This window comes from Rhinatrema bivittatum, chromosome 2, assembly GCF_901001135.1.
Source record: "Rhinatrema bivittatum chromosome 2, aRhiBiv1.1, whole genome shotgun sequence".
In the NCBI taxonomy this organism is placed as follows: domain Eukaryota; kingdom Metazoa; phylum Chordata; class Amphibia; order Gymnophiona; family Rhinatrematidae; genus Rhinatrema; species Rhinatrema bivittatum.
The window spans coordinates 239,688,939-240,842,371 of record NC_042616.1 but is presented as its reverse complement, the minus strand read 5'-3'; the positions used below and the strand labels follow the sequence as shown (position 1 = coordinate 240,842,371).

Genomic DNA, 1,153,433 nt, shown 5'->3' with positions numbered 1-1,153,433 from the left:
CCCAGGCTTAACTATCAGGGTCACGCCTGCCAAGTTGGCCTCCTTGGACAAGGAACACTGATCCTGTAGCGCATTGAACAGTTGCACTAGGGGTGGCACTAGAATGGCAGCAAATTTTTTATAAAAAACAGCATTAAACCCGTCCAAGCCAGGGGATTTGCCCACCTTTAGTGATTTAATCGCCCACATGACCTCCGCAGCAGTGATATCCCTAGTTAAAAATTTTTGGTCTGCCGTTGAGACCTGCGGAAGTGGAATGGGTTGTAAGTACTCATCTATCGCTTCTGGGCATATCTGAGAATTAGAGGCATATAGTTCAGAATAGAATCTCGTAAATCGTTGTCTTATGTCCGTATTGGAAGTAAGAATTTCCCCCTGTTCGTCTTTCACCTTGACTATATTAAGTTGGGCTTGCCTAGCCTTCAACTTTCGTGCCAAATTTCGCCCCGCCTTATTCCCACCTTCATAGAAAAGCTGTTTTACTCGTTCTAACTGAAATGCTACCTGCGCCGCCTCTATGTCCACCAAGTGCATACGTAATTGATCCATTTGCTTCAAAGTGCCAGGGTCTCCCGTTCTGGAGTGGATAAGCGCCAGCCTTTGTAATTGCTGGATGGTCTCCATTTTATCCCGCTGCTTTTGCTTTTTAATATGTGCCCCTTTAGCTATGAGTTTGCCCCTAATAACAGCCTTAAGGCAATCCCAAAGCGTAGTCGGGGAAACGTCTGGGGTGTCGTTAATTAGTAAATATTCCTGAATATCAGAATATAAAAGAGCACAGAAATCTTCATCCTCTAACAGGCTATCATTAATCTTCCAGTAACGGAGGCCTTTGTCATATGCCAAAACCGCCATCTGTAACGATACTGGGCCATGGTCCGACCATGTAATAGCCCCAATAACCGGTTGGGTAACCTGGTTTGCGCAGCCTTTATCAACTAGCAGATAATCAATTCTAGAATATGTCTTATGTGCTCTAGAATAAAAGGTATAAATTCTCTGTTTCGGGTGCCATACCCTCCATGTATCAATCAAGTTGTAACGTCTGAGGAAGCTATGAAAACTCAGGCGCACCCTCTTCTTGGTTTGGGTACTCCCATTAGAGTTATCCAACCGAGGGTTAGTAGTTAAATTGAAGTCCCCTCCTATTATGAGGTGACCCTCAGCACTTTGTTCAATAAACTGAGATAAGCGGTCCAGAAATATATCCTGGGCGGCGTTGGGAGCATAAACACTGAGTAAAGAATATTTTACCCCAGCAATGACCACGATCACCATAACATATCTACCCTCGGGGTCTGAGTAATCAGCTATATATTCATAGTGGAGGTCTTTGTGGATGAGAATACCCACCCCCAGGTATTTGTGCGCTAGCGGCCTTGCAGCCCAGTACTGCCCAGGGAAATTACTAGTTCGGAGCAAGCGCTCATATCGTTTTTTGAGATGCGTTTCCTGAAGCAGTGCAATCGTGATCTTGCGCTGGCCCAAATCTGAAAATAGGGACTGCCGCTTTAAAGGAGTGTTAAGCCCCTTAACATTAAGGGACTGGATAGTGATGGTCGTCATAGCGAGGCATTATTACACATAAATTGAGCTGACATGCAACATAGCAAGGATGTATATCGAGCCCGCCTTATAAAGAAATATCTCCCAGTTCCCCAGCTATAAAACCCTGGACATTGTGAGCCCACCTCCATATCCCCTCCCCGCTTTCCCACCCCCCTTACAGCATGTTCCTTTACCAAGGTCCATACCATATGTATGTGGGAGGACAAAATCATTCCAGCAGAAGTCTGCCCCCTCCGACAGGTAACAACCAGATTATATTGTTAAAGTAAGCATTCAAGCACTCTTAAATAGGATAAACCAACTAGCTCGAGCCTGACTCCCCCAAGGCAGCCCCACCATTTACTAAAGAACAAAAACACAGAATAGAACATGAGGAAAGCTGCCCCGTCGGAACCAGTATCATAAGCAGTAGAACTGTAACAACAGATGAGCCCAGCGCTAATCAATCACTGCACCGGGAACGACACTTTCTGCCCCTTTAGGGCTTAGAACTGTAGTGCAGCGTCCCGCTTGGGTATCCTCAGCCCTGCGGATCTTTGTCCGGGTTCCGCCGCAGCCTCTTGTCCCCGCGGTTCACCCTTTGCCATCTGGGGGGGTCATCCCGGTGCGCAGAAGGCTTGGGGGGTGCCTGGAGCCCCGCGATCACGCCATAGCCCGCCTCCTGTAAAACTTGAGAGGCCTCTGTGGGGGTTTTCACACGATGTGAGTCACCCTTTACTGAGAAAGATATCCCAAAGGGGAACAACCATCGATACCGGATATCTTCCCGCCGCAGAAGCTCTGTTACTGGCTTGAAGTCCCTCCGTTTTTTGATGGTCATCGGCGAGAGATCTATAAAGATCATTATCTCGTGCCCCTGCCATTGCCATTTATTTTGTTTTCGAGCAATACCAGCTAACTTATCTTTAAGAACAAAGTCCTGAAAGCAGGCAATGATGTCTCTGGGTAAATTGTTAACCTTCGGGCCCAGAGCACGGTGCGCCCGAACCAGCTTAACCTCATCCTCTCTCGCCTGCGTCTGGGCCATCTCCCCTGCGGTAAGCAGCATGGCGCTGATTTGAGCCACCACTGCTGTGCAGTCTAAGTATTCCGCTAGTTCCGGCACTCCACGAAACCGGAGGTTGTTTCGCCGTGACCTGTTTTCGAGGTCTTCGATCTTTTCTTGTAACTGGTCCACTTCAGAGCGCATTTGAGTTAGCGTGGCTCGATTAACTTTGACCGCCTCACTGTTGGCTTCCGCCCTGGTCTCTACTTCAAATAATCGCCGACCATTCTCGGCAATGTCCCCTTTAAGTTCCTCAATAGAGGAGCGGAGATCGGCAGTATTAGCGGCCAGGTCAAGTTTCAAGTCTTCAAACCATCGTTTCATATCCGCTTTGGTGGGTAACTCAGAATTGTCAAGCTGCTCGTCCGCCAGCTCCTCCATCGAATCTGCAGTTTCCTCTGTGCCGGCCGCCATGTTGTTTCCCAGCGAGTCGCCAGCCGCCGCGAGTTTATGATAAGAATATTTCTTAAAATCAAGCGGTTTTCGCCGACTCGACATCAGTGAGGTCTTATGGTGTTCCGTAGGCTGTTGGGCACCGATTAATGCCTGTTTGAGTGCTCGATGCAAATAGATGCTGTCTCGAGGTGGAGGAGACACAGTTCTAGGCTGCCATCTGCATGGATGACGTCACTTCCTCCCTCTCGTGAAGATTTAATGACCCTCAGAGTGAGGAAACTCACTCAAAGATGAGATTTGTGCAGTGTTCTCTCAACCTAGCTTGATGTTACCCAGGTAGAGAGTCCATCAAGCTAGGTTGAGAGAACATTGCACAAATGTCAAAGTGGTCGAGTCACTCCCCCCTACCTGTCTGCTTTTGCTCCGGGACGCTCTTTCCCCGGCAGTGCCTTCAGGGATTTGCCATTCCCCTATGTGAAGTTCAAAAAAAAAGAAAGTGTGTGTACTGGGCTTTTTCTCGCTTTTTGCCAGCAGCCGAGGTTTTTTTTTGCTGAGGAGCGAGCAGTGTTCGATCCTCCCGGAAGCACAGTCCAGCTGATTTCTTCCTGCTCGTGGCTTCTGCCCTCAGAGTATGCCGCGTTCGCACTGCTGCCTCGCGTGTGGAGAGCCCTCGTCGTGCCTCTGGCGCAAGGGACTTTGCTCTGGATATCTGCCGGGTGGGGAGGGCCCCTCCCCTGCAGCGACAAAAAATCAAACCCGTGGTCGATCCTCCCACCGCATGGCTAGGCAGTTCCCGGGTCGGCAAACCGTGGGATCGGCGGCCATCTTGGGAGTCTCGGCAGCCCCCGATTCGGGGCTGCAGGAGGGTGAGTACTCAATTTTGGCAGTCGTCCCCCCCCCCCCAATTTAAGCCCGTGCAGCCCCAGGATGTGGTCCCCGACCCCCCCCCCCCTTCCTTACTCCCCTCCCCTCCTGCAAGTCCAGGCCACGTTTTTCTTCTGAGTTTGTGCTTTTAATGCACAAATCTTACCTGGCCAGCTTGCAGGAGAAGGAGGACCCCTCCTCAGGTCCTCTTCCGGCCAAGATTCCGCGGATGCCCCCTTCCGCATGCCCCCGCGGCTCCGGATCCGCAGCGGCCTGTCAGGGTGCGAGTGGTGCCGGGGCCCCCCCCCCCCCCCCCCCCCCCCGACCCACTGGTTCCTCTGGTGGCTCCGGTCCAGGATGCGGATTTGGCGGAGGCGCCCCCCCCCCCCCCCCCCCGGAAGGGGATGACCCCTGGGTGATACTGTTATTTCAAAGGGAAGAACTGGAGCCCTTCATTCCCTTTGTTCTTCAGGAGTTAGGGATCGAGGGGTCCCTTGCGGATTCTCTTACGGCCACGCTACCTGCGCATATGGATCCGGTCCTGGTGGGACTTAGGGCTCCAGCCTGCACTTTTCCCTTCCATCCTATGCACAAGTTGCTTCTCCTCTGGGAATGGGAAGCTCCCGAAGTGGGGCTTCGCATAGGGAGAGCCATGGACAAGTTCTATCCTCTCCCTGAGGACTGCCTGGACATGCTGAAAATTCCCACAGTGGATTCTTCAGTCTCTGCTGTTACCAAGCATACCACCATTCCAGTGGTGGAAGCCATGGCCCTGAAGGATGTGCAGGATCGCAAGCTTGAATTCCATCTCAAACGTATCTTCAAAGTTCTGGCCCTGGGAGTTCGGGCGACAATCTGCAGCAGTCTCATGCAGTGGGCAAGACTTAGGTGGGTCCAACAATTACTCGGCACCCAGGACCTCCCGTCTGCAGAGGCGGAGCAGGCTGAACGTTTGGACGGTGCCAATGCGTATGGGGTGGATGCCCTGTACGATCTCCTCCGAGTCCAGGCAAAGGTGATGGCTAGACTCCTCCTCTGGTTATGTACTTGGTCGGTGGACCCATCGTTCAAGTCTCAGTTGGGCACTCTGCCTTTTAAGGGTAAGTTGCTCTTTGGCGAGGACCTTGAGCAGCTTATTAATTCCTTGGGTGAGAACAAGGTGCAACAGTCAAGAGCTTTTGTTCCCTCTCGTTCCTGCTTCAGGGGCCAGCGTAAATATAATGTGCGGGCGCGAGGTGCCTCTGCAAGAGGTTATCCCTCCAGATCTCAATCTTAGTCTCAGTACTTTCGAGGCCACCGGTCCTTCCAAGATGGTGCTCCTCAGCGCTCCACGCCCAAGCCAGTTTCCCAATGAGATTCGGCCAGCCCATTCCTCCGTTCCCAGCCTCGGTGGTCATCTCTCCCTGTTTTACGAGGAATGGGCCAAAATTACGTCAGTCCAGTGGGTCCTCGAGATTATAAGAAATGGTTACACTTTAGAGTTTGCTCGAGAACTGCCGGATCTGCACGTAGTCTCTCCTTCGGACCTCTGAAGCGGGCTGCCGTAGATCAAACTCTCACCAGGCTCCAGGGACTGGGGGCTATTGTCCCAGTCCCGACGGACGAACTTGGCGCCGGCCAGTATTCCATCTACTTCATAGTGCCAAAAAAGGACAGTTCCTTCCGTCCAATTTTGGACCTCAAGAGAGTCAACCAGGCCCTCAAGGTACCACATTTTCGGATGGAGACCCTGAGGGCGGTCATAGCGGCTGTTCACTCCGGCGAATATCTGGCCTCTCTCGACCTGAAGGAGGCTTACTTACACATCCCGATTCGTCACGAGCATCAGACGTATCTTCGCTTCCACATCCTGGACCAGCATTTTCAGTTCCGGGTGCTGCCATTCAGTCTAGCCACCGCGCCGCGCACTTTCACCAAAGTCATGGTGGTAGTGGTGGCCGCCCTCCGGTGAGGAGGAGTCCTGGTCCATCCTTACCTGGACGACTGGCTCGTGCAAGCCAAGTCAGAGATTCTCTATCGACAGGCAGTCGATAGAGAATCGTCCTAGGTGTTGGAATTTCTGGGGGCACGCTTCGATACCCAGGTCAGCAAGGTGTTCCTGCCACACACTCGGGCGTCCAAGCTTATGGATCAAGTGCGCAACCTGCTCTCACTCCCACTTCCTATGGCGTGGGACTACTTTCAGGTCCTGGGGACCATGGCTTCCACATCGACCTGGTTCCTTGGGCTTTTACGCATATGCGACCATTACAGAGAGCTTTGCTATCCCGTTGGCAGCCGGTGTTGGAACAGTTTCAGACGATTCTCCCACTTTCGGACTCTACTGTCGCCGACATACAGTGGTGGCTATCGCTTCCGCCCCTCCTGAGGGGGTTGCCCCTTCAGACTCCACAGTGGATTATAGTCACGACGGATGCCAATCTCTCCGGCTGGGGAGCGGTCTGCCAGACACAGACCACGCAGGGTTACTGGTCAGCAGGCCAGTCCCGCTGGCACATCAATCACCTGGAGGCCCGGGCGGTCCGTCTGGCTCTTCAGGTTTTTCTCCCTCTACTCCGCAGCAGGGCGGTAAGAATCCTTTTCGACAACTCCACTACGGTAGCCTATATCAATCAGCAAGGGGGCACCCGGAGTCGTCTGGTAGCCTTGGAAGCCAGCCGGCTCCTTGCCTGGGCGGAGCATCATCTGGTGTGTCTAGCAGCCTCCCACATAGCGGGAAAGGAGAATGTGCAAGCCGATTTCCTGAGCCGCCAGAGTCTCGATCCTGACGAGTGGGAGCTCTTGGACAGAGCGATGGATCTGATCATCAACAGGTGGGGTCCCCCTCACCTGGACCCCATGGCAACCTTGGGCAATGCCAAAGCCAACAGGTTCTTCTGCCGCTGGATGGAGCACTGTTCAGAGGGAGTGGATGCTCTGGATCTCCCCTGGCCCCACGACGTCGTCCTCTACGTGTTTCCTCCCTGGCCTCTCATGGGCAAAGTTCTCCAAAGAATAGAACTTCACAAAGGGCCGGTCTTCCTGGTGGCTCCCGAATGGCCCCACAGGCCGTGGTTCGTGGATCTGGTAAACCTGGCGACGGACGGGCCTCTTCGTCTCTGTCATTTCCCGCGCCTGCTACGGCAGGGTCCCGTATCTTTCGATCAGGCGGATTGCTTTTGTCTAGCAGCCTGGCTTTTGAACGGAGAAGACTGAGACAGGATATAAGGAGGAAGTTATCTCTACCCTCCTTCAGGCTCGTAAGCCATCTACTTCTTTGGCTTATGTACGCGTTTGGAAAGTCTTTGAGAATGTATGTGCTGAATCTGGTGTTTCGGCGCGTTTGGCCCCGGTCTCGGTGGTTCTTTCTTTCCTTCAGAAGAGTCTTTCCGAGGGGCTTTCCTTTAGCTCGTTGCGCGTCCAAGTGTCCGCTCTCGGCTCTCTCTTAGGTCAAGTGGAATGTCATGCTGTGGCATCTCACCCGGACGTTGTTCGGTTCCTGAGGGGTGCCAAGCATTTGAGGCCGCCTGTCTGGTCCACTTGTCCGTCCTAGAGTCTAAATTTGGTCCTTCAGGCTCTCTGTGTGGCTCCGTTTGAACCTCTCCGTCAGGCTACACTCAAGGATCTTACGTTTAAGACAGTCTTTCTGGTGTCTCTTTGTTCCGTTCGGGTATCGGAGATCCAAGCATTGTCCTGTTGGGAGCCCTTCGTGCGGTTTTCTGATTCAGGGGTTTCTCTCAAAACTGTTCCTTCCTTCTTGCCGAAGGTTGTTTCTTCTTTTTATGTCAACCAGTCGGTGGAGCTTCCCGCGTTCTCTCCAGAGGACATCGCGAGTCCAGTTGAGGGTGATCTTCGCTGGCTTGATGTGAAGGGAATGTTACTGCGCTACCTCCAGGTCACCAATGAGTTTCGGGCCTCTGATCATCTTTTTGTTCTCTGGAGTGGTCCAAATAGGGGCAAACAGGCTTCTAATTCTACTATTGCCCGGTGGTTGAAGGAGGCGATTTCGTCAGCCTATATCTGCCAAGGTCGGGCAATTCCGGAGGGCCTAAGAGCTCATTCTATGCATTCTCAGGCTACTTTGTGAGCGGAGAGTCAATCGATCTCTCCGCAGGAAATATGCAGGGCCGCTACATAGAAATCCCTGCATACTTTTGCTTTCCATTACCATCTTGATGTGCAAGCACCAGTTTTTGGTTCTTTTGGTCGGTAGGTGCTTCGAGTGGTATTGTCTCAGTCCCACCCGTTTTAGGGAAGCTTTGGTACATCCCACGGTCTGGACTGATCTGGGTACGTACAGGGAAAGGAAAATTAGTTCTTACCTGTTAATTCTCGTTCCTGTAGTACCATGGATCAGTCCAGACACCACCCTTCCCTGTTTTTTCTTTTTTCTGCCATCCACTCGAAGCTCTTTCTACAGGTCTCTGGAAGAAGGATACCTATCATTATCTTAAGGACACCGGAAGCATCTCTGTTTGATGATCAAGGATATGCAAGAGCATTCTCCTACTGAATTCATTCAATGTTCTAGTTAGTTGGTTACTCACTTGAGTTTTTTTGTTACTTGCTTGATCATCTTCTTGGTTATCTTTGTTCTTATCTGCTTTGACGATGGTTATACTGAAGGGCTGCAGGGTAGGCTCTGGCCTGCTATAGGATACCCTTTCAGTTTTGGTCTGTCTCCATCTGCTGGACAGGAAGCTCAACCCATGGTCTGGACTGATCCGTAGTACTACAGGAACGAAAATTAACAGGTAAGAACTAATTTTCCTATATTTTCCAAAAATCAAAAAAATAAGAAAGTAGTTGGTGCGGATATGGCCATTATGGTTATAAAGAGCCTGAGGCATATAAATTTTATATTAAGCATGGGCATTATGAATGGTCCCTTGCGTACTATTCCAGTTGCTGCTGTTCGGAATTCTCTTTTTTAGAGACCCATTTTGAATTAGTGTATGCTATAAACACACAAATTTCAATGGCCATTATTCAGAAAGCCATACAGTATTCCACAGGGTATATGAGTGTTTATCTTTACTTTGGGCAGAGAGCTTTTGGTAGAATCACTGGCACCAGTGCTATATTGGTCTTCAAATTCTGGCCTGGACATGCAAATATGGCATCTCAAATGATCAAGTAGCTAATTACAAAATAGCTGGTGTAGATGTTTATGATGTAGTGGCACCTTTTCAGCCAGGCATGTTGTTTGAATAGGGTAAGCCATTTATTTAATTTTTTTTTTTTTAGTGTTAATGCTGTTCTTGTCAGCATGCGTATTGCCCTTTAAAGTAAGAATCTGGGCACAGTCCAAAAGGTGACAGAATAAAAAGACATGGCTCAGCACACAAAGCACAAGCCCTGAACAAAGCAGAACCCAATTCAGAGCTAGCCAGAGCGCTCCTCCATAATATCTAAAGTCTTATTTGTTTCTGCTGTTTGATGTTGCCTCAAAGTAGTTCCCATCTGCAGCAGCTTTGAATGGTTCTGCAGCTCTACTCGTGTTGATGAGATGCTCACAAATCACTTATTGCAGTTAGCTATTCTCCAGGTAGCTGTTCTACCAGGCTTGCTTACAACAGGTGTGCTTGTTTCACTCACTTTGCAATAAGTTAGACATGTCAGCCCATAGTTCCTGAAACAGTATTCTGGATTTGTTGCCTCTGTTATTTCAGCTAATGACAGCCATTAGAAGCTCAATTTGGGGTTCCTACCATTGATACAAGGCTGAGATTTTATACAAATTTTTGAAGAATACTTTACTACACAACGCTGAGTTGACTAATTTTGTCAATAATTCATTTTTTGACTCTGAAAACCATCCTTTTGAATCCTCGATATATTTACAACTTTCCCCCTGAGGAAGCCATCGCAGGTGAAATAAAGGGTTTTTGTTGAGGAATGAGGAACCTTCATTGTGCTTTTTAGTACTCATTAAGACAACTGCTAATTTAACTCAGTTTTATGGACTAGTATATTCGGTGATTTGTGACATGTATCCTCACAAAGGACTTTCTCACAGGACAAGCAGAATAGTAGTCCTCACATATGGGTGACATCACAGGATGGAGCCCAATCACGGAACACTTTTGTCAAAGTTTCTAGAACTTTGACTGGCCCCTACTGGGCATGCCCAGCATGGCACTAACCGTGCAGCCAGCAGGGGTCCCTCTTCAGTCTTCTTTTTTCCGCGCAGCAGTTTCCACGCAGTTAAGGAGCTCTGCAAGTATTCCTGACAGGAATTTTCCTCACGGAATTATTTAAAGTTAAATTGCCCCACAGGGGTCGGTCCCTCCGTTAACCTTTTTCAGTCCACGGTACTCCGGTAAGTTTTTTGCCCATTTTCGGTTGATTCCCGTCAAGTTTGGCCCTTGCGGTCTACTGGCCATCAACCATACTGCGGCTCAAATATTTCAAGGCCATGGTGTCGAGGTTCCGTCGGTGCTCAGACTGTAACCACACCATGTCCATAACAGACCCTCATAAGGTCTGTGTAATGTGTCTTGGATGTGAGCACGATGTCCTGACCTGCACCAAATGTGCTCTAATGACACCAAAGGGTCGTAAGGCCAGAATGGAGAAGATGGAACTTCTCTTCCGTGCTCAAACCCCGATGCCATCGATTGCATCGATGTCGTCTGAACTGGCACCATCCACTTTGCGCCAGTATTGACCACCGGCCGGTGACCGTCCGGCGTAAACGACTTCTCGGCCTTCAACTACCTCTACTCCCCCTCAGGACCGAGGGGATCGTAGAGAGAAACATCGCCATTGGAAATCTCGGACCATCGAAGGAGCGAAAATATCAACTTCACCATCGTCCGAGCCACCGTTGAAAACCCCCTGTCCACATACGGCACCGACCTTTTCTGCCACTAGGTCACCAAGGCAACCCTCACCTGGACGGGTATCGGGAGCCGCGACTCTGCCTTTAACGGAGGTCCCTCCGGCTATGCCTCTGCCTCCTTCTCCCCTTCCGGAGCTGGGGCTGATTGCTCCAGGTCTCCGTGAAGAACTGGACCGGATGGTTCAGGAGGCCATCGACAAGGCGATGCATTGACTCCAAGTTCCTCCGACACTGGTGCCGATCGTGGAACAGACCACCGACCCGATTCCGGCAGCGTTGGCACCGCTGCTCTCGAAGATGGAAGCACTTATTGCCGCTTTTCCACAGATGGATCCCGGGTCACCGATGGCTCCAGTGCCCTCTCCTCTTACTTTGTCATCGGGAGGAGAAACACCGTTCCGCATCCCTCCATCGGGGGTCCTACCGATGCCTCAGCCATCGATGCCGATGCGTCCGATGGTGCCATCGATGCCTTCATCAGTGCCTCCAGTTCTTCCTTCGATTACTTCAGAGCCTAGACCTGGACCTTCAGGAATTCTACCGCCCCATTCCCCACTGGTTCCTAGAGGGGCAGGTACTGATCCCTATGATACCTGGACTGATGATTCTTCACCGGACACCGATGACTTGCTTTCACCACCTTCTCCTACTGAAAGCAGGAAGCGTTCTCCGGGAGGACCTTTCCTTCATAAATTTTGTGAAGGAGATGTCTGAATTGGTTCCCTTCCAATTACAGACTGAACAAGATGACAGGCATCAAATGATGGAGCTGTTGCAATTCCTGGATGCTCCCAAGGAAATAACCTCCATCCCTATTCACCAGGTTCTTCTGGATCTCCTCAAAAAGAGCTGGGAACACCCTGGCTCTGTTGCTCCAGTCAACAGGAAGGCTGACACAACTTATTTGGTACAGTCAGCCCCTGGTTTTCAAAAACCTCAGTTGGATCACCAATCTGTGGTTGTAGAATCAGCCCAAAAGAGGGCAAGGAGATCAAAACCCCACTCTTCCTTCCCCCTAGGCAAGGAGCAGAAATTTCTAGATGCCATTGGTTGCCGTGTCTTCGAAGGCTCAATGCTCATCTCCCGAATCACCTCATATCAGCTCTATATGACCCAATACAACAGGGTCTTATTTAAGCAGATACAAGAATTGACAGACTCCCTGCCTCAACAATTCCGTGAACAAGGGCTTTGAGGCAGGCAAGCATGAGATAAGATCATCTTACGATACCTTTGACACTGCTGCCAGAGTATCTGCAGCAGCTATTTCGGCAAGAAGATGGGCCTGGCTCAAGTCTTCGGACCTTCGCCCTGAAGTACAGGACAGAATGTTCGACCTGCCCTGTGTAGGAGACAATCTGTTTGGCGAGCAGATTCAACGGACGGTGGCGGAACTCAAGGACCATCATGAGACCCTGAGTCAGCTCTCTCTGATGCCTTCTCAGTATTCTTCAAAACAGCCTCTCCGAAAGGACACTAAGAAGTCATTCTTCCGTCCGAAGAAATCCTACCCGCCACCATCTAGATCTCGTTCTATGAGACCTTTCCAAAAAACCCTGTCTCGTCAACTACGAAAACAAAATCCTCAAGCAGCTCCTCAGCCAGGCCTTGCTTCCTGTTTTTGACTCATGCATAGCAAGCAGCAGCCAGCTTCCACTGCCTCACATACCAGTGGGAGGTCGATTGTGCCATTTCAACAACAGGTGGCACTCAATCACCTCAGACCAGTGGGTCCTGGCGATAATCGCTCAAGGTTATCATCTGAAATTTCTCTCCATCCCACCGGACTCCCCACCTCTACCAATGTGGAAAACATCCGACAACTCACTTCTCCTGGAACAGGAGGTCTCCCTCCTCCTCCTCCAGTCCAAAGCAATAGAACCAGTGCCCTACTCTTAGCCCGGCCTAGGGTTCTATTCCTGGTAAATTCTAATCCCCAAAAAATCGGGAGGCGTTCATCCAATTCTGGACCTCCATGCCCTCAACAAGTACCTCCATCAAGAAAAGTTCAAAATGGTAACCTTCGGTTCTCTTCTTCCTCTTTTGCAAAGAGGAGACTGGCTCTGCTCTCTAGACCTCCAGGACACATTCACACATATTGCGATAACTTCATCTCATCGCAGATTCCTGAGATTTCTGGTAGGCCCTAAGTTCTTCAGTACCGAGTGCTTCCAGTCGGCCGGGCATCTGCACCACGAGTCTTCACAAAATGCCTCGTAGTAGTTGCAGCCTTCCTCAGGACTCAAGATGTTCATGTCTACCCCTATCTAGACGATTGGTTGATCACGGCTTCCACTCAGCAAACTGCTCTGTCGTCCCTACATCTTACCTTACACACTCTGATTTCGCTAGGATTTCTCGTCAACTACAACAAATCCTTCTTAGTTCCATCTCAAACTTTATCATTCATAGGGGCAGACTTGGACACCTTGCAGGCAAAAGGTTTTCTGCCTCTTCAGCGAACTGTCTCTCTTGCACTTCAGCTGCAGTCTCAGCACCGCACGACTGCATGCCACTTCCTCATCCTGCTGGGACACATGGCGTCCTCGGTTTAGGTTACCCCAAGGGCCCGCTTGGCCATGAGTCATGCAGTTAGACTCTAAGGTCACAATGGATTCAATCCATTCAGCCCCTGTCGACTATTGTCTAAGTCACCGACTCACTCAGTCAGTCTCTAGCCTGGTGGAAAAATCAGATCAATCTCCTCCAAGGCTTGCCCTTCCAGGCTCCAGATCCTCAAATAATTCTCACCACTGATGCTTCCAACCTCAGCTGGGGAGCCCATGTGGCCGAATTGCAGACACAAGGATCTTGGTCTCCAGAGGAAGCCAAACACCAAATCAATTTCCTGGAGCTTCGAGCAATCAGATATGCTCTCAGGGTATTTCAGGATCGCCTATCCAATCAAGTCATCCTGATTCAGATGGACAACCAGGTGGCCATGTGGTACATGAACAAACAGGGAGGGATGGGCTCCTACCTTCTGTGTCAGGAAGCTGCGCAGATATGGGTGGAGGCCCTCTCCCACTCGATGTACCTCAGGGCCACCTACTTGATGGGAGTGGACAATGTGTTGGCAGACAAACTAAGTCGCAGCTTTCAGCCACACGAGTGGTCTCTCAACCCCTCAGTGGTGGACTCGATCTTCCAACAATGGGGTTACCCTCATATAGATCTCTTTGCGTCACTTCAAAACCACAAACTAGAGAACGTTTGCTCTCTCACTCACAGCCAATACTATCAGCCACGAGATGCGTTCTCCCTCTCATGGGCGACCGGTCTCTTATATGCATTCCTTCCACTTCCACTTCTCTCAAAGACTCTCGTGAAGTTATGTCAGGACAAGGGAACCATGATTCTGATAGCACCTCACTGGCCACGCCAAATGTGGTTTCCAATGCTTCAGGATATCTCCATTCGCAGGCACATTCCCTTCGGAAAGGACCCGCTTCGGATCACTCAAAACGGCGGGTACCTATGCCACCCCAATCTTCAAGCCTTGTCCCTGACAGCCTGGATGTTGAAAGGTTAATTCTTCAGCCACTTAACCTTTCAGAACCAGTTTCCCGTGTCCTGATTGCTTCATGGAAGCCTTCCATGAGAAAATCCTTCTTTACAAATGGAACAGGTTTAAGTCATGGTGCTCTTCTCAATCCCTTGACCCCTTTACCTGTCCTACCATGAGGTTTCTAGACTATCTCTGGCACTTGTCAGAATCTGGTCTAAAAATGTCCTCCATCAGAATGCATGTCAGTGCAGCAGCCGCCTTCCATAAAGGTATCGGGGACATTCCTATTTCAGTACAGCCCCTTGTGACACGTTTTCTGAAGGGCTTGCTTCACCTCAAGCCTCCGCTGTGTCCTCTGGCCCCTTCTTGGGACCTCAACCTGGTTTTGGGTCGGCTCATGAAGCCACCATTCGAGCCTCTCCAATCCTGTGATCTTCGCTATCTCACATGGAACGTGATTTTCCTTTTGGCAATCACTTCGGCTCGCAGAGTTAGTGAGATACAGGCTCTAGTTACCTATCCGCCTTACAATAAACTTCTGCAGGACCGGGCAGTATGCCACACTCACCCTAAGTTCTTGCCTAAGGTGGTATCGGAGTTTCATCTCAATCAATCCATTATACTATCTACCTTTTTTTCCCAGGTCCCATTCCAATCCAGGAGAACAGACTCTGCATACTCTTGACTCTAAAACGGGCTCTAGCGTTCTACCTAGACCGTACAGCTGCCCACAGGAAGAGCACTCAATTGTTTGTCTCTTTCCACTCCATCAAATTGGGGCAGCCTGTGGGTAAGCAGACTCTCTCCTCCTGGTGGGCATTCCACTTCAAGACCGGGTTAAAGCACGCTCTGTGAGGTACATGGCGACTTCAGTAGCACACCTACGCTCGGTGCCGCTTCCTGACATTTGCAGGGCTGCCACCTGGAGTTCTCTCCATACCTTTACAGCCCATTATTGCTTAGACAAATCCGGAAGACAAGATTCCATCTTCGGCCAGTCTGTCTTGCGCAACCTATTTACAACTTGACGTACCAACACCCTTCTGCCTGCCTATTAGGGTTCAGGATGCCCTCCGCCAAATTCCACCCCAGTCCTAGTGCCTTTGCACACCTGGATACATTTGGTGCATGTTCGGACATCCTCAGCTCGGTACTCACCCATATGTGAGGACTACCATCCTGCTTGTCCTGTGAGAAAGCAAATGTTGCTTACCTGTAACAGGTGTTCTCACAGGACAGCAGGATGTTAGTCCTCACGAAACCCGCCCGCCACCCCACGGTGTTGGGTTTGTTATGTTTATTTTATTTTTCGGCACTTCCTGTAGCTTTTAAACAAGACTGAAGGGGGACCCCTGCAGGCTGCAGGGTTAGTGCCATGCTGGGCATGCCCATTAGGTGCCAGTCAAAGTTCTAGAAACTTTGACAAAAGTGTTCCGTGATTGGGCTCCATTCTGTGATGTCACCCATATGTGAAGACTAACATCCTGCTGTCCTGTGAGAACACCTGTTACAGGTAAGCAACATTTGCTTTATAGTAGGAGAACCTGTGTATATTCAAGGATTAGTTTATCTGTAACAAGAAATTTGGTTCAGATGTGATTGAATAATTTTTTGTTAAAATTCTGTGTTTTCTACATTAAATTGTGGATGTATATTTGTTTCTTATTTAAATAAATATTTTATATTTATGTCTTTCTAAGACTGTTACATTAGTGTTCCAGCTTGTGGTTCTACTGTGTGTGTATTAAAATCATATTCTCTTATGGTAGGTAATTACAGTGTTCATTAACAGTAATTTTAAAAAAATTTGATAAGTAGATGTGAACAAACCAGTTATCTTTGTTCAAAGTTCATTTTCATTTTCTTCCCTCCAAAAAAAAGAAAAATTGTAATTGATGAAATCCATTTCCAGCTAAATAAGGTTTATTAATGTTATCACTGGTAGGAGCAATATCCACTATTTCGACATAAATTATATAGTGCTTTAATCTCCAGTGCTACTGTGTCATCTTAATACTGAGGGAATTGTAATATTTACAGAATGCATAAGGGCGAATTTTCAAAGGGCCGCACAAGTAAAAAATGGGACTTATGTGTGTGGCTGGGCCCTGCACGCACCGCGCGCATTTTCAAACGGCTTCAGCCACACAGTAAGTCCCGATACTCGCACTAGTGCCGGGCCTTGAAAAAGGGGTGGGGCAAGGCGGGATGGAGACTGGCCAGGAGGCCAGCTGCCGGCACGTGAAAACTACTTCTGCTCGGGTAGCTAGGTAGGGCTCAGGGGTCGAGGTGGAGAGGGGAAAGGGAAGGAAGGTTAGGCAGGGGAGTAGGGAACTGGGGGAGGCCCGATTGCGTAGACACACATAATTTACTAAAATTCACACACACACACACACACCCTCCCGTGCGCATGTGCACGCGGCCAACAGATTTTATAACATGGGTGCGCTGGCGGCGCATGTTATAAAATCGGTGTATCCATGTGCGTGTGCCGGGAATTGCACGCTCCTTATATAATCTAACCCATAGTGGTATAGTTGCTTTACTATGTTTACTCATCTTTTTCCTGATTTCTTACATTAAAGTCCATCATCAAATTTGCTTATATTCAGCATATTTTAATATTTAGACAAATATATATTTCATGTTATTTTTATTTTTAATCTGACAGGTAGTGAATATAGTAACCAGCAACCAGGAGTGTGTTATCAATATTGCAGAGTCTTTGGTTTTGCCTAACTTATTGGCCCTACTTCATTCACTGCCGACAAGTAAGTACTGAAGTGCTGATTCAATAAATATGCATTTCAGACCTATTGAAATATGAGTATTTTTACTATTTTAAAGAAAATAACATATTTCCAGAGAATGTTTATATCCTTTTTGTATACTTGAATCAAAATTTCAACTACTTAACCTTGTAAGCTGACACCAAACATCTAGGGCCCTTCATTCATGAACATTTTAAATGTAATGTTATATAATTTTTTAATATTTTGCGACTGGAATATACGAATTTTTTACTTGTGAGTACGTTTAACTTGTTACAGCTTATCAACACAAATTTGCAATTGAATATACATTCTAACTTTTTTAATAACAAAATGTTTTCCCATCACTTTCTGTAGGCCGTCAACTTGTTCTTGAAACACTTCATGCCTTGACTTCCAATACAAAAATCATTAAAGAAGCCATGGCAAGAGGTATTGGCAGTATATATTATTATATATGTCTTAATTCAATACACTGAAATCACCTTTTGATCTTTGTAAATTTCTTCCTTGTATTTGTATGTTGAACATGGTAAGTGTAACTGTAATGTAATACCTAAGGTATTAATACCAGTGATACTTTATTGATAGTATTTTACATCATAACAACTCTTTGGTTTATACTCACTTGAAAAAGTAGAATAAATCTACTTTGAAAATGTTTTTGCTCCTTCAATTCTTTCTGTAGGGACCATTTTTTCCAGTTCCGATGGATTAATCCCATTTCACCAGGAACAATAGTCAATAAAAGCACACACATTAGAAAAAAAACATTACAGTACAAAAGAATAATAAAAATCAATACATATCTAGCTAAAATTAATACTGAATAGGAAAATCCCAAATACAGCATCTTCACTTCCACAGGAGGCACTTCTTAATAGGAGTATGCCAGACTGTAAGCCAGTCTTAGTGTTGTGAAAGTATATGCATTACAATAGCTTTTTTTAAATGTAAAATGTAAAAAAAGCTATTCCATTTTGAGTCTTACAGAGTATGATGTGAAGGCAACAGCCAATGAAATGCTTTCATTGCGTAAACAAGGTTCCTTTGTGTATAAGGAAGATGCTTCAGTTTTTCGTTTTTCTGGAGTGCTCATCTTTGCTTTTTTTTTTTTTATTATTAAAATGGATGCTCAAAATTACACTTGTGAACATAGAATGATTTTGTCTAATGTTGCAAAATAAACTATCTTCCCATACCAAATGCACTAATTGTCATCTGCAGGTGCTTTAATCTACTTGCTAGATATGTTCTGCAACTCAACCCATCCACAGGTCCGATCCCAGACAGCAGAGCTTTTTGCCAAAATGACAGCAGATAAACTAGTAGGTCCAAAGGTAAGCAAGAGGAGAAAATATGACCAACAATGTGCAGTGCTAAAATGTAAGATCTCATTCAGATAGGTTAAATGAAATTAATAATTTCCAGAGAAGTAGCATTTTTAACAATGTTTGTCCTAAGCTGTGCTTGTGCATGGCCACACAGGGTTCCTCCAAAGGCTGAACATGCTACACCTTCAGTCAATCATAACATAAGAGATGTCATGCCTGGGTCAGTCCAAGATCCATCAAGCCCAGCATCCTGTCTCTGATAGTGACCAGTCCAGATTGCAAGTACCCAGAGATCTCATAAAGTAGATGTGTTTCTTGTTGCTCATTCTCAGGACAGCAATAGATTTCTTTAGACTAGCTTGGCTAATGCTTTATGGACACTTCCTGCTATAAATTGTTCAACCCTTTTTTAAACCCTGCTATGCTAGTGCCTTGACCACATCCTCTTGAAACAAATTCAGTAGCTTGATTATATGCTAAGTAAAAAAGTACTTTCTACATTTTTTTAAAATCTGCTGGTTGTTTCATGGAGTGTCCCATTGTTTCATTATTGTTTGAAAAGGTAAAGAACCATGCTCTGTTTGCCCATTTCACCCCACTCATGATTTTATAAACTTCTGTCATGTTTCTCCTCTCAGTAGTCTCTTTTCCAAGCTGAGGAGGCCTAACCTACATAACCTGTCGTCATAATTTAATTAAAATATTTATAACTCTCCTATCTAAATTCTAAACAAGTTACATTGAAACAATTATAAAAAAAATTCATAAGAACACGTAACTAGTTACAAAAAATATATAAAATATACAAACATTAAATTACACATCAGTAAAAACACAGCATCTGGAAACTTTCTGAGATGTTACTATTTATATAATCAAATCCTTATTCTATAACAATTGTGCTGATAAGACTAAGTATTACCCTCTGTATCAATCTGATATACTATTGGTGTTTTGTGCAGCCTTATCTCAAAAAAGATAAAGCAGAATTAGAAAAAGTAAAGTAAAGGTAAAAAATGAGTTGGAATGGCTTCATTATGAAGTACGATTAAACAGTTTGGTGAGGAGATGACTGAAAGGGGATATGATAGTTTTATAAAATCACAAGTGGGCTGAAATAGATAAATAGGAGATGGTTATTTGCCCTTTCAAATTGTATTAAGACTAGGGGACACTCCATGAAACTAATAGGTAGCAGATTTAAAACAAATCAGAGAAAATATTTGTTTTCACTCAATACACAAGCAAGCTCTAGAATTTGCTGCTGGAGGACATGGTCAAAGCATCTAGCATAGCTGGGTTTAAAAAGGGTTTGAACAAGTTCCTGGAGAAAAAGCTTATAAACTATTGTTAGCAAGGTAATTTTGGGAAACCATCACTTATTCCTGGCAGTGAACAGCAAGAAATAAATCTACTCTGTTTTTGGTATCTACTAAACTTGTGACCCATATTGGCAACTGTTGGAGAGAGGGTACTAGGCTCAATAAACCTTTGGTCTGAGTCAGCATAGTGTTGTATATGTTCTTATACATTTCTGGTGATGGTCTTGATCATCAGAGGAATTGCTTTGGTGAAATTGGAGAGAGATCAGGTTAAAAGCTTACTGGGATTCTCAGATAGCAGAGATGTAAACCATATTCTTAGTATTGCTGGACTAGAAAGACTTGGAAAGCAAGGTTGATGTTATAGTCCATTTAGGACTAACAATAATAACCTTTATGTACTATGGTAATAAATAATATGAAAAAATCCACATCCTATGGAGTCACAAAGCCTGATTATCTTAGCGAAACTATATATAATTAGATAGATATGAGACTTAACGGCGGATTTTAAGACGCACATGAATCCTGAGGGTTTAAGCACGCCGGGCCAATTTTCAAAGGGCCCCGCCATGCGTATAAACCCCTGGGACACGTGTAAGTCCCGGGTTAGTGAAAAGGGCGGGGCTAGAGGCGCCCGACACAGCAGCCATTTGCCGCTGTGCGGTGTGCGGAACTTGCTCCTGCTCAGAAGCAGGAGCAAAAGGTAGGACAAAACATTTGGGAGGATTTAGGATAGGGATAAGGGGAGGGCAGGATAGGGGGTTGGGAAGTTCCCTCCCAGTCCGCTCCTTAATTGGAGTGGACTGGGAGGGAACTTCCCAACCCCTTAATTGGAGTGGACTGGGAGAGAACTGGGGAAGGCCCCGATGCGTCACCGCATAAGTGCATTTGTTTTCTCCCCCTTGCGCATGCTGACCTGGCATTTTATAACATGCGAGCGCACCGGGTAGCGCATGCACATGGACACGTGCGTACAATGTTTTAATATCTGCCCCTTAGTGTATCACTTAATGGCAGTTAGTGGTACCAACACTTTGGACCAGCCAAGATTACATAAATGAGAATAGCCCAATCTTTTATAATCATTGGTCTCCTAAGCAATTTTTAGAAAATATTTTGTGTTGGATTTAAACTTTTTTTGAGAATATGAAATCCATTGACACTTATCTTTGAAATAAGGCCTTAAATGTACTTATTCCCCCAAGCCCAACACAGCTCATGTTTCAATATCCTCCTTTTTGCATATAGGGAAAAATAATACATATAGGGAATGTATAAAGGGAAAAATAACCCATGCTATAGTTACACAATGTTAGGTTCCATATTAGGTGCTACAACCCAAGAAAGAGATCTAGGCGTCATAGTGGCTAGCACATTGAAATCGTCGGTTCAGTGTGCTGCGGCAGTCAAAAAAGCAAACAATGTTGGGAATTATTAGAAAGGGAATGGTGAATAAAACGGAAAATGTCATACCTCTGTATCGCTCCATGGCGAGACCGCACCTTGAATACTGTGTACAATTCTGGTCGCCGCATCTCAAAAAAGATATAATTGCGATGGAGAAGGTACAGAGAGGCTACCAAAATGATAAGGGGAATGGAACAGCTCCCCTATGAGGAAAGACTAAAGAGGTTAGGACTTTTCAGCTTGGAGAAGAGACGGTTGAGGGGGGATATGATAGAGGTGTTTAAAATCATGAGAGTTCTAGAACAGGTAGATGTGAATCGATTATTTACTCTTTCGGATAGTAGAAAGACTAGGGGGCACTCCATGAAATTAGCATGTGGCACATTTACAACTAATCGGAGAAAGTTCTTTTTTACTCAATGCACAATTAAACTCTGGAATTTGTTGCCAGAGGATGTGGTTAGTACAGTTAGTATAGCTGTGTTTAAAAAAGGATTGGATAAGTTCTTGGAGGAGAAGGCCCTTACTTGCTATTAATTAAGTTGACTTAGAAAATAGCCACTGCTATTACTAGCAGCGGTAACATGAAATAGACTTAGTTTTTGGGTACTTGCCAGGTTCTTATGGCCTGGATTGGCCACTGTTGGAAACAGGATGCTGGGCTTGATGGACCCTTGGTCTGACCCAGTATGGCATGTTCTTATGTTCTTCTTATGTTTATCGGGGCAATTTTATTATGGCAAAGAATCAGAATAATTTAAACTAGAAAGATAGAAATTCAGAGGTAGATTTTAAGAGGAGCCGCACGTCCATGTGCACACAGTTCCTGGGCTGCGCATACATGGACGAACCAATTTTATATTATGTGCACTGCCCAGACCTGGCCCCTAGCCCACCCCTTTTCAAGGCCTGGCACTTGTGCATGTATTGGAACTTATGTCCATGGCTGCACCCTTTTGAAAATGCATGCGGCACACGGAGGGCACAGCCACGTGCATAAGTCTCCGATTTTTACGCACGCAGCCCTTTGAAAATTCGCTCATCAGTTTTAACTGCCAGATCTAAAAAAACTGAAAATATTTGAATTTGAATTCCAAAGATATGTGTCAAAGAATGTCCAATCTTTCTTCTAATAGAAAATTTTATAGTAATGAGCAGTTAATTACAGCGTCCATCTCTTGAATCTGCCATCTTTTTTGCTATGTATACTGAGCAGCTTCTTGCAAAACTACCAATTGCCTCACAGTACTCCTCATTGAGGATTAGTTAGAATACATAATGTTATAAATCACCAATACATCAATTTGACACGAGGGGTCTTAGATCTGTAGCCCCTCCTCCCCCCCCCCCCCCCCCCCCCCTTCCCCTCACCTGCAGCCTGCCAGCACAACATATTGCAGGGCTGGGTAAAGGACAGCTGCTTCTGCTAGAGGAAAATAGCACGTGGGGAGAGAATTTTTATTTCTACTTGGGATGGAGTGATTTCCTCCCTCACATGACTGGAGATCCCACTTCCTACCCCCAGCTCCTCAAACAAAGGCATTTACTTTTCCTAGCGTGTAGCAGATGGACTCAAAACAAATGGGTATTGTGTGATCGTGCTAGCAGTTGGAGACTGATCTGACGTCAGCACGGGTACATATACCCCCACTGGAAGTGTAGCTATTCAGTAATTTCCGTCTCCAAAGCAGTTTGAAGCTACCCCATGCTCGCTGAGCGTGTTTCCAAATTCTAACGACTAAATTCATAGAAGAAGCTACTGAAGACGAGCCCCGCACTCCTGTGGTGATACCAGGCGGTCACTCACCCAGTTGAGTTTCCCGAGCTGACTTCCGTGGTCCCTCGGAGGTAAGAGCCTCAGTCCGGTGGCCGGTTCGCGGCAGGGACCCAGCCCCCGAGTGAGAAGGGCTCGGGCGCGGCTTGGCCCCCGAGCGAGACGAGTTCGGGCGCGGCCTAGAGGCAGCCTCGGTCCCGGCGAGGACTTGGCCCCCGAGCAAGACGAGTTCGGGCGCAGCCTAGAGGCAGCGGGTGCACTTCCTTAAGTGCGGCGGTGAAGGTATTCCCCTCTCCCCCCGCAGCCGGAGACCGCCCGGGTCGCAGCCGGGAAGCGCCGAAGACAAGGTAAGGCGTACATCTTTACTTGGTCTCCGAGGAAGTGTGGACTAACTGGGCCTGCCTACGAGGCCGCCCGCCTGGGAGGTCGGCATTTTGCCTGCCTACTCATCTTTTCCAAATTAAGCACACCTTGCATGTTGTTAGCGCTCACGATAGGCGCACGTGGTTAGCACACGCGATAGGCGCACGTGGTTAGCGCACGCGATAGGCGCACGTGGTTAGCGCACGCGATAGGCGCACGTGGTTAGTTATTAGCACACGCTGCTCGGATACGCGCACTTTCTAAGACGCCCGTTTATAGACGCACATTAATAAGACATTTATAAGACGCCCGTGTATAGGCGCACATTTATAAGACGCCCGTTCTAGGCGCAGGCTGTTAAGCGCACGTATTAGGCGCACATCGTTGGGCGACGCCGCATTTCAGGCAAATGGAGCATAAGAACGCCCATGCGTCCGCAGAGCCGGCACCTCCAGAATCAGGTATGAACGCTCTAAACCTCTGCTCAGCATGCAACCTCAGAGCCACACAGAACGAGGAAGCAGACTCACTATATGCCCAATGTGAGGAAGCCATGGGAGCTCCAGGACAAGACCGGCCCCAGCCCAGAGGTTCCTCAGGGGCCACGCCGGACTTCGCAGGCCGCTGCGAGCAGCCAGGGAACCTGAGAGACCTGGTACCCCTGCGGCCAGATCCGGCTTCGCTTTCCTGGGTGGAATTATTTAAGGGGATTCACGCCTTTGTCCAGATGCAGTCTGCTCCTCGAATGGGTCCTCCCGTTCTGGCTGATCCGGTCCCTGGACCCTCGAGACCTAGGCGCAGCCACTCACCACCCGACAGCCCCGATTATGGGGATTCGGATTATTCCCAGGTAAGTGAGGAACCCCCCGAGGAGGGTGCACTTCCCTCGGCGATAGACCATATCAAACCATCAGACACTTCTTTCGGAAAGAAGATCTGCCAGGCCTGGTCTCACAATGCTTATCGGAGCTGGCCATTCCGGGCCAGGACCCCCCAGGGGGACCCTGTACAGAATCCCCTGCTAGAGGGCCTGCGCCAAACGGCTCACCATTTCCCCCTACTACTAGCAGCACAGCAGCTAATCGAGCTGGAATGGAAGGCACCGGAGGCCTCATTCAAAGGGGGTCGGGCATGTACCCTCTGGATCCGGCGTCCAAGGAGCTGCTGGCGTGCCCCAGGGTAGACGCCATAGTTAGCGCAATTGTGAAGCGCACCACCATTCCGGTGGAGGGGGGAGCGGCCCTCAAGGATACACATGACCGATGCATGGACACCATTCTGAAGCAAGCTTTTGAGGTAGCAGCCCTGTCCCTTCGAATCGCGACTTGCTGCACCGTGGAGACGCGCTCCTGTTTCACAGGCAAAAAACAACACCCCGGGAGAAGACATGGAATCAGCTCTCGCATTTCTCACTGACGCAGCCTCCGACCTCGTCCATACGGCAGCCAAGGGAGTGTCCTCCTCAGTGGCAGCCAGGAGACAGCTTTGGCTACGCAATTGGGCGGCCGACGCGTCCTCCAAGACACGACTCACAAGAATGCCCTTTAAGGGTTCCCTACTGTTCGGCAGCGACCTCGAGAACTGGGCTACTAAATGGGGTGCCTCTCCATTGCCCCGTCTACCAGAAGACAGGTCGAGGAGGAGCCAGCGTTCTGTTTCCAGACCAGCCAGAGGTAGAACCTCGCAGCGCTTCAACCCTTACAGGTCTCGCTATCAAGCACCTCGTTCTCAGGCCAGGAATCAGCCCTTTCGGGCTAAGCACACCAAGAAGAGAACGGGCCCAGGTTCTGGCCCCGGCCGTAACCCACAATGACAATCAACCGACCCATCCGAGGGTAGCAGCCATAGGGGGCAGGCTAACACTCTTCTACCACAGGTGGGTCGAGATCACTTCGGACCAGTGGGTCCTCGCCATCATCCGGGAAGGATATTACCTGGATTACTTTCGGCTTCCGCCGAACAAGTTTGTGGAATCTCCTTGTTCGCCACTCAAGACAGTGGCACTAGAAGTGGCCTTACAGAGGCTCCTGGCCCTAAAAGCCATAATCCCAGTACCTGCGGAAGAGGTAACTTCTGGGCATTATTCCATTTATTTCATAGTACCCAAGAAGGAGGGCACCTTCAGGCCCGTCCTGGACCTCAAGTCAGTCAATCGACACCTACGGGTCCCCAGCTTTCGCATGGAAACTCTACGGTCTGTCAAGAATTCAGTACAGCCAGGGGAGTTTCTTACCTCAATCAGTTTTCTTCATCCAACCCCCCCCCCCCCCCCCCCCCATCCACCATCTGAATACACCACCACGCCAACAGACCGCAAAATTAGACTACTTCGAAACCACCTCTTCTCTCGAAGTGGAAAATATCCTGAAAAAAATCAAACCCTCCTCTCATCCCCTAGACTCCATCCCTTCCAACCTCCTCATATCAATTCCAAATACTATTGCTAAGCCTATTGCAAAAATCATCAACTGTTCTTTAACACAAGGACTAGTGCCTGATTAACTAAAACAAGCTATCTTGAAACCTCTCCTAAAAAAACCCAACCTGTCAACTTCTGATCCAGCAAATTTCCGCCCCATTGCCCATCTTCCCTTCATCGCCAAGATTATGGAGAAAATAGTTAATAAACAACTCACTGAATTCCTGGAGGATAATAAGATCCTAGCACCTTCACAATATGGTTTTCGTAAATCTCTAAACACGGAATCACTTCTGATCTCACTTACCAATTCCATCATTGTAAACATGGACAAAAAACAAGCGCACCTACTGATTTTACTTGATCTTTCAGCTGCCTTTGATACAGTCAATCATTCAATTTTGCTAGACCGACTTGCAAATATTGGCATCTCTGGTTCTGCACTGGACTGGTTCCGTTCATTCCTTAGCAATAGATCATTCAAGGTTAAAATCAATAATAAACAATCACACCCAATTAGTTCCAACTTGGGTGTTCCACAGGGTTCGGCTCTTTCACCAACCCTCTTCAACATATACCTGCTTCCTCTCTGCCTCCTCCTCACCAATCTGAAAATCAAGCATTACATATACGCGGATGATATCCAAATTCTCATCCCTATCAAGGAATCGTTGCAAAAATCCCTTATTTTTTGGGACAGTTGTTTCCAGGAAATCAGCTCACTCCTCTTTAAGCTTAATCTAATCATCAACAAAGACAAGACCAAATTCCTTATCTCTCAAGATGAAAACTTCCTCACTAAGGAGACAGCTTATCACCCAGATGATCAGCATCAGGTCAATAACCATTCTCTACCTACCTTCCCTTCAACATTGCAAGATAACATCAAAAACACCTCTCACGTAAGAGATCTAGGCATCCTCTTGGACAACCAGCTGAACTTCAAAAAGTTTGTCAACAATACAACGAAAGAGTGCTTTTTCAAATTACAAGTCCTTAAAAGGCTTAAACCTCTCCTGCACTTCTATGACTTCCGCTTGGTTCTGCAATCAGTCATACTCACCAAAATTGATTACTGTAACTCCTTGTTGCAAGGGCTCCCGGCTGTCACCATTAAACCTCTACAGATGTTACAGAACTCGGCTGCCAGGATCTTAACAAACTCAAAAAAGAGGGATCATATCACACCCATCCTTTACAACCTTCATTGGCTCCCCATCAAACATAGAATCCTCTACAAAGTCCTGACCATCATGCACAAAACTCTACACAACCTTGCCCCACTCGATCTCTCCATCCAGGTTCGCCCTAATATCTCCACTAGACCTATGAGAAGAGCATACCAAGGCACCCTCTTCGTCCCTCATGCTAAAACATCTTTAAGGAACAGGGCCTTTTCTACCGCAGGTCCCAGTCAATGGAACACTCTCCCTCCAGACCTCCGACAGGACCCCTGCCCCATCTCCTTCAAGAAACAACTAAAAACATGGTTATTCAACCTCGCGTTTCCAGAACCTTCATTCTAACTAATCAAAGTCCCTCTATTTATTTTTTATCTCAACACCTCCATGCTCATTTCTCTCCACTAGTATGGTTTAGTTTGTTATTAATCCTCTCTCATTTTTCTCTCTTTTTCTCTAACTCTTGTTCCCTAGAAGAGACCCTCAGATACCCTTTTAATCTTACCTTGCTTATCTTTCCTCTATTCCTTATCCCCTTCTTAACTTCTTACTGCCCACTTCCTAATGGATCCTTTGCACAACTTATTGGATTGTTTCACGTATTGTGACCTTTATCAATATGTAATTTCTAATTGTTTTTAAACTGTTCAGTTAACTATCTGACTATGTTACCCTAAGTTTTTCGTTTTACATTCATGGTTCCTTGTATCGCCTTTTTGGCATGTTCTTTGTTCTTTGTAAACCGGTTTGATTTGTATCTAATGCAAGAAGATCGGTATATAAAAACTAAAAATAAATAAATAAATAAACCTCCCTAGATCTGTCGGAAGCCTACCTGCATATCCCAATCCATCGGGATCACCAGCGCTATTTACGCTTCAAAGTCCTGAATCAGCACTTCCAGTTCCGGGCTTTACCCTTCGGGTTGGCCACTGCACCGCGGATCTTTACCAAGGTAATAGTAGTAGTGGTGGCGGCACTCAGGAAGGAAGGAATCCTCATCCATCCCTACCTGGACGATTGGCTGATCAGGGCAAAGTCACCGGAGGAGAGTCACCGGGCAACCAACAGAGTTATAGCTCTTCTGGAAAGCCTAGGATGAGTAGTCAACATAAAGAAGAGTTCCCTACAGCCATCCCAGTTGCTGGAATACCTAGGGGTCCAATTCGACACCCAAGACAACAAGGTCAGTCTGACCTCCAAGAGACAGTCAAAACTCCGGAATCATCTGCAGGTCCTGCTGAGAGCCAGCCAGCCCACAGCTCGAGATTACCTACAAGTCCTCGGCCTCATGGCATCCACTCTGGAAGTGGTGCCTTGGGCGCGGGCTCATATGAGACCATTGCAACGCGCCCTTCTATCTCAATGGAGTCCACGATCGCGGAACTACGCCATACACCTACCTCTGCTGGCCAGAGTGCGGACTCAGCTACGGTGGTGGTTACAGCCCGGCCACATGAGCCGGGGGTCGAGAATGACCTCCCCAACCTGGATTCTGCTCACCACAGATGCCAGCCTGAACGGATGGGAGCACACTGCAAGGAACTCACCGCCCAAGGGCGGTGGACCAGAGAAGAGTCAAGGTGGAACATCAACCGACTAGAGGCACAGGCAGTCAGGCTTGCGTGCCTGCGATTTGCCCACAGACTTAGCGACAGAGCGGTCAGAGTGATGTCAGACAACGCCACCACAGTGGCATACATCAATCGACAGAGGGGAACCAGAAGCCAACAAGTGTCCCTAGAAATAACTCCCCTGATGATTTGGGCGGAAGCAAATCTCCAGGACATCTCCGCCGTCCACATTGCCGGGAAGGACAACACGACGGCAGACTTCTTCAGCAGAGAAAGCCTAAACCCGGGGGAGTGGCAACTGTCACCCACAGTTTTTCAGATAATTGTGAATCGATGGGGGACGCCAGCCATGGACCTACTAGCGGACAGGTCCAGCGCTCAAGTTCCCAGATATTTCAGCCGCAGGCGAGATCCTCGGGCTCAGGGGATCGATGCCCTGGTACAACCGTGACCTCAGGGGATCCTGCTGTACGCCTTTCCTCCATGGCCCCTGCTGGGCGCCATTGTTCACAGGATTCAGAAACACAGAGGCCTAGTTCTTCTAGTGGCCCCGGACTGGCCAAGAAGACCCTGGTACGCAGACATGAGAAGACTACTGGCAGGGAACCCTCTACCTCTGCCTCCTCACAGGGACCTGCTGCAGCAAGGTCCCATCCTCCACGAGGATCCGGCTCAATTCTCTCTTACGGTCTGGCCATTGAGAGGGCTCGACTGAAGAAACGGGGATACTCGGAGCTGGTTATAGATACGCTCCTTCGAGCACGCAAATTCTCCACCTCACTAACATATATCAGGATCTGGAGAGTTTTTGAAGCTTGGTGCGACTCTCACAGCACCAATTCACATACCGCTAAGATTCCTATCATTTTGGACTTCCTACAAGATGGGCTTCAGAAGGGTCTGTCCCTCAGCTCCATCAAGGTACAGGTAGCAGCGCTGTCTTGCTACGGTCCCAGACGTGACGGCAAATCCATTGCCAAGCACCCAGACGTTTCACGTTTCCTGAAAGGAGTTAAACACATTCGCCCGCCACTGAAGTGTGACCAGTGCCCTTGTGGAACCTCAACCCTAGTATTGGAATTTCTAGCGGGATCAGCCTTCAGGCCCCTTCGAGGCCTGTCTCTCCGTTTGTTAACCTTGAAGATGGTGTTCTTGCTGGCTGTGTGTTCAGCACGCCGCATCTCAGAGCTACAAGCACTATCCTGTCGTGATCATTTCTCAGAATCACTCCAGAGGCTATCCATTTTCGCACAGTTCCATCCTTTTTACCCAAGGTGGTTTCACAATTTCACCTCAACCAAACCATATCCTTGCCAACCACGGAAGGTTTGAAGAAATCGGAAGAAGGTCGAATGCTACGTCATCTCGACATCGGCAGACTGCTGTGCAGATACTTGGAAATGTCAGAAGCAGTACGAAAGACGGACCACCTGTTCGTCCTGCACAGCGGGAAGAAGCAAGGGGAAGTGGCCTCACGGCCGACCATCGCCCGCTGGATTAAAGAAGTTATCAAGGCAGCCTACGTAGAAGCAGGAAAACCACCACCTCTACAGGTCAAGGCTCATTCTACCAGAGCACAATCAGCCTCCTGTGCAGAAGCTAAGCTGCTGTCGCCTGCAGAGATATGCAAAGCGGCGACGTGGTCCTCCCTCCATACCTTCTCCAGGTTCTACCGTCTGGACGTCCAGGCCAGGGAGGACACAGCATTTGCGAGGGCGATCCTACACGGTCCTCGGGCAGCCTCCCGCCCAGTCCGGGAGTAGCTTTTGTACATCCCATTTGTTTTGAGTCCATCTGCTACACGCTAGGAAATGTTGAGATTACTTCCCTGATAATCTCCTTTTCCTTAGTGTATGCAGATGGACTCAGCATCCCGCCCAGCTGCCGGTATACATGGGGATTTGCTGACTCACGGTAAGCCATGTTTTGCTTATAATAGGGCTTCCACCCTGCCGGGTGTCAACACCTTCCGGTTGAGAACTCTGGCGGTCTCCAGCTACCATCAATTGGTATGGGTAATCCTGCTGATTAATCGATCGGTCAGTCACACATATATCCATAAAGCTTTTGCTAGGAAGATTACTGAATAGCTACACTTCCTGTGGGGGTATATGTACCCGTGCTGACGTCAGATCCGTCTCCAACTGCTAGCACGAGCACACAATACCCATTTGTTTTGAGTCCATCTGCATACACTAAGGAAAAGGAGATTATCAGGTAAGTAATCTCAACAATTTCCCTGTATGTACCAGGATCAGTCCAGACGGTGGGTTATGTCCCCCGTCCAGCAGATGGAGTCAGAACAAAAAGCTCGGGGGGAGGTCCTATATAACCTCACCTCCCTTAGCTCAATCTTCAGTATCTTCTGACTCCAGCAGATGTGAGCAGGGGACTGGTAGTCCCCAGCACAGGAGCTTAGGCTTCTAGATCTTGTTCTTACTGTGAGGGATCAAGTTAAAAAAAATAAAAAAAAGATATACGATAAAACAGGGCAGCTGAGTAAGCTGTTGCTGAGGGTGCAGGGGGAACTTGTGGGCAGGTCTGTTTCTTGTCTTTTCCCTCCTGTTTTCCCTTCCCTCTGTCCTTCTGGGCCGGTCAGGGTAAGTGTTGGCTTTTATTTTTGGTTGTTAAGGTTCCTTTCAGATACACTCGCCGGTCCTTTGGATTCGCGCCGGTTTGCGGGGGTGCATATCAGTGGTGCTGATCTTTCCCCCCCCCTCCCTCCCGCTGCTCGTCGCCAACCCGCGGCCTCGCGACGCACTATTCCCCGGGGCCGCTGGGAGGCCAGATTCCTCAGCGGCTCCTTCGGGTCATGGGAGGGGTTGGTCGCGCGCTCGGCCTGGCGGACACAGGGATTCCTGCTGTTGTTAGTTGCTCCTGCCTCTCCCCGGGCCTCGTGATGCCGCGTGCAGAGGCTTGTTCGGGCTGTGGCCGGCAAGAGAGCCAGCTGTCGCGCGAGGGACTTTGCGCGAGCTGTCTTCCCGCGGGGGAAGACAGCTCTAGTCCGTGAGATGGCACAGGAGCCCGCGGGGAGGACCGCGCGGCTCGCAAGCGGCAGGCCCCGTTCCCGCTGAGCGCGGGAACGGCGGCCATCTTGTTTTCGGATGACGATGCCAGCATGTCAGATCAGGAGACAGGGGGCCCGACCACAGCAGCGCCACCGGTTCTAGCGCCTTTTGGGGCACAGGAGTAGAGCCTTTCGGAGGGGGAGACCCCGGCTGGCCCTCCCCCGAGGGTGCCCACGTTTTCCCCGGAATTCGTGGTCCTCCTGCATAGGGCCTTTCTCCAGAGCAGCAGTCTGCCCCTGGATTTTCCCATGGGGCCTCCTCCCTCCAAATTGGTGCGCACGGTCTTCCCGCTGGGGGGCCCTCCCCACAGGACAGTGGTCAGCCAGCGGGCAAGCGGCCAGGTCCCTCTCGTGACCCGGCGGGGTCTACGCGGGGTTTACGCACTCCAGAGGAGGGACCTCTCTCGGATCCAGCCGGGGATGACCCCACCTTGGCGTCCCAGGTGGAGGGTGACGATCCGAGGGTGCTTCGTATTTTTCAGTCAGAAGAACTGGATGACCTGATTCCCCATATCCTGCAGGAGATGGACATCGATGCTCCTCCGGATCCGAACGCACCGGATCCCAAGGTCAGGAAAGGGGATCCGCTTCTTGCAGGCCTTCGGCCCATGTCTAAGGCCTTCCCTACGCATCCTACCTTCTTACAATTGATCTCTAGGGAGTGGGACACCCCAGAGGCTACGCTCAGGGTCAGTAGGGCGATGGAGAAGCTCTATCCCCTCCCGGTGGAGTTCCTGGAGCTGCTAAAGGTCCCGGCCGTGGATTCAGCAGTCTCAGCGGTCACAAAGCGTATGACCATTCCGGTGACGGGTGGCACGGCATTGAAGGACCTGCAGGACAGGAAGCTGGAGGTCTACCTTAAGAGGGTCTTCGAGGTCTCGGCGCTTGGGATGAGAGCAGCCATCTGTAGTTCCTTAGCACAGCGAGCAGGGCTGGTTGGGTGCAACAACTTCTCACTTCGCAGGACTTACCAGTGGCCGAGGCGCAGCAGGCGGACAGGTTGGAGGCCATGGTGGCGTATGGTGCAGATGCCCTGTATGACCTCCTCCGGGTCCTGGCTCGATAAATGGTGGGGGCGTTCTCGGCCCATCGCCTTCTGTGGCTCCGCAACTGGTCGGCAGATGCCTCGTCTAAGATCCGGCTAGGGTCGCTTCCATTTAAGGGCAAGTTCCTTTTCAGAGAAGATCTGGATCAAATCATCAAGTCCCTCAACGAGAATGCGGTGCACAAGCTCCCGGAGGATAGGCCCCGCTACGCAAGGTCGTTCAGTTTCTCCAGGAACCGGTCCCGGAACCAGCACCGGTCCCGATCTGCAAGACGACAGCAATCACCTCGGGCTCCTTCGTCTCGCTCTCATACCTGGAACCGGTCCTTTCGAGGGCGCAGGCCCGGTAAGGAGAGCCAAGGGTCGAGCACCGCTTCTAAATCAACACAATGATGCCAGGCCGACCCCCGAGCCGACTCCTAGGATAGGGGGCCGGCTTGCTCTCTTCTACGAAGAGTGGGTCCAGATTACGTCGGATCAATGGGTCCTGGATATCCTAAAACGCGTCTACATATTGGATTTTGCCCGCGCGCCCAGGGACAGGTTCCTCTTCTCCCCATGCGGGTCCCTCCTCAAGCGAAGGGCCGTGCAGCAGACCCTCGACCGCCTCCTCTCCCTGGGGGCGATAGTGCTGGTATCCGCCTCTGAACTGGGTCGGGGGCATTATTCCATCTATTTTGTGGTACCCAAGAAGGAAGGTACCTTCCGACCCATCCTGGATCTCAAGACCGTCAACCGGTCTCTCCGGGTTCCCCGCTTCCACATGGGAACTCTTCGCTCGGTATTGGCTGCGGTTCATCAAGGGGAGTTCCTCGCTTCCCAGGATCTCACGGAGGCCTACCTTCACATCCCGATCCACAGGGATTATCAACGTTTTCTGCGCTTCAAGGTTCTGGGTCAGCATTTTCAGTTTCGAGCTCTGCCCTTCGGGTTGGCGACGTCTCCGCGTGTTTTTATGAAGATAATGGTTGTAGTAGCCGCGGCGCTGCGTCGGGAAGGGATTCTGGTACATCCTTACCTGGACGATTGGCTCATTCACACAAAGTCGCGGACCCAGGCCTTACAAGCGGTGGATCGGGTGGTGCAACTGCTTCGTTCTTTGGGCTGGATCATCAACTACGGCAAGAGCAACCTGACTCCATCTCAGTTGTTGGATTTTCTGGGCGCGCGTTTCAACACGAAGGAGGGCAAGGTGTTCTTGCAGCAGGAGAGGGCGCAGATTCTTCACTTCGTGTTGCTCACGACTTCTACGGTGTGGGATTACCTACAGGTTCTGGGGACCATGGCTTCTACTATCGACCTGGTGCCGTGGGCCTTTGCGCACCTGCGTCCTCTCCAGAAGGCATTGCTGTCCCGGTGGAAGCCGGTGTCACAGGAATTCCAGTCGGTCCTTTCATTATCGACAGCCGCTCGTCTCAGTCTCCGCTGGTGGCTGGATCTTCAAAACTTGGCCAAGGGGGTGTACCTGGAGGTTCCGGACTGGGTGGTGGTAACCATGGATACCAGTCTCACCGGCTGGGGGAGCGGTCTGTCGGACGAGCTCCATCCAGGGCCTTTGGACGACGCAACAGGCACAGTGGCCCATCAACTGCTTGGAGACCAGAGCGGTCCGCCTGGCGTTGAGGGCCTTCCTACCGCTGGTTCGTCATTGGGCTGTTAGGATCCTCTCGGACAACGCGACCACGGTGGCCTACATCAATCGCCAGGGAGGCATGAGGAGTCAACAGGTCTCGTGGGAGGCGGACAGGTTGATGCAGTGGGCGGAACTTCATCTGACCCGCCTGGCGGCCTCCCACATTGCAGGCGTGGACAATGTACAGGTGGACTTCCTCAGCCGTCAGTGCTTAGACCCCAGGGAGTGGGAGCTCTCCGGGGAGGCCATGAGTTTGATCGTTCATCGATGGGGAATTCCTCACCTGGATCTCATGGCCACAGCAGGCAATGCAAAGGCTCCTCAATTCTTCAGTCGAACAAGAGAACATGGCGCAGAAGGGGTCGATGCCCTGGTTCTCCCGTGGCCCAAACAGATACTATTGTATCTTTTCCCTCTGTGGCCCCTGATGGGGAAAGTGATTTGGCGCATAGAGAACCATCAGGGGCCGGTAATCCTGGTAGCGCCGGAGTGGCCACGACGGCCGTGGTTCTCAGACCTCCTCAACCTGACAGAGGAGGACCCGGTACGTCTCGGTCACCTCCCGCGCCTTCTGCGGCAGGGTCCTATATTTTTCGAGGAGGCAGAACGCTTCTGTCTTGCGGCTTGGCTTTTGAGAGGCGTAAGTTGAGGTGCCGTGGCTATCCGGAGGTGGTGATTTCTACACTCTTATGGGCCCGTAAGACGTCCACTTCCGTTACGAATGTGCGGGTTTGGAAGGTTTTTGAGACTTGGTGCGCGTCACGTACCATTCCTCCGGCTCATGCCTCGGTACCTCAGATTCTTTCATTCCTACAGGACGGGCTGGACTTGGGACTCGCATATAACTCCATCAGGGTGCAGGTAGCGGCTTTAGGAGCTTTTCTTCATGACAGGCGTGATTCGTTACTCTCTTCCCACCCGGACATACTGTGTTTTCTCAGGCGGGTACAACATCTGAGGCCACCATCTAGGCCACCTTGTCCTTCTTGGAGTCTCAACTTGGTCCTCCGCGTCCTCAGTGGCTCACCTTTCGAGCCCCTTCAGGCGACCACCCTCAAGGATCTCACATTTAAGACCCTTTTTTCTCGTGGCGATCAGCTTGGCGCGTCGCATTTCCGAGCTACAAGCGTTGTCTTGTCAGGAGCCATACCTCCGTTTTACGGAGGAGGGGGTCTCCTTGTGCACGGTATCTTCGTTTCTCCCTAAGGTAGTTTCCGCTTTTCATCTCAATCAGTCGGTGGAATTGCCTTCCTTTTCCGCGGCGGAGTCCAGGGAGTTTCGTAGTCTGGATGTCAAGCGATGCTTGATGCGCTATTTGGAGTCCACCAATAAGTTCCGGCTTTTGGATCATCTGTTTGTTCTCTGGTCAGGACCTAAGAAGGGCCATATGGCGTCCAAGACCACTATCGCCAGATGGCTGAAGGGAGCGATTTCTTCCGCTTATCTCGCGGCTGGCCGGCCTCCACCGCTGGGGGTTAAAGCACACTCCCTTCGGTCCCAGGCCACGTCTTGGGCGGAGAGCACGTCTGTGTCCACGCAGGAGATCTGCAGAGCAGCCACTTGGAAGTCACGCCATACTTTTGCAAGGCACTATCGTTTGGACGTGCGTGCTCCAGTCTTTGGTTCCTTCGGTGATAGAGTCATTCGAGCAGGGCTGTTTTCGGCCCACCCGGAGTAGGGAAGCTTTGGTACATCCCACTGTCTGGACTGATCCTGGTACGTACAGGGAAAAGAAAATTATTCCTTACCTGCTAATTTTCGTTCCTGTAGTACCATGGATCAGTCCAGACACCTTCCCTGTTTGTCTGTTGGGGGTAGTTGGGGTTTTGCCCTGCTCGACTGTTCTTACGGTGCTACTTTGAGCTCCCTGGTGTTCCAGGAACTGTCACTTGTTTCATAGTTCTGTTTGTGCAAGTTCCCTCTGGGGTTAGTTGAGCTGCAGTTATGAATTTAGTTAAAAATTTGCCTAGAGGGCGTTCGTTTTACTTGATCCCTCCGTCTCTTTCTTCTTGGCTTTGTTAGTCTAGTTACTGAAGATTGAGCTAAGGGAGGTGAGGTTATATAGGACCTCCCCCCGAGCTTTTTGTTCTGACTCCATCTGCTGGACGGGGGACATAACCTACCATCTGGACTGATCCATGGTACTACAGAAACGAAAATTAGCAGGTAAGGAATAATTCTTATACTAGAGATATGCTTCGGGTTTTGCTATCGTGTCTGGCTTCGTTTCAGGGGGCCCCCCCTGCGGGAATTTCGTTTTTCCTGCGGTTCGGGGTTTTTTTTCCCGGGGGCCCCGATTTTCGGGTTAGTGCGCTAACCCGAAAAATGAATTTTTCAGAAAAAATTCATTTGTTTCTCAGTTTTCCTGAACCATACCGAATTAGGCAGTTTCGTTGAAATTACCTAAATCGGGAAAAACGAATGCACATCCCTACTGTATACCACCTAGTAAATGGTGATCTCGTCACAACACAATAGCGCAATGTTTCCCAACCTTTTCCTGGCAGCACAGCTAACCGGTCTGGTTGCTTGCACGTAGTGGTGGTGTACCACTTTTCTTCATATATTCCAGCTACTTCACATACATCCAATCCTCTTGAGAGAATGCAGTTCGTAGGAGCCTGAAAAAAAAGTGGGAAGCGCATTAGACAAGAGAAACAATAAATATGAGGAATGTATTTGAGTAGCCTTATGTATAACACTGTTTTCATCACTGTCATATACTGGTGAACTACAAACACTTTGAACGTGATAGTAACAGATTTATCATATGTGTACATTATGCATCTTTATATATGAATATATTTTTGGTTATATAGAAATATGTTTAGGAACAGTTAAAAATGACAGGTTATTATTTTGGCCTTTGTGTAGCATGACTTTGAGACTAGAACATTTATATGTGTTATGTACTACTAATTTATGTTTTATGGTGGTTTGATATGTGATAGTAAAAAGGTTTAAATTTCTTGTGCTCATTTCCTGATTGGGAATCCAAAGAGCAAAACCTAGAAGAAAACCTTGGTCTGTAAGCTGCAGTATTTCCCAAATAACTTTGTACTGAAGGGGTTAAAGGTTTCCCCCGTTTTGTGCCAGTAGGTAAAAACTTTCAGAAATTAGGCCCAGAATCTGATTTCATTAGCTATTTCATTTGGAAAAGCAGTGTGCAAAACTATTTCAAGGAACAGGCTCATCTTGTAAGAGCTCATATGAAGTAAATATATGAGGAAACTAAAACTTATGCTGCATGTTTTTCTGTCTTTATAGGTTAGGATTACACTGATGAAGTTTCTGCCTGGTGTCTTCATGGATGCCATGAGAGATAGTCCTGAAGCTGCTGTGCACATTTTTGAAGGGACACATGAAAATCCAGAGTTAATATGGAATGACAACTCCAGGGAGAAAGTCTCTACAACAGTTCGAGAAATGATGTTGGAGTAGGTAGAGAGATGTGTGCTTTTACTTTTCCCTTTATCAATGTTTACTATTTTAAGGAAAATCCATGCTTAATACAATTTAGTTATTTATGTAGTTTTCTATACCAGTATTCAAAATAACATCATATCGGTTTACAAAGAAAACAAATACAATAAAATCCATCAGTATAAAATAAAGCATGTACATCATACATAAAGATATATAAAACAATGTTCATAGAAAATTCAGTAAAATAAAATACAAATAAAAGGCTCAATAAAATACTAAAACAAAATACTAAAAGAAAGCAAAAGAGGAAAAATCAATCTGGGAAGGCTTGCTGAAATAGCCAGGTCTTTAGTTTCTTTTAAAATACCTGTGGGTTTACCTCTGCTCTCAAGTCTGTTAGTATGGACTTCTGTAATTTTGGCTCTGCCAAGGAAAGTGCCCGCTCTCTGACTGTATTTAGATGTGCCAGTTTGGGGGGAGGGTATTCATAGTAATCCTTTATTTGATGAACGCAGATTTTGTTGTGGAGCATGATTTATGTATTAGTGTTAAAAATTTTGAACTTTATTCGGGAAGGAATTGATAACCAGTGAAGTTCTTTCAAAATGGGGGTAATATGATTAAATTTTTTTGTGTTTATAAGAAATCTGGCAGCTGTATTTTGCAGGATCTGAAGAGGTCTAGTAGTGGATGCCGGGAGACCTAGAAATAATGCGTTACAGTAGTCTGATTTTGGGAAAAGCAGTGCTTGCAAAACTGTTCTAAAATTATGTAAAAGTGGTCTGAAGTTTTTAAGTACGTGCAGCTTAAAGAAACAATCTTTGGTTATAGAGGAAATACAATTTTTAAAATTGAGTTCTGAATCTAAAATTACTCCTAAGTTTTGAGCATGATATTCTATAGCTGGTTAAAAGGGGAGGTGAAAGAAGCTATTTTAACCAAAAGATCTTCGGATCCAACAGAAGAAAATAGGATAATGCATAAGCGTTGGCAAGTTAAATGTAAGTCATTGATAAGACAGGCTAAGAGAGAATTTGAAAAGAAGTTGGCCGTAGAGGCAAAAACTCACAGTAAAAACTTTTTTAAATATATCCAAAGCAGAAAGCCTGTGAGGGAGTCAGTTGGACCGTTAGATGATCAAGGGATTAAAGGGGCACTTAGAGAAGATAAGGCCATCACGGAAAGATTAAATGATTTATTTACTTCGGTGTTTACTAAAGAGTATGTTGGGGAGATACCCGTTCCGGAGAAGGTTTTCATGGGTAATGATTCAGATGGACTGAACCAAATCACAATGAACCTAGAAAATGTGGTAGGCTTGATTGATAAACTGAAAAGTAGTAAATCACCTGGACCGGATGGTATACACCCCAGGGTTCTGAAGGAACTCAAAAATGAAATTTGTAACCTATCATTATAATCATTCATTGTACCTGAAGACTGAAGGATAGCTACTGTAACCCCAATATTTAAAAAGGGCTCCAGGGGCGATCCGGGAAACTACAGATCGGTTAGCCTGACTTCAATGCCAGGAAAAATAGTGGAAAGTGTTCTAAGCATCAAAATCACAGAACTATAGAAAGAAATGGTTTAATGGAACAAAGTCAGCATGGCTTTACCCAAGGCAAGTCTTGCCTCACAAATCTGATTCACTTTTTTGAAGGAGTTAATAAACATGTGGATAAAGGTGAACCAGTAGATGTAGTGTACTTGGATTTTCAGAAGGCGTTTGATAAAGTTCCTCATAAGAGGCTTCTAGGAAAAGTAAAATGTCATGGTAAAGGTGGTGATGTCCTTTCGTGGATTACAAACTGGCTAAAAGACAGGAAACAGAGAGAGGATTAAATGGACAATTTTCTCAGTGGAAGGGAGTGGGCAGTGGAGTGCCTCAGGGATCTGTATTGGGATCATTACTTTTCAGTATATATTTATAAATGATCTGGAAAGAAATACGACGAGTGAGATAATCAAATTTGCAGATGATACAAAATTTTTCAGAGTAGTTAAATCACAAGCAGATTGTGATAAATTGCAGGAAGACCTTGTGAGACTGGAAAATTGGGCATCGAAATGGCAGATGAAATTTAATGTGGATAAGTGCAAGGTGATGCATATAGGGAAAAATAACCCATGCTATAGTTACACAATGTTAGGTTCCATATTAGGAACTACCACCCAAGAAAGAGATCTAGGCGTCATAGTGGATAACACATTGAAATCGTCAGTTCAGTGTGCTGCGGCAGTCAAAAAAGCAAACAATGTTGGGAATTATTAGAAAGGGAATGGTGAATAAAACGGAAAATGTCATAATGCCTCTGTATCGCTCCATGGTGAGACCCCACCTTGAATACTGTGTGCAATTCTAGACGCCACATCTCAAAAAAGATATAATTGCGATGGAGAAGGTACAGAGAAGGGCGACCAAAATGATAAGGGGAATGGAACAGCTCCCCTATGAGGAAAGACTAAAGAGGTTAGGACTTTTCAGCTTGAAGAAGAGACGGCTGAGGGGGGATATGATAGAGGTGTTTAAAATCATGAGAGGTCTAGAACGGGTAGATGTGAATCGGTTATTTAGTCTTTCAGATAATAGAAAGTTAGTATGTGGCACATTTAAAACTAATCGGTGAAAGTTCTTCTTCATTCAGCGCTCAATTAAACTCTGGAATTTGCTGCCAGAGGACATGGTTAGTTCAGTTAGTATAGCCGTGTTTAAAAAAGGATTGGATAAGTTCTTGGAGGAGAAGTCCATTACTTGCTATTAATTAAGTTGACTTAGGAAATAGCCACTGCTATTACTAGCAATGGTAGTACGGAATAGATTTAGTTCTTGGGTACTTGCCAGGTTCTTATGGCCTGGATTGGCCACTGTTGGAAACAGGATGCTGGGCTTGATGGACTCTTGGTCTGACCCAGTATGGCATGTTCTTATGTAAGCTTGATTACTTTTTAACTCATTAATTTCACCGATAAATTGTTCATTTAGTTTATTACATAATAATAAGATTTCTGTTTTGGCTTCATTTAAGCATAGGTTCATATGTGTTAAAACTTGTTGATGGCAGAGAGATAAACGTTCCATACTTTTATTGAAGTTTCAATAGAATCTTTAATTGGTACTACAATCTGCATGTCATCTACATAGATGTAGTAATTTAGTCCAAGACCAGCTAGTAATTTACATAGTGGTAACATATTTCTCACAGGACAAGCATGATGGTAGTCATCACATATGGGTGACATCATCAGGATGGAGCCCAATCACAGAACACTTTTGTCAAAGTTTCTAGAACTTTGACTGGCACCTACTGGGCATGCCCAGCATGGCACTAACCCTGCATCCAGCAGGGGCCCCCCTTCAGTCTCTTTTTTTCCACGCAGCAGTAGCCACGCGGGTTAAGGAGCTCTCTAGAGATTCCTAGTAATTTTCTTCACTGAAACTTAATTCCAAAATTTCAAAAAAATTCTACCCCATAGATTCCGTAGTCTGAGGTTGTAAGGTAAGGCTTTACCCTCATTTGCTGTCTATTCCCTTCGGGTTTTCCCTTTGGGGCCTACTGGCCATCGACCGCACCACGGCTAAATTTTTGTCGAAGTCATGGCATCCGGTTTTCATCGGTGCCCCGATTGTCCTCTGACAATGTCCATGCGGGTCTGTGTGTTGTGTTTGGGGTCGGACCACAACGTTTTAACTTGCACCAAATGTGCCCAAATGACACCGAAGGGCCGTAAGGCCCGCTCAGAGAAGATGGAGTGTCTTTTTCAGGGAAAGCCACAGACTCCATCGAGCACTTCGACATCGCCTGAGCCGGTGCCATTGACCTCTCGCCAGCAGCGGGACACCGGTGCTGTCTACCCGGCACCAATTTCTCCAAAGGCATCGACTTCTTCCTCTTCGGCTCCGGAGAAGGACAGAGGAGAACATCGTGAAAAGCGTCGACACTGTTATCTGAAGGCTCAGTCCACTGATCCAGGCAATCCCTCTGTGTCGACAGAGCCACCAACAAAGAAATCCCGTCCAGAGAAGGCCCATCCTCCTCTGCGACTGGATCACCAAGGCGTTCCCCACCTTCATTGGTGCCAGGAGCAGCGACTCCACTTTCACCGGTGGACCCTCCGGCTACACCAGTGCTGCCTCCTACTCCGGAGCTGGGGTTCCATGCCCCAAGCTTCCGTGAGGAATTGGATCAGATGATCCAAGAGGCCATCAGAAAGGCACTGCAGGGCTTCCAACCTCCATCGACGCCGGCACCGATGCCAGCCCCAGTCGCCGACCCGATTCCCACGGCGCTCGCACCACTACTCGGCAGGCTGGATGCGTTGATCGGTGCCCTTCCACCGGTGGAACAGAGGATACCGGCATGTCCAACGCCTTCCACCCCGATTCCTTTGTCATCGGACGATGAGGAGACACCGAGGCCGGAACCTATGCCCGGGCTGTCTGGAATCTTGCCACAGACTCGACCATCGATGTCACAGATACCATCGATACCGCATCATCCTCAATCGGTGCCTCCATCGATGCCGTCGGTTCCTAGGCCTGATCCTTCAGGAATAGCACCATGACTTCCCTCTGGAGATCCTATGGGAGCAGATGATCAGCCTTGGACCAATGATTCTTCCCAGGATTCTGAGCTACCTTCAGAGCCATCTCCCCCTGAGGAGAGAAGACGTTCTCCTCCAGAGGACCTGTCCTTTATTAATTTTATAAAAGAAATGTCTGAAGCTATACCATTTCAACTTCAGATGGAAAAGGACTCCAGACACAAGATGCTGGAAGTGCTCCAATTCGTAGATGCACCCAAGGAGATCATGTCCATACCTGTTCATGAAGTCCTCCTTGACTTGATGAAGAGGTATTGGGAGCATCCAGGCTCTGTACCACCGGTGAATCGAAAAACAGATGCCACCTACCTGGTACAGACAGCCCCTGGTTTCCGCATTCTGAGGTTGTAGAGTCAGCCCAGAAAAAGGCACGACGTTCTAAGCCTCATTCTTCCATACCTGCAGGGAAAGAACAGCGGTCCCTGGATGCATTTGGCCATCATGTTTTCCATGGCTCAATGCTTATTTCTCGCATTGCTTCCTACCAGTTATACATGACCCAGTATAACAGGGACCTATTTAAAAAGATCCAGGAATTTTCTGAATCTTTACCCGACCAGCTTCAGGATCAACTCAATACCCTGGCTCAGAAGGATCTAGATGCTGGCAAGCATGAGGACCACGCTGCCTAAGACACTTTTGACACTGCTTCTAGGGTGTCCACAGCGGGGATTAATACACGAAGATGGGCCTGGCTGAAGTCCTCTGACTTAAGACCAGAAGTACAGGACCAGTTAGCTGACCTGCCCTGCGCTGAAGATAATCTCTTCGGGGACCGTAGCACAGCTCAAAGACCACCACGAGACGCTACGCCAGCTTTCATTGGTGCCTTCTGATTTCCCGTCCACCTCTAAAAGGACATTCCGAAGAGACTCTAAGCAGCCATCCGTCAAGCCACGTAGATATTATCCTCCTGCCTACTCGAGGTCGCCCCTCCAGATCTTACCAGAAAGGTCTGGCCAGACAATCCAGGCCTCAGAAAACTGACAGCTCCTCCACAGGGCCAAGCTGCTGGATTTTGACTCCTCGCTGGAGAGCATAAGCCAACCTCCTGTACCGTCTGTACCCGTCAGCAGTCGGTTGTGCCACTTCACCAACATATATGGCACACGATCACTTCAGATCAGTGGGTACTCGCTGTACTGACTCAAGGTTACCACGTCAACTTCCTGTCTGTACCAGCAGACTCCCCACCTCGGCTGACATGGGGATCATCCGACCACTCCTCTCTTCTGAAGGAGGAGGTTTCAACCCTCCTGAGGTCCTGGGCGATAGAACTGGTGCCCCTCTCCCAGCAGGGGTAGAAGTTCTATTCCTGGTATTTCCTCATTCCAAAAATGTCAGGAGGCATTCGTCCAATCCTGGACCTGCGTGCCTTAAACAAGTATCTACAGAAGGAAAAGTTCAGGATGGTAACCTTGGGCTCTCTATTTCCTCTTCTGCAAAGAGGAGATTGGCTTTGCTCTCTGGATCTTCAGGACGCGTACACATACATCTCGATCACTCCGTCTCACTGCAAATTCCTTCGATTCCTAGTCGGCCCCCAGCACTTTCATTACCGGGTACTGCCCTTCAGCCTAGAATCCGCACTTCGAGTCTTTACCAAGTGCCTTGTAGTGGTCGCGGCCTACCTGAGGTGTCAAGGCGTCCATGTCTACCCTTATCTCGACGATTGGCTGATAAGGGCTCCAACTCAAAAGGACGCACTAGCCCCCTTACATCTAACTCTCCATACATTGCTGTCTCTTGGGTTTCTGATCAACTATCCCAAGTCCAGCCTAGTTCCATCTCAAGCCCTATCCTTCATAGGAGCCGACCTGGACACCATGCAGGCAAAAGCATTCCTCCCTCTGGATCGAGCTCGTACCCTCAAGTCCCTAGCGCAGTGCCTCCAGGATCGAGATTACACGACAGCTCGTCATTTCCTCATTTTTTCTGGGTCACATGGCATCCTCTGTATATGTCACTCCAATGGCACGCCTCACCATGAGAGTCATGCAATGGACTCTGAAGTCCCAGTGGGTTCAGGCTTATCATTCAAAGTCCTGCATTGTCCACGTTACCAAGCAGCTCCGCCTGTCGTTGGCCTGGTGGATGCGGCTCTCCAATCTTCTTCAAGGCCTTCCCTTTCAAATTCCAGAACCTAAAATTATTTTGACAACTGTCCCCTCCAACCTAGGTTGGGGTGCTCTTGTCGATGGCCTCCAGACTCAGGGAACCTGGTCTCCAGAGGAAGCCAAACATCAGATAAATTTCCTGGAGCTTTGTGCGATCAGATATGCCCTCAGAGTCTTTCAGAATTGCCTCTCAAACAAGGCCATCCTGATTCAGACAGACAACCAGGTGGCGATGTGGTACATCAACAAGCAAGGGGGAACGGGCTCCTACCTTCTGTGTCAGGAAGCTGCACAGATATGGGCGTGGTCTCTTTCCCACTTGATGTACCTCACAGCGACCTACTTGGCAGGCGTGGACAATATTCTAGCGGACAAGTTCAGTCGAACCTTCCAACCGCACGAATGGTCTCTCAACCCCGCGGTAGCGGACACAATCTTCCAATATTGGGGGTATCCACAAATAGACCTCTTTGCGTCCATCCACAACCGCAAAGTAGAGAACTTCTGCTCGCTCACTCACAGCCGAGGGACACTTTCGCCCTCTCATGGTCCAGCAGTCTCCTCTACGCGTACCCTCCACTTCCACTAATATCGAAGACTCTCGTGAAGTTACGAAGGGACAAGGGCTTAATGATTCTGATAGCCCCTCACTGGCCACGCCAAGTCTGGTTCCCAATCCTCTGGGACCTATCAGTTTGCCAGCACATCCCTCTAGGGGAGGATCCGCTTCTGATAACTCGGAACAACGGGTGCCAACGCCACCCCAACCTCCAGGCCCTATCCCTGACGGCCTGGATGTTGAAAGGTTAATACTCCAACCCCTTAACCTTTCGGAGTCGGTATCCCGAGTCCTGGTAGCTTCACGAAAGCCTTCCACAAGACGCTCTTATCGTTCTAAGTGGAAAAGGTTTACGGTCTGGTCCATGTCCATAGACCCCCTTCACTTGTTCCACTGCGAAGTTTCTGGACTATCTCTGGCATCTGTCAGAATCAGGCCTGAAAACTTCCTCTATAAGAGTGCATGTCAGTGCAGTAGCCACTTTCCACAACGGTGTGGGAGATGTCTCTATTTCGACACAGCCCTTAGTCACACGCTTCATAAGAGGTTTGCTCCACCTGAAACCTCCATTGCGCCCTCCGGCCCCCACTTGGGACCTTAACGTGGTCTTAGGGGGGCTCATGAAACCTCCATTTGAGCCTCTCCACTCCTGCAATCTTCGTTATCTCACCTGGAAAGTAGTTTTTCTTCTCGCTATAACATCCACTCGCAGAGTTAGTGAGTTACAGGCATTAGTCACCTACCCACCTTACACTAAAATTCTACATGACAGAATGGTCCTCCGTAAACGCCCTACGTTTTTACCAAAGGTAGTGTCAGAATTTAATCTTAATCAATCCATCATCTTACCTACTTTCTTTCCAAGGCCCCATTCAAACCCAGGAGAACAGGCTCTACATTCCCTGGACTGCAAACGTGCCCTAGCCTTTTATCTGGAGCGCATGTCAGCCCACAGGAAGTCCACTCAATTATTTGTTTCTTTCGATAACATCAAATTGGGAAATCCAGTGGGAAAACAGACCCTTTCTTCCTGGTTGGCGGACTGTATCTCCTTTTGCTACCAGCAAGCAGGCATTCTGCTACAAGACCATGTAAAAGCACACTCTATTAGGGCCATGGAAACCTCAGTGGCACACCTTCGTTCGGTGCCACTTATTGATATTTGTAAGACTGCGACCTGGAGCTCTCTCCATACCTTCGCAGCCCATTATTGCTTGGATAAGGCTGGCAGGCAAGATTCCATTTTTGGCCAGTCTATCTACGCAACTTATTCTCAACTTAACTACTCAACTTCCTACCAGCGACCCGTACAGGGTTTTCAGGATGCCCTCCTATCCAAATCCACCCCTGTTGTTGTGCCTGTTGCACATCTTTGGGTGCATTTGGTGCATTTCTCAGGCATCCTCAGCTCGCTACTCACCCATATGTGAGGACTACCATCCTGCTTGTCCTGTGAGAAAGCAGAGTGGCTTACCTGTAACAGGTGTTATCACAGGACAGCAGGATGTTAGTCCTCACGAAACCCGCCCGCCACCCCGCGGAGTTGGGTTCGCTTGCAATTTATTTTATTTTTCGCACGTACTTCTTGCTGTACACGAGACTAAAGAGGGACCCCTGCTGGATGCAGGGTTAGTACCATGCTGGGCATGCCCAGTAGGTGCCAGTCAAAGTTCTCGAAACTTTGACAAAAGTGTTCTGTGATTGGGCTCCATCCTGTGATGTCACCCATATGTGAGGACTAACATCCTGCTGTCCTGTGAGAACACCTGTTACAGGTAAGCAACTCTGCTATATTGAAAAGCATTGCAGAGAGGGAGAACCCTTGAGGAACACCATTCTCAAGGTCAATTTTTTTGTGATTCATAAATGCCTAATCTTACTTTATAGGATCTATTTTCTAGGTATGATTTAAACTAGAGAAATGTGTTATCCCTTAAGCCGATTTCAGCTAATCTATTAAGCAATATGTCATGGTTGTCTGTATCGAAAGCTGCTGACTAATGTTAGACATTATCAGGAGGTAGTTCTGACCACTGTCCAGTCCTCTGAGTATGGTGTCGACAAGAGAGACGAGTAGTGTCTCAGTATTGAAAAATTTGTGAAAACCAAATTGTGCTGGGTACAGAACATTGGTTTTTTCCAGATGTTCCGTGAATTGTTGATTCACTATTTTTTCTATGAGTTTTGCTACAAAAGGTAAATTGGAAATGAGTCTGTAATTAGCCAGGTTTGAAGTATCTGAGGTTTATCTAAAATGGGTTTGACTATGCAGCAAGTTGGAGGTTAAATACTTTGCAGAGCATTCAAAAGTTTATGCACACTTGCTTATTCAACAGATTACTGATTCTCTTTCCTTAAGATATTACAGTGTAGTAGTATAGAAGGACATAAAATGTAGATGTGAAAAAATAATTGCAGGCTAAAGGGAACATAGAAACCATTTGGGATGGATGGTTATTTTAATTTTGTTACTTTACATGCATCAGTTTTATGTACATACACAAATGTATACATATTTAAATTCAGCAAACAAAATTAAAAATGCAACAAAAAATCTCAAGGAAAAAATCACATTTTTTTCCTTTGCACACCCCCTAGAAATAATTGGCTTATGTTGAGCCAGATTGAAGGGTCTAGTAGTTTAAAAAAGAGAAAGGTGAAGAGAGATGCTAGTTTTCCTGCAACAGTTGAGCTTATGAGTCTTCAAAGTCAAGAGGTTTTTAATCAAGCTCCAAGTCTGTTGCCATTCTGTACCAACTGCTGCATAATTTGCCTCTTGCCATATTATTTGCCTGGGGAATCCTGAAAAATAGCCCCTGCTGCTGCACCTCTTCCTGTGTTGCTGCAGGCCATTCAGTCAGTATTCACTGGCCCTGCCCCCTCCATCCTACCCTTACAGTTGACAAACTGACAAGCTCTCTCCATGGACACCCTTCATTTTCCCACACCATACAATCACTGCTAATGGGCACTTGTTCCAGACACATTCTTTATAGCTGCCACTATTGAAAATCATATTATCTGTGCCCCATCTATTACTGTTATTGACAGACATGCTTCCTTGACCCTCCTGACAATAGCTGGTACTGTGCTTTCCCCAGATCCCTTTTCTTGCATTATAAAGAGCCATTTATTTGGCAGTTGCAGCAGTGCCAGCAGAAGGACTCGTGTCCCTCATGCCAGGCAGCCTTTAGGATAAGGGCCTTCTGGATATGCAAGCCTGTAAGGGGATCAGGTTCTTTGGAGGGGGGAGGAATTGGGATTGGTGGGGGGACCCTGCACTACCATTAGGAGATTGGCGTCTTGGGGGAGAAGGTCATGATGTTTGTGTGAGAGAGGGGTCTGTTGGTTTGATAGAGGAAGATGAAATCCCATGTGCTTAACTGGCCCTGTCACTTTGAAGTAGTGAATATGAAAGGTTTGATGAGCAACATTTGTACTAAACAGTTATTACTACTAACTACTGCTACTACTCTGTCGTCATCGTAGTCGTCTTCTTTGCCTTTAGTATATAGGCATCTAACTTTAGGGGTGAAGGGGAGGGAGAAAAAGAGGATATAGAAGGTTAGAAGATACAAGAGAAAGTATAGAGGGAGAGATCAAATATCAAGGGAAGACTGGGAGAGAAAAAAGGAAGGGACAGGGATGGAGTTGAGCAGAACAGAGAAAACAACAAAAGCCTCTTTACAGAGGTAGAGACGGACAGCAGATGGGCAATAGTAAGATGAATGGGTAAGAGAATGAGAAGAAAGAAATTAAAAATAAATGATCCAGATATATGCGCAAAAAATTTTGAAGACTTTGTATTATACGACAGTCATTAAAAATTGAAAGCCTTTTCCTAAGCAATTTTTTTATGCATATTAAGTAATAAAAAATATTCAGATGCACCACAGAACTGTTTCAGAATCTGCCAGAAGCTACTTCAGGAAACTAGAGGCTTTGATTATGATGTATGATACAAAAGCGGATGGAAAGATAAGAACATAAGAAAATGCCATACTGGGTCAGACCAAGGGTCCATCAAGCCCAGCATCCTGTTTCCAACAGTGGCCAATCCAGGCCACAAGAACCTGGCAAGTACCCAAAAACTAAGTCTATTCCATGTAACCATTGCTAATGGCAGTGGCTATTCTCTAAGTGAACTTAATAGCAGGTAATGGACTTCTCCTCCAAGAACTTATCCAATCCTTTTTTAAACACAGCTATACTAACTGCACGAACCACATTCTCTGGCAACAAATTCCAGAGTTTAATTGTGCGTTGAGTAAAAAAGAACTTTCTCTGATTAGTTTTAAATGTGCCCCATGCTAACTTCATGGAGTGCCCCCTAGTCTTTCTACTATCCGAAAGAGTAAATAACCGATTCACATCTACCCGTTCTAGACCTCTCATGATTTTAAACACCTCTATCATATCCCCCCTCAGTCGTCTCTTCTCCAAGCTGAAAAGTCCTAACCTCTTTAGTCTTTCCTCATAGGGGAGTTGTTCCATTCCCTTTATCATTTTGGTAGCCCTTCTCTTTACCTTCTCCATCGCAATTATATCTTTTTTGAGATGCGGCGACCAGAATTGTACACAGTATTCAAGGTACGGTCTCACCATGGAGTGATACAGAGGCATTATGACATTTTCTGTTTTATTCATCATTCCTTTTCTAATAATCCCCAACATTCTGTTTGCTTTTTTGACTGCCGCAGCACACTGCACCGACGATTTCAATGTGTTATCCACTATGACACCTAGATGGTTTACTGTTCTGTAGTCAGGAACAATCTTTGTGCCTTATATCTGAAGATGACAAAACTCAAATTAAATGTAACAGTTTTATTTTATTTTTCACAGGCACTTTAAACAGCAAGCAGACAACCCGGATGCAAATTGGAAGGTAACAAACAAAACATGGTCTGGGGTGGGAGAGACAAATTTGTCACCTTGTTTCTTATATAATTTTCTTTCTGGTGTCTTAAGTGCTCTGTGCAAGGTGTACAGCGTGCTCATTGCTGATAAAGTTTATTGCAGTACTATCTCATAAAGTATCTGATTGACTAAGGGTTTTTCCCATAGTCACAAAATGGGAGAAAAGCCTTAATGAATCTAGCCCAAAGCTTGACTGCTCAAAATATGTATTTCATCTTTAAATAACTAGAAAAAGACTGTAAATATTTTACAGGTCCCTAGACACAGGCAGAGCTCCGGAGTCTCAATGCATGAATGAGATGATGGTGCAAGGAAGAGAGATTCAATTTTGTAAGGAACTGGAGAACCTTTTGGGGAAGGAGGAGTCTTTTCCGAAGGGATGGGCTCCACTTTAACCAGGGTGGAATCAAGCTGCTTAGTTCTAACCTTTAAGAAAGATATAAAGCAGCTTTTAAACTAGAACAAAGGGGAAAGCCAACACTCGCTCAGCAGCACATGGTTCAGAGGGGGGAGGTGTCTTTGAAGGATACTAATGAAGTATTAGAGTTAGGACATCCCAACAGAGAGGTTCAAATAGAAGCAAAAGTAGTCCATGTGCCTATAAGTAAAGAATCGCCTGAGCTAAAAGATTCCAAATTATCCCTGACAACTGAAAAGCAGAATGATAATTCAAACAAAAAACACACTTTGAAATGTTTGTATGCTAATGTCAGAAGTCTAAGAAGTAAAATGGGAAAGTTAGTGTATAGTAGTGAATGATGACATAAACTTAATTGTCATCTCAGAGACATGGTGGAAGGAGGATAACCAATGGGATGGTGCTATATCAGAGTACAAATTATATCACAGTGATAGAGGAGCAACTTGGTGGCAGGGTGGTGCTTTATGTTCGGGATGGCATAGAGTCCAATAGGATAAAGATCCTGCAAAAGACTAATGGGCCAGTTTTAAAAAGACCACACGTGTAAATACCAGGATTTATATGTGTGGCCAAGCCTTGCTCTCACCGTGTGCATTTTAAAAAGGGCCCAGTTACACATGTAAAGCCCGGTATGCGCTCAAGTGCTGGGGCGGGGTCTGAGCAGGATGGAGGCCGGCCAGGACAGTGGCCATTAGCCACTGTCCCAACAAAGCACACTCCAGAGGAGAGCAGTAAGTAGTAAAATAAAAAAATTTCAGTTAGCTAGGTAGGTGTTAGGGGTCGGGGTGGAGAAGGGAAAGGGAAGGAAGGTTTGGCAGGGGGGTAGGGATGTTCCCTCCCGGTCTGCTCCTTAATTGGAGCGGACTGGAAGAGAATGGAGGAGGCCAGATTACATCGCTGCACGTACTACTTGAAAATTCGCCGCCCCCCCCCCTTAAATGCACCACCTGCACATGCATGCAGCAGTCTAATTTAATAACGTGCATGCCGGTGCATCTATGTGTGTGTGCTGCTTTGAAAATCGACCCCTAAAATGCACAATCGAATCTTTATGGATAGAAATCCCTTGTGTGTTTGGGAAGAGTAAAGCAATAGGAGTATAGTAACATCCACCTGGCCAAAATGATGAGACGGACAATGAAATGCTAAGGGAAAATTATGGAAGGTAATAAAATTGGTAGTGCAGCAATAATGGGAGATTTCAATTACCCCAATATTGACTGGGTAAATTAACATCAGGACATATTAGAGAGGTAAAGTTCCTGGATGAAATAAATGACAGTTTTATAGAGCAATTCAGGAATCGACGAGAGAGCGAGCAATTTTAGATCTAATTCTCAGTGAAGACCAGGATCTGGTGAGAGAGGTAACAGTGGTGGGGCAGCTTGGCAATAGTGATCATAACATAATCAAATTTAAATTAATGACAGGAACTAGGACAGTAAGTAAATCCATGGCTCTAGCACTAAACTTTCAAAAGGGAAACTTTGACAAAATGAGGAAAATAGTTAAAAACAAAAAAAAAACCCCAAAACCCCTAAAAAGGTGCAGCTACAAAAGTAAAGACTATGCAATAGATATAGACGTTGTTTAAAAATTCCATCTTAGAAGCATAGTCCAGATGTATTCCACGCATTAAGAAAGGTGGAAGGAAGGCCAAACGATTGCCAGCATGGTTAGAAAGTGAGGTAAAAGCTGTTTTAGCCAAAAGATCTTCATTCAAATATTGGAAGAAGAATCCATCATAGGATAAAGCATAAGCATGTTAAATGTAAGACATTGATAAGACAGGCAAGGAGAGAATTTGAAAAGAAGTTGGCCATAGAGGCAAAAACTCATAATAAAATCTTTTTAAAATATATCCAAAGCAGAAAGCCTATGAAGGAGTTGGTTGGACTGTTAAATGATGGAGTTGATATTCTTCTTATCCTGTTTGATCGAGCCGTTGGTTGGAAATTTGTTATTCTGCTATGGTATTGTTTATACTGAGGGATCACAGGTGGCACACCGTACTAAGAGGGGGTCTCCATCTGCTGGAAGGGAGGCATAACCCAGCAGTCTGGACCGATCTGTGGTACTACAGGAACGAAAATTATCAGGTAAGAACCAATTTTCCTTTCCCAATCATGCAGCTAAATGCATTGCTGTAATAGCCCAAAACATGCACAATGAATACATTTTGTAGATGGAAGCGGCTATTTCTTATGTGGTCACCAGTACCAACCACGGTTACGGTGCCATATTTATAATCATCAGTGCCACAACCTATCCTTATTTTTTTTATTTTGTATGTAAAAATTGCCAATAAACAACTTTAAATTGTTAATGCTTTTCTTGATTCTCTAATTCTGTTATTGTATTCCATAAGCTGTTGTTTATATTCCTGCATTACTACTTCTGTTTGTAGCTTACACCACTTCCTTTCCAATGTTTAGCTAATAGAATGAATAGGTTTGCATCAGCTAAAAGTCATACAGCTTTATCACAAAAGCAACCCAAGTCTTTTTCACACTCTGACTTTTATGACCAGAGTCATGCTTTAATGGTGGTTTTGTTGAACAGACGAGAGAGAGTTTGGTATATAGCATCTATAAATACCAGGATCCATATTCAAAGCATTTGTTCAACTGCATTCAGGACTTAGCCAAACAAATGGTGGGTTTTGAAAATCCCACCGGTTTTACTGTCCCTGACTTATCGTGCTAAACATTTAGCCAAATAGGTTTGGTGTGGGCTGGGGCATTCTGGGCAGAGCAATATTTCTGTCAGCAAGCAGGCATGAATAAGTGCCAGATTGGAAGTCCCTGCAGTACATTCACACTGGTATTGGTACTCAATGCTAATTTATTCTTGAATAAGGCAAGAACATAACATTTCTCAGCTTTCAGACAGGTTAATCCACGACCAGTGGGTTATGCACCTCTACCAGCAGATGGAGATGGGGCAAAGCTGATGTCATGATATATATATATACCCCTTCTCTGACATCAGCCCACCAGTATTCTCCGTCTCCAGCAGATGGTGGACATGCATCTCACTACTGGGAATAGCTTGTTTTTTAAAAGAAAGAAAGAAAAGGAGGAGGAGGATTAATCAAGCACTGCTTCTCCTGAGATGATACCTTGTGGTCCCTCCCTCAGTTGAGCTCTCCTGAGGTGATATATGGTGATCCCTCCCTCAGTTGAGTGCCTTGGTCCGGTAGCTGGTTTTAGTGAGGACTCAACTGCCAGGAGAGAATCGGCTGAGAGATTAGCAGGTACAGAAAGCTGTCTCTTCCCTCCCCCTGCTGCCGGAGACCAACTCTGTACTCAACTAGGACAGGCTAAGCTCAGGTAAAGAGTAAAAAAAAAAAAAGGACAAATTAGGGATTCCTCTCCCCTGTTCTGTTTTCTGGTCTCGGCATGCCAATCCTACATGCGTTCCCATCTCCATGGGGGACTTGGGGAGTCGCAGTTGTTTTGGCAGGTTGAGCGGCCCTTTGGGCTAGACCCCTCTCTCAGGCTTCACTGGGACACCGTGTGGTAAGCCATGATGGAATTTGCGTGCTTTCCTCTGCACAAGTCATCCGCGAAAACAGTGCCTGAAGTCTGTCTGCACCTGCCCATGCAGGCTGAGCGTCCGTCTGGACTGCGTGGTTGGACTTCCAAGTTTTGGGCATGTGTAGTACGAGCATTCAACTGAGTGTATGTGTGTGTGTGTGTATATATATATATACTCATCAACCTCCTGAGATAGAAGTACACAAGCGCGAGCCCTATACTTGGGCTTCCTGTCTTGGCTTTCCGGGTCAGGTGCACTATTGGACACTCAATTGTTCACCACTTGCTGTGGTTGTTATTGAACATGCTGCCTCTGGACATCCATTTTCATGGCACCAGTAGCAAAGAAACCTAAGCACCTTGTGATTTGCACTGCTTGCCATATTCGGGCATCACAGCTGGGGGTCCCTACTAATCTTTGTCAGCCCTACTTGGAGGCTCGGGGTGAGTTGTCTCCAACTGGTTTTCCTGAGCTCAGTCCTTCCCAGCAGGTTGCAGGAAGGGAACCGGAAGGGGACCTGTCAGAAGTTATTCCTGGTTTTGAGACTTCCCTAACTGGTTTGTTATCAAGGAGGGCAACTCAGTAGGTGCCAGACCGACGACCCATGGTTTTGGTATGGATCCTTGCACCTTCTCTTGGGTGGAATTCTTTCAAGGGCTGCAGTCCTGTCTACAGGCATGTTCGGCAGAGCTGGCCAAATCTGAAAGTTCAGGATCGCAGGCTGCGGAATCCCGCGAGGCTGGTGCCGTGGGTAAATATCAGAAGGCGTCTCAGGCTGTTGCAGGCCACACTGATGGGGACCCGGATGGCACAGATGAGGAAGGCGATCCTTACTCTCTAGAAGATAGGGAAATTCCTCTGGGTTGGAACCTTATAGAACAATGTTGCGCTTCTTTAATAGAGATGAGTTGCCGGTGCTAATCTCTCAGACACTGAAGATGCTGGGAGTACCATGTACTGATCCCATATCTGAGCTAATGAAGAGTCCAATTTTGGTTACTTTACATAAAGCATCATGTTTCTTCCCCGTTATAGATGTGATTCAAGAGTTGATTGATCTTGAATTGGGTGCTCCGGAAGCTAATTTTAAAGGGGAATGAGCCTTGGAAGGTCTGTACCCCCTGGATCCAGAGGGGAGAGAGCAGTTGTTTTTTTCAAAAGTCGATGCACCAGTATGTTCCATCACTAAGCAGATGACCATTCCGGTAGAAAGAGGTGCAGCATTGAAGGATGCTCAGGATAGGAAAACTGAGGGTATCCTTAAGCAGGCCTTTGAGGCAGTGGCAGTGAATTTGCAGATAGCCTCTTGCTGCTTCCTGGTGTCTTGTGCTTGTTTACTTCTATCTCAGGAGGTCGATGAGACTGGTTTGAATTTTAGGGCAGTGATGGAACCAGCAGTTGCCTTTTCGGCAGATGTGGGCTGCGACCTGGTCCGTACCTCTGCCAGAGGGGTAGCTTCAGTGATACCGGTCAGCTGTGGCTGTGAAATTGGTTGGGTGATGCAATTTCAACGTCTAATCTTACAAAACTGACTTTTAAAGGATCACTCTTATTTGGGAGCAAGTTGGAAAAAATGGCCAATAAGTGGGGTGAGTCCCAGGTTCCTCAGCTGCTAGAGAATAAGAAGCAGGCACTGTGCTCGTTTGGCTTGAGAGACATTACTAGGGGTTTCAGATGTTTTCGACGCTACAGAGGAGTGGCTTCTTAGAGGATTAGACTTTTGGATAGGTCTTAGTTCTTTCGTCCCAAGCAGCCCAGACGAGGCGCAGTTTCCTCCCAACTCCCTCAATGAAGTTGTCTGACCCACCTCCTGGAGGAGGAGATAGGGGGTCATCCATCTCTGTTTTATCAGAGGTGGGTCAGGATCACATCAGACCAGTGGATTCTGGAGGTGATATAGGACAGCTATGCTCTGGAATCTTTGTGTTCCTCGGGACATCTTCATGGAGTCTCCCTGCAGTTCCCCACAAAAGAGGGAGGCAGTGGAGACTATGCGGTCAAGGCTTCTGAGCTTGCAGGCCAAGATTCCAGTGCCCAAATCACAAGAAAATATGGGCTGTTATTCCATTTATTTTGTTGTGCCCAAGAAGGAAGGTTCTTTTTGGCCTATCCTGTACTTGAAGTGAATCAGTCATCATTTGCGAGTGACTCGTTTCCGCATGCAAACCGTACGCTCGGAGTTAATGGCAGTACAGTTGGAGGCGTTTTACGTCTCTGGACTTGTCAGAATCATATCTTCATATTCCCATTTGGAGCATCAACGGTTTCTGCGGTTCGTTGTTTTGGGGCAACATTATCAGTTTTGAGCACTCCCCTTCAGTTTGGCCACCACACCCAGAACCTTCTCCAAGTTCATGGTGGTGATAGCGGCAGCATTGAGAATGGATGGCATTCTGGTCCACCAATACCTAGACGATTGGCTAATTTGGGCCAAGAGCTGGGAAAAGAGATTTCAAGCCTTGTGCAAGGTGGTCTCCTTGCTGCAGGAACTAGGTTGGGTGGTGAACTTGGTTGAGCAATTTACAGTCATCCCAGACGCTGGAGTATCTCTGTATTTGTTTCAACATGAAGCAAGGCAGTCTGTTTCTGTTGGGGATCTGCATTCAGAAGCTGATGGCTCAGGTGTGACTTTTGATAGAGGCAGTTCGCCCAATGGTATGGTCTTACCTGCAGGTGATCAGTTTGATGGCAGCCACCCTAGAGTTGGTTCCGTGGGCAAGGGTGCATGTGTGTCTTCTTCGGCGCACACTACTTGCCCGGTGGAGTCCATAGTGTGGGGCTACTCGATACGGTTCAGTTACCGGTGGAGATCGGCATCCAACTGAAATGGTGGTTGCAGGTGGATCATCTAAGGAAGGGAGTTTCCTTGCAAGCTCGGGGACTGGCTGGAGCTCGTGATGGATGCAAGCCTCCAGGGTTGGGTGGCTCAGTGTCGGGAATTGATGGTGCAGGGGAGCTGGAGTGCAGAGGAGTTGCTCTGGAGCACCAATCGTTTGGAAGCGCATGCCATTCGGTTGACATGTTGTGGTTCAAGCAGTCCGAGTAATGTCAGACAATGTGATGACAGTGGCTTACATCAATCACAAGGAAGGCACCAAAAATCAACAAGTGTTGCAGGGAATAGGCCAGCTCATGGTTTGGACGTAGATGCATCTCCAGGAGATCTCTGCCTCCCACATTACAGGAAAAGTCAATGTGAGAGCAGATTTTCTCAGCAGACAGGGTCTGGATCCAGAAGAATTGGAGATGTTGGACAAAGCGTTCTACTGGAGCCTACCATATCTAGACTTGCTAGCGATGTCTCACATTGCGAAGGTTCCTCGTTTCTTCAGTCGCAGGCAAGATCCAAAGTCTCTGGGCATCAATGCTCTAGTGCTTGAGTGACCAAAGGCAAGCTTCTATATGCCTCCTCCCCCCCCCCCCCCCCCCAATGGCCCTTGTTGGGAAGGTTGGTTCAGAGGATTGAGAAACACACAGAGATGATGCTTCTGATGGCTCCAGACTGACCCAGAAAGCTATGGTATGCAGAGCTGCAGAGACTTGTCCGGCTCCCCCCTCTGGTTTCTACTCCAAAGAGATCTGTTGCAACAGGCCTATTCTTCACGAGGATCTGATTCAGTTTTGTCTTACGATATGACTCTTGAAAGGGCTTGTGTTGCTGAAGCATGGATATTCCGCTGCGATGATTTTCTACCTTGCTTTGAACTCGGAAGTTCTCAACCTCCTTAGCCTTGGGTTTGGCGAGTGTTTGAGGCTTGGTGTGAAGAACAAGGGGTTCATCCTTGTTTGGTTAAGATCCCACTCATTTTGGACTTCTTGCAGGGTGGATTGATTAAAGGATTAGGTCTTAATTCCTTGAAGGTACAGGTGGCAGCTATTAACTGTTTCCAGGGCCAGATGACCCTTGTTGGCCCATCTGGATGTAGCCCGGGTCTTGAAGGAAATGAGACCTCTTCATCCTCTCTTGGGGTTGCCGGTACCTTTGTGGATCCTTAATCTAGTTCTGGATTTTCGGCAGGTTCCACTTTTTTGACCACTGTGTAGTTTCTGCTTGAGGTTACTTATCTTTAAGACAGTTTTTCTTGTGGCAATTTGTTCTGCGTGTAGAGTTTCTGAATTGTAGGCTCTCTTGCCAGAAACGTTCCTCTGAGTGAGTCCAGGGGTGGTCCAGCTGCGAACTGTTCCATCCTTTTTGCCAAAAGTGGTTTCGGACCTTCATTTGAATGAATCACTTTCTCTGCCAATGCTGGACAGGAAAACATTTGGAAGAATATCTGTTACGGACCTTGGATATCAAGAAATTTGGAGGTGTATAATCCTTTTAGGAAGACTGACCTGCTGTTTATGCTCCACGGTGAGAGTAAATAGGATGAGTCAGCATCGCGGGCTACAATAGCCTGCTGGATTAAGGTTATCACAGCCACATATGTGGATGCTGAGCAGCTGATACCTAAACAGATTAGGGCTCATTCCACTAAGGCTCAGGCAGTGTCATGGGCAGAGCTTCATTTGTTGTCTCCTGTCGAAATTTGCCACGCAGTGACATAGTCCTCCTTACACACTTTTTCCAGGTATTACCATCTCGATTTGTAGGCCTGGGAGGATGCATTGTGGTGTTGGTAAGACTGCGGGCAGTTTCCCGCCCTTTTTGGGAGTAGCTTGGATACATCCTACTGGTTGTGGATTATTAACCTATCTGAATACTGAGAAATGAGAAATTAAGACTTACCTGATAATTTCCTTTTCTCTAGTGAAGACAGGTTAATGCACTTTCCCACCCTTGGCTGCCGGTTTGTTTTTCTGAGTGACTGCTTTTCGGGGATAACTGATAAGTGTTAGTTTCACTCCATAGATTAGTGATGTTACACTCTTTGGCTGAGCTCAGTGTTTTCTGTTGCTGAATGCTTGAGTGGTTGTCTGTTAATGATTTTAATCAAGTATTGCTAGTTTGTTCACAGTTGGCTTTTACAGAGAATACTGGCAGGCTGATGTCAGAGCAGGGGTATTTATTCCGTGATGTAGGTTTTGCTATGTCTCCATCTGCTGGTAGAGTTGCATAACCCACTGGTCGTGGATTTACCTGTCTTCACTAAAGAAAAGGAAATTATCAGATAAGTCATAATTTCTCATTTCCTGTCTTATGATGCACTGTAGGTAAAATAAAACAGGTAGCACTAACAGTTAGAGTAAAGCTTAAATTCAGCCCATATATCCCATCCACATTTGTTCACAGTAGTTCCTCTTCATAGACAAACAGACAGTGCTACTGACAGGCTTTGATACAGAGCTTCAAGACTTAATTTCACTATATATAACAACAGTGCACATAGGGAGAAAGACTCATGGATCTTCCTCCAAGATCCCAAACAGTACCTTGGCCTCCTAGCCATCTAAATGTATGGAATATCTTCCATGTGTTTGAGCATTACCTTTGAATCTCCTGAAGATCAAGCTGAATCCTTAGGGGTAGGGCCATACATCAGGATTTCTGAGCTGGAACCACATATGCAAGGCAGCTTCTTTTGTGGTTTATGGACAGAGTACATGCCCTCTAGCAGGACCACAATAGACATTTATGGTCTGAGGTACTGATATGCAGGCATAAAAGAAAAAGCACAGGATGACTTCTAAAGTCAATTCAAAAGCAAAGCTCGTCACGCAGCATTATCTGAATTTTCAAGAAGGCTCTTCACCAAGTAAAAATGTTGCTTTGTTAATATATAAGGCTTGGGGTAACCTCCACAGAGCAGCAGTTACTATCATTTAAAACTTGCTGGGCAGTCTGGATGGACCATTTGGTCTTTTTCTGCCATCAATACTATGTTACTATGTTATTTTTTACCCTAATCAGTCATAATGCGTGGATATCATCATCAGACGGTGCCAAAGCAGGCGCAGCTCTAAAAGCTCACTGCTGAGCATGCGCAGGAGTTCCTGTACACACGAGCCTGGCTCATAAGCCCCTCAATCTTTTCTCATTTGAGCTATCATATGGATGTGTTTCCAGTCATTCTTAACATCTGCTGGGCTGTTTCTTGGCCTGAATGTCTCATTGCATCATTTTTGTTTTTATTTATTTTATTTTATTTCACAGATTTATAGTTTGCAATTTGCAAAGCACCAATACAGATTACAACCAATTTGCATAAAAAACCCATACAATTCAAAATAAGCATATAACAAATATTAATTAAAAGTCTCTAAAAATAAATGGGTTTTCAGTTCCTTTTGAAATAACATATGATCAGTTATAGCATGAAACTCATTCAGTATAGTATTCCAAAGTTCTGAGCCTAAGACAGAAAAGACTTTAGATCGAGTTCCAGTTAGACTAACAGATGCAGTAGATGGAACTAATAATATATGCTGCGAAGCAGAACACAGTGGGTAATAAAGTACATAAGAAATTATTTTTTTCTTTACACAGAAAGAATCAGATAATAGAGACTTATATACCAAGGTCAATAACTTAAATTTCACCCTCTTTTATAGGAAGCCAGTGCAGTTTTACTAAATAGAGACGATATCACCATACTTTAAATCAAAAATGTCTGATAGCATTTTGAATTATCTGCAAATATATGCATAAGGAATTTTGTAATCCTTCATATAATGAATTACAAAAATCCAATTGCTACAACCTCGCAGCCTCTCAACAGAACTTTTCGTTTAAACCCCACCAAAAAAATAGAAGTTGAAAACCACAAGGCCAAGAAGACATTGTTCATTTTTAAGACCTGGGTGCTGGATGTCCGCTATTGATACCATGCTATTTGCTGTCACTGCCTGAGCCTGGATCACAATGCTTCCAACTACTACCATTGTGTTAGGATGTCCCTAAGGGCACAATAGTACTGTGCCTGGAAAATGGAGGCCCTGCAGAAGGTGTCATTGGGTAAGAACCCCAAACCATGGTGCGAGGTAGAGCAGCAGAGCTACTCCTCTTCTCAAAGTGAGGCATTGGTGGATTCGCAACACAAGAAATTGAGGTGGGATTCTTCACCCCCCTTCTTTCCTTCAGGCCTTGGAAGGCTCTCCCCCCACTTGGCACTGGTTTCCAAATTCATCACAGGTTAGAGGTTGAGCACAGAGAAGATTGAGGCATCAAGAATCCTCTCCAGGGCCATCTTCCTCGGGGCTGAAGAAGCCAGCGCATTGGTGCAGGGCTCCGTGGGATTAGAGCCATCCTCAACTCCAAGATAGTAGGTCACATCCTCGGTACAGGTGCTATCATTCATGGTGCGGAAGATCCCCATGGCACTGAAGCATCTATTCTATACAAATCCAATATGAGCCAGGGTGGTGATATTTATCTCATCAGCATGGAGCCATCGGTATGGCCTTCTAAAACTGCTTCCTTTTTGGGGCAGAGTACCCCATGCCTAAGCTCAAAGATCCCACTGTGGCACAGAATTCTGGTCAGATCTGGTACTTGCCAGTGAGAGATGTTGACACAACTGGCACAGATTACCTTAGAACCAGCTGCTTCTACCGCTGTTCCTGCGACCACCAGTATCTGGACCCCAGAGTGAGGATGAGCCAATCTGGCAGGCCGACGCAGAAAGGTGTATTCAGCCAAAAGCACAACTTAACTCTCATTCAAACACATTTTGTGAGTGTAAACCTTACTGCCAATGTGAGTATTGCTTATTGGCTTCACATGGAAATTCCATGCAAATGAGGGCATTAGATAATACTCCTTGACACAGAGGGGTGCGCTGGCCTATCCTAGATTTTCTTAGCACTGGAAACTTAACTCCTGGGTTAGAGATGGAGTTAAGTTTCCAACGCTGCTGCGCTGGCTCTAAAACCCTTAAAAACAAGTGAAAAATAACTGTCAAGATTTATCAGGCTAACCACCACTGCCACCATGGTTTCACTGCTGCCACCTAACTGGATAAGTCAGTACTTATCTGGCTAAGTGACTATGGCAAACCGCATCCAGATAGCTGAAAAAGTACTGACTTTTTCAGCAAAGTGGCAGCAGCTAACTGTGGCTAAATAGATGGATAAGCACTTCTCCTCCTGACTCCTTAGCAGCACTTTTCTTTGCGATAATGCACACACCCCCCCCCCCTTTCTGAGTTAAAATGTGTGTTTGATCTGTGCCAAATGCACATTTAACAGTTGAGACACTTTTTTAAAACTTCCAGTCCATTTACATAGCATTAGCTTACTGCATCGGGAGTTCAAAAAAATGTGTAATCTGTGCATTAAAACTGTGCACTGACAAGATACAGGAGACTGTGGCTCTGATTAAGGTGCATCAGTCTATCCTACAGTCGTCATCAGCGGCGACAGAAGAACAGCCAGCTTCTGCCCAGCACCATTAGTTTTCCTACAAATTTTTCTTCCAAGGGCATCCATTTTACTCTTTTCAATATCATCAGGTTCCTCCCACTCTTCAGCAGCAATTGTCTGCTAGAGGTCAGCACAGGCAAAGATGTCAGACAAAGGCCAAGCAGCAGACGCAGTTTAAGCTTGGACCAAGTGGGGGAAAGGGTCCAGTCCGTCCTTCTGGAATGGTTCCATGACACCTGAAGATTGTGGAGTGTTGTTACTGCTTACATTTATCTCACCATAGCAGATGGAAACAGAGAACATAACTTTCTCATAGGACAAGCAGGATGGTAGTCCTCACATATGTGTGACATTATCAGATGGAGCCAATCATGGAATACTTTTGTCAAAGTTTCTAGAACTTTGGCACCTACTGGGCTTGCCCAGCATGGCACTAACCCTGCATCCAGCAGGGGTCTCCCTTCAGTCTCTTTTTTTCCGCGCAGCTATAGCCATGCGGATTTTTGGAGCTCTTCAGAGTTCCTGACAGGAATTTTTCCTCAGGAAATTTCTTTTCAAAACTTGCAAAAGTTTATACCCCCTAGGAGTCTCCCTTCGCCGCCGTAGATTCCCATGTCAGTACGGTAAGTTTGCCCCGTTTTTCAGTCATTTCCCGGTGGGGACCTCTCGGGGCCTTGTCGGCACCGTCCACGACCGGCCTAAATTTTTCGATGGCGACGGGTTTTCTTCGGTGCCCTGACTGTCTGAGGACTATGTCAATCACGGAACCCCATTTGGTCTGTGTATTATGTCTCGGACAGTCGCACTATGTGGATACATGTACCAAATGTGCTCAAATGACCCCGAAAGGCTGTCAGGCACGTTTGGAGAAGATGGTGCTTTTATTTCAGCGTCCGTCTCCACAGACACCATCGACTCCGTCTCCGGCGAAGCATCATCCTCGTTCCGATGCCAGAGAAGCCCGATCGGTGTCTTGATCTTCGGTGTCCCTGTCATCGATGCTGGAGTCAGGGAAAGCTGACCACCGAGAGAAGCACAGGCACAAACATCGGACGCCGGTGCCTTCGTCTTCCGGAGCACCAGTGGCACCCTCATCGAGTCTCGAGCCACCGAAGAAGACCCGAGCTGAGGAGCATGCCTTCAGTAAGTTCAGTGGCATAAACTCCCAAGAGAGGTTTTGCCTTCATGCCCTGGGAGAGGAAAACAAACTTCATAGTACTAAAATTAAGGGGATCAGAGAGATAGATATGGTCTCTTGAACCAAATCTGATGAGGATACCCTGAGCCCAGGAATGTAGATAATCCTGATCTTTGAGAGCCTTCTGAGCAAGAAAGTTCTCTGACTTATTTGGAACCACTGTTTCCTGAGTCAGATAGGTTTGGCCTGCTTTGGCATCAGAGAGTTAGTTACCTGGTGTTCCAGAGACTAGAAAGAAACAGCTTGCTCTTGACAAAGTTACATAAAAACAGAAGATATGCCATACTGGGTCGGACCAAGGATCCATCAAACCTAGCATCCTGTTTCCAACAGTGGCCAATTCAAGTCACAAGTACCTGGCAAGTACCCAGACATTAAATAGATCTCAAGCTAACATTGCTACTATTGCTTATTAATTAATTATTTATTTTATTTATTTATGAACTTTTAATATACCGACATTCATAGGATACATCATACCGGTTTACAGTCAACTCCAGGAGAAAGGAAAAATTACAAAAAAAGGGGAAAGGGGAGCAGTCAAGAAAAAGGGAGAGAGGGGGGGCCTGGCGAAAACAAAAGCACAAGAGAGCGAGAAGGACAGAGGTGTGAGAGAGTGAGAGAAACATATGTAGGAACTGTAATAACAGTATTAACTTATTAATAACATTTCAATAAATTATATAATCAACATTTCCCTAAGGTACATAATCGGTGGTGGGGAGCAGAGCGTGACTGAAATTGGGAGGGAGCAGTGTATGAAAGGAAGGGTGCTGAAAGGATGCAAAGCGGTTTAGGTTTGATTTGCATCAGGGTAGGCCTGCAGGAAGAGCTATGTTTTGATGCCTTTTTTGAAGTTGAGTAATGAAGGTTCAAGGCGGAGAAAAGTGGGGAGTGAGTTCCATAGAGTGGGGCCAGCTATGGTAAATGCTCTTTCTCTGGTGAGGGAAAGATGTGCAGTTTTGAGGGGTGGGGTGTGGAGGGTGCCAGCGAGGGTGGCACCCTCCACACCCCATCCATGCATACATATTCCAGACATCTAAATAATAGCAGTTTATGGATTTTTCCGCTGTAAACTTTCCAAACCTTTTTTAAATCCAGTTATACTAACTGCCATATCTACATCCTCTGGTAATGAATTCTAGAGCTTAGCTATGTGCTGCGTGAGAATTTTCTTTGGTTGGTTTTAAAATAGCTATTTGCTAACTTCATGGAGTGCCCCCTGGTCCTTCTATTATCTGAGAGAGTAAATAACCGATTCCCATTAACCTGTTCAAGTCCTATCATGATTTTGTAGACCTCTATCATATCCCCCCTCAGTCGTCTCTTCTCCAAACTGAACAGCCCTAACTTCTTTAGCCTTTCCTCATAGGGCAGCCGTTCCATGCCACTTATCATTTTGGATGCCCTTCTCTGCAGTTTCTTCAGTGCAACTATATCTTTTTTGAGATCTGGCGACCAGATTTGCACACAGTATTCAAGGTGCAGTCTCACCAAGAAGTGATAGAGGCATTATGACACATACCTTTTTATTTGCATTCTCTTCTTTTTTTATTTTTTTTAAATTCTTTATTTTCAATTTTGAAATTATCCCAAGAAATAACTCTTGTACAGAAAATTCGGTCTTTTTAACAAAAGAAAAGAAAACATTAAGGCCTTTTACAAAATAAATAGAATACATACATATTTCATTTCATGTACATATTCTAGACATCTAAATGATAAGAAAACTGGGAGGTGGAAATAGAGCGAATAAAATTAGAAAACAGAAATAATAGATAAGAAAAATAGCCTTGCTGGGTAGTGCTGTAACCAATTCCTTTTTTAGGACTGACCTGTTGTGGTTACTTCAAGGGAGCGTTCAGCTAAGAATGCTCTTAATTGCTCAGGTTCCTGAAATATATAGTTAACATTCAAGTGCCTAATGCAAGCCTTACAGGGGCATTTTAATATAAATCTAGCTCCCAGCTTAATTACATCAGATCGCATCTGCAAAAATTCTTTTCAACGAATTTGCGTAGCTTTAATAACATCAGGAAAAGCCTGCATTCTCTTCTTAATTCCTAACATTCTATTTGCTATTTTGACTGCCACAGCACACTGAGCTGACAATTTGAATGTATAATCCACTATGACACCTAGATCTCTTTCCTGGGTGGTAACTCCTAAGATAGAACCTAACATTGTGTAACTACAGCAAGGGTTATTTTTCCTTATATGCATCACCTTGCACTTGTCCACTTTAAATTTCATCTGCCATTTGGAAACCCAATCTTCCAGTTTCACAAGGTCCTCCTGCAATTTATCACAGTCCGCTTGAGATTTAACTACTCTTCATAATTCTGTGTCATCCGCAAATTTGATCACCTCGCTCATCATACCTCTTTCCAGATCATTTATAAATATATTAAAAAGCACTAGCCCAAGTACAGATCCTTGAGGCACTCCACTGTTTACCTTTTTCCACTGTGAAAACAGACCATTTAATCCTACTGTTTCCTGTCTTTTAACCAGTTTGCAATCCACAAAAGGACATTGCCTCCTATCCCATGATTTTTTTAGTTTTCTTAGAAGCCTCTCATGTTGGACTTTGTCACACGCCTTCTGAAAATCCAAATACACCATATCTACCGGTTCACCTTTGTTCTTTGTTTATTCACCCCTTCAAAAAAAAGTAGGAAATTTGGGAGTCAAGACTTCCCTTGGGAAAATCCATGCTGGCTGTATCCCATTAAACCATGTCTATCTAAATGTTTTGTGATTTTATTCTTTATAACAGTTTCTATGATTTTTCCCAGCACTAAAGTCAGGCTCACTGGTCTGACTTCAGCTGATTACTCAGCTCCAGCCTTTTAAACTTGCACAATTCTGTTGAACATTGTAAAGGCCTTCTTAGTGGGACTTCAGTCCTGTTAAGCAATTACTGGGGTATGGACAAACCATAATCCATTCCTTCTATAAGAAAGCTGCCACCATTTCCTTTACCTGGCAAGGTTCTTGGAGCCATGGCAAGATCAAAATGGGAGTGCCCTAAACTAAAAGTGCTTTTTCAGAATTCAAAAAAGAAAAATGGAGGAACCTATGATGATCTTTCCAGATGGGAATTTGGAAGTAAGCCTCAAAGTTTCAGAGAAGAGAGAAATTTGCCCTGCCACACAGTCACTAATAGAGACAGGAAGAAAATACAAATGTGAAGACTGTTTACCCCTTTCAAATCAAGGATGGCTCTATAGGAACTCTAATTCTTTAGGACCATAAAATAAATGGAATACCAACCATGCCCCTGCGCTTCACATGAAACAGGAACCACTGCTTGCCATATAGGCATTGGAAACTTAACTGGAAAGAACTAGGGTGTAATCGTGAAGATATTTGAGAGCACTCCTGGTAAAATTGCTGAAAGTGAATGCCTACAAGCACCCCCAAAGAGTAGAACCACTGACCTTCTTTGGGTGGAACTGCTGGATACAGCAGAACCTGATGATTCACCTCTTGGCCTTATGGCCAATTGAAAAGTCAATTTCCTTTTCTAAAACTGAACAATTGTGAAGTTGACTACTTTCCTGAGGTTTTGCTTCCCTAGGTCCTTTACAAGTTGTATGAGTCCTCACCAAAGAAACAGTTTCCCATTTTAAAATTAGCTTGCTGGAGGAAACATCTGCCGCCCAGTGTCATAGCCATAATAGTCTTCACAATGCAATCAACAAGGCTACATAACTAGAAGAGATCCCAATAAGGTCATATAAGGCAACCTTGAGGTTAGTAGCCCCAGAGTCCATTCAGGGAGCTGCTGTATACAGTACAAGCACCCAAGCTATCTAGACACACAGATAATGATCTGCACTGGTAAAGAAATGGATGAAAAGGCAAGTTTCAATAGAACCTTAATCTCTCTTCCTGGTGATCATTGAAGGCTCTGTCCCCTATTACCAGAATAGTTGTTTTGCAAAAAACCAAGGCATCCACCCTCTCTCCCCCCCCACCCCCTTGCAGCATCTGAAAAAAGGCATTGTGTGGCATCTGGTGGCAAAAGAGTACAAATTTGACTCCTTTAATTTATTCTCAGGGATTTCCCATGCCATTTGGAGCATACTCTGTATGTCTGAATGAAGAAGAAAGGCTTTAGATGACATGGATTCCTTGCAGAATAGGGTCCCCTACTGGAACCTCTGCAACCTGAAGTACTGCTGTTCTAAGGGACATGACCAACTGAGATATAAGAAATTTTTTTTTGGGGGGGGGGGGGGGTTGTTTGTATTTTTTTGTTTTGTTTTGTTTTTTACAAATAGGCAGAAGACAATCATTCTCATCATTCTCATTTTGATGCCTTCTGTCCTTTAAGGACTGAATACATCCATGTTATCCTATCCTTCAGGACAGAAAGAAATGGGGGTATTCTCCCATAGAGTTCCCTGTTTCAAATACCATTGTGGATAATTACTCTTAATTGCCACCCTGCATCCAACACAACATATTTTTCTTCAGCTCCCAACACCTCTCAATCTGCCCAGTTGCAGTTAGAGGTAGTCAGTCCATCAACAGAAGGTGATAGAGCTTTGCAGGAGTATGGCCAAAGGTTTTATTTCCGGTATTTGCTATTCCCAAAAAAATCAGGGGAATTAACACCTGTCCTGGACTTCCAAAGGCTAAACAAATTGTTGGTTTGAGATAGGTTAAAGGGCTTGGATATGCATGCTGGATCTGAAAGACTCTTATGCACATATTCCCATTCACCCTGCCCATCATTAGTTTATCAGGTTGATGGTGAAAGATGTGCACTACCAGAACAACATGTTTCCTTTTGGTTTCTTGGTGGCTGCGAGAGTGTTCACACAGAGCCTTGCAGTAGTGGCTTCATAGCTTCATCAACTGAGACTCTGCATATTCCCATATCTGGACAATTGATTGGGGACAAGTCCATCTCTGATAATGTCTTGGAATCCCTCAAGACAATTTTATGACTTCTCCAGTCTCTGTTTCCTGGTCAACATCTCCAGGTTCAATTTGTTTCTGTCCCAAAGAATTCAGTTCATAGGAACCAAGGTGGACTTGCATCAGGAGATTTCCTTCCTTGAGAGACTCCTCATGAAATAAAAAGTGATGGTGAGACCACACCTTGAATACTGTGTGCAATTCTGGTCGCTGCATCTCAAGAAAGATATAGTAACAATGGAGAAGGTACAGAGAAAGGTGACCAAAATGACAAACGGGATGGAACTGCTTCCCTATGAGGAAAGACTAAAAAGGTTAGGGCTGTTCAGCTTGGAGGGGAGATATGATAGAGGTGTTTAAAATCATGAGAGGTCTAGAACATGTAAATGTGAATCGGTTATTTACTCTTTCGGTAATAGAAGGACTAGGGAGCATGCCATGAAGTTATCATCTAGTACATTTAAAACTAATTAGACAAAAATATTTTTCACTCAACGCACAATTAAACTCTGGAATTTGTTGCCAGGGGACGTGGTTAGTGCAGTTAGTGTAGCTGGGTTTAAAAAATTTGGATAAAGAAGTCCCTTACCTGTTATTAATCAAGTTGACTTAGAAAATGGCCACTGCTATTACTAACATCAGTAGCATGGGATATACTTAGTTTTTGGATACTTGCCAGGTACTTGTAGCCTGGATTGGCCACTGTTGGAAACAGGATGCTGGGCATGATGGACATTTGGTCTAACCCAGTATGACAATTTCTTTTGTTCTTATGGTATAGGAGGCATTGTCATTGTGGATTGATAACTGGTTAAAAGACCAGAAAGAGAGGGTGGGACTAAATGGTCAGTTTTCCAAATGGGCAAAGGTCATTAGTGGAATACCACAGAGATCAGTCCTGGGATCTGTGCTGTTTAAAATTTATAGATGATCTGGAAAAGGAAATGACAGAGGTGATGAGATTTGCAGATAATGATAAAAGTAGAAGATTGTGAGGTACAGCAGAGGGATCTTGTGAGATTAGAAGACTGAGCAACTGAATGGCAAATGAAATGTAAATGTGGCAATGTGATGCACATAGGGAAAAATAATCCCAACTAAAGATACACAGTACCGGGTTTTGTATTGAGTCAACAACCAGGAAAAGGACCTTGTTTGTTACAACAGGAGGAAGAGTCTAGGGCAAAGATGCTTGACATCCTCCAGTTTGTGGAACACCTAAAAGATATTGTGGCTGTTACCCATCCATAAGAAACTTTAGGCATCACAGATGAGATTGCTGGAGAGCCCCTTTTCAGTGGCTTCAATTAAAGGTAGGCATAAGTGCTATATATTTTATCCAGAAAACTCCAGGATTCAAGAAGCAGCAGTTGCCTTACCAATTAGTAGTGGTTGAATCCACTCTGAAGAAGGCCAAGAGGTCTAGAACCCATTCCTTGGTGCTCTTAGTGAGGGATTCTCATACCCTAGATTTGCTTCGGAGAGAGGTTTTTCAAAGGACTGTGCTCAGTACCTGAGCCTTGGCCTTCTCTCTGGAGTAAGCTGAAGCTCAAAGAAAATCCACACAGTATTAAGCCCCTTGCCTCTGAATCGAAGCGACTCCGTCAGAGCCTCCAGAAGCATGCTGTTCCAAGGACCTGGGATAGAACTTCCTCCAACTCTGGATTGCCTTTATAGATCCTTAGCTGGGACATCCTGTGGCGCTGGCTGATTATGTCACATCCTCCAGGAGTATATAACGAAGTCTCATGGAACCAGCCAGTGCCTCAGCAACAGGTTTTCTGCTGCTCTTGCATTCCAGTTATGTTGCTGTCCTTGTCTTGTTCTTGCCTTGTGCTTTGTTCTGTGTTCCTGCTTTGTTTCCTTCTGTTATCCTTCTTTCCTCATGTTGTGTTCCTTGTCTGGTTCCTTTCCTGTCTGCCCTTACTCCTGACCCCTCTTGTTTCCCTTCCTTGCTTGTCCTGTTGGCCTTCTCTGACTTATCTGTCCTGTTTGTCTTGGACTGACTACCTGGATCCTGACTCTGGCCTGGCCCCTGACCTTCCTCTGTCTGCTACCTACCCTGATCTCTGACCTGTTAACTGTCGTGCTGCCTGCCTCGACCTCTGGCCTGTTACCTATTCTGCTGCCTGCCAAGACCCTTGTTCAGATCAGACTCTTTCAGCTTAGTCCCAGGGACCCTCTAAGTCCTGCCAGCCGCCTGAACCCAAGGACTCAACCTTCTGGGCTGGTATAGGTGAAGCTCCAACTGGTCCAGTCTATGGGCTTCTCAGCCAGCTTCCAGTGTGGGCATAGTGAGTTCACTCACTAGGTGGCATCAACCACACTGGAGCCACAAGGGTCTACTTTCTTGACTATATCATAGGTTGCTGAGGCCATGGACCAAGCAATCCAGACCGCACTGTAGACCATCCTAACGTATACAGCAGCAGCAAAATGTCCTCGACCAGGTGACTGAGGTACTAGACTGCTTGGTGACCCGTCTTGATGCCTTGCTCCTCCCATAGCTGTCTCTACTTTGGTGCCTCCTGAACTGGAGTTACCACCTACACCCAGACCGGTACCACGGCTTCCTCCCCCACCTCGATTCAATGGAAAGTCTTCGGAGTACAGAGGATTCATCAATCAATGTTGGATACATTTCGACTTGCAGGCACTTCTCTTCCCATCTGACAGGACCAAGGTGACATACATCCTGTCCTTGTGGGAGAGGACCCCATTCTTGTCAACCTCAACTAGTTCCTTGTTGAGTTCTGCCTGATATTTGGCAAACCTGGACGCTCGTCTTTGGCTGCAGCAGACCACCTACTTTTCCATCAAGGCTTCTGTGGGGGAATACACTGTGCGCTGGTCTCTTGCTTTGGAGCTCCAATGGAGGAAAGAGTGTCTGACTGCAATATTCCAGCAAGGACTCTCTGAGGCTATCGAGGATAAACTTGCTAGGCGTGATCTCCTGGCAAACCTGGAGGGACTCATTAGCCTAATCTGCTTGGACTTGCATTTCAGGGAAAGAGCGAGAGAGAGGGGTTTGGTTCGCTGGACTATCCTGAGGATCTCCAACCTCTCTGCGCTGCCTAGTCACCCCCGAAACTGAGGAGCTACCACCACCACCGAAGAGCTTATGCAGGTTGAATGCTGTCTGCTCTTGCCAGAAGAGAAGCAGAAGAGATGCTGACTGAACCTCTACTTGTACTGTGGAACTCTGGGGCACTTCGCATCTCACTTCCTGGCAAAGTTTGGAAATGCCAGGACCTAGATCTGGTGGGGGAGGCCCCCTAGGTCATTAATTCCTCCCCACAGATGGTAATCCCCATCTTTCTCTCATGGAAGGGTGCCAGTATTCATAAGAACATAAGAAAATGCCATATTGGGTCAGACCAAGGGTCCATCAAGCCCAGCATCCTGTTTCCAACAGTGGCCAATCCAGGCCATAAGAACCTGGCAAGTACCCAAAAACTAAGTCTATTCCATGTTACCATTGCTAATGGCAGTGGCTATTCTCTAAGTGAACTTAATAGCAGGTAATGGACTTCTCCTCCAAGAACTTATCCAATCCTTTTTTAAATACAGCTATACTAACTGCACTAACCACATCCTCTGGCAACAAATTCCAGAGTTTGATTGTGCATTGAGTAAAAAAAGAACTTTCTCTGCTTAGTTTTAAATGTGCCCCATGCTAACTTCATGGAGTGCCCCCTAGTCTTTCTACTATCCGAAAGAGTAAATAACCGATTCACATCTACCCGTTCTAGACCTCTCATGATTTTAAACATCTCTATCATATCCCCCCTCAGCTGTCTCTTCTCCAAGCTGAAAAGTCCTAACCTCTTTAGTCTTTCCTCATAGGGGAGCTGTTCCATTCCCCTTATTTTGGTAGCCCTTCTCTGTACATTCGCCACAATCAGCTGCAAGCCTTTCTGGACTCTGGGGCCACTGGGAGCTTTATCGCCAAGGAATCTCGTGCGTCGGTACCACATCGTGCTCTCCATATCCACGGTCACTGGAGAGACTGCTCTACAGACCCCATCCTGATGCAAACCAGCCTGCTCCATCCACTTATATGTCCTTCCTAAAGCGATCAACCAAGTCATTCTGGGCCTTTCGTCGATGAAACAGCATCAGTCTACCATTGACTGGGGTACCCTAGAGATCTCTTGATGGGACTCTTCCTGCCAGATGAGCCGTCTCACATCTGTGCTGCCCAAGAGATAACTTGGCCAAGTGACAGCTGCCCCAATGCTCGGTCTGCCCGCCCAATAATCAGAATTTATTGACATCTTCAATAAGCAGCAGGCTGAGACCTTGCCTCCCTACAGAGTTTAGGACTGCCCTATTGACCTGCTTCCTGGCAAATTTCCACCCAGGGGTCGACACTACCCTCTGTCTGTCCCAGAGATAGAGGCCATGACCAAGTACGTAAACGAGAATCTTGACAGAGGGTTTATCCGCCGTTCTTCGTCGCCCACTGGGGCTGGATTCTTTTTTGTCAGCAAGAGAGACGTATCACTACACCTCTGCATAGATTACAGGGGCCTAAACACCATAGCAAAGAAGAACCATTGCCCACTTCCCCTGATTATCTGAACTTTTTGACCACCTGCTAGGTGCACAAGTCTTCACCAAACTGAACCTCCGAGTAGCCTACAACTTGATCAAGATCCAAGAGGGTGATGAATGGAAAACTGCCTTTAATACCTTTGATAGGCTCTATGAATACCTGGTAATGCCCTTTGGATTGTGTAATGCCCCTGAAGTATTCCAGTCGATGGTGAACTAAATCTTGAGACCTTCTCTACTGACGTAGTCGTATACTTGGACAACATCCTAGTGTTCTCTAAATCTCTCACCGAGTACTGAGACCATGTGAAACAGGTCCTGCAGAGGCTCCATGACCACCACCTCTAGCTAAGCTGGAAAAGTGTGACTTTGAGCAAGTAGAGCTCTCTTTTTAGTGTATATTATTTTGCACCAAGGCCTCAAGATGGATCCTGCTAAGACTACAACCATCGTGGAGTGGCCCTGACCCAATGGTCTCAAGGCATTGCAACGATATTTAGGATTCGCCAACTATTACAGACTGTTCATGCCCAATTATTCCTCATTGGCGCCCCCTCCCCCCAATAGCCCTAATCAGGAAACTGGCCAACACCAAGAATTGGCCAGCAGATGCCATTCGAGCCTTTGAACAAGTGAAGGAAGAATTCACTCGGGCTCCATGCCTTCATCACTCAGACCCAGGAAGACCATTCATTGCAGAGGTAGATGTGTCCACCCTGGGAGAGGGCGCTGTTCTCCTACAACACAGCCATAATGATACTCTGGCGACCTGCTCCTAATTATCTAGGAAATCATCCCTGGCTGAGAAAAACTACAGTATAGGAGACTACGAGCTGCTTGTAGTCAAGTTGGTGCTGGAGGAATGGTGGCACTTGCTGGAAGGAGCCAAGCATCCTGTAACCATTTATACGAACCATAAGAATCTTGAACACCTGGCATAAGCGCAAAGATTGAACCCCAGAGAAAATCATTGGTCCCTCTTTTTAACAGGTTCACCTTCAAGCTACGCTACCGCCTTGCTGACAAGAACAGTCAAGCTGATAAACTAGCCCACTCCTTTGATGCAGAAGGGGCACCAGAGCCGCTTTAACATATCCTCAACCCAGCCAAGATTATACTTGTGGCAGCCTTCATGGATCTTTCTGGTAAGACTGTGACTCCCCAGCGTTTATGGGAAAAAGTTCTAGAATGGTCCCATGATTCCCATCTCTCGGGGTATCCCGATGTCACCAACATCCTGGAATTCGTGCGTCATTACTGGTGGCCTCAAATGAGAAATGACATTCATTGTTACGTGGGCTCCTGCTCTACTTATGCCATGCAAAAGAGTGACCGAGCCCAACTGTAGGGGCTCTTACAGCTACTGCCAGCTCCCATGGAATCCTGAACCCATTTAGCCCCCAATTTTATCTGTGATCTACCTACACCACTATATGTGTAGTTGTAGATAGGTTTTCAAAGATGGCACATTTTGTTCCTCTCCCTGGACTCCCATCTGTGCCTGAACTTTCTCAACTCTTCACTCAACACATATTCAGAATCCATGGACGTCCTCTCCACATTCTTTCAGATGGGGGGGGGGAGTCCAATTTACTGCAAAGTACTGGAGAAGTCTATGCCAGAAATTCTGGATTGTCCTAGATTTCACCTCCACCTACCACCCACAGAGCAATGGCCAAACTGAGCAAGTCAACCAAAGCCTTAAAGCTTTTCTATGCTCATATGTAAATCAAAGACAACTGGGCCTCCTTGCTTCCATGAGCAGAATTTGCACATCATAACCATGTCAGCAGCTCCACTGGATCATCACCATTTTACATTGTCTTTGGACGCCACCCACGGATCCCGCGTCCTGTTCCTATGCTCAAGACCTGCCCAGCTGCTACCCTAGTAGGAGAAGAGCTCCAAGATCCATAGGGAAAAAGCTCACCAACTCGACCATGCTGCATGACATGCTAAAGCCCAAGCCAACAAGAAATGGCACCCTGCACCCACTCTCCAGCCTCGTACATTGGTATAACTCGGTACCAAGAATCTGAGGCTTAAAATGCCATCTGCAAAATTTGCACTCCTGATTCGTGGGACCTTTTCCCATTGAGCAGCAGCTAGACCCAGTCGCCTATAAACTTAAGCTTCCTGCATCTCTATGAATACATGACGTCTTTCATATCTCATTGTTAAAACCTGCCATCCTCTCCTGGCCAGGCAGAACTCCACCCCAAAAGCCTGAACTCACTCTGGAAGAGGACACCCAGTTCGAAATAGAAGAAATTCTTGATTCCTGTAGGGTCCGAAACAAGTTGCAGTATCTTATCGCCTGGAAGAACTATGGCCCTGAGGAGAGAGAACTCATGGAAACCTGCCACCAGTCTGCTGGTTCCCCAACTGGTGGCAGAATTCCACCACAGATTCTCTTGAAGCCCAGGCCCAGAAGTCTTTTTTTTGGGGGGGGGGGCTTTGTCGGAGAGATACTATTAAGCCCCTCACCTCTGATCTGAAGCGACTCCGACATAGCCTCTGGCACCATGCTGTTCCAAAGACTTGGGATAGAACTTTCTCCAACTCTGGACCGCCTTTAAAGGTCCCCTAGCTGGAACTTCCTGTAGCATTGGCTGATAATGTCACATCCTCCAGGAGTTTATAAGGAAGTCTCTTGCAACCAGCCAGCGCCTCAGCAACAGGTCTCCTGGTGCCCTTACATTCCAGGACATATTGCTATCCTTGTCTTGTTCTTGCCTTGCGCCTTGATCTGTGTTTCTGCGTTGTTTCCTTGTATTATCCTTCCTTCCTTCCTCGTACTCTGTTCCTTGTCTGGTCCCTAACCTATCTGCCCTTGCTCCTGGCCCTGCTTGTTACCCTTCCTTGCTTGTCCTATTAGCCTTCTCTGTCATGTCTGTCCTGTTTGCCTTGGATTGACTGTCCAGATCCTTACTCTGGCCTGGCCCCTGATCTTACTCTGTCTGCTGCCTGCCTCGACCTCTGGCCTGTTATCCATTCTGCTATCTGCTGCCTGTCTCAACCTCTGGTCTGTTAACTGTTCTTCTGTCTGCAGATCGGACTCTTTCAGCTTAGCCCCAGGGACCCACCTAAGTCCTGCCAGCCACCAGAACCCAAGGGCTCAACTTGCAGGGGAGGTGGCTGGTATAGGTGAAGTTCTATCCGGTCCTGCCTATGGGCTTCTCCGCCAGCTGCCAGTGTAGACCTAGTGAGTTCACTTACTGGGTGGCGCCAACCAGGCCACAGCCACTAGAGTCCACTTCTTTGATGGCGTGACACACAGCTTTTTATTTCATTTGATTCCAACTAACCTGGAATTACTTTTGCCAAATGTACTCTTTCTAATTGGCTAGCAGGTTGTATCTCCTTCTGTTATGCCCAGACAGGCCTGAATCTGGTGGGTCATATCAAGGCTTATGCTGTCAGTACCATGGCAGCATTGGTAGCCCAACTAAAATTAGCCACTATGGCGAGATATGCAAAGCTGCGACATGGAGTTCTCTACACACCTTCACATTGCACTATTGCTGGGTCAAGGACTCCTAGTGCAATTGTAGGTTTGTCCATTCTGTCCTGCGAATTCTCTTTGAGATGTAGAACACAACTCCACCCCCCTCCCCCAGGGCCCATTATTTTGGGTCTAGGCTGCTTTTATTTAAAAACAAAAAAAAACCCCTCAGGAAATACTAAAATGGCCTCTTGCCACCAAAAAGGTTTTGCCCTTTGCAGAATTTTAGGGTATTTCCTCTTTTTTTTTTGTTTAGAACAGTCTGTAGCAAGGAATTCCTCATGTGTGAGGGCTGCCATCCTGTTTTTCCTCAGGGAAAGCAAATTTTCTTACCTGTAACAAATGTTTTCTGAAGACAGCGGGATGTCCTTAAAAAAAATCCCTTTCTCCTTGTAGTTGGTGTCTTCAAAGGTCTTGTGGACACATGGAGAAATAGCATTCTGGACAAGTCCAGTAGGGCACATTCAAAGTTTCCAGAAGCTTTGAGCTAAAACTTCCATGCTGGGCTCCATCTGATGATGTCACCCACATGTGAGGATGGACATCCTGCTGTCCTCAGAACACCTTTTAGAGGTAATCAACTCTGCTTTACTTTAGAAAATGGCCCCCAAATTGTTTAACACTAGGATTATTATATCAAAGTGCTGGAAATCAAATGATAGCCCCCTGAAACTGATTAGCTGTGTAAAGTCTGGGACATTTATGGCTATGAAAGGCTAATGTCTTCTATGAGGGGTTGATTTGATTACTTTGAAATAATTTGAACACCTTTTCTAACAATGATATGATATGAGTTATTTGTGAATATTATGTAAATTTAGGGATGGGATGAATCCTTTATGGTTTGTTAAAGAAATTCTCTTCATCTTTTCTGTTTTCATCTTAACCTTTTTTTCTCTTTCCATATTTTTCTCACCATAACTCTCTTCATAAATTCTGTAGTGTTATATATTTGATATAAAATGTTCATTAAAAAAAAGACAGATTTATGACCCAACTGAATGTGTGTTCAGATCTTTTGACTGAGCCGTTGTGGAATGACAGTCTTCTCATTTTTTTTCTTTGTTTCCCAGTTGCCTGATGAGTTTACAGTGGTGTATAGTGAAGCACAAGGAGAACATTTTGTAGGTGGAGTCTTCTTGAGGATCTTTATTGCCCAACCAGCATGGGTCCTGCGTAAACCTAGAGAATTTCTTGTTGCACTTCTAGAAAAGTTCACTGAACTCCTGGAGAAGAATAACCCTCATGTAAGCTTACTTTCTTTTTAGATATTTTGTTCCCTCTTCGCTCTAACATATTATTAAGGCTAGGGATTTGTCTTTCATATTGTGCTTCTAAACAGTTGTAACGGTATTCTCTCTTGCAAAAAAATACTGTATCTCTGCTTTAATATATAAACAGTTGCGATCATAAGATTACATATCCCTGACAGAATTTCTAAGAGGTGTAGCATTTTAAGAAAACATGAGTGATCAGACAAAATGCCTCTGTTATTTTTAATATGTTTCTTATTAAGCTATTATGCATCACAGAATAGCACAATCATTAAACAAACCATAGCCATGAAGGAAATAATATAATGGTCCTGTTCAAAAGTTTGCATACCCTTGAATGTTTGAACTGATGATATACACTCAAATTGAATCACACAGGTTGAGATGGCAATGAAGGGTAGGTATCCACATCTATGCCTTCTTTGATTGTAATTAGTTTCTGTGTATAAAAGGAGTTTCTTAGCTCTTCAGAAACCCTTGTGCATTTCATCCAGGCCTGCACTGACTTTGATGGTGTTGAAGCATGGGGAAAGCAAAAGGAACCGTCAAAGGATCTGCTAGCAAAAGTAGCTCAACTTTATAAATCAGGAAAAGGATATAAAAAGATATCCAAATAATTAAAAATCCCAATCAGTACTGTTTAAAGTCTGATCAAGAAGTGGAAAATTATGGGCTCTGATAATACTAAACCACAGAAAGGTAGACCAAGAAAGATTTCATACACAACTGCCAGGAATATTTGTCGGGATGCAAAGAAAAACCCACAAGCAACTTCTACTAAAATATAGACTTCTATGAAACAAAGTGGTGTGGGTATTTCAGCATGCACAATAAGGAGATACTTGAACAAAAATGGGCTGAATGGTGAGTTGCCAGAAAAAAGTCATTACTGTACCAACGATACAAAACAGCCCACTTAGAATACTCCAGCCAGCAACTAGAGAAGCCTCAAAACTTCGGGAACAAAATTTGGAGTGATGAGGCCAAAATTGAACTTTATGGTCACAACCATAAGTGGTCTGTTTGGATAGACATTAACAAGGCCTATGAAGAGAAGCACACCATCCCTAGCATGAAGCATGGAGGTGAATCTCTGCTGTTGTTTGGTGGTGGGGGGGAGCTATATTGGCACAGGGGAGTTAATCAAAATTGATGGCAGAATGAGTGCAGCAACTTATCAGAAAATATTGGAGGAGAATTTGCATTCATCAGCCAGGAAGCTGCACATGGGGCACACTTGGAATTTCCAACATGAGAATGATCTGAAACATAAGACCAAGTCGACCCTTCAGTGGCTGTAGCAGAAAAAAGTGAAGATTCTGGCATGGCCATCACAGTCTCCTAACCTCAGCTTCATTGAGCCACTTTGGAGAGAACTCGAACATGCAGTTTATGCTAGACAACCAAAGAATTTTTAAGATCTCGATGCTTTTTGCCAAGAAGAATGGGCACCCCTAGCTCATCCTTTGATTTATAGACAGGTGATGCCTTCATGTTAAAAATCAGTCAGCCTTTTATCTAAAAATAGAGGATTGCCCCAGGCCTTATCAAGAGTTTAATTATCCCATTGCAGGTCACTACCAGATTATTAATGAATATACCAATAAATTTAAAGGACTCTTTTATTTACACATTTCTACTCTCTTAGCAACCTAAACTTAACTAAGACTGCAACAAAATAAAGATACAGGCAAAAATCCAGCAGCAAGAGGGGGCATTCCAGTCTTCTGCATTGAATGTTACATGTTTGATTTTTACCCGCTGCTGAGAGGTTGTGTATGTGTGCACCCAGTGCAAAGAACTGGCTCTCAGAGAACGAGTCCAATCTCTAGACATTAGAGTGGCAGACCTGGAGGAGCTGAGGCAGACAGAGAGGTTTATAGATGAAACCTTCTGTTATTAAAGCTCTGTTGTTAAAGCTGGGAATCAACAATCTGTTATTAGAGCTCTGTTGAAGCTGAGAGATAGCAATCTGTTATTATTTAGAATAGTTGTGAGTGGATCTTTGGACCAGTGGCAGGTGACCATGCCCTTGGGGGAGCTCCCGAGAGGGACCACTGGTCAGGCTTAGTGTAGGAGACAAACACACACTAGTTCTTTTATTAGACAATATATTAAACCACCAGAGGTGGCAGTAGTGAGCAAGAAGCGCCCAGCTGGGCTGTAGTCCCTCAGGTACTGGAACAGCGATCCCAAGGTGGCTGAGCAGTAGAGAAACTAAGAAAGTGAGTAGGCAAGACATGCAGAGTTCAGGAACACGTCCTTGATGGTAACACTCACACAATAGTCTTTTGAGGCAGCCCAGGAGTTGGTATGCATTAAGCCCTCGAGGAGCAAGTACCTGGTTCCAGGGAAAGCTCTGAAAGATAGATAGAAACTCACTGATGTTATAAGCAACAAAGACTTCTTAGTAATCAGTATAATAAACCACCAAAGGTGGCAGTAGTGAGATGGAAGCGCCCAGCTGGGCTGTAGTCCCTCAGGTATTGGAACAGGGATCCCAAGGTGGCTGAGCTGTAGAGAAACTAAGAAAGTGAGTAGATAGGATATGCAAAGTTCTGGAACAAGTCCTTGGTGATAACACTCACACCATAGTCTCTTAAGGCAGCCCAGGAGTTGGAATGCAGTAGGCCCTTGAGGAGTGAGTACCTGGTCCCAGGGAAGGCTCTGAGAGATAGATGGAAACTCACTAATGTTGTAAGCAGCGATGACTTCTTAGCAGAAGTGGAATTCAGGAGCTGGTCCAGGACATGGGCCCTCGACCGGTTCCGGACTGCGACCTGAAAAGAAAAAGAGAGAGTGAGGCCCCCGAGGAGTTGGGTACCTCTAGTGAAGTCCGAGGAGGCAAAGTAGCTAGGTTTGCAGAGAGCGAATCCCATTCGCAGCGACCTGGAGGAAGCGAACCCCTTGCTAACTCGATTTGTTAGCGAAAACTGAGACCTTAAATATCTGGAGCTGATGACGTCATCTCAGGGGGACACCCCTGAGGTTCGCGCCAACGCTGGTACATCAGTCGGGCCACGCGCGCGCCCTTAGGCATCTGGTCAACATGGCGGCTTGCAGCATCGAGCTGGTCCAGGAACACCGGAGGAGGATGTCCCGGAGATGCCGCAGCAGCCAGCCCTCCATCAACCCCGGAGGGAGTCACCAACGAGGTAAGGTGGGCGGAGCAGAGACGTCGGACAGCGACGGATACAACACCTTCAGGGACATAGTAGCCAAGTCCCAACTCCATTCTGGCAGCCCTGGTGCTGCCTTGGAGGAGGAAGGTCTCCTGGTCAGAAAGCATCAGCCTAGTGAAGCAGGAAGAGATCCTGTAGCAAGGACCTGCTCTCCAAATGATGCATTGTCCTCTTGCACCGAGGATATCTCTCCCAGGGCTATTGCCTAGGAGGGAAGGGTTAGGTTGGCCATCATAATTGGTGATTTGATTATTAGGAATGTAGAGAGCTGGGTGGATGTTGGGCGCAAGGATCGCCTGATAACATGCCTGCCTGATGCGAAGGTGGCGGACCTCATGCATCACCTAGATAGAATTTTAGACAGTGCTGGGAAGGAGCCGACTATTGTCCTACATGTGCGGACCAATGATATAGGAAAATGTGGGAGGGAAGTTCTAGAAGCCAAATTTATGCTCTTAGGTAGAAAGCTGAAATCCAGAATCTCCAGGGTAGCATTCTCCAAAATGCTCCCTGTTCCACGCACAGATCCCCAGAGGCAGGCAGAGCTCTGGATTATCAATGCATGGATGAGACAATCGTGCAAGGAAGGAGGGATTCAGTTTTGTGGGGAAGGGAGAGTCTTTTCCGAAGGGAAGGGCTCCACCTTAACCAAGGTGGAACCAGGCTACTGGTACTAACCTTTTAAAAAGGAGCTAGATCAGCTGTTAAACTAGAACAAAGGGGAAAGCTGACAGTCGCTTAGCAGTGCATGGTTCAGAGGGAAGTATTTTCAAAGGATACTAATGAAGCAGAAGAGTTAGGGCATCCCATCATCAAGGTTTCAATAAAAGCAAAAGTAATCCATGTGCCTATAAGTAAAGTATCACCTGCAACAAAAGATTCCAAATTATACCTGTCAACTGAAAAGCAGGCTGTTAATACAAACAAAAAGCACACTTTGAAATGTCTGAATGCCAATGCCAGAAGTCTAAGAAGTAAGATGGGAGGGTTAGAGTGTATAGCAGTAAATGAAGAGAGAGACTTAATTGGCATCTCAGAGACATGGTGGAAGTAGGATAACCAATGGGATAGTGTTATACCAGGGTACAAATTATATCGCAAAGATAGGGAGGAGCAACTTGGTGGGAAGGGGGTGACGCTTTATGTCTGGGATGGCATAGAGTTCAACAGGATAAGGATCCTGCAAGAGAATAAAAGTACAATAGAATCTTTATGGGTAGAAATCCCATGTGTGTTGGGGAAGAGTATATTGATAGGAGTGTCTACTGTTTACTGGTCAAAATGATGAGATGGACGATGAAATGTTAAGAGAAATTAGGGAAGCTAATCAAATTGGTAGTACAGTAATAATGGGAGATTTCAGTTACCCCAATATTGACTGAGTAAATGTAAAATCGGGACATGCTAAATAGATAGTTCCTGGATGAAATAAATGACAAATGTATGGAGCAATTGGTTCAGGAACTGATGAGAGAAGGAACTATTTTAGATCTCATTCTTAGTGGCACACAGGATTTGGTGAGAGAAATAATGGTGGCGGGGCTGCTTGGCAATAGTGATCATAACATGACCAAATTGGAATTGACTGGAAGGAGGACAATAAGTAAATCCACGGCTCTAGCACTAAGTTTTCAAAAGGGAAACTTTGATAAAATGAGAAAAATAGTTAGAAAAAAACTGAAAGATGCAGCTACAAATGTTAAGATTGTACAACAGGCATGGACATTGTTAAAAAATATCATCTTAGAAGTACAGCACAGATGTATTCCATGCATTAAGAAAGGTGCCAGTATGGTTAAAAGATGAGGTGAAAAATACTATTGTTGGGTTTGTGGCATATTGTGGACTCTTGGTCGAAGTGGAAATGAATCCTCCCGTAGGGAACCACAATGATTGGCTGGACTTTTAGTAAGCAGACACTGAGGAAATATTTTAAAAAGGCTCCAGGGGCGATCCGGGTAACTATAGACCAGTGAGCCTAACTTCAGTGCCGGGAAAAATAGTGGAAACTATTCTCAAGATCAAAATCATAGAGCATATAGAAAGACGCGGTTTAATGAAACACAGTGAACATGGATTTACCCAAGGGAAGTTTTGCCTAACAAATCTTCTTCATCTTTTTGAAGGGGTTAATAAACATGTGGATAAAGGTGAACCGGTAGATGTAGTGTATTTGGATTTTGAGAAGGCGTTTGACAAAGTCCCTCATGAGAGGCTTCTAAGAAAACTAAAACGTCATGTGATAGGTTGCGATGTTTTTTCGTGGATTACAAACTGGCTAAAAGACAGGAAACAGAGTAGGATTAAATGGACAATTTTTTCAGTGCAAGGGAGTGGGCAGTGGAGTGCCTCAGGGATCTGTATTGGGACCCGTACTTTTCAATATATTTATAAATTATCTGCAAAGAAATACGACAAGTGAGGTAATCAAAGTTGCAGATGATACAAGATTGTTCAGGGTAGTTAAATCACAAGCAGATTGTAATAAATTGCAGGAAGACCTTCTGAGACTGGAAAATTGGGCATCCAAATGGCAGATGAAATTTAATGTGGATAAGTGCAAGGTGATGCATATAGGGAAAAATAACCTATGCTATAGTTACACAATGTTAGGTTCCATATTAGGATCTACCACCCAAGAAAGAGATCTAGGCGTCGTAGTGGATAACACATTGAAATCATCAGTTCAGTGTGCTGCGGCAGTCAAAAAAGCAAACAGAATGTTAGGAATTATTAGAAAGGGAATGGTGAATAAAATGGAAAATTTCCTAATGCCTCTGTATCGCTCCATAGTGAGACTGCACCTTGAATACTGTGTACAATTCTGGTCGCCGCATCTCAAAAAAGATATAGTTGCGATGGAGAAGGTACAGAAAAGGGCGACCAAAATGATAAATGGAATGGAACAGCTCCCCTATGAGGAAAGACTAAATAGGTTAGACTTTTCAGCTTGGAGAAGAGACGGCTGAGGGGGGATATGATAGAGATGTTTAAAATCATGAGAGGTCTAGAACAGGTTAATGTGAATCAATTATTTACTCTTTTGGATAATAGACTAGGGAGCACTCCATGAAGTTAGTATGTGGCACATTTAAAATGAATCTGAGAAAGTTCTTTTTCACTCAATGCACAATTAAACTGTGGAACTTGTTGCCAGAGGATGTGGTTAGTGCAGTTAGTGTAGTTGTGTTTAAAAAAGGATTGGATAAGTTCTTGGAGAAGAAGTCCATTACCTGCTATTAATTAAGCAACAGTAGCATGGAATAGATTTAGTTTTTGGTACTTGCCAGGTTCTTATGGCCTGGATTGGCCACTGTTGGAAATAGGATGCTGGGCTTGATGGACCTTTGGTCTGACACAGCATGGCAATTTCTTAGTTCTTACTTTGTCTGAGATATACATATTCTCCTAGGACAAGCAGGATGGTAGTTCTCACATGTGGGTGACATCATCCGATGGAACCCAGCACGGAAACATTTGTCAAAGTTTCTCAAAGCTTTGATCAGCAGATTGAGCATTCCCAGCCTGCTAGTATCCACTCGAGGTCCTCCTTCAGTCTCTTCTTTTCCGCGGTGCAGTTGCCTACGTTCCATGGAGCTCTTCTTTTTCCACTTTTTTCCTCGATATTTGAGTATTTTTGCCATTTCCTCGTCTGGTCCCCTTCACGGTCAGTGCTGCCTTGGTACGGTAGGTCATATTCTGCCTCTTTTCCAACCTTGTAGTCGATTCCCGACTCCTCGCCTCATGGTGACTGTCTGTCATCGACTACATGCCGGGTGTTTTTATGGTGTCGACTGGTTTTCGTCGGTGCCCCCAGTGCCCGTGGACCATGTCCATCACGGATCTGCATGAGGTTTGTATTCTCTGCCTGGGGACCTCGCACAGTGTCCATGGGTGCCATCTGTGTGACCAGATGACACCCAAAGGGCATCAGGCGTTCCTCGATAACATGGAGAAACATTTCGGGGCCCCAAAGTCTACACCCTCTATGCCGAGAGATCGCTGAGAGCCGTCCGACCCGCTTCCCCTCGTGGTCCCTCTCGCCAGTACTTCCCAGGATCAGGGGATAGATCCTCGATGGTCTCACCGCTATCCAGGACATCAGGATCATCGGCTTCCTCGGCACCGGGGAAAGACCGGGCCGAACACCGGAAAAGATCCTGCAAGCATCGACACCGGTCACTCTCAACGCATGATTCTGGGGTGGCATTGGCAGCTGCCGAGCCACTACCGAAGGGGCGCCAGCCAACGGAGGCCCTACCCTCTGGTGCTCCCAGTAGCCCTAGGTGTTTCCCACCGACACCGGTGCAGGGCACCGTGCCACCTTGGAGACCCGAGAAAGATCCAGTGACGCCTCGTCCCCCTCCATCAGTCCTGGCCACTCTGTACTTTCAGGAGGAATTAGATCACAGGGTGCAGTCTGCAGTGCTCAATGCGCTTCAGAGCGTTGAGCTGCCGGTGCCACCGGCCACCATACCAGTGCCAAGCCTCCGCCATCAATGCTAGCACAACTGCTGGAGTGTCGGGACGTCCTTCTGGGTGCCGTACCGACGCAGCCGGTACCCAAGGGGCCTTCGATTCCCCATCAGCCACCGATGCCCTCCACCAGAGCAATCCTGATTCTCTGCTCCTCCGAGGAGGAAGATATGGCCGGTACTGTGTTCCCTCGCCCACAGTTCCCCAAGCCTTTGCCAGATCCCTCTGGCCTACCACAGCCTCTGGTCCCCTCCATGCCAGGGGATCCATCGATGCCGCCAGACCCCTCGAGGCATCCAAAGCTATCAGAACCCAGGGTCAATACCCCTCATGGACCTCGCCCACGGCATGCTGGTCCCAGTGAGGAGGAGGGGCCTTATGACCCCTGGGGTGACTACTCAGACTCGTCCTCGGAATATTCCGATGACCCCCTTTCGGAGCCCTTCCTTCCGGAGAAGCGATACCGATCGCCACCTAAGGACTTGCCTTTTGCGGGGTTTGTCAGGGCTATGGCCAAAGCTATTCCCTTTCAGCTGCTCACAGAGGAGGACATGCGACACAAAATGCTGGAAGTGCTCCAGTTCATCGACGCTCCCAAGTAAATCGTGGCAGCTCCAATCCACGATATCTTTAAGGAACTCCTGCTCCGTATACGGGAGTACCCCATTTCTGTGTCTCCTGTTAACAGGAAGGCCTATGCCACCTACTTGGTGCAACAGGCTGTGGGGTTTGACAGGAGGCAACTCCCCCACCAGTCGGTGGTCGTGGAGTCCACTTTAAAAAAAAAAAAAAAAAAGCTCGTCGCTCCCAAACCCATGGCTCCGCTCCTCTGGGACACGAGCACAGGTAGCTTGATTCTCTGGGATGGAAAATCTTCCAAGGCGCCATGCTGGTTGCCCGCATTACCGCCTACCAACTTTATATGACCCAGTACAACCACAATCTCTGGAAACAAATCCAGGATTTTGCAGAGGGCCTCCCCCAGCAACAGTAGGAAGCCCTTTCCGCCATTGCCTCTCCTGGGTCTGGAGGCGGGAAAACATGAGGTGCGTTCCACCTACGTTGTTTTTGAGATGGCAGCACAATTAGCCGCCGTGGGCATCTGTGCCAGATGGATGGCGTGGCTCCAGGCCTTTGATCTCCAGCCAGAAGTTCAGGACAGGCTAGCCGACCTCTCCTGCACAGGTGAAAAACCTTTCAGGGATAAGGTTCGGGATAAGGTGGCGCAATTGAAGGACCATCATGATACCCTTCAGCAGCTGTCTGCTAGTGCCTTGGAAGGTCTGTCCTCTGCCAGAAAATCCTCCAGGCAGTGTTCTCTGAAACCCTTCTATCGGCAGAGGAAATATTATCCTCAGGCCGCTTGGACTCGTCCACCTCGCACCGGTCCCAGGGGTCATCCTCGCCACCTAGACCCCAACTGGCCCCCAGCAGGCCCCGACCACGGGCTTTTGACTGGCAGCGAGGGAGTGTAAGTCAGCTGGCCATACCCCTGACATCAGATCCCCCAGTCAGCGGTGGACTCATGAGCTTCGCCTGTCACTGGGAAGAGAACATTGGACAGCTGGGTCCTCTCTATTGTTCGCCAGGGGTACTGTCTGCATTTCAGCTGGCTCCCAGAGATCTCTCCCCCATGTCCATCGTGGGGTTCATCCGTGTGTTTGGTCATCCTTCAAACAGAGCTTTCCGCCCTCCTTGCGGGCACAGTAAAACCAGTCCCTTGCCATCAGCAGGGCCAAGGATTCTATTCGAGGTATTTCCTCATTCCGAAGAGGAGTGGCAGCTTGCGCCCCATTCTCGACCTCAGGGCGTTGAACAAGTTTCAGGTAAGAGAAAAATTCAAGATGGTGTCTGTGGGCACGCTGATCCTGCTCCTTGGACGTCCCATGCTGTCTGGGACGTCCTCCGTGCCACTAGGTGGCAGAGCTCTCAAAGATCACTGAACTTTGTCAGTGAGGTGTTCCTGCTTGTATCTTCCCGCGTTTCCTTAAGTCCCTTCAGTCCATTTTTTTCTGTGCAACTGACTGCACGCGGAGCTCTTCTCTCTTAGAGAAAACGTTTCTCTGGAAAAAAAAAAAAAAAAAAAGCCCAAAACACCACAGAACTTAAGATGCCTTGACCACCAGGCTTCAAGTTCTGCGACTGTGGCAAGATCATGTCTGCCACTGATGGGCACAACCAATGTTATAGTTGTCTGGGTCCAGATCATGAACAGCCAAATTGTAGGGACTGCAGCCGCATGTCCCCTCGGGCCCGGCGACAGAGGGCTGCCTGCATCGCCCAACTCAGAGGAGCGGTGTCTAGTTCTTATGCCTCCTCGGAGGTGTCCACCAGATCCTCTCCGGGTCCACACCGAAAATCAAAAAGCGCCCTCTCATCGTAGGGCCAACTCCACGGACCCTCCTGGCCCTTCGGAACCAGCGCCGAAGCAAACCCCCATCTCACCGAAACACGGCGTGGGAGATGTGCCGTTGACGCACCAACAAGTCACAGGAGTACCAGCACACTGACACTTCAGAAGTGCATTGATGCGTCACAGGAGCATCAGCACACCAACGCACCTGCGACAAAGACAAGGCCCACCGACACACAGCCGACTCCAGCATGTCCCCCTGTGACTCATTACATCCCGGCAGCCTCAACATCGATGCAGCCGATGAAGACAGTTTCTAGGACACCGAAAAAGCACATCTCGGGGCACAAGTGACCCAGGGAGCCTTCACTGCTTCTAGTGGTCGATTCAGAAGGAGACCTCTCTTCTTCCCTCTTCTGACGTGTTCTCTGGCCTCTCTATGGCCTCATGCCACCGAAGTAGGTCAGGCTTGCAAGATCCAGTATTTGAGAAGGACAGGTGCCCCCCCCCCCCCCCCCCCGGTGGACTTCTCTGAAACCAGGGGCCCTGACAGCGACATCACCTTGATCCTTAATTTCTCACTTCAATTGAACACCAAGGTCAGCAGCCACCGGAGATGCCCGTTGAAACTCCACTTTCACCAAGGGGCAGCCCAGGCCAGGGAACTTCTGTCATCAAACCTCAGCAGCCATCTCTTCCTGCAGAGGGCTCCCCTCAGTCATTATTATTATTATTATTTAGGGTTTTTTATATACCGATTTTCTTGATACAGATCAAATCAACTCGGTTTACATAGAACGATAGTACATTAACAATAACTAGTCAAACCTCAAAAGAGGAGACAGATTGGGAGCAGAAGGTAAAAAGTTACATTATAACAAGGGAGAGTAACTTGGAATTGGAAATGAAGAGAAAGATAATCAAAGTAGAGAGATATAACAGTCATCCTCCTCTCCGGGCTCCTCCACTGGATACCCTTCAGATCCTGGGGAAATTCCACCTGAGCCCGTTTCTCCCCCGGAGGATTTCTCATTTTCGAAATTCTTGGAGAAAGTAGGCCAAAGTCTAAATATAGACACCAGGAAAGTACCGGACCCTAGGCAGGAGATGATGGGAATATTGAAGATCTTTGACACTCCTGCTGAACCTACAGCACTCAAAACAAAAGTCCAGTAAATGCTAAACACTTCAAATAACAATAATATACAATAAAGTTTAGCTCAAATTCAAAATGATTGTATATGGTCAAACTGGGGAAACCTCATATAGTGCCTCAATTAGGCTAGAGGTTGCTAAACTTTATTGTATATTATTGAACCTACAGCACTGCCATCCCACACGGTCTTAGATTCCATGATGACAAAAGCATGGGAATCCCCCTTCTCGGGGCAACCAACTTCCAGAAAAACAGATCTAAAATACTGCATACGGGAGTCACCTTTTTATTCCATGGTTCAGCTCCCTCATGTGTCCGTGCTCATGGAATTTGCAATGCAGCTGGCGAAAAAAATCTAGCCTGCATTCAAATACACCCCCCCCCCCCCCCCCCCCCCCGGGTAAGGACTGTAAATACTTAGATGACTTCAGCAAGAAAACATTTAAATCTGGAATGTTAAACACGAATGTTAAACGCGAAGATACAACATCTTATGTTCTTATCAGTTCTACGTGACGCAGTACCTGTATGAATGCCTCCAGTCCCTAAAGCCCCTGCTACAGGCCTCATCCTCGGTCGATCGACCACCACAGGAGTTCTATGACATGGAGGAGGGCCTGCGTCACCTACTTCGCTCCATATACGAGGGATTTGATAAGTCAGCGAAGTCTACCGCCAACGCCATAGCGGTGCACCGCCTAGCATGGCTATGGGCAAGTGCCATCAGAGATGATGTCCATAAAATGCTCGCGGATTTTCTGTGTTGTCCGGACAACCTTTTCGGGAACAAGCTGACTGAAACAGTGGCGAAACTGAAAGAGCAAAAGGTGGCTGTGCTGTACTTTAAAGCCCCTCAAGAAGGCTCATCATCCAGGTGCCCTTTCTCCTCATATAAAAAGTCATCCTACCCTCGTCGGGCATACAGACCATATCCTCCTTATCGGCCCTTCTCCTATCAACCAAGCCGACAACAGCCCTTCCAGCAGCAGGGCCCTCGCCAAAGCCCTCACCCACCTCTGCAACCTAGACAATCTTCGGACCCACATCCTCAAAACCTTTGCAAGGTTTTTAGGAGCTGCATCCCCACTGCTACCGCCACCTGTAGTAAGGGGCAGACTATCCCAGTTTCTGCCAGCCTGGGACAGCATCACATCCGACCACTGGGTCCTCAACATCATACGGAATGAATATTCCCTCAACTTCCTCTCTATCCCAACCCTACTACACCTGGTCTGCCAGAAACATCACTATATGTACTGCAGACCTCTACTCCAGGAGATAAACCACCTTCTCCAACAACAGTGCATTCGGGAGCTGCCCCCCATGCAGCTCCAGCAGGGTTTCTATTCTCAATACTTCCTCATTCCCAAGAAGTCCAGCAACCTCAGGCCCATTCTAGACCTCTGCTCTCTCGGCACCTACAGAGGGAAACATTCAAGATGACATCCCTCAAATCCATCCTTCCCTTCCTTCAACCCAGAGATTGGATGTGCTCACTGGATCTAAAGGATGCATATGCTCACATACCAATGCGCACCCTACATCCTGGCGGTTCCTCTGTTTCATCGCAGACTGCTGATACTTCCAATACAAGGTTCTCCCGTTCGACCTCTCCTCTGCCCACAGAGTATTCACAAAGTGCTTAGCAGTAGCGGTGGCACACCTCCGCCAACAGGGCATCCAGATATTTCCTTACCTAGATGACTGGCTGATTGTGGCCCCCAACCAGTCCACTCTCCGAGACAGCCTTATCCAAACAATCTAGGCCTCCTCGTAAACTACGAAAAATCAAGTCTGCAATCTACTCAAATCTTGCAGTTCATAGGGGCTCATATCGACACAATTCAAGTCAAAGCCTTCCTTCTGAAGCCCCGGGCGCTTGCTCTGACACTTGCTATTCGCCTCTACAAAAGCACAACTGCTCCAGCCCACCAAATCCTCACCATCCTAGGACATGGCAGCATCCATCTGTCATACCTCATACGCGACTCCATATGCGACAATTACAATGGGGCCTGAAAACCCAATGGAATCAATTCTTCAGCCCCTTCTCCACCCCGATCACATTGACGTCCAGCATGAAGAGAGACCTACAGTGATGGCTGACTCCATCAGCGCTAGAGACAGGATTGCCTCTTTGCCTCCTGCGTCATCATACGGTCCTCAGCACGGATGCTTCCACCACAGGTTGGGGAGCACACCTTCAGACCCAAGGACTGTGGTCCAAATGGGAACAATCACAATAAATAAATCTCCTGGAACTCCGAGCCATCCAAAATGCCCTCCGGGCTTTCAAATAGACCCTCCGCGGACAGACTGTTATGATCCACACAGACAACCAAGTTGCCATGTTTTACATAAACAAAGGAGAGTCAGCGACATGGAGCCTCTGCAGGGAAGCCGTACAAATACTGGAATGGGCGAACAGCAGAGCCATCGCCCTACAGGCCACCTAACTGTCTGGAATCCACAATTCCAAAGCAGACAAACTAAGCAGAATCTTTTGCCCCCATGAGTGGGAACTTCATCAGGATGTGGCCAATCAAATTTTCTCCACGTGAGGTCTTCCCCCAGTTCGAGCTCTTCGCAACGGAACTCAACAGGAAGTTAGACCTTTTTTGCTCGGTGTACCCCAGTGCACACCAACTAGCACAGGACGTTTTCCTCATAAGTTGGGCGAAGGGCTTGTTTTATGCTTCCCCCCTACCTCTCATCTCCCGCACAATCCAGAGGTGTATAGCAGACGACGTGGACTTGATACTAATCGCCCCAGAGTGGGCACGGCAGCTGTGGTACAGCTACCTAGTCCGACTGTCCATACACAAACAGATTCCCCTGGGCAACAGCCCACATCTGCTCACCCAAGGAGGGGGGATCTCTTCTCCACCTGCTTCATTCATCTGGCAGAACTGCATGGAGATTGAAAGGCTCATATTCCAGCACCTGAACATTTCTCCTCATCTTCAGGATATTCTGGTCTCCTCCAGAAAACCCTCGACTAGACTAAATTACCAGCGCAAATGGGTGTGTTACGCTTCCTGGTGCTCAACCAAAGGAGCAGATCTGCTCACCTTCCCACCAGAACATCTCCTGGATTATCACCATCCGCTTTACCAGGAAGGGCTCGCCACGGCCTCGTTTCGAGTGCACCTCAGTGCCATAGCGGCTTACCACACTCCTCTCAATGAGGAACTTATATCTTGTCACCCGCTCGTCTCCAGATTTATGAAAGGAGTCCTGTGTCTCCAGCCCCTGGTTCAGAAGCCTCCAGTACCGTGGGACATAACCATTGTTTTGGAACAATTCATGCTTCAGCCATTTGAACCATTGGACACTTGTCATCCCAGATTCCTCTCCTGGAAGGTGCTATTCTTGATTGCTCTCGTCTCCGCAAGGCGTATCAGCAAGCTACAGGTCTTGGTTCACTACCCGCCCTACCTAGTATTTTACCATGACAGTTACACTGCGAACGCATCCCAACTTCCTACCCAAAGGTGGTTTCTGCTTTTCACATAAACCAAACCATCTCTCTCCCAACCTTCTACCCAAACCTCATGCAAATGACGGTGAGCGAAGACTCCACACATTAGATTGCAAACGAGCGCTTGCTTATTATAAGCAGCGCACTAATGCTGAGCACAGAGCCTCTCAGCTCTTTATCGCCTTCAATCCGAATGCCCCAGGACTCCTTGTATCCAAGAGAACATTATTGTCCTGGATCTCCAACTGCATTCAATTTTGTTACCAAAAACGTTCAGAGACCTGTCTGCCACACCCAAGGCGCAACAGGCCCGTTCAATGGCTACTTCAATTGCCATGTCCAGAAGTACCTCTTCTGGACATTTGTAAGGCAGCCACTTGGTCCTCACTGCATACCTTCACGTTCCACTACTGCTTAGACAAACAAACTGCAGACGATGCACACATGGGGTGGACCATCCTCAAGTCAGGCACGTCTAGACCACGACAACAATAATTGATAAGAACTGTCCACCTCCTGTTTTACCATATTGAGCGCACTTCCTTATGTACCTCTTGGTCACATGATATCGAACGTTGCGCTCAATACTCAGCTGGGGACTCCCAGACAGCATGGCTAATTCATGCTGCTTATCTACAGGAAAAGAGCAAGTTTGCTTACCGTAAACGGTGTTTTCCATAGATAGCAGATGAATTAGCCATGCAGACCCACCCGCCTCCCCGGACCTTTCCAGCATTGCATCTCATCTTGCTTGGTTATGGACTGAGGAGACTTGGGGAAACGCAGGAAGATACAAGCAGGAATGCCTCACTGACAAAGTTCGGTGATCTTTGAGAGCTCCGCCACCTAGTAGCACGGAGGACGTCTCAGACAGCATGGCTAATTCATCTGCTATCTACGGAAAACACAGTTTACGGTAAGCAAACTTGCTCTTTTATGTTTTGTTGATGTGTTTTATTTCTGGATTCTAAACTACTTTGATTGGCATTGTTGCCAGAAAGCAGTCTAAAAGTGATTTTTAAATTACCCAAAAAAACTACAATTTGCTTCCTCTGCAGATGGTTACCCCAAATTAGGGGTTGCTCAGCAGTAACGCTAAAAATAAATAAATAAATCTAGACTTCTTTGCTCTTCTGCTTAAAGGTAAGGAGCAGGTCCACCTTACCAAGTGACAAAATGTAGAACAGGTTAGATGTAGGTTAAGGTTCAATGGAAAAATACTTCTTCCTTTTCGTTCTAGTACGATGGTGTTGCCTCCTTGTAAATCATCCCACTGGCAGCATTTAGTAAATAACAATGCACAGATGTAGAACTGAATTTTAAAAGTATACCCATCTGCTGAGATTGATGGATCAGCAGAATAGAAATTGTGGAAATAAATAAAATAAATGCCCCAGCAAAATCAGGAACCTAATTAAAGGAACAGAAAGGAATTTAGCATTATATAATGCATATGTGTGAATCTTGGGGTTATTTTTGATCCCAGATTATCTTTTAAGCTTCATATTATGAAAATAGTCCAGCAACTATTCTGGAAATTAAGAATTTTGCATAAGTTTGAGCCATAATTGGAATTTGATGACTTTAGAACAGTTTGCAGTGTTTTATAATATCAAAACTAGACTAGCAATTCATTTTATCTTGGGTCATCTCATTACGCAATAAAGACTTTGCAGGTTATCCAGAACTCAGCAGCCAAGATACTGTTTCTCCAAGATTTGATCATATCTCTCTAATTTTATCTCTTTGCCCTGGTTACCAGTAACATGGAAGATACACTTTGTGCCTTAACCAGCTACACCCTTAACCCCTTACAAGTTTCCTCCCCTTTACAAGCTTCCCAACCACTGTAAATAGTAGTTTATGTATTATATACTCCAAGTTTATGCCAATGTTTCTACCTTAGATTACAAAATTATATTTATTTGTTCTATTTTCTTCGTTCCTTGTAAAGGGCATGCCCACTATTGTAGCTTGCCTCAGATGTTTCATGTAAACCGGTACGATGTGCAAACGGCTATCGGTATATAAAAATGTTAAAATAAATAAATAAATAATAGTTCTCAAGATGGTTTTTAAAGCCATATGTTATGACATACCCACGAGCATCAGTGCTATGTTTTAAGTTCTATCATCCCTTCAAAGTCAGCTAGCCAGTGCCTTCTAGGTATTCCCAGTCATCACGTAATCAGACTCAATGAATCCAGAGAAAGGCTCTTGTATGTAATGGGTCCAACTTGGTGGAATCAACTGCCACTGGTTCTCTGTAAAGAAATCTGTTTTAAGGCTGTTAAGAAGGCCTTCAAACTCCCCTTCGGATAACTGCAATATTTAGCAGATTTTTGAATTTCATTGTTTATGATGAAGGCAGCACTACAGCTTACATTCCTCAGACTGTTGTCAGTTTTAAATTTGTTTTAGTGATTAAATATTTTAATTATGTTTTTATAAATGTTTAATTGTGAGCTGCTTAGGACTGTGAATAATGCAGCATACAAATGCAAAAATAAAATTTATAGACACACTCATTTATAATTTACTTAATACAGAAAAAAACAAAAAAATAATACACTTGCTTTTGTATGTGTGTATGTATTTGTTTTTGTTTCCTGCACTAAGTAAATCCTCCACAGAGCTGCTGAAAGATTTGTTTACAATTTGGTAGTAAGAAAAAAGTTATTCAATGTTATGGATAATTGTCTTTTGTACACCTTGCCAAAAATTATTCTATAATACTACATGATGACTCTGCCAAACACTTAAAGATTCTGCTAATAGATTCCAACAGGCCCATCTTAGAAAGGGAAATGTCTTAAACTGTTCCATTTGTCCCCATACAAAAAGTATAATAATTTAGTTCCCAGTAACTGCCTACAATATTTATTGCCTTGTTTTCCAAAGTTTCATGAAGTTCGAAATATAAATGTACTGAAAACTGTGATGAGAGTAAATACAGAATGTCTACTAGTATATGAAGATGTATAACATGTTGAAAAATTGTATGCATGTGAGATCTTGGAAAGCTATTGATTGTATGTAATAAAACAAAGTATTTTGTTTTCACAGGGTGAGACCCTAGAAACTGTAACAACAGCAATAGTATGTCTTTTGAGCGCTCAACCTCAACTAGCAGATCAAGTCCCACCATTGGGTCACCTTCCCAAAATTATTCAGGCCATGAACCACAAGAACAATGCCATTCCAAAATGTGCTATTCGTGCCATACACACATTGTCTGATAATGAGGTATTGTATTTTTCTGATATACAGACCACCCTTAGGGAGGAGCGGTTTTTGTTCTGCCATTGCAGTGCTTAGTAGACTAGGGGTTAACTCCTTTAATAAGTAGAAATTGGTTTTGATGTTACTGAAGAAATATCTTGATCAATTCAATGATAATCATCCAATACCATTTTTTCTTCCTATCAATATAGTGTTGGATTCAGTAAATTAAAAAAAAACAGTAATATAGTAAGGTTAATGGAAGGCTAATTGCACAGTGATATGTTTCATGCCTACATCCATGTATACTCGCTAAAGGCTACTTGTCCTTTGGGCTCTAAATTCAATTTGTTTCCCAACACTGATACAGTATAATAATATAATTTTTTTAAAACTAAAATGACTAATGGATTAAAATCAGAACTCCAGTTATAAATACAGGGCAGGGTTCTTTCTCCTGCACTTGTTAGATGATCAGTTTTATAATTAAAGGAATAATTATTTCCCTCACAATTTAAATACATTGCCCTTTTTTTCAGCATCATTAATCCTCGAAAGCCTCATTTATGAGTTTGTATCTTATGAAAAGGTGGGGTATAAATCATAGCTGTTAAATGTGGCAATATTAACTTAAATTCTGAATGCTAACATTTGATAGAAAATATACAAAGTTTATTGCAGAAAAGTTTCAGTTTTTAACTATGCTTTGTATTGCTTCAACTAAAATACTAGACTGTCTTATGGAACATTGATCCCTTAGGTTTGAATGTTTGTTTGTTTGTTTTTTGCTTTGCATTTAGTTCTGTGTCGAGCAATGGCATCCTTAGAGACTATTGGCCCCCTGATGATTGGCATGAAGAAACGATATGGACATGATTGGTTTAGCCTGTGAAGCACTTAATCGAATGTTTCAGAAGGAGCAAACAGAATTAGTTGCTCAAGTAAGTTGCCCAAGTGCTTGTATTCATATGTTCTTACAACAGCTTGATAAGTAGTAATAGCAACACAGATCATTCTCCTGCAGCAGCATTCAAAGTTGTTATATACTATTTATAAGCTAAATTTGCTCAGGGTATGGGTGACCCTACACAAATCTTGATATTTCTGTAAGTTGAGCTTGCTTCATTTTTATTAGTTTTTCCACTGTTAACAGTATTGGAGTATTTATAACTGCATGATTTCACTAAAGGATCTGCCTGGAATTTTCCTTTGGGGACCCCATTGCCTTACCTGTTTATACATTTCAGGGGTAATTTTCATAAGGATTTACATGTGTAAATGTAACTACTATTGTAGCTATTTTCAAAAGCCATTTTCCTGTGTAAAGTGCACTTGCTTGGGTAAATCCTATGGACAATTCAATGGTATATATTGTAGCAATTTTCAAAAGCCCACTTACTCAGGTAAAACCCATTTTTAAGCATGTAAATGCTTTTGAGCATCATGCCCTAAATGAATTAAAGTAACATGGGAATTTAATGTGCATCTAATTATTCTGACTACAGTGCATGGCTTATAATATACTAGTGAATAGGACTGCACTCCTGTTGGCACAGTTAACTTGGAATAAATTCTTACCATGCTACTCTACTTCTGGTAAGTGCATAGTCAATGCCTATATTTGTTTTTGCTTTGTATATTCATCATTTTCTTGACTGTAGTTTTTTTTTTGGGGGGGGGTTGTTGTTTGTAAAAAGGCTAAAGACATAAAGAGCTTTTCTTCTGCCAAAGCCAATTTTTGTATAATTTATCTGATGGCATTTTGTCATGTCCTGTCTGGTTTTTTTTTTATTGGCACATAGCCTTTACCTAGGCAGTGGCATCAGTGTGGAAGGTGGGAATGATCATGAGGAAGCTTTATTCTATCTTGGATGCAGCAGGGAAAGGTTGGCGGCCTCGCATGTGAACACCTTAGTATGTACTGTTACGCAGTAGACCTTGATACCAGTGGTGGAGGGCACGGCTCCCAAGGATGTCAAACACAGGAGAATTGAGGCTTTGCTGAAGCTTTGCAGGCACTAGTTTGCTGTAGTATTGTAGTTATAGCTGGATTGAGGCAGTCACAGTGCCTTCAGGAGACTTAATTCAATTTTCCTGAAGCAGAGCTGAGAAGAATGGTGCAGCTTGAACATGGAGTGGACTTTTCTAGATGATGCCTTTTATAATCTGTCCATTTTTATAGCACAGACCATGGCCATGGGTGGTGGCAGCCAGGCACCCGCTGTGGTTAATAAACTGAATGGCAGATTCTGCGTCTAAAGCAGGTGTGGCAAAGTTTACGTGTAAGGGAGGACTCCTATTTGGAGAAAAACTTGAGAAATTGGTTAAGGCATTGGGAGAATCTAAAGCCTCAAGAATAATCCAAAGAATACTCCTTGGGGAGTTTTGAGTTTCTAAACACTATAAAAAAAGGAAAGTTTGGGGCAGCCTTTTGGAAGATTTCCCAACCCATTGAAAGGCAGAAGAGGGGCAAAGAGGGAAATACCAGGGAGTATAGGTGATACACAGATTCCCAATGAAAGCATTGGGACCTGGGCTCATGTGTCTGTATTCTACTGGAGATGGGTCTGGATTACCACAGACCAATGGGTCTTGGAGGTGATAAGAGGAAGGATATGCACTGGAATTTTTCCCTTCCTATTTCATATGCTTTCATGGTCTCTACCTGTCTTTCTCTCCTAAGGAAAATGATGATACAGGTCGCTCTGGACCTTCTTAATTGCAGAAATATGGTGGTTCTAGTTCCATTGTATCCATGAAGACAAGGAAGGTAATCAGTTTACTTCATAAAAAGATACATTTCTGCCTATTCTGGACTTGAAGCAGATCAACAAGGCGTTGAAGGTTTCCCATTTCAAAATGGAGACTCTGAGATCAGCATGGCAAGGGGAGTTTTTGAAATCATTAGATCTAACAGAGTCCTGCCTCCATATACCTGTCATAGAAGAACACCAGCAATATCTGACGTTCCCACCTTGAGTGGTCATTTCCATTTTTGAGCTCTTCTGTTTGGCCTAGAGATGATGCCAAGAACCTTTTTCAAGGTAATGGTTATGGTAGCTGCTATGCTACATCAAGAAGGGATTTTCATTTATTTATTTATTAAAGGCTTTTATATACCGACTTTCTTGATACAAATCAAATCAACTCGGTAGTAACTAAGCAGTAACTATAACTAAGCAGTAACTAAGCAGTAACTATAACTAAGCAGTAACTATAACCAACCAATCAACAACAGATATATTAAGAGGAGCATAAAGTTACATTATAACAAGGAAGCCTTAACTGGGAGTGGGAAAAAAAGAGAGGGAGAACAAGATAAAGTACTATATACAAAGGATTATGGGAGGGAGGCAAGGAGCCGACCTCATGATGACTAGTGAACGTAATTAGTGTTTGTTTATTTACATAAGTGATGGAACAGTTCTAGGTCAGGCTGTTGAGCTAGAGGCGGGGAAGGCACGGCAGAACAGCCATGTCTTTAGTTTCTTTTTGAAAGTTAGAAGACAGGTTTCCTGCCTGAGGTCCGGAGGCATGGCGTTCCAGATGGAGGGACCTGTGATAGAGAATGCCCTGTCTCTGATATTTGAGTGTTGTACAATTTTGATTGGAGGAACATGTAAGGATCCCTTGTAGGCATCCCTTAAGGGTCTGGCCGTCGAGTGCAATTTGAGAGGGTGTAGAAGATCGAGTGGGGTCTGATGGTGAATATTTTTGTGGATAATTGTCAGTGATTTATGGAGAATTCTGAAGTTTACTGGGAGCCAGTGAAGATCTTTTAGAATGGGAGAGATATGCGCTCTCCGATTAGTATTCGTCAGAATTCTCGCCGCTGCATTTTGGAGCAGCTGGAGGGGTTTATAGTAGAAGCCGGGAGACCTTGCAAGATGGAATTGCAGTAGTCAATCTTGGAGAACAGAATGGCTTGGAGGACAGATCTGAAATCGTAATGGAAAAGGAGCGGTTTGAGTTTTTTAAGTACTTGTAGCTTGTAGAAGCACTCCTTTGTGGTGTGTTTTATAAATTGCTTTAGGTTCAAGTGAATATCAATTATCTCTAGCTTGGGATATTTGTATGTTAGATTGCAGTTGGTGATGGAAGGGACTGCCTTCTGGGGTAATTAGCAATAGTTCTGTCTTGGAAGTATTGAGCACCAGGTTGAGGCTTGAAAGGTGATGGTTGATTGTTTGCAGGTGAGAGTTCCATAATTTGAGTGTTCAGTCCAGAGACTTGGATATGGAGATTAAAATTTGAACATCGTCTACGTATATATAGAACTTAAGTTTTAGATTTGAGAGTACGTGGCAGAGAAGGGAGTATGTAGATGTTAAACAGGGTGGGCGATAAGGAGGAGCCCTGCGGGACTCCGAATGGGGCTTTAGTGTGAGAGGATTCCTTGTTATTGATTTTAACCTTATAGCCTCTATTGCTAAGGAAGGAGTCGAACCATCTAAGAGCTGATCCTGTAATTCCTATGTCTGATAGCCGGTTTAGAAGGGTATTATGATTTACAGTATCGAAAGCTGCAGAGATGTCAAGAAGGGCTAGGAGGAACGATTGTCCTTTATCAAAGCCAGTGTATATTTGATCAAGGAGTGAGATGAGGAGGGTTTCGGTATTGTGTTCTTTACGGAAACCGTATTGTGCCGGATGTAGAATGTTGTGGTCTTCTAGGTAATTTGAAAGTTGCTTATTTACGATTTTCTCCATGATCTTTGCTACAAATGACAGATTTGAGATGGGGCGGTAATTGTTGAGGTCGTTCGGGTCCAGGTTCGGTTTTTTGAGTATAGGTTTGAGGGTAGCCGATTTGAGAGCATCTGGGAATATTCCTTGTGAAAGGGAACAATTGATAATATCGGCTAGATATTTGGAGATGTATTCTGGTATGAGAATCAGAAATTTGGAGGGAATTTGGTCCAGAGGGTGGGTGGAAGGTTTCATTCTTTTTATCAGATTTTCCACCTCTATAGTGTGAGTAGGATCAAAGGATTCCAAGCTTATGTCTGTTTGGTAGGTGGAGGGTATCCAGAGACAGTGAGTTTGGGCTGGTAGGTAATCTAGCCAGGGTGTTTGAAATTTTGTTCTGAAAGAATAAGGCCAGATCTTTGGCTTTCGATTGGGCTGTATCGTCTGGGATAGTAGGGGGAGCAGTTTTGGTGAGCTCCGATACGTACGAGAACAGAGCCTTCGCGTCGAATATCATATCGTGGATACGGTGGGCATAGAAATCTCTTTTTGTTCGAAGCGTTGTCGTTCTGTAATGGTGTAGGGCAGCTTTGTATATGGTTAGAGAATGGGGATTGGGGTTCTTCCTCCATTCTTTTTCTTTCCGTCTTAGGATTTGCTTCAGGGTACGGAGCTCCTTGGAGAACCATGGCTGCTTATTTTTTCGAGAAGGATCTATGGTTTTCTTAGACAGTGGGCATAAGTTATTGGCTATCATTTCAGTAATACTTTGCCAGGAGGTAATAGCAGAATTGGAGTTAGATAGATCCAGATTAGGAAGTTCTTTGATTAGAGAATTGCCGAGGTCTTCTGAAGGACATGGTTTCCTGTAGTACAAAGTGGTCGCCTGAAGTGGAGCCGAAGATCCTGTCAATGACCTGATGGTGGAGGTGATCATGAAATGGTCTGACCATGGGACCGGGAGACATAGAGGGGGGGTGAAAGTGGAATGAGGTTGGAATTTGTGAAGATAAGGTCAAGGGTATGACCTGCTTTATGTGTGGGTTGGTTGATGTGTTGTTTGAAGCCCATGTCTGAAAGGGCTGATAGGAAGGCTTCACAGTTAGAAGATCGAGGATTGGCATCGATGTGAAGATTAAAATCTCCAAGGATTATGGCTGGAGAATCTAGTTTTACGTATTTGGCTATGATTTCTACCATAGGAGAGGCGTCTTGTTCTAAATGTCCAGGGGGAGCGTAGGTGAGGAGGATTTGGAGCGACTTAGATTTGAATAAGCCTATCTCCAGTTTGGGTATTATATTGATAGATTGAAGAGTGAGGTTAAGAGATTTTTTGGCAGCTATGAGGAGACCTCCCCCTTTCTTCTTTTTTCTGGGTAAAGAGAAGACATCATATATTTGTGTAGGAAGTTGATTTATTAAGACTGTGTCTGAGGGCTTCAGCCAGGTCTCCGTGATGGCACAGATGTCTGGCTTGGCATCATTCATCTATACCTGGATGATTGGCTGATTTGAGCAAAGTCAGCAGCAGAGAGCAAAGGGCAACAGCCAGGGTGGTTGGTTGTTGCAGGAACTGGGCTGGCTCATTATATTTTTCAAGGTCCCATCCCAATGTCTGGCATATCTGGGGGTTGCTTGTGATGCACAGGAGGGGTAACTCTGCATAACAGGAGAGAGTATTTTTAAACTTCAGGATTGAGTTCACGGTCTGTTGACTGCACAGAACTCCAAGGTGTGAGATTACCTGCAAGTGTTGGGCTCCATGGCAGCAGTGCTGGATTAGTACCATGGGCGAGAACTTGATATGAGATCTCTCCAGCAAGCCTTACTATCAGGGTGGTCCCTGCAGTCTTTGAAATATTTGTTGAGACTCTCACTTCCATTGAATGTCAGCAACAGTCTATTATGGTGGCTATGGGTGAAGAATTTGGTGGGGGGGGGGCATAGATCTCAAATCCCCAGTTGGTTGACCATAATGACCAATACCATTTTCTTTGGATGAGAGTGCACTATCAGGATCAGGTAGCTCAGGGGACCTGGTCTCTGAAATTTAGGTGTCTTGTCAACTGGTTGGAAACAGGGCAATAAGAAAGGCACTTCTGTGCATTGCTCTCTCCTTCGGGGACAAGCAGTCAGAGCTCTGCCTGGCAATGCCACAGTGGTGGCATGTATGAATCGGGGAGGAACCAGAAGTCCTCAAGTGGCAAAAGAGGGTGAACTTCTGATAAAGTGGGCAAAAAAGCACAAGGGTGCTCTCAGCTGCTCAGTAGCAGGAGTAGAAAACATGCAGGTGAATTCTTTTGAGCCAAAACATTTTGGATCCAGAGAATGGAAACTGTCCAAGGAGTTATTCTTCCAGTATGAGGACAAATGGAAGGGAGCTGGATATGGACTTGAATGCCACCAAAAGGGACTCCAAGATCAAAATCTTCTTCAGCCTCAGAAAAGAGAAGGGATCCGATACATGTTTTCTTTGAGGCCCTTGATAGGCAGAATCTTACAGAGGATAGACGTGCCTGTGTCTCATGATCCTTGTGGTTCTAGCTTGGCTGAGATCTCTATAGTATGCAGATCTGATAAGGCTGCTGAAGGGGGGGGGGGGGCTTGGTTTTTCATCAGTCCAAGGGTCTTTTGACCAGTGATTGAAGCCCTAGCTTGATTTTGTCTTATGGCATGGCCCTTGATATAGTGTATGTTCAAGTAAGAAGGGTTATTCGAATGAGGTAAATTTCTACTGACTTATGGGCCAGAGAGGTTTCTGTAACCCTGGTGTATGTCCGAGTATGGAGGATTTTGTAAGCATGATTTTCAGACGAGAGTCTGTTGACAAGTTTATCAATGGTAGGCATTTGGCCTTTTTACAAGAAAGTTTGGTGAAGGATTTAGCTCTGAATTCTCTGAAAGTTAAGAGAGTGGTGATAATGTGTTATAGTGGTCATCTTTTGGGCAGACCACTGGCTGCTCAGTTAGATGTCTCATTTCCTAAAGGGACTCTAGCATATTCGGCCACCCAAGAGGGGAGAATATTCTGTCTTGGTATTTGAATATGGTCTTACAATTCCTCTCTGGTACTCCCTCTGAGCTTATCAGGAAGGTTTTGCTTAAAGATCTTACTCTTAAGACAGTGTACCTGGTAGCCATCTGTACAGCCAGGGGGATTACAGAATTGCAAACCTTGCTGTATAGCAAACCTTTCATGATGTTCACAAAAGAGTCAGTGGCTATTCACACAATTCCTTCCTTCCCTAGGTGGTTTCACAATTCCATTTTAATCAAACAATTTTTCTTCCCACTTTCAAAATGGCTTCATTTCAGGAAGCATATAAGTATCATTGGCTAGACATATCGAGAATTATTCTTAATTCTCGATATGTCTAGCCAATGGAATTGTGAAACCACCTAGGGAAGGAAGGAATTGTGTGAATAGCCACTGACTCTTTTGTGAACATCATGAAAGGTTTGCTATACAACAAGGTTTGCAATTCTGTAATCCCCCTGGCTGTACAGATGGCTACCAGGTACACTGTCTTAAGAGTAAGATCTTTAAGCAAAACCTTCCTGATAAGCTCAGAGGGAGTACCAGAGAGGAATTGTAAGACCATATTCAAATACCAAGACAGAATATTCTCCCCTCTTGGGTGGCCGAATATGCTAGAGTCCCTTTAGGAAATGAGACATCTAACTGAGCAGCCAGTGGTCTGCCCAAAAGATGACCACTATAACACATTATCACCACTCCCTTAACTTTCAGAGAATTCAGAGCTAAATCCTTCTCCAAACTTTCTTGTAAAAAGGCCAAATGCCTACCATTGATAACTTGTCAAACAGACTCTCGTCTGAAAATCATGCTTACAAAATCCTCCATACTCGGACATACATCTTTTGCCACTGTGGCATTGGTTTCAGGAAGTCAGATCATCTCTTTGTACTTTATGGGGCTACCAGGAAAGGCTAAGTGGCATCGGAAAGATTCAATTGGGTTTGGAGACAATAAATACCACTCATTTATTGCGGGATATGAGAGCACAGGGGCAGCAGAACACTTTTTTGGTTGGGAGGGTCAATAAACCAACTTCCGCCCCCTGCCTCCTTCCCAAATGCCCTAGTTGCCTGCCACCTATGGATATTGTTTGATCCCAACAAAAACAGATATTGTTGGTTGGTAAACAGTCTGATCTTCATCTTAGGTAGATGTAATATTAGTTTGTGAAAATTTAGGAGTAATGTATAGAAACTTTCAATGATACCCTATGTTGCTAAAATTTGTCAGAGGATCTATTCATCAACTTTGTCTTTTTTTGACTAACTTGCCCTGGAATTTAGTGGTCAATGCTTTAGTAATATCATGGATTGATTACTATAACAGGGTTGCTTCTTGGCCTTCGTTTAAAGTTGATCCATAATTCCAATTGATTCAGAATACTACCGCACATCTAACTAAGGGAAACAGTAGTAGAGCCCATATTATGCCAATATTGAAGAAGTTCCTTAAGACCTGGCTTTTAAATCAAGCTTTTTAAAAGGAAGGCATTTTAAAATATTACTATTTTAGAGACTTTTACTTAATTTTTAATGCAGTTTCAAATTAACGAAGCATAACTAACTGTACAGAGACTAGGAAGATGAAAGAAACTCATTACAAACCATAAACTCATTCAGTCCATCCAAAATATACAACACCCTACATAAAAGAAACAATGAGGAGGAAAAGAGAGTTAAAGGAGATTTTAAAAAAAAACCCCTGAGAAATGAAATAACTGCATTAATAAAATGCAAAAATTACTGGATTTCTGCAGGAATCGGGGAAAATGTTAACATCCTTCTAGCCTCTGAAAAATATTTGTTGTTCAGGGAGGAAAAAAAAGGAAACTATCTGAATATTTAACAAAGCATTTACAAGAGTAGTGTAAATGGTGGCTGAAAGGAATCTGTAAGTTTTGCTTTGGAAATTTTTATTTTTTTAAGTATTGGGGCGAAGTTAACTATTGGGGAATATTATTTAGTGTGTTTGTGCTTTTAATAGTCAGTAAGGCGGCGAATAAGCAGAAGTTATAGTGTTTGTATATTTAAAAAAAAAAAAAAGATAGCCAGAATCTAGAAATAAGCTAGGAGCAGTGTGGTGTTGGTTTGATTAGATACCCACATTTGTTAATCAGAGCAGTGAGTCACTCTGGCTGACTAATTGATGTGTTATGGTTGTGTGATTTAATTAGGTACCAGTATTTGTTAATCGGAACAGCAGTGAGTCGGACTTCCGGGTATGACGTCACCGGGGACCACAGCCTGAATTGGGTAGCTCTGATCCCACCCACCCCCCCCCCCCTTACATCGGGCAGCATCCCCCGCCCGTTTGGCCCCCGGAGTCCTGAGCAGAGCCTAAGTGGACATACCAGCGAGGGCTAACAAATCCCCGTTTTTTCGAGGCGATTTGGCGGCAGGACAGAGCAATATGCGCCACAGAAACACTCGCCACCTTCCCGGGACCAGAAGCAGCATGGCCAAGATGGCGACCACGGCTGATTGCAACAAACAACTCACGGCGTTTTCAGAAGAGGCACTTCTTCAAATTTCAGCATGTGTCTCTGCTACACGTGACGAAAGATTGCTGAAAATTCAGGCATCTATGGAGGACATAACAGCGGTAGAAGGGCAAGCTCGTCATATTGATATGGCAGGGCAGCACATCTCAGACCAGGAGGACAGACTGGGCTCAGCGGAAAGGCAAGTTCAAACTTTTACTACGCAGCAGTCCACTCTCCTAGTGCGGCTGAAGGACCAGGAAAACAGAAATCGGAGGAATAATGTGAAAATTATAGGACTCCCTGAGTCCTTACCTGATCGGTACCTTTATACATTTGTGGAAACCTGGCTTCCTAACAAGCTGGACCTGGCGTTGGCCCCCGGACTGCTTACGCTGTGAACGTATTCACAGAGTAGGCCCGCCAAGAGAAGAGAATAGCAGGCCCAGACGAGTGATGGCTCTAATATTGAACTGGTCGCACAAAGTGCAACTATTAAAAGCCTATCAGCACCCTGGGGTTGAATACCAAGGACACCGAATCCTGCTGTTTAACGATTTCTCAGCCGCAGTTGCAGCGCAACAGAAAGCTATGACCCCTGCGTGCTCAGAATTACATAAAAGAGGGATTCCTTTTGCTTTGCTCTTTCCCGCGAAGCTGAGAGTGCAATATGATAATAAGGTCCTCTTTTTCAACAAGAGGGAGGAAGCGTCCTCTTTTCTGGCGTCAATGGGTCACGCAGAAGAGATCTAAGCCCTCTGTACCCTGGCATGGGACATGTCTGATCCTTTTTGTGGGCTGGGCAACTAGCTATGACTAATTTTTCAAATTTCTTAAATTACTGTGATACCCTACTAGTTTATTATGTGATTAACAATCTAGTATATACCCCTTTTGGTCAGCGGTATGACCTAACTCTTAATATGTTTACGGTTGTACTTCAGCTACTGGTTATACGTAGCCTAACATGTTCTAGCCGATGATGTGGTTCTGGTTCGGGGGCAGGAGGGACTAGAGGGAGGGTCTGCATGCCCAGTGTTAGCTAGTTGCCCACCCCACACAAAGGATCAGACATGTCCCATGCCAGGGTATATAGAGGGCAAGCGATTCCTCAATTGGTCTCCACTTATACCCCTCTGCCCCTGTCCCATGCCAGGGTATAGAGGGCTTAGGTCTCCTCTGCGTGACCCAGCGACTCGTATATAATCTACCTCCTGTTTGGTAGTAGCGGACATATCTGCATGGTCTTTGATAACAACAGATTGTTGGGTATTAAAGATCATACAACACGAGTACTATTTAAATTTCAAATCCCTTCCCACAAACATTCCTCCAAGGGGACACACTGTAGTGGCAGAATAAATTAAACTTTTGCAGCAAAAACAATGAACCCTACTCTTAGCCAGTGTAGTATATCTATTCCAGTACATAAAAGAACATAGGTTTCTACTCCCAAGTATTTTCTAATTCCAAAAAAGATAGGCAGGCTTTGCCTAAGAACATAAGAACATGCCATACTGGGTCAGACCAAGGGTCCATCAAGCCCAGCATCCTGTTTCCAACAGTGGCCAATCCAGGCCATAAGAACCTGGCAAGTACCCAAAAACTAAGTCTATTCCATGTTACTGTTGCTAGTAATAGCAGTGGCTATTTTCTAAGTCAACTTAATTAATAGCAGGTAATGGACTTCTCCTCCAAGAACGTATCCAATCCTTTTTTAAACACAGCTATACTAACTGCACTAACCACATGCTCTGGCAACAAATTCCAGAGTTTAATTGTGCGTTGAGTGAAAAAGAACTTTCTCCGATTAGTTTTAAATGTGCCACATGCTAACTTCATGGAGTGCCCCCTAGTCTTTCTATTATCTGAAAGAGTAAATAACCGATTCACATCTACCCGTTCTAGACCTCTCATGATTTTAAACACCTCTATCATATCCCCCCTCAGCCGTCTCTTCTCCAAGCTGAAAAGTCCTAACCTCTTTAGTCTTTCCTCATAGGGAATCAGAAGTACTTTCAGTGTTTATTTTATTCATGTCAGGGATTTATGTGTTTGTTATAACCAACAAAAACAGGAGAAAATAACTGAAAAAAAATCATTTTTTTTCCATTATCTTTCTCCAGTTTTTGTTCATTATTTTAAACACTGATAAATTCCTGGGAAAAATAAAAACTGAAAAAAAATGCCCCCATCTTTGTCCTATCCTGGATCTCAAAGAGAAAAGTTCAAGACGAACTCCTTAAGTATCATCGTCCCTCAGTTGGAAATCAGTGACTGGTTGTCTGCCCTGAATCTGAGACAACACGCACATTCCACTTCTCAGAAGTTAAAAGGAATTTCTCTGTTTTATCACACAGAACAATCGTTATCAATATTGAGTTCTCCTTTTTAGTTTTTCAGCTTCTGTAAGAGTCTTCATGAAATATCTTGCAGTAATCACTTATCTAAAGCTACAAAATGTATTTATTTTTCACTATCTTGATGACTGACTCATGTCAGGCAAAACTCTTCTACAAGCTTGTTTTTTCACTCTTCATACAATGAGAACCATTCAATACCTAGATTCATCATCAATTTGCCACTTTTTTCCTTCTTAAAGCAACAGTCTTAATGAGGAAAATCCTGTCACTTTCCTAAAAAAGAAGCATCATGGTCTCTCGTTTTACGTAGATAAGGCACATGGCAGCAACAGTCCATGTTATCACTTTTACACACCTTGCCTTGAGACCAGCTTAATGGCATCTAAAATTCCAGTTGAATCAGCATCTCCAACTGCTATCTTACAATGTGGAAATATTAGTGTGGGGTTGGCCCTTAGCTTCAGGGAGGGTGCAAGACAGAAGAACTGGTCAAGACTGACTTTTCTCACACACAAATATTTATTTTTTACAGGATGAAAGCATCAGAAGTACTTGTCAGAGCAGTCTCTGTCTCTGAAGCTAGCAATATCATTCAAACAAGGTTTTAGTACAGTATCTGGTGCTTCATCCTATCATTTTAGCGCTCCTATTCCTTCCTGGACTTGAGCTTTTATTCCCATCCCCAGAAAAATGCCTTGTCACCTGGATTCATACTCTGGGAGGGTTTTTTTGTTTTTTTTTAAAGTGGATCGGATTAGATGTTCTGGGGGTCTCTCCTATACAGGGCTGGTGCAAGGGGATTAGGCGCCCTAGGCACCTTCTGCCTTGTGCCACGCCCTCTCCCCGATCACACCGACACACCCTCCGCCCCGGTCATGCTGACCCGCACCCCCGGTCACTGCCCCAATTCCTTTCTCTCGGTTTTCGAACCTCCAATCCTCTTTGCCGCCGGTGCTCATGGACCCACATAGCTCGCACCCTCTAATTATCAGCGCCCTAGGCCCAGGCCTAACTTGCCTAGTGCTTCTGCTGGCCCTGCTCTCCTGTATACCTCTTCACATAACCTCCCCTCAGCTCAGCCTTATTAGAGTACCTGCCCATACGAGAGGGGTACCTTGCGGGAAAGGAACTTGGCATTGTTGTTCTCCTTTCCTGCCCTGTTTTGAACATGAGAGGGCTAAAAACCACCAAATCGTCCAAGCATTTGATTCCTTTTTCCTGGCAATCCATACCAGTAGTCACCATGGTGAACTTGAATCCCAAGATGAAGATGCAAATAAACATAGATAAAGGTAAGCCAGTTGATATAGTGTATTTGAATTTTCAAAGGCATCTGACAAAGTCCCCTATGAGAGACTCCTTAGGAAATTACAAAATCATGAGAAAGGAGGCAGGGTTCTATTGTAAATTGGTAACTGGTTAAGAGATTAGAAACAGAGGGCATGTCAGGCTCCCACCCTCCAGATACTCGCAGATATAGAACAGGGCTGAAAGATGCTCAGACTTGGCTTAGGACAGCCTGGAGACAGGAATCAGGTAGATTGTACACAGGAACAATATGGGCTTCAGTAACAAGATGCAGTGCTGGGCAAGAACTGGAATCAGGAATAGTTCACACAGAAGCAAGCTTAACTTGGAAGTTGACTTTGCGGAACAGAAGCTGGAGTCAGAAGCAGATTCATAATGAAGCAGGCTTGAACAAAAAGCTGGATTTGCAGACTGGAAACTGGAGTCAGTAGTAAATTCACAATGAGCAGGCTTGGAAAAGAAGCTTGATTTACAGGCCAAGAACTGGAATCAGAAGCACCTTCAGAAATTAGAAGGTTCAGTAGCAAGAGGCAGGTCAGCCTTCAGGTTGCTGCAAACCGCTTCCTGTTCCCCAGCAACCCCTTTTAGATGAGCCCCCGCCAAACCTGTATGGATGTGGCCTTCAGGGCTCTCTGAACCAGACTTCGCTCTGACAATTTCTGCTCGCTTCAGGTGCCCAACTGGTCTAAAGGCCAAGGCTCCAGTCCTGAACTTCGGAGCTGACAATTTCAAGCCCCCATTGGGATCTTGACCTAGCAGGATAGGAGTAAATGATCAGTTTTCCAAATGGAAAAAGATCTTTAGTGGAGTATCACAAAGATCAGTACAGGGACGTGTGCTGTTTAATATATTCATAAATGATCTGGAAAAGGGAACAAGTGAAGTAATCATATTTACAGCTGACACAAAAGTATTCAAAGTTGTTAAAACAGCAGCGGATGGTGAATAACTGCAGAAAGGTCTTTTGAGACTAGGAGACCTGGCAACTGAATGGCAGATTAAATTTAATGTGGAACAGTGCAAAGTTATGTGCATAGAGAAAAATAATCCCAACTGCAGATAACATAAGAAATTGTCATACTGGGTCAGACCAAGGGGCCACCAATGGCCAGTCTAAGCTACAAGTACCTGGCAAGTATTCAAACACTAAGTAGATCCAGTGCTACTGATGCCAGTAATAACAGTGGCTGTTCCCTAAGTCAATGGATGTCAGCCTATGAGGATGGGGAGCACACTGCCAGGAGCTAACCACCCAAGGGCAATGGAACAAAGAAGAGTCTGGATGGAACATCAGTCGCCTAGAAACCCGAGCAGTCAGACTAGCCTGCCTACGGTTCGGTCACAGACTCCGAGACAAAGCGGTCAGAGTAATGTCGGACAATGCCACAACAGTGGCCTACATCAACCGTCAGGGAGGAACCAGAAGCCAACAGGTGGCTCTGGAAATAGACCACCTAATGTCATGGGCGGAAGCAAATCTTCAAGAGATCTCAGCCGTCCACATCGCCGGGAAAGGCAACGTCGCTGCGGACTACCTCAGCAGAGAAAGTCTAGATCCAGGAGAATGGAGGCTGTCGACCACAGCATTCCAATTGATAGTAAACCGTTGGGGAACACCAACCATGGACCTCCTGGCAAACCGGTCCAACGCCCAAGTACCCAGTTTCTTCAGCCGCAGGCAGGAACACCAGTCCCAGGGAATCGATACCCTGGTACAGACCTGGCCACAGGAGACTCTGTTATACGCCTTTCCGCCGTGGCCCCTAATAGGCGTGATCATCCACAAAATAGAACACCACAGGGGACCAGTATTTCTAGTGGCCCCGGATTGGCCAAGAAGACCGTGGTACGCACACATGCAAAGACTGCTGACAGGGAGCCCCTTTCCGCTACCTCCACACAGAGACCTGCTCCAACAGGGACCGATCCTCCACGAGGATCCAGCTCGATTCTCTCTTACGGTCTGGCCATTGAGAGGACTCGCCTAAGGAAGAGCGGATACTCGGGGGCAGTAATTGACACCCTACTCCGAGCACACAAGTTCTCCACATCCCTAACATACATAAGGATTTGGAGAGTATTTGAAGCCTGGTGCGAGGACCGCAACATCATACCATGCTCAGTCAAAATTCCTACGATTTTGGAATTCCTGCAGAACGGCCTACAGAAGGGATTGTCTCTCAACTCCATCAAGGTACAGGTGGCCGCATTGTCATGCTACGGAACCAAGAGCAAGAGCGGCAGCATAGCCTCTCACCCGGATGTCTCCTGCTTCCTTAAAGGAGTCAAGCAGATCTGACCACTCCTAAAGTGGCCGGTGCCTCTTTGGAACCTCAACCTGGATTTCCTAGCAGGAACCTCCTTCAGACCTATCCGCGGCCTGTCTCTCCGACTATTAACATTGAAGACAGCCTTCCTGCTGGCAGTCTGTTCGGCCTGTCATATATCCGAGCTACAAGCACTGTCCTGCCGAGAGCCGTTCCTCAGACTCACCCCGGGAACCATCCAGTTACACACAGTTCCGTCGTTCCTCCCCAAAGTGGTGTCTCACTTCCATCTCAACCAAACCATCTCGCTACCATCGCCAGATGAGCATAAGAATTCGAAGAGGCTCTAAGTCTACGCCATCTCAACGTCGGCAGGCTCCTAGTCCGATACCTGGAAAGGTCGGAATCCGTACGAAAGACAGACCATCTATTCGTCCTTCACAGAGGGAAGAAGCAAGGAGAAGCAGCCTCGCAAGCAACCATAGCCCACTGGATCAAAGAAGTCATCAAGGCGGTCTACGTAGAAGCAGGCAAGCCACCGCCTTTACAAGTCAAGGCCCATTCTACTAGAGCCCAGGCAATGTTCTGGCCGGAAACCAAGATGCTGTCACCCACCGAGATCTGCAGGGCAGCGACATGGTCCTCCATCCACACCTTCTCCACGTTTTACCACCTGGATGTTCAGGCTCGGGAGGACACAGCATTTGCAAGGGCAGTACTAAGTGGGTCATGGGCAGCCTCCCACCCGGTTTGGGAGTAGCTTTTATACATCCCATTGGTCCTGAGTCCATTTGCTACACGCTAGAAAATGGAGAAATTACTTACCTGATAATTTTGTTTTCCTTAGTGTAGACAGATGGACTCAGCATCCCACTCATGGCTGCCGTTACTCATGGAATTCTCAGGGGACAACGCCAGGAGCGAGTGATTCACGGGTAAGCCATGCTTCCCTTCATCTAGGACACCCAACCTACCGGGTGTCAATGTTTCTTGGTTGAGGGCACTGGCGGTCTCCAGCTATAGCCAATTCAACCGGTTCAAATTAATTAAGTTAACCAAGTTATAAAGTTAATCAAATTATGCAGTCATGCATATATCCACAATGCTTTTCGAGGAGAATACTGAAGAGCTGCACTTCCTGCAGGGGTATATGTACTAGGGCTGACGTCAGATTGAAATCTGATCCGTCTCCAACTGCTATCAGGAGTACACTATACCCTAGAACTAGGGTAGAGCTAGAAAAGGTACAGAGGACAGTATCAAAAATGATAAATGGATGGCACAACTCTTACGATAAGAGGCTACTCAGGCTAGAGCTCTTCATTTTGGAAAAGAGACAGCTGAAAGGGACATGATAGAAGTTTATATACAATCATGAGTAGGGTGGAATGAATAAATAAAGGACGGTTATTTTCCCTTTCAAATAATACTAAAACAAGGGAATTCTCAATGAAACTAACAACCAGTAGATTCAAAACAAACTTGTAGAAAATACTTTTTCTCTCAATCCAGCATCAAGATGTGGAATCTGTTGCCAGAGGACATGCATGGCAGGGTTTAAAAGAGGTTTGGACAAGTTCCTGGAGGAAAGGTCTCTAACACATTGTTAGTCAGGTAGATTAAAGAAAAATATTGCTATTACTGGGAGTGAGTAAGAGTAATTAGATCTACTTTACGGGATCTGCCAGCTACTTGTGACCTAGATTGGCCACTGTCAGAGACAGGATGCTGGGCTCAATGGACCTTGGTTTGACCCAACATTGCAATTATGTTAATATCAGAATGCTGAATAGCAACTCTACCTAGGCAATAGCTTTCTACTGATGAAGGCCACTGGATGCTCTTGTCCTTTTTCTTGGGTCAAGACTGCTCCCAAGCCGACATCCGAGGCATCCTTCTTGTGCATTCATAATTTCAGGGCCAAAATCTTCTCCTTGAACAAGGCCTCAGATTGAAGCAATCCACTTCTTCAAAAGATTTATTTATTTATATTTTGCTTTTCTGCACTTCAAAGCAGATTTATATTCAGGCACCTAAGATATTTCCCTATCCCCAGAGGGGATGACTGTAGTAAAACCAAGGTGCTGTCTCCTGGCTAGAAAAGTCACTACTCTGTCATCCTATTCACATCCCTTTGGATATCGGGTTGCTTAGTCTAGATGACTATGATATATATTTCTTTCCAATGGAGAACTTCTCCAAAGGTCCCACTAGGTCCATTACAATCCTCCTTAAAGAGCTGTCTCTGAGATTGGCATTGGAACCAAGAGAGCAGCTTGAACCCCAACAGGTTTGGTTAACTGGCATGTAAGATAGAACTGGCAATAGTCTTAAACATGTCTGTACAAGCCAGGGTAATAGAACTGTGCCAGGAGTTTCTCCTGGATCTTCTCTTTCCCCTGAGCCGCCCCCTAGGAGAGGTGGCTGTGATCTCACTGAAGCACTTGTTGGTAATAGGGTTGGGGTACTAGAACGTATTCATAGATTTTCTCTTCAAGATTCTCCTTTGCCATACAATACACAAAGTCTGTCTGCATTATAAAGAAGAGTGGGGTCTGATTACAAGTCTCTAACCACGAACCTCTCATCTATCATCTGGACACAACCTTGGGCAAATTTAAGTGACTCATCTTCAATCTAAGAATGTCTAAAGTTACTAGGGTTATCCTCGTTCGATTCCGGGGGGGGGGGGTGACAACTAAGGGATCCTGGGGCATTCAGGACCCCCTCCTCTGTCTCGGGAAACCTATCTACTGCAGCCTCTAGGGGACTAAAATATGTAGCCTTAACCTAGTGGTGGTGGTGTTGGGACTTTGGTACCTTAATTTCCTCATGTATAAGTTGGGGTCCCTGAAGGGGAAGATTTTTGGGAATGTCTCCTCAGCATGTGCCAAGTCGGTCAGTCCAGTAATAAGCCAGACCTAGAGAGTCTGAGTCCCTATATTCGCATCCTATGCTGACAAGTTATCGGCGCCATGGATGTACTCCCATTTTTATGTTGGCTTGTCCAGCTGGGGTCTTCTGTGAGACCTGGCTGGTCAGATATTGCTGCAGATCTCCAAGAATACAGGCAAGAGTCATTATCCTCTCATAGTTAATCTGTATTCTTTTGATCAGTTCTCTTTGTATGAGTCCTTATGCTTCCTGAGTTTACTAGGCTTCACATAGGGGAGCCATCCAGCTCCACCAAAACTAAAAACGTGCACCCCCAGTATGGAGTGTCCACAAAGTTGCAAGAGTGTAGGTTCATCAGATTGATGTTCATCAGTTTGCCGTCTGTCTAGTGGGAGACATGGCCTCCCTCTCCACAGCTGAATCAGGGCAGTGAGCCTGGGCCCTGTGGCTGGTACAAGGAGCCTTCTCTGAGATCTGTGGTGGGGATCTTGCTTTCCAACTGTGGTGGTACCAATTTCTCTGAAAGCCTGATGTGCTATGGAATCGACTGGACTTGTGGAAGACTTCAGCCACTTCTAGGGCAATCTCCAGAGTGAGCTTCAGCTGTTGGCATATACCCAGTCTGGGTCCATGCCATCCAAAAACTGCTCCAGAAGGACCAGTTTGGTCACTTCAGTGCCAGCCTTCTCTTCAGGCTGAGGCCATTTCCTACCTATGTTTTTTAGCGGGTAGAAACAGTTCCGTGTACTTTGTCTTGGCTGAGGAATCCCCTGCCAGAACTTCTTCCAGTACACTTATTTTATTTATTTAGAAAACATTAACTATTCCAATGGTCATGGTGATTCACAGATAAGAGAAAAAAAAACCCAAATAAATATTGTGATACAGTAGTTAAAAACATCAACATAACACGATAAAAAATAAACAAAAACATATTGCAATAAAAATAGACTAGCATACAATATTAATCACTAATCTCATAAAATAATAAAACCTAATCAAATTAAATCATGTTCACCTAAAATAGTAAATTAATAAAACAACAAACTAACTGATTAGCGCAAACAAATGTTGGTTCTGCAGATGAGCTTTAGCTGCTAGTTTCTTCAAAAGCCAGTTGAAATAACCCAAGTTTTTGCATCTCGTTTAATAATGTTGCAAATAGGTTTATGATCAGAGTGCCCCATAGCTGGAACAGTTCTTGAACAGGCTGTGTTTCAAAAGTTAGCATATTTATACAGGTTTTAGCATAGTATCCTAGGGATTTCTGTGCCTCATCAGGCCTGAGCTTTTATTCCCTTCTCCAAGGGAAATGCCTTGTGACCTGGATTTCCACTGAGTGGTTTTTAAGGTGGATTGGGTTAGATGCCTTTAAGGTGTTCTGGTGGGTCTCTTATACAGCCCTTCATACTCACTGTTGTCCATTCTCTCAAAAGATGGTTACATGTATACAGCACTCTCAAAGATCAGTTCTTTCAACAACCTCAGTATCAGGAAATACCAGAGGCTTACAAATAAAGTTAGGGAACTTATTTCAAGTACTTGTTCTCTGAAGCAGCCTGGTTGTACAAGAAAAACTACTTCTCACAGGACAAGCAGGATGGTAGTCCTCACATATGGGTGACATCATCCGATGGAGCCAATCATGGAATACTTTTGTCAAAGTTTCTAGAACTTTGACTGGCACCTACTGGGCATGCCCAGCATAGCAACAACCCTGCATCCAGCAGGGGTCTCCCTTCAGTCTCTTTTTTTCCATGCAGCTATAGTCACGCGGATTTTTGGAGCTCTTCACAGTTCCTGACTGGAATATTTTCCTCAGGAAATTATCTTTAAAACTTGCAAATGTTTATACCCCCTAGGGGTCTCCCTTCGCCGTCGAAAACAGAGTCGTACAGTAAGTTTACCCCGTTTTTTGGTCAGTTCCCAGCGGGGACCTCTGTGGGCCTTGTCGGCACCGACCGCGACCGGCCTAAATTTTTTCGACGGCCACAATGGCAACGGGTTTTTGGCAATGCCCTGACTGACCGAGAACTATGTCGATCACGGACCCTCATCTGATCTGTGTCTTATATCTCGGACCGTCGCACGACGTGGAGACATGTACCGATTGTGCTCAAATGATCCCGAAGGGCCATAAGGCACGATTAGAAAAAATGGCACTGTTATTTCACCACCCGTCTCCACAGGCACCATAGACTCAATCCCCGGCGAAGCATAGACGTCGATCTGAGGCCGAAGATTCCCGATCGCTTTCTCAGTCCTCGGCGTCTACGTCATCAATGCCGGAGTCTGGAAAAGCGGAGCGCCGAGAGAAGCACCGACTAAGAAGACCTGGGCTGAGGAGCGTCCCGTGCCCTCGAAGCCGGATGCACCGAGGCGTCCCACGCCTTCAGTGGAAAGGGCTACCGAGACTCCACTAGGACCGGTGGACCCTCCAGTATTGCCCGTGATGCCTCCCACTCCAGACCTGGGGCTCACCACCCCAGCGCTCTGAGAGGAATTGCACCGGATGTTGCAAGAGGCTGTGGTCCAGGCAATCCAAGGCCTCCTGCAACCACCAGCGCCAGCACTGGTGCCTGTGCCGGAACCGGCACCGATGCCTCCGGTGCTGCTGCCTCTCCTGGACAAGCTGGATTTACTCATCTGTGCCCTGCCAGGGGCACCGCTGAAAATCAGTTACCCATGGTTCCTTCGATGCCCATCCCGCTTTCATCGGGAGAAGAGGATACATCGATGCCAGAGCCCGTCCCGGGGCCGTCGGTGAAGTCCCTGATGCCATCGGTGCCCTTGCGTCCGGTACCGATGCCGGATCTCGATGCCAAGACCAGGTCCATCGATGCCGGCACAGATACTTGTCAGACCTCTACCTCCTGCTTGAGAAGTGCCAAGTTTTCCACTTGGACCACCAAGGGATGCAGGAGCTCAACCTTATGATCCCTGGACGGATGATTCAACAGAATCCCAGGACTCAACAGAAGTTCCATCTGAGCCATCTCCTCCAGACAAAAGGCGCAAGTCTCCTTCGGAAGATCTCTCCTTTATCAATTTTATAAAGGAGATGGCAGAGACTATTCCGTTCCAGCTGCAGATGGAAGAGGATTCCAGGCATAAAATGCTGGAAGTGCTACAATTCCTGGATCCCCCAAAGGAAATCATGTCCGTCCCAGTTCATGAGGTGCTGCAGGATTTGATGCAGCGCAATTGGGAGCATCCTGGATTGGTTCCTCCAGTGAACCGGAAGACGGATGCTATTTACCTAGTCCAGCCTTCCCCGGGGTTCCAGAAGACGCAATTAGCTCATTAATCGGTGGTGGTGGAGTCCGCCCAAAAGAAGGCCAAGCGTCCAAAGCCCCATTCTTCAGCGCCACCTGGGAAGGAGCAGAAATTTCTCGACGCTTTAGGCCGCAGGGTGTTTCACTGGGCCATGCTTCTCACGTATTGCGTCATATCAGTTATTTATATTTATTTAACAGCTTTTTTTATACTGATATTCGTGGGTACATCATATCAGTTTACATATAACTGAAGGAAAAATACAAAAAACAGGGACAGGAGAATGGAGCAGGAGGAGAAAAACTACGAAGATCTACTATGAACCGGATAAAAGGCTGAAAAAGGACAGAAAATAAAAACTAATATAGGAACAGTACCTTGCAGTGTAACAACGTAAGAATGGTAAAGGGATTTGCAAGTAAGTACTATACAATCTTGCAAAATATACAATATATGCAATAAATACAGTATGACATGGTAAGGAGTCTTGAAGTACAAGGGAGCGATAGGAGAGGGAGGGCTAAAGTTACAGGGGAAAAACAGTGGTGATTAAAACAGGGGGAGAAAGATAACTGAAAGGAATACAAAAAAGGCAGGGATGGGGAAGGAGGAGCAGAAGGGGGAAGACAGCAAGGAAATACTTTGAAGCAGTGGGACGGGTTGGAGAAATGGCAGAAGAATAATTGAAGTAGGAGAAGTACCTTGCATATAACAATATGACATATAATATATGATGCAGTACAACCATAACCTGTTTAAACAGCTACAGGAGTTTGGAGAGTCCCTTCCAGAACAGCTTCAAGAGCAGCTGAATTCCATTATAAAGAAGGGATTTGACGCGGAAAACATGAGGTCTGATCTGCTTATGATGTCTTCGACACGGCATCCCGTTTATCTGCGGCTGGTATCTGCGCTCGCCGTTGGCCTTGGCTGAAGTCCTCCGATTTCCGTCCTGAAGTACAGGATCGTTTGGCTGACCTCCCATGCACAGGGGATAACCTGTTTGGAGATAAAATCCAAGAGATGGTGGCCCAGCTGAAGGACTATAGTGAAACACTTTGACAGCTCTCGGCGGCCCAGGCGGAGTTTTCAGCTCCCTCCAAGCGCCTGTTCCGATGTGAAGCTAAACGGACGGCTTACAGAACCCGAAAGTATTAGCCACCAGCGACTCGGGCTCGCCTGTCCTGGCCCTTCCAGAAATCTACGCCACGCCAGCCTCGGGCTCAGAAAACTCAAACTCCTGCCCAACCTGCTCCTGCAGCGGGATTTTGACTTCCACCTTCAGAGCGAAGACCATCCCCCATTACCCAATCTACCTGTGGGCGGCCGCCTATGCCACTTCTCCACTAAGTGACTGAACATCACCACCGACCGGTGGGTGCACTCTGTTGTCACTCAAGGCTACCATCTAAATTTCCTCTCCATCCTGTCGGACACTCCACCTCGGCCGGGGTGGCCCTCTTCCGACAACTGTCACCAACTGCAGCAGGAAGTACTGCAAGCCAATGCCATAGAACCGGTTCCTCTCCCCCAGAGGGGGCACAGATTCTACTGCCGATACTTTTAAATCCCAAAAAAGACTGGAGGAATTTGCCCGATATTAGACCTCTGGGCTTTAAACAAACATCTTCGGAAAGAGAAATTTCAGATGGTAACCTTGGGCTCTTTGCTTCCACTTCAACAAGGGGATTGGCTTTGCTCTCTCGACCTAAAAGACGCATACATGCACATCACAATTACCCCGTCTCACAGAAAATACCTCCGCTTCCTGGTCTGGAATCAACATTTCCAGTACAAGGTCCTTCCATTCGGCCTAGCATCAGCCCCTCGAGTTTTCACGAAGTTCCTGGCAGTAGTAGCTGCATACTTAAGACGACTGGGCATTCATGTCTGTCCTTACGTGGACGACTGGTTGCTAACAACTCAGTCATCCGAAGGAGTTCTTCACTCCCTCCACCATACAGTACGGCTACTACTACCATTGGGATTTCTAATCAATTATCAGAAATCCCATCTGCTCCTGAATCAGTTCCTCTCCTTTATCGGAGTGGATCTCGATGCAATCCAAGCAAGAGCTTTTCTTCCCAGGCTCACACACTGGCGTCGTTGGCGAGGGACATAAGGTCTCGTCAAACCACGTCAGCTCGTCGTCTACTAGTCTTGCTGGGGCATATGGCATCTTCGGTCCATGTTACCCCCATGGCTCGTTTAGCCATGCGAGTAATACAGTGGACATTAAAGTCCCAGTGGTCACAGGCACATCATCCAATGTCCAACCTTGTCCACATCACCAGGCGACTTTGTCTCTCGCTGGCATGGTGGATCTGGAAATCCCATCTCCTTCAAGGTCTACCCTTCCAAGCTCCAGAACCTCAAATAGTTTTGACAACCAATGCATCCACTTTGGGTTGGGGAGCACATGTCAGCAACCTGCAGACTCAGGGAACCTGGTCAGCGGAGGAGTCGCAACATCAAATAAACTTTCTGGAGCTCCAAGCAATCAGATATGCTCTTTCTGCGTTTCAGGACTGTTTGTCCAACAAAACAATCCTGATCCAAACGGACAACCAGGTAGCAATGTGGTACATCAACAAGCAAGGGGGAACCGGATCCTACCTCCTTTGTCAGGAGGTAGCACGGATTTGGGCTTTTGCTCTATCTCAAACCATGCTTCTCAGAGCAACCTACCCTGGCGGGTGTGGACAATGTTCTGGCAGACTCTCTAACAGGCCGATACAGTACAGTGCGCTCCAACGGAGCGCACTGTTAGCCTGCTCTTGGACGTGCGTTTTCCCTTACCCCTTATTCAGTAAGGGGAGGAAAACGCGCATCCAACCCCCGGCACCTAATAGGGCCCTGTTAGGTATGCGCGCGGGATACAGAAAGTAAAATGTGCAGCCAAGCCGCACATTTTACTTTCAGAAATTAGCGCCAACCCAAAGGTCGGCGCTAATTTCTTCCGGCACCGGGAAAATGCACAGAAAAGCAGTAAAAACTGCTTTTCTGTGCACCCTCCGACTTATTTATTTAGAATTTTTTGTATACCGACATTCTTGAAAGAAGATATCAAATCATATCGGAACCTCAGACTTAATATCATAGCGATATTAAGTCTGAGGTTCCGAAGAGTAAAAAAAAAAAATTTGAATTCGGCCCGCGGCTGTCGGGCTGAAAACCGGACACTCAATTTTGCCGGCATCCGGTTTCCGAACCCGTGGCTGTCAGCGGGCTCGAGAACCAACGCCGGCAAAATTGAGCGTCGGCTGTCAAACCCGCTGACAGCCGCCGCTCCTGTCAAAAAGGAGGCGCTAGGGACGCGCTAGTGTCCCTAGCGCCTCCTTTTACCTGGATCTACCGCCGGACCTAATTTAAATACTTATTCAGTATTTAAATTAGGTCCGGCGGTATTTATGGGCAGACTTTACTGTATCGGCCCGTAAGTCGGGAATTTCAGCCCCACAAATGGTCTCTCAACCCTGTAGTTGCAGACAGTCTATTCCGGAAGTGGGGGGCGCCCGACCATCAACCTCTTCGCGTCTCTGCAGAATTGCAAGGTGGACAACTTCTGCTCTCTACATCGCAGTCGCCAAGTTCCACCTCGGGACGCGTTCGCCCTGTCCTGGAAGGAAGGCCTCCTTTATGCCTACCCACCACTTCCTCTCATCAGCAAGACTCTCGGGAAGCTATGCACGGACAGGGGTCTAATGATTCTCATAGCCCCCTACTGGCCACGTCAGGCTTGGTTTCCAATCCTTCGGGATCTCTCACTGTGTCCACAGATTCCTCTAAGCTCGGACCCGTCCCTCTTATCTCAGAGGAACGGCCAATTACACCACCCCAACCTTCAGGTCTTGTCACTGATGACGTGGATGTTGAAAGGTTGATCCTACAGCCTCTCAATCTTTCGGAATCTATCTCAGATCCTGGTAGCTTCAGGAAAGCCTTCTACTAGAAGGTCTTATCATTCAAAATGGAAAAGATTTTCATTGTGGTGTACTTTAAAGGAGTTAGATCCTTTTACCTGCTCCACGAATCAGTTTTTAGACTACCTCTGGCATCTCTCGGAGTCGGGTTTACAAACCTCCTCCATCAGAGTGCATGTCAGTGCGGTGGCCACCTTCCATAGGGGGTACAGGGGATGTCTCTATCTCGACACAGCCCCTGGTGGTGCGCTTTATGAAGGGCTTGCTTCACCCGAAGCCTCCTCTCCATCCACCGGCCCCATCTTGGGACCTTAATGTGGTTTTAGCGCAGCTCATGAAACCTCCGTTTGAGCCTCTGCATTCCTGCGAGTTGCGGCATATCACTTGGAAGGTCCTTTTCCTTCTGGCGTTAACGTCTGCTCGCAGGATCAGTGAGCTGCAGGCGCTGGTTACATACCCTCCTTACACGAAATTTCTTCATGATCGGGTGGTCCTTCACACTCATCCTAAATTTCTACCTAAAGTGAAAGCTTAGTTTAATTTAAATCAATCCATAGTACTGCCTACTTTCTTTCCAAAGCCCCACTCACTTCCTGCTGAGCAGGCTCTGCATTCCTTGGACTGTAAATGTGCACTTGCCTTTTATTTGGAACGCACTGCAGACCATAGGAAGTCCACCCAGCTTTTTGTTTCCTTTGATAAGCTTAAGCTGGGAACCCCTGTTGGAAAGCAGACCCTGTCCTCCTGGTTGGCGGACTGCATTTCCTTCTGCTATCAGCAAGCAGGCCTTCCGCTTCAGGATCGAGTTAAAATCACTCCATTAGGGCTATGGCAACGTCGATTGCACACCTTCGTTCTGTACCTCTCATTGATATCTGCAAAGCTGCAACCTGGAGTTCTCTTCATACCTTTGCAGCACACTATTGCATAGACAAGGCTGGTACACAAGATTCTATCTTTGGACAGTCTGTTCTACGCAATCTATTCTCAGCGCAATATCCAACTTCCTTCTACACCCGCTGGGATATTCAGGCTGCCCGTATACCAAAGAATCACCCCTGTTGTTGTGCCTGTTGCACGTCTTTGGGTGTTTTCGGTACATACGCGGGCATCCTCATCTTGTTATTCACCCATATGTGAGGACTACCATCCTGCATGTCCTGTGAGAAAGCAGAGTTGCTTACCTGTAACAGGTGTTCTCACAGGACAGCAGGATGTTAGTCCTCACGAAACCCACCCACCACCCAGCGGAGTTGGGTACGCTTGCGATTTATTATGTTATTTTTCGCACGTTCTTTTTTGCTATACATAAGACTGAAGGGAGACCCCTGCTGGATGCAGGGTTGTTGCCATGCTGGGCATGCCCAGTAGGTGCTAGTCAAAGCTCTAGAAACTTTGACAAAAGTATTCCGTGATTGGCTCCATCAGATGATGTCACCCATATGTGAGGACCTACATCCTGCTGTCCTGTGAGAACATCTGTTACAGGTAAGCAACTCTGCTTTCATACCAACCAGCCATATTCAGTGCTCTGAGTATTCAGTTCCTGGCTAAAGAACCAAGGTAGTCTTAATCCGAACAGACCACCCCAAATAGTTATGTTCTATATATATCAACAAACAGGGAGGGGACAGGCTTTTTCAATCTTTCTGAAGAAGTCTGCAAGATGTGGAAATGGGCAATTTTCCAAATTATACTAATTCAAGCTGTCTATCTCCTGGGAAGAAAAAACTAGGTAAGACTGGCAGTTACAACCACAAGAATGGTCATTAGACAATTGAGTAATTCAAGAATTGTTCCAACTATAAGGCAATCAGATCATAAATATATTTGCAACATTATTAAACAAAGTTCTCATGTACTGCTTCAGGAGACCAGGGGAAACATATAGTGGTAGACACTTTCTCAATTCTGTGGAATTCAGGACTGCTGTATGTATATTTCCGCCACTTCCACTTATAAACAAGGTCACCTCCTACTCTACGACTGCAGAAAAAATGTCATTAGCCTGTCGTATAATTTACAACCTGCTGCACAATCATTCCTGAAGTTTTCCCATCTCTTAAATTCAGTCATTTGAAGAAAGCAACAGAGTACCTGCCTTCAGTCTTGGCTATCTTTTTGTTCCTGCTCCAGCTTCTCCCCTCCTAAACAGCCTGGGGATGGGGAGAATGGGTTAAGTCTAAGGCTGGAGTAGATGAAAGAGGAGACACTTTTGCTCCCTAATCTAGCCATTCTCCTGTTGTTTCCCTCCCCCCCCCCCCCCCCCAGGCCTTCCTCCTGTCCTGAACAGAGGGGAGGGATGAAGTTGAAGTGGACAGAGAAAGCAGTCAGAACATTTGATTTTTCAAAGATCTCTTAAATTAAACCAAAGGTGATTTTGTTAGAGTTCTTGGATGGCGTGATGTGCTTTTAGAAGGTTATCTTTATACAAACGTTTGTACACTTGCCTATATGCCAACAATACACTAGCTATAAAGACCTAGATGTATTTTGGAAATCTGCAACTGCTGGGATCCCACAGCTGGCAGAAAGAGCATTAACTTTAATTCATACAATCCTTGACTGGCACTACTGCTGATAAATTTCAAACATGTTAATTCAACCCTTTTTTGTCTGTTACCATGTGCCCATTATGTGTGCACATATTATTCTGTATAACTAACACCATGATAAATTGCTGATGCCAAGGGTATTTTTAGTATACATAATTTCATATATACAAGACAACAAAGACTTTGTCAAGAAAATATTAAAAAGATAGCTTCAATTCAAAACAAAAGTGACATTTCACAGTTAAAAATGTGTAACTCACATGTCTTAATAAATTTTATTTTCGTACTTGGTAAATTTTGTATTTGTATAGTTTAAATATTGTTAAAACAATGAGAGAGGTTTCAATAAAATTGTGACTTTTTTGCATAATGAGAAATGTGAATCTTTTACATAATTATCCAGATTTGCTACATAATTGCCACAGAATTTAGAGTTGGCCACATAGTTTGCTAACTCTTGGTACAGAATCTTGAAAAATTTGCTGCAGGAAACCAAGGGCTCCAACAAAAGTACTTCAAATGTCAATAAGAGACAGGAGTCAGATGATTTTTATAGCTTCCATTTGCCCTTGCCAAGTTTGGTTTTCTTGGCTACAATGCCTTGCTATTCAGCATGCAGTAAAATTCATATTCCCATTTCTGATCACAACAATTTGTTGTTTTCAACCCAATAAATCAGGGTTCTTCAGTTACAAAGAGGCCTCTTTAAACTAGGATATCTGATTGTATCTCCTACTGCTATAATCAGTCAGGAGCCCATAAAGTCAGGACTATAGCAACTTCCATATCACAACTTCGCTCTGCCTCCATAAAAGATACATGCAAGGCTGTTTCTTGGTCTTCTGTCTATACCTTTGTTGCTCATTACTGCCTAGAAAATGCATTAAGTAAAGACAGCAGTTTTGGGCAGGCAATTCTAAAGAACTTAATTGATCCCTTCAACATTCCTTCCAATCTCTGGAGGTATCTAAATTGCATGTTCTTCTATAAAGTTTAAGTATAATAATTTTCATGCAACTCTTATCTTGGGAGTTCCCCCACTAGTGTGGCTGATACTTGTCCTGCTAATCGACACAGAGAGAGCAAAATTGCTCACCTGTAATGTGTTCTCTGTAGACAACAGGCCAAATCAGCCACATAATCTTATACTCCTCTCCTTAAGAGTTTAAGATCAGCTTCCTACAGAGACTAAGGAAACTCACACAGCAGCACACACACAGGAACCCCAGTCTTTCTGAGCTATATATCTCAGTGCTGTCTGATGACACATCACCCACTTGTGTATCCGAGAGGTCCTGCTGTCTACATAGGGAGTCCACCTGTTACAGCCTAGCAACTTTGTTTTATCCTTTCAAATAGTATTAGGATTCTTCATGAAATTAACATAGCAAATTTATAACAATTTTAAGGAAATATTTGTAGTCAATGTATAATTTCACTATGCAGTTTGTTGCCAGAGGATATAGCCAAGGCCAGTAGCATAGGTAAGTTTAATAAATTTTGTGGAATGTCAGTTGTTACTACTGGAAGCTGGGAATATACCACAGGAAATTAATCTTCTCAATATCTTATTGGGTGTGTCTTCCAAGCCATCCACATTGACCTCTGTCACAGAATACTGGGTTCAATCTACCATTCATCTTATCCTGTATGGCATTTCTTATAGTTTTATAAATTGATGATTTCTGTTTTATGATATTGTACTGAATGATAGCTTCAGTACAAAAGTTATAGTGAAATATTCCTGAGATTTTCTGCTCTATCAGAAACAGCAATTTAAGGTAGAGATCCTGCTTTCTGTATTACTAAAGTTAAAAACAAAGTTTTATAAATGCAACTGTTGGTGCATCTGAAAAACAGAAAACAAATGTATTAAATTTTGCAATCATTTTAATCACATTAGTATAATGTTTTAAATTTTAATTTTTAGGCTTTGAAAGCAGATTTAGTTCCTTATTTATTGAAGTTACTAGAAGGTCATGGGCTTGAAAATCTGGAAAGTCCTGCAGCCACAAAGGCTCAAATTGTTAAAGCTCTTAAGTCTATGACTCGAAGCCTGCAATTTGGAGAACAGGTAAGCCCCTACTGTGACTGCCTTATAATGTAATCAGTTCGTTCCCAGTCAGGTCCCTTGACTAGCTTGACTAGCTTAACATTCTGCCATCTCTTGCAAATGAAAATAAAGACAAAAGATGCTGCTAATGCAGTACAGCATCAGAAGTTTTGATCCAGTTTCTCTGATAGATTTTTTTTTTTTGTTTATTTTTGGGATCAGGGAGCCTCCTCTTACGGTTCTGTCCATTAAAATTCTACTTTGATCCGACTCACTGCTATTACTGACAGGGTGGTTTGAATTCAGAAGCTGAAGTATTGCGAGCCTATGTTTGCAGCTAGCACGTGTGTTTTCCCATTTGTAATTCCTCCTCGTCCTAACAAGCTATTGCAGCAGAAATCCTTTGGTGAGACAAATGGACCTCAGTTCACTGCAGAAGCCACTGTAACGTAGTAAATGATGGCAAATAGGCTAGCAATTTGCTTATGGTAGTAATTGCCACTCCATGTAGATTACCCCCATGCAAAAATGTTACACCTAAAATTAACACAAATTATCCTATTTTTTCATTTCTATCCTGTAATCTCTAGGGATCTGCAATGTATATCCCATGCCCTTTTGAATTCCATTATCATTCTCATCTTCATCACCTCTTCCGAGAGGGCATTCCATGCATCCACCACCCTTTCTGTGAAGAAATGTTTCCTGATGTTTCTGAGTCGTCCCCCTTGGAGTTTCATTTCATGACCCCTAATTCTACAGTTTTCTTTCCAGCGGAAAAGGTTTGATGTTTGTGCATCAATATCTTTCAGGTATTTGAAAGTCTGCATTTCCTCTCCTACAGGGTACACATATTTAGATCATTCTGTTCTCATAGGTCTTCCAATACAGACCCCACACCATTTTGGTCACCTTTCTCTGAATTGATTTAATCCTGTCTCTTATCCTTTTTGAGATAATGATCTCCAGAACTGAAAACAGGCCTCACAAAAGACCTGGACAAGGGCATTATCACCTTTTACTTACTGGTTATGCCTCTCTCTGTATAGCCTAGCATCCCTCTGGCTTTAGCCACCACCTTGTCATATTGTTTCATTACCTTCAGGTTGCCAGTCACTAACACCCTAAGGCCAACTTCCTGGTTGGTACATAGTAGTCTTTCTCCCATCTCATAAAATTATTTTGGATTACTGCATCCTAAATATATGATTATGCACTTCTTGGTATGGAATTCAGCTGTCAAACTTACAGCAACTCTTTGAACTTTCTTAAATCGCTTTTCATTATCTTTACTGCAATGTTTCTCCTTTCTAGCTTTGAGTTTGATAATGGCACCTCTTTGGTTCTGATTCTTCTTGATATCTCTTCAGCATTCTCCAAGGACAAGCCAGGATGGTAAGTCCTCACACATGGGTGATATCATCAGATGGAATCCCGATGTGGAAAACTTATGTCAAAGTTTCTAGAACTTTGGCTAGGTACACTGAACATTCCAAACATGCCCTATATCATCTTTGCACACCATTGTCCCAGTATAACCTCGACCCAGTAGATTCTTTCCATTGTCCATCAAAGGTACCAATTGAATCTATTGGGTGTCCCACTAAATTGCTGTCCGTGCCCATTTTGGGAGCCGGTAGTGCATCAGGCAGTACTACTAGCAGAGTTCTCCTTAATGACCAGGGTGGTCGAAACCGTGCCAACAGGGCAAAGAGGGCAGGGATTCTACTCCAGATACTTCCTGAGTCCAAAGAGAACAGGAGAACTCCGTCCTATCCTAGACCAAAGGGCCTTGGCCAAGTTTCTAAAATAAGAAAAGTTCAAGATGGTTTCCCTGGGCACCTTGATCTCCCTTTTATAAAAAATATGGGACTGGCTATGGGCCTTTGATCTAAAGGACTCATACACTCATATTGAGATCTTCTCAGGATACAGGAAGTATCTCCCATTCATGGTGGGAAAACAATACTTCCAGTACCTGGGTATTGCCATTTGGGCTAACATCAGCCCCACGAGTCTTCACAAAGTACCTGGCTGTGGTGGTGGCGTACCTTTGCAGGCTGAGAATACATGTTTTCCCTTATCTGGATAATTGGCTAGTTAAGAGCACAGCTCAGGCAAGGGCCGCCAGGTCCTTGCGCTTGACCACCCAGGTGTTGGATTTACTAGGGTTCATTCTCAACTACCCAAAGTCCCATCTCAGCCCGTCATTTCAATTTGATTTCATAGGAGCCCTGCTAGACACGGTTCAGGCCAAGGCCTTCCTTCCTCGACAAAGGACTATCACGGCAGAGATTCAGCAGACTCAGCAGGTGTCAGCCTGGCACATGTTGAGGCTGTAGGATCATATGGCCACAATCGTCTGTCACTCCCTTGGCCCATCTGCACATGCACAGAGGCCAGTGGACCCTGAGGTCGCAGTGGCACCAAGCCACTCGGAGCCCCCAGGATTGCATCTGAGTCCCCCTGTTTCTCCAGTACTCATTGTCCTGGTTGCGAATAGTTTAAAATCTGGAATAGAGGATCTCATTTTGAAGTCCCCCTACCCAAATTGTCCTAACCACAGATACATCCACCCTGGGGTGGGGAGGTCGTGTAGATGGCTCAGCAACCAGGGTCTCTTGTCCACTCAGGAACATTCTCAAATCAACTTTGTGGAGCTTTCGGTTATCAGGTATGTGCTTTGGGTTTTCAGAGATTGGAGGTCCAACAAAGTTGTCCTGATCCAAACTAACAACCAGGTAGACGTGATATGTCAACAATCAGGGAGGCACAGAGTCATACCTCCTGTGTCAGGGAGTAGTCTAGAACTGGTCATGGGCCCTGTCCCACAGGATGGTGCTCAGGGCCATGTACCTTGCCAGGACAGAGAATGTGGTAGTGGACAGACTGAGTTGAGCCTTCAGACCCCAAGAGTGGTCCCTGGTCCAGGGAGTAGCGAATCTGATTTCTGCCTCTGGAGGAATTCAGACATAGATCTGTTTGCATCCCCCTGCAACAGGAAGGTGCCTCGGTTTTGATTCCTGTACAGGTCAAACAGCAAACTAGCCTCGGACATCCTTCCCAGTCACTGGGGCAGGGTCTTCTGTATGCATATCCTCCGATTCTCTTAGTGGCGAAGACTCTCTTGAAGCTTCGCGAGGACATGGGGGCTATGATTCTCCTAGCCCCTCATTGGCTGAGACAGGTCTGGTTTCCACTCCTATGGGAGTTGTCTATCCAGAAACCAATCAGTCTGGGGACTTCCCCAGATCTCATCACGCAAGATCAAGGCAGGCTGCGGCATCCCAACCTCCAGGCCCTGTCGTCCACAGCCTGGATTTTGAGAGGATAATCCTGCAGCCACTTGATCTTTCTGAGGATGTCTCTCAGGTCCTGGTGGCTTCCAGAAAGCCTTCCACTAAAAAGTCCTATGGATTGAATTGGAGGAGGTTTTCCGTGCGGTGTGAGCAGAAGGTTCTAAAGCCGTTCTCCTGCCCCACACAAAAATTAAATGATTACCTTCTACACCTATCGGAAGCTGGCTTAAAGACCAACTCCGTTAGCGTTCATCTCAGTGCAATTGGTTCATACTACCAAGGTGTAGATGGTACGCTCATCTCTGTACAGCCTGTAGTTGTATGTTTCATGTGGGGCTCCTTCAATTGAAGCCTCCCCAAGGCCTCTCACTGTGTCTTGGGACCTCAACATTGTGTTAGCTCAGCTGATGAAAGTTCTTTTTGAGCTGCTGCACTGCTGTGACCTGAAATAGTTGACCTGGAAGGTCATATTTTTTGTGGCGGTCATCTCAGCGTGCAGGGTCAGTGAACTCCACCTTACACTAAGTTTATCATAACAGGGTAGTGTTGCGCACACATCATAAGTTCTTTCCGAAGGGAGTGTCGGACTTCCAACTTAACCAGTTCATTTCCTGCCCACATTCTTTCCCAGGCCCCATTCACACCAAGGTGAACAAGCACTGCACAGTTTGAACTGCAAGCGAGCCTTAGCCGCCTATGTGGAGCGGATAGAAGCTCATAGATAGTCAACACAATTTTTTATTTCTTTTGATAAGAATAGATTGGGCATTGTCGTTGCCAAATGGACACTCTTCAGTTGACTAGCAGATTGCATCTCCTGTTAGGCACAGGCGGGACTGCATCTTGAGTGTCATGTCAAGGCTCATTCCGTCAGAGCCATGGCAGCGTTGGTAGCCCATGGAGGAGATCTGCAAGACTGCAATGTGGAGTTCTCTCCAGATATTCACATTTCTTTACCTTTCCATGAACAGGTAATGTTTCAGAAAAGGCAACAGTCTTTGCCATATGTCTAATCTTCCCTAGATTTTGGAAATCTATCTGTACTATTTGGATACTGTTCCTAGTAAGATCACGGGTCCCTAGATGGATGATAACATTGGTATTAGAGTCCCTATTTTCTTCTATAATTGAATGGACTATCTGGTTTGAATTTCTACCAGCTGAGGATCCTGGAAAGCATTTAACTATTGTGCCCCATTAAAATGAGTTCCCAAATTAGTTCCTCTGACTGAATCTCCTAGCAAAAGAAGCTTTCTTTAATGACATTTGATAATATTTAAGGGTTTCTTGTTGCATTTCGTGATTTCTTCCCTTTCAGATACCACTTTTTCTATTGCTGGAGTTTCATTTTCCATTGCAGAAAAGGCATTATGTAAGGGTATCATCAGGGAGCGTGGATTTCTCTTCATCTCTTTTCTACCAGAGCCCACCATAATCCATTTATTCTAGGACTTCTGACTCCTTTGTGGAAGTGGGGATGGATATCCTGGATGCTGTACAATTGGAGAAACTGAGTGTCTCTGGGTCACAGGTCTTGTTCTATAAGTGTGCCTTTAATCCAGCCAATAGGTATCATTGGGGGTTGGGGACTCTCCCAGTATGCCTATCCCCTGGAAAAATAAGATTATTTTATAAGAGTATTTTTACAGCTTATTGCTTTTTGTATAAAATGCTTTCCTTTACGCTTTGAGCAGGAGGCAGTGCCTGAAGCAGAGAGGAACAATAAATGTATAATACAAGAGGCTGTGCCCCTGCTCATCAACCCTACCAGCATACTCTCCCCTCTGTACTCTATTTTTCTGCCTGTGTATAGAATGCAAGGAATGGCTGAGTAGGGTGACTGATAACATAGTAACACGATGTTTGCTGTACTAATGAAAAGAAGGGTTGAAGAGAACACTAGAATTCCTAACCTCATCCCTCCATTTTTTGTTTTGGTTTTTTTTTTACTCCTCAGTGTGCCTGTATGTTAAGGGAAACCCCTCCCAAAAAAGAAGTTTAGAATTCCGTGCTGTTTTTAAAGAGTGTGTTTTATGACTCCATGTCCTCTTTATGTTTATAGAAACTGCATATGTGTGCAGGTCTTAAAGTTGCTCTCTGGGAGTGGAGGAATGGGGGTAGGTGTGAGTGGGTGTGTAGGGTTATGGTGGAGAAAGGTGCGGTAGGTGGTGAGTTGATAAACTTGTCAGGGAGAAGGAGTCACTCGTTCTCCCCTTGCATTCTTCATCATCACCTTAATCCTTGTTTATTTCGGCCATGCTTTTCCAGGAAAAAGAGTTCAAAGCATGTCTTCACTGTATTGCCCTCTCCCTCTCCTCCCCCCATCTGTGTGGGGGTATGCTTGTTTGGGTGGATGTCTTGAGAGTGGGGAGTGTGTGTCTGTGTTGGGGGTGGTGTAGAGATGATGTAGGTGAGGGAGCAGGAATGTGTCTAGTGGGATGGAGATATAGGAGCATGTGGAGTATGGTGAGGAAGGTATAATGTAGGAATTTTTGATGGGCATGAGTGGTGGTAGGCATGTATGTGTGTAGGGAAATAAGTGGGCAGAGAATGTGTGATGGAGCATGGTAGGGGAGGTGGTGGTATAGGCATATGTGTAGGGGTGAGGGTAATGAGGATGTCGAGGGGTGTGAGTGTACTGGTGGTGAGACTGGGGTGTTTGTGTGAGTGTGGTGTAGATGGGTTTGTGTGTGTATGGGAGGAGAGGAGAGGGGTGCAAGTGTTGGTGTTTTGGTGTGTGTTCACACTCTGTCCCCTTTGCGCACTCCTCTCTCCCACATTTCCCCTCTCCCTGCATCCTTTCTCTCCTGTTCTCCCCTTCCTTGCAATCTCTACTTTAACCCGTTCCCTTCCCTCACAATCTACCTCATCTCCCTCCCTTGCATTCTCCATTCCCCACCCTCTCCTTTCTTTGCATTCTCCACTACCTACCTGTCTCTCCCCCCCCCCCCCCTCCTTTTGTGTGTATGTTTTGGGGAGATGGAGGGGTAGTAATGGGTGTGCAGGTGGTTGGGGGGTTAGGGTATGTGCGCACATTCTTTTCCCACCTCACTTTCCACTTCCACCACCCCCCCCCCTCCCACCCTATCCACTGTGTGTGGGGGGTGATAGTAGTGTGGGGAGGGAGGATTGAAGTAGGGGGTATGGATACGGGTGAGGGCGGATGTGTGCACCCTTTCTCCTCATACTCTCCACTTTGTCCTCACCTCCACTTCCCCTTTCCACCTCATCTTCCTGCTGCTGGTAGGGCTTTAGAAACCCCACTAGCCTTCTTACATCTACTCACCTTAATTCTGTTTGGGTGATGGGACCTGGGAAACTCCACTAACATTTCTGATACTGACTTTGCCACAGTGCTAATCCCGACTACCATGGCCCCACACTGCTGCCACCACAATGCTGATCCCGCCAGCTCTGCACTGCTACAGCTTCATGCAGCCTTAGGTTTCCTGCTGCTTCAGTGATGTGCCACCCTTTCTCTAGGCTCCAGGAGTGTCACTGTCTGGACCTATGTAAACATGTGCCACAGTGCTCACCCAGAACCCAAGTAATTTTATAGAAAGAAATCTTGTAATAGCAAGACTCTTCATACATTTATTATCTTGTACTGTATGTTCTGTTTTCAAGGCAGTTTTTAAACTGAGGCCCTTTGTATTGTAAACTATATCAAAACTTTTCTGGTTATCCAGAAAAATGTGTTTCATACATATTTCTTTTTCTGGTTTTAGATAAATGAAATCCTCTCACGTTCTTCTGTCTGGAGTGCCTTTAAAGATCAGAAACATGATTTGTTCATTTCTGATTCTACAACAGCAGGATACCTCACTGGTGAGCAACTTCTTTATTTAAAAATTAATCCAAAACAATGACTATATTTCTCAGTTTTCAATCTTGCAAGGTAACATTTTGGATACTTAATGGTAATGTTCAAATAGTAACCATCCTTATCTATTATTTTATTTACAGTAAAAGCCACATTATCTGACACGCAATGACTGAAAAGCTCAACTGACTGGCATCTAGTAGCAGGCTTGCTTTTTTTCTTTTGCTTTATGCTCTGTCCACTCCTTGATCACCCTCTCCCCTCCTGTTCCCTGAAAGGGACAAGAAAGGAGGGGAGAGAAAATGAGAGGAGGAGGAGTGTATTAGGAAGCAGAGTAGCTTTGCTCTCCTTAGCTTTGTTCTTTGTCTACTACAACCTTACCTCCCTCCCCTCCTGTTCCCTACAGGTTGCTGCTTGGAGCAGGAAGCAGGGGGCTCTGGAATGGAACTGTCATATTAGATATTTATTTTAATTGGCATGAGCTCTTCCCCATACATGCTTGATAATAGGGCTTTCACTGTACTAATTAGAATATGCTTGCATATTTGAGATTCCAATCAACAAGGCTATACAATACTCTCCAAGTTCTTTACCAAGCCATTCGATCTTTGTTCCTCTAGTTTCATGTCACCAGCAACTTTCAATGCAATATATTAAATCCATGTGTCTTGTAGAATAGAATATATCAAATCTCATACAGTATATGTAGTTGGCAGTGTCATTTGTGCGACCAAGGATTGACATGAAAGCTTGCATAGGCTCTCACTATAATGGTGGTCTGTCCAGAGTCTGTCATTTATACTATTTTTACATATACCTGTAACCCAATGAGTGCTTATTTGCAGTAGACCCACTGCTGCTTGTATTCATGCTAAATTAGAGAACAAGTTACACATTTACCTTGGAATAATTAATCCTTCTATGGAACATCATTTCACCCTGGATTAGTTATTCCAAGAATGACTAATAGTAGATTAAATTACATGAATGGAGTTTTATAGTTAATTCTTGAGCTAAATTTGAACATAAATGGAAAGTTCCATAGTTTCACAGTCTGCAAAGAACAGGGAGTGAAGCCAAACTAATACAGAACTAAATACTATGTTAACTAATTCAAGAGTAGCAGGATCTGTATGTGAAAACAGAATTTGATAAGAAGTCACGCATCCTATGCTGTATAATTAAATGCAAAAATGTGAGTCCCAAGAATCGAATGCTGAGTATGGGACATTTCACAATTAGAATCGTAACATACAGAAGCAATATTAATTGCATTCTTCAAATATTAACTAGCTTGTTTTTCTGTGTCTGCTTCTCATTGTGTTGGCTTTATTGTGCTTTGACCAAATATGCTTTGACCAAACCTATTTTCATTTATATTTTTAAATTTTGGAATGGAGGATGAACAACTCTCATTGTTTGCACCACATTTTAATGACTACCTTGAGCCACATATCTGACAGAAAAAAAACCCATCCTAGCGGACAGACTCAATTGGATCTTAGACTCCCACAAATGGTTCCTGAACCAAGAACTATCAATCAGAATTTTTCTGAAGTTGAAAATGTCCAAAATAGGTCCCAGACATCATCTCCAGGAAGAGATAAAGAAGAGAATAGTGTCAGAGGCTTTTACTCTTCACTAGGGAACAGGTCTTCTGTTTGCAGATCCCTTAGTTGCAAAAACCTGATGAACCTCAGGAGAGACCAAGGGACTATGGGGTCAATTTTCTAAGGTATTAGGCTCCTAAAATTGGCACCTTTGAAATTTGTCTGGAGTTAAATCCCCAAATTTAGGCAGCTGTTTTCATTAGGTGTCTAAACATAGTGTTAGCTTTCTAACTTGGCCAGCCAAATCTAGGCACTGCTATAGCATGCCTAATCCTGGCATGATAGTCAAAGACTAGAGGGGAGGGAGTGATAGCGTACCACTCAGTATTAAAAGAGAAATGTGTGGTCCAACAGCCCACTGCGATCCCCCCACACAGTATTCAAAAGTTGATCTGAGGGATCAGAGTGCATTCTTTCCCCCTCCCCCACCCCTGCATTAAGTCTAGCAAGGGGGCAGGCAGCACCCTCCTTGTGATTTCTTCCCACCCTCCTGCTGTCTTAAATTACCTTATGAACGCTCCTCTAATTCCCCATCATAAAAAGCCCCCTAAAACTTTCCAAAGCAGAGCCAGGAGGAGGATAAAGCTTACCTCTTCCCAGCTTGGCATCTACCATTGTTCTGATGATGCATTTATGCAGTGCTTGCTTTACTTGAAACCTCCTAATAAGCTACCTTTTGTATCCTGGGACTTTAAAGTGGTTTTGACTCACTTTCAGGTCGATACTCTAAGGCCGCGGTAGAAAGAGTGCGGCAGTGCCTGGCGCACCCTCGTTCCCCGCACGCACAGTTCTCTTCACCTACCGCTCGATACTCTCTTCTAATTGCATGCAAATGCATGCCGCGTCTGCGAAGTGTTAGGGAAGCGTTAGGCCCGCGCAACCCATTTTACTGTATAGAGCGCCTATACAGTAACCTGGGTGCTCGGGCCTAACGCTTCACGGCCACGCTGGTATCTGTCATTTCAAATGTCATTTGAAATGACAGATACCAGGAAGTCGGGATTGCCGTCCCCTCTCCCCTCCTCCCGAAGCAAAAAAAAAGTGAAAAAAAAGTTGCGAGAGAGAGAGGGGAGAGGACGGCAATCCTACGCTCGGCGACTTACTTTTGCAGCCCCCCTCCGGACATCGTGGCTTCCCCGTGCCAGTTCCCCTTCCCCTCCTCCCGAAGCAGGGCGCGAAAAGCGCGAAGCGACTTACTTTTGCAGCCCCTTCCGGACATCGGACGACCTCTCCTGCCTCCAGCTGCTCGCGAAGATGGACGCCTGCACGGCCGCTGAAGACGTGACGTCACGACGTTTGGCGTCAGGCATGTGACGTCACGTCTTCAGCGGCCGTGCAGGCGTCCATCTTCGCGAGCAGCAGGAGAGGTCGTCCGATGTCCGGAGGGGGCTGCAAAAGTAAGGAAAGGAAAGAAAATGTAATAGCTAACATTTCAGTCCCACTAGACGATTTTTCTTGATCACTAGAATTGAAACATTGCCTATTATAGGCAAAGCCTTATTTTATTTTAAGTAATAATAGCTATTCAGGTACTACTTCTAGACACTGGCTCAGTTTTTGGCCTGTAAAGCTCAAGGATTATTTTGAGCTAGTCTATCTTTTGTGATATAAATTCTGAGCATCGCTTGCTGGTGCCCTTACACTACAAGCACCTCCTGTCTTTCTTTCATTACATTCTATCTACCTGCAAGATTGAGTGGGTTAAAAATCATTTAAATAAAGAAATAATAGAGTACAATGAAATCATGGAATCATTGCTACTGTTTTAATTCCTCTAAGATAGATTGCTGTTTGTGTAGAACACCACCACCCTAATATTTGTGGGGAATATAAAGATTGTAGGGTTTTTAAATTGTATTTTTTGCTCAGCAATTTTCTTCTGCTCTTTTGGGCTTCCATCTCATTCAGAACCAGCCTTTATTTGGCAATCCGTGAACCTTATTAATTTTGAAAATACCCAGTTATATTCCCAGCCCCCACCCCGGCGCTTTTTTTTTTTTTTAATAACTGTATCTAGCTCCAGCCATTGTAGTGATGGTCCTTGACCAGGAGCCACAGATTACAATGCCCTCTGGACCCCAATACATGTGCACGTTTATTTCAGGCAGTATGATTCACCAGTAAGTAGTGGCTGGGACTCCCTTCTACACTCCAAGGACTGTGAATGAAGCCTCAGATTCACTCTCAAGCCCTGGCCAGCTCAGAGAGCAAAACCCAGGTCTGGGGAGTGAACCTGGGACTTCCACATGGCAGCATTCAGTACTGCCACTGAACCACCAGGTCAGCTCCAAAGACTATAGTTTTTAAAGTTTTAAAAACAAAAATTGTAGAACAAAACATTTACTGAATCAAGCAAGGTGATGAAACAGTAAAATTGTAATATTTCTATTGGTGCTGTGTTCTAGGAAGAGCCATCAGTGAGTTTAGGGGAATTATTTTTACTATAAAGTAAGGACTGTCATGAAGCTATTTCTTTTCTTTTGGGGGGCAGAGGGGAGGTAGGAGGTGTATTCTGATTAATTTGACTTCTAGCTCAATGGAAACTGGGGCTGGGCTCTGGCACTGAGAGCCTTCATTTACAACTACCTGGGATTTTTCACCTATTTTATATCGCCCCCCCCCCAAATCACTTAGTCTAGTCATCGACCAAGGACTATACTCCAGGGCTCCTTCTGAAACTCTGCAGTCATGGGCCATAAATATGGAGAATTTCATTTTAAACTTATATACTGCCTTTTTCACCAGTAATGGAGACCCAAGGCCACTTACATTATAAAAATAATGTAATATAAAAGATACATCAAAACATAATAAACTTACAAAAATAAATTATGCCCCTAATACAGATGACTGAGATTCCTCTCCCCAGGGGCTGTGAATATTGCCTCTGCAGCATCTCAGCCCCAGCCAGCCTGGTGAGTAGAAGACCTGGCCCAAGAATCAAACCCAGATCATCCGCATGGCAGTGCATAACACAGAGTCAATGAACCTCCAGATAGCCCTAGAATTATTTTGTTTTACTGTTTTTGACCTTATTGTCATGAAGATATTTTATAGGAACTTGTCTTGCTGAAATTAGGACAAAATTTTAATTGCATACATAGTTTTATATTCAGTTTTTGATTAACTCTTGTGACACAGGCACCATGGTGGTATAACTTAGACACATGAAAACTGCACCATTTATTGTAATAAATCAACATAAATTCCTATAATTGATTCTATTGATTTTATTGGGTACTCCTTGGCTGCTTTTGCTTCAGGCAGAGCTTAGAGGGAGTTCAAATAATTTAATTGAAAAATGTGCCATATACCTTTCAATAATAAAAATAGCAGTTCCAGCAACAGAAATTGACTTCCTTCCCAAACAATCAAGTAAGCATTTAGTATATTCTGCATCATCTAATTTCCTATGAACCTGGATTTCAGATAGCAGCTGGCTATCTACAAAGAAATGTAGTCTTGACCCTGCAACATAGACTAGATGAGTTTGTAGGCAGCATTTCTTTCAAACCATCCCCAGGTTCAGGAACAGGAAAATAATCTCCTTCAAAGAAGAAATCACTCCCCTGTTTTTCTTGTTCACACAGAATACCACAGAGCCTATAAGGGATTAATGTTGTGTGTACTGGCCAGAACCTATAGTATGACTATGATATGTAGCACATCTACAGTCAAATCGCTCTTAATGTTTGGTTTCTTTCTGCTGGAATACTCAGTTATAAAATGTGGTTTATGGTGCATTTACTGGCTTTACAAATAAGTTATCAAGTCTCCTGTTCCTCCCCACTTAATTCTGTGTGAAGCCTCAAGAAACTGATTACCAAAAGCATCAGCTTTACTTTGACTAAGTTGAAGGGCGGAGGAGATGGTAGTGTCAGAATAATTGGCCTTTGATGTGTTTCTGGACCCAAGCAGCTGGTGTGTCTTAACATCTGCTATACAGAGTCCTCAAAATGGTTCTGATTATCTCACTTATTAATAGAAGTCATGTAAATACTGCTCATTTGTTGCATTGTAAATAAAAGTTCTTGTCCACTGCAAAATTTGGAGGAATTACTTTTTTCTCTTATATTAACACTGGCTCTTGCTTTACCCTTTCATCCAACTGCTTTGCTGTCTGCACTTGCCTTACAACTTCCCTTGCTTCTTATTTCTTTTTTTCCCCCTTCAGGTGTCTCTCCTTCCCTTCTAACTGGCAGCAGTCCCCTTCACCTCAGAAGTGGGCTTTAGATCTGCTCTGCCAGCAGCTTGTTAACTTACTTCTGTGTAGCTCTCTAAAGCAGGTATATATCATTTTGCTAAACTGCATGTTACATGTCCTGCATGTTTGTGCCTGGAGCTACAAATGTACACCCTACATGCATGCTTCATGATTTAAACTAAAAGGCCTACTTTCCTTGATATCAATTGTTCCTGTGGTACAACATAATTTTTTAAAAACTATGAAATGTAAAGCTGCCATGGAATTACTAGCAAGTTTCTGAACTAGAATGCAATGCAAAACAATGCAAAATCGAGTGATCATCCATGGCCTTTCAATGGAGAGTATTGAAATGCACATAGGGGTTCATTTAAAGATTTGCAGACCATAATTTTGCCACACATTATGTATTTCATATAATTTTGTCCTGTCAGTGTGATGAACAATTTATTAATGTAGCTCAAGATTGTGAAGCAGATGTCTCCACAGTAGCTGGCATTGTATTGGGACCAATTTGTACCAAGGGGAAGGGAAAGAATCATTTTACAGAAGCCTCTGGTTGTAAAGAAGCCTCCATGAAAGGATTTTGTAAAGCAGCATCACCAGAGGCAGAAGCCAAATACTGGCCATCAATTTAGTGGGGGGAAAAAAGGCATCCATGGTATTCTGCTTAGGTTATAATATTTGTAAAACACAAATTAACTTATGAATTCAGAAAAACTTAACCAAATATAAATATCTAATTCGTATAGTAAGGCAGTTATCCTAACATGCTGGCATAATGAATCAAATGCATTTATATTCCCATGATTGTTAACCCCAGAATTTGAACGTTTTTTAAATTAAAACTATTATTTACCTATAGATACTTGAAAAAGTTGGCATTAATACTGCTTATAGCAAGTAATTAAAACTTCTTTGCAAGAAATCTGCTTCATTTTTTTGAAGGGGTTAATAAACATGTGGGTAAAGGTGAACCGGTAGATGTAGTGAATTTGGATTTTCAGAAGGCATTTGACAAAGTCCCTCTTGAGAGGCTTCTAAGAAAACTAAAAATTCATGGGATAGGAGGCAATGTCCTTTCATGGATTCCAAACTGGTTAAAAGACAGGAAACAGAGTAGGATTAAATGGTCAATTTTCTCAGTGGAAAAGGGTAAACAGTGTAGTGCCTCAGGGATCTGTTCTTGGACCGGTGCTTTTCAATATATATATATATAAATGATCTGGAAAGGAATACGACAAGTGAAGTTATCAAATTTGTGGATGATACAAAATTATTCAGAGTAGTTAAATCACAAGCGGATTGTGGTAAATTACAGGAGAACCTTGGAAGATTGGGCATCCAAATGGCAGATGAAATTTAATGTGGACAAGTGCAAGGTGTTGCATATAGGGAAAAATAAACCTTGCTGTAGTTACACGGTTAGGTTCCATATTAGGAGCTACCACCCAGGAAAAAGATCTACATAGAAACATAGAAATGACGGCAGAAGAAGACCAAACGGCCCATCCAGTCTGCCCAGCAAGCCTCACACACTTTTTTCTCTCATACTTATCCGTCTCTCTTAGCTCTTGGTTCTATTTCCCTTCCACCCCCACCACTAATGCAGAAAGCAGTGATGGAGCTGCATCCAAGTGAAATATCCAGCTTGATAAGTTAGGGGTAGTAGGGGTAGTAACCGCCGCAATAAGCAAGCCACACCCATGCTTATTTGTTTTACTCAGACTATGTTATACAGCCCTTATTGGTTGTTTTTCTTCTCCCCTGCCGTTGAAGCAGGGAGCTATGCTGGATATGCTTGAAGTATCAGTTTATTCTTCTCCCATGCTGTTGAAGCAGAGAGCCATGCTGGATATGCATCGAAAATGAAGTATCAGGCACATTTGGTTTGGGGTAGTAACCGCCGTAACAAGCCAGCTACTCCCCGCTTTGTGAGTGCGACCCTTTTTTCTTCTCCCCTGCCGTTGAAGCAGAGAGCTCTGCTGGATGTGTGTAGTATCAGTATTTTTCTTCTCCCCTGCCGTTGAAGCAGAGAACTATGCTGTATATGCATAGAAATTGAAGTAACAGGCTTATTTGGTTTGGGGTAGTAACCGCCGTAACAAGCCAGCTACTGCCCCCTTTGTGAGTGCAGATCCTTTATTCCACATTTCCTCTTGCTGTTGAAGCTAGAACGATGTTGGAGTCACAGTAAGCATGTGTACGTTTATTGAATAAGGGTATTGTCTCCAGGCAGTAGCCTTCATTCTGGCGAGTCACCCACTCTTCATTGGCGGCCTCTTGACTTTATGGATCCACAGTGTTTATCCCACGCCCCTTTGAAGTCCTTCACAGATCTAGGCATCATAGTGGATAATACTTTAAAATCGTCGGCTCAGTGTACTGCAGCAGTCAAAAAAGCAAACAGAATGTTAGGAATTATTAGGAAGGGAATGGTTAATAAAACAGAAAATGTCATAATGCCTCTATATCGCTCCATGGTGAGACTGCACCTTGAATACGGTGTACAGTTCTGGTCGCCGCATCTCAAAAAAGATATAGTTGCAATGGAGAAGGTACAGAGAAGGGCAACCAAAATGATAAAGGGATGGAACAGCTCCCCTATGAGGAAAGACTAAAGAGGTTAGGACTTTTCAGCTTGGAGAAGAGACTGCTGAGGGGGGATATGATAGAGGTGTTTAAAATCATGAGAAGTCTAGAACGGGTTAATGTGAATCAGTTATTTACTCTTTCGGTTAATAGAAAGACTAGGGGGAACTCCATGAAGTTAGCATGTGGCACATTTAAAACTAATCGGAGAAAGTTCTTTTTCACTCAACGCACAATTAAACTCTGGAATTTGTTGCCAGAGGATGTGGTTAGTGCAGTTAGTGTAGCTGTGTTTAAAAAAGGATTGGATAAGTTCTTGGAAGAGAAGTCCATTAACTGCTATTAAGTTGACTTAGAAAATAGCCACTGTTATTACTGCAATAGTAGCATGAAATAGACTTAGTTTTTGGGTAATTGCCAGGTTCTTATGGCCTGGATTGGCCACTGTTGGAAACAGAATGCTGGGCTTGATGGACCCTTGGTCTGACCCAGTATGGCATGTTCTTATGTTCTTAAAAAAAGAAAACAAGATTAAGAGTTATTGATGAAGGAATACAGAATAAAACTTATATTTTTGTAAGACTGTGAACCCTTGGGCTGAGATGAGAGGTGTCTCTGCCCACAGGGAGGAGCCCTGTGAGCCTCACCGTCAGCAGGAGTAGCCTCAGTGGCGTGGGACACAGCTAGAAGTAGAGACTTTATTATGAAGGAAGGAAAAAGTAATGTCCACAGAATTGTAGAAGTAACAATACAGTCCTGAGCAATGGGGAATACCCAGAGTGAAAGCACAGATGAGAAGATCCGGTAGTGACCTGCGGAGCGGGGTATGCCGGGGTTCCCCTCTGAGTGTAGGCACCTCAGAAATACAGATCTGGTAGTGGCCCGCGGAGCGGGCTATGCCAAGGATGTTTGTACAGTGGATATTGAAGAACTGGTTGAGGTGCCGGAATCCGGAATTGGCTCCCATAGTTGGTGTGCGATACTCTGCGGCGCAGGAAAGCTGAATAGCTTCTAATGTAGGAAAGCGGTAGTGGCCTGAGGCTCGGGGTACACCGCGGGAATTCCTCAATACAGTTCGTATGGTAGAAGTTGGTAGAGGTACTCACAAGAGATGGTTCCAGGAGAGAGAGAGACCTGAGAAGCAGGTCTGGTAGCGGTCAGGCAGGTAGGCCCTCCGAAGAGTGGATAGCCAGGAACGCAGAGGAGCTCCTGAGGAGCAGGTACTCAGAACGTAAGATGCCAAGACCAAAGTCAGGAACAGGAAGTCCTTGAATGAGGTGGATTCAGCAAGACGGAACTCCTTGCTAACTTGAGGAAGGCAAGGGTCGGTCAGATACTATACACTAGCGGATTGAAGTCATCGGGAGAGGACGACCCCGAGGTTCCCGCCATGACGTGTTCAAAGGAGGCCCTTGCGCGCGCGCCTAAGTAATTCCGGGTCCAAGATGGCGGTCGGCAGCGCCCATGCTGTTCTGGGAACAACGGAGAGGTCAGTGGAGATTAGCAGAAACTGCCATTCTTCCCAGACTTGATGGTGCAGGGAAAAAAAGAGGTGAGCATGAGAGGTCACAGCCGTCTGCGACCTACAAGCGTAACAAAAACTAAGAATACTGAATTACCTCTGTATAAATCTTGGTGTGATCAATTCTTGAGTATTGTGTGCAGTTCTGATTGCCTCATCTCCAATAAAAGATAGTAGAACTAGTAAAAGTACAGAGAAGGGTAACAAAAATAAGGATGTAGAACAGCTCCCTTATGAAAAAAGGCTAAACAGGTTAAGGCTTCTTAACTATGATAATAGCCACAGAGGGGATATGATAGGTTTATAAAATTGTGTGGTATGGAACATGTAGATCCAATGGTTATTTATCAATTGATATACTACTAGGATTAGGGTATGTGCCATGAAATCTGACAGTAGATTTAAAATAAATTTAAAAAAGCATTTTTTAAGACGATGCACAATTAAGCTGTGAAATTTGTTGCCAGAGGATTTAGCTAAGCCTAGTAGTATGGCTGGGTTTAGAAAAGGTTTGCACAATTTTCTGGAGGACAGTCCATTAAAAGCCAGCCAGGGTAGAATTAGAGAATATCACTTCTTACTGGCAACTGGGAGTGAACCTCAGGAGATGGATCTCCATTAGCATCTGTTGGTTACTTTTTCCAATTGACCCAGATTGGCCACTGTTGGAGCTTGATGGACCATCATTCTGACCCAGTATGACATTTTTAATGATCTTATGATCCATTTGCATCATTAGGCTGCCATCATATGATGATCTGTTTACTATAAGGATTATATATTTTTATATTGTCTGTTTTAAGGTTTTTCTGAATTAATAGGTCTGTTTGATATAAAGTGAGCAGACTGGTGATTCTTTAATTGTGGAAGTTATAGGTAAAATATAGCTATGTAGTCAAATTGCCATTCCCTGTACGTACCCAGATCAGTCCAGACACCTGGGTTTTGCCTCCCCTCCAGCAGGTGGAGACAGAGAAGTTTTTTCAAAACAACCCTGCCATATATAGTGAGGTGCCACCCATGGTCCCTCAGTCTTACTCTGTCTCCAGCAGGTGGCGGAGGTGCAAAACCCATGGTCTCTGCTGATTACCTGATGACTATTAGTACTTAGGGTAGTGGAGTTGTCAGATTGAGAGTTGATACATTTCTAGGAGTCTGTGCCTTTAATTTAATTAAAAAAAAAAAAAAAGTGTGATTGCAAGCTGAGGAAGACAGTGGTGTTCTGTCAGTCTCCCAGGAGGTTGCTAGGTCCTGAGGGGACCATCCCTCCTGGTTGAGACTCCTGCTTGGGAGGGTCGAGGACTCTAACTTGGATGATCAGCAGCGTCTGGGTGATACCGGGAAGCCCAGCTCACTCACCTCTCTACAGGAGCAGGCCCTGTTACAGAACCTGAGACAGCGATCGGGCAAGTCTTACAAAAAAAAAAAAGTCTGTTTTACTTTTGCTGCACCTTCTCTCCATTATTTCTATAGCCTGCTCCCATGCTGCACCGTTTTGCTGCTGTTCCGGCACGTTTTTTATTCGGTTTTATTTCTTCTGTTGGATTTTATCTTTTTCCCGCGGCACAGATGCCTAGGGGTTCGGCTTGCCATGCCGGTGGCTCGGCGCACACGCGCCTTTCCAGGGACATCCTTTGTGTGGCGTGCTTGCCCAGAGGGGAAGGCCCCTCCGTTTTGCCCCGGGGAGATCACCAGAGGGTCCCGTGCTCCTCCACGAAGCCCCAGGCAGCTGGCCCACCTCCAGCTGATCCATTCCCGCTGAACGCGGGACAGAGGCCATTTTGAATTCCCTTCGGGCAGCCATGAGGGACGCGATGGGGGGGGGGGTTTTCACCACCCTCCTTATCTCTGAAGCGAATTCTCCCTCGAGGGGGAGGTACCTGTGGCCCCTATTCCATCGGCCATTGAGAGTACCCTCGAGGGGGCGGATTATACTTCTCCTGAGTCTGATTCCTCTTTCTCCTCTGAGTTTGTCCTGCTGATGCACAAGACCTTTAAGGAGAGGAAGGCTGGGAGGAATCGAGAAAAAACCTTCTCACAGGCTTCCCATAAGAAACAGCGGAAGCGTGCAGACTCTGGGGAGGGGGCGGACCGGCCTAAAAGCAAGCGGCCCTTACGGTCAGTGCCGCCGGGGATGGATTCGGACTCCACATCCCAGGATGAGCCAGATCCGCCACCCAAACCCCCGGGCTGGGGGGCGTTGATGAGGATACTAATCCACCACAGGAGGGGGGCCGAGGAGTTCCAGCTGTGGAAGGCAACGATCCAAAGGTTGTCCATCTTTTCAAATGAGATGAATTGAATCCGCTTATTCCGGCCATCCTCGGCGAGTTAGGCGTGGAGGCTCTGCTGGCGGAGTCCCGGCTGGGGGCTATGGATCCTGTATTGCTAGGGCTCAGGGGGCCGTCCGTGTCCTTTCCTTTCCACTTCTCAGCGATGGATCTCCTCTTTCGTGAATGAGATACCCCAGATCTGGAGTTGAAGGTCAGTAAAGCAATGGAAAAGCTATATCCTCTACCGGAGGACGCATTGGAGCTGCTGAGTCCCGAAGGTGGATGCAGCAGTGTCTGCAATAACTAAGAAGTCCACTATTCCAGTTACGGGAGCTACAGCTCTCAAGGACTTGCAGGACAGAAAGTTGGAGCTCCAGCTCAAGAAGGTGTTCGAGGTGTCTGCGCTGGGGGTCCGGGCTGCAATCTGCAGTAATTTTACGCTGCGTGAAGGCCTTCATTGGGCCCAGCAACTCCAAGCCAGCGCTGATCTCTCCGAGGGGGAGGCTCTTCAGGCGAACAGGCTGGAGGCGGTCATCACCTATAGCGCGGATGCTCTCTATGATTTGCTGCGCATGTCAGCAAGATCCATGGTGTCTGCTGTCTCCGCACGAAGACTCCTCTGGCTTCGAAATTGGGCGGCTGATGTCTCATCCAAGGCGCACCTTGGTTCCCTACCTTTCAAAGGAAAATTGTTGTTCGGCAAGGAGTTGGAAGACATCCAATCGCTGGGAGAGAGAGCAAGGTTCACAAGCTGCCGGAGGACAGACCAGGTCAAGGGGATCGTATACAGTGCGATCTCATTTTCGGGGTTCAAGGAGACCCCGTCCGGCGAGGTCATCCGGTTCCTCTTTTCACCCGGGCTCAAACAGGCAGCAATCATGGCCTCAGTCCTTTCGAGGCAGACGCTTCGGCAGACCGAGCAACCCGCAACCGGCAGCGGGGGCTAAGGCCTCGCAATGAGATCCTGCCGATCCATTCCTGTGATCCCTCCCGTACCAAACGTGGGGGCCAGGCTATTGCTCTTCTTCAAGGAATGGACCAAACTGACATCGGACCAGTGGGTCCTCACGGTGATAAGTCAAGGTTACACTTTAGATTTTGTACAGCGTCCTAGGGACAAATTCCTGGACTCTCCGTGCACGTACCGAGAAAAGCGGGAGGCGGTCCACGGCACACTCATGCGCCTCCTGGACTTGGGGGTGATAACACCGGTCCCACCCGCAGAGTGGTTCCAGGGTCGCTACTCCATTTACTTCATAGTTCCCAAAAAGGAAGGCACTTTCCGGCCAATCTTAGATCTGAAAAGCATCAACAGATTTCTTCGGGTACCTCGTTTCCGGATGGAGACCCTTCGGTCCGTCATCGCCTCTGTGCGGCAAGGAGAGTTCCTGGCTTCTCTGGATCTTACGGCAAAAGTTCCTCAGGTTCTGCATTCTGGGAAGTCATTACCAGTTCCGGCTCTGCCGTCCGGACTCGCCACCGCGCCCAGAACATTCACCAAGGTGTGATGGTGGTAGTGGCAGCGCAGCTCCGAAGGGAGGGCTTCTTAGTGCACCCCTACTTGGATGATTGGCTAATTCGGGCAAAGCCCTAGGCTCAGTGCCAGACGACAATCAGCTGGGTGCTGCAGCTCTTGAGTTCACTCGGGTGGTCAACCGTGCCAAGAGTCGTCTTGTTCACTCGCAGTCGCTGGAGTTCCTAGGAGCGCGGTTCAACACAGCACAGAGGAGAGTCTTCCTTACCATGGAGCGGATAGTCAAGCTTCAGGGACAGGTGACGAGCCTGTTGTCTATGCGGCTGCCCAGGGTGAAAGATTACTTGAGTCTTGGGATCCATGACGTCCACCCTGGAGTTAGTCCCCTGGACCTTCGCTCATATGCGTCCCTTACAATCAACATTGCTGTCCCGCTAGAATCCGGTATCGGAGCAGTTCCACCTGCCGCTTCCGCTTACGAGCTTCGTGAGAGCCAGCCTCGACTGGTGGTTTATATTGGAACATATGGAGCGTGGAGTTCCCCTGGTGATGCCCGACTGGATGGTCGCCACCACCGATACCAGTCTCTTCGGATGGGGAGCAGTTTGTCTGGGAAAGTCGGTGCAGGGACAGTGGTCAGAGATCAATCTCAGTGGTCAATCAACCGCTTGGAGACCAGGGCGGTGACTCTGGCATTGCAGGCTTTCCTCCCGCTCCTTCGCGGGAAGTCGGTCAGAGTCTTGTCAGACAACGCGACTACAGTGGCCTACATCAATCGCCAAGGAGGAACCAAGAATCGCCCGATGGCGACAGAAGCGCACTGGGCGGAGCAGCATCTCGTCAGCCTTGCAGCTTCTCACATCACAGGCGTGGACAACATACAGGCGGACTTCCTCAGTCGTCACCATCTCGATCCCGGAGAGTGGGAATTGGCCGATGGGGCCTTCCAACTCATCTGCGAGCGATGGGGCATGCCATGCATGGATCTCATGGCCACATTTCAGAATGCCAAGGCTCCACGGTTCTACAGTCAGCGCAGGGAGACAGGGGCCGAGGGGGTCGATGCCCTGATTCTTCCATGGCCGACAAACATCTTACTGTACGTGTTTCCTCCCTGGCCGCTGATCGGCAAAGTAATCAGGTGAATAGAGCTCCACCTGGCAGCAGTGATTGTGGTAGCCCCGGAATGGCCGCGGCGTCCTTGGTTTGCAGACCTGCTCAATCTCTCCACCGCAGCTCCCCTGCATTTTCGGGAGTCCATGGCTCTTCTTCATCAAGGCCCCGTCTGTTTGGAAGAGGCGGATCGCGTTTGTCTCGCGGCCTGGCTTTTGAGAGGCAATGGTTGAAAAATAAGGGTTATTCCGATGTGGTGGTGGCCACATTATTGCGGTCACGAAAACTGTCTACTTCTCTAGCTTATGTCAGGGTCTGGAAGGTCTTTGAGGATTGGTGTTCGGATAGAGCAGTAGATCCTACGTGGGCGTCGGTTTCCGACATTCTCTGTTTTCTGCAAGCGGGGCTGGCTAAGGGTCTCTCCTGTAGTTCTCTATGAGTACAGGTTGCGGCACTCAGTTGTCTCCGCGGTAAGGTCCAGGGGTTAGCGTTAGCGTAACACCCAGATGTGGCTCATTTTCTATGGGGGGGGGGGGAAGCACTTGTGCCTTCCTCTTCGCCATCCATGTCCTTCCTGGAGCCTCGATTTGGTGCCTTCCTCATTGTGTGCACCACCTTTTGAGCCTATAAAGTGGTCGACCTTAAAGGATCTCACGCTGAAAGTGGTGTTCTTGGTGGCGATTTCTTCGGCACGCTGGGTGTCCAAATTGCAGGCGTTATCATGCTGGGAACCTTTCTTACGGATTTCTGATTCAGGAGTCTCGTTGCGAACGGTCCCATCTTTTCTTCCAAAGGTAATATCTTCCTTTCACTTGAATCAGTCCATCGAACTTCCCTCATTCTCAGATGTGGATCGCTCAGATCTGGTGGCCAAGGACTTATGGAAACTGGATGTCCGCAGGGCTGTGCTGCGATATCTGGAAATCACGAATCCTTTCCAGGTCTCCAATCATCTTTGTCTTGTGGAATGGTCCACGAAAAGGGGGCATGGCCTCCAAGACTACAATAGCTCGTTGGCTGAAGGAAGCCATCAGTTCCGCGTATTTACTGCGTGGGAAGACTGTACCGGTGGGGCTTCGCGCTCATTCTACACTGTCACAGGCCACTTCTTGGGCGGAATGTCACCAAGTCTCGCCCCAGGAAATTTGCAGGGCGGCTACTTGGAAATCGTTGCACACTTTTGCACGACATTACAGATTAGATTTGCGGGCTTCGGATGCCTGGGGATTTGGAGAAGGGGTGCTCCGTGTGGGCCTCTCCAGCTCCCACCCTCAGTGAAGTTGGCTCTGGTACATCCCAGGTGTCTGGACTGATCCGGGTACGTACAGGGAAAGGAAAATGAGTTTCTTACCTGATAATTTTCGTTCCTGTAGTACCACGGATCAGTCCAGAGCCCCGCCCTTTCCGGTGTATATTGAAGTAACAGAGGTCCGCGCGGATCCTGTTGGTTTTTCTTTCTGACTGTTTCTACCACAGTATCGCTTGTCCTATTGGTTCTGCTAGTTCTGTTCCCGTTTGGGGTTTACTGAGCATTGTTATAGTTACGTATATGGGCTGGTTTTGTTCCATGCTGCTTTGACATTATGTAAGACTAAGGGACCATGGGTGGCACCTCACTACATATGGCAGGGTTGTTTTGAAAAAACTTCTCTGTCTCCACCTGCTGGAGGGGAGGCAAAACCCAGGTGTCTGGACTGATCCGTGGTACTACAGGAACAAAAATTTTCAGGTAAGAAACTAATTTTCCTTTATTCTTAATTCTCAGAATGCTATTTGTTACTACTTCTGACAATGGAAAAAGTAATTTTTCTTTTTTTTACTTTTTTTACTTTTGATATCATCAGTGATAGAAAGTGTCTCATGACCGGATAACCTTGTGGAAAGGAAAATGCTATTTGATTCCTGTGAACTTAAACTGTGTCACTGAAATGCAGTAGCCTTGGAGTAATAGACACTTCTGATTCAAAAGGTTTATGCTGATGTGATAAATAAGGCATGTCTTTAATAAAGAAACTGAATCCATATCAATTAGGTGATTACATCATCAATAACGAGTTTTGTAATTTAAAATCCTTGTGTATGACCTTATTAGCCTTTTTCATCAATAGTGGTCTTTCAAATTAGAAACTTCAGAGGAACAAGTTCCCCTAAAATCCTATTTCCCTTTCTTGGTATCATTAATAGCTAACCTTACTGGGGAGCTTCTCAGTGTCTCTATTTAAAATTAGAAAAAAATAATATTCAGCGTAGAATGTGGCTTCCTACCAGTTCTCTAACACAAAAATTGGTGTACTCAGGCTTGAGCTTGTTGATGCTGCCATTTGGTTCATGAAAGCCTTATGCACTCTGATAGCTTATATTGCCATGTTCATAGCATTCAAGAGCCGTGGTCAGTCTTCAGTGTAAGTTTGATTTCCTCAAATTAAAAAATATAAGGAAATCTAAAAATGAGGTTAGCCAACAGTGGAGGGTTAAAAAAAAATGTGGGTATGAAGATTTTTAGCTGTGTTGTGTTCCTTTAAACAGCATATCCTCCTCTCTGCGACCTTCCTTTTTATGCTACTAATAAATTGTTCCTTTCCTTCCACATTTTCCCCCCCCCCCAATAAAACCAATTTAAAGTTGACCCACAGTTTACATAAAAAATTACTTTATTTTTTCTGTGATGACTAATTGTAAAACAGGGAGTCATGCAAAATGTGTTGATCTGATACATGCTACATCAAACTGATCTAGTTTTGCCCAACTTCCCCCTTTTTCTATCCTCCTAGCAAATCTACCTTTATTCCCTCTTCCCAGTGGGTTCTAATATAACATAAACATCAACAAAAGAAACCATATTTATGATTTAAAGAGTGTGTTTACATTCAGGACAACTTTGTATCTTATATTATCCTAAATGATATTTTAAGTGCTGGAATGTCATATTCCTTATGATGTAAGAATGGAAAGTCCATAAATATTCCTTTCTAATGTGTTAAAAATATACAGTATGACTGTAGCCCTATTCTTAGATTATATTTTTTTAAACTAAAATATAATAGTGTATTTTTATTTTCTTGGTAACTAGGTCCTGGAGTTGCTGGCTACCTAACTGCAGGGACCACATCAACAGTAATGTCCAGTGTACCACCACCAGTCGACCATGAAGTTGGAGATCTTGGTTAGCAGATTTCGAGAATCCACCAGTGAAGTTTTTGAAAAGACAGAATGATTAAATATAGGAGGTAGAGCAGCATATTCCTCCTCCAGTGACTGAAATGGGACTTTTTCCTGCCGTTTCACGATAGTGTTATTCCTTTTGTATGAATATATTTTTATTTAGGAAAAGTGATTCTAATTGTTTCACAGTGTAACATAAAATGAAAGCACTCTGTGGATCAGCCTAAATATGTGCACAAGTATTTTTTTCTTGTTGTACATAAGCACATTTTGTTCCTTTTGTATTTGTTTACAGGACTGTGAATCGAAAAACAAAAATCCCACATTCTAATTTTTTTTTGTTTTGTTTTCTGAATTGGCACTGCTGTGGAGTTGGAAAGTAAATCCTTTTGACTAAATCACTCAATTTGCATTTGACGGGCATTTTTTCTTCCATGTCTGAAGTGGCTATCATCATTGAGCTTAACTTGGTTTGGCCCAGTTCCAGGTCTCTGCTCTCCTTTATTATTCATTAATATCATCTTTCTTGAGAGAAAACAGCAGTAGACATTCATATGTACAGTATAACTGGCTTTACCAAATAAAATGAAATGCTTCTGCAGAAGAAACCCAATGTCAACATGTTATGTAAGAACCTAGTGTAATTGTGAAATGTTCTATACTATCCAGTATATAAAACTTTCTATATTGAATGTACATTATAAAGATCATTCGTATGTGTACATAAAATTGAAAAAAATAATAAAGGGAGTTGACAGCCTTGTTAATGGGACAGAATTTAGATCTCTGCTTTGGTGGTGTTAAATCAAAGCTCAACTGAGAAAAAGGAAAGTAGTTTCCCTTGTTAACAGACATAGAAAAATCCTTTCCCTTGTTGAGGATGAAGCTTCTGTTTCAGCAGAAATATGGAAAAGGAAGTTCTCACAGGACAAGCAGGATGGTAGTCCTCACAAATGGGTGACATCGAGGATGGAGCCCACCACGGAAAACTTCTGTCAAAGTTTAACAGAACTTTGACTGGCCCCTACTGGGCATGCCCAGCAAGGCACTGACCCTGCAGCCAGCAGGGGTCTCCCTTCAGTCTTCTTTTTTCCGCGCAGCAGTTGCCACGCGGTGAAAGGAGCTCTCTAACCACGTTCCTGACAGGAATTTGGAAGTTAATTTCCGAAGAAAATTTGCCCCTCAGGGGTCTCCCTTCGACAAATTTTTTACTCATCTTACGGAACCCGGTAAGTTTTTTGCCTTTTCCATCGACTACCGTCGATTTTGGCCCTCGAGGCCCGTTGGCACTTACCGATCCCCAGCCTAAATTTTGGCTTCCAGCCATGGCAACGGGGTTCCGTCGTTGTCCGGATTGCACCCGGACTATGTCCATCACAGACCCCCACAGGGTTTGTGTAATGTGTTTGGGTAGTGAGCATGATGTCCTGACTTGCACCAAATGTGCCTTAATGACACCCAAGGGTCGCAAAGCCAGGATGGAGAAGATGGGGCTCCTCTTCCATGCACCCACCCCAACGCCATCGATAGCATCGACGTCATCGGAACCGGCACCGTCGAAGTTGTACCATCATCGTCAACCCTCCGGTGACCGTCCGCCATCGATCGCTTCTCGGCCGTCGACTCCCGTCCCTTCCCCGGATGGGCGAGGGGATCGGAAAGAAAAGCATCGCCATCGACGGCACAAGTCTCGGCCTGTCGAGGATCCACAGCCATCGACCTCCGCTCAAGCCGAGCCACCGACAAAGAAGCCGCGAACAGACCGGACACCCTCCACGTCTAGTTCGCCGGCATCGAGGAAACCCTCACCCTCTCGGGGTGTGGGGGCCGTGATCCCACCGGTTACGGTGGTCCCTCCGGCCCTGCCTCAGCCTCCCTCTCCCGTCGAGCCGGGTATGGTTACCCCTGGTCTCCGGGCAGAACTGGACCGGCTGGTCCAGGAGGCCATCGAGAAAGCGATGAAGAAATTACAACCTCTATCGGCACCGTCTCCGGCACCGGTTCCAGTGCTGCCCCCGACGCCGGCGCCGGCTTCGCCACCGAGGAGGGAACCGACCACCGAGCCGTTGGTGCAAGCTCTAGCACCACTACTACGCCGCATGGAGGCACTTATGACGGCCCTTCCATCGGTGATTCCAGTACCATCGACAACACCACAGTCTCCAACTGGTTTCTCATCGGCAGGAGAAACACCGTTTCGAATTCCCCCTTCCGGGGTAGTTCCATCGGTACCTTCTGGTATATCTCCACCGATTTATCCTTCGGCTCCATCGATTCCGTGCCAGGCACCGATTCCATCGGCAGCACCGAAGCCATCGATGCCATTTCTGGTTCCACCTACCGCACCGATTCCACCTAGGTTTCCATCGATGCCTTTAGAGCCTCAGCCAGGTCCATCAGGGCTACAAGCCCCACATGATCCCTACGATACCTGGGGTGATGATGATGATACATCTTCTGACACAGATTTGCCTTCGCCACCATCTCCTACAGAGAGTAGAAAAAGATCTCCTCCTGAGGATCTATCTTTCATTAACTTTGTGAAAGAGATGTCAGAAGTTGTACCGTTTCAGCTCCAATCTGAAGCCGATGACAGACACCAGATGATGGAATTACTTCAATTTCTGGATGCTCCAAAAATCATCGCTTCCATCCCTATACACCAGGTGTTTTTGGATCTGCTAAAGAAAAACTGGGAATCTCCTTCATCGGTGTCACCAGTTAACAAGAAAGCTAACTCCACATACCTCGTCCAGTCAGCACCAGGTTTCCAAAAACCTCAACTGGATCATCGCTCTGTTGTGGTTGAGTCCGCGCAGAAGAAGGCCAAGCATCTTAAGCCACACTCTTCTACCCCACCTACCAGGGACAACAAATTCCTAGATAGTGTGGGACGGAAAGTGTATCATGGAGCTATGTTGATTTCACGCATAGCTTCATATCAACTCTACATTACTCAATACAACAGAGCCATCCTTAAGCAGATGCAAGACTATGCTGACACGTTGCCGGACCAATACCAACCGCAGCTTCAAGCCCTTCTTCACAAGGGATTTGAGGCAGGGAAGCACGAGATTAGGACTGCCTACGACATATTCGATGCTTCCACGAAGGTTTCAGCCACAGCCATCTCAGCCAGACGTTGGGCTTGGTTAAAGTCATCCAACCTTCGCCCAGAGGTCCAAGATCGTCTTGCTGATTTACCCTGCTTAGGCGACAATTTGTTTGGAGAGCAAATTCAACAGATTGTGGCGGAGTTAAAAGACCACCATGAGACGTTGAAACAACTCTCATCTGTTCCACCTGAGGTGTCCTCCAAGCAACCGCAAAAGAAGGACTCTAAGAAGTCGTTCTTTCGACCGCGTCGCTACTACCCTCCGTCAACTAGGGCTCGTCCTGCACGGTCCTCTAACAGGCCTCAGCCTCGTCAGCCGAGAAAGCAAAGACCTACTGTAGCCCCACCTCCTGGTCCTGCGGCGGGCCTTTGACTTCCCTGTATTGAGCACATGCCAACTCCCTCTTCCACACATCCCTGTGGGAGGTCGGCTGTACCATTTCTTACATCGTTGGAAACAGATCACCTCAGATCAGTGGGTGCTAGCAATTATCGCACAGGGTTACCACCTCAACTTCATAACACTTCCGCCAGACTCCCCGCCCCTTCAGGCATGGAGTCTAACCAGGCATTTGACTCAATTACAACAAGAAGTATCCCTTCTACTACAATCAAATGCTATAGAACCCGTCCCTCCTTGTCAACAAGGGAAAGGATTCTATTCCAGATACTTCCTAATACCAAAGAAATCAGGGGGGCTACGTCCAATTCTGGACCTTCGGGCCCTCAACAAGTATCTGCAAAAAGAAAAGTTCAAGATGGTAACCCTGGGCACCTTGCTCCCTCTGTTGCAAAAGGGGGATTGGCTGTGCTCTCTCGACCTCAAGGACGCTTATACCCACATTGCGATAACACAATCTCATCGCAAGTATCTGCGTTTTCTGATAGGCCACGACCATTATCAATACCGGGTACTGCCTTTCGGGCTGGCGTCTGCTCCACGAGTATTTACCAAATGTCTCGTAGTGGCAGCAGCATTTCTCAGGAAGGAAGGTGTCCACGTCTACCCCTATCTGGACGATTGGCTAATCAGGGCCTCCACCCCTCAGATTGCTCAATCCTCCCTAAAGTTGACAATTCACACACTCCTCTCCTTAGGGTTTCTTGTCAATTACGAGAAATCTTGCTTGGTCCCATCTCAGACCTTATCCTTCATTGGAGCAGACTTGGACACCTTACAGGCAAAAGCCTACCTTCCACTTCAACGAGTCCAAACTCTCATGTCCCTAGCTCGCCAGCTCCAGTCTCAACACACTGCCACAGCTCGCCAATTCCTCATCCTCCTAGGACACATGGCATCCTCGGTTCAAGTCACTCCCTTGACCCGACTAGCCATGAGAGTAACACAATGGACTCTGCGACACCAATGGATTCAGGCTCTTCAGCCTCTGTCCTCCATCGTCACAGTTACACAAGCGCTACGCCTCTCTTTAACCTGGTGGACGACTCAAGTCAACCTCCTTCAGGGCTTACCTTTTCTCCTACCAGATCCACAGGTAATCCTCACCACCGATGCTTCCCACATCGGCTGGGGGGCCCATGTGGACGACTTACAAACCCAAGGGTTATGGTCACCAGAGGAAGCCGATCACCAGATAAATTTCTTGGAACTTCGAGCAATCCGCTACGCGCTCAGAACTTTCAAAGATCATCTATCGAGTCAGATTATCTTAATTCAGACAGACAACCAGGTGGCCATGTGGTACATAAACAAGCAGGGAGGCACAGGCTCCTTCCTTCTGTGTCAGGAAGCTGCGCAGATTTGGGCAGAAGCCCTCTCCCATTCCATGTACCTCAGGGCCACTTACTTGCCGGGAGTAGACAATGTATTGGCAGACCAGCTGAGCCGTGTCTTCAAACCACACAAGTGGTCACTCGATCCTCTAGTAGTGACCTCTCTGTTTCACAAGTGGGGTTTTCCCCGCATAGACCTCTTTGCGTCCCCTCAGAACCACAAAGTGGACGATTACTGTTCTCTCATTCGCAGCCAGCACTCTTGGCCCAGGGATGCCTTCTCCCTCAAGTGGACGACAGGTCTGCTTTATGCATTCCCTCCACTTCCTCTTCTGTCAAGGACTCTCGTGAAGCTTCGCCAGGACGGAGGAACCATGATCCTGATAGCACCCCACTGGCCACGCCAAGTGTGGTTTCCCATACTCCAGGATCTCTCCATCCGCAAGCACATCCCTCTGGGAACGGATCCGCATCTGCTCACTCAAAACGACGGATGCCTCCTCCATCCCAACCTCCAAGCCTTGTCCCTGACGGCATGGATGTTGAAAGGTTAGTCCTTCAGCCTTTCAACCTTTCAGATTTGGTTTCTCGTGTCCTGATAGCTTCACGAAAGCCCTCCACCAGAAGATCATATTCATATAAATGGAAAAGGTATACATCATGGTGCACTTCTCAGTCCCTTGATCCCCTTTCCTGTCCAATCTCTAAGTTCTTGGACTATTTATGGCACCTTTCAGAATCCGGTCTAAAGACCTCTTCCATTAGGATGCATGTCAGTGCGGTAGCCGCCTTCCATAAAGGTATAGAGGGTGTCCCTATTTCAGTACAACCCCTGGTGACACGCTTTCTTAAAGGCTTGCTCCATCTGAAGCCACCCTTACGTCCTCCGGCTCCATCTTGGGACCTTAATCTGGTTCTTGGTCGTCTAATGAAACCACCCTTCGAACCTCTGCACTCCTGTGAATTGAAGTATCTCACATGGAAAGTATTATTCCTGTTGGCCATTACTTCAGCTCGCAGGGTTAGTGAGTTACAGGCCTTAGTCACCTATCCGCCTTACACTAAACTCCTGCAAGACAGGGCGGTACTCCGCACTCACCCTAAATTTTTACCTAAGGTAGTTTCTGAGTTTCATATTAATCAATCCATCATACTACCTATCTTTTTTCCCAGGCCCCACTCCAACTCCGGGGAACAGACTCTGCATACCCTAGACTGCAAACGGGCTCTAGCTTTTTATCTAGACCGTACAGTTGCTCACAGGAAGGGCACTCAATTGTTTGTCTCCTTCCATCCTAACAAGTTAGGACAACCTGTGGGTAAGCAGGCTCTTTCCTCCTGGTTGGCGGACTGCATTTCTTTTTGCTATCAGCAAGCTGGCATTCCTTTTCAAGACCGTGTAAAAGCACACTCTGTGAGGGCCATGGCGACTTCAGTGGCACACCTTCGATCGGTGCCGCTTCCTGACATCTGTAAAGCTGCAACCTGGAGTTCTCTCCATACCTTTGCAGCCCACTATTGTTTGGACAAAGCTGGAAGACAGGACTCCATCTTCGGCCAATCTGTCTTGCGTAACCTTTTTCCAACTTGATGTACCAACACCCTTCCACCTTCCCGGTAGGGTGCGGATGCCCTTTACCAAATTCCACCCCAGTTGTTGTGCCTGTTGCACATCGTTGGGTACATTTGGTGCAGGTCAGGACATCCTCAGCTCGGTACTCACCCATTTGTGAGGACTACCATCCTGCTTGTCCTGTGAGAAAGCAAATGTTGCTTACCTGATGTAACAGGTGTTCTCACAGGACAGCAGGATGTTAGTCCTCACGAAACCCGCCCGCCACCCCGCGGTGTTGGGTTCGTTTTAGTTTTTACTTTTTTAGGCACTGCCTGTAGCTTTGAAAATCAGACTGAAGGGAGACCCCTGCTGGCTGCAGGGTCAGTGCCTTGCTGGGCATGCCCAGTAGGGGCCAGTCAAAGTTCTGTTAAACTTTGACAGAAGTTTTCCGTGGTGGGCTCCATCCTCGATGTCACCCATTTGTGAGGACTAACATCCTGCTGTCCTGTGAGAACACCTGTTACATCAGGTAAGCAACATTTGCTTAAAGTGTGAAGTGATTCAGTTCCACCAGTGTGTTTGAGCCTTAGAAGGAAATGCACTGAAGAGCCTTTTTATGTAGAGCTGGCCAAAAGAACTAGAGAGGAGAATCCACAGTCTACCACAGGTGTCGGCAACTCCAGTCTTTGAGTGCCACAAGCAGGTCTGCTTTTCATGACATCCACAATGAATATGAATAAGATATATTTGTAAATAATGGAAGCAGTGCATGCAAATATACATCATGCATATTCATTGTCAATAACCTGAAAAACAGACCTGTTTATATCTATATCTGATCTTACCTGCTAAGTCTCTTCTCAGCCCCTTCCCCAACATACCCTGTATTTCCAGAGCCAAAACTGCAGCCTGATTTGGTGCTTTTTAAAAATAAATAAATAACTGGCTGCAAAGCAGATTGTACCTGCATACAGTGCAGGAAAACATTTATTTATTTATTGAAAACGATTGCCCTCAACAAGAACCTGCATGGATCTGCAGTTCTTGTTGGAGTACAATATAGCATTCATAAAATCAAACGGACAACAAAAATCGATCATACAAAGTGTGACAGATGATAAACTAACCCTGACAGACTCAATGATATCAGTGAACCATTATACTGCTACTGTGAACTCTGATATGGCAATAATAAGCAGGGCAAAAACAATAGGATTGTACATAACACTTTGCTAGAATAAATCTCTAATTGCCGTGTTGACTGTTCAGGTTAAAAGCCTGCTCAAATAAAAATGTCTTAACATTTTTTTAAAGGATTGAGTACAGGATATGCAATTGCTCTGGTAATGAGTTAGAATAGTGGACCAGCAATAGAGAAAGCCCTGTCGTGTGTCTCTGTCCAACGAGCAAATCATGAAAGTGGTACCTCCCAACAGGCTGCATTGCTCAGATCTCTATGCACATGATGGTTTATAAATACACAGCATAGTACTGGCCCAGAGAGATGAACTGTGACTCAGATGCTGATGGACTAGTGTTGCCATTTTGTAGTGAGTCATCAATTGGATTGGCAGCCAGTGGAGGGAACAGAGTATAAGAGTGATGTGTTTTCTCATACTAGAGCCCGCCAAAACATATGCCGCTGAATTTTGTAAATTTGCAACACTCGGAGGACAGAGGATGGAAGACCAATGAAAAACAAATTACAATATAGACCTGTAAACATGAGAGCTTGAAGCACTGTGCAGAAACCACAGGGATTCAGCAAAGGTTTTAATCTGCGAAGCATCAGCAGTTTGTAGATGTCAATCTTAAATAAGGGAATGCACAGTTAAGTTAGAATCAGGAATGACACCCAGGTTTTGTACTTGCACAACAAAGGGGATAGAACAATCCTCAAAGGTAAAAATCAAAGGGGCATCCCAAACTGGGTAATGGCTCAGAATGATCAGCTTAATCTTACTAACGCTGAGTGTTTATTTACAAACATGTGCCTTGCTCTCTTTTTCCAAGAATAGTCTCAAAGTGGATTTCAGTCAAATTAGAGTAGACTAGCAGGTACATTAGCAATAACAGTCGTGTGCAATCATTGAATCAATGTCCAAACATAGTGCATGTTAATTTTTTTATTTTTTTTTTAACTGATGAACAGGTTGGGGGAAGGCCTGGTTGAACAACCTTGCCTTTGTTTTGTTGATTAAAATGCAACCAACAATTTACTGCTGATAAACAAATTAAGACAAAACTGAATGCAAGAAGCCTGAATGCAAGAAGTCAGAAAAGAGCAGAGAGACAAAAGGAAAGAGGGGTAGATAAATGAGCAAAAAGACAGCAGAGAGAGATGGAAGTTGGAAGGGGAGCACTGAAAGAGAGATGGGAGTTGGGGAAAAACTGAGAGGGGAAGTATCAGAAGCAGGAAGGTAGGTTTAGATATAGTTGAGAGCCAGAGAGGTGAAGAGATGGAAGATTTGAGAAGATCAGTAGGGGTCAGAAGTGGAAAAGAGAAGGGGATAGCCAAGGGAAGGATAGAGAGGTGAAGTTAGAGAATGAGATGGAAGGTTGGAAGGGTTTGAGATGATAAGATAGATATAATAAGAAAAAATCAAGCAGTGTAGATCTAGATAGAGAAGAGAAAGCAAATTTACTTACTGTAAATAGTGTTTTCTATAGATAGCAGGATGAATTGGCCATGATCTATGGATGATGTTATCTGGTGGCACAGAATGGACTAATTTCTCCAAGCTAGTAGAGCTTTTAAGCTTTACTGAGTATGTGCAGAATTTCCCGCTCGGGCATTGCCTCAGTGCTTCCTCAGTCTATATCAGAGCTAACAGACACATAGGGGTAGATTTTAAAAGGTGCGCGCGGGAGTAGATTTGTTCGCGCAACCCAACATGAACAAATCTACTCCCGATTTTATAACATGCGCACGCCGCCATCCTCAGTTCCCTCTGTGGCTGCTCTGAAATCGGAGCGGCCTCGGAGGGAACTTTCCTTCTGCCCCCCCCCCCCCCCATTCCCCTCCCATCCCCTATCTAACCCACTCCCCAGCCCTAACTATTTCCCCCCCTAACCTTTATTTTACAAGTTACGCCTGCCTGCGTGCCATGTTCTGATCCAGGGGCTGGTCCGGAGGCTGCAGCCACGCCCCCAGAACTCCCCTTAGCTGGAACCACGCCTGTGACCCCGCCCCCATGATGTGCTGGCCGCAACACACCCCCGACATGCCCCCCACAGGAAAGCCCCAGGACTTACGTGCGTCCCGGGGCTTGCGCGCGCCGCCGAGCCTATGCAAGCTAGACTCGGCGTGCACAGGGGGTGGAAGGGCAGCTTTTCTGGGGTTACGTGCAAATCCCTTTGAAAATCTGCCCCATAGTGTGCTCTTCAGGGAGGTGGGCAGATAGCTCTTGGCTAAGTCATCCTGCAGTCTATGGAAAACACTCTTTACGGTATGCAAACTTGTTTTTGTCATCAATAAGCAGGCTGAATTAGCCATGATCTGTGGGGAGTCCTAAGCTGAGAGTTGCAGCGGAGCAGTTATTTAGTAAGCAACCCCGGTGCCCTCATGGAGAGGAAACTATTGCAAGTATATGATTTAGTACTGCCTTTCCCACAGAACTGTCCAAAGCTGTTGTTTATTTATTTTAAAACTTTTATATACTGCTTAATCAATGTAGGTAGGCCAAAGTGATTTACACATCAAACATACATAATAAAAACATAGTGTAACATAAAATAACTATAAAATATATATAGTACATTAAAATAAAAAAATCTAAGAGAAAAGGAAGAAGGAAAGATTATTTATATGCAAGCATAAATAGGTGAGTTTTTAACTGTTTCTTAAATTTCTTAAAGTTGGATAATAGTCTGAGATTGTCCAGAAGGGAGTTAGACAAACTAGGCAGTAGTGAGAGGTAAATGTGTGCAGTGATGACCAAGTCGCAGCTTTGCCGATCTCCTCTAAAGGGCCATCTTGGAGGTGTGCGATGGAAGAGGCCATAGCATGCAATTGGTATGCTTTCACTGGATCTGTGAGGCTTAGTCCTGATGCCACATAACAATGTTGGATACAGTCCATCATCTAGTTTGACATTTATTTTTTGCTACCACAATACCCGGTCTATTGTGTTAGTGAGATATGAATAGTTGGGACATGTTGTTGCAGTTGCATTCTCTTTCTAATAAGCAAGCACTTGTTTATAATCCATGTGAAGAGACATCTCCCCTTCATGCGCATGAGGCCGGAGGAAAAGGTCAGGAGTACAGTAGATTGGTTTATGTGAAACACTGAGACAATCTTGGGCAGAAACTTAAGATGCATTCAAAGAACTACCTTATCATGGAATTAAAGATAAGGTAGATAGTGCACCAGAGCTTTGAAGCTCACTGATTCTGAGCATAGAAGTGATAGCAACCAAGAAAAGTACCTCCCAGGTCAGATATTTGATAGCAGCCGAATCAAGCGGTTCAAATGGAGCTTTCATCTACTGCTTTAAGACTACATTAAGGTCCCAGGGAACCAGTGGTTTATGGAGCGGCTGCTTGACTTTTAACATTCCTCTCATAAACTTTGAGATCAGTGGGTAGGTTGATACCAAAATGTCCACCGTATTGTGATATGCTGCTATCACGATTAGGTAAACTCTCATTGAAGACCATGGCTAAACCAGAAGCCAAGAGGTGATGAAGGTAAGATAAAAGTAGCCAAGGCGCACAGATTAAGGGGTCCAAGTCATTTTGGGAGCACCAGAGGGAGTGTCCCTGCCATTTAAAACCATACTTTCATATCTTAAAAGGCTTTCTCGCTGACAGGAGAATCTCTTCCACTTCTCTCGGGAGAAGACCAGCAATTACTTTGCACTCAACATCCATGCCGTCAGGTGCAGAGACAGAAGATTGGGGTGAAGGCAATTGACATCTTGTGTGAACAGAGAAGAGCTGGGCCCCAGAGAATTCAGAGGGTGCATACCAAATTTGTTTTGGCCATGCTGGAGTGATGAGATTTATCTGAGCTCAGTCACAAATGAGTTTCTGCACTATCCTGGCAATTAGTGTAATAGTGGAAAAGTGTACTCTAAGTCTGCTTCCCAATCAAACAGTCCTGAGTGACTCTTAATGGACTTGACAGAATGGAGTAGAATCGATCGAGTTTGCAATTACTTTCCAATGAAAGCCTGTTCACAGTGGACTGTCCAAGAGATTATAAAAAGCTATAAATAAATAAATAAAATAAATATTATGTAGGTGGAACACACTGCTGAGACAATCCACTAACATATGTTGGCCAGGTGGCTTGAAGAGTCACTTCATGATCACTCATTCATTGCCATAAGTGAAGTGTTTATTTATTTATTTAAAAATTTTTCTATACCGTCAAGTTAAATACCATCACAACGGTTTACAGAAGGGCACGATAAAGAGAAATATGGGTGGTATAGATTACAAATTACTCGTGTGCCATCATAGTACGGTAACAATGTAAAATAATAAACTAGGTGTGTAAATTAAACCTGATTGTTAGGAACAAATTAGGCAGTTTGATTTTAACATTAATATGCTTATGTAGGTTACTAAAAACTTCTAGCTTGGTGCATCCTTATCGCTAAACTATTTTTCTCCTTTTCTTTATCTTTATAAAATGCTTGTTTAAAAAGCCAGGTTTTCAGATTAGTTTTGAATAATTTCAGATTTGTCTGTAGTCTTATTTTGAGTGGCATGGTATTCCAGAGTACAGGACCAGCCAGTGACAGTGCTCTTTCCCTTACTTGCGTGAGATGTGCTGATTTGACAGAGGGGACAGTTAGTAGAGCTTTTCTTGCATAGTAGCCAAGAACCTGTGCCATCTTGCTTGTTCACATAAAACATGGCTACCTGGTTGTATGTATCAAAATGCTCTTGCCTTTGAGGGAGATGAGCGAATGCTGTGATAGTGTGCTTGATAACCCTGAGTTTGAGGAGATTGATTTGAAGCTGTTGTCCAGGGGAACCAGGTTCCTTGTGTCCACTGAGACTGTATGGATGCCCTATCCTTTTGTCAAGGTGTCAGTCACCAGGGTTACCTAGTATGGTTATGAATGGAGGGGGCTCCCTCAGTAAGTGCACAAGACTGTAACCACCAATCGAGTTCCTCTTTCATCTTTGGAGTTTCTGTGACTTTTGAGTGCAGTGGTTGAAGTAGCTGATCCCATTGGTTTCTGAGCTCCTGGAGGCAGAAGATGTATAATCGTGAGTTAAACCACACGGATAGTGACCACCAGCACTTGGCAGGCCATGGAGTAGTGTTTAGACTGCAAGCTCTGGGCACAGGATGAGTGCTCTGTCTTGGGAGGTGTTTATTAGTGCGCTAATAAATCAGAGTGCAGGTTGGGGTTAGGTGAGATTTCCTGAAGTTGATGAGAAATCCCAAGTTCTGGAGAAACCCATTTCCTGAAGGGGAATATAGAGCTCCTCATGGGAAGCTCCTGTTATCAACCAATTGAATAGATAATGCAAGACCTGGATTTCCTGTCATCTGAAGTGGGCTGCCACCACTGCAAGGCACTTAGGGAAAACCTGAGGGACCATAGAGAGTCAAACCCAGGAGTACCTTATACTGGTGTACTGAACACAGTCTGCCTGGAAATGAAGGTAGCACCAGCAGGAAGTATGAATGGGAATGTGATCATATGCATCTTGCAGGCCCAGAGAACCACATACATTACCCCTGTTGAATATATGGACCCAAGAAGCAAAGAGGTAGGCGATCTATTAAAGCCGTGAGGGAAATGTAAAAGACATCTGGCATCTATCCCTTTTTAAGTATTTATTGTGGTGGAAATGTGTTAAAAACTGCCCAACTCTGGCCGCGTTTTGCCACTCTTTCGGTGGCTGCCTCAGGGGCTATAATAAAATCACATAACATAGAACTTTAAACAATTCAATCAAGCATAAGTATACAGACAAGGATAAAAATTAAAATGGTGACATAAAACAGGAGTCATAAATGAGAAAACCCAAATATGAATAATTCTGCAACATCAATCTTTGTAGCAACTGTTGAAGTTTGTTGCATTTTTTAAAGTATATTAGTGGGTTTATATAGCTACATAATTTTTGTATAAAATATTATTTTCTCCTTAAACTGCACAGATGTAATCCCTTTCCTTTTATAAAAAAAATGCTCAATCCCTGAGATATGCCTTAGGCACGTCCCCATAATGATGGACAGATAACTTGGCACCAAATTTTCTCTTTAAATGTGATTCAAAAACAGTATGCATACATTTGCCTGAACGAGTGGAGACAACATCCGGTCACAGCGAGCACGGTAAATAAATACTGACTTGTTTTAATTTTGTCTCTTGCCATGCAGTACTTTGACTTTTAAATGCAATAACTAATATTAACTTGTTTGATACAGCACAAACACTTGTGTTCCCCTTTGAAAACAGTAACACACCACCAATTTGTTCTCAATATAACTGTCAATATGCTCCTTCCAAGATTTGAAGGTGCATTTTATCTGTTTCCTGATAAGCCCAAGCAGAATACAAATAATATAAAATAACTATGATAACCAAAGCACGCTCTATTTTTATGCATGGACGGGAGAAGCACTGCAGCATAAAATGCATTCACAGTTATAGGTGGTGGCATTTCATGTACTATATGAAGAACAGGCTAAGGCATGATTGTTTGTATGTAAGAAGTTCAGCCCATATTTCCTCTTCTAGTACATCACTATTTTTTACCAAATCGTACTTTCACAGACTTGCCTTCCATAGCGACTATAAGACTAGTTCACACAACACAGAACTGTAACAGATACAGAAGTAGATATTTATTCACCAGATATAATAGGAATTATATAGATGCAAGTATAGCACAATTCAAACATGCCTTAAATTTATATCACGTTTAAGAATGTTCTCAATATTAATTATTTTTTATTAATATTAGACGCAACCCATAAGAACTCTTACACTGAGATCTATATACTTGCATATCAAATAAACAAGATCATGCAACATACTATCCACAACTAAAGGTTGGTGCCTTCTTATATGTTTATCCACATTTTATGAAAGATAATACCAACGTTCACCTTGAAAGCAATAAATAAAAAAGCAAAAACGGAGTATCTGTAAAATAATCATACATTACAATTATTCAATATTTTCCTCTGTTTTATTCCTGTACTTCCACTGAGTAAGTTTTATTTTTCACTTATAACACCTCAATTTGATTTTGTGCAAGTTAGACAGCACCATGCCAACATTCTTCAGATCACTCTTGACTGCATGACAGTTATATGAAACCAATAACTATTATTTAATGCACTGTCATATTTTTGCAGTTATGCCCTCACTGCGGATGTTTCTTAAATGATATTGCACTACAAATTTGATCTATTTTGAATGGTGTTTGGTCAAAACTAGAGATTTGAGGTAACAATTATTGACATTCAAATACACATGGGGTATTTGTAATTGAAATTGATCAATTATAGCACTAACATAGTTTTGACACTAAGAACATCGAGCACCGGATCATAAACAATTTTTAAGTAGTCTATTTCATGATTCATTAAGCTACATCTTTTTATAGTTCTTACTTGTTCTTAATTTTTTTTTACTTTCAACATGGTCGGCACCTTGTGTAATTACGTATATAGGTATTTTTCAAACCTTAATTAGAGTAAATGAAGATTGATGTTGCAGAATTATTCATATTTGGGTTTTCTCATTTGACTCCTGTTTTATGTCACCATTTTAATTTTTATCCTTTTATATGTCGGTATACTTATGCTCGATTGAATTGTTTAAAGTTTTTTTATGATTTTAATTATGACTGTGTTTTATGTGTTTTATTATTTAAAAAGGGCTCCAGGGGCGATCCGGGAAACTACAGACCGGTTAGCCTGACTTCAGTGCCAGGAAAAATAGTGGAAAGTGTTCTAAACATCAAAATCACAGAACATATAGAAAGACACGGTTTAATGGAACAAAGTCAGCATGGCTTTACCCAGGGCAAGTCTTGCCTCACAAATCTGCTTCACTTTTTTGAAGGAGTTAATAAACATGTGGATAAAGGTGAACCAGTAGATATAGTATACTTGGATTTTCAGAAGGCGTTTGACAAAGTTCCTCATGAGAGGCTTCTAGGAAAAGTAAAAAGTCATGGGATAGGTGGCGATGTCCTTTCATGGATTGCAAACTGGCTAAAAGACAGGAAACAGAGAGTAGGATTAAATGGGCAATTTTCTCAGTGGAAGTGAGTGGACAGTGGAGTGCCTCAGGGATCTGTATTGGGACCCTTACTGTTCAATATATTTATAAATGATCTGGAAAGAAATACGACGAGTGAGATAATCAAATTTGCAGATGACACAAAATTGTTCAGAGTAGTTAAATCACAAGCAGATTGTGATAAATTGCAGGAAGACCTTGTGAGACTGGAAAATTGGGCATCCAAATGGCAGATGAAATTTAATGTGGATAAGTGCAAGGTGATGCATATAGGGAAAAATAACCCATGCTATAATTACACAATGTTGGGTTCCATATTAGGTGCTACAACCCAAGAAAGAGATCTAGGTGTCATAGTGGATAACACATTGAAATCGTCTGTGCAGTGTGCTGCAGCAGTCAAAAAAGCAAACAGAATGTTGGGAATTATTAGAAAAGGAATGGTGAATAAAACGGAAAATGTCATAATGCCTCTGTATCGCTCCATGGTGAAGACCGCACCTTGAATACTGTGTACAATTCTGGTCGCCGCATCTCAAAAAAGATATAATTGCGATGGAGAAGGTACAGAGAAGGGCTACCAAAATGATAAGGGGAATGGAACAACTCCCCTATGAGGAAAGACTAAAGAGGTTAGGACTTTTCAGATTGGAGAAGAGATGACTGAGGGGGGATATGATAGAGGTGTTTAAAATCATGAGAGGTCTAGAACGGGTAGATGTGAATCGGTTATTTACTCTTTCGGATAGTAGAAAGACTAGGGGGCACTCCATGAAGTTAGCATGGGGCACATTTAAAACTAATCGGAGAAAGTTCTTTTTTACTCAATGCACAATTAAACTCTGGAATTTGTTGCCAGAGAATGTGGTTAGTGCAGTTAGTATAGCTGTGTTTAAAAAAGGATTGGATAAGTTCTTGGAGGAGAAGTCCATTACCTGCTATTAAGTTCACTTAGAGAATAGCCACTGCCATTAGCAATGGTTACATGGAATAGACTTAGTTTTTGGGTACTTGCCAGGTTCTTATGGCCTGGATTGGCCACTGTTGGAAACAGGATGCTGGGCTTGATGGACCCTTGGTCTGACCCAGTATGGCATTTTCTTATGTTCTTATGTTCTATGTTATGTGATTTTATTATAGCCCCTGAGGCAGCCACTGAAAGAGTGGCGAAACTCAGCCAGAGTCGGACGGTTTTTAACACGTCTCCACCACAATAAATACTTGTAAAAGACATCTGGCATCTAGCCCTTTTCGTTTACCCTGTTGAATATAGGGCAGAATAGTGCTGAGGGAGTTCATCTTGAATGTCTCCTGATGTAAGCAGTCGCTTAGCAGCTTGAAGTCCAGAATTGGTCATTAGCCCCCCAACTTCTTTTGAATCAGAAAGTATCATGAGAAAAAGCCAGAGATCTGATTTGTGGGAGGAACTACCTCCATCGCCCTCTGACGGAGAACAACTTGCATCTCCTCTCGAAGATGGGCTAGTTGCAAGGGACTAGCAGCTGCAGAGGTGTGTAGTGAGATAGACTTGACATCTGGAAGAAATACAACTGGTAACCCTGCTGCATTATGGAGAGGACCCTACAGTCAGTCGTGATTTGCCACCAAGATCCAAGTATGATTGAATCCTGCCGCTCTCTGTGTTGAGATTCTCCAGAATCAGTATTACTAAAATTTCTGAGCAGGTTTGGTTTGACTCTGGTGAGGAGCTTTCACTTGGCGCCATTTCCTTTTGATGACCTTGAGTCGAGATCTGCTAAGTGGGTCTGAAACGGAGGCAGGTGATAGTGCTGCATTGGATGGTAAGATTGTTGGGGGAGTATGGTCTTTTGTATAAGTAATATGGTCGTCTGTAAGAGGGTGGATTATCCACTGTGATGGAAAGAGACTGAATCACTATATTTTGTTCCTTTATTTATTTATTTATTTAGCACTTTTATATACCGATATTCAAGTAACAAAGTTACCAATCATTTCGGTTTACATTCCAACAATAACCATGACATGGGAATGCCTTACATTGAACCAGGATAAACAAACTTGGGTACAAAGAACTGGGTTTAACATATTGTATATGAGGAAGAGACTTGATCGGTTAGCCTAATGCTAGCTGGGTGTATTGTAAGGAGATTAAGAATAGGGCACAGGGATATGGAGCTACAACGGCAGATTAGCTAGAACGTAGGTATAAATAACGGCATGGTGATTAGGTGGTAAGACGGATTTGTTAGAACAAAGGCATAAATAGCGATTTGCTAAGGGCGTAGTCTTTTAGTGGTAGATTTGATAAGAGAGCTGAGTTACGAAAAGGCTTGGTTGAACAACCAGGTCTTAAGTCTTTTTTTGAAGGTGCTCGGGCATTGTTCGAGCCTGAGGTCTGGAGGGAGCGAGTTCCATTGCTTTGGGCTTGCAGTGGAGAGAGCTCTTTTTCTTAATGAAGTATTGATAGGGGGGGCCTGTAGGGTGTCTCTGTATGCTATTCTCACCGGTCTGGAGGTGGAGCGAGGCTGAAATGGGATCATGAGAACCAATGGGGTGATGATGTGAATGGCTTTATGAATGATCGATAAGACTTTGTACAAGATTCTGAATTTGATTGGGAGCCAGTGCAGGTTCTGAAGGATGGGTGTTATATGGTCTCTTTTGTTGGTCTTGGTTAAAATCCTTGCTGCGGAGTTTTGTAACATCTGTAAAGTTTTGATAGTGTTAGCAGGGAGGCCGAGTAAAAGTGAGTTGCAATAATCAATTTTAGAGAAAATGATTGCTTGTAAAACTGTTAGGAAATCTTGGAAGTGGAGGAGAGGTCTCAACCGTTTTAAGACTTGGAGTTTAAAAAAGCAGTCCTTTACGGTGTTATTGATGAAACCTTTACAGTTCAGATGATTATCCATGATGGCTCCAAGGTTTCTGACTTGGGATAGAACTGGTTGAGAAGTGGGGAGTGTGTTGGATAGCGAGTAATTACCATCTTGGGTGATGAGGAGGAATTCTGTCTTGTTGGAATTCAGTATCAAGTTGAGGCTTGTTAGGAGGTTGTTTATGGATTGCAGGCAGGAATTCCAGATATCCATGGTTTTGTGAATTGACTCAGTAATCGGTATGAGAATTTGAACGTCGTCTGCATATAAATAATGAATAAGGTTTAGTTTGGTGAGGAACTGACAGAGGGAGTAAGTATATGTTGAATAAGGTTGGAGATGATGATGATCCTTGTGGGACTCCCAGAGTAGAGCAAATGGGGTGTGACTCTTTACTGTTGATTTTGACCTTGTAATACCTGTTGTGGAGGAAAGATTTGAACCAGCTGAGTGCGATGCCATTAATGCCAATATCAGCTAGTTGATCTATGAGAATAGCGTGATTCACCGTGTCAAATGCTGCTGTTAGGTCGAGGAGGATGAGCAGACAAGGTTGTTTTTTATCGAGGTTCAGGAGAATGGTGTCAGTTAAAGAGATTAAGAGGGATTCTGTGTTTCGGGCTTTGCGGAAGCCGAATTGAGACGAGGAGAGGATTTTGTTGTTGTCCAAGAATTCTGAAAGTTGGGACACTGTCTCATGCAAAGACACAGTCCAAAGAGACTGTCCCCCAAAAACATGGCAGATCAGCTAGTTTTTCATGCACATCCTTGCAAATGGAGCTCGCTTACAGCCATGCCAATTGCCTGGTCCCAGTAAAAGAAAGCTGATGTTCTGTCAAAGGTATCAAAGGATTTGTACACTGCTCTGAGGAGATGAACTGCCGCCTCCAAGTCCAACAGTGATTACAGTGAAACCACCTCCCCAGATTCAGATCAAATAAAGGGTTTCACATTCTAGATGCAATTATAGACATATTAGAGCATATTGAACTGATGGTGTGCAATGCATGATGCCAGCATGGTGCCCTGGAAGTCCTTATTACCCATGCTGTTCAAAAGAAGATGGTCCTTATCTGGAGGTGAGTTTGCATTTAGCCTTGTCTTTTTGGCTTTTTTCAACAACTCAATGATGACAAATTGATGAGGAAGTTGGATTATCCCATATCCCACAGACTTTTGCATGCAAAATTTCAGGTCTAGCTTACTTGTGGCCATAACGACCAACATAGGAGTCTCCTATATTCTCATCTGGAGAGTATCCAGGAGGGTACTGGTGGGGAAGGGCCACCAGTTTAGGAAGCATGTCTAATGTGCAAAGTATGCCCATGACCTCCGTGTGTGGATTTGGGTCTTTCCTAACATGCACATTAAGTGATTTTCCTATCTTTTCAACAATTTTTGAATAGGAAAGGTCTTCCAGTGGGGAAGTATGATCCAGTGGTAGAGGGGATGGGTCTGATGATATACCCATCAAACTATATGGGGACTCCCCAGGAGATTGGGAGACAAACTAAAATGGCAAAAGTGACCGTGATGATCAGGACGATGAGGGCAGATAGGTCAGGAGGAGCAGAGATATGGAGGCTTTTGCTTTGTAGTCTGGATCATACAAACACACTAAGAAAATGACACCTGACTATGGCTTATGTGAAAGTATGAAAAGCTATATTTTCTGTATAATAGATGCATAAAACAGACACTTATAAGAGCCTGTGACAATATAAACAAAAATGTGTGTATATTCGATATATATATATAATAAAATATCCTCCCCTGCAACTAAAGGAGATAATTATATATACAAACAGCTTAGCAATAAGCTGCCACTTTCCTGATAGGATGTCTCCTTGATTTTCCCCCCAACGGTAGCTCACTAAACAGGATCTCTTTTGAGGAGACCCTTTAGCTCAGGGGACCCTTTAGAGTTGCTAAGATTTGTCTTGCTAGTATGTTCAGACTCAGCTCCAGACAGGACTCCATTTGCCCTACTGTGTGTTGGGGTTTTTATGTTCTTTTGGACTGCACATGTGCAGAACAGTTTTCTTTGTGTTCTAACTCTCCTGAAATATTGCCAAGCTAACTGATAAGGAAAACGATTACATGTATCAAGACTATTCTGAAATGGCAGATGTCTTGTGGTTTATTCACTATCTCTAATCAACATTTTGTCTAAACCTCTCTCAAATGTATGTGACCACTAGCTTTGTATTTCTAAATAAAATACATTCTATTGGACACCCAGGATAATAACCAAAAATCATCAGAAGTGTTATCAGTGTAACAAGTAATCTAGAATGTAAAAACTAATAAGAATGTATATACCCCAAAAGCTAAAAGTGTACTTGTATTCATAAGGTCTATAAAACTTATGTCCAGCTTATACTATATCTTTAATCTATTACTTAATAAAGAAGTTTCACCATTAACTAATCTGGGCAGTTGCCAAATGTTTTCCAATGCTCAGCACAAGCTGGTGCTATGCTCTATTGGACACACAACTGCCAGCTTGCATTAAGAGGTATTATCTGACTAAGGTCTTGTCTCTATCTTGTACTCTGTGTGTGACCTTGAAGTATTCAGGCTACTAGACTAGGTGAAGGGGGCAAGCTGGAGATTGGGAAGGGGGCTGTGGGCAAAGCTGTGAAGGGAAGACTTTGAAGGAAAGGGGGCTACCTAGCAGCCCAGAATCCTGTCTTTATGCTTTAAGCAGTACTGTCTTCCTGTTTTTAGGTTTAGATTTTATTCATTTATGAATTGCCTAACACACACTGGACTAGGCAATGTACAATAGAAAACATACATAATATAAAACATTAAATAAATATTTAAAAATAAAAGATAAAACCAATTAAAACAGCAAATAAATCAAATACATACATACATAAAGCAGTAAAACCTAAAAATAAGCCAGACTAAACGATACATTTTAATTAACTTTCTGAAACTCTTGATGGAATCTGATTGCCTAATTTCAATAGCAAATGAGTTCCAGAGAGTAGTCCCTGCAACTGAAAAGGCAAACTCTCGAGTGACATGGAGTCTGGTGAGCCGTGGAGATGGTACGTCCAGCAATCCGCATTGGGAGGAACGCGAAGATCTTGTAGGCTGATAGAATCGGAGCATGCCATTAGCCCAGATACTGGATTCATCGTTTAGGAGTTTGAAAATGATCACTATTATCTTTTCTGGCAAAATATTCAGTACTTTCCAGCATGGTGCATCGGATTGCCTGCCACGCTCCAACCACCAATTGACACACCCTGATGCATTGAAGTATTGTACACCAGTGTTTTGCAGCATGTCCCCGACCTTGTCAATGCATGTGACTGGAAGGAAAGGTACCTTGCATCCATCATCGGCGTATTCACCTTCATCATCAGCAGGCAGTTCCAGGCACAACAGAAACTCTTCATGACCTATACCAACTCATGTTCCCCTTGGGTTGAGCCTTTGGATGCTAGGGATGGCAGGACTTAGGTGGGTTCTCTGCTGATGGCAGGGGCAGAGTCTGTGAAAAGCTGTGTCATAGGCAGCAGTCAGTCATGTCTGGGTTCAGAAAATGGTCAGAGGCAGGCAGTGGTCAGTCATATCCAAGGTCCAGGCAATGGTCAGAGGCAGGAAGTGGTCAGTTGTATCCGAGGTCCAAGTCAAAGCCAGGTGTTCATCCAAGGGAAGAGACAAGGGATAGATAGGGATAGTTAGGCAGGGCAAGAAGGCAAGGACAAGAACCAGGTGAGTCACGAGGCTGAAGACCAGCTGGAACAAGGCAAGAATGCTAGGAAGCAACATGCACTACAGACATTTACCTGGATATGTTGCTGAGGCATTGAGGGTTAGAGCCATTTATGGAGCTTGGTGTCTGATGTCAGAGCAGGCATCATGGAGGATTTCCCACTGCAAGCCCTTCAAAAGAAGTGAGGTCGGGCGTACATGTGCCTAAGGAGGGGCGTGGTTGGATGGGCCCAGTGGCATCTCACCACAATGGAGTGCAGTGTGTCACCACAGGAGCCACCAGCAGCATCTGGCCACAATGGAAGCCCGATAGGATGGAACAGCTGGAAAGGTGAGTGGCGGTTTGCAGGGATAGCCTATGAACTGACAAACATAACATTCTCCTTTTCCTTTCATTACTGGCAGCACTTGCTTTATAGAGGTGCTAGTCTACTACTGCAGGTTTGGGCAGCCACACCTGCCTACTCAAATGTCCTAGCAACTTATTTCCAAGACTTCTAGGATATGTAGTCCTTCCTGGCACCCTTCGTTTCTAATTCTCCCAAAAGCTCCTATTGGAGGAAATTGAGAGACTTTCCTATTTTTTGAAGTGCAGGGACTAAAGCAAAACATAGTCATCACAACAATATAAATCATAGCATTAATATGTCTCTTTCCAAAAGAGCTTGCAATCTAAATTTTAATACAAGGGGATTAAGAGGTCAATCTTCAAAGGTATTTGCAAGGGGTAATAGCAATTGGTCTGGCTGAAAATTGCACTCAAAGCAGTCAAAAAGTAGGCATGGGGTTAACAAAGCCTGTACTTTTAGCCACATTAAATAGTCATTCCTTGTGGCATGTTAAGATTGGAGAGGAAAATAGCACCAAGTACGTTGTGTATTATTTTTCCCCACTCAGTCTGCTGTGCAGAAGAGCAGGTGCAAGCTACACAAACGGTTTTAATGCATGTACAGTGCCTCGTGAAAGTCTTCACACCCTTGTGTATTTTTCACATTGTGCAGTCTAAAAAATATACAAGTCAAAATGCATTAAAGTAGAAGTTTGTTTGGTTGATCTACACAATCTACTTTACACTTTCATTATGAAAGATGAAATTTATTCTTATCTGAATTTTCTTTCCTTGAGTTCAATCAGACCAATCCAGTTGAATGGGTTATGCCCCTAAACAAGCAGTTGGAATAGATAACAGGTTCACTGACATCACCCCTTATAGGCATCTGTGCCAACCTCAGCTTGCTAGTATTTCCTGTAACAAACTACCAAAAAATGTTAAAACCACTTATGAGCAGAGGCAAAACAATAAGAAAAGAGGAAAGAAAATAAGCAAAGAACTATAAACACACACTGTTACTTATCACTGATTACCAGGAGAAAACAGACAACTTAGCCTTGTATATATCAGAGAGCTGCAAGGAACAACCACACATTTGGCAGAAGAATAGGGTGAGTTCCAAACTGGTCTGACTGGACTCAAGGAAAGGAAATTATCAAGTAACAAATTTTACCACCCTCATCATCCAGTCAGACCAGTCTAGACAGATGTGATGTACCAAAGCTGCTCCTGAACTGGGTGAGACATTGCCAACCCCGCCCTTAAGATTTCTGCATCAAAGGAGGAGTCTTCTCTTAGCGCTCATGTTTAAACAATAATACTTTGAAAAGGAATGTAAAGAAGATCAAGTCGTTGCTCTATATATGTCCTGCAGAGAAACCAGAGGCAACTCTGCCCTCAAAGCTGCTTGCACTCCAGAAGAAGGCACCTGGACATGTTTAGGTAAGGCTTGCCCTTATCCAAGGGAGTTGCCACAATGACCTTCTTAAGCCCCCAGGTATAATCTCATTAATTGTGTGTGTTTATATTGGGTAAGCACCCTGAGTACACACAGGCAATAAGCCCCTCAGGTAACCCCCCCCCCCCCCCATATAGACCTCAATGAGATTAGCATCCCAGTTCAGAGCCCCTGGGCAGAATGCCAGTGTGCATGGGCTGAACCCACTTTGGTAAGGGCATTTTCAAAACAAATTTAAGCACTGGAGTTTGTTTCGAAAATTGGTGTAAGCGATGTGTGTATCTGCCATCTCTTTTAGCTGGAATGTTACAAAATTATCCTTATAACAATTAACTAAAACTCTTAAAAATATTTAAAAGGAGAAATGACTACTTACCTGATAATTTACTTTTCTTTAAGGAGGATAGGTGAATCCATGACCAATGGGTTATGCACCTCTACTAGCAGATGGAGCAATGCTGACATCACGGTATATATATCCCTGCACTGACATCAGCCTGCCAGTATTCTCTGCAAAAGCCAACTGTGGACAAACTAACAAAAACTTGATTATTAACAGACAACCACTTGAGCACTCAGCTATCAGGAAAACACTGAGCTCAGACAATGAGTGTAATAATACTAGTCTAAGGACTGGATTGACACCAGTAATCCCTGGAACAGCAGCCATGCAGGATGATAGCACAAACATCAGGCAGCTGAGGTAAGTAGTAATTTCTCCTTTCTTAGCATTCAAATAGACGGATCTAAGACCAGTGGGATGTACCAAAGCTACTCCCGAACAAGGTGGGAGGCTGCCTGCAGTTTGATCAATACTGCGTCCTCCTGGGCCAGCACATCCAGGCGATAATGCCTGGAAAAAATATGTAAGGAGGGACCACATTGCAGCTCAGCAGATCTCGACAGGAGGCAGCAATTTAATCTCTTCCCATGTTGCTGCCTGTACCCTAATGGAATGAGCCCCAACCTGACTAGGCAACAGCTGCTCAGCTTCCAAATATGCGGCCGTGACTACCTCCTTAATCCAGTAGGCTATTGTAGCCCGCGATGCCAGCTCATCCTGTTTACTCCCAGAATGGAGTATAAGTAGCCGGTCCATCTTCCTGAGAAGTTCAGAAATCTCTAAATATCTCAAGATATGCCTTTTGACATCCAAGGACTGTAACAGGTAATATTCATCCACATCTCTCTCCCTATCCAGCATCAGCAGGGAAATTGATGGATTCAAATGAAAATCCAAGACCACCTTTGGCAAAAGGAACGGAACAGTACGCAACTGTAATGCCCTCAGAGTCACTTCCAGAAACTGTTCCCGGCAAGACAATGCCTGCAGTTCAGAGACTCTACGCACAGAACAAATTGCCACAAGAAATACCTTTTTCAACATAAGTAATGTCAAGGAAAAGCTGCGCAGCAGTAAAAAGGTGGGACCCACCAGGAAATCCAAAACCAGATTCAAACTCCACAAGCGTACGGTCAACCACAGGGTCAGGCAAAGATGCTTCACCCCTTTTAAGAAATAAGCCACATCTGGATGAGCCGACTAGGGTCCATCATTCACCTGAATTCGGAAATGGGCAAGAGCCACCATCTCTACCTTCAATGAATTAAAGGCCAACCCTTTTCTCAATCCATCCTGCAAAAATTCCAAAATGAGAGGGATCTTAATCGAGTGAAGGAGAACCCCCTCAATCCTCACACTAAGCCTCAAACACTCGCCAAACCCGCAAATATGCTAAGGAAGTGGAGAACTTTCTCACTCATAGAAAGGTGACAGTTACCACAGTGGAATATCCATGCTTCAGCATCCGAACCCTCTCAAAATTGAGTCAGATTGTCATGAAGAACAGGCCCCTGCCATAGCAGATCCCTGTGAACTGGTAATCAGTTAGGAAAGTCCACCAGGAGCCTTCACAAATCTGCATACCATGGCCTCCTGGGTCAATCTGGTGCCACCAGAAGCACCATACCCATGTGACTCTCAATCCTCCGAATCATTCTGTTCAACATGGGTCATGGGGGAAAGGCATATAGGAGCTTGCCCACTGGCCACTTCTGCACAAGGGCTTTGATACCCAAGGGATGAAGAAACAAGAACCTTCACATTGTGAGATGTCGCCAGTACATCTAGAAATGGGAGGCCCCAGCAGTCCGCTATGAGCTGGAATGCCTCGTTTGACAATTCCCATTCTCCTGGGTCCAGACTCTGTTTGCTGAGAAAGTAGGCTTTTACATTGTCTTTTCCTGCAATGTGAGAGGCTAAGATCTCCTGAAGATGCACTTCCGCCCATTCCATCAGTTGGGCTATTTCCTGTGACACTTTTGCTGGCTCTTGATTCCTCCCTGGTGATTGATGTAAGCCACTATTGTTGCATTGTCTGACATTATATGGATTGCTCTACCCTGCAATCGGTCAACAAATCATAAGCATGCTAACTGGACGGCCCAGGTTTCCAGCCGATTAATGCTTCAGATAGACTCTTCTGTACTCCAGTGCCCTTGCGCCGTCAACTCCTGATGGTGGGCCCTCCAACCCTGGAGGCTGGCATCCATCATGAGTACTAGCCAGTTCGGTGATTGTAAGGAAACCCCCTTCCTTAGATGGTCCACTTGCAACTACCATTGCAGCTGTATGCTGATCTCCACCGGCAGGTGAAGCCATATCGAATAGTCTTGAGACTGTGGACTCCAACAAGCCAGGAGAGTGTGCTGAAAAGGGCACATATGTGCCCTTGCCCTCGGAACCATCTCTAGGGTGGCTGCCATCAAACCGAGCACCTGTAGATAAGACCACACTGTCAGGTACATTGTTCTTGACAATAGTCGCACTTGTACCATCAGCTTCTGAATGGGACCCTCTGGCAGGAACACCATGTCTTGCTTCATGTCGAACCAAACACAGAGATACTGCAGTGTCTGGGACAGCTGTAGATTGCTCTTTGCCAAGTTCACCAACCAACCTAGTTCCCCTAGCAAGGAGATCACCTTGTGTGAGACCCGAAGGCTCTCTTCCAGACTCTTGGCCCAAATCAGCCAATCACTTAAGTATGGATGATCCAGAATGCCATCCTTTCTCAATACTGTCGCAGCTACCACCATAACTTTGGAAAAGGTTCTGGGCGCAGTGGCCAATCCAAAAGGCAACACTTGAAACTGATAATGTCACCCTAAAACAGTGAAACACAGAACTGTTGATTCTCCAGGTGGATGGGAATATGAAGGTATACATCTGACAAATCCAGGGATGTCAGAAACTCCCCCGATATACTGCCATAAGGTTTCCATGCAAAAATGAGTCACCCGCAAATGCCTGCTGATTCTCTTGAGATCTAGAATGGGGCGAAAGGAGCCCTCCTTCTTGGGCACAATGAAATAAATGGAATTTCGGCCCATATTTTCTTGAGACCTGGGCACTGGAACTGCAGGCTGAGGAGCCTTGACAACATACACTCCACTGCTTGTCTCTTCTGTGGAGAGTTGCAGGGAGACAACATGAAGACGTCCTGAGGAACTCCAGAGCATGACCTTCTCTTATCACCTTCAGAACCATTGATCTGACATGATCTTGACCCATATCCAATTTAAAAAAAAAAAAAGAGCGGTTACCTCCTATCTCATGTTCCAAAGGGTGGATAAGCACACCTTCATTGAGAGGCCCAGGGGGGCACCACTACCTGAGCTTGCACCCCTTCTGGGCTGCCTGGGACAAAAGGACTGAGACTTACCCAAAGGCTGAGTCCTCTGGGAAGCTGCTCCTCTGTAGGGCTGAAAGCATCTGAAACCCCTAGCATGACCTCTTGTGCCGAAGGAGCGTGGTGTCTGCTTCTTATCCTCTGGTAACCGAGGGCCTGAGCCTCACCCCACTTATTGACCATTTTTTCCAGCTCACTCCCAAATAAGAGTGATCTTTTAAAAGGTAATTTCATAAGATCAGCCTTTGAAATTATATTGGCCGATCAATTCTTGAGCCATAGCTGACACCTGCCTGCTATTAGTGAAGCCACCCCTCTGGCCGAAGTGCAGACCCGGTCGCACCCTGTATCTGCCAAGAAGCGGCTGCCAGTTCCATCACTGCCCTGGAATTCACACCAGATTCATCGACTTCCTGAGAGAGAAGTAAACAAGAGCAAGCCACCAGGGAGCAACAAGAAGCTATCTGCAAATTCATTGCCATCATTTCAAAGGCCTGCTTAAGGATGGCCTCAGTTCTTCTATCTTGTGCATCCTTCAATGCCACTCCCCCTTATACGGTGATAATCATCCGCTTGGGGATGGCACACACAAGCACATCCCTTTTGGAAAGCATAATTGCGCTCTTGCAGCCGGATCCAGGGGGTACAGACTTTCTAAGGTTCATCCCCCTTTAAAATTAGCTTCCGGGGTGCCCCATTAAAGATCAATCAATTCTTGAATGGCCTCCATAATAGAGAAGAAACATGAGGCTTTACGCAAAGAAATCAAAATAGGATCTTTCTTTTGCTCAAACATGGAATCTGCCCCAGTAACTTCCAGTATCTGCAATGTCTGGAAAATCAGAGCTGGTTACTCATCTCTATGAAAGAAATGCAACATACAGTTCCAGCCAGGGAGGAATTTCCCCATCCTCCAGGGAGTAAGGATTCGCTTCATCATCCGTGCCATCTGGGTCCCTATCGGCATGACCCGCAGCAGGTGTAGACGTGCTCTAATGCTTATCCGCAGCACCAAGTGTGTGGGAATCCACAGCCTGAGATCCTGAATTAAGATTGGCCTGGGCCAACGACTGTGCCTTAAGAAAGGACTGCAGCCCTTGAAAAAATTCCACCCAAGAAAAGGCAGAGGGGTCCATGCTAAAACCAGGGGGCATTGGTCCTGCGCCCACTGAACTACCTTCCCCCGCTGATGAACCAGTTAGGGAAGCCCCAATTCCAGGCAAAACCTCTGGCAACATTTTCCATTCCTGCATCATGCTGGGAAGGACTGGGCTTAGCATAATTAGATGGAGCCTCCAAACAGTGCTGACCCAAGTTAGAGGGAATGCCAAACTGAGATGCCTGAATATGGCAAGCAGCACAAAGGATAAAGCGCTTAGGCTTCTTTGCTATCAGCACCATAGTCATTGGACGGCACACTCTAAACAGATGTCTGAGAAGTGTGCGCCCAGCTGTGCTTGCAATAGGGGTTTGTAAAAAAAAAAAATAGGTGCCCAAAAATTAGGTGCCTAATGCACTATTCAGGGAGACGCTTAACTTAAGCGCCAGACTAGGCAGCCTGAAGCGCACCATTGTGCGTCCAACTAGGTGCCCCTACATGCACAACTGAGCACCCAGGTAGGCGCCTCTATGCACCCAACTGACGTCCAGTTAGGCGCACAACTAGACACACAGCTGAGCATGCAAGCGTGAACTGACGTACCTGAAGAGGGCAGCCTTATATGCAGAGAAAAAGCAGGCAAATGCCGCCATGGCCTATCACATGGCAAAAAATCTAAGATTGAAAGCGGGCCCAAGCCCAGATGGCTGCTCAGCCTGCCAAGCTGACAGAGTCCCCCAAGCACCCCCATAGGTGGGAACAGACGTTGGATCGATGAGCTGAGCATAGAGACCAGAGAGGAGAGGAAACCCTAAAATCAACTCCCCCTCTCTTTATTTTTATGTATGTATTTATTTATTTTTTTTAAATTCTCTTTACCTGAGCTCAGTCTGGTCTCTGACTGCAGGGGGAGAGAGCATATACCTTTAGTGCCATGCTCTGCTTCCTACACCCTCTTGCCTATCAGCTATTTGTTTGTTTTTTTTACAGTTATGTCCATGTTGGCAAAAACCAGCTACCAGACCAAGGCACTCATCTGAGAGAAGGAGCCAAAGAACTTACCTCAGGAAACTCACCTTATGGTCCCTCCCTCAGTTATCACCACAGGAGAGCAGGGCAATAAACTTCTTTCTTCTTTTCTCCTTCTATAAAAAACTTTTAATACAAACCCCGGTATGGAGATGCACTGGTGGGCTGATAGTGCAGGGGTATATATAAATATATTGTGATATCAGCTTTGCTCTGTCTACATCTGCTGGTAAATGTGCATAACTCACTGCTCGTGGATCCACCTATCTGAATGCTAAGAAATAATCCATGTAAAAATTTAGAACATGCAAAAAGGTACAAAATATAGAATAAATTAGATCAGATTTCGGCAATAATAACCCAGTCATTGCTGTTTGGTCTTTGGATGATGATAAGTCCTGTTCTATGATGCAATGTCTCTCCAGGTCTGTTTGATTCTTGAAGATAAAGGTTGCCCCTAACCAAACCAAAGCAAAATAAACCACATCATACCTACTGATATGCTCAAATGAGCAAACTTCTGAGTTTATGCTGTTTATTGGTCTCACTGGTTATGGATTCTGCCTTTCACTGTATGCTAGCTAGACATAAAAATAAATAGTTAATGTTAATTTCACCCTTGTTCGATATAAACCAATGTGATATGACTTGTGTCATGAATGTTGGTATAGAAAAGAATTAATTAAACAAACAAATAAATAAATAGATCTATAATATATTGGGCTTGGTAGTGTGCCATCAGTGCTCGAACATGTTCCCCAGCCCGCCGATAGATGGCGCTATAATGCTTGCTAATGTGTCCGTCAGTGCTCGCGAATAGTACAACGGCCATGTCACCAGCTACAAGAGGTACTGCACAAGATTTCCTCCCTCATCTCGCTGGTTTCCTCCCTCGCCGGAAGACTATTCAAAACCGCAAGGACAGCGGCCATCGTCGGACAGGCAGCAAATAGCAGAGGAGACCCTGGCATGTTGCGAACGGAGCTCGTCCCGCGGCATGTGCTCCGTTCACTCCAAGGATGAAGGCATGGCGCACCCTTCACAGCGAAAAGGGAAGGCCCCCGTGTGCTGCGATCAGCGCGCCCGGCCCTTCATCTTCGCCGTTAATAGAACCTATGCCACGGAATGCGCTCCGTTCACGGCATGCCGAGGTCTCCGCTGCTATTTTATGCTCAAGGTGAAAATGGAAGGGCCCCATGTGCCGCAAAGGGCGAGCCGGGACTTCATCTTCGCCGCAAATGGCGCACCGAGCCTTCATCTTCGCCGCCAACAGCGCAGCTCCTGCAGCATGCCGGTGACAATGTGTGTCGGGGAGGGGAGGGTGAGAGAGAACAGGAGGATGTGAGACAGAGCATGGGGGGGGGGGATGCCGGTGAGAGACAATGTGTGTGTGCGAGAGGTGGGTGACAGAGAGCATGGTTGGTAAGAGGGAGGTAGGGAGAGTGAGAGAGAGCATGGGAGGTAAGAGCGGGTGGGTGGGGGGAGGCTTGACTGTGGGTTTCAGAGAGAGGGAGCCTATATGAGGGGAGGGGGATGCCGGTGACAGAGAATGTGTGTGTGAGAGAGGAGAGGGGGTGTGGGGGAGTGCGAGAGACAGCTTGGTTGGTAAGAGGAGGAGAGCGGAAGATGCTTGAGTGTGGGTTTCAGAGAGGGAGCCTATATAAGGGGATGTGTGTGTATGCGAGACAGTGAGGGAGCCTGTATGAGAATGTGTATATGTCGGAGGGACACTCTTACAGTGAATTTCTAGGGAAATTCTGCTCAAACTATTTAAAATTGTGCAACTTTAAGTAATAATTTTTTCTTTAATAGGCTCGCTGCCTGGGTGTAAAACGGGTACAGTTGCTAGTACAACTATATTCTTCTATGCTTGTTACTTTCATGGTAACTGTAAAGGGTTTAACAGTACACCAGTGCAGTGTTTATCCAATTCTCAAATGACCTATATTATTTGCTGGGCTTCATTTTAATACTCACCACTCAGTACCTCAAGCCTAAACTTCAGAATTTTCTACATAACACAAACACTCTATTTACTCTTCATTATACTTCCAAAATTTCTACCCAGATCTCTAGAAGCTGGCACTTTTATATCCTGACAAACAATACTAGGACAGGTAATTGTCTCATTGAATTGCTCTATTTGTAAAAGAGAAATAGATTGACAGATGAGTGGGGACAACATTCAGAGGTTTTTTTCTACATAGTGACATAATTTATGTATTTATTGATTAAACTTATTTTTTTCTTTATCTAGATACTCAAAGTGAACTACATCAACATATAACAAAATATAAATGTAATATGCTAAAAACATAGGTCAACATAAAAAAATGCAATAATAAAATATTACTAAATAAATGTTACCAAGCATTGGATAATTAAAGTACAATGTAAAGCATATTACCACACCTAGAAATGCCTGTATCATCATAAATATCACAACAATAACAGATAAGCAAATCTCTCCTATATCTGATCCTTAAAATTCTTCTGTATAAAATCATGAGTGGGGTGGAACAGGTAACTCTGGAACAGTTGTTTACCCTTTCAAATAACACTATGATTAGGAGATATTCTAAGAAACTAGCAACCAGCAGATTCCAAACAAATCATAGAAGTAATTTTTTACTCAGTGCACAATCAAGCTATGGAAGCTTGATTGTGGATGTGGTAACTAACACAGTGGGGTTCAAAAAAGGGTTAGACAAGTTCAAGAAGGAAAAGTCCATAAATAGTTATTAGCCAGGTAGAGTTGGGAAAGCCAGCACTTATCCCTGGGACTGAGATACAATCAATAGATCAACTATTGGGGATTTGACAGGTACTTGTGATCCAGCCTGTCCATGGTCAGAGTCAGAATGCTGGGCTCAGTGGGCCCAGATCTGACCCAGCATGGTACTTATGATGGTGTGGGCGCATGCACAGAGAGCAGTGTTCACTTCTGGCAGTGGATAGGTAGGGGTGATGGGGGATGCAAGACATACTCAGAGGCCGATGCAATATCATGCATGAAAAAAATGGGCGTCCAAACTGGGCACCGGTTTTTTCAACATACGCACACCCACTTTTCCTGGGCACCTGATACAATACTCAAATAAGCTGCCACACTAAAAAGGATACACTAGGGATAAATTTTGCATCCCTAGCGCCTCCTTGGCATTGGGTGCCCAGAAGGCGTGTGCTGTGTGCCGTTTACGAAAATGGATGCTCCATATGGGCAGCTAATTTATAGGCTCAATGCACATGGCTTAGAGCGTCAAGCCTTTGGGCCAAATTTTAAAGCCTGGTGCACACAAATACTGGGAGCTATGCGTGTGGCCGGCCATGCACGCGTGCAGTGCATTTTAGAAACTGCCCAGCCGCACGTGTATCTCCTGATACGCACAAAAAGGCCGGGCTCAGTAAAAGGGGCGGGGGCTGGTTGGGACAGCGCCATTAGATGCTGTCCTGGGGAAGCAAAAAATCGCCATGCACCCCACTTGCACTTTTGAACACGGCCAGCTGCCGGCATGCGGAACTTACTTCTGCTCCAAAGGAGCAGTAAGTTATTTAACAAAAAAAATTAGGCTAGATAGGTAAGGATTAGGGGTCAAGGAGGAGAGAGAAAAATATAGTAAGGGACTGGGAGGGAACTGAGGAAGGCTCTATTGCATTGCTGCATATTTTAGAAAATCCCCCCCCCCCCCCCCAGCTGCATGTGCAAGTCTGAACCCGCCCACACACGCATGTGCCGATTATAAAATCGCACGCATGTTATAAAAGCGCATCCACGTGCGTGCGGGTTTTAATATTTACCTGTTTATTTTTTCATGATGCTCCTTTCTGTGGTTCCTCCTATTTAGTATTGTGATGTTAGGAGGAACCACAGATAAGCAGTATTTTGAGGTTTCTAGTTGAGCCCTTGATGCGCGGCAAGACTTAACGCCAGCTCTGGGGCTGGCATTAAATTTTCCATGTTAAAAAGTGCGCGTCGGGTGCATGGCGATTTTTTGCATCAGGAGTAATATGTGATGAGCGATAATAGCTACACACTTGTTTGGACTCGCAAATCCCTTTACGACATCGGGAGTTATTGTAGCATGTCCAGCTGTATGCTAGGCTGAGCACACTATATTGCATAAGTCCCTCAGGCTGCCAACTCAGGCCCGGAACAACCAGGTGTGCATGCCGTGCAGTTGCACAGGGCAGCGCACACCTAGGGAGGGGGGTTGACAGGACAGCTACAGCAAGAGAGGCCACGGGGCTGCTGTTGGAGCCTAACCCACCGGCAGCCGGAGAGGCTGCTAGCTGCCGGCGCTCAACCCGCTGGCAGCTGAAGAAAGAGAAATGCAGGCTGCCGGTGCTCAACCTGCTGGCAGCTGAAAGTGAGAGGCCTAGGTCTTCTGTTGTGCGCACGCCCATGTACAGCTTCAGCTCCCACCCCACCCCCCGAGAAGCAGGTCAGTAGGCCGTGGTGGAGCTCATTCCACCACCGTCCAAAGACAATAGAAGGGCCGTGGTGGAGTTCATCCTGCCACACTCGAAGACTACAAGAAGTCCGGAGGGCTATGGTGGAGCTCATCCTGCAACGGCCCAAAGACAAGAGAAGGCCGTGGTGGAGCTCATCCCACTATAGCCGGAAGACAAGAGGCCTGGGGGTGTGTGGTGGAGCTCATCCCACCATGGCCCGATGACAAACAGCAGGCCATGTGTGTATGTGTGTGAGCCAGTGTGTGTCTGAGAGCCTGTGCACGTGTGTGTGACTGTGAGGGCCTGTGTATCACATATAGGCTCACACACACAATTTATCTGTGAGGGAGAGGGACTGTGTAAGAAAATGAATGTGTTGTGTTAGGCATGTGTGTGAGAGAGAAGATAAAATTTGTACGGCCCTACCTCTCCCAATCCATGACAGTCTCAGGGTGCCTGGAAATCAGATCACAGGTAGGGACAGCAGAAGATTTTTTTTTATCCTTATTAGTTCTAATTATTGGGTAAAATTTGATGATTCTACTCTTTCGAAATATTTTTTTTTTTGGGGGGGGAGGAATAGAACATTTTTGAAATATTTTATTAGGGGCGGATTTTCAGAGCCCTGCTCGCGTAAATCCGCCCAAAACCGGGCGGATTTAGGCGAGCAGGGCCCTGCGCGCCGGGAAGCCTATTTTACATAGGCCTCCCGGCGCGCGCAGAGCCCCGGGACTCACGTAAGTCCCGGGGTTCTCCGAGGGGGGCGTGTCAGGGGGCGGGCCCGGTTGTCGTGGCGTTTTGGGGGCGGGTACGGGGGCGTGGCCGCGCCCTCCGTACCCGCCCCCAGGTCGCGGCCCGGCACGCAGGAGGCCCGCTGGCGCGCGGGGATTTAATCCCCCGACAAAGGTAAGGGGGGGGTTTAGACAGGGCCGGGCGGGTGGGTTAGGGAGGGGAAGGGAGGGGAAGGTGAGGGGAGGGCAAAGGAAAGTTCCCTCCGAGGCCGCTCCGATTTCGGAGCGGCCTTGGAGGGAACGGGGGTAGGCTGCGTGGCTCGGCGCGCGCCGGCTATACAAAATCCATAGCCTTGCGTGCGCCGATCCAGGTTTTTAGCAGATACGCACGGCTCCGCGCGTATCTACTAAAATCCAGCGTACTTTTGTTTGCGCCTGGAGCGCAAACAAAAGTAGGCTATTCGCGCGCCTTTTAAAATCCGCCCCCAAGTGTTTTGGAAATTTTGGATATTCTGTTCATTAACTAGTTTGAAATATTTATTCTTTTTATGACTAATTTTACTATTTATTGTTTTATATTTCTTAATTTTATTATTTAATGTTTTATGAAGAATGGTAATGTTTCTTTTTTTCCATTGTTCTGCATTTAGAGGTTGGCTTGTTTTAAGTTCCAGTTCAGTTCTTCTTAGGACGTTTCCGTTTCCATTTTCTGATCTCTTTATTCTGTATTTGGTGAGGGTCTGTCTGTTTTCTGCATTTGTGACCAAGATGAGGTATTTTGCTGGCATGTAATTTCTGTGTAGGGATCTATAGCATCCTGGTTTCCTAATAAGGGTTTTATTGTGTTCTAGGACCTGGTGTTATATGTATAGTGTTGCTTTTTCATATATAAGATTGTAACTTTTCTTTTTGTATGGCAGGTTTACTATATTTTAATGGTAATTGTTTACTTATGGTTTTCTGAAGGCCAAGCTCACACCCAATATGCATTACAAAAAGTCTAATTCCATAGGAGCTCCAAGTGTCTTTGCAGAGTTTTCTGGTTTGCACCACAGGAGTGCATGTAAATATATGCATGTTCTAAGTGGTGTTATTGCCTCAGAAGATTGTACTTTTGAATGTTCATGTAAAATTCATGTAAATTTTGCTATAAATGCATACTTTTATCTGTGTCTGTAAGGGGGGGTGGGGGGAGTGGCATGTATGCAAGGCTGTAAGCAGGGAGCTATGCTGGATATGCGTGAAGTATCAGTCTTCTCCCATGCTGTTGAAGCAGAGAGCCATGCTGGATATGCATCGAAAGTGAAGTATCAGGCACATTTGGTTTGGGGTAGTAACCGCCGTAACAAGCCAGCTACTCCCCGCTTTGTGAGTGCGAACCCTCTTTTCTTCTCCCCTGCCGTTGAAGCAGAGAACTATGCTGTATATGCATTGAAAGTGAAGTATCAGGCTTATTTGATTTGGGGTAGTAACCGCCGTAACAAGCCAGCTACTCCCCTCTTTGTGAGTGTGAATCCTTTTTTCCACATTTCCTCTTCCTGCTGAAGCTTAGAGCGATGTTGGAGTCACAGTAAGCATGTGTATGTTTATTTAATAAGGGTATTGTCTCCAGGCAGTAGCCATCATTCTGGCGAGTCACCCACTCTTCATTGGCGGCCTCTTGACTTTATGGATCCACAGTGTTTATCCCACGCCCCTTTGAAGTCCTTCACAGTTCTGGTCTTCACCACATCCTCCGGAAGGGCATTCCAGGCATCCACCACCCTCTCCGTGAAGAAATACTTCCTGACATTGGTTCTGAATCTTCCTCCCTGGAGCTCAAATCGTGACCCCTGGTTCTGCTGATTTTTTTCCTACGGAAAAGGTTTGTCGTTGTCTTTGGATCATTAACACCTTTCAAGTATCTGAAAGTCTGTATCATATCACCTCTGCTCCTCCTTTCCTCCAGGGTGTACATATTTAGATTCTTCAATCTCTCCTCGTACGTCATCCGATGAAGATCCTCCACCTTCCTGGTCGCCCTTCTCTGTACCGCCTCCATCTTGTCTTTGTCTTTTTGAAGATACGGTCTCCAGAACTGAACACAGTACTCCAGGTGAGGCCTCACCAAGGACCTGTACAAGGGAATAATCACTTCCCTTTTCTTACTCGATATTCCTCTCTCTATGCAGCCCAGCATTCTTCTGGCTTTAGCTATCGCCTTGTCACATTGTTTCGCCGACTTCAGATCATTAGACACTATCACCCCAAGGTCCCTCTCCTGCTCCGTGCACATCAGTCTTTCTCCCCCCATCGAATACAGTTCATTCGGATTTCCACTCCCCATATGCATGACTTTGCACTTCTTGGCATTGAATCTCAGCTGCCATATCTTCGACCACTCTTCCAGTTTCCTTAGATCTCGTCTCATTCTCTCCACTCCTTCCGGAGTGGAGAGAATGAGACGAGATCCTTCCGGAGTGGAGAGATCTTAGTGTCATCCGCAAAAAGACAAACCTTACCTTCTATCCCGTCCGCAATGTCGCTCACAAAGATATTGAACAGGACCAGTCCCAACACCGATCCTTGCGGTACACCACTTAAAACCGCTCTCTCTTCAGAGAAGGTTCCATTTACCATCACACATTGTCTTCTGTCCGTCAACCAATTTGCAATCCAGGTCACCACCTGGGATCCAGGACAGACACTGTGCCTACCCCATTCCATTCTGCCTATCACTGGAGCTACCCTACTAGTCCTATGGACTCTGCATAGAGGTGATGGATGCAGACAACTTGTTAAAAACAGGTGTGGACTTCTTGATTGGCATAGAGCAAAAGACTCCGCCCCCTGCACAATAAAATTTACTGTATTACTGTATTTACTGTAGTAAAATTATTTTTTAAAGGAGCTTCTCTGTTTGCCTATGGTGGATGAGGAAGAACTGCTGCCCTCCAAGCAGAGGTGAGGCCAAAGGGGATCCATAGGTACTCACCATTTTGCTAAGGAGAAACCTCACCATCCTCTACTGCCAGTCAGTCTTGAAGTAAGACTAAACAGAGCCAGGTAATGCTACCATCTTTTCCCCTCTGTTAACACTGCCTGGATGTGGCCTGCAGTGGGGCTATACAAGCCTCTGGGGCTCCACTGCTATTCACTTTTCCTGCCCCCACTGGGGTCAGTCATTCTTTGGAGGAGGGGACACTAGGGGATTGGACGTGTGCTACTGCGCTAGCCCTGCCCCCTCCTGAGGCATTTACTGCTGCTACCCCCTTCCCCTTTGAGCCAGTCTCGGTAGGGCAGAGCACCGCTGCTGCTGTTCCTTGCAGCCTCCTGGAGCCACTAAGGTGAAAGCCAGAATCAGAAGCGAATGGTGCCAGGAGTCAGGCCTCCTAACCTGCTCTTGCTGCCCTGTGTTCCCCTTCCTGCTGCATCTGCCCATGGGTATTGCCCTCCTGCTGACCGCTGAGGTCGATGGGGGTGGGGGAAAGCTGGAGTAGTAACCTTTAAGCTGGCGCCTCCAGCGTGGGGGAAGATTCAAAGATTGGGGAGGGGCGGAGGGGAGGGTCAGGACTGACAGATGAGCTTGGGAGACACCGCCACCAATTGTACTGCGTGGTGACAAAAACCTAAATTCTTAGTTAAAAAGGTTCAAGATTTTATCTTCAGAACTGTAAAAATGAGGCTCTCCCCGCCCCAGTCCATCCCATCTCATTTCAGCCTACATAGAAACTATCGCTATCATTTTCATCCCGTCCTCCATCCGCTGCGTAGCTCTACACAGCGCAGAGCCCCCGGCGCCGTCTCTTCAGTCTCGCCCCAGACCTGCTTCCCTTTACTCGCACGCCCGGCCTCCAACCCCCCCCCCCCCCCCCCCCCCCCCCGGACACTGAACAGCGGCGGTGATTACGTCAGAGCCAGACTCCGCCCCCTGCACAGGCGAGAGTCTCACACCCACGGCCCACGCGTTGGGATCTCTGGCCACGCCCCTACCGCGCCGGCGCCATCGTTTCCCCTTTCACTTCCGGGAGGGATTTCGCGCGGGAGACCTGAAGGATCTCCGACAGGGTAAGAAGCGAGCAGGGTTTCCTCACTGAATAGTGAGCTGATCTCTGGTATACCGCACTCTAAGGTACCCACGCAGGCTCCTGGCGTAATACTCCTACGTCCCGTGACGTTACCTCATCTTAAGCTCCCTCGCTCCCACCCTACATACATACACTGCTACCATCCCAACCACTCCTCCTTCACATTATGCTACATGTATAGAGACTGTGACACACTGACTCATATATATTTACACTGTGGTGTTATCTCGCTCCTCTCTTCTGTTAGTCCACGTATGCAAACCATGGTATGGTATTGTTCTGTTCTCCTGCACTATCTCGCATATTTATAGCCTGGCAGTAACCCATCCATTTCCAAAGTATTCTTTCCCTCGTACTGTCTCACACATCCCATCAGCCAGAGGAGCACTGCTGAGGAGACTTTAGCCAGCAATGGATCTTGAGTTCTCTTGACGTACCATCTGGGATCACGAGTTAAAAGTGAAGTAAAAATGTGGAATACAAAAACTGATGTTGACTGGCCTGATGGCTCAGTGGCGATATGGAAGGTCCACGATTCAATCACCAAATTGGGTCTTCCGCTGTTTATGTTGACTGGAGTTGGTGGTGCTATGAAGGCAGCGCTCACAGCTCCCTCCAGGGAGGGAAGGGGAAGGGGAGGGGAGTTCTCATTGTTCAAGGTGGTGCCTAGTGGCTGAATTCAGGGCCTGAGGTTGCAGGGTTCTGAAAAGAACCCTGGACCCATGGCTCCTTGCCAAAGACTGTCACCGCAATCACCAGACTAGGTATGTTGGGATTGTGGTGGTATAAAATAAGGGAAAAATAAGTAGGTAGTTGGGAATGAACTCTCATGGCACTGGATCCCAGCCCTGGTTTCAATTATGTTGAAGGCCCAAAGGAACAGGAGGACACTGCTGGGCCAAAATAAAAATATGTATATAGTGGATTTTCATGAAATTTCTACGCTATATCTTTCTACTTAAGAAGAAATAACCTTACGCAGTTTGAACAAGATATTTAGGATGTATTCTAGAAATGATGTAGGCTCTGTTGATTGTCTAGAACAGTGGGTCCCAACCCTGTCCTGGGGATCCCCCAGCCAGTTGGGTTTTCAGGGATATCCACAATGAACATGCAGGTGAGAAAATTTGCATGCACTGCGTCTCCCCAGGAAAGGATTGGGAACCACTGGTCTAGAACAAGGGTTCTCAACCCAGACCTTAGGACATACCTAGACAGTCTGGTTTTCAAGATATCCACAATGAATATGCAGGAGATAGATCTGCATGCATTACCTCCATTGCAGATCTATCTGCTGCATATTCATTATGCATATCCTGAAAACCAGATTGGCTGAGTGTGTCTGGAGCATTGGGTTGAGAATTCCTGGTATGGAACCTAATTGTTTACTGAATATAAAACATGCATAGTTTTTTGTTCATGAGTTTGTTGTATTTATTCTATTTGTTAAAGATGTCTACAAGTGCAGAGCCCTTTTATGTGAAGTTTGTGAAGTCTTCAGAAAATAAAGAATTCTTTTTTAAAGCACATGAGGTAAGAATGTGTGCTGTTGCCTGTGACTGTAGATACTCACTGATCTTTTATTTCTTTTTCACCAGTCTCATTATAAATAGCTTGATAAGATTTAGAGGGGGAGCATGTTCAGCTTGGAGAAGAGATGGTTGAGGGGGGATATGATAGAGGTCTTTAAGATCATGAGAGGTCTTGAACGAGTAGATGTGAATCTGTTATTTACACTTTCGAATAATAGAAGGACTAGGGGGCATTCCATGAAGTTAGCAAGTAGCACATTTAAGACTAATCGGAGAAAATTCTTTTTCACTCAATGCACAATAAAGCTCTGGAATTTGTTGCCAGAGGATGTGGTTAGTGCAGTTAGTGTAGCTGGGTTCAAAAAAGGTTTAAGTTCTTGGAGGAGAAGTCCATTAATGGCTATTAATCAATTTTACTTAGGGAATAGCCACTGCTATTAATTGCATCAGTAGCATGGGTTCTTCTTAGTGTTTGGGAAATTGCCAGCTTCTTGTGACCTGGTTTGGCCTCTGTTGGAAACAGGATGCTGGGCTTGATGGACCCTTGGTCTGACCCAGCATGGCAATTTCTTATGTTCTTATGTAGCATTTAACAACAGTAAAGTCAAATTATTGTTAGTTATGTAGTTGGTTAAGTTGGAAGAGGATCAGAAACTCTTCAAGTAAAGCCTCCTCCTGATGGCCCAATAGTTACTTCTTTCTACTTTGTTTTTTTCTGCTTCCCCTGGATTACATTCTGCATCTGTAGCCATTTCTATAACAGTAAAAAAAAAGAAAAAAAAAAGTTCTTTCCCCAAACTAAATAATGTGATCTGCTCAGAATTACTAAATTACCTTTTTTCCTAATATGTAACTGTATCATCATCAGCCTCACCATATGTTTTTCTTCTAAAATCTTGTCCAGTTTACTTTTGAATTAATGTGGTAGTGTTCAACCATAGCTACTTCGGCCAGAGAAATGTTCCATAGAGTAAAATAACCCCTACCTTAAAAGGCAGAGAAATGTATTACCCCATAGGCTGCCCTTTGCTCCTTGTGGCAGTTTTTATAAAATGATCATGGGGTAGTGTCTCCACATAAGTTATTCCTCTTCAGTCAGCCAGACCAGTCCAGGCAGTTTTTATTTTATTTTCCCTGGGAATTTATCAATATTTATTATAATTAACTAAACCTGCAGAAAATCATTTGAAAAAAAAAAAAGACTCCTTTTCCCTTCTATGATTTTCTCCTGTTTTTCTTGGATATAATAAACACTATAAATTATTGGGGAAAATAAAAACTGAAAGCAAAGGACACATGGATTCACTCAGATTCCCTTCCAGGAAAAGACTACAAACTTCTAGATAACTTTGGCAAGAAAATGTTTCAAAATGGAGTGCTGTCTGCTTGCACTATTGTCCTCCAATCAGGCCTGGATTTATGCATAGGCAACTGCCTAGAGCACCAAATTTTGAAGGTGCCAAACATTCAGGCTGAAAAGTAGGCTACTTCTACTTGCTTTAGGTACAGCTTTAAAAGATCACTGCCATGACACTCTGCCTGTGGGTGCCAAAATCATAAACCATCCCTGCCACAAATTCTATATAATGCATTTAAAAACTGAAGTCTTTGTTACCTGCCCCTGAATAAGGCAACTAATATCCACACCCACTCCTGGATGTGGAAGAGAGCATCCACCACCTCTTTCGATCAGTCTACGAATCTTTCAGTTCTGTTTTACGTGCCTCCTCAGCCTCCATTGGAGCTTGACGCGTGGTATGGCTTCGATCAAGCAGCATCTGCGTGAACATCCATGAAAAACTGGCCAGCAGACAGTACTGTTGAAAAGACCGGTCCCGCCTTCCTTGGAAATGTGGCTGTTTGTATTAGTAGATATGATGCCTCACTATGGAGGGCTATTCAGGAGCTGCTGAGAGCGAATGCACTGCCACATTTTGGTCCTTTGAGTGACCATCTTCCGGAGTTTCCCCAGCATTGCCTATGATTAGCTAATCGTCTCCTTTGCATGCCGTTAGCATGCATTCACGCAGGAAAACCCCCAAGTCTGCGAGCACGTTTGTACACGCTTTTTTCCCCATGCACAAAAGTCTTATTATTCCCTTGATGGGGTTTCCTTGCGGACAGTTCCCTCTTTTTGGTCTAAGGTGGTGTCCTTTCATGTCAATCGGTAAACCTTCCAGCTTTTCCGGAGTGGTCTAAGGGGCAGGGAGCTGCATCTTTTGGAGGTGAGGAGAACTCTGTTGTGTTAGCTGGAGCTGTACAAACCCGCAGCAGCTTCAACAAACTTTATTACATCAGGCCCATTGTAAGGAATACAAAACTGGTGTGATGTGATCGTGGGGTTTTGTATTTGTAAGTAATCGGGCTACAGAGTTTTGGATGAGCTGAAGGGGCTTGATTTATTTATTTATTTATTTATTTATTTATTTATTTGAAGCTTTTATATACCGAGGTTTAGCGCATGCCTTCACCCCGGTTTACATTGAAACGAAACAATGATACATAGAACAAGTAGTGAAACAAAAGTATATATAACAGGTCATGGAGCAGGTTGTAACAGGAAATAACTAAAATAGTTTAAGCCAAATAACGAAAATGAATATAGAAACGAAAAACGAGGAAGGTATATACAATAGAGGGGGAGGCAGTGGGAGGAGGAAGGGGTAAATATCTGCGGAAAAGAGAAGAGGGGAGAAGTAGGTGGAGGCTTAAGGCATCATAATTGTAATTTGCTTAAGTCATCATTGAAAGTCTGGCTGAAGATCCAGGTTTTCAGTTCTTTTTTGAATGCTTTATTATCGATGATATTGGTTAGGTAGTATGGTAGGGCATTCCAGAGTTTTGGCCCAGCTATGGAGAGAGCTCTATTTCTGGTGTTCGTAAGCTTTGCCATGGGATATGTGGGTATTTCGAGAAGTCGTTTGTCAGAAGTTCTGGTGTTCCGTTGAGGTTTGTGGGGGTGGAACATTTTACTGACTGCAGAGTTATCTGTATTGTGTACTGTGTTATGGATGATCGTCAGGGTTTTGTATTCTATTCTCTGAATGATTGTGGACTGAGGAAGGCAGACATGTAAAGAGTTACAGTAGTCAATCCCTGTGAGCACTAGCGACTGAAGGACAGTCCTATAGTTGTCAGGTTTAAGTAATGGTTTAATGTGTCTAAGAAGGTGGAGCTTGTAGTAGAATAATTGTAGAACTGATTTGATTTGTGATTTCATGTCAAGTTTAACGTCAGAGTCCAGCCAGACCAGTCCAGGACCCTTCCTATTCTGCCAAATATCTGCTATTGTATATTTCAGGAAGAAATAATTTAGTAGCTTTGACCTTGTTCATTGGTAAGTTTCAGATTTTCTCTGTTTCTTATGAATTATCTGTTCTGCAGTTCTTATTTCTATTTTCTGTGCTCTGCTGGAAGCCTCTGGTTGGGGTAAAGAAGAGTTTGTGAGGTTTTTTTTTAGCTCATTTAGGAATACTGGCAGGCTGAGGTCAGACTGACAGCCTACAAGGAGTGATATCAGAAAATCTGTTAATATCTGTCTTCATCTGGTCAGTGGGCATAACCCATGTATCTGGACTGGTCTGGTTGGACTCAAGGAAAGGAAATCATCAGGAAATATTACATTCTCTGTTTTGCCATACCATGACAGGAGTGAACTTCATTCTTAAGCCAATGAATGTTGGTATGATCTCAATTGTTATGATAACGTCTGTTTTGTAGATCCTTGGGTGCTGTGGAGATGATCACGCCCACGGGGAGGAGCCCCGTGAGGAGCCACAGCACTGGGCTTGACTCATACACACAAAACACAGGATAGTTCTTTATTAGACAGCTTGAAGATCTCCACCAGAGGTGGCAGTAGTGAGGCAGTCTCGTAGTTGCAGTCTCAGGGTCCTCGGCAGAGGGAGCCCTTCTCTCCTAGATGACGTCAGGAGGTTCTGCAGCAGGTCTTCCAGCGAGGAGATACTGTGGATGAGATAGACTGAGAGTTAGAGTTCTCACTAGATGTTTGCTGTAGATATGCGATTCCACCAGCTATGTTGTAGAAGGTACAGGCACTGAGGCAGGGAGAGCAGGCCCTCGAGGAACGAATACCTGTTACCTGTATGGCACCTGAAATAAAGCAGAGGGCCCTCGAGGAGCGGGTACCCAGGTTAGCAGTTACCCCGAAGGGCAGAGAGAGAGCTTCCTGCAGCAGCACGGAAGCGGCAGAGTAGCGTAGACAAGAATGGATTCGAGTCCTTGCTAACTCAACGAGCTAGCAAATTAGTGAAGGTAATATACCCGGATGGCGTGACGTCAGCATGAGGGAACGCCCTCGAGGTTCGCACCAAGGGTGGTACAAAAACGAGGGTTGTGTGCATGCGCGCACACCCTAGTATGTAGCTGGGAGGAGCAATGGCGGGAGGCTGTACCATAGCCGTTCCAGGGACGCCAGAGAGGTCGGCTTGTAGGCGCGGCGGTAGCCATCTTCCCCAGGAAAGTGGGAGGAGCCGTGAATAAGGTGAGGCAAACGGGGCGAAGCCATCGAGGACCGACAGACGCAATATCAATCTCTCAAATCTGTTGCTAATTCTCTTTGTAGTACTCGCATTGTGCCAAAGAGAACTTCCTTCTGGAGTTCATACGGTGTAATATGTACAGGCAGCATATCAAGGTGTGCTTGGAAGTTCTTTTTAATCAGGCTAGTAATGCCCAGAATGAAAGCAAATAATTATTGTAGTTGAGTTTTTGTTTCATTCTGCTGGATAGTTTTGTATTTTGAGATCTGGTATGTCATGGCTGATAAGTTGTAAATGTTGTCTGCTGAGGCTTGTAATTATACCAAGGCTACTTTCTCAGCAGGTTGGCACTTGTTCCTTAGGGGCTCCGTATTATATTGCTTTGTGTTAATGCAATTTTTAAATTTAAGGTTTAGATGGTCAAGCCTGAAATTGGGATTCAGCAAATTATTTTATTTAATACATTTTATTTACTGTTACATCATTATAGATGCCCTAAAACACAATTAAAATATAACAAGATCTACATGTCGACCACCCCACTCCCCATATACATAAAATCCCTATTCCCACTCCTCAACTTCTCCAAAAAATTCCACAAATTTCCAAACTTCAGATTCTAAAACAAAACACAAATGTAAACCCACCCCAGTCTCTTGACTCCATTAGGTCCTGTCCTAAAATGTTTCTCAGCTTTAAGCATACTCATCTGAAACTCATTTACCTTCCAGTGTCATGTTTTAGCTCGGTAGTGACCATGTAATCAATTTTTATTGGATGGAAGTGCTTTGCATCAACCACTTGTTTATCATTTTGTAATCTATATATGTGCTAACTTCCAGCAAGTAGTTCTTAAAGTTATAAAGGCATCTTTTCATAGAAAATTTTGATTATGCAAAATTGAAGTGATATCCTCCAAAGTAACTGGTAAAATTGTACCAATAAAAAAAATTGTTTGCGCTTATATTGGTTGGTACCAGACACACAAAGAGGTTGAATTAGCACGAGTTGACTTTGTGAGCAGTAGTGCCAGTCCTCAGGACTCAGTCTCTCTACTTTAGGATTGAGGCCTGGACCCATAGGTGTTACCGCTTACAAATTTCAAACTTGGGATAAATCAACCCCAAGTTCTGCTGTAAAGAAATATCTTTAATATGTTCACTGAATTTTAGCCTCTGCTTTATGGGACATACTTACTGTGACCAGCAGAACAATCACAGTTTTTTTAGCGGTTTATTCATCCTGACTGTAATCCACTCTGAAGTGCTGAAAAGCGGAATATAAATAATTAAAAAAATAAAATAAGAATTCTGCTTTGGCATTCGTCAAAACATAAAACAATAAAGAGCATTCCACCTCGTATACTATTCCAAAAACATACAGAAAAGGTGCTCCAAAATTTAGAGCACCTTTTTTGTATGTTTTTTGGAACGGTCATAACATAATCATGAGCCCAATTGGGCTGGTTGGTAGAGTATTTATTCTACACGTTCTCAGTCTTGGCCATGAAGAGACCTTCAGCTCATAGCTCAGACTCTGTACTTGCATCCCAGCCAAAAAGAGGCCAAGAGCAATCTAGCAGTGCCAAAATTATATTCAGACATAAACTCTACATGTAGGTTGAGCTTCTCTTCCTCCCCTATTCTAATGCATGGACTTGGCCAGATACTTCCTGCTCGGAGAGCAAGAGCTCATATTACTTACTCAGTTCACTGACTGGTCTGAAACTTGTAAATCAGCCTGCCAGTCTCTCAGATCTTCCTGGTCTTACATCTGGAGAACAGTGGATGCTTACTTCCAGGGAGTTGAGCCACAGAGGTCATGAGGCAACAGCTGTGTGCTAATTCCATTAAGCAGCTTTCCTAGTCAGCCACATGTGCAAACAGGCACTATTTTATAAACTACCTGTAAATCTTTTTTCCTTATACGCAGGTATATATACAGTTAAGAAGGGAATTAAATTGCTCTTATTTTCTCATTTCTTTAGGCAATCCAACAATTTCAGTCTGATGAATATCTTCAGACTATTGAAGAAGAAGCAGCACTCAAAATAAAAGAGAAAGACAAATCACTCTATATATGTGACCCTTTTAGTGGTAGTGCGTTCAATCATCTCAGAAAGGTGTGGTACCTATGAAACTGCCTTTTTTTTTGTCTTTTATCTTTGTGAGATCGCTCTCTTTATTCCATGCCCTTCAAAGATGCATCATATTTAGCCTCCAGCATGTTCCTTGTGTTGCTCGTGTCTTCTCTCACACACAGAGGCAATCAACTCTTAGAGTGGAGAAGGCAGCGTGAAGATCACTTGGGTGCTCCATCAGTATATTGCTTAGTTTACCATCTTTTCATACAAGCCCTTTTGAATGTAGAAGAGATGAGTGATATTAAACTTTAGGAAATTTTAGAAACATAGTAACATGATGGCAGAAAAAAAAAACGTATCCAGTCTTCCCATCCTAGGCAGACTGGATGAGCTATATGTTCTTTTTCTGCCCATATGGCCCATCCAGTTAGACCAACAAATTCCAGAAGTAACATCAGGTTACCTCTTTATAGACTGTACAGTGAAAACAAAATGATTACCGTTTACTGTAACTGTGAGATATAATGCAATACTATCAAAATTACAAATATCAAATCATTTTAATCTTCAGTCTAACTCCCATTGCTCGGCAGCCATTTACATTTCTAATTATATAGTTGGATAGTTAATGTGTTAGTCCACTTGAATGCACAGAAATAAAAGTCTAATGTAAAGCTATCTCTTTCTATATCTCTTAATTTTATGTTGTGATATCCTCGGTAGCTTGAATTATGTTAAACAAGATCTGAACACACACTCACAAAAGGTCAGGAAATAAATATTTAACGCCACTAATTTTGCTGTTCAAAAGATAAACTTTATATATAATTTCAAAGAACAATTGAAACATCCGGTAAATACAACTGTTTCAGAAACAGTCATTTTGTAGAATAAGCGGCATTCACTCCTAGCCTTTGAGGGCCAACAACAGGTATCATTTTCAGGATATCCCTAATGAATATGCATGAGATAGATTTGCATGCACAATGCCTCCATTGTATGCTAATCTATCTCATGTATATTCATTAGAGAGATCCTGAAAATCCAACCTGTTGGTGGCCTTCAAGGACTGGAAGTAAATACCACTGTTTTAGAGACTTGTTATAATTATTTTCCTGGCACAGTTTGGTTATTTTTTTTTCTGTTGTAGCTTGGTTGTAGAATCGTTGGCCCCCAGACTGTTATATTTTGTATGCAGCAGCAGCGATGCGTACCCAGGGCAGAGCATCCTGTCTACAACATGACCATGGCCGATATCACCATATCCTGTACCAGCCTGGAGAAGGAGACAAGGGTAATATACCGCATGGAGCATTAATGCAGCATAACTTTACACTCTCGGAAGGAAATTAGGGATATAATTTTCAGCAGCATAGTTTGTATGGTTTTGTTGAGTAATGTTCTGTAAATAAATGCAGCATTTCTATAAGATAGGAATTTGGAAGACAATTTATATTCCTGATCATCCACCAGATCAATCTTGACAGATGAATTTTTCTCTCCTACCAGCAGATGGCGACAGAGAACAAAAGCTTTTCTGTACATTCGGTACTTAAGTTACTGTGCTACCTGTAGTCTCTCAGTATTCTCTGTCTCCAGCAGGTGGTAGGGGTGTCTAACCTGTGGGTAGAGAAATTACTCCCAGGGTTGTTAGGATCTGTTTGTTTGGTTAAACAATGGTAGAGTAGAGCTGAGCAGTGGGTCAGTGGCTTATGTTTGACTTGGACCTTGGATGCAAGAAGGGCCTGATAACCAGTGGGGGCTGGCTTCCTCTTTCTCTAGCCCTTTCCTCCCCTCTGGGACAATTCTGAGCCTGCATGCGAAGTCGTCAACAGGAAAGTATTTGGTTTATTTGACACTATCTTAGTTTATTGGTGCAATTTCCGTTTAAGCAACTTTAGAAAAAAAAAAAAAAAGAAAACCAAAGTAGAGTGGTGAGCAGCTGGGATATGCTTAGTCCCAGGAAGGCAGGAGGATTGTGGCCTTTTCTCCTACGGTATGGGAGGGTTTTCAGAATGATTTTTTTCTGCTTAGACAGTGAGGGGAATCAAAGGTAGGTCAGGAGATTTTGCTTCCTGTGCTGTGCTTGCAGCATGACTGTTTCCGCGCAGCATTGGAGATCGCAGATCAGGGATTTTACTTTCCAGCCTGTGTGAAATGTGTGTGGGTGGCAGAGATGGCTCTTGGGAGAGATGTTGGCCACCATGGGAGTTGAATCGCAGCAAACAAAAGAAGCAGCAGTCCCGAGGCTCCATTTCAGGCTCTCAGGAAGAGTCAGGCAGATCGGGAGCAGCAGCCATTTTGACTGCTTCTCTTGCGGTACAGGGAAATCCTGGAGAGGATTCTGCAGAGCCTTCCTCTCTGTTGTGGGGGGCTGGAGGCTGCACAGATGAAGGCGGAGGGTACTTTGGGGAGGCACAATGTTGAAGTTGATCAGAAGGAATCTTTTCCCCCTTAGTTTGTACTTTTAATGCACAAGCATTCTTGACTAAAAAAAAAGGGCTACCATCAGTGGGTCTCTCCCAAAAGGGGCTTCCTCAGGGGGTCCTCTGGTTCTGTTGCGTCCCAAGAAGAAGAGGGGAGAACCTGATTCTGATTTAGAATTGGAGTCGGAGGGTGGGGAGGTGTTAAGAGGAGGAATTTTCTCCAGACCTTCCTGAAGATGTCCCAAGGAATGACGACACTGATGGGACTATTCTAGAGGATGGTGAGATAACAGTAGTGGAGGGAGATGATCTGAAGGTAGGCTAATCAAAAGGGAGGAATTGCCTGCCATAATTTCTCAGGTCTTAGCAGAGCTAGGGAGCAAGGTGGAGACATAGGAGGAGGAGGGGTAAGATCCCATTTGGAGGGGGTTTAGTGGTCCTAATAGGGCTTTCCCTTTTCATTGGAAGGTGAAGGCCTTGGAAGAATGGGATACTCCAGAGGCTGGCTTGGAAGTTTGTAGAGCCTTTGCCAAATTGAACCAGTTTCCTGAGGATGCCATAGGTATTGGAACTGCCCAGGGTGGATGCTCTAGTGTCATAGAAACATGACTGCAGAAAAAGACTGGATGGCCCATCCAGTCTGCCCATCCGTCCCATTAATATAGCATTATATTTCTCATCACTTCCTTAGACATCTCCTGTATTTATCCCATGCTTTCTTGAATTCAGATACTGTTTTTGTCTCCACCACTTCCACTCAGAGTCTGTTTCAGACATCCACCACCCTTTCTGTAAAGAAACATTTCCTAAGATTACACCTGAGTCTACTCTCTTTCAACCTTCTTTCATGACCTCTATCTAGAGTCTCCTTTCCATTTAAAAAGGCTCACCTCCTGTGCATGGAAATCTTTGAGATATTTGAATGTCTTTATCATATCTCCCCTATCTCGCTTTTCCTCTAGGGAATACATATTTAGATATTTAAGTCTATACCCAATATGCTTTAGAATGAAGACCACTGTTCATTTTAGTAGCCACCCTCTGTATCGACTCCACCCTGTTTATATCCTTTTCAAGATGCGGTCTCCAGAATTGTACACAGTATTTCCTGTCGATAGGCTGATTTAGCCATGCTGTATGGGAGTGCTTCGCGATCCTGGTAGGCAGAGCTTCCCTCAGTGAATCACAGAGTTTTTAACTCTGTGCAGCTGTGCAGTGTGTTCCCACGCAAATCAGCCATCTTCCCCTCAGTCTATTTTTTTCCGCAAGCCGAATGCACGCGGGCTTTCGTTCTCTCAGTGAAGAAAATATTTTCGGTGAAATTTTTTCAAAGTTTTTCGATTTTTCCCTGCATATTGGCACCCAAACCGTCTGGGTTTAAATATTGCCAATGCGGGAAGATTATCTCCCTCACGGACGGGCATAATTATTGTTACTTGTGCCTCGGGCCTGATCATGACCAGGGATCTTGTCGTGATTGTGGCAGAATGTCACCATGAGCGCGCCGTGGATTCGGGGGCATGCGGTTCGAGAATTCTTAGACAATGCGACAACGGTTGCGTACATCAATTGTCAGGGTGGTACAAAGAGTCGTCTAGAGGCTCAGGAGCTCTTTGTCTGGGCAGAGAAACATCTGGCAGTGAAAGCAGCTTCTCGTGTGGCCAGACTGGACAACGTGCAGGCAGACATCTCAGCAGACAGCAACTAGATCCTGGGGAATGGGAGTTATCGGCGGAGGCCTTTGCCCTCATTCGGAACAGGTGGGGCAAGCCCCAGTTCAATCTTATGGCACAAGCCCCAGTTCAATCTTATGGCAACTTGAGAAAATGCCAAGGTGGACAGGTTCTTCAGCCACAGGAGGAAGGTCAGTTTTGAAGGAATCAACGTTCTGGTACAGCCTTGGCTGACGAGGCTTCTACTATACGTATCTCCCCCTTGGCCTCCTGTGGGCTGAGTGCTACATCACATCGAGCAACATTATTGCGACCGTCACTGCCCGACGTCTCCACTCCGCCCACCTTACCAGATTGGCGACGCCCTCTGGGGTTGATGGAAGGCTGGCTGCCGCGGCATTCTTTGGCCATCCTCGTCCGGCGTCCCCGGATCGGCCCGACGCTGCAAACCGCCATGTTGACCTGATGCCTAGGGGTGCGGCGCGGCCCCACCTCAAGTACCAGAAGTGGCGCGAACCTCAGGGACGTCCCCCTGAGATGATGTCATCCACTTCAGATATTTAAAGGTCTCTGAATTGCTAACAAGGTGAGTTAGCAAGGATAAGGATAGGGATTCGTTCTATCTACGCTACTCTGCCTCCTCGGACTAACCAGGGGTACCCGCTCCTCGGGGGCCTCGTTCTCTCTTACTTTGTAGGTTGCAGTCTGGAACCGGTACTCGCTCCTCAAGGGCCCTCGTTCCCAGACTTCTTCGGAATTCACTTCTGCCTGGAAGTCATCGCTGCCTACTACATCTGTGAGTTACCATCGCACTCTCAGAGCTTTCCCTGGAACCAGGTACTCGCTCCTCGAGGGCCTTCTACATTCCAGCTCCTGGGCTTCTATGAGACATTGTGTGAGTGTTACCATCAGGTTCTGTCCAGGAACTCTGCATACCCTGCCTACTCACTATCGGGCCGATACAGTAAGGTGCGGTAGAAAGAGGTGCGTTAGTGCCCGGCGCACCCGCGCTTGCCGCACGCACAGTTCGGATCACCTACCGCTCGATACTGTATTTAAATGGCATGCAAATGCAAGCCGCGTCCAACTCGCGTCCATGAAGCGCAATCCATTTTACTGTATAGGCGCTATACAGCGCCTATACAGTATCCTGGGTGCGCTGATACCTGTCATTTCAAATGACGTTTGAAATGACAGGTACCAGGAATGGATGGTTCTCCTACAGACCCCGCTGCCTTGAGCGCTCGGCGCCAGCAAGCCCCAGCAGCCGGCGATCGGAGGCAGGGAGCGCAACAAAGCACCCTCCTTCGGATGGACAAAAGAGACGAAATTTCACAGTCCCAAACCAAACCAACCCAAGCCAAGCCCCAGCAGAGAGAGACGAAATTTCACAGTCCCAAACTTTCCCCCAGCCCCCGCTCACCTGCCCTGGCCGCGGCCACGCAAGCCCCCAGCAGCAGCAGTAGAAGGGCGGCGAGAGAGAGCGGCTTCAGCAGCCCCGCCGGCGAAGGATGAATACGTGCACGACTGTAGGTCCAATATGGGTGCTCAAGGCAGCGAAGGCGCATGCGCACACGCCGTGACCTCCGACGTCCAGCCGGTCACGGCGTGTGCGCATGCACCTTCGCTGCCTTGAGCGCCCATATTGGACCTACAGTCGTGCACGTATTCATCCTTCGCCGGCGGGGCTGCTGAAGCCGCTCTCTCTCGCCGCCCTTCTACTGCTGCTGCTGGGGGCTTGCGTGGCCGCGGCCAGGGCAGGTGAGCGGGGGCTGGGGGAAAGTTTGGGACTGTGAAATTTCGTCTCTCTGTTGGGGCTTGGATTGGGTTGGTTTGGTTTGGGACTGGGCGGCTAAGTGCGAGAAGCATTTTTTTTTTTGTGGATTGGGTTGATTTGGGACTGGGTGGCTAAGTTCACCACACTAACGCCAGTGTCAGGGAAGGCGGTAAATTAGTAGGTTAAAGACGCGGCAAGATAGGTTAAAAAGGCGATAGTCGGGACGCACTTTACTGAATGGGAGGGAATAGCTAATCGGATCGTTTACATACATATACATGCCGCGGGCGGAAAGGGAAACGCGTCGAGTTAAAGAAGCGGTAAGGATCGGTAAAAACAGAATCGCGGGTTAGACTTACGCGGCCAAATTGTGAGTACACAGCGGGTTAGAAACGGGGTAACTGCGGCCGCACTTTACTGTACCGGCCTGTATTATATTTCAGTTTCTCTACAGCTCAGCCTCCAGGGATCGCTGTTCCAGTATCTGAGGGACTACAGCCCAGCCGGGCATTCTAGCTCACTACTGCCACCTCTGGTGGTTCAGTATACTGTCTAATAAAAGAACTAGTGTGTGTCTGTCTCCTAACTCTGAGCCTGACCGGTGGTCCCTCTCGGGATCTTCCCCTGGGGGCATGGTCATCTGCCACCGGTCCAAGGATCCACCCACAACTCTCCTAAATAATAACAAACATCTAGGAAGGGCGATTCTAGTGGCTCCGAAGTGGCTGCATCATCTGTGGTTTGCGGATCTGGTGCGACGATCCATCTTTTCAGAACAGGGGGATCGCTTTGTCTAGCAGCCTGGCATTTGAGAGGCGATATTTTCGCTTGAAAGGGTATTCAGAGCCAGTGATTACTACGTTGCTGCAGGCTAGGAGACCTTCCACTTTGCTGGTGTATATCCGGGTGTGGAGAGTGTTTGAATCATGGTGTGAGAAACTTGGCCTGAATCCTTTGGAGGTCGATGTTTCCCAGGTGTTGGCGCTCTAGCAGGATGGCTTAGCAAAGGTGCTGGCCTATAATTTGCTCTGAGTTCAGGTGGCAGCCTTATGCTGTTTTTGAGGAAAGCTTCAGGGGATGCCATTGGCATCTCATCCAGACATCATATGTTTTCTTAAAGGGGCAAATATTTGTGTCCGTCCGTTCGTAGGTCCCTCGTGGGACCTTAATCTGGTTCTTTGAGTGCTTTGTGTTCCTTCTTTTGAACTGTTGAGAAGGGCGTCTTTGAAGAATCTCACCTTGAAGGCTGTTTTCTTGGTGGGAATTTGTTCGGCCAGGCAGATTTTGGAACTTCAAACTCTGTCATGCAGAGATCAGTTTCTTTGGATTTTGGGCGACGGGGTGACACTGAATACAGTTCCTTCCTTTTGTCCAAGGTCGGGTCCTCGTTTCATCTCAGCCAGATGGTGGAATTACCAGCCTTCCCTCATCTGACGGCAGATATGCCACATGCAAGGGAACTTTATTTGTTGGATGTCCATAGAACTCTGTTGTGATATCTTAAGGTCATTAATGAATTTTGGAAGTCTTATCATCTATTTGTTTTATTAGGTGGAGCAAAGAAAGGATGTAAGGCGGCTAAGAGTACGATTGTGTGATGGTTGAAGGAGGCGATTTTTTCAGCCTGTCCTAGGGAGCTGCGGCCACATTCTGCTAGGGCGCAAGTAGCTTCCTGGGTGAAGTGTCAGCTGGTATCTCCATAAGAGATTTGTCAGATGGCGATGTGGTTTACCCTGCACACTTGTTACCATCCGGATGTTCAGGCGTCAGAGGAAATTACGTTTGGGTAAAGTGTGTTACCCGTGGGTCTTTTGGGTTCCCGCCCAGAGTGAAGGGGGGTTGGGTACATCCCACTTGTCTGGGCTGATCTGGGATATGAATAGGAAAGGAAAACTGGTTCTTACATGCTAATTTTCATTCCTGGAGTACCACAGATCAGTCCAGAATCCCGTCCCCTTATTTTTGCAAAACACCTTTCCCGCTTCTGGATGTTATAAAATGAACATTTTTTGCAAATATTGTATATAAACTAAGCTGTTAGGGTTGAAAGTTTGTTCATTACCCTGGAGGTTGGGGGCCATATTTTATAGAGTGATCCAACTTTGAGTCTCTAATTGCCCCACATGGAAATCATTTGGGTTTTTTGGGGGTAGGCATCTTGGCTTAGGTACAGGTTGGTATTGAAGGACTGCAGGTGGCACTCTCAATTAAGTAGCAGTGCCTGAAAAGTTTTATTCTCTGCCTCCATCTATTGGTAGGGATGCAAAACCCACTTGTCTGGATTGATCTGTGGTATTCCAAGAACGAAAATTAGCAGGTAAGAATCAATTTTCCTATGTCAGTAAACCTGTTCTGTCTCCATCATAAACCCATCCATCTGGCTGGACTCTAGGAAAGGAAATTAGCAGGTAAGACTAAATTTCGCCGTTCTTTACGTAATGACCCAGCCACAAAAACATTGGATTTACAGGCTTTATTTTAAAGTAGTCATTCCTAAATTTATAATAAAGTGCAGTTCTAGTAGGCATTTTGATCCTGGAGAAAATTGAAGTTTTTGTAGGCTGTAAGCCTTCCTAAAGTACCAAAGGAATCTTTATCAGCCCCTGCTCTCAGTCCTGATGAGGTTCTCATTTAACAGCCTTTTCCCGATAATTTTAATGCCTCCACCAACAAAATTTCTAATTTATTGTTTCTAACTGATGGTAATCAAGTCTTCCTTTAGTACCCCTATTTTGGGACTTCTGATCTATAGCATTCTTTGGATTTATCAGCTTTCTTTTCACAGCCCTATAAGGCTCAAAAGCTCATTGGTCTTTTTAAAAGGCTCAAGCTTCAGGGATATGAAGACAGTCTGATCCCTCCTTAACTTTATATTCCTGTTGGTAGAATACACAGACATTTGACTTGCCTTTCCTTATTTTCCCCTTTTTGTCTCAAGGAAGAAGTTCATAAATATGTGCAGATGATGGGAGGTCGTGTGTACAGAGATCTCAATGTGTCAGTAACTCACCTCATAGCGGGAGAAGTTGGCAGCAAGAAATATTTAGTGGCTGCTAGTTTGAAAAAACCCGTCTTGCTTCCATCGTGGGTTAAAGCTCTGTGGGAAAAGTCACAGGAAAGGTAAAGAATTTTATGCAGTCATTGGAGAGTGTTTGTTTATATTTAATTTGTATTTTGTTGTAAATCACCCTGGACAGTTTTGAATGAAAGGAAATTTAATGACTAATCCTGAACCATATATGTTTTTAAGCATATGGCAAAATAGAGAATGTAAATTTTTAAGACCAAATGCAAAGTACACAAAGCCAGAATACATCTGGGTTTCATTCCTGCTCTTCAAACTTGGAATATGGCAAAATAGTGGTCACACTCAAATGTTACCCAGAATTTATTGTTCTAATAGTACCAGTGATCTAAGAAAAAGCCACATGGAAGTAACTTTAGGAAGACTTATCCGGCTAACTTCAAGAGATAAATATTCCTGAATAAACCACTCATTAGCCAGATAAATCTTATCCAGCTAAGTCAAACCTATCCAGTTAATTTAACCAGATAAGTCTGAATATCGCTTTCTAACTGACTAAGTTGGCCGGCTAAGTAGCTTCTCCCCGGAACACCCATATCCCACCACAACTTATCCGGCTAGCTACTTAGTACTTATCCAGCTAAGCATGGTGGTCACTGAGTGGGACCGGATATTTGGATAACTTCCTACTCATCATGCAGCACTGAATATCATGCTCTGTGTGGCAGTGTACATTCTTTCTCAGCCACAGGAGATTACTGCTGTCCTTATGGATATTGAAAAATATAAAAAAAGAAAACCAGGTGCCCAATCCATTATTTTTATTTTCTTTTAGATTACTAACTACACAAAATATCAGTGCTGCAGATTAAAACCTCAATAGTGAAAAATGCAAAATAAGGGGAAAATCTCAAGCAGCTAGTGCTGGAATAACAAAATTTACCATCACTCAACAAAAACTGCAAGTGCCATCATTGAAAAAAGCCCTTTCACAAAATGTGAATGGCCTTAACAGCTCCAGCACTACTAGAAACAAATCTACTTTTAAACTGGTTAAACAACTCAGTGAGTCTAGGTATATATTTTTTTTCATGATGCTAATTTGAATAAATGTATATGTAATATTTGTGCTGAAGGAAAAGGCTATGTGCAGAACCCTGTAGTACTTATGTTGAAGGAATGCAGTACTTATCTGAAGAAAATGCTGACGGGAGCCGCGTTTTGCTGAGACTGCTTCAGGGCAAACTATTTTTGTGCCGCATGGCTTCATATAAATTAGTTAATTAATCTTGATGGCCATATTTTTAAAGTTCCTACTTGTATTCTGGAACCAATTAGCAAATAGCTGTTCATGATGGTCCAATCAGGAAGCATTGTCACAATCAACTACTTTAAACAGCACATCATAAGATCTGACTCCATTCAGTAGCAATGTTAAATCCAAATGGAGATAATGTATTTAAATGGTAAATCCATTGTTGCTTGCAGCGAATCAAAAGGCAATCAGTCTCTATCTCAGAGACTTGAAGAGATCATGTCAGTGACTCAGCACTGCATATCTGTAAATAAATGATACTGTAAACAATGGTCAACCAAAGGCACATTAATACATTGCTAAGTCACTCTTATGTTCAGATAATCAAACTTTTAATTGCCAGGTAGTCTTCCCGACATAAATTGAGGTAAAAGATGAAAAAGCATTGTAGTATCATAGTCCTTTCAGTGAATGAAAATATTCACAGAAAGCGAATTGCAAGTGAAATTATTGTAGAAGGAAACCTACTGTCAGACTTAAGAACATAAGAAATTGCCATGCTGGGTCAGACCAAGGATCCATAAGCCCAGCATCCTGTGTCCAACAGAGGCCAAACCAGGCCACAAGAACCTGGCAAGTACCCAAACACTAAGAAGATCCCATGCTACTGATGCCAGTAATAGCAGAGGCCATTCCTTAAGTCAGGGCTTCCCAAACCTGTCCTTGGGATCCCACAGCCAATTGGGTTTTCAAGATACCTCCAATGAATATGCATGAGATACATTTGCATATCCATGGAGACTCAGAGTATGCAAATTTCTCATGCATTTTTATTGTGGGTATCCTGAAAACCCGACTGGTTATGGCATCCCCAGGACAGGTTTGGGAAGCCCTGCCCTAAGTCAATTTGATTAATAGCAGTTAATGGACTTCTCCAAGAACTTATCCAAACCTTTTTTAAACCCAGCTATACTAACTGCACTAACCACATCCTCTGGCAACAAATTCCAGAGTTTGTGTGTTGAGTGAAAAAGAATTTTCTCTGATTAGTTTTAAATGTGCTACTTGCTAACTTCATGGAGTGCCCCCTAGTCCTTCTATTATCCGAAAGTGTAAATAACCGATTTCACATGTACTCTTTCAAGACCGCTCATTATTTTAAAGACCACTATTATATCTCCCCTCAGCCTTCTCTTCTCCAAGCTGAACAGCCCTAACCTTTTCAGCCTTTCCTCATTGGGGAGCTGTTCCATCCCCTTTATTATTTTGGTCACCCTTCTCTGTACCTTCTCCATTGCAACTATATCTTTTTTTGAGATGTGGCAACCAGAATTGTCACAGTATTCAAAATGTGAATAGCCTTAACAGCTCCAGCTTCGCAGCTCTCCCTTTCGGGGCTGTGTAATAGGTGCCTCCCCGGGGGGGGTGGGGGGGGAACCTCGGATCGGGGACTGGGGTCTTTGGCTAAGAACCACGGTGCAGCAAAATGATCTGCCAGTCAGGAAGGCCATCTTGAATTCTTTTGCTGACACGCGGGCCAAGGCATCGGGTGGGGGGGGGGGGGGGGATCTCCTGCCCGATCTGTCTCCGGTTACCAGCAGTCCTGACGACCTTCAGGATCCTTCCCAGGACTTTTCTGATAGCGAGCCCCAATCCCCTGGTGGGGGAGGGGGTGGTCTTAATGCCTTCTCGTTGGATTTTGTGCTTTTAATGCACAAAGCCTTCATGGCTACTCAGGCTCAGCAGAGTGGGGCATCACAGCAGGGGCGACCTGAAGGGCCCCCCAAGAAGATTCCCAGATGCCTAGAGTCCCAGGAATCCCTTCGAGTCAAGAAGCTGCGGGGCTCCTCGCTTCCAGACAGGGCCCCCATCCCGGACGCTTCTGGTACTGGTGCTTCGGATGCTTTCTCAGTCCCTCCGCCCCTGACTGGGACAGATCCAGATGAAGACCTGGGGAAGGTGTCACCTCTGGAGGGTGATGACCCGAAGGTTGTTCGCCTGTTCCACAGGGAAGAATTAGACCCCCCTCATTCTGTGCATCTTGTCAGAGCTCGGAGTGGTGCTCCCCCAGGAAGTCTTGCCCCAGGTTTCAGTGGTTCCAGTCGTGGCGGGGTTACGGGGCCCAGTCAAGACTTTACGATTTCATCCCATGGTTCAACAGTTGATGATCTGGGAGTGGGATGTGCTGGAGGCAAGCCTGTGAGTGGGACGGGCTATGGATAGACTTTATCCTTTGCCCAAAGAGGCTTTGTAGCTTTTGAAGTTTCCCAAAGTAGACACCTCGGTGTCTGCAGTAATGAAGAGAGCCACGATCCCGGTAGCAGGAGCAGCGGCCCTCAAGGACTTCCAGGATAAGAAACTCGAAGATCTTTTGAAGCGGATGTTCAAAGTTTCGGCACTGGGTATCCGGGCGGCCGTTTGCAGTAGCTTCATGCTCCGGGCGAGCCTCCGCTGGGTACAACAGTTACTGACTTCCCGAGACCTTCTGCCTTAGGAATTGGCACAGGCGGAGCGCTTGGAGGCGGCGGTTGTATATGGGGCTGATGCCTTGTATGATTTTCTGCGTACTTCCTCCAGGACCCATGGTGTCAGCAGTTTCAGCCAGGAGGCTCCTGTGGCTACGCAACTGGTCGGCCAATGTCTCTTCCAAAGCCCAGTTGAGTGCTTTCCCTTTCAAGGGGAAGTTTCTCTTTGGCAAAGACTTGGAGCGCTGGCATGTCGCAAGACTGGTCTTATTCCTTTCGGGGCCGTAGACCCTCTCGCAACGGGGTCAGTTCTGCGTCGCTTGGAGCCAAGTCCACGCAATGAAATGCAGTCGGTTCATTCCTCAGTTCCTCTAGTAGAGGGACGACTGTCCGGTTTTTATGAGGAATGGGTCAAGATAACCTCCAATCAGTGGGTTCTAAACATCATAGAACACGGCTACACATTAGAAGTTGCTTGGCCTCTCCAAGACCTTTTTATAGTCTCCCCTTGCGGCTCTCACATGAAAGAACAGATTGTTCGACAAACCCTCGACCGACTGAACTGCCTGGGGTCCATAGTTCTCATCCCCCAGGTGGAGTGGATGATGGGACGCTACTACATCTATTTCGTGGTCCCGAAGAAGAAGGGGTCCTTCTGGCCGATCCTGGACCTGAAGAAGGTGAACAGGGCCTTCAGAGTTCCACATTTCCAGATGGAGACCCTGCACTTGGTCATTGCGGCGGTCCGCAGCGGCGAGTTCTTGGCTTCCCTGGATTTAACGGAAGTATATTTCCACATAGCCATCCACAGGGATCACCAGAAGTTTCTTCGGTTCATGATCCTCGGCATGCATTTCCAGTTTTGTGTCCTGCCATTCGGTCTGGCTACGGCGCCTCGCACGTTCACCGAGGTAATGGTAGTCATGATAGCAGCTCTCAGGAGGGAGGGGGTACTGATTCACCCATATTTGGATGACTAGCTCATCCGAGCGAAGTCGAGAGTCCTCTGCAAAACAGCGGTCACCAAAGTCGTGAGTCTTCTATAATCACTCAGATGGGTCATCAATCAGGCCAAGAGCAGCCTTCTCCTGTCTCAGGTGCTGGACTTCTTGGGAGCCAGGTTTGACACCTGTGTGGGGAAAGTGTTCTTCCAGTTGGACCGGATCAACAAATCGATGCAGGTGGTTCGTCGTCTCTTGTCGCTTCCTCTCTCCAAGGACTGGGACTATTTGCAGGTCCTCTGTTCCATGGCGTCCACCCTGCAGTTGGTCCCATGGGCATTTGCTCACATGAGATCGTTACAGAGAGTGTTACTCTCCCGTTGGGATCTGAAGTTGGAAGAGTTTCAGGTCCCCTTACCACTCACGGAGTCCGCCTGATCCAGTCTTGGCTGGTGGCTTGTTCTGGAAGACTTGAGTCGCAGAGTGGGCCTCGAAGTTCCTCAGTGGGTGATAGTAACCATGGATGCAGTCTCTCAGTCCCGATCAGTCCAGGGCGAGTGGTCGTCTGAGGAGGCGAGCTGGTCCCATCAATCGCCTGGAAACAACAGCAGTTCGTTTGGCGCTATGGCACTTTCTACCACTGGTACAGAACCGAGCTGTCAGAATCCTGTCCAAAAATGGAACGACAGTGGCCTACATCAACCGTCAAGGCAGCATCAAAAGTCGGCCAGTAGCCTCCGAAGCAGAGCAACTAATGGCCTGGGTGGAAGGGCATCTTGCCCTTCTGGCTGCGTCACACATTGCTGGAACCAACAATGTGCAAGCGGATTTCCTGAGTCGACAGAGGATCAGTCCCGGAGAGTGGGAACTTTCCGACAAAGAAATGGACCTCGTCTCTAAGAGATGGGCTGGACTTGATGGCAACTCAAAGAAATGCCAAAGCTCCTCACTTTTTCAGTCGCAGAAGGGAACACGGAGTGGAAGGGGTTGACGCACTGGTACTTCCGTGGGTGACCAAGGTACTTCTATATGTTTTCCCTCCATAGCCTTTGATCGACAAGATTATCCAATGGTTAGAGATCCACCCAGGGAAAATAATGCTGGTGGCCCTGGAGTGACCTCGACGACTGCGGTTCACAGACCTGGTCAATCTCATGGTGGACGGTCCCCTGAGACTCTGTCATCTTCCAAATCTGCTTCGTCAAGGCCCTAAATTTTTCGACCAAGCAGATTGCTTTTGTCTAGTGGCCTGACTTTTGAAAGGCGGCAATTGAGGAAAAAAGGTTATCCGTAGGATGCGATTACTACTACTCTGCATGCGCTAAAGACCTCTACCTCGTTGACTTGCATCAGGGTAAGAGGGTCTTCGAATTGTGGTGTCGCGAGCAGGGCGTTCTCCCCTGTCAGTCCTTTATGCCATGATACATAAAGACAATATTATATTCAACATTAACAGCTAGTTATTTGATAGTGTAAGTCAAAGAGTTGTCCTTAAATTCCCTTTAGGTCTAAGTTGCGGCTTTGGGGTGTCTCATAAGCAAGGTTCATGGTAGGGTTCTGACGTCGCATCTGGATGTGTTGCATTTTCTCTGGGGGGCGAAGCATTTGAATCCTCTGGTCCGAGCCGTTTGTCTGTCCTGGAGCCTTAATTTGGTGCTTAGGGTCTTGTGTGACGCCCCTTTTGAACCCCTTAAACAGGCCACTTTAAAGGACCTCACATTGAAGACAGTATTTTTGGTGGCAATCTGCTTGGCTCGGAGGATGTCTGAGATCCAAGCCCTTTCTTGTAGGAAGCCTTTTTTGGATTTCCGATTCATAGAAACATAGAAACATAGAAACATAGAAATGACGGCAGAAGAAGACCAAACGGCCCATCCAGTCTGCCCAGCAAGCTTCCCTCATTTCTTCTCCCATACTTATCTGCTTCTCTTAGCTCTTGGTTCTAATTCCCTTCCACCCCCGCCATTAATGTAGAGAGCGGTGGAGGAGCTGCATCCAAGTGAAATATCTAGCTTGATTAGTTAGAGGTAGTAGGAGTAGTAACCGCCGCAATAAGCAAGCTACACCCATGCTTATTTGTTTTTACCCAGATTATGTTATACAGCCCTTATTGGTTGTTTATCTTCTCCCCTGCTGTTGAAGCAGAGAGCTATGCTGGATATGCATCGAAAGTGAAGTATCAGGCACATTTGGTTTGGGGTAGTAACCGCCGTGACAAGCCAGCTACTCCCTGCTTTGTGAGTGTGAATCCTTTTTTCTTCTCCCCTGCCGTTGAAGTTATGCTGGATATGCGTGAAGTATCAGTTTTTCTTTTCCCCTGCCGTTGAAGCAGAGAGCTATGCTGGAAATTCGTGATGTATCAGTCTTTCTCCGATGCCGTTGAAGTAGAGAGCCATGCTGGATATGCGTCGAGAGTGAAGTATCAGGTACATTTGGTTTGGGGTAGTAACCGCCGTAACAAGCCAGCTACTCCCCGCTTTGTGAGTGCGAACCCTTTTTTCTTCTCCCCTGCCTTTTAAGCAGAGAGCTCTGCTGGATGTGTGAAGTAACAGTTTTTCTTTTCCCCTGCTGTTGAAGCAGAGAACTATGCTGGATATGCATTGAAAGTGAAGTATAAGAATGGAGTGATCAAGCTAGTTGAAAGGCATCAGGAATAGAGGAAGGTGGAGGTAGTAATCTGGATATTTGGTTTGGGGTAGTAACCGCCGTAACAAGCCAGCTACTCCCGTCATTGTGAGTGCAAATCCTTTTTTCCACATTTCCTCATGCTGTTGAATCTTAGAGTGATGTTGGAGTCACAGTAACCATGTGTATGTTTATTGACTAAGGGTATTGTCTCCAGGCAGTAGCCATCATTCTGGCGAGTCACCCACTCTTCATTGGCGGCCTCTTGACTTTATGGATCCACAGTGTTTATCCCACGCCCCTTTGAAGTCCTTCACAGTTCTGGTCTTCACCACTTCCTCCGGAAGGGCATTCCAGGCATCCACCACCCTCTCCGTGAAGAAATACTTCCTGACATTGGTTCTGAATCTTCCTCCCTGGAGCTTCAAATCGTGACCCCTGGTTCTGCTGATTTTTTTCTTATGGTAAAGGTTTGTCGTTGCCTTTGGATCATTAAAACCTTTCAAGTATCTGAAAGTCTGTATCATATCACCTCTGCTCCTCCTTTCCTCCAGGGTGTACATATTTAGATTCTTCAATCTCTCCTCGTACGTCATGCGATGAAGATCCTCCACCTTCCTGGTCGCCCTTCTCTGTACCGCTTCCATCTTGTCTTTGTCTTTTTGTAGATACGGTCTCCAGAACTGAACACAGTACTCCAGGTGAGGCCTCACCAAGGACCTGTACAAGGGAATAATCACTTCCCTTTTCTTACTCGATATTCCTCTCTCTATGCAGCCCAGCATTCTTCTGGCTTTTGCTATCGCCTTGTCGCATTGTTTCGCAGACTTCATATCATTAGACACTATCACCCCAAGGTCCCTCTCCTGCTCCGTGCACGTCAGCCTTTCCCCCCCCATCGAATACAGTTCATTCGGATTTCCGCTCCCCATATGCATGACTTTGCACTTCTTGGCATTGAATCTCAGCTGCCATATCTTCGACCACTCTTCCAGTTTCCTTAGATCCCGTCTCATTCTCTCCACTCCTTCCGGCGTGTCCACTCTGTTGCAGATCTTAGTGTCATCCGCAAAAAGACAAACCTTACCTTCTATCCCGTCCGCAATGTCGCTCACAAAGATATTGAACAGGACCGGTCCCAACACCGATCCTTGCGGTACACCGCTTAAAACCGCTCTCTCTTCAGAGAAGGTTCCGTTTACCATCACACATTGTCTTCTGTCCGTCAACCAATTTGCAATCCAGGTCACCACCTTGTCACTCACTCCCAAGCTTCTCGTTTTATTCACCAGTCTCCTGTGCGGAACCGTATCAAAAGCTTTGCTGAAATCCAAGTATATGACATCGAGCGCTCTTCCTTGGTCCAATTCCTTGGTTACCCAGTCAAAAAGTCAATCAGATTTGTCTGACAGGATCTTCCCCTGGTGAATCCATGTTGCCTCTGGTCCATCAATTCTCCGGACTGTAGATAGTTCACTATTCTCTCTTTCAGCAGAGACTCCATTACTTTTCCCACCACCGAAGTGAGGCTAACCGGCCTGTAGTTGCCAGCCTCCTCCCTGTTCCCACTCTTGTGAAGCGGGACCACCACCGCTCTTCTCCAGTCTCTCGGCACCACTCCCGTTTCTAGGGATCTATTGAACAGGTCACACAGCGGACCCGCCAGAACATCTCTGAGCTCCCTCAATATCCTTGGATGAATCCCATCAGGCCCCATGGCTTTGTCCACTTTCAGGTTCTTTAGCTCTTCCCACACATTTTCTACTGTAAAAGGATTTTCATCTATTCCACTTCCCTCCACGTTCTTGTTGTGTAGAGATGGTCCTTCTCCAGGGTCTTCTTTAGTGAACACAGAGCTGAAGTATTCGTTTAATATTTCTGCCATTTCTTCGTCTGTCTCCACACATTGATCATTACCACCTTTCAATTTCACTATACCACTTTGGACCTTTCTCTTTTCGCTGATGTATCTGAAAAATGTTTTGTCACCATTTTTTATCTCCTTGGCAATCCTCTCTTCTGCTTGATTTTTTGCCAACTTGATTGTTTTCTTCGTCTCCCTCAGTTGATACAAATATTCTTCTTTGTGCTCCTCCCTTTGGGATCCTTTATATTTCTTGAATGCTGTTCTTTTAGCTTTAATTTTGTCAGCCACCTCCTTTGAGAACCAGATAGGTTTCAATTTTCTTTTGCTTTTCTTTATGTTTTCTAACATATAGAGCAGTTGCCTTGGTGATTGCTCCTTTTAGATTGGTCCACTGCTGATCCACATCTCTCTCGTTCTCCCATCCTTTAAGTTCTTCCTCCAGGTACTTTCCCATTTCCTCAAAGTCTGTGTTTTTGAACTGTAAAACTCGGGTCTTTGTGGTTCTTTTCCCTATTCTATTAGTGATATTAAACCATACCGTTCGATGATCACTGCTGCTGAGGTGGGCGCCCACCTGGACATCTGAGACATTATCTGCATTATTGAGCAATAAGTCGAGTATAGCACCTTCTCTCGTGGGTTCCAACACCATTTGTTTGAACAAAGATACTTGCATGGCATCCATTATTGCTCTACTATTTTTAGTTTCTGCAGAGGGGATTTTCCAGTCTACATCTGGCATATTAAAGTCACCCACGATCACCACTTCTCCCTTCTTACCTATCTTATGGATGTCTTCAATCAGATCTCTGTCCAGCTCTTCCTTTTGGTTTGGAGGCCTGTAAACCACTCCAATATAAATGGACACTCCGTCATCTTTTTTTAGGTCGACCCATAGAGCTTCTTCTTTACCCCAACTTCCTTGTAGCTCAGATGCTTGGATGTTGTTTCTGACATAAAGAGCCACACCTCCCCCTTTTCTATCCTCTCTGTCCTTCCTTAACAAGTTATAGCCTGGTATTGTTGTATCCCATTCATGAGATTCTGTGAACCATGTTTCTGTGATAGCAACAATGTCCAATTCTGCCTCAGCCATTAGGGCCTGCAGATCTGGGATTTTATTTCCCAAACTATGAGCATTTGTGGTCATAGCCTTCCAGGTACTCTCTTTAAGGTTATTGCTTTTCCTGGACTCCTTATGAGATATTAGTTGAGATTTGTTATTCACTTTACTCTTTCTGTTTGTAGTTGTGCCACTGTTGACAGAGTTATCCATCTCAATTAGATTTTTCTTTTGGTTATGGATCTTGAAATACTGTATGCATTGTGTTTTTTCTCTCTTTTCTGGTAATACTGCAATGTTTTTTTCAAGAACTTCCTCAGTTTTTAATATAGAGAGGGCTTGTTCTTTTTGCATTTGGTACATTGTGTGTCTCCTTATCACAGGTCTAATTCTACCAGAGCCCACTGTAATCCTGGATTGTAAAGAATTTCTTAATGACCTGTTTGAGTGGGAGGGTGTACCTGTTGGCTGCTCATCTGTCAAGAATGGATGACTTTGGGTCCTACCTGAGCGTAATGGATCTCCTTTTCTTGACTCCTGGTTTTTCCGTGATATTGGGGAATTATTATCTGTGTAATGCAATGTGGGTGTAATACTTTTAATTGAAGCTAATTGAGCTTTTATCTCAGTCAGCTCCATTTTCAAGGAAGAGAGTTGTGCACAAATTGGGCAAGCTCTAAGTTTCCAGATGCTTTCCCTCAGAATAAAGGCTCTACAGCAGTTACATTGGATAGTCCTCATCTTGGTAGTTTGTGATTTGTATTTCCTTGACTGTTACCAATGTACTAATTTATCTCGCTGCCAATGGGAAGTTAGGCAGTCTTTATTAGAAAACAAGCCCCAGGGGTGGGTGGGTAGAGGGGTAGGGAGGGAGGGAGTCAAACAGTTTAGCCTGGGACAAGCTGGGTAAAGTAGGGCACTTCTGGACTGTTGCCTTTGCTTTTGGTCAATTGTTTTAAAAAACAGTCTTTATGCCCCAATTTATAGTTTGAACCGATTTTTTGTGCCAACTAACTCCAAGGGAGAGTTTAAAAGGTGTTTTAAAAGCTGGAGAGCTGTCTACTTGGAGGTTTCTTTTTTTGGTTTTTTTTTTTTTTCCTTCTAGCTTTATTCAAACAGCAAATCAACTTACTATAAAGAAATGAAACACAGACTATAAAGAAAATTAAAAACAGACAGGAATAATCACAGAACCTTTCTACAGTAATAGTAATTACTTTCTACAGTAATAGTAATAACTATAAAGAAATGAAACAGACTAAGAAAACTAAAACCCACAGGAATAATCACAGAACCTTGCAATAATCAAAAACCTTGCAATAATCAAAAATATACTTAGCCACAATGCAGAGTTCACAATGTAATATACACGTCCACCAGGAGAAAAACCCTCCAACTTGTGCTCAGGAACACAATGGCTCCCCTCCTCTACGAATACCTTGCTCAAGGTCTGGGACACACCCAATTCAGTTAGATTACGTCACTTCTGGACTGTTGCCTTTGCTTTTGGTCAATTGTTTTAAAAAACAGTCTTTATGCCCCAATTTATAGTTTGAACCGATTTTTTGTGCCAACTAACTCCAAGGGAGAGTTTAAAAGGTGTTTTAAAAGCTGGAGAGCTGTCTACTTGGAGGTTTCTTTTTTTGGTTTTTTTTTTTTTTTTTCCTTCTAGCTTTATTCAAACAGCAAATCAACTTACTATAAAGAAATGAAACACAGACTATAAAGAAAATTAAAAACAGACAGGAATAATCACAGAACCTTTCTACAGTAATAGTAATTACTTTCTACAGTAATAGTAATAACTATAAAGAAATGAAACAGACTAAGAAAACTAAAACCCACAGGAATAATCACAGAACCTTGCAATAATCAAAAACCTTGCAATAATCAAAAATATACTTAGCCACAATGCAGAGTTCACAATGTAATATACACGTCCACCAGGAGAAAAACCCTCCAACTTGTCTCTCTTAGGATGGTTCCATCCTTTTTACCAAAGGTGGTCTTGGCCTTCCACTTAAGCCAATCGGTGGATCTTCTGGCCTTTTCTCATATCACTTCAGAAGTACCTCATGTTAGGGAGTTGAAGCGCCTGGATGTCAGAAGGGTTTTGTTGCACTATCTGGAGGTCACAAATTCTTTCTGGGTTTCGGATCATCTGTTCATTTTGTGGAGCAGTGCTAAGAAGGGTCACAAAGTGTCCAAGGCAGCCATTGCCTGATGGTTGAAAGAGGCTATTTCTTCTGCTTACATTTGTCACAGCTGGCCTATTCATAATGAGTTGAAAGCACACTCGATACGATCTCAAGCTGCTTTGTGGGCCCAGTGCCAGTTGGTCTCCCCGCAAGAAATCTGCAGGGCGGCGACATGGAAGACTCTACACCCTTTTGCTCAACTTTACCATTTGGATGTTCAGGCTCCGGATGTCAGCAACTTTGGGAGCAGTGTCATTCGAGCGGGACTTTCAACGTCCCACCCTGTATAGGAAAGCTTTGGTACATCCCAGCAGTCTGGACTGATCTGGGTATGTACAGGGAAAGGAAAATTGGTTCTTAACTACTAATTTTCGTTCCTGTAGTACCACTGATCAGTCCAGACGCCCTCCCTTTAAGGGGGTTTTCACTCAATTTTTCTTGAGAGTCCACTCTGATAATCGTTTTTGCTGAAGAAGGCTACAGGTTTCTTCTTATTCTGGGTTTGGCATTTTTTTTGCCAGTTCTTGTTTATTTTGACAGTTCTCTGTTTTGTCCTTTGCTTGATCTGCTGTAATTCTCGTTTTCTGCTTTGGTAATGTTCATACTGAAGAGATGCAGGTGGCACACCAGGTTAAAAGGGGGTGCTCTTGAAGCTTTTCTCTGTCTCCATCTGCTGGAAGGGAGGCAAAACCCAGCAGTCTGGACTGATCCGTGTTACTACAGGAACGAAAATTAGCGGGTAAGAACCAATTTTCCTATTGCTTTCCGATCATTTATAAATATATTGAAAAGCACTGGTCCAAGTACAGATCCCTGAGGCACTCCACTGTTTACCCTTTTCCACTGAGAAAATTGACCATTTAATCTTGCTCTCTATTTTCTGTCTTTCAACCAGTTTGTAATCCACGAAAGGACATCTCCTCCTATCCCATGACTTTTTAGTTTTCTTAGAAGCCTCTCATGAGGGACTTTGTCAAATGCCTTCTGAAAATCCAAATACACTACATCTACCGGTTCACCTTTATCCACATGTTTATTAACCCCTTCAAAAAAAAAAAAAGAATCAGATTTGTGAGACAAGACTTCCCTTGGGTAAATCCATGTTGACTGTGTTCTATTAAACCATGTCTTTCTATATGCTCTGTGATTTTGATCTTTAGAATCGTTTCCACTATAGTTCCCGGCACTGAAGTCAGACTCACTGGTCTATAATTTCCTGGATTGCCCTTTTTAAATATTGGTGTTACATTGGCCACCCTCCAGTCTTCAGGTACAATGGATGATTTTAATGGTGCGTTACAAATTTTAACTAATAGATCTGAAATTTCATTTTTTAGTTCCTTCAGAACCCTAGGATGCATACCATCTGGTCCAGGTGATTTGCTATTCTTTAGTTTGTCAATCCGGCCTACTTCATCTTCCAGGTTCTTAGTGATTTGGTTCAGTTCATCTGACTCATCATCCTTGAAAACCATCTCTGGAACTGGTATCTGTCCAACATAGACTTCAGTAGTCTATGCGTCCCCCAACATGGTCCAGTGTTTCACCCGGAGGTTGTGTCAGAAGGGATGAAACAGGCAGCAACTCAAAAACATTAACACACTGGTAATGCAGTCAGAATTTCTGAGAATAAATATATTGCTTTGCATCAGCAAGATAACTATCCTCACTAATAAGGTTCCTCAGAGAAATAACTTAATAAAAACACGCTTGCATATTAGGCAGAAATTCCTAATGATAGCTTTGTAGTATATATGAGCCTGTGATGGAGCAGCCTTGACATATTTGATCTCCTTTTTCTTCTACAGTATCATTAGTAGCACAGACTTAAGCATGGAAGAATACCTCTGTCCTTTGTTTCGTGGTTGCACCATCTGTGTGACAGGTGTAAGCAGTCTGGCCAGGAAGGAAATTCAGCGCCTCACTTCAGAGAACGGAGGTCAATACACAGGGCAGCTCAAGATGAATGAATGCACTCACCTCATTGTTCAAGATCCAAAAGGTAAATGAGCATCTTATTAATGAAGCCAGGGCAATACTAACACAGCAACACAGCAATATTATATTCCTCTTTATTCAGTCAGAACAGCCTGGATGAATGGGTTATGCAAACCAACCAGCAGATGGAAATAGAGAACAGGCTCGCTGATGTCACGCCTTATATACCTCTGTGCTGACTCCAGCCTACCAGAATTTTCTGTCTCCAGCAGATGGTGGACGAGCTTCCTGGCTGGAAGCAAAGGCCTGGTTAGGCTGGGTGAACAGAAAAATTCTGGTGTGCAGCTCCTGAGGTAATAGATGAATTCTCCCTCTCTCAGTTGAGCATGACTCTAAACCAAAGAGGGTGTCTGTGTGGTTGGCAGCTCCTGAGGTGACTGCTTCAGGCTCTCTCTCCCTCAGTGGAGAGCACCACTGGAGACCAGAGGGCTACCGGTATGAGTGCTTACTTCCTTCTCTCTCCGCCCCGCCCCCCTTTCATTCTACTCTTTTTGTGTATTCAGAGCCAATTCAGGTCTAAAGCTTTGTGCTCCCTTCTCCAGTGGTGAACTCCAGGACCAAAGGGGTTCCAGCAGGACTGATAAAAAAGCTTTCCCACTCTCTTCCTGTGTTCCTTGTTCTCGGGATTTGGTTTTTGTTTCCCATTTAAAGTTTTAAACCTGTTTCTGGCTGCAGCAGTAAAGTCTAAAAAAAACCCAAAAAAAAACCCACAAAGGGGAATGCTGGCTAGTCAGTGGCCAGAGGTTCGTGGCAACCGTAGAACAGGACTGCCCTCTGTTTGGGCAGTAGTTGAAACCTGCATGTGTGCCTGATTTTGGGCATTTTGGTCTGCAGGCAGTGCTTGAAGGGAAGTGATGGCACGAGGGAATGCAAATCCCGTGCTGTGCGCAGCATGCGGCCTTAACGGGGACTGCCTTTGAAGATTGGCTCTGAATGCTGCCAGGGGATGGAGTGGGGTGGGTAAGACTTCCTAGCCTTTCAGCGAGGGTTCTGCCACCATCAATGCCCTGTTTGTGTTTTTCACCAGGCTTTGGATAATGATTCAGTGCACCAGTGACCATTTTGAAATCGTACGAAAACGGCAGGCGCTGGTCAGCGATTTAGTGCTGTCCAAGGTGCTCCTTTATAAATGTGTTGGGGGCATGTCATTCAGTGGCGAGCATGATGGTGGCACAAGCAGAATGTCGAACAGAGCCGTGCCCTGCTCAGCGTCTAGTCTGAGGAAAGTAGTAGATATTGCCAGGATTGCTGCGAGACATCTGCAGGGTGATCACTGACTGAGACCCCCCATGTATAGGTGACACTTTCCCACCAGATGCCAAGTTTCAGAGGGGATTCCGGTGTCCATTTTATTGCAGTGGAGCACTGATGGGAGGGGGGGGGGGGTATGGCTGCCCTGTCTTGAGCCGGAGAGGTGAATTTTCAGATTTCACAGTGGCTTCCACATCCACAGCAGCTGCTATAACAATAGGGCAGCCTCATTCCATACTGGATGCTTCTTCCTGGCACCGGGCAACAATTTTACAGAAAATTGCCAAAGTCTGCAAGCCTTTATAGGGGCAGGGTGCAGTGGCAGGACCTGCCTCTGATCCTTAATACCACTGGATTCGAATGCACTCAGGGTAAGATATGGGCCAGCATGGAGGAGGAAGAGTTTTCAGCTTCAGAGACTTTTTTTGGGGGGACGGACGGTCAGACAGACAAAAACAAAGCAGCTATCGAGGACTGTCAGCAAGTCTTTTCAGAGCAATGGAGCTGCTCCAGTTAAGCAATTTCAGCAGGGCAAGCCTCCAGGGAATGTTAGTATCGGGGAGCATTTTTGAGTTAGCCAGACTGCCTCTCTCTGCCGTGTGGTGCATTTAAGATGGTGCCTGCGGCTCATCGCAGGAGGAAAACGCTACTCTATTCTGCCTGCAGCCTTTGGTTAGTGCAGGCAAGACATGCTCAGCGACTGTGTTGGGAGTGACCCACAGCCTGGGGGGATGGAGTGCCAGTCAAATGAGTTTATGCAGCCCAGGGTCTCTGGGTAAGTGCCTTCTGCCTCCCCCCCCCCCCCCCCCCCCCCGCAGTGGAAGAAAATCCAGCAGCTATTTTAGAAAGCGGCTCTGGTCAGGAAGATGGATCTCCCCTTCTTTTGAACTTCGACAGGAGTCAGAGGGTGACTCTTCTCGCCCAGTCTTGTCTAGATTCTCAGTCCTAGGGGTGGCTATCACCTCCCTCTCCAGGGTAGTAGAATTTTTTAAGGGGTTACAGGCCTTTTGTAGAGCCAGGAGATTTCTGGGGTTAGGGAATCTCCCTCAACTTCAGGACCTTCCCAAGGGGTGAATCAGGCTCGTCGGGAGCTAGTTCTGGAGGAAAGGGGGGGAAGAGGATTTCCTAGATGATTTTAGTTCCTGTTCATTCCCCAGATCAATCCAGACTCCTGGGTTTTGCCTCTCTGCCAGCAGATTGGGACAGAGCAGAACAGCTTTACTGACACTGCTACTTAACCTAGTGTGCCACCTGCAGTCCATCAGTATTGCTCTGTCTCCAGCAGATGGCAAAGGTTTAAAAAAAAAAAAGATGAGGAAGATGGATTTCTTTCAGGAGCTTCTTCCTAGGGGTTTGTTAGGTCCCTGGGGGGGGGGGGCATCCTCCCTGGTTGAGGTGGATGAGCAGGGGGTTGGTGACCCTTGATGCTGGCTTGTCCCTGGACAATGAGGGACTTTCTATTAGCTAGTGGTCCAGTTCTCTTGGTCCCCCGGAGAGCCCTCTGAAACTAGCAGCTGCTCTCCAGCATTCAGGAAAGTATCTTTTGTTACAAAAACAAAGAAACAACCTGATTATTTTACACAGCAGCTTGGAGAGGCTTTCTCGACTTTGGCTGGCTCGATGTGTGATCGGTGATCACACCAGACACAGGTGAGAGCCAGAAGTAGCTGGGGGGTCCCGACGTTGACGAGACTGCTGCGGCGAGCAACTAGGAGGCAGCGCATGTGGGATGCTGGCCAAGGATCGAGGCAAGATTTTCTGCTCGAGCCAGGGATAGGTGTGCTCGTGTCATCCATGCAAATTTGTGCATATTGCGTCTCTGGGGGAGAAGGCAGCTATTCTGTTGCAGGCTCTGTTTTCAGCATTTAACAGTGCAGACTTCGTTTCAGTGCTTAAAAGGCCTTTGAGATCATCGGGAGCCACCACAGATCCTTTAACGTGAGAGCAGGAATGGCAGCACCGGTGGCTCCCTGGGAGGCAAGGGATTCCTCCACAGAGCCTATCTGGTTAGAAAAGGAGCAGGGAAGAAGCATCCTCGAGCCCAGGGTCAGCTGCAAGGTGACTCGAGTCCTGCAAGAAGACATTGCCCAACATCTAGAGGGTGATCGGTTTGGCTGGGCAGTGAGGGGGCCCCTGGAGGAGTCTGAGGACTCTGAAAGCAATGATGTTCCGCCAAATTGGTCTTCGGGGATGGAAGCCCCTTAGGTCTTTTTGAATCCGGATCTGGAGGAGGTGCTGGTGACCGAAGGGGACAACTCTAAGGTGGTCTGGTGGTTTCATAGGGAAGAGTTTTGGCTCTTGATTCCAGATGTGCTTAAACAGCTAGGCATCAAACTTCCCCAGGTGGAGTCAGACCAGGAAGGGTTGTACCCTGTCATGTTTGGCTTGAGAGGTTCAGCTAAGGCTTTTCCCTTCCACAAGTCAAAAAACAGCTGGTCATCAGCTCTGATACCGTGGTGAGGTTGTACCCTTTACCGGAGGAGACACTTGAGCTTTTGATGCTTCTGAAGGTAGATGTTTCGGTCTCGGTGGTGACCAAGAAAATCACCATTCCAGTGACAGGGTCCGCTGCGCTGAAAGATGTGCAGGATTGGAAGCTGGAAGTTTTTGAGGTTTCTGCTTTGGGTATCCGGGCTGCAGTTTGCAGCAGTTTTATGCAGAGAACTTATTTGTCATCCTCCTCCGCAAAGCAGGTGGAAAATAGGAGCTGTCAGGCGAAGCAATGTTTCTCGTTCGGACCAGTTGGGGAATGCTTTGCATGCATTTGATGGGGTCTGCCTTTTTGGCAGAGGCTAGGTATGATTTGGCCCATTCTGCTGCTAGAGGAGTAACCTCCATTATTGCTGCCCTGGTTGTGCCATTGGTCAGTAGATGATATTTCCAAGTCCAGTTTGACTAAGCTGCTGTTTAAGGGGCAGCTGTTGTTTGGAGAGGAGTTAGAAACAATGGCGATGGTTGGGAGGGGATTCAAAAGTCCCCAGGTTGCTGGAGGATAAGAGCAGATTTCTTTCCAGCCCTTTGCCTTCCAAGTTTTCTTTCCAGCCTTTGCAGTGCGTGAGACTCCTGGAGATTTTGGCAGGTCTAGGAGTTTTCGGGATGGAAGTCACATCCCTTTTCCCATTACCAGTCCTTTCATTCTAAGAAGAATAGCAAGGACTGTTCTATGGGATCTGGTGTTTCCAGGCCAACACAATGAGGACTTGTGGGCCTACCCTTGGGTGCCAGAGATAGGCAGAATTCTTACTCTGTTTTATCACAGGTGGGCCCAACTGACAACAGATCAGTGGGTCCTCGAGATTGTGCAGCATGGTTACGCCCTAGAGTTCAAGCATCCAGTTTCAGATACTTTTATGGTTCCTCCCTGTCGGTCTGGCGAGAATAAAGCCACAATGTTAACTATTTTCCAAAGGCTTATTGCATTAAAGGCAATGGTTCTGATGCCAGAAGGCTAGAAGGGGCTAGGATGCTACTCCATTTACTTTGTGGTTGCAAAAAAGGAAGGCTTCTTTCACCCTTTTCTGGATCTGAAGCAGGTAAACAATTTCTTAAAGATTACTCACTTCAGAATGGAAACCTTGCAAATTGTGATTATGGCAGTGCAGAAAGAGGAGTTCCTCACCTCTTTAGATTTGATGGAAGCATATGTACATATTCTAATCTGAAACGAACACAGACAGTATCTTTGCTTTGCAGGGTTGCATTGCCATTTTCAGTTTTAGGTGCTGCCTTTCGGGTTGGTAACAGCTGCACAGACATTCTTCAAGCTAATAGTAGTAGTAGTGGCAGTGGCCTTATGAAAAGAAAAAAAAAAAAGAAAAAGAATCCTGGTTCACCCACGCCTGGATGATTGGTTGATCTTTCAGCTGCAGTGATGAGTTTCTTGGGGTCATGGTTGTTTCAGCAGAATGCAGGAAAAGCGGCACGATAACAGTGACTGTGGAGTGCAGTGTCTTCAGGTCAGGGCCAGGGCCAGTATTCAATTTAATTTGTGATTCTCAAGAAAGAAAGGGATCTTTCATCCCATTCTGGATTTGAAACAGTCAACAAGTCTTTGAAGGTGTCACATTTCTGGATGGAAACCTTAAAGTTTGTAATGGTGGCAGTGAGACAATGGGAATTCCTGACCTCCTTAGAACTTATGGAGGCGTATCTGCACATTCCAATAAGGAAAAATGATCAGAAATTCCTTTGGTTCGTGGTGCTAGGAGGCCTTTTTTTTTTTTTACTTTCAAGCTTTGCCTTTTGCATTGGCCACGACCTGAGGGACATCTCCAGAGATAATGGTAGTAGTGGCAGCAGTGCTATCCAGAGAAGGAATTTTGATTCACCCATATCTCGGCAATTGATTGATTCAAGCAAAATCATATCGAGAGTATGTCAGCCATGAGGAGAGTGATCCACATGTTACAGGAATTGGAACGGGAGGTGAACTTCTGCAAGAACAATTTGATTCCCTTTCAGAGCCTGTAGTATCTGGGAGCTCTGTTCGACACAAAGTTGGGTCATGCCTGTTTGATGGGGCAGAGAATTATGAAACTCCAACAGCAGGTTCATTCTTTAATGATATTCAGGACTCCAAATAAATGGAGTTAACTTTGACTTTTAGGTTCCATGTCAGCAGCATTAGATCCGGTCCTATGGGCAAGAACACAGATGAGACCTCTTCAGAAAGTGGTGTTGACCATGTGGGATCCTCAATCGCAAAACTACTTGGTCAGACTCCCTGTACCAGACCAAATTAAGATAGGTTTGCAGTGGTGGCTGGCCTCATGAAATTAGACCTTGAAATACCATCCTGGGTGATGGTGACAACAGATGCTAGCCTGTTAGGATGGGGGACTATGGTCGGAGGAGGAAACCAAGGCAATATGGCTAACCCTCCTGCATTTTTCTTCTCTCCTCAAAGGTCAGGCAGTCAGGATCCTGTTGGACAATGCAATTGCAGTGGCATATGTAAACTGTTAGGAGGCACCAGGAGTCCTCAAGTGTCGGAGGGAATAGAGCTATTGATAAGGTGGGCAGAAGAGAATGTAAAGGTAATTTCAGCACTGCACATTGCCGGAGTAGAAAATGTTCAGGTGGATTTTCTCAGTCGAAATTACGTGGGCCCTGGGAATGGGCAATGTTCCAGGAAGAATTCAGAAAGACTATATGAAGATGGGGGGAACCCCTGATGGGTCTCATAGCGACCAGCAAGAATATACAAGTGAGCCAATTTTTCAGTCAGAAGAGAGAACAGAATTCATCAGGACTGGATGTGTGAATTCAGGAATGGCATTCAAAGATTATTCTGTTATGTATTTCCTCTGTGATTGCTGGTGGACAGAGTTTTATAAAGAATTTCAAGTCATTGGTAGCTTGTAATTCTGGTGGCTGCAAGTTGGCCGAGACACCCTTGGTATGGACATTTCATCAGGTTGTTGAGTGGGAATCTGTTGCAGTTGCCTCTACATAGGGATTTGTTGATCCATGGTCCATTTTTTTACAAAAATGTGGATTAATTTTGCCTTAAAGCCTGGCCCTTGAGAGAGCTTGTTTGACAAAAAAAGGGCTATTCCCAGCTATTCAGCACTGCTGACTATACCCAGACCTGCTAAATAGGGCTAACTTATTCAGCTAACTTAGCTGGATAGTTTGAATATCACCACTTATCCAACTAAATTAGCTGGATAAGTAGCTCCTGTCGATTGCGACCCCCATCCTGCCCACTGTTTAGTCTGATAAGTAGCCGGAATATAGCTAACTGGCAGCTGCTGAAAGCAGCTGGATATTCAAACACTGCCACTTAGCCGAATAAGTTGGAACTTACCTGGCTACGTGGCTCTGAATATCAGGCCTATAGTACACAGAGGCGCCTCAGTTCCCTGTGTTCTAGAGTTTTTGCAAGAAGGTTTGACTGAGAGGTTAGTTCTGAATTCTTTGAAAGTACAGATGACAGCTATCCGCTTGCTACAGGGGTTGAGTGGGGAAGTCTTTATCTTCTTATCTGGTCATGTCTCATTTCATCCCATTCCTTCTGAATCTAGTGTTGTCTTTCTTGGCAGGTTCTACTTTTCAGCCTGGTTTTACTTTTGAGCCTATCAGAAAGATTTCTCTGAAACTGCTAACTCTAAAGACAGTATTTGTGGTGGCTATTTGTTTGGCTAGGAGAATTTCAGAGTTGGAGGCCCTCTCTTGAAAGGAGCCACTTTTTATGTTTACGAAGGAGGTGGTTAAAATTCATACAGTGCCTTCCTTTCTTTCAAAGGTGATGATATCCTTTTATCTTAACCAAATAGGTATGTTTGCCTTCCTTTTAGTAAAGATGCCACTAAAGAGAGGAGCATTCTCAACTTCATTATTTGAATGTGAGAAGAATTCTGTTCCGGTATCTGAAAGACACGTCTTTAAGAAGTCAGATCTATTGTTTTTATTCATGGCTAAAAAAAGGGGAGCCTCATTAATCAAAGCTTCTTTGACACTTTGGATAAAAGAGGTAATTGCCACGGCCTACATTGATAGAGGTAAGATGTAACCTAGAAATGTCAGAATGCGTTCCACAAGAGCCCAGGTGGCAGCGTGGTAAGAGCTCAACTTAGTTTTTCCACAGAAAGTGTTTAAAGCAGCAGCAATAGTCCTCTTTACATTGTTTTTAGAATCATTGTCTGTTAGATTTGTTGGCCAGGAAAAAGACTGCTTTTGCCTCGGAAGTCTTAAGAGCGGGTTTGCAGTATCCTGTCTAAGTCAGTAGTAGTTTGGGTACATCCCATTCATATGGATTAGTCTGGTTGGATGAAGAGGAAGGAGAAATGTATTCTTACCTAATAATTTCCTTTCCTTGAGTCCGACCAGACCAGAACCTGCTCTGTTCTGCCAAACATTTCTGTTCAGTAATGGCTATATATGAGATGAGGTGTATGAAACCAGTAAGTAAAGAGGTAAGTGTTACTCTGAGATTGTAACTAATTTAATCTTTTCGGTTTGTTTCCTTGGAAGACTCCTGGTTTGGAGAGGGGATGGAGTTTTCATAATTTAGCTTGTTACATATAATTATTGGCAGGCTGAGGTCAGCACGCAAGCCTATAATGAGTGATGTTAGTGAATCTGTTGATCTCTGTCTCTGTCTGCTGTTTGGTTGACATAACCCATTCATCTAGACTGGTCTGGTGTTATATTAAGAAATAGTACAAAGCCCCCACACAGAGTCTAGAGATCAGAAACAACAAAAAGCATCCAGGATGCATTTTTCAGGTGACTTTTTAGCTTTTATTTTGAGGATGAATGCAATTTAAGAGGCTAGCACAAATCTGAGAATGTTTTTAGGAAAAATCAATTGAAACTTAAAAAAAATGATTTAAAGGTTTACTCATACAATATTTTTGAGAGTATAACTGGTGAGAGTGCTGCGTACTTGTTGATTGACTCTAGATTTTATATTTCAAATAGGCCAGAAATATGAGTGTGCCAAAAAATGGAACATACACTGTGTTTCCGTGCAGTGGTTTTTTGACAGCATTGAAAGAGGATTTTGCCAAGATGAACTGATGTATAAGCCAGAATCTTTGACAGAAACAAAGAGCATGCCAGGCACATCAACTCCTACACGTGGTGCCAGCAAACCAGACAGTAAGTATTGTATTGGACAGGTAACTGTTGATTTTTTTTATTTTTTTTAACTTTTATCTTCCACTTTGTCCTGCTGAACCAGTCCATGCAGTACATATGGGTTGTTTTCCCAATTAGCAAGATACAAAGATGATGCAGTTTTTCTGTGGAAGCAAGACATGTCACAGAGGGGATAGTTACATATTTGCAGACTTGGCCGAAGAAGAAAGTGTTTCCCTCCATAGCCCCTTTATGGGACTTATTTTAACATCATAAAATAATTAAAACTAAGGGGGGGGGGGGGCACAGTTTAGCTCAGGTGGTCTTATTATGCGCATGTAACAGAATTGAGATATGCTCTCTAAAATGTCTAGAAGCCAGAGATCTAAGAAGGCCATTATCATTGTATGATCAATTTCCAATTTTATCTTACAACATGACTTTAGAGAAGTTAAGTTTAGTTAATAAAGGCTTTTTATCCTTGCTATCATCCCTGTTATAAGTAAATATTAAAGTATAATAATAATAGATCTCTTCCTTAGTATATATTAATGTTTGGCATTCTTTTGAATCATTTTGCAAAGCTTCATCAAACTTTCCAAGCCATGCAGTTATTTCTACAATTTTAGCTTCTATACAAAAAGGGGCTAGTAAAAGATTTTAAGGGCACGATTAAATTTGAATGACGGTATCAGTAATAATATGTTACAAAAGCAAAATCAAGGGAAACTTTGTTACTTGATAGGCATTAGAACCTACGCTCATCCTGAAGAGCTGTTTTATCCACTGTGGGTGCTAAATTTGTTCACGAAGACTTCAGTAAAAGTGCCTTTTGATCCTATTAAAAGGACAGTGATTAAAATTCTTATCAAAAACTTTAGCAAGCTGTTTTTTAATTAATCTGGATTGGTGGATCAGCAGGCTATAAATTATTTAAATAAGCCCACCAGCAGAAGGAGGCAGAGAACACTTTTCCCATTGCCTCTACTTAAAGGGGGTGCAGTTGAGAAAAATTCTGTATTTTCTGCCTCCAGCAGATGGTAGGACCTGATGGTGCAGCAGCTCTGCGGTAGATTTTGGTTCCAATCAGACCTTGGGCCAGGCCACTGGCTCTGTCAGCGGTGCGAGCCCTCTTTATAGAGGGTACTAGGTGCAACTCATGGACCATAAATTTGAAGTTCCCTGTAAGTACTTGGATCAGTCCAGCTGGGTTTTGCCTCCCCTCCAGCAGATGGAGACAGAAAAAGACTTCACGGACTCTGTCCTATACCCCTGAGGTGCCACCTAGTGTCTGCCAGTATTTTTCTGTCCCCAGCAGATGGTGGAGGTGCAAAACCTAGTGTCTGGTAGCGGTGCTGAGTTTAGGGTTGGAATTTGTCTGACTTTTGGTTTACTTAGCGCTTGATTTTACAAGGGAAGTTTAGGTTAAGGGTCCTTTTAAATTTAAATTAAAAAAAAAAAAAAAAGTCTCCCAGGGGGTTGGCAGGTCCTGGTGGGACCATCCCCCTGGTACTCGAGGCTGGAGAGCAGAGAGTTGGGAACCCTGGAACTGCTGCAGCTGAGGGTGATACCGGGGGGTCACGGTATGCTCACCCTCAGCGAGACCGCCTACAGCCAGGTAAAAAAAAAAAATTAAGTTGTATTTAGTGTCTTGGGCTCTCCGTCTGAGTGACTGCTCTGTTTTCATTGCTTTCCCGGCCTGTTTTTTGACCGAGAAATCTGTGCAGTTGCCGCTCTTCTTTTTTCGGGTACCGATAAATCGAGGCCAGGGATATGCCTCGTGGTGCGGCCTGCTCTGCATGTGGTGGTGCGCGCGCAGCTTTCCCACACTGGGCTTTGCACAGCCTGTATGTCAGGCGGGGAAGGCCCATCTCAGAGTATTCAGCACAAGGCTGACAGGGACAGTGCCAGGCTGCGTCGGGAGCCTGAGAGGCCCGATCGGCGGCAGCAGGGCTCAGATCCTTCCTGCTTAGTGCAGGGTCGGAGGCTTTGTTACAAAACATTAGGGATTAGGAATGAGCGGCGCTGGGAGAGGGCCCCTCTCTACTACCGCTTTCCCCGAGGCCGGCTGCCCCTGGGGGGGGGTGGGGGGGTGCAGTTCCAGATGCACAGGATGATTTCTCGGAGGAGGAGCAGGACAAGGACTCTGACGAGTCTTCCTCCTCGTTCTCCTCCGAATTTGTCAGAATGCTGCAAATGTTTTTCAAGTTCCGCAAGGCAGCGAAGGAATCGCAAGCTAAATTGCCCCGGATACCCTCTGTGACTACGGGAGCGGGGAGAGGGTCCTCTTTGCGCAAACGCTCCAGGTCATCCGGTGGCAGCGATGATCCCAAGGCAAAGCGCCCTCTCCGGTCTCGGTCCCGTCCGGTGGAGACTTCCCAGACGGACATGTCAGATGAGGATCAGTCTCCTCCACCAGCTCCGGGAGAGGGACAGGATGCGGATCCGGATCTTCACCTTCTTCCGGCCAAACCGGATGGGGTTACGGTGGTGGAGGGCGATGATCCAAAGGTGGTGTGGCTTTTCTGGAGGGATGAACTGGGGCCGCTGATACCCGTCATTCTGGCGGAGCTCGGTATTGAAGTTCTGCCTGAGGATTCCAGGTTCGGAGCTATGGATCTGGTCATGGTGGTTCTCCAGGGTCCGGCTCGATCCTTTCCTTTTCATATGTCGGTCACGGATCTTTTGTTTAAGGAGTGGGACACTCCAGACCTTGGCTTGAAGGTGGGACTAGCTGTGGACAAATTGTACCTGCTTCCGGAGGAGGCTTTGGATCTACTCAAGATTCCCAAGGTGGATGCCGCAGTTTCAGCGGTCACAAAGAAGACCACCATTCCCGTCACAGGGGCCACTGCATTGAAAGACTTGCAGGACCGTAAGCTGGAGCTGCAGCTAAAGAAGGTTTTTGAGGTCTCAGCCTTTGGGGTCCGGGCGGCTATGTGCAACAGTTTTGCGCAGAGGGCTTGTCTCTGCTGGGTTCAGGATTGGCAGGAGGAGGCTTCCCTCTTGGACGCGGCAGCGCTACGTGCTAGCCGTCTGGAGGTGGTGGTGGCATATAGTGCGGATGCCCTGTATGATCCTCTGTGGACTTCGGGCAGGACAATGGTTGCAGTGGTTTCCTCCCGTAGGCTCCTCTGGCTCAGAAACTGGTCGGTTGATTTGTCCTCTAAAGCGCAGCTGAGTTCTTTACCATTCAAAAGGAAGCTCCTCTTTGGGCTACAGCTAGAGGGACATGATAAAGTCTCTGGGAGAGAATAAGGTCCACAGGTTGCCAGAGAATAGGCCTCGATCCAGAGGTTCCTTTCCTCAGCAGGCGAGGTTTCGGGGAAATAGTTGTTTCCGCTCCTCATGCTCCACCGGGTCGTCATTTCGCCAGGGCACCGGCCATCAGGCTTCTTGGAACCAGTCCTTTTGGGGCCACCGTCCTGCCAGAGATGGTGTTCCGCACTCCCATGGGGGCTAAAAGACCACACAATGAAGTGAGGCCGGTCCACCCTTCCGTTCCAAGGATCGGGGGAAGGTTATCCCTTTTCTGGGAGGCGTGGACCAAATTGACCTCCGACCAATGGGTCCTAAGCATTGTAGAACATGGCTACACCTTAGATTTTGCTCGGCCAATCAAGGAGCATTACATAGTGTCCCCTTGCGCGTACCACCTAAAGCGCAGGGTGGTGTGAGGCACTCTACAGCGCTTGCAAGATCTGGGTGCCATAGTTCCAGTGCCCAAAGGGCAGCTAAGGCGTGGGCGCTACTCCATCTACTCCGTGGTACCAAAGAAGGAGGGTACCTTCTGTCCCATCCTCGATTTGAAGCGGGTGAATCGCGCCCTGAAGGTACCCCGATTTTGGATGGAAACTCTTTGCTCCGTCATAGCGTCAGTACACAAGGGAGAGTTCTTGGTGTTGCTGGACCTGATGGAAGCGTACCTGCACATCCTGATACGCTCGGACCATCAGAAATATCTGCGGTTTGTGATCCTCGGGCGCCATTTTCAATTCTGCGCCCTCCCGTTCGGGCTCACAATGGCGCCCAGGATCTTCACCAAGGGTGATGGTGGTGGTCGCAGCCGCTTTGCGATGGAAGGGATACTGGTGCATCCCTATCTGGACGATTGGCTAATTCGAGCAAAGTCAGAAAGCCTATGCAGAGCCGTGGAGGTGCGGGTGCTCTGGATGTTGGACTCGTTGGGATGGGTGGTCAAGCCCGAGAAGAGTGATCTGATTCCCTCCCAGACTTCGGAGTTTCTGGGGGCTCGATTTGACACGGCCTTGGAAAAGGTTTTTCTGACAGAAGTGCGAATTTCCAAGCTCACATCACATCACAGGTGGAGTCCTTGCACTCTCTACCTTGACCCAGACTCTGGGATTACTTGCAGGTCCTGGACTCAATGGCTTCAACGATCGATCTGGTGCCATGGGCCTTTGCGCATATGCGTCCTCTTCAATCAGCCTTGCTCTCCCAATGGAATCCCCTCTCGCAGCTTTTCCATCTGGTCCTGCCCCTGACGGACATGGCGCGTTCCATAAGAACATAAGAAAATGCCATACTGGGTCAGACCAAGGGTCCATCAAGCCCAGCATCCTGCTTCCAACAGTGGCCAATCCAGGCCACAAGAACCTGGCAAATACCCAAAAACTAAGTCTATTCCATGTTACCATTGCTAATGGCAGTGGCTATTCTCTAGGTGAACTTAATAGCAGGTAATGGACTTCTCCTCCAAGAACTTATCCAATCCTTTTTTAAACACAGCTATACTAACTGCACTAACCACATCCTCTGGCAACAAATTCCAGAGTTTAATTGTGCGTTGAGTAAAAAAGAACTTTCTCCGATTAGTTTTAAATGTGCCACATGCTAACTTCATGGAGTGCCCCCTAGTCTTTCTATTATCTGAAAGAGTAAATAACCGATTCACATCTACCCGTTCTAGACCTCTCATGATTTTAAACACCTCTATCATATCCCCCCTCAGTCGTCTCTTCTCCAAGCTGAAAAGTCCTAACCTCTTTAGTCTTTCCTCATAGGGGAGTTGTTTCATTCCCCTTATCATTTTGGTAGCCCTTCTCCATCGCAATTATATCTTTTTTTAGATGCGGAGACCAGAATTGTACACAGTATTCAAGGTGCGGTCTCACCATGGAGCGATACAGAGGCATTATGACATTTTCCGTTTTATTCACCATTCCCTTTCTAATAATTCCCAACATTCTGTTTGCTTTTTTGACTGCCGCAGCACACTGAACTGACGATTTCAATGTGTTATCCACTATGACACCTAGATCTCTTTCTTTGGTTGTAGCACCTAATATGGAACCCAACATTGTGTAATTATAGCATGGGTTATTTTTCCCTATATGCATCACCTTGCACTTATCCACATTAAATTTCATCTGCCATTTGGATGCCCAATTTTCCAGTCTCACAAGGTCTTTCTGCAATTTATCAAAATCTGCTTGTGATTTAACTACTCTGAACAATTTTGTCATATCTGCAAATTTGATTATCTCACTCGTCGTATTTCTTTCCAGATCATTTATAAATATATTGAAAAGTACGGGTCCCAATACAGATCCCTGAGGCACTCCACTGTCCACTCCCTTCCACTGAGAAAATTGTCCATTTAATCCTACTCTCTGTTTCCTGTCTTTTAGCCAGTTTGCAATCCACGAAAGGACATTGCCACCTATCCCATGACTTTTTACTTTTCCTAGAAGCCTCTCATGAGGAACTTTGTCAAACGCCTTCTGAAAATCCAAGTATACTATATCTACCGGTTCACCTTTATCCACATGTTTATTAACTCCTTCAAAAAAGTGAAGCAGATTTGTGAGGCAAGACTTGCCCTGGGTAAAGCCATGCTGACTTTGTTCCATTAAACCATGTCTTTCTATATGTTCTGTGATTTTGATGTTTAGAACACTTTCCACTATTTTTCCTGGCACTGAAGTCAGGCTAACCGGTCTGTAGTTTCCCGGATCGCCCGTGGAGCCCTTTTAAATATTGGGGTTACATTTGCTATCCTCCAGTCTTAAGGTACAATGGATGATTTTAATGATAAGTTACAAATTATTACTAATTGGTCTGAAATTTCATTTTTTAGTTCCTTCAGAACTCTGGGGTGTATACCATCCGGTCCGGGTGATTTACTACTCTTCAGTTTGTCAATCAGGCCTACAACATCTTCTAGGTTCACCGTGATTTGATTCAGTCCATCTGAATCATTACCCATGAAAAACCTTCTCCATTACGGGTGCCTCCCCAACATCCTCTTCAGTAAACACCGAAGCAAAGAAATCATTTAATCTTTCCGCGATGGCCTTATCTTCTCTAAGTGCCCCTTTAACCCCTCGATCATCTAACGGTCCAACTGATTCCCTCACAGGCTTTCTGCTTCGGATATATTTTAAAAAGTTTTTACTGTGAGTTTTTGCCTCTACATCCAACTTCTTTTCATATTCTCTCTTAGCCTGTCTTATCAATGTCTTACATTTAACTTGCCAATGTTTCTGCTTTATCCTATTTTCTTCTGTTGGATCCTTCTTCCAATTTTTGAATGAAGATCTTTTGGCTAAAATAGCTTCTTTCACCTCCCCTTTTAACCATGCCGGTAATCGTTTTGCCTTCTTTCCACCTTTCTTAATGTGTGGAATACAGCTAGACTGTGCTTCTAGAATGGTATTTTTTAATAATGACCACGCCTCTTGGACATTTTTTACTTTTGTAGCTGCTCCTTTCAGTTTTTTTCTAGCAATTTTTCTCATTTTATCAAAGTTTCCCTTTTGAAAGTTTAGCACGAGAGCCTTGGATTTGCACACTGTTCCTCTTCCAGTCATTAAATCAAATTTGATCATATTATGATCACTATTGCCAAGCGGCCCCACCACCGTTACCTCTCTCACCAAGTCCTGTGCTCCACTGAGAATTAGATCTAAAATTGCTCCCTCTCTCATCGGTTCCTGAACCAGTTTTCTGTTGGGTCGTGGTGACCACAGATGCCAGTCTCTCTGGGTGGGGAACAGTGTGTCGAGATATGGTGGTCCAAGGCCAACGGAGGGCTCCTGGTCGATCAATCGCCTGGAAACCAAAACAGTTTGGTTAGCGCTCCAGGCGGATTTTCTCAGCCGTCACCAGTTGGATCCGGGGGAGTGGGAACTCTCCGCCTTTCATCTTCTGTGCGACCGGTGGTCCAGGCCAGCCATGGACCTGATGGCGATGTACGGCAATGCCAAGGCTCCCCGGTTTTTCAGCAGGCTGCAGGAACTGGGGGCAGAAGGAGTAGATGCGCTGGTCCTCCCCTGGCCAAAGGACATCCTGTTGTATGTGTTCCCACCGTGGCCGTTGGTTGGAAAGGTTCTTCGCCGCATCGAGGGGCACGCAGGCAGGGTGATTCTTGTGGCTCCGGAGTGGCCGAGGCGCCCGTGGTTCGCGGACCTCTTGAATCTGGCGGTAGACGGTCCACTGAGGTTTTGTCCGTCTCCAACTCTATTGCATCAGGGCCCCGTTTATTTCACAGAGGCAGATCACTTTAGCGGCATGGCTTAGGAAAGGCGTGGGTTGAGGAGTAAGGGTTACTCGAATACGGTGGTGACCACGCTCTTACGTTCCCGTAAAACCTCTACCTCTATGGCGTACGTTAGAGTTTGGGGAGTGTTTGAGTCCTGGTGCATAGACCTCCAAGTTCAGCCGTCCAGGGCGTCAATTCCGGAGGTCCTGGATTTTTTACAGGCAGGTTTAGCCAAGGGGTTGGCATTCAATTCCCTGTGGGTGCAGATGGCGGCCCTTGGCTGTTTTCGAGGAAAGGTGCAGGGGGTTGCAGTAGCCTCACATCCGGATGTCGCCCGTTTCTTAAGAGGAACTAAGCATTTATGTCCTCCGGTCCGGAGCCCTTGTTCCTCGTGGAAACTGAATTTGGTGCTGTGGGCAATTTGTAATGCCCCTTTTGAGCCATTGAAACGAGCGATCTTGAAAGATCTGACTTTGAAGGTTGTTTTTCTGGTGGCTATTTCTTACACAAGGCGGATGTCTGAGCTACAGGCCTTATCCTGCAGGGAACCTTTCTTGAGGATTTCTGAGGCAGGAGTGTCCTTGAGAACAGTTCCTTCCTTTCTCCCAAAGGTGGTATCCTCTTTTCATTTGACCCAATCCGTGGAACTTCATTCCTTCGCAGGTTTAGATTCTTCATCTCCAGAGTCTAAAGATTTGCGGAAGTTGGATGTGACGAGAGTGTTGTTGCGTTACTTGGAGGTGACGAACAGTTTCCGACTCTCGGACCATCTTTTCGTGCCGTGGGGTGGACCCAGAAAGGGGCAAAAGGCTTCCAGGGCCACAATTGCACGCTGGTTAAAGGAAGCAATAGTGTCTGCTTAACTGGTTCAGGGTCGCCCGATTCCGTCTGGTCTTAAGGCTCACTCTACTCGGTCACAGGCGACTTCTTGGGTTGAATCTCAGCAGGTGTCGCCACAGGAAATTTGTAGGGCGGCTAACTGGAAGGCGCCACATACTTTTGTCAGACATTATTGATTGGATGTCCAGGCTCCAGAGTCCGGTGCTTTTGGAGCCAGTGTACTCCGAGCGGGACTCTCTCAGTCCCACCCTGGTTAAGAAAGCTTTGGTTCATCCCAGCTGTCCTGGACTGATCCGGGTACATACAGGGAAAGGAAAATTGGTTCTTACCTGCTAATTTTCGTTCCTGTGGTACCACAGATCACTCCAGACGCCCGCCCGGGGGAAAAATGGAGAGTCCGCTCGGCCGGTAGTTGATCAATATTTCTGCATGTTTTTTTTACTGGCTGCCCCCCTTTTCAGGGAAATGTCTTGGACATGTTTTGTTCTCTTATTGAGTTTCTGGTTTTTCTTCTACTCTGCTCTTCGGGGGGAGGTTCTGGTTTATATAATTTCTGCTTGGGTACAGTGTAATACTGGCAGACACTAGGTGGCACGTCAGGAGTATAGGACAGAGTCTGCGAAGTCTTTTTCTGTCTCCATCTGCTGGAGGGAAGGCCATCTGCTGGACTGATCCGTAGTACTACAGGAACGAAAATTAGCAGGTAAGAACCAATTTTCCTATTGTGGTGGTGTTACGCAACCCAAAGGTGATTCTTGTGCCTCCTCTTGGATGCGCGTTTTCCCTTACCCCTTATTCAGTAAGGGGAGGAAAACGCGAGTCCAACCCGCGGCACCTAATAGTGCCCTCAACATACAAATGCATGTTAATGGCCCTATTAGGTACGCACGCGGGATACAGAAAGTAAAATGTGCAGCCAAGCCGCACATTTTACTTTCAGAAATTAGCGCCGACCAAGGGTCGGCGCTAATTTCTTCCAGCACCGGGAAAGTGCACAGAAAAGCAGTAAAAACTGCTTTTCTGTGCACCCTCCGACTTAATATCATGCCGATATTAAGTCTGAGGTCCCGAAGAGTAAAAAAAAGTTAAAAAAAATAAAAAAAATTTGAATTCGGCCCGCGGCTGTCAGGCCGAAAACCGGACGCTCAATTTTGCCAGCGTCTGGTTTCCGAGCCTGTATCTGTCAGCGGGCTCGAGAACCGACGCCGGCAAAATTGAGCGTCGGCTGTCAAACCTGCTGACAGCTGCCGCTCCTGTCAAAAAGGAGGCGCTAGGGACGCGCTAGTGTCCCTAGCGCCTCCTTTTGCCTGTTTTTACCGCTGGGCCTAATTTAAATACAGAATCGCACGCACTGGCGAGTGGGCGTTCGCCCGCTCTCCCGCGGACTTTACTGTATCGGCCTATAGGTAATCATAGTGTCCATCACAGGTGATGAAGGCGGTCTTCCATTCATTGCCTTCTCTGATCTTGATCAGGTTGTATTCCACCTGAAGGTCCAGCTTAGTAAATATCTGTGTGTCCCGAAGGCAATCAAAGAGCTCGGAAATCCAAGGGAAGAGGATAGAGGTTCATCTCAGTAATGGAGTTAAGTCCACGATAGTCAGTACAGGGACAAAATTGACCCATCCTTCCCTACAAAAAAGAATCCTGCCCTGTCAGGTGACGAGGAGAGGCAAATGAAGCATCTGTCCAAATTCTATTTAATATAGTTGCTCATAACTTCTGTTTCAGGGGCACAGTCATAAGAGCGATAGGGCAGCAGGACTTCCGCTTGTTGTTTGCTGAACACATCTGCAAACTCTGTGTAATGTTGCGGTAGATCCAAAAGCTCTGAACTAACTGTCCGAGCCAAGGGAATCACAGGTGAAACTTTGGTAAGGCATTGCTCATGACAGCTAGAGCTCCATTTGGTGATCTGTAACGTGGCCTTCTCGATGTGAGGCTGGTGTAGTATGAACCATGGTAGGCCCACGATGACTGAAATGACTACTTTAGGTAATATATAAAGACTGATTTGCTCACCATGCAGAATTCCTGCATGCATGGTGAGAGATACAGTGGCTCTCGTAACATGTCTAGGTAAAGGTTCTCAGTATACGGATGCGATTGAGAGCAGAGGATCCAAAGAGTCAATTAGTATCAGTAGTGATGGACCAAAGCCTCATGGATGAAGCTGCCACCAGTGCCGGTATCCAAGAAGACAAGAGCGTCCACTAGAATTTCCCCAAGAGAGAGTCGTGCTGGTATGAGGAGTTGTGGAGAAATGCAGGGATGACCTAGGGTGGCCTCTTCCACCAGGCCTATGTTCTTGAGTTTACCTGCTTATTCAGGCAGGGAAACTGCAAACTGGCCAGATGCGGCAGAATACAAGCTAAGGTTTAGATTGCGGCGCCTTTGCTTCTCCTCCATAGACGTTTAAAACGTTCAATGTGCATGGCCTCTACTGGTGCCAGTCCTGTCTCAGGAGTTGAATGGGAAGTCACTGGCCACTGGAAATTCAGGGCAAGACGGATGGGACAGCTGGTCGAGTCCCTTTCCAGGCTCGTTTTTGGAACCGTAGGTCTAGCCAAATGGCTAGACTGATTAGGCCCTCCAATGTTTCTGGAAGATCTCTGGCAGCCAGCTCATCCTTTATGCGCTCGGAGAGCCCTTGTCTGAAGATTGCAATCACTGTCACTGCCCCACTGAAGTTCAGAGGCTAGGGTGTGGAAATGCACTGCGTTCTCCACCACAAACAAGAATCTTGTTTGTTCTGCAGGAGTTTGGATGCCTTGGAAGCCATGCACCCAGGTTTGTCGAAGATCAGCTGGAATTCTTGCAAGAAGTGGTTCAAATCTCCCAGGAGTGGGTCATCTCTTTCCCAGAGAGGTGAGGCCCATGCCAAGGCAGAGACGCCTAGCAAGGATAGAATGTCTCCTTGACTCAAAACAGTGGGGAACAAAGGTGCCTGTAAATACAACTGTATTCGAAATTGATTTAGGAAACCTCTACATTTCACTGGATCTCCCTTGTACCTCAGTGGCGGAGGCGAGTGAAGAATGGAAGTAGTAGGCCATATCACAGGTGCTGGAGCACAAGTGGATCATTCTGGGTAGCCATTCCTTGGAGGTACCTGGCCATGATATGCAGATGATCCCCCCTGCTGTCGAACCTGATGTGCTATCCCAGCAATGGCAGAGGTCTGAGGCAAGTCTGCCAAGTTTATGACCTTAGCGGTCTGTGAAGGGTGTGAGCCCTTTGTGTTGCGACGTAGTTGACACAGCCTTGTAGGCAAACTTATGAGGCCTACTCCAGCAGCCAGCAAACCTAACCTGTAATGGGATAGATTGGAGCTTCATCTATACCAGCTGCTTCATCTGCATGTTGAGTCCTTGGGTTCTGGTGGCCGGCAGGTCTTAGGTGGGTCCCTAGGCAGTGGCTAGAGCAAGATATGGCACGCCCGGGTCAGGGTAGGTGGCAGATTAATAGAGTCAAAAACAGACCAGGGACAGAGTCAGGTGCAGGCAGCAGGCAGTCGTGGGCAGGTCCAGGCAGCAGGTAATCATGATCATGTCCAGGCAAGAGGTTAGATATGGAAGTCAGGCCAAGGGTGGTGATGACATACAGAAGACATTGGACGAGATGGGCAATACAAGGCAAAGTTGGAAGAGACAAGGCTGGACAAAGAATTAGGAACATAGTAGCAACAACTCAAAGGCAATGTGTACTGCTGAGGCAGGAGACCCGTTGCTGAGTTGCGGTAGTACCTTGAGGCCCTAGCTTAAGTAGACCCTTCAGCCTCACGTCATCAGAGGGCATTACTTAATGTTTCCTACCGTTGGGCCTATGTATTGTGTGCACATGCATATACACTGCCTAAGAGACAGCGTCAGGGCCCTCACTGGGCAGCATTCAGAGCAGAAGACTGTGTGCTGACTGCCACATTGGTCGTGAGTGAGGTGGTTCGTGGGGCCTTCCTGTTAGCCAGTAAATGTAACAACAATGGAAAATAATCTTCCATAGATCCTGCACCAAGAGTCCTCAGACCCCTGGAAGATGAAAGGGACTATTGATCTACTGTGTCATCCAGTCCTCTGCCAATCTAGTCCCATTAGGACCACATGACAGCTCTAACTGTATTCACCTTAGAAATTTTACTGTTAGCAGCCAGGAGGAAAATACATAACGCAACTTCCTTCTTGACCAAGGTTGAACTAGGGCATCTATCTCTATGGTTCCGCTCTCCCTGCTATGTATCATATTTGAGCAAATCACCACCTGTCTGTGACACATCTGTCAAAGCCAGGGAGCTGCTGACTTCCCCACTACGTTACTGGCACAGCTTACATAAGTAAAGCACAGAAGGACAAAAGGATGCTTTAGTAACTCACAAGGACAAGAGCGCACAAATATTTGCCCAAATCATTCCTAGAACCAGAGGCAAGTTGCTGCATGTGACTGTTGCCAGATGTCAAAAGATTGTGCAGGAGGAGAATGAAGATGGCATGTAGGAAAAGTGTGAATTCCTAGGTGCCATAGCATGACCTACTAAGAAAAGAGAAAGAATGACACAGAAAATGCTGTCATGCGAGTGCTGGCGGTGGGGCCCTTAGTACTACCCGACCCAGATGTCCGATAGTGATCTGTCATTAACTGGTCGAACCAAGACAACTAACAAATAATTGTTCTAGAAATTAAGTGTTCTAACATGAGACATTTTGTTGTCGATGAGTGGCAGATCTCAACTCTGCTGGCTGCCCTGTGAAATCAAGAAAATTATTTTCAGTGTCCTCTGCTGCCAGGAGGCATGCCCAAATGGTCTCAAATGCAAAAAGGGGGAATTCAGAATATTTAATTGCAGAGCCAGCAGATTGATTAACTCAAGGACCTAAATAAAAGATATGCAGACAGAATGGCTCCAAACTGCCGATATCATCTGATTATAAGCAGGCCATGGATGCAATATAAAATAGGAAGAGAAATAAATGAAATCTTAAAATTGCATGCATGCCGAAGCTAGAAGTCTGAAAATAAGACTGAAGAATCAGAATGTGTGGAACTGGATAGCCTGGGATCTTACTGGCTTATTTATTTTATTTATTTATTTATTTAACATTTTTATATACCGCAATTCATGTAGCAAAGTTACATATCATTTCGGTTTACATTAAAACAATAACAAGCATATAAGAATGCAATTACATTATAACTGGGGAATGAACTAGGATAAGAGGGAAAAAAGTCTGATGGATGTTAAAAGATGAGGAAAATGAGTAGATGTTTGGCTTTAATCGAATGCTTATGCTGACACTATGCTACTACCCTTAACAGAAGCTATGGGGGTAACATGCATGCAGCAGCAGTTACTGTCCTTAACAGAAGGTCTAGGATAATCAGCACAGAGCAACAGCTACTACTCTTAACAGGGGGGTAACCTGCAAAGAGCGGCAGTTACTACAGTGGGGCAATCTGCACGCAGCAGCAGTTACTATCCTTAATAGAAGCAATTGGAGCAACCTGCATGGAATGGCAGTTGCTACCCCCTCTAGAAGCAATGGGGATAACCTGCACAGAGCGGCAGTTACTACTCTTAGCAGAAGGCATGGGGTAACCCATATAGAGCAGCAACTTCTTCTATCCTTTACGGAAGGCATGGGGGTAACTTGCATGGAATAGCAGTTACTACCATTAACAGCAGGCATGAGGATAACCTGCAATAGCGGCATAATAGGAGGCATGGGTGTAACCTGCATGGAGCGGCTTAAGAGGAGGCATAGGGGTAACCTGCTTGGTGCAGCATCTACTACCCTTAACAGAAGACAATTCCAGTGATCTATATTTTTTTTTTTATAAATATAATGGCATCACACACCCCAGCTGGAAGGTCCCATAAAGCACCCCGCAGGCCTCTCGATATCTGAGTTTCCCCGCAGCCCAAAAGCAGTCACCGTGGCAGCCATCTGCTCTAATGATAGGGCCAAGCATGGATCTGTCCAGGGCACGCAGCCTTGTACCTCTGGGCCTTCCCGTTGCACACCATCGCAGGCCAAAAATGAGCCGCTCAAAGTCCTCCCAACTAATAGTTGAGTCCTTGCCCTTGTGTTCCTGGCAGCCCAAGCACCACAAAGGCACCCCCCCCCCCCCCCCGCTGCATGCTGCCTGATAGTCCAGAACCGCAGCTGCAGAAACTTGAGGCCCCTCTTAACACAAGGCCTGCCTCCCTGCTTCGACAGAACTTTGCACACTGAATCAGCACCTGCAGTCATGGAAAGAACCAGCCAGTAGGCTGTGTGTTTTGTTTTTATTTTTCTTTAAATAATCTTAAAGATCACGGCAGCGTGAGGGAAGTGGCACAGAGGCACCATGGAAAGGGACACAACCTGGAGACCATGCGACTGCGTCTACTGGGCTCCCTTTCTTCCTGTCTCATTTAGCCTGCACCAATCCCCCTTTCTGCAAATAACATAGCTCCATAACCCGGGGAATCCCAACACGACGCGCTTGAGTGAAAAAAGAGGTGCTGAAACCAGCGAGGGAAGGTGCGCCGCTTTCCGCATGCTGGCTGTATTGAGGCCCCTTCATGGCTGGAAAATTGGCGTTGCCCCTCATCGGGGTAGGAGGTCTCCATTCAAGTTGCGGGATCCCCAGGACATCCCACCCGAGCAACAAAAGGTTTCCACACAGCAGGAAGGCGGAATCTGGCCGCTCACTAGGCCTTCACTGCCCTAATGAAGCTGCACTTTAAATCAAGCTTGCGGTTTTTACAATTTAATTTCATTATTTTTTCTTTCCCCTTCAGTGCTACAAGCTGTGAGCTCACCTCCCATTCCCTGCAGCAGCTGCCCATAAAGCTCAGAGCCACCCCACTGCTGTCACCGATGGGGGGGGAGGGAGGCAGCGCAAGAGGCCCAACCTTGTAGGAGAACCACGGGAGCAAGGCTGCCCACACCATGGACCAGCCAGACCCTGTGTGCGCACTGCAAGGCGACAACTGTGGGTTGCCTCAGCAGGTCCGCTGGAATGGTCTCCCTCTCCCGCAGGGACCACATACCTCTGCATGAGCCCCTTGACATCCCCACACAACCAGGGATGATGGGAAGTCAGCAGGCATGGACCAGGGTAATCGCCGCGATCAGCAGAAGCACGTGTCCAAGGGGGGTGGGGGAGACAGTGACAACATGAAAAACCTGCAAACAGTCGCATTCACCCTGACCCCAGAACCAGAGGCCTGTTCCAGTGGATGGGCTGTCATGCATGAAGAAACCTTCGGCATCACAACGGCACCCACTGGATCACATGCAGTGAAGGCCCCAGCTCTCCTGCACGCCTGCCTCTCCCCCCAACCAGGAGCCAGCAACGCTCCCCCGACTGCCGGCCCACTCGTGTCTGTCAGCTGCAGACACAGAGGCCACAGGCCTCTGCCAAGAAGGCCAAAGGTAGGCCACGGGGTGTAAGGGCAGAAGACACAAGCCTTTACCTTGAAGAAACAACGAAAGAAGAGGCTGGTGACTGGGCCAACCCTTCTTTAAATCAAGCTTGTCAGCCCCACTCCACCCCCAGCCTCTGCCCTCTCCCTCCCTTGCTCCAGAGGTGGCGCACCTCGCCAGTTGTATCCTCCCCCTCTTAACTGAGGTGGGTTGGCTCCTTTTGTCTTGATTGAACTGGTGTGGCAGGATGAAACGAGACAGACCCTGAGCCTTGGCGTAGGCAATCCTTGTAGAGCATGCTGCTTCTGCTGTTCTTTGTCCAGTATTCTAATTTTCTGAGGGCAGTGGTTATAGTTCATCTCCAGGTGAGGTTTTGTACCTTCAGAAGACCTCCTAAAATAAGTAAATGAAAGCAAATGATGTCCAAGTGTTTATAGTTTTTTCTTTTGCAAATTGGAATATTACTGTTTTCCCTTTGCGAGACACAAGAATGCATCCAAATGTGTGTGCATAGTGATTTTGTTTTTTTTGACTTGCATAAATTGTAGTGTGATTGGACTCTTCTTTTCAGGTTTCTATTTCATTGCAAGCTACAGAAAGAAGTTTAAAAGCATCGGCAATACAGACTGCAAGTTTTATACCTTTCTAAATGCATCCAGGGCTTTTTATTTAAGTTTTACATTTGTAGGGAGTTGAGAAGCTCTTGATAATAGATATGGGCATTGATCACTCTCCTCACCACCACTACCATCTTCCTCCCCACTCGCAAAAAAAAAAAAAAAATAGAATAGTGGTTTAAAAAACAAACAAACAAACCAGAATGGGACCAAAGTAAATTGCCGGTTGAGCTAATGTAGCTGATGTGCCTCATTTTTGTATCTGAAGGTCACGCGTTATCAGATGTGAGTCACATATCCAACATTAGCACGAGCTGCATTAATGAATCTGCATTCACCTCTGTAATGAGCAGCAAGGTGGAGCCTGCCCTGGACAACCTAGAGATCCTGGATATAAGCGCTTTCCAAGCACCAGAGGATTTACTAGATGGCTGTCGTGTGAGTAGACCAGTTTTAGAGCTTATCTTTTGCCAGTCGGCATGTGCAGGATACCGACTTTTATTTGTAAAGCTAAGTGCATTCACTTGTGGCAAAATATTCACTTCTGGGAGTTAATGGACTGGGCTAATATGTTTTCTTTTTTCGTTTAGAAGTTTAAATAATGCAAAGCTCTGGGGAAAATCTTTGATGAGGTGTTTTGTTTGCTCCTGCTTTCTGTCAGAGCAACCATTTTTTGATATTTGGTTTAAAAAGTTCACTGTCCTTAGGACAAGTAAGCAAGCTGAGTGTCCAGAGCAGAGGAAAGAGAGTCTAGTTGCAAGAAGATCAGAGTGGCATAGAGCCGACTTTCTTTTGGGTGCTGAAAATGGGAATCTGACACAGGATGGAGGAAGTCCGGGCCAGCACAGCTGGAAGTGACAGCAGCCAGGCCCTGCAGGACTGCTTACCTGCCATGCACAAGCAATTTGCAACATATTCGAGGAGTGTCTTTCTGCACTTCCCCAAGTTCAATACTGTCAGCTTCTAGAAAAGCTGCCAACCTCTCATATTCAAGTGCCCCTTTTTATACAAAAAGTCCTCTTTTCTTAATTGTCTTTCTCTTCTTTGCAGATTTATCTGTGTGGGTTCAGTGGCAGGAAGCTGGATAAACTCAGGCGGCTTATTAACTGTGGAGGTGGCGTTCGTTTTAATCAGCTCAATGAGGATGTGACCCATGTCATTGTAGGAGAGTATGATGAAGACGTGAAGCAGTTTATGCACAGGACAGCACACAGGTTCTTGCATTCTTTTATAGTCTTTGCATCATGAGTATATCGCAATGGCTACAGATCTTTAGTTGCCAACATATCATTTATTTGCCTGTTCTGACAGTCACAGGCTGATTTGTGTTTTAGAGATGACTTTTATGCTTTGTTAAAAAGCATTGACATAAAATGGACAGATTAGATGTAGCAAAATTCCCATAATTTTTTAAATGAAGATGTAACTGTTGTCAATTAACAATGTGGAGACTTCAGATAATAAAGCATGATGTCCTGATAGCTTCTCTTGAAATTATATAAAAAAAAATAATTCAGGTAAACAAACAGTACAATAATAGTTTTGGCACCTCTTGTTTTACTGAGAAGGGTTTAGGTATTGTTGGAGCAGAGATCTCTGGGATGATTGTATGCTGTAATGCAGAATGTAAGAAGGGAATTTCAGAATTTGGATGGTGGGAAGGGGCTCCCAAGCTTTTTTCAACACTTGGGTTTTGCTGTGAGAGAACTGATTTTCAGCTTTGTCAGATTATTGTGGTGAGATCTGTTGAATATTCCTGACGTACAATAGGTTGGGTTTTCTTATAAATCCAGTTGAAGTATCTGCACCGTAAAAGTGGTTCCCTGTACGTACCAGGATCAGTCCAGACCATGGGCTGTTTCCCCCTTCCAGGAGATGGAGTCAGAGCAAAAGCCGAGAAGGCGGACCCTTATCAGTAAGAGCACCCTCTGTGTCCCCTCAGTATTCCTCTGACTCCAGCAGATGCGGGTCTCACCTACGGTTCCCCTCTCAGCTTAACAGGAATAGTTGTTTAGTTTCTAGTTCTATCTTCTATTTTGTTGGATGGATCTGGCTCTTTAAAAAAAAAAATAATAATAATAAAGTGAAGTTTAGGAGAGTTTACCTCTGGCACTTGGGTCTGAGCTTGCCAGGGTACATAAATCAGTGTAAATAATGAATCAAAATATTGAGGAAAGACTTGGGTAATTTATATAGGTGTCCTGTGGAACTGAAGAGAGAGGGACTTTTGGACTATCTAGTAGAAGTGTGTGTTCCCAATGAAAGGGGCTGAGAGAAATTGAATTATCATATTGCTCTTTATTTATCTATCTATTTATTTTTTTCTGACTTTTATATATCATATACTCAACAAAAGCTGGCCAGAAAGTGCCCAACACTATTTGAAAGTATATTTATACAGTTTATAAGGATCATGGGAGTTTGGGAGTTAACTGCATTATGTAACTAGAGGGGATAGGGACTTACTGTAATGGACACTGGGTAGGCTTGCACCTCTTGTCTGCCATCGTTCTGTTCTCAAGTTTGAAGAGTGTTCCATTTATTTATTTGTGTGGATTTATAAACTGCTTTTTCATTCTTAAGATCAAATTGGAGAACTATGATATAAAAACAAAACACAGTATGTTATAAAAATATGAGTACAACACAATCCAACAGGTGTGTTGCAAAATCAATTGCAAAGGTCCATGTAAAACAAACCAGAAAAAACAATTTAAACAGGGAAAGTTCAATAATTCAATAAGCCAAAAGTGAACATGAATACCTGTTTTAAAACCTTAAACATCAACACAGCTCTCTTGTTGTCCATTATGCCTTTTCCCTGGTAGGTAACATATTCTGGAAGTAAGGGGGTCAGTAACTTCTGTTGGAATTTTAAGAACCTTCAAAAAAATATTTCTTTAACAAATTGACAGCTGAGGGGTAATATAAGACCTTGGGACATTTTAAAACCTGAGGCTGAGTCATCTTGTCTGATTCTTAAGTTCCTCTAGTTTGCTGGGTGTGGTCAGATTGTCTCTCCCCGTAGCTACACTGCTGGCTTGAGAAGTGTCAGTCTTTTGATCTAATGGAGCAGTTTTCCTGGTATGTTCCTCGAGCCATCCCTTGGCTTTGGGTTTTGAGCTGTAATTTTGAACAGCACATTTCTTATTCTTCGTTACAATTAGTGACTCAGCTTTCAAGCAGGGTTGTGGCATGCCATGTAACCTCTGATCTCATTCAGTCTAATGAGCAGTTCCCCATTCACCTAAAACATGAGCCAGACTTTAGAAGTGCTTAAAATCACAGCGGACAGTCTGGCTCAGGTTAACAGACCTCACTCCAGCCAGTAGTGGCTCTGCTGCCTATCTGTCGTTCCATTAATTGTCTTACTGCTGCTTCCAGGGGAAGAGGCCTCCAAACTCACTCTATCAGCAGGGCACACTGCCCGATGCCATCTGTAGGCACACTGACTAGCTTGGCATTCTCAGGATTAAGAGTCACCTCAGGGTCTACCCAACTGTTCCAAGGTCTCTGGCAGCAGAGGCAACAAATCCTGGAGCCCAAACAACAAAAGTCATAGTAGAGCCCTGAAAGGGAGGTTGAAGGCTCTGTGGAGTAAACCTTTACCTTCCCCCTTCTTTTTCGCATTATTGAGGAAAGAGTTACAAAAATGATAGGAAAAAGATGAGGCTCAAATACCATTGGAGCTCATGGTGCAGGTAACTATGGGGGTCACTACCATTTCAGAAACGATCTTAGCAATAACAAACAAAAAATAATAGTTATAACATAAAAGTGCAATAACACTTATTGAGGGTAATTTTATAACTTCACATAGGGCTGAAGTCTGCATAAACCAGCATAACTTGGACTCCAGCTCTCATTTTCAAAGCGGACTTATGTGCATAAGTCCGCTTTGAAAAGTGGGAGCAAGTAGAAGCTTGCTCGGCATAAATGCACACATTTATGTCTGTTTGGGAGCAAGTGTAATGCGTACACATACTTTTGAAAAGCAAAAGTGTGTGCGTAAATGGCTTCCCTGCCCCTAGGAATGCCTCTTTCAGATACGCATACCACCCCCCCCCCCCCCATTAATTTTCAAATTGCCCATTTTCACATGTAAATGCTTTTGAAAGTTAAGTCCATTGTGAGGAAGCATAACTCAGCTTCCACCCCTAAAATGTGGAAAATACAAATATTTAGGCTTAAAAATAAATACAGAAAATTAGAATAGCATACCAAAAAAATTATAGAAAAGCATGAATCCCAATTGTAATGTTCTCATTTAGAATAAAAGGAATTTTAATATCTCATCTCTGCAATATTTTTTCTTTGGAGGCCTCATGTGGTATCGGCAAGATGGTTGTTGGAGTGCTTCTCCCAGGGCTGCCTGCTTCCCGAGGAGCAGTATTGCCATGCCAGCTACATGTCTGTGGAAGTGCCAGTGCCAGCCCTGCCTAACCCTGGCCTACAAAAAACCAACAGCAATCTGTCTGAGAGAGAAACTGCGAATCCTGCAAGACACCAGCTAGCAGATGAAGACCTTCTGTCACAGTATATGGAAAATGATACCACATTAAGTAAGAACAAATTCAGCTTTTAGGGGCTTACAGTCTGGATCTGTCAGTCGGATAATCGCCTAACCTCTGCAGTCTATGGGATAAGCACTTGCCTATTCAGTTTGTGCTTCCCTTATTTTAAACACGTGACATCAAGTGGTGACATAGATAAAAATAAAAGCAGGAATGCATGTCACGAGTGTATTGGGATAGGACATCAAAACTATTGCCTTTCCCATCAAAAGTCACACCAAGACAGTGTATAATGAAAAACACTTAACAATATGGTATAAATAGAAATTATCCCAGGACAAGCAGGATGCTAGTCCTCACATATGGGTGACGTCACTGACTGAGCCCTATCACGGAAAACTTTCTGTCAAAGTTTCTAGAAAATTTTGACTGGCACACTGAGCCCATTGAGCATGCCCAGCATGCCATGATCCTTCGAGCCACAGGGGTCTTCCTTCAGTCTTTGTTTTTCCGCGCTGCAGCTAGCATCGCGGACAAGGAGCCCTGTGTGAACCTCTTCACACAGTTTTGTGTAGAAAACAAATTAAAAATCCCTCACTTCTCATTTCCCACATCGGGGTCTCTCTTCGATCACCGGCCGGTGAGTTAAATTCTTTTTCCGACTCGATTTGAATTAAAACATTTTTTGGTCAGAAAGCCGTCGACGGCTGTCCTGGTTATTATGGCCACAGGATTTAAAAAATGCCCTAAATGTAATCGAACTATGTCGATTACTGATCCACACTTTGAGTGTGTCTTGTGTTTAGGGCAATCCCATGATGTTTCATCGTGTCCCAAATGCGCGGAAATGACTGCCAAAGGAAGAAAGGCATGTCAGGAAAAGACGGAACACCTTTTCCACATCCAACTAATACCTTCCACGTCGACGTCAACTCATTCGTCTCCGGCCGGAGCATCGAAACGCTTAGTTATCTGAAAACGTCGAGTAGAAGGCTCGGGAGACTGGTTATCACCGACCCTGTCTGAGGCATCGACAAAATCAACGTCCGGGCTTGAAAAAGCCACTGAACATCGTGTAAAGCATTGACATTCTTCAATTCCGGAGGCCCTGCTATCACAGGAACATCCAGTAGCCAAAAGACCTCTTCCACAGGAGTCACCGAGGCCTACTACCCCAAGGCGTTCCCCACCTCTAGAGGTGCCGGGCATCGAGCCACCACAGGGTCCTGTGGTAGAGCCGATGACGCCTTCACTGCTACCACCTATAGCTGATCTGACTACACCAGCTGTAGCGGAGGAACTGAGTGGATTCATCCACCAGGCAGTGCAAGAAGCGCTTCAGGACTCCCATCCATCGACACCGATGACTCCTCCGATGCCGGTGCCCTCACCCAAGCCAACATCATTGTCGATGCCGGTGCCCTCATCGCTGCCGGTGCCATTTCCGATACCGGGATCAGCACTGATGCCGATGCCATCACCAAGACCGTCGCCATTAACAATGCTGTCCCCGATGCCGGTACCTGTACCACTACCAGGGATTCCAATACAACCAGATGTATCGATATTTCAACCATTAATGGAAAAACTCGATGCCCTCATCGGTGCTATATTACTACAACCCGTCCCTGCTAAACCTGCAGGTATGGGAAATACTTCTGATACATCTCCACTATACGAACCTCAACCAGGACCTTCAGGACTTTCCAGACCAGTTATACCATCGATGCCACCAAGCCCTTCTCCTACTTCTCCTTCCAAGCATACACCATATGACTCATGGGAGGATAGAAACACTGATTCCTCCTCAGAAAGCTTTATGTCTGAACCATCTCCTCCTGAAGGAAGAAAGAAGTCACTTCCAGAGGACTTGTCCTTTACCACTTTCATAAAAGACATGGCAGACACTATTCCTTTTAAATTAGTGTCTGAAGAGGATACGAGACAGCAAACCTTAGAGGTTCTTCAATTTGTAGATCCCCCTAAGAAAGTCCTAGCCATCCCTGTTCATGAGGTCCTGGTGGAGTTACAACATAGATTGTGGGAACATCCATGTTCAGTTCCGTCAGTGAATAGAGGAATGGACACCATATATCTAGTACAGCACATCCTTGGTTATCAAAGAGCACAACTCCCACACCAATCAGTAGTGGTCGAGTCGGCTCAGAAAAAATCTAAAAGAGTACAACCTCATTCGTCTACCCCAGCAGGGAAAGAACACAGATTCTTGGACACTCTAGGAAGGAAAGTCTTCCAAGGAGCAAATCTTAATTCCAGGATAGCGTCTTACCAACTTTACATGACACAATACCAGAGAAATCTCTGGAAACAAATGCAACAGTTCATTGATTCCCTTCCTCAGCAGTATCAGGATGCAGCTAATGCAATTATCCATAAAGGATTAGAAGCAGGAAAATACAAGGTTCGTGCTGCATATGACAGTTTCGAAACTTCTTCAAGTGTGGCAGCTTCTGGGATCAGTGCATGCCGTTGGCCTGGCTTAAAGCTTCTGACCTTAGGCCTGAGGTCCAAGACAAATTGATACTTACCTTGTGTGGGCGACAACCTTTTTGGATCAAAGGTTCAGGACGCAGTAGCCCAACTTAAAGAACATACAGAAACACTGCGTCAATTATCTGCTATACCACAAGACTCTTCCACAGTGTCACGCCGTCAGCCACAAAAAGATACAAGGAAGCCATACCTCAGGCCAAGGAGGTACTATCCACCAACACCTCGGGGCAGATCTTTCCGACCAGAACAAAGATCTCAGCCCAGACAACCTAGAACTGCTAAGCCTCAACCGCCACTGCAAACAGGCCCAGCTGCAGGTTTTTGAGACAATGCCAGAGAACAGCAGCCAACTCAGCAACTTCAACCCAACCATACCAGTAGGAGGTCGACTCTCCTTCTATTACAACCATTGGTCAAGGATAACAACAGATCAATGGGTACTCTCCATTATATCACGAGGTTACCAACTCAGTTTCCTATCAATTCCAAAAGACTCTCCACCAAAGTCTCTTTGGATAAACACAGATCACATCACTCTCCTCCAAGCAGAATTATCCACCCTTCTGAGAGCCAGAGCTGTGGAACCGGTACCCCGGCCTCAGCAGGGCAGAGGATTCTACTCCCGTTATTTCCTCATTCCAAAGAAAACAGGAGGCCTACGTCCCATCTTAGACCTCCAAAATCTCAACAAATTTCTACAGAAAGAAAAATTCAGGATGGTCTCTTTAGGCACCATGCTTCCCCTTCTTCAAACAGGAGACTGGCTCTGTTCTCTGGATCTACAAGACGCTTATGCTCACATTCCAATATTCCCTCCTCATCGCAAGTTCTTGCATTTCCTAGTGGGTCATCAGCATTTCCAATACCGGGTTCTACCATTCGGACTTGCCTCAGCACCTAGAGTGTTCACAAAATGTCTAGCAGTAATAGCGGCACACTTACACAAGGAAAGTGTCCACATTTTTCCCTACCTGGACGACTGGCTCATCAGAAGTCAATCTCAACAAGGAGCTCTTGCTTCTCTCAGACTAACAATCAATCTGCTCCATTCAATGGGGTTTCTCATCAATTATCAAAAGTCCCACCTCATCCCGTCTCACCTACTGCAATTCATCGGAGCAGAATTGAACACATACTATCAAGAGCCTTCCTACCCGAGGATCGAGCGGAAACACTCTCCTCATTAGCAAACTCGCTACACATACAGAAACAGGTGACAGCTCATCAGTTTCTAATTCTGCTAGGCCCGTTCATGTCACTCCTATGACCGATTAGCCATGAGAATAACGCAATGGACATTGAGATCACAATGGATACAATCAATTCAACCACTGTCTCCAGTTCAAATAACCCACCAACTACTTTCATCTCTCCTATGGTGGGCAAACAAGGACAACTTGTGCAAGGGCCTACCCTTCCAATAACCAGTTCCACAGATAACTTTAACTACAGATGCATCCACCTTAGGTTGGGAAGCTCACATAGACAATCTCCAAACCCAAGGTACTTGGACTACACTCGAAGCGACATTTCAAATCAATTTCCTGGAACTGCGAGCTATACGTTATGCTCTACATGCATGCAAGGACTGCTTTTCACACAGAACTGTTCTGATACAAACAGGCAACACAGTTGCCATGTGGTACTTGAACAAACAGGGAGGTACTGGCTTGTATCTCCTTTGTCAAGAAGCCGCACAGATTTGGGACTGGGCCCTGACACACTCCATCTTTCTCCGGGCCACTTATCTGGCGGGCATTCACAACGTAGTTGCAGATCGCCTCAGTCATCAATTCCAATCTCACGAATGGTCTTTGGATCCATTGGTAGTGACCAAGATATTCCAACGTTGGGGTCAACCAACAATAGACCTATTTGCATCCGAGATGAATCACAAAGTAGACAGATTCTGCTCTCTGCATAAACAGAAATACCAGTCAGCCAAGGACGCCTTTGCTCGCCCTTGGAATTCAGGTCTTCTATATGCGTATCCCCCGATACCGCTAATAACCAAAACTCTAGTGAAGCTACAACAGGACAAGGGGTTAATGATACTCATAGCCCCATATTGGCCTCGGCAAATGTGGTTTCCCATACTTCTTGACCTCTCGATCACAGAGCCAATTCGCCTTGGTATGGCTTCCACTCTCATAACTCAGGATCAGGGCAGGTTGCATCATTCCAACCTTCAATCCCTATCTCTGACAGCCTGGATGTTGAAAGCTTGATCTTACAACCACTCAATCTTTCAACTAATGTCTCTCAAGTGCTTATAGCTTCACGTAAGCCTTCAACACGAAAAAACTATAGTTCAAAGTGGAAAAAATTCACCTTGTGGTGTACACAAAAAGGTATTGACCCTTTTTCCTGTCTCACATCGTCTTTACTGGACTATCTATGGCAACTTTCAGACTCTGGTCTCCAGACCTCGTCCGTAAGAGTACACTTAAGTGCAATCTCAGCTTACCATCATACAATAGGAGATGCCTCTTGACAATAGATTTATGAGAGGTTTAATTCATCTTAAATCACCAAAACGGCCACCAGTCACAGAATGGGACCTTAATTTAGTACTAACAAGACTCATGCGTTCTCCTTTTGAAACCATGAATTCCTGCGATGTTAAATTTCTCACATGGAAGACTATCTTCCTAATCGCCATTACATCTGCTAGAAGGGTTAGTGAGTTACAGGCACTTGTCACATACTCACCTTATACAAAATTCTTGCATGACCGGGCGGTTCTTCATACACATCCAAAATTCCTCCCCAAGTTAGTTACGGAATTTCATTTGAATCAGTCCATAGTTTTGCCCATCTTCTTCCCAAGACCTCATTCTCACCAAGGTGAGAGAGCTTTGCACACTTTGGACTGTAAATGTGCACTTGCATATTACCTAGACCGGACTGCAGTCCATAGGAAATCCACTCAACTCTTTGTTTCCTTTGATCCAAACAAACCAGGTAATGCAGTGGGAAAACAAACTCTCTCCAACTGGCTAGCAGATTGTATAGAGTTCTGCTATGAAAAAGCAGGCTTTCCTCTCCAAGGGCGAGTAAAGGCACACTCAGAGCAATGTTAACCTCAGTAGCACACAATCGTTCAGTGCCAGTTCTTGACATATGTAAAGCTGCAACATGGAGTTCGCTTCACACCTTTGCAGCTCATTACTATTTGGACAAAGAAGGAAGACAAGATTCAGCTTATGGACAATCTGTCTTAAAGAATTTGTTTCCAGTATAATCCCAACTCCTTCTACATCCAACCTACTGTGATTTTAGGCTGCCTCAATTTCTCCAACAATACTTCAGTGTTGGTTCTCTACAAAATGACTCAGCCTATAGCTTGCTAATCACCCATATGTGAGGACCAGCATCCTGCTTGTCCTGGGATAAAGCAAAATTGCTTACCTTGTAATAGGTGTTATCCCAGGACAGCAGGATGTAGTCCTCACGAAACCCACCCGCCACCCTGCGGAGTTGGATCCAGCACGTTTTATTATTTTATTTTTGCTAACGCTTATTGCTATACATAAGACTGAAGGGAGACCCCTGTGGCTCGAGGGATCATGGCATGCTGGGCATGCTCAATGGACTCAGTGTGCCAGTCAAAAGTTTCTAGAAACTTTGACAGAAAGTTTTCCGTGATAGGGCTCCGTCAGTGACGTCACCCATATGTGAGGACTACATCCTGCTGTCCTGGGATAACACCTATTACAAGGTAAGCAATTTTGCTTACATGCACAATCAGTAAGCAGGTGTTAACTTCTTAGGATGTATGCTAATCTCTTGATTCTGATTGGTCAAGTGCCTTTATTGGTTACCTGCTGCTCCTAGTACAGAAGTGATCCTGAGAAAGCTGTTGCAGCTGCTACACTTTACTGGATTTTCCAGAGTTGGGACTTGCAATGGTTTGGTTTGGATGACAGAGTTTAAACTTTTTCTTTTTCTTTTTAGCATTGGGATTATATTCTAGTAGAATTAAACTCTTGTGACTGTAGGACCCCTGCTCTTTGAGCACCTTGGTTTCACCATAGTTTTTGACTGCAGAAAGCATCCAGTCCTCTGGTATCATTAGGAGGTTCCCACTTCATTGTTGCAGTCCCAGGGTTTTAAACTGGTTACTGTTTGCTATAATAGTGACATCTCTTTAGTAACCTTGCTTGTTGTAAAGTGTTTCATTTGATTCCTGTCTGAGTTTTGTTTATAGCAAAGTACATTTTTCCCTCCTTTCAGTTGATGCTGGAAACCACAAAGTGGCGAACTCTGATGACACCACTCAAAGCAGTGCTCTTGTTGCACATCAGTCTTTTAACCATTCAAGCACTGTAATTGAAGGAGGTTTATTCAGTATGCGGAGTTTCCTGATTCTGGGCTTTGTTGAAGAAGACGAGTCCTGCATTGCAGATATCATAAAGAAAAATGCGGGGAAGATCTTGTCGCCTCGGATCCGGGCCATTGCAGACTATGCTGTGGTCCCTTTGCTGGGCTGTGATGTGGAATCAACTGTAGGAGAAGTTGTTACTAATACATGGCTGGTAAGGATGAAGAACAGGAGGAGCATAGCATATCTTTAAAATAAAAGAACAGAAATAAGGCATTAATAGTAACCATGATTTGTTCTTGATGTTTCTCCTTACAGCTAACCTGTTTAAAGTGTATACTGCCTATCACAATGTCTTCCTGTAGAGGTTTTGTGTCGCACTTTGTTTTTCTCAGTTTTATTTTTAGCATGTGTGTTTTAATTCTTATCGGTTAGGTCTAAGGTAATCTTCCTCTGCATTCAGGCAGACCAATCCCCACCAGTGGTTTATGCACCTCGCTAGCAGATGGAGACGGAGCAAAAGCTGATGTCATGGACATATATTCCCACTCCAACATCAGCCCACCAATATTCTTCATCTCCAGCAGGTGGTGGATATGATTTCCCTACTGGGAAATGCCTATAAAAAAACAAACAAACATCTAGAAGATGAGATGTTTATATTGCATTGCTTGCCTCCTGAGGTGATACCATTCGGTCTGTCCCTCAGTAGAGAGCCTTCAGTCCAGTAGCCTTGGGTGGCATGGACATAAAAAATTATTTGAGGTTGCAGGCTGAGAGAGGCTTGGCGACGAAGGCTTCGACTTCTCCTGATAGCCAGGACCCATTCCTGCTCTCAGCCAGAGAGGGCTGAGCTCAGATAAAAGGTTTTACTTATATTAAAAAAAAAAAAAAGAGACAGAAGAATAGGAACTTGTTCGGAGTTTTCCTAGCGGGTCTGTTTCCTTGGTATTCACCTTATTCCGCTTATGTCTCTGGGGAGATCTGTGAAGTGTGGAGGCAGTTCAGGTACGGTGGGTTGAGCAGCCTTTTGGCTAGGCCCTACTCTTAGGCTTCTCCTTTTTGGCGTGTGGTAGGCTGCAGCGGTTTGCACATTTTTCAGCGTGTGTCGGCGTGTGCCTGTGCGTCTTATTGTGCGTCTACCTCCGCGTCTCCTTTTGAGTGTGCATGTGTGTCTGAGCAGTTCTTTTGGACACACATTCTGTGTGTTCAAATTCGCTGTCCTTTCTGGACGCACATTTTGTGTGCATAGCTTGGGTGCTTTTTAAAGCGCGTGTATCTAGATGCATATTTTGTGAGTAGTTTGGGCGAGTGTATTAAGCGCATATATCTTGTTGCTTCCATCGGTCGCAGACGGCTGCGACTGCTCTGCCTTACCTCTTTTTCTCCCCTTGCCCTATCTTTGGGCAAGATGGCTGCCTCCGGTGCCGAGGGTCTTGGTGTTTCCAAACCAGCATAGGCGTCCCCATCCACCATGCTCACTCCTGTGGCCTCCTAGGGCGCGAGGGCGCCCATCTCCTATGCTCAAATACACGTCATGGCGGGAACCTCGGGGGCGGCCCCACCGCATGACGTCAGTACCTCCGGGTATATCTAGCCTCCGCTTTCACTACCACCTTGAGTTAGCAAGGACTTCGGTTTAAGCTACTCTGACCACTCTAAGCTGCACGCTTAGATGCTGCCTTTCTCCAAGGGCCTCGCTCCAGTAGAAGCTCAAGATACCCGCTCCTCGGGGGTCTCTTGCTTCCAACTAACCTTTGGGACCCTCTCTAACTAGACAACCGCTCCTCGGGGGTCTTTCTCTCTTTTCTACATTTCAGGATATCGGACCATCGGGTATTCGCTCCTCGAGGGCCTACCAGCCATTATATCCTGCACCACAGACCTTCGGTCCCAACTTTCCACCATCAGGAAGATGCCATCATTCCTGTGAGTACCTCAACGATCCAGTACTCCAGTTCTACCCACCAGCTGCGACGTTACCTGCACTGCGGGCTTCCGCCATCGTGAAACATCTGGGTGAGACTTCACATCTGAGCCTGTTGAACATACTGGCACTTCTGGGGTCAGTGCCTTACCTTCCTGCTTTACCATCTATCTACAAGCAGTACAATAAAGCCTCTATCCATACTGTGTCTGCTATCTGAGTTCAGCCTATCGCAGTGGTTCCCCACGGGGGGCCCCACCCCATGGGCGGAGTCATCTCCATTGCGACCAAGGCTCCACAGTGCCACAAACACAACACTTCTCAATGAAGATTTGTGTGCTTACCTGTTGGTGCAGGAGATAGGGGGGGTACATATCGCGTTTTTATCACATTTGGACCCAGATTACTTCGGATCTGTTATGCTCTCGGCTCCTGAGGAAGGAGGAGTTAGCAATCTATAGTAGATCTGATGCCGGATGGGCGGAGACATCAGATAGGAGTTTGCAATCTGTAAAGGATCTGCTAGGGAGTTAGCAATCTCTTATGCTTAGACTCCTAAGAGGGGAGGAGTTGGCATTCTTGTTATGTGCGAGCTCCTCTGGCGGGAGGAGCTAGCACTCTGTTATGGTTAAACTCCTATGAAGGGGAGGAGTTAGCAATCTTGTTAGGAAAGCTCTGTTACAGCTAGGAGTAGCAATCTGTTGTGTACTAGATCCAGAAGGAGGTGGAGTTAGCAAGCTGTTATGAATCTGTTGCTGAAGACCCCTGGTAGGAAAGGAGTAGCCATCTGTTACCAGCGGAGTGCTTGGAGAGGACACTCAGCTGTAGAGGAATGTAGATAGGTAAATCCTTGGGCCAGTGGCAGATGACTGCACCCCCAGGAGGATATCTTGAGAGGGACCACCGGTTAGGCTTGAGTATGGAGACAGACACAGAATTCTTTTATTAGACAGCTAGTAGAACCACCAGAGGTGGCAGTAGTGAGCTGCTACGCCCAGCAGGGCTGAAGTCCCTCAGGTACTGGAACCACAATCCCAGGGTAGCTGAGCTGTAGAGAAACTATAGGTAGTGAGTAGACAGGTATACTGTGTTCATAGCCAGAACTGGATGACATATCTCACATAAGGTCTTTAGAAGGCTCAGTAGCTGGAAAGGGTTAGGCCCTTGAGGAGCGAGTACCTGGTTCCAGGGAAAGCTCTGAGAGAGCGATGGTAACTCACAATTGTCTGTATCTGTGATAGCTTCCAGGCAGTAGAGAATCTTCAGAGTGTTCAGGAACATGGGCCCTCGAGGAGAGAGTACCGGTTCCTATCTGCAATCTGAAATAGAGAAAAGAGAGCGAGGCCCCCGAGGAGCGGATACCCCTGGTAAGTCCGAGGAGGCAGAGTAGCATAGGTAGCGAAACCCTTTGCTAACTCAATCCGTTAGCAATTTCTGAGACCTTTTATATTGGAAGCGGATGACGTCGGTTCAGGGGGACGCCCCCGAGGTTCGCACCCTTGCTGGTACATCATTTGGAGCATGCGCGCGCCCTACATTTTCAAGAACATGGTAGATTCACAGCGTCGTGCTGCTCCGGGGACGCCGGAGGAAGACGGCAAGAAGACACCGCGGCAGCAAACCGTCCATCAGGCCCAGAGGGAGTCGCCACAGTGGTAAGGAGGGCAGAGTGAGGGCGTCGAGCAGCGACGGACGCAACGGGATCAGTGGGTCCTCGAAGTGGTTCGGGATGGATATGCTTTAGAATTTATTCGCATTCCTATGGATGTCTTTATGATATCTCCATGCGACTCCCGTCAGAAGAGGGTAACAGTGGTATCTACATTGCAAATGCTGTTGGACCTGAAAGCCATGATTCCCGTTCTCAAATCACAGCAAACTATGGGCCATTATTCCATTTATTTTGTCATGCCTAGGAAGGAAGGGTCCTTTCAACCCATACTGGATTTCAAGGGTGTCAATCATCATTTGCGAGCCACTCATTTCAGGAAGGAAATGGTGCACTCTGTCATGATGTTATTACAAGTAGAGGAATACTTCACATCTCTGGATCTCATGGAGACATATCTGCATATTCCCATTTGCCAAGAATATTAACGGTTTGTATGATTTGCCATTCTGAATCGTTATTACCAGTTTCAGGCCTTGCCTTTTAGGCTGGTCATGGTGGTGATAGCAGCGGCCTTATGCAAGGATGGCATTCTGGTTCACCCCAATCAGGACAACTGGATGATTTGAGCCAAGAGCGTGGAAGAGAGTCTTTGGGCTTTTTGCAATGTAGCTTCATTACTAGAAGACCTAGACTGGGTGGTAAATCTGGCCAAGAGAAATTTGCAGCCAATAAAGACTCTGGAGTATCTCGAAGTTTGCTTCAGTACGAAGCAGGACAGTGTGTATTTCTGCCGGAGACTCAAATCCAAAGGTTGATGGCGCGAGTTTGAACCCTGACAAACACTATTCGCCCGACAGTGCGGTCTTATCTACAGGTCCTGCGGTTGATGGCTGCCGCATTGGAAGTAGTTCCCTGCGCAAGGGCACATTTGTGACCTCTTCAATGAACGTTGCTTTCCCGATGGAACCCACAGTCTCAGGACTATGCGGTGAGGCTGCTCTTACCATTGGAAGTGAAGTCTCAGTTGCACTGGTGGTTACAGGTGGATCATCTCAGGAAGGGAGTTTGCCTGGAGTCGTCATATTGGTTGGTGCTCACAATAGATTTTAGCCTTTTCGGTTGGGGCTCATTGTCAGGAGTTGATGGTGCAAGGTTGCTTGAATGCAGAGGAGTGGCCGTGGAGCATCAACCGATTGTCTTCCCATCCCAGTGTGTCTCGTTTCTTGAAGGGAGTTAAGCATATTTGCCCCCTTTGTGGTTTCAGGTGCCTCTGTGGGACCTTAATTTGGTCCTGGAATTCTTGGCAGGTCTGACCTTTCAGCTGCTGCATGCTCTTTCCTTACGACTGCTTACTTTGAAGATAGTTTTTTGTAAAGCAATCTGTTCAGTACGTCAGGTTTCCAAGGTGCAAGCTCTTTCTTGCTGTGAGCATTTCTACCTATGATTCTGGGAGCGGTACAGCTTCAGACTGTGCTCTCATTTTTGCCAAAAGTGGTTTCGGAGTTTTATTTGAATCAGTCCATTTCCCTGCCCACCTTGAATAGGGACAGAGATGAAAGAATCGTCTCTTGCATTCCTTGGACATCAAGCAACATTTGCTGCAGTACTTGGAGGTGACTAAATCTGTCTGGAAGTCGGATCGCCTGTTTGTGCTCCATGGTGGCAGTAAGCAGAGAGCACTGGTGATGTAGGTAGTGATAGCCCGTTGGGATAAAGAACTCATTATAACCACCTATGTGGCTGCTGAGATTGCTTTGCTGAAATAGATTAGACCACATTCCACAAGGGCTCAGGTGGTATTGTGGACAGAACCTCATTCGTTGTTGCCTGCCGAGATTTGTCGCGTGGTAACGTGGTCATCTTTGCACACCTTTTCCAAGAATGACTGCTTGGATGTTTGGGCTAGGGAGGACGTCGCATTCAAGTAGGCAGTATTAACTGGACCTCTGGCAGCTTCCTGCCCTCTTCAGGATTAGCTTTGGTACATCCTTCTGGTGGGGATTGGCCTGCCTGATTGCAAAAGGAGAAACGAATACTTACCTGATAATTTCCTTTCCTCTAATGAGGACAGGCCAATCCCCAACCCATCCTAGGCTGCCAAGCTTTTATGTTTTGGTTAGCCTATTTCGGGCAAACTTTGCAGAGTGCGATTCCTGCTCTTCATTGAAGACTGGTAAGCGGCTTATCTAGCCCCTTAGTTTAGTGAATATGTTACTTCTTTTGGCTGACTCATTATTCCTATTGGGTTGGAAGCTTGAGTGGGTGATTATTAATAATGATGATCAGGTATTAATTAGTTTGTCCACAGTTTGGCTTTTCCAGAGAATACTGGTAGACTGATGGGATGGGTACTATATATTTGTGACATCAGCTTTTCTTCCGTCTCCATCTGCTGGCAGAGGTGCATAACCCACTGGTGGAGATTGGCCTGCCCTCATTAGAGGAAAGGAAATTATCAGGAAGGTAGTAATTTCTCCTTGTGTGGTGTTCTTTGCCATTGGTGAAGTGGATTCTAAAGAAGTAAATATTAGAAATGTTGTGCTAGCTTCTCCCACCCTTTCCTGTAGTACATTGATTTCATTCTCATTTTTTTCCCACATGAATAGCTATACAAGACCAAGGCTTGAAAAACTCACTTGTTAATAATGAGTGAGTTTTCAGAGTTGACAGGAAGGTTACAAGTCTCTTCCTGTCCTTGAGCCATCTACTGAAAAGAAGCCCATGCTTTCTTCCTGCTAGTAGATGAGTGGGAGAGAGAGCTACACTTTCCCTAGCCCCTTGAAAAATTCCTTTTCCCCTCCCAGTGATTGATGAAGGTATACTGATGATGTTTACTATTGCATAAACTCACATAAAACGTATAGTTCTGTCTCTGCCTGCTGGCAGTAAAGCACAACCCACTTATCTAGACTGGTATGGCAGGATTCAAAGAAAGGAAATTATCAAGCAAGATACATTTCTCAACAATAGTGATCTATAAAATTTAAAGTTGTTTGTCAAAACATAGTAATTGAGATTCCTGAGCGTCCCCAGATCAGTCCAGACGCATGGGTTTTGCTTCCCTATCAGCAGATGGAGACAGAGAAAAGAAGCTTTACTGAGACTGTTACTTAAGTCAGTGTGCCACCTGCAGTCCCTCAGTATTTCTCTGTCTCTAGCAGATATTAGAGGTGCAAACCTGCATAGTTTTTAAAGTTGAATATGTGCTTCCAGGGGTGCTAAGACTGTGTAAGGGCCATCCCCCTGGTAGAGTAAGGGTGAGCAGGAGTTTGAATCGTTGCGTGGTTAAACAGCAGCTCTGCGTGTACTTTTCCCGTACAGCTCAAGGCATAACATGGTGGCATTGCATCAGTGCGGGACATGCTCTAGTGAAGAACCAGGCAGTTTGAAGCTACTGATTTGTTCCGTGATGCAAGACCTTTGAATCACTGTGCGGTTAAGCAGCAGCAGCCGCCTGTATGTTTGCTTGTGCAGCTCAGAGCTTAACATGGTAGTATCAGGTCAGCGCGGGAAGTGCTGTGGTGCATTTGTGATTGGTGATGTGTAACGGCGGCGGGGAGAACCCTTCAGGGAAGGGCAGACCGCTTGTACAGAAGAAAAGAAATAGGAAGCAGCTGTCCCACACGGTTGCTGGGGCTCTCTCTCTGACTGATATGGTGGGAAGTTCAGCTGCTCTCCTGTTCGATTCAGAGGAAAATGGGGAGCCCTTCTCAGCAGTTTTTGTGCTGCTGATATGCAAGGCCTCCTTGAAAGAAGAATGGGCATGCATTTGGTGGTTTGGGAAGACAGAGACCTTTCTTAAAGATGGTCTACCCACCATCCAGTCCCAAGTGCCTTATATTGGGATCTAGTTCCGCCAGAGGGCTCTGGAGAGGAGTTCCTGGCAGATATATCTTTGGACGGCCGGATCTGGCTAGGAATGCATAATTCCTGTGGCCAGGAGTGCTGACCCTGAAGGGAGGAGGGCTTTCAGGCCTGAAGAATAGCCAGTAATACATACACCGGTCCTGGCGAAGAAAGAAAAAAAAAAGAAAGCAATCTAAGGTTGAATTGGGACATGAGGATAAGAACCCCACTATATTAGAGGGGCTGATAGGCTCCACGAGGGCTTTTCTTTTCCATATATCAGTTATGACTTTGATGGTGATGGGGTGGAACACTCCAGACACAGGCCGGAAGGAAGGAAGGGCAGTGGCAGGGGCTATCCCTTGCCAGAAGGTCCTCTGGAGCTGTTCAGGCATGCTAAGGTGTGTGCCTTAGTGTCAGCAGTGCCAAAGACAAACGGTAACCCATTTGAATGAGATGGGGCATTGAAATATCCTCAGGATCATAAGCTGGGGCTCCGTCTTAGTTGATATTGAGGACTGCAATGCATAGCAGTTTCTCGGGTGGCCTTGCAGTGGGTTCCCCAATGTGGAATGGTATAGGATGTGGTGTTGGAAAAGGAGGTGGATCCTCTGGAGTCTGGCTTAGTATTGGGAAAGCACCATACGACTTGGTTTGTAGTTCCTTCAGATACAAGATGTCTGCAGTCTCAGCAAGATGCCCAGACTCAGAAAAAAACTTCTGTTTTGAGAGGGCCTGGAGCAGTTGATGAAACACTTTGGGCGAATCCAAGGGAGCATAACTTGCTTGAAGATAAGCCTAAGGAAAATAGGAAGAATTTCCCAGTAGGACAAAGATGCCGAGAGGCAAGATAGTACCGGCCAGGCATATGATTCTCTCTGCAGAAACAAGTGTCTGGCAAACTGCAGTCTTTTCAGGGAGCACACAAGTTCGCCTGTGAGAGCTCTGGTGCTAGGTGGACGGCTGCAACCCGATCCACAATAGAAAGGCTGCGAAGCTGGTTGCAATAGTTCCCATATCCAAGGGGAGTGGTGGCAAGGCAAGAATTCTATCTATATCATGCCATTCTGGACCTTCAGAAAGTGAATGCGGACCTATGGGTTCCTCGTTTCCAGATGGAAAATCCAGTGCTCTGTTACTGCGGCAGTCTGCAAGGAGGAATTCCTGCCATCTCTCGATATTACAGAGACTTATGTTTGTGGCACCTATGCCACACAAAGGGCATAGAGGTTAAAAGTGCTGTTAAAATGTAGGTTTCCTCTTTATGGGAGCCTTGAATGTTTGTAAACTGTGTCTCAAAATTGCAATTAATGGAACCAGGGAGATGCATTCCAAATATTTAGTATTCAGTGCCAAAGGAGATGCAAAGAAACTTAGTTAGTCCAACACTTTTTATAATTCCAAATAAAGACTCTTTTATTCTTTTGGAGGGAGGAATAGAATGTAGGGGTGGTTTTGGGTTTTGAGAGAAGGGATGGGAATTAAATGGACTAGGAAGAGAAAAATGAACATAAGAGTTTTACAAAAATATGCTGTATGTAATCAGATATATATATTGTAATGTTCATTATTGTATGTTTTTAAAAAAATAAAAACAGATTTATCATAAAGATTCTTTTATTTTTCAATGCGGCAACTCCATTGCTCAATGGTCAAACATGAAAAGTTCTCTTTAGGGTCTAAGCAGCCTTCGGGTGAAACACGGACCCGTGTTTCACCCGAAGGCTGTGTCGGGAGGGATGAAATGCACACTTTAAAGCTAAAATATAAACAATACATATATAAGGTTATTTACAAGGACCAACAACTAATGGTAAATAACTTTAAGGATTTTTGCCGATGAAACATACCTTCAATGCAGCATAACATTCATAGGGTTGACAAAGCAAGGAGCGCGAACAGTAAAGACAGGACCCGGCATTTAAAGGGAGAACGTTTTTTGGCGCGAAAAGGGGAGCCAATGGGAGGGAAGTATATTTGATTGAAGTAACCAATCAAGAAACAGAGTTACATGAAGGAAAGCACAGTGTTGTGAATATTAAATAAAATATTGCCATTCGATCTCGTTATTTAGCCCCTTTGGATGTAAACAATCAAGTTTAAAGATCCACTTCTGCTCTCTATGAATCAACATCTCTGAGAAATTGCCATCTCGAGATGTGGAAGCAACACATCAATGACAAAAAAATTTTAAATCACTTTCTGAATGTCCTAATGTAAGGCCAGTGGGTAACTAAAGGGGCTATCTCCCGTTTATTCTTGATATTTGAGTGGTGTTCCACGATTCTAATGCACAAAAATGTATGTAGGGAAGACTACTCACTAGATTCGCACTACAATCGTGGAACACTGCTGAAATATCAAGAATTTATTTAAAGAAAGCTTTAAGGAGAAGAGTAAGATTTCTGGAACTGTAATTCTGTTTGATTTCTGCATCTACCTGAACTATCACTGTAATTATGTTTGATCCTGAAGGTTCTGCAGTAAACTATCTATTACTGGAGCACAACTTGAGTCTGGAGAGTGGTTTATTTATGTGGCATGTTCTCAGCCTGGTACTGGCCCTGCAGGTTATCCTGCTCCCAGATCATGGCCCTGGAGATTTATTTCCCCACCTCGGGACAGTAACCACAATACTCTGAGGCTGGAAAGGTGACCCCCGGCGAAGGGAGTGGGGGGTTACATGTTCATAGTCCCATATGGGACAGGACATCAGCAGTTCCTGAGATCAAGGGTGTTGGGAGAAAATGTTCATTTCTGTGCACTACCATTTGGCCTAGTGGTAGCCCCTCGTACGTTCACCCTAGTGATGGTAGAGTTTGCCACCACTCTTCAGAAAGAGGGCACTCTGGTGCATCTGTATCTGGATGGCTGGCTCCTTCAAGCAAGGTTGAAAGAGCTTTATCAGCATTCAGTTTAACAGGTCATGCAGAGATTGCATTCTCTGGGCTGAGTAGTGAATCTGTCAAACATCAATTTTGTCCCCACCCTGTCACTGGAGTTCCTGGGAGCACATTTCAACATTAGTATAGGCAAGATGTTTCTCACAGAAGAGAGAATGTTAAAATTGCAAACACTAGTCGATAGGTTGTTACGGTTTCCCATACTCAAAGTCTGGGATTATTTGAAGGTCTTGGGTTCTATGGCGTCTACGCTAGATCTAGTTCCCAGGGTCTTCATACATATGCAACCTCTCCAGAAGGTACTGCTATCCTGCTGGAACCTGAATTGTAGGATTTTCAACTACAACCACCCCATGCAGGGGGAGGAATCCAGATCAGGTTTCTCCTGGTGGCTTTTTTGGGCCAATTTTGAGCTGGAATGGAGATAGAGATTCCGAATTGGGTGGTTGTGACCACCAATGCTAGCCTGACAAGATAGGGGTAGATAGCACAAGGATAGTGTTCAGTGGAGGAAGCTTCTTGGTCTATCATTTGGAGCCATGAGCTCAAGGCATTACTTTGGTTGCTTCCTCTATTGTGCGAGCCAGCAGTGAGAGTTTTAGCAGACAATGCGATGGCAGTAGCTTACATCAATTGCTAAGGCAGGATAAAGAGTCAGACAGTGTCCTGGGAGACTCAGGAATTTTTTCGCTGGGCAGAGTTGGCACCTAGTGGACTGGGTGCTGGAGTGGACAATGTGCAAGAGGATTTTCTCAGGCATGTAAAGGACCCAGAGAGTGGCAGCTAGCGGAAGTTGCAAAGGATCTCATATGCTCCAGGTGGGGCATTTCCCTGCTGGACGTGATGGCATCAAAGCAGAACACCAAAGCGTAATGCTTTTTCCATCACAGCGGGAGGTAGAGGCATAAGGCCTCAATGCTTTAGTCCTTCTGTGTCCACCTGAGCTCCACTTATACATGTTTCCTATATGATCTCTAACAGGAAGGATTCTACAACTGATCGAAGCTCATCCAGGAAAGGTGCTCCTAGTGGCTTCAGAATGGCTGGGATGACTGAGATTCACAGATTAAGTGAATCTGAGGGTGAATGGGCCTCTATGGCTTGGGCATCTGCCCAGACTTCTTCAAGGACTAATTTCTTGGCACAGGAGGCTTGGTTTTGGCTAGAGGCTTGGCTTTTGTGAGGAAGTACTTGTGGTTGAAAGGGTATTTGGAGGAAGTCATTACAACATTGCTACTGCCTAGGAGAGACTTTCCACTTCATTGGCATATGTCGGGGGTGTAAGGTTTTTGAAACGGGGTGCTTCAGGGAGGGGATTTCTCCTCTTTGAATATCAGTTTCTCAAGTTCTTGGCTTTTTGCAGGAAAGCCTGGTGAAAGAACTGGCATACAGTTCTCTCCAAGTACAGGTAGTTTGATTCTTTAGAAGAGTGAAATATCTGCGGCATCCAGTGAGGTGGGTGTTTACCTCGTGGAACCTGAATTTGGTTTTACGAACTCTCTGTGGTCCTCCCTTTGAGCCATTCAGGAAAGCATCATAAAAGGATCTTATGTGGAAGGTGGTCTTCTTGGTAGCAATATATTCAGCTAGGTGGATTTTGAACTTCAGGTGTTATCTAGTAGGGACTCCTGTCTTCAGATTTCAATTGATAGGGTATCCTTACATGAGGTGCATTCCTTTTTTGCCAAAGGTGGTTTCTTTGTTTCATCTAAGTCAGACATTAGAGCTTCCGAATTTTCTGGATTTGGATTCTTCGTCGCCGCATGCGAAGGAGCTTCAGTTTATTGGATGTGCTTTGTGTTCTGAGGAGCTCTCGGAAGGTCATCATCAGTTTTCAAAGAATAGATCACATCATTGTTCTGTTTGGTGGAGTGAGTAAAGGGATCAAGGCTTCAAAAGCATCCATTGCACATTGGCTAAAAGAGGCCTTTGGGTCCATTTACATACGTAAGGGATACGCAATTTCATTGGGTCCACGAGCCCACTCTCCTGGGGCACAAGCATCATCCAGGATGGAATGTCAGTCAATTTCTCCAGAGGACATCTGTTGGGTGACTTAATCTTCGCTTCACACTTTCTCATGGCATTGCCAGCTAGGTGTCCAGATGCTGAAAGCAAGTGTTAGAGAGTCTTGCTGGCGCGTGTCTTTCAGGTTCCCGCCCAGTTTAGGGGTCTAGACTGATCTGCAGGATGGTCAGGAAAGGAAAATTGGTTCTTACCTACTAATTTTTGTTCCTGTAGTCTCATAGATCAGTCCAGAGCTCCACCCTCTGTGGAAAGACCACTTTAATCTGGGTATATAGTAGGAAGTTGTTTGATGGATTAAGAGGTTTCAGTCTCAGGGTTCAGCTTTGGGGCCATGCCTTTCCCTGCTCGTTTGATAGTGGGGAAGTTGTTTGTGGTTCAGTTGTAGTTTGGCTTGGGTACAGTGAAATACTGAGGGGAAGTAGGTGGCACTGACTTATATAACACAGTTTCAGTAAAGTTTTCTTCTCTGTCTCCATCTGCTGGTAGGGGAGCAAAGCCCATGCGTCTGGACTGATCTGTGGGACTACAGGAACGAAAATTAGTAGATAAGAACCAATTTTCCTTTAGTGGTAATTAAGCCATGTCCTATAAAAAAATATACTGGTGGTCAGTATTTGATTTTTGACAGAGTATATCTGAAGTACGGATATTTTATGGTTATCTGATGAATTCTGGTGGTTTGATAATATTTTATAGCTACCAGTGATCACCTGACTACTACATTTCTCTCACACTGCTGATACATTTTACGATGATTGAGTGAAGCAGGACCATAACTAGGGATGGGTGAGAGGGACTGCTGCCCAGGGCATAGAGCCCTTTTGGAGGTAGGAAAAATGACTGAAATGCAGTGTGGGCTGCAATGCACAAACAGCCAAGAACAGTGCCAGAGTCATCCTCCCAACCAGCTTGGCAGGGAAGAGGGGAGAGAGTAAAAAAGGACCAAGGATCAAGAGTAGAGGGGAGAAAGAAGCACGGATCAAGGTAGCAGCAGGAGTGCAAATACATTTGCCTACCTTGGGAGCCAAAATACGACTCTGGAATGGAGTGATTGACAAAATAAGCAATTTATCTGATCCTTTTTCTTCAAACATCCTTGTTTCATCCCCATCCCACTAGTCTTCAAGCATTGCTGTGATGTGTGTTGCATTTTTGGTAGTGTCTTGTTCATTGTATCATCAAATTTTCTTTTTGTTTGTTTTAAGGGTATGTGTATAGAACTTGAGCAGATTTTAGACCCTCTGTCAAATCCTCTGTTCACACCCCTAACTGTGGTGGAAGGAAGAACTCCATTGGAAAATTGTGTGCTTTCTGTCAGTCAATTTGCTGGTGCAGAGAGAGATTCACTGGTATACTTAGCAAGCCTACTTGGAGCAAGGTATGTTAGATTTATCTGTTGGTTGATTTTATTCACAATTTCGTTTTTATTGAACGTTATGTTCTATCAATAACACAATAACCTATGCCAACAATTACACTTGTACTTTAATCACAGACTTCTGTTTTTACTATGACTAAACCAGTTTAATATTTCAAAAGATAGTCTTCAAGAAAGAGGAATATGAGCCACATGTGTGAGCAGGGCATTATTTTTCAGCATTTAAATGATTAGCGAAGTAGCAAACTTGTGGGAGTCAGTTTTTGAGAAGTGTACAGAAAACCTTTCATTTTTAACTCATATAAGTTTCCCAAATCTATCTAGGCTTACCCCCTAGCCAATCAGGCTTTCTAGATGTCCACACTGAAATTGCATGAGATACATTTGCATTCATTGGAGACTCCTGTTTATACAAATGTATCTCATCTTTGTTGTGTGCATTCTGAAAACCCAACTTGCTGTGGAGTCACCAGGACAGGTTTGGGAGGCCCTGGAGTAATATGTCATCCCTATTTGTGACTACAGAAGGGAATACATCCTAAGCTGCCATTCTCTGTTCTCTGTATATTTCATGAGTGTTTCTGTCATCAGTCTGGATCCTTGAATATTCTCTGTTTCACTGAAGGTAAAGACCAATGAAAACTCAAAGCTCATGTGATTTTAGCAGCAGCAGTATTCTGTGATCAGGCTTCCACTTCCCTATGCTTCCCTAATACTTCATTGGTTTCCAGAAGGTAGAGACCTGCGTACAGTGCTGTCTGCATTTTGAAACATGGAAACGAAAACACGAGAAAAGGAACAAAAAACAAAGTTAGTGCTGGCTCAATTAAGATAGGCACACAAGTATATAGGGAATCTATATGATAATTATGAATGCTTTAATATATATATTCATTCCAGCATAAACAGTATTTTCTTCAATGACAAACTTACATCATAAATAATCTATTGTTTTATTCACAAATACAGTATCACAAATACATATATTAGTCAATGATACAACATCAGTACAAACATGGGCAAAATAGCATAACCCAAGCAGACATATTTTATCATCAATGATACCCCAAAATAGCACCAACAAATTTTATCTATTCAGAATCAAAAGTACTAAAATATCCCTTCTACACACATATTCATTCATTCATCAAACACTCCCCAAGGAGGCTGATGTGAAACAAGGATCCTTGTTGGGGCGCAGTGGAGTGTTCCTGTGCAGATATATGAGAAGACTCTGTATGATAGAATATAGTGTGGGATTTGATAATAGGGTTGAGAGACCCTGGTGGATTTAGTGAGTAAATTTAGTGTTGGAATTATAATAGGACATTTGGATAAAGTTTTAAAGAAAAGGGGTGGTGGTATGTAATCAGTGTGGGATTAATTATGATCATGCTAAGATGAATTAATAAGATAGATATTTAATATTAATATGCTGTGGTATAGCCTTTAGATCTGTTCAGAAGGTGTTTGATGAATGAATGAGTATGTGTGTAGAAGGGATATTTTAGTACTTTTGATTCTGAATAGATAAAATTTGTTGGTGCTATTTTGGGGTATCCCTATATACTTGTGTGTCTGGTAAAGAATTAGGGGATCTGTGTCCTCTCTTTATGTTATTACCATATCAGTTGAGATAGGACCAACATGGGCAGCAATAGCAGGGAAGCCATCTTAGCCTTGTGCAAGACTGAAGGAGGCTACCAACTGTATATTGCTACTGGGATTTGCTGACTGTGCTGTGAGTTGGATATTCAGAAGGCATTTGACTAAGTCCCCCATGAGACTCCTTAGGAAATTAAAAAGTTATGGGATAGGAGTTCATGTCCTCTTGTGCATTAGTAACTGGTTAAAAGACAGGAAACAGAGGGTAAAAATGATCAGTTTTCCAAATGGAGAAAGGGCATTAGTGGAGTACCAGCGGGATTGGTTCTGGGACTTGTGCAATGTGATGCACATAGAGAAAAATCATCCCAACTACAGGTATACAATGCTGGGTTCTGTATTGGGAGAGACAAAAAATATGTTGAAATTCTCGACTCAGTATGCAGCGGTGGGTGGGTTTCTAGCAAATGGAATGTTAGGAATGATCCCAAAAGGAATGGAGAATAAAATGGAAAATATCATTTTGCTTCTGTATTGAGCCATGGTTCAATTACACCTTGAGTATTGTGTGCAGCTCTGGTTGCCCATCTCAAAAAGGACATAGCAGAATTAAAAAGTTGCAGAGGAGGACAACAGAAATAAGGGGACAAAATAGCTTTCCTGTGATAAGAGGCTATGCAGGCTAGGGCTCTTCAGCTTGGAAAAAAGATGGCTGAAAGGGGATATGCTAGAAGTTTATAAAATCATGAGTGGGACGAAACAGGTAAATAAAGGATGGTTATTTACCCTTTCAAATAACGCTAAAACAAGGGAATAATCCATGAAACTAACAACCAGCAGATTTAAAACAAATAGTAGAAAGTACCTTTTCATTCAGTACACAATCGAGTTGTGGAATCTGTTGCCAGAGGATATGGTCAAGGCAGTTAGCATAACAAGATTTAAGAGAGGTTTGGATAAATTCCATTATTAGCCAGGTAGACTAAGGAAAGTTATTGCTATCTCTGGGAGTGAGTAACAGGAAAGAAAACTATTTCTTGGGATCTACCAGATATTTGCAATCTAGATTGGCCACAATCCGAGAAAGGTTGCTGACCTTGATGGATCTTGGTTTGATCCAGCATGGCATTTCTTATGTTTTTTCCCCTATTTTTTATTTATGTAATTTTTATAACTTATATAAAGAGGAAAATCAGTTCCTCTAAAGAAAAGTCACTTTCCAAAATAGATACAAAATAATCAAAAGGAAATAATACATTGAAAAGACACATGTCGACTATATAAAAGGTGGGGAGGGAAAAACAAGGAAATAAAACAAAAAAATACCTAATTAATCAGAAATCAAATGGCCAAACATAATACATCTAAACACAGTCCTCCACCAGAACAGTTCCATTACCTGTAGCCACTCTATCTTCCACAAACTTCTGAAGTTGAGCAGGATCAGTAGCTCCATGATACTTTATCAAACATTTAGCAGGAAATTTCAAGAAGAAATCAGCTCTTATCCAGTAACAGATTGTTTAAACTCAAGAAAAGTTTTGCTCTTATCCTGCATTCGCCTACCAAGATCAGGAAAACCCCTAATCTTGCCATCATAAAACAATACCTATTACGAAAAAAAAAATTTCAAAGCCCAGACCTGGTTCTAAGACAAAAGATACCTTTAATGTTGCTCTTTTAATAGGAAGCTCTTGAGAAGTTTCCAAAAATGCAGTTAGCTCAAGATTATCTAAATTCAAGTTATTCCCAGAGAAATTCTTACTCCTCTGGTCTTCCTCTTCCACATAGGAAGATATTGGGGCCGATTTTTTTATGTTTAAGTATGTTTATTGAATTTGTAAATAACAAAGAAACAGTATCACACGTTACATCAGAACCAAACTGTACAATGAAATGAGAACATATTCCACTTGAAATACAATACGAGCAACAGTGCACAGTTATTATAGGGAATATACCTATAGCTTCGGAATGTACATATCAAAGGGAAAGGGGAGAGAAAAATAACAAGAAAAGAGGAAGAAGAAGGAAGAAAGAAGGAAGAGAAGGGAAAACAATAAGAAAAGGAGGAAGAAAGAAAAAGAAACAAGAAAAATGCAATAAAGATAGAAGGAAACAAGCAGCAACCATATAGAGAAATAACCATTAAAATACGGCAAGACTATTCCACATGAATTAATGGGTTATCAAGAGTTCTAAAGATTTCCACACTAGAGACCATTTTGTTAAGCGATTACATTTAATCGCCATAGCTCTTTCAAATTTATAATACATACAGACTGAATTCCACCACAAATGATGTAAAAGCATATCACTGCGCTTCCAGTTGGACATTATATTATGTAGGGCAACCAGGATTAAGAAGTCTAGTAACATCTTTAACGGGGGAGAAAGTGACAATGTGGGTTGAGCACCCCTGAAAATAATCAGGGAATATATTAAAGGTATAGGAGAGTGCAATATTGTAGTGATGTCAGGCTAGATTTATTGCCAGAATGAGTATACATAGAGGCAGGAAAAAAGCATATGATGCATATTGGCCTTTGGGGCATTACAGGACCAGCAAGAAGGTGCGGTAGCCAAACCTGCACGATGTAGTTTCCATGGGGTCCATATAGCCCTATGAAGGATAAAATAGGAAATCTGGGTAAGACTGGAAGGCAATGATATACGATTTGAAACGGACCACAGATGAGTCCACTTCTCTTTTGTAAGAGACTCACTCGTATCAGCTGCCCAGAGCAGATATAACTTCCTTTTGGAGGTAGGAATAGAAGCATTCTTAATCATTTTATATATTCTAGAAGCCATGCAACCCTTTAGAACCATAATCCAAATAAGTCTGATACAACGGCAGGAAATCTAATTTTAACTGAGCACATTTACCAGTGGTGAGAATACTACGTAAGCGTAACCAGGCATAAAACTGAGTAGGAGGCAGATCAAATTTTTGCTGGAGAAGAGTAAAAGACATGAGATTAGCATTTTCACAAACATCTTCAAGAGACCAAATACCGTGTTTCTGCCAAATAGGCCAATTAAGCTGGTGATTGCTGCTCTTAATGAGCGAGTTATGCCAGAGTGGAGCAAATTTAGAGTTGTGCCAAGTGGGCGAACCTAGAGCCAAAATCAGTGAAAGCCTTGTGCATCAAGCGAAGGATGGCATTCTCCAGATAACAGTGGGGTAGTACCATACCAGGAAGAAAATGAAGTGGGTAAGGATTGAAAAAATGTTTTTCGAAAAACATCCAGCATGGCAGGTCGCTGGCTCCGTTGGATGTCAAAAAGTCTAAGAAGTAGCCTTGTTGTAATAGAAAGGTCTGATGGTAAGCCAAAAAATCAGGGAAATTTACCCTACCATGTATCTTGTTAGCCTTTAATTTAGTGATAGAGATCCTTGGCGCCTTATTCCGCCAAAGAAATCTGGAAAGGAGCTTTTCCACAATAACATAAAAATCTTTGGAAAAAAAAAATGGGCACCATGGCAAGAATGTAAGTGATCTTTGGCACCAAAACCATCTTTATAGACTCCAGCCTGCCCCACCAAGTGAGATGCAATGGTGACCATTTAAGAATGATATCACGTAACAATTGTAGGATATGAGATTCACATTGAGCTATAGTGGCAAAGGGATCTGCAAAAAATTTTATCTCTAAATATTTCAGGCCTTGGGTAACTGTTTGAATAGGTAAATGTGCAAAGTCAACCATTTTTCCCAGATGATTTAAGGGAAGCAGTTCTGTTTTATGCCAATTGATTCGGTAACCCGAGATAGCAGAGTAATCAGAAATTAGTGTTAATAAATGAGGTAATGATTTATCTGGGTATAAGAGAAAAAGGAGAACATCATCAGCATACGCAGAGAGCTTAACAGTATCATTCGCAACTACAAAGCCTTCAATAAGCGGCTGTTGACGAATAGCTGTGAGCAGAGGTTCCAAAGCCAGGTAAGAGTAGGGATGAAAGAGGACATCCTTGTCGGGTACCTCGAAATAACTGAAAAACTGGTGAAGATCTATCATTAATGTATAAGTAGGAAGTGGGTGAACGGTAAAGAAAATGGGTCCAGGACACAAATTGAGGGCCGAGGCCATATTTTTGAAGGGTAGCAAAAAGGAAGGGCCATTCGACACGATCGAAGGCCTTTTCTGCATCTAATGAGATCGCAGCAGCTGGTTGCAAAATGGTTTGGGCCAAAAAAAAAGATGAGTATTATTGGAGATCAGGCGGTTTTTAATGAAACCAGATTGATCTGGATGGATAAGAATTGGGAGTACTTTAGATAATCTTGTGGCTAGTATTTTTGTGAAAATCTTATAATCAGTATTCAACAATGAGATCGGTTTGTAATTACCTATATGAGTATCATCGCGACCTGGCTTAGGAAGGACTACTACACAAGCCTCAGTAAATGCCGCAGAAGTATCAGGATGAGAAGAAAACATTGTAAAATAATCATGACGATGTGGTATAAGGTCCTTTGTAAAAGCTTGAAAAAAGTCAGTAATGAAGCCATCGGAGCCAGGTGCTTTGCCTTTAGGGACAGCAGATATGGCAGCTTCGATTTCCAGAGGTGTGATTGGATAGTCCAATTTTGCAGAGAGATCGGATGGTAAAATAGGATGAGACAACTGTGAGAGAAACCATTGTACATCAGAGGGAGTAGCTGACATCTCTGACTTGTATAGATCAGCATAAAAATCATGGAAAGCTTGTAAGATGTCTTCATCCTGGTGAGAATCTGGTTGGTGGCTGAGAGAATTTTGGCTATACGCTTTTTTTTAGCCCGTTTTTTAAGGTATGAAGCAAGGAGATGACCACATTTGTTGTTTTCTGCATAATAGTGTGCCTTTCATTGAAAAAGATGGAGTTTAATGCTAGCACTTAATTTTTGATTGTATTGAATCTTTGCTTTAACGAGCGCATTGAACGTCGATGAGGTGGAAGATTGAACGTGTGCCCATTCCATCTTTGTGACTGTAGATTGTAGATCAGCCAATTCCGCCTTTTGAAGCTTCTTCTGATAGATTGTATAGCTAATAATGTCTCCACGTATCATGGCTTTAAAGGCTGCCCACAGTGAAGCCTTGGATATTTCGGGTGAGCTGTTGAAATGAAAATAATCAGAAATTTTGGACTGTATCTTGGTAATGAATTTCGAGTCTGCTAATAGAGCAGGATTAAATTGCCACTGTCTATCCATAGTAATAGACGTTTGTAGATCACAGGTTACAAGAACGGCAGCATGATCAAAGACCAGGATTGGGCAGATAGAAGCGGTAGCAATTCTGGGGACCAGCTGCTTGGAGATCAAAACATAGTCAATTCTGGAATAAGACGAGTGGGGAAAGGAGAAGAAAGTGTAGTCTCTTTCCGTGGGGTTAAGCAATCTCCAGGGGTCCGATAAGCCAAATGTCTTCATAGTGTGATGAAGCAATTTACAAGATTTAGAGTATGAGGATCAAACTGTAGACTTCTTATCTAGATATGGATCTAGTGGTTGATTGAAATCTCCCCCAATAAAAGTAGGGGAAGAATTTATCATCAACATTTGTTGGAAAACAGTCTGAAAGAAGGAAGGATCATCTGTGGTGGGAGCATACAAATTGAGCATGGTGAAATCTTCTTGATGAATCGTAACCTGAATAAGGTTCCAACGGCCATCCGGATCAGCAGCTTGATGAGTGACCGTAGCTGTCAGACCTTTACGCAGTAGTATAGCTGTGTCCCTTTTTTTATGATACGCTGAACTAAAAAAAACTTGCCCAACCCATTGTTTCAATTTTAGTGATTCAGAAGTCGATAAATGAGTTTCTTGTAGCAAAGCAATATCTGCGTGTAGAGACTGCAGTTACGTGAGAATCTTCTTCCTTTTGATCTGATTAGTGAAACCATTGACATTCGGTGAAACAATATTAATTGATGATTTTTGCGATGCCATAGTAAAATCCAAACGAGTAGTAATGATCCCTTTTCTTAAAATTATGGGTATCCAGATATACGAGGAACTAGATCAGAGTAAAAAATAGCCAAGGTGCCTGCTTGTGAGACCGAAGTAAGAGAAGAGGTAGAGAAGTAGAAAGAGAATAAGCAAATACAGAAAGAGGCTAAGGAAACAGGAAATGTAGAGGAAAAAAGGAAAGTTAGTATGAGGAAGAAACAAAGAATATAGTATACAGATCACAGCAAGTGTGGTAAAATGTGCAAGTAAAGAGCCTCTAGGCGGATCATAGACAGCTCTAAGGTCGCTGCTCCACTCCACAGCGGTGTCCGTAGTAGTGGTGTTCGCGGGTAAGGTGACCAACTGTCCGACTATATTCAGTGGGAAAATAGAAAGGAAAATATGAAATCACATCAGTTGAAAAAGTTGCAGCAAAATCATGCTTATGTCAGCAAAGGGAAAAGTCATGAAGGCATCTCACAAGGTCTGGGCAAGACTAGATACATAACTGTAACTGACTTACTTGAAAAAACATAAGGAGAACCAGTGTCGGAGAAGCCAAATAGCAGCATCTACAGCTGGAGTAAAATATTTTTGAAAAACAAATACTGCTAATCAAGTTACCATATCTTGTTCATGTTCGCATGAGAGTATGAAGCCTTCTAGGTCTTTGGGGTCCAGAAAAACCTTGGTTTGATTGCGATAGGTGACCCGCATTTGCACGGGGTACAGTAGGCCGTATTTAGCTTCTAATTTTTGCAGCCGAGGGCGGAAGGCTAGAAATGATTTCCGCCGTTCCGCTGTGGTTTTTGCCAGGTCGGGCACAAATATGAGCGGGCGTCCCTGATACTGTGCCTTTGTCCTAGCGGCCAATAAGATCATTAAAACTTGAGGGTATCGCAGTACTTTTAATATTATCGGACGAGGATACTTGGAATTGCGCAATGGTCAAGAGGGGATCCTGTGAGCCCTTTCTAGTTCGAAAGATTGCTCGAATTCCATCTGCAAGCTAGCAGGGATCATTTGAAGTAAGAAAGAAATAATGTCCGTGCTTTCGGACCCCTCCGGGACTCCCAAGATTCTAATATTGTTTCTTCGATTTTGATTAGAAAGATCTTCAATGTCCCGGTGCAGCCCTTCTAGGTCTTTGGAAAAGTGCGCCACCGGTTCCATAGCGATGAGCAAAGAGGAGACCTGCGTTTCCACGTCATCGAGTCTAGTTTGAAAGGATTCCAGCTTTACCGACATAAGGCCTCATTTTCTAAAGTATCGCAGGCCTGCGATACTTTAGAAAATTGCGCTACTCTGGGGCGGAGGGGTCGGGCGGGGGGGGCGGTCCTGCGCTAGCCGGCTGCGATCGCACTGCCGTGGTGCGATCGCTGCCGGCATCGCGCCCAATAACTACACCATAGAACTCCTGGTTATTTCCCCTAGCGATAACAACCCCTTTGCCAACAATTCAATTACTCCACTAGCAAGCCAGGTTAGAGACCTTGGGGCCACCCTTGACTCTAGAATGAATTTCAAAAAGTTCATTAACGCTACAACTAAAGAATGTTTCTTTAAGCTTCAGGTCCTGAAGCAGCTAAGACCGGCTCTTACACTTCCAGGATTTCCATTCAGTGCTTCAAGCCATACTGTTTTCAAAGATCGACTATTGTAACGCTTTACTACTCGGTCTCCCCGCCTCTTCCTCTAAACCTCTACAGATGCTGCAAAACGCAGCGGCCAGGATCCTTACAAGGCGTAAGGATCACATCACACCAATCCTAAAAATCCTACACTGGCTACCAATCCAATACAGAATACTCTTCAAGGCTCTCACCATCATCCACAAATCCGTCTACCAACAATCCACACTACAACTCGCCATCCCTTTCGAACTACATACTTCCGCAAGGCCGACCAGAACCGCCTACAAAGGTTCGCTCAAGGCCCCCCCCACCCCCCAAAAAGATCCTCGGTCCACAACTCTATTCACAAGCGAGCACTTTCGACAGCAGGTCCGCTCCATTGGAATTCGCTTCCTCCAGATATACGCCTAGAACATTGCCATCTCTCCTTCAGAAAAAAACTGAAAACCTGGTTGTTCACCCAAGCATACCGTTGAAGGAACCTCTATTAAACAACATTGACTCTCCCCCCTCTACTTCTTCCCTAATCCCTCCCCCCTCCCTGTTTCCAGTCCCTGACATGACACCTCCCCCTCCCCTGCTCACCTCTCTGTGTCTCCTCTTCCCACCGGATATACTATGTTAATAATCGCCTAGGACAAATCTCTGATTAAGTCTCGCTACTCTATGGTTTTTAGTTGATTATTTTATCACTCTCCAGTTGTTATCGTTTTAAAAATCTCTCCTGTCTTCCATCGCCCATGTTTTTGCTCCCTGTTTAATGTAACTTTACCTTCTACTTAGTTGTTAATTGGTTTCCCCTGTTCTAATGTAAACCGGTACGATAAGACCTCGTCTTGAGTATCGGTATAGTAAAAGAATTTAAATAAATAAATAAATAGAAGGTGTAGTTATTGGGCGTGAAATAGCGAGCGAAAAGGGCCTTACCTTTCCGCTCTGCGCGCCGTCCTTGCTGAGTCCGCCCTGGTGACGCCCCCGACTCCTCCTCTTCCAGGGCCGACTCCGCCCCGATTTCAGTAGCGCAGGCCTGTGCTACTTTCGCTAGCTATTGCAGGCTTGCGCTTTGGAAAATGAGGCCCATAGTTTGTAAGACGGTGCGAATGGCGGCAGTGTTGTCTATATTGACTTGAACCGAGGTCCTTTAGTTGTTTAAGTTCCGTGAGGACCAAATCCGCCGAAGCCATTACTTTAGGCGGTGGGGCCTTGTCGGGCGAGGGAGGGTCCGGTTTGGTCTGCTTAGATCCGGCACTAGCAGCGAAGGCCGCCTCAATTTTCCCTGCTTTGTTGGTAGCCATAGTCTTACCGCATTCAAAAAAAGAAGTGAGACGAAGATTAGGCTCCCGTGGACACGGTTACCCAAGAAATAGGAGAGAAGTCAGGCGGAGCTGCTAGCTTAGGCGGCCATTTTGATAGCTGCTCGAGAGCGCCCCCTCAATGGGGCCACTTTTAAATTTTAAGCACGCGGGGTACATTTGTGTGCGCTACCTGGCGTGCACAAATGTGCACCCGATTTTATAATGTGCGCGCGCTGCCGCGCGCATGTTATAAAATCCAGGGTCAGCGCACACAAGGGGGTGCACACTTATGCACCTTGCGCGCACCAAGCCCAAGGGGAGCCCCGAGATCTTTCCCCGTCCCCTCCAAGGCCACTCCGGATCTTGGTTTGACCCAGCATGGCATTTCTTATGTTTTTTCGCCCATTTTTTATTTATGTAATTTTTATAACTTATATAAAGAGGAAAATCAGTTCCTCTAAAGAAATCGGAGTGGCCTTGGAGGGAACTTTTTTTTGCTCCCCCCCACCTTTCCCTCCCTTCCACTATCTAACCCACCTTTCAGCCCTACCTAAATCCCTCCCTACCTACCTTATCTCGCTGAGTTGCAGGCGTAACTTGCACGCACCAGCTCGCCATCCCCCAGTACAGGCTGCTGTGGCGGAGGATTCGGCCCCCGGACCGCCGACCCGCCCCCGGACCGCCCATTTTTGAAAGCCCCGGGACATACGCGCGTCCCGGGGCTTGCGCGTGCCACCGAGTCTATGCAACATAGGCTCAGCATGCGTAGGGGTAGGTTTTCGGGGGTTAAGCGCATATCCCTTTGAAAATCTATCCCATTATGTTTGAATAATTGGAGGGGGAAACATCTGAAGGATACTTCAACTTCCATTTATTTTATTTATTTAGAGATTTTTTATATACCGCGGCACGTTCAGAACATCACCTCGGTTTACAAGGAATCATAATGCAGCAACAAGCTTTACAATAATAGTGAACTAACATTGAATACATATGCAACAAGCTTTACAGTAGAAAAGAGAGTAGAACGATATTCAGAAATGTTATTATTACAATACATGTAACAAGCTTTACAGAACATATGAGAATGGAACCATATTTGAAATACAAGTAATAAATAAACAAAGGTGGAATTATTCTAGATGGAGAAGGGCTGGAGGGGAGAAAAGGTTTCTAAGGGGAGGTGGGGAAATGAATATCTAAGGGGATATCATCAGAGATGTTATCAGCAGATCAAGGGTGATGTCAGTCATGGGTAAAATAAAATACTCTCTCAACATTTCCACTGAAGAAACTGTAGAAAATCAAGGAAAATTAAGGAAGCACAAATTTTTGCTCCTAATTTTATTTTCCATAAATTCAGCCTCTTATGCAAAGTCTGATTATCTTGAATAAGAGTAGAATTAGAAGCTGTCAAATTGACTGTAACATTGCTGGTCACTGGGTCATCCTGTGACCAGCAACACTCATTTCCACGAAGACCCTGGCCTCCCGACGTGATATGAACACCACCATCAGACATTGCCGCGCTATGCCTAAGGTGCGCACGCTTGTACACCAGCCCCAGTCTTGTAGGTCCCATGGTAGGAATGCAGCCAGTGGCGCCTCTTGATGACGTCCGCGCCTCCCTCCATTTAAACCGAGCTCTCCTTTCAAACCTTGCCTCAGGAACAGGTCCTTCTGCATTAGAGTGTGTGTTGTTCTCCTGAAATGTTCCAGTCTTGCCGTGCCTCATCCATCCTGCCTTGCCTCGTCCAATTTGCCCTTCCTCGTCCAGTCTGCCCTGTCTCTTCCAGTCCACCTTGCCAAACTTCCAGCTTTGCCCCATCCCAATTCTTTGCTTGCCTGCCTGGTATTGACCTCTGCTACGGACCTGGACCTCGCTCTTGCCTGCCTCCTGACATAGTCCTCTGCCACGGACCTAGACTACACTTTGCTCGCTGCCTGCCCTGACCTTTGACCTAACCCTGGTAAATGTCTGATCACTGCCTGCCCTGACCTCAGTCTGGCCACGGATTCTCTCTTCCTGACTGCCCAGTGGGACTATCACCTAAGTCCTGCTGGCTCCTGGAACCCAAAGGCTCAACCTGCAGGGAATGAGGCTGGTATAGATGAAGCTCCAGCTCTGTCCCAGCCTAGGGTACATTTGCCACCTGTCAGCGTGGGCCTAGTAGGTTCGCCTACTAGGCTGCGACAACCACAGCGCAAGTGTCTACGATCATTATAATGACTTTTTTTCTTCATATTTTTTTTAAGACCTTCAGCTTTCTTGATCAAAATATTGGGGAGAGTGGAATACTGGAGACTGCAACACAAACCACAGCTTGGGAATCACCACAAGTGTGGTTAACTTTCCTACTTGTTTAAGTTGCTTATCTGTAGCTGTGTTCTCTGTGGACAGCAGGACAAGTCAATCACACATACCCTCCCACCTCTTAGAAGTATTATTTTGGTATGTTTCAAGGGTCATGCTAAAGAACGTGAATTTTGTCCAGTAGGATGTTTTAAATTGTCCTCTCTTCAGTTTGTGTGGTGTTATGGAAGTATCTTGAAAATGAAAACTTGGTCACAGAGTGCTGCTTCTGCTGCTGAATTCTTGTTACACTAGAGATTTCATCAGTCTTTATCTGCAGTGGAATGGAGAATCATCCAGAGTCCATACTGATGTGAAGAACCAACAAAATAGGAATTCACATAGGTAAGGCAACATTCCCAGTAAGATAGTAACTTTAACCAAGTGAGTATGAAGATAGTGAGGTGAAAGTTGCAGAGGAGCCACAACCTGACAGTCCCATTGCGCTGTGTCTTTTATTATGCCCTTCACTGTGTCATCTAATTAATCACCCACTGATTTCATTTCTGGGTTGTTATACTTTTAGACTGCCTTCCTTGAATATTTTAAGCACAAATGTAGGTGACTATGAATGGGGTAACAGCATGTAAGGAAAGAGTATGTACGAGGCATCACTTGGATGACAAAGACAAGTAAAAAGTGCTTGAGAAAAAATGAGCCATAAGAAGACGTAGCTGTGTTTTTCGGTAATCTGTTGTTCCTATCATCAATAGTAGTATTTGTAGCTAAACTATCAGGCTATAATACTTTTTAGTTGATTTGTGGCACTTTCTCAGATGCTTACTGGTAAAAATGAAATTACTGTTTTGGAACTTGTCTGAGAATGGCCTTGTGGCTAGATACAGGTTTTTTTGTTTTTTTTTAACAGAATGTTCTTACAGATAGGAAATATTTCCATGGGAAGATGCTCCAGCAGTTTTGAGAAAATGTTCATCTAACAAAAACTATTATTGGTGGAGTCTGCTATGCAAATACTGAAATTCTTTTGGCATGTGACTGCTGATTTATTGAAACATTCTCTCTGAATAAAATTGAAAAAAGTAGCATATCTTTTTTAAACAATGTTATTTATTTTCAGCTGTTGTCTGGTCCATTCCTGCTAAGTTTTAAACATTTTCACCAGATTACTGTAACAAACAGATAAAGAAATATATGTTGAGAAACAGTCTTCTTTTATATAAGCTGTAGTGTATTTTCTAAATTGCCTTGTCCCAGTTGAATAAATATACAAGTATGTTCCTGCCTATTAGCATTATTTATAGAATGTTATTTTCCTTTGCTTGATTTCAGAGTGCAAGAGTTTTTTGTGCGCAAAGCTAATACAAAGAAAGGCATGTTTGCCAGCACTCACCTAGTGCTGAAAGACCCAGAAGGCTCCAAATATGAAGCTGCCAAAAAGTGGAACTTGCCTGCAGTAACTATGGCTTGGCTCTTACAATGTGCTAGAACTGGGAATAAAGCAGATGAAAGCCACTTCCTTGTTGAAGATGCACCCACTGAAGGTATATTTTTTAGGATGCATTGTACTGTCATAAGAAATATTGTATATGGCAAATAAAGTTTAGGCATCTATTTTCAAGAGTAATTGGGATTGAACAGACAAGTAAACATAAGCCAATGTCATTTTTTTTTTTATATTTAAAACTTTTTTCAGTGAATGTATAACTTGTGAAAGAAGTTGCAATAACCGCACTAAAAACTGAAATACTTTATGTATCCATAGACTAGGTACTTGATGAGCCTTATCTTGCTTTCTTTTTATTAACTGAGTCCTTCCATGGCAGGAAACCACCTAGGGATGAGAGGGTAGTCTGCTCTATGGATTTTGAATGAGCTGAAGGGTGCCAGTTGGTGCTTGGTATAATGTTGATTTTTGTGATGTGGATACCTGTGTTCTTGTGGACCATCTGAGATAGACAATGCTTTTAAATAATAACCAAGGTCTTTTATTTCCTGTATAAGACAAAGCGTAGATTCTATCGCAAGATATGTGAAACTCTGTCACCAGAATTTTGAAATTTTCATACCAGGCATGCCACTTACATATTGCTGTTTTAAATTGTCAAAATTCATTGTACATATGAAGGAAAGGAAAAATTCTAATAGATATTGAAAACCATGCTACTGCACTTGTTATGGTAGAACTGATGAAAGTGGTCTTACTTACTAAATGCAGCTCTTCGGGAAGAGTATACTGTTCATTCTTATTTTGAATACACATTTTAACCAGTGCTTCATTTTAAGTCTTGGTTGCTCATCTACTTCCTTTTAGGTAGGTAAAAGTAATATATTTAGTCTGACTTTTTTGTAGAATACAGAAAGATTTTTGCACCTTGTTAAGATGACCTTGTTTAGTATGCCTGCTGAATGCATTTATATTTGTTAAATCAGCCTTACACAATCTCCAATGATGATTTTGTTTCTGCAAAATAAACCTTTTGAATCATTTTTATAATTTACTTTCTTTTCACCTTAATAGTTTTTAATAAGAATGTGTTAAAAGAGAGATTCTGTATCAAATTTTGTATCCTTAGAATCACAGAAAACTAGATAATATATTTTGGTAGTAACTTGAGTCTGCAGAACAATGCTGGGAGTCCTTCACATTTTTTTGGATTTTGTGTCAGTTTATTGCTTTGTCTCTGCTTTATATACACACACAATATAACCAGGCAGATGGTCAATTTTATGCTACCACTCCTAAATGCAAAATAGCCATAAACACAAGAGTTCAGCTTTTATTTGTCACTAGTGATCTGTGGTCATTCTTGACCAAAATACAAGTTGAACTCTGTGTTTATGGATATTGTATTTCATTATCTTCTGCTCCTGCTCCCAAGATGCCTTGTTCCATTCATATACATGATGATATGACTGAACTTTAAAGAACTTGTAAATTTAGAGAACTCAGAGACAAAGTGGTAAACTGATGCTGTCATATAACGCCTCCATATTACTCCTAACACCCACCAGGGGATCAACCTTGGCCAATTGAAGGACCCATGAAGCACTGCACAGGCTCATCTGTTCATGTACCCCTTTCCTGGGAATCTCCACCCACCAACAGGCATATGGACTATGTTTGCTTTTAATGTAACCTCTCTGGTGGGATGCCCTAACTCTCCTGTTTCATTAGTATCCTTCAAGGATACATTTCTCCGAACCATGCACTGCTGAGCGACTGTCTGCTTTCCCCCTTGTTCTAGTTTAAAAGCTGCTCTATCTCCCCCGTCCAATTTGGACGCTCAAGGCAGCGAAGGTGCATGAACGCACGCCGTGACCTGAGTGCCCGGCTGGACGTCTGAGGTCACGGCGTGCGTTCATGCACCTTTGCTACTTGAGCGCCCAAATTGGGCGGGGGAAAGTTTGCCCGTGAAATTTCGTCTCTCTCTTGCCCGTCCGAAGGAGGCGGAAAATCGGAGCTGCGCGCACAGGTGCTTTGTTGCGCTCCCTGCCGCCGATCGCCGGCTGCTGGGGCTTGCTGGCGCCGGGCGCTCAAGGCAGCGGGGTCTGTAGGAGAACCATCCACTTTCCTGGTAGAATGACATTTCAAATGACATTTGAAATGACAGGTACCAGCGCACCCAGGATACTGTATAGGCGCTGTATAGCACTCTATACAGTAAAATGGATTGCGCACGCCTACCGCTTCATGGACCTGCTTTGGACGCGGCTTGCATTTGCGTCTCATTTGAATACTGTATCGAGCGGTATGTGATCCAAACTGTGCATGCGGCAAATGCGGGTGCGCCCGGCACTGCCGCACTCTTTCTTACGCGTCCTTACTGTATCGGCCTGAGTATGTGGTCAGTTTGTTCTGCCTCAGGTACTAATCCTGTCAACTTCTGCTACCAGTGCTGTAGAATAATATACTTTTATGCTGTCTTCTGCTGTTTAACTTAAAATCAATAGAAAATAATGTTTTTAAAGGGAAAGATGTTTCACAGGATAGAAAAATGACATTAAAGCTGAAACTTCTGTTCCCTGTACGTACCCGAATCAGTCCAGACACCTGAGTTTATGCATCTCCACCAGCAGATGGAGATGGTGAAAGTTTCATTGACACTGCTTGATAAACCTTAGGTGCCACCTGCAGTTCCTCAGTATTTCTCTGTCTCTAGCAGATGGTAGATGGTGCTAAACCTGCAGTTTGTGATTTAGACAGTTTTTGTTTTTGAGCCTTCCTCCCAGGGGTCTTTTTTGCTTTTTGGAATCCTAAGGGGTTCTACCCTGACCGGTTGAGGCAGGCGAGCCGGGGTCTGGGACATCTTTGTGTGCTTGACCTGTAGAGTGTAAATCTGGTGGTCCAGATCCCTCCCCTTCACGAGGCTGCTCTGGCGGCTGCAGGCTCTGAAACCCCTTTTTTTTTCTTTAAAAGAGGCACTCTATTCTTTTATATTTCAGGTCTAGGCTGGTGTCTCCATAATAAAGTTTTTGTTTAAAAAAAAAAAAGCCAGAAGCAGAAGTTTTGAGCACAGGCAAGGCTTGCTGTGCGAGTGGCTTCCTCTTCCTTTCAGGATTCGATGTGTGTATGTGGGGGGGGGGTGTCTGATCTCGGAGCAAGGTAGTTTTATTTCTGGCACAGGCAGTCCCCCCTCTCCGGTGCGATGACCCTCGGGTCAGCATGCAGGGCCTCTGGCTCTGCTCGTGCGTGCCTAAGTTGGCAGGGCCTTTGTGCGGGGTGCTCCGGGGAGGTCTCATCGCAGCCATTTTGTTTTCTTTGGGGGTTCCCGCACTGCGGTGGGGGGAGGGGACGTTGGCCTGTTTCGACTCCAGCCTCGATCGGGGGGGTTAGGGAGGAGGAAGTAAGCCATAGGTTGCTGGTTCCCAGCCCCCCGGGGGGTGGGGGGGCAGACCTGCTGAGGCCTTTTTTTCTGGATTTTGTCCTGCTGCTGCATGATGCCTAGTTGGCAAGGCAGCAAGCAGAGTGCAGCGCTCAGTTTTCCAGGATCCTACCTGTCCACCAGGCTGAAAGCCCTTCAGGGGTCCCTAGGCAGCATGGCTTCTGGCTCAATCGAACCTCCCAGGTCCAGCGGCTGTTTATTCCTCCTCCTCCTTCGGGTACCAGGCAGGAGGAATAAGATATTACATTCGAGGTTCCTGGGGACCCCGGGGAGAACCCTGATCAGGATGTCCTGGTGGATCCGGGGACCGGAGGGCCAGACCCAGGGAACAGTTTGCTCAGCTCAGGCCCTAAGGGGGATGATCGAGGGTGGTTCGCCTTTTTCGGAAGGATGAACTTGAGGCTTTAAGCCTTAGGCCTAACATGTCCTTGGGGTTAAAATCCAATTTGGAGGGGGCTGATCCCGTTTTGGATGGTATGCTCAGCCCTCCCACAGCTTTTCCATATCACATATCTGTGAAGAAATTGTTGGAGGCGGGATGGTGTTTTCCTGATTTCGGTCTCAAGGTGGGGAAGGCTGTGTCAGTGATTTATCCGGTGCTGGAGCAGGCATTGGAACATTTTGCTCTCCCTAAGGTGGACGCTGCGGTTTCCATGGACACCAAGCGAACGACTATCCCGGTGATATGTTCCGTGGCTTTGAAAGACGTTCAGGATCCATCTCAAATGGATTTTTGAGGTCTTGGCCTTGGGCTTGAGAGCCACTATTTGTTCTAGTTTTATGCAGCTTGCGTGCCTCTGCTGGGTGCAGCAGTTGCAGGAGAGCCTGCCCAAGTTGGGGGAGGATGCAGACAAGGCTGAACGAATTGAGGCAGCCATGGCTTATGGGGCAGATACGCTTTATGATCTGCTGCGTACTTCCTCAAGGATAATGGCTTCACCTGTAACGGCCAGAAGATCACTTTGGTTACGTAACTGGGCCATGGATATCTCCTCCAAAGCGCAGTTAGGATCGTTTCCCTTCAAAAGTCTCCTCTTATTTCGGGAGGATCTTGAGCAGCTAATGCAGTCTGTTGGAATGAATAAGGCCCTCCGGTTACCTGAGGATAAGCCTAAGGCCAAAAGGTTTTTTCAGGTGCGGTCTCTGTTTTGCTCCGATAAGAGATCTAGACCCTCGAAGGCCATGCCCAGTTCTCACAGGCAGTTCTCTCCTCAGGGGCAGTCCTTTTGGGGTGCCCGGAGAGTGTTCCAAGGAAGCTGCCGGAGGGTTTATAGCCAGAGGTAAGTTCTTGCAATGAGGCGAGGTTGGTCCGCTCTGTCGTTCCTATTATAGGAGGTTGCGTGACACAGTTCTACGATGAGTGGACCAGAGTTACACATGACCAGTGGGTTCTCAGTGTAGTTAGAGATGGCTACGCTTTAGAATTTGCTTGGCCCATTCGCAAACTGTTTCTAATTTCCCCCTGCAGTCCTGTGAGCAAGCAATCAGCAGTACAGGAGACCTTAGATCTTCTTCAATGCCTGGGGGCGGTAATTCCAGTTCCCTCTGTGGACGTTCGCAAGGGAAGATATTCCGTCTATTTTGTGGTCTTGAGGAAGGAGGGCACGTTTCGTCCAATTCTCAGTTTGAAAAAGGTAAATGCAGCGTTCGAGGTGCCGATCTTCTGAATGGAGACCTTGCGATCAGTGATAGTGGCAGTTCGAAAGGGAGAGTTTTTGGCTTCGCTGATCTCACGAGGCCTATCTCCACATTCCCATCCATCTGGACTCGCAACATTTTCTCCGCTTCATGATTCTGGGATAGCTTTTTCAGTTTCAGACCCTTCCTTCCAGCCTAGCCACGGCCCTGTGCACTTTCACCAAGGTGATGGTGGGGGTAGCAGTGGTGCTGCGGCAGGAAGGTGTTTTGGTGCACCCATATCTGGACAACTGGTTAATCAGAGTGAGCTCGGAGGCCCTTTGTCGCCAATCGGTTCACAAGGTTCTCGATCTTCTCCAGTCCCTCGGTTTGGTAGTGAACATGGCTAAAAGTTGATCCAGGCACAATCTTTGGAGTATCTGGGTGCTCGGTTCGACACGGTCAGCAAAGTGTATCTTTCGGAGGAGAGAGTATTGAAATTTCAGAGTCAAGTTCACCGGTTGTTGCAGTTACATGTTCCCAAGGTCTGGGATTATTTGCAGGTCCTGGGCTCGACTTCCACCCTGGAGTTGGTGCCATGGGATTTTCCCATCTGATACCTTTGCAGAGGGCACTTTTGACTCATTGGCAGCCGATATCCGAGGAATTTCAAATACCATTGCCCTTCGAGGGCGAAGCGAGAGAGAGCCTTTTCCTGGTGGCTTCAGACTTCCAATCTCATTTGAGGGGTGGACCTCGAGGTTCCGGATTGGGTGATAGTTACTACTGATACCAATCTCTGTGGATGGGTAGCAGTTTGTCAGTGGCACTCGAGCCAGGATACTTGGCCTGTGAGAGAATCTGCTTGATCTATCAATCGTTAGAGACCAGGGTGGTCCATTTAGCCTTGTGGGAGTTTCTGCCATTAGTCCGAGGTCAGTCAGTAAGGATTCTTTCAGACAATGTGACCACAGTGGCTTATATCAATTGGCAGGGTGGAACCAAGAGCCGAGCAGTAGCTCGGGAGGCATAACAGTTGATTCTTTGGGCGGAAAGGCATCTGGAGTGCATAGCTGCATCCCACATAGCCGGGGTCGAAAATGTTCAGGTGGACTTCCTGAGTTGAACTCAGTTACACCCGGGCGCGTGGGAATTATCGGATTCCGTGATGCAACTCATTAGAGATCGCTGGGGGTTCTCATGTGGATCTCATGGCGACTCGTCAAAATGCCAAAGAGTTTTGTTTCTTTAGTTGGAGACATCAGCACGGGGCCGAAGGAATCAACACACTAGTTCTGCCTTGGCCGCAAGGGGTCCTTCTCTATGTTTTTCCCCCTGGCCGATAGTGGGCAAGATACAGTGTCGCATAGAAAAACATTGTGGAGAGGTGGTATTGGTTGCTCCGGAGTGGCTGCGGCATCCATGGTTCGTGGATTTGATCAACCTGGCAGTGGATGGACCGATTCACTTTGGGCATCTGGAGGGTCTCCTTCGTCAGGGCCCTATATTTTCCGACCAGGCTGCTCACGTTTGTCTAGCGGCATGGCTTTTGAGAGGCAAAGGTTAAGGAGTAGAGGTTATCCCGAAATTGTCATAACCACCTTATTGCAAGCCAGAAGAAAGTCCACAAATATTGCTTACGTTAGAATATGGAAGGTGGGTGATTCCTGGTGCGCTGCTCTTGGAGTACAACCTCTCAAGTTCTCCATCTCGGACATTTTATCATTTCTTCAAGACAGTTTCGCTAAAGGCTTGTCTCCTAGCTCTCTTAGAGTGCAGGTGACAGCCTTGGGCTGCCTTCGTGGTAAGAACGAGGGTTCCACTATTTCCACGCATCCAGATGTTGTTAGGTTCCTTAGAGGAGCAAAGAATTTGAGTCCTCCAGTTAGAAGTGTTTGTCCATCCTGGAACCTTAATCTGGTCCTACGAGGTTTGTGTGTGGTGCCTTTTGAGCCTCTGCGGAGAGCATCACTGAAGGACTTGACTTTCAAACTGGGGTTTCTCATCACTATAGCCTTGGCTAGATGAATTTCGAGTTCAGGGGTTTCATTGACGACAGTGCCTTCTTTTTTGCGCAAGTAGTTTCTGCATTTCATGTGAACCAGACAGTGGGGCTTCCAGCCTTTCCATCGGTAGATGCATCCACTCCACATGTGAAGGAGCTCAAGCGGTTAGATGTTCGGAGAGCTCTATTGCCCTCTCTCGAGGTGACAAATGATTTCAGGAGGTCTGAACACCTTTTTTGTTTTGTGGAGCGGCACGAAACGAGGTATCAAAGCTACTAAGGCTACTATTGTGCGTTGTTTGAAAGAGGTGATTGGGTCCACTTATATTACAGGAGGTCGTGAAATTCCGGAGGGCTTACAGGCTCATTCTACACATTCGCATGGGCGGAAGTGCAGCTGGTGTCTCCTCAGGAGATTTACAGGACAGTGACTTGGAAGTCGCTACATACCTTTGTGCGACACTATTGTTTGGATGTGGGAGACCCAGGTTCTCCTTTTGGCGAGATTGTTCTGAGAGCAGGACTCTCCAGGTCCCACCCTAAGAAGGGGGCTTTAGTACATCCCAGGAGTCTGGACTGATCCGGGTACGTACAGGGAAAGGAAAATTGGTTCTTAGCTGCTAATTTTTGTTCCTGTAGTACCACGGATCAGTCCAGAACCCGCCCAGTTTAAGGAGGTGGAGAGTCACCTGCTCAGTTGTTCTTTTTATTGTGGAAGGCCATATTATTGGTAAAGTTTAAGAAGGTTTTCATTAGTTTGGTTTTTGCAACTGTTTTTTATTGCTTGGGTACAGATCAATACTGAGGAACTGCAGGTGGCACTAGGGTTTATCAGGCAGTGTCAGTGAAACTTTCTGTGTCTCAATCTGCTGGCAGGGATGCATAAACCCAGGAGTCTGGACTGATCCATGGTACTACAGGAACGAAAATTAGCAGGTAAGAACCAATTTTCCTTTTCACTGCAGATGGCAATTATGATATACTATACACTTGTAGAAAATATAAAATGAGCTTTTCTTCAGAGTCCAAAAATAAGGCAATTATGTGCATTGTTTTTTTCAAGCCGAGGAAGAAAGTTTCATAAAACAGAACTGCAAGGCAGATGCAGTTGCAGCTGGAGCACCTTCAGACACATCAGATCATTGTGACACTCCTACTGAAGTCCCGAGAAAAACAGCTGTAACTCCTTTGGATATGAACCGGTTTCAGAGTAAAGCTTTCCAGTCTGTTATCTCTCAACATAATAAAAATCCAGCACCAGGGGCAGAAGAGAGGCCACTTCGGAAAGAACCTTCTCTGCACCTTGATACGCCATCAAAATTCCTCGCAAAAGATAAACTCTTCAAGCCTTCTTTTGATGTGAAGGTAAATTGCTCAAGGTTTTTTTGCCTTTTAGTAAATGATCATCAACTACTAACCATCAAGGGAACACCCTGATGTGTGGTTATGTGCAGTAGCTATATCCGAGATGACCACTCTGTTTAAATCATCTCTTTCTATAGCCACCGTCTTTATTCTCAAAATATTTTTTGAAGTTTTTTGTATTTTTATCAATTATTCCATATCTAGTTCTTGATTTAGACTCTAAATTTAGAGGACAAAGAGATGATTACAGTGGTCATCTCGGATATAGTTACCGCAGATAACCACATATCAGGGTGTTCCCTTGATGATTAGTAGCTGATGATCCTTTAAAAAAAAGGGGGAACAGAGGTTTGGTTGTTTTTAGTAAATAAAGGCAGCACAGTGTGTTAAAACTATAAACTAAAATAATATTTTTATTTAGAAAGTTCAATCTGATTGGTTGACTGTAGGGAATTAATTCCCTACGTGCCTTCTTTCATGACTGTAACTGTTTGGAATATTCATGACAACTGCTTCTTTTTGAAAAATAAATAAAATCAATTTCTAACCCTCATTAAACCAGTTTTTCGCTTAAAGTAGCAATAATTCCCTCTGGAATGTGATTTTTCTGAATATTAGTGGCCTCTCTGGATTAAAGCCCTTCAGATAACACATAACTTGCTGGTATATACACTATCTCTTGCAGATAATATAGCATAAGTTTTGCCATACTGCGTCAGACCAAAGGGCCATCAAGCCCAGTATTCTGTTTCCAGCAGTGGCCAATTCAAGTCACAAGTACCTGGCAGGGTCCTAAAAGACTGATAGATTCCATGCTGCTTTTATCCTAGGGATAAGCAGTGGATTTCCCCAAGTCCACCTTAATAATGGTTTATGGACTTTTCTTCCAGCAACTTGTCCAAACCTTTTTTAAACATAGCTATGCTTACAAATTTTATCGCATCCTCCAGCATTGAATTCCAGAGTTTAATTATACATTGAGTAAAAACATATTTTCTTCTATTTGTCTTAAAAGTATTACTAGTAACTTCTTTGCGTGTTTCCTTGTACTTTTTGAAATTACACAGATTTGTGTAATATGGTTACTCTGGGCTACAAGCTATTCCAGAAGGATAGGGTGGAAAGAACTGCAGAGCTTAGGTAAGGAGAAGCATTGTGGGAAAGAAGAACTAGAACACCCATTTATTTTGGTGTAATATATATAGAACTCTGCATTATTTGTTCTAGACCTCTATCATATCTCCCTTCAGCCATCTCTTCTCCAAGTTGAAGAACCCCAGCCTCTTTAGCCTTTCTTTATAGAGGAAATGTTCCATCCCCTTTATCATTTTGAGCACTTTAATATAAAAAAAATATATGTGGAAGGAGAATGGCGGTTAATGATTACATACAATGCATAAACATTACTGTGGGGTAATGTAATCATATGAAACCAACGCTCCTTTCCTAAACATTTATGCATAGTGAATTGCTCTAACATTTAAGTTTGAAGGGAGAGCGATGTGACGCCTTTTTAGTAATTATGAAGATTTAAATGTTTTGTTCAGGGAGGTGGTTATATATTCTTGTGGATTTGTATTATTGGCAATCACTGAGTTGTGGTTTATTACTTTGGTATCCAAAATGATATAGACAGCATAGAGATAGGCCAGAGAAGGGCTATCAAAGTTTTGCATAAACCTGCTCCAAAAGCCCATGGAATGAGACTTTAGAGCCTAAATATGTATAATGTAAACTGGAGGAGAGGGGAGAATGCCTTAAGAGTATAAATAATATGCAAGTAGTTTGCAGTGGAAAGGAAATTCTAATATAAGAGGTCAGCATGTGAGACTCCAAGGGGGTAGACCCAGAAGTAAAATCAGGAAATATTTCTTCATAAACGAAAAGTGGAGGTAAAAACAGTAAAGGAATTCAAGAAAGCATGGAATAAGCACACACAGTCCATAGTTAGAAGAAACTGAGAGGAAAGCCAAAAACCAACTAGGGTCTATAAGGTTTAACAGGAGCTGTCTGTTACCTGGTCTGTACAACGCTGTGTTCATCTAGCAGTGCTCTAGAAATAAATAGTACTAATAGTGGCCTTACAGTCCTTTTCTCACAGGACAAGCAGGATGGTAGTCCTCACATGTGGGTGACATCATCAGGATGGAGCCCAATCACGGAACACTTTTGTCAAAGTTTCTAGAACTTTGACTGGCACCACTGAGCATGCCCAGCATGATACCAGCCCTGAATCCAGCAGGGGTCCCCCTTCAGTCTCTTTTTTTCCATGCAGCAGAAGCCTTGCGGATTCTGGAGCTCTGTGAGTTTCTCACAAATTTTCTCACGGAATTCAAACTTAAATTTAGACTATTTTTTCCCTATCCCGGGGTCTCCCATCGACTTTTGTCGACGCCGGTAAGTTTATCCCCGTCGTTTTCTGGTCGGTTCCCGGCATTTTTTCCTGAACGGTATCCGGTCACCGACCTAACGCCTGTTTTCTTTTTCTAACATCATGGCTACTGGGTTCCGCAAGTGCCCAAAAACCATGTCCATCTCAGACCCACACGACGTGTGCGTTCTGTGTCTTGGTCCTGTTCATGACGTGCAACAGTGTACCAGCTGTTCACAAATGACTCCAAAATGCTGCAGGGCCTGCTTGGAGAAGATGGAACTCCTTTTTAAGGTATCTCCATCGACTTCAACAAAACAGACATCAAGTCAAAAATCTCTGTCTTCAAAACCTCCGTCGCAACCGAAGCCTAAACAGCAAAAATCTACCGGTGATGTCATTTCATCTTCCTTTTCCCGGTCAAAAGCATAGACATCTTCTTCCTCGATGTCAGAAAAAGAGCGGACCGATCATCGAGAGAAGCATCGCCATCGACAAAGTGTCTCCTCCGATGTCTGAACCGGAAGGCCATAGACATTGACGGAGCCACCGACCAAGAAGTCCTGAGAAGACGTCCCATCCCCATTTGGACTTGGGACACCGAGGCGTTCCACACCGGTAACAGTGCCGGGATCCGGAACTCCACCGCCACAGGTGGAACCTTCGACTACGCCTTCCGAGCCTCCACCCCCAATTGCTGTGCCTCCCATGCCAGCTTTTCGGGCGGAATTGGACAGGATTGTCTAAGAGGCGGTGCTTCATGCTTTATAAGGATTCCAGTCTCCACCGGCACCAGCCCCCATACTGATGCCCGATCCGATGCCTACAGTGCTGGTTCCACTTCTGGATCGACTGGACTCATTAATTGGTGCCCTTCCTTTGACACCGCTTCCAGCCGAGCTACCGGCTCCTGCAAAGCCACCGATGCCGATTCCGTTGTCCTCGGATGAGGAACCGAATCGGCCAATGCCTGAACCAACGCCGGGACCATCGGGACCACCGTCCTTCGAAAACACCGATGCCATCAATGCCTTCACCATCCTCAGTGCCTCCATCAATGCCACCTCGATTTCCAGATCTGGCTGGATTTGCACCTATTCATCAACCTGAAGGTCCTAGAGGTGTTGGTGACCAACCTTATAATCCCTGGGGAGATGATTCTACAGACTCTTATTCAGAAGAACTTCCCTCAGAGCCTTCACCCCCAGATGAATGTCCAAGCTCCCCACCTGAGGACTTGACATTTACAAACTTTATAAAGGAATTGTCTGAGACAATTCCTTTTAATTTGCAAACAGAAGAGGATGCCAGGCATAAAATGCTTGAAGTGCTGCAATTTGTAGATGCACCTAAGGAGATCATGGCAATTCCAGTTCATGAAGTACTGCTGGATTTAGTACAACGTAACTGGGAACATCCTGGCTCAGTTCCTCCGGTAAATAGGAAAGCTGATGCCATATATCTTGAACAATCAGCTCTCGGGTTCCAAAAAGCACAACTGCCCCACCAGTCTGTAGTTGTGGAGTCGGCCCAAAAGAAATCTAAAAAATCCAGGCCTCATTTCTCAGCTCATCCAGGTAAAGAGCAGAAATCATTATTTATTTTATTTTATTTATTTAAAGCTTTTCTATACCGGCATTCATGATACAATCATATCATGCCAGTTTACAAATAACAGGGGGGTGCAATAACTTTGTTCTTTTTAACCAGTGCAGAGGAAGCAAAAAGTTACAATATAACAAGGTTGTTGAAACTGGGGGAGGAAAAAGACAAGAATAGACAAGAATAAATATAAATCTTTATAGAGGCAGATTATTTACATTGTGCAGTAATGTCTCTTTATGGATATTATTTACATTGTGCAGTAAGGTCTCTCAATGGATAATAGACTCTGGAGTGCTTGATTGCTGTAGGATCTCTCCTTGGATATTAGTTTCGGGAAAGGCTTGTTTAAATAGCCAAGTCTTAAGCCTTTTTCTGAATGTTAATAGGCAAGGTTCAAGTCTGAGATCAGGTGGTAAGGTATTCCAAAGAGCGGGGCCCGCTGTAGAGAAGGCCCGGTCTCTGAGTGTAATATGGTGAGTAGATTTAATTGGGGGAACAGTCAGTGATCCTTTGTAGGCTTCTCTGATGGGGCTGGATGATGTGTGTAGTCTGAGGGGGATTTGGAGGTTGAGAGGGGCTAGGGAGTAGATGGATTTATGGATGATGGTGAAGGACTTGTGTAGGATTCTGTAGTGTATTGGCAGCCAGTGTAGATTTATTAGAATGGGAGAGATGTGGTCTCTTCTTTTGGAATTTGTCAGGATTCTGGCTGCCGCATTCTGGAGCATCTGAAGTGGTTTAATGGAAGAGGATGGGAGGCCTAGTAAGATAGAGTTGCAATAATCTATCTTGGAGAATATTACGGATTGTAGGACTGATCTGAAGTCCTGAAAGTGTAGGAGTGGTTTCATTCTTTTGATTACCTGCAGCTTGTAGAAGCAGTTCTTGGTTGTATTGTTGATAAATGTTTTTAGATTCAAGTGTTTGTCCATTACTACCCCTAGGTTTCTTGCTTGTGTAACAATGGTGTTCATTGGAGCAGTTTGTGGGGAGTTGCTGTTTTCGGGTGTGATGAGGAGGAGTTCCGTTTTGGCCGAGTTTAGAATCAGATTTAGGTTTGCGAGGAGTCTGTTGATCTCTTGGAGGCAGTATTCCCAGTGTTTAAGAGTTTTTGTGATAGATTCTTTGATGGGTATCAGAATTTGAACGTCGTCAGCGTATAAGAAATGTTTTAGTTGTAGGTTAGTTAACAGTTGGCATAGGGGAAGAAGGTATATGTTGAATAGCATTGGGGATAGTGAGGAGCCTTGAGGGACTCCTTGTGAGGAATTGTAGCGGGGGGATTCATTATTATTGATTTTAACTTTGTAACCTCTGTTACTAAGGAATGTTTTGAACCATGTGTGAGCCGAGCCTGTTATTCCGATGTCCGAGAGATGGTTGAGGAGGGTGGCATGGTTGACAGTATCGAAAGCTGCCGACAGGTCCAGTAGAATTAGTAGGAAAGATTGTCCTTTGTCCAAGCCCATGATGAGGTGGTCTGTTAGCGATAGGAGTAGGGTTTCAGTGCTTAAAGCCTTGCGAAACCCGTATTGTGTGGGGTGAAATATTTCGTGATCTTCGAGGTAGTTAGAGAGTTGTGAATTGACCAGTTTTTCCAAAATCTTTGCTACAAAAGGCAGGTTGGAGATTGGGCGGAAGTTGTTTGGATTCTTGGGATCCAAGTCTGGCTTCTTTAGTAGTGGTTTCAGAGAGGCAGTTTTTAGGGCGTCAGGGAAGATTCCCTGTGTTAAGGAACAATTTACAATGTCCGCTAGTGGTTTGGAGCCTGGTGGTTTGGAGCTAGTGGTTTCCATTAGACGCCTTCGGACGAAGGGTCTTTCGTGGATCAATGCGTGTAGCACGCATTGCAGCATATCAGTTATATTATGACTCAATACTCCAGAAACCTCTGGAAGAGGGTACAGGAGTATTCCGAATCTCTACCTGACGAATACTAGGAAGGACTCAACAACATCCTTCTCATGGGTCTAGATGCTGGCAAGTATGAAATAAGAGCGGTGTATGATATCTTTGATACCGCCTCCAGGGTTTCCGCAGCAGGTATAAGTGCACGATGTTGGGCATGGCTTAAGTCTTCTGACTTATGACAAGAGGTCCAAGATTGACTAGCAGACCTTCCATGTGCTGGTGACAACTTATTTGGCACTAAAGTCCAAGAAACTGTTGCACAATTAAAAGACCACCATGACACCCTATGTCAGCTGTCTGCCCTTCCTGCGGATTATCCATCCACCACAAAAGATCTTTCAGACAAGATCCTAGACGGTTCACATATAAACCAAGAAGGTATTATCCACCTCAATCTCATCCTCGCCAATCTAAACATCCACAAAGAGGTCAGACTCGTCAGACTAGAACCCCAAAAACCCAACCAGCCCCACAGACAGGTCCAGCTTCGGGTTTTGACTCTCTCCTAGAGAGCAGCAGCCAATCTCTTCCTTCCCATGTCACTCCAGTAGGAGGCCGCTTGTGCCTCTTTTCCAATCTATGGCACATCATCACGACGGATCAGTGAGTACTAACTGTTGTAACCCAAGGATACCATCTCAACTTTGTCACTATACCACCTAACGGGTTGTCCCATCCACTCGCAAATCCAAACATTCACTCCCCGCTCCTCAAAGCAGAGCTCTTGACCCTTCTACACTCAAATTCTGTAGAACCAGTACCTCAGCAGCATTGGGGTCAAGGGTTCTACTCTCGTTACTTCCTGATTCCAAAAAAATCAGTAGGCATTCGTCCAATTTTGGACTTACGTGCCCTAAACAAATATCTCAAAAAAGAAAAGTTCCGAATGGTAACCTTGGGTACCCTGCTTCCGTTAATTCAAAAGAAAGATTGGCTCTGCTTTCTAGATCTGCAGGAGGCTTACGCACACATTGCGATATACCCTCCTCATCGCAAATACCTCAGATTCACAGTAGGTCAACACCACTTTCAGTACCTTGTACTACCATTTGGGCTCGCATCAGCTCCATGAGTATTCACAAAATGCCTCGCAGTGGTAGCAGCCCATTTAAGGAAGAACAATGTTCACGTCTATCCGTACCTTGACGATTGGCTTATCAGGGCTCAGACACAGAAGGGAGCATTTCAGTCATTCCGTTACTCAATCAATCTACTCCAGTCACTGGGGTTTCTTATCAACTACCCCAAGTCAAATCTGACTCCATCTCACACAATATCATTCATAGGAGCAGATCTCGACACGATCCAAACAAAAATGTTTCTTCCACAGAGCAGGGCACAATCATTATCCATGATAGCAAAATCAGTACAATCTCGCCGAACCATTACGGCTCGTCATCTCTTGACCTTACTGAGTCACATGGCATCCACAGTTCATGTAACTCCCATGGCTTGCCTGGCCATGAGAGTGTCACAATGGACTTTAAAATCCTAGTGGTCCCAGTCAAGTCAAAAGATGTCTCACATTGTCCACGTCACCAACCATCTTCGTCTCTTCCTGGTTTGGTGGATTCAGGAGTCCAATCTCCTATTAGGACTACCTTTTCAACCTCCAAAATCTCAAATCATTTTAACCACCTGCTACAGGTAATCCACCCTGGCTTTGGGAGCCCATGTCAACAACCTCCAAACCCAGAGAATTTGGACCAAGGCGGAGTCAAAGCATCAGATAAACTTTCTGGCACTCCAGGCAATTCGATATGCCCTCTTCGCCTTTCAAGATTGTCTCTTAAACAAAGTAATCCTGATCCAAACAGACAATCAGGTAGCAATGTGGTATCTGAACAAGCAAGGAGGCACAGGCTCTTATCTGCCATGCCAAGAGACAGCGCAGATATGGGCCTGGGCTCTCTCCCATGCCATGCTACCGAGAGTGACCTACCTGGCAGGTGTGGACAATATACTAGCGGACAACCTCAGTTGGGCCTTTCATCCCCACGAATGGTCCCTAAACCCCGCTGTAACAAACCACATATTTCTCCTGAGGGGTCATCCCCAAATAGACCTCTTTGCGTCACCACACAACCACAAAGTGCCCAATTTCTACTCTCTACACCGCAGTCACAAGACATCTCCACGAGATGCTTTCACCCACACGTGGTCAAAGGGTCTCCTCTATTCTTACCCTCCACTTCCACTCATCAGCAAGATTCTCGTGAAGTTACAGCAGGACAGGGGAACAATGATGCTCTTAGCCCCTTACTGGCTGAATCAGGTCTGGTTTCCCATCCTTCGAGACCTATCAGTCCAACAACCCAACAACATTGGGCACGAACCCAATGCTAATAACGCAGAACAACGGTCTATTACGTCATCCCAACCTCCATTTACTGTCCCTGACAGCTTGGATATTGAAAGGTTGATTCTGCAATCTTTAAATCTTTCAGATAGTGTATCCCAAGTCCTCATAGCTTCACGAAAGCCTTCTACCAGAAGATCGTATTGTGCAAAATGGAAAAGATTTTCATCGTGGTGCGCAACAAAGGAAATAGACCCTTTTTCCTGTTCCATAGTAAAATTCCTAGACTACCTCTGGCATCTTTTGGAATCTGGGTTACAGACTTCCTCTATTCGAGTGCACATTAGTGCTTTTGCTGCTTATCACAAAGGTATTGAAAATACTACGATATCAGCACAACCACTCATGGCTTGCTTCATGAGAGGTTTACTGCAACTTAAACCTCCACTACGCCCTCCAGTTCCTACATGGGACCTTAATGTTGTTCTAGCACGACTTATGAAACCTCCTTTTGAGCCCTTACACTCCTGTGAGCTTTGCCATCTCACTTGGAAAGTGATCTTTCTAGTAGCCATAACGTTCGCTAGCAGAATCAGTGAGTTACATGCACTAGTAACATATCCATCTTATACTAGGTTCCTTCACGACCACGTGGTACTCCGTACTCACCCTAAATTCCTGCCAAAAGTAGTCTGAGTTTCATTTAAATCAATCTATAACTCTTCCTACCTTTTTTCCAAGACCTCACTCACAACCAGGTGAGCGAGCTCTCCATTCCTTGGACTGTAAACGTGCTCTTGCCTTTTATTTAGATCATACTGCGGCCCACAGGAAGCCCACCCAACTATTTGTCTCTTTCGATAAAACCAAATTGGGATCTCCGGTAGGCAAACAGACCATATCTACCTGGCTAGCAGATTGCATTTCTTTTTGCTATCATCAAGCAGGACTTCCTCTGCAGGAACGTGTTAAAGCACACTCCGTAAGAGCAATGGCAACGTCAGTGGCACATTTCCGTTCCGTACCTCTTGCGGACATCTGTAGAGCTGCCACATGGAGCTCCCTCCATACATTTGCAGCTCATTATTGTCTTGACAAAGCTGGCAGACAGGATTCCATCTTTGGCCAATCGGTTCTATGTAACCTGTTTCCCATATAATAACTCAACTTCCTTCCTGCGACCTAGGGAGATGATCAGGATGCCCAGCTAACCAAAACTACCACAGTTGTTGTGCCTGTTGCACGTCGTTAAGTATTTTGGCTATTTGACATTCGGGCACCCTGTAGCTTGCTAATCACACACATGTGAGGACTACCATCCTGCTTGTCCTGTGAGAAAGCAAATGTTGCTTACCTGTAACAGGTGTTCTCACAGGACAGCAGGATGTTAGTCCTCACGGAACCTGCCCGCCACCCCCTGGAGTTGGGTCAGTTTACATTTTCTTATTTTATTTTTCATTCACACTTTACTACAAACGAGAGTGAAGGGGGACCCCTGCTGGATGCAGGGTTGGTATCATGCTGGGCATGCTCAGTGGTGCCAGTCAAAGTTCTAGAAACTTTGACAAAAGTGTTCTGTGATTGGACTCCATCCTGATGATGTCACCCACATATGAGGACTAACATCCTGCTGTCCTGTGAGAACACTTGTTACAGGGAAGCAACTCTGCTATCTGCTGTTATATGCTGTGTTTTAATAGTCCTGAAAGCTTGTATGTTAATATATTCATAACCCTTATCTAAGGAGATCCTTTCTATTTAACTTCCGCTGGTTTTAGTTTAACCAGGTATCTTTCTATACTTTCCATAATTACAAATGGTTACAAAGAAGATGAATTTAAATTAATGCATGTATGCCCATTTTTTTTAAAATTCCAAAATAATTTGTCTATTTTAGCACATGGAGCGCACTTTGATAAGGCAGACACAACCTTTGATGCCTGAGAATAAGGTGAAGCCTATAGATGTGGTTAGTGCAATTAGTGTAGCTGGGTTCAAAAAAGGTTTGGATGAGTTCTTGGAGGAGAAGTCCATTAACTGCTATTAATCAAGTTTACTTAGGGAATAGCCACTGCTGTTAATTGCATCAGTAGCATGGGATCTTTTTGGTGTTTGGGTAATTGCCAGGTTCTTGTGGCCTGGTTTTGGCCTCTGTTGGAAACAGGATTCTGGACTTGATGGACCCTTGGTCTGACCCAGCATGGCAATTTCTTATGTTCTTATGTTCACATGCCAAGTATCTATCTCCTTGTTTTTTTAGGATGCTCTTGCAGCTTTGGAAACCCCCGGAGGTCCAAGTCAGCGCATGAGGAAACTGAGTACTCCTTTGTCAGAAGTCATAGGCAGGAACCTGAAACTGGCTCTGGCAAGCAGCACTCGTCAAACAGCTGCTCTTACTGCTAGCCCTCAGCTGAAAGCGCCTCAACAGGAAGTGGTATGTGGGGCCATTTTTAAACTAAATTGGAAGAGGAAAGGTGGAATCAATCTTTTTCAGTTGTGCTGCTGTATAATGTGAACAATAAGATTATCTATCCTGATGAATTTGTTAATGGGCTGTAATTTTTGTGTTTGCATTTTACTCACTGGCACTATAACTTCTTGGCACATTACCAGTTTTGAAGTAGCAGTCAATCTGTGATTTATGGCTGCTCTCAACTAGCTGAAAAAAACTCACTAGATCTGTGTATTCATATGTAACATTCACCATTGTATTTGAAAATCATCCTACCATTTTAAAAAGCTAGTTGTGTGTGTGCTTGGGCTTTGTTGGCTTTGTGCATACCACAGTTCCCAAGATATTGCAGCAGGAGGAGCAGTGAATGGTATAGCTAGCAAGGAGCGTAGGCCCAGTATGCCAAAAAGGAGGCTACACCCACCGAACATGTGTAGTGCCAAGGACCAGCAGTACCACAGCTACCATGGAGCAGAGGCAATAATGGGACCAGTACAGCTCGTGGAGAAGCCAAGCCCTGCCAACCAGGGCAGAGCAGAAACTATCACAGGACTAGGTGGGGAAGTGCAGCAGAAAGGCAGGTATGGGAGAGAAGATGGGGAGCAATTTGTACTGCATTCACCCCATCATTTTTGATGGCCTCTTTGACTAGTAAAAGAAAAAAAATACAAGGGGAAATGATTGCAAAATAAGTGTTTTTGTATTTTCTCCAATAGAAGTGTATAGTGCAACTTATCAGTACTATATCCCTCATGGCATAATTTCTGAAAACTTTAAAAAAAAAGGTCACAAACCAACAGTTACAAAAAATTTACAATCTATAAATAAACTTTGTTGGAGAAATGTCTACCTAAAACAAACATCTCCAACAGCGAGGCATTTCATACTTACATAGCCTATGAAGCTGGTACTTTTGATGAAACTAAAGAGGTTTACTATCAGCAAGATAATCACATAAAAAAACATTTGTTTGCTTGTTTTTTTTTAAGGAAAACAATTTTTGATGCAAAAAGACATTTAAAGCAACCCTGATGCAGGTACATTGCAACATAAAACATGTCTTTCTCATGGAGAATTCCAGTCATATTTCAATATACATTTTTGAAGGGCTAGCCTGATAGCTTACTGGTATCGTGCAGCTATCCTATGTGTTGTCCTGGGGCCAGTTCCCAGACCTGACTCATGCTTCTTGGGTTGGCTGGTATTGGAGATGTAGTGGAGGCAGCATTTATGGGCCAAGAAAGGGAGTCCCAGTCATTACACAACAGTGACACACTAATGGCTGGCTAAAAGCACACTTTTTCTGGATTCCAGTTAAATAGTGTATGCTAGTAGAGGTTATGGCATTGAATTTAGACCTCCTAATGGCCAATCAAAACAAAACAGTCACAAAGCAGAAAAGGTTTGTACAAAGGTTCATAAACTAAATCACCCAGCACAGGCACTCTGCAATCCTCACAAAATTCAAATATTTATTTTATATATATTTTTTTTTTTATTCCTTGTTAACCATATTGCCGATTCTGAAGAATTGCCCAAAGTGGTATATAAAAACATGCATAATGTACATTAAACAAACTAAAATGAACAAACATTGTAGATGCTATTACATTTCATGAACTCAGTACATATCACCCAGCTTTTGTACACGCCAACCTTAAGGTTCTTTTGTCTTACCCACCAATCACATAGATGTATTTATAACAAACACTGCAAGCCCACATTGAAACAAAAACCATCTGGGATTATGGAAAAGCCAAGTCTTAATCTTATGGTGAAAGGTTACACAATCTCATTCCAATCTGATATCTATTGGTAAGGAATTCCATAATATGAGGGCTGCTGGTAAGAATGTCCTGGATCATAATCACACATATCGTATCTCCCTAAAAATAGGTACAACTATGCTTGCTGATTAGATCTTAACTGCCAGTTTGATGTATATATTTCAGTCTGCTGCTCAAATATTTTGGATCCTACTCCAAAGAGCACAGGTTAATACTAGTAACTTAAGCTGGATATGTCCTTTAATTGGTAGCCAATGGAGTATATGTAACACCAGAGCCATAGATGCCCTTTGAGAACTCTGAGACACAATCCAAACAGCTGTATTTCAAACTACTTCTTGCCTGTGCATGAGTCTTTCACGCATAGACCATTACAATTTCTAGCTGAGAAGTAACTAAAGCTTGCATCATGGTTTTAAAACATCAAGCGTCTAAAAAGGGACAAAGTCTCTTAATTATTTTGAGTTTCTTAGAAACTGATTGAGTTGTCTGAGAAATATGTTGCTCTAATGAAAAGTCAGATTCCCTGTACGTACCCGGATCAGTCCAGACAGTGGGTTATGTCCCCCTTCCAGCAGATGGAGTCAGAGAAAAACTCGAAGTGCACCCTCATATAAGCAGGTGCACCCTCTGCGCCCTCTTCAGTATTAAGTATTCTTCTGACTCCAGCAGATGCGAGTGTTAGAACCTGCGGTTCTCCCTCTTTACTTGTATAGATAGAACATTAGCTTTTTTTTCCTCTCTTTTGCTCTTGTTCTTTCTGAGGATGAATCAAGTTTAATACAAAAAAAAAAAGAGAAAGCAGCAGTTGGAGCCTCAGTGCTTAGGCACTAAAGAACTTGCAGGCAGAACTGTCTCCATTTCTATCTTGTATTGGTCTTGTGGGTAAGTTCTTTCTCATTTTCCCCACAGATTTTAAATATTTCTGATTCCTTTTGGGGTGAAAGTTGGTGGTCCAACCTCTCCCCCTTTACCAATGCTTAACTGCCCTGAGAAGCCGTGTTCCTCGGGGCAGTTTCAGCAGAGACGCGTCATTCCTCTGCTCTAAAGAAATCAATCAATATTCAATATACCACAGCATTGGTTTTTCTCTGAGCGGATGTTTTGCTTACCCGCTCTCTCTCTGGGGGTGCTTTTTCAGCAGCTCTCTGCTCCTCTCCCTCCTCCCATGCTGCGATTTTCACAATGTGGTGCCTGTGGAGAGCCCGGGTCCCGGCTCTCCAGAGAAGGCATATGCTCAAGGTGCCTCCCCCGCGGGAAGGGTCCCTCGACACTGGCTCCTCACGCGGCAGCCCGTTCTCAATCGCACCGGACTCAGGGGGTGTCAGCTCCGTTCCCATCTGATGCGGGAACAGCGGTCATTTTGAATTCTGTGCCGGCTGCTCCTGAGCAGCCTCTGAGGATTTAGACGCCGGATTTTCGCCGTCACTGCCGATCCTGACCCCTGTGAACCCTCCGGACCTGGCTGCAACTTTGGGAGCAATTTTGGGGGGCCCCCCCCTAATATATCTTCCTTGGCCCCCCCCCAGGCTTTTTTCAATGGATTTTGTCCTCCTTTTGCACAATTCGTATCTAGCCAAATTGCAGCAACAACAAGATCCACTTCCAGGCTCCCCCCCCGCCAAAGTAAGCAGGCTGGCTGATCCCCAGGATGTCGCGGGGTCAGGGGCTATTCCGGGGTCCTCCAGGGTCTGGCTGGTCTCCCATCCGGTTTTGTTTTGTTTTTTAATTTTATTAACAATTTTTATTGCTTTCAACACAATTTTAGCCACGAAACATCATGGCTAGCAATACAATATACAATATAACAATACAGCAATACATTTTTACATCATCAATGCATCCCTTCCCTCCATCCCACCCAGTATGCTTCATATGTACAGTTCCTTTGAAGAGGTGTAAGCATGATTAGTGGTGATGATCATCATCTGTTGATAAAGAGAGAAACTAGACAAAGGTAAGACAAAGATATAATATGTCAACTGAAATTGTAGAAGGTGAGTTGGCGCCAGGATAGGGAAGATTCTCAGATGAGTTGGAATTGGTTGAGTTTGACGTTTAACTACTGTAAGTCTACATAACGTGCACATTTTATCCAGACGGGACAATATCTCAGGTCTGGTAGGGGCCCACGCCCGTTTCCATGCAGTTGCAATTTCCATTTTCGTGGCAGTGCTGAACTGGTAGATGAGAGATTGTTCCTCGGGAGAGAAGGAATCCACAGGTTTATTAAGGAGGGCTGTGGCCGGTGTAAACTGGAAATGTGACTTGAGCAGGTCTGTAAGAATCTTAGACATATCCTGCCAGACTGGTTGAATATATGGGCATGTCCACCATATGTGGAGGTAAGATCCCTGTTGTAAACATTGGTGCCAACACTGGGTTAAAAGTGACGCGCAAATTGTGTAGCCGAAGAGGAGTATAGTGAAAACAGTAAAGTACTTTATAGTTGGCCTCCATGATCCAAGTAGAGTTGGAGCCCGTAGCAGTGCGCATTATGATGGACGCCCATTCCGCTTCAGTAAAGCTGCAGTCTAAGTCTTTTTCCCAGACGCTAACATGTCGAGGCTTGAAAGGTAGTTTAGTGTTTAGTAATTTGTAAGTCTTTGATAGTAGATCCGGGGTGTTCTGAGGGCAGAACTATAACCTTCAAAGAGAGATTGTGCCGAGGCTATGGAGTTGTTCTTAGTATTATGAGAGAGAAAGTGTTTAATTTGCAAAAAGGATAAATATTCAGAAGAGGGTAAATTATACATTGATTGTAACTCATCAAACGTAATAAATTTCCCCTGTTTATAGAGATGAGAAAATTGGGTAATCCCCTGTTCTTTCCATAGTCTAAAAGCTTGTATAGGGTATACCTGGTGTAAATAGCATATTATGAAATAATGATGTTTGTAGGAAATAAGAGGTTGTACCCACCAACCTATGTTTCCAGGCATGCCCAGGTATTCATGGTGAGTCTAGTAGTTGGTGCTATATTAGAACATGGTCTCCACGTGTTATGTGGTTGCCAGGGCAAGGCCTGTATTGGCATATCAGAGAGCCAGGCTTGTTCCATTTGGGCCCATTGTTTAGGGTCTCGGAGACAGTGCCAATCTATGATGGGGCGTATCTGAGCAGACACATAATACCACATTAAGTTTGGGAAGTTCAAACCTCCATGCTCTTTAGTTTGATATAGCGCCGCTCTTGCTACCCTAGGTGGTCTGTGTCTCCACAGAAAGCGGAGTAATTTTCGTTGCCAATTATTTATTGTAGGACGTGAGATTGCTATCAGTAGAGTCTGAAATAAATAAAGAAATCTAGGCAGGATATTCATTTTGAGTGTGGCAAGTCGGCCAAGCCATGACAACTGTAGACATTCCCAATTGCTTAAATCTTGGTCTATTTTCATTTTCATTTGTACAAGTCAGATATTTTTTTACCAATGTAAATTCCCAAATATTTAATTTTGGTGGGTGCCCATTTAAAGGGATGACGTGCTTTTAGGAGGGATTCTTGCTGTGTAGAGCAAGATATGTTCAAGATTTCAAACTTATCCCAGTTTATTTTAAAACCAGAGACCTTGTTGAATTGGGCTAGTTCAGATTCGATTTCTGGTAGTGAAGAGTCATGATGACTGACAGTAAAATATCGTCGGCAAATAATGACATTTTGTAGGTTTGGGGTCCCAGTGTGAATCCCTGGATCAGAGAATTATTCCGTATGTGGATAGCGAGAGCTTCCAAAAAGATAGCAAATAGGAGAGGGGACAAAGGACACCCCTGTCGAGTGCCTCTTTGCACTGTGAAGGGATTGGAATATCCGCCATTAATTTTTAGACAGATGGTGGGGAGGTTGTAAACTAGCTTGTATTCAATTTAAGAAAAAGTTAACGCAGTTCATTTCTGTCAGCGTGCGAAGCAGAAAAGGCCAGTGGACCATGTCAAAGGCCTTCTCTGCATCAATGGCCAATAATAGGGTGGATAATGATTGTTTAGAGATTCCCCATAGTATGTTTATGATTTTTCTCAAGTTATCACTTGCCATACGACCGGGGATGAACCCTGCTTGATCTGGGTGAATTATTTGCGCTATAAAGCTGTTCATCCTATCTGCTAAAATCTTGGCTAATAATTTTAAATCAAGATTTATCAAAGAGATGGGCCTGTAAGATGCACATAATGCAGGGTCGCGGCCTGGTTTAGCTATTATGGTAATACTAGCTAGATTAGAATTTGGGAGAAGCGAACCTCCTGTACGAATAAAATTATAATGCTTCTGGAGATGGTAGACAAGTTGTGGTCCAAATGTTTTGTAGAATTTGGCTGTTAGGCCATCAGGACCGGGTGCCTTGCCCACTTTCAAATTTTTTATGGTGGTTAGAATCTCACCAGTAGAGATTTCAGCATTAAGAAGTTCATTTGTGTCTGGAGGTAGACGAGGTATGGGCACTGATTGTAAATATTGAGCTATGTCTGTCTCAGAGATGTGAGTTTCAGCAGAGTACAGAGTCTGATAGAATTTAAGGAATTGCTGCGTAATGGCCGAGTTAGATGATTCAGTTTGTCCCGCATCGTTCTTAATTTTGAGAATGTGATTCTGGTACGTAATTTTTTTCAATTTATGGGCAAGAAGTTTACCTGCTCTGTTACCTCCTTCAAAATGTTCCTGACGTGTGAGTAATAGTTGGTGAGCTATATTGTCTAGCCCTAGCCTATGGAGGTCCTCCCTGGCTTTAGTGAGGTCCGCTAATAATTTAGGGGTCTGTTTTTGCATGTGCTGATGTGATAATGTAGTGATGGTGTCTCTAAGGCGAGATTTGGCAGCCTCTTTCTCCTTTTTCAAGTAGGATGTTCTAGAGATGAAATATCCACGAATATATGATTTGAAACAATCCCATACTACCAGAGGAGATTGTACAGACTCTGCATTGATTTGTAAAAAATCTAAAATGACTTGAGCCATGTCTTTGGTATGAGATATATCATGTAGGAGGGAGTCATTTAATCGCCAGAAGCGTCGACCTTGAGATGTATAGGAACTATGTAAATCTATGGAAATAGGAGCATGATCAGACCAGGTGATAATACCCAGCTCCGCTTTCTGAATCAAATGGTATAAAGATTTATCAACCATTAGGTAATCTATTCTAGAGTAGGAATCATGTACTTTTGAATAAAAGGAATAGGAACGTGAGTGGGGGTATTTAGCTCTCCAAGCATCTACCAGACAAAAATCATTCATTAACTCCTTAAGGGCGCATGAGTGAGTGGAAGCAATAGAGTATGTCCTTTAGAGGTGTCTAAGGATGGTGAGAGCGCTACATTAAAATCAACTCCCAGTATGATGGTGCTATTTTGGTACTGTAGTAATAGCTGGTGTAATTCCTTAAAGAAACGAACTTGGTCAGAATTGGGGGCATAGACATTAAGCAGAGTGTATACCCTCTCATCAATCTTAACATGGAGAAGTAAATAACGACCATTAGGGTCAGACTTACAAAAAAAATACAGTCAACGATTAGGTTAGAGGCGAACAGTATTCCCACACCAGTATATTTGGCAGATTTATTATTGGCTGAATAATATTGAAGATGAAATTTAGCAGATTTCATGAAGGACTCATATCTCTGGGAGAGATGTGTTTCCTGTAGAAAAACTATCGTAGGGGACAACATATTAAGCTCCTGAAATAGAAGAGTTCTTTTTTGAGGTGAATTTAATCCCTTATTATTTAGGGATAGCAATCTGATTGGTATCATATTACTAAATCATCAATAGGATATGCTGGGAATACAGTCCATCAGGTATTTCACATATAAGTGAACATAACTTGTAAGGTCTTTACATAATGAGGCGCAATCTAAGTTATTAAAGTAGGAGGCAATTTCTTGCATCAAAGAATTATTCCTTCCATGAGGGGGAGGTGATTTCAACAGTGACACATAGCCAACTAAAGTTACCGTGCATACAGAAAAGAAAAAGATGTCTAAAGAAGCATACAACCCCTGAGGACTACAAAGGTCCTCGTAAACTTCATAGAAGCCTGCCAATCCCTCCTGGCAGGTAAAGTCCATCTCTATACCAGGGGGGTACACGACTACAACGAGAAGAGAGAGCAGCCCCCAACCCCTGCCTCTGCCTGTACTTAAACAGAAGTTGCCTAGAAAGGCGTCTAAATGCATACCATATCCTGATAAAACATTAAAAGGAGAACAAAGATATTATAGTGTAAAGCCTAACATGAATATAATGCAAAATACAGCTGTGTTTCACCCTGTAGCCTTATTGAGGAGAAAAGAACAGCTCAGGTGGAGCTCTGGCTGTGCCGTGAACCGCCAGACTGTCTGCACAACCTGCTGTTCCGTTTACCCGCTCTCTGCCAGGCTGGATAGGGTGTATGGCTTGATGGTATTATGGCTTCTTTAGCCTTGGGATGAGTGCTGGCGTACCCACGTGAGACTAGAAGGGGTTGCGCATCTTCAGGAGTCATGATGGCGTGTGTGATGCCATCCAAGGTGACAGCCCAAATGGGTGCAACCAGTGGTATTTAAGATTGCAACTGCGGAGAAATACTGTGACTTCACGGAGCGAGGATTTATTTTGCAGGGTAGCAGCTGAAAGATCTGGGAAAACAGAGATATTATTGCCATCCCATTTCCATGTAGTTTGAGATCTAGCTGCTTGCGCTACTTTCTCTTTAATAGAATAGTCAGCAAAGCAAACAATGATATCCCTGTCACGAATGGCAGGTGATCTTAAAGCCCGGTGTGCTCTAACAAACTTTATTTCAGGAGCGGTGAAGTCGGGCATGGTATTTGCCTCCATTAACAAATGGAGACAAAAGGCTTCCCGGAGTCCAGGAAGCCCCGAAATCTTAAATTACCCCGATGGGCTCTGTTTTCAAGATCCGCAATTTTTATCTTAAGCTGCTGAGTCTCAGTCTGCAGATTGTGGCATGCTGTGGTATTAGTTTTGCTAATTTCAGTTTGGCAGTCCACACGGGTATCGAGTTCATCAACTCGGTGCCCCACTGCGGAAATCTCCTCCCTCAGTTCTTCCACGTGTGCCATGAGTTCAGAGCAGTAAGCTTTAAGGTCTACTCTAATATTAGCAAACCATTTGCGAAACTCATCGCGACTAGGGTGGTTGGGGCTATTAAGCGCTGCATTATCAGTGCTTGCATTATTTTTTTGCAGGACTCAGAGATCACGCACTGTCGCCATCTTCAATATCAGACGCGGCTTCCTCAGGGCCCTCAGCAGCATGTCTACCATCTTTACTAAAAGAAAAACGTTGAAAGTTGGTGTTTTTTTTCTTTGTGGTCATTGTGGTACTCACAGCAGTATATGTTGACAATTTGGAGTCGATTGGGTGATAAATTAGGCTCGGATGCGTAGCGATAATGAAGGCTTTGGCAGGAACACACTATTTAGGCTGCCATCTCTTGTCGTGACGTCACTGCCCCCTCCTCCCATCTGGTTTTGCCTGCTCCTGCGCCTCAGGATCCCATAGATCCTGATCTGGATGATCCGACATCTCGCATGCTGGTTGAAGGGGATGACCCTAGGGTCTTGCACCTTTTCCAACAGGATGAACTGGACCCTTTAATCCCTCATGTCCTCAAAGAATTGGATATTAAGGCTCCTGAGGCCACCCCTGGCACCAGTGCTGCTGCTAAGAAAGGGGGGAGCCTGTCTTGGCAGGACTACGCCCGCCAGCAAAAACATTTCCTTTCCACGAGATGCTTCTCCAATTATTGTCGAGAGAGTGGGATACTCCTGATGCCACTCTACGAGTGGCCAGAGCTATGGACAAACTCTATCCACTTCCAGAAGAGTATCTGGATCTTCTCACGGTTCCCAAAGTGGATGCTTCGGTCTCGGCTGTCACTAAACGAACGACCATTCCGGTCACAGGAGGAGCTGCTCTCTGGGATCTTCAAGACCGCAAGCTGGAGGTGTACCCCAAAAGGATTTTCGAGGTTTCTGCCCTGGGAGTCAGGGCCGCTGTTTGTAGTTCACTTACGCAGCGTGCAGGACTCAGATGGTTTCAACAACTGTTTAGTGCACAGCAGCTACCTCTGGAGGAAGCGCAACAGGCAGAACATCTGGAATCTGTCATAGCTTATGGGAGCGGATGCTCTATACGACCTCCGGGTGCTGGCCAGGTCAATGGTTTCAGCAGTCTCTGCTAGACATCTCCTCTGGCTACGGAATTGGTCAGCGGATTCCTCCTCCAAGACTCAGTTGGGATCATTGCCCTTCAAGGGGAAGTTGCTTTTTGGAGAAGATCTGGACCAGATCATTAAATCTCTTGGAGAGAACAAGGTGCGTAAGTTGCCTGAAGATTGTCCTCGGAACCCCAGGTCGTTCAGCTCCACTAGAAGCCGTTTCAGAGGACAGCGGCGCTTTCGTCAGTCCAGACCGGTCTCCCAGAAACCGCCCTTGTCTCGCTCTCAATCCTGGTCTCATTCCTTTCGGGGTCGGAGGCCAGCCCGGGATAGTCTCTCCAAGACGTCCCCTTCCAAATCTTCCCAATGAAGGTGTGCCGGCCCACTCTTCGAACCCCAGGATAGGGGGGCGAGACTCCCTCTTCTACGAGGAGTGGGTCAAGGTTACCTCTGATTTCTGGGTCCTGGATATTATAAAGCATGGCTACGCTTTAGAATTTTCTCGCCCCCTAAGGGACAGGTTCCTCTTCTTTCCAAGCGGACCAGTGAAGAAGCAGCTCACAGTGCGTCAGATGCTCGACTGTCTCCTAGCCCTGGGAGCCATCCTTCCAGTGCCTCTGGCGGAACATGGGTCAGGCCATTATTCCATTTACTTCGTAGTTCCCAAGAAAGAAGAAGGCTCCTTCCGTCCAATTCTCGATCTCAAGACGGTCAACAGAGCCCTCAAGATCCCTCACTTCCGGATGGAAATGTTGCATTCCGTCATTGCGGCGGTTCACCGAGGAGAGTTTCTAGCATCCTTGGACCTGACGGAGGCTTATCTGCACATCCCTATCTTCAAGGAACACCAGCGTTTTTTGCGCTTCAAGATTCTCGGTCAACATTTTCAGTTTCAGGTCTACCTTTCAGCCTAGTGTCTGCTCCTCGCACTTTCACCAAAGTAATGGTGGTGGTGGTGGCGGCAGCCCTGCGAAGAGAGGGAATTCTAGTTCATCCCTATCTGGACGACTGGCTCATCCCAGCGAAATACAGGAACCTGTGTCAGCAGAGCCCTATGTCTCCTCCGCTCTCTAGGTTGGATCATCAACTTCGCCAAGAGCAGTCTCAGTCACTGGATTTCTTGGGAGCATGCTTCGATTCCAGTGTGGGTAAGGTCTTTCTTCGCCCGGACCTGGCCTGGTCCCTAATCTCACAGATACAGTGCTTCAGTTGCCTCCCGCTCCCCACAGCATGGGATTATCTGCAGGTGCTGGGCTCTATGGCCTCAACTATCGACTTGGTTCCTTGGGCCTTTGCGCATATGCGACCATTGCAGAGAGCCTTACTCTCCCTCTGGAAACCAGTATCCCAGGAGTTTCAAACCCTCCTGCTGCTGTCAGACTTGACCAAGGACAGCCTGAGCTGGTGGCTCAGTCTGGAACATTTATTGCAAGGAGTGAACTTGGAGGTCCCTCAGTGGGTGATCATCACCGCAGACGCCAGCCTCTCCGGCTGGGGGGCTGTATGTCAAGCGCAATCGGCTCAGGGCCAGTAGACGTCGCTTCAGGCGACATGGCTGATAAATTGACTGGAAACCAGTGCAGTTCGTCTAGTGTTGAAGCGCTTTCTTCTCCTAGTTCATCATGAGGCCGTACGGATACTCTCCAACAACGCGACAACAGTGGCATACATCAATCATCAAGGAGGTACAAGGAGCCATCATGTGTCTCGGGAAGTGGACAAGTTGATGGCTTGGGCGGAGCTTCACCTCCCTCACCTGGCGGCGTTCCACATAGCAGGAGTGGACAATGTCCAAGCGGATTTCTTAAGCCGTCAACACTTAGATCCCGGAGAGTGGGAACTCTCCGAGGACACGGTAACACTTCTCTCTCACCGGTGGGGGACCCCGCACATGGACCTGATGGCCACTCAAAGGAATGTGAAGGCCCCACGCTTCTTCAGTCGCAGAAGGGAGCACGGCGTGGAAGGAGTAGATGCGCTGGTCCTCCCATGGCCGCGACACCTTCTGCTATACATGTTCCCCCCCTGGCCCCTGGTCGGAAAAGTAATTTGGAGAATAGAGAGCCACCAAGGACCGGTGATCCTAGTGGCCCCCGAATGGCCATGCAGACCGTGGTTTGCAGACTTGATAAACCTCAAAGTGGACGGCCTGCTCCATCTGGGACATCTGCCCAACCTTCTGCGTCAGGGTCCTGTATTTTCGACAGGGCAGATCGCTTCTGTCTTGCGGCTTGGCTTTTGAGAGGCGCAGGTTGAGAAGATGAGGTTACCAGGAGGATGTTATTTCGACTCTCCTCAAAGCCAGGAAAATTTCCACTTCTCTCTCCTATGTCCGGGTCTGGAAGGTTTTCAAGGCCTGGTGTATGTCCATACACGTATCTCCACCTTTGCCTCAGCAGCACAAATCCTATCCTTCCTTCAGCGAGGCCTGGAGAAGGGATTGGCCTCCAACTCCCTGCGGGTTCAGGTGGCAGCCCTTGGATCCCTCATCCGGCATCTGGACGGGGCTCCTCTTTCTTCACATCCTGATATAGTGAGATTTTTGAAAGTTGTTAAGCATGTGAAGCCTCTGGTACATGCCCTATACCCCTCTTGGAGCCTAAATTTGGTACTTCGGATACTCGGCGGTCCTCCATTCGAGCCGCTAAAGCATACCACTCTGAAGGATCTTATGCTCAAGACAGTCTTTCTAGTGTCCATTTCCTCGGCCCGCCAGATTTCGGAACTCCAGGCTCTCTCATGCAGGGAGCCCTACCTATGTTTCACGGATTCGGGAGTATCCTTGTCTACAGTTCCATCTTTTCTGCCAAAGGTAGTATCATCTTTGCATGTGAATCAATCAGTGGAACTCCCATCCTTCTAGAATGAGGCATCCAGAGAACTCCGCCGCCTTGATGTCAAGCGCGTTCTTATTCTCTATCTGGAGGTCACTAATGACTTCCGATTGTCCGACCATCTCTTTGTCCTCTGGAGTGGCCTCAAGAAGGGCAACAAGGCTTCCAAAACAAACATTGCGCACTGGTTGAAGGAAGCAATCGCCTCAGCGTACGTAGGAGCAGGACGACAACCGCCAGCGGGAATTATGGCTCACTCGCTCCGCGCCCCAGCCACGTCCTGGGCCGAGAGCCAGGCTGTCTCTCCTCAGGAGATCTGCCGTGTGGCTACCTGGAAATTGCTGCACACCTTTGCACGGCATTATTGTTTAAATATTCAGTCACCGGATTTTGGCTCCTTTGGCACTCACGTCGTCCGAGCAGGGCTATCCAGGGCCCACCCTACGTAGGGAAGCTTTGGTACATCCCACTGTCTAGACTGATCTGGGTACATACAGGGAAAAGAAAATTATTTCTTACCTGCTAATTTTCGTTCCTGTAGTACCACGGATTAGTCCAGATGCCCTCCCTAAGGATTTTATGGGATTGGGATTGTTCTTCCAGCTGACTGTTCCTGGTCACATATGTGGCTGTTTTTTCAAGAGTTCTCGTTGCAAGTTTATGGTTCTCAAAGTTTATACTTGTTCACTATTAATCTTTACTTGGTTTCTGAGTTTGCTTGAGCCATCCAGTACTCTTATTTATGCTTTGATATTCTTAATACTGAAGAGGGCGCAGAGGGTGCACCTGCTTATATGAGGGCGCTCTTTGCGTTTTTCTCTGACTCCATCTGCTGGAAGGGGGACATTACCCACTGTCTGGACTGATCCGTGGTAATACAGGAATGAAAATTAGCAGGTAAGGAACAATTTTCTTATCCAATGGAACCCCCAGATCCTTCACCACAAGTGTATAATTCACAGATTCAGATTTCACATAACTACTGGTAAATAATCATCTTCTGATCTCCATGCTTTCAAAACTTGTATTCTTTTCTTCACAAATCAGTTAGAAAACTTCTGCCAGTCTTTGATCTAATTCCTGCTAGGTCTATACCTAGGGTGACCAACTGCCCAGTTTTAGACTGGACAGCCCGGTTTTGCAGGTAATTCTACAGTGTCCGCTTACAAGGGTAACTGAACACTTTAAAACCCGGTCAGTAAGGCCTAGGGCCAATCAGCAGAGGGGGGTGTATCTGAAGACAAAGAGAAAGAGAGGCCTGCTCTCTTCCAACAGAACCCAGCCTGATGCAGAGAGACTGAAATGTAAGAGAGCAAGGTAGAAAGAGTAATAGGCTCCAGTGCCAAAGAGCAGACCCAGCAAATAGCACAAAACAAGCCTGGGCTTAGAGTCTCCATCCCACTCCCCAAGTACGGGTCGCTACAAACTCTGTGAGGTTGGCTGATGGAAAATAAGCCTTGTTCCCCCCCTTCCCCCCGGGCTGGCCGGCTCCTCTCCCTAGAGACACCATTTGAAGTTTAAAAAAAAAAAAATGTCAGCATATGGACCCACCTCCTTCCTGTGACCCTATAGCTTTTGGGTATGCCGATAATCAGCCCCAGGTCTCTGTTCACTGCAGAGATAACTTAGAGTGTATAATCTGCTGCTGCAGGCAGGGACCCCAGGGAGCACGAGTGAATAACACAAGTTCCCTCTTCCCACCCTACTAAATAATTCTCCTTTGTTGATTTGCCTCACACTATGGCCTGTCTGCGCAACACGGACACACTACTGAGATACTTTTTCAAGGAGCTGTGAGGTAAAAGGGAGTCACCAGCACAAGCATTTGTGTATCAGTGAAGGCAAATGTGAACGTGTGAGAGCATGTGTGTGTGCAAAGAATATGAGCGTTAGTGTGTATCAAATGCAAATGTGAGCGTGTGTGTGCCAGTTAAAGCATATGTGAGAGAGCATATGTGTCAGTGACAGCATGTGTGTGTATGTCACTGAATATATATGTGAGAGATAGCATGTGTGTGCCTGTATCAGTGAGAATGTATGTGAGAGGGAGTGTGTGTGTGTGAGAATGGTTGGTGCAGTTGGTGTGGCTGGGTTTGGATGGATTCTTGGGGGAGAGGTCCATTAACTGCTATTAATCAAGTTGACTTAGGGAATAGCCACTGCGATTACTGGCATCAGTAGTATGGGATGATCTTAGTGTTTGAGTACTTGCCAGTTTTTGTAGCCTGGTTTGGCCTCTGTTGGAAATAGGATGCTGGGCTTGATGGACCCTTGATCTGACCCAGTATGGCAATTTCTTAAAGAGCATGTGAACAGCATTTGTGAGAGAGGGAGAATGTGAAAGTGCGTGTCCATTAGTGTGAGAGAGAATGAACCTGTGGGTATAACAGAAGAAAGTTTGTGGCTCCCTCGCCTTCCCTCTCATCTGTCTCAAAATAATCCACAACAGTTGCAGGGTGACTGGAAATTAAAAATTCTCAGGTATGGAAAAAGGAAATTTTGTAATCCTTAATTCAAATTATTGGCTATTATTTGATGACTCTGCTGTTCTGAAATATTTTATTGGTGTTTGTGAAATTTATAAACAAATTTTATATTAATTTTTAATGTTCTATTCATCAGCAGTTTTGAAATATGTATTCTTTTTACTATTATGATAGATGTTTATATATTTTATTTTTTGTTTGTTTGATGTTTTATGAGACATGGTGATGTTTTGTTTTTCCATTGTTACACTGCATACAGAGTGAGGCTTGTTGCATTTTCCAGTTGAATTGTTGTCTGCATGTTTCTGATTATACTTCATGATTTCTTTATTCTGTGTTTGGTGAGGGTCTGCATTCTGCTTATGTGGCCGAAGTGAGATATTCTGCCAGAGTGTAATTTGAGTAGGGTTCAACAGCAGCCTGGCTTGTTCTGTTTTCCTAATAGGAGGTGTGTTTGTGTTTTAGGGCCTGGTGTAATATTTGTAGTGTTGCCTTTTTTCATAGGTAGGGTTGTTATTGTTTGAGTGCTAGCTTTTAGTGCTGTTTTGATATGAGAGGTTTACTATACTGTAATTGTAATTCAGTAAACTCATTGCTTTCTGAGGTCCAAGTCCATACCCAACATGCGTTACAGCGTAGGCCAAATGGGTTCCAAGTGGCAGAATCTGAAATATATGCAAATTTATGTAAAGAAGGAGGTGGGAACACCCCACCCTGCCCCTGGTCCTCGTGTCCAGTCCTGGTCTTTGGAAAAATTGGCAACCCGCTCTGTACCCTATCTTTATCAACAGGAACAACAATTTGTATCTCATTAGCATACAAATAAACCTAAAGAACAAAACAATTTTCCCAACTTCTGTAAAAAGAAAATGATTGAATAATAATGGGGACAAGAGGGTTGTGAGGGATTCTGGAATATAAATCAGTAGAAGATGAAAGATTCCCTTTCACACAAAGGTGCACATTCCTTCTTGAAAAGAAAGCAGCAATCCATTGTAAAAAAAAAAAAAAAAAAAAGTTTCAGATAACACTAAGTTCTTAAATCTGCCTAACAAAATGTGGATACAGTTGTTCCATTGCCTAGACAGGTCAGGGCGCATTCCATTAGAGCTCAGGCAGTCTCATCGGCAGAGATTCAGTTATCTCCTGTCAAGATTTGCCGGGCAGCAACATGGTCCTCCTTACGTAATTTCTCCAAGCATTACCACTTGGATATTAAGGCTGAAGAGGATGCGGCCTTAACAAGCACAGTGTTGACAGGAGCGTAGGCAGCCTCCCACCTGTTTCAGGAAAAGCTTTGGTACATCTCACCTGTGTGGACTGGCCTGCTTGAATGCAGAGGAAAGTTGAAATTAGTTCTTTCTTGATAATTTCCTTTCGTCTAAGGAAGGCAGGCAAATCCACAACCTGCCCTGGGCTGCCTATTTGGTATTGTTTTCAGTTCGTCCTTTATTCGGGGATGATGCAGAGTGTTTGAGTGATTTGAAGGCCGGTAAGTGAAAAACCAGCCCCTAAGGTCAGTTGATGATACATTTTTACTGAGCTCAGTGCTTTCCATATGGCTGGAAGTAATAAATCATTGACTATTAATAGTCATATTTCAAATATAATTTATTCACACTTTGGCTTTTCTAGAGATACTGGCAGGCGGATGGGCAGTGCTACATGTCAGTGATGTCAGCAAGTCAATTTTTTCCATTTCCATCTGCTGGTGGGAGTGCATACCCCACCAGTGTGGATTAGCCTGCCCTCCTTAGAGGAAAGGAAATTAATCAGATACGTTATTTCACCTTAATGCATAATTAAACTCTGGAATTTATCAGAGGATGTGGTAAAAGCTATTAGTGTAGCTGGGTTTAAAAAAGGTTTGGACAAGTTCCTGGAAGAATCATCCATAAAACATTATCAAGATAGACTTGGGGAAATCCGCTGCATGTCCCTGGCATAAGCAACATTGAGTCTTTTGGGTGACCTGGATTGGCCAGTGTTGGAAACAGAATACTGGGTTTAATGGACCTTTGGTCTGACTCATTACGGCAAATCTTATGTTCTAGGATTCACCAGTTATTGGTTCTAAACAGTTAGCTAATCTATTTTTAAAAGGTCATCTAATTTCCCCCATTCAGTAATTTAAAATATAGCCTTACATTTTGTTAAAAATTCAACATTACAACCAAACTCAAAAGAAGAAGATAAAATTAGATGCTCAGACCAAGGGAATAGTCTAGAGCCCACGAAATGCATATTGTATTTCTTCTTCATCAACCCTGAAGCAAAAAATGAGGTCTAGGATATGCTTTTCCTTGTATGTCAGAAAATATAGTAACAGTTCCATGCCAGTATCTCTTAAAGAAAGAAAGCCCTAAGCTAATAAGTTTGGTCATCACAATGCAAGTTAAAATCAGAAAATATGAATATCTAATAATTATATGGGACACATAATCTATTCATGTATACAGCATTCTCTGAAGGAAAAGTAGAACGATCGATCACATAAGTGGGTCATGTCATCCACAGGTGCCATTGGATGAAGTCAGCCCTTATGTGGCTGATTGTCCTGCTGTCTGCAAGGAACACCCCTTATAGATATGCAACTTGGTATTTATCTCAATTATCGACAAGTATGTGTATATGTCCACTGTAGTCATTCATAAGCATTTTATCACATCCCTTGTTTCTATTAAAAAATAAATTCCCTGGGTCCACTATTCAATTATTTGTGCTGCTGTTATGTGTTTTGTTTTGTCTTCATGGGATTCTAAGTAACAGCACAGTAGTATCCTGATTTACTTAACATTCAACATGTTACATAGGGAACAATTTACTCTCTATATATCACATTTTAAAAGAAAATCTTAAATAATTTTTGTATGCTATATTCTGTACTGGCATTGTATCCTTTGTGATGTAGCATTCTCCCTGCTGCAGTCGTCTGTTATGCACAAGAGAGTACTGCATTGATTATAGCACATTTCAGTGTTGTGCAGACTTTCTGGCAGGAAAGAAGATGCAGCTGCAAAGGTGAAGGGAATCCTTTCCTCCTCATCCAGCCAGACCAGTCCAGGCACATAGGTTATGCTCTCCAGCCAGCAGATGGAGATAGAGAACAACAGATTTGCTGATGTCACCCCTTATAAGGTCCCATGCTGACCTCCGCTTGCCTGTATTCTCTGTTTTCAGCAGATGTTAGGCAAGCATCCCATGTTATAACTGAGTCCTGGTTTATGCCAGGTGAAGAGAAAGCTGGTGGATTTGGCTGCTCATGGAATAATAGACCTTGGATTTTCTCCCCGAGTTGAGCATAGCCTTTTGACCAGGGGAGCTTCCAATGATTGGAGCAAGATCTTCCAGTTTATTCTATGAAAATCCTTCCCTCTTCCCCTCCTTCCTATTTTTTCTCTGTTCTTTCTTTCTTTCTTTCTTTCACCTTGAAGATTCAACAAAAAAATAAGAAGTGAATTAGAATTGCCCTCCAGTACCCAGGCTCAAGTAGATAAGTGAAAGATGCTAAAACTCTTCTAATTATTGTGCTGTCCATCAAGGATTACTGCTTAGTTCTTCAATTTTAATTTTGAAGTAAGGAGGCTGTAGTGCAACTGATATTTGTTATCTTTTCTTCATGCTGCCAAATTATTACTACTTTCTTCTTAAAGCAGGAAGAAGAAATCAAACCTCTAACTGACATCGTGGTCTGCGTCAGTAAGAAACTCAGTAAGAAGCAGGGAGACTTGAATGGTATTGCAGCTTCTCTTGGAGCAGATTATAGGTATTACACTGAATGCTGCGGAGTGCTTGGTTAGACAGGATTGTTATGCATGCAACTTGTTCATGAACTGTTCTATCTGTCGGCTTTATGATATATTTCCTGTAAATGAGAGAGCAAACATTCTAGATAATAGACATAATTATGTATGTATGCATATCTCTGTTCTTGTAGGTGGTGCTTTGATGAAACGGTGACTCACTTCATTTACCAGGGAAGGCAGAATGACAATAACAGAGAATACAAATCTGTTAAAGAGCGGGGAGTACACATCGTTTCTGAGCACTGGCTTTTGGCGGTATGTATCCTGGAGATGCTGAGGCCTCCTGATCCCAGCTGGGCTCACATTCCTATCCTGCCCCAGCAGGGTCCCACCCACAGGGCTCTCTCTCCTTATAGGATTTAAGGTGGACTAGACTAGATGTCTGGTCCAGCCCATATTAAGGAGGGGGGAAGTAGGGCCACTTCTTCACAGTAGACTTTAAATGCTAAAAATCTAAGCATGTTGTTGGAGTAAACAAGGGAAATCAATACATGATCTTAGGGTATGTTACATGAGGATGATAGCCAAAGCTAATTATCTGCTTGGTTGGCAATTGGGGCAAGTCTGGAAGATCTGTGGCTTTGCTGGTTTAAGAACCATGTTTTCATTTGGCAATGAAATGCTATGTGGTTATTATTGGCCTGCAAGATGGGGACTAGAGAGTTCCAAGACAGGTGCCGCTCCACTGAAGGTTCTGGATCTTTTTTTTTTTTTTTCTTCAATCTGAAAAGATTGAGAGAATCAACTGTGTAGCTAAGTGTATACAGCCACAGTTTATGTTTTGATAATTAATTTTAAACTTACCTCTCCATGTTCCAGTGTGCAGAAGAAATGAAGCGACTTCCTGAATCTCTCTATCCTCCCACTTACAATCCCAAGATGAGCTTGGATATCAGTGCAGTGCAAGATGCCAGATCCATCACTCAGCTTACATCAACTGCCAAGACAGTGAAGCATGGAAAGGTATAACAAGATTTATAGTCAATAGCAATATCAGTGGCAGCAATTTTGTACCCAAGAAAATAAATGTATAGAGTATTAACCTTTTATTTATTGTGCTCAGCTGTAAAATGTTTACTGTCTGGAGATCACATGATCTGAGCCAAGCAGGGTGGTCTCGCTGGAGCTCTGGATACCTTCTCCACATTTTTACAGTATTAGCTGTTATCGTTATTAGATGGAATTGCAAGGTTGATAATCCGAATGCTTTAACAGCTTATAGACAGATTTGTATTAAAGGGTGAGCAAGTCATGACTACAGAGAAAGGAATGGGGAAAAAAGCAAGCCAACAGAAAGTAAAATGGCTAAAAGGCAGGAATCGTCAGGTCTGCACAATATGGATGACAGTGATTGGAACTCTTACTAAGGCAGTGGTGGAAGCATTAAAAGGCAAGTTTGAAACTATTAATACTAATCTGAGTTACCGTAATTAAAAGAGACTATCTCAGATATAGGGAGACGTTTGGACATGGCCAAGGGTCGAATTTCTGTATTAGAAGATGATACTAACTCCCTAGTGATGCTGGAAAAAACACTACAGAGTACAACAGCAAAAATAGATGACTTAGAAAATATAACCTGGAGAAACAATTTAAGATTTGTGAGACTTCCTGATTCAGTCCCAGAGGAGGACTTGATCATTGTGTTGGAATCTTGGCTTTTGCAGGCCCTACAAATTCCTGAGTCAGAGGATAAAAATAGTAATAGAGAGGGTGCATCAGGTGAGCCCAAAAACCAAGACGGGAACAAGACCCTGAGTAGTCCTGGCAAAGTTTCTAAACTTTGCACAGAAGTCAGAATTATTTCTGAAGTCAAGGAAAGTAAGAGATCTGCAATATAAAAACAGCAGTGTACTGATTTTCCAGGATGTCTCGAATCAAATATCGTTGAAATGCTGAGTGTTCACTCAAGTGAGTTATGAATTGATAAAGAAAAATTAAGATTCACAATGCAATATCCCACCAAGCTCAAAGTTTGGCATGGAGGGAAAATACACTTTTTTGAGACACAAGAAACAGTAGATGCTTTTGTGAAACAAGTGATCGAACAAGAAAGAAAGAAAAGTAGATAATACATTTGCATTAAGGAAGCACCATCGGGAATTAAAAGTTGAAGGTGTCAGTTTGCTTTTCCTGTGGATAAAGTTTTAAAAGCAAGTTCCAATGTCTAAAATTCAAAACATCTGTTTGGTTACGACATGTTGAGAAGAGGAAGCTTCTTTATTTAAATATTCAAGGTTAAGCTTCACATTATTATTTGTGAAGTTAGCTCTATGGCATTGAGGAGATTAAAGGATTATAAGAGGAGAGAATGAAGCTCCATAGAAGTGGAAAAAAACTGAGTTTTCCTCAATTCACAAGATACAGAAAAACCTGCAGATTCGCTTTTGAATATAGTCTAGCTTTTCCATGTTTCCAGAAATGGCTAATAGGCCTATAACAATGGGTGTTTCTACTATATTCAAAAGCAAATCTGCAGGGTTTTTCTGTATCTTGTGAATTGAGGAGAAATGAAAATTGGTTCTTACCTGCTATTTTTCGTTCCTGTAGTACCACGGATCAGTCCAGATTCCTGGGTTTTGTCTCCCCAGCAGATGGAGACAGAGACGTTTTGACTGACTCTGCCCTATACCCTGAGGTGCCACCTACAGTCCATCAGTATTACATGGTATCAAAGCAGAACATCTTAAAACTAATTAACCGGAACATTGTGAACTTCATGCTGGCTATGACCGGTGACAAAAACCAGATCACTAACCCCAAGTAGGAGCAGAACCCATGAATTCTTCAAAAAAAACTTTGCAAAACTATTCTGCAGAGAGTATTTAAAAAGTATTGAATGAGTGGCCACTCCGTTATTTCCACGCTGAAGAAGGGTGGGACTCTGGACTGATCCGTGATATTACAGGAACGAAAATTAGCAGGTAAGAACCAATTTTCCTTTCCCTGTATGTACCCAGATCAGTCCAGACTCCTGGGATGTATCAGAGTTCCACTGCCCAGGGTAGGATCCTGAGAGGCCTGCTCGGATCACTCCTTCACCAAAACCCCCAGAACCTGGGGCCTGAACATACAATTGGTAATGCCTAGCAAAGGTATGCAAGGACTTCCAAGTAGCCGCTCTACAAATCTCCTGCGGAGAAATTTGCTGACACTCTGCCCACGAGGTCGCCTGTAGAATATGCTTTAAGACCGACCGGAAGCGGCTGACCATGAAGCAAGTAGGCTGAATTAAGTCTCTTTTACCCAGCGGGCGATCATAGCCCTAGACGCCTTATATCCTCTTTTGGGATCGCTGCAGAGCACAAAAAGATGATCCGACATACGGAAACCATTGGTAACCTCCAAAATTCATAGTAGAACATGACATATGTCTAGTTTCCTCAGATTCCTAGCTTGGGGATCAGAGCAGTCCAAGTCCGGAAAAGACGGGAGTTCTATCAACTGATTCAAGTGAAAGGATGATACCTTTGGAAGAAAGGAAGGAACAGTCCGCAATGAGACCCCCGTATCCGTAATTCTGAGAGAGGGCTCCCTGCAGGACAAAGTCTGTAGCTTAGACACCCGGTGAGCTGAGGTAATAGCCACAAGAAAAATCACCTTTAAGGTAAGATCCTTTACTGTTGCCCGTTTTAAAGGTTCAAAAGGTGCCGCACATAGAACTCAAAATACCAAATTTAAACTCCACGAAAGACAAGGATTCCGGACCGGAGGACACAGGTATTTAGTCCCCCTGAGAAACCGTGCCACATCCGGATTTGCAGCAAAGGTCACACCTCAAATTTTACCACAGAAACAACAGAGGGCCGCTACCTGAACCCACAAACAACTACACGAGAGGCCTTTAACCAAGCCAGCCTGTAGGAAAGATAATATATCGTACACCAGAGCCCGAGTAGGATCCACCTTGTGGTCTACACACCAAGACTCAAAGACCCGCCGCACTCTGACATAAGCCAAAGAAGTGAAGATCTTCCTGGAACGCAAAAGGGTAGTGACAACCGTGTCCGAATAGCCCTTTCTCTTTAGTCTTTTCCTCTCAAAAGCCATGCCGCGAGACAAAAGCGATCCACCTCTTCCAAACAAATGGGACCCTGATGCAGAAGATTTGGAAGATCTCGAGACCTCAGGGGCCCTTACACTGACAGGTTTATGAGATCCGCAAGCCATGGATGCCTCGGCCACTCCAGAGCTATCAGGATCACTTCGGAAGAGTGAGCTTCGATGTGTCTCGGCACTCTGCCGATGAGAGGCCATGGTGGGAACACATAGAGAAGGACGTGCCTTGGCCAAGCGCGAACCAACGCATCAATCCCTTCCGCCATTGGCTCCTGGCGCCGACTGAAGAAACGAGGGGCCTTGGCATTCCGTAAGGTCGCTATCAAATTGACACTCGGTCTGGACCACTTGCTGCAAATGAGATGGAATGCTTCTTCAGAGAGTTCCCACTCCCCGGGATCGAGATGGTGCCGACTGAGAAAATCTGCTTGGACATTGTCCACTCCTGCGATGTGAGAGGTGGCAATGCTGGCTAGGTACTGCTCCACCCAGCTTATCAACTGTTGGGCCTCGACTGCTACCGGCTGACTCTTGGTTCCCCCTTGGCGATTGATATAGGCCATGGCTGTCGCATTGTCCAATAGAACCCTGACGGACTTGCCCTGCAGAAGCGGGAGAAAGGCTTGTAGTGCGAACCGCACTGCCCTGGTCTCCAGGCAATTGATCGACCATTGGGATTCCTCCACAGACCATTGGCCCTGCACCAATTTCCCCTGGCACACCACTCCCCAGCTGGAGAGACTGGTGTCTGTGGTGACCACCGTCCAAGCGGGAACCTCCAAGCTGACATTCCGGCGTAAATTGTCCGAGAAGAGCCAACAATCGCGACTGGAACGTGCAGAGTCTCTAAGAGGTAGGGGAAGATGAAATTGCTTGGACACTGGGCTCCAACGGGAAAGCAATGCTGACTGAAGAGGTCTCATATGAGCAAAGGCCCAGGGAACCAGCTCCAAGGTAGATGCCATTGAGCCAAGGACCTGCAAGTAGTGGAAAACTCTGGAAAGAGTCTGAGCTAGCAAGTCCCGAACCTGTCCTTGCAGCTTGACAATGTGCTCCTCGGTGAGAAAAACCCTGCCGAGACGTGTGTCGAACAGGGATCCTAGGAACTTCAAGGACTGGGAGGGAATCAATTGGCTCTTGGCCAAATTGACCACCCAGTCCAGCGACTTCAGCAGCTGAAGAACCCAGTCCACTGCTGAGCGACAAAGAGACTCCAACTTTGCCCGAATAAGCCAATTGTCCAGATAGGAATGGACCAACAAGCCTTCCCTCCGAAGCTCCGCTGCCACCACCACCATGACCTTGCTAAAGGTCCTTGGCATCATGGCTAGCCCGAAAGGAAGAGCATGGAACTGAAAGTGGTGACCCAGTATGGAAAACCTGAGGAATTTCTGGTGAGTGGTCCGGATTCCAATATGCAAATACGCTTCTGTGAGATCCAGCGACGCTAGATAATCCCCCTTGCATACTGACGCAATGATGGGACTGCAGAGTCTCCATGCGAAAGCAGGGCACTTGAAGACATCTGTTGACCTTCTTCAAATCTAGAATGGACCAGAACATGCCTTCCTTCTTGGGCACCACGAAGTAGATGGAATAGCGGCCCCTTCACCAGCGGAACCAGAACAATGGCCCCGAGATCTAGTAGAAGGCACAAAATGTCCCCTACCGCTTTACGTTTCTCCTTGTACAAACACAGGGAAACGAGAAAGCGGTCTCGAGGGCACCGAGCAAAATCTAAAGCGGACCGGGAGGACCGAAATCTCTGATTTCCCCGGAAACAAGACTGAGATGAAGAAAATATTCTCGGCTTAGGCTTATCCTTCAGAAGATGATGCACCTTGTTCTCTCCCAAGGATTGAATCATATCTCCAAATCTTTACTGAAAAGCAGCTTGCCCGTAAAAGGCAGGGAACCTAACTGGGCCTTGGAGGAGAAATCAGTAAACCAGTTCCGCAACTAAAGTAGCCGACGGGCAGACATAGCTGAGACCATAGAGCGGGCAGAGGTCTGTAGCAGATCATAAAGGGCGTCCGCACTGTAGGCGACCGCAGCTTCTAGGTGCCCCGCTTGAACAACCTCCTCCTCCAATAACAAGGTGTTACTCTGCAATTGCTGTACCCAGCGGAGACCTGCCCTCAAGGAGAAACTGCTGCACATGGCAGCCCGCACTCCGAGGGCGGATACCTCAAAAATCTTCTTGAGCTGGACTTCCAGCTTATGATCCTGGAGATCCTTGAGGGCCATAGTCCCTGTCACCGGGATGGTGGTCTTAGTAACAGCAGACACCGCCGCATCCACCTTAGGGACTCGGAGGCGGTCCAGGGCATCTTCTGGCAGGAGGTAAAGCTTATCCATTGCTTTGCTGACTTTCAAACCCAAATCCGGAGTGTCCCACTCCCGATAAACAGCAAGCCCATGACTGAAAGATGAAAGGGAAAGGATTTGGTCAAACCCCGAAGACCAACTATGACCGGGTCCATGGACCCCCATCCTAGAATCCTCTGGAGGACTTTCAATGCCCAATTCCTCCAGGATCGTGGGAATAAGAGGACCTAACTCGTCCCTGTGGAAGAGACAGACCACCTTCGGGTCATCTCTGTCCACCCTGCAGGAGCCCTGGCCTGAAAAAGGATCTTGGTCAGTGTCAGGATCCACCCCCAAAGAGGGCTTAAGAACATGCCATAATGGGTCAGACCAAGCCCAGCATCATGTTTCCAACAGTGGCCAATCCAGGCCATAAGAACCTGGCAAGTACCCAAAAACTAAGTGTATTCCACGCTACTGTTGCTAGTAATAGCAGTGGCTATTTTCTAAGTCAACTTAATTAATAGCAGGTAATGGACTTCTCCTCCAAGAGCTTATCCAATCCTTTTTTAAACACAGGTACACTAACTTCACTAACCACATCCTCTGGCAACAAATTCCAGAGTTTAATTGTGCGTTGAGTGAAAAAGAACTTTCTCCGATTAGTTTTAAATGTGCCACATGCTAACTTCATGGAGTGCCCCCTAATCTTTCTATTATCCGAAAGAGTAAATAACTGATTCACATTAACCTATTCTAGACCTCTCATGATTTTAAACATCTCTATCAAAAGATGTCACTAACCCGATGGGTCATGTGCTACGGCAGCCACAGGGTGCCACCAAGGCCAGGCCTGCCGCTGCTATAAACTGTACGACAGGACACCTGAGCTCCATTACTCCTAACAGCATCCCATCGGCTATTTTGTGGATGTAGGATCGTATTCTGTGAGGACTCTCTCCCGTTTATATGGAAAGCACAAAACAGCAGGATCAGAGGTCAATTTAAAGAGAGAAACAGGCTGCAAAAGGATTTTGACCCTGATAGCCTACTTCTCTGGCTCCGAAACATCAGAGGAGGAGTTCGCCCCCGGGTGAGACGAGGCAGTCTGAAGAGGGCGCTTAGCTTTCTGGCCTCTGGCCCCTTCAAAATGTTTTACCCTCTTAGGGTCCTTTCCACCCTTTTTGGCCACCTGCGTAGCTGCATCACACTCCGACTGCCTCTTTGCGGACCTCCTGGCTTTAAAAGCCTTGTGCAGCAATAAAATGAAATCTGAGGAGGAGGAGTCTGAAGCCCCCTCGGGGCCATCCTCTGCCAGCAGAATTGGTGCTTCCCTCGGCATGCCCCCCCCCCCCCCCGGCCCGGGGACCGACCGTTACGTGGATAAAGGAGGGGGAGAATTTCCTTCCTCCTCTGCAGCTCGTGCTGCCACGCGAAAAGTGGACAAAATGGCATCCGTTCCCACGCTTAGCGGGAACAGATCCAGCTGATCAAGCCGCGATTGCCCGGGTCCTGCAGGCCCTTGGCGCAGCCGTAAAACGCCGTCCCTGGCACCTCCAAGCATCCCTCCCCCCCGGGGAGGCAGGCAGAGCAGAGCCCATCTCTAGAGACGTGCACGCGGCAGGCCGCACCACGCGACATTAAGAAAAAACCTCTGGGAACTGGTAAGGGACAGCGGCAGTGAAAGCAAGGCAGCAACAATTGAAAAAAAAAACAAACGCCAGCAACGCCGGAAGGCTCTGCTTTTTTTTTTTTCAAACCTAACAGCAGAAAGGCTCGGGTCCTGTCCTCTGGGGGTGAGTTAGCTGGGCTCCCCGGTATCACCCCCAACTGCAGTCGATAGGATAGGGTAACAGGGTCCTCAACCCCTAGTACCCACTGCCTCAAATACCAGAGGGGATGGCCCCCGCGGGACCTGCCAACCCCCTAGGATGCTCTAGGAAGGTTGCTTCACTCTTCAAAATTTTTTTTTTGTTTTGTTTTGGAACTAAGCCAATATAAAGAAAAAACCCTAACTATCTAGCAATCACTCTTTTTTTTTTTTTTTTTAAACTACCTACAGACTGTAGGGAATGCACCTCCACCATCTGCTGGAGACAAAGAAATACTGACGGACTGTAGGTGGCACCTCAAGGTATAGGGCAGAGTCCGTCAAAACTTCTCTGTCTCCATCTGCTGGAGGGGAGGCAAAACCCAGGAGTCTGGACTGATCCATGGCAATACAGGAACGAAAATTAGCAGGTATGAACCAACTTTCCTTTCTCCTCAATTCACAACATACAGAAAAACCCTGCAGATTCGCTTTTGAATATAGTACAAACACCCATTGTTATAGGCCTATTAGACATTTCTGGAAACATGGAAAAGATAGACATAGATGCATAACATGATTAAAGATACAATTCCCCTCTGCTGAAAAAATACAAAACAACAGGAAATAACTTTGTTTCATACACTTACAGAAGTTAAAAGTTTAAGAACATCATCAGTTGTGATTGGGCGTTTTTCAATCCGGAAAAGCTGGAATAGTTATAAACTATACTATAAATAGTTTGTGTCAGGGGCTGGGCAGCCCTCTGTTGGCTCCTGGGGGTAGTCCTCCAGCCCCTCCGAAACCCTTTCAGACTGAAGAACTGGAACAGCGAATGCTTCTGCCCCGATGCCGTGGCGAAACCTCCTGACACAGATCAGACAGTCCACGAGTCTGTACGAAGTCAGGATACATAGCTGAAGGCTTGACAAAGACAAGCTGAAGCAGAGAACTAGCAAGGGCGAGGCTGATGGCTTGAAACAAGATTGATGACTTGTAACCAGGCTGATGGCTTGCAAAATGTACAGCTGAGCTAGAGTAGAACTGAAGACAGGAACCAAGCCGAACTGAAGAACACAGTAGCAGAGTGTGGAAGACAGAAGGCAAGCAAGATCCAACATAAGTTCCCCTTACTCCTTATCATGTATTCCATGTTTGATTCTCATGTTTACCTTTTCGCTATTCCCCTTAATCCCCTCTTGTAATCCATGTTCAATTCTATTCTTGTTCAATTCTTGTTCAGTTTTGTTCATATTGTTTGCTGTAATTTCCAACTGTTGGTTCTCTGTAAACCGAAGCGATATGTACTTGTACATGATCTTCGGTATAAAAAAGTCTTTAAATAAAAATAAATAAATAATCCAGGGCTGAGGCAGGCAGTGAGCGAGGAGAATCCAGTAACTGGTCTGTGGTCAAGGCAGGCAGAATCCAGAACAGTCCGAGGTCGAGGCAGGTAGTGAGCAGGCAGAATCCAAAACCAGGCACACAGTGAGCAAGACAAGGACCAGGAACTGGCTAAAGAACCTGTTGCTCAAGCAAAGAGTCCAGGTTCAGGCAGGCTAAGTAGTCTAGCTCGTGTATTACATTATCATCAGGGCGAATGCCCAGCTCTCTCCCTCCAGTGTCCGCAGAATCATGCGTGCGATGCGCATGTACACCTGTGCATTCCTTTGTAGGGACTTAGTTGCAAAAGTGTTAGGGTGCCCACTGGCCATGCCCTGTCACACAGTGAGCATCTGAAGCCAGGATTCTGGGAAGGCAGCTGGATTCCAATTGTTTGATTATTACCTTGGAGTGCAAAATGTTTCCCAACATATTTTTTAAACTGAGGCAGTGGGACTAACTGGGAACTATGCCATGGATCCCAGAAAAATTTTGTGAATTGGCATGCTCTGACAAAGGGAAATTTACAGAGTTGGAATTGGAAACTCCGAGAATTGAAATTAACCAAGTTCATCTATATAATTAATCTCTCTTCCACATAAGCAATTTGATGCATCAACTGAAATTAAGAGATTTCCATCAGTAAAAGAATGTAATCATAGAGATCTCTTGCAATTCTCGCAAATACTGGGGAATGTAAAATTGAAATAATTGAAAAGCTTCCTCGCAATAATCTCAATCATAAGAAAATGCCATTCTGGGTCAAACCAAGGGTCCATCAAGCCCAGCATCCTGTTTCCAACAGTGGCCAATACAGGCCACAAGAAACCTAGCAAGTACCCAAAAACTACCGTATTTTTCGTTCCATAAGACGCACCTGACCATAAGACGCACCTAGGATTCAGAGGGGGAAAAAGTCTATTTCATGTTACCGTTGCTAGTAATAGCAGTGGCTATTTTCTAAGTCAACTTAATTAATAGCAGATAATGGACTTCTCCTCCAAGAACTTATCCAATCCTTTTTTAAACACAGCTATACTAACTGAACTAACCACGTCCTCTGGCAACAAATTCCAGAGTTTAATTGTGCATTGAGTGAAGAAGAACTTTCTCCGATTAGTTTTAAATGTGCCACATGCTAACTTCATGAAGTGCACCCTAGTCTTTCTATTATCTGAAAGACTAAATAACCGATTCACATCTACCCGTTCTAGACCTCTCATGATTTTAAACACCTCTATCATATCCCCCCTCAGCCGCCTCTTCTCCAAGCTGAAAAGTCCTAACCTCTTTAGTCTTTCCTCATAGGGGAGCTGTTCCATTCCCCTTATCATTTTGGTCGCCCTTCTCTGTACCTTCTCCATCGCAATTATATCTTTTTTGAGATGCGGCGACCAGAATTGTACACAGTATTCAAGGTGCGGTTTCACCATGGAACGATACAGAGGCATTATGACATTTTCCGTTTTATTCACCATTCCCTTCCTAATAACTCCCAACATTCTGTTTGCTTTTTTGACTGCCGCAGCACACTGAACCGACAATTTCAATGTGTTATCCACTATGACACCTAGATCTCTTTCTTGGGTGGTAGCACCTAATATGGAACCTAACATTGTGTAACTATAGCATAGGTTATTTTTCCCTATATGCATCACCTTGCACTTATCCACATTAAATTTCGTCTGCCATTTCGATGCCCAATTTTCCAGTCTCACAAGGTCTTCCTGCAATTTATCACAATCTGCTTGTGATTTAACTACTCTGAACAATTTTGTATCATCTGCAAATTTGATTACCTCATTCGTATTTCTTTCTAGATCATTTATAAATATATTGAAAAGTAAGGGTCCCAATACAGATCCCTGAGGCACTCCACTGCCTACTCCCTTCCACTGAGAAAATTGTCCATTTAATCCAATCTGTTTCCCGTCTTTTAGCCAGTTTGTAATCCACGAAAGGAGATCGCCACCTATACCATGACTTTTTACTTTTCCTAGAAGCCTCTCATGAGGAACTTTACCAAACGCCTTCTGAAAATCCAAGTACACTACATCTACCGGTTCACCTTTATCCACATGTTTATTAACTCCTTTAAAAACGTGAAGCAAATTTGTGAGGCAAGACTTGCCTTGGGTAAAGCCATGCTGACTTTGTTCCATTAAACCATATCTTTCTATATGTTCTGTGATTTTTATGCTTAGAACACTTTCCATTATTTTTACTGGCACCAAAGTCAGGCTAACCAGTCTGTAGTTTCCCGGATCACCCCTGGAGCTCTTTTTAAATATTGGGGTTACATTAGCTGTCCTCCAGTCTTCAGGTACAATGGATGATTTTAATGATAGGTTACATATTTTTACTAATAGGTCTGAAATTTCATTTTTGAGTTCCTTCAGAACCCTGGGGTGTATACCATCCGGTCCAGGTGATTTACTACTCTTCAGTTTATCAATCAGGCCTACCACATCTTCTAAGTTCACCGTGATTTGGTTCAGTCCATCTGAATCATTACCCATGAAAACCTTCTCCGGAACGGGTATCTCCCCAACATACTCTTTAGTAAACACTGAAGCAAAGAAATCATTTAATCTTTCCGCGATGGCCTTATCTTCTCTAAGTGCCCCTTTAACCCCTCGATCATCTAACAGTCCAACTGTCTCTCTCACAGGCTTTCTGCTTCTGATATATTTTAAAAAGTTTTTACTGTGAGTTTTTGCCTCTTCGGCCAACTTCTTTTCAAATTCTCTCTTAGCCTGTCTTATCAATGTCTTACATTTAACTTGCCAACGCTTATGCATTATCCTATTTTCTTCTGTTGGATCCTTCTTCCAATTTTTGAATGAAGATCTTTTGGCTAAAATAGCTTCTTTCACCTCCCCTTTTAACCATGCCGGTAATCGTTTTGCCTTCTTTCCACCTTTTTTAATGTGTGGAATACATCTGGACTGTGCTTCTAGGATGGTATTTTTTTAACAATGACCACACCTCTTGACCACGCCTCTTGCACACTTTTTACCTTTGTAGCTGCTCCTTTCAGTTTTTTTCTTACAATTTTTCTCATTTTATCAGTTTCCCTTTTGAAAGTTTAGCACGAGAGCCATGGATTTGCTTACTGTCCCCTTTCCAGTCATTAATTCAGATTTGATCATATTATGATCACTATTGCCAGTGATGGCGAATTTGCATTAAGGAACCAAATTTGCTACAGGAACCATGAAGGTCTTGTAAAACAAGAACGGAGATGAAAATAAAAAGAACTGTGGTTTGCTTTTTCATGTTTGCATTTGTTTCTTTTTCTTTTGATAAATTTATGATGAATGCTGGGGGATGTGGGGAGGGCACTCAAGAGCACCGAGTCTGTGATTTCAGCTCTATAATGAGCTATTGGAGGCAAAGATACTGGAAAGGAAAAATACTAGGGGGTGGGGGGTAAAAGGAGATAGGGAAAAGGGGGAAATTATTCTCATAATTATCAGAATTTCTGATGTGTGGCTAACTTTAAACAAAAGAAACTGTATAATGGTGTAAGGAAGTATATAAGTGGTAGGAGTTATGCTGGAGCTCCACATTTTGCTACATGGGTTCTTTATAAGTGAAGAGTTAATAGGCAAAACTGTGTGTTAAAACTAGATTTATTTCCTGGAATGTTGATGGGTTAGGCAACCCCTATCAAGAGGAGAAAAGTTTTACAAGCCTTGAGCAGGCACAAAGTGCCAGTGGCTTGCATTCAAGAAACTCATCTTTTGGATGTAGAAAGTAGAAAATTGAGGCGAGAATGGGTAAGTTCATATCATAACTCACCAACTAAAGGGAAAAAGGCAGGTGTAGTTATAAACAAATGTGTACATTTTCAAAAATAAGTGAAATTTGTGACCCTGAAGGTAGATTTATAATTTTAATTGGGAAAATTAATGGTAAAGAAATGACTATCTGCAATCTCTATGCTCCAAATGAATATAATCACACTTTCTTCCAACGCATAGTGGCTATCTTACTGACAAATCTAAAAGGAGCTTTACTAATGGCGGGTGATTTCAATTGTGTTCATGACTCTGCACTAGACAAATCTGTTAGTAATGAAAGGAAAGGTAAAGGCAAAGCATACCTGTGTAAAATGTTATTACTGGATGTGTGGCACATCCTAAATTCAGACGCAAAGGATTACACACGTGTCAAAGGTACAAAAATCCTGTCCAGGATAGATTACATTTTGGCATCTCAGTCTCTCTTTCACCAAAAATTATTACAACAGAAATAGGTCCATCTGTAATATCAGATCATTCTATAATTTGGTTAGACATTTATTTGTCAGAAGAAGAGAAGGGAAGGAAACTTTGGAGGTTCCCAGGCCAATTAATTGGAGATATAGAATTTCAAGCTTACCAACAAAGGAAGTGGATGGAGTTTGAAATTAACAAAAATCAACATAAGGATTCCTCTACATTGTTTTGGGAAACCAGAAAGGTTGTCATGAGGGGAGAAATCATCTCTTTATTTATTTATTTAAAACTTCTTATATATCATCATAGCAAATGGAATTTGATCAAAACGGTTTACAAATAATTCTAACTTAACAAATCAAGAATAAAATAAAAATAAATTTGTTTTTAAGATTGAGGAAATAAAATACAGTTAGAGCAAAAATAAAATCGATAACATATCAATATAAATAAAATGTTATATCTATAGAATTTAATAAATCTATTTTAATAAAACGGAAAGATAGAAATAAAATAATTATATCAACTGAGAAGGAGAAAGAAAAATACCTTGCTTCTTATTCTTTGTTTTTAAACGCTTCTTTAAAAAGATATGTTTTTAACGACTTTTTGAAATCCTTACTATTGGAAATTTGGCATAGTGAGTTTGGTAGGGCATTCCAGTGTATAGGTCCTGCGACCGAAAAAGCTCTCTGTCTGGTAACATTTAGTCTAGCTAGTCTTACAGATGGTATATCTAAAAGATTCTTAAAGTAGTGCCTAATAGGAAAAAATAAAAGGTTAAATAAAATCATACTACATTTGGAAGAGAAATTAAAAGTAATAAAAAAGAAAACTTGGTACAGGTGAATAGAGAAATAAAGACAAATACAAAGTAATATCGGACAGCCTTAGCTTTTTGCTTCAGTAACAAAGTGGGGAAACGTTTGGCTAATGCAATTAAAGTATGGAAAGGAAAACTTTCATTGAGAAATTGAAGAACAAAGCAGGCAAAACGGTTGTAAAAAGTGAGAAAATATGCGAAGTTATGAGAGACTTTTATGCGACCATCTACACTGATGACAGAAAAGGGGGAGAGGCAGAGGAAAATTCCTTTAAGGATCTACAGCTATCCCAAGTGTCTAAGGAAAAGTTAAGATATCTCAACAAACCAATTCAGATACACGAGATACTTAATGTAATTAAATCAGGCAAATCTCATAAAAGCTTCAAGCTCCGATGGTTTTAATATTAACTTTTATAAGACCCTAAGCCATCAAATTACTGGCCCGATGGGTACATTTTTTTGTGGGTGCCCTCCAAAAAGGATCATTTCCTCCAGAGTGTAACAGGGCTTACATCACGGTTTTGGCCAAACCTGGGAAAGACCCGATAGTACCTTCTTCTTATCATCCTGTGTCAGTGCTAAATTGTGACCTAAACATTTTTGCTAAAATTATAGCAGATAGAATGAGTATAATAATGCAATCTATAATCATGGATAATCAAGTAGGCTTTATGAAGGGAGGAGCTGCAGGAGCTCACGTAATAAAGCTGATCATGGCAATGACATTATGTAAAGAAAATAATATCCCCCGCCTTAGCAATAGGCTTCAACTCAGAAAAGGCCTTTGACTGAGTATCCTGGCCATATATGTTTTCAGTGATGCAGAGATTTGGATTCAAAGGCAAAATTCTAGACTTTATTTCTGTCCTTTACAAAACACCACTGTAGATTCTTGTTCATACCCAGGATCAGTCCAGACAAGTGGGTTTTGCATCTCTACCAGCAGATGGAGGCAGAGGATAAAAACTTTTCAGGCACTGCTACATAACAGAGAGTGCCACCTTCAGTCCCTCAGTATTTCTCTGTCTCCAGCAGTAGTAGAGGTGCAAACCTGCAGTCTGAGAGACATTTAAAAAAAAATGAAATAAATGAATAGAAAAAAGGCAAAATTCAGTAGAAGAGGTACTTTCTGAGGTGTACGGTACTTTCGTGAGCCATCCCTCAGGTAGAGACGGGCGAGCAGGGGGTTGGCGATCCTTAGCCTGTCTCAGCCCGCAGCATCTAGAGGGACTTGAAAGCTGGGGGTCCTGGTTCCCTCTCTCCTTTCACAGTCTTCTCCTCCTCACTGCCGGCCAGGAACAGGAAAGAATATCTTTTATCAGGGTCTGTTTTTTCAGAGGTGCTTTTCCTTTAAATTTAAACTTTAAAAAAATAAAATATACTTTAGGAGCAAGTCGGAAGGACCGGACAGATGGTGCTTTCACCAGGGGCCCAGAGCAGTTTGGGGAGAGTGATTCGTGCCGCTGGCAGGCCACCTTTAATTATGCTGCACTGTGACCGTGCCACATTGCGCGTCGGTAATGGCGCCAAACTCAGAGCAGTTTATGGAATAGCCATCGCAGTCTCCTGACCGGAACATCATTCAGCCACTTTGGGGAGAACTCAAACATGCAGTTCATACTAGAAGAAAAAAGAATTTACAGGATCTGGAAACTTTTTGCCAAGAGGAATGAGCAGCTTTACCACATGAGAAAATAAAGGTCTTCATAGACAACTATCACAAAAGACTGCAAGCTGTCATTGATGCACTAGGGGGCAATACCCGATATTAAGAATTAAGGGTAAGCAAACTTTTGAACAGGACCATTTTATTATTTCCTTTCTTGCTATGGTTTGTTGAATGATTGTGCTATTCTGTGATGCATAAAGATAGTTTAATTTGAAACACATTAAAAATAACAGACATGTGTTTACTGATTACTCGTTTTCTTAAAATGCTACACATCTCACAGATTCTGCCAGCAGTCTGTAAACTTGTGGTATGTTATTATCACCACAAGTTAGAAGTATTGTGTATAATTTGTAAATTTCAAAAGCTATACTACAATACGAGATATTCTGATGGTAGTGGACTAGCTTGAGTCTTATTTGAATTGTATTTAACCAAAGAATAATATCTTTGTACCTTACCGCTGATGGTAATATGGAGACGGGGAAGTAAAAAAGGAGCTCAGTTTTGATATTACCAATCTTATAAGCCCAAAGATGGTATGAGACAACTTCTTAGACCAGTATAACTTATATTACACATGAAAACGGCATAAGATATTACTGCTGTTTATTTGGATGTACTACTATTATTATTATTAGTTAATAAGTCTGCTTCTTCATACTACAGCAGTTTCCTGTGTCTTAGAGGAGGTTATCGAAAAAGGTAGCTGAGTTACAACTACAAATACATTGTTAAACAATGTGAAGAATTGCAAAGAAAAGTAAAGTAATGAAGATCACAAAGGGATTTAGTGGACTGGAGGGGTGGGGGAGAAAAAAAAAGGAACAGTAGGAAGATTGTTGAAGCTGTCATTTTAAATGTTCTATTGTGGTTATACTCCACTATTTCTCAAAATGTTTTGAAAAAAAAGTTGTGTCTGTTTCGTCTGAGATGCCACCAGGTTTATATATTTCAAACAGCTTCATGAAGTTTCACTGGAAGCAAATACAGAGTCAAGTGATGTGGCCACAGCCCAGTTACAGGAGCCAGCCAGAAATGGAGAAGAACAAAATGCAGTGAATGATATCAAAGGAGGTAAATCAAGTGGTTACATGTATGCTTATATAGTATTGTCTGAAAAGAATTGGAAAGTCTTTTGTTTTTACTTCTAATAGTTTGCAGATAGAAATGAAAAAATTTAAAATTTTCTCTTTGCTGTTTCCTTCTTTTTTGCTAATATTGAGGCATGAAAGCATCTCAGCTTCCTCACCAACTTCAGTTAATTTCCTCAAAAGAGTACCTCATTCACTGGAAGTTGACTTAATGCAAGATGTATTAAATAGTTCTTTGTCTACTTTGCTTGTGTCACGCAGAAAGGAGTTGAGGCAGTTGTGTACTTTCATGCCAAGCGGTTGTATTTCTTCATAGGCTCTTGCTTCCTAACTTGTTTCAGGCTGACAGTACAGCAGAGGCAAAGCCATGTGTTGCAGACAACGACCGTGAGCCCCTCTTGCTGCAGGGCAGTTGGGGTAACCTCGAGGGCTGGGCCCTAAGGTTTGTGCTGATGGCGGGTGAGCAAGTCTTGGCATGGGCCAGGCTATGACAGACTCCACAAGGCTATAGTGAATGCTGAGGGCTTGATGGGAGCAAGGCAGAGACTGGAGTGGAGCAAGGCTGAAGCACTGGAACAAAGCTGAAGACCTGGAACAAGGTGATCTTTTTGCAGAGGCAAGACGGGAGTGTCTTGAAGAGCCCTTTTATAGGGCAGGTGACAGTGACATCATCAAAGGGCGCCGTGGGCCCTTTAAAGGAGACTGTGTTTGGGTGTATGTGCGCCTAGGAACCAGCGGCGGTATTCAGCGTGAGTGCAGCCATGAGTGGGGGACCGTCCATGAGCGTCAAAACATAACACCATGTGTCACTAAATGGACCAGAGCTAAAAGTATGGCTTTGCAGTGCCTAGTGCTGCTGATTTCCAGGAGGGGATGGGATATTTGGCAGGACTCAGAGCCCAATACCACCAAGTGGCTGCAGCTAATGGCAGCTGAAGATAATAGAAGAAATGCATGCTGGTTCAGACCAAGGTCCATCGAGCCCAGCATCCGGTCTGACAGTGGCCAGTCCAGATCCCAGTAGATTTATATCTTGTTAATTACTCCCAGAGAATAGCAATAACTATCATGGAATGTTCTGCTGTGCTAATTGCCTTGAACACATCTTCTGGCAACAGGTTCTACAGCTTGATTGTGCACTGAATGAAAAAGTACTTTTTCTGATTTGTTTTAAATATGCTAGTTGATAGTTTCATGGAGTGTCCTCCTTGTTTTAATATATTTGAAAGGGCATATAGCCGTCCTTTATTTGCCCGTTCCACCCTAATCATGATTTTATAAACTTCTATCATGTACCCTCTCAGCTGCCTCTTTTCCAGACTGAAGAGACCTAACCTGTGTAGGCTCTCATACAGGAGCCATTCTATCCCTTTTATCATTTTTGACACTCTCCTCTGCACCTTTTCTAGTTCTGCTATGTCTTTTTAAAGATGGGATAACCAAATCTATACCCATTATTCAATGTGAAGTCGAACCATGACTCGATACAGAGGCAATATGATACTTTCCATTTTATTGTCCACTCTGTTTTGGATCATTCCTAACATTATATTCCTCTTCATTTAGCCAGACCAGTCCAGACAAGTGGGTTTACGCTCCACTACTAGCACATGGAGGCAAAGAACAACAGGCTTGTGACCTTAGCCTTCATAAGGCCCTGTGCTGCTCCAGCCTGCCAGTATTCTCTTTCCATTAGATGGTAGATCAAGTGTCCCATGCTGGAAGCTGCTGCTGGTCTAGACCAGGTGAAAAGAAATCCAAATTTTGGGGCTGCTTCTGAGGTGACTGCCCTTTGAGGGCTGTTCCTCCTGCAGTAGACCACAGCTGGAAACTAGGGGGTTTCCTTTGAAGATTTGATCTGTGCTTGAGCCAATTGTTGGCTCCTATCTCCTCTCCTATCTCCTCTCCCTTTTGCTCTCTCTTCTCCCTCCACTTCTTTCTCTTTTCTCCTCTGGTGGCCTTCCTCCATTCCTCCTTTTGGGGTGAGGCTTGGTTGAGGCGAGAAAGCTTCTTTAATTAAAAAAAAAAAAAAAAGGAAGAAGAATCTGGGCCTAGCAAGACTGCATTCTCAGCCCGTGTTGAGGAGAGTCACACTTGTGTCAGTGCGGAACTGGGTAGCAGTGACATTTTGTGTGTGGAGTGAGCACTGCTTAAATGGGAGAACAGAAGCACAGCAGCCATTGTTTGGCTTGCCTGAGTTATTGAGCGATATCGGAGGGGGAAGCTTTTCTGCCTGTCATGCTGGTTGCTGTCCGAATTCAATTCTCCTTTTCCCCCTGCTGTTGAAGAAGAGAGCAATGGTGGAGTTGCATCAATATTATCAAAGCTTATTGATTAAGGGTAGTAACTGCCGTACCAGCAAGTTACCCCCATAAACTGTTCTCTTAATTTCTATCCTTTAGCCTTTAGGGATCCACAATATTCACTCCCAATACTATATCTCTTCCATGGGGTGGTGTAGTTCCTGGAATCAGGTTTATGGCACAATCAAAGGGGCGGTGCTCTGGTAGAATGTCGGCCACCTGTTTGGAGAACCCTTCCGCGTAATCGGCATACTGAGGAGGTATTCCCAGGGAGGTTGTGGCTATTGGAAGTGGTAGTAGAGGTCTTACCGGGAGCATACAGGAAGACAGACAACGATGGTTCCATCGGGACAGCTGACGGGACCTCCAGTCAAAACTAGGAGAACTGCCTTCTCCAGGACATGGAAGGCTATCTTTTCTTGATGGAGAAGGCCAGTCTGGAGAGTCACGGGTTCAGTTGTGGTGGTGATTTCCCCAGGTAAGGGTTCGCTGTTGATGGACGAGATGTAGAGTGGAGTCTCTCTACGGATGGTGAGAAGTTTGAGGTGTTCCGCCAGGGCCTTCATGATAAAGTTTCCCCCGGCTCCAGAGTTCACTAAGGTGAGGGTGGAAAACTAGCTGGCATCAGTCGTGAGGGTAATGGGTAGGGGTAAGCTGGGGAGAAGGAAGAGCACAGCCCAGGGTCAACTCCCCACTGACTCCTAGGCTCTGGAGTTTCCCGGCCTCAGTGGGCGTTGAGCTCGTAGATGCCCCTGTCTGGCACAGTAGAAACATAGGCCCAGAGAGCGTCGCTGAAAACTCTCCTCCGATGAAAGATGGCTCTGTCCAAGCTGCATCGGCTCTTCCTGGCTTGTCAATCCGGACGAGGCGACAGGTGACGGAGTGAGAAGACGTGAGAAAGAGGGGGCCAGCAATATTGACCTTCATGGGACCCGTAACTCTCGGGTTCTCTGCTGGAGTCGACTATCAATTCTCCTGGCCAGATCAATGAGAGCGTCGAGGGATTCGGGGAGTTCTCGGGCAGTCAGCTCGCCCTTTATTCGATAGGATAGTCCTTCTAAGAAAATATTTCAGAGACTATCCTCCCTCCAGTTCAACTCTGAAGCCATTGTTCGGAACTTGATAGCATATTCTGCCACGGTTTTTGAACCCTGGCGTAAGTGCAATAGGTCTGACCCCACTGTATCGCGTCAGCCAGGTTCGTCGAAGACTAACTTGAAGGCCTTTACGAATTGTTGCAGATCCTGGAGCAAGACGTCACCTCGCTCCCAAAGCGGTGATGGCTAAGGTGAAGGTCGTTTTAATGGAATCGCTAGAAAACTGCAAGGGCTGCAAGGAAAAGTGCATAAAGCACTGATTCAAAAATCCTCTGCACAACTTAGGATCTCCTGCATATCTGGGAGGTGGATGGTGGCTGCTGCCAGGGAGGCCAAAAGAGAAACAGTAGCTGCATTGCTGGTCGGGGCAGTAGAGGCGTCCAGGCGGGCATTGATCCTTTCCACCGAGCCAGCAAGGGCCTCCAAGAATTGCTGCTGCTGTTGGATTTTTTGTGCGAGTCTCGGAAATGGCCTGGAGGCCGTAGAGATCTTCCAGGTCCATGGCCTCTGCAAGCTTTTGCGACAGTGGACCCCTGAGCCGAGACAAGTATATTCTTATCTGAGAGAGGACTTCCCAGGCTCTGGTCATTGGGAGGCAGATCTCAGTACCAGTCCAGTGTCGAGGCCAGCAGCAGACAGCAAGATCCAGCTATCAGTCCAAAGTCGAGGCAGGTGTCTAGCAGCAGAATCCAGCAAACAGTCCAAGGGTCGAGGCGGGCAGCAGATGGGAGAATCCAGATACTGGTCCAAGGTCGAGGCAGGCGACTAGCAGCAGAGTCCAGTAAACAGTCCAAGGGTCAAGACGGGCAGCAGACAGGAGAATCCAGATACTGGTCCAAGGTCAAGGCAGGAGGCTAACAGCGGAATCCAGCAAGCAGTCCAGGGGTCGAGGCCAAGAGTCAGTCCAGAGGGCGAGGAGAGGATGGGTACGGAGAGGGACAGGAACCAGGATAGAGGAGCAGAACCAACGCAGCCAGCAGCTTCAGGAGACCTATTGCAGAGGCAAGGCTGAAGAGCAGAGACCAGACCCAAATAGTTCCTGCTCAATTATGTCAGCTGGGAACCGCGGGAACTTTCCCTGCCGCGGTCCCTTTAAGGCCTGACGTGAGGCGCGTGCGTTCACCTATACTGCAGTCGGGTTCGGGGGACTAGCAATGTTCCCAGCGGCCGCGAGGGATCGTGGCTGCAGCTTCTTGCCGCCACAAGAGAGGACAGCTTAGCACCAGGACCCCAGCGGGTGACGGACACCGGCTGCGCACTCCCATGGCCAGTGAGCATAACATGTATTTTGATTTTCAGAAGGCATTTGTCAAAGTCCTTCATGAGAGACTCTTTAGGAAATTGTAAGGTCATAGGATTGGAGGAGGTATCTTATGGATTGGTAACTGGATAAAAGACAGGAAACGAGGGTAGGACTAAATGGTCAGTTTTCTGAATGGAGAATGGTCTTTAGTTGGAGTGCCCCATGAGTCTGTATTTGGGACCTGTGCTATTTACCATATTTATAAATGTTCTGGAGAAAGGAAGGAGTGAGGTGGCCAAATTTGCAGATGACACAAAATTGCTTGAGTCATTAAAATGGCAGAAGATTATGAAGAAGTGCAGAAAGACTTAGTAAGAATAGGAGACTGGGCTTCTAAATGGCAGATACAATTTAATATAGACACATGCAAAGTAATGCACATAGGGAAAAATAATCCCAGTTACAAGCACCTGATGGGTTCCGCGTTGTCAGCACCCAGGAAAAGAACCTCTGACTTCTTCTGGATAATACTTTGAAATCTTTGGCTTAGTGTGCAGCAGTGATCAAAAAGGCAAATAGAATGTTAGAAATTATTTTGAAAGGAATAAAGAACAAAACTGAGAATATCATAATGCACATGGTATAGATCCATGGTGCAATTGCACCTTGAGAATAATCTGCAGTTCTGGTTGCCCTATCTCAAAAAAAGCATAGCGAAAATGGAAAGGTACAGAGAAGGGCGACAAAAATGATAAAGGGGATGGAAAAGCTCCCTTATGGAGAAATGCTAAACAGATTTAAGGCTCTTTAGCTTAGAAAAGAGATTACTAAGAGGGGATATGATTAAAATTTATAAAATCATGAGTGAGGTGGAACTGGAAAATAGGGAACGGTTATTTGCCCTTTCAAACAACACTAGGACTAGGGGATATTCCATGAAACTACCAACTGGAAAATTTAAAACAAATTGTAGGAAGTATTGTTTTACTCATTGCGCAATCAAGCTATATAATCTGTTGCCAGAGGATATGGTTAAAGCAACTAATATAGTGGGGTTCCAAAGAGAATTTAGACCTGGGGAATTCTGCGCTACTGCGGAGCACAGAATCCCCTCCCCCCCCCCCCATGCAGAATTGCTAATTTCTGCGCAGAAAATGGCAGAGGAGTCCCGGCATGCCACAATTAGAGTGCGTGAAGGCCTCGGTGCACTGTTCGCAGCAAAGATGAAGGCCCCGGCGTGCCGTTCGCCACGAAGATGAAGACCCCAGTGAGAGTGAATGTGTGTGTGTGAGAGGAGAGGGAGAGGAGGGTGTGAGGGAGGGGAGGGTGAGAAGAGAGAGCATGGGAGGTGAGAGAGCAGGGGGGAGGATGCTTGAGTGTGGATGCCAGAGAGCGGGAGCCTATATGAGGAGATTGTGAAGGAGTGTGTGTGTGTGTGAGAGATTGGGAGCTCATGTGTATGAAAAAGGGATCATGTGTATGTAAGGGTGCTAGCCTGTGTGAAGGGATTGTGTGTGTGTGAGTCAGAGCCTGTGTGAAGGGGTGCATAAAAGAGAGACATAGGCAGCCTGTGTGAGGATGTTTGTGTGAGAGAGAAAGGGAGCTTGTGTGGGTATGCATGCAAGAGAGAGGGACCCTGATTGAGGGTTTGTGTATGTGTACTAGAGAGAGGGAGCATGTGTGTGAGAGAGGGAGGGACAGTGGTGGGCAATACTGAGAATGGGGTCAAACTCTGGGACTGACGATAGTGGAAGGGGTTGAGCCTAAAGGTGGAGGGGAGAGATACTGGCAGGTGGAGGAGTTGGGACCTGAGAGGGCAAAGTGGCCAGGGAAGTAGGGAGAGCGAGTGGAAGGGACACTTACAGTGAATTTCTAGGGAAATTCTACTCAAAATATTTAAAATTCTGCATCTCTTAAGTAATAACTTTCTTCTGTATTAATTTAAAATGTAATTGCTTAAAGACTGTCATGTAAATTGTGTTATTTTGACCAATATAAAGTTTGCAGAATTTTGTTTTTGTGTGCAGAATTTTAATTTTTTTTTGCACAGAATTTCCTCAGGAGTAAGAATTGGACAAGTTCCTGAAGGAAAAGTCTATAATCAGTTATTAGACAGGTAGACTTGGGGAAAGCCATTGCTTATCCCTGGGAGTGAAATATAAGAAATAGATCAACTATTGGGGGTCTGATAGGTACTTGTGATCCAAACAAGTCACTGTCAGAGATAAAGTGCTGGGTGGAAAGGACCTTGGTCTGACCCAGTTTGGGCATATCTTATGTTCTCCCAATGAAGGACCCAGTTTCTGGAGTTTTGGATAGGCAGTCTCATCTCCACCTTTTACTGGAGTTGGGTCCTTATAACCTCAGACCAATAGGTTCTGGAAATTATAAAAAAGGGCTATACCCTGGAGTTTGCCTGCCCTATTTCAGACACTTTTATGGTTTTTCCCTGCTCCTTTGCAAAAAGAACAGTGGTTTGAAGTTCGTTGGAACGGATGTACCATATAGGGGTGGTGGTTCTGGTCCCCCTCTCACAAAGCATCAAGAAAGATATTACATTTATTTCATGATTCCTAAAATAGAAGATACATTTCACTCCAGTCTGAACTTAAAGCAGGACAACAAGGCACAGAGGGTTTCTCTGTTCAGGCTGGAGACACTATGGAAGCTCCCGGTTGCAGTAAGGCAGGGGGAATATTTGACTTCCTTGGATTTTATGTTTATTTTCATATTCCCATGCAAGAGAGTATGAGCATTATCTACGGTTTGCTATCCTGGGAGGTCATTTCCAGTTTCAAGCTCCTCCATTTGCTCTAGAAGTGGCTCTGAGGACCTTTTTCAAGATGGTGAAGGTAATGGTGATGGTTCTTTGAAGAGAAGGAATTTTGCTCCACCCATAATAGGATACTTGGTTAATCTGAGCCAAATCATAGTTGGAGAGCAAAGAAGTTACTACCAGAGTGGTATGTTTATTGCAGTAACTGGGCTGGGTGGTCAACCTGACCAAGAACAAGTTGTTCCCCTCCCAGCTTTTGGAGTACCTGGGAGCTCACTTCATTATTATGAAGGGCCATATTTACATGACGGAAGAAAGGTTTGTCAAACTTCATGCTCAAGTGAAAGGCTTGTTAGCAATGCAGGGGCCAAGGATCTGGGGTTATCTACAGGTTCTGAGGTCCATGGCATCAGTGTTGGATCTTATTCTGTGGGCAAGAGCTCATATGTGACCTTTTCAGAAGGCTCAGCTTTCCAGATAGTTGCATCAGTCCCAGATCTTCTCCATTTGGCTCCCCTGCAGGAAGAGATGAGGTCCAATCTGGCTTGATGGCTGAGTTCCAAGAATCTGGAAATAGAAGTGGATTTTGAGCCCCCTTCATGTGTGATAGTAACCACCAATGTCAGTCTCTTTGTCCAGGGAGCACATTGTAAGGGTGAGGTGGCTCAGGGGATGTGATCTCCCCTGGAGTCCAAGTGGTCCATCAATCCATCTGTGAATGAGGGCGATAAGCTCTGTTGAGCTATGTTTTTCTTCTTCAAGGTTAGACTGTTCATGCTCTCTTGGACAACACTATTACAGTGGCATATGTGAATCATCAGGAAGGAACCAGGACTCTTCGGGTATCAGTGGATCAGCTAATAAGGTTGGCAGAGAGGCATTTAAGGGTGTTCTCAGCATTTAAAAACATAAGTTGCCTTACTAGGTCAGACCTAGAGTCCATCAAACCCAGCATCCTGTTTCCAACAGTGGCTAATCCAGGTTACAAGTACATGGCAAGTACCCAAACATTAATTAGATCCCATGCTACTGATGCAGATAATAAGCAGTGGCTGTTCCCTAACTCAACGTGATTAATAGCAATTCATTGATTTCTCCTCCAGGAATTTATTCAAACCCCTTTTAAACCTAGCTACACTAACTGCCGTAACCACATCTTCTGGCAATGAATTCCAGAGTTTAATTGTGCGTTGAATGAAAAAGAATTTTCTCTAATTTAAATCTACTACTTGCTAACTTCATGCAGTGTCCCCTTGTCCTTTTATTGTCTGAAACAGTAAATAACCAATTCACATTTACCTGTTCTAGTGCTCTCATGATTTTATAGACCTCTGTCATATCCCCCCTCAGCCGTCTCTTCTCCAAGCTGAATAGCCCTAACCTCTTTAGCCTTTCTTCATAGGGGAGCCATTCCATCCCCTTTATCATTTTGGTTGCCCTTCTCCAGTCCAACTATATCTTTTTTGAGATGCTGCATCCAGAATTGCACACAGTATTCAAGGTACGATCTCACCATGGAGCAATTCAGAAGCATGCATGCATGGATGCATTAGCAACAATGGGTCTAGAACAAATCGTCGAGGGACCAACTCACAAAGCAGGACACACCCTTGATCTAATTTTTATCAACACGAACACCTAGGATACACACCAAACTAAAATAACTGAAATACCCTGGTCGGACCACTCCCTCATCAAACCTCCCTTACTTACAACAAAAAACCCACCAAAAACGAAAACAAAAACTTGGGAACTTTCACATACCGCCCCCCATTTGACATTGAAACACTCCAACAAAATCTACAAGATGAACTCAAGAACATTGATTTTACAAATGCAGAAACAGCCACAAACTCATGGATCAACATCACCAAAGACAGAGCAGACAGACTAAACCCTAATGTTGTAAAGTCAATAAAAAACCCAAAACACCAAAATCGATGGTACAACGATAGCATAAGAGCAGCCAAACAGGAACTCAGGAAGAAAGAGAGATCCTGGCGCAAGAGCAAAACAAACACTCTACTCAATGCCTACCGAACACACCTAGCAAACTATAAAAAACTGATACATAATGCAAAAAAAGACTTCTATTCAAATAAAATAAACAAATACCACCATAACCCAAGAATGCTGTTCAACATCGTACATGCACTCACCAAACCTCCAAATGAACTAAGAACAAATCTCCAGTGCTATCAACAGCAATGACTTTGTGGAACACTTCACCGATAAAATCAAAAATCTAATAAACAAATCATTTACCAACAACAACACACCCACCCAAACCCCAAAATTGCATCAGAAAACTACATCAACATGGACCAGCTTCGACTCTGCATCCTCTCTGGAAATCCAAAATATAATAAAAAAAAATGAATCCAGCAAATCATCCTATAGACAGTATCCCCACTCAAACAATTAAACTGATTGTTAACTCAATAAACAAAACAATAACAGACATTGTAAACCTTTCCCTTACCGAAGGGAAATACCCAGATTGCCTGAAATCAGCAATCATTAAACCATTAATAAAAAAGAATAACCTAGATCCAGAAAACATTCAAAACTACCGACCAATATCAAACTTACCATTCATTGCAAAAATCTTAGAAAAAAATTGTCCAATCACAACTCTCAGATTACCTTGACACAAACAACATTCTTCATCCTTCACAATTCGGGTTCAGAAAAAAGTTAAGCACGGAATCTGTCCTGCTCTCACTAAATGACACAGTGCTCAGAGGATTTGACAAAGGACAAAATTACCTATTAATCCTCCTGGATTTATCTGCTGCTTTTGACACAGTCAGCCATTACATCCTAATCGACAGATTATCTGAAATAGGAATCATGGATAACCCATTAAAATGGTTCTTTTCCTACCTATCACACAGAAGCTTCAAAGTAATGAACAACAACAATCTTTCGAATAAAGTAAACCTCAACACAGGAGTTCCACAAGGATCCGCCCTATCAGCTACACTATTCAACATATACCTTCTACCAATCTGCCATAACAAGAATGCCTTGGACTGACCCATTACCTATACGCTGAGCTATACAAATACTGGTCCCTATACAGAAGATTCTTGAAGATACATACGACAGAACTGCTATCTACCTCACGGAAATAAAAAAGCAATTAAGCGACTTGAAACTAATTATAAACATTGATAAAACTGAAGTAATTATTCTAGACAAAAAGAACAACACCACCATCATGAAGCCTTTCATAACAGAGAACCCAAAAATGGTAATTTCACCTGTTTCCCATACACGAAACCTAGGAATCACCATTGACAAGGAACTTTCATTCAAAACACACATAACCAACAAGATCAAAGAAGGATACCACAAATTACTGACACTCAGACGGCTTAAACCATTCCTCACACAAAATGATTTCAGAACAGTTCTGCAACTACTCCTCTTCTCTAACCTAGACTACTGCAACGCCCTACTCCTTGGACTACCTCTCACCAGTTTACGGCCTCTTCAAATCCTACAGAACACAGCAGCCAGAATCTTAACTGGATCTAAAAAACATGAAAATATCACTCCAATACTAATCTCCTTACACTGGCTCCCAATAAAATACAGAATAGAATACAAAGTACTGACAACCCTACATAAAATAATCATTGGACAACAAAGTAACTGGCTAAGCAAATACATCGTAACACACAATCCAAAACAGAACTTGTGATCTAGAAATAAAGGCCTCCTCAAACTCTCTCACACAAGAATCACTCGACTAAATACAACACATGAGAGAGCCATATCAATTGCCAGTCCTAAACTATGGAACTCTATACCAAGTGAAATAAGAACTCAATCAATCATGAAAATGTTTAAAAAAGACTTAAAAACCTGGCTTTTCATGAAAGCCTACTCTAACTCACGAAATCAACCAGCATATAAAGCAAACACGCAACACAACAACAGAAAAAGGATAAACCCCCAGCGAAGTAACAACAGTATGTAGAAAATATCTGTAGAACGAAAGTACTAGAAATATGTAACACGGTGCAGTATGTAAGAACTTTGTAAGTAACACCTTGCAGTAGGTTAAACATGCAGATGTAATAACTTTGTATTTAAAACACTTTGCAGTATAATGCATAAGTGTTAACTTATAGATGAAACTAACCTTCACTACATGATAAGATTGTGATGACGATGTTACAATCTATTGCATGTTTATGTAAACCGTTCTGATGGCGAAACCGAATGACGGTATACAAAACACATTAAATAAATTATGATATTTTCCATTTTATTCACCATTCTCTTCCTAATAATCCCTAGCATTGTTTGCTTTTCTGACTGCCGCAGCACACTGAGCCGATGATTTCTACGTATTATCCACTATGATGCCTAGATCTTTTTACTGGGTGGTAACTCCTAACATGAACCATAACATCGTGTAACTACAGCATAGGTTATTTTTCCCTATGCTATGTGCATCACCTTGCACTTGTCCACAAAAAATTCATATCAGTTGGACGCCCAATCTTCCAGTCTCAAAAGGTGCTTCTGCAATTTATCACAATCCATTTGTAATTTTCTGAATAATTTTGTGTCGTCTGCAAATTTGATCATGTCACTCGTGATACCTCTTTCCGGATTATTTATAAATATAGTAAAAAGCACTGGTCAAAGTTCAGATCCCTCTACTGTTTACCTTTTTCCACTGAGAAAACTGGCTATTTAATCCTACTGTTTGTTTCCTGTTTTTTAACCATTTTACAATCCACAAAAGGACATCACCTCCTCTCCCATGACTTTTTAGTTTTCATAGAAGTCTCTTATGAGGTACTTTGTCAAATGCCATCCCAAAACCCAAATACTCTACATCTACTGGTTCTCCTTTATCCATGTGTTTATTAACCCTTTCAAACAAAAAGGTAGATTTGTGAGGCAAGACTTCCCCTGGGTAAATCCACCCTGGCTGTGTCCCATTAAACCATGTCTATCACATGTCCCATTAAACCATGTGATTTTTCTTTAGAAAACTTTCCATGATTTTTTTCTGAAACTGAAGTCAGGCTCTCACTGGTCTATAGATTCCTGGATCACCCCTGGAGACCTTTTTAAATTTCGGGATTATATTGGCCACCCTCCAATCTTCAGGTACAATGGATGATTTTAGTGATAGGTTATAAATTTCTAGTAATAGGTCTGAAATTTCATTTTTTAGTTCTTTCAGAACTTTGGGGAGTATACTATTTGGTCCAGGTGATTTTCTACTCTTCAGTTTGTCAATCTGGCTTTCCACATCTTCCAGGTTCACCTTGATTAGGTTCACTTCATCCGAATCATCACCCTTAAACACTCTCCGTAACGGGTATCTAAACATCCTCATTAGTAAACACTGAAACAAAGAATTCATTTAAGCTGTACGGGATTACCTTATCTTCCCTAAATGCCCCTTTAAACCCTCGATCATTTGACAGTCCAGCTGATTCCCTCGCAGGCTTCTGGCTTCGGATATGTATTTTAAAGTTTTTATTATGAGATTTTGCCTCTACAGCCAACTTCTTTTCAAATTCTCTTAGCCTGTCTTATCAATGTTTTACATTTAATTTGCCAGTGCATATGCTTTTACCTATTTTCTTCAGATGGATCCTTCTTCCAATTTTTAAAGGAAGCTTTTTTGGCTAAAATAGTCTCATTCACCTCAATTTTTAACTATTCTGGCAATTGTTTGGCTTTCCTTCCATCTTTCTTAATGCATAGAGTATATCTGGTCTGCGCTTCTAAGATGAAATTTTTGTACAATGTCCACGCTACACCTTTCAGTTCTTTTCTATTTTCCTCACTTTATCAAAGTTTCTTTTTTGAAACTTTAGTGCTAGAGTTGTAGCTACTTACTTGTCCCCCTTACAGTCATTAATACAAATTCGATCATGTTATGATCCCTATTGTCAAGTGTCCCCATCTCACCAAATCCTGTGCTCCACTAAGAATTAGATCTAAAATAGCTCCCTCTCTCGTCCGCTTCTGAACCGATTGCCCCATGAAGCAGTCATTTATTTCATCCAGGAACTTTATCTCTCTAGTATGTCCTGATGTTACATTTACCCAGTGAATATTGGGGTAACTGAAATTTCCCATTATTACTGCACTGCCAAATTGGTTAGCTACCCTAATTTCTCTTAGCATTTCATCATTCGTGTTATCATTTTAGCCAGTTGTTATCATTTTAGTATATTGCTATCACTATACTCTTCCCCAACACACATGGGATTTCTACATGGGATTTTCAGGCAGACTTCCTAAGTCACAGCACTCTGGATCCAAGTGAATAGTCCTATCAGAGGAAGCTTTCTCTCAGATTGTGGAGAAATGGGAAAGATCAGTGATGGATTTGATGGTTACTGACAAGAATTCCAAGGCAGCAACGTTTTTCAGCTGCAAGAAAGCGTTGGGGTCAGCTAGTCTGGATGCTCTCATTCAGGAATAGCCGACTCAGGCTCTTCTGTTTGTTTTTCCTCCTTGGCCCTTGGTGGGCAGAGTTCTGCAGAGAGTGGAAAGATATTGAAGTCCTGTGATTCTGGTAGCACCCAAATGGCCCAGATGCCTTGGTATATGGATATAAAGAGACAACTGATTAGGGAGCCCTGTTAATGTCTCATTCCAAGGGAATACTGGTTCAGAGGCTGCTTCTTCATGAAGGTCCAGATCAGTTTTGTCTTACGGCATGGCCCTTGAGAGGGCTACTCTGATTAAGAAAGGTTTCTCTGAGAATGATGTGTTTACTGTTTTAAGAGCAAGAAAGGTTTCTGCATTCCTTGCATACATGGGGGTCTGGAGAGTTAAGCATGGTGTGAAATGCAGAGGATATTAACGAGGAAGGATTCCTTAGTGGATAGCTTGTCCTTTTTGCAGCAAGGCTTGGTGAAAGGTTTGTCATTGAATTTTGTTGAAAGTCTGAGTGACAGCCATTGCTTGTTATAGCAGTTGTCTGGTTGGCCATTGGCTTCTCATCGAGGTATTTCAAGAGTCTTGAAGGGAGCCAGATATATACATCTTCCTAAAAGAGATCATCTTCCTTCTTGGGATCTTAATTTAGTACTTAAGTATTTTTAGGTATTGCCTTTTGAGTTTTTAAAGGAGGCTTCAGTAAATGATCTTACTCTGAAAACAGTTTTGTTCTGGTGGCCTCTGGTTGCAGGCTTTGCTTGTAGGGAAAACTTTTTAAGGTTTTTAGAGGAGGCGGAGTCTATTTTCATGGTTCCTTCCTTCTGCCCTAAGGTGGTTTCTTAGTTTCTCCTGGATCAGCCGGTGGTTCTTCTTCCTTTAGGAGAGAGATTATCCATGAGCCTAAACCCAGCTTCATTTTTTTGGATGTGCAATGAGTTTTGCCTAGGTATCTGAGGGTGACCAGTGCATTTTGGAAGTCAGTCCATGTCTTTGTACTGTTTGACGGTCTTAGGAAGTGAGAACTGGCTTCCTAGGCTTCAGTTGTGAGAGAGATTATGGAGACGATAGTATCAGCATTTATAGCAGAGGGTTTTCTGTTACCTAAGGGACTGCAGACTCATTCTACCTCAGCCCAAGCGACTTCCTGAGCCAAGCTTCATTTGGTCTCTCCAGTAAGGATTTGCAAAGCAGCTACGTAGACTTACTTACACTCCTGTACAAAGCATTACTGCCTTGATGTCTGAGCCTTTGGCTCAAGTGTACTGATGGCAGGCCGGCAGTTTCCCATCCTTCTGAGGGATAGCTTGGATATATGTTAAATGTATTTATTATGTTATTTAAAATGTTATTTGTTATAATGTAAGCCGCCCACGTGGCGACAGTTTTTATTTCACTGTACACCGGTGTGATATGTATTTTATACAGGAACGTCGGTTTATAAAAACTAAAAATAAATAAATAAATAATATATCCCACTTGTTTTGACTGGTTTGACTGGATGAAGATAAAGGTGAAATTTTATCTTACCTGATAACTTGCTTTGCTAGAATCCAGCCAGATCAGTCCAGGTATCTCCCTTACTGCCAGAATGTTTGTTTTTCCAGTTTCATTGCCTTCTTAGGGTATGGGCACCCCTAATCTAGATTCTGTATAGATTTTATGGATCACTGTTGGTCCAGTTTCTTGATTCTTTCTTATTCTGTGTTTTCTTGTTCAGTTTAGCAGCTTTGAATTTTTCTCGTAAGCCTGCTGGTTGGTTGTGGTGAGAGATTTTTATCTTAGCTTGTTACAGTGAATATTGGCAGGCATAAGCAGCATGGGACCTTATAAGAGCTGACATCACAAGCCACCTGTTCTCTGCCTCCATTTGCTGGTAGGGGAGCGTAAACCCACTTGTCTGGATTGGTCTGACTGAATTCCAAGAATGGAAATTATCAGATAAGATAAAATTTCACCTTTCCTTTTTTGACTGCCACCACACACTGAGCTGAGGATTTCAATGTACTTGTCCACGAGGATTCAAACATTCATTTTCCTGGGTAATAACTCCCAATATGGAACTCAGCATTGTGTACCTTTCCTTATGTGCATCACTTTGCACTTTTCAACATTAAATTTCATCTGCCAGATATCCAGTCTCCTAGTCTTGCAAGGTCCTTCTGCAGTTCTTCCAATCCTCTGCTGTTTTAACTACTGAATAATTTTGTGTCATTGCAAATTTGATCACCTCATTCATTGTTCATTTTTCTGGTTGGCGCTGCCATTAGCTTGGGGCCCCCATCATGTTCCAGTCCTTACTAAATAACCCCCCCCAAATATTATGAACTGCCTTGGACTAGAAGTTATTCTTGGCCTCCCTGCAGAACACATACTGATAAGAGGGTATATAGTTTCTTATGAAGCAGGAATTGATCCTTCAGGGGCAAAGAGAGAGGCTGGGGAAAGTGTGTTTGTCAGGTTTCGCAACACAGGCTATAGTTTTTGTATGAATGAGAGAATTTTATGATTTAATAAAAATGTCTGCTGTGTTTGTCAAAAACTGAAACATAACTATAGAAATATAATGTAGCATTGGTTTAAAAAAAAGATTTGTGTTTCAAACTTTACAAATGTTTCACATTTATCTCTTTCCCTTTCTCCAAGCATTGACACAAACTCTGGAAATGAGAGAGAATTTCCAGCGGCAATTGCAGGAGCTCATGTCTGCCACCTCAAGAGTAAACCCACAAGGTCAAAGGGGATCTCTGTCAAGGACTGGTTTTGAAAATTCGCCTTCAACGCCTGACAGCACACGTTCTACTCGTAGCGGCCGCAGTAGAGTCTTGGAAGCTCTCAGGTATGAGATGCTTAGAAGAGTGATTTAAAAAATGGCCTTAAAAGCTGACCTGAGCATATCAGGGTTTTAATTTGTATCCTGTTTATATGTGGAAGCAGTAATATCATTAATAGTAGATCTCAGTGGCAGTGGAATAAGATAAACACAAAGGTGGGTATTCGTACAATAAGAATGTTTTATATAATACATATTTGTAACAAGCTTATAAATATCGGAGAATTGTGCAGCTGTGAGAAAGAGGTGTGTGTGTGTGTAGATGTCTGAGTCTCTCTGTCCAAGTTCTTGATGGTTCATTGTTCAGCTTTATTGCTATTCATTTGCATTTGCCTCCAAGTGCATACATTTTGGTTCTCACATGCAAATGAGACTCCCAGGATGGATGGCGATAACTCCTCTCTTTGAAATAAAAAGAAATATTTGGAGCCACTGAATACAGTATTCAGAAAATCATTGGGCTTATTTATGCAAAGTACAAGCCGTTAAGCCCGTTAAAACGGGCTACATCCCTCTGTCTCTCACCTCCCCCTCTTTCTCTCTCCCCTCACTCTTCACCACCCCCTCCCTCACCCACTCCTCCCCACCCTCCCTCTCCTATCACTCAGTCCCTCCCTCCCACTCAGTCTCACTCACTCCCTCCCCCTCTCTCCCTCCCTCTCACTCACTCAGTCCCACTCACTCCCACTCACTCTCACTCAGTCCCCACGCCCTCCGTCCTCTCCCTCAGTCCCACTCCCTCCCTCCCTCTCTCTCCCTCAGTCCCACTCCCTCCCTCCCACTCAGTCACTCCCTCCCCCCTCCCTCTCACTCACTCAGTCCCACTCACTCTCCCTCAGTCCCACTCCCTCCCTCTCTCTCCCAGTCCCACTCCCTCCCTCAGTCCCCCCTCTCCCTCTCACTCAGTCCCACTCCCTCCCTCTCACTCAATCCCTCCCCCTCACTCAGTCCCTCCCTCCCACTCTCTCTCTCCGTCCCTCCCTCCCACTCAGTCCGTCCCTCCCTCTCTTCTCCCTCCCTCGCTACCGCCCGCTACCGCCGTCGCCGCTACCGCCGTCGCTACCGCCGTCGCCGCCCGCTGCCCGGTACCGCCGCCGCTCGCTACCGCCGTCGCCGCCCGCTGCCGGTACCGCCGCCGCCGCCCGCTGCTGCCACTGGACGCCGCCATTTTTTTTTCTTTCTGAAGCTGCCTCAGAGCGACGTGCTCGCCCGCACATGCGCGGTAGAGCTGGTCTCTACTGCGCATTTGCGGGCCGTCGGTCACAGGCCATTTATAAGGTAGATAGGCAGCTGAATTATTTTGTGGGTACTGACAGAAGCCAGCAAGCATATTGGGGATGGGGGTATGTAAGGAGGGAAGAGCAGCTCTGGAAGTTATCCTGCCTCATCAGACTCACATTTTGATGGCTAGACCCTTAAAAATGATCAAAATCTGTGATTAAGAGAATTAAGAAAACTTTAATAAAAATGCATTTTGCAAGAAGAATTTTATTTTACATGGCCTGAATTTTAAGAGTAAACCTACCAGACCACCTCAACCAGCAAATGGACCTGACAAAATATCCAACTGCTCTGAGCAGTTTCTGTGAAAAAGGCAATGTTTGTATGGTTTAAATCACAGCTTATCACCCTGCTACCAGATGCATGGGTTTATTCCCCTTACCTACCGATGCAGACAGAGGATACAACTTCTTCCTGTGATATCACTGATTCTTATGGTGATGCAGCACAGGTAAAAGCCAGTACTCTGTGTGTCTAGCAGATGGAAGGGTGTATTTTGTGGTACAGAGGGATTTCTGGCTCCCAGGTTTTTGGCCTTTGCCTGTTCCAGTAGAGCTTTTTGAGGCAGTCCTATACCTTAGCAACTTTGCTGTTTCTAAGGTGAACTGCAAGCCAGGCTTCTGGTTCACCAATTAAGTGAGCCCAGGAAGGAAGCTCCCAGCTCCTGTGGGAGTTTGGTAGAACTAAAAGGGTGGGAGTGTAATTTGGCTCTGCAGTATCCTCTTAGTAAGTATTTCCTTCCTGCCCTCTCCCCTTCTCTGTTTGTAATCTGGCTGATTATAATTTAAAAAAAAAGAGAGCAAGACTCCAGAGTCGGGTAAGACTGTGTCTGTTGGGAGAAGGGGTACTTCAGGCCATTGTTAAGGCTGGGGCTTGCCAAGGTTGGAGCTTCTCAGTCACCTTGGGCCCTTTGGTTCTTCCCGCACTGCGTTGGCTCTGTCAGAGTATTGCTGGTGTTGTGGGATCTGTGGGACTCTACGTAGCCAGCTCATATTATCCTGTTTGTGATGGGATCAGCAGCAATTCCATTTTGGAATCTCCTAAGGCCCACAAGTTCTGCATCTCCATTCTGTCTGATATTTCAGTCAGGTCCTCGGCTTCAAGCCCAGGGCCGATGGTTGAGGACCATGCTGAGGCCCGTGCTTCCACTTCCCTGAGGCTTATTTTCGGTGGGAGATGCCACCATTTTAAAATTGTCTCACAGTGCTTGCCCCCCTGCCTACCTTTTGAACTTCCTATTTGTGGCCTGGGGGGACACTAGCAATATCGCGTGGGATTTCTCCCCAAAATATTTCTAATTTTTTTACACCAGAGTGCAATACAGAGGCCAGGTTGGAGGGCACTCGGGCACCTTGGGTAAAGCTCCTGGCACAGATGTTTCTTAGGAAAAATGGACAATGATATCTAATGAAATGGTTTGCACAGAGGAGGCTTCTGTGAGAGTGCCTTGCTTTCTGATCTGAAAGAAAAGGATGTATTGCAGATCATTGGAAAAAGGAGAGCTGTCATCTGAGTGCAAAGATAATTCTGTCATTCACCTATTCCACAGAAATGAAATTGCTTCCCTTATGTCTCAGATGCTCCCAGTATGGGATCCTATTCAGGGAATCTGCTAATTTTTAAAGGCTTTTCCTCTTCATTCTGAAGTAGGTTTGCTTCTAACGGAGTGTGAGTCCCCTGAAAGCGGCCTTATTTAATGTATTTATTTAAAATGTCTTATTAATCACCTCCATGGTTCCAAAGAATTTCCCAAGGTGATGTACAATAAACAGGCATAATAAACATTAAAACAAACTAAAAAAAACCCAAACATATCTGCCATTAACATTTCACAAATACTATTCAAAGTATCCAACCTACTTGCACCTCAAACTTAGAAATCTCTTATTCCACCCGCCAATCACATATATATATATAAAAATCTATATATTTCTTTATACAAAACTGCCAATCCATATTAAAACATAAGACTTCTGTCATATGAATTAGGAAACTGCCAAGTCTTAATTTTTCAATGGAAGTTTGCATAGTCTTGTTCCAATCTAATGTCTTTTGGCACAGAATTCCATAATATGGGGGCTGCACCTGAAAATGCTGTAGATCGTAATCATACATTTTTATTGTCCCTAAAAATAAGTATTTCTTAACATCCAGTCAGATGAATCCAGAACAAGTGGGTTATCTCTACCAGCAGATTGAGACGGAGCATACTGACATTGGTCTGCCAGTATTCTCCATCATCCAGCAGATGGTGGACGTGCATCTCCCTGCTGGAGATTGCTTCATTTTGTAAAAGGAGAATTAAGGATATTATGTTTTCCTGCTCTCCTGCAGTGATACCAAAAGGTCCCTCCCCCAGTTGAGAATTCCTGAGGTGATTTCCGTGGTCCCTTAGATGAGTGCCTTGGTCTGGTAGCTGGTTTTTCAGTTGGCGTGGACTTAGCTACTTAAGCGGCTGAAAGGCAGCGGGTGCAGGAAGCCGAACGTGGCAGTGACAGCATATGCCCTCTCCTCCCGCAACTGGAAACAGTCTCTGTGCTCAGCCAGGTAAGGTTGAGCTAAGGTAAGTTTAAACATAAATAAATAAATTTTCAGAGACTTAAAAGGAGGCTTTGTACATAGAGCTTCCTCCTTTTTCCCGGTCTCCGTGGTCGGCGTGCCGTTTTGACGTTTGTCCCACTCCATGAGAGGATGAGGGATGTGGGCAGCCTGGTGGGTTAAGCAGCCTCTGTAGGCTAGGCCACACTCTGAGGCTTTTTCGCTGTGCCATGTGGTAGGCTGCAACGGCGTTTTGCACGCTTATCTTAGGCTGCCCTCTACAGCAGTGGTTCTCAACCTTTTTTCTATTGGGACACACCAGGCGCATTGTAAAATACAGAACCTGAAAAAAAAAACCAGCACGTGTGTAGCATACTTGCCATACCATAGCAATACTAACTCCATGAACTCAGACAGCAATATCCCTAACTATGAAAAGGCAGCAGTGTACCACCAGTTCATGTCCTATTGAGAATCAGAAAACACAACAAATAAGACTGATACAAACCCTACATACTAGTAAAATACCTCATCTCACTCACACATACAGTTCCATCCTTCGCCAAATACAGAATAAAAGCCACAAATTACAAATGGGGAGACAAAAACTGGAATAGAAACCTCAAAAAACCTTTCTGAATACCACTTACAACCCTTAAATAATTATTTGTACAAACATGTGTTTATCTAAACTTTAATGACTTCTTAATGTCAACAAACTGTATTTAAATGTTATACTTTTCTCTTCATTCAGTAACCACTATTTATGTGTGTTGTTTTCATCGCGCCCACACGGGATCTTTAGATATATATGTGACATTATGTTATAGGATGTTACCCGTGCTGCACACATGTTTTTAATGAGTGAATGCATATGAATGTTGTGTTTTGTGACACATGACACGTTTTATGTGATTGTGATATAAAATTAATAATAAAGTTTTATTACCTCTCTTATGTATATGTGAGATTATAGTACTATTAAGAGATAGGTAAACGTCACCCAGCGTGTATGCCTCCTTAATCTACTCCAGCCTCAATCTCACCCTCTCTCCTGTTGCTCAATGCTTGCAGCCTGTTAGTGAGGGAGGAGCTAGAGCCCTGAGCAGAGAGATAGCAAGACTAACAGTAGGTACCTATAGCTTTCTTCAGATTAAATTTAGGGGTGATAAAGCTTCAGGAATCTTGATTTTGTGACAGGTTATCAATTATGTGTCAAAAAGCTAATTGCATGGTTTCTCCTGCAACTGTACAATCATAAAAAAAAACCTAGGGGTTACTGAATATGATTTACTCTTTAGGGTTGTTTGAGTAACAGGTGAATGACTTTCCTCAGGCAGGCCCAGCATCCTGTGCAGGACATGAATACAGAGCCATCGCAGAACGAGCAAATAATATGGGATGATCCCACTGCAAGAGAAGAGAGAGCCCGGATCGCCAGCAACTTACAGTGGCCAAACAGTCCTTCTCAGTATTCTGAACCATTACACAGCAGCGTGAAGAACATAAGCAAGGAAAGCTCCCAGCAAAAGGAATCCCTGACTGATTCTGAAATAGCTGATCTGGGTAAATAATGCAACAGACAAGTCGACCTCTAATATTTTTCTTACTAATGTTATAATGCCAAGGGTTTTTTGTTTTTTTTTATGTTGAGTTACTGAGAACTCAGATGAGTGGAACAGAAAGGAACTCTAACTTAACCATGTTCAGAGATCTATGACAGACTAAATGTGAGGAAGAAAGGCAGTTACTACTGAAAAGGAATGCACGGAGATAGTGAATTTTGCATAAGAAACCACCACAAAGCATGAGAGAAGTCCTGATAACTCAGAAAATCTAACAGAAACGCATTCAAAGTAAAGCTGTTTTCCCTTGTCATCTTTTAAAGTGGAAATCCAGAGAATATTTTAAGACTACCATTGCAAAACAGATTGAAGCACTCTGGCTTTTACTGTGAATTTAATTAGGCACACTTTTATTTTAAAATATCAACTCTAAGGGTATCTTACTTGTGCAGATATGTGTAACTAAACTCACAGGAAAAGCTGGAATGGCTTAAACTGCTGCACAGTGGGAATCTTGTTCCTTGTAACATACTCTAGATTTTTGTTAAATTAACCGTTTGAGCTGATTCTTTAATGTTTCCTTGAATATAATTGTTGCAAATGATTTATACTCCACAGCCATCTGTGATGCAGAGAGTACACTTATAACTAAGTGTCCAGAGTTCCCAAGTAATAGAGATCCAGAAACCCCAGTGAAAGATGAGCAGCTGATCCCTACTCCACAAGCTCCAAGCATTGCCTTTCCTCTGGCCAACCCTCCTGTGGCTCCTCCACCCAAAGAAAAGGTTTGCTAAACTCTGTCCTCTAATATAATAGTCTGTGATTAATAACAATTTTCAAAGCTTTTCCTGAGTAAACAGGTAAAAGCCTTTTGTGGGTAAAAATACCCTGCACCGGTCACAACGCAGGTACTTTTGCCCGCATTGGGAAAGGGGCAGAATTAGGTTAGGGGAGGGAAGAAAGCCCTGAGTGGATCTTCTGCAGGTGCATTTGCACCTAATTCAAAGCTGGTGCAATTGTGCATACTCACATTGCAGCCCTGTTCCTGCCGCCAGCCTGCATTTTCAGGTTTCCTTTTAAAAATGTGCTTGCAGTTCTGTGAAAATGTGAAATATTGTCTCCTTAATGTTTTATAGTACTTGTTTGGCAATGTCCTCGTCTTATTCTATGCCTATGACTCATCAGTATGAATAAATATAGGTTCTGTTTCAAATTGGCAATGGGAAAGGAAGGTAGGGGAAGTTGAATAACTTTTTATAAAGCAAGGTACTTGATGATTAGAAATATATGCATTGGTATTGTCAGAGTTTTCATATGCTCTGCTTCACTTGTGCTGAAGGAGAAGTTGTTTTACCTCATAATTTTCTTTCCTTGAATGCTGCTACACTGGTTCTGATGCTTGAATTTATTCCCTTTACCAGTAGATAGAAGCAGAGAACACAACTTTTCTGTGACATCATGACTGATACGTTTAGCTGTACAGCCCAGGCAAAAATCATTATTCTCATAACAAAAGAAGTAACAAAAATAATTGTTCGCAAACTTTATATGAACTCTATATAAACACCTAATGAAAGATCCTCCAAAAAAAAATACCTCTTCCAACCTCCCCAGGTTAGAGAGAATGAAAGAACACCACAAAGGAGAAGATTCAAAGAAGTGATAGGTAAGTTTTAGGCTCTCACCATGAGGAGAACAAATTATATCTGCAAACATCAAGGAGCACCTTTCAAACATAGGAGGAGCCCAAACTCTCTGGGAGGCTCCTGGACTGGTGTAGCAGGATTCAAGCAAAGAAATTACCAAGTAAGATTAAAAATCTCCTTCCTTATCATCCTGCAACTCCAAGGGGCAGATTTTAAAAGCCCTACACGTGCCGGGCCTATTTTCAAAAGGCCTGGTGGTGCGGGTAAAGCCCCGGGACAAGTGTAAGTCCCGGGGCTTGAAAAAATGGGCGGGGGCGTGGCCAGAGTCCTCCGTACAGCTGCTAGGTTGGGGGATCACGCGCCAGCACTCGGCAGGTGCATGCAAGTTATGCCTGCCTCTGGCAGGTGTAACTTCCACAACAAAGGTAAGGGTTTTTGGGTTTTTTTCGGGCTGGAGGGCAGGACAAGATAGGGGAAGGGAGGGGAAGGTTGGGGGGGGGGAAGCCTCAGAGGGAACGGGCAAAGCCAGCTGGTCTCCCCGAGGGCTCGGCGCGCCCAAGTTGCATTAGTGTGCACCCCTTTGCACACGCCGAACCCTGATTTTATAACATGCGCGCGGCTGCGCACGCATGTTATAAAATCGGGCGTACATTTGTGCGTTCCGGGTAGCGCAGCTTTTAAAGTTTGCCCCCAAATGCACAGGAAGTATCCAAGCCCCATTAGACTGGGAGGGACAAAATTAGGGCTGCATGCTATGTTTGAACATCCAGTCTGTAATGCTTCGTAAAAGAATGCAAGAAAGACCAAGCAGCCACCTACAAATGCAGCATCTTCCAGAGCAAAAGCTGAAAATTCTTCCCAAGAAGAAGCTTGAACTCTCACTGAATGAACCAAAGGCCTTCTGGCGCCTTTCAAAAAGTAAGCTGGCACAATTGTTTCTCTAATCCACCTAGCCAGAAATGCTTTGGAGGATGCCTTGCCCTTTATGTGGCCCTCAAAACAAAGCAAACAACCTAACCAGAGTGAATCCAATTTAAAAATGTATATCCCATGCAATCCAATAACACTCAAACACTGGAAGAGAAACTGACTGATTTAAATGAATTGGAGAAACCACCTTAGGTAAAAAAAAAGAAAAAAAAAGAGGAAACTGCTCTAAAAGAAACTGAGTCCAAGATAAAATTCTGAAAAAGATGCGTGCAAGATAAGGCTTCCAATTCAGACATAATTCAGACAATTCAGACATAATTTACAGTAATGGATCCTTCAGAGAGGAATCCTTAAGGCAGGGCTTCCCAAACTGTGGGTTGAGACCCCAAATGGGGTTACCAAACCTTCACTTGGGGTCACAAGTGTTTCATATGTGAGCACTATTTAGGTGCCAGTAGCATTAGTAGTGGAAGTCAGCATGAGGCCTATGATCGAGCCTGTGCTCATAGGTCCTGCAGTGGCACTGGCTTTGCATGAGTGTCTAGGGTAACAGAAAGCCCTGCCTGAAGAAGGATCAGGGCTGCTGCAGGCCCTGTGAGCTTGCAGTAGCATTCAGGCCCCATGCTGACTTTCATTAGTAAAGCTGCTGCCACTTGCAGATCAGTCAGTTTGGGACTAGCCATGAAGGGGATAGGAGGAGATTGCCACTGTTCCTTTCTCCTCAGCCCTCACTGAATCCACCCAAGTAAAATGCTGCTTGCCTTCTATTCCCACCAGTTGTCATTTACCTGTGGCCCAGGACCAAATGAAAATGTTGCCACTGACCCTGGCCCAGGGGGATGTTTGGTGAAAGGACTGTTTGAAGAGATGGATGAAAAGCAGGATAGGTTTGAGGGTTGGATAAAGTGAAGAGGGATTGGCTGTGGAGGGTGAGGGAGGGAGGGAATGACAAAAAGGGAATATGCTGCATGGAATGTGAGAGAAAGATCAGAGGGGGGAAGAGGCACTCTTGGATGATGTCAGCAGCCCAGTCTTATATATAAATTCTCTTTGGACCTACCTGCTTTGCCTCAGCAAAATGTCTCCTGCTTTTGCAGTGTGTGTTGCCTTAAATTCCCAGTTCCTGTCTCCTATGTTCCTGATTCTTTATCCTGCCTTGCCTCACCTTGTCTTCCTTGTTCAGCCTGCCTTGCCCTTCTGTATCATCCAGTGTCTTCAGTGTGTATTTGTCTACCCCTGGCCTGCCCCTCTAAATCTTGACCTGTTGCCTGGACCCGACCATCCTTGTTAGCTGCCAGCCCCGATCTTGGCCGTCTCCAACTCCATTAGTCTGCTGCATACCCTGACTCCAGCAAGCCATTAGGCTCATTTGTTCTTTTCACTGCCCTAGGGACCCACCTAAGTCCTGCTGGCTGCCAGAATTCAAGGGCTCAACTTGCAGGAAAGGCGGCTAGCATAGGTGAAGCTCCAGACTGTCCCACTACAGGGCTCATTTGCCAGCTGCTGGCGTAGGCCAAGTAGGTTCACCTGTGAGGCTGTGTCAACTACACTGCAGCACAAAGGACTCACACCTACACTACCCTTCACAGAGAGAGAGGGTTTCCCTGGGGAGAGGAAGTCCTCTGGAAGGGATGGAAGTCGAGAGAGGGAATTAGCTGGAGTGAGGGAGGGTAAGAAGGGAGGGATTGATGGAGGGGTCTGCACTCCTGATAATTTGTTTTGGTAATCATCTAGGGTCATGCAAATTTTCAGGTGCTAAAATGGGGTCACATCGACTAAAGGTTTGGGCAGCCCTGCCTTAAGGAGTTCAAAAAGTGAACTTATTAAAGCTTTGAAGATTAAGATCCCACTTAGGGGAATCCAAGGCCTAAAAGGAGATTGAACATGTTTCACTGCTCAGAGAAAACAATAAACATTGAGATGGCAGGCAACTGATATCCCCTGGACACTACCTCTATAATAGGAGATTGCTGCTACTTGAACCCTCAGAGAATTCAAGGCTAAACTTTTATCAAACCCTCTCTGAAGAAAAGTCAAGATGCTAGCAATATCCAAACACCACAGTGATAAAGGACATTCCTCACAGCTTGCTTCAAATAGATGCCAGACATAAACATAACCCAGCGAAGTGGAATTAATTTGGGATTTCAATAGAGTTGAAATTAATGAAAAGAAATATCCCTTCTTGCATAACTGCAACCTCTGAAGAGCCGGGCCAGGCCATAAGATAAAATGAAACTGGCTCCTCCATGAAAATCTGACCCTGATTTTAAAGACGCCAACCTCCTAGGAAATAGATTGTGGAATCAATTTGTAACCTTACAAGATTTGCATACCAAAATAATCTTGCCTACTTTGGAGCCACTAGAATTACCAGTGAGGAGTGCCTTTCTATCCTCCTCAGGATCTTCCCTATCCGAGGCCAGGGAAGATGCACATATAATAGCGCTCTCTCTGGCCATGGCTGGACTAGAGTATCTATTCCTTTGGAGCCATACTCCCTACATCGGTTGAAGACACTTGACATTTGTTCAAGTCACCATGATATCCATGTGACGGAGATTCAACTGATCCACTTTCTTCTGGAATCCATCATGTTTCTATGAGAAAATCAGCCTGGACGTTCTCCAGTCCTGCCATGGGAGACTCAGAAATTTGTAGGAGATTCTGCTTCACCCACTGAAACAGAAGACTCATCTTTTTGGACAGCCCTTGACTTCAGGTGCCTCCCTGTCTGTTCACATAAGTCAATGCCATGGCATTGTCATAAAGAATTGACTGCCATTCCCTGCACTGCAGGCAAGAAGTGAAGCAAAACTAACCTGATGGCTAAGGTTTCTAGTCTGTTGATGAATCACGAAGCCTCCTTTTGTGACCAGAGTCCCCAAGCAACCTAATTCTGAAAGTGGGCTTCCCACGCCATCAAGCATTTGTTGTGAGGAGTTCCTATGGAGGAGGTTCCAGACACATTCCCTTCAGCAAATTCAGCAGTGACAACCACCACAAGAGATTCCACCTCAGTGACTTTGGGTGGGGAAGGTGAATATCTTAGTCCTGAGTTTGAGGGGATTATTGAGAGAGAAGAGAAAACTACAGATGACGAATGTGAGCCCTGACCCACGGAACCATAAACCAAGGAGGCTGCCAAGGACTCTTGAAGCTATAGATAATCCCAAGCACTGGAAGCAAGGGAAGTTAGTTTGCTTACCATAAATGGGGTTCTCTGTAGATAGTAGGATGAATTAGCCATGACATGTGGGTGACATCGTCTGACAGCACCAAACGGCCCCTTGTCTCTAGCTCAGTAAAGCTTTTTACTACTGAGCATGCCTGGGAGTTCCTGTTTGCACGCTGCCTCGTGAGCCCCTCAGTCAATTTGTAGTGCTAAGCTTTATCTAAGTAGTCGACTCTCCAGGGAGGCAGGTGAGTATTAGGCATATATTTTCAACCCTGACCAGGGGTTTTTTGCTCTCCTTATTTTCTATTCATGAGACAAATGCTTGGACATGTGCTCCTTTATTTTTAAGTGTAGAATCCGGAATCCAGTGCAGAAAACGTGATTGCCAAATTTGATCCATTTAAATAATAGCTGCCACTAATAAATAATTTTTTTCTTCAAGTTCCATAAAACAAGAGATTGCACTGCCTGCAGATACACATATAGGGGTAGATTTTCAAAATGTTACGCGCGTAACCCCCGAAAACCTACCCCTGCGCGTGCCAAGCCTATTTTGCATAGGCTCAGCGGCGCGCGCAAGCCCCGGGGCTTTCCAAAATGGGCGGTCGGGGGTGTGGCTGTGGGGTGGGGCAGGGGCGTGGTGGTGGTCCAGGATGGGGCTGGGGGCGTCCTGAGTCCTCTGGCACGGCACTGTGCGGGAGGTTCGCGCACCGGCAGCCGGCTGGCAGGTGTAACTCAGCAAAATAAGGTAGGGGGGGATTCAGGTAGGGCTGGGGGGTGGGTTAGATAGAGGAAGGGAGGGAAAGGTGGGGGGGAGCTAAAAAAAAAGTTCCCTCCAAGGCCGCTCTGATTTCGGAGCGGCCTTGGAGGGAACGGGGAAAGCCATCGGGGCTCCCCTTGGGCTCGGCGCACGCAAGGTGCACAAATGTGCACCCCCTTTGCGCGCGCCGACCCTGGATTTTATAACATACGCGCGACAGCACGCGCATGTTATAAAATCGGGTGTACATTTGTGCGCGCTGGGTAGCACGCACAAATGAATCCCACGCGCGTAATATTAAAAATCTGCCCCATAGTATAGGAGGATGGACATAACCTCCAGCAGGGTCAAATATATAAAAGAGCAACAGACACCTCAGCCAATTAAACAGAATTTTTCATTTCCATTCCAAATAAAAGGTTAACATCTCAGTCTTGGCAAGAATGACACTGCAGTTTTTCTGTTGGCTTGCTTGCTCACGTTTTGACATCTTAGCTTGCCCATCCCAAGATGGAATTGTAAACCGCCTAGATCAATTATTCAATTGTATAAGCGGTATATAAGAACTGTTAAATAAATGCCTGGTTGATTAATGAATCTTTACCAGCCTGAGGCACCAGCTCAGCACCGCTTGTTTGCCCTCAGGGGTCACCACAGTAGCAGCAGCCATATTCCTTCTCCAACCATGGCATCAATGACCAAAATGTTGGTTTTAATTTGGAAATGTAAACAAATCTACTTTTCAGTCTGCTGAGATACCAGCTGCTGCTTTTGGATGCTTCACATTTATCCATCTTTGACCTTCGGTATCAGAAAGCTTCTATATGATGTAGTATATTAAATTCAAAACAGTTAAGCAGGTGAAACCAAAGGAGTGCTTAAAAAATTATTTTAATTTTAGGTGGTTGAAGCAGATGAAGAGACAGAACCAGAAAAACAGTACAGGTTCCAGCTGTCTTCTCTCAACCCGCAGGAAAGAATCGACTACTGCCATCTGATTGAAGAGCTAGGTAACCAGACTGACAAAATATTGATATTTTTTTACATTTTGGAAGGAAGGGTAGGATTGCCTGCTCTTGATGATCATATGAATAAGTTTCGTGTACATTTATTATTTTCCCATTACTCATGTTTGTTAATCTGTCTCATTGTCAGAGCTGAACACAATAGTGGAAAATAAAAACACATCAAAATTCATAAGAAATAATCTGTGAGAAAATGGATTATAATCATCAGCTCAAGACCATTTTGGGCCTTTGGTTCTCTTTTTTTTTTTTTTTCAACTGGGATAATGATTATAATATAGGCATTTATTTGTCCTGATTTATATGACAGTGCCTTCTTTCACAGACTCTTCCTTCCAAGTTTTGCTTTCTTTGCTTTCCACTTCTCTGTTGATTTCATCCTTGGTGTGGCAGTCCAAGTCTCTTGTCACCTTTCCCATTGCCAGAGTTGCCAGCCTGCCTCCATGTCATCATATTACTCCAGTCCTTACTTTATAACTCCCATTCGCAATGCATCCTGCGGGAAATTAAGGGCTGGACTGCATTAACTGCACTAGGATGTCAAATGGAAAACCAGGATGTTGGGTTAAGCAACAAGCAGAATGCATTAGGATGGGAATTATAAAGTAAGGACTGATAGCATGGAGGCAAGTTGGCAATTCAGTATTGTATTTGCAATAGAATATTAATATTAAATGTATTTTTGTTTTATACTTAACACCAAATGGCTTTTCAAGTGTTACAACCAATAAAATGAAAATAATAATCACAATTTAAACTACAATATAACAATGTTCAAAAACATAATGCTGTAAACAAAACACACAATAACCTCATCCAAAACCTCTCCTCAAACCTGCCACTTTGCCTAAAACCAGAAAACCCAAACCTAGAAGTTTATGATTCTCTTGCATTCAGTGCTATTTACTAATCCTGATAGCCTCTGCATATCAAGTTTCGTTTTCTGTAAATATTGGTCCATAGGGGCCAGCCTAGAGGCTGTGCACTGCCATGCAGAAGGCCTGGGTTCACTTCTCAGGCCCTGGGGGGAGGAAGTCTGTCATTCCACAACATTAGTACCTAGTCGGCAGAATTGAATGCACAGATGGTGATTTCCAGAAGGAGCCACACAGAGGGGGATTCGTCTGCTTCAGAAGACGTCCTGGAAGATTTTAAGAGATACCCTTAGGAAGATTGTGAGAGAAATGGAGGAAGGAGTGTGAGGTGCATCCTGAAGCGTGTCTTTCATAGAGATGAATTGGTGTCCCTGGTTTCTCATATCCTGAACATGTTACAAATTCCGGATGACAGAAAAGAGCAGGCTTCAGCTCCCGAAGAGGACCCTATGGTCCGTTTAAAGAAGTCTTGGCGGTTCTTTCCACTTCACTAAGCAAGATATAATTGATTTTGAAATGGGAGGCTTCAGAGGCTAATTTTAAACTGGGCCTTTTCCTCCCCAAGCTGTATCTGCTGGACCCATAGGTGAAGGAGAAATTTCATTTTCCCAGGGTAGACCCCACTGGTATGTTAGGTGACTAAATGCACCACCGTCCCAATGGAAGATGGGGTGGCTCTTAAGAGTGCTCAGGACAGAAAAATAGAGTCCCTGCTTAAGCAGGCCTTTAAGTTTGTAAGCATGGCTCTGCAAATCTCTGCATGTTGTTGCATTATGGTAAGATCTGGGCTGCATCTAGCACAAGATGCCCAGGAGGTGTTAGGGAAGGATTTCCCGCCTTTGGAGCCAGGAGATGCTTACTTAGCAGATGTTAGATACAATGTGTTATGTTCCTCGGCCAGGGGGTTAGCATCCATAATAGCAGCTCAGAGATTCCTCTGGATGCACAATTGCTTGGTGGATTCTTTCTCTAAGACTAATTTACCTAAGTGGCCATGTAAGGGTCGGCTCTTGTTTGGAGAAAAGATGGCAAAGGCATGAGGTGACTCGAAGGTACTGAGGCTCCTGGAAGATAGAACAAGAGTGCCATTTCAGAGTTACTCATCTTTCAGTAGGTTTTGTGACTCCAGGAAATTTAGGCAAGGTCGGAGCTCTTCAGGTCAAGATCTTCTTCCAGGTTCCAGTCCTTTTGTTCAAAGAAGGGAAGTAAACACAGAGCTGTGGGGGCCAGCTCCCCTAGAGCAACATAATGAGTGTTTGGGAACCCTATCTCTGGTGCCAGAGTGAGGTAGTCACCAGTCTCTTTTTTTTTTTTTTTTTTTACCAAACGTGGGCCCAGATCATGATAGAGCTGTGGGTGCTAGATATTGTAATAAAAAAAATTAAAAAAAAGATACACTCTGGAATTTGCTTGCCCACTTTGTGACACTTTTATAGTTTCCACTTGTCATTAGGTAGAGAAAAGAGAGACTGTGAAGTCTACTCTAAAGAGATTTCTTGATCCACAAGCGGTTATTTCAGTGCCAAAAGAACAGGAAGGTTTAGGTTGCTACTCCATTTATTTCGTGATTCCGAAAGGAGGGGTCCGTTCATCCCATTTTGGACCTGAAGTGAGTCAGCAATGTTTTGAAGGTGACTTACTTCAAGATGGAAACCTTATGATTGATGATTATGGTGGTAGAGAAAGGATAGTTTCTGTCATCTCTGAACTTGATGGAGGCTTAACTTCGCATTCTAATTTGGAAGGATCATCATTTTAAAGTGCTGCCGTTTGGGTTTGTAGCTGCCCCAAGAATCTTTTCGAAGGTTATGGTGGCTATGGTTGTCATGTTGTGCAAGGAAGGTATTTTGGTTATCCCTTATCTGGATGATAGGTTAATAAGAGCAAAGTGGTTTCAAGAAAGTGTATTAGCCACACAGCGGATGATACAATTGTTATAGGAGTTGGGGTGGATTTTCAATTTCCCCAAGAGTTATCTGCAGGCATTTCAGACACCGGATTATTTGGGAGCTCAGTTTGATACGAAGACAGGACGTGTTCATCTTACAGATTAAAGAATTCAGAAATTGTATGGTCAGATCCAGACATTCAGTTCAGTCAGGAATCCGACAGTGTGGCACTACCTGCAGACTCTTAGATCAATGGCAGTAGTATTGGATCTAGTGCTATGCATCCTTTTCAAAGGGCCCTGCTGTTCAGATGGAATCTCCCCATTCTCAAGACTACTCCAAATGTCTGATGCTGCTGGAGTCTACAAGACTAACCTTGCAGTGGTGGATAGACTGTATTGGAGAATGATGACCCCAGTCTGAATCACGATAACATTGGATGCCAGTCTGTTGCACTGTTAGAAGCTGTTTGTTCAGGGACAGTGGACCACAGAGAAAGCAAGCTGGTCCATTAACTAGTAAAGGCCAGGGTGATTGGCCAAATTGACTGTTGATTTCGGACCTCAAGCATCTGCTTTGCGGCAATCCTCTAAGGCAGTGGTTCTCAACCCTGTCCTGGGGACTCCCCCAGCCAGTCGGGTTTTCAGGATATCCACAATGAATATGCATGAGAGAACATTTGCATGCACTGCCTCCATAACATGCAAATGTTCTCTCATGCATATTCATTGTGGATATCCTGAAAACCCAACTGGCTGGGGGGGTCCCCAGGACAGGGTTGAGAACCACTGCTCTAAGGCTTCTGTCCCACAAGGAATTGCTGTCCCAGAGTCCTGTGTTTCACGAGGATCCAGATCAATTTTGTGTTACAGTTTGGCACTTGAGAGGGCACGTTTAGTGAAGAAGGTTTATTCTTAGGCTGTGGTGGCCATTTCCTTGAAAGCTAGGAAATGTTCCACTTCCTTGGATTGTATCTGCATATAGAGAATGTTTGAGAGTTGTTTCACTGGCTGTCAGTGTATGCCTGGAGCAGTGTCAGTTCTTTTGATTTTGGATTTCTTGCAGGAAGGCCTTTCTAAGGGCTTGGCTCTTTAACACTTTGAAGGTGCAGATGGCTGCTCTCTCTTGCTATGGGAGCATATTCAAGGTAGACCATTGTGTCTTCCCATGCAGATGTGTCTTATTTCTTGAGGGGGTGAAACATATCAGGCCTTCATTACAAATTCTGATCCTGCTCTGGGATCTGAATTTGGTTTTGTCCTTTCTGGCAAGATTTCAATTCACTCCTCTTAAATCTATTTCTCTGCATCTGCTGACCTTGAAGACAGTCTTCCTGATTGCGAATTGTTCAACCTGCAGGATATCAGTGTTACAAAGCTCTTTCTTGTAGGGAACCTTTTCTCACTATTACGAGAGAGAGGGTCCAATTTCATCAGTTCCCTCCTTTCTTCCGAAGGTTGTCTCAGATAGGAAGGAAGGGAGGAGGTATGTTGTCATATATAAAAAGTAATAGTAAAGCAACAGAATTGCAGGGCTATTTTTTTTTTTATTTAATTTATTATTTTTATATACCGACATTCGATCTGAGATATCACTTCGGTTACATTCAGGTACTGTAGGTATTTCCCTATCCCCAGAGGGCTTACAATCTAAGTAAAGAGGAGGCACTGTGGATTAATATGAAAAGAGGGCATGAACTTCTATTTATATTGATGCAATATACAAACTTACATCACAGACAGAGGAGAAGGATAGAGATTTAATAGAAGATATTCACAAATTTTAAATAAATAATTATAATAAAAAAAGAAAATATTCACAAATTTGCTATGAAAGGAGAGATGTTATTGTTAGGGGATTTCAATCAGCTGGATGTTGATTGGGAAATCCAAGCTGCAGTGTCTTCTGGAAGCAGAGAGATCCTGGATTATCTGCAAGGAGAATTGGTCATCTGGTAACGGAACCCACATGGGAGGAAGTGATAATGGACCTGCTGCTTACCAATGGGAATAGCATCTCTGATGTTATAGTTGATGATCTTCTGGGATCCAGTGATCACCACATGGTATGGTTCAGTATTAAAATACAAGAGATAAAGGTTCATTCAAATGCAAGTATCCTAGACCTCAGGAAAACTAATTTTGTTAAAATAGGGGACTTCTTCAAGGAGTCATTAGCTATTTGAGAAAATCTAGGGGAAGCAGAAGAGCAGTTAGCAAAACTAATAGGACATATTATAAGGGCAGCTAACCTTTTTGTTGGGAAAGTAAATAAAGGATAGAGGAAAAAGAGACCACTATGTTTTTCTAAAGAAGTAGCTGAAAAGTTAAGGGAGAAAAGGTTAGCATTCACAAACTACAAGAGATCACAGAAGGTGGAAGACAGGCAACAATATCTGGAAAAACTGGGAAAGTAGTCAGGAATGCAAAAATTCATATGGAAGAAAAAAATAGCAAATACGGTAAAATGGGAGAGAACAAGACTTTCTTTTTTTTTAACGACATGTTAGTGATAGAAAGAAGTCCAAAAGTGAAATTTTGAGACTCAGAGGTGAAGGGGAGGAATATGTAGAGGCCGATCAGGGAAAAAGTGAAATTGCTTAAAATATTTTTGTTCGGTGTTCACTGTGGAAGGGCCTGGAGCAGGACCACATAAAACAAATACAGATAAGATTGGCATTGAAGTAAACCTCAATCGATTTTCAGAACAATATGTTTGTGAGAAGCTAACTAAACTGAAAGTAGATAAGGCGATGGGGCTGGATGGGATTCATCCAAGAGTATTAAGGGAACTTAGAGAAGTCTGGCAGCTCCACTGGCTGACCTTTCCAATGCTTATTTAGAGTTGTGAATAGTTCTGGAAGTCTGGAGAGGGGCAGATGTGGTTCCCATTCATAAAAGGTAGAAGTAAGGAGGAAGCCTGGAACTACTGGATGGTTAGTCTGACCTCTGCAGTGGGAAAATTAATGGAATCGCTACTAAAATAGAGGATAGTCCAGTTTCTGGAATCCAACGGATTACTTGATCTGAGGTAGCATGGTAAATCTTTACTAGAGGTAAATCTTGTCAGTTTCTTTGATTGGGTGACCAGAGTTCTATCAAGGGAGAATGTTAGACATAGTGTACTTGGATTTCATTAAGGCCTTTGAAACAGTTCCGCACAGGAAACTTATAAATAAATTGAACACCCTTGGTATGGAATCTAGTGACTGACTGGGTTAAAAAATCTGCAGTAGGGTAGACCAGTGGTTCTCAACCTTTCTTCTATTGGGACACACCTGGCAGATAATGCTTACAAGCGTGACACACTGAACACTTGACTATCATGGAGGTAAATGTAAACATACACTCTGCATACATAGGATCCTGCCCCCACACCCCCCTCCCCAGGTCCCCAAACAATGGATGCAGAGAAGATTTCTCCATACAACTCACCTTATAAAAAATACATTCTGATTCTGGTACTGTCTCAGTAACAGAAACACAAACTCCCTTACTACCAGGCGCATTGTAAAATACAGAACCTGAAAAAAACCCCAGCACATGTGTAGCATACGCCATAACATAGCAATACTAACTCCAAGAACTCAAACAGCAATATCCCTAACTATGAAAAGGCAGCAGTGCAACACCAGTTCATGTCCTGTTGAGAATCAGAAAATGCAACAAATAAGACTGATACAAACCCTACGCACTAGTAACTTAAAATTAAAAACATCATTCAGGACAACTGGCATGTCTTACAAACACATTCTATTTTCAGCCAAACTCCCATGTTCTCATATTCCCGAGGAAGTAATATAAAACAATATGTGGTGAGAGCGGCCATCCCAGATGATCAGCACATAGAGATGGAAATACATGGACATAAAGCGTGTGGAGAATGTGATTTTTGCAACACTACTATGTCTGGCATAGTATGGCAAGATCCAGTTTCAGGATATATGGTCAAACGTAAACAGAATGCAGATTGCAATAGTGACCATGTTATATATGCCTTACAGTGCCCATGTCCTAGAATTTATATAGGACGTACATCAAGGAAAATGAGGGTAAGACTAATTGAACAACGGAGTCGTCTAAATACTAAGTATATGAAGGCACCAATAGTTCCACATAGCATCCTTAGAAAACACACATTTGCAGAATTTAAATGGACAATTTTAGAACATATCCCCGTGTTCAAAAGAGGAGGAGATCGTAAAATGAAACTTAATTATAGAGAAAACTATTGGATCTTCAAATTACAAACAGTGGAACTGGCAGGTTTGAATGAAAAAATAGAATGGTATACGATGTCATGAGAACAGTGCTTCTAGTTTACCAGAATAACCTGTAATCCACATATATTTATTTGGCGACATGTGTCTCCATAGTAGTTAAATTCACCATTGAAAACAAGTACATTAATCGCCACGAATGATAGAGATTAACCCCGAGATTTGGCGGGCTTTTCAGGAATTTAAAGAGACCACTCATGTACTGTGCCACGTCGGACGCTGTAGCGATCCCCGTACGGACGGGAACATAAGAACATAAGAAAATGCCATACTGGGTCAGACCAAGGGTCCATCAAGCCTAGCATCCTGTTTCCAACAGTGGCCAATCCAGGCCATAAGAACCTGGCAAGTACCCAAAAACTAAGTCTATTCCATGTTACCATTGCTAATGGCAGTGGCTATTCTCTAAGTGAACTTAATAGCAGGTAATGGACTTCTCCTCCAAGAACTTTTTTAAACACAGCTATACTAACTGCACTAACCACATCCTCTGGCAACAAATTCCAGAGTTTAATTGTGCGTTGAGTAAAAAAGAACTTTCTCTGATTAGTTTTAAATGTGCCCCATGCTAACTTCATGGAGTGCCCCCATGTCTTTCTACTATCCGAAAGAGTAAATAACCGATTCACATCGGCTTTCTTTCACGCTGATGTCAAACTCTAAGTGGGTAAGCAGTTCAGTGTCATTCATAATGTTCATTGAATTTGGATCCATACAATGTGTGCCATTAAGAATAGAACCTTTATAGATACAGTGCTTTAAGTTATTATAATATATATGCCATAAGCGCTATACTTAAAATTATGATGCCTTGTATGTGTGATTTACAGTCTAAAAGAATAGCCGCTTCTTACCAGCTTGCTGCACCCCTGTCTCCATCTGCTGGTTGGCATGCATAATCCATTGGTCTGGCCTGGTCTGATTATATTCAAGGAAAGGAAATAATCAGGTAGGAAGTATTTTTACCTTTCCATTTCATGGTTTAAGGTGGGGTGGTACTGGAAAAACAGTGCTTTGATCCGAGCTGCACGCACATTATTGTGGGGCATCCTCTCCGAAATGAAAAGTATTTGGCCTCGATGGCAGCTGGAAAGTGGGTGCTTCATCGCTCATACCTGGAGTCCTGCAGAGCAGTGGGGCGCTTTGTGCAGGTATGTATTTATTCATATTACACGCTTAGTATTGACCAACTATTATTGTTTTTAGATCTGTGATATCCCAATTTTTCACCTTTGTCAAAAATCTTTTAGAAGTATCCAAGTGAATTTGAAACAAAATGTCAACTAATCTGGAGTTAAATGCAGCAGTGAAATATGTGTAGGGGATTTTTGACCATTTCAGGTGATAACTTTACTCCTGGTGTCAGGTGAACCTGATCATCATTCAGTTTATAATTGGATCCGTTTCTTTCTTCCATTTTTATTAATAACTCTATCATAGAAATCAAAGTGAAGCACCTGCTGACTTGACTGTGCTGTAAAATTAAAATTCATATGACTGATTTGTTGTTTTTAATTCAACATGTACTCATTTTTGTGTTTGAGATTTTCTGACCCCAGTTGAGTGTGGATTGTTGAGAATGAAATATTACATTTTTCTACTAGAAATAGTGCTTGGAGGTCTTTGTTTGGTGCACAGTTGACTTTAATTATATTGCCTCATATGAATGAGTGGAACTATCCAATTAGATATAGTCTGTAAAGATGGCTCTTCTTTTAAACTATATTTTACGGTGCACATTTAGCTGGGACTTTGTTGCTGTTAAGAGTTACTGATCTTTAAAAGGGAATTTTCTTAGCGTTCAGACAGGTGGATCTAGAACCAGTGGTTTATGTACACCTCTACCAGCAGATGGAGATGGAGCAAAGCTGATGTCATGGTATATAAACTCTTGCACTAACATCAGCCTGCCATTATTCTCCGTCTCCAGCAGATGGTGGACGTGCATCTTCCTACTGGGGATTGGTTAAAGTTTTAAAAGGAGAAAAGAAGAAATAAATTAATTCTCCCCTCTCCTGTGATATCTTATGGGCCCTCCCTCAGTCAAAAATTCCTGAGGTGATATCTTTGAATCCCTTTCTCAGATGAGTGCATTGGTCCGGTAGCTGGTTTTCAGCCAGCATGGACTTAGCTGTATAAAAAAAAAAAAAAAAGCTGAAAGGCAAGTGAGTGCAGGAAGCAGAGCGCAATGGTGAAGGTATATGCCCTCTCCCCCCGCAGCCAGAAACCAACTCTGTACTTGGCCAGAACGGGCTGAGCTCAGGTAAGGAATAAAAATAAATAAATAAATAAAACAGATTGGTAGGGGAGTTTTGTAGGGATTCCTCCTCCCTCTGCTCTCTGTATTCGGCGTGCCAATCCGATGTTCATTCCCGCCTCTGGGGAAACTTAGGGGACATGGGCAGCCTGGCAGGTTGAGCAGCCTTTTGGTTAGGCCCCGCTCTCAGACTTTTCTTGGTCACCGCATGGTAGGCCATGGTGGCATTTCGCATGTTTTTCCTGCACATCTATTTATTTATTTATTTAGAAGTTTGTATATACCAATACACGGTATAACTGAGATCAAACCGTGTATTGATCAAAAATAGATAGAGCATGTGTGATTTGGAAACAACTTGGAGTGGGACAATATATCTAATCAGTCATTGTGTTATCATTGCATAACCGAGGGGGGTTACGTGTTCAATAAGTTAAGCGTCATTAGCTGATGCCAACTTTGAAAGTTTGACTGAAGAACCATGTTTTGAGCTCTTTTTTAAAAGATTTGATGTTGTTCTGAGAGCTCAGGTAATCTGGTAGTGAGTTCCATAGTTTCGGTACAGCAATGGAGATGGCTCTCTTTCTAGTGTTAGATAGCTTAGCTAATGGGAGTGATGGTATGACAAGGTGTAGTTTACTAGCGGTTCTTGTTGTGCGTAGAGATCTGTGCATCTGTATTATGTTGTTGAGGACAGTGTTCTCTGCTTTATGTATTGCATTGTGCAAGATTGTCAGTATCTTGAATTCAATTCTTTTTTCTACCGGTAGCCAGTGTAGACCTTGGAGTACAGGGGTGATGTGGTCTGATTTCTTTTTGCTATCAATCCATATACCGAGGTCTTTTACGTTGTCTTTTAGTTGGATACTGATGTTGTCTATTTGTATGGGAGGATAGGTAGTAGATCCTGAGTTTTTCTTTCTATCAGAATGCATTCTATTTTGTTCATGTTGAGGCATAATTTTAGGTTGTTTAGCATGTTTCTAATTGATTCAAGGTAGGAGGCTGCTAGCGTTAGTGTATCTTCGGTGGAAGTTATTGGAATGAGGAGTTGTATGTCGTCGGCATACATATAGTATGTTACGCCAAGATTTGAGATGAGCTGGCAGAGTGGGAGTAGGTAAATATTGAAGAGTGTGGCCGAGAGAGAAGACCCTTGTGGTACTCCTGTTTCGAGGGGGGTGGCTTCAGATGATTTGTTGTTGAGGGTGACTTTAAAATATCTATCTTTTAGGAAGGATGTGAACCAATCTAGAGTTCTGTCCGAGAGACCTATGCTTGCTAATCTTGATATTAGGCATTTGTGGTCTACTGTGTCGAATGCAGCGGAGCGGTCTAGTAGGATTAGTAAATGGCTTAGATTGCTATCGAAACCTCTTAGAATATTGTTTGATAGGTTGAGAAGTAGGGTTTCGGTGCTGAGGTTTTTCCTAAAGCCGTGTTGGGTGGGGTGTAAGATTTTGTTGTTTTCGAGGTGTTCATTGAGCTGTGTCAGGGCAGCTTTTTCTGTCAGTTTTGCAAGAAGGGGTAGGTTTGAGATTGGACGGTAGTTGTTCAGGTCGTCTGGATTTAGGTTTTTCCTCTTTAATATTGGTTTGATCGTTGCAGTTTTTAATTTGACTGGAAGCTCACCTTCTTCGAGAGATTTATTAATAATTGCTGCAACGGTTGGGGCTATGGTGTGGGCAGTTTCCTTTAGCTCTCGTGTTGGGATTATGTCAAGATCATGACGTGCTGGGTTTATTTTTCTTAGCATTTTTTCTGTTTCAGTGGTTGATATTGGTTCGAAATTAGACCATGGTATTATGTTTGTTGTGGATATTTGGTCATCTGATATCGAGGATTTATTGAATGTCTCAGTTATTTTGTTTGTTTTGTTTTTGAAAAACATGGCTAGGTCTTGGCTTAAGTTTTTGGTTTCCGTTGCGGGGGAGTTGTTGTTTTCAGATATGAGGTTGTTTACGATGTTGAATAGGGCTTTGGAGTTGTTGGTGGAGTTTTTGATCTTTTGGCTATAGTAGTCACGTTTAGTGTTCAGAATCATTTTTTTATAATTGGCGAGTTGCGTGCGGTATCTTTGTAGTGTCACGGGACATTTGTATTTCTGCCATTCCTTTTCTGTTTTCCTGAGGTTGGATTTCGATATTCTTAGATGCGAGTTGAACCATGGATTGTGGTGTTCTCTGTTTTTCTTTATCTGTTTAACTTTCTCAGGGTTTATGTTATTAGCAGTTTCTTCTGTAAGTTGGAACCAGGATTGAATGGCATTGTTTATATTGGAAAGGTCTAGATTTGCTAGTTGTTTTCCGAGTTCTTGTTGGAGAGTGTTGGTTTGGAAGGGTGGACGGTATTTAAAAGATAGTGAAACATTTGTTTTTGATGAGTTGTTGATGTTTGCTTGTGTCGTGCATTGTAAGAGGTAGTGTTCGGACCAAGGGACTGGTCTGTGTGATATTGATGTGTCTGAGAAATATTGATTTGTGAAGATCAGGTCCAATGTGTGTCCTGCTTTGTGAGTGGGGTTGTTCACTTGTTGGTTTAGGTTTAGACTTGATAGCAGCATGTCGAGCATGGTTTGGCAGTTTTGTGATCTGGGGCTGGCGTCTGTGTGGATATTGAAGTCGCCAAGTATAATTGCCAGTTTTTTCATACTAATGTGTGTTATTAGGAATTCTAGGAATGGAGAGATTTCGTTATCTAGAAGTTTGGGAGGGCAGTATACTAGGCATATTTGTAGGTTTTCTGAGTCGAAGAGACATATTTCGTAATTTCTTGGGAGATCGTGGTGGGATCAATTTCATTGCAAAGTGTTTTTTTATAATGAGGAGTAGCCCTCCTCCTCTGTGTGACTTGCGTGGGATTGAAAATGAGTCATATGCCTTGTTGTTTAATTGGTTAGTTATGACTTGATCAGTATTTTTGAACCAGGTTTTGGTTATGGCTACAAGTCTGGTTTTTTTTCTTGTAGTATGTCTGAAATTAATATGAATTTTTTGGTTAAGGATTGTGCATTTATGAGAAAGAAGGTGAGATATGTGTTTTTGATATATTTCATGAGGGGGATATTAATCAGGTATCTGTGTCTTTTTTGATGAGTCATGTTGGGAGAAGTAGCCATATTTGGGCTGGCTGTTGGCTTGACAGTGATAGGAATTCCTTCTGATCTTAGTGTCGTGGTTTGTTGTAGTTGAGATATATTATAGTTGATTTATTGTAGTTGAGAGGAGGGAGGCGTTTGCTGCCCTCTTCAGTTCCAGCTGCCCTCTTCAGTTTCAGCTTCAGTTTCAGCTGCCCTCTTTAGTTCCCGCAGTTCATGCTAGTGTATCCGGCTGTGCGTCCAGCTTGGGCACCTGGTTGGGCGGCCAGTTGGTTAGGGGCATCTATCTGGGCGTTCACATGTGCGCTTATCTACATGCACAATCTAAGCGGTCTCATGGGAGCTCAGTTTTTGGACGCTCATCGAGGCACAGTGTTGAGTGCCTAAATTTTGGATGCCTAATTTTTGGGTGCCTATTTTTTTTGTAGCGTGACTACAGCTGGACACACACTTCTCAGATGCCTGTTAGAGCCTACTTGAATGATTGATGGCGCCTATAGTAAAGAAACCTAAGCGCCTTATTCTTTGTGCTGCTTGTCATATTCGGGCATCTCAGCCTGGCGTTCCCTCTAACTTGTGTCAGCGCTGCTTGGAGGTTCAGGAGGAATTGCCTTCATCTGATTTTACTAAGCCTGGTTCTTCCCAGCCTGATGCGGGACTAGGAAAAGAGCTACCAGAAGGGTCGAATGACTTTGCAGCTCCCCTAATCGGTTCGTCAGCGGGGGGAAGGTAATTTCGTGGGCACAGAACAGATGCCCCCTAGTTTTGGCATGGATCCCTCTGCCTTTTTTTGGGTAGAATTTTTCAAGGATTACAATCCTTTCTTCAAGTACAGTCCTCTGCCCCGGCCCATCTTAATAGATCAAGGTAGCAGGCAGCAAAATCCCACACGCCTGGTGCTGCGGGTAAGCGTCAGAGTATGCTTAGATCTGCTGCTGGTCTTTCCGATAGGGACCCAGATGGCATGGATGACGAAGCTGATCCTTACTTCCTAGAGGATGGGGAACTTCCTCCAGGATTAGAGCCATATAGAACTATGTTGCGGTACTTTTGTAGAGATGAGTTACCGGCTCAGATTTTCCAGATATTGAAGATGCTGGGAGTACCTGGGGTTGAATCCATGTCTGAGCCAAAGAAAGATCCTGTTTTGATTTCTTTGCATAAAGCCTCAAGTTTCTTTCCTATTATGGAGGCCATTCAAGAATTGATTGATCTTGAATAGGGTGCCCTGGAAGCTAATTTTAAGGGGGGAAGAGTCTTGGAAGGACTGTACCCCCTCGATCCAGCTGCAGGAGAGCAATTGTGCTTTCTGAAAGTGGATGCGCTTGTGTGTGCCGTTACCAAGCGGACGACTATTCCTGTAGAAGGGGAAGTGGCCTTGAAGGATGCACAGGATAGGAGAATTGAGGCTATCCTTAAGCAGGCCTTTGAAGCAATGACAATGAATTTGCAAATGGCTTTTTGTTGTTCACTGGTGGCTCACTCACTCTTGTTTTTCTCTCTCAGAAAGTCAATGACTCTGGTGTTAATTCCAGGGCAGTGATGGAACCAGCAGCCACCTTTTTGGCAGATGCAAGCTGTGATTTAGTTCGCACTTCGGCCAGAGGGGTGGTTTTGGTAAGCGGCCAGGGATCAGTTATGGCTGAGAAATTGGTCGGCCGATGCAAACTCCAAGTCTAACCTTACGAAGTTGCCCTTTAAAGGCTCACTCTTGTTTGGGAATGAGCTGGAGAAAATGGCTAGTAAGTGGGGTGAGTCCCAGATTCCTCAATTGCCAGAGAATAAGAAACAGATGCAGTGCGCCTTCAGCATAAGAGGTCATACTAGAGGATCCAAACGTTTTTGACCCTACAGAGGAGCGACCTTTCAGAGGTCTTGGCCTATGGTTAGGTCTCAGTCCTTTGTCCCTGGCAGTCCACACAGGGTACAGACTCGGATATGGAGCCCCTGATCCTCTAAATGAAGGTGTGCTGACCCACCCCCAGGAATAGGAGATAAGGGGGTCATCTCTCTCTTTTATCGGAGATGGGTCAAAATCATGTCAGACCAGTGGGTTCTGGAGGTGATATGAGATGGCTATGTGCTGGAATTTCACAGTGTTCCTTGGGACGTGTTCATGGTTTCTCCTTGTAACTCTCTGCAGAAGAGACAGGCAATTGAGTGTACATTGTCAAACCTCCTCAGTCTGCAGGCTGTGGTTCCAGTGCCCACATCTCAAGAAAATTCTGGCTGATATTCCATTTATTTAGTTGTGCCCAAGAAGGAAGACTGTTTTTGCCCCATCCTGGATCTGAAGGGGGGGGGGTCAACCGTCATTTGCGGGTGACTCGTTTTCACAGGGGAATCTTGTGCTCAGTGACAATGGCAGTACAGTCAGGGGAGTTTGACGTCTACATATTCCCATTTGACTAGAGCATCAAGGGGCGCCATCAGTTTTGAGTGCTACCTTTTGGTTTGACCACCGTGCCCAGAACCTTTTCCAAGGTTATGGTGGTGGTAGTGGCAGCGGAGTTGGGAAAACATAGGATCCTGGTACACCCATACTGGACGAGTGGCTGAGTCAGGCCAAGAGTCTGGAAGAGAGCCTCTGGGTTTTGCGCAATGTGATCTTGCAGGAGCTAGGTTGAGTGGTGAACCTAGCCAAGAGTAATCTTCAGCCATCACAGTCGCTAGAGTATCTCAGTGTTCAGTGCGACATGAAACAGAACAGGGTGTTCCTGCCAGAGGGCTGTATTAAGAAGCTGATGGTGCAGGTGCATCTATTGACAAGCACAGTACGCCTGATAGTGTGGTCCTATCTATAGGTGCTCGGATTGATAGCGGTGACCCTGGAGATGGTGTCATGAGTGAAGGTGCATATGCATCCTCTTCAGCACAATCTGCTGTCTCGTTGGAGCCAACAATCTCAGGACTATTCGATTCGGCTTCACCTACCGATGGAGGTTTGCTCTCAACTACAGTGGTGGTTACAAGCGGATCATCTAAGAAAGGGGGTTTCCCTAAAGTCACTGGACTGGCTAGTACTCACGACAAATGCGAGCCTCCAGGGTTGGGGAGCTGACTGTCAAGAGCTGAAAGCGCAAGGGCGCTGGAGAGAAGAAGAATCTGTCTAGAACATCAATCAGCTGGAAGCCCATGCGATTCAGTTGGCATGCTTGCGGTTCAACAACAGATTGCAGGGTCGAGTGGTCCAGATAATGTCAGACAATGCAACAACAGTAGCTTACATCAGTCACATGGGAGGAACCAAGAGCCAGCAAATGTTGCAGGAAAAGAACCAACTTATGTAATGGGTGGCATGCATCTTCAGTAGATCTCAGCCTTGCACATTTCAGGAAAAGACAATATAAGAGCCAATTTTCTCAGCCGACAGTCTAGATCCAGGAGAATGGGAATTGTCAAATGAGGCATTTCAGCTAATAGTGGATCGCTGGGGCTTTCCTTTAATGGACCTGTTGGCGACTTCTCGCAATGCGAAGATTCCTCACTTCTTCATTCACAGCAGAGATCCAAAGTCCTTGGGCATAGATGCCCTCTTGCTGGAATGGCTGGAAGACAAGCTGCTGTATGCTTTTCCCCCGTGGCCCATGTTGGACAGAATGATTCGCAAGATCGAGAGTTATAGGGGGATGGTACTTCTGGTGACATCAGATTGGCCCAGGAGACCATGGTATGCAAATTTGCAAAGGCTCCTGGTGACCTGTCCCCCTCTTGTTTCTGGTGCAGAGGGATCTGCTACAGCAGGGGCCTGTTCTTCACGAAAATCCAACTCGATTTTGTCTTACGATATGGTCCTTGAGAGGGCTTGGTTGCTGAAGCGTGGCTATTCTACTGCGATGATTGCCACCTTGCTACGAACAAGAAAATTCTTCACTTCCTTAGCCTATGTGCGGGTTTGGGGAGTGTTTGAGGCTTGGTGTGAAGATCGAAGGGGTTCTTCCTTGTTTGGTTAAGATCATGCTCATTTTGGAATTTTTGTAGGATGGATTGAGTAAAGGGTTGGGCCTTAATTCATTAAAGGTACAGGTAGTGGCTCTTGCCTGTTTCTGAGGTCAGGTGAATGGTAGACCCTTGTTGGCTCATCCAGATGTGGCCCATTTCTTGAAAGGGGTGGAGTATCTTCCTCCTTTGCGGTTACCGGTGCCCTTGTGGAGTCTTAGTCTAGTTTTGGTTATTTTAGCGAGCCCTACTTTTCGACTGCTGCGTAACCTTTTCTTGAGGTTACTGACCTTGAAAACTGTGTTTCTTGTGGCAATTTGTTCTGCATATCGAGTAACTGAACTGCAGGCTTTGTCTTGCTGGAAGCCGTTTCTACAAGTGACTCCGGGGGCGATACAGCTGCGATACAGCTGCAGTTCCTTCCTTTTTGCCAAAAGTGGTCTCTGATTTTCACTTGAATTAGTCAATTTCCGTGCCATCTCTGGACGGGGAAAGAGATGCAGAGGAATATCATCTGTTATGACCCTTGGATGTCAAGAAGCATATCTTGATATATTTGGAGGTTTCTAAACCTTTCAGGAAGACAGATCACCTGTTGTTCTCCATGGTGGAAGTAAACAGGGTGAGCTGGCATCGCAGGCTACATTAGCCCACTGGATTATGGAAGTAGTCACGGCTGCATATGTGGATGCTGAGCAGCCATTGCCTAGTCAGGTTAGGGCTCATTCCACTAGGCTCAGCAGTATCATGGGCGGAGGCTAGATTGTTGGCTTCCTTCGACATTTGCCGAGCTGCGACATGGTCCTCTTTACTCAGCTTTTCCAGGCATTATCACCTGGATGTACAGGCCCAGGAGGGCGCAGCCTTCGCATGTGTGGTTTTGACTGGACTGTGGACAGCCTCCCGCCCTGTTCGGAAGTAGCTTTGGTACATCCTACTAATCTGGATCCACCTGTCTGAATACTAAGAAACGAGTAATTACTACTCACCTGATAATTTCCTTTTCTTTAGTACAGACAGGTGGATCCACTTTCCCACCCTTGGCTGCTGAATGGTTGTGGTCCTCCTGCGTGGCTGTGTGTTCCAGGGAGTACTGGTAAGTTTCAATCCAGTCGCTAAACTAGTGTTGTTGCACTTCTTGTTTGAGCTCAGTGACTTCTTGTTGACTGAGTACTGGACTGGTTGTTTGCTAATAATAGTTTTTGTTAGTTTGCCCCCAGTTAGCTTTTGCAGAGGTTACTAGCAGGCTGATGTCACTGCAGGAGTATATATATATATATATATATATACCATGACTTCAGCTTTGCTCCATCTCCATCTGCTGGTAGAGGGGCATAACCCACTGGTTCTGGATCCACCTGTGTGTACTAAAGAAAAGGAAATTATCAGGTAAATAGTAATTTCTCATTTTTGCTCAGGATTCGAAATGACTTATTCCTTTCTTCTGCTTTTACTTAGTACGTGTGCATTTTTGTATACTGCAGGCTACACATTGCCTTTCTCTGGGAAGACAAATTACTCTTCATTTTCTGTCTATAAACTGTACAGCTCACGCTCTCCTATCTCCTTCCATAATTCAGTTTGTCTTCTCTGAAGACAAACTGCTTCTGCTATACTTCTGCCTTAATTGTATTTATGAAACATTAAAATAACAAGACAAAACAGCATCAAAGAGGCAGGAGCATCCACAGTAAAAACTCTTTGGAAGAAAGGCATCTTTTCTGCTTTCTGAGACCTTTTGTTTGTTTTTTGATAAGAGACTGTACTCATCTTGATCCAGTCCCAGTAAGACTGTTGAACATAGGCATTTTTAAAAATCTTATACTGGCACTATTAGCAAAGTCATCTGAGGCTTTCATCTGGTACAGTAGACAGAATATATTCACTTCAGCCCAGGAAACATAGTCAGTGTTGTTACTTTCAACTCAAACTGTCGAGAGGTTTTCCCCACTGTGCCATGCCATGCATAATTCTCATGCTCATGCCATGTCTGTACCTTGTTGGAATCAGGACTCAATCTACTAGGGTGATACCAACATCTAGAATAGCAATTGTTTGGGTTTACCTGATCAGTTTGTGCAAACTGCCATGCCTTATCCTGCTAGACCAGTTCAAATGCATGTTTGTCACTGACAGCAAATAGAAACAGAGAGCAGTTTTTTTTCCAGTGACATCAGCACTGGAATTGGAGATGGTATATCACTACCAACAACAAGTATTATCTGCCTCCAGCACATGATGGCACATACTAGACTGCTACAGCAGGATTTATAGACTCCCAGAAGTGAGCTAGATCTATCTTGGAGGAGAAATTGTTCAGAAATTGTTCCTGTTACCAGGGCCTCAGTCTGTGGGCTGAATAAACAAGTTGTGGTGAAGTTCGTTGTTTATGGGCAACAAGTTGTCTTGTTCCCCTTGTTGAGCAGGCAGTGGATAAAGCTCCCAGAGATTTCTTCTTCTGGTGGAGTACGTCTTATATGTTTCCTGGTACCTTTGGACCCTGGTTGAGCTCAGCGATTCTGAAGGTACAGGAGACTGCCTCCATTTGAGTCTTTTATTTCTTTATCTTTTTTTCTTGCTGTCCTCTTCTTATTCTACCCCCCACCGGAATACCTCAGGCCTCTTTTCTGGCAGGTAAACAAGGGGCTGCTTAAAGCTTTAAGAAAAAAAAGTTTAAATTGAAGAACTCTCTACTTTGCCGCGGCTTGGTTTTCAGCAGTACTGGGGGAAAGAAACAGTTGCACATGGCCTGATTTCTTCTGCCTCGCTCGGGGGGGGGGGGGGGGCTATGCATTAGCAGCTCTGAAGAGTCAGGTTGGCATTTTCCTTCTTTCATAAGAACATAAGCGCATAAGAAGTTGCCATACTGGGTCAGACCAAGTGTCTATCAAGCCCTGGATTGGCCACTGTTTCTAACAGTGGCCAATCCAGGTTACAAGTACCTGGCAAGTACCCAAACATTAAGTAGATCCCATACTACTAATGCTAGTAATTGTAGTGTCTATTCTATGATTAATAGCAGTTTCCTAGCATGTAGCAGATGGACTCAGGACCAATGGGTATAGTGTGCTCCTGATAGCAGTGGAGACGGAGTCAGATTTCAATCTGACGTCACCACCAGTACATATATCCCTGCAGGAAGCTCTGCTCTTCAGTATTTCTCCGTCTCCATAGCAGTTCGGGACTCTATACACACTTGCACAGTAGTAGAGTATTCAAACCAAAAAAAATTCCAAACAAGAAGAAACTTTACCTCTACAGACGAGCCCCGCTCTCCTGCGGTGATCCCTCCCCCAGTTGAGAATTCCTGAGGTGATTTCCGAGATCCCTCAGAGGTAAGCCTCAGTCCAGCAGCCGGTTCCTGGCGTGGACTTAGCCCCTGGCAACGGGAGCGGCTGAGAGACAGCGGGTGCAACACCGAATGCAGCGGTGAAGTTACTTTTCCCTCTCCCCCCGCAGCCGGAGACCTCCTGGAACGAAACCCGGGAAACGCCGAGACAAGGTAAGGTAGAAAACTTTCTAAAAGTCTCCGGTCTCCGAGGCTCGGAAAGCCGCACAGATCGCTAGTCGGCGTCTGTGCTATCGGGTTGATCAGCCCCGTTTGGGCTAGACCCCGATCCGATACGAAGGTCCTCCTACGTGGAGACCCTCCGATGTGGTCACCATATTGCTCGTGTGGTCGCTGACGCAATTTCCCATTGATTGCCGTCCTGTCCGCCTAACTGAGCCGTGCGCACAACTTACTTGTGCGCACATCGACGCGCGCATAAGTGCCATGCTCACAGCGACGCACACGAGGAGACCGGGCGCACAGCCACACGCTCAACGGTGCCGGCGCATAAGTTAAACCTGTGCGCGCACATCTTCGGTGCACCCAGAGCGTATAAGTAAGCCTTCCAGCGCGCGCATTAAATGGGGCTTCCTGCGATCCTACGTGCATAAACCATGGCACCACCGGCCAAGAAGGGCAAGGCACAAGCCCTCTGCCCAGCCTGCCACATAAGAGCTGCACAGCAAGAAGAGGCCATGGCCCTGTGCCGACAGTGCGAGGCGGCTCTGGGAGAACCAGGTCAAGGCCCTCCCCAGCCAGTACAGGAATCCGGATCCACTGATAGTACACTGGACCTCTCTACCCCCAGCACGAGCCTCCCTCATACGGGGCTCCGTGGGGACGCAGCGGCTTTCAATTTAGACCCTGGATCCTTTTCCTGAGTAGAATTCTTTAAAGGCCTACACACCTTTGTCCACATGCAACCCTAACCTCCCAGGGCCATCTAGGACCTCCAGAGACGTGCCTCCCCTGGCCAAAAGCCTCACCATAGGGGACACGGACACCTCGGACGAAGGTCAAGAATCCCTGGAGGAAGGGGAAATTCCTCCAGGAACGGAACCTTACCGAACCATGAGACGTTTTTTCTCCAAAGATGAGCTATCAGATCTTGTGGCTCATAGCTTGAAGGAGCTCGCCATCCCGGGCACTAGTGCCACAAGGAAACTGAAGACGAACCCTCTCCTAGAGGGACTCCGTCAAGCCTCCCGCCATTTCCCTCTGCTGCAAGCCGTACAACAGCTGACTGACCTGGAATGGGATGCTCTGGAGGCCAGTTTCAAAGGCGGATGGGCCCTAGAAGCCCTCTCCCCACTGGAACCCTCAGCCAAAGATCTCCTATTGTTCCCCAAAGTGGACACCATGGTCTGCGCTGTCACAAAGCGCACTACCATCCCAGTCGAGGGAGGAGCGGCACTCAAGGATGCCCAGGACAGATGTCTGGAATCCATCCTTAAACAGTCATTTGACGTATCAGCTATGTCACTACAGATTGCTGCCTGCTGTGCCGTGGTGACACGCGCCTGCTTATCCATGACCAGGAACGCCGCCACGCCTGTTGAAGCACTAGGACCAGCGGTATCCTTCCTCACGGATGCGACCTCTGACCTGGTACACACCTCAGCCAGGGGCGTCTTATCCATAGTGGCAGCCAGAAGGCAACTCTGGCTCTGAAGTTGGTCAGCCGACGCGACTTCCAAGACGAAACTCACGAGAATGCCGTTTAAAGGAGTCCTCCTGTTCGAAAGCGAACTGGAGAAGTTAGCCGACAAATGGGGCAAATCCCCAGTACCTCGGCTACCGGAGGACAAGAACAAAAGAAGCCAACGCCCCTCTCCCCGATTACCTAAGGGCAGAGGATCACAGCGTTTTAGACCCTACAAGAGTACATATCAAGCCCCGCAGACAGGGGCCAGTCCTTTCGGAACAAACACAACAAGAGGGGAGCCGGCTCTGGCACAGGCCCCAGCCGCACCCCACATTGAGAATCAGCTGACCCATCCACAGGAAGAAGCCATAGGGGGCAGGCTTGCCTTATTCTACCAAAGATGGGATGAGATAATAGTGGACAAGTGAGTCCTAACCATCATTCAAGAGGGATACTATCTGGACTTCCACAACATTCCTCTGGACAAGTTCGTGAAATTTCCTTGCCATGCACCCTCCAAGAGGATGGCAGTGGAAACCACACTGGCCAAATTGTTTGCCCTAAAGGCCATAACACCGGTGCCCACGCAACAACAAAATACTGGGAACTATTCCATCTATTTTATCATTCCCAAGAAAGAGGGAACGTTCTGGCCCATCCTGGACCTCATGTCTGTCAACCGCTACCTTGAGGGTACCACACTTCCTCATGGAAACCCTGCGCTCGGTCATAAGGGTGATACGGCTGGAAGAATGCCTTACATCCCTGGACCTGTCAGAAGCATACCTGCATATCCAGGTCCATCACGAGCATCAGCGCTTCCCGCGCTTCTCGATCCTGGACCATCACTACAAGTTCCGAGCGCTACCCTTCGGACTCGCCACAGCCACTCGGACATTCATCAAAATTATGGTGGTAGTAGCAGCAACACTGAGGAAAGAGGGAATCCTCGTACACTCATATCTGGACAATTGGCTGATCAGGGCAAAGTCTCCAGAGGAAAGTCATTAGGCGACCACCAGAGTCGAGGCTCTACTGGAGAACCTCGGGTGGGTTGTCAACACAAACAAGAGCTGCCTACAGTCCTCCCAATCTCTAGAATACCTGGGAGTCTGGATTGACACCAGACAAGACAAGGTCATTCTTCCCCCTACAAGGAGAAGAAAACTGATGAACCAATTGCGAAACCTGCTAACAAGTCTTCGCCCCAAAGTATGGGACTACCTCCAAGTCCTCGGCCTCGTGACATCAACCCTGGAAGTGGTCCCATGGGCAAGAGCTCACATGCGACTGCTACAGCGCTTCCTACTATCACGGTGGAACCCGATGTCCCAGGACTACTCCATTCGCCTGCAGCTCCCGGAGGAGGTGCGGAACCAGCACCAATGGTGGCTACAAGAAGACCATCTAAGCACCACGGACACAGCCTACGAGGGTGGGGAACCCACTGCCAGGAACTGACAGCCCAGGCGCAATGGGACAAGGAAGAGTCGGGATGGAACATGAACCGACTGGAAGCCCAGGCTGTCAGACTAGCCTGCATACGGTTCAGTCACAGACTCCGGGGCAAATCTGTCAGTCATGTCAGACAACGCCACGACAGTTGCCTACATCAACTGCCAGGGAGGAACCAGAAGCCAACAGGTGTCCCTGGAAATAGATCCCCTAATGGCGTGGGCCGAAGCAAACCTACAAAGGATCTCAGCCGCCTACATCGCGGGAAAAGACAACGAAACCACGGACTACCTCAGCAGAGAAAGTCTAGACCCAGGAGAATGGAAGCTGTCGACCACAGCCTTCCAGCTGATAGTAAACCGCTGGGGAACCCCAGCCATGGATCTCCTGGCAACCCGGTCCAACACCCAAGTTCCCAACTTCTTCAGTCTCAGACGAGAACCACAATCCCAAGGGATCGATGCCCTCGTCCAGACCTGGCCACAGGAAGACCTACTATATGCCTTCCCCCCGTGGCCACTACTGGGCGGGATCATCCGCAAGATAGAGCACCACAGGGTACTTCTAGTGGCCCTGGACTGGCCAAGAAGGCCGTGGTACACAGACATGCGAAGACTTGTGACGGGGAGCCCTCTCCCTCTACCTACACACAGGGATCTGCTCCAGCAAGGCCCGATCCTCCACGAAGACCCAACTCTATCCTCTCTTACGGTCTGGCCATTGAGAGGACACGCCTGAAGAAGAGCGGATACTTGAGGGCGGTGATTGACACCTTGCTCCGAGCACGCAAGTTCTCCACATCACTGACCTACATACGAATATGGAGAATATTTGAAGCTTAGTGCGAAGACCGCGACATCCTTCCGCGGACAGTCAAAATTCCCACGATCCTGGAATTTCTGCAGGACGGATTACAGAAGGGGTTGTCTCTCAACTCCATCAAGGTTCAGGTGGCTGTGCTGGCCTGCTTCGGGGCCAAAGTGGAAGGCATCAGCCTAGCATCTTATCTGGACGTCTCCCGCTTCCTGAGAGGGGTCAAGCAGATTCGACCACCCCTAAAGTGGCTGGTACCCCATGGAACCTCAATCTAGTACTAGACTTCCAAGCGGGAGCCTCCTTCAGACCTATCTGAGGTCTGCCTCTACGACTCCTAACCTTGAAGATGGCATTCCTAGTGGCAATATGTTCGGCCTGTCGCATCTCCGAACTTCAAGCACTATCCTGCCGAGATCCGTTCCTCAGGTTCACACTGGGATCCATTCAGCTCCGCACTGTCCCCTCCTTCCTCCCAAAAGTGGTTTCTCACTTCCATCTAAACCAAACCATCTCGCTGCCATCTCCAGACGAGCATAAGGACTCGGAAGAATCTCGCCTTCTTCGCCATCTTAACGTCGGCAGACTCCTAGTCCAATACCTAGAAAAGGTCGAAATCCGTATGAAAGACGGACCACCTATTCGTCCTTCACAGTGGGAAGAAACAAGGGGAAGCGGCCTCGCGGACAACCATAGCCCGCTGGATCAAAGAAGTAATCAAGGCGGCCAACCTAGAGGCAGGCAAGCCTCCACCTCTACAAGTCAAGGCCCATTCCACTGGAGCCCAGGCAGTGTCCTGGGCGGAAACCAAGATGCTGTCACCCACTGAGATCTGCCCTGCAGCGATATGGTCCTCCATTCACACCTTCTCTAGGTTCTACCACCTGGATGTTCAGGCTCGGGAGGACACAGCATTCACAAGGGCAGTACTAAGTGGGCCACGGGCAGACTCCCATCCGGTTTGGGAGTAGCTTTTGTACATCCCATTGGTCCTGAGTCCATCTGCTACACACTAGGAAATGGAGAAATTACTTACCTGATAATTTCGTTTTCCTTAGTGTAGACAGATGGACTCAGTATCCCGCCCACAGCTGCTGCCAAACACAGAACCTCGGGTGACAATCCCCGAGAGCAAGACAAGTACGGGTAAGCCACGCTTTCCTCTAGTTAAGACACCCATAGTTACCGGGTGTCGGCGTTTCTCGGTTGAGTGCACTGGCGGTCTCCAGCTATAACCCACATCAATCAGTTCAAGTTAATCATGTTAATCAAGTTATTCAAGTTAATCATAGTTAACCAAATTAATCAAATTATCCAGACACCCATATATCCACAATTGCTTTTCGAAGAGAATACTGAAGAGCAGAGCTTCCTGCAGGGGTATATGAAATCACAGAACATATAGAAAGACATGGTTTAATGGAGCAAAGTCAGCATGGCTTTACCCAGGGCAAGTCTTGCCTCACAAATCTGCTTCACGTTTTTGAAGGAGTTAATAAACATGTGGATAAAGGTGAACCGGTAGATATAGTATACTTGGATTTTCAGAAGGCGTTTGACAAAGTTCCTCGTGAGAGGCTTCTAGGAAAAGTAAAAAGTCATGGGATAGGTGGCGATGTCCTTTCGTGGATTGCAAACTGGCTAAAAGACAGGAAACAGAGAGTAGGATTGAATGGGCAATTTTCTCAGTGGAAGGGAGTGGACAGTGGAGTGCCTCAGGGATCTGTATTGGGACACTTACTGTTCAATATATTTATAAATGATCTGGAAAGAAATACGACAAGTGAGATAATCAAATTTGCAGATGACACAAAATTGTTCAGAGTAGTTAAATCACAAGCAGATTGTGATAAATTGCAGGAAGACCTTGTGAGACTGGAAAATTGGGCATCCAAATGGCAGATGAAATTTAATGTGGATAAGTGCAAGGTGATGCATATAGGGAAAAATAACCCATGCTATAATTACACAATGTTGGGTTCCATATTAGGTGCTACAACCCAAGAAAGAGATCTAGGTGTCATAGTGGATAACACATTGAAATCGTCGGTGCAGTGTGCTGTGGCAGTCAAAAAAGCAAACAGAATGTTGGGAATTATTAGAAAAGGAATGATGAATAAAACGGAAAATGTCATAATGCCTCTGTATCGCTCCATGGTGAGACCGCACCTTGAATACTGTGTACAATTCTGGTCGCCGCATCTTAAAAAAGATATAATTGCGATGGAGAAGGTAAAGAGAAGGGCTACCAAAATGATAAGGGGAATGGAACAACTCCCCTATGAGGAAAGACTAAAGAGGTTAGGACTTTTCAGCTTGGAGAAGAGACGACTGAGGGGGGATATGATAGAGGTGTTTAAAATCATGAGAGGTCTAGAACGGGTAGATGTGAATCGGTTATTTACTCTTTCGGATAGTAGAAAGACTAGGGGGCACTCCATGAAGTTAGCATGGGGCACATTTAAAACTAATCGGAGAACGTTCTTTTTTACTCAACGCACAATTAAACTCTGGAACTTGTTGCCAGAGAATGTGGTTCGTGCAGTTAGTATAGCTGTGTTTAAAAAAGGATTGGATAAGTTCTTGGAGGAGAAGTCCATTACCTGCTATTAAGTTCACTTAGAGAATAGCCACTGCCATTAGCAATGGTTACATGGAATAGACTTAGTTTTTGGGTACTTGCCAGGTTCTTATGGCCTGGATTGGCCACTGTTGGAAACAGGATGCTGGGCTTGATGGACCCTTTGTCTGACCCAGTATGGCATTTTCTTATGTTCTTACTAGTGGTGACTGCAGATTGAAATCTGATCCGTCTCCAACTGCTATCAGGAGCACACTCTACCCAGTGGTCCTGAGTCCATCTGTCTACACTAAGGAAAACGAAATTATTATGTAAGTAATTTCTCCATTAATGGACTTCTCCAAGAACTTATCCAAACCTTTTTTAAACCCAGCTACACTAATGGCACTAACCACATCCTCTGGCAACAAACTCCAGAGCTTAATTGTATGTTGAGTGAAAAAGAATTTTCTCTGATTTGCGCCCCCCCCCCTTGTCCTTCTATTATCTGAAAGATTAAATAACCAATTTGCATTTACCCATTCTAGACTTCTCATGATTTTATAGACCTCTATCATATCCCCCTTCAGCTGTCTCTTGTACAAGATGAACAGCCCTAACCTCTTTAGCCTTTCCTCATAGGGGAGCTATTCCATCCCCTTTATCATTTTGGTCGCCCTTCTCTGTACTTTCTCCAGTGCAACTATATCCTTTTTGAGATGTGGCAACCAGAATTGTGTAGAGTACTCAGTGTGGGTTAACCATGGAGCGTTACAGAGGCATTATGACATTTTCTGTTGTATGCACCATTCCCTTCCTAATAATTCCTAACATTGTTTGCTTTTTTGACTGCCACAGCACACTGAGCCGATGATTTCAATGTATTATCCACTATGACACCTAGATCTCTTTTCTGGGTGGTAGCTCCTAATATGGAACCTAACATCGTGTAACTACAGCATGGGTTATTTTTCCTTATATGCATTACCTTGCGTTTGTCCACATTAAATTTCATCTGCCATTTGGATACCCAATCTTCCAGTCTCGCAAGGTCCTTCTGCAATTTATCACAATCAACTTGTGATTTAACTACTCTGAATAATTTTGTATCATCTGCAAATGTGATTACTTTACTTGTATTCCTTTCCAGATCATTTATAAATATATTGTAAAGCACCGGTCCAAGTACAAATCCCTGAGGCACTTCACTGTTTACCCTTTTCCACTGAGAAAATTGACCATTTAATCCTGTTCTTTATTTCCTGTCTATTAACCAGTTTGTAATCTATGAAAGGACATCGCCTCCTGTCCCATTACTTTTTAGCTTTCTTAGAAGCCTCTCATGAATGACTTTGTCAAATGCCTTCTGAAAATCCAAATACACTATATCTACCGGTTCACCTTTATCCACATGTTTATTAACCCCTTTAAAAAAGTGAAGCAGATTTGTGAGCCAAGCTTGCCTTGGGTAAATCTATGCTTATTTTGTTCCATTAAACCATGCCCCCTAGTCCTTGTCTTGTCCAAGGAAATTGGTGTCTGCTATGTGTATTTGCCTGTCCTTGTACAAATGTTTTGGGGTTTCAGTGTACATTTACATGTATTCTTGTTGGTTGGTCTTAGGCCCAGTCTTCTCTCTTGTACTTTCTCTCCATTTGTCTTATGGAGAGGGGATTTTCTCCTGTTATGGTTCAGAGGGTTTGGGGTTTTTTTTTGGGGGGGGGTTATTTTAAAAAAGGGGGGGTTGTTTTTACTCTATTGCTTTGTTATAAGGTTTGTCCATGGTGCTGTACCACCTCTAATACCAGTGATGATATCACTGCAAAAAGCTGTGCTCTGTCTCCATCTGCTGGCAAGGTGGCATAAACCCATGCATCTGAACTGGCCTAGTAGGATTCAAGGAGAAGAAATTAACAGGTAAGAGTTAATTTCTCGTTTTACTACCTACTTTGTCTAGCCACTACCGACTGGACTCATTTTCCTTAGCTGGTGCAGTTTTGCAGAGAGAGGTGATTTAGGAAGTTATTAGAAATTGGCAATATTTGCTCCATCAAATTGTACCACTTTCCAAGTAATCAAAGACACTGTTTAGGTACGTTCCATGATGTAAACTGTCTAAAAAGAACAACAGATTTCTTACATGGTAGTAATAGGAGTTGTTTGAGTTGTACCATAGAATCCCAGACGTCCTGCTTAAAGGCCAGAATACTGTTATAATGGATGTTACATTTTATGCCATTTTGAGCAAGACTCTGACTGATTGCTTCTGAGGGAAGAGTCCATTTCTTGTTTTACCAATGAGGAATGTACTTGGGATACCTGGCAGACTATAATTAGCAGGTCTCTGTCTTTATTACTACTCTAGCTTTCCCTGGAGTGTCAACTAATTTTGTTACACAGCTGTGCTTTTTCAAGGTGTCCATTAACCTGTAATAGACCATATTTTTTCTGTTTTGTGTCTGGTTGCAAAGCAAGTCTCTTAGATGCCTTTATTTTATATTGATTTTTTTTTAGTCTACTTTCCAAAGGAAAAATAGAAAGCTTATTAAATCACTGTGTTTGTGTCATTGCACTTAATAACTTTTGTGTTTGATGTCCTATCCACACTCAATTTTCAGTTCAAGTAAGGAAAGACATATGGTTCTGACAAGGGTGGGTTGTACTTTTTGATCAGATCCATGCATATATGTGGACCATAGAGATGCACATGTGTGCATCCCAAAAAATAGGTTTCTTTTAGTTCTGTGTGGAACTTTGTATTTTTTTTATAGTAGTTGACGATGGGATCCTGATCAGAGCACTAACGTGACCATAAAAATACTCTATTACGTTGGTTTTAATGTTGCCCTGATAAAGGAGCCTGTGCACAACTTTAACCATAAATTGTGAAAAATGAAAACTAAATTTTATGCAAGATACCAGCTTTTGAAATCAGCCTAAACCAGATGAAAACAAGGTATGTTTTAGGGTAATAGTCACCTTTTAAAATTGCTTCTAGCCTCCCAATGCTTGTAAATCATATGTACATGCTTGCCACAGGAGGAAGACTATGAATGGGGAAGTAACTCCATACTTGATGTCTTGACTGGGATCAATGCACAGCAGAAGAAGTTAGCGGTTGCAGCGATGAGATGGAGAAAAAAGCTCCAAAAAACCAAACAAGATATTGGTAGCATTGAAGTACGTATTTTGGGGGTGTGAGAGGGGAGATTTCACATTTTCTTTCTATTTTGCATTTTTTTAGGAAGCATCTAACATGGATCTTTTTTCCCTGGCATTTTCTGCATTTTTATTATGATAACTCTCCAAAAATGTACATAGCAAGGGTAGTTTTAAAAATAATTTCCATGAGTAAAAGAGTGCATTACCTGTGGAAATGCACTTCTAGAATATTACCTGTCTTACATGTGGGTAAAAGTACATGTATAAGAGCCTCTGTATGAACTTTTACCCTTGGTAGAGGGAATCATTTCTGGGAGTGGACTTGGAACAGGTTTTCAAACTGTGAACAAACATTTGCATTTTCAGAAGTATGCATGTAGTTATTGCTGTGAAATGTACCCACATAAATTAGTAGGAGTAAATGTGTGCAGGTACTTTTCCTGACATAATTTTCAAAGGAAAACTGTGTGCATACTTTCATTTTGAAAATGTGTGCAAAATTTGGGTAAACATTTCTTACAGACTTTGCACTTACACAGTTTTAAAATTACCCCCTTCCTCGTCCTCCAGCCAGACCAGTCCAGACACATGCATGCTTCCCAGCCAGCAGATGGCAACAGAGAACAGGTTTGCTGACATCACCCCTTATAGGGTCTTGGGCTGTGCTCAGCCTGCCAGTATTCTCTGTCTCCAGAAGATGATAGGCAAGCATCTTGTGCTATGACTGAGTCCTGGTTTAGACTGGGTGAAGAGGTAGAGTGGGCTGTGCCTGGGTTTGTAGTCTTTTAACTCCCTCCCCTGGTTGAGCTGCTCTTGGGGTGTCAGTCTTTGACTTCCTCAGTTGAGCCACTTCTGAGGTGATAGTTTTCGGATACCTTCCCCAAGTAGAGCAGAGCCTTGCAGCTAAGGGAGTTCCAGGGGAACAGGTTTATTTTTCAGCTTAAGCTATGAGCTTTTTCTTTCTTCCTACTCGCCCCTACTACCTCCTCTAGGTAGGCTCTCTCTTCTTGATGTCTCCTCCTCTGGTGTAAGAAAAAAAAGAGAGAGAGAATTTCTCTTCCTCTTATTTAGCAACCTTTGCTTGTGTCTGGCTAATAGCGTAAAGAAGAAAAATTGAAATTAACTTCAGTGGTAGAGGAATTTTTTTTTTAAGATGATATTCTGGCTAAGCAGGCTGCCAAGTAGGATATTTTTTCTCTAAGAGGGAAGTAAGAGGAGAAAATGGCTGCTCTGTTAGAACACGGGGAGGAGCAGCCCACTCTGAAAAGCATATGGGCTGCATTGGGCTATGTCAAGAAAAGTTTACAGTACAGATTCTGTGCAGAAGAGAGGGAAAGGGAACTCTGGAGGGTGGCAGCTGATTCAGAGGGAAGAAGGGGAACCCAGATAGGCAGGGTTCTCTGATCAAGCCATTCCTGCTGGCGGGCTTGCTTCCACGGTGGAAATGGTGACCATTTTGAAACTATAAGGAGGGAAACACTTGGAGCTAGATCCTGCACTGTTTCCTGCAGTTTTGGACACTGTGGCATGGCTTTCTGGATCTAGAGATACTGCAGCCTTAAGATCAGCTGAGTTGTGCTCTCTCCTGTGCAAGAATCACTTCCTGCACAATCATGATCAACACTGTCAGCTGAGTTTTTAAAATGCCTCCATCAGGCTTTTTGTATAGGGTAGAGCTTGGTCCCTGGGGTTTCCTTCTCCTTTCTTCTGGTCAGGCAGTGCTGCATCCCATTCTAATCATAAGAGGGCTAGAAAGGATGAAAAAAGATCTGGAAGGTGATAGATCCTCCATGTCAAAGCACTTCTCTACTGAATTTTAAGGAACCTAAAGGCAGCAATGAGGAGCCTGAGGAAGGGAGAGTAGAATATTCTTCTATGGAAGAGAACAAGTTCACAACAGTTCATTTGTTTCATAAGAAAGAACTCCCTTCCTTGATTTCTCAGTCCTTGAAGATTTTGAATATTGCAAAGGAAAAGTGAAGAAGATGCAATTGAAGAGAACCGTTAAACGTTCCTTTGCATAGGTCTGTCAATGAGTTGATTTCTGTGGAATGGAATTCTTCAGAGGCCAATTTTAAGAGAACATAGGCTTTGGCTAAGCTTTATCCTCTGAATACTCAGGAAAGAGAGAAGCTTAGGTCTCCTAAAGTGGATGTGCTTATTTGTGCTGTCACTAGAAAGGCTACTATTCCCATTGAGGGTGGTGCCTCCCTCAAGAATGCACAGGATAGAAAGATTGAATTGGTGCTTCAGCAGGTATTTGAGGCAGCTGTGTTCAGCAGGTTCGTTGCAAGAGCTGGTCTGCGTTTGTCGCAAGGTATCCAGTAAAGTTCTTTGGAAGGCATTGGTTCTGTTCTGGATGAGGCAGTCCAGATGGAACCAGGAGCAGCCTTCTTTGTGCATGCTTCCTATAATTTGGTTCAGACTACAGCCAGGATTAGGGCTGTTATTGTAGCAGCTTAGTGTTTGTTGTGGCTGCATAATTGGTCAACTGATTATATTTCTAAGACTCGGCTGCTCAAATTTCTTTTTAAAGGGAAGCTCTTATTTGGAGAGGATCTTGAAAAGTTCATGAAGGCCTTTGGGAGAATCTAAGGCTCCCTTGTAACTCTGCTCGGAAGAGGGAGGCGGTTCGCGTAACACTTAACCACCATCTTCACATGATGTAGTTGTCCCAGTTCTGGCTTCACAGAGGGGCCAAGGAAGGTATTCAAATTATTTCTTAGTTACAAAAAGAAAGGGTACCTTTCATCCTATTTTGGATCTAAAACAGTTCAACAGAACTCTTAAGATGACTCATTTGAAAATAGAAATATTAAAGTTGGACTTCCGGTTTTGGAAGCTGCCTGATGAGACGTGACTGGGCTGGGCACCGTGAACCCCCCTGCTTTAACGGATGCATTTTTGGTTTTCCCGAATCTTTACATGACTTTTTTTTTTACGAGGACTCTTCATATTGTCGAATGGACTCTTTTGTCATCAAAAAGAAACGGGTTATGCTTGGAAAAACCACTAAAGGAACCTGTGGAAAGAACAATTCACTAAACCACAAAATGGCGTCTCCTCTCTCAATTACTTCTGTGGATAAGGGAGCTGCGTTACTAAATGAGCTAGTCCACTCCATCTCCAAGAGTGTTTCTGCCATGCTTGATGACTGCCTCTCTAAAATTCAATCTACCATAGATGAAATCAAGGAGGGCTTGGATTCTCACTCCCACCGTTGAGCCGAGGTCGAACAGCGGGTCTTTGCAAGGGAGGACCACGTGGCACAAACAGATGCTAAAATTATCGCATTGTAGAAAGAAAACGCGAGCCTTTTTGAACGTCTTGAGGATCAGGAGAACCGAAATAGAAGAAACAACATAAAGGTAATAGGCTTACCCAAATCAGTGAAGGACGCCGCGTTATATGCCTTTTTCGAAACTTGGCTACCAATTCAATCAGGCCTTGACTTGCAGGCTGCCCACTTTACCTGTGAATGGGTTCACCATGTAGGCCCACTGAAGGACAACGTCAACCGATATCGGCCTGTATTGGCACGAATGCTAAATTGGGTGCAAAAAACTAAAATTATGAGTGCCTTCCAAGCGAAAGGTTCTTTAGAATATGAAAGCGCGAAATTCTCTTATTCCATGATTTCTCAGCGCAAATAGCACAACGCAAAGAACTTTTCTCGACATGCACCGAACTCCACAAATGTGGTATTCGCTTTGCGGTTCTTTATCCCGCAAAATTGAGGATACAACATGAAGGCAAGGTTCTTTTTCTGGCTGACAAGGAGCAAGTTCAGCGTTTTTTGGAAGCCCTTCCTGTGATTTAGAAGGCGGCGCATTTGTGTCTGTGATTATCAACATGCTGGCTGCATTATTCTTTAATCTATGAACTTCATGGTTAACTTTTTTTCTTCCTCACTAGACCACTACACTAGGAGAGAGAGAGTTTTCTAAACCAGATAAGACCTTGAGGTGTCATCTGCATTATGTTGTTCAATTTGTTCTATGGACAAAACTTATGTTTTTTTCTTTGTTTGTTTGCACCGTGGCGAGGACGCTAGAATTGTCATTTATCACTACCTGCTTCTGACATTTTTTCCTTATCTTCTCCTGGAGAACAGGGTGCATGAAATTGAAATCTGTTAGATGATGACCTAGAGGGGTTCACTATAGGTGCCCTCTCTGGCTCTTGCAAATGGATGCAGGCCGGAGTGTGGTGGTCCCTTGGGGCCATTATGTTCCTTATTGGGATTTCGCATAGGATAAGTGTTGAAGTTTGCATAGGGTAAGTTTTGGAGTTTTGAGGAAATACCCTAATCGTGGGTGGGTGGGTTTTGTTTCTTCTCTGATCTGACGGAAGTGTACCTGCACATCGGGATCCGCAGAGTCTTCTCCGCTTCATGATCCTCGGAAGGCATTTCCAGTTCTGTGCCCTCCCCTTTGGTCTGGTATGGCCCTGTGCATGATCACCAAGGTGATGGTGATGGTGGCAGCAGCAGCCCTCCGGAGGGAGGGAGTGCTAGTTCACCCATATCTGGACAACTGACTCATCCGGGCGAAGTCAAAGGCACTCTGCAAGCAGGCAGTGGACAAGGTCTTGCTCCACCTATGGTCTCTCGGTTGGGTCGACAACCAGGCCAAGAATCATCTTTGTCCCTCTTAGGTCCTGGACTTCTTAGGAGCATGCGTCGATACCTGCGTGGGCAAAGTCTTCCTCGTGGAGGACCGCATCACCAAATTACAGTCTCAGGTTCAGCATCTGTTGACAGCTTCGGTGCCCAGGGTATGGGATTACTTGCAGGTCCTTGGATCCATGTCGTCCACCCTGGAGCTGGTCCTTTGGGTGTTTGCTCATATGAGACCCTTACAGAAAGCATTGCTATCCCGTTGGGATCCGATGTTGGAGGATTTCCAGATGGTTTTACCACTCGCAGTCTACCAGATCCAGTCTTGGTTGTCCAAAAACATTTGAGGCGTGGGGTTGCCCTCTAGATGCCCCAATGGGCACCAGCCTCTCAGGCTGGGGGGCGGTGTGCCAGTCTCAATCGGGCCAGGGCCAAAGGTTGAAGGCAGAGGCACAGTGGTCCATCAGTCACCTAGAGATGAGAGCGGTGCACCTAGCATTACAGTTTTCTCCCACTTTTATGAAACCGGGCAGTGCGGGTTCTGTCGGACGGTTGATATAGTAGCCTATATCAACAATCAGGAAGGAATCAGAAGTCTTCAGATAGCTTTGGAAGTGGAGATGCTGATGACCTGGGCGGAACAACATCTGGCCTTGTTGGCAGTGTCACACACAGCGGGAACTGTGATAGTGTACAAGCAGATTTTTTGAGCCGCTAAAGGCTAGACCCCAAAGAGCGGGAGCTGTCCGTGGAAGCAATGTCCCTTATCTAACGCAGATGGTTTACTCCTCATCTGGATTTGATGGTGACTCGAACGAATGCCAATGCTCCGTGTTTCTTCAGTCCAGAAGAGAATATAGAGCAGAAGGGTTCAACACCCTGTTACTCCACTGGCCATATTAAGTTATTCTTTGTGTTTCCTCCATGGCCTCTGATAGGCAAGGTTCTATGGAGAATAGAAATTCACCCGGGGAGGGTAATCCTAGTGCAGGGCTTCCCAAACCTGTCCTGGGGACCCCACAGCCAGTCGGATTTTCAGGATATCCACAATGAATATGCATGAGATCAGTCTGCATCTCATGGAGACACAGTATATGCAAATATATCTTATGCATATTCATTGTGGATAACCTGAAATCCTGACTGGCTGTGGGGTCCCCAGGGCAGGTTTGGGAAGCCCTGTCCTAGTGGCTCTGGACTGCCCCAGAGACCCTGGTTTGCAGACTTGATCCACCTCGCACTAGACGGATCCTTGCGACTGAGTTATCTTCCAAACCTACTACTTCATGGCCCTATATTTTTATTTCAGGCCGATCGCTTTTGTCTAGCGGCCTGGCTTTTGAAAGGATGTGGTTGAGGAAGAAAGGTTACCCGGAAGATGTTATTGCCACCCTTCTTCGGGCTCGGAAGCCCTCTATTTCTTTGACCTACGTCAGGATCTGGAAAGTTTTCGAAACTTAGTGCCTTGAACAGGAAATCCTCCATCGTCAATCCTCGGTGGCGCACATTATGGCATTTTTGCAAAAAGACCTTAGTAAAGGCTTATCATTTAATTCCCTCTGGGTGCAGGTGGTGGCTTTAGGGTGCTTGAGAGAGGCAAGATTCATGGGTCATCACTAGTGGCGCACCCTGATGGGCGAAGCATTTGAATCCTCCTGTTCGTCTGGTATGTCTGTCTTGGAGCCTTAACTTGGTCCTCAGGGTACTGTGTGATGCTGCTTTTGAACCTCTGAAGAAGGCCATCTTAAAAGATTTAACTCTGAAGGCAATGTTTTTGCTGGCAATATGCTCAGCTTGGAGGATCTCTGAGCTTCAAGCTCTCTCCTGTAGAGAGCCATTTTTACGAATTTCGGATTCTGGGGTTTCCCTTCAGACAGTTCCCTCCTTCCGAAAGTTGTCTCAGCCTTGTACTTGAATCAGTCAGTGGAACTTCTGGCATTTCCTCAGGTCAAGCCGGATGCGCCTCACGCCAAGGAACTGAGGCGTCTGGATGTTAGAAGGACCCTCTTACGCTATCTCGAGGTCACTAATGATTTTTGTGTCTTGGATCATATTTTCATCTTATGGAGTGGTGCTAAGAAGGGTCATAAAGCATAAAAAGTGACATAGCCCGTTGGCTGAAAGAGGACATTGCTTCCGCTTATATTTGTTGTGGGCGACCTGTCCCAGATGGTTTGAAAGCACATTCGATCAGGTCTCAGGTGGCTTCCTGGGCAGCGTGTCAGCTAGTCTCACTGCAAGAAATATACAGGGCGGCGACATGGAAGTCTCTAAATACTTTTGCCAGGCACTACCATTTGGATGTCCAGGCTCTGGGCGTTGACAGTTTCTGAAGCAGTGTCATTCGAGCAGGACTCTCCAGGTCCCACCCCAGATAGGTAAGCTTTGATACATCCCAGCAGTCTGGACTGATCTGGGTACATACAGGGAAAGTAAAATTGGTTCTTATCTGCTAATTTTCGTTCCTGTAGTACCACGGATCAGTCTATACGCCCGCCCTTTGGAGTGGACAAAATTCTTCTTGAGAATCTGCTCGTTTTCTGTCTTCTTTATTATTCATAGTCGCTGCAGATTTAATATGGGTACAGGATTCTCCATATCCTTCTCATAATCTTATGTATATAGTTAGATGGGTTATTTCTTTCTTATCCTTTGACATAATACTTTTTACATATTTCTGCTTTGGTAGTATTAATACTGAGGAGATGCAGGTTGCACACTGGATTAAGAGGGGGTGCTCTCAAAGTTTTTCTCTGTCTGCATCTGCTGGAAGGGAGGCAAAGCCCAGCAGTCTGGACTGATCCTCAGGAACAAAAATTAGCAGGTAAGAACCATTTTTCTTTTGTGTTCCCACTTTGGCCCCTGGTAGGCAGAATTTTGCAGATCTCCAAGTATCATGGCCTAGTGATTTTGGTGGCACCCAATTGACCAAGACAGCCCTGGTATGCAGATCTAGTAAGGATATTGGATGGGAATCCAATGGTGATACCACAGTATATGGGTTTAAGGACATAAGATATGCCATCCTGGGTCAGACCAAGGGTCATCAAGCCCATTATCCTGTTTCCAACAGAGGCCAATCCAAGTCACAAGTAGCTGGCAAGTACCCAGTCATTAAATAGATCCCATGCCACTAATACCAGCAACAAGCAATAGCTATTCGCTGTTGATCAATAGCAATTTATGGACTTCTCCTCCAGGGACTTATCCAAAACGTTTGTAAACCCAGCTACACTAACTGCCATAACCACATCCTTAGCAATTAATTCTAGAGCTTAATTGTGCATTGAGTGAAAAATAATTTTCTCCAATTTGTTTTAAATGTGTTACTTATTAACTTCATGGAGTGCCCCCTAGTCTTTCTATTATCTGAAAGAGTAAATAACTCATTCAAATTTACCCGTTCAAGTAGTTTCATGATTTTGTAGACCTCTATCGTATCTCCATTCAGCCGTCTCTCTTCCATGCTGAACAGCCCTAACCTCTTTAGCCTTTCCTCATAGGGGAGCCGATCCATGCCCTTTATCATTTTGGTCGCCCTTCTTTGTACTTTCTCCAGTGCAACTATATCTTTTTTGAGATGCAGCGACCAGAATTGCACACAGTATTCAAGGTGCAGGTACACCATGGAGCAAAACAGAGGCATTATGAGATCCTCCTTTTTATTTGCCCTTCCCTTCCTAATAATTTCTACATTCTGTTTGCTATTGTGACTGCTACAGCACACTGAGCAGACAATTTCAGTGTATTTTCCACTATGACGCCTAGATCTTTTTCCTGGATGATAATTCCTAATATGGAATCTAATCTTGTGTAACTACAGCATGGGTTAATTTTCCCTATATGCATCAACTTGCACTTGTCCACATTATATTTCATCCGCCATATGGACGCCCAGTCTTGCAAAATCCTCTTGCAATATAACACTATCTGCCTGTGATTTAACTATTCTGAATAATTTTGTCATCTGCAAATTTGATCACCTCACTCGTCGTATTTCTTTCCAGATCATTTATAAATATATTGAAAAGCACTGGTGCAAATACAGATCCCAGAGGCACTTCACTGATAACCTTTTTCGACTGTGAAAACTGACCATTTAATCCTACTCTGTTTCCTGTCTTTTAACCAGTTTGCAATCCACAAAAGGACATCACCTCCTATCCTATGACTTTAGTTTTCTTAGAAGCCTCTCATGAGGGATTTATCAAACCCTTCTGAAAATCCAAAAACACTCCATTTTTGTCCACATGTTTATTCATCCCTTGTCTCGGTTTTGTATTGTAGCCTTGGCCCTTGAGAGGGCTCGTTTAGTCAAGAGGGGAAAGTCTTTGACTGGTGTGCAGTCACCCAAAAGAGCCTGTTTTTGTCACCCAAAAGAGCCTGGTTGCCATCGATTTTGGAGTTTCTGCACGAGGGCTTGAATAAGAGTTTAGCCCTTAATTCTCTGAAGTTGGAAGTGGCTGCTATAGCTTGTTACCGAGGTTGTTTGGAGGCAAGTTTGTGGCTTGCCATCCAAAATATTTCTGTCTGTTCGAACTGTAAAGCATATTTGTCTTCTAGTAAGAGATTTTGTTTCTGTTTGGAATCTGAATTTGGTTTTTAGATTCAGTCAACTATTTGAGCCAATGAGTAAGGTTTCGCTGAAACGTCTTACACTGAAGGCAGTATTTTTGGTGATAGTTTGTTCAATTAGGCATATTTTAGAGATTCAAGCGCTGTCTTGTAGGAGAACCCTTTGAGTTTTTCTAACGAGGCAGTTTATATTCGCACAGTGCCTTCCTTCCCGAGGTCTTTCATCTGAATCAAATGGTTTGACTGCTCTCCTTCCAGAGTATAGTTTGTTACATCTAGATGTAAGAAGTATTTTGCTCCAGTACATTTATTTATTTAAAAAGGCTTATATTCTGCCTATAGCAAATTAATTGCGATATGCGGAAGATGACTAATGACTTTAAGAAGTTAGATCATCTGTTTTCAGTGGCCCAAGGAAAGGTGAAATGGCTTTGAAGGCTTTTTAGCTTGGTGGATTAAGGAAGCTATAGGTGCAGCCTGCATGGATAATGGTTTGCTTCTTCCTAAGAGATTGAGAGCTCACTGTAGTAGAGTGCAGGCAGCATCTTGGGCTGAGCTCCATTTAGTATCACCAGTGGAGATTTGCACGGTGGCGAATTAGTCACCATTGCATTCATTTTCAAAGCATCATTTTTTTGACATCTGAGCCAGGGAAATAGCAGGATTTGGCTCGGGGGTTTTGAAAGCAGGGATAACTATGAGGGATAGCTTGTGACTGGACTGGTCTGAATCAATGATGAGGAAGGAGAAATTTATGCTTATCTGATAATTTCTTTTCCTTGAGTCTAGACACCCCAGCCCAGAGCACTCCCTGACTGTCAAGGTTTTTGCTGCTCTACCTGTTTAGTGGTAATGTTTCAATGGCTCGAGCTGTGAAAGTGCATTGTTCAGTGTCAGTACTGATGGAGCCATGGGTTTCTTTTGCTCAATGATCTGATATATTTTCTCCAAAGAAATTCCTTTGATTTTGTATTATCTTCTCATCTTGTTGTTCCCTGGAAGCCCATGGTTCTAAGGCAGGGGAGATTTTTTATTCCTTTTTTTAGCTTGTTACATAGAATACTGGAAAGCTGAGCACAGCATGGGACCCTATAAGGGGGTGATGTCAGCAAACCTGTTATTCTCGGTCTCCATCTGCTAGCTAGGGAGCATAACCCTTACATCTGGATTGGTCTGGCTGGACTCAGGGAAAGGAAATTATCAGGTAAGAATACTTGCCAGGTTCTAGTGTTTGGGTACTTGCCAGGTACTTGTGACTTGGATTGGCCACTGCTGGAAACAGGATGCTGGGCTTGATGGACCCTTGGTCTGACCCAGCATGGTAATTTCTTATGTTCTTATGTTCATTTCTCCATAAAAGGCAATAATCAAACAATTTTTCACAGGTAACTAAGAAGTTACCTGGATAAAATTAGGAGTTAAAAAATCCCCCCCTTCCCTCTGTGGGTACTTTTATCCTTGTTGCAAAGAGGCAGGGAAAGTGAGGGGCCAGCAAGGAAAGCAAAACTATTTTATTTTGAAATCTCCACATGTGCGCTATGACACGGATTTAGCTATCAAATCCACATATAGTGAGGTATACACAGTGCGACCAGCCCCCATAGTGCATGCATGCTATGGGTGCAAGCTAACATGTGTTTGCAAGCCCTGCATACATTTTAAAAATTGCCCCCATGGTCCAGGCAGAGCTCCTGTTGTCCCCAAGGTCACTGGCAGCAGTTGACTGCTGTTGGTGCAGTTGTCTACGAGGAGTATTTCAGGGCAGGCACTGCTGATTCCAGCAGAAGTATGGAGGAATCTCTTACAATATCATGGGCCAATGCAATAAAGTGCACCCAGGTTTGCGCGCAGTTGGGCACACATTTTGGGCATGCAAGACTAGTACCTGATACAGTAAGGAGATTAGTGCTTCCAAAACGCATGCCCTAACAAATGCAAGCTTGATAGCGCCCATTGCATGCAAACTCCATTTAGATGAGAACATTAACCATTACCATCTGATGCAGGAAATTTTGCAACGTGGGAAATTTAACTCCAGCTTCGGACTTGGAGTAAAGTTTACTCACGGTCAAGGGCTCCTGAGAAACATTATAAAATATGGCCCACTGTGTTGCAATAAATGTGTCCTCCTCCTTTGTATCATCGTGGCTGTTGAATTTACTGCTTGCTATGGTGAAAAATAAATGCATATTGATTTGTTCAAAAAGAAGCACACGTTTCTTATGGCCACACAGTTTAGTTGTCCTTAGCAATGGGACCTGATATAATAAACTACATCATTGAAATTGGCACCTCAGCAAAATAACCAAAAGAAGCGCAATCAAAATGGACGTGCACGCAGGTAGATTTTAAAGGTATTGCTCGAGCAAAAACGACCCCATACTTTTCTCATTGCTTTTCTTAATGATCACACTATCATCCTTGACTTTGATCTAGTGAGAAAATCTATGGAAGCTCACCTGAAGTTATCAGGAACATGAAACTCCACAGGCAGTGCCAGTTAACCCAAAATCGAGTATTGAGGTAGCTGCTTCCCTTCCCCAGAGGCAGGATGTGCTGTGTTCCCAGACATGTGTAGCTTGATAAGTTGAAGCCAGGCACTAAACAGAAATTTGATTTTCACACACAAAAGCACAAAATATCACTAATTCACTCAGCTAAACTCACACTTAGGAATTTTAAGAAAGTATCAGGAATCACATTTCCCTCCTCCTTATATATATATATATATATATATTTTTTTTTTTTTTTTTTTGGTGATCTCAGAGTGCAGCCACCCAAAATACTCCTTCGTCTTTCTCCTTCTCTGATCCCCTTTTTCCCCCTCTTGCTCCCTTTCTTCTTGCTGCTCTGCCACTTCACTCTTTCATCCTCCTCTCGCTGTCCTGATGCTTCTCTCTCTCGTCCTCTCCTCACTCCTCTATCTCTTTTCTTTGCTTCTTAGCCATCCCCCTTCCCAGCCCCTCACCTTGCTTTCTCTTACCTTTTTTGTTCTCCTTCCCCTTTTTCCTTCCCCAGGGATGAGGAACCTCCATTCCCGCAGCCAGACCAACCTCCCCTCCGACCCCCTTCCCTCCCTGGAAATAGTTCATCATAGTGGGAACTCGTGATCTGCTTCTGTTGTCGTATTCCTTCCCCACCTCGCCACAATCAGCTCATCATGGCAGGAGCTCTTGCTTTGTTCCTATCACTGCACTCCACTCCACACCCTGCGCCCCCACAATCCCCCTATTGCAGAAGCAACTCATAGATTTGTGGCAGGGAGAGTGGCACTGAGCAGAGGCGCCAACTCAAGCAAGAGGAGGGAGAGAGAAGACAAGGAGGAGATTGATGAGGAGAAATGACAAAGTCCAGAAGCAAAGGTAATAATAGACTTATAAAGTAGTTAAGAAACAGAGATAAGAACATAAAAATAAATAAAAGATTTAAAAATTGAACCAAAATACTAAATTAAGACACTTGGTTAAAATAAAATACCAAATAAAAAGATACAGGAAGTGAGAAGCTTGAAGGACTAAGGGAGTGGGGGAAGCTTCAGTTCTTGGGTTCCAGGCAGAGGGGGAGTGTCATTGGATTCAGGACATAGGTCCCGTCCCCCCACCAAGTAATTTTGGATCTGAAGGGGCATTTCCCCTACCCCCCACCCCGGAACCAGTTAATGGGAACCCCCTGAGAGTTTCATTGCTAATGCAACCCATTGTTCAGTGCCGTGCCTCCTCTCTCCCTCTCCCCTTTTCACCTCTCCTTTTTGCCCTTCTCTCTCTCTCCTTTTGCTTGCTTACATCTTCCCCTTTCTCTCTCCCCCCTTCCCCCCCGCCCCCCGAATTTGCTCTTAGCTCTTTTGGCAGCCATCAACGCATAAGCAAGATTTTCACCATGCACGCTGCCTTCTTTTAGCTCACATGAGCCAAGCTCAATCACCAAAGAGTCTTTCCGGTTATGCCAGTGGTTCTCTTCTGTCCCTGGCCGGGTGAACCAATTTACAGTGGCAAATCACTTCCTGCTTCCAGCCCACATGAGCCAGCTCCTCACTGCTTCTCCTTTTGCCAGGGAACCGGTGCCTTCGGTTGCTATCATTCTACAGTTGCTGTGGCCGAAATATTTGCACTGGTAGCTACATTTTAGAAATGTTGCTATATATGTAGCAAGATATACAGGATAAGGCCTGGGAGTTTTGTATCCTGCCAAATATTCAATGCTGAGTGTGTGCACTCATTGTTTCCTTTGTGCCTCCTTTGCAGGGGGCGTTTAACGGCTGGAAGGTGGTTTTAAATGTTGACCAAACCAAAGAAGCAGGATTCAAACGCCTCCTCCAGTCAGGTGGAGCAAAGGTATGTCAGTTTTGGGTAATTTGAAAATACATTTTTTATGCATACGTCACAGAATAAAGCACATTTTCTTTTGCATTATACTTTTTCAACTAAGGGCCAGATTCATTAGGTCTTTTCTCCCATCTTGTTTCTATGGGAAAAACCCTTAGTGAATCAGGTACTGACTAAAAAATATCATTCTTATTTTATGTACTTCACAATTTAGGAAAGGAAGGTAGATGTATGCTAGTAATTATTTGTTTCTTTCTTTTTGTAGGTGCTCCTAGGCCATCACGCATCCCTTTTTAAAGAAGCTACCCACCTTTTTGCTGACTTCAGTAAACTGAAACCAGATGATGCCAGGGTTAATGTGGTGGAGGCAGCTGAGCAAGGGGTTAACTGCCTAAAACCAGAATACATTGCCGAATACCTCATGCAGGTGAGTGGTTTAGAACTACATCAAAGTGTCATGGCTTTAACGGGGTTCAGATAACAAATGTTGTTTGTATCCCCTTTGTGCTAAAAGCATTTGTGTAGAGATTGCAAATGATGGGAGTCCCTAAATTCCCTGATGTATTCTAACACGGTTATGATATGGTCCTTGGGGTTGTGGGTACCTTTCTGAATGGTAGTGAGTGTCTGCAGAAAAAGGATCACTTCACACAGACAGTACATTCTAAGGGTAATTTGGAGTTTAGCAGACACTAGATATTATGGTAATAAAATACATTAGCATCCAGATTATTTTTTTTTTATACTTTATAATTATTCAATGATTATAACAAGTTAATACAAACTTGACAAGAAACGGAATATGAAAATACAAAAAAAAATATAAAAGAAATACATGTTATGGAAACATTCAATCTCAACATATTTCCATGTCAGACCACAATTTTGGAGTTTATGTAATTAAGCGAAGAAAATTATACATTATAATATTCTAGGAAAAAGGTCACACCATAAAGAGATCTGAACCCTATATATTACAATGGTCGATTACGAAGGACTGGATGTAAGGTCAGACGAGGCCTGCTTAACTTTATCATTTATGAAATTATTTAACTGAGCGGAGTCAAAGAAAACACATTTGACCCCACTGTACTTGATAACACACTTACAAGGGAAATATAACCAAAAAGATGCTCCCAAACTCAAAACAGCAGGATGCATAAGTAGGAAACGTTTTCTCTTAGTTTGTGTTATCTTGTACACATCTGGGTACATACGGATTTTAAACCCCAAAAACAATTCATCCCTTTTGCAAAAAAACATTTTTAAAACAAAATCTCAGTCTGAATCCAAAGCTAAAGTTACTGTTAATGTAGAAGAAGAAACAATCTCTTCAGTAGAACTTTCCAAAAAGGAAGAAAGGTGGGATAAATCAGTGGGAGCTGCTTCTGTTGGTGTAATATTCAAATTTGGAGCTTTAAGTCCTGGCAAATAGTAGGCTTTAGAAATAGGAGGAAGTAAATTCTCCTTAATTGCCAGTGTTTTCATTAAATATCTTCGTAGCATTTCCACCGGTGTAACAGATCTTTTCTTTGGAAAGTTTAAAACTCTCAAATTACAATGTCTAATGACGTTTTCCAAATTTTCCATTTTATTTTGTAAGTGAAGATGACCCACTGATATAGTGTCTACTGACTTTTGCATTGAAATTTCTTTAGCCTGTATTGAGTCCACTTGAGATTTTATTTCCACCATTTGCAACTGAACATTATGCAAAGAATTTGAGAAGTCCTGTTGTTGAGAGAGAGCCAGTGAAACTTTTTGTCAAAGTAGCTATAGCTTCCCAAATATTGTCCAGAGTAATATTTGGAGGCTTAATCAAAGTAACAGAAATTACCTCTGATGTGTCTTTTGGAAGAATAACCATCCCTGTGTTGGTTATGGGAGCATTCTGCACGGCTTCAGTCTCCTTTCTCGGCCAACTCACAGCTCCTGTCGTTGAATCCTCCATACTGACTCCACCCGACGCTGACATAGCGGACTGCACTCTGCCATTCGAGTGCAAAGGGAAAGTGGTGAATGCGTCAGTACCTTCCGCGGGGGGAGGAGGTTGTGGAGGCACCGGACTCTGCTCTGGAGACAAAGATCAATCTAATTCTGGGGTCATCGGCAGCGGTTCACCTCTCTGCTGGGGACCCATGGAAGCCCTGCAGGGATTCCTAGCTCCTCACCACATGTTGGTCCATCAGACCCTGCCAAAATGTTCCCTCCGCAGCTTCGGGGAACACTCTGGGTCTTCCTTTCCTCTTTCCCATCAAAAAGAGGTAAATTCTTCATTTTAATCACAAAGTAAAGGTGGAATATGAAGAAGGTGTCTGAGCACCTCTCAATAGTGTGTAGCCATCTTGGTTCTCTCCAGATTATTTTTTAAGACTTAACCAATCAATAGAGGCCTTATATTCATGCAATTTTATAATGATTATTAGAAGTCTGGCATGGAATTGGAATTCTCCATTCTACTTTTCAAGCAAAATCTACAGTTCTGTGTATTAAAAACTATAGACTATTGACCCTAAGAAACATATTTAAGAACATAAGAAATTCCATGCTGGATCAGACCGAGGTCCATCAAGACCAACATCCTATCTCCAACAGTGGCCAGAATGGGTCACAATTACCTAGCAGATCCCAGAAAGTAGACCTATTTCCTGTTACTCGCTCCCTGGGAAAGCAGTAACTATGTTTAATCTACTTGGCTAATAATGTATTATGGGCTTTGCCTTCAGGAACTTGTCCAGATCTCTTTTAAACTCCACTTTCCTCTTCATTGAGTCCAGACGAATGGATTATGCCCACCAACCAGCAGATGGAGACAGAGATCAACAGATTTGTTGATGTCACCCTTTATTAGAATCCCATGCTGACCTCAGCCTGCCAGTATTCTCTGTCTCCAGCAGGTGGTAGGCAAGCATATCCTGTATTGTGAACTCAGGCCTAGTTAGGCTGGATAAAGAGGAATTCAAAATGAAGGGCATTTCCTAAAGTGAAAAAACTTGGACTTCCTCCCTCAGTTGAGCATAGCCCTGGGCCATGGGGTTTCCAGTTTGACCTGATTGGGCTTCAAACTAGATCTATGACTAGCCTTTCTCTTCCTCCCCACCTCCACCCCCTTCATCTTTGATTCTCTTATTAGGGAATCTTCTTATCACAAGCAAATATTTAAAAAAACCAAAAACAAAGTCCTTAATTTGCCCTGTAGAGAATGATAAAGTTAAAAAAAAAAAAAAAGTAAAAAATTGAAAAGAAGGGCAGAACAGCAGCAGTTTTCGGAGCTAAACCACTGAGTGAGTCAGGCACTTCACATCCCTTCTCCCTCCTGCGGTGATGTATTTTTTAGTCACGTGGTGCAGGGAGAGCCATAGCTCCATCAGCTGAGCGCAAGAAGAAAACTATATTCGTTTACATCCTACATGAGAAAAAAAAGCTGGAACACCTTCATCTTTGCTTGTCATCTATCAAACAATGGCTCCATCAAAAAAACAAACTTACTCTTAACATTTCTAAAACTGAATTTCTCTTAATTCATAGGCCTCATTCAAATCAACCTCTTCCAACCATATCATTTGAAAACATTACCTTCTCTACCAATGCTCCGATCAAAAGTCTAGGTGTATGGTTTGATTCGATTCTATCATTTCGACCACACATCAAATCCATTATTAAAAGTGGCTTCTATAAATTGTCTTTTGTCTGGCTTACGTTACTTATTGCATAATCATGATTTCCTTACCATCGTACATTCAATTATTTTTCCCCATATTGACTATTGACATATTGCAGCAGCCTCTTATTTGGTCTCCTGTCTAATTCATTATATCCCTTACAACTTCTTCTCAACTCAGCCGCTAGATTAATCAAAGGTACCAAATGCTATGAAACCATCTCCCTTGTTCTTGAAAAGTTAAAGTGGTTGCTGATAGAACAAAGAATTCATTATGAAATCTGTATGACGATTTTCAAACTGTTGAGCTCACATTCCTGTTCCTGGTCCAATGCATTATTGAAAATATATAAACCCTCTCGAGAGTTGAGATCATCTCAACAAGGCTTCCTTGATGTTCCATTTGCTCGCCATGCCCGCCTCACCGTCACACGAGAATCGGCCTTCTCCGTTGCTGCACCAACCCTCTGGAACTCTCTGCCTATGGAACTCCAGTTAGAAGACTCCCTTAAAAAATTTAGACTTTTTTTTAAAAAGCTTTTTGCTGAAGCAAGCCTTCCCTTAATGCACCAGTAAGACTTTCTTTATGAAAATTTTATTTAAGGTTTAAATTTGTTTGATTGTTTTTTACTTGTACGTTTGTTATCTATTTTTATGAATGAATTATATGTAAATCGCTTAGACCTATTTGCGTTAAGCGATTAATACATTTTAATAAATGAAATGAAAATATACTGTTCAGTGCCTGCAGAGTTTAGCAACTTCAGACTGGGGGAATATCTAAACTTTGCAGAGCTTGTGTGGAGGAGAGAGGGTTAATCAGAGTGGTGATTCTGCTTTTCCAGGTCAAATCTCATCAGCGGGGCTAGCCATTCTCTCAGTTCCCGACGATGGGTTGCTTGCCACAGCAAGAACGACAACCATCTTTGAGATGAAGCTAAGAGGAAAGGAGCTAAAACTTTCCTCTCTGTCCCACAATGCAGACAGCTAACTTGTCAATGGAGCAGTCTGTGGCTGCTGCCTTTAAAGATACAGCTGTTTCCTACTCAGCTATTGAAGCTTCACTTGCAGCATGGGCTTCAGTGCCAAAAGAATTTTTGAAACAAACATAAACACATAAGAATTGCCATGCTGGGTCAGACCAAGGTCCATCAAGTCCAGCATCCTGTCTCTGACAGTGGCCATTCCAGATTGTAGGTTCCTGGCAGAATCCATAAAGTAGAACTAATTCCTGTTCTTTATCGCCCACCAGACCAGTCCAGACAATTGGGTTTTTCTCTTCTTCCAGTAGATAGAGTCAGACCAAAAGCTTTACTGTTTGCTTAGTACTTAACTCAGTGCATCAACTGCAGTCTCTTAGTAATTCTTTATCTTCAGTAGATGGTAGAGGTGTTGAACGTGCAGTTGGCAGTTCTAGTGGATGAATTGCACCTGGAAATGGGCAGTTCATATTTGGGGCTATCCTTCTGGATGAGCAGGGGTCAGTGACCCTTGGAGGCTTGAATCCTGGCAGTGAGGAGTGTCTAATAGCCAGTGGCCTGGCTCCCTCAGTCCTGGTCCTCTCCGCTCTCCGTTTTGGCCGCTCTCTTCCTGGATCCAGCAGTGCTTCTCTCCCTGAAAGTATACTTTTCTTTTTTTTTCGTCTGGCAGGGCTGTTTTAGGGGGCCGTTCTATTAAAAAAAAAACAAAAAACCCACAACAATGGCACAGAGGAAGGGCGTTGTTCAGCAGTAGCTATTTTGCCTGAATTTGGTTTTTGCCACAGGAAGGAGAATGGGTGAGCACTGAATTCTTGTTTTTATTGCCTTTACCCTCAGTGCAGCACCTGCAACATGGGGAAAAAAATGTCACACGTGGGGGCCACGCATTGTTCAAGTCTTGCACCAGAGGTGGAGAGGGAGAGTCCCTCTTGGATGTTAAAAAGGCTACAGCCAGTAAATTGCAGCTTGCCGTGGATCCTGAATTGGTAGGGGATCCGAGCAGAGTAGCAGAAGCATCCATTTTAAGTGCTCCTAAGGTGAAGGGAGATCACAAAGAATCTTTTATAGACCTACCAGTTTTCACTCCAGTGGATGGCAGTTTGAATGCAGCATAGGAACAAAGGACTGGAAGCTTTGCTCTTCATGAATAGTTGGCACAAGCTGCAGAGGAGGCTTTTTCCCCAGAATTTTTAGTATCCTTGAACAGGTTTTTTTATTTATAAGGGGCTGTAGTTCTGCTGGTACTGGGGCAGTAGTAACCTCTTTGGGTGCTTGCTCCTTTCCCCCTCGTGCTAAGTGTTGACTGGATGAGAAGAAAGTTGTCCTAAAGGAAGAGGAGGTCCCTGTCGTGGAAGGTGTTGATCCTAGAGTGGTCAAATGATTTAAAGAGAGGAATTGACCACTAAGATTACTCAAGCTCTGGCAGAGTTGGATATTAAAGATAAGCCAGCTGATCCTGAGCAGGAAGGGGAAGATCCTATTTTAGATGATCTTAGAGATCTTGTGAAACTTTTCCATTCATAGGACAGCTCTGGTAGCGGCAAAACGGGAGTTTCTGGAGGCTGGGCTGAAGATCACTAGGGACATGGCAAAATTGTATTCTTTCCAGGAGGAGGCCTTAGCATTCCTAAATTGTCTAAGGTCTCCACATTCAATAAAAAAATGATCCCTGTGGAAGGATGTGTGGCTATGAAGGTTCTTCTTGGGCAAGCAGGCAAGCAGGATGGATAGTAGTCCTCACACATCGGTGACAACATGAGATGGAACCCAGCATGGAAAACTTATGTCAAAATTTCTAGAACTTTGACTGGGCATACTGAGCATGCCCAGCATGCCCTATATCACATGTCCATGTGGGGTCCTTCTTCAGTCTTGATTTTACCGCAGAGCTTTCACTTTGTGGTTATTTGAGCTTATGGCTTTATGTCAAAAAAATTGCTTGGAAAACTTTTCCACCAATAGTTTTCGGGTTTTTTTTGCGTCTTCTCGGTGCTGGTCCCTTTCCGGTTCCCTCTAGTGTCCCAGTCAGCTTTTTCGGTGGTTCGGTAAGTTTTCTTTCACTTCCGTTCCCCCTGTGGTGGTGGTACTTCAGTGCCCACCAATGTCTGTTGCCTGCCATCACTGTATTTGTTTTCGCCCCTTTCAGTTCTTATCATCATGGCCTCATCTGGCTTCCGTCGATACCCTCAGTGCTCGAGGACTATGTCCATTATGGATCCACACGATGTGTATCTTCTGCCTGGGGGCATCGCATGATGTCTGGGGGTAGTGCTTGCGCAACCAAATGACCCCAAAGGGATGTCGCGCTCACCTCAACAAGATGGAGAAGCTCTTCAGGGTGAGAAAGTCCGTGCCATCAATATCTGTCTCCATTGGCATCAATGCCAAAGGACCATGGATCCGCACTGATGGACCATTGATGTCGGCAAGGCTATCTGCTCTGTCAATGCCACTGGTGGATAGGGGTGCCAGGGACCAGCCCCTCTCGGTCTCTTCCAGGTTGAGGACATCAGGTTCGTTGTCATCGACCTCTGCACCGGGGAAAGAATGGGCCAAGCACTGAGGGGATCTGAGGAAACAAGTATCAATCACCTTTGATGCATGGTACCAGGCTTGGGTCAGCTCCGGCATTTGCCGTGATGCCCCCGAAGCAACCCTGCGGTGAGGAATTCCCATCTTCCATCGATGCCACAGGTCTGCATCTGTCTCCACCAGTCCTGGTGTCAGTCGCCAATCCACCTCGGGGTTCCAAGGAAGATCTGACTAACCCTCCTCCCACCCAGTCTGTTTTGGCATCAGCAACTTTCGAGGAGGAGTTGGAGCAGAGTCCAGCTGGCAGTCAATCAGGCTCTGCGGGGCATTGAGCCTGTAGCACTGACGGTATCTGTGCCTGTGCTCTCCCTGCTGGAACCTCTGCTGGAGTATCTCAATGTGCTCATTGGTGTGTTACAGACCCAGTTGGCGCGGGTTCCTGGGAGGCCATCAATGCCCAGCGGGGCATCGATGCTTCCCTCAACCAATGCGGTGTTCATCGCCAGTTCCTCTGAGGAGGAAGCTCTGTTGAGGCCAGTGGGGACATAAAGGCCCACAGCTCTCTGTCCAGCTTTGCCAGGGCTGGCACCAGTGCCTGGGCCTTTGGATGAAGGCTGAGCATTCAGGGCCCCATCCCCTGTGGATTACAGCGAGGATGAGGCCTCTTATGACCCATGGGAGGATGACACTGCAGAATCCTCTTCAGAGGCCTCTGAGGGTCTCCCCTCAGACCTATCTCCTCGAAAGGAATGAAGGAGTTCTCCACCTGAGGACGTGACCTTCACAGGATTTGTAAGGGCGAAAGCAGAGGCCATCCCATTTCTTTTGATGACTGAAGAGGATCTCAGGCACAAAATGCTGGAAATCCTCCAGTTTATGGAGGCTCCTAAAGAGATCGTGGTGATCCCGGTACACAAGATCTTTAAGGAGTTGCTGCTGAGGATTTGGGAGCAACCCTTCACGATACCTCCTGTAAATACCCATTAATTAATTAATTAATTAATTCGTTAATTCATTAATTGCTCTCTGTAAAAATTCCAATGCCTAATTCATAATATTTCCGTATTTAATGTATACCTTTTTTATTAACTATGCACTGTTGATTGTTTACTGTTCTATGTACACCATGTATATGGTAATTCTAATGCTGGTTATCTGTAAACCAAAGCGATATGTACTAGTACATGATCTTCGGTATATAAAAGTCTTTAAATAAATAAATAAATAAATAGGAAGGCAGATGGGGTTTACCAAGTCCAACAGGCTAAGAACATAAGAAATTGCCATGCTGGGTCAGATCAAGGGTCCATCAAGCCCAGCATGCTGTTTCCAACAGAGGCCAAACCAGGCCATAAGAACCTGGCAAGTACCCAAACACCAAGACGATCCCATGCTACTGATGCGATTAAAAGCAGTGGCTTTTCCCTAAGGTGTGGAGGTAAATGTTAATGGTTTGGATAGAGCATTGACTAACCACTGTGTCCATGCAGCACGGGCATACTATTACATTGGTTTGGAAGGAGGCACTTAATATATATCAATGCCAGGTAGAACTGACAAATTGCTTTGATAGAAAAGATTACATATTTGATTCGAGGAAAACTGGATAAGTATAACAAAATTTGGAAGAAATACTGCTAATATTTGAAGCAATGAGAGTTAGGATCTAGGGGTGGTGAAGGGCCTAGGATGAAGCAATTAAAGTGAAAAGTATGTTTTATAGTATTCCATATCTTGTATTGGCCATGATTTTTGGGTAGATGAGTTATTAGCTGTTCAGTTGACATTATGTGTATTAACTTTCATGGTATGTACTGTCTGTTAAATAAAGAATATAGAAATCGTAAACCAACTGTTTACTCATTCCACTCCACTCATTTTATAGACCTCTATAATATTTCCCTTTGGCCTACCGATTTGAAAAGCATCAGCTGGCACACCAATTGTTAGTGGTCGAATTTGCTCTCAAGCGGGCCAAACGCTCTCGGGACCCATGCCTCGACACCCCCAGGAAAGGATCACAGAGCAATGGACACTCTTGGGAGGAAGGTATTTCAGGGGGCTATGATCATTGCCCGCATTGCCTTCTACCATCTCTACGTGAGCAAATACCCTCATAACCTCTAGAAGCAAGTGCAGGAGGCAGCTGAGCGATTGCCTCAACAGCAGCAGGACACCTTCATATCACTGGTGCATCAGGGCCTGGCATGCAGAAAACATGAGGTATGCTCCACCTACGATGATTTTTGAGATGACAGCAAGAGTTTCTGCAGCGGAAATTGGCGCCTGCAGAATGGCATGGCTGCGGGCCTCGGATCTCCGACTGGAGGTACAGGAAAGACTCGCTGTCTTGTCATGTACAGGAGAGAATCTCTTCGGAGATAAGGTGAGGGACATGGTGATCCAATTGCGGGATCATCATGACACCCTCCATCATCTCTCTGCCAGCCCTTTGGATCTGCCCTTCTCAGTCAGGAGGTCTGCGAGGCTAAGTCAGAGGAGGTCTTTCTACCACCAGAAGAAGTACTATCCTCTGGCCCCTTGCTCCCGTTCACAAAGGTGAGCTCTCGTGGCCGTCTCAGGCAGCAGTGAGCTCCCAAGCTCCAACCTGCGCCCCAGCCAAATCCTGGGACATGTTTTTGACTAGATTGTAGAGAGCATAAGCCAGCTGCCCATACCCAAGAATCTGGACAGGTACGGTTCTTTGTGAATCGGTGGCCCAGTATAACCTCTGACCAGTGGGTCAGGGGTACCGATTGAATCTATTGGGGTGTCCTGCTAAATTCTCCTCCGTGCCCATTTTGGGGGCAGTTAGTGCATCAAGAGTACTGTTAAGGGAGCTCTCTGCCCTCTTAATGGTTGGAGTGGTCAACCCTGTTCCACCAAGGCAAAGGGGGCAGGGATTCTACTCCCGGTACTTCTTAATTCAAAAGAGAACAGGGAGACTCCATCCCATCCAAGACCTGAGGGCCTTGAGCAAGTTTCTAAAAAGAGAAAAGTTCAAGATGGTTTCCCAGGACACCTTGATTCCCCTGCTGCAAAAAGGGGACTAGCTATGTTCTCTCAATTTAAAGGATGTGTACGCACATTGAGACCTTTCCAGGTCACAAGAAGAGTCTCAGATTTGTGGTGGGAAAATAGCACTTCCAGTACAGAGTGTTGCCGTTCAGGCTAGCTTTGGCCCTACATGTCTTTACAAAGTGCCTGGCCATAGTGGGGAGCGCACCTCCGCAGATTGGAAGTGCATGTTTTCCCCTGTCTGGACAATTGGCAGGTCAAGAGCACCTCTCAGGCAGGGGCAGATTGGTCCTTGCACTTGACCATCTGGGTGTTGGAGTCACTAGGTTTCGTCATCAACTACCCGATGTCCCATCTCAGCCCATCACCTCAGTTAGACTTCATAGGAGCCCTGCTAGACATGGATAAGGCAAAAGCCTTTCTGCCGCACTCCAAGGGCGTTCATTTTGGCGTCCATAACAGAGGTGATTGAACAGAGCCAGCAGGTATCAGCTCGGCTATTGTTGAGGCTATTGGGCCACATGGCCGCCATCATCCACGTTACTCCCTTGGCAAGTTTACACATGCGCAGAGCCCAATGAACCTTGAGGTTGCAGTGGTGCTAAGCCACCTAGGACCTCCAGGCTCGCATCCACATCACTCTGTCTGGGATTCCTTGTCCCTGGTGGCGGGTTCTCTCAAATTTGGAGCAGGGAATATCTTTCCAAACTCCCTGTACCCAAATTGTCCTTACCAGGGATGTGTCCAATCAGGGATGGGGTGCTCATGTAGATGGGCTCCGCACCCAGGGCCTATGGTCCACCCAGGAAGTACAATGTCAAATGAACTTCCTGGAGTTCCGGGCGATCAGGTACAACCTATGGGCTTTCAAAGAGCTGCTGTCCAGCAAAATTGTCCTGATCCAGACAGACCATCAAGTAGCAATGTGATATGTCAACAAGCAGGGAGGCACAGGGTCGTACTTCCTGTGTCAGGAAGTGGTCCAGATCTGGTCCTGGGCTCTGTCCTAGGATGGTGCTCTGGGCCATTTATCTGGCTGGCACCAAGAACACTTTTAGCGGACAGACTGAGTTGGGCCTTTAGGCCTCACGAGTGGCTGCTGGATTAGGGGGTGATGAATCAGATCTTCCATCTCTGGGGAAGCCCAGATGTGGACTTTTTCGCATCCTGCTGCAACAGGAAGGTGACTCAGTTCTGCTCCCTGTACAGGTCAGATGGCAAACCTCTTTTTAAAAAACATATCAAACCTGCTTTTTAAAAAACATATCAACATTATTAAAGATGGGTTCTTCAAACTACACACTTAAAAAAATTAAGACCATTACTCTACCAACACGATTTCCGTACTGTACTGCAATCCCTCATTTTTTCGAAAGTTGATTATTGTAATGCCCTTCTCCTAGGCCTACCCAAAACTACCATTCTACCACTACAAATGCTTCAGAATGCAGCAGCACGCATTCTCACCAACACCAGAAAATCGGAACATATTACTCCCATACTCAGAGATCTGCACTGGCTCCCCATTGCGCAGAGAATCATGTTCAAAACCTTATCTCTAATACACAAGACCCTACACAATGAAAACATGACACGGTTCAATAATGAACTTTACTTCCACAAACACTCTAGAACCCCTAGAACACAACATGCAGCCACCCTACACACCCCCACACATAAAACCACCACTCTTGAGTCAACTAGGAAGCGTGCGATAACCATAGCCGGACCGAACTGTTGGAACAATATGACACCGGAGTTACGGCAAGAAACATGCCCAATAAAATTTAAGCAAAAACTGAAAACATGGCTTTTCCTACAGGCTTATACTTAACCCTTACGCTCTCCTCTCTCCCTTACTCCTACAGCCTTGCCCACTAATGTACTTAAATGTACATCCCCTATTTCTTTCTCACCACACCTAACTTTTTGTTGGCAATTATTCATATCGATTGTATATCAATTGTATATAAGACTTCTATCCGATTTCTTTCTCTCATACCCAGCGTTTCTCTTTTCCAATTGTGTTTTATAAAATTCATTCTATTTATTTATAGACTTATAAATTCAGTGAGATAACAATTTGCTTTGTACCTCTATATTATTTTTCCCTTTCATTCTTCCACTGTTCTCTCCCCTCCCCCCCCCAGTTAACAAGTTTATTGTAAAGCACTATTGCATATGTTCGTTAACAAGTTTATTGTAAATGTTTATTGTTTATTGTAAAGCACTGTTGCACTTGTTCGTTCTATTTGGCACAGCTGCAATGTTTCTGTTAATTGTGAACCGATGTGAGGTTACTAAACAAATGTCGGTATATAAAAACTGCAAATAAATAAATAAACCAGCCTCGGACACCTTTGCCCGCCATTGAGGCAAGTGTCTTCTGTACATGTATCCTACGATTCCTCTAGTAACAAAGACTGTCCTGAAGTTTCAAGAGGACTGAGGGACTATGATCCTCATAGTCCCTCATTGGCCAAGACAGGCCTGGTTTCCGCTCCTTCAGGAGTTGTCCTTCCAGAAATCAATCAGTCTGGGGACTTACCAGATCTCATTACGCAGGATCATGGCAGGCTGCGGCATACCAACCTCCAGGCCCTGTCACTCACAGCCTGGATATTGAGAGGCTGATCCTGCAGCCGCTTGATCTTTCCGAAGATGTGTCTCGGGTCCTGGTGGCTTCTAGAAAGCCTTCTATTAGAAAGTCCTACGGACTGAAGTGGAGGAGGTTTTCCATTTGGTGTGAGCAAAAGGCTCTAGATCTTTTCTCCTGCTCCACACAAAAACTGATTGATTACCTTCTGCACCTATCGGAGGCTGGCATAAAACCAACTGCATTAGAGCTTATCTGAGTGCAATTGGCACATACCACCATGATGTAAATGGTACGCCCATCTCTATACAGCCTATAGTTGTATGTTTCATGCGGGGCCTGCTTCAGTTGAAGCCTCCCCTAAAGCCTCCCACTGTGTCTTGGGACCTCAACATGGTGCTAGCTCAGATGATGAAAGCTCCTTTTGAGCTGCTGCACACCTGCGACCTAAAGTACCTGACCTGGAAGGTCATATTTTTGATGGTGGGCACTTAAGTGTGCATGGTCAGCGAGCTCCAGGACATATACACCTAACACCAAGTTTTGTCACAACAGGATGGTCTTGTGTACGCATCCTAAGTTCTTGCCTAAAGTGGTGTCTGATTTCCATCTTAACCAATAAATCGTCCTGTCAACATTCTTTCCCAGGCCCCATTCACACCAAGACGAATTAGCAGTGCACCTGGAATGGACAGAAGCCCATAGACAGTCCACCCGATTTTTCATTTCTTTTGACAGGAATAGATTGGGAGTTGCCATTGTCAAACAGAAAATATCTAGTTAGCTAGCAGATTGCATCTCCTTCTGTTATGTCCAGGTGGAACTGCATCTTGAGGTCATGTCCAGGCTCATTCCATCAGAGCTATAGCAATGTTAGTGGTTCACTTGCGAGCAGTTCCGTGGCGGAGATCTGCAAAGCTGCAACGAGGAGTTCTCTCCAGACATTCACATCTCACTATTGTCTGGATAGAGATGACCGACCTGACAGTAGGTTCGGCCAGTCTCTCTTTCAGAATCTCTTTGAGGTGTAGAACCCAACTCTCCCTTCCTAGGGCCCATTGTTTGGATCAGGCTGTCTCCCCCTCTATTACCAACAGTACTGTGGTTGTTGTGCCCATTGACACCTGGTTGGTGTCTGTTGGTCCTCTTTTGTGTTGGGGAGCAGCCTGTAACTAGGGATTCACCCATATGTGAGGACTACCATCCTGTTTGTCCTAGAAGAAAACAAAATTGCTTACCTGTAACAGGTGTTCTCCTAGGACAGCAGGATTTTAGTCCTCATGAAACCCACCCGCCACCCCGCAGAGTTGGGTTTCTCCTATTTTTTATTTTATTTTTTATTGTAATTCTGTGTTACAAGACTGAAGAGAGACCCCCGCATGGATGCGTGGTATAGGGCATGCTGGGCATGCTCCCAGTCAAATTTCTGGATACTTTGACATAAGTTTTCCGTGCTGGGCTCCATCTGATGATGTCACCCATGTGTGAGGACTAACATCCTGCTGTCAAAGGAGAACACCTGTTACAGGTAAGCAACTCTATATCTCAGCATAGGAAGAGAGAAGTGCACCTCAAGAAGGCTTTTGAAGTTGCCGACCTATCTCTCAAGGCTATTGTCTGTTCTACTGTGTGCTTATGCTGGGTTCAGCAGAATTTCCAATTTCTGGCTCAGCGAATAGTGTTTCTGAACGAGAGGCAGAACATCTGGAAGCTGGCATCGCCTTTATAGCAGACACCTTGTATGATTTGATTCGTACTTCCGCTAGAATCATGGTCTCATCAGTGGTGGCTGCATGTTTGTTGTGACTCCCTAATTGGGAGGTGGATGTTTGGTCAAAATCTCAGCTGGGAAACTTGCCTCTAAGGGGAAAGCTTCTTTTTGGAGAGGATTTGGAGAACTTGGTTAAGCATCTCGGTGAGTCAAAGACTGAGAGGTTATCTGAGTACAAGCCCAAGTCATGCATAAAGCATTTCCCATCAGACCTAAGTTCCACGGGTCTAGGGGATATCACCCAGAAAAGAGTTCCTTATTATAGAGGCAATATAGTAACAAGTCTCAATCCTCTTGAGGGAGTTGGAGGTGCAGTGGAAACAGTGCAACTTCTGTTTCAGGAGGGCTTAAAAGTTCTCAGTGAAGATCTATGGGTATGTTCTTCAATTGTACAGATCAGGGGACACATCTCAATTTTATGGTGTATGGGCTGCCTCCTAGTCTCCTAAGATGCTATTAGATTTGGACTTGGTCAGGAAGTTTGAGGAGATCATACCCCCTGTCTCCCTTCACTTGCTTCTGGTATGAAAAAAAGGGAGGCTCAGTGCCACAAGTAAGTCACGGCTGCTCAGTGTGTCAGCTGATGCAATCTGCTTGGCTTGTGAGTAGGCAGGTGCCAGGCAGGGGATGCATTCCACAGAGAGTTAGCACCCCATGAAAAGACAGAACTGGGTGCATTCTCCATATCATGCCCTGGCCCCTATGATGGAAGGCAGCATTTTAGTGCATATGGGGGGCCTGATTAATGCTCCTGTTTTTGTAGGATCAGCAACCATTCAACCACCACTTTGCACCAAAAATAAATAATAAATTAAGAATTCCAGGCTCCTCTTTCCTCTTCCCTCCAATAGTCAAACAACCCGAAATTACATGGGGACTACATATTTTCCCTCAGGCAAAGCAGAGCCTGTGCAGCTCTGTGTAACTGAGTTACTTTAGTAGGGAACCTTGCAGATATGTTGAGGCTCCTCCTGCCTTCTGTGCTAGCGGAGCAATGGCAGAAACAGCCTTCAGAAACTGCTGACTTCCCCATTACACATGTAAAGATTCCCTGAGGGTCTTGTAAGGACAAATTAAATGTGTGATCCTGATGATTGCTGCAGCCTGTTAAAAAAAAAATCCCAGGGGGTGTCCTGCTTAGGTAGCACCCCTTTGGATTCCTCCTCGAGCCCTTCCCAGCCCTATCCATGTTCCTTACATGGAAGAAACTCAGCTTTAGGAATGTTAGGAGTACTAGAGCAGGAAGAGGAGAAAATAGCTGAACAGGCAGAGGGGAGAGATTGCCTCCTCAGTGGGGAAGCTGTTCAGAAAACAGAAGCTGGTAAACCTTAGTTCTGGGGCATATACCTCATGCATATTCTTTGTGGATATCCTGAAAACCAGACTGGTCCATGGCTCTTGAGGACAGAAATTGGCCACCCCTGCAGTGTTGCCCTATGAGGGATGCATTTCTTTAATCTTCCACCAGAAGATAATAAGATGAAGACATAACCTGTACATTTTGCAGAGGGCAGAGACCAGCTCTGGTTTGCTGTGAAGGACACACTCATTGAAGCCCTCTTGCTGCTCTCTCTGAGAGAATACTTTCTTTGTGGATGTCAAGAAAGCCAGTCCTCTGCTGCAGGAGGTTTTCTCAACTTGCAGCCTGAGCTTAATTTTGAAAGATTCTGACCTCCATTCCTCTCGTGCCTTAGGATAGCATCTCTTTGTTGTTGAAATCTCTCTCCTTGGTGGCCTTTGGTACTTTAATGGAAAGGGTTTCTCTGCATCCGATACTCTCCCATTTCAGAGAGTAGTGTTTCACTTGTGTCTGAATTTTATTTATTTATTTGCAGTAATTTATATTCCCTGTATGTACCAGGATCAGTCCAGACCGCTGGGTTGTGTATCCCTTCCAGTAGATGGAGTCAGAGAAAAAAACTAATAGGCACCCCCTCTTAGTCTGGTGTACCACCTGCGATCCTTCAGTATTTTCTCTGATTCTAGCAGATGAGGGTGACACAACCTGCGGTCCTGATCCTGTTTTAAAAAAAAAATTAATAAGAATGGAAAGGAGAGATTTTGTTCTCTTTGAGAAGTATAATACCTCAATCATAACTTTGGCTGCATCAAGTTTATTGGAAAAAAAAAATAGACAAAGTTTTGGTATCACCCTGCGGAGCGCGCACAAAGCGGACAGCGGTGCTTCAAACCCTGAACCGGTTCAAAGCACTGGGAGCCATTGTCCCGGTCCCTCCGGAGGAATGCCGGACTGGCAGATACTCCATATATTTCGTGGTCCCCAAGAAGGAGGGCTCCTCTCGCCCGATCTTGGATCTGAAGAAGGTGAACAAGGCTCTTCGGGTTCCCCGGTTTCGCATGGAGACTCTCCGCTCAGTCATTGCGGCCGTCCACTCTGGCGAGTATTTGGCTTCTTTAGACCTCACGGAAGCGTATCTTCACATAGGGATACGCGAACATTATCGACAGTTTCTCTGTTTCATGGGCCTGGGAGAGCATTATCAGTTTCAGGCACTGCCGTTTGGATTGGCGACAGCTCCCCGCGTCTTCACCAAAGTTATGGTAGTAGTAGTAGTAGTTGTGGCCCTCAGGTGGGAGGGGATTTTGGTTCATCCCTATCTGGATGATTAGCTCATCCACGCGAAGTTGGAGGACTGTTGCCGGGCAGCGGTTAGTTCAGTAGTGACCCGTCTCCAATCCCTTGGTTGGGTCATCAATTTTGCCAAGAGCCAATTGGTCCCATGTCAGGTTCTCAACTTCTTGGGAGCTCGCTTCGACACGTCGGTCGGCAAGGTCTTCCTCACGCAGGAGCAGATCGACAAGTTAACGGCGCAGATCCAGCGGCTGTTGTCTCTTCCGCTACCCCGGGTTTGGGATTACTTGCAAGTGCTTGGTTCTATGGCATCTACTCTGGAATTAGTCCCTTGGGCCTTTGCTCATATGATACCCTTGCAGAGGGCATTACTTTCTCGGTGGGACCCGAAGTCGGAAGAGTTCCAAGTCAGTCTGCGAAGGCGGCGCGGTTCTTCAGTCGCAGGAGAGAAAAGTCATCTTTGAGATATTTGTAAGTGACCAGTTTCTTCTCAGATAGGTCTTTGGTCTATTTATGTGCCCGGTTAAAGCCAATGGTTTCTAAACATTGATTCCAAGAGGAATCAAGAAGATGAGCGCTTTGGCCCACTCTAGTAAGTATTTGAAGATCTTAGAGGGTTGATGAGCCCACTCAGTGAGGGAAAAAGAGTTCTCATAGCGGTGTCAGAATCTCTTTTCTGAAGATAATGGCAGGGCAGTACCTTTTGTTTCCATTGCCTCAGTGTGGGTGTATAGGCCAGAAGAGGCTCCGGCTTAGGTGCACGAGTCCTGAGAGCTATCATGGCTTCCTCCTGCCCGGTCTGATTGGAGCTTAGCTTTGTCCCACATGTCTAGATTGGTGTGGCATGGATGGTAAGGTGAAATTTAAACTTACCTATTAATTTCCTTCACCTTAGAGCTGCCAGAGCCTGCCTCCCTCCACCCCCAGAAAGTCAAGGTGATCAAGGTCTCTCAGTATAGCAGATTCAGAAAACTAACAGTGAGTGCATAGTTGCCCACTCTGAAATTGGTTGGCCTAATTGTGGTCTTGGTGTAGGGGTTATCTTATTCCTGGGTTAATGAGCATGGAGTGAAGTTTTTTGGCTGCATCAGGTTTTGAGTGTGGTGGTGATTTGGAAATCAAAACAAACAATTGCCTTTGATTGTCTTAGCTTTGATATAGAATACCTAAGGGCCAAAGGCGGCACAAGATCCCTATGGGGGAGTGAAGTCAGCTTTGAGCTTTTTTTTCTCTGTCTCCATCTGCTGGCAGGAGGATATAGCCCATGTGGCAGGAATAAAAGACTTGAAATTAACAGGTAAGTTTAAATTGGGGTGGGGGGGGGGGGGTTTGATACCCTTCATCACCTTGAATGTAAGGATTAGAATTTAAAATATTATGTTCTGCCTCTAGCACAATTGCCAAAAGCATTAGCTGTAGAAAAACCTTAATCCCTGCAACCAGAGAACTGGAAAAGTTGATTTTTTTTCTCTAATTAAATCACCAGTGCTTCCTACTTCAGAATTTGTGTATGTAGAGGAGCTTTTACTACCATAAGAGTGAGAGCTGCCAGCATGTGAGTTTCTTTTCCTAAAACAGTCCAGTTAAAAAAAAAAAAAAAAAAAGTTTCTCCAGAATTAAGTGGGACCTTGCAGGCAGAACCCTAGTTTCTCTCTTCCTCTTCTTTTCCTCATACCCCAGATTACCAGTTAGGTGCCGCTTCAGAAGTGCTGAAAGGGTAAAGGGGAACTGGGCCTGCCACTCATTTTATTTTCTAATTCATTTGACAGGAATCTTGTCTCTGGCCTGCCTCACCATTTTCCAAAGATGCTTTTTCAGTTGGAAGCTGCCCCAACTTTGCTCACTGCCATTATTTATTTATTTATTTATTTTAACACTTTTTTATACCGGCATTCGTAGGACACATCATGTCGGTTTACAGTCAACTGAGAAAGGAAATTACAAAGAACAAGGGAGGGGCTAACTGGGTAATACAAAATACCAAGGAAGAGAGAGTTAACAGCAGAATTACAACTTTTGCATTCAAGTTAGGGTTAAGTATGCAAAGGAACTTATATACAAATTAAACGAGGCATGTACACTTGAGAAATTGACATGTGTGGGCTTATTTACAGTAAGGGGAGGCAAGTGCACATATGTATAGTTAAAAGCTAGAGGGGGGGGAGAAAGTAGGGAGGGAGCAGGGGGAGAGGGGCGGGTGGGGTAAAGTGAAAAAGGGGTACAGTAAGGCACGGGTACTTTGAGGGAGGGGTTACTAGGGGGTGAGAGGGAGGGGTATTGGGGGGTATTAGGGGGCTAGGAGTGTATTAGGAGTGTATTAGGAGGTATTAGGTATTAGGGGTATTAGGGGTATTAGGGGGCTAAGAGTGCAAGGGAAGGAGAGTGGGAGGACAGGGAGGTGGTATAAAGGCTGAGCGAGAGCTGAGGTGGTTCGTAGGACAAAATTAGGATTGAGAGGAGTTGGGGTATGCCTGTCTAAAGAGCCATGTTTTGATTCCTTTTTTGAAGTGGCTCAGGGATGGTTCTAGGCGGAGTTTGACGGGGAGGGAATTCCAGAGGGTGGGGCCCACAATGGAGAAGGCTCTATCCCTGGTATTGGTAAGGTGCCCAATTTTCAGTGAGGGGATTTGGAGAGTGCCAGCAAGGGAGTTTCTCGTGGGGCGATTAGCTTGACGGAATTTTGGCATATTTTCAAGCCAGGGTGAATTGTTATTGTATAGCGTGTTATGGAGGATGGTGAGTGTTTTGTACTGGGAACGGAAGGCGATGGGGAGCCAATGGAGGTCCTGGAGTATGGGAGTGATATGGTCTGTTTTTCTGGTGTTTGTTAAGATTCTTGCCATGGTGTTTTGGAGGATTTGGAGGGGTTTAATGGTGGATGCTGGTAGGCCTAAGAGGAGGGAGTTGCAATAGTCGAGTTTGGATAGTATAGTGGTTTGCATCACAGTACGGAAGTCGTGGGCGTGGAGGAGGGGCTTCAGTTTTTTGAGGATTTGAAGTTTATAGAAGCCCCCTTTTAGTAGTGAATTAATGTGGGATTTGAAGCTTAGTTGATTGTCTAGGGAGACTCCTAGATCTCTGACACTGGGAGGTAGTGTGTGAGTTTGTGAGGCGTTTTGAATCATTTGATGGATTGAATCGATTGGTTGATTTGCTATGATAAGGATTTCAGTTTTAGAGGCATTGAGTGCTAGGTGTAAATTGGAGAGGAGGGAATTGATGGATGTCAGACAAGATTCCCAGTACTGAAGGGTTTCATTGATGGATTTCTGGATGGGAATGAGTATTTGGACGTCGTCTGCATATAAGAAGAATTTTAGTCCAAGTTTAGAGAGGAGGTGGCATAGTGGGAGTAAGTATATATTGAAAAGGGTGGAGGATAGAGAGGAGCCTTGGGGAACGCCTTGTGTAAGGGGAATGTGAGCGGATTCAATATTATCAAGCTTGACTAAGTACTTTCGGTGGTCGAGGTATGAGGAGAACCAAGCTAGGGCTGTGTTTGAGATTCCTATCTCTGCTAAGCGTGATATTAGGATTTGATGGTTCACGGTATCAAAGGCGGCTGAAATATCAAGAAGGGCAAGTATGTATGATTGGCTGTGGTCCATGCCTTTGAGGATGGTGTCCGTTATGGCAAGTAGAAGTTTTTCGGTACTACGATCTTTACGAAAACCATATTGTGCAGGATGAAGAATATTGTTTTCTTCTATGAAATCGGTGAGTCGTGTGTTAACCACTTTCTCCATGATTTTAGATAAGAAAGGGAGATTGGATATGGGCCTGTAGTTTGCAGGGTCATTGTGGTCGAGAAGGGGAAGGGTCCATGTCTGCCACGCCAGGGATCTTCTTTCATGCCTCCTCAGAGGGGGACATTTTTCTCTCTCTCTCTCTCTGTTTAGTCCCTCCCTTCTCTCTGTATGGCTGTCACAGCATTCATCCTCGTATGGGAGCCATGGCTCCCTTCAGAAGTTGATCCACAGGCACCCTGAATTCAGCTTGTAAATTACACAACAGCTGGGATTCCCTCCCCTCAGGAACTGTTTCTAATACCTGTGCAGTAAATCCCAACCAGCACAGTGAGCAGATGATGGGTCTCAAGCTCTAACCTGAATTTCTTACGCAGCACTCTTTCATAGTCATCGGTTCTGCACCATATTTTTCCCACTGACTCTCCAAAACAGGACTGTTTTAGAAAAGACTACACGTGTTCTTCAGCTGTGCTATCGTAAGGACTCTTGGAGTAAATTTGAATTTTGCTACAAGTAGCAGCACTGCTGCTTCAAGCGATTAGACATAACAGGGTCATTATAACATTCACACACTGCAGATGGTGAGGCATGAGCCAGACATACGTGTGTGTGTGTGTACATCAGTTTGAGAGGCAGGAGGAATTTATGTCACTCTAATAGTGACAAAAAATATAACAAGAGTAAAAAACAACAGATGCAATGGTAAAGTTCCTGGGAAGTCAGAGGATAATAAAACAGGGAAGTATGTAAAATTAAGAAGGAATATGCAATGCAAGAAACAGCACAACTGAAAACTTTTATATCGTCTCAAAGTGATTCTTATTACCCTTTTAAGTTCTTTTTTATATTCCATGAGACCTTACATCTTAATGTGTACATTTATGCTAAGACAGCTAAATGTTATAGCTTCTTAGCCAAAAAATATAGTTTTAAAAATGTGGATCCCCGTACCCTGCACCCATATGATTCTCTAGCTAGGTGTGAATCAGATTCTCTGAGCTGTTTTATAATCCCATTCTAAAGACAATACGGTATGTATTGGTATCTTAGGGCAGAACAAGCATATAACATTTTAGTTCATAAATACAATGAAGTCATTAATTTAGATAAGTTAGGCAACTAGAGTTGGTAGGTTGGGGAATGATGGATGGAGTTGCAAGGGGACACTGAATGGGGGACCTATTCTGTCATTAATCCATGACCACAGCTGGCAGATGCAGAGGTTTTGTTAATAAGCTGACATACACAGGAAACAGGTCATGTACTTTAACAGAGTTAATGCTAATAGCTACAAGATAAGAAAATTGTTTAAAAAAAAAAAAGTTGCAATAGACTTTAGTTTGTAACAACCAGGACCCCTGGTCTCCTGCCAGGCAGCAGCAAGGGCCACAAAAATCTCTCCCTTGCTGTAGAATTGGACAGCCCTGGTGAAATCACAGGAGGCCAGGGGCTGAGTTACCCAGATGCATGCACATGGTTACGCCTTTCAGTCCCCTTGCTCCTCCCCCTATGCTGATCTGAGCCAGAAGAGGAGGAGAACAATAATCAAACTTCGGATTGTCTTCTGCTGGTTGGAGCCTGATTAGCACTTTTTTATTTTATTTTATTTATATGATTGGCTTACAGATCAAATTGGCTACACATGAACAACAAAACAGCTAAAAACAGGCATTACAAGCACATAGCTCATAAAAGGGTCTCACAAATATCGGGGCCTGATTGGCACTTTGAACCATGTGGTTCAGAGCATGCGGTAGCAGAGAGGCAGGATGTAGCCTATGGCACTACTGCTCTTCTAATCGTGCTGGCCCTGATCAGCATGGGGATTGAAAAGAAGGGAGCAAGGATGAGAGTGGCTGGGGGAATCAGGGGAGAGCAATAAGAGAGGATTAGCTCTAGGGATGCAAGGGGATCAATTGGAAAATTGAGTGGGTGGAGGGAAAGGGGAATTAGCTTGAGAGGGGTAAAGGACTGTATGGGGATCAGTGGGGGGGGGGGGGGGGGGGAAGAGAGAATTGAGGATGTGAATGGTGATGCTCCTCTTGGGAGGAGAGAGGAATGGAGTGAAAGATGACCCATGAGTGGGATTATAGGGGGAGTAGGACCAAGGTCAAGAGAGAGTTTCCCCGTCTGCACCCTAGAGCCTTTCCCGTCTCCCAGAACCTCCCTTTCCCCAGCTTCCTTCTCTCCCTTCCCTTCCCATCCTCCCCTCATCTCAAAACATTCCTCCTACATTCTCCCTGCCCCACACTGATACCTGAGGTCCCCCCACCTGTAAAACCCCCCAAAAACAAAGTAAATTCTAAAGGTGCATGAGCAAGGTTGAAAAACAACTTTATTCACTCAAATACATTTGTATTGTTTAATATGCAAAATGATACAAATATATGCAACAGTGCCATATAATTGCCATGGAATTTCAGGAACTTTGATTATACATTTTTTTTATTCTGGAAGAATTAACCCCAGAACATCACTGGAAACTGGGACTGTGGTGGTAACTGAGCTGGGCTTTAAAACAATTCTCATTTGCAGATTATGATTGTTTGACATATTCGTTGTTACAGCCATAATTAAACCATCCAAATTGCCTTTTCTCCCCTCCCCCAGGAACCTCCCCCTCCTATGGATGGCTTCTGTCTGCCAGAAGCTGTTCCTTATCTTCAGAACAGAAGGGAGCCTGCACCAGGATCATCTTGCAAGAGAAAAACCTTTGGAGAGACAAAGGAAATAAAGCGACCCAGAATGCACTGAAAGGGATCTGAACATCAGACATATCTGAATTTAATATTTGTTTAGAAAGAGAATAAATAATGGGCAACCATTTACTAAAAGGCTGGAATTTCACAATCCTTCAATTACCTGAGGAAAAACATGATATAGTAACTACAAAACTGCAGTTTGTAGGAAACTCTGTTCCACATGGTGGGCATAGGTGAGCAGGACTGCTTGCATCCTTACCTTTCAAGTGGTTTAGGCCATTTGTGTAACAGTTCTGAAAATCTTGTTTAAACAATATCTTTTGAACACATTTTCCTAAGTTGATGCAAGAACTGCTGTTTCAGAGGCAGGTTTTTATTTGGAGTGACATTGTTCATGGTCTGGTGAGGACCATTTCATCTTGTTTCTTCAGTCTTCCTGATCAGTCGGAATCGGCCTCTCCTCTGGGTGATGTTGTAAGGAGCCTTCCTTCGCAGATATACAGAGATTCTGCCCTTTTACAACACAGCCCAGACATTGTCTTTGATAAGGGCTAACGGAGTATGGCTCTTCCTGGGACCTGGCCCCTAGGTGTTGCTGTTGTGAATGCTATCCAAAAAGCTGGGTTCTGGACGATTGTGGTTTATGTCCTTCATGGAATTGCAGCTTTTTATACGAGAGTTCTTTTATTTTTTTTAACAAAACATTTAGTAAAATTAAAAAAATTAAATAAGGACATTGTGAAAGCAGCTTTCTCATTCTTCTCTTCTTGTTCACGTATCATTTGCTAATTTTATGTTTATTGATCTATGCACTACACATAATGAAATTTTCCTCTCTGGATGAATAGCACAAAATAAATTACTCCTGTAAAGGGATAGCTTGGTTAGTATTTGAGGAAAAAACATTCTCTCAAACCACTTTCTCCCCCATCCCAGATTATGAAATGTTTGTCTTTTTTGCCGATGATACCAAAATCTTTAATAGAGTAGACAACCAAGAAAGGAGTGGAAAACATGAGGAGGGATCTAGCGAAGCTTGAGGAATTGTCTGAGGTCTGGCACCTAAGATTCAATGCTAAAAAAATGCAGAGTAATGCATTTAGGTTGCAAACACCCAAGGGAAAGATACAGTATCTGAGATATTCTTTTAAGCACAAAGTAAGATTAAAATCTGGGGGTAATTATATCTGATGATCTTAAGGAGGCCAAACAGGTGGATAAAGTGACGGTAAAAGCCAAAAGATGCTAGGCTGCATAGGGAGAGGAATGGTCAGCAGAAAAAGGGAGGTGATATTGCCCCTGGTGAGACCTCACTTGGAATACTGTGTACAGTTCTGGAAACCACACCTTCAAAAGGATATAAACAGGATGGAGTCTGTCTAGAGGGTGGCTACTAAAATGGTCAGTGGTCTTCGTTTTAAAGCATATGGGGTAGACTTAAAGATCCAAACATGTATACCCTAGAGGAAAGGGGAGATAGGGGAGATATGATAGATACAATCAAATATCTCGAAGGTTTCCATGCACAGGAGGTGAGCCTTTTTCAATGGAAAGGAAGCTCTAGAACGAGGTTGAAAAGGGATAGATTCAGGAGTAATCTTAAGAAATATTTCTTTACAGAGAGGGTGGTGGATGTGTGGAACAGCCTCCCAGTGGAAGTGGTGGAGACAAAAAACAGTATCTGAATTCAAGAAAGCATGGGATAAATACAGGACATCTCTAAAGAAGTGATGAGAATTATAATGCTAAATTAATTGGATGAATGGGCAGACTAGATGGGCCAAACGAACTTTGTCTGCTGTCAGGTTTGTATGTTTCTTTTAGAACTCAGCTGGTGTGGTTCATCCAGAACTGCTCTATTATAACGCACTTTTAAAAATATTTGCGACTCATCCTGCTAGATGAGTCCAGATGCATGGGTTTACACCACCTACTAGCAGGTGGAGACAGAAGAGAGACATTTTTCCATGACATCATCACCAGTATATGGATGGTATGGTGAGACAAAAGCCAGTATTTTCTGTCTTCAATAGATTATAGCAGTTCTGGCTGATATAGCATGATTTTGGAACCTAGGCTTTGGTCTTATGTCTCACCTGGTAAAACAAATATTAGCTTCTGGTGCAACAGTGCTAGGCTGTTCACTGGTTGAGCTCTTTTGAGCCACTCTCCCAAGTCTTGTACCTCAGTTAGTGATCCCTTGTAGCTAGGCTCCCAGAGCCACCGTGCCTGGTTGAATGAGCCTTCTTAATCAGCTCCCAGGTTCCCTGATGGGCCTGGTTTCAGCTTGGGGGGGAAATGGAGTAGCAAAAGAGTTTTCCTGTGAGCAAGTGCCCCTCCTCAGAGATTTTTGTCTCTTTGTTCCCCCTGCCCTTATTTTCCTTGTTCCTTTGGCTCTGAAGCTGAGTCGAGTTTCAAAAAAAAGGAAACATTAAGAGAGCTTTGATGGAAGGAGCAGCTATCTTCACGGGGGCTATTCCTTCCCTTTCACTTCACTTAACATACTGCAAACCATCACCAGGGCATTCCACTCAAGGTCAATCAACTTCTGCACTGGATTCAGGAGTGAATAAAAAACAGGAAGCTGCGTAAGGTTACCAGGCTGGGGTCCTTTTTCTGCAAGCCCCTAGTGCCACTCCCATCTACTCCAAGCATTTTCAGGGGTTGAACCAATAAACCAGGTAACTTGTCCCTGTGGAAGAACTGGAGTAGAGCCAACTACCCAGGTTCTTCAGGAGCTTCCTGATTTACCCAATGAAGGACAGTGGGTCCACTCCTTACTGGTCCTGGTACATTGTCACTTTCAAGGATTTTACTGGAAGTGGACCCATATTATTTCTGACCATTTGGTCTTGGATCTTTTACAGAATGGTTATTCTCTAGAATTTGCCACTCCAATTTCTTTTTTTCTTTTTTTTTTGTAATTTCTTTTTATTTCAGCAAAATTTTGAACACAAACATCACATATTAAGTATATAATATATACACAATGATTTGCCAAAATGCAAACTTAAATAGGTAACAGTGCCCAAACTATGCCCATTTTCTTTTAACCCTTTCCCTTCACTTAACATACTGCAAACCATCACCACCCATCTTCTCTTTTTTTTTTCTTTTTCTTTAAAAACAGGCAATCCCCACTATAGAGATACATGCATGTCCACCATCTGCTGGAGATAGAAAACTGGCAGGCTGTCGGGGCAGGGCTATATGTCAGTGACATTAGTGAATCAATTGTCTCCATCTCCTAGTAGCAGTGCATAACTCATTGGTGTGGATTGACCTGCCTGAGTACAGAGGAAAAAGGCATTGACCCATCCCCATTATCTTATTTATTTTATTTAAAAGGTTTTTATATTTCGCGTATACACACAGAGTGGAACTAAGCAGTTTACAAGAAATAAAAACATTCATAATTAATAAAAACAAAAAGCATACATTTTGGAAAAATAATTACAAATCACAAAGTTTAAGATGAAATAGTGAGAGAAGTTGAATTATCACTTTAGGATTGTAGATCTGGGAATGCTTTTGGGAAAAAGATAAGTCTTTATTATTTTTTTGAAGTCGTGTTTTGTGTGAGGTGATGAATATAGTTGGGAAGAGAGTTTCATAAATTCGGCAGCAATCAAAAAGGCACGGTTGCGAGTTAAGCTTAACCTAGCAGTTATTACAGTCTGTATGTGGAGGTCATTTTTGTCTGAGGAACGTAATTGATGGGGGGCAGGGGGGGGGGTTTGATAAATTCATAGAGTAGAACCATAACAAAATGGAAGTAGTACTGTGTGGTAAGGTGTGAATGAGTATTAATATTTTATATTGAATTCAGTAACCAATGAAGTTTATTTATTTATTTAGATTTATATTCCACTTTTCACACTTTTTTCAGCACTTCAAAGTGGATTACATTCAGGTACTGTAGGTATTTCCCTATCCCCAGAGGGCTTACAATCTAAGTTTGTACCTGAGGCAATGGAGGGTAAAGTAACTTGCCCAAGGTCACAAGGAGTGAGAGCAGGACTCGTTGCTTAAGAATTGATGTTATGTGATCCCTATGGGAAGTGTTAGTTAAAAGTCTGGCAGCACAATTTATAATGAATTGAAGTGGTTGTATTGTGTGTTCTGGAAGACCGATGTATAGTGAGTTACAGTAGTCTAGTTAGGATGAGGGATTGTAGCACAGAACGAAAGTCCTTAGGAAAAAGTAGAGGTTGAGATTTTTTAGTAACTGAATTTTATAGAATGATGCTTTTGTGATGGCAGTAATATTGATAGACATTGAAAGTTTGGAATCTGTAATTACACCTAGGTTACGAGCATAATTACGTATGGGTATGTGGCTATTATTGAAGATAAGTTCTGAGGGGGGAGCACAAGTGGAATTTGGAATGGTGGATAGATATATGATTTTGGTTTTTGCTGCATTAAGGGTGAGGCGATTCTGTGATAACCATGTATTTATTGTTTGCAGATAAAGCATGGCTAATGAGAAGGTATGATTACAAAACATATCATAAGGAAGAATAAACTGAATATCGTCTGCGTAAATTTTGTAATTTAAGTTGAGGTTGGATAAAAGTTGACATAGAGGGAGAAGGTGTATATGTTGAACAAAATTGCAGAGAGTGCAGATCTTTGTGGTACTCCAGAGTCATCACTGAGGGCAGTGATGTAGAAAGGATTTGAACCAATTAAGAACTTTACCAGAGATTCCTATATTTTGCAGATTATTGCATAACATGGTATGGTCTAGGGCAGTGGTTCTCAACCGGTGTGTCGCGGCTCCCAGTGTCCCACTGCCCCGCTTGTACTTCCCTTCTTCCCAGGGGCGGGGCCAAAGAATGGAAAGACGCTGTGTGCCACCGCCGGAGGCCAGGCCACCGCCGGCTGAAGAGTGGAGAGACGTGCGCTGCCACTGGAGGCCAGGCCGGCGGGGCTGAAGAATGGAGAGATGCTGCGTGCCACCGCTGATGGCCAGGCCGGCGGCGGCTGAAGAGTGGCGAGACCCTGGGTACTGCTGGAGGTCAGGCCAGCGGCGGCTGATAAGCAGAGACCAGGCTTATTGGGCCAAACAATGAGAAGAGGCTCCATGTGAGCTTGTTTGTGTGTGGGTGTGTGTGTGTAGTAGTAGTAGAATGGGTGCCTGGGTGCGTGAGTGGAAGCTTTGGGGTACATTTTAAGAAACAGTGTGAGCGCCTACTTTTGTTCGCACACCAGGTGCGAACAAAAGTACGCTGGATTTTCTAAGATACGCGCGTATCTTATAAAATCCGGGGTCGGCGTGCGCAAGGGGGTGCACATTTAGCGCGCGCCGAGCCCTGCGCACGCTGCCCGTTCCCTCTGAGGCTGCTCCAAAATCGGAGTGGCCTCGGAGGAAACTTTTCTTCTGCCTCCCCCCACCTTCCCCTCCCTTCCCCTACCTAACCCACTCCCCAGCCATGTCTAAACCCCCCTACCTTTGTCGCAGAAGTTACGCCTGCTTGTGTGTGAGAGACACTGGTCAGGGAGGTGACTGGTATCTGTGAGAGACTGGTCAGCAAGGTGACATGTGTGAGAGACAGATTGGTCAGAGAGGTGTGAGAGAGACAGACTGGTCAGGGAGGTGACTGGTTGTGTGTGTGTGACAGACAGACTGGTCAGGGAGGTGACTGGTATGTGGGAGTAAGGCAGACTGGTCAGGGAGGTGACTGGTGTGTGTGTGACAGACTGGTCAGCGAGGTGATGTGTATGAGAGACAGACTTGTCAGGGAGATGACTGTGTGTGTGTGTGTGTGAGAGGCAGACTTGTCAGGGAGGTGACTGGTGTGTGTGTGAGAGAGACAGACTTGTCAGGGAGGTGACTGGTGTGAGTGTGAGAGAGAGACTGGTCAGGGAGGTGACTGGTGGTGTGTGTGCGTGAGAGAGAGACAGACTGGTCAACAAGGTGAAGAATGTGGGTGAGAGACTGGTCAGAGAGGTGACTGGTGTGTGTGTGAGAGACTGGTCAGGGAGGTGACTGATTGTGTGTGAGAGACTGGTCAGGGAGGTGACTGGTGTGTGTGTGTGAGACTGGTCAGGGAGGTGACTGGTATCTGTGAGAGACTGGTCAGCAAGGTGACATGTGAGAGACAGATTGGTAAGAGAGGTGACTGGTGTGTGTGTGTGTGAGAGAGACTGGTCAGGGCGGTGACTGGTGTGTGTATGAGAGAGAGACTGGTCAGGGAGGTGACTGGTTGTGTGTGTGTGTGTGTGTGTGTGTGTCTGAGACTAGACTGGGAGGTGACTGTGAGTGAGACAGACTGGTCAGGGAGGTGACTGGTGTGGGGTGTGTGAGGCAGACAGGTCAGGGAGGTGACTGGTGGTGTGTGTGCGTGAGAGAGAGACAGACTGGTCAGGGAGGTGACGTGTGTGTGAGAGACAGACTCATCGTCTTGAACGAGTAGATGTGACTCGGTTATTTACACTTTCAAATAATAGAAGGACTAGGGGGCATTCCATGAAGTTAGCAAGAGGCACATTTAAGACTAATCGGAGAAAATTCTTTTTCACGCAACGCACAATAAAGCTCTGGAATTTGTTGCCAGAGGATGTGGTTAGTGCAGTTAGTGTAGCTGGGTTCAAAAAAGGTTTGGATAAGTTCTTGGAGGAGAAGTCCATTAACTGCTATTAATCAAGTTTACTTAGGGAATAGCCACTGCTATTAATTGCATCAGTAGCATGGGATCTTCTTGGTGTTTGGGTAATTGCCAGGTTCTTGTGGCCTGGTTTGGCCTCTGTTGGAAACAGGATGCTGGGCTTGATGGACCCTTGGTCTGACCCAGCATGGCAATTTCTTATGTTCTTATGTGTGGGGGTGTGTGAGGCAGACTCATCAGGGACATGACTGGTGTGTATGTGTGTGAGAGAGAGAGACTGGTCAGGGAGGTGACTGGTTGTGAGAGACAGGCTGGTCAGCGAGGTGATGTGTGTGAGAGATAGACTTGTCAGGGAGGTGACTGTGTGTGTTAGAGACAGACTTGTCAGGGAGGTGACTGGTGTGTGTGTGTGTGTGTGTGTGAGAGAGAGAGAGAGAGAGACTGGTCAGGGAGGTGACTGGTTGTGTGTGTGACAGACTGTTCAGGGAGTGACTGGTGTGTGTGTGTGAGTGAGGCAGATTGGTCAGGGAGGTGACTGGTGTGTGTGTGTGTGAGAAAGACAGACTGGTCAGGGAGGTGACTGGTGTGGGGTGTGAGAGGCAGACTGGTCAGGGAGGTGACTGGTGTGGGGTGTGAGAGGCAGACTGGTCAGGGAGGTGACTGTGTGAGAGACAGGCTGGTCAGCGATGTGAAGTGTGGGTGAGAGACAGGTCAGGGAAGAAACTGATGTGTTTCTGTGAGAGACAGACTGGTCAGGAAGATGACTGGTGTGTGTGTGTGTGAGAAAGACAGACTGGTCAGGGAGGTGACTGGTGTGGGGTGTGAGAGGCAGACTGGTCAGGGAGGTGACTGGTGTGGGGTGTGAGAGGCAGACTGGTCAGGGAGGTGACTGTGTGAGAGACAGGCTGGTCAGCGAGGTGAAGTGTGTGGGTGAGAGAGTGGTCAGGGAGGAGACTGTGTGTGAGAGACTGGTCAGGGAGGTGACTGGTGTGTGTGTGAGACTGGTCAGGGAGGTGACTGGTAACTGTGAGAGACTGGTCAGCAAGGTGACGTGTGTGAGAGACAGATTGGTCAGAGGTGACTGGTGTGTGTGTGTGTGTGTGAGAGAGACTGGTCAGGGAGGTGACTGGTGTGTGTGTGAGACTGGTCAGGGAGGTGACTGGTGTGTGTGTGAGAGAGACTGGTCAGGGAGGTGACTAGTTGTGTGTGTGAGAGAGACTGGTCAGGGAGGTGACTAGTTGTGTGTGAGAGACAGGCTGGTCAGCGAGGTGCTGTGTGTGAGAGACAGACTGGTCAGGGAGGTGACTGGTGTGTGTGAGAGACAGACTTGTCAGGGAGGTGACTGGTGTGTGTGTGAGAGAGAGACTGGTCAGGGAGGTGACTGGTGTGTGTGAGAGACAGACTGGTCAGGGAGGTGACTGGTGTGGGGTGTGAGAGGCAGACTGGTCAGGGAGGTGACTGGTTGTGTGTGTGTGTGAGACAGACAGACTGGACTAGGAGGTGACTGTGAGTGAGACAGACTGGTCAGGGAGGTGACTGGTGTATGTGTGGGTGAGAGACTGGTCAGGGAGGGTGACTGGTGTGTGTGTGTGAGGCAGACTGGTCAGGGAGGTGACTGGTTGTGTGTGTGTGTGAGACAGACAGACTGGACTGGGAGGTGACTATGTGAGTGAGACAGACTAGTCAGGGAGGTGACTGGTGTGGGGTGTGAGAGGCAGACTGGTCAGGGAGGTGACTGTGTGTGTGTGAGGCAGACTGGTCAGGGAGGTGACTGGTGGTGTGTGTGCGTGAGAGAGACAGACTCAGGGACATGACTGGTGTGTGTGTGTGTGTGTATGTGTGAGAGAGAGAGACTGGTCAGGGAGGTGACTGGTTGTGAGAGACAGGCTGGTCAGCGAGGTGATGTGTGTGAGAGACAGACTGGTCAGGGAGGAGACTAGTGTGTGTGTGTGTGACAGACTGGTCTGGGAGGTGACTGGTTGTGTGTGTGTGAGAGAGACTGGTCAGGGAGGTGACTGTGTGTGAGAGAGACAGACTTGTCAGGGAGGTGACTAGTGTGAGTGTGGGTGTGAGAGAGAGACAGAGACTGGTCAGGGAGGTGACTGGTGTGTGTGTGTGAGAGAGACTGGTCAGGGAGGTGACTGGTTGTGTGTGTGTGAGACTGGTCAGGGAGGTGACTGTGTGTGAGAGAGACAGACTTGTCAGGGAGGTGACTAGTGTGAGTGAGGGTGTGAGAGAGAGACAGAGACTGGTCAGGGAGGTGACTGGTGTGTGTGTGTGAGAGAGACTGGTCAGGGAGGTGACTGGTGTGTGTGTGAGAGACTGGTCAGGGAGGTGACTGGTGTGTGTGTGTGTGTGTGAGAGACTGGTCAGGGAGGTGACTGGTGTGTGTGTGTGAGAGACTTGTCAGTGAGGTGACTGTGTGTGTGAGAGAGACAGACTTGTCAGGGAGGTGACTGGTGTGGGTGTGAGAGAGAGAGACAGACTGGTCAGGGAGGTGACTGGTTGTGTGTGTTTGACACAGACAGACTGGTCAGGGAGGTGACTTGTGTGTGTGACAAAGACTGGTCAGGGAGGTGACTGGTGTGTGTGTATTTGAGAGAGAGACAGACTGGTCAGGCAGGTGACTGGTGTGTGTGTCAGACAGACAGACTGGACTGGGAGGTGAATGGTGTCTGTGTGTATGAGAGAGACAGACTGGTCAGCGAGGTGACTGGTGTCTGTGTATGAGAGAGACAGACTGGTCAGCGAGGTGACTGGTGTCTGTGAGAAAGAGACTGGTCAGGGAGGTGACTGGTGTGTGTGAGAAACAGAGACTGGTCAGGGAGGTGACTGGTGTGTGTGAGAAACAGAGACTGGTCAGGGAGGTGACTGGTGTGTGTGAGACAGAGACTGGTCAGGGAGGTGACTGTGTGTGTGAGAGACTGGTCAGGGAGGTGACTGGTGTGTGTGTGTGAGAGACTGGTCAGGGAGGTGACTGGTGTGTGTGTGTGGGAGAGACAGAGACTGGTCAGGGAGGTGACTTGTGTGTGTGAGAGAGAGAGACAGAGACTGGTCAGGGAGGTGACTGGTGTGTGTGTGTGTGAGAGAGAGACAGAGACTGGTCAGGGAGGTGACTGGTGTGTGTGTGTGTGTGAGAGAGACTGGTCAGGGAGGTGACTGGTTGTGTGTGTGTGTGTGAGAGAGACTGGTCAGGGAGGTGACTGTGTGTGAGAGAGACAGACTTGTCAGGGAGGTGACTAGTGTGAGTGTGGGTGTGAGAGAGAGACAGAGACTGGTCAGGGAGGTGACTGGTGTGTGTGTGTGAGAGAGACTGGTCAGGGAGGTGACTGGTGTGTGTGTGAGAGACTGGTCAGGGAGGTGACTGGTGTGTGTGTGTGTGAGAGACTGGTCAGGGAGGTGACTTGTGTGTGTGTGAGAGACTTGTCAGTGAGGTGACTGTGTGTGTGAGAGAGACAGACTTGTCAGGGAGGTGACTGGTGTGGGTGTGAGAGAGAGAGACAGACTGGTCAGGGAGGTGACTGGTTGTGTGTGTGTGACACAGACAGACTGGTCAGGGAGGTGACTGGTTGTGTGTGTGTGACACAGACAGACTGGTCAGGGAGGTGACTTGTGTGTGTGACAAAGACTGGTCAGGGAGGTGACTGGTGTGTGTGTATGTGAGAGAGAGACAGACTGGTCAGGCAGGTGACTGGTGTGTGTGTCAGACAGACAGACTGGACTGGGAGGTGAATGGTGTCTGTGTGTATGAGAGAGACAGACTGGTCAGCGAGGTGACTGGTGTCTGTGTATGAGAGAGACAGACTGGTCAGCGAGGTGACTGGTGTCTGTGAGAAAGAGACTGGTCAGGGAGGTGACTGGTGTGTGTGAGAAACAGAGACTGGTCAGGGAGGTGACTGGTGTGTGTGTGTGTGAGACAGAGACTGGTCAGGGAGGTGACTGGTGTGTGTGAGAGACTGGTCAGGGAGGTGACTGGTGTGTGTGTGGGAGACTGGTCAGGGAGGTGACTGTGTGTGTGAGAGACTGGTCAGGGAGGTGACTGGTGTGTGTGTGTGAGAGACTGGTCAGGGAGGTGACTGGTGTGTGTGTGTGGGAGAGACAGAGACTGGTCAGGGAGGTGACTTGTGTGTGTGAGAGAGAGAGACAGAGACTGGTCAGGGAAGTGACTGGTGTGTGTGTGTGTGAGAGAGAGACAGACTGGTCAGGGAGGTGACTGGTGGTGTGTGTGCGTGAGAGACAGACTGGTCAGGGAGGTGACGTGTGTGTGTGAGACACAGACTCAGGGACATGACTAATGTGTGTGTGTGTGTGTATGTGTGTGAGAGAGAGAGACTGGTCAGGGACGTGACTGGTTGTGTGTGGGAGAGACAGACTGGTCAGCGAGACAGACTGGTGTGTGTGTGAGAGACAGAGCCTGGTCAGGGAGGTGATGTGTGTGTGTGTGACCGACTGGTCAGGGAGGTGACTGTTGTGTGTGTATGAGAGACAGACTGGTCAGGGAGGTGACTGTTGTGTGTGTGTGAGAGACAGACTGGTCAGGGAGGTGAATGAGTTGTGAGAGAGACAGACTGATCAGGGACGTGACTGGTGTGTGTGTGTGACAGACTGGTCAGCGAGGTGACTGGTGCCTGTGTGAGAGAGACAGGCTGGTCAGCGAGGTGATGTTTATGAGAGACAGACTGGCCAGGGAGGTGACTGGTGTGTGTTTGTGAGAGAGACAGAGACTGGTCAGTGTGGTGACTGGTTGTGTGCGTGAGACAGACTGGATAGGGAGGTGACTGTTGTGTGTGTGAGGAAGAGATACTAGTTAGGGAAGTTACTGGTCTGTATGAGACAGACTGGTTGTGACTGATTGTGGGCCCTAAAGAGGAGGACTATGAGATCAGAGCTTCAGCAGCCACATCTGCTTCTGGTGAGTGCTGTTGGCCTGCAAGGGAAAGGAGTAGGAGAGTTGCTGGAGAGGGTAAGTAAAGGTGGCTTTTTAAGTTTATTTTTCTTGATTGGCTGTCATTTTAATTATTGGGTAATATGTGATGTGTCTGCTGTTTTGAAATATTTTATTGATATTTGGACAATTTTTAATAATATTTTAAGAGTTTTTAATTGCATGTTGTTCTTTTCAGCTGTTTTGTAACATTTATTAATATAGTTTTATAATTATTTCTAAGTGGGTATCTGTAGCAGCTTGGCTTGCTCTGTTTTCCTAATAGGAGGTGTATTAGTGTTTAGGGCCTGGTTAAATATTTGTAGTGGTAAATTACTGTCTTTTCATAAGGAGGGGTTTTGTGCCTGCCAGTAAACAGAGTTTGTTTTGCTTTTACTGAGATGTCATCAAAACCAGAATATCTTTTTTTTTTTTTTTTTTTTTTTGCACGGGTGAGTTCTATGTGTAATGCCCTAGTTCTGCTCTGCACCCATTTTTGGGGTTCGAGGGGGTTCCTGAGGATGCAGAATGTATATTTACATTTTGCCCCGTGACAGTCACATGTTCAGTGTGTCACGCATGTGAGAACCATCTGTCAGGTGTGTCCCGGCCGAAAGAAGGTTGAGAACCACTGGTCTAGGGTATCGGAGGCTGCAGAGATGTCAAGTAGAATGAGGATGTAATCTGTATTGGAATCAAAGCCTCGAATTTTGGTGTCAAATGATGAGAGAAGAGTTTCAGTACTGTGACCTTTTCGGATGCCGTGTTGGTTTGAATGCAAAATGTTGTTGTCTTAAATATATTCATTTAGCTGGTGTAAAACAACTGATTCAATTATTTTAGCTGGAGTGGTAAGAGATGCAATCGTGCGATAGTTACTTAGGAGAGTAACTTTGGGTAGCTTTTTCTTGGGAATGGGGAGAATCCGAGGGTTTTTTGAGAGGTAGGTAAAATGCTAGATTACAGAGATGAGTTAATTAAATGAGTCAGTAAAGGGGCAATTGATTTGTGGATTTCACATAAGGATTGAATAGGCTATTCAAAATTTTTGATTTAGTGATAATATGAATTGTGCTCTAACCACCTTCTATCCCCAACACACAAACCGTCTTTCCATTCCACAATCATGTTGCCTTCATCCACTCAGAAAAAAACACTCTGCATTCACATAGCCTATCTCTCCGTTCCACACACCCACACTTAGTAGCATAGCGACTGTTCAAAAAAAAAAAAAAAAGCTCCAATTCTGATACTTTTTGGTATCTCCTTTTACATCCCTTTCCAAAAGGCTTGTGGTGAATTCCACTTTTGAAAGATTTCAGTCATTACGGGCCAGGCTTTCAGTGTCTTACGAGGCCCAACATCAAGGTCAGTGCTAAATCTACTTTGTGGTCCCTACAGGCCCATTCTCAACTTGAAGAATGCCAGCCATTGTCTTTGTATTCACCATTTTCACATGGAAACATTCCAGTCCATCATTGTAGCAGTAAGAAAGAGCAAATATCTTGCGTATTTGGGTTTTTCAGAAGCTTATTTTCATATCCCCATTGTTTTTTCGTTCTAGGCTACAGTTTCTGTTCCAAGCTCTTCCCTTCTGTCTTGCCACAATTCCCAGGATCTTCTTTTCAGAAATGTGAGGCAGCTTTCTCCAGAATGGTACGGGTTCTGGAGGACTTGGACGGGATAGAGTATTTAGCGAAGCAAAATCTAGTTCCTTTGCAATCTCTGGAATAGCTAGTACCTCACTTTGATACCATAGTTGGGTGTTTCTGAGTTAGGAAAGGATAGCGAAAGTAATAAGCCAAATCCAAGTTTTCCTGCCTCATGGAACCCCCAGAGTCTGGGATTATTTGCAGCCCCTGGATTCCATGGTGGCAACCATAGATCTATCTGGTTCTAATAGCCAGTGCACATATGTGACCCCTTCAAATCTTTCTTATGTCTCACTGGTCGCCATAATTACAGAACTACAAAGTTTGTCTTCCCCTTCTGAGGGCTGTGAGGAGCCCTTTGGAGGGAAAACTCCTTGAATCTTTCAAAGAGAATGAGTCTGGAGCTGCCTGTGTAGACTGTGGTCATGTCAGATGTGAGCTTGGCAAGAGTCTACTTTTAATTCTTAATAAATAAATGCATCTGCAGTTTAGTTTGTGCCCTCTTCTTGCGCTGCCTGTTTTTTTATGCTGTCATCTGGTGCTGACAGGACTGACAGAATGCAGTCTGTCAGTGTTCCATATAGGCCACTGAGCCTGGGGGTCTTGCCTGAGTTCTATTCATGCAGGAGTTCCATGTCATTTACTGATCGATTGGCATCGATGGAAGCACGGCCAGTGAAGGTATCGAGGGCCGCACATTCCTGTGGGGGGAGAGAGCTCATCTCCCCACATTCTAAGGAACTAGTCTCCACGTGCAAGAGCCCAGGATCACCTAGCCTCCCCCCCCCCCCCTCTGCCTGCCAGTGATGGCAGTGTGTGTGAGAGACTGGTCAGGGAGGTGACTGGTGTGTGTGTGTGTGTGAGAGACTGGTCAGGGAGGTGACTGGTGTGTGTGTGTGAGAGACTTGTCAGTGAGGTGACTGTGTGTGTGAGAGAGACAGACTTGTCAGGGAGGTGACTGGTGTGGGTGTGAGAGAGAGAGACAGACTGGTCAGGGAGGTGACTGGTTGTGTGTGTGTGACACAGACAGACTGGTCAGGGAGGTGACTTGTGTGTGTGACAAAGACTGGTCAGGGAGGTGACTGGTGTGTGTGTATGTGAGAGAGAGACAGACTGGTCAGGCAGGTGACTGGTGTGTGTGTGTCAGACAGACAGACTGGACTGGGAGGTGAATGGTGTCTGTGTGTATGAGAGAGACAGACTGGTCAGCGAGGTGACTGGTGTCTGTGTATGAGAGAGACAGACTGGTCAGCGAGGTGACTGGTGTCTGTGAGAAAGAGACTGGTCAGGGAGGTGACTGGTGTGTGTGAGAAACAGAGACTGGTCAGGGAGGTGACTGGTGTGTGTGAGACAGAGACTGGTCAGGGAGGTGACTGTGTGTGTGAGAGACTGGTCAGGGAGGTGACTGGTGTGTGTGTGTGAGAGACTGGTCAGGGAGGTGACTGGTGTGTGTGTGTGGGAGAGACAGAGACTGGTCAGGGAGGTGACTTGTGTGTGTGAGAGAGAGAGACAGAGACTGGTCAGGGAGGTGACTGGTGTGTGTGTGTGTGAGAGAGAGACAGAGACTGGTCAGGGAGGTGACTGGTGTGTGTGTGTGTGTGAGAGAGACTGGTCAGGGAGGTGACTGGTTGTGTGTGTGTGTGTGTGAGAGACTGGTCAGGGAGGTGACTGTGTGTGAGAGAGACAGACTTGTCAGGGAGGTGACTAGTGTGAGTGTGGGTGTGAGAGAGAGACAGAGACTGGTCAGGGAGGTGACTGGTGTGTGTGTGTGAGAGAGACTGGTCAGGGAGGTGACTGGTGTGTGTGTGAGAGACTGGTCAGGGAGGTGACTGTTGTGTGTGTGTGAGAGACTTGTCAGTGAGGTGACTGTGTGTGTGAGAGAGACAGACTTGTCAGGGAGGTGACTGGTGTGGGTGTGAGAGAGAGAGACAGACTGGTCAGGGAGGTGACTGGTTGTGTGTGTGTGACACAGACAGACTGGTCAGGGAGGTGACTGGTTGTGTGTGTGTGACAGACAGACTGGTCAGGGAGGTGACTTGTGTGTGTGACAAAGACTGGTCAGGGAGGTGACTGGTGTGTGTGTATGTGAGAGAGAGACAGACTGGTCAGGCAGGTGACTGGTGTGTGTGTCAGACAGACTGGACTGGGAGGTGAATGGTGTCTGTGTGTATGAGAGAGACAGACTGGTCAGCGAGGTGACTGGTGTCTGTGTATGAGAGAGACAGACTGGTCAGCGAGGTGACTGGTGTCTGTGAGAAAGAGACTGGTCAGGGAGGTGACTGGTGTGTGTGAGAAACAGAGACTGGTCAGGGAGGTGACTGGTGTGTGTGTGTGTGTGTGAGACAGAGACTGGTCAGGGAGGTGACTGGTGTGTGTGAGAGACTGGTCAGGGAGGTGACTGGTGTGTGTGTGGGAGACTGGTCAGGGAGGTGACTGTGTGTGTGAGAGACTGGTCAGGGAGGTGACTGGTGTGTGTGTGTGAGAGACTGGTCAGGGAGGTGACTGGTGTGTGTGTGTGGGAGAGACAGAGACTGGTCAGGGAGGTGACTGGTGTGTGTGTGTGGGAGAGACAGAGACTGGTCAGGGAGGTGACTTGTGTGTGTGCGAGAGAGAGACAGAGACTGGTCAGGGAAGTGACTGGTGTGTGTGTGTGTGAGAGAGAGACAGACTGGTCAGGGAGGTGACTGGTGGTGTGTGTGCGTGAGAGACAGACTGGTCAGGGAGGTGACGTGTGTGTGTGAGACACAGACTCAGGGACATGACTAATGTGTGTGTGTGTGTATGTGTGTGAGAGAGAGAGACTGGTCAGGGAGGTGACTGGTTGTGTGTGGGAGAGACAGACTGGTCAGCGAGACAGACTGGTGTGTGTGTGAGAGACAGAGCCTGGTCAGGGAGGTGATGTGTGTGTGTGTGACCGACTGGTCAGGGAGGTGACTGTTGTGTGTGTGTGAGAGACAGACTGGTCAGGGAGGTGAATGAGTTGTGAGAGAGACAGACTGATCAGGGACGTGACTGGTGTGTGTGTGTGACAGAGACTGGTCAGGGAGGTGACTGGTGTTTGAGTGTGACAGACTGGTCAGCGAGGTGACTGGTGCCTGTGTGAGAGAGACAGGCTGGTCAGCGAGGTGATGTTTATGAGAGACAGACTGGCCAGGGAGGTGACTGGTGTGTGTTTGTGAGAGAGACAGAGACTGGTCAGTGTGGTGACTGGTTGTGTGCGTGAGTCAGACTGGATAGGGAGGTGACTGTTGTGTGTGTGAGGAAGAGATACTAGTTAGGGAAGTTACTGGTCTGTATGAGACAGACTGGTTGTGACTGATTGTGGGCCCTAAAGAGGAGGACTATGAGATCAGAGCTTCAGCAGCCACATCTGCTTCTGGTGAGTGCTGTTGGCCTGCAAGGGAAAGGAGTAGGAGAGTTGCTGGAGAGGGTAAGTAAAGGTGGCTTTTTAAGTTTATTTTTCTTGATTGGCTGTCATTTTAATTATTGGGTAATATGTGATGTGTCTGCTGTTTTGAAATATTTTATTGATATTTGGACAATTTTTAATAATATTTTAAGAGTTTTTAATTGCATGTTGTTCTTTTCAGCTGTTTTGTAACATTTATTAATATAGTTTTATAATTATTTCTAAGTGGGTATCTGTAGCAGCTTGGCTTGCTCTGTTTTCCTAATAGGAGGTGTATTAGTGTTTAGGGACTGGTTAAATATTTGTAGTGGTAAATTACTGTCTTTTCATAAGGAGGGGTATTGTGCCTGCCAGTAAACAGAGTTTGTTTTGCTTTTACTGAGATGTCATCAAAACCAGAATATCTTTTTTTTTTTTTTTTTTTTTTTTGCACGGGTGAGTTCTATGTGTAATGCCCTAGTTCTGCTCTGCACCCATTTTTGGGGTTTGAGGGGGTTCCTGAGGATGCAGAATGTATATTTACATTTTGCCCCGTGACAGTCACATGTTCAGTGTGTCACGCATGTGAGAACCATCTGTCAGGTGTGTCCCGGCCGAAAGAAGGTTGAGAACCACTGGTCTAGAGTATCGGAGGCTGCAGAGATGTCAAGTAGAATGAGGATGTAATCTGTATTGGAATCAAAGCCTCGAATTTTGGTGTCAAATGATGAGAGAAGAGTTTCAGTACTGTGACCTTTTCGGATGCCGTGTTGGTTTGAATGCAAAATGTTGTTGTCTTAAATATATTCATTTAGCTGGTGTAAAACAACTGATTCAATTATTTTAGCTGGAGTGGTAAGAGATGCAATCGTGCGATAGTTACTTAGGAGAGTAACTTTGGGTAGCTTTTTCTTGGGAATGGGGAGAATCCGAGGGTTTTTTGAGAGGTAGGTAAAATGCTAGATTACAGAGATGAGTTAATTAAATGAGTCAGTAAAGGGGCAATTGATTTGTGGATTTCACGTAAGGATTGAATAGGCTATTCAAAATTTTTGATTTAGTGATAATATGAATTGTGCTCTAACCACCTTCTATCCCCAACACACAAACCGTCTTTCCATTCCACAATCATGTTGCCTTCATCCACTCAGAAAAAAACACTCTGCATTCACATAGCCTATCTCTCCGTTCCACACACCCACACTTAGTAGCATAGCGACTGTTAAAAAAAAAAAAAAAAAAAGCTCCAATTCTGATACTTTTTGGTATCTCCTTTTACATCCCTTTCCAAAAGGCTTGTGGTGAATTCCACTTTTGAAAGATTTCAGTCATTACGGGCCAGGCTTTCAGTGTCTTACGAGGCCCAACATCAAGGTCAGTGCTAAATCTACTTTGTGGTCCCTACAGGCCCATTCTCAACTTGAAGAATGCCAGCCATTGTCTTTGTATTCACCATTTTCACATGGAAACATTCCAGTCCATCATTGTAGCAGTAAGAAAGAGCAAATATCTTGCGTATTTGGGTTTTTCAGAAGCTTATTTTCATATCCCCATTGTTTTTTTCGTTCTAGGCTACAGTTTCTGTTCCAAGCTCTTCCCTTCTGTCTTGCCACAATTCCCAGGATCTTCTTTTCAGAAATGTGAGGCAGCTTTCTCCAGAATGGTACGGGTTCTGGAGGACTTGGACGGGATAGAGTATTTAGCGAAGCAAAATCTAGTTCCTTTGCAATCTCTGGAATAGCTAGTACCTCACTTTGATACCATAGTTGGGTGTTTCTGAGTTAGGAAAGGATAGCGAAAGTAATAAGCCAAATCCAAGTTTTCCTGCCTCATGGAACCCCCAGAGTCTGGGATTATTTGCAGCCCCTGGATTCCATGGTGGCAACCATAGATCTATCTGGTTCTAATAGCCAGTGCACATATGTGACCCCTTCAAATCTTTCTTATGTCTCACTGGTCGCCATAATTACAGAACTACAAAGTTTGTCTTCCCCTTCTGAGGGCTGTGAGGAGCCCTTTGGAGGGAAAACTCCTTGAATCTTTCAAAGAGAATGAGTCTGGAGCTGCCTGTGTAGACTGTGGTCATGTCAGATGTGAGCTTGGCAAGAGTCTACTTTTAATTCTTAATAAATAAATGCATCTGCAGTTTAGTTTTTGCCCTCTTCTTGCGCTGCCTGTTTTTTTATGCTGTCATCTGGTGCTGACAGGACTGACAGAATGCAGTCTGTCAGTGTTCCATATAGGCCACTGAGCCTGGGGGTCTTGCCTGAGTTCTATTCATGCAGGAGTTCCATGTCATTTACTGATCGATTGGCATCGATGGAAGCACGGCCAGTGAAGGTATCGAGGGCCGCACATTCCTGTGGGGGGAGAGAGCTCATCTCCCCACATTCTAAGGAACTAGTCTCCACGTGCAAGAGCCCAGGATCACCTAGCCTCCCCCCCCCCCCCTCTGCCTGCCAGTGATGGCAGTGCAGTCTCCTTGTGAGAGAGAGGGTGCGCAGGAGCCTGGGAAAGCAGCATGGCTGCTGCACCTTCGGTGCCATGCACGGTATCTGTTGCCTGTGCACATCTGTGACCAGTGCATCGATGATCTGACAAGTCGATCAGGACTGCGTCTGGGACCGGAACCGCTTTTGGGTACCATGGTCATCGTTGACACCCTTGATACCATCGATAAAATAAGGGCCATCGACTAAAGGCACTGTCGAATGCCATGCACACGGTCAGTTCATGGTTATGGGCCAAAGGCACAAGCGGATGCCGTGGACGCCATCATGGGCCCTTGATGCATCAAAGGAACAATATCAATCTGAACTTCCTTGACTGCCATGGGCATTGATGCACCAGGATAGCAGCACCATCTGATGTCGCGGTCTATGCCCCATCGGGAACCAGGCCAGCCGTCGAGCACCATGGTCATCCTCAAATCCATTGGAGCCACCCTCAATTCCATCGAGGTGCGTGGCCACCCTCGAGGTCAGCGAGGTGAGGGGATGCCCTGGAGGTCAGCAAGGTGAGGGGATGCCCTCCAGGCCAACGAGGTGCAGGGCCGCCTTCAAGGCCATTGAGGGCCGAGGCTGCCTTTGACTGAGGCTATCATTCATGGCATTACCATTCATGGCTACTCTCAATGATGTCGAATACAATCGTATCAAGGCACCATCAAGCGCCTGATCACCCTCGAGGCCATCAACTGCCAGAGCGTGGAGGTCCTGAGAGCCCTCTAGTGCCATGGAAGCCTCGGCCGATAGGGGCTATGGATGGGCTGCCATGGTGCTGTCGAACGCCAAGGTTGCCATTGACACGAGGCAACCTGGAGCGCCAAGGCATCCAGGGTGCGCCATGGTCTGGTGCCCTCGTGGCTATCGAGCATTGGGGACACAGACAAGCCCCCTTGCCGGTGTCCGGAAGGGCACCATGGGGCAAGATAAGCCATTGATGGCATACGACTGTCGGGTGCCCGGAGCCGCCATACAGCACCAAATAAGCTGGGGTCGCAAGTCATGGCACTATCTCAGCTGGTGTCAGCCATAGGTATGGGCATGCTGTCTTGGCTAGCATCAGCTATAAGCACAGGCATGAACGCCTTTGAGCCTGAAGCATCGACACCCTCGGGTGCATAGCTGAGCCAAGGAGAACCGTGGAGGGCACCGAGGCAGTGTCAGTTCCAAGGGGCATCCGGTGGTGCATCGATGCCTTCAGGCACCGCAGGCATCATCTGTATCGCCGGACCATTGACATCTTCAGGCATCAGTCTCCATCGGTGTCGCCCACCCTCGGATATTTTCGGTGATCCATAGGCACCTTTGGGTGCAGTGTACATCAGGAGTGCCACCAGGCTGTCACTGTCTGCAGTCGCATGGGGAACCATCGATAGTGCTGCATGCAGTTGTGCATGCCAAGAACCTGTGATGTAGTTAAGTGCCATTGGATCCCTGGACGCAGCGTCATTGATGCCATTAATGCAATCCATCGCTATTAAGCAACCGTAGTCACTGTGGGCACTGGTGGACACAGTCGGAGGCTGCAGAGCACCATGGGTACCTTCGATTGCCATGGACTTCCCTTCCGCCATTATCCAGCGGAAAGGGAGGTGAGCCATTCATGACACCAATCCAAGGGTTGCAATTAGCCTCTTGGAGCAGTGTCAGGTACTATGGGGGCAACGCTACCTACCACCAGGGATAGCCATAGTCAAAAGCCCAGTGGCACTGGGGACACCGTCAACACACTGTATCTGCTGACTCATAAGAGTTGGTGTAACAGTGGAGTGCTTCATGCACGGTTGGGAATGGTGGGGGTTGTCTATTCCTCCAAGCGCCTTAGGTGCTGACATAAGCATTTTCTTGGCCTGAACCGTATCAGAGACAGCAGAACCACCATCATCGTAAAAAGGTATCGGCTTCCTCGTCCGTTTCGCACCTTGGGATGTGATGGTAGACTGGCAAGGAGGATGCCATCACACATTTTTGGATTGCTTATGTGCAGTGCAAAACCGCCAATTCTAACAGGTGGTGTTTGGTCCCTGCTATGCCATGGGATTCTACCCACGGCTGTGGCAATGATATGTGTATGTGCACTGCATACGCAAGTTGGGTTCCACTAAATAAATACTGGCCATCGTGCTTTAAAAGTGGAGGGCTCCAGTTACCCTTTAGTGTAGGTGTATGAGTGTTTCCCTGCTGGCGAGCACATCATGTTGTGCGCTGCTGCCACAAGTCTGCAATTCTGGTCGAACCACTAGGGGCGTGGAAACAAGGAGGGTAGTGTTGGGAATCTTTCCCTCTTACAGAAGGGTGTATCTTTCAACCCCTTCCCCAGAAAGGGCAGACGAGTTGCTGCTCCAAGAAACAGCTCAGCCCGTTCCTCCCCCATGGGGGAGGGGGGAGGGAGTAGGGACTGCCAGACAGTTACACACAGGAGGAGGAATGGGTAGAAAAGTCGCCCGAGCCAGTCCGTCCACCGCCAGGGAAGGGGGGGGGGGGGTGGGGGGTGGGAGTTGGGACGGCCGGAGCAGAGCAAATGCAGTAGAAAGTGGCTGTGAAGAGATCACAAGCAGCTGCAGCCTGCAGCAGCCAAAGCGTAAAGAGCTGAGCACCCCCTGAGTCCCGCAGATAAGGAGAAGCCAAGTAAATATCCCGCAACTGTGGGGGGGGGGGGGGGGTGGTGAAGGGGGAAGGCACTGCTGTCAACCTGCCCGTGGATCCCAGCCACCACGGGAAGAGTTTACATGGGCATCGCTCCACCCCCACCCCCACTCCCAGCAAAGCACCGTGACAAAAGTGAAAGCCAGAGCCCTGCTCCCTCTCAAGCCCCCGATCGGATTTCTTAAAGGCACAGGTCTCCCAGAAAGAGCAAAGTAAGCTAGGCAACATGTCCCAAATCTGTTGCAGTGCCTGCCACCTGCCCTTTGCGATGGGGGGGGGGGGGCAGAGTGTTTTCCTCACTTGGCTCAGCTATGCAGAGCAAAGACTTAGGTGGGGAGGGGACAAAAATCCCACCCATTTTAACTGTGTGAGAGAGAAGTGTGGTAATGTGCGCTGAAGGCGAGTGTGAGTGCCAGAGAGGGAGACTACATGAGGGATTGTGTGTGAGGGACAGAGGGAGAGTGTATGTGCAAGAGAGAGAGAGAGAGAGAGGAAGCCTATGTAGGGGGCTGTATGACAGAGAGATTCTCTACCCCCCCCCCCCCCCCAGCTCTTCACTTATAGGTTACAGAGGAAGGGGTTCAGTGTAGGGGAATGGGAGAGCTAAGGAGTTGGGGCCTGTAAGGATAGAGTGAAAGGGATTTGAGCCTTTCCCACCGGGGAAGGGGGGAGGGAGTTGGGATGGCAGAACCATTACGCCTCGGGAGATCCCCCTTGGCCTCCGCTGCAGCTCCTACCACCGCCGCTGCCTCTGGCTCTTCGTGATGCTGGGGGAGGAGCGGAGCAGAGCAAAGACATAGAAGGAGAGGGGACACAAATCTTGCCCATTTTAATGGGCTTAACGGCTTGGACTACATATTTTACGATTCCATTTCAATGTTTCCGATTGCATTAACAGGGGCGGATTGAGGGAAAATAGTGGCCCAGGGGATTTTTCTCCATACTGGCCCATGGGTACCCAATTACATATACAAAATAATTTACATATTTAATTAACATGTTTAATTTACATAATTAATTTACATTTATATGTACACACCCCTATATTTCAGCATGGTCCTCCCGTATCAACACAGTACTATTTGCCAAAACTCAAAGAATAACAACCCCACCTATGAAAAAGAATACTACAAATATTACACCAGAATCTAAAATATCAATACACCTATCAGGAAAACAGAACAGGCCAAGCTACTACAGATCCCTACAGAGAAACCACATGCTAAAAGAATACTTCCTCTCAGTCTTTGCATGCAGAACACAAACTCTCACCAAATACAGAATAAAGCCACATAAAGTATAAATAGAAATGTGCAGACAAAAACTAAACTGTAAAACGTATCATGCCAGAGTCTATACAGTGCAACAATGAAAAACAAAAATGTCACCATTCCTCATGAAACAATCAATAAAATCAAGATACATAAATCATGAATCATAATTATAAAATCATACTAATAAAATAATTTTAGAACAGCTGATGAATAGAATATCCAATAATTAAAGACTCAAGGAAATTTTGAAACCTTTACCAAACACCAACAAAATATTTCAAACAGCAGACACATCACATACTACCCAATAATTAAAATGGTAATCAAGAAAAATAAACTTAAAAAGCCACCTTTACTTACCCTCTCCAGCAGTTCTCCTACTCCTTTCCCTTGCAGACGACACCAGAAGCAGCAGTAGCTGCTGAAGCTGTCCTCATGGTCCTCTTCCTTAGGGACCACAACCAATCTCTTCTCTCTCTCTCTCACACACACACCAGTCATACCCTCAAGACCAGTTTCTGTCTCTCACACACCAATCATCTCCCCAACCAGTCTCTCTCACTCATACTCACACACACACACAAGCACACACATACCAGTCATCTCCCTGATCAGTCTCACACATACACATGTCACCTCTCTGGCCAGTCTCTCTCAATCACACAATGCTCTCGCTCTCTCTTACTTACACAAAGGCTTTCAATCACACACATGCTCTCTCTATTTCACTTACACACAAGCTCTCAATCACACACATGTTCTATCTCACAGCCACAAGCCAGCCAAAAACATGCTCCATCTCTCTTGCACACACACATAAGCACCCTCCCTGTTTCACATACACATTACACTCACAGAAGCACCTTGCTTTCAGATTTGCAGCATTTTTCACTTTTACTAAAAGTGAAAGTGATGATCCCAACCATTAAATAAGAAAACCACATTCCTATCAGAAGGCGAAATGACACCCTTCCTTCAGGTTCTGTCCTCCCAAGGGACAGCCACCCACACAGTACAGCTTCTCTTGTTTTACGCTTCCAGGCAATAAAGCAAGTGTCTTTCTTCAAACTATCAGTCGTATGATTATTCATGTGGGAGATATGGAACCGAAAGACATCCTTAGTCAACTTCCCTTTTAAATGGGAAGATTCCAGTCTTAGTCATTTAAAAATATACATTTTCTAACTTTAATCTTTCATCCAACTTTTCAAAAGTTGCACTATCAGCACAAACGTTTTTTTTTAAACTGGCAGATTCCTCTCTCACATACACACACACCCCGTTCCTTTCTCACATATACACAGAAGCACCCTTCCGATCCAAGGTTGAACAGCTGGTCTCCGGCGGTTAGCAGCACCGGTGTTCACTTCTTTGGCCCCTGCCGGCCTCGATTTTAATTTCTTCGGCCTCCGCCGGAGACAGCCGGCCCCCGAAGGTCGGCGGGGGCCAAAGAAATTAAAATTGAGGCCGGCGGGGGCCGAAGAAATTAAAATCGAGCCGGTGGGGGCCGAAGAAAAGAAGATAGGCGCTGCCCAGCCAGCCCCCGCTTGAGGCTGGCTGGGAGGCGCCCATCTTCTTTGCTTCGGCCTCCGCCACCGGCCTCGATTTTAATTTATTTGGCCCCCGCCGACCTTCGGGGGCCGGCTATCTCCGGCGGAGGCCGAAGAAATTAAAATCAAAGCCGGCGGAGGTTGAAGAAAAGAAGATGGGCGCCGCCCAGTCAGCCCCCACTTGAGGCTGGCTGGGAGGCGCCCATCTTCTTTCCTTCGGCCGCTGCCGGCCTCGATTTTAATTTCTCCGGCGGGGGTCTGGCTGGGAGTTTCCCATCTTCATTTCTTCGGGCCGTGCTGGCTGATCTTCTTTTCTTCGGCCCCCGCCGGCCTCGATTTGTATTTCTTCGGCCCCTGCCGACTTGGCCTCCGGCAAGGGCTGGCTGAAAGGCGCTGAGGCTGGGCTGAAGAAGAGCCTGGTCGAGACCAGGTAGACCGGCCCACCGGGGGATGCCCAATCCCCCGATAGGTCAATCCGCCCCTGATTGTTAAATTGAATTTTCATAGATTTCGATTTATTTACATTTTGATTTAATTATTTCGTGTGACATTGCGTTGGAATTCAGCTGTGTCGTTTACCATACTGTTCATTTAGTGAGTATAGTTTGTTTTTTCTTTTTTCATTCTTTTTCATTTCTAGAATTATGCGGTTTACATCTAGACACGGATTGCTTCTCACATGGACAATTATATGTTGCGTGTTCTAGAGTCGGCAAACCAGACAATCTCTATATCTGCACAAACAATGGAACAACAAAAAATATTGTATACCCACAAGCATTGTGAAATTAAACATATTCGAAATGTGTGCGTTCTCTTTTCTTTCTTTTCCATTTAACCAGACTGAGCCACAGCAACGCGTGGCCGGGTACAGCTAGTAAATAATAAAAAGCATGTTTTCAGTTTTAAATAAATAAATGATTGCCCAGCTCACAGTGTGTGTTGTATACAGAGAGAAGGAACACTTTTTTCACTTGCCCATAGCTGTCAAATTGCCAGGTTATGACTCTTTTTGTCAACTGTCTGAATTTTTTCTGCACTGTACAAACTTTTAGGATGCAGGACGGAAAAAAGAGGAAGGGCTAAAATGTCTAGATTTGGAGCCTCTCACTTCAGCTTAGCATCTGATTCTTCAATGTGAGTGACCAGCTCACTTAAATTCAGCTAATGCCTCAGTTCCACCAGAGGCTTGCAAGCTAGGCACCAAGGAGTAGCAGTTTTTCCGTATTTAATGTTCATCACATGCCGTACTACAAAGCGCATGCTTCTGCTACTTTCTCGGGTCCTGTTATTCCGGGCTCGTAAACCGTCCATGAGCCACTGTAACCCAAGCAGATCCCCGCTCTGAATCAGACCTGTGCTGCTGCATGCGGGCAGCTCAGCTGAGCTCCAAGTCCCTTTCTCTGCAAGGACTGATCCCTGTCCTGTAACTGTCCTTTCCCCACTGCTGAGTACACCATGAGTCATCAGTTAGTTGACCAAGCTCATAAGCTGGAAGTTGAGAAACAGGCTGGGTACTATCAAAGGGTAGTGAGGAGCTTCTGTTTTCCCTCTGATCACCCACCCTATCATCATTTTTATTTGTTCTCTTGGGCCAACAGAAGAGAAGCCTTTAGCATTTGTAGCCACTAGCCACCATTGCTGACTACTTGGGCAATTCCATGGTTTGTTTGTTTGTTTATTTATTTATTTATTTTTTTAATATACCGATGTTTGATCGAGATATCACATCTCGATCGAACGTCGAATCGAATGGTTCCCTTGAACGTCGAATCGAATGGTTCCTTTTAACGTCGATCGAATGGTTCCCTTGAATGGTTCCCTTGAGGTTTGAACCTCAAGGGAACCATCTCCATTTTGTACTAATCACTAGTGTGAGATATGCAGGGTGCTGCATGGGGCTTGAGCTGCCTTGAGCTGCTTATTTATTTCAAGCCTGAGGACCACCTCCATTAACAAGAATGTTGTGTGGCACACCAAACGCCACCGAGCAGGCAGTGGCGACATGGAGATGGAGAGGACTCGTGGCCAGACTTGCTAGGGATGCCCTGAAAGACCCCTCCATTCTCTCACATGAACCCATCACCATGAATCAGTTCAAGAGAAAGGAGACTGTGTGGTGCACGCAGCCATCTCAAGATACCTTGGCTGCTGCATGTGGCTGCCAGAGCTCCTCCACTGCCGCTGCTCCCTCATATCCGGGGCTCAGTGCACACTCTCCCTGTCACTCGGCCTGGGGATAAGCAGCAGCTGGTAAGACTCAAAGGAGTCTTTTTGTGTGCTGCAAATAGCAGAACCTGGCTATCCCTTTCTCTGCGTGGTGCTTGTTAATTCCCACACTCCAGGGCTCCTGCATAGTTAGGAAGGTGAGACATGCAAGACTATACATGTTCTAAGAATGCTTCTTCATATATAAGATCTACCGTTTTGCTGTGAAGTTCTGGTCTGGTTCTGAGAATCAGGCAGTGGTGACTTTTCTGTGGCATGCCTGTTCAGGTCTGAAAGCACACTTGTTGGGAAAAATCGTATAATATAGCACCGCGTTGTATATGGAAGGGGGATGGGCAAAATCTGTATCCAGAAGATGAGGATAGATTTCACTGTTGCAGCCCACGATAATAGATGGAAATGAGAAGCAGAAAAGGAAGGGTTAGGGCAGTTAGATGACTGAAACCTGGAACTGAGGAGCAGAAGAAATGGAGAAAGGAACCTGGATGGAGGAGCGAAAGGGTGTGAGAAGCATGCAAAAGAAGGAGTGAATGAAGCAGGTGCGAGAAGATTGACTGAGAGAGATGTGGGGTTAGGAGACACTTTAGTTGGGATATGCAGCCTTATAATATTTGTTTTGCTTGGGTGGGTGCCTCCATTTGCTTCATTAGTTTTGGAATGAATGTTAAAAAAAAAAAAAAAAAAAAAATGGCCAAGACCCAGACCAAACACCAGGGCCAGATGAGGCCGGGACCTGAAGAATTATGTACAGCCAGATATCACATAAGCTCTGCCAGTAATTCCTGCCCCTGTTCTGGGGACCAAACAGCTAGGTCATGGTTTCAGGATAGCTGAACAAAATGAATTTGCATACAATGGGGAGGCCGTGCATGCAAATCTCTAATGCATATTCATTGCAAATATTTAAACAATCCAATTGGCTAGGGGGGCAATGCTCTCCCAGAATACGTTTGAGAACCACTGCTCTGTGGTACTGCCCCAGGAACAGGAAATGGGCAGACGAGATGTGTCCAGTAGTTTTTATCTGCCATCATAAGTTTTTGTTGCTGGATGTGTGTTTGTGATAAGTTCTCATGGGGCAGTTTCTCCAAATGGGTTTGTTTTGCATGTACCTATGGACCTTCATTTTAGGTTTTATTTTTCCTGGGAATTTATCAATATTTATTACAGCAAGAACTTAAAATGGAAGAAATCAGTGGAAAAAAACGTGACATAATTTTTTCAGGTACATTTGTTTTTGTTCTTGTAATAAACACTATTAAATTCACAGGAAAAAATAAACTAAAACTGAAAACGACGGTTCCTGTTCCTACCTTGACAGGAATCCTTATGGCTGGTTGGTGTACAAGTATATAAATAAGGTTATGTCCAAGTTCTTCTACCTGTCGGGCCGATACAGTAAGGAGCGGTAGGAAGAGCTGCGTTAGTGCCGGGCGCACCCGTGGTTGCCGCACACATAGTCCAGCTCACCTACCGCTCGATACTGTATGTAAATAGCTTGCAAATGCAAGCTGCGTCCAAGAAGCGTCCGTGAAGCGTTAGGCCCGCGCAACCCATTTTACTGTATAGAGCGCTATACAGTATCCTGGGTGCGCTGGCCTAACGCTTCACGGACACGCTGGTATCTGTCATTTCAAATGTCATTTCAAATGACAGATACCAGGAAGTGGACGGTTCTCCTACGCTCGGGATTGCCAGTCCTCTCTCCTCTCCTCCCAAAGCAAGGCGCAGGGAGGGTGGAGAGAGGACTGGTGAAACGACATGTAAAGTGTAAAGTGTAAAGCAACGAAGTGACTTACTTTTCTTGCAGCCCTCCTCCGGAGACGGACATCGGCGGAGACGGATCGCAGCTCCCCTGCCTCCCGGAGGCAGCTGCCGGCGAAGATGGATGCCTGCACGGGCGAAAGCGGCCCCTGTGCAAGCAATTGGGCCGCTCAAGACGTGACGTCACATGCCCTGACGCCAAACGTCGTGACGTCACGCCTTGAGCGGCCCAATTGCACGCACAGGGGCCGCTTTCGCCCGTGCAGGCATCCATCTTCACCGGCAGCTGGAGGCAGGGGAGCCGCGGTCTGTCTCCGCCAATGTCCGTCTCCGGAGGGGGGCTGCAAGAAGAGTAAGTCGCTTCGTTGCTTTACACTGCCAGTCCTCTCTCCCCTCCTCCCGAAGCAAGGCTGCTTTACGCGCCTTGCTTCGGGAGGAGGGGAGAGAGGACTGGCAACCCCGAGCGTAGGAGAACAGTCCACTTCATTGCTACTTTTTTTTTTCACTTTTTCGATTTTTTTTTTCGATTTTTTTTTCCGCTTTCGTTGCTTCGGGAGGAGGGGAGAGGACTGGGGCTGCCCTGGAGACCAGCACCCATGGACGCGGCCAGGGCAGGTGAGCGGGGGCTGGGGGAAAGTTTTCCGCCTACCCTTACCCCTGCCTCTAACGCAGGGGTAAGGGTAGGCGGTAAATTAGCAGGTTAAACGTGCGGCAAAACGGCAGGGTAAAATAGCGATAGTCGGGGCGCGCGTTATTGGATGGTAGGGAATAGCTAATTCGATTGTTTACATCTAATTTACATGCCGCGGGCGGAAGGGGTTACCCGGTGATTTAAAGAGGTGGTAAGAATGGGTTAAAGGGGATAGTGTATCGCGGGTTGGACTAACGCGGCCGAAAAGTGAGTAGAAAGCGGGTTAGGAGCAGGGTAACTGTGGCCGCACTTTACTGTATTGACCTGTGTGTAAATAGGGGAGGAGGGAAGAGAGTAGTTGAGCCTAAGATTTTATGTCACTGAGCTGTGAAGGAGCTTGTGGCTATTTGAGTCAGCAGGAAAGGTTATGGGTCTATGAGTACAAACTGAAACCAGTAAAAATGTAAGAGAAAAACAAGACACTTGAAAAGGCAGAAATGAGAACACAGAGAAAAAAACCCCCCACCAGAATAGAATGGAAAATAGGATCCTGAACACCAAAAGTTTGAAAAGCTGTTTTGTACTTAAGGTGCTATCACTTAAATATACAATACAGCAGTGCTTCCTAACCTTTTTTTTTTTATTTCATGGTACACTTTGGTTTGGTGTGTCACGAGCACATTTTTCATGATCCTCTCCCCACCGCAGGTGGCACCAGCAAGCACCTTCCAGTGTCCGCCCCCCCTCCCCCGCATGCCGCTGGTGGCCGCACCCTTTGTGAGGGGTATGAGGGAATGCCCCCCACCCCAAGAGTGCTCAAGCCAGTGGTATCACAGTGACACCTTGCGCACTGCACAGGCCACACACCCTAAACCTGACTCTGCTGGCAGGAGGAGAGCACCAATGATTGCAGCTCCTCACACCTTCAGATGACAGCCAACAGAGGAGCTGCCCTCCCCCTGCTAGTAGGAAGGAGGGTAAGGTTATCAGATTTCTGGTGGGTGACTCTAGGCTACTTCTTCCCAGTTTTACCTGTTCCAACGGTTGCCCTTCTCAACCCTTCGCCTCCCCCATCCATCTCCTGCTATCTGGTTCCCTTCTCCCCTAATAGCCCTCCCCCCATCCATCCCAAAACCACTCCCCATACTGGACTCTCTCCCCTAACATTCCCTCCTCACATTCTTCCTGCCCCTCTAGTCTGACTCCCTCACCCTCTCTTATCCCATCTCATGCTCTCACCAATCACCCTCTCTCTACTTCCCCTTCAGTCCCCATCACCCCTCCCAGTCTCTCTCTCCAACTTACGCAGCCCTCCATCACCACCCTTTCTGGGTCTCACCCCACCACCACCCCTTCTATTTCCCTCCCTCCCGCTTCACCACCTTCGGTTCTTTTGCTTCTTATCCTACCACACCGGCTTTCTTAAACAGACAACACCTCTCTCTCATCCTCCTACCCCTTTCCTACCAGCTTTCTTGCATTTTCTCTGCTCTTGTGCACCCCCTATCCAGGAACTCTTATCCCTCTTTATTCCCGCCACCCTAACCCTGATCATTTCACTCCTGCTGCAAAACACTGGCAACTTTTTTTCTCCCCATGATCCATATTGCCCCAACAGCGCAAGCTTACATTGTTGACTTCACATAGATGGAAAGGGAATTGTCACCCCCCCCCCCCCCCCATGCTTTCACCAATGCCTACTCCACTTTCAGATTCAATTGCTCTCCCTCTTCGCAAAGCACAGCTGTGGCCTGAAACTGTTTTTGTTTCACCTCTTTCCCCACCCCTTTTGCTGTCTCTGCTGACTTGAGAGAGCCTCTGGAGAGAAAAGGCAAAGGCGGTTGAAACTTAAGAATAGAACAAAAAGCAATCCCCCTCCCTCCCATGCGCTTCCTGTTGCCACAGGGATAGAAAAGGGAAGGGAAAGTTTCTTTCCTCTGCAGTGTGTGCTCCAAACTCACTCCCTCTCCTCCTGTTCTTGGAATCTAGCAAGAACAAATCACACAAAAACGTAACACTGCTGAGGCTAAGTCTTCTTTAAGTAGTAGCCCAAGATTTTTGTTGAAGTTCTTGTTGGTTGTATTGGTGGATTGTTTCCCTTACTGATTCCCAGGGACCAAACATGGCCGACAGGGGGGGCAAACAGTATCAGATGCGCCACTAACGTGATCTACATGGGAGACATCTGTAACCCGATCTCAGTCCTGCCTTCACTGGACGCAGAGAAAGCATTTGATTGGGTAGAATGGCCCTTCTTGTTTGTAACCCTCACCAGAATGAATTTTGGTCCTAATATATTATGTTGGAATTCTAGCTTATATTTGTCTTCTAGGGCTCAAATTAGGGTCAATGATATCTCCTCCACTCCATTCTGTCTTGACAAGGGGTTTAGATAGGGTTGTCCTCAATCACCCTTGCTTTGTGTTCTGTTTCCAGAGCCTTTGGCCCCTGCGATTAGATCTCACCCAAATATCCATGGAATGATGGTGGCAGAGGGGGAAGTGCATAAGCTAGTGCTGTTTGCTGATGATGATCTTCTTTTCATTAGAGATCCTATTTTGTCATTAAAGACTCTTTCTGATTTGATTACTGACTTCAGTCAGGTTTCTGGCTATACAATTAATATGAACGAGTCAGAAATATTGGACTTGGGTCTGTCCTGGGTGCACTGTTCCTAGATGTCTGATATGTTTCCCTTTCAATAGGCTTGCATCTCATTGAGGTATCTAGAGATGCAGTTATCTACTAATTTAGACCATTTGTTTCTCTGAATTACTTACCTCTGTTGAGGAAAATTTAAGCAGGACCTAAACAAAAGGGTTACCCTTCTCATTATCCTGGTTCAGTAGAATGTTCTATGGAAACCGATGTGATGTTTTCTTAACGAATGTCGGTATACAAAAACTTTCAAATAAATAAATAAATAAAATAAAAAATTTCAACAATAAAGATGAACATTTTACTCTGGGTCCTACCCATCTGTCTGATCTTAACTCACACAAATCTGCTTTCGTGTGGAAGAAAAAAAAGAGCGAAGATAGCAGGTAAATCCATAAAGGGGCTCCAAGAAAAGGGAGGCCTTGGTCTTCCTGATTTGGGGGCATAGTGGTGGGCAGTTCATATGAAAAGTGTCCTTTATGTTATGGAAAGCCCCGGTAAAAAAGCATTGGGTCAACCTTGAAAGAGCTGTTCTTCCTGTTACTACCTCCTTTCAAGTACTGTTAAAGTTGACATACATAAAACAGAAGAGTTCAGTGGGAATCATCCTTTTCTATCAGGGATTTTACAATCATGGAATTCTGTAATGTCAAGTGGGAGAATATATGCCTGTTTATCTCTTCTAACACCCTTGGAATAACCGCTACTTCCTTCAACATATGAACAGAACCAATTGTAATAGGCAAAGTATAAGTTACACTGGTCAATTGTTCCAAGGGGGACGATGACGACATTTATTTCACTTCAGCAACTGGAGGAGAAATTAAAGAGGGTTTTACGATCCCAGATTTTAAGTATCTGTAGTTACGGGGGATTCTTTGGTCTGATAAAGGCATGCCTGCCTTTAATAGGAGTTTAAAGCCTTTTGAGGAGTTAATTCTTGGGAAGATCAACGACAAGGGATTGATTAAAAAAAATAAAAAAATCTATCAGATGATTCTTGAGGAGGAAAGTAACCCTATTCGTACTTATAAAACATGCTGGACTGTGGACTTTGGTAAGGACATTACTGAAGAACAATGTGCCCAAATGATTTGGTGACTCTATAAGGGAAATTAATTCTGTATGACCACCAGAGAAAAAGGATATAAATTACTGTACCATTGGTATCATGCCCTGTAAGATTACATAAAATGAAACTTTGCGATTCTAAGGGGCTAGAGGAGTTGTGCTGAGGCTGGGTCCTTATTTTACATGTGGTGGACAGACACTCAGATAACAATCTACTGGGAAGAGCTCATAACATGGATATCACTAAAATCTCTCCATTTGATCCCACCATAATTTTAATGGGGGTTTCCTGTCCCAGGTCTCACCTCTTCCTGCTCTGGAGGCATCTGCTAGTGGCTGTGAGGCAAAATATTGCCCAAAAATGAAGTCTACAGATGTCTCAACTTACATTCTCTGGATTCAGAATGTGTGAAAAATCTTCTCAGTGGAGATCTGCACTTTTTATGCCCAGGATAAATATCAAATGTACCACAAATTGGGATACTTTCCTACAGCATGCAGGTAAGAAGTTGACATTGTCCTTCTCGCCTCTCAATGTTGGATCTGCATGCTAACTTTTCCTAAGGACCTATTTTTTTGGGGGGGTTATTATCTGTATCCCTGAGAATTCTGGAATGGAAGTAAGTAGTTTATGTCTCTGTCTGATATGGTTTGTTAGCCTACTGATTGGATCTCTATTTCTGTGCTACTTAGTTCTCAAACATTATAAATGTATTTGTTAATGTACTCATTGTAAAGCCCTGTTGCCTACACACTTTTATCATTTCAGTTATTACTATTGTGCTTCTTTGTGCATACCTTAATAAAAATAAAAAAAAGCAAAAAATGGCAAGAAGGGGGAGTTGTTATACAAAAAGCATTGGGGTAGATTTTCAAAGCCCTGCTCGCCTAAATCCGCCCAAAACCGGGCGGATTTAGGCGAGCAGGGCCCTGCGCGCCGGGAAGCCTATTTTACATAGGCCTCCCGGCGCGCGCAGAGCCCCGGGACTCGCGTAAGTCCCGGGGTTCTCGGAGGGGGGCGTGTCGGGGGGCGGGCCCGGTCGTCGCGGCGTTGCGGGGGCGTGTCGGCAGCGTTTTGGGGGCGGGTACGGGGCGTGGCTACGGCCCGGGGGCGTGGCCGCGCCCTCCGTACCCGCCCCCAGGTCGCGGCCCGGCGCGCAGCAGGCCCGCTGGCGCGCGGGGATTTACGTCTCCCTCCGGGAGGCGTAAATCCCCCGACAAAGGTAAGGGGGGGGTGTAGACAGGGCCGGGGGGGTGGGTTAGGTAGGGGAAGGGAGGGTAAGGTGAGGGGAGGGCAAAGGAAAGTTCCCTCCGAGGCCGCTCCGATTTCGGAGCGGCCTCGGAGGGAACGGGGGGAGGCAGCGCGGCTCGGCGCGCGCAGGCTATACAAAATCGATAGCCTTGCGCGCGCCGATCCAGGATTTTAGTGGATACGCGCGGCTCCGCGCGTATCTACTAAAATCCAGCGTACTTTTGTTTGCGCCTGGAGCGCAAACAAAAGTAGGCTGTTCGCGCTCGTCTGAAAATCTACCCCAATATGTTTATGTCTTCTAAAGTTTTTCCCCCGTGGTACAAAATAAAAACCCACCACCAAACTTTTGCTGAGGCTAAGTGCAGATTCAAAGCCAAAGGAATCACTTATGCTATGCTTTATCCCGTGTGTCTCAATATTATAGATGCCAGTATATCTAAGTGTTCGAAGCCTGCAAGGGAACTTCTATATCGCAGTAAGGAGATAAGTGATGCAATGGCTAAAGAACCTCAATAATTAGCACAAGCACCATGGATTAGGGATCTAGCAGCAACCACGAGCAGGATCCGGTGATTTTGCCTTCTACTTTTATTTCCTCTTTGAGGTGTTAAAGAAGTTTGGATTTCCCAGGTCCTTTGTTTCATGGATCAGGCGCTTCCTAGAAATCCTCAAGCTATGGCGATAATGAATCGTGTACAGTCAGATGTTTTTCCTATTCAAAAGGTGGACAAGGCAGGGGTAGCCCCTTTTCCTTCTTTTGTTCAACCTAGGTCTTGAGCCTTTAGCACACAATTCACAATGTGCCCAATACTACTGGTTTCAGATTGTGTAGGCTACATTACAAAATTGCATTATATGCAAATGTAGTAGTATTATTTATCCTTAATGTTCATAAGTCTAGCCCTGATTTGATTAAATGCTTCAGCAAACATGGTAGATACTCAGGATACAAGATAAATTATTCAAAAATCACAAATGGGGTCCAAAGGAATGATTAAACCTAAATCTTCCTGTCAGCCTACAGAGTTATTCTGTAGCTCTGTTCAGGATTAGATATTTAGGTATTAATATTTCCATGAAGCAGACCTATATAAATTAAACTATTCAGTAATGCTGAGAAAAATTAAGAATGACCTTGACAGATGGTCTTCATTTCCAGTTTCTTAGGGTGGGGTAATGAAGTTAAGATGATCATTCTTCCAAAGTTGTTATATCTATTCTAACAAATACCTTGTAATGCGCCAATAGTTTTTTGTATACTCAATGGACAAACGTATTAATTTTGATGGAATAAAAGGGTTCCATGTATCAAACGTACTACACTACAGTTAGCAAGGAATTGTGGAAACCGGAAGCTTCCCAACCTGTATTATTAGTTGGCTGTAAGACTGGTTGCCTCACATGGTTGGTTAGGCTTGGGTGGCTGCTTGAAATGGTACGAACTAGAAAGCTCTCAGGTTAGTAAGTACAGCCTTGCTTCCCTGCTTTTTTGCCCATCACGAGTATCTGCCTTAAGGAGAAATAATTAAAATAATCCTGTTATATCGCAGTAGTGCTTGGGTAAGACTTGAAAAAATCTCACATATTTCTCCAATATATGATAACCATTAGCTATCTTTTCACCTGCTATATAGCAATGGACTTCCATATTTGGGGCAATGTTTTCAGGACAGAGAAATTATTTAATGAAGACAGGCTAATCCACACCAGTGGGTTACGCACCTCTACCAGCAGATGGAGCAAAGCTGACGTCACGGTATTTACACCCCTGCACGGACATCCCGTCAGTATTCTCTGCAAATGCCAACTCTGGACAACTGCACAATACATGATCATAACCATTAAAGACAACCATTCAAGCACTCAGTTAACAGGAAAACATTGAGCTCAGACAAGGAGTGTAATATCACTAATCTAAGGCCTGGATCTGACACGTACCAGTAATCCCCGGAAACGCAGCCACACAGGAGGACAATATCACCAACATCTGGCAGCAAAGGGCGGGAAGGTGGATTAACCTGTCTTCAGTAAAGGAAAAGAAATTATCAGGTAAGTAGTAATTTCTCCTTTCTTAGCATTCAGACAGGTTAATCCACGATCAGTGAGATGTACCAAAGCTACCCTCGAACAGGGCAGGAGGCTCCCGCGGTCTGATCAACATCACATGCGCAAAGGCTGCATCCTCCCGGGCCTGCACATCCAGGCGGTAATGCCTGGAAAAGGTGTGTAAGGACCACATCGCAGCTCAACAAATCTCGATGGGAGACAATCTAATCTCTGTCCATGACACTACCTGAGCCTTAGGGGAATGAGCCCTAACCTGACTAAGCAACAGCTGCTCAGCATCCATATATGCGGCTATAATAACCTCCTTAATCCAACGGGTTATCATAGCCTGCGACACCAGCTTACCCTGTTTATTCCACCTTGGAGTATAAAACAGATGGTCTGTCTTCCTGAGAGGTTTAGAAATGTCCAAATACCTCATGATATGCTGCTTGACATCCAAGGTCTTTAACAGATGATATTCATCCACATTTCTCGCCCTGTGCAGTGTCGGCAGATGGAACAGTTCGCAGCTGTACTGCCCCTGGAGTCACTTGCAGAAACGGTTCCTGGCAAGGCAAGGCCTGCAATTCGGAAACACTATGCACAGAATAAATTGCCACCAAAAACACTGTCTTCAAGTTAAGTAATTTCAAGGAGAGGCTATGCAGTGGTCAAAAGGTGGGACCCGCCAGAAAATCTAGAACCAGATTAAGACTCCATAAAGCCACCGGCAAATGCAAGGGAGGGCCACATCCAGATGGGCCAACAAGGATTCACCATTCACCTGACCTCGGAAATAGACAAGAGCTGCCACCTGTACCTTCAAGGAATTGGGGGCCAAATCCTTAATCAACCCGTCCTGCAAAAAATCCAAAATGAGCAGGATCTTAACCAAACGAAGATGAACCCCTTGTTCCTCACACCAAGCCTCAAACACTTGCCAAACCTGATCATAGGAAGTGGAGAACTTTCGTGCTCAAAGAAAGGTAGAAATCACCGTAGCAGAGTATCCACGCTTCAGCAACCAAGCCCTCTCAAAGGCCATACCATAAGACAAAATCGAGTTGGATCTTTGTGAAGAATAGGCCCCTGCCACAGCAGATCCCTGTGGATCGGTAATCGGAGAGACCACCAAGAGCCTCCGCAGATCTGCATACAAGGGCCTCCTGGGCCAGTCTGGCACCATCAGAAGCACCATCCACATGTATCTCTTGATTGTTCAAATCACTACAGGGGAAAGGCATATAGAAGCTTGCCTTCTGGCCATTCCTGCATGACAGCATCGATGTCCAGGCTTCAGATCTCTTCTGCGACTGAAGAAGCAAGGAACCTTCGCACTATGTGATGTCGCTAGCAAGTCTATAAACAGGAAGACCCAGTGGCCCACTATGAGCTGGAATGCTTAGTTTGACAATTCCCATTCTCCTGGATGCAGACTCTTGTCTGCTAAGCAAGTTGGCTCTTACATTGTCTTTTCCTGCAACGTGTGAGGCTGAGATCTCCTGAAGATGTACTTCCTCCCATTCCATGATTTGGGCTATTTTCTGTGACACTTGCTGGCTCTTGGTTCCTCCCTGGCGACTGATGGAAAGCCACTGTCCTTGCATTGTCTGGCATTATTCAGACCGCTGTTGTGGCCTACCATGTGGCGTCTAAGTGAAGCCTGAGAGTAGGGCCTATCCAAAAAGGCTCTCAACCCAAGCTGTTACGACTCCCCAAGCTCCCCCAGAGATGGGAATGGACATCCGATTGGCATACCAAGCTCAGAGACCAGAAGGGGAATGGAATCCCTAAAATTAACTCTCCTTTTTCCTATTTTTATATATTTACTCTTTACCTAAGCTCAGTCAGACCTGGCCGAATACAGTCGGTATCCAACTGTGGGGGGAGGGCAAAGACCTTCACCGCTGTGCTCAGCTTCCTGCACCTGCTAGCCTCTCTGCTGTTTGTCTCTCTACAGCTAAGTCCGTGCCGGAAAACCAGCTACCAAACCTAGGCACTCTACTGAGGAAGGGATCCCTAAATATGACCTCAGGAAAACTTGACTGAGGGAGGGACGATAAGGTATCACCACACGAGAGTGGTGTGAATTAATTTACTTTTAAAAAATTTTTTTAAGCATTTCCAAGGAGGGAGATTCACGGCCACCATCTGCTGTTGACTGAGAATACTGGTGGGCTGTCAGAACAGGGCTATATATATATAGTGACATCAGCTTTGCTCTGTCTCCATCTGCTGGCAGAGGTGCAAAATCCACTTGTGTCGATTAACCTGTCTGAATGCTAAGAGGATTTTTAGATCCTTTACCGAATTGAGGCATAAGTTTGAGATTCTGCCATGCTTGACCTAGATATATTAATAAATAAGAATATATATTCTAAGAGAGCTTGGCAATCCTGTGACACTCAGATCTAGCAATATTATAGAAAAAAAAATTCATGCATCCTAAAATAAGTAGCAAAATTATCACTCGGCTTTATGAGTGTCTGCTCATTGGTGGGGAGGAGCTTGAGATACATCAAGGATTGATTGATAAGATAGAATCAGGACACTGGGCTGTAGCTTGATAATATAGATTGGCAGATGATATGGTGTTCTCTGCCAAAGATCTCAGTCTGAAATAAAAGTCAAACTATTGCATTGGACATACAATGTCTTTTTTTCTCTACATTCAGTAATTCTAATCTGAGGTGCTGGAGAAACTGTGGATTGTGGGATATTTATATTCACAGGTGGTGATGTGCTATAGTTGACAAGTTCTGGTAAGATATTCAAAGAGAAATTGTGACTAGCTGGAAATTATCCCATAGGTTTGGATACTGGGATGCTGGACAGAACAAGACATTTTTGAGTTCTAACACCTTATTTCTCATTTTTTGTATGAAGCAACTTGAGTTTTGTTTCCAGATCCAGTTGAACTTGCTTCTTTACAGCAAACCACTTTTGAGCTCAAGGGAAAATGTGATAGGTACAAAAATATGGGGTAAATATTGGCAATGACAGAGATCATCGCTGAGGAGTTGCAATTCTCTTGGCTATGCTGTGGGTGTGGCAGATCATAACAACACTTTGACTTTGGTTGTCTTATGAGGGAGTTATGCCTGACGGTGTATGTCTAGTATTTAAGAAATGTGTACGTTGTACTTTTTATAGGATGTATATTTATTATGATGTGTGACTTGGTTGTTTTATAAAGAAAGAGTTAAAAAAAAAAAAAAAAAGCAAGCCATGCAGGTATGGCAAATATGAAACCAAAGCCTGAAGAAACAACACTTTGCCAGTGAGAAACTTCAAGTTCACTAGCACAAGAATAGCAGGGGGTCCCTGGCTGTGGTTAGGATACACTCCCACAGGTGTGGTATAGGACTGCATAGTTTGACAAGGGCTAGATAAGGCATCGTCTTCTGCTTAGCCAGCCCTCCTTCCCCACAGGTTGAGGCCTTGGGTTCTGGGGACTGCTAGGGCTTGGCTGGACAGAGTGGACAAGACAGGGCAGGCATGAGCTGGAATTAATGTCTGGCACAAACTGGACACTGTAGGCAGAGACAGACTGGAAGTAGGGATTAGGGTATGGAAGAGGCAGAAGGCTGAGGACTGAATACTAGAACAGGCTTGGCAAGACAATAAGTAGGGACAAAGATGACTACATTCACAGGTTTGGGCAGGACCCTGAATGGAGACTGGGGTGGGGCAAGTCAAGGCAATAGCAAGGAAGGGAATGGACACTAGAAGCTGGACTGGGCAGGGCAAGACCATACAGGGGCAGGAGCAGACAAGGACAACACCGAACAGAGAACACTCAGACCCAAAGGCAGCAGTTCAGAAAGCCGTAAGCCGCTAACCATAAGGCCCAAAAGCCACAAGGTAGGGTAAGACCTGAGTAGGCCACAGAGCAAGGTGTAAGGTAAGAAAAGGCCTGGAGACCACATGGCAAAGTAAGGCCTGAGTATGAGAAAAAGAAGAGATACTAATACGCATCACTCAGGCCACACAGGAGCAATCTGGCTATTTATTGCCACATCAAACAGAGAACCTCTTCCACTTGAAACTGTTAGCTCTCCTGGTAAAGGGTTTCAGCTCTGAAAATCAGTATATCCGCCAAGCTCCCTAGGAACTAGGGAGGAGTCTACTGGGCACTCAACATCCATGCCAACTCTGGCAGGTTAAGATGAGAGACTGCCTTCTTCCTGGGTGATGAGAGCGAGCCATCCTCAAGTGAAATAGTGGCTGAATTTACAAGATGACATGAATATCACACTTGACATGGGTAGGACAAGTCCTCACCTTCTCCTGAAGGACCTTCAAGCATTTTCTGACAGGCAACATAGAACAGACCTACTATCTACTCTAGCATGGGGAGCTAATCTGCAGTTGCTTAGATAAATGGAGCAGAACTTTCCTGTTGGTCTCAGAGGCAAACAAGGTGATCACTAATATTCCCCAACAATGGGAAAAAAAAAATCACACATGAGTTCTAGATCCAAGGATCACACATGCAGTTGTTGAACTCTGATGAGATGGACATCCAGTAGTACGTAGGTAATCTGGCAATCTGCATTGTGATGACGGATCCACAAACATATTAAGAGGGCCTCATCCCAGAGGATATACAAGCCCAAGTTTCCCTGCTGGGTATCTGTCTGGATCAAGATTCTCTTGCCCAAGAGTAGGTGGGAGAAAGCCCCTAGGGGGTAGATTTTAAAAGCCCTGCGTGCGTAAATCCCAGAGGCTTCGTAAAAGGAGCGGGAGGGGCGTGCCCGGGGTCAGGGGCAGTCCGAGGCGGGTCCGGGGGCGTGGCAAGGCTTCAGGGGCAGGCGGTCCCAAGTCCCCCGGCACTGCGGCCTGTGCCGGGGGCTGACGAGGCGGCGCGCACAAATTACGCCTGCTTCAAGCAGGCGTAACTTGTATAACAAAGGTGGGGAGGGGGGTGTTTATGTAGGGCTGGGGGGTGGGTTAGATAGGGAAAGGGAGGGGAAGGTGGGGGGATGCGGAGGGAACGGAGGCAGGCTGCGTGGCAACGTGTATATCTTTTAAAATCTGGCTTACTTTTGTTTGCACCAGTTGCGCGAATAAAAGTATGCGCGCGCGTATTTTTTTAAGATCTGCCCCCCCTAGTGCATAACAGATGGTTGGTGTTCCAGAAGATTAATTTACAGGCAACTTTCCACTAGGAATTATGGCCCTTGGGTCTACACAACTCCAGTGTGCAGCTGATGCACAGAGGTATGCATGAGACTTACCCTCAAAATATGCACCACCAAAAGGACATTCACATGCCAGGAGATATAATTGCGATGGAGAAGGTACAGAGAAGGGCTACCAAAATGATAAGGGGAATGGAACAACTCCCCTATGAGGAAAGACTAAAGAGGTTAGGACTTTTCAGCTTGGAGAAGAGACGGCTGAGGGGGGATATGATAGAGGTGTTTAAAATCATGAGAGGTCTAGAACGGGTAGATGTGAATCGGTTATTTACTCTTTCGAATAGTAGAAAGACTAGGGGGCACTCCATGAAGTTAGCATGGGGCACATTTAAAACTAATCGGAGAAAGTTCTTTTTTACTCAACGCACAATTAAACTCTGGAATTTGTTGCCAGAGAATGTGGTTAGTGCAGTTAGTATAGCTGTGTTTAAAAAAGGATTGGATAAGTTCTTGGAGGAGAAGTCCATTACCTGCTATTAAGTTCACTTAGAGAATAGCCACTGCCATTAGCAATGGTTACATGGAATAGACTTAGTTTTTGGGTACTTGCCAGGTTCTTATGACCTGGATTGGCCACTGTTGGAAACAGGATGCTGGCCTTGATGGACCCTTGGTCTGACCCAATATGGCATTTTCTTATGTTCTTATTGAGATTTGATGGTTTATTTATTTATTTATTATTGGCTGGCATAGTTGATTCCACTAGCATCAGAGCTCCCCCTCACAACCCTGTGTGCACAGATGTGTCAGGGATCACCTGTACTGCTGTGGCCAAGGACCAAGGACTGATCTTGCTGCCATCCTGTCCTGCTATAGAAAAGTCCACCAGAAACTCCAGCGCTTTTGACAAAAACACCATCTCCTACTGAGCATTTCTAGACTCCTATGACCTGGATTCTTTAGGAAAGGACCTGATTGGACTTCAAGCAATTGAGAAAGACTCCCAAGAACAGGAAAAACTGGATAGTCATTATGAAGGACTGGGGTATGCTTCACCCACCCATCTCCCTCTATAGATTGACCCTTCCCCACCCATCAGATGTACAGCTACAACTGCTAGTCATTGTATAAATACTAAGAGCCACCACAAAGTCAAATGGGAGCCCCTTGACCGGGTAGTACACACCCTTCACCACAAACCTGAGTAACTAACAGTAAGATGAATGGTAATGTGCACATAAGTATCCTTCAGATGCAGATTGCAGAGCACAGATCCAAGGCCTCACCTGACTAAAAGGCAAACTTGGCTGGAGGAAAATTTATCTTGCATTTCAGATTCTGCAAATCCAGGCCAGGCCTGAGCCTTCCTGACTTCTTGGGGGGATTAAGAAGTACTAGAAATGGAATCCCAAGCCACATTCCAACAGCAAGACAATCGCTCTGGTCCAAATACTGAAGAAGAGAGATTATTTGTAATTGTAGCTGAGCACAGTGGGAGAGGTTGGAACTAAGAGCCAAGCTTTTTTGGATTAGAGGAGGGTGAGAGAAATGGAAGCACAATTCTCCAGAAGGAAGACCTAGACCTTCTTTCCCCTCCCTTCCCCACACTGAAGGCAATAGGCCTCAAGGATGTCAAAAATTGGGCCCAAGCTTAGGTTGCAATTACCACTGCATCTTCTGGCTGTCTCTGTCATTTTAAAAGGAGTGTACTGCTACAGCAGAGGAACCCAGTCACATTGAAGAGGACAGATGGGCCACCTCTGAACATATGGATACTTATTTAAGCAGAAGGGAGGGGATGACAAATTGACTTCGAGGAGGACCAGGCTAGGCTCCTAAAACTGCAGAAGAAAATTGGTTCTTACCTGAGTTTTCATTCCTGTAGCATCACAGATCAGTCCAGACTGCATGTTATACCTCCCTTCCAGCAAATGGAGATAAAGAAAAACTTGTAGGATGGCCCCAGCTAACCTGGGGTGCCCACTTTATCCCTTCAGTCTTAATATTTTTATCTGCTTCGATATTAACTATAACAACAAATCAAGTAGTAAATGGTATAAAATCAATTTTGTGATAAAGCAAGCTGTAGGTTTCTTCCTCATGTGTAGCTCTCTGCAATAAAACAGGAATATGAGTGCAGACTCAGCAACAGAAAATCCCCTCAAGGATTGGCATATAGCTGATCCGTGTTTCTACAGGAACAAAAATTACCACGTAAGAACCACTTTTCTTTTCCCTATACGTACCCAGATCAGTCCAGACTGTGGGAGGTACCAAAGCTTCCCTAAACAGGGTGGGACAATGAGAGTCCCACCGACAGAACCCCACTGCCAAAATTACCAACATCTGGGGTATGAACAGCCAAACAGTAGTGACAAGCACATGGATGGGGCATCTTCCAGGTACCCACTCTACATATTTCTTGGGGCAAAACCAGCTAGGATTCAGCCCACAAAGCTGCCTCTGAACAAATAGAATGAGCCTTAAACCCATCAGGAATAGGTCTTCCTTTGCCAATGTAAGTGGAAACAATTAGCCTCTTTCAACGATCTGGCAATAGTAGTTTTAGAAGCTTTCTGACCCTTCTTGGGTCTGTTCCACAAGAGAAACAGATGATCTGAATAGCTGAAAGGATTAGTGATTTCTAAAGAATGTCTGGATGTTCTCTGTACTCTGGTACATTTCAGGCTCACGCTTGCGGCTCATCTGCAGACAGAGTGGGAAAGGCTGGTAGTTCTACTGCCTGACTTAAATGAAAACATGAAATCACCTTTGCCAAAAATGAAGGAACCATGCAAAGAGATACTCCTGACTGAGATTCTCAAGAAAGGTTCCCTACACAACAGAGCGTGTAGCTCTGAAATCCTACGCCCATACAGCGACCAAGAAAACTGTCTTTAAGGTGAGATCCTTTAAAGTAGCCTAAGAGGTTCAAAGGAAGAGGGGGAAAATCACACAAGACCAAAGTACTAAATTAAGGTTCTAGGAGGGACATAACAGCCAGATGGACAGATTCAAATATCTTACCCCTTTGAGGAATCGACCCACATCCGCATGTGATGCCAGTGAGCTACCTACCAGTGAACCCAAGGCTGGCACCTGTACGCAGCAGGAATTAAAAGACAAGCCCTTAGCTAAGCGCTCCTGCAAAAAGGCTGAAATATAAGCCACAGTCAACTGCTTGGGAGAATGCCATGACCACATCTCAAAAACCCACCAGACCCTGACATAGGATAGAGAAGTAGAGGTTTTTTTAAGCCCGCAAAAGGATAGAAATCACATCCTCTGAATAACCTCTCAACCTCCTCCTTTCAAAAGCCAAGCTGCTAGACAAAAGCGAGCTGCCGAGTCGAAAAATATAGGACCCTGATGAAGCAGACTGGGAAGATGTCAGAGCCTCTGATTGTTGAGATCTGCGACCCATGGGTGTCAGGGCTATTCTGGAGCCACTGGTATTACAGCTCCTGGGTGAACTTCTATCCTGTGAAGAACTTTGCCCACCAGAGGCCAAGGTGGAAACACATGCAGGAGAACTGAGGTCAGCCATGAGAGAACCAATGCATTGCCCCCTTCTGCAGCTGAAGAAACGAGGAGCCTTGGTGTATTGGCTCTTGTCGCCATTAAGTCCATATGGGGTGTGCCCCACCTTTGGATGGTTAGATCCATTGCCTGGTCTGACAGTTCCCACTCTCCCAGATCTATCCGCCTCTGGCTGAGAAAACCCATTTGAATGTTGTCGACTCTGGCGATATGAGAGACCGGCAGTAGGGCAAGATGCTTTTCTCCCCACAACATGAGCTATTCAGGCCTTGGGAATTGATGTAGGGCATTGTCAGAGAGAACACTGATTGCCCAATTGTGTAACTACAGGAGAAAGTGCTGCAACGCTAACCAGACCACCCTGGTTTCCAGGTGATTGATCATCCAACTGGCTTCTTCTAGGGTCCATATGCCCTGAACCCAGCCAGAGAGGCTAACAGCTGTGGTCACCACTATCCAATCTGGGATCTCGAGGTCCACTCCACAAGTCAGGTGCTGGGGGTAAAACCACCATCCAAGACTGGACCTAGCATGATCAGTGAGAGGCATCAGGAACCAAAAATCCTCCGATTTGGGATCCCAACAGGAAGGTAATGCTCATAATGGTCTCATATGAGCAAAAGCCCAGGGAACCAACTCCAGAGTGGATGCCATGGAGCAGAGGACCTGAAGATATGCCCAGGCTTTGGGGAGAGGCAGCACTAACAAGCTACAAACCTGTTGCTGTAGCTTAGACATTCTTTCCGGTGGAAGAAGGAAAACAAATTCCCCAGCCTGGTATCGCATCGGGTCCCCAGGAAATCCCATCGCCTGTGAGGGTACGAAGTTGCTTTTGGCTTGGTTGACAACCCAACCCAGCGATTCCAGGAGTGTGACCATGGTGCTTACTGCTTGAGTGCAGAGATCTCTTGACTTTGCTCGACTGAGCCAGTCATCCAATTAGGGATGAATGAGAAGCCCCTGCTTCCTTAGAGCTGCCTCTACAACTACCATTATTTTGGTGAATGTGCGAGGGGCTGTGGCCAGACCGAACAGCAGTGCACAGAATTGGAAATGTCTGCCTAGAATCATAAATCGAAGAAATCTCTGATGAGCTTCGTGGATGGGTATATGTAAATATGCTTCCATCCGATCTAAGGATGCCCGAAACTCGCCCCTGCGCACCGCAGCAATTACAGAACACAAGCTTTCCATCTGGAAGTGAGGTATCTTGAGGTCCTTGTTTACCTTCTTCAGGTCCAGAATAAGCTGAAAGGATTCCTCCTTTTTGGGGACCATAAAGTAAATTGAATAACGCCCCAAGCTCCGCTCCTCGCAGGGAACCTTTTATCGCTCTGAGAGCCAGACCTTCGAGAGTTTGCGGAACGATCTGAGCCTTGGTCCGTGAACCGCAGGGGGAAACCAGAAAGAAGTCTTGGAGCAGCCGAGCAAATTCCAAAGCATAGCCTTGTTCAACAATGCTTAGGACCCATTGATTGGAAGTTATTCTGACCCATGCCTCGTGAAAGTGGGCTAGGCAGCTCCCTACCGGCAGAACCAAGGGATGGGCCGGCCTGATTTCATTAGAAGATTTAGAGGCAAGGGATGTTGCTGAACTGGCTTCACACACGGTTCTGCTGCCCCGAAAGAAAGAGTTCCAGAATTGCTGATGGCCTGGAGGCTGAGGTCTGTTCTGCTGGAACCTTCGCTGCCCACGAAACCGGGAGTGGAAGGAAACCCTCGAGCAGGTTTCGGTCGGTCCTCCGGAAGCTTATGGACCTTATCAACTGCTCCAGGCAGTCACCGAAAAGAAGTTTTCCTTTGAATGGCAGCGCCCCTGAGACTTGGATGAAACATCCAACCAGTTACAGAGCCGCAGTAGCTGCCATGCAGAAACCATGGAAGACATCATACGAGAGGAAGTCCACAGCAGATCATAAAGAGCATCTGCTCCATATGCCACCGCCACTTCCAAGCGCTTGGCCTGTTCTGCCTCTCCCGGTGGTAGCTCTCTGGAGGTTAAGAATTGCTGTACCCGGTGGAGGCTCGCCCACAGCATATAACTACTGCAGACTGCCACTCTGATCCCCAGTGCTGATACTTCGAAGATTCGCTTGAGAAGCACCTCCAGCTTTCTGTCCTGCAGATCCTTGAGGGCTGCCGCCCCTGCAACGGGAATAGTAGCTCGCTTCGTCACAGCCGATACAGAAGTGTCCACCTTAGGGGACTTCAATAGCTCCAGAGATTCACTGAGCAGGGGATAAAGCTTATCTATAGCCCTTCCTACTCGTAACCCAATACACCCCACTCCCGAGTCATCAGCTGGTGGAGCATGGGATGAAAGGGAAAAGGCTTAGCCGGAGCTCTCAAGCCTGCCAAAATCAGATCCTCCGAATCCTGTGGGAGAGTATCCTGTCCACTCTGAGTTCGGACAGCACAGAGGGGGGGGCGGCGCAGAGGCACAGGACTAAGATGCGGAGCACTGCCAAGCTGAGTAGCCATAAAGGCTTTGTGCATAAGAAGCACAAAGTCCAAGGAGAAATCTCTGGATCCAGCCTCCTTCCCGGGGGATCAGGGTCATCCTGAAAATCATTCTGGTCAAACATGTCCCCAGGGCTTCTCTGTACTGGGGAAAGATCAGGAGGGAGCTCCTCTTCCCCCATTGCCAACGCTGAGGCAAGGGCTAAGGTTTTCAAAATGGCTGCCATTCCCACACTGAGGGGGAACGGATCAGTCCTGACCTCCCAAGGTGCAGGCCTCTTTACAGCACCTCGGGGCTTAGCAAAACCGCTGGCAGCCTGAATAAAGCTGCTGCCCCCCCAAGAAATACGTTGCAGGCAAAGTCCTGCACGGGAGAGTCTGGAAACAGACTCCCCTGCAGGCCACACAGGCTGATGACCACAGCATGCTTCAGCACGGGAGGGGGACACAAGGCAGGGAGCTTGAGAGGCTCTGAAAACACCCAGACTGCCCTGGGAGGAAAATGCAGCACAGCCACGAAGAAAGAAACCAGCAGGCTGCTTCAGAAGTCCCTTTTCTGGGGGTTTTTTTTTTTGTAAAACAGAAACCAACCAGGGCCCAGAGAAGGAGAGGAACCAGACCATCCCTGCAGGGTAACCAACCCTGGCTCCCTAACCTATTACCAGGGGGGGGGTGACCTGAAGAACCTAAAAAACCCCTGGGAGGATCAATTAGATGGATCAAGGCCTTAAACGCACTAACGATGGGTACCTTTGCTTCAGCTTTCTCCATTTCTTCTAGTGTTTGAGTTAAAAAAACTAAAACCTGAGAAATTGGGTGGTAGCTTAAATAAAGACAGACTGAAGGGCTGAGATGGCAGTATGTACAGGAATTCCAGCACATTGACAGAAAATTAGAGCTCTGAGGGCTGTCAGTGCTGTCAGATAATGGCAGAAAAATATTCCTAATTGGCTCAAACTGTGGACCTGACAAAAGATAAATACCAAATTGAGATCCCAAGATGGAACAAATAATCCTTGCCAGCAGGTTAATATGCCTTATTCCTTCAGGAACATATCTGAGTGAGAGAAGGGCTTACACAATACTCATCCCTAACATGCAAGAGCTGCAACCTGCACTTTCAAAGAATTACACAAATCTTTTAGAGTTCCTCCTGCAAAAATTCCAGAACCAGCAGTACAGGTGTCTTCCTGGCACATAACTGTCCTAGCAATGAACGCACTGTTAAAAAAAAACCCCACAACTCTCCAGTTCTACACATATATGAGAAATGGAAGACTTTAAAAGGGTATTCATCACCTCTTGGGAATAAAACAAACTAGACAAAGCCTCTCAAGGGCCAAGCTGCAAGACAAAACTGATCCAGATCCTCATGTAGATTTGGTCCCTCAGACAGGAACTCTTTGCTGAGGGAATGGTTTAACTGTGCAATAACTGGAGTACATCCGCATACCAAGGATGCCTCAGCCAATCCAAAGCCACCAGAATTACCAGACCCACACTTCCGTGATATTCTGACCTACCCTTTCTATCAAGAGCCATGAAGGAAACATGTACAGAGTTGTTTCTATTGGCCAACACTGAACCAGAGCATCCAAACTGGAGGAACATTTCTCTTTGGCCGCACAATCTGGTTCCCTTCACAGTTCTAAAGGTCACCATCTAATCCATCAGAAAAAGTTCATTTGAAGCTAGCAAAACTGAAAAGTAGATAAAGGCATGGTACCCAGATGGGATACACCCTACAGCAGTGTACCAGAATTTCCTATGCTCCTTTAATGCACTCATTCCACAAATCTGTCCTAGGGGACATCCAAACAATTGGATTTTCAGAATACCTGCAATGAATCTGAAGATTCTCATGCATATTTAGTGCAGACATCCTGAAAACCTAACTGGCTCAGCGAGTTCTGGTAGTATGGTCAGCTTTCAATGCGTCTTTGGAGTTAGGTGTAAGCTGCAGGGACAGACATACTGATGAACTAGTGAAGGGAAAGCCACATGGAAATAGTGCTATGGTCCACTTGGGGGAAGAGGTTAGCTGAAATTAAAAGGATACTAGGAAGTTAAATTTTAAATATTCACAAAACGAAGTATTGTCACATTGGAAGTGGAGATAGAAATGAGAAAATGTATGCCAGCATTTAGCAATTTTATTCAGTTCTGGAGATAATGAGTTTAGGGGCAATGAATAGTCAGGTAGAGTTTGAAAAAGTACAGTATATAAATCCCCAACTGTGCAGCATGCTTGTTTCTAGCAAAGAATGTTGAAATTGGATCGTGGATCTGTTAAGACAGTGGTGATCTCACAATTGGACTACATTTAGGTCTTCCAATGAGCTTTACACATTTGGGAATTTCTCTTGCCACATGGTCCCAGTTTTGAGAAAGTTACAGTGGTTACCAGTGGAGGATTGGATTAGTTTTAAAATTGTTAGCTTTGTTTTTGTTTTGAGTGGAAATGGGCCTGTTACAGGATAAACTTAGTATGAGCCAAGGAGAGCTATTTTTTTTTTTAAATGAAATCAAGGGACCAAAATGTTACAGTTAAAGTTCTTAGTAATTACTCCAGTATTATGGAACAAGCTGCTGTAAGATGAGGAAAGGGATTATTTGGCCTTTCATATGGATTAAAACCTGGCTATTAAATGTAGCTTGGCATGGAGAGAAGTTATGGGATCTGGGGATCATGATTAAAACTGGAAATGTATCTTTTTCTGTTTTGCTGTAAGTTCTGCATTATTTTGTTGCATTTTTTTTAGTTTATTATACACTACTTTGGGTAACTGATTTATAAAAATGAAGTCTATTGCATCATAGTAAGATGTATATTGGGCAGACTTCTATTGTCTTTATTATATTCTGGTTTCTAATGGCAATTTAAAAGAAAAAAGTGCCATGTACTCCCCCACCACCACACACACAATATCAATGAAGAAAATCAGTGCCTCAAGTATTTAGAAACTGCTTCAGGCTCAGTAGCTTAAGACAAGCAGACATTATTGATATGTTTCCATTTTATTGAGTTTAATGTTACAGAGTGCCTTTCCACTGTCAAAACCATGCCAGAAACACCCTCCTACCCCCCAAAAATATAATGGATAGTCTCATCTTCCCATTATACAGGACATTAAAAAATTCTTGATTCTGGTGTATCTTGACTTTTACAACTTTAAAAAATGCTCAACAAGAATTGGAGTTTAAAATGTGTTTAAGGTCTTCAAAGTTCCACTTATGTCATTAAAATAGGGAACCTTTTATAGCTTACCACACCTCCCACAGCTATTTTAACTCATCCTTTAATTACATAGCTTCACAAAAAGACCTTTCACTGTTGGCAAAAAGAGTCACACTTTCAGGAAAAAAAAAAATACAAGGTTTGGCATCCAACAGTTTTCAATTTAGATCCATTTCTAACAAGATTGTTCAGTTTCCAAAAATGAAGTCAAAACATTTTATTAAACATTTCCTGTCCCTCTCCTTTAAATCTTCTTCCCTCCATCTTTACAATTACTTTTCCAACATATCTTAACACATGCAAATCAGCTGTATACCATAAAAAGTGCCAGTGCTGCCATTTCATGTATTGCATTGTCAAATGCTATTAACAGTGATGCGAGACTGCAGCTTTGCTCCCACAGCAAAATATTCACAAGAACCAAGCTCACATTTCCACCACCCCTAAATATCAAAACATTGAATTTGTGCAGAAAACCAGCTCTGGTACTATGACAATCTTTTGCTTTATTTCTTGCCTGGTACATTATTAGTGTTGATAGTAATTGATTGTGTATATCATGAAAAAAAGACAAGACAAGATAGAAGTATGAACACAGCAGGTGAAGCCATGTTTCTCACAAAATATTCATGTGGGGCTTGGCTGCACAAGACAAAGACAAAAAAAATTAAAATTTCCATGGTCATAAATATTACTTTCCTGCCCTAGTGTGCAAGACTACAAACAGCAGGATAAATATGGCAGGGATGTATTGTAGCCTGGTTTTCCAGGGTTGCAGGTTATGACACTGGATGGGGAAACCTTTTTTTGTTCTTGTACATCACAGTATCTCCATGAACAATGTTAATCTATGAAGCAAATATTTTTATTGCCTTTACATAGTTACTACACATTAAAAACTCCATACTGGCAAGATCTGTTCTTCTCCATGGCACTGGCACCTCTTCTCTGAAGCATACAGGAAAATTCCCAGCCCCTTAGGAGCAGAAAGATATATTTAAAAAAAAAAAAAAGAGAGAGACACACCAACACTGTAATCTATTTTGCAATTATGCTGACTAGATGGTCCACATTATGACTCAACTAAATACACTCCGAACTCTTCCAAATTCACACCAGGACAAGTATTTTGTGGAGGGACATAGGAAATGCTTAAAAATATAACTGAGAAATGCTAAGCGAACCATCAACCTTTGACTTATGTATCCAAACAGGACTTTCTCTGAATACAGCTGTATCTAAAGGTAAACAAACTACAGCTCTGCATATTTTGCTTGAACAATAGCAGGTTTTGAAAAAGGAGTATGCTTCAGGCAGTCAGTTTCTACCAACTTTAAACCAAAAGAAAAACAAACAAAAAAAAAACCAAACACTTGCTCAAGGCCAGGGCACTGGAGACTATTTTCAGTAAGGTCACTTAAATCTGTCATTTAAAGCAGATCAGAGCTTAAAGCCGCCGACTGTTTCAGCAGGATTTCTTGTAGACATCCAGGAGTGCTGGTGTTAAGGTTTCATCGATCACATTACTATGTAGAAACACCTGTCACCTTCGGTTTCCAAAAGTTATGGATCCACATGGTGTCCACCATGAGTGCAGCAAATCAGAGGTAGTCAACCCATAGGAAGGCTCAGTAATCTGAACATGAGACTGAAATGACCACTAGCTGCAGTTTTTATGCAGTACAATTAACACTGGTGAATCTTGTTCAAGCATTTCTGCCATTGACACCTTCTACCCCATATCCAATGTAGATAAAGTTAAAAGTACGTTTCCATAATGCAGGAGATCCAATTACTGGGTCAGTCTGTATACTTGCTGTGCTAGACACGGAGTTCAGAAAATGGTATGTTCACGGCCAGTAGCTGTAGTTTAGTTACCTTAGTAGAAGGGTTATCAAAATAGCATTCCTTAATGATTATGGGTGTATGCGGCTTTATTGTTCCCCTAGCACAGCATACTGGTTGTCTAGCTGAAGTTGAAGTGATTGGTTTTTGGAAGCTTCATCCCTACCTCTATTTTTGTGCCTTACTACTTCAAATGTCTTCTCCAATTCTTTATCTCTAGGGGGAAAAAATGAAATCAGTGCAAAATATTTCACCATTACTAACAGGCATCAAGTCTTTACTCGTATGTCGAGAATTTTTAGAGTGACAAACCCCCACCCTTGTTAGACACTTAATACCAACCCCTACTTCAGACTGCATGGATTATTTCAGAACTCCCGAGCTCTGTACAGATGCACTTTATATGATTAGACATGAGCAGTGTTTGAAAATCAGACATTAGCCAAAACAAGAAATAGTCTTTTCTATAGATTAAAATTAGTTCTTACCTGTTAAATTTTGTTCCTGTAATACCACGGAAATCAGGCCAGAAAAGTGGGTTGTGTATCCCTACCAGCAGGTGGAGTCAGAACAATTAGAACTTTGGGCACTGCTACATAACGAGAGTGCCACCTGCAGTCCCTCAGTATTGACCTGGACCCAAGCCCATGCTAACAGAACTAAATAACGAAGGGTAGCACCCAACCAAATTTCAGGACTACTACTTCGTCACTGGCAAAAACCAGACCGAACTGCTAAAAACTGCTCCATGAATGACTGCAAAAAAAGGAGCTTCAACAATTAAAAACAAAAAACAAAACTTAAGGTAGTTCTGACCAAGACAGTCTTTCAGAATCTGAAGAAAGGGGTGGGCCTCTGGACTGATCTGTGGTATTACAGGAACGAAAATTAGTTAAGAACCAGTTTTCATTTCCTGAACATATCCAGATCAGTCCAGAAAAGTGAGATGTACCCAAGCCACCCTACACTGGGCGGGAACCCGAAAGACACGCACGAAGCACACACTCCCCAAAGGACGGTTCAGAAGCCTTAACGTCCAATTGGTAATGTTTTGTAAAAGTGTGAATAGACGACCACCACACCACTGCCCTACAGATCTCCTGAGGCGACAGTAACAGACACTCTGCCCAGGAGGTAGCCTGAGCCCTAGTGGAATGAGCTCTGAGATCCAAAGGCACCAGACGCCCTCGGACTATGATTGCCATGCAAATGGCTTCCTTAATCCACAGAGATGTCGCCTTTGACGCTTTGTCCCCCTTCTTTGGGCCACCATAGAGAACAAACAAATGATCCGAACGTCTGAAGTCATTGGTAACCTCCAGATAACGCAATAAGGCGTGCCGCACATCCAAAAGATGAAAGTCTCTGTTCTGAGAAGACTCCCGGGACCAGTTAGGGAACCCCAGAAGCTGCAGTTTGATTGACGTGAAAGGCTGAAACCACCTTAGGAGCAAAGGACGGAACTGTACGTAATGATACCCGATAGTCGTAAATCTGAAGAAAAGGATCCCGACAAGACAGCGCCTGCAACTCAGATCTGACGGGGCGAGCAAACGGCCATCAAAAACCACAATTTTCAAAGTCAGATCTTTCAGGGAAACTCCACGAAGAGGCTCGAAAGGAGCGCCACATAGAACTGGCAGGACTAAATTCAAACTCCAATCTGGACACACCGAACGGATGGGAGGGCGCAAATGTTTGACCCCCTTAAGAAAGAGCAATATCCGGATGCACTGCCAGCAAACAACCGTCAGTTTCCCCGCAAGGCACCTAGAGCTGCAACTTGTACATGAAGGGAATTGAACACAGAGGCCCTGTTGCAGAAAGTCAAGCACCCCGGAGGAACATGCACCGCTAAAGGGTCACAGGAACGCTGACGACACCATCTCAAAAAGCTTCCAAAAACTCACATAGGCCATAAAGGTGGCTGGACGTCTCACCTGTAGGAGGGTGGAAATGACTTGTTCTGAATAACCCCTCAAGTGTAAATGTCGCCTCTCAAAAAAGCCAAGCCACGAGAGAGAAGCGATCCCCCCGATCTGAAAATATGGGCCCCTGATGGAGCAGATGCATTAGATAAGCCAGCTGAAGTGGACCCTCTAGAGTCAAGCGTACCAGATCCACGAACCATGGGTGACGTGGCCACTCCAGCACCACCAGAATCACCCTTCCCGGGTGCCGCTCTATGCGGAGAAGCTGACCTATGAGGGGCCAGGGCGAAAAGGCATACAGCAGAATCCCTGTGGGCCAAGGACACACGAGAATCTATGCCCACCGAGCCCTGTTCTCGGTGACAGCTGAAGAAACGAACTGTTTTTGCGTTTGCCTGCATTGACATCAGATCCAGCTGAGGAGTTCCCCCATCTGGCGCAAATGAGATTCCATGCCTCGAGAGATAGCAACTAGACCCAGGGGAATGGGAACTAACGGCTGAGATAATCTGCTTGCACATTCTCTACTCCCGTGACATGGGATGCGGCAATGCCCTCAAGATGGCGCTCCGCCCAGGTGAATAGAAGACATGCCTCCAGTGCCATGGCGGGACTTGAGTCCTGCCTTGCCGGTTGATGTATGCCACCATTATAGCATTGTCTGAGAAGACTCGCACCATTCTGCCCGCAGGGAAGATGTACAGCCCTGGTCTCAAGCCGGTTTATGGACCAGGATCTTTCTATCGCCGACCAGAGCCCTTGGGCGGACTTGTCTGTACACACCGCCCCCCCAACCTGAGAGGCTGGTATCAGTAGAGATTATCAGCCAATTCGGAGTGTCCAAATCCACCACCCCCCCCACCCCCGCTCCTGATTGTCCAGTGACAGCCACCATGACAGACTGGCTCTGGATTCCGGAAGTAGAGGCATTGATAGATTGAATTCCTCGACATTGGGCTCCAGTGAGACAAAAAAAATCATCCATTGTACCTGAAGACTGGAGGAGAGCAAATGTAACCAATATTTAAAAAGGACTCCAGGGGCGATCGAGAAACTAGACTAGTTAGCCTGACTTCAGTGCCAGGAAAAATAGTGGAAAGTGTTAACATCAAAATCACAGAACATATAGAAATACATGGTTTAATGGAACAAAGTCAGCATGGCTTTACCCAGGGCAAGTCTTGCCTCACATATCTGCTTCACTTTTTTTGAAGGAGTTAATAAACATGTGGATAAAGGTGAACCAGTAGATGTAGTATACTTGGATTTTCAGAAGGCGTTTGACAAAGTTCCTCATGAGAGGCTTCTAGGAAAAGTAAAAAGTCATGGGATAGGTGGCGATGTCCTTTCGTGGATTGCAAACTGGCTAAAAGACAGTAAACAGTGGGATTAAATGGACAATTTTCTCAGTGGAAGGGAGTGGACAGTGGAGTGCCTCAGGGATCTGTATTGGGACCCTTACTTTTCAATATATTTATAAATGATCTGGAAAGAAATACGACGAGTGAGAATCAAATTGGCAGATGACACAAAATTGTTCAGAGTAGTTAAATCACAAGCAGATTGTGATAAATTACAGGAAGACCTTGTGAGCTGGAAAATTGGGCATCCAAATGGCAGATGAAATTTAATGTGGATAAGTGCAAGGTGATGCATATAGGGAAAAATAACCCATGCTATAATTACACAATGTTGGGGTCCATATTAGGTGCTACAACCCAAGAAAGAGATCTAGGTGTCATAGTGGATAACACATTGAAATTGTCCGTTCAGTGTGCTGCGGCAGTCAAAAAAGCAAACATAATGTTGGGAATTAGAAAGGGAATGGTGAATAAAACTGAAAATGTCATAATGCCTCTGTATCGCTCCATGGTGAGACCACACTTTGAATACTGTGTACAATTCTGGTTGCTGCATCTCAAAAAAGATATGATTGCGATGGAGAAGGTACAGAGAAGGGCTACCAAAATAAGGGGAATGGAACAGCTCCCTTATGAGGAAAGACTAAAGAGGTTAGGACTTTTCAGCTTGGAGAAGAGACGACTGAGGGGGGATATGATAGAGGTGTTTAAAATCATGAGAGGTCTAGAACGGGTAGATGTGAATCGGTTATTTACTCTTTCGGATAATAGAAAGACTAGGGGGCACTCCATGAAGTTAGCATGGGGCACATTTAAAACTAATCGGAGAAAGTTCTTTTTTTTACTCAACGCACAATTAAACTCTGGAATTTGTTGCCAGAGGATGTGGTTAGTGCAGTTAGTGTAGCTGTGTTTAAAAAAGGATTGGATAAGTTCTTGGAGGAGAAGTCCATTACCTGCTATTAAGTTCACTTAGAGAATAGCCACTGCCATTAGCAATGGTTACATGGAATAGACTTAGTTTTTGGGTACTTGCCAGGTTCTTATGGCCTGGATTGGCCACTGTTGGAAACAGGATGCTGGGCTTGATGGACCCTTGGTCTGACCCAGTATGGCATGTTCTTATATTATGTCTTAAGTGAGCGAATGCCCAAGGAACCAAGTCCAAGGTTGAAGCCATGGAGCCCAGGACCTGAAGATGCCACACTGTGGGATTTTTCCTTCAAAGAAGGGAATGTATTTGTTCCTGCAACTTCCCTATTTGGTCTGCCACTAGAAACCCTTTGCCCAGCAAGGTATCGAATTGTGCTCAGAGATAAATCAACTTCTGAGTGGGTTCCAAGTGACTCTTCTGCACACTGATTACCCAACCTAGGGATCGCAATGTGACCACCATGTGTACTGATCTCTCGCAGTCCTCCCGAGACTTTGCGCGAATCAACCAGTCGTCCAGGTACGGGTGGACCAAGATTCCCTCCTGATGAAGGAAGGCTGCCACCACCATCACCTTGGTGAACGTGCGAGGAGCTGCTGAGACCAAATGCGAGGGCTCGAAATTGGAAGTGTCGTCCCAAGACCTTGAACCGTAGAAACCTCTTGTGATTCAGCCGGATCGGAATGTGTAAATACGCCTCCGTGAGGTCCAGAGAAGTGAGAAACTCCCCTTTTCGAACTGCAGCCATCACTGTCCTCAGGGTTTCCATACAAAAGCGAGGAGCCCGAAGGCAAAGGTTCACCTTCTGCAGATAAAGGATGGGCCAAAATGTGCCCTCCTTCTTGGGGACCACAAAGTACATGGAGTACCAACCTCGTCCCTGTTGAGCCTCCAGAACTGCGACAATAGTTTTTAGCTCGAGAAGTTGTTGTAGAGTCACCCGGACTGCCTCTCGCTTGACACTTGAGGCCACTCGGAACTCCACAAAAACCTCCCGGACCGGGCGTGAGAAATCCAGTGCATACCAGTCTTTGATCACTTCTAAGACCCAGTGATCTGATGTGATTCTTGCCCATTCCGTGTAAAAGTTGGATAATCTGCCTCAGACAGCTTCGACGACGGAATGGGTGCTCATGGCTTCATTGGGGGTGTTTTGTTTTTTTTACTTCCTGCACCAAGATGTCCCGAATCTCTTCCGGGCTGGTGACCCCCCTCGAAAGGACTGCTGGTGCCCTGAAGCAGGTTTAGAAGCAGGAGGTGTGGAGTATCTACCCTTTCTGAAGCAGCAAGAGTCCCGAAACCTAGCTCAAGGAGGGAAACACTCAGATCTTATATCTTCCGGCAACAGATTGCCCTTGGATTTGGCAAGCAGCTTTACTAGCTGATCCAGATCCTCCCCAAACAGGAGCTTGCCCTTAAAGGGTAGATTACAAAGCTGGGACTTGGAGGAGAAATCCACCGCCCAATTTTGCAGCCAGAGGAGACACCACGGACACCATAGCAACTGGTTCCCCTACTCTCATCCGGTGGAGTCAGAAAGATACTGAGCTCCTGCAGAGGGTGTACTGGTCTATATGGTAACGCCCCTCGAAGTCTGTTCTGACTCCATCTGCTGGACGGGGGTCATAACCCACCGTCTGGACTGATCCTGGTACGTACAGGGAATGCCTGTTTCTAGGCGGGCGGACTGCAGAGCCCCACTGTCACTTGTACCGGACCTGGCAGCCGACTCCTGGACCTAACACAGCCTCTGCATGAGGCTAGCGCAAACTGCTGCCCAAAGGCTTAACGCAGCAACCTCGAATGCTCGCTTCAACTGGATCTCCAGCTTGTGGTCCTGCATATCCTTAAGGGCAGCCGCCCCAGTAACTGGGATAGTGGTCTTTTTCTTGACTGCCGAGATTGCGGCGTCCACCTTTGGAATCTTCAGTAAATCCAAAACAGACAATAACGGGTACAATTTTGCCAAAGCTCTGCCCACCTTCAAGCCGGAATCTCCAACTCCCGGGTCACTAGTTTGTGAACCTTCTTAGGCAGAGGAAAAGATGTTGTGGGACCCCTAATGCTGTCGAGGAATGAATTGATGCCCTCTTTGTCAGACTCTTGAGAAACCTTAAGTCCCAGAACTTCAAGGACCTGGGGAATAAGGGGTCTTACCTCATCCTGCTTGAACTGCCACACTGGGGTCATCCCCCTCCGCAGGAGGGTCATCGGACTCATCCGGATCAGTATCCACATCAGCCGGATCTGGGTCTGCCGCCCCTACTACCCCAGAAGGCGGCGTCACCCCAGAGCCCGGGATCGGATCTCGTGTACCCTGGGGAGAATCCCCTGTGGGGTGAGCCTGATCAGAGAGGAGCTGACGAGGGTTCGTACCCCGACCTCTTCTCAGGCAGGTCCGAACCTGCCCCCAGGAGACCGGGCCGCTTTACTGCAGAGCATTTCCTTGCCAGGAAAGCCTGGTGCATAAGGAGGCCAAATTCTGGGGAAAATCCCTCCGGTTCCCCCTCCCCCACTGGAGAGTCGGCTGGGGTGATATCAGTTCCCCCGGTGAGGTCTTCCCTCACTGGGGCTAGAACAGGCAGAGAATCCTCTTCCCGCGAAGCTGAAAGAGACGTTCCCTCCCTGAGGGAGGAGGCAAGAAACCCTGAAGAGCTCTCTAACCCCAGGGAACATGCTGCGCGTAAGGAGGCCGCATGCTCCACACATGAGGAAGGCCTGCGATTCTGTTTTCAGTCCCATCCGCAGCAGCGCACTGATAGTCTGAAGTGAAATAGAAAAGGGAGCGAATAAAAAAAAACAAAACGATCGGAGCCGCAAAGGAAAATTAGTTTCTTACCTGATAATTTTCGTTCCTGTAGTACCAAGGATCAGTCCAGGACACCTGGGTTGTGACTCCGCACCAGTAGATGGAGACAGACTAAAACTTGTGGGCGGAGCATATATGCCCCTGTGCCAGTCACAGCCCCTCAGTCATACGTAACGTCAAAGTAGACAAAGCCAAAAGGCAACCATAGCTAACCATACAACTTGGTAGGGAAAAGAAAACCAACTCCCCTACAGGAACCAGACTCCCCAACCGGGAGAGCGAATGGATCAGCGTACTGAAAAACACAATAATGAGCGGACTCTCCGTTACTATAACGCAACACTGCGGGCGGGATCCTGGACTGATCCTTGGTACTACAGGAACGAAAATTATCAGGTAAGAAACTAATTTTCCTTTCCCTGTACGTACCAGGATCAGTCCAGGACACCTGGGATGTACCAGAGCTAACTTACCGAGGGTGGGAGCAGAGAGTCCCGCTCGGAGTACCCTCTCTCCAAAACCCCCAGCTTCAGTAGCCTGAACATCCAACCGGCAATGTTTAATGAAGGTATGCAACGACTTCCAGGTATCCGCCCTGCAAAGCGTGTCGAATGAGCCCGAAGACCCACCGGCGGCGATTTTCCGCGCAGAATGTACGCAGAACCAATGGCTTCCTTGAGCCAACGGGCAATTGTCGTGCGGGACGCCGCAGCACCTTTCTTTGGACCCGAAGTTAACACAAACAGATGATCCGTCACCCGAAACGGATTAGTAACCTCCAGATAGCGAAGCCGGGACCTCCGCACATCTAGTTTTCTCAAGACTTTTGTTTTCGGGTCCGAAGACTCCGCAACCGAGAAAGCGGGAAGTTCAATTGACTGATTCAAATGGAACGACGACACGACCTTAGGAAGGAAGGAGGTAACCGTCCGCAAGGAGACCACCGAATCGGAGATGCGCAAGAAGGTCTCCCTACAGGACAACGCCTGTAATTCTGAAAACACGACGGGCCGATGCAATCGCCACTAGGAATACGGTCTTCAAGGTGAAATCCTTGAGCGTAGAACGTTTCAGGGGCTCAAAACGGCACTGAGCATAAGGCTGAGAGTACCCAGTTGAGGTTCCAAGACGGGCAAGGGGGCCGCAACGGAGGACGGAGGTGCTTAGCCCCCCTAAGAAAGCGGGAGATATCCGGGTGGAGAGCCAGAGAGATCCCCCGGACCTTACCACGCAAACAGCCAAGCGCCGCCACTTGAACCCGAAGGGAATTACACGCTAAACCTTCGGCGAGCCCCGCCTGGAAAAAAAGCCAGAATATCGGGAATAGAAGCGGAAGTGGGGTCTAGGCCCCACTCCATGCACCATTCCTCAAAACTACCCAGACCCGAACATAAGCTAGGATAAGCTAGGGACGTAGACTGTTTTCTGGATCTCAGCAACGTAGCAACGACCGCATCCGAATAGCCTTTTCTCTTCAACCGATACCTCTCAAAAACCATGCTGCGAGACAAAAGTGAGCCACAAAAGTGAGCCACATCCTCCAAACAGACGGGGCCCTGACGAAGGAACCCCGGGAATCCCTGTAGACGAAGGGGTGCGGCCACTGACAGCTGGACCAGGTCCGCAAACCACGGACGGCATGGCCACTCCGGCGCCACCATGATCACATTGGATGGATGCAATTCTATGCGCCGTAGGATCTTTCCGATCATGGGCCACGGTGGGAACACATAGAGAAGCACATCCACCGGCCAGGGAAGCACCAACGCGTCGACTCCTTCTGCTCCCCTTTCGCGACGTCGACTGTAAAATCGCGGAGCCTTCGCATCGTGCCAGGTGGCCATCAGATCCATGTGGGGCATTCCCCAGGTCCGGCGAATGAAGAGAAACGCCTCGTCCGCCAACTCCCACTCTCCGGGATCCAAGCGGTGACGACTGAGAAAATCCGCCTGGACGTTGTCGATTCCCACTATGTGGGAAGCCACGAGATGGCTGAGATGCCGTTCTGCCCAGAGCATCAAGAGCCGCGCCTCCTCCGCCACTAGAGGACTTCTTGTCCCTCCCTGGCGATTGATGTAAGCCACGGTGGTAGCGTTGTCCGACCATACCCGGACCGCCTGTCCGCGCACGAGGGGTAGAAAAGCTTGCAGCGCCAGACGGACCGCTCTGGTCTCCAGCCGGTTGATAGACCACCGGGTCTGCGACTCTGACCACAGACCCTGAACCGACTTCCAGCTCAGGCTGGATCGCGCCTGCCCCTCGAGAGGTAGAGGTAGATAGAAATCCTCGGAAACCGGTTTCCAGCGGGAAAGCAATGAGGACTGCAGCGGCCATAGATGAGCGAACGCCCAAGGGACTAACGCCAGCTTGGATGCCATAGACCCCAGAACCGTCAGGTAATCGCAGACTCGTGGCCGGTGTAGCGACAAAAAACGTAGCATCTGAGACTGCAGTTTGCATATCCGGTCCTGCGAGAGAATCACACTGCCTCGCTACGTGTCGAACAGGGCTCCAAGATATTCCAAGGACTGAGAGGGTTCGAGATAACTCTTGTTGAAGTTGACCACCCAGCCCAGGGACTGGCCACCGCCTGCCGACACAGACCCTGAGACTTCGCCCGGCTCAGCCAATCGTCGAGGTAAGGGTGAACCAGCAGGCCTTCCCGCCGCAACTGCGCCGCCACGACCACCATCACTTTCGTGAATGTCCGAGGCGCTGTCGCCAGGCCGAACGGAAGCGCCCGGAACTGGGAGTGCCTGCCCAGAATGCCAAACCTCAGAAACCGCTGAAACGCTGGTTGAATTTCCACATGAAGGTATGCTTCTGTGAGATCTAGGGACGCCAGGAATTCGCCGGGACGCACTGACGCGATCCTGACCGAATGGTCTCCATTTTGAAGTGAGGGACTCGAAGGCATCTGTTGACTCCTTTCAGATCCAGAATTGGGCGGAAAGTGCCGTCTCTCTTGGGGACTAAGAAGTAAATGGAGTACCGGCCCTTGCCGTACTGAGCGGCCGGAACCGGCGAGATGGCTCCCAGTCTTTCTAGTCTTTGGATGGTATCTAGCACCGCCGCCGTCTTCTTGGGATCCTTGCAGGGTGAGACCAGGAATTTGTCCGTTGGGATGCGAGCCAAATCTAACTCGTAGCCATGTTTTATCACGTCGAGGACCCATTGATCCGATGTCACGCTGGCCCATTCCTCGAGGAATAAGGATAGACGCGTCCCCACGTTTGGAACAGCGTGCCGAGGACGCGACGAGGGATGGGCCGGCCGAACTTCATTGCGAAGGCTTGGACCCCGCACCCGACGGGGCCCCTCCTTGCCGGCCAAAACGTTTGCCCCGAAAGGACTGCTGCCACTGGGTGTACCGAGAGGAAGACGGCCTAGGGTCCAGAGGATCTTTGTGGCCTAGACTTCCTGGGCCCCCTGAACCGGGCTCTGCCTGAAAAGGAAAATCTCGACCGGGTCCTATCCTCCGGCAGCTTAAACGCTCGGTTCTCCCCCAGGTAAACCATCAAATCGTCCAACTCCTTGCCGAACAGCAATGTCCCCTTAAAAGGCAAAGCCCCGAGGTGAGCCTTGGAAGAGCCATCCGCTGCCCAATTGCGCAGCCAAAGGAGACGACGTGCCGACACCGCTGCCACCATGGACCTAGCTGAGGTGCGCAAAAGATCATGGAATGCATCCGCGCCATAGGCAATGGCCACCTCCAATCTGTCAGCTTGGGAAGCCTCCTCTGAAGAGAGACCTGCATTCGCCTGCAGGACTTGAGTCCAGCACAGACTAGCACGCATAGCAAAATTTGTGCAACTGGCGGCACGCACCCCTAGGGCAGAAACCTCAAAAATATTTTGAGTTGAACCTCCAACGTACGGTCTTGAATATCCCGGAGGGCTGTCGCTCCCGGGACCGGGATGGTAGACCTCTTCGTGACAGCTGACACTGCCGAATCCACCTTTGGGAGTCGGAGGAGCTCTAGCGCGTCCTCCGGCAAAGGGTAAAGTTTGTCCATGGCCTTGCTGACCTTCAGACCTAACTCCGGAGTATCCCATTCCTTGAAGAGGATATCCGTGGACGAAAAAATGAAAAACGACCGCCGGCCCTGTGAACCCAATCAGAACAGGATCCATATTTGCCTCCTGGCGGACCACCACCGGAGGAGCCTCAATCCCCAGCTCCTGGAGAATGGCCGGAATGAGTGGCGACAGTTCCTCTCTGCGGAACAGACGCACCACCTTGGGGTCATCCCCGTCGACGGCCTGCGCTCCTTTACCTGTACTGGGCTGCGCCGAGCCATCTGCTGCTGCCGTCCCGGCCCCAGGCAGGGGCTCCTCGGAGGCCTCTGTGTCCGCCCCGGAGGTATCTTCGGAATCCGAGTTCTGCGGCACCCCTCGGGGAAGCCGTTTGCCCCAGGCCGCTCTCTGGGTGGTCTTCGCCACCCTCCTTGCCATCTTCTTCTGCGGCGGGGACCGGTGGACCCTTGAACGCGAGGCGTCCCCCCGTCTGCGCTTGCTGCGCTTATAACGGCGCAGCAAAAAGCGCCAAATCTTCAGAAAACTTGCCCGAATCCGTTGCGTCGCTTTCCGAATGCCCCCGGGACTGGGGCCCCTCTGAAGGGACCTCCACCGCTGCACCCCGCTGCGGGGAAAGCGTAGGAGGTAAAACCGAGGCCCCCACCGTTTCCCGCGAAGCTACCCGGCCGGTAGACAAAATGGCCGCCATTCCCGCGCTGACCAGGAACGGGTCAGGAGGCCTATCAGGGGAACCCCCCCCTTGCGACGGCGATCGCGCGACCCGGGAACGGGCCCCCCGAGGAGCCGCCGACGATCCCTCGTCTCCCGGGACGCAGGCCGAGCAAAGCCCGTCCCGGGAGACACGCGCGCGCGCCGAGTCGCAGGCCCTGCACTGCGAGCCGCGCGGCCCTGCAAAAAACCGCGGGAAACCAAAGACGCGCCGAAAAGCACTGAGGGACGCCGAATAAACACAAAAATTCAACGCGGCGAAAATCGGCGACCTCCCCCCTGCCGAAGACGCCCCCCCTCGAGCGGAACGGAGCGCAACGCCAGGGAACGGAGAGCCGACTGAAAACAAAAGTAAAAACACTTTTTTTTTTTTTTTTTAAATAAGAAAAAACGCTGTCCCAGGTGCTGAAAAGCCCTATGTCCTGCAGGGGTGAGTGAACCGGGCTCCCCGGTGTCACCCCTGACGCTGCTACTAGTCCAGCCGGGTCCTCAACCCTAGCAGCGGCCTCAACCTGGGGAGGGTAGTCCCCTCAGGACCTCTCAACTCCCCAGGGAGGCAGGGCAACTGGGACTAGAATTAAACAAGATTAAATAAAACCCAATTTGAAGAAAAAAACCAAGTTAGGCCTAATAAAATCAACCACAAAAGCGAACCTGACTAACCACACAGAATCAGGCCCGACAGGGCTGTGACCAGACCTGCACCACCTACTGGAGACAGAGTAAGACTGAGGGGCTGTGACTGGCACAGGGGCATATATGCTCCGCCCACAAGTTTTAGTCTGTCTCCATCTACTGGTGCGGAGTCACAACCCAGGTGTCCTGGACTGATCCTGGTACGTACAGGGAACGCGGAAAAAGTTTGTTTTTCTGGTCCTGCCCGACAAACTTTTCGTGCTGCAGGCTAAGAGACTACCGGCTGAGGAGAAAAAACCGCGCGCAGCCGTGCCACGGGAAAGAATCCTGTCTATAGTGAAATCGCATGGGGCGCCCCCCCCCCGAACAAGGAAGCGGCGAGTAAACGAGGTACACAGAAAAAAAAAAAAAAAAAAAATCACCCTTGCCCTCAGAAAACGACCCGGAGCCCCGGGACCTGAGGGGAACACTGCTGACAGCTTCCCCGGCTGGCCTTAAAAGACCTGGTCCCTCCTGCACCTCTTCTTACCTCAGCACTGAAGACTGTCAGAGACAGTAAAAACAGCTTTTTTTTTTTAATTAAACTTTACCAAGACACAGAGAAAAGCTGTTGCAGGAGACAAGGGAGCCGCTGTAGCAGAGACGGTGGTGAGTGGCCAGGAGCCCATGGTCGTCAGATACCAAACTGTGGTGGGCGAAACCCTGACAGGAATATCCAATTCCCCTGACGCCTGGCCCACGAAGGCGCCTAACACCTCAGGAAGCGACCGTAAACCAAAAAATGAAATTCAAAACTAAATAAAAAAAATATAACTAAAGACTGCAGGTGTGCATCTGTACCACCCGCTGGAGTCAGAGAAATACTGAGGGACTGCAGGTGGCACTCTCATTATGTATCAGTGCCCAAAGTTCTAATTGTTCTGACTCCACCTGCTGGTAGGGATACACAACCCACTTTTCTGGACTGATCTGGGAATGTTCAGGAACTAGTGGTTCCTGCAACCAGATACAGGATGTATTTCAGAAAATGCAATATGCTGGTCCCAGACCTGCTAGTTATAAAAGACAGGCCACTCATCCAGTAGCAATGTCATATTTTGACATTCACAGATTCTTAAATTCCATTTCCAGAAAAGTAAAGGATGGATAACTTGAATTTCAAATTACAGGTGTAGTTTGGGGAATTGATCCCAAGCATGTTTTCCAGTCGAAATCACAGGTTTACAGAATGAGTGCATTGTCCAATACTGGCTAAACTGCATTCATAAGTCAACATGTAAATCACATGCAGGATTATTTTCTGGCATGCTAAAATTTATGTTGGACCACATGAAAGTAAATTAGAATCTAACCAATCACATCCATATTTAGAGAATTTCAATCCCTAAAGTAGCACAATTATATGCATTTAAAGCAAAGAGTAAACATGTTTGGAAAGGTAATCTTTACTAAGATGTTTTGTCAAGTAATGTGATGGTCAGAACAGATTGATTCAATGGAAGGTCAACCCTCACTATCACTGACCAACTGAACAGCACGATGGCATCACAGTCCACGAGAGAACATGTTAGACCTTAAATTCTGTACTCTTTTCATAAGGCTCATTCACATAGAATACGGATGAAATTTTTTTCAAAAGTTATGTTCTTAAGGCTGTTTATTGCAGAGAAGGGCAACCAAAATGATAAAGGGGATGAACAGCTCCCCTATGAGGAAAGGCTGAAGAGGTTAGAGCTGTTCAGCTTGGAGAAGAGACTGCTGAGGGGGGGATATGATAGAGGTCTTTAAGATCATGAGAAGTCTAACAAATAGATGTGAATTGGTTATTTACACTTTTGGCACTCCATGAAGTTAGCAAGTAGCACATTTAAGACTAATCGGAGAAAATTCTTTCACTCAGCGCACAATAAAGCTGGAATTTGTTGCGAGAGGATGTGGTTAGTGCAGTTAGTGTTGCTGGGTTTAAAAAAGGTTTGGTTAAGTTCTTGGAGAAGAAGTCCATTAACTGCTATTAATCAAGTTTACTTAGGGAATAGCCACTGCTAATTTCATCAGTAGTATGGGATCTTTAGGCCACAAGAACCTGGCAATTACCCAAACACTAGTTTGGCCTCTGTTGGAAACAGAATGCTGGGCTTGATGGACCCTTGGTCTGACCCAGCATGGCAATTTCTTATGTTCTTATGTCAAACTCAAAAGAGAAATGTGTTAGATAGAAAATTTCAGTTCTGGGCACAGGCAAGGCTTACCCTTAAACATCAGTGCACTAAAACAGAACTAAAAAATGCTGATTCTATCCTGTAGGGGCCCATAAGTATCTGCAAAATCAAGGTGTGAATACAAAAAATAAAAAAAATTTACATACTTACTTTCGGGATTCTATGTGCTTGGCAGTAGCTTGCAGTGATGGGAACTGTGTATCACTGTAGATTTCTGGTGGTCCTTGTGGTTTACGTGTTGTGCTCACTCTGGCTCCAGGAGGCCTATACACACCACTCGGCTGCACTGTCTCTGGATTTTCTGTAACTACATTTTAAAAACAGCTAGAATTTAATTTTACCATCAATATCTATATACTAATGCTTATCAGACATGTCACAAACTGGACAAAACAGACAGCAACTTTCAAGCCAAAAAAATTAAACCTGGTGTGACATCCGTGCAGATCCCCTCAGTACAACACAACCCCCAACATGTTGCCATTGAGTACAATTGTCTAAATCAGTTATGTCCATGACTGATTTGCAGATCAGCTTAAAGTATATTAATACAAAATATCTGTTTTGTAGATAAATTGTGTATTAGGAAATAGTCTGCTTTAGCAAAATTTGAATTTGGGATCCCCAGGTCTGCTCAGCAATAAGGCTGGATACCTAATTCAGCATATCCAGTCTCCCTTATATTCATGGCCACCACCCAAAATAAAAGAGCAAATGGTCCCAAGCATAGTGTAAGAGCTAATTTGAAAGGTTTCCCTGGGGGTATAGTTATTCGACATTCTGAATGAATCCTGTCCCAGAACTATTTAGTTGATTCCTGTGGACTATTACCCATGCTGAACTTATGCTAGAACTTATTTGGAGAGCTTTACCCTAAGAAGCCATATTCTAGAGTCATGCAAGGAAGAATTTCTTCATAGAAAGATACTGAATGTGTGGAGAGACTAAGAAAAATGTTACTTAATTCAAGAAAAACTCAGGAAGGTCTGCAGCAGGAACAGAAGTTGGGCAGACTAGTGAGGCCTTATATTACATTTCTATATGGCCCACTATGAAAGGTGATTTGAAGTGGAGACATATCCCCAGCCCCTGAACAGTCTCTTCCCATTATAATAGTACCGTGTTTCCCCGAATATAAGACAGCGTCTTACTTTCTTTTTACCCCCAAAAGTCCCACTATGTCTTACTTTCAGGGTATGTCTTATATTGGAAAAAAAACCTGAGTGTTCAAAAAAAATTTTTTAAATACCTGTCGGAGGGCCGCGTGGGTCCAGGCGGCTGGCGGCCGGGTGGTCGCGTGTTAAATCTAGGCCGCGGGCGGGTGGGCGCTTGTTCCAGGCAGCGGCGGCGGGCGGGTGGACGCGTGTTAGTTCGAGATGGCCGGCGGGCGGTTGCGTGTTAAATCTAGGCCGGGTCGCACAGGCCCACAGCGCCTGTGCGACCCCTGCGATTCGGCGCTGGGGGCTGCCGGTGGGGGCTGCGGCAGTGAATGAATTCATTCATCCAGGCGGAGGAGCCGGCTGCTTTCGCCGCTGCCGGCTGCTTTCGGCGCTCAAGGCAGTCACATGCTGTGACGTCACGGCATGTGACTGCCTTGAGCGCCGAAAGCAGCCGGCAGCAGCAGCCGAAAGCAGCCGGCAGCGGCGAAAGCAGCCGGCTCCTCCGCCTGGATGAATGAATTCATTCACTGCCGCAGCCCCCACCGGCAGCCCCCAGCGCCGAATCGCAGGGGTCGCACAGGCGCGCATTCATTCATTGCCGGTGGGGGCTGCCTCGGCAGCCCCCACCGGCAGTGAATGAATGCGCGCCTGTGCGACCCGGCCTAGATTTAACACGCGACCACCCGCCGCCCGCCGGCCGTCTCGAACTAACGCGCATCCACCCGCCCCCCCCCCCCTCCCCGCCTGGAACAAGCGCCCACCCGCCCGCGGCCTAGATTTAACACGCGACCACCCGGCTCCCGCCGCCAGCCGCCTGGACCCACGCGGCCCTCCGACAGGTATTTAAAAATAATTTATTTTTGAAATGACAGGTACGTCTTACTTTCGGGGGATGTGTTACATTAGCCGACCCCCCTAAAATTCCCACTACGTCTTACTATCAGGGGTGTCTTACTATCGGGGAAACACGGTAGGAAACATTTCCTAAAATACTGACCTGCAGAAGGGTTCTGTACTATATACCCACAGGTATGCATTTCAGCTACACTGTAACTTGACTATCAGAACTAAAAAAAAAGTTTACATTTCAAAAATAGAAGTATCCTATAGTAGATGAGATGGAAAGCAGAGTTGCTTACCTGTAACAGGTGTTCTCCCGGGACAGCAGGATGTAGTCCTCACATATGGGTGACGTCACTGGACGGAGCCCTATCACGGAAATCTTTTGTCAAAGTTTTTAGAAAGCTTTGACTGGCACACTGAGTGCACTGAGCATGCCCAGCATGCTATGATCCCTGTGTCCACAGGGGTCTCCCTTCAGTCTTGTTTGTAGCAAAAAGTGTGAGCAAAAAAATTAAATAAACCTTAGCGGACCCAACTCCGCCAGGTAGGTTTCGTGAGGACTACATCCTGCTGTCCTGGAAGAACACCTGTTGCAGATAAGCAACTCTGCTTTCTGCCAGGACAAGCAGGATGGTAGTCCTCACATATGGTGATTAGCAAGCTACAGGCTGACTCGTATTAAAACAGGCCATTAGCAGACATCTCGTGCAGAGGCACAATAATTGGGGTGCTATTGAGGCAGCCTGAAATCACAGCAGGTGGTTGTGGAAGGGGTTGGGGATTATAGTGGAAGAAAGCCTTTCAAGAAAGGTTGGTCAAGGCAGAGTCTTGATAGACTTCCATATCTAAGCAGTCGAGGGCTGCGAATGTGTGAAGAGAGCTATATGTCGCAGCCTAGGAAATGTCGACAATTGGTACTTAATGATAGTGTGGTACCGATGTTGTCATGGCAGTTACAGAATTTGTCTGCACTAGAATTCGATACAGTCTGCTAGCCAATTGGTGAGAGTTTGTTTGCCCACTGGAACTCGCAGCTTATCTTTGTCAAAGAAGGATATTTCTAATGGCTGCAGTGCGGTCTAGATAGAATGCAAGTACATACTTACAGTCCAAGGTGTGCAAAAAACTCTCGCCCTGGTGAGAGAGGCCTTGGGAAGAGTGGGCAGAGTATATTATGAGTAAGGTGAGAGGCTGAGTACGGAGGACCACTCAGTCACAGAGGAACCTAGGGTCAGGTGACTATGCAACAAGGGCTTGCAACTCACTGACCCTTTTAGCAGGTATGGCTACAAGAGAAAGAATTTCCTATGTTAAGAATTTTAAAAGGTATAGGAATGCAAAGGCTTGAACAGGAAACATACAAGTCTTGTAAGCACTACATGTAGGCCCCATTCTGTAACCAGTGATCGTAGAGGAGGCTTAATCTGTAGAGAATCCATAAGCTGACTCATAAGGGGTTGAGCTGTTAATCGGGCATCCCCTACTCCCAGGTGGTATACTGAAATGGAACAGAGGTGTACCCGTGCAGATCATGTCTGGGGACCAGAATCCGAGGGGTATCCTAGATAGCCTACGAGATGGAGTGGTGCAGAAAAAAGGGGCCAATACCTTTTTGTGCACACCATGTGGTAAGATTTGTCCATGTCAAATGGTAAAGTTGTTGTAAAGCTATAAGTACCTGAGCATATCAGTGAGTGTTATGAGACGACTGACCTGTGGGCAGGTGAATTGGTTTCTGGAGTGATAGGTTGAGAAGTATGGGGAGCATACTTGTCGAGGGCAGAACGTGGTTATGAGAATCATTGGAAACCTGTCTTGCTATACCATAACGAGAGTTTTGGGTATGAGCGGTATCAGAAGAGATGCATATAGGAGGCCTTTGTTGCAGGGGCAAGCAAAGGCGCCCATAGGAACGCATTTCGATACATGTGTAGGGAGTAGAATCTGTCCACTCTGGTTCGATTCAGACGCAGAGGTCAAAGTTTGGTTGACAGCACTAGAAGATTTTGCTCGTTACACATGGATTCAGAGACCATTCGTGAGGATGGAGACATCGATTGAGATGTCTGCTGGTGCGTTCAGTATGCCTATTAGATAAGTAGCCTACTAGATAAGGGCCCAGGCTTAGAGCTGCGCGGCCTCCTGGCAGAGCAGATAAAAGCCTGTGCGTGCTTGTGTGTTGGGAATACCACATTGATACTATGCTGTCTGATACACAAAGGTGTGTGTGAGAGGCAGTGTTTTAAGGCATAAAAGGCTCGAAGCTCCAGGAAGTTGACCTGAGACTTTTCATGGAGCGGAGTAGACGCATTTTGAGTTGGGAGGATGTGGATTCGAGCTCTCCAGCCCTAGTTGAATGTGACCGTGGCCAAGATCTGAGGATTTGGTACTGGATTGGTAATATGGATCAGGGATGAAAGTGGTTGAACGGCTTAGAGCCACTGAAATTTGAAAATGCACTGAATCTTACTCATGGCTAGTCTGGCCATGAGTGACGTGGATAGTGAAAACCTGTGGCCCAGCAATAAAAGAATTGATGGGGTGAGATGTGGAGAATGTTTTCCCTCCCCAATTCTTTATCCATTTTAACAGTTATAACAGAAAATCTTTCCAGTCTGAGATGTATACATTCCTGGTAGATTTGGAAAAGTTAAGAAAATTATACATTTCAGATAGCTATATTCATATTAATATATGAGGTAATAGGGAAATCCAAGGGTTACAAGAACTTTTTTTTAAAAGGAAAAAAAAAAGGCTACATTCTGCCTTTTTACAATATCCTGAACTGGTTAGGTAGTGCTGCCCTCAACTCCATGGTTATCCAGGAAACAACAACTGATGGCTCAAAAAAAAATATATAACATATCTAATTTCATCACACATTTGCATGGATATCCGATAGTAATCTGTGCACCTGCCTGGCCTCCTGGCACATTCCCCAAAAACATTTTTCTACGTATCTGAGGGGGGGGGGGGGGGGGGGGGAGGAGATCTAGTGATATCAGGGTAAACCCATATTTTCTGTCCGTAGTAAAGCTTTTCTCTATTACGGAGAAAGTCTCAAAACGGAATCTCTATTTGCTGAAAAGACAAATGATACCAATAGTGTTCCACGAAAATCCACTTGTTCCTCAGTTGATTCCAAAAAAAATGCTGTGAGATCTGTGCAGATGTTCTGAGGAGAGTCAGCCAGAATTGAATTATCCACTTTCTTTGTAGATGTTGAGAAGTAAATGTTAGATATTGATGGTACAGCTTCTGCTGGTAGTTGGAGAATATCCAAACATCTTTTAAATTGCTCTCTCAAAGGTACTAATTTAACACTTGGAAAATTTAGCATTCTGAGATTTAGATCTCAGGTTATTTTCCTTTTTTTTTTTTAGGTAACTACTTCGTCTGAGCTTCTTGTAATGAAGAAACTTGCACACAAATCCTTAATTTTGGTATTATGGAGAGTTAAAAGTTCCATTACTTGAATACTTTTCTGTGAATTGTTTATAGCCACAGTGAGAGGAAGTTGACTTTTCTAAAGAAATAAGAGCATTCCACACAGTTTCTAAGGTAATCTTTTTAGGTTTAGTAATTTTTTGTATGTTGAGGGTTGCGCTTACACCACCTTCACAGCAAACTTCTACAATCCTTGTGGATTTGTTTGTCGGGTCCTCTCCCCTCGCTTGCATGGTGAACATTCCACACGGGCCTGGTTAGGCCTGCTCTTCCATAGTGGCCCTCACCTTTCCTGATCGATTTTCCGAGTCTAAAGCACCTTTGGCTGTAAAGTCCGCAGTTAAACGCCAGGAGCCAGCCTCTGCCGATTTCACCTCTGTCAGAAACTGCTGTGGATCCAGATCCTAGTCCCGGGAAATACTGTGGAATGGAGGGGAGGGAGTTTCAGGTGCCCCAGGGCTCAGTGATGTTTGTGCGTTCAAGAGGGCCAGGGAATGTTCTCCACCTGGCACCTCAGCGGACCTCTCTCCTGGGGTTGAGGCATTAGCCGGCATGAAGAACCCCTCGATAGTAGGCTGAGATGGGGTGGAAAGGGCTGGCGCAGGGGATTCTAGCCGAATCCTGCCCTTCCTCTTTGTATGCAGCATATGAAAACCAAGAAAAAAAGAACAAATTCGAGGAGCCGAACAAACGCAGACTTCCCCTTACAGTGCTATGTGTGGAGAATTTAAAAATGTCTGCGCGGTTGTTGGGCAGGAATTTCGTTATGATTGTAGAATCCAGTACTCCTCCATATGGGATTTATGGTAGTTGATCAGAAATCCCAGCCAAATTGAGAAGATTTATAGTGAGTCTTGGAAAATTTAGAGCTCCTTGCTTGGATTGATTCCTATTAGGCAGTCATCCATGCAAGGAAGGGTACGAATGCTGTTTTTCTCTGTAGAGAAGCTGCAGTCACTGCTAGGCATTTGGTGAAATACACGAGTTGTCGAAGCTAGTGGGAACGGCAGAACTTGGTATCGAAAATGTTGACTACTCACTATGAAGCGCATAGAAAGACCAGTGGAGAGAGGCAACCCACTCATTGTAAGTAAGGGAAGCACGGTGGTGAGACACCCCATTCTAAAAACTTTCCCTTCTGAAGACGTTTGTTGAGATTAGAGGTCCAGGATGGGCGGAGATCACCTTTCTGTTAAAAGGAATAGCGGGATTAAAAGCCTCCGCCTTGTTGTGTCCGGGCAATGGTATCCCGAGCCCTGGTTCTCAGTGGGATGGCTGTTCTGATGTCTGACAAGGTTGAAAGTCCAGGAGCCTGCCCGACTGGCGGAGCTGGTGTGATCTGGATGTCAGTTGGTCTCACACAGGAGTGGTAAAAGTCCTTCCCGCATCTCTGTGCAAGAAAACGTAGAGAGCTGTCGCTGGGTCTCAAGGTGGGCTTGCAACTGAGGCACTGTCTGCTGGAACTTGTGCATGGTAGATCAGCTAGTGTATCTGGGACTTCAGGCTGTAATCAGGGTCTGGAAGCCAGACTATTATCGAGTACGGAGTCCTGTTACTGGCAACAGGAGGAAGTCTCAAAGCAATCCCAAGTTGCTGGCAGAGAGATTCCCTTGGTGTTGTGTCAAACATAGCTGGTAATAGCGATGTGTGACACCAATATGGTTCTTGGAAGACGACGACCTAGAACCTTCCGAAAACATCTGGTCCGTTTTAGTGACCAGGTCTCGATGGGATTGGTGCTGAAGCGGGGATTACAGTGCCCATCGCCCTTCGTGGTGGAGGCTCAGGATGAGTCGGCGGCGATGACTTAGGCTGTCGTTGGTAGGTATTGCAACGAGGCAGTGCCACAACGGTGCAAATAATCGATGGCTCCGGTGTTAGTAGATTTCGGGAGGCATAGAGGACAGCCTGAGGGAAGTAAAGGTCCGCCTCCACCCTGTAAGCTGGTATGGTAGCGCAGCTACAGAGGAGACAGGCTAGGCGTTACTGGGGCTTCCACATTATTTTGTGGTGGCTCAGTACCCGGCACAGATGTCTGTGTGTGTGTGTGGGGGGGGGGGGGGGAGGAACACCTTGGGTGCAGAGGAGCACAGGACTCATTTAATGAGTTTTATATACTGATATTCGGAAACGTCAAAATAACGACATCATAAGTGTTTACAAAATAAGGTTACAGGGATAAGGGGGGTTAACAAGGGATGCAAAGTACAAACTGTTAAGCATAGGGGATAACATGTGTAGGGATTTAGTTCAGTTTTTTGTTTCATTTCTTATTTATGAAAACCTAGATGTGATGAATTTCATTTATTCATTCATGAGGTTGGATTGTGTTGTTCATTGGGTGTCTTGGTATGCTTTGTTGAACAACCACGTTTTTAACTCCTTTTTGAAGGTTTTTAGGTTTTCTTGAGTTCTGAGCTTAGTCGGTAGGGAGTTCCAAAGTTTTGGGCTACCAAGGGAGAGTGCTCTTTTTTGGGTTGAGGTGAGTTGATTTGAGTGTGCTGGTGGTATTTTCAGAAGTCCCTTATTTGCTGATCTAAGGTTTCTGCTTGGGGTATGTAGATGTATGTAGGGGCTTAGCCAATTTTCTTGTTCTTCATATATAATTTTATATAGGATGGATAGGACTTTGTATTCAATCCTGTATCTTATTGGTAGCCAATGAAGTGAAATAAGTGTTGGGGGTGATGTGGTCATGCTTTTTTGCTCCTGTGAGGATTCTTGCAGCTGTGTTCTGTATCAGTGGAACCACATCGTGCTGTTTCCCTCAGAGGTCAGCCCGGTCATTGTCCAGCACGGCATTGGCGACGGTTGTTTACAGTGGCAGTAGTGATGTTTTCCTCTGTGCTGAGCCCGGTCATTCTGCAGCACCGAGTAAGATGCCACCGATGTCCTGGATGGCAACTGGTGACAGACTTGTCACCGTGCCTTCACTGCTCCTGGCACTGTTTATCACCCAAGGATTACACAGGGTTCTGATTTAGAACCTGAAGTATAAAGCGTTTCGTTTAGTCGAGGGCATTGATTTAGGTGCTTCGGTAGTATCGACGGCATAGACGTGGGCACAGAGGGAATCAATGGCATCAACAGTGGCCCTGGTGGCAATGGGAACCGTGGATGTCCCTATCCTTCTAGCCCCGATGAACCTGGTGGAGGATCGCAGGGAGGACACTTGCAGGCATCGTGGGGCTGACCAAAGGTGATAGACATAGGGAGAAAGGCTGCCGCAATTCGGTTGGTAATCCGGAGGAGCCATTAGTGAGGTGACAGGAACCAACCTAAGAACAGGGCATAGTACTCACTAAGTGTCGATGAAATGTACACGAAAAGAGAGAGACCCAAGCAGGGAAAAATTATTTGTGAAGTAAAACTTAGTGTTTCCGTGAGAAAAAATCTCAGAGCTCCTAACAGCAAGGCAAACTGCAGCACGAAAAAAAAAAGAGACTGAAGGGAGACCCCTGTGGACACCGGGATCATGGCATGCTCAGTGCGCCAGTCAAACTTTACTAGAAAGTTTGACAAATGTTTTCCGTGATAGGGCTCCATTCAGTGATGTCACCGATGTGAGGACTACCATCCTGCTTGACCTGGGAGAAAACCGTTCCACAGCATTCGCAAATGTGAAAATTTGTCAAAACAAAGAGGGGCATGTTTAACTTTCAATTAGTTTTGCAGTTATTGGCCTCAATTGTGCAGGAAGTAGGTTGCTTCTACTCAGGAGAACACCAACGGAATGCAGGCCACAGCTGTAATTGAGCTACCAAACAAGCTAAGCAATCATATGCCATGCATATAGAAGGATTAATGGAATGTATTCTGTGGAAAAAACAAAAAACCCAAAATCTTACAAGATAACTTGCATTTTCTAACTTGGTAGAAACACTACAACCAACTACAGTTCTGATAAACTTGGGATATATTTTCTAACTGCAATCTTTGTGGTACCGTTGGCTAAACTATGTTTTACAATATGGTCGCACCCTTCCAGATAAGTTAGTATTCACTAAATTTAAACTGCACATAAAAATATTTTGTAATCTATACAACCCCTCCCCCCACAGCCAGATTAGATATCAAGCCATGTTCTATAGTAGAAATCAAATTATTTACTGATATATTTGCACCTTCAACAGTAAAACAGCTGTTGACAAAATACCATCCCTTCCCTAGCCATTACAATTGTGCCAAATCAGGAGACAAATTTGGCTCACATTAATCTAAATTCAGGCCCAGAACTCTTGCACCAATAAAATGTCAAAATGAGTGTCGAGTCTGAAACCTCTTTTCTCATATATTACAATATCTTAAAGTCTGTCAAAGAAAAAAACATGGAAATTTGATGACTCCAAGTTTGTGGTAATATCTGGACATCATGATTAATAGTGTATATAAATTATGAAAAGTTTTGGAATAAGTAAATTATCCCTTTAAGTTAATTTCTTTGTATAATCAAAACCAAGAAATATTTACTACAGAAATAGGCTTTGTAAGAGGAATAAGTTCTCAATTCAACTGTTAGTACCAATATTACCAATAGCTGCAGGTGCTGGAGCAGGAGCGGCTTTGTTCCATGGGCCAGATGATTTCTCAACACCACCACTCCCAGTCTCTTCCCACTCACCACCTTCTTGTTCTCGCTTTTCGTTTTCATCCTCCTCCTTTTCATTGCTATTAATCAAAGAAATTGTACTTCAAACACCTGTTCACATTTCATGCCCATTAGACAATATAGCTTAAAAATGAAGCTTACCAAAAAAAAAAAAAAAGTTTCACTGGAAGGTTAAGTTGTGTCTAGGGTTAGTCTGAGTAAAGAATGTTCTCATCACATTTTGTAAAGGCAGTTAACTGCAAATGTAGAATTGCCAGACTGACCACACAACTGGAGACCAATCTCTGCATTTTCCACTCCTTAAAACTCCCATGACAACCCGTGAACCTCGATACCCAAAACCCTGCCCTCCCTACTTACACATGGTGCGAACCTAGATGAAACCAATACGTGCCATCCTGATAATCCTGTGGCATAGCAGTTGGACATCTGCTGCTCTGATATTCGATGGTAATGAAACTAAGCTAAAGTAGGGGACTGGTAAGCAATTACAATAGCAGTGGGCACTAGTGAAGATATAAGGTAAAAACCAGATAGATTGAAAATTAGATCAATGGCCTACAGTTTTAGTTTGGTGCTTTATTTCTCCAAAGACAGCATTCTATTAGAATGATGGGTCATGTAATCTGTTATGCTAATTTGGAAGCAGTTTCTCCAATTCTTTTAAGATTCCTAAAATTCTTGCACTACTGAGTGGTGGTTGAGTAGATGAGATCAAACTTTTCCTGTTCCTGCTTTGAAGACCCCAAGACTGATTTGAGATCCCTGTCCTAAGCAGTATTTTCTGAATGGACTGATTTCCAGCATGCAAACAATATTAGCATAGACTGACTTGCCCTTCCAACTTAAGAATGCCAAGGCAAAAACAGAAGAAAGTCTGCATGCCAGTTAGTGTACAGTGCATTCAGACCCCCTTCACTTTCCACATTGTTACATTACAGCATTACTCTAAAATTAATATGCATTTTCCCCTTAAATGTACACAATGTAATGACAAAGCAAAATCAGGTTCGTAGAAATTTGTGCAAATTAAAAATAAACTAAAATTCACATTTTACATAAGTATTTAGAGCCTTTTTTACTCCGTACTTTTGTTGAGGCACCTTTTGCAGTGATTACAGCCTCAAGTCTTCTTGGGCATGACTACAGTCTTAGCACATCTGGAGATTCTCCCTCTTTTCTATACAGATCCTCTCAAGCTGTCAGGTTGGATGGGAAGCATCAATGTACAGCTATTTTCAGGTCTCTCCGGTTCAAATCCAAACTCTGGCTGGGCCTGTCAAGGACATTTCACAGACTTGTCCCGCAGCCACTCCTGCATGGTCTTGGCTGTATGCTTAGGATCATTGTCCTGTTGAAGGTGACTCTTCACCCCAGTCTCAGGTCCACCGCACTCTGAAGCAGGTTTTCATCAAGGAACGCTATACTTTGCTCCATTCATCTCTCCCTCAATCCTGACTAGTCTCCCAGTTCCTGCAGCTGGTCACCATAAGGATGGTATTTACTAGGTGATAAGTGATGCCTGGTTTCCTCCAGACATGATGCTTGGCATTCAGGCCAAAGGATTCAATCTTGGTTTCATCAGACCAGAGAATCTTGTTTCTAATGCTTAGAGAACTTTAAGTGCCTTTTGGCAAACTCCAAACAGGCTGTCATGTGCCTTTTACTGAGTAGCAGTTTCCGTCTGGCCACTACCATAAGGGCCTGATTGGAGGAGTGCTGCAGAGATGGTTGTCCTTCTGAAAGGTTCTCTCATCTACACAGCAGAACTCTACTGCTCTGTCAGAGTGACCATCAGGTTCTTGGTCACCACCCTGACCAAGACTCTTCTTACCTGATTACTAAGTTTGGGCAAGCAGCCAGCTCTGGGAAGAATCCTGGTGGTTCTGAACTTCTTCCATTTAAGAATGATGGAAGTCACTGTTCTTCAGGACCTTTAATGTGACAGCAATTTTTTGTACCCTTCCCCAGATCTGTGCCTCAACACAATCCTGTCCTGAAGATCAGATAATTCCTTCGATTTTATCTGATTTTGCTCTGACATGCACTGTCAACTGTGGGTCCTAATCTAGACATTGTGCACTTTTCCATAAGAACATAAATTGCCATACTGGGTCAGACCAAGGGTCTATCAAGCCCAGCATCCTATTTCCAACAGAGGCCAAACCAGACCACAAGAACCTGGCAAGTACCCAAATACCAAATCATGTCCAATCAATTGAATTTACCACGGTGGACTCCAGGTCATATTGAAGAAACATCAAGGATGATCTATTGAAACAGGATGCTCCTTAGCTCAACTTTTGAGTTTCATTGCAAAAGGTTTGAATACTTATATAAATGTGATTTCAGATTTTTTTTTATTTGTACAATTTTCTACAAACCTGAATTTGCTTTGTCATTATGGGGTATAGTGTGTATACTGAGGAAGGGAAAAATACATTTTAGATTAAGATTAATGTAATAAAATGTGGGAAAAGTGAAAGGGTCTGAATACTTCCTGAATGCACTGTATTCGACACATTTAGTAGATTTATAGCCCAATCCTAAATACTTGCTTTTGAGTGTACTGATTTCGGTACTTCATGGAGACTTAGAAAACTCATCTTGTTTCATTGTATTGTCTGGGATGTTAATTGTATTTGTAAAATGCATAATGCTTAACGTAACTAAAGACTTTTACAAGTTCACACAAAAAAAAAAGGTGACAACCCTAAATAGTCTGATTCAGAACAAAATCTTGAGGGAGATGATCAAGCCATATTTTAATGGTCTTGTGAGTAGCAATAAAGCAGTCAAATTTAATAAAATATGGTAGGGCTATCATAAATCCATTGCAGATTTCCAAACAAAAATTGACAAAGTTGCTTTCCCCAGTGATTTTAAAGGTTTGACTGGGTTCATACTCACCAGCGCAGACTAATTTAGGAGAAACACCTGCCATGATTTTGTAGGTGAGAATATACAATTTTATTTTAAAAGTTGAAGGAACGTTAATCTATTGCAGATATAAGAGCAGTGCTATGATGTTCAAAGAGTGGTCAGTTTTTCCCCAGTGGAGTGATTACTTTAGAAAGGCAACTAAGGTAGAACTTCCATACTACCTTGGACAGAACTAAATATGTGTTTTGTCTTATTTCAATATAAAAGAGTTACCAGGGCCAAAATAACCTTCACATACTTTTTTTTTCTTCATCTTTACAAGTTGGGTAACTGAGCTCACAAAAATTGAATGGTGCAACAAGGGCTGCAATAACTTCTTTACAGGAAGAATAGTAGATACATGCAAGTCTCCTAGTGGAAATTGTAAAAGAAAAAAATCAAAATGTAAGTATGGGATAAGTGCAGAGAATCCTTAGTTGTGGGGAAAGTAATGCGATGTTAAAAGGTTTCAGTGAATTCTGTGATATGAAGGAAAATAGGCAACTGGTATGATATGATAGGGATATGACAAGTCCAATTGTCAAGGGTTGCAAACCAGTTTTTTTGAGAAAAAAAAAGCTTATGTAAGAATCTTAAGCAGATGCATGCAAAACTGAGAATTTCTTAAACAAGAAAAAGATTTGTGGCCCTCCAACTGGATTTGAAAGCACTGCCACAGGGAGAATGAAGTTGTCAACAAAAACTTAACAGAAGGCTTCAGTGTTCTCCTTACACACAGTAAGAAGAAGGACTGACCAGTTTGAACATCTTTAAACAATTGAAAAAAAAAGTATGAAGATGCTATAAAGCTTGAAAGAAGCTTCTGATCAGATAAACTAAACCTATAACTAAAACCTGATACAAAAAAAAATACCATTTCACAGTACTCTTAAGACAGAGTTCATGCTTCAGAATTCGAGTTCATTCTAATTGTCAGTAACCACTGGATAGATTTTCCAGTGTACATTCAATTGTAAACATGGGACTCACTCCAAAGGCTTAGGCAGTACTTGCCATGCATTCGAGGATCATGAAGATATTTCAATATTGTATACGCAATTAAAACAGTTCTAAGTCAGAAAAATGGTGTTAATCTGCAGGATTGAACATAAAACACTGCAGGGATTTTGGATAACTGGTAAAGAAGTACTATCAATAGTATACTGTAAATAGTTTCTAGACAAAAGTAAACATTTTATTTTGCAATGACTAATGTATGTAATCTACAAAAGTTACGTTAATTTTTGCCTTTATTCAGTATTCACAACTATGGTGTTCATCATTTAATAACCCACTTAAGATCCTACTCCAAATAAACTTTCCCCAGCACTCTTAAAAGTTTTACTGAAGAAACTAAGCTGGATATAAAAGACTATACATTTAGGAAAAGAGTGAAAGCATGGTTTACACAAGCTTTTAATCAAATATTTTATTTTTAGTGTACCTTGTTTTTAAATCTGACTGCTGTGCAATGTATTGTTTGATGATTAACACAATGTACTAACTAGTCCACACTGAACATATTTAATGGAACTGCAGATTATAAAAAATAAGCACATCTATATTGCATGCAGTTATGGACTATTAGGCAAAAGAAAAGCTGAATCAAATTCAAATTCTGCTCTCCCACCTCATTGTAGGCATTTAGCCTTCAGAGTTATCTTCCTGTACTTCAATTTATAGTTGCAATTAGTTTGTAATATTTTCTCTTTTCCAGTTGGAAAGGTATCATGCACTAAATCCTGAAAACCACACCTAGTGATTGTACATATTCTTTTTACTGTTATGTAAAAAGAAGTTACATAAAAAAATTCTCACTTGCCCCTGAATCCCATACCCAAAAAACATTTGTACTTGTAAACAATGCTCATGTACATGCATCATTCTAATAAATTTAGCCTGAATATAGAAGATTCCCAATATTACTTAATTTTTCCCTAAATACAGATGTTTGTAGGTAGCTCACCCTATGCTAGTTTGTATTTTAATCCCAAAATCAGCACCCCAGCTACTCTTAAGACAGCAAAATGTTAAGACTACTAAACATTCTTTACCTTATTTGTAAAGACTGAATTCTAAGACCACTATAGTCGACTTCTTTTTGCTCAAATTCCTTCCATTCATCATCTTCCTACAATAAAAAAGTATTATCAATATCTTAAAATAAACATTTCTATTTATAGTCTGCCTTTTGTAATAAACTATTCTTACGAAACTTTGAATACCATAAAGGCTAATGTGAAAACAATTCCACGACTTAACCGATTTAAGATAGGAATTTATGATTCTTTGAATTTTTTGAAAACCCACTCAGCTTTTACAAATAAGCAAACTGGCTGCACTACCCCAAGTTGCAGTCACACCTTCAAACAAGAGATAATCCAAAGTAGTAAACCTTTTATTTCAAATATCAAACTACAAAAAAAAAAAAAAAATAAGACAATAGGGAAAAGTCCCATTAAATAAAAGACGCTGCTACTTTGAAGAATTTAATGTAGTCCTGTTGACTTTATGCGCAGGCCCTAGAGATCAAACCAGTAACAAACAGTAAAGGCACAAAATTAATACTGAAAGGAAAAAATTAATCTTACATTAATACACTTCTGCCTTCCCGCACACACACCTTAAGTTTTTTTTTTACGATTAGGAATTCCAGTTTAGCCCCCATAATAAATTCTTCCCATTGAAAGTTGTAAGCACCATTGATATTTTGGTGGATTTGCGGGAAACCAATAAAGAAAATAAAGTTAGAACGAATGGTTAAAAGCGTGCTCTGCACACACTTGTAGGCTAGGGAAGTCCCCGGCAGCAGCATTAGGCGGTTCACACTTCCGATCATCAGCAGAAAGCTATCTGCCTGCAACCCGGGGGGGAAAAGGAGCTCTCGCCCGCCGCCCTCACCTTCTCCTGCTGCGTGTCCAGGTTGTCGGTCTTCACCGACTTCTCCTTGCGGGCCACTTTGCTGCTCTGCTTGCTGGGGAGCACGGGGCCTTCGGGCGGGCGGTTCCCGCCGGGGTTGCGGCCCCCTCCTCCGCCGCCTGCCGCTTTGTCCTTTTTCTTCTTCTTGTCCCTCTTGGCAAAGAAGTCGTCCAAGCTCCTCTCCTCAGGTTCCGCCATGGCGCCTCCGCGGTGGGACGCCACCCGCGCGCGTTCTCTTTTTTCCCCCCCTTCTCCGGCCCGAACTGACACCGCCGGCGCGCGCCTCCCTTCTGTCCGACCCACGCTACACTCTACCGGAAGGGCGGAAAAAAAAAATGACACCCCCCCCCCCTGCGAGGACCGGGAGCCGTGCGAGGAAGTGAGGGTTCTGCGCCGCCTCACACTCCTCCCAGCGCGCGCGCGTGCGTGCCCACGGGTGGTACAGTCACTCCTGCGCGCGCTCCGAGAACTCAGTGCGCAGCTGAATTACTTTCACGCGTTCCAACGTTCGCTCGGAACTCCACGCCGCCTGACAGCGGGCCGCGCAGGAAGACACGCACGGGCAAGTGTCTGACGTTCAAACCTGCTGGCTTATGAGGACGCCGAGCGCAGGCTCACGAAAGGGCGTCGCCGGTCTGGGGGCGCGCGCAGGCGCGGCGCTACGACGCAGACCAGGACGGGGCGGGGCCTCGACGGGCGAGAAAGAAAGAGAAGTGGACAACCGGACGCGAGGAATAACTTTGGCGGCCAATAAAAGCTTTTCAGAGGTGGTGCGTGATTGTTGGTGACGTGTACGCCATTTTCTCTAATCCATTTACGTACCTTTTGACGTAACACGGCCGGCATGGTAAATGACAACGTAAGCTTGGTTGAGAAAACATTGGTGTGCTACAGCACGCATGCGTCGAAAGGATAATTAGAAGGGCGCGTTTACTTGCTGTGACGCGCATGTGTGTGTGAGGGGTGGGGGGCATGATTGTGGGTTTTAAGCCGGAGGCGCGTGCACGCACGTCTATCAATTTGGTAGATTCAGAGTGGTTATCAGACCCATCTTCAGGGCAGTTTCCGGTCGATCTGGTTTTTGACCTTTTGTTCCGGTGCATTGTGATATTTGTAGCTGGAGTTGGTTCAGCATCTGGCTGCAATGGTGGAGCTACGGAATAGGCTTACTGGTGCAACTGCATTGAGATTGAAGAGGTGCATGAGGGCCTCGCCAGGATTTATTCGACCAGCCAGAGTCCACGCAGCACCTATAGTGTGGGAACCACGTGCCCTGAAATCGAGGTGTACAAGTACCCCTTGAGCAAAGAAGGCAAGCGGGGCCCTTCTTCTTCCCCTTACTCAGCTCGGAACGCATCTGCAGAGGGGACCTGCACTGGTGTCGCACCACGGTCCAAATGATCATTGCTGCACCACTGCCTGGTTGTGACTCGGCTGTCATCCTGCTTGTGTATGTATGCATGTTGCCCGTCGGCTACACTGTCTCCAGTCCCGGTTTTGTAGCAAAAATCAATAGTAATAGCAAAGACTTGGGATGTCAACTAGTTAGGATTACCAAATGTTCCTGATTTGCGAGAATTGGCCCTGAATTAGATCAGCTGGTCCCTGACTGCTCCACATCCCTATCTCCAAATCGGCCGCTTAGACCTCTTAATGAATATCTTTCCATATTAAGACTGCCTCTAACCAAAAAAAGAATAAAAGACAGACCTCCGTACATGCCTTGTTCATCTGAGGCAACACAAGGAAGCTGATGGTACCAGTCAGTTCTTGCTATCCCAACAAAAGCAGACTAAAGTTGCTGGGATGAGGTAAAGGACTGATTGTTGGGTGTTCCAGATCAGGAAAGAAGAGCAGAGTTTGAAGCCAAAAGGAGCAGAGGCACTACAGTGGAAAAGAGCTACAGTAGGTGGGTCCCAGGCCTGCCAGAGGTGGCATGGACCGAAGAGCTGTAGAGCCAGCAGGAGAGCTATAGATGATCCGAGGTCCAAAGGTGAAAAGGGCCATGTAGCTATTATGGTGGAGCTAGCTGGAGCAGGACCACTGTGAACAATCTGAAGTCTGACTTTACTGAATGACAATTGTCTTGCTTATTAGTAAATAGCATTGGTAGTATGCTGGCTATGTACCTTTCTTTTTCACAAATTGGCTAGTACTCAACTCCTGTGTTCCTTTTATGTCCTCTTATTTCATCACTCTCTACCACATTTCAACACAGGACAGCAAAGCTAGGGGCACTGGGCAATGGAACCTTGGCTCTTTCACACAAGGGCTCCATTTCTGTCACCTGTTCTGTAGAACTCCAGGCAGTTTCACCAGCAGTAGTATATTAATAGAGGGGGCAGAGTTATGAGGATCCTGTTGCCCTTTCAAGGGTCATAGTGGGGTGCCCTCTCTTGCAGGTCACAGGAGGGGCAGTTTGTGAACATAGGATGCCCCCCCTTGTGACTTGTGGAAGGCATATGGGTGTACAAATAGTTGAACTAGCTATGACTGGTACAGCATAACTGTTTGTGTGGCTCTTAAGTATATTTTCATGTGGTATTCATGACTGTCTAGTATATTGACTGGCAGATGCTGTATTCTAGTGTTTTCTTTTTGTGTGCCATTTAGTTCAGCTTTTCCACAATGCATGTCTGCTGCTTGTATCTCTGTCCATTGTGTGTGTTCTCTGTTCAGTTACTAGTGTTTGTCATGTGTCTGCAATTTATTACCTTTAAGCCCTTTCATTTTCAGTGTAAACAAATCTCAGGTTTTATAAAACCGTGCAGCATAATTTATGACGGTCCTCTGCTTTTTCTATTCCACTGTCCCCTTCCCTCTCCCACCTCTGTATAGAATTGTCCACCCACATCCTGTGTCATACTGGCATCGCCTCAAGCAATTTCATTCCTGGCAGGAGGTCTCACAAGAATACCATCCACAAAAATGAACCTGCATATTTACTCTGAAAAATGCTGGGTTATTTTTCATTGTTTTTCTCTCATTTTTGTTGCTGTAATAATCACTGAAATTCTCAGGGAAAAAAAATAGACCCATGAAAATGAAAGACCTTAGTTTATTTATATGCATTTCATTTTTGGTGTATTCTACTTTTTCATTAGTATTCCACACTCACCTGTTTAATTGTTTTCCCTTTGTAAGTTACTTTCTTCCCTGGATTGCACAGACCGTGCAGTTGCCTCTGTAGGGACCTTGAGTCCTCAGTTCAGGGTTGCTACCAGTGTATATATGTCCAGGGGTTTTGTTTAAACAGATGAGAGACTCCTTTTCCCTGTACGTACCCAGATCAGTTCAGACTCCTGCGTTTTGCCTCCCAGCAGATGGAAACAGAGACAGTTTTGCTGATACTGCCACATAACCAGATGTCACCTGTAGTCCCTCAGTATTGACCTGTAGTTCTCTGTCTCCAGCAGATGGTAGAGGTACAACACCTGCAGTCTGGAAAGTAGTTTAAAAAAAAAAAAAAAGGGAAAAGGAAAGAAGAGGATTTCCTTCCAGAAGATTGGCAAGTCCTGGTGGGACCATCCCTTTTGGTCCTGAGGTGGACGAGCAGGAGGTTGGGGGCCCTTATTTGGCTCTGTCCTTTTGCCGCAGGGGTAGATAACTGGTGGAACCAGTTCCCTCACTCCCAGGAGGATGGCTGGAACCTGCTGCCATCTTCAAGGGAAAGTGTCTTCAAAGTTTTAAAGTTTAAAAAAAAAAAGAGGGTCTCTTGTTTGTTGCATTGCTTGACCAGAGGGGCAGATCGCAGCAGCCAGGCAGTACAAGGCTATGATGGCTTTCTTCTTCGGCGGCCACTGAGTGGCTGTCGGTGCGTGCAGTTGAGCCGGCAGGGACTATGCCTCATGCCAGCCAGTGCTGCTCCGCTTGCAGCAATGTGCACGCACACCTGCCCCAATCCAGTTGTTCCTGCTGCCTCTCCTGGGGAGAGGGCAGCACAGGAACACTTGAAAAAGAGCTGGGGAGGCACTGGAGACCACAGGGCTTGCGGGTGATGCTGGCATGGCAGCAGGCCCCTTCCCGGCTAGTGTGGGAACTGTGACCATTTTGGCTTCCTACATGGCTGCCTCTGAAGCTGGGGGGGGGGGGGGGGAGGGGGATCTCCCACCACTGCTGTCCTCAGCCGATCTGAGTCCTTTGGAGGATCTGGGGGGCCCGGGAACCTCTGTCAGAGGTAGATGAGGAGCTCCTGGGGGAGGATCCTGATGATCCTGCAGTTTTTTCTTCCGATTTTGTTCTGCTGCACAAGGCATATCTTGCCAGGAAGGCTGCAGGGTGAAGTTTTTCCAGGCAAGAGGGTTCACAGGGTCTGTGGCCTAGGAAGAGGTCCAAAATTTTGCGGACCAGTGGTGTGACCAGGATTCGGTAAGGCCGCACATTCAGATGCTGCGGACGAGGCCACGGGGACGTTGGAGGACAGGGAGTCTCCAGTAGAAGACCCTCCTGGGGCCGATTGTTCTCTGGAGGGACAAGATCTGGACAAGGGGTGTGGTCAAGCCCCAACTGTTGAAGGGGATGATCTGAAGGTAGTTTGTCTTTTCCACAGGGAAGAATTGCCCCTGATTCCTTGTGTCCTTAAGAAGCTGGGAATTAAGGTTCCGCAAAAAGAATCTGATCAGGAAGAGGTGGACCCAGTCATGGATGGCTTAAGAGGTCCAGCGAAAGCCTTCCCTTTCCATAAATCTGTGAAGAAGTTAGTAATTAGGGAGTGGGATACTTCAGAGACCGATTTGAAGGTTGGTAGAGCAATGGATAAATTATATCAGTTACCGGTGGACACGCTTAAATGGTTGAGGCTGCCAAAGATGGATGCCTCAATGTTGGCAGTTATGAAGAAAACAGCCATTCCAAGTGGCCAGTTCTGCAGCGCTTAAAGATATGAAGGACAGGAAATTAGAAGTCCATCTCAAAAAGATTTTTGAAGTGTCTGCTCTGGGCATTCGTGCTGCGGTTTGCAGCAGTATTATACTTCGTGCTGGTCTGTGCTGGGTACAACAGCTGCAGGCTGAAAAAGCGATGTTGGCATCCAAGGCAAAACAGGCTGAGCAGCTGGAAGCCATGGTGACCTATGGAACAGAAGTGTTATATGACCTCATCAGAACATCCTCCAGGATTATGATGTCAGCAGTCTCGGCCAGGTGGCAGACATTTGGTCTAAGTCTCAAGCATTACCTTTTAAAGGGAAACTGCTTTTTGGCGAGGACTTTGAGGAGCTCGTAAAGCTTCTGGGAGAGAATAAAGGGTATAGGTTGCTGAAGGATAAGCTGAAGGGCGGAAAAGGGTCCTTTACTACACAGCCCCGCTTTAGGGTGAATCAGCAGTTTCTTCAAAATAGGACTTCGGGAGGAGCCCAGAGACAAGGCACTGGGAGGTAGCAGTTCTAGAACCAGTCCTTTCAAGGCTGAAAGCCGAACAGAGATTGTTCCGGCCAAGGGGCACCTGGATCCAAGTCCACCCAATGAATCGAAGCTGGTCCTCTCCTCGGTGCCTGTCATAGGGAGGAGGAATAGCCTAGTGGTTAGAGCAGTGGGCTACGAACCAAGAGACCAGGGTTCAAGTCCTGCTGTTGCTCCTTGTGACCTTGGGCAAGTCACTTTACCCTCCATTGCCTCAGGTATGAACTTAGATTATAAGCCCTCTGGGGATAAGGAAATATCTACAGTACCTGAATGTAAACTGATGTGATATGTCAGATTGAATGTCAGTATATAAAAAATAAATAGGGGGTTGGTTGACTCTTTTCTACAAGGAGTGGGCCAGGGTCACAACGGACCAATCGGTCCTAAGGTATGATAAGACAAGGTTGCACTTTTAGAATGTGCTCGTCCGCTAAAGGATTTGTTTATGGTCTCTTTTTGTGCTTCCGTAAACACAAGGGTGGTACAGGAAATCATCAACAGCTTACAGATGCTGGGAGCCATTGTTCTTGTCCCCATAGAGGAACGGGGGATGGGGAAGTATTCCATTTATTTTGTAGTCCCAAAGAAGGAAGCGACCCTCTGCCTGATTTTGGATTTAAAAAAGGTTAACATGGCTCTCAAAGTTCCTCGTTTTCAGATGGAGACCATTTGCTTGTAATTGTAGCAGTGCGCAAAGGAGAGTTCTTGGCCTCTCTAGATTTGACCAAAGTGTACTTACACATAGTGATCCAGCCAGATCACCAGAGATTCCTGAGGTTCATGATTCTCTGGACACATTTTCAATTTTGCGCCCTTCCATTCAGGTTGGCAACTGCTCCGAGGGCCTTCATCAAGGTGATGGTCGTAGTGGCAGTGGCTCTCACTAAGGAGGGCATTCTAGTTCACCCATATCTGGATGATTGGCTTATTCGAGCAAAGTCAGAGGTTCTTTGCAGATGAGCAGTGGCATTTGTTCTGCAGCGGTTAAGATCTCTGGGTTGGGTAGTGAATCAGTCTAAAGTCGGCTTACCCCTACTCATATGTTGGATTTCCTGGGGGCACATTTTGACCCCAGGATTAGGAAAGTGTTTCTCACCAAGGAACACATTTGCAGACAGCAGAGGCAGGTCTGCAGCTTGTTGGAGAGTGCAGTTCCCAGGGTGTGGAATTACCTGCTAGTTCTCGGTTCTATGGCTTCCATGTTGGAATTGGTTCTTTGGGCGTTTGCTCATATGAGGCCTCTGCAGGGGGTGTTGCTTTCCCGGTGGAATCCGTTGTCACAGCAATTTCATCTGCCGCTGCCTCTTACGGAAATGGCCAGGTCGTGTCTCTCATGGTGGCTTGGTCGGGACCACTTAAGTCGGGGTAAAAACTTGGAGGTTCTGAGTTGGATAGTAGTCGGCACCTGTGCCAGTCTCTCCAGTTGGGGAGCTGTATGCCAGACTCAGTCAGCACAGGGCTGGTGGAAGAGGCGGCATGGTCTATCAATCACTTAGACAAGAAAAGTGAGGTTCGCGTTGTATGCCTTTCTACCTCTCTTATGTGGGCAGCTGGTAAGGATTTGGTCGGTCAATGTGACAACCATGGCTACGTCAACCGATAGGATGGTACCAAGAGTTGGGTGGTGGCTCAGGAAGCCCAGGAGTTAATACACTGGGCAGAGCAGCATCTGGAATTATTGGTGGCTTCTCAAATAGTCTGGATAGACAATATACAATCAGATCTTCTCAGTCTTCAACAGCTGGATCCTGGGGAGTGAGAATTGTCAGAGGAAACAATGCGGCTTATCCATCGCAAGTGGGGCATGCCCCACATGGACTTATTGGCAACTCAGAGGAGTGCCAAGGCTCCATGCTTCTTCAGTGCCTTAGTGCTCCCTTGGCCGCCAGGGGTTCTCCTGTACATATTTCAGCCACAGCCGCTGGTGGGCAGAGTGTTGCGGCGAATAGAGATGCATCCGGGAGAGGCGATTCTAGTGGTGCCAGAGCAGCCTTGACAGCCATGGTTTGCAGACTTGATCAGTCTAGTAGTGAATGTGCCGCTGCGTCTTGCCCATCTTCCGAACCTTCTTTACCAAGGTCCCATAGTTTCAGATCAGGCGGCTCACTTATGTGAGGTTGTGGAAAGATTTTGAGACTTGGTGCACAGAGCAGGGGGTTGAACATACTCTAACATCTGTGGCGCACATTTTGTCCTTCTTACAAAGATGGTTTGTGAATCTTTAACTCCCTCAGAGTCCAGCTGGCGGCACTGGGTTGTCTTGGAGGCAAGATGCAAGGAGCAGCCCTAGCTGCACATCCAGATGTGGTGCATTTTCTCTGAGGTCGAAGCATTTGTGGCCTCCGGTGCAGAAGTTGTATCCCCCCTGGAGCCTTAACTTGGTCCTCAAGGAGATGTGTGTGGCTCCATTCAAGCAACTTAGGACAACTATGAAAGATCTTAACTTAAAGGTCGTTTTTTTTATGGCAGTTTGTTCTGCTAGAAGGAGGCTTTGTCATGTAGGGGTTCTTTTCTGAGGATTACGGATACTGGAGTCTCTATGCATACGGTTCCTTCCTTCCGAAGGTGGTATCGTCGTTTCACTTGAATCAATTGGTAGAATTTCTGGCCTTCCAAACCTGGACACGACGGCGCCTCACGCAAGAGAGTTGCGACTCTTCGATGTAAAGCGAGCTTTGTTGCAATATCTCAAAGTCACTAATACCTTTTGACTATCTGATCATCTTTTTGTGCCATGGAGTGGCGCAATAAAGGGACATAAGGCTTCAAAGTCCACCATAGCGTGGTGGTTGAAAGAAGCGATAGGTTCGGCATACATCTGTCAAGGTCGTCCTATTCCTGAGGAGTTAAGGGCTCACTCTACTGGATCACAGGAGGCATCCTGGGCCGAATGTCAACAAGTATTCACCACAAGAGGTTTGTAGAGTGGCTACTTGGAAGTCGTTACACACTTTCACCAGACATTATCGTTTAGATAGCCAGGCTCTGGAGGACATGGGCTTTGATGAAAGTGTGCTTTGAGTGGGACTCTCACATTCCCACCCTTTTTAAGGAAGCTTGGGTACATCCCAGGAGTCTGGACTGATCTGGGTACGTACAGGGAAAGGGAAATTGGTTCTTAACTGCTAATTTTCGTTCCTGTAGTACCACAGATCAGTCCAGAGCCCTGCCCAGTTGATGTGGGGAGAATTGGAGAGTCCACTCGATCTGTTGTAATTAGTCTGAAGAATAGCACAGGTTTTGTTTTAGTTCCTCACGTTAAGGTTGGAAAGGATCTTTCCTATTATAAGGTTCCAGTTCCTACTGCTCGTTCAGCGGAACATGTTTGTTTTCTTGTTGTTAACCTCATTACTATCTTGGCTTGGGTACAGGTCAATACTGAGGGACTGCAGGTGGCACACCAGGTTATGTGGTGGTGTCAGCAAAACTTTCTCTGTCTTTATCTGCTGGAAGGGAGGCAAAACCCAGGAGTCTGGACTGATCAGTGGTACTACAGGAATGAAAATTAGCAGGTAAGAACCAATTTTCTTTTTTGTGGGTATAGTTGTAATGTGCTGCATTTTTCTTTCTTTGGCTCTTATTGCATTCTGTGTTCTCAGTATAGCCTTGCCTGACCTTTTTTTTTTTTTCTCTCTCTCTCTTTCAGCCTCACCCTGAGATGCTGCTTCTCTAGTAGCAAAAAGTAGTAGTTGGTGCCCCAAAGGAAATCTCAGCAGCCCTCACCCAAGGAACCCAGGGAGCTTGTACCTCCTTCCCTCTCACCCCCAAAGGAGCAGGAAAAAAAACCATTTTCTTTTCAAAAACAAAATAAATATTTATTTCAGCTAACTTTGCCGTTCTGTGTCTTTTTTTGAATAGGTTTAATGGTGCATGAGCAGGATTGCTGTGTCTTTCTGAAGAAGTATGATGCTTGCGAGTGTAGGATGGGTATAGTGTAGATATGTGAATATATGGGCATGAGATGTGCATAATAGGGAGGAGCATTCGTGGTTCGTGCATGGGCATGCATTTGTAGCAGAAGCTGTCTGCTAGGCTGACTTTCAAAACACGAGTGTTGTGATTTTGGCTGCAGAAAGCATTTTTGATACTTTAAAAGTGATAAGAAATGGCTCCAAAGTGGAACATTTTTCAATGCAATTCCTGACATTTTTTTCATATTCCATTCCAAGGAAATACGATACAGTAATGGGAACCAGGCTGGGGTGGGCCAGCTCTCATCATTTTTCATGGGAGGGAAATAAAATAAAAATGGTATTTTTCCTTCCTTAGAAAACATTGGGAGCTATGTAGCAAAAAAAGAAGCCCAAAAAAATCACTCCTTCCTTCCCCTTAGCAGATGTAAATATATTTGGGTTAGATCTGGGGAAGTGATTCAATGGTGTGTAAGAGTTTGGGTGATTAATCCTTGATAGGCCGCGTGAGGGCTAGAGTGGAGGATAATGGAGGGTTGGTGAGGGCTCCACCTCCTGCAGTGCCTCCAATTTAATTTTTTTCTGGTTGTGCCAAATACATTTTTGCCAGTCCTATGTAGCCCTGAATTTCTTACAAATAAATCCTTCCTCTGCACTCAAGCAGGCCAGTCACTACAAGTGGGTTATGTTCCTCTATCAGCAGATGGAGACAGAGTAAAAGTTGGCTTCATGGATACATAGCTCTGCCCCGACATCAGCCCACTAGTATTCTCCGTCTCTAGCAGATGGTGGACATGCATTTTCCTATTGGGGATTGCCTGTAGTAAAAAAAAAATATATTTTTTTTTATCGCATTGCTTGTAGCCTGAGGTGACACCAATGGGCCCCTCCTTCAGTTGAGTGCTTTTAGTCCAGTAGCCTTTTTCAGGCATGGACATAAAAAAAAAAAATAGGCGAAGCAGTTGTAAGACGAGGGAAGTTCACTGAAGGCTTTCGCTCTCTCCCCCCCTGTAGCTGGAGACCCAGTTGTACTCTAAGCCAGGACTGCCTGAGCTCAGGTTAAAAAAAAAAAAAAAAGAGTAAAAGTATGTGAAGATGAGCAGGAAGGTCTTATTCCTCTATTTCTTTCTTAGTAGGTCTTCCTCCCTCGGCAAGAGTGGTCGGTGTTTTCCTTCCTCTCTCTCGCTTTGCTGAGGAGTTTAGTGAGGTGTGGTGGTGCAGGCATGGTGGGTTGAGCAGCTTTTGGCTAGGCCCTGCTCCCAGTCTTGATTTTTTGAGTTGTGTCGTAGGCTGCGGCAGCACTTTCACTCACTTGGTTGTGCGCATGATTGCCACTCGGCAGTATGGTGACGCATGTGCGACCTATATTTTGGTGCGCCTGTTTGAGATTGCCTACCTGAGCATGCATGGAAAGCTTACCTGCGCACACATTGAGCATGTATTGTGCGCCTGAGCATGTACTTGCACATGCGGTAAGTGCCTACCTAAGCGCGCACTGAATGCCTACCTGAGCATGAATGGAGCAACTAATTGCGCATGTACTGAGTACCAACTAGTGCGAGTACTGAATGCCTACCTGAATGCACGCAGACTGCCGCACATACTAAGCATTTAGCTGAGTGTGTGCCATCTTGAGAGCGCACTGAGCGCCTACTTGAACACGAACTGGATGCCTACTTGACCGCAAGCGTGCTGTAACTGTGCTTGAACGTGTTTTTTATTTGGGTGAATATGTGGTGATATGGCGCTGGTAACAAATGAGACTAAGCACCTCGTGATCTGCGCTGTTTGCCATATAAGGGCAATACAGCCAAGGATTTCTGCAAGTTTATACCAGCCCTGTCTGGCTGCTGGGCTGTCCCCTCAGTCAGGGGGGACTGGAGCTAAGGCAACTCATTGCGGGTGGCCTCTTCAGTTAGCCATAGGACAGAAATATCTTCAAGAGATGTTCGATCCGAGGGAATACATACTCAGGGGTTATTACCACGTACAAGAGCCGTGGCACAGGAGTCCCTGATGATTTTCAGGAGTATGTAGATATAAATGTTTCTAGCGAAGATGTGGCTGAAGGGGAAATGCCTTTGGATTTGGAGCAAAATAGAACTTTGCTCTGTTTCTTTTATGCTAATGAGTTACCAAGTCTGCTGTCTCAAACTCTAAAGCTGCTTGGTGGGAGTTGGGGTGACTATGGATGTGCAAAAGACTGATTCCTTTATGGTCACCCTTTGCAATCATCTTGTTTCTTTCCTTTTCTGGATGCAATTCAAGAGCTGATTGCCTTTGTATGGCATGCTCCAGAAGCAAACTTTAAAGGGGGCATGCTTTTCTGGACAGTACCCGTTGGAATAATTGTTTTTTCTGAAGGTGGATGTGTTTGTGTATTCTGTGTCTAAGCAGACCATCTTTCCGGTAGAAGGAGGGGGCAGTTCTAAAAGATGCTGAGGATAGAAAAATTTAAGCTGTCCTGAAGCAGGCCTTGCGACCATAGCAATAAATTTGCAAATTGCCTCTTGTTGCTCCGTGATGGCTTGGGCGAGTCTGTGCCTCTCTCTGGAACTTGGGGGAGCGGGGTTGAATAGCTGAGTGTTGTTGCAATCAGGGCTACTTTCTCAGTTGATACAGGTTGTTCTCACTGTTATCAGAGCTGGGTCCGGATCATGTCAGTCCAGTGGGTACTGGCAGTGTTAAGAGAAGGCTATGCTCTGGAGTTTTCTTTGCCTCCCTGCAGATGCCTTGTGGCCTCATCTTGCATCTCCCTACAGAAGAGGGAAGCAGTGGAGACTTCCTTAAGGAGGCTATTGGACTTAAAGGCTGTAATTCCTGTTCTTGCATCACAAGAAAAAAATGGGATGCTGTTCCATAAGTGACATTTGCAGGTGATTCATTTCTGTATGGAAACTCTACGTGCCGTAATAACGGCAGTGCAATCAGGGGAATTCTCCCATCTCTAGATCTGACGGAGGCTTTCTCCATATTCCCAGTTCTCAGGAACATCAACGGTTCATGCAGTGTGCTGTTGTGGTACCTCCTTAGCAGTTTCAGGCCTACCCTTCCAGCTGCCCACTGTGCCCAGGACCTTCTTTAAAGTCATAGTGGTTTCCTTCCGCAGAGGTGGCATCTTGGTTCCCCATATCTACATTGGAAGAGAGTCACCTGGCTTCTTGCATGGCAAGAACTAGGCTGAGTGGTGAACTTGGCCAGAAGCTCCTTATAGCCACCTCAGACGCTGGAATATCTTGGTGTCCGTGCCGTTTCTTAGCAGGACGCCAAGACTGAATGTTTTTGAATAGGTACCATTCTTTGTTAATCAGAACAGCAGTGAGTAACTCAGGAAAACTTAACTGAAGTGTAAATCTCCAAAGGGATTGTTGTGCACTAATTTACCTTAGAAGCACATTATATATAGGAAGGGAAGAGCTCAGTATCCCACATTCCAGTGGGAGCACTGAGAGGAGAGGATCACCTTGCTGGTGGCTGAAAGGAATCAGTAAGTTTTTGCTTAGGACATTGTCTTTTTTTAAAGTATTGGGTCAAAGTTAACTATTTGGGAATATTATTTAGTGTGTTTGTGCTTTTAATAGTAAGGCAGTGAATAAACAAGTTAGACTGTATTTTTAAATAGTCAATAAGGCAGCTAGTAAGCAGTAGGTAGTGTGTTTATTTTTAAAATCTGTAAGGCAGCTAGTAAGCAGAACTGAGTGTTTGTATAAAAAAAAAACAACACAACCCCCCCCCCCCCCCCAAAAAAAAAAAAAGTAGCCAAAAGCTAGAAATAAGCTAGGAGCAGTGTATACCTAAGTAAAAAGGTTGAAAAGTTCAGCTCAGTTACTCACCTTGGAAAGGTGTTGAGGTAGTGTGACTTGGTTTGAATAGGTACCAACATTTGTTAATCAAGAGAGCAGTGAGTCACTCTGGCTGACTAACTGAAGTTAGACTGATTGTATTTCCCAACCCACCCACCCCTCGCCCATCCACCCATAGCTCATCCTTTAATTTATAGGCAGGTGCCACTTTCACAAAAAAACAAAACAAAACCCAACAACAAAATCTTTATTGAGAGTTTGATCAGACCCTGGTAGGCCACTACCAGACATATAGTGAATTCACTAATACATTTAAAGGACATTAGACACATTCCTACTCCCATAGCAACCTAAAACCTAACTAGGAACTGATCAATATTGAGATGAAGGCAGCAGTCCAGCAGCAAGAGGGGGGCTTCCCAGTCTTTTGCATCGAGTGTCACATGTATGATTTTTTTACCCACCGGTGAGAAGTTGTGCATGCGATGCAAAGAACTCCTGGCTCTCAGAGAACAAGTCCGATCTCTGGAGGCTAGAGTGGCAGACCTGGAGGAGTTGAGGCAGACAGGTATATAGATGAGACCTTCAGGGACATAGTAGCCAAGTCCCAACTTCAGACTGGCAGCCCTGGTGCTTCCTTGGAGGAAGAAGGTCTCATGATGGGAGAGCATCAACTGGGTGCAGCAGGAAAGGATCCTGTAGCAAGGACCTGCTCTCCAGGTGATGCATTGTCCTTTCACACTGAGGATATCTCCTCAAGGCCTACTGCCCAGGAGGGAAGGGTTAGGTCGGCCGTCATAGTTGGTGATTCGATTATTAGGAATGTAGATTAACTGGTGGGCGTGAGGATCGCCTGGTAACATGCCTATCTGGTGCGAAGGTGGCGGACCTCACACGTCACCTAGATAGGATTTTAGACAGTGCTGGGGAGGAGCTGGCTGTCGTGGTACATGTGGGCACCAGTGACATAGGAAAATGTGGGAGGGAGGTTCTGGAAGCCAAATTTAGGCTCTTAGGTAGAAAGCTTAAATCCAGAACCTCCAGGGTAGCATTCTCTGAAATGCTCCCTGTTCCACGCACAGGTCACCAGAGGCAGGCAGAGCTCCGGAGTCTCAATGCGTGGATGAGACAATGGTGCAGGGAAGAGGGATTCAGTTTTGTTAGGAACTGGGGAACCTTTTGGGGAAGGGAGAGTCTCTTCCGAAGAGATGGGCTCCACCTTAACCAGGGTGGAACCAGACTGCTGGCGCTAACCTTTAAAAAGGAGATAGAACAGCTTTTAAACTAGAACAAAGGGGAAAGCCGACAGTCGCTCAGCAGCACATGGTTCGGAGAGAGGTATCTTCAAAGGATACTAATGATGCATTAGAATTAGGGCATCCCGACAGTGAGGTTCCAATAATAAGAAAAGTAGTCCAAATGCCTGTAACTAAAAACTCACCTAAGCTAAAAAATTCTAACTTATCCCTATCAATTAAAAAGCAGAATGAAAATACAAACAAAAAACAAACTTTGAAATGTTTGTATGCTAATGCCAGAAGTCTAAGAAGTAAGATGGGAGAATTAGAATGCATAGCAGTGAATGATGACATAGACTTAATTGGCATCTCAGAGACATGGTGGAAGGAGGATAACCAATGGGATAGTGCTATATTTATTTTTTTATTTTATTTTATATACCGGCAGCTGTTTGCACATCGTGCCGGTTTACAGATAACTTACAACCAAGGATATAAAGGCAAAGCCTTTACAAGGAACATTTTGTAACATAAACTCAGTAACATAGCAAAAAACAAGATAAATAAATAGGGGAGGGATGGATATGGGTGGACGAGACAAGGGAGGGGGCGGGGGGAGGGTGAGAAGGATACATAGGGAAAAGATATGTACAGGGGTTTGAGGAAAAAGTGATAAGCACATAGATTATATACAAAGTAGTATAAGGGCAGAGGAGCAATGATTGAGGGAGAGAGGCGTTTGTGCTAACTAACATTTTAGGATTGTAGTTCTTTGGGGGTGTGGGTGCAGGGTGTGGGTCCTGGGGGGGGGGGGTGTTGGTGAGGGGTATATATTTATACCGGGGTATAAATTATATCGCAATGACAGAAAGGAGCACCCGGGAGGCGGTGTGGTGCTTTATGTCCGGGATGGCATAGAGTCCAACAGGATAAACATCCTGCATGAGACTAAATGCACAATTGAATCTTTATGGGTAGAAATCCCTTGTGTGTCGGGGAAGACTATAGTGATAGGAGTATACTACCATCCACCTGGTCAAGATGGTGAGACGGACAGTGAAATGCTCAGAGAAATTAGGGAAGCTAACCAAATTGGTAGTGCGGTAATAATGGGAGACTTCAATTACCCCAATATTGACTGGGTAAATGTATCATCGGGACACGCTGGAGAGATAACGTTCCTGGATGGAATAAATGATAGCTTTATGGAGCAATTGGTTCAGGAACCGACGAGAGAGGGAGCAATTTTAGATCTAATTCTCAGTGGAGCACAGGACTTGGTGTGAGAGGTAACGGTGGTGGGGCTGCTTGGCAATAGTGATCATAAATTTGATCATAATATGATCAAATTTGAATTAATGACTGGAAGAGGAACAGTATGCAAATCCATGGCTCTCGTGCTAAACTTTCAAAAGGGAAACTTTGATAAAATGAGAAAAATTGTTAGAAAAAAACTGAAAGGAGCAGCTACAAAAGTAAAAGAAAATGTCCAAGAGGCGTGGTCATTGTTAAAAAATACCATTCTAGAAGCACAGTCCAGATGTATTCCACACATTAAGAAAGGTGGAAAGAAGGCAAAACGATTACCGGCATGGTTAAAAGGGGAGGTGAAAGAAGCTATTTTAGCCAAAAGTTCTTCATCAAAAATTGGAAGAAGGATCCAACAGAAGAAAATAGGATAGTGCATAAACATTGGCAAGTTAAATGTAAGACATTGATAAGACAGGCTAAGAGAGAATTTGAAAAGAAGTTGGCTGTTCTGAAGCAGAAAGCCTGTGAGGGAGTCGGTTGGACCATTAGATGATCGAGGGGTTAAAGGGGCACTTAGAGAAAATAAGGCCATCGTGGAAAGATTAAATGATTTCTTTGCTTCGGTGTTTACTGTAGAGGATGTTGGGGAGGTACCCGTACTGGAGAAGGTTTTCATGGGTAATGATTCAGATGGACTGAATCAAATCACGGTGAACCTAGAAGATGTTGTAGACCTGATTGACAAACTGAAGAGTAGTATACACCCCAGAGTTCTGAAGGAACTAAAAAAATGAAATTTCAGACTTATTAGTAAAAATGTGTAACCTGATTCATTGAGCTTCAAGATGGTCGGGATAATGTCAGGCAATGTACCCATGATGGCGTACTTATTTCCTCAAGCCGGGACTGAGACCCCTTAGGTTTTGGAGCAAATGGATGCACTTATATGGCAATGTCGGCCGAGGTCTTTCCACTCTTGATGGCGTGCTAAGGTCACCCTTCTGGCTTTGCTAGCGACTTCAGCTATTGCAGGGTTCCAAGATCCTTCTGTTGCATGAGGGCTCTGAAGCTCTGCATATCGATGCTGTCTTGGAGCTATATCCCTTCCAGTCATGGCCACTATTAGGCAGGGTCATGTAAAAGATTTCAAGACAGACCTAAACTCAGGTTTCTGATGGCTCCAGCTTGGCCCAGAGACTGTGATAGGCCGATCTATGGAGGCTACTGTTTGGCAGTCCTCTCAAGTGGCTGCCCTGACTGGATCTATTGCTCAAAGACCCATTCTACATGATGATTCTTTTCCTTTGGTTATTGAAGCATGGTTATTCTGCTGCAGTGATTCCACCTTGCACTGAGCTGAGACTTTTTTCCTACATCTCTGGGTTATGTTAGCATTTGGAGTGTTTTCGAGGCCTGGTGTGAAGTGCGAGGTTCTCGGCCTCTCAAAGTGGAAATTCCATTAATTTTTGGAAGTTTCACGTGGCAGCAAGACAATGGAGGGCCTTGATCTTCCCCTCTGCATGTGTCTTGGTTCTTGAAGGGAGTTAATTTTTGTTCTCCCTGGTGGCTACCAGTGCCCTGGTTCTGGATCCTTGGTGGCTCCTGCCTTTTGACCACTACATAGCCTTTCCTGGAAGTTACTTTCCTTAAGGATGGATTTTTCTATGTGTGACTCTGGGGGTGATGCAGTTCCAGACTGTACCTTCTGTTGCCGAAAATGTTTTTGAAGTTTCATTTGAATTGGTCTATTTCTTCTGCCTGTGGTGGGCAGGAATGGAAATGAGTAATTTGTTTCTTGCGTACCTTGGATGTTGAGCAGCATCTGAGATGATGTTTGGAGGCTACTAAACATGTCAGGAAGTCTGATCAATTGTTTCTGCTCCATGGTGGAGGTAAACAAGGGAAACTGACAATGTGGGCAACTTTAGCTTGTTGGAAAAGGGATGTCATCACGGTTGCCTGTGTGGTTGCCTAGATTCCTTTCTCTAATGGACTTAGAGCACATTCCTCTAGGGCTCAGGCGCTATTGTGGGCAGAGCCTTGATTATCATCTCTGGCTGAGTTTTCCCAGACAGCGATATGGCCTGTCTTGTGTACCTTCCCAAACCTTATGCTTGGCCGTTCGAGCTCCGCAGGGTGCAGTTTTTCAGGCGTGCAGTCTTGACTGGACTGTGGGCAGCCTCCCTTCATGTTCAGGAGTAGCTTTGGAACATCCCACTTTTGGGGATTGGTCTACCTGAGTGCAGAGGTAGGAGAAATTACTACTTACCTGATAATTTCCTTTCCTGTAAGGAAGGTGTGCCAATCCCTGACCTGCTCTCAACTGCCAGTTTTTTGCATTGGTTCGCTCTTTAGGTGCAAATGTTGCAGGGTGGTGTTCCTGCTATTCGTTGGAGGACTGGTAAGTGTTTTACCCGGTCCCTCAGTTTAGTGAACTTTAATTATTTGGTCTACACTCTGTGTTCTCTATGGGTTGGAAGCATGATTGATTGATTGTTATTAATCATTTCAAGTATAATCAGTTTGTCCACAGTTTGGCTTTTCGAGAGAATACTGGTAGGCTGCTGTCAGGTCAGAGCTATATATCCATGATGTCAGCTTTTACTCCATCTCCATCTGCTGGTAAAAGTGCATAACCCACTGGTGGGGATTGGCCTGCCTTCCTTAGAGGAAAGGAAATTATCTGGTAAGTAGTAATTTCTCCTTTCAACTATTCAGCAAGTGGAAGCTCAAACCCTAAGAAAGCAAAAAGCTTGCTCAAAAATCTGCCTGTTCATTTTTTTGAGTGAGTCAGTTGGATGTGACATGCTGATTTCTGAAAAGATCTCCATGATCTATGAATGAGACCAGGGTAAGGACACTCTGGTTCCCATGGCAGGCCATGCACATGTGCCTAGGGGAAAACATTCTATTTGCTATAACACAATAGGACCAGAATAAAATTCTGCCTTCCAAATTAATGCTCATCAGTCAGGAATGCAGAGGTCTAGTGAGTTTAATGGGCATGTATTTAGAATTCAAAGTTTAATTTCAGTCCTGTTAACTATATGCAAATCAATGTTATTGGTGCCTTTTCACTTTATTCCACAGGACTTTTTTCATGGTTTTGCATTAGTGTTTTGTTTTTTCCCTATGCACCATCAATGGCTGTGTTTGGAACTAGAATGTCTGCATGTTGATAAAGGTTAAAAAGAGCCATTTTCCAAAACAAATAGTGACAACATTGATAGTTCCCATTAGAATTTGTTCTTTGAGGGAAGGATTTGACCCCATTTCTTCACATTAGGTGGCCCTGGGTCATTCCCCGATCCAAACAGTGAAAAACAGGTTCCTACAGATGGGAACCTAATGAAGGCAGCCCTGCCTATATGCTTTATGAGTCTTCCATACTTTTTGTCTCAGCATTCTGCTTTTTTCTGAAGATCCAGAGGTTTCTGCACTTGAACATTCTTATAATGTACCGGTCTTCATCCAAAACAGGAGATCTGTAGCAGAAATCTGAAAGCTTTAAAAAGATAAATGTCTGTGCAAGCACATTCATCTATTTATTTTTTTATATTCTGGTTTTTAGCACTTCAGAGTGTACATCAAAGTGGATTGCATTCAGGTACTATAGGTATTTTCCCTATCCCCACTGGGCTTTCAATTTAATTTTATACCTGAGGCAATGCAGGATAAAGTGACTTAGCCAAGGTCACAAGGAGCGACAGCAGGATTTGAACCCTGGTTTCCAGCCCACTGCTCTAACCACAAGGCTACTCCTCCACTCCATGATCATATGATCCTGTGGTAAAGAGATTTCTCCCTACTCTTATTTCACTTTAGAACCTGAACCTCAAGTCCTTTTTTCAGTCCTTTTCATTGTCCAGCCCACGCTGTCCCCTGTCAACGCCTGCAGAAACTGCTGAGTAAAGTAGTTGATTGCTACTTTTTGCTTATGTTCAATACATTGTTAGCATTGTAATGCTGGAAATCAAATGTGACTGTTTTCTCAGTCTGAAGCGACCAATAAAAAAACTGTCTGTGCTATAACATTACTGCCTCTAAGATATATGATTATACTAATTATATTTAAGCACCTGATAGATTGTTTACAGTTTCTCCAAGGATGCAAAAGCATATGGAATATTAAGGTAAAGATCATTATGTAATGTCAGGTTCCTTCAGAATAGAGCTGTACCAAGCACAGCAAAATGGGAATTATTCAAGCTTAAAATATTACTTGAGATGTAAGCAGACAAAATTATCATCTGCCTAAAGAAATTAAAAAAACTCAAACTGAAGTAAAATGCTTTTATTATAACCAATTCTTAGAAGTTCAGCTTGTTCAAATTGAAAGCTGTAGGAGTACAGGATTAAAGAAGTCATCAGAGCCACAAACTATTTGAATGCAGCTAAATAAAAGCATAAACTGTTTATCTATATCCCGCATAGTATTAAATTGACCCTTTGAGCACTTTTTTTGGGGGCCATCATCTTTTGTTTTGAATGATGTGACTGTCTTTCATGGAGAGACAGTTGCAAATCATCTGAAAGTGGGTAAAAAAATTTAAAAGATTTATTAGCGGCATTAAGATCTATTTTCAAGACAATTTCTACCATTCTGTGTTTAAAGCAAAGCTGTTTCAAAAATTGTGCCTCTTATCATTACCAATATTCCCATAACTTGGCCCTTTGTCTGTAATCTCTTGGTTAGTAATGATTCTGAGCTGCAGGGACCATGCAAAGTATCACTTACAAAGGTCACACACAAACTGTATAAGAACAAACTGATAATTTTGCACTACCACTCTGTCAAGAGTTGGATTCAGTCACTTCAGAGCATATACTGTTTGCCCGCCAGGTAAGGTTGTCATAGCATCCCAAGTCAACCGAACAGGCTGGTCCAGTCCAGGGGGGTCTCCATTGCATGCATGAATTTGTAGTTCTGATTTTCCAGCTGTTTTCCCTAACACAATTCCATGTATCCAATGGGGCAAACAATATTGAATCAGCCTGTTCAGTTGGCCTGGGATGAGATGGCAGTGAATCTTTTAGCTGGCACACATCCCCGGAAGCAGCAGCTGAAGAATAGCCTATGTGTATGGGATGTGTGAACTTGGATTTGAACAGGATACTCAAAGTGAAGGGATGGATTTGCAAGGATTATGAGGACTATACTAATTCTGCCCATAAAGAAGTGTATAGGTATAAATATTTCCCCAACATATGTGACCCAGAAATGGGGTTGATATTCAAAAGCCATTGAGATGGATAACTGAAAAGTTATCCATCGGAACGGCTTACCCAGCTATATTCAGCTTTTATCCAGCTAAATTTGAGCTGGTTAATGAGTTAGGTGGCTAGAATTTAGCCGGATAAGTCGGGGGTGTAAGTGGAAGGAGTTGAGTTGGCTGGTTAAGTTAACTAGCTAACTCCGATAATCAGAGTTAACCGGTTCAAAGAGCTGTATTAAAGTTAGCCAGCTAACTACTTAAGTGTGGCTGCACTACCGAATATGCCGCCAAAGTTGACCGGATTGTGTCTGAATATAGACCTTTATATGGTTAAAAGTGTTCCTTTGCATTCCTGTGGAAATTTTTGAACTCTGCCTTGATGCAGTTGTGTACAATTTCCACTAATGAGCCTGGTAAGGTTAGAATGCCATGTCATTACAGGTATGCCCATTACCCTATTGGCATATAACATCTAATACAGGGGTAGGCAACCTTTTTGAAGTGATTGGCCAAGATTTAAATCAGAGGTAGGTAATGCTAGTCCTCATGTGCCACATGCCTGCCAGCATCTTCATCCACCAGATTCTTTTCACACAACTCTTTTTAATTGATAATTTTCAGTTAAAATATTTGAGATTTGTAAATTTGACTGAAACTGATAGCTTTTTCTTCACATAAAAATAAAATTTCAAAAAAAGAAGAGAAAAACATCACCCCTCCTCCCTAATACACCTATTAGCAAAATACAAAAGGCCAGGCTGCTATACATCCCTGTACAGAACTACACACTAGTTAGTAGAAAATCTCATCTCTGTCACACATGCAGATCCTCAACAAATACAGAATAAAGTGAAAATAAAAACTATAAATAGTAACATGCATAAAAAAACTGAACTGGAAACAGCAAAAGGCCAAATTGTATGCAGTGCAACAATGGAAAAACAAGCATTACCATGCCTCATAAAACATCAAACAACAAAAGTAAAAAATATAAAATAATCAGAATAGTAAAACCATACCAATAAAAAGAATAAATATGTCAAAAAGCTGACAAATAGAATAACATCCAATAATTAAAAACTCAATTTTTAAAACATTTTCCCAACACCAATAAAATATTTCAAAATAGCAAACACATCAAAAAACACTGACTAATTAAAAATGTATAAGGATAAAAAACCCCCCCAACTTTCCATACTTGGGAACTTTTGATTTCCAGACTCCCTGCGATTGTCATAAATTAGTTGGGGTTGGGGGGAATGCCCACAAACCTTTCCTTCTCGCACATACTGTACACAAGCTCTCCAACACACTAAAATGCTCTCTCTCTCTCTTCTACATGCAATCACACATACACATCTCTCTCCCCCACATACAATCACACACTAATTCACTCCCTCTTTCCCCAACATGCATAAGAACATAAGAAAATGCCATACTGGGTCAGACCAAGGGTCCATCAAGCCCAGCATTCTGTTTCCAACAGTGGCCAATCCAGGCCATAAGAACCTGGCAAGTACCCAAAAACTAAGTCTATTCCATGTAACCATTGCTAATGGCAGTGGCTATTCTCTAAGTGAACTTAATAGCAAGTAATGGACTTCTCCTCCAAGAACTTATCCAATCCTTTTTTAAACACAGCTATACTAACTGCACTAACCACATTCTCTGGCAAGAAATTCCAGAGTTTAATTGTGCGTTGAGTGAAAAAGAACTTTCTCCGATTAGTTTTAAATGTGCCCCATGCTAACTTCATGGAGTGCCCCCTAGTCTTTCTACTATCCGAAAGAGTAAATAACCGATTCACATCTACCCGTTCTAGACCTCTCATGATTTTAAACACCTCTATCATATCCCCCCTCAGTCGTCTCTTCTCCAAGCTGAAAAGTCCTAACCTCTTTAGTCTTTCCTCATAGGGGAGTTGTTCCATTCCCCTTATCATTTTGGAAGCCCTTCTCAGTACCTTCTCCATCACAATTATATCTTTTTTGAGATGCGGCGAACAGAATTGTACACAGTATTCAAGATGCAGTCTCACCATGGAGCGATACAGAGGCATTATGACATTTTCCGTTTTATTCAACATTCCTTTTCTAATAATTCCCAACATTCTGTTTGCTTTTTTGACTGCCGCAGCACACTGAACCGACGATTTCAATGTGTTATCCACTATGACACCTAGATCTCTTTCTTGGGTTGTAGCACCTAATATGGAACCCAACATCGTGTAATTATAGCATGGGTTATTTTTCCCTATATGCATCACCTTGCACTTATCCACATTAAATTTCATCTGCCATTTGGATGCCCAATTTTCCAGTCTCACAAGGTCTTCCTGCAATTTATCACAATCTGCTTGTGATTTAACTACTCTGAACAATTTTGTGTCATCTGCAAATTTGATTATCTCACTCGTCGTATTTCTTTCCAGATCATTTATAAATATATTGAACAGTAAGGGTCCCAATACAGATCCCTGAGGCACTCCACTGTCCACTCCCTTCCACTGAGAAAATTGCCCATTTAATCCTACTCTCTGTTTCCTGTCTTTTAGCCAGTTTGCAATCCACGAAAGGACATCGCCACCTATCCCATGACTTTTTACTTTTCCTAGAAGCCTCTCATGAGGAACTTTGTCAAACGCCTTCTGAAAATCCAAATATACTATATCTACCGGTTCACCTTTATCCACATGTTTATTAACTCCTTCAAAAAAGTGAAGCAGATTTGTGAGGCAAGACTTGCCCTGGGTAAAGCCATGCTGACTTTGTTCCATTAAACCATGTCTTTCTATATGTTCTGTGATTTTGATGTTTAGAACACTTTCCACTATTTTTCCTGGCACTGAAGTCAGGCTAACCGGTCTGTAGTTTCCCGGATCGCCCCTGGAGCCCTTTTTAAATATTGGGGTTACATTTGCTATCCTCCAGTCTTCAGGTACAATGGATGATTTTAATGATAAGTTACAAATTTTTACTAATAGGTCTGAAATTTCATTTTTTAGTTCCTTCAGAACTCTGGGGTGTATACCATCCGGTCCAGGTGATTTACTACTCTTCAGTTTGTCAATCAGGCCTACCACATCTTCTAGGTTCACCGTGATTTGATTCAGTCCATCTGAATCATTACCCATGAAAACCTTTTCATTACGGGTACCTCCCCAACATCCTCTTCAGTAAACACCGAAGCAAAGAAATCATTTAATCTTTCCGTGATGGCCTTATCTTCTCTAAGTGCCCCTTTAACCCCTCGATCATCTAACGGTCCAACTGACTTCCTCACAGGCTTTCTGCTTCGGATATTTTTTAAAAAGTTTTTACTGTGAGTTTTTGCCTCTACAGCCAACTTCTTTTCAAATTCTCTCTTAGCCTGTCTTATCAATGTCTTACATTTAACTTGCCAATGTTTATGCTTTATCCTATTTTCATCTGTTGGATCCTTCTTCCAATTTTTGAATGAAGATCTTTTGGCTAAAATAGCTTCTTTCACCTCCCCTTTTAACCATGCCGGTAATCGTTTTGCCTTCTTTCCACCTTTCTTAATGTGTGGAATACATCTGGACTGTGCTTCTAGAATGGTATTTTTTAACAATGACCACGCCTCTTGGACATTTTTTACTTTTGTAGCCGCTCCTTTCAGTTTTTTTCTAACAATTTTTCTCATTTTATCAAAGTTTCCCTTTTGAAAGTTTAGCACGAGAGCCTTGGATTTGCACACTGTTCCTTTTCCAGTCATTAAATCAAATTTGATCATATTATGATCACTATTACCAAGCGGCCCCACCACCGTTACCTCTCTCACCAAGTCCTGTGCTCCACTGAGAATTAGATGTAAAATTGCTCCCTCTCTCGTCGGTTCCTGAACCAATTGCTCCATAAAGCTATCATTTATTCCATCCAGGAACGTTATCTCTCTAGCGTGACCCGATGATACATTTACCCAGTCTATATTGGGGCAATCACACACATGCTATCTCCCACATGCAATCACAAACGTGACGTCACGATATATATACCCCTGCACTCACATCAGCCTGCCAGTATTCTCCATTTCCAGCAGATGGTGGACGTGCATTTCCCTACTGCTTTCTGTAAATGTCTTGGAAGGGCGAGGACTTCGTGCTGGCAGAGACATGAGAATTGAGGACAAACTTGGCCCATGGGAACAGAGCGGCCCAATCATTTTGTTGAGTTTTTAACATAGGAGTGGAGGAATTGTTTCAGTGTGCGGTTCGTCCTTTCCACTTGGCCATTTGCTTGTGGGTGATAAGCGGTCGTGAAATTGAGCATGATATCAAACCTCTTGCAGAACGCCCTCCAAAACTTCGCCGTGAACTGGGTGCTGCAATCAGATACTAGGTGTTTGAGGAGGCCATGAAGACGGAAGATGTGCTGTACGAAGAGCTGGCAAGTTGAGGGGCCGATGGAAGCCCTGGGAGCGGGACAAAGAGTGCCATTTTGGAGAAGCGATCGACCACTATCCAGATGGTGGTCTTGCCTTCGGAGGGTGGTAGATCCACAATAAAATCAGTGGGTATATGCATCCAGGGTCCATTAGGCGCCGGTAGGGGCAGCAGCAAGCCCCAAAGTCAACCAGATAATGGCTTTTGTTGTGTGCATATGGAACACGCATCCACGTAGACTTGGATGTCTCTCCTCATGGTGGGCCACCAGTAGAACCACTGGATGGAGTTCAAAGTATACTCCCACCCTGGGTGCCCGGCTGTATGGGAGTCATGGGCCCACCGGAGAACCTTCTCGCGTAGTCAGCATGGCATGTCCGTCTTTCCCAGCGGTACAGAGACAATAGTTGCAAGCAGCACATGAGCAGGATTGATGATATGGCGTTGTGGCTCCGGAGTGTCATCGGGGATGAATGAGCGAGACAAGGCATCTGCTTTGATGTTTTTGGTCGCTGGTCGGTATCGAAGCACGAAATTGAATATTGTGAAGAAGAGTGCCCATTGAGCTTGTCGTGGGTTCAGGCGCTGGGCTTGGTGCAGATACTCCAGATTTTTGTGGTCAGAATATACGGTGATGCAGTGCTGAGCACCTTCCAACCAGGGCTGCCACTTCTCAAAGGCGAGTTTTATGGCTAGCAACTCCTTGTCCCCAATACCGTAATTCTTTTCGGCTGGTGAGAAACGTCTTGAAAGGAAAGAACAGGGATGTAGCATGCCAGTGGAGGAATGTTGGCTTAGAACAGCCCCCATCACTTCGGAGGAGGCATCTACCTCCACGATGAAGAGTCTTTGGGGGTCCAGGTGCTGGAGACAGGGTTTGTTGAGGAAGGCCGCCTTTAAAGACTGGAAGGCCGCCTGGGCCTCCGGGGGCCATCACTTGGGGTTAACTCCCTTCCGGGTCAAGGCGTGAGAGGTGCGGCTAGACAGGCGAGGCTGTGAATAAAACTCTAATAGTTGGCGAAACCAAGAAATCTTTGTAAGGCTTTGAGGCCCATTGGTTGTGGCCATCGTTGAATGCTGGCGAGTTTCTCCGGATCCATAGAAAAGCCCTGTTTCGAGACTATGTAGCCTAAGAAGGGCAGGCTCTCCTGTTCCAACATACACTTCTCCAGTTTTGCAAAAAGTTGATATTCTCTGAGGCGTTGGAGCACCCGGGCAACAGCTTGGCAATGGGTGGTGAGATCTCGGAAAAATATGAAGATGTCTTTGAGGTAGACGACTATGCATTCGTAGAGCATGTCTCAAAATACCTCGTACATCATGTGTAGAGTATGGAGGCAAGGAACACACTTGAGGCAGCTTTCATCGCAGGCAGGAAGAGAAAGGAAAAGGCTGAGCCCTCACGAGGCTCTTCCTTTTATTGTACATTCATACAAAGGCAGATGATGTATCATTACATGATTGGCTACTTTCCCATAGCAACAGACGAGTCCCTACACTATTGGCTTTGGCTCAGGGGGTGTGCACGGATCATTTCATTGGCTGCTGAAATCTATACCTCCTGACTTTGTCCTGCCTCTGACTAGGGAACACCCAGCCCCTCTTTCAGGCTATCAGGATTAATTATAAGCCAGAGAAATACATGAAGTCAGGTATCCTCTCCTTGGCAGAGAGGCTTAAGCACAAGTGATGCTTTTATTCAGGCAAATGTCAGGGAGAAGGGAAGTTAGTGTTTAAACCCCAATGAAATGGCTTGCTGGCAAGCGCATATTTCCCACATCTCACCCTTTCTGTTTTTGTTTAGGAAGCTCAATAAAGCTTTAGACCCTTACTGAAATCTGTTATGTCTTGGTATGGGCTGGAAATAGGGGAAGGGGGATTATGGAGAGAAGAAAGCTAATTCGACGTGGTGTGCCAGCTGCCGATGAGCTCCTGAATCTCCATATCACACAGAGCTGGTGCAGGTGGTGTGCCAACGCTGCAGGGCTCATGATTCCCTATTAGGCATCTTACAAGACATCTTTGTATCTGGGCTGAGAGCAAGGTTTCAGTATGGATATGAGGTTGGGTATGCACTGAATACAGCATCACAGGCAAATAATTAAGATAATTACAGTAATTATAATAGAAATCACCCCTTTGAGACCTGAAATATCAGGGAGCCAGGACCATAGCCAGTCCCATGGAGAAGTAGGTATTCTGTCTGAAAGTGGTGCATCAGCAACCATGGTTTCTATCTGCTCTATGGTATGTGTGAGGTTTGCTTTATAGTCTGATATGTACACACAGCAATGAGATCCAATTAATGCACAAACACCACCCTTTAAGGCTAAAATGGTTTCTAAGGTATAGCTGTTCTGTAATGCTACTTCTCTAATCTGAGAAACTTCTGTTGTGAGTAGTTTTAATGCATGGACTGTCTGATTAAATATGGCAGTCGTCCAGTTAGCTAGGATGTGTAAGTCTCTGTAATTCATATCTGTCCCCATTGGGGGAAACAGGCTTCTAGCTATCTGAGTTTCTGTAAACTTTTCTATGGGATTATTTATCGCCTCCCTTTTGTTACGGAGCCTTGCTTTGGGTAAATTTTTGACTGCATAGTATGAGGGGAGGATGTAGCCTAAAGTGCATCTGTCTTTCCATCTTGGGGAAATGTACATATATGCTCTACGCCCACATAACATCCATATGTTTCCTAACAGATTAGTGGACATGTCATTGGTTATCATTTGGGCTATATAACTACAAAAGGTAAATCCTTCATCCCCTCTATACTTTCTGTACTTGCTTAGGTCTCCCACTGCACATCCTGAAATCTGCCAATTGCATACATATATGTGGTATAATTATGTAAGTGTTCAGTGATTAATACAAAAGTTCGGTTACAATATGGATATTTCCCACCTGAAGTCCCTTTCCCATCCCCTGTATCATAGTCCCAACAAAGAGCGGCAGTCTCTTGAATACAGCTACCAATGTGTAGTATGGTATTATTAACTGGAGAGTTAATGAAAACACCTCTCTGTAAAGGATAATTAGTCCATACTGTAAGGTTAAATGGTACAGCATGCATCAGTCATTCTCCGCGGGCTTGGGTTGGCATGTGTGCGCAGATCCAACAGTCTGTTCGATTCAACAGGTGTGAAAAGTTCTGTCAGAGTCCTTGTTCTGAAATCGCCATAGCTGGAGAAATAAGGCAAAGGAGGAGGGTGCAGAACACAATTGTTAATGAGTTGGCATTCAGGCAAGAAAAAGCGGCTAATAAGTTCTCTGGAGTTTTCTCAAGGCCTTGCTGTTCTAAGAGTTGTGCAGATTGGTTGGATAGGGCCTTGATCTGTCCCCAGATCATGTGGTGCTGCTTTTTGCAAGGAGTCCGGTCTCTGTCCTTCTGAGGGCTGTGGAGGCTCATGGAGAAGTTGGGGATCGGGTCCTGTGGACCTGGACACCTTTCCATCGTTCCACGGCTTCATATACCTGTGGAAGCAAGCAGAGAAACATATCCTCGTTCCCCATTTTAAGGGAACGGGACCGTACCAGACATTAAATATTCTATACAAAACTGATGGCTGTGGGTGACTAACCCTAGTCCCATAATGATTACTCATGGCTGTGGTCTTAAATTTGAAATGTTTGGATGATTTAAAGTGATTTAAAACAATACTTTGTTCTTGTTCAGCCAGTCCTTCTTAGGGGGAAAGTTCTGTGCGCTAGCAATTCAAGCTATAAACTTAAATCTCAGAGAAATGGAGTCATTTTAAATGTGAGCCAAATAAACTTTGCAAAAGGGAAACTTTCACATGTAATTTACACAGAATATTATTCAAATCTCAGTACAGTTTTAACATAAGGTTCTGCATACACTTTGTGGGGGAAATACTCTCAAAGTATGCAGATTTTTTGTAACTGAATTCAAAGACTAATAGAAACCATTTTTTTTTTCAAATCAGTACTGTTTGTAAAGAGAAACCATTTTTTTTTTCATAGTGATATTTTCTTTGCTTGTAACGCAGGAGTCTAATTAAATCCTTTTTTTCATATTGATATTTTCTTTGCTTGTAACGCAGGAGTGCAGCTGCCTGGCCCAAGGTCTTATACGCTGATTTCTTTGAAGACCTGGGGGCATAGCCACTGCTCATGGCATTCCGGGCTGCACTCAACTCTATTGCTGCCACACCTAGTTCTTTGTTTCTTTCTGTAATGGGAAAGGCTTGAATCCCTTTCAATAATTCCTCTTTTGTGAGATTTCCATGTTCTAGGTGAAATCCCATGCTGACCACGGCACATAAATTGTTACCGGGAGCAGTGGTTTGAGATGGTAATTTACCTGGACAAATTGGTGATGCAGAATTAATGACTGTCTCAGGCAATGGCAAATGGGTGTACAGGGAGTTGGTGGTTGGTGGGGGAAGGGCTTGCAGGCAAGATGGAGGAAGGCTAGTTTTTCTGACCTCAGTGTTTTCTATTTCCTGGGGCCTTTTCTCTGAGGTGGACGCAGAGGAAGCCACAGGAGCCATGTGAGTGTGTGTCCCCAGATGTTCTATTTCATTTTCTGTCCCCCTTTGTTCATGGTTCTTTTCTGTGATGGGGAAGGCTTGAAGTCCTTCCAACAATTCTTTTTCTGTAAAGTTTTCTTTCTGCGGTTTCTGCTGAAATTCAATGCTAATCGCCCCACCCAGGCCAGGTTGTGGCTCTATTGTTCTCAAGGGTTGCTTTTCTGAAGAAATGGGGAAGGTGTGAATTGGCTTGGGTGTGGGTATGGAGAGCTGATACAAAGAATTTGCTGTCTCTGAGGGAGACTGAGCATAAGATGGGGGAAGGGTATTCTGATTGAGTCTGCCTGCTTCTAAAAGCACATGGTTTGAAACTGCTGTCTTTAAACTTTTTTTTTCTATGTGTTCGATGGCCTCTGTACATTTTTGCCAGATTAATCTTTGCTTTATGGGAGCTCTGGGAGCCATATGAAGACAATTGCCGATTGAAATCCATTCCTGGGTATTTAGAGTATTTAGAGTTCCAGAATACCAAGGGCAACGGCAAGCTATTTCACTTATTAATTTTTCTAAGTCCCCCAGGCTGACTTGCGCTATTTTTCTTCTGGTGATGAAATAATGATTATTGATGATTTGCTGCAGCTCCCTGGCATGTAGCCTCTGCTGTACAGTCAAATCATTGCCCATGCTCACGAGTGTGGGGAACAAACTTGCTGAGAAATACTTTAAAAATACTAAGAAGTACTTTTTTTTAAATTATTACGATTGCAAATCTGTTGAACGGTACGTACCTTTAAGCTATGACCAGCCGAAATAAGCATGGAGTTTATCATCACTGTCGGGCTCACCAGAAGTAGAGTATGGAGGCCAGGAACACACTTGAGACAGCTTTCATCGCAGGCAGGAAGAGAAGGAAAGAGCTGAGCCCTCACGAGGCTCTTCCTTTTATTGTACATTCATACAAAGGCAGATGATGTATCATTACATGATTGGCTACTTTCCCATAGCAACAGACGAGTCTCTACACTATTGGCTTTGGCTCAGGGGGTGTGCACGGATCATTTCATTGGCTGCTGAAATCTATACCTCCTGACTTTGTCCTGCCTCTGACTAGGGAACACCCAGCCCCTCTTTCAGGCTATCAGGATTAATTATAAGCCAGAGAAATACATGAAGTCAGGTATCCTCTCCTTGGCAGAGAGGCTTAAGCACAAGTGATGCTTTTATTCAGGCAAATGTCAGGGAGAAGGGAAGTTAGTGTTTAAACCCCAATGAAATGGCTTGCTGGCAAGCGCATATTTCCCACAATCATGTTTTGAAAAATCGTGGGCATATTACAGAGTCTAAAGGGTATGACAAGATACTCGTAATGGCCATCTCTGGTGTTGAAGGCGGTCTTCCATTTGTCGCCGCTCCGGATACAAATCAAATTATACACCTCCCAGAGATCTAACTTGGAGAAGATGCAGGCTTCTTGTAGGCGGTCGAAGAGTTCTGTGATAAGTGGCAAAGGATAGTGATCCTTTTGGGTGATGGCATTTAGCCCATGGTAATCAATACATGGGCGGAGCGCCCCATTTTTGTTTGCCACAAAAAGAATCCCTCCCCTGCAGGAGAATCGGAGGGCCAGATGAATCCTTTGGCTAGATTTTCTCGGACGTAGTCTGACATGGCTTTTGTTTCGGTTCGGGAAAAGGGGTAGACCCGACCCCGGGGTGGCTTGGTGCCGGGTAGCATGTTTATGGCACAGTCGTACTGACTGACACATTTGTTTGAACTAGCTTACTTTAAAAATTTTAAAAGTAAAAAATATTTTTGGTATGAGGCACTAACATGCTGTATGAGCAGACGCTGGCTTTAATTTTTTAGCTTTTAGTATTATTTTACGAATTTGTCTTGTTTTATGATTTAATGATTTTATACCTTTTATTGTTTGAGTATTTATGATTGTATGTTATCTTTCCCTGTACGTACCCGGATCAGTCCAGACTCCTGGGTTTTGCGCCCACCTTTAGCAGATGGAGATAGAGCAGTTATCAAAACAACGCTCAGCCTATAAATAGAATGGTGCCACCATCTGTCTCCAGCAGATGGGGGAGGTGCCAAACCTACAGTCTGGGCTGTGTGCTTACTTGGTTATTCTTGTGTTTAATTAGATTAGGGTTTTTTTTGTCCTTTGTTTTTCTGGCTTGTTTAAGCTTTATTAAAAAAAAAAAAAAAAAAAAAGAGCATAAGAAAGCAGCTTGTGTCAGCACAGTGGTCGTTAGCATCCTAGGTGGTTGCTAGGTTCTGAGAGAGCCATCCCATGCTGGTCTGAGGCAGCTGCTTCACAGGGTCGAGGGCCCTACTTATCTTCTCAGCAGCTGGGTACAATACCGGGGAGCCCGGCTCACTCCACCCGAAGGAATCAGCAACTTGGACCACCGCCGGGCAAGTTTTATAATTTAAAAAAAAAAAAAAGCTTTATTTTCGTTTTCTCCCGCGTCTACTCTCTCTTTCTCCCTCCCTGTCTCAGCTCGGCGTTTGCTTTTTGTTTTTGGCTGTTTCTTCACGATTTTCATCAAAATTTGTTGTATTTGGTTTAATTTTAATTTTTCTGTCATAACTCGATGCCGCATTCGTCGGTTTGCCGCACATGCAGGTTGGTCCGCGCGTGTCTCTCTAGGGAGGATCTTTGCTCTGATTGTATCCCGGGTGGGGAGGGGGTCGTCGGGAGCCGGAAAAAATGTTAATTCTGCAAAATTAGCAAAAGCAAAGTCTGCCCGAGTCCCTGTGGGGACCTCTGCTGTAATTCACTCTAAAGCTGATCAGTTCCCTTTCGTGTGGGAACGGGGGCTCTTTTTCAATCTTTCAGGGTTGTGACTAGTGCAGCGCTGGCGGAAGGGATTTTACCTCCTCCTTTTTCTTCCCAGCAAGGGGTTCCAATGGACAGGGAACCTTCACACCCTATTTCTCCTGCCATGGAGGATAGCTCCGAGGGGGCCTCTGACTCCTCCTCTTCCTCTTTTTCCTCACAATTTGTGTTGTTGCACCATAAAGCTTACAAGGCAAGGAAGTTAGGGAAGCTGCAATCTGGCAAAAAGGATGTTTCTCAGAATTCTAAGTCCTCTGCTAAGAAACGGTCTACCCCTAAGGGAGGTGCAGAGCCTACTCAGCCTAAACTTATCTGTCATTCCGGGTTTTCCCAGATTACTCCAGATACTTCTAGTCAGGACACTGATCCAGATGACCCAGACCTCCAGCCCAAACCCCCGCAGGAGGTGGATGTAGACTCTGATTTACAGCACCATAGCGCAATGCGTGGGACGCATGCTGGGGGAGGAGGATAACCCAAAGATGGTGCACCTTTTTAGAAAGGAGGAGTTGTGTCCCCTTATTCCTGCTATTTTAGCTGAACTGGGCATTGAATGTCCCCCAGAGGAATCTAAATTGGGTGCTATGGATCCGGTGTTGTTGGATCTGAGAGGCCCTGCTTCTTCTTTTCCTTTTCATTTCTCGGCTACAGATTTGCTTTTCCAAGAATGGGATACCCCGGATCTGAGTTTGAAAGTGAGTGAGGCCAAGGACAAGCTAAATCCTCTGCCAGAAGATATAGCTTTAGAGCTGCTTCGAGTACCCAAGGTAGATGCGGTAGTGTCCGCTGTTACCAAGAAGACCACAGTTCCGGTCACTGGAGCTACAGGTTTAAGGTTTATTTAACATTTATATACTGTTGTCTCAGCATAGCCTTCACAGCGGTTAACATTTCAATAAAATACATAAAAGTAATGAAATAATCATATCATAAAATAATTAACAGCTAAAATAATTAAAAGATCAGAAATTACAAAACCCATTAGCTGTTAAAGAAAGATTAAAAGTAAAGCATAGTAAAACAGATGTTAAATAGATAAAATGCTAAAAGCACATATTTAGGATTCAGGAATAAATAGTTAAAAGAAAAGAAAATGCTGTAAATGTTAAGTTAGTGTGCATGCCTATTTCTCATTTTCAATGTAAGCAGCATTAAACAGCCATGTGGTAAGGTCGACTTTAAACTTGTTTTTATCCTGTTGCAGCCTTAATTGAGATGGTAGCATATTCCACAGTTTTGTTCCTGCTATTGACAGAGCTCTCTCTCTTACTTGGCCGAGACATGCACATTTAATTGTAGGGATTGATAGGGGTCCTTTATTGGCTGATCTCAAATTTCTTTGCGGAGTATGCAGCCATAATGCAGTATTCAGCCATTCTGTCTTCTCTCCATAGATTATGTATTATGCATGCTGTTTTATACTATATTCTAGAGTTAATCGGCAGCCAATGTAATGCTATCAGTGTTGGTGTGATGTGATCACATCTCTTTTTTCCCGTCAGAATTCGAGCCGCATCATTTTGGAATACATGTAAAGGTCTAATGGTGGACTGTGGAATGCCTAATAGCAGCACATTACAATAGTCTATGTTGGCAAAGAAGTAAGGCTTGGAGAACAGATCTAAAATCATCTGGTTCTAATAGTGGTTTCAATCTTCCCAGGGTTAGCAATTTAAAGTATCCGTCTTTTAACTTGGTGGCAATGTGCTTTTTCAAATTAAGTTCTGTGTCTATTATCACTCCAAGATCTCTGGCAAATGGCGAGGGTACTATATTAATGTTCTCAAAATTAAATACCAGGATATTCTGTTGGGAACTTTTTCTTTCTAATAATATTTCAGTTTTCTCCATGTTCAAAAGTAATTTCATTTGTAGCAATAATTGTTTTATAGTATTCAATTAGACAGTGATTCATTTATAGTATAATCGACATCATTTTCTACAGGAACTAAAAACTGAATATCATCTGCATAAACATAAAACTTTAAACCTAGCCCTGTAAGAAGATGGCAAATTGGTAACAAATAAATATTAAAAAGGGTCGCTGATAGCGTTGACCCCTGGGGTACTCCTGTTTTGAAGTGGGATTTTCTTGGAGAGTGAATTCTTTATTATAACCTGAAAAGAGCGGTTATTAAGAAATGAAGTAAACCATTTTAAAATATCATCTGTAATTACAATTTCCTTTAGACGAGTAATTAAAATTTCATGATGGATGGTATCGAAGGCAGCCGATAAATCTAAAAGAATTAAAAAAAAACTTTGACCTGTGTCAAAGCCTCTTAAAACTGTATCTGTCATAGTAAGTAAAAGGGTTTCAGCGTTAAAATTCTTTCTAAAACCAAATTGACTAGGAAATAAAATATCATTTGACTCTAAAAAAAATTATCAAGTTGAATTTGAACTATTTTTCTAAAATCTTTGCAATAAAAGATAAATTAGAGATACAGCACTCAAGGACCTGTAAAACAGGAAATTGGAAGTACAACTTAAAAGGATTTTTTTAGGTTTCTGCACTGGGAGTGCGTGCGGCTATTTGCAGCAATTTCGCTTTACGAGCGGTCTCTGCTGGGTTCAGCAATTGCAAGCTAACGCTGATTTATCGGATGAAGAGGCGGTCCAGGCATGTCGTCTGGAAGCTTCAGTGGCTTATAACGCGGGTGCACTGCATGATCTTTAGCATAAATCGGCCAGATCCATGGTTTCAGCTGTCTCAGCTCGTAGGTTCCTCTGGTTGATAAACTGGTCCTTGCCCTTCATAGGCAAACTACTTTCGGTAAGGATCTAGAAGATATGATCCAATCTCTGGGTGAGAATAAGATTCATCGGTTACCAGAGGATAGACCGAAATCCAGAGGTTTCTTTGCCTCTCGGGCCAGATTCAGAGGGAATCGAAGATTTCGCCCATCTAGATAGCCTGCGGCCCCTTTTTGGCAAGCTCCTAACAGGAACAGACTTGGTCCCAGTCCTTTCAGGGCCATCGATTTGGCAGACCTGGTAACTCACAGTCTGCTTCCAGTGCAAAAGCATCACAATGAAGGGGCGCAGGTCCATTCCTTGGTGCTGGAGATAGGGGGGCAGACTGTCCCTGTTTTATGAGGAATGGACCAAAGTAACTTCGGACTAGTGGGTCCTTACCGTGATAAGAGACTGCTATGCTTTAAATTTTGCACAGCGTCCTCTGGACCAATTTCTAATTTCTCCCTGTGGTTACGAAACCAAAAGAAGAGCGATGCAGGACTCTTTACAACAACTTCTGCAACTAGGATCCATCGTCTCAGTGCCTCCAGAGGTAAGATGGAAGGGCCTTTACTCCATTTACTTCATGTGCCAAAAAAAGAGGGATCTTTTCCGCCCATTCTGGATCTTAAGAGTGTAAATAGATGTTTCCAAGTTCCCCGGTTTCGTATGAAGACGCTTTGGTCTGTCATTGCCTCGGTTCACAAGGGAGAGTTTCTAGCATCCTTAGACCTCACGGATGCAAATCTTCACATAGGCATTCGGTCAAACCACCAGTGGTTTCTTCGGTTTTCAGTTCTGCATCAGCATTTTCAGTTTCGGGCTCTACCCTTCGATCTGGCTACTGCACCCAAGACATTCACCACCTTCCGCAGACTCCCTAGTAGGGAGCCAAGTTTTACATTTTCTTCGCACACCTCTGATATCATCTCTCAAACAGGGAAAATCATTATTCGAGACATTTTGTGCTGATATTGACAAAACGCGTGGGATAATTTCTAAAATCTATGCCCTTTTGCTTGGAAAGTCTGATGTATCCTTCCCGCATACTCGCCATTGGGAGGCGGACTTGGGATTGCATCTGACAAGAAAGGACTGGTTGCAAATTTACCTACAGGCTCGTAAATGTTCAGTATCCGCCTCCTTTCAAGAGAATTGCTACAAAATGATCACATGTTGGTATCTCACTCCGCAAGCCCTACACCGTAGATATCCACGAATCGACGCCTTATGCTGGAGAGCATGTGGACAGTTCGGGACCTTTTTTCATGTTTGGTGGACTTGTCAAAAGTCCATGGTTTATGGTTCGATGTAGCGCAATGGATTGAAGGACTTTTAGGAGTACGCAATATTTTGGACGCTGGTTTCATGCTCCTTCACCACCCCCAACCTTCCATGAACAAGACACACGTTCTTTTTTGTCAACAAGTCTTTTTTGCAACCCGATTGGCGATAGCCAGTTATTGGAAACAATCACTACTACCATCTCTTGGCATGGTGCAACACAGGGTGCACCTGTCCTGTAGGATGGCAGCTATCACTGCAGAACTCCATGCAACTTCATCCAAATTTCAGGAGATTTGGTCACCTTACCTGCAATGGGAAAAACAACAGGCGATATAAGTACCTGTAACCACTTACTGAACTCTAACCGCTATTTCTTTTGTTATGTGCTGTTATTATTGAATAGCTTACTATTAACACAGCTCCTGTATGGGACCTCTCACATTTAGTCACCTGTCTAATTGTTTCTTTGATTGCCATGGGTATTGATCCCAGGATATAATCTTAGAGCTCATAGATAAGGGAGGGGGGATGAGGGGGAGGGGGAGTAGGAGGGGATGGGGGGAAGGAGGGGAGTTTTTTTGGCTCAATTTATCGTTCTAAGCTCTTGTATTTCATGTTTCTTGTGTTTTGGATGAAAATAAAAATTATAAGTTAAAAAAAAAAGGGAGGTTCATCATCTAACACTATGATTTGAGATATGGCCTCTGGTATCACTCTCTGGGTACAACCATCCCCGGGGTTACATAGGTACCTAGTGGAGTAGGTCCCTAAATTTGAGCGCTTGGGCCTAGACAGTTTTCAAAGGGGCCCATTTAGGTGCTTAAGTCCCAGGGTTCATCTTACTACAGACATATGGTTAAGATCTGGCTCTTTGTTCAGGCTTCTAAAAGTTTAGTAGATTAAGCTTTGTCATTGGTTTTAAATTGTACTTGCTTTTATTCCTTATTGTAGTATTTTTCATGTTTTATATAATGAATTTTCAGATGTTTTTAGAATCTTTGTTCTATGTATGTTTATTGTACTTGTTGTGTATTTGCTGGATATATGTGCTCCTTGGAAGGGCAGGCAAAAAAAACTAGCAAGTACCTTTTCAAAGGCCCGTGCGCACAAATACCGGGGTTTATGCATGTGGTAGAGCCTTGCGCGCACCGCGCACATTTTATAACAACATGTACAAGTGCCGGGCCTCTCCAAAGGGGCTGGCTGGGGGCTGGCGCCATTCGACGCGATCCCGGGGTAGCATGTGCCAGCAGCTGGCGAGTGCACGCAGATTACTTCTGCTCCAGAGGAGCGATAAGTATTGAAATAACGAATTTGGGGTTAGTTAGGTTAGGTTTAGGGGGCGGGGAGGAGAGGAAAAGAGGGAGGAAGGTTAGGTAGGGGGTAGGAGCGGACTGGGAGGGAACTGGGGGAGGCATGATTGCGTCGCTGTGCGCATTTACCAAAAATCCCCCCCCCCCCCGTGCGTGCATGTTATAAAATCGGCGCATCCATGTGTGTGCGCCAGGAACTGCGTGCTCATGGACGCATGCGCGGTCTTTTTTAAAATCGACTCCTAAATGAATAAATCAATAAACCCTTTATAAACTGACCTTTTTGTAGCTGGAGCATATCTGTTTTCTTCCCCATCTAGGATGCAGTGATATACAAAAATGTCCTTCTCCAGCTCCAGTCTGTGAATCATCAGGTTCTCCTGCTCTCTCTGCTGCTCGTCTTTCTCTCTTTATCTCTCCCAGTTCTGCATCCAGCTTAGTGATGAGAGAGCCGAGGTTCTGAAGTTGTGTCATGCCGGTGCTTGGCATCACACGGAGAGTTCTCCAGACCACTTTTCTGTTAAGAACAATGCAGTGGATTTAAAAATATCATGTTCTAGAGAAATCATGTTCTGTTTTAACTAAAAAATCCAGGACACTCATTATGATGCCATATTAGAAAGGAATTGGTACAGTCTTCCCTATTAATGAGTAGCAATATCTACAGTTGCAATATGTATTTTTTGTGTTAAAGATGCACTGCTTTGTATGTTTATCGGGGTGTGGATTTAACAGTATTTTTAAAATATGAAGCAATTATGAATATAGAGTTTGGAATTACTTTTAGGTTTCTTTCTTTTATTTGGTTAAAATGTGACATGTTGCATTACTGGCTGTTGTTTGGAATGTTTTCATAGGTACTAAATGTTGCAGTTGTTTGCCACTGCTTATCCACACCAACAAATCTGAGTTCAGCTGGTTAAGCAAATTACTCAGCAGGTGTCACAAAATGCCCACTGTTGACAAATTGTTGCTAATAATAGTAACTCTGTAAATTATACTGCATTGGGAAGCTGTTCATTTGATCCTATTTAGGTTTCAAAATAAACATTAATGTTGGTTAGCACCTCCTATGTACTTAGATACAAGGGGATTCTCTTTTTTCCAAAAGCAGTGAGTTAAAACTGATTGACTGCACTACATCATAACCATGTGGAAGCAGCGGAAACCATTTGGAGTCCTTTTCTAAACTGTAATTGTGCAGACTACCAGCAGAATGATCTTTGAAAGTTCTCTATAAGAAATAAAATCATACTATTAAAGATATGTTTTTTTGGTTTTTGGGGCGGGTTATTTATTTTTTTATGACTTTGTGTTTAGTCTATTTAATGCTGTTGCTATTAATACTTGTTTTGATTTGATGGGTTGGGAAATGGGTTAAAATATAAAGGGGTCAATTTTAAAAAATACACGCGGGTGTCCATGTGCGTGTGGTTTCTAGCGTACGCACATGGATGCACCGATTTTATAACATGCACGTGTCACCGCGCGCATGTTATGATTCCTGTGCACATGGGTGTGGCCGATTTTAATATCAGTGCGCGCATGTGTGGGTGGGTGTCGTGTAATGCGCGCAAGGGGGGGATTTTTTAAAAATACGTGCAGCGACGCAAGTAGGCCTTTCCCAGTTCCCTTCCAGTCTGCTCCAATTAAGGAGCAGACTGGTAGGGAATTTGCCTATCCACCTAACTACCCTTCCTACGTTTTCCCTTCTCCTCCCCGACCCTTAACTCTTACCTAGCTAGCCAGAATTTTCAAACTTATTGCTCCTTGTAAACAGAAGTAACTTCCGTGCGCCAGCTGGCTGCCAGCTTGCAGTTCCCCGGCTGGCCCCTGCCCCCCGGCCTTTCTGCGCATACTGAGAGATATGTGCATGGCCAGGCCGCTTCTAAAATGCGCTCAGCGCGCACACAGCCCAGCCACGTGCGTATCTCCCGAATTTTACACTCATGGGCTTTTATAAAATTGGGGCTAAAATTGTATTTTGGCAAGAAAATGTGAAAGAAACATGTGTGTTTTGCTTATTATTGTCCTCAAAGAGGGTTAACAGTCACATAATAAATGATGGCAGATAAAGATCAAAAAGCCCCATCTAGCCTGCCCAGCAGTGATTTTATGCACATTTACCCATGAAACCCAACCCTCAATCCTTTTGGGTGTCCCCTTTAGGTTTGCACCCGCTGCTTCATGCAAGTTTCCCCAATGATATCCAAGAAGCACAAAGCATTCCAGGTCCATCACTGAACCTTGGGCTGCAATGGTCACATTGAAGATCGCCCAGTGCTTCATTAACATTCTGTTGCCAGTAGGGATCCTCAGTATTTATTCCATGCTTTTTAAAAGTCTGTCTCTGTCCTTGCCATCACCACCTGCTCCAAGAGGGTAAGCCATACATCCACTACCCTCTCTGTGAAAAAATGCCCCCTGACATTGTTCCTGAATCTATCTCCTTGGAGCTTCATATTGTGACTCCTAGTTGAACTCCTTCCTTTACAATGAAAAAGCTTGACTTCCCATTCAGGTATTTACATGTCTGTATCATATTTCCCCATCTTGTCTCTCCTTCTATGGTACATAGGGTAAGGATGTAAAAAAAGAAATATTGCTTCCCCGACGCATCCATTTTGTAAATGATTAATCTTTGGATTCACTTTATTTCTAACAATTAAACATATGCAGAGTTGTGAAATTTGGTCCTTCCCGACACAGTTATATGAAACGCGGTCCATGTCAGGGGACCGAGTAACCCATAACACGCTTGAAATATCCTGTGATACATCTGTGAGACTAGAAATAAAAATCTTTAAGATAAAGATAATGGACATTTGAGATTTTTCTGCCCTCTCTTCTATGGTATATATATTAAGTTCCTTTTGTCTCATCTCATAGGGAGTCTGATACAAACCTTGCACCATTTTGGTTGCCCTTCTTTGGACCATCTATACCCTCTCTATATTCCTTTTGAGATACGACCACCAGAACTGTACCCAATACTCCAGGTGAGGCCTCACAAATGACCTGTAAAAAGGTACTATTACCTCTTTTTTTCTTCTACTATTTATGCCTCTTTCTATGATCAAAGCAGCCTCCCGGCTCTGGCCACCACCTTAGCACAGTATTTTACTACCTTGAGATCATCCAACATTATCACTCCAAGGTCCTTCTTCCAGTGGGTGCACATCAGCTCTTCAACACCTACCACATATCACTCCCATTGAATTCTGCATCCCAAATGCATGACTCTGCATGGTTTTGGCATTGAATCTTAACTTACAAGTACTAGGTGTCACCTGAACAGGAACACCAAGAATTTCAGCAATTTCTTGAGTAATTTATTTCCAAAAAGCTGACCACTGGGCAAAACCACCATACGTGAATATGTTCCGGTCTGACTGCAACCCCTCCAGTATTGAGCTACAGCATCTGGAAAACATTTAGAGTAAAATATAGGGGGTATGACATGTCCTGTTTAATAGCTTTACCATAAGTTCTGTTCTTTTAGCACACATAGATATGTGTTGTGCAGAATTCCATATATGCTTCCAGGCTCTATGGTCTAACTCTATGGTGCACTCATCATTCCAAGCATCAATTATATCTTGTGGTGTTTCCCAAATTTTCTAAGAAGAATACTAGAATATATGAGAGTTATACCCTTACCATATGTGTCTGGAGTACTCATAAAAGTCTCCAGACCATTCAAATGAGATAATGGTTTAGTCATGTCAAGTCTATCCCTTAACACTCTTCATATTTGAAGATAAAAAGCATGAAAATGAGAAGAGAGGTTGAATTCCTTGCAGAGTGTAGTGACAGTGGACTCCTGAGCCAAGATGAGGTTGACACTACCTGTAGAGAAAGACCCAACAGGTCTTTGTCGTCAGGAGGCAGATCTCAGAGCTGTGGTGATTCGGGCCCAAGACAGGGTGGACAGTCCAAGGGTTGAGGCAGGTGGCAGACAGCAGAATCTGGTGAACAGTCGAAAGGTCGAGACAGGCGGCAGACAGCAAAATCCAGTGAACATTCCAAGGGTCAAGACAGGAGGCAGGCAGCAGAATCCAGGAGACAGGACTAGGATGTAGGGCAGAAAATGGAGAGGATGGGGGGAAGGAACCCAAGGCAGGAACATGAGAGCAGGAACACTAGGCAGAACAACCAGCTTCTCCAAGGCAATGACCTGTTGCAGAGGCAATGACCTGTTGCAGATGGAGACTGTGGGAAATTCTCCCGCCGCAGTCTCTTTAAGAGCCTGAGAGAGGTGTGCGCCTAGACTGCTGCCAGGTGTCAGGTGCTGGTGTTGTTCCTTATTGCAGAGAAGAAGTGCGCCAGTGGCGGTGGTCTCCTGCCATCATGGAAGAGGAGGGAGCAGCCCCAAGGCCCCCGACTGGTGAGGGAAGCCAGCCGCGGAGTCCCGCAGCTGGCAAGCGCAATACAGAGTGATTGAAAGTGAAGGAATCCATCCTCATTCCAAAGTTGAGTTACATATGCAAGGTCACTGTCTCTCCATTCTCTAAAGGCTGAGGAGAACGCGTACATCCTGAAAATGGAGTAGTTTCATATATGGGTGCAGCAGGGGAGTTGACCTCTACATCCCTTCTCCCCCAAATTTTTTAACCTGTTGCCATATATGTATTGTATGAGCAAGTAATGGGCTATTTCTACAGACTCTTTTACTGTTGGGAGAGTCCCAAGGAAGGAAAGGGAGGACCACCAAATTAATCACTTCAGCCTGAAATTTTGCCAACTGAAGCCATAACTCTTCCTGGGCCATCGACCAGGCTTTCATAAAATAAGCCTGGCTGCCCAATAATACACCCGAAGATTGGGCAAAGCCATATCTCCTTGTACCTTCGGTAACCAAAGGTAAAATATAAGATGGAAATGTTTGTCAATATGCGACAGAATTTCCTAATTTTTGCATGAGAACCTACCCCTGAGCAGGAAATTGTCGGGTTGGGCCTTAGATCTTCGTCTCCCTGTTTTCCAACTTTATGGGGGGGAGGGAGGAGGACCTGGAGAGGTGGAACAGTGCAACAGCACCCACAGTGCCTAGGGACAGCAAAACCCTAAATCCATCACTGCGTGCTAGAAAAAGTGTTGCCTGCTCACTTGTCACTGCAAAGAAGTGTAGAGTGACAGCTAAAGGAACAACAGCTCTGCTATGATCAGAGCAGCTCTTTAGTGGAACCTTTCTATTTTTACAGCCTCACGTGTACCTGAGGGAGGTTAGAGAACCTGGGCAAGGGAGGAAAGGGGAGGAAAGAGGGGGAAGAAGATGAAGAGATGAGGAAAGGAAAATGTCTGAGAAATAAAAGGGAAAAGAAGGTAAGAGGTGTGTTTAACATATAGATGAGAAGAAGGAGATAAGTGGGGAGATTAATTAGACTTTGTGGTACAAATGATAGTAGAGGGTGATAATCAGAGCACTGATAGGTCCAGGCACATGGAACCTGTACCTTGATTTTTTTTTTTTCTATAGTGCTTCCTCCCACCTGGAGCATGTTTCTGCTCCTGCCTCCCTCCCCCTTCCTCTTTACCGCCTCTCCCCCCTTTATCCCCCCTTTTGTGCCCTGATAGCAATGGTTCACACTTCTAACTCAGCTGCTTTTCCTGCTGACAGTATCTCTCCTCTTCCTCCCGTATTTGTGCAGTTCACAGATCATCTTTTTGAAATGCACAACATTCTGTATTATGGAGCAATTCGCAGTCGAAACATCTAATCAGTGAACTGCATGGGCGCTAGGGATGCTCATTTGTTGGTCGATTTGTTTCATTCATTTTGGCGGTACACACATCTCTCACAAATGGATAGTATGTGTGCAAAACAGTGTACGTCTATTGCCAAACTAAATATGCACAAACATCCATTTTGTGTGCGCACTATCAATTCGTGAGATATGTGCATACCACCAAAATGAATTAAATTAATCGACCAATGAATACACTTCCCTAATGGGCGCAGAAAGAAGAAAAGGGGTTCCAGCAGCAGGAGGAGTGACCAGGTTAGAAACATGGACCTCTGGTGCTGGGGCATGGACCAAAGGTTGGCCTCCCTACTATTTATATTACACTTTAACTACTTCTGAGATATTATATTTCAAATTAAAAAGTAATTTCAATCAAACAAGAACTTTAGTTAACAATCTTGAATTACCTAGTACTTACTAACCTTCCCAGGAGAGAGGTGAAGAAGCGGGGCCAAACGTACCAGAGGTCAGGGCAGGCAGCAGTCAAGGAGTGTCGGAAACAGGCAGATGGTTGAGGCAGGCGGCAATCAAGAAGCATCGGGGACAGGCAGATGGTCGAGGCAGGCGGCAGAGGAGCAGAATCCAAGGGCCAAGCAAAGGTCAGAGCCAGGAGGTCAGTCCGAGAGGGCAAGGAGAGGACAGAAGATAGGAGCGGAGAACAGGAACATGGGAACCAGGAGTTGGAATCAGGAACACACAGGACCAGGAATCAGGAACTGGAGCAGGAGCAGGAACAGGAAGGAGAGCACCGGAAGCGGACAACCAACACTCAGGCGAGTAGGACCTGTTGCCGAGGCGAGGCCCCAAGGGCTGGGCCAGGGTTAAATAGGCCCCAAGCCCTGATGTAATCAGTGGGCCCATTGGAGTCTTTCCTGTCTCTGGCCCTTTAAGAGGCGAGGCGATTCGTGCGTGTGCCTGGGAGGGCCAGAGGGATGCCAGTGTCAGGGCAGACACACAGGCCTGGTTGGGCTGGGATGCTGCGCGGCAGACAACGTGGGAGGCCGGGCTCCCGGGACCAAAGGTAGGGCTGCCGGTTGCAGACTCCCGCGGCTGGTAAGCACAACAAAAAGTGTTCAAAAGACATGGATATTGTTTAAAACCACAATCCTAGATGCACAGTCCAGATATATTCCACACATTAAGAAAGGTGGAAGGAAGGCAAAACGATTACCGGCATGGTTAAAAGGTGAGGTGAAAGAGGCTATTTTAGCCAAAAAAAATCCTTCAGAAATTGGAAGAAGGATTCATCTGAAGAAAATAGGATAAAGCATAAGCATTGTCAAGTTAAGTGTAAAACATTGATGTCAGGCGAAGAGAAAATTTGAAATGAAGTTGGCCATAGAGGCAAAAACTCATAATAAAAACTTTAAAAAATATATCAAAAGCAAGAAACCTGTGAGGGAGAAGGTCGACCAATGGCAGTGGTAGCCTCTGTGACATAGTAAAGGCAAAGGGCCGTCGACGCCATTTTGATTACTGGCAGCCGACGGCCCTTTGCCCTTACTATGTCACAGGGGCTACCGCCGCCATTGGTCGACCCCAGTGACATAGTAAGGGCAAAGGGCCGTCGGCGCCATTTTGACTACTGGCAGCCAACAGCCCAAGTCCAGGAGATCGCTCCTGGACCGCTCCTGGACCCCCGCTGGACCACCAGGGACTTTTGGCAGGTCTTGGGGGGGGGGGGGTCAGGAGGGAGGGGGGTTGTAGTAAATTAATTTTGGAGGTCTTCGGGGGCCTCAGGAGGGTGGGGGGTTTTTGTTAGATTTTTACTTTTTTTATTAAAGATTTGTCTACGAGCCAGATGCAGCCATCAAAAGAGCCACATCTGGCTCGCGAGCCATAGGTTCCCGACCCCTGTATTAGAGAATGGTGTTATACGTGTGATTTCACGATTTAAATAGCATTCCCAAATGGACTGGTTTCGCGCATACCATGACAAGAATGAACCAGGTCAAGGTGGATAAAATGTCAATCATTCAAATGTACTGCACTACCCGGTGCGCACACATGGATGCCCAATTTTATAACGTGCACAAGTTATAAAATCTGGGGTCGGCGCGCGCAACAGGGTGCACACTAGTGCATCTTGCACGTGCTGACGCCCATAGCCTTCCACTGTTCCCTGCCCCCTAATCTAACCTTCCCACCCCTTCCCCTTCCCCTAACCTTTCCGCCCCCTAGCCCTAGCCTAACCCCCCCCCCCCCCCAATTCCTTTAACTTACCTTTTGCGCCTGCTCCAGGCAGGCTCCTGATGCCCCCCAAGTCCTCCAAAATTAATTTACTACAACCCCCCACCCTCCTGACGTCCCCCAAGACCTCCAGGCAGGCGCAAGTTGCGCGCACCGGCAGCCTGTCGGCACGGGATCCTCCAACGCAGCAGCAAATGGCCGCTGTGCCGGAGGCCTCTGGCCCCACCCCCGGACCTCCCCGCCCCTTTTTTAAAAATCCCGAGACTTAGACGCATCCTGGAGCTTTGCACGCATCGCCGGGCCTTTATAAAATAGGATTTACGCGTGTAGGGCTTTTAAAATCCGGCCCTTCATGTTTTGTGCACACATAAAAAAGGTCTAGGTGCATTCTGGGGTCGGTCCCACCACACGCTTAAGTTGCTATTTAAAAAAATATAAAAAGCGCATACATTGGGCAACTTACCTGCCTAATTTTACACCAGGTAATTATTTTGTGTCATTGATATCAGGTTTGTTTATTGTGCACTATTGATTGGGTGGGAGGTCTGGGTGAATTGAAGAGAGTTCAGGCTTAAGAACCAGGAGGGTCTCGATGATGTGGAGAAGAACTGGACAAACTGGTGGAGTCATTGGTAAACTAGTTAATTTCAATTCCATTAAAATATGCCAACTTGTGCATAGAATTCGGGTTCTCTGCAAGCGAGTTCTACATTATTTTCATGCATAAAATATAAGCACGAATATTGTTTTACAAATAGGTAGGAAAAGTATGTGTGTTCAATGCATTGAAATACTCGCTATCAATGCAAATTTGGTGCAGGGAAAAATGTATTTGCTGATCTTCTGTAGGGTCAAACATGTTGCCTCTCTTTTTTAAATATTGATGTTGGAATCTAAATGACCAAATTTGCTGATTTAGCTTTATGAGATAGAAAGGCTTTCTTATATTCTGCAATATCTCTGAGAATCTTGTCTAATTGGGGTCTAAATATCCTTTCACCCTCAAATGAAATTCCAAGCGGGCACACTTTAGATTAGAAGAATAATGAGCTGACCACTGCTTGATCCAGGATCTTCTAGAAGTATGCATGCAAGAAAAATGTTATTTTCATTTCATTTTTCACTTCCTTTTTATTTTACTTTTTATGTCATTTTTTTTGTTTCATTTTCAGTGTGAACTATTTACATACAGCACCTAAAATGACAAATGGCAAAAACCTGAAATTTCGTTCATTTTTTTTCTGTTTTATTTAGAAAACATGAAAGAACATAGGAATTGACATTTCCTACGTAGGTCATTTCAAACAATTGCACATTCCTATAGTAAGTTACATCTCTTCCCATGACTTTAGCTAATATGGAGGTGATATCATGAACTGTATCTGCAATATACTGTATCTGGATAGCATTTTTAATAGGTTAAATCAGAGCAGAATAGAACTATCTACAGCATATTTTCCCAATTCAAGTTCCAACTTCTTTTACCTAGCTCATGAAGAATATACTGCTGACTGTAAAATCATCCTGTTTAACTCATATACCTTCTTAAGCAATCTGTAGACTCCTTTATTCCAGAGTTTTCTTTTACTGGACTAGTTACTTCTTTTGATAACAACAGATACAGCAGAATCTATAATAGAAGCCTTAGACAATTTATTTTGAAGTTTTATACCATCAGCCATTGTTTTAGATATAACAACCCTATGGTCAGAATGTACTCAGTCTCTTTTTACCATTGCCTCTACAGCCAGATAATCAAGAAATTATTCTCCCAATTTTATTGAATGCCTCACAAAGGGTGTGTGAGGAGTGTACTCTACCATCTTGATTTAACATCAATTCGGTCAAAATATTAATATTAAAAACATCAAAATCCTAAATCTGTTAGATCATGTATTTCCCACATCTGAATCCCAAAATTCGGAAGCTTCTGGGAAGGAAACTCCAGATGCCCTGTACTTGCTGTGAATGAATGATGCCAAACTCTAGGAATGAGAAACTGCGTCAACATATTGCCCCAGGTCCTCAGTGTGGGTTAAAAATTAAACCTGGCAGGGCTGCAGTCCACAGGACTTCTCCTTTGAAAATTGGCAGTACTGCTAAATCTTTGAAAAATGACCTTCTTGGCTCTCAGCAAATTTTTTTATTTCACCATGCAAAGGAAGCAGGGAGACAAGGCCAATCAAGTTGAGATGGCCCTGCTAATTTATCCCACATTCCTCAGGATTTAAGTGTCTTCGAAAAGCTCCTTCCTTCAGAAAATAAGAAATGTCATGCAGAGCCAGACCAAGGTCCATAGAGCCAAGCAGTCTCTCTCCAACAATGGCCAGTCTGGGTCACAAGTATCCGGCAATCCCATAAAATAGATTTGATTCCTCCTACGCACTTCCAGGGATAACAGTGGATTTCTTTAGTCCACCTGGCTAATAATGTGGCATGGACTTTTCTTCCAGGAACTTGTCCAACTCTCTTTTGAACCCTGCGATCCTAGTCGCCTTGATCACCTCCTTTGGCATCAGATTCCACAGCTTCATTGTACACTGAGAGGTAGATCTTCAAAAGATACGTGCGCAAGGGGGTGCACATTTGTGCAACCTGCGCGCGCCGAGCCCAGCGCGCGCTGCCTGTTCCCTCCGAGGCCGCTCCGATTTCGGAGCGGCCTCGGAGGGAACTTTCCTTCGCCCTCCCCCCACCTTCCCCTCCCTTCCCCACCCCCCCGGCCCTATCTAAACCCCCCCCCTTACCTTTGTCGGCAAAGTTACGCCTGCTTTCAGCAGGCGTAACTTTGCACGCGTCGCCGGCAGCCCCGCTCTGTCCTCCGGTCCCGGGGGCTGGTCCGGAGGCCTCGACCATGCCCCCAGGCCCGCCCCCAAAATGCCACGGCCCGCCCCCGAAACGCTGCGTTGTTTCGGGGACACCCCCAGACACGCCCCCTCCTGCCCCTTTTCGAAAGCCCTGGGACTTACGCGCGTCCCGGGGCTTTATGCGCGCAGGCGGCCTATGCAAAATAGGCGCACCGGCACGCGAGGGCCCTGCGCGCGTAAATCCTTCGGGATTTACGCGCGCGGCCCTTGCAAAATAGGCGCACCGGCACGCGAGGGCCCTGCGCGCGTAAATCCTTCGGGATTTACGCGCGCGGCCCTTTTAAAATCCGCCCCAAGTGAAAAAATACTTCCTATGATTTGTTTGAAATCTGCTAGTGGTTAGTTTCATGGCGTGTCCCCTTGTTTGTTGTTGTTTTATTTATGAATTTACACATTACATTTCAAGAAACACTTGAATTTGCAAGCAGAGAAGAAAAAAAAAGGCAAAAGAAAAAGAAGAAAATATACAATTAAGGAAACAAATAGCTCTGCATATCTGGTCCCCACCAAGTGGACCAAACACTTCCACAGTGTTTGCAAACTAGGAACATGGCACCTGCTATGGGAGCTAATATTAAATGATTGAGTGTAGCTCAGACAATTAGAGGCCGATTTTAAATTTTATGTGGGTGGGGTACATTTGTGCGTGCTACCCCACAAATGTACACCCGATTTTATAACATGTGTGCGCTGCCGCGCGCATGTTAAATAAAATCCAGGATCGGCGCACGCAAGGGGGTGCCACTTGTGCACATTGGGCCGGATTTTAAAAGGGTTACGCGCATAAGGTATGCGCGTAACCCTTTTAAAAAACCCCTGCGCGCACCGAGCCTATTTTGAATAGGCTCGGTGTGCGCACAAGCCTCGGGACGCGCGTAAGTCCCGGGGCTTGCCTGGGGGACTTACTAGGAAGGAGATAACACTGATGCATGGAGATGCATGGAGATAACACTGATGCAAGGTGACTTACTAGGAAGGAGATAACACTGATGCATGGACTTTTGAAATAATCTACAGCACATACATGTATATTTTGCAGGAAAAAGCACCTGAACAAATAGCAACTGCTGACACTGATGCCGTGTCACTCCCGACTGTGTCGGGAGTGACACGGCATTTTTGGGGCGTGTCCTGGGGCATGGTTCCGGCTCGGGGGCACGTGGTTCCGGGGCGTTTTGGGGGCATGGCCGAGTGCCCCGACACAGCGGCCTGTGTCAGGGCCTGCCGTGCCGGCGCGCGTAAGTTACTACTGCCCGGAGGCAGTAGTAACTTTTAAGATAAAGGTAGGGAGGGGGTTTAGATAGGGCCGGGGGGTGGGTTAGGTAGGGGAGGGGAAGGGAAGGGAGGGGAAGGTGCGGGGGAGTGAAATGGGCAGCACGCACAGGGCTCGGCGTGCGCAAGGTGCACAAATGTGCACCCCTTTGCGCGCGCTGACCCCGGATGTTATAAGATATGCGCGGTTACGCACGTATCTTATAAAATCCCGCATACTTTTGTTCGCGCCTGGTGCGCAAACAAAAGTACGCGTGCGTGTAGATTTGTAAAATCTACCCCATTGTGCGCGCCGAGCCCTAGGGGAGGCCCGATGGCTTTCCCCGTTCCCTCCAAGGCCGCTCTGAAATTGGAGTGGCCTTGGAGGGAACTTTTTTTTTTGGTCCCCCCCCCCACCTTTCCCTCCCTTCCCCTATCTAACCCACCCCCCAGCCCTACCTAAATCCCCCCCTACCTTATTTTATAGAGTTACGCCTGCCTCTGCCTCTGCCATGCGTAACTTGCACGCACTGGCTCACCATCCCCCAGCACAGGCCGCTGTGCAGGAGGATTCTGGCCCACCCCCAGACTGCCCCCGAACCGCCACCACGCCCCCAGCCATGCCCCCGGACCGTCCATTTTTTAAAGCCCTGGGACATACGTGCTCCCGGGTCTTGCGCGCACCGCCAAGCCTATGCAAAATAGGCTCGGGGCGTGCAGGGGTAGGTTATCGGGGCTTACGCGCGTATCCCTTTGAAAATCTACCCCTTAGTGCTTATCAGCAACTATAGGGGAGGAGCTAATTACAGGTAATTCTTTATCTTTCAAAACAAGTGAATTGAGGAGGAGAATAGAAAATATAAGTAGAATTCTGATATTTAATGATACATTTACATGGATATTTTAATAAGAAGGCGGCATCCAGTTGTAGAATTTGGGGCCTTAATTGAAGAAACTGTTTCCTCTTCAACTGGGTTGATCTTGCCAAGTCTGGAAAAGCACTGACTTTCAAATCCAAAAACATCTCTAGACGATGTCGAAAGAACATTTTTAAGATCCTTTCTTTATTGGATTCTAATAAAAATGAAACGATTAAAGCAGAATGTTTAACTTGTTCTCTTTGGATTGTTTCCAAAATATTAGTGATATCCAATTCTGGAATTACCGGTGTCAGAACCCGAAAGCCTCTTTGAGAAGGAGAATCCTTTTTAAATGGAGGAGTATAATAGACTCTGGAATCCAAAGGCAGGGCTTGCTCAGGTATTTCTTCCACATATCTTTAGGTGGTATCAGTGGATCTATAAACCTGAGATTCTGCCCCCTTATTTGGTTTTCCATTTGTTCCATCTTTATATTAGAGTGTCCCCTTGTTTTAGCATTACTTGAAAGGGTAAATAAATACTATACAGAAGGAAGTACATCCCAGCTTCAGAAGCCTGCAGAGGAGCAACACAACTGGAGCATCGGCAGCTCATAGAAGACAATTTTCCATCACCTGTAATAACGTATTTGATATGTAATAAGGAAAGACCACGTTTAATAAAGCTCTTTCTACAACAGCTGCCGTTCTTGTTAGCCCCTAAGCCTTAAGTGAGAGAGCTCTCAGGCCGAAGTGCAGACTTTTCATCTCTTTGGAGTTCACTACAGCCTCAGGAAGTTTGCAGCAGTTCACTATAGTGCTGTTTTAAAAGTCAGCTTACCCTGAAAGGAAAGTCAGATGGTGCTGCTGACGAAAGAGCCATTTTTAAACAGCTGTTTCCTTCTTTGAGCAGCTTGCCAGCTTTTTTTTTTTTTTTTTTTCCTAGAGAGCTGCTAAAGCTCAGTACTGTGGGAGATGTTTTTCTATTTTAAAAATAGCTTATACCTTATTTCAGCGATTTGCTGCCTTTTTACTGCTAAATTCTTTACTCTGGGCTTCAAGAGATGATTTTCTTTGTGTTCGAATTTGTTGTGAGGGAGCAAGGCACATGCAGTGTCCCTACCACGAGGACCAAAGCAAACGTAGGCTGGAAGCCATGATTAACTGGAGCTCCCTGGTCAGCTGAACGTGCTTGAGTCAGCCGCATCCACATTCTGTGGTATCATAGGGATTATGTATGAGTGACAGCGGGACTTCTTCGGTGTAGTGAGTAGCCCTACACATTTTTACCTTGCCATTCTGAGGACGGCTTTCAAACGGCGCAGAGAAGTGTAAAGTTCCCTTTAAAAACTAAGTCAGAGAAAGTCTGCACATAGATCAGCAGTTGCTATTTGTTCAGGTGCTTTTTCCTGCAAAATATACATGTATGTGCTGTAGATTATTTCAAAAGTCCATGCATCAGTGTTATCTCCTTCCTAGTCCCACCCCGGGGAATGCGTCTCCTACCTGCATGTAAAGTTACATATGCTGTGGCATACCTGTACGGAGCTGCACGCAGTTTTCAAGGACTCCATTTACACACATAAAAAAACAATTTTATGCGTGGAGATAACTTTGAAAATTGTCCTCTCCAATGGTAAAATTGTTAGTAAAATGCCTCCAAAAAGTAAAGAAGTGGTCACTCTGTCTGTTACCTACTGTTCTTCTTGGACTTACCTCTTCATGGTTCGTTGCCATTAAAACCAGTTCTTCCTTCATGCTTTCTTATTTGACTTTCCAGATCCACTTTTGTTAATTTTGCATCATCAGTTACTTTGTACAAAGAGTTAATGTCATCTTCCATCCCCATTTGTAAAGTCTGCTCATTCTCATACCTGTAAAGAGACAGCCCTATCATATGGGGGGAACCTTTCTTTGCATGAATTTATCTTGACTTTAATTGGATAGGAAGTCATTCATATTAGAACAAAATAATATGCTATCTACAACTAGTATGAAATGACTGTTCCACTAGCATCAAGCCATTCCATCCACCTTAATTTATTGTGGAGACAGCTATAAGAAGATACCTAGTGACAGATTTCCAGTAATAGGCTGTATGTCAGGGTAAGGCATGGCTTATATTTTTTTCTTGCGGGCCTTAGAAACTGGACTCTCATTAGACTGTTCAGACCTTGGGTGGTTGAACTCTCACATGTGAAAAGATGCACTTAAACCATTTCACCTGGGGCATTGCACTCAATTTACAGAGGGCAGCAGCCTGATTAAAAGGCTGACATGATAACCCATGTAACAAATTGAAACTCGTGAGAAATAGTTTGTTTCATCTACATGCAACAGATGCTAAGAAGGATTTACAGCATCTTTATGAGCTAAGGGTGTTCATTCATGATGAAATAACATGAAAAATGCAACAAAACAACCTATTTCATTATGAGTCATTTATAAATTAGCAGACATGCACCCTGGCCTGTGTTCTGTTGCAAACAAATCAGCACCCCCAAAATTAAAACATTGCAACCAACCTGAGCCTTTCCCTATGATTGATGCATCTTATCCCTTTTGTGGGGTCTTCAAAGTCCAAACAGGGGAGGAGAGATCCTAATTTTCTCCTACCCCAGGCCCCGATTTGAAAATCGCACCAGCCAGCCCTGAGGTGCCATTATGTTATAGGGTGATATGTTGTATGTTCTATACAGCAGCATAGCTGTAGAAAATTCTACGCACTCCATAAAAAAAACCCCAACATACCACATTCCACAGACAATCTTTCACCATTCGACAAATTGATAATACTTTTTTTTTCATCTGGTCTAATACAATAAAAGAACTGGAGAATTTCATCCATTGGCTAAACCATTGTGACCCTAATCTCAAATTTTCTGTTCATCACCACAATCAACAAATTGCTTTTTTGGACTTGCTAGTCAAATTTGAAAATGAGACAGTGGTTACTATATAGGACACCAACAGATAAGAATATGCTTCTTCATCAATCTAGTTTTCACCCTAGAAATCTCAAACAGAATATTACTGTTGGTCAGTTTCTACGTTTGAGAAGAATTTGTTACTTCATTCAGGAGTATAAAAAAACAAGCTCAGAAATTATCCAACCATTTTTGTATCGGGGTTACACTCATAAATGCATATGGAAAGCCTATAAAAGAGCACTTTATGCAAATCGAGAGAATTTGTTGCAAAATACTGAACAAAGTTCATTAGAACGAATAGTATGCACAATCCCCTTTTCAAATAGGGCCAACAGGATTAAAACCATCATTCATAAACATTGGCATATATTAACAAATGTGGGTCCCTTTGATGAGCCTCCTATTTTTGCTTTTAGAAAAAATAAGAACCAGCAATTTTTGGTGTTCTCTATTTTTCACTTGACAAGGGACAGTTTCAAAATGGCGGCCATTCGGCATGTGGGCACTGTTCTGTCTGTGCCAACACTTTAAACATTTCCAGCTTTAGTCATCCAAATTTATCAAAACCTTATACTATTCCCAAGACCTTTGACTGCCAAACGAGCCAGGTGATTTATGTCATAATTTGCTCATGCCAATTAATATACATAGGGCAAACAAAGAGACAAATACGCTTGCGGATCAAAGAACATAAAAGCCGTATCTGCACATCTAAAATCCAGGCACCCCTAGTAGAACATTGGCAGGCATTTAAACATTCCATTGAGGACCTAAAATTATTTGTGATTAGCAAGGTGAGAACATACAGGGGAGGCAACATCTCTAAGATTTCACAACAGAGGGAACAGCACTTCATATTCCAATGGCACACTTTGTATCCAAGGAGACTTAATCAAGAGAAAGAATGGACAGCATTCCTTTAGTTTAGGCAGAGCGTGTGCAGCCTCGAAGAGCTTTAAAAAGGTCTGCGCAGCGTTCATTTGCTCATTCTGGTTCGTAATGCCGTCCTTACCTGAAATGAGAAGTTGAGATAAAGCCATGCCAGGTAATTCCTTTTGCATTATTTGGATAGATTAAATTTCCTTTGATTTTTTTTTGTTTTGGTTTGCCATGTTGAAATGGAGACCCAGCGGGGCAGGAGCAATTGGGGAATACTCTGGAATTATTTGGACTTTGTAGACTTCACAAAAGAGGTAAGAGGTGACCAGGAGGGATTGGGAGGCATGGGTGTGGTGGTGGTGGTTGGGATGGTGGTTGGGGGGGGGGTCAGTTTTCATATTTTGGCAGTTTTGTTTCAGCAGGACTAGGAGGGGGGATCCCTGCCCCTTAGTTTCCTTATGGTTTTCTTTCCCCTTTTTTTCTCTATTCATTTTGATATTCATTTTGTTTCAAATAAACAGAACATGGAAAAATAAATTTACAATGAAATAACCACTCCTAAAAAATAAAACAAACAAAAAACTGCGCATGCTATTTCTTCTCTGTTCTTATCATGCCCCCATGAACACCTTCTTTCTGAGGTGGCTAAAAGTACATGCATTGTGGAGAAACCTGAGAACTAATAGCTGCATCGAGGGAGGGCAATTTTCACAGTGCCAGTTTCTGCCGCCGTCCCAGCCTGCCTCCATCCCACCCCACCCCCAGGCCATGCCCCCCAGCCCGCCCCTTTTTCAGGGCCCGGCACTTGTGTGCGTACTGGGACTTACACGCAGGACTGGGCCCTTTTAAAAATGCACGTGGTGTGCTCAGGGCCCGGCTACACGTGTAAGTCCTGATTCTTATGTGCGCTGCCCTTTAAAGATTCGCCTGCTAATGTTTTGAAAGTGGATTACCAAAAACCAAAACCACCACTCAAAAGGTGACAATTGACTATCTCAAAAAAAAAAAATCACCTAATTAAAAAAACAATGCTCCTACGGTGTAACCGCTTAATGTTTCTATTCAGATATTAAATATTTCAACATGGAAAATGGTAGTTTCATACTCAAGTCATTTCTGGTACCATCCAGGTTACCTCGACTATAATGCTATAATCATTAACTGCCCCCAACCAACCATAATTTAATAGCAGTGCTATAAGAGCATGAAAATACATAAAAATACAATGCAAAAAGGAAAGAAAATATACAGCACACACATAACAATAAGAGACATGGCCAACAGTTGGTATCTTAGTCTCTAATCAAACAGGATAGCGTATGTTTAAATTTGTTTATTGAAAATTTTAACAGTGAGTACAATGGGCATGGTAGCTTTGACTCTGAGCTTCCCAGGCTACTACAATGAACAGAAACAATTAGATACTGAACACTCCCAACAAGGTACATCTCCCTCCCCCAATAGAAAGGAAATCTTGCAATTCTGCAAACTAGTAGGTGGCCGCCCACTGATTAGCAAAAAAAAAAATCTGGATCAGTGATTAGTAATGTTGGTAATTATTCAAGATCACAAACGCAGAAGCAACTCCTCCCCAAATATAATCCCAACAGAGAGGGAACACTTTTTTTCAATATTCTTAAGCAGTTATAATCTTTAAACAAAAACAATCACTATTTTGAGGGAAGAAGGTATCAGGGCAAAAGTGCCTAATTTGTAATCCACTGTCTCTCGCCCGCAATGGGCCCCAGACAGTATCAGCCTCACCGGCACTACAGTTGTAATCATTTACCGTCCCCTCATAAACTAACCCTATAATCCCACTTCTTTATTTTACAAGAAACATTTCTCGTTATTAAACTAATTGACTATTTGCTCAAATTTTTTCCTTTTCAATTTAAATCGCATTAAAAACAAAAACCACTTAGCTCCAAGCAAGGCGTTCAAAAATTACCCAACAACAACAGCCTCAAGCCCTCCTAGGGAAGTCCCTGCACCGGAGGCCGAGCCACGGGCTCCGCATGGTCGAGGTCCAGGGCATGCAGGCGGCAACGGCGGAGGAAATAGAGGGAGCGCATCTTTCCTCCACGAGCATCTTTGCTGGGCATGACAGAGGACTATGTGGTTAGCAGGTATCGCCTCAGCCCTCAGGCTATCCTGGAATTATGTGACAACATCCAAGGGGATCTGGATCCAGTCACACAAAGGTCCCACGCTGTGCCTGGTCTCACCAAGCTGTTGGCCACCCTACACTTCATGGCAAGAGGCTCCTTCCAGATGACAGTAGGGGTCATGGGGGGAATGTCCTAAATGACTTTTTCCCCGCCGCCTGGCCAGGTCATCATAGCAGTCTGTGACTACATTAATTGCTACATAGCATTTGCTCGGGACAGGCAGGACTTGACAGTCATGAACAAAGGCTTTAAGCCTTCGCAAACTTTCCCAATGTTCTGGGAGCTATCAACTGCAGTCACGTGGCCATCCTTCCACCCCGTGACAGGGAGGAGATGTACCGTAACAGGAAGCTCTTCCACTCCATCAATGTGCAAGTGGTCTGTGACACTGCATTGCGCATCCTCAATGTGGTGGTCAGGTATCCTCGATGTGGTGGTCAGGTGTCCGGGAGCCACGCATGATTCCTTTCTACTTAGGCAATCGGGCCTGTGTGAAAATTTTGAGGATGGCCTGAACAGTGACGGTTGGCTCATAGGTAAGACAGACGCTTCTTTCTATATCCCATCTCTGGCTATGTCTTTGTGGCAAATGGCATGGACATGGGGGTGGCTGTGGGGGAGGTAACAGCATTGCTGCCATGACAAGTGGCTTGAACAGTTACGTCTGCAGGCCATTGCCCCAGGGCCTGCCTTTTTCTCCCCATGCTGCAGAGGCCTACTAATCTTGTGAGGGCAAACAATGCACCTGCCCTAAAGCTTGGGGTGTGAGCAGGCACTATACACGTTCAACTTGTTCATTTTCAAAATGGCCCTGTTCCTATCCTCTCATTGGGAGCTATTGAAATCTCACTGGTTAATGACAAGCTTGAAGTGTCCAGACTGCTGGTACTGCACGATCCTATGTGGCCGGTTAGTGATGCGTCATTCAGATTGTTGGCCACAGTTTGTCTTTTTTTTTTTTAATAATTTTATCTTTATTGCATTTTAAATGTTCACACACTTTTAGCAAGGAAAACAAATGTTGCAGTGCAATAATCACCATAACTTTATTCAGAAAAACAAAGATCTGCCAACATTGCTAATCTACTAGATAAGGGAGCCCGGACCGACGTGCCGCAAATGCGCAGTAGAGAGCAACTCTACTGCGCATGTGCGGGCAGCACGTCGGCCAGAGCGGAGCATGCCCGAAAAAATAAATGGCGCCTGCTCCTTAGGAGCAGGAGCGGCGGCGGCAGCAGCAGCAACAAGCAGGAGCGGCGGTGACGAGCAGGAGCGGGAGGAGCAGTAGCCGCGGCGACGACGACGACAACAAGCAGGAGCGGGAGGAGCAGCGGCGGCGACACGCGCGAGGGAGGGAGGAGCAGTAGTGGCGGCGGCGGCGGCGCACGCGCGAGGGAGGGACACCCCCCTGTCTGCCGGGTGTGGATGACTGAAAGAGGAGGGGATTGAGAGAGGGGGAGTGAGTGAGGGGAGGAAGATGAGAGTGAGCTGAGAGGAGGGAGGAGAGGAGGGGAGGGAGGAGAGAGTGGGGGAGGGGAGTGAGAGTGAGGTGAGGGAGGGAGATGAGAGTGAGGTGGGAGGGAGGAGAGAGTGGGGGGAGGAGGGGAGGAAGGAGAGAGTGAGCTGAGAGGAGGGAGGAGAGAGTGGGGGGGGGGAGTGAGGTGAGGAGAGGGAGGGAGGTGAGAGTGAGGTGGGGGGAGGGAGGAGAGAGTGGGGGGAGGAGAGAGTGAGGTGGAGGGGAGGAGGGAGGAGAGAGTGAGGTGGAGGGGGGAGGGAGACTAGAGGGGGGAGGAAGTGGGAAGGAAATGGACCGAAATTTCTTTTTTAAATGTAGCCCGTTGTTACGGGCTTAACGGCTAGTATATAATATGGGGAGAGAGGAAAAAAATAACATTTGTAACTACTTACAATAAATACTTAGAGAGAGGAGTTAATCAATTTTTCACATTTGACCTTATTCTAAATATATCTAAGCTGTATTCTCACTTAAACTAGATTTGTCTTTCAAGAATGTTTCCAGGTGCAATGGGTCAGAAAAAAATAAATTTTTTTTGCTTGAAAAGTAATATGGCACAGACAGGGAAATTAGAGGAAAAAAGTTGCCCCAATAGCCATAACTTTACTCTTCAAAGCAAGAAATTGTCTCCTTCTTGCCTGCGTTGCTTTGGAGACATCAGGATACATTAACATTTTCTGACCACAAAATTTAACATCTCTGTTCTCAAAAAAATTCTTAAACACCTGTTCCTTATCCGATTCGAGCAAAAAGGAAACAAAGTTGTTTTATTATTGATGATATCTATCGATTTGTCTAGGAAGGTGGACACTCCTAAACTAGATACATTATTAACCTCCCCATTCTTGTACTTCCCCCATAACTACAGTTCGTTTAGAGAAATAAAAGATATTCAAAATTTGAGGAAGATCATGATCATTGTACAACAAAATTTCCTTAAGAAATTTCATAAACAAAGCATGTGTCCCAAAGCTTCAGTGCATTGGATAAAGAATCATGGATGGGAATGATGATTTGGACGTCATCAGCATATAGGTAGAACTTGAGGCTGAGGTCCATTAGGAGCTGACAGAGGGGTGTGAGATATATGTTAAAAAGGGTGGAGGAGAGGGAGAAACCTTGTGGGACACCTTGGGACAGGGAGTAGAGTGTGGATTCTGCATTACCTATTTTGATGGAGAACTTTCTATTGGATAAATATGATTTGAACCACAAGAGAGCTAAGCCTGAGATGCCTATTTCTGTCAGCCGGGTGAGGAGGTGGTTATGATTGATTGTGTCAAATGCAGTGGAGATATCCAGTAGTGCCAAGGTAGCAATGACCCTGATCCATACCTCTGATGAGGTGGTCGGAGAGCGTGAGTAGGAGTGTTTCTGTGTTGAGGTGCTTGCGAAAACCAAACTGGGTCGGGTGGAGAATCTTGTTGTTTTCAAGATAATCCGTAAGTTGGGAATCAACTAGCTTTTCCATAATTTTTGAGATAAAGGAAAGGTTTGAGATGGGTCGGAAGTTTGAAGGGTCTTTGGGGTCTAAGGAAGGTTTTTTGAGGAGTGGTTTAACCACAGCTTGTTTGAGAGTGTCTGGGACTATGCCAGAGGAGAACAAGAAGTTAATAGCCAGTCTACTGCTGCTCTCCTCACTATCATTTTTCTTTTTCTCACTGTTTCTCTGCCTGGGTCACTGTGTAACAGAAAACACGTATACCTACTCAGAATTTGTCTTGACAATGGAGCCATAAAGTGTACTGGAAAAACAGTTCTGAAAGTAAAGATGGCATAAAATACATGTGGCTGCCATAATATGTTCTGCATCATAGTAACACTAAAAGAGGCACGTGTGGCACGTGAGTATGTGAACGACTGCCAACACATTGTTCATAGTTTGGCCTAGCTAGCGCCATGTGGCTTGCCAACCCTCCCCTGCTGACCCCATCCTAATGCTCACATGTGGATGAGATAGTGCCACAAGTTGTTAGGACTCCCGGCCGCAGGTTGCCGTGGCCGGGCCCCATTACCTCTCTCGGCGGACACTCACGCCGACCCTCCTTCCCAGCAGCCTGGGGCGGCCCAGCCTCGAATCCCGCGGCAGTGGCCTGCCCACGTGGCCCTGGACGCTGCCGACTCAATCTCTGCATGCATCTCCCTAGGCATGCGCGCGTGCCTCTCTCCCCTTCTTAAAGGGGCTGTGGTGAAAACTTCACTGCGGCCCCGGGAGATGATGTCACTGAGCTTGGTATTTAAACCCAGCTCAGATCTCGGCACCTCGCCTTGGCAACAGGTCTGGCTCCTTGTTGAGTGCATTATTGCTTGTTCCTGATCCTGTCTTCCAGTTTGCCTTCCTGATCCTGAATGTTGTCTTAAAGGAAATGACCTCAGAGCCTGGCATGCATTGTTCTTGTGAACATGCTATAAGATATCATAATCATTGGTCAAAAACCTCCATAACCAACCAAAATTTTGTTTCAAAAATGTTTTTGTATATCTTATCCTTTTCTTCTTTATTTTAACTTTTTAATTTTTTTTTTCTTACATTAAAAAGACTTTTATAGTGCTGTGCTCCTGAATTTAAAAGCCATGGCCACCGACATTGGCCAGCATTTCGCCTTAATAGCTGCTTCAGGGCAATGATATGCTCAAAAATTCAGCACTTCATGTTCCCGGAGTGGATCACTCTCTCTCAGATTTGTAAAACAAATTTTACTAACTGGCATAATAGTGGCCTACTGGTTATTAACATTTCCCTGAAGCTGGGGAGAAGATGGTTTCTTTTCAGATTCTGTGTCAAAAGGCAGGAGTCATCGGACTGACCGGTGCTGGAGTGGAGCCGGGACGGGAACACAGGATCAGGAAGATAAGGCTGGAACGCAGGATCAGAAAGGCAAATTAGAACACAGGATCAGGAACAAGCAATAATGCACTCAACAAGGAGCCAGACCTGTTGCCAAGGTGAGGTGCTGAGATCTGAGCTGGGTTTAAATACCCAAGCTCAGTGACATCATCTCCCAAGGCCGCGGGGAAGTTTCCGCTGCAGCCCCTTTAAGAAGGGGAGAGAAGCGCGCGCACGCTTAGGGAGAAGGTACAAAGAAGGGCGACCTTCTCTGTACCTTCTCCATGGAGCGATACAGAGGCATTATGACATTTTCCGTTTTGTTCACCATTCCCTTTCTAATAATTCCCAACATTCTGTTTGCTTTTTTGACTGCCGCAGCACACTGAGCCGATGATTTCAATGTGTTATCCACTATGACGCCTAGATCTCTATCTTGGGTGGTAGCTCCTAATATGGAACCTAACACTGTGTAACTATAGCATGAGTTATTTTTCCCTATATGCATCACCTTGCACTTGTCCACATTAAATTTCATCTGCCATTGGGATGCCCAATTTTCCAGTCTAGGAAGGTCTTCCTGTAACTTATCACAATCTGCTTGTGATTTAACTACTCTGAACAATTTTGTATCATCTGCAAATTTGATTACCTCACTCGTCATATTTCTTTCCAGATCATTTATAAATATATTGAAAAGTAAGGGTCCCAATACAGATCCCTGAGGCACTCCACTGCCCACTCCCTTCCACTGAGAAAATTGTCCATTTAATCCTACTCTCTGTTTTCTGTCTTTTAGCCAGTTTGTAATCCACGAAAGGACATCACCACCTATCCCATGACTTTTTACTTTTCCTAGAAGCCTCTCATGAGGAACTTTGTCAAACGCCTTCTGAAAATCCAAATACACTACATCTACTGGTTCACCTTTATCTACATGTTTATTAACTCCTTCAAAAAAGTGAAGCAGATTTGTGAGGCAAGACTTGCCCTGAGTAAAGCCATGCTGACTTTGTTCCATTGAACCATGTCTTTCTATATGTTCTGTGATTTTGGTATTTAGAACACTTTCCACTATTTTTCCTGGCACTGAACTCAAGCTAACCGGTCTGTAGTTTCCTGGATCACCCCTGGAGCCCTTTTTAAATATTGGGTTTACATTAGGTTCCTGATCCTGCGTTCCCATCCTGGCTCCACTCTAGCACCTGTCCTCGGACTGACTTCCAGGTTTTGACTCCTGCTTGGTATCTTGACTCCGCTACTTCGCTGCCTGTCCTGACCTCCAGCCTGCCTCACTGTTTTGCCACTTCGCTGCCTGCCCTGACCTCTGGTCCATCCCTGGTTACGTCTGTCTGCTGCCAGCCTCGGACCGGTCTGCCTGATGCCACCTTGTCTTCTTCCGGACACCTCCTCGGGAGAGACCTGCGCCTAAGTCCTGCCAGCTCCGGCACCCAAGGGCTCAACCTGAGGGGAACATGGGCTGGTATAGATGAAGCTCCTGTTGGGTTATCCCCACCTGTACCGCCTCCTGATGGCGAGGACCACTTGGGGCTTGCCCTCGGTTGTGGTTCCAAGTCAACCTCGTCTTGGTTCAAGGGTCCACATACGCAACACAAGTGTGATGCTACCCCAGCTGGTCCTGGAGCATGGAGAGCTACAGCTCTAGAAATGCTGTAAATATCAAATAGCTCTGAAGCATAAAGGCACAGCCTAAAGGTGCAAGTAGACTGTTAAAGGTTTCAGTGGACCAGGGGGGCCTCGGGGGGGCCTCGGGGAGAGATCCAGGGGGGCCTCGGGGAGAGGAGAGATCCAGGGGGGCCTTGGGGAGAGATTTCCCATTCCCAGGCATCAGCTGTTCTAAAAATAAATGGCGCCGATGCCCCTTTGCCCTTACCATGTGACAGGGTATCTGTGCCATTGGCCGGCCCCTGTCACATGGTAGGAGCACTGGATGGCCGGCGCCATCTTTAAAGATGGCGCCGCCCATCTTTACTCATCAGCCCCTATTATAGAGTATAGTATAATAGGGGCTGATGAGTAAAGATGGCCCGCGCCATCTTTAAAGGATCTGGCAAGTGCGATAATCTAGCGTGTAGGACGTAGCGTAAATGTAAAGGGGAGACTATAGCTGACTTAAAATTCGAGTCTCAATAAGAAGTAAACATTAACCAATCTCCCACCTGTCGAAGACTGGCATTATAATTATAGAGACTCAGATCAAGGACTTCCATCCTCCCTGTTTCCAATTACCCATCAATTGTGACAAAGATAGTCTAGGTTTTCCACCCTGCCATAAATTGTCTAAGTTCTCCATGGAGTAAATGTACATCTGTTTTTTCAAGAACAAGACGGAGGAAATTCAGCACATAAAGCCTTTTAGGGAAAATAGTCATCTTAAATAAATGTATCCTAATCCCTAGAGAGAGATATTTAAGTGTGTCCATTTCCACAGCATAGCTTTCATTACCACCTGCAGCCTGGAAACATTGGTGGAATACAGGGAATTTAAATTATCTGGATATTTCATCTACCTACCTGTCAATTTGAGAGGAAAATCAACCAATCAGTCCTTAGACCTCCAGCCTCCAATGACCATTGCTTCTGATTTTTTCTAAATTTAGCCTTAATCCAGCCTGCTTGCCATAGCAACCATGCTCCCATGATAAAATCTGAAAAGAAGTCTGAGTAGAAATATGAAAAAGTAAATTGTTTACAAAGGCAGACCCCCATAGAAATTCCAGGAATATGATCATTCCTAGCCAGTCTGCACAAAAACAGATCCATAGATAGTAGAAAAAGGCGCAGTGAAAGTCGGCACCCGTGTCGAGTACCCCTCTGTAAAACAAAATCCTCAGAAAATTCCCCATTCACTAATATTCATGCTCTAGGCTGACTGTATAAAATATGTATTTAATCTAAGAAACAACCTTGAAATCCACATGTATGCGGAGCAGCATAGATATGCCCAGTTCACTCTATCAAAAGCCTTTTCAGCATAAAAGCTTATGAGCAAAGATTTCAAGTTTGTTTGAGAAGAATGAGCCATTGAGGCCAGAAACTCGCGTATATTAGAGACCGCATGTTTACCTTTAGCAAACCCCTCCTGTTCTGGAGAAATCAAAGAAGGCAGAATCACTAAGAGCTGGTCGGCTATAAGATTTGCCAATAGCTTAATATCAAAATTAGGTAGCGAGATAAGTCTATAAGGATCCCAACCCGGTTATAGTGGCTGTGTTCGCCCCTAAGGGATATGCCCCAGGTGTTAAAGAGCTTCATACATTCTTCCTAGAGGGGGAACACATCTGTCCAATCAAAATTTTAGAAATTCCCCAGATAATCCTTCTGCACCTGGGATCTTATGAAGCAGCACATTTTTTATAACCGAATGGATCTCAAAGTGTCAAAGGGGCATTAGTGCTTGAAAATCTTTGCCATTTTAGGGTGGCTACTTGAGTGTAAGCAACTCTCTACTGCTTCAGACTCATTGGGCTCCAAAGTGTACAATCTTTTTTATAAAATGTGGAAAACAATCTTTTTAGACTCCCGAGCCAGATGACCCTCTGGAGATTGCATAGAGACTATAGAATCTCTCCCCCACCAAGTTCAAATCACATTGGCCAGCATACTGCCTTGCCTTATTGCCATGTAAGAACAACTTATGTCTATAATACAAAAGGCTTTTTTTTATTTGCTGATGTATCAGAGTGTTTAAAGTAGCTTGAGTGGCCAAGAATTGAGATTTATGCTCAGGAGTAGGGTTAACATTAAATCTCCTTTCATCAGCTTTTAATTTATTTTTCCAAAGCTTTCATCTGATGGGCTCTCATTTTCTTCTGTCTGGCCTCATATGCCACGACTTCTCCCCTCAGTACAGCTTTTGCCATCTCCCAAAAGAGCAACGGCTTATCTATGTGCTCCTAATTAAAATTCCTAAAATTCCTTTCACTTGTCAATAAAATAAGAATAAAAAGCTTGGCTGTGATATAAATATGGAGGACATTTCCATTGACCATGCTCAGAAGAATTAGGAAAGCCATCCAAATCACCCATACAGGCACATGATCAGAAATTTCTAAAGGATCTATCTCAGCACTTTCAACCAGGGCTTACTATTATTCAGGCCGATACAGTAAAAATCGCAGAAGAGCGGGCGAGCACCCGCTCTCTCCTAGTGGGGCGGATTTTAAAACGAGCGCGAATAGCCTACTTTTGTTTGCGCTCCAGGCGCAAACAAAAGTACGCTGGATTTTAGTAGATATGCGCGGAGCCGCGCGTATCCGCTAAAATCCTGGATCGGCGCGCGCAAGGCTATCGATTTCGTATAGCCGGCGCGCGCCGAGCCGCGCAGCCTACCCCCGTTCCCTCCAAGGCCGCTCCGAAATCGGAGCGGCCTCGGAGGGAACTTTCCTTTGCCCTCCCCTCACCTTCCCCTCCCTTCCCCTACCTAACCCACCCGCCCGGCCTGGGAGGCGTAAATCCCCGCGCGTCAGCGGGCCTCCTGCGCGCCGGGACGTGACCTGGGGACGGGTCCGGAGGGCACGGCCACGCCCCGGGCCGTAGCCACGCCCCCGGAACGCTCCCGACACGCCCCGAAAACGCCGCGCGGTTCGGGCCCGCCCCCGACACGCCCCCCGACACGCCCCCTCTGAAAACCCCGGGACTTACGCGAGTCCCGGGGCTCTGCGCGCGCCGGTAGGCCTATGTAAAATAGGCTTACCGGCGCGCAGGGCCCTGCTCGCGTAAATCCGCCCGGTTTTGGGCGGATTTACGCGAGCAGGGCTCTGAAAATCCGCCCCAGTGTGCGCAAAGGCCACTCTCCTGTGCATGTGATTCAGTATTTAAATGAGGGCCCACGGTAAAAAGAGGCGCTAGGGACACTAGCGTGTCCCTAGCGCCTCTTTTTCGACAGGAGCGGCGGCTGTCAGCGAGTTTGACAGCCAATGCTCAATTTTGCCGGCGTCAGTTCTCAAACCCGCTGATAGCCACGGGTTCGGAAACCGGATGCTGGCAAAATTGAGCGTCCGGTTTTCAACCCGCCAGCTGCGGGCCGATTTAAACATTTTTTTAAAAATTATTTTTAATTACTTTTAACTTTTGGGACCTCCCACTTAATATCGCCATAATATTAAGTCGGAGAGTGCACAGAAAAGCAGTTTTTACTGCTTTTCTGTGCACTTTCCCGGTGCCGGCAGAAATTAACACTTACCTTTGGGTAGGCGCTAATTTCTGAAAGTAAAATGCACATTTGCATGCAACATGCAAATGTGCATTGCATGTTGCGGGCGCTATTAGTTTCGGGGGGGGGGGGGGGTTGGATGCGCATTTTCGACGCGCTATTACCCCTTACTTGAATAAGGGATAAAGTTAGCGTGTTGAAAACACGCGTCCAAATGCGTATCGGCCTGATTGTTAGATATTAGTTGCCCCTTCCTCCGCTGAGCTCCCATCAGTCTTGTATGTGTGGCTGCTCTCCTTTAATCAGCCCAGCACCTGATTCCTGGCCTTGCTCAACTTCCTCTTCCCTCAGCCCCTTGGCCCTCTGGGATTTATAGTCCTCACCTCCCCCAGATGAGCTTCTATCTAACTCAGCCCTCGTCTGTTAGCTGACGTAATGGGATGTACCTCCCATTACAGAAGAGAGAGAGATTTTTAAAATTCTTATTAGTTTCATTATTGGATGTTATTTGATATGTTTGCTGTTTTGAAATATTATATCTGTATTTTGGGAAATTTTATAAATATTTTTTATGAGGTTTTAATTATTGGATGTTCTATTAATCACTTTTTAAATATTTATTCTTTGTATTAGTATGGTTTTATTTTTATGATTGATGTTTTATATTTCTTTAAATTATTTGTTGGTCTCTTATTTTGTTTTTGGTAAGGTTCTATCTGTGTTCTGTATGTGTGATCAAGGTGAGGGATTCTGCTAGTTTATAGTTTCTAGGGGTCTATATATAGAAACATATAGAAACATAGAAATGACGGCAGAAGAAGACCAAATGGCCCATCCAGTCTGCCCAGCAAGCTTCCCTCATTTTTTCTCTCATACTTATCTGTTTCTCTTAGCTCTTGGTTCTAATTCCCTTCCACCCCCGCCATTAATGTAGAGAGCGGTGATGGAGCTGCATCCAAGTGAAATATCTAGCTTGATTAGTTAGAGGTAGTAGGGGTAGTAACCGCCGCAATAAGCAAGCTACACCCATGCTTATTTGTTTTTACCCAGATTATGTTATACAGCCCTTATTGGTTGTTTATCTTCTCCCCTGTCTGACTTGTTTATCTTCTCCCCAAGTCTGACTTGTTCTTTTTTCAATAAGAGGTACATTGGTCTTCTAGGGCTTGATGCAGAGCTGTTCTTTCTTGGGTAGGGTTGTTGCTGTTGAGTCCTGGGAGTTAGAGTTGTGTTGAAATGGCAGATTTGTCTCTTGGGGTAAACTGCATTCTTGGCAGGCTGTGAAAGCTTTTATTGGAGCTATATAAGTATTATCCAGAAATACGGTAAGTGAGTTACTGAGACAATATAGGACCCATTTTTAGATGTGAATGTCTCTGATCAGACATCTGAAGAAGGAACTTATGTAGTTTTAAAAGCTTTTGTACAATATTTTTAGGCAGCCTGGCTTGTTTTGCTTTCTAAATAGGTATATTAGGGGGGGATATGATGGGGGGGGGGGGGGGGGGGGATATGATAGAGGTCTTTAAGATCATGAGAGGTCTTGAACGAGTAGATGTGACTTGGTTATTTACACTTTCGAATAATAGAAGGACTAGGGGGCATTCCATGAAGTTAGCAAGTAGCACATTTTAGACTAATCAGAGAAAATTCTTTTCAACTCAACGCACAATAAAGCTCTGGAATTTGTTGCCAGAAGATGTGGTTAGTACAGTTAGTGTAGCTGGGTTCAAAAAAGGTTTGGATAAGTTCTTGGAGGAGAAGTCCATTAACGGCTATTACTTAAATTTACTTAGGGAATAGCCACTGCTATTAATTGTATCAGTAGCATGGGGGGAATAACAGAAGGGCAGTGCTTATGGGAGGGGAAAGGGGACTGAGGGAGTGAGACTGACTCCACTGCTATAAATGTCCCTGCACACCACTGCTAGCTGGAGATGGTCTAGTTGTTTCAGAGGTAATCACACCCACATAGAGAGAATTACAGTAATGTAAGCGTGTTAAAAGTAGACCATCAATCAAGTGCATTGAAGAAATACATTGCTAGAATTTATTTTCATTAAATTAAGATTGCAGTTTGAAATACATGTAGATTTCAAGTCATATAATTCATATGGAAAGAAAATCTATTTTGTATGTTTGTTAATCACGTTTCCCAGTTAGAAAGATAGGACTTTATTTAATTTTTCTTTGTCCAAACGGTCCTCCACCAATTTCTGTTCATAATCCAAAGCCGACACAGAGGCTGGTGGCACCTTAAAGACTAACAGACGTATTGAGGCACAAGCTTTTAAGGAGTTCACTTTATGAGATGCATCAATCATTAGAAGCCAACTGTTTTAGCAATCACAGGTGAGAATGACTGCTTGCTATGTGTATTTGTCAAACACCGCATGATTCACCTAAGGAACAGTCTTCCTTAAATAGACAAGAAGCAGAATTCAATAGGAGCTGCAACAAAATACAAGCACAAGAATGGGTCCAGCAGATGTAATGCAAGTATAGTTACAGCATAGTCTGTCTTTCATAGCAATGGATTTTGTGACTTGTAAAGTTATTACAGATTGTATTTTACAAATAAATGAAAGATTATAAACAAAGGAATCTGGAATGCATGAAATAATCAATTTCTTAGTTGTATGTAGAGGTGCTTTTTACACTTGTGTCACCAAAAATCAATAGCTATAAAATATTCCTTTACAATAGACTGATACATTTCTAGTGGTAAATTAAAGTTGTATTTCAGATAAACAAGTAATCAGATATTGTAACTGCCTCTGTACGTTTGTGTGTTGTACATATTTTATATTGCATAATAAAGATGTTTCTCTTATAGCAAACAGGAACAATGAGCATTGATAATGCCGCAGAGGTAACCAACCCAGCTCTCACTGTGCCAGCCCCAGTGTCGGATCTAATGTTCAAGACTGGTGCAAGGATATTAGGCCCCCCCCAGGCAAGTCTTCAGCCTTCTCCCTCTTCCCTACCCCAAGATCTTGATAATTACATTTCACAATCCCACTAACCTCCCCCTAGAACAATCCCAGAACACAGAATTGGACATTGGAGATAGAGAGTGTCATTTTCCAAGGCATTTCCAAGGGTAAAATAGTGTTTTAATAACAAAAATGGCCTTTTAAAAAGTTGCCTGCCTGCTATATGTGTAAACGTATGCGCGTATGTCCTGTTTGTATGTAAGTTTACCCAGACCTAGTGGAGACATTCCCGAGGGCTGAGTTGGTGAGGGATTTGCACTTATGTGCGTACTGTTGGATTTTCAAAAGTATGTGTGCAAATTTTCCCCAAAATTTTCTGCGCATATTTTAGGTGGTAAATTTGCGGGTAAATTTGCCGGGATAATTTTCAAAGCGGACTTATGCACAGAATTCTGCTTTGAGAATTGGTGTAATTTGTGCGAGTATTTACCAGCTAACCGATACCCGATGTTTCAAACTTATCCCCTTAAGTATTAAGCTTTGTTTTATCTCTCTATATAATACAAATATGTTTCCAAAATCATGTCACAGTTTTTGAAGAATGTATAATCTGAGATTTTTTTGGAGTAAAACTACAAAAAAAAATAAAAATCAAGAAACATATACATTTATAAATTAAAAGAAATACGTAATGCATTGGTTGAAGGTAATCTCTGAAATGGCTTGCTGGGTTGAACCTGAATGTTTCACCTTCTTACTAACCTCACTAAAACAATTCAAATTCTGTTGTTATTTCAATCACAAAGACACAAATTCCTTCCGTTACCAGGCATTTTGTGAACATCTACAAATAGTCTTCAGTGGAACTCCTCAAAAGCTGGCTCTTTGCCTTTGGGAGGCAGGTAGGGTCTACATTATCTGGCTAACTTAGGTCTAGATTCATTATTCTGCTATAAATATAGTGGAATGATCGCCGGCAGGAAAAAAGGGGCGGGGCGATAGTGGGCAGGAGGCCGCATCGCAGCAGTGCATTTTCGCCAGCTGCGTTTGTGGCCGTGTTGCACACGATCGCCCTGTAGCGCCAGTAGAAAAGCTGTAGGCATTTCCGGAGCTATTGCCGGCGAAAATGTGCAAAACATTATTGCCTGCAGCACAACCGGCACCTCATTATTCCAAACTCCGCCCACACTCCTCCCCTTTTTATTTAAATTTGAAATTTAAATATTTAATTCGCGATGCGGTAATTATCGTGATTTGACGAATGACCCGGTTAGTTGGATAGAACTGAAATGCGGTTAAGTTAGCCGGATAACTAAATCCCTCCCAGAAAAGCCCCTGGAACGCTTCCTTTTTTTTTTTATCTGGCTAGATTAGCAGAATAATGATTTATTCGGCTAAAAGCTAACCGATTAATGACTTATCTAGTCAAATTCTAGCTGGATAAGTGACTCAATATTCTGAAACTTGTGAGTTATTCGTCTAAGTGGTTTTGAATACCTCTGAATCGTCATACCTGCTGGAAAGAACTCTGGCATCCGGAGCCAATGGACTGAGAGAAAGGACAAAGAGCGGAGGTGAGGGTCTGTGGCCCTGGGACAACTGTGTTCCTCTGTATTCAGGACATCTGCTGAAAAGGGGGTTGCACATATATGGGGAGGGCTGCTTTCAAAGTCATTTCTACAGATAAAAGAGTGTTCTACAAGCAGAAATGGGTTCTTTGGAAATTGTTTATCCTCTCTGCACATAAAAGTGTGCATGTTGTGCTAGTACACATGCACTTATATGTGCAGAGAGAGGAGGTGATTATGAGGGTGGAGTTGGGGAAAGGTTAGCACTTGTGCACACACACACAGTTACACCTATACTAATGTGCATATACATGAAATTTCACTGGAAAAAGTATCTGCACAAACATCAGCTGCAGGTCTCTGCGTATACTTTTTCCGACCTAATTTTCAAAGGGAAAGTTTGTCTGTGCACAGTTTGAAAGTTGTCCTCATAGCTTTCTCTCACGACCCAGTTGATCCCTTGGAAATGCCTCTTTTTCTCTGTGGCTAAAAGTACATGCTTTGTGAAAGTACAGTATGAGCATACGTTCAGCCTGCTGAAAATTGCCTTGGATGCATTCAATCATTCTACTTTATCTCTCTATATAATACAAATATGTTTCCAAAATCATGTCACAGTTTTTGAAGAATGTATAATCTGAGATTTGTTTGGAGTAAAACTACACAAAAAAATCAAGAAACATATACATTTATAAATTAAAAGAAATCCATAATGCATTGGATGAAGGTAATCTCTGAAATGGCTGGCTGGGTTGAACCTGAATGTTTCACCTTCTTACTAACCACGACCCAGTTGATCCCTTGGAAATGCCTCTTTTTCTCTGTGGCTAAAAGTACATACTTTGTGAAAGTACAGTATGAGCATACGTTCAGCCTGCTGAAAATTGCCTTGGATGCATTCAATCATTCTACTTGTACACTCCCAAATTTTACCAGAGTAGTTCCCAAAAACAGCTTTGAAAATGTATCCCATTGTGTATATGGATGATCACATTACTCTTGTTTCCTATCAGTACTTCTTTCCTGGGCTTTAATAAAAAGCATATCTTTTACTGCAGGTTACTCTCAATTATCTTATTTTTTCACCATCAGCAGTCTTTTAAATTTAAGTGAAAATAACTGAGTACAACCATACAAGGCTGTAGAACCTTCTGCTGCAATTCGTTTCAACCTTTTGCAGACAACGGGTAAGACATTAAACCACAGTCTAGGGACAATGCTTTATAATAATTATGATAATAGTTTTAAAATAGGGCTATTACAGGTAGCAAATCTAGCATGGGCCGTTAATGTGTGTTAATTATCTCATGTTCATGGCCCACATTAATGACATGTAAATCAGTATGCAGGTACATTTCTCAAGGTAAAGTTAGTGCATTAATACTGACGTTAGCATAAAAAACCCCCTTTACCTATGACTCTTAGAGGTGAACTTAAGTTTTTCATGGTAATGAGTCTATGTTAATGTTTGCACATTTTAACACAGATTGTTTTACTTTGTGTTCATAGATTCTGAGCTGATTTGCATAATTATGCAGCTTATTACCTATTTTGCATGGATTTTGCATTGATGTTTGCGACAGCTAAATAATGCACATTAAAAGCACCGACAGTGCACATAACTGATGTGCATTAAAAGCTCTTTTAATGCTTGCTAATGCTATTTTGAACATCAATGCCCTTTAGTACAGTGATATCTTAATATGATATTTGGAGAAGATGAGTTTATTTGTAAAAAGTTGATTTCATTTTCTGTCTCAGGTTTCGCCAAATTTCACATATTTGTGAATACTAATGAGAACTGTCAAAAACAACAGCAAACATATTTGCACATCCGTCAGCCATAATTTTGTTCAACAGTAAACTTTTGGTACTCACTTGATGGTTGATATCATCCCAGTTATTTCTGAGTGATTCCCGGCAGTTGATACTGGAGGGCTTCTTGTCCAGATAGACTCTGATCTGCTCTTTCAGCTCCTGGTTGACCTGTTCAAAGCTCTTACTTCCTCTGTGAACTCCACCAGGCACCTGTTCTAAGGCTCTTACTTCCTCTGTGAACTCCACCAGGCACCAGGATGTATTTATTTATTTTGGATTTTTTATATACCGAAGTATAGCATTCTGCCTTCACTCCGGTTTACATGAGAAACAACATAATACATACAGTTAACCTTAGAACCTTAGAACATTGAGTAACATTACAACCGAATTTGTATAATAATACGATATTACTTAATAGAACTATTATAACATTTCTTGATAGTGCAAATTAACCAAATTAACAGATTACATGCTAAACAGCTGATTGATTGATCAGCAATAGGGGTCTGGAATAGGAGATCGGAGCATGGTGGGTGGGGCGGGTCAAGACTAAAGGTGGTTTGAAGGGGGAGGTAGAAAGGTGAATCGAGGGGTGGGGTGGGAGGAAGGGATGTCAAATGAGTGGGACCGGAGATGTGTAATGGTTCAGGATAGATGTGCGTTACTTAGCCCACTCCGTCTCTGAACGTTTGGCTGAATAACCAAGATTTTAGTTCTTTTCTGAAGGATTGATGTCGCAAATTGCACTTAAGTGTTGTGGTATGGAGTTCCATAAATTTGGACCAGCTATGGAGAACGCTCTGTTCCTGGTGTTGGTGAGTTTTGCTAGAGAAAGTGAAGGTATTTCAAGGTGTATTTTATTGGCAGTTGAGCCTCTTCTCTTTTCCAACCCTTGGGCAAATGGTACAGCTGGACAAGAGCTAGGCAGGCCTTGTAAGAAGACATTGCTGATTCCCAGGGCTGACCCCAACAGCAGGAACAGTACTCACATAAGCAACAGGTGGTCTAGACAGATTTCCTGCACAGTCAACATCGGCAACTTCAGAACTCTTAGATGCAGGAGAGGAGAACTGTCACCCCAAGAATGAAGGCACGCTGAAACCAGAATCAACCACAATGAACAAGTTTTCTCCCGGTCGCCCCGATGCTGTATCTACTCTAGTGAGGCTTTGCTTAGCCCAACTGGTTTAGCAAGAGGTTTTATTTGTTTGGTGTTGTCTTGTAGGCAATCCTAAAACACTGTAAATCGACCGACTGTCACATTTTGTTTCGAGCTTTTTTCCCTTTCTTTTTTCAAAGTCCTGGCATGCTGCAGGTGTGCCAAACGAAAATAACAAGGTGCTGTGTAACTCAGGATTCCTTTACAAATCAGTTTGGATTAAAACACTGTGAACATAATAAAGTGGACTTTTAACTGTGCTGCAAGCAGTATGGAACCATTTTCTGTCCTTTACAAGGGAGGCAATTTTCAAACCATCTGCACTGGGGACAAAGACTTGAACATACCTTTTACCTGCAGGCTTTGCACCAGTTCTCAAAGCAAAAGTGAGACTCACTGTGGGCACAGAGTATGTGCAGTCACTTGCACCTGCTTTTATTGTGAGTGGAATTTCCCTGGAAAAGGAATACTGGCACTCTTGCCCCACCCTCAGCCCTGAACATGCCATCTCTCAATATAGCTGCGAGTGCCCGCATGGCAGAAGAACAAGACGACTTTCAGCCGCACTGGAGCAGGACAATGTTCAGGCTGTCCAGTTTAATGCAGAGGGAATGCTTCTTCACTTGCAATAATCACTTTGGAAATTGAACTCCAAAGAAATTTAGTTTGGGGAGGGGGGGTGGGGGAAATCCCTGTGAAAGGTGGGCAAGGGGCTAAGCCTGGCTCTAGCTTCATTCACCATCCATAAGAGGTAAGAAAGAGCCAAGCTGAGCGCCAGCTGAGAATATGGTCTCAGGCCACTTATGCGGCTCTCAGATTGCTTACATTTCCTTAGCATAGTTCAGGTAGCATTGTCAGCGAGGAAGGCGGAAGAATGCCTTTTTGCAAATGTGTGACACTGACGCAGAAATAAGGGTCGATACCTTTGTGATGGACTAACTCGCCACATCTGTGACTGGTTTTTAGGAACTATGCTCCCTTCATCAGGTCAGCGAAGAAGCAGCATGGTCTTCCCTGGGATTTGACCTGGAGACTCCAGGTTTAGAGACACAGTTCCAGGTCTCCGGGAGAGCACTTAGGTTCTCCGGGGTCTTAAAAAACCCCACCATTCTGTTTTCTCTGGTGCGGTTGTCTTTTTCGCTAGAGTCTGATGAAGAAAGGAGAGAAACTAGAACGGCAGCTGAGGCAGGCAGGAGTCAGTAGGGGAGTGGCCTCTCAGCCTACAGCTACTTCCCCCTCCTCAACTGCTTCTTATTGGCTCATTCTACTATCTAAAGCCAATCAGCAGCAAGAGGAGGGGAAACAATGACTTCAGTGTTAGGAAGCTTTCCCCTGAGGCTTCCTCCTTCCTTTTCAGTCCTATCAGTGACTGTGCTGATGAAGGGAGTAATGGAGAAGAGAGAGAGAGAGAGACTGACACAGGCAAGAGAAGAGAGGGGCAACTGTGTGTGTATACGAGAGGGGAGATCAAAAGTTGGAAGAGTGAGCAGAGAGGGGAAAGCAAGAAGGGGGAAAGCAAGGGTAAGGAGATAGCCAAGAGGGGAGAGAGATGAGAGCAAAGAGGAGGGAAGAACAAAGATTGGAGATGGGGAGGAGAACGAAAAAGTATGTATTGGGGGGGGGGGGGGGGTGTGTGAGAGAACCAAGGATGGTAGGAGTTGGAGAAAGAAAGGACCCTGGATTGGGGGATGGGGGTGGGTGGGAGGAGGTATCCAGGAAGATAATGGAGGAGGAAGGAGAAAAGGAATGGAGAAGAGAGTGCAGGAGAAAAAGGAGGAGAAATGGTGAAAGGAGAAAAGATAGGATGAATAGGAAGAGAGGAAAGAAGGAAAAAAGAAGAGAAGAGGATAGAAAAAGGAAGAGAAAGTATTAAAATATAGTAGAAAGAGACAAGGAAGATGAGAAATGAAACACAAAAGAAGGGAGAATTCCAGAAAGAAACAGAAAACAAGACAAAGGAACAGAGAGACAAAGGCAGAGAATGAGAAAACATAGAAACAGAAAAGTGATGGCAGTAAAGGTCCATCCACCCAATTAATTTAACTTTACAATTCCCATCACTCCCTCAGAGATCCCTTGTGTTTATCTCATGCTTTCTTGAATTTAATTTACTTAAACAATTATTTATATACCACATGTTCCAAAAATCACAGTGGTTTACAAACTTAAAATACATGTATATAAACATACAAACTGAAAATATTACTAATACTTGTAAAGCCATTTTACATACACTTCCATTGTGGTCCCACGTTCCATTATTTTTATGAATCTGATCTGCTTGTAGGTCAAATCCAGCAATTCTTGAATTCAAATGCTGTTATTGTCTCCACCTCCTCCACTGGGAGGCTGTTCCACACATCCAGCACCCTCTCTGTAAATAAATATTTCCTAAGATCACTCTTGAGTGTAGTTCCTTTCATCATCATCCATGACCCCTCATTTTAGAGCCTCCTTTCCTTAGAAAGAGGCCTGCTTCCTGTGCATGGAAACCTTGGAGGTATTTAAATATCTGTATTGTATCTTCCCTATCTTGCCTTTCCTCTAGGTTTACATGTTTAGATCTTTAAGTCTGTCCCCATATACTTTAGAACCAAGACCACTGCCCATTTTAGTAGCCACCCTCTGGACCAAATCCATCGTGTTCATATCCTTTTGAAGGTGTGGTTTCCAGAACTGTACACAGTATTCCAAGTAAGGTCTCACCAGGGACCTATACAGGGGCAATATCACCTTTTTTCTGCTGACCATTCCTCTCCCTATACAGCCAAGCATCGTTTGGCTTTTGCCGTCACTTTATCCACTTGCTTGGTCACTCTTAAGATCATCAGACACATGCTTAGAAGAATTCTCTTCCAATACTGCACATCTCCCTTGGATTTTTGCACCCAAATGCCCGGATTTTAAAAGGCCTGCGCGCGTACATCCCGGGGTTTACGCGCGTGGTCAGGCCTTGCACGCGTAGGGCAAATTTTCAAAGGGGCCCGGCCACGCGTATAAACCCCGGTACGTGCACATGTGCCGGGCCTCTTCAAAGGGGCAGGCCGGGGGGGGGGGGGGGGGGGGGGGAGGGATGTTAAGGGTGGGGAGGGGCTGGGCGGGGTGGGGCGGAGGCCGGCCGGGACAGCGGCCATTACCCAGTGTCCCGGGGAAGTGCACGCTGGCATCTGGCCGGGGCGTGTAAATTACTTCTGCTCCCAAGGAGAAGCAAGTAATAAAATTAAAAAATTAAAGCCAGGTAGGTTAGCTTTAGAGGATGGGGAGGAGAGGGGAAGGGGAAGGAAGGTTAGGCAGGGGGTTAGGGAAGTTCCCTCCCAGTCCACTCCTGAATTGGAACGGACTGGAAGGGAACTGGGGAAGGCCCGAATGCGTCACCGCGTGGAGTTTGCATAAATTCACCCCTCCCCCTTGTGCGCGCCGCTCGCACATACGCGCGGATTATAAATCCAGTGTGCATGTGCTCGCAGCCCAAGGATTTTATGACATGCGCGCGCATGCTATAAAATCAGCGTGTCCATGCGTGCGCACCAGGAACCGCGCACAAGGACGCACGCGCGCATGTCATAAAATCCATCCTTAAATGCTTAACTCTGCATTTTTTAGCATAAAATCTTAGTTGCCAGACCCTAGGCCATTCCTTGAGCTCTCCTAGATCCCTTCTCCTATTTTCCACCCCTTCCCAGCCATCTATCCTGTTACAGATTTTGGTATCATTGGCAAAAAGGCAAAGCTTTCCTGACAATCCTTCCTCAATGTTGCTCCTGAAAATGTTGAAAAGAGCGGTTCATGGACCGATCCCCAGGGCACACCGCTAGTAATGCTGCCTCCTTGGGGTGAACTCCATATCCCACCACCCTTTTTTGCTCTCTACTCAACCAGTTGCTGACCCAATCAGTCACCCTAGTGCCCATACCAAAGGCACTCAGTTTATTTATAAGTTGCCTATGTGGAATGGGGCCAGAGGCCTTACTGAAATCCAAGTACACTACATCGAGCGCACTCCCTTGATCCAGGTCTCTGGTCCCCCAACCAAAGAAACTGATCAGATTCATCTGGCAAGATCTTCCCCTGGTAGAAGCCCAATGCTGCATCGGATCTTGCAATCTACCGGATTCCAGAAACTGCACTGTCCTCGGTTTCAGCAGTGATTCCATTCATTTGCTCACCACAGAGGTCAGCCCAGCCTCCTCCTTAATTCCACTTTTATAACTGGGAAACCACAGCCGCCTGTCTCCAGTCCTCAGGAACTCACTGCCTAAGTCTTAATTTTTGTAACCCGCTTTGAGAACAAACCTGGCAAAATAACCCACCCTCCAGAATACCAAAGGCTTGTAATAAATAAATAAACCTGCTATGTTCAAAAGAATATAAATAAATAAACCGGCTATGTTCAAAAGAATATAGCTGGTTAAGTGGTACTGCTGTTTTACAAAAAGGAACGTGACCCAGTCACTGCACCCCCCGCCCAAGCTCTAAATCATGGACCCTGCCGGGCCACGACGTCAGTACCCTCTCCTCCCGCAAATCCCTCCGACTGGATTTAAATTGCCAGAGTTGTCGAAGGTGTCTGGGACCGGTCTCGCCCGCTCGCTTGGTACACCACAATGTAGCCCTGCTTAGCCATCCACTGCCTCCCCCTACCCCCGCTGCAAGGTCTACCCCCCCCCCCCCCCCCCCCCCACACACTCACAGTACCTTGGGTTATGCTGCTGCTACTGTGACTCAGGCTGAGCATATGCTCAATGGTTATTTTCTAGCTTTAACTGCCATGGTTTCAGCTTATTGATTTTCCTAAGGTCAGTACTTGCAAAATGTTCCTTTGGTCTGTGGTGTTTAGTTAGGTTGCATGCTCCCTGTCATAGACAGATATACAGATGCACACGTATATTTTCCCCATGTGTACCACTGTGATTCTCTCAACCAGTTTGGATTCATATCTTGTATCCGGAAGTATTTTTAACATTTACAGGCTTTATTTTCAATAGAAGCTTGCTAATCCTATAAATTTGTTAATCCTCACCACTGTGAATTCATAGTGAATATTTTCCTTTAGAGAAAGGGCAATTACTTGGTAATTGTACACAGAACGTAGTATTTTTTATGGATTTATGGAAACCAGGCTCCTTCCCTTGGGCAGCTGTACACTTAGTTCTCTCTTGTCCCCATTACCTTAGATTAGCAAAAAAATGATAGTTGGAGCAAACAAATGGTAGCTGGTTCCAACTTAGAGTTCTAACTTATAGACCTTAAAGCTTCAGGAGGCCAATATTCAGCCACTATCTGGCTGAACAAGTTATCCAGATAAATATATCTGACTAACTTAGCCAAGATATTCAGTGGCACAACCATGCCATTGAATATACTCGGGGGAGGAGGGGAGGCGGGCCTGCGAAAGCCCGCAGCCTTCGCACCACGGCGGTGTGATTTCAGTGGCTGCCGTGCACCGGCTGCCGGCTTTCGCACCGAATAGCGCCACCGTGAAAGGTGGTGCTATTTGGCGCGCTACTGCCGACGATAATGTTAGTAACATTTATTGCCAGCAGCGAAGCCACTGCCGACTCCGCCCCCTCCCCCCTCCCCACGACTCCGCCCCCTCCCCTCCCCCTAAGCCAGATAATGCTGAATATCGGCAAGTATCCGGAAAAGCAGCTCTGCTCTGTCCCACCCCTCACTAATCCTTCTGTTTAGCCAGAGAAACAGCTAAGTGGTGGCTGCTGACTTTGGCTGAAAATTCAGACAGCGCCACTTAGCTGGTTAAACTGAAACATAACCGTGTAAGTGGTGCTGAATATCCACCTTCAGGTGCTCTGTGGAACAACATCATTCTATTTTTAAAGAAAAGCATGTAGAGACAAATAAGTTCATAACAAATTAATTGAAGCGTTGCTTTGTTTAGAAATACCTTTATTTTATAAAGCCACAGTTTCTTCTGTAAAGTTTGACTACACTTATAAAAAGATGTTGACAATTCATAGGAAAAAATGCTGAAAACATTTTCTTATGTCAGGGTTACACAAAGAGTATATTTATAATATATATATTTATAATTTAAAGACAAAGTACAAGGAAGGGGAATAAGTGAGAGAAGAGGAGGGAGTTTCATATTTCAGACACTTGTTCATTTCCTGCAAAAAGTGTTTCCTGGCAGAAGGGGTTAACGAGGACCATCCCGCTGTCTCTGTAATCACCATTAGCTGGGGAGCGAGGCTCAGAAAGATGATCCTGGTGAAAAAAAAAAAAAGAGGAAGGGGTATAAAAGAACTGGATTTAGTTTGAGCAGGTAATATACTACAGATACGAGGTAGCCTTCATACATGGACAAGACATGCTAGTATATTTGTGAAACCTTAATGCATTTTTCTTTTATATTCCTAAGGAAATTGCAGAAGCAAAATCCCATTTATGCTTGGAAATGAAACACACTGACACATACAAATGACCTCTGATTAAATATATGAAACCAAGAATAAGCAGGCACTCGTTCTGTTAGATTTTTAACATGGTGCTATTTATTTAATTGACTTTAAATTTAACATTATTGCAAATTGTTCTTTGGACCTTTTATCATATTCTGACGGATTTTATGGTTTGTTTGCGCACTGATTATGAACCAGCTGGGACTAATATAGCACAAAAATCTTTAAGAGAGCAAACAGAGATGGAAAGATAAAAGTTAACCAATTGATAGTAATATTACATATGAATAAATGAATGAACACAGTACTTAATATCAATAAAACAAAACTAATGCCAAATATATAAAAAATAAATAATAGAAGTAAATTTTAATGTATAATTTGTTAAATGCTCACAATAGTATAAGAACCAGTTTCAGAAAACAGTAAAATATTAAAACATTACAAATGAAAACCTTTCATGGCCATGTTTCATCAATAGTGGCTACATCAGGGGTAATGCTTATATAAAATAATAGAAAAGCCCAATAAAAGAAGATTGCTGTAGTCAGAAATCTGCTGTCCCCAACAATATTTAACTTCAAATGAAGCTCATATTCCTTTTCTGTCCAATATCCAGGGTTGGGGAAGGAGAAGGAGACAGGGAGAAGGGGGAAAGAGACAGGGAAAAGGAGCATGGCAGAGAAGGAAAGAGGGTGAGAGAATGCCAGAGGAGTAGGAATAGTGGGTAAGAGAGGGGGAGGGAGGGAAAGCGAAAGTGAGGGAGGAGAGCGTGAGGAGGAGAAAGACAGGCCGGGTTGGAGAGGAAGACAGAAATGATCCATACTGATTATAATACCCTGCCTGATAAGACTCTGATTTTGTAAACCCCGCCTGCGTCTTCTATCCCTAATTTAAACAAAGGGTTTTTTTTAACTATTAAAGAAAAAGTATAGAAGAAAGGTGGATACCACAAACATAAAGGACAGGACTACTTGCCCTCTGGTTTGAATGACTGTGAATACCCTCTACGCATACATGCTTCAGCAGACTATATGCATTCATATCCATATTAAATAATATTGGTACTCGTGCTAACTGAACAAAAAATTATTTAAAGCTCATTTATTTTTAGTCTGGCAGTTTCTCCTTCTTCATTGGATTCCCAGCTCAGTTGGAACTGCCTTTACTGGGTTATAGTGCAATGATCTTTCCTCTGCAACTGCCTAGGGTTTTCCTAATTAAAAAAACCCATCAAGGCCAATATTCAAAGCCATTTAGCCAGATATCTCACAAGTTATCAGGCTGAATGGTGAATTTTGAATATCCTTCCTTTCTTTACTGGCTAAAAGATAGCAGGGTAAGTCATTATCTGGTAAGACTTAGCTGAATAAGACAGTGGCAATTCTGGGGTGGGGGCGAGCTAGCCAAACTCTGATATTTAGAGTTAGCTGAATAAGATATTTGGCTACCTCCAGATGTGCCTGAGAGCAGGTCTAAAGATATCCAACCTTGTGTAGCCAGATAACTTTAGCTTAATCAGTTGTATTCAAAAGAATATAGCTGGTTAAATAAGGTTGCGGGCCTAGAAGTCCTAACACTGGCCCACGCACCCTCTTAAGCTTGAAGTCCAAGACCCCCACAACCCCCCTCAAACTCATCATTATAAAACTAATTTTATATGGCCAATGCCTCCTCCCCCTGCCTGCTCCCCAGTTCTGCCAAAATAAAACTTAATGTTCTCTCCGGGTCCCCCTCACCTCAACCCTACTCCTCCTACTCTCCTGGTACCTTTAAAATTGTAAAATCTTCAGCTTAGATCGCAGTAGCAGCCATTCCTGCCCCCTATGAGATTTATGTCTGAAATCTCAGCACATTAATCTTGCCTGACTTACTGCCCTCCTGGGCTACTTGCCAAGAATGCTTCCGCTCTATGAGAGGCAATCCTCAATCTTAATCTTAATCTCTCTACAACCATAATTCTCGGCAACTTTAACCTTCACCCCACAACCTCATCGATAGCCTCCTGCACTAATACCTTGTTCGACACTCTACTCTCCTGTGGCTGGAAACAAATCATCTCCTCCCTCACCCACAAGAAAGGCAATTGCCTTGACATGGTATTTATTAACCCCTCCGGCTTCCACATAAACAGAGCAAATGTAGCCACAAACTGAAATTCCCTGGAGTGACCACTTCCTCATCTGCTTCACTCTGAGATCCAAATCCCTTGAGCTAATCCTGCACAGAACTAACACCATTTTCATGAGTTGAGGATACCCAGATCCCGAAGCCCTTGCATCCAACCTCATCCCATTCTTCGATAACAATTCCTGCTACTCACCTGATGAGTTCCTAGAACACTGGAACTCCTCCCTTACATTTATTTATTTATTTATTTAGAGGTTTCTTATATACCGAGGCACGTTTGCAAAACATCACCTCGGTTCACAATGTAACATAAATTAGCAACAGGCTTTACAATAATAACATTAACAGGTAGGGATTAACAAGGGCAGGGGAGAATAATACGAGAAATATATACAAATGTACAAGTTGATATTAACAAGTAGGTTAAATAAGCAATAAGGATGATTGGGGGGGAAGAAGAGGAGGGAACCTAGAGTAAAGAGGGGGGGAAGGAGAGGGTGGGGGGTGTAGAATGGGCGAGGGTCAGAAGGGTGGGGAGAGGGTCAGATGGGGTAGGGAGAGAAAAAAAGAAGGTGAGAGGGTCAAATGAGCGGTCGGTAGGTGGTCAAATGGACGGTGATGTCGAATCTATGTGGGGAGTCAGTTTATTAGTCAGGATACGCTAGTTTGAACAGCCATGTTTTAAGATTGTGCTTAAATGTTTTGTGGCAAGGTTCCTGGCGTAGTTGGGAAGGCATTTTGTTCCAGTGGGAGGTTCCTGATATGATAAAGGATCGCTCTCTAAAGGTGATATGTTTCAAGCACTTAGGAGAGGGTATTTGGAGTTTGGCTAGGTGATGTGTTCTTGTGGGTCTTGTCGGAGTGTGAAGCAGGAGATGTTCTGGGAACCATTGCATGTCCTGATATACATACATCTACCCTTGATAAACCGGTCCCCCTAAAACCATTCTCAACCAAAAGATCCAACACTGTACAGTGGTATACCACCACTCTACAAACCCAAAAATGTGAACTGAGGAGATATGAAAGAAAATGGTGGAAAGACCCCTCGCACACTAATAAAACACTTTATAACGATAAACTCGCATAATACTAAGAGGCCATCAACTCCGCAAAGTAATCATTCATCTACATGAAATTGTCAGCCACACTAAACAACCCTAGAGAATTATATGTGGCTGTTAAGAAACTAATTAACCCCAGCTCAGCCACTTCTTTTCTTCCACCGTCACTCCCGGGGATGAATATTGCAGAAACCTTTGCAGCACATTTTACCAAAACGACAGCAATGGTAAACAGAACCTTTACTAGCTCCCATCTGGAGGAAACCAATGAATCGAACTCAGATGGCCTAACCTGGGAACGTTTCGAAGATATTATGAAATGTGATACCATCAATATCATCAGTAACCTCAAACCATCAGCTAATCCCCTTAACCCCTGTCATACTACCCTTCTTAAATTGATCAAACTGGATATTGCTCCATTTATGACCAAGTTCAACTGTTCCCTTCATTTTGGTATTGTCCCTGACTTACTTAAACAAGCTTCAGTCTGACCCACAATTAAAAAACATTCAGCTGACCCTACTATCATCTCCAATTACCGCCCAATATCCACCCTATCCTTCATGGCCAAAGGATTAGAAACAGCAGTGCTTCACCAACTATGCAATTACATTGACGTGAACAATATCCTCAGCCAATACCAATTCGTGTTCAGAAAGCACCACAGCATTGAATTACTGCTGCTCTCCAGCTTTAACACGGTGAGACGGCGTTTTGATCAAGGTTCAGCGTTCCTCTTTTGTCTTCTTGACATCTCCACCGCATTTGACACCATCAACCATGCCATCCTACTCTCAAGACTGCACTCCATTGGAATTTATGGCTCTGTGATGGCCTTGTTCTCATCTTACCTGAACAACAGAACCCAACAAGTCACAATCGACTCCTTCACTTCCTCCCTGATGCCTACGAGCTCTGGGGTACCTCAAGGTTCTGCTCTACCTGCTGCCTTATTCAACCTTTACCTTACTCCTTTATGTCGTATCCTTGCCAACCTTGGAGTCCACTACAAGATTTACGCTGATGACATGCAATTCTTTTTTCCCCTAAAGGAAATCTGGACCCTCTCAGAATTTTTCCTCACCCACTACCTCACAACCATCCAAAGATGGCTACGTAGCAATAAACTAGGCCTCAACATCTCCAAAACTGAAATCATTATCCTATCACACCACCCAGTGGATAACACACTCAAACTTTTCTCCTTTGACTCCCAAACAATCTCCATCTCACAAAATGTAAAAAACCTGGGAATCACTATTGACTCATCGCTTTATTTATTTATTTATGTTTTATTAAGTTTCTTAACATTTTCCAATGAAATAAGAATAAGAATATTATGAATTACATCAACATAAAATAGGCAATCTTATTATAAAAGTAAAAAGAAAAAAGAAAAAACAAACGTAATATCACTAAATACAGTCCACATTACGGGAAGCACAATCATTAAACAATATTCAAGAAAATATCCAACTGATAATTCAGGAGATATATAGCAAATGTTGCTTACCTGTATCAGGTGTTCTCACAGGACAGCAGGATGTTAGTCCTCACATATGGTTGACATCACAGGATGGAGCCCAGTCACGGAACACTAGGTGCCAGTCAAAGTTTCTAGAACTTTGACTGGCACCTACTGGACATGCCCAGCATGGAACTAAACCTGCAGCCAGTAGGGGTCCTCCTTTAGTCTTGTTTAAAGCTACAGGAAGTGCCGAAAAATAAAATAAGAAAACGAACCCAACACCGCGGGGTGGCGGGCGAGTTTCGTGAGGACTAACATCCTGCTGACCTGTGAGAACACCTGTTACAGGTAAGCAACATTTGCTTTCTCACAGGACAAGCAGGATGGTAGGCCTCACATATGGGTGAGTACCGAGCTGAGGATGTCCGAGAAATGCACCAAATGTACCCAAGACGTGCAACCGGCACAACTGGGGTGGAATTTGGTAGAGGGCATCCTGAACCCTAACGGGCAGGCGGAAGGGTGTTGGTACATCAAGTTGCGAAAAGGTTGCGCAAGACAGATTGGCCGAAGATGGAATCTTGTCTTCCGGCCTTGTCTAAGCAATAATGGGCTGTAAACCAGGTAGCAGCCCTGCATATGTCAGGAAGCGGCACCAAGCATAGGTGTGCTACTGAAGTCGCCATGGCCCTGACAGAGTGTGCTTTAACACGGTCTTGAAACGGAATGCCCGCTTGCTGATAGCAAAAGGATATGCAGTCCACTAACCAGGAGGAGAGAGTATGCTTACCCACAGGCTGCCCCAATTTGATGGAATGGAAAGAGACAAACAATTGAGTGCTTTTCCTGTGGGCAGCTGTATGGTCTAGATAGAATGCTAGAGTCCGTTTACAATCAAGGGTATGCAGAGCCTGTTCTCCTGGATTGGAGTGGGGCCTGGGAAAGAAGGTAGGTAGTATAATGGATTGATTAATGTGAAACTCCGATACTATCTTAGGTAAGAACTTAGGGTGAGTGTGGAGTACTGCCCAGTCCTGCAGAAGTTTAGTGTAAGGTGGATAGGTAACTAGGGCCTGTAACTCACTAACTCTGCGAGCAGATGTTATTGCCAAAAGAAAGATCACTTTCCATGTGAGATAGTGAAGATCACAGGATTGGAGAGGCTCAAATGGTGGTTTCATGAGCTGACCCCAAACCAGACTGAGGTCCCAAGAAGGGGCCGGAGGACGCAGTGGAGGCTTGAGGTGAAGCAAGTCTTTCAGAAAACATGTTACGAGGGGTTGTACTGAAATAGGAGTGTCCTTGACACCTTTATGGAAGGCGGCCACTGCACTGACATGCATTCTGATGGAGGAAGTTTTTAGATCTGATTCTGACAAGTGCCGGAGATAGTCTAGAAACTTCATGTTGGAACAGGTAAAGGGATCAAGGGATTGAGAAGAACACCATGACTTAAACCTGTTCCATTTGTAGAGGTAAGACTTTCTCGTGGAGGGCTTCCGTGAAGCAATCAGGACACGGGAAACTGGCTCCGAAAGGTTAAGTGGCTGAAGAATTAACCTTTCAACATCCAGGCCGTCAGGGACAAAGCTTGAAGAGTGGGGTGGCATGGGCACCCGTCGTTCTGAGTGATCAGAAGCTGGTCCATTCCCAAGGGAATGTGCCTGCGAATGGAGAGATCCTGAAGTATTGGAAACCACACTTGGCGAGGCCAGTGAGGTGCTATCAGGATCATGCATCCTTTGTCCTGACGTAATTTCACAAGAGTCTTTGATAGAAGTGGAAGTGGTGGGAATGCATATAGGAGACCGGTTGCCCATGAGAGGGAGAATGCATCTCTTGGCTGAGAGTGTTGGCTGCGAGTGAGAGAGCAAAAGTTCTCAACTTTGCAGTTTTGACGTGACGCAAAGAAGTCTATGCGAGGATAACCCCAATATTGGAATATTGAGTGCGTTACTGTGGGGTTGAGGGACCACTTGTGCGGATGGAAAGCGCGGCTTAGCTTGTCCGCCAACACATTGTCCACTCCCGGAAAGTAGGTGGCCTTAAGGTACATCGAATGAGAGAGGGACTCCGCCCATATCTGCGCAGCTTCCTGACACAGTAGGAAGGAACCCGTCTCTTCCTGTTTGTTGATATACCACATGGCCACCTGGTTGTCCGTCTGAATCAGGATGACCTGATTGGAAAGGCGATCCTGAAAGACCCTGAGAGCATATCTGCTCGCAGCTCCAGGAAATTGATTTGGTGTTTGGCTTCCTCTGGAGACCAAGTTCCTTGTGTCTGCAAATCGGCGACATGGGCTCCTCAGCCGAGGTTGGAAGCATCGGTGGTGAGAATTATTTGAGGGTCTGGAGCCTGGAAGGGTAGGCCTTGGAGGAGATTGATCTGATTTTGCCACCAGGCTAGAGACTGATGAAGTGAGTCGGTGATGTGGACAGTGGTCGATAGAGATTGGACAGACTGAGTCCATTGTGATCTCAGAGTCCACTGCATGACTCTCATGGCCAAGCGGGCCATTGGGGTAACCTGTACTGAGGATGCCATGTGTCCCAGCAGGATGAGGAAGTGGCGTGCAGTCGTGCGGTACCAAGACTGTAGCTGGTGTGCGAGAGAGATGAGAGTGAGAGCTTGCTGTCGAGGCAGAAATGCCTTTGCCTGCAAGGTGTCCAAGTCTGCCCCTATGAACGATAAAGTTTGAGATGGGACTAAGCAGGATTTCGCGTAGTTGACGTGAAATCCTAGTGAAATCAGAGTGTGTAAAGTAAGACGTAGGGATGACAGAGCAGCTTGCTGAGTGGGAGCCCTGATCAACCAATCATCTAAATAGGGGTAGACGTGAACACCTTGAGTCCTGAGGAAGGCTGCTACTACTATGAGGCATTTGGTGGTGCAGATGCCAGGCTGAAAGGGAGCACTCGTTACTGATAGTGCTTGGGGTCTACCAGAAATCTCAGGAACCTGCGATGAGATGGAGTTATCGCAATGTGTGTGTACGTGTCTTGGAGACTGAGAGAGCAGAGCCAGTCTCCTTTTTGCAGAAGAGGAAGGAGGGAACCCAAGGTTACCATCTTGAACTTTTCTCGGTGGAGGTACTTGTTGAGGGCACGTAGGTCCAGAATTGGACGAACGCTGCCTGATTTTTTGGGGATTAGAAAGTACCATGAATAGAATCCTAGGCCATGTTGGGAGTAGGGCACTGGCTCTATTGTTCTGGACTGGAGGAGGAGGGAGACCTCCTGCTCCAGGAGTAGTGAGTGGTCGGAGGTTCTCCACGTTGGAAGAGGTGGGGAGTCCAGTGGGATGGAGAGAAAGTTCAGGTGATAACCCTGAGAAATTATGGCAAGGACCCACTGGTCTGAGGTAATTGTATGCCACCTGTTGTTGAAATGGCACAATTGACCTCCCACTGGTATCTGAGGCAGTAGAAGCTGGCTGCTGCTCTCTATGCAGGAGTCAAAAACCGGAAGCAGGGCCCGGCTGAGGAGCTGCTTGTGTCTTTTGTTTACAAGATTGACAAGACTGGGCCTTTTGGAAATGTCTCGTGGAACGAGTTCTAGACGGTGGTGGATAGGACTTCTTTGGACGGAAGAATGACTTTTTAGTATCCTTCCTGAAAGGCTGTTTGGAGGAATACTCAGAGGGCATTAGACAGAGCTGGCAAAGGGTCTCATGATGGTCCTTGAGTTCTGCCCCCGTCCGCTGAATCTGTTCGCCAAACAGATTGTCTCCTATGCAGGGCAGATCAGATAATCTGTCTTGTACTTCAGGGCGCAAGACCAAAGACTTCAGCCAGGCTCATCTTCTTGCCGAAATAGCAGTTGCAGATACCCTGGAAGTGGCGTCGAAGATATCATAAGAGGATCTTATTTCATGCTTCCCTGCCTCAAAACCCTTGTGCACCAGGGTTTGAAGCTGTTCCTGGAATTGCTGAGGCAGGGACTCTGCAAGGTCCTGTATCTGCTTGAATAAGACCCTGTTGTACTGGGTCATATACAGCTGGTAGGAGGCGATCCGAGAGATAAGCATTGATCCCTGGAAGACACGCCGGCCAATGGCATCCAGGAATTTCTGTTCCTTACCTGGGGGAAAGGAAGAGTGGGGTTTTGATCTATTTGCCCTCTTTTGGGCAGATTCTACAACCACAGATCGGTGATCCAGCTGGGGTTTCTGGAATCCTGGGGATGACTGGACCAAATAAGTGGTATCAGCTTTTCTGTTGACCGGAGCAACAGAACAAGGGTGTTCTCAGTTCTTTTTGAGAAGATCCAAAAGAACCTGGTGAATAGGGATGGAGGTTATTTCCTTGGGAGCATCCAGGAATTTTAATAGCTCCATCATTTGGTGCCTATCATCTTGCTCAGTCTGTAATTGGAAGGGAACCAATTCAGACATTTCCTTCACAAAATTTATGAAGGGCAAGTCCTCTGGAGGAGAACGCTTCCTACTTTCAGTAGGAGAAGGTGGTGATGGTAAATCATCGGTGTCTTGAGATGAATCGTCAGTCTAGGTGTCATAGGGATCAGCACCTGTCCCTGTAGGAACCTGAGATGGACGGGATGATGGTATTCCTGAAGGTCCTGGTCTAGGATCTGAAGGCATCGAGGGAAGTACTGGAGGCACCGATGAAGGCATCGAGGGCACTGATGCAGGCATCGAGGGCACTGATGGATGGATCGGTGGCACCGATGGGCACATCGGCATCGATGGTTGAGGCATCGGAAGGACTCCCGATGGAGGAATGCGGAACGGTGTTTCCCCTCCCGATGACAGGGTAAGCGGGGAAGGCACCGGAGCCATCTGTGACCCAGGATCCATCGGTGGAAAAGCAGCTATGAGTGCTTCCATCTTTGAGAGCAGTGGTGCCAATGCTGCTGGAATGGGATCGATGGTCGGTTCCGCGACTGGCACCAATTTCGGCGCCGGGGGACCTTGGAGTCTGTGCATTGTCTTATCGATGGCCTCCTGAGCCATCCGGTCCAGTTCTTCACGGAGACCTGGAGCAAGCAGCCCCGCTCCAGAAGGGAAGAAGGAGGCAGAGGCATAGCCAGAGGGACCACCGTTAAAGGTGGAGTCGCAGCTCCCGATACCCATCCGGGTGAGGGTTGCCTCGGTGACCCGGTCGCAGAAAGGGTTGATGCCTTTTCTGGATGGGGTTTCTTCGATGGCGACTCAGATGATGGCTAGGTCGAAGATTTTCCTTCCTCGATGGTCCGAGACTTGCGGTGTCGATGCCGATGTTTTTCTCTATGATCCCCTCGGTCCTGAAAGGGAGTAAAGGTAGTCGAAGGCCGAGACGTCATTGACGCTGGACGGTCACCGGCCGGTGGCTGATACTGGTGCGAAGTGGACAGTGCCAGTTCAGAAGACGTTGATGCAATTGATGGCATCGGAGTTTGAGAACGGAAGAGAAGTTCCATTTTCTCCATTCTGGCCTTGCGACCTTTTGGTGTCATTAAGGCACATTTGGTGCAAGTCAGGACATCATGCTCGCACCTGAGACACATTACACAGATTTTATGCGGGTCTGTTATGGACATGGTGCGAGTACAGTCCAGGCACCGACGGAACCCCGACACCATGGCCTTTGAAAAATTTAGCCGCGGTACGGTCGATGGCCAGTAGGCCACGAGGGCCAAACTCGACGGGAATCAACCGAAAACAGGTAAAAACTTACCAGAGTACCGCGGAGTCAAAAATTCGAAGGAGGGACCCCTGTGGGGTATGAAAGTTTTTAGTAATTCCGTGAGGAAAATTCCTGTCAGGAATCTCTGTGGAGCTCCTTAACTCGCGTGGCTACTGCTGCGTGGAAAAAAGAAGACTGAAGGGGGACCCCTGCTGGCTGCAGGTTTAGTGCCAAGCTAGGCATGCCCAGTAGGTGCCAGTCAAAGTTCTAGAAACTTTGACAAAAGTGTTCCGTGATTGGGCTTCATCCTGTGATGTCACCCATATGTGAGGACTATCATCCAAGCAGTCCTGTGAGAAAATATTTTACCAAACTAACTATCCAACTTGGCAGCTGCTATAACCCTATCCACCTTTATCTAGAAGAAAAGTTTCCAGATGACCAGGGTCTGAAAAAACAAATTTATTCTTCTGAAATGTGATCAAACACTTGCAGGGATATTTGAGGAAGAAAGTAGCCCCTAAGGTCAATACTCTCTGCCTCATTGAAAGGAACTTTCTTTCTAAGTTGCGTACTCCTGGAAACATCTGGGAACATTTGCACTAGTTGACCACAGAAAAGTAAACTTTATTTTTAAAGTATTTTTGTAACACAATTTTTTTGCTGTTCTAAACTAAAAGTCACTATTAAAGTGGCTCTAGTTTGAATATTATCTACTGAAGCCTCCATAAAAGATGTTAAATTGGGGCTATCAGGTACAAGAGCATCCATTCCCCCATCTGATACAGCCACAACTCTTTTTAAATTTGTAACATAGTAAATTTTTGATATAAGCAAATCGTTAGATATACACAATATTTCCTTCACATATTTTTAAAATAATTCTTGTGCTGAAAGTAATCTAGTGGTAGGAAAGTTCAAGAGACGCAAATATTTGCTTCTCATAGAATTTTCCAGTCCTTCTATTTGTTTATATATAATCAATGAGTCTTTAATAAAAGTGGTTCCTGATGACTGCAATGATGCAATTTGCATGGCTGTAGCTGTATTTGAAGTTTCCAATTGTTCTAAACGTTTTCCATGGTTTTCTAATGTTTTCTTAGTTTCTAAAGTAAAATTGGTGGATTGGGTCATAGATTGAGATAATCTCTCCATTTTCATATCAGCTCTCTACACATCTGTCAAGGTAATAGTTTCAGGCTCAGTCACTTCCAGATCTAATTCAAGGGGCAAGTTACTTGCACACATTGCTGTATTTCTTTCATCTGCTGCTTTGGCCTCTGATGCCTGATCCATTAAATTTTTTCCTCTGTTATTAATAGATGTTAAAGTCATCAGCTTTGGGGAAGTTTCAACCTCACTAACCCCATTGCTACCAGAGGGTGAATTGGATATATGGCTCTGGACAGGACTCACAGAAGCCCCAGATGAGAATGTAATGTCTGGGATAACCTCTCTAGAGGTTTGACTCACCCTCCTTACTAGATGATCATCCATCGGTCCTCTCACTTCCTTTACCATGGGTGTAGAAGCCAAGACCTTTATTTTCCTCTTTTTCCCCATAGATATGGAGAGAATCTTTTTTCCAAAATTTTTCCCAGGGGCGCGCCCCTTTGGCGCATGGCTTCGGCTGCGCGCCTGCGGCTGTGCGCTACTGTGCTTTGAATTAAATAGCACAGCGTTCACTCCCAGCTGACACAGGGGGGAGGGATAAGAGCTGGTTCGCCTGCTCTTCCAGATTGCAGTCCTTCTCTCCCTTACACCTCATGGTGTCAATCTCCAGCAGTAAGGCTTCCACAAACCTCAGCTGTGCTTTGAATTAAATAGCACAGCGTTCACTCCCAGCTGACAACAGCAGGGAGGGGCAGGAGCTGGTTCGCCTGCTCTTCTGGGTTGCAGTCCTTCTCTCCCTTACACCTCGTGGTGTCAATCTCCAGCAGTAAAGCTTCTGACTCATCGCTTTTTATACACCAACATATAAAAACTATTACCAGCTCCTCCTTCCAAAAATTATGCTTACTCTGTCATCTTAAACCTCTTCTTGAACCCTCTGACTTTATGACTGTCCTCCAATCCCTAATATTCTCTATCATAGACTACTGCAACTCCCTCCTGACAGGTCTACCTTTATATGCGACCCGTCCTCTACAGATCATTCAAAATTTGGCAGCAAGACTCCTTACGAACACCCTGATGTGCGCTTACATCTCTCCTGTTCTCAAATCCCTACATTGGCTTCCAATCTCTTTTCAGGTACAATACAAGCTTGCCATGATCATAAACTCCTTGATTCATAGCTTGCACTCGCCCTGGATTTCCTCTTTAATAAAAGTCCACACCCCCTCCTGGCACCTCAGATCGTCTAATCTCATGCTTTCAGATGTACCATCCCCCTAGGCTCACACACCTCGAGGAAACCAGAGAACACGCCTTCTTCTCCGCAGGACCTCTCCGTTGGAACAACCTACCCAAAGAACTAAGATGCCTCCAAAACAGAACTTTCTTTAAAAAAGCCCTCAAAACCTTCCTTTTCAAAAAAGCGTTCTCAAACTTAAATGATAAGAGTCTATTCCCAACATGTCCCCCCTTAGAAGAGGCCATTTAGGGTCAGAAGCACGGGCAGAACTCAACTTTCTTGAATGTATGCACTTCCCTCCAGACGTTTTAGTTCTATCCTCCCCCCCTCCCCAATGATCTTGTACTATTGTAATGACTGATATTATTCCTGGATGTTATATGTAATGTCTGTTTCCCTTTCATTTCTGTTTATGTATGCTCTTACTGTTCCCCACTCTGAACGGAGGAAGGATGGGTAATAAATGTCTTTAAATAAATAAATAAATATTGTTACCTGGGCCCAGTGCTTCTAGCATTGCTAGGGAAGACACGTTGTGAGTTATTTGGCTAAATGCCTTTGAATATTGGCACCCATGTGAGTAAATTTTCTCTGCACAATTTCACTTACCAAATAGCAGTTGTAATTAAGTGTGCATAGTTTTGTCAGAATTCATTTCAAAGTAAAAGAATGTGCATACTTTTGCTCTGAAAATTAGTGTAAAGTCTGACAGGAAAAGAATCAGCAGATTTTACAATGGTTGAAAAATGCCCCCATTAAGTACATTTTAGTATTTCAAATACTATTTATTCCTCCATAGGTAGTACCACTTCTATTTACAAGATGTATGGCATCGTTCATTACCTCTGATGTTTCCAAGGATTGAATCTCCCTTGGTAAATCCACCGCATGCCGGTTGAAGTAGTCCATAGTTATAGCATTGTTCCAGTAGCTCAGATTGTTCTCTGGGTTGGATGTCTTTTTCTTTCTCCTCATGCAACACACTGTTAGCAGAACTGCTGCAAATGTAGATTATTGAGAAGTTAGTCATTTAAATCTAGAACTATCAATATATGTGGTATATTGTAGATTATTGTGGGTTGCATAATATGGTGAGCTTGTTTACATTACTTGATTGCTATAGTCACCATGTTAACCACTGTTCTCATTACACATTTTATTATGTAGAGCTATGTATTAGGGGTGTGCATTTGGATGATCCAAATGTGAAATTTGATCTAAATGAGTGTTGGTTTGATTCTTGTCAACCTAACCAACTGTATATTGTCCCTCATAATATTTGAGTTCTTTTTGGCTCATTTGGTTTGGTCCCATTAAAGACTATGAAGGGAGCAAAGTTAGATGAAGTTCAGCCAGTTGTGGATGGGACAAGGAAGGGGCAGGACCAATCATGTTTCAACACTTTTTCAACTAGCCTATCCCAGCTGGTACTTGAGTAATTTGACTTCATTATTTGTTTTAAGTGAAAGTGAAACTATGAGCACTTTGAGCATCCAAAGTTAGAAACTGATTGAGTGGGAAGCAACAAAGATTAGTAGTAAATGGAGTTCATTCCAAGGAAAGCGACTTTACTAATGGCGTGCCACAGGGATCAGACCTTGGACTGATTCTTTTCAATATTTTTGTGAGTGAAATTGCAGGATTATCAAGAAAGGTTTATTTTTTTGTCAATGGTAGCAAAATTTGCAACAGGGTAGATAGCCAATAAGGTGTGGAAAACATTAGAAAGATGTAGCGAATGATCTATAGTCTGGCAATTAAAATTGAATACTAAAAAATGCAGCATTATGCATTTAGGATACATAAGTACGAAAGAAGAGCATGATCTGGGGGTGATCATATTTGATCATCTTAAGGTGGTCAAACAGATGGATAAGATAATGGCAGTTGGAAAGATGCTTGGGTGCATAGTGAGTGGAATGACCAGCAGAAAGAAGGAGGTAGTTTCATAGAATGTCCCCCTTGTTTTAGTGATAACTTGAAAGGGTAAATAACCATCATCTGTTTACTTGTTCCACCACTCTCTTGATTTTATAAACCTCTGTCATATTCCTTCTTAGTTGTCTCTTTTTCAAGCTGAAGAGCTCTAACGTATTTAGCCTTTTGTCACAAGGGAGCTGTTCCATTCCCCTTATCATTTTTGCTGCCCTTTTCAGTACTTTTCTAGCCCTGTTATGCTCTTTTGAGATGGGTGACCAGAACTGCAAGCAATACTCCAAGGTGTAGTTGCACCATGGATCAATACAGAGATATTATGATATTCTCTGTTTCACTCTCCATTCCACTCCAAAGAATTCATAAAATTATATGTGCTTTTTTTGACCACTGCTGCACACTTTGCCGAGGATTTTAAACTGTTGTCCAAAAGGATTCTGTGGTCCTTTTTCTGGAAGGTAATTTCTAATATGGAATCCAACAGTACATACCACATAGGGATTATTTTTCCCTTTATGCATCAATTTGCACTTGTCCACATTAAATTTCATCTTCTATTTAGATGCCTGGTCTCCTAGTCTCTCAAGATTGTTTTTGCAATTTCTCAAAATCCACTACAGTTTTAATAAGTTTGAATAATTTTGTGTCATTTGCAAATTTGATCATTTCAGTTTTTCTTCCTTTCCCAGATCATTAATGAATGTGTTAAACAACACCTGTTCCCGTACAGATCCCTGGGGCACTCCACTATTGACCTTTCTCCATTTGGAGAACTGATCACTTAGTCCTACACTCTGTTTCCTGTCTTTTAACCAGTTACCAAGCCACAATAGGACACTGCCTCCTATTCCATGACTTTTCAATTTCCTGATGAGTTTTTGTCAAATGCCTTCTAAAAATCCAAATATACTTTATTAACTTGTTCAACTTTATCCATATACTTATTTATACCTTCAACGAAATCTCATTAACTGATAATGCAAGAATGCCCTTTGCTAAAACCATGTTGACTCTTCTCCATTAAGCCATGTCTATGTATGTGGCTAGTAATTTTGATTTTAAGAATAACTTCTACTATTTTGCCTAACATTGACATCAAACTCACCAGTCTATAGATTCTCGGATCACCCCTGGAGACCTTTTTAAACAGTGGCATCATTTTGGCCACCTTTCAATCTGCAGGTATAGTGATTGTATTAAATGATAGATTACAAGTTACTAGTAGCAGGTTTACAATTTTTACATTTGATTTTTTTCAAAACTCTGGGGTAAATACTATCCAGTCCCAGTGATTTGTTACTCTTTAGTATGTCAGTTTGATCTATTAAATCTTCCAGTTTAAAAACAATTTGCTTTAGTTCTCAGAATCATATCCATCAAAGAATGTTTCTGATGTTTTTATGTCCCTAATATCCTCCTCACTAAAGGCCAAGACAAAGAATTCATGTAGTTTTTCTGCTATTTTCTTGTCCTCCAGAATTGCCCTGATGCAGCTTTATTAGTGAAATGCTGGCCGCGTTGGCTTGTGTATATCTTCTGCAGCTTTTCGCTTTATTATTTAAGTGTTTTTCCATTAAAATGGATTACATTTTGCGACATGGATTAAATTAAGTAACACGTTTTGAATTAGCATTTTGACACATGGCTGCACTTTTCTATGAAGACTGTAATTACAAAAAGCATTCTAAAGTGTGTAAGGATATTTTTTTGACCAGTGATTGAGAGGTTAGTAATCTGTGAATTTGCACTCTTTGCTCCTTTCTGAAGTCCTTTTTCCTCCATTTAGTGCTTGAGTTTTTCAAGTGGTTTGCCTCCTAAACAATACAGATTATTAGAAGAAGAAGCATGTTAATACGTACATTTCTTTAACTTGCTGTATTCTGGTAACAAAAAAACTATTGCACTCACGGCATTCATTTAGGATAAGGGGTATGTGGGAATTCAAAGCCCGTCCACATTATTTTATTTCGCACACTGATTCTTTAAGTGAACACAATTTCACTTCTTTAACACTGTCGCTTCTCAAATACCACAACACGAGCAAACACATTTAAAAGCTGAACATTTACCTACACCATTACATGGTTGTTTATGGCAGCACTTATGAAGAGACTCCCAGAACTCTCCCCTCAGAGAGGAAGGACATGCTTCCAGGACTTCAACCCGGCTGAACGTAAATGTTGCTCCCAGAATCTGAGGCCTCAGTCACCCCTCTAGCTCCTAGGCTACATAAACACCATGTTGCTGAAGCAACATAAGAACATTAAAAAAATGCCGTACTAGCTCAGGCCAAAGGTCTCCAACAGTGACCAATCACTGATCCAATCCTTCCTGCTCACAACCAGGAATAAGCCGTGGTTTTCCCATCTCTGACTAATAATGAATTCTTCCTTCAGGAACTTGTCCAAACCCTTTTTGAACCCAGCCACGCCTACTGCTTTCACCTCTGGCAACAAATTCCACAGACATGATCTACTGAAAAGTGATATTCTTCAAAGAGATGGGAAAAGAAATCCAGAAGGTCAAAAGGTGGAAGCCTTGGTAAAGGATATAACCTCACATTTTTTTTTACAATTGTGTGAGGAGAGCTCTAGAATTATCAAAAATGTTAGGAAACTGCAGATTTGAACTCAAATCTGGATTGCTCCAAAAAGAATCTGGGGAGTATCACATATGAAAATGGAGGAACACAGAACATATTTACACATAGTGAGGTCATAGAACATATTTACATCAGCTATAACTCATTGAACATTCAACAGAGGATATGTGGATCCTACAAAACCATGCTGATGCCAACCTGTTTCTCCTTTCCACCCTCTGACTGTTCCTGCTGTGACTGTCCTCTTCCTTCCAACCTGTTGGTCCCACTGACTGCCTCTGATCCTGCGGCTGTCTTTCCCATCCAACATGGCTTTACAAAAGGTATATGCTATGGCTGCAAGATACATGCATTCTACCACACAGCGTGCTCTCTCTTGGCCAGCATCGGAAGAGCAATGACAGAGAGAGGGATACCACAACTTTCATGTGCTAAAGGCCTGATTTTCAAAGCATGCTTAAAACTGGGTTTTTCACATGTAATGCACTTTTCGCGTGTAAGTGAGCTTTTGAAAATTGCTACAGCTCAATAAAATAGCTACAATATATGCTATTAAATTGTCAATGGGTTTTATTCGTGTTAAGTGCACTTCGGGGTAGATGTTCAAAGCAGCGCGCAGGCGTACATGCGCGCGTGCTACCCAGCGCGCACACATGTACGCCCGATTTTATAACTTGCGCACACAGGCATGCGCAAGTTATAAAATCATTGGTCGGTGGGCACAAGGAGATACACAATTGTGCACCTTGCCCGTGCCAACTTCCCCGTTACCTCCCAGGCCGCTCCAAAATCGGAGTGGCCTGGGAGGGAACTTCCCTACCCCCCACCCCACCTTTCCTTCCCCTACCTCCCCCACCCTTTTCCCCCTACCTTTTTTTTTTCTTTCTTTTATTTCAAAACTTACTTCAGCCTTGGGGCTGAAGTAAGTTGTGGGCGCCGGCCAACTGCCGGCGTGCGATCCCTGGCACAGCAGCAAATGCCCCTGTGCCTGGAGTCTCTGACCCTCCCCGCCCCCTTCCCACCCCTTTAGTAAAGCCCTGGGACTTACACGTGTCCCGGGGCTTTACGCGCGTCGCTGGGCCTTTTGCGGGTAAATGTGCCTTTGAAAATTGCTGTGATAGTATGTTCCATTTAGATTTTGCTCTGAAAATGACCCTGTATGAAAACAGGCTTCAGCTCCATGCAGTGGTTCCTCCTTCTCTACTGTTTTCATTTAAACAGGAAACTTGTGAGGTTGGAGAAGGAGGAGAAAGAGGAACAACTTTGGGGATCCAGAGCCTGGGCTTAGTCCTTTCTTACTTTGGTGCTTCCTCCTGCACTGATGTAGGGTCTTTGCTTCCTCTTCCCCCATTTGCTAGCCTGGCATCAACACAAGGCCTTTACCTCCTCTCAAAGCCATCCTAAGAACAAAGGACTTGCCATGCTGGGTCAGACCAAAGGTCCATCAAGCCCAGCATCCTGTTTCCAACAGAAGCCAATCCAGGCCATAAGAACCTGGCAGGATCCCAAAAGATCTATAGATTCCATCCTACTTATCCCAGGGGTTACGTAGGGTTAAGCTGTGGAGTTCCCCCAGACCACCTTAATAACAGTTTATTGACTTTTCCTCTAGGAACTTGTCCAAACCTTGTTTTAAACACAGCTACACTAATAGCTTTCACAACATCCTTTGGCAATGAATTCCAGAGCTTACTTATGTGTTAAGTAAAAAAATATTTTCTCTTAAATGTATCACCTAGTAACTTCATTATGTGTCTCCTAGTCTTTGTACTGTTGGAAAGAGTATAACAACCAATTAAGGTTTACTCATTCCACTCCACTCATTATTTTATAGACCTCTATCATGTCTCCTCTCAGCCATCTCTTCTCTAAGCTGAAGAGTCCTGCTCTCTTTAGTCTTTCCTCATAGGGGAATCTCCATCTCCTTTATCATTTTTGTTGATATCAAACCAAAAAATATCTGTATCTTTTCTTATTTTGCTATATATTTTCTGAGATGTGGTGACCAGAACTGCACATAATATTCAAGATGAGGGCGCACCATGAAGCGATACAGAGGCATTATGATATTCTGTGTTTTATTCTCCATTCCTTTCCTAATAATCCCTAGCATTCTATTTGCCTCCTTTGCTGCTGCACACTGAGCAGAAGATTTCAATGTATTCTCAACGATGACACCTAGATCCTTTTCCTGAATGGTGACTCCTAATATGGAACCTTGCATTGTGCGGCTATAATTTGGGCTACTATTCCCTAAATGCATCAGTTTGAACTTGTCTACATTACATTTCAATTTTCCATTTGTATGCCCAGTGTCCAAGTTTTGCAAGGTCCTCTTGCACTTTCTCATAATCCTCTTGTGATTTAACTACTTTGAATAATTTTGATCACCTCACTCCCATGTCCAATTTCCAAGTCATTTATAAATATATTAAAAAGCACTCCACTTTCTCAACTGGGAAAATTTACCATTTGGTCCTACTCTCTGTTTTCTATCTTTCAACCAGTTCTCAATTCAGAATAGGCCACTGCCTCCTTTCCCATGTCTTTTTAATTTCCTAAGAAATCTCTCATGAGGGACTTTGTCAAATGCTTTCTGGAAATCTAGATACACTATTTCAACAGGCTCACCTTTATCCACAGGGTTATTTACACCCTCAAAAAACTGTTGCAGATTGGTGAGACAAGACTTCCCTTGGCTAAATTCATGTTGGCTTTGTCCCATTAAACTATGCCTATGTATATGTTCAGCAACTTGATTCTTTATGATAGTTTCTACCATTTTGCAACATTTAGCAACAGTAACATGGAATAGACTTAGTTTTTGGGTACTTGCCAGGTTCTTATGGCCTGGATTGGCCACTGTTGGAAACAGGATGCTGGGCTTGATGGACCCTTGGTCTGACCCAGCATGGCATGTTCTTATGTAATCACTGGACTGTAATTTCTTGGATCAGCCCTTGAGCCCTTTTTAAAAATTGGCAATACTCCAGTCTTCAGATACTATAGATGATTTTAATGATAATTTACAAATTACTAATAGTAGGTCTGCAATTTCATTTCTCAGTTTTTTTCAGCACTCTGGGATGAATACTATCTGGTCCAAGTGACTTGCGACTCGTTTGTTTGTCAATTTGCCCAATCTTCCAGATTCACTGAGCTTTGTTTCATTTCTGGCATGGGTAGCTCTCTTATATTGTCTTCAGTGAAGACGGAAGCAAAGAATTCATTTAGTCTCTCTGCTATGGCTTTTGTCATCCCTATGTACCCCTTTTATCCCTTGATCATCTAATGATTCAACTGACTCCCTCACAAGATTTTTACTTTGAATGCACTGAAAAAGTTTTTTTTATGAGCTTTTGCTTCCACAGAAAGCTTCTTTTCAAATTCTCTCTTTGCCTTCCTTATCAGTGCTTTGCAATCTAACTTGCCAGTGTTTATGCTGTTCCCTGTTTTCTTCCTTCAGATCCCTTTTCCATTTCTTGAAAATATTCTGGGATAGATTTAAAAAAAATACGCGCGCGCAGTACCCGGCGCACACAAATGGACGCGTGATCTTATAACATGCGTGCACCAGCACACGCATGTTATAAAATCGGCGGGCTGCATGCACATGCACGTCGTATTTTGTGATCCATGTGCGCAAGTGGGGGGGGGGGGGTAGATTTTAGCTAGGTTTGCACAGCAACCCATCGGAGCTTTCCCCAGTTCCCTTCCAGTCTGCTCCAATTAAGGAATCTACTGTAGCTTTTTTTTTTTGTTATTTAAGTTGCTGCTCCTCTGGAGCAGAAGCAACTTGCGCGCACTGGCCAACTGCCGGCACGCGCTTCCCCAAGCACAACAGCAAATAGCCGCTGTACCCGCGCCTCTAGCCCTGGCCCCCCAGACCACCCCCTTTTCAGGCCCCGGCGCTTCCTCGTGTACCGGGGTTTTCACGCATGGCCAGGCCTGTTTGAAAATTGACCCGGCCACATGCGTAAACCCCGGAATTTACGCGTGCCGGGGTTTTAAAATTTACCCTTCTATTAGCTATTATAGCCTCTCTCACCTCACCTTTTAACCATGCTGGCAGTCTTTTAGCTTTCCTTCCACCTTTTCCAATGTGTGGAAAAGATCTGGTCTGAGCTTCCAAGATGGTATTTTTAAACAAAGCCATGACTGATTATAAACTCTTAACCCTTGCAGCTGCTCCTTTCATTTTTTTTCCTGTTTTCCTCATTTTATCAGTCACCTTTTTAAAAGTTAAATGCATTTGCAGTAGATTTCTTTAGTGTCTTTCCTCCAGTTATTAAATCACATTTGATCATGTTGTGATCATTATTGCCAAGTGACTCCAACACTGTTACCTCTCACACCAAATCCCGGGTTCCACTAAGGACTAGGTCTAAAATAGTTTCCCCTCTTGTTGGTTCCTGTACCAGCTGCTCCATGAAGCAGTCATTTATTTCATCTAGGAGCTTTACCTCTCCAGCATGTGCTGATGTGACATTCACATAGTCAATACTGGGGTAATTGAAATCACCCACTATTACTGTGCTGCTGATTTTGTTAGCTTCCCTAATTTCTTTTAGCAGTTCATTGTCTGTCTGATCATTCTGGCCAGATGGACGGCCAGTACTGGCACAGCTCGGGGCCTTCATCACCTCCTCTCCCTAACTCTGGCCTGGAACTGATGCAGGTCTTTCACGTCTTCCTCCCTCCACTAGCACAGGCCTTATCTCTCCTCTTGCAGTAAGCTATCGGAAAGCAGTGGAACTGGAAGGAGATGGGACAAGGTAGTGACTGAGAAAAAAGATGATGAAGAGGAACTGTGGAGGGAGAAATAGACAGAGAGGGAGTTGTGGGAGAAAGATGCACCGAGGGGCGGATGCAGGCAGAAAGCGATGGATGGGAACTCGACGATTAGAAGCTGTAAAGAGGAAGGTGGAGAGTCGTATAGAGGCTGGTGTAAAATAATTTTGCATCCACAGAAAATATAGCAAGCAAATTCAAACCACTGTAATAAAAAATGTTTTACACTGGGAAGAGGAAGTGGTTTGATGGAGAGCTGAAGATGGAGGAGGAGGAGGAGGCAACAACAGGGTGCAAGATAGAAAATTGGAGGGGATGTAACAGAGATAGAAAGGGTAGGAAGGCCAGCTGAAGTGAAAAAAGGGAGATAGATAATAGTAAGAGGAGGAACTGGAGAGAACTGACAAAGGCAAGAAAGATCAATGGCCGAGAGGCAGATGGAGAGAAAGAGGGAGTGATGAGAAAAGGAGGAAAGACAGATGGAAGGAAAGATATCATGGAAAGAACCAGGAAAAAGAACTGGGAGAGTATGCAGAAGATGAAAGCAGAGACAGGACTGAGAACAATGTGATAAGGAAGTAGAAAGTACAGAAAGCCCCAGGATTTTCAATTTAGGTATCTGATTAGGCTGTTTGCACATTTTTATGAAGTTCCTAAGTATAGTAATTGATACATAAGACTACTCTATTCAGCATCATCATGCTGTAGGTGCATCGACGGCACCCTGCCCCCTCTGGCCTCTCTGCTTTGGTGGCCAGGATTAGCCACACTCTGTGTGTGAGTGGTCTGACCTTTGGGGGCCCAATTATAAAATTCACCACAGGGCTCATAAAAAGCCCCTGTCCACGTCCCCAGACACACACATACGCGTGCACATGCTTGGCTGACATCTGAGAAGTATGGGTCAAGGCAATGATCTGCCATTAATGTCCTCATTTCTGGACTGCTGCATGGTTACTATCTCTTTGCCTAATGAACTTGAAAAATAAACTGCACCTGGGAACAGATCACTGCATCCTTCCTAGAAATCTTGCAGGTGTGGGACTGAAATCTAGGCAGTGAAAATCTCTTTTGGCTTTCTCCAGCAAAGATATCCTTGTGAGGAGAAATCTTGCAGCTCTGATGGGGCAATGTTCAGAAATGCCCACCAAGATGCACCGTCCATGGCTGTTTTTACCCGTGGGTTTTGACGCTAGCTCTCAAAGTAAAAATCTGAGCACACTTCCCCTTTGAAAATTCCTCTGGGGAAAGGGTATTCATGGAGATTTGCTCCTGCTTCACCTGCAGGCATGTGTTCCCTGGAAAATAACGGGCACAGATGTGAAAATACAATCTGCGCACGTTATTTCCGTCCACCGACCTGAACATTGCCAACCTTTTACCCGTTCCCATGTATGCATGTTGCTCACCCCCAGGTGTACTTTGAGAAGGATAATGGCTGGGTAATTTTCAGTAAATCAGCAGTTAACCCTCACCCCCCCCCCCCCCACACCCCGGGAAATGTCTTCTGAAAATTGCCTTCCCCGTGCACCGAATGTTCCTGGGATGCCCTGCTCCGGGTGCTGCAAGTTGTGAGCTGCCGGGAATGAGCCTGCCTTCCCCCGCTTCCTTTCGCTGACATCGGGCAGGGCTGCTCAGATGAAGGCGGATGCCCAGCCTTCTATTACTCCGCACTTCCGCTCCTGCACCCTTAATCGAGTTGCGATTGCTATAGTACAAGATTATTTTTCTTGCAGTTGGCTCCGGTGACAGCCGGGACTAGAAAAAACAATTATTTTACATCGCCTGATGGAGTCGCCATTTATGCAACTGGGCCGGTTAATAGAGGTGGGAAGGAAATAATCATCAGTCCTTTGGCGTCATACTGATGTATTGCTAAAAGTATTCAATAGCCACTTTATTATAGTATTTCTTGCACATATCTTGTACAAGCTGTAACAACAGCACATTCATGCCTATGAATATAGCTATAGCAGCAATGTTAGTTATTTTGTTGCCTAGAGCAGGTGTTCCTTGCCTGCAGCTCAGGTCATTCTAGCTACCTTGCTAATGGCCTCAGCCCTAACCCAGAGGGACTCATTCTAAGGCGATATGTAGGTCGGCACTAAGCCTTCCCTGTGCACCTTACCACTGCACGTGTGGGCTGCGTTTTCCCATGCAAATCCAGATCATATGGGGCCTGGAAGGAAACGGAGTGGTCTTATTTTCCCTGGGAGTACAGGCTGCCCATTACCCTAGGCTTCAGAATTTTAAGGTCGGTGTGAGAGAGGTGAACAGTGCGTGCTTAATTTACTAAACTGTTTGTGGTCCCCATAACCCCAAGTCACTGCACGATGTACAGTGAGCAGCTGCTGCGGCATGTATATGCCTTCCATTAAAAAAAAAAAAAAGGTCATGCTTAAGTATGTTAAACATAGATCATCCCCTCCCCCCAGTTATATTTTTATGGAGAGCACATTTTTTACTGCTCAGTATAGCTACTGGCTTTATTATTATAGCTGTACTGATTATTTTACCGTAAGAGGATTATATCCACTGAATGCTGAACTAGAATGTGTGCCTTCGGTGCGCTACCACCTTTGTCCAGCAAGTGGCAGCAAAGTTAAACACTTCTAGCACAGTTACAGGTCCCTAATGCCAGGTTTATCTGGCAAAATTTGAAAGAGGAAGAATTTCTCTGCCCTGAAATGGTTTGAGGGAGGGAAAAATGTCTGACTGGAGTGAAAGAATGCATGTTTTTATTCATTTCAACATCAAAAGAAAAAAAAATTCATCAGGGTATGCAAAACGAAAAGGAATTCAGCAATACAAGAAGAGTGTGCTAGGCTAGTACTAGTGTGCAAAGATTTGTTTTTTTTTTTTCTTAACCCAGTAGTTCTTTCCTGATTTTTTTTGAACTTGCAACTCAGATGGAACCAGAGCTGGGATCCAGTGTCAGGAGCCTTCATTCACAACTGCCCAAGGATATTTTCACCCTATTTTATATCCTTACACCCCCCCAACATGCCCAGTCTGGTCACTGCAATCGGTCCTCAGCAATTATGGAACCTGGATCTGGCCACTAGGAGCCACCCATAAAGAATGATCCTGGGGGCTGCGAACGCTGCCTCCACAGCATCTCCAGCCGGGGCCCCTTCTTCCTGGCACTGCTGCCAAAGCCACTGGGCTGGCCCATGAATGAGTTTTAAATGTGGGGAATCCCATCTCGGTTGCCTTGCTGTGCCTCAGCGTGCAATTTGGAAGATACTCCCCCTTACGCCTTTGTGGGATAGCAGGAGGGGAAGCTGGAAGAAGGCAACTGCATCAGGTGAAGAGACATGCAGTTTTCATAACTGCTGAGCAAGCGAATGACATACAGTGGGGTGAGACCTAAAAGAAATCCGCACCCGTGTGTGCTGAACACAGGACATGCAGTAATACTCCCCTGGCAGCAATAACATATTCTGCTGTGGCCAATCCAGTTCTGGTTTGTTTTTCTCCCCTATGATATCTACAGACTTAAATTCAGTTCTCTGGGAAAGTGAGGACCTAGAGTTCCATAGGTCAAAGCTGTGCTAAGATCAGACAGTAAGGGTTGACCTGGGTCAGGTGACATGCCTGTGTCCGGTGTGTGTTTGCCAACCAGTTCCATTTTTTCCAGGACAGACTGATACAGTCTAGGTTTTACAAAGCTGGGCCTTGTAGTTCTGGTTTCCCCTGAGTAAAATGGGATCATAATTCCCTGCAGACAATGCTGTTAAACCAGGATTGCATCAACCTGTCCTGAGAAAATGGAGTCCTTTTGTGACCCAGCTGAGAAAATGAAAATGACACTGAATAAGGACTTTGGGATACCTCTTGTTGTCCTCAGGTCAATAGTTTGAAAACATTATTTAATCCTCTGGATTACTGTACCATTAAAACAGGCTGTAAAGCAGATGTGTTCTTGCTTCTTTTGACATCACATGAACACATGCATGCTGCATTAGTTGATCTGCAAAGGAAAACCTCTTAACTATTGTGCAATCTTTAATATAATCCATATGGAGGCCACTATCATCTCGCATGGCATGAGAAGGCAGAATTTAATTATGGCTTAGGATGCTGAGATGCACTTAGGTTGGCTCATGGAGGCTTCTCTATCACAAATTCAATAAAGCTCAAGAGATTCACCATTCTGACAGCCTTAAAACACTGTAGGCTATGTTTTAGCTGGACATTGTAACACTAACCAGGTTCTCGAGTGATTACAACCTTTGGTTGCACATCTCATAAAGCAACAGAGGTGTTTTGTAATATCCAGGTGAAGCATAGCCTGACGTGTCTTGATTGTAAACGTTATGGGAAAAAAAAGATAGGAAGCCATTAACTTACAACAGGAGGATATTGGAACACTGATAGCCAGAATGATCCAGACAATGTCCACTTTGCTGAGGCAGATTGTTGCTCTGTGCTCGGTTGAGTCCCCTTCAGTGACATGAGAGCTGTTCCCTGCCATACCAGGTTTCCAAGTTCCAGCAGGCACCAACCTGTTTAGGAAATTTCCTGTTGCTGTGGAGCCAGCTGTAGATATGGTGCTAGATGGCCAAACTGTAGGTACTGGAGAAACTGTGGGTACCTTGCTTGGTAAGGTGGTAGTGTTTACCCTGGAATATTGCGTTGCATGAGTCCCAGAAGGGATTCCTACTGTGGCAACAGAAGAACTGTCAACCTCCTGGGGAGTCTGCCCTGAGGGAACTGATGCTGTTGCTGTCTCGGGATCTGGACTTATCAAAGAAAATCTGTTTTCATCTGAGTTCAAAGTCAACAAAGAGTCATTTTTGCCCAGCGTTTTCATTGGTTGATAATAGGTGGGTTTGAAAGGCACCGACAGGGTTTCAGGATTGGTTGATGCCTTTTGCGTTGGGGTGTTAACATTTGCTATCTGTGACCATTGTTCTGGTATATGTTGTGTTGTACCCTGTTGTTTTGCTTGTTTAAGGCCTTGCAAGATATCGCTATTAAGGGCAGAGTTTGAGCTTGTTGGAGATGGTACCACACTGTTATGGCCATCAGTAGCACCTGCATTCTTGTTCTGGGTCCTTATAAGAAAGGGTGTTTGCAGCTCTTCCCTAGTGCTCTGTGACTCAGTGGCTGAGAAAGCATTGCCTTTGTAAATCTCAAATGTCTTTTCTGTGGTATAAGTTGCTCCTGAAGTTGGAGAGGTGTGGCTGTAGACTCGGTGCATATCTGTTTTAGCTCTGTCATCTGTGCCACTGCTGATTCGTTGCAGGTTGGACAAAGAACCCGCTTTTCCTGTGGAGCTGGTGATGTGCAGTGCTGGGTGAATGACTGTTATGGGGGGGTCCATGGTTGGGTGGTCACTCTGCCTATGCATCACCATGGTTCTGCCTGTGGGTTTGTCCGCCTGAAAGTCCTGGGATGGGGAGCTAGGAGTTGGTTCCTTAACAGCAAAAACCAGTTCTTCTGTTAGTGCCAAGATCAGTAGAATACCTGTAACCAAGGAGAAAGTAAAATAGTAAACAAAATCCTTCAGAAGGCTGAATTAAAATTGCATTATTTAAGTGACATTTTCCTAGAAGGCGGATGAATCTCTCTCCCAGGGAAAACAAAGACTTCACTGAAATGACCTTTAGGCCATAGGCCTCCAAAAAAACAAACTTGAAAGTCATTCCATTTGCATTTGAGGAGGACTATACCTGGGGTAAGCAACTCTAGTTCTCGAGTGCTGCAAACCAGTCAGAAAGGGATATGCATTCATTTTTAACAAATGCAAAAAAATGCAGCAAATGAGGCCCATTCCAAATGGAATGAACTGAAAACAGACTCCTATGAAAACAGATATTTTCATATTTGTTATATCTAATATAAAAAAAGTACCTTCAGTGGCCCAGTATCATAACATAGCCTTGAACCATATCCGATGCAGTAGGCCAGCCCTAGGTGGGGTCCAGTACCAAGGCCTAGTCCTGAGACGAGCCTGGCACAGAGGCATAGGCTTGGGCCAGCCCTGTCACTGAGACCTGGCTCCAGGCTAGGCCTGGCTCCGAGATCTAGTCCCAGACTAGGCCTGGCGCCGAGACCTTGTCATAGCCTGGCCCTGGTGCCAAGTCCTAACCCCGGGCTGGAATCTAGCCTGGAGTCTGCCTGAAGCAGGCTGGGTCAGGTTACATCACAAATGCTAGGGAGTTCCCACCCTGACCCCCCTCTTATGCTTTTTCTGGATCCTGCATTGAAATAAGCAGGAGTGATGCCCAGTCACTTTCACCTGGGTCCTGGCATTCTAAAAATGGTGCTGTCCACCTGGGGATGGCGCCAAAGTGACATCACTTTGACACCTTCCACTGGTGCGGCAGGCACAATTTTAATATAGAGAAGGGAGCAAGAGGATGCGGAGTAGGAGGTCCCTGGTCCGGGCATTTGTGAGGGATCCAGCTTTGGCCCACTCTGAACAAGCCTCAGGGCTAAGCCCTTGTGCTAGGCCTAGCCTGAGGCTAGGACTTAGCACTGGAGCTGGCCTGGGGCTAGTCCTTGGCACTAGATCTGGCTTGGAGCCAGGCATTGGAGCCAGGCCCAGCCTGGGGCTAGATCTAGGTGCCGGGTTTGGCCTGGGCCTAGGCATCAGAGCTGGGCCCAACCCAAGCTTAGGCCTTGATGTTCAGGTTAGGCCTTGGCACCAGATCCGACTGTAGGGATAAGCCACAGCACCAGGCCTGGCCTGGGGCTAGGCATTAGTGCTGAGACCAGGCTATGGTCCTTGGTGCCAGGGCTAGGCCTTAATATCTTTTTTTTTTGGTTTAGTAAATGAATCAAACTGAAAAAAACATTAAACGAACCAAATAAAAATGAGCCCTCCCCCCAAATGAAAAAGTGAACTGAACCAAACATTTTGGGGCTGCACATTCTTAGGGTCATGATTTCAAGATATACACACTGAATATTTATGAGATGCATTTGCTTGCATTGCCTCCAATGAGTGCAAATACATTTAATGCATATTCATTGTGGATATCTTGTAAGCCTTACCAATCTGTGCCACTTTAAGACCGGGGTTGTCTACCTCTGAACTGTATAACAGGGCACGGATGCTTCTGAGACTCTAAAGAAAATGCATTTCAAACTCATTTGGACCACATCTAAAAATGGATTTATTTATTTATTTTTATTAGCACACATTTGAAACTAATGCAGTCACCAAGGCTTCACACCAATTTTCTGTGTTTTCATTCATTTTTCATAAACATTCATGCATTGACCTACATTGGATGTTTTTTCAACTTTAATAGTGAAATCATCAGTAAGTTTTATTTTTAGCAGTTTCCTAAGCAGGTGACTATACCCACCTGCTGATCAAGTGCACAGTATTTCACCAGCTAAGAAGCCCCTGATGTATTACAGTCATAGGAGTGAAGCCTGATTGAGTAATTTACTTTATTGTCTAAACCAGTGGTTCTCAAACCTGTCCTGGTGGCACCCCCAAGTCAGTCGGGTGATCAGGATATCTGCAATGTACTGTATATGCATGAGATAGATTTGCACTCACTGTCTCCACTCTGCATGTAAATTTATCTCATGCATATTCATTGAAAACTTGACAGGCTAGGGGTCCCTCAGGACAGGTTTGAGAATCACTGGTTTAACCTACCTGTCAGCTTCTGGACACTTTGGGTCCGATACTCAGTGCCACTTAATTGGTTAAGTTTGTACTTAACCAGCTACCGTAAGTGGTACCATTTGAATATCTGGGCACAGTCAATTGCTACCACTTAGCCTGCTAAATTTTTAAATGGTTAGCTGGTTAAGTGAGGGATGGAATGGGGGTGGCTCCAGGGTGGGGACACTTGTCCAGCTAACTCAGCTGGATAAATGCCGGTATTCAGCACAATCTGGCTTAGTTAGCTGGATATGTCTAGAACTCCCCACAGCTGTCCTAAAATTAACCAGATAAACTTATCCGGCTAACTTTAAGATAGCTGAGTATATTCAGCAGTGCAGCCATGCTGCTGAATATCTTGGCCAATTTAGCTAGATAACATTATCTGGCTAACTTGGATAGTGGTGAAATATTTTTCCCTTTGAGACTAGCAATTCAGAATCCGCTATTTCATCCTGACTAGGCTTCTTGTTTTACATCTTACAGTAGTGACATCATTGATAATGCCAGACACTTCTGTTAAGTAGATAGTTTTCTACATATACTAATGTGCATTGTTGCAAATATATTATGAAATAGCAGAGATATGCCATGAATTGCAGGGAAATAATTCAGGTAAAACTAAATGGCTGCCTATGTCTTTCTTCAAGGTAGGTGTATCAGAGAAAATACTAATATCTGACTGCAGAGGAATCATGTGAAAGAGGCCAACAAGGCAGACTGGAAACAGTTTCCAGTTCCATTACATTATTCTATGGCTCCTGTTAATAAAAGAGACTGTGCATGCAACTATGCAGAAAGGACTTGTTGATTTCCTTTATGAATACAGAGTCCAATGTTCAAAAAGGGCTCAGCACCTTAATTAGGAGACTTATTTAAGTCATTTAAATAAGTCTGCCAATTAAGGTTCTTAAACTTAGGATAGGTATTGATTCATCTAAATTTAGGTGCCTTAGGGACCCAGTACTGGAAATCAGTGCTGAGCGCCTAACTTCATTCCCCTGCCCACCACATGCCTTTGGCCTCACCCACTTTCAAGGCACCAAGGCACCAATTATCTTCTGAAAATTGGGCTCACAGTGGAGTACAGTTTAAGTGAACTCTATTAGAGCGATTATCCCAACACTGTGTCAGAAACATTTTCATCTGAATGTATCCTAATGACCATGTTCTAGTGAAAATGACAGAATGTGACAGCAGATAAAGACTCTCTTCAGAACAGCTATGACAGATGAGTATAGCTGACCTGTGTGCATAAGCAGTAAATTTGAGGCAATGGTCGAAATAGTTAGAACATAAGAACATAAGTAATGCGATACTGGGTCAGATCAAGGGTCCATCAAGCCCAGTATCCTGTTTCCAACAATGGCCAATCCAAGTCACATGTACTTGGCAAGTAGCCAAACATTAGATAGATCACAAGATACTATTGCTTATTAATTACTGTAATAGCAGTTTATGGATTTAACTTCTAGGAACTTTCCAAACCTTTTTAAAACCCAGTATCACTAACTGCTGAAACCACATCTCCTAGCAATGAATTCCAGAATTTAACTATATGCTGAATGAAAAAGAATTTTCTTCAATTTGTTTTAAATGAGCTACTTGCTAACTTCATGGAGTGTCCCCTGATCCTTCTGTTATCTGAGAGAGTAAATAACCAATTTACATTAACTTTCATGATTTTGGGGACTTCTATCATATCCCCCCTCAGTCGTCTCTTCTCCAAACTGAACAGCCCTAATTTCTTTAGCCTTTCCTCAAAGGGCAGCTGTTCCATGCCCCATATCATTTTGGTTGCCCTTCTCTGCACTTTCTCCAGTTCAGCTATATCCTTTTTGGGATATGGTGACCAGAATTGCACACAGTATCCAAGGCATTACAACATCCTCTGTTTTATTTTCCATTCCCTTCCTAATAATTCCTAACATTCTGTTTGCTTTTTTGATCAGCACAGCACACTAGGCCGACGATTTCAATGTATTAATCACAATGACGCCTAGATCTCTTTCCTGGATGGTAACTACTAAGATAGAACCTAACATTGTGTAACTATAGCATGGGTTACTTTTCCCTATATGTATCACCTTGCACTTATCCACGTTAAACTTCATCTGCCATTTGGATGCCCAATCTTCCAGTCTCCCAAGGTCCTCCTGCAATTCATCACAATTCGCTTGAGATTTAACTACTTTGCATAATTTTGTATCATCCGCAAATTTGATCACCTCACTCATGGTACCCCTTTCCAGATCATTTATAAATATATTAAAAAGTACTGTCCAATTACATATCCATGAGATACTCCACTGTTTACCTTTTTCCACTGTGAAAACTGACCATTTAATTCTACTCTGTTTCCTGTCTTTAAACCAACTTGCAATCCACAAAAGGACATTGCCTCTTATCCTATGACGTTTAGTTTTCTTAGAAGCTTCTCATGCGTCACTTTGTTGAATGCCTTCTGGAAATGCAAATATACCACATATACCAGTTCACCTTTGTCCACATCTTTATTCACCCCTTCAAAAAAATGTAGGAGATTTGTGAGGAAGACATTTCTTGGATAATCCATGTTGGCTGTGTCCCATCAACCATGCCTATCTTCATATTTTGTGATTTTATTCTTTATAACAGTTTCCACGATTTTTCCCAGCACTGAAGTCAGGCTCACCGGTCTATAGTTTCCTGGATCACCCCTGGATCCCTTTTTAAAAATAAGGGTTACATTGGCCATCTTCCAATCAACAGGTACATCGGATGATTTTAATGATAGGTTACAAATTTTTACTAATAGTTCTGAAATTTCATTTTTTTAGTTCTTTCAGAACCCTGGGGTGTATACCATCCAGTCCAGGTGATTTACTACTCTTCACTTTGTCAATCAGGCCTACCATATCTTCCAGGTTCACCGTGATTTGATTCAGTTGATCATGAAAACCTTCTTCGGAATGGGTATCTCTCCAACATCCTCTTCAGTAAACACTGAAGCAAAGAAATTGTTTAATCTTTCCACGATGGCCTTATCTTCTCTAAGTGCCCCTTTAACCCCTTGATCATCCAACGTTCCAACTGACTCCCTTGTAGGCTTTCTGCTTTGGATATATTTTAAAAAGTTTTTATTGTGAGTTTTTGCCTCTATGCCTCTATCAATGTCTTACATTTAACTTGCCAACGCTTATGCATTATCCCATTTTCTTCTGTTGGATTCTTCTTCCAATTTTTGAATAAAGATCTTTTCGCTAAAATAGCCGCTTTCACCTCACCTTTTAACCATGCCGGTAATCGTTTTGCCTTCCTTCCACATTTCTTAATGCATGGGATACATTTGGTCTGTGCTTCTAGGATGGTATTTCTTAACAATGTCTACACTTGTTGCACACTTTTTACCTTTGTAGCTGCACCTTTCAGTTTTTTTATATTTTTCTCATTTTATCAAAGTTTCCCTTTTGAAAGTTTAGTGCTAAAGCCGTGGATTTGCTTACTGTCCCCCTTCCAGTCATTAATTCAAATTTGATCATATTATGATCACTAATGCCAAGCAGCCCCACTACCATTACCTTTCTTACCAAATCCTGTGCTCAATTGAGAATTAGATCTTAAGTTGCTCCCTCCTTCGTCGGTTCCTGAACCAATTGCTCCATAAAACTGTCTTTTATTCCATCCAGGAACTTTATCTCTCTAGCGTGACCCGATGATACATTTACCCAGTCTATATTGGGGTAATTGAAGTCTCCCATTATTACTGCACTTCCAATTTGGTTAGCTTCCCTAATTTCTCTTAGTATTTCACTGTTCGTCTCACCATTTTGGCCAGGTGGACAGTAGTATACCCCTATCACTATTCTCTTCCCCAACACACAAGGGATTTCTATCTATAAAAATTCTATTGTACATTTAGTATCATGCAGGATCTTTATCCTGTTGGACACTATGCCATCCCAGACATAAAGCGCCACTCCGCCACCAAGATGCTCCTCTCTGTTATTGCGATGTAATTTATATCCCAGTATAGCACTATCCCATTGGTTATCCTCTATCCCATCTCTCTGAGATGCCAATTAAGTCTATGTCATCATTAACTGTTATACATTCTAATTCTCCCATCCTACTTCTTAAGGGATAAGCCTAGGTGGGGTAGGCAAGGCCAGGAGTTAAGGTCATCACAGGGATAGTTTTTGATGGCAGCACTGGCCCTGAAGTTACAACTGAAGCAGTATTGAGCTAGGGCCTTCTCAGAGGAAGCTCCATAGATTTGAAATGCGATGCCAGGGTCTGTTAAAGCAGCATTGACATGTTTTAAATTTTGGAGGAAAGTGAAGACATTTTTCTTTCCGAAGGTGAGGTGATTTTTATGCGGGTGTAATTATAAGTAAGTGAAGACTCCTTTGAAGTTGAGGAGATTTTTGATTGGGTGTAGTTATTTAAGATTTAAGATTTTTAATTTTATGTTACTTTTATTCTAATGGTATTTTGCATTTTAATTTGTTTGGATGTTGGTATTATTTTGAATTATGAATGTTGTGTTGTAAACCACTTTTATAGTATTTTTACTGTTTATGCGGTTATATAAATCTATAAAAATGGTTCCCTGGAGACATGAACTGTCAATTGCCGAAACATGGCTGCATCGGGATTCACAGAGCTCATAGCATGAGGATGGGATTAACAGCATGAGACTTCATAAGATAAATATTCTCTGGTTATTCAACATAGTTAAGAATATTTCAAGAGTCACCAGATTTAAGGCTATTTTTGAAAACCATTTTGAAGATATAAGTGCATTGATTGAGAGTCATTGTGAAGATGCAAATGTATTAATGAGGGGAATTGCTATACATGTGTGGATTTATACGCTGAGAGTTTCTGCACTACCAAAGTCTATCCTGATGAAGAATTTTCTTTAAAAGATCAGCTCAACAAAATTGATTAAAAGAGATTTTTTTTCAATATTAAGCTCTGAAGATATTGTAAGACTGTTTTAATGTGCAAGATACATTTAAAAATTACTAAAAATTGTTGGTAATGGAGTCATGATTATAACATAGCTCAACCCTGCATAATATCATGGTGATTAGAGTTTTGTATGAGCACTCTTATCAAAGACATTTTAGTGATCCAATTGTAACAGTTTGATTTATTATTGGCTCCAAGAGTAGCATGAATAGCCAAGGCATCATGAGAGGGGCAAAGCACCACCACAGTGACAGGAACATCCCAAGGCACTGATAAAGGGTCAAAGCAGTAACAACAGTGGCATGAACATCCACTGTTCATGCCACTGTTAGTATTTAGTCCAATAAAAACTAAACATAAATTACATATTTTTTTTGTTTTTGTTAACCTTTATTTTGAACCAGACCCAAGCTCAACACCATTACTTGGCCCGGAGGCTGGGACCCGACGCTGGGGCCTAGTCCCGGAACCAGATATGATACCGAGGCCTTGGCCAGGAGGCCAGGTCCTGACTCCAGGACCTTGGCCCACGGTGAGCCCAGGCCTTGGAGCCCCTTCTTGCTCCTCATCCTTCTTCGGCACTTGCAAGCCAAATGACGCCATCTGCTAGGGCCACGTTGGAGTTAATTAACTCCAGTGCATTCACCCCAGCGGACAGCACCATTTTGATGTATGGCAATACCATACACATTGCCAAAGAATGAAGAAGACCAAGATGTGGCTCCAAGGCCTGGGTTCTGAGGCCTGGAACTGACCCTGGGACGAGGCCCAGGTGTTGGGACCCAGCTTCTGAGTCGGGTCGTGGCATTGGGCCTGGGTCCGGGCCCTGGTCTAGGCCATGGCTCATGCATTGAGACTCGCTTCCGGGTCAGGTTGCGGCATTGTGCCTGGGCCCTGGCCTAGGCCAAGGCCATGGTGTTGGGATCCAGCTTTCAGGTTGGGTTGCAATGTGAGGCCTGGGTCCAAGGCTCTGGTGTCATGACTTGGCTTCTTGGTCGGGTTGCGGTGCTGGGCCTGGGTCCGGCCTAGACCAAGGCCCGGCGTCAGGACCCTTCTTTGGGCCTGCATCCCGGCCTAAGCCCCAGCCTTAGGACCCGGCCTTCATCGGAAACCCAATGGATAAGATAAGTTTTTGTTTTTATTTAATTTTTGGGGGTCTTGGCCAAGGTCCCAGCGTCAGCCCATGCCTCCGCCGAGACCCTGGAGTCGCACTCAGGCTTAGGCTGTGGCCCCTGCTTTGGACCTCAGCCTATGACCTAGGAGAGGCCCTGGCTTTGGGCCTAGGCTGAAGCACAGTCATATTTGGGCATAGGCCGCAGCCCCTATGTCTGAGGCCTAAATCATGAGTTTACAATGAAATGAACAAATAAGATTTGCTTCATTCGGGGGGCCCCCAATTCATTTTGGGGCCCCTAAATGAAACAAATTAGACTTATTTGTCGCGTTTTGCTATTTCGTTTTAAATGAATGCACATCCCTACATGTGAGGGTGTTTGTGAGTGAGAGTGTGTGACTCACTGAGTATGAGAACATTTTTTAGAATGTCAGTCAGTTTGTGAGAGAGTGTATGTGATTAAGCATCTGTGTCAGTGCTCTAGTGTTCATCTGAGCTTCTGTGCGAGTGTTAGTGAGTGTCTGTGTGAGTCAGTGTGAGAGAGAATGTGACTATGTGAGTGTGAGAGAGTGACTGAGTATACGTATGTCAGTGAGTGTGAGACTGATCCTGTAACAAGGACCTGCTCTCCAGGTGATCATTGTCCTCTTGTACCAAGGATGTGTCTCCCAGGGCTACTACCCAGGAGGGATGGGTTAGGTGGTCTATTATAGTTGGTGATTCAATAATTAGGGACGTAGAGAGCTGGGTGGCTGATGGGCATGAGGATCGCCTGATAACATGCTTGCCTGGTGCAAAGGTGGTGGACCTCACGTGACATGTAGGTAAGATTTTAGACTGTGCTGAGGAGGAGCAGGCTGTCTTGGTATAAGTGGGCACCAATAACATAGGAAAACGTGGGAGGGAGGTTCTGGAAGCCAAATTTAGGATCTTAGTTAGAAAGCTGAAATTCAGAACCTCCAGGGTAGCATTCTGTGATATGCTCCCAGTTAAACTTGCAGTCCTCCAGAGCTAGTCAGAGCTCCACAGTCTCAATGCGTGTATGAGACGATGGTGCAAAGAAGAGGGATTCAGTTTTGTAAGGAACTGGGGAACCTTTTGGAGAATGGGGGAGTCTTTTCCGAAGGGATGGGCTCACAGCTTTTAAACTAGAACAAAAGGAAAGCTGATAGTCGCTCAGTAATGCATAGTTCAGAGGGAGGTATCTTCAAAGGATACTAAAGGAGCAGGAGAGTTAGGACATCTCAACAGAGAGGTTCCAATAAAAGCAAAAGTAGTCCATGTGCCTATAAGTAAAGAATCACCTGAGCTAATATATTCTAAATTATCTCTGTCAACTGAAAAGCAAGCTGTTAATACAAACAAAAAATACATTTTGAAATGTTTGTATGCCAATTCCAGAAGTCTAAGAAGTAAGATGGGAGAATTAGCGTGTATAGTACTGAATGATGAGATAGACTTAATTGGCATCTCAGAGACATGGTGGAAGGATGAGAACCAGTGGGATAGTTCCATACCAGGGTACAAATTATATTGCAATAATAGGGAGGAGCAACTTGGTGGGGGTGTGGCGCTTTATGTCCGGGATGGCATAGAGTCCAACAGGATAAGGATCCTGCTAGAGACTAAACACAAAATAGAATCTTTATGGGTAGAAATCCCATGTGTATTGGGGAAAAGTATAGCAATAGGAGTATACTACTGACCACCTGGCCAAAATGATGAGAAGGACGATGAAATGCTAAGAGAAATTAGGGAAGTTAACCAAATTGGTAGTATAGTAATAATGGGAGATTTCAATTAACCCAATATTGACTGGGTAAATGTAACATCAGGACATGCTAGCGAGATAAAGTTCCTAGATGGAATAAATGACAGCTTTATGGAGCAATTGGTTCAGGAACTGACGAGAGAGGGAGCTATTTTAGATCTAATTCCCAGTAGAGCGAAGGATTTGGAGAGAAAGGTAATGGTTGTGGGGCCGCTTGGCAATATGATCATAACATGATCAAATTTGAATTAATGATTATAAGGGGGACAATAGGTAAATCCACAGCTCTAGCACTAAACTTTCAAAAGGTAAACTTTGATAAAATGAGAAAAATAGTTAGAAAGAAACTGAAAGGTGCAGCTACAAAGGTTAAGAGTGTACAACAGACGTGCACATTGCTAAAAAAATACCATCTTAGAAGTGTAGTCTAGATGTATTCCTCCCTTTAAGAAAAGTGGAAGGAAGGCCAAATGACTGCCGGTATGGTTAAAAGGTGGGTGAAAGAAGCTATTTTAGTCAAAAGATCTTCCTTCAAAAATCTGAAGAAGGATGTAACTGAAGAAAATAGGAAAAAGCATAAGTATTGGCAAGCTAAATGTAAAGCATTGATAAGACAGGCTAAAAGAGAATTTGAAAAGACGTTGAGCACAGAGACAAAAACTCATAATAAAACCTTTTAAAAATATATCCAAAGCAGGAAGCCTGCGAGGGAGTCAGTTAGATGACCGAGGGGTTAAAGGGGCACTTAGGGAAGATCGTGGAAAGACTAAATGAATTCTTTACTTTGGTGTTTACCAAGGAGAATATTGGGGAAATACCCGTTCCAGAGATGGTTTTCAAAGGTGACAATTCAAATGAACTGACCCAAATCACAGTGAACCTGGAAGATGTAGTAGGCCAGATTGACAAATTGAAGAGTAGCAAATCACCTGGACCAGATAGGATACATCACAGGATTCTGAAAGAACTAAAACATGACATTTCAGACCTATTACAAGTAATTTGTAACCTATCATTAAAATCATCCGTTATACCTGAAGACTGGAAGGTAGTCCATGTAACCCTAATATATAAAAAGAGCTCCAGAAGTGATCCAGGAAACTATAGACCAGTGTCCTGACTTCAGTGCTTCATGGAAACTAAGATTAAAATCACAGAACATATAGATAGACATGATTTAATGGGACACAGCCAACATGAAATTATCCAAGGGAAGTCTTGCATTGCAAATTTGCTATATTTTTTTGAAGGGGTGAATAAGCAGATGTGATATATTTGGATTTTCAGAAGGCATTTGAAAAAGTCCCTCATGGGAGGTTTCTAAGAAAACTAAAAGCCATTGGATAGGAGAAAATGTCCTTTTCTGGATTGCAAACTGGTTAAAAGACAGGAAACAGAGAGTAGGATTAAATGGTCTGTTTTCACAGTGGAAAAAGAAGAGTGCCTCAGAGATCTGTATTTGGAGCAATGATTTTTAATATATTTATAAATAATCTGGAAAGAGGTATGACAAGTGAGGTAATCAAATTTGCAGATGAGATAAAATTATTCATTATTCAGAGTACTGAAATTGCAAGCGGATGGTGATAAATTGCAGGAGGACCTTGCAAGACTGGAAGATTGGGCGTCCATATGGCAGATGAAATATAATGTGGACAAGTGCAAGGTGATGCCTATGCTGTAGCTACACAATGTTAGGTTCTATTTTAGGAGTTACCACCAAGGATAAAGATTTGGGTGTCATAGTGGATAATAGATTGAAATCATCCTCTCATTGTACTGTGGCGGTCAAAAAAGCCAACAGAATGTTAGGTATTATTAGGAAGGCAATGGCAAATAAAATGGAGGATGCCATACTGCCTCTGAGTCACTCAATGATGAGAATGCACCTTGAATACTGTGTGCAATTCTGGCCACCACATCTCATAGAAGATATAGTTGAAAGTACAGAGAAGGGCATTCAAAATGATATAGGGCATGGAAAGGCTAAAGAGATTAGGGCTCTTCAACTTGGAGAAGAGACAGCGGAGGAGGGATATAATAGAGGTCTACAAAATCATGAAAGGACTTGAACGGGTAAATGTGAAATGGTTATTTACTCTTTCATATTTATTTATTTATTTATTTTTGGTTTTTATATACCGGAAGTTCCTGTATAATATACATATCACTCCGGTTCACAGATAACAGAGATAACTATCGCCGAGATGGCGGTTTACATGGAACATATAGAACAGTTAATCTATTATAAAGTAGAATACAAACTAAGATCTACTAAGAACACATAAATAAAGCAAATAAACATTACAAAATTGCTGTGGGATGGGAGGGTTGTTATTCTTCCTGCTCTTAGCTCTCTGGGAAAGCTTGTAGGAAGAGCCAAGTCTTGAGTTTCACTTTGAACGTGGAATGGCACGGCTCAAGGCGGAGGTCTGGTGGTAGTGAGTTCCAGAGCGAAGGGCCCGCTGTGGATAGTGCGCGTTTCCTCAGGGAGGATTTTGCTGGTTGGGTGATCATTCTGTTCTGATATGCCCTTCTGGTTGGCTTTTTAGAAGTGTGTAGTTGGAGCTGGAAGGTTAAGTTGAGTGGAGAGATGCTCTGTAGGGCCTTATGAATCATCATGCTGGTTTTGAACTGTATCCTGTATTTAATGGGGAGCCAGTGGAGATGCTGGAGGATCGGGGTGATATGGTCCCTTTTTTTGGCGTTGGTGAGAATTCTTGCTGTGGCATTCAAGACCATCTGGAGGGGTTTGGTGGTGCAGGACTGGGGGCACTCCATGAATTAGCAAATAACACATTTAAAACAAATTGGGGAACATTCTTTTTCACTCAATGCAAAATTAAGCTCTGGAATTAATTGCGTTAGAACAGTGGTTCTCAACCGGTGTGTCACGACACACCAGTGTGTCGCCAAGAACACGCAGGTGTGTCGCCACACTTCCCGGTCCCCCACTGACCCAGCTGCTCCCCGGTCCTCCTCCGCCTGGGCTTAAAATGCTGTCAGCCCGGGCAGAATGCGGCAAGACAGCTGGAGTCAGTGGCACCGGCATGGTCTCTTCTTCCCGCTCCCCCCCCCCATGGCCCGGAAGCGGAGAGCAGCGGGTGCGTGCTCGGGAAGACGAGACCATGCTAGTGTGGTCAGCATTGGCCCGAAGAACAGAAGAGAGACACGGCCGGAGAAATGAGCAGCGCGGCTCAGAGAAAAATGAAGAAGAACGTCAACTCCCGCGGCCGATGGGACTCCTTGCTCCGCGAGGGCTGAAAATGAAGGAGGTTAGGGTTGGGAGGAGGCTGCTGCTGCCGCTAGTTCCGGGGAGGGAGAGAGAATGAATGAGCAAGCAAGCATGTATATTTGAGATCCTGTGTGTGTGTGTGTGTGAGTGAGATAGCATGTATGTGAATGATTGAGAGCCTGCATATGTGAAAGAGAGTATGTCTGTGATTGAGAGCCTGCATGTGAGAGAGAGAGAGCATGAATGAAAGTTTACAATTGGGAACCTGTATGTGTAAGTTTGTGTGGAAGAGTATGTGGGTATGATTGAAATCCTTTGTGTGTGAGAGATCTTGTGTATATATGATTAAGAGCCTGTTGGCCGGATTTTAAATGCCCTGCGCGCGTAAATCCGGCCGGATTTACGCGCGCAGTGTGTGTATAAGTAAGAGAGAGAGCATGTGTGTCTGTGTGTGATTGAGAGCTGGTTTAGGTGAGGGAGCATGTGAGTATGTGATTAAGAGCCTGTGTGTAAATGAGAGAAAGAGAGAGAGCATGTTTGTAAGCATGTGAATGAGAGTCTGTGTGTGAGAGAAAAAGACAGCATGTATGTGTGTGATTGAAAGCCTGTGTGTGTAAGCGTGAAAAGATAGACAGCATGTGTGTAAATGTGTAATTAAGAGACCATATAAGGGAGAGAAAAAGCATGTGTATAGGTGTGTAATTGAGAGCCAGTGTGAGAGAGAGCGCTGGAATGTGACTGAGAGAGAGGAGAAAGTTCCAAGCAAACTACCCCTCCTCCTGCTAATTCAAAACAATCTCAGGACACCTGGATATCAAATGTTCCCAGGTATGCAGAGCAAAAAAATGTTTGTATCCTTATTTTTCATTACTGGGTCTTTGTGTCTGCTATTTTGAAATATTTTATTGGTAAATAGAAATTTTTTGTGAGTTTTTAATTATTGGATATTCCACTCGTCAGTGTTTCGAAATAATCTGTTCTTTTTGTTAGTATGATTTTACTGCTACTGATTTTATATTTCTTGATTTGTTTTATAAGGATGGGTGATGTTTCTTTTTTCCTTTATTACACTGCATACAGAGACTCCGGCTTGTTGCAGTTTCCAATTCAGTTTTTGTCAGCATGCTTCTAGTTATGCGTTTTGGTCTCTTTATTCTTTGTTAGGTGAGGGTCAGTACATGTGACTCAGGTGAGGTTTTCTGCTGGCGTGTAGTTTCTGTGTAGGGCTCTATAGCAGCCTGATTTGGTCCGTTTTCCTAATAGGAGATGTATTGGTGTCTTAAGGCCTGGTGTAATATTTTCAGTGTTGCATTTGCTTAGGTTAGGTGGTTACTGTTTAAGTGCTGGAAATTGGTGCTGTTTTAGTGTGGGATGTTTACTATTTATGCAATTTCTGTTCAGACAGAATAGGTATCTTTTCCTTGTGTCATTTTAAACAATAAAAATAATTACCGGACTTTTACTTTTTATTTCCGCCGTGAATTGTAATGAGCAGTGTGTCACACATGTGAGCGTGGCCTGTCCGGTGTGTCACGATGGTAAAAAGGTTGAGAACCACTGCGTTAGAATGTGGTTAAGGCAGTTTGTGTAGCTGAATTTTCAAAAGGTTTGGCTAAGTTCCTGGAGGAAAAGTCCATAAACTGCTGTTAATCAATAGGGAATAGCCACTGCTTGTTGCCGGCATTTGTAGCATGGGATCTAGTTAATGACTGGGTACTTGCCAGGTACTTCTGACTCGGATTGGCCACTGCTGGAGACAGGATACTGGGCTTATTGGATGCTTGGTCTGATCCAGTATGGCATATCTTATATTCTTATCTGTCTGTTAGTGAGTGTGAAAGAGTGTGACTTAGAATTTCTGAGTATGTGTGTCAGTGAGTACATGAGAACATATGTAAATGAGAGCGAAAAGAGAGATTTTGTGCATATCTCCTAGCCCTAACAATCTCAGGGCATTTGGAATCAAAAGTTCCTAAGTATGGAGCGCAGGAGATTTTTTTTTTTTTTTAATTCTTGTTGGTTTTAATTATTTGGTATTTGTGTCTGCTGTTTTGACATATTTTAATGTGGTATGGTAAACTTTTAAAATGTTTTATGAGTGCTTACTTATTGGATATTCTATTCATCAGCTGTTTAAAATATGTATTTCTTATTAGTATGGTTTTAGTATTATGATTGATATTTTATATTTCTTGATTTTATTGTCTGATGTTTTATGAGGAATAATGGTAATTCTGTTTTTTCCTTGTTGCACTGCATACAGAGTCTTCCTTTTTGTGGTTTCCAGTTCAGTTTTTGCATATGTGTGTGAGAGACACAGAGGAAGCATGTGTATGTTTGTGTGAGAGTCAGAGGAAGTGTGTGTTGTGAGAGACAGAAGCACGTGTGTGTGAGAGACAGAGGAAGCATGTGTGTGTATCTCTCACTCACACCCTTGCTCCCTCTGTCTCTCACTATGGGGCGGATTTTAAGAGCCCTGCTTGCCTAAATCCGCCCAAATCCGGGCGGATTTAGGCGAGCAGGGCCCTGCGCGCCGGTGAGCCTATTTTACATAGGCCTACCGGCGCGCGCAGAGCCCCGGGACTCGCGTAAGTCCCGGGGTTTTCGGAGGGGGCGTGTCGGGGGCGGGGCCGAGCGCCTCGCCATTTTCGGGGCGTGTCGGCAGCGTTTTGGGGGCGGGCCCAGGGGCGTGGTTACGGCCCGGGGTGGTCCGGGGGCGTGGCCGCGCCCTCCGTACCCGCCCCCAGGTCGCGTCCCGGCGTGCTAGCGGCCCGCTGGCACGCGGGGATTTACGCCTCCCTCTGGGAGGCGTAAATCCCCCGACAAAGGTAAGGATGGGGTTTAGACAGGGCCGGGCGGGTGGATTAGGTAGGGGAAGGTGAGGGGAGGGCAAAAGAAGGTTCCCTCCGAGGCCGCTCCGATTTTGGAGTGGCCTCGGAGGGAACGGAGGTAGGCTGCGCGGCTCGGCGCACGCCGGCTATACAGAATCCATAGCCTTGCGTGCGCCGATCCCGGATTTTAGCGGATACGCGCGGCTCCGCGCGTATCTACTAAAATCCAGCGTACTTTTGCTTGCGCCTGATGCGCCAACAAAAGTAGGCCAAATTGCGCGGTTTGAAAATCTACCCCTGAGCGCGTACGTGTGTGTGAGACAGAGGGAGTATGTTGTGTGTATGTGCGCCCCCAGTCTATGACAATCTCAAGGTAACAGATATGGATAGCGGGGAATTTTTAAAATCCTATGTTTTAATTATTGGGTATTATTTGATGTGTCTGCTGTTCTGAAATATTTTATCAATGCTTAGGAAATTTTAAAATTGTATATAGAGGTGGGGTGCCAAAGGAATTATCTACCCTGAGTGCCATTTGCTTTAGATATGCCACTGCATTTACATGTATCTCTTAGGATTATTGTCAGATCTATTTACAGCTGGATAAAATATGCACAGAAATGGTAAGTTCATAGCTGCCAAGTCACCTAATTCAAGGAGGGAAATTATAGCCAATCCTGGTTCTGATAAACTCCAACCTGATGCATTCTGGCTCTTGCAGTGCTGATTTCCAATAGTAGAAGCAGGGATGACAAACACCAGAAATCATTAAGATGCAAGTTCAAAAACCAGGACTGGTCTAAACTCTCTGCTGGAACAGGTAGCTTCACATTCCATTTTCACTTACAGCTCCAGATCCTCAATAGCTCAGTGAACCCTGACCTGTCAACTCCAGTATCTGAGTTTTGACAGATTGCTCTGAAAAGGACTTGAAACACCACGACTGGCTCAGCTGATCCTCAGAGCCTGAAGCCAGATGCTTACCATAGCCTAATTCCTTCCACTGGTAGTGATTCTGTGTTAAAAGCAGACTGTCAGTGACGGATTTATGATTTTGGCGTCCCTAGGCACTGTTGGTGCTGTCACCCCCTGTCATCCCTCTACCCCCCTCCCCTAGATTGGACATCAGGGAGCAGAATGTCTAAGACACAGTTCCCTAGTTTTCTGTGGCAGCTCAGAGGTACTGTAGATCCTGTGGCAAACATTAAAAAATTCTGTAGCAAACTGACAGACATTTCCATCTTTTACCTTGCATTATAAAAATAAAGTAGTTTTACACCCTAATCATTAGCATTATTAATTTAATTTGTATTGGGTGATGAAAAGTGATATCAAGAATCAGTACAAGGAGGAGACCTCAGGAATGGGGAAAAGAATGGAGAAGGATCAGGAATGGGGTGAGGAGAAAGGAGGAGAGTGAGAAGGAAAGAGGACTAGGAATGGGGAGGATGGGAGATGGGGAAGATTAGAAACCTAGGATGGGGAAGGGAGGTTCTTGAATTGAAGGGAAGGAGGGAGTAGGAAGGATGGGGGAGTAGGTTCCAGGATCTGGGGAGAAGGGGAGCGGTAGGAAGGAAGGGAGGAGTTCCAGGATCTGGGAGTTAGAATCCAAGATCAAGGGAGGAAGGATATGAATTGTAGTGGATAGGGAGGAGAGAAGGGAGGAGAGAAGGCAGGGGTCCCCTACCATGCTCTTGTCCTGCTCCTCCTTACAGCCCCGCTCTAACATCCCTCCAATATGACACACATCCCTCCTCTCTCCCACAAATGAACACTGCCCCCTATCCTTGTTCCCCTCTCTTTCATACACAGACATACACCCCCACCCGATCTCCCACCCTCTCTTCCCACCCTCCACAAAATGATCCCCCTTTGCTCTGTCTGTTGCAGGTTCTCCTGTTCCCTGCATGTTGCCTGAGGGGAGGCACCCGATCAAGAAGGAGAGGGCTGTTCTCTGCTGAGTGAGATTCAGCACAAGTGAAAGGCAGCAAATCTTCCACCAGCCTGCTGCTCCCCCCAGATTTCTGCTGCCCTAGGCACAGGCCTAGTGTACCTACTGACAAATCCAGGCCTGCTGTATAGAGGCCTGGTGATATAAAGGTATTTTTATAATACCTTTATATCACCCCATTATGTTCCTTCATATGTATAGGGAGACCCCCAAATGTATGCTCTTTTCCCTTCTAATCATACAAAGTATTTTGGGTGTGGGAGACCCAGTAATTTCCATTGTCTGAAAAGTTCTGAAAAATGTTTAAATGTTGAAGATATATTTCTGCAAGGTGACTACTGGATGGCACTTGGTGTGGTGTTGGCTCCAGTACAGATATTGGGAAAGGTATCAGAGTGAAGGTGCTTCTGGTGGTGTGGTATCCCTTTAAATTCAAGAGGGTTTTGATTGGTTGGGAGATGTCCCAGGGCGGTATAAAGCCTGGGTCAAGCTAGTGGGAGTGCCCCCCTTTTTTCCCCCTAGGATGGAATTGGAGAGGGAAGGGGACCTCCAAGATACAGTGGACCTGGAGTAGCCAGCCTGCAGATTGGGACTCTGCAGGGACTTTTTCTCTCAAGGGAAAAGGTCTGAGATAGAGAGATTTAGAGAGGAAGGGTTATCTCCCTTGAGGAAAGGGCCAGGAGTAAGGAGTAAGGAATTTTTTTTTCTGAAATGAGGAGTTCCTCATGAAGGCCTGAGCATGGAGGATACCAGGGTGACCTGCTTGTTGATGGATGGGAGAAGGGGAGAAATCTGATTGGAAGGTCAAGGGCAAAGGAGTCATGAGCAGACCTTAAAACTTAAATCCTCGTGTCCCACATTGATGCGAGTTTGGTGTAAAAGGAAGAGGAATCTGAGGGGAGTACTGTACTTGTCCCATGTGTTGGGGTGGGTTGGCATGTGAAAGCAGGTTTACCTAAAAATGGAAGCATTTGAGTACATGAAACTATAAGGAATGTAAGCCTTATATTCCAGTAAAATATTTGCTATGGGGAGTGAAAAGTTCTAATTCATGTTTAAGTTAAGGCTGAGCAATTGGCACTTTCATTCTTTGGGGTACCAGAAAGTATATTTATTTATTTAAAATTATTTATTTTGAAAGATTGAGGTGGTTTACAGTATTAAAACATACATAATAATAGATAAAATGCATAGTACATATCATAGATATGACCTGGCTACAAAAGCCATGTTTATGATAGTGCTAGAGGGAAGGTTTGGAGTGGTGGAGTAGCCTAGAGGTTAGAGCAGTAGACTACACATGAGGGAAGTAAAGGTTGAAATTCCACTGCCACTCCTTATGACCTTGAGCAAATCCCTTTATCCTTCATTACCTGAGATACAAACTTAGATCATGAACCTTCTGGGGATAGGGAAAATATAGTACCTGAATGAAATCTGCTTTGAAATGCTGAAAATTGGAAATAAATAAATAAATAAATATATATATAAGTTTACTCTCACTGTTGTATCCCATGGATTCTGAGTGCTAAAGGGCTTACCCTGTTCTATCCCTGTACATTGACTGGCTGGAAAACAGAAATAAACTTAAGATTCTGGATTTACCTGAGAGTGATGTGAATCTGTTTTGGATGTTTCTTTGGGCTAGCCCCAAAGGAATGTTATAGGGGCCCTTGGTGCTTGTCTAACCTCCTCCCCACCATGCTGGAACACGGAAGGCAGGAGGTTGGTGTTCTCCCTGATTAGTCAAGGAAATATGAACTACCCTGGAAGTAGGGTTTCATATGCAAGTGACTCACATCATAAAAACCTGCCTTTCATTATTATTAGCATTTATATAGCACATATCAGCTGCACACAGCACTGTACAGAGTTGCATAATGGACAGTCTCTATTCCTTGGAGCTTACAATCTACTCAAGACAGACAGATATGACGACCCTTTGGGATCATCATTATATGGCCCTAGTCTTGCACCTTTTGAGCTAGGATAGGAAAGGTACTGGAGGGAGGGGTGCACCATTCAGAACAACTCCTCCACTGAGGTTACTGGACTGGCTAGCCCCTTGTTGTTTATAAAAGCAACTTGCAACATTGAACAGTGTGGCACTTTGAGTTAGGAGTCAAGACAGCAGAAGTGTTTTCCTGAGTTAGTTTTGTTTCCCTGTTTGGGTGCTGAGTTTTTCAACCCAGACCACTATCCTAGTAGGAAGGGGACTAATAAAGCCTTTGGTGATGGTTCCAGGAGTTTTAGTTGAGGACCACAGACATATTTTTTTAGGTCAATTTGCTATTCAAGAACTTTTGCAGTAAAGATTTATTTTTGGACACTCAATCTAAGCCTTCAGAGTCTTTTGTTGGCACTCACATCCTTTAAAATTGAGAGAGAACTATTTACAATAACTTATATCAGATATTGGGCAGAAGTAAATATATGTAAGTAAAATACTTTGGCAGGCTTTAAAATAGCAATTTATTTGTGTAAATGTTGGCCCATGCCGGATCATGGACCCCCGATTTGCATGTGTAGTTGTTGTTTTGAAAATAGCATGTACTCGCATTTGTGCTATTTTACGCATTTGAAAATTCACCTGGAAGTGAGCAAGGCAAGGCCCTAATTGAGGAAGTTTAATGTAGGAAGGAACTAAACCAGGTGGCTGTTCTGTCTTCACAGTATGTTTTATATGTTTCCCTTATTGCATGTGCAAGAAACTCTATTTGCTCTCTGGCATTTTGGCAAAGAAATTCTCTTTTACAGAAGCTCTCTCAAAGTTGAAATAAAGCTTTCAAAAATAGGCTTTGGTAAAGGGCCAACATCTGCCCCCATGGGTGCAGTGAACAGATTGCAAAAGATATTCTTGGTCTAGAATCACTTTAAAGGGGTGGAGGAGCCATGTTTTGCCCTAGTGTGTTCATGCAGTAAGGACATCAGTGGAGGGAAGACACTGGGGCATCTGACAAATGCTGGCACGCAGCATCACCTGCAGAAGCAGTACCCGCTAGCACTGGCACCAAGGCAGGGTGGCAGTACTAGCCTGGGGACCTTCTCTGCCACATAAAGCAAACGTTGGAGGAAAGGGATTGAAAAGAGAAGACTTTTCCCTAAGCTGATCCCACGGCCCATTCCAGCAGTCAGGTGGCAAACCAGCAGCCCCCCTGCTATGCATCTGCAGGTGCAGAGAGGGACAGCTTCTCCGTGATGAGCAGGAAGAATTCGGAATGACTCATAAAGACCTGATTCGAGGGACGAGCACCTACTGGAATTCCAGCTACTTGATGCTGCAGAAGCTAGTGGAAGAGCAGACACCCCTTAATGATCTTTCTCTGGAAACAGAGACAGGTGTAAAACGTTCCCTGGGGCATCATGATTGGGTGGCAATGAGGCGGCTGACAGAAATCCTGAAGCTGTTCAAGGTTGCAATGGAGGATCTGAGTTCCAGAAACACCACCGTGGGTGGGGCTCGGCCCTACAGTAAATAACTCTGGAGGAAAAGTTAGGTTTCCATGAGCAAGATGTAATGGAAGCAGAGGTTTCGTAGTCTGAGGACTCCATGCAGCGGCAGGTACAAGTGAGACCGAAACCTCTGACACTAAAGAATGCATACGTGCTTGACACGCTTTGTGATCCACGGGTGAAAGGGAGTCTCAACTTCCAGTCCCGGCATCTCACATACATGAAGGAGATACAGGCAACTAGGGAGTATGAGCAGAAGTGCCAGAGGCGGAGGCACAGTGGCGATGTGGCACAGGAAAGAGTGGCCACTCCAGAGAAGTCCTGTCAGCTACCACGTCCTCCTGCACCTCAGTAGCCAAAGGCATGTTCCCCCCACAGAACAGTTTCTCCTGACACAGGCCATAGCTAAAGCAGCTGGTAAGAGAGACCCTCACTACAGCAAAGGATACCTGTTATACCATGAGGATCTTACTGCCACCAGCCATGCCCCAGATGTACCACCTTGGGGGTCTCGCTGTCACTCTGCCTACCTATGGAACTCCATGACTGAAATGTTACTGCTAATGGCTGATATAAGGGAGCTGAAGAAGAATTTAAAGACTTGGTTCTTTCAACAGGCATTCCTGAGTTGACTGGGAAAATCCTTTCCTTCTCATTTCCTGAGTTACTGAAGAATAACAATTGTACATGCTGAGTGACGTCTGCTTGTAGTGTAACTGTGTTTTTGACTGTGCCCTTTTTATGACTGTTCTTATTATTGTAATTTACTATGATCATTGGAGTAGCAAGTAATAAATTATTTTAAATAAATAAATAAATAAATACCCACCATGCTCCTGATATACCACCTTAGGGGTTTTGCTGTCACTATGTCTAGCTGTCATGCTTATGATGTACCACCTAGGGAGTTTTGGTGCCTCCATATTATTTGCTATTGGGATCCTGGCTCGGTTCTCCCACCTACTTCTTTCTTTGTTATGCTGGGCTGTTTTCTCCCCAAAATAAAAATATGAAAAAATAAAAAATTAGACGTTTCTCCTCCTACCCCACCTCTTTCCTAGTTTACCATCTTGCTGTCACCCAGAACCCTGGGGGAGGGGGGAAAGGGTTTATTGTTGGGTTGTGGCCCTTTTAGAAGCAGGCCAGGAGTATCTGGATATGTGTTACTGTCCTCATGCTCCCACAGAAAGTTAACTACAACTCCTGAGTTATAGCTATCTGTCCGGGAAATAATGCCGCTTCAACCAGCGGCGTTATTTTATTTGCAAAGGGTTGCCTAAGCATTAGCTGTTTTGCATGCATTAGTAATGCCTCTGTATCACTCCATGGTGAGACCGCACCTTGAATACTGTGTACAATTCTGGTCGTCGCATCTTAAAAAAAGATATAGTTGCGATGGAGAAAGTACAGAGAAGGGCAACCAAAATGATAAAGGGGATGGAACAGCTCCTCTATGAGGAAAGACTAAAGAGGTTAGGACTTTTCAGCTTGGAGAAGAGATGGCTGAGGGGGGATATGATAGAGGTGTTTAAAATCATGAGAGGTCTAGGATGGGTAGATGTGTGAATCGGTTATTTACTCTTTCAGATAATAGAAAGACTAGGGGGAATTCCATGAAGTTAGCATGTGGCACATTTAAAACGAATCAGAGAAAGTTCTTTGTCACTCAACGCACAATTAAACTCTGGAATTTGTTGCCAGAGGATGTGGTTAGTGCAGTTAGTGTAGCTGTGTTTAAAAAAGGATTGGATAAGTTCTTGGAGGAGAAGTCCATTACCTGCTATTAATTAAGTTGACTTAGAAAATAGCCACTGCTATTACTAGCAACAGTAACATGGAATAGACTTAGTTATTGGGTACTTGCCAGGTTCTTATGGCCTGGATTGGCCACTGTTGGAAACAGGATGCTGGGCTTGATGGACCCTTGGTCTGACCCAGTATGGCATGTTCTTATGTTCTTATATATATGTAAATGAATGAAAGCAGATATTTTCAATAGGGGGTGGGTTATAGGTCAAAATATCGCACAGTATTGCAAACATCCCGCAATATTGCTGCGATATGCGATTATCGCATGATAAATAGCTGTTTTCCACATATTAATCACTTACTACAACTTAGTAAATAAACCCCAAAGTCTGATATCTAGAGCAATCTGTTGAATGATTTGTTAGTTTACATTGATTTGTCAATTTTTGTTGGTTCCTTTTTCTTGATTCTATGTTTTTCAGCATGAAAGTTTCATGATTGAAACCAGGGAAGTCAGCTTATATTACTCATTTCTGTTAAAACAACTTCACTACTAAAAGATGTTGCTGACTCATACTTGACAATCTACGCACATACATTTTCTATACACTTGGCAGTTTAATTATGAGCTACTTTCACATGTAGTTGGGAATAAGTAGTCATTGACTTTCAATGGTACGTTGCTCTCTCTAAGCTCCAGCAGTACAACCCATCCACCTGCCACTAACAGCTTGGAGCCCTACATATATTTTCTTGTCAGAGACTCTGGAATGAGACTGTGGGTATGGATTTATTTATTTATTTATTTATTTATTTATTTATTTAACAACTTTTAATATACCGACGTTCGTGAGGCACATCACGCCGGTTTACAAGTAACTCAGTTAAAGGAGGAAATTACAATGAACAGGGGGCCGGGGGATGGGAGCAGGCCAGAAAAGGGGGGGGGGGGGAAGGGAGAGACAGGAAGAAGAGAGGGAAAGATAGGTAGCATGAGTGAGAGTATAAAAAACAACCGTTAACATAAGAAATAAAAGAAACTTATTTACAGAAAAAAGGAATATTTACATTAGTGACAATTAGCATAGGATTGATTATATCGGACTAAATTGAACAATTTTGTAGAATTGTAGGAAGATAAAGGGGGAAGGGCGGGCAAGGAGAGGAGAAGGGGAAAGCCTTGGGAGGGGGGGAAAAGCCTAAGGAGGGGGGAGAAAAAGGCCTAAGGGGGGGAAAAAAAGGGAAAGCCTTAGGGGGGGTGGGGGGAAAAGGGCGGGTGGGGTGGGGGGGATGGAGGCTGGGAATCTGAGTGGGGGGGGGGGGATTATGTGGGAATGTATAAGTTTGGAAGGTTTCGGGGTAGATTATGTGGAAATGTTTAGGTTTGGTTGGTTTCCGGGTAGGCCTTTCTGAAAAGCCACGTTTTTATGCCTTTTTTGAAGGTGGCCAGGCAGGGTTCAAGGCGGAGAAAGGTAGGGAGAGTATTCCAGAGTGAAGGGCCCGCTATGGTAAAGGCCCTTTCTCTCGTGGAGGTGAGATGGGCGATTTTGAGGGAGGGGGTATGTAGGGTACCTGTGTGGGAGGATCTGGTAGGACGGTTGGTTATGCGGAAGTGGGGTGAGTCCTTGAGCCAGGGGTTGGGTTTGTAGAGGAGGTTGTGTAGTATGGTGAGGGTTTTATACTGTATACGGAAAGAAATGGGTAACCAGTGAAGGTCCTTCAGTATGGGGGTGATGTGGTCTCTTTTTCGTGTGTTCGTTAGGATTCTCGCCATGGCGTTCTGCAGGATTTGTAGGGGTTTGATGGTCGACTCTGGAAGGCCAAGGAGGAGGGAATTGCAGTAATCCACTTTGGAAAGGATAGTGGTCTGCAAGACTAGACGGAAATCTTGTGTGTGGAGTAGTGGTTTTAGCTTTTTCATGATGTGAAGCTTGTAAAAGCCTCCCTTAAGAAGGGATTTAATGTGGGCTTTGAAATCGAGGCGCTGGTCAAGTTCGATGCCAAGGTCTCTGACAGTTGGAGATGAGACGTGGGGGGAGGATGTAATATTGGGGAGGGTAAGTTCAGGTTGATTAGATATTATGAGTATCTCAGTTTTAGCAGCATTGAGGGCAAGGTGGAGGTTGGAGAGGAGAGAATTGATGGATGTAAGATAGGAGTTCCATAGTTGAAGGGTTTCATTTAGAGTATTTTGGATAGGAATGAGGATTTGAACGTCGTCGGCATATAAGAAAAAGTTTAATCCTAGGTCAGAGAGCAGGTGGCAGAGGGGCAGTATATAAATATTGAACAGAGTAGAAGAGAGTGAGGACCCCTGAGGAACTCCTTGTGTGAGGGGGATGTGAGAAGACTCAGCTTTGTCAATTTTTACTATGTATTCTCTATTGGCGAGGTATGAGGAGAACCAAGATAAGGCAGTGCCTGCGATGCCTATTTCTGCTAGTAGGGAAAGTAGGATTTGGTGATTGACTGTATCGAAGGCAGCTGAGATATCAAGGATTGCGAGGAGAAAGGATGTCCCTTGGCCCATACCTATGAGTATGGTGTTGGTGATTGCTAGCAGGAGATTTTCTGTGTTACGCTCCTTGCGGAACCCAAATTGAGATGGATGTAAAATGTGGTGGTCCTCGAGGAAGTCTGAAATTTGGGAATTGACTACCTTCTCAAGTACTTTGGCAATCAGGGGGAGGTTGGATATAGGACGATAGTTTGCTGGGTCAGAGGGGTTGAGGGATGGTTTTTTGAGGAGGGGTTTGACGACCGCTATTTTGAGTGGGTCTGGGACCATGCCCGATGCTAACGAGCAGTTTATTATGTCAGCTAAGGAGACTGGGAGCATCAGACTGTAGGAGGCCCCAGAAGAAACCCCAGTTGTGGAATTGGAAGGATTTTGGGTGATGGAACAGCATGGGGCTATGTGTGGGGCTATCTTTGTTGGCAGAGGGACCATGAGTGGAGAAGGAAACAATGTGGGGAAGCCAAATCAGCTGGGAACAACATCTAAATATCTGCATGGGACATCAGGCAGAGATTAGTAAACTGCCATCAGTTTAGAAGGAGTCCCACTAGCAGTAGATATCCCATCCTAACAAGCGGCAGGTTAGTTGAAGCTTCTGTGCCTACTCCCCAAAGCATCACCTTGGTTGATGTTCAGTAGGATATATTGAAAGATTCAATTACTCAGTTATGTACTTTTTCCAGAGACAGTCACCAAGTTGGAAGACCATGATGAAAAAGCCACACATCTTCCTAGGGTGGAAGTAATCCTGGTCTCCCAATGAAGGGCAAAACTAACAGTCAGTCCTATGATGTGCTCTATTGCTTAGCAAGAGGTCCAATATTTGGGTCATATGTTGGGGAGAGAGGAGGTTAGACTGGTTTTAGAAAAACTGGAAGCCATAGGGTGATATAATTGCTCCAAGACCAACAAATAACTCCAGGTCGTTTTAGGCATTATAGGCTATTAGCATAGAGTCATTCTCCATTTTGCTGAAAAGGCTGTCTCCCACTGTCTGAGCTCTTGCAGAAGGAAACCAGTTATCCTGGGATCTTGCTACTAAGAAGGCTTTTATAGACTAAAAGCAGGCCCTCTACCAGGAGTCAATATTGCAGGGAGAAGACTTTAAGAGAAAGCTCATTTTCTAAACTGATGCATCCGGAGTGGGTCTAGGGGCAGTCCTGTGAAGGAAAGCAGGAAACTGTAGCTGAGCAAAAAACTATTGAAACATAAGCAAAATTATGCCATAGTAAAGAAAAAAAATGCCTAGTGAGTAGTAGTCAGCTTACAATTGTGATTGACCATGCCCCACTGAAGTAATGAAGGCTAAAAGTGTGCAGCCTACCCACTGGTAGCTAGCCTTGCAGGAGTTTCCAAATAATACATAGTATCATACTGTTGTGGACCCTTGAGCCGGAACGGGTTTTGGTGCTACCACAAAGGAACGACCCTACGTGGTACCCGTCACTAGTAGGTGGAGAAGGCAAGGTCAACCCAACTGGAGCTTCACCTATACCAGCCCTTGTTCCCCTCAGGTTGAGCCCCTGGGTACCGGGGCCGGAAGGACTTAGGTGCGGGTTGCCTAGGTGCAGCAGTGCAGACGAGATGAAGACGAGGTCAGGAGTCCGGGGCAGGGCTGGCGGCAGAGAAGTGCAAGAGAGTTCAGTCCAAGGATCCGGGGCAGGCAGCAGACGAGCAGAAGCGTGAAGAGACGTGAAGCAAGCCAAGAGTCGGAACAGGGAAATCAAGCCAAGATAGAGGATAGGAATTGGAACAGGAACTGGAAGCAGGAACTGGATCAGGCGAAGGATCAGGAACTGGATCAGGCGAAGGATCAGCACAGCAACTAGCATTCTGAAGAGACGACCTGTTGCAATGGCAACCAACAAGAGACTGAGGCTGGCTTATATAGGGCTGTCTCCTGACATCATCAAGGAGGGCTGGCCCGGAGATTCCTGCACTGGGCCCTTTAAAAGGCGGAGCCTCCTGCGCGTGCGCTCCTAGAGAGAGCTCCACTGAGGGCAGGGTGTCGGCGTTCAGAGCCGTGTGGTAGGCTGAGGGTGGCTGGCCCGACACACACAGGACGCCGTGCTGTCCTGAAGGAGCAGCGGTTCATGGGAGCATAGGTAGGGGGTTTTGGCTGTGGTCCTCCACCGCCGAGACCCACAACACAAACTGGTCAATTTTAAAAGCCCTATGCGCACCACAGCCCGGAGATACACGTGTGACTCGGCCTGGTTTGCACTGCGTGGATTTTAAAACCCACGTGGGTATCAATATATTTCCCGGTACATGCATAGAAACTTTTCTCACCAAAAGGGGTGGAGTGTGGGTGTGGCCTGGGTGGGGAACAGGATGGAACTGCATCATGAAGTCTGCATTTAGTGTTTAAACACACAAGTGCGCGGCGGGGTCCTCTATCGCATGACTTTACTTCTGCTTTGGATGGTGTGTAAGTCGTGTAACAAAAACGTCTAGGCTAGACAGAGGGGTTTTAAGGCTTGGGGGCTAATAGGGTAAAAGGGAGGCAAGTTAGCTAGGGGGTTTAAGAAGTCCTTTTCTTTATGGGGCAAAACTAGAAACAAACTGGGGAAACAGGTAATTGCATTGGTGCATGCAGCTACTAAAATTTCTATCACTCACGCACTCGAGTCGCCATATGCGCACATCAATATAAAATCGTGCGCACATCTACGTGTGTATAGCCGATTTTATAACACGCGCGCGTATGTTACAAAATCGGCGCGTCCATGAGCATGTGCACAGTGCGTCCGTGCGCAAGTCGTAAATGTTACTTCATAGTAAATGATGGCAGATAATGACCAACATGGCTCATCCAGTCTAGAGCTGGGAGGGAGCACATCAATGCAGATTTATTGTCTAGGAAAACAATGGAAAGGGAGAAAAAGAGAGAGGAAGTCCCATAAAAGGCGAGGGGGAGGGTATGTGATGAGGAAGGAACCTCATCCCAGGTCTCTAGAAAAGCACTAAAAAAGCCTGTAGGTGGACTAGCATCTGAACAGAGTCAAAGGCCATTGTCTGAAGCCCCCACAGCAAGCAGTTTCTCCAATCAAATTACAACTCCCAACACACCTTGGAAGGGTGTGTGTGTGTGTGTGTGTCATTGGGTCTCTGAGGGTAGAGTCTCTGATTGTGAGAGGATGAAGACTCTAGGCTCACAGGTGAGTCTCTAAAGGGGAGTGGCAGACAGATGAAAGGAGCTGGCTTCCCAAGGGGAAGGAAAAGGCAGACAGCAAGTGCATGATGGCAGCTAGAATTGTAGCAAACCATGAGCTGATCAGTGGCAACCACACCCCAAACACTGAGGCCAATATTCAGTGCTACTTAGCCAGATAAGTAGAGCCTTATCTGGCTAAGTGGCGGTGGCTGTTACTTAGCTGGTTAAATACTCATTTGGCCAAGTAGCTAGCTGGATAAGTTGTTGGCAGGATATGGGTGTTCCAAGTGGGAGCTAATTATCCAGCTAACTTAGGCCTAGATTTTCTAAGACACTGCGGTGGCGTGAATCGCGCGATATTTGGGGGGGGGGGGGGGCAGGAGGGCGGGCCTGAGATGGCCGGCAACGATTTCGCACCCAATAGCACCATCGTAAATTAATTGGAAGCGAAAAGGTTCCTTACCTTTTCGCTGTCCACACTGTCTTTGCGGCGTCAGCCCCGGTGCCGCCCTGACTCCTCCTCTTTCAGTCTTGACGCCGCCCCTTTTTAGTCCCTTTTCGCGTGCGATGGCTTTGAAAAATGACCCCCTTAACCGGATAAGTTGCAATATTCAAACTTATCCAGTTAAGTTAACCGGAAAAGTTAGACCTGCTCAATATGAGATCTGAAGTGAGCCAGATAAGACTTATCTAACTAGCGACTTATTTGGAGATATTCAGCAGCATAGCGTGTTGCTGAATATCCCTTACAAGTTAGCCAGTTAAGTCTTATCCAGCTAACTTACTTAACCAGATATTTCTGTTTAGAGGAGTATTGTGGGGGTTTTTCCATCTGAACTTTGTGCTTGGTAATGCTAGTTGTTCTTCTTGCTGAACACAGCTGGGGACTCTAGCAAAATTGTGCAGGTAATTATAAAGCTAAATTAACTGGATGGATGGGCAGACTAGAGGCACTATACAGTCTTTTCTTGCCATCATGTTTCTAGGTAGGGCCAAAACCAGGTGCCAAATAAACTGCATTTAGAGGAATATTGTGTTATTTTTCCATTTGAACTGTTTCCCTGAAACTGCTAAAGTTTTTTGCTTGCCAGAATGGGCCAAAAGCTGCAGGAGAGAAAACTACAGTAGGTGAGGCCAAGAGCCTGGCTGCTCAGCATTTACTGGAGCAGAGAAAGTTTCCATTTTGGGGTTTTTTTTTTATTTGTCTTCCTTAAACGGGGCCGGACACAACTGGGGAAGAGAACTGTATTGGGGCCTTGCCCAGAGACAGACTACACATTTAAACTGGGACAGTGAGAGGTTTTCCTTGCGTCCCTTTCTAAAGGGGGCCCAGAATCAGTGACGGGACCCCCCCCCCCCCCCACCCAGTACAAGAGGATGAGTCAAGCTGGTGTTCGGGGTGGCCCAGGTGATCAGCTCAGGCAGAGGGAAGGAGCCAAGGGCTGACATTTGAAACCCCCCCTACTGTTCAAGTTAACCCACTACTAAGGAGATTTCAGGGAAGCTCCGGGAAAAGAAGACTGCAAACTAGCAGCGGCATTCCTGCCTTTCCCAGGATATCCAGCTGGAGCGAACCAACCAACCCTCACGCTCATGCCTGTGGCATTTGGGCCTGGTTTCTCCTACCACGCATGAATGGACTCAGCAGGAACCACGCAAACAAAGCTCCCGCAGACCTATCCATGCTCAGCTACGAGCTGTCAGAGCAAAACAGCCCCAGGGGTTAAATACAAAAAAAAAAAAGAAAAGACTTGGAACATTTTAAATTTAAATTTAATTTTCAGGTATCCCGAACCCGCAGCCTGTGATAGATGAGTGAGGCCGTTTCCTGCGGGGCGTGATTGGGTGGATGCTGACGACTCTGTGGAGCACAGGCAAAGTTTGAAGCTCAGGTTCATGTAATTTAGATTGCAGGCTGGGATTTCAGCTCTGGTTTTCTTTAGTTGCCATGGTAACTGTATTTATACCGTAGTGGATGCTGACTTGGACTGCTTTGTTTTCAGGTTGAACATCAGGCAAACAAATACCCACATAAGTTATTAAATAATTATAAATATCCTGTTATTTTTCTCTAAATCCAGATCATAAATGAAAATGTATGATGCCATTATTAACTGCTCTGAAATGTAATTAAGCCTTAAAAGGCCAATGGCCCTCTAAGATTGTCCTTGGGGGTGCAATTCGCTCTCATTATGGAAAATCCCCTCTTTGTCTCCCTGCAATTCATTTTTAATTAAATTCATTACTTTTAAAACCCATGAGAGTAATCCATTAACAATAATGGCAGCTTTGTTGCAAAATTAAGGAATGAATGAAACAATTCTAGTTTATTGTTGTCTTCTGCAATATGTTGCTTTATATTTTAGGTGACTCCTTGTGTCACACTCAGATTTCCACTTGCCACTGTAGTACCTGTTTCAGGAAAGCCAACAAGCCACCTCTTTGTTTAATCCATACAAGTTTTCCTTTTAGAGCTCTCTTTTCCTAAAATGCCGACACATTTCAATAAAGGCCAAGGTGGAGGAAACACATCCTGCTTTTAGACACAATGAAGCACACTTTTCTCTAGGTTCACTTTCAGAAATCTGCTGGAGTCTCCGGCTCTCTCCTGTCTTGGCTCTGCTCCTACCTCTCTAACTGCTTCTTCACATGGAGTGAATTTTCAAAGGGTTTCCGTGCGCAAAACAGTATATACGCGCCTACTTGCTATTTCATAAATGTTGAGAGCACGAACTTTGGTCCCAGCAGGGATCTGAAGGAGCCTTGGAGGTTGGGGATGGTGGAGCTGAGGTTGTGGGTAGATGGGGAGAGTGGGATGGGGAGCAGGAAGAGCACTCAGTGAATTTTCAGATAATATTGTTGGGGAGGGGGAGCTGGCCTCTGGTTGCATCCTTTTTTTTTATGTTAGTGGCTAAGGGTTGAGAATCAGGCCTGAAAGTCCAGGAGTTGGTTTACATTTGATTGGGGATAAAAGGGGCTCATAGCAGAACTCTGAGGTACACACAGTAGTTGCTATTTTGTAAGCAATATACATGTATGCATTACCAAATTTGTTTGGACACTTTTATATCTGCTAATTGACTTGCACAAGTGACATTGGACTAGTCTGGTGGTGTACAGATTTTGGATGGATAAGTCTGGGAGAACTGGTGTGGATTCAGGGTGAAGAACTAGAGGGTCTAGATGAACTGGAAAAGGACTGGGTGAACTGGTGGAGGCATCGGTGAACTGGGAATTCCAAGCCCTCATGCCTACTTTATAAAATACCTGCTCCCATGTTTAATTCTGGGTGGTTATGCGCACAATGTCATAATTATTTTGTGTGTAAAATATACAAAGTATGTTTGTAACATGAATAGAGAAAGTATGTGTTTTCTTGCATTGGAAACATGTGCTTCTACTTTCAGAGCAGAAATACATGGTATTCTATAACCCGTGAGGCAGGAGGTGCACAGTTTATAAAATATTAGCATTAATCTTCGCGCATCCACTAATGAGTGCAAATGCTGCGCTGCTGATAAGTCTGAAATTTGAACTCCCTTTTTGGGGTAATACATTTTCTGCTTTAGCCACAAAAATCTCCAATGTCAGCCTCCATTACCACTTCAAATAATGCTGAACTCTTTATCTCTAGCCGTCTTTCGGTGACCCCTTCCTTTTCACGTCATTCTTCTGCAGGGGCGGTTCTGTAATGAGGCAGGGTGAGGCGGCCGCTTCAGGAGGCAGAATTTTGAGGCGGCAAAAAAATGCCCCTCTCAGAACGCCGCTGCGGCATCCGCCTCACATTGCCTGAACCTGCCACAGCTGCTGACCCAGGCTGGCGGTGACAGAAGAGAGGAGTGATGCTGCAGGCCGCTGGTGGAAGAGAGAAGTGATGCTGTGAGTTGCTGCGGCCCACAGTGGCTAAATAGAGGAGGCCAGGCCAGCGGCGGCTGAAGGGAGATGGGATGCCGCCGCCAGAGGCCAGGCTGGCGGCAGTTGCAGGGAGGAAGGACGCTGCCGCAGGCCGCTGCCAGAGGCCAGGCCAGGCCGGCGGCGGCTGAAGAGAGGAGGGTTGGGGGGGGGGGGGGGGGGGCGAGTGTGGCGCCATCTCATCCCTCACCTCAGACGATAGATTGCCTTGAGCTGCCCCTGTTCTTCTGCCTTTTCCATACGGGTCAGCTCCTGGCTGTGCCTCAGTTCCTTTCAGCTACTGCACACTCCTTGGAGATAAAAAGTTTGCCTCTGGGATGAGACAACTCCAATAAAAGCAATGAAATATCTTTTGCTTCAGAGCTTAACTTTTATCTCACATTTGATACCTTTATTCTTAATTTTAGCTGTAAACGCTTTACACTGGCATGCCTTTATCAGGGAAAAATAAAGCCATTGACTGAAACTGAGGATCCATTGCTTAATTCCTTGCCTGTCTAATTTAGTTCAGTGCTTGCATTTCCAACCTTGAGCACTGAAATAAATTTTTTGGAAAGCTTTCATTTTGACTATATTTATACTACAGAATTATTTGAAGATAACTTCATGAGGTCAATATTAAAAGAATTTGTCCGGCTAAGTCCCAAACTTAAATCTGGGATTTAAATATGTCCTTTCAGTGTTTTAGTCAAATAAGTCAATATCTGACTAAAACTTAGCCAGATAAAAAAAAAAGGTGGTGTGGAGGTGGTCTGGGGCGAAGCATGTTTTCTGGCTAACTTAGTTGATATTCACAGTTATCTGGTTAAGTTAGCTGGCTAACACTGGGGCCGATGCAATAAGGGCACGTAGGAAGCAGGCGCTGAACAGTCAGCGCCCGCTCTCTTAACGCGCGCATGGTGCCTCCAAAGGGGGGGCGCCATGCAATATTTAAATTAGGGGGTCACGGCTGCCTGTCTGCCAGTAATGAAAACGGCCCCCGAGTTTATCGGCCGTTTTCATTACTGGCAGATGGCCGGTTATGAAAACCAACGCCGGTCTTCATAACTCGGCGGCCTGTTGAGTTATTTTATTTACTTTACAAAAGAAGTACAGAAAAGCAGGCGTTAATATCTGAGCGATAAATGTGTGTCTGAGACACACATTTATCTTTTTGCATTGGGAGTGCATGTGATGAGCGCTAACTCATTCACTCCGCGTTGGACGCGCGTTAAATAGGCGCTAATTCCCCTATTGCATTAGGAGATTGATTAGCGCCTATTTTACCTGTCTCTAACTGCTCGTGAAGAATGCGCTAGAGATAATGCATCGGCCCCAACTATGACTAATTCAGAGCAATCCTAGAGTTATCCAGGTGCATGAATCTGAATAGCTTAGTACTTAAAACAAACAAACAAAAAAAACAACTCCTGGACTTTCAGGCCTGATTCTCAACCCTTAGCCACTAACATAAAAAAAAGGATGCAACCAGAGGCCAGCTCCCCCTCCCCAACAATATTATCTGAAAATCCACTGAGTGCTCTTCCTGCTCCACATCCCACTCTCCCCATTTACCCACAACCTCAGCTCCACCATCCCCAACCTCCAAGGCTCCTTCAAATCCCTGCTGAGACCAAAGTTAATTCTCACCCATTGTCAGCTGCTTCCAGCCCTGCTCTGACAGCAATGCTCCAAGCATACACTAACAACTTTGCTGTCAGAGTAAACTCTGGGAGGGGTGGGAGAGGGATCGGGTGCTAATCTGAGGTATCTTTAAGTATTTCAGAGGATGGGAGGCTGATGGGTCAGGCCTGAAGGTCCAGAAGAACATTTTTTACATACCTGGATATATTCTGAATATAATGACAGGTAGGGTTAAACTCATCTGGGCCAACTGACCTGGACAAATTTAAACCTACTCAACTATATTCAGAAAATACCTGCTTAGTTTTAAACGAATCTGGCTAAAGATGGCTGGATAACTTCAGAAGGGTATATTTAGCAGGAGATTTCTCACGCTGAATATCCGTGACAAATTATCCGGCCAACTTTAGCTGGATAACGTGTCTGCTCACTGGCTTACTGAATATGGATCTTCATAAGTCCTCCTTAGGAAAGGCCATCGCCAACGTTTTCAGAACGTTGTTTATTTTTAGGATTTTTTAATCTTTGCCCATCTTGCTCTTCACACATTTTACTTTTGAGTGAGATTTTGGAACAATGTCTTAAAGGCCTGATTCATCTAGGTTTTTTCTCATCTGCACAGAATGGAAGAAATGCTTTCGGGAATTAGGCTTGTCGTCTCTGACAAATTTTTAAAAACCGAGAGCAACTATGTCAGAAAGTAGGTCACGAAGTACCTCCCAGTCACAGGATCCAATATTCCACATAGGCCATTAGTCGTATGCAGAGATAAAATATTTGGTTCAGTTTATTTTGTTTCATTGGGAGAGGGGGTGTTTCTGGCCAAATATTATTTTGTTAAGGTGGTTAGGATTTATTTATTTCAGGAAATAGCCTGAACTATTAAAAAAAAGTTACTATCTCTGTATAAGTCCCTGGTGAGACTTCATTTGGAATACTGTGTATAGTTCTGGAGATCACATCTTCAAAAGGATATAAACAGGACGGAGGGTGGCAGTTAAGATGGTCAGAGATCTTTGTTGTAAAGCATATGGGGACTGGCTTAAAGATCTAAATGTACACCCTAGAGGAAAAGTGAGATGGGGAGATATGATAGAGACATTTAAATACCTCAGAGCTATCAATGCACAGGAGGTGGGCCTCTTTCAACAGAAGGAAGACACTGGAAGGAGGGGTCATGGGATGACAGTGAAAAGAGGTATCTGTATTTATTTACAGAGAGGGTGGTGGATGCACAGAACAGCTTTCAGTGAAGATGGTGAAGACAAGGGGAGTATCTGAATTCCAGAAAGCATGGGATAAGAACAGGGGATCTCTGAGGGAGTGGTAGGAATTGTAGAGCTTGGCAGCTGGGTGGGAAGAATACATAGGCTGTATAGTGTTTTTTGCTGCCATGATTCTATGTTTCTGAATACTGTGCATTATTTGCAAATAGCATGCATGATTCAGAAACCCAACCCCTGATGATCTTGATTAGTCCTCAGGGACTTAAAAGGGTTACTGGGAACACCACAGTGGCAATTAAAGGTCTGAGAGCCAAGCCCTAAGAACCCAAAGGAGACCTGTGAGTCTTGTGTTTCTGTGAAGAAGAGTATCTGTATCTGTAAGATAAAGTAGTGAATTCTTGTGTTAACCATGTAACCTGATCTAGACTAGACTGAACTGAATTGTGAGTTTTCCTGTGAATCTGCTTCAGATGATATTGAAACTGAACTCTTTTGTTAAACCTGAGGGAAAAGGGGGCTTATAATTTGATACTTAACCCTGCAAATGTAAGCCAGGAGGTATTTGCTTACTGTGAAAGTATATACTAAAATAAAACCCAGCTATGGAAGTCCTGACATGGAGTGGCTTACTGGCAGGTGACATATACATCCCTATGGGCCATGATGTTATAAATAATATCATTGTGTCATTGAGCTGATTAAAAAGATAAAAAGCTGGACAAAAAAAATAATAGAATTGTGTATGATTCATAGGACAGACATGTTAAGAAATGGAATTTAACTGGATGGAATATCAGAAAGTTATACAGATGAAATACTTTAGTATGATGTTTCATACGGTTAATACAAAAGGATATTTCATGTCCATCTGTAACAGATATATTTGTGTGACTTCTAAAAAAAACACCTCTCACCAAACAAAAAGTTATATTAAAAAATTACACTATAGATAATGTATAAACCAACAAGACGTTCCATGTGATGCAATTAGTGACTTGGTTCAGGGGCTCAGGGAAATTTCTGGGAAGTAGCTGAATTTCAAGATCACCGACTTAAGAGAAATTTTAAATTGCTAAACACGTGAGAATGACTCCTCCTCACTGTGATCGTTTGGAAGTGTTACAGAATTAGTGAAAAGGTAAAGCTTTTAAAATATAAACATGAATGGGTGCAATAGTCCTTTGCACAAGTGAGACAGATACAAATCTTATTTCCTTACAAAGATACAAACCCCCGCCTTCCCCTACCCACCATCACCTTCACAACAACATTTTCAAGGTTAGCTGTCTTAAAATGCATGAACTGGAAAACTGAATATTATCCATTTTGTGAAAACTTTCCTATCCAGCACAAATATGTAGGGCCGGATGAAGTACAGAAATCTAAAAGGAACACTAGTCATGCATGATAATATCTTGTGTCCATGATATATATTTCTCATTTTGGGCTTAGATGTACTAGAGGGTGTCTCCCATTTGTGCCTGTGGAAAAATGTTTAGTACATCTGGCCCTGTGTCTCACAGTCCCCTGCTACAGACCAGGATCATAAAGATCAGCTTTTATTTTCAATGAGGCAATACAGTGAAAGTATGGGAGACTACTTTTAGTTTATTAATTTTTAATAGTGAGTAAAGGTTTTAGGGAGGAATTTTATGTGATGTGATGGGGCTTTTTTATTTTTTTTTGTTATTTGGTCATCATAGATTATTCTGGAGCTCTCGGGGTCTGTAATCATGCTTCACAAACTCATTTTCTTGGAATGTGAGGGAGATGGAACAATAATAATAATAATGATTCTTTTTTATTTGGTATTTATAAATTGCTCATACTGAAGTCCTGGGCAGTGTACAAAAAGTACACACAATTAAAATTTACAGACAAACTAAACCTACAGCAAACATGTGCTGGGCAAAAATAACAAATGAATCTACCTTGCTATGACCCAAACTTCCATGGAGCAAGTAGGTTGTATCATTATCCAAAAACAAGATGAACAAGATGCATCATTTTAAATGACCGAGTGCAGCCTACCATACGGAGTTCATAAAGGAGTGAACTCCAGAAGTTCAGGGCAGCCTCAGAGACGGTGCGTTCTCTGTTTTCTGCAAACCTGGCTTGACAAAGTGTAGGGACTAAGTAATCCTCATTGTGATGAACACAGGACAGCGTTTACCCAGGGATATGAGTCAAATGCCAGAAGTTTGTGCATAAGTATTGCAACATTATACATTACTCTAGAGATTGCACTAGAGGCCAGTGTAACTGGTGGAATATGCTCCCCCATCAGTGATCCAGTGATGAGCCTGGCCATTGCATTCTGTAGAAGTTGTAGAGCCATACGTGTAACAGCAGGTATGCCAATATATAGCAAATTACAATAGACCAACAAAGGTAAAATAATCGCTTAGTCTACTGACCAAAAATCAGAAGCAGTAACGAGGGGGTTTAGGTCTTGCAGAATACGCAGGTTATAAAAGCCTGAATGCACGACTGATTTAATTTGATGTTTGAACGTTAAAGATGAGTCAACAAGAACTCCCAGGCTTTTCACGTAAGAAGCATTTTGTAACACAATTACACAACAAGGGGTTTCCATAATGTAACATTAAAATCTCAGTTTTACTGAGATTCAATGACAACTTGCTGTGGGTTAACCATTGTCTTAAGGCAGAAATACACATTGAAATTGACTAAAAGGTCTCTTCCTATGAAGAACCAATCTGGATTTAAAATTGTTTACCTGTAAACAAAAACATTGGAGTACTAGAGATAAACTTGTGAAAAAAACTTCTGTTTGAAAACCAGAGATTTTTAAATAAAAGTTAATGAATAAAAATAATAAATGTGAAAATATGAGAAAATATAGTTTGGCATCTCCAATGAATTTCCCATAAATGCACAGGTAAAACTTAGAGAATGCTTAATCTCTCAATTATTTTGCTTATTTTGTCAATTGTTTCTTATTATGGATGGATCTGATTTTATGATTGCGGTTTTGATGATGACCACACAAATCCTCTTAAAGTTTCAGCTGTCCTTTTCAGCAGAGTTGCTTTCTATTGAGGTTCTGCGTATGTAGTAAGACTTCGGAGCCCCAAGAATGACTTTCTGCTCGCCACAGTGCTCTTCTGACCTAAGCCCCCCTGCTGTTTCCTGAAGCTTGCCCTCTTCCCACCCTGCTTTGCAGCAGTATTGTCATGGCTGTGAATTGCAAGCTACTGTGAGGTCACTGTTGGGCCGGAGGACAATCAAAATACCCCTCCAGATAGAACACAGAGACGCCACAAGAGGGAGCGCTTACAGCACTCTTACAGCAACTGCCAACCTTAGGAGTAATTACAATATAAATGTGAGGGCTCCGAGTAGAGAGTAGTTCACAAAAAACATTAGAGCTCCAGAGACCGAGCGAGGACTGCTAATCTTAAATTAGGGAATTTCCAGGTTAACGGTGAAATACTTGAGCATACAGAGGGGCGAGGGCAGTTTTCAGCACTGCACATTCTTGCAAAATAATCAGCTACTTTCCCATGGACCTTCTAGCCAGTTTTAGAAGGGAAACAACATGGGTAATGGACAAGTAGCTTTAACTAAATTGGACAGTCTAAAACTATAAGCAGAATTAAGTAAGTTAAAAAATGTATATGGGAAGAGACTGAGTTTCATGGCAGGGTTTGTATGAATGTTTGCTTCTTGCTACATATTTGTGAATTTACTAGCACTCCTTAAGTCAGCTTCAGAGCTACTTTTTTTTTTTTATGTGCTTTCCCTTAACCCTCATTATGCCCTCCCCAGACAATCACATTCTCCTGTAAAACTCATTTCCTTGATATTTGACACAAAAAGGGGTTGAATTAGCACAAGTCTGAAACTTGTGAGTAGGAGCACCAATCATCAAGGCTTCAACCCTGCCCTACTGTCCATTCATGCATCTTTCATATGTTATCTATCTATATAACAGGACAGCAACCAGGGTCAATGCCTTGAAGAGTGGCACGACTGATCGCAAGTTTCAAACCTGGGCTAATTCAAAGCCTTTGATTGCTGTGCAGAAGAATAAGCCCTTTCAGCACTGATTTTTTCTATTTCTCATGAATATGGAAAGAAGACCGTCCTCTCACAGATGCAAACTTGTGAGGATGCTCAGTGTGTAATGTTGCAGGCATTGTCACACAGATGTGCTGCTGCCTCATTCTGCTGCAAGAGTTTTGGTTTATTCATTCTGGATTTATTTAAAGTGGATCTTTCTGGGTCTCCCATAATTTGTGCTATTCCTTTGCGCATACTCTAGCAGAGATTAGATATTTCCTCTATTGCAACCACTGTGCTGTATTTTAATGTATTTTAATTTACTGTATGTTACTCGTAACTCATTATGTGTGTTTTATTGTACCCTGCCCTGAACGTAGGAAGGGCGGGTAATGTTTTAAAATAAAATACATAAAATAGGTGCTCCCATCCCTTTTATCTAACAGTTAGCTATGTTGCCAGAAGCACAACACTTTCAGCAATGTTTACTTTATCATGACCATTTTTCCTGGAGATGATCTTGGGTCTGAGATATTTGTCTCCATCTGTGAGGAAAAACATGGTTTCATTTTCAAAATTGTTCCGAAGGCATTAAATCTCATTCCAGGGGTGAATATTTACTCTCGCTGGTTGGGCTGTCACCCCTCACTTACCAAGAAATAAAGTATCAAGTGATGCCTGTGTGCAAATGCAGGTTGTTGGTTCAGATAATTTTATTCCAGATGGAAAGGAGGGGGCACACTGCATAACTATAAAGTACCTTTTAAATCAACCTGACACAGTCAGAACCATAAAATGCAGGCAGACTTCTTTGCAATGTCTATCGCTATTTCTTCCTCCAAGTACAAAAGGAGCCAAGACGCCTTCTGCAGTCTAATGAGTGAGGACAGACACTATATTATAGAAATGTTTGGGTGGTGCTGGCGGTGGTCCCTACCGACCCAAGCTCGATTTGAATTGGTGACCTGGAAGTGGAAGGCTCTACAGAACTGGTCCCCTGATTCATCCAGCTCCCATATTATTTTGCCTGAAACAGAAAGTTCTGGCAGAGAAACCCAAACAGCAGACTGCAGTCACACAGCACACTCACCTGGGAGAGAAAGCCCTTACAGGCTTGCAATGTCCTACGACTAAAAGACTTGTTACTGAGCTCACACTGTACTGTGACAGGAAGAGGCACTGCCAGGCCAGTCCCTCTTTTGTTTCACCTCCAGGTTTGAATTGTGTCCCATATTTTTAAACTGTGCATAATCCTTACCAAAGCCACTTTTAATGTTTCAATGTTGCATTTCTTGCTAGGGATCATGGCGCTTGCTGTTTATAAACTGCTTGGGTGTACCCTACCATCTATATTTGTTTTATTCTAATCTATGCATATTTTTCTTTTCATTCATATATTCTTTATACCCTCTCTCTCATACAAGTTTCTCAAAAATCACATTTGAATTTTGCAACCTTTTTCTATGTATATAATAATGCTCTTCTCTAACACAGCGAACATCTATGGGACTATGTCTGCCCTTGACCCTAGACACATCTGAAGACACACACACTATTGTTATATCACAGACCCTAATAAGGGCACAAAATAGTTCTATTACATACAATCACATCCCAATAACATAAGCTAATGTACAAGGTATTTGATCCGATCATACCTTTTCTTCACATCACATTCATCTTTCTTTTAATCAGTTATATCTTCTCGGCCATACATAAGGCTTCTGCTTTTAGGTGTCTATAAATTCTAAATGTGGGGAGACCCTTTTTAGTTCTAGTCTTACAACATGTTTTGGGTGTGGAAGACCCCAGGATTCTCATTGTTTAAGGTTAATCTAAAATGTTTTAACTGTTAGAATCTGTAATACCATTGAATACCCACAGGAGTTGTAGTGAGTGTTTATATGATGTCTTACTATTGCAAAGATGGGATGGTGATTGGTCCCCTTAAGAGTGTCAGTTTAGGTGACTGGTAGACGATGTGTCCCAGTAAGATATACAATTGGGAGGATTTGGCGAGGATTTACCCTTTGCTAGGCTGGAGTCTGTGTGAGAGGGACTTCCAGGATGTAGGGACCTGAAGTAGCCAGCCTGCAGGCTAGTGGGCCTGGGGATCACCCCCTCAAGGCTGAGGATGTGGAGGAGAGGCACTTCCTCTCCCTTGAGGAAATGGCCAGGAGGAAGGATGGGTGTTTGGAAATGAGGAGTGCCCCATGAAAGTCCAGGGCATGGAAGATACTGGGGAGGCTTACATGTTACTTGATGGGGAGAAGTGGAGAACGCTGAATGAGAGGTTGAATGGCTAGAAATTTTGAGTAGACCCTAAGACTGTAATCCTCATGTCTCATATGGATGCAAGTCTGGTATTTGAAGGGAAGAGGAATCTTGGGATGGGTTAGGAGATGCACCTAAAAGTGGGAGAATTTGGGTATGTGGAACTGTAAGCAAAGTACTGTAAAACATTTATTCCAGTAAAATGTTTGCTATGGGGAGTTGGATGATCTAATTCCTGTTCAAGTGAAGGCTGAGAGAGTGGTACTTTCATCCTTTGGGGTACTAGATCATATACTATGGGGAAGGTTTATCCCTTGAATGCTGGGTATTCTCTAATGAAATGCTCACCCTATTCTATTCCTGTACATTGTGGCTAGTTTGAACACCAGAAAAAAAGTTGAGAGTTGAGTTTACCTGAGAATTATATGACTCTGTTTGATGCTTTATTTGTACCAGTACTGAGGGATAGTTGTAAGGGTTCATGAAGCAGAGGAGGCTGGTGTTCTCCCTGACCAGTCAAGGGAATGAGTTTTACCCTACTGACTCTATTCAGGGCCTACTTCACGACTCATATTTTGGAACCTACTAAATAAATTTGAGAGTTGGACCCTTATTCCAATAAGGAAAACCCTCCCATCATTTTATGTGCCCTGAAGGTGGGGTTACATATATTTAGGAGTTTCAAGCTAATTAGGGGTTCTTTGGGGGTGCCAAAAGTTAGTGTTTATTGGCATTTTCGCAGTGCAGGCACTAGTGTTGGATTAACTTTTTTGGTTGACTCAAATACATACATTTGTGCAACTGAAGAGTCATTAGTTTGGAAAAGGCACAAAAACTAAGGTGGAGGATCCAGGGCAGGCAAAGAAAAGGTGAGAACGTACTAGAAGAAATGGTGTTTAACTAATAAACACTTTTTTTTTTTTGCATCGGGGGTGTTTTATCGGGATTTATCAGTTAAAACCTAAAATCAGAAGCACTAGCCATACATGACAGTATACAAATCAGCTCATACAGGAATTACCAACCCACATACACAAATAACAAGAAACCTTAAATTAGATCCACATTAAAAACTAATTATATCCAATGGTGATGATAGGAAGGTCCCTTCCAGCGCACAATACCCATGGTATTTCACTGCAATATTCTCTCTGCCCTTTTTTCCCCAATATATTATCATTTCTTTCCTCAGCATGTGATTAATGACTAAAATGTAAAGATGTACATTAACCAGAGAAACTATATGCCTGTACCAATGTGTAGATATGAATATGAATGTAAAAGCAAATGTCAATCCCTAAGAATCATTGCAGAATAGCGCATAATATTCCTCACATCATCATCATCAAGACACATTCTGTACACTTAACTTCATGTCAGAACCATAAATCTTTCTATTTCCCCAGAGAGGATTTTGATTCAGTCCTATTTCTAAATCTGCCATCTGAAATATATTAAGTAAGAAATCGAAAAAAAAACCCCTGAAACGCCCCCACTTCCAATAATAATGAGAAGAAAATTCTTGGTAGAAACTTGTCCTTGAATTTATCTTCAGTAAATAACTTCAGGAAAACAAAATCTGTGAAGTAAAATCTCTAAATTGCCCTATTATTCAATAAAACAAATGGACTCATTTTATTATTTTTTTAATTCGTCGTTATTAGGTCATTGAGCGCAAGATTAGATACAATAGTAAAAAAAAAAAAAAGGAACAAGTATGACAATCTGTCAAGTAAACAGTGCAAACAGTGCAAACAATATGACCCAACCTTTCAACTTTATCCCCGGTCCGTCACAAGCAGACTCTCTCTGCAGTCACCCTCACTCAAAATCACATTCACGTACTCACACAGACACACACAGCCATAGGACCATACAATTACACTCTCTCCAAGTACAGTTCACAATGTGATAGCACACAGAGCACCAAAATTACCCAAGCCAGGATGTAAAATCATTGGACCAGAAGCACTTTATGCCAGAGGGAAAAATATCCCTTCAAGAAAATAAATGACCTCTGCTCAGCTACATCCCTTTTTCGTAGTAATTCCAGCTGTGCTGTATGAATCATCAATTTTTTCCACTGAGTAAACGAGGGCACTCCTCCATTTTCCAACACATTGAGATAGCCTTTTTGGCAAGAAGAGTGGCGACAGCTAGAAATCTCCTCCCCCCTTGAGGTTTTGGGCATCCTTTAACCCAAAAACAGAAGTATACAGAAAACCCTGACCAAATGAATGAACATCCCAACATCTTATCTAGATAATCCGCAATCTGACCCCCAAAAGGCTGGAGTTTAGAGCATTCCGTGAGCATATGACAGAAGTCTCCTGGGGCCACTTTGCACTTCAAACATATGTCAGAATCCCATAATTTCATCAGGACACCTTGTACCCGGGTGAGATACGTTCTACAAAGAATCTTAAACTGGATTTCCCTCATAGTGGCAGCAAGATAATGTCTAGAAATCACCAGGAAAGCACGGGATAACAAATCCAAGGAGACTTCAATGCCCAAATCCATACTCCATTTTTCAGCTAAGCGGATTATATGGGGAGAAGGTAGAGCTGAGGTGAGTTGTTTCGACCAAATAGCTATTTTGTTAAATTTGGGCGGAGTCTCCAAAAAACTCTCTTCATCATCTGTGGATAGAATAGAGGAGATATTGTTCTTAGAAATGCTAAGACGATAATGTTGAGCTTGTAGATAAGCAAAAAAATGTTTCAGTATTTCCTGATTCTCCCACAACTGCTCAAAGGAGTACAGGCAGGAGGAATCAGAATCAACCAAATGGGCCAGATTATGAATCCCCTTTAAAGCCCATCCTTGAAAGATAGGGCCATCAGGCCGGGTAAAAAATCTGGGTTGCCAGTCAATATCAAAAAGGGTGAGACAGACACATTGCAAGCTGTCATCCCCCACCACCAGAACCAGGTTTTACGCAGGGCTGTGAATCAAAAAGCAGAAACCCTTAAAGAAGCTAATTTACCAAGGCTTAAATGGATTAGATTTATTAAGGAATAGGGGGCAGCCCAATTAGTCATTAAGCCCTCTTCATTAAATTTAGGTAGCTGGGATATCCATTCCTGCAAATGGCAGAGGAGACAAGCAGCATTATAAAGTCGTAAATCTGGGAGAGCAACCCCACCAAACTTCTGATCTAACCGCAAAACGTACCCGCGCTCTTCTATTACGCCATATAAAGGAGCTCATCACAGAGTGGTATATCCGAATAGTCAAAGCTTTAAGCCACAATGGAAGCATTTGCAAGGAGTAAAGAAACTTGGGGAGAACTACCATCTTAATCAGGGCACATTTACCGATGTGCCAATAAGGCTTGAACATTCCATAGAGTAGAATCGATATTCAGAGCATAAAACTCCTCTACTGAACATGCCACCTGAATTGCCAAGTACCTGAAATGAGACCCAGCCCACATAAATGGAAAAGAGCCTTTCCTGCAAGATTTCAAAGTGGGAGATAGCAGAAATGCCACTGATTTTCCATAATTTATCCAAAACCTGGAAAATATCCTGTATTGCTCAACAGCACTGATAATATCCCCTAAACTTTCAGTCGGATTTCCCACATAAAAAAGCATAATATGTGCAAAGAGACTGACCTTAACAGTTTTGGTTTTTATCTGTAATCCCAAAGTACAGAGGGCCTGCAGTTTAGCTGCTAAAGGTTCTAGAGCAAGGATAAACAGTAGGGGGGATAATGGGCAGCTTTGCCTAGTATCCCTGACCAAGAAAAAAGTCTCGATAGTGTCCTGTTCACCAATAATTGGGCCTGGGGTGACTGATATAACAATTTAACCCAAGATTGCATACCATCCCCAAATTTAAAACGTTCAAGAATCCTAAACAAATATGCCTTTTTCAGCATCAAGGCTGATAAGAAGGCCGCTAGGGCTGCCCAATGACGAGGTGAGTGATACCATCAGAGTTTTTAAAAGATGGGAGTTAGAAAGCTGTCCCTTAATGAAGCCAGTTCGGTCGGGGGCTACCAACTCCGCTTTCACTGAATTTACCCGTTAGGCCAAAACTGCCATCAACAACTTAACATCTTGACTAAGGAGAGATATAGGCCAGTAAGAAGGGGTTAGGGTGGGGTCTTTCCCAGGCTTGGAGAGCAAAATTATGGTGGAGATTTTGTCCACTATCAAAATGTCCCCTTTCTCGAGCAGCATGAAACATGTCCTTTAATGGAGCAAGGGTACAGTCTCCCAATAGTTTGTAAAATTCTGGGCCAAGCCCATCAGGGCCAAGGGTTTTAATAGCTTCAGTTTCTGAATGACACCCCGCAGCTCCGGCTGTTGGATGGGCATTTCTAACAGCTCCCGTGCATGCTTGCTCAGTTCTGGTAGCTCCAAGTCATGAAAAAATTCATATATCCGATTGCAGTATAAAGTGATTTATAATAACAAACAAAAGCCTTAGAGATTAAAGGGGTGGTAGTGAGATTCAATGCCTTTTCCTTAATAAGCGTTATGAGACCTTTAGAGCGATCTGTAGAATTCACCAACCTAGCCAGCAATTTACCTGATTTACTTCCCCATTGATAAAGTTTATACTTGAGATAAAGAATATTCTGGCGTGCTTTAATGTCTAAAAGGTGATTAAGTTCCCTGTGGGCCATTACCAAGTGCTCTTTAGTAGCCTGACTAAGATCTTGGACATGAGCTTTGCATAATCCCATGATCTTTTTTGTGAGGTCCAAGATAGCAGCATTCCTGTCGCGTTTGGTGTGCGTCTGATAAGCTAGAATATGGCCCTGCATTACAGCTTTAGCCGCACTCCAAAACAAATAGGGTCAATTTCAGGCGTCAAGTTGTACTCGATGTATTCTTTCCATTTATCCCAAAGATAAACTGTAAAGTGCTTATCTGTATAGAGATAAGGCGGCATGGACCAATGAAACTGACCAGCTGGCGTAGAGACCAGATCAAGTGTGGTCAGCACCAAAGCATGATCAGAGAAAGGAATGTGGTGAATCTCACTAGACACCAACTTGTTAAAAAGGAGCTCGGACACAAGAATATAGTTCAATTGTGACTATACATTGTGTACATGAGAATAAAAAGCGAACTCCCGGTCCTCTAGATGAAGCGTGCACCAGAAGTCTATTAGTTGCAACTCTTGAGATAAAAACCCACGCCTAGATATTTTTTGGGGGTCTTGGTAGGCTTACAATCAGCTAAGGGATTATCCACTACATTGAAATCACCACCCATAATCACTGCACAGTCCTGCCAAGCCGATACTTTAGCTAGTAAAGCAGAAAAATAATTATGGGAATAAACATTAGGGGGTAGATCTTCAAAAAGCGCGCCTTCGCGTACTTTTGTTGGCGCATCAGGCGCAAACAAAAGTACGCTGGATTTTAGTAGATACGCGCGTAGCCGCGCGTATCCGCTAAAATCCTGGATCAGCGCGCGCAAGGCTGCCGATTTCATGTAGCTGGCGCGCGCCGAGCCGCGCAGCCTGCCGCCATTCCCTCCAAGGCCACTCCGAAATCGGAGCGGCCTCGGAGGGAACTCGCTTTCGCCTTCTCCTCACCTTCCCCTCCCTTACTCTATCTAACCCACCCCCCCGGCCCTATCTAGACCCCCCCCTACCTTTGTCGGGGGATTTACGCCTCCCGGAGGGAGACGTAAATCCCCGCGCGCCAGCGGGCCGCTAGCGCGCCGAGACGCGACCTGGGGGCGGTTCCGGAGGGCGCGGCCACGCCCCCGGACCGCCCCGGGCCGCAACCACGCCCCCGGGCCCGCCCCCGAAACACCACGTCCCGCCCCCAAAACGCCATGCCGATCCGACACGCCCCCGACCCGCCCCCCTCGAAAAACCCCGGGACTTACGCGAGTCCCGGGGCTCTGCGCGCGCCGGTAGGCCTATGGAACATAGGCGCACCGGCGCGCAAGGCCCTGCTCGCGTAAATCCAAGCGGATTTACGTGAGCAGGGCTCTTAAAATCCGCCCCATGGAGCGTATAAGTTAACCAGAACTACCTTTACCCCTTGTAATACCCCCACAACTACAATATAGCGACCATTAGGGTCTGACTAACATTTTGTCTTTAGTAAAATCAACTTTTTTATTAATTAAAATAGCCACCTCCTGCTGCTTGAAGTAAAGGAGGAAAATAGCATTGACCAACCCACTCTTGCTGTAGCCTTTGGTGCTCCTCAATGTCTAAGTGAGTTTCCTAAAGATAAGCAATGTGCACCCTTCGTTTTCACAGATTACCAAGTAGTTTCTTTCGTTTGATTGGGGAGTGCAGTCCATCAATGTTGAGAGAAGAGATAACTAGTCATCTAAATGTTCATCAGCCTACAGCCAAAAATGCATATATCGTATCGTAAGACGAGAGATCCCCCAGCTCAGATCTACTCCTCTCTCAAGAAGGCACAGATATCCAAATATAAAGAAAGAACTGAACTCAGGTGGAAGTCCTTCCATACAGTCCCATTCACACACAAATATATACCCCATCCACACCCCTATGCAAATCCCCAACAGATTTCCCTTCCCACTCTCCTGAATCCCCAGAGTGCAAGGGAGTGGATTCTTTCTTGCTCACTAGCAAGAGGGCCCCACTCTGCAGCCAAGGTCTCCTGGAGCCGGAGGCATCCCCCAGCAATTATTCCAGCCATGTGTCCAGGAATGACCTGGGGGCTCAGCGACACGAGCAGTGCTGCAAATGCCACAGGAAACCTAAAAAAGATGAGACAGTACATGTCCCTCCCTATAGCAGAGAAGTCTGAAAAAAACCCAAACAGATGCAAGAACATAAATGAACACAAATCCAGAAGTTCCCTGTAATGAGCAGGTAATGGCAGCAACCAGAGACTCTCATTTTGCAACCATACAGGACAAAAAAACAGCAAATGCCCTCAAATTCCGCTAATAAAGGTGTAGAAAGAACGAAAAGGCATTCTTTAGGAGCCGTGCCATTCTTTTGCAAGTTGATCCAGGAATGCTTTCGCCTCCTGGGCAGAAGTAAACAGTGTAGGTGCTCCGCTTTAAAAAAAACTCCCAGCATGGCAGGGTATTGCAAGGAGAATTTGATCCCACGCTGACAGAACTGAAGGCAATATGGGGGTGAGCTCTTTGCGCACTGCCTGGACTTTACCGGAGAAATCAGAGGAGAGCAGCCGTTTGGCATCCTGGAAGATCAGTTCCTTTTCGCTGCGAAAGGCTTGCAACGTTTTTGCTTTATCGGCGAAGTTCAAATAAGGCACAATCACCTGCCACGGCCGCTTCTGATCTGGTCCTCCAACCCCCAGCTGGTGAGCTCGTTCAACTAGGACCGCTCTGTTTGTCTGAGCTAGCTCCAGCTGTTCGGGGATCCAGGTCTCGCAGAGCCTCAGCAGGTTCTTCCCCGTGCACTGCTTCGAAGACCCCCATGCAATGTGTATCTTATTCCTGCGGCTACGATTTTCTAGGTCCTCTAGTTTTTCTTCCAGGGGCCTATGCCGCCTCTCGATCGCAGATGCTCCTGATTCCAGTGCCGCCATCCGCTCCTCGTGCTCAGTTAGTTTAGCGTGCCTTCCTCTGCTTTGTCTCGGAGCTCGTCGACAGAGGATTGAAAGCGCTGCAGCTTGTCTAGCGCATCTGAAAGAGAGAAGCCCTCTCATACGTTCGCTTTGAAAAAAATATGGTGGACAAGCCAGGAGTAAAAAGTGCACGCGGTCTCTATGTCAATATATGGACAGTCTGACAATGGTCAAAAGTTTTGAAAACAAGTACAGACTTCATTGGCTTTCACAGAAGTGAGCGACCTGCGATCTGCTGGAGATTTAGAAGAACTGGCTGTAGGCATAAATGTGTCCCCAGATCCGCAGAGACAGGGTTGGTCCAATCCCGAATTTCTGTTGCCTCCATCCTGAAGAATTCTTAGTTTTGCAGTTGTTTTCTCAGTGGGAAAACAGAGATAGGGCAATGCCCTGTGTTTTGATTTTGTGTTTTTTGGCTGTGGTATTGCAAAAACGTCATTGCTTTATTAGCTTAGTAAAAATACTAAAGGAACCATGTATCTCCTGACTGTCCAAAATACCTTAAATGTGGTCTCTCGTATTACGTTAGCATTATTATCCGGCAGGAACATGGAAACAAGCATACTGTATTATTATTTATGTCAGGACCCAGGGCACCTTAAAATGAATGAATTACACAAGCCAGCACTAGAAGTGAAAGGGTGAGAGCTAAATACACAATAAATGAATACATTAAGTTAAATTACAATGCTATACCCTATTCATACATGTACATGTAACAAAAAGTAATTTAGATCTTTCCAACGTCAATTACCCAGAGTCTCAACTGAAAGTCTACCGTCTGATTTTACTTTATGGTTGCTTCTTTGTGCTTAGCTGCCTTCTCCTGACTTTGTTTTTGGGTTTTCTTTCCATTACCTTCCATTTTATGTCTTTTATCCCTTCTCCATCTCTTCTTTCCCTGCCATCTGTTCCTCCGATGGATTTTTTTTCCATCTTTTCTCTGACTCTCTCTCTCCATCACCGACTCTTTACTTCTATCTGCCTCCCTTTCCATCTTTTATGTCTCCATGCCGCATATTTCACTATTTCTCCTTTGATTTTTATTCCCCATCTCTCTTTCTTTACTGCTGATTCTTTCCCATACCATCTCCATACCTTTCGCTTTCCTTTCCCTTTTGCAGCTTTCCACCCCCCTCTCTTCTTCCAATCCTTCTATCCCTCATGCATCCTTTGCTCTCATCCTCTTACAGCCCTCCAATTTCTCATTAATCCTACCCAACCCTCCCTTTCTCCTGTGCTCACTTTTCTCCCATTCCTATCTCTTTCTCCCCTCTTCTTCCTTTTGTTGTTTCTCCTCTCACATTTTTCTTTCTCTCTCTTCTCTCTCCACACCCCTCCTGTCTCTCCTGTCCTCTATTCCCTCTTCTTCCCCTGCAGTCTCATTTTCTTTGTCTCCACTTCTCTTCCTGTCTTCTGTTACTGTCGCTCCACTCCCCTGCCCCACCATGCAGCCAAGTATGTGGCAAAAGGGTCACAGCTCTTCCTGATGCTAGGGGGAGAAGTCGGATCTCTCGCCCTTCTTGGGAGGCATGGATGGTTCTCCCTGGGCAGGATTCTTCTGCCCCTCCTCTACAGCTCTGGTAGAAGTCAGGAATCTGGGAAAAGGAACAGCAAGATCCCCATTTGTACTGCAGCCGCATACACAGAAAACGATGATCTCAGAGGAAAGGAGGTGAGAGGTTCCACTGTCATCCACGATAGCAGTAGCAGTGGCAGATTCCATGGTCCCAGGGGAACTGTGAAGATCAGTGGTAATTAGGGACATTCACTCAGCCTTTCCGTCTTCTCCTTCTTACCACTTCCTTACAGTTCTTCCCTCCTCCTCCCTTAGCACCTTCCCCTTCCCCCATTCAAACCCTCCCTGTTCCTCCTCTATGCCTTTCATCTCTCTTCTCAGTCACACCTATCCCCGCTTAGCTCCTCCCACTGATGAAAGATCTTGCTACTTCCTCCTCCCACCCTTCAGCTTTTCCCTCTCCCTTTCTGCTGCTCCTCTTCCTTTCCACTTCCTCTCTTAGTTCCTTCTTTTCCCCCTACCCAGCCCTTCTCAACCCTTCCCACTTCCTCTTGCTTTCACCATGCAGTGATTTCAAAACTGGCTGGCCGGTCCAGTTCCTGCTGATAGCACTAATCATTGCAAGACCAGTATGAACTGGGCCAGACTGCAAATAGTGTAAATGCTGAAGTTGACAAGAACCCAACTGAGATTAGGCATTGGGAGCAGTAGAGATAGTCTCTTGCTATTCTAAATATGTATTTGTGGAATAATGGGTGCCAGATGTTGTATAGATGGACTCTCACCCCTCTAATAGTGTGCTGGGGATGCAGCGGGATGTAAGGAGCAGTCGGGTGGGCTCTCATCACTCCAGTTATGTGCTGGGGGAGTGGGAGTGCTAGGAGTTGAAGGCTAAACTCCTGCTGCTCCAGTTATGGTAGCAGTGGGGTTGATCTTTGACAGTTCTATTTATGTGCTGTTGGCGATAGTGATGGGAGTATTAGGGTAGGCTTACATAAGAACATAAGAAATTGCCATGCTGGGTCAGACCAAGGGTCCATCAAGCCCAGCACCCTGTTTCCAACAGAGGCCAAACCAGGCCATAAGAACCTGGAAATTACCCAAACGCTAAGAAGATCCCATGCTACTGGTGCAATTAATAGCAGTGGCTATTCCCTAACTAAACTTGATTAATAGCAGTTAATGAACTTCTCCTCCAAGAACTTATCCAAACCTTTTTTGAACCCAGCTACTCTAACTGCACTAACCACATCCTCTGGCAACAAATTCCAGAGTTTAATTGTGCGCTGAGTGAAAAAGAATTTTCTCCGATTAGTCTTAAATGTGCTACTTGCTAACTTCATGGAATGCCCCCTAGTCCTTCTATTATTCGAAAGTGTAAATAACCGATTCACATCTACTCGTTTAAGACCCCTCATGATCTTAAAGACCTCTATCATATCCCCCCTTCTTATTATTAAGAAACAGGGCTCTCCCATTTCGTGTCTATGGAAAAAATACTTAGCAAACCTCAGCAAACGGCACACATTGCACTGCTCATTTGAATACGGCCAATGTTTCTGTTTCTCTTTTATTTGCAGCCTCTCTTCCTCTTATTGGTAAATGTCAGATTACAAGATGCTTTGCCATCGGGGCAAGAAAGTAATTCTTGGTACAAATCCAGCCCCACTGAATTTTGTGAGACGATTCTCTTGCTTTACTGAAAAATAGCAGATGTACTGTGAAAAATCACTGTAGAATAATAGATAAAACAACAGAGATTGACCTTCATTTCAGCAATCCCAGATGACACTGAGCCATCTGGTAAAATCAGCATGATAAGGTTAATATTTGCTGTGCATTAATATGGTGAGCACTGCAGGAGACACAGTGAATCACAGGGTTACAAGGTCCCTGTATTAATGCTGCATGGAAACAGATTATTGAACTCAAATTTTGCTCTCCCTGTTCATGGCATTATTAGTTCATTATTGTCATTATCATCATAATCATCATCAGCATCTGTCAGATGCTCTCTGCTGATGTTATGAGCAGGAAGGACACTTGAGTTCTGCAGCACTCGGTACATTTTTACCGAGCAGCAATTAAAAGCATGGAAAACTAGCACTTGATTAGAGAACAAAGCAGATACAAGCTGAAAGTTAATAAACTGGCCCATACACATTACCTAAAAGAAGCAATACTACCTCTTTTTTCAGTATACTGTCTTAGCATTATTTTGTGAATAGTTCAGTAGCTCCTCTGACATATGAAATTCCACAGCACTAACAATGGTTTATGAGAATCCTTGTACAAGTATTTCCAGCCAATAAAACAGCCCTGTTTCGCAGTGCATGTCTATCTATTGTTTTTACTTACAGCATAATAATAAAAAAATTTTTTTACTTTTTTTTTTGCCTCCTGTGGCTACAATTTTTGATTTCCTGTACATTGCTTTTGATAAAAGATAAAGATGAACAAATAACTAAAAAGCACGTTTTCAGATGCCCTTTAAACTGCAATGTGTAGTTTTGTACACGCTAAATGATAAGGTCACGTTGAACATACGTCTATCATTTGACTTGCCTGGAGGAACATAAAATATGCCTGCACCCAGGCTGGGAGAAATGTCGGTGGAGATAGGCTGAGCGGTATAGTTATGTCCTCAAGCCCCTGTGATTTCCTTCCCGTCTTCTCACTCTCTGCCCGCTGTGATTACAGCATCCAGATTTTGAAAATGGGGCGACAGCTACTGCACTGAAAGTTAAGTTATTCTTGCTCACATTTTCCTAATGTCCTGTGTGTTTGATTGTCTATTGGACTTTAGCCTGTAAGTTTACAATCAAACCTTCACAAGGTCCTTTTCACAGAGAATTTAAATGTGTCCATTAATTTTATTTCATCTAAACCAATGAAAAGAAATTGCACGTATTGAGGCCAATTAAAAAAAAAAAAAGTCAGAGACCCTAATTTAGCTGGCCAAATTTTGGCCAGTGAAGTTAAGCTGATTTTCAGTTGAATCTAGCTGACTAGATTTTCTAGCCAACCATATTCAATCTGCTCAAGAATGCCTATACCTAGCTGGATATAGAGTAGTCATCAGTGTTTGAATTGGTAATTTCAGGACCCTCCTTATTTGTGGAGTGTGAAGTGTCTCATACAAAGAACAGTGCCAGAATATGATACATTGTATTACAGCCCATTTGTTTGATGTTGAGTCCCCCTTTAATCATTATAGTTTTCACCTAAGCGGGAACAAGAAAGAAAGTGAGCTGCAGTGCAGGATCAGATTTCCATTGACGGCACCCTGGTGGACCCCCCCTCACCATCCTCTCTCCTGAGATGGGGAGGTCAACTCCTAGCCACTTACCTAAAGCAGCTCTGTCCTGATCCTGTGGCAGCAGCAGCAGCAGCAGCAGCAGCAGCAACCTAGAAGAAATTCAGCAAGCACGAGGCCACAGGCTGCAGGCTGGGCCTTGAATTTATGCTGGGTTACTGCTGCTGCCGGTGTTGCAGAATCGGGTCAGAGAGGTTTTAGGTTAAGCAGCTGAGAGGCAGGCAGCGGTAACGTTACAGCTGGAGGCAGTTTCCAGTGTTACCTATGCTAAATCCGGGCCTGCTGCAGTGGCATTCCTAGCTGTAGACCCTCTGATAACTGTGCATGTTGCTTTTCTTTGAGGATATTCTTCCTCTCAGACCCTCAAGCCGTCCCTGGTAGCTGCAAGTGTGCTGGGGATGCAGCGGGATGTAAGGAGCAGTCGGGTGGGCTCTCATCACTCCAGTTATGTGCTGGGGGAGTGGGAGTGCTAGGAGTTGAAGGCTAAACTCCTGCTGCTCCAGTTATGGTAGCAGTGGGGTTGATCTTTGACAGTTCTATTTATGTGCTGTTGGCGATAGTGATGGGAGTATTAGGGTAGGCTTACATAAGAACATAAGAAATTGCCATGCTGGGTCAGACCAAGGGTCCATCAAGCCCAGCACCCTGTTTCCAACAGAGGCCAAACCAGGCCATAAGAACCTGGAAATTACCCAAACGCTAAGAAGATCCCATGCTACTGGTGCAATTAATAGCAGTGGCTATTCCCTAACTAAACTTGATTAATAGCAGTTAATGAACTTCTCCTCCAAGAACTTATCCAAACCTTTTTTGAACCCAGCTACTCTAACTGCACTAACCACATCCTCTGGCAACAAATTCCAGAGTTTAATTGTGCGCTGAGTGAAAAAGAATTTTCTCCGATTAGTCTTAAATGTGCTACTTGCTAACTTCATGGAATGCCCCCTAGTCCTTCTATTATTCGAAAGTGTAAATAACCGATTCACATCTACTCGTTTAAGACCCCTCATGATCTTAAAGACCTCTATCATATCCCCCCTTCTTATTATTAAGAAACAGGGCTCTCCCATTTCGTGTCTATGGAAAAAATACTTAGCAAACCTCAGCAAACGGCACACATTGCACTGCTCATTTGAATACGGCCAATGTTTCTGTTTCTCTTTTATTTGCAGCCTCTCTTCCTCTTATTGGTAAATGTCAGATTACAAGATGCTTTGCCATCGGGGCAAGAAAGTAATTCTTGGTACAAATCCAGCCCCACTGAATTTTGTGAGACGATTCTCTTGCTTTACTGAAAAATAGCAGATGTACTGTGAAAAATCACTGTAGAATAATAGATAAAACAACAGAGATTGACCTTCATTTCAGCAATCCCAGATGACACTGAGCCATCTGGTAAAATCAGCATGATAAGGTTAATATTTGCTGTGCATTAATATGGTGAGCACTGCAGGAGACACAGTGAATCACAGGGTTACAAGGTCCCTGTATTAATGCTGCATGGAAACAGATTATTGAACTCAAATTTTGCTCTCCCTGTTCATGGCATTATTAGTTCATTATTGTCATTATCATCATAATCATCATCAGCATCTGTCAGATGCTCTCTGCTGATGTTATGAGCAGGAAGGACACTTGAGTTCTGCAGCACTCGGTACATTTTTACCGAGCAGCAATTAAAAGCATGGAAAACTAGCACTTGATTAGAGAACAAAGCAGATACAAGCTGAAAGTTAATAAACTGGCCCATACACATTACCTAAAAGAAGCAATACTACCTCTTTTTTCAGTATACTGTCTTAGCATTATTTTGTGAATAGTTCAGTAGCTCCTCTGACATATGAAATTCCACAGCACTAACAATGGTTTATGAGAATCCTTGTACAAGTATTTCCAGCCAATAAAACAGCCCTGTTTCGCAGTGCATGTCTATCTATTGTTTTTACTTACAGCATAATAATAAAAAAATTTTTTTACTTTTTTTTTTTGCCTCCTGTGGCTACAATTTTTGATTTCCTGTACATTGCTTTTGATAAAAGATAAAGATGAACAAATAACTAAAAAGCACGTTTTCAGATGCCCTTTAAACTGCAATGTGTAGTTTTGTACACGCTAAATGATAAGGTCACGTTGAACATACGTCTATCATTTGACTTGCCTGGAGGAACATAAAATATGCCTGCACCCAGGCTGGGAGAAATGTCGGTGGAGATAGGCTGAGCGGTATAGTTATGTCCTCAAGCCCCTGTGATTTCCTTCCCGTCTTCTCACTCTCTGCCCGCTGTGATTACAGCATCCAGATTTTGAAAATGGGGCGACAGCTACTGCACTGAAAGTTAAGTTATTCTTGCTCACATTTTCCTAATGTCCTGTGTGTTTGATTGTCTATTGGACTTTAGCCTGTAAGTTTACAATCAAACCTTCACAAGGTCCTTTTCACAGAGAATTTAAATGTGTCCATTAATTTTATTTCATCTAAACCAATGAAAAGAAATTGCACGTATTGAGGCCAATTAAAAAAAAAAAAAGTCAGAGACCCTAATTTAGCTGGCCAAATTTTGGCCAGTGAAGTTAAGCTGATTTTCAGTTGAATCTAGCTGACTAGATTTTCTAGCCAACCATATTCAATCTGCTCAAGAATGCCTATACCTAGCTGGATATAGAGTAGTCATCAGTGTTTGAATTGGTAATTTCAGGACCCTCCTTATTTGTGGAGTGTGAAGTGTCTCATACAAAGAACAGTGCCAGAATATGATACATTGTATTACAGCCCATTTGTTTGATGTTGAGTCCCCCTTTAATCATTATAGTTTTCACCTAAGCGGGAACAAGAAAGAAAGTGAGCTGCAGTGCAGGATCAGATTTCCATTGACGGCACCCTGGTGGACCCCCCCTCACCATCCTCTCTCCTGAGATGGGGAGGTCAACTCCTAGCCACTTACCTAAAGCAGCTCTGTCCTGATCCTGTGGCAGCAGCAGCAGCAGCAGCAGCAGCAGCAACCTAGAAGAAATTCAGCAAGCACGAGGCCACAGGCTGCAGGCTGGGCCTTGAATTTATGCTGGGTTACTGCTGCTGCCGGTGTTGCAGAATCGGGTCAGAGAGGTTTTAGGTTAAGCAGCTGAGAGGCAGGCAGCGGTAACGTTACAGCTGGAGGCAGTTTCCAGTGTTACCTATGCTAAATCCGGGCCTGCTGCAGTGGCATTCCTAGCTGTAGACCCTCTGATAACTGTGCATGTTGCTTTTCTTTGAGGATATTCTTCCTCTCAGACCCTCAAGCCGTCCCTGGTAGCTGCAAGTGTGTTTGTGTGTTGTGGTTTGGGCTCAGCCAGGAATGATGTCTCCTACTGCAACAGTTTGGTTTGCTTTGCATTGCTGGTTGAAGTGTGTGAAGGTATGGTAGGAAAGAGTGAAAGAGGCTTGAAGTAGAAGAGGTAAAGAAGTACTTGCCTAGTAGCCACCCTCTGCTGAAGTGGCCCCTTGCAAAATCCTTGAAGAGGGCAGAGTGGTACAGGGTAAAGGAATTATGGCAGGACCCTGGATATCCAACTGCCACATTTGCACATTCAGAGAATCAAATGATTTCCAGTTTCTATGGGTCCTTTTTCTTTCACAAAGTGGTGTCAGCACTAGATGCATGCAATCAATTACACCCATCATGTTAGATAGGCTAGCACAGTCATAAAAATCCCTATTTGTGGTGTGAATATGTAAGAATTTCATGAAAAAAAAGTGTATATTGTCTGCATTTTTTTAGGTAAAGAGAAGTAATTAAATATATATTGATACTCAAAGGCTTGTGGATAAAGTTTTACAGTGTCCTTTCCTGGTTGCGACCTTCATTTTTCAGCCTTCTCTTTCCTCTTCCCTGAGCCCTTTTAAGAGCATACTTATTTTAGCATAATCAAGTTACTTACTGTAAACCCCATCTATGAGAGTACCACATAAATAACTCCATCTCTCAGCTGTGTGTTTTAGAATAGGCATGTATAATAAGGGTGTGCAGTTGTTAGAATCAAAATAGGAAATATCAAGGATATTTCCTATTTTGTTTCACTTCATGGGGCTAAAAAAAAAAAAATGATAGAAAAAACCACAAATTTTCGTTGTTTTTTTTTCTATTTTTTTTTTGCGTGGGAGCCCAAAAAAGCTAAATCTTGTTTAAAAAACAAACAAACCCAGAACCTACCCCATCCCTTCCCTTTTTGTAAAATTCTGAATCCCCCACCAGCTTAACACCCTTGCTCACCCTCCCGACCCCCCCCCCCCCCGAACTCACCAGTAATGCCCTGGTAGTCTAGCGGAGGGCCTAAGAGCCTTCTCCCATTCCCGGGCCAGCGGCTGCCCACTGTCAAAATGGCACTGGCCGTCCTTTGCCCTTATCTTGTAACAGGGGCTACCGGTGCCATTAGGCAGCCCTAGCTTGCCCCTATCATGTGACAGGGGCCGCCTAATGGCATTGGTAGCCCCTGTCACAAGATAAGAGCAAAGGGCACCAGCACCATTTTGACTGAGGGCAACCGCTGGACTGGGAGTGGGAGAAGGCTCACGGGCTCCCTGCCAAACTACCAGGGCATTACTGGTGAATCCTGGATGGGTCAGCAGGATGGGCAAGGGTGTTAAGCTGGTGGGAGGTTCAGAATTTTACTAAAAGGGAAGGGCTGGGGCGAGTTCTGGTTTTTTTAAACAAACCCCCCCCCCCAAAAAACTAAATAAAAAATATCGATCTGGGGTTGGACCCGAAATGGCCCACCCCCAAAATGACACTAAATCCAGAATGAAATTTTTTGGTGCTACCACCTCTAATGTGTAACACACCCACACAACTAAAAGTTCTCCTAAGGGTGGGGAGGAGAGGCTGGACCAGAAAATACAAACAACAGGAAATAAAATAAACACTTGGAGGATAACTTTCAAAACTGCTCTCACATGTCCATATACGATTGTATACAGGTGCATACAAAGACAGTGTAATCTAGCAAAATAATACAGCACTGGCTTCCAGGCAAAGAGACTTCCTTGAGACATTAAACAGAAGGTAATAACCATGACAATTTCATATCAACTTTCGAAGGAACATTTGCTTTTCTATCCCAGCATTTATGACTTCAAAAGGGAAGTTACTGCGGCTATTTCCTTTGCAATTTAATATTCTCTAGTCAGGCAGGGAAAAGAACAATTTAATAAGCTACTAGTTTAGATTAACTTCCTGTCACTAAGTAAAATTCTCACCTTAGTAAGTTAACAACAGTCTGAGGTAGGTATTAAATAATGTTCAGTTAGTGAGCACTCTCTAAATAGCATGAAGGATATGCAGAGCACGATATTTGGTATGAGCACGGTAATCCCTAAAATAACACACGAGTTAGGGCAGGGGTCAGGAACCTTTTTGGCTGAGAGAGCCATAAACGCCACATATTTTAAAATGTAATTCCATGAGAGCCATACAATATGTTTAAAACTAAATACAAGTAAATATGTGCATTTTATGTAAGATCACACTTTTAATGTACAATAAGTCTCTGAAAATATTACACCAGGCCTTAAGACACCAATATATCTCCTATTAGGAAAACGGACCAAGTCAGGCTGCTATAGAGTCCTACACAGAAACAACACGCCAGCAGAAAACCTCACCTGAATCACGTGCTGTCCCTCACCTAACATAGAATAAAGAGACCAAAACGCATAACAAGAAGCATGCAGAAAAAACTGAATTGGAAACTGCAACAAGCCAGAGTCTCTGTATGCAGTGTACCAAAGGAAAAAAGAAATATCACCCATCCTTATAAAACAAATCAAGAAATATAAAATCATCAGCAGTAAAACTGTACTAACAAAAAGAACATATTTCGAAACAGCTGATGAGTGGAATATCCAATAATTAAAAACACATATAAAACATTTCCAGATACCAACAAAATATTTCAAAATAGCAGACACAAAGATCCAGTAATGAAAAATAATAAGGATACAAAAATGTTTTTGCTCTGCATACCTGGGAACGTTTGATATCCAGGTGTCCTGAGATTGTTCTGAATTAGCAGGAGGCGGGGTGGTTTGCTTGGAACTTTCTCCTCTCTCAGTCACATACCAGCGCTCTCTCTCACACTGGCTCTCAATGACACACCTATACACACATGCTCTCAGTACTCACATATACACATGTTTTTTCTCTCTCACTTATATAGGCTCTTAATTACACATTTACACACATGCTGTCTATCTTTTCACGCTTACACACACACACAGGCTTTCAATCACATAAATACATGCTGTCTTTTTCTCCCACACACAGACTCTCATTCACATGCTTACAAACATGTCCTCTCTTTCTCTCATTTACACAAAGGCTCTCAATCACATACTCACATGCTCCATCACCTAAACCAGCTCTCAATCACACACAGACACACATGGTCTCTCTCTCTCATTTAAACACAGGCTGTCAATCACATACTCACATGCTCCATCACCTAAACCAGCTCTCAATCACACACAGACACACACACATGATCTCTCTCTTACTTATACACACAGGCTCTTAACCATACATACACATGATTTCTCTCACACACAAAGGATCTCAATCATACACACATACTCTTTCACACAAACAGGTTTTCAATCACAAACTTACACATACAGGTTCCCAATGGTAAACTTACATTCATGCTCTCTCTCTCACAGGCAGGCTCTCAATCACAGACATACTCTCTTTCACATGTACAGGCTCTCAATCATTCACATACATGCAATCTCTCACTCACACACACAGGATCTCAAACACACATGCTTGCTCGCTCATTCACTCTCTCTCTCCCCCACCCCGGGAACTCGCGGCAGCAGCAGCCTCCTCCCAACGCTAACCTCCTTCATTTTCAGCCCTCGGAGGCGAAGGCGGAGTCCCATCGGTCGCGGTTGAAACTCTTCATTTTCCTCCGAGCCGCGCTGCAGTCTTCTTCCCGTCGGACATTAGCGTGGCCTCTTCTTCCCGCGCAGGCACCCGATGCTCACCACTTCCTCTTCCGGGCCGCGGGAAGAAGAGAGCACGCCGGTGCGTGCCGGTGCCGCTGACTCTCTCTTCTCCTCCCGCCGCGGCCCGGAAGAGGAAGTGGTGAGCATCGGGTGCCTGCGCGGAAGAAGAGACCACGCTAGTGTGGTCTCTTCTTCCCGCGCAGGCACCCGATGCTCTCCACTTCCTCTTCCGGGCCGCGGGGGGGGGAGGAGAAGAGAGCACGCCGGTGCCGCTGACTCCAGCTGTCCTGCCGCGTTCCGCCCGGGCTGACAGCATTTTAAGCCCGGGCGGCGGAGGACCAGGGAGCAGCTGGGTCAGCGGGGAACCGCGAAGTGTGGCGACACTTGTCCGCGAGCCAGATGCAGCCCTCAAAAGAGCCATATGTGGCTCGCGAGCCATGGGTTCCCGACCCCTGAGTTAGGGCATCCCAATGGAGAGGATCCAATAAAAGCAAACATAGCCTATGAACCACCTGAGTTAAAAGATTCCAAATTAGCCCTGTCAACTGATAAGCAGATTGTTTATACAAACAAAAATCATACTTTGAAATGTCTGTATACTAGTGCCAGAGGTCCAAAAGGTAAGATGGGAGAGATAGAATGTATAGCACTGAATGAAAAGGTAGACATAATTGGCATCTCAGAGATGGTGGAAGGAGGATAATCAATGGGACAGTGCTATACCAGGGTACAAATTATATTGCAATGACAGGATGAATCGACTTGGTGGTGGGAGGGTGGTGCTTTATGTTAGGAATGGCATACTGTCCAACAGGATAAAGATCCTGCAGGAGACTAAATGCACAGTAGAATCTTTATGAGTAGAAATTCCATGTTTGATGAAGAACAGTATATCTGTGGCAACCTGGTCAAAATGAACAGATGATGGTGAGATACTAACAGAGAGCAGAGTAACTAACAAATTTAGCAGGACAGTAATAATGGGAGATTTCAGTTACCCCAATATTGACCGGGTACATGTAACATCAGGACATGCTAGGTAGGTAAAGTTTCTAAATGAAAGAAATGACTCATTCATGGAGCAGTTTGTCTGGGAACCAATGAGAGGGGCAGCTATTTTAGACCTTATTCATAGTGGAATACAGGATTTTTGCAAGAGGTAATGGTGGTGACTTAATGACTGGAGAGCGGACAAGTAAATCTACAGCTTTAGCATACATTTTCAAAAGGGAGACTTTGATAAAATGAGGAAAATATTTAGGAAAAAGATGAAAGGTGTAGTTAGAAAAGTTTAGAGTTTTCATCAGGAGTGGTTATTGTTTAAAATGTTATCTTGGAAGCCCAATCCAGATGTATTCCACACATTAAAAAAAGTGCTGGCATGGTTAAAAGATGAGGTGAAACAAGCTATTTTAGCCAAAAGAACAACTTTCAAAAATTGGAAAAAGTATCCATCAGAAGAAAATAGGAAAAAGCATAATCATTGGCAAGTTAGATGTAAAACATTGATAAGGCGAGCTAAAAGAGACTTTGAAAAGAAGCTGGCTTAGAGGCAAAAACTCATAATAAAAAATGTTAAAACTTTATTCAAAGCAGGAAATTTGTGAGGGAGTCAGTTGGACTGTTAGATGAGAGCCACTTAGGGAAGATAAGGTCATTATGGAAAGACTAAATTAATTCTTTGCTTCAGTGTTTACAGAAGGGCATATTGGGAAGATACCTGTGCTAGAAACTGTATTTAATGTTAATGATTCAGAAGAACTCAAACAAATCATGGTGAAGTTGGAAGATGTAATAATGCAGGCTGAAAGACTAAAGAGTAGTAAATCATTTGGACCAGATGGTATATACCCCAGAGTTCTGAAAGAACTCAAAAATGAAATTGCTCATCTATTACTAGTAATTTGTAACCATCCATTTTACCCAAAGATTGGAGGGTAGCTTATGTAATCCTGAACTTTAAAAACAGCTCCAGGGGCAATCCAGGAAACTATTGACTGGTGAGCCTGACTTGACTGCTGAGAAAAATTGTGGAAACTATTCTAAAGAACAAAATCCCAGAACATGTAGAAAGACATGGTTTAATGGGACACAGCCAAGGATTTATAGAAGGGAATTCTTGCCTGATCAATCTGAAACATTTTTTTGACAAGGCTAATAAACATGTGGATAATGGTGAGCTGGCAGATACAGTGAATAATCATGGGATAGGAGGCAATGTCCTGTTGTGGATTGCAAACTGATTAAAATATAGGAACCACAGAGTAGGACTAAATGGTCAGTTTTCTCAGTGGAGAAAGTAAACAATAGAGTTCCTCAGGGATCTGTACTGAAACCTGTGCTTTTAATATATTTATAAATGATTTGGAAAGGGGAACAACGAGTGAGGTGATCAGATTTTCAGATGACATAAAATTATTCTAAATTGTTAAATTACAGGCAGATTGTGAAAACTGCAGAAGGATCTTGCGAGACTGGAAGACTGGGCATTCAAATGGCAGATGAAATTTTGTGGACAAGTACAAAGTGATGCACATGGGGAAAAGTAACCCATACTGTAGTTACACGATGTTAAGTTCCATCCATGTTAAGTTCCATCCATCCATCCATCCATCCATGTTAAGTCCATCCATCCATCCATCCATCCATCCATGTTAAGTTACACGATGTTAAGTTCCATCCATGTTAAGTTCCCCCCCCCCCCCACCTTACATCTTTTACACTTTACCGCACCCCATCTACCTCACAACCTGTTCTTTTCTGCATGGTAAAAGTCAAAACTAATTGTCTCCTCACCTGCCTTATCTGCTGTAAAAAAAGCATATATATATATATGTGTCTCATAACTTGCCATAACTACCGCAAATAAGCCTCCACAGATATACTCCATGCAATCCATATTTCCTCATTATCCGCTGTAACTTTGTGACAATGTCCGCTGTAACTTTGTGACAATGTCTTAACCCTCATTTTATTGCCTCTCATGTAAATAATGTTACGTTCCTTTTAATTTCCCAGCTGCTATCTTCTTCCTCCTTTACTTTCTCCCCTCTCCCCCCCCCTTTTTTCTCGAACCTGCTCCATCCCCCTCTCCCTGTTTATTGTAATTTCCTCCTTTCGCAAGTTTATTGTAAACCGGCGTGATGTGCCCGCACGAACACCGGTATATTAAAAGCTGTTAAATAAATAAATAAAATAAATAAATATTAGGAGTTACCACCTGGAAAGAAGATCTGGGTATCATAGTGGACAACAATACTTTGAAATCCTCAGCTTAGTATGTGGTACTGGTCAAAAAAGCAAACAGAATGTTAGGTAATATTATTAGGAAAGGAACGGAGAATAAAAAGGAGAATGTCATAATGCCTCTGTATTGCTCCCTGGTGAGGCCACATCTGGAGAACTGTGTGCAGTTCTGTTCACTGCACCTGAAAAAATATATAGTTGCATCAGAAAAGGTACAGAGAGGGGTAACTAAAATGATAAAGGGGCTAGAATGGCTCCTCTATGAGGAAAGGCTAAAGAGGTTAGGACTTTTCAGCTTGGAGAAAAGATGATTAAGGAGGGAAATATGATAGAGATCTATAAAATCATGAATGGAACAGAATGGGTAAAAATGTAAATCAGTTAATTTTTCTTTCAAAAAAATACAAAGACTAGGAGACACTCGACAAAGTTAGTAAATAGCACATTCAAAACAAATCAGAGAAAATTATTTTTTACTCACTGCACAATTAAGCTCTGGAATTTATGGTCGGAGAATGTGGTTAAGGCAGTTAACATAGCTGAGTTAAAACAGGTCTGGATAAATTCCTGGAGGAAAAGTCCATAAACTGCTATGAACTAAGTAGACTTAGGGGCAGAGTTTTAGAGGAGCGCGCGTGGGATACATTTGTGCGCGCTACCCGGCGCGTAAAAATATACACCCGATTTTATAACATGCGTGTGCTGCCGTGCGCATGTTATAAATTCCGGGGTAGGCGCGCGTAAGGGGGTGCACACTCGGAGGGAACAGGGAAAGCCATCGGGCCTCCCCTAAGGCTCGGAGGGAACTTTCCTTTCGCTCCCCCCACCTTCCCCTCCCTTCCCCTATCTAACCCACCCCCCCAGCCCTACCTAAATCCCCAGCCCTACCTTTGTAGTCTAAGTTACACCTGCCAGCGGCGACAAGGCTGCTGTGCCTGAAGACTCGGGACCGCCCCCGGAGCGGCGCCACACCCCCGCCCCCTTCCCGCCCCTTTTTCAAAGCCCCGGAACATACATGCGTCCCGGGGCTTGTGTGCGCTGCCGAGCCTATGCAAAATAGGCTCGGCGCGCAGGGGCAGGTTTTCGGGGTTACGCGCATAAGTTCAACACGTAACCCTTTGAAAATCCACACCTTAGGGAACAGCCACTACTTTTAACTGCATAACAACAGCATGGGATCTGTTTACTGATTGTAATCTTGTCAGGTACTTGTGACCTGGATTGGCCACTGTTGGCAACAGGATACTGGGCTTGATGGGCCCTCGGTCTGACCCAGTATGGCAATTCTTATGTTGTAATGTTATGTTCTAGGACCCCTTTAATGTATACAATAAGGTCTTCCTGCATACCTCACTATTTTTAATATGCATAAAAGAGTCTTAATGTGCATGCTAAAACTTATTTAAAAAGTTCCTAAGTCTATGAACTTACTCAGCCTTACGCTGTTTTTGTACCTACGGACTTTTCTGACTTCTTGTATATCAACCATTGCAAGACATACCCACTTTTTGTTTTAGTATTTGGGTGTGTTCTTTGTTTTTTGGTGTTCACTTTTTATTTTCAATAGTTGCCAGATAAGCAAGTTTGTTCTTGTTTTCTATGCTGTGGCACTACATTATCACCTCTTTCTAACTGTAGAAAATGGACATTTTATTCATTTTACAAGAATGATCCACAGTAGAGATGTGAATCGTTTTTTGACGATTTAAAAAAATCGTCCGATATTTTTTAAATCGTCAAAAATCGGTATTGTGCGCGATACAATAGAAATTTTCACGATTTATCGTGAAAAATTGTTACTCCCAAATGTTGAGGCCGTGTTATATCTGGGGCATGGTTTTCAGGTTTTCAGGAACTCCCCAAATAACTCCCGTTAGTGTCCACTAACGGGAGTTATTTGGGGGAGGGCGGGAAAACCGGCACACCAAAACAACCCCTAAACTCACCCCGACCCTATAAAACTAATCCCTTACCTTCCCCCACCCCCCCGAACCCCCCCAAAACTTTTTACGAGTACCTGGTGGTCCAGTGGGGGCGAGGGGACCGATCTCCTGCTCTTGGGCCATCAGCGCCATTTTGGCTGCCACTCAAAAATGGCGCCGATGGCCCGATTAAAAGAAAACCCACCCGACCCTTTAAAGATGACCCCTTAGCTTCTCCCACCCTCCCGATCCCCCCAAAACATTTTTAAATTACCTGGTGCTCTAGTGGTGGTCCCGGGAGCGATCTCCCGTTCTCAGGCCGTCGGCTGCCAATCATAAAGATGGCGCCAATGGCACTTTGCCTGGTGCTCTAGTGGTGGCTGCCAATCATAAAGATGGCGCCGCCATCGTAAAGATGGCCGCCACCATCTTTAAAGATGGCGCCGGCAATCCAGTGCTCCTACCATGTGACAGGGGCCGGCCAATGGCACGGATACCCTGTCACATGGTAAGGGCAAAGGGCCATCAGCGCCATCTTTATGAGTGGCAGCCGATGGCCCGAGAACGGGAGATCGCTCCCAGGACCACCACTACAGCACCAGGTAATTTAAAAATGTTTTGGGGGGATCAGGAGGGTGGGAGAAGTTAAGGGGTCATCTTTAAAGGGTCGGGTGGGTTTTTTTTAATCGGGCCATCGGTGCCATTTTTGACTGGCAGTTAAAATGGCACCGATGGCCCGAGAGTGGGAAATTGGTCCCCGCGCCCCCACTGGACCACCAGGTATGCGTAAAAAGTTTTGGGGGGGTTTGGAGGGGGTGGGGGAAGGTAAGGGGTCAATTTTAAAGGGTCGGGCCTCACTAAAAAAAACTTAACGATGTGAATCGGAACCGTTTCCGATTCACATCTCCAGCGATCAGATTGTTTTCTCCCTCCAGCTGAACCCGATCGTTAAGACGATCGGGCACACGATTCACATCTCTAATCCACAGACTACATCTGACAGTAAAGTGTTCCTTGCTGATGGCCTGATAATCATTTGGTCTTGTGTCAAAATGTATTGCATTTGTGAATGTCCTGTAGGGATGTGCTTTCGTTTACAGTGAACATGCAATCAGAAACAAATGGGCCTCTGAAATGAATGGAGATGTCACACAAATGAAACAAATCCTGTTTGTTTCATTTGTTTTGCTCCCTATTCCTTTCTATGGGCCACAGAAATCAATGGGGAAAGCAGGTGGAAATAGCCATAGCAATCAGCCCTCCCTGTGAGTCATGTGTGACCTCACTGCCTTGTCAGAGACTGGGCAGAAAATGTTGGCAAGGAGACCACAGAGACTATTGTTGTGAACTGTCCCCTACCTTCCCTCAGCAGCGCGGCAGACCGCTGCCGATGCTGTCTTCCATGGCCCAGAGGCTGTGACCGTCTCCTGCCGTGCGTGGCAGGGCTGAGCTGTCGGGAGCCTTTCTTTGCAGGTGAGGTCGCCGCTGCCTCTCCTGCTCCGTCTTCATGGCTGGAGACACTGCCGGGGTCTTCAGAAGGCAGGGACGCCATCCCTGCTGGTGCCTGTCTTCTTTCCTCCATTTTCGTAGCAGGGAGCCGCTCCTCTTCGGGCCTCCCATGCGGCAGGGCCGCCGCCGATGTGCCTGCTCTCTCTAGCTTCTCCTTAGGCGCGGGCACGCACCTATTTCCTGCTCTTAAAGGGCCAGGGGTGGGAAAAAGCCCCGTGGGCTTTGAAGATGACATCATCGACCTGTTTTGCTTTAGCCCTATAAAAAGGGCCCTTTGCCAGTCCCTTGTTGCCTTCGCAAGAAGTCACTTCGCTCCTGGATGTTCCAGTCCATCGGTTCAGGAGGCTTCTGAGGTCCATCGTTTATTCAACGTCCTGTGTTTCTCATTGGAGCTCCTTTGTTTTCGTCTGAGCCTTTGTTCCTGGAAATCCTGATGTTCCATGTCCAGATGCCTCGTTGTCCTGTGAGTTCATTCCTGAAAACCTTTGATGTTCCAGATGTCCTGTTGTTTTGTGGTTCCGTTCCTGTAGTCCTGTTGGTCCACTTCCTGATGCTCCAGACGCTCCGCGTTCCTGTTGTCTTGTTCCTGATGCCCTTGCCTTTTCTTCTGCGTCCAGTTCCCAGGTTCCTTGTGCCCACCTTTCCTGGTGTGCCATGTTGTAGTCCGTGACCAGCCCATGGGATGGCTGTATAGGGCGCTTCATGGTACAAGGCCTTTCTCTCATCTGCAGCACAAGCCTCCGGGAGACTTCTGTCTTAAAGCCTTGTTCCTACGTATCTTGTTCCCGGTCTACAGAGTCCCCTTGTGCCTGCTCCGTCCATGTCTAAGACTCTGTCAGAACCTGCTCCGCTTCAGCGTGGTCCGCGACCAGCCACAGGCGGCTGTGTAGGGCACGCTGCGAAGCAATTCTCACCAAGTACTTTTGCCTGACTTCTGAATCCTTGTTTGAAACTCCTGAGTCTTTGTCTGAGTATCCAAGTCCTTGCCTGAGTCCTCATCTGAGTTTCCTAGACCTCGCCTGAGTCTGCATCTGAGTATCCAAGTCCTCGCCTGAGTCTTTGTCTGAGTATCCAAGTCTATGTCTGAACCCTCTGAGTACCCAAGTCTACATTTGTGTCTTCATGTTCCTGCCCTCAGCCTCCGTCTGGCCTCACGCATTCATCGTTCCCAAGCAGTGGGTCTGAAAGGGCTTTCGAGTGGCCGGAGGGCTACTCTCATGACCAGCATTGCGTTGCTGAGTCACACTGGTGCGTGCAGGTCCAGAGGAGGCCGGGTTCAGCCTGGTTCCTGTTCCGGATTCCTCGCTTGTCTTCAGTCCAGCCTTGCTCCTGTCCTGCCCATGCTCGGGTATGCCTCGCCTGCCTCGGCAAAGCTTCGAGTTCCTCTGGAGTCAAGCCATGGCCCAAGAACACACATTCTCCTAGGAAGTGGAACCACTCTCCTGTTACTTCCCAATAACTATATATATATCACAGTGAGGCATTTTTCTAATCCAGTCTATCGCTACTCTCTGGATCCAGAGATGCTGATCTTCTAGTCTGATTCAGAATGTGTGAGAAGTACTGTATATTTCTTCTGTAGACTTGGAAGGATGCAGTTTTTGAGCTCTCACAGAATTTTCAAAAGTACTTCATTCAACTTTAGAAAAACATTTTTGGCTGCTGCTAGTCACTGCTACACTGGTCTTACCTACTGAGCAGGGAAAGGAAGGCTGCCAGCAGTGGCACTTTGCTGCTAATTTTTTTCTTCTCTGGGGGAAAGTGCAGGAAGGGTCTGGGTGTGGGTGGGAGAGAGTGGGGAGAGTTGCAGTGGACCAATGTGAGTGATTTTCTTTTTCTGTATCTGGTTGGGTAGCACCAGGCCAGTACAGTGAGGTGAGTACTTCAGTGCAATGTGTCAGAAACTGCAGCAAACAGCATACCAGGTTGCCAGTGTCTGTTTTGTGGAGTTTGTCAGCAGCCAGTATTAGCTGTGCACTAGTGCAAAGCATGACATTACATTGTCTGTATGTGCGTAGTTCATCCAGTGGGTATACACATAGTCAATTTTGGTACAACTAGTAGAGAAAAAAAATCCTATTATTATCCAAATCCCCAGTAGGCAGTGACAAATTCCATCATGTTAGGGAAAGGCAGAGACCAAGGGAAGAATGTTGTTGGCAGAGGTGACACTAAAACAGGGAGTCCTGCACCTAAATTGAAAAGGGACTTTTTCAATTCCAAAATGGCAAGAGAGGCAGGCAGCTCCAGGAAGAAGACATTGAAATTTGGAGAGGATGTGCAACCACATGTTTCTCTCTTGTTGTCTTGGAGGCAAGGGAAAGGGTGGCAGAGCTATCCAAGGCAGACAGTAGCAGGACAGAAGTAGCAGAAGTGCAAGACCAAAAACCATCAGCATGCTTTTCCGTAGTTACCACTATTGAAGCAGTGCAGGCCCTTTGCATCTGATTTTGCTGAAGAATCTTCTTGCATGGGATTCCCTTCTTCAGAAATTGAAGAGCTACTGTTGAAGAAGGAGATGGAAGATTAGTTAATAGCATCTTAGCCTTCATTCATTGACAGAGGAATCACAGGAAACTGGGGAAGATGGTCAGGAAGAGCTGGCAATGCAGGTAGAGAGTAGGCATGATGCCCCTGGCATTGTTCCTCAGGGACCACCCTGTACCTCAACTCCAGTGACAGTATCCACCCTCAAGGGTGTTCATAAGGAATCACAAAAACAAATCTGTGATCTGGAGGCACTACAAAGTCAGGGAGGACCCATATTTGACTCAGTGTATTTTCTGTGCCAAGGATATCAGCTGAGGTAAGCAAATGGAGTATCTCACAAATGCTGGTATGCTGCATCAGCTGGAGAAGCAGCATCCATTAGCACTGGAATCTGGGGAGTGCTTGCCTGGGGAGCCCTTCTTCCATTCAGAGGAAAGAGGTTGAAAAGGGGCAGAATGTTCCCCAATCTGATCCCATGCCCTTGGCCCCTTCCAGCCGTCACGTGGCAGGTCATCAGCCTTCTGCCATGCATCCGAAACATCAACCCACCATGGAGGAAATGGAATGGTGTTCAGTAGCACTGTCCTGGGCCAAGAGGCATTCAGCATCAAAAGTTTTAACAAGGAACAGCAGGGAAATGATTGCCCTTGAAGACCAGCCCTTGCAGTTAGTGAAGAATGTGGGTTTTAAGCATTTGCTACAAATGTTATCCCCGAATTACAAAGTCCCCTCCAGGACTACATTTAGTAGTAAGGTAATCCCCAGTCTGTATAACCAGTGACATAATTATATCCAGGCACAGCTGGCTAAGGCAGAGGGGAGTAGCGTGCATTTCACCAGTGTTATCTAGACTGCTATAAATGCTATGCACTCTTACCTCTCCCTGACGGCACATTGGTGGGAACCAGCTGAGGCAGGGGCAGGCAGCAACTCTAAAGGAGACCAAGCATCAGGCTGCAGATGGGCTTTCATATACACTCATTTGATGGATGAGACCCACACTCTGGCCAATATTTTAGCAGCCAGAGAGATGCTGGAGGGTTAGCAGCTAGGCAGGAGAGCCAGGAATCTTCAGGCAGGGTTCTTTGTCACAGATAATAGTGAAAATATGGTTAAGGCAATATACAATGGGTGTTTTCAGGGTATCCAATGTTTTGCACACACTCTGCACCTGGCAGTGAAAGATGCCTTGGGCTGAGGTTCAATGACCATGAGAATGAATACCTGCAGGAGCTGACAGATAAGTACAAGAAAACTGCAGAGCATTTTCAGAGAAGCATGAAGATGGGCAGCTTCTCTGTAAAAAAAACATGATGAATTTGGGATGCCTGACAAGCATCTCATTCAAGATATTGGCACCTGCTAAGATACTGGCAACTGCTGGAATTCCACTTATATGATGCTGCAGAGATTAGTGAAGTAGCAGACATCCTTCCTGATCTGAAAATAGAGACAGGTGTGCATGGACCCTTGAAGCATTATGACTGGGTAGTCATGAGGCAGCTAGTACAAATCCTGAAGCCCTTCAAGTATTGCATGGAGGACCTGAGTTCCAGAAGCATCACCCTGGGTGGGGTCATACCTACTGTAAACATTCTGGAGGAAAAGTTGGAGGGCTTCTTTTAGGAAGATGGAATGAGAGCAGACGTGTTGCATTTTCTGGACTCCTTGCAGCAGCAGGCGCTAGAGAAACTAAAACCTCTCACAAAAGACTATATACACATGCTTGCTTCACTCTGTGATCCCCAAGTGAACGGGAAATTCAACCTCCAGTCTGTCAACGGGAGCACCAGAGACAAAAGCGGAGTAGGGATATAGCACAGGAGTAACGGTGGCCACCTCAGAGAGTTGTGCAAGCAGGAGCAGCAGCACCTTGTTAGCTAGTACTTCCTCCTCTATCTCAATACACCAAAGCAACATTGCCCATAAAGAACCATCTCTCCTGGCACAGGCCATAGCAAAAGCAACTGGCATGGAAGATTCTTGACCCACCCAAGCATAGGAGAGCCCAGCACAAATGTCTGTGACCGCCTATGTCGCACAACCCATAGAGGACATGGACACAGATGTGCTGGCATATTGGGCACACAAGTCTACTGTCAGGCCAGACCTAGCTAAAGTGGGTCAGCACTATCTGTCCTGCCTACAAACCAGCCTGCTCAATGAATGCATCTTTTCAATGACAGGGGACATCGTGAGCCATATTCGCCCAATGCTGATGCCATAGTTGATTGAAAAGCTAGTGTATTTGAAAATCAATCTGCCTCTGTTTTGGGTTTCCAGCTTTTCCATGTGAATGGCAAGATGAATGAAAGAAATGTGGCCTTGCTACTGCTCTGTTTGCTTGCCATGCCCCTTATACAAACACAGGGATCTTACTATTACCACTCTGCCTGCCTGCCAGGCCCCTTAAACCACAACAGGGAGCTTACTGTTACCACTCTGCCTACCTGCCTGCTATGACCCATTTATACCACTTTAGGGGGCTGACTGTTAACACATTGTCTACCAGCCATGCCCCAGATATAACATCACAGGGACCTGACAGTTACTGCTCTACCTTCCTGCCATGCCATAGATATACCACCTTAGGGGTCTTACTGTTATCACTTTGTCTGTCTGCCATGCTCCTTAAACCACCATAGGAGTCTTACTGTTTCTGCTCTGCCTGCCTGCCACCCCCTTATATCACCACAGGGGTTTTACTGTTACGGTAACATGGAATAGACTTAGTTTTTGGGTACTTGCCAGGTTCTTATGGCCTGGATTGGCCACTGTTGGAAACAGGATGTTGGGCTTGATGGACTCTTGGTCTGACTCAGTATGGCATGTTCTTATGTTCTGCCTGCCATGCCTCTTATACCATCACAGGGGTTTTACTGTTACCACTCTGCCAGCCTGCCATGCCCCAGCTATATGGCCACAGGGGCCTGACTGTTACCAATCTACCTACCTTCAATACTCCAGATATACTACCTTAGGGATCTGACTGTTATCGCACTGCCTGCCTGCCATGCCCCAGATATACTACCACAGTTATCAACTTGTCCTGTCGGTGCTTTTGAATTTAATGGTTGTTTTTTCCATGTTGCTCAAGCTGTTATAATGAAAAAGACCAGAACCCTTTAACGGCCTCAACATTTGTTTTTCTCAATTACAAAACACAAATCAAAGCAGATTTCCTGAAAAGACAAGGGTTTAAGGCAGGGGTCGGGAACCCATGGCTCGCGAGCCAGATATGGCTCTTTTGAGGGCTGCACCTGGCTCGCAGACAGTCGCCACACTTTCCCGCTGACCCAGCTGCTCCCCGGTCCTCCTCCGCCCGGGCTTAAAATGCTGTCAGCCCGGGCGAAACGCGGCAGGACAGCTGGAGTCAGCGGCACCGGCGTGCTCTCTTCGCCCCCCCCCCGCGGCCCGGAAGAGGAAGTGGAGAGTATCGGGTGCTTGCGCGGGAAGAAGAGGCCACGCTAGTGCGCTCGGCATCGGCCCGAAGAAAAGAAGACTGCAGCACGGCTCGGAGGAAAATGAAGAGCTTCAACCGCGGCCGATGGGACTCCGCCTCCGCGAGGGCTGAAAATGAAGAGGTTAGCGTTGGGAGAAGGCTGCTGCTGCCGCGAGTTCCCGGGGTGGGGGTGCGGGAGAGAGAGAGTGAATGAGCGACCAAGCTGTGTTTGCTCGCTCATTCACTCTCTCTCTCCCCCACCCCGGGAACTCGCGGCAGCAGCAGCCGCCGCCTCCTCCCAACGATAACCTCTTCATTTTCAGCGCTCGCGGAGGCGGAGTCCCATCGGCCGCGGTTGAAGCTCTTCATTTTCCTCCGAGCCGCGCTGCAGTCTTCTTTTCTTGGGGCCGATGCCGAGCGCACTAGTGTGGCCTCTTCTTGCCGCACAGGCACCCGATACTCTCCACTTCCTCTTCCGGGCCGCGGGGGGGGGGGGCGCCTGTCTGTGTGTGTGTGTGTGTGAGAGTGAGAGTTTGCATGTATGTGAATGATTGAGAGCCTGTACATGTGAAAGAGAGTATGTCTGTGATTGAGAGCCTGCCTGTGAGAGAGAGAGAGAGCATGAATGTAAGTTTACCATTGGGAACCTGTATGTGTAAGTTTGTGATTGAAAACCTGTTTGTGTGAAAGAGTATGTGTGTATGATTGAGATCCTTTGTGTGTGAGAGAAATCATGTGTATGTATGATTAAGAGCCTGTGTGTATAAGTAAGAGAGAGATCATGTGTGTCTGTGTGTGATTGAGAGCTGGTTTAGGTGATGGAGCATGTGAGCATGTGATTGAGAGCCTGTGTGTAAATGAGAGAAAGAGAGGACATGTTTGTAAGCATGTGAATGAGAGTCTGTGTGTGAGAGAAAAAGACAGCATGTATTTATGTGATTGAAAGCCTGTGTGTGTGTGTGTGTAAGCGTGAAAAGATAGACAGCATGTGTGTAAATGTGTAATTAAGAGCCTATATAAGTGAGTGAGAAAAAACGTGTATATGTGAGTACTGAGAGCATGTGTGTATAGGTGTGACATTGAGAGCCAGTGTGAGAGAGAGCGCTGGTATGTGACTGAGAGAGGAGAAAGTTCCAAGCAAACCACCCCACCTCCTGCTAATTCAGAACAATCTCAGGACACCTGGATATCAAACGTTCCCAGGTATGCAGAGCAAAAAAATTTTTGTATCCTTATTATTTTTCATTACTGGGTCTTTGTGTCTGCTATTTTGAAATATTTTGTTGGTATCTGGAAATGTTTTATATGTGTTTTTAATTATTGGATATTCCACTCATTAGCTGTTTCGAAATATGTTCTTTTTGTTAGTACAGTTTTACTGCTGATGATTTTATATTTCTTGATTTGTTTTATAAGGATGGGTGATGTTTCTTTTTTCCTTTGTTACACTGCATACAGAGACTCTGGCTTGTTGCAGTTTCCAATTCATTTTTTTCTGCATGCTTCTTGTTATGCATTTTGGACTCTTTATTCTATGTTAGGTGAGGGACAGCACGTGATTCAGGTGAGGTTTTCTGCTGGCGTGTAGTTTCTGTGTAGGACTCTATAGCAGCCTGACTTGGTCCATTTTCCTAATAGGAGATGTATTGGTGTATTAAGGCCTGGTGTAATATTTTCAGAGACTTATTGTACTTTAAAAGTGTGATCTTACATAAAATGCACACATTTACTTATATTTAGTTTTAAACATATTGTATGGCTCTCATGGAATTACATTTTAAAATATGTGGCGTTTATGGCTCTCTCAGCCAAAAAGGTTCCTGACCCCTGGTTTAAGGTCACAAGTTTGTGGAAGCACGAATGGAAGAGAATGGTAAAAGAAAACATCAGGCTTTCTGGTTAAATCTGCATTACCACAGCCATTGATACCCAGAGATTCCCATTTTGGTGGCAGAACCAATGCTGTTTGTTTATACTATAAAACCAGGCCTGGAGAAAAAAAACATTACTACGACTTTACCAGCCCTATACCCATTTGTCAATAAAATCATAAATGATTTGTGGTCACTCACAAATCATTTATGACAGATTTGGCCCCCTCTCAGACTATTTTGGATTTGTTAAAAGTCAAAGTGTACCCTCCACGAAAGCTCTTTTTCCCTGTGTTACTCGTCCATAGGGATGGCAAGCTCATGTTCCCCCTGAGTCCTACACGTGCTCACAACTGGCAGCAGGAAGCAATAAAGCATGCACTCACACAGATGAGGAAAGGGTGCACTGTGGAGATGAATGTGGCTGTGGTTGCAGAAATATGTGAAATATGGCGCTTTGATCATAAACCTGACAGACTGTTCTCTGACGACATAAAAATGCATCTCCATCAAAACCAGGAAGCCTCTGGTTACCCTCAGTGGTGCACTGATGTAGAAAAACAAAACCTGCATATATCTGATTTTTTACAAAAAAGAAGGTCCAAGTTAGCATGAACCCCGCAAAATGCCAAATTGCTAAGCTTTGCTTAAACTCTTTGTGGGGGACGTTTGCCCAAAGACCACATGCAGCTGCCTTTATTTCCCTACGCATGAACCTCTTATCTCTTTTTGGACTTGAATGATGTAGTTCCCTTATAGAAAAAGGCAGGGAAACCACATTGAGCACTATTGGGCTGCAACATCAGCATGATCTAAGGGCATGAACCAAAAACTCCTGCCCTCCAGTTCTAGCTCAACACCACTTCATTCGCATAATCTCTGAAATACTTATTTACCCTAGTTCCATAAGAACTAACAATGAAAATTCTAGCACTTACACACATGCAGAAAAGTAGGTATTACAGTGAGTTAAATTGTAAAGTGCTTTAGCAATCTGCAGGGCAATGAGGAACATCTGGCATGCAAGGCCAGCTTGTGTCGAAATTCTTTTTCCCATGTACACAGAGTTTCTGAGAAGAAAATCCAAATCAATATACATACCTCAGATGTCTGCCAAGGAGGTAAAAGGATGTAGAGACAGAGGAGGAGGAAAATGTAGCCTGTCAGATTTTTATCTATTTATAAACATTTCTTGTCCTCCTATAATAAAACTTTCAAGCTAAGCGGATCACACTTTCACATACAACAATAAAATCACAGATAAAACACAATAAAAATTAGCATAAGAATATCAATTAAATGCTTCTTTAAAAAATAAGGTGTTAAGCTGTTTCCGCAGCTCTACTGGCAGATCATTCCATGATCTAGGGCCAATTAATGATAAGGAATGATTTCTTGTGGTCTGCAGTCGAACTATCCCCTTAGGAGGGATCACTAGGAGCTATTGATTAGCAGACCATAATGATTGGCAACGTACATAAAATGTAAACAATCGAGAAAGCAAAGGACGATGGGCAGTTTTTAAAGCTTTAAAAACCATAATCAAAACCTTAAATTTTACCCGATTTAAGATCAACAACCAGTGAAGCTGAGACAGTTGGGAAATAATATGTTCATGAATAGGACTTCTTGTATCTAAACGTGCTGCAGAGTTTTGCCACAACTGCAGAACTCACAGGTGATTTTGCAGTAGGCTAACATACAATGAATTACAATTATCCACTATTGACAAAATAAATGCTTGGATTACCAGGCTAAACTCTGCCAGCTCCAGAATAGATCTTAGATGACGTAGGAGATGAAGTTTGAAATAACCTGAAGAAAGAATATTATGCAACTGGATCTTAAAATCCAGGTTGATATCAAAGATAACCCCCGAGTTTTTCACCTGATCCACATAAGGAATAAGTTCCCCATCAACCACAATAGTTGGCAAATTTTCCAGCCTAGGCCTTCGTGAGATCCATAAAGCTTTTGTTTTAACAAAATTGAAGACTAGCTGCTAATTCTTCTACCTCTTTACTTTTTTGCAACTAAGGATTCTCTGTGCTAATCCTATGCGCTCTTCAATACTTGGGATAAGCACTGAGAAACATTAGTTGCAAAAAAGAGAAGAGACAGCAAAACAATTAGCAGCTGGGTATACTTGACAGGCTGTACTTTCCTCCTATTCTTCTGCTCATTTGAACGTCTGTCCATGACAGCCTTTTTTGGGGCTCCTCCCCTGCAGGGGGGCTATCTCCAGGGGCAAGTGACTAGCCAGTGGGTCTATCATCTAACCCCTTATATGATGTGGGAAGAAAAAGTTGTCATGGGATACAATCAAGACATAGTAGAGAGGGAAAGAATGATGGCGAGAAAAAGGTGACAGAGAAGACACGCTTGAGCACTTCAAAAATAAATCTGCCTTTCTTTACAAATGTATTCCCAAGAAATAGATTTCCAGAGTTCAAAGGTCTTTGTTGTCATCGACGTTGTTACTGTAGCCAAAGACCATTAGGTGCTCAGAGGTTTGAGGCTAAAGTACAGTCTGGGCCTCAAAAACCTTTTCAGCTGAATCTTTTGGTTTGAGAACAGAAGCTCAAGTCTGTGAGCTTTGAAGTAGTAGTAAACCTTGTGGTGCAGCCATTATGATACCTAAACTACATGGTCGTGGGAGAGGCGGGACTCGTCAGATGCTTATGCCCTTCTGAATCAGGTTGGCCAGATTCTTCCCTGAGTCTCCAACTCGGATGCTTCCATCTGTCCCCAATCACGTCCTCTGACACCACTTTTCGAAGATCCTTACTGACATATAAGTCAGATTGTTGTAAACACACAGTCATGTGTTCTCCTAGAACTCTTTGCTTTCCTTTGTTGTGTGGTAAGTTTCCCACTTCTCTCTGCACTGAAAAGTACTCCCTATGCTCCAGGTTTAGTTGTGCACCCTTGGATGGCAGTAGGAGGAACCAAGAGGAAAACAAAACTGTGCATGCTCATTTTAGCATGCTTATCTAATTTAGCATGCCTTGGATAAATAGCATACTTATGCTATTTAGTCAATGCATTTTCACATTTCTGTACACAAGAACAGTGTGACTATGCTATTTCTGACATTTTTTTTTTTACCATGAGCATGCTAAATCTTTTTGCATATCCTGTTAAGTGACTTTTTAAGAAGTCTGTAATAAGCTTTTGCAATCCTATGTTAAACTTGGTTTTCTGTGATTTTTTTTTTTTGCATAGGCCCCATCATGTTGATAAAATATTCCAGGTGTGATATCAAGTCTGTATTATAGGTCTGAACTTCCTCAAATAGTGCTCACTTTCATTTACATTTGAACATTTCCTTTTTGCACCAATACAAAATATGTTTTTCCAGAATGAAACAAATTCAGGTGAAACTGTCAGTGCTCACTCCGCCAGCCAGGAGACCTATGGAAGATCAAGCATCTGCCAGATGCTGTAGTACAGCAAAAGTTTTAATCTCGATCCTTTGAATTGTTCTCATCATCAGTTTAATGTATGTCCCTGAAAAGAAGATGCAATAAAACCTGACAGAAACAGCTCCCCTACTTTTCCTTCCCCTTATGAGCATCATAAAAATTCTGTGACCGAGAAAAACATGCTTCCTTTTTATATTCTGGGCCATCTTAGTACTAAAAGTCAATTTTCTGTAGCCTTAATGTCCTGCAGTAGTAGTCTCAAGGGAATATGGAATCTATTGACTCTGAACACAAGGCTGTTAGAATGCAGACTGCAATGAAAAGCAAACCTTACCCTTTGCACACTCTGCAATATGTCAGATTTGCACAGTGCAAGCAGCAGTATATATATTTTGGGTTCCATTTTAGAAAGCACTCATACAGAGCTTTTTTGCTTCTTTTAAATATGTTTATGATGGAAAACGCATATAAAAATTTTCTTTTGGCAAAAAAGTACAACATGCAGTACATGTATAGACAGTTGTAACATACATGTAAAATGTACACAAAGCTTAGAAAAACTTCTCAGAATTGCAGTGGAGGATTGAAATAAAAGTTATTTTTGTAATATGTAGTTTAAAAACTTAGGGGCAGATTTTCAAAGGGTTTGGCGGCGCGCGCAAGCCCCGGGACTTTCCAAAATGGGCGGTCCGGGGGTGTGGACGCGGTTCGGGGGCGAGGTGGTGGTCCAGGGGCGGGGTCGAGTGCTCCGGCACAGTGCGCCAGCAGCTGGCCGCCGCGCACAAGTTACGCCTGCCTCAGGCAGGCGTAACTTTTGGAGCAAAGGTAGGGGGAATTTAGTTAGGGATGGGGGTGGGTTAGATAGGGGAAGGGAGGGGAAGGTGGGGGGGGGGGGGGGCCCAGAAAAAAAGTTCCCTCCAAGGCCGCTCCGATTTCGGAGCGGCCTTGGAGGGAGCGGGGAAAGCCATTGGGGCTCCCCTTGGGCTCGGCGCACGCAAGGGGGTGCACATATGTGCACCCCCTTGCGTGCGCCGAGCCCGGATTTTATAACATGCGCACGGTATTGGTATGACTTAAGACAATTCCCTGATGCAGAGATTTAACCTTGAAACACGGTGCGTGTCGGGACTGTCATACCAAAAAAAGGATAAAGATAAGTGTTTGTTTCTCCTTATTCTATTTGCAAAAAAAAAAAAAAACCAACCCCCCAAAAATCCTTGATCTTTGGACCAATGATTAAATAAAAAGCAATGACATTTTTAAGACCGGGAGTGTTTAGTATGATGGTCCTTATATATTCTTCTTAAATCTTAAGATGTTATTCAAACCATTTATCTAAAGAGAGCAGATATACTAAACAACTTGACAACTATATTCTAAAATTCATTTAAAGTACTGATTCTTGATCTTTGCTCTCTGAAATGCACCAACAATACCTGAAATTTCTACTTCTTCATAATCTTTCATAACCCACATCTCAGCCTCCACCGACTCCTCTTCCAGCCAAAGCAGACATTGCTAGACACATTGTAATGGTTTGTGGGTTTGTGGACCCTTGGCCCGAGGTGAGAGTTGGTCCACACCGTCGGGAGGCAAGGTCAGGCACAGCGGAAAGCTCTGGGTGAAACTGTGGAGAGATCCCAAGGAGCGGGGTAAGAGACACAGCAAGGAGGGATCCCCACAATAAGTAGACAGGCTGGAGATCAGTACCTGGGCAGAGACCTCTGAAGGGGATGGCGCTAGGCAGGCCCGTGGAGTGGGAAGCGCGGATAGGACATGCAGGAAGTATTCTGGAGAGGCAACCCCAAGGGACAGAGCTGCGCAGCGAAGGAGGTACTGATGCGATGACGTAGCCCGAGGAGCAGGGGTGCTGGCAGTGACCAGTGGTAGAATCAAGGGTACTGCCCCGAGGAGCAGGGAAGCACAGACAGTCCCAAGTGTAGAACGTAGGTACTACCCCGAGGAGCGGGGAAGCACCAACAGTCTCTGTATAGAACGTAGGCACTACCCTGAGGAGCGGGGAAGCACTGAGATAGAACTCCCAAGTGGTGAAAGTGTTCCCAGAAGCGGCCCCGAGGAGCGGAGAGCCAGCAAGATAGGACTTCTAAAAGGCGCAAGGCTAGCCAGAGGAGTGGGGGAAGCCAGGAGACCAAGTCCCCGTAGAGTGCGCACACTGGACCCAGAGGAGCGGGTACCAGGCAGGGTCCAGAATCCAAGAAGGTCTGGTAGCGCCACCACAGGATCACGGAGACAGGAGCTCGTAGAGTAGTAATGGATCTCGTTGCCAAGTCAGCTAGCTGAGAGCGAAGGTGGAACTTAAGAACCCTGATCCAATAATATCATCAACCAGGGACGCCCCCGAGGATCCCGCTGAAGAGGCTTCAAAAGAGGGCCCGGTGGCACGCGCGCGCGCCTAGGAAGGCCCAGAGTTGGCGTGGGTGGCGGCGGCATCTCGCCCACCACGAGGTGCCATGGGGAACGCGGCGGCAGAGACTAGCCTGCGCCACGAGCAGGCCCGGAGAGGGAAGCAGGACATGCAGGACGTGAGTAGACGCGGTCGCAGCTGTCTGCGACCGACGGTCATAACACACATATATTGTGAAGTTTATGGTACAACACAAATACATTGCATATTTGAGCTGGAGTCAGGGGCAGAATATTATCTTTGCAGAGAAAGCATGTTTACAGAAGAATATGCACTAAACAAATGCTTTCATAGATGGACTTATATTTCTGTAGCACTCTATAATCTACAAGTTCAGTGTATAAATGGAATTAACATCCAGTGCAAGAGGGGATAACCATTATCACTTACAAACATTAACATGAAGAGTACATCATCAATTTTGACACTCTCTTCACACTTCCCTTGCAATATGATTTATAATGACTCTCTTTCTCTTTTTTATCCAGAAGAACCCTGTACTGACTATCACAAGCACTAGTAAAAGAGGCTCTATCTTAATATAAGGGCATCATGAATGTACCCAGTAGATATGGTCACCACATTTGTCATCAAGCATTGTGTGTGTGTGGTATGAAGGAAGGATGTGAATGATATATATATGCAGTAACTTGTGTGTTAGAGATACTGTATGACTATGTATGATTTTTTAAAAATTTGCCTTGATGTTAACTTTTTCCTCATTTTATCTGGGTTAGTGTTTGAAAGGATATTTAATTCAGACAGGGTTATGGGTTTGTGATTGAAGTATAGGCAAGTTTTTTTTGGTGATGTCATTAGAACAACACTGCATATCTGAAAGGAGTAATGAGCCTCATGCATATTTTAATGAGGCAGAAAATGCATTATATTGTACTGAAACAGATCTCCATAGAATCCTTCATTGTATGCTCATTTTTGGTCTATTCACTTACATTTGGGTTCCCAAGGAGCTGCTTTTCAAACTCAGGATAGGAAATAAGATAGCTGCCTGCCCCTCTTGAAGAGCTATTCATCTTGGCTTCTGTTACGACTGTCGCTGCCCGACGTCTCCACTCCGCCATTCTTACCTCTCTGGCGACTCCTCCTGCAGTTGACGGACGTTTGACTGCCGCAGCGTCTGCCTGCCTTCTTCTCCGGCATCCCCGGTCCGGCTTGGGTGCTGCCTCCCGCCATGCTGTCCAGTTGCCTTAGGGCGCATGCGCCACGCGGCCCTGCTTCAAGTACCTTCTTTGGCGCGAACCTCAGGGGTGTTCCCCTGTGATGACGTCACGCATCCCGGATATAAATAGCCTACGCGATTGATAGCCGTTGAGTTAGCAAAGGTTTCCTAACGGATGGGATTCGCTCTCCGTACCCAGCTACGCTCCCTCCACTTTGGACTACTCTATTTGGGGTACCCGCTCCTCGGGGCCTCTCTCTCTCCTCTCTTTCAGGTTGCTGTCTGGAACCGGTACTTGCTCCTCCGCCCATGTTCCTGGACTCGCTGCCTGGACTTCTTTTCTGCCTGGAAGACACCGCTGCCTATACCATCAGTGAGTTACCATCTACTTCTCTCAGATCTGTTCCCTGGAGCCAGGTACTCGCTCCTTGAGGGCCTACTTTTACTTCAGTTCCTGTGCTCCATACCGAGAGACCGCTGTGTGAGTACTATACCAACGAGGCTCTATTCCTGAACCCTGCATATATATTGCTTGTACTCACGATCTCAGTTTCTCTCCACTACAGCACAGCCATTGTGGGATCGCTGTTCCAGAGCCTGAGGGACTACAAGCCCAGCCGGGCTACATTCCTACTCACTACCACCACCTCTGGTGGCTCCTCAATACTGTTTAATAAAAGATCTAACTGTGTGTGTGTCCTAAAGCTGAGCCTGACCTGTGGCCCTCACGGGACTTCCGCCCCGTGGTCAGCAGCCACAGAGTCCAGGGGTCCACCCAAAATCCTTACAAACAATAACAGCTTCCTTGATGATCTCTAAAGTAAATTGGACTAACTCCTAGAGGAGAAAAAATTCTGGTGAGTCTGATGATATAGCTGGACACTATGGAAAGATGCTAATCCAGCAATTCTGAATGATCACCATATTTGGGCACAGGAAGGCTATAGATGCAAAGTGATTTTTCACCTTTCCCTGGATTGTCACATGGAGAGAGCTGGTAGGAAATCAGAAGAAAACTAGATCTGATGGACCTTTGTTCTTCTTTCAGCCAAACCAAATATGTATGTAACTATGTGATATGACTTGTGACTAGATGGCAAAGATGACCTTTTGGGTACAAGGGAATTGTAGGGGAACTACTGAAAGGAATATAAAACAATGAATATGGCAATTTTCAAATGTTTTTACATGGGTCTTTACCTGCATAAAATCTTCTTTTGAAAATTCCCCCATGCATGCAGCTAAACGTATCTGTGCTTCATAGTAGTGCACATACTTTTAGCCGTTCCAAAAAGGGACAGCGCTGGAAGTGAGGTTGGGGCAGAGACAGTAAAGCATGCATAGGGGCTTCATTTTGAAAGCCCTGCATATACTTTACCATGCATACTTTTGTACCCAGGGACTTTTAAGATGCTAAGTTACCTGTGCTCCCCATTGGCCCTCACATTTTTAAAGGGGGAACTCTGCTGGGAATTTCCCTGCGAAAATGACCTTGCAGGCTCCCGTATACAAAGAACCTGAAAACCTGCCACTTCCATGGGGGACACTCAAAATTACCCCCTAAAAGTAATTTCTATTCATATGCAAGGTGAATAATCATTCTTGTCATATGCTTTTGAACACTGCATTTATTGGTGTTTGAATTAACCAGAATATATTCCGAAAGGAAAAGTAGATAAGCAAAGATAGTAAAAATAGTATAGTATTCCAGTAGAAATGCCTAATAAGAGAAAAGTCCTGATTTTCTCTAATAAAACTGAATATGAAACTCAGGGCTTATATAAACTAAGATGGATGGATAATATACAGTAAAATACATAAACTACCATAGTCAAATTCATAGGCCACGTGTACGTTTGAAATACTGCATGGTACACAGAGGGTACAGTTTATTCTTACAGAGGCACAAGCTTGAATGTCAAATTTTTTGGCAGGAGGTTCAAGTTGGATTCTTCTTCCATACAATGTAGTCTTTGCAAGTGCCTTTGAAAGTCCTCTGACCTTTATTTTATTTTGTGTCTTCAATTAATGTCTACATAATTCTACAACAAAGCTGCTACATCATCTTTCAACTGGAAACCAGGCAATGAATAAGAAATATGGAATCTCCCTGGGCCTTGTTAGCGTTACTAATTCTTTTAATTGTTGCAAAATTCCATCTCATGCATAGACGCATCACTACTTGCTCTCAAATTTAAACTGCTGATTTGACTTTTTTAAAAGTCATAATTAAAAAAAAAAAAGTTGTGGTAATTCTATAAGGAATAGTTTGGTCAGCCCATTTATCCTGTCATTAGCTTATGATAAAGTTAACCATCCATCACTAAGACTGAATTAAGGAGGAACTTTTACTAAACAGATACTAACATAGCAGCGGAAATCAATTAATTTTTGTATTCATTTGCAATTAATTAGTTTAAATATAACCAATGCTGCCCATTATTTTATAAAAGACCTTAGATCATAATTGCAAATGTCTCAACTTTGGATTCTGATCGATTATAAATGTCTTTGGATGAGCTAGTAATTTTTTTTTTTAATCATTACTACTTTTCGTGAAGCATATAATTTAGTTAAATAGTAGGACCTTAATTCTACAAAATGCCTGAGTTTCTGTAATATAGAATATAGACCATCACCCATTAGCTGGGCAGGTCCAGATTAAACTCCTGGCTTTTACTGAAGAAGCTGCCTGCGAGGCAATGTTCCCAGAGATGCACAGAATGCAGCATTGATTAGGGAGCCCAGGAGAGGCCACTTAAGGTTCTGTTTCACTGGCAGGTTTCTTATCCTAGTGTCATCCCTGGATAGAAATTACCCCAGGCAGAGACAAGGCAATCTGTGTGATGTCATCATGGCCAGGAGATATATATATATATATATAAAAACCCAAATATATTTTTCTGTCTTTGATGTGAGCACAACCTTTTATAATTTTTTTCAAATTTATATTAGTGGCAATTTCTTGCTGAACAGAAAGTTTCTAGAATGGTAAGCCATTCTTGGCTCGTCATTGATTCTTCTCTCACCACACTCCCTGTTTACTCTTTTGACTCCTTCCTCTTTTTTTCCTCTCACCCTTCCTTGTCCTATTCTCCCTTCAACTCATCACTGCCCCTTCTTCTTTTCCTACTATTCAGTACTCTGTTTTTTGGGTTTTTTTTACTTCTCAGCTGTAGTCAGCAGTTTAGACTCCTGGTTCCTCCAGCTCTGCTGTACTGCTTTCATTTCCCAGTTCTTCTAGCACCACTGGGGCATGCACAGCTTCCAGTTCTACCTGTTGCAATGGGCACTGCAACTTCAAGTCCTGCAGGTAAGCATGTAGCTTCTTGTTCTCCTAACCCCATAGCTCGCAACTCTTCTGGTCATGCTAGAGCACATGCAGTTTCTGGATCCTCTGGTCCCAGCTTGGCGTATGTAACATCCATTCCCATTAAGATGCATGTAATTCTTAGGTACTTCAATCCCTTTGGGCCACATGCATTTTTCAGCTCCATCAGATAAATATAGCTCAGGTTTCCTTTGGCCCAACTGGAGAAATGGAACATAAGAACCGTCATCAAGTCCAGTATCCTGTTTCCAGCAGTGACTAATTCAGGTCACAAGTACCTGGCAAGATCCCAAATCATAGATAAATTCCATGCTGCTTACACCCAGAGGTTACATTGGCTTTCCCATGTCTACCTGATTAGTAACAGTTTATGCAGGTTGACTTTAAAAACACTGCTTGCGCAAAAAAAGCCCACATACATGCAACACAGATCTTAAAAAGCCACAAAATATGTGCATATATACTTGTGCATGTGTGAGGAATAAGGGGGCAGGGCTTGGGCATTCCGGGGCAGGGCCAAGACTTAGACAGGCAACTCAAAATTTTAAAAATGAAACCTCCAGCGCACGTATGTAATACATCTGCAGAACTTTACTGCTGCTGCTGAGGAGGAGCAAGTCTGCAGACCTCGAGTTTTAGGGCTTAAAGGAAAGGGTGAGGGGTCTGGGTCAACTGGGGGGTGTGGGTAGGATGAAGAACTAGAGAGGTCTGAAAAACCTCGCTATTAACTGGACAAACTGGTGGACTAATTGGAAAACTGGGAATGTGCCTCGCGTGTTTTAAAATTTGCTAGCATGCTTGTGTGAAAGCCAACATGGTCCTATTGAAGCCACACACGTGCTAGCTGTGCTCGAGTAACCTCTCAAAATTAGGAGCATACTTATGCACATTTGGTGCATTTTAAAACACACACATGAAAGTGCATACATGATTCAAAATTCTAGCACATCCTCGCTTGCCCTTATGCATGTATAAGGGTGCACGCGCGCGTGTTTTAAATTTGACTTCATAGACTTTCCCTCCAAGAACTTGTCCAAATCTTTGTTTAAACCCAGCTATGCTATCTGCCTTCTCTTCATCTTCCAGCAATGAATTCCAGAGCTTAATTATTTGTTGAGTGAAAAAAAATATATTTTATCTGATTTGTTTTAATAGGCTACTTAGTAACTTCATGGAGGTTTCCCCTAGTCTTTGCATTTTTGAAAGAGAAAATAACCAATTTGTCATTCCACTCCCCTCATGATTTTATAGACCTCAATCATATCTCCCACACATTGGGCCGGGTTTCCGGAGGATTTACGTGCCTAACTGGTCATATGCCCGCCAGGCCTATTTTCAAAAGGCCTGGCGACGCGTGTAACGCCCCGGGACGTGTGTAAGTCCCGGGGCTTGCAAAAAGGGGCGGTCCGGGGGTGGGGCGGTCTGGGGGCGTGGCCAGAGGCATCTGCACGGTCGCTGTGCCGGGGATTGCACACCGGCAGTCGGCCAACGTGCGCAACTTACTTCAGCCCCAGGGCAGAAGTAAATTTGGAAATAAAAGAAAAACAAAAAAAGGTAGGGGGGAAAGGGCGGGGGAGGTAGGGGAAGGGAAGGTGAGGTGGAGGGGGATAGGGAACGGGGGAAGGCAGTGCGGCTTGGCGCGCGAAAGGTGCACAACTGTGCACCCCCTTGCATGCGCCGACCCCCGATTTTATAACTTGCGCGTGTGGACCTCCTATAGAAGCATAAATATTTAACTACTACAAGGGCCTTATAGATAGTCTCTCTCTCTCTCTCGCTCTCTCAAATGAACACTTTGCAGGTAGGAAAATGCAATTATGTAGATGTTACCACAAAGTGCAAAAAGTTAACACACTTTGCACTAATACCTGTGCTAAGATAACGCACATTGGGCCGGATTTTCAAAGGGTTATGCGCGTATAAGTCCCAGGGCTTTACTAAAGAGGCGTGGGCGGGGTCAGAGGCTCCAGGCACTGCGGTCATTTGCCGCTGGGCCAGGGATCACGCGCCGGAAGTTGGCCGGCATGCGCAACTTACTTCAGCCCCAGGGCTGAAGTAAGTTTTGCAACAGAAGAATGAAAAAGGAAAAGGTAGGGGGGAAAGGGCGGGGGAGGTAGGGGAAGGGAAGGTGGGGTGGGGGGTAGGGAAGTTCCCACCGAGGCCGCTCCGAATGCACCCCCTTGCCTTGTGCACCCCCTTGCGCGCGCCAACCCCCGATTTTATAACATGTGCGCATGTTATAAAATCGGGCGTACATATGCGCGCACATGTACGCCCCGTGCGTACCTTTTAAAATCTACCCCATTGTGATAAAAAGGCTATTACCATAAAACATGCTCCTTTTTATATCACATGCAATATTTACTGCTTTTTGATAAATCTAGGCCTTAGATCAGTGATGGCCAACCTTTTGAGCTCAGTGTGTCAAAATTCATTAAAAAACCGAGCATAACTCGGGTGGTGTGTCACTTCTAGAAAAATCCATAATTGTGATGATATTTGTAGCTCTAATAACAAGAAGTTATAATTTTAATATATGTACTGTTTTATTAATAAAGCAAAAACAAATAATTCTTTACCTTGCCTGCTTAGTGACTTTTTTGTTGCTGAATTTCGTCGGCTAAATCTTCAATTAAAACACTCTCTCCCCCTCCACCCCCCACCCCCCCTCCCACACAAACTCTTACTCCCCTGGATTTTCTCATACACACTCATGCTCTCACACTCACTGGCTCCCTCACATACACACAAACACACACACCCAGGCAGGCTCCCATTCATTTTCACACCACTCCCGCTCCATCCTCCAGGCAGGCACCTATGCATTCACACACACACACCCCCAGGCAGAGGCCCATTCATACACATGTACACACTAAAGGCAGACCCCCCCTCTCTTTTGCCAGCAACCTCCGAACCTCTCTCATTCCTCTGCTGCCACTGTCACTGCTGCCACATGACTATTGGGGATGTTGCTATTCTTGCACATTCCCAAAGATTACGTGCCAATCACTAAAAATATATATATTTTTTAACCTTTGCTGTCTGATCTTAGTTTTCTAATTGGTTGGTCACAGGCTTTTTTTTTCCACCTTCCCTTTATTTTTTTTGCCAATTCCTTTTATATTGTCTTTTTTTCTGTTTCTTTTCTCTCCATCTTCTTCCCTCAAACACACAGTCAGGTTCTCATTCTCACATGCATTTCTCTCTCTCTCACACACACACACACACACACACACACAGGCTCTCACTGTCACATGCTCTCTCTCATACAACCATTCATACACACAGTGTCTCACTGGCACATGCTGTCTGACCCTCACACACAGGCTCTCTCTCACTCCCACATGCTGTCTTGCTCAAGCACATGCAGTCTCTGCAAACATTCGGGTCCTCACACACAATCTCTCAACTCATCTCGCACGCGCGCGCACACACACACACACACACAGACCCTCAGCCTCTCTCTCACCTCTGGGCCTCCTCTTCGCGGGTCGCCACAGGATGGGCTCTGCAGCGGCCCTGCTACCGGGCTTCTTCCTCTTCTCGGGCCGCTGCGATTTGAGATTCGCGGCGGCCGCCCGTAAGCACAAGCGATGCTCCTCTTCTGCACGCACTGATGCTTCACCTCCTTCCTGCCCACGCGGCTCCGGCAACGTTTACTTCCGGGGCCGCACAGGCAGGAAGGAGGAGCATCAGCGCGTTCAACACTATCTTTTTCTTTGGGCTGTGGTGAAGTGAGCCTCACCACGGCCCTGCCTGTCGCTGCGCCTCCCTGAGCCCGGGGCCATTGGGGAGGGGGGGGCTGGAGGGATACTAAAAAAACTAATTTTAAAGGGTTGGCGCAGCTGATAAAAAAAAAAAAAAATCGATAGTCCCGAAACGCTACGCGTGTCAGCAAAAATGGTTCGGCGTGTCACCTCTGACACGCGTGTCATAGGTTAGCCATCACTGCCTTAGATTGTAAGCCTTCTGGGGATAGGGAAATACCTACAGTACCTGAATGTAATCCACTTTGAAGCGCTGAAAAAAAAAAGGCCATCCATTGCTCCTACCATGTGACAGGGGATGACCAATGGCACCGGTAGCTCCTGTGACATCGTAAGGGCAAAGGGCCATCGACGCCATTTTGATTCGTAGCAGGCCCGACAGCCCAACGGCATGGAGGGAGAGATCACTCGCGGGACCCTGCTGGACCACCAGGGCTTTTAGTAAGTCTTGGGGAGGGACTGGGATGGTAGGGGAGTTGTAAGAAAGTAATATTGAAGGGTTGAGGTGTTATTTTTTTTTTAAATAAATGTGCCCCTCCCCCCCGCACTAACCTGGAAAATCCATTTCGTGGTTCAGTTCCCCCGAACCACTACTAATTCGTGATAAATGAATGCACATCTCTAATATAAAATGCTTAAATATATAAATAAATATATATATGTGTGCAATGTAGTTATGTTTTAAAATTATAAATGTTTCTTATTGTAAACCACGTGATGTTTGTTGAAGTATGCACTATAAAAGTACTGCAAATAAATAAATAAATTACAATTAAAAATTAACAAAACACAAGCCTGCTTATCTCAGCAGTACTGGAAACAGAAATGTAGCAGTTTACTCACATAAGTTGTTTAGCAAAGTTCCTGTTTTCTCCTAGCTGGTCTTGGGCACCCTATTCTCTTTGGAACCTACTTTCTTAATCCTCTCCCCAAGGGAAATGCCCTGCAATCAGGATTCCCTTGTGGACTGTCTTAAGGTGGACCAGGATAAATAAGAACATAAGAAATTGCCATGCTGGGTCAGACCAAGGGTCCATCAAGCCCAGCATCCTGTTTCCAACAGAGGCCAAACCAGGCCACAAGAACCTGGCAATTACCAAAACATTTAGAAGATCCCATGCTTCTGATGCAATTAATAGCAGTGGCTATTCCCTAAGTAAACTTGATTAATAGCAGGTAATGGACTTCTCCAAGAACTTATCCAAACCTTTTTTGAACCCAACTACACTAACTGCACTAACCACATCCTCTGGCAACAAATTCCAGAGCTTTATTGTGCGTTGAGTGAAAAAGAATTTTCTCCGATTAGTCTTAAATGTGTTACTTGCTATCTTTATGGAATGCCCCCTAGTCCTTCTATTATTCGAAAGTGTAAATAACCGATTCACATCTACTTGTTCAAGACCTCTCATGATCTTAAAGACCTCTATCATATCCCTCCTCAGCCATCTCTTCTCCAAGCTGAACAGTCCTAACTTCTTCAGCCTTTCCTCATAGGGGAGCTATTCCATCCCCTTTATCATTTTGGTTGCCCTTCTCTGTACCTGCTCCATCGCAACTATATCTTTTTTGAGATGCGGCGACCAGAATTGTACACAGTATTCAAGGTGCGGTCTCACCATGGAGCGATATAGAGGCATTATGACATTTTCCGTTTTATTAACCATTCCCTTCCTAATAATTCCTAACATTCTGTTTGCTTTTTTGACTGCTGCAGCACACTGAGCTGACGATTTTAAAGTATTATCCACTATGATGCCTAGATCTTTTTCCTGGGTGGTAGTTCCTAATATGGAACCTAATATCATGTAACTACAGCAAGGGTTATTTTTCCCTATATGCAACACCTTGCACTTGTCCACATTAAATTTCATCTGCCATTTGGATGCCCAATTTTCCAGTCTTGCAAGGTCCTCCTGTAATGTATCACAATCTGCTTGTGATTTAACTACTCTGAATAATTTTGTATCATCCGTAAATTTGATAATCTCACTCATCATATTCCTTTCCAGATCATTTATATATATTGAAAAGCACTGATCCAAGTACAGATCCCTGAGGCATTCCACTGTTTACCTTTTTCCACTGAGAAAATTGAACATTTAATCCTACTCTCTGTTTCCTGTCTTTTAACCAGTTTGTAATCCATGAAAGGGCATTGCCTCCTATCCCATGACTTTTCAGTTTTCTTAGAAGCCTCTCATGAGGGACTTTGTCAAACACCTTCTGAAAATCCAAATACACTACATCTACCGGTTCACCAATATCCACAGGTTTATTAACCCCCTTCAAAAAAATGAAGCAGATTTGTTAGGCAAAACTTCTCTTGGGTAAATCCATGTTGACTGTATTCCATTAAACGATGTCTTTCTATATGCTCTACGATTTTGATCTTGAGAATAATTTCCACTGTTTTTCCCGGCACTGAAGTCAGGCTCACTGGTCTACAGTTACCTGGATCGCCCCTGGTGCCTTTTTAAAATATTGACCACCCTCCAGTCTTCAGGTACAATGGATGATTTTAATGATAGGTACAAATTTTAACTAATAGATCAGAAATTTCATTTTTGAGTTCCTTCAGTACCCTAGGATGCATACTATCTGGTCCCGGTGATTTGCCACTCTTTAGTTTGTCAATCTGGCCTACTACATCTTCCAGGTTCACAATGATTTCTTTTAGTTCGTCTGACTCATCACCCCTGAAAACCATCTCAGGAACTGGTATCTCCCCAACATCCTCATTAGTAAACACGGTAGCAAAGAATTCATTTAGTGTTTCTGCAATGGCCTTATCTTCCCTAAGAGCCCCTTTAACCCCTCTGTCATCTAATGGTCCAACCGACTCCCTCACAGGTTTCTTGCTTCAGATATATTTAAAAACGTTTTTATTATGAGTTTTTGCCTCTATGGCCAACTTCATTTCAAATTCTCTCTTCGCCTGTCTTATTAATGTTTTACACTTAACTTGGCAATGCTTATGTTTTATCCTATTTTCTTCAGATGGATCCTTCTTCCATTTTTTGAAGGATGTTTTTTTGGCTAAAATAGCCTCCTTCATCTCACCTTTTAACCATGACGGTAATCGTTTTGCCTTCCTTCCACCTTTCTTAATGTGTGGAATACATATGGACTGCGCCTCTCGGATTGTATTTTTAAACAATGTCCATGCCTGTTGACACTTTTAACCTTTGCTGCTGCACCTTTCAGTTTTTTTTCTAACTATTTTCCTCATTTTATCAAAGTTTCCCTTTTGAAAGTTTAGTGTTGGAGCTCCAGATTTACTTATTGTCCCCCTTCCAGTTATTAGTTTAAATTTGATCATGTTATGATCACTGTTGCCAAGAGGCCCCACCACCGTTACCTCTCTCACCAAATCCTGCGTTCCACTAAGAATTAAATCTAAAATAGCTCCCTCTCTTGTTGGTTCCTGAACCAATTGCTCCATGAAGCAGTCATTTATTACATCCAGGAACTTTATGTCTCTAGCAAGTCCTGATGTTACATTTACCCAGTCAATACTGGGGTAATTGAAATCTCCCATTATTATTGCACTGCCAAATTGGTTAGCTTCCCTGATTTCTCTTAGCATTTCATCATCTGTCTGACCATTTTGGTCCTGGATTTTTAAGGAGGGTCTAACATGCACAACTTTACACTGCCATTTGGATGCTCACTCTCCCAGGTCCTCCTGTAATTTCTTACAATCCGCTTGTGATTCAGCAACTTGGAAAAATTTTGTGTTGTCTACACATTTGATCACTTCACTCTTCATCCCCTTGTTTAGATCATTTATAAATATGTTAAAAAAGCACCATGCCTAGTACAGATCCCTAGAGCACTCCATTATTTACTTTTTTCTATTGAGAAAACAGATCATTTAGTCGTACTCTCTGTTTCCTATTTTTTAATCAGTTTGCAATCCACAATAGGCTGTAGGCTTCAATCTCGTGACTTTTTAATTTTCTAAGGTGCCTCTCATGGGAGACTTTGTCAAATGCTTTCTGAGCATCCAGATGCACTTTATCCACCAGCTCACCATTATCTGCATGTTTATTAACCCCTTCAAAAAATGTAGCAGATTGGAGAGGCAATTCCCTTGGGTAAATCCATATAGGCTCTGACCCATTAAATCACGTCTATCTAGGTTCTATAATTTTTTTCTTTAGGATAGTTTCTGCAATTTGTCCTTGCACTGTCAGGCTCACTGGTCAATCGTTTCCGAGATCACCCTTGGAGCCCTTTTTAAAGATTGGCATTACCTTGGCTATCCTCCAATCTTCAATATAACAGACAATTTTAATGATAGGTCACAGATTACTAGTAATAGGTATGAAATTTCAGTTTTGAGTTCTTTCAGAACTCTGGAGTATAAATCATAAGGTCCATTTAATTTGCTACTCTTTAGCTTGTTAATTTGCCATATTACATCTTCCAGGTACTTTAATTGCTCAGAATCATCACCATCAAAGAACTTAGCTGCTATGGGCATCTTCCAACATTCTCCTCAGTAAACATAAAAGCAAAGAATTAATTTAGTCTTTCCGCTATGGCCTGTTACTCCTTGACCATCTAACAGTCCAATCAACTCCCTTGCAGCCTTCAGATGTATTTTAAAGGTTCTTTATTATGAGTTTTTGCTTCTGTATCAAGATTCTTTTCAAATTCCCTTTTTGCCTGCCTTATCAAAGTTTTGCATCTAACTTGCCAGTGCTTATGCTTTTTCCTTTTTTTTATTTGGATCTTCTTTTCATTTTTTGAAAGTAGTTCTTTTAGTTATAATAGCCTCTTTCACCTGACCTTTTAACCATGCTGGCAGTTGTTGGGCCTTCCTTCTGCCTTTTTAAATGCATGGCATACATCTGGTCTGGGCTTCCAAGATGGTATTTTTAAACAATGTGCATGCCTAATGTAAACTCTTAACCTTTGTAGCTTCACCTTTTAGATTTCTCTATTTTCCTCATTTTATCATAGACTATCTTTTGAAAATTAAATGCTATAGCTCTAGTTTTCCATAATGTCCTCCCTCTAGCTATTAAATCAAATTTGATCATGTTATGATCACTATTAGCAAGTGGCCCTGCTACCATTACGTCTTGCATCAAATCCTGCATTCTACTAAGGATTAAGTGCAAGCTCCCCATCTTATTGGTTCTTGGACCAGCTGCTCCATAAAGCAATCATTTATTTTATCTAGAAACTTTACCTCCCTAACATGTCCTGATGTGACATTTATCCAGTCTGTATTGGGGTAATTTAAATCTCCTATTGTCATTGTGATGCCAAATTTGTTAGCTTCCCTAATTTCTTTTAGCATTTACATTGTCTGTTCATTCTAGCCAGATGAATGATAGATACCCCCATCACAATACTTTTTCCCATTGCACATGGAATTTCTATCCATAAAGATTCCATAGTGCATTTAGTCTTTTGCAGGGTTATGTTTATTCTATGCTAACCTTAACATACAGAGAATAAATTTGACACAGCTGCATGCACCTCCATATACATGAAAACCTATTCTTGTATTTTATAACTTGTGTGTATACGATATACATAGATTATAAAATATGGGTAAATGTACCCTGCAACATGCGCGCATATGTAAAAAAAAACCAAAAATGCCCAAATGTATATTGTACTTATCTGAATAAGTTATGGTTTAACTGCTACTTAGCCAGAAAAGTCTTAAATGGTGCTACTTATCTCGCTAAATAACTTTATTTGAGATTTATCCATCTATCTTACTATAAGTATAATTTGAAGTTTATAAAATAGCATGTACACGAGTATAAGATATTTTACACACTTATATGCTGATTTTTATGTGCACAACTTTTGAAAATTCACCTTATAATGTGTGCTCCAGCTGTGTGCTATAGCACACAGCTTTTGTCTCCTTCTGCCCTAATGGAGCACACAGAGCTTCCAGCTCTTATGGCACATAGCATTATAAGCTTTTTTCAGCACTACTGAGGATTATGCAACTGATGTTCCTTTACAAGCTTCTTAATTTACCATCTCCACTTTAGCACATGCTGCTTTTGGCTTTCCTGCTCCCATTGGATGCGCACTTCATTTGGTTTCACTTGTGATTGACTTGTCCTCTTCTTTAGAAGGAGAGCTGACAGAAAGCCAGGCCCATGGTTTGAGTTGGGTTCAAGTCTTATCCAGCTTTAGTAAGTCATGAACATTTGTTGTTTGCTGCCCTAACCCCATGAACTTGGCAGCCACATGCAACTACCATGTTCTTAACTGGCAAACAGGGTCATTCATTAAAATGCATTAGGGCATTATCGTGGGCGTTAGGGTCCTAATGCCTGTGATAATGCCATAATGCATGTGTTATTTTTTGCATCATGAGATGTGAATGCAAATTTTGAAAATTTAGTCAAAGGGGAGGAGTTTCTGAAAATGAGGAGTGTTTAACGTGATAGTGTAATGCATGTTATAATGCTGGAAATATCTACACCTTTTTTTCCTGGTGTTAACCTGTGTGCCTGAAATTGGATTTGTGATATATATTGTGAATCCTGTTTTAGGTAGGAGAGGGAGTGGAGTAGAGTAGAGTGGAGAGAGAGAGAGAGACTCTAGGGTAATACCCATATTTGTCATCTATTTATACCACTATAGGAGGGATATCTAGTAACTCAGGGTGAGGTTTTGGTAGTGGTCTAGGGTTTGGGGGCCAGTTTTACATGCACAGTCAGATATACGAACAGCACAGTACACATGAGTGAAGATTTCATGTGATTTGGAATGAGGAAAGATACACAAAGATGAGATTTCAACAATGTACTCTCGCCCTCATCAAACTACTAGATGACTCTCCTATAGTGGTATAAATAGAGTTACTAGATAACGCTCCTATAGTGGTATAAATAGAGTTACTAGATGACTCTCCTATAGTGGTATAAATAGAGTTACTAGATGACTCTCCTATAGTGGTATAAATAGTTGACTAATATGTGAATCTTATAAAGAGTCTTTCTCTCTCTCAACAAGGAAATGCCTGTACAGAGAAAATATTGCAGGTGTAATAAATATAATGTGTGTTGCAGTAAAATACTTGTGCTAAAATAGCATATGTTGTGGTAACTCAAAAATTACCCTAACCATAATTCTTTTTTTTTTTTTTTAAATCACAGGCATTATTCATGCGAAATTTATAGCAAAATGATGACTCTAGGGGTTGGTGAGTTATGCTTATCACTAGGACTGAAATTTAGAATAAGTTGTTTGTCTTTGGAAAAGCAGTATAGTTTTCCCCCACACATTTAAACTGGCATAGTTTCAGGGGAACCCAGTCTTAGTCCAATGTCTAGGAAAGCAAGATATTCTTTTTCTTTTGTCGACTCTTTTCCTTTAAAGGCTATCATTCATTTGTGGAAAGGCAAACATATTTTTTTGTGTGGAGAAATAGTCTTATGCTTTGTCAAATCTCTGTAAGATATTTGGACCTTTACATATTCTTTCATAGTGGGAAAAGGATATATTTGGGACACTCCTGTCTGTAATTGTTTGCACATTTGCCAAAGATCACAGCATAGAGGCCTTCGGGTTGATTTTTAAAGCCATTTGAGTGTATAAAACTAGGCTTTATGCCCATAAATGGCTCTTACAATATAGACCAGGACTTCATGCACGTAAAAGTTCTGCTCATACTTTTAATCAAACTGAGCAGAGGCACTCCAGTTGGTGGTGGAGTCGACACTTACGTGCATGCTTCTTGATTTTAAAGAGAATGGGGTGAATTTTCAAAATGCTACTTGTGAAATTATGCACATATACGAGGCCGCGTGCAGTTGTTTGAAAGCTATCCTCCCTGCGTATAAGTGTATGCACGCAAGTTACGCCTTTTAAAAAGAAGGTATAACTTTATGTGAGTTAATCTCTGCATAGAGCTGGCCAATGAGTTACCTGTGAATTTTCAAATCAAACTTTTACATATAAGTTTACTTTGAAAAGCCTCTGTAAAATCTGTGCATGTCATATATTCACTGACTTTACAGCTAAGCTGGCTATTTGAACATTACCCTCCCTATGCATAACAATTCACTAGTATTTTTGATGCCTGTTAATTTGAAACCAGGAAGTTATTAAAACTTGAATCTGATTAATGACTTACTTTTATCTCAAAAAGATTGTTAAACTATTTCATACAATGATAAACATTGATGAGACACGCCAAGAAAACAATGTTTCATGTTTTAAACTGTGATGAAAAAAAAAATGTTGTATTACAAAGATAATGTCAGGGTAGAAATACTTCATTCATTGTGTAATATTATTTGAACCCTTTTACACTTGCTTAACCATCTTCATTAAATAAGAAAACACAGAACAGCTTTAAAAGTCTTCCTGGCTGGAACTACAAGATATTAGAACAATACAACCTGATTTATCAACAGTTTCCTTCCATTTAGAGCATGTGGGGGAAAACGTTAGATAAAACAGATCCCTAGTTCGTACATTTTCATGAAGAGTCAGCAGGATAAACCAATTCCACTGTGCTGTTCACAGTCCCAAGGCAGATGTCAAGGTTTCTAGTCATTGCTGCGGGCCCTTGTTGCTCTGTGTAGAGCTTTCCACCGGTTGCCAGGCAACTGCATCACTAATGACGCATATTGTATGGGCCCCGGACATTCATTACATATCTGTCAATTTCATTTATTTTATTTTATTTCTAGATACTGTAAAGACGACATGACCCACAGCAAAATGTTTCCTTGTTGGATTAAATGCAGTAACATTTCTTGGTTTTTATGAAACAATATGAAGCAGAGAAAATTATCCTGATTCACAGAATGTATTCTCATGAAGAGATGCTAGAAGCCTCAGTAACCAATGACAACAACATTAACTACATTCTACACTAGAAATGATTGCCTGAGAACATCATTATACAGCACAATGCACCAAAGATTTTTCTCCTATTTTTGCATTTTTGAAAAGTTAGAGGGAGGCATTCTCTATTATGGCCATAGCAAGTTTAAAATCCTCCCTCTTGATTATTATTCATCTTTCTATTCCAAAGTCATAAATTCAGGGGCAATTTTCAAGCTATGCATTTTGGGTCAAAATTCATGGCTACTTGTAGCCCATGGACTTTGTCCCAAGTTTCAAAGCAAAAAATATGTATACAATGTTGTTTTGAAATTTATTGCAGGTAATTGCATCTTAACGAATTTAGCTATATTTTAGCTCTACTTGATAAATAATATCCTGTCTCAATTAAAACTGTTACTTTTAAGTCATTATTTTGGGAATTCTTTAAGCAGGTCTTTGTCGCTCCCCAGAAGCAGTCGTCTTAACAAACAATAATGAAATTAATGCATTCATAAATAAATTCTAATAATTGATTCTGATTCGCTCATGCTGTCTATGATGTCACAAATTATATTATTCACACTGCATATAATATTTTCACTTCATTGGATTCAGGAGAGCTAGAGGGAAGCGGCTTAAAATGATTTCAAAAGTAATGACTGAAAAGTAAAATTTTGTATTGATAGAAAGTATATCTACTGGCTCTGTCTACTTTTATACTATTGGACATTACACAGAGGATAATGTTTCCTTTTAACAAAAAATAATAACCAGTCCTATTCAGCATGCCCATTTTTCTAAAACATTTTCTACTTGATCTCCAGCTTTATCCTCACTTCTTGTGCCTAAGGGTCTTTTGAACTTATCCCATGTCTTTTTGAATTCTGATCCTCTTTCTTGTTATTTTATGTTACATTTATATATTTCTGCCAGTTGCCTGTACTGGAGGGCTCTTCTGTGCACTCATCACCCTTTCTTTGAAGAAATGCTTCCTTACATTACTCCTGAGTCTACTCCCCTCCAACTTGATATCGTGATCCTTGATCTAGAACATATTTTCCACTGAAAAATGGTTGCTTCTTGTGTATGATTTATTCCTGTGATCTATTTGGTGGTCTGTATTTCTATTTTGACTTACAGTATACTTCATCTTTCCAATCCACTGCAGGAAAGCCTAAAGGGTCTTACAATATACGATATCACATTATAAAGTACAATATACAATATAAAAATATAACATAAGCATATGAAAACAATAATATAATGCAATAAAATAAAATAATTACACTTCATAATACAATCAAATGATATACGCTAAACACATATAATATAAACATAATAATAAACCATATTCCAAGAAAGAGTGCAAAAATCACAAGAGACACTTTTCCCACTAAATCCAAAAATCTAGTATAGCCTCTAAATTTCCCAGAACCTTTCTCTCTCACTGAGGGTCATAGAAAAAAGCCATACTGCTACAATAAAACCATTAACATTATACGAAAAAGCTAAAATACAATAAAACCCTCTGTACTTTAAACCCTTCCTCACTATAACCCAAAGAATAAAATGTACAGTCTTCTCCCATGTACCACATAAGATAAAAATTACAACTGGAGGGCTGACTTTTGAAAATGTGAATCCTTAACATCCTATTCCTTTCATGTTCCTCTGTCTTCCATCCTGCAATCTTCAGGCCCCTTTTGTCCACCCCACTCAGTTTATTTCTTCTCTTCTCCTGCCTTTCCTCTTCTCCATCCACGTTTTTCTCTTCACCAGTTCTTTTCTGTTTTGCCTTTTATTTTTCCTATTTTAACTGTATTCCTGCTCCGCCTCCACCATATCTTCCTTCCTCCTTTTCTTCAGGTTAGGTCAAGTTCTATTTTCTCCTTAAGGTAGACAACAATATCATTTAGCAATATGCCTTCATGGGGAAGCCCTTCAACACAGCCAGCTGACTAAGTAGAATTGCTGCTTAAAAACAGACGCTCATTTTATTTGGCTGTTTCCTGAGAGTTAATACCTGAGAGTTAATTTAACAATTTGTCTTTAAAAGAGAGTTGATTAAAATAATAATATAGTATGCATTAGGACTCTGATTGCTTGATTAATCATATGAAAATGGAATAGAAACCGTGACAGGCTTGACATGGCTTCATTTTCTCATAATAATCATGTCATACCTCCACTCCCACCTCAGCTTTGCAGGAAGTTTATTTACTTCCGTGGTCATAATGATCTATGGCATATTTAATCCACGTGGTTCATTTTCCCAATCTGACTATGCCAATTAAAATGAAATGTTATCACAGCTATGTTTGTCTATAACATTTGCTACACAAATGCATAAGAGTCCAGACCTCTGGCCAAGGGCTTGACAATGTTTTACGTTTGCTGGCTCGCAGGACGCCCCCATGAGCCGGCGCACTCACCCAGCCTGCTCGAAAGGCCATGGGATAGGGTGTGGCTACTCCTTTCCTCCGCAGCAGAGTGCTGCAGCTTCCCTCACCTCTCGCGGTGCCCCTAGGTGTGCGGGCACCCGACTCAGCCTGATTTAAAGGGCCTGCAGCGGGAAAATGCCGAGGGGCCCATGGATGATGTCAGCTGCCTAGCTTTATAAAGGGCCTCTCCAGACACTCAGCAACGGGTCGCCTGCATCCTGGCAGCGGTCAGGTGCTGCATCTTGAGTTCCTGATCCTGAGTCTGTCTGCCTCATCTCACCAAGTTCTGCATGCTTTCTTTCACCAAGTCCCACCTGCCTCGTCTCTCTAAGCCCAGCCTGCCTCGTCCTCCCTACCCAGTCTTCATCCTTCTAGTATCTTTCACACCTGCCCTTGGACTGACCATTGGATTTGATCTTAATCTGAACTCTGACTATTCTTGCCTGCTGCCTGCCTCTGACCTCAGTCTGGACCTTGACCACATCATCTGCCGCCTACCTCTGATCCTAGCCACAACTGAGACTTCCGTTATTACCAACTTACATGAGACTCACACCAAAGGGTCCACGAACCTTACAGGTTGCTAAGGCCATGGACCTGGTGGTTGTAACCTCACTTAAGGCCATTCTGGGCCTGGCCCAATGAGTTTAGGAATAACAGTCTGTCTTGAACCAGGTCACAATGGCCTTGGAAAAGCTGGCAATCTGCATGGATGCCCTGACCCCAGCACCAGCTCCTGCTTCAACAGTAGTCATATCAGTTGTTGTTTTTAACCTATAAACACATCTTAATGTTAAATTCGAACCACCTAATACTTCTTAAACAAACAGATAAGCTTAACTTTTACACATAGTTTATTATACTAAAATGTTACTGTACTATGATGGCACACGTTTAACTTGTAATCTATACCACTCATTTTAACTTTATCGTGCCTTTTTTGTAAACCGTTGTGATGGTTACCTAACTTAACGATGGTATAGAAGAGTTTCGAAATAAATAAATACATAAATAAATAATGCCGCCATAGTATCAAGACTAGAAGCCAAATTTCCGGTGCCACCTCGCTACATGTGCGATTTTAAGGAGTGCCAAAGTTTTCTGAACCAGTGCAGAATGCAGTTCAAACTACAGTCTAGTCTGTTCCCGATGGATTGCTTCAAGGTCTTCTACATCCTCTTGCTTCTTGGTAGCATGGTGTTAGCGTGGGCTTCTCCGATATGGGAGAAAGAGGACCCCCCTGCTCCAAAGTCTGCTGCACTGCCTTCAGCAATTCAGGCTAGTGTTTGAAGAACCTGGATGAACCTCTTCCCTGGCCGCTGACCTGCTGTGGATCCCCCAGAGGACACACATCTTAAGTGACCATATGATAAAGTTCCGCACCTTGGCCTTGGAATTACATTGGGGAGAATATAGCCTTAAAGCTATATTTCTACAAGGGCTTACAGGGAGATCAAAGATGAGCTAGTGGGCAGGGACATCCCAACCTCGCTAGATGCCTTGACTTCTCTAGCTGGCTGTATTGACTGCCACATTCAGGAGAAGGCTAGAGAGAATAAAACCAATCAGCAGCCAATATTCCAGCACCCCGTTTCCAATGGCCTCTGGCTCCCACACACACCTCAGATACTGAAACAACAGAGGAACCCATGCAACTTGGCAGAAGTAAACTTTCCCCAAAGGAGAAACTCCACAAGAGACAGATGAGCTTATTTCTTTACTGTGCAGGCTGAGGCACATGATGTCCAATTGCCCCAAGAAGCTTTAATGCCAACAAAACAAAATTGCTGAGAGAGAATCTCCCTGAAATATTCCTTGCTGGATCTTGATGTTAGGGATGTCAGATTGAGTATCTTCATAATTCAGAGAGAGTATAGTTTGCCAGATTTTCATGGTGAACTTGATGTACATAATCAATCTAAATAAAAACTTTCTTATAGTTGATCTATGCTACATTGAGATTTTGTTTTTTTCTTACAGCTGGTCATGATCACTTTATTCAGCAGTAACTTGTCTTTGGTTCCATATACTACCCTCTTATTGCCCTTCTATTCTATCACCATGATGTTATAAAAATCAATATGATTGTATTTTCTATTGGCATTTACTACAATATATGGCTTGTAGATTGTAGGTAGCCAAGTTATTGGCTGGTAGTTTTTAGGGACGTTATTTATGTCTCCCTTTGGAAGAAGTGTTCTTCCTGTTATTATTCATTGTGCTGGTAGTCTGACCAATTGATTTTTGCAGTTTTCTAGGTCTTGGTGGAGAGATGTTAAATGTTTGAGTCAAAAGTTTGGCACTCCAGCCAGATTTTCTAATTTGGGGCTCTTCTTAACCTGGTTTCCAACTATTTTGTTGTTACTTCTGGCTATTCCATAATTTTGATCTCTACTAACCATTCTGCTTCACTTTCATGCTCTATGGGATCTTCATGTACATTTCCCAGAAATGTTCTGCTTCAGCTTTAGTTGGTGGCATTTTGAATGCACTAACGCTTTTCTCTGATTCCCTGTAGAATTGCTTTGGGTTCTTCCTAAATGTTTTATTTTGAAGTCTCTCTTTTTTGTTTTCTTCATATTTCTGCGGCTTTTGTGCTTCTGCTGTTACTTTCAATTTGTTATTGAAGCATATGAATTTAAGGTCTTCTGTTATGGCAGCATATTTCAGCTTGATGTTTTGGATCGCTCATATTATCTCAATCTTATGAGGTGCCCCATCTCCCAGAGCCATTTCTGTATGCACTGCTTTTGTTTTTTGCTCTATGCGTTGTTTCCATGCAGGAGTTATTACCATACTCCTTGTCTTTTGGCTTTGAGCTCTTCTTTGAAGGGCTCTCTGAGTAATGTTTTTGCTGCACAACATTACATTCAGTTTATTTTCATGATAGCAATACGTGGGTCCCTTTATGCAGATTATGGCTTTACTGATCTTATTTATCTTGCATTTTACTTTGGGTGTCGGGTTTAACTTTGGTAGTCTTTCCCTCTCTTGGACTCCAGCATACTTATCCATCTCCATAGAGGCCAGAAGCTCGGTTGCCAAGTACCTCATCTCCTGATCACTCTGCTTCTTGACTTGTGCTACATTACTTTAATCCTCCAGTGCTGCATCCCCGTCATTCACTGGTGGGTCACCCATTGCTTCCTCCAACTGCTGTGGCTGTTCCGGTGCTTCTCTTCTGGAGTTCCTCTCTGGACTTCCTCCTTCTCTCACTTATCTCTTTCTGCATCATCCCTCACGTGTTTTAAGATGTCAACACTTGGGTGTTTTAATCACTTAGGTGTTTTCAGATGTCAACACTTAGGTGCTTCTTTCTTTGATCTGTTCAATCAGAATTCTTAAATTGGCATTCACTGCTTTTTGCTGTTCGTCCTGTGATAATATTTTTCTTTCTTCCAGTTTTGGGTGGACTCTGCATACCTTCCAGATTTAAATACTAGGAGTTTTGGTATAAAAATAGTAGTATGTTATCTCCTTTTCATCTTCAAGGATTCACCGCATTTTAGTTAGTTCTCTTGATTTTTTTTCATTAATTTCTATAGTTTGCCTCTTGCTATAGTGGGTCCATGAACAGGGCGGCCTATGGCTGCGCCAGGGGTATTGCCTTCATCCGAAGATTTGGCACTATCGCTACCATCATCATTAGCCTTAGTGCTGAGGTTAAAGGTGAGCACATTTTTTACTTTAGCTGAGGTGTGGCCAGTGTGAATTTTTCTTCTTTCTCCCTTTCATACTTCAATAGTACTGGTCACCTTGCTGAGATTTGGTTTGGACGTTATACCGCAAGGTCACCACGTGAAGGTACCCAGTAAGAAATACTATACTTACTCTTTTCAATTATTCTCTCCTTCCCACCTCCCTTAGACCCCAGGGAATCTGCTGTGGGGAGAAGCTCCTGTTGATAATGATTAGATAATGAACAATCGCTTCTCCTATGCTCCCATAAAGCTAAAAGCAAGTATGGGATCTGTGGTATTTACGATTATAATACATTAAAGTTTATGATATATAGTAACTACAAAGAGAACATGAAGTCATTTTCTGACCTCCACAACCTTCCAGTGATTATATCATCCTGTACTTGTTATACAGCTGTATTGCTTTTTCAAATGATGAAAAATAATAGAAAAGGATACTAACAGCCCTCCAGTCCTGCTATTAAACACTAAGAGCGCGATGTCTGCCAAATAACTTTGTTTACATGCTGACATTATTGAATTTTTTATGGATCAATTCTTTGTTCCATAAGTGTTCTATTAGACTATAAAAATTCTGTACAAAATATTAGCGCATTTATTTTTCAACTCAATGGTAATTGCTCAGTGCAAAGGCTCAAGTGAAATACTGTTTGCTTTCATCCATTTATAATATCTCCCCCATATTTAGATTATTTAGTGCAGATTTTAAAAGGGACCAATGTACATTAATTCATGTGTTTCATTTCAGAATGATAAATTACTGAAATTCTATACTTAAACATTGACTAGATTCTTCCATTTTGAGTCCTTTATCCTCTGAATGTCAGGAGACTCACCTTTGCAAAATCATTTCCATTCGTGCTGTGTTGTCAGATTGTGCAGTATGTATATGTCCAGTGAGCTAAATGTGCTCATTCATCAAACATACGCTACATGTCTAGGGACTCTCAAGCATCCATGTACTGAGATGAATGGTTATTTATATGATCGATTACCACATGGGCCAACAAGTCTGATTTTCCCATGCACATGTGTGAGTTCTTCAGAGTATGCAGTATGTATGGCTTTTTTTTTTTTTTATTAGTTAGAATTCTAGATTGATTGCTATGTGAAATAGCATTATAAGTGGTTCCCTCTGTCCCCTTTCCCTCATTTCTACCCCCCTTCCCCACCAACCATCTTAGCTTAACCAAATACCAGGAACTCCCTACAAACTCCACAGCACTGCTCTGGGGCTCTCACAATAGCAATAGTCATCCTTTCTCCCTCCCTGTGTATTGTGTGTGCTACTTCTGAGATGCATTTGAATCCAGCTAGTTCCCTTTGGACAAGAATGGTGTGGCCTGAATCATTGGGCTAGTCCAACCATATATATTTAAGTACCATTTGCCTTCTATTCTGCAAAATTCAGAAGTGTGTGAAATGTTATGCACAGGAGTAACAGAACTGCATATCCCCAGAACCAGCCTGAATATCTTTTTTTAAAAAAAAAGAAAAATATTTTATTTATTGATTTATTTATGAGTTTTCAAACAATACAACCAACACAAACAAAGTTGAGGAGAAATATATTTAGGGATAATAATAATAATCCTAATTAAGGAATTCATAATTACCACAAATATAGGTTAATCCCTAAGGATTTAAAATCCACTAAAAACAGCAGGGGAAGAAACAAAAGAAAAAAGAAAAAACAAACCTATTAAATAGGCCGGCTATGTGAAAATGAGAAGATAACACATAATACATTCACCAAGCAGCCGCTCAAGATGCAATAGTAACTTCAGATTCCCTCTGCTCCATGAACTTCTCAATTGCTCTGGTTCAAAAAAGGAAAACTAAGGGCCAGGTTTTCTAACCTATGCACGGGCGTAGATTTTATAACATGCGCGCGCAGCCATTTTTAAATATGGCGCCGGCCATCCAGTGCTCCCTCCATGTGACAGGGGCCTGCCAATGGCATGGATACCCTGTCACATGGTAAGGGCAAAGGCCATCGGTGCCATTTTGATTAGTGGCAGCCGAAGGCCTGGGAGCGGGAGATCACTCCCGGGACCCCCACTGGACCACCAGGTACCTGTAAAACGTTTTTGGGGGGGTCGGGAGGGTGAGGGAAGCCAAGGGATTAGTTTTAAAGGGTCGGGGTGGGTTTAGGGGTTATTTTTGTGTGCCGTTTTTCCCGCCCTCCCCCAAAACGATAAGAGAACCCCCATGAACAATATCGTGGGGTTTTCTTATCGTTTTGGGGGAGCCCCCGATTTCTGACGATTTTGAAAATATCGACGATATTTTCAATCGTCCGAAGCCTGATTCACATCCCTAGTATCAAGTGATATCTCTAAAACTTCAGAGACACCAATTGATTCACTAGTTGTTCCTTGTTCTACATTATTACCCAGTACAGTTTTTATAGGCAAATACATTTTTGAGATTACTGGCAAATGTTTCTCTTGCATCTTCAAGACATTAGTTAAGTATCTATTAACATCTCCTTGGCTGATGTTAACCTAATCACTGGGAAATTCAGAACCCTGAGATTCAAGTATTCAGTTTTCTTATCATTAATCAATTCTGTTTTAACATATTTCTGTTGGAACACCTCCACTTGTTCTAATTCTTTTTCAGTTTTTATTATACTTGTTTTATTCAGGGTTACTGAATTCTCCAAGCTAGAAAAACTCTGCTGTGGTTTACTAATGTTTTGAGATAGATTCACAATTGCTTTCTCTAGGGACTTTATTGCTGACCAAAGTGCCCCCATGATAATCTCAGGACTTTCAGAAGGAAGGATTATATTCAGCTCATGCTTGAGCTCTCCCTCCACCCCCCAACAGATTGCTCTCCACTCATTCCTGCAACCAGTTCTGGTAGTATTAATTTTTCGGGACTATCAGCCCCTAATAAAGAGTCACGATGTTCCTGATTTGACTGTATAGGAGGTGAGGGAGTGTTAGGAGCTCCGGGGCTAAGCGATATTGTCTCGGCCTGTAGTACGGACTCCCGCTCCAAATCAGATACTACTGCGGCCCTGTCCTCCGGATTTGTTCCCAGTGTAGGTGGAAAGAACGTAGATATTCTTGGCTGGGATGTCGCTGGATCAGGAGTAGATGTTACATTTTTTCTGATCCTAGCCTTCCTTTTAGTGTGGGGCATACCTCAGGAGTTAACCCCATCACAAATATATGTAAACATTTAAGGTAAAGAATATGGACGTATCTCTACCACTAAATCCCACTGATCAAATATAGCTCGTTAGGGCAATGGAGGTTTCAAGTATTCAGATACGCATAGATTAAAGGGAATCAGTACCTTATTTGAGAAAAATCTTCAAAGTTGTTGCTAATATCTTCAAAGTCCACAGAAAGTTTCTTCAGTTTCAACACTTTCAGGCAAAGCCACGCGCCCCTTTGGCGAGCGTGGCTTAGGCATGCGCCGACGGTGACTGCGCGCTGCAGAAAGGGCTGATTTAAAGCCCTTCCTGCTCCTCCCCGATGACGTCGGAGCTGCGCGACAGGTCCACCAGGGTAAGGGGTCTGCCCCCCGGAGCCCAGCTGTAGCAGGAGAAGCGACGACAGGCAATGAAGAAACAATCAAAAGTCCTTCGCAGGTAAAGCAAACCTCCTGAGCCCACAATTTTATTGAGTTCTTAGTTAAATTTAGGTTAGGCATTCACACTCACTGATAAATATTCCCCACTAGTTCACTTCTCCCCCAAACCTTTTAAGTCCTAAAATTTCCCAAAGCGTCATGCATGCGTCATGAGGTTTGTGTATTTGCTTATATTGAGCCACTGTCCCTGGGGCACTCAGTAGTTTTGCTCCTCTCAATATCTGCCAATTTAATCGTACAATGTTTGGATGTCATCTTATTGGATAAAGCGCAGCAGGATTTTAATATTGTCAGTCTCTTAGTAGGTGAAATATAGAAGCTTATTGACCTCTCATAAACTTTAATTGGAGACTGAACATTTTTTCATGTATGAGGCAATACTGGAGTGTGGTGAAAAACAACTGCCTTTCTCCATATTCTGCTTTAGTAAAGGTTATATGTAACTTACTTTCTTAGCAGCTTGGGCAATGTAGTTAGATATTAATTCAAGCAGGCTAATTTTAGTACAGAGTTAATTGAACAGGGACTCCCTGGTAGTTAATGTGTCTAAGAAATGATGTCTTCATCAAACTGATGGCTATTAGCATGCTCACTTACGAGATTTAAGTAATGCAGTATTACATGGATTATCAGTCACTTCTACAGAATTCTTATTGCTTCAGTTTAAATTGTGGTCTAGATGCTGTCAACTCAGATGACTGGTTGAGGAACAAACAGTACGTGAAATTCAGAGAAGCTGCCAGTTAAAAAAACCCCAGAAAAAAACAAGAGTAATAAAGACAGAACAATTGAAAAAGAAAGTAAGTAGACACCAGACTAAAAAACAATGTACTGTGGAACACTATAGGGCAGATGTATCAAAGTTTTGTTCTACTGCAAAAATGTGTCTGGCATTATCAATCAAAATATCTCATTACTTTCTACAGAAAAATCCAGGCACAAATCTGGAGCAATTTTGGCACCAGAGTGAAATTAGAACAAACCTTTAATACCTGTGTTCATGCAGTATGTATTCTCCTTAGGACAGGGCCTCAAAGAGGTTTGGTTTTCAGGCTAACCAGTTGTGCAAAGCAACCTTCATCACAGACAGTATGCAAATATATATGATTAATATTCATTATGGCTTTTCTGAAAAACCAGACGGGTTTGTAGCCCTCGCTGAGAAACCCTGAACTAGGAAGCCATCCATTCAGTCAGCACACCCTTTCTTCCATTCCAAAGTTACAATTTTCTGTTAGGGATTTCAGTTGGTATGCTTGCATTTACATGCACCAGTTGTATAAATGTTTCATTTTTACACAGCACTTACCTCCCACCACCACCACCTAAACGTATAATAGAAAACTCTAAAGACTAGAAACTAATTTAAAAAATAAATGTTGTTTATGCATAGAACTGGAAATATTCTTATTAGCCACTGTTATTTAAATAAAGACCACATATTTAAACAGCATTTTCCCTAAAATCTGACATATAGTAAATTTTCTGTAGGGAACTTAACTGGCAACGTATGCACGATGTACTTTTCAGCCTGAACAAATGCAGTCAATTTTCAAACACAAGTACTCAGCTCGCACTTTGTGTTTGAAGATTGGCTTGTGCTGCGCAGCTAAAAGTACATGCATATATTAACATGATGTTCAACTATGGCATAAAGTGCATGTGTTAGCAGCAGGTCTGCAATATGCTTACATTTTTTAAACTTAAATGTAGGCCACATAGTATGACCCAGAGAACTGTGAACCCCTGTGATTTAATCTCATAGTGATATAGCTTCAAGGAATGTTATAACAAGCTCTAGAGGAAGACATTCAGTGTATGTTCACAGTTCAGTGTATGGAGGCAGTGTGTGTTGTGTGTTGCAGTGAAGAAAGGAGCTGAAAGCCATAGAAACTACTAGAAGCATGGCAGAGGAGAAAATGTTTGGCGTTTAGAGAGGCAGCGAGCTCCTGGGAGGAATTTGCAATCCGGTCTGTGGAAGACTGTCCATCAGTGAATGACATGGTACAGTGAGTAAACAAGTTGATCCTCCTGCAGTGAACTGCAAGAGGCCAATATTCAAAGTTCTAGGGCCCTAATATCTTGGGTTTGTCACCTAGATCTAAATGAACTCTCTCCTTGCTCAGTATCTAAATCTGGGAACAGATTTTTACTCAGTGCCTACATGTAGGCACCCTGAAAATGTAATGGACTAGGTATGAGGACAGGTTACGGGAATTAAGTTAGGCACCTAATGCTAATGTTCAGCACTAGGTATCTAACTTGGGCATCTGAATGTAAGTGAATAAATAGCAGGCTTAAATTTAGAAGTTTCAGTTTTAGGTGCCTAAAGTTAGATTAATTTCAGCCAAAAACTTAGGAACCTAAGTTCAGCTGAAAATTCATCCAAATTTAGGTGACTAAAACTGGAGCTGCCTAGGTCAGATGCTCAGTTTTCTTTGAATGTTGGACCCTAGGGGAATCGACTCCCATTGTAAATTGTCCATGAGAGGGAAGAACTCTAGAGCAAAAAATAAAAAGAGGGATCCAGAATTCTAATACTTTTTTGCTATGCTACAGGGGTGACCAAATCCAGTCCTAGATTGCCGCAAACAGGCCAGGTTTTCAGGATATCCACAATGAATATGCATGAGATAGAGTTGCATACAATGGAGGCAGTGCCTGCAAATCTATCTCATGCATATTCATTGTGGGTATCTTGAAAAACTGGCTTGGTTGTGGCTCTTAAGGTCTGGAATTGGCCACTCCTGCTCTACTACCTCCATGGGGAGGTATTTTCCACTCATGGTCAGATAATTAGTGGTGTTCTGTAGGGGTTTGTATTTTACTAAGCTGAAAGTTTACATTTATTTTTCACTGAACTGAATGAAATTTACTTGGCCATGAATTTGTTGATGCAAGCTGTAAAAGCAGTGATGCAATAAGCTTTCAGCTATATTGTGCACATGAAATCAAGGAGTCTATCTTTATCCTACTGAACCACAAAGCACTGAGAGTATCCATGGAAGACATTTTTTCATGAGAGCTTGTTTAATTATTAGGTATGTGCAGAGTAAAAAAAAATTTGGTCTGCTTCGTTCATTTGTTTTGTAGGTCACAGTCATTTCATTAGATTTATTTCAAATGAAAAAAAAAAGTCATTTGTTTTATTAGTTCATTTGTTTACTATTATAGACAATGGAGGAAGCAACAAAGACTATTTTGGGCTTACAAATTGGAATTTTCTAATCATTTCTAGTTAAACTGGTAGGTAGCCATTATCAAAAGTGTGAAGACATGCCAATGCATCAAGACTATGTCAACGTGACATTAAAAGTGGCACGAAGAGCTCACTGGCCTGCAAAGGGGCAAAACTGTACTAGTAGTGGCAAGAGTTTTCCAAGGCAAAGTAGCATCAAGAGTGACCAGAACACCCCAAGGCTGCAAAAGTGAGGTAAAGGGCACCAACAACAGTGATATGAACCTGCTTTCGCTGCACAAGAGAAGCAAAGTGGCATCAAGTGAGGGCACTCAATCCCCTTAGAATTACGACAGGAACCATGTCTTCCAACCTTCAGGAAGAGACTTAAAACATGGCTGTTCATGAAAGCATTTCCGGACCCTTAATGATTCACTTCCATCAAATGCAGCAACACTGAGCATCTTCTATTAAACTGAAACAGACAATACCAACCAATCACTACAAGGTTTTACTTCTTGTTAAACTTTTTATCTCTCCTCTAACTCTAATCCCAGTTAGAATAACCCCTGTTTTATTGTAACTTTTTCTTCTATGCACTTGTTATACTTTTGTAATGTATACTCTTACGTTTTAGCTATGTACGTTATAATGTATTGCTCACCCCTTGTTTTATGTAAACCGACATGATACGAACTTCCGTGAATGCCGGTATAGAAAAACACAAATAAATAAAAATAAAAATGAAGAGATCAAGGCATCATGAAGGGGGAACCACCAAAAGAGGCAGAACCCACCCTCCTCCAGGCAGTATTAGAGTGTCAAAGGAACTGAAAGAATAGTATGAAGACCCCCAAAGCATCTTGAGAGGGATAAAACAGCCATCCAGAGTGACAGAAAACCCAAGGCTCAAATGAGAAGCAAAGAGCATCACCAAATTGATAAAAAGCTCTAGGCAGGGAGAAGCCAAGGGAAATCCCTGAAGGAGGCTTGGTGTCACTTCCATATGGCATCATTAGATGAAGGAGTTAGCTGTTTGGGCTTGGGGTTGGTCTTCACTGGAGACTTAGATACTACTGACTAGAGGCATCAGATGCTCTTTAGCCACTAGCTGTTTAATATCCTGTGATTCAGGGAATCCAGGACACTACTCTTCTTCTGAATTAATTTTTGCAAATATTGCCTCCATTATCCTCAGAAGCAGTAATCATGGAGGAGTCCAGCCCTCGTACTGAGTGCTGCACTTCAGCAGCCTTTGCCTTTTGCTGTGGTATAATATACTGAAGGCTAAATACCAGACGAGACTAATAATTGTAAGAACCATAAGGGAACAGCATTTGAAGAAAATGTCTAAGAGGGCATGAAACCATAAAGATAACTGAGTGGGTAAGACCTGTGTAAAGCATCTGGCCAAGGCAAGACAAAAATTCAGCAAGTGCTGTAGGGGAAGGGGATGTGGAAAAAACTTTGAAGACAGAGCAGAAGAGGTATCAAAACTGGTTTGGAGTGTCAGAATGGTACTGGCAATTAAAAATAAAAGCACTAGGAGCAGAGCAACACAGCAAAAATAGTGGCTGAAAAGCTCCCAAGTGTACCTCGAGGGCTGAGTTGGGAGGAAGAATGGCATCAAAAGCCCAAGGCACCGGGAGGGGCAAAGTGATATTGAGAGTGGCATAAAGAGCTTGAGGAGTGGTGCAGCAAGTGTGCAAAGCAATGGATGGCCAGGGCATTGTCAAAGATTCAGCAAGTACCATAGGGGAATAGGATTTGAAATGAACCTTGAAGAATGCTGGAACAGAAAAGGAAGCACCTTAAGGTACCAAGAACTGGCTTGGAGCGGCAGTGGCAGCGGTGATGCTGATGATTCAAAAGAGAAAGGCAGAAGCAGAGCAATGCAGCAAGAAGAGTGGCTGAGAAACTCCCAAGGTATACCTCGAGGGCTGAGGCAGGAGGAAGAATGATATCAAAAGCCCAAGGCATCAGGAGGGGCAAAGCGGTACCAGAAGTAGCAGGAAGAGCCTGAGAAAACTGAAGAGCGGTGAGAAAACTGAAAGCCTATCAAATTTTGGCTTCAGTATCTGTGGGATAGTATGACGGTCCCTAGTAGAAGTTAATTCTGAATTTGTTGCTGAGTATTTAATTTTGTGAAAGTTACTGGGTATTATGTACCATATAGCAATATTGAAAAAAAAACAACACATTCCCAGCTTCCAAATATATTCCACAGGCTACTGTAAGAATGCATACTCCCAAGAACTGAAAAAGAAAAACATTATTGCAATATAGAGAAGGTTATCAAAGCTTAATATTTTATAGTAATCGCTAGTACACTCAGAGCTGCAGCATGAAAAGTCAGCTAAGGAAACAAAGGCTAGCACTGGTGGCCATAATGATTAAGGAGATTCTAGTCCTCTTGAAATGACCTGTGTTTCCAAATTCTTTAGCTAACTACTTGTATGTTTATTTGTTCACTATTAAAGCTGTGAGCATGCTGCCTGCTCCAGAATAAACATTTATGGAAGTGAAATCTTACAACACAATTCTCCATCCCCAGCCTTCTTTGCAGAAAAGATGTATCTTGATTGGAAATAAATGTACACTTAAAACTGAAAACTGGCCCCAACATGTTAACAGTGGCACATCGCCTAATGATTCCAGAGCTGGTCCTCCGGCTATGATATTGGAGCCGGTTGAGTATACTGACTTGCTTTGGGTGCAAACCATTTCCCAAAGCAGCAGGTGACCTCAATTACTCAGCTACCTCCTCGGTCACACGTGTACAAACCGGTTGTCATAAGCAGGAACTCATTGGTGCATTTTAACACTTAAATCTGATTTAAGGAATAGACTCAGATTTTTCTTTCTTTCCCTCTTCATGGAACATTAAGGAAATAGTCCAGGTTATTATTAGCAGGTCTCTGGTGGGCCCTAGTGCCTAGTTCTTTTCTTTAAGACTTTAAGAAAAGAATGTGAACTGATGTTTTGTGTAAGGTGGGAGTATTTTGTTTTATTTTTTTTGTCCTGACTTAGGCACAGGTGATGTCACGTCTGGACTATACCTTATTCATGGGATTTCCCCATAAGACTCTGAGGTGATTGCAATTAGTCTAGAACATGGCAGTTCATGTGCCGGCGGGTCGTAGCCCAAGAAAGCATATCACTCCTTATTTGTAAGGAGTTCATTGGCTTTCTATTGTTTGCCTGGCTAAATTCAAAGCTTTATGCTTAATTTAAAAAATTATGCCATATATGAATGATATATGCCATAGATAATTTAATTTAGTGATCAATTGCACCAATATTTTCTAGCACGGTGTCAAGGATCTAGATATTAACCTTCTTGAGATTCCATCAGTTCAGTGGGATAAATCCACACAAGCTTAAAATAGAGTCTTTCGGTGTTTAGCATCAAGCCTTTGGAATGGTTTACCAAGAGACCTTAGACTCATGAAAGAGCTGCTTTCTTTTTGTAAACTGCTAGAAACTTGGCCTTTTGGCCAGGTGTACAAACACTCCCCCAACCTAGAATATATGAGGTGGATGGATAGATAATGCACGAATTGTAATATACTGGTGGTTGTTAAAGTTTAGGGAGGCTTCAGATATAAGAAAAGGAAGATGAATAGAGTATGTGCATTTTTAGGGATAGGTTGTGGGATTTGTGAAGAAATTTTAAATTTTATTTGTGGCTCTTTATTGTTATTAAGGTTTTTTTGTAATTTGTTTAAATACTTTTATAAATCCTTTTTTTTTTAAACAGTTTGTAGTTTTTGCAGACTGTTTATTTGTATCTTATCCTGGGTGCTCTGTGGGAGGGTAATTAAATCCTTAAAATAAATAAGTCAATAAATTTCAGACAGGAAAAGCACATAAGATGTCGTAAGAAAGAAATCGATTTAATTGAATGTGAAATGATGAGACTATGGGGCCAGACTGCTAAAGTGTGAAAACATGCTTATCATGCATTAAATGCATTTAATATGCGCTAAACACCTTGCATTATGCACTAACCATTTGCCATATCTCCTAGGACATGGCAAATGGGTTTATCACAGTCATAAAAATTGTTATTGTGGTTTCCAATGTAAACATGGTAATGGACGTGCTAATGAAGAAGGGTGAGCTGTTCAGGCATTTCCACCCTAAGTACAGGAGAATCTGCCTTCAAGATGGGGACATCAGGTGGAGAAAGAGCCATAGCTGATAGGGCAGCTTGTTTCACTCATGTAACTTTCTCACAGCAATTCAGATATCAGTTTCAGGCTGGTTTTATATGCATTTCATTATGGCTGGAGTACTGATTTTGCAGTTTAAAACCAGATTGAAATCAGACTTCAAACTCGCTGGATAAATTAAATGAGGGCTATACTGGAATTGCATCAGCTAGGCTATATTATACCTAAAGCCGACTGAGGGCATCCAGTCAATCACTTTGCTTGATTTATGGCCAACCTCCTGCACCCTCCCCTCACCGCCTGCATTTCTGGTACAGTATTACTATGTATGGTGATTGGACTACTTTGCTAGCGATGTGGGGTAAACTTTCCCTGGTACTTTTTAAAATTAAAAAAAAAGAGAGAGAAATGAATCGCACATTTTTGCTTTATTTCCTTGGGCACAAAGTAGTAGCGACATCTGCGCCTGCTTTTTGTGTGGGTAAAATTGAAAGGAAAATAAGGCGCATATATTTAAAAACCACAATCGACATAAGAACATAAGAACATAAGAAAATGCCATACTGGGTCAGACCAAGGGTCCATCAAGCCCAGCATCCTGTTTCCAACAGTGGCCAATCCAGGCCATAAGAACCTGGCAAGTACCCAAAAACTAAGTCTATTCCATGTTACCATTGCTAATGGCAGTGGCTATTCTCTAAGTGAACTTAATAGCAGGTAATGGACTTCTCCTCCAAGAACTTATCCAATCCTTTTTTAAACACAGCTATACTAACTGCACTAACCACATGCTCTGGCAACAAATTCCAGAGTTTAATTGTGCGTTGAGTAAAAAAGAACTTTCTCCGATTAGTTTTAAATGTGCCCCATGCTAACTTCATGGAGTGCCCCCTAGTCTTTCTACTATCCGAAAGAGTAAATAACCGATTCACATCTACCCATTCTAGACCTCTCATGATTTTAAACACCTCTATCATATCCCCCCTCAGTCGTCTCTTCTCCAAGCTGAAAAGTCCTAACCTCTTTAGTCTTTCCTCATAGGGGAGATGTTCCATTCCCCTTATCATTTTGGTAGCCCTTCTCTGTACCTTCTCCATCGCAATTATATCTTTTTTGAGATGCGGCAACCAGAATTGTACACAGTATTCAAGGTGAGGTCTCACCATGGAGCGATACAGAGGCATTATGACATTTTCCGTTTTATTCACCATTCCCTTTCTAATAATTCCCAACATTCTGTTTGCTTTTTTGACTGCCGCAGCACACTGTACCGACGATTTCAATGTGTTATCCACTATGACACCTAGATCTCTTTCTTGGGTTGTAGCACCTAATATGGAACCCAACATTGTGTAATTATAGCATGGATTATTTTTCCCTATATGCATCACCTTGCACTTATCCACATTAAATTTCATCTGCCATTTGGATGCCCAATTTTCCAATCTCACAAGGTCTTCCTGCAATTCATCACAATCTGCTTGTGATTTAACTACTCTGAACAATTTTGTGTCATCTGCAAATTTGATTATCTCACTCATCGTATTTCTTTCCAGATCATTTATAAATATATTGAAAAGTAAGGGTCCCAATACAGATCCCTGAGGCACTCCACTGTCCACTCCCTTCCACTGAGAAAATTGCCCATTTAATCCTACTCTCTGTTTCCTGTCTTTTAGCCAGTTTGCAATCCACGAAAGGACAACGCCATCTATCCCATGACTTTTTACTTTTCCTAGAAGCCTCTCATGAGGAACTTTGTCAAACGCCTTCTGAAAATCCAAGTATACTATATCTACCGGTTCACCTTTATCCACATGTTTATTAACTCCTTCAAAAAAGTGAAGCAGATTTGTGAGGCAAGACTTGCCCTGGGTAAAGCCATGCTGACTTTGTTCCATTAAACCATGTCTTTCTATATGCTCTGTGATTTTGATGTTTAGAACACTTTCCACTATTTTTCCTGGCACTGAAGTCAGGCTAACCGGTCTGTAGTTTCCTGGATCGCCCCTGGAGCCCTTCTTAAATATTGGGGTTACATTTGCTATCCTCCAGTCTTCAGGTACAATGGATGATTTTAATGATAAGTTACAAATTTTTACTAATAGGTCTGAAATTTCATTTTTTAGTTCCTTCAGAACTCTGGGGTGTATACTATCCGGTCCAGGTGATTTACTACTCTTCAGTTTGTCAACCAGGCCTACCACATCTTCTAGGTTCACCGTGATTTGATTCAGTCCATCTGAATCATTACCCATGAAAACCTTCTCCATTACGGGTACCTCCCCAACATCCTCTTCAGTAAACACCGAAGCAAAGAAATCATTTAATCTTTCTGCGATGGCCTTATCTTCTCTAAGTGCCCCTTTAACCCCTCGATCATCTAACAGTCCAACTGACTCCCTCACAGGCTTTCTACTTCGGATATATTTAAAAAAGTTTTTACTGTGAGTTTTTGCCTCTACAGCCAACTTCTTTTCAAATTCTCTCTTAGCCTGTCTTATCAATGTCTTGCATTTAACTTGCCAACGTTTATGCTTTATCCTATTTTCTTCTGTTGGATCCTTCTTCCAATTTTTGAATGAAGATCTTTTGGCTAAATGAAGATCTTTTGGCTAAAATAGCTTTCACCTCCCCTTTTAACCATGCACTATTTTCATCCCCCGGCCTAAACGCATCCTTCCAGAATGTCTTCTGACACAGCAGTTGGGTTGGATAACCTATATTATGAACTGCAAGGTAGTGCTTGAGCCAACATAAAGTCTAGATATGCAGACAGGCTGAAGATAACAGTTACAGAAGAAAAGGTAGCTCTGCCAGCTATTGCTTTGTGAGCAAAGACGGACATTACAGCTGACAGCTTCTAAAAGATTTGTTAAAATGCTGGAAAGGGAAAACAAATTTCTGCAAGAACAGCAATGGAAAAATACAGCACTCGGCCTCTGTGAACAAGTGAAAACCACAAGGACGCTCTCCTGCTGCCAGAACCACTGGCAACAAAAGTAACAGGGCCAGCCTGAGTTTGAAGTCCAGTGGGAATAAGTGCCAGCCAAATGCATTCGCACGTCACCTGCAAGTAACAGGCATATCGATGACAGAGGGCATAAGTACACCTAGAAAGCACAAGTTACAATGGACACAACCTGCATGAAGATCGCTCCTGCCTACAAGATGCCCGCTCCATTCAACATGGCTTGGCCAGTTGTCAAAAACCGTGTAGTAAGTACTCCTGGGGGAATTCTGCGCAAAAAAATTAAAAATTCTGCAACAAAAAATTGAAAATTCTGCACACACATTTTCTAAATTCTGCAAAATTCTGCACATTTATTTTTCAAAATAACACAATATTTTTTGCAAACTATTCTGCATTTCAGTGCAATGAGTGTCCCTGGCAACTTGGCTCATCTGCCAGCAGTGTCAATTGCTGCTGCTGGCAGATGAGCCAAGCTGGCAGGGACCCTTGCAGTTGTTGCTAACCTCTCCACCTGAGTATCCCTGCTCACTGTCTCTCTTGCATGATATCAGACATATGCTTTCTCTCACATGCCATCTGTCACACACATGTTCTGTCTCCCCACATACAACTCTCTCTCTCACACACACACACACACACACACATACACTCCCCATACAGACTCCCAGGTAGACACCTACCCACTGGCTCACAACAAACACAAGGGCTCAAACATACACTCTCAGGACTAGGACCTCTTCTTTAGCCCCTCTATTTCCCCCTCCCCCTTCTTTCTCTCTTTCTCTGTCCCCCTTCCCCTTCCCCTCTGTTCCTCTTCCTTCTCTCTCTCCCTCTTCTCCTCCTTGCTTGCTTACTTTGAGCCGCCAATGCCTTGCTGCGATGCCCCCACTCTCCATGCGCCACCTAACTTCCCCTCCCTTCTCTCTCTCTCCCCCTCCCTCTCTTCTCTCCTTCGCTCTTTTTCTCCCCTCTTCTCTTCCCCTTCTCTCTTTCCCCCTTCCCCCTTCTTTCTCTCCCGTCCCCTTTCTCTCTTTCTCCCTCCCTCTGTTCCCCTCCCTTCTCTCTCTCTCCCTCTTCTCCTCCTCTCTTTTTCTGCCTTCTTTCTCTCTTTCCCCCTTCTCTCTTTCTCTTTTCCTCTCCCCTCTGTTCCCCTCCCTTCTTTCTCTCCCTCTTCTCCTCCTTGCTGCTTGCTCCTCGAGCCGCTGGTGCCGTGCACGATGCGATGCCTCCACTCTCCGTGTGCCACCTGACGTCGCTGTCCCGGATTGGCCGCTGTCCGTGCGCGGCATTCTTCCGGGGTTTTTTTTTATCCTTTTCCGGAGCGGGAAGAAATCGCGAGGGCAGTGAGAGAGGAAATCTGCGCGGCGGCAATGAAATCTGCGGGAACTGCGACGAATGAAGAAATCTGCAAGGTGAGGGAGGAATTCTGCGTGAAGGAGGAATTCTGCGCAAATTCTGCATTCCGCAGTAGTGCAGAATTCCCCCAGGAGTAAGTAGGGTTGCTTGCAGGGATATTTAGCAAAATCTTTCTTTCTGCCATGCATATATACTTCTGGAAAGCCTGAGTGGAAATTACTTTTTTCAGTACGAAACTGAGGCCATTGTAAATTATAAGTTGGGGCCCCGACATTCAGTGCCACTTAGCCAGATAAGTTTGGACTTATCTGGCTAAGTGGCACTGTTTAATATTCTCGGCGGTCATGTGGCCAAAAAATTATTTATGTGGCTAATTGGAGGGTGGGATGGGGGCATTCCGAGCCGTGGCTATTTATCTAGCTACCTTAGCTATTGAGCAGGTCTAAAGTTAGCTGGATAAACTTATCTGATTAAATTGTAGGTTGTCGGTTTTATTCAGTGATGCAGCCATGATGCCGAATATCCCGGCTAAGTTATCTGAATATGTTTCTCCAGCTAACTTTCTCAGCCATAGTGGCTGAATATCTGCCTCCTGGTGTTTGTCAGATAATAAAATATTACTGTAATATTATTGTGACGTACTTATTTCCTAATTGCGATTGCTATTGTTATCTTTTCTTATTGCTGATTCCCTGTATTATAGCACACTGATAATGCTGGTAATAGCATATGTGCAAGGCTGGTGCCTTCCATTAGGAAAACCAGGCAGTTGCCTGGGGGGGGAGGGGGGGCAGTAAAATCGGGCCACTGCAAAGCTCAGAGGGGCGCTGTGCCAGAGAAGTGGGATTTGCACGCACATGCAAGTGCCCACTTACAATCTGACCTACATGTGTGCGCGGCCTATTTTATAATATGTGCGCGTATGTTATAAAATGGCCGCGTCCCGGGGTGCGGGCCGATGTACGTGCGAATGTGCACCTGCATGCCGGTTTGAAAGTTACCGTCCCTGCCTGCAGCACATTTTTATTAAAGGGGAGACCAACCATGTCTGTTGTCTCCCTTTGAAAATAAGAGGTCACAAACTTGGCAACTGCTATTTATGTGAGTGGCTAAGGGGAGAGGAGGAGGCAGAATAGTGCATGCACTTTTGAAAATACCACGAACACAAGCTGATTTCCTCTCCCCACTTGAACCTCCCATTTCTCCTCCCTCCCCATCCCCCAAGTCCGGAAATATTTTAATCTGGTTAGAAGTAAACTATGGAAGCCCATGCACACTATTAGCCAGACAGAGGAAGGCCATTTTACCTGGGTAAATCTCTATTTATGCAGATACAACATGACTTTGAAACTTTTTCTATTTATATAGAAAGAAAGCCCTGTATTTTCAGAAGAATCTGGGTTAATGCAAAAGAAAAGCAAGAGGAAGTGAAGAAACTCAGTAAAAGTCTCAAGGGGGCCTCCTTTATGCAGCACTGCTCCAGGTTAAGCGCACGTAAAAAAATGTATCCAAATACTTGAAAAGATTTTTTAAATCTATAGATTTTTCCCATAGTCAGAAAAAAGAGAAGAGTTCTATTCATGATGAGGGCCCATAGCTAAGGATCAGTCATGTTCCCATTTACTCTGTTTTATCCCTTTGACAGTCACTTATTGGCTTTGAACTTTGTTGCCTCCTGCCAAAGCAGTAATTTACTCAGCCCTTTCAGGCATTTCCCAGATCACCTAACTTCACCTCTGATTTGTATAGAAGAGTACTGGAAGGAAGGTTTTCAGGAGGATATTGAAAAACCAGTGTCAGTGACTTTTCTTTGACCAATTCTGTTTAAACAATTGCACCTGACTACACTGTCCTTGAAATATGATTGTGCTGAAAGTCTGGGAATTAAGAAATGCCCATGGCATAACTGAGGGCAATTAAATAGATAAATCCTTTTGTTGCTCTATTTGTAGACTTGAAATGAAAAATGGCACTGTTAGGTATTTGTTTCTTTTGTTGTCTCACTTTGACAGGTAAAATGTGAAAAAACAAAAATAGTGGCTATAGATAGTCTCTCTCTTTGCATTTTAAGAAAGGATCCATCACTTTGTCTTTGCAAGATCTTACAACCTAAAGGTAAACAGAACTGGATTAAAGGTAGAAAATTACAGCCTGTGGACCACATCTGACCACAGGGAATCTGGCATCTGATCTGCAATGGTGCAATGAGTCCAGGCCCACAGCACTAGAAGCATGCTTTTTATGGCTGGAAATAACACTGCAGGACAAATGTGATCTCGCTTCTCGCCACTGGGCCTCCTTGCATGATCCTTTGACTTCTGGGGATCCCCCCTTTACCTCCAATGCCTCAGCTGGATCTCCAGGCGGGGGAACACACCTTCCGATCCTCGGACTTCACTGCCCACCCTCCCCATCCTGGCCAGGCCTCTTATGTGGCCCTCAAACCCAAAAGGTTGTTCCTTGGACTAGTTGTTATGCCAGCGCTGATATATTTTAGTAGCGTCTGGGTAACGGAGTGTGACTGTGACTCATGTTGACTACATCAATGTCTATGTGCAGTTTTTCAAGTAAATGCTTTCTCAATGGCTGGCATTCTTTTGTGACCACAAGGGGTCACTTTGCTTGAATCTTTACCATTCCTTAACCAGGGATATAGTTAGTAAGTTCCACCCAGTACAGCCTTGGTTGAATTTAGTTTGTCTTTGCTAGTATTAGCATTACAGTATTAATTGCTGAACCATGTAAAGCAGTGGCATAGCCACAACTGAATTTTTGGCTGGGCCCAAGGTTAACATGGATGGGCATTAAGTATACACATCTGAGCCATGGCAGTTATACTATTATTGATAAAAATTCTAGCATGCACCCAGCAGAAATTACCATTTCTCACAGAACATCAAACAACAAAATCAAGAAATACAAATCATGAATCATAATAGTAAAACCATATTAATAAGAATAAATATTTCAATGCATCTGATAATTTAAAATATTATACATTTCTCAAAATACCAACAGCAGAAACAACAAATAACACTCAATAATTAAAACTACTAAGGATTTAAAAACAAAAAAAAAATCTCCTACCCTCCATACTTGGGCTCTTTTGATTTCCAGTCACCCTGAGATTGTCATGGACTGGGAAAGGAGGAACTGCAGAAACTTCTCTCTGTCATGCACACACACTTACACATTCATTCTCTCACATACTTTCTTTCTTTCTCTCTCACATATGCAGGGTCTCTCTCCCTCATATAAACAAACACACATGTATATAGGCTCCCTCACACACATACATACATGTACACACACACACACATGTTCATTCTCTGACACACTCCCTTTCTGATACACATACCCATGCAACAACACTACATATGAAAATGCAGCACTGTAAATATTACACCAGGCAGTGGAACACCAATACACTTCCTATTAGGAAAACAGAACAAGCCAGGCTGCTATAGATCCCTACACAAAAACTACATACTAGCAGAATACCTCAACTCGGTTACACATGCAAAACACAGCCAGAATCTCACCAAATACAGAATAAACACCATAAAATATAAATAGAAACATGGAGACAAAAACTGAAATGGAAACCACAGCAAGCCAGATGCTGTATACAATGCGACAATGGAAAAACAGAAACGCCAACATTCCTCGTAAAACAACAGAATCAAGAAATATAAAACAACTTGTACCTGGTGGGCAGCTGCGCTAAGAATGTCCCATTGGCTTTTGATTCCCAACCCACAGTGCTCATCCAATAGCCTGGTAAGGTTCCTCTGCTTATTTTGCTGCCTCTACAGAGGCCTTAATTTTCTGCTGGGTGCTGCCCTGCTGCTGATGCAGTAGGCAGCTTCCTATTGGCCCTGAAAAAAAATTATGTGGGCCTGAGGAAAATGAGGGTGGTCCATGGTCCACCCAGGCCCACCCGTGGCTACGCTCCTAGGTGTTTACAGGTCCAGTGCTAGCCTTTACCTATGGGGCTAGGATATTTTTGTTTATGCTTTTGGGGAGGAGTCTGAAGGCATCTCTTCCATGAGGAGTTGATTGTGCTAGAGGTAGGGACCCAGAATGTGCATACATTTATCTCAAGGTTAAGTGAGATGGAGCTGCACATAGGAATGCTAACAATAGTGCAGAAAAAATAGAAATCCAGAACTTCAGAATACATGTTTTCTTTTAATTTTGGTGCAACTATTTAATAAGAGAGTAATTTTCAAAGGCATTTCCATGGGTAACATAGTACTCTTCTCACAGAAATGGTCTGATACAAAATTTCCCACTCAATAACTTGACGATAGATGATAATTCTAAAACGAGCACATGCGTGCTTGTTGCGTCCGTCGGTGCTCGACGGTTTCGCCCCGTTTGCCTCACCTTATTCACGGCTCCTCCCGCTTACCTAGGAAAGATGGCTACCACCACATCTACAAGCCGACCCCCATTTTGGAGAGGAGTGTGGAGTGAGCAGCGCTTTTGCGAGCTCTTTATGGATTTAAAAGAAAGGATAAAACAGAGCTGGGGTGTGCAGCGTTTCAGTGGCTTCCCCTGATGAAGAGTATTCGAAACCTGGCCTTGTTGGGGCAAGTGCCGCTAAAAGACTACACTGGAACCTGAGGATCTTAACCGAAAGATAAGTGTTATTTTGGATTTTTTGCTCCGGTTTTGAATGATTGGCGACCTGCAATCCTCTGTTTGACACTAGTGCTCTACACTTACTTTTTAAATACGTTTTTTCAAAAAACAAAAAAATTCAAAAATACATAACAAAATGTGTTTCTAAACAATTGGTTAAAGGACTATAGGGTGGACGGTGGTGCTCATGATTAAACAATAAATTGAGCAAGGCACTAATGTTAGGTGCTCTTGAAGTTTTATGAAGCATCGCTATACACCTATTAAATATTTTGGAAACAACAATTCAGCATTTTTAAAATTGTTCATATATTTATTATTTATTTATTTAAAGTCTCTTATATACCGATGTCCGTTTGCACATCACATCGGTTCACAATAAACAAGAACTTATAGGCAGAGCCCTTACATAAAACAGGAGGTATACAATTAACTATAGGGCAGAGCCCTTACATATAACCAGAGAAAAACATAAACTGGGGGGAGGGTCAAGGGAGGGGAGGGTAAGGGGTAGAGAAAGAAAAACAATGCATTAATAAACTATAAGTTATAAAATATAACTAAAAAACATAACTTCAAAAATGAACAATGTACAAAATGGGGGACAAAGATTATTCCGTATTCCATATATATATGTAAGTGTGAGCCATATAGTTGAATGTAGAATGGCTCCTACCATGTGACAGGGGCCGACCAATGGCACTGGTAGCCCCTGTGCCATAGTAAGGGCAAAGGGCCATCGGCGCCATTTTGATTACTGGTAACTGACGGCCCACGTGCGGGAGATTGCTCCCAAACCCCCGCTGGACCACCAGGGACTTTTGGCAAGTCTTGGGGGGGGGGGGGGGTCCAGGAGGGTGGGGGGGTTGTAGTTAGTTTTGGGTTTTTTTTTATATTTGCTTCATAAGACGCACAGACATTTCCCCCCCACTTTTGGGGAAAAAAAAGTGCGCCATATGGAGCGAAAAATACAGTATATCATTTTGAAAATACTTGCACATGCACTTGGAATCACCAGTTTGATGAATCTCCACCAGTTCACCCAGTCCTTCTCCAGTTCATTTAGACCCTCTAGCACTTCACCCTGAACCTCCCACCAGTTCACCCAGATCTCCCAAAAACTGGAAACAGACAAATCTGATTTCACTTGCATGAGTCAATTAGCAGGTGTAAAAGTGTACGAAGAAGTTCTGTAATGTACACACACATATATCTCTTACAAAATAGCTATGCCGCAGGTACTTCTAAAGCCTGCCCCAGAACGCCACTGGACTGCACTTTTTTTTCCTGGAAAAATGTACGCATGACACAAAAAAATACACACATGCTCTCAACATTTATAAACTAGCAAAAATGTTTGTGCATAATGCATGGTACAAAACTGAGCTAGATTTACTAAGGCTTTTCTCCTGTTCAGTCTGTGGGGGACAAAAAGCTTAGTAAATGAGGTCCTTAGACTGTGAGCCCTCTAGGGCAAGGGGAATACCTACAGTTCCTGAACGTAATCCGCTCTGAAGTTTCAGGAAAGGCAGAATATAAGTAAGTAAATAAAATTCATCGTTTAGACTGTAAGCCCTTTGGGGACAGAAAAAAATTCCTAATATACCTGAATGTAATTCAATTTGAGCTACCAATGAAAAGAAGTGAGCTAAATAAGACACAATAATTCCCACTCAGGCCAGGTAGCGCATTTAAAAAAACAATTTTCCCAGTGCATTAGATCTTACAAGGTAGTTCACAGTGGGTATCTTACAGTTTAAATGAAGCTGCAAATTAAAAATCATGAGCTGATAAACGTGTTTCTTAGAGGTCATTCTGCATGAGATGCATTCACAGCTTAAATACTCACAAAGCATTTTAATGTTCTCAGTGTCTAGGCAGCTAATTTAGAATTTTTACCACAGCATAGCTCTTATCCAGTCTAAAATTATTTATCCATTAACTGACAGACTTATTTTGGTCACTACTACTACTGCTGCAGATTATTGGGTGATTTTGTATTCAGCCCATGGTGCGGTCTCACCATGGATCTATATAAATGCAATATGATATTTTCAGTTTTCTTCTCTATTCCTTTCCAAATAATTCCTAACATTCTATTCGCCTATTTGCAAGTGTTAAGTGTATAATCTGTGAGATCTAAATTCAGATACAGTTCGGATAGCAAAGTTAGCCGGATAAAGGTCCTGGCCTCTATCGTGAAAGGGACAAGGTCAAGTCAACACCATTTTTTAAAATAGTGTTGATGGGCCTGGAGCTAGGGGCTGCTCTGGGCTCCAACTGAACCCTAATGACTTTTTTACCAGTTGTGGGGGAGTGGGGTTTGGGGAATGGGGTAGAGGGTCCGGCTGCCCCCCCTGACCAGTAGGCTACTATTTTGGGGTGGGGATCCACTCAATCCCAGGGATTATCTTTATTTGGATGGGGAATGGGCTAGGGAGGATCATATGGCTATGGGTGCATTTTGGTGAAGGAGTGGGGAAGGGAGGGGACCGTCGCCACGCAGCTGGCTCTAGCGTCTCTTTTTTGACAGGAGTGGCGGCTGTCAGCGAGTTTGACAGCTGACGCTCAATTTTGCCGGCGTTGGTTCTCAAACCCGCTGACAGCCACGGGTTCAGAAACCGGACGCCGGCAAAATTGAGCGTCCGGTTTTCAACCCGCGAGCCGCAGGCCGATTTTAAATTTTTTTTTTTAAATTATTTTCAACTTTTGGGACCTCCGACTTAATATCATGGCGATATTAAGTCGGTGGGTGTACAGAAAAGCAGTTTTTACTGCTTTTCTGAACACTTTCACGGTGCCGGCAGAAATTAGCACCTACCTTTGGGTAGGCGCTAATTTCTGAAAGTAAAATGTGTGGCTTCGCTGCACATTTTACTTAGTGAATCACGCGGGAATAACTAATAGGGCCATCAACATGCATTTGCATGTTGCGGGCACTATTAGTTTGAATAAGGGGTAAAGCTAGCGCATCGAAAATGCGCACCCAAATGCGGCCTGTTAACCAGCTAAATTCTAACCACCTAATTTAGCAGCTGGCTAGAATTTAGTTGGATAAATGCGGAAACGCCATGTTTGAGATTTAAGATTCTAAAAGACTACAAGTACAACGCTGATCTTTAGCCCTTGAGAAAGAATGGCATCGTTCGAAACATGGACCCATGTCGGGCGTGTTAAGAATTCAAGGCTTCAGAGCTCAGTAATATCAGCGATGTTCTTTAAGATAAGTTATATTAATTGCAAATGAAAAAATTTCAAAAAAAATATATGTATTGTTTTGGACATTGACCGATGATTAAAAATAAGGCAGAGTCATTTAGCAACCTTGCTCCCACGATGAAGCCTATTATGACTGGTCAACTCTAAAAGAAAGCGTCTTGGTTATATATTAGATGTACTGTTTGGCATTCTGATATGTTACATAACATAAGAAGTGCCATGCTGGGTCAGACCACGGTCCACTGAGCCCAGCATCCTGACTCTAACATTGGCCAACTCGAGTCACAAATACCCAACAAGATCCCCAGTAGTTGATCTATTTCTTATATCTCAGTCCCAAAGATAAGTGCTGGCTTTTCCAAGTCACTTGACTAATAACTGTTCATGGACTTTTCCTTCAGGAACTTGTCCAATCCTCTTTTGAACCTCTTTATGAGGCTGATGCAATATTTATGTGTAGAAAACGGGTGCTCAATGTTGAGTGCCCGTTTTCCTAACTCATGCCTAGCTATCTCTCCTGGACGCGTGATGCAATATTTAAATGAGGGGTTGCGTTAAAAAGGAGGTGCTAGGGAAAATTGTGTATCCCTAGCAGCTCCTCGGCATCGAGCACACAGGAGAGGTAGCTGTCAATGTGGGTTGAGAAAACTGACACTCAATACGAGTGGCAATTTTCTCCCACTATCGGCACAATATACACACACAAAATACATGGCCTGGTCCGTGTATCTTGTGCTTTTACATTGGGGACCCAGAATTTTTTTTTTTACCCGAGACTTTTTTTGTTTTTACCAGAATCTGCTTTCTGTGGTTCTTCCTACTTAGTATTGCAATGATCCTAATAGGAAGAATCACAGAAAGCAGGAATTTTTGTTTTTATCAATGAGTCCTTAAGTGCAGCATAACATTACGACAACCCTGGGCTGACGTAAAATTTGCTGCATTGCAATGAGTGTATTGGCCGCGTGGGAAATTTCTTTCATTGCAGGTTTTAGTTAATAGCCTCATCTCCATGGAATTTATATGTGATGAGCACTATTAGCTACGTGGCGTTTTGGATGCTCTAATCCCTGTATTGCATCGAGGGTTATAGTCGCATGTCCAAAATGCGCGCCTCTATGTTAGTTGCCTTGACCACATCCTCCAGCAACAGATTCCATAGCTTAATTGAAAAAATACTTCTTATAATTTGTTTTAAATCTGCTAGATGCTAGTTTCATGGAGTGTTCCCTAGTCCCAGTGTTGTTTGAAAGGGTAAATAACCATTCCCTATTTACCAGTTCCACCCCACTCCCATGATTTTATAAATCTCAATCATATCTTTTCTCAGTCTTCTGTTTTCCAAGCTAAAGAGCCCTAATTCATTTAACCTTTCTCTGTAAGGAGCTTTTCCTTCCCTTTAATCATTTTTGTTGCCCTTCTCTGTACCTTTTCTGTGTCTGCTATGACTCTTTTGAGATGAACTGCGGTTTCACAAACATCTATACAAAGGCATTATGATATTTTCAGTTTTGTTCTCTATTCCTTTCCAAATAATTTCTTTCTTTTTTACATTTTTTATTTATGCATTATTCAATTATACATCAAGAATAATAAACTTGATTAGAAAATAAATGACATCATTAAACTTATAAAACATAACAATTCTTCAAGAAAGTATATCGAATAAATCTAGGTAATACAACCTCAAATATAAGTCCTCTATACTGAGGATCCAATCTGAAAATGTTTTACAATATATAATTACAATATAATTAATAGGAAAATCGTGTGCATCTGCTGGCAGTTGGGCATATTTTTTGTAGGAGAAACACAACCTGTCTCTGGAGAATTTATGTATCGGACTTTTTCTCTCCTTTTTCCCTTTCCCGCTCTTCCTTCTTTTTACTAAGAACATTCGTCAATTGTGATGGAATAAAAAACAGATGTTTAATTCCTTTATAATTAACAAGCCGTTAAGCCCGTCACAACGGGCTACATTACATTTTTGTTTTCGGTCCATTTTCGAAAACAGCACCCTCCTACACTTTTTCTCCCTCATTCCCCCTTCCCCTCAGTCACTCACCCCCTTCCCACCCCTCAGTCTTACTCACTCTCTGTCTCCCACTGCCTCCTTCCCCTCACTCTCAGTCTCACCTCCCTCCCCTTCCCTCAGTCACTCCCACCTCTCTCCCCTTCCCTCAGTCACTCCCCACCCTGTCTCAATCCCATCTCCTCTCCCTCAGCCCTCCTCCACTCCCTTTTTCTCTGCTCCACAACTTCTTACCCTTCCACTTACTCACATCCCTGTCTCTCACCTCTCCCTCATTCTCCCTCTCCCCTCCCTCTTCCCCCCCCCCCCCCCCCCCCTTCAGTCCCTCCCCCTCCTCACTCAGTCCCTCCCTCCCTCTCACTCAGTCCCTCCCTCCCACTCAGTCCCTCCCCCCTCCCTCCCTCAGTCCCTCCCTCCCACTCAGTCCCTCCCTCTCACTCAGTCCGTCCCTCCCTCTCACTCAGTCCCTCCCTCCCTCTCTCTCTCTCCTCCCTCCCTCTCTCTCTCTCTCCTCCCTCCCTCGCTACTGGCTGCCGCTGCTCCTCGTCGTCGTTCGCTGCCGTCGCTGCCGCCGCCGCTGCCACCCGACGCCGCCGACGCCGCTGCCGCTGCCACCCGACGCCGCCATGTTTTTTTTTTTTTTGACGCTGGCTAAGACCGACGTCCTTGCCCGCACATGCGCAGTAGAGCTGTGCTCTACTGCGCATTTGCGGGCCGTCGGTCATGGCCCATTTATAAGGTAGATTACACAATGACAAGGAAATTTTTAACAAAAAAGAGGCTCCTAGTTGCAGGGCCAGAGGTCTAAGAAGGAGAAATTGCCTTCTTTTCTTTTGTGCTGCCTTCGCAACATCTGGAAAAATTCTTATCTGCATATTAAGAAACTTCAGAGTTCTATACTTGAAATATAACTTAAGCACACATTCCCTATCGGGTTCTAGCGCAAACATTACATTCATAGTGACCGATTTGGCCTGAATAGTATCTGAAATTTCTAATAATGCAGAAATAGCTAATTCAGATCCATTTCTCCCTTTTCCCCCTTCATTCCTTACTTTTACCTCCTCAGGGCTCCTACTTTTCAAATCCTCCTTCTGTTTAATGGTATATAAAACACCCTAGTAACCAGAGGTATGTTTTCTTCTGGGATTTTCAAAATTTCTTTAAGATAGCATTTATACATATCTTTGGGAAATACAAAAGGTAGTTGGGGAAAATTTATGAATCTCAAATTTTTCCCTTTAACAATATTTTCTAAGTTTTCCACTTTCGCATTCAAGTACATATTATCTTTCATAATAGCTTCTTGCAAGTTCTTATTTGCTTCAAAAGTGTTCTTCTTCTCTACACATTGGTTAGACAAACATTGCACTGAGTTTTCAATCAATTGAACAGGATTTTCTTGTTGCTGTGATTTCAATGCATACTGATTAATTTGTCCAGAAAGAAATTGCCCCAACTCCTCTATAGCTCCCCACAAGGATTCCATTGTTATTTGTGGTGGTTTGGGCATTTGAAAAATAGGTAATGTCTTACTCTTAGGAAATGATTCCTGTCCATCCATTTCTGCTTCTCCTCGGGTTGTGTTGTCAGCGTCCTTGCCAGTTGATTTCATAGTGGCTTTCTCGTGGGTTTCCTCCGGACACTGGTTCCCTGGAAGGCCATCTCTCCTGCTTGCTTCTCCAGCAAGACTGGCGACCTCCTCAGCATCCGGGTCCCTATTCGACGCTGGGTTCACTGGCGGTTCTCTTACTATCGTTGACAGCAAGATGTCCGAGCCCGGGGAGAAACTCAGCTTGTCGGCTATATTTCCTCCCCCAAGCGGCTCCTCTGCCGATCTCAGCCCTCCTTGTAAGACATGCGTGTCCATCGGTCCGGTCTGGACAGGGTCCGGGGTAGCTCCAGGGTCTGCTCTCTCTTTCGCCCATCTTTTCCTCGCGGTATGCGGCATATCTCATCAGGAAAAATAAAGTTCTCAAGAAAACCAGGACACTCTGCTTCAAGCGTTTGCAATGTGCGCCTTTCCAAATAATTTCTAACATTCTATTTTCCCTTTTAACCACCGCCGCACACTGAGCTGAAGATTTCAAGGTATTATCCACAAGGATTCCAAGGTCCTTTTCCTCGGTGGTGATTCCTAACATGAAACCCAGCATCGTGTACCTATAGTTGGGATTACATTTCCTTTATGTGCATTACTTTGCACTTGTCCACATTAAATTGCTTCTGCCATTTAGATGCCCAGTCTTCTAGTCTCAAAAAGTCCCTCTATATTTCTTCATAATTTGATGCTGTTTTAACGACTCAGAACAATTTTGTATTGTCTGCAAATTTGGTCACCTCTCTTATTGTTCCTTTCTCCAGATCATTTAAAATATGCTAAATAGCACAGGTCTCAATGTAAATCCCATGCAGCACTCCACTACCGACCTTTTGACATTTGGAAAACTGATCATTTAATCTAAAGTCTGTTTCATATCTTTTATCCAGTTGTCAATACACAACAGGACATTGCCTCTGATCCTATGACCTCCAAATTTTCTGAGGAGTCTCTCATGGGGGACTTTATCTGATGCCTTCTGAAAATCCAAGAACACTATATCAATTGGCTCACCTTTATCCACATGTTTATTTACATATTCAAACAAATCTAGTAAATTGGTAAGGAAGGACTTCCTTTTACAAAAACCATGTTGACTTTTCCCCATTAAACCATTTCTATGTAGTCAGTAATTCTGTTTTTAAAACTAGCTTCTACCATTTTGCCTGGCACTGGCTCACCAGCTTATAGATTCCTGGATCACTTCTGGAGCCCTTTTAAAAATCTGGTGTCACACTGGTCACCCTCCAGTATTCTGGTACTATAGCTGGTTTAATGATAAGCTACAAATCACCAGAAAAATGTCTACAATCTCATGCTTGAGTTCCTTCAGAACTCTGAGGTGAATACATCAGGTCCTGGTGATTTGTTATTCTGATTTATTATATCCTCTACTTTCCCTTTCCCTTCTCTCTCTCCTTCCTGCCAATCTCCCCTTTCCCTTTCCCCATCCTCTTCCCCCTTCTTATTCTCTCCTACCAAGCCCTTCCTCCCTCCTCCCTTTGTTCTTCTTTCTCTGCTCCCCTTGCCCTTAACTCTCTTCAGCTTTTTGTTCGCTTACTTCACTGGCAGTCAATGCAGGAGTAGGCTTTTCTCAGAATGCTCTTTTTAGTGTGTATTGTTTTTATTTAGTGAATGCTAATTCCTTTTAACAAGGATTATTTGTATTTAGTCTATGCTAATTCTTCTTAGTGTACCTTTGCATTTAGTACATGCTAATGCCTGGAAACACAAAAAGTTGCAGTACTGGCATTGGACACAAGGTGGTAGTATTATCAATTAGAAATATAGAATGGACAAACACACAAACATTACAACTGGCTTTTATACACATTAGATAAAACTTATAGTATGATCCTTTGCATCTATTTAATAAGAATATATTTCCCGATTTCTATTTGTAAATGTTGAGCATTATATTTACTTACTGTACCCTCTCCCAGAGACTTGTGTGGAAATGCTGGAGGGAAGAAAAATAAAGTTATAATTGCAAAAAGCTATTGGCTCATGAAAGATCACCTTCTTTTACAAAAAGAATTAATAATACAACATCAAGCACATCTGAGAGAATATTAAATATTGTCTCAGCAGGGATAAAGCAATTTTTCAGCAATAATTATGACTCCCAAATAGAAGCCAGCATGCGCTCCATTTATCTATAGGTGGGCTACTGTTCCCGAACAAGCATAAATGAAATGGTACTTAGAGGTCAAAGCTTCAAATGTTGCCATATCTATGCTAATGTTTCTGCAATCACCATCCATTAAATTTTACATACCCCTAGTATCAGTTTCAGAACAGGCTTTCTTTCAGAACAAGGTGTAATAATGTTATGGGGCTGAAAGTCGGAATCAGAGGTTTCTTTGGTTCTCCAGTTAGTACATATGGGAAGTAACCCAGGCATAAAATATACATTTAATCTGAGAAATTCATGGTCATTGAATTACAAAAAATATAATTATCTAGTAGGCCAAACAGATCTTGTGTTAAGATTTAGCTGACAGAACTTGAGGAAAGTTGCTCATTGGCAAATGTAATTCAACAGATTTTACACAATGGCAGAAAGTGCTTGCATTCATATGCTGCCAGGCTCCTTATGATTCAGAATTTTCTTTCTGTCAGCTGAACAATCAGTTATCTCGCTGCGCATCGTAACTAAGCTTCCTAATTGCCACGTGTGGCAGCAAAAGAGAAAGCTGAGAAAGCAATATACAACAAATGGTGTATTAAAAGCACATAAAGTAAAAGAATGTAATTACATTTTCATGCACTTTTTGTTTCTCGGGAAATTCAGGACACATTTCCAAACCCATCAAAATCTACCCTGCAGTTCTGCAGTTATGGAGTGGATGAACGAAGAAGTTTGGTTCACAAAGTTCAGCCTTCAGACTACCAGCAATTGGGCAATTATTTTTTGTGGCTGTTTGGAGGAAGGCAAAAAAAAATGTGTGTGTGTGTGCAATTCAATCCAATTATGTTTTAAAAGGGAAAAATACCTTCAGAACCCCAAGGTTACGAGAATGAGTACCTGAATTAAGTGAAATCTCAACTCTTTTGAAGGCTCTTTATGCCATTAACCCCCAGGAGCTCTGGCAACCTAATTTTACAAGTGCTTAGTGAAGTGAACCAAAGAGCCACATTAGCCATTTCATAGGTTTAACTATTATCAACTTAAGGAAGCCCCCCTTCCTTGGAAAGGATTTACCGAAGAAATGCCATCTGCTCAGGCTGCAATCACCTGCACTGTGGCAGGAAATAGCAACTCAACAGTGCAGTCAAATGAAACATTTCAAGATTTTATTCAGCATTTTAATGGACAACTTAATTAACACGGTGAAAGCTTTTTTTTTACTTGTGATACTGTCAGTAACAAGCTGTCATAATTAAGCAGATGCAAACACTATGGTTTGCATCTGCAAACACTATGGTTGTTCCACTTAAATGGACACTCTATCACGGCCCACAGGCTTTGAAATTCCTCCCTCTGCAGTGGCACGTTTTTTATTTCCCCCACACTGATTTTATATCCTGATAGCTGACCAAAGGGCTCTACTTTGTCTAATAATGCTGATATCGATTGTTTTAGATCAGTCATGCACAACAAATATCATCAGCACAAAAGATGGTTTTTCTATTCCTGCCCCTGAATTCTTATCTCCTTTAATCGAATTCAAAGTTCTAATATGCCTGGCTAATGGTTCAGTCCCTGGAGAACACCCCTGCCTTGTTCCCCTATGCAAACTAAAATATTCCAGTGCCTTCCCATTTACTTTCACCTCAGCCTTAGGATGTTTATATATGTCCATTTTCTAAAATGAATAACAAACTCAAACCCACATGCTCCAAGAATCTATTCCATAAATGACAATTTGACTCTATTGATTGCATTCTCCACATCCAGGGTTACTAATACAGCACCTTCTTCCTTAGAATTTGAATTTTCAATTATCACTAGCATAATTAAGTTGCTATTTGAATGCCTTCCGGAAATAAAACTCACCTGGTCCCTATGTAACAACTCCACCATTATTCATTCCAGCCTATTAGCTAGTACTTTAGCAAAGATTTTCATATCTGCATTCAGCAGAGTGATAGGGCGATATGATATCCACTCATCTCTGGGTCTTCCATCTTTATGGATTACCACAATAGTGACATCATAAAATGGCAGAGTAAGCCGCCCTTACTCAAAGACACTTGAAACAGTCACACTAATATGGGGTAATTTGCATTGCAAATTTCTTATAATATTCAATCCCAAATCCATTCCAATTTTAGACCCTTAATAGTCTCCATTACCTCTAAGACTGAAATTGGAGAATCTACTTTTTCATAATCTTTGTTCTCTACCTTGGGAAGGTGGCACTTTCAAAACCCTCAAATTTTCCTTAAATCTGCCAATTTATATAATGCCCCTGAAAGCCTCAGCCATCTCTTTAGAAGAGCTTATTTTCTGTATTCCATACCTGATTCTTTAATCCCTTTAGCAACCGTTTCTCATCTTAGCTGCAACCCTAGCAGGCATCCATGTTTATTTCCTTTCAATTTCATTAAATAACTTCCCTTCTTTTTAACAATGTTTGATATTGTGCTTTCAAACTATAAAGCTGCCTAAATACAATTCCTTTGTCAGATATTTTATGCTCATAAGCCTTCTGTCTTATGGCATCCTCTAACTGGTTAATTTTGGACTCTCTCTCTTGCGGTGAGCTGCTATTGATATCAGATGCCCTCTCTTTACCATCTTTTCTGTATCACATAACGTTTTAATATCCACCTCTTGATTATTATAGTGTAAACATTACTCTCATTTATCTACTATGCACTGACAAATTTCTAGATCCTCCGTAAGAGACTCATTCAATTTCCATCTCCGTCCCTCATTTATGTCCAGCTCCTTTGTTGAGAGTATTTAAAGAAAACAGCTTTAAATGGAGGACACTGTATATTAGCTGGCTGGGCAGGGTGAATACAATATGCATGAACTGGTTACCCAGAATTTCATATTTCTATTCCATGTTACCACTAGCTTTACCCTTGGCATTTTTTCTATCTCTGAATAAGATCATCACTGAAGTTTTCAAGTAAGAATAAGTCTGCCTAAAGAGGAAGGGGGGCATAAACCTACCTGATTTCCATAGATACTGTTTAGCGTCTTTGTCTTGCTGTCACAATGGGTCAACCTTTCTGTATGTCAGCACTGGATTGAGATAGAGAAAAAGGAATTAGGGTTCAGGGGTGGATGGTATCCTTGGGAGATTTATAAGAGAAAGAGGAAGTATGGATCAATGATTGCAGCCAGGAGATGAAGAGGCTTTCAGAATGAGAGAAAAGCGATAAACATATTGCAGGGATGACTCCCATTTTAGCATGTACCGAGTTACATACAGTATGGTCCCAGAAAGTATGTGAGATGGCTCAGAACGCCATTCTAAAGATGCTCTCCCAGCTATTTGTAAACAGAGCTTTGTGTAAATGGGTAGGTTTTCAGGATAAGTTAAATTTGCAAGATTTCCCTTTATTTGCTTTCCTCCAAATGAGAGCTATAGTGAATGACATGGAAGTAAATAAATCTATTTCAAAACTGCCAACAGTATTAGAAAAGGTGATTCTTCAGAACAATGCATCCAGAGGGCATGTAAGCAGAATATACAAAGCAATTCACTGGAGAGAGGAGGTAAAGGGATTAAATGCATGGAGAATGTGGGACAAGGAAACTGGGAGAGTCACAGAGCAAGAAGAATGGGATCAAATATTAGAGAGTATTTGGAAGCGCTCAATTGCTGTGGGTTTAGTGAAATAACAATACAGGATACTTATGAGAGGCATTCTTAATAGCAATCTGACTGCAAGCCATGGATGATACAAGAGCGGGTTGGTGTTAGAGAAAAGATTTATTACATATTTTGTACACATAGCCTGGTCTCCAAGGTTTTTGGAATAGTATTAAGTTGTGTATTAAACAATTGATGTATGTATCTACCCGATGACACAAGAGCATTTGCATTACACTATTTACCATAGGATCTGGTATAGACAGGAAAACATCAGTAATGATTAAGAAGCTAATTCTAGTAGGGAGAAGGGTAGTTTTAAGAAAATAGGAGGACCTACATGTTACGTACCCCGCCCGCACGGGACCGCTCACCTGCATAGGTCCTCAGCGGTCCTGGGATGACCTCCCTCGCGGTAGTTGCTAGTCCAGCTAGGCCCCGGTGATCTGTGGTGGTGGCCGCCGGGCCTTCCAATGCACGCCAGGCCTCACACCGAGGTTCGGCGTCCTTCTCCATGCTAGCCACGCCCATACGCGCGCGACCTGCCCCGAGACTTGTAGGGCCGAGGATGGGTCTGGGTTCCGCAGCATGCCCTGATTGAGTTACTACATAAGGAAGTTCCTGATTTCACTTCCTCGCCTTGGCAATCGGGTTAGTACTCTGCTAGATTGTCTCTGCGTTTGTTCCTGCTTGTTCCTAGTCTTGTTCCAGGATCCTTCTATTCCAGTTCCGTTCCTGACTTGTTCCTGTGTCCTTGTTCCTGAGTCCTGTCTGTTCCTGTGTTCGTCTATCTGCCTTCCCAGGTAGTACCCTCGGACTGACCTCTGGTACTGATCTCGGCTTGTTCCTGACCTGCCTGCTGCCTGTCTACGAACTCTGCTAGTTCCTGACTCATCTGCCTGCCTGCCGCCTGCCTTAAAGACCTCAGCCTGTTCCTGACTCGTCTGCCTACCTGCCGCCTGCCTCAAGACTTCAGCCTGTTCCTGACCTGTTTGTCTGTCTGCTGCCTGCCTCTAGACCTCTGCTTACCTCTGACTACATCTGACCTCCGGTATCTGACCCTTGCTTCGGTGACCATCTCTCAGACTGATCCTTGGACGTTGACTTCTCGCTTGTCTGACCATGCCTCCAGATTCTGGCTCTGTTCCTCAGCTTGTCGTCACCAACCCTGTTCTGGTTCTCCCTGCTCCAGCTCGAACCTGACCGTGCTCCTTCTGTGTCTGTGCCGGACTACCATTCTCCTAGGAGACCCTGCGAGGCCCACCTATGTCCAAGCTCCTCCGGGGGGACCTCTGGCTTCCAGTGGTGAAGCTCTACCTAGCCTCTGTCTCCATCAGTGCTCCACCCCCTGGGGCCAGCTACCTCCTGTTCCCTTTCAGGAGCCATTCCACCATCGCCCCAGGACAAGGGTCCACCCCCGAGCGCAATGTACATGCTAAATAGAGCTAAATAGGTTAATCGAGTTGGAACACATGACTGTAAGAAGTAGAGATAAATACATATTGGTCAAGAGAGGATGGGGGCCAGTTATTCAATATTTAAATGACCCAATAAGAATAAAGGTATAATATGGATTGTGAAATGGACAGAGTGGAAGATGTTTATATATATTAGGTAGGAGAGGGGTGGGGTGAGAGTGGGGTGGAGTGATATTTTAAGGGGGTAAAAACTGGTTAATGACTAACACATTGAAGGATTTCTGAGTTTGTTAAAAACTGAATGAGTGATAGCGATTTTCGTTTAGAAATTAATGCTGTAATGGTTCAAGCAAGATGTGCAGGAGGTAACATTCTGTGAAGTGGCAACATATAATTTAGTATTAAGAATTGTTCCAAAATGTTCTGGAAATTCTGTTTAATCCTGTTGTGTGATATATTTGTGATCAATAAAAACAAGTTAAAAAAAAAAAAAAGGTTTGAGGCCTAGTTTGATGAACTCACACATATATCATGGATTTGTTAATTAGTTCAGAGATCTTTTCTTTTAAAAAAAGCCCTCTTTAGTGGATTCTTAGATTTGGTGAAGCTGCATGGAGTTTGAATATAATTGCCTGATCTGCAAATTCCCAGCAGCAGATTCATCAGTGAAGATGGGGCTCTCTCTGTTCCTTTCCAGCAGTATACTTTATTTAAATAATCTTTTTGCTACCAGTTTACATGTTAAAAGTTTAACTTATTCATCAGTTCATATTTATTACCCTAAATCCCAGTTGATGTTTTATGTAATGGTATTACAAAATAGTTATATCGCTGTAAACCGATGTTGATGTTTCGCTGTAAACCGATGTGATATGTATTTTTACATGAATGTCGGTATAAAAAAGTTCTAAATAAATAAAATAAATAAATTCTTGTTTGGAAAAAAGAGAACCAATTATGTTACCTCACAACTCAAACTCCATTGGTACCAGTTAAAAGTAGATTTGTGTTTGACATTTTATGCTTACTCTTTAAAGCTCTGCAGCATGAGGAAGAAGGTATTTTGACTATTTTAGGCTTGTATGGGCTCGCCACTCTTCTCAGTGGGCACTATTAAACATGCCTGGGCTTGTAGAGGTGAAACTGGGTTTGACCAGTCAGAGAGCTTTTACTTATTATGCTTCAGTGCTTTGGAATTTAATGCCTGTGGAACTACACCTGGAATTGAGTTACCTGACATTTCATAAAAACTCAAGGGTGGGTGTTTGCACAGGCATTCAATTACATTTTTTTGTTTATGTAATTCTGTAGTTGTGGAGGTCAGCTAATAGATGGGGGACTCTGTGGTGGATTACCATTCTCTGACTAGGGAACCAAGGTAATATTCATATTAATTCAATTTAGTGAGCAATGATATACATGGGATTTTAGAGGAGAGAGGAAAGGGATTTTCCTGTATAATTATTGCATGTTATTGTTGTTTCTGTGTTCTATATTGCCGATATTTTTACATTAAATATTTATAGACTAATTGTAAGTCACCATGACCTGCACTAATAGGGCATGTAATTAAATCTAACAAATAAGTTACTTAATATGGCCAGATTTTTCTATTTGCTGATAGCCATTTGGACACACTTCTCCAGCAAGTATGGAGAAAATCTGAACATTCTGAGAAAGCTGAACCAGACTGATATTTGCCTAGTGCAAGTGTGACTTTAAATTTTCCATATGTGTCTTGGACATAAGGTCATCTGTTTTATATGGCAATTTATGGCATCCCATTGCATTCTGTAGTATCCTATGGGCTGGCTGTGTTAGATCATCCTTAGCAAAGAGGTATGTAATTAATCCCTTACTTAGTCAACATAGTTCTCCCAGCCAGTCTAGTTGCTGAAATCTGTAATTATCTTACCGACGTTATCCTTTCCTGCTATTTCTCTCTTCGCCCAGTTCAATCACCCTTGTTATTTGTAACTGCTTTTCCCCGCACCTTAGATACAGTTAGAAGTTATTTGCACCCCTGTTATACTGTAAACCAGCATGATGTGATTGTATCATGAATGCCGGTATATAAAAAACCCCTAAATAAATAAATAAATAAATAAATAAATAAGTGTATTGATCAAATAGCAGGCCAGTATGGGGTGGGGGAGCCAGTCTGTTGAAGTCAGCCTGATCCCAAGCAACAACAGGCCGCATCATTGCCTGTTCTAGGCCAGTGGGGAATCTTGATTCTCCACACCTCCCTCACGCCTCCTCAGGTGTCACACACAACAGTTGACACAGTGTTCTAGCAGCCTGCAAGCAGACAGAGGTGCATAATCCTTAGTCTGGGTAGTGGACAAGTGATGCGGCTCTAGTTAGCAGCAGCAAAACCTGGCCCCTATAATCAGCTGCAGAAATGTGCTACCACTTCTATGCACCCAAAACTTATAGAGCTAGTTATGGCAGATTAGTTGTAAGCCTTACCTGCCAGTGTGCGCATATGCCAGAGTAAGCCTCAAATGATGTGGCCTTGTGTGGCAGGCTCTATGTCGAGTAACCAGGATAGGTTCTACAGATAAGTGAGTAAATAGGCCACTGTGTAGAAAAAGAGAACTTCTAATCGGGGTGCTGGCAGGCCTCCTGCTGCCCCCCCCCCCCCCCCCCCCCGCTGGCATGGATCACCCTCCAACCCATTTATCTGTAGAAGCAGAAAGTAGATGGCATGAGGGTGCCATTGACACTCCCTTTTCACTCTATCCCAGCATCCCCACAATCAGTGGACAGCATCTAAATCCCCCCCCCCCCCCCCAACAACACATACACCAAACAACACAGCCTCCCTGGCAGCTGAAGCTCTTTTAACCATGTACATCCCCAAATACCAGTACAAATGGGCCCACTCCAAGTACTGGGTGGGAGAGCCTCAGGTGCTGGGGCAGAGGGTGGGGGGACACTATAGGCAGATATCTACTCATCAAGCAAAATGGAACAGCATATCTGAGCTATGAAGTTGCAAACTTTCAAACACCACCCCTCCCTCACCAGAATGAATAAACAGTGTCAGGCCATGGTGGAATATTAGGTTACAAAGCATTAGGACTTTTTCCCTCATCCTATACATTAACATATTTGAGGCATCCAATGTAAAGCGTGGAAGCACAGGATTGGTTGTGTCAAAAGTCAGTGTGTGCTAAATGGGTGCACACATTGTGCATGCCCTGATGTATGCATAGGTGTGAAAAGGGAGGGAACAATAAGCCCTACATCACCCCTAGACTCAGATATAGACAGAGGCTAACACAGCATGTCACTCACCCAGATGCACACAGACACACATATCTGTTTGGCCATTGTTTGGTATAGACTATCTCCAGCACCTAGTTCACCCACACATGCCCAATGTGGATGTTCTTGGCTTGTTCATCATCAACCATCATTGATGCCAAGCTTGTCCCTACCTGCTAATGAGGGAGACAGAGTCATTACTCCTCACAGAAGATTATTTATACCTGGCAGCATGACAGACATCTGTCAGAAGCATATATGATAACGAAATTGTCAGAGTTACAGACATGGGCCCCTCCAGCCCGCAGATGGCCCTAAATGCTTGTCTTTCTATAGAACAACAATAAAAGTGCAGAAGCCAACATGACAAACACATGATATCAAACATCTGATACCTCTGGGAGCAGTTGGCCTATACATTTTGCACAGCAGCAGCTTTAGATAGAGGCTGATGGTTGGCTCCTGAGGTCATCAGCTGACAACACCGTCTCTAGCCTTAATGCTATACACAGAGCTGATGATTGAGAGTCCATCAGCACACATGTCTTGGTCACATTATCCACAAACTGTTAAAGTCACAAACACCACATGAGATACATCCTATAGGGCAACAACTCTTCAATGTTGGCCACAAGTCATGGCAACCATGTGGACAAGCAAGGGCCTCAAACCAGAAAATACTTGAAGAGTGGCGACTCACCTTGGAAGATGACTATTCTGCAAACTTGTCTCCCTGGGAGTCCTCAGCCTATGTGCTTTAAGGGTGGTCACAGACAGGCTAAGGAGTGTAACTGATACTAGCAATCAGAACAAACTACTCTCCCACGTTAAATCCCATGTTATTGCGCATTATTTCATCGTGAAATGCGGTAGGAATCCCTAATTTTTTAGCTTTTGCATATTCATTATCATATTTGCATACAAATGCATGACGTGCTATCACGTGTTAGACCCCTTATATTGTGCCATATGGCTCTAATACAATTTGAATGAATTATCCTATAAGTTAACTGGATAAGTGTCATCTGGCAAACTTAAATGGGATATTTAGCAGCACAGCTATGCTGCTGAATATCCCAGTTAAAATCGCCACTTAGCTGAATAAGTTACATCCAGCTAAGTTAGACCTGCTCTATGGAAGGTCTAATTTATCCAGTTAACCTAACTGGATAGAAATCTAAATATTGGTAGTTATCCAGTTAAGTTAACCGGATAAGAAGCCTCACCCCGATCCGCCCAATGCTTGCCCCCAAGATATCCTGCTATCTACTTAGCTCGATAAATACTTATCTGGCTAAGTGGAGATCACTGAACATAGCCGGATATTCAGCTACCGCCATTTAGCCGGATAAGATGCTACTTATCTGGCTAAATAGTGCTGAATATCAGCCTCAGCATTACTAAATATATTGGGAGGTGGCAAAATGAGCATCAGTAATGATACAAAAAGACCACTGTATTTTTGGGTAAAAGACTCTTGTAAGAAAAAATGAGCAAAATTATTTCTGGAGTATCCATAGTTGCCTCCTCAGTAGTACTTATAATGCATCAATCTCAAACTATCTCATTGCCAAATCTTCATCAGCATCACAAGAACAGCAGTCTGAGGGCCAGATTCATTAAGGCTTTTCTCCCATTCGGTGTCTAATGGAAAACCTTTTAGTAACTCAGGTACTCAGACTGGTACAGGCAGCAGCAACTAGGGATGTGCAGAGGGACGCCATACGTTGCATTCGGGATTTGGATTCGTCGGGGGGCAGATACGTTGCATTCGGCCGTATGGTGCCCCGATATGTTGATTCCTATTTGTTTCTCCACTAAAATTTAATTAACTACAACCCCCACCCTCCTGACCCCCCAAGACTTACCAAAACTCCCTGGTGGTCCAGTGGGGGGTCCGGCAGCCATCCCCTGCACTCACATCCTCAGTGCCGGTTTCAAAATGGCGCCGATAGCCTTCGACCTACTATGTCACAGGGGCTACAGGTGCCATTGGTCAGCCCCTGTCACATGGCTATCGGCGCCATCTTGTGCTCCTACCATGAGACAGGGGCTGACCAATGGCACCGGTAGCCCCTGTGACATAGTAAGGGCAAAGGCTATCGGTGCCATTTTGATTACTGGCAGCCGACAGCCCGAGTGCAGGAGATCGCTCCCGGACCCCGCTGGACCACCAGGGACTTTTGGCAAGTCTTGGGGGACCCTCCTGACCCCCACAAGACTTGCCAAAAGTCCAGCAGGGGTCCGGGAGCGACCTCCTGCACTCCATAGCCCTTGCCAGTATTCAAAATTGCTATCGATAACCTTTGCCAGTATTCAAAATGGCGCTGATAGCCTTTGCCCTCACTATGTCACAGGGGCGCTGGTGGTCCAGCAGGGGTCCGGGAGCGATCTCCTGCACTCGGGCCGTCGGCTCCAAGTAGATCTGCTCCAAGTAGATCAGCCTTGACTTCTTTAACCTTTCTTTATCGTGGACTGATTCCATGCCCTTTACCATTTTGGGCGCCCTTCTCTGTATTTTCTTTTCTCTTCTTTTACCTCCAAGTCTGGGGTTCAGATACTCTCCCACTTATGCTCTCAGTGCTGACAACCAGCCCCATGTGCCAGGCTTACTCTGTACAAGCCTGCAGCAAGGGGCCTGTGCCATGAGGATCAGAGCATTACACACACCCAGTTTAGTGCACAAACACTATTTCTGTCACTGCTTCCTGCTGTTCAGCACACAGAAGCTACCAGTGCGTAGAAGCTACAATTTTATGACTGGTCCAGAGGCTAAACGACAGTGTTGCACGCTGCCATGGGGAGGGCCTAGGCTGGCTTGATTCCAGTCTTCCGCTTCCCAGGCAGGTTAGAGCTGGGGATTCAGGACCAGTAATGAAAGCAGGGGAGGTAAAGCAAAGATCACCATTTACAAAGGCAGAAAACAATTAGAAAGTTTTCCTGTAACTGATAGTGATTTGGCATTTAGGTCACAAACCACCATTTTGAATTTGGCAGCATGGCTGGCAGGAGGGAAACTGGACCTCTCCTGCTAGCAAAGAATCTGAGAGGTCTGTCCGGCTTTGCAAGTGGGATCTGGGGTATTGGTGGTGGTGGTGGGACAGGTATGGGCAGCAATTCTAGCAAAGGGGAGGGGGAAGGCCACATTTAGGCCCATGAATTTTGGTAGTTTTTCCGGGGGACCCAATAAGGTTCCAGGGGGAGGGCATTGGCACTTCTGGGTTTCTGGTGGCATGTATTAATGTGGAGATGTAGTTAATGTGCTACTCCATGTCAACAACTGCTAATGCATGTTAAACATAGGCATTAACCTTAACACTGATTAGTACACAGATCCCTTAATAAATTTAACAAAATTTGTTAGAATGTTCCATTCAGATATAACTTGGGAAACTGAATTCATACTTTAGCAGAGTGAATGTCAAGGCTGACGACTCTGAATAAAGTTTTAAGTTTTATTGTGCAAATATAATATCAGTTTAAGATAAAGTTGTATATAAGTGGAATTGCTGGAAATGGTTATTAAACATCAGGCCCTCTAAGAAAATTGCAGCAGCCACATACCTCTATGCTTATTAGTTATTCCTCAGCATTATTCTCACAAAATATTTATTGCAGCATTCATTAATTATGGTACTGGTAGATAACTTGTTACAAAAAAGAGAGGCACAATGCCTCTCTTTTACACACAGTGTAAAAGAACGGAAAACAGTCATAAAGAGAAAGCAGAGAAGAGTCCCAAATGCTGCAAAGGTGGTCTATTTAGACTGTAAATAGCAAAATATCAGTTATTAATTGATAAACTAATGTTGGCAGTACAGAAAGGGCCAGATTTTAAAACTTATGCGCGGGTGTAGATTTGTGCGTGCAACCTGGCGCGCACAAATCTATGCCTGATTTTATAACATGCGCATGTAGTCGCGCGCATGTTATAAAATCTGGAGTCGGCGTGCGCAAGGGGGTGCACACTTGTGCACCTTGTGTGCGCCGAGCCCTAGGGGAGCCCCAATGGTTTTCCCGTTCCTCAGAGGGAACTTTCCTTTCGCTCCCCCCCCCACCTTCCCCTCCCTTCCCCTATCTAACCCGCCCCCCCAGCCCTACCTAAATCCCCCTCCCTACCTTTGTTCTCCTATTTACGCCTGTGTGCGCGCAGTCTCCCGGCACAACCACCGTGCCGGAGGCCTCGGTCCCGCCCCCTCCCCACCCCCGGACTGGCGACCCGCCCATGCCCCACCCCCTTCCCGCCTCTTTTTCAAAGCCCCGGGACATACGCGCATCCCGGGGCTTGCGTGTGTCTCCGAGTCTATGCAAAATAGGCTTGGCGCACGCAGGGACAGGTTTTCGGGGTTACGCACGTAACCCTTTGAAAATCTGCCCCAAACTATTTATTATTACAAAAACATTCATTGTAAAAGCATACATTTATAACAGTACACTAGGATATAAACACAAATAGAAGAAAATTATGATGACATACGTGAACTGCTTCACAAAAATGCATTCAAATAGAAGTCCTGATGAGGGGAGGAGCCAAGATGGCGGCAAGTGCAGGTTGCAGAGTTGCTGCTGGCTTACCATGCTTCTGATTTTTGTTGTCCTTCTTTCTGCATGCCATCCAAAAGAAAGGGGAAGGTTCGTGTCTTCCATCCCAAGACTCCACACCATCCAGACCAGCAGTCAATAAAAGTCTTTGTTTCCTGAATCCCTGCGATAGAGTATTTTAATAAACCCATTGTGATTTCCAATGAGGGAGTGCTGGAATCACCAGGAAATGAGACAAATTTTAGTACCATTGACCTCTGCCCACCGCTGAGTGAGAGACATGGCTTCCCAACTGAGCTTAGTGTGGTACTGAGAGATGAAGTCATTAAAGTGTCCACATGGGAGCCAACCGTGAAAGAGTCAGCATTGACTGTAATCATACTCCGCTGAGAAATTTGGAGCCCGGGTATGGTGTTTGATCCAGCAGTAGTCTAGCGGACCTTCAGATGATGGAGGCCTCTAGTATTTGATTACCTGTTATGGGAAGTCAATTCTTGACTGGTCTTTTAAGATTCAGTCTTTGTCTGATAAATTTGAGCCTTTAGTTTTGGAATATGATGGGCACTTGAAAGAACAAGATATCAAGATACAAGTACCAGAAAATGATGTTAAAAATCTTCAAGTCCTTAATGCTTCTATGATACAAGAACATGGTGCCCTTTCTAGAAGAGTTGAGTTTCTGGAAAATCATGTGAGATACTTTAATCTGAGACTGTTGAATTTTCCTAGGCTTGTTGGTGAGCTACCTGGAGTGACACATAAAATATTTAGTGGAAATTCTACATATATATATATATCTAAGGATCTTTTAATAAAGTTTTCTTTCTTCCTTCTATTATGTCTTCAAGATCTCGGCAGGTTCAGATCTCTCATATTTCTATAGATAAGCTGAACTTAACTACCTTTCTAGAAAACTCCAATCTTGAGATTTCTGAGTGGACTACATTACTGGTTTCTTTTCTTACTGCACAAGACTTGTGTTCTGTTATGAAGCTATACTTTAGGAATATGGATTTATGTTTCTTGGGATAGATGATTTATCCTGATTTGGCCAGAATAACTCAGGAGAAGTGGAAGGGGGTTCTAGTGCACAGACAAGAGGTAGGTGAATTAGGGGCTTCTTTTGTATTAAGAAATCTCTGTAAACATGTGATTAAGTATAATTGTGAATGCTCTATCTTCTTCATCCCCAAACAGTTGAGAGCTTTTATTTGACTCCAAAAAGCTTCCATCTTTGTCACCAATTTCCAAATAGGGTTATTTAGGAGGTCTATAAAGGCAGGGATTGTATATCATGTTAATGCTGTTTCCTTGTTTCTTCAGTTCCCCCTTATTTCTTAGACTGCTTCCCTATAAATTGTGGGCCAGGGAGGAATTAATATCTTTTGTTTCTTTGTATTTTGCTGTTTTTGTTATGTATTAGTGTCATTGTTTTCTCTCATTATGTTTCTGTGCAAAGTTTTGTGCTTTGTGTATTGAAAATTCAACAAATAAAAAGTTTACAAAAAAGAATTCCTGTCATGGCCATGTTTCGGCAACAAATGCCTGCTTCAGGGGAAATTAAAAACTTTATGAGGAACAAACAAAATAGAATCTTCTCTTCAAAGATCAAAGATGTCCAGTTTTTGAAGAAATTCTGGAGGACTCAGGAACCAGGATATTATCATTTCTAAGCAGATATGATGCTCAAGTCTAATAGCTAAAGTAGTTGTTTTCTACCTCTCAAAAACACTTCTTACCGATGTCACTCCGGTGGTTTGTTATCGTAGCAAATTGTTCCTAATAGGGTTTCAAACAATGAGGAGAATGTCTCTGTCAATATCTTTAAACATCCAGCTCCTAATCAGTATCTAATCCAAACCATGGAGCAACAAGGACGTGTCATCCAATTATCTGTCAAAAAAGCATTAAACATGTTGTCAATCTCATACCAATATAAGGAGTTTGAGACTGGCAGCACATATAGTACTTTTTTGACTGAAAATTGGATGACACGTCTTTGTTGCTGCTGTACAGTTTGGATCAGACACTGATAAGGAGCTGTGACATTTGATGGGAATGACAGACACAGTCACCTCATTGTTTGAAACCATATTAGGAACCAGAGCCTTATTCACCGAGCCTTTTCTCTCTTTCTTTGTCTATGGGAAGATAGCTTGATGGGAGGCAGAAATATTGTGAAAACAGCCAGGAAAGATTATTTCCACATATTCAAGCTTAAACCAGAACTGGTAACAATTCCATCCATTCTTGTGGTTCACAGACTGAATTTCTTGTGATTTGCCTTTGCATGATCATTTTTGAATTGCAAACACTCAAGACAATAGAATAAAATGCTTAGATTTTTTGTCTTTTTAAACCCAGCAGTTTCTGTGTGATCCTTTAGGAGTCTTCATTTACAACTATGTCGAGGTTTTTCCATTATTTCATAACCCTCTATCTATCCTATAATAGTTTTGGATAGATAAGATATTTTACATGTAGAATATAATTAATGATAGAAATATAGAGATAGCAATAATGATCTGTCTTTCGTGGACTGACATTCTTCTGTTTGTGACTTGGTACTTATATGATACCTCCATTATGGCCAAGGATATGCTTGAAGACAACATAAAAACATCTTAAAATATGTTTAACCAAAATTATATTCTCACATGAGAATTTAAATAGGTAACATTCAGTTTCAAAGTTTACAGAATGTTTAACATGAATATTTACAAACCCAACATCTGGCTGCTTACAGAAAATATATGATTGGAATTGTAAAAGGGAAGACTAGATAAGGTATATAGAGACACGAACTTTTGAAACTTTTTGACAAATCACAGTGTTGTTTTGTCCTTTGGTCTATGGAATGATGTTTCATCAAAATTCCATATCAGTAACTACATATTGAGGGGTAATATTGCACCACCTCTTCATACATAACTCATGAAGGTGAAGAGAAGAAAGAGTATATAAGAAATGGTTAAAACAAGACAAGTTCTGAAGAAGAAGAAGATGATCTTACCACATCAGGTGACATACGTACGTTTGAAGATCTTTCCACCACCAACTATCCAATGCAGCCAACTATCAAATCTCTTGGATAAATTGTGAGATTTTACATTATCAAGTGCAGGATATGTCGATAATTGAAAGACAGCTATAGTTATGCATAGGAAGTAGTAGTTGTAATTCAGTGTATTCCTTATAAAATTCTACTAAATTTCTGTAAGTGTATTTTTCTTATAAAAATTCTGTTAAATTTCTAAAGTATATTTCTTTAAAAGATTTGTTCTAAATATTATTTCTGTAACCTTGACAAGATCATAAATTGTAAGATTTTAATAAATTTTAAAATTGTATTACAATCCCAGCCATTGCAGTGATAATCCTTGGCTAAGAGCTGGTGTGTTTGTACCCTAAGTTTGACCAGTAGGTGTCACCAATGAGCAGCAGTGCCTGCAAGTGGGTCAGTTGGACCCTTATAGAGTTGTCAACCAGCAGGTATTTGGCTGGCCTGGGTGATTTTTATTAAGGAAAGCAAGTGGCTAGCAGAACTATTAAACCAGCAATGTTATTGCTGATATTCTGCTCATTACTGGTCTTCATAATGGCAGGCATTCTTTACTCAAACCAGTCTAATTCCCAAAGTGCCACTCTTGCGCTCCTCCATTCTGTCACTTCTCAGTCCCTCTAAGAGTGAACTTTTCTAATGAAGCAGGGGCTGATCCTAGATTCAACTGCGGTGGCAACAGTGATAGGCTGTGAAAGAGCATAGGCCAGAGGGTGTTACGCATGCCGTCCGCGGCAGACCTGCGGCGTGGCCCCTTCACCTATCTTCAGTAACTCCAGCGCCTGGTCCCTCATCTCTGGCAGTGGTAGGCTGCCAGCTCCGTCCTCAGGCCATTCCTGGTGCCTCCGGCTCAGCTACAGACCCTGGTGTCTCCAGTCCAGCGACTACTTCTACTTTTACATGTTGGGCCTCTCTGCGTGGCCCACAGAGAGACGCTGCTACTCGGTGCCTCGCCTCTCCCTAGGCGCGCACGCATCACTGAACGTTAAGTAGGGCCCATGGCGGGAACCAAGCCGCAGCCCCAGATGATGTCAGCGGAGCACTGGTATTTAAGCCCAGGCTCCACTTCCTAGCTTTGCCTTTGCAACAGGTCTCCTCGCTGGTCGAGTACTTGTTGCCTTCTGAGAGATTCGTCTCGTTCCTGTGTTCCTGTTCCTCGTTGACCTTTGTTCCTGATTTCTTCATTCCTGCATTCTTGCTCTTCAACTCTTCCTTGGATTGCCTACACAGACTTTAACTCTGCATTGCCTGACCACGCTGTTGACTCTCTCCAAGCCCGGACCTCTGCTTTGCCTAACCACGTCGTTGTCTCTATCCAAGCCCGGACCTTTGCTTTGCCTGACCACACCGTTGACTCTCTCCAAGCCCGAACCTCTGCATTGCCTGGCTACTCCATTGCCTCTTTCCAAACCCAGACCTCTGCATTGCCTGACTACTCCGTTGCCTCTCTCCAGACCCGGACCTCTACATCGCCTGACTACTCTGTTGCCTCTCTCCAGACCCGGACCTCTACATCGCCTGACTACTCTGTTGTCTCTCTCCAAGCCCAGTCCTCTGCTTTGCCTGACTGAGTTTGACTATCTCCGTGATCAGACTTCAGCCTTGCTTGCTACTACTTCCAGATTGCCGCCAGCCTCGACTCAAGCTTGCTCTACGATGCCTCTTCAGCCTACGTCCTGGACTTGGCCTATTCAGGCTTCGGCCTGCTCTTACTCGGGCGCCCCCTGTCTGACTTTGTTCCTTTGGCGCCCGGGTCTCTGGGACAGTACCTCGTCCAGTGCTAGAGTGTATCATCGCTCTACTGCTATCTCTGGGCTGACCTCGATCCCTCCATCGATGACGACATATGGAGGCCCAGCTAAGTCCAGCCGGCCCCGACACCCAAAGGCTCAACCCGCGGGGAACAAGGGCTGATATTGGTGAAGCGCCAGCTGGCCTCCGTCCATCAGCCCACTTCGCCTGCTGACAGTGGGGACCCGTAGGTCCCTACCTACTGGTTGCGTCAACCCCACCTCGACCCAAGGGTCCACCTTCCGGCGCAACAGAGGGTGAGCCAGAGTGTGCTTTATTCCCAGACCCTTGCTCCCTTATGGCTTCCATATGGGAGGCAGGGCCTGCGATCAGAACATGCACTGGCTCAGTCTCAGGCCCATACTCCTTCACAACTTGTTGTTGCTGCTACCACCAAAGTCAGGCCTAGGACAAGCCCCTGCTTCATTGAAAAAGGTCTCTGAAAGGAGGAGTGGAGTTGTGGAGCACAGAAGGTCTGTGGGAGGGTGTGAGGTGGGGCCTGACTGTATTTTCTTTCAAAACTGACAATCCTATTGTCTTATGAAAGAAGGCTTAACAGCTTGGAGAAGAGATAACTAAGGGGGTTATTTTCTAACCCTATCGCACACGCTAGATCGGGGCGGAGTTGGGGCAGCGTCAGCACCGGAAGAGGAGGAGTTGGGGTGGCATCGGAGCAGACGTCGCAGAAACTTCGCTGACAGCGAAAAGTTAAGGCCCGTTATCGCTGCCAGTAGCACGCCCAATAGCACCACCATTTATGATGGTGCTATTGGGTGCGAAAGCTGGCAGTGATAACACTGCAGTGGTGCAATCGCTGCCGGCTTTCGCAGGCCCGCCCCCCACCCCCTGTTAGTGCCGGTATTCACAAACCGGTGCGAAAAAAGAAAATCCAGGCCTAAGAGAGGATATAACGAACATTTATATTATTATGAATGGTGGGGATCAAATTAATATAGAATGATTATTTACCCTTCAAATAGGACTAGGGGAAAGCCCTTGAAACTGACGAATTTAAAACAAATTTACGTGTAACCTCATTCCGGGGAGTTAACTGTACTCCGATGGGGCCATAAAATAATTCTGTTAGTCTCTTTGGAGCTGGAACCTCACCAGGCTAGCTTTTTTTTTCACTGTCTCTTTCCCCAGGGCCTGGATCCTTTTTTGGGTGGTGGGAAAGATGTTTCCTTTCAGGACCCGGAGTGCTAGGGGTGACTTTAGTGTCCTTTCTGTCCCTGGGAGAGGAGAACTTTTCTTCACTGTGGGTGCTGTGTGTCAAATAAATGCACTTGAAAGTTTGGTTTAGCGTCTGAAATAAAAAGCCTTTACTGATGGGTAAGCAGATGTAAGTAAGGCACAAGTAAATCAGTCCTTAGCACCACAGCTTTACTCTTCGCTTACAGTCTCTTTCCCTCTATCTGTGCATGGGTCTCAGTACCAGGGCTGGGCTAAATGGGCAGGAAAATCCCTTCCAATTCTGTTAAGATGGTAACTCACAGTATCTGCAGAGTCACAATCCTCTCCTCAGGGGCGAGGACTCCAGTTGGTGGCCTCAATGATCTTAAAGGTTCTTGCTCACATTTAGATGCTTTTCTTTAGGTTCTTTTCTATCTCTTTTGCGAATCTCTGATGGGAGGGGTCCCTTCTGGAATGAGCAGCTCCAGCTGTGCCTGGGTCGGGAAGGACGATGGAGCAGCCAAACAGATCCTTCCAGGTCTTTCAATACAAATGTCCTTTGCCCCCCAAAAAACCAATTCAAAATACCAGAAGACACTTTAGCAGGTCACCGCCATTCCTCTGCTTCGTGGGAAGGTCACAGCGGGCCAGGTCTTCCCTACACCGGGCCGCCCAAGGAGAGGTTTCCCCAAGACCTCTCTCTGAGCAAACACCCTGGGCTCTCTCGGTTCTCTTACAGCAAAGGCAAAAATCCAAAAAGTTATTCCCAGTGCAAACCACCCTGTTCTTAAGGAGTGGGCTTACAGGAGTGGAGTCCCCCGGCCTGACCCAAGGACTACAGGGCAGGACGGAGCCCAAGCCCCCAGGGTAGGTAAAAAAAACCAAACAAACTAGGGAAAAAAATCTCCAACTTCTTCCAAACCTCACAACTCAACTACACCGCCCCCAGAGCTTTCAGGAGAGAGCTGCTTATAAATCCATCTAAAGGGGATGGCCATTCCAGCAGCCTCAAAGGAGAGGGCTGTGTAGAATGGTGCCTGCCCCGACTCATCAGCTTATACTGCACTAGCTGGAAACAGAAGCACCCAGGGCCTAATGGTATGGTCCCCAGAGGGGCCATTACATAAATAAGCGGTGGAATCTCTTGCTTGAGGATGTAGTCGAGTTTAGGTGTTTAGCATTAGCTGTATTGAAAAAAAAGGTTTGGACAAGTTTCTGGAAGACAGAGGGGTTAACTGAGCTATCACAACAAAGAAATCAGATGGAATCTTCATTTGTTGTAACCACCAAACTTTATTTCAGAGCATAAAATAAAACAAGAGAAAACCTTAATAGGATTGTTACACAGGAGAGGGCTGAAGGGAATATATACAGCACAGGGCAAGTAAATTCACTCAGGTTAGGGGTCACCTACTCAAGAAGTGATTAGCATGTCCCTGTTTGCTAAGCAACTGTCCCCTGCGTTTCTAGGGCTGATAAACACTCATGGATTTATATTGGCTTCCAATAAAATTCAGGACTGAATATAAATCCCTATTTAATGATAAAATGGAATGGGTGAATGCCTCTTTGCATTTTTACACACCACAACACAATTTGAGATCAGCTAACAAAAGGTCTGCTTTCGCTTCCTACAGTCAAATCGGCACATTTAAACAAAGTAAGAGATAGAGCACTATCAATAGCCGGCCCAGTTCTTTGGAACTCAATCCCATCTGAGTTAAGACTAGAACAAAACAAAAACTTGGTTATTTAATACAAGCCTTTAGTATCAAGTTAGCGACACAATGATTGAGCAGATTCTGGTACGTTAGACTGTATTTTATTAAAATTTGATTTTATTGTTTTATTTTAAGCTTATTCTATTCTTAGCTTTATATTTGAAATTTTGTTTTTGACTGTTTTAGTATTTCAGATATTTTATGTAATATAATAATTGTTATTGTATTTATATAATGTCTTTTAATTGATTTTATTTTATTTATATTTTGTAAACTGGTATGATTGACATTCAGAATATCGGTATAAAAATAATATAAATAAAAAAATAAACTGCAAAGATAAAGGTTACCCTTTGCTATCTCACTGGAAATAATGAGGTACATTTTAAAAAAGAGCGCGTGCACGTACACCAGGCTCGAACAAAAGTACGCCGGATTTTATAAGATACCCTCGTAGCCGCGCGTATCTTATAAAATCCGGGGTCGGCGCGCGCAAGGGGATGCACATTTGTGCAACTTGCGCACGCCGAGCCCTGCACGCACTGCCCGTTCCCTCCACCCCCCCGCACCTTCCCCTCCCTTCCCCTACCTAACTCACCCTCCTGGCCCTATCTAACCCTTCCCCCTACCTTTATCAGAAAAGTTACTACTGCCTCCTGGCAGTAGTAACTTATGCGTGCCGGCGCGGCAGGCCCCAACACAGGCCGCTGTGTTGGGGCACTCGGCCACGCCTCCGGACCTCCCACACGCCCCCAAACACGCCCCCGATCAAAAACCGTGCCCCCTGGCCACGCCCTCGACCGCCCCTTTTTGCAAGCCCCGGGACTTACGCGTGTCCCGGGGCGCACGCAGGGTGTTTTAAAAGGGTTATGCGCATACCTTATGCGTGTAACCCTTTTAAAATCCGGCCCAATCTGTTTTTCCAATAACAGGTCCATGAACAATTATTTTCAAGATAGACATGGTAACTGCTACCTCTTACTTCTGAGAGTAATCAACAGGGAATGCATCTCCACAACGGGGTCCACTGGATACTTCCAAATGAACTGGACCGGTCACAGTCAGAAACAGAATGCTGCATGATGAGCACTGGTCTGACTCAGCAATGATACTTTTTATACTATTAACGACTGAGACTCTGTTCCCTAAGAGCTGTGAATGCTGTCTCTCTAGCTTTTCAAGCCCTATATGGTTTAGGAATTGAACCCAGGGCTTCCTCATGGCAGTTGCGTGAGTTCTTTTCTCTCCATTGGCAGCACATCGCAGGAGTGGTATCAAGGTGTGTGTTGCTGTGCTTACCTTGAAAAGGCCTTTTTCCTTACAAAAAAAAAAGAAAGAGCAAGGGAGTTTCTTTTCTGTTTTTGGGAGTGGATAGTTTCTCCTTTTACAAGGGAAGATAGCTCATCCCTCCTTGGGTTTGCCTGAAAGGGGAGAAAGCCTCATGGATTCTAACGTTGCTGCCAACTGATTCTCTAGAAGTCTTTTAGAAATCAATATCAAATTACTACACTATTTTTGCTATGGTGAAAAAGGCCATTTTTTTTTTAAATCAACCATTCCAGTTGGTATACAAGTACTGGCCTGGTACTGAAGCTAAAGTGGAATAAAGAGCAAGTACCCATCTGGTACTATCATAAAAGGAAAAAAAAACGATTTATGGTAGAATGAGTGTACCAGAAATGAAAGGAGTCTTCACAGCCCATTCCTGCAGGAGTGCTTAGAGTAGAGACAAGGGATCCTGCGCGAGTCTGGTGTAACCTTGATCTTTTGAAACTATAAGGATTCATCTCATGGAAAATACGTCTTATGTCAAGTCATCACTATTCAACAAGTTTTGCTTCAGTAAACCTTTTATTTGTTGGAACATCAACTTTGGAGTGAAGAGTGGTCTTTTGAGTGAGTGTGAGTCCTGTTCCTGAAGGCCTTGCAGCTATTGCCTCCCCCCCCCCCCCGTTCAGACCGAACTAACCAGAGCTGTACCAAGTTGTGTTGAGCCTCAGCAGCATCGGAGTGAACCCCTCTCCATAGTGAGGGCACGGGTGGAGGGGGAGGATACAAGTAAATAAATATGTACACTACCAAGTTCTAATTTTGGAATATTTAAAATGGAACTACCATTGATATAGCTTTAGTCCTCTTACCCTTCTATATACATGCAGTAGGAAACAACTTGTCCTATATAGATTTAAATACACTTTCATTCCAGTAAAAGGACGGCTTGAATTTAAAATCTTGCAGGCTTCAACCCATCCTATTGCTGACATGAAAGTGTTTAAATCCCTGCCCTTGCTTGTGCAGAAGGGCAGGGAGACTCAAGTGTTTCAAAATAATCAAAGGAAGTCATGTGGGAGCCGATCTAGAATGGTGCCAAGGTGCTTTCAAAAAACAGATCCTTGGAAACTCTATTTGTTATGACAAAAATCTCAAAAAGTTCTATAGATGGTACAAAAAGGTCAATGGACTAAGGGAGTATCAGAGTAAAACTACTGTAAGTTGACAGTATTTTCCCCTTTAACATCAGTGTTTTTTCATTAAAACCTTTTTGATAATCTTACCATTTACACCGAGTAAAAGACTAATGGCACATAAGCCATGTCACGGTGCAGATGTTCATAACTGTATTTGGAACATTCTGTGCTACACAGGGACAGACTGTTCTCCCCATACGTGATGATTCTCATGCAAGCTTGACAATCTCAGCTGCTATTCTGCTGCTATCAATCACTGAGGACCTCTTGAAACTACAGATATTCATGAGGGAAGACGTGCATGACTCATGCAGAAACAATCACAGCAGCATGATGTACCACGATAAGCCGAGATGGTCCTTTTCTTATTACTTAGTGCATGTGCATTGTTGCTGATGATTTCACGGCAATACTGAAATCAATAACAATACATTCATATCTATGGATAATATGTGTTTTCCATATATTGAGAGCAATATTCAAAGCCATTTCTGTAAATAAAAACCACCAAAAACATTTCAGGCTTCAGCTGTGCCAGAAGCAAGGAAAACAGTGTCATGAAGGCAAGTCCCACAATGACACAGAGATTGGGAGGCTGTGGACTGGGTCAGCTATCTGAAAAAGTGGTCTGGACAGGTGCTGAACTGTGGTTTATGGGGGTAAAAAGCAGGCAAATATTCAGGGGGTTGGGAGATAGATTCTGGCAGGGAAGAAACATGAATATGTTTGGATATCAAAAGACATGGCCTAAATGGCACCAGATAGCAGACACCAGAAATGAGTCATTTCTTCACCAGAAAAACATGACAGCCCAGGGAGCTTTGCAGTCCTCTTGGTTCACTATTTAATATTTTTATAAAAAAATGTGTTAGCATCAAAACTTATGTTGGGCACTGCCACATGTGGCCTAATATAGGAACTGCCCCAGAGGTTCAACCCATACTGACACTGAAAGCATACAGCTCTGTTATCCATGAAAAAAAACTTATCAGTCAGACCATAGCAAAACTGCATTGGTTGTGAAAGGTACAAGCAACAAGCATAGCACCACAAAAAACTTATGTGGGGACCCTCTGGTCAGCCACTAGATGGCCCTAACTCTCTGCCCTTTAGGTACCAGCTAGGTGGGATAAACCAGTCCCTACAGTACCTCCCTCTGAGCTGGTCTGCGGTAGTTTAATACCTGCCCAGAAGGGGTGGCTAGGCCAGGAGCAGGTGTGGTCATTTTGGGTTGGCTTCTGAGGAGGAAGGAGCCAGTGCAAGAGCTGGAGTCTTCTAGTGAGAAGGCCTCTGCAGTGCTCCCCTTGTCTGCCTCTGGTTTGAGAGAAGAACTTTTGATTGTCTGGTTGGGCAGTTTGACAAGTTTAGTTGGGGGTAAAACCCAGAATCCGTGTGGTGAGGGACTAGCCCCATAACCAACAGCCAAGAGCGAGAAGGCCTGCCAGTCACTTCCCCTGCAGAGGAGGTGCAGCAGTGATTCATCACCTCCAGAGAGTTTTAGACTGGGAGAGTTTTTTTGCTCATTTTGATTGTGAGCAGGTTTTATGCCCCCCCCTCCTTACTGAAGAGTGTGGGCCTAATTAGCCTGGTTTTGTTCCCACACAGAGGAATCAGGAGCACAGAAGCAGGAATTTCTGGAGACCCTCACCCAGGGGACCAGGACACAGGATGGGTACCAGAGACTGAAAAGTGAGACTCAGGTAGGATTTTTCCATGTCTAAGGGGAACTTCGCACAGAGTAGGACTTTCCCCCAGCAGCTGGGACTCTTATGCACTCTGTACAGGAGCGGAAAGCTAGATCCCAGGAAACCTGAGCTCAGGAATACTTACACAGAAGTAATTTCACACAGTTTTGGATGATTGGGCATGTAATTGACTTTAAAAAGAATCAGTAAATGTATTTTAGAACACTCACAACCGTGTCCAGCCTGTTTTTCCCAGCTACAGCATATCATTACAGCACCTAACAGACTGAGGAAGAGACATTCACCTAGGAGTACAGACACCACCACCCGAGCCAGGAGAGCCTTCCCCCGCACAGAGAGAACCCACACCTTGGGGACAGATAATATTTGGAAGAAGCCTCAGAAGCAAATATTTTTGTGTGCCCTGTGGAAACGGTTAAAAACCATGACAAAAGGGTTACACTTGCTTGCATTGATTCATAGAGTACATTGGACAGGAGCAGCCCTGCTGGAGAAAACAGGCATAATAACCTTTTTTTTTTTAATTAACACTTTATTACATAACATGATACAAAACAAAATCTTCATCAAAATAATATACCATTAGATATTGTTAAAGAAACACACATGCACATGCCCACATTATCTAGGGGACAAATTAAGGCACATGAATGAGAAAGGAAAAATAATGATTCCATCGGGATCATCCATATCCCACCTTCACCTTAAATTAGGTCTTATCAACTAAAAACATTTCCGAATATGTAGGATCCAAGAATATAAACATGTTGCTCCGAAAACTAATAACACACTTACTGGGGGACTTTAGGTAAAATGACGCTCCTAAGGCTAAAACCCGAGTTTTCTATTGTAAAAATTGCTTCCTTCTTAGCTGAGTCTCCCTAGAAACATCTGGGAAAATCTGAATCTTTTGACCACAGAAGAGACTCTCCTTATACTTAAAGTATTGACGAAAAAATATATCTTTATCTGAATCTAGTACAAAGGTAACAACAAAAGTAGCTCTTGTATTTATATCATCTGACTGAAGAAAAGATGAAACATTAGGGCTAGATAATGATATTAAAGCATCAAATGACCCTTCTTCCGGGGTTACCCCCTTCTTTTTAGCAGGCAAATAATAAGAACTGGATAGCAAAAATAATCTTATCACCTGAAAATTAAAGAACCTCATTTACATATTTCTTAAATAACTCAGCCCCTGAAATATAATAACCATTATACACTACGAAGACTCAGTCACGCCAACAGCAGCAGGCACATTGGTGACACCCTGGCAGGCACAGTAAATAGGTATCAGCCAAAAGCAGAGGTGACAAGGGCAAGTCCAGTCATGTAGATGCTGCTGTGCTGGGCGGGGTCTGAATAGCTTAGTTATTGGTGTGTATTGAGTTTTGCAGTGATAGGAAAGAAATGGCTCTTGTGCTGTAAAAGGCATTACCAATAGGGGTAACTGCTTCAGAGCCATGAGTCAAGAGAAGCTTGGCTGTCTTAGGGGGTAGAGAGACCCCGGCTGCACGGTCTAAAGTGGCATCGATGAGAGGGCAGAGTGCTGACTAACTAGACATGTTTCAGTTTCTTTTATTCGTTTTCAACAATGTACAGACAAGTAGTAAAATACTAAACAGGATCGGGCTCTGTGGTGTACTCTTCCCAGAGTGCCGAATATCTGTCCCAGCAACACCTTCGAACCCCTTATTCTCCCTCTCTCCCCCGGGGAGCAGATTACACGGGAAGTTTGACGTATGTTTATTCACCTCTAACATTATTGGCCATTCAGCAATCAAGGAGTCTGCCTTATATTAACAATCACTGAGAATAAGGTCCCTTGCTCTGAGAGGGAGAGACTGTATGTACAAGTTCCCAATCTGTACAAACACTTTCTTCTTCCTACACAGGTCCTGCCTTTTCCACGTATTTCTCACACAAACACATAAAATGAATGTGATTCCTCCACCGGGTAAGCGTCGGTGGGCTATGACATCTGAAAAGTTGGGTTGGTGTTGGCACCCAGAAAAAAAAGGCAAGATTAAGGGAAACTTTTGAGCTCCTACTCTTTTTTGTCCAGTTCTTTTTGAATTGCCTCCAAACCTACCTGCAGCACATCTTTTTGGACTGCAAACATATTAAATTGTGATATTTAACTGCCTAGGATATATGATACAGCGCATATCCATATACGTGAGTTGCTGCATCTTTTGGTTAAACACTGTTTTTCTTACAATCATGATAAGCAAGGACACTGTAGTGATTATTCTTTCTGTAATTATGAAATGTTGATTTCATGGCTACGCTGGTCTCCCCTTTCTGTTATCATGCTATCAAACCTGATTGTGGCTTCCTACCTTTCCCTCCATCATATTAATACATGGGGACAGAAACGAGGCTTTGTTTCCATTCCCCACTGATTGCAGATTTTCCCATCCAGCCCTCACAGATAAAGAGTGTGATTATTTAGGTTTAGTTTAGGTGACAAAAAAAAAAAAAAAGGAAGTGAGGAAGGGAAAATCTTTTCCATTCAAAGCTTGAACTGTGCAGGTGTTCACAGGTCTGCCACACCATGTATTTTGCCCATCTATTATGTGTTAAGCTTCTCGTCACATCTAAGTTTTATCTCTACCTAGTAGAAGTGTTTACTACAGCAAAAAAGATGAGAGTTCAAGCCTCCTTCAGCTTAAAATGTTATAACAATTGCTGATAATTTGGTTCCAAGGCATTATGTAAATTCATCTTGATCACAATGTTGCTACTTCAAAATCATTTGCTAGAATCTCAGATGAAGGGTTTTGAGAGATGAACAAGACCGAGACACAAGAAAATGGAAAAATCCAGTGAGCACTAGACAGCTTGTCTAATGCCATTCAAAGCACATCAGTGCTATCTGCACAGAACTGCGGCAGTGCAAGAAAGGATTTTTTAAATTATCAATGGTTAGAGCAACTAAGGAGCCATTACAAAATCATTTTCAAATAGGAACCAAGAAGGCTGGGGAGAAATGCTGCGATTAGATGCTGGGAGGAGAGAATCAAACAAATGCAGTGGAACTGATGAGAAGAATAGAAATGGAAGATTCTGGAAAAAAAAACGAAAAGATCAGATTGACCCTTACCCTCCCATATCTTGTGATAACTAAAGGAAGACGGGACTGGGCTGAAACGAAGCGTCAAAGTAGAAAGTAAGCAAACAAATAAACAGGCAGCAACTCCTAATTAGAATCAACAGTGGTGGCCTAAGATGGTCTGCAGTCAGTGGTTGGACACAAACGGTTTTTCTTTTCCAGTTATTGATTGATTGAAGAATTTATACTACTGTGCTGTTACACAGGCAGAGAATCAATGGGGTACGGGCAGAGGCAGAGGAGAAGGGAAGCGTTAGCCTTCGGATTTGATTTGTTAATGCGCTGAATGATTGCCTTAGTCTAATGCAGGGGCCTAGCATCCGTAGTGCACAGGCACCACTAACTTTAAAAAGGGGTGTGCCGTGCACTACCAACTTTGGATACCATTGCCTCCTTTGCAGCTCTCACCCGCAGTCTGGAACAATTGGTCCTCATGGCCTCTCACATGCCTATCCAGTGCCAGTGCTGGGACCAGAGGCGGATTGGCCTATCGGGGGATCGGGCATGCTCCAGTGGGCCGGTCTAGCTGGTCATGTGGTCTCCCCCCAGCTACTACTTGCATTGGAGGAGGCTGTGTGCCCGCGGTGCCTGGAGTGGTGTTGCTTCCGTCGCTGCTCGACGCCCTCACTCCGCCCTCTTTACCTCTGTGGTGATTCCCTCCGGGTCTGATGGACGGCTGGCTACCGCGGCGTCTCCATGCCGTCTCCCTCCGGCGTCCCCGGACCGGCACGACGCTGCAACTCCGCCATCTTGTCCTGATGCCTAGGCTGCGCGCACGTCCCGACTCTTGTACCAGCAAGGGCGCAAACCTCAGGGGCGTCCTCCTGAGATGACGTCATCGGCTTCCAATATTTAAAGGTCTTTGAAAACACTAACAAACCGAGTTAGCAAAGGAAGGGATAAGGTTACGGACAAGGTTTCCCTACCCAAGCTACTCTGCCTCCTTGGACTTACCAGAGGTACCCGCTCCTCAGGGGGCCTCACTCTTTTCTTTATTTTCAGATTACAGATGGGAACCGGTACTCGCTCCTCGAGGGCCCATGTTCCTGGACACACTGAAGATTCTCTACTGCCTGGAAGCTATCACTGCTACAAACAACTGTGAGTTACCATCGCTCTCTCAGAGCTTTCCCTGGAACCAGGTACTCGCTCCTTGAGGGCCTAATCCTTTCCAGCTCCTGAGCTTCCTTGAGACCTTACGTGAGTTTTGTCATCTAGTTCTGTTCATGAAATCTACCTACTCTGCCTACTCACTTTCCACAGTTTCTCAACAGCTCAGCCATCCTGGGATCATTGTTCCAGTACCTGAGGGACTACAGCCCAGCCGGACACATCAGCTCGTTACTGCTACCTCTGGTGATTTCTAATAACCTGTTTAATAAAAGAATTAATGTGTGTCTGTCTCCATACTCCAGCCTAGTCGGTGGTCCCTCTCGGGGTATCCTCCCGGGAGCGTGGTCATCTGCCATCAGCCCAGGGATCCACCCACAACTATATCAGATTCATTACAGATTGCTACTCCTTAGCAAGACGATATCTGAGACACTACAAGATTGCTGACTCCTCCCTCTCCAGGAGCCCACTATTCAGAGCCTTCTCTTCAGATTGCTCCTCCCATCAAGCATCTTCTCCATAATAGATTGCTAACTCGAGCAGCAGATATACAACCGATTGCTAACTACCTAGCAAATCGCTAACAGATTGCTAACTCCCCCGTGCACTGGCTTGTGGTTTCTAGTTCAGTTTTTGTCCGCATTTTTCCATTATAGTCACTTTATTTTGTATTTGGTAAGGATCTGACTGAGGTTAAGTATTCTGTTAACTTGTCATTTCTATGTAGGGATTTATAGCAGCTTGGCTTTTTCTGTTTTCCTAATTAAAGGTGTACTGGTGTTTTAGAGCCTGGTGTAATGTTTGCAGTTAGCGCTATTTTGGAATGGGAGGTTTATTATACTGTAATTGAAATTTAATTTGCTCATGGCTTTCTGACGATCAAGCCCACACACAACATGTTTTAAAATATTCCTAATACCTTATGCATTCCTAATACCTAATACCTAATACCGCAGCAATGCATGTAAATATTCCTAATACCGTATGCATTCCTAATACCGCAGCAATGCATGTAAATATAATATACACACTGTTGTGACACTTTTACTTCAAAAGATTGTAATTTGAGTGTCCTTTTTCATGTAAAATCTTTGATTATAAATGCATAATTTCAAATTGTGTGTGGAAAGGGCCATGATGGGGGGAAGTCTGGGCCCAAAGCTGACAGATTTATCTATTTATTTATTAACATATTTATATTTCGCCTGTTTGACGAATCATTCCAAGCAGATTACAATAAAAAAAACAAACCAAAGTATAAACAATTAATAGAAATAAAATAATAATACAAATACATGGTTAAAACCCATAAACTAATTAAAAGCTTCTATGAACCATAAGCCCTTACAGTGCCTAATACTTTTGCACTGGCGCTGATTAGAAAAAGAAAACAAATTAAATGTAAAAAAATAACAGAATGAAGAGGACCCAGCAGTAATTGTTTGTACAGGGCAGAAAAAAAAGCTAGGGGTGTGTGTGTGTGTGTATGTGTGTTCCCTCCTTCCTCAATGCATGACAATTTCAGAGTGACTGAAAATCAAAGTTCCCAGGTATGGAGAGGGGGAAAATTGTATCCTTATTAGTTTTACTGTATTGAAATTTTGTACTGAATTTTTTGGAAATGTTTAAAGTTTTTTTTAATCCTTGTTTTCTTATGAGATGCTCTATTTTTTGCCTGCTTTGAAATAATGTTATTATTAGTACGTTTAACGATTATAATTGATTTATATTTCTTAATTTGATTTTACAAGCAATGGTGATGTTTCTGTTTTTGCATTTCTGCAGTGCATGCGTGTGTGACTTGCTGGGAGGTCTGAGGTGAGAGGGTGCTGTGCAGAAAGACTGCTGGGGCTTGGGAGGGGAGAGGAGCTGGGGAGCAAGACTGCTGGGGCTTGGGAGGGGAGAGGAGCTGGGGAGCAAGACTGCTGGGGCTTGGGAGGGGAGAGGAGCTGGGGAGCAAGACTGCTGGGGCTTGGGAGGGGAGGGGAGCGGGGGAGCAAGACTGCTGGGGACTGGGAGGGGAGAGGAGCTGGGGAGCAAGACTGCTGGGGCTTGGGAGGGGAGAGGAGCTGGGGAGCAAGACTGCTGGGGACTGGGAGGGGAGAGGAGCTGGGGAGCAAGACTGCTGGGGACTGGGAGGGGAGAGGAGCTGGGGAGCAAGACTGCTGGGGCTTGGGAGGGGAGAGGAGCTGGGGAGCAAGACTGCTGGGGCTTGGGAGGGGAGAGGAGCTGGGGAGCAAGACTGCTGGAGCTTGGGAGGGGAGAGGAGCTGGGGAGCAAGACTGCTGGGGGACTGGGAGGGGAGAGGAGCTGGGGAGCAAGACTGCTGGGGCTGGGGAGGGGAGAGGAGCGGGGGAGCAAGACTGCTGGGGCTTGGGAGGGGAGAGGAGCTGGGGAGCAAGACTGCTGGGGCTTGGGAGGGGAGAGGAGCTGGGGAGCAAGACTGCTGGGGACTGGGAGGGGAGAGGAGCTGGGGCGCAAGACTGCTGGGGACTGGGAGGGTAGGAGAGTGAGACTGCTGTTGCTTCTGTTTCTCTGAGATGAGAAGTAGGAAGAATTTGGGAAATGTGCATTGGAATATTTCTATTTTTTTTTTAAGTACCAGGAAAATCCAATTTTTATTTATTTCTCTGGTGTTATACTGCAGGCAGAGTCTGGCCTTTTTGGGGTTTCCAGTTCAGCTTTTCCCTCCATGTTTCTCTTTCTAATTTGGGGTCAGTGATTCTGTATTTGGTGAGGGGACAGGCAGTGAGCTGGAATGAGGCTGCAGTGACGTGTGCACGTCTGGAAAAAAGGGTAGCAACAAACAGGAGGATGCCACAAGAGCGTCTTTTTCAAACTTTAATCAAGGAGACGTAAAAAATCAAGTACAATTGCCCGACTCTGGCTGAGTTTCGCCACCTGTGGTGGCTGCCTCAGGGGCTACAAACAAACATATAAAGTGTTTAATAACATAAATATTAAAATAAATATTAAAAATAAATATTAAAAACATAAATAATTAAAAACGCACAGACATATAGAGATCAAATCATCAGAAAACATAAATATCAATAAATAAATAAATACATAAATAAAATAAACTTGTAATGACAATGGAAAAGATCATGAGAAATAAAAATCTATTGAGACAATCAAAATCAACAACAACTAAGATAAATCACAGCATCAAACGATAATACCTGAATATTCAAAGAACAGTGTTCAGATGATGGTCCGGATAAAGTCAACAATGTACATTCATCTATATTGGAATAAATAAAGGTCAGCTATATATTGATATACATCAATATCTATTAAAAACATGAATCACCACCTATTAATGAAAAACATATTTTTATGTATATTTTCAATGGGAAAAATTTTTTTTTTGGAAAAAATTATATATTTAACCAGAAACACATGGAATCACATAAATCATATTACAAAACCTAAATTTTTTTTTTTAATTTAGTGCTATTGAAACAAACTCAATAAAACCTTACTAGTACTAGACTTGTATTAAAATATCAAAATTATACAAGTCACTCATGAAACAACAAAAATTTTTTTCATGAAACAAAAAAAAAAAAAAAGTTTTGGAACTATATCGAAACTAGAAAGTGCTTAATTGCGAATCAAAAAGTGCTGAAGTATAACGATGAAATTGGAAACATTTTTTGAAAAATTTATTGAAAAATGAATCGAACAATTATTGTAGAAACTGTAAAGATCAAAAATTGTATACGTATCTATAGTACACTCATATATTTAAAAATTGTTATTTAAGTGTATCCAAATAGCGAAATATATCATAACGGTAATTTATCAGAAAATAAAGATTCGAATCGTCCCATTGATATTATTTAGACAGTGGACTGACCCCATTCATATTCAGGGTGCTACTTTTAAAATCAATTGAATCCCAGAATTATATCAATTGGCATAGGGGTGGGGTTGAAGAACTGACATGAAATATACCTCACTAATTATATCGTGTATCAGAACAACAATATTGTGAAACCTCATGTCAATGTAATCAGACCCCTTGTAAGAACATTGTTGGACAGTATCTCCTGACAAAATGTACCAGAGTACCACAGTGGAAAAAGAAATTTAACTCTTTCTAACATGATCAATTAATTAAGCACTTTCTAGTTTCGATATAGTTCCAAAAATTTTTTTTTTTGTTTCATGAAAATATTTTTTGTTGTTTCATGAGTGACTTGTATAATTTTGATATTTTAATACAAGTCTAGTACTAGTAAGGTTTTATTGAGTTTGTTTCAATAGCACTAAATTAAAAAAAAAAATTTAGGTTTTGTAATATGATTTATGTGATTCCATGTGTTTCTGGTTAAATATATAATTTTTTCCCAAAAATTTTTTTTCCCATTGAAAATATACATAAAAATATGTGAATATTGAAAATATACATAAAAATATGTGGTGATTCATGTTTTTAATAGATATTGATGTATATCAATATATAGCTGACCTTTATTTATTCCAATATAGATGAATGTACATTGTTGACTTTATCCGGACCATCATCTGAACACTGTTCTTTGAATATTCAGGTATTATCGTTTGATGCTGTGATTTATCTTAGTTGTTGTTGATTTTGATTGTCTCAATTGATTTTTATTTCTCATGATCTTTTCCATTGTCATTACAAGTTTATTTATTTATGTATTTATTTATTTATTGATATTTATGTTTTCTGATGATTTGATCTCTATATGTCTGTGTGTTTTTAATTATTTATGTTTTTAATATTTATTTTTAATATTTATTTTAATATTTATGTTATTAAACACTTTATATGTTTGTTTGTAGCCCCTGAGGCAGCCACCACAGGTGGCGAAACTCGGCCAGAGTCGGGCAATTGTACTTGATTTTTTACGTCTCCTTGATTAAAGTTTGAAAAAGACGCTCTTGTGGCATCCTCCTGTTTGTTGCTACCGTACGGTTTCACTGGATCGCCTACCCTGCTGTTTTTTGGGTCTGGAAAAAAGGACACATTTGGGATGGTTTTCCTGATGGTCAGAAGTGGAAAAAGTGGAAATGTTAGAAGAATTTATAAATTTTACATCACAGTCCGAGAATGCGATCTCATTCTTTATCAGTACCACAGAGGGAAGGGGCAAAGGAAACCATTGGTGGTTTGTCTGCAGGCAGGGAAGCTTTTGCCTCATAGGCAGCTCACAATGGTCTGTCAGTTCATTTCTTCTCTGGAGTTTCTATTAGTGAGGCTTTCTGTGACGGCAAGCATTTCTACAAGGAGGGTGACTGTTGGGTGGGGGGGGGGGGGTGCAGGGGAGGCCCAGGCACGGAGACCCTTGGTAAGCCTCTGCCGCCAACACTTCCTCTCCTGCCCGTGACTGAAGGAAAAACCCAACAGGGCCACTGGCAACAATCATCCCACCCACGGCAGAAAAAGGAACCAGCAGGGCTGAAGAGGAGGCTTAGCGGGACAGGGCTGGCACGCCCCTCCCACAGGATGCTAACTATAAAGGACCTGCGGGGCCGCTGGCATTGTCACTCCCGCCTGCAGTTGAAGAAGAGGCCTGAATACAAAGGCCCCAGCATATCCCCTGGCGCCTGTAGCAGCAGAAGAAGAGGCCTGCTTTGTGAGAGAGCCAGTGAATGAGTGTGTGTATGAGGGGAAGGGGGGAGAGAACAAGTGAGAGAGTGTGTGTGTATGAATATGAGAGTCAGAGAGCCAATGAGTGAATATGTGCATGTCTGAAGGGGAGAGAACTAGCGAGTATGTATGTGTATATGAGGGGAAAAGAGCCAGAGAGTATGAGAGTGTGTGTGTGTGTGTGTGTCTGTGTATGTATGTGTATATAAGGGGGAAAGAGCCAGTGAGTGTGTGCGTGCATGTGCCTGTGTATATTAGGGGGGAAGAGCCAGTGAGTATGTGTGTGTATATGAGGGGGAAAGAGCCAGTGAGTGTGAGTGTGTGTGTGTATATATATAAGGGGGAAAGAGCCAGTGAGTATGTGTGTGTGCATATAACAGGGGAAAAGAGCCAGTGAGAGTGAGTGTGTATGATGGGGAGAGAGCTAGTGAGCGTATATGTGTGTGTGTGTGTGTGTGTGTGTGTGTTTGTGTATGAGGGGGACAGAGACAGTAAGTGTATGTGTGTGTGTGTGTGTATGAGGGGGACAGAGACAGTAAGTGTATGTGTGTGTGTGTGTATGAGAGGGAGAGAACCTGTATGTTTGTCTATATGAGGGGGAGAGAGCCTGTATGTGTGTGTGTGTCTCTCTGGGTAATGGATCCCCTGGCGCATAGCTTCTCAACCCATGGGCCTCAGCAAGATCTTCAATACACTGTGGCAGTCACCCTAATCAACAACTCTCTTCTTTCTCAGCAGGGCTAGCACATTGAACTTTGGGCACTGCCCCTGCACAAAAGTACCTTCAGTACAAGGCAGGAATAGTGTGCACAGAAGTGGATTCAAAGCAGAGGACTGCCAGTGAAAGAAGACTTCAGACTGCCACGCCTGCTGCTCCCGCCAGCAAACCCCCCCCCCCCCCGAGCTGTTGCTGCTCCTGCCAGCGAAAAGAAGGCCCCCACACTGCTGCTGCTGGCAAAAGACAGCCCTGCACTGCCACTTCTTTGCCAGTGAAAGAAGACCAGACTATGACTGCCCTTGCTGACGAAAGAGTAGCTGCTATCCTTGAAGGTGGAAGAGCAGGCAGGAAAATGCTACTAATGAGCATGCTGGGAGGAGGAGGCCAGACAGCGCAAAGGGGAATGCTAGGCAGGGGAGATGATGATGCTGGGCACATGCAGGAGAGAAGGGGGAGATCCTGCTGGGCAGGTGAAAGGGAGAGGAAGAGATCCTCTCCCTTTCACCTGAAATTAGGTTTGATATGTGATGTGTGCCTTGAGGATCAAGCAAACTTGAGAGTGCCCTGAAATTAAAAAGGTTGAAAGCAGTGGCATAGCCCTGAGTGGGTCTGGGATCCATCCAATTTGTGCTCAGGCACACCCATTCAAGGCTGCCCAATACCATTGAGGCCTGATGGAGCAACGCCATTGCAGGATCCAATCCCCACAGCAGTGGAAGAAGGGGTTTGGTGGTGGCTGGCAGAAACCCTGTAAATGTGTGTGTGTGTGTGAATGGAAACCTGGGTTTTTGTGTATATGAGAGAATGAGAGCCTGAATGGGTGTGTATATGTATGAAATTATGAACCTGTGTGTGTGTGTGTCTGTGTGTGTGTGTGTGTGAGAGAGAGTGTGGGGGAGCCTGGACGTGTGTATGCATGTGAAAGTGGGAGTCTGGGGGGGGTGTACAAGAGAGAGAGTAAGAACTTGTGTGTGTATGTGCGTGAGAGAGCTCGTGTGCGTGAGAGAGCATGTGAGAGTGAGAACTTGTGTATGTGTGTGGGGAAAGGTCCCTAAGATCACTGCATGCAAAGTCTGATTTCTTGGAGGTCTCAATTTCAGCTTTTGTCTGTACATTTTCTAATTTGGGGTCACTTATTCTACATTTGGTGAGGGCCTGTCTCTTGGAGTGTATCCCTTTAAGTGCATGTTGTTTTGTTTTCCTAGGAGTTTTTCCTGCTCATTACTTTTTGGGACGTGTTTCCTTGTTCTCTTGCCAGGTTTGGAAAACGTGTATCTCTCATAAATCTTTCTCCAGTGTTGCCCTGCAAGATTCTGGCTTTTTTGGAGTTTCTAGTTCAGGTTTTGTTTGAATATTTCTATTTCTAATTTATGGTCACTTATTCTATCTATGCTTTGTATATGCAACCAAGTATAGGTAATCTGCTAGTATGTTGTTTCTGTGTAAGTATCTTTAGGAGTCCAATTTGTTCTGTTGTACTAAATTTGGTGGTGTACCAAAACATTTACTACAGCCATGTGACAGAAACAAATATTTTGATATGCTAAGTCAACAGAATTAATATGCGGCCCTCTCTCAGGCTTGCTATTGGGAGAATTCTGGAGAACTTTCAGCTGCAATACATCCTAAATGTAGCCAGACCTAATTTTTTGTCTGGGTGGGTAGTAGGCATACATGTCTGAGCCATGGCAGTTATACTCTTAAAATACTTTAGAAGGCACCTGACAACAGATTTCTAAGCAGTCCCCTACAGCTGCCATACTTTCAATTATATTTAAAGATGTCACAAGAGGTGGTATCCTATAACTTAAATATAACCCAGTATAACCATCACAATATCCAATTATACCAAAACAGCACTAATTCCCAGCAACCCTACCTATGAAAAAGAAACAAAGACCATGGAAAGTTGGAAAAACGTGTTTAGTTACACAAACGACCAGGTGGAAAAAATTAAAGAGCAAACATCGCTTTTCTCAGATTCGCCAGAGGAATTGAACAACAGAGGTTGGGAAGATTATGATAAATTAAACAGGAAATTGATTAGGATACAGATGCATGGCATAACATTAGTGGAATATGTTAAACAACAGATAGTGCCAAGAGGGTTGAGGGTATTGAAAGATCCCATGCTATTTTCGGATGACAGTGAATTTGTTGAGGTTTGGAGGGCAATCTTCAACAAATGCTCACTAGACTTAATGTTGCTAATCATTAATCGAGTACAACGACATACTGAAGAAGTACAAACACAAATACAAGACACATTGGAGATAGTGAGTAAACTATCAGATTTTGAAAATAAATTAGAAGAACATAGTTTAGCATTGGACCAATTTAGAGCGGACATAAAAGAGATGAAAATAACAAAATTCAAACGGGATCAAGCAGATTATTTGAATAATAGAGTTTACAATTGGAAGACCCGACAAGGAGAGATACAGAAGAAAAAAGTTAAATTCAATTTTTCGTCGGGAGAAAGTTCGGGGAGTTCAGAAGAAGGAGAAATTGAAGAGGACAGACAAGAATCGGTTAAGTCGTCTAACAAAAACAAGAAACCATTGGAAAGTGAAGGGGGACGTTCAAAAGATTTTTTAGGCCAAAATTCCAACTATCCGAAGAAAAAATCTTTAAGACCCGACACAGCCGACAAACCGGGAAGAATTACGAGACAACAATATCACAAAAGCCAGAAATCAAACAACGATCATCCGCGGTGATAAATTTGTCCGAAATACCTTTGACTGATTATCAGACACAAGTATTGGAAAACGGACTCTCTTTTGTACCGACTCAATTTCACAAGCCTTTTGACACACGCATTTGGATACATAGATTTATAAGGAAATTACAAGTCAAATTGTTTTTTAGTCTACAGGAAGGAGCTTCGAGCTCCTCTGACTTTTCGATTGTCCGCCCTAAATCATGTTGGGTGCCTCAGGGCCCCATAGACCCACATATCATTACGTTTAAACATATGATCCTGAGAGATCTTGAAATCATGGAGATGAAAGAAACACCTAGACACCATAACCTCACCAAGGAGTTGAGGACAGCCCTTCAAAAATTATCTAACGAACGACAATTAGTAATCAAACCGGCCGATAAGGGAGGTGCGATTGTGGTACAGGACATTTCCACTTATAGAACTACAATGTTACAACATTTAGAAGATCAGAAATATTATCACATTTTGGACAGGGATCCCACCCAAACACTGATAGAGTCCATCCAAGATCTTACAGAAGAAGTGCCGTTTTTAACACTTAAAGAGAAGCGATTCTTACAAAATAAACATCCAAAAATTCCATTGATATATTCTGTGCCAAAGGTACATAAAGAAATTATGCCTCCTCCGATAAGACCAATTGTCTCACTTCGAAATACAGTGTTGGAGCCACCGGCAATCCTACTAGATAAGATCTTACAATCAATAGTGATTGGAGCAAAATCATATTTGAAAGACACAATTCAGTTTTTGAAGGAAATCGCAGAAGTTCAGATTACACATGGAGAATGTTGGTTGATTACCATGGATATCCAATCCTTATATATGCAAATCCCGCAACAAGAAGCCATACAAGTTGTCATGTCACAGTTGGCTAAAGAAAGGAAGCAGCGTATACCCCTACATTTTTTACAACAACTTTTGGAATTAGTATTGACCAACAACTATTTCAGATTTGGTGATAAGTTTTATCACCAATCCCATGGAATTGCTATGGGGTCATCGCTAGCACCTTCAGTTGCAAATATTTACGTAACCCAATTCGAGGAACTGCATGTTTATAAATCCCAATAGTGGTCCAAGATTAAATACTGGCGTCGATACATCGATGACGTCTTTTTGATTTGGATGTCAACTAAAAAAGAATTGGATAAATTTCTACTGTGGATAAACACAGTGGATGTGAATTTAAAGTTCACATCGGAGAGCAGTCTACAAAAAATTTCCTACTTAGATGTATTAATAGAAAGAAAAGGACAAACATTGGAGACAACTGTACATCACAAAAAGACTGAGAGAAACACACTACTGAAATATCACAGTCATCATTCCTTGTCTTTGAAGCAAGGATTACCAGCAAGCCAATTCTTTAGATATAAAAGAATCTGTTCCACCTCTGAAGAATTTGAGAGACAAGCAGAACACTTGAAGAACAAATTTAAGGATAGAGGATATCCTAAAAAAATCATAAATAGAGCATACAAAAGAGCAAAATATGCTGACCGTAATCAATTGCTCCAATATCGAAACAAGAAGGAACAAGGTAGACTAACCTGTATTATTCCTCAAAGTACAGCAACGGCATCCATTACAGCTTCCATAAGAAGACATTGGCCTATTTTATCAGTACACGAGGTTTTTGAAGAATTTCCACTAATAGCTACAACGAGGGGATCTAACATAAAAGACATGGTGGTTCACGCAGATATTGTTAGAGAAACTGAAGAGAAAACTACAAGAGGAAACCACATGGCATGTCAACGATGTGACATGTGCAAAACCACCATTGAGGGCAATGAATGGAAGGATCCCATTACAGGATACTGTATAATGAGAAAAAGAGACACTGATTGTACATCAAAAAATGTGATCTATTTGATTCAGTGTCCTTGTCCTAAAAATTATATAGGCAGGACATCAAGAGTTATAAGAACTCGATTGATCGAGCATAGATCGAAATTAAACACAAAAACAGTGGAAGCACCTATGGTGCAGCATTGTATTGAACATGATCATGTTTTTGATCAATTAAGATGGACAGTCATTGACAAAGTTGACAGTAATAACACAGGCGGAGACGAAAGGAGGAAATTGAACTACATTGAACAACAATGGATCTTTTGGTTGAATACAGTGGTACCACGAGGATTAAATGAAGAAGTAGAGTGGGCGAGTTTAATCTGAAAAGGAAGGGGCACTTACATATGTTTATTTGGGACAAGCGGCTCTTTAATTTTGAGACCACCAATCAGTAATCGTTTGCGAGGATGACGCAGTACGTTACACGCATCCAACCCCATTGGTCGAGGTGAGATCTGCTGACTAGTTTTTAAAGCACAGTTGAAGCGCTAAAAAACGCCGCCACTCGGAGCTTATGCGCCAGAGAGAGAGACGGACAGCCGGAACAAATAAGCTATGAATTTTGGATCAACCATGGAATAGACAACAGGAACGGACATACTCCCCTGACGAAGAAAGAACGAAACGCAGCTGTGTCGGGAGATAAGTCTCTAACAGTTTTTATTTGGATATTGGCAGTCTAACATATAAGATCATGGCGTTCACAAAACCCTTTTGGGGAATTTAAAGGAAAGGCGTATAGACAAAACGGAGATTGAGACATAATCTTCCACAAGCAAAGGGATAACGTAATTGAAGTACTCAATAAAAAAAATACAAGTTAGATTATCCTGTTTCATGCACAGTGGAGATTACAATTGTTTTTTAAATTTAAAAAAAAAAATTTTTTTTTTGATTAATATCACATTAAAATTATTTATAAAACAAATAAAAAGAACAAAAGGAGGAAGGAGGCAAGTTGATGATTATATCATAAGAAGGATGCAAGGCCGTGGAGGCATGCACCAGTAATATGAAACTAGCCTCGTTCTTCTATATATATTTTATAACAATCGATAAAAATAGAATGGTTCATTTAGAACTTTTTTTGTAGATGAGAGCACGGGATTTTGGGAAGACATACATTTATATTTCTCATCACATGCGGAGAAGGATACGGATCATTAAAGAAACAATTGTAACATATCCTAGAACTGTGGTTTTCAACTAGGTGTAGTAGGAAGAGGAGGCAGCATTGGGGACAGGATGTGCACAATTTTCACTGAACCCCCCATAATACCTGCTGCCCATCCTTAAAATAATTAATGCACAAAAAAGATAAATAGACATTTTACTTTAATTTTTTGTGGCCTGGAGTATCTAAAATAGTTCAATCCCGAGATTGTAAGTCTGAGAGAGGGAAAGATATAATTATGTTGGCCTAGCATTTCAAAATATTTGTTTTTTAGTCACAGGGCTGCAGCAAATTTTCTGGTGCACCACCAACTTTAGTAGTCTCCTTAATGCAACCTGACAGACTGTGGGATGCCAATGTGAGCTCTGCCTTAGTACTTACTGCCCTGAAACAGCAGTGAATCTGCAGTGAATCCTCAAAATGATTCTTGTCCTAGGGTACTGAATAGAATGTAAAGAACAGACACATCTGCTATCAATGCCTTTTTGTGGTTTTTTTTTTTTTGTTTGTTTGTTTTACTTTTGGTAATAAAAATATATCCATTCTAAAATGGGCTCATTTCACTTTATACCTCCTATTAAAAGTGGCCATTTCAGAAAGAGAATAATAATGGGGCACAAGGTAGCGGACAACTAGGGACGCCAATAGATTCTGTTCAATGTGACATTATTTTGTGTTAAACTTCTTTTGGCTGCTATTATCATTTATGGGCAAATGAAAGGGTCAACTCTAGACCTCCCTTCTGTGTCCTGTCAACCAAACCCTTTGGACAGATTTGCAGTGGTGCAAACTCCTGACATTGAAGTCCAAGGTGAATTCTTTGCGGTAGCAGACAGTCTTTCATGTTCCTCATTCAGTCCAGATATGGATGTATTTTGCCCAGGCAAGTGAATTGCCCCCTCTCCCATGCCACTGGGTGCTACTGGAGTGGCCAGGTCCCAAATTCTAGTCCATATGGCCACTAGTATTTTCATCCTTTTAACCTCTATATAACCAATGCTTAGTCTCTACCCATAGGGAGCTAATGGATTAAGTGGTTTTAAATAGTAGATGGCATAAAAAAGTAATTGCACCTTTATGCTTGGATGATGTCAGAGTGACATCTACTGATATAAAGAGTGGGGCTTGGAGGTAGTGTGTGTCTTTTGGCTCAGCGCAATTGGCTAACCTATTTGCTGCATTTTGTGCTCTCTTGTGCAGAAACTAGGGAGATACATTTTTCTATGGAGAGAGTAACTTTCATACTCCCCTTTTAGGCTCATAGCATACCTTCTTTTGGAAGCGCCCCTAGGAAGAATTATGGGGACACCATGAAAAGGTGCAGCTTGCCTTGGAAACCTAACCATTTATCTCAGCCTCAGAATGGAGTAAATTACTGATTTTCTCAGACGAACTGTAGTGGATCAGGTCAGAAATTAATTTCTTATGCTGTACTGCTGAGTTATTTTATTTTGCTACTGACGGTTTGAATTCTTTACTTTGGAAGCCTGTCGAACTACTTGGATATCCCTGTTTTTGTATTTATTAAATTTGGCATTTTTGGAATCACCAATCCAATGCATGGACTGAATCCATAGGCCAGGGTTCGGGTTCACCTGAGGTAGAAGATGCCTGTGAGGTGTGGTGGAGGATGTCTGTTCATGCCAAGGAGGGGGAAAGGTGGGGGGGGGAGCGAAAGGAAAGTTGCCTCTGAGGAAAGCCATCAGGCCTCCCCTAGGGCTCGGCGCGCGCAAGGTGCACAAGTGTGCACCCCCTTGCGCGCGCCGACCCTGGATTTTATAACATGCGTGCGGCTGCGCATGCATGTTATAAAATTGGGTGTACATTTGTACACACCAGGTAGCGCGCACAAATGTACCCCGCGCACGTAAGATTAAAAATCTGCCCTTAAGTGTGCAACTTTTCTATTGGGCTCATTTGCATGCAAGTTCCAGCAGAGAAGTTACGCAAGGAAAATTGCAAATTCTGTGTGAAAAACCGCACAACTTCGTCCGTCGACCTTGTAATGGGTTTGAGTGAAGTGGGAGTGGAGTAGGACGAATATCCAGTGAGAGCCTAAACATGCCCTACTTCTTGGAACTGTCAAAAAAAAGAGGACATGAAGGCTAGTGATACCCTCTTGGTATCCTTGGTATTAGAGATGGACACATATTAGACTTTGAAATTATTATTTTTCTTTGCTAATAAAGGTGTCCTATTTTTTGTCACAGAGAGTAGAAGTATGCAGTGTTCCAGAACTCTTCCCAATGGGAGGAGTCTAGCAAGAAGTGCATTTTCACAAAACTCATGGGACCACTTTAGCTCATGTCCTTTCGTTTAGTCTTCCAACCTGGGAAGGTGGCTGAGGCTCAAAATTGGAACCCTCGGGCCTTCCAAGAAAAGGGAAGATGTCTTGGGGTCCCAGGAGGATCTTGAAATTGAGAGAACCAAGAGAGGAGAAGAATAGTGAAAGGGGAGTTGGTCCCATACTCCTTGCATTTCACTGACGAAATGCCTTGACTGTTTAAAAGTGGATTTCTGGTTGGAGTCAGAATTAAGTACTGCCAGACTGAGAGTATCTACTTCTGAATTGCTGCTTAACAGAATACACATGCGCCATAGCCCCGATTTTAAAGACCCCACAGCAGGAAATGCTGCAGTGCCTCCTGATGATGTCTTCTCTAGCCAATCCTATAATAGGGCTCTTCTGACTGCTTCCTGTTGCCTTCGCAAGGTTACCAATCCTTCAAGGTCCCCTGTTTCATGTGGTTCCTAGTCCTGGTCTCCTGTGTCCAAGTCTTCGGTCCAAGTCTTCATTCCTCTATCCATGTCTTCAGTCCAAGTCTTTGTTCCTGCATCCAAGTCTTCAGTTCAAGTCTTCGGAGACTCTTCATTAGTTCCTTAGTCCAAGTTCTGAGTTCTTGAGTCTGTCCAAGTTCCTGAATCTGAGTTCCGAGTTCCTGAGTCCTGTTCCTGGTCTCCGGAGTTCTTGTTCCAGCCACCTGCCTGTTCCAAACCTGAGCCCTCAATTTGCTCCTGTTTCAAGCCATGTTTCAGTTTTCAAGCCATGCTTCACCTTCGTCACATCCAAGTCCTCAGCCTTCATCATGTCCAAGTCTTCACTGTTATGTCCAAGTATCCAGTGTTTTGTCCATATTTCCAAAATTACTTCTGAGTCCTCTGCCTCTACCTGTTCTCATGCTCAAACCGCTCCCAAGCAGTAGTCCGAAAGGGCTGTTGAAGTGGCCGGAGAGCTACCTCAGAGATCAGCATGGGTTGCTGGTTCTCAGTTTCTGGAGCATGCTGGACATCCAAGTGATCCTGTTCCAAGTTAAGAGTGTTCCTGTTTCAGCCAGCCCGTGCCTGGATGTACTCGTCTGCCAGAAGTGTGGACCACGGCCAGCCCCAGGGTTGTGTTGGTCACGTTGCGGCACAGAGACTCACGCTTTCGAGCACCTGTCTGTGCTCACAACAGGTCCCAGCACTTCCTAATGAGCCCTTGCATCAGATTAGCCAGTGGAACAGGGGCTACACTAAAATGGCACTCGCCATGGGCATGAAGGTGTTTTGGAGATTTTGGATTATTGGTGGAATTGTTTGTTGCCTGAAAACAGCACCCAGAAAGTTTTGGAGTTTTCAGTTGCCATCTTTCTTGAGCAGAAGTGAACCTACCACAAAACTTTCCTGCCAGAGAGGCACCTCATACATGTGACATGGATGCTGCAGCTAATGTGATCATGTCAGCCATTAAAGGAAAAACTAGTTAAAAACTTGCACCGTTCTTTGAGCACATTCAATTTGAAGTTGTAGAACTCTTAAGTATTAATCCTTGAAAACACTATTTTTGGAGAATAACACCTACTGGTAGGTAATTACTCTTTCCTTCTAGTCAGTTACAAACTAAAATGCTAGTTTCTGCTTCAATACTGCCAATAAGAGAAGTGTGAATTAGTTAATGTTATAACAGTCAGAATTACAAAAAGATAATGTGAAAACTCAAGACTCCAGCTGTCAAGGATGAGTACATTAATGTTCACTGATACAGAGTGACCAGCCTTTGGATTTTTCCAACCTGTTGCAATCTCTTAACCTTTATAAATGTATGCAGGGGGTATCATTAATTTAAAAAAGAATGACTCTGCCAAAATGAGGTCTTTTATGGGTTCTCAGTTCATTAGTTTCCCTTTGTAACTAAAGTTAGTAATAAGAAACTTAATGCATTAATGACTAGCCTTAGAGAGCTATGCTACACCTTCATCAGACCAACGCAAAATGAGCTAAGGATGATATTGCCCAAATATACAAATTGTTGATCTTATGTTATCTTTGGACTCAAAAAGAACTCAAAACTTGCAACAATAAAGTAAACATGCCAAAGTTAAATACATACTTGATTAATTGGTCTGGTGTTTCTTTTCAAAGCTATAAACAATTGTAAAGTAAAAGGAAAGGAGCATGGTTTGATGTGTTTGCAGAGGAGAGAGAAAGAAGAGGGAGATAAACTGCAGAATTATTACTTCTCACTAGGAGGTCCATTTTCAAAGGGTCTAGCTGCCTAAATTTGGCTCCTTTGAAAGTTGACCAGATTTGAGCAGCTATATCAAGCTGCCCAAATTAGGTCAGGGAAAGAACCTTAGCCACCTGGAACTGATTTTTAGAACTTGTAGGTTAACTTAGCCAGCCAAACCTGGGCGCAAGGACAACTAGACTAACTCTAGCCAGTTATGCCTGCCCCTGGAGCTGTTGAATGCCCTTCCCTCCCGACCTCATCAAAAGTTGTTCCCCTCCGTTTGTACCCAACATCCTGATCTCAACAAAAAACCTCTCTCCCCATAGTACCAGACATTCCCCTTCCACCTGATCTCATATAGCCCATTTGGACTGGCCTCCCCCCACCCTTCCCCCTAATTCTACCAGCAGGAGGAAATATGCTCGTACCTCTTTCCTGCTTCCGTGCAGAGTTCCGTGTGATAGCACTAGATGGCGCTATATAGAGTAGCACTGCCTACTGAAGTTATTAGGAACTCGGCGCTGGAGCAGGGAGGAGGTAACCACATACCCTGCTGGCAGAGCTGGGGGGGGGGGGGGCAGGTAAGGCTGGCTTGTCAGGTGGGAGGAAGTATTCAATGCCTGTGGGGAGCTTTTCTTGTTGAGATCAGGGTGTCAGGTGAGGGCAGAGGAGGGTGAATGTTGAACTCTTGGTGAGACTGGGATTCCAGGATAGGATCAGAGCGTTTTATTCAATGGTTCTACACTCCTCATTTTAAAAAGTTAAGTGGGTGGATACAGAAGGATACATTTTTGGTAAGCTGCTCCATGGCCAGGCAGCTAAATTAATTTAGGTTAATTTTCAGCCACAGTTTAGTCAGCCCAGGTTATTGCTGAAAATTATCCTAAAGATGATCAACTAATAACGGCCAGATATCTTAGCTGTTCAGTGGGTGGTGGCTGTTTCAAAATATATCACTATTAAGTAAAATGGGTGAAGAGGGGCTGCATATCCCTCTCTTGCTTCTTGGAGGAGAAGTCCATTACCTGCTATTAATTTCACTTAGAGAATAGCCACTGCCATTAGCAATGGTAACTTGGAATAGACTTAGTTTTTGGGTACTTGCCAGGTTCTTATGGCCTGGATTGGCCACTGTTGGAAACAGGATGCTGGGCTTGATGGACCCTTGGTCTGACCCAGTATGGCATTTTCTTAAATGTAAGGCAATCTTCTGTTTGAAGCACCCCTGTTTTGAGGGGTAATTTTACATTTGGCAAATCAAATAGTGCTTCTTCCCCTAACTCACGTTTGTACAGAATACACCAATGATGCCCGTGTCTGACTGCAAGCTGAAAACCCTCATTTCAAAGAGTGTGCATCTGTTAGGCTGGGGGGCTTATGTTATCCTTCAAAGAGCTGGGGTATTTCAACTACAGAGAATCAAAGTAGTTTGAAGTCTTCAGTTTCACCAGCAATAAAGATATCTACCTATTCCCTAGGCATAACATGGATTCAAGGTTTATTCACAATTAAAGTGAATGCCTCTTTATTTTGATTTTCAAACAATCATTTGAAATTTAGTTCCTGAAGCTTCTGAAAGTTCCATCAATTAGCTCACTGATGCCAGAAACACTCCAATGTTAGTGATTTTTTTTTTTTTTTTTAATGAATTCTTTGAACCAGGGAATAAAATTGATAGTTGCTCTGATGCCCAAAACTCTTTATGCCGAACATGACAAACTCTGTCTGGAGATTGGATTGCATGAGGATTTGTAAACAGTCATTTTAATTATTTCACCGTCAATTCTCAGTAAAGTTAAGTTGGAAACCACAATCAACTTCCTCCGTAATTATTACTGCCATATATATATGCAAAGATTAACTTATCCATGCTCAGGAGCTTGGAGAATAATCTCCCCTCTGTCAGGGAATCCTGCAGTTAGAGGGAGTTAAGAACTGTATAGGAGGTTTAGAAGGCTTAATCGGGGGCTTCCCAAACTTTTTGCCACTGTGACCCCATTTTAGCACTTGAAAATTCACACGACACCAGAGGAGGACCAAAACGGATCAGCAGGGGGTACAGTCCACCTTCAACAATCATTTCACTCATACCCTCCCCATACTCCAGGTAATCCCCGGACCCAACCTCTACACTCTGCAGTCAATCCTTTCTCCCAGCTTTTAACCCCTCCAAAGAACCTCCTCTCTTAAGATCTTCCCCTCTCCAGCAGACCCCTCTCAACCTCTGCAGCTCCAGCTGTCCCCTTTTACATCTCCCAGCTCCATCTTCTCTCTCACCTCTCCAGCATTTTCATATCACCTCAGCTGATCCTTTCACCCCAAGCCCTTCTTATTACCCCCAACTGATCTTCTGTCATCCCTTCCCTCCTCATTTTCATTCCCATCCCCATCCCCTCTCTCCCTTCCCAGCCTCACCTCCTCCCTTCAACTCTTTTCATATCCCCTAGCTCCTCTCTTAGGGTCTCCCAATCTGTCATTTACCCTTTCTGACCCCCCACCTGATACAACCCTCAAACCCCTCCCCTGCATCTGATCCTTCCCTTCGACTGACCTCCTCTCCAAACATCCCCCCCCTGGTAAGAGTCAGCAGCATTTTCCTTTTGGCCTCGGGCCAAAGATGGATGACAACTGATTGGAAGAGAGGAGAGGCTGATAACAGGGGCAACATTTTTCTCTTGGTAGATGATGAGAAAGGAGCAGGGGAAATCTCTCCTGGCCCATTCAAACTCAGGCACCAAAAACACCAAGGCATGGGCAGTGCCTGTGAGCCCTTGCTGGTTCAAAGGCCCTACACTAACTTCATTATTAATGCTGCTGGCACCTGAAAAGCGTTGCTCTTTTGAGGCACTTGTGACCCCAGCTGAAGGTTCTGTTACACCACTTGGGGTCCCGACCTACAGTTTGGGAAGCCCTGGCTTAAACCCTTGGAATAGAGGGTGGCCCGTGGACCCCTCAGTGAAAACCTCGGCCCGGGAGTCGTACATATCATCTACCGCCAGCACACGCTTGCTTTTCAGTCATTTGTTCTGCCGCCATGCGGCTCTGCATCCCGGGCAGTTGTCTCTCTCTCGGCCACCCCATACTAATAGCCCAGCCCCTCACACCCTGCACAATCCTCGGTCTCCTCGTTCCTTCTCATAATTTTCTTGCTGTCAATCAACTGTAGCCCCTGCAATCCTCTCCTCTCCCATCCCCCTTCCTCTTCTCTCCCCTCTCTCCAGCCAGCTGCAGGAGAATGACGCTCCCTGCCAGGTCTGCCTCCTCTGCCACATGGCTTTGGCAGTTTGAAGGCACAGTGACAGATGGTCCCACAAGATTATGGCCCCCCTCCCTCCCTGGGCATTAAAACTACAAAACTGAAGCAGGGCTGTCTGAGGCAGACTCAGCATGAAGGTTCCCTCTCATCCTGCTGGCTGAAGGGAGGGTAAGGGGACTCTGTGAGGTGGGAGGGGGAGGGATGCAACGTCAAAACCAGGGGATTGGAGGTGCAATGCTCTCACTGCCCCTTATGATGCTAATCCTGAAACGCTCTCTCCCCACTCACCCTCCTGTCATGGCCACTTTCATGTTGCATCCTGTCCACACTCTCATTCTCCTCTCTTACAAGCTCTGACAAAAATGCACCAGATAAGGGGGCAAAGATTTGTACACAGGCACCCACTCACTAGAGAAAAACCACAGAGGACACAAAGATGGAATTACAAATGATAACAGGGAAGACAAAAGACACCACACTCAAGAGGCCATGCCAGAATAATAATAAACTTACCCGAGCTCTTTCCTAACTCGAGCGCAGCACCTCCACTACTTAATCCAGCTGCTGGTTTCCTCCCACTGACCCTGAGGGAAGGTGGAAAACTGGGCTTTAGCTGTTTCTCTTGGGGCAGGCAGGGTGCCTGGAAACAGGACGTGTCAGTGTGTGCAACGGTGTGGAGACAAATGGCTGCGATCAGGTGCAGAGATCTTTTCCCTGCAGCTGCACACATCTGCATGGACTTCTAGTGATTACTGTGTAAAGTCACTTTTTAATGCCTGCATAAGAAAACGCACAAAAAAGGTTTGCCCATTCAGTTATGTGGCTTTAGTGGCTAGGCCTCTGCGTGTTCAGCTTGGCCATTTGCTCAAGAATGGGTTTCTGAAAATGCCAAAATATAGATGAGCTGGAGAAGGCTTTTGAAGGGATCCTGGGAGGTCCCTTTTTATATTAATTTATGAAAACAAAGAGAATGTCTTAACATGTAGATAGGGGAGTTGGGACAATTTTTATAGTGGAGGCATGGAAAACTGTTTATGAGCCCTGTACACTGGGATTCTGTACTCCTAGCACCTCTAGCTCCATCTATGGTGAAAAGAACTGCATAAGATTTGGGGGGTATGCAGGCATAAAAAAAAGAGAAGAAGATGACACTATTACTGTAAGTTAGTGTAATAAACGCCAATCTTAGAAATTATTCTTGACTGGTACTAAGAATGGACTTTGTTCTGGCAATGGGTAGATATGATGGGATTAGTTTGGTGTGCTATTAATCAAATTGACTTAAGGAACAGCCACCGCTATTACTGGCATCAGTAGCATGGGATCTACTTAGTGCTTGGGTACTTGCCAGGTATTTTATTTATTTATTTCAATGTTTTATATGCCTTCATTCCAGGTGAGAATCACTAGTTCAGAAGTTTACAAGTAAAACATTCATAATTAAAATGAGCGTTACAAGGTGGACAAACATTCATAAGAAACGGAAGTAATACAATGGTAGACAAATAACATGGAAGCAAAGATATAGATTATAGGGGTTTGGGGGGGGCGGATTATTTTGATTATCTGAGTCATGGGGAGGTGGGTGTTTCTGTCAAGTAGAAGGCATTTTTCAATAGCCAAGTTTTTAAGTCGCTCTTGAATTTCTTTTTATCCGTTAATGTTCAAAGTTCCTCTGGCATGGAGTTCCATAGCTTTGGGCCAGCAATTGACATCACTCTATCTCTAGTTTGCATTAGTTGAGAATTTCTTAAGTTCGGGATTTCTAGGAGGCCTTTGTTCTGAGATCTGAGAGTTTGCGGGGGGGGGGGGGGGGGGCGTGTTGTGTGGTTTAAATGTTATTCCCAGCAGATCATTGCTTTTTGGGTTAATGTTATTGAATATTATTGTTAGAAATGTATAATGTATTACTGACTGTACAGGAAGACAATGCAGAGCCATCAGTGTTGGGGTGATGTGGTCAAATTTCCTTGCTCCAGACAATAGTCTATCTGCGGCATTTTGCAGTAGTTGCAGAGTTTTTAAGTGACTTGTGGGAGAGCTAGAAGTAAGGAATTACAGTAATCCAGGTTTGAGAATATGAGCGATTTCCATCAATCCCAATGGTTTTCAACTGTTGGCATAGCAAGTTATAGTCAACAGTGTCGAAGGCAGCTGTTAAATCAATCAGGACTAGGCAGTATGATTCGTTAGAGTCAAAACCCCGTAATACAGGATCTGTTATGGTTTGAAGAAGAGTTTCTGTTGAGTGATTTTTCCAGAATCCAAATTGATTAGGATAAAGTGTCTTTTTGTCTTCAAGATGATTCTCTAATTGGGTAAGGACTGCTTTTTCTAGTATTTTCACAATGAAGGTTAAGTTGGAGATTGGTCGATAGTTATCCCAATCATCAGATCTTCCAGATTTATTTTTTAAAATTGGTTTTATAACTGCCTGTTTTAGACTTTGGGGCATATAAGCTTCTGCAAGGGTGAGGTTGACTAGCTTTGTGATTGTAGGGGTTATTGTCTGGTTTACTTGTTTCAGCAAGGTGGCTGGTATTGGGTCAAGGGGATGTGTAGCAGGTTTTAGTTTGGCTACAATTTTGCTTATCTCCAGCTTCAATACTCTGTCAAATGATGACCATTTATCTTGTGCAGATAGGTCTTCTGTTGCTACAAGAGGGTAGGAATATGTGATTTGTTATTTCAGCATCTTGATTTTTTTCTGTTAGTGCTGTTGCATAGTTATTACATGATGTTTTTGTACAATTAATGTTCATTGTTTGGTGTGAAGAAGGGTCTTTAATTAGACTCTTAACAGTCTCAAATAAGAGTTCTGAGTTGAATACTACTCTATGTATCTGTTTTGCGTAATATTCTTTTTTTTACTTTTAGCTTGGATTGGCCACTGTTGGAAACAGGATGCTGGGCTTGATGGACCCATAGTCTGACCCAGTATGGCAATTTCTTAGGAACTAATGTTCTTAATAGAGGAATCCCACAGGCTTGGTGTAGGAAGACCCATTGCTCCTCCATTGAGCCAGATGCTGGGTCCATAGCACACAAATTACAGGTGAGATCAGCAGATGCAATGGTAGCAGTAGTAGGACTATGCCATCCTACAGTGATAGTCACACATAAGTGTCCAAAAGAGCACACAAGACAGTCAAGTAGACATTGATTTGCTCTCTGCTTGGTCAGAGGCCTATTAGGAAATGACCCTGCCTTTGTAGGGGGCATTGGTGTACAAAACGGGTTGAGCAGGTCACATGTGGATGGGGGTTATAGTCAGATATTTTACACTGGTGGGTTATGCTGGGGTAGTTAAGTGGGTCAAGGGTCATTCTTGTTGCGATTCCGGGCCGCCCCCGGAATCACCACTCACCGGCTCGCGGGTTGGCGCGGATTCCGCGCTCCCCAGGGCCCCGGGGACGCCGGCGACCGCAGGCCCGGCGTTCCCCCAGCTCCCCCGGGCCTACAGCCGCTTCTGCTGCCGCTTCCCTGCCTCGCCGGAACAGCCGGCGCCTCGCGGCGCTAAGCCCCGCCCCCTAGATGCACGCGCGCGTCTCTCTTGATTATTTAAAGGGGCCAGCGCGGGAAAGCCTTGGGGACGCCCCTGATGATGTCAGACGCCTCCAGGGTACTTAAACCCTGCAGCCGGGCCTGAACGTCGCCTTGCAACAAGGTTCCCAGGTAATTCCTGCTTCCAGTTGCTGCGTCTCATATCCTCTGGTTCTTCGTGCTTCCTGATCCCGGATTGGCTTACGACGTTCTCTGGCTCTCGACTCTGGACTGGCTTACGACGACTCTCTGGCTTCTGACCCCGGACCGGCTTGCGTTGACTCTTCGGCTCTTGACCTCGGACTGGCTTTCGGTGATCCATTGGTTCCTGACTCCGGACTGGCGAGCGACAACTCTTCGGCACTTGGACTTCAACAGCCTCGGCCCTCGCGGGCCCTCCTAAGTCCCAGCGGCCGGGTCCCTACGGGCTCCTCCTGGGGGGACTCCGGCTTCCAGGGTGAATCTCCTAAGTCCCAGCGGCCGAACTCCTACGAGCTCCTCTCGGGGGAGGATCGGCTTCCAGGGCGAAGATCTTCCCACCATTGGACCAGCTCCGTCGTCTCCACTCTCCTCGCCAAAGCCCTTGGTCGCATAGGGCTTCCAGAGTTCATCCTTCGGCCAGTTCCGAATCCGTCCTTGCTGCCTCCCGGTCGGGGCCATTGCTGCCACCACCTACAGCAACTGCTCCTCTGGTTCCGACCGGCCCAAGGGTCCACGAATCCAACAGATTGCAAGGCCATGGACCCGGCGGACCTTGCCGGTCTAAAGGCTATCCCAGGCATAGCCCAGAAGCTGCAGCAACAGCAATCCTGCCTCGACACGTTGATGTTGGCCGTTCAACGCCTGGCGGATCGGGTAGAAGGAACGCCCGCAACTCGCCCCGCAGCATCCACGTCTCAGGGCAACCCGGGTTTCCCAGCCCCGGTACAGATGCCAGCACCCCCTAGATACTCGGGGAATCCGAAGGCGTGTCGGGGCTTTCTCAACCACTGCTATATCTGCTTCGATCTCTTGCCAGCCCAGTTCATCACGGATCGGTCTAAGACGACCTACATTATCTTGCTCCTGGACGGGAAACCCTTGGCTTGGGCTTCCTCCCTATGGGAGCGCCAAGACTCCCGATTAAATAATCTTGTGCAATTCGTCAAAGCCTTTCGGAGGATATTCGACGAACCATCCCGGGCCTCCACTGCGGCCTCCGAGCTCCTTCAGCTGAGACAAGGCAATCGCCCCCTAGAGGAATTTGCTATGGAATTCCAGACCCTGGCTACTGAGTTAGCCTGGGGAGAGGACAGTTTACACGGGATATTCCTGGAGGGCCTATCCCCTCGGCTCCAGGATGAACTCGCGGCCCGAGACCTCCCGGATGACCTACAGGAACTCATAGAACTGGCGGGACGCGTGGACCGGCGCATCCAGCGCCGTTTTCGTGAGCGGTCAGGTCAGGGGCACGCTGCCCGTCGAACCACGCCACCTCGAGTTCGAGGCACCCCACCTTCGGCAGCCGCTCTTCCACCCGAAGAACCCATGCAACTGGGTAGGGGCCCTCTCTCGGCCGAGGAACGGAGGCGCCGACGCTCTCAAGGACTGTGCCTGTATTGCGGGACCCAGGGGCATTTCATAGCACATTGTACCGAGCGTCCGGGAAACGGCCGAACCTAGAGCTCAGCGGGGAGTTGACTCTAGGCAACATTTCTTCCAACTCCCCATGTACCGTTCCGGTACGATTATGTATTCCTGGAGGAGGGTTCGATACCCTAGCCTTAGTCGATTCAGGCTCCGGAGGGAATTTCATCCTCCGAGAACTAGTACAACAACTCCAGCTCGGCGTTTGCCCCCAAGAACCGCCCATGCGTGTTTCTTCCATTCAGGGGAACCCTCTGCCTGGAACCATTTCCACTCGCACTGCTCCTTTGCGGCTTCTGGTCGGGGCCCTCCACCAGGAGGAGATCTCGTTTTTGATCCTCGAAAAATCTATCCATCCAGTCATCCTGGGTCTACCTTGGTTGAGGGAACATTCACCCGTGATCGATTGGAGATCCCTTCAGATCACTTCCTGGAGTTCCGCGTGCCACCGTCATTGCCTTCCCACACGCCCGCTGCGAACAATTCCGCTCCTCACAACCCCGTTAACGGTACCACCACAGTATCGTGCCTTTCAGGATGTCTTCTCTAAGGAAAAGGCAGAATTACTCCCGGAGCACCGACCCTTTGATTGTGCAATCAACTTGTTGCCAGGAACCACGCCGCCCCGCGGGAGGGTCTATCCCCTGTCTCTGCCGGAAACTCAAGCTATGTCAGCCTATATAAAGTAGAACTTGGATCGGGGTTTCATCAGGCCATCTAAATCCCCGGCCGGAGCCGGGTTTTTCTTCGTGGGAAAGAAGGATGGGTCTCTTCGCCCCTGTATAGATTATCGGGGCTTGAACCAGATCACTCGCCGGGATCGTTATCCGTTGCCCCTGATCCCGGAGCTGCTGGACCGCCTCCAAGGCGCTCGCGTCTTCACTAAATTGGACCTCCGAGGCGCTTATAACCTCGTTCGCATACGCCCTGGGGACGCGTGGAAGACCGCTTTTAATACCAGGGACGGCCATTATGAATACCTGGTCATGCCTTTTGGCCTCTGCAACGCCCCCGCGGTATTCCAAAACCTGATGAACGAGGTGCTCCGTGACTTCTTATACACTTCTGTCATTGTATATTTAGACGATGTACTGATATATTCTCAAGACCTCGAGGCACATCGGCAACATGTGCGCCAAGTTCTACTGAAACTAAGGGAGAATCATTTATACGCCAAACTAGAAAAATGCCAGTTCGAACAGGAGTTGCTGCCATTCTTGGGGTATATTGTCTCCTCCACTGGCTTCCGTATGGACCCCGACAAAGTGAGCGCCATCAGGACCTGGCCACAGCCGTCGGGGGTGAAAGCACTCCAACGATTCTTAGGATTCGCTAATTTCTACCGACAGTTCATCCCGCATTACTCCAGCCTGGTGGCCCCCCTGACGGTCCTTACACGGAAGGGCGCGGATGCGCGAAACTGGTCCCCCGCTGCTACACAGGCCTTCCAGGATCTCAAGGAGGCCTTCTTACAGGACACCTGTCTCCATCATCCAGATCCTCAGCGTCAGTTTATCGTGGAGGTGGATGCCTCTGACGTTGCGGTAGGGGCGGTGCTGCTCCAAACCTCCCCGGCAGGCAAAACCTGGCCTTGCTCATACTTCTCCCGCAAGTTCTCGCCGGCAGAGAGGAACTACGGGATTGGGGACAAAGAATTACTGGCCATAAAGTTGGCCTTTGAGGAGTGGCGCCAGTGGCTGGAGGGAGCTCAACATCCGGTTCTAGTGTACACCGACCACAAGAATTTACAGTATTTGTCACATGCGCAGAGGCTCAACCCTCGGCAGGCCCGGTGGTCTCTCTTTTTTAGTCGGTTCGACTTCTCGCTTCGCTACCGACCCGCAGCCAAGAATGTTCGGGCGGATGCTCTCTCCCGCACCACCGAGGTTGAAGATGGGGTGGAAACTCCTCAATACATCCTAGATCCAGCTAAAGTGCTACTGGCAGCCACGGAACTGGGTCCCGAAGGGAAGACGGTGGTTCCGGCTCGTTCCCGGAGAAGAGTCCTGGCATGGGCACATGACTCCCTGACGGCGGGTCACCCTGGAGTTACCCGAACCCTTGACTTGCTCACAGAGTTCTACTGGTGGCCAAGAGTGAGGGAGGATGTTCGGCTCTATGTCCAGTCCTGCCCCACATGCACTCAACAAAAACCACTTCTGGGCCGCCCCTGGGGCCTGCTCCAGCCGCTCCCTATTCCCACGGAACCGTGGTTCCACTTATCCACAGATTTTGTGGTGGACTTGCCGCTCTCTGAGGGGAAAACCGTGATTTGGGTCACCGTTGATCGGTTTTCGAAGATGGCTCACTTCGTCCCTCTTCCCAAGCTACCTACGGCCCCTGAGTTGGCTGATCTATTTGTTCAACATATTTTCCGATTGCATGGACTACCGTCGCATATCGCCTCAGATCGAGGCCCGCAATTCACAGCCAAGTACTGGAGGGCGTTATGCAGGAAATTCGGGGTACAACTGGATTTTACCACGGCATTCCACCCCCAGGGTAACGGACAGGTGGAACGAACTAACCGCTCCCTGAAGACCTTCCTCAGAGCCTTTGTAGATGAGCTTCAAGACAACTGGGCCTCTCTCATCCCCTGGGCGGAATTCTCCTATAATCGCCACAAGCACTCCGCTACACTACAGCCTCCCTTCCAGCTAGTTTATGGGAGGGTGCCTAGACCTCCGTTGCCATTACCAGTGCAGGTTACCTCCCCGGTGGCACAACTAACAGCCAGTCAGTTCCAACGCCTCTGGCTTACTACTCAGAAAAACTTCGCAGGACGGCCACCCGCTTTAAGGCTTATGCAGATAGGGCTCGACGGCCCGCTCCGGTCTTCCTACCCGGGACGAGGGTATGGCTAAGCACTAAACACATCCAATTGCGGACTCCGTCCATGAGACTAGCGCCGCGTTACATTGGACCTTTCCCGGTGGCCGAACACATTGGGGCTGTATCCTACCGACTGCGCCTGCCATCCACGCTCAAGATCCATGACGTCTTCCATGTGTCCCTCCTCAAGCCACTGGTGCTCTCCCGATTCCGGCCATCTCCGCCAGAGCCCTCCGAAGTTTCCTCAGATCCGGATACCACCTACACGGTTAAAGAGGTGCTGGATGTCCGGTTCCACTGTCATCGGTGGGAATACCTCCTGTCCTGGGAGGGTTATGGCCCTGAAGAGAACTCGTGGGAGCCCTCTACCCACATACTAGACAAAGCGCTCCTTCGTCAATTTCATTCGGCCCATCCGGATAAGCCACGGCCTCCCGGGAGGGGGCGTAGGAGGGGGGGTACTGTTGCGATTCCGGGCCGCCCCCGGAATCGCCACTCACCGGCTCGCGGGTTGGCGCGGATTCCGCACTCCCCAGGGCCCCGGGGACCCCGGCGACTGCAGGCCCGGCATTCCCCCAGCTCGCCCGGGCCTACAGCCGCTTCTGCTGCCGCTTCCCTGCCTCGCCGGAGCAGCCGGCGCCTCGCGGCGCTAAGCCCCGCCCCCTAGACACACGCGCGCGTCTCTCTTGATTATTTAAAGGGGCCAGCGCGGGAAAGCCTTGGGGACGCCCCTGATGATGTCAGACGCCTCCAGGGTACTTAAACCCTGCAGCCGGGCCTGAACGTCGCCTTGCAACGAGGTTCCCAGGTAATTCCTGCTTCCAGTTGCTGCGTCTCATATCCTCTGGTTCTTCGTGCTTCCTGATCCCGGATTGGCTTACGACGTTCCCTGGCTCTCGACTCTGGACTGGCTTACGACGACTCTCTGGCTTCTGACCCCGGACCGGCTTACGTTGACTCTCTGGCTTCTGACCCCGGACCGGCTTGCGTTGACTCTTCGGCTCTTGACCTCGGACTGGCTTTCGGTGATCCATTGGTTCCTGACTCCGGACTGGCGAGCGACAACTCTTCGGCACTTGGACTTCAACAGCCTCGGCCCTCGCGGGCCCTCCTAAGTCCCAGTGGCCGGGTCCCTATTGGCTCCTCCTGGGGGGACTCCGGCTTCCAGGGTGAATCTCCTAAGTCCCAGCGGCCGAACTCCTACGAGCTCCTCTCGGGGGAGGATCGGCTTCCAGGGCGAAGATCTTCCCACCATTGGACCAGCTCCGTCGTCTCCACTCTCCTCGCCAAAGCCCTTGGTCGCATAGGGCTTCCAGAGTTCATCCTTCGGCCAGTTCCAAATCCGTCCTTGCCGCCTCCCGGTCGGGGCCATTGCTGCCACCACCTACAGCAACTGCTCCTCTGGTTCCGACCGGCCCAAGGGTCCACAAATCCAACAATTCTTTTGACAAAGTCATATTTGCTGGAAAGTTCCATGATATAAAATGTAGAGGTCAGCCTCAGTATTGCAGGGAAAGATTCAAAGGTTGAGATGGGGTAAGTTCTGTGAGTGCAGAACCAGGGGACAGTTAAGTTTGATAATTATATATGAAATGGACCCCCTTTTGAGCAACACTCAACTGACATGATCCTTGAAGCAGGGCATGGGACATGGAGGGAGGTCTGGCTGGGAAGCCACTAAGACCACCAGAAACTTTCACTGATACTTGGGAAGGGAGCAGAGGGTGTCCTGGAATGGGCAATGAGGTCCTTTTAAATCCCCATGTCAATTCACATACATTCTTGCTTCCCAGGTACTTGAAGTGTAGTTATTGTTTTTGCAAAATCAGGCCAGTGAAGTCATTTTCACAAAATGCTTCATTGAGTTTTTTTTGCATGACTATGCACAAAAGTTTACTGCTGTGGAGTTTTTCAGATTTTTTCACAAACTACTTACAGTGTAGTATTTTTGGGCATTTTGCAAAACTTTTCATATGAAAACCTGTTTCGTGAAAAATTTTGCAGCTCTGTATAATCAACCTTTGAGTCAAGGTCAACATCTGGATCGTTGCCCTCTGACTTGGACTTGGCCCCCAGTGCTGAAACACTTCAGCCACTAAAACCTCCCAGATTGCTCTTCTCTGAAGTTCCATTCTGTTGGATTTTTGAAGGAAGCACGAGAGGATACTTCTTTGCTGGGAGGATGCTTGGTGCCTGACATGGCCTTAGTGGTAATCAAAGCTGTGATGGAATTTAAATATGCTGACATTCTGGGTCCCGGTTTCAAAGGACCAGCTGGCACCATGCTAGTACCATTTTGGAATTGGGGATTGCTTCTGCCTTCCCTTTCTACTTGGCAAGTTCACACAAACTCCAGGAGGGGGTAAGATACTTCAGGGGGACTTATGGGAAAGGCTCAAGAGAGGGAAGGGTTAAATTTAAATGTTTTACTGCCAGGTGAAAGTGGGGGTAGGGGATTATTTTTTTTATTTCAGTAAACGAAGCAAACTGAAATAAACATTAAACAATCTAAAATATGAATAACCCCCCACCATCCAAAACAAAAACCAAATGGAAAAGAAAATGTTTTCCCTGCACAAACCTGTTATTAAATGTGAATTCAAGCACTGGGTGTCTTTTTAGGTGTTCACAGCATGGCCTGGCAGCTAACAAAGGTGTGGAGCCTCATTGGGAGTCCAAAGGCCCCTCTCACCAAAGTAGTAGCAACAAATGAGGCAATGTAATAAGGTGCACTCGGCAGGGCGCTTAGCTTAATCTTGCAGTTGAGTGCAAACTTTACTGTCAACGCATCAAGGAGCTTTGCAACGCAAAAAATGTGTACGCAGGTTAGTGCCCTCTCATGTAAATCCCTTCCTAATGATAGCATTAGCTGTTATTCCCTCCAATGCAGAGAGGTGATGGCTTGTCTTGTGTCTTCTTGCCGTCGCCACACTTTTCAAATAACCCCCCTCAAATTGCAAAGTTAAGAGTCTACAGTTAGGCACAAAAGAAATGGAGTGACTCTTCAGAGATCATCAAATATCCAATCTTGATACTGAAAATCTCAACATTTAGCTGCTCAAGATGTTAGATGTCTCATAAAGAAATTAGGTTTCAGAGTGTTAGATGAAAATGTTTGGCATTCCCTTAAATTTATTTACACATTCAAGTACTTTAATTAGCATATTTGTACATCTATAAAGATGCATTTCCAAACATTTAGCCATCTGCTTATTTTTTTTAAGGAGCCTTATGGAAGCAGTATTAGATAATTCAACAGGAACAGATTTATTCAAATCTGGTTTGTATTAAAAAGAATCTTTTCAAAGATTCAGTCACCACCAATCCATATCAACAGAAAAACTACTGTTGGTCATAATTACACTTTTATGTTTCATATTTCATTCTGATTCCAATCTTGGTGAAAAATAAGTGTGCATTATGCTGAACAAACAAACAAACAAGCAAAAATACTTGTAGTCAATTCATTTTTTTTCTAGAGAAAAAGATGCAGGTACTCAGATGCAAGGCCATCCTGGGAGGGGAGGGAGAGGGGGCATTGGGAAAATCAGGATAATGGCCAAGTGTGAGCGCACACACACCCGCCTGCGTAAAGTTACACCTCCTTTTTGGAAGCTATAATTCATGTGCGTACACGTATGTGCAATACTTTTTACAATCAAAAAAGTGATTGCGTACGTGCTGACTTCACTATAAATTCGCCTCCCTGAACAGCTCTGCTCAGGGTGGGTAAAAGTACGAGCAAAACAGGTCAGTTTTACAAGCGCCATTTATGAGCATGAAACTGGTTTATATACGTGTACCATGGCTTTGAAAATGACCCCCTTTATTTAGAAATATATCCTCAGTCCTGCACATCAAGATCCCAAATGAGTGATGTGGAACCAAAACCACTACAAATTAATTGTACATAGTAGCAGACGATGGACATGAGTCCTGTTTTCCTTAAGTGGTTGGCAGGGATTATAAATACCTCACTAACAGAAGGTTTTTATTTCTAATGCTATAAAAGATGTCATTGAATCCAGGATTACCAAACAATTATAGGCCAATATGAAATCTCCCCCTTCTGGGCAAACTACTAGAGTGAACTGCTACTGTTCAGATCCAATCAATTTAAAGGACATGGGGATATCAAATATTTACCATTCTGGTTTCCATCTAAACATAGCAAAGAGACAGTCTTAATATCCCTGGCAGATACATTCTGCTGAGAGTTGGATAGAGGCAAGGTGCTAGTAGTGATGTTGCTTGCTCTAACAACTGCCTTTGATTCTCTCGACCATCATATCTTGCTGGGGTGCATGAAGAAGACTGGTTTGAGAGGAAATGTTCTCAGATAGCTTTCTTCATTTCTTGCAGATAAATCACAACAGGTCTTGCTTGATAGAAAATATTCTGAGCCCTGGCCCCTTCACTACTAGGGCTTCCACAGGAGTCTGTTTTATCCCCAATACTATTCAGTTAATATCTTACAGGATCATTTTTCAAATTCTGTTAGGGCCCTAACACTTGCAATAACACCATAATGCATGTGTTATTTTTTGCATCTTGTGATGTGAATGCAAATTTATTCAAAGGGGAGGAGTTTCAGCAGGATTTATGAGAGAGAGAGAGAGCGAGACTCTAGGGTAGCATCTATTAGGCAACTATTTATACCACTGTAGAAGGGTCAACTAGTAACTCAAGGTGAAGTTTCGGTGGTGGTCTAGAACATAAGAACATAAGAAATTGCCATGCTGGGTCAGACCAAGGGTCCATCAAGCCCAGCATCCTGTTTCCAACAGAAGCCAAACCAGGCCACAAGAACCTGGCAATTACCCAAACACTAAGAAGATCCCATGCCACTGATGCAATTAATAGCAGTGGCTATTCCCTAAGTAAACTTGATTAATAGCCGTTAATGGACTTCTCCAAGAACTTATCCAAACCTTTTTTGAACCCAACTACACTAACTGCACTAACCACATCCTCTGGCAACAAATTCCAGAGCTTTATTGTGCGTTGAGTGAAAAAGAATTTTCTCCGATTAGTCTTAAATGTGCTACTTGCTAACTTCACGGAATGCCCCCTAGTCCTTCTATTATTCGAAAGTGTAAATAACCGATTCACATCTACTCATTCAAGACCTCTCATGATCTTAAAGACCTCTATCATATCCCACCTCAGCCGTCTCTTCTCCAAGCTGAACAGCTCTAACCTCTTCAGCCTTTCCTCATAGGGGAGCTGTTCCATTCCCTTCTAGGGTTTGGGGGCCAGTTTTACATGCACAGTCAGAGGTATGAACAGCATAGTCAGACGTACGAACAGCATAGTATATATCAGTGAACATTTGATGTGATTTGGAATGAGGGAAAAAACACAAAGATGAGATTTCGACAATGTACTCTCACCCTATCTTGATGTACTCTTGACCTAGGTGCTAGAGAGCCTTATAAAGAGTCTCTTTCTCTTTCTCTCTCTCTCTCCCAAAACATGGAAATGCCTGTCTGGACACTTTGCAAGTTGCAAAGTGAAAATATTGTGGGTGTGATAAATTTAACATGAATTGCATTAACTCAAAAATTACCCTAACCATGCCCTTTTTTTTTTTTATCACGGGCACTAGTCATGCAAAATTTATAACAAAATGATAAATCTAGGCCTTAATACTTTGACATAACTGTTGAGACAGTTTGGAGTTCAATGTAAACCTCTTCCCCCCTTGGGAAGGTGGCCAAACTTTGAAATCCTGCAGAGCACTGAACCATTTGTAACAGGTATGAGGACAGAGAAAGGATCTGGGGAGTAGGATTCACCTGCGAGGCCCAGGGGATATTGCACTTGCTCACGGGACAGGCCAGCGAGCAGTTCCACTCCCCTCCTGGCACGGCCTGGAGAAGCCGCTGACACCGCCGAGCCATGCTGCCGCTCCCAAGTGGTGCTGAGTCGTCTCTGTCCGCGCGGTTCCGGCACGGCCCATCCTCCATCTGACGCTGTCGCCTCAGACCTGCACTGCCACTCTGCGGCAGGAGAGACACTGAGCCTCCACTCCTCATGTGGCTTGGAAATGCTGCCGTCATATCGCTCCTGAACCCGATGTCCTCCTAGACGCACACGAATCTCTGCTCACAATTTAAAGGGACCGCGGCAGGAAAAGCCCCGTGGCCCTCCCTGATGAAGTTATGCCTGCAGCCCTATGAAAGGGCTGCTCAGTCACTTCCTGGTTGCCTTCTCAAGGAGTTGCTTCGCTCTGGAGTTCCTGTTCCAGCTCTTGCTACAGGAGTCATCAGAGTTCTTGAACTTCGCTTCTTCAAGGTCTTCATGTTCTTCGTGGGAGCTCCCCTACATTTCATCATTCCTGGTCTCTTGTCGGTTCCTGTCTTCAGCATCCTCCAAGTCTTCAATCAAGTCCCTGGTGTTCCAGTCACATCTACAAGTCCATCCTTCCAGGTCTTCTCTCGTCTGTCCTCCAGGCGTGCCAGTGATGTGGTCTGTGACCAGCCCAAGGTGGGTAGTGTAGGGCACCTCATGGCACAAGGCCTGTCTCCAAGTCCATCTTCGCTGGGACAAGTCCTCGGAGGCCATCCTTATTTTTAAAGTTCCAAGTTCCTAGTCTCATTCCTGGTTCTTGTGAAGCTTGCTTTCCTGAACCTGAATCTGAAACCTGAACCTGTACTTGAACCCGAGTCTTTGTCTAAGTTCCAAGTCTTCCGTGCCTTTGTCATGTCCTCATCACCAGAGTGCTTTACTGTCCTTGACATTCGTCTGTACTGACGCCCTAGCCGTTCCCAAGCAGCAAGTTCAGAAGGGCTATGAGTGGCTGGAGGGCTACCCCAGAGCCCAGCATTGCGTTCCTGGGTCTCATACCTGCGCATGCAAGTTCTGCTGAGGCTTGAGTTCTCCAAGTGTTCCAAGTCTCCAAGCCTGTCTAGCCCATGCCTGGATGCGCTTGCCTACCCATGGCGCGTAGCTTAGAGCCTCGCCGTGGGGTTGTGCGATGGCCCAAGGGCTTACACTCATGTCTGCTCCTGAGCGCCATTCGCGCTTGCAACAGGGGATCAGCAGGAAAAAAATAAAAGACAAGGCCACACCAGGCTTTGTGATACAAATCAAAAATAGTTTACTTATGAGTGAATTTTCAAAGGGTTATGCATGGAAAATTAGCATATACAAGCATAAGTAGCTTATATTCGCAATCATGCTATTTTATAAACATCAAAGTACGTACATATTTTCAGATTCATGTGCACATTTACCTGTGCAAAAAAGGGGCGGTCTAGGAGTATTCTGGGGTAGGGTGACGAGGTACGAACAAATGTTGCTATTTTATAAGAAATTTACATGAATGCCTTAGGTAGTTTATACATTCAGTTTTACACCTTCTAATTAACTAGTGCAATTGATATCAGTCTTATATGTTGTCTACTATTCTTGGGTGGGAGATCTGAGTTAACTGGGGGGAATTACAGGGTGAATTAGTAGGAGGGTCTTGGTGAACCGGATACAGACTGGGTCAACTGATGGAAGTATCGGCAAACTGGTGACATCAAGAACGTGCACATATTTTAAAATATACCTATTTCCATGTGTAAATCAGGATTTTATGCGAACAAGTTATTTTATTTTTGCATGTAAAATATACATGTGTATGTTTATAAAATAGATAAAGTACACGCTTTCATTGCATTGCAAAATACTTGTTCATATTGAAACATGTTCATGTATGTTGGGAGACAGATATATGCATATGTTATAATCTGTGCGGACCAAATATGAGCACCTCTATGGGCCACACTGAGATCTTTGAAAGTTATACTTAAAAGTTAAAAATCAACAAATTTCAAAGATAGGAAAAATCATAAGGAACAGTCTCAATGAGACATCTGCTATTCCACTTTCAGCTAGAACTCCTCAGAATTCTTCCATTCACCCACTCTCTGGGGATGGACCTTCTAATCAATCATTGTACCACCCACACAATCCTGAACCTCCCATTGGTGGAAAATTATAATTTGTTACAATTGTGTTACAATCTTTCTAGAAGGCTAAGACTCAAGTAGACCTATGTAATATCAGCGTGCATTAAATGGGCGCTCATGATTGAGCGCCCGCTCCCTTAACGATTGCCAATCCACCTCTCCTGGATGCCCAATTTAATATTTAAAATGGGTGCCACGATAAAAACGAGGCACTAGGTTGAAACTGTGCATCCCTAGTGCCTCCTCAGCAGCGGGCGCCCAGGAAAGGTTAGGAAAAAAAGTGTGCACCCAACACGCATATTTTAACCTGCAAAAATTAACGCCTGTCAGAGGAACCTAAATAGGAGAATTGTGCCAGCGGTCAGGTTAGGAAAATGAGCGCTCAATTTTATGAGCATCCGTTTTTCTAACCTGTGCATAGCCACGAGTTAGGAAAATGGAAGCTCGTTAACTGAGCGTCCCTTTTCCTAAACTGACCGCTGGCACAATTCTCCTATTTAGGTTCCTCTGACAGGCGTTAATTTTTGCAGGTTAAAATATGCGTGTTGGGTGCACACTTTTTTTTTGGCATCGGGGGATATAGGTAATAGCCCCATCAACATGAATTTACATGTTAAGAGCGCTAATACCTATGCGCTCGATTGGACGCATGTTTTGGATGTACTAACCCCCGTTTTGCATCGGGGGTTATGGACACATGTTCAATCGTGTGTTGAGCAGTGCCCTGTGGCCAACACACGGTATTGCATTGGCCTGTTTGATTCTACAGTTACCATTTGATGGGTCCAATAAACATAATCCAATTAAGGAATAGGACTGAACCTCTGTAACTATGCTTGATTGGTATGAAGAGGAAGATCATAGAAATCTGTGGGGGTTGACCAACTATACCACATTATGGGAGTTAACTGAGTGGTTGGGACACTACTGTTTTCCTGCAGCCAAAAATCAAAGATGGTTTAATTGTTGAAGGACAGGCAAATTGCATGTTTGAAGTATAAAATTGTTACGTGCTTTTTTGCATCTATCTGAACTGGAGTCACACTGTGTACACTCTTGTTTTTGTAAGGAAAAGAAAAATCCATCCCACTGCAGTCACTAGGATACAGCAACTGAAAAGCGTATAATCTACTGTTTTACAATATCTACCGCAAAATAAAGCAAGTATCTATGAAACAGCCAGCCACTGTGTAGAAATCCAGTTAATTGCTTTCTCCAGTTTCTATGACAAAGGTTCATTTGTTGTAGAAACTGGAGAAAGCACAAAAATGTATGTTGGTATGTCAGGCCTCAAATCAGCCTGGGAAAAACAAGGTTACATATGGCAATCAGGTTAAGTCTCTGGATGAGCACTTTTCACTAGTCTAGGTACATGGTTATTCCCATAGATATTTTTTTTAAATAAAAACTTGACCAATTTACTTGTAACATTATTTGGTGCTGCAATCATGACTCCCTTGTACAAAATGTTCTATAATCCAAACCCTCTGAAGGTGGTGAAATCTATTTTCATGTGACCTTAGAACAATGATTTTCAAATCTGATGACCTTCGAAAATCCACACCAATTTTTGATGCTTCTAGTATTAGACATTCAGGAGGCAATGGTCAAATGCAGTATGATTATTGACCACCCTTCTCCCCTATGCAAGTAAAAGTATGCACGCATTCACAGGGCATGTACTTTTACCTGAAGAAAATAGGGGCGGAGTTAGGTCAGGAAGGGAAATAATGCACAGAGACTGCATGATCAAATATCTGTGCATAATTTAAAGCATGCACTTTTCATTTGCTTCAATGCAGGTGAACTTTGTACCTGTATTCTGCGTGCTGTCAGGACTGCAAGCTCTGCAAGGAAGATCAGTATATTTATGCCAAAATTTCAGACTTGGACACACAACTGCATACGTTAGAAAGCTTAGCCCGTAATGTGTCATTGGTTAAAATTGTGCACTGTCAAGTATATAACTAGGGTTTCATTACTAGCTGAGGATTTTGTACCTTGGGCAGTCTGGGTCTATAAACATTTTGCAGATGGATCTATTTATTAAGTATTCTAAATTAAGTAGTTATTTAATATCAGTTGTCAAGTGCTTGTAACGCTTAATAACTGTAATGTTTGCAAAATCTTTGCTTGCTATAATGATAGTGTTGCGTCCCGCGGCCGTGGCAAGCCATGACCGCGGTCCCCTACTTCGTCCGTGGTGGTGACCCACCACAGCAGCCTCAGGGGAAACCCCTGACCGGGTGCTCGGTGCTCCGGCGCGGGTCCCCGGCCTGACCGTCGGGGGGAGAGCCGTCCCTGCTCTGCCCCCGCGCTGCTCCTGCAGTCGTTCCTCCGTGGAGGAAATCAAAGATGGTCGCCGCCATCTTTAGGCGCGAGGCCGCACCCCTTCACTAATTTAAAGGGACCTGATCCCTTTAACAAGCCTCACCTGTCCTGGATCAGCCTCAGCAGAGGAAGTATATAAGGGAGCTTTCTCTGCTCATTCTCTGACTTGGCAACGTCCTCCAGCGTTGTCTAGTTTGCTTGCCTCGGCGAGTTCTTGAACTTCGGATCCCTGTTCCTGTTTCGGCTTGGTCTTCCTGGTTCCTGACTTTGGATTGGCTTTGGTACTTCTCTGGTGTGTGACTCGGTTTGGCAAGCAGCAATTCTCTGGTGTGACCTCGGACTGGCAAGTGGTGATCCCTCAGTGTGTGACCTTGGCCTGGTAAGCGACGACTCTCTGGCACCTGATCTTGGACCCCCCTCCTGGACTCCGTCTCCAAGAGCCTGCCTAAGTCCCAGGGGTCTGGGTCCCTACGGGCTCCTCCCGGGGGGACCGTGGACTTCCAGGGCGAAGCTCCCGTCAGCCCTTGCACCGATACCGCGACTCCTCGGGGTCCACCTAAGTCACAGCGGTCTGGGTCCCTACAGGCTCCTCCTGGGGGGACCACAGACTTCCAGGGGTGAAGATTCAGATCCTCTTCTAGCCTCTTCATCTGTCTGCATTCATCTCCACCTCCAGAGCCGAGGGTCAACTGCGCTCCTCTTCTGTTCTGCCTCGCCACCCGACGAGTGAACCTACGGAACCTCCGCAAGGTATACCATCCTCTCATCAGCCCAAGGGTCCACAAGCCTGAGCATAAGAGATAGTTATTATACTTGCTATGAGAGGAAACTATTTATAACAGTTTTCCAGTAATTACCAAAGTTGTATAACCTGTTAATATATGATTTCTGATCTATAAAATATTTATGAATGAAACCTAAATTTTTTTGGTTTGTTCTTCCCCTTTTCCAATTTTTATCTCCTATGTTTTCCTTTCCATAGGTCTGTTAATGTCAGAACTTCAGAGTGCTGGTATTCATTTCTACTGGATGTCTTGGCTTGTTTGTTGATGTAATTTGTTTTTTGTCTGGGCATCCTTCTAGCTCATTTGTCACATTACATTTTCTGTATCGGTCATATATCATATTTTTATTATCTATAAAACAATAAACAGAAATAAAGAGAACCTGTTTTGCCCAAGATTCAATTACTTTGCCTATCCCTGTTGCCAGGGTCATATATGTGGATTTTGAGACTCACAATATTATTATTTTTAGTATTCATAATAAAAAACGTGAAGTCTATTTTTCCATTCACCAAAAAACGGCCCTGTTCAGGACAATGAAGTTACAGTTGATAGAGCTAATGCCAAAGGCCTTAAATCAGTTAATTCTTAGATACTAAAAGTTCCTTGGTAGCACACTGTCAATTTCAAGAGTTAATAGAACTGAATAAACACATTGAACTTAATTCTTTTGATGGCTGATTCAAGCTGACAGCTACTTGCTGACTTCAGTAACAAATATCTGACTGCGTAAGCTTACTGAAGGGTACTTAAGTTTAATCACTAAATTAGATTGGCTGATTCAGGTTTTAGAAGTAAACTGTATCCATCCCCACTCCTTCTCTCTCCCACCTCCTGCCCCTCCCCTCCCACTGCACATTGTAAAACATTTGAGACGTGGACAGTAGATATGTGCATTAGTTTTAAACAAATGGGAAAAATAAAATAAATAGGGGCCAATTTGTTTCTTTCAGGGAGCTCCAAAATGAATTGAGAGGGTCCCCTGAATTAAATGAATCCTATTTGTTTCATTTGTTTTGAACTGAATGATTTCTATAAGCCAGTATAGTCAATGGACTTATAGAAATCAATATGATAAATCAATACGAAAGCAACAGTTGTGCAGTTAGGAACTGATACAAAGTATAAAAGAGGCAATCAGCAGACATGGATAGGCTAGACTCGTCAAGAAGACAACAGAGCTGATATATCACAGTGAAGCAATTTTCCAAACTGAGCTATCGTTGCACACTGGGTACAATGATGCTGATCTTGAAGACTGAGCATATCAGAGATTTGCTGTGCATTCCATCTGAAGGCATTGTCTGTGAAGAAGAGTGCTATTTCAGCTTTCTCTGAGTTCTAGATTAACTTTTCCCAAACAACGTTTTCACATTCCCCCTTTTGTGACTGTCACTGTGCCAGACACACAACAAAGAAAAGTAGCAAGGCAGCAGTACTGCATTAGAAGAGCTCTGTGTCAGAAAAAGCAGACTTGTGTTGCTTGCTGTTCATTTTTTAACTTTGTGGTGACTGGAGGTAGACTAGAGAGTTGTTTACAGAACTGATACTTTTTTGTCGCAGTGTGGGCAATGGGCAGAAGAAGTTGAGCCCTGAGGGCAGAGCAGAGACCAAAACATACCAAGCTGTGTCGTAAAGCCTGCCAGGGTCAGATAACTAGTACACAGGCACATAATGTGACACTCAGGGCAGCAGTGTCTCTGTGTTCCCCCTCCCCACACATTAGCGTGGCACTGGCACAATCAGAGGGCATTACGGCACCACTGCGAAATATTAGATCATTTAATCTTCACATCCCCAGTGACAGATTCAATCATGTCAGGGATAGGGAAAGGCAGGGCAGGTAAAGGAAATGTTTTCCAAATTGGCCAGGTAGGCAGTGCCAGCAAGAATAAAAAATGTAGTTCTGCAAATACGTTGAAGCGGGATTTCGTCAGGACTAACAAGGCAGCGGAAGCCAGCTCTATCCAAAAGAAACTGACATATGGAGAAGAGCTTGTGCCACTGCAGAGTACAGATGACACTGGGCATATTTCACTTCATTCTGTTTTTAAAAAGAGGGAAAAGGTGGCAGCAGACTATTCACAGGCAGAGAGTAGCAGCAAGGTAAAAGGGGTAGGAGAACAGGAATGCCCAAAATCAGCAGCATACTCTTCTCTCCTCACTAGAGATGATGCACTGAATGAAATATGTTTGTCTACTGATTCAGATGCAGAGTCTTTTCTTGGTTTGTCTGAATCAGAAGATACTGAAGGTATATTGGAAGAGGAAAATTTGGGAGGAGTATACAGTAGAATCATCCAGTTCATTGATGAGGGAGACAGAGCAAAATGAGGATAGTGCTGAAGAGCAGACAGCGCATGTAGAGAGCATGACTGATGCCCTGGTATTGTTCCTCAGAGTCCACCTTCTACTTCAGCTCTAGTGCCAGCATCATCTACCAAGGACAGAGAGAAGGGATCGTGGAAAAAAATCTGTGATCTGGAGCCACTTCAAAATTAGGGAGGACCCATGCTTTGCAAAGTGTAATCACTATGCAAAGGATGTCGGCCGAGGGAAGTAAATGGGCACCTGATAAACACTGGTATGCACTACTGCCTGCAGAAGCAGCACCCACTAGTTCTGGCATCTGGGAAGGACAGAAGTGCTAGTAGTAGCCCGTGGACCCCTTCTTCCAGTCAGGGGAAAATGGTAGAAAAGAGGAAGAGTGTTCTTTAAGCTGATCCCATGCCCTCGATCCCTTTCAGCAGTCAGATGGCAGGCAAGCACCCCACTGCTAAGCGTCAAGAGGCCACAACATACCCTGGAGGAAATGGGGTGGTGCTTGAAGTTGATAGCAATGTCCCGGGGTAGGAGCCAGGCAGCAGCCAAAGTTATAACAAAGAGCACTGCTGAAATGATTGCCCTTGATAGCCAGCCTCTGCAGTAGAGTATAAGGGCTTTCTGCGTTATGCGAAGTTGGCCCACCTACATTACAAAGTCCCCTCTAGGACCACCTTTACAGGCCAATGCGGTAAGGTGCACCCAGCCTAGCGTATGGGTTTACTCCCGGTTGGGCGCATGTTTCGGGTGCAATAACAGTGTCTGTTGCAGCAAAGAGATAAACCCGTCTATAACATTTTCTCTAACAAGCATATTCAGGATAGCGCCCATTGCATTTAAATTCTATGTAAATGAAGATGTTAGCTATTACCGCCCAATGCAGGAACGTGTGCCCGAATCCTGGGCACCCAATGCATTTTTTCATGCTGGAAAATAAACTCCAGCTCTGGAGGTGAAGTAAAGTTTAACTGCAGTCAAGTACTCATGAGAAACATACAAAATGGGGTCCTCTGTGTTGCGATAAATGTGCCACTTGTAGGGTACGCATATTTAGAGAGATTAGTATAAGATGTAGTTATTTGGGCTTAAAATAAAAAAATGTATACAGGGAGTAGTGGAGCAGAGTCTGATGATTAGCTAAAGGACACATTAAGGTAACGCGGGTGATTTCTTTCCATTTGGTAAACAACATGCAATGCAGATTCTGTAATTTCATGTTAACGATGCACTTTTGTTAGCTGACAAACCTGATTGCTGCAAGCATTTCTGGATATTTTTTCTTAATTCTGTTACCCCAGTGGGTCTCAATGACCCCATCGATTGATAATCATTATAATTTTTTGATTATTACCTACAGATCTTCCTGAACAATGATTGAAAGTTTTCACATTTTTGTGCAGTTTGTCATTTAAAATGGCTACTCCTCCAGCATTCAGGTTTTTCAGCTGATTGTCAGAGCCTGGCATAAAGCTATCAGAGCATGACACACTCGCGTTATCATGAACTCTATACAATACCGTCATTAAGTAAGTTTATGCTGTTTCCTTAACATCTTTAGATTTGCTGTTTGGCTCTTAGATCTTCAGTTTCCAAATTCTACGTCAAGTCTGTTTTTTAATATCTATATATTTAAAGAACTTTATTAGCAGTGTCAAAAGTAATAACATAGCTCAGTGGATATACAATTTTTTTTCATTTGTGTTATTTAAATCTGAGATGCACTTAAAAAGGAGGACATTTCCTGAAGCAGAGAGCTATGCTCTCGAAATATTGCAGCTTTGACTTAAGATTGTCACTATCGTCGGCTTGCAAGTGAATGCAGTGTTCATCGGCTTGCAAGTTTGTATTTTTTATTTAATGTTATTTTAGTTTAAATTTTGTTTAAATTGTATGACTTGTTTTAGATGTTTTATTATGTTTAATTATTGTATATGGATTGTTTGAATTTGTTGTACACCACACCGACCAGGATTTCCTGCGTGAGCATTCAATAAGAATGAACAAATAAATAAATATATACATATATATAACTGTATTTGAGTAGACAGTGTTCCTCCATATCCTGTCATAGTTGTCATCAGCAACAATCAGCTTCAGTCTTCAAAACTGCTCTCAGTTAAGTGATGTATTGTTTTTCCAAGTTATTTTTCAAACTGACATTTTATTTGCATACTTCAAAAAACTCAAGAAAAGGTTTTACATGAGTTCTTACTGATTTAAATGACCTATGATTATACCGCTCAGGTCATTTTGGACATTAGTCATTTAATCAATTAATGCAGTCCTGGGGTGTTATTATGATGGTCATTTATACATAATTTACAGAAGTTGGAGTGGATTTTTTTTGTTTATTAGATACCCCTAGTATCATCATAGGGGACCTGCTGCCTCTTGTCTTTACCTACTATACTCCTAATACCAGCTTAGGGGACCTGCTGCCTCTTGTCTAGCTGCCATTTCCCTTATACCACCATGGGGGTCCTGTTGGCACATGCTTACCTGCCATGCCCCTTATAACACCATAGAGGGTCTTCCCGGCACATTCCTATCTGCCTTGCCCCTTATACCACCATGGTAGTTTTGGTGCTACTGCTCCACCTACCTGCTATGCATGTCTATTAATATTATGGATGAGTGTGGGTGCTTTGGTGCCTCCGTGTTGCTTGCTTTTCTTTTTGTGGCACTGTTTGTTTTTTCCCAGAAATATTGGAAAAACAATTCTCCTCCCCTCCAACTATTTAACAGTTCTTTATTTTGTCTTAACCTGTCAGCAATGATCCCTGTTTGGTTTTCACTCCCTGGTTTTTTTGGTTGCTGCTGATGTTGTTGTTTATAATGGGCTGTTTTGTCACAAATCAGAAATGTTAAAAAAAAAGACAAAAGGAACAAATGTCTCCTTCCATGGACTTGCTGCCTCATACCTACCTACCCACCCAGCTGCCATACTACTGTAAAGAGCTTGCTGTCACCTGCCAACCTGCCATAATTTTGCTGGTGCCCTCTTTCGGAGCCTTGGGGTGTTTCTCCTACACTTGCACTCATCTTGGTTTTTAATACTGAAGTCTTTTTTCCGCAGAACAAACATTTGAAAAAGTAAAAAAAAAAAGACACAGGTTTCATTAGCAGAGCAAAAAACCTGTTCTATAGTTCTTCCTTTTCTCCAACAATCTCAGCCTAGTTCTCCCGCCCTGTTGTATGGTTGATAACACTGTGCTGGTTTGTCCAAAAAAGCCCTCATTCAGAGACCCTCCTAGTACTTAACTCTGAACTCTCCCTAGTTCAATCCCCCCCCCCCCCAAAAAAAATGTCAGTTGCGCTAGATAATTAGCAGGTGTAAAACTGTGTGAATAAGTTGCCTAATGTAATTTGCATAAATCTCTTCTAAAATAGCAGCTTATGCATGTACCTCTTGGCCCTGCCCTGGATCTCCTGTAGCCTGCCCCTTTTTTGCGCAGGTAAATGTGTGTGCAAAATAAAAAATACACGCATATGTTTGATGTTTATAAAATAGCATGTATATAGGTGCAGGCTCCTTAAACGTGTATGTGCTAATGTTTTATGCATAATCCCTTTTCAAAATTCACGCATTAAAATTGATATGTTTATTTTCTGGCCTAGATTCCTAAAGGCAAACTGTCCTTATTCGATCACCAGGTCTGTGTGTCCTTCTGCCCTCTGCAAGCGTGCCTCCTTAATAAGTTAAGAACATAAGAACATGCCATGCTGGGTCAGACCAAGGGTCCATCAAGCCCAGCATCCTGTTTCCAACAGTGACCAATCCAGGCCATAAGAACCTGGCAAGTACCCAAAAACAAAGTCTATTCCATGTAACCATTTTCATTCAGATTTCTGTACACAGGGCACCAGGTGACCTGTGGTTCACACTTTTAATCTGCACTCAACACCCTCAACACTTATAGGTCAGAGTATTAAGCTGTGAAATTATTTTTAAGCAAAGGGGGCGAAGGTGAGAAAAAAACCATATTTAATGATCTGGGCGAGGCATGGGAAGTATATAGGCTTTTCGAGACTTAAACCAGAAATTAGTGCGTAAATGCTTACGCTATCCAACGCAAGACGAGGTCCCCTGGGGTGTAACTTTACTTCTGTTATGGATGGCGTGTAAGTTAAAACAAAACTAACAAGTCATTCCTGAGGGGTTTAAAGGATCTGGGGTAACTGGGGGGGGGGGGGGGGGAATGCAGATTATTAAACCAGGGGGGGTTTAGAGGACCTAGCTGTTAACTAGGCAAACTGGGGAGGGCCTGGTAAAACAGACAATGGAGTCGGCATGCCTCCTTTTTAAAATTTCCCCACGTATGTGGCAGAAGTGGCTTTTAGTGCCTATTGTTTTAGTTGTGGATATGTTTAAAAGATATTCCACTTCTGTATTTTTAAAAACACCTATTGACTCAATTCCACCACTCTTTAGGGCTTTTTTCTTGCCTCCATATATGAAAAAATGAGAGGCGAGATTTTGGCTTGCCTTCCTAGGTCTTCTGTGATGGTTTGGAATGTACACAGTCCCTGGAGACCTGTCAGTAGTACCTCCGCAATGGTTTTTAATGTGCTTTACATCCTGCTAGGGACTGGTTATTAAAAATGTTTTTTAAGGTTAAAGATGTTCACTTTCTGAATTGTTGAGTGTGTACTTTTCCAGATACCTTTAAAGAAACTCAGAGAAAAAGGAAACAATTTCTCCTGTTGAAGCCAAGAGTACTGCAGTTAGGAAGTTTATTCGTTCGAAGATTTCCATGGAAGTGTCTTATGAAGCTCAAAGGAAATGCATATATTTTTTTGCCCCTCTCAGTTGACGGCCTTCCTTAGTAATACGTGCATGGCTGCTACTATTGCAGAAATGAGTCCACCTGAGAGTATATCAGCTATTTAGGTTGAAGAGATTAATTGCTCTACAGTGTAATCTCTTGATAATTTTTGCTTCTTATTTCTTAGTTAGATTTGTAATTAATTTCTTATATTTTTTTTAAACTTAGAGCCTTAAAATAGTGGATTTGTAGGATTGATCAGTGTTACTGCATATTCTTTTTATTTGGTTTAATTGTAATAATTATTGTGGCTAGTTAATTCTTTTTCTATGGCAAGTATGTTCTTGTAATATATTATTTGAAAATCATATAAATAAATAAAAAAAATATATCCACAATGAACATGCATCAGTTAAATTTGTATGTAATTGAGGCAATGCATGCAGATTTATCTCATGTATATTCATTGTGGATATCCTGGAAACCCGCATGACTGGGAGTCCCCCAGTACAGGTCTGAGAACCACTGCCTTAGAATCCCCCTTTAAAAAAAAAAAAAAAATTTTCTTATAGAGCCGTGTCTCCCAAACCTATCCTGGAAGACCTCCAGTCAAGAAATGCATCGAGTTAGTCCAATAGGAAGGTAGGTATCATCTTGCAGTACCAGACATGGACTCTAGGTATCATGAAATCTTCATATATTTCCTTGTTTTGTTAAGTATCACCGCTGACAGATCATAATTAGCTAGATTCAGGATATTTAGTAACGGATTACAGATTATAATTGCTGTCCAGGACTATTCAGTAATGTAGTATGGCATTAAATCTTTTGTCTTGTGGATGAGAGTAGAGGCGGAACAAAACCCAGCTCCTGTAGAAAGATTTTCTAGCTCTGACACCCTGTCTTGCTTAGTAGAACGACAGCTGGGTACCTAAGCAGGCCTGCTTGCTATTCCTGTCTGGTCTTCCTGTCCTCCCCTTTCTGTTGCTTGTGAGCATGCTTGATTTATCAGGTTTGCAACTGAAATCATTTAGCTCGATGTGGGCTTCAGAAAATGAATTCCATTTCCAGCAGCTGAGTGATCCTTAAACAAAATAATGGGAAATTTATACTTATGCCTGTTTAACTGTTAGTACTTCATATCAACAAATCTATCAAAACAAATAATGAAACATGGAAGTACAGAAATAAAATTTGGAAGATTTCTTGTAGAGAAGCACCGATATTTGTTTTTTTTAATAAAAAGAAAGAAAACAGAAGATAATTCAGAATAAAGAAAAAAGGATTAATGCCAATTTGTTCTTCTCAACAATTTTATTTTCTAACACATGGCACTTCTTGCCCAACCACTCACCCCGGCTCTAAGTTTTAATGTCACATTATATTTTCTGGCTAGCTGGATAAGGAGCCTTTTCTATGCAGTAATTCAACGTTATTGTAAATTTTTCGTTAGTAGATGTAAAATTTGCTGAACAGGGTTCTACAATCACATAAATGGATGGATGGATAAGCGTGGCTGAATGTAAAGCGTTTTCTCATGTGTTTACAATCATAATATCTTACACTTTGATCACGTTAAATACCGGAAGCTATGCCTGCATTTGCGAACTGGTCAGTACTGGAATGATCAGTTTCCAACAAGCACCAGCTACGGCAGGCAGTGGCAGTCTAGCTGAGGGCACATCGGAAACCAATGCCGCTGCAAGGTATTTTCAGCAGCGTCCTGCTGCTGGAAGAGAACATGAGCCAGTTTTCACAAGGGCAATGCTGGGAGTGTCCTGGCCACGTTTCAGTACATGCTGTACAACCTACGTTTATTTGTCTAAATTCCACCCCCCCGTAAAAGTCAATGAGATGTGAAAAGTCTTTCCTTTTTTTAATCCTCAATCTTCCCTTGTTTAAACACCCTTTGCCCCACATGGCATGCCCAAATTACCTGCTCTCACTGGCCAGGAGGGCTGGAGAGAATTTCTCCCTCGAGCTTTCGCTCAGCGCTCAGGCTCGGCTTGGCCAGCTATGCCACAGTGGTGTCAACCGTTTTCTCTCATTCCCCAAGCTCAAATGTGTGGCCTCCGAATCACCTCCAGCGCTTGCCGGGCCCTATCAAACCCAAAACGATCCCGAGTGCCTGAAGTGCCGCTCACCATGCAGCGGCCTAAGCCATGGAAGTAGCCCGGATTCCTTACTTTCTTTCCCCATCAATGGGCAGTACCAAAGTTCCTTAAAAGATGAAGCAGTGCACCTTGTCAACCCGCTCCCGTGTCAAGGTGATAAGATGACGTTTCATGCGTAAAAACATCTGGCAGACGGGCATTCTGTGATTGTGAGAGGGTGACTGTAACCCTCACAATGAAGGTGGGAAATGGAGGGTAAATAAGGCTTAAACCTCTTCCTCAAGCTGTAAATTGTGTTTTATCCTCTTGCAGCTGTTAACTCATAAGACACTAATTGGGCAGGCCATATGTTTCCTGACACATAAGGAAGCAGCAATAAAATAATTCTGGTGATACTTGAGGAGACTAATCTCAGTTAATTAACGAGCTATTCTATCCAGGTATTCTGAAGCATTTTAAACAGGTTTGTGAAACACAGAGAGGCAGAAAACCTCCTGAGGACAAGTTTGCCGGGTCCTTCTTTAGATGAGGAAGGGTAAAAATGTTATGAGTTCCTTAACCCTGCTGCAAAGGGTAAAGGCTGATTGCATTGTGCAATTATTTATACTCTATTAAAATTCTTGAAGTAAGGAGTTGCTGCCTTATAACTCTTATTACCTCCTTCCTAAGGATGGCAGAGATTCGCTTAATGAGCCAAAGACCCCAAACCATTAAGTTTTAATAAAGTGTGGAAGAGAATATATTGAACTTTCAAATCTGTCCGAAGCTTGTCCCTTCTGGCTAGCCTGCTACAGGCTTCACAAAGTGTCATTGTATTGCACTGGGCAGTCTGATATTTTATAGCCTAACCTGGAAGCGAGATCTGGGGTCTCTGTGGCCCATGCTGAAATCAGGCATGTGCAGCTACTGATTTACCTGAAACCGAGTGAATTGGCAGCTATAACATGACTCCTATTTGAGTGGATCTACTCAGTTTAAATAGCTTGTAATAACCTGCATGAAGGCAGAGCTTAGTGAAGCAAGATGTGCTGAACTGTGGTCATGTGTGACATGCAAAAACATAAATGCTGGTTCCTGCTTTGATAGCTAATGCCAAATGGTAGCAATTTAGTTTGAATGCCAAACCTTAAGTACTAAACACTAAGGGCAACATGTACCAAGAGGATTTTCCACTTTGCCTGTGGGAAAATGATTAGGACGATAGACTGCATCGCTAAGACAAGACATCATGATAACATTTGCTGCATGACTTGCTCAGTACAGAGTAGAACCACCACTGATCTTTACTTGCTCTTTTCTAATTTTGCTGTCGTAACTGGGGAAACTGACATTTAAATTTGAAAGAGATATTATAATCTGGGGAATGGTCTGTTACTACCCAATTCTTGATATGATGCAGATGTACTGTTTAGTACCACATGGACAGTCATATTTCCTCATTCTCCTGCTTAAAAGATAAATCTATCGTTCTATAAAATCACTTCTTATCCATGGCAAATGTATGCAGCAAACAAGTAGGGGAAGCATGCCGATGCACAGCTTCAGAAATGCTTTCCAACACAGATTTCCAGAAGGAGGTGATGGATTTTTTACATTTCTTATTATTGAGCACATGCTAAACCTCTGCCTGTTTTTTTTTACCTCCTGTGTATGTGTTTTTGTGTTTGAATATCTTTGTGTGTTATGACCACTACATATATTTTGTCTCAATGTATATGTATCACTCAGCGCATAGTTAAGCTCTGGAATTCATTGCCAGAGGATGTGGTTACAGCAGTTAGTGTAACTGGGTTTAAAAAAGGTTTGGATGAGTTCCTAGAGGAAAAATCCATAAACTGCTATGTTAGTAATTAATAAGCAATAGTAGCTTGTAATTTATCTAATATTTGGGTACTTGCCAGGTACATGTGATTTGGATTGGCCAATGTTGGAAACAGGATGCTGGGCTTGATGGACCCTTGGTCTGACCCAGCATGGCAATTTCTTATGTATAGCCTACAAACATTTTTTGCATGTGTACAGTGTGCCCACATTATTAGCATGGATGTTAACCCAAAAATACTATTGCTAAGTAGCATGAGTATTTTTCCCAGTATTGGGAAAGAAATAGTGGGGTAGATTTTCAAAGGGTTACGCGCGTAAGATACACGTGTAACCCCCGAAAACCTAACCCTGCGCGCACCGTGTCTATTTTGCATAGGCTCGGCGGTGCGCGCAAGTCCCGGGACGCACGTATGTACCAGGGCTTTCGCAAAATGGACGAATCGGGGGTGGGGCTGGGGGCGTGGAGGCGGGGCCAGGGGCGGTTCCAAGTCCTCTGGCACAGCAGCTTACACTTGTAACCCTTTGAAAATCTACCCCACTATTTCTTTCCCAATACTGTGTAACATACTCATGCTATTTAGCAATAGTATTTTTGGGTTAACATCCATGCTAATAATGTGGGCACACTGTACACATGCACTGTATACGCCAGAGGCAGGCGTAACTCCATCAAATAAGTTAGGGGGGGTGGGATTTAGGTAGGGCCGGTGGGTGGGTTAGATAGGCGAAGGGAGGAAAAGGTGTTGTGGGGGGGGGGGGGATAAAAAAAAGTTCCCTACAAGGACACTCCGATTTCGGAGCGGCCTTGGAGGGAACAGGGAAAGCCATCGGGGCTCCCCTTGGGCTTGGCGCACGCAAGGGGCACAAGTATGCACCCCCTTGCGTGTGCCAACCCCGCCGGGTTGCTTGCACAAATCTACGCCCGTGCATAAGTTTTAAAATCTGGCCCAGTATGTGCAAGCTAAACTGAACATGCTCAGGTATCTTTCCCTCCTGGCTTTAGTTCTAAGCTTCATAACTGGATCAAAGTAAGGCTGGCATATAGGGTTGCTTGTCATTGCTGAGGAAAGAAGCGGGAGAGCTACTGGATGCAAGAAGAGGAAGTTAAAGGAGAACAGAGACTTCCAAGGAAGGACAAGCCAATCATGAGTGCATAGTTCTGCCCATCTATGTTCAATGTCACTAAGAATCATGAAAGTATGACATTAAAGTTTATGGTTTGTGACAGAAGGGAACAGGGAAATGGGTTTCCTATGGAGGAATCTGGCTATCCTGACTCAGAACTGTACTGTTATCTGATCATTCGCCTCTCTAAAAGCACCATGTTTGCCCCACAATGGCTGGATGACAAGGTATACCAGGGCCTTAAAGCTAACAGAAAGTTCACTGCACTTAAAACCAAACAACAAGTGAGCTCAAAGAAGGTTTAGAAACTGAGGCCACTATTTGGCCTCTAGCCTATGACCTTAGGCAGAACTAAATATGTCAATAATTGCAAAGACCATTGTCCTTTGTTAATGTATTGCTTAAAAATTAATTTGCATATATAAATGCAAACATTTGTTAAGTGCTCAAGTTGTGTTGGTGTCTCTGTTCTGTCACCTCTTCCTTTTTTTTGTAGCTCTAGCCCTTTCCTCTATCTCTCCCCTACCATCTGATCCATATATCCCATAACCCTTCATGTTTCAGCAGCTACTTGTCCTTTAATTGTTTATTCTAAAGCATCCCCATGATACTAAAGAGGGAGCCATCCTATCAATGTCAGAAGAGATTTTTTTTTTAAGAGGGAGAAACCAGTTAGAATGGCAAGGTTGGCTGAGAAGGTGGAACAGCAGCCTCCTGTTCCCATCTCCACTATTAATATGGTGCAGAGGCAGACAAAGGCAAACTCAATGAAGGGTTGCAGCAGCAGGAGGATGCACTAGGAGTAGGATATCATCATCACCCAAAACCAGCACAGTGAATCGTGTAATGTTTTGGCCAGTGTCTGTGGCAGATCTTTGCAGAATCTACTGATTCAGATGAATCATGCAAGGTATTCAAAACATTAGAGGAAGGAGATATTGAACATTTAGTAGCTGAGGAAGATTTGGAGGACCAAGTTACAATAACTGGTGAGCAGCTTCAGGCAATAAGTGATCCCGATGGAGCCAAGACCATCCCCCAGTAACAGTAGACAATTGGGAGTGTGAAAGTTTTGAAAGATATTGTACTTTCAGCTGGGAGCTAGTAGAGTATTGGTTGTATTTATTTATTTACTCATTTTATATACCGTCGTTCCATGTCAAGATCACAATGGTTTACAATAATGACATTCATAGGTATAAATCAGCAAATAATGACGGATTATATAGGAAATATTAATTATCAGGCATTAACATCTATCAATTGAATTGTTCTAATACGTATTAATTGACATAAGACATGACATACACAAATAAAATAAAATAAAGTTAATGGGGCAGATTTTAAAAGCCCTGCGCGCCAGCGCACCTATGTTGCATAGGCCGCCGGCACGCGCAAGTCCCGGGGCTTTGTTTGGGGGGGCGTGTCGGGGGCGGCGCGGCATTCTGTGGGTGGAGCCGTGGGCATGATGCAGGCCCAGGGGTGTACCGGGGGCGTGGCCGAGGCCTCCAAACCAGCCCTTGGGCTGGGGAATGGTGCTCCGGCAGCCTGCCGGCGCGCGCAAGTTACGCCTGCCTCCAAAGGTGGAAGGGATTTAGTTAGGGCTGGGGGGTGGGTTAGGTAGGGGAAGGGAGGGGACGGGGGGGGGGGGGCGGGAAAAAAGTTCCTTCCGAGGCCGCTCTGATTTTGGAGCAGCCTCAGAGGGAACGGAGGCAGGATGCTCGGCGCGCACAGGTTGCACAATTGTGCACCCCCCTGCATGCGCCGAGCCTGGATTTTATGACATGCGCGCGGCAGCACACACGTTATAAAATCGAGCGTAGATTTGTTCGCGCCAGGTTGCGCGAACAAATCTATGCCCGCGCATAACTTTAAAAATCTACCCCAATATATTTCTCATACATCAATTTCTTGCCCTTTTTATTGACGATCTCTACATTCTGATGTTTTAAGTTAGGTTGTATGTGTTTTTGAATACATACATCAAGGGTTCTAAACACAGGTAATTATAGCAATAGACAAAATATAAACACAAAACCTGTGTATATAGTGTTTATCAAATTTTTATTTTAACAATTTATCAAAATAGCTCATAAAAATTGTCTCTAAATGACATCATACAACAATATATATAATTCATATAAATCATTCACTCTTACCATTCATACTCATTACAAAAACATATTGCACAACAAATTTCACATGTTACATATTACAGACAATATATTAAAAATGATTCATTAATTGATCATTCCCCCAAATACTTTTATTTCATATTTCTTCTTATATATTCACGGTGGTGTAATCCTTCCAATACCATTTCTTCAATAACTTTCTTCAGTTTTTCTTTTAATATATTCCTCTTCCCGACAAGAGACTCCTGTTTCACCACATGGTCTCATCAGGGGATGTAACATTCACTTCACACCAGATCACTTCACACCGAATCACCACTGATATCTCAGGGGGGTCACTCATTTCAAATGTTCACATCTATAAAATTATTTATGAATATATTAAAAATATAAGAATCTGAATTGGAATCCACAAATTTCCTTCACAATATTACCTAAAAAAATCTTATCAATATTTTATTATTTTTCATATATATATATATTCTCTCTGGTCACAAAAATGTCACACAAACAATTATTAAGACCGGACAATCACCAAGCTTCTTACCTGAACAAGACTTTAACCGGCTTACCTCCTAGAAAACTTGAATAGTCTAATGTAGTGTTTTTATCGATGGCTGATCAAATTTTAAATTGGAGTTTAACGTGCTAATCCATCGGTAGCCTGCCTATATGTGGCAGAATTCAAGAAAAAATTTATATATTCGTCTGTCTTCTGGCAAGAGATTGAAATATGGAAGAGATTCATTGGCGATATATTTTGTATATTTGTGGGGTCCAAGGACCAATTAGATGAGTTTACTCATTGGATTAACACGTTACACTCGAATTTAAAATTTGAATTTCATGTTGATCAGAAACATATATCCTTTTTAGATATGTGGATTTATAAGTGTGGGGAGAAGCTATTCACGACTATCTATATAAAAGCCATTGATAAAAACACTACACTAGATTATTCAAGTTTTCTAGGTGGTAAGCCGGTTAAAGTCTTGTTCAGGTAGGAATCTTGGTGATTGTCCAGTGTTAATAATTGTTTGTGTGACATTTTTGTGACCAGACAGAATATATATATATACGAAAAATAATACATTATTTATAAGATTTTTTGAGGTAATATTGTGAAGGAAATTTGTGGATTCCAATTCAGATTCTTATATTTTTAGTATATTGATAAATAATTTTATAGATGTGAACATTTGAAATGAGTGACCCCCTGGTATATCAGTGGTGATTTGGCGTGAAGTGATCCGGTGTGAAGTGAATGTTGCATCCCCCGATGAGACCATGCGGTGAAACAGGAGTCTCTTGTCGGGAAGAGGAATATATTACAAGAAAAACTGAAGTTATTGAAGATATGTATTGGAAGGATTAAACATCACCATGAATATATAAGAAGAAATATGAAATAAAAGTATTTGGGGGAATGATCAATTAATGAATCATTTTTAATATATTGTCTGTAATATGTAACATGTGAAATTTGTTGTGCAATATGTTTTTGTAATGAGTATGAATGGTAAACGTGAATGATTTATATGAATTATATATATTGTTGTATGATGTCATTTAGAGATAATTTTTATGAGCTATTGTTTTTAGTTCACATTTAAATCTCTTTTTATCTGGTATCAAATGTAACATTTCAGGTAAAGAGTTCTAAAGTTTTGGGGCCACTATGGAAAAAATACAATCTCTTACATGCATCAGGTGCGTGCTCTGTATTGTTGGAACAGTCAGTAGTCCTTTATTTTGGGATCTTAATATTCTCTGAGGTGTGTATGGTTGTAATGTGAAACCTATCATACCCATGTTACTAGAGTGAATTATTTTGAATATTAGCATTAATACGTTAATGTATTGGCAGCCAGTGTTGAAAAATTAATGAGGGTGTAATGTGATCCTAACAAGAGCCTTGCTGAGGCATTTTGTAGTATTTGAAATGGTTTTAAGAGGCATGCGGGAAATCCGAGAAATAAGGAGTTACAAAAGTCTAGGTTTGAGAAAATTAGAGTTTGCAATACAGTTCTGATGTCTTCAAAAGTTAATAGATGTTTCAACCGATGTAATATATGCAACTTAACGTAACCTGTATTAATTAATTTGTTGATGTGCATTTTCATAGTAAGGTTCTCATCTAGCTGGATTCCTAAATCCCATATTTGATTTGAGGGAGTAATTTGGAAATTATCTAGATCTATAGCCAGTGATTTAGCTATCGAAGTGTTTCTCCTTAACCAGATAATTTCACTCTTTTTTAGGGTTTAATGTTAGTCTAAATTGTGATAGTTCACGCTGTTTTGCTTTCACATATATAAAGAGTGTTGATACTGTATTTTCTACAGATTTGGAGAATGGAACGTAAAACTGTATGTTATCAGCATACAGGAAGAATGTAATTCTTAAATCCACCAGTAGTTTGCATAGTGGAATCATATAAATATTGAATAGATAAGAAGGAAGAGAACTATTTGAGAATGCTGCCTTCAATTCCAATATTGTTCAACTGCTGGCACAACAGGGTATGGTCTACAGTGTCAAAGGTGGCTTTTCAGTTGATTAGCTCGAGAAGGTTTTATGTGCTCGGTTGCTTTAGCTCTTTCCAAAATTTCAGTGGCAGTACTTTGAAGGAGTTGGAGATGCTTCATATCTATTTATTTATTTATTTATGTGGTTTTTTTTAAAGTATAACCCGCATTATCAAAATACATCTAAGTTGGTCACAAGACTGTATGATGCCATTAAACAGGGAGTTGCTGTAGTCAATTCAGCTGGTGATTACTGCATGGATTACCAAAGCAGAAATGTTTATTTAGGTAGTTTTGCTGTTGGTGGTTCTGATGCAGGTACATATAGGAAATCCTTACCACCTTCATGATATGAGCTTCCATGTTGAGGTTTTGGATGAGCTGAACTCCTAGACTATGAACTGATTTCTTAGGCTGAAACAAGGAACCTCACAGGGAAGGTAATAATTAATTGCAGAGGATGACCTTGTCAACTGAGCTAGAAGAGTTCTGATTTGGAGGGGTTGAGTTTGAGTTTGTGGTTGTTAAGCCACTGAGACATTGCCGTAAGACAATCATTGAGGTTTCCATTGGATTCAGTTATGTCAGGCCCCATTTTGATGTATAGTTGGATGTCATCAGCATATAGATGGTATTCAATGTTGAAAGATTGGATGAAGTCAGAAATAGGATGAATCTAAATACTGAAAAGAATTGGGGAGAGGACCAAGCCCTGAGGCACTCCAGAAGGAGATCTCTCCATGAGGCACTAAAGAGAAACTATGTAGTGGAGCAGAATGAGGCAGCAAGAGTGCTGGCCTGCTCTCTGGAGAACTTCTCTAACTTCTGACCTTTACCAAATGGTGCTGTTCATACGTCTCACTGTGCATGTAAAACTGGCCCCCAAAATGCTAGACCACCACTAAAACCTCACCTCAAGTTATTAGCTGACCCTCTTATAGTGGTATAAAGGTATGCTACCTCCAGAGGCTCTCTCCCCCCCCCCCCCAATAAAGGACCTACATATAGGGGCAGATTTTAAAAAATAGCGCGAGCGCGTACTTTTGTTCGCGCAGCAGGTGCGAACAAAAGTACGCTGGATTTTATAAGATACGCGCGTAGCCGCGCGTATCTTATAAAATCCGGGGTCGGCGCGCGCAAGGGGGTGCACATTTGTGCAACCTGCACGCGCCGAGCCCAGCGCGCGCTGCCTGTTCCCTCCGAGGCCGCTCCGATTTCGGAGTGGCCTCGGAGGGAACTTTCCTTCGCCCTCCCCCCACCTTCCCCTCCCTAACCCACCCCCCCGGCCCTATCTAAACCCCCTGCTTACCTTTGTTGGCAAAGTTACGCCTGCTGAAAGCAGGCGTAACTTTGCGCGCGTCGGCCGGGTGCCCCGCTCCGTGGTCCGGTCCCGGGGGCTGTTCCGGAGGCCGCGGCCAAGCCCCTGGAACGCCCCCGGGCCGAAACCACGCCCACATTGCCGCCCCCAAAACGCCCCGCCCCCTAAACACCACGTCATCCCTACACGCCCCCGACAGGAAGCCCCGGGACTTACGCGCGTCCCGGGGCTTTACGCGCACCGGCGGCCTATGCAAAATAGGCGCGTGAGGGCCCTGCGCGCGTAAATCCAGAAGGATTTATGCGCGCAGGGCCCACCCCATAGTGTGGTAACTCTAAAATCATCATAGCCATGTCCCTTTTCCTTATCACGGGTGTTATTCATGCAAACATGATTACAGTTTGATAAATCTAGCTATTAGTGTGCCTATTTTCCATAGGATTTTCCCTATTGTTTTGTGGGAGTGGAAGAGTTTACCTTTTTTCTCAGATGGAGGCTGATGTACCAAGCTGCACAATATTTCACAGAGAGTGACCTAGATTGTACACTGCTTTGAGCTTCAATGATGGGCAAATATTGATGTTTTGTGCTTTTTATGTTCTAACAAGCATAAGCCCAATTATGAAAACATTTGTGAATTACTGCTTTTGCTGGTAGTAAACTTTTGTTTGTCATCTACTACATGCAAAAATTTACTAAAATTCTTCATTAATGAACTGCTGTGATGTGCTATCATGTAAAGCAACTCATTAATACAGACCAGTGAAAACTGGTGTGAAAAGATGTCTTTGTTGGCCTGTTTTTGAGTGTGCTTGGTAACACAGTTTCTTGGTAGTAAACTTTTATGGAAATGGACATTTAAGCCATGGGAAGTCCTGTAGCTTAGCACATCGACTCCAAAGAAAAGAAAGCTTAACACTCTGCACATCCTTTTCCTGATCCAGAATTTTTAATGATGTGCTAGAAATCCACATCTTGTAGCTGTATTCTTCTGGGGAGAAGTCAGTGAAAACTCTTAGGAGGTTGTCCATCTCAGAGAAAGAAGAATGCAACCATTTCAGGACTGCGACACTTATAGGTACAAGACAGGATCTGTAATAATAATGGTACACCCAACTCTGATTCTGGAAAGGCCTTGGAGGCAAGAGATACCTGGGATTTGCATGACTGTGTTATTTCCTACAGTTTCCTATATTTTTAATAAACTTTTGGTTTTGAAACACCACCAATCATTTATTTATTTATTTAAAAATGTTTATATGCTGCTTTTACAATATAAAATTAATCAAAACGGTTAATCATTTGGAAATTTTACCTAGGAGTTGTGCTTCCTCTCTTTCTTAATGGAGAATCCTAATCTTAACTATGCATCCATTTTTTCTGTACTCTGACGTTCCTGAATGTGGCCCCTTGTCTCTGACAGGGTTAGATAGGGATAAGAAAAAGTCTGCAGCAAAGAAAAATGGGTGTGTGTGTGTGCGTGTGTGTGCTTGTGTGTGTCAACGGCACAACAAGAAACAGAAACAAAATGTAGTAATTAAAGAACGGGATTGACAATTTCATTTCATTTATTCACATATAATTCCATGTCTATCACATAAACTTTATGCTAAACTTGCAGCTGTATTTAATAACCCCAAGGAATTATACTTCTCTATTAATAAGGTAGTTAACCCCAACTCAAATTCTCCTGTTTTTCCTCTGGCACTCCATGGAATGAACATCGCAGAGACATTTGCTTTACATTTTAATAATAAGTCTGAATCTGGGAATAGTAGTTTTTTACCCTCTACTAATGATACCTCCAATGATTTAATTTTTGACGGCACATCATGGGAAAATTTTGAGTCTGTCTCTGAACTTGAGCTTATACATATCATTAATAACATGTATCCTTCCTCCAACCCACTTAATCCTTGTTCTACAACCCTCTTGAAAATGCTTAGGTCTGAAACAACATTATTTATTTCTGATTTCACCAATTCCTGCCTAAAATATTGCTCCCTCCTAGACTCCTAGAAACGAGCAACAGTCCGCCCATTAATCAAAAAGGCTTCTGTCGACCCTTCTCTTCTCTAGAAGTATCATCCCAGTTCTTCCTTACCTTTCTTGGCAAAAACACTGGAAACAGCTGTTCTTTATCAGCTCAATAATTTTCTCAACATGAACAACATACTTGATCAGTACCAATTTGGCTTCAGAAAACAACAAAGCACTGAAGTTCTCCTACTTTCAACTTTCCACACGGTGAAACGGGGCTTTGACCGGGGTTCAGCTTTTCTCTTATGTCTTCTCGACATTTCCTCTGCATTTGACACTGTGGATCACCAAATTCTTCTCCCTAGGTTATGCTCTTTTGGGATCTCTGAGGCTGTTATTGCCTGGGTTACCTCTTATCTGTCTAACAGGACCCAACAGGTCAATATCCAATCTCATTCTTCATCCTGGTTTCCTTTAGGTTCTGGTGTTCCTCAAAGATCTGTGCTCTCTGCAGCCTTGTTCAACATCTATCTAACATTTCCTTGCCGTATTCTATCTAATCTTGGCGTTCATTACAAACTTTATGCTGATGACTTACAGTTCTTTTTCCCTCTCAAAGAAACATGGCCACAAACAGAATCTTTCCTTCTCTCTTATCTAACAACTATCCAAGGATGGCTAAATCGCAACAAACTAGCACTCAATATTTCCAAAGCACAAATCATTATCTTATCACGTTTTCCAATTCTAAATACACCGAACAGTTTTTAATTTAATAATCAGACTATTTCGTTCTCTCAAAAGGTTCGTAACCTTGGAATTATTATTGAACCTGCCCTCTCAATACATGATCTGTTACGAGCGCGCGCGGGCGCGGTCGTCTCGGGCGGGTGGTGAGCCCTTGGGCCACGGCAGGACTCAAGGAGGAGCCCCAAGCCACACCGTGGGATGTGAGCTGAGCAGGCATGGTGAGCCAGGCAGGCAGGAACAGAAGCAGGGAGTCCGACCCTCAGCCGGACCTGCATGCCCATGGTAGCCAACACGGGGAAGTTGACTAATGAACGGTCCTCCGACTGTTCCCGGCCCTTTCGGACCCGCCACAGGGAACGGCAATGGGCAGCAGGCCGGACAGAGGTGAGGGCAGACAGAGTCCTTAAACAGAAGACATCAGACGGGGCAGAAGCAGGCTGAAGCAAGACGGAGACATCAGGACAAGGGCTGAAGCGAGACACAGGAAAGATCCAGGCGAGCAGGAACTCCGATGCTGGGATACTCACATCCGAAGCCCCCTCGGCTGGCAGAAGCTCAAGAGCCCGTGGGATGAATCCCTCCTGTTGGCCACTCCAGGGCCCAACAGGACAGAAGGCTCAGGAACCAGACGAGGACGTAGGTCAAGGCAGAGACAGGAAGACATCCGGGCAAGGGCTGAAGTAGACACTGTAGACAAGGCTGGATGGAAACATGGCACTGTCCATCAGGGCGCCCTACTCAGCCCACCCGTGGGACTGAGTCGCGGACCACCCTGTCCCAGACGCGCCCTACACAGCCCAGGAAGGCTGGTCGCGGACCACGCTGAGAAGGAGGGTGCAGGGAAACTCCAGGCGAACAGGAACTCCGATGCTGGGATACTCACATCCGAAGTCCTTACGGCTGGCAGGCACAGGAACAAACATCTAGGCAGAGACACTGGACAGGGATCCATCAAAACATATGATGATCACGGAAGACCTGGATCAGCAAGGATACAGACGACTGTAGGACCTGATCCGAAGGCCCTTTGCAAGTGAACAGAAAGTCCTTAAGTACTGGAGGTAGAAGGCAACTCCCTGGGAGGAGCTTGCCAGGACCGCCCACCGCTGGGCCTATAAGTCAGGTGGAGAGCTGCGGGCCAGCCCCTAGGAGAAGGGCGTCGCCAAACAGGAAGTCCAAACGCTGGCAAGCAAGCCACAGGCACAGCTAGGCCTCTCAGGCCCTGGAGCAAGTCCCGGATGGAACACAGGCGAGGCCCAGGCTTCAGAGCGGCCTCTGGAGGAAGGTAAGAGACCTCCTGTAGCGCAGCAGCAGGGGGGATCGCAACATGATCATGTTAAATTGCTCACTCAACCTTCTTTTTACAAATCCCTTCTCCGACATCTCAGACCTCTCCTTAATTCGACAGACTCTCGTTCTGTTTTACCGTCTCTCTTATTTTCTAGCAATGACTATTGTAATTCTCTCCTAATTTGCCTTATTGCTTATACTACCCATCCACTACAAATCATACAGAATTTAGCGGCTAGGCTTCTAACAGGAGCTCCAATTTGTGACCATATCACCCCTGTACTGTAATCTGTCCACTGGCTCCCTATTCTATATTGTATCAAATACAAGCCGGCCATAATCACACATTCCTCTATTTACAATATTCACTCTCCCTGGATCTCATCTGTTCTTAAAATTCATGCTCCTGCCAGATCGCTAAGATCCTCCTCTCAGACACTTTTTGACATACCTTCCCCGAGATAGTCCATCTGGACAAGAGAACACATGTTTTCTTCTGCAGGTCCTCTCCTATGGAACTCCGTAACAAAAGAATTAAGTCACAGATGGCACAAATAGTTATTCTTAACCCAGTAATCACTGTGTCAGTCAGCTAAATGAATGAGTAAAAGGGTGATAATATTAATGTTTGTTTTTATATTTTATTTTTGTCTGAAGAGCTTCATAGACATGTGAAAATGATGTTATTACCCAGTTTCATTACACTTATACTCATTTTTGCTACTAATCCACTATTTTATACTACTCAATTTATCTGTCTCGGGAGGATGAAAGATTGATTTATCCATGTCTGGATTTGACACTGGAACTTGCTGGTTTACTCAAACACTGTAGGCATTAGCATCTTATTAGTAAAATAAACCAACTAGGGAAAACCAACAGGTACAACTGTTATATGTTTCCTACCCACAGTGCTGGATAGATGGGACCAATGGGCCTCTCTACTGGATCTGCTCACCATAAACACGGTTCTGCTTTTATCATTGAATACCAGGTAGATAAGAAATAACAAGAAGCACTGTAAAGTAAACTGAGGTAACTATAACACAGTCGCGCTGATACTTAAAATAAAAAAAAGGAATAGGGAAAGACTTAACAAAAGACGATACGCAACATGATATGGACATAAAAAAAATTAACAACTGACCTAAAAAAGTAAAGAGGAATTTCTGGAATCTCAGCTGCCTCTGCGTTCTATAAATAAATATGGAACAAAGTGCTGAGCTACAAATTTGCCAGTCATTCTGTGCGGACAAGCTTTGTCGAACGATTGAACGTAAAGACATTAAGACTGTAACCTGCTAGCAAAGCAACTCTGTGCTTTGAATATTAATGAGGCTGTTTAGATGGGTCCCAGTTATTAAGAAATAAGCAGGTTGCTTTCATACACCAAAGGTTTTTTCCTCCCAGGGAATGCAATTATCTAAGATGGAGTCTTAAAGAAGCACAAAGTCCTCGTGCCCAACTACAATACTCGCAAATTATCCTGCATGGATGAAAGAAACATTAGAAACTGAACTCTGGTTTTGAAAGTGGCTAAAGCAAAAAGTGCTTAATTTGGTTTCTGATATCATAATTTTATGAAGGTATAGGAAAACAACATAGGTAATAATTTATTTATATTTCACCTTCTGCGACACTTGAAAGTGGATTACATTCAGATATTTCCCTGTCCTCAGAGGACTTATATTCAGTGAGGGTAACTTTCAAACAATTTTGCATGACCTCATATATGCATATATGGCATTGCAGAGATCTACTACAGTATTCTATATCCTGTACATATCTGATACACACAGATTATAAAATGTGCATATATCTACCTACATATGAATACCTGCAATGCATTGACAGCACATACCCTTCCTACCTATTCAACATATAAAACTTTGATTTCTACACAAAAGTTGGCATATTGTAAAAAACGCATGCATAATTGAAATCACCAATTTGCTGATACCTCCACCACTTCACCCAGTCCTTCTCCAGGTCATCTAGTTTCTCCTAATTCTTCATCCTGAACTGCCCTTGTTCACCCAAACCTCCCACCCAACAGCAGAGAACAGACGACTCTGATATCAACTGTACTAGATAATTAGCGGGTGCAAAATTATGTGAATCAGTTGCTTAGCAACCTATGTATGTTCTCTTGGCCTGCTCTGAAACAGGTCTAAAGTTATCAGGCTAACTTAGCCTAGATTAATCAAACTGCTATAAATAAAGCAGAAATAGCACTGTGATAAAAAAGGGGTGTGGTTAGGGTAATTTTCCTGGTAGTACTTTGCATAGTTATTTTACTGCAATATGTGGAGAAAGGGAGAGAGAGAGAGAGAGAGACTATGTGGAGGTCCAATCTTTTTTCTAGGTTTTTATATCACTGTTAAGAGGGGGCACTAGTAACTTGGGGTGAGGTTTGTGGGGGTGGGGTGGATTCTGGGAGCAATTTTATATGCACAGTCATATATGTACGAACAGCACAGTTACCATCAGTGAAGATGTAATTTGATTTGGAGTGATGAAAGGTGACAGAAGAGTAGATTTGTACCATGTTCTCTCTACCTAGATTGATGCCCCGAGTTACTAGTGTCCCCTCTTACAGTGGTATAAAAAGTTCAAAAAACATTGGGCCTCCACAGAGGTTTTCTCTCTCTCTCTCCCTCTCCTCAATGGGATTTGGGATAAATCCTGTTTTGGCTGTAATGCACAGCTATCACAGAAAAAGGTTGTAGTTAAATCCTGTGATAGTGTGTGTTATGTTATTGCACGCAATGTTAACCAGCCCTCATTTCCGTTTACTCCTCCCACTTGAATTCAATTTTCAAATTTTGCATATGCATTTCATGATGTGGTGTTTATAATATGCATTACAGCATTATCGCAGGCGTTAGGACCCTAACTTCCGTGATAATGTCCTAACACATTTTGAGAAATGATCCCCTTAGCCAGTTATAGTTAAAAGTTGGCTGTTGGTCAGATAATTTAACTCCTCCTCAAAATATCTCTTTTTAATCCAGCTATATTTCAACTACAGTCTAGCCAGACAAATGGTTCAGTGTTCCCAAGCTTGCCATTTAGATGGGTACCTTGTGAGTTATCTGTCTAAATGGCTTTGAATATTGACCTCTTAATGTGCATGCTAAAATGTCACTTTATGTGCAATGCTATGAAACTTATAGTGCATGCACTAAATAATTACCCTCAATAGTGTAAGAACACTAGTAGCATGCATAATGAGCTATACATCTGTTATGCCTATGTACTAACTGTGTGCTAGACAGTATGAGGATACAACAAAAGTACCATAAACAGTGCATGCTAAACCGAGCAAGCACAGTCTTCTTTTCATTGTGGCTCAGCCCACTTGCTGCAAGCTTTTGGAGAAGTAATCCTGATACATAGGTGCTGAAGGAAGCAGCAGGAGTACATCTGCCCCCCAGGAGAGGAGATCCTACTAGGAGAGGAAAACCAGACCAAAAGCAATGGCTTCAGAAGTCGGTCAAGGTGGAGAGGAAATGGCCTCAGATTTAGACTTTTAGGGATTCATAAGGGATCACTGGGGATATCCTAGAGTTTCCTGCAATTTGAAGGCTGTAAATTGTGCTGTGGACCCTGGAATGAGGAACAACCTGAGCCCTGAGCATCTGTGAAGCAACCCTGCCAAAACTGTTGGTAGTATTTGTAATATACGTGAAAGTTACTGGAATATTCTGACCCAGACTGGACTGGCTGTGAGTACTGTGAACATGCTGTTACATGTTAATGTATGTTCAAGTTAATGAAGGTAAAGAGATCCTGTTACCTTTTATGTTATGAAGAAGTCCTGCTCTAAATGAGAAAATATCTCTGTTTCAGATCTTGTGGCTAGTAACCTGACATGGCTCCAGAAAGGGAACAGCCTACTATCAACATATCCAACCCTGGAGAACAGGAGGGAAATGAGGTGCTAGCCGCTGGCCAAAGCAGATTCTGAGTTATTCCTCCCATCCCATTCACAACCCGTTTGCCCTCCTACTAGCAGGAGGAAAGGAACCAAAATGATATCTGAGTCGTGCGGGGAGACCTATAGTCCTCTGCAGCCATAATTTATAGTATGGCTGGCAAAGAAAGAGCACTGACACTGCTTTCTGCCTTCCGGTGGAAGGGGGGGATCTTGTGGTCTGGTGGGATGCAGGGCGGATCATACAGAAAAGCAGGAGCAAAGGGAGAGTAGGCAGGGGAAAAGGCAGAAGGGGACTAAGAGAATAGGCATAGAAAAAGTGCAAAAGTGAGGCTGGGGGAGGAAATAATGAACTGGGGAGAGAGTAGGCAAAGGGGCTCAGAGATGAGAGCAAGGGGAGTTAGAGGGGTGAGATAACGAATAAGAGGAGCAGAGGGGTAAGAGCGAGGGATCTTCAGGTGGTAAGAGAGTGAGCAAGGGGGCTTAGGTGGTGAACGTGGGAGGGGTGAGATAGTGAGGGGGTGGAGTGGAGAGAGAGTGAGCGAGTGAGCAAGGGGGCTGGGGTGACAGCAAAAGGAGTCTGAAGCAGTGAAAGTGATGAAGGGGTTGGAGGTATAAAATAGCAAATGAGGGGGACTGGATAGATGGGGTGGAAAGTGATGCATATAAGAAGAAAAATAACCTATGTTGTAGTTACACAATGTTAGGTTTCATCTTAGGAGTTACCACCCAGAAAAGAGATCTAGGCATCATAGTGGATAATACATTGAAATCGTCGGCTCAGTGTGCTGTGGTGATCAAAAAAGCAAACAGAATGTTAGGAATTATTAGGAAGGGAATGGTGAATAAAACGGAGGATGTCATAATGCCTCTGTATCGCTCCTCGGTGAGACTGCACCTTGAATACTGTGTGCAATTCTGGTCACTGCATCTCAAAAAGGATATAGCTGCACTGGAGAAAGTGCAGAAAAGGGCAACCAAAATGATAAGGGGCATGGAATGGCTGCCCTATGAGATAAGGCTAAGGAAGTTAGGATTTTTCAGTTTGGAGAAGAGACGACTGAAGGGGGAAATGATAGAAGTCAACAAAATCATGAAAGGATTTGAACAGGTTAATGTAAATCAGTTATTTACTCTATCAGATAACAGAAGAACTAGGGGGCACTCCATGAAGTTAGCAAATAGCTCATTTAAAACAAATCAGAGAAAATTATTTTTCATTCAGCGTATAGTTAAGCTCTGGAATTCATTGCCAGAGGATGTGGTTACAGCAGCTAGTGTAACTGGGTTTATAAAAGCTTTGGCTAAGTTCCTAGAGGAGAAGTTCATAAACTGCTATTAATCATTAAGGAACAATAGCTTGGGATCTATTTAATGTTTGGGTACTTGCCAAGTACTTGTGACTTGGATTGGCCACTGCTGGACTCAGTATGCTGGGCTTGATGGACCCTTGATCTGACCCAGTATAGCATTTCTTATTTTCTTATGTTATGTTCTAAGAGAGAGGGAGAAAGTGACAGAAGAACAATCCTGATATGGGGCAGCACTTTAGCATTTGATTCAGACTGAAAAATCTGGAACAGGTAAGGCCCACCCACTCATCATATAAATGTAAGAGAAACTAGGTGTTCTTTTTAAAAATAATATTTAATTTAATTTGGGGATTTTTAGCCTTCCTTTCCAAATAATGTTCAAGGCAGTTTTTATCCTTTTTTGATTTTAGAATTCAGGTACAATAAGTCTCTGTCTCCAAAAGGTACCCACAATTTAGGTGGGTACCTGAGGCAATGGGACATAAAGTGACTTGTCCAAAGTCACAAGAAATGTTGGGGGAAGTAGAATTCAAACCCTCGATTCCCATTGCACTAAGCCCTAGACCACTCTGTTTTGAATAGTTTATATATAACACAAATTTTTTTTTTTTTTTTTGTTAAGCATATATTTAACAAAACACATAAAAATAACTGCACTGCAATATGAATGAAAGCAATGAAAGCAAAAAGGAAACAAATTGTTTACAAAATAATATAACTTCCAAATATCAAATAATGTTGATCCAATTCTAAATAAAAAAAAAACAAACAAAAAGAGAGAGCAATGAGAAAAATAGATCACCAGGAAATATAAAGTAAAGCTTTAATGGGAAAATAACAACTCCTGTAATTATAAGATAATCAAGATTGCTGATCCAAAATGGGAACTGGCAAAGATGTTAAAGCTTTTCTAGCATTAATAAAGGACCTAAGTTGCTCAGAAGAGAAAAAGATAAAGCTATCAGAACGATATTTAATAAAGCATTTGCAGGGATAAAGTAAAATGAAAGAGGATCCTAAAGCCAAAGCTTCCAGCCTAAAAGTGAGAAATCCTCTTCTCCTCTCCTGGGTGATCCTTGACAATCTGAGATACATTCTTACAGCCTGGCCATGAAAATGAGCATTTATATTCTGAAAATATAAGGACATAACTTTACTTAAGCCCATATCAGTTATAAACAAAACAAGTAATGTAGCACATTCAATAATTTCATATGCAGATGTTTTTAAAAAGTGGGAAGCATTAAACAAAGTAGGCGGATAATCCTGATTCATCTGACTGTTAGAGTGGGGAGAAAATGATAGAAAAATAGCCTTGTTAATAAGAGATATTGTCTCTATGGTCATTTGTAAAATGTCCATAAAGTACTTTCTGAGAGCATAATCAGACGTTTTCCTATAATTTTGGGGAAATTCAAAAAAACAAAGATTAAGGCATCTTGAGGCATTTACTAAATATTCAACCATCCTGGAAAGGACTCCCCATTCTTGAATTAAATTAGTCTGGACTATGGTGATTTTTTCAAAGTCCTGTTTAAAGGCAACAATCTTATTTTTGTACTCAATTAGTTTCAAATCATGTTGAGAAACTTTAGGATCCAATTTAGAAACAAAAGTGAACAAATTAATTAGTAGAAGAGGTCAAAACTTGGCCAAACTGAGCCATAAGCTCCCATAAGGAATCAAGCAATAAGCATTACCTCCATTGGTTTTTTTAAAGAGCTATGGAGACTCTCCCAAGGGCAGTTGAACTGAAGGTCCAGAATCAAAATTAGCCATAATCTTTCCTGTCCCTGCAACCAATGAAGACCGAAGAGGCTGCTGTATAGTATCCACCACTGGGGATATCATATTCAATAGCCGAGAAATTGGCAAGCCAGACGCTGATTCCCCCACTCCTGCACGAGTTGCAGACTGCATCATCTTCCTGTGCCACAAGGATCATGGCAGGGAAGCTTGATCATGGGGGCTGAGGGAAACCTTCTCCCCAGAAAAAAACCTGCGCTCCTCCACCAGAACTCACAACGGGGACTTCACCACCTGCAGATTCAGGAGCTTGGGACGTGTAAGAGGTGATCAATTGCTGCCCAATAAGGTAGGGTATTTCGGGGGGGGGGGGAGTAAACCCTTACCTTCCCCTTATGCTTAGGAGCCATAATCTTGGAAAAGTATCAAAGAAGAAACAGGGGATATACACAGCAGCTTTCAATGTCCCACTTCACAAGGCCATCTTGCTCCCATCCTGGCAAATGTTGAATTTGGGAGAGGAGATTGCTATTCTTAAGTTTAATTATCAAAATTTTGGGAGGGATAGGTGATGGAGATGGGGAGGAAGGATCTATGGGACCATGCTCTTGATCTTTAAAGTGCCTAGTAGCGATGTCTCTAGCAATGGCCATTGCCACAAGCCAGCAAAGCAAGTTCAGGAGATTAACATCACCATTGTATTCACCATCCCTCAAAATTATTCCCACCCCTTCTGTATTGTCCATGCCATGCATTTCCTGCAGGACCATCCATTTCAGAGGGTCACACATCAACGTTAGAGAGAGAGGCATCCAACCTTGGATGGAAGAGGCTGCCTCATAAGATCCATCCCATTTTCTACTCTCTGTCTTCTGTGAGGGACAGCTCTGCTGCAAAACCTAACTTGCAGACTTTTTGTACTATCTGAGACTATGTAGGAGACAGAACATAAGTATTTCTGCACAATTATGGTGCTTGATAAGGACTTTGGGGATGGAATTTTATTTGCAACAGTTACAACACTATGCTTCATACACTACAAACTGTACAACAGTGTTTAAAAAACAGTTGTCATCAATGCAAGTTTGGTTTTAAAATGCATTTTCTTATTTAAATAAATGTGGAATTTTTTTGAACATGCTTAAGTGTGTGTTGTTTTCTCTCCTCCATCTTTGCCTTCTCCTTTCTACCACACCTTCATAGCCCAGATGTTAAATTTTAGGCTTTAGCAAGCATGTGCCAAATAATGCATGATGGATAACATACCATGCTATTTCCTGTGCAAGGTACATGCCTAAGTTGCATATGATATCTCCTTCATTTACATGTGGGCAAATGCATGAGAAATGGCTTTCGCATGCATGTTAATCTGTAGTGTATACGCCCTTTTGTCTGTTTTCTGTTGTATTTTGAACACAATAGAAAATTAAAATACAAGTAAAAAATCCCTGAAAGAGGGGAACAGTAATATTGAAAAATCCTTGTCATTCTGGTGGAGCTTGACTGGGACACTCATGCAAACGCTTTGATTGTAGAGAACAAATCTGAAAGGAATTTGCCAGGGTAATTAAGTAGTTAAATGGATATATTCCACAAGATGAAAATTGCCCGCTTCTCGGGGTCCAAAAATGCACGTGCTTTATCACAATACACAGACGTTTGCTCACGGTGAAAGGGGGCAGGAATGGGGCATGGTTAGGGCAGGAAGGCAAAGTACAAGTGGATATTTCATTTTTACAAAAGTACTTGTGGTCACCACTTATCCTGACTTTTCAAAGGGAAACTCCACGAGGAGCTGCCCTTTGACAATTAGCTTGCAAGTCCCTGGGTAACCATGGACCTCCAAACTGCCTGTGAAGTTTGGAAATTGCCCCCATAAATGTAATCCTGTTGAATGCTATAAATGGAACAATACTAAGATGCGCTTGGCACATCATTCTACTTCATGGAAAAACAGAATGATTAAGTATGGATGGCAAAGACAAATGGTTTATCTTTTCTTTTCTTTTCAATATATTATGCACAGTTGCAACTATGCTTTACAGTTGTACCACTAAAGTTATTGATGTTCTCCCTTGGTAACCTTAATGTTATTCAATCTGTGTCTACAAGTTAGACTTTGAAAATTCCAAACTTAAAAGAAATTAGCAAAAACAGGATCCCATAGCATAGCTAACCTTTACTAGTATCCTAACATGCATAAATAATTCAGAATGCTATTCTTCCATTACGTTAAAATGATCTAATTGACTAGTAACATCACACAAATGGCAGCAATAAAGAAATACATTGCTTTACTTCAGGGAAAGAAATGAGAAATTTCATACAGCCAAATTCAATAAATTATACACCATGCAGCATAACCTGTGATTATTGTGTTTTAAATCAACTGAATGTCTGGTGCATCAAACAGTATATCCATGATGAATCCAAATAAAGAAGTATATGCAGAAATCATTAAAAAGAGTTCTTAATAATCACCCATTATACAGAAATACTACAGCATTTTTAAATGAAATGAATACTGACTCAGTTTCTAGAAAAGCAGCTTTTCTGTTAATCAAGTCTATATCAGCAATACAGACCAGAAGTTTTGGGGCCTATTTACTAAGCTATGTTAAAATTGCACACTAAGGGCCTTATTTTCCAATATCGCATTGGTAACGCATTAGGGGGCGTTACCAATGCAAATGAGGCTTCTTTCGTGCAGTGGGGAAAAATCGCGTGCGGCAATGTTTTCGCCATTCACGAAAACATTAGCACCGCACACAATGTTTGCCGGTTTCTTTTATCACGGTGTACGATAGTCCCAGACAGCCTATGTTAAGGGGGGGGGGGGGGGGGGGGGGGGGGGGGGGGAGGGAGGGAGGGAGAGGGAGAGGGAGAGGGAGAGAGAGAGAGAGCGCCTTACTATAGTGCCTATGCCCTACATAGGTATTTTAACCCCTATGGGAGGGCCACCTACTAACTCGGGGTGGGGATTAGGTATGAGCGTCGGGAGTTGGGGGCCACTTTCGCATTCCACATGAGACCTACGGACAGAACAGTGGTCTCTAGTGCAGATTTGCTGGCTGTCGGAGTGAGGACGCTCACTCCAAGAAGTGGTTTGGGCAACGTTCTCTCTACCTAGCTTGATGGACACTCTACCTGGGCAACAACATGCTAGGTGGAGAGAATGTTGGCCAAATCTCCGCTTGGAGTGAGCGTCCTCACTCTGACGGCCAGCAAATCTGCACTAGAGACCACTGTTCAGTCCGTAGGTCTCATGTGGAATGCGAAAGTGGCCCCCAACCCCCGACGCTCATACCTAATCCCCACCCCGAGTTAGTAGGTGGCCCTCCCATAGGGGTTAAATACCTATGTAGGGCATAGGCACTATAGTAAGGTGCTCCCTCTCTCTCTCTCTCTCTCTCTCTCTCTCTCTCTCTCTCTCTCTCTCTCTCTCTCTCTCTCTCTCTCTCTCTCTCTCTCTCTCGTGGATGGCGGTAATCCTTTTCAGGCCCGTAACGCAGTCCATAACGCGAGGTTGGAGTTGTAGTTATTAGCCGCGATAGCAGCCGCGCTAACACTGCGGCTGTTTCGCCGCACACGATACACAGGTTCCTGCTTTACATATGCTCCGCCCCTGAATACCAAATGACTAATTTGCATTCGCAAATCGCATTAACAGCTGTTAACGCGATTTGCGAATTTATCGCACGCGGTAAAGTGCTTGGAAAATGAGGCCCTAAGACCCTCAGGGGAAAGGGGAGCCTTAGATGTGCTGGCACCATTTTGAAGTATGTTGTGAGTGGTGCAATAAAGACAGAAAATTGCTCCTGCTTAATTGGAGCAGACTGGGAGGGAACTGGGGAAGGCCCCGATTCGTCGTTGCACGAATTTGCAAAATTATTCCCCCCCTTGAGCGTGCCGATCCAGCATTTTATAACATGTGCACTTCCGGGTAGCTCGCACACATGGATGCACGCACGCAATTTTTTAAAATTTACCCCTTAGTTATACCCAGCACCCCTCCCTTCCTATTTCTATTTACAAACAACAATCTAAACAGCTATCAATACTAGCATGGGCATTGACTAATCATCTGGCCTCCTAGGTCCCCTATATAGCTTACAAGGCTTGAGTTTTTGCTAGGATTGCTAGTTATTACTAGACTTTTCAGCCTGCCAGACAGACACAGCTACTAATTTAATTCTATCATCTCAGTGTAATCTGAACAGCTAACAATACACTATTGTGGCTGTTTCTTGAACATCTGACATCATAGGCACCTTGCGCAGCCTGACAGACAAACCTGGCTATGAGAGGCCTGTGTTTCCATTAGAACTTCCAGTTATTTCTATTTAAAACTAACTTCTTTCTCTGGCATAAGAGAGAGCACTATAAATAGATTATTGATTCCATTCAGTACCTCACTCACAAATGAAATCTGTACTTACTAAACAGTTGGCAACAGAGGGCCTGTGAACTTCTCTTCATGGTATCATCTGGTCCTGCTTGTCCTCCACTTTACTCATCATTCTGTCTAGGAAAAAAAAAATCCCAATACATTTACATTTACGTTTACAAGCTAGAAAGAAAGTCGTGCATTTTCCCTTGTCTATATAACCATGACATAACTTATACAGAGCAGAAATCAAGGTTAGCAAGAAAATAGAAAACCTGTTTTCAGTGACTTACCAATAATTGTCTAGTTACTTAAATACTGAATAGCTGTGCTATTATTTGTCCACTTGGTACTATTACTGCAACTGACACTTATTTTGATACTAACGACATAAATACCCTGCTTTTATACACAATTAGCTGAACTTTCAAAACTGTCCAAGGTACACCATTTCCATGCATAAGTGAATGCACAGGGATTTATGCTAGTATTTTATAAATTGTGTGGCTCCACCCACACAGTTTTTAAAATATTGCATATTTCAGCCCCCAATGTACGCACGTTATGTTGTAGTATACACTTATACTTGAAATGCACGAAGATGCATTTTTAAAAAACTACACACATGTATTTTAGGTGAAAAGTATTTGTAACAGTGCACAGGTAAAAACCCAGAATAAAATGTGGGGGCAGTTATTTTATATGTATTTATTTATTTATTTAGTGATTTTTATATACCGCGGTACGTAAAAAAATACATCACCTCGGTTTACATTAAACAATAAATTAGCAACAGGCTTTACAGACAAAAGAAATTAAAGTGTACCTAAAATAAATCATTTAAGAACTATTAAGAACAAATACATAATATAAATCAATAGCGAATTAGTTAAGAACAAAAGGCAATTAAACTGTTGAAAGTCCTATTCCATTCGTTGATGCCAAGTCAATAATCATAAACATAGGGTGGTCGGGAGTATAGGGAAAAGGGAGAATTTCGCCGCGAGCAAAATTATTTGGGGAGAGAAATAGGGGTAGGAAGATAGGGAAGAAGAATACAAGTAAACAGCATTTCAGATAAAATATTATAAAATGTAAAATATTTATGTACATTGTTCTCAAAATACTTCCATGGAATCACCAGTTTGTCAGTGCCGCCAACAGTTCACCCTGACCTTCACCTGTTCCCCCCTAGACCCTCTGGCACTTCACTCTGAATTCCCACCAGTTCTCCCAGACCTCCCACCCAACAATTGAAGACAAAAGACATGTCTGGTTTCAATTGTTTGAGCCAATTAGAAGGTGTAAAGGTGTTCAGACAAGCTTTATAAGGTATACATTTATACCTCCTACAAAACAGCGACTTGCATGAGAACTGAACACTGCTGCGGAATGCCCCAGACCACCTCTCTTCTCCCATTAAACTTTATGCATGATACTGCAAGTATGCACACACTTGTGAAGTTTATAAAACAGCATATACACACACACACAAATGCTTACATGCATATGTACTATTTTTACACGCCCAACCTCAGATGAATATGTCTGCCTTAAAATCCTCAATACAAAATGAAGGCAATGAGTTTACAAGAAAATACCCCTGAAAGGACATATACAATTTCTATTGCACCAATCTTCGTTCCTTAGTTCCATTTTAGATTATCATGCATGGGATCATAGCTTCATGTACTTATACTGGGTTTTTCCTTCTATAAACTTCACAATAATTAACATAAGAACATAAAACTTGCCATACTGGGTCAGACCAAAGGTCCATCAAGCCCAGTATCCTGTTTCCAACAGTGGCCAATTCAGGTCACAAATACCTGGCAGAATCCCAAGGGGTAAATGGATTCCAAGCTGCTTATCCCAAGAATAAGCAGTGAGTTTCTTCAACTCTACCTTAAAAATTGTTAATGGACTTTTTCCTCCAGGAACTTATCCAAACTATTTTTAAATACAACTACATTAATAGCTTTCACCACATATTCTGGCACCAAATTCCAGAGCTTAATTATGTGCTGGTAAACAAATATTTTCTGTTATTAGTTATAAATGTATTACATAGTAACTTCATTGTGTGTTCCTTAGTCTTTTTACTTTTTGAAAGAGTAAACTGATTGTTTACTCATTACATTCCACTCATTATTTTATAGACCTCTATATCTCTCCTCAGCCATCTCTTCTCCAAGCTAAAGAGTCCTAACCTCTTTAGCCTTTCCTCATAGGGGAATTGTTCCATCTCCTTTATCATTTTGGTCACCCTTCTCTGTACTTTTTCTAATTCTGCTATATGGTGACCAGAACTGCACACAATACTCAAGATGAAGTCACACCAAGGAGCAATACAGAGACATTATGAAATTCTCTGTTTTATTCTTCATTCTTTTTCTAATAATTCCTAGCATTCTATTTGATTTCTTGGCTGCTGCTGCAAACTGAGCAGAAGATTTCAACGTAGTATCAACAATTGCACCTAGATCATTTTCCTGAATGGTGAATCCTAATGTGGAACCTTACATTAGGGATGTGAATCGTTTTTTGACGATTTCAAATATCGTCCGATATATTTTAAATCGTCAAAAATAGTTAGAGCCGCGATACAATAACAATTCCCCCGATTTATCATCAAAAAATCGTAAATCGGGGGAAGGGGGAGGGTGGGAAAACTGGCACACTAAAACAGTCGTGTTGCCGTACGGCCGGCGCCATTTTGCGCAAAATGGCGCCGGCCATTCGGCAACACGATTCGACTGCAGGAAGTCGTTCCGGACCCCCGCTGGACTTTTGGCAAGTCTTGTGGGGGTCAGGAGGTCCCCCCAAGCTGGCCAAAAGTCCCTGGGGGGTCCAGCGGGGGTCCGGGAGCGATCTCCTACCACGAATCGTTTTTCCGTACGGAAAAACGATTCGACTGCAGGAGGTCGTTCCCGACCCCTGCTGGACTTTTGGCAAGTCTTGTGGGGGTCAGGAGGCCCCCCCAAGCTGGCCAAAAGTCCCTGGGGGTCCAGCGGGGGTCCGGGAGCGATCTCCTATGCTCCTGACGTCGGGGGACAAAAAAAACAAAATGGCGCCAGCCTGTCATATGACAGGTCAAAGATAGCGCCGGCGCCATTTTGTTTCTACAACGCACGGAGGACCGAGAGTAAAAGATCACACCGGGACCCTTCCTCTGGACTCCAGGTAATTTAAGGCATTTTGGGGGGGGGTTCGGGAGGGTGGGGGATTTATTTTAAAGGGTCGGGGTGGGTTTTAGGGTTGTTTTAGTGTGCCGGTTTTCCCGCCCTCCCCCCCCACTGGACCCCAGGTAATTTAAGGCATTTTGGGGGGGTTCGGGAGGGTGGGGAATTTATTTTAAAGGGTCGGGGTGGGTTTTAGGGGTGTTTTAGTGTGCCGGTTTTCGATTTACACGATTTACACGATATTTAAAAAACCCAAACTGCGACGATCCGATTCCCTCCCCCTCCCAGCCGAAATCGATCGTTAAGATGATCGATCACACGATTCACATCTCTACCTTACATTGTGTGTAGCCATAATCTGGGTTACTCTTCCCTATGTGCATCACTTTGCACTTATCCACATTAAATTTCATTCGTCATTTGCATGCACAGTCTCCCAGTTTTGCAAGGTCCTCTTGCAATTTCTCACAATCCTCTTGTGATTTATCAGCTTTGAATAATTTTGTGTCATCGGCAAATTTGATCACCTCACTTGTTGTTCCCATTTCCAAGTCATTTATAAATATATTAAAAAGCAGTGGTCCTAGAACAGATCCCTAGGGTATTCCACTATTCAGCTTTCTCCAATGGGAAAATTTATCATTCAGCCCTACTCTCTGTTTTCTGTATTTTAACCAGTTGGCAACCCACAATAGGACACTGCCCACTATCACATTACATTTTAGTTTCCTAAGAAGTCTCTCATGAGGGACTTTGTCAAATGCTTTCTGGAAATCCAGATACACTATATCAACTGGCTCACCTTTATCCACATGTTTATTTATGCCCTCAAATAATTGTAACAATTGGTGAGGCAAAACTTCCCTTAGCTAAATCCATGTTGGCTTTGTCCCGTTAAACTATGCCTATCTGTATGTTCAATAATTTGGCTCTTTATAATAATTTCTACCATTTTGCCTGGCACAGACATCAGACTCACTGGTCTGTAGTTTCCTTGATCACCCCTTGATCTATTTTCAAAAATTGGTGTTACATTGGCAACCCTCCTGTCTTCAGACACCACAGACAATATTACATGACAGTTTGCAAATTTCCAATAGCAGGTCCGCAATTTCATTTCTCAGTTCTTTCAGCACGCTGGAATGTATACCATCTGATCCAGGTTATTTGCCACTCTTTAGTTTATCAATTTGTCCTGGTACATCTTTGAGGATCACTGAGATTTGTTTTATTTCCTCTGAATCATCACCTTTGAATATCATTTCTGGCATGGGTATCTCTCTTGCATCTTCCTCAGTGAATACCGAAGCAAAGAATTCATTTAGTTTCTCTGCTATGGCTTTGTCAACCCTAAATTCTCCTTTTATCCTTTGATCATCTAATGGACCAAGTGACTCCCTCACAGGCTTTTTTATCTTGAATGCACCTGAAAAGGTTTTTATTATGAGTTTTTGCTTCCACAGCAAGCTTCTTTTCAAACAGTAAATTGGTACAGAATTATCCTCAGTGTTTATGGGACAGCTTAAGAGAGATGGTTATTTTTGTGGAGAAGATAGGAGAGCCAGGTCATTTCTGAATGAAAGATAATCTGCTATATATATGTGAGACAGGTTTTGAAAATGCAATCTTTATCGGTGACAGGATCAGTCATGAAATTTTGACTTTATAGTTTTGAGTTGGAATCAGGATTTTAACAAGTGGATGAAGTGGTTAAACTGGCAATGACGTGGACACATGCCCTTTTTAAAATTCCCTGACTTGGTGGTCACATGGTGCACTGGGCGAGGTGAGATGTGATTCACTTTGCTCTGATCTCCCTTTCACCAAATCGACCTCCATCCAGAGTTAATATGGCCCAAACATTGGCGAAAGGTTATGAGAAACAAGGCTTGGGCTAGTTTTGAGAGGTGGCAGGAGGTATGCTGACTTGATTGGCCAGGAAAGACAAGGAAGAGGAAAAAGAAAAAGCCAAGCAGGGGAAAGGAAAATGGCAGACAATCATCAGACCCTGGCGTGAACCACTATGCATATATCTGCAATTGTAGAATTAAAAGCGGCGATGGTGGACGCACTGGAGCCTGAATTTAAAAAATTGTAGATAAGTTTAAGGAAGTGACTAAATAGATGACTGCCTATAAATCACAGTTTGGGGAAATCGAGCAGTGGGTGTCAGATAATCAAGACAGCATATGTAGTACTGCTGGAGATGAGCTTCTCAAACTGAAAGCTACTGTGCAAAAACAGGATGAATGGCGGGAAGAGGTAGAAAATTGCTCTCGGTACAATAATTTGAGATTTGTTGGATTACCAGAATCAATTGAGGATAAAGATCTGCCTCAATATTTTGAAAAATGGCTTGTACAAGGACTAGGACTCTCGATGATATATGGACTGCTATGCATTGAGCATGCCCACAGCCTGGGAGCCTGGAGGGAAAGAATGGAACGGCCAAGGGTGGTGATTGCCACAAGCGATGACAGCGAGGGAAAAAGTTAACCTATAATAACAAAAATATCCAGGGGTTTCAAGACTACTCTATCCAGCTTTCAGCACAGAGGAAGGAATTTGCTCCTGTACGCTCATGCCTGCATGTGCTGGGCCTGTGATTTGCACTAATGTATTCGGTGAAACCTAGACTTACACTTCCCAAGGGAGTACGATGGTTCCAATCGGCGAATGAGGCCAAAAAGCTGGTAGGCAAGCTTCAAGTTGCTAAATCTGCTGTGCAACCACACTAATTGGATAAGCCATTTGGCATAGATTTCTTTGACATGGATCTACTAGCCATGTGAGGAGCTGAAGTCTCAGAGGAACTTGGGTTTTCCTCTGTACGGGGAGCACAGAGGTTCCCATTTGGACTGTGTATAGTGCTACAAATCAAAGCTGCAGTTTTGATGGAGGATTGCCTTCTTTTATACATTGCTCTTTATTCCACTTTCTTTTTCTTGCTGAAGTAATGTAGCTGAGGGAGGAGATGGAAGTTGTTCAGCTGACTGTAAATATATACAGGATTGGTATCCCTTGGCTAGAAGATGACTGTTACATTTGGAAAGATAATTCTTACCATTGCATCACAGAAAATGCAAGCAACTGTACTGGGAGTGCAGAGGTTCGATGGTGTGACATATTACTTGTACAGACATTTTGGTTTATATTGCAGTATCTGGGCTACTGGGCAATTTTGTCTTTTTTTTTTGTTTTTTTTGTTTTTAATGGGTTTAACAAAGTATGGGTGGAAACATCATACAAAAGAGCTTGTTAAATATTCCTGGTTTAATTTTAGTTTTAAGCTCTAAAGAGATTACTGGCTGCATGGAATAGATTATATGGATTGGATTATGAAGGTGGGCATGGAGGGATGGGGGGTGAACAGCAATATGTCATGATTTTACTCCAGTTGCAAATGGGGAAGGGGAGGAGGGAGGGGAAAGGGGGAGAGTTGAATGGATGGGGGTTAGTAGTTTTTAAGAGTGTGACTGTGGGATATTTTCAGAAAATATCAATATTGGAATATGGAATTTGACGAGGGCAGGAGCCTTGGCTGGGAGGGTGCTCACACTTTATGGATTATTCTCCTGCTATGCATTGCTTTGTGGGATTTGAATGGGGAAAACAGGCTTGAAGATAGTGTCCTGGAATGTTTGTGGGATCAATACAGTAATTAAGAGAACAAAAACTTTTACTGCTTTGAAAAAAATGGCAGCTGACATAATGTTGTTGCAGGAAAACCACTTGAATGATATAGAACACCAAAAACTTAAAAAGATAGTGGGTAGGGCAGGCCAGCTTTGCTTCTGCAAGCACTAGATCTGCAGGGATGACAATTCTTATCCCTAAGAACCTATCCTTAACAATAAAACAAGAAATCAGAGACCCAAAAGGGCAACATCTGATAGTATTGGCAGAATTATGCAGGAAAATGGCGGCTCTTTGTAATGTATATGCCCCAAATATCTATGACCATTCTTTTTTCATACAACTGGTGCAGAAATTGGTCCCCAATATAGAAGACTGTGTGATAGTGGAGGGAGCTTTCAATTTAGTGGTAGACCCAGCTCTGGACAGGTCTCACCCTGCAAAAGGGGAGAAAGTGCATGGGGGAGGGGCATTTCCTTTTTGAACTCTGAATTACATTTGTTAGATACCTGGAGAGTACTCCATCCACTAGAAAGAGATTATACTCACTTCTCCAGAGTACATGCCACATTTTCCAGAATAAATTATTTACTAATCTCTAGGAATGATTTTGCTAGGGTAGCAGATGCAGTTCACACAGTGTAGAGCTAGGTCCTCCAAACCCGCTGGTATAATAGCCTGCACTCCCCCCAGTTATTCCAGACCCTTTAAATCCCTCAAGGATGGCTTTTTTTTTGTAAACTTACATGTCCTCAATAGCAGGGAGCATAAGTATTTGCATGCACATCTCTTGGCCCAGCCCTGTAGCTCGTTGAGTTAGCAAAGGATTGGTTTCGGCCGGTATTAGCTACTCTGCCACTTCCGTGCTGCCGCTGGAAGCTCTTTCTCTGCCCTTCGGGGTATTGACTAACCTGGGTACCCGCTCCTCGGGGGCCCTCTGCTTTATTTCAGGTGCCTTTCAGGGATCAGGTACTCGCTCCTCAAGGACCTGCTCTCCCTGCCTCGGTGACAGTACCATCTACTTCAGCCTGGTGGAATCGCATACCTACGGCTACCATCTAGTGAGTAAACTCTCAGTCTGTCTCATCTACAGCTCTGCCGTGCTGGGAAACCTACACTGGAAGTCCCCTATACCATCGGGGTGAGAAGGGTTCCCTCTGCCGAGGGTCCCGAGACTGCTACATCCAGACTACCTCACTACTGCCACCTCTGGTGGTATCCATCAAGCTGTATAACAAAAGAACAAATTCTGTGTTTGTGCGTCTTGAGTCTAGCCCAGTACTGTGGCTCACCATGGGGCTCCTCCCCATGGGCATGGTCATCTGCCACAGTACCCAAGAATCTGCCCAAACACCGCTAAACCCTAACAGCAAGTATAGTCCTATTCAAAGTAGATTGCACCCAATTATTCTTTGTTTTGACCCAGCAGTTTCCTGGGCTTCCAGCTCAATCAGAACCAGGGATGGGATCTGGCACCTTGAGCCTTCATTTGCAACTACTTTGGGATTTTTCCCCCTATTTCCTATCCTCTCTCAATTTAGTAAGTTCAAACATTGTAGCAACAGTCCTCAGCTAGGGCTCGTTTACCAGGACTCCACTGGAACCCTTAAATCAAGGGCTATGAATCCAGCCACTAGGAATCACCACTGCACGATGACTGACTCCCTCTCCTAGTGATGTGTGTTTAACAAAAATGAGTAATTGTACCAAAATAGTCCATTTTTATTTTAGTTAATTTTATCTAAAACAAATGCACCATGTCTCCGAACCCCCCCCCCCCCCAAAAACCATTTTCAGGCTGTTTTAGCAAATAATGCACACAAATAACCCAAAAGGGGTGTGTTACCCAGGTAGAGAGTCCATCAAGCTAGGTTGAGAGAACATTGCACAATTCTCATCTTTGGGTGACTTTCCTCACTCCGAAGGTCATCAAATCTTCACAAGAGAGCACTGTTCTGTTCGTACGTCTCACTTTGAATGCCAAAGTGGCCCCCTAACCCCTACACTAATACCTAAACCTCACCTCAAGTTACTAGGTGGGCCTCCCATAGAGATATAAATACTTATCTAGTGTGAGAGCACCATGGCTAGTCTCTCCCTCCCTCCTCTCTCTCCCCTCAGTGATGGCATTTGCAAAAACATCACAATAAAACCCTATTGCATGGCTTTACACAAATGAAAAAGGTGTAGTTAAAATTCATCTTAAAGCCATGCAATATGGCTTCACAAAACTGTGAGCCCAGCCCACTTGGCCAAAAATCCCACCTCAATATCCTCCCCTTTTTCTCATTTGCATTGCACCATGGTGCTTTTGCATGTGTTAAAGGTGTTTTTTGCATGCGAAAACACCTTAACACATGCGAAAATGCCATATAGCACTTTGATAAAGGACCCCCTAAAAAAGCTCCTCTTCAAAAAAATTAAATTCAGTCAAAAAAGGGCTGGAACAAAAAATGAACTAAACCAAAAGAAATTGGCCCACACATCTCTGCTAAACACTGTCTCCAGAACATAGCTAGCCCCAGCCACCCTAGAGAGGGGAAGACCGGAGCTGGAAATCGAACCCAAGTCCTTTTGCATGAGACACCAGGCCAGCCCACCTTAAGTAAATTTCAAAATGGCCCTTGATAAAACTATGATTGTCTCTTAAATAAGCTATCTTGAAGCCATCTCGTGTAGAAAACAAACCAATAAATACCACTGTCTTGTCATCTAAATGCCAAAGGGCTTATAGTGGCAGAAGAACCATATTTGACTTGAAGGCTCATTCCTTTTATATTACTTTTTTAATAATCCCTTGCTCCTGATTTCAAGTCAAACAATATTAAGAAAGGTGACAGGTTTAAAACAAAATAGTGCTTTACAAAAAAGAAAAACTACTAACCACGACTTAGAAATCATTGAGACATGCCGATTATTGTGAATGTATGTTTGGCTACTGGGGTGAAACGCCATTTATATTTGACTGCCTGTTGACATTTATTTGTATCAGTTTATTACAATCATTATATTGCTTCCCATGGTTTTCTGGTTTTTCACTTTCATGCAGGTATACAATGAGTGTTTCTTGCATTATGCTCCAAGATTACTAGCATATAAGTCATCCCATTTTAACAGACAGGAGCCAATATGAGATCCAAGGCACATGAAATATTATTCTTCTAGGCTCTGTAAGCAATTTACAGTTTATATCATTTTTTACTGGTCACCCGCTCAAGTTGCTAGATATACCGTATGTTGATTTCAGTGACTGAAAAATATATTTTGCATCTGTAGGATAATAAAATAATGTCAATAATAAAACTAACATTAATCTGTGTACTAATCAAACTCTGCAATCAATTATTATGAATTTTGTGACCACAGATCCTATAAGAAAGAAAGCATTTATTTGGGACAACCCAGCAACAATCAGAAGAACTCAACAGCAACAATAACAACAACAAAACACTGTAGAGGATATTCCATTAAAACCCCAAAATGTTTATGAATACACAGTTTTTTTAAATTATTTTCAAATAAATTCAAGAGCAACTTAATAAACAGAAAAGCATAACAATAATGGTAGAATCAAAATCCAAATAATAATAGGCAAGAAATAATACCACTATCTGCCATTATTTAGTCCTCATTTGGGGGAGAGTAAAAAGAAGAAAAAGACATTTAGGAAAATAAACAGTATTTCTAAAGGCCTCTAACTCACAGTGTTTTAGGGAGCTAACATCACAGGAGAATTCCTATTTTGAAGAAAATTCTCTAATTGCAATGGGTCAAAGAAAACATTCTCATTTCCTCTTAACTTCACTTAGAAGGAAACTTTAGAAGAAAAGATGCAGCAAGATCAAGGACCCTCTGCCTTTTTTTGTCGTGTCTCTCTGACAATGTCAGAGAACACAGCAATTGTATACCAAGCACCTATACCAAACTCTGCAGGAAGAGATAGAAGATTCATGTTCCAAGAAATGTAAAGAGAGAGATCAGGGAAATGTGCAGAATGATGCCAAAATAGTCCCAATTACTTGGGTACCACTGGTCTAATTAAAAAGAACTTCCTAGCTCACCTTAGTATATTACACCTTATAAGATCTAGAAAGAAGCTTTCTTTAACAACGCAGTTATTAAGAAGAGCGCTAGCAGTAGATGTGAGAGACTGAATTCATGCCCAACATGCTTCGACTAAAGAGAGATGCTCATTCCTGTCATGATATGTGCAAAATAAACCCATCTGGAGACAGCCAAGTGAAAAAAACACTGACATTAAATTCCTCTTGATACAGAGCGGGATGCTTCAAACATGACACATCACCAATAAACCTTTTGCTGATATTTAAGCTTCTTTAAAAAGTTCATATTCATCACATATATTAATTTATTTACCCTTCAATTTGGCTACATGCTGGAACTTTGAAATGTAAATTATTTCTTGTATTTTGATACAGTTAGATATGATAACCCAATTATAAACACTAGATTATTAACTGTTTCAGTTACCTAATGGATTGAATTCTTTGAAAATGATATATGATTTAGATGTTTGTAATGTTATAGCTTACATTATTTTGCTAATGGACTTCTTATTTTGTTCTACAAATAAACACACAATTCTATCTATGCATTTGTAAGACTACTCAGACTTAGCAGTAATATGACACGTACCATTATTTATCCATATTCAAAATTGTCTTCTCTTTAAAAATAAAATTCTCCTAAAACTATTGGAACAGTTTCTATCAGAGTTGCAATGGGATCCGGTGTGGGAAACCCATTTGTGAAAAGTTTAAGAGTCAGTTAAGTCCCTGTTGTGTATAACAGACCCTCAATAGGAGCTCTGCACTGGAAGGTCTTAGAGGAAGTTCCACAAATCAGGAGGGTTTTCAAGCTATCCATATAGAATATTCATGAGATGCATTTGCAGTTCATGTACTGAATATTCATTGTGCATATCCTGAAAAAATGGCCAGATTGCAACAATCAAAGTTGCCTATCTCCGATTAAAGTAGCAGATCCTAAAGTCTCATTGGTTTAATCAGTATAGATTGATGCATATTCAAACATATATTCTGCAGGGTGTTCTATCCTTCTGGGAACCCAAGGATGCCCTGATGATTTTGCAGGCATCATCTGCAGCGATTCACAGTGGTTCTGTAGAATTAAGTGAAGTTGCAGGTTTTTGGAGATGACACGAACAACCATCCATCAACTGGTGCAACCAACTAATGGCCGTATAAAAGGGATAGAACTGTAATACTCATTACTGACACAAGCCATCCTCAGGGCATCACAGCTGGAAAAATAATTTTACTCTTATTTTTAAGGTTTCCTTCTTATATTCAGAATAAGACTCTCCACGGTCTTCACTGCACCTTTTTTTTTTTATACAGTCTAAGGACAGTTCACATCCTGTTCTAGTCTCTAGAGTGTGTATGTTGGCATCATTTGAATCATGCAAGCAGCTCTGTAATATTGAAGATGCATGACTATCTCTCTGGTCTCCCCCATTCATTTCAAGTTTCTGGTATCTATGGTGATAGTTACATAGAAGTTGAAATGATCCTGTGTAGGTCTTCATCATGCCAAAATAGATATTGCCGGCAGTGCTGGCACACATTTGTCATTTTTTTCTTTAGACTGCAGTCAATGCTGCTAAGCTCACTTTATCTTCACACTACAGTCAAGGCATGTAGAATATTCCAGTTGCCTACCTGATTTCACCTAAGGAGTTAAAAATTACAGTTTCAAAGCAATCTTCAAGTTATTGGCTTTCTCTGTTTTCTCAGCTAATGTATGCTGGAGAGAGCAGATCCCCTTTGGATCCAATGAACACACCCCGTGTTATAAACCCATGGTAGTGCTCAATAAGGAGCCTTTTTCTTCTGTCACCACTTAAGGGAACAACTTCGAACTACACACATTAGAAACATTAGGAAGATGGGGCACTGGTCAAGATGTGGGCTGTGGCCAGACTGTGGGCCATGATTTGTTTATGCAACATACAATATCCATTATTAAATTTGAGGTATGGGCCTATTATGTTCACAGCAATATACAGCATTTCCAAGTTTGAGATAGGTGACACTATGCACTTTGGCTGGTCAGGAAATTATTTAGATAGCTGGTCCCTTTCAGATCTTGTGCAGGCAGAAGATCCTATCTGATAGACCCCCAGCAGTACCCAGCAAGGAGGGCTCCCTTTTTTCTTCTCCCTCCATTTAAGGGGAAACTTACATTAAACCCATTGAAGAGGAGGCTGCAGCAATTACTGGATATGGCCTTGATGTGTTTATGCCAGTATAGAGAATGCTTTACTGAGTTTCTGATATGGGCTTTGATATGTGTGCAGCAATATGCAGTATGTTTATAGCAATATAATTCTTTTCCAGGTTTTGAAAATGGGCCTGTATGTTTACAACTATATGCAGCATTACTGATTTCGGTATTTGATTGTAGCTAGGTTGGTGGGGCTTTCTCGGCAAGTGAGGTTTCACGGCCATGGGCTGTGGCAGGGTTGACTACATCCAAGGGCACATAGCAAGTATTGTGTTTACAGCTGCTTGGGCAGGGAATGCCAAGTAACTGCCGCCACCCACGCTGACTCTTGGCCTTCCTAGGCGCGCGTGTGTGTCACCGGGCCCTCTTTTGAAGATGCTATGGTGGGAACTTCAGGGGCGTCTCTAACTGATGACATCACTTGGTCAGGGTTCTTAAGCACCGCCTTCACCCCTTGCTAGCTGACTTGCTCCTGTCTCCTCGGACCTGTTGGTGATTGTCTCGGACCTTCTTTGTACTCTGGACCCTGGCTCAGGTACCTGCTCCTCGGGGGCCTGCTTGCACTCTCTCAGGGAACCTTGTCACCTGGCTTCCCTCGCTCCTCGGGCTAGCCCTGCACCTTCCAGGAGTCCTACTCGCTGGCTTCCCCGTTCTTTGGGGTTGTCTCTGGGAACACTCTCACCACTTGGGAGACCTATCTCCGTGCTTCCCCGCTCCTCGGGGCAGGCCCTACACTCTACACCAAAGACTGTCTGTGCTTCCCCGCACCTCGGGGCAGTGCCTACACTCTACACCAGAGACTGTCTGTGCTTCCCCACTCCTCAGGGCAAGTGCCTACATTCCACACCAGTGACTACTTGTGTTTCCCCACTCCAGGGTAGTGCCTACATCTTACATTAGAGACTATCTGTGCTTCCCTGATCCTCAGGGCGGTGCCTTCATTCTCATCGGAGACTGTACTCTCACCTTCCCGCTTCTTGGGGTTGCTTATGTCATTACCTGGAGACCCGACTTGGGCTTCCCCGCTCTGCGGGTTCGCCTACATCATAGCATCAGTACCTTCTTTGCTACGCAGCTCCGCCCCTCGGGGCTCTCTCAGCAGTATACCTCCTGCACTTCCTGCCTCGCGCTTCCCGCTCCTCAGGCCTGCCTAGCGCCTCTCTCTCGGAGGCCTCTGCCCAGGTACTGCTCTCCAGCCCAACCTGAATACTGTGGGGTTCCTCAGTGCTGTGTCTCTCAAGTCTGCTCCTCGGGACTTTCCCACAGACTTGCTCCTTGAGCTCCTGCTGCACCTGACCTTGCCTCTCAATGGTGTGGATCTGTGGGGCTCCTCCCCAGAGGTGGTAACAACTCTCACCTCGGGCCAAGGGTCCACGAAACCCACAAACCATAATACAGGGGCACAAATGCACCACTGAAATTATACCAAGTTATGTCAAAGTTAGCCAGATACTTTTATCTGGTTGACTTTAGGACTGCTCTTTGAGAGACCTAAGGTTATCCTGCTACGACAGCCAGATAATGCTGAAAACTGGTGTTTATCCAATTAACTGAGTCTCTGGTTGACTCTGTCCTGGAACGCTCCAGTCCTACCCTTGAATCAGCAAGATAATGTTTAAGGTGATACAAAGTTATCCAGCTATCTCTGGGCCAGTCAGCAGGGTGAGGTTTTTAAATCCTGTCATTTCTCCAGCTAAGTCTAAACTTAGCTGGACAAATGACACTGAATAAGGACCTCCTAGTTTTTCAGTCCAATGAGAGACCTGTTCCAAAAACAAAGTGACAGATATCAACACAGCTAGAAACTGACAGAAAACTGCAGCGTGGATGCGTCCTCACGAAGCACAATCATTGTCCTTTGGGGTGATGCGTGGAGCACAAATCACTTTCCTCTCTACTTACAAATTATATGTCATTTATGCTGGGGTGCACGCTCTCTTCTTGCAGGAAGGAATGTGGTAGAAAGTCTGCTGTTGTATGACTCAGTAAATGTTATGCTGTAACAGGCTTCAGTTTTATAAGTATTTCTCTGAAAACTTGGGAAGTTTATTCTCACACTCTGGGAGCGCTGTCTGTTTTCATCTTGTCGGTATGTGGACAGTAGGGATGCACAGCCAAAATTATTTCATTGCTGTTTGTTTTTGGTTTCGGGGATTTTGTCTTGTTTTAATGTTTATTTTAGTTTGCTTCATTTGCCAAACTGAAATAATCATAAAAAGAAAACACTAAGACACAGACCCTTCTTACTTGTTTTCTATGCCCCAGAAATCTGCTGGGGATGGGGGATCTCTCCAGCTCCCACATCCTCATCTGGGGTGGGGGGCAAGCACAAGAAAGGAGAAGGAGCAATTCCCATTTACTGCTGCTCCACTGGAATTGGGATCATACAAGAAAATGGTGTCGGCTGGCCCTGAGACTGTTGCCATTATAATAATTTTGATATCACACTTGGTGCTAGTCTCAGCGATGGCTGGTACCACTTTTTTAAAGGATTCTAGTCGGGCAGAAGTGAATGGGGATCACCTCTGACCTTTGTTTGTGCCTAGAACCCCACGGAAGGTGTAAACGGGGCCCTGGGAGGTCCCCGGTCCTGGCCCCCCACTGGTAGGTTGGGAGAGGGGTCAGAGGAGTTCAGGAAGTTTAGAGGAGCTCAGGGAGTCCCTGGCTAACTTCAGCTTGGCCCAGCCAGGTAGGCCCAGGCCTTGGTTGTTTTCTTGGTGAATGGAAGAGTGTCAGAGGGGCCCAGGGAAGACCTGACTGGGCTTGGCTCAGCCTTGAGAGGAAGGAGAATCAGGAATTACTCATTGTGATATCTAGCAGCTGATAAATGGCAGCACTGGAAATACCCCTAGAGCAGGTCATCCCAAACCTGTCCTGGTGACCCCACCGCCATTTGGATTGTCAGGACAATCACATGAATATGCATGATATAAATCTGCATGCACTAATACTTAGTACATGGATGTTGATCACATGAATATTTAATGGTGGTATCCTGAAAACCCGACCGGCTTTGGGAACACCAAGACAAGTTTGGGAAATTCTGCCCTGCAGAGCGGTTTTCTGCTATTTTACTTTTTTCACAGGAGACCACTGTAGCATCAATAACGTTCCCTCATCTGAGCGTTTCTCTCAAATTCTCTCATCTGAGGGAATGTGGGGAGAAAACTGAAAAGACTGAAAGATGTGGACTGAACCCCAGCAGATGAGGGACAGGAAGAGAGAAGAGATAATGACAGAGATCATACAAGAGATAAGACAAACACAGTATATGATGGGAATGGAGAAGGGAGAGGAGCATGAGCTAAAACTTTTATGGATTGGAAGGATGTAATTGACCTCATGCTCTGGAGAACAGAGTATGGCGCTATGGTTTATACTTGCCATTTTAGATTAAGGTATAATGTGACTGCCTTTAGTTCAGTAATGCCACTTGTTTATATCAGTTTTCAGTTGTAGGGTTTCATGCTATTCCTCTCTCTGTATATATATCTGAGGTCATCAGCCACTGAGCCTGCAATACAAATATATAGTCCTGTGCACAACTTGATTCTTCATTCACAATGATATACAATATACACAACTGGAGAGAAGGACATGTCCATACTACGTGCTATCAACTGCAAATTATAGCACCATAAAGACTCTGTTGAGGGGAAATACATAGCTGCTGTTAATTTTGCAATTATACATTCGTGTACTTTCGATGGTTATGATCCAACAACTGGTTTTCATGTTGAAAATGTGTTTATAAACCCTGCCCGGCTCTATGAGAAATGTAGTAAAGAAAATCAAATGTCAGGGCTCTCTGACTCTTTTTTTCTATATAAATACATTTTTTTTTCAACTCTGAACATTAGCCCTTTCAGTGTCAATGTGATATATGAATTCTAGTTTTCAATTATGGGGAATTGGCAGGAAGGAGCATACGAATAAACCAAGAATGACTGTTTAATCTGTGATCAGCTTTGGATGTCTGCCTGTAGCTTTGGGGTGGGTTTTGTATAGTAATTGATCTGCCTTCTTTCTTCACCGTTCAGCCCAGTTAGTAGTGTAACTCTCCTGTGGGAATTCTGTGCACAAAAACTTAAAATTCTGCAAACTTTATATTGCTCAAAATAACACAATATTCATGACAGTCTTTAAGTAATTACATTTCAAATTAATACTGAAAAAAGTTATTACTTAAAGATGCAGTATTTTAATTATTTTGAGCAGTATTTCCCTAGAAATTCACTGTAAGAGTTTCCCTTTCACTCGCTCTCCCTACTCCCCTGGCCACTTTGCCCTCTCAAGCCCCAACTCCTCCACCTGCCAGTATCTCTCCCCTCCAACTCTAGGCTCAACCCCTTCCACTCTATTGCCAGTCCCAGAGTTTGACCCCATTCTCAGTATTGCCCCTCACTCATGCTCCCTGTCCCTCCCTATCTCACTCACATGCTCCCTCTCTCTAATACACACACACACACCCTCATACAGGCTCTCTCACTCTCTCGCACACACACATTCCCTCATACAGGGCCCTCTCTCTTGCATACACACCCACACAAGCTCCCTCTCTCACACACACATCCTCACACAGGCTACCTATGTCTATCTCTCACACACCCATTCACACAGGCTCTCTCTCCCACATACACAATCCCTTCACACAGGCTAACACCCTCACATACACACGATCCCTTTTTCATACACAAGCTCCCAATCTCTCTCACACATACACCCTCCTTCACAATCTCCTCTTATAGGCTCCCTCTCTCTGAAGCATACACTCAAGCATCCCCCCCCCCCGCTCTCTTACCTCCCATGCTCTCTTTCAAACACTACTGCTCCCCTCGCCCACACCCCCTCACCTCATATAGGCTCCCTCTCTCTGAAACCCACACTCAAGCATCCCCCTCGCTCTCTTACCTCTCATGCTCTCTCTCTCTCACACCCTCCCCCACACCCCCTCCCCTCCCCTCTCTCACACCCATTCTCTCTCACCGGGGCCTTTATCTTCACCGCGAGTGGAGCACACTCCATTCGCGGCACACGGGGTCTTCCATCTTCGCCGCGAACGGTGCTCCGGGGCCTTAATCTTCACCACAAACAGAGCGCGTCCTGCAGCACACATGGGCTTTCGTCTTCGCATGCTCTGTTTGCAGCATGCCGGGGTCTCCTTTGCTATTTTCTGTGCAGAATTTGGCAATTCTGTGCAGAAAATGGCAATTCTGTGCAGGGAGGAATTCTGCGCAAATTCTGCGCTCTGCAGTAGCGGAGAATTCCCCCAGGACTACTCTTTGCTAGACAGCTCATCTCTTCTTTTATGCTGAAATACGTAAAACTGCATGGAAGTAAGAACATAAGGTATCAATTCAAAAGGAAATTGGGATTTTCAAAACAATAATCTTGAATTAAAATGTATTTCTGTCATTTAAGATTATTCTCAGACAGGAGGGGGGTTCAGGAGATTCAGGGAAAGTATTACTGAGTTTCATTTTTAATACAGGGCTCTTATTTTAAGAAATCTTTCTTCTACCCCTCTTTTCTTATCATTTTGTCAAGGACTGAAAATAGCTTTGCAATCATTCAACAATAAGGTTGCATGAACTGAGGCTACATTGTAAATCTCTATTCAAACGAAGTGGCCTATTCACGAAGCCTTTTTGCCCCATTTTGTGTCTATGGGAAAAGATTGTGATGGACCAGACTCTAAGTCAATGCAAGAAGAAGCATGAAGCCTACAAGCCGAATCCTTGTTGAACCTGATTCCTCAGGGTCTTTACCCATCAGGTCCTTAACTGTTCTAGGCAGAGACACATGTAGGAGGCAATTTTTAGCAGACCGCCCAGCTGCAAAGTACTTTGTGGTTAATGTTCAAAGTGAAACTACACATTTTGCTAGCTAATTTTTAAACTGCGTACGGCTAACGAATGATTTAGTTAGAAAACATGGATGTTGCCAGAGCAGAATGCAAGTAAACAAATGACGGCCAGGTGTGCTCAGGGTTTTCTCCGATTCTGCTTGCAATTATCAGTAGCCCACCTAGATGCGCTGCAGTATGCACGTACCTTCTGATTTTCAAAGGGAAACCAGCTGCAACTTCCCACAAGGTGTGTGTGCATACAAATGGTGCCTGCACTTTGTACCTGCTACTTGTATGGTGATAAAACAACATATGCGGTTTTCAAAACCAAATGTCTGCATGTTGTTTTCTTTCCCTCATCGAAACACCCCCCCTTCCTAAACACTCCCTGCACCCCAGGGAGTGCCTCTTTGTAATCTAGCTGTAAGTGTGCAGCCTGTGAATGGCCATATCTACTTTTAGTCACGCTGCATAATTTAAATGCAGGGCAATCTATCCAGGTTCCCTATTTACATGGACAAATATCTTTGAAGCACTGTCCTTCCTGTGTTTGTGGGGGAAATGCCTAGCACATATGGCCCTTTATGAACTGTCTTTTGTTGGTTTCAGAGTGTCCAAACCCCCCCCGAACTATGCAACTATGCTTTAAAAATAAGAAAAGGATTGTGATAGCAAATATATTTAATGAACTTAGAAAAGTAAAGCTTCCATTGCTGACCCTTTGTGCCTCCGTGCTGGGTACTGTTTATTATTTTTTTGACTAATCAGCATCTTTTGTTTAGTATGAATGCGTTTTTATTCATGTAGGAGAATCCAGGAAGCCATCTGGTATTTGATAGATAATTGCCTGTTCCATATCCCAGAGCCACGCCAGGCATCTCAAGGGAAGAACGGTGGGGCAGAATACATCTGTTCCCAGGTATAGTGTGTTCTTCTTATTAAATATTCACTGCAGCACATACAATAAAATTATTTCTATTCACACACACACACACACATTTTTCTTTCTACACCTGTAGCCATCTCTTGGTAAGGTTTCTGACACAGTTATGTGAGTTCTTATAATAGTACGTCAAACAGATGGTACAGCAGAGCTCAGGTGGCAGTGAAAAATAAGATTACACACTCCTCAGGATAGAACTGTGTCCTATCCTGTTACTCTTCTCTTAAAAAATGCAAGTCGCACAGTGTTATAAATCCTCAGCTTGGCTGCTTTTATTTACACAGCTCATGAAAGGGATCCAGTAACAGTGAAATTTCAATGCTGCTTATAATTTCATTACATGCAGCCTCTGTACAGTACTAACAGCAAGGCGTCTTGCCAGAAGGATCCAACTCTCCACATAAGAGGAAATTTCAGGGGCAGTGACCCCCATTTCATTGGCCATAATAGTAGTATTACTGAAGATCCCCTGGTTCTCTGCAAGCTGTTTGCCCAGACCTCATGAGAGATTTCTGAAGAAATTAAAAAGTAATCTGATAGGAGTCAATGTCCTATTCTGGACTGGGAATTGGTTAAAAGATAGAAAACAAAGAGTAGAGCTACTATGGTCCATTTTCTCAATAGAGAAAGGTGAATAGTGGAGTACCCCAGGGATCTGTTCTGGGACCACTGCTTTTTAACACATTTATAAATGACCTGGAAATGGGAACAACAAGTGAGATGATCAGATTTGCAGATGATGCAAAATTATTCAAAGTTGTTAAAGCACAAGAAGATTGTGAGAAATTGCAGGAGGACTTTACAAAACTGGGAGATGGGACAAGCATATGGCAGATGAAATTTAATGTGGACACATGCAAAGTGATGCACGTAGGGAAGAACAATCTAAATTAGAGCTACACAATGCAAGGTTCCACATTAGAAGTCACTGCTCAGGAAACGGATCTAAGTGTCATCGTGAACAATATGTTGAAATCCTTTGCTCAGTGTGCAGCAGCAGCAGCAGCCAAGAAAGCAAATAGAATGCTAGGGATTATTAGGAAAGGAAAGGAGAATAAAACAGAATATTATAATGAATCTGTATCGCATGACCGCATCATGAGTATTATGTGCAGTTCGCGGTAGGAGATCGTTCCGGACCCCCACTGGACTTTTGGCAAGTCTTGTGGGGGTCAGGAGGCCCCCCCAAGCTGGCCAAAAGTCCCTGGGGGTCCAGCGGGGGTCCGGGAGCGATCTCCTATGCTCCTGACAGGTCAAAGGTAGCGCCGGCGCCATTTCTACAACGCACAGAGGTCCGAGAGTAAAAGATCACACCGGGACCCTTCCTCTGGACCCCAGGTAATTTAAGGCATTTTGGGGGGGTTCGGGAGGGTGGGGGATTTATTTTAAAGGGTCGGGGTGGGTTTTAGGGATGTTTTAGTGTGCCGGTTTTCGATTTACACGATTTACACGATATTTAAAAAACCCAAACTGCGACTATCCGATTCCCTCCCCCTCCCAGCCGAAATCGATCGTTAAGATGATCGATCACACGGTTCACATCTCTAGTTAGGACTCTTCAGTTTGGAGAAGAGATGGCTGTGGGGAGATATGACAGAGGTCTAAAAAATAATGAGTGGAATGGAACGGATAAACACAAGTTGGTTGTTTAGTCTTTCAAAAAGTACAAAGACTAGGGGCATGTGACGAAGTTACAAAGCTTAAAGAGTGATCGGAGGTTTGGCAGCTGAGATTCAATGCCAAGAAGTGCAGAGTCATGCATCTGGGATGTGGTAATCCAAAAGTCTGTATGTGATGGGGGGTGAAAAACTGATGCGCACGGACTGGAAAAGAGACCTTGGGGTGATAGTGTCTGGCAACCTGAAGGCAGCAAAGCAATGTGGCAAGGCAATAGCTAAAGTCAGTATAATGCTGGACTGCATAGAGAGAGGAATAATCAGTAAGAAAAAAGAAGTGATAATGTCCTTATACAGGTTCTTTATGAGGCCTCACCTGGAGTACTATGTTCAGTTCTGGAGCCTGTATCTAAACAAGGATATAGACAGGATGGAGACGGTCCAAAGAAGGGCAACCAAAATGGTGTGGGGTCTGTATTGGAAGACTTATGAGGAGAGGCTGAAGGATCTGAATATGTACATCCTGGAAGAGAGGAGGTGCAGGGGAGATATAATGCAGACATTCAGATACCTGAAATGTTTTAATGATGCATCAACTTTGAACCTTTTCTGTTGGAAAGAAATCAGTAGAACTAGGGGTTATGAAATGAAACTCCAGGGGGGGATGATTCAGAACCAATATCAGGAAATATTTCTTCACGGAGAGGGTGGTGGGTGCCTGGAATGCTCTTTTAGAGGAGGTGGTGAAGATGAAAAGAGTGAGAGAATTCAAAGGGGCATAGGATAAACACTGTGGATCCCTAATGGCTAGAAGTTGGAAATGAAGGAAAAGGTGCAAGGAGTGGCAGTTACTACCTTAACAGAAGGCATGGGGATTAGTACTCTTAACAAGTTAGCCTTGATGCTTTTGATGGTACTGCCAACATCGCTCTCCACTTTGGCGGCAGGGGGAATAAAGAGGAATTGGATTCAGACGACTGCCAACACTGGGCCCCGACTTTTATGGTCCGGCGTACTGATGTGCAGACATTAGAAATAAAGCTCAGGACTGCTTCTATGGCCAAGTTCAAAAGCAAAGCACATTCAAGCAGCATTGTATGAATTATCAAGAAGGCTGCTCACGCCATAGAAAGTAATTTTGCTATAGCTTGATAGTTGCTTGGTTTTGAATGTAAATATTACTACCCTCATCATAAGGCTCGGGGGGGGGGGGGGGGGCGCGGTTAACTGGCATGGAGCAGCAGTTACTACCATAAGAAACTTGCTGGGCAGACTGGATGCACCATTTGGTCTTTTTCTGCTGTCATTACTATGTTTCTATGTTAAGTAGTTCATTTAAAACAAATAGCAGAACATATTTTTTTTACCCACTACATAATTAAGCTCTGGAAAACAGCAGGGGTAAGGCAGTAAAGAAATGAGCACATGTAACTATATCTCCAATAGTGGGCATCTCTTCACAGCCCGAGCAGAGTCCAGGGGAATGCATGCGTGCTTAGTATCCAGGACATTAGCTCTTTGGAGAGGTTGCTACATGCTCTGGGGAAGCAGAGGAAAAGAAAACATATTGGGAAAGATATTCAGATACAAGGGGTAACAGTTATACAAAAAAATCATGAAAAAAGAATGACATAAGAAAAGTGACATATAATGTAAGTGAAAGAGGCATAGACAAGCAACCTGACAGGTACCACTAAGGGAGCACAGAAACGGTGGATGTCGTTCCATTGCATGTCTGAGGTCCATTTACCTTAAAACAAGGAACAATTCATGCCCCTAGAAACAGAGAATGGTTTGATCCTCTCCAACTCTATTATGGGACAAGTTTTTAAGTCAAAGGGATGTGTGTTGGGGGGAGGGGGTAAACATGGATTGTGAAGTCACTTCCAGAGGAATCTGCTGAAAGTTGTAAGAGTGAGGATGCCAAAGAAGTCATCAAATATATGCAGGGGTTCCAAAGGATCCCCATACCCAATGGTTCCCTACCTGGGGGTCCGCGAGGCCATCCCAGTGGGTCCTCCAGAAGAGGGTGCAAAAAATATTTATGGGGAGAAAAAGAGCAGGCCGCTGCTACCTGTGATTAATTGAGCTGCTGCCAGAGGCCAGGAGAGTGAGAGTGGGGCCAATTATGTCTCCAAAAACTTCACTCCACGCTGCTGCAGACCAGGAGAAGGAGGGACAGGGAGGAGCCATTCACACCCAGTAGAAGCCTCAAACTGCACTGCCACATGTTTAGCGGAGGTGGGGAAGAGAGGGACCGATTGCAGCCCTCGAGAATCATAAACCTCACACTGCTGCACTTCGTAAGGATGTGGGGAAGGGGGAAGACACTGTCGGCTGTGATACCTTTGCAGCCTCTGCTGCACACTGAGGAAAGCAGAGGAAAGCTGGGTTATCACAGTGGTGAAAAACATTTCCTACTACGCCACGTGCTCTGCCACTGGCCTGACAGAGAAAGAAGGAAGAGGAGAACTGCACCAGAAAACTGAGTATAATGTCTCAAAAGAAGAAAGGCGAAAACGGGACTGGGGTTGACAGTATGATGGAAAAGACACAGGGGAGAAGGAATGGACAGGAATGAAGGAAAAAATGGAGGAAAATGAGTAGAAATCCATGCTTGACCTGGTTAAGGAGAGCGAGAGAGGATGGCAGTCTATCAGGGGAGAGAAGGAGAGGACCCCAGGGATCCTGCTGGACAGAGGTAGAGAGAAAGAGAGGGAAGGAGAGAGGATCACCAGAGACTGGGCAAGAGGAGAGGACCCCCAGGAATCATACGGGACTAGAGATAAGAGAGAGGGCGGGATAGAGGACCACCATGCTCCAGGAGGGAAAAAGGGAGAGATGACCACTAGGGATCAAGGAGAAGGGAGGACAAGACAACAGCCAGGTGTGGATATCACATTAAACACACAAGTTATTTAGGGGGAAACACAAATGCACATGGAGATCTTATTTGCTTTCTCCCCTTTGGAAAGCAGGCTATTATTTAGCTTTTTCTAAAATCTAAATTATTTTGTGACTTATTTTCTGTATGTGTTTGTAAGAAACATTAAAAAAACAAATAACCCAATAAAATATAAAAGAAAAGCATGCGAAAAGGGGACATTTTCATGGAGGGCAAGTTTCAAAGCTTTTCATGTGGGTAAAACACCTGTTTATGTTTCATGTGGGTAAAACACCTGTTTATCCATGTAAAAAGGCTCTCTGAAAATTACTCTTCCCTGCCACTGAGGGTAAAAGTACCTACGCTGTAAACCGTGTACACAGTTTTATCTGTGGGGGTAAAAGGGAGCAGGGCTAGGTTGGTGGAGGGAAAGAACAAGCAGAAATGTAATTCTGAAACCCTCATTGCACCTGCTTCCCCTTGCAGCTTCACCGAGAGAGCGAGACAGACAGACAGACAGTCAGACAGACAATCTGACACTCTCTATATATCTCCCGCTGTAAGAGGGGCACTTTCAACTCTGGGTGGGTTTGAGGGGGGGGGGGCAGTGTTACATTGATCTGCCTAGGGCGCAAGGGTCTGCAGACCCTTGTAATACCGCCCCCTCCCCAAAACCCACCCTGAATGTAAAGGGCCTCTCTTACAGTAGGAGATATATATATAGTGTGTCATATTGTCTCCCCCCCCCCCCACCCCCCATGATCACTTGTGCGAGCCTGCTATTAAAATATGTGCATAAGGGCTGCAAACTTCACCTGTGTGGATCATTCTGGAGCGCATATCATTATTTCTTTTGTTATAACATGCAGAAATGAAAGAGAAGTATGTGTGGGGGGTCCGCAAAATGTTTTGAAGCTGAAAAGGGGTCCGTGCTCCCTGAAGGGTGGGGAACCCCTGTCCTAACCTAATCTTCCCAGCAGGACCCTTCAAGTGGATGCAGCCGAAACCTCAGAGTCTCTAACAGGAAAGTTAGCCTGAGACTCAGCTGAGCAGGTTCCCCAGCATCCTTGAGAACTGAGAACAGACAGCATCTGAGCCCTGACGTTCCTCCGAACTGTATACATTTCTATGGTACAGAAAGGAAAATCCCTATTTTCTTGGCATGGAGGTCACAAAGAAGCACATTTCTGTGTGTCACACTGTGGACTAGACAGAGGTGGACTCTGCTCTACCCTGACTAAACAGATACCTCCTGTGGTTCTGGAAGCTCACTCCATGGTTTTCCCTCAGTAGCAAAGAGGAGATACCCTTGCAGTGATGAGAAAGAAGCATGAAGCACAAAAATATGCCTGTTCAAACTGGACAGGAATTACTGACTGACTGTATGCAAATAGCTATAACTTGCTACAGCAAAATAAATGCAAGCCATTTGGAACTACTAACCCGGTGGGTACTGTACTTTCTTTCAGCTGTTTTAGGTTCCCTGCCATCATGGGTCCAATTCAATACCTCCATTAGCCCCCTAAGAGAGAGTCATGCCTCCACCACCCCTGTGACTTGGACTGGTGGGCTAAGCATTCAACAGAGGACCATACGCAAAGCACAGAAAGGAAGTGTTAAAGCCGCCACAACTGTAAAGGAGATACACAAATTATGTTTGCTCACATTACTGTTTAAAACTAGGAGCACACATATGAGTGGTAGGCATATTTTAAATCATACGCGTGCAATTGCACGCACGATTTAAAATTCCTGTATATGTGCACTCGTGCGCACATATGTGGGTGTATGGTGCCCACATGCTCGTTTGAAAGTTACCGTCCTCGTGCAGAGCTCGAAAGTCACATACTGTACTTTTAGCTGCATTAAAAAGAGGTTTTCTTATGAAAGTGCTTAGGTTAGGAGAGTAAAACACCACATGCACGTGACATTTTCAAAAGTACAGATGTTATTTTATCCCCTTCCACTGCCCGCATAAACAGTGCATGCAAACTATGAGGGTGCTTTAAATGCATGTACTTTACACTGGTTAATTTTGTACACTTCTTCCTGTGTATGTCTCTCTCTCTCTCTCTCTCTCCCCAGAGTTATAAGTAATACATTTTTCATCCTCGTTATTATGTGTATATACTCTATAGTCTGTGTATCTGTGGTAATTATAAAGCTGAATATACATTCTCTGAGTCTAATGGTCAATAACCCTTAAATACCTGTCAAGTCAGTATTAGAAATGAGAAGAGGAATATTGAATCTGATCTTATGCCTCATAAATTTAGAAAATATATAATCAGTGCTACAAAGCTTATAAAAATGACAAAATGGTTAACATGGCAAGAAGCCAAAAACTCCTGCTCATTAAAGTCTGTAAATGCAGTGTTTATTACACATATTGATGACTAATGTTAATGATATGCAAATGAGGACTGCATTACTGCAGACACTATGCATTACTTACATGCAAAAACTTAAGTATACCCCCTTTTTTCATTAATGCATTTGAAAGCATTTTGTGCATGCGCATAGTTTTGCATCTTATTACTTCATTAGCATAGATTTCAGGCTAATGCAGTCACAAGTTAATTTACGTATGCTAACAGTGCTCTTAACATGCTTCACTTCATTCAACATTTCAAATGTATCAAAAGTGTCCCTATTGGCTTACACTTGTCCTGATTTATTGTCACAGCATATAGATTCATTAGCATAGATTTCAGGTTAACACTATCACAAGCTGGTTCATGCTTGCTAACAGTGCTGTTATTAAGTGCCTGCAATAGACTTTAACATGCATTAATGCTTTTGATAGCATTAACACATTTTTGTACATTGAACTCTATGCTAGTTTTGTCAGTTAATCTAATAGCATAGCTGAGTGTTTTCAGCTGAAAACCACTGTAGCTGTCCAACATCTCAGGTGCTGAAAACTAGGATCTTTAACTTAAAGCAACACTTCAACTCAACAGGCTTCAAAGTTCACTGTGATGACCTGTGGATTTGAAAGCTCACACTGAGTTAATGTCATTTAATATTCCCTGAGAATTTGTATTTTTTTTTAACTTCTTTTTCTTATGCAACAAACAGATATGTGAAAGAGAGAAAAATATAAACTTGTATATATGTCTTACTTTCACATATCTCTTTGTTGCATATCACGCCAAATAAGAAAAAAGACTGCTGAAGCCTGCCCAGGCCCTTTCCCATCTTTAAATGTGTCAGGACCAGGGAACCTCCACCTGGCCCCTACCTACCCCTTTCCCATATCATGAGCAATAAAGGGCAGGAGTGATCCCATTTATTCCTGCCCAAATCCTAGTCCTCCAGGTAGATGGTGCCATTTTAAAAGGACCCAGACCCTGGTGGGAACAAGTGGGGATTGCTCCTACCTTTTATTACTCAGGATCTGAGAAGGGAGTAAGGGGGGGCTTTGATGGGAGCTCCCCAGCTGGCACATTTTAAATGGAGGAGGAGAAAGACCTGTCAGGTCCTAGCCAAGCCAGATTACTATTTGGCTAGGAGTGGGGATCAGATGGTCCAGGGAAGGGCCAGGCTGGTCCCAGGGAGGCCTAGCCAGGCAAACTTGTCCCCAGATTCACATTTTTCTGGGCAGGAGGCAGTTTCTAGGGCATGGGAGGCCTGGTTTTGTTTGTTTTTTTTAAATGCCATAAATATGTAATAACACAAAAATTTTCAGATGTTTTCATTGAAGGCTGTTTTTGGTTTGTTCCATGTGAAATAAGCAAGAAATGGCCTCATATGTTGCATTTTTTGTATTTGTTTCAAATTACTGCACATTCCTACTTACTCACTTTTGTCCACATGTTTATTAACCCCTTCAAAAAAAATCTAACTGGTTTGTAAGGCATGACTTCCTGTTGCGCTTGCTCATGGGACATACCTGCGAGTGGCTCCACTCACCAGTCCAATGCTATCCTGCAACTGGAGACACTGAAGATGCCTGCTTCGCAACCCAAGTGCCGCTGACGTAGCCAAGGGGGATGCGGCCCAAGTGCTGCCTTCTTCAGTGGGCCTGTCGCCACCAATGCCTGCATCATCATGGCCCAAGTGTCGCCAATGTTCCTACCTTGGCAGGGCCGCCAACACCGCCACCTCCATTCTTTGCGGTGGGCCAGACACTGTCTTCTTCATTGCAGGAGCCACCGCTGCTGCCATCCTCTTCGCTGCTGGGTGCTGCAGTTGCTGACTCTGTGACAGGAAGCCAATGCTGCACTTCTGATCTTCACGGCCCTGAGCCACCAGCATCTTGCTCCTGCTCTGGCGACCTCCCTAGGCATGCTCATGTCGCTACTCTCCATTTAAAGGGCCCATGGCAGGAAAAGCCTCGCAGCCCCCCTTGATGACGTCAGCAACTCATCATTGTTCAGCCCTATAGAAGGGCTCTGCAAATGTCACTCGGGCCTTTGCAAGAGTGTTCATGGTCGTCCATGGTCTCATCATCCTGCAAGGTCTTTCACAGTCATGTTCCTGTCTTGATGGTCTTCATGTTGTTTGTTGGATGTTCCTGGTCTGTGTTTTTCATGCTCCTGGATTCCTTTTTCTTCGTCGGAGTTCCTTCATGTTGCCTGTTCCATGTTCCTGGTCTTGCATCAGTGCCTCGTCCAAGCCTTCTGAATCTTCGCTTCATCCAAGTCTTCAATCAAGTTCCTAATGTTCTTGTCTTTGTTCCAAGGTCAGCTTTCTAGATCCTTCCTCCAGGCAAGCCAGCATCATGGTCCGTGACCAGCCCATGGGGGGCTATGTAGGGCGCTTCCTAGTACAGGGCCTGTCTCCAAGTTCATCTTCGCTAGATCAAGTCCTTGGAGTCCATCCTTGTTTTCAGAGTTCCAAGTTCCAAGTCAAGTTTCAAATCAGGTCTCAAGTTCCTAGTCATGTTCCTAGTTCCAAGGCTTGTGGAGCTTGTCTAGCCAGCGGATCTCCTTGTTCCTCATTCCAAGCCATGATCCTAGTTCCAAGGTATGTGTTGGCTCCCGTCCTCATCTGAGTCTCAGTCCCAAGCCTGTCTTGCTCCTGGCGTGGTCCACGACCAACCTGTGGCAGGTTGTGTAGGGTGCGCAATGGGACAGTGCGTCCGTGACCAGCCCACGGGGGGGGGGGGGGGGGGGGGGGGGCTGTGTAGAGCATGCTGAGCTGCAGTGCCCACTGAAGGTGAACTCTAACCTGAACCTGAGGCTTCATCCATGTTCCTTGTCTCCAGAGCCTTCATCCATGTTCCTCATCTCCAGAGCCTTCGTCCATGTTCTTCAGATTCAAGTCTTCGTCCAAGTTCCTCGTCATGCCATGTCCTGTTCTCAGACTTCGTCTGTCCTGATGCATTTGCTGTTCCAAGCAGCAAGTCTGAAAGGGCTATTGAGTGGCTGGAGGACTACCCTAGAAACCAGTATTGCATTTTTGGATCTCATTTTGTGTGTGCAGGTTCAGCGGAGGTCTGAGAGTGATATTCCAATTCCAAACTATGTTCCAAGTCCAACCCATGCCTAGATATGTTCACCTCCCATGGTGCCTAACTTGGAGTCTCGCCCTCAGGTTGTGTCATGATCCAAGGGCTCACTCTCTCAAGCAAGCGACCATATATTGCACTTGTAACAACTTCCTTTCCTAAATCCATATTTGTTCTTCACCAATTATTTGTGAAAAACCAATATAATGGCTTTGATGCACGAGGGGGAACAGCACAAGGAAGAGAAGACAGTGGGGGGGGGGGGGGGGGGGATATTGTTTCTCTCCCCATCTCCCTAAAGTCAGATTGCAAATTGGACTGACAGGCACCTTTTTCTTACCCAAAGTTCATGCTGCCACCTGTCCTGCAACAGGTATGAGGAGTCAGGGTTTGGGTGGTGGAAATAGAGGGAGGGAGAAAGGACTGGGATAGGGTGTTACATGAGAGTCATTTGGGGGGAGTGGAAGTTCCATGAGAGAACCAGTGATGAGGGTAGAAGGGTCTTAAAACAACAGTAAAATGCAGCAGAGGGGTATGAGAAAGCCAGGGGAGGGTATGTATGCAAGAAAATCAGTGGTAGTGATTGGAGGGAGTGTGAAAAAATAGATATGGTGTCATGGTGGAGCAGAGGTGACAACAGGGGGCAGGGGGTGGGGTGTTATGAGAGAGCCAGAGGGGGTGTAAGGGAAGGGAGGGTGAGGATGGGTGAATAGGTAGTAAAGGTGAAAGGAAGGGTGGGAGAGAGCTAGGGGGATAAAGGGGCATACAGAGCCAGAAGGGGTGATGGGGCAGGGGACAGAGAGGAAGCTGGGATGGGAGTAAGGGGTGATAGAGCCAGAGATAGTGATTGGATGGGAAAGGATTTGAGAGAGACACATGGGGGTGGGGGTGGGGAGTCAGTGCAAGAGGAGGTAAATGCTTCCGAGGGTGGTTACTTCAAAAGGGGTGAATGTTTTGGGACAGGTGGTGTGTGTGTAAGAGCCAGACAAGGTAATGCTGTAGGGTATATGTGAGACACCACCATAGAGGATACTGGAGAGAAGTGTCAGAGAGAGATAGAGAGAGATAGAGGGGTTGGGGTATAGGGGCAGGGGAGATAACTGGTGGTAGCCAGAGGGTTGGGATAGGGGGAGAAGAGTAGCAGAAGTGGTGGGGAAGAAGGGTTAATGTTAGAGCTGCTGCACCCCTGTTATTGTTCTTGTGGAGTTTGGAGAATCATGCTGGTATTGCAGAGTAGGGGATTAAGAGACTGATGAGGCAAGAGAAAGACAGACCTTGGGCAGAGCATGGGTGAAAGAAGGAGGGAATGCAGGTCAGAGACAGGTGGGGAACAGAGTGGGAGCACTGAGAGTGACTGGTGGGACAGAGTGGGGGAACTAAGTCACAGACTGGTAAGAGGACTGAGAGATTGGGGGAACAGGATGGGATTGTGAGAGAGAGAGAGAGAGTGGTAGAGAAGGTGGGGAACTGAGAGAGAGACTGGTGGGGGATTGAGAGACTGAGGATAAGGATGGATTGAGAGAGAGATGGGAGGGGGAATTGAGAGACACTGGTGGGGAAAGGGTGGGAGGACTGAAAGACATGGGGGATAGGGTGAAAGGTTCAAGAGAGACTTGTGGAAGGCTTGAGAGAGACAAATGGGATGAGATTGAGAGGCTGGTGGGGGCAGTGTTGGAGGATTGACAGAGACTGCTGGGAACAGGATGGGACTGAAAGTCAAACAGGGACAGGTTGGGCAGATTTAGAAAGGAATACTGTTGGAAGGGGGTACTTCCACCTCTCCTCCTCGTTTTTTGAAAATGTCATGCTCTTTGATATTATGCATTCCAATTTCTTGGCTCTTGGTACATGGAAGTTTGGCAACCCCTGCTACAGTACTTCAAATGCTACAAATATATATGCCTATCTACTTTCATGGATCAAAAAGATCTGCAAACAGGTCAGTAAACAGACAAACAAAAATGTGTTATTATTGCAGCCTACAGATGTTTTGATTTCCTTCTGGAATCGTCTTTAGGTATATGACCTATAGTGGCATGATAAATCAATTTCCACCAATTATATCATTCCATTTTGTAGGAGAGTAATGAGAAAGTATCACACTTGCTTGAGGAACATATCACACTATTTAATTCCTTTGTGTTGGTTGGTTCCCGTATGCCTCAGTACATTTTTTTGTGTTTAAAATGATTTTCTTAAAAGTAGCATGAGTTGCACTGAATTGTATGGTTGTGTTTGACATTGTATTCCTAATGTCAGCTCTAATGACCTGATCTGACTTTTTTTTTTTTCATTTTGATATTAGCAACCTGAACTCTATAGATTTCAATGAACAGCAATGTGACATTTGTTTGACATCGTAATGTCTTTTCCAGAGAGAAAATGTTAAACTCATTTCATCTGTTCCTTGACATCTTAATGGGGACAATGTGATATATCTAATACTTTAGCAGCTTGTGAAAAAGAGAAAAATGTCAACTGAAGATCTCAGGATCATACCAGAGCCACCTACAGCACCGAAAAGCGGTTCTGTCTAAATGTAATTATCTGTTCTCTGAAATTTTAATCAAAATATTTGCAAAAAAAAGTAAAAAACATTTCAAAATATTCTACACACAAAAAGTAGTAAAAAGGCAAAATATCACTCAGAATGGTACTTGACAGCGTGTGTACTTTCAGAGCTGCACTCCTGCTTCAAGGAGTAAGATATCCATTGAATATTCCTCTACAAATATTTACAAATCTTCTTCACATAAAGCCTTTAAAGCTCAAGCTCTGAAAACAGTCTCATCTGACATTGAGCTCCCACGTCCAAAGAGTTTGTGGGAGTTAAGTTTTAAAGGGCCTGTGTGGGAGGAAATGGGACCACCAGGACTGGGAGGAGGAGGAGGTTGTGTTATTGGCCCTTGGATCGCACTGTCTGATATGCATTGGCGGCTGCAGGTGTGGGAGAGATGTCGTACACGGGTGGATAGTAGAGGGAAAAGAACTTGCAGATGGATGAGTTAGTGTAGTGAGAAGGAGGCTGGATGGGATGGTGAAGGAAGAAACGGTTTGTGAATTGATTGGACAGTGGAGAAATGTTTTGCAGATGGACAAAGTAGTTAGGTGACAGGTAGTTTGTGGATGGATGGGATGATAGGTGGAGAGGCAGTTTGCTGATGAATACAGTGATGTGGCAGAGAGGTGATCTGTAGATGGATGGGTGGCAGTGGAGAGATGATTGCAGATGGATTAGTGGTGAGAAGACAGTGAAAGCACAGGATAAGCACAGATGATCTTTAGTGGTGAGGAGGCGAAGAGAAGGCTGGGGATCAGCTGGGGTTTGTGGTATTCCTCTGGAAGTGGATGGACCTAATGGTCCTTGCTTGATGTTGTAGTCTATGACAGTGATAGGAATAGGATTGAGAAGTTGCAGTATTGCAAACAACCACCCTTAACTCCCTCTGTGGCAGAGGCAGAAGGTACAATGATAATGAGAAAAATAAGGGAGGCGAATAATGAAACCATGCTCTAATGATATTGCAGATCATGGGGAGCCATGTTAGCCCAAACAGACTACTAACACTCAGGCAGGTTAGTGGTAGCCACCTACAGTCCACCAAGACTATGAGGACCAAGGGGGATGGATGCTTGGGCAATAACCTCACTACTTTTGTCAGCTGTTCAGATCATGAGACAGGAGAGGGCTGGGTGTTGAATTAAGTATGGAAAATATTGATGCTCATCTACCCAGACTGGTAGAGAACCAACAAGAAAGAAAACAAAAAACTGGCTTGGATAAGGATTGATATCCTACAAGCAGTCAAGCCTTGTAGTGCAGTACAACAGGCAGACTGGATGGACCAAATGTGTCTTTTTCTGCTGCCCTCTGTTATTTACTCTAAGTGTGGCATGAGGAAGAAGGCTGCAGATGGAGGAAGGGAGATGAAAGAAGAAATCTGAGGAGAGGGAGATAAAACTGAGGAGGTTTGGTTTAGGGAAGATGTGACAGGGAACAGAAATTCAGGTAAGACTTTGAAAGAAAGAACAAAGCCCCCTCTTTCCTCTGTCTCCACCCTGAAATGTATAGATAAAGAAGAGACTAAACAGAGATGGAAAAGAAAAAATGACAGTCACAGAAAAGAGGTTTATTAGAAAATATGTTTATTTAATTTTTATATGGTACTTTAAATTTGCTTCACAATTTTGACTCAATATTACATAAAATAATCATTGTAGACATAGGGAGGGTAAGTTTCAACAAGATGCGTAGCATAGCACATACACAAACGAGTTGATATGCCTAAAGACATCCCTGTATTTTACATTGTGTGCCGTGGGAGCCACACAGTTTATAAAATACTGCATATCAATGACCCGAACGTATGTGTGCCTGTTTCAGCACATGTATGCTTTTTTTATTGCAGAGATCCACATCATTTCAGCATGCACATAACTTTATGTGTTAAATAACCGCAATGTGTGTGTAATAATCCACCTTTCCTCCTCACCTGAAACCTACAACCATTTCCCCTGCCACCTCCCCTCAGTTCTGGCCCAGGCCATCGCCCCTGTATGATGCCTCCGTGGCCAATTTTCTAAAGGAACTGTTATACTCGAACTACTTATTTATATTATCAGTTAAATTAACTCTCCTATCAAATCAATTGTTTTAGTGTTTTTTGCTATTTTGCATTACTCTTCTGGAACGTTTTCTCAAACTTCTTCTCTCTTTCTTAAATAATCCTGAATTGTACTCCCTTGTTCATTGTAACTTTCTTTCTTTCATCCAGTTAAATGGTTTCCCCTGGTTCTGCTATAAACCGGTACGATAAGACTTGGTCTTGAGCATCGGTATATTAACAATAAATAAATAAATAAATAGCCCTGTGTTTTTATACGAAGGCAGATGTTTTAGAAAGCTGACTGATATATGCTTGCCTCTCACTTATGAAAACACTTGTGCAGGCTACTTCCAAGCACCAGTTTTGCCAAGACCTTCACCAGTTGCCCCCTCACTTTCACCAGTATACTCACATCCTCTACCACTTGCTTCAGGCCCCCTCCACCCAAAAACTACAAACAAAATAGAAGTCAGATTTAATTTCCGTGACTTAATTAGCAGTTGTAAAACATGCGTACATTTGATGATGTATGCTTCTACTCTGTTTATAAAATACCTAAATGTGTGCGCACTTCGAAAATGCACCCCAGAGCACCCTCCCGATGCTTTTTTTGTACATATTTTTTCTACATGGCAGCAGCAGTACGCGCGTACTATTGCCCTTCTGAAAAATTTGCATATCATGAGCACATAGAAACATAGAAATGATAGCAGAAGAAGACCAAACGGTCCATCCAGTCTGCCCAGCAAGTTTCGCACTTTTTTTTTTCTCATACTTATGTTACTCTTGGCTCTTAGTAACCTTTTGGTTCTATTTCCCTTCCACCCCCACCATTAATGAGAGAACAGTGTTGGAACTGCATCTAAGTGAAATATCTAGCCCAATTAGTTAGGGGTAGCAACTGCCGCAATAAGCAAGCCACACCCACGCCCACCTGCCCACCCAGACTAAATAATTCAATCCTTGTTGGTTGTTGTCTGTATATAGATCCACCTTTCTTCATTCCCCCTGCCATTGAAGCAGAGAGTTATGCTGGATATGCATTGAAAGTGAAGTATCAGACTTTCACCCCTGCCATTGAAGCAGAGAGCTATGCTGGATATGCTGGAAGTATCAGTCTTTCTCCCCTGCCGTTGAAGCAGAGAGCTATGCTGGATATGCATTGAAAGTGAGGTATCAGACTTTCTCCCCTGCCGTTGAAGCAGAGAGCTATGCTGGATATGCATTGAAAGTGAAGTATCAGGCTTATTTGGTTTGGGGTAGTAGCCGCCATAACAAGCAAGTTACTCTCCGCTTTTTTGTGAATACAAATCCTTTTTTCCACATTTCCTCTTGCCATTGAAGCTTAGAGCAATGTTGGAGTCACATTAACCGTGTGTATGTTTATTGAATAAGGGTATTATCTCCAGGTAGTAGCTGTCATTCCCGCGAGTCACCCACTCTTCATTCACGTCCTCTAGACTTTATGGATCCACAGTGTTTATCCCACGCCCCTTTGAAGTCCTTCACAGTTCTGGTCTTCACCACTTCCTCCGGAAAGGCATTCCAGGCATCCACCACCCTCTCCGTGAAGAAATACTTCCTGACATTGGTTCTGAGTCTTCCTCTCTGGAGCTTCAAATCGTGACCCCTGGTTCTGCTGATTTATATATATATATATATGCTGATTTTATGCACACAACCCCCGCATTAGTCTTTGAAAATTAACTCTTTAAACCTGAAGCTGGCTGACCACACCACCAACCCATGTGCTGAGTTCCCCTATTAACATTTTGCAACTTCAGCAGTGCCTGCATCACTTTGGTAGCCCTTTCTCTGAACTGCTTCTCTCATTTCAAAGGTTCGGCTTCCAGAACTGGACACAGTTCTTAGGTTAGAACCTCACTAGTGACCTATACAAATATTATTTCCTTTCTTCTGCCGCTGAAATGTCTACTTAACCTTCTGTTATGATTACACATAAGTCTCTTTTCTGGTTAACAGTTGTCAGTTCTGGTCCCACTAACACTGTCCTGCAGCCAAAATGCTTCCGAAATGAACATGGTCAAATTTTAGTAGATCTGGTTCACTGAGAATGAAAATGATGCTTAAAATTATTGAGTGGCTTCAGTTTTCAATATATACGACCTTTGACTTGGGAATTCAGAGGATAAGTGAGTTAAAAAGGGGAAAGATCTCAAATTAAAGCAGAAATGACTAATATGCATCTTTGAGATGATGCATTTAACTGTGCATTTCATGCCAGGAAAAGACAGCATGGAAGCCTCCCAGTTAGTGGGCTTAAGTGTAGTAATCCCATGCCATCTGTTAAGGGTGGTAACTGCTGCTCCGTGCAGGTTACCCTCCTGCTTATCAGTTCCCCAGACCATAAAAGTCAGGGTCCTCATTGGTTGCTGTCTGAATCCTATTCCCCTTGTCCCCCTGCCATTGAAGCAGAGATCAATGTTGGAGTTGCATCAAAGATATCAAGGCTTATTGGTTAAGGTAGTAACAGCTGCACCAGCAAGTTACCCTCATGCTTATCAGTTCCCCAGACCATAAAAGTCGGGGCCTTCACTGAATCCAATTTTCCTTTTCCCCCCTGCCATTGAAGCAGGTTGACCCATGCACTCTTTTTTTCCATTTCCATCTTCTAGTTTTTAGGGATCCACAGTGTTTATCCTATGTCCCTTTGAATTCTCTCACTGTTTTCATCTTCACCACCTCCTCTAAAAGAGCATTCCAGGCCTCCACCACCCTCTCCATGAAGAAATATTTCCTGTCGTTGATTCTGAGTCATCCTCCCTGGAGTTCTACTGATTTCTTTCTAATAGAAAAGGTTTAAAGTTTGTGAATATTTAAAACCTTTCACATATCTGAAGATATGTATCATATCATCCCTGCACCTCCTCTCTTCCAGGGTGTATATATTCAGATCCTTCAGCCCCTGACAATAAGTTTTCCAATACTGACTCCATGCTATTTTGGTTGCTCTTCTCTGGACCACCTTCATCCTGCCTCTATCCTTTTTAAGATAAGGGCTCCAGAACTGAACACAGTTCTCATGGTGAGGCCTCACAAATGACTTGTACAAGGGCATTATCACCTCCTTCTTCTTACTGGTTATTTCTTTCTCTATGCAGCCCAGCATTCTTCTGGCTTTAGCTATTGCCTTGTCACATTGATTCGCAATCTTCAGATCGCCAGACACTATCACCCCAGGATCCCTCTCTTGGTCTGTGCACTTCAGTTTTTGTGCCCCTCCCCCCCAATCACAAACAGCTATTTTGGATTACTGTACCTCAGATGCATGGCTTTGCATTTCTTGGCATTGAATTCCAGCTGCCACATCTTTGACTACTCTTCAAGCTTTTTAAATCACTTTTTATTCTCTCTACTCCTTCAGGTGTATCCACTCTGTTGAATATCCTATAATTATCCGTAAGTAGACAAACTTTACCTTCTATCCCTTCCACAATGTCGCTCACAAAGATATTGAACAGGACCAGTCCCAACACTGATCCCTGTGGCACTCCGCTTAACATGGTTCTCTCTTCAGAGTAGGTTCCATTTACCATTACACTCTGTCTTCTATCCGTCGGCCAGTTTGTAATCCACGCCACCACCTTGGTGCTCACTCCCAAGCTTCTCATTTTATTCACAAGCCTCCTATGCGGGACCATATCAAAAGCTTTGCTAAAATCCAAGTAGATGTCTGACAGGACCCTCCCCTGGTGAATCCATGCTGCCTTGGATCCAGCAACTTACTGAATTGTAGATAGTTCAGTATCCTTTCTTTCAGCAGCATCTCCATTAATTTTCCCACCACTGTGGTAGGAAACACAGTAGAACAGACAAAACTAAAAAATAAACATATTACATAAAATAAAATGAAAAATTACAGCTAAATCATCTTAAAATACATCTCATAAAACATGTCAATCTAAACAGTGAAAACTGAAATCCTAGGTCAGTGGTTCCCAGCCCTGTCCTGGGGACCCCCCAGCCGGTCGGGTTTTCAGGGTATCCACAATGAATATGCATGAAAGAAAATTTGCGTGCACTGCCTCCATAATATGCAAATTTTCTCTCATGCATATTCATTGTGGATATCCTGAAAACCTGACTGGCTGGGGGGAGGGGGGGGTTTCCCCAGGACAGAGTTGGGAACCACTGACTTAAGTAGATCATTTGCTTAAAAAAAAAATGATAAAAAAGAACACAAGCAGTAAACCTAAAATTGTAATATGAAAAAAGCCTGAAACAACCAGTTCTCAATACCTTTTCTGAATTTCATAATTTATTGTAAAGGATTACTTAATAAGCCATTCATAATAAAAGCCAAATAAAGACAACAACAACTGAATTGCTTATGAAGTTCTAATGATAAAGAAATCCATACCAAGGATCCCTGATAACTAAAGCTCCGTCTTGTACATTCTAGCCTCATTTCATTTGGACCAGGAAGTCTTAATAATTCTTGTTGCGCTGATCACAGAGCTCTCCCTGAAACATAAGGCAAGAGGAGGTCTGCCAAATGCCCTCTAGTCATAGTTTTAAAAGGCAGGCATAAGGATCCTACATTTAATCCTACAGATTAGCAGAAGCCAATGCAGCTGCTCCAGAAAAAGTTGTAACATGATTAATAGTTTTTTTTCCCTGCAAAGTGTTTCCAATCATGCTTCCAAAATGCCCCCTCTCTATCCCACAGAATGTCTATTTTGAATGTGACCAAAGCTGCATGCTCTACGAAAGTACATGTGCATTTTCTGGTGGCTAAAAATCCGCACAGCCGGATCTAACTGATTTAGGCGGGTAACTATTTTTACCCATGTAAAAAGCCTTTGCAAATTCATCCCAGTGTTTTTTTTACATTCTGTACCAGCTGTTTCCTGAATTCCATAAATAATTGTTATAGCTGTAAATGCTCACTCTAATCAATCTGTGTATTATTTGTTTAATGGGTTGGGTTATTTGTTGTAATCCACCTTGGAACAATCTTCGGATGGTGGAAGGCAGAATATAAATTTGTAAATTAAATTAAATTAAATCTATGCATAATTAAATTCGTTACTTTTTATTATGCCATAAACCAAAGTAAAGTATCTAGCCAGCACCAGCAAAAAAAAATAAATGCTGCTGAATGACATCACAAGCATCCAAATATATGCTATGCTCAGTGCCATGAATAGATGGAATTAATTTCTTTTCTAATTTGTTTTGACCTGATGAAAGGACCATTAGCTTCCCAATGCTAGGCAAAAATGTACTGCTAGTCCAATCAAAAGTTACCATTTTTTATTTGTTTAGTGATCTTTATTCCTGCACATTCAAATGGATTAACACAGCAATCACACTTTTTCCTGATTTTTGCAATATGGCTATATTTTATTTGTGTAGGAGCTGAGCAGAAAAGGGTTAACAATGTTTCAAAAGGCAAAGTGTTTTTTTTGTCAGGGTGATATCTCTTTGGCCTTAACATGAACTAAAATGGGAGGAGGCCCGGCTCCTCCTAGGTCATCTATCCTGGTTTGTTTGTTTTTTTTTCAATATCTTTGAATTTTATATCTTTTGATGTGTGCATTTTCCTTTTAATATTTACCTGACTGAGCGGGGGTAAAAACTTTAGTGCAGCTATTCGTCTTGCAGTGGGTGATGGTTGGGACATAGCTTGCTTTTCTAAAAGTGAATGAAGATGGGTTTTCTCGTCTGCTGGACTGAATCTGCTGGGAGGGGTGGCTATCGTGCAGCCCTTTCAATGCAGACCCTGGGCCTGGAGAGGGCAGAAATTTCCAAACACAACACATAAACCCCTATGACTTCAGCACCTGGGCAGCAGTGGCGGGGCGGGGGGGCAGTCACGGGGAGAAGCAGTTTGGTGTGACATCTCACGAGTGCTTAGGGAAACCTCTGTTGGGGATCATTGCAAACAAATTAAAGGAAGGTAACCCTCTATCTGTGGAAAGGTTTGAGGAACACTGGGAAAAAAAGAGCAGGAGAAACAGCGGAAAGACTTCAGTCCTCCAACATCCAATGTTACCAGCATGTTTCCCATGCAGACCTTCCGGGACTAACCACTGTCAGTGGCCCTCTATATATATATATATATATACAATCAAACAGCGAGTGCATTAGTGTAACCACCTGACTTGGTGCTTGCCTGCTGGGAGAAAGATGAACTCTTCCAGGCAGGGGAACGGGGGCGGGACCGAGGCCTCCTTCGTTGCGGGCATACCGGGGAATGGTGTGCCGGCAGCTGGCCAGTGCGCGCAAGTTATGCCTGCCTGGAGGCAGGCGTAACTTCTGCAACAAAGGTCAGGATGGAGGTTTAGGTAGGGCTGGGGGGCGGGTTAGGAAGGGGAAGGTAGGGTTGGCAGAGGGAACTGGGAAAGCCATCGGGGCTCCCTTAGGGCTCGGCGCGCACAAGGTGCACAAGTGTGCACCCCCTTGCAGGTGCCGACCCCGGATTTTATAACATGCGCGTGGCAGTGCGCTCATGTTATAAAATCGGGCGTAGATTTGTTCGCGCCAGGTTAAGCAAACAAATCTACGCCCGCGCGTAGATTTTAAGATCTGGCCCAATCTGAATAATAAGAAAAGAAAGTTTTCACTTACCTAACTCCTAGCCCAACCCTTGCCCTCTCTCTACCTGGGTAACATCAAGCTAGGTTGAGAGACCCTTGCCCAAATCTCATCTTGGAGTGAGTTTCCTCACTCCGAAGCCCAGCTAATCTTCACAAGAGACCACTGTTCTGTTCGTACGTCTCATGTACAATGTGAAAGCGGCCCCTAACCCCCTACACTCTTACCTAATCCCCACCTTGAGTTACTAGGTGGGCCTCCCATAGGGATACAAATACCTATCTACAGGACATGCTATTATGGCCAGTCTCTCTCTCTCTCTCTCTCTCTCTCTCTCTCTCTCTCTCTCTCTCTCTCCAGTTATATGTTTGACACCACTTTATTCTTCAAACCTCAGATTAGAGCCCTTGTCAAAACCGGGTTTTTCAAATTACATTTGATATCTGGATTACGTCATTTGTTGTTCAACTCTGATTTTCATGCCCACATTTAGATTACTGTAATAGTCTGTTTTTAGGATTACCTAAGTCCATTCGGCAACCTTTACAATTATTACTCAATTCCGCTGCCAGATTATTGTCCAACTCAAAACGATTCGATCATATTACACCTGTTCTGTCTCATTTAAAATGGTTATCAATCCCAGAGCGTGTTCGCTATTAAATTGCCATGACTGTCTACAAATTATTGAGTCCGGACTCCCCTCCTTGGACTAATGCCCTTCTTAGAATATACCAACCAACTTGGCAATTAAGGTCATCACAGTGTGGCTTATTGGATATATCTTCTGTCCGTCATGCCATCTCGCTTCAACACGAGAAACTGCTTTTTCTGTAGCTGCTCCTTCCACCTGGAACTCCCTACCTTATGAGGTCTGGATGCAAGAAAACCTTAAGAAATTTAGGTTTTTCTTTAAAAAGCTTCCTCCTTCAATGTTCCTAGAGCGAGTTCTGAATATTTGATTCTGGTAATACTATGATATGCCATATTTTGATGTTTTTGGTACATGACATGCTGTCTATTTTTTGTTTGTATATGATATAATTTTATGTATGTTTTATTGTAAATCACTTAAGCCAAAAACCTTTTGTGTTAAGCGATTAATAAATTTTAATAAATGAAATGAAAAAAAAAATAAAAAAATATATATATATATAGAGAGAGAGAGAGAGAGAGAGAGATAGTAGAGTAAAACCGTTTTTTGGTGGTGAATGTTTTGCATCTTCGTGCATTACATGACTGTTTGCAGCCCATTGAAGGCAAGACACTGGAGACCTATGACAACTGCACTTTAAGTATCTGATACCATATGAGTTATCTCCAGAGACAGTAATTTTCAAAGTGCCACATGGCCACTCATGTGCACATATTCGTAGGCCCGCGCCCAGGGATGTGGCTATTTTATAGCTTACATTCGCATATGCGCGCATGTTATAAAATAGCCTGACTGCGTGCTTCTGTGCACTCGATTTTAAGCGGGTGCGTGCCTATGCACGCAAATACCGCTTCTACCACGTAAGTGGGGGGGATTTTAACAGGCACACACGCCAACATCATTGCCAGTTTTCGCAGTTCATTCCAAGTTCACCCAATTAAGGGACAGGACTTCCAAACCCCCCTTAGATTAATAGCGTTCCATCCCCCCTGTTAGCCCTGACCTTTAAAACCCCGCTGATCTGACTAGATTTTTCAGTTTTATAACATACATAATCATCCACAGCAGAAGTAAAGTTATACAGCAGGGCATCCCGGTGCATGCCGATGTGCTTAAGTATTGACATGCAAATTTCATGTTAAAATCCCGGAACGCCTATGCCCTGCCCAGACCATGCCCACACCCCGCCCGGTTTTGGAAGCGTTTGTGTGCGCAGCAGCATGATTGCATGTTTCCCGGCGGCTTTTAAAATCTGCTCAGTGTGTGCCGACCCGACATATTCATGCATCCCCTAATAGATGTGCACGTCGGGCTTTTAAAATTCCCTTTTTGTGTGCTTTTACCCTTATGTTTGGTTATTCATTGTTAGATGGCATTGGCTGTGCGGGGCTTTTATAATCATAATAACGAAAAATTTGACATGTGATATAGATCCTCTTCATCTGACTGTGCCCTGACCTATGCAGCTCTACTGCATTTTCTGTAGAAACTCTTATTTTATTATTTTATCTGCTTTCCTTTTTGTAAGAATGACAGGAGTTAGCATTTGCTTGGTTGAGTGCTCTAAAAATTTATTTCAACCTATTGTCACGCCAGTGGGGAAAAGAAAAGGAAGAGGAAGCCAGCCTAGAAACAGCAGTCTTACCTGTATTGCGCTGTTTCAGGATGTTAGGTGATTACAGAAAACCAATCACAAAAAAGAAAGAAAAAGACAAGCTTGCTAAGGATTTTTATTTATATTGTTATAGTCTTAAGGCTGGCTGCTACAAAGAGAGCTGCCAAATTATGATGAAGATAGAGGAAATTGTCCATATGTAGAATTTGGCTTCTTCTATAATGCTTTACTAAGTAGGAGGGATAAATCTCTTTTCTGTCAGTATCAGACACCACAGTTGAATTTTGAAGAGATTTTCTGTTTGTTTTTTTTCTTCTCAGATAATGTCAGTATTGGCACCGTTTTGACATGTTCAGCAATGAACATGTCAAAACATGTCAACATGTTTGATTATTCTTTTCCTACTATAGAGATAAAATTTATAAAGCAGAAAAAAGTAAAAAAAATGGTTTTGATAATTCAAATTGGGCAATTGAACCAAACAAATTAAACATCATCCTGTTTTGTTCTTACTTTGACTTCATTCTTTTTTTTTTTTATTTATATTTTTTCATTGAAAACTGTAAGTAACATTTTAACAATGTTAGCAATACTTTGAGTTCATTCTTATGGAGATATTAGAGTTTCAAATCTTTGAAAACTCATCCTATATGGTCCCTCCTATCAGTATGAATCTCAGTAAGTCAGGGTGGACCTGGGCTCATCCTCCTTAGAATCCCCAACAGGCATTACACTTCCAGAGCAGACAGCTTTTATACTGAGTGGGGGAAAAGGTGAGGTTTAAAAATGGAGGTGCTCGGGGCAGTATTTCAGCTAACAGTAGTGAGCAGGTAGCTGTAAAAGTATTTCTATTTAACAAACAGCAATCTGGAGGGAATAAACATTCTTTCCATATGCATAAAACCCTTTTAAGAACATAAGAACATGCCATACTGGGTCAGACCAAGGGTCCATCAAGCCGCGCGCATGTTATAAAATCCGGGGTCGGTGCGCGCAAGGGGGTGCACACTTGTGCACCTTGTGTGCGCCGAGCCCTAGGGGAGCCACGATGGCTTTCCCTGTTCCCTCCGAGGCTGCTCTGAAATCGGAGCAGCCTCGGAGGGAACTTTCCTTCCGCCCCCCCCCCCCCCCCACCTTCCCCTCCCTTCCCCTACCTAACCCGCCCCCCAGCCCTATCTAAACCCCCCCCCAACCACCTGAAACTAAACACATCAAAAACAGAAATTCTCAACCTCTCCTCTATTCCTCATTCCACCTGCAGCCCCCCTACGCATTTGAACCTAGACGATGTGTCCATCCCCTTTGTATCCAAAGCATGAAATCTCAGAGTTATTATTGATTCGAGCTTGTCCATGTCTGTTCATATTTCCACCACTGTTAAAAATTTCTTCTTTAAACTTCAAATGTTAAAGTGTATCCGCCCTTTTCTTTTTGCTAATGACTTTCAAACTGTTCTATAATCTCTTACTTTCTCTGGTCTAGACTATTGTAATGCTCTATATCTTGGCCTACACGATAATGCCCTTTGACCACTACAGTTTATTCAAAACACTGCTGCACGCTTACTGACTGGAATCCCTAGGAAGGAACATGTTACACCAATTCTCTGCTCATTACGCTGGCTTCCTGTTCATTATAGAATTCAATACAAAGTCCTTTCTATATTACACAATCTAATACATAATGATTCAACAACCTGGCTCTGTACTTTTCTTCGCATTTACCAACCTAGCAGACAATTACGGTCCCTACAAAAGAACTTACTGGAAATCCCAGCAAGGTTAGACATTACCAGAAGACGCGCTTTCTCAGTAGCTGGCCCCACTCTCTGGAATTCTATTCCAGATCACCTGAGACAATTAACGTCTAACAATGAATTCAAATGCAGCTTAAAGACCAATCTATTCTCTATGGCATTCCGCTCCCTTACCAACACCCAGCAGGTTGTCCCAAGGCACGCCTCCACTACACACTCTTCCTACTTACCTAACTCCTAGCCCAACCCTTGCCCTCTCTCTAATTATTTCTTTTATATTATTTTTATGGTATGCTTATTTTATGGTATCCTTATTCAAAAGCCATCAAAAGTTATCCATCTAAATTGCAAAATCGGTATATTCAGCCATTTATCCAGGTAAATTATGGTCAGATAAGTAGTTATCCGGCTTTAATTTAGCTGCATAAAAAAGGGACATTCTGAGGAGGGGCAGAAATTTCTGGCTAACTTAGCCGAATGTGGATTATATCCAGTTAGGATAGCCGGATATCTTTAGACCTACTTCAGAGCAGGTCCAAAGTTATCCAGCCTTGGGTGACCGGATAACTTTACCCATAATATAGCTAGTTACACAGCGGTCCAAAGGAAAAAAAAAAAAAGATATCTACAGGCCCTAACCCAACCCCCTACTCCCTCCCTCACAAGTTCCAAAGGCTCAGCCTTGCCACGCCAAGCCTGCCATAACCTCCTAAGATTGGCCACGTTAACTTAAATAAAATAATAGGGCCAGGGTCAGAGCCTCACCCTCACCCTCGCTCCTACTTCCTCATCCCTCACTCCTGATTCCCGTTTTTTAAAAAAAAATCTGATTCTCTCCAGGAGTCCCCCTACCCTCTCCTAACCCCCCCTCCACCCCAACCCTAGTCCTCCCACCCCACTGTATCGAAATTAACTGTTAGCCAAATAACTTTAATCAGGGATTTATCCCACTGACTATCCAGGACAAGTTATCTGGCTAACTTACTGAGTATTGGCCTCCGTATTTCTAACAGCCATTTTCTCCCAATGTTTAAGCAAGAAACCTCTATAGTTTGAGCAATTGGGGAGTGAAGGGAAGAAGAAGAGGGAGAATGCTTGGATCAGATAAATGGTGCATTTAATGAAAATTTAATGAAAACTAAAGTTAGCCAGACCTTTGTTTTAAACTTTAAGTAGTTGATACTGAGTTGCTGCTGGAAGCTTTGTTCTATCAGCGGTTCTGGCAATGTGCATTAAACCGTGAAGTGTGCAATTGATTATCTGACAGCATCACTTTGCGCCAAGTGGATGATGGTTCCCTATTCTCCGCTTGTGACAAGCTAAGACAAGGTGAACCAAACAGCCAGGGGAAAAAATTATCATCTGATGCAAGTAATGCTAAATTTTGTTTGTTTTAATATGTTGACTTAAAAGCCAGTCACTGCGGCCTTTCATGTGCTCTGAATTTCTCATCTCTCCATGCATATGTGACCCATACACAACAGCACCACTGGGAAAATAAGGGCACTGTCAAAACGTCCCATTTCAGACAGAACTCAGCCAAAGCTTCAGATGCTCTGGGCACGACTGACCTCAGACCTCTCTGATCATAATCTACTATTTCACACTTTACAAAATCAATGGCGCGCAATAGCACGTATCAAATCACTACAGTGCAGAAAGGCTTGTTGAGATGTACCAATTTTCACATTAGGCCCTGGAGGACATTCACGTGAACCTGTGAACTTGGATTCTATAAGCCAGACCAGGAACTTACTTTCTTATTACTTGGATTGATTTCTCTGATAGGAAGACAGAGTAGACCCTTCCATCACAAGCAAAGATCTTCTCAGAGGCACCAAGGAAGAAACTCTTTTCTTTCTATGCAGAGAAAACGTTGCATCTCGTTGCAGCAGCTCACCTTGTAGCAGCTGTGAATGTTTTGGTTACTCTGAATCTCACTGCCAGCTGCCTACATGCAAGATTAGCAAACAAATAAATAAAAATCCCCAATTAAACTATTTTCTTGCATGTTATGGCAAAATGTCTCCTTTTATAAGAGCCTGTGGTGGCCTTGGAGCTCTAGGAGGGACCATATATCTGAGCTCACCCTCATGGGTGAGCTAAGTAAGCCTTGACAAAAGCAGCAACGAGGGACAGATTTCTACAGAATTTCTCTGAACACGTTTCATGACTCGCTTCCCACTGCTAAAGGTTGCCATGCCACTTAGTGTCGCAAAGGACTGTGGCTTAAACATTTCTATGTTTTAAATCTGTTTCTATTTTCTTAAATACTTGTCAAGGGAGCATGTTTGCTGAAGCTGGCCTGTTATGCACTACTGTGGGAGACTCAGGTCTGACAGCTCCTGGACTCGGCTCCCTGCTGCTCAGGCCAGCAAGAGCTAGAGATGCTGTGGAGGCTCTGGGAGAGAGGGAGAGAAGGAGTCTCAGCCGTTGTGAAACAACAGCACCTATTGGCTGATACAGGAGTGGCCGCGGGATTGTTTCTGGAGGGTGCCATAGTCAGAGCCTCTCAGCTGGAGGACAAGGCCAGTGCTAGCTATTTTGCTGCCCTGTTCAAACAATGACTATGCTGCTCCCATTCACAGACACACACATGTACAAACCAGGCAAGCTCCCATTCATACACCCACCCATTCCAGGCAGCCTCCCATTCACACACATACACCCATCCCAGGCAGCCTGCAATTCTCTCTCTCTCTCTCTCACACACACACACACACACACAAACACACCCATCCCAGGCAGCCTGCAATTCTCTCTCTCTCTCACACACACACACACACACAAACACACCCATCCCAGGCAGCCTCCCATTCACACCCACACCCACACACAAACAAACACTGATCCCTGGTAGCCTCCCATTCACACCTACACCCCCCGTCCCAGGCAGCCTCCCATTCACACACACACACATCCCAGGCAGCCTTCCATTCACACACACACACACCCATCCCAGGCAGCCTCCCATTCACACACACCCATCCCAGGCAGACTCCCATTCATACACACATATCAATCCCAGGCAGCCTCCCATATACACACACACACACACACACCCATCCCAGGCAGCCTCCCATACACACACACACACCCCCATCCCAGGCAGCCTTCCATTCACACACACACACACACACACACCCATCCCTGGCAGCCTTCCATTCACACACACACACACACACCCATCCCAGGCAGCCTTCCATTTACACACACACACACAGACACACACACACACACACACCAATCCCAGGCAGTCTTCCATTTACACACACATCCCCATCATCGGCAGCTTCCCATTCAATCAAAAAAGCAAACAGAATGTTGGGAATTATTAGAAAGGGAATGGTGAATAAAACAGAAAATGTCATAATGCCTCTGTATCGCTCCATGGTGAGACCGCACCTTGAATATTGTGTACAATTCCGGTCGCCGCATCTCAAAAAAGATATAATTGCGATGGAGAAGGTACAGAGAAGGGTTACCAAAATGATAAGGGTAATGGAACAACTTCCCTATGAGGAAAGACTAAATAGGTTAGGACTTTTCAGCTTGGAGAAGAGACGACTGAGGGGGGATATGATAGAGGTGTTTAAAATCATGAGAGGTCTAGAACGGGTAGATGTGAATCGGTTATTTACTCTTTCGGATAGTAGAAAGACTAGGGGGCACTCCATGAAGTTAGCATGGGGCACATTTAAAACTAATCGGAGAAAGTTCTTTTTTACTCAACGCACAATTAAACTCACTCTGGAATTTGTTGCCAGAGGATGTGGTTAGTGCAGTTAGTATAGCTGTGTTTAAAAAAGGATTGGATAAGTCCTTGGAGGAGAAGTCCATTACCTGCTATTAAGTTCACTTGGAGAATAGCCACTGCCATTAGCAATGGTAACATGGAATAGACTTAGTTTTTGTGTACTTGCCAGGTTCTTATGGCCTGGATTGGCCACTGTTGGAAACAGGATGCTGGGCTTGATGGACCCTTGGTCTGACCAGTATGGCATTTTCTTATGTCCTTCTTAAGTTCTTATACACATGCAGACCAGGCAGTCAGAATCCACGGGTCATTCCTCCTCTGCTGCTGCCAGCCTGTACCATCTTCGTTGGGGAGAGCAGCCGATCTGTAGCTCTTCCTACATGCTAGCCCCGCGATAATTCAACATTTGCAGTGCTAGCACTTCCTGTACTCTTATCTCTCATCAGATGAGAATACAGGAAGTGCTAGCACCGTGAATTACCCTGGGGCCAGCACCCAAGGAAGGAGCTGCAAGATGGGCTTCCTCCACCGCCAGCAATCTCCATCCTGCCGCATGGGCCTCCTGCTTCTTCCACTGCCAGTGGGATTGGGTCCACCAGTGGTAGCGTGGGCTCTACCTGCTCTCGATGCTGCCCCCCCTGGGTGTGCCACCCTGTGCAATTGCATGGTTTGCATACTCAGTGGCACCAGGCCTGCTGGAGGATTGCTGGTTGCTGTAATTGTGAGCTAGTTAAGAAGGGGAATAATGTAGGAGGAGGAATAAAATGCAGCTACAAATGAAAGCTCACGGTGCTTCAGCCAACTACAGAAGGTTTTGACTCATCTAGATTCTAAAAAGAGAACGAGGAAGCTGCTAGATAGCCAAAGAAATAAAGAAAAAAACTGTATTGCTGACAAATATGAAGTTATTATTGAATAGCTTGGTATACACATTTGCCAAAGTTTATGATGATTTCAGTTTGGACACCCACCAGAGGCAGATTCATGTGGGAGCAATCACCTGCAAGTCAGTAAATGCCTTATATCACTATATTGTTCCCTGTACTCCGTTTATGAAAAAAAAAAAAAAAAGAAAACTCATTTGATTACAAGATGATATACATCCCAGAGTGCTGAAAGAACTGAGAAATGAAATTGTGGACCTGCTATTAGAAATTTATAAATTATCATTAACATCTTCTATGGTACCTGAAGATTGGAGGATAACAAATTTTGGAAAGTCTTGCCTCACCAACTTGCTACATTTTTTTGAGGGTGTGAAAAAACATGTGGATAAAGGTGAGCCAGTTGATATAGTGTATCTGGATTTCCAGAAAGCATCTGACAAAGTCCCTCATGAGAGACTTCTTAGGATATTAAAAAGTCATGGGATAGGGGCAGTGTCCTTTTGTGGATTGCGAACTGGTTAAAAGTTAGAAAACAGAGAGTAGGGCTAAATGGTAAATTTTCCCAATGGAGAAAAGTGAATAGTGGAGTGCCCCAGGGATCTGTTCTGGGACCACAGCTTTTTAATATTTATTTATTTATTGAGTTTTATTTACCGTCGTTCAGTTTCGCCATCACAATGACCTGGAAAAGGGAATAACAAGTGAGGTGATCAAATTTGCTGATGACACAAAATTATTCAAAGCTGTTAAATCACAAAAGGATTGTGAGAAATTGCAAGAGGACCTTGTAAAACTGTGAGACTGGGCATGCAAATGGCAACACAATTTATTGTGGACAAGTACAAAGTGATGCACTTAGTGAAGAATAAACCACCTTATAGCTACACAATGCAAATTACACATGTACAGGGTAATTTTAAAAGTAACTCGCATGCGCCACAAATACGCCTATTGGCACGCAAGTGGAGAATTGCTGCAATTTTAAATTATGTTCCCAAGTACACGTGTGTCATTAAAGTACCCCTCCGGCATATATTTCGGCTATGGCTTTAGTGGCTTTTATGCGCATATGCAGGTGGATTTTAAAACATGCTCATGCGAGGGAAAACCAGCTTTCCAAATAGTCCACCAGTTTGCCCAGTTCATATCAAGGTCTTCAAGATCCCTCTGGTTCTTCATCCTACAAGCACCCTCATGCTGTGCTAGACACCTTAAAACACCTGAGATCTCCAGAAGTGCTGCTCATCAGAGTCAGAAGTCAAATTATGCAGATAACAAGCCACCATGCGCCATGGTCTCCTTTTTTAAAATGCATACATATGTGCGTAAGGCCTGGCCTCACCCCGGAATGCCCATGCCCTGCCCCTCTGCCACCCCCTTCTTCTTGACACGTGCACAGGTTTGTTTGCAAGTACTTTGCAGCTTCTACAAGTGCGCGTTGCTCGTGCAAGGCCCGCATGCACCATTCAGGAAAAGGATCTAGGTGTTATCCTTGAAAATACGTTGAAATCTTCTGCTCAATGTGCAGCAGCTGCCTAGAAAGCAAATAGAATGCTAGGGATTATTAGGAAAGGAATGGAGAATAAAACAGGGAATATCATAATGCCTCTGTGACGCTCCATGGTGCGACCTCATCTTGAGTACTGTGTGCCGTTCTGGTCACCACATGTCAAAAAAGATGTACAGAGAAGGGCGACCAAAATGATAAAAGGGATGGAACAATTCCCCTATGAGGAAAGGCTAAAGAGGTTAGGATTGTTCAGCTTGGAGAAGAGATGGCTGAGGGGAGAGAGAGGTTTATAAAATAATGAGTGGAATAGAACGAGTAAACGTTAATCAGTTGTTTACTCTTTCAAAAAGTACAAAGACCAGGGGACACACAATGAAGTTGTTAGGGTCCCCGTCCATAGAGGACCCTGGCCGGGTCCCTGTGGCACACACTGATGACATCAGATGCCCTGGGTAGTTAAACCCGGCCCTGCCTCATCTACCTCGCCTCAGCAACTGATCCTGCTCCATGAGAGTGTGTTCCAGTGAGATTCCTGTTCCAGTGTTCCTGCCTGATTCCTGTTCCTGCTCCGGCCTGCTCCTTGCCTTCCGTGCCTGCCCTCCTGCTCCTTGTCTTGCCGGACAGACTTCCTCCTGCCTGACCTCTGCCTGGTATTCTGACTCTGAATGACCTCCGCCTGCCCAGACCTCCAGCCTGTTTCCTTGTCTTCGCCCTGCCTGCCCTGAACTCCGCCTGTTCTCCGCCCGCTTGGCTCCAGCTATTCCAACGCCACTTCTGCTTCCTCTTCAGGACTCACTCCGTGAAAGGCTCCCGCCTAAGTCCTGCCGGCTCCGATACCCAAGGGCTCAATCTGCGGGGAACGAGGGCTGGTATAGGTGAAGCTCCGGTGGGGCTATCCGCGCCTGTTCTGCCTCCCGCCGACAAGAGCCACCAGGGGCCTTCTCCTGGCGGACATACCAAACTTGTCGCGGCTCAAGGGTCAACTTCCAAAACAGAAGTTACTAGGTAATACAGTTAAAAGTTTTTACTCAACAAATAATTAAACTCTGGAAATTGTTGCCAAAGGATGTGATGAAAGCTAATAATGTAGCTGTGTTTAAAAATGGTTTGAACAAGTTCCTGGTGGAAAAGTCCATAAACCATTATTAAGATGGAGTTGCAGATATCTACTGCTTATTCTTGAGATAAGCAGCCTGGAATCTATCTACCCCTTGGGATCCTGCCAGGTACTTGTAACCTGGATTGGCCACTGTTGGAAACAGGATACTGGGTTTGTTGGACCTTTGGTCTGACCCAGTATGGCATGTTCTTATGTTGTGAATATTGTATGCACCTGATTTTCACTGTGCTGCAATTTTGCCATCATTTGTATATTCCATAATTCAGGTTAATCCAGGAAGCCTTCAACTCATTAAAACAATGACATAAAAGTATTTCTGAACACATTTTACTAACTGAATATGAGATAATAAATTAACTATAGTTTATGTACTCAGCAAATCCAACTGATAGAGACCTTAAGGTATGATCCCAGTAGACTCTAAGATGCACTGGATGTGCTTCAAATTATAGAAGGAATAATTATTCTTCTTCTCATGTCTCTCCACTAAAGTCATATTTCTTTCCACTGATGAGCACATTTAAATGCTTATGAGTTGGCCTCAGCACTGGGCTGAGGCTATCTTCAAGCAATAGGCAGAACCAAAAGATGTTGCATGGTGTGTCTCACACCACAGTCAAAGGTCTTAACTGCGGTAGAGTTATCTCATTTTGGTATTTCGGATCTTGACCTGCCAACTTAGATTCAGAAGTGATTCCAGATGGTCCATTCCTCCTCTGCCCCACCGGAAGCTGCTCAGTTGCTCTGAATCTCATCCTAATCTAAATAGTAAGATCTCCAAATTACGTGCCTGATACATTTAGCATGGGCAGAAATTCAAATCAGATTGCGAAAAGCATCTTATTGGGTGAGATACTCTATGCAAATTCTACATATACATAAATAAAATGTAACTAGTAGTGGAGGGACACTACTATCCTATCCGATCCTGCTTAGCTACAGCTGTTTTCCCCACCAGCCTACCTCAATATGGTCTTTCTAGTGAGCATAAGGTAATCTTTACTTAAATGCTCTTGTAAATTAATATTTTTAAGGAGCATAATATAAACTTATCTAACTTCTCATATCATATACTGACAGCAATAAGCAGGGGGTAGAGAGGCAATGAAAGCAAGAAGAAAACTAATGTTTTTCTTATGCCAGAAATACAGTAATTAGCATGTTAGAAACATGAACTCAGTGTAGGCAACCTGCATGGTATTACAGGATTTGTAAGAATGAAAGAGGAAATGCAAATAAGAAATATGTGTGCGTATTTATATAAACATATAACCAGACTGAGGAAAAACCTCCAGTGTAAGAGAATCGATCTCCTTAAAGTTTCGCTGATCACCATCTCTACTACACTCCAGCATTAATGCATAATTGCTATGCTTAATTCTTAGGTGCCTAAGATCAAGATGTTCTTACTGGTAAAATACATTTATTACCAAAGATGAGAACTCAGTACTCGTGGATTATAAAGTGTTAAATCTGGACAATTTGATCCCTGGTCAGGGCTTGTCCGGTTTATTGGCATTGGTGGGATACATGTCTGACACGTCAAGATAAATGAGATCATTTTCGGTTGGTAACATGAGTTTCACAACCATGCCATGTACTGTCTGAGACGAGATAAAATTAAATATTGCACTCCACCCAAGCATAGCCACTAAAATCAGTTTTATCATATTCTTTAAAGGTCATTTTATTGTACTGTTCTCTTGTTCAAAATTCCTTGCATTAAACTGTCTTTAACCACTGTGACATTATCACCATTGATTCCTTGTTGTTGCACTGGACAAATTACTTTGACAACAATTTTCAAAGCCAGTTACAGGTGTAAATAACAATTTACTTGCATCAATTGTCTACCTGAAAGTTGCCCTCTCCTAATGCTGCTAAAAGTACATGCATTATTGCACAATGCACGTACTTTTAGTTGAATTAAGAGGAGGCATTCCTGGGACCATGTTTTGCTCAGGGGAAGAAAATCATACACAAACATTGCATTTTCAAATCTATGCATATTATTTATCATGAAAAAAAGGACCTGCAAATGTCCACAGGGATTAGGGATGTGTGTGGAAAAAAATGTTCAGTTTGATTCATTATTTCAGTTTCTTTGTTTCAAACAAAATTCTTTTTTGTTTATTCATGCCATTCATTCGTTTACCATTAAAGTCAATGGAGAAAGCAAAGCACCTTATTTTGAGTTCAAAAATTGGGGTGTTCTATTCACGTTTCATGCAACTTGCAGGCAGACATCAGCAGCAGAAGGAAGAACACTGCAAAATACCAAGAGCGGGGCAACGTGGTACCGAGACCAGCATCAATAGTCTAAGCCCTCTATCATGGGGAAAATCAGAATGAACTGTGCCATGAACAGACTTAAGGCAATGTGAGAGGAACAGAAAAGCACCAACCGTGAAAAGAACACCCCAAGGCACCAAAAGAGGGTTAAAGGGCATCCACAGTGACTTGAACAACCTAAGGAACTAAGGCCTGGATTTATCAAAATGCACTGAATGTCGCCTGCGATAGAAAAAGGGGCATGTTTTATTGTAATAGGCACTTTATCACAATTTGCACTAATACCTATGCGAAGAGCTAAGTTCCCACAAAAATACCCAGAAACTGTCCTGTTGCTCTGCTGTAGTGGCCAGCCTTCCATCATCTTCATTATTACTCCTAACATATTCATCAAAATGTGACTGCTGTCCATCAGCACAGCCCACCTGTACCCTGATGATCATCCTCCACTAGAGCTGATGCCTATCCCTGCCTTAGCCAGCTGCCACCAGTGTGAAGTCCAGGCTTGTGTACCATTCTGGCTAATCCAGATGTTACTGGTGAAATGGATGCTACCCCTCTTCAAACCGGCCAGCTATAGCTTCATTGGAGCATGGCAATGAATGTAAAAGGCAGGGATAACCTGTCCACTGAATGTTGTCAGAGAGGGCACTTTGTAATTGGAGGTTAAAATGTGCAGCAGCCACATAAATCTCACATTCATGAACTGCAAGAACCGTGTTCATCCTGGGCAGTCATTTCCCTGATGCACCGTATCAACCGAATAGGAACTTACGCTCAATGCACAAAGCATTTTTTGCAAGTACCCACAATCCGAATTGCCCGACATCACAAGACGACGTGCCTTTTCTGTCGCCGGCCCTCAAACCTGGAACGTAATTCCAAATAACCCGAGACAGATCACTAACCGCAAAGAGTTTAAAAAGAATTTGAAAACCTTTCTTTTCAGGAGTGCATTTGATACACTCCCCCCCCCCCCCATGACTCTTAAGTACAAAACTACTGCCTTAATATTATTTTACCTTTTATTACTTCCCTGTCTTTGATTTGAACTTAATCTTTTATTACTCTTATTTTAATATCATGATTTTTATCTTGCTTGTTAATTTCTTATTTTCTTTTATGTGTGTAACTCAGACAAGTAAACCGTTTTGATCACCCTCGGGTGTAACAATGGTATATAAATCATTGTAAAAAAATTAATTAATAAATACATGATGTTACTTGCCTCCCATGACGGGTCAGAGCTGTAATAATCACTTCATCTTGTCCACGGTGGCTTGCTGCTGAATGGTGCTGTGGACTACTTTCCTCTCATCTCACTGCAGGAAGAGGCTGGGGATTCAGCTTGGGAAACTGACTTACCCTTTTCTCTGCTTTCCTGCTGCTGCTTTGAATGGTAGAGAAGATCCCCATTTGTAAAGGATGCTGCATGCTACTGTTTGTCCAATGGCCCAGTATCTTTCGTCTACTGATGGCCTTACAACAGTGAATGCATTCTGTAAAATGCTGGTCATCCCTAACCCTAAAGTGCCTCCAAACCTCAAACGTCTTGCAGGATCTCCTCTCCATCTCTGGATGCTTGGATGCTGTTGCTGGGGGCTTGAGTTGAAGACAGACCAAGAGGCAAAAAAGCCAGGGGCATTTTTCCACACTCTCCACTACCTGCTCTTCCTGGGCAGTGATCTTTGTCTCAGCGGTACTGATTTCTTTTTCCTGTAGCTCCTCACTAGAAGATAGCACGCTAGTAACTAGCTTCCCCAAATCCACCTGAGCTACTAAAAGATCTGTATCCTCTGAGTCTAAGAAGCCCATATATGATTCACTTGAATCAGTATTTTCTCACAGTATCTGCTGAAGACTCTGCTTAGGAGAAATCAGGAAGACGCGCTGTGCTGCTTTTGGGTGTTCTGCTCCTAGTGCTCCTACCCCTCCACTGATGATACCACCCTCTATTTGCTCTACCTTCTCCTGCCCCTGCACCACAGATACTCTTCCATTTTGAGCTTCTTCTTGCCAAACTCTGCTTCTGGTTTCCTTCTGCTGAAAAAAATCTCTCTTTAGCTTCGGTTGGGGACTCCTGGTCCTCTCAGTAATATCTGTAGTACTACCAGAACTTGTACTTGCCCTAGGTCCCTTTACTACAGGGAGCAAGCTAGTATGTCTACCACTTGCTCCCTGTAGCAAAACAGTATTTGACACAGTCATGCAACTAGGAGTGGGGCAAGGGTTTTTTTTATTTTTACAAACATACCAGAATGGAAAGTGGAACATCGCAGCCAGAGACAGACAGCACGAGATGGAACACACACAGGCTACGTGATGGAGGGTTCAGAGACAGACAGCACGAGATGGAACACACACAGGCTACGTGATGGAGGGTTCAGAGACAGACAGCACGAGACGGAACACACACAGGCTACGTGATGGAGGGTTCAGAGACAGACAGCACGAGATGGAACACACACAGGCTACGTGATGGAGGGTTCAGAGACAGACAGCACGAGATGGAACACACACAGGCTACGTGATGGAGGGTTCAGAGACAGACAGCACGAGATGGAACACACACAGGCTACGTGATGGAGGGTTCAGAGACAGACAGCACGAGATGGAACACCCACAGGCTACGTGATGGAGGGTTCAGAGACAGACAGCACGAGATGGAACACCCCACAGGCTACGTGATGGAGGGTTCAGAGACAGACAGCACGAGATGGAACACCCACAGGCTACGTGATGGAGGGTTCAGAGACAGACAGCACGAGATGGAACACCCACAGGCTACGTGATGGAGGGTTCAGAGACAGACAGCACGAGATGGAACACACACAGGCTACGTGATGGAGGGTTCAGAGACAGACAGCACGAGATGGAACACACACAGGCTACGTGATGGAGGGTTCAGAGACAGACAGCACGAGATGGAACACACACAGGCTACGTGATGGAGGGTTCAGAGACAGACAGCACGAGATGGAACACACACAGGCTACGTGATGGAGGGTTCAGAGACAGACAGCACGAGATGGAACACACACAGGCTACGTGATGGAGGGTTCAGAGACAGACAGCACGAGATGGAACACACACAGGCTACGTGATGGAGGGTTCAGAGACAGACAGCACGAGATGGAACACACACAGGCTACGTGATGGAGGGTTCAGAGACAGACAGCACGAGATGGAACACACACAGGCTACGTGATGGAGGGTTCAGAGACAGACAGCACGAGATGGAACACACACAGGCTACGTGATGGAGGGTTCAGAGACAGACAGCACGAGATGGAACACACACAGGCTACGTGATGGAGGGTTCAGAGACAGACAGCACGAGATGGAACACACACAGGCTACGTGATGGAGGGTTCAGAGACAGACAGCACGAGATGGAACACACACAGGCTACGTGATGGAGGGTTCAGAGACAGACAGCACGAGATGGAACACACACAGGCTACGTGATGGAGGGTTCAGAGACAGACAGCACGAGATGGAACACACACAGGCTACGTGATGGAGGGTTCAGAGACAGACAGCACGAGATGGAACACACACAGGCTACGTGATGGAGGGTTCAGAGACAGACAGCACGAGATGGAACACACACAGGCTACGTGATGGAGGGTTCAGAGACAGACAGCACGAGATGGAACACACACAGGCTACGTGATGGAGGGTTCAGAGACAGACAGCACGAGATGGAACACACACAGGCTACGTGATGGAGGGTTCAGAGACAGACAGCACGAGATGGAACACACACAGGCTACGTGATGGAGGGTTCAGAGACAGACAGCACGAGATGGAACACACACAGGCTACGTGATGGAGGGTTCAGAGACAGACAGCACGAGATGGAACACACACAGGCTACGTGATGGAGGGTTCAGAGACAGACAGCACGAGATGGAACACACACAGGCTACGTGATGGAGGGTTCAGAGACAGACAGCACGAGATGGAACACACACAGGCTACGTGATGGAGGGTTCAGAGACAGACAGCACGAGATGGAACACACACAGGCTACGTGATGGAGGGTTCAGAGACAGACAGCACGAGATGGAACACACACAGGCTACGTGATGGAGGGTTCAGAGACAGACAGCACGAGATGGAACACACACAGGCTACGTGATGGAGGGTTCAGAGACAGACAGCACGAGATGGAACACACACAGGCTACGTGATGGAGGGTTCAGAGACAGACAGCACGAGATGGAACACACACAGGCTACGTGATGGAGGGTTCAGAGACAGACAGCACGAGATGGAACACACACAGGCTACGTGATGGAGGGTTCAGAGACAGACAGCACGAGATGGAACACACACAGGCTACGTGATGGAGGGTTCAGAGACAGACAGCACGAGATGGAACACACACAGGCTACGTGATGGAGGGTTCAGAGACAGACAGCACGAGATGGAACACACACAGGCTACGTGATGGAGGGTTCAGAGACAGACAGCACGAGATGGAACACACACAGGCTACGTGATGGAGGGTTCAGAGACAGACAGCACGAGATGGAACACACACAGGCTACGTGATGGAGGGTTCAGAGACAGACAGCACGAGATGGAACACACACAGGCTACGTGATGGAGGGTTCAGAGACAGACAGCACGAGATGGAACACACACAGGCTACGTGATGGAGGGTTCAGAGACAGACAGCACGAGATGGAACACACACAGGCTACGTGATGGAGGGTTCAGAGACAGACAGCACGAGATGGAACACACACAGGCTACGTGATGGAGGGTTCAGAGACAGACAGCACGAGATGGAACACACACAGGCTACGTGATGGAGGGTTCAGAGACAGACAGCACGAGATGGAACACACACAGGCTACGTGATGGAGGGTTCAGAGACAGACAGCACGAGATGGAACACACACAGGCTACGTGATGGAGGGTTCAGAGACAGACAGCACGAGATGGAACACACACAGGCTACGTGATGGAGGGTTCAGAGACAGACAGCACGAGATGGAACACACACAGGCTACGTGATGGAGGGTTCAGAGACAGACAGCACGAGATGGAACACACACAGGCTACGTGATGGAGGGTTCAGAGACAGACAGCACGAGATGGAACACACACAGGCTACGTGATGGAGGGTTCAGAGACAGACAGCACGAGATGGAACACACACAGGCTACGTGATGGAGGGTTCAGAGACAGACAGCACGAGATGGAACACACACAGGCTACGTGATGGAGGGTTCAGAGACAGACAGCACGAGATGGAACACACACAGGCTACGTGATGGAGGGTTCAGAGACAGACAGCACGAGATGGAACACACACAGGCTACGTGATGGAGGGTTCAGAGACAGACAGCACGAGATGGAACACACACAGGCTACGTGATGGAGGGTTCAGAGACAGACAGCACGAGATGGAACACACACAGGCTACGTGATGGAGGGTTCAGAGACAGACAGCACGAGATGGAACACACACAGGCTACGTGATGGAGGGTTCAGAGACAGACAGCACGAGATGGAACACACACAGGCTACGTGATGGAGGGTTCAGAGACAGACAGCACGAGATGGAACACACACAGGCTACGTGATGGAGGGTTCAGAGACAGACAGCACGAGATGGAACACACACAGGCTACGTGATGGAGGGTTCAGAGACAGACAGCACGAGATGGAACACACACAGGCTACGTGATGGAGGGTTCAGAGACAGACAGCACGAGATGGAACACACACAGGCTACGTGATGGAGGGTTCAGAGACAGACAGCACGAGATGGAACACACACAGGCTACGTGATGGAGGGTTCAGAGACAGACAGCACGAGATGGAACACACACAGGCTACGTGATGGAGGGTTCAGAGACAGACAGCACGAGATGGAACACACACAGGCTACGTGATGGAGGGTTCAGAGACAGACAGCACGAGATGGAACACACACAGGCTACGTGATGGAGGGTTCAGAGACAGACAGCACGAGATGGAACACACACAGGCTACGTGATGGAGGGTTCAGAGACAGACAGCACGAGATGGAACACACACAGGCTACGTGATGGAGGGTTCAGAGACAGACAGCACGAGATGGAACACACACAGGCTACGTGATGGAGGGTTCAGAGACAGACAGCACGAGATGGAACACACACAGGCTACGTGATGGAGGGTTCAGAGACAGGCAGCACGAGATGGAACACACACAGGCTACGTGATGGAGGGTTCAGAGACAGGCAGCACGAGATGGAACACACACAGGCTACGTGATGGAGGGTTCAGAGACAGGCAGCACGAGATGGAACACACACAGGCTACGTGATGGAGGGTTCAGAGACAGGCAGCACGAGATGGAACACACACAGGCTACGTGATGGAGGGTTCAGAGACAGGCAGCACGAGATGGAACACACACAGGCTACGTGATGGAGGGTTCAGAGACAGACAGCACGAGATGGAACACACACAGGCTACGTGATGGAGGGTTCAGAGACAGACAGCACGAGATGGAACACACACAGGCTACGTGATGGAGGGTTCAGAGACAGACAGCACGAGATGGAACACACACAGGCTACGTGATGGAGGGTTCAGAGACAGACAGCACGAGATGGAACACACACAGGCTACGTGATGGAGGGTTCAGAGACAGACAGCACGAGATGGAACACACACAGGCTACGTGATGGAGGGTTCAGAGACAGACAGCACGAGATGGAACACACACAGGCTACGTGATGGAGGGTTCAGAGACAGACAGCACGAGATGGAACACACACAGGCTACGTGATGGAGGGTTCAGAGACAGACAGCACGAGATGGAACACACACAGGCTACGTGATGGAGGGTTCAGAGACAGACAGCACGAGATGGAACACACACAGGCTATGTGATGGAGGGTTCCGACACCTCCCACATGCTTTCTTAAGGAGCCCGGTTCAGGCTTTTAACCAACGACTCCTTAAGGAAGAAGGCTGCAAGGAATTATTGGTAAATGGAGGTTCCCTTCACCCTGCCATAAGAGCCCAGGCTTAGAGAATTTGAGGAGGCCCCAGGGAGCTGGTAGGACTTCACAATACACTCAGACAGTGGATGTTTACCTGTTAGTTGTGCCTGATGCAAGCTGAGTTAATATTTTGATTCTTGTATCTTTGAAGCACTGTAAAAGAATGCCTGCACCATAGCTAAGTTGGTCCAATCTTATTGTATTCCTGAACTATTCCTATGGCTGCAGCAGGCCCAAATACACTACATGTGGGATCAGAAATGTGATTTCTTTTTTTTTTTTTTTTGCTTAAGCAGGAAGCACAAGTAAAAACCCACAGCCTATAAGAAGAAAAAAAATAGCTTGCAGTGTTTTCTCCTGGGGCCTTCTGACTTCAATTTCTACAACAGCAGGCCAAGGGGGCTATCCCTGCCTGAGCAGTCAGAGGTCAAGTAGTAAGTTAGGGCCGGACAGGCCAGCAAGTGTTTTTTTTCTCTGCCTTGTGTGCGTTATCCATTTGGGAGCTGGCCCCAAAGGGAGATAAAATGGAGCAGGACAGCAACGGCTGCAAAACACAAATAGATAAACAGCAGTGGCTACAAGACCAATTAACGCAATAAGGCACAGTCTTAACTCAGCTAGCTGATGCCCTGCAACCAGAATACCTCAGGACCCTTCACCTTTGCATATCCTGTTTAAGATGAAGGGAGGAGAGGACCTGGATTTCTTTCTAAAGAACATTGAATAGACTGCCTGCCTCTTGGCCTGGCCAGAGACCAGCTGGACAACTTACTTGGCTAATTTGCTCGCTGGCAAGTCAAGCAGCGTTCCAGGCCGCTAATCCAGATGGGAAGGCTTTCTATGAGGAAGTCAAGGCCACTATAATACAGAAAGTGGGGTACTCCCCAGAATACTACCGGCAGCAATTCTGACAGCCAGCCCTACAGCCTGGGGAGAGCCCCAGAAACCTTTTTTCATCGTTTGAAAGATGGCAGGTGGAAGTGGCTCCAGCTGGAGGCAAGGTTGGACTGGAAGTAGTTCATCAAATACTCCTGGAGCAGCTCCTAAATGGTCTGGACCACCCATGCAGAACTGGGTCTACCAACACACTGGGCTCCCTGGAAATGGCGGAAGTCTTCCACCAGGCACAGTCAATGCCTGCTGGCATAAAGGGCTTGGAGCGACAACCCATAACAGTGTCCTGGCATGGTACAAAATATAAAGGACCTCAGCAATGAATATCCAAGATAGGGGGTCCAGTCTCCGTATCCGGGTTCCAGACTCCAATCTCATCCACATGTTTTAACTGTGGACAGAAAGGACAGTTGGCAAGGGACTGTCAGTATGGCCAAAATGAACCTATGGATGTTAGCCTGATGATCCAGCCAATGCCCGAGGAAGTAAGCATACTTAAAAATAACACTCTGAAGCAGCGACGACCCACAACCCGCAAAAAAAAAAAAAAAGGGGGGGGGGGAATCCGGAGAGGCAGGAATGGCCCAGAGGTGGGGCATTGCAGACCCTCTCTTTTTGTGCTCTTTGTGTAGAGAACAGGCACAAGGAAGACCAGTGTCCATATAGGTAGCCGGAAACCAAAGAGTCTTCAAATGAACCAGGTAGGGCAGAAATCCAACTGGCCATATGGGAGTGTGCTTTTGTAAAACAAAAGGGCATTCAAAGGAAGAATGTCCTTGGCTTGAGGATCTGGAGTTTGAATGCAAGTTAGCAGAACAATGTGAGATGGAGCAAAGAACGGGGACAGAGTCCCAGAATGTTAATAACACATGGGAAAATGCTTGGGATCACAAGCTGTCAAAACTCCAAAGCTCCAATTTTGAGGGTGTTCTACATGCACAACTTAAGAACTTTATAATCCAGGTGAAACTGGATGAAGCCCCTACTCAAGCCTTGATAGATTCCAGCTGCAGCAAAATGCTCGTTCGCCAAAACTTACTATTTCAAGGACATATTAATGATATTAGAGACTTCAACTCTAATATCATTCAACTTCCCATGGCCTCTTGACAACTGCCACAGGACAAGCCATGTTAGATGTAGCTGTCCTCTCCAACCTTCCGTACCCAGTAGTCCTGGGTCAACATTATCCCCATTTTGAAACCTTATGGAAACAACTCATGGGTGCTGAGGACAATACAGCCAGAGGGGGGAAGGCACTTGAGACAGAGCCAGGGTGTGCCCCGGGTATGACTGGATGCTCGACCAGACATGGCTGAGCTGAGGGGGAGAGTATGTGACAGAGTGTTCTGACAACTTCTTCATTCTACCTCAAGGAGACCAGTTTAAGCTTTTAACCCAGGTCTCCTTAAGGCAGAAGGCCGCAAGGGATTCTGAGTGAAGGGAGGTTCCCTTCACCCTGCCATAAGAGAGCTTAAGGAGGTCCTGGGAACTGGTAAGACCTCACGATACACTCAGACAGTGGATGCTTACCTCTTAGTTGTGCCTGATGCAAGGTGAGCTACTATTTTGATTCTTGCATCTTTGAAGCAGTGTAAATAAATACCTGCACCATAACTAAGTTGGCCCAGTCTTATTGTATTCCTGAACTATTCCTGAGGCCGCAGCCGGCCCGAATATGCTACAGACTAATTTTAAAATGAGCGCGCATGCACATACGCATACACATGTGTATCGGCACGTGACTGGAGATACACTGCAACTTTAAATCAAGCATGCACTCGCGGGCGTATGTTTTAAAATACACCTCATGCGCATAAGTATGTGCATAATCTTAAGAGACTACTTGAGAAAACATCCTTTGCATACCCTTCCTAGGACTTTGCCAGCTTTTACACGCATATGTCGGTGGATTTTAAAGCATGCTCGAGCAAGGGACAGCCCAGTTTTTTCAATCAATCCACCACTTTGCCCAGTTAATATCGAGGTCTTCACACACCCTGCTGTTGACTCAGAACCCTCACCCTGTCCTGTAGGCCATAAAATTTGAGATCCATGGACTTGCTCCTCTTCTGGAGCAGCAGTAAAGTTACACAGAAAACAAACTGATACGTGCCGCGCTCTCCAGTTTTAAAGTACAAAGTTATGCACATAATTGTTGGCCCCACCACGGAATGCCCATGCTCCAACCATGCCCCGCCCTTTTATTTTGGGCACATGCATGGGTATATACTCACGTACTTCGCGGCTTTTTAAAACTGCATTGCTCGTGCGCAGCTCACATATGCACTTATGGGGCATTTTTGCATGAGCAACACTTTTAAAATCAACCTCGCAGTCTTTTGTTAAAAAAATGTGCCATACTATGTATGTTTGCTGATTTCCATGGATGACATAGAAAAAGAACCACAAACTGTAGCTGGTGTACAGTGACTCATTTTTCAAATCAAATAAAGTCATAGAGAACAAAAAAAATCTAGTGTTATGTTTGGCCGGCCATGGGCTAGGCCCTCGACCGGTCGCAGACATCAGCAGGCCCCAGCACTCCTCACTGCTCAATGCCGCCATCTTGTCCTCGCTGGCATCTCCCCTTAGGCATGCATGTGTGCACCGCAGCACATACCCTATATGGGCGCCGTGGCAGGAAACCCCAGGGTCGGTGCGTTCCAGTGAAATCTTGCAGCTGCGTATTTAAACCCAGCTACGACTCTAGTGAGACTCCTTAGCAACTGGTCTCCTGTCTTCTCAGCAGTGTGTTTCTGGGTTCCTATTCCTGCATTCCAGTCTGCCTTGTCCCTTTGTTCCTGCCTGCCTTGCCTTCTTGTGCCAGCCTTGCCCTGCCTTCCAGCCCTGCCTTATCCAGCCTTGCTCGTCCTGTTCTTCTGCCCTCAGCCATCTGTCTCGTCTCTCCTCGGACTGCCTATCTGATATTGACCTCAGACTTGGACCTTGACCACGCTTGCCTGCCACCTGGACCTGACCTCAGCCTGGTACCTGACCATGCTTGCTTGCTGCCCGCCTAGACCTTTGGCTTGTTCTTGGTATCTCCTGACTGCTGCCTGCCCAGTCCGCAGCTCTTTCCTGGACTCTCATTTGCCCAACTGCCCGTGGGACCCACCTAAGTCCAGGTGGCCACGAGACACCAAGGGTTAAACCTGCAGGGAAAGTGGCTGGTATAGGCGAAGCTCCAGCCTGTCCCACTCCAGGGCACGTTCGTCAGCTGTCAGCGAGATCCTCGTAAGTTTGCTTATGAGGCTACGTCAACCATGCCATTCTAAGTTGATTTCAGTTGTTTCAAATTAGATTGTACTTTATTATAGATTATCCGTTCACTTTATTCGATATGTTCCATGTTCCATGTATGTTCCATGTAAACCGCCTTCCCGGCGATAGTTATCTCTGTTAAATGTGAACCGGAGTGATATGTATTGTATACAGGAACTTCCGGTATATAAAACCCAAAAATAAATAAATAAATAAATAAATAAATAAATGCCACAGCAATAAAGGCTTACAATCATCCCACTCACCACAGCCAAGCCGGTGTTCAATCTGATCAGTTAGTAGTTTCCAGTCGGAGATACTGCAGCTGCTAAAATAAATCTCTCTCTGCAGTCTGCAGTGCACAAGTGCACCCACTGCACATTGATAGAGACACACACAGTATCTTACTTATGCCTCTTCCATGATACAGCAAAGCAGCAGCTAACACTGAACAGACAGAAAACTGACATACAGTAGCACTGTGTGAAAAGAGGAAACAGCACAGCCCACCTTACTTTTAAGTTCTCTTCCTTTCCTTTATAGATACTTTTCTACTTTTTCTTTCATTCACAGACTTCATAAACACAAACTCTGTGTTTAAGATCTAGCAGAGAAATGAGCTGAAGAAATTATGATTGCACAAAAGTTGCTTTCAGTTTCAGGTTGAAAACAAATGAGGAACTCATTAATTTATGCAGGTGCCAGTTAAGATAGGATTGGTTAAAATCATGCTTAACCCTGTGTGATGGGTAACGTGGGTGTGAGCCCTTGTTGCTGTGGTGTAGATGAAGCAGCCTCACAGGCGGACCTACAAGGCCTACAACAACAGCTGGCAAACGCACCCTGTGGCAGAACAGGCTGGAGCTTCACCTATACCAGTTGCTACCCTTGAAGGTTGAGCCCTTTGGTTCTGGCAGCGCTTAGGCGGGTCCCTAGGATGGTCTGGTAAGCAAGAGTCCATGGGCACGCCGGGGTCAGGGCAGGCAGCAGACTGAAGTTGAAGTCAGGCCAAGGTCGGGGCAGGTGGCAGACAGGGATGATCAAGTGCAGACAAGAGGTCAGCTCCAGGTGGCAAGCACTGAAGGTCTGGTTCAGGCAAGTGGTAAGGTCCAGGTGGCAAGCAATCATGGTCAGGTCCAGGCAAGAAGTCAAAATCCAGGTCAAGGTGGACAAAGACACACAGAGGACACTGTACACGGTGGACAGGATAAGTTAAAATGGGATAAGGAAGACTGGACGAGGCAAGGCTGAAGAGGACAGGAACACAGGAACAAGCTGGAAGCCACAGGAACACTTGAACACTGTAGTAGAAAGCATTGCTACTAGGCAGGAGACCCAGCCACTTGATGTCATCAATAGGCGCCATCTCTTTGGGTTCCTGCTGCAGGTCCTTTAAAGGCAAGAGTGACATGCACACACATGCACCTAAGATCAGCCCACAAGGAGGGAAGGTCAGTTGTCCTGTAGGCAGCATCCCGCCACGTGGAGGAAGCATGGCTGACTCCAGGCTGTGCTGAGGGTCCGAGTGTTGGGAGGGTGAGTGATGCCAGTCACGGGCGAGTCCCACGACCGGCAGCTGTAACACCTTGATTGGCCCTGTTCCTTCCTTGACCCTTCCTACCTTGTCTCTGGTCAGTCTAGTCTCAGTGGCTTCACTGGCTTGCTTTGAGTTGAAAAAAAAAATCTGCAGTTTTGCTTGCCCCATAGACTTGAATGGGATCTGAAAACACAAATTTTTGTTATTTTCAGGGTCATTGTCAATTCATTTTGTTTTCAATAAATGCTCTGTTTTGTTTTGGATTACCCATTCAATTCAACTGAATGCACATCCTTAACAGGTTCTTTGTACCCATGGCAAGTTTGACGGCAAAAGGATAAGTGCACTTTCACTTTGAAAAGTGGGGTAGAATACAAGGGTAAAATGTTACAGTGGACTTTGTCCCAAAATGCATAGTTTGAAAACTACCCATCTATATCCATGCCTCTGAGACATACCATATAGGAAACATGGCATTTGGTGCAACATGTGAATCTAAGGAAAGCATGCAACAGATTGCATGATGCAGTTTTCTCTAGAGGGAACACAACCTGCTCTTCAACTAGTTGGCAACAGTTGAGACTTGGTAAAATAGCTTGGAGCAAAGAGAGATCAAGAGGGGCTGTAGAAAAGACTGACTTTCTGGTGGAGCTACACAGTTTGCTGTCTGAGAACAAAGCAAAAACTTCAGATTTACTAGATCCATGAAATTCAGCAAGTACAAGAATTGCTGATAGAAGTGGTTTGATGGGTCAGCTGTCTGGCTTTAGCAAGGATAGCTTATTAGATATAAAATGGTTGCTTGGAGGGGCTATATTTAGTTTTGCTGTTTTTTTTATTTTCTGTTATATTTGTTTAAAATGAGCTATTGCCCCAAATTTCTCAAAGTAAAATAAAGATTATTTTGACAAGCGAGCTGTTGGTTTGTGAAATCTGTGAGCTTACGTAGGCCCATGGTAAACAGCGATTACCATGCAGTAAAACACTTTATCTCAGGCTAAATGGAAACAATGTGCAAAACTTGCAATTTTCACAATTACGTTGTCGCAGCCATGCAGGCTGGTTATAGGTAACCCCCTGGGTGGGAGCAGCACAGGACTCAGGAACAGGGCAAACCAGGGTCTTCTGCCTGACTGGCCACCTTCCCTTTGGGTTGAGCCACCGGTTGTGATGCCTGGCAAGACTTAGCTGGAGGTGCACTGGAAGATAGGGATACAGGATATGGAAGGACAACCAATGTGGCAGGCAGGCTGCAGAATACTAGAAGGTGTCCACAGATCCAAGGAACAGGAAGAGCACCAAAGGACAGACAGATAAGGCAGGACAAAATTGAGATAAGGTATAAGGCAAGGCAAAGGGAAGGCTAAAAAACACCAAAAGGCCAATAGCAAGGTCAAACAAGCAGGATAGAAGACACAAACAAGGATCAAGAAGCTAATTTTCTTTTAAATGATTTCTGGGCTGTGGACTTTTTATGGCTATGCTGCTGAATATTCCCTTCAAAATCTCTATTTAGCTGAATAAGTATAAGTATTATCCGGCTATGTTTAGACATGCCATCTGCGACCAACGCATGTCAGCTCCTGGAGCAGCTGCTCCATGAAACAGCCATTTATTTCATCTAAAAACTAGCATGTCCTGGAGTGACATTTGCAAAAAGCCAAATCTTTCCTACTAATTCTCCTAAGCGAAGAAACATGAAGTGATCGGTGTAAAGCAGCCTTTATTGGAATGAGCCCGACTCTGGCCGAGTTTCGCTCCCACAGGAGCTGCCTCAGGGGCTATCGTTGTTAATTGTCTTCAATTGTGAATGATCAATGATCAGTCACAAATAATATAATCCAGGCTGAGCAACTTGGTGGTGTTATAATCTTCAACTCTTGTTGAAATCACATAACATAATTTTACGGCGTAATTTCGTGTCTAGACTGGTTTTAGTAGACTCCTTTCAAAGCCGTACTAGGAACACACTTAGTGCATTCAGAATAACAGCCACTGTTAAGCGCATTGCCTTGCGCTTATCCTGGAAATGAAGACAATTAACAACGATAGCCCCTGAGGCAGCTCCTGTGGGAGTGAAACTCGGCCAGAGTCAGGCTCATTCCAATAAAGGCTGCTTTATACCGATCATTTCGTGTTTCTTCGCTTATCAGCAATTTGGATCGGCTTCCGATTTGTTTTCTGGGTCCATCCCTACTAATTCTCCTGCAATATCAAATCTAAAAATATTGAATAGATCTGGTCCTAGGACTGATCCCTAAAAGGTGCTCCTCTGATAACTCCCTCTTTCCTTGGCATGAAGCCATGTCCCTCTGTTATCTATCACTCAATCAGTTTCTAACCCCATCAACCACATTTTGTAAATACTTTTCTAACAAGCTGAAGAAATGTAAATCTAAACAAGATGGTATGTACTAGTAAAAGAAACAGGAAAAGGGATGTAAACCTAGGCAAAAACTATAGGATAAGTTACCTTTTGATTACATTTTTGGGTACAGGAGATGGCACGTATGAATTATTATTTATTTGTTCTTACTCTTTGGATATCTGATGACAGCTATGAAATGCGAATGGAAAAACATATTTATTCATTCATAATATACTATACTGTACACACTGCATAGCTACTGCATAGAAATAAGTCATGTTCATTGTCAATTTTACCCTTTTGAATGGATAAAATTGTCTACAGCAAAGGTTGCATCTTTCAACAACCATGACAATCTACTAATGAGAATATATATATATATATATATATATATAAAACCAGTTATCCATCCTATACACTCTACTTTGTTTTCCTTCTACTCAGCCAAAACGTACTAACAGCTATTTAAAAGAGGAAAGCATTTGCCCATTTACAAAGCAGACTGGGCTATTATTCTACCAGCAAACAACAGCAAGTTCAGTTAGAATTGAATAAGTCATGTTGTATGGCACTGTCATTACCATTTCACATCCAGCTATTCTCAGACCTGGGAGACAAACATTGTAATTATTACATGCTGGCAAAATAAGCACACGTAGATATCTCACTGTTGTGATCCATCAATCAAAGGCAAGTCCCTCCCAGGCTGGAGGCAGCTGGCAGAGGCCATGGGACAGCCTCCAGGGGCTTTCCATCAGTCTATCTAGCACCGCAGGTAGAAAACATGATCCTTGAAAGTATTCTTAATTCAATAAAAAGGTTGTTTTTCTCTTTGTTGGCGCCCCTGCCATCTCCCATCTCACATGTACTTGATTTGAAGCCTCATTCACATCTGGCCTACCAATGAAAACCCTAATAATGAAAAATAGAAACAAAAGCTCCTTTGAATGCTAATTAGATAGAACTAATTACTGTATGCATCTAGTGGTTCAGATAAGGAATATGCTGCCTCTTGAGTCTCCACAAATCACTTCAGTAAAAACTTTTAAGTGAAGTCTGGATGCGTGTCTAGTTAATAGTATTACTGGGTGTTCATATTTCTGGAGATTTGAATTTACATTAAAAGTTTCAGATTAATTCTCCTTACAAGCCACTAATGTGTGCATGCAAAATTGATCAGTAGCTGAAAACCTGGATCTTCAGCCAGCAGACCAAAGAGACATGGCTCACATCAGGCCACAGACCAACAGACATTAGAAAATGAAGTCCTAAACACTTCCATAGGCATTGCATGTAGAACCCTAATTTTTACCTTGGTCATGAGGCTGTCTACCATGTCTCAACTTTCCCTGACCACTGTTTTATTTTTATGATCTAGAATGGAAACTATAACCCATTAACCTTATTGTGATCTGCTTTGAAATGGCGGTCCAGCCATAAAAAGCAGAATAGAAATCCTAAATTAAATGAAATTGATTCAGAGATTTCTTGGGGTCAGGAAGGGATTTTTTTTTTTTTTTTTAAATTGTGGAACATTCTGAATTTCTGAAAATGGTTTCACATCCTCTGAATCATTGCAAACAAATGGTGTAAAATGTATAGAAGTTGAAAATAGTTGGACCCAAGGTTTCTTTTTCCAAAGAAACTATGCTCTTTAGGGCATGCATTATTATTAACTGCAGTGCAGTGTTACCCAGAAGTGCCATTAGGAGCAATTGCTTGGTGCATTACCTGTGTCACAGTAAACCACAATATGGTCAATTTTACACGTCCCCAACCAACATATCACATATTGCTTATTCTATTTTATTGTAGAGTGCTTACTTATATCAATGGAAGCTTTTTTTCTGCTCACTGTAAGGTGCTCCTTAAAGCCCGCTGTACTTTGCGCAGTTGAGAAGAGGTTTTCTTTTGAATTATAATTCATCAGCAGTCAGTATAGGGTCAATTTTTAAAACCCGCTGGGTGGATAAGATAAGTGAGAAATTTTGCCCCATTAACTTCAGCGGAAGTTTCAGCTAAACCGAAACTGGTCGATTGAGATTTAGGCCTGCTATTTCTGCAACAGGAGTTGTGCGGATAAATATAGCAGCTTAGTGCTGAAAATCTTTGCGGATCATCTGAATTAAAAAAAAAACATCTTGGGAACGCTTCCAGCGCCACCCCTTCCCTAACCAGCTAAACTGCCTTGCAATTTTATGTAGATTTAGCCGGATAGAAGGGAGAATTTTTAACCAATTACATTTATCTGGTTAACTTCTGAAGTTAATCCAAAAAATAAACACAGGAGAAAAATAAAGCGCACTCCAAATATTATCCACACACGAAAGGAGATGCAAACAAATAGATACAGTCCAAGTGTCAGAAAAAATTAAAGGCCTCATCTCGACCGCCTAAAGAAAAAATTAAAGAAATTATCTTTGTAAATCATCTATTTTTTTGTATTTTTACAATGGCAACTCCATTGTTCATCTTCTATATCCAGAAGTTATCAACCGGGTCCCCCGACACGGACCCCGTGTTTCGCCAATACTGCAATAGTCGGGAGGGCCTATTGCAGTATGAATAAGATGAGGCACTCCTTTTATTCAAATATGGACTTTAATTAAGCTGTGAAAAACACATACCGCAATAGTCCCTCCCGACGCAGCCTTTTGGCGGAACACGGGGTCCGTGTCGGGGGACCCGGTTGATAACTTCTGGATATAGAAGATGAGCAGTGGCGTTGCCATTGTAAAAATACAAAAAAATAGATGATTTAAAAAGATCATTTCTTTAATTTTTTCTGACACTCGGACTGTATCTATTTGTTTGCATCTCCTTTCGTGTGTGGATAACTTCTGAAGTTAGCCAGATAAACCTTTCAAAAATCCATCCCCTCTGTGTATATTATAGCAAGTCGGAATTATATAACTGCAGTCCCATCACATTTTAGGGCATCTAGCTTTTGAGACTCTGGGTAATTAATATGCCCATCCTCCCTACCACGTCTCTCTCTTTACATTTTATTTTTTGCAGATAAGGCATCCTAAAATTAGCAAAATGCAGAAGTTTGAAAACAGAAAATGCACATTTGTTTTCGTGCTTTATATTTTTCAGTAATGGAGGCATCTTACTGTCATACCACCGCTTCAGGCGCTCCAAACTGAATCAGGGAGGCAATACAGAAAACTCTTAAAATAAATAAATGACGGGAGAAAGAGTAAAAAGACACGAAATGGTAACTGACACAATCACTATTTCTTGATTGAATTTTAGTCACAATTCATGGAAAAAATTATTTGGCCTAAAACAGCTAAATTTATTTGGCCTTCCAGCTTCCCCTGGCTCTTTTGGGCTTCCGACTCAGTTGGAATGAAGGCTGGGAGCCTTCGTTTGCAAGCAGCCCGGGACTTTCCCCGTATTTTGTATCCCTCGCCCAGCTCACTATGTTCTGTTGTTCCAGGGAGCGTCCTTGGCCAGGATTCCTTTTGGAGTCTTGAAATCTTGGGCCCTACATCCGACCACTGTGTCTTGCCGTTGTGCCATGGCTGGGGCCCCCCTCTTCCCAGGGGACGTGGACACGCTGCTGCCACAGTATCTCCAGCAAGGCCCGGAGGGGTGACTGTTTAAGTTTTGCGGTGCAGCAGAAAATTTGCTGCTGCCGTGTGACACAAGAGCAGATTAAGTGAATGCTTATTACTTAAATAACAGGGATAATGAGCCTCTAAGTGCCTATTCCCCTGTGCACCTATCGTGCATTAACTTTCTCACAGCCATGTAGTTGCAGAGCTGCCACGTTACTCGGTACCATGAGGGAGACTATGTGGCCAATCGTGGTTTTGAACTTACATCCCAGGGCAGTCTGGGATTTGTAGTCCATGATTCTACTCATTACAATCAGTGCTGCAGGTCCTATAATACATCAGAATGGGGTGGTCAATAATCCAGGACAGGCCTAAAATCTCTCTCATGCAAAGGGGTAACTTGGAAGCTCTATAGTTATGAGAAAATGAATTACACCAAGGTGGGATAGTGGTGGGCAAAAGGTTAACCGTAAGCCCTGCATCAAAGGGACACAGTGTTAACCTCTTTGACAACCCGCTAACATAAAAAAGGGGCATCTAGATGCTGACGGCTCTCTTGCCTTATTGACACAACAAGCCTGCACATCATCAACACCTCTGCCACTCCCCCAATGCAACAAGGATGCTCAGAGCTTCCGAAAACCGACCTGACCTCTCAGCATCAACCTGATACCCCATATCCCTCCATAGGCAGGAGAGGTGCTTACCCCCTGCTGTCTTGCCCAATATTGTCAAAATCATGCCAGCTCCCCGCCACCTCATGCTTTGCCCACATGTAAGTGAAAGTGTGAAACAGAGTCCAGCGGGTACCTTTTTGACAGTAATGGACAAGACACCAGGAGGTGCTTTAAGTGCCCTTCTCCTTGGCAGGGAAACTGTTCAGGGAGGTGTGAGCCCTCAAGATGTTTAGGGTGTGACAGCCCCAGTCTGGATCATGAATGTCAAGGAGCTGGACAGGACAGAGTTGGGAAGAGAAGCAGAAATTAGTGCATAAACACAACACCGCTCTCCAGGCAAAAAATAACTTTTGAAAAAATGAATTTGCTAAATATGGCAAGACATAAGGTTATCATAAAGAAAGCATTGCCACCCATGCATTGTCAGTTATTATACCTGGAACGAGGTCTTTGCTGGTTTAAGTGTTACGATTCCTCCCGTAGTTGGAGCTACGGGAGGCCTCTCACCTTTCTCTGGAGGCCGCTCCGAAGCTGGGGCCTCGCCTGTTCTGGTTGCCCAGGTTTTGCTCCATGGCCTGGGAGGCCTTCGACGTCTTCGGGGCCTGCCTGAGGCCTGCTTCAGTCTTCGCCTGGACTTCCTGGTTTGGGCCACGCCCTTCTCCCTAGGGGTCGGCCCGCAGCTCTTCTCTCCAGTTATAGGGCCAGCTAGGTGTGGCCCATCTGAACTCCTCCTAGGGAGTTGCTTGTTCCTGTCCTATAAAAAGGACTTCCTCTTCACTCAGTCCTTGCTTTGGCAATGGCACTAGTCTACCTAGGCTATGTCTCCCTTGGACTTCCTGATGTTCCAGTCCTGATGTTCCTGCTTGCTTCTGATGTTCCAATTCTGATGTTCCTGCTTGCTCCTGATGCTCCAGGATGTGGGACCTATGCCTCCGATCATTCCTGCTTCTGTTCCTAGACTCTTGCTTCTGATTCCTAGTTCCAATTCTGGAGGACCCGAGGGGTTTCCACTACCCTGTGCTGAGTGACTTCCCGAGCTTCTCCCGCTCTTCTCGTGGTCCGCGACCAGCCTCTTGGCTGTGTAGGGCACGAAGGAGAGAGTGTGGTCCGCGACCGTCCATTGGGGCCGCCCGTTGGCAATGGAATGGTAGGGTGCCTGAGGGTCCTGCTCTACCCTCTTGTTCCTGTCTTCATCCTGAACTCCTCTATGCTTTGCTCCAAGTTCCAAGGCCTTGCTTTCTCCGCTTCAGTCCTGTGCCAACCTGACCTCCGTCCGGCCTGCCGCCTCTGCTGCTTCCTGCGGCAGGTCTGAAAGTGCTGGGAATGGTCGGAGGACCGTTCAGAGACCACCATAATAGTGTGGTCTCCCGGGGCGTGTAGGTCAGTGGAGTGGCCGGGTCTTGGACCGTCTTCACCACTGCAAGGGCACACCTCACTTCTCTTCTACCTAGAGAGCCCTAGTATGCCAAGCCTTGAGTGCTTGCTTGAGACTGATGCTAGCCATAACATTAAGTGACAAGAGATAATAATTGAAGAATGAGTAATAAACTAATGAGAGAATGGAAGTATCTTAATACAACGTACTGACTAATGTGTAAAATTTGTTAAAATACTCATCTGATGTCTTAGATCCTTTGCAAATATGTATTATAGCATTTCATCAGAGTCATAATAATTCCCGGTTTATGAATACTACCTCCATAGTCTGTCACTAATGTTGATTTATAGTATGAATGTTACTTTTGTAAACTGTTGTGATCTTTATTTGAAATGACGGTATATAAAATGTCTCAATAAATAAATAAATGGACAGACAAATAAATAAATAAATAAATAAATAAATAGATGATGTCCCAGGCAATCATCCCTTTCGTCCGCGCCTTCAGACGACCGTATCTAGAATGCTACAATCTAATTTTAAAAGTAAATTTAAAATAATTAAACCTCCCCAAACTCACATGACCAAAATAAATGTGGGCCTTTTTTTAGGGTTGTCGCCTCTCCCTAGGTCAACCATGCATGGAGTTGTAGTTCTGGTTTTCATAGGAAAATCAGTGGGAAATTAAGAAACTGTGACTCTTTGCATGTAAGGGGGGGTGGGGGTTAAAATCACAGCTGGACTGGCCAGCTGGATGGACCTCAGGGAGGTGAAAATCTTGTCTTTCACTTGCCTGGCTCTCATTACCTCCCTGCCGGCCAGCCCTTGTCTGTAGCAGTCACACCTTCCCCGTGTTTGTAGTTGTCTGTCTCCCTTTCTCTCCCCTCATGCTCTGCTCAAAATCTTGGACTGTAAACGCTTTGAAGTAGGGACATATCAGTATCTGAATAATTAGCACCGTTTAAAACACTACATATGTCCAGCAGCACCATTAAAATAATAGTTATTATGAAGTCTTTCCCTCTCTCTCTCTCTCCCTATCTTCTTAAACTGCAAGCTCTTTGAGACAGGGACTCTCTCTCTCCTCACCCACATTACCCAGTAAGTCCCTCCTTTTCCCACAGATAGGCTGATCTTTAATACTGCCTGGTCCTGAGTCCTCTCAGGTTGGCAGGTGCTCCCTCTGTCCGCACTTTGATAGTTCTGTCTCAGCATAGGCATGTGCAGGCTCTTCCGGCAGCAGTGGCATCAGCAGGCAGGTCTCGAGTTCCCAGCTCCTGAACGTGGCAGTGGCTATCCCTTCCCTACGAACAACGCATGTGCACCAGGCCCCAGGAAGGAATTTCTCATTTGTGGTCATCCTTAGGTTTGGTGTGGAGTGGGGGGGGGGGGGAGGAATGGTGGAAGAGAGCCCACACTTTCAAACACAGTTTCTCTCTCTTTCTCTCTCTCCCTTTCCCCCTATTCCTCCAGAAATGACCCCTGCACTCTCTTCCAATCCCCCCTTCCTTGACCCCCAGGGCTCTCCTGCTTGCTAAGTATATCACTCAAAAGAAAATAGCCCTCTGCTTCCTGCTCCAATCCTTCTCAGTCCCAGGCAAGGGCAGAGAAGAGGAATGGAGGGGAGGGGGTTTATTTATTTAAAAGCTTTTATATACCGGTATTCGTGGGAACATCATATCGGTTTACAAGGAACTTAACTCAATACAAGGAACGAGCGGGTGTGGTAACTTTGGATAAGCATAACATAATAATATAATAAAGGGGATAAACGATAGTACTATATACTATATACCACATACTACATACTATATACTATATACCGCATTTTACAGCACTACAAATATACAATAGTAGTAATGGAGGGAAAGCTCTTCTCAGAATTTATCAACCTACTCGGCATTTAAGATCGTCGCAACATGGCTTATTGGATGTGCTTTCCGTCCACCATGCCCATCTCACAGTTACACAAGAAACTGCATTCTCTGTTGCAGCCCCTTCTTCCTGAAACGCCCTACCTTTTGCGGTCCAAATGCAGGAAAACCTGAAGAAATTTAGGCTTTCTCTGAAAAACTTCCTCCTTCAATGTACCTGAAGGTAAAATTTGAACTTTGAATGCTAGCAGTTTCATGATGTATCAGAGTTTAATGTTTGTGCATGTGTTATCATTGTTGTTTGTTTTTGATATTATTTTATGAACATTTTATTGTAAATCGCTTAGGCCACATTTTTGTTGTGTTAAGCGATCAATAAATTTTAATAGATGAAAAATGAAATGAAATGAAGGGAACAATATAGCGTAATTGGGGAGGTTGACATAAGGCAAAAGTGTGTATTGCACAAAACAAGGCTCAAGTATGTTAATGCAGGTTACAAAAAGACAGTTGGGTGAGAAAGAGAGGAGGTATATGAGTGAAAGTAAGGTAGTGGTGAAGAGCGTTAAGGATGTAGAAGGCTATTCAGGGAATGCCTGTTCAAAGAGCCAGATCTTTAGTTTTTCCTTGAATTTCGGGGTGCATGGTTCTAGACGGAGGTGGGGCGGCTTGGAGTTCCAAAGGGTGGGACCTGCAATCGATAGTGCTCGATTTTTCGTGGAGGAGAGGTGGGTGGCCTTGGGGGAGGGTGTGTGTAGGGTTCCTTGGTAAGCTAATCTAGTGGGTCAGTTGGAGATGTGAAGGCGGAGGGAATTGTCCAGCCAGTATATATTGCAGTTGTGTAGGGTTTTGTGTATAATTGAGAGATTCTTGTACGCCAAGGTCTCGTACATGTTGGGGGAAGGAGGTAGAGGGGTGGAGGTGGTTGATGTCGGGGGAGGGCATTAAATTGTGGTGGGGAGAGATGATGAGGAGCTCGGTTTTTGATGTGTTTAGGGCAAGGTGCAGGTTTGTGAGGAGGTGGTTTATTGAGGTGAGGCAGTTTTCCCAGGGTCTCGAGGGACTTGGATAGTGATTCTTGTATGGGGATGAGATTTGGACATCTTCGGCATAAATAAAGTGAGAGAGACCAAGATCAGAGAGGAGTTGGCAAAGGGGCAGCAGGTATATGTTGAAAAGGGTGGATGATAGGGAGGAGCCTTGGGGACACCTTGAGTTAGATGGATGGATGTAGAATCCATGTTACCAACTCTGACTTTATAGTGTCTGTTCTCGAAGTAGGATTTAAACCAGTGCAGGGCTGTTCCTGTAATGCCGATTTCTATGAGACGGTTAATTAGGATGTCATCGCTAATGGTATCAAAGGCATCAAAGGGATGAGACTGAGGCTGGAGTAGACAGTGAGTACACAGGGAGGCTCATGGCCTTTCCATGCAGATACTCTGCATGGAAACCCTGGAAGGTTATGGGGCCTGTGCAAGGCCATGAGCCTCCCTGTGTACTCAGAACAAGAGTGGGACGGGGGCTACACCTAGTAGAGGCAAATTCTGATTGAACAGGAAGCAAAATAAACAGGAGGAAGTGTGTCAATGCATTTCCTCCTCAAACTCCCTCCCCCTCTATTATTTTTAAAACTCACATCCCTCTACAACATTCAGATCTGATTAACTTTATTTTCAGTTATTCAGATTGCTGTCTGATTCTTTCAACAGAATGAACACCAGCTTTAAGTACTGGCTGCAGTGGGCTGGGCTGTATACCTTCCTGGCATGTACTGTCATGCAAGCTCTTCCTAGCAGACTGACAGGCCAATGCAGAAAGGTGCGTTCAGTCAAACACACTTTTCTGACTGCATTTGAAGGTGCATTTTCTGGGTGCAAAACTTACTGCTGATGCAGCAAGGAGTTGTGCACCCCCAAAAAAATATGTGTCCCTAAACGGGAGTACCGCTTAGCACCCTTACATGGAAATCCTAAGCGAATGCGCCATTAAGCAGTATTCCCTGATGCAGAGAGACTGCATCTGGCCAGTGCACCTTTTTCTTTTTTAGCGCTGGAAACTTAACTCCCGGGTCAGGGCTGGAGTTCAGTTTCTAGTGCTATGAAAAACATATTTAAAAAGTAAAAAAGTCAAGAACTCTCTGGGTCGGTGCTGGTAGCCGCTGCCACTTAACAGGATAATTACTAACTTATCTGGGTAGGTGGCGGTGGCTGCCACCACGTATCTGAATAAGTAGGGACTTATCTGGATAAATACTGATTTATCCGTCTATCTGGCAGCGGGAAGCAGCTGCCAGACAGCCGCATAAGTAGGTAATTATCCGGCTTATCTGTTGCACAGTTTGCCACAGCATAGCCGGATAAAGTACTTAGAGCTCAGATTGCTCAGCCTGTGAGTGCAGTAAGAATAAGTAAAATAGCACAGGCTGCTGTGCCCTGGGACTGCCACCTTCCGCTCCCTGACTGACAGCCACTCCAGGCTGATAAGCTCCTCCAGTTAAAGGAGGCCGATATTTTGAGAAATGCTTTTCTCTCCTCCTATTTTGCTTTAAATTCAGGGATTAGGAGAAGCTACATCCCCTTTATGATCATTGAGAATCCATTATATTGACTAAAAATAGAAAGTAGCAAAATTTTGAGAAGAGGATATGATATGAATCTTTAATACGCATTAATGAGTGAGGATGTAAAAAATAATTTCTGCTTCCTTTAAGATGCAATTTCACCATATTTATTCCATAAATAATAAATGGGTCAAATGAATGTACCTTGCACATTTTCCATGTTTGCTTAGTGGGTTTTTTTTTTGTTTTTTTTATTTAGCTCATGCCTTTCAATGGTAGTTCAAGGTGAGTTACATTCAAGTACTCTAAGTATTTCCCTGTGTCTAGATGGCTTGTATTCTAAGGACCCTATTTACTAAGCATCATTCCCATAGGCACAAACTGGGAGAAAACCTTTAGTAAAAAAGCCCCTAAGCTTGAACCTGAGGCATCAGAGGGTGAAGTTATTTGCAACCTGGGATTTGAACCCTGACTCAGCCCACCGCTCCAACCACTAGGCTATTCTTCCATTGCACTGTTGGGATATTTTCCTTAAAATGAAATAGAATTGGTTTCAGTAAATTTCTTCTTTCCTGAAAACCAAATAAATTACTAGGAAATGTGGCTGATGAGAAAAATGTCCTAATTTCACTGAGTGACATTTCTCCTGTGATGTATGCACTCCAGAGCTAAAGGGTTTTCTCACAGTAGTTAGATTTGAACCATGATACTGCAGCTGGGATACAGTATATTAGTAAGAACAGGCAAAAAAATATTCTGAAATATTTGATTAAGGGTGTAAGTAAACCTAAATTTCTAAAACAGCTTGTAAAACAAGCCTGCATACATAATAATCTGGTAGCAAAGGGGTAAAATAAATAAACAGAAAGCAGAAGCAACTACGAAGCTTAGGGTCAATGTCCAGGAACTGGAAACATTGAAGTGTGCTTTCTGCTTTCATCCCTCCTTTTGCTGCGGCCCTACCGGGTACCACATCGTTTACAGTCTGGACTCTGGATGCTCATCATATGTTCTGAAAGCCATTCTCCTCACATATTTCATGCCTGCCTGCATCCTTGCCATTATACTGCTCTAAACAGAGAGAGCATGCCGTTTGGCCATTTTGTGAATAACCTCTGTTGGAAGATTTGCCACAGCTCTGCTACGGGGCTCACTGAAAGGATCTGCCAGAAAAAAAAAAAAAAAGCAAGGGTTGTCCACTAAGCAGGCTTCCAACATCAGAAGAATTCTGGCTGGGAAGTCTACAAGCTGGTGCCCCTGCTTGAAAGAGCTGCTGTTCAACGGAGGGGAAGATCAGCCAAAGATGTCAAGATTCAATCTCTGAGAACAGATTTGAAAAAAAAAAAATCCTTCCTAAAGGCCCACATTGGCACAATATGAAACCTATTCCAGTAACGAGGAGCTAAATCTTCAGCACTGGGAGCCTGACAGTGCACCTGCGTTTTGCTATTTGTTTAGCTGAATACAACGGATGAAAGACTAAGGGCCAGATGTACTTCACATCTTCCCCATAAACATAAAATGGGGGAAACCTTTTAGTGCATCTGGCCCTAAGTTAAAGGTGACTTTTTTGGCTCAGCTTTACACTGATTTTTGTTTTTCAGTATTTTTGTGCCTCCAGTTCACTATACAGAAATTCAGAACATTTGGGGAATGATTCTTGGAGCTAAAGCCATGAAATGTATAAATACGCATGATCCGCAGGAACAGTGGTCAGAGATTCTTGAACGGGCAGGTGGGCCTCATGCCCACATGCACACCTTAATGTGGCGCCAGGCTCTCTCCCGGCGGGGTGGGGGAGAGGAGTTAAGGATGTTAGGATAGGACTCTGTCGGACCGTTACTAATCTGTATTTGAATTTGGGGTCCTTAGTCAGTGTTTAGGGGGGTGGAGTCAAGAATGTGGGTTTTCAAGGTTATGGAGTTTACCTAACTCCTTTGCCTCAGTTCGGTTGCTCCCTCCCGCCCACCCTATCATGTTAACTGTTGTATTGGGGTCTTTCTCTGTCCCAGCTTGTCGGGGGGAGGGCAGTTGGCCCAAGCCTGTTTAGGGTTTCAGCATTATGCTGATTGGTCGTACGACCTGGCAGGTGTCAGGTCCGAATACCTCAAGGGAACAACTGAGTGCAGTTGTCCCTGTGTGACTCCTTGCTGGGTGGAGGCAGGGGTCAATAAACCCGCTCCTTCCTGGGTGGAGGCAGGGGTCGATAGACTCGGCTCCTTGCTGGGCGGTGGTCGATAGACTCGGCTCCTTGCTGGGCGGTAGTCGATAAGACTCGGCTCCTTGCTGGGTAGTGGCGGGGGTCATGAGAGTGATATCATTGCTGGAACATGTAGGTCAGATGACCTGATGATGATCATCTTGCTGGGAGGTGGCGAATAGTTGCTAATGAGTTCCTATGGGGGGGGGGGGTGGTGGTTATAATGGGTTTGGGCCCTACAGTGTTGTTCAATAAAGCTGCGGCCTTTTGATTCCAACTGTGTTCTTTGAGTGGTTATTTGTAAAGGGTGAATGCGGAGGGAGGAGGTAGTCCTGGCTGCCTACATTATATAGAGTTTGTATATAAACAGCAATATAATCTCTGGGCCGAAGTCCTGACTGAGGAGTCCAAGAGTTACCTACAATTACACAGAAAGGCTTACTATGTTTCCTCGTGCTATAACTTCCATAAGCTCACTACTTTCCAGGATTCCCTGTTGGGGGATGAGTGGGAAGAATTTTCTCCAAGGCCCTGCGTGTTTCAACAGTCTGTAATATTAACAGTAAAAAGCACGCTGGACTATGGATGTGGTTCCAACCTAACTTTACTGATTATTGATTTTAAAGTGTATGACAATGCAGAAGTCCTTGTTCACTACTTTCTATTACATGATTCTCTTCCTATAAGCCTGAGACACTCTACTGATGGTTTAATTTGAACTTTTGTTCCACATCCCTTCCCAAGTTCAGGGGCAGTTTTGGTGCTTCCTCCCAAACTGGTGGCCATGATACTTGAGTTAGTCTAGCTGGCATAATTCAAAGTCCCATGTCTCATATTCAGAAGTTAAGAATACACTTCTTATCCCCCCAGAACAACCTGATGGTACTGTAATGGTTAACACCAGATTGATACCACAATTCTCTTTTCTTTCCAGTCTTCTTCTGCTCCCAGGAATGAATGATCCATGCATGACCTCTGAAAGTCACTGGTTCTCGCTGGGAGCTAGACCCCTCTAAAAACTCATCTCCTGATGGCAACTAAATTCCCTTGTACAGCAAAAAAAACAGTCTTCAAAATCCAAAAAAAAGAAGGGAATGGTGGACAAGAACATCCTTCAACAAAATGATCAAAAGAAAATAATATTCCTTAAAACTGGGGAAAAGGCATAAACCTATTCCATACCCATGCATTACTCTCTAAGGGCAATAGGATCCTATTCAATGTTTTCAACGTATTGAAAGACTGTGTGGGCAAAAATGTTCTTTTTGCACAACTTTTTATAAGCTAAGTTTAAATCTGTGCACTAAGAATAAGTACTGTATAATTAGTGTCGCCAACTGCCTCCAGATTTCAGGACAGGTTAATCCAATCCTGCTTTTACTCACCTGCATGCAGGTACTTATAGTCTTGCTTTTCTTAGGAAATGTAATAGGGAAATCAGAATAAATCCCAGCATGAAAAGGGGTAAAACCAGGACTGGATCAACCTGTCCTGAAAATATGGAGCCAGTTGGCAACCCTATGTATAATGCAAATAATATTGTGATTTCTTGTGCAAGCTGTTTTACTGTGTAGCAGGGCTCACAACCTGTGTGCGAGCACACTTAGAGGGAGCATGGTCCTCTCCCAAAATCAAGAAAAAGCAAACCAGGAGCAGGAACAGCAACATCCTGCCTGCTCAGAAATCTAGCTAAAAATCCATCCCCTCTCTAGATCAGTGGTTCTCAAACTTTTTTCAGCCAGGACATACCTGACAGATGGTTCTCACATGCGTGACACACTGAACATGTGACCGTCATGGGGATAAAAGTAAACATATACTCTGCATCCACAGGAACCCCCTCAACCCCCAACAATGGGTGCAGAGCCAGAACTAGGGCATTACCCTGTACAACTCACCATACAAAAAAGATATTCTGGTTCTGGTGACATCTCAAAAAAGCAAAACAAACTCCCTTTACTACCAGGCACAATAGCGCTTCTTATGAAAAGACAGTAATTTACCACTAATGCATGTCCTATTGAGAAAACACAACAAATAAGATTGATACAAATGCCTACATGCTAGTAAAATACCTCACCTTGGTCACACACCCAGAACTGACCTTCACCAAGTACAGAAAGACCACACATTATAAATATGGAGACAGAAACTGGAATGGAACAAAAAAAACCACTCTGCAGGCATGTGCAAACCTGGAGAAATGGAAAGAGAAATATAGCACCTAACATACTCCCAGGATCTGTAGTAATGCACATAAACTAATCCGCACACAGTTACACCTGGATTATGGAATACACTCAAACAGTAACAATCCTATCTATGAAAAGGCAACACTATAAATATTAAATCAGGTCCTAAAAACCAATACACCTCTTATTAGGAAAACAGAACTAGCAAGCTGCTATAGAGCCCCACACAGAAATAATTGTAAAGCTATACTAATAAATGTTACAAAACAGCTGATGAACAGAATAACATTCAACAATTAAAAACTCATAAACATTATTAAAACATGTCCAAATACCAATAACATATTTCAAAACAGCAGACATCACATAATACCCATTAATTAAAATGGCAATCAAGAAAAATAAACTTAAAAAGCCACCTTTACTTACAATCTCCAGCAACTCTCCTACTCCTTTCCCTTGCAGGCCAAACGCACTCACCAGAAGCAGCAGTGGATGCTGGAACTCTGTCCTCATGGGCCTCTTCTTTAGGGCCCACAACCAGTCACACCCCCACCCCCACCTCCAATTATACCCCAAGACTAGTCTCTGTCTCACACACACCAGTAAACTCCCAAACCAGTCTCTCTATCTCACTCACATCATTCACCTCCCTGACCAGTCTCTGTCTTTCAAACACCAATCACCTCCCTAACCAGTCTATCTCTCTCACACACACCTCCCTGACCAATCTCTGTCTCTCATACACACACCAGTCACCTCTCTGACCAGTCTATCTCTCTCACACACACCTCCCTGACCAATCTCTGTCTCTCATACACACACCAGTCACCTCTCTGACCAGTTTCTCTCTCATGCACTTACCAGTCACCTCCCTGACCAGTCTCTGTCTCTCTCACACATAGTAACCACAAAGGTAATGAAACAATGAAGGTACAAGGAGCACACAATTCCCCAAAATTGCAAACCAAAAACAAAAGTGGAAGGAAATCAGTCAGTCTAACAATGTAGAATATCCTTTATTACATATCAATTTTCTTGAAAACTTTTCTATCACCAAAGACTTAAATACAATTCAATCTTAAATTGACAAGTTACTTAAGTAACAGCTGTACAATTAAAAGACACATAACACATATATCACACACATACATACAATGTATTAGACTTCAACATACTTCAATCATATGTACAAAAAGATAAAAGGACATTGCAACTGCCTATAGATACAATGTGTATAGTTTCTTCCAATCTCATTTATAAATACAATGTATACACAGATATAATATATATCAAGATATACCCCCAACAAAGATAACCTCCAAGGCACCACACTTTAAGTGGAATGTTTTAAATCATATCTTTACCCATGTAGACCTTCTGGAAGCAATTAAAAACAAGTATCTTTGAAAAACTCAATATATTACTTTCAGGAATATAACTACTCATTCAAAAATAACATGTTTTTATGTCAAGAACAAACCCCCAATGTCAAACATTACAATTTTTTTTTATGTTCCACGAGACAGCCAAGCTATTATTTCAACTTGAAGTGAATGCTCACACTGGAAACCTATAGCGAAACTCAATACAAAAACTGAAAACCACCCTTGAATTCACAATTGAGAAATTTTTACAAAATGATTACCACAAAGTTATCTGATGAGAATACTGCTTGAACATGGGAGAGACACCCGCATTGAGCACCTATGGCGCCTCTCACTAGAAAAGGCAAAAACGCCGACTTTTTAAAGGACTGGATCAACCTTTTAAAGGGGGAAGAGTAGAACAGAGCATGCGTCAAGTTGTTTTAAGCTATAGAAATGTCACCCTCTCACTCTCCTGATTGAGACCTCTTGGATGTAACATGCACCACTGATGTTGTTCTCTCTGTTTCAAAACATGTGAGATATCACCTCCCCTTTGTAATCTAACCTTACTAATGACAATATGGTGGGACACTGGGAGCCGCGACACACCTGCCAATGCTTGGCGGCACACTGGTGTGTCACGACACATCGGTTGAGAATCGCTGCGCTAGATGTTTCCCAATTATATAGTAATAAGAAGCAACCAACACAGCAACCCACGTGAGGGAGCTGTAAACCACTTGGAATGCTTTATCTCTACCTATACGGATGGTATGTTCTTCTTAGTAGAAACCCACTAGGGTTCTCTACGCTAAGGGGTAAATTTTAAAACATACGCGCGGGCGTACATGTGTGCGTGCTACCCGGCGTGCACACATGTATGCCCGATTTTATAACATGCGCATGCATGTTATAAAATCGGGGGTCAGCGCACGCAAGGGGCTGCACACTAGTGGACGACGCCTGCGGCCTTCCCCCGTTCCATTCCCCCTATTCTAACCTTCCCACCCCTTCCCCTAAACTTTCCCCCCCAACCCTATTCTAACTCCCCCTGACCTTTATCCTACCTCTTGCGCCTGTCTCTGGGTGGGCAGGCGCGAGTTGCACACACCGGCAGCCTGCCGGCACGCGATCCCCTGGCCCGCCCCCTCCCCGCCCCTTTTTTAAAGCCCCGGAACTTGATGCGTCCCAGGGCTTTATGCGTGTCACCGGGCCTTTATAAAGTAGGCCCAGCACACGTAACCCGATTTAGGCGCGTAGAGCTTTTAAAATCCGGCCCTAAGCCTATGAAAATTGCTCAAAAATCTACATGTTTTTGAAAGACGCAATCATGGAAATGTCAAGTGCACTATCACATAACAGTCTGTGCCACATGTATATGTGGCACAGTAATCCACAAGGCACTACACAACCTGGCACCACTCGAGCTCAAATTCCCTCTCCAACTCCACACCTCTACCAGACCAGTGAGACAAGCCTACAAAAACAACCTTCAAATTCCACCGATGAAGTCAGCATTAAGTAAAAGAGCTTTCTCCACAGCTGGGCCTAAACTCTGGAACACTCTCCCGCCAGATCTCAGATCAGTGCAATGCTCCACTACATTTAAAAAAAGACTCAAGACTTGGTTATTCAACCAAGCTTTCCCATAACATCAACCTGCGGAACATCCCTGCCAATATCCCCTCCGTGGTAACTCGCTAGAGAACTATATGAATCTTCTCTAGAAATCACATGATCTTTGGCAGTCTACTATCAAAACCCAACTTCTAGCCTACATTAGGCACCATACCTGTTAAATATGTTATGTTATTACCCCCATTTATCTTAATCCAAGTTAATTTCGACCTGTTCATTGTAAGACATTTACTTGTCATTGTTGTTATTGTTTAGAATGTAAACCGAATTGATCAGTAATTCTGTTATTGGAAAGTCGGTATAGAAAAATGCTAAATAAATAAAATAAATAAAAAATATATAAGGTCCTTAACAATTTTTGTTTTAATTCAGTATAAAAATTTGTGATAAAGTGAACAATTAAACATGGATTGATACAGATCATACATCAGCATGTACTCCCAGGCTCATGACATGGAGAGTTACTACTATTTCAACAATTTCATCCAAACAGTTGCATCTCGGACATTATTCACATCAGAACCCTCCAAGTTTTCTTATAACTGCTAACTTCTTGCGGATTTGCTGTCTGGACATCCCACTGTTACTTGTGAAACACCGCACTGAAGAAAACAGTGGTCCCAAAAACGGGGGGAGTTTTCACTGTTATCAGTTAATTTGTCCTCGCAGTCCTGAAAGCTCATTTTCAAATACAAACAGCAAGGTCTGTGGTCACAAATGTACCCACGGGCTTTGCAACTTTGTGTGGCATTTCTGTGGGGAAAAGTACATACAGGGATTTGAAAATCAAGTTCCCACATGTAATTTCACCCCTCTTACTTCCCCCTGCTCACAGGAATGTCCCTTTGCCCCGTGGCTAAATGTACAACATGCGTACTTTTACCTACACTGATGGTAGGCTGATTTCTGAAGTCCATCTTACTTGGGCAAACGTCTTTGCCTATGCAAAAATCTTTGGAAATTACACTTAAAAGAATATGAAAAATAAACTCGATAACAAAAAACATTGTTCATCATTTGCTCAAACAATTTATCCACTCAGACTAAAGCTGCCGAATCCCTGTTAATTCAAAACTCTGTTCATAAAAAATAAAAAACCCACACAGATAAATTTCAACATTTCAACCTGCCTGCTAGTATCGTTCAACAACATGCCCTTAGAATTATTTTCACATACACTAGTTTAGAGATAATAGGCAAATTCTTATAGGAATTCTTTGTGAATTGGCTGATACTCTCATTACCAAGTGCACTAGGATAAATTAGTGTAGCTGCTATGTAAGTCCATTTGAATGCACAGAAATAAAGGTTAATAAATACAAATATAGATCAGGTGATACCTTTTTATTGGGTTAATTTACTACATTCCATGACTAGTTTTTGAATGCTAAAATTCTCTACAAGTTAGAATTTACTCCTGGAGGAATTCTATGCAAAAATGTTTTTAAATTCTGCACACAAAAACTTAAAATTCTGCAAAATTCTGCATACTTTATGTTGGTAAAAATAACACAGTATACATGTCAGTCTTTAAGTAATTAACGTGAAATGTAATTCATAAAAAAGTGTTTTTACTTAAAGATGCAGAGTTTTAAATATTTTGAGCTGAATTTCCCCAGAGGTTCATTTACACCCTCTCTCCCTACTCCCTTGGCCAGTCTTCTTTCACTTTGCCCTCTCAGGCCCCAACTCCTCCACCTGTCACTCTAACTCCACTCCCAGAATTTGACCCCCTCTCTCAGTACTGCCCCTCACACAGGCTCCCTCTGATCCCATCCTCTCACACATACTCTCATCCCTTCACACAGGCTCTCTCTCTCACAAACAAACAAGCACCCTCACATACACACAATCCCTTTTCCACAAACACCAGCTCCCAATCTCCCACAAATATACACCCTCCTTCATAATCTCCTCACATAAGGCTCCCTCTCTCTGGCGCCCACACCCTCGCACATGCTTTTTCACCCCTCAGGCTCAAAGTCTTACACACACACACATACACACAGACTCACTCTCACTGGAGCCTGCTCCATCTTCACCACGGGTGGGACGGCCTTTGCTCATGGCACACCAGGGCTTGCCACATTCTGTGCAGAATCTGTGCAGTAGGACTAAGAAGCCAAATGAAAAAAAGATGGTATTCGCCTGAAAATATAAGGTAGTGTGGTTGCATGAGTGGACCATAAAAAGCATTCTAATAATAGGATATAGGAGAAGGAGGAGAAGGGGAAAAGGAGTTGGGAAGGGGGTTGATGGATGATCAGTAGGTGATAGGCAGCATGATTTTAAGGCTTATAACGTGTTAGGAACCTAGGTGTTTGTGGTGTCCTTTCTTATCACTTTCAAAGAGTATGATTGTTTTGACTTCAAGTGTATTAGAGTATTATTTAACATGGTAACACAGTATTTATTTATTTATTTATTGGTTTATTTATAATTATTTACATTCTGATTATTTCCAGACCCTATTGCAGGCAGATTCCAAGAAACATAAAAACCTATAACATCAAAAACAATAAAACTGAACAATATACAATAATAAGATTGCATGACAGAACGATAGATTGATTAATATGGAAAGCTGCGACCATCTTTGGTAGAAACTTTGGGTGAATATATCAGTCCTTTTATTACAGAATGCAGGTATAGAGGATGGTGGATGAGAGCCTGGAGTTTGCTAACTCTTCTTCCTGAGGTGACTGCAACTAGGAAAAGGACTTTCCAAGTCAGGAACTCTAAAAGAGCCGACTCCAAACAGCTGAAAAGGTGGATTCATTAATTGAATGAGGATCGCATTGAGATCTCAGGGAACAGGAGGTTTCTGGATCAGGGGATTTGACATGCCAGAGTCCTTTCATAAAACGAAGCTAATGACTGCAGATAAAGGCCAAATGGTCCATCCAGTCTGCCCAACAATTTACATATGGTAGTAACTGCCATACCGTATAGGTTACCCCAATGCTTTCTGTTAAGGGTAGTAACTGCCATTCTGTGCAGGTTACCCCCATGTTTCTGTTAAGGGTAGTAACTACCGCTCCATGCAGGTTACCCCCATGTTTCTGTTAAGGGTAATAAGTGCCACTCCGTGCAGGTTACCCCCATGCTTTCTGTTAAGGGTAATAACTGCCACGCCATGAAGGTTACCCCAATGCTTTCTATTAAGGGTAGTAACTGCCACTCCATGCAGGTTACCTCCATGTTTCTGTTAAGGGTAGTAACTGCCACTCCATGCAGGTTACCCCCATGTTTCTGTTAAGGGTAGTAACTGCCATTCCGTGCAGATACCCCCATGTTTCTGTTAAGGGAAGTAACTGCCGCTCCATGCAGGTTACCCCCATGTTTCTGTTAAGGGTAGTAACTGCCGCTCCGTGCAGGTTACCCCCTTGCTTTCTGTTAAGGGTAATAACTGCCACTCCGTGCAGGTTACCCCCATGCTTTCTGTTAAGGGTAATAACTGCCACTCTGTGCAGGTTACCCCCATGTTTCTGTTAAGGGTAATAACTGCCACTCTGTGCAGGTTACCCCCATGTTTCTGTTAAGGGTAATAACTGCCACTCTGTGCAGGTTACCCCATGCTTTCTGTTAAGGGTAATAACTGCCACGCCATGAAGGTTACCCCAATGCTTTCTATTAAGGGTAGTAACTGCCACTCCATGCAGGTTACCTCCATGTTTCTGTTAAGGGTAGTAACTGCCACTCCATGCAGGTTACCCCCATGTTTCTGTTAAGGGTAGTAACTGCCATTCCGTGCAGATACCCCCATGTTTCTGTTAAAGGAAGTAACTGCCGCTCCATGCAGGTTACCCCCTTGCTTTCTGTTAAGGGTAGTAACTGCCGCTCCGTGCAGGTTACCCCCTTGCTTTCTGTTAAGGGTAGCAACTTCCACTCTGTGAAGGTTACCCCCATGCTTTCTGTTAAGGGTAATAACTGCCACTCCAGCAAGTTACCCCCATGCTTTCTGTTAAGGGTAATAACTGCCACTCCATGCAGGTTACCCCCCATGCTTTCTGTTAAGAGTAATAATTGCCACTCTGTGCAGGTTACCCCCATGCTTTCTGTTAAGGGTAATAACTGCCACGCCATGAAGGTTACCCCCGTGCTTTCTGTTAAGGGTAATAACTGCCATGCCATGAAGGTTACCCCCGTGCTTTCTGTTAAGGGTAGTAACTGCCACTCCATGCAGGTTACCTCCATGTTTCTGTTAAGGGTAGTAACTGCCACTCCATGCAGGTTACCCCCATGTTTCTGTTAAGGGTAGTAACTGCCATTCCGTGCAGATACCCCCATGTTTCTGTTAAAGGAAGTAACTGCCGCTCCATGCAGGTTACCCCCTTGCTTTCTGTTAAGGGTAGTAACTGCCGCTCCGTGCAGGTTACCCCCTTGCTTTCTGTTAAGGGTAGCAACTTCCACTCTGTGAAGGTTACCCCCATGCTTTCTGTTAAGGGTAATAACTGCCACTCCAGCAAGTTACCCCCATGCTTTCTGTTAAGGGTAATAACTGCCACTCCATGCAGGTTACCCCCATGCTTTCTGTTAAGAGTAATAATTGCCACTCTGTGCAGGTTACCCCCATGCTTTCTGTTAAGGGTAATAACTGCCACGCCATGAAGGTTACCCCCGTGCTTTCTGTTAAGGGTAATAACTGCCATGCCATGAAGGTTACCCCCGTGCTTTCTGTTAAGGGTAGTAACTGCCACTCCATTCAGGAACTTCAACAAATCTAAGTAACTGCCATGGCACCAGATATATTAAATCTCTATGTGTCAATGTCTGCATGAATTTGGCTGGCATACTGCATCTTTGAAAGCAATATTTTATTCTGTGGAAATATTACATAGATAATTTTGTGATCTCATGGCAAAGCAGTGGAGAAGAAATTAGACTCTTTTCTTTGGTGGTTAAATAAATGTGATGTTAAAGTTTGCATCAAACACTGATAATAAAGTACTTTTCTTTTTTTGAATACTATGATTGAAATAACAGAGGATGACTTTCATCATTAGAAACCCTCAGACTTCTCTTTTGCAATTTAACTGTCATCATCTGAGATATCTTAGACAATGTTTACCTACAAGTCAATTACTTAGAATAAGAAGACTGCACATTTGATGAGGAGTGCAAATGATGTGCAAAGGATATGTCAAGATTTTTGGATCTGGCTATCCTCTAGTATTGCATCAAGTACACCCTAGAGCATTATGTGCCAGATATTTAAAATAATGCACTGAAAAAAATCAAAATTATGCATAAATTGATATGACAGCTCTCCCAACAAGGAGCCCTTTTTCATCACTGAGAAACCACTGAAAATGATTCTGGTGGGGGGAAGTACTTGGCCTCTATTTAGGTGCTCATTCAAACTGAGAGGATTGTTGAGGAGTGTGGAAATACCATAAACTGCTATTACAGTAATTAATAAGCAATAGTAGCTTGTGATTTATCTAATGTTTGGGGTACTTGCCAGGTTCTTATGGCCTGGATTGGCCACTGTTGGAAACAGGATGCTGATCCAGTATGGCATGTTCTTATGTTCTTATGTTCTTATGTTCTTATGTACCGTGGGATAGCAGAAACTGTTGCTGTTAATTGTACATGAAGGGTGTAGTATTCTAAATGGCCACAAGATGGCATCCCTTCTGGTAACTTTACACAATGTATTTGCACTATGTCATGGTGAAAGAGTGGTTAATGGTCTATATAGAAATGTTCTCTTTAAAGAGGATGGAGAGCTGGATCCTGTAGAGCAGTGATCCCCAACCCTGTCCTGGGGGCCTACCAGCCAGTCAGGTTTTCATGATATTCACAATGAATATGCATGAGAGCTACCGGCTGTGCAGTTGTTTGGGCACATGTTTTGGACGCGCTATGCCCCTTATTGCATCGGGTGCTAGTTTAGCACTTGCAAAAGACGTGTCCAACCGCGCGTTAACCTGTGCCCTAGGCTGGGCGCACTTTGCTACATTTGCCTATTAGTGAGTAATCTCCCTTTTTCTGGTGTGGTGAGATGTGAACAGGGGGAGACAGTAGTCAGAGTGGGGGGACATGAAGGGGATTCTTTAAAGCTTCAGATCCTTATCCAGCTCAGGCCTTGCACACGTGCTCCTTGCCTCTGGGCCCAGATTAGCTGCATTATCCACTTGACCCACATTCTTTTCTGAACCCTCCCAAGAGATCAGCACTTGGCTCACTCAGGTACCAGACCCTCTCACCTTTTATATGCCCCATCCAGGTGAGAATTACATAACCTTTATTTTATTATTTACACGACAGATAAACTAGAAAAACATAATACTGTTTTTTAGAACATTCTTACAAATATATGCAAGTAATTTAGGACTTATCAACAATTATGAGAATATGTGTTTCTGGAAACAGATGCCTCAGGCCAATTAATCCCTGTTTACCTCTCCCATGCCCAAGCAAAGAACTGTTACAGATGTGCAGCTGCTGGGAGAGCTCCAACAAATACAATCATAAAAGTTTAACAACCTAAGAACACCAAAAATATTAAGCTGCACAATAACCAAACTAAAAACCAAAGCATAACAGCTTAAAAATACTTTTAAACGCTGCGTAGATAGTAAAATCTATGATAAAAAGCAATGTATCACAAACACAAGCTATAAAATTTAGAAAAACCTTCATCATCCAGGAAACCTCTGGCAATATACCCACAATTAAAAAAAAGATCTACAAAACACTAAAAACTAAAATACATGATGGCCAATAAACTACAACAGAATCAATTCCTGCCACAGCTGGTAAAACATCAGAACATAAAACATCAAACATCAAAACCTAGCCATAAAATTAAAGACCAAAAAACATACAAAAATAATTAAATAACAAATAAAATTTCCCTCTCCTCCACTGATCTCCTCCTTCCTCCCCTAAGGCACTTTCCTCTCTACCATTGGACCCCCGCCCTCATCAATCCCCTTCCCTCTCCTAACAGGGAATCTCTCCTCCAAGCAGCCTCCTCTCCCCCATCAGATCCCCACCTTCCTTACAGCACTCTCCTCTGCCCTTCCCCTGTTGGTTTCCTTCCTTCCTTATGACACCCTCCTCTCTTACAGGGACATTATCTCCTCATCATGTCTCTCCCCTTTCCCAGTAACCTGTCTTTCCTGCGTCAACCATATCACAGGCAGGCATGCAGTCAGTCCTACATTTTCTCTCTCCTCTGTAGGTAGCATAAAATCCAGCAGCTCCCCTGCTCTGGGCCCCTGCCGCCACAGCTGAACTGCTACAGCTAGGCCTGCAGGTGGGGGAGAGTCACGGAGTTCAGCTGGGGGGACTGCTGAGCAGGTGACAGAAGAGCAGACAGGGACCCTACAGCACAAACAGCAACACGCACATGCACACCACATGGGACTCTTTACCACTGGTAGGCTGGTGATCATATCTGGGAACTCTCTGGATTTCCCCCAGGGAATATGCATCAATCGTCAGGTCTCCTGGGAAAACACTTACAAGCACCAGGCTTCTTCTGTTTACTGCTCCAGCCACTGCCCTTCAGTAAGCCTGCAGGTAGAGGGGGAGTGAGCCTGGAGCGCACACACAGTAGGCAGCACGTGGGGAGAAACTGAGCTGTGATTCTAGGACTTGGGACTCAGCTGAGGGTAGAGTGAGATGCACAATTTTGTCAGCTGTGACTTGTAAGGGGATGGGAGCAAGGAGAGTGCTGGGATCAGGGAGGGAGGGTGGGAAAGAACGCCTGGATCACCCCTGGAGCGGGGAAAATGGGACAGAGATAGCGTGGATTAGCAGGGCGGGGGGTGGAACAGACAAAATCGAGGGGATGAGGGTGAAAAGGGTACACTCAGGAGTAATCTAAGGAAACCTTTCTTTACAGGAAGGTTGGTGGATGCACGGAACAGCCTCCCCATAGAGGTGGTGGAGACAAGGACAGGATATGAATTCAAGAAAGCAGGGGATCTCTTCAGAGAGTGGTAGAGATTATAAAGCTGAGCAGATGATGTGAATGGGAAGACTACACAGGACACCACATTTCTATGATACATATTATTCCTTCCTCATATCTCCCCCTCTCCTCCCCGCTAATCAACAACGATCACAGGGTGACCACAACTCTAAAGTTCCCAGGTATGCCGGTGGCCCGTTGCGCTCCAGGCCAGGTGTCACAGTGGGGACTCACAGGCAGTAATGCGGCAGCCTGTTTAGCACACTGTCCTAGTTCCTCCCGCTTTCTGCTGACTCAGTGGCAGCTCATGTTTTGTGGCACAGGTGGGAATGTGCTGCACAGAGTGATTGGCCCTGGCTGACTGCCAATCACTTAGCAGCTTGCTCCTACGATGCCCGGCTGTACATCTCTAAAGCATTTTCCTGTACCACTGTATGTGCTCAACACCTCCACTCTCATGCCCTGCCTACACTCAGGGAATCATGCACCTTTTTTTTTTTTAATTTTTTATTTATAACCATTTTACAGTACAATCCAAGAATACTGCTTGAATCAGAAAGCAACAATTTTCACCAAAAGAACTACAGGAAAATGTTTAAATTTAGGAAACAAAATTACAATATCTATCATTTGCTAAAGTCCTCTATGCTCGGGAAGATATACACACAACCTAAGGTAAATAGAAATTGCTTTCAAAAAGAAAGAAAATACTGGGGTAGATTTTCAAAGGGGTACGTGTGTAAGATACGCGCGTACCCCCCGAAAACCTACCCCAAACCCCCCCTGCGCGCGCCGAGCCTATCTTGCATAGGTTCGGCGGCGTGCGCAAGCCCCGGGACGCGCGTAATTCCCGGGGCTTTGCAAAGGGGGCATGTCGGGGGCGTGTCGGGTGGGTGGCACGAATTTCGGGGCGGGGCGGGAGGCGTGTCGGGGGCGTGACGCCAGCCTGGGGACGTGATCGAGGCCTCCGGACCAGCCCCCAGGTTGGGTGATGGCGCGCCAGCAGCCCGCTGGCGCGCGCAGATTTACGCCTGCTTTCGGCAGGCGTAAATCTGCCAACAAAGGTAGGGGGGGTTTAGATAGGGCCGGGGGGGGGGGTTAGGTAGGGAAAGGGAGGGGAAGGTGAGGGGAGGTGGAAGGAAAGTTCCCTCCGAGGCCACTCCGATTTCGGAGCGGCCTCGGAGGGAACAGGCAGCGCGCGCCTACCCCGGATTTTATAAGATACGCGCGGCTACACGCATATCTTATAAAATCCAACGTACTTTTGTTCACGCCTGGTGCACGAACAAAAGTACGTGTGCGCGTAAATTTATAAAATCTACCCCACAGTGTATAAATCAATGAATAGGACATAGAATAAGTTTTTGATCATATCACCAAGGACCTATTGCACTTCCCCTTCTGATGGAAAGGGTAATAACATTTGTATCGGGATGTTTATCTTTAAGGAAATTTTCTAATTGCTCAGGCACCTGAAATATGTACGTAGTATCTCTAAACTTGATAACACATTTACAATTGTACTTCAGTATGAATGTTGCTCCCAAATTTAAAACTCGGGTTCTCAATTGTAAAAATTGTTTTCTCCTATTTTGTGTGGACCTAGCAAGGTCATGAAATGCAGACATTTTTAAACCCATAAAGGGCTCATCACGCACATGAAGTACCTTACGCAAAATCCACTCCCTGTCTGTTTCTAATAGAAAAACTACTATCAAAGTAGCAGGACATATCTGCTCCTTCTGCAAGGACTCTGATATATTTGTTAAATCCATTTCAGGTTCCGGGGTAGTGGGAATTAGAACCTGAAATCCCTCCTTATTAGTATCTATTCTTTTCTTATATGGTGGGATATAGTAAATCCTCGAGAGTGATGGAAAGGTTTTCTCAGGTAACTTTAATATTTGGACCAAATATTTCATCCACATATCACGTGGTGTAGTTAAGGGGTCCCTTGGAAAATTTATAAATCTCAAGTTTTTCCTCCTTACTTGATTCTCAAATTGCTCCATACGGTTTGTCAAATATTGGTTTTCCTTAATTAATTTCCCCTGGATTTCCAAAGATTTTTTTAAATTTTTCATCTAAACATGATATTTTATTTGTATTCCCTGAGACTTCTAACTGAAGTTTTTCAATTCTATTATCCATCCCCTTAGTATAAATTGCAAAATTATTAAACTGCTGGAATAGAATGTCATTAACTCTTTGAATCGCATCCTATAATTCATTTAATGTAACAGTTTCAGGTTTCACTAATTCTTTCACTCTAGGAAAAACAGCAAAATCAAGAGTTTTTAATTCCCTCCCAAACAGTGGGGTAATTGTGCTGACTTAGGATCTCCTATTCCGTCTGACTCCAGGGCAATACGTGGATCTTCTCTGGTATCACCCTCTCTCTCGGGTCTCAAATCAGCCTCATGCGATTCCGCTCTATATTCCGATGTCTCCAACAGCAAAAAGTTATAATTTTCAGACGAATTTACAGGAGGTCTCCGAGCGATCCGGGACAGATTTGTTAACAGCTCTTGAGGGGAGCCGGTTTCTACTTCCTCCTGGTCTCCCCTCAGCAAGCCCACTCCCGATCCCTGCATGTCCCTTGTTACGTGTAAGTCCATTGGGCCGATTAACTGGACTGGAGAGGAGGTAGAAGCAGTAAAGGCTTCCCGCTCCTTAGCTCTCCTTTTCCTAGCCGAATGAGGCATGCTACTAAAATAGAGTTACTATTATCAACCTTTCGGCTGCAGGCTAACACATTGATGCTACACCAATTTAAAGCACCTCCCCGAACAGTGGAGGCTTCAGAAGAGAAAGGATAGGCATCAAACTGATAACATACCAGAGGTGGAGGAGTCGTAGCAAAGTTCCAGGTAAGTCAAAACAAAGCCGCGCGCCCCTTTGGCGCACGTGGCTTTGGTGTCATGCCGGTGGCGGCTGCGCACCGCAGGAAGGCCAATTTTGAAGGCCCCTCACAGGTCCCTCCCTGATGTCAAACCAGGAAAAACCAGCTGTAGCCCCGTCGGGGCCGGGAACTCCTCCTCACCCCCGGAATGGCTGCCGATGCAGGTACCTCTCTCTTCTTCTCCACCTCCGGTACCTCTCTCCTTTTCTCCTCCACCTCCAATTATGCACTTTTGAGTGATTATGTATTTGCTCATTTGCATAATTATGTATGTGAATAATCACGTAATTTCCTGGGATGTAATCAAGAGAGATTTTAAACCTGCCTTTTATGTTGATAATAGTGGTTTGCTTCAAAATGATGCAGAGAAAGAAGACAAACCTTTAAATTTCTACACTCTATCTTTTCCGCGATAGCACAGCAGATTAAAAATACTTTTATATAAACACCTGGTGATTGTGCAGTTACATGAAATATTCACTGATTTTCCCATTAGTATCCTTCACTCGGGAAGGCAGCATCAGAGACTTATCTGTGTTCTTTCCCTTAGGAAAAAGGGTATTAGCCAACAAACTGGTGTTTCTATGTATTTATTTGGACATCAAAAATGTCACAATTGCTCAGTGTCTATTAAAATTAGAATTAACAGAATTTAGGGAAAGCAAAGAAAGTGAAAAGTGGCTGATTCAATATCATGCAATATCATGCATGTAAAAAACGTGCATCCAAAGTGGACACACGTTTTTTGAATGCGCGCACATCCACCTCTCCTGGGTGCTGGATGCAATATGCAAATGAGCTGCTGCGCTAAAAGGGACACACAATGGATAATTTGTGCAACCCAAGCGCTCTGCATCAGGCACCCAGGAGAAGTGGCTGTGTACAACAACAGCCTGGCTCCCCCCCCCCCCCCCCCCAGTCCCCGGGCAGGGCTGTTGTCGATTGGTCCTTTTCACTGGCAAGTGTCAGTGAAAGGACCAGTCCCCTTACAGGGCAGCCTTCTGAAAGGCGTAAAATTTGATTTGTTAATAAGTGTGCCTTGGACGCATGTAGATTTTTTTGCATCCCGGTGTAATAGCTAATAGCCTCATCTACATGCAATTTACATGTGATGAGCGCTATTAGCTACATGCAAGTTTGGATGCGCGTTTTGGATGTACTGATTCCATTATTGCATTGGGGAGTTATGGACACACGTCCAAAACGCACGTTCAAGCACTCGTTAACATGTACGCTAGGCTCAGCGCATGATATTGCATCAGCCTGCAAGTAAATATATCTGTGACCAACCCTTTGTCACTAGCTGTCCCTAGGTCCCTTACCATCTGGACTAGTGGGATTTTCCATTCTCTTTCAGTCTCTCTACTGAACTGTGATTGGCTATTATCTGCTATTAATTAAGTTGGCTTAGAGCCACTGCTATTACTAGCATCAGTCACTAACCAACCTCTTTCCCTTCTCAAAAATACTCCAACGAGCGACGCCTATTGTGCACAATAGGCGTCGCTCGTGAGACAAAAGAAGCTACACACAAGTTTACTACACGCTGTGAACCCAGTATCGGACACAGCATACTCTCCCATAGTCCCTGAAGCAGGCACACTGTGCCGAAACATGGCCCGTGTCGGACAAGCAGCTCCGTACCCATAAAACACCGCAGAGGCGACGTCCCGATAAGTATGAAACAAGATACTAGTGGGGCGGAAAAGCAGCAGGGGAGAAGGGATTTTTAGAAAAATTGGAAACTTCAAAAAATTAATAAAAAGAGTTCGTGAGATATTGTTCAATTTAATAAAAGAATAATAGACGGAGGTTCATGAGAGGATAACTGCAAATCGGTTATCCCCATTAAATAACCTCCGTACAAGATTACCACCGAGCAAACATTCCCTTGTATGTTCTAGTTGGAGTATTACTAGCATCAGTAGCATGGAACAGACTTAGTTTTTGGGTACTTGCCAGGTTCTTATGGCCTGGATTGGCCACTGTTGGAAACAGGATGCTGGGCTTGATGGACCCTTGGTCTGACTCAGTATAGCATGTTCTTATGTTCTTATCCCAGGGGCATAAGGCAGAGATAGAGAAGTACGGAACGGGGTCACTTTGAGTTAGAGGTTGAGGAGTGAGGAGTGAGGAACTGTTTTTGTTTTCTTCCTTCTAACCCAGCTTAGTATTTTTCTTGCGTTTAGGGGAGATCCCTTCTCAGTGCACTCCCTGAGAGGGTCTGCCTCCTTTTTGTAGAGAGTGAAGGCTTTGGTAGCTTTTGATAAGTTTTTCTTATTCTGGGGAACACCCTGTGCCTTGGGAAAGGAGCAACCCCTTCAAATCCTGAGAGCAGGGGCTGGAGACCTGTGAGCAACCCCCTCTACTCCCTACAGGAAGCAAGATCAGTGACAGCACTACCCAGCGTGAGACTTTTTGGATACAGACTTTGGGATTTTTCCCTTTTGTTCGTGTGGAGGTTTCTGTCCCACCCCTCTGCACAACCTGATGAAGGAGATGGAGAGCTGTGAGCTGAACTGGAAAATCTGGTCTCTCTCCCTGAGAGGTCCTTCAAGGTTGTACCATCAAGCCTTGGGAGACTCCCAATCGGATCTCCACCCAAGGGGGACCAGGACACTGGCTGGGGCTTCAGACTGAACTTTGGACTCAGGTGGGATCTTTTTGTGGCGTGGGGCCCCCCACTAGGATTCCCCTCTTCTGGGCTGTTGCACAGATGAATAGGAGGTGGCGAGCTCCCTCCCAGGATCTGGAGAGATGGACACCAGCATCCCAGCAGAGACCCCGAGTAAATAGTTCAACTGTACAGTTTCATTTGCTAAATGTTTGTGGGGCAGTGATTGATCTTTTGGAAATAATCAGTAAATATGATTTGAACACCCAGTCTGAGTCCAGCCTATCTGTCCTTGAAGAGAACACCACACCAGTGAGATACACAAACCATAGAAGGGACTCTCCATCTGCTGAGCCACAGAGGACTTCCTCTTCCCCCACAGAATGAGCTCACTCCCTGGGAAGTGCAGGAAGGAGGGGAAGGATGGCAAGAGCAGTCCTGACATAAATACTTGTATGACCCTAGGGGAGCCAAGAAAACCACAGCAAAGGGTTACATATCCAAGAAAAAAGAGGAGTGTAACCAATAGATTATAATGTCTGAGCCAAATTCAGTGAAATTCATCAAAGAGCTTTAATCTTCAAATCACTGTATGCAGGATGAAGTACAACACTTGGACCCCCGACATGGAGCCGATTTTCGTGACTGCTGAGTTGGGAAGGACTTACATCTACAAACAATGTACAGAGAAAAATACCAGTAAAATCGACCAGCAAATGAACAGCTTACCCAAAATCAGCCACAGGGGTTCATAAAACAGAAATTTTAGGCATAAGGCAAAGGTTCAAACTGACCTTAGAGAAGCAGTAAAAAACTGATTGAGAAATAACTTCAAAAGTGGTGCCAAAAAATCTGTGTTGTTATCCATTATATTATGTGCATTTTCAGTTACACCAGTTGAAGGTCCTTGATATCACCTGATTCTCTTTTGGATATACATTATAATCTATTAGTTATACATTTTTTCATGGATTAATGAACATTATTTAATTTCAAATATTTACTTAGATTTTTATATTCCACAGCACTTCAAAGCGGATTACATTCAGGTACTGTAGATATTTCCCTATCCCAGAGGGCTTACAATCTAAGGCCTAGATTTATCAACCTGCACTACATATCACAAGCGATAGGAAAGGGGATGTGTTTTATGGTAATAGCCTATTTATTGCAATGTGTGTTATCTTAGTGCTTCACATAGGTATTACCGCAAAGTGTATTAACATTTTGGTAATGCTCATTTCACCACTGGAGGGGGGAGAGAGAGCTATTTATCAAATCTTCACAAGAGTGCACTGTTATGTTTGTACGTCGCACTCTGGATGTCAAAGTGGCCCCTAACCGCTACACTACTACCTAAACCTCACCTCGAGTTAATAGGTGGGCCTCCTATAATAGCATAAATAGCTGCTTACTATGATGCCACCCCCAGAGGTGCTCTCTCTCCCCTCTCTCCTCTCCCTCTCCACTCCCCCATCTCAGGCTTTTCCTCCACTCTCCTCCCATATCACAGGCCCTTCCCCAGCCTAAAAATGTCCAAAACGGAATTTGCAAAAAAATCGCAAATTGTATTATGGGCACATCGCATGACATTGCACAGCTTAACGCTATTGAAAAATGTGTAGCTATTTTCAGCGTTAAAACTGTGCGATATCATGTGTTATGGCTTTGCACCATGCAAATCCAGCCCACTTTTACAGAATCCCCGCCCCCAACTCCTCCCCTTTTAAAAATGTGCATCACACCATGCGTTATGGTGCTTTTCGCATGCATTAAGGCATTTTTCACATGCAAAAAAACCTTAATGCATGCAAAAACATCATAACACACTGATAAATGACCCTGCAAGTTTGTACCTGAGGCAACGGAGGGTAAAATGACTTGCCCAAGGTCACAAGGAGCAACAGTAGGACTTGAACGATGGTGGTCTGTTTCATAGCCCACTGCTCTAACCACTAGGCTACTCCTCCTCTCCTGTGTAGTGTACAAACAGTCCATCAGGCTCATTTTGGGGGAAGTCAAAGAACAAGTGTTCTCTGTGGCCGGATCCTTTAATTTGGAACATTATACCAGAGCGGCTGAGAGTTATGACAAATGAAATTTAAAAAAAAAAACCAAACCCAATCTTTGAAAGCCTGGTTTTTTCAACAGGCCTTCATAGCAGAAAATAAGTATGGAACAAGTTTCTGGTCTTAGCCTATAAAGCTGACTGTGAGTGCATGTAAATTTATTTAGGACTCTTAAGATGATTAATAAACAGAAAGATGGCCTTTCCGTTATCTTCACAGAAAAAAAATTCCGTTCAGGCGGATTTGCTATTATTCAATGTACTGTATGCATTTTATATTATGTATGCTTTTAAGTTTGTAAACCGCCATGATCCTTGGCGGTTTTAAATAAAATAAATAGAAAATAGATAAATCTTATATGAAATCAATCAGTATCCATGTGATCTGCTGCATGACTGCAAAAACTAAGAGACAGATTAAGGCCACCTTCACACAACACTAGAATTTTGATTGCACCTATAAAACTGAAGCTTCTTGACTTATTGTATTGAACATGGTCATGTCTTTGATCACTGAAGGGTTGTGGGTTTTTTTCCCCATTAATATGATTATATTAGAGTGGTGCAGAGGAGAAAGAAAAACTTCTGCTTCAGATTCAAGTAATTTTATTGGCATAACAATTTGTATAGCCTGAGCAGGTAAGAAAGATCTGTGTTCAGAGAATTCAGCATTATCAAGCTTACTTAAATAATTCAAGCAGAAATGTTATTCCTTAGCACTAAACTTTGCCTCCCTGCTGACACTTCTGCCAGTCTCTATTATGCATTCCAAACATTAAGCAGTCCAAAACTCACCTTCTTTTTTATCTTTGTCAATCGGAGAAAATTATTTTTCACTCAATGCACAATAAAGCTCTGGAATTTGTTGCCAGAGGATGTGGTTAGTGCAGTTAGTGTAGCCGGGTTCAAAAAAGGTTTGGATAAGTTCTTGGAGAAGTCCATTAACTGCTATTAATCAAGTTTACTTAATTAATAGCCACTGCTATTAATTGCATCAGTAGCATGGGATCTTCTTAATGTTTGGGTACTTGCCAGGTTCTTATGGCCTGGATTGGCCACTGTTGGAAACAGGATGCTGGGCTTGATGGACCCCTGGTCTGACTCAGCATGGCAATTTCTTATGTTCTGCTTTTTCAGATCCCAGTTCATCATTCTGTTCTCTCCAAGCCAAAGAATTATTACCTAATATTCTTAGATGATAACTTTCAAACCATTGCAGGGGCGCACATTTGCGCGCATACATCAGCCCGTGGCCCAGAGATGTGGCCATTTTAGAACATACGTGTGCAGATGTGAGCATGTTATAAAATAGCTTAGCTGCCAAATTTTAAGTGGATGCATGCATGGGCACGCAAATCCCGCTCCTACCGCGTAAATCGAGGGATTGTAAAAGGGGCGTGCGCCGACTCAATTCCCAGTTTCATCAGTTCATTCCCAGTTCATCCAGTTAAGAGATAGGTCCTCCAGACCCTCTGGTTTGATAGCCTCCACTCCCCCAAGTTAGCCCTGATCCTTAAAACCCCACAGATCTGCCTAGTTTTTTTAAAATTTCAACGTACATGGCATTCATAGCAGAAGTAAAGTTACGCGGCAGGGGACCTCAGAGCGGGCCGGGTTGCGTAAGGGTTTACACGCACATCTCAAGTTCACACCCCGAAATGCCCAGGCCCCGCCCCTTTTTGAAAACTTTCAAAATGTGCATGCCGCAGCATTTGCGCGTGTATCTGGGCACTTTTTAAAATACGATCAGCGAGGGCGAGCCTGACTTATTTGTGTATCCCCCAATTGATGCGCACATCGGGCTTTTCAAATTCACCTCTTAATTCAATGTGTAAGGACATTCAATGTGTAAGGCTCACTTTCCTCAAACTTCAATTCAGAAAAACCACACCTCTCCTTGTGCACGGCCTGCTTTTAAGAAGACAGCTGATCAATCCAGGCAAGCCTTTGTGGAGATGTCTTCAGGGATGGTCTCTAAACTACAACTTCCTAGCCTAGGGCTTAAGCTAGGGACAATTTAGTTTATGAGGGACTAAATTGTCCCTAGCTTAAGCCCTAGGCTAGGAAGTTGTAGTTTAGAGACCATCCCTGAAGACATCTCCACAAAGGCTTGCCTGGATTGATCAGCTGTCTTCTTAAAAGCAGGCCGTGCACAAGGAGAGGTGTGGTTTTTCTGAATTGAAGTTTGAGGAAAGTGAGCTAGTAACAGTGGTCCCCATTTCTAGACCTCCACAGTTTAAAAACAGAGAAGTAGCATAGTGGTTAGAGCAGTGGGCTACAAATCCCACTATTATACCTTGTGACCCTGGGAAAGTTATTTCACCCTCCATTACCCTCAGGTATACACTTAAATTGTGAGCCCTCTGGGGACAGAGAAATACCTACAATGCCCTAATATAATCTACTTTGAAATACCTGAAAAAGCAGAATAAAAATAAAATTTAACACCTCTAGGCAAAGAGACTGCCCAGGCCAATAACCCTCAGGTCTGGAAGGAATTGACTTGGAGGAATATAAAGAGGAGTCTTTAAGAGAACTCTTTGTTTTTTTCAGAGATTTTTGCTTTTTGGGAGCCCAGCAGGATTGTCACCCCTGACTTGGGAAGTCAGGATAAGGAGCTGGGATTCCATCTTCCTAGCTAAGGAGGGACCTGACAGCAAAGAAGAGAGAAAGTATTTTGCAGAGAGTTTTGTTCTTGTTGTTTGGAAGGAATTCTTTTGCTGTCAGCTGCTGTCCACTGAGAAGGAGGAAAGATTTGGGATTTTTTTTTTAATACTTTTGGGACTTTCTACTACCGGAAGTCTAAACTTTTAACATCAGGGAAAGAGACAGGAGATTCTGGTCCAAGATAGGAGACCACATTCTGTCACTCAGGAGTGCTGGGTTTTCCTTAGAGCCTGCCACCTATGGGACACTGGATCAGCTAACAAAACTCTGAAAGAGGCATCTTTGGACTGCTTATTTTTGTGAGAAGATAAATTGGAGATTTTTTTGTTGGAAATTGGACTTAAGTCTTTTTAGCTGCAGTAAACTATGGTTGAACATCCCACCAGAATGTCCAATGTCTTATTTAAGTGCCAAAGGTGCCATAAAGCAAGGACCCAGAACAGTGAGCAAACCCAGGGGAGAATGAGTGAGAGCAGAATGATTCGATTCTTTCCCTGACTGCCTTAAGTCCAGGAGGTTAAGCCTCCCCACCGTGGAGAGGATCCAGGCTCTGGGGTTGAAAGGGCTGGTGCAAGAGAACTGGGACTTAGCCCCAGGACTGAGTGTGTCCCCTGCACTAGTTTGGCCCTAACACCAACATAGGGGGCTACATCTGGAATTTGCTTCTTGCTCTTCTTGTTTCGAAGCATGAGCTTTCTATCTTCCAATATCTATCCCTGCAACACAGCAGTATGGTGCTCTGCTTCCGCTAGGCACACATCTTTCTCTTGGACAAGTACCTGAATAGCATTTTCAGTAGGGGCAAGCAATCAAATTTCTTTCATTTTGTTTTGTTTTGTGTCATTTATGGGGCGCATTTGTTTCATTCTTGTGTCTTTTTTTAAAATTGTGTTTAGTTTGGGTCTACAATAACGTGCACTAAAATTAACCCAGGCCGCCATTTTTAAATAGCCCTTCTGGGCTTTCTCCTTCCCTCTGTTACCCTCTGGATTCTTGTCACACCTCTCCGCCCCACCCCATGGCCTCTGTGGGTGCCCCCTTACCACATTGTAAAGCCCGGTGTCCTTCATGGGGGCAGGAGTGATCCATGGTTGTTCCTGCCCCACCACTGCCATTTTTTTACAATGGCACCAGACTATTTACCTGTGGGATATGAAGTGATATTCACTTGGTTGTTTGGGGTACAACAAAAGAGTGCAACGCCATTTTGTTCTATGACAAATGGCTGGTGCCATTATGAGAAATAGTGGGGAAAGAATGACTGGGGATCGCTCCTCTCCCAGGACAGACACCAGGCTTTATGACGTGGTATGGGAGTGTCCAAAGGGGCCCGCCGGGGGATAGGAAAACATTTAAAAATGGCAGCCAAAGACTGGTTAGTGAACACCAAGTTTTATACCTCTCGAGAGATGGAACAAGAATTAGTGTTCCCACTGGATCTTAGATTTTTGCTGCGCAGTTATACCCGTCGACTCCCAGAACTAATACAGCAGAGTAAAATTGTATGACCACTTTTGAAAGCTTGGAGATGGCTTTGGACACAATTGAAGTTAAAATACAGAGTTTCTCATTTTCTCCCTGTTGCAGTTCATTTAAGTTTCCAACCAGGCATTCAATCAAACGTTTTTGCAGGAAGGGCTTCGCTTGGCCTTCAGTGTGGGACTTTTTTGGGGATGATGTGCAAATGCTTAGCTTTCAAGAGTTACAAGATACTTTCCACTTAAAGCAACATGATTTTTTCGCATACCTACAAGCAAGGCATTATGTTGGCTCCTTATGTGAAAAAAGATTTGCAGCTTCAGAGCCAACGTTTTTTTGTTAGGCCTCTTTGATCAGGAAGAAGCCAATCGCTACACTGTTTTGGGATTTTATAGGGTTTTTTTTAGAAAAAATATTCATAAACCAATGGAATATTTGTCCCAAAGGAACTACTGGCGGGATGAACTGGCCATTAATCTCACTGCTAAAGTTTATAGCAGTTGTTTTAAAAGAATTAAATAATTAGCAATGTGAATTTGAGAGAAACTCAATATAAATTTTTGACATGTTGTAATGTTTCTCAGAAAAGGGCTAAATATATGCATCTATCTTCACTGGCTTTGTGTCTGAAGTGTGAAGGAGCAACAGGAACTCTTAGACACCAGTTTTGGGCTTCTGCTTGGATTTAGGACTTCTGGTGAAAAGTTCTAGCTTATGTCTTCTCAGTTACGAGAGCCCAATTATATTTGTCTGTGGATATAATTTTATTTGATAACCTGAGTAAGGTGCCCTTTCGTACCAGATTTGTGCGCTAATGGTGCAGAAAGCTGCTTTTCTTAGCAAAAAAAGCAATTTTACAAAAATGGTTGACAATGGCATATCCTACGGTTACCCAATTACACAATGCTATATTTCATTTATGTACTATGGAAAAATATGTTGTTATATGTGATTTTTTGAATACCAAGTTTGTTTATTTGAAGATTTGGGAGATGTATTTACAATCGTTGCCATATATAGCTCGTAGTAGGATTGTTAACAATCTGTCTGTAGACTGAAAATTTTGCTGGCTAGTTGAAGGCAAATGTATAACACTGAAAGATGGCAAATTCCAGATATGGGGGCGGGGGGGAGGGAATGGGTGGGGAAGATATGTAAGGAAATATTACTTGACTTTGTGGTATTGTATCTCATTTTCTGTATTTGTTTCCCTGGATGGTGGATAAGAACTCATTGCCAGGTTTGTGTTTGTACCTTTAAAAAACCAATAAAAATACTTAAACGTAAAAATGGCAGTCAAGACTTTTCTTTTAAATAACAGCAGTAGCTTAGCAAACAAAATGGAAAATAAATGACATTTTGTTCATTTATTTATTTCATTTTGAAAATAAAATGAAATGAAATTGGAAACGTCATTGATATTTTCTATTTTGTTTCAAATGTCAGTACATCCCTAATTTATAAAACATTCACAAAATATTCTTATTTATTTATTTGGTTACCTTTATTTATTGCCCCCCACAAGAAAAATTGCCCATTATTACGTTCTTGGCATTGTAATACTAGCTGAGGCCAGGAAGGATGCTTACAATCCTTCACAGTAAAACAGCTTGTCTGCAATACTTTTCAAGATACTTAATATGCAAATCCATTTTGTAGTTATATTTCATAACATGTGCAAATGATATCAATTACAAACTGCAGTTTCAGTGGGGGCCACAAGCATTAGGAATTTTTTAAATTTTGTTTTTAGATTATGCAACGTATTGGTCACTAGATCTCACCTGTCACCTCATCATTGGCAGTATGCCTTACAGCAGTAGAAAAATGAAACTATTTATGTCTTTAAAGAATATATATCTGGTTTAATGTTATGTTATTTTTGGGTGGTAGGCAAAGTTGCTCTGAAAATGCAACCGAATATTCAGCTTTGTAAAAGCTAAAAGAAATTAATTGTATATTTTTGATGGTTTCTTTTCATTAAACATTTCATTTACTGGATAGCTATTAATAAAATTTGAACTATCTCTTTACATTTCCTTTTGTGTTTGTGGAAGAAGATATATACATATATATATATATTTATTTATTTATATGTATATATATCAAATTATGCTCATGAGATCATAATTTGACAACTATATATCTATACAGATCTAAATCTAGATATCCATCTATATCTAGCTATCTATATATACACACACATACACACACAAAACTATGTTGGATTAGCAATTCAGTTTTTAAATTATGCTCTCATGAGCTGAACTGGGAAATTATAGTTCTATAGTAAAGGTTATACTAGAGTAATTATTTAATTTTGTCTTAATGCATAATTTAAGTGATCTGTCACAGTAGTTAAATATTATAATTATAAGAATATTACAGATATTATAATGTTTCATTTATTTTATTTGTGAACACAGACTGAGTTTTTGAGCATAACAGTATACATCTTATAGGGTACATCAGAAGATTTAATTGAAGAAGAAATGTTATTTAATTGTATATTATATTAATTGTAACTACTATTAATTAGTTTTCCAGTCTGAACATCTTTAACCAGGAGTATCAAAGCAAATGCTTTGACTTGTATTTCAATGTTATAATGTAGTGAACAATGTTAAATATATCTGGCTATGTAAGCATGCCAGATAAGATTCACAAAGCATTGATATTTTATCGTAGGAGGAGCCCAATATTGCAGGAGGGCGGTCCCGTGATACTTTACTCCTCCCTGACAAAATAGTGCAGCAGTATCGCCGCGTTCTTTTATATTGTGGAAAAATTCTGCTAGAGAAAAGAACGCAGCAGGGGCCTTCTAAACAGGGCCGGTGGTAGCTTTTTTGCTACCCTGTGGAAAAAATGACTGTGCTGCCGCCCCCCCCCCCCCCCCCTATTCAGTCAGTGCCTTTCCCGGGCCCATCAGATAAAGCCCAGCTCCATCCTGCAATCTATATTTTTAAAAACTGACAAGCCCCGCTGCCCAGAACCCATGGATAAGAAGGTGCATTAGGTACCCCAGGCAAACCTTACAGAATTGCACCCCCCACCCCCCTCCACCCACATACAGACTCCCACCCCCTTTACAGACACACATAATTAAATTATGCATTCATAACAAATTTTACATGAAAAAGAACATTCAAGAGTACAGTCTTCTGAGGCAAAAATATCACTTACCACATGTGTATTATATTTACATGCACTCCTGTGGTGCCAACCAGAAAACTCTGCAAAAAAGACACTTGGGGCTCCTATGGAATTAGACATTTTGTAATGGGTATCGGGTATGAGCTTGGCCTTCAGAAAGCCATGAATAAACAGAATTACCATTACAATATAGTAAACCTCCCATACCAAAACAACCTTAACAACCTTATCTATGAAAAGGCAACATTGCACATATTACACCAGGTCCTAGAACACCAATAAAAACTCTTATTAGGAAACCAGGCTGCTATAGATCCCTACACAGAAATTACATGCCAACAAAATACCTCACCTCAGTTACATATGCAGGACACAGAGAGATCCTGACCAAATACAGAATAAAGAGATCTGAAAGTATAAACAGAAACCTGCTGAGAAGAACTGAACTGGAACCCACAACAAGCCAGCCCCTACATGCAGAGCAACAATGGAAAAACAGATACGTTACCATTCTTCATAAAAACATCAAATAATGAAATCAAGAAATATAAAACATCATAATAGTAAAATAATATTCATAAAAAGAATATTTCAAACCAGTTAATGAATAGAATATCAAAAATTTCCCAAACACCAATAAAATATTTCAAAAATCTGATGAATAAAAAAATCCAATTAAAAAATGTTCTATTCCCCCCCAAAAAATAAATATTTCAAAAGAGCAGAATCATCAATATACACCCAATAATTAAAATTAATAAGGATTTAAAAATCTGCTCTCCATACCTGGGATCTGATTTCCAGTCACCCTGAGATTGTCATGGATTGGAGGAGGTAGGGCAGCATAAATTTTATCTTCTTTCTCACACATATGCACAATAACACATTCATTCTCTCACACACTCCCTCTCTAACATACTCAGGCTGCCTCTCCCTCACCCTCACAGATATATCGTGTGTTGAGTGCCTGTGAGATCCTATATGTGACACATAGGCTCTCACAGGTACAAAACATATACAAACACACACAAGCACTCATACAGACACATTCACAGGCACACAGGTTCTCACATAGACAAACACAGAAGCTCTCACACAGACACACACATAGACACAGACACACACACAGGCTCTCACACAGACACACACACATGCACACACAAAAAGGCTCTCAGACACACACAGGCTCTGACTCATTCACACATACATACAAGCTCACACACATGGTCTCCAATTATCATCGGGTCATGGTGGGATGAGCTCCACCACAGTCCCGTGGGCCTCCTGTCCTGTTGTCTTCAGGCCATGGAGGGATGAGCTCCACCACAACCCCACAGGCCTTCTATCTTCGGGCTGTATGGGCTACCAATCTTCCTGCTTGGGGGGGGGGGGGGGGGGGGGAGGGAGTGGAAGCTGTGCGTGGGCGTGCACGCACACATGCTCATACATGGAAGATAGGCCTCTCCTTCAGTCGGCGGCGCTCTTTCCTTCTTTGGCCGCCGGCTGGTTAGGCTGCACTGGTGGCCCACGGCTTCTCCTGCTGCCTCCCCAGGTGTGCCACCCCGTGCAAATGCATGGTGTGCACACCCGGTCACGCTGGGCCTGCTTCTAAACATGTGATGTCAGCCCCCTTCTCACAGGGCCATCATGGCTTTAAAGAGCCATGCCACCCAACATGTTAACCCCCCCCAAAAAGTATTTAGAAAAGTCACTGGGGGTCTTACTAAACCCAACCACCACCCTGGGGATGCCATTCAAGGTGGCTCCACAAAAAAACAAAAAAGTTTAAAAACAGAAAACAGGCACTGCATGGAGACGACCCTCCCCACTGCCCAAACTTCTTCTCAATTAGCAACCTCTCTCCTGGGGGGTCCCTTAGCTGCACCCCAAAGAGCGACCCACCACTCCAAAGAGTGACTACCACCCCGACCCCCTTTTTCATAAAAAGTATAGGCTGGTAGTGCTCTCTCACCTCAGACCCCCAAAAATGACCTGGTTGACTAGTGGCCTCAGACCCTCCCTTATCTTTTTAATAACCGTTGTAGCTAGCAGAAGGGCCCAGTGCCAATGTTTATTTTAAAGGAAAACAGGTATTGGGTTGGGAAACACTGTGTTATGTTATTTTAATTTACATTTCTAAATCACCAAAGTACAACCCAAAGCAGTTTACAAAGAAAAAATAGTACAATAAACATAGATCAATACATCATTAAACTAATACATCAGTAAAGTAAGTTAATATAAAACACTTAATACATCAAAAATACATCACTATATCAAACTGGAAAAACAAACCAAATCTACTATTGCAAGTAAAGCTAAGTCATAAACCAGCTAACAAAGTGTTGTTTTGTGTGATAGCTGTAAACACTGTTCCCGATTCCTGTCTAACTTATGGTATTCACTACAATACTGTGCAGCACTGTCATTGAGCAGGCCATGGAGAATGAGGGGAAGTGCACGAAACAGACCCCCACCGGCAGCGCAGCCAGGTCAGTGATCTAAAACAATGGTGCTTCCTCTCTTGCCGATACACCATGCATTTAAAACCAGCATCAGGGCCACTCAGGGCTGCAGTACATGCAGAAATGTGAAGCAGCACTTCTGAGCACACTGCAGCATACACCTTAGCTCCGCCTTCCATGGCTCATTGGTTCACTTTTCTTGCAGTGGGAGATGGAGCTAAGCCGAATGCCGCAGCATAAGCAGAAGCACTGCCTCACACTTCTGCAGATGATCCAGTCCTGTGTAGCCCTGACACAGAGCATGCTAGCAAGAGAGGAAACACTAGTGTTTCAGGTCACTGACCTGGGCGGCCCTACTAGCAGGAGCCTCCTTCCTGAGCTCTCCCCCACTCAGCACACCCCACCTTATACCTATTTTGAAAGGTACTAAGGCTTTGCTAGTGGCCGCAGGGCCCCTCCATGATGATCCCTGGGGTTTACCTCCACCCCTGCATCCATACATACTCATATTGTAACCGTCTCTTTTTAGTCAGTAAGGAGGTCCAGACAACTGATCCGTAAAGATAGACTTTTATTGCCAGCAAGATGCAGCTAAGACAAAGGCTCAGTACAACTGCATGCCACGCCCCCTTAGGAGCAAACTTTTATGCACTTTACAACTCTTATCTTTCACACATGCGTTCTGGTTTTTGCTGAACAAACATTTCACAAATTGCTGAACAAGCATTAGCTAGCGTGGTCCTCTAGTAGGTGTAGCTTAAGATCAGACTATTGTTTCGTCATTTAATTGACGTGTTAGACATTTTACATTGTCATTCGTATTAATACAATACAAAGTATTATTCCAAAATGGAGTTACGTTATGTTACGCTAAAAATTAGTATGTCACTGCGTCACTACGCATTACGTATCATTTGCGTTGCAAATATTAGTATGTTCAAGATGGCTGTGCGTTTCACTGCTGGCATGATTAGTCGGAAGATGTTCAGTTGCTCTTTCGTACTTCAGGGGGGGTCCCGAAATTGAACCTCTTCATTCCCCCCTTTGATACTTCAACTTTGAAGAGAAGGCAGAAGTATCACTTTTTATCTGAAGAGGAACTGAAACGACAATGAGAGTTAATACCAGTGACATTGAATGTGAGCCCTAATATGTTGTTAGGTCGTTGGTTTCTTCACGGGTTTGAGACGGGTGGACCATATTGGTGTCACCCCCCTTTGTAGCCCGACTTACCCCAACAACACGTTGGCTCCATTATGGCAATGCTTAGTGGTTAGAGTTTTTCAGACTTATAAGTTAGTAGTTAAGTACTCTTTATCAGAATCAGTATCTGAATCATTGGTAGTGTCGTAGTCAGAAGAATCAGATGAAGGAAATGTGGAGACAGACACATACTTATTAATCATGACGTGAGCAGCTGCTCGCCGATCAGCAATATGTTCAATCATAGATCGGAGATGCCTAAAAATAAGAGGGAGACAAATAGGAAACAGAATGCATGTAAAAACAAGAAGTATCAGAGGAAAGAGGAGTTCTTTAAGGCCAGGAATGGAAGTGAGCCAGTTGGGCAAAGACCCTGTCCAGTCAAGGATTCCAGTCCACGTCTGCACTGGTACATGGGCCAGGCGAATCATTCGATCAGTGATCTCCTCAATGATTTTACTCTTGTCATCTACCTGTAAACAACAGTTAGAAAGATTAAATTTGCCACATACACCACCTTCCTGGGCTAGGAGGTAGTCTAAAGCCAATCGGTTTTGGTAGACAGCTGTTAGAATTTTAGTGTTTTGCTTGGCTAAGATGTTGAGAGCCAAGGCAGAATCATTTGTCAGGAGTTCCAGTACTGCTTGGAGTCTTATAATTCGATTGAGCATATAGATAGGTGTTCTATATCCATAAGAACCATCCTCAGCCCAGGTGGCCGGACCATAGTATTGTACAATTCGTTCAGGAGGCCACTCTTGATCTTTCCAATCTCCTATGGATACTTTAGGAGTGCTGCGACGTTTGTTGGGTCTCATGGGACTGTATACTGGAACTCCTAAGGTTTCTCCAGCAGTAATGGGAAGTAGGAAGAAGCTTGGCCGAATTGTAGCCAAGAAGCAAGTTCCATACCAGTTTGTTGGTAACTGTTCATAAGCTCTTCGTCCACATACATAATAATAACCATCTGGAGCATTGAAAACGGTAGTAGCAACACCTGCAGCTGTCCATGTCTTGTTCAAAGTCGAGTCAGTCCAGATGGGAGTTGGCATGGTAGAATTTTCAGTCTGCCACCATGTCTGGGTGGTAAGGTTGGCAGTAAGAACTCCTGTGCATGGAGAATTTCCAACAGGCACGGTATAGATGCGTGAATGTTGTCGAGAGATACATAGTCTGCCAATAACATCAGTCTGTAGTGCCCACTCATATGGATGAGATTTACGGTTATAGGTTACAGTGGTATTCAAGGTGTTAAGATCGGATTGGAAGGTTTCCTTGGCTTCCCATGGCCATTGCTCTCCTGTATCTGTTCCTCCACATACAAAACAGTTCTTGACTTCGAGAGAGAGAGCTATGTTTTCCGCCAAATTGACAAACAGGTTTTTTACTTGTTGAGAAATTGTATGTTTCTTTAATCCCTCAGTGGCATGAGATATTTCATCGAAGAAGGATTGATAACCCACCACAGTAGTCTGGTGAATAATTGGACGAGGTTTGTCTTTTCGCTGAGTGATGGTAATGTAGGTCATGGGGTCTTTTCCAGTTCCGTCGATACCAAATCCCCAAGTATCTTGCCAAGGGATTCCTTCGCTTCTTAGAGGCCATTGTATCGATACTGTATTACCATTTACTGCAGTTAATCGTCCTATCCCGTGGCAGCCATGGTAACCTCCACCGGTGTAATCACAAACTAGAGCCCATCCTGACAATGTCAGGTCCCCTCCGCATGGCAGCCATCTGGATGGATTAGCTACCCGGTTGTATGGGCAGAGGTATTTGTGATTGTAGACATAGGAATTTCTCCAGGCTTGAGACCCACAGTGAAGTGCATTTGGGTGTTTATCAATGGCTTCGCAGGCATCGAACGTTATTGTGACAATCGTTTCACTTCCCATAAGAACCTTAGTGGAGTTGATGTAGTACAAGATGCCTTTTCCTTCTGGGACAATACTTGATGTGTAGCTCTTTGGTAGACCTACAGTGAGGGTGATGTTGTAGTACTTAGGAGTGGTTGGGGTATGACATATGACTTTGCCAGTTTCTAAACATCGATGGAAGGACTGATAGCCTTGAGTAGTATTCAGGGCGCAAGCAGGTAGTGTGGCACAGGAAGTTGGTGGTTGAGATTGGTGGATGATTGTTGAGACAACTTGAAATCCAGTTTGAGTGGTAGTACGAATTAGCTTGATACATTCAGTGCAATTCTTGCTCAAGGACAGGAAAACAGAGGTAGTCGGGTTACAGAAGAATATTAAGTGAATGCAGAAGATGGATGCAACGTAGATCTTGGAAGTCGGAATCTGTGACATTGCTTTATGACGTAGATGGTTGCATTCATAAGTAATGGATTCTGAAAGGAAGGAAAGAAATGGACACATTAATATTCAGTTGTAGTTACTGATACTTTTTTACTCAGGACTAGCACTGGGCCTGCCTTGGGTGAATCTTAATTTGTGGTCTCCAATCCTGGAAACCTGCCAGTTGGCTGAAGCTGGTTTGAGACGTGTCCAATGAATCCATGAAGAACATCCAAAAACTTTGACAGCTGTTGGAGTAGTTAGCAATACAGTGTACGGCCCTTTCCATCGGGGCTGGAGGGAATCAGACTCATCCCAGTCTTTTATCCACACCGAATTTCCTATCTGGTATGGATGAATCGGGTTTTAGCAGGACAATGGTTCAGTGTCACAGGTGTATTTTTGAATCGCAATAACTGTGTTATATAGTCCTTTGAGTTGGTTACTGAGAGACATTTCCCCTTGTATTTGCAGCGATTCAGGAAAAGATGGAAGAGGTGGAGGCCTTGCGTACATCATTTCATACGGAGTTAACCCCGACTTCCGTGGGGTACATCGGACGTGTAGTAGAGCTAATGGCAGGATGTCTGGCCATTTAGTCTTTGTTTCCTGACACAATTTAGCGAGCTGATTTTTTAGTGTCCTGTTAGCTCGTTCAACTGCTCCACTACTTTGAGGTCTCCAGGCGCAGTGCAGGTGCCATTGGATGCCCAGAATTTGACTTAGACGTCGCGTGACTTCACTGGTGAAGGCTGGTCCATTATCTGAATTTATCTGTCGAGGTAATCCGTATCGTGGTAAAATTTTGTGGAGAAGCAATGTTACTACTTCCTTGGCAGTCTCAGTTCGAGTGGGTATGGCTTCGATCCATCCGGTATAAGTACAGACAGCTACCAGCATTGCTTTGTATCTTTTTGAAGCAGTCATGTGGGTGAAGTCGATTTGGCAAACTTGAAACGGAGTTGTTCCTCGCAATATATGTCCAGGGGCTGGACCAGGTCCATTTCTGGGATTGTTCCTTGCACAGGTAACACATTGATTAACAGCATATTTAGTTAGTTGAAAGAGTCTATTAATGTAGTAAGTTTTTGCCAACAGTGTTGCTAATGCATCTCGGCCGAGATGGGTTTTATTATGGGCTTCCCTGACAACAGTCCATGCCAGGGCGTCGGGTATCCATACCCTATCTTCTTGTACAATCCACCACCCATCCTGCTGATGAAATTGTTCGGTTTGTGCCCAATCATTTTCTTCCGCTGAATAAATGGGGGTTTCATTCGTGAACTGTAGAAGTGGGCAAGTGGGAGTTGATGTATGTGGTGATTGCACACGTGCTGCTTCTTTCGCAGTCTTATCTGCCCATTGGTTTCCTTTGGCGATGGGATCAGTTCTCCCTGTATGGGCTTTACAATGCATGACAGCTACCTTCTTTGGTGCCCATACAGAGTCTAGCAATTGATGTATCTCCGATGCATTAGCTATTTGTTTCCCTTCCGCAGTTAGGAATCCTCGTTCCTTGTATAAAGCTCCATGCACTTGGATTGTAAGGAAAGCGTATTTTGAATCAGTATAAATATTTACAGTTTCTCCTTCTGCCAACTGCAGAGCCCTTGTGAGCGCAATTAGTTCAGCTTTTTGCGCTGATGTCCCTGGGGGCAGGGGTTCAGCTTCAACAATGTCGTCTTCGGAGACTACAGCATACCCAGCGACCCTGACTCCATTTATAACCTGGCTGCTTCCATCAGTGAATAAAGTCCATGCTCCTTGCCAGGGTTGGTCGCGTAAGTCGGGTCGGCTGGAATGTACTGTTGCCATAATTTCCCCACATTCATGAGAAACTGGAGTGGGGGTTGGGAGTAGAGTTGCAGGATTCAAGTTTTTACTGTCCTGTATTTGAATCTCTGGAGTTTCACATAATAACGCTTGGTACTTTACAAGACGTGAATTTGTCATCCATTTTGGCCCATGGGTCTCTAGCAGTCCTTGGATAGTATGAGGAGTTGTTACTTGTAAAATCTGTCCAAATGTTAGCTTAACTGCTTCGGGTATCAGTAGACATGCAGCAGCAATGCTTCGGAGGCATCCCGGCCATCCTTTTGACACATTGTCCATTCCTTTTGACAGATATGCAACAGGTCGTTCCCATGAGCCTAAGGTTTGAGTCAATACCCCTATGGCCATGCCTTTTTTCTCGTCGACGAATAGATGGAATGGTTTCATCACATCTGGCAACCCCAAGGCAGGTGGTTCAATTAAGGCTTCTTTTAGTTGTCGTAAGCTTGCCAGTTCGTTTCCTTCCCATTGGAAGGGTTGAGATTCTGCCTCTTTACCCCGCAGCTTGTCGTACAGGGGTTGAGCAATAACTGCATAGTTAGCAATCCACAGCCTACAGTATCCTGCAGCTCCCAGGAACGCCCGGAGCTCTTTCTTACAAGTGGGTACAGGTTGATCTCTTATAGAACTGGTGCGAGAAATCCCCAGACATCGGGTTCCTCCACGTATTTGGAAGCCTAAATACTCTACTTCCAATTCACAGATTTGCGCTTTCTTTTTACTTGCACGATACCCTTTTGAGTACAACGTCTTTAGCAGCTGAAGAGTGGATACCGCACATTCGAGGTACGTCTCTCGAAACAACAGAAGGTCATCCACGTATTGTATGACTGGCCCATACTTTACTTGATACATCTTTAAATCGTTTGCCAGTTGCTCACCGAACAGCGTAGGTGAGTGCCTATACCCTTGAGGCAACCTAGTCCATGTGTACTGCTGCTTTACTCCAGTATCTGCATTTTCCCATGTGAAAGCAAAAATCTTTTGACATTCCTCCGCCACCGGGACGGAGAAGAAGGCATCTTTGAGATCAATGACACTGTACCACTTTGATGCAGGAGAGACTTGAGCCAGGATTGAGTACGGATTTGGCACGAGGGCTACTAGATCTGCTACTTGACTATTCACTTTTCTTAAGTCTTGTACTGGTCGATAGTCATTTGATCCAGGCTTCTTTACTGGCAACAGAGGGGTGTTCCAAGCAGATCGGATTCGCCGGAGAATGCCCAAATCATACAATCTTTGCAGGTGTATCTGAATTCCTTGTCTGGCCATATAAGGAATGGGGTATTGAGATTGATTTATCACCTGTGCATTCTGTTTCATCTCGATCCAAATAGGGGTAGCGTTGATGGCTATTCCTCCTGGATTTTGTTCAGCCCATACTTTAGGTATACTGTCCATTAGCTGTCTGCGCTTTTCGTTGAGGACGGTGTTTTCTCCATATCGGTGCGTAGTGGTATGTTTGACTATGGGGAGATGTAATCTCCATTCTTCTTGGAGTGGACAGATGAGAGAGACTGGGTTATCAGCGAAGGATGCTCTTATTTCTCCTGTCGATTCGAATTGTAAGTTGGCTCTTAACTTACAAAGAAGGTCTCTCCCTATGAGGGGAACTGGGCATCCCGGGACGTAGAGAAACTGATGAGATACTAATTGTCCTCCCACCCGGACTTGTCGTTTCTGAAGAAAGGGAGCGATAAGTGGCTTTCCAGAGGCCCCTACAATAGAAATGTTTTTCGAAGTGGGTGTGGTAATAGCGGTAGTCATGACTGATCTTTGTGCCCCGGTATCTAACAATCCCTTAAATGTCTCAGTTCCTACTTTAATTTCTACTAAGGGATCGAATGGAAGAATTCCCTTCTCTAGTCATGCTTCACTGCTGTCTTCGCTAGAGGTTTCTCCGACAGTCATCTGCCATTCAGCTTCCTTTGGTTTGGACGGAGTATATCCTTCCTGCTTCATTTGCAGGGACTCTGGGCATTCAGACTTCCAGTGTCCTTCTTGTCTACAGAATGCACATTGATTGGCTCCCAACGGCACCCTTCCCCCCCTAAACGATCCTCCTCTGCTAGCTCGTCCTCTGGGCGGTCCCCTCGAGGGTGACCTGCCCCTTCCTCTCGGCCCAGGATATCCCTGATAGTGCCTAGCCGAGTTTCCGAAATTCGTTTCTTCCAGCGCTGCAGCTAACAAACTAACACTTTCTCTTAACTTTCTACTTTCTTTCTTTTCTTTCTTGTCTCCGTCCGGCTCTCGGTTTACATAAACTCTGTCAGCCATGGCTTTTAAGTGGCTAATAGTCATTCCCTCAAATCCTTCTGATTTCTGTAGCTTCCGGCGGATATCGGGACAGGATTGTCCGACAAAGCTCATTACTATGACGGACTGACTTTTGGGGTCCTCTGGGTCGAACGGACTGTATTGCCGATATGCATCCATCAATCTCTCCAAAAAGATTCCAGGAGTTTCGTCTTTTCCTTGCACCACGTCGCGGATCTTTCCCATATTCATGACTTTCTGCTTTCCTTTCTTTAAAGCTCCGAGAAAGGCGACTTGGTATGCAGCAATGCTGGCTCGCCCTGCAGCCGTCTGGAAATCCCAGTTGGGATCGGCGACAGGGGCATGCTCTCTCACTACTTCATCTGGATTACCGTCTGACCCGGCTCCCAGCCGAGCTGCTTCTTCCATGTTTAATTGTATTTGTCGGCGTTCTTCGGTGGTAAAAAGGATGGAGGCGAGGTGCCGAATGTCAGCCCAGTTGGGGTTATGGGCTGCAAAAATTCCTCGTAAAAAATCTAGCATCTGATCTGGATTATCAGCGTAAGAGGGGCCGAGCTGTTTCCAGTTAAAAAGATCGCTGGAAGTGAAAGGTATGTAAGTAAACAACTTTATAGTTTGCGTAGTATTATACTCGTTTTCTTCAGTAGGGACCACGGGAACTACGGTGGTTGTTTCTCTAATTGGTAGTTGTAAACTTGCGGCTTGGGTTTTACTGCGAGTGCCGCCGGATACGGACGACTCGCCGCCGTCCTCAACTTTTGCCGCCACCGCTTCCGCTTCAAGCCGTACTTCGGGAATCGGCATTATTTCATGATCAACTTGGGCAGCGGCGGGAGCTGGGGGATCTGGTGGCGCATTATACGATTGAGGGCAGCTAGGGGCATAGGGTGGCGGCAGAAGATCTTCTGCGTCAGGCAGTACTGCAGGCGGCAGGGGTTTAACTTTTTTTTCTTGAGTCCGTGTGTTCCCTTGCACTACAAACATGGCCGCCGCAGATGACGCATGGTCCTTTATTCCTAAGATGGCCGCCCTTCCCTTTCTTTTCCGGTTTGAGGACTTCCGGTCACCCATTTTGTTTACTTGCGCCACCATTACGAGGGCGGCTCCCTCCACTAACTTCTTTGCCCACTTCGGAGGATTCTCGATAACTGCAATCCAAGCAGTTATGTATGGCTTATCCTCAGGGCAACCCGGATTTTCTTCTTTCTCAACTATTTTCAAGACCCTTGTGGCCGTTTGGAAATTGAAAGTTCCTTCCGGAGGCCAATTTACACACAAACCGGGCCACCTATGGGTGCATCGCTGAACCATTCCGGGCTTAGTACATTTACGTTTATCGAACACTTCACTATAGTGTTCTGTCATAACTTTTAGTGGAGTTGAATAGCCCCCTCCCATTAGGATAGAATTCACAGACAAAGGAGGGAAGGGAAGACGGATAGGTAAGGGGTCCGTACCCGTCAGACACAAAAGGGTCACAATCGCCCCGACTAGGACGCGGTCAGCCCGGCCTAGAACTGCGAGGCCATTCACTCTCTTTCACACAACAAGAAACCTATTCCCACTATCGTACGCGTTACTTCTTTTTCCTCTTTTTATGCGCGTGGTTTTCGGAATGCAATTCCTACCAAACCACCGCTTGGGGTGTGATCAAAGCCCCCTCGGTCCCCTCACGGATGGACCGGTTATTTGCTACTCTTTTAGCTATTCTTCTTTTTTTTCCATCATTCCCATAATACTCGCCTGCAGGATTCTTCCGATCGTCACGAAAGCCTTCTTTCCAGATCACCAGCCCAGAGGTCTCAGAAGAATTTCTGTGGAACGGTCCCCTCAGAAACCCGATCGCTGAACTCAGCGGTGGCCACTCACCAGGTGCGTCTGGGGGATCGCTCCGCCACCAAACTACCGGACCAACTGGGGGGCTAAAATAGCGTCCCCGGCACCTCCTGGCTGGCTCGCCAAATGTAACCGTCTCTTTTTAGTCAGTAAGGAGGTCCAGACAACTGATCCGTAAAGATAGACTTTTATTGCCAGCAAGATGCAGCTAAGACAAAGGCTCAGTACAACTGCATGCCACGCCCCCTTAGGAGCAAACTTTTATGCACTTTACAACTCTTATCTTTCACACATGCGTTCTGGTTTTTGCTGAACAAACATTTCACAAATTGCTGAACAAGCATTAGCTAGCGTGGTCCTCTAGTAGGTGTAGCTTAAGATCAGACTATTGTTTCGTCATTTAATTGACGTGTTAGACATTTTACATTGTCATTCGTATTAATACAATACAAAGTATTATTCCAAAATGGAGTTACGTTATGTTACGCTAAAAATTAGTATGTCACTGCGTCACTACGCATTACGTATCATTTGCGTTGCAAATATTAGTATGTTCAAGATGGCTGTGCGTTTCACTGCTGGCATGATTAGTCGGAAGATGTTCAGTTGCTCTTTCGTACTTCAGGGGGGGTCCCGAAATTGAACCTCTTCAATATCATCTACATTCCCTATAAGCTTCTTATATACTATACACACTGATGAAAAGATCCCTGGCTTTCTTTCCTATGTTAATTTTTCATCTTCATCCTAAGAGACAACCTTCTGTTTACATGTTTCCCTGTATTTTTTCTTCTTAAGTCCCCTCTACTCACACAGACTCAAAAATCCACCTGTTGCTTGTTGTTCACAATTATGCATGAAACATATAACTTGACAGATACGAGTCTTTAACCAGCACTAGCAATCAGTCTGTGAGAGCCAGGGCTGTGAGTCAGTGTCGCTCCCAGTCCCTGTATTGTCCAGGCCTCTAGGCTTCCAGTCCAAACAGGAAACCTGTGACAAGAGGAGGGAGATGGGGATCACCATGGGAACGGTGAGCAGCACTGATAGCAGCTAACTCCTGGACTGCCCTACAGCAGGGAAGCTGCTTGAGAAAACGGAGCCTGTGCAAGCAGAGACCAAGTAAGGGTGAGTGGAAAGGGGAGGGCAGTAGAGGCCCATGGGGAGCCAGCCATGGCGCGGCCAGGCTGCGCCAGAGCCAGTGAGGTTGCATGAGACGCCTCTGGAAGCAGCATGTAGCCCATGGGTTAAATAACCAGTGGTAAAGCATTTCTTAATAGCACATCAATAGCTTGGCTGAGATGAGTACAGTGTGCCTCAATAAGAAAACCAGGAACCTCAGGCATCCCAAACAATTCAATCTGCGAAGCAAGATATTTCTAGGGAATTTATGCCCCTGTATTCTAACCAAGCAGATTGCTTGGAGCCAAGTGAACATTTCGTTTTGTTTAGTATGCAATATGCAATAGTGTTACTGAAACCTATTATTACATGATAGATATGATCAGTGCTTATAGGATGCTAATGTGTTTCCAAGCTGTCTGTTCTTAACAAATAGCAGAAATCCGTGCATTCAAGTATTCTTTTTTAAAATAAAAATCCGAGCATGAATACAGTACATCTCTTGCCAGGAAAATTACATGAAAATGCATAAATAAAATAACTTCACATAGGGATTCTGAATAAAGCTGACAAAAAATGTCTATTGTATTGAAGCAGCCATCCTGGTCAACAGGGATTATTATGGTAACTAGAAAACAATAGACATGCTAGTCTCTACCAGTGGCTACAAAATGGGCCGTACATTCCCCACAGGGAAGTACTGGAGTTTGGAAAATGAACAGGTTTGATTGTTGTTTGTGCCTGACATTTTACCATCTCCCTGCATGATATTCCATTTACCGGAACTTCTTTTTTTGTTTGTAGTCTTTCTTGAAAAAAAAAAAAAAAAGGACTTTCATTCTATCCATTTAAATCTATCTGAAAGAAAATCACTGGATATCTTGCTGTTAGGAAATCTGCTTCATGAAAGGATCACCCACTGCAAGTAATGGATGCTCAGCTCATTCCTACGCAGGCTGCCCTGAAACTATTATCGGCCCTTTCAGTGATACGTGATTGTCTCTGGTGCAATTTCTTCAGGTTCATTACGCTCTAGACCACAAGGCTAAATCCTTACTTGAAAAGCAAACATGAAGGAAATTAAACCAACACGAGTGGCTGCCGCCTATGTATTCAGATGCTTATTACTGTTTAGAATGGGATTCGGTGATGACTCGACTTGTTTGGTGACATTAGCTTGAGGCAGGAAAAGTGGAAAATATAACCAGACATTCTTTTTTTTTTTTCTGCGTAGCCTTGATACTCAAGCTCACAGTACAAAGCTGCAATCATAACTCTGAGGATGCCTGACCCTTTTAATTTGTTCGGTAAAATACATTAGTTGTTCTAGTACTGCCGAAAACAACTAAATGTTAAACTTGGGGACTAAGGCACTAAAGGGTGCTCTCACTTCACGTGCACATGAAATAGTGGCCCAATCACTAGTAGGATTGCCAACTTTCAGAGAGAGAGAGAAACTCACCACCTGCACCTCCCCCTACCCCTCCCCTCTTAAATCAATAACTGCCTCCTCCCCCCCCCCCCCACCACAACCATAGGATTCATGTCTCCCAGAGCCCGACTACGCATACATCCTCCAAACCCAAGCAGTGAAACAGTCTGACAAGGTGCTGGCTATTGCCAGGCCCTAGAACATCAATATGGTTAAAATACAACAAGCTGTACTATAACAGATCCTTACACAGAAACTACCCACTAACAGAATCTCTCACCTCTGTCACATACTAAGAGCACAGATACCTTCACCAAATATAGAATAAGGGACAACAAATTTCAGCTGATCAGATAAAATCTGAAATGGGAACCCCCAGTAAGCCAGACTCTGTATGCAGTGCGATACTGCAGAAATAAAAATACATTTTCTCCTGTACTGAGCCAAATATAAGGATTAAGAGATGCACATTAGAAAAGCTGACTTATTCCAATCATTAAACAGAAAATAAAGTGCTTCTTTCTACCTTTGTTGTCTGATCATTTTATTTTTTTTATCGTTTTGGTCCCAGTCTCTTTTTTTCTGTTTTCCTCTTGTGAATCTTCCTCTAACTCCTTTTCCAGGGTCTCATGTCCATTTTCTGCTTCTTCTCTCTCCCTGTCTTCTTCAGTTCCTCCTCTACCTCTGTCTGCGACATTGATCTTTCACTTTTCATCTCATTTTGCTCCATTTCTCTCTTCTCCGCTTCTTTATCTTTTCCTCTCCATGCACTCATAGATTTCATCCCTCCTCCCCTCTTTCATCTTCCAGTTTCCCCCTCCATTGCACCATCTCATCCCTTCATTTTTTCCTCACTGGTCTGTTTCACCCACAAGTTCCCCTCTCTCTTCCCCCTGCCACCAAACCCTGCCTAGAACCTCCTTTCTCTCTCCCCTTCCAGCATATTTCCCCTATCTCTTCCTCCCAGTATTGCTCTCCCTATCTTCCCCTTCAGCATATCACCCTTCTCTCTCCCCCCTGCATAACCTCCCCATTCAGCATCTCTCCCCCTCTAACTTCTCCTTCCAACATCTCCCCAGGCTCTCTCTCCTCCCCAAACTCTCTCCTCTCCGCATCTCCCCCTCTCTTTCCTCTTTTAGCATCACTCCATCTCTCTCTTCCCTCTTTTCCAGCATCTCTCTCCTTTTTCTCTCTCTCCCACCCCAATACATGCATCTTTCCTCCACCCCTCTTCCCACCCTCACTTCCCAGCATCTATCTCCTCAATCCCCCTTCCCAGCATTTTTCTCCATCTCTCTCCTCCACCCCTTGCTTTTGAACTCACATAGAGACTAGTGTTCAGCTCACAAACAGGGATCAGATCCTCTATCATTGTATGTACTGCAAGAGAGGGTTGCATGTCTTTTCCACTGCTTTTGCCTCTTGCATCAGTAAACTTTCATTGGCTTGGAACAAAAGATTGGTATGTGGAAAGCTTTCTTTAACTGATTGCAACACTAATCCTCAAAGGCCTAGGAGCACTTGCTTCCCTTCTGACTGAAGAACCCAGAGTTGTGTCAGTTTTACCCTGTCCTCAGCAGCATCTAAAGGTGGGCTCCGTTCTCAAGTGTGAATCTGGAAAAGGGGGTTTCCTAGAAGTCATGCTAGCCAGTTCAGTTATAAATTCATCCATCCAATTAAATATTAGATCAGTATCCCAAAGTACTTCTCACACACACAATGCAACTTAAAAATATATACAGTACCCATGTGGAAGGTTTATAGAAACAAACACTGCACCTTCTGGAGAAGATGACCATGCAATACCTATCAGTGCTAATGTACTGCAAAGCAATCCAAGAAATGTGATTAAGGAAAAAGCAATAATATTTGTATTACTATGAACCAGAGGAAGAAGCACTTCAAACAGACAGGTTCAGTGGTTTAAAATTATACAGCCATTTTATTGAAATATGATCATTAAATATTAAAAATGCCCAAATGCAATGTGTATCTCACATTCCATTTATCTAAGGATCTCGTGAAAAACTGAGGCAATTTTAAAATTCATATTTCAATAAGATGGTTGTAAAATTTTAAACCACTGAACCTGTTCATTTAAAATGCTGAAGTAATTTGGTTTGCAGTTGGATAGTTGTAGTTCAGTACCCAATAACGGGTTTTATTGAATAACGATCTTTCTCTATAGGCACAGATTAAGGAAAGGTCCTGTATGAATAAGGTCTAAAGTAAAAAGATGTGAGCTTTAAAAATATTTTTATAATACCTAATTACAGCAGAGCAGACGAAGGCAGAGGGAGCGTGGAATGTGAATCAGCAAAGACACCGAACCAGGACCAGTGCTTCCATTAGGCAAACTAGATGGTTGCCTAAAGTGCCAAAGGTTTGGGGGTGGCAGAGGGGTGCTGTGCCAGAGCCATTACCACCAAAGAAGGGAATGCTGTGTAGGAGCCACTGCTGCCTGTATGAAGGAGGGGGTGCATGATGGAAGGTCTGCCTAGAGTCATGAATACCCTTGCACCAGCCCTGCACATAACTAAAGGCTTCTCTGCTTGTTCCATTTATCAACTATTTATTAACCTATCGGTCAGCTTCTCCCTTACAATACCAGAGACCTAGAAGATCTATGTAATTATTTATCTAGCTCTATAACCTGACATTTAAATTTTCCAGGCTTGTGTCAAACCTTTGGAATTGCATTCCTGAAAGCTCAGCAGTTGCAATCTAAGTTTCTCCAAGATAGTACCTAGGGTTACCAAGTAACTCCATTTTTATGGACAGGATGATCCAGTCCTGGTTTTACATCATAGCTTGTTACAGACTTGTAGGCCAGGGCAGTGATTGTCAACCTGGTCCTCAGGATCTACCCAGCAACTGGTTTTCAGGATATCCGCAATGAATGGGCATGTGATATACTTGCATATAGCGAAGGTAGTGAATGCAATTTATATCTTATGCACATTCATTGCAGATAGTCAGAAAAGCTGCCTGGCCAGCTGACCTTCAAGGACTGGATAGAAAACCAAACTATGTTCATGACTGCAATAGATAAAACCAGAACTGGATCAGCCTGTTTTGGAGCCAGTTGGTAACCTTAATGGCATGTTTGGCCATTAGAAAGCTATTAGCTTTGGCTGTTAAAGGCGAAAAGGCAATTCTTCTCAATGCTGAAGACAAGTCTGCTTGAACTGCACTTGTCAACAGACATCAGACTCCATTATGCTTTGCTATTAAGTAAGACACTTTTAAATTAATTCCTTAAATGGCAAGCACTACAGCAGGAGAGTTATTAACCTCATGTGGTGGCTTTTCCAAATAAATTATGCTTAAGATACAGTTCAAACACTGTTTCTGCAGTAGTTGTGATCCTTGGTTAAGGCTTGTTGCATACTGTACTCTTACTTCAGCAATAGTGTTTGAACAATCTATTGTACAGCATTAATTACAACTTTAGTATTTATAACAGTGCACAACTTCTACTTTCTTTTAGCTGGAAATGTTGACAACCTTCAACAGGCTCCTGTTAAGCTAAGCCAAAAGTCATTCAAAGAGTTTAAAAATATATTTACATTAGAAAGAAATCTAGGATAAAGCTATAAAGTTGAGAGCTATGATAAATTAACTTCAATCATGAAATGCTAACACGTAGACTGTAATCCAGATTACATGACAGGAGTGCTGGTGAAAATTCCCTTTGCCAGGATTCATAACTGTGTTTCTTTAAAACCTGCGCGGCTTTGGGAGGGTGATTTTATTACAGCCTGCTCAGGGCGAAAATCTGCATGAAGAAAGTACACGCAGGCTTTCACTCTAATTTTCAAAACGGGCTCGTGCGTGCACGTTTACAGCTAACAGGGAGCAGATATAAATGTTATCACAGGTTGCTGCTAAGGACCCATTGACAGTTTCCTGGAACGCACTCTCAGAGCCAGCCACGTGCAGGAAAAAGCACATTTTTTCCATACATCAGAGTTCACGTTGCACTTTAAGCATTCAATTCCTTTCCTGAGACATCTGAATCTCCCCAGCAAGATACTCTGGTGTAGGCTAACCCTATCTCCATGGACCATACCGAACCCTCCTACCCAACTGCACATTTTGCAGATTTAATTCCCTAACCAAAAGCTGCAGGCACCTCTGCTTCTGTGTCCTTTTCCCTTGGCTTCCTGTCTGGTTCTGTCCCTCCAGGCTGCTTCTGCCTGGGTGAAGCTCCTGCTTTGTCACAGTGTGTATGGCGTGCATTTAGATGCATACTTTTGAAAAGTATATGCATAAATAATTTCCCTATCTCAACTACTCCCCCAGAATACCTCTTTGCAGTTTGTGTAAAAATACATGTGGAATCCCTTCTGTACATACTTTTACGTGTACAAACCCCCAGTGACGAATTTAGGATTTTGCTGAACCTAGGCTCTGGTGGTCTAAGGCATAAGAACATGCCATACTGGGTCAGACCAAGGGTCCATCAAGCCCAGCATCCTGTTTCCAACAGTGGCCAATCCAGGCCATAAGAACCTGGCAAGTACCCAAAAACTAAGTCTATTCCATGTTACCGCTGCTAGTAATAGCAGTGGCTATTTTCTAAGTCAACTCAATTAATAGTAGGTAATGGTCTTCTCCTCCAAGAACTTATCCAATCCTTTTTTAAATCCAGCTACACTAACTGCACTAACCGCATCTCCTGGCAACAAATTTGAGTTTAATTGTGCACTGAGTGAAAAAGAACTTTCTCCAATTAGTTTTAAATGTGCCACATGCTAACTTCATGGAGTGCCCCCTAGTCTTTCTATTATCCGAAAGAGTAAGTAACTGATTTACATCTACCCGTTCTAGACCTCTCATGATCCTTCTTTGCTCTGCTATATCTGCTCCATGCTTGCCTCCTCCCCTTGTGTATATGAATGACAGGGAGGGAGGGGCTGGATTAGGAAACTGAACAGCTTTTCTTTTCTTCCTGAATCGGGCAGATGCAAGGCAGTGGAAGCTGAAACAGGGAGTAGAGCAGGTTTTCTTTGCTCTGTCCCTTCCAGCCTTATCCCTCCCCTTCTGATCTCTGCTGAGTGAGATTCAGCACAGTTGGGAGGCAGAAAATCTTCTGCTGGCCTGCTGTTCCCCCAGAATTTTGTTGCCTTAGGCATAGGCCTAGTGTGCCTATTGGCAAATCCAGTCTAGCAAACCCCCAATTTTCCAAAGCTGATTTACGCACATGAAATCAGATTTTATATGCATAAATGCTTTTGAAAATCAGATCCTATATTATTATTATATTTATTTATTTATTTATTTAAAGTTTTTTATATACTGACATTTGTTAAGAAAATATCACGTCGGTTTCCATACAACAAGAAATCAGCCAACGAGGCTTTACAGTGTAACTGATAATAAAACTAAGGTGAGGAAAAGGGAAGAAAGGGGAAGGGTAGGGTAGACAGAGGAATAAATGCAGAACAAGGTTAGATGCATAAAAAACAAAATTATATACAATCAATGTACAGTGGGGAGCGGGGGAAGAGGGCTAAGGGCTGAAGAGGTGGGGGGGGGGGGTAAATATACAGGAGTGGAGAGGGGGTGAGATGGAGGAAGAAAGGGGGATATAACAGGGTGAGGGATAAGCAGAGCATTCAATACAAATATGTAGGGAGGGGACCAGGAGGGGGGGAGAAAGGGAGGGCGAGTGTGTTGGGCGGGGAAGTGGGGCGGTGTAGGTATTATGCGTAGGCGTGTGTGAAAAGCCAAGTCTTAAGTTTCTGTCTGAATTTCTTGGGGCAAGTCTCAAGGCGTAGCTGGGTGGGCAGTGTGTTCCAAAGGGGAGGTCCAGCTAATAAAAAGGAGCGTTGTTTGGTGGCTGTGAGATGAAAGAGTTTGGGAGAGGGCGTGTGTATAGTTGCTAGATATGGCGTTCTGGTAGGTCGAGTAGTGGGATGGATATGTAGAGTGTCTGTGAAGCAGAGCATGTTTGGATTGTGGATGGCTTGTATGAGAGTAAGAGTCTTACATTGTATTCTTGCAGTGATAGGGAGCCAGTGGAGTTGTTTGAGAATGGGTGTAATGTGTTCCTTTCTGCGTGTGCCTGTTAATATACGCGCAGCTGCGTTTTGTAGCAGCTGTAGTGGGGCTGTGGTGTTCTTAGGTAGACCTAGGAGGAGCGTGTTTGCATAGTCTAGTTTAGATAGGATGAGGGCTTGAGGGACTGTTCTAAAGTCACTAGCGTGCAGGATTGGCTTGAGTTTTTTGAGAGTATGTAGTTTATGGTAGCAATCCTTGATGGTAGAGGAGATAAATTTCTGAAGGCTGAATTGAGAGTCTAGGGTTACACCTAAGTCTCTTACGTTTTGCGAGAAGTCTGGGGGGGCATGAGGTGAGTTGGCGGAGCTGGGTAGTGGGTTGAGGTGTTGACGTGTTGAGGTGTTATGATCATAAGTTCGGTTTTGTTAGCATTAAGAGCAAGGCTGAGTTGGGTGAGTAGGCTGTTGATTGAGGAGAGGGCACATTCCCATTTTTTTAATGCACTGGATAGGGTGTCAGTAATAGGGATGAGAATTTGCACATCGTCGGTGTAGATGAAGTAGGGGAGACCAAGATTTGAGAGGAGGTGGCAGAGGGAAAGGAGGTATATGTTAAAGAGTGTGGAGGATAGGGAGGAGCCTTGGGGTACACCCCTTGTTATGTTGATGGTTTTGGACTCGTGGTTTTCAATTTTTACTTTGAAGTGTCTGTCACTGATGTATGATTTGAACCAGCGGAGGGGGATTCCGGAGATGCCAATGTCAGATAGCCTGTCGAGCAGTATGGAGTGATTAATAGTGTCGAAGGCTGCAGAGATGTCTAGTAGGGCTGGCATGTAGGAGTGACCCTTGTCTAGACCTCTGATGATGTGGTCGGAGAGAGAGATCAAGAGTGTTTCGGTACTGAAGTGCTTTCGAAAGCCGTGTTGTGAAGGGAAGAGGAGCTGGTGCTGATCGAGGTAGTTAGATAGTTGTGTGTTGACAGTTTTTTCAAGAACTTTAGCAAGGAAGGGTAGGTTGAAAATGGGGCGGTAGTTGGAAAAGTCAGCTGGGTCAAGTTTAGGTTTCTTTAGGATGGGTTTTACCATGGCTAGTTTAAGCTGGTTGGGAACATCTCCCGTGGACATGGATGTGTTAATAATGTCAGCTAGTGGTTGGGCAATGCTGTCTGGGATGGATAAGAGGACTTTAGTGGGGATCATGTCTGATGGATGGGTGGCAGGGTGCATTTTTTTAATTTCGGAGGCAGATGTGGGCTTGAATGTGTCCATTTTGGTGTCAGAGCTTTTTGGGATAAATTTGGTGGGTGTAGGTGCGGTGGGAAATCACGAGGAAATTTTGGTTATTTTATTATTAAAAAATTGAGTGAGCTCATCACATTTGGTTTTGGCGTCTTCACAGTGCGTAGTCTTGGGTGAAGTCCTGGTTAGGTTAAAGATGAGCGAGAAAAGGGCTCTGGGATAGTGGTTTGAGCCATCTTACATGCCAGTGTAATTTATCTTAATGTCCAGCTTGTGCATAGACACATTGGTTAATGGAATTATGTCTCTTGTTAATAAGGGGGTTGCTATTCAGCGCCATTTGTCTGTCTAAATTTGGACTTACCAAAATGAATCAACACACCACCTAAAACAGTGATTTAATAATTAAATATTGATCAACTGAACAGCGACAATAGCTGTTCTGTTCACTGCATATTTAGCTATTTTTTCAAAGTCAATTTTTTTTAATATTTATTTTCATCAATTGTGCTGTGAATTTTTTCATTATAATCTCACTGCCTTCAAAATTATAACTCCCCGAGGAGCAGGAATTTGTAAGATATTCACTTGGAAAGTAGGTTTAAATATGGAGGTGGTACAGCATGATATCAATTGAGTATGTAAAAAATTTTGTGCCGATAAACAGCGTTTAGCAAGGAAGAATTGTTTAATACAACAAGATAAGAGTTATAAGGAGTGCTATTGCATCATGGATGTTACCGAGTTTACGGGACTTTAATATATTTAAAACAAGTAATTTAAACACACACAGGAAAATAACAACAAAATATAGAATGGAGGTAGTGGGAGGTTAATGATTACTATGCAAGAATAGTGCAGGGATGCCTACACAAGTGTATGAAACCTTCCACTTACTCCCAAATTTAATTGTTTTTTAAAAAAAAGAGCATCTTAAAATAAAAGAAAAAATCAACTCCAATAATTGTGTAGGCAGCGAGATTATAATGAAAAAATTCACAGCACAATTGATGAAAATAAATATTAAAAAAAAGACTTTGAAAAAATAGCAAAATATGCAGTGAACAGAACAGCTATTGTCGCTGTTCAGTTGATCAATATTAAATTTGGACTTAGATAAATACTGCCCTTTAATTATCTGACTGCAGTGGTTGCTCCAAACTTAGGCCTGGATTTATCAAAATGCACTAAATACCACATGTAGCAGAAAAAGGGGTGTGTTTTATGGAGAGAGAGAGAGAGAGAGAACCTAACCATAATACCCCAACACTAGATAGGTATTTATAGCTCTATGGGATGCCCGCCTAGTAACTCGAGGTGAGGTTTAGGTATTAGTGTAGGGGTTAGGGGTCACTTTGGCATTCAAAGTGAGACATACGAAAAGAACAGTGCTCTCTTGTGAAGATTTGATGACCCTCAGAGTGAGGAAATTCAGTCAAAGATGAGATTTGTGAGATGTTCTCTCAACCTGGCTTGATGTTACCCAGGTAGAGAGTCCATCAAGCCAGGCTGAGAGAACATTGAATTTGAGAACACATCACAGGCATTTGAGAACACATCACAAAATGCAATAAAGCCTTAACACAAGCTATCACACAGCTTAACACTACTGAAAAAGGTGTAGTTAAATCCATGCAAAAACAGTAAGCCCACTCCTCCTCTTTTTCGGATTTGCATCGCACCATATGTTATGGTGCTATCGCATGCGTTAAAGGCGTTTTCTCATGCATTAATGGTGCTTTTCGCATGCAATAAGCCCTTAACGCATGCGAAAACGCCTTATAGCATTTTGATAAATGACCCTATTATATGGCTAACTTTGCAGCTGGCTAAAAAATTAGCCTGATAAATCTGGGGCAGGATAGGAGTGTTCTAGGACGGAGTTAGCTATCTGGCTAACTTAGCTGGATAAAAGCAGGATAGCTACTTGCTGTCCTAAAGTTAGCTGATAAACTTATCCAGCTAATTTTAAGATATTGAAGTATATTCGGCAGTGCGGCTGTGCCGCTGAATATCTTGGCCAAATTAGCCAAGGTGTCCAGTCTATACATCTTGGGATTCTGCCATATTTTTTTCTTAAAAGCTTGAAACTAAAGGTCTCCTGATTCAGGAAGAATCCAAGGATCTGCTGCTGAAGGTCTGCAAACTATATTATTCCATGAGCAAAGACCTCTGGGGAGGACAATTTTCAAAAACTCTGCACCGAGGTAAATATTTATTTATCTGGGTGAAAGGACAGTCAGGAAACTGCCCACCCTTTAACCCAGCTGAAATGTATGTGTGGGGTTCTCCAGCATACTTCACTTTAGCCCAGGTTAAGGGGAGCTGTTCCTGGGGGTATGATTTAGGTGGGATTAAGATACAAGGAAGGTAACTTTCAAACCGACTCACGTGCACATGGATGTGCTGATTTTATAACATGCGCACATTTATGCGTGCATGTTATAATGTCAGCTATCCATACGCAGATGCGCACACAATTTTATATCGACGCGCGCATGTGCACGCAAATCCTGTCTTAAGCGCATAAGGGGGGGGGGAATTTTAGTAGGTACGCGCAGCAACACAATAGGCCTATTTTCCAGTTCGCCCCAGTAAAGGAGCAGACTTCCTAAACCCCCTACCTAACTTGCCTCCCTTTTACCCTATTAACCAGGACCCCTAAAAACCCGCTGACTACCCGTTTTTTTTTTAATTTAACTTACTCGCTGTCCATAGCAGAAGCAAGTTACGCGGTTGTGGGATCCTGGCGCATGCTAGTGCGCGTAGCTGACTTCATGGGCGCAGTCCCATCCCACCCATGCCCCACCCATACCCCGCCCCATCCCCACCCTTTTTTCACCAAACCTTTTTTATCAGCGTACCAGGAGATACGCGCATGGCTGCGGGCCTCTTAAAATCCACGCAGCCCGCATGCTTCCCAGTCACTTGTGTATCTCCCGGATTTGCCGCGCATAGGGCTTTTAAAATTCACCTTAATGTGCATGCGTTCAATTTTCAAATGTATACATGCCATTTCCCAACAAAATTCATCCCCTACAAAAAGCAGGTGCAAAGTCCATGGGCCCAGATGTATCCATGGGCATTTTTGAAATAGGGTTGCCAACTGTCCACTTTTGGACTGGACAGCCAGGTTTTCAGGTGTTCTGTATAGTGTCCAGTCAGAGGTACCGACCGGACACTAAATGTCCGGATTTGCAGGTGGATCCTCCTTTTTCCCATAGCCTCTTGGTTAGAGGAAGAGAAAGGCAGGTCGGAGCCTATCGGAGGAGAGCTGTGCTGTATCCCTGCCTCCTTTCCCATTCTGTGATTGGCCCAAAAAACAAGAAGGAAGTTGGTCAAACAAAGCCGTGAGGAATACAAACAAAGAAAGGCCGAGGTCCTCAAAAATATTATTTGTAAAACAATATTTCGGTGAATGCCCGATTCAAGGCCTGAGTTTCGCCCGATTAAGGGCTGCTTCAGGGGCTCATTCAACTAACATCAACAAGGAATCCCAAAATATTGCTTGCAGTTCTCTTAGTATATCATGTTGATGTACTTATTCCAATGTGATTATGAAGAAGCTTTTAAGCTCACAATAGTGTAGAAACTTCAAGTGCATTCAAGAGTAGTTAACTCTCCATATCGCTGTATTTAGGTTTAATGACTTGGAATCTGTAAATTATAACGTGAACCTAATAATAAATAACTAAGGCAGACTGCGCATACCAATATCATCCCGACTATAGTGAAGCCGATACACAATGTGTACAAGTGTCCAGTCCTGGTCTATGGAGAAGCTGGCAACCCTATTTTGAAAGGAAAAGTATGCGTGGACTTTGCCTTTGAAAATTTGTACAAATTCCGTGGATGCAAAATACCCAAAAACTTTGGATGGGGAGGGGGGCTGTTTTGGAATTTGCTACCAATATGCTGGTGACATTTATAAATTGAAAAGCTCGGATCGTGTTACACAGAATCCAGAAAGTTTATGTCAGCTCTAAGCAATGCTGACTTCTGACAACATCGCAGAGTGCTACAATACTTAGACTAATCTTTGGATTCTGTTTCAAGTAAGTTGTTCTGTTTCCCATAGGTACCTGGATTTAAACTTTCTAAGAAATGTAGTTGTGCATATATGTGCACAAAAAATGTGAATGTTAGTAAATTTAGTTTTAGACATTTAAAACCTCATCTGCATATCAAATTGCATATGTAATGGGGGTATCTAGTTAAGACATGTAAATACATGGTGCAAGATTATAAGTGTAATATATTCCTCATATCCACATCTAAGATTTGAAAATTACATCAAAGGTAAGGCCACTCTTCTGTGCCTCCCACTTTTATGGATGACTGACTTTAAGAATCCACCTGCAGTTCTCAATGAGATTACGTCTTTGGAACTATATTATATATCTAAGTTCTGTTTACAACTTTCAACATTTAGCAGCTTTTTTATCATACAAGAATTGCAGTACCCACATACCGCATCAGAAAATTATCACCACACAATCTCAATAAAGTCTGGAACAGATGCAGACATTTATTCTAAGTTCCAAGGGGCTATATTTTCAAAAAGCCTTTTCTAATTTCTATCATTATGTGACAATAAAACTCTTTAAGGGCCATTGTTTTAATCCACTTGGTTTCTCCTGTGTTCTGTTTTGCAAAATAAAGTTAGCACTGTGCTTTTGGAATGCTAGAGATTTTCTTATTTATTCAGTGTGAGTTTTCCTTTTGTTGTAACCCCATAGCTCTTCCAGTCCATTCATCAGCTATCATGTAATTGCTTGAGTACTGGCGATAATTGCTCTAGTATCATTTAAAACAGTGGTTCTCTACCTGGTTGCATAAAAAGATGTTAAGAAACAGGATTTATGAGGTCCACATTCAGTAAGCCAGCTAGCAGACAAGTTATCCAGCTAAAGTTAAATGAATAACTTGTCACACTCAGCTAAAGTTATGGGTACGTGTATGAAGATAACTTTAATCTTAACTAGCAATGTTCAAAATATAGCCATCATTTTTAGAGATTGGGGCAGGGGAAACAGAGGATAGAGTCTTCTGGCCTGGAAAATTTTATTTTTTTTCATTCTTAACTGGCTGTATTGTGAATATCGGAATTATCCAGCTAAGGGGGTCATTTATCAAAGTGCTATATGGCGTTTTTCACATGCAAAAATGCCATTAACGTGAGCAAATGCACCATAATGAGAAAGATTTTTGGCCAAACTCACAGGTTTGTGAAGCTTTAATGTGGATTTTAACTACACCTTTTTCATTTAGAGAGAGAGAGAAAGAGAGAGAGAGAGACTAACTATAATACCCCAACACTAAATAGGTATTTATATCTGTATGGGAGGCCCACCTAGTAACTCGAGGTGAGGTTTAGGAATTAGTGTAGGGGTTAGAGGCCACTTTAACATTCAAAGTGAGATGTACGAACAGAACAGTGCTCTCTTGTGAAGATTTGATGACCATCGGAGTGAGGAAACTCACCCAAAAATGAGATTTGTGCAATGTTCTCTCAACCTAGCGATTTTACCCAGGTAGAGAGTTCATCAAGCTAGGTTGAGAGAACATTGCACAAATCTCCATCTTTGGGTGAGTTTCCTCACTCCGAAGGTCATCAAATCTTCACAAGAGTGCACTGTTCTGTTCGTACGTCTCACTTTGAATGTTAAAGTGGCCCCTAACCCCTACATTAATACCTAAACCTCACCTCGAGTTAATTGGTGGGCCTATCATAGGGATACAAATACCTATCTAGGGAGCAGGCACTATGGCTAGTCTCTCTCTCTCTCTCTGGCACTTAGTACAAAAATGTTATTGCAATAAACTGCCTATTACCATAAAACACACCCCTATTGCATGTGATCTTTAGTGCATTTTGATAAATCCAGGCCTAAGTCATTAGCTGGCTAGCAACATAGCTGGTTAAGTCAAGGGTGGTCAAATAGACAGGAATTTCAAAACCCTGGGGGTTTGTCCATCTAAGTGCTAACTTAGCAGGACAAACTTCTTTGAATATAGACCTCTGAGTCCTGGTACACTGGGGTGAAAAACTAGGATTAGCTCTGGTTCTTCCTCTCCCAATCAACATGGAGCTATCTGTCTGATCACTTTATTTACAAGTAAAGAAAACTTAAGTCTTCAGTCTTCACTATTTTAGGATTAACATATCTAAATACACTTGGAAGTTAAGCACATTTGGGTACATGAGTACACTGTTTATCTGAATTATGGGAAACAGTAATGCAAAGGAACAATATAAAGAGCAGTAGCAAATGTGGCCAACCCCACCCCTGGGAATATCTCAGCTCACTGAGGGTAAAAGAATGTGCTTAGTGGCATGTACTTTTACTTGCATATTGGGTGGGAATTGTTTCTTTATAATTCTTTACTCACAGAGTTTATAATGATACAAAATATTCAAGAAACCTTGAATACAGCAATTAGATGTGATTTCAATAACTGTAAAAATAATAGGACAAGAAGAAAAAGAAATAGAAAAAAGTCATATCATACGCTTAGACCAAATGAGAGGGGTAAAAAGATAAAAAAATATCCTATAACACTAGGAAATGAATTACAAAACAGGTAACTCTAACATAAAAGTAGGCAAGCAATGTTTAACTAACCTCAGATATCACATGGGAGGGACCAGCTAATGTTCCCTATTTCAAAGGAAGCCCTCTAATTTCAGGATAAAAAACCCCCACATATCTAATGCCATCAAGAATGACCTGAATTATGTTTACTGATGAAAAAAAGATGCCTTTAGAGCAATTACTCTCTATTTTTTTATTAGAAAAAATTTACAAAACTTTCGGTTATGGAAGTTGCCTGAACAGATGTGGGAGGGGTGTGTTCCATGGATCTCCCCACGAATACCACGTATATGCCTTATCTGTGACTTGAATGCACTCCAATCTATTGCTATCCTAACAGATGGAAGACCAGGAGAACAGAAATCACAGGAGTAACCTGCGGGTGATAGGGGTGCCGAACGCAGTGAAGGTCAGAGAACTCCTGACCTTGTTTGAAAAATGGCTGCTGTAGGCATACAGTGTGGATGTCACGACGAGTCATATAATCTGTAAGAGGGCTCATCAAATGGGACCAATTATCATCAACAAATCTCATCCAAGGCCAGTGATTGCCCATATATTAAACTGGGGAGATAAAACCAAAATTATAGCTACATATCAAGCTAAAGGAGTGCTGGAGTATGAAAGGGCCAGAATCCTTATCTTTAATGATTATTCGGCATGGGAGGTGGCTCAACACAAGGAGCTTTCACCCACATGTTCTGAACTGCAAAAATGAGGGATTCATTTTACAGTCTTGTTTCCCACCAGAGTCCTGCATGAAGGAAACAAGTAATTGCTATCTACTAAAGACCAAATGTAGCAATTTTTCCAGAATCTGCAGTAACTGATGGAAACCTGCTACTTTATTCAAATGGAAACCTAGCAGTTCAACTTGCAGACAAATGTTTATGGTGCTCTGCTTTTTCTACTGCTTTTCTTTGCTCTGCACAATCATTGAGCTAGTATGGTAAACAATACCAGGGCTATAGTAAAGTTGCATTTTTGGACATCAATCTCAGTGCGTTTACATAAATGTGGGTAAAGTGAAAACATATGGCATACATGCTTGAGAGTGTGCCAAAGGATCATTAGTCAATTCTGCCATGACTGTGCCTGTTTTGTTTTGTTTTTTACAGACGATGTGTCATGTTCAGCATACAGTTCGACAGTGGATGTCTTTTTGCTGTTTCAGTGATGGCAGGTCCAGCAATTTTTTTCATTATTATTTTTTTAAATTTTTACTATGTGCAAAAAACTGTGACTGCAGAGTATAAATCGCAAACTATCCATTTTTTCAGCGATAGTCTTATGGGCTTGCCTCTCGTGGATTAAAACAGAACTTGGCAAAGCATGCTGTCCTTATGCGTTTTTTTCTTTTTTCTTCCTACTTTCCTTCTTTTTACTTTGATACTGGGATTGAGCCTGTGTTTTGAATAGAATTATTTTATTTATTTAAAGTCTCTTTTATACCGACATCCGTTCACACATCGCATCGGTTTACAATTAAACAGGAACAGTTGGGCAGAGCCCTTACATATAACATAGAAATACAAGTTAACTTTTGGGCAGGGCCATTACATGTAACTGAGAACAATGAGGCTAAAACAGGGATAGGGGATAGAACTGACTATGCCGGGCAAAGTCCATAAAATCAATAAATAGATACAGCATTAGAATTACAACATTTATTACCCACAAGATCTGATGTGATACTGGGAGAGAGGGTCCCTTTGTACAAAGGATAATATGTTAGCTGGATGTCTTATTGCTAGATTGCCAGTTATGCCATTCTATTATTTTTATTTGGATGTAGTAACTAATCTTGCTGCTGGGTTTTGCTCCTGGTAGTCAATATGAGTTCCAATTACATGTGAAGTTGTATTTTTAAATGGAAGGGAATTTAGGGATTTTTGAGTTTTCCTTATACCTATTTGTTTTGGTGGGTTTGAAGGGGATGTCCACATGAGTGCATCTTCTGGCTGTTGGAGGAGGGGTAGGATGTGTGCAGCTGGAAGCTGGAGGTCCCTTGGAGCAGGAGATGAGGTGGGGTGAGTTGCAAGGGGGTATTAGAGTTGTGGATGATGTGTGTATGCATGTGTGTATGATACAGGGTGGGTGAAGAGGGGAGGTTACTCAATAGGGGGAAGGGATGGAAGATAGGATGAATACAGTAGGTGTTTATGAGGTGAAGATGGCTGTAGGTGGTAGAAGGAGGATGAAAAATAGACCTCAGGAGCGGTTTTACTGGATGGGGGGAGATGATTATGGATGATGCTCTGCACTTAGGCTGGGAGTATGGGGAGTTCTAATGGAAAATATCTTAATAGTCCTGAAAGGGGCTGTTGCCTACAGGAAGGGTCTATATGTAAATAAGGGGAGATATTAAATTGGCTACTTTCAATGTGGATGGTAGTCATTCCCCTGTGAAGTGAACTAAAATACTTACAATGTTGAAAAGAGCCAAGGTAGATATTGCTTGCTTACAAGAAACACATCTGTCTGATGCTGAACACCTTAAATTAAAAAAAGACTGAGTGGGCCTTTCAGCTTTGCATTTTATTCCTGTAGGCAACGGGGAGTGGCAACTCATACACACAAAGAGTTGCCATTTGTGGTAGAAAAAAAACCCATAAAAGATATTGGGGGCCGTTACATGTTTTTGACTGGAACATTATATGGGGTGAAAAATCTTATTAGTAATGTCTACGCTCCTAATATGTACTCACAGGACTTCTTTTCCTTGTTGATAACTATTCTATTGACCTATTTTGAATATTCATAAATCATTGGAGGCAATTTCAACTCTATTGCAGATAGTGTGGAGGACTGTCGACCAGCGAGAGTATCTAAACCACAGGAGAGCCGGCATGGAATTAATCTGTTAAATCGTGAGTTATTGGCTTTATTGTGAGTATTACTTCCTAAGGAGAAATATTACACATTTTTCTACCTCCCATCAGAGTTACTCTAGGATAGGCTGCATTCTAAATTCAGAAGGATTATTTCCCAAGGTGCTCAATGCATCTATTGGGCTTATTATTGTATCTGATCATGTTCCTGTGTTTGTAACTTTAAAACTGGGAAGGAGATTGAAAAGGGCTTTCACATAGCAAATGAGTCCAGGGCTGTTTAAGGATCCAGAATTTTGCTTTTTTTTAAAGAGAGAAATGGAGTGAGTATTGTTCTTTTAACAGAACTCCTGAGGTCTCCCCTATGCTGTTGTGGGAGACTGGGAAAGCTGTGCTGTGCAGGGAGATAATGGCCTTTGTAGTTAGAAAAAATGAAACAGGATGCAGAAATCTTGCGACTTTCTAATTTGCTGCAGGTGTTTAAAAGAGGTCTTATGGTATCTTTATCTGCAGAATGCAAAAACTCCATGGATGAAACTAAGGCCTCATTGAACCACCTTCTACTCCTCAAAGCTATTTGTTCCATAAATCATTTTAAATTCCAGTTCTATAAAATGGAAATAAGGCTGGGAAGCTCATGGCACATTTGATTAAGGGGATGAGGCACAAAACATACATCACAAGCACACAAGAGGGTGGTGGACAATCACTAACTGACCCTAAAAGAATTTTGGAAGTTTTTCATTCCTGTTATCAAGATCTACATGCCTCGAGAGTTTCAGATGCGGAAGAGCAAAATCATTTTTTTGAGAATGTTAATCTCCCAGTGGTACAGGGAGAGTCTTTATGCAACTTAAATGCGCCTATATCAGAGGCAGAAGTTTTTCACACAATTAGTAAGCTGAAATTGGGCAAGGCACATGGAGACGATGGTCTGGGATCTGAACTCTACAAAATTCTTAAATTTAACTTGTTGCAACCACTTAAAAATATGTTTAACTATGCTCCTGAGCATGGATTTATTTCTTTCAAAATGGTTATCATAGTGTTGCCAAAAAAAGGGAGGGACTTGAGGAATCGTTTGTCCTATCATCCAATTTTGCTTCTGAATGTAGATGCAAATATTGTTAACTGATATTTTGGCTGCCAGGTTGGGGAAGCTTCTCCCAATGTGGGTGGGGTTGGATCAGATGTGGTTTGTGCCAGGGAGGTATGGGGTTAACAATGTGCACAAACTGGTAGCAGTTCTGGGGAGGGCTACAGCACAACAGGCAAAAAGTATGGTTTTAAGTCTAGATGCTGAATAAATGTTGACAAAGTAAATTGGGTTTATATGTTTTGGGCAATGGCTAAATTTGGAATTGAGGGTCCTTTTGTAGAATGGATTAGGCTTCTTTATACCGCCCCTAAGGCTCAAATAATGATTAATGGAGCTCTCTCTCAATGACTGGAGTTGAAAGGGGGTACATGACAGGGCTGTCCTCTATCCCCACATCTCTTTGTACTTCCATTGGAGTCCTTGGCTACTAAGTTAAGGCAAAGCCCTGATATAGGAGACATCCCAGTTTGCTGATGACATTTTATTGTTCTTAGCATATGCAAAAAGTGCCATCGAAGCAATTTTGAGACTTTTTTCAGCTTTTAAATCTTTCGAGGAGTTGTCGATTAATTTTGAAAAGTCAGGAGCCTTAGCAATGCAAACTGGCCTGCTAGCTCTCTGGAAAGATCTCATTCCCTTCAAATGAGCTACACACAAGATTAAATATTTAAAGGTATGGATACCCAATGATTTGTAATTCTTGTACAAGCACAATTTTAGGGATATGCTGGATGAGTTTGCACAACTCCAGACATGGTAGAAATTGCCTGTTTCCTTGATGGGACGAAATGCACTTTTTACAATGGTTTCCCTGCTAGTTAAAGCCCAAAGATATAGCTTTTCTTAAGTCTGTTTGTTTGATTTCTTTGACAAAGAAGACAGCCTAAAATCTGGTATGGCAAATTAGTACAGAGTAAAGCTTGTGGGGGCATAGATGCTCCCAACTTTTCTTTTTCTAATCTGGCCTGTCATATGTGCTATATAGATGAATTTCTAGGGGTATGACATTTTAAAGTTGTCGGAGATATTGGTTGCCCCAATGTCATCCTTGGGGGTGTTACACACGCCAGACTTCTCTATTGTAGTGTAGGTTAAAGATAGCATTCTATGGAAGCTTTTATTATGTACCTGGAGGACTTTCCATAGGAAATTGGGCTTGATGCCACATGTTTAAATATTTCTACTTATGCAGGCTAATGCATGCTTCACACCAAGAATAGAAAAATCAGATATTTAGGGAATGGAGAGTAAAGGGGTTGCATTGCATCCAACAGCTGGTTGATGAGGAAACAGGAAGCCTCTTAAGTTTTAAGTAACTCCAGAGAGTGTTCCAGCTCCCTCATAAACATTTTTATGGGTACCTTCAGGTGCGCCACTACTTCTCCTCTTTGGGCCTCACTCAGGTGCAGATCAAACTGGACCTCAAATTGGCCAATGAGATGGAACAGATTGTGGAGGGTGGGGGGAGGGGGAGAATTCTATTACTCAGTGGTAAAGTTTTGGTGAAAAATATGGGTCGGCTAAACACTGGCAAAATGAACAAGGAACAGATGTTATGTCTGAATTAATAAGTGCAGTATTTCAGGATACGCATCATCAGCTTTCCATAGAGGTATGTTATAAAGAAATGCAATACAAAATTCTGCAACACTGTCAAGCTGATAGAATATGGTTATGTAGGATGGGAATGGTGGAGACTGAAGAGTGTCACAAATGTAATACGGAGAGGGACACTTTGTGCATCTTTCTTATATGTCACACAAATTATTTGTTTTTGGCAAGAGATAATTACATCACTGGCTAAATGTATGGGTGTGACACTGCCTTTCCAGGGTGAAATCCTTCTTTTGGGAAATATAGGGCCTTGAAGATTTCTTTCCTTGACATGCCTAAAGGCTACTCTTATTTAATCGATAAGGCTCTCCTTATCAATGGCACGTAGATGCATCTAAAAGACTGGACTGCCAACAGTCCTTCTTTTCCTTCAGCATGGCGGGCACAGATGTCCACTCTTAAACAAATGAAAAGATATGATGTCTGTTATTTCTTGAGAAGAGTGCCTGTCGAATATACATTAGTATGGAAATTTTTTTTGACCAATTACCCTTGAGTGAACAGACTGTCCTACGTAATGTTGGATATTCCCTGACATGGAAAGTACGAAGTAGCTTTAGGGGTCAGACCTCACGTGCATAGTTGAAATGAGTGGCTTGTAGAGTGATGGAAGTGTCGATATGCTTGAGATGAATGTATGTGTAGGGAGTAGAGGGTGGGTATTTTACAGTAGGGATGGGGGGATGTCCTTGCTAACTGATAACTGGTATGACAGATATAGTTTCATATCATTTTCTCTATATTGGTACTGATGTTTGCAAATGACTGTTTTTGTTGTGTTATAATGTACACAATTTCTTATAATGCTTTGAATACTGTCTGCCATTACCAAAATAAAAAAGATTTGGGGAAAAAATAGAAATATTTACATCTCAATTGAGTCACTATGGTAACATCTGGAAATAAGGAAATTCAACCACTAAGAAATTATTTTCAAGTAAAAAAATAATTTTTAATTGTCCAGACCTTATCGGCTTCTGAAAAAAAAAACCAAGAGAGCAGCTATGGATTCCACAACTACCTAACCCCTAGATTCATCAAAATGCATTATGTTCTCTCACCCTAGCTTGATGGACTCTATAACAGGGTACCATCAGGCTAGGGTAGATAACATAGTACAAAATTTCATCTTTATGAGACTTTCCACACTCCAAATGACATCAAATCTTCACCAAAGTGTACTGTGCTGTTCGTACGTCTCACTCTACATGAGAAACTGGCCTCTAAACCCTAAAGCACCACCAACACCTCACCTCGAGCTATTAGGTGGTCCTCCTATAGAGATATAAATAGTTGCACATTGTGAGGCCTTCCCCAGAGGCTCTCTCTCTCTCTCATTGTGTTATGGGCATATTGCGCATAACACTCTTGAGAGAACTTAGAAGACCCTCAGAAAAAGAAGGTACAGCCCTCTCAGGGGTACTATCTATTTTATTTAAAATATTTGTAGTCTGCTTATATTGAAAAAAATCATGCTAAGTAGATAACATATTTAACATAAAGCAATAAGAACAAATGAGCAATACAATATACTGAACATCTCATAAAACAGAATCCTAGATCAATTAAATGCTTCTCTAAACAATATTGCTGTAAGTTCTTTCCTAAAAAATTTCATTTTATGCAATAGACGCAATTATACAGGCAAATCATTCCAAAATTTAGGCCTGATTACTGACAGTGCCAATTTCTAATCTTTTGCAATCAGACTTCCCCTATATTTGGGATCATCAACAAATATTGACTGATGGAACGTAATGGGCGAGAAGACTGATAGGGTTTAAATATTCTTGCAAAATAAGCCACATGCTCATTTCTTAATGATTTAAAAACCAAAAGCAAAACTTTGAATTTAACATGAAATGAAACAGGTAGCCAATGGAATTGCCACAGTTGGGGACTGATATACTCCTGCAGTGGATTTATATCATCAAACGCACTAGGGAGTTACAATAGTCGATTGTAGATAAAATAAATGCTTGAACTATTGTTTTAAAATCAGCCAAATCTAATAATGGTCTTATATATATGAAATAGCCTGTGAAAAGAATAGATTGCAATTGAGCTGTGAAATCCAATTTACTATCAAAAATCATCCCAAAATATTTGACCTGATCAACAAAGGAGATAGCATCCCCATTAATCAAAATAAATGATAATCCTGGTGGTCTTGACCTCCTTGAAATCCATAAAGCTTTAGATTTTGCAAAGTTCAAAATCAGAGCATTTGAAACCATTCATTCCCCCTGGTAGAAAGATAAAAAATCCTTAACAACCTGGGGAATTATTTCAGAGGAAATTTTTAATACATCAATATAGAACCTCCTTAGAATATTCTGAGAAACCACAGCAGCTTTGGGAAAATTTAAAATATGCATATTTTCATGTCTTCTCTCGTCTTCGGTGTAAAGAATCTTTACCTTTGATCAAAGCAAGCTCACAATCATGGAGCATCTTGCACTGTTCCTCAAAACTGGCAATTTTCTCACTATGGGCATCATTTTCCAAACGTATCGCGCGCGGTAAGGGACGTTTTGCACGCGAAATGTCCCTTTTCGTGTGTGATACCAAAATGGGGGCGGAGTCGGCCCCGGAAGAGGAGGAGTCGGGGTATCACCGGGGCTGACTCCGCGACGACAGTGCGCACGGCCTATTTCGCTCCCAATAGCTACACCTCCTATGGTGGCGCTATGGGGTGCGAAACCGGCAGCAATCGCACCGCGACGGTACGATCGCTGCCGGCGAGCACAGGCCCGCCCCCCCCCCCCCATTTCGGCCCCCCGCCCCTCATCTTCTAAAGTATCGCAGGCCTGCGATACTTTAGAAAATGAGGCCCTATGAGTCTGAAGAGTCTCTTTATGTGAATCAATCTGCCTTTGTAATTCTTTATTCCCAGATTTAACACTATCTATTTTGACAGATCGAGATTTCTCCAACCCTTCAACAGCATTCCGCAATGTCTCCAAAGGGATTGGAGAGGTACCCTCAAGAAGGGAAAAATGATGGCTAACAGCCTGCACACCATCCTCAACCCTTTTTGAACTCAAATGAACAGGATCCGTCCCGTCACCAGGCCCAGCTCCTTCAGCAACATTAGCCAGAGAACCAGAACCCGAAGATCCAGTCGGCAAAACAGACATAACGCTGGTGGGGAGTATGTACATCAGGGCTGAGAGAGATAAACATGATTGATGCCAAGCTGAGCAGACCCTGACAAAGTACCTGTATTGGAGTTCAATATATAAGCTTCAATAGTCAACTAAGTCATAGAGAGGGACCCCATTAGTCCAAATAGGAGACTCTGTATGGGTCCCTTTCTCTTTTTCCCACAATCAGAAAACACTGAAGCAGAACAATGCAGCTGTGATGTCATGCAAAAGGTCTCCCAACACAGTCTCCCCCAGGAGCTCCACCCTTTTTGGCTGCATGCCTCAGCCAGCTGAATTTTATGAAGAGAGAAGGGCTTTCTTGAAGATGCCAGCACAGAACACACTGGCAAGCTGGAAACCCCGATCTGGATCCACAGATGGCAAGGAACTGTAAGCCAAAGGGATGCCTCCAGCCATGACCCCTGGAGTGGGCAATTTTGGAATAGCCCATTTCTACAGGTAAAACACAATTTTACCTGCAGAATTGTCTTTTAAAAATTATCTTCCCTAAGTCTAAATAGTTTGAAGTCTTGCTGTATCAATCCTTATCAGAACCTCATGCAAACATCACAGAGATTCACACAAGCATGAATAAATTAAGGGCTCTTTTGTTAGATCAATGAAACAGAAATTCTCTTATCTGTTTTTAACTTAGAACCTCCACATTTATCATGACAACATTTTATCTCCTTGTTGTGTCTGGCATGCGTAGGAGCAGGATGTAAAGCTGGGCATGTCTACAACATAAGATACGTGCGTAATCCCCGAAAACCTCCCCCTGCCTCCCCCTGTGCGTGCCGAGCCTATCTTGCATAGGCTCGGCGGCGCGCGCAAGCCCCGGGACATGCGTAAGTCCCGGGGCTTGAAAAATTGGGTGTTACATGGGGCGGGGCCGTGGGTGGGGCGCCAGCCTGGGGGTGTTCCGGGGGCGGGACCGAGGCCTTCCGAACAGCCACTGGGCTGGGGGATGGAGAGCCGGCGCGCGCAAGTTACGCCTGCCCAGAGGCAGGCGTAACTTCTTTGACAAAGGTCAGGGGGGTTTTAGTTAGGGCTGGGGGGCGGGTTAGATAGGGGAAGGGAGGGGAAGGTGCGGGAGGGCGGAGGGAACGGAGGAAGGCTGCTTCGATCGGCGCTCGCAAGTTGCACAATTGTGCACCCCCTTGCGCGCACCGACTCTGGATTTTATAACATTCGCACGGCTGCGCACACATGTTATAAAATCGGGCGTAGATTTATTCGCGCCGGGTTGCGCAAACAAATCTACGCCCGTGCGCATGTTATAAAATCTACCCTTAGGGGCAGATTTTCAAAGGCTACACATGTAACATACGCGCGTAACCTGAGAAAATTTGCCCGTGTATGTCCCGGGGCTTGCAAAAAGGGGCAGTCCGGGAGCATGGCCGGGTGCATGGCGGTGGATCGGGGGTGGTCCGGGGGCATGGCCAGGGCGAGGCGGTGGTCCGGGGTGGTCCAGGGGCGGGGTCGATGTGCCGGGGCATGGCGCACTGGCGTACGCAAATTACGCCTGCCTTGGGCAGGCGTAACGTTTTCAACAAAGGTAGGGGGGGGATTTAGTTAGGGCTGGGGGTGGGTTAGATAGGGGAAGGGAGGGGAAGGTGGGGGGGGGCCAGAAAAAAAGTTCTCTCCAAGGCCGCTCCGATTTCGGGAACGGGGAAAGCCATCGGGGCTCCCCTCGGTCTTGGCGCATGCAAGGTGCACATGTGTGCACCCCCTTGCGTGCGCCAACCCTGGATTTTATAACATGCGAGCGGCAGCACACGCATGTTATAAAATTGGGCATAGATTTGTTCGCCCCGGGTTGTTTTTCAATTTTTCCATAAAACTAGTACTGGATGCAAATATTATTTAACTGGTTACCAGGATGTGCTGTCATTTGAAAATGGCACAGAAGCAGTAATAAAATTGTTTTGTGTCATTTCTGATAAAGGTGACCTAAAAACAAATCTTCATTTTGCTTTGGTTTTTCAATCTTCTGCAGAGTGTTAAATTAGTTGTGTAAATTGCTAGAGGGATAGTGTACCTATGCCATCTATGGTCTCAGCTTATAACATCTGTATAAACTAGAGAGTCACAAGTCCTAATCTCTGCACAATCAATTTAGCTCAGTCTTTTTATCATGTAAAGTACATAAAACAAGGACCATTGGCTATTAATAATTACGTAACCTAAGATATTCAGGGAGCTTATATGAAGTGCTATACATACAACATTATTATTATTATTTAAAGGAATCAGCACTAATTAGTGCAGAGGGAGACTGTCACAACCAGTTTTAACACTTAGCTTTTTGCATCTGCCCCAATATTAGACAGAATATTTTTTGGTAAGGTAATCTCCCTCCCCAGGGGCAGAACAGGAAAGGGAGAGCTTTAGAACTGTCATGCAGCCAAAGTGAAAAACCTCTCTCCTTCACCTTTCCTCCAATGGCAGTCACACCTAAAAGAACACTTCTCCATACTGGGATTATTAACATTACAGTTGGTTTCCCAGGAGGAAGGGGAGAGAGATAAGTGTCGTAAGATTTGGTTGTAGAAAAAATATCAATAATAAAAACCTGAAATACAATAACTGGTGAATTCATAGCAATAAATTATTTCACTCAAATTCAATAGAATGTATTTAATAAAACAACGCAAATTAAATAAAACTTGTTTTTGTAACAAGTAAAATGTCTTTAAATACTTTCCAATTACACACTTTAACAACTTCAAGTGAAATAATCAACAGGTAAGTATATTTCCTTTAACTGTTTGTCTTTCACTATTAACTACTTTCTTTTCCTTTTTCAGGATTTTCAAAGAACTCCAAATATTAACTTTTCTTTTTTTTTCTGTCTTGCAGGTAGAAGGCGTCACCAATCCTTGTACCTGCAAGAGAGAATCAGATAGATATCAGTTCAAATAATCCACACAAACATATAGGGGTAGATTTTAAAAGGAGCGCGCAATCCCTGGCACAGCAGCAAATGGCCGCTGTGTCAGAAGCCTCTGATCCCACCCCCCACCCCCCACCCCTGAACCTCCCCTTTAGTAAAGCCCCGGGACTTACATGCATCCCGGGGCTTTACACGCATCGCCGGGCCTTTTGAAAATCCAGCCCATAGTGCAAATTTCTTAAACCAAGAATATGATTCTTTTCCCAAAATATTTCTATTCCTCGTTTCCTGCAGGTTTCATGTCTTACTCACAAAGTCATCAAGTAAATATAAATTATCGCCAATGTTCAAAAGATGAGAACACTAAATTTCTGTCTCCAAATTTTTCTTTTCCACGAAGCAATAAACAGCAACGCTGTTCAGCTCAACTGCTTGTTTACTTTTCTTTCCCATCCAAGTACTCTTTCTCTTTACGTCTACTTTCTATAGAAGATTCTACAATTAATTTAAAAAACACAGGTTCTCTGTTAGAGCAAATGCAGCTCTTCTTCTCTCTCTCCCTGACCATTCTTCAGGGGCCCAGGCAATAAATTATTAATAATTTTTTTAATTCTATTATAGAAAGCTCTGGTGACAATAAAGTTCAAATTTAGATATGCTTTAAACTGTCCATCTAATTCAATATTTAGAGCAGTAGCTCCCAAACCTGTCCTAGGGAACTCCTAGCTAGTCAGGTTTTTCAGATATCCTCAATGAATATGCATGAGTTAGATTTACATATACTGCCTCCATCAACATGCAAATTTATCTCATGAATAATTATGGAAAATATCCAGAAAACCTGACTGACTGCAGGTCACCCACGACAGATTTGGAAATCTCTGATCTAGAGTATATAGCAATCTGTTACATTATTAAACAACTGTGTGCCCAATATATATGATAAAACACCTTTGCATAATCAATGCATAGGATGAACAATACTGTAAGAGTTTTGTAATAGGTCTGTTAAACAGTGAGAAAGAGAATATAAATGTGGCCTCTATACTATGCTATGCTGGGCTGTGTTGCACTGAGCTGCACTGTGCTCAGATATTTCAGAGCAGAGTGCAGACATATACCACTATTTGTGCTGTGAAAATACTGCTGCAACAGAGAATAGCAACAAAGATAAAATCATCCATTGTACCTGAAGACTGGAGGGTGGCCAATGTAACCCCAATATTTAAAAAAGGCTCCAGGGGCGATCCGGGTAATTATAGACCAGTGAGCCTGACTTCAGTGCCGGGAAAAATGGTGGAAACTATTCTCAAGATCAAAATTGTAGAGCATATAGAAAGATATGATTTAATGGGACATAGTCAACATGGATTTACCCAAGGGAAGTCTTGCCTAACAAATCTGCTTCATTTTTTTGAAGGGGTTAATAAACATGTGGATAAAGGTGAACCGGTAGATGTAGTCTATTTGGATTTTCAGAAGGCGTTTGACAAAGTCCCTCATGAGAGGCTTCTACGAAAACTAAAAAGTCATGGGATAGGAGGCGACGTCCTTTCGTGGATTACAAACTGGTTAAAAGACAGGAAACAGAGAGTAGGATTAAATGGTCAATATTCTCAGTGGAAAAGGGTAAACAGTGGAGTACCTCAGGGATCTGTATTGGGACCGGTGCTTTTCAATATATATATATAAATGATCTGGAAAGGAATACGACGAGTGAGGTTATCAAATTTGCGGATGATACAAAATTATTCAGAGTAGTTAAATCACAGGCAGACTGTGATACATTACAGGAGGACCTTGCAAGACTGGAAGATTGGGCATCCAAATGGCAGATGAAATTTAATGTGGACAAGTGCAAGGTGTTGCACATAGGGAAAAATAACCCTTGCTGTAGTTACACGATGTTAGGTTCCATATTAGGAGCTACCACCCAGGAAAAAGATCTAGGCATCATAGTGGATAATACTTTAAAATCGTCGGCTCAGTGTGCTGCAGCAGTCAAAAAAGCAAATAGAATGTTAGGAATTATTAGGAAGGGAATGGTTAATAGAACGGAAAATGTCATAATGCCTCTGTATCGCTCCATGGTGAGACCGCACCTTGAATACTGTGTACAATTCTGGTCGCCACATCTCAAAAAAGATATAGTTGCGATGGAGAAGGTACAGAGAAGGGCAACCAAAATGATAAAGGGGGTGGAACAGCTCCCCTATGAGGAAAGGCTGAAGAGGTTAAGGCTGTTCAGCTTGGAGAAGAGATGGCTGAGGGGGGATATGATAGAGGTCTTTAAGATCATGAGAGGTCTTGAACGAGTAGATGTGACTCGGTTATTTACACTTTCGAATAATAGAAGGACTAGGGGGCATTCCATGAAGTTAGCAAGTAACACATTTAAGACTAATCGGAGAAAATTCTTTTTCACTCAACGCACAATAAAGCTCTGGAATTTGTTGCCAGAGAAGGTAGTTAGTGCAGTTAGTGTAGCTGGGTTCAAAAAAGGTTTGGATAAGTTCTTGGAGGAGAAGTCCATTAATGGCTATTAATCAATTATACTTAGGGAATAGCCACTGCTATTAATTGCATCAGTAGCATGGGTTCTTCTTAGTGTCTGGGTAATTGCCAGGTTCTTGTGGCCTGGTTTTTGGCCTCTGTTGGAAACAGGATGCTGGGCTTGATGGACCCTTGGTCTGTCCCAGCATGGCAATTTCTTATGTTCTTATGTTCTTATAATAAAGTATATGGAATGGCTCTCAGATAAATAAAAGCTTAACAGATTAGGGCTCTTCAGCTTCAAGAAGCAATGACAGAGGGGGTATAATATAAATGTATAAAATTCTGAGTGGTGTCGAAATAGGAAATGATCAGTTATCCTTTTAAATTGTACCAGGACTGGGTTACACTCAAATTAAGAAAGTATTTATTCAGTCAACAATCAAGCTATCAAATTTGGTAGCTGGAAGATGTAATCAAGGCTAGTAGTATAGCTAGGCTTAAAAAATGTTTCAACATGTTTCTGGAGGACAGGTCTGTTAACAACCAGTAGCCTCATAGGCTTGAGGAGTATCACCTCTTACTACCAGAAGCTGAGGGTGGTAGTAAAAGGTGAGGAATGGATCTCTCCATTAGGATCTGTTGAGTTCTAACAAATGACCCACATTTGCAATTGTTAGCATCACGACGCTGGGCTTGATGCATCATCAATCTGACCTGTGGCACTGTCACCAAATAGGATTGTTTTACCAAATCTGACAGGAATGAACCTACCGTATTTTTCGCTCCCTAAGACGCACCTGACCATAAGACACACCTAGGATTCAGAGAGGGAAAATAAAAAAAAAAAATGGTGTGCTAAACCGGCTCTGTTCCCGGGCATCTTTGCGTCTTATGGAGCAAATTAGGGTAGGGCATAAAATGTTTTTTTTGTCCCCATTCCCCATCCCAACCTTTTAAATTTAATTAATGAAAAACCCCCCACCCTCCTGACCCCCCCCAAGACTTGCCAAAAGTCCCTGGTGGTCCAGCGAGCGTCCGGAGCGATCTCCTGCACTCGGGCCATCGGCTGCCAGTATTCAAATTGGCACCGATAGCCTTTGCCCTTACTATGTCACAGGGGCTACCGGTGCCATTGGTCGGCCCCTGTCACATGGTAGGAGTACAAGATGGCGCCGGCCATCCATTGCACCTACTATGTGACAGGGGCCGACCAATGGCACCGGTAGCCCCTGTGACATAGTAAGGGCAAAGGCTATCGGCGCCATTTTCAATATTGGCAGCCAATGGCCCGAGTGCAGGAGATCGCTCCGGACCCCCGCTGGACCACCAGGGACTTTTGCCAAGTCTTGGGGGGGGGGGTTTAGGAGGGTGGAGGGGTGTAGTTAATTAAATTTAAAGGGCTGGGATGGGGAATGGGGACAAAAAAAACATTGGTTGTAGTTAGTTGTTGGGTTGTTTTTTTTTAATATTCGCTCCATAAGACACACAGACATTTTTCCCCCACTTTTGGGGAAAAAAAGTGAGTCTTATGGAGCGAAAAATATGGTAATTCATAAACCAGGATATATTAGGAGTGATCTCAATCTCTCAGATTTACTGCTAATGCCCTTCTTAGTATTGTGCCAAAGAAAGCCTCCTTCTGGAGTTCATGGGATATAATTTTTATAGGCAACATATCAAGGTGTGCGTGGAAATTATTCTTAATCAGGCTAGTGGTACCCAATATAATTTGGACTATTTCTGTATCTTTCTGCCACATTTTCTCGATCTTTGATTGCATCTTATGGTTCTTAAGGATATTCGCTATATCCATATGATCCACAGTTGCTGGGTACTGACACCTTTATCAGGAATGCCATTGTGCTATTTTTCTCTGTTGTGTTTGTGGCATTGTGGACCCTTGGTCGCTGTGGAGATGACTCCTCCCATGGGGAGGGGCCCCATGGGGAACCACAGCGATAGGCTAAACTTAGATAGCAGACACAAGATGAATGGAAGGCTTTATTGTACTGTTGCAGGTAGATGGTATGAAACAGGAAGGTAAGGCACTGAGGTCCGCGAGGTGCCAATATGTTCAACAGTCTCAGATGAAGAATCTCACCCTGATGTTCAAGATAGGTGGGAGCCCGCAGTGCGGGTAACGCCGAACCTGGTGGGTGGAGTTGGAGCACCGGATTGTAGAGGTACTCACAGGAGTGTAGGTGTCTTCCTGGTAATGAGATGGTGGGACCGAAGGTCCGTGGTGCAGGATACATAGACTGGTAGGCCCTCGAGGAGCGAGTACCTGATAGTCCGGAGATCCTGAAATGAATAAAGAGAGAGAGACCCCCGAGGAGCGGGTACCTAGAGCTTCTAAAGGAGCAAGGCCCTGGAGAGTAGAGCGGCGTCTAAAGGTGCAGCTTAGAGTGGTCAGAGTAGCTAAACCGAAGTCCTTGCTTACTCAAAGGTGGTAGCGGAGTGGAGGCTTTAAATACCTGGAGGCATTGACGTCATGCGGTGGGGACGCCCCCAAGGTTCCCGCCATGACGTGTATTTGAGCGTAGATGTGCGCACGCGTGCCCTAGGAGGCCATGGGAATGAGCATGGCGGACTGGGATGCCCATGCTGAGCTGGAGATGCCGAGGCCCTCGGCACTCGGCACCAGAGGCAGCCATCTTGCCCAAGGAGGAGGAAAAGGGAAGAAAAGAGGTAAGGCAGAGCGGTCGCAGCCGTCTGCGACCGATGGACGCAACATTCTCCTTCACCATGATATCTAGTTTTCTAGCATCTCTCTTCCTGACGGTGAGAATAGGAATATCCCAGGTGATCACAACTTCTTTGTTCTCTTCTATTCTATTAGGGTTGTGTTGCCAGTATTTGTTTGGTACATTGATGTTATGTGGACATAGTTTCCAATGAAAAAGCCATGCCACCTTATTGTGCCTTTCTGTATATAGACCTTCTCAGGGCTGGCGGGTCCATTAGATGGACTAGATGGTTGCCTAGGGTGCCAGAAGTGGGTGGGGTGCCGTAGGCCGATGGAAAGGCAGGCCTTTTGAAATTTTCAGGAGGCTGGAGAGGCGGGTGCGGCGAGGTGGATGAGATCACATCTGCGGATGGAGGCGCGACAGTGCATTGAGTGTGAGATTGGGGGTGTTCAGAAAGAGTGAGAGAGAGAGAATCATGTGATGCTGTGATGACATCACCACCTGGGGCAGCTGGACAGCCTTCAATTGGCACTGACTGAACCTTCTAACATCAGCACATCACATCCAGTGACAAGATGTGTGGCTGTTTTCAGATCTTTTCCGTAGAATCTAAGTCTTGCCAGTCTTTCCTACACTGGCTGTGAAACATCTTGCCCGTAGTCCCCTATTCTGTGCAGCAATTATCAATCTCTCATCTACAGGTTGGAGTTCACCTCTCCTTAACCACTTCTATTTCAAGTCTTGATCTGAGTGGGGTTTCTGGAGTAACTCTCTATACTTCCCACCGTATTTGTGCTTCTGCCAATTATCCTTCCTTGTTTGAGGATCTGATTCTTTAAAGTGTTTTTTTCTCTTGTTTTGCTAGTTCTGTAACTTCTTTCCCTTTGGGTGCTGGTGGATTTTCAGTCATTCTCTCTATTCTCCGGAACGATTGACTAAGCTTAAGGACTGAGACTGATGATGCTTGCTTGTTTTCATAATTCAAAGGCTTTTAGGTCTGTTGATGCCATTAAGCATGCCTGAAGGCCTATTATGGTAACTCTATGGGGTAGATTTTCAAACCGCGCGATTTGGCCTACTTTTGCTGGCGCATCAGGCGCAAGCAAAAGTACGCTGGATTTTAGTAGATACGCGCGGAGCCGCGCGTATCCGCTAAAATCCGGGATCGGCGCGCGCAAGGCTATGGATTCTGTATAGCCGGCGCGCGCCGAGCCGCACAGCCTACCTCCGTTCCCTCCGAGGCCGCTCCGAAATCGGAGCGGCCTCGGAGGGAACTTTCTTTTGCCCTCCCCTCACCTTCCCCTACCTAACCCACCCACCCGGCCCTGTCTAAACCCCATCCTTACCTTTGTCGGGGGATAAAATCCCCGCGCGCCGGGACGCAACCTGGGGGCGGGTACGGAGGGCGCAGCCACGCCCCCGGACCGCCCCGGGCCGTAACCACGCCCCCGGACCCGCCCCCAAAACGCTGCCGACACGCCCCCTAAACGCCGCGACGACCGGGCCCGCCCCCGACACGCCCCCCTCGGAGAACCCCGGGACTTACGCGAGTCCCGGGGTCTGCGCGCGCCGGTGAGCCTATGTAAAATAGGCTCACCGGCACGCAGGGCCCTGCTCGCCTAAATCCGCCCAGATTTGGGCGGATTTAGGCGAGCAGGGCTCTTAAAATCCGCCCCTATGTGTATAATTAATTTCAATAAGACCATACCAACTTCAGCTCTAGAGATGCACAATCTTGGCATACACTGATTCTTACAGATTACCTGATGGTCACAGAGGAGCTTTCTTGTTTATACATTCAATTCTTCAAGCTATTTATGAGGCCACTCTATTGTTAAAAAACTGTATAATAGTGGAGGAATTGCAAGCTGATTAATAGCTTGTATCTTATTGTGTGAAATTAAGGTATTCTTCAATATCAGCTTTACTCTCTTATGGTATTTTTACTGATCTTTTCTCTCAGTACTTTATGCCGAATTGTTTCATCTTTCTCTGTTCCTAGATATTTATATACACCTTCCTGCTCTAGCTCCTTTATTTTGCGATCTTCAGTTAGGGAGATGTTTTCAGTTTTGTTTAATTTTCCTTTAAGTAGGCCAGATTGATAAACTGAAGAGTAGCAAAACACCTGGACCAAATGGTATACATACCAGGGTTCTGAAAGGAACCATCATACACCTTACTCTTTCAGTAAGGGACAAACCCCAGTCTTTAAAAAAAAAAAAAAGATGACTAACATGGTAGACTTATTCTCAAACATTTATTGCTAGTCCTTTTTTTCTGAGGTTAGAACAAGTAGCTGAAAGGAAAAGTAAAGTAAAAGAGCCCCTGGCAGTGGCAAAAGTGTCAGGATGGCACAGTTTAGCTAAGGAGAGATGGTCCATGACAAATAGTAAAATAGCAAAGAATATTTTTTTTTGCAAATGGCCATAAGACCAAATAAAACACCTACCAGGGCTGGCCCAATGTCCTACTGCCATGCAGGAGACCAGGAGATCAAATCCAAGATCCGATTCCTGATCACCAGACCAAGATTGATTCCTTCATATCTTTAGCCCCATGACTGGGCGAGAGATGTGCAGAAAAATTTGCATGTTTGACCTTTGCTTCTCTTTTGTGCAGAGGTGTCTTAGTTCTTATTTCTGCTCTGGGAAACAGGTGCTTAGGTTCTCAGCTTCTTTTGCAGAAGTCTAGCCAGGAGTGCCTGGGTCTGGCCAGCTGTCTTCTGCTCTGGTTCACTGGTGATTCTGGCCCTTATGGCTGGCATTGGGGAGGATCAGTAATACAGACGGGCTGGGCTAGGCTTAGCTAGCATGGGATAGTGACAACTCTGGCCCATGCTGTTCCACATGGAAGTAGAAAGAGCGGCTGTGATTTGCTGGCTGACTCCCAGCAGCTGGTAGCCAGCATTGGCTCTGATGGGATGCAGTAAGTGGTGGCTCCTGGAATCCCTGCTGCCACCTCAGGCAGTGCTGCCACCAGAATCAAGATTAAGGCAAAATTAACCCTCATTAGCATTCTGTGAGAGTCTGAGCTCCTCCAAGTGAGAAGAAGTCCAAGATACAGTATTGTTCCTTCTGCATGAAAAAGTATTTTGGAAGACAACTACAAAATAACTAGTGAGGATGTGAAGAGGGTTATAAGAGTTGTCTTGGGTCTGTGCCAGTGGTCACTCTTCCAGTCATGATCCAGCTGGAAATCTCTAGCTGAAGAAGAAACTGAAACACTGGTTAAGCCTCTGAGGTGTTTCTCCACAATCCAGCTGCCCAACTCCTCCTTGCCACTTCACCCTGTTTGTCACTCAGAAATCCCCCAGCCAGGTACTCAGGTTTCACTTGCCTTTTACCCTGTTCCTTCCCCAGCTATGGGTTTGGGTCCTCTTACACCGGTTGGTGAGCTGGGCTTAAGCAAACACAGGTTGTCTCGGTAGTTTAAAGTCTCTTTTGCCTAATTTTATCAAACAACATTAGTCCCAAAATCATGCGATAATAAAGCATCTTTCTCCTTAATCCTAAAACATGCTCCTTGCAGTTGCTTCCTTAGAACATAAGAATATAAAAACTGGGTCAGGCCAGGGGTCCATCAAGTCCAGCATCCTGTTTCCATAACTGCATTTTGATTAGTCCCCCGGCTCCTCCCCCCATCTAAGTTTGGGTAAAACTATGTACAATGTTCACAGCAAACATTTTTACCATATAAAAAAAGGGGCAGAGACACGTCAAGGGAGTCAAAGCATGCATGAAGGTGCATTTTCAAACTTCTGTGAGTACTTTACGGCACACGCTTTGCACCTGCTCCCACGTGGGCCCGCTGCACCCATATCCTGCACACTTGCTCTCTTTTTCAAAGTAAAAGTCCATGAACTCGTAGTCCCATGGGCAGTAGTATTATTGCCCTCAAAATGTACGTCAATTGACTATGACAGTCATGACATGTCAGAACCGCACGCATTTGTCTGTGAACATAGATAAAGGCCAAAGCAGACAAATATCTAAGCATATTTCCTCTTTGCATTGTACTCATTTTATAAGGAATGTTTGAAATAAGAGGAGGTGGTATAAAAAAAATGCTGCAGATAACTGTGCATGGATAGTCATCACTGAGTTTTAGTTAAGCCACTGGGCATGACAGTTGCTCTAGTTTTATAGGATAATTTTGGCGGTGTGGGCAATTTTCTTGTTGTGGGGAAGCTGCGTGCACAGCTGGAATGTTATCCAGATCTAACAACTGAAATACCTGCAATTATGGTTGAATTTAAAAGCTTCCATTGCACTCCCATTTTGTTAAATTTGCATTCCCAAAGTCCCCTGGGGAAGACAATTTTAGATGTGCTAAAAACAGTGATGATTATAGTTTCCCTTAACTGTTTAGTATTATCTGCTGTAAATTGTATAATAGAAGACAGCAGCTTTCAGCTACTGTATATTCAGAGCATTGGTTATGCTGATGACTGGCAGCAAAGGGTGCTCACTTCATGAATCAGAGCAAGGTGCTCCTGGGATCAATCATATCCCCTACATCTCATGAGAGATTATATCTTTCTGCAGATATAAATACATACAATCTATAACTCTCAGGGCCCTTGGGGATCAAAGCTGCAGCCCCACATGCTTGAAGCACAGGAAACATGAAGCAGAGCCACAGGGACTCTGAATTAGCAAGAACTCTGCAGAAAATACTTATCAAAGTAAAGTTAGGGAGAACCACCTCCAGAGAAGCCCTTTTGGACCGGTACTGGGTGTGTCCCAAATAGAGAGCTGTACATAAGGAACCCCAGTCTGACACATGTTTGCTGGTCCAATAGTCAGTCTATCCAGAGTTTGCTCTGTGTTATATGGTTGCCCGGCTGTTTGCCTTGGGTCCTGATTCCTGCTCTGGTTTTGGTTCTCAGCAATGCTCTTGCTTCCTGCTCCTGCCTTGGTCTTCAGTCCTTCCTGACTCCTGCTTCCACCTGGGAAGTCCTGATGGCTCCCTGCACCCAAGGGCTCAAGCCATAGGGAATGGTGGCTGCTTCAGGCAGAAGATAGCAGCTCCAGGCCACCCGGCCTCTCTAAGGTATGTTCTTGCCTTGTAATTCAGATAAAAACCAGGAGGACAGTGCTTGAGCTTGTTTGATATACTCAAACTTGATATACTAACTTGCATCCTCCCATACTCCAACCACATTTTTAATATCAGCAGGCAATACTGGGCAGTCCTGGCCCTTCACCCTGTTTTCAATGATACACCATGATTTGCTTTCCGCAGAGGTAGAAATCTATGAGATGTTTGGTCCCATCTGAATTACACTTCCCCCCCCCACCCCCCCCACCCCCCCGGTTACCCTATGCCATATCCCAAAATGGCCATTCCCCGATTGGTCAGTGTTTAGCTTGCCCTCCTTCACTTACTCTATCTGTTTTTCACACATCCACAGTCAAAACATATCTCCTCAAACAAACAACTAATTGCTTATCCAAAGGGGTGGTATATATTATTTGTCACTGCCCATGCTTATATGTTAGTAAGAGCACCTGTCCCTTGCAAACACGCATTTTTGAACATCGTGCATGTCTTCGTGCTGGTAGACTTAAGGCTCCATTAGTGGGTTACTGGCAGGACAAGCTACATAACATTTCTGATCTATGATTCTGTGTGATTGAGCAACTTTGCCCCCTAGCCAAGGAGGAGATTTTTTAACAATCCTTATTCGGAAAGAACAGGATTGGGTTTTTGAATTGCAGTCCTTAGCCCTCCCTCGGACTCAACCGTGAGATCAAATGGTTGTCTTTCCTCTGACTTTAGTTTCATGAGGGATTGCCTTCAACCAATTTAACTGGTCCTTGATTTGACAGTTTCCTATCTTATTGGCTTAGTCCTTTGTCCCCTGATTGGGTATTCTTAGTCATGTGACCTTCCTCCCATTGGTGGAAATTTTTGGCTTGCTTTTTTTACAATCTTTTATACCCCTCTAGCCCCTCTGCTTGTAAATAGTTGAGCAGTCCCATGGATTATGCTCTATTTAACAATGGTATGTTTCCTTTCCTTTGACTTTAGGTAATTCTACATACCTGGGACTTTGTTCAGCATGTAACCTCTTCCATTTCTTTCACAAAGATATATAATGAAAAGAAAAATTGTTCTCCTGCTCCACAAATACGGTATGCTAAAATTTCTGTAGACATACTTACTGTCTCTGTACTGGTTGCTGTTTCCTGATGGCAATACATATTTCTCTGTTTATGCAGAAATAAGAACATAAGAAATTGCCATGCTGGGTCAGACCAAGGGTCCATCAAGCCCAGCATCCTGTTTCCAAAGAGGCCAAAACCAGGCCACAAGAACCTGGCAATTACCACAACACTAAGAAGAACCCATGCTACTGATGCAATTAATAGCAGTGGCTATTCCCTAAGTATAATTGATTAATAGCCATTAATGGACTTCTCCTCCAAGAACTTATCCAAACCTTTTTTGAACCCAGCTACCCACCTACCTCATCCCTTCCAACACGTTCCTGTTCCTGCTTTTGGCAAAGTTTAAAAGTCTAATTTAATCTTACTTTACTTTGTATTTTCCCAATATAGGCCTGGATTTATCAAAATACGATAAGTATCGCATGCGATAGCAAAAGGGGTGTGTTTTATGCAAATAGTTTATCGCAATTTGCACTAATACCTATGCAAAGAGGTAAGTTAGCGCAAATTGCAATAACATTTTTGATACACACCAGACCTGTTGTATTTCCTGCATACAACCACTGGGGGACCATTTGGGGGGGGGGGAGGGAGAGAGAGAGAGAAAAAGAGAGAGAGAGAGAGAGAGAACCTAGCATCCTCTCCCTAGATAGGTATTTGTATCCCTATGGAATGCCCACCTAGTAACTTGAGGTGAGGTTTAGGTATTAGTGTAGGGGGTTAGGGGCCACTTTGACATTCAATGTGAGACGTACGAACAGAACAATGGTCTCTTGTGAAGATTTGATGACCTTCGGAGAGAGGAAACTCACCCAAAGATGAGACTGGTGCAATGTTCTCTCCACCTAGCTTGATGTTACCCAGGTAGAGAGTCCATCAAGCTAGGTGGAGAGAACATTGCACCAATCTCATCCCATGACATTTTAATTTTCTTAGAAGCCTCTCATGAGGGACCTTGTCAAATGCCTTCTGAAAATCGAAATACACTACATCTACTGGCTCATCTTTATCCACATGTTTATTAACCCCTTCAAAAAAATGAGGCAGATTTGTGAGTCAAGACTTCCCTTTGGTAAATCCATGCTGGCTATATCCCATTAAACCATATCTATCTATATATTTTGTGATTTTGTTCTTTAGAATAGTTTCCACAATTTTTCTCAGCACTGAAGTCAGGCTCAGTGGTCTATAGTTTCCCAGATCACCCATGGAGTCCTTTTTAAATATCAAAATTAACACTGGCTACCCTCCAATCTTCAGAACCCTGGGGTGTATACCATCTGGCCCAAGTGATTTGCTACTCTTCAGTTTGTCAGTCTGACCTACTATATCTTCCAGGTTCACCGTGATTTAGTTCAGTTTATCTGAATCATCACCCTTGAGAAATGTTACCAGAATGGGTATCTCCCCAACATCCTCATTAGTAAACACCAAAGCAAAGAATTAATTTAGTCTTTCCGCAATGGCCTTATCTTCCCTAAGAGCCCCTTTAATCCCTTGATCATTTAATGGTCCAACCGACTCCCTTGCAGGCTTCTTGTCATAGCCCTTTAGCAATACCCAACTTCATCACAGAATCTGCTCTTTAATCTCTAATTTACTTCCAATCATCAAAGCAAACAATCATGGCTCAAAACAAGTCTAGTTCAACTAATCAGGAAAACGTGAGTAAAGAAGAATCATGTTTTTAACACTTTGCAAAAAGGAAGATAACACGATTCTTCTCAAATGTCAGCCAGTAGCAAATTCCATAAAAATAGTGCATAGTAACTAAAAGCCATACTCCTAGTGACTGATAATTATACCACAGCATGTGATGGAATGATCAGTAAAGCATGTTGAGATGACTGCAGAGTTCTTGTTGGTGTGTAATGTGTCAGTAATTCAGTCAGACTGAAGCAATCTGATACTAACACTAAAACACAGTAGACAAAACATTGAATCTAACTCTCCATAAAACAGGTAACCAATGTAAGCTCTTCAAGATAGGAACAATATGATCATTGGCCCACTCATCCAGTAAAATCCTAGTAGTTGTATTTTGTAGCATTAAGATACAGTTTAACAGCCTTGATGGTAAACCCTGGTACAAGCAATTGCAGTAAATGATTCTACTCATAGCAAGTACATGAATCACAAGTGATAGGTCAGTATTTGACATATAAGGACACAATGGCATAAATGGACAAAGATGCCTCAAATCTCTGATGACACTTGGGACTCCATTTTCCATTAGTAATCCAACTGAACCTATAAGCTATGGACCACTGTCTTAGGCTTCAGCTCTGTCCCTGGTTTTGAGGAAAACAAGTGAGAGCTTTCTTCCTCCTACTGAACTGAAAAAGCTCTGGTTTTGCTGGATTCAATTTTAACAGATGGAATTCTAGCCATTCGGCTACTGCCTGAAGACAGGCATTCAGCCTCCTCACTGCATCAGTATGATCCCCATCAATATTAACACAGAGCTAAATATTTTCAACAAAGAGATGACAAGCCACTCAATGGCTCTGATTCACTTCTACTAGCGGCTGCATGTAGAGATTAAGGAGGGAAAAATATTGAACCCTGCAGTACTCCACAGGTAAGAAATCTGGGAGAGAGCCCACATTGTCCCATCTACCAAATATGTCCTATCAGTAATGAATGACTCAAACCACCGTCACACTAAACCACTGATGCCAATGGAACTGAGCTGCTGAAGCAGAAAATTATAATCCAGATCAAAGGCCGTTGACAGGTCCAACAATAAATGCCTCTGCTCCTGTCTGCATGCCTCTGGATCACATGTGCTAGTGCTACCCTGTGGGAATAACAGATACTTTTGTAGTGTTCTTCACAGTCAGCAGGTGGGAACATGAATGGAGTAACAACCAGGGCAAAATGGGATACCCATTAACACTTATAAACACATAAGAAGAAAAATACATTGTGTATAATATTCACTTCACACTTCTATCATATCATTGCACAGAAAGATTAATTCTCTTCAACACCTATTCAGAATAACTCTTCTAAAAATCTCATCCAAATGTACTCTGTCTGAATGAAATTTCATAGATATGGTCTTCAGAAATGGACACAGTGCTCAAGGTAGGCTCCCCCCCAGAGACCTGTACAGGAATAATATTCAGAGTGTTTTGACTATTCCTACTTATAATCTTACTGTGAGCCGTCTAAGACCATTCATTGGCATGAACTTCACATTGATCACAAGTTATTAGTAAAGGGTGCATCTCTTCTTCTATTTCAGTGTAAAAGTCTAGGGTTCTTGCAGACTTTTTCCATGCCTGAGATTAATCAAGGCCAATGTAAACGCCTGCCTCAATGAAAAAAGATTAAACCCCTTTCTAACTGCTCTCTCAGGGCCTCCTGTGTGCAAACTGAACTGTTCCTCTGTGAGTAAAGTAAACGTCGAGGTGGTGTCAAAGAATTTTCAAAGAAAGTCTGCAGACAGCACCAACATAAACCAAGATAAGTTTTGCCTGAGGACACCGTCCAGCTCAAAGCTCTGTAAATAACTGAAGGGGCCCATTTCAGTCAAAAGGCATTCCTTTCTGGTTGCCACCTCATCCCAAGTCAACTGAACAGCCCGATCCTGTCCTGTATTTTTTTTTCCCATTGCATACATTAATTTGTAGTTCTGAATTTCCCATCGATTTCCCTAAAATCAAAACTATAAAGCCATGCATTCAGTGGGCCAACACCAGAACCGAATCAGTCTGTTCGGCTAATCTCTGCCTGAGGTGACAACCCATATTCCTCCCCAATAAAATACAAACTTTTCCAATCTATCTTCAATTTGATCTAATTAATTCATTTGCTCCGGAAAGCTGTATACCAGTCCAAGGAATAAACAAGGCTCTTAGTTATCAATCATGGCATGCTGCATACTGTACACTTTTAGCCGGTTTCTCTCAAGTCCCCCTTCTAGGTATCTGCGTTCATTCGTGGATCCTAAGACATTTTTATCACTGGCTCTTTCCTCCTGCTCCTTTATATTCCAGCTCAATTGGACCTAAGGCTAGGATCTGGTGCCATGTGCCCCCCCCTCCCCCCCATTTTATAGCCCCCGTTCCCTTTATCATACCTAGTCTCGTCCCTGCAGTGACGGGCCAGGAGCTGTGCTCTAGGATTCCTTCAAGAACCCTGCAATCATGGAGCCATGAATCCAGGCACTGAGTCACCCTTAAGCAATGGCCATGACTCCTCTTCCCTCTTCCCTGGGGCTGTCAGCATCTCTAGCCCCAGCCAACCTGAAATGCAAAAGACCTGACTTGGGGAATCAAACTGGAGGCCTTCCTCCTGGCAGTGTATGGCACGTATCAACTAAGACACTGCATCTTTCTCACCTCTGAAAATAATTCCCCAGAAGAATAAACTCAGCTAGTATTAGAATCATTAACCTTCATATCTGGAGCAGATTAGCTGAGTAGGTGACAACAACCAGGTATTATCGCGATTGTACCACCTTCAGTACTTTTCAACAGTCTCTATTCCACCTGTCATTCCGTTTATCACTTTTATACTGACTTTTAAAAACTGATTTTCTTCTACTAAAACAGAAACATTACTTGTAGAGGATGCTGACCCCAGAATTAACCTAGTCATGGTTCTTTCTAACATTTTTAGAGTTCTCAAATGTCGCTATTATAATTTACTTTTTTTTTTTTAGCATTTATATCATATCTGACTAAAACATAAATGGGGTGGCTCTTCCTAGAAACTAATTCTTTAGGCTTTTCATCCACAAGTTAGAGTTTTATTAATCACATGCCCAGAAGACGGCAGAAACAACAAATGTTCAAATAAATAATTAAATCTTTGTAGGCTGTGATAACATTTTGTTTGCGTGAGCACTGGAGATCTCAGAGGTCCTTTGCTTCAGATGTGCAGTAAAGAATAAAGTGTCCTGACTGGATTCTATTCCAACCAAGTAAAAAGTCTGTCTTGAGGGAGAACATGCTTTCATGCTTTAGACACTAGCCGAACTTTCCAAAAATCAAAAAAACAAAAGCACAAATGATCTGTTTTGCCTAGCTGGGGGGGAATCAACAGTTTTTGTATCTGCTGTCTGGTTTGTGTCATGAAATGTTCCCAAGAACAGTGGTTTATATGAAGATTGACTTTATATTTTGAAGATTTTTAGCTCGTGGGCAACATTTCCCCTGTGATATATTTTAATCAGAAGCTATATGCTTTTTTTATGCTTCAAGATGTTTTCTTTTATTAGTAATCATTGTACAGCAAAGAAGTGCTACATATCAAATATATCTGACTTACCACTCAGCCTGTCATAAAAAGTAAACCATTAATACTGTCTGGGAGATATTCGGATCCCATAAATCGACACGGGTGCAATTCTGGGATCCTTTTGGACCATGAATCAAATACCTGATAGTGCAAAGTACCTCTAGAAAAGCAAGATTTATTTTAATATAAATTATCTATTTATTTAGTTCACTTACAGGTGAATTTTCAAAGGAGTTACATGCATAAATGTAACATACTATTGTAGCAATTTTCAAAAGCCATTTACATGCATAAAGTTCACTTATTCGAGTAAATCCTCTGGACAATTCAATGGCATATATTGTAGCAATTTTCAAAAGCTCACTCACTTGAGTAAAGTGAGTTTACTTGAGTAAAATCCAGTTTCATGCATGTAAATGCTTTTTAAAATCAAGCCCTTAGTTTCCATGAAAACACTTTTTATTTTTTTAGAAACTGTTTCAGGAATATTTTTTCAGTGACTCAGAAAGTATTAAGTAATAAGATATATAGAAATCAACATGAATGCTTTTCATTGAACACAATCACAACACACAGCTTTATGAAAGTTGCGTGCTCTTCTCACATAAATCTTTTGCCGTCCTCACCACGTCTTCGCAATTCGCAGTCTGCTGCTCTTGGATAAACAGCAAAGTGCGTCCTTCTTCCCTCAGCAAGTGCAATGGTGGATAACTAGCATTTTGTAGTCCAGTGCAATTGGTGCAGTTCTGCTTAGCCTGGTCAGCTGGTCAGATTATTGGTATTTTGCAGTCTTCATTTGATCAGTCCATTAATAAATAAACTGCTATCCAGGCTGAGTAAAGAGCAGTTAAGGTAATCTGCTGTTGCAAGCAGGATGGTTTCTCATCCAAGCAACAAACCTGGCGATTGCACCATCAATCAAATTGAAAAACATTGTCACTGGCCACCTGTTTGTTTTATGTTTGCAAGAAGTCATACGGTACATACTAAGTGATCCAGGCTGTCCACCCACCTTTGTTTTTCCATAATGATAAGTGGGGTTTTTCCTCTCCAACTACTGTCATAGAGCACATTGCTGAAAACAATATTATTACTGCTTTGGACTTCCTAGGCATTTTTAAACTAAGATGATATCCCCATCAAAAGCAAAGATGGATGAGAATTTCTGTTTTGGAGATCAGGCTGCATTTCATTTGGAATAATAAATAAATAAATAAATAAATAGTTTTATTTCTCCTGATGATACCCAAGTTTTTACTTAGCGGTTTTTCTGCTACGACTGTGATGGTGAAAGATTTATCTCCAATATTCCTTCATGATTTGAACCAGAGTGCAACACATTTTTGTATAAAATGACTACCTGTTTGTTCTGTTCTTCAGCTTGTTTACCTGTGTAGATATCCCCATTCATGGAGTATAGTGTTAAAGAACAGCACCACCAAATCTTCATGCCATATTTTGATTCCCAAACCTGTCCTGGAGGACCCCCAGCCAGTCGGGTTTTCAGGATATCGACAATGAATATGCATGAGATAAAATTTGCATGCTATGGAGGCAGTATATGCAAATTTTATCTCATGTACATTCATTGTGGATATCCCAAAAACCCGACTAGTTAGGGGTTTCTCCAGGCCACACTTGGGAACCTCTGGTCTAAAGGGATAGTGACTTTTTAAAGCTATCTGTGCTTGTCCAGAGTCAGGTGTATACCTGGCATTTTTTAAAGTTCCTCCACAATCAGTGTCCACTTGTCCGGAACAACTTGTCCAGAACAATCCTTTCCTCCCAGGTAACTTTATTATCAAAATACACGTGCACTGCTATTTGTTGGAATCTTCCCAGACTCACTGTGACATGAAAACAACAATTCCATGTGTGCAGAGACCACATCTCTTTCAGGGTTTTGTAGCCTTCATGGTACAAGCCACTCAAAATGAGACCTATGTATCCTTTCTCTTCCCTATCATCCAGCTGCTTCCATCTTATCAGGATGACATTTGCTCCACTCCCTGAACTTACACTCTGCTTCCCTGTTTGTTTCTCTCACAACTACTGACAACATATTGTCAGACATAAATAAGGCAAACATTTCTGAAATATTATCCCTCTAGCTTGCTTGTGTTGCCCATCTCGTTCATGCACAATATCTTTGGCTGCCATTTTTCAACATATCTGCGCAGCTTTTTTTGCCTCTTGGTGGCAGTATCCAAGATGTTCTCAGTGGGTGGGAGGTGGCTGTAGTTCCTTGGACTGTGAAGCCTTAGGGCTACCTCTACAATGCCGGCCTAAGGATGCTCCTCTTCTCCGTATTACTAGAGGACTTGGCATCTTGGCTGCAGAAACCAGTAACTCCTCCCCTGTCGCTGTGAGATGAACTTTCATGGGAATTGTGATCTTCATGCTTAGAGAAATTATCACCCCCCTGAAGAAAGTCTGCATCAACATCATTGGAGTATCTATCAAATGATAAATCCCTGCTGTCATCTGTGAAAATTAATCTAAACATTTCTTCAGACCTGCAGCTCCACTTCTTTGACTCTCTGGACTGTGGGGGAAAAATAACAATGGCACAATCAAATGTAAGAAATAGGACACCACTGCACATCCTCTCTGCTCTACCAGTGAAAAATTCCAGGTACGGCACAGCACACCAAGCTAGAAACAGGACAGTATTCCCACCTATCCCTTGGAAAGTGCAGTCAGAAGCAGACTATGGTATTCCTTCAACCCATGGCAGAGAAACAATCAGAAGTACTTACTGTTGAGGTAAAGTTAATTGTGTCTAAGATCTGTCCTCTTTCTGTATTAGTTCCTCCTTCTTTCTTGCTTCTTCTTCTTGTATATATTAATGAAGCAAAGCAGCCCATACTTATATGCAAGAAGAAAGAATGCATATGACTTTTTTTGAGAGGTCATAAGTGATGACTTGGCTTCCTGGAATCAGGAAACTCATCATGAGGCTATTGTTGATATCTTCCAAGGTGTCCAAATACTTAAAGAGAGGTGATAATGAAAATTTCTGAGGTCAGAGGTAACATAGGGTTCAGATGAGATTAGTAGCTGATTTGAAGCAAAAATGAGAAATTACTACTTACCTGATAATTTCCTTTTCTTTAGGACAGTCAGACGAATCCAGAACAAGTGAGCTATGCACCTCTAGCAGCAGATGGAGACGGAGCAAACTGATGTCACAGTATATACACCCCTGCAGTGACATTAGCCTGCCAGTATTCTCTTCAAAAGCAACTGTGGACAGACTAGCAAAACTTGATTAAACAGATAACCATTTAAATACTCAGCCAACAGGCAACACTGAGCTCAGACAATGTATTAACATTAGTTTAGGGACTGGACTAACACTTACCTGTAATCCCTGAAACACGTAGCCATGAAGGAGGACCATAATACAACCATTTAGCAGCCAAGGGAGGGAAGCTGGATTCATTTGACCATCAGGTAAGTGGTAATTTCTCATTTCTTAGCGTCCAGTCAGATGAATCCAGAACAAGTGGGATGTACCCAAGCTACTCCCGAATAGGGCAAGAGGCTGCCCATGGTCCAGTCAAAACCGCACAGGCAAAGGCTGCATCTTCCTGTGCTTGCAGATCCAGGTGATAATACCTGGAAAAGTGTGTAACGAGGACCATGTTGACAGGAGACAACAATTTCACTTCCGCCCATGAAACTGCCTGAGCCATACTGGAATGAGTCCTGACCTGATGAGGTAATGGCTTCCCAGCATCAAGTAAGCAGCCATGACTACCTCCTTAATCCAGTGAGCTATGGTAGCCTACAAGGCTGGCTCTCCCTGCCTAGTACCACCATGAAGTACAAACAGGCGATCTGCCTTCTGTAAAGGCTTAGTAACCTCCAGATACCTGACAATGTCTCTTGACATCCAAGGGTCGCAACAGACGATACTCCTCTACATCCCTCTCTCTGTCCAGAGATGGCAGGGAGATGGACTTATTCAAGTGAAATTCAGTGACCACCTTTGATATAAAAGAAGGAAAAGTACACACCTGTACCGCCCCTGGAGTTACCCGGAGAAATAGCTCCAAGCAGAACAAAGCCTGCAGTTCGGAAACCCTACACACAGAACAAATTGCCACAAAAAACACTGCTTTCAAGGCCAATAACCGCAAGGTCAGGTTACACATCGGTCTGAATGTAGGGCCCGCTAAGAAATCCGATTCCAAATTAAGACTCCATAAGGGCACCGGAAACCGCAAGGGAGTATGAAAATGTTTCACTCCTTTCAGGAAACTCAACACATCAGGATAAGCCAACAAGGATCCACCATTCACCTGACCTCTGAAACAAGAGAGAGTCGCTACTTGTACCTTTAAGGAATTAAGGGCCAAGCCTTTATTCAAACCACCCTGCAAAAATTCCAAAATGAGCGGAATCTTGACCGAACCAGGAAGAGCACCTTGATCCTTATACCAGGCCTCAAAAACTCACCAAATCCACACATAGGCCAAGGAAGTGGAGAACTTCCTAGCTCTTAGCAAGGTGGAAATCACTGCCGCAGAGTATCCACATTTCAGCAAGTAAGCCCTTTCAAGGGCCATACCATAAGACAAAATTGAGACAGATCTTTATGAAGAACAGGACCCTGCCGCAACAGATCCCTGTGCGCCAGAAGTCAAAAGGGCAATTCTACCAGTAGCCGCCACAGATCTGCATACCATGGTCTCCTGGGCCAATCTGGAGCAACCAAGAGCACCATCCCTCTGTAGCGTTCAATCCTCCAGACTAGTTTGTCCAACATGGGCCATGGAGGAAAGGCGTAGAGCAACTTGTCTTCCAGCCACTCCTGCACCAAGGCATCGATCCACAATGACTTCAGATCCCTCCTGCAACTGAAGAATCATGGAACTTTTCCATTGTGAGAAGTTGCCAGCAAGTCTAGAAATGGGAGACCCCAGCGATCCAGAATCAGCTGAAATGCCTCATTTGATAGAAACCATTCTCCTGGGTCCAAACTCTCCCTGCTGAGAAAGTCTGCTCTTACATTGTCTTTTCCTGCCATATGCGAGGCTGAGATCATCTGGAGATGTAGTTCGGCCCATTCCATGCCAATTTATGTAAGCCATAGTTATTGCATTGTCTGACATTATTTGGACTGCTCGACCTTGTGGCCAATCCAGGTCATAAGTACCTGGCAGGATCCCAAGGGGTAGATAGATTCCAAGCTGCTTATCCCAAGAATAAGCAGTGGATTTCTACAACTCTACCTTAATAATGGCTTATGGACTTTTACTCCATGAACTTGTCCAAACCATTTTTAAACACAGCTATACCAATAGTTTTCACCACATCCTCTGGAAATGAATTCCAGAGATTAATTATGCATTTAATAAAAATATTTTCTCTTATTAGTTTTAAATGTATTACCTAGTAACTTCATTGTATGCCCCCTAGACTTTGTACTTTTTGAAAGAGTAAACAACTGATTAATGTTTACTTGTCCCATTCCACTCATTATTTTATAGATCTCTATCATATCTCCCCTCTATCATATCTCCCAAGCTGAAGAGTCCTAACCTCTTTGGCCTTTCCCCATAGGGGAATTGTTTCATCCCCTTTATCATTTTGGTCACCCTTCTCTGTACCTGTTCTAATTTTGCTATATCTTTTTTAGGATGTGGTTACCAGAACTGCACACAATACTCAAGATGAGGTCGCACCATGGAGCAACAAAGAGGCATTATGATATCTGTATTATTCTTCATGCCTTTCCTAATAATTCCTAGCATTTTATTTGGTTTCTTGGCTGCTACTGCATACTAAGCAGAGTATTTCAACGGATTTTCAACGATGACACCTAGATCCTTTTCCTGAGTGGTGACTCCTAATGTGGAGCCTTGCATTTTATAGCTATAATTTGGTTACTCTTCCCTAAGTACATCACTTTGCACTTGTCCACATTAAATTTCATGTGCCATTTGCATGCCCAGTCTCCCATGTTTGCAAGGTCCTCTTACAATTTCTCATAATCCTCTTGTAATTTAAAAACTTTGAATAATTTTTTGTCATTGGCAAATTTGATTACCTCACTTGTTGTTCCCATTTCCAGGTCATTTATAAATATATTAAAAAGCAGTCGTCCCAGAACAGATCCCTGTGGCACTCCACTATTCACCTTTTTCCATTGGGAAAATTTACCATTTAGCTTTATTCTCTGTTTTCTATCTTTTAACCAGTTAGCAATCCACAACTGCCCCCATCCCATAACATTTTAATTTCTTATTTTGTTTCTAAAAAAAGGGCTGTGTGGCAAAATCTCCGGGTCATTCATGAAAATGCAATAGGGCCCTAACGCGCACAATAAATATCGCACTGCACGTTAGTATGCAAATTTTACCTTTAGTATGCAAGTGGGATGAGTTAATGGAAATGAGGGTCTGCTGGCACGGAATGCGGTAGAGTAACACACACTAACGTAGGATTTAACGTCAGAAATAACTACACCTTTTTCCTGTGCGTTAGAGGGGAAAATAATTTAATCACGCTGGGAGGGGAGAGAGAGCGAGCCTCTGTATAGAGTCAATATGACATGCCATATATTTACCACTATAAGAGGGGACATTTAACTCGAAGTGGGTTTTGGGGGAGTGGGGTGGGTTTGGGAGTGGTGGTTTTACATGCAAATTTGCAGTTAAGTCATCTGACTGTGCATGTAAAACTATCACTCCCAACCCACCCCACTCCCTCCAAACCTGCCTCGAATTGAAAGTGTCCCCTCTTACATTGGTAGATATATATATATATATATTTAGCATGTCATCTCTCTCCCTCTCCAATTTGACTAACTATGGCCATTTTTTTTAATCGCAGGCGCTATTTCCGCTATAATCAGAGCTGGCGGAAGCACTAGGAGAGCTTGGCCTAGGTCTAGGGTGCCAACCATTAGGGGGTGTGAGCCATGTGGGGCCGTGTGCAGCAGCGGCAAAGAGGAGTGGAGATTCGTATCTCCACTCCTCTTTGCTGCTGCCACTCATGGTCCAAAAACCCTAGAGGGGGGGGGGGGGGTGGCGCAAGGCAGAAGGTGCCTACGGTGCCTAATCCCCTTATATTGACCCTGGCTATATTTATAGCAATTTGATGAATCTAAGGATCTATTGGGAAGTATATGGCTATTTTGTATAAATAATATGTTTTCTACTTGCTACTTCTTTTTCTCATGCTTGTATTTTCATTCATATGGAGTTCTTAATCCTAACCACTCTGCCATGCTACTCAGTCAAGCTTGAGCCACAGGCCTTGATATCCTGGTAAATAGTATTGATCCAAATTTTCTTAGGTCTTTCTCTGAGCCTTTTCCCCTCCACCTGCATTCCCAGTACCGACCAGCCAAGATAACTTTCATCTCTTCTTTCCATGTGTCCAAACCAAACCGGTCTTTCTTCCATTATCTTTTCTGTGATCTCAGTCACCTTCAGCCTAACTTTGTTTCTGACCTGTCACTTCCTGTCAACCCAAACGTCTAGTAGAGTATAGTCATCTCTGTCACTTCTACTTCTTCTTCTTTCTGTCTCATGTTCAAGTTCAGCTCCATTGATTAGTATTGGTCCTATTACCATCTTGTACATCTTTCTATTAACCAGATAATGACACCCACTTCTCTTCACCGTATCAATCCATGTTTAGAGTGCCTCAGCAGTACGACATGTAACAAATGTAATTAAATAAAAACATAAAACAAAATAAATAAAATCATTAGAGATGTGAATCGGAACCGGAATCGGTTCCGATTCCGGTTCCGATTCACATCGTGCATTTTTTTTCGTGCGGCCCGATCGGGTATTTTTTTATCGGCTGCGCCCAAGCCGATAAACAAAAAACCCACCCCGACACTTCAAAGCAGCTCCCTTAGCTTCCCCCACCCTCCCAACCCCCCAAAAACGTTTTAAATTACCTGGTGGTCCAGTGGTGGTCCTGGGAGTGATCTCCCACTCTCGGGCCGTCGGCTGCCACTAATCAAAATGGCACCGATGGCCCTTTGCCCTTACCATATGACAGGGTATCCATGCCATTGGCACTGGATGGCCCGCGCCATTTTTAAAGATGGCGCCGGTCGTCCATTACTCCTACCATGTGACAGGGGCCGGCCAATGGCATGGATACCCTTCACATGGTAAGGGCAAAGGGCCATCGGCGCCATTTTGATTAGTGGCAGCCGACAGCCTGAGAGCGGGAGATCGCTCCCGGGACCATCACTGGACCACCAGGTAATTTAAAACGTTTTTTGGGGGGTGTGTCGGGAGGGTGGGGGAAGCTAAGGGAGATGTTTTAAAGGATCGGGGTTGGTTTAAGGATTGTTTTTGTGTGCCGTTTTTCCCGCCCCCCCCCCCAAAAAAAATGATAAGAGAACCCCACGAACAATTTCGTGGGGTTTTCCTATCGGTTTCGGGGAGCCCCCGATTTCTGACGACTATGAAAATATCGTACGATATTTTCAATCGTCAGAAATACGATTCACATCCCTAAAAATCATGTCCTAGTCCTCGATCTGATCTCCCCAGCAAGGGATCTGTTACATCTATTGTTGCTTCTAATCATCTAAACTGCTCAATTTTACAAGTCCTTCTCTCCAATTCTCATGCTTTCCATATAATTACCTTCACCACTGAATTTTACTACCATATATTTTGCCTTGCAACCCCTGGACGGGATAGACCCTTGAGCTGGCACCCAGGGGTACATAGGAAAAGAGATAATGGACCCTTTCTGCACACAACTCCCCTTCAACTTGGCTATCTCTTCATGGATAGTGTTTATATTCTGAGTTCCAGGGCTCATTCCAAGGCCCTTTTGCAATAGTCTCAGTACAAGTCCATTCCGTCCTTGTAAACAGAACTAACAATTATCACAGTCTTTTCAGCCACAAGACACACTGAGAAGCAGGCTGGTTTCCAACTTCTTTTACTGATAGTTGATTAGATGACTGAAGAGAATTTACAGCTCAAGTTCAGTGTTGTTTAAATAAAGTCAATAAATAATAACGTTATCCATACCACTGTACATACTTTTCTGATTTTGTACCCTGTTTCAGTTAATCTTGTTTATGAAAGTTTCACGAAAAGTTCTTTGTCAACATGTTACAATGTATTACGCCCCTGAGGCGACAGTTCAGTTTCCATGTAAACCGGTGCGATATGTATTGTATACAGGAACATCGGTATATAAAAATTATAAATAAATAAATAAATACATAAATAAATAAATAAATAGGACAGCAAAAAGATTAATAAACTTATGATTTAGCAGTCTCTAAATTCCTTTGGAATAACTCGTCTTAACACTTGGGGGCGGATTTTAAAAGCCCTGCTCGCGTAAATCCGCCTAGATTTACGCGAGCAGGGCTTTGCGCGCCGGCGCGCCTATTTTCGATAGGCCGCCGGCGCGCGCAGATCCCCGGGACTCGCGTAAGTCCCGGGGTTTTCAGTCGGGGGTGTGTCGGGGGCGTGTCGGGGCGGGGCCGATTGGTGCGGTGTTTTGGGGGCGGGATGCGGCGTTTCGGGGGCGGGCCCGGGGCGTGGTTTCAGGCCAGGGCGGTTCGGGGGCGTGGCCGCGCCCTCCGGAACCGCCCCCAGATCGCGTCTCGGCGCGCCAGCAGCCCGCTGGCACGCGTGGATTTACGTCTCCCTCCGGGAGGCGTAAATCCACGGATAAAGGTAGGGGGAGGTTTAGATAGGGCCGGGGGGGTGGGTTAGGTAGAGGAAGGGAGGGGAAGGTGAGGGGAGGGCAAAATAAAGTTCCCTCCGAGGCCGCTCCGATTTCGGAGCGGCCTTGGAGGGAATGGAGGCAGGCTGCGCGGCTCGGCGCGCACCAGCTGCCCAAAATCGGCAACCTTGCGCGCGCTGATCCTGGATTTTAGAAGATACGCGCGTATCTACTAAAATCCAGCGTACTTTTGTTTGCGCCTGGAGCGCGAACAACGCGCCGTTTTTAAAAATCTACCCCTTGATCTCCTTCTTTTCCCACCTACTCAATTTACTCAGATTATTCACATTTGCATCAAATTACTCAGATTGAAGATTGGACAAAGAGGACTGAACTATTCCCAATGTTTTTATATCTGTTCTCTCCACATTATGGCGTGGTTGGAATAAAGTTCCAATATTTTATCAGAACATAGTCCCAATTTTTATACCTTTCCTGAAGTCTTCTTAAATACTTTGTTTCTCCTATTTGGTGCACTCTTCTCTCACCTTCAGCTCCTTTTGTTTTCTGCAATAAGCAGAACTCCCTTTCAAGATGATTGTTTCAGTCTTCAGGTTCTTTCAGAATGAAAGACATCTCTCTCTCTCAATGTAATGGATGCCAAGTCCCTGGTACCAAGGGCACTTAGTTCCAAATAACAAAAATAGTCTCTTAATCAAAAGGGAAAAAACAAAACAGAGACAGGGAGGGTGGACATTTTTCCTTGGCTCAAAACAGAGGAGATAATGCAAAAAGACAGCTAGTTTAAAGCTGAAACTCCTCTGCATCGGATCGCTGTCAGCTCCATCCTCTAAAGGAGAGACAGCACACTGCAGCTCTTCCCTATCCCTTGCGACAGTTTTGAACACAGGGATGCCCCAATTACCCACTTTTGGGTAATTCCCTGTGAGAGCCACTGGGCTCTCACAGGGAATTACCCAAAAGTGGAATAAAAGATTAAAAAGCAATCAGAAAGAAGTCTGGTTGGCAGGCTGACTTCAAGAAACATCCTATTATCCCCTCTTAGTCCTTAAACTACAAAAATTAAACAGGCAAGCAGCAGAGAGCGCCTGCTCCAACAAAAGGCAAACTAAAATCCACAGCAGGAAAAAGGGGGCTCCAGTTTGTGTCTGCAGGGAAGACTAACTAAAACCCCACGATAATTAATGGTGCTTGAGGATGATATACAGCTAGAACACACCATTTGCAGCTTCCACATGGGGGAGTAAAACCCAAATCTCCCTTCACTAAATTCTGCATTACCTACCCAGTTAAATGGTGCACTCCTTTTAGTTAGGGAAACCAAAGGTTCGCTACACTTCATTCAGCCAATCTTCAGTCTTCATTCTTCCATGATCCGTACCCATCCTTTCAGATCTCTCTCTCTACTCCTTCCCTGCTCTCTGCACAGCAACATTTCATCAGCAAATAGCAAGCTCCATGGGAGATCCTTCAGAATATCCCTTATCAGACTATCCAGTACTAATATGAAGAGAAAGGGGATTTAGGGCTCACTCTTGTCTTGATCCCACTTTTACTAGAAAGTACTACATACTCAGACTTTGCTATCATGGTACAAGTCTTTCACTAGCTGTAAGCAAATCGCTGGTATATCCCTCTTATTCATTACCATACCTTTTTAAGATTCACACACACTATGTGCATGTCTTTCTTTTCTCTATACTTCTTCAGCTAAACCTAAAATTACATCTATGGTCAACCATCCCTGACAGAATCTGAAATGGTTTCACTGACCTTATCCTCTTCTCTGTACTTTTCTACCATAGCTTTATAGCACGGTTCATGGGAGGTTTTTTTTTTTTTTTTTTTAATCTCTGTAATTATTACAATCCTGCACATCTCATAAGAACATAAGAAATTGCCTTGCTGGGTCAGACTTTTTGTCCCTAAGATTAGGACTAGTTTGCTTTTCCTCTACTCATTTGGTATTTTTCCTTCTTTTCAGATTGTTCTGTACTGACTTGTTAATAGGTCCAGTCCCATTTCCTCCATCTCCTTAAACGCCTCAGTTGGTACTTTCATTCAGGCCTTTAGCTTTCTTGTTCTTCATTTTCTTCATTGCTTCTGCCATATCTTCCTTACCTACTCTGTCAAACAGCCCTATCATTTTCTGAAAAAAAAAATTCCTTAGCAGCACCAAATGTTTGTTCTCTATGAATCCAGTAATTACGAACCTCCGAGCTAGCAATCTCTGATCCATATTAAGTGATTGTAATGAATGGATCACCCCCTCCCCACCCCCACCACTAAATAGAATCCTCCCCGTGCTTTTAAAAAGGAAGAGGGGCAATAGTCCTGAGGCAAATCTTTTCAACAAAAGTAGCCTCTGAAGAAAGTCCAACAGAGGATCTCAGAATCAGAATAGTTAGTAAAATCACAACACAAGGAAGGGCTCAGGTCTGCTAAATTGAAAAGGTACATAAATAAGAGAATCTTTCTGGATATTTGCCTTTTGGAAAGTTTTCTTATGCAACCAAAAAAAGATATTTGGTAGTCTCTCTCTGTTGGTCATTTGCTACCTCAAAAATATTTTCAGCTTACCCTAGCCACTGCGTATATATTGCCAAGTAATACCACTTTACCTGGAAAATCAGTTATTCTGATCAGTTCCGAGAAGCCTCTTGTGCACTGTAGAGCTCTGGGCTGCACAGGAGGCTTCTGAGAACTGGTCAGAATTTCTGATTCCTGCATCTCGGGATGAGGCTCAAAGAGGTAGATTCAGGAGTAAAATAGGGAAATATTTCTTCACAGAAAGGGTGGTAGAAGTAAAATAGTCACAGAATTCAAGAAAGCCTGTGATAAGTATAGAGGATCCTTATTTGTGAAGAGATGAAGGGAAAACCAGAAATCAACTGGAGTGTCTGCTTTTGCAACAGAAAGAAAAATGGGCAGCCTTATGGTCTTTATCTGCCATCACAGTCCATGTTCCTATGCCTGAACCAGATCTTTTCAGCTACTGGTGAGTTACGCATCTCCATTCCAGCATTTGGGAGCTGATTAACATAGCGACTTCTTTTTCTCCCCCAAACCTCCTCTCCTCAATCTTAATTTGCCCATCCATAACTTTCCCTTTTTTTGTGTTCTTCCTATCGCCTCTTCTCTTACTCAAAGTTTGCAAAACTCTCCAAGATATATGGAAAACTTAATAGAATTTCAGAACCAGTGGCTGGCCCAATTGCTCAGGCTCTAGCACAATGCACAGAGTATTGGATATCTCAACGTTTGGCTCAGGAATTGGAGGTGGTACACTCAGGCACAGGGAGTGAGGGAGAGAAGACAACTGCCACTACCTGACAAACGGGCCGATTCAGTATGGTGCACTTGGCCGAGCGCACTTTAGCCCCCGTTGGCCGCGCATTTTCGATGCGCTATTTTTACCCCTTACACAGTAAGGGGTAATAGCGCATCGAAAACGCATGGCCAACCCCCCCGAAACTAATAGCGCCCGCAACATGCAAATGCATGTTGATGGACCTATTAGTTATTCCCACGTGATACACAAAGCAAAATGTGCAGCCAAGCCGCACATTTTACTTTCAGAAATGAATGCCTGCCCAAAGGCAGAAGTTAATTTTGGCGGCACAGGGAAAGTGTACAGAAAAGCAGAAAAAACAGCTTTTCTGTACAACCTCCGACTTAATATCATAGCGATATTAGGTCGGAGGCCCCAAAAATAAAAAAAAATTTTAAATCTAAAAAAAAAAATATTTAAAATCTGCCCACGGCCCGCAGGTTGGAAGACAGATGCTCAATTTTGCCGGCGTCCATTTTCCGACCCCATGGTTGTCAGCGGGTTCAACAACCGACGCCGTTAAAATTAAGCGTCGGCTATCAAACCCACTGACAGCCGCCGCTTCTGTCAATAAGAAGGCGCTAGGGACACGCTGGTGTCCCTAGTGCCTCCTTTTTACCGCAGGCCCTAATTTGCATACCTTTGCTTCCTGAATTGCGCACCCAGGAGAGTGGCCTGGGCGCTCGCCCGCTCTCCCGCGCGATTTACTGTATCGGCCCGAAAGAGTGACACTGAGGGTACACTTCAGAGGAGGCACCACTGAAGCCTTTGGGCAAGGGCTCCCCACAGTCTCGCAGTCATTCCATCTGGGGAATGGAATTCATAAATATAGACTATGTCGCGAGGAGGGACACATTAGCTTTAGGCCATTGCCACATTGTCATTGCCAGAGATGTGGCGCCATGGATCAGGCCTCAGCAGGCGACAGCAGATACACCCACTACAAGTAGTGGGTGTATCTGCTGTACTACAAGTAGACCAGTAGAGCTGGGATCTTCACCTGTACCAGCCCACCTTCCCTGCAGGATGAGCTCTTGGGTTCTGAAGGCTGGCGGGGCTTAGAGAACGGACTGAGGTTGAGGCAGGCAGTACTAGCAGAAACAAGGTCCAAGCAATGATCAGGGTAGATGACTAGTATCAAAGGTGAAGTTCAAGTAATGTTCAGGGCAGGTAGGTAGTATAAGAGATGAGGTCCAGGTCAAGGTCAGCAACAGAAGAGACAGTCTGAAGGAGGAAGGGAAAGCAGACAGGACAAGGAGAAGGGGAGCAGCAAAGGGGAGAAAAGAAAGGACCACAGGACACAGCAAGGCAAGGCAAGAGGTCAGGAGGTCAGAAACACGGCAACTAGCATCATGAAGAATCACAGGAAGACCTGTTTCTGAGGCATCGATGTGCTGCGGGGCTGCCCTTTAAATATCTCAGGCCAGTGGCGTCAAAAGTGCACGTCCAAGAGGATTTTCCGCTAGAGGCCCTATAAAGGGCAGGAATGCACACATGCATGTGCCTAAGGAGATGTGCATATGAGGTCGGAGCAGCAGCAGTGAAAAAGTGTGGCCAGGGCCCGGCCCAGGCCTATGAGAGGTAGGAGGACACAGGCAGCAGCATGACTACCATGGCTGGTGGAGTACCACAGTAGTACAGATTCTCTTGGCATCTAATGTCTCCCTGGCCTCGTACTCAGAAATCAGAATCTGGATCAGCAGCCATGGTCAAGGGAGTCGGAATTTTCCACAACTCCCAGGAGAGCACCAAAGGTTTCAGAAGAGAGACATGGAAAGAGCTGTGCATTTGCAATGAAGGTGCAATTGTAGCTGGTATATAACAGGTCCTAACTGATGCAATACTGGATAAGGTGAGAGTGACTTTAGCCAAAGGTTATTTGTACTGACTCTGAGTCATAACTCCCAGTTTGAACTGATGTGCCGGAGAGTACTTCTTGTCAGCCTCTTTTTTATATCACTCCACAGCCATAAGGAGGAGTTGGTGAGTCTTAAATATAAACGTGACAGGATTTGGGGAAATTTTGGTCCTACTACTAAAACATGCTTTATAATTCCCTGCCCTGTTACATTTATATACCAGGTCAGGGATGCTCAAACCGGTCCAATGGGCCCCCCCCTCAAGCAGTTGGGTTTTCAGGATATCCCTAATGAATATGCATGAGAAATATCTGCATACACAGGAGGTAGTACATGCAAATAAATGTCATACATATTCATCAGGTATATACTGAAAACCCAACTGGCTGGGAGGGGGGAGCCGTAGGACCGTTTTGAGCCCCCCCTGTAATAGGTTACTCTGCAGACCTGTTGTGACCTCTTTATAATCTGGGCATATATTTATGTCTTGGCATCGATTGCCACAATGTTTATTTTATTTTTACTCTGTTATTCTGATTTGTTTGCTTAATAAACAAACAGTTGCAAAAAAAAAAAAAAAAAAAATTACAAATGCAATTTGTAACCTTGAATGCAGAATCTCTACTTTTTATAGCGCTGGTGATTGTGTTGCTTCTGTTTTGCGACACTTAATTGTCTGCTAGAGAAAGGCTAACCTTCAAAGATAATTTCTCTCTCATTCAGAAAGAGCTAATTCATCATTCAAACACTTATATATAGCACTGGTAAAATAAGTGCTCCTACTATCTGTTGACTTCAGTCTGCAATCAAACATAAGCTTTAAAAATAATGTACCCATGTACATGAGAACAAATTACTGCTCTTATCTTCCATAACAGCAAGAAGAAATAACAGACTAGAGCCCTAATTAATGAGGTAAAAGACAACTGCATCCACTATTTCCCAACTAAGGAGTCTATGTACTGATGGGCATTTGTGTTAATGCTCACATTAAATGCACATTAGCACCAATGCCCATGCTGTACAAAGGCCCCTAAATGTATCAAAATACTTACCCTGTTAATAAAAATAATTAGTTTAAAGGTAATTATGAACCCATGATATATGTTTTTCTGTCCTGTCTCCAAATGTTAAACAGCTTGAGTATAACATTTATTTAGATTTAAGGTTGTTTTAAAATTATCTTCCAGTAGACTCTGGATTGCATTTAATCTTACCAAAGAAATATTGCTGGGGCTCCACTACATATGCAGGACTCAGATGATGAGCTGCAAGATTAATGGTCCAGCAGCAACAGGGATCAGCGATGTGGCCATCTCCCAAATCAGTCAAGCAATGAGCAAGCAGCACCTGACGCCACAAGCTTTATGGTGTGTAGTGTGTCTACAAAGTCAGAGCTGCAAAGTTACTAAAAGGGACCAGGTCTGCGACAGGAAAGTTCACACAGCAGAAATGCATCAGTCCACATACGTTTCCGTTAGACTTGCAATTATAAAGGAGGTAGGAAGGGCGACTGTGATCAGGTCACTCTTCTGTTTCCAAATGCATCACGCTCTATCTACATGCTATGATCGCCTACACATCTTAACATACTGCATCTGTCTACAAAGAAGAAGTCGCTGCAGAGGAGAGGCCTTTTTTTTGTTATATGGCCATGCCCTAAAGGGCACATATGAGAGGGCATCAGCACACAGCTGACGGGAATGCTCTGAACTGAGTTCTGCAGGGTGTATGTGTGGCAGAGAAGCAAACCTCGCATGGGGCATACGAGGAACCATTCTCCATTGCTTCTGCCCTTCTTTTGTCCCGAATGCATGAAACATTGGAGGGGTTGACGGTTGAATCTTCTGAGAAAGAGAAAGTTGTTCTTTGCCACAAGTGACTAGTGTTGCGCCTTTATGGGCAAGCCAGCTGTTAATTAATTAAGAAGGCAGATTGCGAGCATGAAATAATGGTGGGTTGGTTTTTTTTTAGAGGTGTTAAATGCTTTCTACCTTCCTAAGTCATTGTAGCTTTTCATGGAAAATAAGTGGTTTTCTATGCTTTTATATTGCTGCTTTTTATGCTTTCCAACATATGGAAGGGTTGGAAAGCATTATGTGAAAAGGATCCAGGGCTGCTATCTGCCTATAAATAAAATAGCTCTCCAAAAAAAAAAAAAAAAAAGAACAATTTACCAAATCTGGCATGCAGGAAGAAAAGGTGAATATCGCAATTGAATCTGGATACTAAAAACATCAGGTCAGTATTTTTAGAAAACCGAGCCTCCAAATACATTTCCATGCCTTTTTATGAGAAACAACTGCAGGCTGCAGAAAGTTGATGAGAACTCCATTCCAAACCCTCTCCCCACTTCCAGCATTTTGACACAGAGCAAACAAGTCAGGCCGAGACAGGGAAAAGTAACTAATGCAGCTGGCAAAGAATTGTACCTAAAGGCGGTTCACAAGCCACGTCCCTCCACATTTCCAAAGTCACCCACACACACGCGCATTCTCTTCCACCCTCTCCACTGCTTAACAATATAGCGGAATGAAGAGCCGTGGCCAGAAAAAGGGCGAGGGTGGGGGGGGCCATAGCGTGCAGCCGGCTGCATCGCGGCGGTGCGTTCTTGACTGCCTGCGATTGTGGCGGCGCTGCCCACCATGGCCCCCATAGCACCACTGCAAAAGGTGGTGCTATTTCCGATGCTACCGCTGGCGATAACGTGTAAACATTATCGCCCGCAGCGCTACTGGGTCCCAAAATTTGGTTAACCCCGCCAAACCCCCCCTCCCTCGTTTAAATTTTAATGTCACGATGCGGCCGTTATCGCGTGCGTTAGGGCAATATCGCACGCAATAAGGCCCTAACGCACGTGATAAAGGGCCATGACATTTTGAAAAATGACCCTGCAAGCGAGCAGAACTGTAGTCACGTGCAAAACCAGTGAAAAAAACTTTCTAATTCCCAAGCAGGGGGCTGAATTGAGCCTATAATGAGTACTGTTTTAACATTTAAACATATCTGGCCATTCCTTTGTTTTCCAAAAATATAACAGCAAAGGTGACGCTTTCTAAGATTTCAAACGCATTTTTTCTACAAGACAAATTGTATTCATTCCCAAACTGTTGCCTGAAGACAAGCGTTTAAACACATAGCTGCAATATTCTGATTAACTGCAGTTCACCTTGCCTCAGCAGTTCATGTACAGTATATGTGACCTGCCCGGATGAGTAATCATGAGGATTATAAAAAACGACTCTCCCTTGTCCTATATGTATCATAGATACCTAACTTCATAATTATCCATCTAAATCCCATGCCTTGCCCGTGCTCATTGAGAAGAGTTGCTTTTCTGGAAGGCTCACAATGGTATGTCCTGCATGCTGTAATTGCCAAGTTATGGCTTTAAGGATACAAAGTAATGTGTTTCTCTGCTACCAGTCAGGGCAGCCTGTGATCCCTGGGAATTAAAATTTATTGCAGTGGAAGAAGTGCAGTGAATATTGTTCTAAGGTGCTTTTCATCAACTAGCAGGCAGCTTGCTCACCTTCTGCTGAAATCACTGCTGGTTTGTAACACTTATTTCAGTCTTAACATCTAAAGTTAAAAATACTGAAAGGGGTGCTAATTAGGAAAAAAGTAAATAAAGCTCATTGTAGAAGAACTAGCATCTTTTTCTGAACAATGTCTGCTTCTTAAAGGCATAGATTTCATTTCTGATTGATGAAACTGCTATGAAGGATGCTTTTATATTTGAAATTTACTGTAAGCGCTTCAAACAAATGCTTTTCAATTAGGTATGGTCCTATGACTAAAGATCCTATGATATTCTTGGTACAGAACATCATTTTGGCAGCAACTACTGCAATGTAATGGACGGGCATTTTTTTTTCTTTTAGATATTTATAATCTTTCTGGGATCCTGCTGCACGTTTTGTTCTTTAAAACTGTTAACTTCCGGACAAAATGAAAGGCATAACTTAAAAAGGGATTAGCCCCCGTATCACCATTGCTACTGCTGCTGCTGCTGCAGACCCCTGTTATTTAAGTGGTCCTGTCTTCTATTTAAAGCAAATGCACTTAATCTGGAGGTTTCCATGCTGCAAGTCTGGAACTACTGTCAGGTCACAAAAAGCAGTGGATTTAACCCTTTGGTTGCACCTAGGCATGGACAATAGTGTCCCTTCCCCCGCACCCGTCTGGGAAGGGCGGGGTCTCCTTCCGAAATTGTGAGTTGCGACCAGCCCGAGGAAGCCTGCCCCAGATGATGCATCGGCTGGCTGACCTAATATAACGACACAGCCAGTAGAGCTACCTCCAGTGATAGAGCGGACTTCCAGCAGCCGTAATAGCTGCCCCTAGGCAGTTGCCTATTCTGCCCATGGGGAAGCTCAACCCTGGATACAGAAGAAATGTGGGTGGGTTACTGAGCTTTGTTAGGAACTAAAGAAAGCAGCTAAATTTACAGTCACAAGAACTAGTCCAGCCGGGAGATTTTTTTTTCAGAAGCCTGCAGATTTATTTTCTGGGACCATGTTCTTGCTCACATCCAGATTTAATCAGTGATCTCAGCGTGTTTGCACAAACCCTTATCATAGATACAGATGTTCCATGTAATTAAGCTTCAAATACTATACCATCAACATAGTTTTATGATACAATAGTGACAACTGTAAACCAAACCTTTAAATATCATCTTTGGCCTTACCTTGGAGTAGAATGCATGGAAACCTTCGAGCGCAGTTACATTCTCACAGTTCATTGATCAGGCTTTTCCCATTCAGTCTATCCTTGTGCTGTATTTTGTATTCCTGGCTGCTGCTGCCAACTGTAAATGTACATAAAAACATGAGATCTAGGACAGTGACCATAAGAAAATATTATACTGTAGTACACTATAAAAGGGGTAGAGTTGGGAGTGACATTAGAAAGCATTTCTTCCCAAAAAGAAGTGGAGGTGATTGAAGGCCAGCAAAACCAGTAGCAGAATTCAAGAAGGCATGGGATAAGCGCAGATGATCTTTAGCCACAGGGATGTGAAGGGAAAGCCAGAGATGAACCGTGGTCTGTGGTATTGCACCAGGAAGTCAACTGGGCAGACTTGATGGGTCCCTTATGGTCCTTAACTACCATCATGTTCTATGGTTCTAGGTTACACACAACTTCACTGTACGAAAGAAATGCAGACTGCAGGGTTTTTCTGTGCACACTGATTCGCCAAAAATAATTAAATTAGTAAGCAATACTTGTAATCAATTCAAGGTCAAACTCAAACAAAGCTCATTTCAGCCTGGTCTGAGTCCTTTTTTATTTGATATTTTAATTTTTGCAAAAAAGATTGACAGTATATAAATCAAGAGCATTTCACACTGTTACAGAATATTAACAGAAATATGGTCAAGTCATTTCAATATAACATAGTGGATGCTAATCTCATAATAAGGGATGGGGAGGAGAGAAAAAAATGAAAAATAGATCAAGAAGAAACCTAAAAGTACCCAAGGAAAAAGATAGAAAAAAACCCCACTTAGATTCATAACCCTTCAATCAGATGCCTTAAGAGGTCAGAAATGAAATTCAATTCACAATTGATTTATCCTGACCCCTTCCCAATGAGAGGGGTCAAAGAACAGAAATGCAGTCCCCTTATAATTCACAAGACACTTACAAGGAAATTTAAAGAAAAAACTGGCCCCCAGCACCAGCACATATTATCAAAGTAGAAGAAAAGCCTTTCAAAGGAGCTGGGTAGACCTTGCTACATCAGGGAAATCCTTACAGACTGACCACAAAAAGACACATGTCTATATTTAAAGTATAGTCTAAGCCAGGGGTGGGCAATTCCAGTCCTCGAGGGCCACAAACCTGTCTAGGTTTTAGGATATCCTAATGAATATGCATGACATAGATTTGCATACAACTGAGGCAGAGTGCATGCAAATCTCTCTCATGCATATTCATTAGGGATATCCTGAAAACCAGACTGGTTTGTGGCCCTCGAGGACCGGAACTGCCCACCCCTGGTCTAAGCAGTCAGTTTTTCCCAGATTCAGGACTGAAAGTCACCAATACCATAGCCCTCATCACTATCTCTTCCACTGAGCTTTCTAGAAAATCTGACAGGTCCAGGCTATTTAGAGATGAAATAATATCCAGGCCACACTCTCAGGATTCACCTCACATTTTCTCTTTGGCAACTAAAAATTTCAGAATAGCAACAATGAATCTGCATGAGAAATATTTGTGAAACTCCAGGACCAGCGTTGCCTACCCCTGATATAGAGCAAGATTGTCTTTCACAAAGGTCATGCTGAAGGAGTACAAACCAGCAATCTGGCCTCCCACTGAGAGTGACTTTCCCTTCAACCCAATCCGTCTTCTTATCCTGAGTTACAAATTTGGCTGTTACTTCAGCAGAAAATGTAAACAATTTTGAAACCGGAGAAAAATAAATTTCCCTTCTATTCTGGTAATAACATTCCAGATATCTTCCAGTGTAATTTCCCTCCCAGCCAGGGCTAGGCAGATCATTAGCTCCATCATAGATATCATAGATAATTACGTTAACAAGCTTATGATTCTTCGAACACTATGTTAAACATCGAAACTTTGTAAACCGTTGTGATGGCGAAACCGAACGACGGTATATAAAACTCAACAAATCAATCAATCATCCTTCCTTACCAAAGGCTTTGACACAGCAGCCGCCACTGGAACACCAGGAGAAGGAACCTCCCACCCCTCCATGCTTGATCCCTTCAGCTACTCTCAGAGAGGCCAGTTCAGCCTGCAGATGGTTTTCTCCAAGCAAAGCAGAATCATGGCCCATCAACGAAGTCCATGCTTACGAGCCTTCCATATCGCACTTCCACGTGCAGCTGAACTGCACCTGGCATCGATACCAGACTGCTTTGGAGATAGAGGCAAAATAACACAGGCAGCATCTGGAGGCAGCAGGGGAGTCCTGCCGCTGGAGCTCACCCTTGGCTCCTCGACAAACCGCGGCACCAACTTGAGGACAATGAGAGCCAGTCTGAACAAAGGAGTCAATCAGTCCCCTTGCCGGAGATGGAGACTGAGTCGTCTGGGCCTTTGATTTGGCCTTGCTGGGAAGATTGGATGGACCATTTGGTCCTTTTCTGCCATCATTATTATGTTACTATGTTATGTTACCAATCAATTGCACCTTCGCTCCCCACCAAACACCCACCAGACTCCCTCCTCCAGAAGCCCACCCATACCTGCAAAGGGTCCCCCATTTTGAATGCCGGGATCGCTGTGCTGTGCAATGCTGATTGCTTCCAGCATTACTTAGTTAATAATGCTGGAAGCATACATTTACACTATACAGGCCTGTGACAGATTTTTTTCTTTTGTTTTACAGCAGTGCTACTACAGATATATTTTTGAAGAAATGTGGGTAAGTAGCTACTTATCCTATCTGGATATACCCAATAATTGGATAACTCAACCCCTCCCAGGATAAGTGGCTGAATATGCCAAATTTGCCATTTAGACAGTTAACATTTGAGTTATCCATCTAAATGGCATTTGAATATGGATCTCCAAATGCCCAAGTCCTCTCTTTACAACTTCTGAGTCAATGTCCCTTCCTGGTGACAGGAAACAGTCCTTTGGGTGGGAAGGAATTTGATAAAAGATTCTTCCCAACAAAAATAGAAAAAAAACAAACTCCTCAAAATCAATTCTCTCTTCCGGCAACTGCAGTCCCCACTTAGACTGGTGGCAGGGCCCTATCCAGGTCCCCTCATGCAGAGGTGTCTTCCCTCCTGAGCTGGGAGCAGGACAAGGAAAAAAAAAACAATTCTCTCAACCCTCTCTTAGAAGTCAAAAGACAGCTTGGGTGGGGGCAAAACGAGTATCAAGGCCACTTTGGTGGTTTCTGCTAAATGATCTGCATTTCTCATAAGATACATGTTTGCTTACATCAGCTATGACCAGATTTGTTGTCCACAACATTTTAACTTTTTTTTTTTTTTTTTTAATTATTTTCTGAACTGTTTTGAGGCCTATGATTAAAATTTCGGAACAATACAATTAGGTGAACACAAGTGAAGCTGCAAGGCAAAGTCACAATGCCTTTGGGTTCACCGTGTTCCTATAATAGATGGCCTCTTAATCAGTTCCTCTGGGTGATTCATACTCAGTGTGGGTTCTTTTTGTTGAGTTGGTATGAAAAGTGTCAAAGTTAAGCACGGGAAAAAATAAGTGGTACAAGAACGAAGGACCCCCTTATACTGGAAAACTCTAGTGTGCTATTTGTGAAAGACTCATAAGAAAAGTCCTGACAGTAAAGCAGTGCCTTTGGAAACGGATAGCATTAGACTTTAGTAGCCTTGGAGTCACTCCCCAAAACTAAAAAGCACATTAAACATTCATTTAGATCAGAGACAGCCAAGAAAAGAGTGCAAAGCTCCATGGTGGCAGTTAAAGATGTGAATTGGAACCGGAATCGGTTCGGATTCCGGTTCCGATTCACCTGTGGTTTTTTTTTCATCGGGCCCGATCGCGGTTTTATCGGCTGCGCCCGAGCGGATAAACAAAAAACCCACCCTGACCCTTTAAAACTAATCCCTTTGCTTCCCCCACCCTCCTGACCCCCCCAAAAACATTTTACAGGTACCTGGTGGTCCAGTGGGGGTCCCGGGAGCAATCTCCCGCTCTCGGGCCGTCGGCTGCCACTAATAAAAATGGCGCCGATAGCCTTTTCCCTTACCATGTGACAGGGTATCCGTGCCATTGGCCGGCCCCTGTCACATGGAGGGAGCACTGGATGGCCAGCGCCATCTTTAAAAATGGTGCGAGCCATCCAGTGCTCCTACCATGTGACAGGGGCCAGCCAATGGCACGGATACCCTGTCACATGGTAAGGGCAAAGGGCCATCGGGGCCATTTTGATTAGTGGCAGCCGACGGCCCGGGAGCGGAAGATCGCTTCCGGGACCCCCACTGGACCACCAGGTACCTATAAAATGTTTTGGGGGGGGGTCAGGGAGGGTGGGGGAAGCAAAGGGATTAGTTTTAAAGGGTCGGGTGGGTTTAGAGGTTATTTTTGTGTGCCGTTTTTCCCGCCCTCCCCAAAAACGATAAGAGAACCCCCACAAACAATATCGTGGGGTTTTCCTATCGTTTTGGGGGAGCCCCCGATTTCTACGATTTTGAAAATATCGACGATATTTTCAATCGTCCGAAGCCCGATTCACATTCCTAGTGGCAGTTGCTCCCTTGTTCTCCTCTGCTCTTTCGGTCCTCTCTATTCTCCAGGGTATTCTCTGGCCTCCTCTGTATCTGTCCCTTTCTCCACTAGCCACATCATGTCCTCATTTTTATTTTACCTCTCCTGCTCTCTTTCTTTGCCCTGTCTACCTCATCAATTTCCTTTCTCTCTCTCTTCCACTAGCCTTCTCCTCTGTCTCTCACCTATCATCTAATTACACTTTCTTCATCAACTTATCCTGCTCCAGCAGTCAGACCTTTTGCATTTGGAAACTCACAATTCATCCTGTTAGCCCAGCCCCTTAAACAATATGTAACCTAAAAAATTAATATTTGGTCTGTGGCAGATTTTAAAAGCTTAACATTAGCAAAGGCATGCTAACTAATGGGTGGAGTAGAGCATAAGACACTATTTAGTGTGCACCCGCTCAAGCCTAATTTCCCTCTGACGTTCCTTCATTTTTGTGTGTGTGTGTGTATGTGTATGGCACTAATTCTAGTGTATCTGCATTGACGTCTTCTGGGACCTGTTTAGCATGCATGCTAGGGTCTCAGTGCATAGCATGCTATTCCGAGAGCACGCTGCACACACACACACACACACACACACAGCCTTAGTGTGCGTGCTCAGCATTAGTGCCCAAGCCCCTAGGTATTCGTTTGAATAAATCTCAGTGGGTAGTATGTCTGTGGGGAGTGTGACGGGTATAAATGAAATGTCTATAGCAGCAGCCCCTCCTCCGTCAGAATCCGAACCTCTATTGTTTTTTTTTCAGGCTGTCATATGTGTTTTCCCTTTCTGTTGACTATCTCCCAAACATTTGTTTTCACAATAGTAGCTATTCAGCTTTTTGCCAATTTTTATCTCCTGTGGTCAGAAAAAAAAATGTGCATAGCTTTACACAATGTGGCACGTAGTTCAGAAGACCTATTGATCCTAGAGAAAACTGGAGTTTTTCTCAAGCTGTGACACCTTTTACTGAACCATTCTAAGAATTATACAATGTTGTTTTGCACTTTCAAGACCACGTAGGTCCCTTCCTCATATATTACAGCAAGATTCAAAGAGGGAAGTAGCTATTCCATGAGGAGGTAATAGAATAGGTGCACTGCAGGAAGGCGAGCTAAGGTGGGATTGCTTTGTGTGCATTTCACCATGGGGAGTTTAACTCCTGTGTCAGAAGTGGAGTTAAACTTTCCTCAGTGCTTGTAAACATAATACTGCACGTGGCAGGGCTGAAAACCGGAATCTTTACCCAGAGAAAGCACACAAAACCTTTTGTAAAATACAACGAAACTGCCAACAAGCAGCTCTAAAATGTTTGCAGCTTACCTTTAAAAATATTTACAGCTGACTTGTTCCATCTCCTTCTCTGGTTCAAACCTAAGCAGTGAGAGAATTTCCTGCATAGTGTCCTAGTAATGGAGAGACAATCGGGCCTAACTCCGAGGGCGACATTCAGTGCTACTCAGCGGGATAAGCTAGGACTTATTTGGCTAAGTAGCGGCAGCTGAATATCCAGCCACACTGAACGGCCGCCACTTAGCTGGATAACTAATTATCTAGATAAATAGTTAACCGGCTAAGTGGCGAGAGGAGCGAAGGTGTTCCAGGAAGGAGCCAACTTACAGGCCGATACAGAAAAACGCGTGAGAGCCGGCAAGGGCCCGCTCTCCCGACGCGCACACAAGCCACTCTTCTGGGCGCGCGATTCAGAAAGCCCAGGTATGTAAATGAGGGCCTGCGGGAAAAGGAGGCGCTAGGGACACTAGCGCGTCCCTAGCGCCTCCTTTTTGATGGAAGCAGCGGCTGTCAGCGAGTTTGACAGCCGACGCTCAATTTTACCGGTGTCTGTTCTCGAACCCGCTGACAGCCACGGGTTCGGAAAACGGACGCTGGCTAAACCCATGGGCAGATTTAAAAAAAAATTTTTGTTTAATTTTTGATTTCTTTTAATTTTGGGCCTCTGACTTAATATCATTATGATATTAAGTCGGAGAGTGCACAGAAAAGCAGTTTTTTCTTCTTTTCTGTCCACTTTCCCGGTGCCGGCCGAAATTAACGCCAGCCTTTGGGTAGGCGTTAATTTCTGAAAGTAAAATGTGTGGCTTGGCTGCACATTTTACTTACTGAATCGCGCGGGAATAACTAATAGGCCCATCAACATGCATTTGCATGTTGCGGGCGCTATTAGGTTCGGGGGGGGTTGGCCGCTCGTTTTTTGACGCGCTATTACTGCTTACTGTACAAGGGTTAAAATAGCGCATCGAAAACGCGCAGCCAAATGCGGGCTAACAGTGCACTCCACTGGAGCGCACTTCACTGTATCAGCCTGTTAATTGGATAAGTTATCTGGCTAAACCAGTTATTCAGAGTTAGCCGGATAACTTATCCATCTAAGCCCGGTCGATCCATAGGGCTATCCTAAAATTAGCCAGATAAACTTATAAGATAGTTGGAAATAGGCCAAGTTAGCTGGCTATGTTTATCTGGCTAACTAGCCGAACTGCACAGCAGCTGAATATGGACCTCTCTAAAATGAACACCAAGAAGAAAAACTGTGCTATCTTCTCACTTTAAAAGATGTTCTTATATTGTTTTTAGAGATGTGGCCTATTTTATTCAAACAGCAAATCTTACTGAATTCTTCAAATGTTTTTAGAAAATTTGTTTTATTTTAAAAGAGATTCTCTTATAATCTGCATCTGGAAAAACAGGACTCTGGGGGACAATGCCATTGTGTGTGTGTGTGTGGGGGGGGTGATCATTTCAACTATCTGCATTTTTGAAAATTCAGTGTTCCTGAGGCAGATTTAATTTTAATGGACTGTTAATTTTTGTAAATTCTGAGAGAAGAGGAGGTGCTTGGGTTGTTACTAGAGATGTAGGAACAAGTTGGATGGGGTTCATAGTCCTGGAGATTCAGGCTTTTATAGACATTCACCATCCTTGGCTATAAACTCAAAATTCTCCTTCACTTAGTAAAAAGGGTTCAGTTTTGGTTCATTTACTGATTTTATTTTATGGGAAACTTCAGCTGAAAAGGACATTATTAAAATGTCCATAAATTGTTAATTGATCTTTTTTTGTTAATAGGTACTTAACATAACTTCTTTTCTTCCCATGGATTTGCAGTTCAGTGCCATGCAAATGGGCCTTGAATAGAAACAGTGTACTTTCTCCAGGAAGTATGCCTTTTTTTCTTTTTCACTGACTGTCCATTTGCATGCCATTAATTTACTACATACCGTGGGACTATGGGTTTCTACCACATAGGTAACTCCCACACTAACATTTTGCTCCAGTTTTAGCACCTCAGCCCCAAAATGCTATGGTCTTTGCCGTGTACCTAAACTTTCCATTCCCTAAATTCCTGAACTCCCTCTGTACTACACCAACTCTATTGCTAGCCAGGTTACCAGTTCCTGAGTGGGCTTTTATTTATTTAAATTCTTTTACTATACTGATACTCAAGACGAGGTCTTATCGTACCGGTTTACAATAGAACAGGGGGAAACCAATTAACAACTATATAGAAGGTAAAGTTAAATTAAACAGGGAGCGAAAACATGGGATCTGGAAGACAGGAAAGATTTTAAACGATAACAACTGGAGAGTGATAAAATGGACAATGAAGACAATCCAGTAGCAAGACAAACAACTTCACAATTATTCTGACCTGATAACTGGAAAATATGCATTTGGTTCATTTCTGAGTGGGATTCTACAAAATGGTTCCAGTTGAGTTCCAGCTCAGGTTCAGGTCAACTCCTTACCACAGTCTGTTGGAAATCAATGCTTTAAACACTAATGAATTTTATTCACTTGGGGCCCAATTCACTCAGTGCAAGTACTGAAAGGAAGCCGTGGCAAATGGCTAATTGGAAAGACTCTTAGAAAAAAAAATGCTATTCAAAACTGAAACAAAGGCTGCGGAGGAGACTGAATAGCAGTAAATTGGGTGTTAATGAGCATGTAATGAAGCACTTGGGGCTTGCTCAGTTCTGAACTGTGGAATGCATTAGGCAACTGATTACAATATGCATGAGCATCAGTAGCCTTTTTTGGATATGCAGAGTCACTCAGGTAACATCAGTTCCCTATAAAAAAAAAAAAAAGGGACAGTGCGCATATTCAGGTCATGATGTCAGCACACACTAAGGGCAAGAAATCAAATAACACCTGCCCACCCTTCACTCTTCACACTGCCTAGTAGGGATGTGCTGCCAAAAAAATGTTCATTTTTTATCTTTTGTTTTTGAGGGCTTTTTTTCATTTCACTTATTTTAGTGCGTGTTAAGTTTTTTTTTAGTGTACACTAACTTCCCTTTAGTGTGTGCTAAATACAAACAGTGCACACTAAATGGAAATTAGTGCAAACTAAGGCCTAGATTTATCAAAATGTGGTAAGTACCGCATGCGATAGCAAAAGGGGTGTGTTTATATAGTATTTTGTGATAATTACCTGTGTGAAGAGCTAAGTTAGTGCACATTGTGATACCATTTTATATACTGCATTCAACCACTGGGGGACCTGTTGTTCAGAGAGAGAGAGAGAGAGAGAGAGAGAGAGAGAGAGAGAGAGAGAGAGAGAGAGAGAGAGAGAGAGAGAGAGAGAGAGAGACTGGCCATAATAGCATGTCCCGTAGATAGGTATTTGTATCCCTAGGATAGGCCCACCTAGTAACTCGAGGTGGGGATTAGGTAAGAGTGTAGGGGGTTAGGGGCCGCTTTCACATTCTACATGAGACGTACGAACAGAACAGTGGTCTCTTGTGAAGATTTGCTGACCTTCGGAGTGAGGAAACTCACCCAAAGATGAGATTTGGGCAAGAGTCTCTCAACCTAGCTTGATGGACTCTCTACCTGGGTAACATCAAGCTAGGTTGAGAGACCCTTGCCCAAATCTCATCTTTGGGTGAGTTTCCTCACTCCGAAGACCTGCAAATCTTCACAAGAGACCACTGTTCTGTTCGTACGTCTCATGTAGAATGTGAAAGCGGCCCCTAACCCCTGATCAACCCTTTTGTCACGGCCGGTATCGCACCACCTAACGCATTTGAAAAAGGTGTAGTTAAAAATCTGCATTATGGCTGTGCGATACTCTTCACAGAGAGCCTAACTCTGCCCCTACTCCTCCCATTTTTTAAATTTGCATCGCACCATACGATATGGTGCGATCGCATGCGAAAACGCCTTACCGCATTTTGAAAAATGACCCCCTATGTCGAAAATAGTGGGCGCAAAACTAAGTGTACACTAATTTTTTAGTGCGTAGTACACACTAAAAAAAAAATGTATGCATGAAACAAAAGAAACGAATGCACATCCCTACCGCCCAGCTGCATGCACCCTAATGCATTATTTGACCTGGCTCAAAAGTATTCATTGGAGAAACCATTAGCAGTCAAATGTACAGTGTAAAGATTACCTATCAAGGTCAGATTTTTAGAATGTCAAAAGCACTGACAAGTTGCAATGCTGGAGAAACTGCTGGCTTGCATGGCAAACATATGCTCAGATGTAACTCCCCACATAGAGTTTTTCCTATATGCATTTTCTTTTTTCTTTATCCTTTACCCACAACTGTCCTGTGCTTGAAGGAAACTATCAAAGATTCACAGGACACTAGCCACACATCTTTCCATTACAGTTCTCAAACCCTGCATTTCTATTATGGCCTCGGGATTGTATTCAGCATGTAGCCCTGCCCAGAGGGGTGGTCTGTGTAACGATGGCCTCCCCCTTGGAGAATAGACTTCAGAGGGGAGCTGTCTCTAAAATGAGAATTCTCGTAGCTCACCCAACTCCCTTTGCCTGTGAGCCAATCAGCACACCAGGTTAAAACCGTGGAGCCTTTATTATTTCGAGAATAAAGGGCTCCAGTAAAAGAAAGAGAGGACACAGAGGGGCCTGATAACATTTTTCAGCCATTACAGCAACACACGGGTTCGGCAAAGAATTGGCACTGTAAATAGTGAATTTCATTAAGTCTCTCCCCAAACTGTCTGCTAATCTCCTGCTGCCCAGTCTAAATGGGGTACTCGCTGTGTCACCGTGCAAATCCCTGCAGGGATTAAGGTTTTTTTCTGCCCCCCTCCCAGGCATTGTTGATGCTATCACCCCCATCCCCAGAAGATCAGGTATACAGTTTACTGCAGCAGTAGATTCTGTAGCAAGAATTAGAAAATGTGGACACATACTGGCAAACATTCCCATTGTTTATATTATATTACAAAAATAGTTTCCCATCCTTATGTGACGGTAGCTTCACAGCCCTCACTAAATTTTCTTTAGCTACAGTTCCTTTGGGATTTTTTTTTTTTTTTTTTTTTTTGCATTTTGGGCACCCTCTCCATGGTTGGCCCTTCCCCTTTTTTGGGGCTGGCTCTGGCCCTTTATATACCGGGTGAGCGTGCTCAAAACAGGCTCTTGAGGAGAGGCTTGGAGAAGAAGCTCTCTCAATGGAGACCATCGTAACCGAAGAGTTTGGAGTTGAGGCTTCCTTGTAGGCTTCATGGTTCACCAATCAATTCGAGAAAGATTTTGGAGAAGTTGAGATTCTTGTGGATTTTGACCAGTTTCCTAACAGTGAGGTCAGTGCATCCTTACCGGAAGGGCTGGATTTTCCAGTGGTTTTGCCCCTGCACTCAGTTAAATGTGGGGACAGAGCTTGCTAGCCTGGAAGAAATTTTGGTATCCTTTTATCAAGCAAGGAGGATTTTTTTTTCTTTCCATTTTCACCTCTTGCTTATGATTTTGAGAAGAAGAGAATTTCTTTATCCTTCAAGGGGAGGGCATCCTGGACATTGATTCAGATCAAAGGATAAGTGTTGAGAGGAGGTGTACTATAGATAAAGAAATTGTAGCCCTTGGAATTGTTATTAACTAGGGATGTGAATCGTTTTTTGACGATTTAAAACAATCGTCAAATATATTTTAAATCGTCAAAAATCGTTAGAGCCGCGATACAATAACAATTCCCCCGATTTATCGTCAAAAAATCGTAAATTGGGGGAGGGGGGAAAACCGGCACCCTAAAACCCACCCCGACCCTTTAAAATAAATCCCCCACCCTCCCGAAGCCCCCCCAAATGTTTTAAATTACCTGGGGTCCAGTGGGGGGTCCCGGCGCGATCTCCCACTCTCGGGCCACGGCTGCGTTAAAAGAAATGGCGCCGGTGGCCCTTTGCCTTACCATATGACAGGGCAAAGGTAGCGCCGGCGCCATTTTGGTTCCTGTCACCCGACGTCACGAGTGCAGGAGATCGCTCCCGGACCCCCGCTGGACCCCCAGGGACTTTTGGCCAGCTTGGGGGGGCCTCCTGACCCCCACAAGACTTGCCAAAAGTCCAGCGGGGGTCCGGGAGCGACCTCCTGCACGCGGGCCGTATTGCCAATATTCAAAATGGCACCGATGTCGACATAGTGAGAGCAAAAGTAGCGCCGGCGCCATTTTGAATATTGGCAATACGGCCGGCGCTACTTTTGCCCTCACTATGGGGGTCATTTTCCAAGGTGTTATCGCGGGAGATAAATTCGCAAATCGCGCTAACAGCCGTTAATGCGATTTGCGAATGCAAATTCGTAATTTAATATTCAGGGGGCGGAGCATATGTAAAAATGGGAAACAGGTATCATGTACCGCGAAACAGCCGCAGTGTTAGCGCGGGTTCCTATTGTAGCTAATAGCTACAACTCTTTCATTCGCGTTACGAGCCAATAAAGGGTTATCGTGGTCCATGACAGTTCTGAACGGCTCAGGGTGGTTGGTTGGTTGGGGGGGGGAGAGGGAGGGAGAGAGAGAGCCTTGCTATAGTGCTTATGCCCTAGACAGGTATTTGTATCCCTATGGGAGGGCCACCTAGTAACTCGAGGTGGGGATTAGGTATGAGCGTAGGGGGTTGGGGGCCCCTTTCACATTCAACATGAGACGTACGGAAAGAACAGTGGTCTCTTGTGAAGATTTGCTGGCCTTCGGAGTGAGGAAACTCACTCCAAAATGAGATTTGGGCAATGTTCTCTCCACCTAGCTTGTCGTTGCCCAGGTAGAATGTCCATCAAGCTAGGTGGAGAGAACATTGCCCAAATCTCTTCTTGGAGTGAGTTTCCTCACTCCGACGGCCAGCAAATCTTCACTAGAGACCACTGTTCTTTCCGTACGTCTCATGTTGAATGTGAAAGGGGCCCCCAACCCCCTACGCTCATACCTAATCCCCACCTCGAGTTCCTAGGTGGCCCTCCCATAGGGATACAAATACCTGTCTAGGGCACAGGCACTATAGCAAGTCTCTCTCTCTCTCTCTCTCTCTCTCTCTCTCTCTCTCTCTCTCTCTCTCTCTCTCTCTCTCTCTCTCTCTCTCTCTCTCTCTCTCTCTCTCTCTCTCTCGTGAAACATATAACATGTTGCTTGCAGCACCTAAGAGTGGCAATAGGCTGTTTGGACACTTTCATGTACTGTGAAGATTCATTGGTTGTTTTATCGTGGTGCACGATGTTTTCGCCATTTGCAGAAATGGATTCGCAAATCGCGAAAACATCGTGATGTGCGAAACCATTTCCGCAAATGGCGAAAACATCGCGTGACGCGATGTTTCCCCGCTGCACGAAAAATGCCTTATTTGCATGGGACACACCCCCTCATGCGTTACCACTGCGATATTGGAAAATGAGGCCCTATGTCGACATAGTGAGGGCAAAAGCAGCGCCAGTGCCATTTTGAATATTGGCAATACGGCTCGCGTGCAGGAGGTCGCTCCCGGACCCCCGCTGGACTTTTGGCAAGTCTTGTGGGAGTCAGGAGGCCCCCCCAAGCTGGCCAAAAGTCCCTGGGGGTCCAGCGGGGGTCCAGGAGCGATCTCCTGCACTTGTGACGTCAGGTGACAGGAACCAAAATGGCGCCGGCGCTACCTTTGCCCTGTCATATGGTAAGGGCAAAGGGCTACCGGCGCCATTTCTTTTAACGCAGCCGTGGCCCGAGAGCGGGAGATCGCGCCGGGACCCCCCCCACTGGACCCCAGGTAATTTAAAACATTTTGGGGGGCTTCGGGAGGGTGGGGGATTTATTGTAAAGGGTCGGGGTGGGTTTTAGGGTGCCGGTTTTCCCGCTCTCCCCCCAAATAACTCCCGTTAGTGGACACTAACAGGAGTAACAATTTTTCACGATAAATCGTGAAAATTTCTATTGTATCGCTCACTGTACCGATTTTTGACGATTTAAAAAATATCGGACGATTTTTTTTAAATCGTCAAAAAATGATTCACATCCCTAATGCACATCTACCTAGCTACAATCAAGCTAGGTAGAGAGAACATGATACAAATCTACTCTTCTTTCACCTTTCATCCCTCCAAACCACATTAAATCTTCACTGATGGTAACCGTGCTGTTTGACGAATGACTGTGCATGTAAAATTGCCTCCCAGAACCCACCCCACCCCACAAACCTCTCCCCGAGTTAGTAGTGCCCCCTCTTACAGTGGTGAAAATAGTTAACTTTTTGTCCCCCTCCATAGAGATTCTCCCTTTCCCCCTTCTCTCTCTCCTTCCCCCTCCCCAAGCTCAAAATGCAATAACTGCCTTGGGACTTCCCAGCCTACAATATAAAAATGGTGCAGGTGCAATAAATTTAACATGCATTGCAAAAACATTATCACAGACACTATTTTTGCTATATTTATCACAAAATTATGAATCTAGGCCTTAATCTTTGTACTCTTTGAAAGAGTAAACAACCGATTAATGTTTACTTGTTCCACACCACTCATTATTTTATATACCTCTATCATATCTCTCCTCAGCCATCTCTGCTCCAAGCTGAACAATCCTAATCTATTTAGCCTTTCCTAATAGGAGAATCATTCCATCCCTTTTATCATACTGGTCATCTTCCTCTGTACCCTTTCTAATTCTGCTTTATCTTTTATTAGATGTAGTGACTAGAACTGCATACAATTCTCAAGATGAAGTCGCACCATGGAACAATACAGAGGTATTATGATTTTCTCTGTTTTATTCTCCTTCCTTTCCTAATAATTCTTAGCATTCTATTTGCTTTCTTGGCTGCTTATGTACATTGGGCAGAGAATTTCAACATATTATCAACGATATTGCTTAGATCCTTTTCCTGAGTGGTGACTCCTAATGTGGGACCTTGCATTGTGTAGCCATAATTTGGTTTACTATTCCCTAAGTGCATCACTTTGCATTTGTCCACATTAAATTTCATTTGTCATTTGCATGCCCAGTCTCCCAGTTTTGCAAGGTCGTCTTGCAATTTCTCACAATCCTCTTGTGATTTAACAACTTTGGATAATTTTGTGTCATTGGAAAATTTGATCATCTCACTCGTTGTTCCTATATTCAGATCATTTATAAATATACTAAAAGGTAGTGGTCCCAGAACACATCCCTGGGGCACTCTACTATTCACCTCTCTCTATTTGTAAAATTTATCATTTAGCCCTGCTCTGTTTTCTTTGAACCAGGTCCTAATCTTCAATAGGCCACTGCCCCTATCCCATGACTTTTTAATTTCCTAAGAAGTCTCTCATAGGGACTTTGTCAAATGCTTTTTGTAAATCCAGATACATTATATGTCAGATGGTTCACCTTTATCCACAAGTTTATTTACGCCTTCAAAAAAAAAAAAAAGTAGAAGTGTTGAATTTCAAATCTACGGACTTTGTAAAAATGGGGATGTTCCTGGAGGAAGAAGAAGACTGGAGAAAAATGGGGGAGGTGGAACAACAGTAAGCCAAATTAAAAGGAGCTGTTACAAAGGCAACGCATCTATATGTTCGAAAAGTAAGAGGAAAAATAAACCAATCTGGTTCTCAAAGGAGGTGGCTGAAAAAAATAAAGGCAAAAAGAACAGCATTCAAGAAGCATAAAGGATCTCAAAATGAGGAATACAGGAAAGAATACCTGGTAAACTAAAGGAGATGAAGAAAGAATTTCAGAAAATCAAAAGGTCAAGCGGAAGAAAGGATTGCCAGTGAGGTGACAAAACATTTTTCAGATATATCAGAGGAAGCAGGAAGGCCTGAGTTGCTACAGTAACATTGAAAGGGGGAATCCAAGAGATTGATGCTGGGTATACACGACTGAGCCCTCGCTTTCTATTTCTTACCTGTTTGGAATTACGCCTCATTCTGGTCGCAAATGGAGAGTCAGGGAAAGGGATGTCTCAGCTGCCCTGCCTTTGAGCCCTGTTGTTGGACCAATGCACTCTCTTGTGCTTCGAGGAACCTTTACTCTGGTAGCTGGATCGCCAGAGGAGGGTTCGAGAAGAAAAGAAACTTGATCCCTTCCCAGAGGAGCGGAGAGCCCCTGCAAAACCTGCTGTGGCAAAGTCACTAGACCCGCGATGAAGCATGTCGCTGGCCAACGATGCTATTAGCGCTGAGCCTCATCCTGAGACCGCGGATCGGGTCAGAATTACTTCAGAGCCATTTGAAACTGTCAGCAGTGCAGGAGAATTCCTGGAGGTGAAGCCCAGCAACAATATAGAGAGAGGTTCCTTCCCAGGTGGAAGTCTTACCGCTGACTCAGTCTTTTGACCTGGTAAGGCCAAGTACTTTTACCCTAAAAACGATTTGGAAGGCTATTGAGACTCTTAATAACAATATTTCATCTCATACAAATCCGGCAGTGAATTGTGTAAATGCTCTGGATATCTGTGAGAAAATGTTGGAATGTGAAAGTAATGACACGAAACAAATATGTGAGTCTTTTAAATTGTATCTGGAAAGTTCTTCTGCTCTTCATGTTTTGCTTAAGGAAAATCAATTGCTTTCTAACAGACTGGAGCAAATGGAAAATCAAATGAGGGGAAAAAGCCTCCATGTCATTAATTTTCCTAAAGAGCTTATTGTCACCCCTAAAGATATGTGGAAGAAGTATTTAGTGGATGTCCTAAAAATACCTGAGCAAGTATCACCCTTTAAAAAGGATTTGCCTGATAAAAGGAATATGCAGACCCTATCTCTGATCCATTCAGCCAGTTTGAACTTTACTGCAGTCCTTGAGTCATCTCAGAATGAATAAGTTACTCCTGCAACTCTTTTTACCACATTTCTTCTGGAGTCGGATCGAGACCGGGTTTTGAATTTGTTTTTTTCGTCACCGAAAGGAAACCTTACTATATTTAAAAGTTTGAATATATCAGGACCTAGCTAGACAAATACAGAAGAAGAGGTGACAGTTTCTCTTACTGAGGCCTAGGGTATTTGCGTTGGGAGCATTTTTCCTTTTAAAGTTCCTTTCTAAATACCTCATTAAGTAGCAGAATTTTTCTTATGTTTTCTTTCAACCCTCTCAGCTTTGATCCTTTTTGAGTGATAAGCCTTCACCCATATTAGGTTCCTCTCCTATTTCTGCTAGTGGTGCTTTTGATATCGAGTTATGAGCGTTATAAGATCCCCTTTTTAGGCCAGTGATTACCATGCATCAGAATTAATATTTGTTTCCTAGAGTTGGGATAGGATTCCTTGAGTTTGAGGACTAGGATTGTATGAGACATGTTTCTTTGTCTTTTTTGCAATTTTACCGTATTTTTCGCTCCATAAGGCACACCTGACCATAAGACGCATCTAGGATTCAGAGCGGGAAAATTAAAAAAAAAAAATGGTGTGCTAAATCTGCTCTGTTCCTGGGCATCTGTGCATCTTATGGAGCAAATTAGGGGAAGGCATAAAATGGTTTTTTTGTCCCCATTCCCCATCCCAACCCTTTAAACTTAACTACAACCCCCCACCCTGGCGCCATTTTGAATACCGGCAGCCGACAGCCCGAGTGCAGGAGATCGCTCCAGGACCCCCGCTGGACCACCAGGGACTTTTGGCAAGTCTTAGGGGGGTCAGGAGTGTGGGGGGTTGTAGTTAGGGTTTTTGGGGGTTTTTTTTTAATATTCGCTCCATAAGTCGCACAGACATTTCTCACCACTTTTGGGGGAAAAAGTGCGTCTTATGGAGCGAAAGATACGGTATATTGTATTTCACTTTTGGTTATGGATTTTCTTTAATGTCTCATTGTTTCAGATTGAAGTGGATTCTTAAAAAAATAATTGAAAGGTGACAAGGAGCAATTTGTGGAGAAAGACAAAGAAATAGCAAAAATATTAAACAAATATTTCACATCAGTGTTCACTAAAGAAGGCTCTGGAGAAGGACCGTTGCTGGTTGACAAAACCATGGATGAGAGTAGGGTAGATTCAACTCCATTTACAGAAGAGAATGTATGGGAAGAGCTTGGAAAGCTGAAAGTGGACAAAGCCATGGGGCCTGATGAGGTTCATCCCAGGATACTGAGGGAGCTCAGTAATGTGCTGGTGGGTCTGCTGAAAGAACTGATCAATAGATCTCTGGAAACAGTTGACTGACAGGAGACAATCTGCAATGGTAAATGAAAACCATGCTGAAGAAAGAACAGTTTTAAGTAGAGTTCCTAGAGGATCAGTTTTTGGATGCATATCTATTCTCAGAAGGTAAACATTCCATGTATACATATATGGATACTTCTGTAAGACAAAGAGTGGTCATTGCTATGCACTCTTCTTGTCTCTTCTCTAAAATCTGCTGTTTATGATCACCAAAGACTAGAGCACAGGATGCCTGACAGTTGTGCCTTGCCAGTACAAATAGCTGTCATTTCTTTAAATGCTGGTGTTCTTAATGGCTTTTCCAGGTTTAGGGGTATATATATGTGTTCAAAGATGGGCATGAGTATAAAAGGGTCAGTGCCGATATACAGAGTAGGTCCAATAGTATGTATTTGTGAGAGTGACTGTGGAAAAGGTGTATCAGTGCAGTGGAAGGCTTGAGTAAACGTGTGTAGCATGTTACAATGCTTGTGCAGTAGGTAGGGACTGTCACCGCCACTTTTCTACAGACAAGTGCCACAGTGTGTTGGTAAGATAAAGGTAGGCGCTATAAAAGTGGATAGAAATGGTTGTATTTTACATCCAGCCTCTGTGATCTTCCATGGGAGGAAAAGAAAATAAAAAATGTATTTTTCCTCCACTAGGATAGAATGGGAACTATACAGACAAAAGAAAGGCCAACTCTCAGCTGGAGTAAAGGTATTCAGAGTAGAATCCTCAGGAAGATGACCAAAGCCCACATTTGGCTGAATAGGTGAATCACTAATTGTGGACAGGAAAGGAGGAAGAGCAAAGTCTGACAACGGAAATGTTAAGAGGGCTCCAGCTCCTGCTTGATCTGAGTATCTGTATTCGAATCCTTGTGACTATCTTTTGAAGATTTTGAAAACAGCCTGAAGAGCAGCCAAATAACACATTTTACAACAGGAGATATTCAGGAAAACCCTACAGTCAATTGCTATTGGCATCCTGAAAGTGAACAGAAAAAAATTAAGACACATGACAAAATTAATACCTGAGAAAAGAATCCCTCCTGCTTGTATCCTCTCCCATAGACTGTCATTATAAAGATTTAAGGGATTTTCTGAACTATGTTCACATAAATCTAAAAAATGAATCATCATTTGTTAAATTTACAATATGAGTTGATAAGTCACAAATGTACGCAAGGAACTCACTGATAACAGTGTTTGTACTGGATTATATGTGCCATCATACAGTAAACCTGTTTATATGACAGGTCTAGCATCAGAAAATTTATGGTCACTGATCTCAGAGTGACTGAATATTAGGCTTATCCAACTGCCCAACTCCAAGGAAAACATTTTGAAAAATGTCTAAAGTAGACAGTAAAAGCCTTTGGGGCAACGGATGTAAATTATAAACATGCTATGTTTTTTCTTTCTTAATTTTTTAAATAATTTAAACTTTGGAACCACATCAACTACTTGGTAGACTTCACGCCTGTCTTTCAACCATGACTAAACAAGTCAGCTCCAGCTTGAGGATGGAAAGATATTCTCACAAATACCCACTATACTAGAGAAACAATGTAAGCCATATTTATAGAGGGCATAATTTACCTCCTTTTCAAATTACTTGAACTTAATGATCATGGCTTATGATGTCACTAGAGTAGATTTGTTTCCTTGTATTTCAGGGTAACTCAACTGTTAGTATTCTGTAGGAATATAGAAACTGAGTAGCTATCTATGTGAAAAGTATAAGGTAATAAATCACAAGTATTTAATATCTAGTACAGTGCATGTACATGCCTAATCTTTTTTTTTTGTTTAATTAGTCAGAAACTCATGAAATTCATGGCTAATGTTTTCACTTAGATTGAGAATTAAAATCAGCTGACCATTCAATCAATAAATACAACTATAGGACCCACCTGGAATGTAGGAAATACACAGGATACAAATTTTAATAAATATGAAATAAGACTGAATCACTAAAAAGAAAAGCATTTATGCACGCGCTAACATGGGCTAGTGCCTGTGAAAGCTAGCATACGGTGCACACCTGGATTAGTGAGGGTGAAAGTCCACACTAACAGATAGACTGCGACAGTGGTGAAAACTGATCATGGCCAGAAATGTAAATTATTTAAAGTGTCCCCAAATTGCCATTGAAAAGATGGTGATACAGGAGCCAAGATGAAGTGGACTTGTTTCCTCTTGCCAGAGGGGGTTCAGGAGATAGGTGGGTGGTTGGGAAAGAAGAGGATGTGAGGGGGAATGCTCCAGGAAGCCCTGGGAGTCTTTGTTTAATGATATGAGGCTCCCAAGGGTAGACGAAGAGAGAAGGGTCAGATCACTAATAACTGTAGGCTCTGGAAGGTGAGACAGAGTTGTCAGGTCTTGATTCAACCTATAAATGCTGAATACTGTTAAGCTACTGATTACTAAACAATATTACTCAAAACACGACAGGCAGTGCTCATATCTCACAGATGTGTTCCAAAGGTTTAGAGCCTTTGTGACATTTTCTGTGCCCAAACTGTGAAGAAAATAACTCAGAAAAACTCCTGTCCTTGCACGACTGTGGCAGTTTTCCTAATAGGATCAAATAGACATTCAATATGCAATTAACAGAGCCCTGCTCCCCATTGGAGCATTTGTGCAGTAAGGTTTTACAATTTTATAGCCAGATCAAAGGTCAAATGTGATTCTGCAAATCAACATGTCACAACCTTTTATATGGTGCTCGATTTGCTTATGGAAAGGCAAGTTTGCTTACCGTAGACTGTGTTTTCCATAGATAGAGTGATTGAGCCATGCTGTATGGGCGCGTTTCAGAACTTTCTCCAGTAGCAGAGCCAGGGAGGTGGGTAGGATCACATGGCTCATTTACTCTGCTATCTACAGAAAACACTGCTTATGGTAAGCAAACTTGCTTTTTTTCATCGATAACTTGAGTGAAAAAGCCATACTGTATGGGGAGTTTCAATCAGAAGGTTGCAGCCTTTGGAGGAAACTCGAATGTACTATAGTGTGCAACCCGATCACCAAGGTGGCAGTCCCTATGCACTTTCTACTTCGGATAAGACTGCTCTTCCTACTGAAGTGTCTGGGTCAGAAAGTTTAAGACAACAATGCGCTATGAAGGTATTAATTGCTGTCCACGTTGCAGCTCTGCAGATATCATGTATAGGAATGTCTTAAGTGGGACAGAGAGGTTGCCATGGCTCTTATCTGGTGTGCTTTAACCTTTCCAGAACAAGGTGTGGAAGACATGGCATGACAGTGTCGGATGCAGCTTGCCAACCAATTAGCTAATGTCCTTTTAGAAACTGCCTCACCAGGCTGTTAGGATTATAGGAGATGAACAATTGTTGAGATCTCCTGTGTGTTCTTGACTTGTAGAAGGCTAGAGCTCTTTTACAATCCAATGTATGAAGAGTCTTTTCTATTTGTGAAGTATGGGGACTTGGAAAGTACATCAGGAGAGAAATAGATTCATTCAAGTGAAAAACCAATACCACTTCTGGCATGAAATTAGGGTAAGGTCTCAATAACACTTTCACGGAAGAACTGTAGATATGGTGGGAAGTGGACCAAGGCTTGCAGTTCACTAATTTGTCAGGTGGATGTGATTGCCACCAAGAATAATACTATCCAAATAAGGAATTTTAACACCACCATTGCCAGGGGTTCAAATGGACTGGACATGAGGATAATTAACACTATATTAACATCCCAAGGAATTGGAGGATTCTGCATTGGTGGGCAAATGTGCAGGAGGCCTGTTATAAAGTGAGACACTAACAGATATGTGGCAATGGAATGTCCATCTACCAGTTTGTAGGCCCCTCTGCGACAAGTGATACAGGTAGTTGAGTAGGAGCTCTGGGGAACAATCAAACGGGTTGAGAGGGAAGTGGAATAGATGAAAATCCTTTTACAGTAGAAAATGTATGGGAAGAGCTAAAGAATCTGAAAGTGGACAAAGCTATGGGGCCTGATGGGATTCATCCAAGGATACTGAGGGAGCTCAGAGATGTTCTGGCGGGTCCACTGTGTGACCTGTTCAATAGATCCCTAGAAACAGGAGTGGTACCAAGAGATTGGAGAAGAGCGGTGGTGGTCCCGCTTCACAAGAGTGGGAACAGGGAGGAGGCTGGCAACTACAGACCGGTTAGCCTCACTTCGGTGGTGGGAAAAGTAATGGAGTCACTGCTGAAAGAGAGAATAGTGAACTATCTACAGTCAGGAGAATTAATGGACCAGAGGCAACATGGATTCACCAGGGGAAGATCCTGTCAGACAAATCTGATTGACTTTTTTGACTGGGTAACCAAGGAATTGGATCAAGGAAGAGCGCTCGATGTCATCTACTTGGATTTCAGCAAAGCTTTTGATACGGTTCCGCACAGGAGACTGGTGAATAAAACGAGAAGCTTAGGAGTGAGGGCCGAGGTGGTGACCTGGATTGCAAATTGGTTGACGGACAGAAGACAATGTGTGATGGTAAACGGAACTTTCTCTGAAGAGAGAGCGGTTTTAAGTGGTGTACCACAAGGATCGGTTTTGGGACCGGTCCTGTTCAATATCTTTGTGAGCGACATTGCGGACGGGATAGAAGGTAAGGTTTGTCTTTTTGCGGATGACACTAAGATCTGCAACAGAGTGGACACGCCGGAAGGAGTGGAGAGAATGAGACGGGATTTAAGGAAACTGGAAGAGTGGTTGAAGATATGGCAGCTGAGATTCAATGCCAAGAAGTGCAAAGTCATGCATATGGGGAGTGGAAATCCGAATGAACTGTATTCGATGGGGGGGGAAAGGCTGATGTGCACGGAGCAGGAGAGGGACCTTGGGGTGATAGTGTCTAATGATATGAAGTCTGCGAAACAATGTGACAAGGCGATAGCAAAAGCCAGAAGAATGCTGGGCTGCATAGAGAGAGGAATATCGAGTAAGAAAAGGGAAGTGATTATTCCCTTGTACAGGTCCTTGGTGAGGCCTCACCTGGAGTACTGTGTTCAGTTCTGGAGACCGTATCTACAAAGAGACAAAGACAAGATGGAAGCGGTACAGAGAAGGGCAACCAAGAAGGTGGAGGATCTTCATCGGATGACGTACGAGGAGAGATTGAAGAATCTAAATATGTACACCCTGGAGGAAAGGAGGAGCAGGGGTGATATGATTCAGACTTTCAGATACTTGAAAAACTTTAATGATCCAAAGACAACGACAAACCTTTTCAGACGGAAAAAAATCAGCAGAACCAGAGGTCACGAGCTGAGGCTCCGGGGAGGAAGACTAAGAACCAATGTCAGGAAGTATTTCTTCACGGAAAGGGTGGTGGATGCCTGGAATGCCCTTCCGGAGGAAGTGGTGAAGTCTAAAACTGTGAAAGACTTCAAAGGGGCGTGGGATAAACACTGTGGATCCATCAAGTCTAGTGGGCATAAATATAGAGGAGGTGGTAAAACACTGCACGGAGCGGCAGTAGCCACAGAGGCATTCACGGAGTGGGATGCCAGTGGCCAGTAGTTGTTCCACCTTCAGGCAGCAAAATACTGCACGGAGCGGCAGTAGCCACAGAGGCATTCATGGAGCGGGATGCCAGTGGTTTGTGTTCCACCTTCACGGAGCGGAAGGTTGGAGGGCTGCCATCTCCAAAAAAACAAAAAACAAACAAGCAAAACAGAGGTGGGTAAGAGTATGGGGCAGGGGTGTGGCCGTTTATTGCGGCAGTTGCTACCCCTGATTGAGCTGGATGTTCATTGGAATGCGGATACGGCACTGCTCTCTGCATTGGTGGAGGGGTGGAAGGGAATTGGGGCCGGAGGGTGCTGGAAGCCAATAGTGACGGGGGAGGGGGAGAAAAAAAGGGGTGGGGGGGAAGATTAAAAAAAAAAATGGATAAACTGCGTAGCTTGCTGGGCAGACTGGATGGGCCGTTTGGTCTTCTTCTGCCGTCATTTCTATGTTTCTTGGCACCAAGTCACGCAACGGGACCACTTGAAGGAATAATTGCGACGAGTGAAGGCCTTCCTCTCAGACAGGAGGACATTTTGAACAGTAGTTGGTAGGTGCAATGGTTCTAAGACCTGGTGCTCATTTTCCAAGCGGTGAGATGGAGTGATGAGAGAGGGGGCCATCCATTGCTCCTACCATGTGACAGGGGCCGACCAATGGCACAGATAGCCCCTGTCACATGGTAAGGGCAAAGGGCCATTGGCGCCATTTTGATTAGTGGCAGCAACGACCAGAGAGGGGGAGATCACTCCCTGGACCCCGCTGGACTACCAGGGACTTTTGGTAAGTCACATCTCTACAGATTACCTCCATGCGCCTTTTACTTCATTTACACTTCTAGTCTTTAGGAATCCACAGTGTTTATTCCATGCTCTTTTGAATTTGTTTGTTTTTGTCTTCATCACTTCTTACGTAAGGACATTCCAGGCATTCACCACCCTCTCAATGAAGAAATACTGTATTTCCTGATGTTGGTTCTGTGTCATCCCCCCTGGATTTTCATTTTGTGACCCCTAGTTCTAGCGCTTGCTTTTCAACAGAAAAGGTTTGAGGATCATGCATTATTTAAACCTTTCAGGTATCTGAAAATCTGTATCATATCTCTCCTGCACCTCCTCTTTTCCATGGTATACATTTTCAGATCTTTCAGCCTCTCTTCATAAGTCTTCTGATTATAGACTCCATACCATTTTGTTCACCCTTCTCAGGACTGCCTCCTGTCTCTATCCTTTTTTAGATACGGGCTCCAGTATTTAACAGTACATCAAGTGAGGCCTCACCAAGAACCTGTACAAGGGCATTATCAACTTTTTCTTATTGGTTATTCCTCTTTCTATGCAGCCCAGTATTCTTCTGGCATTAGCTATCGCCTTATCACATTGCTTTGCCACCCTCAAATTGTCAGACACCATCACCCAAGATCTGTGCAGATTAGTCTTTCAACCCCCCATCATATATAGCTCTTTTGGATTACCCACTGCAGATACAGGACCCTTCACTTCTTGGCATTGAATCCAGCTGCCAAACCTTCAACTACTCTTCATGCTTTCTTAAATTACTTTTCATTCTCTCTACTCCTTCAGGTGTGTCCACTCTATTGCACAAACTTTACTTTCATTTCAATCCCTTCCACAATGTTCCAAAACCGATTCTTGTGGCACTCCATTTAACAATGTTCTCTCTTCTGAGTAGGTTCCATTTACCATTACACGCTGTCTCATTTCAGTCAACCAATTTGTAATCCACTCCACCTCCCTGGTGCCAACTCCCAAGCTTCTCATTTTATTCACGAGCCTCCTATGTGGGACTGTATCAAAAGCTTTGCTGAAATCCAAGTATATCACATCGAGCACTCTTCCTCGAACTAATTCTCTGGTCACCCAATCAAAAAAAATCTGATGTGTCTGACAAGACCTACCCCTGTTGAATCTATGCTACCTTGGGTCCAGCAACCCACCAGTTTGTAGATAGTTCACAATCCTTTCCTTCAGCAGCGTCTCCATTAAGTTTTCTACCACCGAGGTGAGGCTACCGACCTGTAGTTTCCAGCCTCCTCTCTGCTACCAAACAAAAGCTTCCCTACAGCCACAGAAATGCTTCATTAGCCAGGACTGTGTGGTTCATACCTACTAGGTGGGAGGAAGGAATGCATTGCTGTATCAGTTCAGTGGTAGTGGTGGTGGTGATGGTGGAGAGGGGGACAGCACTGCTCAATCCTACAACAGTGAAAGATGTTCAGATTTTTACTGCGGTATATCAAAAGTCGTTAGACTTCTGCCAAAAGCCCTCCACTGTAAAAAATAAAACAAGCTTTATTTCTTTTTTTTTTTTTTTACATAAAATAAAGCACATGCCATCCTTACTAGGAGGCTGTTTGTTCGTTCTGTCATTCCTAGTAATGCTCCTGCTGCTTGGCCCACAGCTGTAGTATGTAATTATCCTCTTAATATATGAAAACATACATACATACAAACTCCTCCTCAGAAGCACTGTTTCCCAAAGACAATGTTATGATAGTAAAATGTATCGATTCTACCATTTCACAATGATTCATTGGGAATATGAATAACTTACAGGTTGTAACTTCCTAAAAGGATGGCATGCACGAAAAAGGCTTTACATTGGCCAACATTTGTCATTTCCATGTTTTAGAACAGAGGTGGGCAATTCCGGTCCTCGAGGGCCGCAAACCAGTCGGGGTTTCAGGATATTCCTAATGAATATGCATGAAAGATTTGCTTGCACTCTACCTCATTTGTATGCAAATCTATTTCATGCATATTCATCAGGGATGTCCTGAAAACCCGACTGGTTTGCAGCCCTCGATGATCAAAATTACCCACCCCTGTTTTGGAAGGACCCAGTAATGGAAACTGTCTCAGCTAAGAAAAAGGGACACCTAAGTATATTTTTAATTGAAGTCTAATGTGCATTATAACTATTACTTTAGCTAAAATACACAAATTGTGTTTTGTGTACTACTGAGGGATTTTTCACCTTTCCTTCACTACCTCTTTTTCAAGCATTGCTGTGGGTTCAACCTATGAAGTTGGTAAAAGTGGTTGAATACACCAGACCAGTGCTATCTCTGTACAAGCAAGCTGTAAGCTTGGTTCCTTTAAGAGAAAGATATTCCTTTAGACCTGTTATACAAGAAAACTTCTAGCTCACATAAAACAACATATATGGATAAGTCTTACGTTGGTCCAATAAAAAGATACCAGAGCATGTGAAGGGAATTTTCTTTAATGGGGATGATTCTAACATTCACTATGATACCAAAATTGCATTGTGATGAGGGTAAATTTATGCATCTTAGAATCAAAGGCCCAATAGACAAGATATTTTTTATAAACATAAAAAAGAAGAAAACCCTAAATTAACAGAACAGTAAGTGCTTGATTTATGTAACTGGATGCTGGACAGGAGGCTGAAGTGAATAGCTATTTAAGAATGCTGGCAACTAACCCAAGAATCACTATTCAAAACCTGAGTAGAGGCTGCACAGGAGGCTGAATAGCAAGAAATTGGGCAATAATGAGTGAATAATGAAGCATTTAGAACTACTCTGATCCAAATATACAATACCTTGAGTATCCTTTTTCTGACAAACAAAATGACTAGGTAAGGTGAGGAAATGGCACTGCACATGAACTAAGGATAAAAACAAAACAAAACACCTGCCCACATTTCAATCTCCACACTATCTCACTTGCATACTTTCTGAAACACCTATTTGCCTGGTTACATAGGAATCCATGGGGAAAATCCTAACACAAATATACTAAACCACATATTATAGTGACAACCCACCCCCCTCCCCACCAATCCTTGACTCCCTTCCCCTGGTCCAGCAATAGTGTTAGCAAGCTGCAACGGCTGAGGAACTGCTGGAGTTCAAGACCAGCATGTGTCCTAATATCAACAAACACCTGCTACTATCTAAACATTCTTCATTCTCCATCCTTCACTCAAAATTGTCCTGTCCTTAAAGGGAGAGTGTTCACAGGACCCTGGTCAAGCACACCTTTCCCATTCACATACCATGCAATCCTCAACCCTTGCCTTGCTGTCATGGCCTCACAACCCCTTTCCATACGTTAACATAAGGCAGCAAGACTAGGGGTAGAGAACACGGCCATCTGTCATGTGCATCATCTACCCTGCATTCATGGTATTCAAGACATAACAGAGGGATTTCTTCCTTCATATATTCCATAACTGCCAGCCCCAGCCATCTTCTACAATACAACCATCACACATTAGTATATAGGATGCCCTGTACACTTCTTGCTGTAATTGCTTTGAACAGGGATACATACCAGTGCACAAGAAGGTAACCATGCCAAGTACATACAAATGGACATATGGACTGTTGCCATTCGTTCTTCTTGCTCCTTTAAAAAAAAAATCTGCTGCCTGTGGTCTATGCCTAGGCAGCACAAACATTTATTCTATTTATTTATTTATAAACTTTTTTATACCGTCATTTGGTACAAACCTTCACAACAGTTTACAGCGAGACAAAAATAAAAATAATCTGTAAAACAATAAACATAATGCTAAAAAACAATTAATAATTAGTTAACAGTGGAATCAATAAAAAGGATATATGAACTATTACATCGTAAATTAGAAGAACTAAAAACTAGAAACTAAACGAACTTAAAAACTAAAAATACTAAGACCAGCCACTAAATTCCTAAAGATAGATTAAGATCGTAGGTGAGATATACTGTAAGGATGTATATTTAATAACATTAATAAATAAATCATTATACTAAAAACAAGTTAAGATGGTCTAAAAATAAAACCTGTTAAACACTATTAAAATTATGAAATGTACATGGAATGAATTTCACTTTTTAGGTAATGCCCTCATTATATGCTTGCTCGAAAAGCCAGGTTTTCAGCTGTTTCCTAAACATGCATAGTCCCTTTAAAGTCTGATAATGTGTTACTCTATTGGTGGCACTGGACAAAGTATAAACATGTAGGCATCATGTGCTAATGTTCATTGCCAGATCCTTTAATCGTTAATGCCCTGGTAAGTACTCCAGCTGCCACCAGCCATTGCTCGTCCTTCATCTGATCCTATGGACCAATATTAGCATGAGGGGGAGGGGGGGAAACTATGCCTGGGCAACCCCTGGCCAACCGAAGTAAGTCCAGCATGTCTTGTCTTCTGTCATTCTGAGTGAGAGGGGGTAGAGTCTGCACAAAGAAGGAAGAAGAGAAGAGGACAAGGATTAATGGAGGACCTTTGTGTCTATATGCTGTGGACTTGTTTCCGTTCTGTGCTTTGGGCTTAGTGTTCTGTGGTAAAAGGCGCACACTTTTACACTGTTCTTTCAGCAGTGTATGTCATGCTGCTTATCCTTCCTTTCCATTGTTACATTGCATGTCTCCTCTCTTATGTGCATCCTGCCTTTTCTATTACTACCTACTTATCATTTCTATGGCACTACAAGACAGCTGCAGCACTGTACAAATTCCTCTCTCTTGCTCATAAATCTGTTAACCTCTAGGTCTCTGGTTTTCTTCCTATTTCTTTTCTTTTTTTCTTTTCCTGAATACTGAAAGCATACAGTAGTCTTTTGAAAGGGTCAATGTCCCTGCAGTCCAGGCATCCCACCAAAGGATATTATGTATGCATTCCTCGGTGTTTGCTCTGGAGATGAAGAGATGTCCTCCATTGTATGTGCCGCTTTCATTCCTGCTCTGCGCCCGCCGTTTGCCGTGTCTGTGAGATAGCTTGACTGACTGTCCTTTTTTTGTTCCCTTTCAGCCTCATTTGACATGCTGCTGCTCTGCCTCTGGAAGCAGGGGGAGCAGGAGGTGGAGGACTCCTAGATAAGCAAAACACCTCCCAGCCCAAACAGATGCCAAACATCTCTGCCTTACCTATCCCCCTTGGGAACGAGGAGAAAAAAACAGAAAACAAGTAATTCATGGTGTTTTTAAAAATAATTTGTTTGGTTTTTGGATAACTTACATCTCTTGTGAGCATTAATTAATAGATATGGGTGCATAAATGAATAGTCTAAATTATATGTACAGCGTGGGTGCCGGCAGTGCAGTTGTGTGTGAATTATTATGAAGATGATGGCGGTTAGAATTGCCAACTGCCTAGTTTTGGAGTAGATAAGCCCAGATCTTAATAATACTTCTTACTGAATGGACACTGAAATTCCAGCTCTTGCAGGGAGCTCCTCCTCCCCCCCACCACCACAGGCTTTCTGGTTAAAGGCGGGAGGGCAATACCAGCATCCTTCAGCCAAGAGCTATGCCATGTCCCCGACCCCACCTGCTTTCCCATGCTGTGACTGGATACAGTGGGGAGAGGAGTCGGGGGGTACAGCTTGGCTCTCTGCTCCCTGTGGCTGCACATCTCCATCAGAAATGGCCTTCTAGGCCCCAACCTCTCCCTCACTGCATATCTCCATCAGAAATGGCCTTCTAGGCCCCAACCTTTCCCTCACCCCAGACCCGAAAGAGCAGAAAGACGCAGGCATAGAGGAGAAGAGGGTGGAGAGAAAGAAAGAGAGAAGGACAGGATGAGGAGGCAGAGTGGACACAGAGAAAAGGGGAAAGGTGCAGAGAAGGGAGAGAGATACAGTAGAGGAATGGGTGGAGGCAGGGAGAGATACACATATGGGGGCATGGGAATGAAGAAACAGAGGGAGCATGGAAGGAAAGAAGGGAGCACAGGGGAGGAAGCAAAAGATATTCACATGGAGGGAAGCATGGGAGGGGAAAGGCACAGAGGAGCACTGAGATAAGGAGGGGAAAGAGTGGGAACAGGGAAGGGAAGGGGAAAAACAAGGAAGGGGGAAGATATATGAAGAACACTGGAAGGAAAGGGAAGGCAAAGAAGAGGAAAACAGGGGAGCCCTGGGAGGGAAAGAAAGGTGAGGGCATGTGAAGGGAGGGAGGGGCTAGAGACAGGACAGAACAGAAGAAGGGGGCACAGAGGAGGGAGAGGAGAAATAATGAGGGAGCACCAGAGAAACAGATGAAAGGCTGAGAAGGGTTAAAAAAGAGGGGGAGAGTACTAGTTGGTGGGGGGCTGAGGGAGGAAAGGGAATGATGACTAGGAGCAAGATACTGTAGAGGGTGGACTGGGATAATGTGATGGAAAAAAGATAAGAGATACAGGGATGAAAGGTAAAGTAGATGAGATACCTTAGAATGATAAAAGTGAAGCGATGGCTAGAAGAGAGGAAGAGAAACGAGATGGGGAGAACTGGCGTGGAGAGGAAACAATGTCAGATTTAGGGGAGGGAACTGGAAAAAGAAGGAAAGTTGTAGAAGGGAAAAGTAAAATGAAAAGAAAAACAGGGAGAGGAGGCAAGAAAAGTCTGAAAATGAAAGTAGAAGAGAGAACAGTTTGATATGGGAATAAAAGGTGAAGGTAAAAATGCATTTTATTTTATTTTCAAACTGATTGTGTGACTGGAAAGATTTCAATGATTTTATATGTATTTTATAAAATTCTAGTTGCAACATCCAACACCTCACATTGACAGTGGTCTACTCTTTTTTGCTTTATACCCTGTCATTTGGGTGAGGAGTGTTGTGCACACTAATTTTTGCTCCTTTGCCCATTATCCCCCAAAAGTGTCTTCTACAAATATATGATTCAACTCAGACTATGTGAAGATGGTAGATTTGGAAGGTTGAGAGAGAGAGAGAGAGAGAAGAGCTAATGTAAGGGAGACAGAAACATGCTGGATGTGCATGTGTGAATGAGAGAGGAGGATGTGTGATTGGGAGTGTATGTATAAGCAAGGAGGTTGTAACCTGAAAGTGGGCAGACAACCAGGAAGGTATGGAAAACATGAGAAGGGATCTAGCAAACCTTGAGCAATGGTCTAGGGCGGATAAGATTTAATGCTAAAAATACAGTTGTGCATTTAGGATGCAAAACCTCAAGGGACAGTTACAGTGTAAGAGGTGAAACTGTTCTGAGCAGGATCTGGGGGTGATCATATCTGATGATTTGAAGGTGGCCAAATTGATGGATAAGGCGACAGCAAAAGGCAGACAAGTGCTCAGATGCATAGGGAGAGGCATGGTCAGCAGAAAAAGGAAGGACATGTTGCCCCTTTATAGGTTCCTGCTGAGACCTAATTTGGAATGCTATGTACTGTTCTGGAGACCGCACCTTCAAAAGGATATAAACCAGCTGGAACTGGTCCAGAGGGTGGCTACTAAAAGGATCAGTAAGGATGTGTAGAGTCAAAAAATGTGTTTTGGTTCATTCATTCCTTTTGTAGATTACAGTAATGTGTTTGGTTTGATTCAAACAAAAACAAATTAGTTTATTTATTCATTCATTCATTTGCTACTATAGTCAATGGATGAAGCAATGCAGCCTATTTTCGGTTCCCAAATTGGGCTTTTCTAATCATTTCTAATGAAACTGGTGGGTAGACATCAACAGAAGGGGGAAGGCATGCCAACACATCAAGACTATGTCAACATGGCACCAAAAGTGGCATGAAGAACCCAAGGAATGGCAATGGAAACAAAATGGTATCAGCAGTGGCAGGACTTTTCCAAGGCAATATCAGAGGAGAAAAACAGAAGCAAGAGTATCAAGATCATACCAAGGCTGCAAAAGTGGAGCAAAGGACACCAACAATAGCAGGAATGCCCCCACTGGCTGCTTGAGAGAGACAAAGTGGTACCAAATGAAGCATGAATAATGTAAGGCACCATTAAGGGGGAACAAAGCCCTAAAAGAGGCAGAAGAACCTCCAAGGCAGTGATAGAGAGTCAAAGCAACTGATAGAATGGCATGAAGACTCCAAAATATCATGAGGTGCAAAGCAGTCACCCAGAGGGTCAAGAACACCTCAAGGCTTCAAATGAGGGACAAACGACACATACTAAAATGGTACAACCTTTAGGCAGGGAGAAGCCAGAGGAAGTTCCTGGAGGATGCCTTATGTCATTTTTTATGGCCCTATTAGGTGAAGGAACTGGATGTTCGGGCTTGGAGTTGATCTTCACTGGAAGCTAAGATGTTGCTGACTAGAAGCACCAAATGTTCTTTAGCCACTAGCTATTTAATAACCTGTGAGTCATTCCTTACATGAATGTAAATATTCTTTTTTATAGTTTTATGTACTATTTATTTATTTGTAGATTATTAAATACCGACATTAGTATGGGAACATCACATCGGTTTACTTAGAACTGAAAAATTAGTAAACAAGCTTTACAGAGAACAAAGAACAAAAATAGGAAACAAGCTTTACATGGAACTATGTACAGCATTATGAGCAGCATAAAGGAAAAGGTTTAATTATGAGCCACTTAGAGCTTTGGTCAGGCAATTTATAAATCTTCAAAATAAATTAATTCAGGGATTCCAAGAGACAATTCTTCTGAATTAGTTTTTGCAAATAATTCCTCCTTTACCTCAGAAGCAGTAATCATAAAATCCTTGTTTTGTTTACCCTGTCTTTTCTTAGCTGCCTATCGTTACCCCCTCTCCCAGTTTGAACTTCCCTGTTAAAATGTAATTTTCCTAACTTAACTTGTTGACTGTAAACCGACATGATGTCCACAACGAATGCCGGTATATAAAATGTTTTTAAATAAATAAAATAAATAAATAAAGGAGCAGAGTCCTGGTTCTGGGTACTGCACTTCTGTAGCCCTTTCCTTTTGTCATAGTATAAGCCATCAAAGACTAAATTCCGGATGAGATCAATAATCACAAGAACCATAAGGGAATAAAATTTGATGAAAATGTCCAAGAGAGTATTAAACCATTAAAGATAACTGGGTGGCTAAGACTTGTGTGAAAAATTGTATGGACAGGGCAAGACAAAGATCTGGCAAGTACTATAGGTGAAAGGGATTTGAAAAGCACCAAGAAGACAGCCAGAGCAGTGAAAGAAGTACCCTAAGGTACTAAAACTGGCTTGGAATAGCGGCAGCAGCAGTAGTACTGGTGATTAAAAACTGAAATGGTAGGAACAGAGTAATGCAGCAATTGTAGCCAAAAAGCCCCCAGGGATTTGGAAAGCACCAAGAAGACAGCGCAGTGGAGCAAGCACCCTAAAGTACCAAGACTGGCTTGGAGAAGTATTAGCAGCAGTAGTGCTGTGATTAAAAACTGAAATGGTTGCAAATCAACACAGCAAAAATAGACAAAAACCCCCCAAAATTGTACTTTGAGCTCTGAAACAAGAGGAAGAATGGTATCAAACACCTGAGGAGTGGTCAGCAAGCATGCAAAGCAATGGACGGTCAAGCAAATATCAGGAATTAGCAAGTTCCATAAAGAAAGGGGATCTGGAAAGAAATTCAAAGACATCCAGAGTGGGGGGTGCTGTCTAGTTGGAAGTATAGCTACCTGGTTGATCCTACCAGTAGCATAAGCTTCTCTCAAAAAGTAAGGATAGAACCATGCAAGCATGCACTTGTTAAGTACACATAGTGAGTACAGTGAAACTGCAAATGACTCATTAAATCAGTTACAATTCCAACAGTTATGGTTAACTGTGGTAACTGTAGAGCTAATGTATACTGATGAGTGCTGACCCCCCAAGACACAGTGCAGGAGATTGCAAACAGTACAAACTTATCAAAACCCCCAAGGCAAACAGGGTAGGCAATTGCTAACAGAAAGCGTCAAAACCCTTAAGGTATACAGTGTAGGGAGCAGCATACAGCATAAAGGAGTCAAAACCCCAAGGCATACAGTGTGGTCAATCATAAACAGCCACAAAGGCATAAAAATTCCCATGGCATACAGTTCAGGTAATGGAAAACAGCACAAAGTCATCAAAATCCAAAAGACAGAGTGTGGTCCATTGCAAACACCTAAATGTCTAAAGCCCCAAGGCATAAAGTACAGTCCAATGCAAACAGCACAAATGTGTCTAAAGCTCCAAGACAGAGTATGGTCCATTTCATACAGCACATACATATCTAAATCCCCAAGGTGTGAAGGGTAGTGGGTATGTGAGCAATTTGTGCTGCAGTGTAGTTGACACAGCTTTAAGGTCAAACCCACGAGACCTACGCTGGCAGCTGGTGAACATGTCCTGTAGTGGTACTGTCTGAAGCTCCACCTATACCAGAAACCTCCTCCACAGGTTGAGCCCTTGGGTTCTAACAGCTGACAGGTCCCTAGGGCGGTGGCGATAACTAAAGTCCAAAAGCACACCAAGATAATAGCAGGTAGCAGACTTATGAAGTCAGGGACAGGCCAAAGTCAGGGCAGGCAGCTAGCAAGAATTGTAAGGTCTAGGCGAGAAATCAGATACAGGCAATAGGCAATCGTGGTCAAGTCCAAGAAAGGGATCAGGTCCAGGTGGTAGGCAATCATGGTCAGGTCCAAACAAGGGGTCAAGATCTGAGGAGTCAAGCCAAGGGTGGACGAAGACACACTGAAGACAATAGATGAGACAAAAAGGACATGGAAAGGCTGGACAAGGTGGGTTAGATGAGGAAGACAGGAGAAGACAAGGCTAGACAATGCAAAGCTGGATGAGGCATGGCTGGAAGCAAGGAAGAATGGGGCAAAACTGAAAGACAAGACACAGGAACCAGAAACAGACTGGAATCAGGAACCAAAATGCGAAAGCAACATATACTACTTCAGAAGTAGGAGACCCGCTGCTGAGGGATTTGGTGCTTCACAGAAGGAGCCTTTTATCTGAAGAAGCTGGTAATGTCATCAAGGGGTGCCAGAGCTTCTTTCTTGCCTTAGGCCTTTTAAACATCTAGATGTTGGGCATGTGCATACCTAAGAGGAGCCAGGAGCAGGGCAACATGGCGACATCCCATGAGCTATGGAGGCAGTCAGCGTTGGTGGCAACCGGCCACGGAGAGCTGGCAGTGGACATGGTATCAGCAAGGCGGCATCAGGGATAAGAGCTGCGGCTTGCAGGGCTGACCCAAGAGCCACGAATCTTAACACAAGTCATCAAGTTCAATCTATTGCAAACAGCAAAGCAGTGTCTAAACCCCCAAAGCATAGAATGTGGTCAACTAGAAATAGCACAAAGACCTAGACAGCAAGACCAGAAAAGATGGGGTGGGAGGACAAACTTGCTTTTCTTTATTCACATTTTTTTCTGAGGACAAATTCCCCTGTATAAAAAAAGAAAGAAGTAGGGCACGAGAACTAGGCTGGGATTGTAGAGGGGTAGACCAAAACAAAGAACCAGAAAAGAGTTGAGGCGGGAGGAGAAAACTTGTATTTTTCTCGTTTCACTTTTTTTTTTCTAGGGACAAAACACCCCAGAATAACAAAGAAAGAAGTAGGGTGGGAAAACTAGACTTAGAGCCCCTAATTTCCTGTAATAGATTTTTCAAAGTTCTGTGGCAAGAGTTATCAAATTCTGTGGCAAATGTTTGCAAATTTCTGTGGCAATTATGTGGGAAATTTGTATACATTTTCATAAAGATTTACAGCTCTGCATATGCAAAAAAAAGTCAAGATTTTATTGAAAATTCATAACAATATTTAACTAAATACAAAAACAAAAAATCACCATTTATAAAAATCAGTTATTCATAGAGTAAAGAAAAGCTCCAAACTTAACTGTGCACTTTTGTTTTGAATTGAAATAAAGTACAATCATTCTTTTTATATTTTCCTGAGAAAGTCCTCAACACCTTTCTGAATATATAACTTATGCATTCTGAAGCTACACTCAGAATCAGCAGAGTTCATCAAACTACATAATATTGTATTTTATTTATTGCTATATTACTATATAATGTGCACTGCTTGAATTGTAGTTGAAAATTGATATATAAAATTGCCATTTTCATACATTTATATATAAATTTAAAAAATGGTAAAAAGGAACATGGTATAAAAATACTCCAAATAAAAAAAGAAAGCAGCAAAAATAATTTTCAAAGTGTAATACATTCCTTTCCGTTGGATTCAGGGAAGCAGCATCAGCAGCAAGAATAGCAGTAAGAGCAGGCAATTCTATATCACCATCAGAAGATGGCAGCAGCATTATGAATGCTGGGTCTAGACAGAGACCTATTTCTCTGTTTATCCAGTTTGTGCCCTAGTGACAGAGAACAGCTTGCTGGTTGTGCTGATTGGCTGTTAGAGAGAGCCAATCAGAATATAGCTCTGTGTTGCATGCTGAGACAGAACAGCTTTGAAGTAGCCTTGTAGGTATTATTAGGTTTTGTTTAGGTAATTCAGTCACACAGCTGGGGATCTTAGAAGTTTGTTGAATGTGTAGATGGGCTATCAATTATGCAGCAACAACCTGATTATGCGGTAGGATTGAGATATGAACAGCAAACATGGAGATACCAAAACTCCCAAGCAGGAGCATCTTATGCATGACAAGTAGACACAGTAGCAGCATGACCCCTAAGAAGATATATCAGGAGCTTGACAAGCAGGCAGGGCAGAAGCAAGACCCGCAAGGAGGTATATCTGGGGCATGGCAGGTAGGCATAGTAGTGGCATTAACCCTAAGATGGTATATCTATGGCATGGCAGGTAGGCAGAGTGGCAGCAAGACCTCCAAGGTGCTTTCAATCATCTTGACACTCACATGAAAATTCTGGAAAGCCCAGCAAAGGCAGACTGATTTTTAAAAACAACAACTATTCCCATCAAGTCTAGCACCAGCCTTGAATGATCAGGACTCACGATGTCCTCTGCCACTGAGAAGACATGTTCACTAGGCATGCTGGTTAGTGGGCAGTAAAGATAGTGCTGAGCCATCTTAGCTAGTTCTGGCCACACCGCCAACTTGTGTGCCCATGATGCTAGCAGATCTCTGTCCACATGCTCAATAAGCTCTGTGAGATAGCGTTTCACAGAAATTTCTGAAGGGTTCTCCTTTATTGGGATAGACCAAGGGTCTCTCTTACCAGCTGCTTTAGCTATGGCCTATGTCAGGAGAGTTGGCTCTTTTCAGGCAACCTGGTTTTGGCATATTGAGATGGGAAAGGAAGTGGTAGCTAACAAAGCACTGATCGTACTTGCACTACTTTCTAGGGTGGCCACTCATTCTTGTGCTACATGCCCACTGTGTCCTGCCTCCTAGCTACCACATCTCTTTCATGGATGTGAGAAGGACTGAAGGACGAGACTCACTTTCATCCGAGAATCACAAAGTGTGGCAAACATATATATGTATTGTTTTCCGTCAGAAGTATTAGTCTCACTTGTACCTGATGCTGCAAGGAGTCCACGAACTGCAATACCTCTGCTTCCATTTCCTCTTGCTCACAGACACCCTGTGCCTCTTCCTCCAGAATATTTATTATAGCGATGACCACACCCAGGTTGGCACTTCTGGAACTCAAATTCTCCATGGCATCCTTGTAGGGCTTCAGGATTTCTATCAGCTGCCTCATCACTACCCAATAATGATTCCCAGGGGGAAATTCACACCTATCTCCGTTTCCAAAGACAGATCATGAAGGGATGTCTACTGCTCTGAAACCCAGCGGGTTTCAACAGCGGGTGCCAATGCTTGATTCAAATGCTTATGAGGCATCCTGAATTCTTCATGTTACTTTTAGAGAAACTGCCCACCTTTCAGGCTTTGATGGAAATGTGCCACTATTTTCCTGCACCTCTCTATCAAGTCCTTCAGGAATAAATTTCCACGGTCCTTGATCCCAACCCTAGGGCATCTCTCAGTGCCAGATGCAGCAAGTATACAAAGCAACAGATACCCCCAAAGCCCCCATCTTCAATTGCCCTTGGCATATTTTTCCCAATGTTTATCACAAAGAAACCTGTTTGAAGACTCCAGCCTCTCCAGTCTAGCTGCTAACCCTCCAGTATCTTTCTTATGGCTGATAAAATATTGCATGAGGTATGGCAGATATCCATCACCTGGGTGTGCAGCACAGCCCACCTACACTCTGATTCTCAGTCCCTACTAAAGTTGCTGTCTGCCCCTGTCTCAGCCAGGTCCCACTAGTGTGCCATCAAGTATGCACAGTTTTCATGTTGGTCCAGATATCACTGATGAAATGCATACTACTGACCTCTGCCTTAGCCAGCTGTGCCTATATGTGACTATGACACTGTTTGTACAGGGTGGGGATAGCCTACCTACTACCGTAAATAAAGTCAGGGCTAACACATGCAGCAGGAGCTTAAAACCCATATTCTCCACTTCCTGTAGGGACTGGTCATCAGAGCAATCATTTCTCCGATGCTCCTCATTACTACTTTGGATGCTGCCTGTCTCCTGCCCTTGGACAGTGATATGGAACACCACCCCATTTCCTCTATGCTACTGCAGGTGCATGGCAGGAGGCTGCTGGTCTGACCCTGGAAGGGGCCATGGGATCAACTTGAAGCAAAGTCTTCCCCTTTTCAACCCCTTTCCTCTGGCTTTTACATGGAGTGGCAGAAGGGGTCCCCATGCTAGTACTGGCATCCTCCCCTAATGCCAATGCTAGCGGGTGATGCTTCTGCAGCTGATACTGCATACCAGTGTTTTTTTTAGATGCCCCCCTTGTTTCTCTCAACTGATGTCTTTACTACAGTGAATACACTGAGCAAAATGCAGGTTTTCCCTCATTTTAAAGTACCTCCAGATTATGGATGTCCTCCCTGACTTCTTCTCTACATCCCTCATGGCTGATGCTGGCACTGGCATTGAGGTTGAGAGTGGTCCATGAGGAAAAATGCAAAGGGCATCACTCATGCTCTCTACCTGTGCTTTTTGCTCTCAACACCATCAGTATCAACCTTCTCCCCCATCACCCCACTGGAGGCTAAAACACTATTGACTAATCCACTCAAATCTTCTTCAGCTACTAGCCCTTCAAGTTCTGATTCAGAGAATTCCAGTCAAGATTCTTCCGCAGAATCAGCTGGTTAAAATACTGCCTCAGAAACAGTAGCCATAGAGAAGTACACTGCTGGTTTTAGCATTGCAGTTCAGTTGCCCCTGCCCTGCTAATGCCAGCATTGGATAGTTCTCCCACATTTTCTCTATGCTACAAAACAAGGAGAGCAACAGACAGTGGTGGCACATGTTCTCCAAATTTCAATTGCTTCTACCTTGAGCTGCCTTCCTATCCTGCTATTCTGTGGCTAAAAATGTCTTTTCAATTTAGAGACAGGACTGCCTTTTTATTGCTGCTCCTAGGCTGGGCTAGCTCTGCAGCAAATCCTCTACCCCTGCCAAGGCTACCATTTGTTGCGTCCATCGGTCGCAGACTGTTGCGACCGTCGCTGCCCGACATCTCCATTCCACCCTCCTTACCTCTTTGGCGACTCCCTCTTTGGTTGATGGAAGTTTGGCTGCCGCGGCGTCATCTTGCCGACCTCCTCCGGCGTCCCCGGACTGGCTAGACGCTGCCTTCCACCATGTTCTCCCAAGGCCTAAGGGAGCACGCACAGCACGGCTCCGACTCAAATACCAGCAGTGGCACGAAACTCAGGGGTGTCCCCCTGAAATGACGTCATCATCTCCGGATATTTAAGGTCTCTCATTTTGCTAGCTATTCAAGTTAGCAAAGGTTAAGGTTTACCTAGCTTCCTCCAGGTATCGCTGCAGATGGGATTCGCTCTCCGCATACCTTGCTACTCTGCCTCCTCGGACTTTACCAGGGGTACCCACTCCTTGGGGGCCTTGCTCTCTCTCTTACTTTTCAGGTCGCAGTCTGGAAACGGTATTCGCTCCTCGAGAGCCCACGTTCCTGGACCTGCTACCGAATACTACTTCTGCCAGGAAGTCACCACTGCCTACAACACCAGTGAGTTACCATCTCTCTCTCAGAGCTTTCCCTGAAACCAGGTACTCGCTCCTCGAGGGCCTACTTCATTCCAGCCTCTGGGCTGCCTCAAGAGACTATTGTGTGAGTGTTACCATCCAGGTTCTGTTCCTCTACTCTGCCTACTCTCTATTTCAGTTTCTCTACAGCTCAGCCATCCTGGGATCGCTGTTCCAGTGCCTGAGGGACTACAGCCCAGCCGGGCTCTTCCAGCTCACTACTGCCACCTCTGGTGGTTCACTATACAGTCTAATAAAAGATTCGGTGTGTGTCTGTCTCCCAACACTGAGCCTGACCGGTGGCCCCTCTCGGGATCTTCCCCCGTGGGCGTGGTCATCTGCCACCGGCCCAAGGATCCACCCACAAATATCACAATTAATAACACAGACAGCTGCGACTGCTCTGCCTTACCTCTTTTTCTGTTCTTTCATTCTCCTTGGGCAAGATGGCTGTCCTCAGTGCCGAGGGTCTCAGCATTTCCAAACAAGCATGGGCGTCTCAGTCCAACATGCTCACTCCCGTGGCCCTCCTAGGGCACGAGCGCACACCTCTCTGACGCTCAAATACACCGCAATGACGTCAGTACTTCCGGGTATAAAAAGCCTCCGCTTCTGCTACCACCTTGAGTTAGCAAGGACTTCGGTTTAGCTACTTTGACTGCTCTAAGCTGCACGCTTAGACGCTACTATCACTCCAAGGGCCTCGCTCCAGCAGAAGCTCTAGTCACCCGCTCCTCGGGGGTCTCTCGCTTCCAACTTTCCTTTGGGGTCCTCACTAAAGACAACCGCTCCTTGGGGTCTTTCTCTCTCTCTACCTTTCAGGATATCGGACTATTGGATACTCGCTCCTCAAGGGCCTACCAGCCATCGTATCCTGCACCACGGACCTTCGGTCCCATCATTCTACCATCAGGAAGACGCCTTCATTCCATGAGTACCTATACGATCCGGGGCTCCAGCTCCACCCATCAGCCGCGGCATTACCTGCACTGCGGGCTCCCGCCTATCATGACCATCTGGGTGAGACTACACTACTGAGCCTGTTGAACGTACTGGCACATTGTGGATCAGTACCTTACCTTCCTGCTTCACCATCTACCAACAGCAGTGCAATAAAGACTCTCTCCCTACTGTGTCTGCTATCTGAGTTCAGCCTATCGCAGTGGTTTCCCACGGGGCCCCTCCCCATGGGCAGAGTCATCTCCATTGCGACCAAGGGTCCACAATGCCACAAACACAACACCATTACTTTCTCTCCATTTTCCTCTCAATGGCATGATGGAATTTGAAGTGCACTGCCTACTAGGGATTTGGATTTCACAAAGGAATTTATTTATTGATACTGTACCCCCATTCATAGTACCACTCTACTGTCTAGAGAACTGTCTGTCACACACACACAAATACACACACATAAATAATATATGTGTGTGTGCTGTGTATATTCAGTGCTGACTCACTCATTCCGCACACAAAATAACTGTTAGTTAAAAGGAACCAAGAACTTAAACAGGCAGCCTGGAAAAACTCTTCTTCTCTTCATTTTGACAGTATGCTAATTTTACCTCACTGCTGTCTTATCTGAGACACTCAGACAGACCAAAAAATCACTAGCAGTGCTGCAGTCTCCATGCTCCTACCTTACCCCTCCTCCAGTAAAGAGAAAAAGCAGCACTGCCACTGCCTCTATCTTTCTGGTACAGTGAGACCACTACAGAAGAGAAGGTCAGAAACAGCCCTTTATTAGTGCCAAATCGAACTTTTTATTGCTCTTTTTAAAGTCTGAGAGAGCTTCTCAAAACAGGCCCTTCCTAACAATGGCTAGAGAGGAAATACCGAGCTTCTTTCACAAACGCAGACTTTACAGTGGGAGTATGTCAGCATAATTTGATCCAGATAGCAGCTATAGGCTAGTTAAAAGGTGCTGCACCATGATTTGTCCTCTGTCTGGTCTCCTTATCAACTTGTCCTGCTGTGACTCTGACAAGGTTGTGAGGTCACCCAGGCAAGAGCTAGTTGCTAAAGTTACTAATTATTTGTTTAGCAGTATGAGTATGCAGGGGCTTCAGACTCGTCTATTGTTTACTATTGACTGGATGGGAGGTCTGGTTGAACTGGGGTAACAGAGTGAAGAATTAGGAGGGTCTCAATGACCTGAAGAATCGGGTGAACTGGTAGAGGTTTCAGCAAACTAATTTCAATTATACGCACATGTTAAAATATACCATCTGTGTTTAAATAAGCAGGTCTCAAATTTTTCACACTTATATTTAGGAAAAGTATGCGAAATATGCACTTTCAATGCACTTCGGGTATTCGCACGTAATCATACATACTCATGCATGCGTATGCTCGGGAGTAGATATATGCATATTTCATAATATACACATACCTCTTACGCACAGGTTATAAAATATTGTCCAACTTCGATGTGGCCATATATCACTACAGCTATTGCAAAATGCTGCAGCAAGTCTATTACTAGGATCTAGGAAATATGATCATATTATATCATCACTGATTTCCCTGCATTGATTACCAATACAAGCCAGAATCTACTATAAAGTATTAACATTAATATTCAACATCATTCATTCAAATAACACCGGCTTGTTAGGAGTGACACTATATCCTTACAATCCTCAGTGAACACTAAGATCTCAAACTAAAGGTCTTCTGACTATTTCCACACATCTGATGCAAATAAGAGATTGAGTGTTTTCCATAGTGGGTCCAAAGCTCTGGAATTCAATGCCTGAGACATTATGTATTTTACCAAATAGAAAGATTTAAATGCAAATTGCAAGCATGGCTATTCAAAAATGCATACAATTTAACTTAAAAACATCAGAATATACAGAACATCAAAAGAAGGACTTAATCAATGTTAATATGGATTAGAAATTTTGACTTGATAGATAAATGCCTGCCTCTGAATACCCTTTTGCCTATTCGTTGAGTTACATGAATGTCATTTTGTAAACCGTTGTGATCTATAAATGGAACGGCGGTATATAAAATGTCTAAATAAATAAAATAAATATGTGCGTCTTTGGGGCTGCACGGAGTTGTTTGAAAGTAATCCTCATATTATTTATTTACTTGAAAGTCACCTTAACTGGGGGTCACACTTCAGAGACTATGAAGTACTCTCACTTGGTACAAAATCTGGGATCTGTCACAAATGCTGCCATAGAAGGTAGGCTAACCTGTAAGGCACAAGTGATCACTATTAGCCATTCCAAAAATACTCCTCATCCTAGTATTGGGTTCCAAGCATAAAATAATTTTACTGAAATAATAACAATCAAAATCCAATCCAGCAATATAAAAAGCAAAAATAAAACTGTTCATAAAGATGTACAATCCAAAATTACAAAGCAATCTTCTCAAACCAACTGAACTATCCTAGATCTCCTAGCAAGTGTCTTCTTTCTTAAAACCCTCTGGAATCAGAAAATCCACTTGTCTCACACAAAGGAAAGTAGGATTTATCTGATTGTTGACCTAGACTCTTAGATGGTTTCTTTTATTCCTTTCACTTTGGGATAGGACCCCCTCCTGAGTCCAGATACAGCTGTATCCCTTACTGAATCCATTCCAACTTTAAAGTGGAAAAGAATGGAAACTACCTTCTCTCCTCCAGGATCCCATGAGAGCCACAGCCCAGAGCTGCCTCTCACCAGCTTGCTACAACCAGCTCTGAGGCACATGGCATTTCCCTCTTATAACCTTCCACCATAATCTACCTCTTTTGGGGAAGAACCCTATCAGTCACCAAAAATACTATACACACTTGAGCCTCCCATTGCTGGAATGTTTTTCTGGTAACCTAAGGGACAAAGCCTAAGCATCCCTACATAGTTTACTGATTAGTTGTTCTCACATACAGGGGCAGATTTTAAAACTTGCACGTGCGGCCTACATTTGTCCGCGCTACCCGGCGCGCACAAATGAACGCCCGGTTTTGTAACATGCGCGCGCGCATGTTATAAAATCCGGGGTTGGCACGCACAAGGGGGTGCACACTGGTGCACCTTGCGCGTGCCGAGCCCTAGGGGAGCCCCGATGGCTTTCCCCGTTCCCTCCGAGGCCGCTCCGAAATTGGAGCGGCCTCGGAGGGAAATTTCCTTCGCCCCTCCCCACCTTCCCCTCGCTTCTCCTATCTAACCCGCCCCCCAGCCCTATCTAAATCCCCCCCCCACCTTTATTTTGTAAGTTACGCCTGCCTCAATCCCGCCCCCGCCCCTTTCACAAAGCCCCGGGATAAGAATGTTTTAAATATCCGGGGGCTATCTAAACTTTTTTCAGTGACTTTACATTACCGTTCCTGAAAACCGCTCATTTAAGGTTTTTTTTTTCATTTTTCTAGGCGTGTAGTAATGATTTTTATCAGCATCCTATTCCTGTATGCCTGGTTCACATCCAGTAATCGAACGTGCATAAAATTACGTTCTGCCAAACGACGTCTCATGCTTGAACGTTTTTAATACCGGGGGCTGGGATGCAGGGACAATCCGATTTTGGAAATGCTTTATAAATGGTGGGCGGCCGACCCCGGCACAGACATTCTTATTCACTTTTTGAACGCCCTTGCATTCTAGGACCCTGGAAATCAATACGGTTAGTAAAGAATATCTGTTAACAAGCTTCTTAAAGGATGCTTAATTCTTGTACGCCGGTGATTTGTTTTTTGGCGCCATTAAAGCCCTTTTTTTTTCTTCTTCTAGGGGAGCAATTTGGGAGGCCTTTTTCTCTGTCCATGCTCTCTGGATGGCCTGTGTTTCTTTGTCCTGCCTATAGTCTGTTTTTCTATATGTCCATGTTCTCTCAGAGGTCTTTCTCTCTTTGTAGTCTTTTTTCCTATTTATCCTATCTGTTTTCTCATGTATCATTGCTGTTCTTGAAATCACCAATAACTGGGGTACAATACTTTTGTTTCCTGTCTCTGTTTCAGCAGCGAGCAACTGAAATGGAGAGCAATAGTTGAAACGCTGGTGATCAACTGGACGGACAGCAGAATGGAAAAAAACAAATCTTGCATCCGGATGAAAGACAAGGAACTGTGCAGGAAGAGGAGGCGGGCCCCAGTGGTGTCCAACATCCACAGGAGCAGCTCTGCCGGAGCATCTGTGAGAACTACAAGGTGCTCTTCAAATCAAAGTGTTCGCAAAGTGTTCACAATCTACCAGAAAGCAAATTTGGGAGCAGATTGCATGAGAGGTCAGTCTCCAGGGGGTCAAGACCAGGGATGTCAAGCAGATTCAACACCGCTGGCGTGACACCCGCAAGGAGGTGAAGGAGAAAGCTGGAAAAATTGCAGCATCACGAAAACGGATGAGTGGTGGACCTGCTTATACTCTGAGATTGACTCCCCTGGAGGAGCTGATCCTCTCAACACTGCGCCCAGAGGCGCTGGATGGAGTGACTGTACCCAATGGGTGTGACTCAGGGTGACCAGAAGGTACAATTTTCAAAATGACCACCATGTTTGCATTGTTTTTTCTTTGTCTGTTCTTGGGTGACCAATATAACTAATTGACTGTTTTATCCATTCCTGCAGCTGCCGGATTAGGGTGTGGAAAGTGATTCAGACTCTCCTTCCAGACCTGAATTCATGTTCCCTGACATAACAGACGAGAACCCTTCCACTGAAAGCGAACTGGTCAAGGAGATGCAGCCTGAGGAACATTGGACATTTACCCTGCAGGAGGACACCCCTCAAACAGCTAGTGGAGACTACAGGGGCTCAGTAGAGCAGCAGGAGGAAGTGGTTGGCATGCCCATCATCTACCTGGATGAGCTTGCCAACAACACGGTGACCAACCTGATTGAATGGCAGCAAGGTCACAACACTGCTGTTGCGCAGGGGTGGACCGGAGTCCAATCGGTCCTCCAGCAGAAGCAATGGGAGAATGTCTAATTCCAGCACAACATCACTGCACTGGTGAGTTGACAAGTTGTGGCCGTGAATGCCTTAACCCAAGCCTTCAACATTATTGAGCCCACAGTGACAGTTAAATGTATTTTTGTTTTCGCAATAAAATAGTTCAGTGTTTTTTTAAAGGCTACAATGACTCTCATTTTTCCAGTATTTTCAAGTTGTCTATTATATACCTTCCTAAACTTTATTAGACTATGATTAAGTGTTTCCCCAAACGTGGGAAGCCTGCTAATAAAAACACAGGAGATAATGGCACAATCTCAGATTTTCTTCCTTTTTCTTACCTCTTCCCCCAACTCCTAGACATCGCCACCTAGATACCCCCTACCCCTTGCCTGGTATATTCATCTATCCTCTCCCCATTTCCCACTTGACTGTGGAATTACCCTTCTCATCATCCTCTCCCCTAACCTCTTCCCACTCTATCATATTTGTGCCCTTGCACATTACAGGGACAGCATTGGAGGCCGGTGCTGGTCATAATACTGGAGAGCCAACAGGACAAGCATCAGATGTATAAATATTATTATTTATATTTTAAAAATAAAACTATTTACAATGTATGGATAATTATATACAAATAGACAGGAAGGGGGTTGGGATGGAGGACAGGGATTGGGTAAGTGTCCCTGGGGGACAAGGAGGAGTGTCACTGGCGAGGCGGCAGGGGCCCACTTGGCCGAAGCCAGGACAGGACCATCAGCAATCCAGCTCCTGCTATGGTTGACAGAAGCTCGATCATCTGCTGCTGGCCTTGTACCAGCTCTGCCAAATTGGCCCTCACATACACCAGGAGCCCTTGCATTGTGTCCATCCTGTGTTCCAGCTGACCAAGCAGTGTGGGCACAGCATCCAGGCGTGCCTTGATTGAAAAAGGCCTTCCTTCCTCACCAGGCCCATCCTCAGATGCTGCCTCTTGCTCCTGCAAATTGCGGGCCACAGATGGAGCATCAATAAAGGTCTACGCACCGTCAATGACGACTATCTCCTCGTCCCTCCAGGATACAGGGCAGGGTATTGGGCCATGGTAGTGCTGAGGGTAGGGGCAGGGGCCAAGCATCTGGTGGTGTTGGGGGTGGCGGTGTTGGGGGTGGCAGTGACGGGTGAGGTTCATCTTCTTCCATCTCTTCCTCCACCTCTGAGCGCAAGGTGTCTGAAATAGGAAATAGCAAGAAGTGTTGGGGAAAGGAAGACAGAAGGATGGATGATGGATGGATGGATGGAAGGAAGGTGGTATTCAAGATGCATTGATTTAACACAACAGATATAAATAAACCTTATTATTTCTACTCGCAACAATAATTGTACTGACAGAAAGAGAAGTCAATGGACAAGCGCACGCATCAATTGCCATATTATCAATTTAGGGGGTGGAATAATAGTCTGTAATTCCTAATATACTTACCATCCGGCTGCTTACATCTGGCGTGGAGGGCCAGGAGCCACTTCTTCTCCTCCACTCACAGACGCCTGGCCCTCTTTTTCAACGCCTCCACCTGGCGGCAGGAATTAAAAATGCAAACATTACTATATAGACAAAATGATGCAGGGCCTGCAACTCCTACCCATTCTACAATTCAAGCTACAATTGAAGGCCTCACCCATACTCCTCTCTTGGGTAGGACGCTTGGGCATTAAATGTCACCCTTGGTGCCATCCAGGAGCATCTGCTTTTTCTTGATTCCGCCGGCACCCAGGCCTCTTCTTTATTTCGGACACCATCAGGTTAGATCCCACAGGCAGCCAGCAGGCCTTTTCCTATTCTTCCACCACCAGCGGGGCTTCTCCTTATCTTCCACCTGTGGCCACTGGACCTCTTCTCTTCCGCTGCTGTTGATGAATTCCGCCACAACCAATGGGCTTCTTCTCTTCTTCATCTCCCAATGGGGCATCTTCTTATTTATGGGTCACTGTGCGCCAGGCCACTGTCCCCTCTGAGCTGCCACTCTGTGCAAGGGCATGGCTTGCATAATGGGTTCCACTGGCCTTGTCTTGCCTCCTCCCTTCCCCCATTGCTTCCTTGTCTCCTGTAAACCTCCTCTTCTTCCCTGTTCACTGATATCCAGATTTGTTCCTTTTCCATGGCCTTGCTAAACTGATGCTGCAGAGCTAAAGATATAGTGGAACACCAAACTGAAATGACAGACCTGGTTATTGTTTTCTTTTAGTATATTTGATCACATTCTTTTCTGTGAATACAAAATAGCTAGCATTTTGTTTCTTTCTACTTATTAAGGGTCTTGATGGAAAAAAGAAAAACACTGAGAAACTTGCCTGTTATACTGCACTTGTAAACTTGCCTCATTTTTTTTAATATACAAAAATACATTTAAACTCAGAAAGCACTGTACAACTGCTGAACTGTGCCATTTTTAAAAATTCATATGAGAATTCCCCCATTAAAGCCCAGAATAAATATTTTAGTGAATTGTGTTGTTTGTTTTGAAAAATATATTCACAAAGGGATCAATTTATTCTAAATCAGGAAAAATGTACCTCCAACTAGTGAAAATAATGAAAATTATATAAGTTTTAAAACAGCTCAGACACCATGGATCTGCAAAAACGTATATATTAATCTCGTTTCCTGGGTATTTAGATTGGCTCTTACTCCAAATGTTGTAAAACATTGTCAGCTTCTAAAAATTAGCGTGACAGTCCTTATCCCTTTCCAGTTATGCATAGTCACTCTCCTGGTGTCGCCAACATCTGGAATTGGAGGGAGAAAGCAATGTGACCATGATCTGACTGTGAAATCAACTCAGACTGTGAGAAAAAAAAACCCAAAATACATTCTCACACCGAATCTTTCAAATATGCTTTAAATGATTTTGAACTGAGGGAAAAACCCAGGAAAATTTGAAGAAATGGGGAAATTTGGATACAATAATTGTACTTGAATACCAATATAATCCATGGCAAATATAAAGATCTGCATCTCCAAACATCAGAGTTGCTTAAAAATGTGGAGTACAGACGCACCTTTAGTTGCACATTGCATTTCTAGCAATCACAAATTACAAGATTTGTTTTTTTGTGTGCAATTGACCAGGTATTCAAACATCCAAGAGAGGGAGATTTAATTTTAGAACTCAACAGACGTTAACATAGATGGACTGATAAATTAAACATTGTCAAACACTTTGGACTCAATACAGAGATTGAGTGGCATTATTTTTTATAAATATGTTTTCTTAAATGGCCAGATAGATTGGACCAAAGATTCTGCAACACGTCATCAGGTCAGCACAGCGTGTTACATCATTGGATAATCTGAAATTCCCTTTGCCTATTCACAAGTAACTTCATGGGTATATAAGTAAAAACTGCTCAGATATCAATGTAGCAGACATGTCACTGTTGAAATTTGATGAGTGCAAGTGGAATACAATTGGTGAGTTTAAAAGACTTTCTATAAGGAAGATATTTTACATCTTGCACTGTGTGTTCATACAAGTTTTTGTTTTAGGCGCATATCCTGCTGCAGCCAAGCATGGCGAAATGTGACTCACGTCAGACTCGTGTCTGGATCTAGTACATTTGATTTATCATACATACCCTTTTAGAGAAGGACTAAAAGATAAGGTTTTATTGATTGATATGAATTTTTCATTGGCATTAATTTTTCAAACCATTGAAACTTTTTCAAAAAAGGGGGATCATAAGACTGGTGATTATACCACTATTATTATTATGATTATTTCACAATGTGCTAGATGAAGTCTTACCCCTACAAAACAATTTATGTCAGTGCACTATACAATCAAGTATTTTGAGAATCTGGATTTATGTTTTACATGTGACCATACCAGGTTTCCTCCATATAATTTTTGAGTATAATTTTTGTGACATGAGCTTTTATTTAAATTCCCTTCTTAAGCTTGATCATGCTACTGGGTGAAGTTATGGACGGCTGGCGCCATCTTGTGCTCCTACCATGTGACAGGGGCTGACCAATGGCACTGGTAGCCCCTGTGACATAGTAAGGGCAAAGGGCACCGGTGCTATTTTTATTCGTGGTGGGCCCGACAGCCCGAGAGGGAGACATCGCTCACGGGACCCCGCTGGACCACCAGGGCTTTAGGTAAGTCTTGGGGAGGGATCGGGATGGTGGGGGGGGGTGTCGTAATAAAGTAAAATTGAAGGGTTGGAGTGGTTTTTTTCCTTTTTTTGATTCGTTTTCCAACTCGTTTTTCATGATCTGCGCCGCCGAAAAATGATCCACAGGAAAATGAAATTTTTCAACGAAGCTCTTGAACCGAAATCCGACCCAACACGGAAAAACTAAGCTCATCTCTAATACCGGGTGGTTCCTTCTGAGATGAAGCGGTAGTGGCCCGAAACACAGGGTACACCGAAGAGGATCCCACAACGAGGCTTGATAGTAGAGATCCATAGAATTAAGTACTCACAAGAGGTAGTTCCAGGAGAGGTCCCGGAAAGCGGGAGCAATAGAAGTCCAAAGAGGAAAGGCCCTCCGAGGCGCGGATAGCCAGAGACGAAGTAGGGCCCCCGAGGAGCGGGTACTCAAAGTGTCTCACGCCAAACGTAGAAACTGGAACCGGAAGTCCAAGGATAGAGCGGAATTCAGCAATGAGGGAACACCTTGCTAACTCATAGAAGTGAAGGGCCAGCCAGCTTAAGTACACAAGATGATTGACGTCATCTGGAGGGGCTGCCCTCGAGATTCACGCCATGATGTGTACAAAGGTGGCCCAAGCGCGCGCGCCTAAGTAATTCCTGAAGCAAGATGGCGGTCGGCAACACCCACGCCGTCCCAGGAACGCCAGGCTGGTCGGCGGTGGCTGGAGGAGGCCGCCATTCTTCCAAGGGATGATAATGCAGCAAAGAAAGAGGTGAGCATTAGTGGTCGCAGCCGTCTGTGACTGACGGGCGTAACAAGGGGAGCCTTTCCATGCCCTTTATAATTTTGGTCACCCTTCTCTGTACTTTCTCCAGTGCAACTATATCTTTTTTGAGATGTGGCAACCAGAACTGCACACAGTATTCAAGGTGCAGTGTAACCATTGAGCAATACAGAATAGGGATGAGCATTCGTTTGCAACGAAATAGGAAATTAAGACATATTTCCTATTTCGTTGCATTTCGGGGGACTGTGTTGTGTGGTTTTCCTATCATTTTTTTGGGGTTTTCCTATCATTTTTTGGGGGTTTTCCTATCATTTTTTTGTGTGGTTTTCCTATCATTTTTTGGGGGGGGAAGAAAGGGCACATTTAAAAAAAAAAAAACCCAAACCCACCCCAACCCCTCAAATTTAATTTACAAACCCCCACCGTCCCGATCCCCCAAGACTTGCCGAAAGCAAGTCCCGGGAGTGATCTACCCCTCTCGGGCCGTCGGCTGCCAGTAATCAAAATGGCACCGGTAGCTCTTTGCCCTTACCATGTGACAGGGGCTACCAGTGCCATTGGTCGGCCCTTGTCACATGGTAGGAGCAATGGATGGCTCTGGGCCCTTTTTATATATCGATGTTACATTGGCCATCTTCCAGTCTTCAGGCACAACGAGTGATTTTAATGATAGGTTACAAATTACTTGTAATAGGTCTGAAATTTCATTTTTTAGTTCTTTCAGAACTCAGGGATGAATACTATCTGGCCCAGGTGATTTGCTAATCTTCAGTTTGTCAATCTGGCCTACTACATCTTCCAGGTTCACCATTATTTGGGTCAGTTCATCTGAATCGTCATCCTTGAAAACCATCTCCGGAACCAGTATCTCCTCAACATCCTCCTTGGTAAACACCAAAGCAAAGAATTCATTTATTTAGTATCTTCACAATTGCCTTATCTTCCCTAAATGCCACTTTAACGCCTCGATCATCTACAGCCCCACCGATTCCCTTGCAGGCCTCCTGCTTCAGATATATCTTTAAAAGTTTTGATTATGAGTTTTTGCCTCTACAGCCAACTTCTTTTTCAAATTTCTTTTAGCCTGAATTATCAGTGTTTTACATTTAACTTGCCAGTGATTATGCTTTTTTCTATTTTCTTCAGATGGATTATTATTCCTATATTTGAAGGAAGATCTTTTGGTTAAAATAGCATCTTTCACCTCACCTCTTAACCATACTGTCAATTGTTTGGCCTTCCTTCCACCCTTTTTTTTTGTAATTAAATGTTTATTAGTCATAAGATAAGAACCATAACACAAACAGTGTATGCAGCCTTAATGCAATAATTATATTCAACATTATCAATAAAGTACAGCAAAAAGATAAAGCATAACAAAACTTGTGCTGACTTTTCATTTTATACCCCAGCCCTAACCCTCCCCCCACCCCTCTTAATCCCTGCACGTGGTGAAAAATTAAGGTCCAGAGAAATACAAACCTATACAGGTACCTAAGAAGTGTGTGCATGATAATCACAATACACAAGGAAGAGACATGTTACTTAATGAATGATTAACAAATTGAAATAAACAGTCAAACCTCAAAAATTGTATATAACAGAAATTCTAGTGTTGAGACCCTGGAGCTACACAGAAGAAGCAATAGGACTGGGGTTGCATCACTTAAGAACTACCATAGTTCGAGAATTTCACTCAGAGTGAGCATTCATATGTGAGACCTAGATTTCCATCATATGTAGGGCTGCCAAAATTTTCTCAAAGCTGTCATTTTTCATGGCTATTAATTTCCCCAAATAATACACGCTATTCAATCTACATTGCACATCAATTAAGGATGGAACAGTAGGTCGGCGCCACCAAAAGGCAATTTCACATCTAGTGGCTGTGACAACTTGCTGTACCCAGCACTGAAAGAACACAGACCCTGCAGCTGTTGGAATACATAAAAGGAAAACTTTGGGATCTTTAGGCACCTGAATACCATCTAATGAATAAATAAAATCCAGCACAGTCTCCCATAATTTCCCAATTGCTGGGCATTCCCATCACAAATGTTGAAAATTATCCCTAGTTCCACAGCCCTTCCAACATTGATCACCTGATCTCATATACATCTTGCTCAATCTAGCGGAAGTTAAGTACCTCCTATAAAGTAACTTATACCTATTTTCTTTTATTGTAGTGGATACTGAGTACCTAACTGCAAAAAGTATTCGTCCCATTCTTTATCCTCGAAAATACCTCCTAAGTCCCGTTCCCAAGCAATTTGGAATGCCATCTTCCTCTGGGGTTCTCTACGTAACAGAGCAAAAATCTTGGAAATAGGTTTAGTAAGCTTGTCAGCTTGAATGCAATAATTTTCAAAGAGAGATCTGCCATTTTTAAGCTCTTGCCCAACTTCTGAGGAGGAAAAGAAATGAAGGATCTGGTTATAAGCAAAGAGATCTGATTTAGAGATCTGACATAGCTGTCGTAATTTCATTAAAAGGAGAAAAGTTTCTGGCCATCCCACAGCTGTTCCCATTTGAACAAACCCCACCCCCCTCCAATGTTCGATCCCCCTCAGTTCTGTCCCTGGAGGGAAAGATCTGTCAAATAGGAAGGAAGTCAGATGATAGGCCTGTTTATCGCCCACTAATCTGGACGTCTAATTTTTAAGATTTGGGGGAAAGTAATCTAGAGAAAGGTGACAGACCAGAGAGATTGGCCCCACCTTTTTACCAAGCTCTAATATGTAACAAGGGATCTCCGGTACCCTGCGCAGTGATGCGAGCCCAGGGTTTCAGTTCCCCATCTTTATGCCAATGTATGAACACACTCAGATGGGACGCAGCAAAATACCACGTCAGATGTGGAACCAGCAGTCCCCCTCTCATTTTATCTTGATAAAGAATTGACTTAGCAACTCTAGGTGGCCTACATTTCCAGGTGAATCTGAGGAGCTTACGCTGCCACAGGGTCAACAATGAGTCAGGTACATGAAGAGTTTGGAAAAAATAACAAACGGGGCAACACATTCATATTGATAATAGCTATTCCCCCAAACCATGTCCCATCTATCTATATCTTTTTCTATACTAGAAAATAAAGCCCAAACAAATCCGTTACCTCAGGGCCAATTTTCACCCCTAAGTATTTCACCCACCCCATCACTATACAAAATGGGAGATTAGCCCTAATGCGGCCAAAGTGGTCTCTTGGTACTGAAATATTTAAAAGCTCTGATTTATCCTCATTAACTTTAAAACCAGAGACTTTACCAAACGTTCTCATATCCTGCAGCAAAGCCCGTAGTGAGGATTTTGGATTAGCCACTGTAAATAAGAAATCAGTTGCAAACATAGAAAGCTTATAATGATGCGAGTCCATCCGCATTCCCTGAATTTGGGAGTTATGTCTCACCCTTTCTGCAAATGGTTCTAAGGGCAGGGCAAATAGCAAAGGCAATTGAGGGCAGCCTGTCTGGTACCACTCTTTACCTCTATTCCCCATTATTTTTTAAGCAACCCCTAGGGTTTTCATATAGACGCTGGATCCACCCGATAAAGTCAGAACCCAGGTTCATTTTCTCTAGTATTTTAAACAGGTATGACCAGTGGATCCTGTCAAAAGCCTTCTCGGCATCCACCGCCAGGAGTACCAAAGGGATATTACCATGCTGTGCCCTCCAGATCAATTCCAGAACTCTCCTCACATTATCAGAAGCCAGTCTACCTGGAACAAATCTGAACTGATCCTCATGAATAATGAGAGGAGTTACCTTCCCCAATCTGGTCGCCAATATCTTGGCAAGGATCTTTAAATCAATATTTATCAAGGAAATTGGTCGGTATGACCCACAAAGCATGGGATCTCTCCCACTTTTAGCCAGTATAGTTATCCTAGCCAGGTTGGACTCATAAGAAATCGAGCCCCCTGACCTTAGGGCATTAAACATTTCCACCAAAGGCTGAATCACCACTGGATGAAAAGCTTTATAAAATGTGGCCGTGAACCCATCTATGCCTGGAGATTTCCCCAGCTTCAGACCCTGAATTGTTTGAAACCCTCACTCTGAGTAATCTCAGTGTTTAAGAACTCATGGGCTCCATCTGGTAAGGAGGGTAATTCTACACCCTGCAAGTAATGGTCTATATCCTGTTCTCCCACAGTAACAGATGCATGAAGCTCCTCATAAAAGCTAATGAAGCGATTACTTATGTCCCATGATTCATATAAAAATGCCCCTGTAGGGTCCTTAATTTTAGTAATGAGGGATTGTGCGGCTCTCTCCTTCAATTTTCTGGCAAGCAAACTCCCAGCTTTATCACCAAATTCAAACTGCCAGATCTAATGCCTGAAGTTCTCTCCTTGCAGACTCTAATTCTGCTAGTCTTCCGAGGTCTAAGGTGCATTTATGGCTTATGGCCAGATTGGCGATAGTCGCATAACACACAACTGCTTGACACTCCTTTCTAGAAATAAGCTTACCCCTGATCACCGCTTTTAATCAATCCCAAATCGTGCCCGGGATAACCTCCCCAGTATTGTTAATACTCAGCTATTCCTTAATGTCACCCATTAAAGAGTCTACAAAAGCTTTACCACCTAATAGGCTATCATTAGGACGCCAATAGTAGTGGCCAGTGCCTCAGCTATGTGACCACATTTCCAGTCACACTAGGGCATGGTCGGACCAAATTATGGATTCCACATCAAACACTGCTGTGAGGTCAACTAAAGGCTTATCAATTAAGAAAAAATCTATGCGAGAGTAAACTAATGCACATATGAAAAATACGTATAGTTATGCTGGGTTGGATTCCTGAGCCGCCAGATATCCACTAAACCCCTCTCAGATCAAATTTTGTAATGCCTGCCTATGAGATCTATACCCTCCCTATCCAGAACCAGTATTATCCAGATATGGGTATCTAGTTATATTGAAGTCACCCCCCACTATTACCTGGCCCTCAGCCCACTTCTCCAGCAGAGCAGATATATGTGTAAGAAAAAGGCCCTGTTCTACATTCGAGCCATATAAAGTAAGGAGTGTGAACAATTCACTACCAATCATGACTTTGAGAGCTATAAATCTGCCCTCTGCATCACATCAGATGTCCTTGACATCTACCACTAAGGAGCATGCAAATAGTACAGCCACTCAATAATATTTCTTTTTAACTGAGGCAGAAGCTAAATAATCCCGCCTATAGCGAATCCACTTCCCACCTATGTGGATCACCTACTTGAGGAATGAAGTCATCGTATCACCTAACCATTCCACCCCAACCCCAACCAACCTATCCAAGAAGCAATATATGAAATTGAAAATATCACCCTTGCCCTTATATAAAAGAGACAATAACACTAAAGAACCCGTATCAGAACCATTAAGCTACTCTGGTCCATTATTAATAATTAATAATGAGCCCACAGTGTCCAAACTATTCATGTCGGATGATCCCTAGATGACTGTGAGCTTCCAGAGTGTGAACAAAGCCTCCTGCCACCTTTGTCCATGCGTTGCCATCTGGGGGTGTCACTGCGTGGTCAATTGCTTCCGCTAATCGGTGTGGTGGCATCTGGAATAGTGATGTCCATATCTGCTGCTTGTAGAATATCCGCTGCTTCATCAACAGTAGAGACTCAGAAAGTTACTCCAGTGATAGCAAAACTCAGGCCAAACGGTAAAAGCCATCGATACTTGATGTTATTGCTTTGAAGTGTAGAGGCGACATCTCTGAACTCTTTGCATTTGCAAATAGTAGAGATCGCCAAACCTTGGTACATTTCCACCTTGGGGCCCTTCCATATCACAGGCCTCAATTTACAAGCTGCCAAAATGATATCCTCTTTTTAAGAGAAACTATGAAAGCAGGTGATTATATCTCGTGGACGATTATTGCTCACTACTCCCAGTGCCCTGTGCAGCCTTTCCAACTCAGAGGACTCCATTTTCCCTTTTGAAAGTTTAGTGCTAGAGCTGTGGATTTACTTATTGCCCCACTTCCAGTCACTAATTCAAATTTAATCATGTTATGATCACTATTGCCAACTATAAAATAAGTGGATTGGGAGGGCAGTGCAGACAGTAAAGTATCGTGCCATAGACTAGTGCTGACAATGCAGACACAGGCTTCACACAAAAAAACAGACTGGCGGCCTGTAGAGTTCAGTCTCTGTGCCATGCTCAACTCACTGGACTACAGCCCACTGCAGAGTCAGGGACAAAAACAACTTTTCCTACTCTGTCTCACCCTCACCCATACCCTGCCTCTATCCTCTCTAAGGGGCAAGAAATATCAGCAGAAGCGTGGTACTGCTGGCTGGCACCTCGTGCCTTTCTCTGATCACTATCATAGTCGACTAGATGAGCTTAGACTAGCAGCAGTCAAAAAGATTTATTTGAAATGAAAACTGAACTCTGTAAAAGCTCAAATACTGCGCCCTTCACAGACAAAATTTACAGAAGAAATGTCCAGTACTATTTATTTATTTAACAACTTTTTATACCAACATTCGTGGGTACATCATATCAGTTTACAATGAACTAAGAGAAATATAGAGAACAGTGAGGGGGGAGCAACAACAAGGGGGGGAGCTTAACAAGGCCATAGGTGCAAATGAATAAATAAATGCAAGATATAACATTATATAACATTATATAAAGTAGTATAGAATACAATAAATGGATAACATAATAATAATAACATGTGGATAGTTTGGGCGGAAGTCTTTAGCTTTTTCCTAAATTTGTACAGGCAGGGCTCAATGCGGAGTTCAGTGGGAAGAGCATTCCAACGGGTGGGACCTGCAACCGAAAGAGCTCGCTCCCTCGTGGAGATGAGATGAGCATTCTTGAGGGAGGGGGTGTCGAGGGTAGCTTTGTGGGTTGTTCTAGTGGGCCGGTTGTGGAGGATGAAGTGAAGAGGTTCTTCAAGCCAATTGGAGTTGTGGTTGTATAGTGTTTTGTGGATGATGGTAAGAGTTTTGAAGAGGATACGTGAGGGTAAAGGGAACCAATGAAGTTCTTTGAGGACAGGGGTTATATGGTCGGATTTGCAGGAATTGGTGAGGGTTCTAGCTACCGCATTCTGCAACATTTGAAGCAGTTTGATGGTGGCGTACGGAAGGCCCAGAAGTAGGGAGTTGCAGTAATCCATTTTTGGGCAGATGGTCACTCCTATGACTGTGCGGAGAACATGTGAATGGAGTAGAGGTTTGAGTTTCTTAATAACATGCATATGTTGAGACTATAGGGCTCAGAATCACCTGATGCAGACTGCAGCTGCATCAGGTGGCTAAATTGGAAAAATACTTCACTGCGACATGTGTCTGATCTCCTTAATTACACATCCTGCCCAGACTCTGACAAGGCAATGAGATCCTATATGGCTCACGGGGAAGGGTTTGTTGCTATAGTTACTTAAAACTGTTCTCCCATAGATTCCCATGGTCTATAGAAATCAATGGGACATAGGAATTAATGGGAAACAAAATGAATAGGATTCGGTTTTTTTTTCTTTTTGTAGGAACCCCCTCCATTTGTTTTGGGGCTCCACAAAAGAAACAAATAGGGCCTCATTTGTTTTCGATTGCCCATTTGTTTTAAATAAATGCACATTCCTAGAAAGAACAGGAAAGGCATAGGGATGATGTGCAAATAGAGGAGTAGGAGGTATAGAAGAGTAGAGATATAGAAAAGGATTAGAAGAATAAGGAAAAGGAAAATGGAGTAGAGGAGTAGGTAAGAGCTACAGAAGAGGAGGGATATGAAGGAAAAGTATGCAGTCAGTAGTACAATAAGTAATCAAGACAGGTAAGGTATATTTTCTAATAGAGCTGAGCGGTGTCACAGTGGTGTGATATTCAGGGAAGGTAATTTTTAGCAGCCCCTGCACATCAGTCACCCATGAGAACATTTACCTCATCCATGAGTCTAAAGGGCTGGAGCAAACGCCAGTTGCTCCTGCCCGGCCAGGTCTCTCTATCAAAATGGCACCGCCCAGCACCATTTTCTTTTATGGCTATTACAATATATGGCCATACAAGAAAATGGCACCAACCTCCGGGTCTGCTTCCCCCATTTTGAAATAGAAAACAGGCAGGACCCGAATGACTGGGAATCGTTCCTGTACCTTGGACCCACAGATGGAATAAGTGGCTATTGGGAGATATGGTCCAGAGGTCTAAGGCACCGTAATGAGTAAGCCCAAAGGGGTTTTTTAATTTTGAAAATGAAAGGAAACCAAATAAAGGGGTTTTTTTGTTTTTCATTTAATTTTGAAAATAGCATGAAATGAAAGCACATCATTAGGATTTATACCTAGGGGAGGGGGGGAGAAAGAAAGAAACATGTTATCCTCAATATACACAATTTACTGACTCCTTGAAAATCACATTTTTTAAAAAATCCTACAATTGTTTTTAAATCAATTATAGTGACTGACTGACTGAATGAATGAATGAATGAATGAATGAATGAATGAATGAATGAATGAATGAATGAATGAATGAATATACCATGGATTTGATTGATTGGAGTGACAGAATATCATGAAATAAGTACATGATCCTATTCCTGTCATTTAAAATAATTCCAGGCATGTTATATTAATATTAGGGATGTGAATCGGATCCGATATTGGATCCGATTCACATCCGATATCGGATCCGATTCACATCTATAGAGATGTGAATCGGAACCAGAATCGGATCCGATATCGGATCCGATTCACATCCCTAATTAATATATATATAACTCTGATACCTTAACTAAATATATTCCTTCCTTCTGTCCCACTTCACTGCACTCTCTCTATTTCTCTCGCCCTATAGTTTAATTTTGAGATACAAGTTCAACATTTTAAATAAAAGAGAACTTTCTAACCTTTCTTGTAGTTTTCAGTCTTGTTCTTCCAAAGCTCTCCATCTTTGTCTTCTGATATTTTTCCTTTATATTTCTTATTTAATCCATTCTCCTTATATTTTCCTTCATTCTATTCTCTTTTTTCTGTATTTTATTCAGTTTTATTTAATTTTGTTTCTCTATCCACCTGTTTTTACTTATCACTGACCTTCATTCTTTCTGTATTTTTTTTACTATATTCTGCTAGTCCTCTTTTATTTTGCACATCTCGTTTGATCACCTACCTCCCATCTCATTCTCCTTTCACTCTCCTCACTGTTACTCCTTTCAATCTTCCCTCCCTCCATGTACGCCCCTTCTGTCACTCTTCCTTGTCACCTTGTGACCCTATGCTACTCTCCCTGCAATCCCTTTATCTGCCTGCTCTATCACGCTTCCTTTCTACCCCGTGTCACTCTGCTCTCCTACTCCATGCATATCTGTATGAACTGTGTAACACTGATAATTGGAAAAGTTAAAAAATGATGGACTATAGATTCCTGGCCTTAAATCATAATACGTAAGCAATACTTAAAACTCTCAAGTTATCAAGGAAGTCAGCAAATTAACACATCCATTCAAACCCATCTGACACACATCCATTCATCACACAAACACACACACATTAAAAAAAAATAACCTCTTTCCCTCCTCTCTCCTTCTGTTTCCTCCCTCAACAGTGACTGCTGGGTTTTTCTTTCCTGCGGGCAGGAAATATTTTATAATACTTTTGTTTGGCAGCGGCTGCTATGCATGAATAACATTGTAAATCCAACAATAAAACTCTGTGGTTAACGTGTGATATTTATGGATTTCAAACTGAAGCTATGCTTTTCTCCACTTTTGAAGGAGCATTTGTGTAGGACTGCATTTAGACAGTGTGGTGCTGGGCTGACTTTGGAAGTCTTTGACACTAGCCCTGTGGGAATAAGATCTACAAACAAGTTGTAGGTGACACCTTCTAATGTACAAACTTAACATGTTTTTGACTCGTCAGTCCACAGTCACGTGAAACTGCATGGCAACCACAGTACTTTCTCATAGCACTGGGAATAGTTTGGAATAGTTCTAGCGCAAGTGCTTTCTACTAACAAGTATAACTGGACAGAAAATGATTAACACTCTTAAAAAAAAAACCACTCACAGAGTGAACTTCAATAAATATGCAAAACTATCACACACAACTGATGTGATCTACATGTGCTAAAAAATTAATAATATATGAGCGGAAAACTCATAAGTTGTACCCAGCATAACACAACTGGTAACTTTATATCATTATCATCTCCCTTCTCATGTGTAGCTGTGCACTTTTGTTTTTCTGTTTTATAATACAAATAAAATCAACTTATCATTAATTGTAGTTCATCAGTCCATCTCATAACATTTTTCAGAATGCTTAACATGGTCTGCGTTTTGAAATAATTCTTCCTCAGGAACAGGAAGTTTTTAGAGACATCAAACCCTCCCAACTGTCATTTACTTCCAAGCTCGATGTCACCGGTCGCACAAAGGCACAGAGCAGCGGTACTTCTTATAGGCTCAAAGAAACCCCAGGCATCAGCTCTCGTAAGGAGTCGTCTGTTCTTCTAAACTATGATGAAGCACTGTGCTTGCCATGTCATTGTTCAGTTCTTATTTGCCTTTTAAGATTTTTCATGATTGGATAACTTGGGGCTCTTTGAGCCTATAAGAACCGAGATGATGATGATATAAAGTTACCAGTTGTGTTATGCTGGGAACAAACTATGAGTTAATTCCCCTCATGTATTATTCATTTTTTAGCACATGTAGCTAGAATATCAGTGTGCGAGTGACTTTTTGGTTATTTAAAAAATGATGAAGCAATTTTCCAAAAATGTCTCTGGCTTTCTCCTCTTCTTTTTTTCTTTCCAACTCTTGGCTTTCGCTTTCTTACCGTCTCTTCCTACCTCTCCATCTCCTGTTTATTCCATCTTTTTCTCCCCTCTCACTCACTCTTCTTTCATTCACCTTTGTGTCCATTCTTCTTTATAGCTTTTGTCTCTTTCTGTCCTCCTACTCCCTCCCTTCCCCCAGCTTCCTCGCCTTACCTGTCCATTGTATCCAGATTTCTCCCTTTTCCAGGGCCGAGCTAAACTGAGGCTGCAGAGCTGAAAATGCATTGAGAAACCAAACTGAAATGACGGACCTGGTATGTTTTCTTTTAGTATATTTGATCACATTTCTTTTCTGTGAATACTCAATAGCTAACATTTTGTTTCCTTCTACTTATGAAAGTTTTTGATGGAATAAAGAAAAATATTGTGAAACTTGCCTGTTATGCCGCACTTGCAAACGTTCCTCATTTTTATTTTAAATGTAATAGACCACATTTAAACTCAACAAAGCACTACACACTGCTGAACTGTGTCATTTTTTCTCATTTACATGAGAACTCTCCCATTAAAGCCCAGAATAAATATTTTAGTGAATTGTGTTGTCTGTTCTGAAAAATATATTCACAAAGGGATCAATTTACTCTAAATCAGAAAAAATGTACCTCAAACAAGTGAAAATAAAGAAACTATATCATATATCATAGGTAGGTAGGTATTTATATCTCTATGGGAGGCCCAACTAGTAACTCGAGGTGAGGTTTAGGTATTAATGTAGGGGTTAGGGGCCACTTTGACATTCAAAGTGAGACATACGAACAGAACAGTGATCTAAACCCACCCGACCCTTTAAAACAAATCCCCCACCCTCCCGAACCCCCCCAAAATGTTTTAAATTACCTGGTGGTCCAGTGGGGGGCGCCATTTTGGCTGCCACTAATATAAATGGCGCCGATGGCCCGATAAAAAAAACCCCACCCGACCCTTTAAAATTACCCCCTTAGCCTCCCCCACTCTCCCGACCCCCCCCCAAACATTTTACACATACCTGGTGGTCCAGGGGGGCCGCGGGCAGTGATCTCCTGTTCCCAGGCCATCAGCTGCGCTAAAAAAAAATGGCGCCGATGGCCCTTTGCCCTTACCATGTGACAGGGCAAAGGTAGCGCCGGCGCCATTTTGAATATTGGCAATACGGCCCGAGTGCAGGAGATCGCTCCCGGACCCCTGCTGGACCCCTGCTGGACTTTTGGCCAGCTTGGGGGGGCCTCCTGACCCCCACAAGACTTGCCAAAAGTCCAGCGGGGTCCGGGAGCGACCTCCTGCACTCGGGCCGTATTGCCAGTATTCAAAATGGCGCCGGCGCTACCTTTGCCCTCACTATGTCATAGAGGCCGACGGTCGGCCCCTGTGACATAGGAGACCCTGCAAGATCCACCTAAGACCAGGCGGCCCGGGTAATCAAGGGCTCAACCTGAGGGAACCCCGGGTTGCTATTGGTGAAGCTCCAGCTAGCCTCTGTCTTCTCCTGTGCTCTGCCTCCTGGTGGCAGACGCTCTCCGGGTCCAACCGGAGGGCTGTTCCAATCCTGCACCAGGCCAAGGGTCCACTCCCAGCGCAACAGGTTGCCAAGGCCATGGACTCTGCAGAGTCTCCCGCCTTGCAGGCCATCCCTGGCCTAATAGTTCATGTCTGAGAACAACAGCGAACTATTGAGGCATTGACTTCTTCAGTAGAGAGACTACAGTCTCAATTAGAAGATGCTATTGTGACCAACTCTTGGGGTTGAGCTCAACCAGCGCCCTCACGGGCATCTCTGGCCCTTCCTGCTCCACCCTGCTTCAATGGAGATCCACGCCTCTGTCAAGGTTTCCTCAACCAATGTTTTAGGCAGTTCACATTACAGCCTGAGATGTTTCCAAGTGAAAATACCAAGATCACTTTCATCCTCTCACGCCTTGAGGGGAAGGTTCTGACATGGGCTTCTCCACTTTGGGAACGTACGGATGACATGCTTCATCATCTCTCCCACTTCATCTCCATGTTCAAGCGGACCTTCCAGGACCCTGGCCGACAGGCAGTTGCAGGTCACCAGCTCCTTCATCTCTGTCAAGATTCACACGCACTCACTGAATTCACGGTAGAATTCAGGACATTAGCCTCAGAACTGGGATGGCAAGAGGACTTCTTACGGGCAGTCTATCTGGATGGCTTATCTCCTGCCCTCAAGGATGAGCTGGCCGCTCGCGAGATTCCCACATCTCTAGATGATATCATCTCCTTGGTTGGCAAGATCGATCATCGCCTACGTCAGCGACATCAGGAGGTAAGAGCCTCTCGGCCCTCTGCCGTACACCCACCTCATGCTACCAGTCCTCAGTTAAAGGCCTTACCGGCGCCTCCTCCTTTAATAGAGGAGCTGATGCAGATCAACCGCAGACGCTTGTCCCCTGAAGAATATCTTTGACATGAGAAGGAGGGCCCTTGCCTGTACTGCAGCGGCTCCGGACATCTCTTACAAGCCTGCCCAGTTCATCCGGGAAACTGCAGAGCCTAAGCCCAGTGGGTGTCCCGAGCTTGGGCTCCACTGTTACTGGCCCCCAATTACTACTCCCTGTGTCCCTCTCCACAATTCTTCGCCACCACAGCCCTTGTGGACACTGGGGCGAGTGGCAATTTCATCTTGGATGACATCGTCACACTTCTCCAAATCCCGCTCCAGCCTTTGGACATTCCACTCAGGATTGCATCCATCCAGGGACTGCTCCAAAACTTCTTACCCTTCCACTTACTCACATCCCTGTCTCTCACCTCTCCCTCATTCTCTCTCCCTACTTCCCTCACTCTTCCCCACCCCATACCTCCTCCCTGCCCTATCAGTCCCCGCCCCCTCACGCACTCTAACTCAATCACTACCCCTCCCCTCCCTCACCTCTCACTCCAGTCCCTCCCTCCTCCCCCTCCCTGAGTCCATCCCCCCAGTCCCTCCCCTCCCCTCAGTCCCCTCCCTCCCTCTCCTAACTCTCAGTCCTCCCCTCCCTCCCACCTCAGTCCATCCCTCCTCATGCTCCCTCCCTCAGTCCCCTCCCACTGCCCCTCCCTCCCTCTCACTCAGTCCGTCCTCCCTCTCACTCAGTGCCCTCCCTCCCATCTCCTCTCCTCCCTCCCTCGCTACTGGCCGCCGCTGCCGCCGCTCCTCGTCATCGTTCGCCGCCGCTCGCTGCCGCCACCGCTGCCGCAGCCACCCGACACCACCGCCACCATGTTTTTTTTTTTCTGACGCTGGCTGAGACCGACGTCCTTGCCCGCACATGCGCAGTAGAGCGCAGCTCTACTGCGCATTTGCGGGCCGTCGGTCATGGCCCATTTATAAGGTAGATTCTGTTGCTGTTTCCTTCCTGGGTCAGCAGCTTTGTCAATCTGCCTTCTTTTTTACTTTTTTTTTTGATCCAGCAGTTTCCTCCTGCTCCTTTTGGGCTTCTTGCTTCCTCAAAAAAAAAGGCTGGGATGTGGCACCATGAACCTTTTCCCCTATTTTATAGACTTTGCCCCCTCACCTTAGGTTAGTCCAATCACTGCACAGTCCTCAGCCAGAGGGCCATGTTACCAGGGCTTCTTCCAGAGCTTTACAAACGGGGTCCTAAATCCAGCTACTAGATGTTATCATTTTGTAAACCTCAAAACTTTGTAAACCATTGTGATGGCAAAACCAAACGACGGTATATAAAACTTGATAAATAAATTAATTAATAAATCGTTGTGTCCTAAAGGCTGTGAGCGCTACTCCCAAAGCATTCTCAGCTGCAGAGAGTCCAACCCAAATTCCTCTGTATAGCAGTGCACTGCACCACCATTAAGCCACCAGGCCAGCCCTTTGTCTGCTTTCTATTATTGTCCATAGCTGTGGTGTCATAGGCATCATAGTGGATGACACATTGAAATCATCGGTACAGTGTGCTGCGGCAGTCAGAAAAGCAAACAGAATGTTGGGAATTATTAAAAAGGGAATGGTGAATAAAACGGAAAATGTCATAATGCCTCTGTATCGTTCCATGGTGAGACCGCACCTTGAACACTGTGTACAATTCTGGTCGCCACATCTCAAAAAAGATATAATTGCGATGGGGAAGGGACAGAGAAGGAGGAACAAAATGATAAGGGGAATGGAACAGCTCCCCTATGAGGAAAGACTAAAGAGGTTAGGACTTTTCAGCTTGGAGAAGAGACGACTGAGGGGGGATATGATAGAGGTGTTTAAAATCATGAGAGGTCTAGAACAGGTAGATGTGAATTGGTTATTTACACTTTCGGATAATAGAAGGACTAGGGGCACTCCATGAAGTTAGCATGGGGCACATTTAAAACTAATCATAGAAAGTTCTTTTTCATTCTACGTACAATTAAATTCTGGAATTTGTTGCCAGGGCGTGTTGTTAGTGCAGTTAGTGTAGCTGGGTTTAAAAAAGGATTGGATAAGTTCTTGGAAGAGAAGTCCATTACCTGCTATTAATTAAGTTGATTTAGAAATTAGCCACTGCTATTACTAGCAACAGTAGCATGGAATAGACTTAGTTTTTGGGTATTTGCCAGGTATTTATTTATAGCCTGGATTGGCCACTGTTGGAAACAAGATGCTGGGCTTGATGGATCCTTGGTCTGACCCAGTATGGCATGTTCTTATGTTCTTATGATCTATTCTCTGTATGTTGATAGGTTGGGTCTAAAACTGGGTACTTTTCTTTTGTTATCTTTGATATTTACAGCCCTATGATAAAATGATGCGCCTCCCAATTGTCTGGGAGCAGTGTAAATGGATCTGAAAGGAATCCAGCCATACTTCACCCCATTGCCCAGATGCTGAAGATGGAACCTAAGAGTCCAAGATGATTAGTTTAATTTAGATTTTCACCTTCTGTGTGTCTCTTTTCTAAGTATGCCATCTGTATACACCAGATATAATATGGTGGCTGACCTGTAAGAGGAGGTGTATACAGTTTGTGGTGTGAGGGAGAGATATGAATGAAAAGTATGCAGTTGGTAGTACAATGAGTAGTCAGAATGGGTGAAGTGTACTTGCTAATACAGCTGAGCAGTGCCACAATGCTGTATGTCTTCTGATATTCAGGGAGGGTCATTTTCAGCAGCTCATGTGTGGCTAAAGTCTGCACGTAAAAGGAGCCCACAGACTGTAGACTTAATTTTCAACGTGGTTTTATACGTAGAAGTACACTTTGAAAATTTGCAGGTGATCCCAGTATGCATGTACACAAATGCCCAGGAAGTGACACATGCTTGGGAGCAGCTGTAGCATACTGCATGTTGTGTTCCGCACCCACGGCCATCCGCGGGCAAGGCCCCCTACCTTGTCTGCTTGACCGGACCGCTGGCGGCAGCGTCGGGGCAGATTGCCCTGCGTTCGGGCCCGGTGCCCCCGCACATCGGCGCGGACCTCCAGGCTAGCCACTGGGTCTGGAGCTGTCCCTGCTCCTCCCTCACGGCAGCTGCTGCTTTCCTCCGCGGTCCGGGACCCAAGATGGCCGCCATCTTAGGCGCGAGGCCGTGCCTCCTCACCAGATTTAAAGGGACCTCGTCCCTTTAATCGCTCACAGCTGATTCCTATCCACAGGACCAGAGGAAGTATAAAAGGAGACTTCCTCTGACCATTCCTTGACTTGGCAACTTCGTTGTTTGTCAGGTGAGTTCCAATGTCTTGATTCCTTGTTCCTGCTTCGTCTTGGTATTCCTGGTTCCTGACTTCGGATCGGCTAGCGGTGATTCCTGGTATTGACTTCGGATCGGCTAGCGGTGATTCCTAGTATTGACTTCGGACTGGCAAGCGGTGATTCTCTGGTGTGTGACCTCAGACTGGTAAGCGGCGACCCTCTGGCACTTGCCCTTGGACTTCTCCCTGACCATCGTCTCCAAGGGCCCACCTAACTCCCAGCGGCCCGGGTCCCTACGGGCTCCTCCCGGGGGGGCCGCGGACTTCCAGTGGCGAAGACACACCTCCGTTCCTCGACGTCACGACTCTTGGCCCGCCTTCACAGTTGCGCCTGTCTACAGTGCCGAGGGTCAGCTGGTCACATCTTTTGTTTCTGCCTCGCCACCCAATGGGAGAACCTACGGATCTTCCTCCAAGGTATACCATCCTCCCGTCGGCCCAAGGGTTCACAGGCCTGAGCATAGCACTGTATGTACATTTCTGTGCTTGAGAGCAGCTGTAACTTTCTGTACGTACATTTCTGTGCATACTTTCAAAAATGGAAAGTATGCATGTAAATGCTTTCCCCACCCAAACACAGAAGGGGATCCGAAGATTGATGTGCATGGATGGAAGAAGAGTCTGTGGGCTGATAGTGTCTGATGATCTGAAGGTAGGAAAGCAATGTGACAAAGTGGTGACTAAGGCCAGAGGAATCCTGGGTTACATAGAGAGAGGAATAACCAGAAAGAAAAAGGAGGTGATAATCCCTTGCACAGGTCCTTGGTGAGGCCTCACCTGGAGTATTGTGTTCAGTTCTGGAGACCGAATCTCAAAAGAGACAGAGACAGGATGGAGGCGGTCTAGAGAAAGGAAACCAAAATGGTGTGGGGTCTGCACCAAAAGCAATAAGAGATGAGACAGAAGGACCTAAATATATATCCTGGAGGAAAGGAGAAACAAGGAAGATATAATACAGACTTTCAATATACCTTAAAGGTATTAGCACATGAATTGAACCTTTTGTGATGGAAAGAAAGCTGTGGAACTAGGGGTCATGATATGAAATTCCAAGGGGTAAACTCAGGAACAATGTCAGGAAAATATTTCGCAATGGAAAAAGTGATGGATGCATGGAATGCCCTCCAGGAAAGGATGGTGAAGACAAGTACAGTACTGGAATTCAAAAGGGCATAGGATAAACACAGAGGATCTCTAGTGGCTAAAAGATGGAAATGAACAAACATGGTAACCTGTCGTAACTTTTGGTGTAAAATTTCTGCATGGGGGTAACTGCACGTAGCGGCAGTTACTACCCTAACCAACTTGCTGGGCAGACTGGATGGACCATTTGGGTCTTTATCTGCCGTCATTTACTATGTTACTATGTTAACTCCACCCCCTGGAATGCCCTCCATAAGTGTGGGGTAAAGTACGCATGCAATCTAGTTACTTGCATAGTTTTCCCCCTCACAATCCCTCAGATAATTTTCAAAAGCCTATTTACGAGTATACACCAGGATTTATGCATAGAAGTCTTTTTGAAAATTACCCCTTAAGAGTCCTGGGCATACATAGCATTTGCTCTCTGTATTTGCAAAGATGACAAATGCATTTTTGGAAAAGTTTGCATAAATCTATAAAGTGTGAAGTGTGAGCTCTGTGAGGTATGACTGAATGAGCATGAGACAGAGAGGAAGTAAAGCTACTTAGGAATGGAAATTTCCACCTAGATTAATGTAAGAGGTATGAGGATAAGGAGGCAGCAGTGTGGCATTCCTGCTTATAAGCAAATGACATTCTATTGATTGTTATCTAGGCCATTCCACCTGTACTCCCCACATATGCGTATAAACTCCCTTGCTTGCAATACTGATATTGACTGTAGCCTTTTGTCCTCTGTAATTATTTTCTTTTTGAGGGTGGTTAAAATATCAAAGCTTTCATGATGGACACACAGTGGAAGAAAACCCTTGATAAACTAGGCTCTGTATGTAAAGGAAATACATTGTTTAGAATTCTCCCTTGATGGGTCAGGTGTTCCCAATGTTTACCTCTTCCTTTATATAAATCTTTCATTTGAATCCAATAGGCTTTGACTGCTCAAAGGAGTGATAACCCTTATATATATGAACCAAATCATAAATCTCTGTTCAGCCTGTATCCTTGATCTAAAGCACTTTCAGAGGGCAGAACAAACCAACCGAAAACATGTGTGAGCTCACTGGGCTCCTGTAGTTTCATGTGCCTCTAAAACCGGACAATCTGATCTCCATAATACATTTTAATGGGCAAAAATGAAAGACCGCCCAAAACTCCAGTGGCATTATTTGTGCTTCTTAAAGCACTCACAATTATTTTGCGAAAGCTTTTATAAGCATGCCAGATTTATGCATTGTGGAAAATCATGCACTATTTCAAAATTATACAACCCAAATCATAGCTGGCCTTTTTGCTACTTCTTTTACCATTTCTTTTCAAATTGCATAGCAGTAGAATCTGTTGGCATTTTGCATAAACATGAAGCTTGGTGCAAATACAAAATTCATTGTGTATACAAAATACTTGCAGTTTTACAGAGGTTATTTGTGTGTTTGTGATTTTTATGCCCAGTCCTTAAATCAGGTCCTAAGTATTTAGCACACTGCTAGTTTGTTTTCTACATGGCACTGTATATATTGCAAATGAACTGTTACTAGGTAAAGGTGCTGTAGCAGATTTAATATGTATTCTTTATTGTGAGAGAAAAGCATTTTAACTTCACAGTATAATTCCTACTGATTCACAGCAAATTCCTCTCAACCAGATTCATAATTGTCATTTTCTTGGTTTATGAAGTGTTACTTTCAGTAAATCCTGTTATTTTGCACCATTAAATACAAAAAGGATGAACTGGAAGCCAACAGAATAATTTGTTGGATAGCACACGCTACGCTGTACAAGTAATTTACTGTAGATTTGCAGATTTAGCTATTAATACCTGCACAGATTTGCTTGTAATATCCAGTTATCCAAAGGACTGATAAGAATTTATCGTGGTTAATTTAGACATTAACTCCTTGCTGACAGCTGCTAGCCATAATCTATACGAGGAAACTATTATTCACGCATCCTCAGTAGCTGGAATATCACTAACTACTCTCCACAGTATGCACTGCAGTTTTTTTTTCCTTTCAAAGACTTCTATAATTCTATAGTGTGTATTTGCTACAAAAGAAGTGAAATTCCATTTGTGGTTTAATTTCCACCCAATACGATCTATTTTCTGGTATTGAGAAAGTTTAATGCATTATCAAATTGATTCGTGATTTTTTTTTTTAGTTCACTTTATTTCTGCCTTCCTAAGGAGTGCTTCAGCTTCTAAACAAAAGGAAGTCTCATGAGTTTGATTTTTCCTTAAGCTTTTATTTTGGCATTCGATTTAATGAAATACGAGGATCGGCTTGTTGTGCACTGGTTAAGGTATTTCTCCTGCAGAAGCACGGTGCTTTTTGTAATGGACTATGCTTCAAGCGCAGTTCACAGGAAGCTGCCGTCCTTCATGCACCATTCTGTTCCAAATACATCGCAAGCCACGCACTCCAAACTATATTCTTTGCATCATTCGTATGCATTTGCTGTAATGCTAGCAACATGTATTCCATTTGGTGCAGTTTACAGTTATAATGAACATTCCCTGCACGGTAATATTCTGACTTTCTTTACCCAGCATGTACTTTAGATGGGATTGTGATTTTTGCTGCCCTTTCAGGCATATGCAAATTATAAAGGTAGAATTTTAAGTGCATGCCTGCCTGCAATGTTTCTTCTCTCCCCTCTCTTATATTCAATATACATTTGCTTCAATTTTTATCTCTCAAAATGCAGAACTAGGAGAACTAGGCTGTGAAAAAATTTCAGGCATATCAGCATATACAAGCAAAGACACAACATTTGAACAATATTTAAGAACATTGCAACATTAGGGGAGAAATAAAAAGGAAAATGCCGAATTCAAAAGACAAATTAAGGTTATTTTCTGCTGTACTCAGAGACTTTGCTCTCCCAGTGGTCCAGAAGGATTTCGGCTGCACAATGCATTAGAAAACCAGCGGAGTGCTTACCTGGAGGTGCTAAAGCTGTCAGAACGCCGCGGAGAGGACACCGTCTCGCGCGCGCGCGCACGCACTCACTGATCTCCTGCTGCCCGTTCTGCAAAACCGGGGAAGGCCAATAGCACGTGTTGCCTAGCATCGGTCACGTGACGGTGCTAGCCAACCCCGAAATGTTCGTTGCTGTGCCACCAGCTTCATCTTCCCGGGTTGGGGAGTGGGGGAGGGGGGGGCAGATATTTAATACGGTTCCCAGCTTGCTCGGGGCAACGGCGAGGTTCCCGGAGTCAAGGCAGGGGAACAGAATCCTGGGCTGCGAAACGAGGGCGAAGCTCCCAGGCAGGGGCTTCCGCCCTCCCGGAGCGCTGCCTTTCAAGGGAGAGGAGCTGGTGGCGATGCACAGTCACTGAATGTAAATGAGGACGTTCTGTTGCAACAGCAGGGACGGGTTATTACGGAGATTAGAAGCAGGATTTACAGGCGCTGTGTTGGATTAGCAGTAACTGCACTGAAATGGGAAGTCTCAAAGCACTTGGTGGGACAGTTTAAAACGAGGTTAAGGATATAAGGAAGGAAGAGAATGTGCAGAAAGGGCATACTTAAATGTAATCTCCCCGGTATCTAAAACAAATATCTGGTGTGCCTTGAAAACTGCTAGAATGTTTATCAGATTGATTGGACCTATAGATAAGAAAAAAAGAAAAGAGTATACAAGAAGATGGGGAGGAGGGGACATTCAGGAAATCCTTTCGCCTACAGTGGATTACAAATCATTAACAGTGAAAGCAATTGCAAGTGTACTCAAATTGTTTTAGTTGCTGAAATGTTGTTACTTAATGTATTTTAACCTACCTACAAATCTCACAATCCTGTACCTTTCCCTTTATTTTAGACTTCCGTTTCCCAATTTGCAGTCCATTAATTATTTTCATCAGAACTGGAACATCATGAAAGGAAGATTATTACATTAGAGATAGGCACAGGAGAAAGAAAAAAAAAACATCGGAACACCATAATTCCGGAGGGACTAGCTTTCAGCAATCTAACAATGTTCTGGAATGCACTGGAAATAAACAGGACATGTGAATGACAAGTGTGAATTGGAGGAGACTTTCTTGTACCCGATGACTGATGAAAAGCCATGGGAAAAAGTAGCATCACCGTAGTTAGATCTCCCTAGCATCCTCAGGATTGGCCCCTGCGCTCCCCCTCTCCCCCCCAGATGCTGCCCCGTGACGTTTGAGAGCCGCTTTCTGCTAGAACAGTTGAGCATGAGCAGAAGAACTCTGATGAATGGGGTCCTGTCAGAGCTTTAGCATAGGCGCACACACACACACAAAAGAAAGTAAAGAAAGGCAAAGAAGAAAATACGGTGAAGAAAACGAGAAAAGACTGAAAAAGAGAGTGAGAAGACGAAGAAGCTAAAGCAGGATGATGAGCACCAACATCATACACATATTATCACAGCATATCTGCAGTGAGAGAGAGGATCTGAATCACAGTTCCAGAAAGATTTTAATTAGTTTTTTCCTCCCTGGGGTATTCAGTTAAGGTGTTGATGACATTTGTCTCTAGCAGCAAACAGATGACAGCTACAGTTTATTAGTAACAGTAATATATTGAGCTCATCAATATGTCTGAAGTGAGAGTGACCCAGATCTAAATAAATGATTTTTTATATTTATTTTAGAGGGAGTGCTGCTCTCAATGTGTATACAGTAGGGACAGATGACGGTTATAATAGTAAAGGTACCAGTAGTAACATACAGTTGTACCAAGCAGGTGATGTCACTGTGCCCGAGGTGATGGGAAACGTCATAGAATAATGTGATTTTTTTTTTCAATTCTACTATAGTAGCCTACTTTTGTCATTGTATTTGCAAAGACATTTACAATCAGTTTAATAATAGTAACATTCATATTATATATATATATATAGGGCTGTTTTCTGAACAATCTAAACAGCTGTCTAAATTGTTAAGCAGTTAGGCATCTAGATTAAGGAATGTGAAAATTGTTTCCCACTGAGCTACCAAAAAGTGAGCATCTTGATAAGAGGGCTTAAGTTAAGGGAATAAACAATATGTATTTAATTTTTAAATATATTTAAGGGTTTCCCGAAAGTGTCCCTCCCTTACTAACTGCATCAGTGTCTTCACAGACATTTGGTGATGAGATAGTAAAGAAGGTGCTGTTGTTTTCAGACACTACCCAATGGGAGGTGTCTTGTTTCTATAAAATTGAGGAGCCATTTTACCTTTCTGTTCTTTCTTTCAGTCTTCTATCCTAGGAAGGTGGCTGAGACTTAAGGGTGGCATTCTCAGACCTCCAAGATTTGGAAGTCTTCTTGGGATCCAAGAGGATCCTAAGAACAAAAGAAACAGTGGTGATTAGAAATGGAAGGGGAGTTAGTCCCATACTTCATCTGCACTGATGATTGCCTTCTTTGCTCTAAGAAGGAGGGTTGCAAGCTGGAGTCATCAAATGAATTGCCAGGCTTGTGAACCTACTACCAGGGATGTGTATTAGTTTAAGAAATAAAAAATAAGGCATCCAACCTGAATCTAATGGATTGTTTCAGTTAATAGAAAATGGATACAAATGGGCAGTGCTGCCAAAAATCTATAAAATGTTTCATTTTCATGCGTTTTCATTTCCTATTATATATAGCCTATGGGTCAAACAAAACTGCAGGGGGATTTTCTGTTCAAGGCAAGCTAGCAACCAGTGATGATGTCACTATTAACCTAGACTGACTGGAGCCAGGGCAGGAAGGGGCAGAGAACAAGGCAGGAAGCATGACCAATTAAGGTCATATATTTTTTTAACCAACCTATCCTAGCTAAGGTGCATGGATTGATAGTGACTTCCTTTTTTTTTTTGTTCAAGCTGAAAGTGAAAGTTTGAACCAGGACCCATTTCAGCTCATTTGTCTCTGGGCTGCAGGACAGCATGGTTGTGGATTTAAACCTCTGAGAACTGAAAAAAAATGAGACTGAGAAGGTACTAGGAGAATGGTGAGATGGGTTCAGGCTGTGCTTTGTTTGCTGCGTCCTTTTCTGATACACTGTAACCGTGTTCATTTTTTTTTCTGTTTTTCAGTGACACAGCAGTGACTAGACTATATAACTGTGTAACTGAAAAAATCAGGAAAAAAAGTCAGAGAGAGATTTAAACTTCAGAAGTGCAGTGTACTGACTAGAAAATACAGTAAAGGAGCTCGGCTTGAATTTTGATTATCCGAGTCTCATCTTGGAGTGGAAAGGGATTCATCTCTAAATACTAGGGATGTGAATCGTTTTTTGACAATTTAAAAAAATCGTCAGATAATTTTTAAATCGTCAAAAATCGTTAGAGTCGTGATACAATAGAAATTTCCCCGATTTATCGTGAAAAATCGTAAATCGGGGGAGGGGGAGGGCGGGAAAACCGGCACACCAAAACAACCCCTAAACCCACCCAACCCTTTAAAACAAATCCCCCACCCTCCCGAACCCCCCCAAAATGTTTTAAATTACCTGGTGGTCCAGTGGGGGGGGCGCCATTTTGGCTGCCACTAATATAAATGGCGCCGATGGCCCGATAAAAAAAAACCCCACCCGACCCTTTAAAATTACCCCCTTAGCCTCCCCCACTCTCCCGACCCCCCCCCCAAAAACATTTTACACATACCTGGTGGTCCAGGGGGGCCGCGGGCAGCGATCTCCCGTTCCCAGGCCATCAGCTGCGCTAAAAAAAATGGCGCCGATGGCCCTTTGCCCTTACCATGTGACAGGGCAAAGGTAGCGCTGGCGCCATTTTGAATATTGGCAATACGGCCCGAGTGCAGGAGATCGCTCCCAGACCCCTGCTGGACCCCTGCTGGACTTTTGGCCAGCTTGGGGGGGCCTCCTGACCCCCACAAGACTTGCCAAAAGTCCAGCGGGGGTCCGGGAGCGACCTCCTGCACTCGGGCCGTATTGCCAGTATTCAAAATGGCGCCGGTGCTACCATTGCCCTCACTATGTCATAGAGGCCGACGGTCGGCCCCTGTGACATAGGAGGCCCTGCAAGATCCACCTAAGACCAGGCGGCCCAGGTAATCAAGGGCTCAACCTGAGGGAACCCCGGGTTGCTATTGGTGAAGCTCCAGCTAGCCTCTGTCTTCTCCTGTGCTCTGCCTCCTGGTGGCAGACGCTCTCCGGGTCCAACCGGAGGGCTGTTCCAATCCTGCACCAGGCCAAGGGTCCACTCCCAGCGCAACAGGTTGCTAAGGCCATGGACTCGGCGGAGTCTCCCGCCTTGCAGGCCATTCCTGGCCTAATAGTTCATGTCTGAGAACAACAGCGAACTATTGAGGCATTGACTTCTTCAGTAGAGAGACTACAGTCTCAATTAGAAGATGCTATTGTGACCAACTCTTGGGGTTGAGCTCAACCAGCGCCTTCACGGGCATCTCTGGCTCTTCCTGCTCCACCCTGCTTCAATGGAGATCCACGCCTCTGTCAAGGTTTCCTCAACCAATGTTTTAGGCAGTTCACATTACAGCCTGAGATGTTTCCAAGTGAAAATACCAAGATCACTTTCATCCTCTCACGCCTTGAGGGGAAGGTTCTGACATGGGCTTCTCCACTTTGGGAACGTACGGATGACATGCTCCGTCATCTCTCCCACTTCATCTCCGTGTTCAAGCGGACCTTCCAGGACCCTGGCCGACAGGCAGTTGCAGGTCACCAGCTCCTTCATCTCTGTCAAGATTCACACGCACTCACTGAATTCACGGTAGAATTCAGGACATTAGCCTCAGAACTGGGATGGCAAGAGGACTTCTTACGGGCAGTCTATCTGGATGGCTTATCTCCTGCCCTCAAGGATGAGCTGGCCGCTCGCGAGATTCCCACATCTCTAGATGATATCATCTCCTTGGTTGGCAAGATCGATCATCGCCTACGTCAGCGACATCAGGAGGTAAGAGCCTCCCGGCCCTCTGCCGTACACCCACCTCATGCTACCAGTCCTCAGTTAAAGGCCTTACTGGCACCTCCTCCTTTAATAGAGGAGCTGATGCAGATCAACCGCAGACGCTTGTCCCCTGAAGAATATCTTTGACACGAGAAGGAGGGCCCTTGCCTGTACTCCAGCGGCTCCAGACATCTCTTACAAGCCTGCCCAGTTTGTCCGGGAAACTGCAGAGCCTAAGCCCAGTGGGTGTCCCGAGCTTGGGCTCCACTGTTACTGGCCCCCAATTACTACTCCTTGTGTCCCTCTCCCGAGAGTCACAATCCTTCGCCACCACAGCCCTTGTGGACACTGGGGCGAGTGGCAATTTCATCTTGGATGACATCGTCACACTTCTCCAAATCCCGCTCCAGCCTTTGGACATTCCACTCAGGATTGCGTCCATCCAGGGAGTGCACCTTCCTGGGCGAATCACTCATTGCACTGTGGCCTTCTGCCTCTCACTATACATCCTGAAGCGTTCCACGCACCCAGTAATCCTCGGACTTCCATGGCTCCAAGTGCATGGTCCACAATTTGACTGGCAATCCCTCAGCTAATCCAGTGGGGACCCCAGTGTCAACACCGCTGCTTACGTCAAGTGTCTCCAGCAGTCTCCACGTTGAACTCTACGACCCTAACTGGGTTACCTGCTCCGTACACAGACTTCCAAGATATATTCTCTAAACAGAATGCAGACATCCTACTTCCACTCCAGAGGTTTAATTGCCCCATTAAGCTCCTACCAGGTACCATGCCTCCCAAAGGCAGGACCTACCCTCTCTCGCTACCTGAAACTAGGGCAATGTCTAAGTACATTAAAGAGAATCTAGACAAGGGATTCATAAGACCCTCCAACTCTCTGGCAGGAGCCGGTTTCTTCTTCGTGAAGAAGAAAGATGGTAGTCTATGCCCTTGCATCGACTACCATGGGCTAAACGCTGTAACCCGCAAGGATTGTTATCCTCTGCCACTCATCAGCGAACTCTTTGATCGCCTCCAAGGAGCCCAGATATTTACTAACGGGCTGATACAATACAGTGCGCTCCGACGGAGTGCACTGTTAGCCGGCATTTGGACGTGCTAGCTTTACCCTTATTCAGTAGGCGCTAATTTCTCCGGGCACCGGGAAAGTGCAGAGAAAAGCAGTAAAAAAGCAGTAAAAACTACTTTTCTGTGCACCCTCCGACTTAATATCATGGCGATATTAAGTCGGAGGTCCCGAAAGTTTAAAAAAGTAAAAAATTTAAAAGACTTCAATTGTTCCTGCAGGAAAAAAATGAAAGATTCATTTTGTAAACGGATTAAATGTTCACATGGGTATCTTGAGGAGAAACTATAACCAAGTGGTATAATTTGAGGCTTTAAAGAGAGGAACTCCCTCCTTCTCTCCTGGGTAACTCAAGTAAAATCTCAGTCATAAGAGTTATTAGCAAGGTAGCTCGCTCATATACTTCTTCTGAAGAGCTTTCCAGAAATTGAGTTAAGTTCTCCAGAGCCTCCAATTGTTTCTGTGTGTTTTTCTTATTAGTTGGTAATGCCAAAAACACTATCTTATTAACCACTGGTAACTTTGAATCATCAAACTTCAGAACTTCCTTCAGGTATTTTTTAAACGTTATGTATGAGTCTTCTCCTAGGACTTTAGGGAAATTCAATAGACGTAAATTCAGATGTCTACTGTACTTTTCCAGTTGTTCCAGCCTTCTACTGGCATAACTAAAGTTCTTAATTAATTTTACATTGCAGACCTAATTCTTTATAGTTATAGATTCAACTTTTTCAACTTGAGCCTTAAGCTCAGCCACATGCTTTTCCACTTTTTCTTCCAGCGTATCAATTTTTGTCTTTAAACACCCCAACTTTGTCCCTTGTTTCTTAAATGAGTGGCTTAACCCAGCCACCAAATCCCACAAGGCTTCCAGCGTTACAACCGCAGGTTTAGGTGGTATTTGGAAAGACTCACCCACCATTTCCAGCAGAGCGAAGTCTTCCTCCTCCATGGCTGCTCTGGGTAAGCTTGCCTCTCCTTCTCGCACTCCAGTGTCTCTACCCGGAGTCAAGGAGAGGATCAATACCCCTTATCAGCTCGGCAAGTTCCACTGCCCGAGGAGAAACAGCTTCTTGGCCAGACAAATCCTCCCTCAGGCCCCCACCTTCCGCAGCCGCTCGAAAGACGTCATCTCTCGGCGCCGCAGGGAGAAGGGAGGAAACAGTCAATCTCGGGACCTGCAGAGGTTGAAGATCGGGGGAGGGTCTTAAGATCACCTCCCCTGGTAGCTCCGCTGCTCCCTCGGCGTTTTCTACAGCGGGGATTTCACCCCCTAATTCCAAGGCAGGAGTAAGTTGGTAAGATGTTATTAAACGCTGTACGGATGGCATAGCAGCTTCAGTGGGGTAGGAGCGTACCTTACCCTTCCATCTTGGAGAAAAAACAGATTTGCAAGAGAAGATGTTTTCCGACCTAACGCTACGCCGCCATCTTGTCCCCCTGTATCTTTTCTTACAATATCTGCATTGGTACTCGGATCTATACGGCTCAGAAGAGAAAAAGAGAGGTGAAGAAGAATGCAGAGGAGGAGGAGGCACCCCTTACACAGAGTTTACAGGACTTGGACACAGTTTATGAATCTTTCCAAGGAGGAAGTAATGCGCAGGTTCAAATTTAACAAGAAAATCATACAGTACCTATGCCAACAGAGCCACCCAACCTACCACCCAAAGGGGCCATGCCTAGCTGGAACACAGGGGCCATGCCTTGCTGGAACACAGCAATGTGAGCACCACTTAGCAGGTACCAATACAAGGAAAGACCCAGGCTTGGACAAAATCTCTAAAGAGAACACTGAGAGTTTAGTGGAAAAGATTCCCCAGTGCAGCAGATTTTTGTGACTGTACAACAATTGACTGTGTGCTGAATTTATTTTGATTTCTGTATGGATTGCACTAGATAAAAATAGATCATCTGCCAAATTGTTCATTGATATCAAGTACCCTAGGGAAACGATGCAAATGAACAATTTAAAACACCCCTAGCCTTGTCTGGTGGTATAGATTGTTCATATATCTATATATTGGGAAGTATCAGAAAAACATTCTACAAACATCCTTCCCTCTCCCCCCATCAGGAAAGGGTTCAGGAAGCATGAGGTGTTTCATTGCTTTACCAATCCCAACAATGCCTCTATGTTCTACTAGCTGGCAGAACAGGGGTTACATATAAGTGTGTGGCTTTTATCATGTAACCCCAGCCACAGATATAGAAAGGGCAAGATATGCAGATTGTTCTGCCTGTGCAGTGTATGCATCCATTTCTTTATACTGCTCCCACCTGGGCTCATTTTGTAATGTTGCACAGCTTAGATTCTCTGCATGTTGGTTATTGTTTGAATGTTTCTGAGCTCCTTATTGGCCTTCATCCTGTTTTGCTTTGTCTTTCTGTTTGTGTTCTCTTGCCGCTTCCTATTGGTCCCTTGTCTCAAGGAATGCCTTTGATGGTTTCGTTCCTGCTGAGACTATCAGTTGGAAGAAGGCTCTTGGCAGGCTTAGCAGCTTGTTCTCTTCTGTTTCGGGCTGTGAGAGACATCATCTTTTCAAGACTTATTTAGTCTTATTTGCTGTTAAACCATAACTACTGTCAACTTTCAGAGAAACTTATTACAGATGTATCAGTCTCATCAACCTGTTCGGCTACTCTTGGGACCTTTTCATTTACTGTATGTGTTGAACTGTTCTTCATTCAAATAAATGTTTTTGGTAACCAAGCAGCTGGTGTAGAGGTTTAACTGACTATCTAGGTGTTCAAGTTAAACATCGACCACTGAGGGCAGTACTCGGGTACTTTGTATCTGCATACGTTTTAGCAAATTTTCATAGAGAAACTACCCAGCTTAGTGAAAATCGTCCCCACTGTATATGACAGTCAAGCAATGCCTGGTGCCTCCACTAAGTGGTGAATTTTAAAAGCCTGGCGCGTGCCAGAACTGGGATATATGCAAGTATGACCGGCCGGCATGCGCCACAAGGATTTTAAAAGGCACCTGAGTGCACAAATATTTCCTAGTACGCACACAAATAAGTTGCAAAAAAGGGGTGGAGCATGGGTGTGGTCTTGGCAGCACATGGTTGTTCCCGGACTTTAACATGAAATGAGCTCGTAAGTATTTATTCGCATAAATGCACGGCAGGGTCCCCTTCCGCATAACTTTACTACTGCTGTGGATGGCGTGTAAGTAATTAAAAAATCTAAGCTAGTCAGTGGGGTTTTAAGGGTTGGTGCTAACAGGGTACAAAGGAGGCTACTAGGGGGATTAGGAAGTCCTATCCCTTACCTGGGCGAACTGGGAATGAACTGGGAAACCTGGTAATGGTGTCGGCGCGCATGTCTATTAAACTCCTCCCACTTTTGCGGTAGAGGCAGCATTTGTGCACATGTATGCACGTACAGCATATTTTATACCATGCGTGCATACACACGCACATATGTTATAATATGGCCGCATCCTTTGGCACAACCCGGCATACGCGCATACATGTGCATCCATGCGCCGGTATCAAAGTTCCGTCCTTGAGTGTCAGAAATTGCAAAGGACAATCTTGTAACTTCTTTGTCTCTAATTTGTTTTGAGTAAAGAAGAGGGAGTGCCAGAAGACACACAAGCATCTATACTCTGACAGTAACATTACTTACAGCAGTAGTACCAAGACTATCAGCAAAATCATTAGCAAAGCAACAAGTAAAAGAAAATCTATGTGTAACCCCTGCTGGGGTTTCTTCTGGAGTACCAGCACTAAAAGCACAAAGCAATAGAGGAATCTCAGGATCCTAACTGCAGAAATACTAACAGACAGCCTTGGGTAAACAAATCCAAAGTTTTGATAGCAGCAACCCCCCCCCCCCCCACACACACACACACACACACACACATACACAATTAGAATTCCCTCAATTGTAGGAAAACAAAGAAAAATGTCCAATTTGACCTCACTGATAAGCCAGGCTTGTGAGCCCTGAGTCAATTCTTCTTTGTGTAGCCAAACCATAGAGGGTTCCTAATGGAAGAATCCCATTTCTCAGCAGTACATAGCACAATTAAGCTCTGGAATTTGTTGCCAGAGATTGTGGTTAGTGCAGTTAGTGTAGCTGGGTTCAAAAAAGGTTTGGATAAGTTCATGGAGGAGAAGTCCATTGACTGCTATTAGTTGGGTTTACTTGGGGAATGGCCACTGCTATTAGTTGCATCAGTAGCATGGGATCTTCTTGGTGTTTGGGTAATTGCCAGGTTCTTGTGGCCTGGTTTGGCCTCTGTTAGAAATAGGATGCTGGGCTTGATGGACCCTTGGTCTTACCCAGCAAGGCAATTTCTTATGTTCCATCATTTAACAGACTGCACATGGAAGAATATGGTTTATGTCACAATATGTACCTGTCCTTTGCTATATATGGGTAGAACTAAAAGGATGGTGAATTTACAGTTGATAGAGCATATGAGTTCTTTTAACAATAAACACGAAGAAGCACCAATGGTTAAACATTATTTGCAAATTCAGCATGAATTTGAATATTTAAGATGGTTTGTCACTGAATACGTTGAACAACATTGGCGAGGTGGAGACGTTACATTATCTTTGAATTACAAAGAACAATTATGGATTTATACTTTGAACATGGGCATGAATACGGAACATGAATGGAACTCTTTGATTTGACTTGGAGACAGAGTTCTAATATAACGCATAAGTTACTTAGCCATTGAATAACCATGGGTGTATAAGCTAACAATATGTGATTGGCTGGGAGAAAATGCACTGCTCGTTGATTGGACCAAAAGTTCACTTGTTAATGTATAAAATTTAATTAGTGTTTCCTCCACATTTATAGCTGATGAGAGAAACTAGGATGGATTGTTGGCACACATTTAGAGCACAGTTGGGTGCTTTCAAGAAATTTTGGTGAAGGGAAGTAAATTTGTATGCTTATGCTTATATATATGTTAAAAGTTTTATTTAAAAAAAATCACAAAATGGTGGAACTATGATTAAAAAGAATTGAGGACTTGTGTTTATCATGTAGTTCCAATATAAGAGTTCCATTATAATAAACTAGCAACTGTACCTGTTCTACGCCCGGGCGGCAAGCCTTTTTATTGGCACATATGCTCTTAAGTAATTACATTTTAAATTATTAAAGAAAAAGTTATTACTTAAAGTTGCAGAATTTTAAATATTTTGAGCAGAATTTCCCTAGAAATTCACTGTAAGAGTGTCCCTTCCACATACACACACCCTCATACAGGTTCCCTCACTCTCTCGCACACACACACATCCCCTCATATAGGCTCCCTCTCTGAAACCCACACTCAAGCATCCCCTGCTCTCCCCCTCTTACCAACCAAGCTGTCTCTCGCACTCCCCCACACCCCCTCTCCTCTCTCACACACACATTCTCTCTCACCGGCATCCTCCTCCCCTCATATAGGCTCCCTCTCTTTGAAACCCACACTCAAGCATCCCCCCACTCACCCTCTCTTACCTCACATTCTCTCTCTCACACCCTCCCCTCCCCCTCTTACCAACCATGCTCTCTGTCACCCCCCCCATCACATACACATTCTCTCTCACCGCCATCCCCCCCCCCCCCATGCTCTCTCTCACACCCTCCTGCTCTTTCTCACTCTCCCCTCCCCGACACACATTCTCTCTCACTGGTATGCCGCGGGATCCGCGCCGTTTGCGGTGAAGATGAAGGCCCGGCGCACCATTCACGGTGAAGATGAAGGCCCGGCGTGCTGTTCGTGGCACATGGGGGCCTTCCATTTTTGCCTTGAGCAGAAAATAGCAGCGGATACCCCGGCATGCCACAAACGGAGCACGTCCCACGGCACACACTCCGTTCGTGGCAAAGATGAAGGCCCGGGCGTGCCGATCGTGGCACACAGGGGCCTTCCCTTTTCGTCATGAACGGTGTGCCAGGCCTTCATTTTCACCGCGAATGGAGTGTGTGCCACGGGTCGCGCTCCTTTCGCGGTATGCCAGGGTCTCCTCTGCTATTTTCTGCCTGTCCCACGATGGCCGCTGTCCTTCTGGTTTTGAATAGTCTTCCGGTGAGAGAGGAAATCGGCGAGGTGAGGGAGGACATTTGCGCGAAGGAGGAATTCTGCGCAAATTCTGCATTCCGCAGTAGTGCTGAATTGCCCCAGGAGTACCTCTTGTAGCTGGTGTTGTGACATGGCCGCTGTATGGCGTGTTTGAGCCTCCAAGGCGGCCAGGGAGCTGCCTGCGCCATCTATCGGCAGTCTGGGGAACATGCGCGAGCACTGACAGACACACTACCAAGCCCAATATATTATAGCGCCATCTATCGGCAAGCTGGGGAACATGCGCGAGCACTGACGGACACACTACCAAGCCCAATATATTATAGCGCCATCTATCGGTGGGCTGGGGAACATGCACAAGGACTGATGGACACACCACCAAGCCCGATATATTATGGATTTGTCGTCACAGCTGGAGTATTTAAGAGTACTAGTGAATGTTTATGGTGGTATTACAGATTTTCGCAGGGTAATGGGACTGTAGTTTTTGTATTAGCATAAAGCTTGTTTTAAGACTATATTGCTTTACGGGGTGGCCAACTTCAGTCCTTAAGAGCCACAAACAAGCCTGGTTTTCAGGATATCCACAATGAATAGGCATGAGATAGATTTGCATGCACTGCCTCCTTTGCATGGAAATCTATCTCATGCCTATCCATTATGGAAATCCTGAAAACCAAGCTTGTTTATTGCTCCTGAGGACTAGAGTTGACTACCCCTGCAATTTGGCACTGACTGGTGCCATTTTTAAAGAGGACCTGACAGTGCAGGAATGACTGGGGATCACTCCTGCCTCTTTCAGCCTTGATGCACCACTATAGAAGAGCAAGGAGAAGCATTTCTGTTTCGTTTTCTGTGGTTCATTTTTGTATTTAATATTTATTTTTGTTTGACAAATGAACTGAACTGAAATAAATATTAAACAAACTGAATACGAAAAAAACCCAACAAAACAAAACAAAAATATTGCCTTTGAGCACCCCTACAATCTATATGCCTTTTTGGCTACTACTGCACACTGAGCTGAGGATTTCAATGTTTCGTCCATAGTGATTCTTGGTCCTTTTCCTAGGTGTTGATGCCTAATTTGAAACCAGACATTTTCTACATAGAATTCATTTTATTTTCCCCATTTGTATCCTTTTGCACTTGTCCCTTTTAAACTTAATCTGCCATTTAGATGCTCAGTTCCCCAGTTTTGCAAGGTCCTCCTGCAATTCCTCAAAGTCTGCTCATGTTTTAACTACTTTGAATAATTTTGTCATCTGCAAATTTGATCACCTCACTCATTGCTCCCTGCAAGTATTTTAAATAAATGAAGTTTTATGCTGCTGGACAGTTTATGTTGTAAAATTTTGTGAATTGTTCGTAATATGAGTTTTTATGAATGTATATTTTGGAGACTGCAATGAGCAACCATAAGACTGAAAGTTATGTTTTATTAAATAAAATAAAATCTTCCTGATCATTAATGCATAAGTTAAACAACATTGGATCCAGTACAGATCCCTGGGGAACTCCACTATCCATCTCTCTCCACTGGGAAAACTAATTGTTTGGTCCAATTCTTTGTTTCCTATTTTTTAACCAGACACCAATCCAGAATAAGATATTGCCTTCTTCTATCTGATGAGTTTTTAATTTCCTAAGGACTCTCTCAGGAGAGATTTTGTCAAATTCCTTCTGAAAATGCAGATACTCTAAACACCCTTATCCAAATGCTTATTTACAGCTTCAAAGAATTCTAATTAGTAAAGCATGACTTCCTTTTCCTAAATCCATGCTAGCTCTTTCTCATTAAGCCATGTCATCCATATGACTTTAACTTTTTTCTTATCTATAGCTTCCACCATTTCATCCCACACTAACATTAGGCTTACTGGTTTGTAGTTTCCTGGATCAACCCTGGAGCCCCTTTTAAAAATTGGCATTTCACTGGCTATTGTCCAGTTGTCAGGAACATAGGCAGCTTTGAAAGACAGGTTACAGATGATAATTAACTGTTAAATAAAATTTCATAAAGAATAAAAATATTGCAATGTATATACTATTTTTTAAATGCTTAGTTACAGAGCTCAAATATACTTTTTGTATAAAGATCAGCCATTTTCATTCAGTGTTTTAATTTTACATTCCTTCTTTAAGTACCCCTAACTGTGCAGCTGCAGCATTTAAAACTGCTTAGCTAGGAATGAGATAATATTCATCAGCATGGTTTAAGAGGTGAGTAAAGTATAACTTTTGTATCTCTGTTCACATTGATAACTTGACACATGGCCAACCTTGGCCAAAAACAAAATATCTGTATACGCATACAATAGCAGAAAGGAGTATTCCTCACTCAAGCTTTCAGATTATGAAGTCACCTCTGACCAATTTACACTTTTCTGACTGATTCTGGTTTATCTTTAGGGATACCAGTTATAGAGTTTGCAGTCTGGACAGCCTGATTCTTTTATGCATGAAATACTTCATTACTGATGCCAATGCATCACCTATCATGCTGTTTTTCTACAACAGTTGTGCTCTATAGCAGCGTTTCTCCAGCCAGTCCTGAAATACTCCCCAGCAAGTCTGCTTTTTAGGATATGCACGAGAAATATGCATATGACAAATTTGTATTCATCATTTCTATTGCATGAAACTCTATCTCATGCATATTCATTGTGGATATCCTGAAGACTAGACTGATTAGAAGGGTACTCCAGGACTGACTTGAGAAATGCTGTGCTAAAAGGTTCTTTGAAAGCAAACTGTTTATATGTAGGCCTTGTCCCAGTCAGCTCTTGGGCATGGGGACACACAGGAAGAGTCACTGACCAGGTATGGCCCCATGACTTCCCAGGTTTCCCATACGGGGGAAAGCAAACAGTCTTTCAAGACACTTAGGGTATTTATTCACATTGGGTCTCTGCTACTCCCCAATCTTTATTTGGAATACTGGGCACCATTCTGGAGACTGCACCTTCAAAAGGATGTAAACAAGATGGAGTCAGTCCAGAGGATGACAACTAAAATGGTCAGTGATCTTCATTACAAACCATATGGAGACAGATTTAAAGATCTAAATTTGAATACCCTAGAGCAGTATTTCCTTACCCTCGTCTGAAGGCACACCCAACCAATCGTGTTTGCAGAATATCCATAATGAATATGCATGAGAACGATTTGCATACATTAGAGATCCAAGGTATAGAAATCTATCCCACATATATTCCTTGTGGCAATTCTAGAAAACCCAAATGGCTAGGTATGCCTTCAGGAGAGGGCTGAGAAACTGCCCTAGAGGAAAGATGGGACAGAGGAGATATAACATTTTATTTTTTTACATTTTTAAGCCGCATTATCAGGTCCTAGCCGCATTATCAGGTCCTAAGTGGCCTTCATAAATATTAAAGAAATTTAAATACCTCCACACTAGCCTGTAAAATATCTCACTCTAGCAAAGTTGGAAAGGGATCACTTCCCCTCTCAGACTAGCTGCTCTCTGTTCCTCTGGAGCTTTCACTTCACACACTGTTTTGTTTTGTTTTTTTCCTCTCCTGACTGGTTAATCCAAACCAGGTTCCTGGTTGGCTAAAATCACAATCGCTCACAGTCCAAACTGGTAACTGCAACCATGGTCCTCCTCTATACAGCCTGCAGGCAATTTAACCATGTATTTACCTGTATAAACTATTCCCCAGGAATTGGACTGCTTCTTCCTTCAGGATCCTGGATTGAAATAAAGGGAAACCACATCCTAACCCTAAAACCAACAGTCACAATAAGCAATAGAAAGATTTAGGAAAACAGACAAACTAGACAAGAGCTACACACTAAGGGGCGGATTTTAAGAGCCCTGCGCGCCGGTGCGCCTATGTTCAATAGGCCTACCGGCGCGCGCAGAGCCCCGGGAATCGCGTAAGTCCCGGGGTTTTCCGAGGGGGGCGTGTCGGGGTGTGTCGGGGGCGGGGCCGAGCGGCGCGCCATTTTCGGGGCGGGACGCGGCGTTTCGGGGGCGGGCCCGGGGGTGTGGTTTCGGCCCGGGGCGGTCTGGGGGCGTGGCCGCGCCCTCCGGAACCGCCCCCGGGTTGCGTCTAGGCGCGCCAGTGGCCCGCTGGCGCGCAGGGATTTACTTCTCCCTCTGGGAGGCGTAAATCCCCCAACAAAGGTAGGGGGGGGTTTAGACAGGGCTGGGGGGGTGGGTTAGGTAGAGGAAGGGAGGGGAAGGTGAGGGGAGGGCGTTAGCGAATTCCCTCCGAGGCCACTCCGATTTCGGAGCGGCCTCGGAGGGAACGGAGGTAGGCTGCGCGGCTCGGTGCGCGCCGGCTACACGGAATCGGTAGCCTTGCGCGCGCCGATCCAGGATTTTAGCGGCTACGCGCGTATCTACTAAAATCCCGCGTACTTTTGTTTGCGCCTGGAGCCCCAACAAAAGTACACCAACGCGCCGTTTTTGAAAATCTACCCCCTAATCTGTATTCTATATCCTTCCCCCATAGTTCTTTCTATGAAGGGAGGTACTTACAGGACATTAGCCATTTCCTGCATGTATATAAATGTCTCATTCTGATTTCTATAGTGACCACCCCACTCCCACTCCCACTGTCTTCCCTGAAAACAGCTAGCTTTTCAGCAAAAATGTGAAAATGACATTGCCTAACACCAGAAATATCTTGTTGTAATGCAGTCAACTAAAGCAATGGCTTCTTTTTCTACAACTGAAATACTTGCAACACCTGCAGGTGTCACTCCTCTTATAACAGACATACACACAGCTGTCTAAAGCTATGTGTTTCAGGGTTAAAATGTAGAACAGTCTTCAGACTGGCAGGATGGATTCTGCCAGACCGTCTTGGTGGTGATTGTTAATCTTCAGCCCAGTGAAGTTGGCCCCATCAGACTGCCTCAGTGAAGGGGGTCACATTGACAAACTATAAATAAAGTATTCTATTTATGTATAGAACACATATGCCATTTTCTGGCATATGTGAAACGAGTTGATGGTCTCAGTTTTGTTCCCTGTGGAAAGGTGTCTACATTAAATAAACCAAACTTTACAATTAGCCACAAACATGTACAACGTTTTGAAGTCTTAGCAGATAAGGATAAGATTCACTAATTGGCCAAAAGTCTTTCAAAGGGTGTTGGCAAAACAGCTGCCTCTCATTTACGGAGCAGAATATACTGAGTATCTGAAACTCAGTTTAGCTTGCAGGTTTATTGCAGCAGTTAAAGTTCTGTTAACAAAGCTGTCTTGGTAGAGCTTGGGGAATCCATGGAAAAAGCCAAGGCTCTTTTAGATATAATGTAATCCCAATATTCAAAAAGGGCTCCAGGGGCGATCTGGAAAACTATAGATGAATGAGCCTGACTTCAGTGCCAGGAAAAATAGTGGAAACTATTCTAAAGATCAAAATCATAGAGCATATAGAAAGACATGGTTTAATGGAACACAATGAGTAATGGATTTACTCATGGGAAGTCTTGCCTAACAAATCTGCTTCATTTTTTGAAGGGGTTAATAAACATGTGGATAAAGGTGAACCAGTAGATGTAGTGAATTTGGATTTTCAGAAGGCATTTGACAAAGACCCTCATGAGAGGCTTCTAAGAAAACTAAAAAGTCATGGGATAGGAGGCGATGTCCTTTTGTGGATTACAAACAGGTTAAAAGACAACCTTAAAAGATTTATTAACACCACCATGAAAGAATGTAACTTCAAGCTACAAACCCTAAAAAAACTAAAACCCCTCCTCCACTTCAACGATTTCCGGACAGTTCTCCAATCAACCATTTTTGAAAAAATCGACTACTGCAACACCCTCCTTCTCAGCCTTCCCAAAATCACTATCACCCCCGTCCAAATGCTCCAGAATGCAGCCGCTCATATCCTCACCAACACTCACAGGAACGAGCACATCACCCCCATTCTCAAAGAACTACACTGGCTCCCAATCCAACATCGCATCCAATATAAAACCCTCACCATCATACACAAAACCTTACACAACCAAAATATGCACTGACTGAATAACTCCCTCACCTTCCGCAACACCAATAGACCCACCCGATCCCTCTACTTAGCAACCCTACACACTCCTTCACCTAAACTTACTCCCACAACTCCACTAAAGAGCGCGTACGATCCATTGCAGGGCCTACATTATGGAACACTATGCCCACCGACCTACGCCAAGAACACTGTTGCAAAAATTCAAACAAAAGCTAACAATTTGGCTCTTCATTCAAGCATACTCATGACCCACTCTCACACACACCCTACATCACCCTACCACCTATATTTCATTATCTACACAGCTCCAACCTCTTCCCTTTCCTCCCCCCTCTCCCGCAAGCCCCCCCCCCGCATCTTTCCTCCTTAACTACTTTATATCTTCTAGCAACTTCCCATGCCTTGCTAATATGTAAATATTTTGTCGCCTATATATCAAGTTACTCAAGTACCTTAATTAGTGAATTTTGTACGCAGTTTCTCCCATATTGCAGACAATCCCTCCCTCATTGTTTTCTTGTTCTCAACTTTGTTCCATTGTAAAGCCTGTTCGCTGTTGTTATGTTCTGTGTAAACCGATATGATGTTCCCCACAAATGTCGGTCTAGAAAAACTTTAAATAAATAAATAAATAAACAGAGAGTAGGATTAAATGGTCAATTTTCTCGTGGAAAAGGGTAAACAGTGGAGTGCTTCAGGAATCTGTACTTGGACTGGTGCTTTTCAATATATTTATAAATGATCTGAAAAGGAATATGACGAGTGAGGTTATCAAATTTGCAGATCATACAAAATTATTCAGAGTAGTTAAATCACAAGAGGATTGTGATACATTACAGGAGGACCTTGCAAGACTGGAAGATTGAACATCCAAATGGCAGATGAAATTTAATGTGGAAAAGTGCAAGGTGCTGCATAGAGGGAAAAATAACCCTTGCTGTAGTTACACGATGTTAGGTTCCATATTAGGAGCTACCACCCAGGAAAAAGTTCTAGGCATCATAGTGGATAATACTTTGAAATCGTCGGCTCAGTGTGCTGCAGCAGTCAAAAAAATCAAACAGAATGTTAGGAATTATTAGGAAGGGAATGGTTAATAAAACAGAAAATGTCATAATGCCTCTGTATCGCTCCATGATGAGACCGCACCTTGAATACTGTGTATAATTCTAGTCACCGCATCTCAAAAAAGATATAGTTGCGATGGAGAAAGTACAGAGAAGGGCAACCAAAATGATAAAGAGAATGGAACAGCTCCCCTATGAGAAAAGGCTGAAGTAGTTGGGGCTGTTCAGCTTGGAGAAGAGACGGCTGAGGGGGGATATGATAGAGGTCTTTAAGATCATGAGAGGTCTTGAACGAGTAGATGTGAATCGGTTATTTACACTTTCAGATAATAGAAGGACCAGGGGGCAGTCCCTGAAATTAGAAAGTAGCACATTTAAGACTAATCGGAGAAAATTCTTTTTCACTCAATGCACAATAAAGCTCTGGAATTTGTTGCCAGAGAACGCGGTTAGTGCAGTTAGTGTAACTGGATTCAAAAAAGGTTTAGATAAGTTCTTGCAGGAGAAGTCCATTAACTGCTATTAATCAAGTTTACTTAGCTAATAGCCACTGCTATTAATTGCATCAGTAGCATGGGATCTTCTTGGTGTTTGGGTATTTGCCAGGTTCTTGTGGCCTGGTTTGGCCTCTGAGGGAAACAGGATGCTGGGCTTGATGGACCCTTGGTCTGACACAGCATGGCAATTTCTTATGTTCTTATGTTCTTAGATAATGTACCCAAGATAATGCCCATTCAGCTAATATTAGACATCCAAGTCTGTCTGGGTAACTCAGAGTCTCTCTTGAATATCCAGTTTCATAAGGATCCAACATTGATCCAGATTGGATGTTACCACCTCCTATAGACACATGATTGGTGTGTCATTTAGGTCCCGATGCATAGGAATATTCTCCTATGCACATTAGAGTCCATCAGCAAAACAGGTGTTAGACCAATACCTATTTCATAGCTGGTCTCATGCTGGATGCAGAGTTTTACCAAAGATATATTCTCAGTCCTGGTCCAAGGTTCTTCTCTCATTTGGGAGGTGATTACAGCTCTCTGATATAAAGAAACAAACAGTCTTTTTTCCTCTGTATGAAAACAGTCTCATATAAAGTTACCAAAAATATAATATGGCTGCAAAACGCCATGTCTGCATTGCTTTAGTCCTGTACCTTTTTACTCAGTCTGTTTGCATAGCAGTAGGCTTCAAGTTTATGATGCACATCCTGTTTAGGGTCACTGGTGTTTACCCTACAAACACAACAATGGATTAGAGGGGGCTCTTGAGTACCCTATAATCACTGAGGGGCTGATATACTAATGTCGTATTTTCCATGTGCTTGAGGCTCATTTTTTAAAGTTTTATGCCCATGCTAATGAGCTCTGAGCTTATTAACATGCATAGCAAACTTTCACAGAGACGTTTCACACATTTCTTGCATTGCTGGCCATGGCAATATGTGATTCTAGGGTCAGAATCTGCACATCAGTATGTGGTGTTACAGGGACCATTTCTCCCGTGCGAAGCTGACCGCCAACCCCCATGTGTATCAAAAATGCTTTGTATCTCTATGTGGACCCCCAAACCCTGAGGTCCTCCAAGATTGTAAATGTAAAAAATAATGAGGATGATATTCAAAAGACATATAGATGGATAAGTGAAAAGTTATCCATCTAAATGGCTAGCCAGCTATATTTAAAGCCATATGTGGCTAAATTCTAGCCTCATAATGACTTTCGCAGCTAGAATTTAGCCACATAAGTTGCAGCATTCCAGGGTAGGTGGGAGGTGTTTCTGGGTGGACCAGAGTTAGCTTAGTACATTGGTCGTTGGTCTTTAAGAAAATCTCATTGCATTTAACAGAGTTGTCAAGAGCTCCTTGAGAGGAAATTGGTAGCACATAACTACTGGAAGCTTTCTATCTATTGATACTGTAAAATCTTCAAGACAGGGAACTCCCTCCTGTTTTGTATCTTCAGGACTTGTATTAACCATTTGGAACTTAATTTACACCATTTAGGAGACTAATATATCTGATGTAGTCTCGTTTTTATGGTGACCGAAGCTCTAAAACGCAGCCATTTTAATAGTTTGAAGTAGGACCTTACTGCAGGCTTTCATAGACCTATCTATGTACACACTGTCAATGCTATAAAACATTAATAAAGATAAAAATAATTCATGAATATTTGTAACAGTAAAGATGCAAATTGTCAGAGCTGTAATCTCTAATTATCTCCTTTAAAAATAAGCAAAATATAACCAATAATCATGGAATGGTTTTCTACTTTTCTCTCCAGATACAATTATTGTTTTGTTAAATCATATATTTTATTTGGCAGTAATTTATATATGGTAATGCAAGGTAATAAGCACTTCAATTCTCTCCCCTTAGACTATGTATAGTGTAATCCATCTCCTAGGTAGAACATTTAAAAAGCTCAATAGTTAATGGCCTCTTTAGTTGCTCTCTAAATGCATGCAACCAAAAGCATGCAGGGCCATCCTAAAGAAAAAACAACATTAAGGAAAAACACTGTATATTTTTCGTGTGCCTACTAAAATAGAAAGCACTTATGGTTTTCCTTTATCCATCTGTCTGTCCATCTGTGACACTGATGTTGCAGATGAAGAGTAGTGCAGGCAGGCAGACAAAGTGAAGTTATAGGTGCTGGAGCAGCAAGATTAGTAGGGTATTCTAGGCTCCGTGAGCTGAAGAGAAGGAGAAGCGCACAGTGGCGGGGATCCCCAGGCCTCACTGGTTGTAGAGATAGAGGATCCATCAGAGGAAGAAGATTGTCTAGCAGAGGTTCTCAAGCCCACCATTTGAAAGCATGGAAGGAGCCAGTGGTCATCTGCATGCAGCACTTCCACTGCTGCCTGCCCAGATGCCTCTCTTTTGGTTGCTGACTGCACTATCTGCTGTGCCGGCAGCATCACAGAGGTAGACAGGGATGAACGCAGAGGGGGGAGAATGAAGGAAAAAGGAAGGGGGAAAGAGTGAAGGAGGGAAGGATGTGAGAGAATAGGGGAGTGGAGATAATTATGGAAGAGTACATTGGGAGAAGAAAGTTGAGGTGAGGGGAGAACAGAGAGGAAAGCGCTGGAAAATGTGAGAGAACAAGGGAGTAGAAGGGCAGAAGAGAGAATGGGGGAGAGCAACGGAAATAGAGTGGTTAACAAAGGATAGGGAGAATGGAGTGGGGTTGGAAGAGAGCATGAGGAAGTGGATAGAGGATATAGGAGGAGCAATCACAGGCAATTAGACAGAAGAGGATACAAGAGCATGTGGGACTTCCTGTAACATTCCATCAGGACCTCTCAGCAACTGTACCACCTCACACACACATATTGAGCAACTGTAATATCCTCTTCATCCACACCCTCCCAGCCACATGCAACCCTAGCTCGGGCACATAAAATAACGAGAGGTTCTGAGCCATTTAGAGTAAATGACAGTCTAATTTATTTGGTGGACTCAGAAAAATGGGGTCATGCAGATGGTGAAGTGGACCCAGCTAGAGACAGTGGAGTAGGTTACTCTTCAGGGAATCATCCAGTTCCCTCCCCTCCATGAACCCCCTCCTTTATTTGATCTTTAAGTGCTGGCAACTCTTGGAGACCCACCAATTTCACACGACTCCAAGGTTAAATCAAACACTCAACTCTATTTTTCTGGAATGCCCAGCCAGCAACTATGTGCATGTTATAGTGAGGATATACAGAGCATACTGAATTATTCAGAGTTCACGGGTACTCTGCCAAGTTAAACATTCAATAAACCATGGTAATAATTTGCATCCCTAAGTCCGGAATACCTCCTTCCCCTTCAACAATGTCCTCTTCTTTCCATACTATACTCTGTCACGATGTAGAGCTTACATCATGCTCTCCCATAACCTTGTGCAATACTGCACATTGTAACACTTTGCTTATCTTCAGGAGGGAACATGTAACTGCTGGGGATCCTTCTCCTTCCCCATCTACTCATGGTTCCCTGAACACCAGACACCTCTTCTTTCGTAGTCCTGATTCCCCTATCCCGCAGTGAGTGGGCTTCCCTGGTATCTTTCATATGTCAGTCCTTTAAAGGGAATTCCTCTACTTCCCTCATCTCCATCCTCTGGCTGTTTCCTTGGAAGGAAGATACCCCTCTTCACTTTCTCTTGGTCTCGTGACTCTCCCATTCTCAACTGGCTTATCATGCTGGAAGTACCCTCATTTTGTTATTTGTTCCAACAGAATTACCCTGGAGTATTCAATGAGGGATTCACAGTTAGATGAGATTGTATGGTCTGATCATATTTTTGTTGTCATTTACGTTTTTGGGACATACAGGGTCCTCTTCTTGTATATTGAGCAACAAAACCACTGATCCTGGGGGACTTTCGATTTGGTTCAATTTGTTACACTATGTTAAGGGCCTCTTCCAGCTTATAGGGTCAGGTGGGGGGAGAGCCATTAGAGCTTTGGTTAATTGTTCATTGGTGAAGGGGATATTCCCGGCTCAATTTAAGAAGGGAATAGTTCATCCTATCTTAAAGGCTCCTCATTTACAACCTAAGGATCCCTAAAGTTACTGGCCTATTTTAGTCCTTTCCTCCTTGGATAAAGTTTTGAAAAAGATGGTGTTGACCCGGCTTGCAAATTATATAGAGGATAATAAAATCTTGAATGTACATCACTGTGGATTTCACAGGGATCAGACCTTATTGGTATCATTGTCTGGACTTTATCCTTAGAGAATTGGATCAGGGACGGATAGTGATGGTGGTTCCATTGGATGTATCCTCAGCCTTTGACTCCCTTTTCCATCCAATACTGTTGTGGAAACTGAGTGAGGTGGAAATTGTGGGAATAGCAGTCTGGTGGATTACATCTTTTTTGGAGGGTCAGATGTAATAGGTTTGTGTGGGCAAATAGAGATCCCCTTAGAAACCAGTGACGTTGAGTGATCTTCATGGGTTTTCCCTGTCTCTGGTACTATTCAATGTTTATTTGCTCCCCTTTGTAATTTATTACAAGTTAAGTGCTTTTTTTTTTTTTTCCAAAGTCTATGTTTATGATGTTCAGCTGCAGTTTCCAGTGACTGGGACAGTGGAAGACACTTTTGCCTTTATTGGTGAGGTAAAATCTTGAATGACCCAGTATGGCCTCCTGTGGAACATCTCTAATACTGAGATCCTTCGGATCTCCTGGAGTAGGATAGATACTTTTCCCACACAATTGCCTTTGGATGGCCTTATCCTTCCTATATATGAATAAATTCATCTTTTTCTTTCAAACCTCAGTTGTTAGTCATAGTAAAAGCTGTTTTTTTTTTTAAACTCCATAAATTGTGCAGAAAAGGGGGACTTTAGAATGGTTTTCCAGGCTTTCGTATTCTCTACTGTAAAATATTGTAATGCCCTGAATATAGGTTTGCCTGGATGTTATTTTAGAGCTTTACAATTAGTCTTGGATGCAGCAGCCTGTTTGTTAACTGGCTGTCCACTCAGAGAACATATTTCCCCGCACTGGCTCCAAATTATTCAGAGGGTTAAGTTTACATTGTTATCCTTGACATTCAAGGCTGTACACAGGGAGAGCCAAGACTATTTCAATATAAATGTATCCTGGTATTACCATCTTGAGCACTGAGATTGGTGGAGACTCTTTTTCTTAGCTGTTACTGAGAGCAAAACTGCCTGGTTCTAAGAGACTTGAAATCGGGCTTTTTCTTGGGTTGGGCCAGTTCTGAGGAATAGCTTTCCAAAGAAGGTTTGACAGATAAAGGATTACAAGCTTTTTTTGGAAACAGGTTAAGGCCCATTTATTTCAGGAAACCTTCGGTGCTAGTTAGGATGGGTTTTTTTTAGGCTCTTTTTGAGTTTTATGTATTAATCTGTCTGTTTTTAACAGATTGTGTTGTTTTGTAATCTGTCCAGAACAGATGTATGGCAATTGGGCAGAAAATAAATGACTGCAAATAAATAAATAAATCTTGGATTTTGTCTAGGTAACTCCAAAAGTTACTTGAACAAACCCTTTGAATATTGACCTCTTTATGTCTTAACTAGGAGTGAAAGGCAATTTTCTGAAAGCTGTAGCTTGTCTGATAGAAGGCGCTGCACCAAAATTGGAGCAGGTGCAGGTTTTTCATTTAGTCCAAGTCATGTTATTATGTAGCAGAGAAAGACTGGTTTCCTGGATTCATTGATTGTGATTAGAGGAGACAAGACTTGATGACCACCATATGTGATCAAATGTGTCTTTTGATCATACTTTCCAGATCACGCTGACCACAATCAATATAGATTAGATGATTGACTCATTTCTGTCCAATAATCAATATCCTCATGTTTAAAAGGTGCTAAAATAGATTAGTGTAATGTCCTTGCACAATGTATGTTGATAATGTTTTGCTTATACCCTTTTACCTGAGCTTGATCCCCCTGCTACTTTTCCCATGCCACCAGTTTCTTTTCGGTGTGCTCTGCATTCGATTTCTCCAGGAACTAGAACCATCTCTGCAAAGTGTAGCTTCTGAATTTTTATTAATAATGAGGTTAGAGCTCATAGTGTTTCTGCTGTTTAAATAAAAAATAAATCTGAGAAAAAAGCATTTGATAGGGTAGATTGGGACTTCTTATTTGAATCTTTGAAATTCCAAGGGTTTAGGGGATCGTTTTTGCATTTATTAAGGGTACAATACAAGGAACCACAAGCTAAGGGTTTTGGTTAATGGGAAAATTTCTTGAGAGTTGGAGGAACATAACAGGGATGCCCCCTTTTGCCGTTGCTATTTGTGGTCTCCCTGGACCCCTTATTGTGGGACATAATGGGCAATGAGCATATATAGGGGGTATCAGTGGGTCAATAATTCAACTTGTCAGCATTTGCAGATGATCTTTTAGTACATGTAACAGATCCAGAAACCTCTGTGAGATAATTTCTTAGAGAGTTTAACTGATATGGGAGGATGGTGGGGTTTAAACTGAATTTAGGTAAGTCTGATGCTCTCAAAATAGGTAGTTGACAATCTAATGCTTGGGAGGAGGACTTTCCTTTTAAATGGGCAGAAAGGCCAATTAAATATCTAGGGGTTATACTGTCTCAAGGCCTGAGTCTATCTGTTTAAAATGGTAGTGTTGCCCAAATGGCTGTATGCAAACAATAAATATAGAGCGATTGCTGGACACTACTAAACATGTGTTGCAAGCTTAGGCACCATTGAAATTATCTTTAATGGGCAGGATCTATCTGTTTAAAATGGTAGTGTTGCCAAAATGGCTGTATGGATTTGGAATCCTCCCTTTATATCTTAACAGATCTTTTTTGATGGCATACACTAATACACTAGAGAGATTTTGGAGGGGGAAAAAATCTCACAAATCTATGGGCCAGCTTATGAGGCCATGGGCTAAAGGAAAGCTGGGATTACCAAATATGAGAGAATATAGGGGCAAATTTACTATTTATTGGAGATTGGCGGTTAATAACCAATTATTATGTTGATATCCAGTTTGAATCAAGTTTGGTAGATCCATTATCCCTATTTTATATACTCCAAATTAATAATAAACAAATACCCATTCATTTACGCAACCATTGCTTAATCACCCCATTACAAAAGTTGTGGCAGTGGATAACGTGTAGATTGCAGCTAAATTTTAGGGTGTCGCCTTTTTTGCCACTAATAAGCAATATTGCTTTTGCTCCAGGAATGGAACCTGACAATTTTATGCATTGGAGGAGACAGGGGGTATAGCTTATAGGGCAGCCTTTGAAGAAAGATGAGAAAGTTCTTCCATTTAGGGAGCTACAAGAGACCTTTTGTTGCGCTGGAGGTGGACCCTTGGACTAGTACAGGATTGGTAGGGCCCTCTGATCAGACCCAGAGAGCGCCTGCCACCAGGAGGCGGAGCACACGAGGATACAGAGGCTAGCTGGAGCTTCACCAGTAACAGTCCAGGGTTTCCGCAGGTTCAGCCCTTGGGTACCTGGACTGCCTGGACTTAGGTGGGCCTCAGATGGTCTCCCTGAGAGGTAGCGGAGGGGTGTGCCCACCACGAGCAAGGGTGCACGGCTGGTGCTAAGAGGATGGACTAGACCCGAACAGGAAGCTCCGGAGACCTCAGGGAGGTAAGAGTTCAGGAAGGTTCTCCGGGTGAGGCAGGCAGTGCCTGCGGATCTAGTCAGGTGAAGGCCGTGGGTAGATTCCAAGCAGGCTGGTCTGGTAGCCACAGTAGTCCAGAAGAGAGTATCCGAGTGAAGCGCAAGGGTCAGAGCCAGAGTATCAGTCCAGAAGTGGTCAGCCAAAGCAGGGGTCAAATACCAGGGTCAGTCCAAGCATAGTCAAGGCAAGCGAGGGTCGGTTCCAGGCAGCAGATGAAGAGAATGGTCAGGCAGGCAGTGGTCAGTTCCAGGCAGCAGACAAAGAGAATGGTCAGGCAGACAGAGGTCAGTACCAGAGATCAGTCCGAGGAGGTAATACCTGAGTAAGGATACAGGAACACACAGAGATGCTGGAACGAAGAGACGCTGGAACAAGGAGATGCTGGAACAAGGAGACGCTGGAACAAGGAGACACCTGGAACAGGATTAGGCAAGCTTACTACATCACGGTGTCGACCCGATTGCCAAGGCGAGGTCCTGGGGACAGGGCATCGCTATTTATGATGCAGCTTCATGATGTCATTAATCTGCGGCCCCATCGGAGTTCCCACACTTGGCCCTTTAAATCGGAGCACGTCAGCCGTGCACATGCTTAGGGGTGGGGCCGAGGTGGCCGAAGACACGGATCCCCAACGGGAGCTCCACTGTGAGGCCTGCGGCATGGAGGAAGCCGGAGAGGGCCGTGGTGAGCGACGGGGATGGTGGGAGCTGGCAGCGGCTGCAAGACCGGAGCTAGTTGAGGGCAGCGCGAGGTGAGCAGGCCCGGTCGTGGCACTCACATGGCCGGGACGCACAACACCTTTGGATTGCAAGGAAATCATTATTTCACATATCTTCAAGTCTGCCATTATTTGGGATCCTTAGATCGGGATGATTTGATGAAGGAACACTGGGAATTGGTGCAGGAATGATTTGATATTGAGGACCCAGGAAGGGGCACTCTTTCTTCCTTTTATAAATCTTTAATACAAATCAAAGGCTCATGGGATTTCACTCATTTGTGGGATAAATGGATAATGGATTTACAATTGCAGGCCCCTATAAAAATGTTTACTGCAAACTTTGCCTATGTTTCAAAGCTCTCAAGTATTCAAGTTTTTGAACAGAGCCTTTATTTCTAACATCAAGCATTCTTGGCGCATATCACTTATTCAGAGTTATGTATAAAATGCACGGTAGCAGTTGAAACTTTTGGCCACTCCTTTTGGGCATGCTCAAAAATCCAGACATTTTGGAGGAAGGTGTTCCTTTATTTGGAATGGATCACTTCTCTAGAGCTGGTAGTTGATACAGCATCGGTTCTATTAGGAGATGTTAGAGCGACAATTCACTGTTCCACATTACAAAGGGCATGAATGAGGAAAGTCTTGAGGTTGACAAGACAAGCAATTTTACACTATTGAAGAAAATTGGATCACCATTCAATAACTTTCTGGAAAAATAAAATACATGCCTGGTTGGTGATGGAGCAGATGTCTTGTAAGCTCATGCATCCAAGAGGGAAGAAAGCTATCTTGGACATGTGGATTCCATTTATTAATAAGCTTCTGCACAGAACTCATAGTCAAATATTAAATGACTTTTAATATGTCAAGAGTTATGAGATGTTCCCATTAAAAGCTTGGTTGTGATGCATTCTCCCTATGTTGAAGATATACGTTATACAGTACAGCAATGGGGTAAGGGTGAAGGGAGAGGGAGGGGACTGGAGAGGAGGGGAAGGGACCGGGGGAGGGGGCAGGGACTGCATAGAGTAATTAGAAATGCACTGGTGTGTATTTTAATGTTTTGCAACATGTTGTGTTATGGAATTGAGTATGCATTAATGGAGACCTAATAAAAAAGATTTGAAATGAAAAATACATCTGAAAGCTCTCTTGTTCTTTAAGGGGTCAATTTTCAAAGAGTTGCATGGAGGTTTGATGCATAAGATGGACATATACTTGCATACGTAGTGAGTACGTGCGTACAGGCAATTATCTAAAGGATGGTAGTACATACTTACTGACACTTTTGTGAAGAAAAGTATGTGTAAACAAAATGGGAGTGCCAAGCGTGTTCCAGGGTGTGGTTTGCAAGTACATGCATAGTTCAGTACTTTGCATATGCAGTACACATATTCATCATCAGATATGCATGCATGCTTGTTAAATGCCAAATTCAAACTTCACTTGTCTTTTGGGACTAGGGGCTTGATGTGGTGGTCGGTGCTGTACATGTGAGATTGGTAGGAGCTCTAGGAGAGTGTTTGGAGTGATCATGTGGTAGAACAATTTTTTTTTTTAATTATTATTATTGATTTTTGCTCTGTTATTTCTGTAACATGCCCATCATTAGTTCTATGTTTATCAGTGTGTCTGTCTTTTCAGTTTGTCACTCGGTATGACTCAGGCTGTGGGTTTTTTTTTCTCACTCTCCCACCCCTCCCTAATCCCTACCCCCCTCTTTTCCCTCTCCCCTTCCCCCCCACCCAACCTCACCCTTTCCTTCTCCCACTGGACATACCATGCTAATAACTGCCTAGGATAAATCTATGTTTATGTATCTTATAGTTTTTGTTGATTATATATTTATCTCTCTCTAATTGTTTCATAGTTTAAATTCTGTACTGTCTTCCATTGCCCAGGTTTTACGCTCCCTGTTTAATGTAACTTTACTTTCTACCTTGATGTTAATTGGTTTCCCCTCAGTTACATTGTAAACCGGTACGATAAGACCTAGTCTTGAGCATCGGTATAGTAAAAGAAATTAAATAAATAAATAAATACATAAATAATCTAGACCCTGAGTCATTATGTAATTATAGGCCAATTTCTAACCTATCTTTCTTGGCAAAAATAACTGAAAAGGTCGTGCACAGCAATTATCTGAACACTTAGAAAGAATAATATCATATATCCAAATCAATTTGGTTTCAGACAACACTTGAACACAGAAACACTGTTAATTTCACTTACAGATACTATTCTGAAAGGTTTCGACAGCTGGCCACCCTCCAGTCTTCAGGTACAATGGGTGATTTAATGATAGGTTACAAATTTTAACTAATAGATCAGAAATGTCATTTTGGAGTTCCTTCAGTACCCTAGGATGCATACCATCTAGTCCAGGTGATTTGTTACTCTTTAGTTTGTCAATCTGGCCTTCCAGGTTCACAGTGATTTTGTTCAGTTTGTCTGACTCATCAACCCTGAAAACCATCTCCGGAACTGGTATCTCCCCAACATCCTCATTAGTAAACACGGAAGCAAAGAATTAATTTAGTCTTTCTGCAATGGCCTTATCTTCCCTAAGAGCCCCTTTTAGTTGTTTTACAGATAAATGTTTTGAATTGTCTATCACCAATTTACTTAAGTGTTGTTAGATATGTATGTACTGTTGGGGACATCAGGTTTCGGGGGGAACTATATAGTCCATGGTTACCAGCTGAAATGGTACTCCAGCACCCTTTGTGAAATTGTTAAACTTTTTGGATTGTTTTATATGATCATGCTCCAGTTTTAGTCGAGTCAATCCTTGGAGAGCACTGGAACAAGCAACATCTCTTTCTCCTGTATACTGCCCTAGTGGACCCAATTACAGGAGGAGAAATGTTTTATTGGAACTCCTCTTTTAGAGATATAGGGCAAACCATCCTTATGTTAATACTATGGGATTGCATCAGTCTACTGTCTAGTGAAATTTCAGAGACATTATCAGCATTTCTTGATGTAGATTTTTAAATTACATCAGACAGCATTAATATTCATTGATGTACTGGCAGTTTGGGGATTTTATTGAGCTGTATGCAAGAAAATAAACAAGATGGTTGGACCCAACTGGAGTGAATCCAGTGGGGTTATTTTGGAGTCACATGAAAGCAGAGGTTGGTGGGACAGGGAAGGAATGTACACTCAAAGCCTACCCCCTTGGAGAAACCCTGATGATTATGAAATCAGAGAAGTAGCAGGTTACTCTTGCAATATGCAGGTAATAAGTGGCCCTACTCATGTTAGACATGTGAGACAGTGCTGAATGTTGACTACCAATCAGCCTGAGCCTCCACTTTGCCATTTGGGCCTACAAAGCTAGCAGGTGTACCTTATCATGATAAAGCAATAAAGAAGGCCTCAACACTACATAAAAGGAAAGATATGGGATCTTTCTGTCAGAGTTACTTACACTTTTCATGCTATTATGTAGTGCTAGCACTTTATTTTTGTAACTGTTTCTGACCAATATACAGGTCCCAACACATTTAGCTTTAATGCAAGGACAGACCTCTTTGAATTTGGAGGATCAAAGACCAAGGTATGGTAAATATAGCACAGGGATAAATATGGGCAGAAGAGAAAAAACATGGATAGTTGTTTACTGTACATATTTACAACATGCTGCAGAAATAACAAGTGCTCTTTTACTATGCGGAAGTAAGGCTGCAGATGTGATTAGGTCAGGAGAAAGTTGAGTAGAATGATAATTATGCTGTAGTAGATACTTTCAGTTGCCTTTATTTTCATGAACACTGTGTTGAATTTGCTTGTGCATAATAACATTGGAAATATGTATCGTTCCTAATGACTTGTACAGAATCCGGTTGGTGGGAGTGGGATTTAATGAGGTGCCTCATGCTGGAAGACAGTTTCTGTTAACGCTGTTTCCTGGCATGTTGCTGTGAGTTTTGGAAAATATTAGGGGCATGACAGATCATCTGTCAATAGGAGGCCAATTGATAGACCATACAGCCTAACACTCCATGCATGCTTCCTTGCTACAACTGTTATGTGTCAGTAAGGACTGATTTGAGAAAAAGAACCTACCAAACGCTTACCTTACTACACACCTCCTGGTTGCTGATTAGCCCCCCTGCCATAGCAGTGAAGCTTCTTCATATATATGTGCAATGGTAACTTGTTAACAAAAAA

General features: G+C 44.2%; 5 protein-coding genes and 2 long non-coding RNA genes across 13 annotated transcripts in view; 4 read left to right on the top strand and 3 right to left on the bottom strand.

Moving 5' to 3' along the window:
* Window positions 1–152,012, top strand: part of DNAJC13 (DnaJ heat shock protein family (Hsp40) member C13) — a 701,712-nt gene extending 549,700 nt beyond the window's left edge. The window contains 12 exon segments of the mRNA XM_029587070.1: window positions 16,877–16,976; window positions 17,334–17,408; window positions 18,204–18,316; window positions 37,366–37,535; window positions 49,651–49,693; window positions 77,253–77,426; window positions 95,168–95,411; window positions 96,124–96,188; window positions 96,190–96,264; window positions 126,049–126,192; window positions 133,199–133,298; window positions 151,152–152,012. Of these exon segments, the coding sequence (XP_029442930.1) occupies window positions 16,877–16,976; window positions 17,334–17,408; window positions 18,204–18,316; window positions 37,366–37,535; window positions 49,651–49,693; window positions 77,253–77,426; window positions 95,168–95,411; window positions 96,124–96,188; window positions 96,190–96,264; window positions 126,049–126,192; window positions 133,199–133,298; window positions 151,152–151,249 (1,401 nt within the window). The 3' untranslated portion in view covers window positions 151,250–152,012.
* Window positions 152,013–190,186: 38,174 nt separating this feature from the next.
* TOPBP1 (DNA topoisomerase II binding protein 1) lies at window positions 190,187–438,503 on the top strand. Of its 3 annotated transcripts, none has more exons than XM_029589328.1 (28): window positions 190,187–190,307; window positions 191,780–191,860; window positions 198,349–198,483; window positions 199,595–199,738; window positions 207,259–207,440; window positions 221,568–221,761; window positions 230,434–230,613; window positions 247,228–247,397; window positions 248,010–248,173; window positions 251,280–251,521; window positions 258,224–258,525; window positions 271,833–272,005; window positions 286,128–286,339; window positions 294,367–294,668; window positions 305,115–305,288; window positions 324,227–324,336; window positions 324,508–324,631; window positions 325,196–325,339; window positions 341,616–341,730; window positions 358,239–358,431; window positions 363,581–363,810; window positions 364,428–364,594; window positions 371,225–371,333; window positions 379,379–379,542; window positions 400,528–400,668; window positions 414,085–414,174; window positions 414,431–414,592; window positions 437,676–438,503. In XM_029589328.1, the coding sequence occupies exons 2-28, from the start codon at window positions 191,780–191,782 to the stop codon at window positions 437,817–437,819; spliced, it is 4,548 nt and encodes a 1,515-aa protein (XP_029445188.1). In that variant the 5' UTR covers window positions 190,187–190,307; the 3' UTR covers window positions 437,820–438,503. The 3 variants fall into 3 exon arrangements, with proteins under 3 accessions (XP_029445188.1, XP_029445187.1, XP_029445189.1); XM_029589327.1 differs by having other exon boundaries at window positions 324,224–324,336; XM_029589329.1 differs by lacking the exons at window positions 379,379–379,542; window positions 400,528–400,668; window positions 414,085–414,174; window positions 414,431–414,592; window positions 437,676–438,503 and adding an exon at window positions 378,570–378,692 and having other exon boundaries at window positions 324,224–324,336.
* Window positions 438,504–488,119: 49,616 nt separating this feature from the next.
* On the bottom strand, window positions 488,120–521,072 carry CDV3 (CDV3 homolog). 2 transcript variants are annotated; one of them, XM_029589324.1, is made up of 5 exons: window positions 520,718–521,072; window positions 519,871–519,947; window positions 514,817–514,953; window positions 504,986–505,142; window positions 488,120–490,416 (listed from the first exon to the last, which is right to left on the bottom strand). In XM_029589324.1, the coding sequence occupies exons 1-5, from the start codon at window positions 520,931–520,933 to the stop codon at window positions 490,290–490,292; spliced, it is 714 nt and encodes a 237-aa protein (XP_029445184.1). In that variant the 5' UTR covers window positions 520,934–521,072; the 3' UTR covers window positions 488,120–490,289. The 2 variants fall into 2 exon arrangements, with proteins under 2 accessions (XP_029445184.1, XP_029445185.1); XM_029589325.1 differs by having other exon boundaries at window positions 490,282–490,416; window positions 504,982–505,142.
* A 90-nt stretch (window positions 521,073–521,162) lies between these two features.
* Window positions 521,163–529,965, top strand: LOC115084439. Of its 3 annotated transcripts, none has more exons than XR_003854559.1 (3): window positions 521,163–521,526; window positions 521,853–522,185; window positions 529,784–529,965. It is a non-coding gene; the product is annotated as an uncharacterized LOC115084439 (long non-coding RNA). The 3 variants fall into 3 exon arrangements; XR_003854558.1 differs by having other exon boundaries at window positions 521,164–521,505; XR_003854557.1 differs by lacking the exon at window positions 521,163–521,526 and having other exon boundaries at window positions 521,638–522,185.
* A 24,318-nt stretch (window positions 529,966–554,283) lies between these two features.
* BFSP2 (beaded filament structural protein 2) lies at window positions 554,284–595,043 on the bottom strand. Its single transcript, XM_029587069.1, is given in 11 exon segments — window positions 554,284–554,287; window positions 558,921–559,049; window positions 559,051–559,110; window positions 559,112–559,158; window positions 573,269–573,316; window positions 573,318–573,426; window positions 592,147–592,214; window positions 593,434–593,541; window positions 593,584–593,627; window positions 594,226–594,336; window positions 594,890–595,043. Coding segments are annotated over 11 exon segments (882 nt in total).
* Window positions 595,044–600,457: 5,414 nt separating this feature from the next.
* TMEM108 (transmembrane protein 108) lies at window positions 600,458–1,121,504 on the bottom strand. Of its 2 annotated transcripts, XM_029589322.1 has the most exons (8): window positions 1,121,257–1,121,504; window positions 1,049,734–1,049,853; window positions 863,767–863,852; window positions 765,221–765,292; window positions 762,021–762,052; window positions 627,280–628,398; window positions 614,442–614,596; window positions 600,458–600,757 (listed from the first exon to the last, which is right to left on the bottom strand). In XM_029589322.1, exons 4-8 carry the CDS (start codon window positions 765,229–765,231, stop codon window positions 600,635–600,637), a joined length of 1,440 nt encoding a protein of 479 aa, XP_029445182.1. In that variant the 5' UTR covers window positions 765,232–765,292; window positions 863,767–863,852; window positions 1,049,734–1,049,853; window positions 1,121,257–1,121,504; the 3' UTR covers window positions 600,458–600,634. The 2 variants fall into 2 exon arrangements, with proteins under 2 accessions (XP_029445182.1, XP_029445183.1); XM_029589323.1 differs by lacking the exons at window positions 762,021–762,052; window positions 765,221–765,292.
* On the top strand, window positions 1,121,485–1,122,278 carry LOC115084436. The gene is made up of 2 exons (XR_003854556.1): window positions 1,121,485–1,121,656; window positions 1,122,137–1,122,278. It is a non-coding gene; the product is annotated as an uncharacterized LOC115084436 (long non-coding RNA).
* The last annotated feature ends 31,155 nt before the right edge of the window (window positions 1,122,279–1,153,433 follow it).

Bases quoted from the DNA above. Each gene is read 5' to 3' on its own strand.
- CDV3 (XM_029589324.1), bottom strand. From the start codon at position 520,933: ATGGCGGAACCTGAGGAGAGGAGCTTGGACGACTTCTTTGCCAAGAGG. The intron at 519,948-520,717 runs GTGAGGGCGGCG...TTTTTATTGTAG, and splicing joins TGGACACGCAGCAGGAGAAG to GAAGATGATGAATGGAAGGA. The intron at 505,143-514,816 runs GTAATATTGGTA...TTTAAAATGTAG, and splicing joins TCCAGCACCTGCAGCTATTG to TTACAGAAAATCCAGAGACA.
- TOPBP1 (XM_029589327.1), top strand. From the start codon at position 191,780: ATGTCTACAAGTGCAGAGCCCTTTTATGTGAAGTTTGTGAAGTCTTCA. The intron at 230,614-247,227 runs GTAAGTATTGTA...TTGTATCTGAAG, and splicing joins TGGTGCCAGCAAACCAGACA to GTCACGCGTTATCAGATGTG. The intron at 341,731-358,238 runs GTAAATCAAGTG...CCTTTCTCCAAG, and splicing joins AGTGAATGATATCAAAGGAG to CATTGACACAAACTCTGGAA.
- TMEM108 (XM_029589322.1), bottom strand. The intron at 628,399-762,020 runs GTAAGTAAATAT...CCTTGGTTACAG, and splicing joins AGTCTCTGGGAGAGGGTACA to GTATTCTACTGATCTTGGCA. The intron at 600,758-614,441 runs GTAATGAACGAT...TTTTTTCACCAG, and splicing joins AATCCTTGGAAACATCAGAG to GATCATCTTTCTGAGCCTCG.